Here is a 1,081,222-nt window from a genome sequence, read left to right as displayed (position 1 = left end):
AACCTGAATCAAATAATTGAATGGTTTAATTCGTTTGTAATTTCATATTATTTATAATGAAAGAATATTCATATTTTACATAGTTGAATACAGATGAAAAATAGCAAAAAGACACTTGCAGTCAGAACTATCTTATCCTTAGTTTATATTTAAAAGCAGCAACCATATAAATATTTGAGGAAAGTATGGCTGTGTTATGTACCTTAATGTGTAACCAAGATATTATATAGCACTTCACCTCAATAATGTCATTTTTTAAGTTTCTATCATAATAGTTGTGCTTCCTCGGTCTCTAGATTTTACAAGGTTATATCTCTTGATTTTTTTCTCCTTTCACATGCACACACCATTTTGTGCCAGAATTTAAATATCAAGTATGTTCAAGACTGAAATTTCTACAGTTCTAACAAACAAATTCAAACTTAATGAAATACATTTATTTTAATAATGGCACCTCAAACTTAACCAACATAAAGTAGAATTCAATGATTTTTAAATCATTGAACAATATGATCAAAAGATAACCTTGATCAATGCCACTTTGAAGTAAAAGATTTTTCCTAAGAAACTAATTTTAGAAAAGTTTATTCCCAAACTCTGCACATTAAAATGAACTGTACAGAAAACTCTTTCCTGCCTAAACAAACATCAATCCAACATTTTTCTTTGTCTTGTTTTCTTGTTAACTGTGGAGAAGACCCTTTTAATACTGCCTCGATACTGCCAGGTTGGTCATAATGAATATTATCAATTATGTTAATCAAGATTTTGCCCTAAAGCATCACACATTAAAATCCTAATTTAAAAGTGAAATAACTTTACACATGCTTCCTAGAAAAATCTTTATCCATTGTATATAAACTCATCTTTTTTGTATAATTACTAGAGTCCAGTATATGTCAGATCTCTAAACATTGGCTGAAAATATGGTAGTTGAATCAAAATATTACAAATAGTTATGGCATTCTGCTACCAAGCCAACAGGACCAAGAGTTACATATTGTTTGAGCTTAGAGATTTTGAAGGATTTATTGTTGGAAAAGAATAAATATTTGATATAATTTGATCTATTCAGGTATTCCTTTTGTAAACATAAGATTTAAAAACATATAAAAACATAAGAATTTTGGTGGTGATTTTTTGCATTACCTTATTTTCTTGCATAATATTTTTCACAGAGTTTATCCCGTCTTTTTTTTTACATTCTTTGGTATTACAGTGTGTAATAATTTGCCCTGTTTTTCTTTCTTTTTCTAGTAATAGCGCCAACTGCGTATCTGTCAATGAAGTTTAAGTGCTTTCTACACTTATTTAATTCATTGAAAGGCTGAGGTTCAACTGCCTCTTTATGCATAAATTATTTTCACTTTATACATTAAGTTCTAAATGTTCTTTATTCAACAGGCTATTAATAAAAATCTTTTCAATTTATGTTTCATCTCCATCCAAAATTACATTGTGGCAGAACTGTGGGGTAATTTTTAACAAATAGTTTCATATTGTTACTTGATTCCTGAATAAAACTACACTTTCCAGTTTCTTATTATAGTATACTAAAAAGTTACCCCTTTTAATACTGATTTTTTTCAGTGGGGAAAGGTGGAGAGGTAGAGTAGGGACGAGAAGCACACTGATTGCTACCTGTATTATAAAACAAGAAGTTGGATCTCTTACAAGATACTATAGATCTTGGTTTAAAAGGGAAAACAGTTGCTTTTCTTATATTTTTATTTTTTATTTTAATTCCATTTATATCCCGCCCTTCTCCGAAGACTCAGGGCGGCTTACAAGCTTAGCAGTAGCCTTCATTCTATGTATATGCCTGCTTATTAGGGCTTTCACACACACCCCAAGCGGCATTATTACAAAGTCAGCTTAATTGCCCCCAACAATGTCTACCAGTTGTCCAATTTATAGAGATGCATTTATTTTTAAAAGTATTTATGCAAGCATTGTTTATTTGTCAATCTTCATAATGCTATTAATTATCCAAAAGTAATGGCTGCCTCAGTTGCTCTTTGACCATGGCTGATAGAAAGAAGCCTGGTTGCAAGACTGTGTTCCTATGAAAAAAAAAGTACAGCTAACACTCTCGCGCTAGATCTATTGTTATAATTATCAGCTGATATTTTGGTGAGCATATAACCAAGTCAGGACTGTATTTCAGTGATTCATAATTTTCACTTCTGCTTCCCTCCACTGAGGCAATATCAAAACAGGCAGGAAAAAAAAATCAAAATTTATGTTCTTTCCCTGTAAATTGCTATATAAAATTGGCAAGCAACAATGTAGTGTTTGTTTGCATAACATCACTGTTCATTTTCACCAAAAGTCCTGCAAATGTATTACTGTTCCAATTTCATAAATGTTGGCTCAGACATTCTTGCTTATCTGAGATAGATATCTTAGTGATTCAATTCCTAAGCGGAGATATAAGATTGGGATCAGAAACATAATAGTTCCAAGTCTTCCTACCAACAACCCTATGAAGCATGGCATTTTTTCCCCATAAACCCATACTCCAGAACAATTTTTGAAAACAAAAAAGGTAAATTATTGACTCACATTTAGAATCTGCATGCTTTGGGTCCCCCCCCTTACAATCTCTCCTAATTCAAAACCCAAAATATGTCGTGCTGTTTGTTCCCCTTAGAGCAGCTTATTCACCTTGCACTCCCAAAGATAGCCCTGCAGTGATGAAATGATTTGTTTCCTATTTTATACATATGCTATGCTACTTGGAACTCAGTTCTGTTCTCACAAGAAATTTACTTTGAATTTTTGAGAATCATATTTCACGCTCCCTATTGTGTATGTCCAGCTTGATTCTTTGCTTGGAGCTTGGCTTTGCCTCTGTGGAAGCCTAAATGAGAATTTCCTGTCTGAAATTTTGGCTACTGAGTCTTCTTAATGGCTGGTTGTCTGGCTCAGTCCACCCTTGATAGTACCAAAAGGGACAGACATCTAATCTATTGTGGTATCTCACCTCCGTCTTTTATAATGCTTGACCCTGGAAGCTTTTCTAAAGATCAGCCTAAGTTAGTCATGTATTGTTTTATATCATGTGGAACCCTGAGCTAAGTACCCTCCATCCTGACTAAATGCCTGGGCAGCCTTATGGGGTAGGCTAATTTCTAATAGCAGATCAGTCCTCTCTATTCTCAGTGAAAGTAGCTGAATGCTAATTAAATTGTGATCACAATCAGGAAACAATGTGTTTGGTGTTAGCCTTTTGGTCTATTTATGAATCTTGTTTTATTATTTTTTTATTCTGGATTATTCAGCTATAAAGTTATGGCACTCCCAAAGATACCCCATTCTATGAGGAAACCTAGTGAATTAAATGCAATTAATCACTATAAAGAAACTAGATCCAGGAGATAACCAAGAAACTCTTGACATAGCCTGTTTCATTGTAAAGCATCAGCAAAATCTGCAGGTTGTACACTGTAATATTAAACAAACCTACTTAGAACTAACTCTAATGTGAAAGAACATTTTTTCTAAGCAAAAATGCTAAGAAGCACTGGTTACTTCATTTTCATTCAATTCTCTCCTGAAAGAGAATCTGGGGTAGTTAGATAGATAACAATATGATGCTTTTCTAAGATGAAAAAGAAATCTAGTAGGCAGAATCTTAGATTGGGAAAATAGCCTAAATCCCTCATATGACTTCATTAATTTATTATTATCATTAATTCAGTTCTGCTGATACTCCATTTGATTATCTTTAGGATGCAGAATACCTTCTTTAGTAAAATTCTGCCCTTCCCTTATAAAACTAAAAGTGTTAAACGCTTTTGGAATAATCAAGGAATAATGTTAGCGCAATGAGAGAACAAGAGTTTGGATTTTAAATCAATCCTTTAGTAAACTCTGGAGGCATTTGATCTATTTTTCAGGATCAAGAGAGCAATTTTAAGGAACAATGCATAATACATCTAGAGTTGATTACATTTAAAACCAGTTTTCTGAAGCCTCACAGTCCTGGCCCTTTAAGGTGGGCTCGTCATATTCTGCAATGATTTGTGTGATTTCCCTGTGTGAATTCTTCACGCAGCATTCTATTTTTGTCAGCCAAGAGCAAAAGAGGAAGTTCAGTTCAAGGTGAAGACATTTAAGAATTTAAAAACCTGGTGACAACTCCACAGTGTCTCTATCAAGTTCAGCCTCTCAGCCTCTCTTCCCCCCTCCCCCCTCTCTCCCCCCCTTGCAGGCGGCCAAAGTCTCACAAAACTGCATGCCCTCCCTGACATGTCCCCACCAGAGGGGGCTGCAAGCTATCATTGATGAAGCCACAGGAGCTACCCACACCAGGATGTCCCTTGGGTTACTCACAATTGAACAGAATTGAATAATGACGGAGAAAACTCTCTGGGCTGATTTTAATGAATCTTCCTTTGAATAATATCTTTGCAGTGGAGAAAGACTGCCCACATTCATGATACCATCTTGAAACAAAAAGCCATCTGAATGCCCTATGATCCTTTTGCATGACGGGTAGCCCAGTGTGGAGCAGCGACACACATATTTCGGCAGCATTAATTCAGAAACTGGAGGGCTACGGGACTGGGGAAGAGAATTACATGCATATGGATTCCAAACTGAAACCTGAACTTGAAAGATGCTGTTGGGAGGGAGCGGGTGAACGAAAAAGGAAGGCCTTTCGTGCAGCGATTCACATACTGATGAGGTTTCAGAGTCAAATTTTCCAACCTAGGCAGCGTCAAAGAAATGAGAAGCAGCCATTATGGATAATCTAAGGCAGACCAGCTACGTGACCAAGGGGATGGGGTGGGGGTGTTCAGCCTCAGCAAGTTCAAGTCTTCCTTCCAGATCAAAAATGAACTTTGGCACAGGCAAGGCCACGAAGCTTTGTTTAATCTAATATAACAGAAGAGCACAACACTCTGTTCTTTTTGAACAAGATGCAACTTCTCAATTCAACAAGCAGATACCTACCCTACCCCCCACCCACCCCCAGCATGGATACTTGAAGAAGAGCAAGAGGGAAAACAGCAGCTGCACTCACTGCATGGAGAGTAAGAAATGGCAAGCTGACTTGGGCTACTACCATTATTTCCAAATAGTTTGGCATGCCTCTATAATCAGTCCTTCTGTTTCCATTTCCCCTTTTGCTTTCACTTGGCTGCTGTGTCAATGCTTCTAAAGAGAAGCAGGGCAGATGATGGCTCAGCCTCCAACCTTCATTTTAGACAAGTGCCCATCCTGCAAGTATTTAACATCCTGGCTGTGCCTATTGCAGCACACACAGGGCATTGATAACGGAAAGAGGCCAATTTCCTTGGGGTTGGAAATACTTTCCAAACTGAAGTGCTTTTTCCTCAAGCAGAAACAAAGCTGGGGGGTGGGGGAGGGGGAGAGAGAGAGAGAGAGAGAGAGACAGGCAAAGATGCTTTCATAGTGCCAAATGATTCCTTTCACGATAAGGAAGGCAAAAAGGTAAAGGGGCTTCTTCCTAATTTTCCTAAGTCCCCTCTTCCAAATGGACTTTTGGGATGAATGAATGGGTCTCCATATAAATAAGCAAAAGAGGGTTCATATGGGAAACAGAGTAGTACATTTGGTTTAATTCTGTTTTGCTTTTAATTCTTAAGCCCATGATTGCATCAGTAAATCTGAAGATAAGGAAGGCAGAATGGGTCAGATCCTGGGTTTTTCACTAGTCATTGGCATTGGGAAGAAATATCTTCTGCAAAATGCCTTTGAACATATTCCTTTTTATATACTACTTTTCCAGTATCATCTGGCTGTTGTTGCTGCTGCTATTAATTCATAATTCCTGAAGCAGTCACATGGATGACCCCAGCCAGCCATGGATCATGGGAAAGGACTATATCATCATAAAGTTACCAAGCTATGTTTTGATGTTTCCCTAGCATCAATTTACCAGGGGACTGAAAACTACAGGGTGACGTTACACCAACTCCCTACAAAGAACATCATGACAAGACAGAGAATAACCAAATCCTTTATAGCAGCACAGAAAAGCTTACAGGGATCCATGCTCAGCAGAATTCTTGGCAGCAACTGGAAAGTCCAAAAAAAAATACACCATGGCCTCATTGATTATTATAGAAACAAAGAATTCTGGGTTATCACAGACTCCTAAAGTCCACATCTCTGACAGATGACTATCCTGTCTCTGTTTGAAGACCTCTAGGAAGGAGAATTCATTCTTTAATGTGGCAGGCTGGTCCACTTCTACACATCTTGTAGACATGTAGCTTAAATCAGCTTCTTTTTTCTTTGTTTTAACCCACTGGTTGTGTGTGGGCCAGCAGAGTATGATTCCATTCCTTTTTCTCCATGAACATCTTACAGACCACTACCATACGTTATGGCTTTATTCATCTTTTCTGTAAGTTAAAGGTATCCAGATCCATTAACAGACCCTTTCAACAGTGGGTTCCCAGACCTTTCATCATCTTGGTAAATCTCCCTTCCCCAGAATCCTGGATCAAGACCCAGCACTGAAATGCTTTTTAGTGAACCTTTCTTTTTTGCCTGAAGTCTGTCTAGTTCTCATGAAACCCTAAGGTTCTCTGGACAACACTTTGATAAACTCTAGAGAATAAAGGATTGCTTTGATTAAAAGCTATGATATAAACTGAGGAGCCTGGAGATTTGGAGCTCTCCCACAATTTTTCTCAAATTCTATTCATGTGATCAAAAGAAGAAAATATTCAGAAACAGACATATGAACCATTTAAACTAACTTAATTAGAATTAAATTAAAACAGTTTTACTTCTGTTCTGACTACTTGCTTTTTCATGTTTTTCATTTACATACTTTGAGAAGTGCAGGTGCTAGAAGGCCATTCCAAGGCAAAGATTAACCAAGAACTAGAAAGAGCAGTACAGCCCTATTTTGCATTGATCATCTATCCATGGCATCACTGGGGGCGTAATGACGTTTCAATGCATGAAGGCAAAGGGAAAGAAATAGCAGGCACTTTCAGGAAAAGTGCCTAAAAATATGTTTTAAAAATTAATTGAAATCATGGAGGGCTTTTAAAAGGCCTAATCACAACAAATTTGTGATTATTTATTTGTGAAAGGTTAAGTTGACTATGTTGGGACATTATACAAATTACACAGAATTATATGACAGTCCTAATGCAGGACATCCTATTATTAATGTATAAGCAAAATTTCAACCAACTATATGATAAAATAGCAGCTGCTGTTAAGCAGTAAGAATGTTGTTTAAATTATTCTGCACAAGTGAGTGTTGTACTTTCCAAGATCAGAATTTATCACTGCAAGCCTGCTTAGAAGTAGAGAGGCTCTATAAAGTTTGGTGTGGATTTAATCCTCCCAATAACTGGATTAAAGAGCCTTAGTGAAAATCTGGCCACTGATAAATTATACACTCCTACTGTACCTTTTGTTATCACACTTGCTTCAATTCTCTTATAAAGTTTATTTTGAAAGACTGTTTAAGAAGTTCTCAAATAACAATAAAAATGTCATTTTCCAAAATATTTATCTACTATTTCATGCACTCAGAGCTGCTTCTTTTTTCTTCTCCTTTGCATGCTGATTAGCATTTAGGTTGTGTGTTTCCTTTCTCCAATGCTGGACTACGCCTCTCCCATGATTAATTATTTTAAAATGGCTAATGGGTTATTGCCTTGGCAGCAATGTGTCTTCCTGTCTCCGTCTCTCTCACACATATACAGACATTATGAGAAGAAGTGACATTGCAAGAATAATAAATTGGAGGATTGCCTCCCAGGATAAAAAGTTATTGATATAAAATAGATATGTGATTCTCCCCATGAATACAATGCTGCAAATTCTTTTATTCTAAGCATTTTAGCCAACTCTCCTGTAGGACAAGCATATATTTTCCTTTAAATATGGAACAAGGCATCTGGCTGATTCTAACTCAACTGCTATTACAGTTCCTGGATTCCCACGGAATGCTTTATTTTGAACCCTAAATTTTATATTAAACTTTAATTTTTCTAAGGGAGAACCCAGACAGTGAGTTAGCAGTTAGCAGAAATGAAAGCAGAAGAAAGACCTGTTCCTTTAGCTCTCCAACCTCTTCTCTATTCAGCTGAAGGGTTGAATGGAAGGAACAGTCATATTAATTTGACCAGGACCAAACCTCTCCGTGTGATACTAATCTGCTGGATTAGGAGTCACACAGGGAGGTTTCCTGTTATTCAAGCCAATGGAAATGCAACCCCCCTTCAAAGTTGCCCTTACTATTTTGATGTTTCATACATTCAGCTTAGAATACAAGGCGGCCATAATTTGGGACCAGCCAATAAACCAGAAGATGTAGTTGCAGATAAAAATGAGTTTTTTTGTTCAACTGGACTGTCACTTGGTGAGATAAATAAATTAGCAAGGTAGTCATAAACCATTACTCTTATCTCCAGAAGCCTCTAGCTCAGAACTGCCACATAGAGTTGCTCCCATTCTATACTGCACAATTGGCCTTCACATAGTTGATGATTTGCAAAAGAATCAGTGACACTTCCCTTTCTGGGCAAAGTAATAGTAATTAACTGGTTCACCAGGAGACAGGAGGGCACTTGGGGGGGGGATCAGCAAACAGACATAATGACCTTATCCCCAAGGAGGGTGAATACAGCAGCATGCATACACCTCCATTTCTTCCAACTTAAAAAAAAATCTTGAAGAAGTAACACTATTTTCTAATTCACGAGAAGCTGCAATATGGGATAGTGGTGGCTCCACTCCACTCTACCAAAATACAGCTAACCAGGTAGACAGCAAAAACAGAAAACAGTTCTAAATCTTTGCAGCTTAGCTTGAAAGCTATACTTAGAACAAACCATGATAAAGTCTGAACTAAGCTTGTTATTTCCTTCATTCAGTGATCCCTAGCTGTTTTCAGTTAAGATGATGGCAGATGCCCTTGTAAGTCGCTCCAAGTTCTAGAGAAAGCAAGGACTATAAAATTATCAATATTAAAAAATATTAAAAGATATGGTGAGGTCCAACAAAAACAATCTTGGATATCCACCAAGATGATAAAAACAATTTCATTACAAAATGAACTGACCAGTTTAAACTGTACCAACGAGGATATAAACAAGCAATTTCAAGCTATGTCAATTATATGAATTTACACTTTTTTTTCTTAGGGATAAATTTAATTTTTCTCTGTTTTTATTTTTCCAGTTTCTTATTTTAAACGTAAAACTTAACAAAGATTAGGCACATTATATGTGTTTCACAAGAAAAGTCCCTAATCAGAAAGCATTTTGTGCACAGATGAGTGAATTTTCATTAGATATATGAATGTCATAGAATAATTACATTTTAACACAATTAAAATAGTACAGAAGCATCAATTAACTAGGTTTACATTAAAATGTGAACCCAGCATTTATCCCCACCTACAGGGGAAATTATTTATTGTTTAGGAAAAATCAAATGGCTGTATCAACCAACTCATCAACTGCCTCAATTTACCCACCCCTCAGAAATAAGTAGGACTTAAAACCACAGGAAAAGACTGCATGATCAGATCTAGACATTCAAGAAAAGCAAAATATTTTAGACAGCCTTTAGGCCACAGACATTCAAACAGAGCTATAAAACCCAAGGGGCTACCTCATTAATTCATGCTTTTAATGGTGCTCACTGAAGCGGTTAATTATTTCTTACTAGCTGCTAATTGTTTTTCTTGGACATCAAGCTTCCTGGCTTTGCAATTTACCGAGTGCTGTAGAATCTGTCTGATTTCTGAAGGCAGGGAGTATAAACACTTCTCTACTTATCAAGAACATATAGCACACAAATAGCCAAACCTGGGCAACAAGCTGCCGAACGATAGTTCTTTTTGCTAACCAGACGGGAGAGGAAAGATTAGGAAAGCTGCTTTTTTCACCACTGTAAGAGAAGTGGCACTTGCCATCATTATATTTTTTAAAGATTTGTAACTGGCCAATTACTAGAAATCCAATTGTTGCCTTTTTGAATAAACATAAAAAAATGCCATCATCATGCTATGAAAAATAATCCATTTTTCCTTAGTCTTTTTATTATACAAACCCACCTAAGTATCCACCAATGGGAATTGGCTGTACTGGAACAACAGAACCAATTATGCTAAATGCTATCAAACATGTAAATGCAAGACTTGCTCATGACCAAAAACTGCATTACCCAAGCTTCAATTGCTGTGCTTTACTGTCTTATGAATTGGTTGCCAGCACACTGTTATGTCGCAGGTTCTTCGCAGGAAGAAAGAGGCAAGTGAGTTCAGGAAAGCTCACGATTTATTGCTTGCAGAATCTGAACTGAGAATTGGGCTGCAAGTAACAGCAATTTTTTAGCCTAGCCCACAGGTCTGCAACCCGCGGCTCCGGAGCCGCATGCAGCTCTTTCAGCCGTCTCCTACGGCTCCCAGTCCTCTGCCATGTGCAGTCCAAAAAAAAAAAAGTGGGACTAAAAAAGTTCAACCAATCAATTCAAATATGCAGGGTAGGTGCATATCTCGCCTTGGCTGCACTCTTCAGTCAAACCCTGTTCTGCACATGCGCGCATGTACGCACATGCGCACACATTTTTTGCGGCTCCCAGTTTTTCCTTTTGTGAGGGAACCGGTTCCGAGTGGCTCTTTCACTGTTTCAGGTTGCTGACCCCTGGCCTAGCCCCTAGGCGGCAGCCAATAGGTTTAAAGCAACCATTGCTGCCTAGGGACAGCCAATAGCAGCACTGGAGACCTGGAGTCTAGGTTGCTGGAGAGCCGTTACAATTGAATCCAAAACATCAAAACACACCTTGCAATTTTCAAAACTGATCTCTAAATTAGCTTTCCTTGCAGTCTGTTGCTCTCTTTGTTTCCCCTCCCCCCAGCAAAGTGGCAAGCAGTTCCACCGGTCCGCTGAAGAGGAGGAGGAGTGATTTTGATGTTCCCTGCCAGCTTCCCACATTGGGGAAGGTGGCAGGAATTCAGAAGTTGCCCTGCTCCCACTGCTTTTTTGCCCGCCTGGGGTCATTCTGTTTCTCTGTTTAGGTAACAGAATATCTCTTGAAATGGTGACCTAATGGGGCATGGATTGTCTAGTATGATTCTAAATATGTTACTAATAGATTTGCTCCTCCTTTAAAAAAAAAACAAGACTCCTAACCAAACCATGACCCTGATTGTGATTGAACTCTTATTCCTGCATCTTTAAAAAAAGTACCTTTTCCTTTCCTACCTCTGATGAATGACCAAATATAAGGAAACTGAAAATACTGACAATTTAGATCTGTTTAAGCCATTACGAAATGCTCAGTAAGGCAGAAAAAAAGACCTTGAGAGCCATGGCCATGTCAGGCACCAGAATATGATTCCACACATTCCCCATCTCCCTGATTCTGTGCTTTATTGCAATGTTGCAAAGAATAGAAATAGAAATAAGAGCTTTAATGTGTGCTCGGGCATGCAGTATAAGATATACTAATGGCTTATCAGAAATTTTGGCTTAATAGCTACATTCCAAGTGTGATACATTACATGCAACTTTGCAGAATGGCACCATCAATTTCAGCTTCAGAGTTTCAACCTCCCATTCATCTATACTATCTAAATTCCTCCAATCACAGTATCAGTTTTTATAAATATATTACACTAATCATACAGTAGGAGTAAAGAGAGGCCAAGAATCGTGAGGAACAGACAAGATTTCTTTCCTTAAGTCAAAGACAAGGGCAGTAGGAAACAAACAAAAAAACTTCTTACTTGCAATCATGTTTCTCGATTTCAAAGTGAGGGTTGAAGTTGAGAGTGATCTTCTGGTTGGGTTCTGGGGCGTAAATGATCCACTCACAGTTCTGATGGGAAGGGTAGTCTTGTGGATAGCCAGGTGAAGTGATGTAGCCAGCATCTTTGGAATTCAAGCGGCCCCCGCATGGCTGAGCTACAAACAAACAGATAAAAATATCCAAAATCTAAAATAAAGTCAGCAAGTGACACTGGTGATAGTCTTGAAACACTTTCATATATTTTTCTGGTAAATGATTGAATTATGTTGTTGTGGTTTTGTGTTTTCCAATTGTTTTACTATAGTCAACTGATTGTGGATATTTAGACTTACTATGCACAATAACACCAATCTCAAATAGCAATGCATTCACATCTTAGACAGTCCAGGAAAACAGAGCAGCTATAAATGGGTCCTTCTACAACATTTCTTTTTTCTGAACACTTAAAACATAAATCAGATTATCTGGAAATAAATGGGGGTGCCTCCAATTTCTTCCTTTCTTCCATATGGTTAGTCTAGCAGGAATCACAGGGAGATTCCAATTTAATAATCCTGCCTTTGATAAAAAAGGAAAATACGTAATTTGAAACCGGAATGACTATAGTCCAACAGACTATCATACATTCAATATACAATTAAGTGTCATCTTCTTTTCCTTCCTTGTCCCTGGTAATGCCTTTCCTCAGCAATAGGTCCTCTATTTCTGAATTACACAATTCAGTACAATTGGATAAATCTCGCATAATAGCGATCACTATGCTTCAGTGCCTGGGTGTCATTTATCATGAGAAAGTCTTCATAGGATGGTTTTTAGCAGAGAACAGCCAACTGTTCCCCCTCCCTTCATAATTACCATGTCAGATAGGAGTGAGGAAAGGCATTTCAGGGGATATCTGGCAAGATTCAATAAGATCAAAACACCTTGGCTTTTGAATGTGCCCAGAGTTTAAAACCTGTCTTGAAATTCACAATAGTTATTCTTTTTGGGTTTTTTTAAAACAATGGTGTTTATTTTATTTATTACATGTTTGTCCCACCTTTCCTGCCCAGGACATTTTTCAAGGTCTCTTTCAACTATTCTTAATTTAGCTGAAACCAAAAAGAAAATAAAATCTGGCCCAAGATCATACAACATGGGAATTTCACCAAGAAGAAATTCCAACCAGACTTCTCCAGTCCTACTTTAACATTTTAACATAACAATAGCAATCTAATGCAAGTAGACTATAACTATCAAATCTGATTTTAACAGGGGTTTTTTTTCAATTTAGGAGCAGCAGAAGCACCACCGAAGCCCTTTCTGAGGAATAAATCACCTGTAATCTAAAGTAGATGATCTGCCTAAATGTTGACTCTCCAACCTAAAGTGAGGGAGAAGCAATAAAACAATTACTAAGCCATCTTTGGCCTTTCACTAAGCCATCTTTGGCCTTTTACAAGGTAGTTAGATAGCCATAAGATCTCATGAGCACGCCCTTTTACAAGATAGCACCCTAGAAAAATATCCACCCCGCCCAACAGCAATGCCTGGCATTCAAAAATGTCTACGTGTCCCACGTTAGGCCCACACATAAAGTCTCTGGCATAGCAAGGAATAGCTTTCAGATTACATCTTAGCATTTCTTCTTTCCGTTACAACCACAAAACCGCACAGCCACACCCTACTTCGCATCCTTTCTGCATGTCTTTCTTTCCTGGCTTTGCCTTCATCTCCTCCCTGTCTCCTTCAACTTTTCATGGCAGCTTAAGCAATTGGAATTAAAGACTGCAATAATCAGCAGTGGAGGTTTTTGTGGTACTGGCCCACAAATAGCCTGGTAACAATTATATCTTCAGCGAGGAAAACACTTTCAACCCTTAGTTATATAACAATGGACCCAGGAGGGTGATTTAATCTTCAAGAAAACATTTCATCTTACAAATGCCACAAATCTGATTTATTATTTCATTACTGCTTAGGGGGGAAATCTGCATCATACACACAACTAAATGCATACTAAAGAATCTCAACAATGCCATTCCAGTATGGCTGTACAGCACACACCATTTTTATTTTTACTGTGTCCATCAAAAGGGACAAAACTGCACAGCGGTTCATTGCCACTCACAGATGATGTCCCCTCAGGGCAGCCTAAGGGGACTATCCCTCTCTGCATGCCTCAAGCAATTTCCTAGAAGGAACTGGGAAATGATAAAAGCAGGAAAAGTGCAGACACACCCAAGAATTACATGAAATAGCTCTCTCTTTGCATTACAGCTTTGGTTCAGATATGACCACAGTTGGAAACAGATAATAAAACAAATACTTTTGAGCAGTGTGATTGCACGTGTATTGTTTCTAGCAGCTGCCCCTACACATATTTGGAAATATCCAATGACAGCAGAACATTTTAATGTGAGAAAATATAGTGAGCAGGACAGCCATGTGCTCCTAAACAATATGTCCTTGCCCCACAATCAGGCTTAGCCAAGCCAAGCAAGCAAGCAGCTTTAGTTTCTCCTTCTTGTGCTGCACCCATTCTAGTCCTCTGCCTATTGTTCTAACCTGCTTTACGGAACAAAATGTTAGCCATCAAGATCCAAAGCGATGTGAGTTCGCTGGACTCAAGTTAATAGCAGCCAACACTTGGCAAGAGGTTTTCTACTGGTGCAGTGCTAACAGTTACTAATTTAACTGGGACATGCATGTACAACCTGAAGAATTCTGCCTGCTTTACCATGCTGCTTCACAGTGCTTTTTTTGTAAAAGAAAAAGGTGCCGGAACTCACACATGTCATACAACCCGCCTTGCCTACCTTACAAGGTTCCATCCAAAACAGGTGCTGGAACTCCGTTCTGAGCATTCTGTGACAAAAAAAGCCCTGCTGCTTCATGTTGGGAGTGGGACTCTAGGGGTATCCAGCCTAAATAGCATGGAGAGGGGCACACAAACAGTATTAAAAGGAGGTCCTTTGGTGCTGTTGAAAACCTTGAGGCAAACAGGAGGCCTTTCATAATAAAGAGGGCTCCTGAACACAGGCTCTGTCCCCTGCCTCCCCCTTCTTCTAGCCTCTGGGGATGCTTTTATTCTACAGACACATGAAACAGAGGAGTAAGAAAACTCTTTAAATCAAGGAACACCAAAAAGATACTGGTGTATTCCCCACACTCCACCCTGTGAATGTAATCCAGTGAAAATAATACTCTTGCTTATACAAACTTCTGATTACTGAAATGCACTGGATGACCTCATGGTCCTTCAGATAAATTGGGGAAGAAAAAGACAGGGGAAATGTTGCCTCAGCTGCATAGATACATAAGCAAAAGGCTGAAATTAGAAACTACTACAAACACTACATAAAATTATACAGTGCCTGTAGTTTTCCATTCTGGAAAATTGTGAATGTTTAGAATTTCAGGACACCACAGGAAAGAGAACAGAATGAAGTAAGTTAAATAGGCTTCAGAGATTTTACTTCTGTCAGTCATGCTTGAATGTCACCATCTGCATGAAACAGCATGGCCTTGTGAATTATATATTACTTTTCAGCAGCTACCTCTGGGTAGAAGGACAGGGGCCTTCTTCCCAAGAGGTATGCATTTCCCTCTATCTCCCACTCTGGTTGAATGATTACCACTGAAGGTCCAAACACAGGAGGCCAAGCAAAGAACTTGCTCACCACAAACTGTTTGTGTGCTTGCCCTTTTCAGTTTGTTGTGTTTCTGAATCTAGTTAAGAGTTCAGACATGATACCTGAATCGCCTAAGAAAATCGGGCCACAGTCTGTAATGGGTATGCGTAATCCTACCTATGGTGCCAATACACAGGAGGAGCCTGGTGCTCTCCAGCAGGGATTAACAATATCACCATTTCTACCATGCTGGTTGTATTAGCAGAGATAATGAGCTTCTCACAAATAATCCCATTTCTGCCCAAGAGCTACCGAATCTTCCCAGGGTTCCAAATAAGCAAACTGTATTTTCTGTTACCACTCTGCACCGTCCAATGAGTACAACAAGGAGGTCACTTTTTTGCAAAAGGTGGGAAGCATCCTGGCTTTCCTTCATCAATTCCCTCCAGTTTAGCTCCTCCAACCCTGGGGACGGCACCCAGAGCACAGAGACTTATTGAGAGAAAGCAGAGGTAAAGACCAAACCACTCCACTTGATCTCATTAAAAAAAAAACCTCCTCACATAGCCATGAAAAACTATTCTCTGCAAGTATGGTTTTCCCCTTCCCAAGAAGGATAGGACTATCTGCTTTGTCCAAAACCAGCAAAGAGGACTGGTGACAACAGGAAACGATTTCTCCACAGGTTATCTCTGTCTCCTAAACAAGCAACTTGCCACCTCCTGTTCCACAAACAACTATTTTCCTCTTTCACAATATCCCTCTCAGTGTGCTGGAGGAGACTCACACAAGTTAAATTTCTGGTATTATCTGAGCTAAGAAAAAAATTATAATGTTTGACAAAACCTTTTAATCATGGGTCATGACCCAGAACCAAAATTCTCAAAATTTGTCATCTAGGCCTTTTTTTACACTCTTAGATAGCAGGTCTTCTGTAAAGACAATAGTCTTGCTTACTAATCCCTGGCAGATTCTTTTAAAGTCCTGTAGAACCATAGAATGTATTTTATCAGAACCAATGCTATGCTCAGCTAGCAGTTAGCTACGTAGCAGTGCAGGTTTTAAGTTTTAATTTGCTAAGTAATCCCGCTTTGTAGTCTGAACTTTTTCACCTTTCCATAGGTTGCATCCAGATCCTAGCTGTGAACAGAATCTTCTAGTGTAGGAATCTACTTTTTTACTTTTTATATTTCATTTTCTTGAAAATCTTCCTTTCGTAGTATTTTTTAAAACTTATTTAAAAATTCATATCAGAGAATACAAGTTCAACAAAAGCACACCATACATGTATTTCAAAATGTAATTGTTCCTATTTTCTAATTTTGCATACAATTATTTTGTGAGATTACTTTTCTAGTGAACGTTCATTGTATTTATATTATTATTATTATTATTATTATTATTATTATTATTATTATTATTATTATTATTATTATTATTATGTAGAAATACTTTATAGAGAAACCTACAATATTTTTCAAGCAAAGCCTTTGTTAACAAATTGGCAGAACATTCTTGACTTGTGTGTTTGCATGCACATGCACACATACGCCCACATATGTGAACTGCTTTGTTCTGAAACATGCTTATTGTTTCAATACGTTTCCTTCTACAAACCTCATCCAAATAATTCTATGTGACTTTCCACTTTTGGAAGAAAAAAAAAACAGTATCCAGAAAAAAAAATCACAAAAAACCATTTAAGAGGTAAGGATATCTAAAAACATCTGGTTTTGCTCCATGGAGATAATTTTATCAACACAAAAACATTTATATAAAACCACAGCTTATTTTAAAATTTCTTCTCTTTTCTTGGAATCCAGGCACATATATGCATGCCATATAGATTTTATGCATACAAACTACAGTTATTTTTCAGTTAACCTGATAGATGCACATGTGTACAGAATTTATTCTGCCTGTCCTCTGCACACTTTTACACCCTCCTCATAAAAACAGCCATGCATCATTTGCACAAGTTCAAACTCTTCCAACAAAAGCATTCAAGGGACACATTTTATTTTGCCTGGAACGCAGACAAAGTCAGCAAAGAAAACTTTTATGACTTCCATATCTCATCAACCCTTCACATTCAAGCACATGAATTGCATTCAAGATTCCCACATGCTGTTAAACAATTTTTAAAAATGGAAAAGTAACAGAAATTCATGTGCAGTTTTATAGTTCCCTTTGCATGTTAACCTGAAATGTGAAGCCACTTTATTTGACAGAATATGGAAAGAAAATAAACCTAACAGTCATTTTTTAAACTATGTACCTATGTAAAAAAAAAAAGTAAACAGAGGTTGCCAGAAATTAGGAGGAAACTGCATGAAACCTGGATCTTAGAAAACTTTGTCTGATAGTTATATTTACAAACACAATGCACTCTTAAAATAATTTTGTTCGAAAAGCCTTTATCTGGAGTAATCATGCACATTAAAAGCAAAAGTGTTGGGGGAGAGAGGGATAAAACAACGTATCGCATTTATCAAGAAAAAAACCTGAAATATTGCATTTATCAAGGTCTAAATAAGGGACAAAAGAGAAAATGATGGAACAAGGAAGGGCATTCTCAAAAGCAAGCATAATTACCCCACATTCTGCCTATTCACCGTGCTTCATAAACATGTCATCTGTTCATGAAGGGGGAAATCTGCATATTTTCCAGGCAACTTATACATGCACAACTGGAGAATACAAGTATCTGAACAACATTTTGTATGTTTTCTAATCAATATGCATATTCCCAAGCAGATGTTGGGGTGTATAGGTAAAACACATTTGTATAAACTCTGGTCAATATGCATAAACTCCAATGAACCTTCAGACAAACAAAAAACATTTTAGATATCATAAAACACAGACACAAAAACACACACATTGAGTAGTTTGTTACCATTCTGAAAGAAATATCTAAAAAAATTCCTCCAGGTATAGCAATCTCCAAAGTTATAACACTATTGTTACAACACTAAGTTTTTAGAATTACATAAGCAAACTCTAGTTCATATTAACATCACAGGAGATCTTGCACATCCTTAGTATATTCCTTAATTAAACATATTAGCTGGGGCCAGGGTGGGGGGGGAAAGAGAGAACAGACCCATACTGGTGAAAATATGCTACTAATGTACGTAAGCAAAATATTTCTGCACAGAATCTATTATTAAATATTCAAACAGAATTTTCTCCTGGGTCTTGCAGTTTTACTTTAAATAGTAATTGGAGATGTAAAGTGACTCGATTAAAGTGGAATTGTTATTATTGCAAAGGAAGGCAGACTGTACAAAAAACCAAGTGGGATTTAAGGTTCAATGCGTCTAACACTGTTGCCATTGAAGACTGACGGTGGGTAATGCTGGAGCTGAAAACCACAGGTGCTTCCTTGCTCAGCCTCGTAAAATTGCACAGATCACCCACAGATCACCAAAGGAGCAGAGTGTGCCTCTCACCAGGTCTCCCTCTCTTTCTAGAAATTATCTGAGGAGCTCCTGGTACTTCAACAATAAACTCAACATTGGGTTGCAAAAAAGGGAAAAGCCAGACAGCTATCTTCCTAAGCTGCCAGAGCTCCAATCCTTTAAGCTGAATGCCTTATTTACCTTTTTTTCCAAATGCCTTGCTCACTCAGGTTCACACTCAGCTCCTGCTTTTTTCTTTGAAGAAAAAAGATTTTCTGCTCATCACAATTCAGTCAAGAGGGAAGATTTCCCGAAGGCAGCTTTCCACCTCAGCGCACGTGTCCATTTATAGTATACTAAGGACTCTGTTCGGTGAAAGTTGAGCACCTTTTGAAAAAGTGCTGAACAATCTCAATCCTCAGTGAAGCTGAAAAATAATCAGCACCATCCCATTAAGGCGCTCTTCCACTCCCTCTCCATGAATCATAAATGTCTTTAGCAAAGCCCCGAAGCCATGCATGCATAAAAGTGTGCTCCAGGTAGGATTCCTCTGATCCATCTGAAACCTGCAAGGTTCTAAGCATTCTTCTGCCAAGCACAGAGGCGTCCACCTGCCCGTCACACGTCTTAACAAACAGACATCAGACCACAATCGGTGGCATATCTAGATAGTATGTATAGGCAGAAATCCATTGCAACAATCAATGAAAGTGCACTGAAGCCATGGTTGGTTAAATATTCTGGGTATATATTTATTCCATATTTTTAGATTAATAATAGCCACTCTAGAGGGTTACACAAAGCCTAACATAGAAACAAACTGTATTCTACAAAAACACATACTGTATCACAATGATTATGTTTAAGATGCTGCATTGAGTCACGTAAGAAGCTTCTTTGCTGAAGCTACCCTGTTCTGCTGTTTTTGAGGCCCATGGTGGGGAAAAAAGCAAAATATGAATGTATCAAATAAACAAAGATGAATTTTGAAAGAGGTTGATTTCAATAACCAGCATTTGTTCATACTACAGAAACCTCATGGTGATTGAATCTCACCCTGATTCTGACTACAACATAATCAAACATTTATCTTGTTTCTAAGGAAGCTCGCACTATGACATGATTTGGGAACTGAGGGTCTATGCTTCTACACTGTCCTTTAGATGTATCAGAGCCAGAAATAGTCTAAAGATCAGAAGACAAAATCCCAGTAAAGAATTGTAGCCTAGAGGCACGAACAAGGATTGAATAATGTAAATTTGACACCTTCTGATTTAACAACAGTGCTTATGAAAGTAATCTATCAAAGAATGACATCTAAGACAGAATCCACTCATTAGGTAGAAAAAAATGACCTTTCAGCTTGATGGCAAAGGTTATTTGTAAGAGATGCATCTTGCTGGTTTAATTTATATGCAGAGTAGATTATAAGAGATTCCAAATCCAATCAACAATAACACCACAAACATTTGTAAACGTGCTACATCTGTAGGCCATGGGCTTTTTGCACGCACATCACAATGCAAATAAATACATCTAAGAATTTTTCATTACCAACTGGAAATCCTACCCACATTGCTAATAAAGCATTCAGTATTCCCCCAGACAGATGTTTAACTAAATTTCATGCTAGAGATGTAGTCACGCTCATGATAGAAGGTTTTCTTTCTCTGCAATCTGAACTAAGATTCTGTTTTTATTCAAAATGACTTCCCCTTGTCATGAGACCACCTCATAAATGCCACATCTGGGCTTAAGCAAAGGAGAAGAACAATCCATCAGCCCAAGAATGTGGTCATTTGACCACTTCCTAAGGCCAAGAGGGTTGGGTTATAATATATCCACTTTATACTGCAAGACAGCCGTGAGTAATGAACTCCTGAAATCTCAGCATATGGCTCTATTTTTCCTGTGAACATTCATGAGAAAGAAACAAGATTCAATCTCTCTTTCTTAAACAAAGATAAAAAGGAGGACCATTTTAAAACATTCACATTCTTATGTATTTCAGGTCTCAATCTTGCAAAGATTTGATGGATGTTTTCCTCCACTGTGTTTGGAAGGATTAATTTATAACACAGATGTCCTAACCTTCCTCCAAGTACTTAAGAGTGGTAGAAATGCTATCTTCTCTCCACCTTATCATCATCACCTTTTGTTTTGTCATAACAACTCAGTAAAGCAAGCTAAGCAAAAAGACTGGTCATCATCACCTGTGACCTTCATAGACAATGTGAACAATATGAACCATTTGCACAATTTGAATTTGTATGCTACAGCTGTTACAGGAGACAAGACATTCTCTCCACATGGAGAGAAGTAAGCAGTGGGGTACCACAAGGCTCCATCCTAGGCCCAGTACTCTTCAACATATTCATCAAGGACTTAGATGAGGGAATTGAAGGAGATCTCATCAAATTTGCAGATGACACCAAACTGACAGGAGTAGCCATCCCCCCCCTAAAACAAACTCAGGATCCAAAAAGATCTTGACAAACTTGAACAATTGGCGCTTATCCAATAAAATGAGTTTCAATGTGGAGAAAAGCAAAGTCTTACACTTAGGCAGGAAAAATCAAAGGTACAAGTACAGATTGGGCAAGACCTGGCCTAAAAACAGCAACTGTTTGAGGGACCTTGGAGTCCTAGTGGATGATCACTTGACTATGAGCCAGCAGTATGCAGCAGCAGCCAAAAAAGCTAATATAATCCTGGGTTGTATAAACAGAGGCATAAAATCAAGATCACATGAAATATTAGTACCACTTTATAAAACCCTAGTTAAGACCACACCTGGAATACTGCAGCCAATTTTGGTCACCATATCACAAGAAAGATGTTGAGAGTTTGGAAAAAATTCAGAGAAGAGCAACTAAGATGATCAAAGGCCTGGAGACTAAAACATATGAAGAATGGCTGCAGGACTTGGGTTTGGCTAGTCTAAAGAAAAGAAGAAATAGGAGAGACATGATAGCAGTATTCCAGTATCTGAGGGGCTGCCACAAGGAAGAGGGGGTCACTTTGTTCACCAGAGCACCAGAGGGAAGGATGAGAAACAATGGTTGGAAACTGACCAAAGAGACAAGCAACCTGGAATTAAGGAGAAACTTCCTAACAGTGAGGACAATCAACCAGTGGAACAGCTTGCCTCCAGAAATCGTGGGCGCTCCATCACTGGAGATTTTTAAGAAGAGACTAGACAATCACCTGTCTGAGATGGTATAGGTTCTCCTGCTTGACCAGGGGGCTGGACTAGAAGACCTCCAAGGTTCCTTCCAGCTCTATTCTATTCTACTCTACTCTACTCTACTCTACTCTACTCTACTCTACTCTACTCTACTCTACTCTACTCTATTCTATTCTAGCAGTTCTTGCCCTGATACACAAGTATCTTGGGGGAAAAAAATCAATAGGCAAATATGGTTTTAAGAGCACAATTGCATGTCTTTCTTTCAGTCCTAGTATCTTTAAGAAATAAAATGATAGAACTCTTCAATCAATCAGACTTGCACATAAGTACATATGTACACAACTGCTTCACCCGCAAGCTTGCAACTTGGAAACTGCAGTTTCTTGTTTGTTCATGGTTTACCACATCATTAGAAGATCTTGCCCAAAGTTTTCCAGCAGTAATAACCTTAAAAGTATTTTATAGCTTATTTGGGGCTGCCTACAGGGACTTTCAGACAAAGGTCCATTGTGTGCATAACACAGTAAGCCATAAAAATGCTCTGGCAATTTTCTCCTATAGCAAAAACTCTTCATTTTATTTTCAGGATTACATCTGCATGGTTATGCATAGAAGCCTTCCTCTGTCAGCCTGCTTAGAACAGGGGTGTCAAATTAGATTTCATTGAGGGCTGCATCAGCATTGTAGTTGCCCTCAGGGGGGTCAGGTGGGCATGGTGACTGTGGCTAAGCGGTCACAGCTGACTGGATGGGTGTGACTGGGGTAGGCATAGCCAGCTCAACGTCGCTCAATTTGGGGGGGGGACCTGGGGGGAGCAGGGTGGGCTGGGGAAGATCCAGGGGTCTCCGTGGAGGAGTTGGGTTCAAGGTGGGTGCCAAAGCCTGATCCACCGGAGGAGCCTCGCCAACCCTCTTGGGCCGCGTGTCATGGTTCCGACCAATGAAGCTCTTCAAAGAACTTCAAGGCATTGTTTACCTTAAAGAATCTTTATTTGAGTAGCATAGCATTGGCATTAATATAGTCGAAGCCAAAAACTGAATTCCCATCCCCTGAGCACATAGTATCAAAGCACAATTCCCTCCTCCAGTTAACAGTCATAAATCACATTCCCCAATTAGTTTAAAGAGCGGGCTTCCCCTCCAGCTCTCCAGTCCAGCTCTCCAGTCCGCCAGTTCTTTATCATCTCTTATTTCAATAACCTTGGTTCTCACACTAGGTTCAGTGTTATGTCTAGCTAGACTCTCATGTACATTCCCTCCCCCCCCCTCAGCATCATCTAACTCTAAAAGCAAAAGGAAGAAAATGGCTGCATCTCCATCTGTTGTCAATGCAAAAACATCTGATGTTAGCAGCGTTGACAGTGTGGGCACCTCCGGATGGCAGCACAGACTGCTAGGGCCTTGGGCTGCGGGCACCTGGCCCAGCCCTTGAGCTCCCAGGGGATCACCCAGCTGGGCGGGGGTGGGCCGGGGCCAGGGCAGTGGGGGACAGTCCATTGTTGTCTCCAGGACAGCCCCGCAGGCTAAATCTGGGCCCTTCATGGGCAGGATCCGACCTGTGGGCCTTATGTTTGACATGTCTGGCTTAGAACATATTATTCAAACAAGCATGAATGAATGTATGGCTTGAAGGGGTGGCTTCAAGTTAGTTTTTGACTCTTGGCAACTACATGGACCAACCACTTGGACTAATCCCTGCCATTTTCTTGGCAAGGGTTTTGGAAATAGTTTGCCATGGCCTGCTTCTGAGGACTGAGAGAGATGAACTGGCCCAAGGTCACCCAGCTGGCTTCATGCCTAAGGTGGAACTAGAACTTTCTTAGATTTTAATTTTGGCTACAGACTCTTCAAGCAGAATATCTAGAAATAAAGGGAGTACAGAAATTTCTTCTCAGCAAGATCAGCACTGATATAGATGTTAGACTCAAAATTCTATGCAAATTTATTTAATGAAGAGGTCGCAGCGATTATTTGTAGTATTTAATTAATGAGCCATTTGGGAAGATGGCATTCAAAGTGATGAAGTGATACCTCAGCTAAACATTTCTTCTGTACAGATAACTTGGAATTTGGAGGTTTTCTCTTCCAAAGCCCTATATTAGAAATCACACATGTACCTGATGCAGTTTGTCTTTTCACTGCCAGTGAGGAAGACAATGGAGAGAAGCCATTTACAGAGGGCCTAAGGGTAGCCCACAATTTATCTTTTAATATTCACATTTTCCTTTTTAAAAAACACAGCTGATGAGATTTTACATCCTGCTTAGCCATAATACCACCTACGCTTAATATCATTATCTGTCATCTTAGATCATAAACAAATGTAATTCCAATAGAGCGGATGATTTAACTTTGTTAATTGATATTTATGTCCATTATTGTCTGTGTATTCCTGCAAATGCAGTTCCGGGGCCCTTGATGGTAGTTCTGGAATTACAGTTCCTAGTATTATCATCAATCATTGAGTCTCCCTCATACACCGCCACTCTGGTGCCTTCCATGATGCCATCGTCTCTTAGAAGAATCCATGTGGGGCTGCCCCGTGCAAACTCTGCTCTATCCAGGCTATGTGGAAAGGTAGTGTCATATTAAAAGGTTGCAGTAAAAATGGATAGCTTCAAGGTGAAAAATATTTTTTATAGGGTTTCCAAAAGATTTTACTGAAACAGTACCAGATTTAGTAGCAACATGTTAATCATTATTTCTTCCTTCCATGTGGAGATATGCTCCTCGGTGACCAGCATTATGGCTATTCATTATCAGTAATATCCCTAAACTTGAGGTTGCAACAATAAGCCCCATTAAACAATATCTAACAATATTTAGACTAATTTCTGAGAAAATATGCATACTATAGTAATATACATACAAATTAAATTTGCATTCAGAACACAGTTTTGTTTGCATTTCAAATGTTGCATTTTTTTACTCATGTTGTTCTGAAAAACATATGTAAGCCAGCACATGTGGAAGAATTCAATGCTCTAAAGAGAATATGGTGAGAAATATTGCTATAAAACTGCTACATGCTTTTAAAACGCAGGTGTGCATTCTGCAATATTAAGCAAAATGCTTCTGTAAAAAATGGAGTGGACACTTCAACTGGATGATAAGGGACACTCCCCATACTTTATGATATCAGACAATTAAATACTAATAGCACTTTTTACAGTTCATAGAGTGACTTATAGCAAGGACTTGGGTTTCTGGAATTTCTCACTGAAAAGAAGGTCATATCAATGTTTGCTTGTTTTTCCTGGCCACAATCATAACATTTGGACAAGTAATGTCAACAATGGGGGTCAACAATGTATCTTTAATGTAAGAAAAGTGTGAATTCTCCCAAATCATCTCTTTTGTTCAGCTTGTAACATAGGAAATTGAGACATATGTTTTAGGTTTGTACCTAATCAGGATTTGCAAGAATAAGACAAAGGCTGTGTTGTGCACCAGGATAAAGTGAACTATATTGTATTCATGTCTGATCTGACAAAAGATATTTACATTTTCTTTCAGAATCTGGAATTCTGTGCTTGCAACGAATTTCATAAATCTGAGAAATGTATGCAAATATAGCTTCTTTCCATTCATTTTCTCTCATCTGTGGAAATAGGTCACTGGCCTTTTGCTCATCGCTACTCATATATATTGAGGAAGCCCTACCAGTTAGACTGGAATTACACTCTGCATACTTGATTGCTGCCTAAAGCAGTGACTGTTTCCTTCCACATCTATTGTCTGTAACATTTAATAATGTAAAATATGAGGTAGGGTGTCATCCTTTTAGAATTTCCCTCAACTACAGAGGCTTATGGGGGCAGAAAACCTCAGTCACAATAAGGCACTATCCCATCACACAGGAACAGAAGACAAAAAAGAAAGAGTGCCAGATTTTACATTATGTTGCATCTCTGACTTAATAGGCCAATCACATTTTACATACTGATATGTCCGCATATTTAGAAAATACTGTAAAGTCTGAATCAGCTCCATATGAAAAGCAATAAAGTAGAGATGGGCAAAGTTCTTTGAAGGGGCTATATTTCATCTTTTTAAATTTTTATTTGAAGAAATTGTATGTGATTGCTGGTATCATTATGCCACTGGAGTAGGAAGGGTATTTTGAGTTTGAGAAGTTTTAAGGAGTGAAAAAGTGGTTCTTAAATCTTGCAGACTTGGTACCTGTTTTGGTACCAAACACATAAGCAGACAATCTGAGAAAAGTTTGTTGTTACCTTCTTATGGAATAGTTTGAGCTCTGAAGCAAGGAAGATTATCAACCTTTCAGATTTTGGAAAGTTGTAAAGACCTGCTTTTTCTGGAGATTCTGGAGACATCAATGGAAGCTTTCATTTTACTATAGTGATATATTGTTTCTGTTTTATATTATTGAATCATCCTGTCTGCATTATATTATATACTGTTATGTGGCAGATCACTTAGAGTCCAGATGGACTGAAGGAGCATATACATTTTGTAACTAAAAATATAATTAAAAAATGAGTAACAATGCCAATAAGCATGCAGGACTCAGAAGCTAAATTCAGTACCACAAGTATTAGAGTAGCACATAATAACATAGAATAACAGGAAGAAGAGGAGGAAGAAGAGGAGGAGGTGCTGGAGGAGGAGGAAGAAAAAGGAGGAAGGAGGAGGTGGTGGCTGGAAGGGACCTTGGAGGATTTCTAGTCCAACCTCATGCTCAAGCAGGACACCTATATGATTCCAGACAAATGGTTCTCCAATCACTTCTTGAAAACCTCCACTTTTGGAGCACCCACAAGCTCTGGAAGTAAGCTGTTCCACTGATTAACTGTTCTCATTATCACAAAATTTCTCCTTAGGTCTAGGTTGTATCTTTCTTTAATGATCTTCTACTCATTACTTCTTGCCTTTAGGTGCTTTGGAGAACAGGTTGAGCCCCTCTTCTCTAAGAGAGACCCTCAATCCTCGAAGACTGCTATTGTTTGGTTCTGATAGACGAGGACTCAGAGTAGTTTGCAGTAAACTGGTTTATTGAATACACATAAGTCAACTAGCAACTGTCAAATGTTGCAACCTTTTATAGTGGAACTGTTTGAACTGTAACCAATCAGCAGCGTTTATTTTCCCGCTTCTTGCTCATTGCAGCCAATGATTGCAGCAGAATCTCCCGCTCTAATCCAGCAAATACTGCAGCTGCAATTCCCTTGTTAATAACTATGTACATACACAACACCCCTTACCCCCCGGTTGTTGTTATTTATGAACAAAGTCTTTTAAGTATTTTGGAGGCCTGTGAATCCTAGAAGGGTATCTATTGCCCTGGCAGCTGGGGACACCTTTACCAGATAGTCTGCTTGGCTGATTGTCTGTGTTGGACCTGGACTCTTGGATGCCTGACTCTGATGCTTCCCGATTGCTAATTTGTGAATTTGTGTTTGTTTGTGTTTGAAGATCAGTAGTGGCTGGCCTACTCCTCAAGGGTGTTACCCAATTGAACTGCCTAGCTTGTTGTTGTTGGTTATCAGAGGCTGAGTTATCTTGCAATTCGGCTTCCCCACTACCCGGCGTGTTGTTATCACTGACCCTGAATGTACTGTTCCCCACAAATCTGTTTTGATCCCCTTCTTCTGGTACGCATCCACTGGTTCTCTTTCTTAACTGATCTATGTGTCTCTTGCTGCTCCAATTCCCTTCCCCCTCAATGGTGTACGACAGGGGGCCCAAAATTTCAGTTATCACCCCTGGGACCCATTTATCCCCAGATGCATAGTTTCTGGCCCATATCAAATCCCCCACATTGAATGTTCTATTAGGAATGTCCAATTCAGCACTTGGTGGAAGTCTGTCAGGGTGTAATCTGTCCAATTTGGTGGTTAGTCTTCTACCCCACCTCATTTCAGCTGGGCTTTTGCCGGTGGCGGTACATGGGGTCGTGTGTTGGGTCAGCAAGAACTCAGCCAGTCTTTGATGCCAGTCACCTCGGATGATTCTTTTTAATGCGTCCTTCGTGGTCCTCACGTTACGTTCGGCCAAGCCATTGGAAGATGGGTGGAAGGGCGCTGATGTCTTGTGCTTAATCGAGTTGGCCTTGAGGAAATCCTGGAATTCAACAGATGTGAATTGTGGCCCGTTGTCAGACACAAGTATATCAGGTAACCCATGAGTGGCAAAGAGGCCCCTTAATACCTGTATGGTCTTACCAGAAGTCATGGAACTGACTGGTACTACCTCTAACCATCTGGAGAAACTGTCCACAACCACCAAAAATGTCACCCCTTGGAAAGGTCCAGCGAAATCAATATGAATCCTGGACCACGGATTCCTAGCTAACTCCCATTTATGCGTGCGGATGTGTTGTTGTTCAGGCCTCGAGCGTTGACACTGATGGCAATTGGCAACACATTCCTCAATGTTATTGTCCAGTCCTGGCCACCATAAGTGGCTCCTAGCTAACGCCTTCATGCGTACTACTCCTGGGTGACCCTCGTGTAATTCTATTAGGATAGCAGGCCTATGGATTTCAGGAATAACCACGCGGTTTCCCCACAGTAAACATCCCAAATGAACTGATAGTTCATTTTTCCTTCTGACAAATGGAATGTATTTGGCATCCGGATTGGTATTAGGCCACCCACTTAGAACCCAAGCCAATATCCTCCTTAGAATTGGGTCGGAGTTTGTTGCTACAGCTATATCCTTGGCTGTTAAGGGCCAGTCCGGGATGTCTTGTAGGGACATTATTTGCCCCACAGGGGCAGGGTCATCCTCAGTTATGTTTAAGGGCAACCTGCTCAGAGCGTCCGCGTGCCCCATGTCCTTGCCGGGTCTGTATTGGAGAGAAAACGAATATGCTGAGAGGAAGATGGACCATCTCAGCATTCGGGGTGACATGATTTGGGGAGTCTGTTTATCCGTGGTGAATAGTCCCAACAGGGGTTTGTGGTCAGTTAGTATAGTAAAGTTCCTACCATACAGGTAGTCATGGAACTTTTTAACTCCTGCCACAATTGCCAATGCTTCCCTGTCAATCTGTGCATAATTTCTCTCAGCTTTGGTCAGTGTCCGAGAGTAGTATGCAATTGGTCTTTGTATTCCATGGTTGTCTAAATGGCTGATCACGGCCCCCACACCATAAGGTGAAGCATCACATGCTAGGTAAATGGGTTTATTTTCAATGAAATGGGTTACAGTGGATTGGCTGGAAAGAATGTCTTTTAATGTTTGGAAACTCACCCTATGTTTGTTAAGCCACTGCCATGGGGTTTTTTTATCTAAGAGCCTATGGAGAGGTTCTGCAATGGCAGCTTTGTGAGGCACAAATGTGTGGTAAAAATTTACTAAACCAAGGAAGGCTTGTAATTCTGCCTTGTTTTTTGGTTCTGGTGCCAATTTAATTGCCTTGATTTTATCTGGGGTAGGGTGAATTCCATTCTTGTCTATTTTAAACCCTAGAAATTCAGTGGACTTAACCCCAATGCTACACTTTTCTTTTTTTAGTTTTAGTCCAGCCCTTCTGAACCTTCCCAATACCTGTTCCAGTCGTTCCACTAACATTCCTTCATCTTTTCCAGCTATCAGGACATCATCAAAGTAAGGGCATACACCAGGTATGCCCTTTAAGGTCCTCTCCATCACTTCTTGAAAGATGCCTGGAGCTGCTGCAATACCGAATTGCAGTCTGTGGACCCGGAACGCCCCCTTGTGGGTAACGATCGTCTGTGCTTCTGCAGCCTCTTCAGAAACAGTCAATTGTAAGTACGCATGCGCCAAGTCTAACTTGGCAAACATGGCGCCGTCCTGGATCGTCGCGAGGACCTGCTTCACCGTCGGGACCGGGTAAGCATGTTTTTTCATTCCAATGTTGAGGGTGGCTTTGTAGTCAGCACAGATTCTCACATCCCCATTGGGTTTGAGGGGTGTGACAATCGGCGTTTCCCACAGGCCTCCCTCAACGGGTTCTAGTACCCCTTGGCCTACAAGCCGGTCGAGCTCGGCCTCGATTTTTTCCTTCAGCGCGAAAGGCACCCTTCGGGCCTTAAGCCTGATAGGTTTCACGGCTGGGTCTAGGTTAAATTTAATTGGGGGGCCCTTGTATTTACCAAGAGACCCGTCGAATACGTCTGCAAACTCGTTGCAGACTGATTCGAGGGTCTTATTTTTAATTATTGAATTTATTCCCCCAACCCAAATGCCCAGGGCAGGGAACCAGTTAAGGCCAATTAGACTAGTCCTATGCCCCTCAGTAACTATTAAATCTAAGACCCCCTTAAAATTCTTAAATTGAACTCTAGGACTAATTTTCCCTTTTATTTTTATTGGGCTTTTCTGGAAATCTGTTAATTGGATATTTGTTGGACTAAGTGGAATTTTCCTTCCACTTAATTGTTCAATTCTCTCCAGGGTTCCACTGGAGATTATTGACACTGAAGCACCAGAATCTATCTCCATTCTGCAAGGAACCCCTTGCAGATGGACTATGGTTTTTAATTTTCCATCTGGAAAATTGCTGTTTTTCCCTGTCCTCCTGTGACTGACACCTGCCACCTCCCCTAGGTTAGGAATTCTAGCCCTGAATCTAGGGAACTCTTTGCCACTTAAGTAAGGGGTCACCCTACCTTCGGGCCACACATCCACTTCGTTAAGGCGGTTATCTCGAGCGCGGCTCCTGGAGATGGCCTGGATGTGGCCGGTCTTTCCGCAGGCCCTGCACTTTGCGTTCCGGAATCGGCAAGATGCGCGGGGATGGTTGCCTCCGCAGCTGCCACACCGGTTTTGGCTGTCGTTGTCTCTTGGTCGGGTTGCGGTGTCCTTCCAAGGTCGTTGCGCCCCGGTCGCTGGTCTCTGCGGCGTTGCGGTTTGTTGCCGGCGGTTAGGCTCGGGCCCCTCGGTTCTGGTCAGTCTTGGCGCCATTTTTCCGAATCGCCTTGAGACTTCGGCGATCTCGTCCTCCCACTGCTGATCCACCTCCCCACAGTCCACATAGCCTTCCTGGTTAATTTCTGACGCCGCTGCCATGCTACTGCGGGGGGGGTCGCGATACCCGGTAGACTCATACGTTAGGAGTTCGTCTATCACCTCCTGCAGATCGCCGGTGGGTTTGGCAATTATTCGGTTTTGTAGCTGTTCATCTCGTAAGCCCAGTACGACTCGGTCCCGAATTCTTATCTCTAAGTTATCGTACTTGCACCGTACTGCGGCTTCCCTGACGGCAGCGACAAATTTTTGAATGGATTCACCCGGTCTCTGGTTCCTTTTCTCGAAGATGCGGCGCCAGAACAGCTCCGATCTTCTAGGCGTGAAGTGGACCTTTAATTTGGCTAAAAGGTCGGCGTAAGGCACACTAGAGACTGGTTGCGGTTGACACAGTCTGACAGCGATTCTGTAGACCGGTGTGCCGCAAATCGTTAGTAAAGCTGCCGCCTTTTTCCTGTCGTCAGTGATTCCGTTCACTAACAGGAACCCTTCGACTTGCCCGATGTACTCTTCCCAATCCTCGGGGAAGTTTGGGTCGAATTCCTTCAATGACCCTATTTGCGCCATTCGGAGAATTCTCTTCGCCGCGGCCGCTCGGTTGACTGTGACACGTTTTCAAATTGCCGCCTTCGCGCAACAATCGACGATTCTCTGGTCTTCTGTCTATCCCACCTTCGTCGCCAATTGTTTGGTTCTGATAGACGAGGACTCAGAGTAGTTTGCAGTAAACTGGTTTATTGAATACACATAAGTCAACTAGCAACTGTCAAATGTTGCAACCTTTTATAGTGGAACTGTTTGAACTGTAACCAATCAGCAGCGTTTATTTTCCCGCTTCTTGCTCATTGCAGCCAATGATTGCAGCAGAATCTCCCGCTCTAATCCAGCAAATACTGCAGCTGCAATTCCCTTGTTAATAACTATGTACATACACAACAGCTATCATGTCACCCCTATTTCTTCTCTTCATTAGACTATGCATACCTAGTTTCCTTAACCGTTCATTGTATGGTTTAGCCTTTAGACCAGGGGTCCCCAACCTGTGGGCTGCAGCCCACTACCGGGCCGTGGCCACTTGGTCACCAGGCCACATGAAGGGATGGCCAGGGCACACACACACGCGTGTGTCAAGGTTCCAATAGATGAAATCCAATAAAGAACTTCAAGGCAAGGATTCTTCCTTAAAAAACTAACACACCTCACACTCGTGCTAGCGGTGAGCATCCCGCCGGCGCTAGCACCACCCTGCCCCAGAGCATCCTGCCGGCCCTAGCACCACCCCACCCCCGAAGCGTCCTGCTGGCGCTAGCATCACTCCACCCCTGAGTGTGGCAGTACATGAAACCACGTCCCCTCTGGTCTGCAGAAATAACACACTCCACGGAACCGGTCCCTGGTGCTCAAAAGGTTGGGGACCTCTGCTTTAGACCCCTTGTTGCTCTCCTCTGTATTCTTTCTCGACCATCTTTTTTCTATTGTGATGTGATGTTCCAAGTGTGGCCTCACTAGTCCAGTATAAAGGTCGCTTCTTGTGATCTTGATGCTAACCCCGTTTATGCAATTATATGACTGCCATTTATTTTTTTCTTTTGGCAGCTGCAGCACACTGCTGGCTCATACTCAGTGGTGCTCCACTAGGACACCTAGATGCTACTTACAGTTACTACTGTTGAGCCAGGTACCACCTATTCTGTACCTGGTTTTAATTAATTACTTGGTTTTAATTTAATTAATATTTGTATTAATTTAATTAGCATTACTATTTAATTTAATTAGTCTTTGGTCTTAATTAGCATGAGAAACTAATGCTGGACAGTCCTTCGGATTTGATTAAGGAGAGCAATCTGAACCCATGGAAATGCAAATGCAACCCTTGCCTACCACTTATTGTAGTTCTCAGGGTGGCAGGGCTCTAGCAGAAGCCACCCTCCAGCAACCAGCCAGTCCAAAAAGTGACAGGCTGTTCCAGTGACACTACATTTCGGCTTCCCTGTGTTCCAAGGCCTGTCTTCCCACCTGAATTCAAAGCAATGTTGTAGCCTTAATATGCATAAAAAATATGATTGTGAAATAGATGCTTCAGTTTTCATCCAATTAATTCCCCTGAATCCTGATTGGTGACAATAATAATAAAGGTTTAGCTTGATTATATCCACTAGCTGTATTAAACAATTAGATAATGCTAGAAGTATTCCACTTCATCTATGCTCAATCCACAAATAGATCATCAAATGTGCTTCATGTCTGTTTATGAATAAAACTCTCAAAGCCCATTTCCACTACTGCATTCTCAGAAAGCTTGCCTGTTAAATGCAACCTCATCTTCCTCATATGTGACCTACATAGTCGATTCTTTCTCCACAGCCCCCAGGAGGTTTAATGGATTCACTTTTCACTTTTTCTGTTCAGAGCAACTCACCAAAATTCACGCCTGGGTATCAGTTAGAATCAAGATCCAGGTCTGCTCAAGGCTCAGATGTGTTTGCACTTGCAGTAGACAGACTTTTCATAATACAAGTGAATAATAATAATAATAATAATAATAATAATAATAATAATAATAATAATACCACCATATATAATATAAAAAGTATAATATTTTTAACAATCCCAGTTTGTTCAGAAGGACTCAATAGGTGGATAAAAAAGCCAAATCCAAACTAAACATCTAGGTGAGTGTGTGATGAACCCTAACATCATATGGTATTACTAAGAGTAGGAATTATTTGGAGGAACTGCATATGAAGGCTAACACCAGGTAAAGAACCAGAAGCTGTGATTTCACACTGTTGTATATATAATAATACCATATGAATTCCCATAATCAGCAGATAGCCAAAGCTATTTACTTTTCAGTAAGTCCAGGGCAAACTGCTGTCCAGTCATCATTTCAGCCCTGGGCTAATAGGCCCTTGGAGGAATCCAGATAACTTCCCTGCAGTTATCCTTCCCATTCTGCTCCTCCCCATTGAGCCAGTCTGTTGAGCTAGTGGAGGGTTTCCTATAGAAACTCTTGGGGATTCGATGAAGCTTGCTGCATCTCACAGACCAAATTCAGGGGGAAAAATAAGGAAGAAGCAAAAAGAGGGACACCATATTCCAGCATCCAGTCCTTATTTTTCTGAAGTTAGCCTTCTGCCCACAATCCTATATATGTCTTCTCAGGGTTGCACCTGTAGTGCCTCAGGCTGCAAACATCAGCCTATAAGTAAGGAGTCATTTTAATTTATGGGCAGGAGTGGAGGTGGGGAGGAAATCAGCTTAAAACTCTCTCCCTTTCCCTCCATTCTTCTATCAACATGGTACATTAGTCCCAGGCTCATGGGGTGATGTTTGAATAGAATTCAGATGTCCTCACTTTCCTTTTCTTACTAAATTAAGACACCAGTTTATATTTGGGGCCGGGATGTATTTGCTAGAATTATTTTATTGCTCTTCCCCCCAACCCCCATCCTTTCTTCCCACAAAACCCCTGCGAAATAGCCTGGCCTGAAAGAGACTGACTACCATGGCTGAGCTTTGAGAAACTCAATTTTCCTCAACTGATGCAATACTTTCACCACTCTTCTCCTTATTTAGTGGGTATGCAGAAATAGATAACCCCCCTCCCCACTGTCTAGTGAAAGAATCTCAAGCAGGATGTATTGAATTGTTTCTCTGACTGACGGCAAATGTATCTCCCTTCCTCCCAATTGGTATTTTCTACAAGCAACTCCCTCCCTTAAGTTGTTAGTAGTTCATATAGGGGAGAAACTACTGTATCTTTTTCAAATAGCAATAGCACCTAGTCTTATATACTACCCCACAGTGCTTTGCAGCACTCTCTGGGTGGTTTACAATGTCAGCATATTGCCTCAATAATCTGGGTTCTTATTTTAACAACCTCAGTAGGATGGAAGGCTGAGTCAACTTTGAGCCACATCAGGATCAAACTCCAGGCTGTGAGCAGAGTTTGCTGGCAATACTGTGTGGGAAGAATTCAGAGAAAGAAATATTTGAGGAAATATTAAAAAGACAGAATGTATTTCCCAAAGTAATGGAGAAGATCTTTTAAAAGACAGAAACCAGCCCCCAGAAATCAGTCCCAGCCCCTAGACAGAGGCCAGCTTTTAGAAATGCAAATTCAATAATCCATTCAGGAAGGTTGGGGCCAGGAAGGTAGAAGCTATGAGATTAGGAAGACCTCTAAAAACTACATACCCCACCCAAACTCTAAAAGACATGACCTTTGGGCAGATAAAAGGATTAACTCACCAATACCAAAAGGGCACATTTAGACTCATGTCAAAGTACATGACACAGGAAATACAAAGGCTCAGACAGGAACAGAAAACAACCTCAAGAGCCCCAGAAGATATAAAAACCTACCACTCCCAGCAACATGTGGTCAGCTTTCCCAGAGCCATGCTTCTGTCTAGCTTTGCTCTTCAATAAACTACAACTTTCTTTCTAAAGCAGTCTCCGTTTTATTTATTCCCAGCTTGGACTGGACCCTGATGAAGATTTTACCTTCAACAAGTGCATTCTAACCACTGTACTACTAGGACTCAGTGGTTACATCCCTATTTAAAAGGTACTACATAAATTTAGAAAAGGTCCCCAACCTTTCTTCTCTTCTCCATTACTTGATCATACTCTTTTTAATCATGATATCAATTTGTTCAATACATGAGGAAGCTAGAGGACTTTACAGGACCAGACTTAGCTATTGATGGAAACCATGAATAAAATTTGCAAGAAGAATAATTACAAGTACCATCTTGGTTTCAAATGACAACTTCAATAATTTTTTCATAAAACATGTAAATCTCATCAATTGATACCATTAACATTTGAAGAATATCTTCTTTATAGGAGGAGAATCTCATTAATGTTATATAAGACTTTTGTATTAAGCATGGTAGATTTTCTTGAAAGTCTTTTAAAAACTCCAGGGGAATGATTGAAGATCTGAACTTGATGAATCCCACTGGAACTCTCTGTGGCCCAGAGTTTCTTCAAAATTCATTTTAGCAAATCATCAGGAATTGATAACCCACAGGCAGCTCAGACACTCTGCTAGAAATTGCATGATATAAATTGCAACATTTTCAGACTGAATTGGCAGAATTCAAGACTGGATTTAGGTCAACTGATGCCCTAAGCAGAGCCTAAAAATGTTGTCCCTCCACAGAAGTAAAACTCCCATAACATGAGATGGAATCAATGTGATATCTGACATTTTCCAATCAGACTTTCAAACTTTAGTCACTCACCATGCCCAAGAAAACATTTTTTAACAATGACAGATAAACACAATTTTAAAAAATGACTAGATTATCACAGTGAAACAACTGAGGACGTATAGCTGGGGGGAAAAAACCTGTGTGGTAAACCCCTTTCCCTTGGTGTCCGAAGCATGGGCTTACTTTGCTTAAAGTTTAATCCAGGGCTAGCAGAATTGTAAGCAAATTGGTACATATCACTGTCTATAATTGCAGTGCCCAATTATTATTGAGCCTTTCTAGTTTAAAATTTTGAAGAAATTGTGAAATAACATTTTATATATTTTCATAACAATTTCTGCTACTGGTTCATTGACCAGTTTTTCCAGGAAATAAAATGATTCAATATTAGCTCCTAGTTTTTAATTGTAAAACATGGAAAGTTAACATACATCTGTAATTGGATGAGTGGTATTTCTTGAAAACAGAACTGAAACTTCAACCAAACAGTAGTTGTAGAGAGCTCTGAGTGCCCTGCAGTGAATAATAATTAGTGGCCAGATTTGAGAAAATGTCTTAAGTATATCAACTTTTTTTAAAAACAACAACAACAACCTTTGGCTGTATAAATATAGTTCTGGATAAAAATATTTAATATGGGTTATATAAGCAGTTTCAAATGGCCATATTTTATTTTTAAGGTCCTTTTTTCTCCTTTTTTTAACTTTTGAATAGTCTGTTATTTGCTCTATGGTATAAACCAAATTCAGAAACTCAAAAGGTTTTTTTTAAAAAAAGTAACCAAGAGGGAGGTGGAGGACTTTCCAAGGTGAACAACCAGAAGGTTTGCTCATTTATTATCTTACAAGATATTATACCATAGACTTTCTCAATCTTGCTCTGGCTGGGAATGATAAGAGCTAAAGTCCAATATATCCAAGCAGGATCCAATTTGGAAATAGTATTATGGCTTAGTCTCAATGTTGCTTGACTGCCATCACTTTGGGACAAGCATCACTGTTCTTAGACTCGCCTCAAGGTCCATATCCTTTATCGAACATTAAAAACAAGGCACTTTAGAATCAGAGTCACCAGGAATGGAAAGACTATGAATTTTGGCACTGGAAATAAATTCCTACATAGAATGCTTTCATTTTAAGGGGGTGTTCTTTGTACTGAATTCCAAGTAATGGGTTTTTTGATTTTCATGTCTATCTGGAATGCCTTCATGCCATCTTGGTAATTTTACTCAAAACTGCAGGAACATATAAAACGTCATAAAATTATAAAGCATCAAAACATGTCATGACAAGTGGGAGCAGTTCCTAGTGCCAGTGTCCTCATTCATCTCAGATATACATACCCAACTCCTCATTCCTTAGTTCCCAAAAGCTTTTTCTAGGAAATGGGTCTTCCAGATTCCTAAGCATCCTGAATGAAAGCATAGAATCTATTTCTGGCGGAAGCCTATTCTGCAGAAGGGATGCACCTAGAGCGAATTCATTCTTCTGAGTCACCTCCCACTGCTCTTCACACTGAGGGGAGGGATAAAGCCTCTTAGCATGTACTCTTTGCAGATTCTATTTGTAGTAAGTGGTCTTGTAAATATCTGAAGACCTGATAACTTCTTTCTTCTAAATGTAACCCCACACCTAGAGCAGAACTACCCAGTGGCCAATTACAGGGCATTTCTTTGCAGTTGGGAACAGTCGTCCCACTTTTTCCATAGATGGGACAAACACTTCTTAATTGACCTTTCAAATGTCAGTTTTATTAATCAGGAAAAGCATTCAATAACTTGATCATGAGAAGCCATAATTCAAAGGAAAATGTCATTCTCAGTGCAATAAGAGAACAAACAGAAGAGGACTGGAACCACATATTGGAAAGTACACACTGCACCAGCAAACAGCAAATTCCAGAAGGCTTTATTAAGGCAAACTTCCACCTTAGGCAACAGAGGGATTTTTCTTTTCCTGTAATTACAAGGAAAGAAATACAAGGACATCAGAGACTAGCCTTTGAGTTTTGATTTGACGTTGACTTCAAAGAGGCTTACCCTGTGTCAGGAGCAGCCATGGTTTACAATACAGACTTCAAGTTTAGTAGGAATTTTTGTAGCTTGATAGAAGGAGTTGTGGTTTTTGACGTTTTTTTGCAAAGAAACTGTTTCTCCTTTTTCTTGCATATGTATTAATTAGAAGTGTCAAAAGGCTGCTATTAGGATGTAGGTAAAGCTGGAATTGTTGACACTCCCTCATTCCCTTGGGTATGACGTTGCTGTCACTTGTCCCAGGTTCTGGATTAGAGAACTGTAATCCATGGCCTCGTGGGAAACACAATTCTTGCATCTACAACCATCCAATGCTAAACAGAGGGCAGTATCAAAAAAGAGAAATATTTTTATTTTGGCACCACAAAACTGTACTCCTCCCTCCTCCATCATAAATAAATTCTGTAGTTTAATGTGTGGTAGGATTCCCTCCCCTTTGTTCTTAGATACCTACAATTTGTTTTTCCAGCACAGCTGAGCTACCAAAAGGTCGTAGGATTTGGCAGCCATCCCAGAGGTTAAAAATTAATTTTTCCTTATTAATACAACCGAGGGTCCCACAGGAGAGGATCCGAGCCTTATCTGAACTTGACAGCTTCCTAATGTTCTCCTCTAGGGCTATTGATGGTACAAGGCCACTGTATCCTGGAATGCAACCATGCTGGAAGCCTGCTAAACAGCCATGTTCCCCCCTAATTTTTGTTTGCTTTCCTTGTCCAAGGGCTGGGGGGGGGGGTTGCGCTATTGCAGAGAAATAGGGCTTAAAAACCAGGAATCTTCACGCATATATTCAAGGACATCATGGTAGAACATCTGGATTTGTCTTTAACTAGTATCCTGCCTTTGAAGTTCAAGATAGAACAGACTGGTGTTTTCACACCTTGAGAGATACAATTATCTTTGAACAAGCAAAACCCAAGGTAAGAGCCCTCAAAGTAGACTCGTAACATATTGAAAGAAAAGTGAAGAGAGGAATAGATTTGAATGAGTCAGAAGGAAGAGAGAGAAGTGTCACAGGTACAAAATATGCAGAGAATAATTCTTGTGCTTTCTTTGGGGGCCCATAATTTAAAATGGCTCCAGGATGAGAAATTATTCATTCTAATAAGTAAAAAAAAAAATCCAAGACGTTTATATTGCAAGTATTTGGGTATCAGTGGGGCTAATACCCCAAAAGAAAAGTCCAAAACATAGTAAAGAGAACAGTTCTCTTTTCAAATGTCAATGCAATCTTTTAAAACTTCTGACAATGTATAGTCCAAGTTATTTTCCACAGTATAAGCCTGGGTGAATTGCAGCTATGGTAGAGTTGGTTATAATGCTTTCACAGTATAATTCATACTGCACTGAATACTATTGGCAAGTTCAGTAGTTATAGTATTATTTTTTAATTCAAGCGCTTTTTGAGATTTAGTATTGACCATCAATCTTTGGCAAGTTCTACTTCAATTAAATGATGGTAAGATACATTCCTCCATCTGAGATCCTTGCCATTTCCACAGCCAAACGTACAGGAAGCAACACTTAGTAAAATATGGAGATCAATTGCTACATGTTTCTGTCGCTCAAGTAAACTCTACCTCCCTTATAGGATTCTGGTACTTGAAAAAAATTTCATGCAGTATTGGTGAGGCATTAGAATTACTGAATAACTCATACATTTGTCGGGGGGGGGGATCACTCAACAATAAAACTCCTTAAACTGAAGAAACTAACATATATTCAAGAATTATACAATGCCCAAGCAACATTCCAAACACAGATTCAATTCACCTGTATCCAGTAGTATCAAAACTTTAAAGAGGACAAGGTTAAGGAAACACAATCTATGGAAGTGAGGAAAATGCTTGAGAATTGGTGACAGAGAACTTTTAGTGGAGAAGAGAGAATATATGCTAAAGGGTTTTTTAAAAGGTACTAGCATTATGCTACAATGTGCTTTGGAAAAAATGACTGAAGGGAACTAAGAAATACTCAGATTCCCTGAAAACCAGATTAGTTGATTTTAAAAGTGATTTATTACATGCCATTAAGTTGTTCTCTACTCTTAGCAACCACATCGATTCTTTCCATGATGACCTTCCCCTAACCTGGTCCTTCAGCATTTCCAACAGTGCACTCATTGCTATGTAACTAAGTCTATCCACCTTGCTGCTGATCTCCTCCTAATTTTCTTTCCTTCCACCTCTCCCAGCAATGGAGCTTTTGCATAATGTGCCCAAAATAGGATAATTTGAGTTGGACATTTGTGCCTTGAGTGAGAATTCTGGGTTGATTTGCTCAATGATCCAGCAATTTGCTTTCATGGCTGTCCATGCATTTTTCAGAAGTCATCTCCAACACCAAAAGTTCAAAAGCTTAATACTCTTCCTATCTTGTTTCTTCAAAGTCCATGTTTCACTTCCATAATCACAGGGAATACCATGGCTTGCATGATGCTGATCTTTGTAGGTATAGACACCTCACAGCATCTGAATAAGTTTTTTTAAATCAATTTAAACATTAAACATTTAAACATTCTATTCTTTGTTCATTAGTCATTAATAAATAAAAACATTCCACTTGTTTTGAAATTTTATAATCCTTTTTTAAATGTTCCACTACATCCATCTATGAGACCATGTCATATTTTTGGTCAAAATTATCATTTATATTTTCATTTCTTCCATTTCAGTTCAATCCACCTCTAACCACACCAAAAGACTTAGCCATTCATTTGCAGACTAGAGTTTGCAAAACTGAGTCATATTTACAAACAAAGAGGCCACTGGGAAGTGTGATAGAAGCTTTGTATTCTTCCCACAAATTTATAGCCAGTATTACAAATGGAAAAAGACAAATGAAATATGAGATAGCTGTTTTATATTGCCTACCACACAATTACTGATATTTTGGAACTGTTTCTTTTTCCTTACATTTGTGCTTCTATATATATTGATCTAAAAACAATAGACGTTCCCCACTGAGTTTGCCAGTGAGAGTTAGTCTAAATTCATATATACTGTTTTAGAGCAATATTTCTAAATACTTCCTCCATTTGAAAACTTTATCAAATAAGAAACCAACAATCTATTTAATAGAGGAAGCTGCCTTATATCCAATCTCTCTTTTTTTAAAAAAAAGTCACCCATTTGTCAAATTTGAAAAAGGTTCAGTGTTGGCAGGAGGGCAGAGATCAACCCCAAGGCCCCTTAGTTGTGGGGTGCCTCAGGGGTCGGTCCTCTCGCCCCTCCTGTTCAACATCTATATGAAGCCACTGGGTGAGATCATCCGTGGTTTTGGGGTGAGGTATCATCAATATGCCGATGATACCCAGCTTTTCATCTCCACCCCAAACCAACCCAGCGATGCCCTCGACGTGATGTCCCGTTGCCTGGAAGCGGTATGGATCTGGATGGGGAAGAACAGGCTCCAGCTCAACCCGGCCAAGACTGAGTGGCTTTACGTACCGGCATCTCGTTTAGTCCAAGAGGTTCCATCTCTGGTTATGGGAGGAGAGGTGTTACCTCCCGTTGATAGGGCGCACAACTTAGGCATCCTCCTGGATACACGACTCAGTTTTGAAGATCATATAGGAGTTGTGGCCAGGGGGGCATTTGCCCAGGTTCGCCTGGCATGCCAGTTGTGCTATCTGGACCGAGATGCCCTACGTACGGTCACTCACGCACTCGTTACCTCCCGTATAGATTACTGCAATGCTCTCTACATGGGGCTGCCCTTGAAGACCACCCGGAGGCTCCAGCTGGTGCAGAATGCGGCCGCGTGGGTAGTGATGGGAGCATCCCGATACTCCCATATTACACCCCTCCTGTGTGAGCTGCATTGGTTACCGGTTGCCCTCCGGGTGAGATTTAAGGTGCTGGTACTTACCTTTAAAGCCCTACATGGCTTATGCCCGGGATATTTGCAGGACCGTCTGCTGCCGGCAACGACTTCCCATCACCCAGTGCGCTCACACAGGGAGGGCCTCCTCAGGGTGCCGTCGGCTAGACAATGTCGGCTGGCGACCCCCAGGGGGAGGGCCTTCTCTGTGGGAGCACCAGCCCTGTGGAACCAACTTCCCCTTGAGCTCCGGATGGCCCCGGATCTCCGGTCCTTTCGCTGCGGCCTTAAAACATTCCTTTTCCATCAGGCTGACCTCGACTGATGACAGGGATTTTTAAAATGTTTTTAATTTTAGTATTGAGGCTGCTAGTTTAATTCTTTTTTTAACTTTTGTATTATTGTATTTTTTATTGTTGTTAGCCGCCCTGAGTCCTTTGGGAGATAGGGCGGCATATAAGTCCCAAAAATAAATAAATAAATAAACTTCCTTAGAAACATGTAGATAAACTTCTTCCTCCACAACTTTCACTTATGTAAACCCAGCTTTTTTAAATTCACTGGTTTCAATTGGAGCAGTTTAAATAGTGTAGTGAACACTCTTGCTGAAATCAATGAATTTTACAAGTGTTTAGCTGGCTGAATTATATCTTATTGTAGAATAGACACAAATCTTGTTAAAGGTAACATTGCAAATACTAGTTAAATGGAGCTACTCCAACTCAGCCAGTTCTTTAGAAGCTGCTCTAGTCAGGCTTCCTGGAGTAAGGAGGACAATGAGCCCAAACATAAAACACAACTAAGCCTTTCCAAAACATGGCATAGATAATTTCTCTTAGGCAGCAATATATACCTGCTATAGCCAATCTAAGGGCTCTAGGCTTTAAAAGTTACCAGTAAACTGTATCAATGACCAAATAAGGCAAAATAGCACTCTTAATTAAAGGCAAGCATACATGTTTCAAAGATGCTTTTGACAACCATCCAGTTCCTTTTCAAAGCCCTCATTTCCAAGAAAATGTTTAACTCAGCCAAAGAAACCAGTTAGTAGCTACCAAATATTTGCTGCAGGCTTGCCTTTCCCCATTGCAATATTTTTTTGCTAGATTTACTGAAGTCATTTCTGCAAATGTTAGCTTTTAGCAAAGCATTTCAAGGTCTTTATGAGCACATATTGCTCCAAGTTGCACAAACAATATTTGAATTGCTATGCGGCATGGGCATCCAAAACTGGATTTATTTGTTTTGGCTCCCTTTTATAGCTAGTCAAGGGAGATTAAAATAGCTGGTAGTCCAAGCATCTGATTTATCCTTGGTCTCCCATTCACTGCCCAAAACTGTCCTCTCGACACCGCACAGCTACATATATGCTGGCAACCGCTCTGTTCACCCCTTCCAGTTTTAGGAAATGAACTACAGAAGGCTTTTTCACTCTTCATAGAGTACCAGACTATTTTCTATTTAAAACTCTTCCCTTTTCACATTTGACATCCCTTTGGGGAACTGAAGCAGGCTTTCATTATGGATGAACACACCAGATCCTGGCATAAATTTATCTACATCTAACATGTGTTTTTACCCTGCTTTGTTAATTACCAAAGCCATCTGTGGGGAAGTCAGGGCTTCCTCCTTGTCACGATTTATCTTTATCTCTTGCTAGATTAGGTACTGAAGTCACATTAGTGGATCTCAGGTATCACACTCATTTCTCTGAAGATAGAGCCTGACCGATACAAATACAATTACAGGTGAATTAACCAAATCCACCATTAAGTCTGTATCTTTGTCAAACAAGAGGTGATTGGCATGGACTTAAAGTGGCATATTTGGGAAGAAAGACAAAGAGCCATTTGCACATGCCAGGGATCATAGATTATTCAACACTGGATGTCTCGCAGCTAAGGATTTGAATTGCTTATCCTGATAAATATTTGTAAGAAAAGAGCAGCAAGCCAGCCAGAGATTTCCCCCCCTCCCCCACCTCCTTTTATTTTTCCGGACTGCTTTATTATTGTCTTGCAAGGCGGCACCCATCACCTACGCAAACGTTTCCTTTTCCTTTTATAAGAAAACAGGCTAGCCAGTGAAAATCTATGAGCCCTGTAAGCTTTGCTTTTTCACACAACCAACTACGCCACCATGCCTTTATAGAGGTTCAAAGCAACACCTCGTATAAGCTAAACACAGAACATTGCCACATTTGAAGGCAGTTGCCCCTCTCTCTTATAGAACTGAATCTTCCAATGGGGAAAGATGGACTCAGTTCTGATACATTCAGAACCAAACAGATAGCTTTGATTCAAATATGCCATTCGAACATAGCACAGGAACAAAAAAAAAAAGAACAACCAGTAGTTCTTCAAAAATCATGACACAACAGTGACAAAAAAAACCTAGAGGCATTATTGTTTAGAATGTCTACACAACTCAAAAAAAATTAAGACTGGACATAAAAGTGCTACTGGAAGTGTTAGATACACCTTGGTTCTTGAATGTATCAGGAAGATACTGTACATGCCTTACTATCACAGCCATAACTTGAATTAGCTTCACCCTTAGAGGAACTCTGGGAGGTCTCTGCACTCAGGTTACGCTCAGTAGCTGAATGAAGATTATCCTAACCCAAGTCTACTTTGTTGGACTACATTGACTGGACTACAGCAGCGACCGTGAAATACTTTATTACAAACATGTAAAGCTCTCAACAGAATCTGTACGTCATGGCAACGCATTTTTCCCCCCACATATCGTTTGGACTTCAGTTACATTTGAGAAACGGTTACTAGAATGAACTCAGTTGAACTAACTGAAATCTGTTTCTGAATAACAGTACTTGGATTCATGCTGTGAAACTGCCATGGTATCTTCATCAAAATACTTTTTTACAAGGAGGTCACAAAATACTAATCACACAGAGTAAGTCATAATGTGACTTCTCCTGTTTTGGTTTAAAAAAAGTTCTTTGAACCCAAGCCATGTGGTTTCTGGCTTAGTGTTATTTGGCAATTCAACCCCTCTAGCTTTTTCAATTCAGAGTCAGATGCTGCGTAGAACTGGAGAATCTCTCTTCCACAGGGCATATTGGCTGACTTTAGATCAATCACCGTTTCTCAACCAATTTCAAAGACGTTGCAAGGGTAAAATCTGGGGAGATCAACATGGACATTGAGCAATCTCTCAGAGATATAAGGCAGGATATAAATAATAATAAAAAACTCAACCAGCCATGCCTTTGTACAATACTGAAACCCAGCCTTTTGTTTCCACAGTATTTTCTAATAAATAAATTGCTCTTCCAATTTCCTGTTACAAGAAATGTGTTGACAGTAAAGAAAACAAGAACTTTTTTCCTTTTGGTTTCCTATTTGTTTAAATGACCCTATTTTCTTACTGCCATAATGAGGGAGTGGTACATGGCAAAGAAAGCTACTTAAGGTAGATTGGTTGGGAATGCTTACATTTGCTCTGCTAAAATATACTGAGCCTTTCATGCAATAAAGTGTTATGCTTATAAGTGTTTCTTAACTATAACACATCAGGTTGGGAGGCAGAAGAGACTCCAGCTGAGTAAGCCAGTAGAAGGTTTACTTCTGTATACACATTATTTGATCTTTCAGGTTTGTTTATTAACAGCTTCTCAACTTTTGCTCCTCCTTTTGTCAACATCTTCTCAATTTCTTGAACTATTCTCTGGAAACCCCATTTGTTATCTGTAGAAAAAAAGCTACCCTGATTATTTCTGCATTATTGGGGACCAGAACAACAAACTTTGCTGAAACATCTATTTAAATAGGAGGTAAAAGGTAAAGCCTCTTCCCAGTCAAATTCAACTCTTGATGACCACTAGAGCTGTGAAAGGACTTTGGATTCAAAGCCAAAAAGTGCTTTGATGCAAGCATGGGCACCCATGTGTCTGCAACTCCTTAAAACAAATGTGTATGCGATCCCAGGAAAGGACACAGTTGCTTTAAGGAATTGCAGACTGGGGCTATGTGTTCCCTAAGCACATTTTGTCTTTGAATCTAAAGAGATGCTCACCTCTCCTGCTCGATCAGGGGGCTGGACTAGAAGACCTCCAAGGTCCCTTCCTATTCTATTCTATTCTATTCTATTCTATTCTATTCTATTCTATTCTATTCTATTCTATTCTATTCTATTCTATTCTATTCTATTCTATTCTATTCTATTCTCTAGTGACAATATGAATGCTGTCATGCAGATTTCTTGGCATAATAATAATTTGTCATTCTTTACTTTTGGATTTTTTTTCCACTTTATGATAATCTACAGTCTGGGGATTTCTTGGTAGACTCCCATCCAGGTCTGGGATAATCAGGTCTGACCCCACTTCATTTTTTCAGATTAGACAGTCAACTAGCTAGTGCCATCTGCTAAGGCAAAAGGAACTCATAGCCTAGTTATAGGCCTTATAGGGAAGCTTTGGCAGTGTGCTCTTTGTAAAATGTTATCATCACAATCTATTTTTAACCTTTGAATATCTCAGGAGATAAAGCAACAAAAATAGCTAAGAAATGCAGATTGTATTTCAAAGAGAAATATGTATATTCAAGGAGAATGCACTTTGCATAAAATGAATTATTTTTGCAAATAAGAAGAGCTTGCTGGTACAATTGCTGGTGGATTCTCCCCAAAATATGGCCCTGGACATATACACATTTTACGTATAATGGAGGCAATGGATTGACAGAAATTATAAGTATCCTACTTTACATTCCATTATTTATTTTTATTTATATCCCACATTTTTTAAATAAACAACTTAAGGCAGCAAACATATCTAATACTCCTTCTTCCTCCTGTTTTCCCCAGAACAACAACCCTGTGAGGTGAGTTGGCTGAGGGTGGGTGACTGGCCCAAGGTCACTCAGCTTGCTTTCATGCCTAAGGAGGAACTAGAACTCAGGTCCTCTCAGATTTTAGCCTGGTGCCTTAACCACGAAACTAAGCTGGCTCTCTCATTAGATGTACATTTATAGGCCCAATGCAGATGGATAGGTTTATAGATCTAAAATCAACACAGTTGTTTAAGCACTTTAAAAATAATAATAAAGGCCTCATTTACTTTTGAAATAACAGGAGAAAAAGTGGACAGTGACAAAAGGAGATCTGGGGGGAGGCAGAAGACCCAGACTAAAAATGTGATAGGTAATAAATTAAATAATTCCAAATAAGTCCTCCAGATGTCTCTAAGTCTTCTGGGAAAAAACAGATCAGAGAGCACCCATGTCTACATATTTGTGTCATGGTGTCTGGTATTCCAAAGCAGTTGTACATATTGACAAAAGAAAACAAACACTCAGCCCATTCCATGATCCAGGAGGACAAAGAAAAGTTGAACATAGTGCAATTTAAAAAGCAAACAGACCAATTCCATTAGATTTTTTAACTTTAAGGTTATATATAGTTCATCCATAAGTCTTAACTAACACCATGGTGTTAGTTTTTAGTTGAAACTTTTTTATATAGCTCAAACCTTTTCAGATAAGTAGTTCCAAATGGGAGAGAGGGAGAGAATCCAGGAGCAGTGGAAAAGAGCTGGCAAATGAAGAGGGGGATGGGGACAATAAATAAAAAAAATCTTCTAAGAACCACATATAATCTATCTCAGGTAATTCCTATGCTGGAAAATGCTGGAAAAGTCTACTCAATCTCATGGAGAAATATTAACACAAATTGCCCATGTCTCACCCTATCTTAAGCACAACTTCTCTTTCTTACCATTAGTTTACAGCAAACTCATTCTTGATTCCTGTTGTCTATAGTGATTCACAGGAATCCTGGCTACTCATTACCGGTTTCCTTCCTTCCTTCCTTCACCCAGAGACCAAGACCAGCTCAGGACTCCTGAGAAAGGGCTGTGTAGGAACAGTCATCTATCAGTCAACAGAGACACTAATCAAGCTTCCAAATTCCCACAGTTACATTTACTGTAACTAGCTCTTTGGGAAAATCCCTGCACTTCTAGATCTTGAATCTAGAAGACCCACAAAACAAACCACTGAACAGGCACTTACTATTGCAGCACTATTGAAGCTACATGCCTGTGGACTTAGACAGTGCTACTGCCAGGTGCTACTGCCAGCAGGGACAAGAAGCGCATTTTTAAGATAGTCAAGAATGCCAGCAAGGAGTGTGATGTGGATGCTATTGTACATCTTGGCACTAACGATCTGTCCCAAACAGATGCACTCTCTGTGCAGAATGATTTCCAATGATTGGGGCAAGAACTTAGCAGGATAAGCTCTAGGCTTACTTTTTCAGAGGTTTTACCAGTGTATAAAGAGCAAAATGGAAAAGGCCAGCGTATAGCAGAATTCAATATGTGGCTAAAGGAGTGGTGTAAAGAGGAAGGCTTTGGTTATATTAGTCATGATGTCTGCAGCTGGTCCAATGAAAAAATGTATAAAAGAGACGGTTTGCATCCATCAAAGAAAGGGACTGTTACTTGGCAATAAATTCACAGAAATATTTAAACTAAACAATGGGGACAGTGCGTTAATTGATACAGAACATCCCTGTCCCCGGAAATCTAAAAATTATAGGGTTATCAGTGCATGTAACATAGATGTGTGTGTGGACAAGAATATCAACTTTGCTGCCAAGCAAAATCAAGCTTACAATAGCGAGTGCCACACAAAGTGCACTAATCAAACAGGTGGTAAGAAAATAAGGGGAACTCAGGCACCACACAGGTTATGTAGAAAGTAAACACAGGGTCAGTCATAAAGGACTCAAATGTCTATACACCAAAGCACAGAGCATGAGCAACAAACAGGGTGAATTAGAAATTCAGGAAAATGAGGGCAGATATGATATTATTGCCATTATGGACACTTGGTGGGATGAAACCCACAAAAGGAACACACAGCTAGAAGGATTTAAATTATTGAAAAGAAACAGACCAAATAAAAGAGGAGGTGGAGTTGCTCTCTCTATAAGAAATAACTACATCTCTACAGAGGTAGAGCACAACAATAATGAAAACTGTCTTGAATGCATTTGGGTCAATATAAAAGGGGGAAAATGACATTGCCATAGGTGTATACTATAGGCCAAGGGTCCCCAACCCCCAGTCCGTGGACCAGTACCAGGCCACGGCATGCCAGCAACCAGTCTGCACAAACAAGGAAAGCCCCATCCAAAGGATGCAGGCAGCACACAAAGTCACGGCCCCTCCGGTTCATGGAAAAATCTCTCTCCACATAACCAGTCCCTGGTGCCCATAAGGTTTGGGACCCCTGCTATAGGCCACCTAACCAAACAGAGGCAATAGACAAACTTTTTGCTAGTCAGTTAACTAAGGTATGTAGGAAGCACATCACAATAGTAATGGGGGACTTTAATTACCCTGACATCAACTGGGAGACAAACTCTGCACCAAGTGGAAGATCAAACAGATTCCTGACAAACCTAGCAGACAACTTTGTCTCCCAAAAGTAGAGAAGGGAACTAGAGGATCAGCCATATTGGATTTAATTCTCACTAACAGAGATGAAATGATAAAAGATATTGAAGCCACAGGAACCTTGGGGGTTAGGGTGATCATGCAATATTGGAATTCAACATTATGTAAGCACAAACAATTGAACACAGTCAAACTAGAGTCTTGGACTTTAAGAGAGCTAATTTCAACAAACTTAGAGAGAGCTTGGGAAGGATTCCATGGATGAGAATCCTCAAGGGGAAAACAACTCAAGAAGCTTGGGAAATTTTGAAAAGTGAGATTATAAAAGCCCAGTCTAGCACAATACCAACAAAGAAGAAAAATAACAGCTCTCAAAAGAAACCAGCATGGCTGCATAAAGAACTCTCTGATAAATTGAAAGACAAAAAGAACAAGTATAAAAACTGGAAAGAGGGGCACATAACTAAGGCAGAATATCAGCAAATAGCCGGAGCCTGCAAAGATGAACTGAGGAAAGCTAATGCTCAAAATGAACTAAGGCTTGCAACAAAAGTAAAAAATAACAAAAAGTTCTTTCCACATGTAAAAAAAAGAAAAAAGTTAAGAAAATGATTGGTCCATTAGTGGGAGAAAGTGGCAAGAAGGTGACAAGCAACAGGGAGAAAGCAGAACTACTCAACTGGTTTTTTGCATCCATATTTACACAAAGGGAAAAAACAGCCCAACCTATCAAAAACAGTACCGTAAAAAACAGATTAGAAACACAAGTTAAGATAGGCAAGAAAATGATAAGTGAGCACCTGACCACCCTAGATGAGTTCAAATCACCAGGACCAGATGGATTACACCCCAAGGTTCTGAAAGAACTGGCAGATGTGATCTCAGAACCACTGAACTATATCTTTCAAAGATCCTGGAGCATTGGGGAACTACCAGAGGACTGATGTATTCCCCATCTTCAAAAAAGGGGAAAAATAGATCCAGGAAACTACAGACCTATCAGCCTGACCTCAATAACTGGGAAGATCTTGGAAAAAATAATCAAGCAACAAATCAGCAAACACCTAGAGGCAAAACAAAGTCATTACCAAAAGTCAACATGGGTTTGTCAAAAACAGATCATGCCAGACAAATCTTATTGCATTCTTTGACCAGGTGACAAAATTAGTGGACCAGAGGAATGTTGTGGATATAATTTACTTGGACTTCAGTAAGGCATCTGATAAAGTAGACCACAACCTACTATTTGATAAGATAGAAAAATGTGGGTTAGACAGCATCAGCCCCAGATGGATTCATAGCTGACTGACTGGCCATAACCAGCGTGTGGTCCTCAATGGAACAGCATCTACATGGAGGGAAGTGTGTAGTGGGGTTCCCCAGGACTCATCAAATTTGCGGATAATACCAAGCTAGCAGGAATAACCAACACTCCAGAATATAGGCTTAAGATACAGAAGGATCTTGACAGACTTGAATATTGGGCGCTATCTAACAAAATGAAATTCAATGGTGAAAAAAGTAAGGTTCTACATTTAGACAAGAAAAATCAAATGCACAGGTATAGTATAGGTGGTACATTGCTCAATAGTAGCAACTGTGAGAGGGATCTCGGAGTCCTAGTGGACAATCACTTAAATATGAGCCAGCAGTGTGCTGCAGCTGTCAGAAAAGCCAACACAGTGCTAGGCTGCATTAATAGAGGGATAGAATCAAGATCACGTGAAGTGTTAATACCACTTTACAATGCCTTGGTAAGGCCACATTTGGAATACTGCATCCAGTTTTGGTCACCACAATGTAAAAAAGATGTTGAGACTCTAGAAAGAGTACAGAGAAGAGCAACTGGAGGCTAAAACATATAAGGAACGGTTGCTGGAATTGGGTATTTAATGAAGAGAAGGATGAGGGGGGACATGATAGCAGTGTTCCAATATCTCAGGGGCTGCCACAAAAAAGAGGGAGTCAAGCTATTCTCCAAAGCGCCTGAAGGCAGGACAAGAAGCAATGGATGGAAACTAACCAGAGAGAGAAGCAACCTAGAACTAAGGAGAAATTTCCTGACAGTTAGAACAATTAATCAGTGGAACAACCTGCCTCCAGAAGCTGTGAATGCTCCAACACTGGAGGTTTTTAAGAAGAGACTGGACAGCCATTTGTCTGAAATGGTATAGGGTTTCCTGCTTGAGAAGGAGGTTGGCCTAGATGACCTCCAAGGTACCTTCCAACTTCATATTGTTGTTGTTGTTGTTGTTGTTGTTGCCTGGTTGAAAAATTACTGTGAAGTATGCTCTCTGAACTTCCTTTAACAACAACAAAAAAGAAGCTGCCTTTCATTTCATAACTCTTCTTTCCTCCAAGGAACTTTATGTAGGTGAGGGTGGATGCTAGAAGAGAATGCATGTTATCAGAGCCATGATGGCACAATGGTTAGAATGCAGTATTTCAGGCTAACTCCAGGAGTTTGATTCTGACCGGATCAAGGTTGACTCAGCCTTCCTTCATTCTGAGGTGGGTAAAATGAGGACCGAGGTTGTTGGGGACAATATGCTGGCTCTGCAAACTTCTTAGAGAGGGCTGTAAAGCACTGTGAAGTGGTATAGAAGTCTAAGTGCCATTGCTATTGCTATGACTCCATTCCTTGTCCAGTAACTGTGTTTCCACGGGGCTGCAGAGGAAGAAAAGTCGGCAATTCATTCACGTCCCTCCCCTAGTAGTCTTTTTGGTCAGAGGCTTCTTTGAAAAAAAGCAGCAGCATGCCCAAATTCATGTATCCTGAATTTCTTGCTGACTGGAAGAGAGGAGAGTCTCAGCCAGAATGGAAATGTATATTGAAGATGAATAATTAATGTGTTTTTTAAAAAAAACAGGAAAGAAGGAAGGAAGGAAGGAAGGAAGGAAGGAAGGAAGGAAGGAAGGAAGGAAGGAAGGAAGGAAGGAAGGAAGGAAGGAATTTTCCTAGATAGCATCTAGTAACTACAGTATAGAGCTTTTTCAAGTGAGGAATTCTGTTTGCCTTCATACACATAGAGCCTGGCTTCTTGATTTGAATCACTAAGCCATTTTGCTTTCCTGGGCAGCATTCTGCAGACACTATTTCTTAACTCACTTTGAGATAATGTCTTTATTAGGTCAGGGGATGATTGACAGAAAGTTGCAAGCTTTCAAATTTCCAAGAAGCCCTCACCAGAAAAGATGATATAAATCTTCAATTGTTCTAGTGAAGAGGGTCTCAGTATGGATTTTTTTTTCTCCCTTGTGAGTCAACATGACTGCTTTTGTGCTTCAACGTGACTAATAAAATACTGAACATAATCAATTAACAGAAAAAGCCTATATAGAAGAAAAGGGGCTGTATCTTTGATGCTGAGATTGCATTTTCAGAAATGGCATCATCTCCCACTATTAGATAATCCTACCAAATCTGGCCTTGACTGACCTCTTTTACTTACTAAAACAGCTCAAGCTTTAAATATATAAATACCATCTGGTTAGTTGCACTTTTACTATTTTCAAACCAAAGGACGTGTAGGTCTCAAGCATGGATACCAGTTTCACTTTAATGGCTAAATATTTTACATTTCCATAATGACAAAAACTGATTATTTGCTTGTTTTTCCTCATTACAAATTTTGGAAGAGTCCCTGGTACCATGTATCTTCTCTTGTCCCCCCCAATCCTGTGCCTGCCTGGGGAATCTTCATCAGTGCACTTAAAACTAGAGTTTTAAGCTATTACAAATCAAATCACTTTTTTCTAAGAGAAAAGAGGTGGGGTGAGGGAGTCTTGTCACCTGGGTCTTCCCTATGAGTAGATGGTTAACCACCCTGGTTTAGAAACTCTCAAGCCTGAACCTCATTAGGGGAAGATTCTTGGTGAATCTCGACTTGGAATTGCATAGACACTTACTTGGCCACCAGATGAGAGTGGTTCATCAATACTTTCTTTTGGAGACATTTTAATATATAAAACACAGTTTAGTAGAGTCCAGAAATTTTCTAGTAGCATCCCATCCAAATATTAACCAGCCCCAATCCTATTTAGCCTTTTTCAAGATCAGCTGCCTTACTGTGTGGATTTTTGGCCAATATGGTTATAGGGCAGGAATTCAGAAAAGCAAATAAACAAAATGAAATAAAGGAATATATATTTGGACAAAGGAAGTTGTATTAGAATCAAACAAGACAGAACCTGAATATTTCATCCAGCAGTTTCCACCATCAATTTTATCATATATAGTAATTGTGTTGATTAAATAATGTTTTGGAATTGGCATGTTTTTTTTAATTGCATTTGATTAAAGCTGGTTGATTCTTAACTTTCTCTAAAATTGATTTAATGGGCTTCTTTTACTGACAGCAAAGTGCATGAATCCTACCGGTAAACTGCTTTGAAAGGCATTTTAAACATTCATTTTCTAAGTAAATAAAAGCAAGAGTTATGTGGCATTTTGATCTTCAAGAGGCTTGGCAGTCCCCTCTCAAGTTTAGAAACTAAGCTGTCACCCCATAAGTCCTGCCAGCAAAGTACCCTATTGAGCGCAGCACAGGAGTTCCTCATAGCTTGTACCTGATGCCCTAAACCAGCAGATGTCCTCCCTTATTACAAGAACTGGAGGAATGAGCCCAAAGGGCAAGGATTAAATGGATCTGGAGAGAAGATTCACTCACCCTTACCTCTCTCTGAAAAGTAGTCTGGGCTAAGAGATTAGGGCATGAAACAGCTATGGACTGGCTACTTGTGTAAAAGACAGAATACAAAACTCAAATCTTGCTCCTATTTCTTCTGGGTAAGGAAGATACAATATTTTAAGTACCCAACTTTACTTAGGCAGATAAGCTGACTTATGTTCTTGTTATGCCTTCTTTTGCACTAACTGTAGAGGAAGTCTAACCTGTAGCAGTTCCCACTCTCACACCCAATTCTGTATGCACAACTAGCATTTCATATTGCTAGGAAATCAACCTTTGAATCCTTACTTCAGTCCCATTCATGAAAGTACTGAGGAGTGATTACAGAGTATTAAGCAATGATTCTTACCCATGTTGAATTATTTTGACTATGCCCCTTAGGCCTGGCTCATCTACATTGATGTGGATGTATCAAAGTCTGTAGAATTAAAACCAGCTTGGCCTGCAAGTTGCCCTCTCATCCTCCTCTTTACCATTAAACAGCTCTGTTCTTCCAAAAGAAGCATCGGATTTATTTGATTATATTTGTAAAGAAAAGAGATTCAATCAAACTAAGTCAAGCAATTGGGGCTATATAGCTTAATCACAGCTCTGCTCTCCTCTATTAACTTTATGTCGGTATTAAGGAGAAATCAATCAGCTGAAATGAAGCATTAGCCACAATTTCCTCCTCTTTGGGAAAAGCAACAACAGGCAGAGAGGTTCATTTGCAACTGAAATTGTTCCTAAGGGTGACAAGAGCTGAGAGTGGTTCAACTCTCCAAATGAGAGAAGCTCCTTCTACATTCCCCAATTCCTTTGCCCCCACAAATATAGAGTATATACCAAAGTTCCTGTGTATCTCTTACATTTATCCTTAAATCAGGGGGCTTACAATTTATTTAACAGCACAGAAGCCCATAATGGAAAGGAATGCATCATAAATGCTACAGCTACATTGCATTCTATGGTTACCCATAATTAATGACACTTGTGTATCATTTTCTTGAAAAACAGCAAATGCTAAACTGCAGCTGGACACGCTAAACACGTTTTACAGTATTCTTAATCTTACAAGCAGCAACAAAGCAAACACAAGTCCTTGAAAAATCCTTGTACGTTTTTAAGATTTACAAAGTAGAAAGCTAATAAGCATGAGGAAGACGTTCTTCTTTCTACCTAATTATCAGTTTTTTGGTAATTTTTTAAACTCTCCGAAAACTAGACACTTGCCAAGCTCAAATTTCATAGTAAACTTGTTTAACCATAGTCTGCTGGAACTAGCTTCAAAGACTGTTTTGTTTACTTATCAAATTTATTTGCCATCCATCTCACAGTTCAAAGTGAGATTCCACAATGGTTAGATTCCTACCCCAATATACTGCTAGATGGCTAGCATAACATGCAACATGGTCCTTCACTTTGGTCCTATCAGAAAGCTTTCCAATATTCTAAAAATGTCCAAGGGCTAGGCAAGCAACCCAAAATGCCTCTTGTTCCCTACAATGCTTCTTACTCAAAATGTTAAACTCTGCTAAAAAAAAACATTAATGAGAAAATTGCATCTCAAACTGTCATTTCTGCATTTTGTCAGCCTTTCTCCGACCATTCTCCAGAACCACAGTAAACCTCACATTCAGATGGAAAGGCATTAAAGGGACAGACTTGTTCTATCTTCCCTATACATTGTATGGAGCTGCATTGTATCCAGGTAGTTCAGCTTTGCTTAAATAGAATGTTTATGGATTGCCCAATTTGCTTTCTGCTTCAGTGGCCCAAGAAAATCAATGGCAATGGAGCAGTGGGCTAATGCCTCCTTAAGTAACACCAGCTGCCTGCAATTAGTGCAGGTTCGCATCCCACCAGGCTCAAGGTTGACTCAGCCTTCCATCCTTCCGAGGTAGGTAAAATGAGGACCCAGATTGTTGGGGGCAATTAAGCTGACTTTGTAATAATGCCGCTTGGGGTGTGTGTGAAAGCCCTAATAAGCAGGCATATACATAGAATGAAGGCTACTGCTAAGCTTGTAAGCCGCCCTGAGTCTTCGGAGAAGGGCAGGATATAAATGGAATAATAAAAAAAAAGAGATGATTCCCCCTACAAGCAGGGACAACCTCCTGCCTGCTTCCCAGTTTGCAAAAGGATGCCCATCACGATTGGGCAAAGGGCAGCCTCCAATACATGGACCTCCTGATCTGCCATGTTTTAACCCACAAGCAGCACTAAAAATCAGCCTTAGTGACTGTTTCACCAGTCCCACTGGCAAAAGTCCAAGGCTTCTACTTCTTCTAAACCTGTTAACAATGCCATTTGGTTTCTATCAAGCTCTGGTTGGGATTTAACAATATAGACAACTTCTCCTAGTCTCCAGGAAATTTAGATCATCAAATTGCAGGGGGGACAGAATTCCTACATCTGCAGTTCTTCCAGCAAATCCTGCAAATGCACAAGCAGGGACTTTCAGAAGACAACAGCTGCGGAGGAAAATGGAAGAGCTCCTTATTCACAGAATCCTAACAGCTGAGAGGACCAAAAAGCTACTTTTGCCAATCCCCACCTGCTAAATCTCTACTCCTTCCCCATCCACAGTACTCCCTATGCAGTTTGCTATGGGGGAAGGGAAAAAGGGCTGTTGGAATAAATTCTTTCTGATAAGACCAGTAAACAAGCCTACCCACCCTTCTTACCCCCCCAAGAGAAACTTATGGTGGTTAGGACATTTTGTTTTCATTTAGCAATATGGATTCAAATTGAAAATCCACCCTTCCCCTTCACACCCACTATGTACACACCAGCACACTCATTTGTTCTTAAATTAATTGGGGCATGTTTTTTTTCCAATGAGGCCATACGTATTCTTTTGCAAAATTTCAGTTCTTCCTGCCCAAATGGCTGCCAGAATGGCCAAGCCCTGGAATTGAAAAGGGTTCTTGGTTGTTCAGCCTCCACAGATGCCCAGGGCTTACAGAAGGGCAGAGATGAGAGGGATATTCTCTGCAAATCTACACCAGCCACACACATCTGTCAGTGCCCAAATCCTATGGCCTCAACCTCGGGCAAGATGAGATTTTAAAAACCCAGCCTGCTGTCAACACAGGGCTACTGCAGCCTTCAAGGCAGCCACCCTCTGCAGCAAGGCACCAGTGCCAAGAATTCGGAAACAAGCCAGTATTTACTTTACGACACATTCACCATCCTTTCTCCCCCTTATTCCCTCTATGACTTCAATCACATTTCTGATTTCCCTGAAATCACCGGGCTGGGCTGGGCTGGGCAGACGAGGGGAAAGTGCTTCCTCTGGGGAGATCCCTCAACCACTGCTGCTGAGATAGCTGCAATCCACTCAGGGCTGCCAGGGCAAAGGGCTCTCAGGCACTTTCACCCCCATCACAGGACTTTCAACCTTTTCAAGGGCTCCCCTAACAGAGAGGAATGCTCCACTTGCATTTTTTTTTCTTATTCAAAGCATAACTTAGCAGAGCCCCCTGAAAACTCAGGGACTATTTTCTTGTTCCTTCATTTGAGGCTCTTGATTTTTATCGTAGGCGAAATAAAAATGAGCAGCACCCCCGGAAGAACTGAAAGGGCCTGCCTTTCATCTCACCGGCCACTTTGGACTTTCCCAAGCTGGGGCCGGAGGGGGGAGAGTTTAGAGCGGGGTATTTCCATCAGCTGCAGCTTCCAGGGTGGGGGGGGCGGGTAGCAAATGGAGTCAGACAGCGAAACCTGGGCCAGCATTAGCGCCCTTCAGCAGTCTTTGCCCCACACCCGCCTTGCCTACTAGTTGTGGGTCTTGTGATCCGCCCAGCCCATCATCCTTGGCTTCTTTCCCCCAAGGAGCTCCGCGGCGTCCAACAGCCAGGTGCACCAGGGCGGGAGAGACTCGTTCGAGAAAACATGGCAGACCAGGCCGGGCGACAGGATGGCCTCTCGGCAGCCCCTCTCGGTCAGACTTTAGCGGGAAGCTCGGGCGCAAACCAAGCCAAGGCACCGCCTGGCCCGACTGACCTCGAGGAACTTGGCTTGAGAAGACTGCTGGAGGACGGGATGCCGCGCGGACTCCCAAAGGGGATTTCTAGCCGGCTGTTTGAATAGAGGAGAGGGAGGGAGAGAGAGAGAGGGGGGGGAGGGAGAGAGAGAGAGAGGGAGGGAGAGAGAGGGAGGGAGAGAGAGAGGGAGAGACAGGGAGAGAGGGGGAGAGAGAGAGAGAGGGAGGGAGGGAGAGAGAGAGAGAGAGGGAGGGAGGGAGAGAGAGGGAGGGAGAGAGAGAGAGGGAGAGAGAGAGGGAGAGAGAGAGGGGGAGAGAGAGAGAGAGAGAAACGCCGAAGGTCCGCAAACGTGGGCGAGATTGGCGGAGGCGCTGCAGGGCAAGCCCGCTTCGCCTGGTGGGACTTGAGGCATTTCTCTGGAGGGGCGATGGGCGCTGCCGCATGACTCGCCGTCGCCAAACGCGAGAGCAGCGGCGGTGGCGGCGTGCAGCAAGCCCTGGACTCTGCGGGAAGCGCCGCCCCGGCGAGACCCGGGGAATGTAGCTAATGCCGCCTTTTGCAGTGGGGCTCGCGAAGGGTCGCAGACTCTGCCTCCTCCCGGCGAACAGGCTCGAGAATGACTGTACTGCTGTTCTTTCGACTGAGGAGGAGGGTCGGGAGGGAGCGAAATAATCTGATTTTTTTTTTAAAAAAAAAAAAGGCCACCCTCCCGCCCATCACTCGTACGTTCCTTATTTCACTGCTCTTCGCTGCATATTAGCGATCCTTTCTCCGGCAGGCAGGTCAGGCGAAAATTCACCAGTTCGTTAGGATCAGCACTCGCCTGCCACCCTACCTTGCAGCCTGCCCGAAGTTGATCCTCATCCACCCGCTGCGTCCCTCCAACGTTTCGTTGCTGGAGGGAAAAGAGCCGGGTTTCAAAACCACTTAGGGATCCCAGATCCCTTTGATGCGGGAACTTTTGGGGTGTGGCTTGGCTGTTTTTCTGGGCTGTGGCAAAAGCGCTCTGCTTACGCTCAAGCCACCCTTGGGTAAAGCTTTCGTGCCAAAGAAGCCCTGGCGCTCGGCTAAGGCCTAGCGAGTGGCGGATTTCTTTCACCGGTAAAATGAAGCCACCTTCGTGGGAAACCCATCATAACCTGATTCTAGCTTGACTGTTGGAGCCATCCTGCAGGCTGGGCGACAAACTCTCGGAGACTTTTTAGTGCAGGAACCGTGCGCAGGATTGCGCGGCGCCCCAGCAGACCTCGAATTGAATCAGACTCTCTTTGGAACAGACTTGGAACCGCGCCGCGAACAATTTGTATTCCCTTCGCGCGCTCAGGACGCCCCCCCCCCCCCCCGTTATTTCGAAACTATCTTAAGTGCACTTCGCCGGATAAAGCTGGTGTTTCCTGGCTCTTTTTCCCCTCCCCCAACCCTGCTGTTTGGGGTCTGATCTGCCTTATCAGAGTTTTCACTAACCGCTCAGTAACCAATTTAGAGGAAAGGAGCGTCTGATGTCTCAGAAGGAGTAATTAAGGCGGATGGGTTTAGCGCGCCCTCTTCGCCAGTAAACGGAGATTAGTTGCAGCCTCCTTTTTTCTTTCAACGAGGCTGGAAGAGTTTCAAAGAAGCAACAATTCACTGCGCTTTGAAATTGACTGGGAGACTTGAAATGCACCATATGGATTGCCTCAATTCTTCCTTGCACCCTTTTTTTGGCCAGTAAGTTTCATTCAGAAAAGTTCCTAACCATTTTGCAAGAGGTTTCAGCCAATATTGTTGGCATCTCCCCACGGAAGAAAGTACACCTGTACGCGCGTGCGTGCACGTGCAGGAACATATGCAAAGGACATCCTCGGATACTGTATTTCTTAGATATTAAGCAGAAAAGATGCGGTCGGCTGTTCTTTCCCGAGTCCAAGCCACGCACTCACTTTTGAAAATGCAAACTTTTCTATTTCTAGAAGGGAATCTCCCTTCCAGCACCACGACAGTCGGAATTTTCTTATTTTAGAAATGTAAATCTGAAACGTATCTCACATTTAGAACTGATTTACGTCTTTTTGTTAAAGACGGGACAGATTTGGAGAAGTTCTATTTTCTCTCCGCCTCCACAAAAATTACATAGCAAGGGGGACTTTGTGGTATGTTTAGATCTTTGATTTATTCCATATGTGACATAGCTAAAAACAACCCCAGACTTTTCAGTTTGTTACAAAGTCATCATCCATTTTGCAACCAACTCAAGTAGGGGATTAAGTTGTTTTTCAGTAAAGGAGCAGAGTTACGGCCGTAGATAAAAGCAGAATCTGGCTGAGTAACCCCTGGTTGGTCGCTTCCCCCTCTCTCTTGAAGGAAATTGGTCGACAGAGGCAGGTTGGAGGTGTCTTTTAAAATAGGAGTGGTGATCCTTAGTTCTTACCTGCTGCTTGCCCCAAGACTCCCGATCCGGCCAAACGAAGAAGAAGGAGAAATCCCCAGAGCAGAAGAACTGTATCCATTTCGGGGAGGATGGAGAAATCCTTGATGGCCAAAGAGCGATTCCTCCTTAGGCGCGCTGGAGAGCTGGATTTTCTTTCGCAACTCTCCGGATTCCGTCCCAGAATTTCCTCTGCCGAAGAATCCGTTCCGGTGGCTTCCTCCTCTCGGCTCCGCAATAAACCCACTCTCCCCCCCCCCCCACCAAAAGATCGGCGAGCTGGAGGGAACTCCTGACGTTCAGCACGAACGAGAGGCACCGAGCAGCCCTACGGAGGCGCGCTCAGCCGGCGATAGACACGGGAGCAGAAGAACCGCACGCCCACCCCCGCCCAGGAGCACGCGAGAGACCCCCCCCCTCCGTTCTTCAGAGCGGCGTCGCCTTTAGCACGGCATCCTTGGCAAGGTCCTTCGAAAAGCCGGCGGCAAAAGAAAGCAAAGGCCAAAAAACGGGCCGCCTTGACATCGCCCCCAGCCAGCCAGCCAGCCGCGCACCCTCAGTCCTCGCCCTAGCCCGGCGGCGGAGAGCCAGACCGCAGCTAACGGCGCTCCCGGCGAAGGGGGGATCTCCTCAGCCCGCGGCGCCCGGCTGCTTCCCCTGCGCGCTGCCACTTGGCGCTCTCAGGCGGCCGCCGGTCAAGCTTCACGCCCGAGGCGTTTTCCGGATGCGGCGCCGCGAACGGCCACTCGAGTGCTGCTCTGTCGCCGCCGCCGCCTCCTTCTTCCTCCGACGCGTGGGGTCTTGACTGAAGCCGCGCGGACGCCGGTGCGGGCTTTGCTGCTCTTCCCTTTCTCTGCCTCCTCCTCGGCTTCCTCGCCGCCTTTTCAGGCAGAGCGGCATGTGGATGTCAGACAGAAAGGCAGAGCTATCCGATTACACGCTCGCCCAGGGCCCGCCCCTTCTATGTTTCTCATTTAAACAAAACACACCGAGAAGGGAGGGGAGGGGAGGGAGGGAGGGGAGAGCCCGCGAAGCGCCGCGCAGTCCACGTTCAGAACTCGGCCGGGATCCAGCGGCCGAGCGAAGGCAGAGGCGGTCGGCAAAGGAGGCGGTGAAGAAGCCTTCTCCGTCCCTTCCTGCTGCACCAAGATTGAAAGTCTCCCCGGACCGGCTCCGACTTTCTCGGCTGCAGCCCACGCCCGGCTCTTGGCAGAAGCAACAAGTCCGGCGCGGAGGCTTCCTCCCCCTCTTCCTCCTCCTCCTCCTCCTCCTGCTCGCTGGGCGTCTTGGCTGGGGCTGTCGGTGGGGCGCTTCTCCCCGCTCTCGGGAGGTCGCGTGAACGTGCTACATATTGCATCCCTCCATAAAGTGATAGGTATTTAAAATTATACACGCAGACTGCCGGCGGAAGGTGATAGCTTCAATGCTTAACAGCTTTCTCCAACTAGAAACCGGGGTTCTGCGCTCCAAACACCCACCCACACAAAGAGAGAGACGCAAATAACACTTAAAAGGCTGGCAGGAGATACCTTATGTGCTTACCACAGTGGAAGGATCTTTTTTTTTTTGCATAAATCTTGCCAGCAGCATAGTAAATTAATTTACCCCTGGGAAAATGATAACGATTCAGCCTCAGACCGAGAGATCGGCTTAAATAACTTGTGGTAATTGAAAAAAGAATGGACCTGTTTTTACTTGGGTAAGAGAAAGCAGGCTGGCCAGTTAATACAAAACCCTACCTTTGGCAGCATGAAATCAGATGTAAGCCATGGCATAATATGGGCATTATGCGTTTTTTATCCAAAGTCTAGATCAAAATAATTTTACTTACTCTGTCATCATACACTGCTGTAGCAATATACACATGGCATCTAGCTGACCCCACTGGGACTGGAAGAAAAGCAAGATCAGCTAATATTCGTATGGGAAGCCTTGTGGGAGATTTTGTAGGCTGGACCGGGACACTTTTTTTTTCTCTTTCAAATCCCAGAAGAAATAGTTGGCAAATTTTGTTGGATGCAAGTTCTTGGAGGTGCTCATGAAGTCACCCACAGGGACCTTAGAATATTTTGGTCCTGGAACAGAAGCAGGTGCAGCCTATTCCCCTCCTTCCCCACCCCCACACACGTGCACACACTCTTCTACCTGGTTCCTGGGAAGCAGGCAGGACACGTGCAACAAAACCACAGCAGCTGATTCTTATGTCAAGGTCTGGCATGGTACCCTGTGGATATGCCAAGATGTTGCTGCTAGTTATGGAAACAGTCATGAGAAGCCTATTAGCAGACTGGCTTTTCTCATAAGAGCTGCTTTGGAAGCACTCCCAAGGCATCTGCTGAAAACCCACATGCCGTCCATACATGGGCTTCCCTGGGCCCAATTGGTAAGAATAGTAAGAAAGAGCCCTTTGCCACCATTCCTATAAGACTGGGCTGCTTCGTTTCCACCAGTATTCAGTATGTTGTTACAGAGAAATCATCAGATGGGCCAGTGGAGCATAGGCTCTGAAAAAATTCCTAAGGTAGGTTGAACAAATGATGTGCCGGTCATGGTCTGTAGTTGCGCCAGGTACAAGACTAATCATTATGAACTGGCACATAGGGACAAGTCAGTCAGGACAGTCAATCAAGTTGTAATGCTGGTCGTTATATAAATTGTTGGAAGTCAATGCCATTGAACTGAGGCATATTTCTGATGACACATGGAGATAGCTGGTATTCAAGTGTACTTGAATGGCAAGAACAAAAAGAATACTGTGACTTCAGTTAAAGCCTAGAACTGGGTTGCTTGCACCCACACAGATCAAATCTTTTCTACCCAAAGAGAGGGGGAAACCAGGCACTTCTTCATTGCAGTTCTTAGACACTGGCTTTGTGCTAGAGGAGTGGGTAGCAGAAATGTCCTTGGAAAGCCAAGATTTTGATTGAATCTCTAAAGAGCCATATGAAATCATGTCAAGACAAAAAAAAGAAGTACTAAGGAAAAGAAATGGACAGAGATATAGGGGAGGTGAAATTGGCAGATTAAGAAAAATAAATTTCATGATGTGACAAGAAGTGTCACTGCACCAAAAAGCTGAACTGCTTGTACCTGGTGACTATCCATAAAACCTCACCAAGAAATCCCATCTAACAGCATAACCAGAAGAGGGCAATGGCAAACTGTCTCCCTATTGGTGCTAAGAAAACAATGCCGATATGGCCAGATAGTCACCAGAAGCTGAGCCCATCTTGAGGAAGAGTTTGCCTTTATTTTATGGATTCTAAAAAGGATTGAAAGACAGATGGCTTAAATTAATCTTCCCCAAGCTGACACTTTCCAGATTTACTAGACTAAAATATTTGGCCAAGGTAACTGAAATTGATGGGAATCGCTATCTAGCACCTTTGGGGAAAACTGCCTTATACATCTTGTGTTTTTTAAACATGTGCAACTATCCTAAGGCTACATTAATTAATATTTATTTGTTTTAATTTCAGATACATATTTGTCTTTGTGAACTTTAGTGTTTTGAATCAAAATCTGTAATGCTACATTCAGAGAGATGGGGTAACCAAAGGAGAGCTATGTCTGGTATACCTATTACTTAGTCTGATGAGTTTTTAAATTTGGTTAAAACACTCTGTAACTTTCCCTAGTTGTGAACATTTACACAGAAGGAGCGCGCTGTCCTCTGCACTGCTGCTTATCAGTCAAACCTTAATTTCTTCTCCCACCTTTCTCTTACTTTCTAATGTACAGTATATCAGAATCCTATCAGAATCCCTAAGAGTGGCATGTACAAGCACTCTATGTAAATATTTAAATTTTTGCAGAGGGTGGAAGAGATCATCCTGCAGTTTAGCAAAAGTACCAATTTTTGAAAATATCATTCAGACTCCATAATGATGCTTCCACATTTCCATATGCTAATTTCACTGGATTTTTGCTTTGTTACAATAGCACTCAGAAAGATTTACCATTAAAGGGCTACAATAGAGTTTAGGGCAAATGTAAGGATCGCTTGTTCTCAATTTAATTTTCTGAAGGGCTGTAGGAAATCCATCCATCCAGCTGTAGGAAATCCATCACTAAGCTAGACTAGTCAAAATACTTTGTGATTGCAGGAAAAAAAACAAGATTATTGGACAATTGTATCATATCTACTGCTTTCTTTCTCCAGCTTTTACCAACCCTGACAATGTCCCACCTCCTTCCCTTCCCTTCCCTTCCCTTCCCTTCCCTTCCCTTCCCTTCCCTTCCCTTCCCTTCCATCTCTCTTTTGACAAATACTACATGGCCACTTTTCATTGTTTTGTTTTAAAATGTTCTACAATTAAACCTCTTTCTTCAAACAAAATTGGAAGAATTTCTAGCTACACCAGAGGGACACAAGCTGTACCGTTTGCTTTAGGCAATTTCTCTTCTTTAGAGAAGGAGGAGGGGAACATTGGATGACCTGTAAGGATTACTGAGATAATCCAACATTTTAAAACTAGAAAATAAATGGTGATTATTTTCCCAAGATGACTCATTGTTTTTCTTTGGGAGCTTAATTTTGCATTGCACAGAACTTCTCAACCGATCTGGCCCATTTTTAGTACAGCTTTTAAAAAGTTCTTCTGTTAAAACCATCTGATAATGATATATTTTTGTCTTTATGACAAATTGCACCTGCTCACTTGAGACATTGTAAACTCTGTCACAGATGTCTAAGGGGAGTTTTTGATATCATCTACTGTTCAGTTTTGTTCTGAACCAAGAATAATTTAACAGGCTGGATGTGTGTGTGATTTAGACATTAATTAACAAGCATTTTGTTTTTAGAAAGTTTAAGCATTGTTATTGAGGACAAAAGGTAAGGTGTCTAAGATCAGGACACCTGGAATAGCTGGTAATGTAAAGTTTAACTCTTTTGGTTCTTTAGAGGTTGTAAACTCACGTTTGGCATACCTGAAGAGATGAGATTTAATAATCCATTTTCCCTGCATGATAGAATGTTTTAAAAGACATAAATTAAACCAACCCATTTTGCAATCAGTGGTATTTGTTTGAAGTCAGTGGTATTGTGTTAGTTGATTCTTACTAATAAAATCTATATATTGCTGTGATCCATCATATAAAGAAAGCTCTCAGAAAAGTTTACTCATGTACAGGCTTTCTTTTAACTGAAACCAAGGGATTCCTTAAGCAGATTTTTGTTAAACAATTGTACATTTTACCTTGATTATTGCTTCTTAAACATACAGACATTTCAATTTTTTTCTATCTCACCTGCCATTAATAGCAGTTTGTTAATGAAAAAGGCAGTGTAATTCACTGAATTTTCAACATAAAAGTGTGACATTTTAATGGCTAATTTATGGCTTGGTTCCTTTCAAGCTAGTCTTGCATGCCTTATTTGTTTATTTATACATCCAGGAAACTATAACAGTGTGTCCAAATTCTTATCTTGCTATTACAAAAACATTTTTTTCAGAGTGGTGAAACACAACCATTAAGGAGAGTGGGGGAATATAATAATTAAAACTGGCGTAATCCTAAATATATTCAGTAGGATGGCAAAATAAATATCTGTCAAATATAATAGGAGATTTACTAGCGTAAAGTTTGTGTGTAGGATGTTATACAGTGAATGACGTCCACATCACAAAGAGGAAATGGGCAACATTTCCGCCCTGAGTCTTCGGAGAAGGGCAGGATATAAATGGAATTAAAATAAATAAATAAATAAAACATACAGTGCCAAGTGAGTCTTTCGACTCTTATTTTGTCATTCCCAGAATTTTCCAAAACTGCCACAAATAGCACACATACTGTCAAAATACACACCTGAAATATCCTGTAGGTTTAAGATGCTATTTCGAATGGAGAACCCTCCAAAACACTCCCTGACTGGGCCTCCAGAATTGCCCCCATCTTCTGCTATAGAGAGGAAGAAGAGTGAGAGGAAGACAGGACAGCAGCAGTTGTGGCTGTAGGACATAATAGGAGCCCAGGAAGCTTAATAAATTAGTCAGAATAGAGCTGGAAGATCTCCTAGTCCAGGGGTAGGCAACTTTGGCTCTTTTATGACGCGTGGACTTCAACTCCCATAATTCCTGAGTCAGCTATGCTGTGTTAAAACTGTGTTTAATCAAATGAGCCTATCCAGCTCATGTTTTGTAACTTTCACTGCCACCGGTAGCATAGTTTTAGACTGTATTTTTCTCACTTTAACCATAGTTGTTCTGCATGCACAACATTTGGTCTACCATAGATTTATGGCCTTTCCCAATCCTCCCTAGATTTTGAAAGTTTATGTATGTACTTTAGATATGCTGGCTATGCACAACTACATTCTTTATCAGTTTTCGGCTTTGTGGGAATCTACGTGCCTAGAGCTGTACTGGATGCAGTGCAACTGCAGAGATGATTGGTAGGAGCTACTAAGTCTGACCTGGATCTGGATTCTGCGTTTACACTGATTTCAGTGTAGTGGGTAGGGAAGGCTAGCCCATGTCACTTTCACTAGAATTAAAGCCTAATTCTTAACACACCATCACTAATAGTCTCCCGCCCCCAACCTTTCCATTTCAGGATATGAAAATCCTTCATAAAACCTCACAGAAAATAGGACAAACTGTAATTTAATTGCTGTTTAATAGTTTGTTTACTTCGGCATCTGGAATAAATTTTAGCTGGAAGACTGTCATAGATGAAATGCTGGCTGAAGTTTTTATGGGAAAGAATTTCCTGTCACAAAAGGGCATCTTCAAATTGGCATTTTCAAATCTTGTCCCATTCTCAGTTCCTGTCTGGGTGAAACAGATTTCTTCTTTCACATCTCACCTCTTTGTTCTTCCTAAAATATTAAGAATTTGTCTTAAGAATTAATAATTCGCCACCATTCTTCCATTGAGGAACAAGTCACAACAGTATATGTGTGAAAGTCTAACCCAACTCATTCACCTTTTCAAACGGTCAAGCAATAACTCTGTTAGAATGAGTCATTCTGCACTGGGGGAGAAGAGAGAAGAGGTTGAGTCTATGGGCTGCAGTTATGCAGACAGCAGTGTTGCCAGATTGGACAGGTTTCAGTCACAAGGCAAGCTTTATGTCTCTCTGTCCTCTTCATAGAGCAGTGGGGCTGCATTAAGTAGAAGGGCTGAAACAACCTGGTGTCCTCCAGATTGATGGACTACCTTTCTTGAAGTAATTGGGTAACAGATTTTTGCAGCCCAACAATTCTGTATCTGGAAGGCAACAAGTTGGGAAAGGCTGCCAATGAATTGATGCATCAATTGATTTGATTTACATCATCAAATAGCTAAAGTGGGATATATGTTTCTGAGAAAGAAATCCAGGAATGGGATTCATTGTCTTGGCTACATGTCCAAATAAGAGCTAGAAGAAAGAAAGAAAGAAAACTGAGAAAGATAAATGATTTAATGGAAACATAGAGCAAGAAATGGAATCTATGAGATGAATAAGAAAGAATGAATGCTGGAAGAACTCACTACATGTTTAACAAAATCTTTCAGTAACATGTTTGCTTTGTTTGCTTCCCCATATGTCGATATATATATATATATATATATATATATATATATATATATATATATATATATATATATATATATATGGATCTTTGGTTATTCGGTTTTTTCCCCGCGTAGAACTAAAGGTGTAGGCGCAACGTTTCGACGGAATCCCATCCATCATCATCCGTCGAAACGTTGCGCCTACACCTTCAGTTCTACGCGGGGAAAAACCCGAATAACCAAAGATCCACATACAAACACCCGCGAAAACCTCAGAAAACACACACACACACACACACACACACACACAAACACACACACACACACACACATATATATATATATATATATATATATATATATATATATATATATATATATATATATATATGAAGATCAAGGCAGGGATGAGTTCAGGCAGTCAGGAGTTAACTCTGAATTGAAGGCACACACATACATTTCATTATGGAGTTCAGGGTGGCATCTCGGGTTGCCTTTAAAGTATGCCAGGTAAACATAGTGGAATTCTTCCAAATCTGGAAAAAAAACTATACCTCATGTTTTAAGTCCAGCTAAGCTATTATATTCTCCTTCTTCCTAGGTCACAAAAGGCTTTGATTTTACTGTATGACATACCTTCAATAGAATTCCATATTTCAACTTTTCAGACTTTCTCAGCTTATGTAAAGTTGACTCACTGTCATCTTCATTTCTGCCCACTCTGAAGCAATGAAAACAATGCTATGGGGGGGGGGGGGAGAGAAAAGAGCCAGGCTGAAGCAAGAGTTCCTGGCAATGGGAAAAATGGACCACCTACAAGCTCTGCAAAGCTGAAATATCTCAAGCAAAAAGATCAGCTTGACTGCAATTTCAAATCTAGTGTAGACAGCCAATAATAAATCAATCCAGCCACTTGGAATCAACTGATGATATGAGAGTGGACAGGCCTGGAGCTGATTGTGAACTGGCACAACAACCCAGCATGGAAGTGAATTAGTTTCTCCCACTCCTGAAAAACCAACTTTCCATTGTAAGAAAAGGTACTCTTGAAATACATTTCTGGCAGTGATGATGGGATTTCATTTTTTTCTTTTCACTCAGCGATCCTGCCAAGGATTGCATGCAAGGAGGAAGCCATGCACATAAAAGAAATAGAGAGAATATATGGATGTGGGATCAATTAATTCACAGCTGGGGTGCCTTATTAGACTGGTAGTTTGGTTTGCTGGCTAAAGGCTATAATAAAAAAAATTGAATTGAAATTGAATACAGGCAATTTGGGGAAAATATTGACTTTGAAGTAAAATATTTCAGATTAATCCACAATGTGTGTGTGTGTGTGTGTGCGTTTGTGTTTGTCTTCATTCTGGTTCTTTTGGGAGTGTAACCTACAGGAAGGTAGGCAAAGGTCGATGTGCAATTTCCTAATGGGTTAATATATCAGAATAGTTTGATAGGGCAACTTACTTATCTAGTAAAACAAAACTTTATTCATAATGGCAGATAGTAAATTGCAAGTATGTGAAACTTCTAACAACTCTTATGGCTAAATTCCTTTAATGAGTAGTACAAAATATAGGTGTGTATATATCAATTTTTGTTGACCTTAGTCCCAGTGTTTCCTTGGTGATACTTGGTGACACTTGGTTAGAAGCATGCCTTCACCTTGCCGTCCTTCTGGTAGAAAATTTTTAAATTAATAGCTGGACCATTGAAAAAATGGACATCCAGTGGCACAATCTTTTAATTAAGAAAGTTTCAGTTGGGTATTTATAAATAGCACTCTGGAAGCTGTGCTATTATTTATCTATTAATAGTTATAGTTTGGAGTACTATTGTGGTTAGAATGCTAGATTGGAATTAATGAGAAATGTAGTTCTGAGATGGTGAAAATAAAACAACCAGATTGTGGTGAACCTGAAACAAACAAACAAAAACAAACTATTGGGCTGTTATCAAAACTAAGGATCGGATGAAAACTGTATCTCCTGCCCAAAAGAAAGTCTCTTAAGGCTTTTTACACCCAATGGGCACAAAAAAGTAGCACAAGAAGTGTGAATTTTGTTATAGAGCTCACATTTGATGCAAAGCAATAGTTGACATTCTTTCATAATTACTTCATAGTTTTGTTACTTGTCTGAAGATTTGTGTTCTGGGAAGTATATTTTTGCAGTGTTGTTTTTTCTTGGTAACCAAGAGACTTCTGGCAGAGAATCCTAAAATGATGACAGTCAGTTATATTAGACTAGGAGCTTGGTCTCGGCCTACTTTACCTTACAGGGCAGTTGTAAAACATGGCTAAGCATCCATGGCACTTAAACTGTTCTGAACATTTCACATATATTATTTAGTTGTAAGCCTTAGGTTGCCAGTGTGTTTTTTCCTCATGTCTGAAAGAGAACCCCAGGGAATGGCTTGGCTTAGTGAAGCAGCCATCAGCCCAAGCATCTCTTTAGCCACACAGCGACCTTGGCTCAAACTTGCTCAATTTTTCTCTCAGATTTCCTCCAACGAACCCAAAGCAGCTTTTGTAGCTTCACAGTTTGCAGAAGAGTCTGGTAGATTTCAATTTGCCAAAAGACATCTGAAAGAGCTTCAAAAGTGGAAGAGAACAGCCGAGCCACCTTTTCCTCATTCTTGGTGGCCAAAATATCTCCTCTTGGATGGGATTTCTCCTCCTTTCCTTCCTTATGATATGCAATGAAATAAAATTACACTTTTTAAAAGATTACATCAGGATTGAAGTGCTTCTCCGCCTCCATTCAAATTAATTAGCACTGTTATAATTCCTCGTTGGGCAAAGGTTTTAGTGCTCCCTCACCTCCCGTTGCTTTGAAGCTGCTATACATCTGGAAGCCATCAGGGGGCAGCTGTGACCAGAAAAGAGTGAAACCAGAAGGAAATTAGGAAAATGCCGGCAGAGCAGAGAAAGGGGGAGGACGGCAGACGAGAAACTATCAAAGAAGACAGAAACAATGCAAATAAGGAACAAAGGTAAACACGTTGTGAGGCAGTCTGTAGAAACAGAACGGGGAGGGAGGGAGAGAAAGAAGTGAACCCGATGTAGCTGGAGAAACGTAAAAAAAATGCGGAATTTGTATTGGAAGAAGGGAATCAAACATTAGTGAGCTGGAAAGAAAGGAAGAAAAAAAAGAAAGGAAAGCGGGTGGGGTGGGGGGGGAGAAAAAGCTTTGAACCCAAGCATGTGAATTTAACGAAGCCAAATCCAAGGGTGTCGATATTATTTCTCTCAATATCTCAACAGTATAGAGCAGGGGGTAGGCAACCTCGGCTCTTTTATGACTCATGGACTTCAACTCCCAGAATTCCTGAGTCAGCATAGCTGACTCAGGAATTCTGGGAGTTGAAGTCCATGAGTCATAAAAGAGCCGAGGTTGCCTACCCCTGGTATAGAGGCAACGGATCCTCTTTCTTTTCCCATTTCCTTTCCTTTTTAAAAAGCTCGCTCTGACTCCGCCGAGTCTTTCAAAGCGCACTTCTTCCCAGCCACCCTCTTGGTTCCAGCGGGTTGGCTTCATTAAAGGCTTTCTTCGGCTGCTTTCATGTTTGCTCGGAGTCCTACTGGGTGGCTTACATTAGGCGGAAAAAAAGCCCTCGGTGGGATGATGGTAAACGGATGTTTTACACCACACCAGTGAATGGAATGCCTGGGCGGGCAAGAGAGGGCCTCGGAGAGGAGCTGGGCCTTTGGCAGCTATTAATTACACTCCAAACACGAGGCCCGGAGCCTCAGTGAGAAATAGCCTCAGTCAGGATTTGAAATGTAGCTGAACGAGAAGCTCGGCAAATTGAATTCTAAGGAAGAAGAAGCCCTGTGCCGTCTGCTGCTGACCTCCCTGCGATAAGGGATCTAAATGGAGGGTGTTTCCCTCCTACTTCCCGTACTTATTATGCAGCAGCAGCAGCAGCTACTGCTGGCTGTCTCAAAGCTTTGTCATCAGGCCTTTATTTTATCTTTCTTTTTTCTTTTTTTCCTGTCTCCTTTTTGCAGACTTGGGTGAATGACTAAGGTTTTCTTTACGGGTCCACCTTCACTAAGTTCCTTGGAGGAGAGGAATGCAGTGGGGATGGAAAGCCCTTCCCTTAAAAATGAATTCCACGGATGGGCAAGGCCCACCCGTTAGGAAATTCAATCAACGCAGTTAACAAACATCCCCGTATGCTCTTTTTATTCTATTCTAGCAATCATACTTTATAATAGACCTTTTCCTGTTATTTAATTCACTATTTTAAAGATATAGTTTTCCCCCATTTTTGGCTTAATAGACCAAAGTTATACCCCTTATCTTTTGAGCGTGCATTAAGCATGAGTGCATGATCAGGGAAGTATTATTTATATACAAACTGCCTGTTTGCTGCAGCACAGTTTTCTAGAATATATTTCTGAATTTGCAGTGCCCAGGGTTTTCTTTTACCAATACATATTTAAGCATGACAGCAAACACTCTTACTTTGATGCAGGGTGGATTAAGGTAAATTCTGCTTAGAATAGAATTAGAATTAGAATTAGAAATAGAATAGAATAGAATAGAATAGAATAGAATAGAATAGAATAGAATAGAATAGAATAGAATAGAATAGAATAGAATCTGGAAGGGACCTTGGAGGTCTTCTAGTCCAGTGCCCTGCTCAAGCAGGAGAATCTATACCATTTCAGACAAGTGACTGTCTAGTCTCTTTTTAAAAATCTCCAGTGATAGAGCACCCACGATCTCTGAAGGCAAGCTGTTCCAGTTGGTTAATTGTCCTCTCTGTTAAGAAGTTTCTCCTTAATTCCAGGTTGCATCTCTTTTTGATCAGTTTCCAAGCAATGTTTCTTGTCCTGCCCTCTGGTGCTTTGGAGAATAGTTTGACACCCTCTTCTTTGTGGCAGCCCCTCAAATACTGGAATACTGCTATCATGTCATCTCTATTTCTTTTTTTCTTTAGACTAGCCAAACCCAAGTCCTGCACCCATTCTTCATATGTTTTAGTCTCCAGGTCTTTGATCATTTTAGTTGCTCTTTGAGTTGAGGTTGACTCCTGGCAACTTCATGAATATAGCCATGAGATCTTCTTAGCAACAACAGAATAGCGCCTGGCCACTATTGCCTTGTAGGATTTTTTCCCCAATTAATTTTATGCCATGGGATTTTCTGACAGTCTCTGTCCAGATTTGACATTATTTGAATAGACATTTTTTAAAATGCAATTCAAAAGAAGGGAATCCAGCAATTGGAAGGTGTAATTAATTAGTAATATAGATAAATAGCTTTCCTCTAAAGTTCAAGTCACAGTCTAATCATTTTTAGAGAATAACAAGTTTTGTATCTGGTCTAGCCTCAGGACTGACTCAGTGCAAGAAATAATGCTACTTCAGCACTCTTGACAGATGATAATCTAATTGTTGCTTCAAGAGATCCATTAGAGTTGAGTTTGCAACTTCTAAGGCAAGCCATGTCATGTTCACACTGCTTGAACTAATAAGACATATCTTAGTGTTTATTAAACTTTGCTTTCTTTCTGTTTGCAGCTGCTGTTATCTGTCCCTTTCTCTGGAACAATCAAGAATTAGCATGTTCCATAGTGTACAAGAAGTCATTCAAAATTTTCCTTCAATTGTGTAGAGTTAAAGCACTCCTACATTTTAGGTCTAGAGTTGTAGCCAGATAGAGTAATTTTGTCTGATTGGTGGAGGACCCCATAAGGCGGCAATCAACTATTGCAGGATAAATTGTCTTCAGTCCACTGGACTTTTACATATGAAATGGGAGGAGGGATACATAAGTTTGTTGCTTCAAGATGGGAAATGTCTCAAGATGATCTTGCCAGGATGTGATAGAAAACATCATTAGTGACAGGTCATTGAAAGTGTTAAGAGAAGCTATTATGAAATTTATTAAAGAACAATTTGCAAAAGAAAAGCCAAAATGACTTCTGTATGTTTAAGTCTCTTATTAATTTCCTAGACTTTTTTTAGTGTGCCCTCAAACATGTATCATTGACTTAATTAAATACAGCATGGTTTTTTCCCAATGCTTTTCTTTATATGGACCACTACATCATTTGTAAAAGCTTTTGAGAACTATCACATATACCAAGAATCAGTAACATGGCATCTGTGAGCACCATGACACAGACATCCTTCCCAATACAGAACCCCAAATTAAATTCTAAAAACTCTTATATTTATTCATAATTTTAATGGCTGAAGTTTTGTAGTGTCACCAATATTTTTAAGATTCTTGGGTTCTCATGAGGCCTCAAGTAAAACCAACAAAATCTTAGTTGATTTACTACCTTTATATGATTTTAAACAATCTGTTTTATTATGGTGCCAATAAAAACCATCATTTTTATAGAACCCATACAGGCCATTATTGATTTCTGACCACAGATTGGAAACTTCTGATAAATTACACTTAGACTTCAAAATGCTTATGGCAAAGGCTGTCAGCAAAGGTTCTTGGAAATCTTAGCGGCTATGACATAAGAGAATGGGTGCTCTCGTATCTTGGCAATGAAGAATAGGAAGAAATGAGTAATTCTTCTGGAGAGATATACAAAGGTGAGGTTTCTAAGGATCTGTATGGGGACCAGTGTTTTAACCATGGTTTATATATTACCCGAGGTTAGTACAGAACAGTGAGCTAAAAAGTGAACAGTAAATTTCTCAGTAACACCAAATTCTTCAGGTTTATGGGATAATGAAGAGCTCCAAAATAGGTCTGTCTTAATACATTTTATAATGAAAAATGCAATTCAGTTGAGACAACTACAAAGATGGATATATGGGATAAAATATCCAAATATCATATACTATTTGTGGTTCTGGGATGACTTTATCTGACAAAAAAGAAATCTGGATATCATGGAGGATAATACCATGAAAATATGAAGTCACTATGCAATAGCTATACAAAAGGATCTGTTCCACACTAGAAAAAAATTGAAAGACATTGAAAAAACTGTCACTATAGTAATGTTATTATCTAAATGTATGATGGAACCACTCTTGAAATATTGTGTAGAATTCTAGTCATTGCATGTCAGAAAGATCAGAAAGATCACCATAGAGATGGAAATGGTACAGTAAAATGCAGCCAAAATTATTGTACCCCTCTATCCTTTAAAAAATGTAGTGTTGGATTAGAAAGAAGGTAGGTAATGGTGATGAAGGTGAACAAATTTTATAAAATCAAACACTGCATATAAATACTTGGAATCATTTTTCTCAGTCCCAGAGTATTATAATTAGGAGTTAATCATTAAATGTTCATGGAAGTTCAGAACTGCTACAAAAAAGTACTTCTTTAATGATGCAACTTGCCTTCAAGTATGATGATAGCCACTAATATACACAGTTTTAAAAAGTTAACTACCGTAGACAAATTCATGGAGGAGAAGACTGTTGGCCTTCATGACTACACGTTCCCTCTAGCAGCACTCCTTCAAGAATTTTGCTAGGAAACGGGTGGAGGAAGAGGCCATTCTTATTTCCTGTTTGTAATGCATGGGCTATGGACACAGAATGTTGGGCTCCTTAAAAATTGATCCAGCAGAAATGTTCAGTCCTTAAAGTGTGATGCTAGGAACTAGAGACAGTATTTTGTCTTGCACTCTGTCATAGAATGAAGCAAAACAACTATTTCTGATGATCCAAACACTATGCTTCCATTCCTAACCTATCAGTGGCTTTGGTTTCCAGTTTGTTGGGTTTTTAGATATATTGCTCACTGATTGCACTTCAACTTATGAACCATTAAGACACCTTAATGGGATGTATCCACGTTAGGTTACTCTCATCTTATATTTGAGTATTTTTTTACTTTTGGGGGGAAGGAAGTGAAAGGGTAACCATTGGTAAAAAAAATCCTTCTGTTCAATTTCATCTAGTTTGTTTCACTTTTGTGTTCTCATCCAAAGAAATCCTTTGGCATCTGCCTCTTGTCCCTTCTGATTTTGCATTGTCTGCATATCTGATAAACCACCTCTTTCCATCCTCCTTCAAATTATCTCTACTTGGCCTAGAAGGGGACCTTTTGACCTTCTTTTCACCACTTCTCTCAATGCTGGTGCTGAGCATATAATAAGCATTCGTTGGGTGCACTTAACCATGCAAATTGCCCCAGCAGGTGGCAGCACCCAGTTAACCTGTCTGTACTCAGAAGCTAAGCAAGATTGAGCCTGGTTAGTACTTGCATGGGAGACTAGTAACTAGAGAATTCCATGTTAGACTGGGAAATTGGAAAACTTTTTGAGACAAAGTAATACCAAATCATTTCCATGCCAATTGCCAAGGAAATGACCTAGATGTGTCTATGGAATCACCAGAAGCCAAACTGAAGGAAACTTCACATTTATGACAGATTATATGCAAAATAAGGACTGGCCCAATGTCATCCCATAAACATCATGGCTAAATTAGCATTTGAAACCAAGACTCTACTTGGCATTCAAGTGTTCTACCTTACTGGCTAGACAATTGTTATTTTTATATGAGAAAAGGGATACTATAAATCAATTCCCATCTTAACCAGTAAAGTACTGAAGGATAAGCTACTTGTTTTTAATGTTTAGAGCAAGGAAATATAAATAATTATTGAAATAGCTCCTGACATTTCCACCTTCTCGCATTCTCACACCCATTTAGCAGTAGTCTATTTTAAAGATCTCAAACGTCTTATGTTCTTGTCCAAACTAGCAGCAATCTTTAGCATTTGTTAGGTAGTAGACATGAAGGCTGTATTTCTGCCCAACTTCTTTTACTAGTTATCTTGCTGTCCAATCAGAAATCTAGGCAGATTCCAGTTAGCAGACTTCTCACACTGGGGCTGGTACCATTCAAAAGGTTAAGTGTGTCTCAGAGAAAGGAATAGGATGCATTGCTCAGAATATGAAGTTTGCAAATACTGAGCATCTAATCAATAATGTAATTGTACCTTAAATAGAGCCAGTGTGGTGTAGTGGTTAAGGATCAGGCTAGAAATTGGAAGACCATGAGTTCGAGTCCCATTTTAGGCACAAAGCCAGCTGGCTAATCTTGGGCCAGTCGCTCTCTCTCAGTCTTAAAGGATGAGAAGGGAACTGGAAGAGAAAAGAAGAAGAAAGAAGGCTAGCTTATAAGCGATGGTGAAAGAGGCAGAAAGTGAAAGAGATGTCTAATGTTTATGCAACATATTACTTTAAAACGATTGTGGAAGCTATGAGGAGGCACAGGCAAGTGAGCACTTGAAAATAAGCCCAGAAAGAAAAGAAATGGCCATAAATATATCCTTAAAACAACATTCACAATTTATGCTGGCATTGTTGTGGTAATTCTTAGAAGAACAACATGTTCCTTTTTATATGTATTTAGTTACGTTTCTCAGTATGTTTCACATTCCATGCTTTCTCCTCCTGCCATTGCAGGAGGCAGCTCTCCTCATTCTGAAATCCAGGGACAGAGAACTAAGACCAGAAGGTCTGTGAAGTATTTTATTTTATATGTATTTTTCAGCCAGCAATTCTGTTATAAACACTGCCATAAAAATAGATTCCTAAACCCAATTATTACAGAGATATTTCATTTCCTTCCAGCCCGAAACTCATCAAATAAATTTTCCCTCTCCTTCCTTCCTTCCTTCCTTCCTTCCTTCCTTCCTTCCTTCCTTCCTTCCTTCCTTCCTTCCTTCCTTCCTTCCTTTCTTCCTTCCCTTGACTATGTTTAATGAGCCAAGAAATGCATGAAAATGTCAACTGTAATATCATCACCCTCTACATTGAGCAAGGCTTTAGCTTGCAGTCTTTCACCTTGCAAGCATACGTATTTTAGAATATATTTACATCCTACTAGAATCACATATTGCATGGCTCTAGCTGGTCTTAATTTCATAAACACAATTAGAAAAGGCTGTGAAACGCCGCAGGAGGGCCAATGTGTTCTATAGTGACATTCACTGCAATTTGAATGAGGGGCAAGCAGTATTTTTAAAGAGATTTCAAAGTGCTTTCAGAGAGCTTGAATCTCTTTGTGTTCATAGGAGTGTAAGGTGATTCTTACAGAATCAGACTAAGGGTCTATCATATCCAGCACTTAAGAAGATTCAGAGAGGATGATGTAGCACTCTTCAAATGCTTGAACGATAACACACCAGAATTTTCTTCTATTATCCCAGAGTGCAACACACCAAGTAATAAATTTAAATCTCAGGAAGGCAAATTCAGACTGAACATTGGAAAAAAAACCCACCCTAAGAATAACAGTTGTTGGATGGTGGAACCAGTTACCCAGGAAGATGGTGGACTTCACTGAATGTTCCTGTGGAAGTTAAACATCCATCTGCTTGTGATCATGTCTCAAGCAGTGGTTATTTAAATATTGGATGGGTGGGACACAAACCTGTTTATTATCTTCTTAAACTATGTTTAAGGATAGGACACAATATAAGCTTTGAAACCCATCATTAAACCTAGCTAAATTTATCATCACCAACAAATTTAAGGAACATGACTAAGGAACGGTTCCTATTTCTTGGCTTCTAAGATGGCAAGCTAAATAACAAGTTTATTCTACAATTACTCTCAGTCAAAATTAAAGCCAAAAGAAAGCATACTTAGGAACAAAAACAATCATCTTGTTCAGATTATCTTAAAAACTACATTTTGGCTAAGAGAAGCTATAGAATCTATCATTGGCCTTTTTAAAAAAAAATCCATTCTGGTTACAGTTATATAGAATTATCACCAAAGGTTATTAATCATGGAGTGTGTATATACCCTGCCCAGAATTTTGCCTGTGATGTAACATGTGATAACAGCAAAGCAACCAAAGCTAAAAATGTCTGTAGATCCTGGCAGGAAAGACAAGGATACCATTAAAGAGGGAGCAGGAGTTGTTCCAACAAAGAAGCCTTTGGGGAAATTTCAAAGATCAATTTGCAGTCATTTGCTGTGGGAACCTAGGAGTGGCACCATTGCAATAGGCTCCAGCAACTGCTTTGGGATCAAGTTGGAAAAGCAACTTTGGGAAGACTATGAAAAATAGATGGAGGATTAAATCTTTTTGTGCCATATCTTAATCACTGGTGTATTACTGGTCAAAACAGATATTTTTAGCCAAGTAGAACCAGTGGGCTACATGAAGATATGAGAGATCTACAGAATCCTTTGTTGCCTTTCCTGATGGTGGCATTCCAGATCTGGGATACAAAAATCCAGGTGATCACTAGATGGCAGAATAGATAAGCTCAGATCAAGTAAGCCTACTGTGGGGTTTTTTGCCTATCTCTGGACCGAAAGAGGAAGGGCTACATGTAAATATGCCTTCTGTCGCCATATGCAGGATCCACAAGGCAGGATTATGCCTGCTCTGTTTTTCATTAAAGTACAAATATCAAAAGTTTTAGAAAACTGCTCTAATAAAAAGATAAAGAGAACCCTGAATCTTTCCTCCCAATCACAAACAAGTATGAATAATTTTAATAGCTTATCACCTTCTCTTAAAATACAGCAAATCACCTCTTCTTTGCATATCTCATCTCTTATCTATAAAAAAATCTTGCCATCCAGTCCTGATTAGCAAAAGTCCATTAAAGGTTACCAGAGGTAACGGCGTATCTATTTTAGCCCTGATCAAATAAGCCAACTTTAAATCCCTTCCTTTTACTTTTAGCCATCTTTAATGCCTTCAAATAATGTCCTAGAACTTGATTTCTTTTCATTTTTTATTTGCTTCTTGTCACAAAACTCTTCAAAGCCTTAACAAGTGTCTTTTGTGCATCCAACATAGGAACATTATCAAGGTCACTCTTTTGGTTATTTGTATATTCCTTTTAATTATTAAAGCATATACAAATTTCATTTGTATATCCAGTGAAGATATTGTTTGATGTGCAGCTAGGCTTTTTGAAGCCAAACATACTGGGAGGGAAACATTACTAGCGTTAGAAGATGTTGCAGGCAGAAGGCAATGCTTCCTGGCATTTTCAATTCAAAGAATGCCAGATTGCAAAGTGAGGAAGAACCTCCCTTAGTCAAAGACCTCGGAGACTCACTGCCAGTGGAATCCTGGCTACAGGGAGCTGCAGTCTGGCTCAGGGTAAAGCTGTAACACCAGCTGTTCAAGGATAGAATATTAATGCTCATAAAATTCTTCATAGCTCTAACTTGTCCTCTGAGGCTTCTCTTGGGTATTGGATTGTCTAGCCATTTTTCCCTGCCTTTTTCTAGCAATTATTCATCATCTCCACAAGAGAAGCAAGCAGAGGTTCATTTTCAGGTTGCAACAAACAACCTGTGCCTCTATCAAGCTGTACATCAATGAGAATTCACAAGGTGATGTCTCCTCCGCTGCTGCATTGCCATTCTTGTCCTTTTCTATTCCTGCCTTTTACGAAGCTGTTAAAGACACAGCAATCTTGCCAGAAATAAAGGCTGCATTTTCAGATGACATGGAAGATTTTGTAAGAGAATTAGGGAAAACAAAGAATCAGTTGAGGAGGCAAGTTTATTACATCTTGCCTGGTCAAGGAGAAGAAACTTACATACACAAGCAGGAAGGACTAAGTTATATTTAGAGGAAGATTCAAACAAAATGTTACTGCTAGCAAAGCAGAGTTATGGGAAAAGCTTTTATTTAGTAAAGACTGATTTAGGAAACAAGGTGGTAGAGAGGCTGTGTGTCTTTCGTGCACAAACTTTACAGTGCTTTAGAGTCAACTTTTGACCAGCCTGCTTTTTTCCAGCAAATAGCCTGAATCTGCAAGGACAAAGTCAGGAAAGCTAAGGCTCAGAATGAACTAACAAATGCCAATAATAATAATGACATGTAAAAACCAAGAAAAAAGTCAAGGAAATGATCGGTCCACTAATGAGAAAAGATGGCAAGGAGATGGTGGGTAGCATGGAGAAAATGGAACTGCTTAATTCATTCTTTGCATCTGTCTTTATACAAAAAACAAAAACAGACCAACCTATCAAAAATAGTAGAAGACAGAATATGTCAGGATCTCCATCATAGGCCTTGGTGCCTTGCTGGCATCCTGCCATCAAAGGGGAAGGGGGAGGGAAGGCATTTGAGGCAATCCACACCTGTGTATCTAATGGTGGGGAGGGGAAAATGGGGAGGGGGAGCTGACATGTAAAGAAGACCATAGGTGTTTGTATCGGTTACTCCCGACATCTTCAAGGTCGCCCACCTTGGGTGTGAAATTCCAGCAGCCTAAACAATCCAGAGTTTCCCACAACATCGCGGCAATTCCGGATTGGGTGGCAGCAAACTGGACATTGGGGGGAGGGATGGGGAATGTTGGGTTTGGCTCTTTGTATCGGTGAGTGGGAACTTCAGTTTCCACCTCACCTTCCTGCAACCAACAATTTTAGTAAAAGTTATTTTCACTTCAATCAATTGGCGTCAAGAGTCTGCTTTCCTAAATCATTGTTTTGGAGTAGGTCTGACAGAATACTGTACTCATCAAAATAGGCAAGCAAATGGCAAGAAAACACCTATCCATTCTACATGAGTTCAAATCACCAGGGCCAAATGGTTTGTATTCTGGGGTTCTGGAACAGCTGGCAGACATGATCTTAAAACCACTGAACTATATCTTTCAGAGTTTTAGAAGATAGGCTCAAGATCCAGAAGGCTCTTAATAGACTTGAATGCTGGGCCCTAATTTAGCAAAATGGCAGTTGAATGGTGAGAAAAGTAAGGTCTTACACTTAGGCAAGAAAACCCAAATGCACAGGTATAGAATAGGTGTTACTGCCTCAACAGCAATGACTATAAAAGGAATCTAGGAATCCTAGTGGACAACCACTTAACTATGAGCCAATAGTGTGCTGCAGCTGCCAAAAAAGCCAATGCAGCCCTAGGCTGCATCAACAGAGGGATAGTATCAATATCACATGAAATGCTAGTGCCACTTTATACTGCATTGGTAAGACCACACTTGGAATACTGCATCCAGTTTTGGTCACTATGGTATGTTGAGAATCTAAAAAAGAGTGCAGAGAGCAGCAACAAAGATGATTAGGGGACTGGAGGCTAAAGCATATGATGAAGAGTTGCAGGAATTGGGTTTGTGTACTCTAACAAAGAAAAGAACTTGGGGTGACATGATAGCAATCTTCCAGTACTAGAGGAGCTATTACAGAAAAGAGGAGGGTCAACCTGTTCTCCAAAGCACCTGAAGGCAGGACAAGAAGTAATGGTAGAATTAAAGAAAAATTTTCTGACAGAACAATTAACCATCAAAACAGTTTGCCTTCAGAAGTTGCAGGTGCTCCATCACTGGTGGTTTTCAAGAAGAGATTGGACAGCCATTTGTCCAGAATGGTATAGGTCCCTTCCAACTCTGTTATTCTATCTTCCATGTTCCATGTTCTGATGCCAGTAGACTTTGGGAGTAGTGTCAATTTATTATTAGTTCTGCTGCTGTATATGTAATACAGCATCATATCTAGTTCTTCTGAAGATATTCTGAGGAATCCAGAGGAAATCCTTTCTCTTGTCGTAGCTTATGTCTTCCTCATTTTGATTCTGGGCAGCTGTGAAAATCATTGCAGGTCAAATGCAAGCTGCTTTTCAAGGATCTCAGGGAGGAACAGAATCTGTGGCTGTGTGGAAATGCCTTGTAAAAGATTAAATTGTTCCTCCTCGGATGGATTTTTGCTGCAGATCCAAAATAGTTAGCTGTATAAGATGATGAACAAGCTGACATTGACTCCATCTAGTGTACATTTCAAAGTTAAGTAGATTTATAATTAAATATTGTGTCAGAAACATAATCCATATCCTCCACCAGAATTGCTGCTTTTAATTCTACATTTTTCAGAGAAAGCAACTTTATTACTGATTTGTACTTGCCTCCCCTGGGTACCTAGATCTGCACTTTTCAGGGTGTTACCTAAGGAAAAGAACAGATCAAGATAAATGAATTGATCTATGCATTGGAAAAGCATTTTAGGTACTGGATGGTTTTGCTTGCCTTATCATTAGTTTCCAATTCCCTACAGGATTCCTGGGGAGTTAATAGCTGGTTAACTATTATTATTATTTATCTTCTGAACAGCTGACCAGTCCTGATGCTATCCTGGGAAAAGGCTCACTTTACTAGGTATAAAAAGTTGTTCCTGCATCCTTGTGCTTTATTTCTTAAATTGCATCTATCCCCCCAACCTTCAGCTTTACTGTCAATCTCTAAAAGCATAAAATCCCATCATCAGTAATTCATCAGGAAAATTTTAGTTTAAAATTCTAAGGGCTTTGTGCATGCAAGTATGTAGGTTTGATTGTAAGCGGAAGGATCATTACCGTTAAAGAAACTCTAGAATGGCAGTTTGGGGAAAACAAATGAAAAGCTGTATTTAGTGTCTTTTGCCCATTGTGAGGAGAATGAATAAAACATTTTATAATATATTTTACAGCTGCCATTTCTTAGCGTTTTCTGCCTCACAATAGTCAAAGCAGTTTTAGTGGGTTTAGTTGCTGTAAAAACAGGTTTTGTTTTATTTTAAACTGTTCTATTGAAAGAATGTATATGAATTGGCTCATCATTCCTGAAATTTACTGGGAAAAAGAATATGGAAAGCAGCAGATGGAAAAGGGCTCCCAGGATAGGTTCAAGGTAATCTTGGAAGCAAAACTAAGAAGCAGGATCTCTAAACAAAAGTAAGGCTACCATAAGCAAACTGCAGAACTGCAACTGACTACCAGATGGCAGCAAAGATGGCAGATGGCAGCAAAGGGTTTTTGTTTGCTGCATCTCTTTTCTGGTATCCACTGGTGTCTGGATTTTTTTGCAGCCCAGTTCTTGTTGCCCTACACTTTCCTATTCCATTAATTCATGATTTCATCCATTACTCCTATAACAATCTTCTACGCCCAAGGGAAGTCCAGATGGATTTCAGAATGCATTGGCTCTATAGCAGGGGTGTCAAACTCAATTTCATTGAGGGCCGCATCAGCATTGCGCTTGCCCTCAGGGGGCCAGGTGGGTATGGCCTGGTTGGGCGTGGCCTACTGGGTGGGCGTGGCTAGAGTGCGTATGGCCTACTGGGTGGGTGTGGCCAGCTCTACATTGTTCGCATCAAGGGTGCCTATGGGGGCCTGGGCAGGAGTGGGACAGATCTGAGGGTCTCTGGCAGAAGGAGGGTCTCTGGGCCAGGGCCAAGGCAGTGGGGGCCGTTCCCTCACTGTTTCCAGAATGGCTTCGTGGGCCACATGAAACCACTTAGCGGGCCGTATCCGGCCCCCGGGCCTTGTGTTTGACATGTCTGCTCTATAGCATTCAGTCAGATTGAGCCGAGCTTACTTTGAATCCTAATCAACAAGTTTGTATAGGAAAACACAGTTGTCACTCAAGGTTCATAATCCTTGGTTTAAAATACAATGAAGCAGTGGTGGGATTCAAATAGGTGAACAACCGGTTCTCTGTGCGGATGCCGCTTCCAGAAATCCATTCTGAGCCTGGACAACAAAAAAATTACCTACCGGTTCTGCCGAAGTAGTGCGAACCAGCTGAATCCCACCTCTTGCAATGGAGCCAAAGTTTCCAAATACTCTTTGATTTCTGCAGAAAATATTTCCTCATTCAAGTCCACATTCTGTTAGTATTCTATATTTGATACTAAGCAAGTGCATCCGTTGCGCTCCACACTAAAGTATAGTTTGCAGAGTATCTTGCGGCAAAGTATAGCTCACTTGCCTGATTAATTTTAGATCTACAAAATCCCCTAGAGTTCTTCGATTGTGGTGGATTCTGTAGGATGATCTTAGAGGGGATGGGCACTGGGTAGCCCAGTTTTTAATGTAACCTAAAGATCATTTTCAGCATTAAAAGCACTCTATCATTGGTTCCTAGCACAAATGTCGTTAAAATAGCACTGATGGCTGAATACTAGATCTTTAGCTTATTAGTATTTTCATTTAAAAATATCACTTGGCATAAACTCAACTTCTTCTGAGGGCAAAAGAAACATGTGATCTGTCTCTGCAATTACAGTTGCTAAGGAATTGGAATGGAAGCTGTTGTCATATTATTGTAACTCATTATAGCTACTAATTGGGCACTCATCTGACAAGTACCTTATTGTTTCAGGAAGGGATAAAAAAGACAATTAGGAACAAAACAAAATTAAAAACCTCTGCATGACTATAGGTACTGTCAGGTTATTGTTTTTCTGCATTGTTATATATTTCAACATAAAGAAGCAACAGCTAATCAGATATCATTCAGCCCTTTTGATATGAATACATAAAACCTTATCCACACACACCCCCATCCCACAGGGGCACTGACTGAAGATAAAGCTACAATGACTTTCAAAGGTACTGACTGCATCAAAGGATAATCGATTCCATCAGGAATTACTAGTTCTGAGCACATTTGAAAATCAAGCTGTACATCTTTGAAATGCATGCCAGCTTTTTTCTTGGTCCTTGCTAGAAAACTAAACTAAATTTTACTTCAGAGGCATGTGCCCCTGGCTGTCTGAAACAATGCCAATGGATATTTTAATTCTTTAATTATTTTTTATTCTACCCCTACTCAGCATCAGAGTAAACTTTTGATACATCTGCTTGGAGGAGATTCGGCAGCAGTGTAGAGTAAACTGCACCCTGGAATTACACTGTACTTATTTTAAATGGCATTGCTAGTTGCTTCTAGGCACTGTTTTGTAACACACCTCAGCTCGCTTCATCTGTACCACAACCTGAACATGAAATTCAAGAATGTTTTCTGTATGGAAGCCAAAGTTTTAGCCCCGTGTGGATTTGATTTAAAAAAAAAAAGAGTGAGGGGAGAAGAGAGGGAGAATAAAGCCAGCTGTGTGGAAATCAGCAGCATCCAACCTAAAAATAAATAAATAAATGGTTGTGTATCTCAGTAAAGTAGGAATAACTGCTTTTAAAAATAAATGTTTCCTTTATACCACAGAAATACTATTTTTCAAGAAATGGCTTTAGGATTTACAGTTGCTACGGTCTAGTTGCACATCGACCAACCACCGTGATAGGTATAGACAGGGAGATAATGGGGATAGTTGATGAGATCTTGCTGAGCTGATGAGAGCCCTTCTGCTGGAGATCTGGATTTGGAGACTAAAGATACGCACTGCTGGGTTAGACGGTGCCTGCCAGAAGATCCATCAAAGGAACATTAAAATCTCAGCAGCACAGAAATTAGTATATGAGGATGACCAGTTGTTTAAGCTACAAGTTGTGCTGCTACATGTTTAAAGAAATCCTAACTGGAAGCCAGACAGGTTGAGCCCCTAAATGGAATTTCTTGGACAAAAAGGAGAAAGGAATGCTGGTAGTCCAGTTTAGGCTGGGAATGAGGAAAGGCTGACCTTCCATCTTCTCCCCTGGCTCTGCCTCATTACCTAGGCCAGATATGTCAAACACAAGGCCCGGGGGCTGGATCCGGCCCATGAAGTGGTTTCATGCGGCCCGCAAAGCCATCCTGGAAACAGTGAGGGAACGGCCCCCACTGCCTTGGCCCTGGCCCAGAGACCCTCCTTCTGCCAGAGACCCTCAGATCTGTCCCACTCCTGCCCAGGCCCCCATAGTCACCCTTCATGCGAACGATGTAGAGCTGGCCACGCCCACCCAGTAGGCCATACGCACTCTGGCCATGCCCACCCAGTAGGCCACGCCCACTCAGGCCACACCCACCCGGCCCCTTGAGGGCAACTGCAATGCTGATGCGGCCCTCGATGAAATTGAGTTTGACACCTAGGCACAGCTGGGGCTGGCTCAAAGGAAAGGACAAATACCTGCTGGAGTCGCAAAGGGAACCAAGGACATGCTATTGCAGGCTATAACACAAGAACCCCCCTTCACGGTTTCTTGATGACAACAGCCCTCCCTTCTGGTTCCACCTGTACAAGGCAGGGAAGAGACCATAGACCAGAACCTGGTGCCTATTCGGCCACCTTCTCTTCTGCTGGAAGAAGCTAGAAGGCCTACTCAGGACTCCTCACCCTGCTTTTCATCATTATATAATTTTCCAATTGTCACTAAATAACATCTGCAGTAGTAATGCATTTCAGATCAAGAAAATGCTGTCTATTGTAGAGAGCTCTAATTTCAGACCCTTCCCAGATTTAGTATCTGTATTTCTAAATAGTAGTTTGTGGAATATATACATAGTAGTATGCGGGCAAAGAGCTTCTCCATCTGGTGTTTTTGAATTCCCAGCCAACCTGACCTTTGGCTGTCTCGCTTCTCTAATTAGCCCTCTTTTGACCCAGGATGTACAGTTGTAAGCACTGTTTAGATTCCCTCTCTTCTGTACTATACCACATTCTCTGCCTGAAGCTTTGCTAGTTAGGTAGTTAAGGACTGATTGCTAGAAGTTTATGATTCACAAATAATTTGAATAGGTGTGTAAGCTAGTTCGGCTTCCACAACCTCATGCCCTGTTTGGACTATAGTTCCCAATACTCCCAGCAGTTGGGAGTTCTGTAAGTTGTAATGCCAATACATTTAGAAAAGATCCCATTTGAATAGGCAGTTGGGAGCTTTTAGGTAAGGCATAGGTTTAAGAATGAGAAAGCATTTAGTCAATATTTTGTGACAAATCTTTGCAATTCATAATTTGCAAACTAGGATTTATCAAGTCTTGGCTACAAAAATCGGAGTGACCACTAGATGACACTAAAGAGGTATTCTTTGCTGCCTACAAGTGGTCACCCAGATTTTTGCAACCCAGATCTGACAGCCTTGCAAGTCACTTTGTTTTTCCGATCAAATTACTGTTGTTTTTCAGACTAACTTTCAAAGCAATTTTAAAAAAAAACCCAAGGGTAAACAAATATGCAAACAAGATAGACTTACAGATAAATTCAAAAGGTTTTTTAGCCCTTATTTTTCTTATGTGATAAAATGTGATACTGAATATTTGGAGAGAAGACAAAAGAGAATATTTGTCTGATTATCCCCTACCATGACACACACACATCGTCTTTATTTATTGAATAGTAAAAACAGCGCTAAATAGCCCGTGGAAGAAGGGTAAGAGGGTATGCAATCTTAAATTCTTGTCAACCATGACTGATTTTCTGCCATCCCAGGTAACAGGCAATGTCTTATTATTTCATGAACTCGGCTATGAGTAACAAAATGTTAACAATTTGGTTCAGATTTGTAGCAGGACTTGCTACTATGGAAGCTACTGTTGTTTAAGGCTGGGATTAACCATGATACAGTAGAAGAGAGTTCCCCATGAACCAAATGATCGGTGGAGGCCCACCTCCAAATAGGAGGAGGGCCCCAGCAGCACGAGGTGGTTGCCGGCGCAATTCCCTCGAGGACAGGAAGGACGCTTGGCAGACCGTGGCCCTTTGCGGAGGCGAGGTGGCCATGCTTTGGTGGCTCCAGTGGAGTCCGGCAGTTGGGCCTCTTCAGGAGGACATGACTATAAAATGTGGCAATCTGAGGTGATCAGGGATCCAGAGATGGATAAGTATAAGAAAGAGGAAGAGCAAATGGCGATGGCCTAATAGGTAGGACTAAGATTTGAGAGTGCCCGCCGGGTGCTCGCCTGCCGCCAGCCGGGGATTAAGCAGGAAAGCCACTTGGCGACTGCGAAGAATTCCCAGGAAAGCTCTGGCGCCTCTTTCATTGCGTGCTCTTGTCACTGGAGAGAAATACTGACCTGCTTTGCAAACGTCTCTTCTGCCTGTGGTGGAAATGTTGGCCTCTTTAAAAGCCCCGGGAGCTCCCCGGCTCTCTCCTGTGCTCGCCCCAAGGACCCTTTGCTCCTTCTCCGCCCGCATTATAGGAAAGGATCTTCAAGGAGTGAAAAGATAAGGGTGAAGAGAGTTATGTGTGGTCGTACTAAGACTGTTTAATCTTTCCCTTCTCAACCTGTTTTTGATCAGGTTGCGGTTGCTTTGGTTTATTTGCTCCAGCCTACAAGTGACTGGAGAAGTTGACTAAAGGGGAGGAGAAAATACAGGTATCTGGTTGGGTGCCTGATTTGCACAACGGAAAGCTTTTAGCCCAGCGGGCTTACTTGGTTGTGTGAACCAAGGCAGTTGGGCTGATTCAGTTCATCTCCCGTAAGCATGTTGTGAGCCTGGATATTTATTAGGAGGAAACTCTTAAGTCTTTATCTGAGGGTGAAACAGAGGAGAACAGTCCACTCAGGGATTATAAAATCGAAGGAATCCTTTTTGGTCCTTCGTGTCACCTGATTACTCCAAGTCTGGCAGCAGTTCCCCTCTCTAGCCACCTACTAGGGTGAAATCTAACCAGTCACACCAGAACCCAGCCAGTAGCTTCTCCTTTGCTAGCAGAGATGTGAAAAACTGACACTTGAGTCCTTAAAGCAGCCTTCCCCCAACTTGGCTTCCTCCAGATGTATTGGGACATGGAGATCCCATTCTTTCTGTAGCTTCTTATCAAAGGTCTTTGTAATTTGGAATCATACATGGAGTTATTTGGGAAACATTCCATTTCCATTAATGAAAAATTGCAAGCAGTTTTAGTTCCTTAGGGAGTAATGACACTCCTAATATTAGCAGAAAATTGAAAATCTCTACTGAGCGAGGCATATATTTTGAAGAGAAAATAAAAATTATGTATTCAGCACTTTCTTATATTTTTTATGTGTTGCTATAAATGAACAGTACAAAATGATTGCTCATGAGAGAGGAGGAGGATCCAATCATTAAATAAATACATTTTACAAAGATAATGCAGAAAATTCATAAAGTACTACACTGAGGAAATAGGATTCATAGTTTTTAGCATTGTTTTTGTTTGATTGAGTGGGCTTGATGGCTATGTTCCTCAAGAAAAATTGTACCAAATAAAATTATGCATAAATGCATTTTGCAAAATGGTGCTAGAATTAATGCTCAGAAACACTGGCCCTGGTCTGCAGGTAATTATGATAAAGGTACATTTTGCAAAGCTATCATTATCTTAATGGGAGAAAGTGGAAGAAACATGATTTCTGTTGGCAAAACTGTATTTCCTTTGAATTTTTTACTTGTAGAGAGCAAAAGACATATTCAAGCCAAGTCCATTCTCTTCCCCATTTTTGGTCATAATTTGAAATATCTTTCCCTCAGTTAAATGTGTATCTTGTTAAGCAACAAAAAGTCCACATAACCCACTAATTCAGCATACTTTGAATGTGCAAGCCAAATATTTCTTCTTTGGACTTAGATTTGTTTTCCTTCCAGTTAATGTTATCTGCTGCTTTGTGGCCTTGTACTCTGAATTTCATGTTCCTAGTGACATTTTAAATTTTTTTAATAGGCACGAGCCTAAAAATTTGTAACACTATATCCTGTTAGGAATAGAAATGTCCTGGCAAAACAGCACCAGCCTGGATTCATTTTCATCTTGAACCTTTCCTGTGTTTATAGGCCTACAATGTAATGTTTATATTCTGGATGAGGTAGACATCATGAAATTGTTCTGTTTGAGAAAGCTGACTGGAGGAGTTTTCACTGTAGAAATGCTTTGTCCAAGTTAGCATTGAAGCTTTTTTTCAAAGAAGCACAAAAATCTACTTAAAACAACAAAAGACATTGGATAATAGTCTTAAAAGTTTCTAATGGAATAAATTATGGATTCTGATTTGAATATTCCTGGACTAGATATAAGGACTGAATAAAAATAGTGCTTCCATCTCCATTAGCCTTTGCATCAGTCAGGATATTTTAATAAATGAAACAGGAAAATAGTCCTTGGAATGAGCTGTTTTGTTATGTATATTTACTTTTCCACATATGTTCCACATTTCTAATAAGGATGGACAAGTTTCTTTTTTTAAAAAAAATATTTTTATTGATTTTTTTCATACATTCAATAGTATTTGTTCAACAAACGTGCTGTCTGAGTTTACATTCACTAATACATATTTAGTTCTTAATCCTTTATTCTTTCCTCTAGCCATCGATAAAATAAGTCCCAAGTTTGATAATATTCCGTTTCTTCTTTTTCTTTCAGCCTCAGAGTCAGTCTATCCATCTCCGCACATTCTAGTATTTTTTTTATTATTTCTTCATCTGATGGTATTTCTTCATTTTTCCAATACTGCGCAAATATAATTCTTGCCGCTGTTGTAACATGCAGAATTAAATATATGCTTTGTTTATCAGTCTTTTCTGGCTTCTACCTAATAAAAAACGTTCAGGTTTAAAATCTACGCATTCTCCCAACATCTTTTCTAGCCAGGCCTGTATTTTTTTCCAATAACTCTTTGCTTAGGCACATGTCCACCAAACATGGTAATAAGTACCTGATTTATGTTTGCATTTCCAATATGTCAGATAGATGTTGGAAAAGGATGGACAAGTTTGTTAAAGCCATTAAAAAAACACTGTTTTTTTCAGTCATAGCCAGATTGTCCTTTCCATGTATTGATGCTTATTTTCTTGGTCATAATGATGAGTACATGTTTTACTTTCATGATTTTGTGAAGGAATTTCTCATTTTCTTATAGCATGATAACAACTGTTGGTAAATTTCAAGCCTTAATTTTAACCCGTATTTCCATGCCAATATCCTGTGCAGAATACATCTTTCACAAAACCTCTGACATTGAAGAACATCCATATGTTCCTATGAAATGCCAAAGTTGACAACAATTTTCCTTGAGTGATTCCTGCTAAAACTACTTGTATACTTCATTTTGTTTAATTAAAATGTAAATATTACCAATATAGGATAATGTTATTTTATCATCTTTCATAGGTTTTTCTTCAACTTTTCTTCAGTTTTCCCCAACCTGACACCCTCCAGATACATTGGATTACACTGCCTTCTCCATCCAGTCTGAAGTATATTGTAGAGGTTTCACAGATCTCCTGAATGTGTCAAGGACATCATGAGGAAGTCTGAGAGCTTGGTATGCTGGTGATGGTAATAGTGATATAGAAGTCCAATAACCTTAGTAATTTATTAGGAACAGGTTTTCCTACCACTCAGGTCTCAAAATCTATGATCTTGCCATCTAAACTGAGGATGGCATAAGCCAGGATATTCTTTTAAACCCATACATTTGTTCCTCATATATGCTAAAGCTTGAATCACTATAATTACTATAAGAATACATCTAAAATGAATGAATGTAAGGAACATATGTAAGAATGTGTGCGTGCATTATCCTGTACAAAGGAAGGCCATTCTCCTACCCAATGTTTGGAACTTGAATAACCAACCAAACTCTCTTATCAATAAAGGAGAATATTTGTAGCTCAAAGTTGAAATAAGGAGTCCTTCCTAACAGTGATGATGTTACCTAGTTTGAATAATGAAACATCTGCAAGAAGACAACCAAGCTCAGCGAGCACCAAGGACCCCTCAAATGCTTTTATCTTATACATGCCTACATTAATTGCAAACTGTTAATTCAGACAAGTGTTTTTCTCCTTGCTGTTTCAGACTTCAGTAGGAAAAACCAAATCTCAAAAAACTGAAAATGAGGAGACATATGTGGATATGCCAAAAAGTCATAAGAAGGAAAACACTTGGAGTCATACAATCTTTTTCCTTACAATAACATTTTGGGTAGTTAGGAGACTTGTGTTGTGTTGTGTTGCACCTACAACTGGACTTAGTTTACTTACTAGAAAAGACTATAAAACTTCTCAAGTTTCAGGTACATGTTTGACTTGTTCTAGGCTACTGGCAGGTTTTATACTCCTAACCACATATTGGCAGTTTCATGTTTGCTGCAGCCGTTTTCATTACCTCTAAAATCCATGTGGGATTATCACAATTAACTCAAAGCAGAGGATGGGGGGGGGTTTGTCTCAAATCACACCCATTCTCATCCTCCCCTTTTGGTCTGTTTGGTCTGCAAAGTAACTTCTTCCATTTCTATCCGAAATCCCAACAGGCAGCATTTTTGCAGAGCAACCTAGACCATTGTTTTTCTTATGTGATGTGATGGTGAGGAACTTGCCTTAACAAGTGGGTGATGGTGCTGTGGGTGGATGGCAAAGATTCCAAAATAGATCTTACGGCAGACCATAATTCAGGCAAATTACACCACTTTCTCACTATAGAAGAACTTGCTGTGAGATAGAAGTTGCCTCCAAGCAAATTTCACAACTGTGCTGAACTTGGCACCTGAATGTCTTCACTTCCTCTATTTCTCCATCAATTTATTCAGCCATTTTTGGCTCCTGATAATTTTTCACTGCTTAAGTCCACTGAAAGTAATCACAGATAAAAGACATTGGATCCATACTGGGAATGAATTTATAATCTGCCAATGAGAACAGGTCCCTCCCTCATACCAAGACTGTGAGCTAGAAAAAAAATCCAGAGATAAAGGGAAAGTTGCTGATGGAAATGATTTCATTATCCTGAGTTTTACATCTCTATGACTACTTTGTGTTGGGCCTGGAAATGAAGCCTTAATGCTTTATGATAATTTGTTTCATTTTTATTGCAGTGGATAGTAGAGGAATTGTTAGGGAATATGCCATTTTTTAAGATATGCAGATGATACCATTCTAATGGCAGAAAGTGAAGAAGAACTAAAGAGCCTCTTGTTGCGGGCGAAGAAGGAGAGTGCAAAACTTGGGTTGAAACTTAACATTAAGAAAACCAAGATCATGGCATCCGGCCCTCTCAATTCCTGGCAAATAGATGGGGAAGAAATGGAGGTAGTGACAGATTTTATTTTCCTGGGCTCCAAGATCACCGCAGATGGGGACTGTAGCCAAGAAATTAAAAGACGCTTGCTCCTGGGGAGGAAAGCCATGGGAAATCTAGACAGCACACTAAAAAGCAGAGACATCACCCTGTCAACAAAAGTGCGTAAAGTCAAGGCTATGGTCTTCCCAGTTGCAATGTATGGCAGTGAAAGCTAGACCATAAAAAAGGCTGAGCGCCAAAGAATTGAGGCCTTTGAACTATGGTGCTGGAGAAGACTCCTGCAAGTCCCTTGGACTGCAAGGCGATCAAACCGGTCAGTCCTAGAGGAGATCAACCTGCCTGCTCTTTAGAAGGCCAGATCCTGAAGCTAAAACTCAAATACTTTGGCCACCTAATGAGAAGGAAGGACTCACCGGAGAAGAGCCTAATGCTGGGAAAGATTGAGGGCAATAGAAGAAAGGGACGACAGAGAATGAGGTGGCTGGATGGAGTCACTGAAGCAGTAGGCGTGAGCTTAAATGGACTCCAGAAGATGGTAGAGGACAGGAAGGCCTGGAGGAACATTGTCCATGGGGTCGCGATGAGTCGGACACGACTTCGCAGCTAACAAAAACAACAATGCCATTTTTTAAATTGAGAATCAGTATCTGAGGGCCACACGTAGATTCCATTAGGTTTTGCAGCCATAATGTTTTTAGGTATGTTGAACTACACTTCCCCTAATTTCTTATCAGTTTACTAGAATTAGGGAAGTAGTTAGCTAAATGGCATATATGAAAGGTAGCAGGTAGGATAGATTGCTCTGCATCCCTTTGCCTCCTATTTGTTTCAACCAGACCAAAATGGCTCTAAATCTGAGCTGTAATTCAGGTGTATCAAATCGCAATATTATGAACAACCCCGCTGCTAAATAATAAGTTCAAAGCATTCCAAAATACTTGTACTATTATCCCTGTCATAAGTAAGAAGATCCATTTTTATTTTTAGACTGCAGGGTTTTTTCTATCTGAATGAGTATCCCTTACTTCAAAAATCCATGATGAACTTCAGAAATTAAGCTGGTTTCTGTCACTGAAATCCCATGGAGATCTCTGCCACTGAATTATTCAAATTTATTATCATTGTTAGGCTCCCTGTATCCAATGCCAGTCCACAACCAAACACAGAATATATGTTTTTAGATCTTATGGGAATGACATGGTTGTTGCTTCTCATTACTTGGATATACGTACGTTCACTCTATCACTGTTTTTTCTCTCTTCCCTTCAAGATTTCATCATATTTTCAATTGGGCATTTTGTATCCAGACTGAAACTAAAACATTATATAATGACATACAACTGGAGTTGCTAGGAATTAGGCGGCATATACATTTAATAAATTATGACTGTTATTATATTAAGCCAGCTACATCACAATGCAATGCAAAGTAACTTCTTCCATTTCTATCCAAAATCCCAACAGGCAGTGTTTTTGCAGAGCAACCTAGAGCATTGTTACTCTTATGTGATGTGATGGTGAGGAACTTCCCTTAACACGTGGGTGCTGGTGCTCTGGGTGGATGGCAAAGATTCCAAAATAGATCTTACAGCAGACCATAATTCAGGCAAATTACACCACTTTCTCAGTATAGAAGAACTTGTATTCCTTGCTAAATAGGACACATTGGTAGCCATGGTTCTCACTTGCTTCTCACCCTACTCCATCTTGAGTAAACTAACAATTTGGATTCAAAGTGACAAATGTGCTGTGAGAACGTTAAAAAACAATGAAAGCCACATTTTCAAGCTTCTGTTTATAGCAAATGCTACATTTTCTCGAGTGCTTCTCTGGAAAAGGAAGCTCTAATTTCATAATTAGAATGCTTTATTATCTGACATAGGTGAGGTTTAGCAAGAATATCAAGCCATCTTTCTCACAAACAAGTACAAGAAGTTTGCTGAGAAAAAAAAACCCTGAAAAGATTTCACTGCAACATTATTTTCCCCCACACCTTCTAATGAATTTTCATGGCAGCATTCACCTCAGTGCTATATTTCATAAGAGAAAATTAAAAACCTGCCTTGAAACCTGGATGACAATGCTGCTAACATCTTTCAGAAGCCGGCATTATCCTTTGAGAGCCTTTCAGCTTCATTTCTATGCCCTTTTGTTTTCCCTCACAAAACATATTTTAAATGTGAAATATTAAATGTTCATTGCTTCTTGATATTGTGTTTTAGTCATTGTATGTTGGAGGCAAAGGGCATGGTTTTATATATAGAATGCACACCAAATATCTGATTTTGTAATTATATTTCACTGCAGAGATGCCTTAAGAAATGTACTTTCTTTCAGACACAAAATTTACTGAGGGAGCAACTTTCCTTCAAGACTGCCACGTCCCTAGAAACTCTGGTATAAGGGGCCAAGCTTCAGACTTTAACTTGATAGGAGCAGTTGCAAAAAGTGTCTCTTCAGTGTATAAATGCCATCTTACCAGAGTTTTAATGTGGCCAACTAATAATAAGGCTGGCCCTCCCATTAGGTCAAAGGAAGGCAGAAATGCTGGGAGGCAAAAGGAAATTATTGTAGGATGCCACGCAATCCGCTTGTATCCCTTAGCTATCTGATTTTTTTAGCTGATAACATTATTTTATTATGTATTGTGATGAACAGTTAAGTTTACCAATCCAACTAGCCTTTGTAGCCAGAATGAGAGAGTTATTCTGTCCTTTGCCTTATTCCTTAAAATCACCTGGATGCAGTAGGCAGCCTGGTGTACTCCTGAAGTTTAGGATTTCAGTTTCTGTCAGTATAGTCAGTAATCAGGAAGTAGGCCCCAAATCCAGAATGCATCAGGTTGCTTGTGTATAAACTACATGTTGTACCAGCCCAATGCCAGTTCCAGGTTTGAAAGGGTTGATGAAAAGCAGATGCATTTCTGGTGTCCCTGCACTTACATGTCTGTCTCAGGGATTCCCAGACTGTGAGTTCAAATTCTTTGGGGGAGGGGGGCTATTAGCAAAATGGAAGGGAGTCCCAATTTTCCCATTTGAATAAACAACCTGACAGCTGCTGGCAAAGTGGGAGATGCAAAGTGGGAAATGCGGTGTGGCAGACCTTCTAGAATGGGAGGAATGTGGAAGAAGTATGGCATTTCCACTCTACCCAAGCAATATCAACCCCACCTGGCCCTTGTGAAACCATAACTGATCCTGAGTCTGCACTCCATTTAGCATAAATAAGCCATCAGTGTACTGAGGAATCCATAGACTATGCTGGTTGGAAGCAATGACACAGAGAAGACTTCCAGCAGTGGTCAGGACCGAGTCATAAACAATTTGAAACGAGAAGGTAGAGGTATCAGGAACTCCTGTGATCCTAACCTGCAATAGGGCTACCAAGAAGAGAGCTAGGCAAGCCCACATCCGGAACACAGGAAGGCCAAGGATCTGGTGGAAGGCAAGGAAATGATGAGGCTGCTGGTCCTACAAGTTGAGCCAAGAAAGGAGTGTAATACAGGCTGGAGAAGCTTCCTTGCCTTAAATGGCTGAGATCCCAGGAGAAGCCTCAAACTAAAGGTTTTGGCCTTAGTTTGACAAAAAAGCCATGTAGTGTCTCAGCCCAGAAAGTTCCCCTGAACAGAGGGAAGAAGGAACCCATTTTATGCTAAACTGCGAACTGCTACACTCACTGGTATGAAGAAGAAACTCTTAGTTTCAATCATAGGAAGATTGCTCATATCTATCTATCATTTTAGGGATCACAGCTCTATAAAGCTTGAAAAACCCTGACTTACGGTTATGAACTGCAGATCACATTTTCCATAATGCCACAAAATAATGCCCATTGGATATTCTAGGACAGTGAGAAACAAAAATGACCCCTCGGTGCTCTAGTGTGTCAGTATTGAATGGTTGTGGAGTATATTATCATCATGGATAGGTCCCCACAATTTCTCAACATGGCAAGGAACAGAAGGAAACTCCAAAATTCAATAGCACAATCCCAAATTCATGTGTTCCACAAGCAGAAATCAATGGCTACTAAAAATGGTTGAAAATAACTCTTAATGGCACAATCATTGTGAGAAGAAAAAAGAGAGTCAATAAAGAAAAGCCAAGAGGACATCCAGTACAAGGAGACTGCAGAAAGGAAGGAATATTGACAAAGAAGAGAAAAAAAGTAGTAATCTCAGATGGAACTCAAAGATTGATATCATTGGAAGAGACCTATGGATCAAGAGGAGAGAAATAATAAGAGTAGAGTCATGCAAAAGTGTGTGCAAGAAGCTTGCAGATAAGAACAAATAGAAAGCTGAGTGGGGTGGGGAGTCATAGTGTTGGGTAGGACTTCAGACAGTAAGATTTGATTTCCTTTGAATGAGAGATTGAAGGGGGTGAAAAAAATCCACATACCTATTTTTAAGCAGGAGTTCATGAGAGCATGAAGCCCGGATTTTCAAACAGAAAACAGAAATGACTGGTAGCATTTCTTCAGCACTCAGATTTGATTTTTTCTCAGTCTGGCATGGGGGTCTGGCTACTGCACATGGCACTGCCTGCCTGCAAATTACGGTATGTCTGTGTAAATTGAATGGTCAGCTAATCAAACATTACTATACTTTTTTACAGTCACAGTACAGTTCTTGTTCCATATTTTAAATTCCATGAACTATTATGCTACAAGAAATAGCATAAGTGTAGTATTTATTGGTGTGGTGGTTAAGTCATCAGGCTAGAAACCAGGAGACGAGTTCTAGACCCACATTAGACACAAAACCAGCTGGGTGACCCAGGAAGCAGGTAATGGCAAACCACTTTTGGAAAACTGCAGGGATTTGTCCAGGCAGTCATCAGGACACACACAAATGCTTTAGAATAGACAAGGATGCAACCTTGAAGGACCACCTCTGGGAAGTCAGTGTGAAGGAGTCTATCAGCAATGAGTGGGTGAAGCACTTTGCCCTAATTGCCTGGACTATATTTTTACAGGTAGTCCTCAACCTTGATCAACAATTGTTCAAAGTTACAAAACCGTGGAAAAAACCCAGCCCTCATACTTATGACTGTTGCAGTGTCCCTGCAGTCACATGATCAGAATGAGGGTACCTGGCAACCAGCAGCATTTATGACAATTGCAGTATCTTGGGGTCACACGATTGCCATTTGTGACCTTCCCAGGGGGCTTCCAACAAGCAAGTCAACGGAGGAAGCCAGATTCACTTAACAACTAGGGGGGAAAAAGATTGTAAAATTTGGCACATTTCTTCGCAATGGAAAGTCCCAGTCCCAATTGTGGTCATAAGCTGATGATTACTTGTACCAAAGCTTTGGATCTGTTGCACTGAGGGTTTAAATTCGTAGATTCTCTTCACCTGCATCTCTTTAATGCTTTAAATAAAATAGAAATCTGCAAAGGTAAAAGGTCAGCAAAGGAACCCAATTGGAATATTCAATGTTGTTATATTATCATGTAATAAAAACCTCTTTTTCCCTCTTCAATTTCTGATTGTCTTTAAAAGTATGTGAGATTTCCAGCTCTTGGGAGATTGGTTACTACTGATAACGCATTAACCAGTCTGTCAAAGGACAATGCTAGATGATGAGGCCTATCTTCTTCAAGTCAGCTCCAAGAGAGCCTCATTAGGGTTTCATGTGACATGTTCTCTGAATTGGCGTGAGGGAAGACCAGGAGACAGCAGGCACGGTTTCGAACGGTTTATTACGGATAACACCCGGGCAAGGGCACCGCGGGGATTCCCCGTTATTTATACAAGAACTTGTGTACGCAACAACCAATCATCGAGTGGCGTTCTCCCACCGCGTGGCGGCAGCCAATCAGGCGCGGCTAGCTGTTGACAGCCGTGAGCTGTCAACGAGCTGCGCCTCCGACCAGCTGGCAACTGCTGACAGTTCGGTTGCTACTGCGCATGCGCGGTCCTGGCAACTTTGACAGCTGTCAGTGAGCTGCGCCTGTGCGGTAGCTTGACAGCTGTCAAAGTCAGCCGCTCGCTGCACCTGCGCAGAAGGAAAGTGGCAGCCCGTTTGACAGGTGTCAGCGGGCTGCCGCGTTTCTCCTCACGAGCGTGTGGGAGAAGAAACTGCGAGTTGGTTGGCTTGGGCTCTGCTGTGTTGGAAAAGCTGTCCATTTGGAAAAGCTGTCGACTATAATCAAGAAATTTTGGCCCTGGAAGGGGCCGGCATAGTCGATGTGTACCCTGGACCAGGGGTTCTTAGTCACTTCCCATTTGTGGACAGGGGCGTGTGGCGGGGGGGTCTAGTTTGCTGACACATGTAACACCCGGCTACATGTTTCTCGATGTCTCTGTCTAGACCGGGCCACCGAAGGTAGCTGTGGGCGAGTGCTTTCATCTTAACCACACCAGGGTGGCCCTTGTGGAGAGAGTGTAACGCTTGGGATCTGTGGGGTTTTGGAATGATGACCCGACTTCCCCAAAGGACGCAGCCTAGGTGAGCAGACAGTTCGTGCCGTCTGAGATAGAAGGGTTGGAATTCTGGCCCCGGACAGGCGGACTGCCATCCTGTCATGACCCAGGTGAGTACTCTGCTCAGGACCTTGTCCTTGCTGGTTGCCAAGGCGATGTCTTTAGCGGACAAGGGACGATCTGGCAATTCTTGGATTGCCAAGATGTGGCCGGCTGGTGCTGGATCTGGCTCGAGAGTGGGCAAGGGCAGCCTGCTTAGTGCATCTGCGTGGCCCATTTCCTTCCCGGGTTTGTGTTCGAGCCTGAAGGAATAAGCAGTGAGGAATGTGGTCCAGCGCAGCATTCTTGGAGATAGGATTTGGGGTGTTAATTTGTTCCAGGTGAAGAGCCCTAGCAGGGGTTTGTGATCTGTGAAGATCGTAAAGGGGCAGCCGTATAGATAGTTGTGAAATTTTTTCACGCTTGCTACGATTGCTAGTGCTTCCTTGTCAATTTGAGCGTAATTCCGCTTTGCCCTAAAAAGGGTCCTGGAATAATATGCGATGGGAGATTGTGTCCCATCTGTGTGCAGGTGGCTGAGAACTGCGCCTATGCCGTAGGGGGAGGCGTCGCATGCAACGCAGAGAGGCATTCTTTCCCTGTAATGGGTGACAGTGGATTTGCTGGATAGGAGTTGTTTCAGCTTCTGAAAGCTGTCATTATGAACCTGGGTCCACTGCCAGGGGGCTCCTTTGTCGAGCAGCCTATGAAGGGGTTCTGCTATGGTTGCCTTCTGTGGAAGGAAGGCGTGATAGAAATTAAGGAGTCCTAAGAAGGCTTGTAGTTCCGCTTTGTTCTTAGGGGGAGGGGCTGCCTTGATGGCCTGGATCTTAGAATCTGACGGATGGATTCCTTGGGCATCGATTCTGTAGCCCAGGAATTCGGTGACTGGGACCCCTATTGAACATTTTTCCCTTTTTAATTTAAGGCCAGCAGACCGAAATTTGTGCAGCACTTCCTGCAGTCTTTCTGCTAGGATTTCTTCGGACTCCCCTGCGATGAGCACATCATCGAAGTAGGGGCAGACCCCGGGGATTCCTTTGAGGGTCTTTTCCATGGCTTCCTGGAAAATACCAGGTGCCACAGCGATACTGAATTGAAGGCGGTTAACCCTGAACGCTCCGCGGTGGGTGACGATGGTCTGAGCGTCCGCCATGTTTTCTGATACTGGCAATTGCAAAAACACGTGTGCCAAGTCGAGCTTGGCAAAGATGGTGCCTGACTGGATAGCTGACAGGACATCCTTGACAGCTGGGACTGGGTAGGCGTGGGGGTTTAACGCTCAGTTCAGGGTGGCCTTATAGTCCACGCAGATGCGGACTTCCCCGTTGGGCTTAACCGGGGTGACTATGGGGGTCTCCCAAGTGCCCCCTTCCGTTTGTTCTAGCACCCTGAGGTTGACTGTCAAGTTCAGATTCAATTTTGGATTTGAGGGCGAAGGGGATCCTCTTGGCCTTAATCCTGACAGGCAGGATTTCAGGGTTCAGTTTTAAGTCTATGGGAGGACCATGGTACTTCCCCAGGGTCCCGTCGAACACGTCTGCGTACTGGTGGCAGACAGCTTCTAAGTGACGGGACTGTGACTGGTTAATTCCGATGATTTTTATGCCCAGGGCCTCGAACCAATCAATTGCTTATAATCAACCCTAAGCTTGGTTTTACCCTTTAGTTTGATCGGGGCTCCTTGGAAGTCAGCTAGAAAAATTTGTGAGGGACTCAGGGGGAAACGGCGTCCGCAGCGACGCGCGATCCCCTGAACTGTGTCCCATGATAAGATGGAGACTGAGGACCCCGAGTCCACCTCCATCTCGCAGGGGACTCCCTGTAATCGAATTAGGATTTTTACTTTGGGCTTAATGTGGTTGGTGAGTAAGGGCCCCTGGTCTGAGTGGATGGTCAAGATGGATGACCTCTGGGTTTCCCTGGCCAATTTAGGAGGGGATGTCCTACGTTCAGGGGCGACTTCCAGTTCATTGAGGGTCTCTCTGTTCGTGCTGCGGCAGGCGGTGCGGATGTGGCCAGTTTTTCCGCAGCCATGGCACTTGGCGTTCCGGAATCTGCAGGAAGGTCTGGCGTGGTTTCCACCACAGCTGGCACACTTGAGGCGATTGGGTGGGGAGCTTTTGATGCCCACGACCGGTCTGTTTCACGGCGTGCTTAGAGGTTGCCTGGTCTCGGGCGAATGGCATCCACTTCGGCTTTCTCCTCAGGTGTTCCGTAGTCGGGGTTTCTGAGGTAGTCTTGGTGGACTGACCCGCTGAGGGAATTCCCAGATGGGGCCGCGTCTTCCCTGCGGCTGTCCTCATAGGCCATAATTTCGAGTGTCACCTCAGCGAGGTCCATTGTTGGCTTGGCAACGATCTTCTTTTGTAGCCTTTCATTCCGCAGACCAACAATGACCTGGTCTCGGATGCGATCTTCTAAGTCGGGGAAGCGACAGCGGCGGGCTGCATGGCGAACCTCGGCGATGAAAGACGTGGCTGACTCGCCCGGTCGCTGGAAACGATGGGTGAAGTTCAGCCGCCAATAAAGTTCAGACCGCCTTGGCATGAAGTGCCGGTTGAGGCGGTCGACCAACTTGGCGTAAGGCATGGCAGCCACCGGGTCTGGGCTACAGAGCCCTACGGTGATGTCATAGACTGCTGGCCCACTGAGGCAAAGTAGCGCCGCGGCCCTGGGGCAGTCTTCGAAAATCTTGTTGACAAGGAGGTACCCCTCGACCTGCCCGAGATGAGATTCCCAGCCTTCTGGCTGGGAGACGTCGAATTCCCTAATATGCCCGAGGGTGGCCATGCTGTCCAGGTCCATGGGTCTGCTTTTGTGTCGAGTGGGTGGAGGGCTCTCCCTAGCCAGCGAGCGACTTCAGCGGTGTCGGCTGGTGGGATGGCTTCCTTCCGTCAGCTCGTGGCTTCAGCTCTGAGACTTCAGCTCGTACTAAGCAGACCCGCATCCCATCCTCGTCGCCAGGTGAATTGGCGTGAGGGAAGACCAGGAGACAGCAGGCACGGTTTTGAACGGTTTATTAGGGATAACACCCGGGCGAGGGCACCGCCGGGATTCCCTGTTATTTATACAAGAACTTGTGTACGCAACAACCAATCGTCGAGTGGTGTTCTCCTGCCGTGTGGCGGTAGCCAATCAGGTGCGGCTAGCTGTTGACAGCCGTGAGCTGTCAACGAGCTGCGCCTCCGACCAGCTGGCAACTGCTGACAGTTCGGTTGCTACTGCGCATGCGCGGTCCTGGCAACTTTGACAGCTGTCAGTGAGCTGTGCCTGTGCGGTAGCTTGACAGCTGTCAAAGTCAGCTGCTCGCTGCGCCTGCGTGGAAGGAAAGCGGCAGCCCGTTTGACAGGTATCAGCGGGCTGCCGCGTTTCTCCTCATGAGCATGTGGGAGAAGAAACCAGTTAAACGTCCCATTTAACAGTTGATATGTAACATTCTCATAACAGACCCTCCATAGAAGGGTGAGGGTGACCAAACCGAAATTGAGCTGATTTAGAAGGGTAGATGTAGCATTTGCCATCAGAAAATGAAAGAAAACCTTCTATGTGAACCAAGTGCCTAAGATAGCATCCTATGAACAGCAATGACCTTACATTCAAATAGAAGATAGTCAAGTCAGAATATATTTGAACTATCAGTTTAATTTGTATTGTTTGAAATCATCACTTTGAATCTCCTAATTGATTTGAGTGAGATTTCTGAGATAGATTATCAAATTAATAGATTCAGAAATTTGGTTGGGGGAGAAGAAGCAAGCAGGCGCATATGCAAAAACACACAAATCCTCAGATTCAGGAACATCCAGTAATAAGTGGGAAAGTGGATTTGAATCAAATCTTCAAACTCTCCTGATAGATGATTGTACAGCATGTCAGGCTATCCTCCTCACATCGTGTTTTCACATATGGCAACTTTATCTGTTCCCTCCTTCCATTTAACTTTCCAGCCAGGCCAGGCCAGCATTGGTTTTGATCTATTGAAGTGGGGAGGGAGCAGGTTGTCCATCATCAAAGGCATCTCAGTTCCCCTGTTGGGCAAATGCTTGCCCACATACTGCTTGAGGGGAAGACAGAACCATCTCAGCACACATCAAGGGAACTCTGGAAGCAGAGATGAGGTGCAGATGCATCCTGGCCTTCTTCGTTCTTCTGTTTGATGCCATGGCACAGAGACTGTTTTCAGATCTTTGTGTCAAATAAAATACCATGGAGTTATTCCTTTCATCTTTTCTGCCTCAGCCTAAAATAGTGGGTTCTTCATTCAAGTTTCTCTTTAGATGGTATGCATATCTTAATATCCCTGCTGAGACAGCTTCAAGACCTAGTTCTGGTAGGGTGAGACATATATGAAGTCCTGCTTCTTGGAAATGAAACCCTGAAAGTTACTTCCGTAATACATGGCACATATTCATGACCATACTTAGTAAAACATGTTACACTTTATAAAAGTCTGTCATCACAGGACCAGACGCATTTTATTACCTGTTTGGGGTGGGTTATGGTGGGATGAATTGTGAGAAAGGCTGTACAGGTAGTCCTCAACGTACGACCGTAATTGAGCCCAAAATTTATGTTGCTAAGTGAGAAATTTTTAAGTGATTTTTGCCCCATTTTACCTTGTTTCTTGCCACACTTGTTAAGTGAATCACTGCAATTGTTAAATTAGTAACACGGTTGTTAAGTGAATTGGGTTTCCCCATTGACTTTGCTTGCCAGAAAGTTGCCAGAGATGATCACATGATCCTTGGACACTGCAACCATCATAAATGTGAGTCAATTGTCAAGCATCTAAATGTAAATCACGTGACCATGGGGATGCTGCAACTGTTGTAAGTGTAAAAAATGGGCATAAGTCAGTGCCATTTTTTCAGTGCCATTGTAACTTTGAATGGTCACTAAGTGAACTGTTGTAAGTCAAGGACTACCTGTATATCATATTTTAATGGAAGAGCTGGATTACATTCTACCTTCTCCCAGACCTCAAAATGGTCAAGAATTTAATCAACTGAGTTTTATCTCTAAAATATATTCTGTTCACTTCCTACCAGTTGCAGCCTACTCTTATTTCATATCATTTCAAACCACAGATTGTATAAACAGTACACATGACACAGAAAAAAAATCTTTCCTTCCACAACCCATATAAACGTATTCTTCAATTGCAAAGTAGTAGAGGGATTAAAGTTTTGGACTACAACTTTTAGCAGGAAGAAGGAAACTAAAGTATTTTACTTATATGGATTAATTTAGAAAAGTAATATTTTTCGCAGAAGTCCTGATCAAAGTTCCCATTTCCATAGACTGTTATTATCTGCTAAAAATTAACTGAATCTGCCCTGTCAAATATCACGCTTTGAAAATTGTTTTGAAATTTCTTTTTACGGGAAATGGTATTGAAATGTTTTAAATAAATGAATAAATAAATCTGTCTGTCTTGGATTTTCTTAAATCCAGAAATATGATATGTCCTAATGAATACAGCCCACATCCTTGAGAGGCTGGAAAATATTCTCATGAACCAATCTGAGATTTTGCTATCAGTTCACTCTATGTGTTAGAGAAAGAATTGTTTTGGTCACAGTGCATCAAGGTCTTTACTAGTTTCTACATAGGAATCTATTTTCTTTTAATTTCTTTTTAAAAAATTACATTTGTTTATTGTAATAATCAGGCCTGCTCCTAGTAAAAGAGATCAGGAAGCAGATGGGAAATCTCAGTCCCTTCAGGTGCTTTTACTACTAAATATGTGTACTTAGCATTTGTTGCATTTGCTAGAGTTCTTTTAAGTATGAGATGATAATAGCAGTGGTAGTAGTAGTAGAAGCAGCAATAATAATAATAATAATAATAATAATAATAATAATAATAATAATAATAATAATAATAATAATAATAATAATAATAAATAGAGTTGGAAGGGACTTTGGAGACTTTCCCTGCTAAGGCAGGAAAACCTATACCATTTCAGACAAATTGTTATCCAATCTCTTCTTAAAAACTTCCAGTGTTGGAGCATTCACAACTTCTGAAGGCAGGTTGTTCCACTGGTTAATTGTTCTAACTGTCAGGAAGTTTCTCCTTAGTTCTAGGTTGCTTCTCTGATTAGTTTCAATCCATTGCTTCTTGTCCTGCCTTCGGGTGCTTTGGAGAATAGCTTGACTCCCTCTTCTTTGTGGCAGCCCCTGAGATATTGGAACACTGCTATTATGTCACCCCTAGTCCTTCTCTTCATTAAACTAGACACACCCAATTCCAGCAACCGTTCCTTATGTTTTAGCCTCCAGTCCTCTAATCATCTTTGTTGCCCTTCTCTGTACTCTTTCTAGAGCAGGCATGTCAAACTCGCGATGTCACGTGACGTCGCGTGACATATCGGAACTTTTTCCCATTGCTGAAAATGGGATGGGCGCGATTTCTCCGTGACGCTCTGGCCCGCGGGCCAACAGTTTGACACCCCTGTTCTAGAGTATCAACATCATTTTTATATCATAGCGACCAAAACTAGATGCAGTATTCCAAGTGTGGCCTTACCAAGGCGTTGTAAAGTGGTATTAACACTTCACATGATCTTGATTCTATCCCTCTGTTAATGCAGCCTAGAACTGTGTTGGGTTTTTTGGCAGCTGCAGCACACTGTGGGTTCATATTTAAGTGATTGTCCATTAGGATTCCGAGATCCCTCTCACAGTTGCTACTATTGAGCCAGGTACCCCCTATACTATACCTGTGCATTTGGTTTTTCCTGCCTAAATGTGGAACCTTACTTTTTTCACCTTTGAAGATAAGGTGTCAGAAAGGGAGTTCTAAGAACCAGGTTTCAACTGGATGTAGCCTGCAGCCTACATGAGAAGGAAGCCTATCATTCACAGTGGGTCTATATAACTCGCCAGGGCCATCTCACCACAGCCAACTTGTTGCGGGACAATTGCCATGGACAATTGCATGCAGGATAGTTCAGTGCAATAAATATTGTCTGCCACTGTTTTTTTTTAACATTATTCCCATTTTCGTCAATGGCAGATAACATTTATTGCATTGAGTTACCTGCGTGGAATTGTCTGCAGCAAGTTATCCTGTGGCAAGATGGCCACAGAGAGTTGGCCGCAGTGAGTTGTCCCATTCCATTCACAGCTGCCTGCATCATCAGCCAAGTTTCTCTTTGACAGACCTCTGTTGAGGTCTGACTATGGCAGAAGAAAAACATTTTTTGTAAAAAAAATCACAAAAGGCATTTCTTCTCAAAGCTTTATTTTAATGCAAAATAAAACTGTCCAAAATCTATATGGCATCCTGTATCTCTCTATATAAAACAAAGCAAAACAGCTCAAATTTAATTTTGTTACATTCAAATTAATGTTCTCTCAAATTTCTCTCTCCCCACAATAATTTCACCCAAAACGTTTACACACAAATATAGATTTGTTCTTTAAAAAAAATCTAAATATAAAAGAAAGGTCACACAGTGTGCAAACCAGAGCAATTCCCATGATAGCTCAACCACTGATGCCTGTAGAATTGCACCCAAAATAAGCCTGAAATGGATGGCTTGTATGATGAGGGTCAAAACAAGCAGCGTCATGTGCACAAATCATCCTCCCAGGTTTTCTGAACAAGGGCCTGATCTGGGAAGGCACGGGCTCCCCTAAGGGATAAGTGAACTTATAGAACATTTCTCACTAGGAATAATACACAAAAGAATGATTTTTGTCCTAGGCCTAACTAGGCAGGATGCGAAACTGTTTCTGGCTCTGGACTTTAGCTGAGGTAAGGAGTTTCGAGATACATTTGGAGAAGGGGCCTTTCCTAAAGCTTTTATATATTGCTCAGCCACCGTTTTCATTCAAGTGATCAGAGCTAGGCCCTTCTTTTGGGATTCTATAGGTAGTCATAGTTACACATCCAATTCAGGCTTTTTAAAAATGTCACCAATAATTTGATAGACAGTACAGTGATATTTCTAGTTATTTTAGAGGATTCTGATCAATCTTGTGTGCCTGATAAGCTTGCTCAATATTCTGGTTTGGTTGCCCACTATTAGCAGACTTTCATCCCTACTATATGATTATCAATTGAATGTTTCCCTCCTCGGTATATCAACTGTTCAGAACAAAGTTTTTAGAATCATACTTTAGCCAGCTTTTAAAGAAAGCACCAATAAGGAGCACATTCCTTAGCCTTTTTTTAGTTAAGCTGGAAATGGCTCAAATTAGATACAGTGTTGAGTAGCTGCAGATTAAAACTATTGCAATACACCCCTCAGGCTTTGTAATTCTTATCAGGAAGCATAGAAAATGAGCCAAGGCATCAGTGTAAATCTGGGACTGCTTTCCTGCTTTATTAGACAATTTCTCCTGCATCCTCTTCCTTTTTCCAGAAAAGTGAGATTGACACAAGGACATAGAAGAAGGTTTCATTTGGTCTTCTACCTAGAAAGGCATCCACACTCACATTGTCAATCTCTTCACAATTTTTCTAGAAAAGTTTCAGGCATTCAGAGGAATACCTCCAAAACATCCAAAAGCCATCACAAAGCCACTTTACAAATGGTTCCAGCTGGACTGGCATGTTTTCAAAGCAAATGAACGCAAAGTATATCAGACTATAAATGGACTTCTGCTGGTCAATAATATTTTTATTTATTTATTTAGATCACTTATATGGCTGCCCAAACATATGCCTGCAAAGGGGAAAAGAGCAGCTATTTTCTTAAAGGCTGATGTTAGTTTTTATTATGTTTATTATGTTTTTGCAAGTGGTATATTGTCATCCATCAGCTATAGCACCTTGTGATGCGTCTGCTATACATTTTATTTGCAATATGGTGCTGATAAAGTTTCCGTCATGTTCTTTCAGAGAAGCAATCTTTCTCTGATGAACACGTACCTCTTGAAATCAATTAACACATCCACCTGTTTTTCCCAAGTCAGAATCCTGGCTTTCTGGACTCAGGAGGATGGTATGTAATTCTTTTGCACTTTTCCTCACACTCAACCCAAGAATTTTCATTTTTCTTGCACCTGCACAAAACACCTCTACAATGTTGTGCTGCATCTATTATTTTGTAACAGGGAATAAATTCCCTTACTGATCTAAAAGAGAGACACTGTTTAATAAGCTACTGGTTAAGATTAACAGCCCGGAAAATCTACTTTTGACCTGCCTGACTTGCTCTAAACTGGACCATTGGAGTCTATGGGAGTTGCAGCTGCCCAGGAACAATTGAGCACCAGCCTCAAAGCCATAAATAAGCTAGGCAGACTCTTTCATCCAATTTGGATTTTACCCTTGTTTGTTCCTGAAATGCTGCCAGTTATCTTTGTAAAGGGGAGAGTTAGTGGCATTGATTTATAAGGTGGGAGTTTGTCTTTCAAGGCTATTCTTAATTGTGATTAGGCTTGAGAAAGCCACTATCATCAATGTTTGTTGTTATTACCCAAGGAGCCCTATGCATTATCAGTTATAGTCATTAAAAAAAATCAAAGCACATTTCATTTACACTTCTGATTGTCTGCATCTACTACATTTTTGCCAAATTTTTGTTCATTTAAGAATATGGATTTTTTTAAAAACAGAATTTGAAGGTTGTAGACTTGAATCAGAAGCACAGGCCCAATTCTCGAAGAAGGATCTGTTTCAACTTTGGAATGGCTACTCCAAAATCTAGAGTTCTTGAATACTCCTACTCAAAAAGATTTCCAAATCTGTGCTGTGCACAACATTTAAAGAAAATGTAAACTGAATTCAGTGCAGGGATCTTTACTCAGAAATTAAACCAGACAACCAACATCAGTTGTGGATTTTGTGAGGCCTCTTTAAAACCAAGGAGATTATAAACATGAAGTACCAGTAGTTCCAAACAGAAGAGTTGAGTTTGGATGTGTTCTCTTGTTGCACATAAGCTATAAATATGCTAAATGCTTGACATGATTCACAAAGGGGAAAAGTAGAAAACATATTTTAATATGTATAATATGCTAAATACATCAAGGAAATCCATCTATTGTGGGATGACAAATTGTCCAGAAAAATAAAATCTGATATAAAATGAAACTGTCTGCCTGAATCACATGTATGTGCAAAGTCATTATATACTGGTGTTCACAATATGCAATTTTTCCATCCTCCTTGTAAATAGTTCAACTCAATATGGATTTCTGAAAATGTTGGCTTAACAAAAGTAAGTCATCAATTTCAGACGTGATTACATAGAGGTGGATAGGGAGAATTAGCTGTTTGCTTAAAATGGCATAAACAAGATTTGTTCATTTATATAAATAGATTTTTCCATGGAAGGATCAATGTACTCTTGCAATTCTTTGTAATTAATTCTTGATTAATCATTCAGGGCCAGTTGAAATTAAATTCATCCCCTGGAAATAGATAATTGGCCTTTGAATGGCCATAAAATTCTGCATTTTGGGGGGGGGGAATCCAACACACAGGTGTGTGTGCATATGCGTGCACATACACACATACACATTCCCCCTATTAAAATGAACATACCTACTTGCTATTTGTCATCACTGGAGACTTCCCACTTAGCCCCACGTTCTGATATATTTAACAGGTAGTTTTGGAGAAAGACTATGACCTTCAACTTTGATATAAAATGCACTATAGTACCTCACATTTTCTGAATATGAATTCAGGACTGCATTCACACCAAGCCGCTGACTCTTTCAGGGACACTAAAGAAATTGACTCTCTAAAATATAATAATATAAATTTGTGTACATAATGAATTCTCTATAAGCCAAATCTCTTCAGGGTACCTAGTAGAATGAAGCCATTTCAGAAAAGCTAAATGATAAATGGCTCTGCCTCCTTGATGGCCCCTCTGAGCATCATATAATAATTATTAGATGACCTCTATAATGAATCTTGTTAATTTGCTGCATACCAAAATAAAATGTAAGGATTTCTCAATTCTTTTCTATGGCCATGCCCAAGATCTTTCACTTGGAAGGAAAAAGCCTGTAACATAGACTTAAAATGAGTCCCCAGTCAGAGTTTGGAATTAAAAAAAAACATGCTGAAGCTATTAGAGACTTTTCAGAGAAGCTTTTAAAGACAGAAGCAAGTCTCAGAAGTTTTATTAGTCTTAAGTGGCAAACAACAAAAATTGTGAAAACCTAAACTATCTGCATTTTACAGAAGTGTGCAAAGTTTGTCATTTCCCTTCTTCTTTTCTTCTAGACACATTGATCACAACTACACTATGATTCAGGGTATCCATGGAGAGAGGGGGGTCAAAACCATCAAAATGGCAGCTTTGATTGCAGCTGCCATTTTGAATTTTTTGACACCTGGCCCCTTTCTTCCATCCTGGATATTCCTACCATGATTCCCCCTCAGTGGAACCACATTATGCTTAATCTCTCACTTGATAACTATACCATTATTATGTCTTTTTGCTTCTTTTTAAACCTAGAATTCTCCAATGCCCACAAAGATCTGAGCATTGTAATGTTTGGCATTTAACAAAACTTTCCTCTGCTAAGCCCTCTAGGATTAGCCGAGGGGCTGCTTTGCACAGGTGGCTTAAACAAATAAATTAACAAATAGCAGCCTAATAGTTACCCAAGTGCTTGAAAACACAGTCAACAATTTATTTTCTGATAGGGCCATGAAAAGGATGGTGGTCTAGCAAAAATGAGTTCCTAAAAACACGAGATTCCACAGCCATCTTGCAACCTTTTTGATTTGGAGTTGTGACTGGGGAAATAAATACTAGTAAAATATCACCAGAGCACAAATTGATAATTCCATCCTAGTACACAATTATTAAGTATATGCTCCATTGGTATCAATGGAGAATCAGCTCTCTCAAGACACAAAGACACATAGTCATCCACATACATCAATATAGTGGCATACAAATGAACTAATAGTTATGAAATCAGAGGTAGGAAGCTACATACTGAGCCCTTTTGTATTTCCTTCCAGAAACCCTTACAATGCAACACTGTATGGTGCTCTACTTAGGCATCTTTTAAATTTGTCCAAGCTGCTCGTTATTAGAAAACAGAAGAAGAGGAGAAAAATGGTTTCAGACCTGAAGCATCCTTCTAAGCAGATGAAAAGAATATTCATAAAGGATTCAGAGATGGGGACAATAACAAATTCTAGGTCACACTTTGAAAGGAACACATCTCATTGATACTGTAGAATATTTCCAATTCTTCAGAGGAAGTTTTAGTAAAGGACCTGTATACTGATTGTACCCACAGTGGTATGAATTATATGCCTTTCCTAAAATCATTTTCTCTCCTCCTCCCTGCAAGACCACTTGGCTGTTGGTTTTTTTTGTGCCTGTGTAATTGCAAATAGCCCTGAGTGGCACTTTGTGATGTGCGTATAAATACTGCTGAGTCTTTATCTACCATCATCTATGTTTAAACACTTTTTTTAAAAAAAACAACCTCTCTTACTCTTCAATATTTAAAGGTCATGTACCATTTGTATGAGTCTGCAATATAGTTGGGTACATATTCTGGTCATAGATTGGCCAGAATTAATGAGCACTTTTTCTGGAATGACTTATAGCATCGCCATAGCATCACCCAGCCAGTACTGAAGAAATATAAAGCTTGTCTTTATTACTGGTATGTTGGCAGAACAATGGGTGAGTGACTCTAGAAAATGCTATAGGTTGAGAGTGCAGCAATGACTTCAGAGGAACTAACTGTAAGATGAAGTCAACCATAAAATATCAGCAACAGTCCAGCTTTCACTTATACAGCTGCAGTCACAGAGTCCTTCTGCCTTGGATCTTGGTACCTGCATTGGTACTTATCAGGAGTGTTTTGTCTGTGTCCTATTCTGCCCACCTCATTATAAGGTGGAGCTCTGTGGCCTTGTGGTGGGGATGGTGGTACATCTTGGCGGAGAGGTCCTTTGTGCTGAATTACTGGCTGTGGTGGGAAATAGGATGAATACCATAACTCTGTTGCTCTTGGGCCATCTGGTGGATGAAGGTAGCTCCCTTTGGAGGGGTGAATTGCAGGTTGGCTTGCAGGAGGGTAGTGAAGATCTCTTTCTTTGTGTGCTATTCGTAGCCCTGTTAAATATTCCATTGGTTCTACAGATCCATGCCTAGGAAGAAAAATAGAAAGAGGGTGAGAAGCTGTCAGTAAAAAGTCTTGCATCGCCTCCATCTAAAATGCAGCAATTGTTTTGGGCAAGAAATGTAAAAACTAAAGCTCTGGACTGGTAGAACACAAAGGAAGCCAGTGGAAAAGTCCAGCCTCCACATATTGTAGCTTCTTTATCAAAACGTTCAAGCTATTCACCTTATTTGCCAAACTGTACTGAAAGCACTTTCTTTTTTGTAAGAAAGTAAAGTCTAAAACATATGAAGAACGGCTGCAGGACTTGAGTTTGGCTAGTCTAAAGAAAAGAAGAAATAGGGGTGACATGATAGCAGTATTCCAGTATTTGAGGGGCTGCCACCAAGAAGAGGGAGTCAAGCTATTCACCAAAGCACCAGAGGGCAGGACAAGAAACAAGGGTTGGAAACTGATCAGAGAGAGAAGCAACCTGGAATTAAGGGGAAACTGATGACGGGGTCATTCTGAAGGTTTTCTGTCCCAAATTTGGATTAACATTAAAGAGGTAATCTCTCCCTAAAGCCAGGACAAATGATACATGGAATAAAAAAGTGTTGTTTGTAGATGTCCACTCCAACAAGATGAAAGTTTGACTATTAGGAACTCTTCTCTGAAGAGAGAAATGTTTTTTTCAGTTACAGAAATAACTCTGGCTGTCTTTGAATTGACTTGCTGACTGCAACATTGAAAAACCAAGAGTTCATGTCTTAATGCTAGTTTTGTCAGATCCGACATGTCATATTTTCCACTCTTTCATGAACCTAGACAGTGTTTCAAATGTTGTATTCTTCTGCTAAATTTGTGCAGTTCATGTAATTTGTGCAATTACATTTCATGCATTTGATCCAGCTTGCCAAAGAAAAAAGTGAAGCACTGGAGAATAGCCAGGGAGAGCTTCTCCTAGGAGCAGAGTTGCTTATAAAAGCATAAGACAGATCCACCCTAAGCAACAGTGGGAATATAATACTTACAGATTATTATTTTTTTAAAGAGGCAAGGGAACTGTAATGGGTAGGCAAAGATTCAAAGTGAGTATGAAATGGATGGATGGACAGACCGAAAGGCAGATAATCACCTAAATCAGCTGTGGGATGAAGGTGTCTTCCCTTACGTTATGAACTATAGACAAAGGATTTTAGACTTCCCAGAGACACCAATTGTCCCAAATCACCATCCCTTCCATGGCTAAAAGGAGACCAAAATTTGGGTCTTCCCATTCCTGGTGCAGTACTTTAACCAATGCATCATACTGTCTTTCATATATATGCGTGTGCACTCGCACACATACACATGCACACACATACACACAACCAGAATTTTGTTTCTTCCTAAACTAGGAAGGGATGGAGTTTGAATTTAGTTACTTATGTTAAGTAATTTGAGGTCTTTTACTTGATGCTTGATGCAAAGGCCATTCATTGTTAGAGTTCCATCTGGAGAAAAAAACCAACCCTATTAGTTTAAGTCATCTAGAGCTTTGAAAGCTACAGTCGTTCAAAGTCGCTCTACTTCTCCTTTCTAGAAAAGTGGCAGAAATATTGAGTCTCTGTTGGCAGTTCAGGATTAGCTTAAAATAGTTCTTTGATGTGGCTTTCTTGCTAGATGTGCAGGTGGAATGCATATTTCCTTTATTTTTTTTTGGGGGGGGGTGTTTGCTTTGTCAGCCACAGCCATCTTGATAAAGATGGACCTTGTCAGTCATGTCTTAGCTAACTCCAGCTTAGATTACTGTCACATGAAATGCACTCCCCAAGGGAGCAGGCTTGTCATCCATGTCTTTTCAATGCTATCTTATCTCAGATGTTTCTATAGTGCTATTGTCCCTATGATGTTGGCTGCTTGCATTATATTGGAGCAGAATCTTTTAAATGACTTTTCTGTACTATTTATTCATTATACATTTTTTTTCTTTTTAAATTACTTCACTAGCATTATGATATGCTCAGAAAATTCAGCAGATGTTAACAATCTTAACTCAGCAGGTATCAATCAATGCAGTCAGAAATTACTCAGAAACTGCAATTAGTTGGAGTTTAGTTGCTGCTGTGAACTAGGCATTTTGGCAAACTACAGTGACATAGCACATCCAAATTTAGGGCAGAGACACCTAATTTTGACCAGCAAAGAAGTCAATAAATAAGCAAGCTGTTGGCTAACTCACAACTTTATTCAGGTTGACAAATAAAGGAAAGAAAGAAAGAGCATATGCACAGAACCCTAGATAGTCTTTGACTTAAACCATTTGTTTAATGACCATTTGAAGTTAGAATGGCACTGAACAAAGTGACTTATGACCATTTTTCACACTCTCCATAGACATATGGACACTTGGCAACTGGCTCATATTTATGAGGACTGTGCGTTTCCCGGGGTCATGTGAAAACCTTTGTTAACCTTCTGACAAGCAAAGTCAATGGGGAAGCCAGATTCACTTTACAACTGTGTTACTAACTTAACAACTGCAGTGATTTACTTAACAACTGTGGCAAGAAAGGTCGTAAAATGGAACAAAATTCGCTCAACAACAAGAACTACCTGTAGTCCCTTCATGGTCTAATGCTACTTTCAATCATAAAGAAAGTATCCCAAATTGGGGATAGAGAATTAACTGTCTTGAAATGTGGTTGCGTAGTGCAGGTGGAAGCAGTAGCTCCCACAACACATGTTGGCTTGTAGTCCATTCACCATCTCTGAAGGTGGCTTCAGACCTTCAGCACTGGATCTGGAGTCTCTCACAGCAAACAGGGAGGGCCTGTCTTTTATAATGTTCTGTTTTTAAAGTGAAGAATCTCTGGGGAGTACAGAAGCCCTGAAAGTCCAAGGCCTGGAATTTTTCCTCTCTCTCTTTCCACTTTAAACAGGAAACATTTGCACTAAGCAATTCCAGTGGGAGAACGCAGGTTCATTTCAAGGCAGATAATGTTTGTGTGTTGCTTGTGTTTGGTGATTTATCCTATGGGCTTAAATGAGTCCGGCAGGAAGAAAAAAAACACACATTATGTTTCATGTCATGTAAAACAATGCTTGGTGAGTCTGGAGCACAGCACAGACACGAATCACTAGACAAATAAGATGAGGGTCAGAAATGTGCAATTTCAGATAAGAGTCGAATGATCAGCAATTTGCTGCTTCTTTTTTAAAGTTATTATTTTGGCATACCAGAACATGGCATTTAAAAGTGCTGAGCAACAAAAGTAGGTTATCATGGTTTTAACTTAGACTGGTTAGTGCAGGAAGCTGGAGGAATTTCATATACCCCTGGAGTCTTAGCAGGTAAGGAAGATTATGAGATCTTGTAACTAAATATATGAATGAAACATTAAATATTGCCTCATTTTTTTGATGGAATTACCTAAGTAACAAAATAGTTTGAAAATAGGTGGAATATCCCCAGGATTGCCTTTGTGCTCCTTTTTTTGAAGGGCTTGATCTAAATTGTATTGAGAACCTGAATATCCAGAGTGATCAGCCTGAAACAATAAATGTAGCAATATAGTTAATTTGATAGGGTTCTCTTTTGTCATTTTGTTGGGATGATTGTTAGTGTTTTCTTTGTTTTGCTTTCCTTTTTATCTTTTTGTAGAAGATGATGACTTTAGGGGAATTTTAGCTTATCTAAAAACATATAGTTTGTAGAATAAGACAAAAATAAGACAGAAATACACATAATGGCTCTAATTGAAGTCTCATGACTAATCTGGAGAAGAAGTGGAAAAAATATTGCTAACACCAATCTACAGTTTGTTGTGTTAAGAAGATGATTTACAAAAGTTACTTTGATGGACTGTTTTGAGAGCAGACTATGAAAAAAGGGAAAATGGATTTTAATTAGGGTGTTTTTGAAATAAACATGCAGAGTGTTATTTCTCTTACTTTTGGGGAGAGATGAAGCACTATTCAGGATATTAACCCTATTCTATCCTCCCTAATTCTTATATATATATTTGCACTAATTAGAAGATTAATTTTTAAAAGGTTGTTAGAAGAAATAATGAAAATTATTGCCAGAGTCCTAAAGACTCTGAAATCTTGCCAAGGCAGCCCCCAACAGCCACAACTAGGCTAAATTATATGTTTATATTGAAATACAATTCCTTTTTGTGTAAAATTGTGAATATAGAATCTAAGCTGCTTTTTCCAAAAATGTTACAAAATCATGTTGATGCTGAAATGGGATTCTATTCACATAAACAGTCTGTAGTTGTCATTTGTCTACAAGTTGTGTTTCACACACACACACCCTTATTGATGGTGGACAATAGTGTAGAAGCATTGAGGAAAGTGCACATGATAATATCAAGACACGGAAAAAGAAGGGATGTCACCTTAGCATGGAAACCAGAGCAAAGGCTGTGAGAGATTGAGATTTCTTTTTATTACATTTTATTTTTATTTGCATTTAATTTTCGGATAAAGGAAAAGTAAGGAGAGAGACTGATAAAGGTGTATAGCTAGAGAAGTATAAATATACTTTATGTTTATACTCACCTTCACCCAACTTTACACAATGCCTTACCTGTTGCTACTTTTCCTAGAAAAACAACAATGCACATACAGACTGAGAATTCAGTTATGTGTGTCTTAGTTTTCCCTTTCCAAACATAAGGAAGAACAATACTGCTTTTTCACTTTGCAAAAATGGCTCTCTCCAAGGAGGTCCTAATGAATTTTATTCTTGGCTCTTATTGTTTTTGTTGACTCCTGAAGGCCCCAGAGTTCAGAAGCTCGGTTCATGCCTGCACAGTGACCCGTACTTTGGAGGGTACACAAGTCTCTCAGATCAACAGGGAAGGCAGAAAGTCAGTGACCCATGGGATTCACCCAAAATGTCTGCTGCACCTCCAGCCACTCAGAAAACATGTGAGGAACATTCCCCATAAGGGAAAGAACGAGAAAAACCCCCCCTATCCTTAAGAATTTCAACAGGTCACAGAAGAGTTAAGAATATGGGAAATTTAATAACCCCAAAGAGCAAATGGAAAACTGATGTAGTCTTCAGCTTATATAATTCTGTCAATTAGATCAGGTGCTTATATCACCTGGCAATGCAGAAGCAATACAATGATAGTGGCAGGTGAAGTTGTTGAAACTGAGCAACTATTGCAAGAGTGTAAAGTCAAAGATACTCTGTTAGTGTCTCAGGCTCCTGGCATTTCCCTTGCTTCTAGTGGATAAGCACGTATGATTCTTTGTACATGCAACAGGGACATGCAACCAGATATTCCACAGATATATGATCTCCTGTAGTACTAGAACAAATAGGTGAAAAGAAATGAATGTGAGCATAATCTTGTAAGTTTTTGGCTCTTTCTTCTAGGTACGTATGTTTAGACCTTCCATTCCTTTCCACGAATAGAAGGGAACTATTCAGTGATGGGATTCAGCCGGTTCGCACCACTTCGGCAGAACCGGTAGCTAATTTTTTGTTGCCCAGGCCCAGAATGGACTTCCGGAAGCAGCATCTACACAGAGAACTGGTTGTTCACCTATTTGAATCCCACCACTGGAACTATCTGAATAGAGAGATCCTCTATCTGGGGAAACTCTGCATGGGCTGAGGATCCTGGTTTTCTAAAGTCCTCATTTATGTGGAGGAGCTCAACTGATACAGGAAATTTTCCACTGAAAACCACTCAGTTTCTACAGCTGGAGGAACACAAGAGGAGGCCAGGCTAATCAACTCATCCTGCCTTTGTTGAAAGGGTAGCTCTGGCTTTCTCCCATTTCTTGTCTCTTTTCAGCCTCTTGCTTTTATTATATGCTTGTGCGCAGACACACACAAACACACATACATACACATCCCTTTTGTTCATTTTCAACAACATATTTTCTTACACATACTCAACCCAAAGAGGAGAGCAGGGGTAGAGTGTCCCTGCTTATCTTCTTGAATGCCTCTTTCCAGCTACTTGCTTTCATTATCTGTGCCTCCTGCTTATTTGCTCACTTTTAACCGCATCTTCCTCTAATAATGTATTCTTGTCAAAGGTAAATATATAAGGAACAAGGAAACAGTAAAGAAATGCCTTTTTCTTCTTTCAGGTTAATATGTGACCAACTAAAAAAGTGTGCCCATTCAAATTTTCAGAAAATGAGTCTTGTTCAAGTTCTTGAAAATAAACAGGAACACAAAACAAAACAAATGGACTTTGCATGGTACTGGATATTAGCAATAAAAGCATTAAACCAGTCTTCCAGAAAGTGCATATTAACTGTATCTTTTCAAACAGTACATTTCAAATGCTTAAAAGTCATTAAAAAGCAATCAACTTAAAATGATAAAGTATGATTTTAGGCTACAGAATTCAAAAAGAATGTTTTGCTTGTTTTGCTTTTTATATATTCATTACTGTACTAAAAGGGATGCAGTGGCTCAGTGGGTTAGGACGCTGAGCTTGTCGATCAGAAGGTTGGCAGTTTGGCGGGTCGAATCCCGAGTGCCGCGTAACAGAGTGAGCTCCTGTTACTCATCCCAGCTTCTGCCAACCTAGCAGTTTGAAAGCACGTTAAAATGCAAGTAGAAAAATAGGGACCACTACGGTGGGAAGGTAACAGCGTTCCGTGCGCCTTTGGCGTCTAGTCATGCCGGCCACATGACCACGGAGACGTCCTCGGACAAGCGCTGGCTCTTCGGCTTTGAAACGGAGTCGGAAACGACTAGCACGCATGTGCGGGGGAACCTTTACCTTTACCTTTTACTGTACTAAAACCAATCATTTGAACTGGGTCACTTCCCCAAAGGTTCAAGATCAGAACTAGCAAGAGCATATAAAACAGAATCATTAGAAAAGTGACAAGGACACCTATAACTATTTGTACCTGAACATTCAGGTTTATGAGTTAAAAAATAATGTAAATTATTCCCAGCTTACTGCTGGTATAATCTAGCAGAAAAAGTTGGGTTGGATTAGCTCAAAGCCGTATCATGGAGTCATTCTGCGGATTGCATTACTCTCTTATGCTCAGGCCTCCAGTTTTAAAAGGGGAAATCTGAGGTAATCTCATCAAAGATTATGAACACTTTGTAAACTACAGATGCTTCAGAAATAATAATGTTCATAGTTCAGCCAAGCCCTATTTCATCATTTGTCTTTAGTAAACCAAAAAGAAAATAGACTTCTGACCAGGCGCAACATTGCTGGTGTCTTAATCTGACTGAGATGTTTTCCTTTTTTTAAATCATTGGACTGAGATGTGAGCTAGAATTTCTGATGCAATATTGAAATCTTTAATTCCATAGTCACATTGTTCAGAATTCTTTTATTCGTCTGAAATGTTTAGTCTTGATAAAAATATGTGCTATCTCACAGCTTCTAATCTAATGTCAAAACTATTCCAAATCATAGAATAAGGCCCACAGTATTTCTTTCTTTTACCTGAGATAATAGTTGCCAATGGTGCAGAACTTGACTTTCAGTGTAGAGAAAGACTGAATCATACAAGGCCTTACCTATAGCCCAGAAACAGATTTACACCCTTAATGAGAACCAGACTGCAGAGAACTCCTGTGCAAAACTCTGCCAGTGCTGATTCCAATACTGAAATCAACACTAATCTTCATTATATACTTTGCAAAAGTGCCACATAACAGGCATATGCTATGGACATGAGGGAACAATTCCAATCTTACTCTTTGGGGGCCTTAGGAAGCCGAGAAATGTTGGGGGCGGGAAGCAGATCTTACACTTCCAGAGATCTTCCATAAGATCTTAACCTTCCATAAACAACTTGCAGGTGTCTGGATATAAATAAGTGTTTTCAAAGAGAACTCTGCCATTATCATTTTGATGGGGAGGAATGTATTCAATGATTTTATCCTGTTGTTCCAACAAGTTTAGTTATTCTCTATTTCAAGTAGCCAAACAGCAGCATAATACAAAGTCAAGAAATGGTTCCTTCCAAAACCCAAGCCCAAAGGATCTTAGACAAACTATTGCACAAATCTCTGATGTCCTCAGTGCTTAATATATTTACTCAATAAGTTCAGAGTGTAGAGAAAAGTCCTTTTGTGGGACAGTGAATAACCAGTAGTAATGGCAATAGCAATAGCACTCAGACTTATATACCAATCCATATTGCTTTACAGCATACTCTGAGCAGTTTACAATGTCAGCATATTGCCCCAAACAATCTGGGTCCTCATTTTACTGATCCTGGAAAGATGAAAGGCTGAATCAGCCTTGAACTGGACTGGATCGAGCTCCAGACTGTGAGCAGAGTTAGCTTGCAAAACTGCATTTTAACCATTGAGCCACCAGGGCTCTTTCTGATCATTTGTAAGGCTTCTGATCATTTGTTAGTAAGGAACCAAGTTGCGAATTTGAAAGGGGGATCTTCCAACACAAGTTGCTGTCAGAAAATTGGACCTGCATATAGGAACATTTCTATATGCGTAAAGTTTACTAGCTTAGAAACAAGGGTGTGTGTTTGTGCACAACTGTACTTATCTAGGGCAAACCTATTGGCTACAGTTTATTGAAATCAATTTGGAAATCTTCAGAATGGGCTGGCTTCTTCTCAAATGTCCTTGGTTTTAGTAATTTTAAAATAACATTTAGAGAAGAGGGTCATGCTTTTCACATTTAGAAACGTCAGGGTCCCAAACTGCTAAAGGAAAACATAGATGCTAAAAGGAAACACATTCTGCTTGTTACGGCTGATGTCCATGAAAGACTCTTGCACCTCATGGTACAAAGCAGATGTTTAGTAACTACCATCCTATCCTTGCACATGCCACACACAGACTATTTATGAGTTGCTCTTGTTAAAGGTGCTGTCTCCTCCTACTCTTTATCAACAACGTGTGGCTACAAAAATCAGATAATGTAAACTCTTTCTGTCCCGGCCTCTCCTGCAGCACATGCCGTGCACTAGGGGCTGTTTGGAATTCCTGGCGTGTCAGATTTCCAGTTACCAGACCTCACATGCAGCACTGCTGCTAAGCAGGATTAGCAGGCTACTAGGCAACATTATATATTACAGAGTTCTGATTTCTTTAGGCTTTACAGAAGAGATCATTTGGTGACTTAAGATGCTGAGTGGAGAACAAATGTAACTAAATAAAAGGCTTCACACACCACTTTTCTTTGTACCAATCTTAAAAAAAAACCTATACAAGTTCCTTCACTATGCTGGTAGCATAATTTGGATAAGAACATGTTTAAAGAAAATTGAAGAAGTTAAGTTGGACTAGCTTATCTTCTCCTTTATGCTACTACAGTTAGGTCCAATTCCACTCACAATCCAGACATTAGAGAGTAAAAAAGTGGTAGGAGAAATGGGGGTTGCTGCTCTGATTCAAACTATTTTCCTGTCAAAACCCACAGAAATACAGTGAATGATGCTGGCAATACTGCTTCCACTGAGCTCTTGGTTGATGTCTGATTAGAAGCCTTGAAATGCGAAGCTGAACCTCTACTAACAACTTGTGATATGAACAGCTGTCAAGCAAAATAACTCAGCCTGATTGCTTTAAGTAGTGAAATTATTCAATTAGAAAAGTCAGTGGTAGCAAACTTCAGTACACAGTCAGATTATTTTCTGTGCAAAAAAGAGAAGGCTTCCCATTATTTTTTATGACTGTTTTTTCCAATAATGTCTTTGTTGCCATGTCTAGTTAAGTTAGCTTGTTTTCCAACTTTCTCTCCTCCTATTTTCCCCCACAACAACAACAGAGTTGTTGGCAAACTCAGAGTTGGGCTGAGAGAAACTGACTGGCCCAAAGTCCCCCAGCTGGCTTTCATGCCTAAGGCAGGACTAGAACTTATAATAGCCTGGTTTCTATCAGTTGCTTTAACCACTAGACCAGGCATGTCAAACTGCTGGCCCGCGGGCCAGATGCGTCATGCAGAAACCGCGCCCACCCATTGCTGGCAACAGGAAAAAAGTTACGGTACATCATGCGACGTCATGTGACGTCGCGAGTTTGATATGCCTGCACTAGACCAAACTGGCTCTGTTATGCTTGCAAGTTTTTTAATTTACTTGTGGAAAATATGAGATGTTTCAGAAATAAAAAAAATGAGGGAAAGAGAAATTATTACAACAATTAGAGTATTTGTCACTGTACTGTACAGAGTACTGTACAGATGAAATGTAAATGAAATGTCAAAAATAACATTGAACTGGGTTGTCCAATGAACATAGTATCAGTTAAGAATTCCAAAAACAAAATGAGCAAAAAATATGCTGTAATGCTCTCCATGTATCTTTGGAATTATATCCCATTGAACTAAGTGTGTTTTGCTTCAAAAATATTAGTTTAGATGCAAATTAATCAATGCACTAAAAATACAATAAATACTTGAATGAATGAAGCTCAGAATATTCAAAATAGAAATGTCTTTTCTTTAAGTCTAACAACTCCTCCCTTCCTTAATCTGGATACTTTAGAGCTGGCCATGATAATAGGCTATTAGGTGGCTATTAAGTACATTGAAAATAAAAAGCAAATTACATGAATGGCCCAATAGATTTTGGAATAAGCTACAAGAGAAAGTGACTATTGTCTGTCCAGCTGTTCTGTATATACTGACAATCTTGGCCAATGCTGGCCTCCTTTCCAAGATTCCTCTTCGGAACTAAATAATTTATTGAAAAACATGCTGCTATTCTGTGACCTTTTCAGAAGTGAAAGGAGCTAAAGCTTAATGTAATGACTAGCTACTTAAATTAACAACATATGTTTTACTATATGCTGTACATTGTTTAATACAACATAATATCATGATCATCATTAACCTCTTGGCATCAGGAATTCTCTTTTCCATGCCAAGAAATCCTGTCTTTTGTATTGCAATCCTTTTGACCAGGTTTAGAATGCGGGTTCCTTCTTTCTATCCTTTGTTCCTCAAACTGGTATGAGTGAGATCTTTATGTTAACAAAAAGCATTTAGCCCTGTGGAAAGAGCTTTGCATTTTACTGAATTAACCTTTCAGATCAAGCTAGAGGTGGAGTATTAGAGAATTCCTAAGACCAAAGCAGCAATCCTAACCCAATAGATTGTTGGCTTGAATTGTTGGCTTCAAAGATGGACAAAATGCTTTATACTATTGAGGAGAGGCAACCAATTCTCAGTAGCAAGAAATTGAAATAAGGTCTGGTATGTCATATTTAGTTCTAGGCAGCAGTTAGCTGCAGTCAGTGACAAGCTGTTAGAATTTGGATATCCTAATTTACTTATTTCCCCAGCTGTGATCCCACAGTATTTTTCTTCATGGAAAAAGAAATTTGCATGATCCTAATGAAAACTAAATATACCGTAATAAGTAAATATATAAATGGAAAAGGTACAGACCCAGAAAGAACAAAGTGGAGTCCAGCTTGCATCAGATGTGTGATTAATGTTAATGAGGCACCTGATATCAGAAAATAGGAACAGGTCTGAAGGTGAGCTTGTTAGTAACTGGCAAGATTAAGCCTTGTTAGTGCATTTTTCTGATACTCTCTAACGAAAATATCCTTCTCTAAAATGCATTGAGAAAGCGATATTGGCTATAAGGGGAAGGGGTGGATTGAAGATGAGTAACATATTTAAAACTGCTCCTTTTGCTAGTGCTTTCTCTACAGTGCAGAAATTATAACACAGTCTGTAAAACAAGTCCACATTTGAAAAAAACACATTTTAATCAATTCCTATTTGGTACATGAAAAATCAGCTGCACCGTTAAAAGAATTTTCCGCAAACAATAGAAGCCATTAGCAGATCTCCTTAAGTTGTAACAAGTGGTACAGAAGATTCTAGCTATTCAAACGTTGGATATTATTATTTTTATTCACATACAGCCTGATTTTTAGAAGTTAGTTAAAGTATTATAAAAGATTATTAATACATTACTGAACATTTTAAAATTATCTTTTATTTTAATTAGGGCATTCATTGGTGTTTCCCCATCAGTGCTCATCGGCCCTATCATTCTGCAGTTAAATAAAAAGTTTCAGTGAACTTAGAAGAGTTAGTTACTCAGAAGAGATACTTTCCTCAATTTCTAGACTTTTATTTCAGAATATAGTAATTTAAGCATATTTGTTAAAGCATATTTAGTTTTTTCATACCTAAAGCTCAAAACAAAGTTCACCATCTTTGTTTAAAATATTTTGTCATTTCTTTTATTAGATATTGCAATGTATATGCTCACCTATGGTTTTTTTTAAATATAACAGAAATAATGCATCATTATTTCTATTTCCTCTACTTTACATACTATTTATATGTTGGGTTATATAAAGGTAGCCAGTAAGGTGTTTTGGGAAGTAACAACTTGATTTTATTGTAGTTTTCCCAATTTTGGAATGCTCCTTCAGTACTAGTCATCCACATTCTCCAAATTCAAGAAAAAGAAGTTCCAGTGAACATTTGTAGCAAATGCTGTAGGAAACAGCCATCAAACATCACCTTTGGCAACTTTCTTTGGCTCAACTTGAACCAAGATTCTCTTCAAAAAGAAAAAAATTCATAGCTTGAATAAGTGACAAGCTTCTTTCTTTCTTTCTTTCTTTCTTTCTTTCTTCCTTTCTTTCTCTTTCTTTCTTTCTTTCTTTTTATTATTATTATTAGTATTAATCATCACACAGTCAGCCAGATGTTCAGAGTGGATTTGGCATTTTTGCTTACCTGTTGAGTCCTGGGATAGGCAGATGTGGATTTTTGAATTGATGGTATTACAGTTATTGTCACAGGATGGAAGCTGTTCCTAGTAAGGCCGCCTTTCGCAATTGACTGATGGCAAATTTGTCAATGCCAATGGTGTCCCAAGTGGTGCTCCAGTTGTTTTGGGATTGCACCCAAGGGACCTATTACTATTGATGGTATTATTATTATTATTATTATTATTATTATTATTATTATTATTATTATTATTATTATTATTATTATTATTATCGCATAGTCAGCCAGATGTTCAGACAGGATTTGGCATTTTTGTCTACCTATCGAGTCCTTATCAAGGACCTGGGATAGGCAGATGTGGATGTTTGATGGTATTACAGATATCGCCGCAGGATGGAAGCAGTTCCTAGTAAGGTCGCCTTTTGCAATTGACTAATGGCGAATTTGTCAATGCCAATGGTGTTCAAGTGGTGCTCCAGTTGTTTTGGGATTGCACCCAAGGCGCCTATTAATATTGGTACTACCCTTGCTTGCCTTTGCCACAGTCTTTCTATTTCTATTTGTAGATCTTTGTATTTTGTTATCTTCTCCAGTTCTTTCTTGTCTATTCTGCTGTCTCCACGTACTGCCATGTCCACTATCCAGACTTTTTTCTTTCTTATTGACAATTGTTAAGTCTAGGGTGTTATGTTGCAGGTGCTTGTCTGTTTGAATTCTGAAGTCCCAGAGCAGTTTAACTTTATCATTTTGTATGACTTTCTCTATTTTATGATCCCACCAGTTCTTGCTTACAGGCAAATGATATTTCTTGCAGATCTTCCAATGCACCATTGTTGCTACTTTGTCATGCTGCTGCTTGTAGTCAGTCTGTGTGTTCATCTTGCAGCAGCTTACCAGGTAGTCCACTGTTTCTTCAGCTTCTTTGCATAGGCAGCACCACTTACTGTCTGTTGCTGTCTTCTCAATTTTGACTTTGTATGCATTTGTTTTTTTTAATCCCATTTATATCCCGCCCTTCTCCGAAGACTCAGGGCGGCTTACAATTTTTAAGCACAAACCAATGTGCTTAGCAATAGCCTTCATTCTATGTATATGCCTGCTTATTAGGGCATATACATTTGTATGCATTTGTCCTTAAGTCTTGGTCTTGTGCAGGCAGAATTAGTCCCTTGGTCTCTTTCTTCAACTTTCCTGCTCTTAGCCATTGCCAGGTCTTGTTATTATCTGCTTTCCAAGCTATTTTTTAAATATACTGGCCATGTAGTGCTTTGTCTTCCCATGCCTCTATTCTGTTCTTCATTTGGTCTTTCTTGTAGGCCAGTTTGGTCTCTCCAGTAGTCAGTAAGCCTTCCTGATATATTAATTTCAGTGCATCTTCATCATTGTCCTTCAGATATTCTTTCAAAGTCATTCTTTTTCTTCTTCAACCATCTGATGTACTTGCAGCATTCCATGTCCACCTATTTGCCTTGGTAGATAGAATCTGTCAATGTCACTGCGTGGATGAAGGGCATGATTCATTGTCATTATTTTTCTGGTCTTCCTATCCATTGCTTTTAGTCCTGCTTGAGTCCAGTCCACTATTCCAGCTGTGTATTTATTGACTGGAATTGCCCAGGTGTTGATTGCCTTCACGGTATTTCCTTCATTGAGTTTGGACTTTAAGATCTTCACTCTCTTGATGTATTCACCTCTAATCTTTTTCTTGACTTCAGTGTGCTTGATGCTGTCAGTTTGAAGGATACCCAAGTATTTGTAGTAATCTTCCTCATCCAGGCTTTTAATGTTATTTTCGTGGGGCATCTTGATTCCTTCAGTTTTCACTATTTTTCCTTGTTTGAGAGTAAGTGTAGCACATTTGTCCAAGCCAAACTCCATTGCAATATCTTGGCTATATATATGGACAGTATTGAGTAGCGATTCTATTTCAGATGGTGTTTTTCCATACAGCTTCAGATCGTCCATGTAAAGGAAGTGAGATAGTCTGGCAGATGTTTTTGATGTTTGATAGCTGTGGCCTGAGTTATTCAGTACTGTTGACAGAGGAAACAGTGCAATGACTAATAGTAATGGTGACAAATAGTTGTGGTGAATATTTCAAGGAGAATATTTCAATTTCCGTGAAATATTCCTTTGCTGATATTAACCTCTCCCAGTCTGTCACATTGACCTGCAACTGTGTCTGAGAGACTGGGAAAGGTTAATATCAAGAGAGGAATATTTTAAGGCGATTCACTATCACCACTATTATTTGTTGTTGTTATTATTATTATTATTATTATTATTATTATTATTAATAATAATAATAATAATAATTATATTAATAATAATAATAATTATATTAATAATAATAATAATAATAATAATAATAATAATAATAATAATAATGTCATCAGATAATATTCAGATAGTACATTGGAAATCAGGATGGGAGACTCCATTTACATTTCATAATAAATTTGTTTAATTTGCAGTTTATAAAAAACCTGTAATTATTAGCAATTATATATTGGTGTTAACAATGACAAACACCAACTATCAATGGTACATGATTGGTATATTTAGGTTCTCCTTGGTCACCAGCATTCATCTTTGCATTAAACAGAGAATACAACTGGATGTTTCCTGCTTACCTATATCTATCAAAGAATTAACTTCAGACTCCTGCATAGTTGGAATGTAAATGCAACTTCACCAAGTGAACATAAGAAAATTTGAGTATTTAGGGAACCTCGTAATCCTCTTCCAAATACTGCTGGGCAACAATATGAACTGAAGAAAAGATGTGTTTTGTATGTATTTTTACAGGCAACCATGCATTAAAGAATAGATCTCTGTGGCTTGGTCTTCCTGTCAGGCTGCTGCTTCCACAGACATCCTCTCTAGCTTCCTTTCTACTCTTTCTTTGAGGAAGATTGATAGCATTTCTCACCACCTGACATTGACTCTCCCTTCCTCTTTCCTTTTTGGCGAGAAGCTTCTATCCTATCTCTGAATTTTGCATTGTACCCATGATGACTGTAAAAGGTTAGGAAATTTAGGGGATGGGCACAGCCATTCAAGGGAAAGTACATTTAAACAATGTATTTATATATTAATTGATGAAGTAGTGATATACTACTTTTAGTGATGTACATGTAGTTGTTCACTGGATACTTAAAATATAATCCATTTTATTTCAAGAGGGTGGTGCTTCCCTCCTCCCCCCGGAATCTTTGTTAACTGATTTAAGCCATTTTTGACATGGGGATGGAAATTTTGTCCTTAGCAAAAGATCTTGGAATGATAAAATTGATAGCATACATGTGCTTCTTAGTATGTTTTGAATGCTAAACCCATCAAAAGCACAAGAAGTACTAATCCTAATTAGTGGGAATTCTAAGAAAAGAATTTCATGTCACACTGTTGATGTGCAGTTTTTAATTACAATTCCTCATTCTTTTTCATGATTAAAGATGACTTTGTTTTAAAAAGTACAAAAGTACCATCTTTTCTTCTGAACTTTGTCCCACTTGTGTTCCTGATTAAAAGTGATTCATCAGACCATATTATCTGAGTGATGTTTAACCTGCATTGATTATGTATTTGTTTATGGGCTCAGTTTAAAACACTAGTTCTTAGTGTTAAAAGTCCTAAGTAGGATACTTTGAGGATTACTGAAATAAATAGAGAAAACTTTGACTGGATTATATGGTTTTTATTAACCTGGCTGTATAATATAAGGATGAAAAGCAACTACATTATTCAAGTTTCAATAAAGTTTCCTTTTTCTGTATTGTTTCCTTGTTTAACATTTTATAAATTCTGCATTTAATTATTCCCAATGTTTTAATATAAATGAATTCAACACTCCATTATTTGTACATTTGCACAATGCATTATTTATTTATTTCAGGATGATCTGCCTATTACCTAAACCCTCCCACCTCCTAGCACTCCAGGCGACATTGGCAACTTTTGACAACAAAACGTCCACAAATTGTCATCATGATTTTAGTTTAATTTGGGGATGGTTGAATACTGGCTTCTAAATCTATTTCCTGCCAGCCCTTAGTAAACCAAAAAAATATGATTGGTGTTCTCATAATGCCTCCATGCAGCTTTCTGCAGCCCTTCAAAAAATGGGAGGGTGAGTTGTGATCGTTAATCTTCCACAAGTTGCCCCTCACTATATGAAGTGAAGAACATATATAGAGCAATTCAGAAGAAAAGAGGGTTTATTCCCAGATAAATCAAAATAGCATCTTAAATGATTAATATGATAGAATTAAGAGTACTTCTATGAAACTGGGTAAACAGAGTTCTGAACTCATTTTTAATTATTCACTTAACTTTCAGATACTTCTGTACTGTGTATTTGATGTTGATTACACTCAAGTTACTGTGACCAAATTAAGTGTAATATATAGCTGCTTCAATGTGCAAACTATTTCAGTGTAGTCAAATCAAATCAACCTTTATTGTCAAAGTACAACATGTGTACAATGAGATTGGCTGGGCCAATCAGTATCTGTTATAAGTATATTGTTCTGTACTTAATATACTTATAATGATCTATACTCCAGATCTCTAATGCAAGTGAAAAATGCCTCTGCGCAAACATTTCCTTAAACCGACATCTCTCACAATTTATAGAATACCGTTAATTTTTATTTATTTAATTTATATACAGTAGCAGGCCTTTTCATAAACAAGAGATTCTGGGTGAAATACAATAAAACTAAAACAATAAATATCCAAAATTATTATCATTAATGTTTATTAATACATTAAAAAAACTATAAAATAGCTAAAACAAAATTAATAGGAAAAGCAGTGTTAATAATAATAGAATCATTCATCATCTGGGTCCTCAGGCCTGCTGGCATAACCAGATCTTAAGGGATCTTTGGAAGCCTAGAAGCAATGAAGCCATCCTTACCTAGAGAAGAGGTAAGTTTCCACAGTGTGGGGGCCACTACCTAAGGCTCAGAAAATGTAGCTCCCTAGACAACGAGATCCATAACATACCTGTCTATTAAATCTGGAGGATGAAATTTAGAAGATCTATTAGTTTGGGGAGTACAACAGGAGCAGGAACAGGACATTGAAAAGCTATCTTGGCCCACGTAAAGTTTCGCCCATGATGGCAGGTATTTACCCCTCCCTCAATATGGATCCTGATGCTTGCCTAAAGCAAACAGAATGGCCAATCATAGCACAAGTAATCAACAGAGTGTAAAACAGCATACACAAAATACATCTTTTAAAAAATCACAAATGGGGAAAATTGGAGTGTGTTGCCTTTAGAAACATGTTTAAAAATCTTCAGATGATAATATGAACTTATTTTTGTTCTTGCCAAGAAACTATTAGTCTGGGCCAGGGGTAGGCAACCATGGCTCTTTTATGACTCGTGGACTTCAACTCCCAGAATTCCTGAGCCAGCCATGCTCAGGGCTGGCTCAGGAGTTGAAGTCCACGAGTCATAAGAGAGCCAAGGTTGCCTACCCCTGGTCTAGGCTCCAGTCTCTGAGGGAGGCAAACTGATGTTTCCCCCCCTTCTGTAAGGTAGCCACATAAAGTAAAAGAAAAGAAATATATTAATTAAAAGAAAATCAACACATTAGCTATCCCAAAATAATTGTTGCTGTTACTAAAATTTTATTATAGATAGTATGCTACCTATTTATTTTACAAAGTGTAGATCAACAAAACATGAATTCTGATGAAAACTATTAAATATTTTGTATTTTATGTACAAGAGGATGTGATGGTTCAGTGGCTAAAAACGCTGAGCTTGTCAGCTGGAAAGCTGACAACCCGGGTTTGAGATCCAAATGCTGCACGACCGAGTGAATGCCCAGTTAGCAGTTCTAAAACATGCAAATGTGAGTAGATTAATAGGTACCACTTCGGTGGGAAGATAACAATGTTCCATATGCCTTTGGCATATAGCTATGCTGGTCACATGACCACAGAAAATGTTTTTCGACAACGTTGGCTTCCATGGCCAAGAAACAAAGTTAAGTATTGAGCCTGAGAGACAGATACGACTGAACAGGGAAACCTTTACTTTTTAATTTTACGTACAAAATTCTATGTGTTGATTACAGTTTATCTACCTATCTACCAATCTATCTATGTTCTATAAATTAATTGTAATATTTAACTGAAAGGTAGTTAAAAGATAACTAAAAGAAACGAACAAGCCTAAGCTCTTCTGTGTTTGTCCCAAAATAAAACACTGCCATGTCCTGTGCTTTTTTATATTTGGAAAATGATTCTAAATTGTGAAATAAAAATATAGTTATATAAATATAAGGCTTTATAAATGGAGAAGTGAGCTGCAAAATCGATAAGTCAGAATGTAACAAGAGTTAACAGTTCTAAACAATAAGCAAACATCTTCTGAAAAAGTACCGTAGCAAGTGTTGCTGCTAGTACTAGACTATTAAAAGGTACCATCTGCTTGTTGACAGAAGATGGATGGTAATGAAACTAAATGGTTGTGCAAAGTGGTCTTTGTGTGATTCAAGCTGATTTTGAACAGGGAAAATCCTCTGTTTTATAAGATGCATAACCTTAGCAGGCTTAAAATAGCTCAATTCACTGTTCTATTTGTCTTTTAGGGGAAAAAGACAATTTTTGCATGTAAAAGATCTCCACAGAATGCTGAAAAAACTCTGGTTTGATATGCTGAGGAATGACCAAACAGTGAGTTAGATAAGCCACTGTTGTGATTCGGTATCCAGAGAACTTCTTAAGTCCCACCCTATCCCTTTTTGATTGCACTGCCGTGAGGCTGCTATGTCGCTTTATGGCTTGTGAGGAGAATGTGAAGCAAACAGCATTCCTTAAGAACCATTTCCTGTTCTGAAGAATATTCCTATTGCCTTTCCTCTGCTTTGATTTGTATTTATTGTCAAGTTGCTATTGATCTGCAAGCTACAACCTCCTATGCTTTATATCTAACAAACACAGTTTTCCTGCTATGGTTAATGGAAAAGTAACCTTGTAAAAAAACAAAAGAACAGACAGAAAACAAAGACAGAAAAACAAAACCAACCCTCATAAATTATTGGGCTACAAACAAACAAACATGCAGTTTAGATTCTAAGTGCACAGTCCTATGATGATAATCTAAAATAAGCAGAATTAGGAACTTTCTCCACAGTCCTCTCCCAACAGCCCGGGGGCTTAACAAAGCTGATTCTAGCATTCATAATAAAGGTTTATAGCTTTTACCATCTCCACAAGGTATAAGAAAGCAAACTCAAGACTAGTCTTATCTGCCTGTCTGTTTATCTATCTATAGGACTTATGTGACTGCGTATCTCATACAATCATTCTAGGCGACTCACAACAATCCATAAAACATTGTATAAAACATGCATTTCCCCCCGGATGCCAGACCAAACTTCCTCCCAGATCAAACCCCCATCCTAGCCCAATGCTTGTGGGAAAACCCAGGTGTTCACAGTCCTCCAGACAGCTAAAAAGGTAGGGGTATCTCTGATCTCTGGTGGGAGGCTATTCCAAAAGATTGGGGTAGCCACTGAGAGGGAAACTTTCTATCCATTGGCAACATTTGAGGGGAGGAGACCTGCAGCACACTCACCTTATCTAATCTAGTAGGACAGGCAGATACCCTCAGGGAAAGACGGTCCCACAATGCTCTGGGGCCTGTGTCATGTAGGGCTTTAAACGTAATAAACAGCACCTTCAACTGCCCCCAGAAAGCAACCAGAAGACAGTGCAGCTCACATAGCAGTGCTGTTTTGGGGGTGAACTGAACGCTCCATTGTTTTCTGAGCCAAAAGTAGCTCACAGACGGCCTGCGCAAATGGAAGTTGCTAAACTATGTTCTACACAAGCTTAGCTCAGAATTGACGGTTCGACAAAATTGTTTCATTGCTTTAATGTTACTTCAATGTCTGACTGCTATGTAGTCGGTGTGGATCAAGTCCACAATTGGCTAATGTCCAATGTTCAGAAACTTGTAAATAAAAGTTAGGAGAATCTTGTTTATATTAATCTCAAGGCCTGCAAGTACTTGAGCTCATATAAGGCTCTTCCTCCTCCCACAAAATGGCTTTTCTGCTCCAGAGTGTCCTGGGTCATACAAATAAGGCCTCTTCACAACTGCAGGTGGGTTCCCCACTCCCTCAGTTGTTTTTTCCTCTCCCCCCCCCATGCCCAATACCTCAGCTCTCTGACAGATATCCTTAGCAACTAATGCAGGTCAAGCCCCAATGGGCTATTTCATATTGCTTAGCCTTAGAGATCACTAGATAAATGTAAGATGATCTTTGGGTTTTTTGTACTGATTCTGTTTTAATGAGCAATGGGAATAATTAAAAGCTGGCGATTCTATATGACCTATTATTTTCTTACTAGATTTGGGATACTATCACATCAAGTATACAGTGTTTGTTTTTCACGTTTTTTGTCAACTATTTCAATAAAAATTGTTTTTTTTCTACTTGGAAAAGAATACTTTCCCCCCCCCTTCCCCCCAAATGGAAACTGATAATGTCAAATGCTAACATATAATACCGTTGCTTTGATTCAAGTGAAACAATAAAATAAAAGGATTGCACTGAGTTTCAACTATGAAATCCTACTGAGATTACTTGTGCTGGCTAAAATTTGTTTCTTATCTATAGATTATTTCCCCAGGAAATGCTTCCGTTTGATGTCCCATGGACACGCTCCAGATTCCTTGGATGTTCCTTGTACCAGGAGTCACTCTGATTCATAAGGACTTGATTTTGACTCCACAGTTGATGTATGCCATCAGTTTCTAGAACACAGCCTAAAAAAAAAACATTGCTGAATATGCAGACCTCATTCTCAGTATGAAATTAACTTTGAAGTGGAACACAACTGGTAGGCAGCTCATTTTCTTTAAGGATAACACCCTCCTTCCTCTCACTTCCGATGGCTGTTATGTCGTGTTGAGAATGTTCTGCTGTTTTTTCAGCTGTTGAAAAGTACCGGATATCAATTACTTGGTGCAGGGAGGATGCCGACCTGAATAACTGCTCTCCATTTAATGTTACTTCTCACTTCCCCGTCAAGGGTTCTGCCATGCAAATGCAGCCCTCCTTCATTCCTCTTGGATCAAGGCTTCATGACTTCCCCTTCCCTTTTATGACATGGTTCATGGGGAAGAGGGGGAAGGGGGGAAATTAACTCTTTAAAAACCCACATTTACTCAAGAATCTCACTGGATTGGGCAGATTTCAATCTTCCAAGGCAAAATCAAAAGTAAAAAAGCTACACTCCCATTCATTTTAAAAGGGCAACGTTAATAGGGAAAAAATGTTAATCATGTGTAACTGGATAAAATGGCTTTTGTAAATTTTCACAGAAAAAAGGAACAGCATAAAATCATATGTTGTACACATTATAGACTTTTAAGCTTTTATTAATTTGTACCAATTATGAGCATTGATACAATGCCATACACCAGTGCTCTTAACATATAACACAACATTGAGATTACAACTTAAACCAGTTGTTTCCCTAAATGTCTGAGAAAAAACAACAACCCAGAAGGTCCTGGTAACTTTAAAATCATATAAACATTTAAAATTCAAACAACCAAATTCTGATTTTACTTTTTGTCAACTTTTGTATCAAATCTAGTGGTCAGGATGTTGTCCCATCTGTTCTGATGCTGCTTTTAATCCTCCCTTCCCCTGCACAAAGCCCCTTTTAATATAGATTGTTATTTGGTGGGAGGAGAGGATAAGAACCAGAATAGTGTAATGGTTAAGGCATCAGGCTAGAAACCAGGAGACTGTGAGTTCTAGTCCTCCTTTGGGCACAAAGCCAGCTGGGTGGTCTTGGACTAGTCACTCTCTCTCTCTCTCTCAGCCCTTGGAAGCAGGCAAGGAGAAACAACTTCTGAAAAAAGTTGCCAAGAAAATTTGGTTCAGGCAGTCTCCAAGACTTGGACATGATTGAACAGAAGAAGAAGATATTTGGGAAAGTTAGTTTATCTCACAACTAAATATTAAGCTTTGAAATGAGAATCAACCAACTGTTAGAAATGTTGCAGAAGGAAAGCAGAATTGGCATAATAAGGTTGTTGATACTCAGGCAAAATGCTAATTGATTTTCCCCTCACTGTCATAATATATATATTAGCTGAATTCATTGTTCTTTGAGGGAGATTTTATTTCAGATCAGTCACTAGGCAAACTTAACCCATACTGCTATAATATCATCCTCCTGTTCCTATAGGATATGAGCCATCCAAATCTTAAAGAACTGAAAAGTGGGATCAGAGATTAATATTTACTAGGTGGCACAAAATATCCTACGTATTTGTTGCTCCCTCCCTTGCATTTCTTCAAGAGGAGCTGTTCATGTAGAATGAGCTCATCTACAATATAGGATCTTGTCCCTCCCAGCATCTGCCTTTAATTTTGACCAAAGGGAGAGTTGTCTCAGGATAACCCTTATTTGGACTCCTTTATCATCTCAAGAGTCAGGACATTCACACGCATATAGTGCCCAGGAGATATTCTAGCTGGAATTACACTAAGGCCATATACCAACATATCCATCTGTTGATAAGATTTGAGATGGTTGATTTTGCTTCAGTATGTTGAGTGAATGTAGCCCCTGTAGTTTGTAAAATGTGATTTATAGCTTAGTACTAGAAAACCCATGTCCTGTTAGGTCATTGTTTCAGAAATATTTCCTTACCTAAACAGAGAAACAGAATGAGCATAGGTGGGCAAAAAAGTAGTGGGAGTGGAAGTTACTCCTTCCTTCCTTCCTTCCTTCCTTCCTTCCTTCCTTCCTTCCTTCCTTCCTTCCTTCCTTCCTTCCTTCCTTTCCTCCCTCCCTCCCTCTTTCCTGCCACTTGCGTTTAGACTGCCTGATAGCTTTCCGACTGACTAAAAATAATGGCTGCTGCATAGATCAGCGAGGATATGCAGAGGTATGGCATATGTTGGAAATGGGGAGCAGGATGGTGGTAAGGGTTAGGAAGGATAAGCAGGCAAGGTACATAAGAGGTAAGTTATGGATTGGGGAGGGTGCACAGGGTGTGACAAAAGCCAGTAAGAGTATATGGGGATGCAAAGGGGTGCATGACAGGTAGTACACTGATCAAGCATGGGGGTACATCATAGGTCAGGAGGTATGCATGGGAATGTGCCAGTGGCCACCATGGCACAAACACAGAAGAACTGTGGAGGTTGCATGGGTGGAGGGAAACTTACCCAAGCAACTTGTGACCTTCCCTGCCAGCTTTCCCATTGCCTTGTGGGATGCTGTCATTGAGCATTGGAAATGACAGTCACAATTTACTTCTCGTATCTGATGTATCATCAGTCTTTCAATATTTCATTTAGTAGCTAAAAATGAAGCCATGTCCTCTAACTAGGAACGGGAGTTAATGAACTAGAATCCAATCAAATACAGGGAGTGCAGAATTATTAGGCAAGTTGTATTTTTGAGGATTAATTTTATTATTGAACAACAACCATGTTCTCAATGAACCCAAAAAACTCATTAATATCAAAGCTGAATATTTTTGGAAGTAGTTTTTAGTTTGTTTTTAGTTATAGCTATTTTAGGGGGATATCTGTGTGTGCAGGTGACTATTACTGTGCATAATTATTAGGCAACTTAACAAAAAACAAATATATACCCATTTCAATTATTTATTTTTACCAGTGAAACCAATATAACATCTCAACATTCACAAATATACATTTCTGACATTCAAAAACATAACAAAAACAAATCAGTGACCAATATAGCCACCTTTCTTTGCAAGGACACTCAAAAGCCTGCCATCCATGGATTCTGTCAGTGTTTTGATCTGTTCACCATCAACATTGCGTGCAGCAGCAACCACAGCCTCCCAGACACTGTTCAGAGAGGTGTACTGTTTTCCCTCCTTGTAAATCTCACATTTGATGATGGACCACAGGTTCTCAATGGGGTTCAGATCAGGTGAACAAGGAGGCCATGTCATTAGATTTCCTTCTTTTATACCCTTTCTTGCCAGCCACGCTGTGGAGTACTTGGACGCGTGTGATGGAGCATTGTCCTGCATGAAAATCATGTTTTTCTTGAAGGATGCAGACTTCTTCCTGTACCACTGCTTGAAGAAGGTGTCTTCCAGAAACTGGCAGTAGGACTGGGAGTTGAGCTTGACTCCATCCTCAACCCGAAAAGGCCCCACAAGCTCATCTTTGATGATACCAGCCCAAACCAGTACTCCACCTCCACCTTGCTGGCGTCTGAGTCGGACTGGAGCTCTCTGCCCTTTACCAATCCAGCCACAGGCCCATCCATCTGGCCCATCAAGACTCACTCTCATTTCATCAGTCCATAAAACCTTAGAAAAATCAGTCTTGAGATATTTCTTGGCCCAGTCTTGACGTTTCAGCTTGTGTGTCTTGTTCAGTGGTGGTCGTCTTTCAGCCTTTCTTACCTTGGCCATGTCTCTGAGTATTGCACACCTTGTGCTTTTGGGCACTCCAGTGATGTTGCAGCTCTGAAATATGGCCAAACTGGTGGCAAGTGGCATCTTGGCAGCTGCACGCTTGACTTTTCTCAGTTCATGGGCAGTTATTTTGCGCCTTGGTTTCTCCACACGCTTCTTGCGACCCTGTTGACTATTTTGAATGAAACGCTTGATTGCTCGATGATCACGCTTCAGAAGCTTTGCAATTTTAAGAGTGCTGCATCCCTCTGCAAGATATCTCACTATTTTTGACTTTTCTGAGCCTGTCAAGTCCTTCTTTTGACCCATTTTGCCAAAGGAAAGGAAGTTGCCTAATAATTATGCACACCTGATACAGGGTGTTGATGTCATTAGACCACACCCCTTCTCATTACAGAGATGCACATCACCTAATATGCTTAATTGGTAGTAGGCTTTCGAGCCTATATAGCTTGGAGTAAGACAACATGCATAAAGAGGATGATGTGGTCAAAATACTCATTTGCCTAATAATTCTGCACTCCCTGTATAGTATGAATGGGTCTCCTAAAATGTATTTGTCCTTTTCCATTAGTGCTTTATTGTACTTCCTAAACATATGCTACTTCTCAATGTGAGAATGCCTTATGTCAAACACATGCAAAATTTCTCACAAGACTTGTCCTTCTATGGTTGTATCAGTTAAAGGGAATATTACTTTTTAAAATTTACTCAGCTATTTAGTTTAGAAAGGAAATCACTGGCTTTTAAAGCATCCAATTTATATCAATAAATCTTTCAGGGCAAGAATTAATAACTAAAAACAATAAATAATAATAATTTATTTTGGGGGTTCTTTCTAATCTTAATTCACATTTCTGAAGCAGTCAATCTCAATGATTGTTTTTAAGTTTTCTGAGGGGTTATTTGGTTTTAAAGTAAGCTCTCACTGATACAGGAATGGATTTTCCTCTCCTTCCTAAAATTTCTTCTGTTTCTCCCTTGGAGATTGCTGATATAGTTGGACAGCTGCACTCCATGACTTATGCTTTGACCTTGTGACCTTCTTGGCTCTTTTTAAAAAAAGAATCCCTTTCAGAATAAAAGACGACTTTGGCTTTTCAAAAAAAAATAATTGCTAATTTCAGGCTTCTTCATTTTAAAGAAGAATAAATGATTCCTGTTCATTATCATAATTTTGGGGTGTGTGTGTCAAGGGTCCATTTCATTCTAATTGGAATTCTAAAACACATATAAAATTGTTCATCTAAGCTGTCAATGTTCTACCACTCTATTTTTATTTGACTGATTTGCTTTGATTTAACCTTTCCTAGTCTGGTACCCTCCAAAATGATTAGATTATAACTCCTATGCTGACTAAAAAAAACCTTAGAACTATAGTACCATACATCTGTAGGGCACCAAGTTGGAACCAACTTATTTAATTTCAAAAGTATCCAGAAAAATCAGATAATAGGAATCAGGATGTTATGTTCAAATGGATAATTATCAGGGCTGAGCGTTAATGGATAAATTATCTCTGAAATTAACAGTAATCACACACACCCAAGCATCAGTTTTGTAGTTCCTTTTTTTAAAAAAAAGTTAATTATGGCTCTTACAACTGATAGAGAGTAAGGGAGAATTACTTATAAAAACAGGAAGACTGAGGACTAAACAAGACATGAGCTTAAATGCTTTAATAAGACAACACAATGAACTTAACAGGTTTAAATATTGGCATGAACCTTTCACGCTCCTGCCTGAGTTAAAACTGCATTCTTTAACCATAGCCAACTGCTTGTCGAGAAGGAAAGTCTCCATGTGTAGGGGAGGACTTAAAAAAAGAAGAAAAAGAATCTGAGCTGAATGGGAATTGGGACTGGTCACAAGCTCACACTTATTACTACTTTTAAATATAAAACTGAAACTTAATGTTCATTCTTTAAAACTATATGCTTTTAAACAATCATCATCATGCCTAGTTTGTCCTAGAGTAGGGAAAAAATACAGAGGACATTGGATGGATCTGATGTTGCAATTGTACTGAGTTTTGGGATTACTACCTGGTTTTTTAATTAAACGAGCAGTGCACTATTTGCTCTTGATGTACATGCACAGCTCATTCCATTCCAAGATACATCTACCTGTACATGGAGCTCTTGCTTTCCAACTTAATTCCAAGGCACGAAAAAACTTTGAGGCAGTCGGGTGTCCTCTGCCTCAGTGCATGAAAAATTCATCACAGGCAAGAGAGGTGCTCTGGCCACATGCAAATTTTGGTTGAGATATAACTACATGTTTGGCTTTTGGAAATGAATTTTTAATCTATGTTGCAAATAAGATTTTAATCATTAGAAGTGATTCATACTTGATTGGTACTTTCCCTCCAGCTTTTCCCATTCTATACAATTTTAACAAAACCTACGTGCTGAGCCTGCATCAGGTATTGCTTTAATTCGTTGCCCTAACAGCATTAGCTGCAACCTTATTCTTTCTCCCGCTGGTGGGCTGTTATCTTTTCTATACCTTTCACAATAATGCGAGCTGGCAAAGTTCTATAATTATGATAAGTCACTTATCAAAAGCATTTTTCTGCTTAAATGGCAACTTCTCTTCAACTGGCATGTTACCCTCTCAGTCTAAAGGGTTCTTCATACCTAATCTATCATTGGCTTGACTTGATGAGCTATCAGAAACAGCGGTAACAATCAGAAGTAGATTCATATGACAGTGCTTTATTTAATATGAGCTATTTGATGTAATTAATTTAAAAACTACACATCCTTCAGAGTCAGTAAAATGGATGTGAATTTGGTGAAACAAAAAGCAATTTGTACTAAAGAGATAAAATCAAGACAAAAGCTATTTCCTTTGGATGCTTTTAAAGTAAAGTGAAAGTGATATATTTTTCTTACATACATACACACATACACATACAAACACATGTCAATCAGAATTGGTCATGCTCAGACTGTTGTTTATTTCTTCATTTGAACGGAATTTTCTTGCTACATAATAACATAACATTCCTATAGAGAGGTCATTTGATACCCATACCTTCCAGATTTGGTGACATAAAACTTGAAGATTGTGAGCCAAGATGTCTCTGTTTTTGCCGCTGCCTTCACATCTCCTCTTATATTTCAACAGCCACAAACCCCAGGAGTTACAAGTGAAATAAAGGGGAAGAAGTAGGGTCATCTTTAATTTCATATCAACTCCTTTTCTTCCTAAACCAGCAGATAGCCAAATTGCACAGGTGGCCTAACATAGGGAAGATTGGTCAAGAAATAGTGGAGCTAATGCCAAGAATTCCTGCGATGGAGTCTTTGGGCAGAGAGAGGTTTCCAAAAGGAAGATGTCCTTTAACATGATTGTAGGACCATTCAGATATTAAGGATATTTAGCACTGAGACAAAAAGTTCAAAGTTCATAGCTTTGAAATATGCCTTGGCAAGAAAGTTGCTCGTAGCTTCAAAGCCAGAATCTAAATAGTGGGTGACCCTTGCTAATAATGCACTAGATCATTTTGTGACCCATGAAAATTGCTGCTTTAATCATCTAGATCTAAAACTGGTCTACGTTTTCTACTGGCCTTATGTAATTCATGAAAAAGCCTTAGAAGATTTGGTACAATGGCATCCTGATATTTACCCCACCACTTCAATCGAATTATTCCCTTTCTATCAAAAGTTTTTTTAAAAAAAAACAGAACAAAACAGCAGATGATGAATTGAACTGGATTATAGCATTTCAAACTGCTGTATGAAGACATTCTTGTATTTCAGCATTATCCTGCAAACAATAGGTGACCAGCAGTTCCAAGCTGACAGGTTAGCAGGCTTCTACAGAAAGATAATTATTTCTTTCATATCCTATATCAAAATGCAAATGAGATGCTGCAGGAAAAACAATGACCTCCAACTTTCCTAGGTCCGTCCCCAGCAATTCAGTAACACTTTCTGCAAGCTTGTATTATCTAGCTGACTGCTGATCTCAGAAAGAGAAGCAGGTCAGATCTTATTAATACTTGAGCGGGAGATTGCCAGGCAAAAATATATTTTATATATATCAGTCTCCCTTTAATTCTTTGTTAGCAATCGAAAAAATTTACACAAATATGAGCTGTCACTGTGTGACTACAGCCTGTTGATGGCCTTGGGTTAGGCTGAAACAGGAAATAAGATTTGCCCCGTGTCCACACTATGTAAAAAACAACTACTGTATGTCCCAGTCTATGAAGTCCTCAGGAGTCAAGCTCAACTTGAGAGATTCTTACCTTTACCCTGTATTCTTATTAGCTTATATACACTAACCTGAACTAAATATTCCTTAATATGCTATAGTCATTAGTTGTGATTACTGCAATGCATCATATACTGATTGTCTTTGAAGAATTTAGAAACTTGTTTAGTCCAGTATAGAAACAAAGGACCTAATTGGAGCTGTTTGTTGGGGATACATAATATTCATTTCCTAAGAGCTGCACTCATTTCCAGTTTGCTTCTTGGAAAAGTTTCACATCATGTCAAAAGTATCTTGTAGTCAAATGATTAAAAAAACACACAACTTCTTCCCATTTGAGATTGTCATTTTATGTCTGGAAGGAAGCTTTTCTTCATAACTGGAATATGGGAGAAAAGTCCTTCCTTTTGGCTCCATCCAACCCAGAGACTAACTTCAGTTCCTTTCTACACAGCATTAAAAAACTTAACTATTTACCTACAATTTTCTGTTTGCCTGCTGATTTCTTTTACACTCTTAGTATTTTATTTGCTGCTTTGAATGAGATTATTAAACAGCAAGAGTGATATGCCAAGAATAACTAAATTCTTAAGAAATACATAGGACAAATGGCTTTCCTAGTTTTCACAGACCCATTCAAAAATGCTAGGGATTGAACATGTATGTTTTGCATGTAGAGGACCATATTGATTTATAATCCTTCTCCAACAAGTAGGGATGAAAAAAAAAAGTCTTTTAAATGTTCCTTTCAAAAAGTTAAATTAGTAAAGTCCGATATCAGTGAAAAGAGCCTTTTTTTAAATAGGCATTTAATTTCAGTAAGAGAAAGGAGAAATCCAGACTGGATTACTTTCCATGGAAGGATAATGAATAAAGACTGTATTCCACAGAAAGATAAAGAGTGCAACTCGCAGTGAGCACAGACATTACATTTTCAAAGGACTTACTGACTTCCAGGAGAGAAATGTAAGCAACTGTTTTATAGTTCTATACATTGCCAAGGCACACGTATGGATATTGGACAATGAGAGGAAAGAATGACACAGATACCAGCTGCAGCAATGTGAAGCCTACACCTGCACGTAACCTTGTAAGAGCGAGTAATTGCAAACTCTGCATCTGGTTCTATCTCAAGGGAAATACTGAAAATGGGAAGGTGATTTCAGAAAACAAAAGCCTCCAACTGAGAAGATTAATTTCATACAGTAGCACTGAAGAGATTGATTGGACACTAGGTGTGTATGAGTGTGTTCAAGAGAAAGAACATGACTGCAACAAATCTCAGAGTGGTTATGAACATGAATTAATGAATTATTTCCAGGTTTGGAATAGCGGACAAATTTATGCGAGTCTATCAGTTGGGTTACTCAATTCCCTTTGTTCAAAGATTATTTAATACCCTCTCGGTGCTATAGTAAATAATATTGTAGGGACCATTTGTTCCCTTATGTCACTCATTTAAATCTTTTTTGTTTAATGGCTGGAGAAAAGCAGAATTCTAGATGGACTTTTAAAATTCCTCTTTAAACTTAAGCAAACTTCTAAAGATCGGGCAGATGTTTTGTATAGGCACCTACAAATGATTTTCTACAATGACAATTCTCTCTTAGCCTTCTCAGATTTACCTTAGTGTCCTTTAGACTAAAAATTCTGTTCTTGTACCAAAGAAGGACTTAAGGTAAAGGTAAAGGTTCCCCCGCACATGCGTGCTAGTCGTTTCCAACTCTAGGGGCCGGTGCTCATCTCCGTTTCAAAGCCGAAGAGCCAGCGCTTGTCCGAGGACGTCTCCGTGGTCATGTGGCTGGCATCACTAGACGCCAAAGGCGTCCCTATTTTTCTACTTGCATTTTTACGTGCTTTCGAACTGCTAGGTTGGCAGAAGCTGGGACGAGTAACAGGCGCTCACTCTGCTACGTGGCACTCGGGATTCAACCCACCAAACTGTCAACCTTCGGATCAACAAGCTCAGCATCCTGACTTCCGGTGGTGACGCGATGCCGAAGACAGCCGTCTCTGGGCTGTCCGCTCCGCAGCTGTGTTTATTCCATCGAAAACAGCGCCGATCAGCTGTTTAGGTGGATCTGAAGCCCCCTCTTCGGGAGAAGAGGAGGGGGTGAGGCCCCAGGTAGGGGTTGAGCTCTCCGGGGCCGCCTGAGCTGAAAGTTTGGGCGGCTGAAGGATCGAGCCCCCCCGAAGCCTGGGTTAGCTCCGAGCTGCGCAGCGTCTCTGCTCCGTGATTTTTGGAGCAGAGCCAGGCGTTAGCAACCACCCCTGCCAGAAGGAAAGACTCTTGAGTATCAAGGTGCAGGCAGAGCGGTACAGGAGGTCAAGGTGAAGTGGACTTTTATCTTTACTCTCTAGCTCAATGGATTTTATAGCTTTAAAGTGAAAGTGCGCAACAAGTGAAAGTGGGAAAAGATGGCGGCTAAAACTTCCAAAGCTCTTCGGAGTGCGGGGGCTTCCCCGGTGCAACAGACTTCGTTGCAAGCTTTGCTTCCTCCTGCACCTCCTCCGGCATTGACGCTTAAGGATTTACAAGATGCCTTTGAAAAGCATTCGCAATTAATGTCAGATATGATGGATGAAAAGCTGGAAAAGCTGGAGGAGAAATTGGAGAAATTGGAGGAGAAGATGGAAGAGAAGTTTAGTGCAATGAGGGTAGACATTTTGTCTACAATTGAAAGTGTGGCTGAATGTGTGCAACGTTTGGATGAAAAAGTGGAGGATCTTAGTCAAAAGAACTCTATATTAGAAGTAAAGGTATTAGAGAATGAAAATATAAGGGACAAAATGGACGGAGAATTGAGCCTTGTTCAGTACCATCAGATGCAGTATGCTATTAGAATTAGGGGTTTAAAAGAGAACCCTAAAGAAGATTTAAAGCAGCTGATCTCTGAGGCTTTGGAAGCGGTATTGGGCCAGCCAGCATCTGAAATTGAGGGAAGTATGGATAAAATCTTTCGCGTAAATTCATGGATTGCAAGACAGAGGAAGCTACCTAGAGATGTGGTGGTCTACTTTACAAAGAGAGCAATTAGAGATGAAGTTATTCAAGCTGCTTACGATACTAAGTTTGTGGTTGCTGAGCAAGAAGTCCTGGTTTTAAAAGAGATTCCTCCAAAGATTTTAAGGAGAAGGAAAGATTTTGCATTCCTTGCACAGGAACTTAAGAAATGTGATATCAAGTTTAGATGGGAGATTCCAGTCGGAATGGTGGTGATGCACGAAGGTAAAAGACATCGTCTGGCTACTGTGACTCAGGCACGTGATTTTTACAGCAATGTGTTAAAAGCAACCCCCCTATCACTTCTGGAAGCTGCAAAGGGATATGGTGAGGGAAAGCCTCAAGATGCTGAAGGTAGACAGACAGAGGAGAATGGTGCTGGAGGGGATCAAGTTACAGTTTCATTGGCTGCTGCTGGAGAGCAGAGGATGACGCGTGCCGCCTTAAGACGAGCGAGACAAGAGCAAGAGCAAGACCAGCAGAAAGTTATGGAGCCTCCAAAGCGTACTTACAGTGAAGCTGTGGGAGGGGCGCGGCCCAAAGAAGTTACAGGGGTCATTGCAGACGTACTCCAAAAGCTTCGGGACGCCAAGAATGGCGACTAAATTTCTAACTTGGAATGTTAATGGATTAAATTCACCACAGAAGAGAAAGAAAGTTTTTCAATATTTAAAACAATTTAAGACTGATGTTATTTGTTTGCAAGAAACGCATATTAGGGTTATGGACCAAAAGTACTTATCGAACTCAAGGTTGGGTACGCAATTTGTTGCTTCTGCGATGAACAAGAAAAATGGAGTGGTTGTCTACGTTAAAAGTACTCTAACAGCGGAATTAATTGAAGTAGATAAGCAAGGAAGATATGTTATGATAGATTTGCTGCTAGAAGGTAAAAAAACGCTTTTAGTTGGATTGTATGCTCCTAATCAACAACAAGCTGACTTTTTTAACTTACTACACACAAAGGTTACCCAATTGGATTATAAATCTTTTATTTTTATGGGAGATTGGAATGGTGTCCTAGATGTGTTGTTGTTGTTGTTGTTAGTTGCGAAGTCGTGTCCGACCCATCGCGACCCTATGGACAATGTTCCTCCAGGCCTTCCTGTCCTCTACCATCTTCTGGAGTCCATCTAAGCTCACGCCTACTGCTTCAGTGACTCCATCCAGCCACCTCATTCTCTGTCGTCCCCTTCTTCTATTGCCCTCAATCTTTCCCAGCATTAGGCTCTTCTCCAGTGAGTCCTTCCTTCTCATTAGGTGGCCAAAGTATTTGAGTTTTAGCTTCAGGATCTGGCCTTCTAAAGAGCAGTCAGGGTTGATCTCCTCTAGGACTGACCGGTTTGATCGCCTTGCAGTCCAAGGAACTCGCAGGAGTCTTCTCCAGCACCATAGTTCAAAGGCTTCAATTCTTTGGCGCTCAGCCTTTCTTATGGTCCAGCTTTCACTGCCATACATTGCAACTGGGAAGACCATAGCCTTGACTATACGCACTTTTGTTGACAGGGTGATGTCTCTGCTTTTTAGTGTGCTGTCTAGATTTGCCATGGCTTTCCTCCCAAGGAGCAAGCGTCTTTTAATTTCTTGGCTACAGTCCCCATCTGCAGTGATCTTCGAGCCCAGGAAAATAAAATCTGACACTACCTCCATTTCTTCCCCATCTATTTGCCAGGAATTGAGAGGGCCAGATGGCATGATCTTGGTTTTCTTAATGTTTAGTTTCAACCCAGGTTTTGCACTCTCCTTCTTCACCCGCAACACAAGGCTCTTTAGTTCTTCTTCACTTTCTGCCATTAGAGTGGTATCATCTGCATATCTTAGGTTGTTGATGTTTCTTCCGGCAATCTTAATTCCAACTTTTGATTCATCTAGCCCTGCCTTTCTCATGATGTGCTCTGCATATAAGTTAAATAGGCAAGGCGACAGTATACAGCCTTGCCGGACTCCTTTCCCAATTTTGAACCAATCAGTGGTTCCTAGATGTACAGATGGATAAAGCTGGTTTTTTCAAGCATGTCCCGAGTCATGCTAGATTGCCTAAATCTTTTTTTGAAATGAAGGATGATTTGGAATTGCGAGACATTTGGCGCGATACACATTTACACGAAAAGGATTATACTTTTTTTTCTGATAGACATCAATCTTTTTCTAGGATTGACTTTATTTTATTGACCAATGACTTTTTTTCTAGGATTAAGAAGGTAAAGATCTGTGCAAGAACTATTTCTGACCATAGTCCAGTTTGGTTAGAGATCAACAAGGACAATAGGGATAGGCGCTCTTGGCGCGTAAATGAGAACTTGTTTAGAAATCAGAGAAATGTGGAAGAATGTAAACAGCAGATGAAGGATTTCTTTGAAATTAATATGAATAAGGATACCTCTATGGACATGGTTTGGGATGCTAGCAAGGCTTACATGAGAGGGGTGTTGATATATATGAACAATAAATATAGACGTACTTTGGAAGTCAGAAGGAAAGAACTGGAGAATGAAATTAGGGAAAAAGAAAAGGCCCTAATTTTGAACCCATTGGATGTGAAGATTAAGGAGGTCATTAACCTATTAAGAGGACAATTTGATAAGTTGATGGCTGACCAAGTGGCAACTAATTTACGGTTTGCTAGGCATAATACTTTTTGCAATGCTAATAAGCCAGGCAGATGGCTAGCCTACAGGTTAAGGAAAAAGCAAAGGGCTTCTAATATAGACAAAATTGAATATAAGGGAAAGGTTGTGTTTCAACAGGATTTTATTAAGGAAGCCTTTGTGGATTTTTATTCTAAACTATATGCTAAGGAGAAGATTAATGAAACAGACATTGATGTATATTTGAAGAATGCTAGCATCCCGGTTCTTACGCAAGAACAAAAGGAGGAGATTAATCAATTGATAACAGAAGAAGAAATTCTTATAGCAATTAAGGAACTGAAGGTGGATAAAGCGCCAGGTACGGATGGTCTGACTGCGGCTTATTACAAAAATTTACAATTGGAGCTGATAAAGCCGTTAAAGGAATTGTTTCAGACAATTCAGAGAGGGGGAAAGGTGCCTCCGTCTTGGAGAACTGCTTTTATTTCTTTGATTCCGAAGGAAGATCAAGATGCTACTCAAGTAAAAAACTATAGACCGATATCACTTTTAAATACAGACTACAAGATATTTGCCAAGGTGTTAGCTAATAGACTGATGAGGGTTCTGCAACAGGTGATTCATGGGGATCAAACCGGGTTTATTAGTGGTAGACAAATGAAAAATAATGTGAGGCATATAGTTGATGTGGTGGAGTTTTTGGAAAGGAACAACCAGATCCCTGCGGCGCTAATTTTTCTAGATGCTGAAAAAGCCTTTGATCAATTGAATTGGCAATTTTTGATGAAAGTTTTAGATAAAATGAATTTTGGGGATAAATTTTTGCAACCAATTAGGGCATTATATCAAAAACAAACTGCCCGAATAATAGTTAACAATAGTTTGACTGAAGTATGCAATATTGAAAAGGGCACAAGACAAGGGTGTCCGTTATCACCTTTATTATTTGTTTTAACATTGGAGATATTATTGGTAAAAATACGGAATTCGGAAAAAATTAAGGGTATTCAAATTAGAGATCAGGATTATAGACTGAGGGCGTTTGCAGACGATCTGGTTGTTACGGTGACTCAGCCAGAAAACTCTGTTGTGGACCTGATGGAGATAATAATGCAATATGGGAAGGTTTCTGGATTTAAGGTTAATGCACAAAAAACTAAAATTTTGGCCAAAAATATGACAGTAACGCAAAAAGCCCTTTTAGAAGGATTAACCGGATTTGAGATTGTTAAAAGGGTCAAATATTTGGGGGTGTATTTGTCACCCTCTAATACAAAGTTATATAAATATAACTATGAAAAGTTATGGGGAAAAATTCAAAAAGAATTGGAGAGCTGGGAAAAACTGCAATTGTCTTTGTTGGGAAGAATTGCAGCAGTGAAAATGAATGTCCTGCCTAAATTTTTATTTTTATTTCAAATGATACCGGTCCTTAAAAAAGATTCTAATTTGGAAGAATGGCAACGGGGTATCAATAAATTTGTCTGGGCAGGGAAAAGGCCACGAGTTAAACTTAAGATTATGCAGGATACTCGTGAAAGAGGTGGTCTTAAAATGCCTAATCTTAAATTATGAAGCTGCTGCGTTATCAGGAATAAGTGATTGGATTAATTTGACACAAGAGAGATTATTAAATCTTGAGGGCCACGACTTGTTATTTGGCTGGCATGCATATTTGTTGTATGATAAGAAGGTAGATAATGTGTTTAAAGTGCATATTTTAAGACAGGCATTGTTGAGAGTTTGGAAGAAGTATAGACATAAGCTAGATTACAAGATGCCGTTGTGGGCAATCCCAAAACACGCAATAGAAAACATAAATGTTGGCTTCAAACATGATGTGACTATGTATAAGGAGATTTTAAGTTTGGAAAGAAATGTCTGGTGTTTGAAGCCGTACAATCTCTTGCGAGATGAGAAGATCGTTCAAACTTGGTTTCAATATACTCAGTTACGGGCCAGGTGGAAAGAAGATCAGAAAATTGGTTTTGCAATGACTGATGGAAATTTGATAAAGCAAATTAGAAATCAGGGTCCAGCACATATTAAACGGATATATCTTGCATTGATAGAAATTGATTCAGAAACAGAACTTGTTAAAGACTGTATGATAAAATGGGCTCAGAATATTCAAGAAGTTATTACAATGGACACGTGGGAAAAGATCTGGGTGAGGAACGTAAAATTCACGCAAGCCCAAAACCTAAGAGAGAACTTTTATAAAATGTTTTATAGATGGCATCTAGACCCTAAAAAGCTTGCAAGTATGTATCCGAATTATCAGCCTAAATGTTGGAGGTGTGGAGGCGAAGACGCAACGTATTTTCATATATGGTGGACCTGCAAAAAGGTTAAGGCTTTTTGGATAAAAATTTGGTGGAATATGCAGAAGATCTTTAAGCAAAGGATAAAGTTTTGTCCGCAACTGTTTTTGTTGGGCATAATTACAGAAGCTACTGTGGTGGACGTTAAGTTGATGCTGAACTTAATCACAGCAGCAAGACTTTTAATAGGTCAATATTGGAAAAAGGAGGAACTGCCGACTATAGAAGAATGGACTCTAAAGGTTTCTGACCTGGCGGAAATGGCAAAGATTTCGGCTTACCTGAAAGATCATTCGCAAGAACGTTATATTATGGAGTGGAAAAAATGGATTGAATATATCCAGAACAAATATGGGACTAAAAAGTTTCATTTAGCATTTGAGTAAGTTTCCTTTTCTGTTTTTTTTTCTTTTTATATGTAATACTAATATTGCTTGTAATTATTTTATATGAGCTAGAGGGTGATAGAATTAATAGTTTATTGTTGTTAGCGTATGGATGCTTGTGATTGTTCTTTGTTCTTATACCCTGTATTTAGCTCTGGGAAGTCGGGGGGGGGGAGGGGGGAATGGGTGGGAGGGATAGGGAGGGTTAGGTAGGGGTGGGGGGAGGGGGGGATTGTTAAAGATAAAATGTACTGTAAAACTTTTCAATAAAAAAAACACAAGCTCAGCGTCCTAACCCACTGAGCCACCGCATCCCTAAGAAGGACTTAGAAGAATAAAAATATTGATTTTTTTTTAAATCAGCATTTTTTTTGCTAGAGTGTTGGCCAGGTTTCCTTGGGAGATATATCATATTAATACTGATCATTAAAAGCCTTGGTGACTGACCTCTGCTTCTAGTGAAGAGTCTATTTTGGGCATGAATACTTTGCTTACCTGAGATGACTCTGACAAAATTATCGTTTGAACTAAAGCAGTTTACAACAAAAGTGAAAATGAAGCGCAAATGAAAGCAACAACTTTTGAGAAAGCAGAACTGTGATTTCATCACATACTGTACTCGGGATAAAAATCCCTTGTCTGAGGTGTCACAGATGAAAGGAGAAAATGGTACTGCATTTCTTAACAGGGAAGTTCTCCAACTATGTCCAGGGGCCAAAGGGACATTGCAGAATTGGCCAGACCTGATGTTATTATTTTTTCTATGTGAAGAGATTAAATATTGCTTGACAATCTTCTGCAGTGCTTGCCTTGGAGAGCCTCAGGGCAAAGAATCTCTCTCTCCTACAAATCCTTGGCTTTCACATTTCTATTTTCCCTTTCTTCCTGGAAATTAAATAACACAATCCAGTATGAGAATGAGTATCCATCACTCTTGTGCCCTTGGGAAGATCTGACTTAGCAAAAGGTTTCCCACAAAATGTTGCCAAATGATGACTGCAAACTTTGATTAATATAAGGTCACATGACTGGCTTGATTGAATCCTGGTTGTTTTCTTTGCAGCTTTTATATAACAACTGAGAACTCCCAGAGCATTAGCAACCTTGCTCTGTTAACCCTGTTGTGAGTTAGACTACTACAATTTAACAAACCCAATACTCCAAGGAAGCCTCCAATATGAAAGTTGAAATCACATTCATACAGCCTAATTTTTAAAGCGGGAGTACAGAAGTTAGGAACAATTTGCTCTCTCCAGCTACAACTGGTATATTTATTCATTCACCAATTTATTTACCACATTTAAATTCCATTTTTCCAATTAAAAACACATTTAAAAGATAACAAGCTTATTAAAAACAGATTTAAACATACAATCTATACTTAAACTTATGGAGTTTTTTTTTAAACCATATAGTGTATAATTTAAAACATCGCTTGTTCAGAAATGTGAGAACTAATAGGAGACCAACTAAATAAAGCCAGCAAAAGCTAGAAGAAAACCATGTTTTTATCTTATGCCTGGAAACAGAGGTAGTTCAAACCAGACTGACTTCAAGCACCAAGGAAGGAATTTTATGGGAGAAGCCACAAAATGACCTGCTTTTATGTGGATCCTAGGTGAACTTCATAAAAGGAGAGAAGCCTCTTTATCGTTCTACATGCTGCGCAAGTTTAAGAGAAAATTAGGCTCTCTGTTAAGTAGTTTGCTTCCACATTGTTTAGAGTTTAAACATCCTATCCAACATCTTGTATGCTCCTGGAAACAAATAGACCATTATGTTTTGACTTACAATGATGTGAAAACTGAGGTCAGTGAATGTACCGCGGTATGTTTCAGAACAGTAAACACTTTAAAAGTGGTCCAGTAATGGCAGCCCAACAAGGTATATCCAACCATGAAACTAGGATACTTATCTTGCAAAATCTGAGTGAGCTTCCCCCTCTCTCACTTTATCTTCATATGAACTAGGGTGGACATTTACTCAAACTAATTTTTTGATCTAGGTTTAGCCCCTCTTATGTGACCTCAAAAGATAGCAATAATTTACAGGGATCTAATTATTTCAGCCAATGTGCAGGTTCCCTCCAAAGTACTAAAATAATATCATTGTGATGGCATGTGGTTAATACTTTGGGAGATTGGGTGAGAAGATGCTGTCTAGGGAATGGTCAGATGATACCCTGCAACTGGATAGCGAATGGGACAAGAGGTGCAGAAGAGATCCTTCCTGTTTCTTGGGTCATAAAGTAGTTGGTGGGAAACTTATACTTTCAGACTTGAAGATTGTGTTAATGTAACTTTACAATAAAGCAGAATTCGCTCTTCTGGCTGTTTCTCCTGTCTAGTCTTCCTGGTAAGATTGATATTCATCAAACTACTCTATCAGGACTGGATAAGCATAACTAAGCTCTTTGACAAAGACCCATCTTAACTTTGAGACAGGCCACCAAATAATATGTACTCCAACCTATAATGTACTTTTTCCATGTGACACTGTGCCGGCCCTTTGAGATAGGCCAGGTCAGAAAAAAAAATGCCACCAAGGCTACAGCAACTCTGCTTCATTGTTATAGGTTATGATAACAGACTCTTGAAAGCCTGATGGAATTTCCATATTCCCTCTCTTAGAGCAAAGAGAATAAAGGTAAGATTATCTTGGGGGTTGTTTTTTTCCTGGTCCCCTCTAATTTCCGAGGGCTAAGTTGATGTTTATTTAAACACTCTTGCATTCCTTCTTCAAGGTTATCTCTGTATTTCTCCATACACTCTGTCTGAGGCTCTGGATGGACTGAGTGTGTGAATATAATGACAGCCATATATTCTTGTTGGCTGACTTAAAATACATGTACACATCACAAGAGTTTCTCTTGAACTATGTTGTCCAGACTGGAAAAAAGTAAGATAGTTGAAAAGGCAGCATCCACAAGCCACATATCCCATCAGAAACACCAGATGACTGAGCTTGTACTCCATGGCAGAAAACTATGCATCAGCAAAAGTAGGATATATTGTCATGCCGATTCTCTATAAGCACCAAAGTCATACAAGCTGACTGTATAACTGATTTTTCAGAAAAAAAAAGAACCTAGATACTGTTGCTGATAGAGGCTGGAATTGGAGGAAGTGAGCTTTGCTTTGTCTTAGAAAAATCAGGAAAAGGGCCACTTGATCTTTCTTTCCCAAATTCCTTCGATTATGTCCAGCTCCTGGTGCCTCTAGAAATTTTCCTTCTCCTATTTATTTCTTTACTGTCATATACCATTCCAAAATGTATTTTGAAATAAGCTAGTTACCATGTTAGGGCTAAAAAAATGGAACTCTGGTGTTTTATGATAATTGGAATAGTAGTGTTCAGAAATAAAGTGTATTGCTTGAACAAGCTTATGTAAAGTCAAAGCTACCGTCAAAGTGGGACACAAGAGTTGAGATGTTGAAGAACTGAATGGGAAATAACAGTCAAATGGGACATGCACAGCTGGGGAGCATATTCAGTTTTTATGTCCTATAATGGTGCACATATAAAAGAAATGAAAATGATGGAATGGAAAAGTAATGGACATGAAGAAGAGACTGAAAAAAGTGGAGTGGAGAATAGAAAAGTATAAGCATAGGGGTAGCAATAGGATTGAAAGGAAAGAATGGGAACAGGGATGTGATAGGGACTGAGTTTTAGGATTTTGTTTTTCACACAACAGAAGAAACCAGTAAGTTGTTGCAATGAATAATGAACCAGTGGAACATGCCTCTCTAATGGATAGTTGCATTTTAACTGTTACCCATCACCTGAGACAAGGGGGAAAGCTATAGGGATACAAATGACACATGAGCAAAGTAAATATAGTTCTCCTGATACTAAATTAGTGAACTGTAGCCAACCTCATCACAGATGTGAATATAAGAAACAGCATGGAATGCCAAATGCTCTTTAAATAAGATAATGCTTTTTAACTACATCAAAGTATATTTAAAGAGCATTAAAGCCTGGGAAACGTTCTCTCTTAGGAGAGATTCCAAAATCCAATTAGATATTCTTAATGCCACCTAATATAAATTTAAACCATTAGACAAATTTTGTGGGAAACAGGTGACATCTATCAAAAAAGCATACAGTAATGCAAAATAGTATTTGTGTATGTGTTTCTGTCTCTATATGATATATACAAAACTAAAACCAGTTCTGAACCATTTTTAAAAAGTGTACCATATCTGAAAAATGGTGGCCATTATTGCAGAACATAAATCACACAGAATAAATTTCTTTCTCTTTTGCTCTCTTCCCCTTTTTAATACTCTCTTTTCTTTTTCAGACACTACAAGTTGCCAGAGATCACTCCTTCCAGAGATCTATGCTGCTTGTTTAGAGAGAACTTTGTGAAGAACCAGTTTAGTGTAGTGATTAAGGCACCAGGTTAGAAACTGGGAGATCATGAGTTCTAGTCCACCTTAGGCATGCTGGGTAGCCTTGGGCCAATCAGACTCTCTCAGCCAACCTACCTAAACTAACACAATATCATAGAGAAAGAAAAACAAGAGAGCCCAGATAAAACCAGGATAAGGTGGTATTGAATCAGCCAGCATCCGAAATAAAAGGAGGCATGGATAAAGTGTTTCGTGTGAATTCATGGATTGCTAGACAGAGAAAGTTGCCTAGAGATGTGGTGGTTTATTTTGCAAAAAGGGAAATTAGAGATGAAGTTATACAAGCTGCCTATGATACTAAAGTCGTGATTGCTGATCAAGAAGTTCTGGTTTTAAAAGAAATTCCTCCAAAGATTTTAAGGAGAAGGAAGGATTTTACATTTCTTGTGCAAGAGCTCAAGCAACGAGATATAAGGTTCAGATGGGAGATCCCAGCTGGGTTGATGGTGATGCATGAAGGTAAAAGGTACCGTTTGGTTACTGTGATGCAAGCGCGTGATTTTTACAATAATGTTTTAAAAGCAACCCCATTAACACTTCTGGAAGCTGCAAAGGGATCTGGAGAAGGAGAACATCAAGAGGCTGAAGATGGACAGACAGAGGAGGAGATCAAGTTATAACACCTTTGGATGATCCCAGAGAACAGAGGGTGACGCGTGCTGCTTTAAAACGATCAAAAAAGATAAAAGAACAAGAACAGCAGAAGTCTGTTCTTTCACAACGTACTTACAGCCAAGTAGTGGGAGGTGGGAAAAGATTTGGGTGAGGAATGTAAAATTTAAACAAGTTTGAAATCTAAGAGAGAATTTTTACAAAATGTTTTATAGATGGTATTTAGATTTTAAAAAGCTAAGTATGTATCTGAATCATTAGCCTAAATGTTGGAGGTGCGGTGATGAAGACGTAATATATTTTCATATATGGTGGACTTGTAAAAAGGTTAAGGCTTTTTGGATAAAAGTCTGGTGGAACATACTAAGTTGATGTTGAATTTAATTACGGCAGCAAGACTTTTGATAGGTTAGTACTGGAAAGAGGAACTGCCGACCATAGAAGAGTGGGCTTTAGAGGTTTCCGACTTGGTTGAAATGGCGAAGATTTCGGCCTATTTGCAAGATTACTTGCAGGAACGCTATATTATGGAAGGGAGAGAATGGTTTGAGTTTATCCAGAATAAGTATAGGGTTAAGAAGTTTTATATTTGAATAAGGCTTCTTTCTTTGTTTCTTTTTCTATATTAGTTTTTTTTATATATATTTAATATTACTAAGGTTTGTTTTATCCTATATAAGCTAGAGAGTGATAGATTTTAGAGTTTATGGTTGTTAGTATATGGTTGTTTATGATTGTTTTTTTTTATATATACCTTGTATTTAGCTCTGGGAAGTCGGGGAGGGGGGGAGGGGGGGAGGGGGGGGAGGAAGGGGGGGGAGGGAGAAGGGTGGGGGAGGGGGGATTTTATAAGGGAAAAATTGTATGTTAAAACTTTTCAATAAAAAAAAAAAACAGGATAAGGTTGCATAAACAACTCTGTGACAAACCGAGATTGTGAATTTAAAAAAGGACACATAACCAAAGCAGAATACTGGCAAATAGCAAGGATGGAGTCAGGAAAGCTAAGGCTCAGAATAAATGAAGACTTGCAACAAATGCCAATAATAATAATAAAAAGTTTCTTTCAATGTGTAAGAAACAAGAACAAACTCAAGGAAATGATTGGTCCACTAGTGGGAGAAGATGGTAAGGAGGACAAACCTTATGGCCTTCTTTGACAAAGTGATTAAATTAGTGGATCAGGGAAATTCTGTGGACATATTTAGACTTAAATAAGGCATTTGACAAAGTAGACCTCAGCCTACTTCTTGGTAAGATAGAACAATCTGGTATAGAGAGCATCACCACCAGATGGAATAGCTGATCAACCGCACTCAGCAAATGATCCTTAATGGGACTATATCTACATGGAAGGAAATTCAGTGGGGTACCTCAGGGTTCTGCCTTAGGCCCAATACTCTTATCAATAAGCTAAATGAGGGGATAGAAGGGGAACTCATTAAAGCTGTAGATCTGACATGTCAAAGTCGTGATGTCACGTGACGTCGTGTAATGTATTGGGACTGTTTTGCCATTGCCGGCAATGGGGTAGGTGTGGCTTCTGTGTGATGCATCCGGCCCATGGGCCGGCAGTTTGACACCACTGCTGTATATGATACCAAGCTAAGGGAAATAGCTAACACCTTGAAAGATAAACTCAAGATTCAGAAGGACGTTGACAGACCTGAACACGGGGCCCTATCCAGCAAAATGCAATTCAGTGGTGAGAAAAATAAGGTCCTACACGTAGGAAAGAAAAACCAAATGCACAGGTATAGAATAGATAGTACCTGGCTCAACAGTAGTAACTGTGAGAGGGATCTAGGTGGACCACCGCTTAAGTATGAGCCAGCAGTGTGCTGCAGTTGCAAAGAAAGCCAAAGCAGTTCTAGGCTACATCAACACTGGGATATAATATCAAGATCAGGTGAAGTGATAATGTCTCTTGGGGTAACATCATCATAGCATATTTTTCCAGTACTTGAGACGCTTTCACAGAAAAGAGGGGATTGACCTATTCTCAAAAGCACCTGAGGGTAGGACGTTAAGTAATGGGTGAAATATCATTAAAGAGAGATCCAACCTAGAACTAAGGAGAAATTTCCCAACGGTGAAAACAGCTTGCCTCTAGAAATTGTGAGTGCTCCATCACTGGGGTTTTCAAGAAGGGATTGGACAACCATATGTCTATAATGGTAAAAGGTCTCCTGCCCAAGCAAGGGGCTGGACTAAAAGACCTCCAAGGTTCCATCCAACCTTGTTATTCTATGTTCTGTGTTCTACCTCACAGGTTGTTACTGTGGGGAATTTAGGAGAAAGGAGTATTATGTTTGCTCACTGTCTTGAGCTATTTACTGAAAAAAAAATAAAGGCAGGTAAAAAAAGGTAAGCTTTCAATTAGGTCAAAGGCACATATGACCTTATGACCAGAGGTTGCCCAGCCCTAAATGTGACTGAAACATTCGGGCTTTGAAACTTTCCTTCCTTGGTGAGAATGTAGACTGCAGAACCATGATATTTCAGATGTGTGCTCCAATGAAAGTCTAAAACTGACTTATGGAATCAGTTGCCGGTTGAGCTCCGGACGGCGCCTGACCTTCGCTCCTTCCGACGCAATCTGAAGACCTATTTATTTGAACAAGCCGGCCTGGCCTGATGGGGGATGTGTTGGGGTTTTTATTGCGGTTTTTTTATACTATTATTTATTGTTTTAGCTCAGGCTTATATTTAATTCTCTTTTAACTTTTGTACTTGGTATTTTATATGTGCCCTGTTCACCGCCCTGAGTCCTTCGGGAGAAGGGCGGTATACAAATATCATAAACTTAAACTTAAACTTAAACTTAAAATGTGGTAGATGTTGACATTCATTTAATAAGCACACACCTCACCAAATTAGATATTCCCCCAGTGAATGCTGATAATCATATGTAGATAACTTTCCACATTTTCTTGAATACTATAGACTTCTATTGAAACTTTTGCATGAGAACATTGGCATTCCAATTGTAGTCACTTTATTATTGTTTACTAAAGTTTGAAAGTGGCAAAGGTTTGTCAACAGAACATACAAAATATGGCAAAAGTAGAAAAGTAGAATTAATATTGAATTAATAACAAAATTAATTACCATGATTTTTTTTAGTTCTTTTGATCTAAAAGAGAAGGTTTGAGACATGACAGAACCCTTGGGACAGTTGGATTACTCACATCACCAAGAGTGGTATGCCTCTTTTCCATCAAAGTGTTTACTAATTATAATTCCATAATTAGTACAATTTAAACAAGAAATTAATTTGCCATATAGGTAGAAAACTTCTGTAGTTTTAACAGTAGATAAAATCTGAAAAAATAAATAGCAGGAAAATATGAACAAAGAGGTACCATAAATATGTAAGACAGCTGGACTCTTGGGGGGGGTGTGCTTTGTTTGAACATAAAATCCCTCAGTATTGCTGAGAATTTTGCATTGACTTAGAAAACTACCTTTTCTTCCTTCTGACCATATATATTCATGGAGCAGTATGTTAGGCAGATATAAACTATCTGTATTTCCATGTTTTTAGTTTCCTTTTTTAACGCTGCTACTTATTGTTCGATTCTACTTTGACTTTCACCAAACTTTGGTCACGTAAAGTCATGGTTCATATTATTTGTAATTTCCAAATAAAATTATTCTGTACTTTAGGATTTGCTAAAAATCTTTCCTGGCACATTTAGTTTGAGAAGCTGGGGACAGCGACAGTAAGTGAGGAGCTAAATTAGAAAAACGTGCTTACACTATGACCATAAGAGCTGAACTAATTAAATAAATGTGCATGTTTGTGTGCATGTATATATGTGCACTATGGCTTTTCATTGGACTTTGCTTATAGTACAACTATTTGTTGTTTGTTTCCAGAATCTTTGTGAAACAAGATTTATAGAGTTTTGGCTCTTCAGAAAAGTTGGAATATCTTCTTAAAAATGAAAGCAGACATTTGGTTCACATGAGCTGAGAAATGGTGTGATAGCAAAGAAAGCACAATCTTAGTTTGGGAAGGAGAATATAATTGATTCATGAGGACTACTCTATTTAATTATTTGTTATAATTCTACTATTAAATGAATGTTTCAATAAATATTAACAACAAAGTAACATGTATATTAGGCCTGACATTTCTGACCCTACAGAAGTGAGCAACTGCCTCTGGGCCCGTATATTATTGGGATGACAAGTTTCTGAAATAATGTCTTGGATGTGTAATTTAGAAAAAGGTGCAAACTGTACCTTATGAATGCTGAACATTCTCATTTATGCACGTTTGCTCTGAATTTTATGGACTGAGTTTAGAATGAGTGAACAAAGGCTCTCCTTTATGCTTCCTGGAGTGAGTTTCCTTTCCTTGGTGGCTTATTGTTGTTAAGAATATTAGTGTAAGGGGGGGATTAAGAAAAATTATTACTATTGATTCTCAGACACAAATAACAATATCGAAAGTTTGTGTCCCCTCTATGTTTTGTATTATAATTCTCATACTTTCTGAAAACAGTCATTTTCTTTGAAATGCATCAGGATTACCAGAATTCCCAACTAATTTAATGTGGGCATTGTGGTGGCTGGGAATTCTGAAAGCTGTGGTCCCAAAATCCACAGGCATGGATTGCCTTCAACCAGTTTGGATTTTTTTCGGGAGGAGGGTGAGTCCAAGTCAGGTGCCTTGACTAGTCCCTGCAATTTTCTTGGTAAGACTTAGGAAGTGGTTTGGTCTTGCCTCCTTCCTATAGATGAGAGAGAATGACTGGCCCAAGGTCACCCAGATTCCTGTTCTATTCCTAAGGCAGGAATAGAACTCACGGTCTCCCAGATTTTAGCCTGACAACTTAACCTCAAAACTCTCTGTCTTGGAAAATATAGGGTTAGAAAGTTATAGCAATCCACTTCATTAGCGGAGATTTACTCAATTATTTAGCTATGGGGCTACAGTAGGAATGCCTTGGCTGTGAAAAATGAAATTTCCTTCAAAAAACTCTAGAGCAATTGATGTGGGACTGTGATTGCCACTGTTCCCAGCAGCCCCCTTGTCCTCCACAAAGGATGTCTCATTCAGCTCTGCTAAAGTGGCTAAACTTTCATAGAGCAAGCTTCCTCAGCATCACATCCTTCCTTTACAGATCATGATTCTTGCTGACATGTTCAGTGATTGAAACTTCATCTCTCCCCCTCCCCACATTGGCTGTCTAAATTATTAACACAGCTATAAAGATGGCACTAAATCATCAGCAGAAGGGCAGCATAACAAAATTGCAACATAATCTCTCATTTCATTGCCAGATGTCTGTTCAATGCAGATTTTGTTAAACAGTGGAACAGTGGGAGGAGGAAAAGACTCCTTGATTGCCTGTGAAAAAACATTGTGTGGACACTTGTGTCTGCATTAAAGAGTGACTGTGTATAAATATACAATAAAGCTTACCTGGGTAAGGATGCATACTGTCTTTCTATGCCTTCAAACTGGAGGTGGTGTGGAGTCTCATCTGGACCTTTTCCAGACACCTGTGGAGAGCAGTATAATTAGTGATGAAGATCAATTATTCAACCCTGTTACTGAAAACGTTTCTCAAGAATGATAATCAAAAACAAATGAGGCTCTAGCATGCCAAAATCAACAGAGAAGAAATTCTGAGGCTCAAGAGAAATTCACATTTGATGTTATTACTATTTATAATAATTTTTAAAGAATCCTTCTTATTATTTCTTTTCCAAAAAAGATGCTGTGAAGTTGTATGGAACATATTTTTGAAAGGAATCAAGAAAAATATTGCATAAAATGAAGCCAGTTATTGATAACCATTCATAATTGGTCATGTTAAGATTTGGACCTAAATTAGCTTTATTGAAACTGTGGGACAGACTATAAAAGGAACACGCAAGTTCATGATTATCTGTTTACTAGGGCATAAAACATGATACTGTCTATATGATTGCAAGAGAACACTGAACCATTGTCTTCCAAAGCGCTAGAGGAATGTATGATAATTAACAAAAATATGAATCTATTCTTCACTTTGGCAGAAGTGTCATGAAGGAACAAATAAGAAAATAATTATGTTTGTTCATTATTGTGGAAGCATGTATTATTGTTTTACAACGACCCATCTTCCTGCTCTAAACCATATGTCCTGCAAAATGCAAAGCTGAAGAATGGATAAGACAGTTATATGTGAGGAAGAGTAAGTCGTTCAACAGAAGCACAAATCTCTGGTCATCCTCTCATAGCTACTTAAAGTGATTGCACCATGCAGTCCTATCCTCACAAGGAAAGCCTACCATCAAATTTAGATACACAAAACAAAAAAGGGTTTTCTCAATTTCATTTGTTCAATCAAAATATGTCTGCAAGAATAATTTATACCTCAAGTATATTTTTGTTGTCATTTTCTGTTTGTTCCTCCCTCCCTCCTTGAGCACACACATTGAGCCCAGCATACTGGCTGCAGATTTCTGGGAGTTGAAGTCTACACATCTTAAATTTGCCAAGGTTGAGGAATACTAATCTACAGTATGGAAAGCTAATAAAGCATTTATGAGATGTTATATGCTTCTTAGTAGAAATTATGTTTGATTCTTTGCAAGAATGGTTAATCCAGTTAACAGAGGATGCTCTGAGGTCTAAAATAATTTTGCACCTTAAAAGTAAATTTAACAAAGAATTTAAATAGACACAATTTCTGGACTAGAACTTAATACCCAGATTTGTACTCCATCCATAATTTTGGTAATTTTATGTATATAGTTCATATTTCAATTTCATGGTATACTTAAAGCAGAATAGATTCTGACTCAATGTATTGTAGCTTATAATTTTATGTGGTGATTTATATCATATTGACCACTCTTCTCACTATTTATCCTAGTTTAAACCTTAATGATTGTGGTCATTTAAAGCTATACATCAGGGGTGTCAAACTGCCGGCTCGTGGGCCAGACACGTCACCAGGAAACTGCGCCCACCCCATTGCCGGCAATGGGAAAAAAAGCTCCAATATTTTATTTATTTATTTTTATTTTAATCCCATTTATATCCCGCCCTTCTTCTAAGACTCAGGGCAGCTTACAATCTAAGCACAAATCAAATGTGCTTAGCAATAGCCTTCATTCTGTGTATATGTCTGTTTATTAGGGCTTTCACCCCCCCAAGCAGCATTATTACAAAGTCAGCTTATTGCCCCCAACAATCTGGGTCCTCATTTTACCTACCTCGGAAGGATGGAAGGCTGAGTCAACCTTCAATATGTCACATGATGTCATATGACATCACAAGTTTGACATGTCTGCTATACATGATATTCAGTCATTCATAATTTACTAATGCTATAGTGGAAAACTAATTTTAAATATCTCTTGCCTACCAATTTATGCATCATTTTATATGTTTTGTCTATATATAAATGAAGCATACTACATGGCATAATTGAAAACTATGGTTTGGTGCATGGACATCCAGTGGGAGAACGGATAAGGCACAAAATATGCACAATATTGCAATGCAAGCTCAGCCTCTTAAGTACTTGCATGCTATGTCAGAATGCAATTACTAAGGAGCACAACTTGTGATATCACAATACATGTTTCATCACTTTGGCATCTTTCAGGTTAGGAATGATCACTTAGGGGTCTGATAACCAGGGCTTATCAGTTTTCTTTGTCTGCCTCAGCTGCAAGAGGAGATGGGAAATTCTGCTTCATTTTTAAACAAATGCAGGTTACACATTTTGTCTCAACTCAAACAAATCACAGCTTTACTTTTTATAGCTTAGGATGACTTAAAAATGCATTTCCAGATGTGGGACTGTATTATTCTTGGTTGCTGATAGGAATTGTAAGCCAACAATATAAGGTTGCAAACTGGCTAAAAATTCTTTTCTGGATCAGAATTAAGATTAGTTTTGAGTCTGGACATAAAAAGAAACCATATCTAACTAAAAATGGATTTAGAAGCTGTCAAACTCTTCCTTATGTCAGAGTAGAAGAAAACAAGGAGGAAGGGCATGAGTTTATAGCCTCTACCTAATAGATAAACCATAATTTGGCGTTGTTTAAATCAGACCAATATTTGTGCTGAGATAGCCAAGTAATGAACCTGAAGTGGAAATGGATCTCAGGAGGATCCTTTGCTACAAGAAGTCTCTGGCTCCTGCTTGTAGCAGCATGGAGATTACTCCAGGCCCAGCTGAAGAAAGAGAAAAGAAGGACCTCTTACATAGCCACACAGTTTTCCCCTACAGATTTAATTTTAAAAAATTGAATTAAAATGAATTATTTTGTGAAGGCCATGGTGATTTAATGAAGCAGTCTTGTAGTCCAGTTTTGTTTCCTATTTTATTTAAGAGTGTGTGTGTGTGTGTGTGAGAGAGAGAGAGAGAGAGAGAGAGAGAGAGAGAGAGAGAGAGAGAGAGAGAGAGAGAGAGAGAGAGAGAAACTTGGATTGGACAAATACCTGGATAAGAGGCTATTCCCTCTCCCCCACAAACCCCCTGTTCATTACAAAATCTGACATTTGGCTTTTTTCCAACTCTGTATCTCCTCACAGTTTTGGATTTTTTCACTTACTCTTTTAAAATAAGGAGCAAAATACCAGTTTATTGTTGTTTACCAAAGCTAACTTATGTACTTCATATATGTCTTTTTTATTACTGTTGCTGTTATTCCTTGGGTGGAAGGAGAAGGAGAAGGAGAAGAAGGAGAAGGAATCCCCTTGCCAATCCTGTTTGTGTGCTCTAAGATACCGTTGCCATAGAAACTCACTGTGGATACAGTTTGTAAAAACTTGGCTCACTACAGCTGTGAGATTCTGTGCTGGGGGTAAAGTGGCCAGAGACCTCCAAGGGCAGGGAAAAGCTCTCCATCGTTCCTTCGAGAATCCACCAAGCCCTTCTTTCATTCACCATCTGTCTAAGACACAAGTCAAGAAGTGACCTCAGCAAATCAAGGGGAGGGGGAGGGGGGAGCTGACCTAATAAAACAAGAAGGGAAAAATGCATTTATGGAGGGAATGGGAAGCATATGCCTGCCTAGTTCTCATTACAGATACTTGTGCTAATAGATATTTTCATAGGCGTTTTTGAAATCCAAACAGGGTTCTCTCAGAGGTTGAGATCAAGCACACAATAGAAATTAGCATAATGAGATTCTAAACTCATTTTGTTTAGTGATTGCTGCTCTCCTACAGTAGCTCCTTCATGGAATGGATTAGCTTAAGCTTTGGATACGGGCTTTCAATTCACGGGAAGAGGCTGCTTATATGTAAAAATAAACAGAACTCTACAGACTGAATGCTCTACATCCAAACCATGCATAAAAATTAAAAAGTGCAAAGGTACATTATAGTGCAATTTTCGAGACCACATATTTTATATCCTGTTAAGAAATGTTTTCTATCTTGCTTCCTTGCAACCACTATTTCATCTAATTTCATTTACATTATCAAAGGTCCCATTTCAAGTTGTGACAAGGAGAATTTGAATAAGTTGAAACAGCTTATGATTATCAATAAACTTCATGGAGTTTTACTATTTTTACCCTTCCCATCAGTCCATACACATTACAGGACCAGTAACAGTTTTTAAAGTATTCAGGAAAGCGTTTTCCAGAAAACATTTGATTTTTCAGGTTTCTAATCTATTTTAATAAATTATTTATCTAGTTGAATGATTTTATTATTCTGTACCCACCTAAAGGCAACAAAAGTGAACTGAGACATAAATTTGCAAAACAGGCAAGAACAGTGATTACTTTATTCATGATCATATAAAGCAAAAAAAAACATTGTTAAAAATCTTTAATGTAACATATTTAGATTGGATTCCAAATAAAACCAGTACAATATTTCAAGAAAAAAGTGAATCCCTGATGGTGCTTGCTCTATTACCCTTTTTGCTGTTATTGTTCAGGTAATAAGATGAACGGAATAATTAATAAAATAGTTCTGGTATGAATTTAAACTACATAGAACGTGGTTTAATATTCTGAATTAATTGATTTATAAATCAGACTGAAAAACACCTGCAGGTAGATGAAAATGTAATAAAAAGCAGGAGAAAGTTTCTGCTATAGCAGAATATTATAGCACAGGGGTCTTCAGACTTGGCCCTTTGATGACTTGTGAACTTCAAATCCCAGAATTCCTCAGCCAGGTACACTGGGAGTTGAAGTCCACAAGTCATAAAAGGGCCAAGTTTGAAGACCCCTGTTATAGCAGAACGATTGACATAAATCTAAAGTTTCTAACATCTACAGCAGGGCTTTTCAACCGGTGGTACACGTACCACCTGTGGTACTTTGCCACGTGGCAGGTGGTACACGACTGCTTAGCCAAGTGTAGCGGGGGAGAGGAATGAGCCGAAGTTGCCCAAGCTTGAAGGAGAGGCAGGTGCAGGACTGTCTGGGCTTGGCAGAAGCCCCAGGAGCCAGCAGGACTGATTGGCGCTTCCAGATTGGTGCTTCCAGATGCAGCACGGAGCTGGAGGTGAACTGAAGAAAAAGGGGGGGGGGAGGAGAGGAGAGGCTATATAAGGAGGTGGTTTGGGCGGGAAAGGGGAAAAAAGACAACAGGGAAAGAGAAGGAGAGGTCAGCAGGTAGGGAGGAAACAGGTACAGGGAAGAAGCAGCAGCTGTTGCTGGAAGAAAAGGTCTCCAGCCAGGAGATTGCAATCAGTGCTGGCAGAGGAGCATGTTGGAAAGGAGATGGATTTATTTAGTGCTGGATCAGCTGGCAGCTTGATTGGGTTACCATAAGGATTTTTGTACAGTTTTAACAGCGTTTCACAATTCAGAGGCTCAGTTTGAGTGCTTTAGTTATTGGAATATTTTAGTCTGTATTTTAGGCTAGCAATGACTCCGAAGTGTTGACTTCCGTAGGTTTAATCTCTTTAAACAAATGTAATTAGTTTTACCCCCTTATCTTGAGTCTGTCTATGGCTTTTAGAAAGTTTTCTTTGAAGGTAAACAGGCTTAATTTAAGGCTAAAGCTTTCAGTCTCAGGTTCCAACATTGTGACACGTGACACGCCTGAGGCAGCTTAAAGAACACCCCCCCCCCTGGAGTTTATGTGTTTCGTTATTTTGTGAGCCTTTCTTGCTTTGCACTTGATTCCTGTGTCTTTAAGGGTACAGGGAAGGGATTGGGGAGGGGGTGCATTCTTACTACATTGTGGAAGGAGAGCTCAGAAGGGAGAGAGGAAGAAGGGCCGACCAGCTAGCTCAGGGGTTTATAAACTTAGCAACTTTAAAACTTCTGGACTTCAACTCCTAGAATTCCTCAACCAGCCATGATGGCTGAGGAACTCTGGGAGGTGAAGTCCACAAGTCTTAAAAGTGCCAAGTTTGAAGACCCCTGAGGTAGCTGGTAGTGGTGCATATTAATCAACATGGATAAATTCATCATACATTTGTCAGTGCAAAGGGAAAGTGATTCAGCAAAGGAACAGCCACCGAAGAAATTAAAACTGGTACTTTTTTCCTTTTTTTACAGTTTGTGATATTTTATTGATATGCAGTGATACCACTCTAATGGCAGAAAGTGAAGAAGAACTAAAGAGCCTCTTGTTGAGGGTGAAGAAGGAGAGTGCAAAACTTGGGTTGAAACTTAACATTAAGAAAACCAAGATCATGGCATCCGGCCCTCTCAATTCCTGGCAAATAGATGGGGAAGAAATGGAGGTAGTGACAGATTTTATTTTCCTGGGCTCCAAGATCACCGCAGATGGGGACTGTAGCCAAGAAATTAAAAGACGCTTGCTCCTCGGGAGGAAAGCCATGGCAAATCTAGACAGCACACTAAAAAGCAGAGACATCACCCTGTCAACAAAAGTGCGTAAAGTCAAGGCTATGGTCTTCCCAGTTGCAATGTATGGCAGTGAAAGCTGGACCATAAGAAAGGCTGAGCGCCAAAGAATTGAGGCCTTTGAACTATGGTGCTGGAGAAGACTCCTGCGAGTCCCTTGGACTGCAAGGCGATCAAACCGGTCAGTCCTAGAGATCAACCCTGACTGCTCTTTAGAAGGCCAGATCCTGAAGCTAAAACTCAAATACTTTGGCCACCTAATGAGAAGGAAGGACTCACTGGAGAAGAGCCTAATGCTGGGAAAGATTGAAGGCAATAGAAGAAAGGGACGACAGAGAATGAGGTGGCTGGACGGAGTCACTGAAGCAGTAGGACTGAGCCTAAATGGACTCCAGAAGATGGTAGAGGACAGGAAGGCCTGGAGGAACGTTGTCCATAGGGTCGCGATGGGTCGGACACGACTTCGCAGCTAACAACAACAACAATATTATAAACTAGCCATTTCTATAACAACAAATTAATCTAATCAGTAACCCCCCCTTTTTTTTTAGTCATCAAGTTTTTGACACCTTGCTAAGCACTGGTGGTACTCAAATATTGTCATGTCCTAAAAGTGGTACAATCTGTGAAAAGGTTGAAAAGCCCTGATCTACAATACTTATGAGAAAGCAGAAGGGAAATCTGGCCAGTTTTTTTAAGACAGAGAATCCCTCATGAAATGTGTTGCTTAGAAAGGAATAATGTGTATCATTTTTCCAGACTAGCTACCAGTCCACTTTGCCCCAAATGGCATCATCCTTATTTTCTTCCTTCCACTGGCATTCCCAGAGGACGGTATATTTTGTCAAAAGCATCCTGCTAGTGGGCAGAGCCCCACCCCTTTTGAATGAATGTCATAGGCAGGGCAGGGTTTTGATTAGCCTCCATCTGGACTTTTTTTTTATTCCTCCTGTGGATGTCCCTGTTCCCTTCCTAGGTAGGTTTGCTAGGAAGACACCAGAGTTGAGGTGAGCAACTCTGTCACCAAGGAGATACTTAATAGTACTTGTTTAGTTTATTCAATCTGCATCCCACTTTTCTTCTTGAGCAGCCCAAGTAAGCTGCTATCCAGAGACGTATTTATAAAATCAGAATATTTTGAACTATTTTAACATGCAAATAGGGAGGAAGCTGTCATTGCCTTTGACCCTAGTCTCTATGCTTTTCTGATGGTATAGAGCTGCAAAATATATTAATGAGTTATTGCTTGAGCTACCTCACATAGAAGTATGCAAGACTCACAGCGTACAGCTCTAAAAAAAGAAGATGACATTGGACAACTATCCTATGACTGATGTTGTTGCAGAAGGTTCAGAAATACTTATTTTCCTGTGGGTTGTGGACAGTTTCTTTCATCCATGAACACTATGTGTGCCAAGTATATAAAATCTCTATCACCTTTTTAGATTATACATTTGTTGCCTTAGCTAGATTGGTTTTGTGGACACCTTCTGAATATATTTTTATTAAGAATTTTATTAAGAATTTACAGTAGTAAAAACTAATACAAACCAAACGTAGAAAAAGATAAGAGAAAGAGTGTGTACTCACTGCTGCAAAAGTTCACAGAACATTATAAAGGAGACTACATCTCTAATCAGGTATCAGAATTATTTGGACAAAACCCCAACCATTTCTATTTGGGATTATTCACTTAGAGACTGTCTGAATTCCATGAGAATTTCAGTAAGTTGATGGCGCACAGCAGCATTGTCAATAACAGTTTCCCACTTTTTCTAGTAATAGTTTGTAACACTTACGGGATCATTCAACTTTTCTGCTTAAAATACGACTAGCCACTCAGTTGTATTGAGAATTGTCCCAATAGTGAAAGGTGACATTAACTCAAGTATTACTACTGTCTTCCTTCCAGGATCTCCTCTACCTTTGTCAGGCACGTAAAGACATTCTTTAAAGCAAAGCTTCACAGGTTTTTGCTGCCCCTTCGTCTTGCATTAAAGGGATGGTTTCAGAAGCGGCCCTGATCTCCATTTTTCAGTATTTTCCCCCCCTCACAACCCAAATCTCCCCATTTCTAATGAAGTGTTGAAAAGAAAAAGTATGAAAAGAAACATGAAACTATGCATAAGTCAATCTTTGACGTTTTATCTCCCAAGTTTATATTTTCTACCTGGGACATATATGTCTGCTGGGGTGGGGGAAGGCAAATGCACAAGAATTGTGTAGCTTGCTGTGCCTGTCCAAAGAGGATTAAGCCATGGAGAAAAATAAAGAATAAAATGTTAAGTTTTATCAGACATATTCCAGCCAATTCCATAATATCAGGCATTCTCACAAAAACAACAGTCTTCCTGAAATGCTTACTTTGTATCAGGAAAAGGACCGAACAGTACTTTTTGCTCTGTCTTGAGATTTTATGGCACATTATTTAACTAAAACCTTCCAGATTTTCCAAGTGTACTTTAATCCAAAAGTTACAAATTACAATTTCAAACATCCTTGTTTTCATTTTAAAAAATAAATAATAAAGAAAAGAAAGGAAAGGAAAAAAGAACAGAATGCCGGTGTTTTCTCTATATAGAGAAAGGGTGTGTTCTTGCTTTTCTCCTTGTGATCAAAGCTGAAACAGTGATTTTGCATTATTATAAGAGTCATCATTTCTGCCTCTAATTTGGATGGTTTTTAATAAAGCTCCATTGATTTCACTGAATGAAACCCCTCTTGACAAATGCAGAACATACACACTGATTACTAAATACGCAGCAATTATCATATTCAGCAGCACACTTTAATATCTTATTTATAGATGTATCCATCTATAATTTGCTTTAATTAAGTTGCATTGATTTTAATGACAGCAGTCATCTCTTGAAGATGGAATTAGGGTTATATAATCCCATCAATGCCATTGCATCATTGTTTAATGTTACTTTTTATACTCGTCACTGCGTAGAATAAGTTGTCCTTTTTAAAACACCACATAAAAGACAGGATATCTTTTACTGGCACATCTACTGCTGTAGATGTGGAGGAAACAGGGCTTTTTTCCTCATAGAACGCTCAGAACGGAGTTCCGGCACCTTTTTTGGATGGAACCTTGTAGGGTAGGCAAGGCGGGTTGTATGACATGTGTGAGTTCCGGCACCTTTTTCTTTTACAAAAAAAGCACTGGGAGGAAATATATAAACTTTTGAATTACATAAAATTCAGCCTGTATATTTAATCAATAGACAAACTAACAAATACTATTGGAATAAAAGAATAGGGTCGACAGCTTTTGACATATTCCTTGATTCTTTTTTCTTTCCCCTCTTTCTAGATATGCACATGTAGGAAGGAATCCACTGAAAGGTTCATAATCACTTGATAAGCTTTTTTGAGCTATCCACCCTATCTAGTACCCTTTGCAGAAAAAACAGTGGTGGAAATATCAAGGGTTATGACATTTTTCCTTAAATCTTGCAACTGGCAGGGTGCTAAGTCAGGACTTTTCCAAGCAGGCAGTGTCCTAGTGCTACCAGCGAAGGCTCATTGTCCAGCTATTGTGTTTTTCTCTCCTTCAAAAATTTTATGTGAAAAGGAGAAGGGAGAGTGGGGAGACTCGTGTGTTTATGTGGGTGTGACACAAGTCCAGACTTGGTTTGGATCTCTTACCACATTTACCCAAAGTGGCACAACAATCCCCAAGGTCTCACTGTTCAGAAAAGTCTTTCCACCTTCCCCTCTCTTCTGAATTATTTGAAAATGTGGGTTAGCTTAGATTCCTGATTAGTTTACTTGAGCCTCCCCACTCCCCCTCCTCCTTTTCACATAAAATTGTTGAGGGAGAGAAGGTTAAAGGTTATTTTCCTTTAAAAAACAATGGGACATTTCTAATCTCTCTCTGTTTGGTTCCCAAAGAGAAAGATGCTTAAAGAAAAGTAAATTCTTGTGCAAGTTTGTTAGCTTACGGTAATTTTAAACACATCCGAAGGTAAGGTAATACCAGAAATAGTAGCCTCTTATTAATTTGTATACTACATTGTCTTCAATAGACACAAAAATATAACCATGCTCTATGCCTGAGATTTTGGAAATATATTGGTTCATATGTTAAACAGTAGGTAGTAAATCAACTATACTGGACTTCTGGACTTCTTTAATCATTTACCCTTCCTATGCAAAATTCTTCACGTGGCATACTGAAAAAGCAGCTAATTTGTAATGTGAAGAAAAGAAATAGCTCATTTTTTTTTTTAAAAAAAAAGCTATTATTTTTAGTCACTTCCAATAACTAAAATGCCCTTACAAGGTCTAACCACAAAAACAATTAGAACTATACTGTATGAAACATTCAATAACAACTTGCTACTGTTAGTCATTTTGAAAAATTCTATCGTGATTTAAAATAAAAAAATAATCTCTTACTCCATTTGCTCAATACAACTCTAAATCTATCAGCTGAAAAGTATGCATGACTTACTCCCAGACAACTGTGTCTCTTTGTTCTCCTATTTTGCAAAGACCAAGATTTCAGCTAATGATTCACTAATGGAAAAGGATTCAGACAGTAGGTATAAATGATAACCAACAGAATATCTTTAATAGTATCTTTTCATTTCTTTAATCCACTTTACATACCTAGCAGTATATGATAGCCCCAGGAATAACTTTGCCCAACAATTTCAGCCAAAACACAGTGTGAAAATATCCAAGGATCTGGGCTTCTAATAGCTTAAAAAGTTTACTGGATGAGATGGCCAGCAAACAATTACACAAAGCATTCCAAGAACAGTTTGGGACAACTTTGCCTCCTCTTTGGTGCAAGAAGTTAGTGTCTTATCAACCTTTGGGAAAGGAAGCAATGTGACATTTTGCTGCTTCAGGGAGTGCTGGTTTTATTTTTCACCATAATGGTAACCCTCGGTTTCCCCCCCCCCCATGTTTAAAAGGAATACTCCTTATGGCAGCAGATGGTAAAAGAAAGATTGGAGTGGTGGAAATTCTGCTTGGGGGTTGTCTACTTCATCTTCTAGGCAGATTTATTGCTACCTAACTGTAGGCCACCCACAAAGAGAGCAGAACTGGCTGAACCAAAAATAAACCAGTTTCAGTTAAGGTATTCTGCCTTAATCATAATTTGATACTTCTTGATACTTCCCCCCACCCCTTCCATTCAATCGTGTCCGATTCTCAGAGACTGTCCCTGCAGTTTTTGTCAAGGTTTTTCAGAAGTGGGTTGCCACTGCCTCCTTCCTAGGGCTGAAAGAAAGTGACTGGCCCAAGATCACTTTGTGCGTAAAGCAGGACTAGAACTCATGGTTTTCTAGTTTCCAGCCTGATACCTTAACCTCCATACCAAACCAGGTCTCCTTGGCTCTGACATCATGGGTTGTCATATGAGTCAGATTTATATGTTCACATAATTAAAGGAGAAGAAACCTGCTTGTGATCAATGTAGTGGTGGGATTCAGCCGGTTCGCACCGCTTTGGCAGAACCGGTAGCTAATTTTTGGTTGCCCAGGCCCAGAATGGACTTCCAGAAGTGGCATCCACACAGAGAACTGGTTGTTCACATATCTGAATCCCACCACTGGATCAATGGAATAAAAAAAGGCAACAAAGAGTGCTGCCCTTCCGAAACATGCATAAAGAAATCCCTATGTATGTATCCAGAATGTAGATTTGTCAATGAACTGTGCCTGTATTGTAAGAGCAGAGAAGGTGTGGGGGGAGCGAATGAGGAAAAATCAATGTGCTCATCATGCTTTCAGCAAGCAGAGGGGGGGGGAAACCTGAAGTCATGACTGGAGAATGCTGTATATCTCCAACTAATATGCGTAGAGCAGCTTGGCACTAGGTCAGTCTCATTGCACAAGTCTGTGCTTTGGTGCACACATATAATAAAGCCATGCAATTGGAATGAATGCCCACATGCCCAAGGAAACTGCAACAGAAGGGAATTCCATATGGTCTCACACTAAGCTTCCAGAACTATCCTAAATCTACAAAACTCAAATCATGTTTAGAAGATCATCAAACATTCCAAATGGGAGAACATAAAATTACAGGCAACTGGGAACATTCTGTAATTTGCTTTATAACTCCCAATTTATAATGACTTCCTCAAATACTGACTGTTTGCAATTACTATAGTGATGAAAAAGTAACTTTGGCACCTATGCCTGCATTTACAATAACAAAAGCCTTCAGTGTGAAACTGATTAAGTTCTGGTCAATTTCAGGCAGCAGCTGCAAGAGGGTTCTAATCAATTAATTAAGATTACAGAGCTGCAGCTTGTTAACTGATGCTTAGCACTTTTTAGGGATGCCCTGCCCTGCAGAGAATAGCAGCTCAGAAAGTGATTGCTTGTTTAGGCAATCTCTCTATCCTGCAAGGGAGCAAAAAAGGGAGAAAAACAGGTTAGGCACAGAACATAGTATGAGAGGACTTTATCTGAATTGGACAGCAACAACAAGTGGTTCTCTCTCTCTCTCTCTCTCTCTCTCTCTCTCTCTCTCTCTCTCTCTCTCTCTCTCTCTCTCTCTCTCTCTCTCTCTCTCTCTCACATACACACACCATTTCACTGGAACCAATTGTAGTCACTAAATGAGGACTAATTGTTTTAAATCTATATATTTTAGGTTCTACCACAATTATTGTTTCAGCTTCTTCTGTCCATACAATGCTATAGGGCACTGAATGCCAAAACAGCTAGACACAAGGACATTTTCCCCCCATGCCATCACCCTGCTAAACACCTAATTCCCACAACACTGTCTTATGCCCGGGGATGTCAAATCACCTAATAGGGCTGTATTACTATTATCCCTTTCACCTTTCCTAGTACCTATTTCCTTAGTTTCTCATGACTATAACTTTGTTGTTTGTATCTTATGATTTATGTTGATTGTATTTTTATGATTACGATTTATCACTTGTTGTTTGTATGTATACTGAGAGCTTATGCACCAGAGACAAATTCCTTGTGTATCCAATCACATTTGGCCAATAAAGAATTCTGTTCTATTCTGCCACAATTATGTAAACATTATTCACTCTAAAATGCAAGGGCATGATCTCAAAGGAAACAGAATCCCTCTAAAGTAGTTCTCAGTTTCTGGTCATATTCTTCACTCACTGATTACCACAATGTGTTGATTAATAGCTGTAGGTATGTCATTAGAATGCACATTCCATAGGTCAGAAACATTTCTGGAATAAAGTAAATAGAATAGTCATGCTATTCTATCAGCCATAAAAGATTTTCTTATCAATAAAGTTTCTGATGACCTTGGTGTGTCTGGTTAGCAGTTTTGCAGACTTTTACAGAAAAGCAAGCTCAAATAATTAAGTGTTCCTTTAATCTCCTCCCTATCTCATATCTCGAGACAGAATGAGATAATGACACTACTATTTAAATTTAATTTCTTTTTTTTGTAGGATGAAACTTGAAGACAATAATATGTCAATCATATTTTAATATTTCAGTACTTCTCATTAATGCAATATATTTGGACTAAAAACAATTCTAAACAAAGAAGATGCCACACTGATGGAAACCTCTAATGACAAGAATGAAAAGCAAAAGATGTGCCTGGAACTGTGCTACACAGGTAAATCATGTATACTTAGCAATAGCAATAGCACTTAGATTTATATACCGCTTCACAGAGCTTTACAGCCCTCTCTAAGCAGTTTACAGAGTCAGCCAGTGGTGGGATTCAGCCAGTTCGCACCTCTTCGGCAGAACCGGTAGCTAATTTTTTGTTGCCCAGGCCCAGAATGAACTTCTGGAAGCGGCATCCACACAGAGAACCGGTTGTTCACATATTTGAATCCCATCACTGGAGTCAGCATATTGCCTCCAAAAATCTGGGTCCTCGTTTTACCAACCTGAGAAGGGTGGAAGGCTAAGTCAACCTTGAGCCAGTGAGAATTGAACTGCCAAACTGCTGGCAGCCAGCAGTCAGCAGAAGTAGCCTGCAATATTGCATACTAACCATTACACCCACCATGGATCATTAGGGGCACTAATAGAGATTTTTGGCTGAAATCTCTATCTCAGTTACACTTGCTTTTGAGTGGACATGCTGGATTGCACTTTCACAAGAATCTTAGTCAAGCTAGATGGAAGCACACTGAAAATGAGAAGCCACGTCTGGGCCAGTGATGGTGAATCTTTTGGTCTCAGCGTGTCAAAAATTTTGAAAATGCTTCTGGAGGCCACATGAGAACACACCCCATTTTCATGCAGCCTCTGCCACCTCCCAGAATCATGTGAGAATGGGGGCGTGTTTTTGAGAATGGGACATGTTTGTCAATGTTGGCCAATCCTAGCATATCGCCCAAAACATTCTGGCATGTCACTTTGACACTTGTGTTACAGGTTCGCCATCCTTGTTCTGGGCTCACTGGCAGAATTATTTCCAAAATCTGAAGCTACAGAAGATTCTGCTTTAAGATCTCATGAATTGCCCCTATTCCTTTTACAAATGAGATCATTGCTATCTCAGTGCCCTTCTCTCTGGGTGGCTTTCTGTTCCATTAATCCAATCGTTTGTTTTTGTTAATTTGATGCTTTAATTGTTTTAAACACAAGCAGATTGTTGGGACCCTTGCATTTGGAAGCCCAAGGCTGGGATAAACTAGAAAATGGACAACAGACATCTTCAACTGGGTAATAGAAAGGGCTTCTTTATTTTCATGTTTTAGGCCATATAAAAATAGGTAAAGGTAAAGGTTCCCCCGCACATGCGTGCTAATCATTTCTGACTCTAGGGGCCGGTGCTCATCTCCGTTTCAAAGCCGAAGAGCGAGCGCTTGTCTGAGGACGTCTCCGTGGTCATGTGGCTGGCATGACTAGACGCCAAAGGCGCATGGAACGCTGTTACCTTCCCACCATAGTGGTCCCTATTTTTCTACTTGCATTTTTATGTACTTTCGAACTGCTAGGTTGGCAGAAGCTGGGACGAGTAACAGGCGCTCACTCTGTTACGCGGCACTCGGCATTCGACCTGCCAAACTGCCGACCATCTGGTCAACAAGCTCAGCATCCTAACCCACTGAGCCACCGTGTCCCTTCTACATTAAAAATACTCCCCACCTAATGACAAGGAAGGACTCACTGGAGAAGAGCCTAATGCTGGGAAAGATTGAGGGCAATAGAAGAAGGGGATGACAGAGAAGGATGGAGTCACTGAAGCAGTAGGCGTGAGCTTAAATGGATTCCAGAAGATGGTAAAGGACAGGAAGGCAAGGCGGAACGTTGTCCATGGGGTCGCGATGGGTTGGACAGACTTCGCAACCACAAAAATACTCCGTTTTTTAACAGAACATAAACTCATGAGGGGGGGGCAAAAACAAAGAACAACGATCCTCTTTTCAGCTTCTATAGAGAAGCAGACACACAGAATGGTCAGTTCTTTATTTCTTTAAACTGGAAGGACAGCATTTATTTAATACTAGCATGACAATCTGCTGCTTTGATTCATTTGTAATATTAAAGCCAACCTTTTGACACTGGCTGTGATTGAAAATAACCCCCTTTTGTTTTTTCCAGTCTTGCATTCTCCTCTCCTCCCTTTATTGCTGTTAGTTTACTACACGGTTGATCCAGATAACTACTGCTTTCTAATGACTCACTGCTCCTCTTTCCAATCAGTTTTCTTGTTATCAGTTTGAATTGTTATCTATATTTTCAAATTCTCCCATTACATTAGCTTTTAACCCAAGGATTTTGAGCTTAGCACACCAGCGCTCTAACTCTCACAGGCTAAAGTTTCAGCCTAAGCTATGCAAAACATTTGTGGAAGTCAGCAGTGAGTCTGAACAGTGAGAGCCACAAATCTGGACTTGAGATTTTAGAGGGAGAGGGGAGAAAGCGGCAAAAAGTCTCAGTTCATTAATTGGCAATGGGCAGCTGGATCTCTCACTCTATTTTTAATATTTAGCATGATTTACTGTACTGTCATACATGGTTACATGCTGCTGTGAGAGTATGCATGTCACAGCAGGAACTAAAACTGAATTGCAGATCAAGCAGAGAAAAAAAGCAGTAAAATATACATATACAGTAGGCCGATACACACACAAGGGAAACAGCATTTCATTGTCTCTAGGAGTCTTGCTTTGCTAAAGACTTTCATGAGTAGAAAGCACAGGCAATAATCCTTGTATTATTACATTCTAAACATTTAGTTAGTGCACAAATCAGGATACTCCATCACCGGAGGGGGGGAAAAATGGGGTAGAGGACAGAAAGACAAATGTCTTACGTTGCAATCCACGCTGAATAAAGCAAATAATATTTTTGCTGTTAAAGTTTAACCTTGCATGCTTTTCTTCTAATCTAATAACAAACCAGAACAGAATTCATGGAATGTTAATGGCTAGAGTGATAAATCCACCTTAATCCTTTTAAAAATAGATAGGATAGAGGGCAAACAAGAAAGGCTCCTCTTCTGCTTGTCTATCCATTCCACCTTAAATAATTATGGCAAAAAGCCCTCTCTAAACTTCAGCGATAGTATGAAAGCAAAGCACATCGCCAAAATTCAATAGGTCTGCATTAACATTTATCAGAGTTATCAGCAGAAGATGATTTTAACTGTATTCCATATACCATAAGAACTGATTTTTTTTAAAAAAAAATTAGATCGGATTAAATTTTCCAAGTGCTAAACATTTTGTTCCTTTAAGCCTGTGATCATGACTGGGAGACAACTTTCCCTCCCTTGCTGATACCACTTTAACAGTTAATAACAATATTTGTGTGATTTAATGCTATCTACCATTTTTGGTACCAGATGGATGCCAGATGGACAATGCCCTTTTTTGGGCTCCAGTGCTAAACATCACTGGAGATGGGGTCAAGCCTGGTCAGGTGGCCATCTCAAATGACGCTTCAAAACAAGACAATTGTTCCATCTGTTCCAAATTTATAAAGACCATAGAAAATAATGTTAATATAGAGCTTCAAACAAGCAAAGGTTCTAGTCTCCATGAACTCTGCCTTGCTATTGGACCACTGGTGTCCCCACTCGATTTAAAGAATAGCCAATAGACTTTTCTCTTCCAACAAGTGAATTACAATAACTCAGTTCAAAAATCCACATGACCTCAAATTAACAGCAAGAGGCCTAAGAATACCTACTTTTTTGGTTCTTACCTGGATTTTCTCATCCCAGCTAAGTTACGGTACAATAGTCATATACAATATTACCGTGAACACGGTGCTCTCAAGACAGAGTAAGACAGCTTCCTTTCAAACAGCAAAACAGGACAACAAAGCAAAACCAATGGCTCTTGTCTGGGAAAGGCTGAGACTGCACAGGACACAAGCAAAGGGAAGAGAAAGAGGATAGTGGGGCAGAGACCTATTAGAAGTACTAATATTTTAATTTGGTTTTTCAGAAGGGAGGTCTAGCTTTCAAATTGGATGCAGCACCAATGCTTAATGGGCCAAATGTGATTTTCCAGAAGGAGCTTCCTCCCTCCCTTTCTTTATGTATACAAGAAAAAGAATGGCCTTAAGTTTAGGATGAAGTCTGCAGGAAAATACAGCTGACTTCAAAGCACAGTCTCCACTCTGCAATTTTCTTCATACAGAAGTTATGATAAACAGGTTATGTGGTTCCCTAAGGTTACCATGGAAACCTTTTCTTTTCAGGCCATCATTTCCAAAGGTACAATTTGCATCAAAATGACAGAACTTGATTTTTTTTTGAGGGGGAGGGGAGGAGATTCAACAGAGGTCACGCCAGCATCTCTTAATGCTATTATTTCAAAACTTGTGAACGTAACATTTAAAGGAAAGATGTATTAATCAATCTAAACTTAGTGGCTGAACAGAAATTAACTGTTATTTCTTTGGTTATTAAATTCAGGAGAAATTAATCTCTGAATTCAAGAATAAATATTAAACACTACTTTTCTGTTGCACCTGGTAGCTACATTCCTTGATACTGCACTGCTTCTTGCAATTATTCTATAGCAAGGATCTGTTTTGGATGTTGTCGGGGGAACACAGTTTCCCATCATTCCGCTAAGCAGTTTGCCTTTCTGGGTACTGTACCTAAGAGAAGAAGCCTTCCAACAATGGTGCTGTAAATTAAACTAATACTTTATTCACAACCAATGAATCTTGTAAGTAGCAACTGCCATAATATGATCTATTCCCTCTAAGCTGGAAATTATTTATAAATGCAATGTTGTTGATATAATCACCAAATAAAATATATATAGTTTAGAAATGGCAAATATGTTGATTTCATTTCTCTATGTTTTGTGATTTATTTTGCACATCTGTCAAGTTAACTGAAATGATTTTGCACTAAAAATAATATGTGTTTTGCATCGATTATTCCTCCAAACATGCATTATTCTTTGTAATTTTGTCTAATATACCCAATAAATATATCCAATTTATGGAAATATTAATATCACTCATTTTGTACATATTCATTATATTATTCTTAGTACAATTTTTGTCTTACTGAATTGAATTATGGAATTCAGAAATATGGTGAAATGGTGATGAAATTTCAGTTTGTGCATTAGTTTGAAAATGGGAAAAGAAACAAGTTCGCATTCAAATAAAAGTAAATTGTGTTTTTCTCCATTACCATTATATAGTAGCTCCAAAGGAGTTTTGTAATTTCACTACAGGAAGCAGATCTGTGTATGTATTTTTTTTCCATAAATGAACATGCTACCTTCCAATGAAATGAAGATGGCTGATCCAATAAAAGATGTATATGGTTACACTGAATAAATGGGAAAGTAATAGGAAATACAAGCAGGAAAGATCCATTCATTGATGGTTCAGAGGATTTAGAAAACATTTGTATCGTTCTCGACAAAATGAAGTTTTGATGGTTCTTTGCAGATACATTAAAAATGATAATTCAAATACTATTTTTCCAGAATTACTAATATAGTTTCATGAAAAATATTATTATTTGACTTTCAGCTAGTTCCAACATTAACAGTTAGTATTATTATTTCCTTAAAGCTACATAATACATGATTTCTCCTAGATATTTAGGAAAAAAAATAAAATATTGAAAAAAAAAGAGTGTTGGTTTCACAAATGGAAGCTATAAATAATTGGGACAGAATGTCAAAACATTTTTTTCTTTGAAAAGTTTAAAATGTAACAAAAATTCAGGGCATCCTATAAACTTAATTCAAGTGTGAATGTTTCACATACAGGTTCATTGAAAGCAAGACAGATTGTAAAATGATTACCCAAACATTTGCGTTAAGATTTCAAAATGACAGAACTGCAGTACTCTTTATGAACTATGTTGCTTAAATTATCAGCAGAAAACTTTATGAATGTGTTTAGGATGATAAGCAAATTCCAGCAGAGGCATTTTAGATTTTATGTAATTCCCACAGAGCTTTGAAAAGGAGATGACATCTTGGGATATTGCTATATTTTCTCTTTCCTGCTGTGCAGATCATCAACATTACAAATGCGGATATGCATTTCAGAACTACACAAAATGGACAACTGTGGCATAGTACTTAAGGATTGGACTGGCACTGGGAAGACCCTAGTTCTATTCCACTGGGTGATGTTGAGCCAATCACTTTTGCTCTAAGTTCAACAGGTCTTGAATGATTTTTTTTTAAGAGAAAAAATAGAAGGAGGGAATGTAATGCACTGTATATTGCCTTAAGCTCCTAAAAAAAGTGGGATATAAATCTAATAGATATCCCTTTTAACCCAACGTGATAGCCCTATTATCCCTAGGTCAGGGGTAGGCAACCTTGGCTCTTTTATGACTCGTGGACTTCAACTCCCAGAATTCCTGTGTCAGCCTACCCCTGCTCTAGGTGATAGACAGCTGATAGAGAGAGCAAGTATGTGTGTGTGTGTGTGTGTGTGTGAGAGAGAGAGAGAGACAGACAGACAGACAGACAGAGAAACGAGACAGAAACCGAGACCAACTGATAGATCTGCACATGACTGAAAATGATGTCTTTCACTTTTTTAAAAAAAATTACATCAGTTTTGCATTTGGACTTGTTCTGCTTCATTGAGGTCATTCATTTGTGCCAGGTGTTTGAAGCTGGAACATGGTTTAAGCTTCTCTGTTACCAATATGTCCAAGGACAAGCAAGAAAAGGAGCACATAGTGCTAATATGAATTGAGAGAATGTTACTCAATAAGTTAACCAGTTGTTATAATGCTTATGGAGTATTGTACTGTTAGTTACTTTATTTTATTTTATTTATTTCCGATAATAAATGTTTGGGTGTTGATGAGCAATCTGAAACTTCATGAAGGGGTCAGGTCAACTGGCCTGGGGACCCTGGAGTGGGATTGAGCCCATCAAGTGACTTATTTGATTGATTGATTGTTGTCACCAGGGGAGTGGGGGTTATTGCTTGATATTGTTTTTGTATTGGTTTTTTAAAAAATCTTTGTAAGCCATCTGGAGTCACTGAGAGTTAGTTAGGCGGCCATATAAATTTTCTTAAATAATAAATAAATGAGCTGAAGAGTTTGGGGTATGACCCTTAAGACAGAAAAGAAAAATGGTAAGAGAGAACCTAGCTAACTTAAATGGATTCAAGTTCCCTTGGCAAGCTGGATTCCATCCCAGGGTGCTGAAGGAACTAGCAAAGGGTTCTGGAGAATCACCAGAATTACTGAGGGTTAGCATTACTCAGGGTTAGCAAGGTCCTAGGGACTGGAAGACAGTGAGTGTCATTCCTAACCTCAACAATGAACAGGAACACTCAGGAAACTACTCTTGTCAGCTTGATGTGTATACTGGGCAAAATGTTTAGAGGCATGAACCCTTGCATAGGCATTATGCAAGTGTTTCTGTTTTTCACAAACTTTTTTCCTTTATAGAATTATTAGCTTAGTTGATCAGATAAATGCTGCAGATATACTTGGAACTCAGTAAATCTTTCAACAGAGGAACATCTCCTGATATTCTCCTTAATAAAGTGGAGAAAACATGGGCTAGATGCTCCTAGATCCAAAGTTGGCTGAATGAGTGTACCCAAAGAGTGTTCATTAACTCATTCCACTTTGTATTGGAGGAAATTACTGTGAGGAGAGTCCTGGAGCTGTGTCAACATTTTGTATGCACTGTTCAACATTTTTATCTACAACGAGAGAGAGAGAGAGAGAGAGAGAGAGAGAGAGAGAGAGAGAGAGAGAGAGAGAGAGAGAGAGAGAGAGAGAGAGAGAGAGAGAGAGAGAGAGAGAGAGAGAGAGAGAGAGACTAAAAAACAAAAGCAAAACAAACATCCAGTTGTGAGCAGTGAAATGAAATGAATAGGAAATGAAATTTAATTTAATGAAACGAATAGGAAAGAATATAACAGGGAGACTATGAGAAATCAACTGAGTTGATTTCTGAGATGAGAAAAAATAAAAGTCAAAAGTATAGGATGAGGGAGACTTGGCTTAGCAGCAGTACATGAAAAAGGGATCAGGCAGTTCTTTTCAAGTCTTAAGTTAAATATGAGCCAGCCATCTGAGGCAGCTGTTTAAAAGGCAAATGCTCTCTTGGGAGATATTAAGAGGAATAATAGAGTGCAGATCATGTGAAAAATTTTTGCTCTATTCTGCCCTGGTCAAACCCACTTGAAATACTGTGCCCTGTTCTGAGCACTGTAGCTCAAAAGAGATTGCAACGAATTGAAATGAGATGGAGAGGGCCTTGAATGAAAATGGGTACATTCCAGTTAACGGAAAGGATAATCAAAGAAGAAATGATAGCACATCATATCCCTCCAATGTCTGAAGGGCTCTAAACCAGGAGGTGGAGTGGGCGGTACCACCACTATGGGTGAGAACTACAATAAAAGGCAGGAGGTTTAGATGGAATGGTCTGGTGCAGGGGTAGGCAACCTCGGCTCTTTTATGACTCATGGACTTCAACTCCCAGAATTCCTGAGTCAGCTCAGGAATTCTGGGAGTTGAAGTCCATGAGTCATAAAAGAGCCGAGGTTGCCTACCCCTGGTCTGGTGGAATGTCTGGACAAGAAAATCAGCCAGTAAGACAGGGCTGCATCATGTAATAGATGTTTAGGAAGTCTCAAAAACTAGCTTCTTCTTCCAGGCCTTGGTGTACAGGGATTGTGGAGTCCCAGTGATTTTTTAAATAATTATTATAGGGAGTGTGATATCTGGACCTATGGGAAGCCTCTTTCTGTTTTCCTCTTATTCTTATTTTTGTGTAAGCCACCCAGAATCATTTGGGAATTGGGCAGTCTCTAAATCTCATGAACAAACAAAGTAGCTCCTACATGAACAGAGAATCTGATTATCTTTAAAGAACATTTAAACTCAATAATTCTATAAAATATATGATACCATGATTCTAATATCTAATTTCTCTTTGTTCCCCCTTTTTGTTCAGGTGGAAACTTGCCTAAGGATGCAGGATTTTCTTTTTTAAAAAGCCAACAAATTCATGTACCTAAGTACACCCAAAATGATAGTTTAAAAATTAGAAATATGAGCAGTATTTAATTATCTAAGAATGGAGCAGATCCATTTAATGCAAACTAAACAAAATAGGAGGGGAGGCTAGATTTGTAGTTTGATAGGGAGGTGATTTAGCAAATGAAGTTTTCTCCTGTTTGATTTTGTTCTATACCTTAATGTATTTCTATTAGATTAGCATCTGCACCATAGACCTTGAAGTGGAAACTAATAAAGTTATCCACACAATCTCTAGGTGTCTCAGCCCCTGACTTTATTTTTCATTTAAAATAATTATAACAATGCCACTTGTTTGTTAAAAAGCCTTTTTATATTCACAGATAATTGGTTTATACAACACCAAGCAATGAATTCTAATTTTCACATTTTTACTGAGAAAAGGGGCTGGGTAGTAGTGGTGGGTAGACAGGACTCAAGCTGTTTAAACTTTGCAACTACTTCATAACAATGTAGTCACTACCCTTTTAAGATTAGAAGTTAACAGGAACATTTCTGAGGTAGTTTAACATGCAACCACACAATTACTAAACACCTTTAGCAGTAATGTAATTTGTCAGCTGTGGGGCTATTACCAATGGAAATTTATGGTCTGACCTATTCAAAGGAACGTGATGAATATTTTAAGCATAAAGAAGAAAGAGGAACACTTCCGCCCTTAATGCTGACTTTGTTCCTTGTAGCATCCTTATCTTAATTTATTGAGTTTCCTTTAAAGTGTCCTACTTAAACTGGGGATATTATAAACACAATTTGATTCACAGATCTGAAATCAGTGTGGTCCACTGCACATCCTGATGGTTTTAAAAAGAGGAGCCCAGAGCTTCTTCTACCAAGCACCAACAGAGACATTCCGAATTCTGCTGCCGAATCCCGGTCACAGTGTTCTCTGGGCAATCCACTGGGGTAGGGTAGAGGAAAGGATTCTGTTCTCTCTTGGTTGCCTGCCAGCTTCAGTGCTGCTGCCTGTGATGCAGTCAATTACCTGCCATTCTCAAACCTTCATGCTGATTAAATAAGCTTCAGTTACTGTGTCCTGCCCCTTGCATGGTGGTAGAGATATGGCACCTTCTGGTTCAGTCTTCACCAATACTCTGAAGGGGCAAACAAAGAGGCAGCATCACCGCACAGTGTTTTTTTTATGGAAAGGAAAGGACTGGAAGCAAGTTTACAAAACTTACTTTCTTTCTTTCTTTCTTTCTTTCTTTCTTTCTTTCTTTCTTTCTTTCTTTCTTCTTCTTCTTCTTCTTCTTCTTCTTCTTCTTCTTCTTCTTCTTCTTCTTCTTCTTCTTCTTCTTCTTCTTCTTCTTCTTCTTCTTCTTCTTCTTCTTCTTCTTCTTCTTCTTCTTCTTCTTCTTCCATCCACTTCCCTCCCTCCCAAGAATTCTTTAGTTGGCAACAGTGAAATCTATGTAGTGTTTGTAGTTTCAATTTATATAAATATCTATTGTACATCTGCACTATAACTACAGTAGAGGATGAAAGGAGAAATACCCAATTATATTTGTGGCACCATTAGCATTCTTACCCCCACCTTGTCCCCCAAGCCTCAGAATTATGAATTGCCTAATTCAGTCTGCATTATGCAAGCATTAGCCACACAAAAGTCATGTCATTCCTTTTCTGCTGAAAAGAACAACATGTTCCATAATGTCATTCTGGAGCAAAACAAGGAACCAAGGATATTCCTTCTAATGTGGCATATTTGAAGCTACAGTGCTGGTGTCTGAAAAACAGTTAGGGAAGCCAAAGGAATTAGCATTGTGCAACTGACTAGGTAGAAGCTTTCCAAAAAGACCATGCTTGATTGAATTCATAGGGTGGTTCTTCAGTAGGATCCTGTGTTCCATAAAGCTGTCATTTCCTCTATTGCAAGAGAAGACAGGAATGCCATTACTCTCTGTGAGCTGGAATGTCACTTTAAAAATTCACACTCTGTTACAAATGTTTGTGGTTTAGGGATACCTAACTTACTCTAAACTCAACATCCTGAAGTTGGAATTAATTGCTCATTAATGCACAAAGAGCTTCTTTCTTAGCCCAAAATAAGCAGAGAACCCTTTGACACAATATGGAAAAAGTGATGTAGTTCTCAGCCTTCCTTTTAATCCCTACAACTTTTGCAAGGGGGCAGGAGGGGCATGTCTGGTTCCATGCCAGACGATAATAAACTTTTGGCCTTGAATATAAGTTAGCATGATTCTTCTTTTTATAACCTTAATTGGGTACTAACAAAACTCAGTGTGCTGCAAAACTACTTGTCAAAATCTGTTGAGAGGCCAAATTTTCCTGCTGGACTATATCAGTTTAAGGCCACAAAGGGCTCAAGGAAAGTCAAATAACAAGGACATAGTTATTTCTTAAGGTGTTATTTATCAAGGTTTAAATTTGATTTGCAAAACAGCTGAAAAAAAGAGTTATGAGACTGGATATAAACAAGATATTATAAAAGGAAATTGTCATGCAGTCTGCATCCATCTGACCAGTGAAGAACTGCACAATTACTGTGTTTTATGCAGCTCTTGAAGACCAAAAGATAAGCAACAGGGAGGAAATTAATGCCATGCCAAAGGACACGGCTAAGATTATAAAGTAACCAAATCTCTATATGAGATCTGTTAAACAATCCATACCAATGTGCAAAGAGATTACTAATTCCAAGTTACATTGTGGATGTGTGCACGTGCATGTGTGGAGAATCAGTGCTTCCAGGCAAAAAGAGAATGCATAGAGTTGCTGGGGCTAACCAAAAAATATTCCTTTATAAATATTTGAAATCCAACCAAAAGGGAAAAGGAAGCAGACTTTGATTGGTCTTTGATTGGTCTCAAAGGCTAAGCAGGGTCTGCCCTGGTTAAATGGAAGACCAAGGAATAATTCTAGGGCTGTATTCAGCAATTTTTGGGGGGAGATAAATGTCACCAAAATGGTGGGCATGTGGTGCCTGCTCATACCCACCATTCTGCTCTTATTGACACCCCTTCTCTAGGAGGGGACCCTGCCTTGCCCAAAGGCATCCTTGAAAAGCCAGTTCCCAAAAGCTGCCATGAGGAACTGGGCTTAGCTCAAGGGTACCTACCAGATTCTGAAAGACATATTTCCCTATTTATCTAGGAATAAGCATGTATAAGCCTAGTTCAATTTGATTACTTGGCAGTCTCAGTTTCACAACTTCATTTACAAAAAAGTCTGTGAAAATAAAGAACTCCTCTTCAATATACCAAGGTCTTCAATTTCCTGTAATTTTCTATTTCTTTGCATCTAAGTTAATAGGGGGAAATGCAGCACATTTAATAGGAAATTTTGCTTCAAGGTGCTTAGATCAAATCCTTAACAAATATAGCCCTAAGCATTCAATGCCATCTGTATGCTGAGGATGCCCAACTTCGCTTTCCCACTGAAATCTAAGGAAGGTTTCAAATTCCAAATGGGCTTCTGACACTCTTAAAGGTTGGATGAGAGCAATTCTTCAGTCTGGATGTCCAGAATTAAATGCATCCATTTCTGTGTACACTTCATCCCGTCATAACATGCCAATTTGGAATATGCTATGCCATTTTTTTAAGTATTTGGAACCTTAAAAAAAGTTCAAAGGCTCCCCAACTGCCTTCTAATGAAGACCTTCTCTAAGAATAAATACAAAAGCTAGGCTGCTTTTGGCATTTAAGGCACCTTGTGGCTGAGGTAGGTGTTACTCTGAACAATGCTGCTGATTTCTAATTGAATGTTAATAGATTGCCATTTTAATGATTAAATTAGAATATTATTTATTTTTATGTTATTCCTTAAGGTTTCTTCTACTTCAATCTGGGGGCTCCAGTTTATCAGAATGGCACTGAAAATGGAATAATGGCTGAATTCAGGTTTTATCATTAACATCTCTATATAAGCAGAACTATACTTACTTTCTAAGGAAACTTTCTTAAATAAGACATGCACACAACAATAAATCAATTGGGCATGGAGGGGGAAGAAAAAACATCAACAACTAGATTAGGTGAAAACTAAGGAGCCCACAGTTAGTCAATATTAATTTAGAACAAGATAATAACTGATTTGATTAATGTCTGCTAGGAACTGTGAAGATTTCAGGTTCATTTCTCTCTAGGTCACACAAAAAGGCAATGATTGGTTGACTTAACCAAGATACTATATTCTAGATATTCAAATTATTTTTGTGAGGTAATGTGATATCCTTTTTATGGTATTTTTTATTTTTATATATTTTATAAAGTGTACATATTGTATTTCAACTATATAATTTATAGGTTTTGAGGTTGCTATTGGTGTTAAGACGAAAACCAGATTGTATATTGTGTTAGATAGTGAGCCATAATTACAGCACCTGCTATCTATTAGGGAAATAGTATAAAGTTAACTATGGCTTACGTAACAGAAATAATTGAAACATTCTCTCTCTCTCTCTCTCTCTCTCTCTCTCTCTCTCTCTCTCTCTCTCTCTCTCTCTCTCTCTCTCTCTCTCTCTCTCTCTCTCTCTCTCTCTCTCTCTCTCTCTCTCTCTCTCTCTCTCTCTCTCTCTCTCTGTGACATATGGAGGTCAGGAAAAACTTTTAACAGCAGGATTTCCTCCTGTCTCTTGAGATTTGCCTGTTCATATGCAGGCTCCCAATAAGTTTTAAATTTAATCTCAATTATGGGACTCAGTTTCCTTCACTCTCTTATAGCAAACAAGTAGCTATTGCCCTATCCCTGTTCCAAGCAGTTCATTGTCAACAGTTCCTATTTTCTGGCAAGGGTATTCATTCTATGAGGAGACATGAAGCAATGGTTAAATTAAAAAAATCATGTTAGTAGCTGAATCCAGTATCAACAATGAGGAACAAGTTACAAGAACGCTACACTTGAGTATGTTTTTAGAATCACCTTATCCCTAAATAAAATACAAAAATAAGACCTGGGTATCATAACTTAACAATTCAGACATATTAGAACAGGTTTAGAAAATAATCTAAAAGATGAGCAGGAATTAAGACTTTTCTTATGTAGAGAGAATACTAGAACATGCAAAGAAGGAAGTAATAGTACTCCAAAAGATTTCAGACAGATGGACAAGATTTGATCTGCCTTGTTTCAGAGGGCAGCACATGGATAAAAGAAGTAACTAACAGATTGTGGTTAAATGTTAGAAATTATTTTTATGTATTAAATGTGTTTGCCCCCCATATTACTACAAGGGCTCTTTAAGGACTAATCAACAGTGAAATCAATTATCCAGAAAAATTGTGATCTCTCCACCTGATCTTTTTATGTAGAGGCTGGACAGACATGTGTCTTGGATGCTTCCATTGGGATTCCCACAGGAAGCTGGAGCTGGATTTGAAGGCCTCCTATTCAACTTTGGGATACTAATGCAGTCCAAATCTTGACATGCCTAAACAAAATTGCCAAAATAGGTTTCTGAAGATTTTAAGAGAAAAGAAATAGTGCAACAAATGATGGCAAATAATCTACTACTAAACTACCATTTGGCTATTTGGTCAGGAAAAATATATTTGCTAGTTGTCAGTGGATTAATACATATATTGTTCTAGGCCTCAGAAACAATGATTTCAGAGATAAGAACCCAATGACAGGAAGGTGAAGGAGAAAGCTCTAAATATTTCTCTTTGTATAGTCCTCTCCTCACATAGATAGATTATTTCCAAGGCTAGAAAAATTCTGAGTGATAAGATATAGATATTGTTAAATAGCGGGTTCTTTGGCGCAGGAATGAAGATGCGGAGTACAAGGTAACTCATAGTTTATTTAGTGCAGAAACTGTACTGGGAAAATGGCTGCAACTAGCCGCAATATATAGTCTAGCCCCTAGGCGGTAGCCAATAGGTTTGAATCAACCATTGCCGCCTGGAGATAGCCAATTGCAGCACAGGAGACTTGTAGTCTGGGTTGCTGGAGAGCCATTAGCTGCTCCAGCAACCCACGTGGTATTCTTCAAGAGCCCAGTACATAACACCCCTCCCCTCTTAGAACAGACCATAATAACCCCAATTAGTGTCAACAATTGTCTAGACTCGTTATCCAAACACTCTAAAGTAAAAGTGATAATAATAATTAAAAATAAAAAAACAATGTATGTTACAAAATCTCAATGAATAGGCTTCAAAGAGGGCACTTTTATACAGTTACATCATAGCACTAGTTTCTGTAGAGTAGTGGCAAACAGGAATTACAATATATAACTCTTTATTTTACAACGTAATCTGCAAGATATGAAGGAGGCTTGTGTGCCCTAGAGGAACATCTCAGAGTTCCCATCACTTTATGGTCTACCAACTTACCCAGTCGGCTGGGTAGACTTATGTCCCTTTGTGCTCCTGAGTCAAGGGGATTCGATGTACTCTGGCTGGCCTCTCCAGGTTGGCCCACCCCAGAGCCAGACTGTTCGGCAGAGTAGGCACAGCGGTTGCTGAAGTTCGGTTGGTTTGCTCCTTCAGGGGATCCATGTTGTATTCCAGGGCTACCCATTTCTCCCTCTGGTTCCACCTCAGATAAGAAGGAAAAGTCCTGATAGTCCATGTGAGGACTGGCTTGGCCGCAGGTTTGAGGACCTTGGGAGGGACTTATGATGCAGTCCTCACTTAGTGGCCATTCTGGAAACCGTTTCCTGAGCTGATCAACGTGTCATCTGACAACTCGCCCTCCCTCCAACCCCACTTCATAAGATAGGGGTTCGGATGCCTTGGTAATTTGACCAGGAACCCACAGATTCCCATGACCATAGTTCCTGGCCCAAACCCAATCGCCCATGTGCAGCCCCCTTGGGGGGTTTTGGTTGGGAGGCTTCAGCTGCCACTCTATCTGGATGCAACCTGTCCAGTTTAGTGATCAAGCGCCTCCCCCAATGGAGTTCTGCAGGACTTTTGCCTGTAGCAGTGCAGGGCGTAGAATACTGGCAGAGTAAAAAAAATTGCCAGTCTGTGATGCCAGTCACCTGTGACAATGCGCTTGAGTGCTTCCTTCGTTGTCCTCACCATGCGTTCAGCTTGACCATTAGAAGATGGATGAAAAGGCGCAGACGTTGCATGTCTGATGAGATTAGCTCTAAGGAAGGCCTGAAATTCAGCAGCAGTGAATTGGGCCCCATTGTCTGAAACTAAGACATCTGGCAACCCATGTGTGGCAAAGAGTTTTCTCAGCACCTGGATGGTCCTAGGAGTAGTCATGGTAGAAACTGGAATTACTTCCAACCATTTGGAGCGGCTATCCACTACTATAAGTAAGAGCTGTCCCTGAAAGGGCCCAGCGTAGTCTATGTGAACCCTAGATCAGGGAGTGTGCGTTTCCTCCCACCTGTGAACTGGAGCCTGTGGCATTTCAGGCCTAGATTGCTGGCATGTATAACAACCATGGACTTGAGCCTCAATGTTCTTATCAAGGCTAGGCCACCAGAGGTAGCTTCTAGCTAAGGCTTTCATTCTGACAATGCCTGGATGGCCTTCATGTAATGATTGTAAAACCTGTCTTTTAGGAAAGTGGGAATTATGACTGTTTCCCCATAAAATGCACCCTTTATGGGCAGATAACTCATGCCTCCTGACAAAATAGCTCTGAAATTCTGAGCCTGGACTTTTATCCAACCAGCCCGTATATACCCATGACAACACTCTACTAAGTATTTTATCTGTGGCAGTTTCAGCAGCAATGTCCCCTGAATGGAGGGGAAATTCAGGTATGTCCTGTATGGACAATATTCTAGCAGCTGGAGCTGAATCTGGATCCATTAGTGGCAGTGGTAGTCTGCTGAGGCTATCAGCATGGCCCATTTCCTTGCCCGGTTTGTGAATTAATTTAAAATTGTATGCAGATAGGAAAATAGACCATTTCAGCATTCTTGGAGATAGTATGTGGGGGGTTGTTTGTCTGTTGTGAAAAGTCCCAACAGAGGTTTGTGGTCAGTGTATACCGTGAAATCCCTGGCATATAAATAGTCATGGATGTTTTTTATTCCAGCAACGATGGCTAGGGCCTCTTTGTCAATCTGAGCATAACTGCGCTCAGCAGAGGACAATGTCCTTGAGTAAAATGCTATAGGAACCTGTTTCCCATTTTTTCTATGTGACTTAAAACTGCCCCCACCCCATAGGGAGATGCATCACATGCAAGACATACAGGTTTAGACTCTTTGTAGTGAGTTACAGTGGACTTTTCTGACAATAGTGCTTTTAAGTCCTAGAAACTTTTTTCATGTAAGTTAGTCCATTTCCATGGAGCTTTCTTATCTAGAAGCCTATGGAGGGGCTCTGCTATTGCTGCCTTATGAGGTACAAATGTGTGATAGAAGTTTAGGAGGCCCAAGAATGCTTGTATCTGTCCTTTTGATTTGGGCCTAGGAGCCATTTTAATGGCCTTCACTTTAGAATCACTTTAGAATTAGCATCAATTCGGAAACCCAGGAATTCTGTTGAAGAAACCCCAATACTACACTTGTTCTTTTTTAATTTGAGGCCTGCTTCGCGAAGCCTCTGCAAGACAGCCCTGAGCGTACTGGCCAACACTTCTGGGGATTCCCCTGCAATAAGAACATCATCAAAATAAGGGCAGACGCCCTGAATACCCTTGAGTGTACGCTCCATGATTCCCTGAAAAATACCTGGTGCAACGTTTAACTTTGAAAGCCCCCCTGTGAGTCACGATCGTTTGAGCCGCGGCTGTGGCTTCATCAACCGGCAATTGCTGATAGGCCTGTGCCAAATCAAGTTTAGCAAAAATAGTACCCCCCTTGCAAGGAGGCTAAAATATGGTTGACCACTGGGACCGGGTAAGCATGTTGCTTGAGGGCTTTATTTAGTGTGCATTTATAGTCAGCACAAATGCGAATTTCCCCGTTGGCTTTAAGTGGAGTGACTATAGGAGTTTCCCACTCCCCACCATCAACAGGCTGTAACACGCCCTGTTCTACAAGCTTATCGATTTCGGAATCAATTTTATGTTTTAAGGCAAAGGGGACCCTACGAGGCTTAACCCTGATTGGAACTATGTTGGGATCTAGCTTAAATGAGATAGGCGGGCCTGTGTATGTTCCTAGGGTTGAATCAAAAACATCCGCATATTCCTTGCATACTGACGTGAGGTCTGCAGTTTGTGTCTGGTTTATGCCAGTAATCTGAATACCTAAGGCATCAAACCAATCGAGTCCAATGAGACTCGTTCTCTGCCCCTCTACTACTATTACATCCAGGTGCCCCAAAAACCCTTTAAACTTTACCAACAAAGTGGCTTCTCCCTTAACTTTAACGTGAGCATTTTGAAAGTCCATTAGGATTACATCTGAGGGTCTTAGTTTAGCCCAATTGTTACTGCGCCTACACACGAAGTTAAAAGTGTCTTGAGAAATAATTGAGACTGCAGAGCCAGAGTCCAATTCCATCTTACATGGAACTCCTTCTAGCTCTACCATGAGCTTAATTTTGGGTTTGAGGGGGCGTCGAGCCCCAGTGCGGCATACGCTTCTGCAGCTTCTGAAAAACCCCACACTAACTGGACCCTGGGCCCCAGTACCTCTCCTAGTTGGTTCTTCCGACTGGCGTTTGGCTGGTCAGTCTCTCTGGTGGGCTCTGCAAACCACTGCGATGTGGACTGTCCTTCCGCAAGCTCTGCACGTGGCTGATTGAAATCTGCAGTTGGCGCAAAAATGGTTGCCGCCGCACCCCTTACATCTCGGTAAGAGAACTGCCTTGTAACTGTCTTCTCGCTGCTGGCTGTTGCGGTGTTGCACGTTGTGTTGCTTTTGGAATTGGTTGATTTCAGGTTCTTCTTCTTCGGAAGATTCTTCGGTGCGTTTGGCGTCCTCACGGTGGACTGTTTCTTCAAACTTTGTCGATTTGGCGGGCTGTACTGTTTGAACTATGCCCCCGGCAGCTTCATTGGCCATCACCTCGTCTTGTGCTTCAGAAAACGTTAAGTTTGGCCTAGCACATAGTCTCTGCTGAAGCGTTCTGTCCCGTAGGCCGCAGACGAGCCGGTCTCATAGTCACTCTTCTAAATTAGAAAATTTGCAAAGGCATGCGGCCTGCCTCAGGCCCACTATAAATTCCAAAGCCGATTCACTGGGTAGCTGCACTCTTTGGTTGAACTTGAACTGCCAAGCCATTTCAGACATTTTGGGCTGGAAATGCCCAGTTAGCTTCTTTTTGAGATCTGCGTAGGAGACCACTTCAATTGGTGTCGGTGCGAAAAGGTTCTCAGCCAAATCAAAAGTTGCTGGGCCGCACACGCAGAGTAGCGTTGCGGCCTTCAGTCCTTCTTCTGCGATCTGATTGGCCCTGAGGTAGTTTTCTACTTGCGATAAATATTGTGGCCATTCCTCCGGGTGTTTCACGTTGAATTCTTGCAGTTTTCCGACCTTCGGCATTCTTTTTTTGCTGGTTCCGGCGTTCTTCTGAATCCTACTTCCAGGCTCAGGGAATGAGTCCACTGAGCACGAGGTCGCTAGCGTAGCTTGCTAGCCGACCTTTGGGGGGGGGAAATGCCTTTTCCCTCTGGCGTGCACTGCCTTTCCCTCGTAGACTTCAACTCTTTTAGTCAGTGAAGCAGGATCCCACCTTCGTCGCCACTGTTAAATAGTGGGTTCTTTGGTGCAGGAATGAAGACACGGAACGGAGTACAAGGTAACTCATAGTTTATTTCGTGCAGAAACTGTACTGGGGAAATGGCTGCAACTAGCCGCAATATATAGTCTAGCCCCTGAGCGGCAGCCAATAGGTTTGAATCAACCATTGCCACCTGGAGACAGCCAATTGCAGCACAGGAGACTTGTAGTCTGGGTTGCTAGAGAGCCGTTAACTGCTCCAGCAACCCACGTGGTATTCTTCAAGAGCCCAGTACATAACAGATATGAAACTCTAAAGGTGAATTGTTCACAAAGATATGGTTCCATTACTTTATATATCCTCTTTTTATGTTTCTTGTTTTGCTCTTTGGTGTGAGAAAACTTGCTTTACAATGAAAGAAAAACCCTAGTCTGACAGATTTACAGATACAAGGTATTATCCAACATTCTTCACAAACCTGTGCAGCAAAGAGCAGGATTCGAGAAACACTCATTTGTACACACAAATAAAAATCCCTCTTGCCATTAAAGTTGTACATCTCTTTCACCCAGTGTGAAAACTATAGAATTAATGATAGAACATGTTCCTTTCAATGAGAAATGAAACCATCTGAAGGTTTCTGATATTAATCAGTTTGAGAGCTTTAAAGCTATCTTTGGTGCTTTGATTAACAACCCCTCTTCTCACAGGAAACATGGAGTTTTGGGAATCAGTAATCTTAGGGCATTACACCTAATAGAATCAGCTTAAAACGGATTACCAACAAGGGCCTTTTGCGAAGCTTCAGAGACTCAATGGGCCCATACTGAAAAAGATAATAAAGCCCTTCAAGGTTTGATAAGAATTCTAGGCAGCTCTGAAAGTACCACTAACCTGGTCAAGATATCAACTGTTTTTCACCATCTGTCTTGGGAATGTGGACTGGTTCTTTATAGGATTTCATTAAAAACAACAATCCAAACAAAGCTGTCTGCTAAAATTAGATACTGGCCAAGTACATTGACTTACTGAAATATTATTTAAACTGATATGTGTAGAGGACATCCCAGTATTCCTGTGGGCACTGAATTAAAACTTGAAAGTACCATATATTCTCTCTCATCCAAAACTCAAAGGATTTGATGTAATTATAAGGAAGACTCAATCATAAATGAAGAGCAAATCTACTGTAGCTCAAAGTGGCGAATAACATGAACACTACCTGTGGTCAGAAGCCAAATGGCAGTTTCTCGGTCTCTTTATTTCAATCTTCAGGGCAACGTGTTATCTTACAAGTCCACAAAGCCATTGCCCTGTGCTCAATGCAACACATAGGCAGGAAAAACCGAAGGTAGAAGTACAAATTAGGCAAAACCTGGCTCAAAAACAGTAACTGTGAGAGGGACCTTGGAGTCCTAGTGGATGATCACTTAAACATGAATCAGGAGTGTGTGGCGGCAGCCAAAAAAGCTAACAGAATCCTTGGTTGTATAAACAGAGGCATAGAATCAAAACCACATGAAGTCTTAGTACCACTCTATAAAGCCTCAGTAAGATCACACTAGGAATACTGCATACAGTTTTGGTCACCACACTACAAAAAAATATGAGAAACAGGAAGGAAGGAAGGAAGGAAGGAAGGAAGGAAGGAAGGAAGGAAGGAAGGAAGGAAGGAAGGAAGGAAGGAAGGAAGGAAGGAAGGAAGGAAGGAAGGAAGGAAGGAAGGAAGGAAGGAAGGAAGGAAGGGAGGGAGGGAGGGATGGGAATGAGAAGCAGGGAGGCAGGGAAGGAGGGAGGGAACTCCTGCCTTAGCACTTGGCCACCAGCAGCCCTACTGCCCTTTTGCCCTTGCCCCCTCCTGCTGGCCTATCCTGGTGGTCTTCCATCCCATTGCTAAGGATGCTTTGTTTACAAAGCCGGATCTCCTTGCATGGAGAGGGAGTGGGCCTCCTTCTACCCAAGCTATTTGACCTCCTGCACCCATCATGAGCAATCTGGTCAAGGAGAGCGAGCACAGCAGCAGCAGCCTCAAGGAGGAGGTATGCACAAATGGGCACCCCCTCGGGGAAGTGGGCCAGGACTGGGTTGGGTTGCAGGGTCCTGGTGCCCTGGGAGCTCAAGGGCTGGGCTGGGTGTTTACCCTCCACTGCTCAGGCCTCCAGGCAGCCCACGCCACCATCCAGGAGTCCTTGTGTGGCCCAAGAGGGACGGCGAGGCTACTCCAGTGGACCATACCCTGGCGCACACCCCAGTCCCACCACCTCCACCAGAGAACTCCAGATCCACCCCTCAGCCTGTCCGGCCCCCTCACAGGCTCCTCCCCAACCTGAGCGACACTGAACTGGCCACGCCTCCCCCCCAGCCATTGACTTTGCTTGTCAAAAGGTTGCAAAAGGAGATCACATGACCTTGGGACACTGTGACCATCATAAATATTAATCAGTTGCCAAACATCGAAATATAAATCATATGACCCTGGGGCCATGCTGCAACAGTCATAAGTGTGAAAAATGGTCATAAATAACTTTTTCAATACCACTGTAACTTCGAACAGTCACTAAGCAAACTGTTGTAAGTTGAGGACTACCTGTATCACTTTTTTCCTTTTTTTTTGGTTATCAAGTTTTTGACACCTTGCTAGGTGACTGGTGGTACTTGAAAACTGCCATATCCTAAAAGTGGTACAATCAGTGAAAAGGTTGAAATGCCCTGGACTAGAAGACCTCCAAGGTCTATTCTGATTGATTGATTGATTCTCCATAATGTTTCTCAATGATCAGTGCAGCTCCATACCAAGAGATAAATTTCTAAGCCAGATGCAATACATTATGTATACAGTGTATGTGTGTGTGTGTGTGTGCGTTTGTGCGCACGTGTGTGTGTATGGAAAAGCATGTGTACACACATACACACACACACAATCACAACTAAATAAATAACTCAAGAAAATGTAAATAATTTGTTTGAATATCCTTTTAGACTCTTTTAAAAAGAATCAATTCATAAATGAACAAGAAAAAAATATTAATAATTCACAACTGCAAATTAGGCATTTGATTTTTTCATAAACTTAATCAATCCTGTCCTAACCCCATTTCCTCCTGTTATTAAGAAGCTCTCATTATGCTAAATAAACTAAATAAAGCAATGCCTTCAAACATTGTACAAGAATTTGCAGTTGTTTCTCCCTCTCAACATCCAGTCAAATTTCATTGGCAATTTGGTATGGAGACGTCATCTGACTGATTTTATATTCCCTAATCAGCTGTGTGACCTGCAAAGTTGTTATGATGTATTTTTTCAATGGAACTAAAAATGAACAAAGTGGGGAGAAAACTTTATATAGGGTTAAGCACCCTCTATCTGGATTATCTTCGCTTCCCCACAGTCTCCAGCTTTATATCAAATTACTGCTCTGTGAATTGTTGGCACTAACTTAATCCTACAGTAAATCCACTTCATCTTGGGCAATATATTTGTGAAATAATCTATAAAATACAGGGAGCTGATATAAAGCTATGGCGTTTAAAATTTTCAGTGTTAAGTGAATATAAAAATTTAGAATAAACTGATATTAGTAATGTCAATAATCACTACTCTAAGATCTCATGATAAGAAGATGGTTTCCAGACTCTTGGAAGAATTTAATGCATGCTAGCAGAGGGAGCAGAACAAAGAACAGATTTACACAGAAATCCTACTTGGTGCCTTCAGAAGCCAAGGGAGACTGTTCTATTACTTTATTTAGCATAATGACTATTTTGATTCTGAAAGCTTCTGAGAATTTCCCAGAATCGCAAGACAGAGTAGAGAGGGGACAGCATTGATCAAAGTTCCAGAAAAAAGAAATAAATCAAATGCCATTATTTGTTTTCATGACTACATGTAATAATATAAGACTAACACAAGGAAAAAGGAAGAAAACTCTCACATATGCCCACAGGAGGTGCTTGGTAAAGTTATTCACTTTTTCATTTATCTGGTGTGTGGCCATTAATCTAGTTGAATATGGAGATCGGTTAAAACAATGTATTAATATAATGTTTAATTACTAAGCCTTGGATTGATTTTTTTTTAAAAAACTGGTCTATGAATAAAGATTGATCCATAACTATTTTTATATTTTTCAAAGTGTGTGTGTGTGTGTGTGTATACTGCTCAAAAAAATAAAGGGAACAGAAAATAAGACATCCTACTATTAAATACAGTACATTATGTTGTTTAAGTGTTCCCTTTATTTTTTTGAGCAATATATATATATACACACACACACACACACACACTGACACACACTCATAATAGATTAAATTGTTTTGAATAGATTTTGAGAACCTACCCAATGCTGATCATAATCAGATGATCTTCCTCTACCTTCCTCTTCATCATATAAGGGTGCACCTTCTCTCCTTGCCTGATGATACTCTTTACGTAACTTCTGGATGCGATCAGCAGTTCCAATAGATGGACAATCACTGGAAAAAAGAAGGAACATCTCAATTATATTTCAGTATTCTTACTTTCAGATGGTTCACGTCTGAATTCATTAAACAAATGCAATTTTTCACCTAGTTTCACATCTTCACAAGTCACAATTAGGTAAATAACAGACATATACAGTAGCATACTGGGCTAGCTAGGGTTTCTTTTTTAAAATTTTACTTCAGTTTGAAGACAATCACATTTGGCACACACAATGCATCAAATGTTAATTAGAGTTCTTTGTAAGCTTCATTACACAGGTTGTCCTTGTCTACTGACTGCCTCATTTAATGACTGTAGTTAGGACAGTGATGACAAAGTAACTTTGCGACCAATCCTCACACTGACAACCCTTCACAGGACTGTAAAGCAAAGGGAAGCTGAAGTAAGATTAAACACATGATTTCACTTAGCAACCACTTTGCTTAGTGATTGAGTTGCTGGCATCAATTGTGGTTGTTCAATGAAGATCACTTATAAATCATTGGAGAAACTAACCTCTATCACCATTCAGGGTATCTGGAAAATGCTACAATCATAGCAGAGTCCTACTTACTCTGAGATCTTTCTCCTTAAAAAATAATTTTTCAGCTGCATATTAAACTAGCTTCTTGACATATGTTAAAAACAATTATCCACTGTGCCAGTGGTTGGTAGAAATAATCTGATTACTAGATGTGACTTCTTTGTTTTTTCCTACAAGCCTTTGTCAGACTACTGTATTGGCCCATCCCTTCTCTCCTTTACCTGTTGCCTAACAAATATTGCCAATGCTTGGCATGGCATGATTGGTGTCATGTCCAAATTAATGTTGAGCTTGAGCTACACACATGAATAAGAAGACAAAAAAACAAAAGTTAGCTGGCTAAGATTTACATTTCCTATTTTCTGTGAGTTTAAATGTGAAGTGAGCCATGGTGGGGCAGTGGTTAGAATGCAGTATTGCAGGCTGATTCTGCCCAAGCCACCAGTTTGACCCTGACTGGCTCATGACCCAGCCTTCCATCCTTCTGAGGCAGTAAAATGAGGACCCAGATTGTTGGGAGCAATATGCTGACACTGTAAACCGCTTAGAGAGGGCTCTAAATCACTATGGAGCAATATAAAAGTCTAAGTGCTATTGCTATTAAATTAATTTAATTCACAGTGATATTTGTGGATACCATATTCCTTTTCTACCTCTGCTCTAATGCAGAGATTATACGAAGAGGAAGAAACAGTAATTTTTGTGAAGATTGAAAGAGGCTTGTTAGATAGTTCAACAAGTTCCATGCACATGGAATATAACAAAGTGCTCCAGTGTGCGTAGCAGTGGGTTAATGATTTTTAATAAAATAATGACTTGTTTCACAGCACAATAGCCTCCACATTGCCTGTGTTCACCTTGTTGTGATTCAGGGTCAGCCTGTGGGTTCGGCAGTTGGGTCGGACGACTCAGAGGAGGAGGGGGGTGTTGAAGACCTTGCTGAGGGGGTTGAAGATCTTGCTGATGAGAGCCCTCAGCCAGGCCCCTCCCACTTGGTCACCACGGAGACCCAGCTGTGTGAGCCTGACAGTGTGGATGAAGATGACCCACAGCTGGCCCTGTTCAAGGACGCCCGATGCAGGAGGCAGTCAATTAGGAGTAAACAGAGGAAGGCAATGGGGCTCCTCGGAAGGAGGCACAGAGAAGCCACGCCCTGAACTCTATATAAGGGGAATGTGTGGGAGGGCTGGTTTGCTGAAGGCAACCGCTTGGATAGTTCATGTTTCTTAAAGCTCCTGTTTCTTGGTTTGTCTTGTTCCGTTTGTTTTTGTGGTAATAAATTTGGCAGGCGTAATTCCAGCCTCTTGCCTTCTTGTAAAAGGGGTTGTCCCTGCCTTTTCTGCAGGGCCGGTAGCAGGCTGGTACAGAACACACCTACTGTATATGTGGTACATAGGGATGTGAAAGCATTTGGGAGCAATTTCAGTTTTGCACTCTCAGTTGATCCATGGGAGTGAAATAGGGAAACAAGCTTTCATCCTTCCTCAAGGAGTAAAAGAAATTTAAAAAAAATATGACTTTTTTGGGGGGGTAAATATACAGTTTATGTCTTTTTCGTGCTTTTCACAGTGCAAATGTTGTAAGTTTCCTAGCAGTTTGGCTAGGAAATGGCTTCTTCTTTCCGATGATTCTTGGAATAACCAAGTGACATTTTACAAAATAAACAACCCCTACCCCAAATTAATCAACTGGATTATATCTGGATATTTTATTAAAAATCATGACATAAATCTGCCAAAATGGAAATCTACCATGCAGAGCAGGCAGTAAAATGGATTTGCACATCCTGAGTAATATATTTGGATGTGACGCCTTACAAATGTGCACCACAGTCATGTTTAATAACCTTTACTAGAGTCATACATTTCCTTACATGGACATTCTTCCTGCCTGGAAGCAACCCTTGAAGCAAGCACATCTGATCATGATTTCACAGTTCACACAATTTTTATCCAGGCAGTTTCTGTTATTATGAATCAGTGCCTTCATTTTCAGACATCATGCCTGATGGAATAATAAGTTGCCTATGCTGGCAATTTCTCAGGTGCATCAGAACTCCTTGAGAACTCCTTTGCAGAACAATTATGAGATTACATGGCCCACAGCCTTACAAACCTAGGCTCATACAAAACTGACTGTGTTGCATCAAATTGTATGGCCTGTTGGCAAAACAGTCTCAATTTAATTGCAGGGCAAAACTATCAAGTTCCACAGTTAGATCTAATTTCTGAGTGGGACATAAAGAAGGGGAGCTAGATTTGTGTATTAAGACAAATTTTTGCACTATGCCTTCATTGCACATACACACACCCTAAAAATCCCCCATCAAAACCAGACTATAGATTTTTGAGGGATTTTGCTCAGTCAGGGTTGACAACTATATAATTAAAAGCCCTAACTGGGGATAGAAAGACAAACTGTGGAACAAAAAAAGCTAACTTCAACTCCCAGGCAATGTAAAATGATTGTGATATCCAATCCTTTAGCAGTTCAGAATTTCAGCTTGCCTCCTGACAATTACATGAATATATGAACTACATTCAGAGTTGCCAGATGAATTCAATCAGGGCCAGGCAAATATCGCATACATAATCTATTAGTTTACCCCAAAGGAACTGAGGCATTGAATTCAAACAAAATGAAGTCATCAGTAATAATAATGATAAAAAAAGAAAAGTATAAGGCAATATTAAAAAACCCACCATTTTCTCATATTTGTAAGGAAAAAAATCATACCAGTTGCAATCTATTCTCCCATCTGACTATATATACATATATTTAAATCTTTGTCTTTGATCAGATAGCCAAATGCTTGTCTTAGAAAAAGCAATCATAGGTTACAAAAGAAGTGCAAAAATTTATGCCAACTTGAAAACTTGGTATAATACAATATAAAAATTACCACTGGAATGTATCAGTGAGACTTGTAATCACTATTTAATTTGGAAACTGTCTGAATGGAGGAGAATGTAATTTTGGTTCACCCTGATGCCAGCTGCATCTGTGAACTACACTTTTAATACTTGGTATTTGTCATCCTTGTGAGGTAGAACCAGACAGGAAACATGGCTGATGAGCTAATTCTACCTTATTATAAGGTTATATTAACAGAATCTTGCATGTCTGAAAGCACATTAAAGGAGAATATTTGCAGCTTAGAGTTGAAATTAGGCGTTCTTGGTGCTCTCTGAACTTGATTGTTTTCTTGCAGATGTTTCATTACCCAAACTAGGTAACATATTAGTGTTTGGGTAATGAAATGTATGCAAGAAAACAACCGAGCTCAGTGAGCACCAAGGACTTCTGAAAGTACATTTCCCCCTCCCCATTGCCTTTGTAGTCTAAGAAACTAAGGAGGGTCCCTTCTGAGTCACTTGCTCTGCTTACCTTCTGCTGCAAGTGCCTTTTATCTGAGTGTTCCCTTGGCTGTGTCTCTTCCCCCTGTCTCCCAAGGTCATTAAAGAGATGGGAACAGACCATAGTCAATTAAACCTCAGTCAGATTTATGTCAGAATCTGTATCCATCCACCAATATAGACTCCATATTGGTGTCACCAATAGACTGAATATATGAAGGCAAACAGAAAACAAGAACAAGGATATATATTGTAGTTCTGGCTTTTGAGTACTAGTTGAGTAAGGATGGGGTAGCTTTGGCTTCCAGTATAATGCTCTTTATTAGAAACAAAGTTTGTTGACTTTGAAGCGGGCTATATATTCTCAGTAGTTGTGAATAACTAAATTATAAAATGCTGTGATATTCATAACACTTAATATAAAAATAATAAAAACCATGTAACCATATTAATAAGAAACATAAAAGCAAATCAGTCAAACTAAAAGCATATACTACTGTACTAGTGGCATGCAAAACACAGATGTCTATTTCCCAAGGCTTGATAGAAAGGCAAGTCTTAACAGCTTTCTGTAAAATTACTAAAATGGGGGCCATTTGGATCCCCCCCTATTGTTCCATCAGGTCAAAGTAGTAATGGGAAACCCTGTTTCTGGCCCTACCACATTCTCTTTCTGTACTGGTGACAGGCTGGCCATGGTCAACTTGGAAGAGATAGTCCTGTAGATATCTTATTTCCATACCCTGTAGGTTAAACAGGTTAATGCCAGTTTCTTATATTGTATTCAGAAACTCACTGGAAATCACTGCGGTGCAACATTACTGAACCATCCCTCTGCTCTCAGCAGTCTACTATTTTCTATATCAACTGCAATTTCCAAAGTCTTCAAGGGCAGATCCAAGAGCAACACATTGCAGTAATTTGATCTAGAGCCTGACAGTTACCAGAGTCTCTCTCTCTCAAAAAGGTCCCAACTAGTGCACCAGTTGAAAGTGGCCAAAAATATCCATCAAACTGTGAGCACATCAATGTGAATTTGGATGGGCTTGATTAATCCCTAGTATGTTGTCAAGGAAATAATAGCAATAAATGATCAATTGCATGGTTTTTAATTCATCTAATTATAGCTAAACAGTGTAATGAAGTACTACATCAAAGAGCCATCAGCGAGCTGTTAATAATTAGAAAACTATATCTGATTCAAAAAGACTAAGTGAAAGGGACAACATCAGGAAAATATAGGCCAATAAAATGCTTGCCTATGTTTAAATTATTCACAGGCATAACAGTTGACAATAACCAAGATTATTTAGAAGAAAATAACATCCTTCCAGTAGAACAGAAAGGAAATAAAAGAGAAAGCAGAGCTATAAAAGATAACTGTTGATTGATAAAATGGTTCTGGAGAACTTGACGAATATAAATCGCAGGGAGCTGACAGACTACATCCCAGAGTTCTAAAAGAGCAGGCAGATGTTATCTCAGAACCACTGCACCACATCTTTCATAAATCCTGGAGCACCGGGGAAGTACCTGAGGATTGGAAAAGGGCTGATGTGGTTCCCATCTTCAAGAAAGAGGGGGGAAAAACCCAGACTCAGGAAACTACAGACCAATCAATTTAACATCAATACCTAGGAAGATCCTAGAAAAGGTAATAAAAAACAGATCTGCGAACAACTAGAAGCAAACAAAGTTATAACTAGTAGCCAGCATGGGTTTGTTAAAAACAGATCATGCCAAACCAATCTTATTTCATTCTTTGATAAAATGACTAAACTAGTAGACCAGCGAAATGCTGTGGATGTAGATTTCAGTAAGGCATTTGATGAAGTAGACCACAACCTACTCCTTGGTAAGCTAGAAAAAGTTGGAATAGACAACATCACCACCAAATGAATGTGTAGCTGGCTGGCAAACCATACTCAACGAATAGTCCTCAATGGCACTATATCCACATGTTGAGAAGTAAGCAGTGGGGTACCACAAGGTTCCGTCTTAGGCCCAGTACTCTTCAATATCTTCATCAATGACTTAGATGAGGGAATTGAAGGGGAACTCATCAAATTTGCTACTCCAAAAATGGCAGGAGTAGCCAACACCTCAGAAGACAAACTCAGGATCCAAAAAGATCTTGACAATCTTGAACAATGGGCCCTATCCAACAAAATGAGTTTCAATGTGGAGAAAAGCAAAGTCTTACATTTAGGCAGGAAAAATCAAAGGTACAAGTACAGATTAGGCGAGACCTGGCTTAAAAACAGTAACTGTGAGAGGGACCTTGGAGTCCTAGTGGACGATCACTTGACTATGAGCCAGCAATGTGCAGCAGCAGCCAGAAAAGCTAATACAATCCTGGGTTGTATAAACAGAGGCATAGAATCAAGAACACACAAAGTATTAGTACCTCTCTATAAAACCTTAGTAAGACCACACCTGAAATATTGCAGCCAATTTTGGTCACCATATCACAAAAAAGATGTTGAGAGTCCGAAAAAATTTCAGAGAAGAGCAACTAAGATGATTAAAGGCCTGGAGACTAAAACATACAAAGAAAGGCTGCAGGACTTGGGTTTGGCTAGTCTAAAGAAAAGAAGAACTAGGGGAGACATGATTCCAGTATTTGGGGGGGCTGCCACAAAGAAGAGGGGGCCATGTTATTCACCAAAGTACTAGAGGGCAGGACAAGAAACAATGATTGGAAACTGATCAAAGAGAGAAGCAACCTGGAATTAAGGAGAAACTTCTTGACAGTGAGGACAATTAACCAGTGGAACAGCTTGCCTCACAGTTTCTGTGAAACTGCAAAAGCTGAAGATGCAATTTGCATATGGTCTGAACTGATTATAAAAAGGGGTTGATTCATTATCATATAGTTGGATCATTAAATGTTTGGAAACAACTGGTATCGGTAAAAAACATTACAATGTTTGTAGAAAAATAATGAAGAAGCGGAAGACAGAAGTAATGCTTGGAAATGAAAAATTTGGACTTCTCAACTTTAGACGAGATGTCTTCCAGGATGAATCATTATCACCCTTATTATTTGCCATTGCCATGATCCTATTTACAGTGATGTTGAAGAAAACAGATCTTGGCTATCAAGCAGGAAAATGACCTTAACAATTTTTAGCACAAAAATAGCAATGGAATTTGGCCTAAAGAAGTGTGCTACAATAGCAATAAAGTAAGTTAAATCATGAAAAGTAATGGAACTGAAATGCCAAATAGCCAAACCATCAGGAACCATTAGGATGAAGCAAACAAGTATTTGGGCATTTTAAAGTTCAATAACATCAAACATGGAGAAGTTAAAAATGTGATTAATAAAGAATACTTCCAAAAAGCGAGAAAATTGCTAAAAAAAAATGAAAACACCATTAGGTATGATCTAATGTTTATTTCTTCAGGGAAATAGTCAACACAAGAGAAAAGGTACTTAACTGTTGTATTATTAGATGTTGTTGTCTTCTGAAGTATTTGAGAATCTGCTGAAATATTCATTTTGGGAATGGCATTTTCTTTTATAATGCTGATGCTTTTTATATTATTACTCAGCATCAGCATACAGTATACATCACTGGCTGCTCCTGAATAAAGGTGGAGAAAACCAACATTCTAATTGATCAAAACATTTGATAGGGGCCTTAAACCTTGGACTCATCCCACAATCTACGCTGGGTACCGAATTGTGACAGGAACAAAGTATATTTTGTTCTGTTTGTTCCATTGAAGACTTTCTTAATCTGTATGTGCATTTCTGTGTTTGTCTCTGGTCATGTCGGTTGCTTTTGCCCAATGATCCCTGACTTTACCTGAAGCCGCAGCTCTGAGAATCTCAGAATTGCTAGAAACCCCTTTATTGCTAATACTACAGCTATCAGGATGTCTAGCCTCTTTTGCAGAAAACAGCTGCAACTAATAGACTGCCTATCTCAGCTTCCCTAGTTTAAGCCCTACTGCCTGAGACCTGTAATAAGAGATACCTGAAGGCATTGAGTCACCTCAGACATTTATAGAATGAGGATACTGTAAGAGTTTGACTCATCCCCATTATCTTCTTTGACAGACAAGTGGGATTCCAGTCACTGCCTGATGGCTAGGACAGTGGATTTTTTTGTTCATTGGTGCAAGTCAATGTTCAGTGCTACCCAAAATAACTGCATCCAAGCTATAGGGAAAGAATCAGTGGAGCTACCACTAAAATATGGCCAAAGTGGTGTCCTTTGTGCGCTCTGAATTTGGTGGTTTTCTTGCAGATATTTCATTATCAAGTGAGGCAACATCATTGGTGCTAGGCCTGATGATGTTGTCTAATGTGGTAATGAAATGTTTGCAAGAAAGCCTCCAGGCTCAGACAGAACTGAGGACCCCAAATTCAATCCTGAGCTGCAGATCTTCTCTTCTATCCATGGCCAATGTGTTTTGGGTAGAACAGTTCTGATGTAGTAGTGTCTGTGCAAAGTAGGAAGGCTGTGCTTTGGAAAGCATATGAGAAGACAAATTTAGAGCTTGGGCATTTGCAAAACTGCTGAAAGGAAAGTAGGAGATGGTGCTAATAGCAGGGAAATATTTTTTCTTCTTTTGTTTTGTTCAGCTGTTGTCTTCTGAATGCTAAATGTGGTTCATAAATTTGAGTGTGGGGTACAATGGGGGAAAGCTCTGAAAGAGAGTCTCACAAAACTAGTGTGCTTAACTCTTTGCCATAACTACTGTCAGCAGGATGTGAAAATGTATTTCAGCAACTAAGAGAACAATAAAGCTTTAGAAATGGAAACTCTAGACTTTGCAGAACAAAATTATGGTGAAAGATGATTCAGGCAGTCACACAAGTCAAACATGCCTGAAAGTGGAAATTGACAAAAAGTAACCTTATGTCTCATTCTGTGCATGAACACAAACAAATGAGGAAAAGAGATGATTCATTTATAAACAGAAGTAAGTTCTAACATGCATTATAAAAACATCACCTGGATCATTACCCAGTTTTATACTTAAATCCTTACTGGGTTTTTTTTAAATTAGGTAGCTTGTGTCCTTTTAACTATACAGATTTAAAGTATCATAAATGCTTCTTTCTAAATCATCAAAGATCTCTAAAACAACACATGACTACAATTTGTTTCACATTGAAACACCACTGGCTCTCTAACCGTGGTCTGATGTGCTTCATTACTCAGATCTTTCTGGGGAAGGAGATCATTTCCCACAATGCCAGAAAAGGAACTAAGGAGCAATCACAAAGATAGCTCTTTGTGTCTCACCATTCCTTAGTAAGACCAGGGAGTTCCTCAGGATGACCAATCCTGGCTACTGGAAAGCCACACCCACCACTGGATTCTATAGATTTCTGAGAGGAGATTATTTAAGTATTGTCAAGACAAGCCATTTTTCCAGACAAATACCCAATTAACTTCTTCACTGAAGCCATTTTCTCTCATTACCTCTATCTGATGCCCCTTGATTCTGTAACCTAGAGGTGTTTGTAGACTTTTTCTGAACTGTGATTAGGACAAGCTTGTTTGAACAGTTAAAACTGAGTTGTGATCAGAGCTTATGCTATTATGATATGAAAATACTTTGCTCCAATGAAGGTAGCATTTGAAGCTGGTAGCAGAAATGCTAAATTTTTAACCTTGACAGAATATCAAGCACAGAGTAAGAGATTATATAATTGGAAGCAAATTAGGTGTTTCTGGCCATATGTGTAAAAATGAATTTGACAAATGGCATTTTAGTTGCTGAAAGGTTCTTAGACACAAGGCAGAAAAGAGCTTAAGATTTTCATTTTGAAAAGAATGAAACAATGAACTTTAAGTTATTAGCTGCTATTCTGAGCTTCTAGTATATTCTATTCTGGAATATAAATGTCTGATTCAGATTACAGGATTCCAGTTACTGACCACAATTGACATTTTCTCAAATTATTGTTACAAGTAATGACATATAAACCTCCAACTTTTGTTTTTTATTTAAATATAAAACATTTGTTTTTGAAAAGTGGAATCATCTCTTCCTTTTTTCCCCTCTTGCTGTTTGGCATCACTAAGAAATCTAATAATAGAGGGCAATTTATATGCAATAACTTCTTCAGAATACCCCATGCAGAATATTTGGGGTATTGCTTTCTTCTGGCACATTTTCTTACAGAAATCTCTCTGTTGAGAAAAAGCAGCTGGCATATTTGTAACATACAGGTCACACCACTATAGAGTGTAGTTTTTCAACCTCTCACTCAATTTACAACAGCTGTAACAATTCAACTAAGCTAACACTGAATGTTAAATTATTGCAGGAGATGGTAGCTTCTTTGTTGCAGCTTTCCTTATTTCTCAGGCCTAACAATTTATTTAAAAGAATGTATTTTTGATCTCCAAGTATATAAAACTGATGTTTCAGGCTTACTGCCTATTGCATTAATAAACAATTAACAATGGTGTAACTTCAAGAAATGTCTATCATCTGGCCCCCAAATCGAAAAGATTGAAATGTACAGAAGGGTTATTCTGAGTTACAATGCATTAAAATTGCCCTGCATCAGCTTTCCACAGTCAAAATTTATGGAGTGAAAATTAGGAGTCTCATGGTTGCAAAGAATCTCTAAAACCTTCATTCACCTTAGTGAACTTTTATTTCCTTCACTCAACTCTTATTGATGCTGCTATTTTGGTGCTGTTTTAGCTGATCTCCTGTATATACAATCCCAGTCAGTTAGAAATTGTTGCATATATCATCCCCATTCAGCAATTTTTTTCCATTAAAGGTCCAGAACGGATCATTCGGTATCCTATTTCCCATCTCTATTCTGCTACTATTATGTATCTAAAAGAGGAAAGGCTGGAATAACCAAAGATTCACTCTCTTTGGGCCTGTCCCTAGAGTCTAGACCAACTACCCACAACCCTGTTACCAATGGATCTAAAACTTTCTGTGCCTTTTGATATTGATAGGTATAGATTGTGTAGATTCTTGTTGTTATCTCTCTCTATATTTGCTAGCTGATCTGAGTGATAGCAAACTACACAAGAAATTACCCACAGTAATTTCCCAAACGTAGTGAATATGCTGGTGTCCCATAGCTAGTGTATGTTATAGCTGGGAAAACCATGGGCTTGATAATACTACATGTACCTTGGTTATCTGAATGACATGTCTGAAGTTTAATATTTTGTCTAGTCATACCACATTCTTTTTCCAGTGTAGTAGATGCCACTTTATTTCATGTTTTCTATTGCCATCTGTGAATCCTTGAGTCTACAAAAATACAGCCCGTTACCACTTCATGTTCTTTTCTGTCTATTTTTATTGTGTGAATCTTAATATCTTGGTTTTTAAAATCTAAGCAGTAGACTTTTGCACTCATTCCTTTAACCTTCAACAAGGAATTATTTAAGTCTTCCTCTCTTCAAGGGCAGCAAAGTGCTACTATCAACCACCATAAGAGGTTGTTCAAGCTTCTCCTTATAATTTTAATTGCAATTTGTAATTCCTTGAGTCCATAATTTCTTGTGATATATTCTGCATGTTAATTAAATAAATAACACTATATAATCTGGCATGCTCCTATGCCAATTGTGAATCATTGGTTTCTCCATAAAGTGTTCTCTGTTGCTTCCTAGTCATCATATAAATTCTTCAACAAGCAGATAAAAGGCCTGGTATAATCATGATTTTAAGAGCTATCAACAATTTGTTGGTGTCCACTTTGTCAAACCCATAGTAAAATTAATAAAGCCAAAGCACATGTTCTTCTGGAACTCTCTTGACTGTTTTATTATCAGATGCTAGTAATACGATCTCAAGCACTTTCGCCTCTTCTGAATTCATCTTATACATTTGGGAGTTCTTGTTCCTGTATTGTTAAATGGGAATGGGAAAGAAGAGCCATGATTTGATAATATGAGTGTTCTTTGGGGGAGACTTTTTGGAAAAAAGAAAACTTTTACAGCCCATTGGCCACTGCTATGTTTTCCATACCTTTTTACAAACTTCATTTGGCACCTTAACTAGATTATCTTCCAAAATGTTAAACAGCTCAGCTGGGATTTCATCAGCTCCTGATGAAATTGTTGTCAGCAATATATTCTAGAGACCATTTAGCTTCTGTCTGGCACTACAGTTTGCACATATCATTCATTTTGAAATATTTTTGGACATGTTTTCAGCATATCTGCATCATGTATTTTTTATCCAGTAGATTCTTTCCTTCTTTATCTGATATTGCACCCATCTTTGCATAAAGAAATTTCTTAATTTCTGTAAATTTTCTTTATACACAGGAACATATAATTTTTTTAAAAGCAGTTTTCCAGAGATTAAAACAATATCAATTTTAAGTTAAGGGTACAAGAAATAGTAATACAGTAATATAAAAGTGAAAAAGAAATACACTGGTACCTTGACTGCTTCAAAACTCATTAAATTTGGTACTTGAGACATTTTGTTATGAAATTTTGTCCCTGTACTCATTGTTTATTTGGTACTCCATGCACTGTGTTAGTAAGAGAGGGATAGCTGTGGAGAATGGACAGGAAGTCGGTTACGTTGGGAAGGTCACTTCAAAGGGAAGTGGGGGATGGCCTCAGAGGGTGGAGAGGAAGGCAGACATGCTGGGAAGGTCACTGACATAGGTAAAGGCACAAACACAAAGTCCTTCCCATCTGAAGCAAAGGGTCACATGGTAAGTCCCATGGTTTATTTGGTACTTATCATTTTTAGCACTCGTGCCTCTTGGAATCAATTAACAGTGAGTACTGAAGTATCATTCTAAAGAGAAAGCAATAGAAAAGAAGAAAATAAGAATAATAAAAATGTGGCTTCTGAGCTTCTTAAACAGCAGTTATAAGTACTGTGGAGTCCTTGGTAAGCTTGGTTGTTTCTTGCAGATGTTTCATTATTTATTTATTTATTTATTTTAATTCCATTTATATCCCGCCCTTCTCCGAAGACTCAGGGTGGCTTACAAGCTTAGCAGTAGCCTTCATTCTATGTATATGCCTGCTTATTAGGGCTTTCACACACACACCCAAGCGGCATTATTACAAAGTCAGCTTAATTGCCCCCAACAATCTGGGTCCTCATTTTACCTACCTCGGAAGGATGGAAGGCTGAGTCAACCTTGAGCCTGGTGGGATGCGAACCTGCACTAATTGCAGGCAGCTGGTGTTACTTAAGGAGGCATTAGCCCACTGCTCCACCAACAAGGTAACAACTTCAGTACTAATAAGTGAGAGGTTTACTCTTTATTTATATATAGTAGCTTGCCCTATCAATGTTGGTAGAGATCTGGTTCTCTCCTTCATAGTTCCTTGATTAGGGTAATGTTTTCTGCTTGATTGTTTGTCTGGTGTTAACCTTGCTTATCTGGGTGTTGGTTGCTGGAGAGGATATGGAGCTACCAATATTCTATTCGAAGTTATAAATACAATGTTTTCTTGTTTCCATAATGCTCCCTTTATAATAGACGATGTTTGGTTTTGGTGCTCATGTTGACAAAAATGTTAAAATCAAAGAACTTCTGCTTTCTCTGCATCTGTAGCTGGATTGTAAACTTGGATCACTTTAAAGTTGCTTTATTTGCCTTGCACTCAAAACTGAGATGATTCTATCATTTTGGGAATTATATCCTTGTGCTAACTTTAATACCCTTTTGTTAATGATGATGGCTACTCCATTTTTTAAAATGTTTTCCTTGTCCACAGTAGAAGATCTGATGCTTCTCCATTCCAGTACATTTCATTTCGCTAAAATTCAGAATGTCAATGTCTAAGAATAGCAAATCTGCCTTGACTTGCAATGCAACTGTTCCACTTCCAATGATATACATATCTCTACAGCTTCAACTTTTCGTTTTGCCTCTGGGAATATCAGCAGCTTGATATTAGCAGTGCTATTTCTGCTTGCCCTTAGTGCTGGATACCCTCTGACCTGAAGGGTTTCTGATACTGCATTGTTATAAACATATACCCATTTGGTTTTCTTGGCAGATTACAGAGTGTATTACCATGTCCTTCTCCTGAACTGATCCTCCTCCTGTGATCTTCTCGGAGTGTACGTTCCCAACTCTATAAACTCAAAAGGATATGCTAATGCCTTCAAGTTTACAATCCAGAAAGGGTACACTTTGGTTGAACACTAAAAGAAACAATTTCAATCATGGGGCTTTAAAAGAAATGGGGCTTTAAGAGAAATGAACATTTTATGCATCAATATAGGCCCGAGAGTTTAGTTTAATCTGCTATAGAACTCTTGTGAAGTAACTCTTGAAATTAATTGGCAACCAATGTTTTCAATGTTTTTCACAAAGAAAAAAAATGGCTGGGTGTATTTTCTTTTCCCTTAAAAATAAAGATGACGAGGCTAAAACTGCCAGCCACAATCCTATTGTTAAAAGCCTTCCTGCTTCCAAATAACAGACTTTCTCTAGCTATTGCAGTCTGGAATCCTCACCAATGAGAAGGTCTCAGTGGCAGATATCCCATTGTGATGTTGACTCTCCAAGCAGCAAAATTCCTGGAGCATCTGTTCACTCACTGAAGAAGCACTGCAGGGGAAAGCAACACTTGAAGAGCCATGTGGCTGCTCAGCAGTGAATCCTGAAGCAAAATTACAGACACCACCATCTAGAACATAGAGTTCCAATGTTGGTGATAATACCAAAATGGTTTCACTCTCCCTTCAGAAATCATCCATAGGGAAAAAGTTGTTTGTGATTGTAACTTTCTAAAAAAAAATTGTTCCAGTACTATTTATGTAGGGTAAGAACAGCTTAAAAGCGGTTGGTCAACCTTCATTGGATGAGTTCAAGTAGACAGAGAGAAAGCCATCTCTCTACTTGAGCCTTCATTTGGGTTCCAGTGGAGAACAAAGGATTGGACTTAGCCTCCTATGCTTTCGTGCTCATTTTTACAGACTTGGAGTTATTTTTCTACACAGAAATACTCGAAAATAATTATGAGATTTAATTCTGCATATTGCAAAATCAATCAATCAATCAATCAATCCTGGAATTAAACTTGTTTTAGGAGCATCAGTTGCTCTCACTGACAGATTTTCAGTGGTCCATTTATAGCTTTCTTCCTTCATTTCATCATACCTCTCCGTAACTAGAAGTATTGCAAGCCGAGTGAGGTAACCTTAAATTTTAAATTCCATACATTAGTAATACTGAAAAAAAATCATTTGCTTTTGTCTTTTTAAAAAGTTATTTATAGGCTGCCTAGAATGTCAGAGAAAAATAGATAGATCATGTGGTCAAAAAGCATCCTTATAATAAAAGAAAGCTTTTAATGGATGATGGCTACTGGGATAACATTAATCCAGTATTAAGACTTTTACGGGAAAAAATACAAATGCAATTTGTCTTTTTAACTGTCAGCTGCATTTCTGAAGCTTTAAAATCTGCAGCTTCCAGTGGCCTTTTGTCTTTCTGCCCTGGCAGGAATATCTTGGACAGCTGTAAGAGCTTTGTAAGTTATCTTTCTCAAAATCCATCAGCTAATTCAAGGAGCCTAATTAGAACTGCCATTTTGATGAAATGCATTAAGCCTCAATACAAACCAGTAACACCATCAGTGTTTATTACAAGACCACACGACCAGCATTCCATTGAATATGATGTATACAAAAATTATAGATGGGTACAATTTCTGAAAACATGCATATTAAAGAGAAAAAAAATGAATACAAAGAAAATGAATGTATATCACTTTGTGAAATATAGTTAAATGGGAGATGTATCATTTCACATACACTAGTTAAAAATTACTCACCCAGAAGAAATATTTCATGAGGAATAAGGCAAGGCTTTCCCCCCCCCTACTATTTTATATACTGTTTGTTTTATATCTGAGAGAAAGAACAGAAACATTTGACTTTACAGAGCCAAATTTTTAATAAACCCATGTTATGGGTTTGAGTTCTAAAATAATGATGTGTTCTGACATATGATACCATCAATATTGTCATCAGCAGAGTTCCCCCCAAATCCTACAATGATAAAGATACTGATTGGAGAAAAGCTCTTATATTTTTCATATTATAATTTATTGCTGTAAGCCTCAACATATGATACATGTCAACCTTTAATGACTAGAATGTCTAGTCCTTAGGGAACTATTGAGTGGTGGGGCACTCTAGATATTGCTCACACCTATCAATTCTAACCACTTGGCCAATGGAGAGAGATGCTGGAGATGCAGTTTAGCCACATATGGAGAGCTTCTTCTGCATCTTTAGAATGTTGTAGAACTGATTACAAACAAAAATATGAACAATTGGAATGAGTGAAGTATCTGAAGAATGGAAGGTTCCTCGTCCTCCTCCTCTTTTCTTACGGTAAGTTGACTGTAATGGAGCCCAGAAATTCCATTGTTAAGTTATGGTGTTTGTAAGTCAAGGCAGCCATGTGACAGGACCCAATTTTACAACTATTTTGCAGCAGTCGTTAAATGAATCAGTGTATTCCTATGAGTGTGTTTTGCTGGAAACTTGCCAAAAAGGCCAGAAACTGGCAAAAACACTGTAAATTGGGCTCAAGTCATAGCATAACACTTTAACTGGCAGTTAATATGACCCAGTTACCAAATGCCCAAAATGTGGTCATGTGAGTGTGTATATGTGAGTGTAGCCATCGGAACTCCTGAAGCAGGTCATAAGTAGCAAACAGACACTAAGAAACTGGTAAGTTGAGGACTACCTGTAGATTAGACGCTGGTGCAGGGAGAGCGAGAGTTTCACAAAGCTCTCTTCTCCAAGTGGCTCCTTGCCACACAAAGGGCAGATCCCCTTGCTGTAGTGATAGTTTTCCCTCCCTTTCCATTAGTAAATGTGTGTGTGCCTGATTGTGCATCTCCAGGCAACTTCCATCAGTCCAAATCCTTTCCTCCTGTGGTTCTCTCCTTCCATATCAAGATGTCATACAAAATTTGGCACTTTGTCAGTATTACTATTTTAGTAATTTGCATGAAAAGTATCACTCAACACTGCTCTTTGGATACAACAGTTTCTTCTTTGTGCTTTGTACATTCCGCACTTAATGCTGCAAACAACAGAAATCCTGGCACACCATTTCAAAGTACATGTTTTGAAATGCATTTTCCCATATATCTAATTATATTTCAGTTCTACTTATATGTTCAGCAAAACAGATGTAAAAAAAACAACACCCCAGTATCTTTTGTACAGCAGATGTTCTACTTAAGACACCAGCACGCCAGGGGTGAAAGGTACAAACTTACTAGGAAAGAATAAAGCAGTCTAGCAGCAATTTAACAAGGAATAGCATAAATAGCAAGTTAAATAATTTGTAAAGAATTTCATTAGCTGCCAGTGCAAGATGCGAGGAAAGATGAAAATGTGCCTAGTAACTACGCACAGCAGAACTGCTATTAAAGAACCCACAACTCCTCCGAGATGTGCACATTTAATCAGTATTGTAATCGCTCTGTTACTGCCTCAGGGGTCTCAACCACAGGAACCGTTGGCGTAGGCATTACTGGACTGTGGGTTCAAGTAGGTGGCACATAATTCTCAAGGAGGCTTTGGAATTTCAGAATCTTCACATTATAGGAGATGAGCGAGTTTTGAATCATTAAGGAAATTAGGCAAATGGGTTTTTTTACACTCATGCAACATGTCTAATGATGTGCTTAACATTTAGACTAGGCCTGAAAAACCTACGACTGATCAGGCTGAAAGCCTTCACATCGGGCGGCTTATAAGAACTGCATAATCATAATGTTTGGGCCATCTGCCTCAGGTCTCAGACAATCCACAGGCCTCTGTATTCTAGAATTAGAAGCCTAACAGAGGCCTTTCTTGACAAAGACAAGGGTTTACACATTGTTTCAAATATTAACCATGTATTTAACTAAGATTTAATAAACCATAATGAGATAGGTTCACAGACCACATGAGGCCACAGTAAACCATGTGATGTGCGAACCAAAGCATATCTTCCTACATAGGAACCAAAGCATTCAAATTAATTCTAGTATAATTATATCTGCCTAGGATTAGGCTCTTATAGCAATCTTTCACTTTTCAAAAAGACCACAATTGAAATAATAGGAAAAATAAATCAAGAAAAGTCATCTAACCTTTTACGTGATTACTGATCATTAACTCTTCTATTTCTTGTCCCATTTCCACCAGTGACAGAAGGCTTGCAGGCTAGAGCTAAACGCTAAGAGGTCAGTCTGGTATTTGGGATCCTTGCAGACCAAAGGTGGACTCAGGCAAGCAAGAACCTACTATACAAAGAATTGTTGGTGCTCCATCTTTGGAGGTTTTCAAGAAAAGACTGGACAGCCATTTGTCCAGGATGGTATAAGGACTCTTGCCTTTGGTACGGGGGGACTAGAAGACCTCCAAGATCCCTTCCAGCACTAGGATTCTGTGAGAAAACCTGCTTGTACCTACTGATTTTCTTGTCTTTTTGCTTGAGAAATTGGGTCTTAGAGGGGCAGAAAAGCCTTTAAAAAGCATCCTGAGCAGAGCTTCTACTTCTGAGCTTCTTCGTCTTCACAAGGAAACCCATCTCTCATTTTAGCTTTGCAAATTGGAGGTATATTGACAATTCCGCCTATGCTGTTTTGCCCTGAAAGCCAGCTTAAAGAAATAAGTATAATAAAGTTATGGTTTGCTGGGGTTTAATGATAGGTTTTATAATGTATGAACTGTTTTGTTTTTATGGCCACTGTTTTATGATAATTTAGTATTTATTCTGAAAACTGCTCTAAAAGCTTCTGAGCGAAAGGAATGAGGTATAAATTTTAAAAATAAATAATGCAAAAATGCACATTGAAACTATTTTCTTTCACTGGTTATGTTAATTCTTTTTCACAGTTTATACAGCTATATAGGCACAAACATAATTTATAGTTGTTATTAAGGAAGTTGTACATATAACTTGTACAAAATATCATGGAGGTAAAATAACAATAGTAGTACAATTTCTGCTGCCTTGCTTCTTTGAAATGGAGTTAAACTATATCCTGGTAAATAGCCATGTCTCAAATCCTGGTTGAACAAGGGCTTATCAAGATGTATCTGCCATTATCTTTTTTCAGAGGCACCCAAGGATCTTTAAACCGGTCATTAAAATATATCATAGCATTACCAACTTGCCATGCTCTGGGTGAGCCAGAGGGCAAAATGAAACTGATCCATTTCAGAAGCTAATATATTGACCAATTCAGCCTCCCATTTTGGCCTTCATGCAATCTCTCCCTCACTCAGTTTGTGGCTGGGCATCCTAGAAACTCTGGTTCCAACCCTGAGCATTTGCTCCCTTTGCCTCCAGGGGCTTCTGAGGTGGAGGTTCAAGCAGAGGTGGGTGGGGGGGATGACAAAGCCACTTGTGAGGCAAACTCTGCCCCTTTTGTACATGATGGTGACAACAGCATCAGAACCTGTGGACATCACTGCTAGTAACCCCACCACCACTCCAATCCTTTTTTTGTGTGTATTTTTCTCTCCCTGTTATTTACACACTCAGCAATGCAGTCTTGCCAATCAATTAAACAAAAGTAGTAGAGTTGGCTAACTGCAAAATATGCTGATAAAGTTTTGCTTCTCCAACTATATAATTTTATATGCTGGACCTTCTGTGCTTAACCTCCCTGAACAGAATAGGCAGTTATTTCTTGCACATGTGAGGCACATTCTCTCTCTCTCTCTCTCTCTCTCTCTCTCTCACACACACACACACACACACACACACACACACACACACAAACACACGCACGCACACAAACACACACACACACACAGGTCTTTCCCTTATTATCTTATGCTACCTACATCTTCAAAACATTGCCTTTGTCTCATTTCCAGCCCATATTTGAGGAAGTTCAACGTGCTCTTAATCTTCCAGTTTTAAAGTACGTTTTCTATCTATTCTTGATGCAATTTTTACAGTGGGTATGATCTGGTCTGCTTCACAGACCATTTGGTTGGTGATATCACCATGGTTTGAGGTCTGTTCAGCTCCTCTTAAGACATTTTAGGCTTGCCGTGGGCTCCATTCTGGGCACTTGTTACTGTCCTCCAAAAGGGGACCTCCGGCTACCCGATATGAAGGTCTCCATATATTTCTGCCCATCTGGTCAGGTCAGCTGGAGTTGGGTACACTCCAGGTTCCATCTATTAAGCCTGGCATCTTACAGAATCTAGGAAGAATGCTTTCTGCAATTCATTAACCTAACAACATCTGTAATTACCATTTATGTGCATGATATGTTGGGAGTAAATTATTAGCAGTAGATCTTCCAAGAGTTTTGATAAAGTAGATGACACTGTACAGATACAATGTAAATACCATCCACTGAATAAATATTATGTTGGCCATTTTCAACATACTGGTATGCTTAAATTCTTTGGATAGGCACCATCCTCACATTTGTTCTGAGACTGCCTAAAATTTTCCTCATGGTTCTTCACCACAAGGCAGATTTCTTAACTTTTTAGGATCTGGGACACATGAAACAATGGGGAAGATGCTGACACGACAGGGGAGACATAAGATATACCTAATGGAAGCTACATCAGAGCCCATTTGGGATCCTATTCTGTAGCAGTGATGGTAGAGAAGAAAAAAGAAAATTTCCCACCAGAGCATCCCTACAATTCCAGACAGAGAAAATATGCTGAATAGCAAGAAGAGGAAGCAAACATCCTCCTATCTTTGCCAGATTTTGATTGAGTTTGCAGTAAGGTGTTGGCAGGGGGACAGAGGTCGACCTCGAGGCCTCTCGTTTGTGGAGTTCCTCAGGGGTCGGTCCTCTCGCCTCTCCTGTTCAACATCTACATGAAGCCTCTGGGTGAGATCATTCGTGGTTTTGGAGTTGGGTATCATCAGTATGCTGATGATACCCAGCTTTTTATTTCGACCCCAAACCACCCCAGTGATGCCCTCGACGTGATGTCCCGTTGCCTGGAGGCGGTTCAGGTCTGGATGGGGAGGAACAGGCTTCGGCTCAACCCTGACAAGACTGAGTGGCTGTACGTGCCGGCATCTCGGGAAACTCAGATTATCCCATCTCTTACTATGGGGGGTGAGTTATTACCCCCCCGTAGATAGGGCCCGCAACTTGGGAGTCCTCCTAGACTCACAGCTTTCTTTAGAAGATCATATAGTAACTGTGACTAGGGGGACCTTCGGCCAGGTTCGCCTGGTGCGCCAGTTGCGGCCCTATCTAGACCGGGATGCCTTGCGTATAGTCACTCATGCGCTCGTGACCTCTCGGTTAGACTACTGCAACGCTCTCTACATGGGGCTGCCCTTGAGGACCACTCGGAGGCTCCAACTGGTGCAGAATGCAGCCGCGAGAGTCGTGTTGGGGGTCTCCCGATACTCCCATGTTACACCTCTGCTCCGTGAGCTGCATTAGCTTCCAGTTGCCTTCCGGGTGAGATTCAAGGTGCTGGTAATGACCTTTAAAGCCCTACATGGCATGGGTCCGGAGTACCTTAGGGAGCACCTGCTGCCGGCATCATCTTCCGTCCGCCCAGTGCGCTCCCACAGAGAGGGCCTCCTCAGGGTGCCACCGGTCAGAGAGTGCCGACTGGTGACCCCCAGGGGGGGGTCTGTGGGTGCGCCGGATCTGTGGAACCGTTTACCGGTTGAGCTCCGGATGGCCCCCGACCTTCGCTCCTTCCGACGTGATCTAAAGACCTATTTGTTTGAACAAGCCGGCCTGGTCTGATGGGTTTTGGGATTTTATCACTGTTTTTATGTAAATTTATCTGTTTTATTGGGCATTATGGTTTAATCTCTTCTTAATTTTTGTATTTCTGTATTTTAGTATTTATTGCCCTGTTCACCGCCCTGAGTCCTTCGGGAGAAGGGCAGTACACAAATTAAATTAAATAAATAAATAAATAAATAAAAAGCCATTTTGAAGTTAAATCAAGTCCTAAGGTTGTTCCTTTTCCTGAATGTGGGAGATGCAAAAAATAGAGCTGGGGATTGCCTGCAGTCTGTAAACCAGGACTGTTCTCTCCTCGCCCTTGCTAAGAGGTATTTGGTCAATATACAAGCTACAGGATGGAAAACATTAACATAGAACATAATTATCAGGTGATGCATGAAAGGGCACGGTAATAGAACAAGGCAAACAGGTTAGAAAAAACAAATGCTGCCCAGCCTCAATAGCAATAGAGAATTCAAAACAATATTTGAATATTAAATTCAAATTTGAATTCAAATTTAATATTTGAGGGAAATGTGTGACTAATGGCTATTCCAAATTTTTTGATTTTGGAACACCTGGTTTAGATAATGAAGCAACCCATTGGTTATTCATTATACACTATAGTGTTCTACATGTCTTTAGACCAGTGATGGCGAGCCTTTATTCTGCTGGCATGTCATTCTCCCACACCTCTTGGATAAAAGAGGCCTCTATGGACCTTGTGCTATTTTCAGATGTCTTGGAAGCTGTGTAAGAGCAAAACCCTCTTGTGTGACTTCCAGAGGATCTGGAGATCTGGCATGTCATCAAAAAGGCATGGTGTGTTACCTGTGACACACATGTCATAGGTTCATCATCACTGTTCTAGACCAGAGGTCTTCAAACATGGCCCTTTTATGACTTGTGGACTTCAACTCCCAGAATTCCTCAGCCAGCCAAGTTTGGCCATAAAAGAGCCAAGTTTGAAGGCCCCTGTTCTAGACGTTTTCTCCTGCTATTTAATAACCACATGAAACAGAGATGATCCATCAGCATGCATTCAGATATTATCTGTATGCTGATGATACTTAGCTTTGTATCTCTATATCTCCACTCGTGGTGACCCAAGTGATGCTGTGGTTGCCCTCTTGCAATGCTTGGAGGCCGTGGGGACCTAGATGGGCTGAACCCTGGCAAGACCGAATGGCGTTGGTGCATAGGAGCCTTAGATCGAGGACTTTATTGTCTTTAATCGTGGATGGGGTGGTTCTACCCCAGACAGATCCAGTCTGCATCTTGGGTGTTCTCCTGGACTCATTATTTCTGCTCAAAGAGCAGGTAGCAGTCGCAGCCAGAAGAGCCTTTGCGCAACTTGTGCATCAATTGCAGCTTTCCAGGATCAGGAGTCCCTGTGCTCAGTCATTCAGGCTCTAATCATCTTATGATTGGACTATTGCAATGCACTCTACATGGGACTATCCTTCAAGAGCATTTGGGGGCTGCAGCTGGTGCAGAATGGTCCACATAACACCACTGCTCTGTGAGCTGCACTGGCTGCCGGTCTGCTTTTGGGTGTAATTCAAGGTGTTGGTAATCACCTTTAAAGCCCTTTCTGGCATGGGTCCAGGCTATTTAAGGGAACCTCTCATCCCACTGGAATTGGCCCACCCCACCCATGCTGGTAGAAAAGGCGAGCTGTGGGCCCTATTGGCCCAAGTATTCCACTTGGCAGGGTACAGGAGAAGGGCCTTCTCTGCCATTGCACCTACCCTGTGAAACACCTTGCCCCACAGAGGGAGATTGGCTCTTCTGTAAGAGCCTAAAGACCTGTCTCTGTCAGTTGGCTTGGGGCTTCAATGTGGGAGTATCCCAGCGGAGGGGGTTGATCGATTAGGAACACATCCCATGCCCCCCCCCCCAAATCTTGCTTCTGCCCTCCTCGTCTTTTAACTGAGCTGTGGTATTTGGCTCTGTGTAGTATTTTATTTATTTTATTTTTGTACAGTTATTTTTTTTATGATTGTTAGCTGCCCAGAGTTACCCTGAGGTAAGATGGGAAGCCAATACATTTTATAAATAAATAAATAAATAAAACAGTTGCTTTTCCAAGGATGAATATGCTGAGAGTATCTAATTCATCTAATGTTAAGGAGTTTGGGAAGAAAAATCCATACCTGCATGTAATGATATATGGGATGCGGGGTGACAAATTAAGATTTAATTTGAGGAAAGTGGTAGTGCAGATAGTACTTTCTGGTTTCTGAAAGAAAACCAATCTTTTCAGGAACTCCTCCAATATTGCAGTTAGACGTATTTCTTAATTCTGCACTTAAAGTGAATATGCAGCAGACTGGTATGACTAGAAATGGCATTAAGACTTTCTCCCAGTATGCCACCGTGCTTTTTTTTTTTTTTTTGAAAAAGGCAGATTTTGCGCCTGATGTGCACCAGATTTTTCCCCCCACACAAAATAATGAATAGATTTGACATCAGGACTCAAAACAAAGACAAAATGATGGGAAAGCATTTTAACTTCTCAGGACACTCATTTACAGCGTTCTGACAGTGGTATCTGTCTCGCACTATATAATGCTGGCATAAAATCGTTCTTCAAAAAGTTTCAGGCTACCTCAGAAGGCCTAACCAAACACAATGATTTTCACAAGCTAATTGTAATCTGTCTCATGTGTAATCTACCTCTGCATTCCCACTTTTTCTCTCCCCCACATCAGTTTAATCATTCTCTGCATCTGACGCAGCGAACTCTAGCTCTTGAAAGCTTATGCCTTTTAATGCAATTTGTTAATCAGAAAACATCCTGTCATGCTGCTTTTGATGTCTGACTAGCATACACTAACGTGGTTCTCCTTCTACTCTTGAGGGTAACGTCCTTGAAGTGTTTTTAACATGTTTTAATTTGCCTCCTTTGTTTGACATTATGGGGGAATAAATGCAATGAAAATAGTTTCCTTTTTGAATAATTGGGAGTTTAAACTTTGTGTCCAAAAGGATTCTGTAGTATTATTGGCCTTGGAATGTTTTACATATTTTTACAATTTTTTTTTAATTTTTTTTAATTTTAATTCCATTTATATCCCGCCCTTCTCCGAAGACTCAGGGCGGCTTACAAACTTAGCAGTAGCCTTCATTCTATGTATATGCCTGCTTATTAGGGCTTTCACACACCCCCCCCCCCCAGCAGCATTATTACAAAGTCAGCTTAATTGCCCCCAACAATCTGGGTCCTCATTTTATCTACAACGGAAGGATGGAAGGCTGAGTCAACCTTGAGCCTGGTGGGATGCGAACCTGCACAAATAGATGTTGCATAAAACCTTTTTGTTTTGTGGTACATTTTTTATAATAATTTGTGATTGAATTGTGCTATTCCTCCTAAAAAAATGAAGTAGCATTCAATTGTCAATAATTCAGTCCTTTTGGATAGAAGAGTGGAATCTTTGTAGAGTTCATAGAGAAGTAAGATAAAATGATTGTTTGTGATGCTTCTGGCAATAATGTAATGGTTATGTTAATTAGTTTAATTATGATTTCTTAAACTGTTACTCTCCAAGCTATTTATTTGTACATAGAGTTCCATATATATTTATTACATATATATATACTAAAATATCTACAATTGTAGATAAACCTTGAAAAAATTTATATATTTCAGTTTATTGTTCAAATACTTGAGCTCGTTTATGCAAACTGCTTTGCAGTATCCTGGAAGATGCACAGGAGAAGCACTCTAAGAATACTCTGTGATTACTTCTCTGCCTGCATAAATTGTTCTTTTCAATTAAAATTGAGAAAGAGTGGGACAAATAACCGAGTTAAGAGGCAGAACTGGGATTAATCTTCTGTTGTAAGAATAACTACAAGGTACAATCAATGAAAAATATTGCAGCTGGAATGACTTCTGATGCTTGGCATATTACACCCAATCCTATTCCATCTTCCTTCACTTTGTTGTTATTTTCAGGATGCTGTTCTGAGTGCAACATATTACTTCTAATGCATATGATGGCTTGAGGCCAGAAGAGCTGAATGACCATAATGCCTGTTGCAACTATCCTAAGCAGACCTTGTTTGTGTCCAGCTGCCAAGGAAGGCACCCTTTTTGCAGAGGTAGCAGAGATGCTTTCCTGTTTTCGATTTCAGATGGCTGATAAAGGCATTTTTAATCTATCGGTACAGACCAATATTTTAATATTTCCTTTGTTTTTATTTGTCCTGTAAGATGTGGCTTTAAAAATGTCATTGTTCTTGGTTTTTAATGGATTAATATCAACAAATAAATATCAATATATAGATATGGATATTTTATTTATTTATTTTATTTATTTTAATCCCATTTATATCCCGCCCTTCTCCAAAGACTCAGGGCGGCTTACAAGCTTAGCAGTAGCCTTCATTCTATGTATATGCCTGCTTATTAGGGCTTTTTGGGCCCCTCCAAGCGGCATTATTACAAAGTCAGCTTATTGCCCCCAACAATCTGGGTCCTCATATATAACACCAGAGTTTATACATATTTATTCATTATAAAATTTTAAGTAATATGTATATAATTTTAATACATATGCATGCAGGCCCAAGTGTATGCCGACAGCTGTTGTATATTTCCTATATTATTTAATCTTCAACATGCCCAGTAAGGCTATACTGGAATTAAGAAAAATGCCTAGAGAAGGAAATCTATTCTAATGTGGCAAAACATAACCTTGTTACAGATACTTGCTACCAAGTCTAATTGGAAGACTAAATACCTTTTTCAAAACCCATATCAACTTTCAGAATATATTGAAAATGGGTCAGCTGAAGCCTTAAGTTACTCACACCATCGTTTTAGAATACAATTTGAATAAAGAAAAATATTGTTTCAGGAGATGGCAGGTTTTTGTTTTTATTTTTTAATTCCATCAAATTTTGCATAGGCTTTACACCATGGAGTCTCTGGGCAAACCCTCACAGTGGAGATATGAAACATCCTGAGATCTGCAAAGAGCTTTCACAAGTAAGTAGCTCTCGTCCCTGCCTTTAAAATGAAGCTGTAGTCAGCTTAATGAGATAGTTAATTGATGAGCCCCACTCCCTGCTCCCGTCCATTAAGGTAAGTAGAACACGTGCACATTTCAGCTTGTCAAAGGCAAGAAAAACACATTAATATGGAGAGTTGTGGAGCTGTTCATAAATATGACATTCTCTGGCAGGTTTTCTTCATTTCCTCATCCATGATGGTCACCATGATCAGAAGTTACAGAGGCTCCCTTATCCCCCTCCCCCCAAAGTGTTATTTGAGGAACAGTCGCTATATTGAAAGAGCATGAAGAAGCACCAAAAAGCAATATTAATATTGTATTTCTCTTTAAAATCTAGTCTGGGATGTAGTAATGCAAATCTGTACAGTACTGTGCTCCATTTATAGGTTTTTGTTATAAAAATATACATGCTGCCTCCTCGTAGGGGTATTCTATTCAACACTACCCCTCACTGTAAAGCCCTTTCACCAGTGTTTTTTCCCCTCCAACTGAAATTTGTACAGGCTCAACTGACTTATTTCTAATAATTTTTCATTACTAACAGATTTTCATGTGTGTGAATGTTACACCTTTGCTTTTAGGATGAGGAAAGGAAAAGGGCAGAGGGAAGCGAGGGAAAAGCTCCTATAGCTGTCCTGAAAATTATCTCCCTGAATCTTGGTCTCATAAATCCCATTAAATGTTATATTTCATCAGTGGACTGGAAAGGCTTTTTTTTTCCCCAGCGATGAAGTCTGCTGGATGAAACCTATTTTTAAAATTTATGGTTTCATTTTAGAAATGGACTATAAAAAACCCTGGCACTGCTGTCTATCAAAGTGACTCCGACATGAGAAAGTAAGGTATAGGTTTTAAAAACTTGACTTCCTTAATGTATTGTGGGACCCATAGGCATAATAAAAATTGGGGACTCTAACTTAGAGACATACAAAGAGAAATACTTTACTCCAAAGGATTGTATTCTGGTGGTGTCAGGGAGAAATCTATAGCGTCTCTCTTGTTTATTCAAGTCGAAAATAGAAAAGTTAAATCTCTTTTGCCTATTCCTTTTCAACTTGCCTTTCCATACATGACTATTAAGCACCCTAAGCTGCCCCATCCAGATTCAGTCTCTTTTGAATTGTCTCCCGATTATTTTCAGAGTTGCTTCACTTTCTGTTGCAGGTACATGTAGGTTTTTTTACAGTACCTAAGCAATGTACAGGGGACGTGGGTTAGGATGCTGAGCTTGTCGATCAGATGGTCGGCAGTTTGGCGGGTCGAATCCCGAGTGCCGCATAGCAGAGTGAGCGCCTGTTACTCGTCCCAGCTTCTGCCAACCTAGCAGTTCGAAAGCACGTAAAAATGCAAGTAGAAAAATAGGGACCACTACGGTGGGAAGGTAACAGCGTTCCGTGTTTTAGGCTGCAAAATGGTCAAAATATTTGAAAAATTGGAGGATCATTTGGTGTCTTTTAGTTCTCTTTTGTTTAACCACCTGATTGCTTTAGACTTTCAACCATTGATTTAGCGACCGTCTGAAGTAACGACACTGGAAAAAATAACTCATAACCAGTTTTCACAAGTGCAACTGTAGCAGTATCCCTGTAGTCATATGATCAAAGTTCAGATATTTGGCAACTGGCATATATTTATGGCAGTTGCACTGCCCTGGGTCATGTGATCACCATTTATAACCTTTCCAGCTGGCTTCTGACAAGGAAAATGAATGGGGGGGGGGAAAGTCAGATTCACTTATTAACTGCATGATTCATTTAACAACTGCTTAACAAAAGTTCATAAAATGGAGCAAAACGTACTTAACTTTGGGCTCAATTGGGATGTAAGTATACCTGTATAGTAATAACTGCAGCAATATGAAACAAGAATGCACATGTACATAAAACCACTCTTCAGTAAGATTTGAATCTGTACATCTTATTGGCAATGATTTCTACTGGCCCTGAGAATGTTTCAATCTTGGGTGCTTTATCCTTACCAAAATGCCGCCTTCTTTCCACCCCGTAGTAAAATTTTATTGCTCACATCTCACTAACGCATCTCAATTAACATCTTACACAGAGACAAATCTCTGCCCTTCAAATGACTCTTCTGAGTGGCACCAAGAGGACCACAATTTCTTGTTAATTTTAAAAGTTTTTAACATTTTAATGTTTATATGTTCTTATTTTTATAGTATTGAAAGCACCCAAAGTCACTTGATGATGAGATATGCAGCATATAAACTAACTAACTAAATAATATAATGTGACTATGAAATTTGAAAAAAGACCCTCTGGATAAAATGTAAGAAGCCTAAAGGAAGGTAGGAAGCTACTATAGTGTTGTTATGGCAGACTCCTGTATACCATTCCTTTGCTCTACCAATAGGAAGTGTTCTCCCCTCCCCGAAAGCCATGGATTCAAAATAGTAGAAATGGCAGGAAAAAATCAAATTATCATAATAAAAGCATGCTTGTAACTCATATGTGAAGGATCCCTTTATTTGGTGTCCAAATTTAGAATTCAGCCATTTATACGTCGTTATTGTTAGGAAAACAAAGCAGCCAGGAAGTGGAATAAAAATTCATACAGATTCTAAATGGAATTCTCTTTTACTGTTGTTACTGTCCTGTTTCACCTTAATCAAAAAAATAAGTTATGGCACCAGATCGTATTCTTCATTATTAAGTGAGAAAGTTAGCCCTATGGAACCACTGGTTGAATGTGAATAGAAACTGATGGTTCTACTTCTAAAAGCCTGCCCACCCCACCCCAACCCAAAAAAGTCCAATTTGAACAACAGTGAAAGAATAAGAAATGTGATTATGGGCTGTTCCTTTGCCCACTGTTGTTATCATCTAGTTGGTTGCCAGCACAAGCTGTACTGAAGTCAGGTCATCTGCAAATAGGCAGAGTTGACTCAACAGCCAAAGTTTTGATAGGTGCTTCTGAAGCTACACACACTTCCCATGAGATTTTGGCATCTTAACTTCTGCATTTAGACCTAGAGAGACGTGCTACCCATTCAACCTAGATCTGATGCCAACTTCTGGATCTGAAATTTGTCTGGCCAGATTTAAGTAATCCTTGACTTACAACCATTCATTCAGTTACTGTTCAAAGTTACAATGGCACTAAAAAAAGGGACTTATGACCATTTTTCACATTTACAACTGATGCAACATCAGCACGGACATGTGATTCAAATTTGGATGCTTGGCAACTGGCTCATATTTCTGTTGGCTGCAGGGTCCTGGGTTCATGTGATCACATTTTGTGACCTTTTGACAAGTCAATGGAGAAGCCAGATCCACTTAACAACTGTGTTACTAATGTAACAATTGCAGTGATTCACTTAACACCCATAGCCAGAAAGGTCATAAAATGGGGCAAAACTCACCTAACACCTGTCTTGCTTAGCAACAAAAATTTTAATGCTCAATTGTGGTTGTAACTCAAGGACTACTCAAGGATTCCTCTTGGTCGTCATCTAGCTTCTCACCACCTTTTAAGCACTGATTCAAAGAGTTTCACTTTCTCTCCTGGTTCAAATGAAAGTAAGAATGAGAGTTGCATGTCTTTAGCTTATTGATGATTTCTCCTATCTGGAAACATTATGAAGACTCCACAGAATGACTGCATTGGGCTGATCAGACATTCCCCAGCACTATTTGGCCCTTTAGAAGCAGAATGATTACAACAGAGGAGTCCAATTCTCAACTCAAGAGAGCTAGCCCAATCTTCTCCTTATATGATGGATGCTTGCTGTTCTTATCCACTGCATGTGTGCTTGCCCTGTTCACCAGCAAAGGAGAGGCAACAAATTTAGTCTCTTTCAGAGCTCTCACCTGTCTCAACTTTACATGAGCAGGGCAGGCAGGTTAATCATTAACATTGCAGCTCTTGTCAATTCTAGTTTGGTCTTTAGATGTGCACAGCACACTGGTCTCCATATTCTTGATACTCAAAATAATTGTTTTAGAAAAGGAAATCTATAAATACTGTTGTTTGCATCAAGTTAAGCAACCTGCTGAGCAATCTTTTTATACAATACTTATTATATCCATGCTAAGGAGCAGTGGAATCCTCAGGAGCACATCAAAACCAGGTGAAATTGACAAGAATTCTGCCCTTTCCCTTTTCAGCTCAAGGATTTAGAAAAAAAAATGGTTAAAGTGGAGTTTGTGTGTGGGCATGTTTCCATTTAAAAAAAAAATCAGTCCAGGAGATATAAAGGAGAAGGAGAATTACTAACCTGGGGCCAGGATAAACATGGCCTGGATAGAATATCAGTGAAGGAAGAGGTTGAATTAGACAAAAGGATTCTTTAAAACTGCTTCATTTTTAACCAGGTTTATGGCTAGCTGAAGGAAAAGCACTACATCTTCCTCCCAGCTAGATATCATTTGGTGTGACCAACCCTTTCAGAATTTCCATCTTTAATACATCCAAATTAGTTGTATATAGGAATGTGATTAAAAATTGGAAAATATAATTAAAAGTAGGATTCAAATCATAACTTCTACTGCACAACTTAAAGGAAAAAAAATACCTTCAAAGGTCACTTAAGGCTGAGATATGGTTGGAAAAATGGTAATATTGCTATCCTCAAAGGCAAGAATGAGAGAATGATTGAGCATTGGGAAGATGATTGCAGTGGATGACCCTCCACACTGTAAAATGGAAGTGAAATGCTTTTCTGCAGAAGAATTGGATAGTTAATGAAACAGACTGATAGACGAAATTTAAATTTTTATATCCTAAGATGTTCCCTAAAGAAAAATCATCCATCTGAATTCACTATGGGGCTGGAACTAAAAGGAGTGTTACTGATTATATTTTTGTCTCTGGTAACCTGCTTGCTTTTATAAACTGCTTTGAGGTTATTCCCCATTGTAATAATGACCACTTCCCAGTTTTCTTATGTTTAACTATTTTTTTTCTTCCAACAGCCTTTATCAATCACAGATTTCTTCAAGTGGAAAGATTCAGTTGCAATCAATGGTCCCTCAGTTGGTTCCAATTATTTTAAGCAACTGGCTCAAATAGAAGCAGGGTTGTGATGCCTCTTGCCATATTTGAGCTTCATATTTCTTCCCAATGTGGTGATCAACATGAGAATTTCTGTGGGGAGGAAAAAAATGCATGGGCAAAACTTTGGGCATTTTAAAAGCTTTTTGGAGAATCCAAAGAAACTTGATTAACCCTGACACTAATGCAATGCTTGTTTTTTGTTGGCTCTAAAACTATATTCCATTGCAATTCTCTTTGAGAATTTTCCAGAAGGCTGGAGGAAAAAAAAAATTCCTTTAGGACAGGGGTGTCAAACTTGCAACATCACATGACGTGTTGCAATGTATCGTGACTTTTTTTTCCATTGCCGGCAATGGGGTGGGCCCAGTTTTGGCATGATGCCGACAGTTTAACACCCCTGCTTTTTTTTTTATTGAAAAGTTTTAAAATACATTTTATCTTTAACAATCCCCCCCTCCCCCTCCCCTACCTATCCCTCCCTACCCCTCCCCCCCCTTTCCCCCCTCCCCCCCCCCGACTTCCCAGAGCTAAGTACAGGGTATAAAAACAAAGAACAACCATAAACATCCATACGCTATCAACAATAAATTCTTAAATCTATCACTCTCTAGCTCATATAAAATAACTACAAGCAATATTAATATTACATATAAAAAAAAGAAAAAAGAAAAAAGAAAGGAAGACTTATTCAAATGCTAAGTGAAACTTTTTAGTCCCGTATTTCTTCTGGATATATTCAATCCATTTTTCCCACTCCATAATATAACGTTCTTGCGAATGATCTTTCAAATAAGCCGAAATCTTTGCCATTTCTGCCAGGTCAGAAACCTTTAAAGTCTATTCTTCTATAGTCGGCAGTTCTTCCTTCTTCCAATACTGACCTATTAAAAGTCTTGCTGCTGTAACTAAATTTAACATCAACTTAGTGTCCACAACAGTAGCATCTGTAATTATACCCAACAAAAAGAATTGCGGACAAAACTTTATCTTTTGCTTGAAGATCTTCTGCATATTCCACCAAATTTTTATCCAAAAAGCCTTGACCTTTTTACAAGTCCACCATATGTGAAAATATGTTGCATCTTCACTACCACACCTCCAGCATTTTGGCTGATAGTTCGGATACATACTTGCAAGCTTTTTAGGATCTAAATGCCATCTATAAAACATTTTATAAAAGTTCTCTCTTAAGTTTTGAGCTTGTGTAAATTTTACGTTCCTCACCCAGATCTTTTCCCACGTATCCATTGTAATAACTTCTTGGATGTTCTGGGCCCATTTTATCATACAGTCTTTAACCAGTTCTGTTTCTGAATCAATTTCTATCAATGCAAGATATATCCGTTTGATATGTGCTGGACCCTGATTTCTAATTTGCTTTATCAAATTTTCATCAGTCATTGCAAAACCAGTTTTCTGATCTTCTTTCCACCTGGCCCGTAATTGAGTATATTGAAACCAGGTTTGAACAATCTTCTCATCTCGCAAGAAATTATACGATTTTAAACACCATACATTTCTTTCCAAGCTTAAAATCTCCTTATACGTAGTCACGTCATGTTTAAAACCAACATTTATGTTTTCTATTGCGTGTTTTGGAATTGCCCACAATGGTATCTTACAGTCTAACTTGTATCTATACTTTTTCCAAACTCTCAACAATGCCTGTCTTAAAATATGCACTTTAAACACATTATCTACCTTCTTATCATACAACAAATACGCATGCCAGCCAAATAACAAGTCGTGGCCCTCAAGATTTAATAATCTCTCTTGTGTCAAATTAATCCAATCACTTATCCCTGCTAACGCAGCAGCTTCATAATATAATTTAAGACTGGGCATTTTAAGACCACCTCTTTCACGAGTATCCTGCATAATCTTAAGTTTAACTCGTGGCCTTTTGCCTGCCCAAACAAATTTATTGATACCCCGTTGCCATTCTTCCAAATTAGAATCTTTCTTAAGAACCGGTATCATTTGAAATAAGAATAAAAATTTAGGCAGGACATTCATTTTCACTGCTGCGATTCTTCCCAACAAAGACAATTGCAATTTTTCCCAACTCTCCATTTCTTTTTGAATTTTACCCCATAGTTTTTCATAGTTATTTTTATATAACTTTGTATTAGAGGGTGACAAAAACACCCCCAAATATTTGACCCTTTTAGCAATCTCAAATCCAGTTAATCCTTCTAAAAGAGCCTTTTGCGATACTGTCATATTTTTGGCCAGAATTTTAGTTTTTTGTGCATTAACTTTAAATCCAGAAACCCTCCCATATTGCATTATTATCTCCATCAGGTCCACAACAGAATTTTCTGGCTGGGTCACTGTAACAACCAGATCGTCTGCGAACGCCCTCAATCTATAATCCTGATCTCTAATTTGAATACCCTTAATTTTTTCCGAGTTCCGAATTTTTATCAATAATATCTCCAATGTTAAAACAAATAATAAAGGTGATAACGGACACCCTTGTCTTGTGCCCTTCTCAATATTACATGCTTCAGTCAAACTATTGTTAACTATTATTCGGGCAGTTTGTTTTTGATATAATGCCCTAATTGGTTGCAAAAATTTATCCCCAAAATTCATTTTATCTAAAACTTTCATCAAAAATTGCCAATTCAATTGATCAAAAGCTTTTTCAGCATCTAAAAAAATTAGCGCCGCAGGGATCTGGTTGTTCCTTTCCAAAAACTCTAACACATCAACTATATGCCTCACATTATTTTTCATTTGCCTACCACTAATAAACCCAGTTTGATCCCCATGAATCACCTGTTGCAGAACCCTCATCAATCTGTTAGCCAACACCTTAGCAAATATTTTATAATCTGTATTTAGAAGTGATATCGGTCTATAATTTTTAACTTGAGTAGCATCTTGATCTTCCTTTGGAATCAAAGAGATAAAAGCAGTTCTCCAATATGGAGGCACCTTTCCCCCTCTCTGAATTGTCTGAAACAGTTCCTTTAACGGGTTTATCAACTCCATTTGTAAATTTTTATAGTAAACCGCAGTCAAACCATCCGTACCTGGCGCTTTATCCAACTTCAATTCCTTAATTGCTATAAGAATTTCTTCTTCTGTTATCAACTGGTTAATCTCCTCTTTTTGTGCTTGCGTAAGAACCGGGATGCTAGCATTCTCCAAATATACATCAATGTCTTTTTCATTAATCTTTTCCTTAGCATATAATTTAGAATAAAAATCCACAAAGGCTTCCTTAATAAGATCCTGTTGAAACACAACCTTTCCCTTATGTTCAATTTTATCTATATTAGAAGCCCTTTGCTTTTTCCTTAGTCTATAAGCTAGCCATCTACCTGGCTTATTAGCATTGCAAAAAGTATTATGCCTAGCAAACCGCAAGTTGGTTGCCACTTGATCAGCCATCAATTTATCGAATTGTCCTCTTAATAGCTTAATAACTTCCTTAGTCTTTACATCCGATGGATTCAAAATTAAGACCTTTTCTTTTTCCCTAATTTCATTCTCCAGTTCTTTCCTTCTGGCTTCCAAAGTACGTCTGTATTTATTATTCATATATATCAACACCCCTCTCATGTAGGCCTTGCTAGCATCCCAAACCATGTCCATAGAAGTATCCTTATTCATATTAATTTCAAAAAAATCCTTCATCCGCTGTTTACATTCTTCCAAATTTCTCTGATTTCTAAACAAATTCTCATTTACGCGCCACGAGCGCCTATCCCTATTGTCCTTATTGATCTCTAACCAAACTGGACTGTGATCCGAAATAGTCCTTGCACAAATCTTTACCTTCTTAATCCTAGAAAAAAAATCATTAGTCAGCAAAATAAAATCAATCCTAGAAAAAGATTGATGTCTGTCAGAAAAAAAAGTATAATCCTTTTCACGTAGGTGCATGTCACGCCAGATATCTCTCAATTCCAAGTCGTCCTTCATTTCAAAAAAAGATTTAGGCAATCTGGCATGACTCGGAGCACGCTTAAAAGAACCCGCCTTGTCCATCTGTACATCCAATACACCATTCCAGTCCCCCATAAAAATAAACGATTTATAATCCAATTGAGTAAGCTTTGTATGAATTGAACACCCCTGCTTTAAGAGGACTAACAGTTTTCTTCAAGGCTTTGCTGAAAACCTTTTTTTAATGTTATCAGAAAAGCAGTGGTAGGATTCAGCCAGTTCTCCCCACTTCGGCAGAACCGGTAGCTAATTTTTTGTTGCCCAGGCCCAAAATGGACTTCCGGAAGCAGCACCCACACAGAGAACCAGTTGTTCACTTATTTGAATCCCACCACTGCAGAAAAGTTATCAGAATAGTAACCCAACTAATGAAACAGTAACAGAAGCAGTGATATCTGCAACCTTATAACAAAATAAGAAAAGGAATAATAAGAAAATCTGGATTCAGGAAAGACAAAATGAACTTGGAATTGGACACATTGTTCAATAGTTTCTGAACTGTTTCTCTAAAGATGAAATAAATTACAGCAGAGTTTATTATTTATACTTATTTGCATTTAAAAAAATATTCTGACATATTATACCAATAGAGTTTTTTGAAGAACATTGAAGTCCAGAATACTGCTTTATATGTTGATTATTCTGTACACCAACCAGAGTCCCCCTTTGAGGGAGACAGGTGATCTATAAACATGAAATATAAATAAATAAAATGCTAGACATTATTTGAAAGACTTCCAGCTTTGATGCATTGATTCTGGCCTCCATTAATAAAATCACAATATTAAGCCTAAAAGAGCCTTTTCATTTTGGACTCAGATTGGTACTTTAGTTGCAGGAATGGTTCCTTTATAAAATTTATGTTTGGATATGATAATCTGAAATGGTATGGGGAAAACAAACGCTTTAGAAGAACTTAATGGTTATAACTCATACTCCTTGGGGCCAGAAGCCATTGGGGGAAGAAATGAGCAATTTGCTTCAGACATTGTATCCTGTTGGTAATTAACATTTGTTTGGCTTCCTTGAAGTAGAATTCTCAAGTCAGGAAATTACAGCCTGAATTGGAATGTTATCTAATTGATATTTTCTGATATATATAATATATATATAGTATTTGCAGACAGTTTTATTGCCAGGTTAGACTCAGATGATGACATCTTAGAGGTTAGATATTAGAGCTGTCTACCTAATTCAGAAGAAGATATGCTCTCCCTGACTCACTGTTCAAAGGGCAAGAAGCCAAGCTCTGCAGAATTCGAACTCATAAACCTAATAGTCTACAATTTTATATTCTTAAATGGCTCCCTTGAGAAAGAGCATCCAGCTGAATTCACTACTGGGCTGGAACTAAAAGGAGAATTAGTTTTTATATTTTCTCTCTCTCTGATAATCTTTTTTAAACTACTATGATGTTACTCTCCACTTTATATTGAGCATTTCCCATTTAAAGTCTTTTGACCAACAGTCTCATACTGAGTTTTTATTTGTGTTAATAAATCAGTTACAGGTTCTTTAGCTGGGAAGATACCATTGTGATAAAGCTGTGTTGAACAAAACAATAAAAGGACAAATTTAAATGAATAGTTCTAGCACACACATCTGTCTTTTATATCAGAGTCATCATAACTTAATATAAGAATTGAAAACATTATTATTGCTCCAAATAATACCGTAATATTTTTATTCAAATCATCTAAACTTGATTTAGATTTATAAACAACATAAGAAAAGAACCACATGATTATGTTTATTTTTCAAAAAGTGTTGGAATAAGAAACAACGGCCACCAATCAGTTAAAATACTTCCATTTCTCCCAAAATTTGTATTTTAGTACTACCTACTTCCAATCACAAGATGCCCAGCAGTTTCCAATAATAAAAAATAAAATATCTCCATTAATTTTTTGTATATAATTTTTATTAAAAATTTTGCTTGCAATAGTAAAAGCTAATACATACTAAATTTGCAAAAGATATTGGAATAGAAAGAATAAAAAGTGCAAGAAAAAAGAAAAAGAAAAAAAGTATATGATAAAGAGGAAGAAAAGAAATATATGAAGAAGTGACTTACAACCTTTATCACATGTATAAACAATTTTAGTAACTCTTCACCCTTATAAGATTACAAACAGATATCTATTCATTCCATATCCAGTCTTTTTATCTGTAAGCAAGTCCATGGAATTTTTTAATCATTGTATCAGCATAAAATCCAGAAAGGATTGCCAGAATTTTGCACAAAAAAGTCTTATTTTAACCTTGATTATTTTCCTTTTACTTCTAACAGTGTTAATCTTTAATTCATTCAAATATTGCCATAGGATTTGATCTACTCCAACTCCTTATTCCATCACACAGACTCCTTCGGGCCTCTTTTGCAGAGCCATTAAGAAAACATTCTCCAGGTCATTCTCTTGATTTGTCATTTGTATTTCCCCTTTCATTTTTAAAAGTGCAATCACTTCTTTTGTATTTCTGTAAAGTAACCCTTTTGAAATCATTCTCTTAGCTTGTCATTTGTAGTTTCACTTTTGGTATTTTCTCTGTTTTGTCAGACAAAATTTGCTCCACATCTGTCATTAACATCTTTTGGACATAGTCTGTCCATAGATTTAGATAGCATTGCTGAAAATGCTAATATTGCTAATTGCTGCCTCCATTTTTTTTAAAAAAAACCTTTAATGTTTTCACTGTTATGATGTTTTGTACCATTTTGTAACTTCAGTATTAACCAACACCAAAAGAAGTAATTGTATTTTTCCTTCTGCTTAAAATCTTTAATGCCCTCTAATGTCCAGTTTCTAAAATCATAAAGTCTTTATTATAGTGTACAATAATCAAGATAAATCTGGTTCTTATGAGAAGCTGTTTATTTTATATGGTTAATTCCAAAATCATACGTAAAAGTCAGTATTACAAATTTATCTGGACACTTAGTTAACTTATAACTTTCTTGAATAAAAATCTTCCTTAACTTTTTTGCGGTTTCAGTTCTTAAACTTATAAATATTTTTTCTTTTGTTCAGTGTTCAAGAAAAAAATTCACCTGGCAACTTTTCAAACTTGTTTTTTCCCAAAGGTTTCTAATAGTTTTAAGATAATTAATAGACAATTTCTGAAAGTAAATTATGGGCTAGACTAATTCAAAAATGAGAACTTGTTTTTAGCACAAATGTTATCACAAAAAAACAGTGCCTGCAAGGGTTCTAACTTTCCACATTGCAGAAAAGGGGAATCACCCATCTTCCTAGCCAATCTCCATCTATTTAGGAAAGAATAGCCATGAGCTCAAGAGGATACATGTGTTGAAGATCTGTCTTTTTAGAGACAGCGTCATCCATCAAGTGACAACAGTAGAGCTGTCAATCAGCAAACAGAAGGAATCAGCATTTTTTTTAAAAAACACGTTGATGGAGAAATATAAGGGCAGAAAGTTGTGATTCTAGTTTATTATTTTTAGTAATTTGTAGCTTGGTCTGTTTTGCTGTGGGTGGTAAAACTTTCCAATTTTTATGATTCCTCATTGGCCAGCAATTTTGAAGTGACTTACAAAAAAGCTACTCTTTGACTAAAGAGAGAGTTAAGAAGATGGAGGAACAAATTATTAGAGATGTATTTGAAAAATCTTTAAATAAACTCTATGAATATAGAATAGAATAGACCTGGAAGGGACCTTGGAGGTCTTCTAGTCCAGCCCCCTGCTCAAGCAGGAGAACCTATACTATTTCAGGCAAGTGACTGTCTAGCCTCTTCTTAAAAGCCTACCAATTCATAGGTCAGCTAAAGATGTTAAAAAAAAAATTCTCAAACTACTTCTGAGATGCAAATATAATAATAATAATAATAAAGTTGGAAGGGACCTTGGAGGTCATCTAGTCCAACCCCCTGCTCAGGCAGGAAACCTTATACCATTTCAGGCAAATGGCTGTCCAGTCTCTTCTTAAAAACCTCCAGTGTTGGAGCATTCACCACCTCTGGAGGCAGGTTGTTCCACTGGTTAATTGTTCTAACTGTCAGGAAGTTTCTCCTTAGTTCTAGGTTGCTTCTCTCCTTGACTAGTTTCCATCCGTTGCTTCTTGTCCTGCTTTCAGGTGCTTTGGAGAATAGCTTGACTCCCTCTTCTTTGTGGTAGCCCCTGAGATATTGGAACACTGCTATCATGTCACCCCTCACCCTTCTCTTCATTAAACTACACATACCCAATTCCAGCAACCGTTCCCTATATGTTTTAGCCTCCAGCCCCCTAATCATCTTTGTTGCTCTTCTCTGTACCCTTTCTAGAGTCTCGACATCTTTTTTACATCGTGGTGACCAAAACTGGATGCAGTATTCCAGTGTGGCCTTACCAAAGCATTGTAAAGTGGTATTAGTACTTCACTTGATCTTGATTCTATCCCTCTGTTAATGCAGCCTAGCACTGTGTTGGCTTTTTTGGCAGCTGCAGGACACTGCTGGCTCATATCGAAGTGATTGTCTACTAAGACTCCGAGATCCCTCTCACAGTTACTACTATTGAGCAAGGTACCACCTATACTATACCTATGCATTTGATTTTTCCTGCCTAAGTGTAGAACCTTACTTTTTTCACCATTGAATTTCATTTTGTTAGATAGTGCCCAGTGTTCGAGTCTCTCCAGATCCTTCTGTATCTTAAGCCTATCTTCTGGAGTATCGGCTATTCCTGCCAGCTTGGTGTCGTCTGCAAATTTGATGAGTTCCCCATCTATCCCCTCATCCAAATCATTAATGAAGATATTGAAGAGCACTGGGTCCAGAACAGAGCCCTGGGGTACCCCACTACACACTTCCTTCCATGTAGATGCGGTTCCATTGAGGACCACACGCTGAGTACGGCCTGTCAGCCAGCTACAAATCCATCTGGTGGTAATGCTATCTAACCCACATTTTTCTATCTTATCAAGTAGTAGGTTGTGATCTACTTTATCGAATGCCTTACTGAAGTCCAAGTATATTGAATGCCTTACTGAAGTCCAAGTATGTGTAGAGAGTTGGCAAACCACCGAGGCAATTTTACAAGTAGCTGACAATGCAGAGGAGTCAATTGCAATTCTGGAATATAAACCTGACACCAATTTTTATTATGATGGTTTAAATATAAACCTCCCAACACAATTGAAAGAAGAGTTCCAAGAAAATCTGCAACTTTTAAAAGGACTTTTTCATCATGGATATTAACAAGGTTGAGAAATCCTTTAGAAAAAGAAAAACTTATAAGTATTTGACAAACATTCTAGAGAAGAAAAGATTCTAGAGAAGAAAAGGATTTTATTCTATGAAGAAAAGCTGGAAGGAGTGACTTAAACTTAATGAATCAATTGGAATTAGGATGGATTTTTATTTGTCTGATATTTGTAACTGAAAGTCTTAATCTAAAGTTTGAAAGTGTATTTTTCCTTTATATGTAACACTTAAGTAATTCCTAAGTTTGTAAAATATTATTGAAAGTGTATTTGAAAGAATCTAAGTTAAGAGAAATTTAAAGAAAAAGATGTATTAGATTAAAGAAAAGTTTAGACTTGCAAAAAGAATGTATACGAGAAGAAAAAAATATGCTGTGAGGGTAATTTGGAGGGAATGAGCTAAATTTAATGAGTTAATTGGGGTTAGTTGGAATTGTATTGGTCTGAAAGTGAACTTTAAAGTCTGTATTTTAAGAGGAAGTTAAAAATGTATTAGAATGTTTTGATTTTAGAAATGTTTTTTAAAGAAAAGTTTAGTATTTTAAAATGGAGGGGGGAAAGTATTTTTCCCTTGAAGATTAAAGAATCTGAAATAATAGTGAATTTTGTTAATATAAATGGTGATAATTTATAGACTATTAAGTGCAAATAGAAATACATATTATTTCCACAGCAAGGAAGATAAAGCAGAAATGGTTAAATTGATTGTTTTATTCAAAGAGGAAAATATATTTAATTATGTTTTTTATCTAGATATCACTTCTGGATTTTGTGCTTGTGATAAAAAAAAACAAACTCTGACTTTGGTTTTGCTGATTAGATAGATTTGTTGTTCTAGATGTCAATGCTGCTAACATCGGATGTTTTTGCATTGAGAACAGATGGAAATGTAGCCATTTTTTCCTTTCACTTTTAGAGTTAGATGATGCTGGGAGGGGGGAATGTAAATGAGAGTCCAGCTAAGTCTAGTGTGAGAATCAAGGTTATTGATTCTGATGAAGAATTGGCAGGCTGGAGGGCTGGAGAGCTTCAAGCTAATTGGGGAATGTGATTTATGACTGTTAATTGGGGGAGGGAATTGTGCTTTGATACTATGTGCCCAGGGGAGAGGAATTCAGTTTTTGGCTTTGATTATATAAGTGCCGATATCATGCTACTCGAATAAAAGATCCTTTAAGGTAAACAATGCCTCAAAATTCTTTTGAAGAGTTTTATCTGTTGGAACCATGACAATAAAAATGGTTAAAGGTAAAGGTTCCCCCACACATGCGTGCTAGTCGTTTCCAACTCTAGGGGCTGGTGCTCATCTCCGTTTCAAAGTCGAAGAGCCAGCGTTTGTCCGAGGACGTCTCCGTGGTCATGTGGCCGGCATGACTAGATGCCAAAGGTGCACGAAACGCTGTTACCTTCCCACCATAGTGGTCCCTATTTTTCTACTTGCATTTTTACGTGCTTTCGAACTGCTAGGTTGGCAGAAGCTGGGACGAGTAACAGGCGCTCACTCTGCTACACAGCACTCGGGATTCGACCCGCCAAACTGCCGATCTTCTGATCAACATGCTCAGCGTCCTAACCCACTGAGCCACCGCGTCCCTTAAAAATGGTTAGTTATATACTAATGTGTAAAAAATTGAGGCTGTAAAATATTGTTATCTTGTACTGTGCTAAAGAGCTGGAAGTCAATGCTTTTTTTCTTTCTTCCCTTGTACCTCATATTTTCTTTTCTCCTTTCTTTTTCCTTCCCTTAATTTCCTTTTTTATTTCTTTGTATTTTATACATTGATAAAACAATAAAAGGTATGACTAATCTCCCCCCCCAATGATGGACCACCCACAACCTCTGGCAGCAAGCCTTTCCACTGGTTAATTGCTTTCACTATCAGGACATTTCTGCTAAACTCTAGGTTAGGTCTCTATTTGATAAACTTCCATCTATTATTTCTTGTCTTGGCCTCAGGTGCTTTGGAAAATAGCTTGTCCCCCTCTTCTTTCAAAATTACTGGAAGACTGCTATCCTGTCTTTCTCTACATTTCCTACAATTGTTCATCATATGTTTCAGCCTTCAAACTCCTTGTTCTCCTTATTGCTCTTCTCTGCATTCTTTCCACAGTCTCAACATCTTTTTCTATCATGGTGACTAGAATTGGATGCAGTATTCCAAGTGTGATCTTACTAAGGCAGTATATAGCTGTAGTAACACTTCATATGATCTTGATAATGTTACTCTGTTGATGCAGCCTGGCAGCTGCAGCACACCGCTGGCTCATATTTAAGTGGTGGTCCACTAGGACTCCTAGATCCTTCTCAGTTACTATGGTTGAGCCAGGTGAAACATGAAGAATGGTTGCAAGATTTGGGTTTGGTTAATCTAGAGAAGAGAAGGACTAGGGGTGACATGATAGCAGTATTCCAGTAATTAAGAGGTTGCCACAAAGAGGAGGGGGGTCAACCTATTTACAGCACAAGAAACAATGGATGGAAACTAATCAAGGAAAGAAGCAACCTGGAACTAAGGAGAAACATCCTAACAGAAAGGATAATTAGCCAGTTGAATAGCTTGCTGTCAGAAGTTGTAGATGCTTCAACACTGGAGGTTTTTAAGAGACTGGACTATCACTTGTCTGAAATGTATAGGGTCTCCTGCTTGAGCAGAGGTTTGGATTAGAAGACCTCCAAGGTCCCTTCTGGCTCTATTCTGATTGATGTATGAGGTACCACCTCTACTATACCTGGTGCATTTCGTTTTTCTTGCCTAAGTGTAAAATCTTAGTTTTTTTCTGAATTGCATTTTGTTGGATAGGGCCCAGTGCTCATGTCTGTCAAAATCTTTCTGGATTTTGACCCTATCTTCTGAAATGTTAGTATCATCTGCAAACACGATGAGTTCCCCTTCTATACCCTCATCTAAATCATTTATGAAGATGTTGAAAGGTACTGGGCCTAAGACAGAAACCTTGGGGTACCCCACTGGCATACTTCCTTAATGTAGATGTAGCTACACTACACTAAACAGTGCGGTTGGTCAGCCAGTTATGAATCCATCTAGTGGTGATGCTGTCTGTCCCACATTTTTCTACTGCTAAGCTTGTAAGCCGCCCTGAGTCTTCGGAGAAGGGCGGGATATAAATGGAATTAAAATAAAATAAATAAAAAATATTTTACCAAGAGGTAGGTTGTGGTCTATTTTGTCATGCTGAAGTCCAAGTATATTATGTCCATAGCATTTTTCTGGTCCACTGATTTAGTCACTTTACAATAAATTTGTTTGGAATTATCTGTTTTTGATAAACCCATGTTGGCTTCTAGTAATAGCTTTACTGTAGGAGATGAACAGACTGAGCCCAAAGAAGGGGTCAAACATTGTCAGCAGTTTTGAGTCCCTTTGAACCTACAAGAAATCTAAGTCCAGTCCACTTTGAATTCTATTGATTCTTCTCTACCACCAATTTGCTTTGACCATTAGTAGTTCAGATTCTTGTAGAGAGCTTTAGTGTACTATAAACCTATATATTCATTTGGACTGCCTGGACTCCTGATTTCCTATGCTTGACATTTGCTTGCTTTAGTTGTTCACAGTTCCACTGCTTGATTATCATTTCCAGGATCTTCCCAGGTATTGATTTTAGGCTGATTGGGCTGTAGCTTCCTGGATCCATTTTTTTTCCTTTTTGAAGATGGCAACTACATCAGTTCTTTTCAAGTCCTTCGATAGTTGTTCCCCTGTTCCAGGATCTTTGAAAGATATGGTTCAGTGGCTCTGAGATCCTGTCTGCCAGCTCCTTCAGAACTCTGGGATGTAATCCGTCTTATTCTGGTGATCTGAACTTGTCTAGGATGGGCTGATGTTGTCTTACCATGTTCTTGCCTATTTTAACTTGTATTCCTAGTTTGCCTTTTACAGTTCTGCTTTTGGTAGGTTGGGCTATTTTTCCTTTTGCATGGAATAGATGCAAATATTGTAAGCCCTAAGACTTACCTTGTGGTAAGATGGCCAGCCAATTTAATAAATTAATAAATAATGAATTAAGCAGTTCCATTTTCTTCCTGCTGCCCACCACTTCCTTGCCATCTTTTCCCATTAGCCGACCAAATGTTTCCTTGACTTTTTCTTCTTTTTTACATGTTGAACTTTTTTATTCTTTTTGACATTTGTTGCAAGTCTTAATTCATTCTGAGTCTTAGCTTTCCTGACTTCATCTTTGCAGATTCAGGCTATATGCTGGTATTCTGCCTTAGTTATATATCCCTCTTTCCATTTTTATACTTGTCCTTTTTGTCTTTCAGTTTAACAGAGAATTCTTTATGAACTATGCTGGTTTCTTCTTGGATCTCTTCTTTTTCAGAGTTCCCCAAGCTTCTTGAGTTGTTTTCCCCTTTAAGATTTCCATCCATGGAACCATTCCCAAGCTCTCTCTGAAATCAGCTCTCTTAAATTCTAAGACACTAGTTGGATTTTGTTCTATTGCTTATGTCTGCTTTCCAGTATGGTATCGTCATTCCACGCCAACGTTCCCGTAACATCAAACCCCTCTTGCTGACATTCAATTTGTTTCATCCCATCTGGATCTGAGCAGCCTCCAGATCCCAACAATACCACTTGTTCATCCTAGGGTGGCAAAATAAAGCTAGCTATCATCAGCATATTGATATTACATCCCAAACAGATGGATGATTTCCCATGCATGCTGGTGTAGATGTTAAAGAGTGGGGGAGAGTACCAAACCCTGAGGCACCCTGAACAGCATGGCTGATTTCTCTATCCCTGTAACTATAGATTGGAACTGACTGTTAAATAAGTTGTGGAGTCACTGTAAAACAGTGCTTTCAACCCAAGCCTCCTAGAAGGTCCAGTAGAATATTATGACAGACAGTACGGAAATCCCAAATCATCAGTTATCAGGTTTCTGGAACTCCAATGGGACATCTTATCCAAATCCTAATTTCTATCTTATCCTAATTTCCAATGTTTCTCTCTCTTTCTGTGTGTGAATTAAATCACTACTAGGGTCCTTTCCTCATCTTAACTAAGCAATTACATCTGTGTGACCCAGCATAGGGATAAGACAGCTTTCTGCAATTCACTACTTTTCCCCCCCTGAACTTTATTTCAAATTTCTGATAGATGAAACCATCTCTGGGTTTAAGAACCTCATTAGGGTTGGTTGCATGATAGGTCAAAGAAAAGGCCCATCAAAAGGTTATCATCTCCCTAACTCAAACAAGTATTTTTGTCAGTCCCCAAGGATTCTCTGCACACTCAGGAAAAGGCATTTCAGCTTTAAGAGTCTGATATCAGATATGATAAAGGTAACCACATCAGAGTTGAAGCTCTTCGGCATGCTTTGGATCTGAATGCCACATGCCTCTACTGTAATTCTATTAAGATGGAAAACAGTATATTATAACTTTTTAAACCCAAATAATTCCCAAATGAAGGCTAGTTAAACCAGGGATTTTCTGCTCTAAAGAATTTTTCACTTAAAAACCCAGGACGTTTTTCAGTTGGTGGAAAATGTTAGTGAAGAATTTTTCCACATTTCTCTTATTGCACTTGTGCTCTTACCCGAGGGCCTACATAATGTGGCTGTTTGATGTGTTGTAAAATCTCTAGAGCCAGAAGGTGATAGCTATAATTCTTTTTTTCTTTTTTGCAAAATTTACCAAACCTATAGAAGGAGTACATATAGAAAAGCTTCCAGACTACATTCAGAAATGATTACAGAAAAATATTTTTTTTTAAAAAAAGAAAGAATAATTGTAAGGAGAGGCTGATTTACATTTAATAAAGCAGTTTATTTTTGGATGCTGGGATGAAAGCCTTGTAAGTAGTTCTCAGACTGAGGTCCACCCGGTGATCTGCGGCAGCTGCCCTTTGTTCACTGGTCTGAGCCTCCATTCAGTCGACCAATTCCCAACACATATCTTGACAGTCTGAATTCACAGTTAGATAGCTGCTGAACCAGAATATGTATCTATAAAAAAGTGGCTGTCTCCAAATATTAAAAATTATGCCTTTTTGTAAGGTGGTACACATGTATTAGCATCCTACTGAGTGTGTTTTGACCACTCTGTTTTCTTATGATTCTCCAAGGTCCGATCTTCCAAGAAGCATTTTTAAAAAATGTTCTACAGGTTTGCTTTTAGGGTTAGGACGCTGAGCTTGTCGATCGGAAGGTCGGCAGTTTGGCGAATCGAATCCCGAGTGCCGCGTAACAGAGTGAGCGCCTGTTACTCGTCCCAGCTTCTGCCAACCTAGCAGTTCGAAAGCACGTAAAAATGCAAGTAGAAAAATAGGGACCACTCCGGTGGGAAGGTAACAGCGTTCCGTGCGCCTTTGGCGTTTAGTCATGCCAGCCACATGACCACGGAGATGTCCTCGGACAAGCGCTGGCTCTTCGGCTTTGAAACGGAGATGAGCACCGGCCCCTAGAGTCGGAAACGACTAGCACGCATGTGCGGGGGAACCTTTACCTTTTTAATGATATTCTGGGCTTGATTCCACATATGTTACAGTACACAGTTCTGTAAACTCAGATTAAAATTAGCTTGTTGATGTTAGGTATAAGTAGCAGGGAGTAGTGTGTGAGTTAGTAATTCTTGTTGACCTATGGGAGATCACATAGTTTGAAAGAGCTATATTTCTTGGGTGGAGTTTTGTCAACATTCTTTACAGTTGTTTCAGTAAAGTTAGTTTTATTTGTCCTGCGTGTATATGTTGCTTTAGTTTTTTCTGCTACCACACAGCAGTATTCTTGGGGACAATCCATAACAACTAATAAAGTGCTCCTAACACTTCTAACAATTCTTACTGTTATAATTTGGATATTATAAAGTGGCTATGATATGAGATTACCAGTGCACAAGAGATCTAATATTCATTAAATGAGCTGCTTTTTCTAATTTTATTGCTTTTTTACATACTCTACACTTTTTTCCTTTCCATATCAACAAATATTTAATACCAGAAAAATGCAGTATAAAATATTCCTCAAAATTCATAACATCAGTGGGTACAAAGAATAATCTTATACTTTTTAATTTGAGGATATAAAACTCTAGTTCTCATGCAAAAATGCTTCCATTTCTTCAATGCTGAAGATGTTTTTCCCTTTCCACCATTAAGAGGCTGTTCTTTCCAACTTCTAATAACTGAATACACTGCAACAAATTATGATTACATATTTTGAAATGTCCTGCAATCATTATTAGGTAACCCTGATAACTTTGGGAATCTCATCCATATTACCAGCTTAGGTTTCTGTTGTTGTGATAGTCCTGTTGTTCATTTCTTCTTTACTGCCAACTGTATTTTTGTTGTGAGACATGCAGTCTTTGATTAACAATGTTGCATGTCAAGATATAAATTCTGTGCATTCAGAGTGATCAGATCAGCAATTCCTTATAAAACTTTACTTCTGTCTTTTTGTGAGATGCAGATGACAAAGAATCAAAATTCTTCCCACTTTGCAACTGATGACAAAATTATAGGCAGTCAGCACAGTTCCTTCTAATTTTTAACATATCATATGTGTAAAAAAAATGTTTGTGAAGCTTTCCCAAACCAGGTAAAAATGTGTGCACCACAATGTAAGCAAATTACAATGCTATGTTATAGTAACATGCTAAAATTTTTACATATTTCTTAATAAATCTTGGTAGGATTTAAGAAGTGGCTTGTCCTTGCCTCCTTCCTAGGGCTGAGAGAGAGGAAGGGGCCCAAGGGTTCCCAGCTGGCATTTTGCCTAAGGTGGGACTAGAACTCATGATCTTCCAGTTTCTAGCCTGATGCCACTACACCAAAATGACTCTAGCAATACATGCTTACTTGATTACAATGTAAACTCTCTAATCACTGATAACTGCAGTCAGATGTAATAACATCTGTAATAAAAACCTCGTTTTTAAAAAAAAGAAAAGAAAGAAAATCAATAAGCAAAAAAAGGGGGGGGGGAGAAAAAAAGATGTAATAACAGGAAGTGGACAAAGGAGTTACCAAGGTTGCACACTTAGTGCACTTATATTTACTTAAATTGGGTTCTATTTGCCATTTAGGTAATTTAAAGCTATCCTAAAGCTCTTTGAAATCACTTTTGTGAAGCTCACCACTTCGCTGCTAATCCCTTAGTCCAGGGCTTTTCAACCTTTTCACCCATTGTACCACATTTAGGATATGGCAACATCCGAGTACCACCAGTCGCCTAGCAAGGTGTCAAAAACTTGATGACCAAAAAAAAGGAAAAAAAGTGATGAAGTACAGGTAGTCCTCGACTTACAACAGTTCGCTTACTGACTGTTTGAAGTTACAATGGCACTGAAAAAAGTGCCCCCCAAGCCACAGCGGAGCAAAACACCTGCCTGCCCACCCGGCACTCTTCCTCCTGTCTGAGGTTTTCATTGTTGTGAGCATTTCTGTTGAGGATTGGCAGCGGGGGTGGGGTGGGGGGGGTGTTTGGTTTTTATTCCCCTCCGTCTGCTGGGTGGTTGCAGCAGGTTTCGGTCACTTCAGATGACCCTGGGACACTGTGACCGTCATAAATATGAATCAGTTGCCAAGCATCTGAATGTAAATCACAAGACCCTGGAGATGCTGCAACTTTCCAGCTGATCAGCGTTTCTTCTGGGCTCAGAAGTGCCAGGATTAGCGCCGAGCTCTAGCTGGAAAGCGGCACTGATCCTGGTGCTTCTGCTGAGCACTGACAGCCCTGTAGCCGCCTCTTGCTCAGGCTTGTGCGGTGCTGCCACTGGTTCAACTCATTCCCCTCCACCACTACCACTTTTCTAGGATGGTCGCGTACCACCTGCCAGATGCCAATGTACCACAGATGGTACCCGTACCACTGGTTGAAAAGCCCTGCCTTAGTCAAAATCATTTCTAAACAAATTTAAATCTTAGAAGGAATCTACTTCCTCCTCCTTCCATTGAAACAAATGCCCCTTTATTACTATTTTTTACTTTTTTATTGTTTAGCCAATTAGCAATCTATAAAAGGATACATATTCTTACCCCATGGCTGCCAATTTTGGACAACAACCCTTGATGAGGAACTTTGTCAAAATCTTTTGAAAAATCTAAGCATACATATACTATGTCCTCAGGGATAACACAATCCACGTTTAACACTCTCCCAAAACTCTGCAAGGATAGTGAAGAGGGGTTTACCTCTGATTTACCTCTCTATGGAGTAAAAATGGAATTAAGAAGTGGTTTTGAAAATATTTTTTACAGGGATTTATTGTATCTTTGCAGATTGATTTCAGCATATCCCAAAGGCTAGCAAATAGTATAGATAAGATTTTAAGTGACCTGTTTCCTGAAACAGATGCAGAGGCTATAGGAAATAACATAGGATGTTTTGATCTTAATCCACAAGCTGCAGAATACGTGCCCTTATGGGCCAATCACACCTGAAGCTCAAGGTTCTCTTAGATCACAAAATAAATGAATAGCTGCAGAGAATCAGAGTTACACAGAATATTGCACAGTTTGACTGAAAAAAAAATAATGAATTTATAATCAATAAGAAAGCATGACTGAACTTCCACTAAGTTATGCAACACCTTTTCCAAGTAAAGAAACAGAATTCTGCAATTACCACTGATTTTATTACTAAATTCTGCAATTTGATTAAACTGTTGGACTGGCTTGGGAGAAAATAGTCCCCATTTTTTCTGAGAATAAATTCTGTAAGGAATACCTGCACTTCTCCACTAACAGGAGCCAGTTTGGTCTAGTTCAGGGGTGTCAAATTGGTTGCATCATGTGGAGGCCGCGCCCAGCCCAGCTCCAGCAATGCAAAAAAAGTCATGATATGTCGTGACACGACACGTGATGCGGTGAGTTTGACAGGCTAAAAACTGTGTGTTCTGGTCCCACCTTAGCTGTGAAAACCATCTGGATATCCTTGGGCAAGTCACTTTCTGTTAGCCCAATCCACCTCACAGGGTTGTTGTTGTGGGGAAATAGGAGGTGTGTTCTATATGTTTGCCACCTTGAGTTATTTGCAAAAATAATAAAGATAGGATATAAAGTAATGATTTTAATAAGTGAATAAATGGTCAGGGAACAGTCTGTCATCCCAAATAAAGAGAAAAGGAACTTTAAGAAAATAGAAATGTGGACAAGGAAACAAAACAATTGTTCTATTGTCTGCAACAGTTTTCTTTGAAAATCTGTTGAATCAAATGTGGGTGATGCTGTTTATGTTATTGAGAATAATTTTTAATTTCTATACTACCAACGTAAGTTTATGTTGCCAAAATAAAGTAGCCCATTCAAATTTAAAGATCTAGTGTCCCATATTTTACCTGAGATATAAGAAAACATGGCAACCTGTGCTTAGTTTATGCTATGGGAAGCTTTTGAAGAAAGTATATTTAATCTGAGGCTTATTCTTACATCTTGATAGTAGATGTGGATTTGGAGACGATCCAAAGCACACATGTCCTTGCACTAAAACTAATTAGTCAAAGATAGGGGTCATTTCAGATTCCAAAATGCTGTACCTTATTCTTGGCATCAGAAGTATCTATTCACTATTGCAGATACTGTTCCCCACTAATGAAACTGATGATGCAGACCAACCTCTTCCCTTGGCACGTTATTTGCCATGTATTTTCACCAAGTATGTTTCATATGAAAGCACTGTATGCTCTACTGTGCCTGATGTATTACTGCTAAAAGTCATAAGTAATTCTGATGAGTAAATTATCTGTTTATCTTTCTACACTTTACAAAACAAAAGGGATAGAATAACTGGTTAAAATAATATTTAAACCTTCCCCTTTAAGGAGATGAGGCAGATTCTAGCATTCCTTGGCAGCAGCATATCCATTCCCTCATTTCCGAATAGCTGCGCATATCAGCACGATAGTGATGCTTTTGCAAAGAAGGTTTGACAACAATAGAGAGTCCCTCGCCTGCTAAATAAGAAGTGACAACTCCATTTGAAAGCTGTCCCTGGATGTGTTTTATGTGCAGAAATTAATTGTGACAGTTCAAATCAAAACAGAGCTTTCATTTCACTTCGGAGGTAAATGGACAGTAGAATAGGTTGCTTTAAATGCTATGGTCTAGCACAATTAATATTTTGAAATTTTAGTTCGGATAGGCTGCTCATTGTAGTTCTAAACTGAAGGTCAGTAATGGGAAAAATATTCTCTCTGATAGCTGCGCGAGAAAAGAGCAAACCAAAAGATAATTTAGAAAAGAAAAAAAAACACACAATTATGCTGAAGTATTTTCATAATTATTTTAACTAAATGTCATTCTTTGGGTACACATCTATGTGCAATTCTAGGATTATCAGCTGCTTCTCACATAGCTGTTTGCAATAAAATAGTACTGACTTAGAATAATTAATAATAATTACTGAGTAGCCAGTAATGGCTCAGGCTGAGCATTAACCATTGGCTTTGGGGTACACACGCCATGTCAGCTATTTATTATACTATATTTTCTCAGATTTGACAAGGAATTGTAAGAGAAGTTATAATTCTTAAATCCCCTTTAATCCCTTTTATACATATAGATCTATGTGTGTGTATTTGTACTGTACTTGTATTTTATACTATTTTAAAATTTCTATTATCCAGTTCGCTAATTTTAATTTATTGTCTCTTTGTTGCATATGTGTAGCAAGAGCAAACCCTTTACTATGTTTTAGTTTAATATTGCCTTTTGTCCACATATATTTATTTTGACTATCCCGACGCAATCAATTTAATTTTGGATACTTTGAATATTTAAATACCAGTTCTGTGCTGGTTAATAATTGCAATAAAGTTAGATTTTAAGTACAATAATATAGAAATATATGACTACGAAATCTTTAACTTCAGACCATAGGAAGTGGCAACCCTTAGTCAGAATAAACAAAACTGAATGAAATAGACCAGCAGAGTATTTCAAATGTTTAAAAAGTGGTGCAAAAAAGTTGAACAAATTTAATATGACATAATATTTATGGTGTTGTACTGTATGATACTTGACCTGATACTGAGAAAGATTCCCTTTCCATTTTCAACCCATTTTATATATATAAAAAATTAATTCATCCTTTTTCTGATTACTTTTGCTCTGTCTCCTAGTACAGCAATAATATGATGGATATGAAAATGTTATCCGAGGAATTATGGTCTGGAAGAATTACTAATCTGTTGTTTTGCAAATGATCTCAGTGTTGCAAAAATCTTACAGGGTATTATAGAAGCTGTGAAATGACACCTTAGGTCGTTCCTAAGAAATAGAGCCTCATGGCCTTATTTTTATCTGATCTCATTAAAACATTTTGAAAGTATTTGACTACTTTCTATACTGTCAAACGAAGTGTGTTCAAGAGAATTCCTGCAGCCAGTAGCCCCACTTGAAAAAAAAGAAAAGAAAAATTCTTTTGAGGTAAGAAGTCACAGGGGCCATGTCCAATAATTAGAGATGTAATAAATTTCCTCTAGATTTTTTTTTGGGGGGGGACTAGAGTTTGGATTTTTGCCTATGAGGATATCTGAGTGGAATACATGACCTGGGCCACAAGCAAAGTCTGGCTATGTTCACCATTGCCACAGGGAAAATCAGCAAACCTATGTACAATGTTCCTCCAGGCCTTCCTGTCCTCTACCATCTTTTGGAGTCCATTTAAACTCATGCCTACTGCCACCTCATTCTCTGTCGTCCCCTTCTTCTCTTGCCCTCAATCTTTCCCAGCATTAGGCTCTTCTCCAGTGAGTCCTTCCTTCTCATTAGATGGCCAAAGGATTTGAGTTTTAGCGTCAGGATCTGGCCTTCTAAAGAGCAGTCAGGGTTGATCTCCTCTAGGACTGACCGGTTTGATCGCCTTGCAGTCCAAGGGACTTGCAGGAGTCTTCTCCAGCACCAGAGCTCAAAGGCCTAAATTCTTTGGCGCTCGGCCTTTCTTATGGTCCAAATTTCACTGCCATACATTGCAACTGGGAAAACCATAGCCTTGACTATACGCACTTTTGTTGACAGGGTGATGTCTCTGCTTTTTAGTGTGCTGTCTAGATTTGTCATGGCTTTCCTCCCCAGGAGCAAGCGTCTTTTAATTTCTTGGCTACAGTCTCCATCTGCAGTGATCTTGGAGCCCAGGAAAATAAAATCTGTCACTACCTCCATTTCTTCCCCACCTATTTGCCAGGAATTGAGAGGGCCGGATGCCATGATCTTGGTTTTCTTAATGTTAAGTTTCAACTCAACTTTTGCACTCTCCTTCTTCACCCGCAACAAGAGGCTCTTTAGTTCTTCTTCACTTTCTGCCATTAGAGTGGTATCATCTGCATATCTTAGGTTGTTGATATTTCTTCCGGCAATCTTAATTCCAACTTTTGATTCATCTAGCCCTGCCTTTCTCATGATGTGCTCTGCATATAAGTTAAATAGGCAGGGCGACAGTATACAGCCTTGCCGGACTCCTTTCCCCATTTTGAACCAATCAGTGCTTCCGTGTCCAGTTCTCATTGTTGCTTCTTGGCCCACATATAGGTTTCTCAAGAGACAAATAAGATGGTCTATTAGGCCCATCTCTTTAAGAACCTGCCACAGTTTGTTATGATCCACACAATCAAAGGCTTTAGCATAGTCAATGAAGCAGAAGTAGTTGTTTTTCTGGAACTCTCTAGCTTTCTCCATGATTCAGCATAGCTGACTCAGGAATTCTGGGAGTTGAAGTCCATGAGTCATAAAAGAGCCGAGGTTGCCTACCCCTGGTATAGAGGTTCTCCATCTTTGGCTGCAGAGCACATAGTCAATCTGATTTCTGTGTTGACCGTCTGGTGATGTCCATGTGTAGAGCCGTCTCTTGGGTTGTTGGAAAAGAGTGTTTGCTATGACCATCGTATTCTCTTGACAAAATTCTATCAATCTGTGCCCTGCTTCATTTTGTACTCCAAGGCCAAACTTGCCTGTTATTCTGCTTATCTTTTGGCTTCCTACTTTAGCATTCCAATCCCCCATGATGATAAGGACATCATTTTTTGGTGTTAGTTCTATAAGGTGCTGTAGGGCTTCATAGAACCGGTCAATATCATCCTCTTCAGCACTGGTGGTTGGGGCATAGACTTGGACTACTGTGATATTGAATGGTTTGCCTTGGATTCGAACTGAGATCGTTCTGTCATTTTGGGGATTGTGTCCCAGTATTGCTTTTCCTACTCTTTTATTGACTATGAAGGCTACTCCATTTCTTCTGAGGGATTCTTGCCCGCAGTAGTATACTTGATGGTCATCTGAATTAAATTCACCCATTCCTGTCCATTTTAGTTCACTGATACCTAAGATGTTGATGTTCAGTCTTGTCATCTCTTGTTTGACCACGTCCAGCTTTCCTTGATTCATGGATCTTACATTCCAGGTTCCTATGGAGAAAAAATCTTTACAGCATCAGACTTTCCTTTCACCACCAGACACATCCACAGCTGAGCGTCCTTTCGGCTTTGGCCCAGTCGCTTCATTCTTTCTGGCACTACTAGTACTAGCCCTCTGCTCTTCCCCAGTAGCATATTGGACGCCTTCCAACCTGAGGGGCTCATCTTCCAGCGTCATATCGTTTTGCCTTTTGGTACTGTCCATAGGGTTTTCATGGCAAAGATACTGGAGTGGGTTGCCATTTTCTTCTCCAGTGGATCACGTTTTGTCAGAACTCTCTGCTATGACCTGTCCATCTTGGGTGGCCCTGCACAGCTTCATTGAATTACGCAAGCCCCTTCGCCACGACAAGACAGTAATCCATGAAGGGGTAGTACATGGTAACAAAGACCAAATACTTCATGCAGCTGGGAATTGCAATACACAGAAACAATGAAGAACAAAAGTCTTGTCTGCATACCTGCACATAAATCGTGTCATAAAACTGCCTCATGCTTCCCAAATTTTGCTTATTGTCATCTCTGCACTTTTAATCAAGATTCTGCCAAATATCTTCCAAGGCATGTTTGTTTTTGCATTCATTTTTCTTGCCTGCCCCTTTGTACAGCGGAAAAACAGTGGCATTCTTCCAGCATCAGGCACAGATACAGTCATCACACACAAATTAAACAAGTTCTATTTAAAGCATGAGAGAAATGAAAAGGGGGAGTGAGTTAAAACCAGTTTATAATACTATTTCTTCAGTCACGCTGTCTACATTTTCAGTCTTACCATTCTGCAATTTTCTCACAGCAATTCCTCATTGTTTTCCCCCTTTGATACTAACATTTTTAATATTTTAATTCTGTTCTTTGAAAAAAAATCTATTCAATATCCTTTCACTATTCTTCCATTTTTATCATAAACCATTTCCTCATTTTTATTATTATTCACTTTGCTGAAGGCTTCTTATTTTAGACCTTTCTACTTACACTATTCCAAGGTGATTTTTTTTAATTGTATCAACACCTCCCCCCTCCGTATTTTCTTTGCTTCTTAATCTTAACAATGTCTTTGCAACTCTCTTTCTCAACATATTATGGTGTATGTTCACATAGTGGCATGATCTATTTGACTGAATGCATAATAGAGCCAAGATAAATCATCAATGTATATTATCTTGCTTTCTTCCATGTTTCATTCTATGTGAACTATCTTTAGTCTCTCTGCTCTTTTCTCTGTTCAAGTATGATTCTATTGTCTTCTTCGTCAATTCTTAAGCAACCCTTTGTTTTATGTAGAATCAATGCAATTTCTTTTTTTTTATTCCAATACTTATAAACCATTCCAAGGCAGTAGGATGCAAAAACAATTTAAAGCAAAAGCAAAGAAAATACAACATAACATTTATAAATATTCAACAGTACTATAGTCAGATGACTACTTGCAATCTCACCATGAATTCTAGCGTTGCTGAAATAAAACTGGTTTAAGGACCTTCCAGAATGCATGGAACTTACAGCTTTTGAGTGCAGTATGTCCCATTATATGGGAACCACATATAACACCTAGCTGTCTTTTACTTCACAAGGAGGTTGGACACTTAGCAGATCCACTCTTGTTTTGCAGAATCATCTGTAGTAAGGCAGTTCCTGATATAGTTCTGTGCCATGCCATATAGGGCATAATTAGAATTTTGAACTAAGTTCAGAAGCCAGTGATCTCAGAATATATGTTATTCTACTATTATATAAATCATGCATTCCCTTGCATCATCCTTTTTTGGGAATATTTAAAAATATTTTCAAATCTGAGGGCCACAAATCTTTCTCCATATTTGTTGATATCACATTGTTACCACTTTAACTGCCTCTTTAGCTGCTATCAGCTTTAAAGTGTCCAATAGGTATTTCATCTGCAATTCCTTTTTGACAGCTGGTCCACTGCCTGCTATTCCTATTGTTCTGGTGCAGTTAGTACCTGAAGATATTCTTTATCTGGAAACGATTCTGTCATTCTACAATCCCACTTATAAAATAATTCAATACAATCTTTCTTCCTTTAACCTCATTTGTCTCTATTAAAATTCTTTCATTATTTTTCTTGAACAGACATACTGGGCACTTCTGTGATTCTTTTTTTTGTCTTAAAACGGTCTTTCTCTGTCTTGCTATTTTTCTATATTTGTTGCCATTCTTGACTGAGCAATCTCTCCTTACTCTTTCTTGCTTAATGTTTAATATTTGTGCCGAGTCACCAAGCATCCTTCTTATGACCCAGGGCTGTCATCTTCCATTTCTATTATGATAGCCATTTGGAGTTCTTTTACTCTGAAATCTGGGGGCTTTTTTCCCCTGTTTCAGTTTTCACAATGTAGCTCATCTCATTCTGCATTAGGTAAGCATGCAGAGCCTGTTTCTTACATTGATCTGATATTCTAACCTTCAGGTCAAAACTTGTTGGCATATACCAGGCGTAGGCAACCTTGGCTCTTTTATGACTCGCGGACTTCAACTCCCAGAATTCCTGAACTAGCATGACTCAGCTTGGAAACCTCTCCCTTTTCCCTCAGTGTGGTTGGCTCAGGAATTCTGGGAGTTGAAGTCCACAAGTCATAAAAGAGCCAAGGCTGCCAGTAAGATTTGTGGACTGGAACTCCCAGAATTCCTGAGCCAGCCGTGCTGAGGGGAAAGGGAGAGGTTTCCAAGCTGAGCTATAGCTGGCTCAAGAATTCTGGGAGTTGAAGTCCACGAGTCATAAAAGAGCCAAGGTTGCCTACCCCTGGCATATACTTAGTCTCCTTTCATTTTCTAAGTTTAACGCATATAGTTGATTCATAGCATGGTACACAGTCTGCACCAGGAAATATTCTGGCTGGTGGGATGGCACATCTTCGTCTTCTGTTTCCTGTTATACAGCCAATCTGACTCCAGCGTAAGTGATGGCCATGTGTAAAGTCTGTGATTATATAACTTCAAGGGGAAAAAAAGATTTTTGTAAACTCTATGTTCACAATCCAAATCCTTCTTTAATTTCATGTTCCTCCAGTTCACCAACTTTGCATTCCAAGCACCCATTAATCACACCCTGTCCTTTCTACCCAGTGACCTTTCTACCCAGTTTGAGTTCCTCAGCAGTTTGCTTCCAACCGGGGCTTTGTTTTTTGGTCAGGGCTGTTTTTAAAGTGCTTTCCTTCCCCCAGTCCTTGAAGTGGCCGAAAAGCATGGAGGTGTCCTTTGGACTGCCCTCTCCCTCCCTGCTGAGCTCCACTCTGCTTCAACAAGGAGGCCAAGGACTAGCGCTAACCCTCACAGTTTCATTAGTGTGTTTTATTTCATGAAATTTATAAGGCTGTCCAATTATATAATGACTCTGGGCAGCATACAACCAAAATATGAATATAAGTAGTTCTCAACTTACAACAGTTCATTTTTATGTATTTTAACTTATTGTTATAGTTTTTGGGCATCTTGTTTAATCTTTTTTAATTTTTGTATTCTTGTCTTTTAACATGTATTGCCCTGTTCACCGCCCTGAGTCCTTCGGGAGAAGGGCGGTATACAAATAAAATTATTATTATTATTATTATTATTATTATTATTATTATTATTATTATTATTATTATTATTATTATTATTATTATTATGTGACTGTTTGCAGTTACAACAGCCCTGCAAAAAGTGACTTATGACCGTTTTTCACCCTTGTGACCATCGCAGCATCCCCGTGGTCAAAATTCAGATGCTTGGCAACTGACTTATATTTATGACGGTTGCTGGGTCCCAGGTCCTGTGATTCCCTTTTGCAATCTTCTGACTGGCAAAGTCAATGGGGACGCCAGATTCACTTAACAACCATTTCACTAACGATTACAGTGATTCACTTAACATCTGTGAAAAGGAAGGTCATAAAATGGGGGCAAAATTCACTTAACAAATGTTTTATTTAGTAAACAGAAATTTTGGGCTCAATTGTAGTTGTAAGTCAAGGACTAACTGTAAAATACAGACTAGATACAAATGGAAGTCTTCAAATGGCCATAACCATTTTATTCCATAGAGATACAAGGACCTGACAATTACCCCACCCAAACACTGAAGAAAGATCTGTATTTTCAAGGCTTTTAAAGATACAATTAAGGTGAGGTGCTTTCATGGAGCTTAGCAGTCAGCAAGCCTACATGTTTTTTTCCACAAAAGAAAATAAAGATACCTCCCAAAACCACCACTGATAAAGTATTGCAAAGAACTCTAGACTCATGTCCTGGGTGCTTTTCGTACCCTAACAGCACCGATTTGTATATTAACAGCAAAAGATGCAAAGCAAAAAACCAACTTTCAATTATAGTCCTTTATTCTGAAAATATTGAGATACATTCTGAAAGCAGAAAATCCTGGTAAAAATTAAAGGAAAGATTGCAATGCTGTAATGCTCCATGCAAGCATTTTTTCCACCAAGGATGTCTAATTCTAGAAATCTCATCATTTACAGGGGCAAAGATAGGGATTGTTCTGCTCCATCCCTGAAGGTCATGGGGAATGCCCAGTCCTTGCCTCCATTTCTCTCTCCATCCTGCAAAACTTTGGCAAGTTTCAGGATTTGAATGCATGCTGTATCTCTACCTAAGAAGATAGCCAGAGCCTTCAAATCATGTAAGTGATTTCATGCCAACCAATGAAACTTGCTAATTCCAGTTCCAGAGTACTCTAATAACTTCTTTTAAAAAGATCCCTCTATCCTGCTTCTCCTTGAATTACCATATTCAGGCTGCAAAATAGAAGTATCCTGTAGATGGCAGCAAAGAGACCCAGAAAACACTCATCCTTTGCTGCCATTGTATGGATTTTTGCAGTCCTAATAAGATAGCCCTTCCCACCTCTCTTGAGGTTTACAGAAATGTGAAAATTTTTCTCTTTGTTTCTCCTAATAAATAGTTTGCTGGTTCTTTGCCTACAAAAAAAGATTATAAACCCCCAATTAAACTCCCAATGAGTCTATGTACCATGAGGCTACTAAAGTAGCTTTGTGCTCTTCAGTGGATTAACGGGTTAGAGAATTAAATGAGAAAATGAAATAGTTCAGATCAAAGAAATTAAAAATTGTGACTTAATAAGACCATTTAAATGGCACCCCAATCTTAAAGACATGTACATGATGGTCAGATAAAATCCACTGCAATGATTCTTTATGGCAAAGGGCACCAATGAATCATATTAAAAGTGCCATAGTTAGACTGATTATATGTTTACAAATTAATGCCCAAGTGGAACATGGAGGCCAAAGCATCAGGACTAATCCAAAACCTGGCATTTGCAGCAAGAAAAAAAAAACCCACCTCCTTTGGTGCCTTTCCCTTTCCCCACTTATTTAAGAGCAGCAGCTATTTGAGATTTTCTTCAATACAGGGGCAAAACAGCTGCTGCCTCTGCACTGGCATAAATCAGGAACAGCAGTTACTGAATGTAGTAAAAGAAGAAAACAAGGCTTTCTTCGTAGGAGGAACAACTACTTCTCTATAATTTGTGAGCTTAGCAATCAATAACAATTAGGGACAGGCTTGTAGCTGGTTTAACACTACTCCCTGAAGTCCTCTTGCCCCCCCCTTTAACCCCTACCCTCCAAACCCAACCAGGAGAAATAGCTCCTGATTTGTGAGGCCGGGCTTTGCCTTGCAAGGGTCCTCCTCTGTCATTACCTGCAGATGGATCAGAAGGACTTCAGCTCCCCCAGTTAACAGAACACTTACTGCACACAAGTGCTCAATTAAATTCGCCCTTTCAGACAATTACTGAGCATTACAGCTGCTCAGAAGCAGAAAACGGCATTCCCTTTTACTGCAAAATAGACTGGATTTTTAGAAGTTTTACCCCTTGAGCTTTCTTTTCTTTTCTTTTTTAAAAACATATTTTCAAAATTGCCTCAGTTGTGGCCCCTTTTAAGGTTCTCTTCGAACTCAAAGAGTTAATTTGTAACACTTTGCATAGGGTCCTTCCACTGCACCTAGGAGCTAACTCTCCCCACTCCCAATAAATTAAATGCATCCCCTTTGACACATTTTAATCATTCCAGAAGGCTGCTATCTAGTTATGAGGTAGACTCACATCTTGGGCTGAATATGTGGAAGAGCCCAAAGGCAGCAGTGTTTAGAGCTGATAAATTTCTGAAGCTTGCATTGGCTATGTTTTCGGTGATTACTGAGTTGACAGACAACACCCTGAAGTAACTATTACACTGAAAATTATAATGTATCATCATTTAAATTTTAAATGAATGAGGAGAATCAAGCACAACAATGGGCTGTCAGTAAGGCTGATGATTCAGATTATTTGTAAAGGCAGTACAAAATATTGACACCTCACTGCCCACCATTGTATTCTCCTCCTCCTCCTCCTCTGAGGCTTCGCTTGCAAAATACAAAAGCTCTAATTCCCTCTGGAATGAATTGGCAGGGAGGGGCATACATTGCAATAACAATATGTGACAGCTATGCAATGAAGGAGGAAGTGACCTGTACAGTGGGGAAGAAGGATCATGGCAACAGGAGAAAGATGAGATGTAAAAATGAGCAAAGGAAAAAAAATGACTAAATGATACCCTCATGAATAAAAGCTTGTGATATTGTTGTGCTTCTAAAGCTTAAGGCACAGGTTGGTAGGTGAACTGGAGTCATGTATGGATTGGTCTCCAGTTTACGCTCAGGCCATGGCTATAGGCAGTGGTGAGATTCAACAGTGGTGAGATTCAGCCAGTTCGCACCAGTTCAGCAGAACTGGTAGCTAATTTTTTGTTGCCCAGGCTCAGAATGGACTTCCAGAAGCGGCAACCACACAGAGAACTGGTTGTTCACATATTTGAATGCCACCACTGGCTATATAGGGCAGGGAGATGCTGCATCCCTAACCCTATCACAGTTACACAAGTACAGGGCATTTTAGGACAGTTAAAGAAAAACCAATTTTTGGAAGATTGTCAAAAGAGCCAAAATGCTTTATTGTTTAAAGGGCATTTTAAAAAGTTTTTGAGATAATTTGTAAATTCTAATTTCTTATGGAAGCAACCTGATTCTATTGTACTGCTACTGCTATGTAATTTCTAATTTAATATGACCACCCTTCTTTTTAGATAATTGGAAGAGAGCATCACCATTTTAAAAAAGTGATCTGGGAGAATTTATAGCATTAGAGACCCATTAGGCTTACTTCTGGTCTACAGTAGAAAGTGTTATTAACTAAAATTGAGATATACAGAGAAGAAACTGCCTTGGTGAAGATTTATCAGCATGGCGTCTTGAAAGAGAGTGACATTTACTTTAATACTATTTACAGATTATTAGGATCACTCTTCTTTTTAGATTATTTTGAGGAGAGCTTAGATATCCTTTTTAAAAAGTCATCTAGGAGAACTGGGACATAATTTTTTCTAGGAATTAATATGACACCAGGGCTCTTTGCTTTTTATAAACGAATAGATTGGATTGATGATTCCAATTTGTGCATCAGTGGTGAGTTTGCAGATTATAGCAAATTATTCAAGATGAGAAGCAGAAAATCAGAAGGAAAATAGCAGTAAGATTCAATGTAGGATATGTACAGTATAGCAACCTACCACAAAATAACCAATCTTATCACCATTACCTTAATAATGCTGTTCTACTTGCTTATGAGTACACTAAAATGATTTCAGGTACATAGTGCAAAAAAGCTCATAGAAATATTTCAACAGTGTCATGAACAGAGGTAAGTGGGGTAAAGACCATCTGGGAATTAAAGTCATCAGAACTGTAAAACTATGAAAAATTGCAATGAAATGTCATTGCAAATAATTACATTTGTGATATTCCCAAATAAGGAACATGTTTGTTGCCCAGGAATATGTAGCTGACCACATCTAGCCAATGGAATATGAACTGATTCAAAATGCTCAAGAACATTAAATATACATCTCTTCTGTATACATACTGAGTGATGTATTGCTTTTCTAACTTTACAAAGTACATATGTATTTATTTATTAACTACCTGTTTTCAAAGGACTCAAAGTGATTTGCCTGCAGCTACTAATCCAATATTGCATTTCACTACAGGTGCCAAGTATATTCATGCATTTTTAATACCTCCTAATTCTAGATGAATAGAATTTTGTATTTGGACATCTTATACTATGCAATATTTCTCCTCTATCATCTATTTGTAGAAATACAGCAGAAATACCTCCATAGTGGTGAGCCATATATGGATTTTCCACAATGTTACCATACCTTATTTTCAATTTGTTATATATTTATCTTAGGCACTTGGTTTCTATGAAGAGATTTTCCCTTTTAGATGATCAGAAATTATTATTTTTTCTCTAATTACTGGGTAGGCATTGACTCCACAGTTCATTTATAAAGTTGTTTTTTGCTGAAAGGCAACTACAGTTAAGTACTTGGAATCATGTATTGAAATATCGGATAAAATATTAATGAAATCTCATGAAAAAAACACTAGAAATCTGACAGAATGAGTCTCCTCACCAAAATGCTACAAAAGAAATTTAACTTTGTCCTCAAAGATAGGCAGATAAACATCTGCTAAAAATCACAAGTAAATGTCATACAGGAATAATTTCCCCTTAGATTTCTGGAACTTAATATAACCCAGTTTACATTGTTTTGAATGGGAATATCTACTCAGATTCAGAACTGATAGAAATGAACACATTGGGAAGACACAAGCTTGGGAAGGCTGGGTGGAGAAATTCGCTATGAGGTATTACTAACAACATATTTTGTCAAATAGGAAAAAGACTTGAACATTCTAAGGATTGAGATGAAATGATTTATCTTTTCTAGACATTTGTTTTTCTAGATCAATAATTTTGCATTTTCAGTTGGTATATTACAGTATTTATCCTTGTTTTTCATTGTAGGTAATAAGACAGTGGATTCCAACCCTCCTAAAGCAAACAATGAAGATGTCATAATGTTTCACACACTGCTATTCACAACATGACTAGGCACATGTGATTGTTTTAACAATGGAATTGTCCCTTCCTGTAGAACCAAGCCTGTTGTCTCTCTCTTTTTTTTTTGGAATTTGATCTAGGCAAGGGACGTTTTCTTCCCAATTCTTGCTGTGCTGCCTCATAGTGCTGGTGTAGGTGTAGGAGTGTTCCTGGGGATGAACAAAGAATATTGGGAGTGTAATGCCAAGAATATATATTCCCAGAAGGGTCATCCAAGACATGAAGCTACCTGGCTACAACAAGCAGGTACCTGTATTGGGCAGCACTGATACAGGAAGATGCTGGAGGCTGCAATGGAATGGCAGGGTAGAGATCACTTTAGTGGTGACAATGGCAAAGACATCAATTAAACAGCGTGGGAGAAAGCAATAGTAAACTACTCTTGTATTTTTACAAGAAAATGTATACGAAATATAAAATTATTGAGGTATAGCGAGAACAGTATTTGGCTACAATGTAATCAATTGCCAAATAACATTAATTAAACCTTGTTGACAAGCCTTTAATATGATGATCATTCAGGTTTATGCTCCAACTGCTGATGCAGAAGAGGAGGAGGTTGATGAGTTTTATGATAAACTTTGATTTGAAATCAACAGGATAAGCAAGCAAGAAGTGCTGTTTTAGGGACAAGAATAAAGGTAAAAGATAAAGGAGTCTTCGCTAGTCATTGCCAAATATAGCGGGCGGTGGTCATCTCCGTTTCAAAGCCACTGAGTCAGCGCTGTCCAAAGACATTTCCATGTTCATGTGGGTAGCATGACATTATGGAGTGCTATTCCCAACAAAGTGGTACCTATTTATTTTATTTTTTTTATTTTAATTCCATTTATATCCCACCCTTCTCCGAAGACTCAGGGTGGCTTACAAGCTTAGCAGTAGCCTTCATTCTATGTATATGCCTGCTTATTAGGGCTTTCACACACACCCCAAGCGGCATTATTACAAAGTCAGCTTAATTGCCCCCAACAATCTGGGTCCTCATGTGTAATTTATGTGTAACTACTTGCATTTGCATGCTTTCGAACTGCTATGTTGACTGAAGCTGGGGCAAGGATGGGAGCTCACCCCATTGTGTGGTGCTCAGGTCTGAAACCTGGGCTGCTGGTTTTCCAGCCAACAAGCCCAGTGTCTTAACTGCTGAGCCACTGCCAGGGTTGCCAAAGCTGGGAACATTAAAGAGGAAAATGTAGCTAGACAACATGGCTTAAGAAACTGAAATGAAGGAACCTGGCAGAAATGGCAAACATTTCAGCATATTTGAAAGACCATTCTCAACAAAGATATATCTTGGAATGGAGAAGATGGATTGATTACATTCAGAATAAATATGGGACTAAAAAGTTTCATTTAGCATTTGAATAAGTATTAGATTTGTAAGATTTATTATTATTTAGTTATTTTTAAGGAGAGTTAAAGTGCGATAGGATTTAAAGTGTTATTATAGTTAGTTAGCATATTATAGTTTAAGATTGTTAGGGTCAATACCCTGTATTATGGGAAGTTGGGGGGGGGAGGGAGGGGAAATTGGGTGGGGGTGGGGGAGGGATGGGTTTTATGTTTAAAATGTATCTGTAAAACTTTTTAATAAAAAAAGAGAAACTGAAATGAAGCAGGAGATTGAATTACCAATTCCAGTCACTCCAATGATTTATTCATAGCTAAATACTGTCTTCAAACAACCAAAATGATACTTCTGTACATGGATACCACCAGATGAAGTATATAGAAATCAATTTGACTATATTATTGCTAAAAGAAAGTAGAGGACCTCAGTTATAGGCATCAAAGACATGACAAGGTACTGACAGATCACAAACTGCTCTTGTACAAATTCCAAGTTCAGGTAATGAAAAAGAAGAATGCAGTGCTACCACAAAGAAGAGGGAGTCAAGCTATTCTCCAAAGCACCTGAAAGCAGGACAAGAAGCAACGGATGGAAACTAGTCAAGGAGAGAAGCAACCTAGAACTAAGGAGAAACTTCCTGACAGTTAGAACAATTAACCAGTGGAACAACCTGCCTCCAGAAGTGGTGAATGCTCCAACACTGGAAGTTTTTAAGAAGAGACTGGACAGCCATTTGCCTGAAATGGTATAGGGTTTCCTGCCTGAGCAGGGGATTGGACTAGATGACCTCCAAGGTCCCTTCCAACTTACCTCCTCCTCCTCCTCCTCCTCATTATTATTATTATTATTATTATTATTATTATTATTATTATTATTATTATTATTATTATTATTATTATTAATTATTTTCCACTATTTTCAATGTGAACATCAGGAATTTGTTTGAGGTATTGAATCTCATGTATAGAGAAGGAGAGGAATTATGCAGTGAACTTGCACAAAGTTGTTAAGGATGAATGTGAAAAGAGACTGACAAAAATAAAGAGAAGAAAGCAAACTGATATCAGAACAAACTGTGGAAATTGCCAAGAAGAAAAAAAAATGTCAAAGCCAAGGAAGACAAAAATCTCAGAAAGAAAGTAAACAAAGAGTTTCAGAGAGCTATAAGAAATGACAAGGAGCAATATTGTTGTTGTTAGTTGCGAAGTCGTGTCTGACCCATCGCGACCCTATGGACAATGTTCCTCCAGGCCTTCCTGTCCTCTACCATCTTCTGGAGTCCATCTAGGCTCAATATTACAACAATAATTATAAAGACATTGAAGATGGAAACAGAAAACATGGAAAAAACCAAGGAAAGTCTTTGAAAAGATCTCTGAAGTCAAAAGGGGGTTGCCATCTTGAATTGGTGGCAAAGGACACCAATGAACACATAGCAATTGATTCAAAGGAGAACTAAGGAAGGGGTATGCTGAAATCCTGTGGAATAAAGATGGCAACATCCAAGAGATCTTAGAAGATATTTCCTATTTACAAGAACCTCTAATTCTAGAAAATGAAGTTAAATCAGCACTCTGGTCATTACCCAACTGGAAAGCTACAAGAATTTATGGAACACTCATAGAAATAGGGCAAGTTACAGAAGAAGGAATCGATAAGGATTTTGTGTGCCAGAAAATCTGGAGAATGACATAGTGGGCAACAGACTGGAAGAATCAATCCTCTTTCCAATATCAAAAAAGGAGACTTAACAGAATGTACAAACTATTGTACAATATTCTTAATTTTATTAATTAGCATTAATATTCTTAATGCTAGAAAAGTAATTCTTATGATCATCCTAAGACTTAGGACCTAAGTAGATTAGAGCCCTACACGGAAAAAGAGATGCCAGATATTCAAACTGTCTTTAGAAAAAAAATCAGAGAACATGGGACATTATTGCTGATTCTTCTGGATAATCAAGAAAAATAAAGAGTACCAAAGAAATCAGTAAGTGCTTTATAAAAAGGCCTTTGAATGTGTTGATCATAACAAGCTGTGGAATGTGCTTAGAAAAATGGGAATTCCAAAACATCTCATTGTTCCCATCAGAATCTTATATACTGGTCATAGGACAGAATAGGGCAAAATGGACTGGCTTCAGGTGGGCAAAGGAGCGTGACAACACTGTAATACTTTCTCTTTATTTATTCAACCTATATATCAAATACATATAAAGGGAAGCTGGATTGGAAGAAGATGAGTGGAAGAAGAAATACCAATAACCTGTATTGTGCCATGCACTATCCTAATAGCCAAAAATGCAAAGGATCTGCAAGTGTTAAAAATAAAAGTCAAGGAGCACAGGAAAAAAAGAATTAGAATTAAATACAAACATGACCAAATTAATGGCCAGAAGTGCAACAACCAGTCTTAAAACTGACAAAAAAGATACTGAAGTGGTGGAAGCTACATACTTCTAGGATCAACCATCAACAGTAAAGGAATGGTAGTCAAGACATACGCTGTAGATGAGCACTTGGATGGATTCAGTTACAAGGGAGATGAATGCATCATTGGAAAACCTGAAAAACCAAGTTAGGGGCAGACTGTCATGAAGAAAATCTAGGTGGTCGCTAAGAGTCAAGTCATGATTTGATGACACATAAAGTCAAATCAATTAAATCAGGTGACATACTCCACCACAAACATGCCTCTTCCCATAATAAGCTATTTTAGTTAGCTAGCAAATTGGTAATACAAAAAAAATGTATAATTTGCCCTAGCAGGTAATTCTTTTTGCTGGAGAAAAATGAGTAGCGTGGCCAAACTGTGCGACCTAAAGGTATGTCAACCAAACGAGTCATTTTTTTCTTCTTTCTAATAGCAGTAACTACAAAAAGGTACAGCTTTTAATAGACAGTTGAAGCTCCCATACTCACTGCTGCTGCAGATATTATATAGCAGCACATCCTCTCCTTTTCCACCTCTTTATAATCATCAGAAAATTCAGAGCAGCAGCTCCCAACCTTTTGGGCACCAGGGACCGATTCTGTATAGAGAGGTTTTTTTGAGGACCGGAGGGGGCACGGTTTTGCATGCTGCCTGCATCCTGCAGATGGGACTTCACTTGTTTACGCAGCCCTGTTTCTGTCATGCTGCAGACCGGTGCTGGTCTACGGTCCCGAGGTTGGGGACCCCTGGTTCAGAGGACATTTTTTACATGAAGCACTTTTTAACCAATTCAATTACACTCAGCTTAAGTGGGATATTTCGAATCTAATGTCTTTCCTAAACAGATTCCATCAGCATTTTCAGTTTTCCATCTCTGACAGCGATAATAAATGCATAAAGTATTATTATAGCTACACATAACATTTACTTTTTTTCTTTTAAAACTGAGGCGTAGTGTACAGCGAGAAAATTGCCTTAATATTAGACAAAGAAGCCCATGAAAGTTTCCCTCACTTTAAAAATGTGGGATTCTGGAAACATATTGCACACATTTTCAATTCCGTGTCATCTTAGTCATCATTGTACGTGTCCTTCTCTTCTTCCACTTCATGCATTAAGATTTTCCATTACTGCCTTAACAAATCTTTCACAGAATGTAGCATGTAGTAAATGCCAGGGGACTCTTTTGGTTGATCCATGCTGACCTCACGTTTATGAGATCACCTGGTCAATTAAAGTATTTATTTGGATATAGATGGAAGAGCTAGGCCTGATACCTTTGTTTAATCATATTAATCACTCAAGTCTGAAAATTGCTTTATATTATGCTTCTCTGATAAATGGAAAAGAGAGTTGGTTTATAATTCACATCCACAAAGACTTTCCCTTTGGGGAATAGGAGTATCAGCCTTCTAGCGTTCATGGTTATCATTTATTTACCGCATCATAGAGTTACTCAAAGGCAATTTGAGCAAACCCATTGTTTGGCTGTGCTGTGGATAGGTACAGAATCAAAGAGAAAGAGAAAAAAACTACATTTGGAATGGCAAATTGTTCATTCATCCCTCATATAACCAAGCCATGAAATTCTAATTGTTAATTTTTCTAATAATAAATATGACGGGACAGAGAAATGATTTCTTCACTGAAGAACCAAAAAAAATTAAGCTCCCTGGTTTGGTCTGGAAAAGCAGAGCGCCAAAATATGGATATAACAACTAGAAATGTACACATTGTACAATGGAAAGAACTCTGCCACAAATATGCATTATTTCTTTTGCTGCTACAGTTACTCTTCCACAACTCAATATACTCACAACATTTGTGGCGAAGTGCATGTTTGAATATAGTCTAGGAATGAACACTTCATTGTAATGGTTTTTCCAGACAGCCATATTATTGCACAATAAATAAAATGACATAAAATATGCATCTGCCTTGAAATCCAAATATTTTCCCCAAGCTAGCACTTTCATTCCAGGGATATTGCATTTTTGTAGCTCTCACAAATGGCAATGTTTTCATTCTTTGCACCATCCCCAGAACACTCATGATTAGGAAATGCAATACCGGTCACAGAATAAATTCAAAGCCCTATAATTTGTTTTATGTCAGTTACTTATCTTAACATATTCTGCATTAAAGCTTTTCTGACCTTGCACATATTAATTAAGAAACCTATGCATTTTGGAAAGGTAATCAAAAGGTTCAAGGAATAAAACACTCTAAATTGTTTGTCTGCAAAATGGAAGTAGCATAGCTTTCCTGCACTTTCTCTTTCTAAGTGACTGGCCTATAAACAAGATTGTAGCAGGTTCTCTTTGGTATAACTCCACTTAATTAATCTTCAAGCCATTAACCACTGATTTAAAATTCCACTTATAAAATCTTCATTTTGCACATTATCAGTTGTTTTGCAATAGCTATCCATGAACAGAGGCATAATGATCTCCCTTTTCCCATTCTTGCGGCTTACTAACCTCATAGTCAATTTTGGCTTTTTAATTACTCACATTCATATTAGCATTTAAAATTAAATGGCAGATTAAAAAAAATAATGTGCACAGACATAAAAAGTTAAAATTCCTATTACAGAGCTGCCTTTTGGAGGAAGTAAAATCTATTTTTGTTTAAAGGGCATTGTGGAGTTTTGTCTAAAATTGAAATATAAACAGAGAAATGAACATTTCTAAAATAAATATCAGTGAATTGTTTTAAAACTATCTTTCAATAGGGGTGGGGAGGTCCTTGTCAGCAACAACTTTTCAAATTTTTCAGTGAACCTAGTTGGATCAGGTATGCTTTTGTGTGCATCACAATAATAGCTATAATAGATGTTTCTCTCCTGGGGCACAAAGAAAAAATATCTGCTGGGAACTCCGCGTGGCTTCAGGAAGGGCATCTGGTCAGTAAATGCTCAGTTCCATCCAGTTGCCCTGATTCTATTGCGAATTAAAGAACTACAGGGTGGTAAGAAAAGGAGAGGGTCTTAAACAGAAAACAAAAGCAATAATTTGTAAACTGAAATTTGCATCTCCATTCTAGACTTAAACCATGAGTTGAGATCAGATTTCCTGTACATGTGTCTAATACCATTACATCTGAACCCAAGTCAGAGTTGAAGGGGCTTTCCCTACTTGCACCTGATCAGGTGTGACAGGAGTATTTCACTAGGAAAGGTAGTCCAAGGCAGCGTTTCTCAACCTCAGAGAGAGGTGTGGCTTTCAACTTCCAGAATTCTCCAACAAGCATAAAGTTGCTGAGTTTGAAACATGCTCGTTTAAGGTTCTATTGTCCTCTTTTGACTCTTTACTCTTTCTTTCTTGGAGCTTTCTTCATTTTTAAAGTAATTATTTGTTGAAGATTTTAGTTTGTGGGGGAAAAAAGAATATATATTTTTAAGGATCAGAAGGTTACTACAAGCAGTTTTCTTAGATCAAGATTCTAACCTAGCAAACCATTGTGTATTTATATCTAGTTTTCCAAAATTGTGGCTATGGTAAAAAGTTGTCTGAATCCACACAATAAAATATGCTAGAAAGACATTAGCTTATGATACTACAACCAGTCATCCACATCCCAATGTTATGATAATAAAGACGGCACATTTAGACTTGTTTGTGTGAAACAAAATGATTTTGAAATAGATGGCCCTTACAGAAGATGCATGAATAGAATAAGTGGATGCTATAGGGGGGTGTTGCACACACAGAGGATAGGGAACGAGAGAATGTTGTATTCAAATGTTTTGTGTTTTGAGGCTTAGACACAGCTGCTGCTCGCATTCCATTTTTTTTTCTTTTAGCCTGAGAAGCCTCACTTTCTATACAGATAGTTCTTGTTTAATGACTGTTCATATTATGACTGTTCAAAGTTACGACATTCACAAAACTGCACTGTAAAGCAACTCCACCATCATAAATAGTTGTGCCAATCCTCCCTGGTCACATGATCACATGACAGGTGGGTTAGCTTTATGACTGGTCATGGTGTTCTGCGATCAAACAGCCACAATTCAAAATGTTTTTGCTGGTTTTTGGCAAAAGACACCCATTCCAATTTGGTTTGCGATCACTGAGTTTACGATTAGACAGGCCAGAAAATTACTTAGGTCATGTGGGTGCCATGACTTATGTCCGCAATGTCTTACAACCTTAATTCTAAGGTTCAATTGCAGTCGTAATTCAAGGACTATCTTTAAAACGGGTGCTGTTTCACTTCTCCACACTTAAATGTAGCAACCAGTTCATGAATGGGCAATCTTCCCCAACCAATCATTTTACAAAAAAACCCAACATTTTATCATGTCTGTAAAATGAACTTTATAACATTATTGAATTAAGCACCATGAAAGAATAAAAACTCAATAAAATCTCAAAACCCATGGCATTTTCAAAACATTTGCACTTTAAACACTTGCAAAAACTTAACAAATAGTAATAAAACTTCAAAAACCAACATTATAATAAAGGAAAGTCCATGATTTAAAATACTTTATGAAAAGCATCATAGGATGAATACACTTTTATTATCCAGATTTCTCAGATGAGGGGGGACCATGAAGTTAAGCCACAATCAGTCATCTTTGTCAGCTTTTGTAATTAATTATATAAGTAATATAGTATATGGCTTAATACACTAAAGCTTATATCTATAATATGAGCAATATTGTTCATAATATTTACGAGGGAGCTAAAACATTTAAAATGTTACAATAATTGAAATAAAGTTGGCTATAAAGAAATGTTGAAGTTGCCTCTCCAAAAGAAAAAAAAACTCAGTTCAATACAGTTTTTTGATTTCAAAAACTAAGATAAACAAGCATGCTTTTCCCCCCAAACAGTTCCACACATCTCAGTAGTGAGTTCTTCCTCTTCGGTTGCCTCCAGCTATCTGTCTCGTTTGCACTTTTGGAGAGTTCCCTCAAAAGTGTCTTCTCTAAACATAGGAAGCCACATCAAAGACAGCTTTTGTAATCTCCAATGCCAGATTTCAGAATCTCATTGTTATGGTTCTATGACTGTGACTAGGGATGCATGCTTTCTTTCAGTCATATAATAATAATGCTATCATCCTAGAAATTTGACATTAAGGATTAAAAATGGCTCCTTTCTCCCTGATTATTATTCAAAAGACCCTGAAAAGTAATTTGTTTTATGAAGCTATGTTTTGCAATCTGCATAAATATGCCATCATTCTCAGATCTTCCTCTGGCTTAATTGAAAGCATATAACATCATAGAATATGGAAAATGCAAACTGTAAACTTACATAGTAAAAAGTGTATAAGCAACCAGGTTTTTTTTTTAAGAAATTGGGTATAAAATGATGTCATTCCCCTTTCCCAAAAATCCTGAACATGAAAGTCTGTTAGGGTACAGGACTTCAGAGCACAGAAAGAAAACTATTTAATTTGTACTGAAATTTAATTTGAGGCAGGTCAATTAAGTCTCTTTGTGAAAGAAGAGCCTTTTGATAACAATTTCAATTTCATAATGACTTTGAGTAATGAACCTACTAATGATGCAAATTTATTTTGTTTCCTTTTAAGCAAATATAAATTCTTGATCATCTAAGATCATTCAGCCCCTTTGAGTAAAATTATACATTGTAAACAAGGGGACCCCTCTTCATTAAAAAAAAAACACCAAAGCAAATGACTTCAGAATGAGAGAATATGAATATGTTGACATGGAACTTCAATGGCTATACAGCCTTAAGCCTCTAGTGAAAAACTACAAAAACTGTGATCATGGCAGCCTGGGGAGGAAATTTGCATCAGAAAGCCTTCTGAAGCACTTGGGGGCATGGTACCATATTGCTAAATCTGCATTTGGACTGTCTTCTCTCTGTTGTAGGTATGCATGTGTTTGGGAGGTGGAGACCAAAGTGACATTGACTATTAACAAATCATCACAAACAATGGGATATCAGAAGGGGAAAAGGGGAAAAAAGAAGATTGATTGTGAGTGCTGTACTTGGCTGAGGCAGTAATAAAATCCTGCAACTTTGCACAGGTAAAAGGGCAAGGTAAGAAATTCCTCTCACTGAAAATAGAATGGACTGCAAAAGCTCAGGAGAAGCTCCCAACTTAATCAAAATGATGGTGAAAGGTATACATTTCAAGGGTAAAAACACCTTTCCTTCATTTGTGAGGATGCTAAAGGAGAGAAGGAGATATGGAAGACATATTCGAATGCGCGTGGAAAGCTTGCTATGTATATGAAGCATTCTGTTCATAAAAAAGATGTATAGAATGCTTCTCTGATTCTTCACAAACACATCCAGTGATTCATTTCCAAACTGTTCCAACTTCTTCATTGTGCTCACATAATATCACTTGCAGTTGTAAAACTGCAGGAGTACATCATTGAAAAGCATTGCCAAAAATACTCAACTTAAATTCTTCACAACAGAATATAGTTACCACGTCAATATAATATGGTTGTTGCGTTTAAAAATATTCAAACATGCATTAATTTTTCCCCCATGGCATGAGTGTTACCTCTCAACAGGAGCATGCTGGTGGGATGGCTTGTTTATCCTTGCATATAATCCTTCTAAGTGGTCCCTGTCCAGAGGTGCTGCAGGATTATTGCACCCACCATAAGCTTCAGAAACAGGTGGAGAAGAAAGCTGGTAGGAGTTGATAACTGGATATACTTCTCGGAAGTGATTCACTCGTGCATAATTTGGGTCTGTCTCATCATCATCAAGATCAGGTGGGGCTCCCATAGGAACTGTGGAATACTCAGCAAGTCCCCTGATCTGCTTCTGACGTAGTTCCTGATGCTTTGCATCGATCCTGGGAGACACAACAACCCAATGTCAGTACGTACTGCTGGCATAAAACAGGAATCCTACTCAACTGAAGTTTGATTACATCAATTTAATATGCAAGCTAAATGCCAGTGATAATAATCTGTTTTTCAAAATCATATTATCAGAAAATACATGTGTTCTTCAGTTAGTGATCACACAATTGGTACTGGCAACTTGGTTGTTAATCAAAGCTGTTGTCAAGTGAAACCACAACTGTGTTTACAATCATCTTTCCGCTTTCCTTTGCTTTACAGACCTGCAAGGCTCATAAATGTGAAGATTGGTCTCAAAGTTACATTTTTTTATCACTGTCATAATTGCAAATGTTTGCTAAACAGGGCGGTTGCTAAATAAGGGCTCTCTGTAGCAGCAGATGTTAAGCAGACAAAGTAAACACAAATTCACTATAATTATCAACAATAAACTTCTAGTCCCATTCCAAGTTTTTTCAGAGACAAGGCAAAATGCCGACAGTATATATACATTCACCACTGCACAAACATAAGTTACACTGAGACTTCAAGGTAAATCTAATGAAGCCCCTTTTAAAATATGGATATCTTCTAAAATATATTTTTCTTGTTTGCCTCTGAACTAGCCAAAATTGCCATTGCCACTTTTATCATATTTTCCTCCCAGTTTAATGAATCATCTATATTAAGTTCATTTGTGAGAAGTATAGCAATGTGACGCACAAATGCAAATAGCAATTAGTGAAGTAAAAAGTCAAGGACCCAAAGCCATTCATTAGCATTTTCTACATTTTGTCCTAACACGTAACTTGGGGACATCATATCTTGTTACGTGGAGATCAGAGAGACAATATACAGTGAAGAAATGAACAGAAGCCAGTAGAGATGAATTGTGTAGACATAAGTGAATTAAATGCTATTACTGACAGCATTCCACTATGATAAATCTTTAAGAGCTATTACAAATGCTGCTAATAATCAGTGCTATTGTGTAATCTGTTGGGACTAGGAAATGTAAGAAGACACCCAGGTATAATTTCAAAGATAGTCAAGTTCAGATGAATCATCATTTGCTTTATGATTGAAAACTTTAAACAAGGCACTGTTAATAATAAGAAACTGAAATGTTCAGCTGCCTCACTATGTAATTAAAGCAGCAGAACAGATCAGAGTAGCAAGATGAGCCCGGTGTATAGAGAGCAAAGGATGAAAAGCAAAAGAAGGGATTAAAGCACAGGAAAGCTGCCAATTAAAAAGTCAGGATTTATTCACCATTATTAAATTCAGCAGCTCACGAAAATATTCCTGGAAACAAACACCTATAGAGGATGTATAAAAATGGTAAAAGAATAACAAATGTTAAACCATCTCTTTTCTAGCAGGGAAAAAATTAAGAACCGTGCAGCAGGACATGAATGAAAAATAAGAACAAAAAGGGATTTAGCACAGGACGTGGAAAATGCCTGGATCAGAAAAGATGCTCAAGCAGTACAAGCTGCCATGAGGAAAAATTAGTGTCAGATAATCAAGATTACAGAATGCTTGCATACTGTATTCTATTAAAAGCAGACTGAAATTTTGGACCTTGTAAGCTTTAGTGTATTTAAAAATGAAAGTGTACATATAAGTGAACGCATATTTACAATTGCAACCTACGTATCATAGTATGGCACTCATAGCGTGTGTACAGGATGCCTTTACTGACTCCAGCACTCTATAGGGTAGTTGTTTGGATCATATGTCTGCATGTGGATTATATATGAATTCCTAATGCATCTTCAACAGAATAATTATATAGCATGCTGTCAGCCCTCCAAAAACAAGAACGACACATGGAGTGTACTTCTGAGTGGTTCTTTATTATTGTCCACCTATAGATAGAAATCTTGCCAGACTAAAGCAACTTTCTGTATACTATTAGACAGTACTCTGTGAATTGCTGGGGGGGGGGCGCGATTTCCCACATTTGCTCTCTTTCTGCCTACCAAGGATTCCAAGCTTTGTTGTCTCTTTGCTCTCTGGGAAGGAGCCCCTCCCTCCTGTGACTCTAGAACTACCTTCCACCACACACATATTGTAAATACTGAAATGCTCTACACTGGCTCACATATAGTCTTCTCTGACCTATAGGTAAGTCTTGGTATTCCATGTGTTAGAAAGCCACACTAGCCCCTTTCTCTAGAAACTAAATGCAATAGGCTGTTAGAAAAAGGGAGAAGAGTTGCAACCAAGAGAATGATCAAACAAGAGAAGTTTGAGTCCAAAGCAGGAAATGTAATTTGAGCATCTCATATTTGACCGCCCCTAGTTTTCTTGAATGTAAAAGTAACAGTGGAGAGGGCCATTCAGACTTGCAAGATTCTGCTACCTATAGTAAAAATAGTATTAGTATTCATAACTTTGACCTTCAGGCAAGATTCTGCAATACAAGTAACTAAGTGTGTGATTCTGTGCCACACCAAATTCCTGTCCAAATGCAGGACAAATCAGGAATAAGCTGGCCAAAATGGGCAAATCAGAAACTTGCCTGGACAAGGAGTCAACCAGAACCTAGCAGAAAGAACCAATCAGGAATGAACACTCAAAAAATGACCAATCTGAAGCTGGCATGAACAAAGGATCAATTATGATCAACCACGGTTCCTGGCAAAATATCAGAAAATCTGTTCTCTAAACCAGGGCTTTTCAGCCGGTGGTACGTGGTGGTATTTTGCCATGTGGCAGGTGGTACGCGACTGCTAGCCAATTGTAGCAGGGGAGGGGAATAAGCCGAAGCGAGTCAAGCCTGCGGGAGAGGCAGCTGCAGCTGCAGGACTGTCTGGGCTCAGCAGAAGCCCCAGGAGCCAGCAGGGCTCCAGCTGATTGGTGCTTCTGGAAGCAGCTCAGAGCTGGAGGTGAACTGAAGAAAAAGCGGGGGAGGTGAGGAAAGGCTATAAAAGGAGGTTGTTTGGGCAGGGGAAGGGAAAAAAGACAACAGGAAAGGTTTAATCCCTTTAAACAAATGTAATTAGTTTTACCCTCTTTAATTGAATCTGTCTATGGCTTTTAGAAAGTTTTCTTTGAAGATAAACAGGCTTAATTTAAAGCTAAAGCTTTTTGCAATTGCTGGAGCCTTTCAGTCTAGAATTGCAACATTGTGACACGTGACACCCCTGAGGCAGCTTAAAGAAAAAAAACAAACGGAGTTTGTGTTTCTTATTTTGTGAGTCTTTCTTGCTTTGCACTTGATTCCTGTGTCTTTAAGGGTACAGGGAAGGGATTGGGAGGGGTGCATTCTTACACTATGGAAGAGCTCAGAAGGGAGAGAGGAAGAAGGGCCAACCAGCTAGCTCAGGAGTCTACAAACTTAGCAACTTTAAGACTTGTGGACTTCAATTCCCAGAATTCCGCAACCAGCCATGAGGGCTGAGGAATTCTGGGAGTTGAAGTCCACAAGTCTTAAAAGTACCAAGTTTGAAGACCCTTGAACTAGCTGATAGTGGTGCACATTAATAAACATGGATAAATTCATCATACATTTGTCAGTGCAAAGGGAAAGTGATTCAGCAAAGGAACAGCCACCAAAGAAATTAAAACTGGTACTTTTTTCCTTTTTTACAGTTTGTAGTATTTTATTAGATTATAAAATAAAATACAAAAGGAAATAGTAGGACACATTGGGGAGGAAAAAGGGGGAAAAAGTGAGGGCGAGAAGGGAAAAAGAACAGACTTCCTCTGTTGCAGTAGAAGGAAGCATTAACACTGAACCTCAACTTTTTACTTTTCCATAATATCAGGGCTTTTTTTCTCATAGAACGCTCAGAACAGCATTCCGGCACCTTTTTTTTTTGCAAAAAAAATAAAAGCTCCCTCTATTGCAGGGATAGGCAATCTTGGCTCTTTTTTATGACTCATGGACTTCAACTCCCAGAAATCCTGAGCCAGCCACGCTGAGGGGAAAGAGAGAGGTTTCCAAGCTGAGCCATGCTGGCTCAGGAATTCTGGGAGTTGAAGTCCTTGAGTCATAAAAGAGCCAAGGTTGCCTACCCTGCATTAGAGGAGGACATTAAAATTACTTACAAGGTTACTTCTTTAGGAACTAAACTTTTACAATCTAAAACAGCTAATTCAAAAAAGCCAACAGGAAAGAACCTCACATTTTTCATCTGCTTCTGTCTTTTGGAAGGTAAAATTAGATAACAAAATAATCTATTTCCTATGTTAACATCTCTGCAATGAAATTAATAAAGGTAACAGGAAAGAAATGAGAAACATTTTTCTCAATGTAATATGTCTAATTTAGCTGATGCTAGAAAAGAAAATAGTATCTTTTGTAAATACTCTTGAAAACTATTTTAACTGTTCTATTTGCAGGGATAATTTAATCTTTTAATTGTTTTTTAACTTTTGTATTTTGTATTGATGTGATTTTAAAATGCCCTGTAAACCGCCCTGAGTCCTTCGGGAAAGGGCGGTATATAAATCTAATAAAATAAAAATAAAATAAAATAAATAAATTTTGAATCTATAACCATCTATTACAACTAAACCACTTTAAATTAAGCAATTCTTAATGAAATATTATTAATTTGGACTTTACTTTTACTACTTGGACTGTTGTGTGTTTTGAAAAATAGATTATTTAGAATCTAGTTATGTTGCACTTCAGTCTTTAAATAATTAACCTAGTATATACATAACAATATATGATGTTTTCCATGGTGAGCTTAACATCAATAACAACATTTATTAAAAAGGTTAAAATAATTTCCGGTGGTATTATCTGTACATTAAAATTTTGTTTAGTCACAATCTTTCACTGTGCAATGTTGCACAGGCAAGTTGTCTGCAGCGAAGGCAGGAACTTTCCACCCCTCCCTGCTGCCCAACTACACCATCTCAACTAGGTAAGTAAGATATTATTTGTAAATAGGATGGCAATAAACAATTTAGGCTGCATTTACATCAGGGCTTTTCAACCTTTTCAGAAATTGTACCACTTTTAGGACATGACAATATTCAAGCACCACCAGTGCTTAACAAGGTGTCAAAAACTTGATGACTAAAAAAAAGGGGTGTGTGTTTTGGGTTTCATTGGTTAGATTCATTTATTATTATAGAAATGGCTAGTTTATAATATTATAGAAAAGCAAAAAGTTGAGGTTCAATGTTAATGCTTCCTTCTACTCCTGTAACAGAGGAAGTCAGAAGTCAGTGCCTTTTCTTTTTCCCTTCTCCCCCTCACTTTTCCCTTTCTCTCACCCTTTGCTCGCAAAAGCCCCCCCACTCACTCACACTTTGCTCACAAAAGCCTCCAGATGCTCTCACTCACTCCTTCGTCTCTTTCAAAGTCACCTTGTTCAGTCTCTCCCCCACTCACTCCGTCTCTTTCAAAGGCCTCTTGCTCACTCGCTCACTTACTGCCCCGTCGCTTCCAAACGTCATTTACTCGTTCACCCACTCACTTACTGCCCCGTCACTTCCAAATGCTTCCAAACGCCACTTGTTCGCTCACTCACTTACTGCATTTGGAAGCGACAGGGCAGTAAGTGAACGAGTGCTGGTGCTGGAGGCCATCAGCTTTTTGGCGCCGGAGACCACTGCCATGAGGAACACAGCTCTGGGTCAGGGTTCGACTCAGCACAGGCCGCGGCGTGGCAACTGTGGGGAGGGGAATCCCCATGGTGGCTCTGGTGAGGGGAATCCCCGCAGCATGGGGCTCCGAGCCACAGGGGTGGGGGTGCAAAGGACGGGTAGCGACGCCGTAGCAAGACACCGGCACTGCTCCCAGTGACAGCACCTCTGAGTTCCGGCACCTTTTTTTTTACAAAAAAAAAACACTGCATAATATTATAAACTAGCCACTTCTATAACAACAAATGAGTATAATCAGTAAAACCCAAAATTCCCCCTCCCTTTTTTTTAGTCATCAAGTTTTTCACATCTTGCTAAGCACTGGTGGTACTCAAATATTGTCATGTTCTAAAAGTGGTACAATCTGTGAAAAGGTTGAAAAGCCCTGCTCTAAACCATGGTCACTAAACCTGAAGCCCAATCCTGCCCACAAGATATCCATGATGAACGTCTATATCAGTTATAAAAGAGAAGAACACTCATGGATATATTCAATCTTTAACGATAAATAAGCAACATGTTTATTGTTATCATTCAGACACAAGAACAGATTCCAAGATAGAAAAGGAGATATTCTTCAAATGGAAGGAATCCCTGGAAAGTAGCAGGAATTGAAACCAAACAGCAATTGAATCAAGTATAGGGTTTGATGTTACAACAGTTAACTATAAAGAAGAAGCATTTCCTTTTATTTCTATAATGCAATAATCTCAAGTCATAATTAGGGAACAGTTGAGAAAAAGACTTAATTCTCTAAAGAACCCTTAAAGAAAGATGAAAGAAAGATCACACAGCAAAAAGAAAAGAGGAATTCCTGCTAGTCTGATCAGTGTATTGTTGGAACAAGCACATGGGTAAGTATGTGGAACGTTAAAACCTAGAATTTTTCAGCAGCAATAACAAAATTCTTGTTGGAGCGTTCTTGCACTATAACAACTGTTATGGACTTTCGTGGACAAATCAATGTACCGATAAAAAAGGGAGAGGAACAATTGAAGAGAGTGTTGAAAACTAACTGGACTTTTTATACTCTCATTTCCTCTCTCTCACCCACATGGTATATAGGATAGAAAGATGAGTATCTCGTATATATTCCATGAGAGAGTTGCGTTTATAAAGATGAAAGCTCTTAATTTAGCTTTAAAAACTGCATTAGTCTGTTTATTGTTTCAGAATACTTCAATTTTTCTCACACTAGAGTTTTGAAAAGAAGTGGTTGTAAAGATATCTAGTTGCCCAAGATGCAAGGAGAGCTCTTTGTTTGGTTTCTATAAAGACTAGTACTACCAGTAGTATTATTACATTTTAGCAAATGGAAATTTCTCCATTAATTTTATGCTACTGTGAAAGAAATGAATAGGTAGAAATGAATACAAAAATCTGGATAGTAATACTGTCAGTGGCTAACACAGTTCTACAAGGAAAGCCTTGAGGAGGTTTCTTAATAACACTATGATTAGTTGCATTTTCTTCTAAAACTTCAGAAATACTTAAACCTGGAGTGAAGGAGAAGCCGATCAGCACAATGACATAATTCACCTCACTTATTATTTCCCTTCAAGTTTGATAGTCTTGCTGTTAGTTCTGTTACTTGGTATAGAACAAAAGTAAAAATTGGGACACCACAATTTTCTCTTTTAGAGTGGGAAAAATGTAAAGTTTTTATTTTTTCCCCTCTTACATAAATGCAATCTACAATTGCTTCCTCAATACAATGTTATTTTGTACTTGGTTAGTTAGTACTAGGTTATGTGAATTTCTCCATGATTAACTCTTAAACAGGGTTATTATAATTACATTTGTTCTTGTTTCTTATCTCTCCCTGGGAAAAAAATACATTTTCATCTATGGTCTGTATTTTTAGTTCACACTTTCATTTGTAGTTAACAATATTTGAACTACCTTGTGCACATTTTGTCTATTTAACTGTATTATTGTTGTCATGTTTTATTTGCTGGTTTAAGAATCACTTTCCTAATTTTATTTTACAAAACATTTTTGATTTTTATCAGTATAGAAGCTTGGTAGCCTTTAAAACAAAGTGGCCTAGGAGTCCAGGTTAATTTCTTTAAAATGATGACATTGTGGGTAATGTGGACATTTATTTATTTACCTATCTGCAGTATAGATCCTTTCTTGCGGCTAAGAATATACCAAAAAGAAATTATAGGTAATCCTCATTTAACAAACACAACTGGGACTGGCAACTCTATTGTTAACCATGCCAGATTTATGATGACACTTTTTCTGCAGTTATTAAATGAATATTCATTTCATAAATCACCCATGGTTATCAAGTGAGTTTTACTGTCGGATTCTCAATAGATTTTGCTCAGTTGAACAAAGTGGGATGCCGTGACAGTTGTAAGCATGAGGACCGGTTGTAAAATTACTTTTTCAGTACTCTCATAACTTTGAACAGTTGTTAAACAGGACAGTTGTTATCTGAGGACTTCCTATGTTTGAACTGGAGGTCAAAAGCAGCAAGTAAATGGATCATAAAGGAAGAGAAAAGTTTGCTTCTTTCTAACACATGTTAGAGTTGTGAAATTTTTTTGAAATTGTTGTATCAAAATCCTTCTTTCTCTTCAAATTATAAAAACTCTGGCAGATTTTTCCAAGCTGGCATTTGTTTGTTTGTTTATTAAAACAGAGCAAATTGCTTTATAAACTGCATAAACTGCTCCTTGATGAAGGAACTGCATGGGGAATTAAAAGTGTCTGTTCACGTACATGTGTGTGGCAACTGGGTGAGTGTAGAAAAAGATACAGCTGCTTTAATAATTTGAAAGAAGCTGCTTTCTATGCTTGGTCACAGCAAACTGGATGGGAATCATTCATGCATTCTTTCCCCATTCAATGTATTTCCCAGCTATTTACCTCTTTTGATCCTCTTAGAGCACAATGAGCACAAAAGCTTAGAATAAGAGGTAAAATATTTGAGTCTGGCTGTTGCATAGAACATTGGGACATGTTTCTCTAATTACAAAAGCCTGCCATTTCAAGTATATCTAGTACATTTTTGAACAGCAAAAGTAGTGATTAGATTTGGTGAGATTTGCCAAATGAAAAGCATAGAGTTCTATCAATATATAACATGTCATTCATTGCCATCACTAAAGGGGAAAAAATAGAGAAAATGTAAGATATGGACAATAGCAGTCATCATTCAGTGAAACTATATACAAGTGCCTGATTGCAAATCTTCTCCACAGTGGAAAAAACTCCGAGATGTCAGACAACAGCTTTCAATTTTTCTGGTGTCTGGTGGCTCTTATCTAAGGGGGATACCGCTCCTTCCAGTTTAAGAATTCTGTATCTTGCCAAGATTCCAAAAGGTAATATTATGTAGCAACCTAAAGTTAGATCAGCATAAAACTAAAGAGTTGCATAAAGGAAAAATAGTTGACCTCTGAGGACCTTTGAGGAAGCTGTCCAGTATGTGTAATATATTATGATTGCCTTAAAATACAATCAACAAAGCAGGGGTGAGAGTTCTACTATTTGTATGTATTGAAAAGTCTGGGCTCACTTAAGTTTTCCAGACCCTTTATAAATGGATGTTTAAAATATTGGTCATCTGTTCCTTATATATTTCTGTAAAAAATACCAATTGAATCAATTTTATCTATGCAGGTTGTCCTCAACCTATGAACATAATTGACTCATAAGTAGAATCATCACATGACCAAATTCAATTTTATCACCAATTTTACAGAAAAAGGCATAGTACAGTCATAGGACTGCAACTGGTCATAAATGTTAGCCAGTTGTCAAATACCCGAAATATGTTCATGTGACTGCAGGGGTAGTCAGGCAGTCATAATTTCAAAGATGGGTTGTAAGATTTTTTTTGAGTTCACTGTAATAGTCGGTAAGCAACTAGTCATAAGCCAAGGACTTCCTGTAACATAAAATAAAGTGTTATTTTGAGTAAATAATCATCATAGTCATTTATTAAACCTGTATGCGATCTGATTTACAACACTCTAGGTGGCTCACAATAATTAAACAAAGAAATTACAATAAAATCAATGAAAAATAAAAGAAAGATAAAAGATGGCATGTGCAACAGACCAGATGGAATGAAGTGAAGAGTCGCACTATCCCTTGCCAAAGTGAATATTCTTTTATTACATGTTCATATGCCTAGGCTTGCCTGCAGACGTGCATGAAAGTTTTGAAATATTTCAAATTCAAAAAAATAATAATCTTGTTTTAAGCATGAAATAATTGTTTTACACTTGAAATATTTCATTCTAGAAATATTCTGAATTGAAAATAACCCTATTTTGAGTTTGGAGCAAGCGTTTCATGCTTGGAACACTTCAAGCTTGGAAAAAGCACCCAATATATTTTTTAAACAATAACCAAAATTCACGAGTAAGAGAAACTTTGTGTTTTGTTCTGAGAGGATTCTAATAAATGTATTTTAACTTTGTTAATACCTGTCAACTGGGTACATCAGACAAAGAAAGTTTAAAAATACTTTATCATATTGGCTAGTAACTGAATCTTGCAAATCTCACTGTACTTTACTCCCTACTGTTTATTTATTTATTTTATTTTAATTCCATTTATATCCCGCCCTTCTCCAAAGACTCAGGGCGGCTTACAAACTTAGCAGTAGCCTTCATTCTATGTATATGCCTGCTTATTAGGGCTTTCACACACACCCCAAGCGGCATTATTACAAAGTCAGCTTAATTGCCCCCAACAATCTGGGTCCTCATTTTACCTACCTCGGAAGGATGGAAGGTTGAGTCAACCTTGAGCCTGGTGGGATGCGAACCTGCACTAATTGCAGGCAGCTGGTGTTACTTAAGGAGACATTAGCCCACTGCTCCACCAAGGTTCCTTCTTATATTCTTCTAGTAAGAATATGTAGAAGGAGGTATCCATCTGAATTGTTTCCTCCTCCTCTCAGACTGCTTTGGGTTTGAGTCACACATTTCTCCTTGTTGCTCTGACAATCGATCTGGCTTATCTGTCTCAAGGCCATCTTCTTCATTCTCTACAGTAACTTTATCCTCTTGATAAGTTTATTAATGAAATATATGACATCTCATTATTATAGGCCTAGGTAAGTACAGTGTGTGATTAGAAGCTGGAAAAGTCAACAGTTGGATAGTTAAACTAACAAATCTAAACCAAAACTGTAACTGAATCTTCTGCTTTAATGCAGATTTATAAGCAAGCCAACATACGGCTGGATGTTACCAACTCTTAATGTGTAATATATGGGTATCTGAATTACTACTGCAATAGAACAATAGTACCCAAAATCAGTTATGGAGGGGAAGTGTAAGATGATGGTTGGACAGAAATATGGGACCAATCCCAAATATGGAACCAATCTCAATATTTAGCTAGGAGTCTGTGTATGTTTGTGTGTGTTTGTACTTTGTGCTGAAAATTGTGATTGGAGATGTATGTATGTATGTTCTGTAATTCAGAACAATTTATTTTATCTCCAAGTCAGTCACAGATAGGGCTGTTATGAAAGTGTTTAAGGAGTAACTGGAAGACAAATATATTGGATCATTAGAAATAAGCAGAGGGACTGGTTAAAGGAATGAGATAAAGAATTGAGAAGGAAACAGATAGGCTCACACTCAGACACCTAGAAAGAGACCTATAAGATTCTGACATTGACTTGATAAACCCTGGCAGGAAATGAAACTATGCTGGGACCTACAGGGTACCATGGTTTCCTGTTTCATAATCATAAGGAGATCATAATCATAACAGAATTTTCCCCTTGTAATAACATGACTCCTAATTGTAAGCAATATCATCATATATTTCATATAAGTATATGTTCAGTATCAGTCCTCATCAGATGAACCCTCTCTAGTTTAAGTTTGAATTTGTCTTCTCCATATCATACACATAGTATCCTTACACACATCTGTCAGCCCTGATGCAAAAAAAAGAAAAAGAAAAGAGCTTTGTAGTTGACATCCTTTTTTGGGGGGCTCACCAAGCAATTCAGGACTAACTACCAACATCATTTAATATGTAACTGGCTATTTTCACAATGTCAAGGAAACAAAACATTTTTCACAATTTATGAAAGACATTTCAAAATTCTTTGGCAGATATTAATGGAAACCTGGAGGAGGAAATATACACTGCATATGGCTGAGAAGTCAGATAGGGTAAGATAGAGCAAGGTTTATGGTTCTTTCAGCAAATTGGTGGAATTATGCTCTTCCAAAAATAATCAGGACAGCAACATTCCTAAGCATTATCAAAGGAATGATGAGCAAGGTAAATTATCAAAAGCATTTTTTAATTTAAAACATGCAAGTTTTTATTTTGTATACTGCCCAATTCCTAAGTAATTCTGGGTGCTTAGTAGAGAGATAGTTAGATATACAACTAACTGGAGCAGCAAAAATACTAACACAAAGCAAAACAAAATGGGACTCACAATCGCCCTGTTCCAAGGCCCCTGAAAATGACCAGGTCTTCAGTGATTTCCTGAATGATGTAAGGATGGGGAGACATTAAAATCTCTGAGAAGGGATAATTCCAGAGGACAGGAATTGCAAAAGAGTTGGTATCCTTTCTAGGTCCCGCAAACTGATGTCCATTATGTTTTGATGGGATCTGCAGTACACCTACTCTGCTGGGTACCGTTACTTGACCCCACCATCCCCTCCATCTGACTAGGGAAAAAAATATTTTCATCCCCATCTAAAGTATACAGTAAAGATTGTCTGTAGTGAACTAATTCTATGTGGTTGGAGAAATGTTGGAAAAAGAGACCCTCCCAAGAAGTTTAAAAGTACAATTGTCTTATATATAATAGCACAAAAGGTTTATTATAAATTAATTTCACAGCATGGTTTCACTCCCTCTTTTCCAAAGCTTTTTTCCTTTTTTGTTGGAAAAGGACGCCAACAAATTGAGTGATTTAGAGCTCTTGAATCTTACCGGATGCCCTATTGTTTTCCAGTCTCTAATTACTACAAATCATCATTTACTTTGAAAAGATGTCCAGTGTGACAAGTAAGGGATGAAAAGTCAAACATCTGCAATGAAATACATCAGCACAAAAGTGGTTTAAGTACAAGAAAAAATGTCTTCAATTTAAATATTTGACTAAGCAGTATTTGAAGTTGTGGTAGTTTTGCAAATGATGGAATGTATGTATTTAGCTGGAATTAGGAACGTGGATGCATTCTGGCATGTATGGCCACAGAATTATAACAGGGTGAATGAGAATTATTGCAAATCAATTCTATGCATATAATCTATCCTTTTGGTAACTTTTACTGCTTTCATTTTGGAAACTGGACACTTGACATGTTAAGTAGTCAGCATAAAATAAAACTATGACCTTGACTTGACAGCCCTGTCTAGCATCCCCCGCCCAAACTGCACATATCATAACTATCCTATGATCTAATAAGTATCTAAATGTAATTAACTGGATTAAAAAATGCCAGTGCCTCAATCAAATATGTATTCTTATCAGAGTTCTGAGACAGGAGTAAATTGGGACATTTAAAAAACTGGGACCTCATCCAAGCTGTGATCTGATCAGGGTTCAATGGTTATAATAAATTGGAACTATTAAAACTGGGATCTCATCCAACACTTTATTTTGTCTAAACCACAGTACCGAGTGCTGCTAAGTCAGGAATATTCAGGAAATGGAAGGAATTAACCCTTACCAGATATGAAGCAAAATATGTGGGAGTGCAAGATAGAGAATATTATTCTGATGGTAACATTATGAATTAAATAATGACAATATTTCACTCTCATAATAATGTAGGATTATTTGTTCTGATTCAGCCATATGGTAGTTCTGACTTACTCCATAAATACATGCAACTTTTTTTAGATTTTATTTTGCCTTTATTACTATATAAGTAATTCAAGACAGAGAACATATCTAATACTCCATCTTCCTTCTATTTTTGCCAAAGCAACCATGTATGAGTTGGGTTTAGCTGAGACAGTGTGACTGGCCTAAAATCACCCAGTGGCTTTCTTGCCTAAGGCAGGACTAGAACTCACAATCTCCTGGTTTCTAATCTACCTTAACCACTAAAGCAAACTGGCTCTATGGATTATGGCCTTGATTGTCTCAATCTAGAGAATAAAGGCACAGGTTTTCATGTTGCTTCTGTTTTTAAATGAGGTAACATTCTTTGAAAATTAGCCACACAAGAATTTGTTTTTGTTGTATCTTCCATGCATTTTTTTATTGTCAATGTCCAGGGAAATACAAGCTACAATTAAAAAAAAGCACATAACAGCAGCCCTAAATACAATAAGAGCAATGAAAACACCAGATAGACTTGCTAGTTAAAATTTACAAGTATAAGAGGAAAACAACAGAGAAGAAATAAGAGAAAATAAAACAATATCAATAAAATAAAAATAAAAATAAAATTAGGACAAAAGGACTTACTAGTGATATCATTCCAAGTTTATGACATCTTGAGGCTGCTTATGACAATAGCTGATGATAAAACCTTGGCAACTCTGTTTGTAATAGCAGGCTTAAACCAGCTCTCCCTCACTGAAAACCTGATCTCTACCAGAGGGTGGTATAGGCAAACCAGGGCCTAAATTCTCATAAAAAGGATAGTAAAGAAATACCTGTACTAAGGTTTTGGGATTTAATCTGACTACAGGGGCAAGGAATCTCATTAAATGGGGTTTTATTAAACTTTGCATCCTGTACTGCCCAGGATAGAACATGGGGCTGAGCAAACCAGATTGAACAGATAGTTTGCAGGTCTAAAAGGTTTTCAGAAAGGAACCCACCCTTGTAGAGTGTCTCATGCACTAATATTAATTTTCATATCACATTTTTGGGAGGAGGGGAGGAATACAATAAAGCATTGTAAACATTAGTAAATTAAAATTAGATTTCTCAGTTACTCCATGTTTTTTTCAAAATGGATCTGAATTTAGCTTATGCCAAGTATCCACAGCTGCAATATTAAAGTTCATTTTCTCAAATATCAAACAGATACATATTGATTTAAAGCGTATTAGCATGCGGCAATGCTCAGGGCTGAAAAGACAATGCAGGATAACTCTTGAGCTTTGCAAGGCTTTGTGGAATTCAAGGAAACCACAAACTTGAAATAATTTATTAGACCCCCAAGACTAACATTCATTTCTTCAGATATACAGCTACAGAAAACAAGGATTAGCTTTATATTTTGCTTTTTTTATTTTCTGTATATAAGCCTAATTTCTGTAAGACAATAGCATGTCCATTAATACAGTGAGCTCTTTCCGTTTTCATAAAAGAGCCAGTTTGGTTTAGTGGTTAAGGCACCAGGCAAGAAGCCAGGAGATTCTGAGTTCTAGTCCCACCTTTGGCATGAAAGCCAGCTGATTGACTGTGGGCCAACCACTCTCTCTCAGCCCAACCCATCTCACAGGATTGTTGTGGGGAAAATAGAAGGAAGGAGTATTTTGAGCATTCATCACCTTACTTGTAAAAAAATAATTAAATCGGGATAAAAATTTTGAGAAGGAAGGATTTCAGCATATGTTCTCCTCAAGAAGGTCACTGTAATCTTTTATTTAGCAACTAGAAGAGCTCCAAAGCAGATCTGCAGGTTCTGAGCACTCTGACTCTGAAATCAAACATGGGATTTGTAAAACAGTGCCTAACATTTAAAGAATTCTAATTTTAAGAAAGGCATCCTAATTTATTTCTTTTAAAATATTTAATTTTGATGAAGGGTTGCTCAGTTGAAGCCTTAAAAGACAGAAATATTGCCTGTCTATCACAGGTGCCAGTGGGGGGATTGCCCATATAGATCTGTGACTGGAGGATTCTTCTGAACTCATGGCTCCTAGTAAGGCAACATGGGAGTGTGTGTGCTGTGCCTAGGGGCTCCTTTGTACAGCCTTGTCTTCTGTGCCAGTTGTGGTTTTACTTAATGCAAGACACCCCGGCAATAGTAATTCACTTTCTCATTACTACCTGGTTAGATTACACAATGCTGCTACACAGGGCTGCTTTTAAAAAACATTCAGGAGCTACAATTAAGCCAGAATACTAACTGGCACCTATTGTTGGGATCATATCACACTTATGTCTCAGGCCTTGCACTAGCTTCTGAGTACAATTTAAAGTGTTGGCTTTGACCTATAAAGTCCTTTATGGCTTGGCACCTACTTATTCCCAGAACACTTATTTCAACTGGAATCAGCCCAACTTATATGGTCATATTGGAAGGAACAGTTAATAGCTCCCTAGGAAGTAAAGGGGAGGGAGGGGATTGAAGCCAAAAATTGCTGTTTTTCAGTAACTGCTTTATCCTTTGGAGCAGTCTTATGGTGGAAATCAGACTGGCCCTTTCTTTGGATGCATCTAGAATTTTTTTTAAAAACCAAGCTGTTGATAAATCATTTACATTCTAGAATGAGCCATCACTATAACATAATGATTCAACATGATTATCTATGTGTTGTTCTATTATGTTTGATTATGCCATGGTTTATTGACTGTAATAAGCTTATTGTGAATATTTAAATCAGTTTTAATATAGCTTGTAAACCATTGCGAATTGGACTTGACTGTAGTGGCACATAAATGTAATAAACAAATAATCTATCCAGGGAGACACACTCTTTCTCACATACATTTCTAGACTATACTAAGATCGAGAATGGAATAACAAGACATCAGTAGCATCAAGTAGGTAAACCACAATGGAGATAACTTTCTCTTTATAAACATCCCCATAACAGCTATTGAAGTTAGGGATGAGGTTGATAGCACTCAAGGGAGAGTGGAGACAAACTGAATTCTAGTCAAAGCAATAACTAATGTACTAAACATGCATATATAAGTTGTATATGCAAAATGACTACTTGGAGTGCAATGCTGTACCAATGGAAATGTGTATATCTAAAGAACATGTTGAAAAGAACTCACATACATATGATAAACAAAAGGACAACAAATTTAGCAAGGCTAGTCTTATTCTGGAACACATTTATTCCACAGTAATATTTGCATCTATTGGTATTTAGATGACTGGATTAAAAAGTGGCTACTAAATATTAAGAACATCCCATGGAAAGGTCTGAAGACATTGCTTAGTTTGTTAGCCATTCCATGAAAAGATGTTTCCTTCATTATAGGTTTATGACACACTTACGGAGTTCGAGACTTTGTGAGAAACAATCTCCTGGTGCCATTTATCATAGAACTCTTTCTGAACTTGAATCCAAATTCTGTGGCTCGAATGAAAGAGCACTTCCCCAAGAGGCACTTTTCTTGCCAGGCAAAACAGCAACAAAGGCAGTCCAATCAGAAAGAAAATATAGTCTCTCTCCTCAGATATATTGTGTGGAGAAAAGGAAAAAGACAGAATAACAGAGTTGGAAGGAACCTTGGAGGTCATCCAGTCCAACCCCCTGCTCAAGCAGGAAACCCTATACCATTTCAGACAAATGGCTGTCCAGTCTCTTCTTAAAAATTCCCAGTGTTGGAGCATTCACAGCTTCTGGAGGCAGGTTCTTCCACTGATTCCACTGTTCTAACTGTCAGGAAGTTTCTCCTTAGTTTTAGATTGCTTCTCTCCTTGATTAGTTTGCATCCAGGTTTCTTGTCCTGCCTTCAGGTGCTTTGGGAAATAGGTTGACTCCCCTCTTCTTTGTGGCAGTCCTTTAGATATTGGAAGACTGCTATCATGTCCCCCCTCGTCCTTCTTTTCATTAAACTAGACATACCATACCCAATTCCTGCAATCATTCTTTGTATGTTTGAACCTCCAGTCCCCTAATCATCTTTGTTGCTCTTCTCTGAACTCTTTCTAGAGTCTTAACAACTTTTTTATATTGTGGTGACCAAAACTGGTGGCAGTGTGGTCTTACCAAGGCATTATAAAGTTATATTAACACTTCATGTGGTCCTGATTCTATATCTTTGTTACAGTAGCCTAGGACTGATTTAAAATACCCTTTGTTGTTATGAAGGGTTAAGATAATCCCTATTCTTTAATTTTGATGGCAAGTCAAAAGAACCATGACCTGACTGGTGGGGTCTGACTGGCAGAATCTACTTCCTGCTACTCTATGACTCACACCTCTTCCTGGTTGCTGTCTGCCAGTGGAAACTCACTGATCTTTGGATAAGGATCTTTTTTCATAACTATTATAAGGGTCTCTTGCTTGAGCAGGGGGCTAGACTAGAACACCTCCAAGGTCCCTTTCAGCTCTATTCTGATTGAAAAATCTTTTTCTACCTTTCACTGTATAAACATAGGAACACCACCAAACTATCATGTTAGCAGATATGGAAAATTCATAGTAGATAGCTAACAAACTTTTATCAATATCAGTAATTAGGAAAGCAGTTAAAATCTATAAAATCCAGATGAGTGGCTCAGGCTCACAATATCATTTTTCTGCTATTTCTAGACACTGCAATTGTTAAGATTTACAATAAGATTTACAATAAATTAATATCTCCCCTAAAGAGGAATGTGCAACTAAGTGTGCAGAGCCTTCATTCCTGTAAATCATTTCTAAGTCTGTTCAGAAGGTAAGATAAAGTATGAAGTTTGTGAAGTCACTGGCAGCAAGATTTACAGCACAAGCTCACTGCATGGTGGTGATTGCCATTAAAATCTCAGGCCTGAACTAATTTATACATTACAGGATTAGTGAATCTTGGAGCAGAGTTATAAAATTCAGCCTTACTCTCCGGGTAAACCCTCATTATGTTAATAGAATAGCAACAGCATTAAAGTTTCACTCATCTTGATAACTTAGATAGCATTTTGGGTGTGCATTTTTTACACTAGTATGTCATAGGAAAGCTAGCTTTAGTTTTTATTCTTCATAAAATCAGCTGCTATGTTATCAAGACCTTGGCAATACATTATTTCTTTTTTGCCAGTATCATTCATTACACTAAGCTCTTGAACTACCTCCCACATGGATATTCAAAGTTTGGTAACTGAAGCATCATGCAAATGAATTACCTCAAGCATGCTAAAAATACGTGTTCCACAACATGAATGTCTTTAGAGTCTTATATCCATTCTGGAGCAAGCCATTAAAAGCTGAACACCAAGGGATGGGAAACTGCTGCACACCGAGCAATTGCCAGAGCTGCTAAAATCTGGTTAGGTTGGTAGTGATGTTCTCCAGGCTTATGGTCTTTGTTCTCCAGACTTATGGTTCTGGGGGACTTCAATCTGCCATTCATGGCCACCATCGAGCTAACCCACATCATCTCTGGCATGACTTACAAGGGAGGCTACATGTTAGACATAGTTTTTAATCACATGACAGTGGAGACATGATCTAAAGTTGGGAAATGTTACTTGAATGTTTACACTGGAAAAATTGAAGAAAAAAACCTTCTAGAAGTTTATTTAGAAAAGGAGTAACTAAAACCAAAATATGTGCATGCGCAGACTGCAATGTGGATACATATACACAATTTACAGTACTTTAAGAATAAGAAGAATCAATGTGGATGACATTTTTGTAGTGATAACTCACTCCTCCCCCATACAGACTAAACATGCATTTTAAACACAAAGGTACCATATAAACAGACACTCTAATATTGCCATTATAATCAAGGAAAAGGCAACTGTGTTCTCTTCAGATATTTCTACTTTTAGCCAGCATGGTCAAAACAAGGTGTTGTGATAGTAGTTCAAAACATCTGGAGGCACCAAGTATCATATCCCTGTGGTAAATCATTGGAATTAATTTCTGGTGTGCATGAAGTAGGAGGGCTTTAAGAATCATCTGAATGGGACACAAGGCACTCTACCGGTGTGATCATGATTGATAAGGTCTGCATTTCTGTTGCCTTTCCTGAGGACTTGTCTCATTCAATAAACTATTAGTAAAAGAGTGGAGCTATATTTATATTAGCAGCTGCAGCCAAAGGTTGTTATGCACTGGAACTTACTTGTGTGACATGCTTGGTAAAACAAAAGCCTTCTTCTAAGCAACATTGACCAACACTGTGTTCAGAGAGATGACACATTGATATGTTATATAAAATTGACAGAGAAAATAGGAATGACCTCCTTGTCTATATGGCATAAATTAAGCCCTCCTTTGGGATTCATGTTATTCATTTTTTTCTGTAAAGGAGAAATAAATGATAGAAAACTATCCAGGGAAAAATGGTATTTCTTTTCTTGTTTAATTGTAGAATAAAAATCAAATATTTGAGTTAAAAATATCATGTAGGTTCACTAGCTTCTAAGCACACCTGCTGTTCCTCATTTCTGTCTCAAATGATTCCAGGTCAAAAGGTGAATAATTATTAGACAAGATAAACCAGAATTATAAAGGCATGGAACCGAGTATTTTTAATAGGTTCTTACCAATTAACTGTCACTCCGGGGATTATATTCTATTTTGAAAGAGAATTTACCACTACAAGAAATATTAACAATTACGCCATGTCTGTCCAATTGGAATATTAACCTAGAAACAGACGGGATCATTCCCAGAAGTCTGCCAACATTTTAACAAATGGCAGTGGTCCTTTAACAGATGGGATGCATACTCTGTAATGTGCCAGGATCCCAACAATGAACATGAGCTTCCATAAAAATGAAAGACATGTACCTTACAATTGCCAGCGATAGATTTCAGTGTCATCAATGCAAATGCTGGCTAAGCATATAGACTGACCACCAATTATTGGCATGGTTGGATAAACCTTAAAGCTAATTTTATCATTTGTGTAACATAATGTATATTTTTATAAACATTTTATAAATAATAATAAAAAACAAGTGCTGAATTTAGCAAGTGATGTCAGGCTTTTTTGTGTTTCCAACCACAAGCTAGGCATGATAGACAAGACATCATTGGAAATGTGGCCTGTATATTATTTAATTATTTCACATATTTATTGACATAGAATAGACAATCATTACATATTACTTTTTAGATGTACGATTTCTCAATGTAGGATTCTGTGTGCAACTTACATTATAACCTGGTATTTGTGACTTTTTCTACATTACTTTTCCAATATAGTCCTAAGTAAACAATTTCTTCTACATTCAATTTTTAAAAGTGAAAGTAATCCTCATGTACATTTTAAACTCAGTTTACCCAAAACACACTGACAACTTTTGCACACAGATGCTGTTTTGTAACAATCTTCCCATTAAGAATCATAGAAATTCTTGAGTACCTACCGTAGCATTTGCTGGCCAGTGCTCAGCTTTCCTTTCCACTGAAGACTAGCGAATAAGAAGAAGAACACACCCACACACTCACACGTAGACAAACACGCAAGCACTGAGCTCACCTTTCCCGTTCCTCCTTCATCTTTTCTAGGTCAACTTCTTTGAGTGTACTTTGCTTGGAGTTTCCCTTCTGATCACCTTTTACACCTTTATCCTCTTTTTTCTTGCCAAACCTGATTTAAAAATGAAATTTCATATTAAAATAAGCCAGAAATATTATGAAAGTCTTAAGAGCTGATTTAAACAGACTGATTTAAGCAAACACAATACATTCGATAAAGCTGACTCAAGGAACTTAGATTTTATAGAGTATAACTTTTCCATAAATTTTTCATTATAATTTCCATTTTTATTGTTTTAGAAATATTTATCTTTTATGATTTTAATGCTTTCAGTGTTGCAAAACATAATCACTTTGAAAGGAGATGGGCAGCAAATTAATTAAATGAATGAATGAATGAATGAATGAATGAATAAGGAAGGCATGTAGGAGTATCTATGGAGATTCTCAGTCATCTAGGTCATGATTGTCCCAAAGGTGCTTTTACACGAGGCAACTGAACTTTCTTTTTTCTCTTTGAAGACCTTCTGCTTCTCATCCAAGAAGCTTCTTCAGCTTTGACTGGATGGTGGGGAATCTTCAGCCAACACAACATAAGTGCACACTTCAAACCCAAGAATACACTAAGGCAGAAGCTTGTCCACCCTAAGGATAAAACACCCAGACACAAACTGAGCAATATGATATATGCAGTACAATGCAGTGAGCCATGTTCAGATCTGTACATTGGGGAAACAAAACAACCACTTCATAAATGTATGGCACAACACAGGAGAACAAACCCACCAGGACAAGATTCAGCAGTCCATTTACATTTAAGACAAAGGCCACTCTTTTGAAGAAAGCAAAGTCCACGTTTTGGACAGAGAGGACCGGTGGTTTGAAAAAGGGGTCAAATAGGCCAACTATGTCAAAACTGAACAGCCCTCTTTCAACAGAGGAGGAGGGATACGTCTTCAAAGGGGGGGGGGGAAGGCCAGTTGCCTCATGAAAAAGCACCTTTGGGACAAGGCATTTAGGAAAATCTCTAGGGACAGTCCAAGAAGGGGAGCAATTATGTGGTAGAAAATATGGGAAACCCTAGTTCTGCCAATTTCCCAAAATATGAAAAAACCTGGCCAACCAGTATCAAAGATACTTTAAAAACATGAGCAAAGAGAGTGAAATCCCTAAATACTTTAGCCCAAAGTCAGTTATTTCCAAGCATAAAACAAGGTGATGAAAACATATGAAGTAAACTCAGCTTCAAAGAAAACAACAACCATTTAATGGGGAGATTCTCTTAATTTCTTTTATTAAATTATGTGGAGGAGAGCCTTGAAAGACCAATCCAGTTCTGTCTCCCAAAAGTTTACTGTGATTGTTTTGAGGGCTTTACTGGGCCATTGGTGCACCTTTGTAAAGATGGAAAAGATCCCTCCTCAGACAATTAAAATTACTACTTAAATCTTCAGGAGAATGGGGCTACCCTGACATCGAGCAGTTACAGTCTGAAATTATTTCTTAAGCCCAAATTTTTACTCATCATTGCCTGCATAATTTGAATTCATGTATACCCTTTTCTTAATTGATTCACCATTTATTTCTAATGCTGTATTATTAATAAATATATTATTCTTTCTAGTTTTTGTAAAATTAGCAACACTAACCATTATCTCTTTTCATTCAAATGCTACCTGGTGCTAATAGACCTTTATAAAAGGCATTCAATAGGTATGTTTCATACATGTGCACACATAGTGGTATGAATGTCTATGTATAAATTATATTTATGAATATCTTGAATATGTGCGTATCTGTATGTATGTATCTCTATAAAAATAAAATGTTCAGGACATTCTTCAGTTATTTTGGGTGTCTCTAGAAAATACTGTTTTATTCATTAAGCATCTCTCCTGTTTCCCAAAAACGTTGGCATTTTTTCAGTCAGCAAAATTGAATTCCTGACTTTAATTTCATTATTATATAACTTGCAATACTACTGAATTCCAATAATGAGTCTCCAGCTTACTATAGTATAAAGCAAGTCTCTAAAAGGAAACCACACAATACTGCTTGAAGACTCCACGTATTAATTGCCAATTAAAAATATCTTGTTCTGTGTAAATTCAGCATTTGCATAAGTGTGTGCACTAGGTGCTTACGCAAAATAGCAGAGGTTATGGATATGGATATCCCTTCATATACTGATTGTCACAGAGTAGACAAAGCACCAATTTATGATAATACTACTGCTATTATCTGCAGTTTTTCTCTTTCTGAGTTCTTTCCAGTATTCTTGTTCATTTTTGCTCTTTTTTGGTAAAAATATAAAAGTTGAATGGGGCATGTATGAATTATCTACAGTAAAAAAAAAGAATAATACAATCAACAATGAATAGGTGCTGAATGAATGTGGGTACATTGCAAAAATGAGTGATCAGTTCAAAGGACAAATATTTAAATGGATCATGAAGAAGGAAAGTAACATCATTGTTGAGAACCAGTTTGGTGTAGTAGTTAAGGCACCATGCTAGAAACTGGGAGATCATGAATTCTAGTTTTGACTTTGTGCTTTGGGAACAAAACCAGCTGGTCACCTTGGACCAGTCACTCTCTCCTAACCCTAGGAAGACAGCAAGGGAAAACCATTTCTGAAACTCTTGCCATGAAAACTGCAGTGTCTAGACTAGGCAGTTGCTAGTAGTCAAGAAAGACTTGAAGGAACTAAAAGTGTATATACCAGAGAGCCTGTTTTTTTTCTTATTGTATACTGTAATATTTTTATTGCTAGTTTTTTTTTTTAAAAAAAAGATGTATAGGTTCTGTTACATATTATAAAACAATTGCTACTCTCTTTACCAGCAGCTAGGAAGAAGAAATTATATGGTCTCAAAACATGTAATTCTGTTTGGGAATTCCTGACTGATTTTGCTCAGGCAAAAAATATTCCTTTTTCCATACCCATCACGGAGCACATTGCTTATGGGCCAAAAGGAATGAAGGGAAAAGAGCAGGAAATAATCAACTCAAAATAAGCAGAATGTTTTAGTGGAAGGCAAGCACCTGCCTAGGGATAAGCATCAGCAGAAGTTTCACTGAATAAAAAATACTTCTTTCTCTCTAGTGAATTCAGATAGGAGATCTAAACACTGTTCTGTAGAGAAATCTCCACTTCCTTGAATTTTTAGCAGGCAGAAATATCATCAAAAAGAGTTGAGTATTTGAGATAATCAATTATTCTATCACATAATAACTTTACAAGCTTAATCAGATAGTGTAAAATGGCCCTCCAGCTAATTCTGGAAAGATCTGAATCTAATAGCAGCCCAGAAGAGAGCTTTCTTGTCTAATACATACATACATATTAAATGGATAACACATTGCTTTCATAGATGCTGCGTTCTAACCACACCATGTTTTATTGTTCCTGCTCTCCTTCCCCCTCTTCCTAGTTTTATTTAAGCAGACCAGAAGTTTAATATTTGATTTTGCCTATGCTAAAGTTTTTACCGAGTAATACTGCCCCAGTCTTTCTATGGTTATAGGAACAATACAGAAGATGGACCAAAATAGAAAAAAATTGAAGTTGCTTCTCTTCCCTCTTTAGACCCTGATGCTGCCTTTTTACACACACACACACACACACACACACACACACACACACACACACACACACACACACTATATATATATATGTGTGTGTGTGTGTGTGTGTGTGTGTGTGTGTGTGTGTAAATTTTAGATTGCTAACAAAGAATTAAAGGGAGACTGATTGTTAGCAATCTAAAATTTACACAAATATGAGCTGTCACTGTTGTGACTACTGCCTGTCGATGGCCTTCGGTTAGGCTGAAACAGGAAATAAAGATTTGTCCCATGTTTGGGGCCTAGCAAGGTAGTCTAAATAGTTAACAAGCTATATATATATATATATCCATCCCCCAAACTTCATAGTATCACCTGGCAATTATAACAAGTAGATACTGTAACAAGAAGAGTGCTATTAGATAGTGATGTATTATTATTGTCAAAATCTGGATAAACTAAAGTAAGATTATATACTAATGGACTGTAAGTAAATCCAGATGAAAATAGCTCTCTTTGTTATTTTTGGCTTTATACCAAAACTGTGGGAAGTTGCATAGTACACCTGCCATACCAAATATACTGCCTTTTTGTAACCTTGGTTCGATTTTTAAAAAATAAAATAAAATAAAAATCTTTTTTTTTTGCCTTTTACAATATTTTTAGAAAGTTCTTCCTGCTAGTTTTATATCAAAGCTGATGTCTGTAAGTTATCTGGTTTCCAAACATTCAGGTGTTAAAACTATGGCAGCAAACATGATACAGTCCTCAGGAGACATGCTCATCTTTAAGGTGCAACAAGACTCTCTAGGCAAGAAAAAAAACATCAACAGCTTCCATGAGTTCAAGCGCTCAGCACTCTCTCCTCCAATTTTCCCCCATAACAGCCCTGGCTTGCTTGGCTCCTTCATATGCGCGATGAAGCCTCCCACATCTCGAGGCCTTGGTTTTACTCTGCAATTTAGTTTGTTAGATCTGGGCTGCTATTAGATTCAGATATTTCCATTAAATTCAGATATTTCCAGCATTTGCAATTATAAGAAAGGAATGGAGATGTTAGCAGCCTTTGATGTACAAGAGACATAAGATGATATAGTAACAGAAGATTCCTAAAAGGCTTGTCTTTGAAAGAGTACAGTGGAACTAATAATTCCTGCCACTTTATATCTTAAGAAAAATCCCGGCTATCAAATGAAAAATTGCACTTATTCAAAAAATGCTAAAGAGGGGCACTTTATATGAGTTCCAAAAGACTATTTGAAACAAACAAACACACAAAAACATCCAGTACCAAGCCACATTTACTAAGTTGTTTCAGTTATTTTTAAAAACCAACATTCTCATACTATCCAGAAATATACAGTAGATGCTTCCTGATAAATAATGGTAATGTTAGACTGATAGTTCAATTAGGAGAGAAAAGCCTCCTGTGATGAATAAAACCACTGGGTATTTAATATATTAGGCCTTTCAAAATGGTTTCCTCAAACTATATGAAAAGGAGACAGAAAATAAAATTAAGAACATTCTGGCCTTCGGCCACTCTGCGTAATATTATGGGAGCATCAGCTGAAGTTTGCAATAAGCTATGAAAGCAGTTACAGCTATAATCCATTAGTATGCAGCTTGCAATGGAATGGCAATATCCAAATGCACTAGGTGTATTAGCTGTGCATACAAAAGCAGGAAAGGATTCTCTTTTCTGCAATTCCCAATCAAAAGAGCAAAAATAGGTGAGTCATCCCAACGAGAAAAATCTAAAATAATGCAGCCAAGAACAATTTGTGCAGTCGCAATGAATTCCCCTCTCCTGATATTACCTTTAATAGATTACCTTTAATACAAGTTTTTAAATTTCATATCTGGTTGCAAGAACATCAATAAATTGTTGGTGTTGCCCAGAACGTTTTGTTGCCATCTTACATAAACCATCTCAAATAAGGTATAAAAACAGAAGTATAGAATTGTTCTGATCCAGCTGGATAGTCTATCAACATAACAACCCTGCTTGACTCAGCCTGGCAAGATGGAGTAACTTTGGGTTTTTGCACACACACACACACACCCCAGGGTCTGATGATTTGTCATCTCTGATTCTGGATGGGGTTGCAGTTCTCCTGACTGAGCTGGTGTGCAAATTGGGAGTCCTCGTGGTCTCATGGCTCCTGCTTAATGAGCAGGTTGGTGGCTGTGGGAGAGGTATCTTTGCACAGGTTTGTCTGTGGCTCCAGTTGCATCCTTTCCTGGACAAAGAGGCCTTGCTCATAGTCACTCATGCCTTAAGTCACCTGCTGGCTGGAGTATTACTATGTGCGTTACATAGCTTGCCCTTGAAGACAGTGAGAAGTTACAACTGGCCCAGAACATAACAGTACATAGAGTATTGGGTGTCCATAGGTTTACCCATGTTACACTTTTGTTATATAAGCTGTACTGGCTTCCAGTTTTCTTCCAGGTGCAATTCAAGGTGGGTGCAATTCAAGGGATGTGGTTATTTGTGGGACCACTTTTCCCTAAGAATATCTGCCTGTCCTACTAGATCTGACAGGGTGGGCAGGTTCCAGGTTCTCTTCCTGAAATTTTGGCATCTAGCAGGATCTTGGAAGTGTACCTTTTCCATGGCTGTCCCACCTTGTAGAACACCCCACTGCTGGTGATTCTACAGCCTACCACTCTCCCAGCCTTTGGAAGGCCATTAAGTCTTGGCTTTTTATTAAAGTGCTTAGGATTGTGTGGGTGGACACCATGAATAGAAGGTAGCTGAGCCTGTAATTCACATCCCAAGGGGGACAATTATAATGCAGGTTTTTTGTTTATTGTTTTTATGTCTGTTTTATTTATTGGCTTTCTGGTTGTTATAAGCTGCCCAGAGTTGTTTAAGATAGGCAGCCATATACATCTTTTAAATAAATAACAACTAAATAAATACAGAGAACGAAACTTGAATACTTTAATTTTCCATTTGAAAAAAACTGTTGTTGTTGTTAGTTGCGAAGTCGTGTCCGACCCATCGCGACCCTATGGACAATGTTCCTCCAGGCCTTCCTGTCCTCTACTATCTTCTGGAGTCCATTTAAGCTCACGCCTACTGCTTCAGTGACTCCATCCAGCCACCTCATTCTCTGTCGTCCCCTTCTTCTAGTGCCCTCAATCTTTCCCAGCATTAGGCTCTTCTCCAGTGAGTCCTTCCTTCTCATTAGGTGGCCAAAGTATTTGAGTTTCAGCTTCAGGATCTGGCCTTCTAAAGAGCAGTCAGGGTTGATCTCCTCTAGGACTGACCGGTTTGATCGCCTTGCAGTCCAAGGAACTCGCAGGAGTCTTCTCCACCACCATAGTTCCAAGGCTTCAATTCTTTGGCGCTCAGCCTTTCTTATGGTCCAGCTTTCACTGCCATACATTGCAACTGGGAAGACCATAGCCTTGACTATACGCACTTTTGTTGACAGGGTGATGTCTCTGCTTTTTAGTGTGCTGTCTAGATTTGCCATGGCTTTCCTCCCGAGGAGCAAGCGTCTTTTAATTTCTTGGCTACAGTCCCCATCTGCAGTGATCTTGGAGCCCAGGAAAATAAAATCTGTCACTACCTCCATTTCTTCCCCATCTATTTGCCAGGAATTGAGAGGGCCAGATGCCATGATCTTGGTTTTCTTAATGTTTAATTTCAATCCAAGTTTTGCACTCTCCTTCTTCACCCGCAACAAGAGGCTCTTTAGTTCTTCTTCACTTTCTGCCATTAGAGTGGTATCATCTGCATATCTTAGGTTGTTGATGTTTCTTCCGGCAATCTTAATTCCAACTTTTGATTCATCTAGCCCTGCCTTTCTCATGATGTGCTCTGCATATAAGTTAAACAGGCAAGGCGACAGTATACAGCCTTGCCGGACTCCTTTCCCAATTTTGAACCAATCAGTGGTTCCGTGTCCAGTTCTCACTGTTGCTTCTTGGCCCGCATATAGATTTCTCAAGAGACAAATAAGATGGTCTGGTATGCCCATCTCTTTAAGGACTTGCCAGAGTTTGTTATGATCCACACAATCAAAGGCTTTAGCATAGTCAATGAAGCAGAAGTAGATGTTTTTCTGGAACTCTCTAGCTTTCTCCATGATCCAGCGTAAGTTAGCAATTTGATCTCTAGTTCCTCTGCCTCTTCGAAATCCTGCCTGTACTTCTGGTAGTTCTCGATCCACATACTGCTGGAGTCTAGCTTGTAGGATTTTAAGCATAACTTTACTAGCATGAGAAATGAGTGCAATGGTGCGATAGTTTGAACATTCTTTGGCACTGCCTTTCTTTGGAATTGGAATGTAAACTGATCTTTTCCAATCCTGTGGCCACTGTTGAGTTTTCCAAATTTGCTGGCAAATTGAGTGTAGCACTTTTACTGCATCGTCTTTTAAGATTTTGAATAGCTCAGCTGGAATACTGTCACCTCCACTAGCTTTGTTGTTGCTCAGCTTTTCTAAGGCCCACTTCACTTCACATTCTAGGATGTCTGGCTCGAGGTCAGTGACCACCTCATTGTGATTATCAGGGACGTTAAGCTCATTCTTGTATAGTTCTTCTGTGTAATTTTGCCACCTCTTCTTAATCTCTTCTGCCTCTGTTAGGTCCCTGCCATTTTGGTCCTTTATCATGCCCATTTTTGCATTAAACGTTCCTTTCATCTCTCCAATTTTCTTGAAAAGATCTCTGGTCCTCCCTATTCTATTGTTTTCTTCTATTTCTTTGCATTGTTCATTTAAGAAGGCATTCTTATCTCTTCTAGCTATTCTTTGGAATTCTGCATTTAATTGGGCATATCTTTCTTTTTCTCCCTTGCTTTTCGCTTCCCTCCTTTCCTCAGCTATTTGCAAAGCTTCCTCAGACAGCCATTTTGCTTTCTTGCATTTCTTTTTCTTTGGGATGGTTTTGGTTGCTACCTGTTGTACAATGTCGCGAACCTCTGTCCATAGTTCTTCAGGCACTCTGTCTATCAGATCCAATTCCTTAAATCTATTTGTCACCTCAACTGTATATTCAACAGGGATATGATTTAATTCATACCTGACTGGCCTAGCGCTTTTCCCTACTTTCTTTAATTTAAGCCTAAACTTTGCAACAAGAAGCTCATGGTCTGAGCCACAGTCAGCTCCTGGTCTTTTTTTTTACTGACTGTATAGAGCTTCTCCATCTTTGGCTGCAGAGCATATAGTCAATCTGATTTCTGTGTTGACCGTCTGGTGATGTCCATGTGTAAAGCCGTCTCTTGGGTTGTTGGAAAAGAGTGTTTGCTATGACCATCGTATTCTCTTGACAAAATTCTATCAGCCTGTGCCCTGCTTCATTTTGTACTCCAAGGCCAAACTTGCCTGTTATTCCGCTTATCTTTTGGCTTCCTACTTTAGCATTCCAATCCCCCATGATGATAAGGACATCATTTTTGGGTGTTAGTTCTATAAGGTGCTGTAGGGCTTCATAGAACCGGTCAATTTCATCCTCTTCAGCACTGGTGATTGGGGCATAGACTTAAAACATAAAACAATCTGTTGTTATATTTTATCATCTCTCTTATCACAGTTGATAAAGGAGAAGCAATATTTCTCTGATGCTGTCTCAGGCAACCCTAAGTGCTGATTGCTACTTGGCCCACTGACACAGACTTTCCTTTGTTTCATTTTTTTAATTTTGAGGCAGGCTAAAAATGAACTTGCTGTTCTGCAAACCTACTTTGTTGCTCCCGTGATGAATTTCTTACACACAAGACTGGAAAGCGGTGACCATGGTAACATTTCATTTCTGTGCTGAAGAACTTGTTTCCACATCTCAAATGTGTTGATATTTACTTTGAGGATTAAAGAGCAGGGAGGTCTGCAAAGTCCCTAGACTTCTAATGTAGGGAAAACATCTGCTGGACAGAGTCCTAAGCAGATTGCTGACTAAATTCAGCAACTGGGAATTCTTTTGGTTAATTAGGTCTTCCATATCGGTAGATGTCACTGGAGCTAACTGAGAACACAATGTTATTTGAAGCATTTTGTGAGAAAAGAGCATTAACTCTAAAAGGTCAGTAACAGGAGAAAAACAATGTAATTCATACTAAGAGGTTGTCGTCTGTAGAAACTCAAACTCAAAAACCTGTTTGCAAACTCCACAGACCAACCCACCCACCCCAGCCCCAAACTTGGAGGGCGATGGTGAGGAAAAACTGAGATCTATGAGTATATACAAAATCAAAAACAAACGGAATGGCAAAAAGAGAAAAAGTAGTCCAACATTTGGCTGTGTTCCTCAAACCTCTGGTTTAAGCCACAATGATATATGCCAGATGATTTCTAAAAACTGTGGTCTCATCAGAATTTCTTCCCCATTTCTGCATTTTTAGATGGTGTTTTCAACAGAAGGATTTCTTTCTTCAATATTAACAGGTCTAACACATAAATAGAAGAAGTTGACTGTAGACATTCATTTTCAGTGTACTTCCATCTAGGAGCCATGGTGCACAGTGGTTAGAATGCAATGGTGCAGGCTAACTCTGCCCACAGCCAAAAGTTAGATCCTGACTGGCTCAAGGTTGACTCAGCTTTCCATCCTTCCGAGGTCAGTAAAATGAGGACCCAGATTGTTGGGGACAATACGCTTACTCTGTAAACCACTTAGAGAGGGCTGTAAAGCATTATGGAGCGGTATATAAGTCTAAGTGCTATGGCTATTGCTATTGCCTGCAGAAAGCACTATTTTTGCACGGAGCTGAAAGGGCATCAATGAGAGTATCAGATGTGCCTTTCTTTCACTTGCAACCACTTATCTGTTTTTATTTGGCAAAGGCATATAAAAAGTCTAGGTAGATAAAGGAAGAGATACGCCTGTGACACAACTATTACAGACCATAGCTATAATGTCTTAGCACACTCAATGTAAAATAACCAGTCAAGGAACAATGGGACCATAGTAAGACACTCGCAAACTTTTAATAATAGACAGCCAATGAGATCCCCAAGAAAACCAACAAAATCGAATCCCTCCCCCCTTTGGGCACTGACCACCCGGTAAAGGGGCCAACTCAGTTTCTCTTTCCCTTAGCTAAAGCTGAAACTCTAAACTTGGCAGAAACTTCCCTGATATTTCACATGTCATAGCTAAAAGCAACTATAACTTCAACTAACTCTGACAGGTTTTCTCTTCTACCCTCTTAATTTTGATGCCTCTTTATTCCACCCTTCCTATGGCTTAACAGAAACTTTATGCATTGATTACACGTGGTGCAAGAAACCACTACGATTTATAAATTCAGCATTTCTACCTTAGTAAATTCTACCTCCTGTTGTATCTCCACAAAGCCTGACCTGAAGCTGGGCTGAAATGGACTAGATCAGACATGTCAAACTCGCGACGTCATGTGATGTTGCGCAATGTATCAGGACAGTTTTGCCATTGCCAGCAATGGGGTGGGCGTGGCTTCCGCATGACGCATGCGGCCTGCAGGCCGGCAGTTTGACACCCTTGGACTAGATAAACTACCGTAGATAAATTCAAATATGTTAGAAACATTAATAATAAGAATAGCCTTGCGTAAAAAAGCATACACAGGCATGCACAATGACTTTTATAGGACTAAGTAAGGTGGCCATGTGTCCAGCTGTACACAACTGGTAAAACCAAGTAAGGAGGAACAAGATGGATTTCAGTAAGGGATAGTTAATATAGCCTGGGTAAATACAAAAGCTTGCAAGCTGTAATATAGGAATTTAAACAGTGTAAATTGAGGCAGAGTTTTTTGGTGTTTTCCTTCAAAACTCTCATATCTTTCAATTGCCTTTTCCCAACTTTTCCACAATCTCTCAATAGAAGAGATGTATAATAAATAGGACATGCTCACTTGAGAGAGTATTGAATAAACTGTAGTCTATATAAAAACAGACTTTCTGGGGCATGTGGCTTAATAAGTATGATTATCTGGACTGAAGCAGCCATTTGACAGCACACGGGCCACAGTTTCCAGGATATAAAACTACAGCTCATATTTCATAAAAATGTTTGGTGTAAACATTTCCTCTGTGGGCAAAAAAGAAGCTTGCTCCTGGGGAGGAAAGCCATGGCAAATCTAGACAGCAGACTAAAAAGCAGAGACATCACCCTGCCAACAAAAGTGCGTATAGTCAAGGCTATGGTCTTCCCAGTTGCAATGTATGGCAGTGAAAGTTGGACCATAAGAAAGGCTGAGCGCCAAAGAATTGAAGCCTTTGAGCTATGGAGCTGGAGAAGACTCCTGCGAGTCCCTTGGACTGCAAGACGATCAAACCGGTCAGTCCTAGAGGAGATCAACCCTGACTGCTCTTTAGAAGGCCAGATCCTGAAGTTGAAACTCAAATACTTTGGCCACCTAATGAGAAGGAAGGAGTCACTGGAGAAGAGCCTAATGCTGGGAAAGTTAAGGGCAAGAGAAGAATGGGACGACAGAAAATGAGGTGGCTGAATGGAGTTACTGAAGCAGTAGGCGTGAGCTTAAATGGACTCCAGAAGGTGGTAGGGGACAGGAAGGCCTGGAGGAATGTTGTCGACACGACTTTGCAACTAACAACAACAACAAAAAGTTCTGTATCTCATTTTGTTTCTTTCAAGTTACAATTGTAGACAGAAAAAAATAATAAGGGTTTAGTTTCCCCTACTCAGTTCAAGCAAAATAAAATATTCTGAAAACATTCCCAATATTCAGAAAAATATAGAGCAACAAACACAGAGTTACATTTAAATGTAAGTAAAAAATGAGTAAGAAAGATAAAGATACTAATAAGGTATGATTTTCAGGTCCGCACAGGGACTATAAAAGGCTTAACTGCCACGACTGCCTTGTGTCTTAAGTTATTTTATCACTCCGTTTTACAGCAGGAGAAATACTCACTCAGAACGGCACTGTACTTTGATTAATTACTTTCATACAGAGGCTTTTACAGGATATTAGCACTGGAGTGAGTCAGACAGGCTGCCTATGATTATCAGCCCAGACTCATTTTACATTTATGTTAATAGGGGTGGTAATGAAAGAAATCTTTTACATTTTTAGTGTTTCTCTAACTATGTAAAAGCTTTCTGGCTATATTCTTATTTATTGGGCAGAAATTATGGGTGCCATATACAGCAATTGTGTGCATCTTGTTGAAATTATTGCATGAGTTGGGGAAAAAAATGCACAGTAAATCACAATGAAGCTCTTACTCTGTGAATAGTTAAACAGACCTTCATCCCTACTCCCTGGGTGTGAATTAAAACACATAAAGCAGGAATTTATTCCAGAGAAAGCATGTCTAGTTAACTCTTTAGCTATGTCAATCAAAACCCATCATCTTCATTTTCATTTATAATACTAATATAATTATTTATAATACTAATAATTATTGTTTCTCTGAAGTAAAAGCAATTATAAACTTAAGTGCATATTCTTAATTTAGTTCAGTTAATTCTAGGGACTAGTCAATAATTAACTGTGACTGACACTCAGTCTGGCATCACACCTGAATGTGGTTGAACACAGCTACTCCTGTAAGTTTGGTCACAAGAAAAATTGGAATGCCATCAACCCAACTACAAGTTCTCTCAAGCTGTCTGCAGATAGCGTCACGGAGAAACCGCGCCCATCCCATTGCCGGCAATGGGAAAAAGTTCCGATATGTCACGTGATGTCGCGAGTTTGACATGTCTGAGATAGAGGATAGAAAAAGGATGGGGAGCACGAGACAAAAACAAGTTAATTGTTTTGACATCTGTTTGATTTAAGTAATCCTTCCACAACAAAGAGCATTGCCTGAATGAGAATCAGGTACAATGCAATGTAATGATATTTTTGCCAATATTCCCCTCCCAGAGCTCCTAGATACACCATCACCATCTCCTTCGCTATAGTAGAAGATGGGAAAGATTACAATGGAACAGCATTTCTTTGTGAATGTGAACGGATAAAAGAAACGCTTCCATCTGCAAGAAGGCAGATTCTGCCTCTAAGCCAAACTTCCTAACCTGAGTAGTCTGAGCTCAGTTTCAGTTCTAAAAAATGGGACTACACAATGGTTAACACTTCCATGAACAGCAATGGAGACAGAGAAAAGAGAAGTGCAAACTGTTTTTGTCTTGTATAAAGAAAGATAAAAATATTGAAGCAGTTTGGCAGTTGAAAAAGAAAGTTTTAAGTCATAAATCATAAAGGAATGGTTCAGAAACCTGTATTTAAAGCCTCTCTACCACTTTAGGATACGAGATAAAGGAACCTCTGAAGATGCAGCTGGAAGCCTTCTGGTTGATAGTACTTAAAATGGCAGGCAGCCAATCAGCAACAAGATCTGGCAGAAAGAAAGGAAGGAAGGAAGGAAGGAAGGAAGGAAGGAAGGAAGGAAGGAAGGAAGGAAGGAAGGAAGGAAGGAAGGAAGGAAGGAAGGTTCTGTGCCAGCAAGGAGAGCCCCAGTGCTGCAAGTGGGGAGGCTATGACTGAGCAGCACAGCACCACCAGCTCTGCTGCTGCATTGCCAAGCTTCCCCCCATCTCGGGGCCCATTTGCATGCCTTCTCACTTGCATATGACCATGCAATCCCCACCCTGGGCCACGGTCTGTGTGCGATCTGTGCTGTTTTCAGTGATTCATAGTAAGACAAATATTTGATTCAATATCCTGATTCATTTTAGATACAAATTCGGCTTAAAGACAAAACAGAGCTCGTTCTTAACCTGAGGACTTGCTGTATTTACCTTTCCCCCCCTTTGTCCTCTTTTTTTTAGAACTCATAAATAATACTGAAAGAATAATAAAGTGCAGGCGTTAATATGAATTTCAAAGATGTAAACTTTTTTTTAATAATACACAATAATTCAATACACTCCACAACTTCTTATCAATGAGAAATTAGGCATCAACATATAAGCAACTATGTTCATCATATATTGGAAATTATTTAACACTCATAGAAATTTGCTATTTGAATGGTTTAATTTACTTTAATCATTACAGCATTAACAGCTTCCAGTTTCTATTGCAGACTACACTAAATTTTTATTTGTTTTGTACCATGTGCTATTTATATTCTATAACAAAGCAATTGATTTGGAAAAAAAGAGAAATTTCTCTAAATTAAAAAAAACTAACATTAAATGGCTTAGGACACGTACTAGAAATAGCATACATGCACTCCTATGCAAATAAAAGCACAAGGATGTGTGAAAGTTACCCTGAAGAAAGTGAAAGATTGCTTAGTTTGAAAGGAAACCACTGATAGGTACAAAACGAAAGTAGCTTTGTATTTCATATAATAATTAGAACAATGCTTAGTGAAGCCTGAAACACAAATAATTTTCAGTGTTCAACTCCAAGGAATGATGGCCATTACTACAAAAAGCTAAGAATGATGAGCCATCACTAGTCTATTCCTTTGTTCATCACCAGCAGCTGAATCTTATTTCAATATTGGCAATGGAGTGTTATCATTCTCTCCACTTGACACAACAGGCTGGGGCCACTAGACAGGCTTGTGCAGGACATACATCACTGCCCTGCAACAAAACGGAATAGATGGTGCTTAGGAATTTGAATGGTGTCCCTGGCATCTGGTGTGTGAGAGTGTCGCTTCCCTCTACCAAATGGTAGGGCTGGATCTGCCATAGATCGTTGCTCTTCAGGGTCCCATTCTGAATAAAACAAGAGCCTAGAATTCAGTGGGGCACAGCAAAGATTCAAGAGAATAAGAAAGTAGAGGATTTCCATTTTCTGCTAGATACTTGGTGAATGCTCACTTATGTCTCTCTGGGTGAGGGGTCCTTGGTGCTCTCTGAGCTGGATTGTTTTCTTGCAGATGTTTCATTACCCAAACGAGGTAACATCTTTAGTGCTAGACTAGCAAGCTCAGAGAGCACCAAGGACCCCTCATTTCAACCCTGAGTTACAAATATTGTCCTTTATTGTCTCTCTGTGTGTCTAAGTGTTCTAACAAGCGAAATGGCACCAGTTTGATTCTATGAAACTATTTTATCTACAATCATTGATGCAATCCACTTTAAGCTGGAATCTTGACATAGTCAAAGTTTTTTGTTACAAGCTCTAATTCAAAAGTGGCATAGAGGAGGGAGTTTATTGCATAAAATAGAAATATCTTCTGCATATGAATACACTATACAGAAGACTATCGAAAGCAGGCAAAGACACTGTTTTCCAAGAAGTAATCATACCAAGAGGCACTACTGTACTGAGACTGCAATCAAAGAAGCTGTTCTTAGCTTTAAAATTTTTCACTTAATATTCAAGATAAAACCAGAGTAACAAATTGATGGGAAAAGGAACCAAAAGTTCACATGCCAACTTCTGTTTTGTAAACTCTTTAAAGCAAGAATTATTTTTAAATACACTAGCTAAAAGAAATACATCTTTCCACAAAGGGATGTGGAATAATTTACAAACTCATTGCTTAGCCAGCTATTGAAAACAGGCTGTGGGTCCTTACATTTTTTTTTAGCCTATCATAATTGACTTAGCATTAGTTTTGAAATAAATAAACAAACCAGAATGTATGCAGTAATAACAGATACCAGTCTTCTATTCTTGTGAAATATTAAGATGATAAAGATAATGTGAATTAAAATATCAAAGCATACTAATATAGATTTTAAAAGTAAAACAAAAATAAATTAAAATATTTATTCTCCCAGCTATTGGCAACATCTTATCATTAAAACATAATTATGAAAGAATTCAGATGCGGTGATATATTATAACAATGTGGAATCAAAAACTCTCCAAACCTGCCATCAAATGTTATTTTTAAGAGAACAGATGATAATTAGACTAAGTATATATTACTTGCTTGAAATCTACTTCCATACATGGTTATTTAATCTACTTCCATACATGGTTATTTAATCTATTCATCAATGAAATAAGAATTAAAATATGTCTTGAATATTAGAGGTTTTCCTGTCCAGATTTTATTTTTGGAGGCTCTTATTTACTTATTTTTATAATTGTTGTACCAATTCAAAACAAGAATTGCAATTGATTAGTGTGGTTTTTCAAAAACTCTACTGTAATAGACAAACGTACATCTGCTGAAGGCCACTCTAACAGGGCACACAGGAACTAGATAGAATCTGAACTACATAAAACAAACAAACGTCTATCATTCAAGGCTGTAAGGAAAAAGAGACTAGCACAAAAATACTAAACAATCAAGTAGAAAAAAAGTAAAGAAGGACTTTCATTAGCATAATATGATCATTTGGAATAATACAATGGCTAAAAAACAGATCCAAGCTTCTGTTGAAACACTAAACAAGTTGTAGCCTGGTTTGCATGTACAAATATTAGCTTAATATGAAGAGCCTTTTGTTAATCCCTGGCCTGGTCCTCTACAAAGTTCAGCTATCATTTGATTTAGCAAGACCTTGAAACCCACCTATTACAATGCAACGCAACTACCAGACCACTTGATAATTAAAAAGTTACATCATTTTAGCTGATGAAAAAAAAAAGTAAAAGAACCTTCAGAATCACTGCCTTGTCTCCAAACCACCCCGTGAAATTTCTACAGATACTGATGTTCACTATCCTGACTTAAAATGGACTCGGTATAGAAGTATAAGGGCTTTATAGAAGGAGGAAGATTACATAACCAAAAAAAGTTTTGGAAATATATTGCTTAATTACTCATTTTGTTCAAAAGGGTATTTGGAAACAATTCATTTGGAAAACTGAAAAACAGAGTGGCATTGGATAAACCAAGCTTATGAATTTTCAGATAATGTTTAGAAAGAAACCTGGTTGCTATGATGATGATACATAGTAATTACTTGTCTTTACAAGCAATTCAAAAAATGATCAGAAGTGTTATAATGAAATACAGAACAGTCTCATTAAAATAAATAAATGACACATTTCATCAATATTGTCTGGTGCATATTCTTATATTTTTTCTTATATATTTCTTAGTTTTTCCTGTTTTGGGGAATAAGACCAAAATAGCTACAGTCCAAGAGAGTCCAATGGGAGTTAAATTATCTTTTTCAGCAACTCTGATTAAACAAAAAGAAAGTACTACTTTGATGCTTGAATTAGCATCTTTTCTCCAGAAGCTGAATTAATTATTAAGAGTGACAAAAGAATTAGTCCAGATAGGATCAAAGCTGAAACTATATGTACTGGGAATTTTAAATGAAAAACACAGAACTGTAACTCTCTACATGCCACTATTACCCCTTTGTTTAACATGCAGAATATGCTACACATATTCTGCTACACATATATGTACAAACATCTGATTGTTGAGGGTGGCATGGATATATTATAAATTAAACACAGAATTCTTGCATCTCAGAATGGGCTGGTGGTGGTTCCATTTGACTATGTCATTTTAGGGGCAACATCATTGAATAACTGAAATCTTATATAAAATAGTTAATTTGAACGATCTGTCAGATTGTAGATATAATTGTACATGAGAATAGCCCAACACTGGAAGTTTTTAAGAAGAGACAGGACAAACATTTGTCTGAAATGGTATAGAAACCCTATACCTAAACCCTGAGCAGGAGGTTGGACTAAAGACCTCCAAGGTCCCCTCCAACTGTTATTCTGTTCCATTCTAATTAGATCTTCAGATCGGTACTAAGTTCCTCTCTCTTATAATAGTTATAGTCATTTTTTTTAAAAAAAGATAGTTGATAAATATATACAAAGCAAGATATATATCCAGGCTGGAATAATAACCTGCTAATACTATTTTTTATTCTGTAATTGAAGAAATACTATATAAACATGTTAAAACCAGGAAAAGGAGTCAGCTACAGTAAATTAGATGGATGCTGTCTCAATCAACACTTCACAGGAACTAATCTGTCTGCTGAAGCAAAACAATGAGGAGATGGCCTTCTGTAATATTTGAAGATAGGAAATTTTGCATATGAGGGCCTTGGCAGTTCTGGGATAGGTTCTTGGACCTCCATTCCTCTTATTCTCTCCAGGGAAGCACAATAAATTATGGCATATATCCAAGATACCAAACATTTATATTTAAGCTGGAAAGTTTCTTTACATGAGCTGTTAAGTGGCTGCTAACTACATATTTCATTCTGGGCCAGCTTCCTGCTGCTAGCATGCCATTTTTTTTTGCTCCCTCCCAACTCCTCTTCTTGCACTTGCAACTCAAAAAGAAAGGTGTGCCATCCACATCTTTCAAGGCTTCTCTAGCATCTCTGTTTTCCAGAGACAAAGCCTTCTCTTTCAAGCTTTGTTTCCTTAACCTTTGGAAGACTGAATTATCTGTGAATGAAGATACCATCTTTCTACACAACACTGTTTGAATATGGACACAGAACACTTTCATATTCTAGTGCAATGCAAATATTTGCCATTTTGGAGGGAAGAGGGACAGTAAACATTGTCATCACCTGTGGGCAAATCAATAATTATAAAATGTTATAGTAGTGCAGTATGGCAGTGATGTACAACTTTACCATAGAAATGATGAATTGATTTATAAGCTGTCCAATGCACACAGTTCCATTTACTTGTCCACTAGACTGTATAAGTACCATTTTGCTGTATATTTTCTTTTTTTCCTGATACTCTTTTTGTAGCATGACAATTTATTTTGAAATACACGCTACTAATCATTTCTGGCTACTGGCCTGCATTGCTAATATTGCCCATTAGACAGCAACCGTTATGAATTAAAATCCCAGTTAAGGGTTATTTCATGTATTATGAAGAAATGGTAAAAGAATATATATTACACTTGTGATGATGAACAATACAAAGAGAAAACTGGGAGAATGGTAGATTAATTCATCCTTCTTTATTATTCACCTTTATCATCTTTATAGTCTAAGACTAGACAACAATTTACAAATTCATAGAAGACACAGATGGTTTACATTTCAAGAGAAGAAGAAATCTTCCCAGACCCACAATCACTGAAAGATTTTTGGCCTCTGCCTTTTTCAGATATTGAGGGATTGATCACTAAGGATAGCCATGGCCTAAAGGGTCTAATGGGGGCAGCTGTTAGCTCCATAAGCCATTGAATACCAGCAAGAGAGTGAAGCAGAACATGTAAGGCAGATTCAGTTTTGGAATCTAAACATTCTCCCGTATAGCATTCACAGGGGAGATCAGAGTAATTCTACTATATTCAGATTTATTTTTCAATATAATATCAATGTTTGTCCAATTCTGAATCAGAATTGGGAAAAATGCAATATATTTAATAGCAATACTTATTTACTCGTTTTTAAATTTTAATTACCAAATAAATATGGATATATTGATATATCCCTGTATGTATGTGAACTGTGTATGTTTGAGTGTGTGTGTATAAGAACGGGCAAACCCAATAGAGTTGGCTTCCTCTCAAAAGGGCTAATGGCTGCCAAACTTTCCTTTTTTTTCTTTTTTGAGGTTTGTGCTGTGCTCTGAAATTTGTTGAACAGGTTATATTATAAATATTTGAATAAATACATAGTAGGAAGAACAGCAAAAGCACTTTAGATCTGAAAGCCAGAAAGTGCTTCAGAGCACATGGAATTATTCATGTAGGATATTTTACAACTCCTTAAAATTACACTAAATTTGTTACAATTATGATGCAGTAGCAGAGGGAAGCTGCATGATCTGGGAGAAAGGTGTAGCATCCACAGGCCTTACATCTAAGCCACTGCATTCTGTAAAAGACACTAGGCTTTGAGATGGATGCTTTGTGTAAGCCAAAAGCAGTACTGACAAAAGTAAGGGGGAAACTCTGGACCTATTCTGGACCTAGAAAAATTATAAGGTTCTCAAGACAACTAATAACAAACTTAGTACATCATAGCTAAACTCAGTAAATAGGTAATAAAAATAAAAACATAATCAGAGATCTCACCTAGAACTTTTTACATATCATGTCTGCTGCTTAGAGCTGGTTCACCATGGAACTTTAAATTTAACCCACAAAAATTAAGCACTTCCATTTCAGATTGGTGATCTTTATTTCTAGGTAGTATCCTAACCACCATATAATTTCCAGGTCAGTTTAAACATTCTCATTTGCATAACAGTAATTGAAGTGAAATTTGTTAATTCAAAAGTCACCAAGGCCTTAAACAATAATACAATTATTAGGACCTAAAACATGCTATCTTCTATAATTATTATGGTAAAATTTATTAAAAGACATTTTGTTTTTGTTTTTTAAAAAGGAAATAAGCAGTGTATTGAGTTCAAAACCCTGCATCATTCAGTCATAATGGAAGCCCTATTTTATTAATCAATATCAGGAACGACATTCTGTTTTTAATATTGTAATACTGGCTATACAAAATTCTGTATTATTTAGGCATGATTAGGGTAGGGAATCTCTACACTTCACCTGTTGCTGTGATAGTTGGGGCTGTTAGAAGTCATTCAGCAATAACTGGAAGGCTGCACTTTCCTTCCCCTACTCATGCAAACGCATGGCAAACCTAACAGAAAGAGTCAATGGGGTGAAACAATTATCAAAATTTCCTCTAACTGCTAAATATGCAATACTGTGGCAGAGAGTTTTGATTGGCTAAAATGAAACAGGGTATTTTTTTGTTTGAGTTTGGGAAGTACACATTTATATACAACCACATAGAGACATTTATAAGAGGCATTATGCAGCAAGTGTGCTTGGAAATATAATCATAGGGGTGCTATGATAAAAGTTATGTATAAAAAGATAAACCTATATCTACATGAATGACATGATATTTCACAACACAATTGCCTTAATTTATATAGCTGAGAGACTTTTCTCCCTAATATAAATGCAAAATCTAAGCCAAGTAGAAACACACTTCCAAGGTAACTTCTGTAGAGATTGTTTGTGTCTTTATGCTGCAAATTCCTGTCACCTGTTTGGAAGATCTAAATCTCTGGCCTACATTTTTCAAAGAGGAACTCAGGGGAAAAGACTGTTATAAAAAGAAAGCCAATGCAGGCTGGCAATGCAAAATTGTAAGCCTGGGGCTGCACTGTTTCCCCAGCATAGAAGAAATCTGTACCTGTATCTTATATCCCTAATATTCAATAAGAGAGTATAAGGGGATATACTCAATAATTCTTTGTACAGTAATAAATTATGTTTGGCCTATATCATTCAAAACTTTGTTCAAATCATTAAATTGTCCTGATTTTTATAACATCTTATTAAGATTTATGTATATTAACTAACATAAGGCAATGGTGGGATAAGCCTGTATTATAAATACCCTCTCACCTGTTTTATATGCCAGTAAAACACACACACACACAAAATATTTTGGTAGATATTTCTTAGGATTTAATATTCTTTAAGATCCTAAAGCACAGGTGTCAAACTCTCCACGTCACGTGACATGTTGTGACGTATCATGACTCTTTCTGCACTGCCGGCAATGGGGTGGCCGGCTTTGGTATGGTGAAACCGGCCCGTGGGCCGGCAGTTTGACACCCCTGTCCTAAAGCATTCAGTTGTTAACATGGAATATTACAAAACATTATTCCAGAGTTTTTCCAAACAACTACTGTATATCTTACCAGTGTTGTTTAAAAGTATTACAGGTAGTCCTTGACTTACAAACCACAATTGAGCTTGAAATTCCTGTTGCTAACCAAGACAGTTGTTAAGTGAGTTTTGCCCCATTTTATGACCTTTCTTGCAAGTTGTTAAATGAATCACTGCAGTTGTTAATTAATTGATTGTTAAGTGAATCTGGTTTCCCCACTGACTTTGCTTGTAAGAATGTTGCAAAAGGTGATCAATCACGTGATCTCAGGTTTTGGTCACCATGCTACAAAAAAGATGTTGAGACCTTGGAAAAAAATTCAGAGAAGAGCAACTAAGATGATCAAAGGCCTGGAGACTAAAAGATACAAAGAACGGCTGCAGGACTTGGATTTGGCTAGTCTAAAGAAAAGAAACAGGGGTTACATGATAGCAGTATTCCAGTATTTGAGGTGCTGCCACCAAGAAGAGGGGGTCATGTTATTCTCCAAAACACCAGAGGGCAGGACAAGAAACAAGGGTTGGAAACTGATCAAAGTGAGAAGCAACCTGGAATTAAGGAGAAACTTCCTAGCAGTGAGGACAATTAAGCAGTGGAGCAACTTGCCTCTAGAAATCATGGGCACTCCATCACTGCAGGTTTTTAAGAAGAGACTGGACAGTCACTTCTCTGAGATGGTATAGGTTCTCCTGCTTGAGCGGGGGGATGGACTAGAAGACCTACAAAATGCCTTCCAGCTCTGTTTTATTCTATTCTAAACATGAGTCAGTTGCTAAGAGTACCAATTTTGATCACATGAGCATAGAGATGCTGCAATGGTAGTAAGTATGAAAAACAGTCATAAGTCACTTTTTTCAGTGCTATTGTAACTTTGAATGGTCACTAAATGAACTGTTGTAACTAGTCAATTTTAATTCTGATATAAATTTATATTTATATTCAAAAAATTTAAAAGCTTCCTTCAAGATGCCTTGGTGGAGTAGTGGGCTAATGCCTCCTTAAGTAACACCAGCTGCCTGCAATTAGTGCAGGTTCGCATCCCACCAGGCTCAAGGTTGACTCAGCCTTCCATCCTTCCGAGGTAGGTAAAATGAGGACCCAGATTGTTGGGGGCAATTAAGCTGACTTTGTAATAATGCCGCTTGGGGGGTGTATGAAAGCCCTAATAAGCAGGCATATACATAGAATGAAGGCTACTGCTAAGCTTGTAAGCCGCCCTGAGTCTTCGGAGAAGGGCGGGATATAAATGGAATTAAAAAATAATAATAACTATTCACAGATATTTAAAAGAATTCAAGCAACAACTACAACCTCAATTATTAAAAATAATTATTTGCAAGACCTAATAAAATTACTACATTGTAAAGATCTTATGAAATATTACAAATCTCATTAGGTCTTTAGGAAGTATATGAAACTTGCTCCAATGAACTGAATACATTCATAATACCAAACTACTGCACAATATCAGCACTTTTTTTATTGAAAATACGTATGTATTAATAAGATGTAATATATGGTTAGCACACAATAACAGTTCATCCTCTAATAAACCAATAAATAATCCAAGTTCTGGTTCCAATATCAAAGTAAGGACAAGAAACTACTATACCAGTAAAACATGGGAAAACAGACTGGCTCCAAGGTTAGTAAAGGAGTAAGGTAAGGTAGTATATTCTCACCTCATTCATTCAACCTATATACCTATATGCTGAATGTGTGTGTATGTGTCTCTGTGTATATACCTATATATTTCTATATATCTCTTTCTCTATATCTATCTATCTATCTAATCTATCTATATATCTATATCTATATCTATATCTCCCCTTCATGGATTACTGCCTTGTCGTGGCGAAGGGGCTTGCGTAATTCAATGAAGCTATGAGCTATGCCGTGCAGGGCCACCCAAGACGGACAGGTCATAGCAGAGAGTTCTGACAAAACGTGATCCACTGGAGAAGGAAATGGCAACCCACTCCAGTATCTTTGCCATGAAAACCCTATGGACAGTACCAAAAGGCAAAACGATATGACGCTGGAAGATGAGCCCCTCAGGTCGGAAGGCGTCCAATATGCTACTGGGGAAGAGCAGAGGGCTAGTACTAGTAGCGCCAGAAAGAATGAAGCGACTGGGCCAAAGCCGAAAGGACGCTCAGCTGTGGATATGTCTGGTAGTGAAAGGAAAGTCCGATGCTGTAAAGATTTTTTCTCCATAGGAACCTGGAATGTAAGATCCATGAATCAAGGAAAGCTGGACGTGGTCAAACAAGAGATGACAAGACTGAACATCGACATCTTAGGTATCAGCGAACTAAAATGGACAGGAATGGGTGAATTTAATTCAGATGACCATCAGGTATACTACTGCGGGCAAGAATCCCTCAGAAGAAATGGAGTAGCCTTCATAGTCAATAAAAGAGTAGGAAAAGCAATACTGGGATACAATCCTCAAAATGACAGAATGATCTCAGTTCGAATCCAAGGCAAACCATTCAATATCACAGTAGTCCAAGTCTATGCCCCAACCACCGGTGCTGAAGAGGATGAAATTGACCGGTTCTATGAAGCCCTACAGCACCTTATAGAACTAACACCAAAAAATGATGTCCTTATCATCATGGGGGATTGGAATGCTAAAGTAGGAAGCCAAAAGATAACCGGAATAACAGGCAAGTTTGGCCTTGGAGTACAAAATGAAGCAGGGCACAGGCTGATAGAATTTTGTCAAGAGAATACGATGGTCATAGCAAACACCCTTTTCCAACAACCCAAGAGACGGCTCTACACATGGACATCACCAGACGGTCAACACAGAAATCAGATTGACTATGTACTCTGCAGCCAAAGATGGAGAAGCTCTATACAGTCAATAAAAACAAGACCAGGAGCTGACTGTGGCTCAGACCATGAGCTTCTTGTTGCAAAGTTTAAGCTTAAACTGAAGAAAGTAGGGAAAAGCACTAGGCCAGTCAGGTATGAATTAAATCATATCCCTGTTGAATATACAGTAGAGGTGACAAATAGATTTAAGGAATTAGATCTGATAGACAGGGTGCCTGAAGAACTATGGACAGAGGTTCGCAACATTGTACAAGAGGTAGCAACCAAAACCATCCCAAAGAAAAAGAAATGCAAGAAAGCAAAATGGCTGTCTGAGGAAGCTTTGCAAATAGCTGAGGAAAGGAGGGAAGCAAAAGGCAAGGGAGAAAAAGAAAGATACGCCCAATTGAATGCAGAATTCCAGAGAATAGCTAGAAGAGATAAGAATGACTTCTTAAATGAACAGTGCAAAGAAATAGAAGAAAACAATAGAAAAGGGAGGACCAGAGATCTTTTCAAGAAAATTGGAGAGATGAAGGGAACGTTCAATGCAAAAATGGGCATGATAAAGGACCAAAATGGCAGGGACCTAACAGAGGCAGAAGAGATTAAGAAGAGATGGCAAAATTACACAGAAGAACTATACAAGAATGAGCTTAACGTCCCTGATAATCACAATGAGGTGGTCACTGACCTCGAGCCAGACATCCTAGAATGTGAAGTGAAGTGGGCCTTAGAAAAGCTGAGCAACAACAAAGCTAGTGGAGGTGACAGTATTCCAGCTGAGCTATTCAAAATCTTAAAAGACGATGCAGTAAAAGTGCTACACTCAATTTGCCAGCAAATTTGGAAAACTCAACAGTGGCCACAGGATTGGAAAAGATCAGTTTACATTCCAATTCCAAAGAAAGGCAGTGCCAAAGAATGTTCAAACTATCGCACCATTGCACTCATTTCTCATGCTAGTAAAGTTATGCTTAAAATCCTACAAGCTAGACTCCAGCAGTATGTGGATCGAGAACTACCAGAAGTACAGGCAGGATTTCGAAGAGGCAGAGGAACTAGAGATCAAATTGCCAACATACGCTGGATCATGGAAAAAGCTAGAGAGTTCCAGAAAAACATCTACTTCTGCTTCATTGACTATGCTAAAGCCTTTGATTGTGTGGATCATAACAAACTGTGGCAAGTTCTTAAAGAGATGGGAGTACCAGAACATCTTATTTGTCTCTTGAGAAACCTATATGCGGGCCAAGAAGCAACAGTGAGAACTGGACACGGAACCACTGATTGGTTCAAAATTGGGAAAGGAGTCCGGCAAGGCTGTATACTGTCGCCTTGCCTATTTAACTTATATGCAGAGCACATCATGAGAAAGGCAGGGCTAGATGAATCAAAAGTTGGAATTAAGATTGCTGGAAGAAATATCAACAACCTAAGATATGCAGATGATACCACTCTAATGGCAGAAAGTGAAGAGGAACTGAAGAGTCTCTTGTTGCGAGTGAAGAAGGAGAGTGCAAAAGTTGGGTTGAAACTAAACATTAAGAAAACTAAGATCATGGCATCCGGCCCTCTTAATTCCTGGCAAATAGATGGGGAAGAAATGGAGGTAGTGACAGATTTTATTTTCCTGGGCTCCAAGATCACTGCAGATGGGGACTGTAGTCAAGAAATTAAAAGACGCTTGCTCCTAGGGAGGAAAGCCATGGCAAATCTAGACAGCACACTAAAAAGCAGAGACATCACCCTGTCAACAAAAGTGCGTATAGTCAAGGCTATGGTCTTCCCAGTTGCAATGTATGGCAGTGAAAGTTGGACCATAAGAAAGGCTGAGCGCAAAAGAATTGAGGCCTTTGAACTCTGGTGCTGGAGAAGACTCCTGCGAGTCCCTTGGACTGCAAGGCGATCAAACCGGTCAGTCCTAGAGGAGATCAACCCTGACTGCTCTTTAGAAGGCCAGATCCTGAAGCTAAAACTCAAATACTTTGGCCACCTAATGAGGAGGAAGGACTCACTGGAGAAGAGCCTAATGCTGGGAAAGATTGAGGGCAATAGAAGAAGGGGACGACAGAGAATGAGGTGGCTGGATGGAGTCACTGAAGCAGTAGGCGTGAGCTTAACTGGACTCCAGAAGATGGTAGAGGACAGGAAGGCCTGGAGGAACATTGTCCATAGGGTCGCGATGGGTCGGACACGACTTCGCAACTAACAACAACAAATATCTATATCTATATCTATATCTAATCTATATCTATCTATCATCTATCTATCTATCTATCTATCTATCTATCTATCTATCTATCTATCTATCTATCTATATCTCTATCTATCTATCTGTCTATCTATCTACACACACACACACACACACACACACACACACACACACAAACACACTCACACACAGACATATAATTGACCAGGGTCAATTGATACTACTTCAGACACATTATGTAAACCTCTTGCTCTTTGAAAAAGGCTGTAACGCTGGGTAAGATAAAAGGAAAGAGAAGAAACGGATGACCAGCAGCAAGATGGGCAGACTCAGTTACAATGGTGATGGGTGCAGTGTTAGAAAACTTGAAAGACTAGGCTAAAGACAGATTGTCACGGAGAGAAATCTATGTGTTCACTAATAGTTGAAATTGATTTGATGGCATATAATCAATCAAAAGATTAAGTAATATTATTTCAGATGATCAATGTTTAATGATGTGTTTAAAAAAATAAACACATTTTCCTTATGAATCATAGCATATTTGTGTTGTTTCTTTTTTCTCTCCATTCGTTCCTCAGTTACACTGTATATTAGAGCAATATAAAATTAAGTTTCTTAAAAAGGTATGCATACTTTTCTAATGAAGGTGACAAGTTTCAATATGACATCATTAAATATTTATTATTTAGGCAGTTTAAAGTATCAAAAGCAAGCTACGTAAGTATCTTTCTTCAGTGCTTATAACTGATAACCAGCATACACCAGACATGGAAGAATATGATTTAACTATATGAGTCTTATTATTAGTCTGCTGATATTTTTTTCCAACTAATTTTAATTAATTCTAAAAACCATTGGAGTCTAGTCGTTTGAAAAGCATCGGCTTGTCAAAAGAGTAGCCATCAATTTTTAAGTTCATTTGTTTTTGTTAGATTTTGTTTTCTAGGTAGCAGTATTTTTAAGTGATGAATTTTTTATTAAGCAAGGGAACCTGAAAGACTGAGAGAAAACCACTGTATCAATAAGGGGAAAAACTTGACATGGATAAAAAAACCAAACCTATCAAGCTATGCCCAGAATAGTCATATTGGAAACGTTATTCCCTTAGGGTACTTTATATATATGCAACTAAATTAATTTTAAAAATATGCAGAATGGGACATCGTAAGAAATCTGGGTCAGATTCATTCTTTTTAGGTGGTTTAGCAAAACTGAAAACAGCTGCTAAATAGGAACAAGAAATTATGAAATTGTTGAAAATACAGTACATAAAAGAGAGCAGAAGGATGCAATTATACTGCTCAGAAGAAGAATCTAATTTAGGGGGAAAATCAGGAGCAAAGGTAGTTGTTTTTCTTTGATACAAGTGCACAAGTCTCATTAGTGTTAATAAGACTTATGTGCAAGTATCAAGGGGAGCATCCTTTTGTGGAGATTAACACTACCTTGTTATGGGGACTAAAGGAGATTCTGTCACTCAAAGACTCTCTCTCTCCTTCTCTGCTGGTTAATTAAGCAGAAGCCTCTGTTGTCAATCTTGGGAGAACTCGCTTCCCCTTCCACTGCCAACCAGGTTGACACAAAGCCAATTGTCAAATGTCAAGAGCAACAAAATGGATAATAGCAATGCTAAATGAAAAGTACTGAAGACAAGTTTCAATCTTCTAGTGCCGGGGCTGGATTGAAATGGGCTTTGATATAGTTGCTAGAATTCAAAATAATAGCTTACAGAGAGGTTTGGGCACTGGAAACTAGCTTCCTCTGCAAACAAACAAACAAACAATCAGAAGCACATTGGTTTGTGCTTAAATTGTAAGCCGCCCTGAGTCTTCGGAGAAGGGCGGGATATAAATGGGATTAAAATAAATAAAATAAATATAATTTTCTTGACTTAGGAACAGGCCAAGATATAGGAATATGAACAAGGCAGTAAATAAACAAGATCCTCACCCTCCTTAATGTTTAGATTATGCCAGTAGAAAAATCAAGAAATAAAAAGTAGAAGGTCCAAAACAACAGTAGAAACAACAAGCTGCTTTTGTCTTCTGCAATGCAATGCTCAGAGCCTGGGCAATTTTGTTCACATGCTATACATAGCATAGGCTTTTTCAAAATGTCAAAGAATGAAGCAAGCTTTGAGTATTGTATAAATAAAATATATACTTTATGCTGTATCACTATTAAGTTACACATGTTGAAAAATATGGATCTCAAAACAACCAAAGTCTTGCAAGAATAATTATTCTTCCTACGGTCAGATTATTGTCAGGTACTGAAGGTTCACTGGAGAGAGACTGTCAGAGCCAGGGGAGGAGTCAAGCAGGTAATTAGTTTAGAGTCCTTGCATGGGCACAAGAGGGTAAAGTTTGACCTCCTTTGAATGCTGTTTCAACTTTCAGGTACAAACCATCAGCTTGAGAAAATACCTGTGTACAGGCATGAGCAGTAAATCAGCTGACTGAATTCTTCTCATGTGGACCTGGTTGTTCCTGCCTGACAGGCAGGATTCCTTTATCCTCACCAGATATAGAATGGTGGAGGCTGAGGTTGTATGGAGAATTTATTTCTCTGGCAGAATGGCATATTAATTCCATACAAATAACTGTATAATAAGCTATGTCAAAGGGCTTAGCTGAATAAATATTATTTTTAGAATAACAACAATAGCAGTAACAACCACAGAAGACAAATACCTGTGGAGCTAAATGTATCAGCTTGTTTCATATTTAAAATTTTTTTCTCACTCTGTATTTAAACTTGATAAAATTACCAGGAACTTACTATAAGCTATACTGTATATTATATGCACCTTATATTAGTTTATGGAAAAAAATTACGTTAGCAATACAAACAGTAGGTTTTATGGTTACCCTGAAAAGGTTTGACATTTGGTAAATCCCACTAGAACCAGGCTGTAGTATAGTCAGAAGACTAGGGGAAAACTATGCTGAAACTATGGTTATTATAAGGTGAATCAGAATTCTGTTTAATATTTTTATCATACCATTTGACAGATCTCTTAAAAAGGACTGCCTAACACTTGTTTATTTTTGAAGCGACACAGAATGTGTAGTTTTGGATTTGTTTTCTAGCTTTAGTGTTGTATAAAACAACATAAAGGTAAAGGTTCCCCCACACATGCGTGCTAGTCGTTTCCAACTCTAGGGGCCAGTGCTCATCTCCGTTTCAAAGCCAAAGAGCCAACACTTGTCCGAGGATGTCTCCGTGGTCATGTGGCCGGCATGACTGGACGCCAAAGGCGCACGGAACGCTGTTACCTTCCCACCGTAGTGGTCCCTATTTTTCTACTTGCATTTTTACGTGCTTTCGAACTGCTAGGTTGGCAGAAGCTGGGACGAGTAACAGGCGCTCACTCTGCTACGCGGCACTCGGGATTCGACCCGCCAAATTGCCGACCTTCTGATCGACAAGCTCAGCGTCCTAACCCACTGAGCCACCACGTCCATATATATATTGTGGATGTCTCCACAGAGAAGACCCTGAAGATCCTCTGGAATGCGAAGGGTGGAGTGGCAATATGGGGAAGAAAGCTGTCTGCTATTGTTGGAGTACCTTGGACTGTTTGCTTAGGTGAGCTGAATATAGTCTGGTTCTGTGGGGGAAAAGTATAGATAGTATGAGGGATAGAGAGAGAGAGATGATTAGAAAGTTCCTTTCTTTCTCCTTGGCATACATATTGCCACTGGGTGTGCCATACAGGTTCTGGTCATAGGTGGAAGGATTCTTCTTATGAGTGATTGTGGTTATTTAAGGGGGAAGAAGGAATGTCTAACTTCCTAGTCCTGCCATGCTGGGGAGAGGAAGGATTATGTAAGGCAACATGAGTTGTTCCTCCTTTCTACTAGTGTACCCAAAAGGGCATGATATCTGAAGATAGCCTACTGGACTCCAATGCCTTGTGAGGAAAAACAAGGGGCAAGCTACCTGCTTCCATGCTCAGTTAGCAAAAGTAGATGCTGCCTATGGTGTCTCCCCATTGCCTCCATGTAGCTGTTGCTGCAAACTCTGGCTTCTGGAGAACACTGTTGGCAACACTCACCTCGGTCAGGGGAATAGTTTAGCTATTTTACCAGCATTGGAGGCTCTTCTCCCGTCCACTAGCCTATGCCCCATTCTTCAGTAGGATGTTATGGTGTCAGGGCAGGGCTTTTTCTATCAGAATGATGCTATAACTGGCCATCCGAGTTTTCTTGTTCCCTACATAATCCATTTTAGCAGTGAAGAAATGAAATCTTACCAAAACTTTATTAAGGTTTGATTCATATATAACATTTCTTATCCAATAATCCCTCTTCAATCTTCTATTTACACGCCTAATTTCTTAAGCCGGTTTCCAATTCATTCAAACCAAGGAACTGTGGTTTCATGTCCTATATCCTAGGTTATATGCTGTTCTGCACTGTGCTCTTAAGCTACATTTGCTTAGTTTTAAATTAATTGGAAACTATGGTTTATGAAACCAAGAAACTTCACAGAAGTGCAGTGGAGGGAGAAGGGAGAAAAAATACAGGAAAGAAGCCAATGAGCACAAGAATTATTACCAATGCAACGAATACCACAGTAAAGCACCACAGGATTCTTGGGAAAGAATGGAAGAGCAAAATCCAAGGAGATGTTTTAAACAATTACAGTATGCTACTGTAACTGACAGAAAAATCAATGCTTGAGTTGAATGAAAATGTGTTGATAAATGCCACACATCTGTAACCAATTTGTATGTAATTTAGACCCTGAAAGGCACTCTCTTCTCTATTCTCAGTCTATACAATAACCATTAATGTTAAAAATCTGTTCAGGATTAGTATTTGTACATCAAATCTATAACTGGATGACAATGTTCTCTAGTGAACCTCTCTTTTCCACCATGTTTCTGCCACTCTTACATTTGCTGTAGAAGTAAAGGAGTTTCAATGATGTAATGATACAAAATGCTTGAGATCAGGCAGGCCACCGCTGCACAGAATTTCTAGCAAACTGTAATCAACATAATCTAAGTTAAAACATGCAAATCAGAATATTATTATTCTGAAATTGCAGACCCTCTTATTGAAATTTACAATGCTTTTTTGTCATATCTACCAAACATTCTTTCATGAACTATTAGAGCTTACAGTTCTACAGATCAGAATTCTATGTTATTAAAACATTTTAATGCATTTATGTCAACCATCTCAAAATATCCCAACTAAGATAATCTTTTTGTGCCAAATATCTACGGAAAAGTTCAAAAATGTATGTCATTTTGTTTCATTACTAAACAGAAGAACAGCAGCTTTAATACAAGAAAACCATGATGCAATGCAAATAAAATACGCATGAGCAAAAATGTCTCAGGACTTGAATTAAAAATGAGCTGAGAGCACTGAAGGCTGAAAACAAATACAAAAATAGGTCATGAAAAGTTTGGCAGAGCCTGTTACACAGAACCATGAAAATGTAATTGGCTTTATAGTTTGTCCTGCGAATTTTGCACCTCTCTAGAGTAACTGACAAAGAATGTCTACTTGAGGCTGCTGAAAGAAATGGGAATTACATATGAATAGATGTGTGTATTATTGTGACCCATTGATGTTTATGCTGCAGTGCAGAAATAAACTAATTTATCTTTGATTCTGCAAACATTCCAAAGTCCAAGAATCTACTGTGTATTGCTTCATAACTTTATATATGGCTTCCTTGCTATTAATTCTTACTAATTTCAATAGCATCATTTTAATGACATGCACTATATGAACTAAGATGTAGAAATTTTTCTAATGAAAGCACATGCTGATCAAAATTTGTTTTAAAAAAGTTCAAATAATTCACAATTGTTTTTCTCATCAATAAATCAGATTGTCCAGACTTCTCTTATTTTTTTTAAATCCCATTTATATCCCGCCCTTCTCCGAAGACTCAGGGCGGCTTACAAGCTTAGCAGTAGCCTTCATTCTATGTATATGCCTGCTTATTAGGGCTTTCATACACACCCCAAGCGGCATTATTACAAAGTCAGCTTAATTGCCCCCAACAATCTGGCTCCTCATTTTACCTACCTGGGAAGGATGGAAGGCTGAGTCAACCTTGAGCCTGGCGGGATGCGAACCTGCACTAATTGCAGGCAGCTGGTGTTACTTAAGGAGGCATTAGCCCACTGCTCCACCAAGGCTTATTAAAGATGGAAATGAAAGAAAATTTCTTATCTTTCCTATAGCTGACCAATTTCCTGTCACAATAAAACTCAAATTCTGCAATTCCCAATTGATGGGAAATATGAATATGATCAATAATATTTAGCAATCTAGAAAAGTAGAATATAAATGCCTAAAGGTAAAATCATAATAAAATCCATAGGGAAGAAAAAGAAGCAAATAGATGCTTTGTGACTTGAGAAACACCCATAATGCTGAAAGTTAGTAAATGTCTCCATGATACCAGGATTTACTCCCCTCTCCATTAGTTTCCAATGTAATGCAAAACAAACAAACAAGTCATACTTCCTTGCCTTTTTTGGCTTTGCAAGCTTTTTTTTTCAGCAGTTTGGGAAAATTTCACAGTTGAAATCTAAATAGGTACTACTGCACCTTCTAAAATGTTGCAGCTTCATTTAGTATCAATTATCACCATATAATATTCCTGTAGGGTAGCACTTCTCAACCTCAGCAACTTTTAAGATGTCTTGATCAGCTCCCAGAATCAACAGCCAGCATGCTTTGTGTGTGTGGGAAATATTCTGGAAATTGAAATCCACACATCCTAAAGTTACTAAGGTTGAGAAACATTGGTCTAGACTAGAGTTATGAAGAGCTGTTTACATATCATGGGTAACATGAATTTGCACTGGCATGATCCATGTCTCTATGTCAAAAATATATTTTATATAACAAATACTTGAGTTAGTAGCCCCAAAAGGGAAGTAATATTTGTGACAGCCATAAGTCTATTACATGACAAATGGGATTTTATGCATGTGTAAGATATGTTACATATTTGAATAATATAGGTATGTATATTATATATATAAACATTATCTAGTCTGATTCATCAAATAACAGATTTGTCCATTGCTGGGATAAACCCCATTATTTTGGTTGCCTTGAAAGTTTATCATGGTTTCCATGGTTTCAAAAACCTTTCAAAATTACCCATAAGTTGGATCATATTCTTTTTTCTTAAACATTTTATTTGTTGGATCATATTCTTGACTAGTCCTGGAGGAGCACCCAGAAAGATGCTCTTGCCATGGATAAAATATAGTAGCATCTGATGAAACTTCTGTGGATTTTCAAAATAAGCTGATCTGCTGAAAATGTAATAGATGATGAATATCCCTGTTTAGCAGCCACTTTTTTCTGCCACCTTAAAGGAGGCAATAGTTAGCTCTTTGCTTAGGAAATAATTTTTCTATTCAAAGTATGGAGGAAATTAATTACTTTTCATCTGTTTATGCTCTGAGCACCCAAGGAAAAAAAACTACTCCCAAATGTCCAAGGTTCACTAGAATAGACTTTGAGGTGCCACTCGCAGTTTGGAGGTCTGATGGAACTGAGAGATCTTCCAGTCCTTAAACTGCTGGACACAAATACCGCCTTTCTTGGTCTCATAAACAGTCAATATAGGTAGCCCTTCACGTACAACCACAATTGAGCCCAACATTTCTACTGTAAAATGAGACATTTGTTTGGTGTTTTGCCCCATTTTATGATCTTTCTTGTCACAGTTGTTAAGTGAATCACTGCAGTCGATAAATTAGTAACCTGGTTGTTAAGTGAATCTGGCTTCCCCATTGATTTTGCTTGTCAAGAGGTTGCAAAAGGTGATCACGTGACCTTGAGACACAGGCAATGGTCATAACTGCCAAGCATCTAAATTTGGATCACAACTGTGGGGCTGCTACAAAGGTTATAAGTGTGAAAAATGGTTATGTCACTTTTTTCAGAGCCACTGTAACTTTGAACGGTCACTAAATGAAGTGTCGTAAGTCAAGGACTTCCTGTATCCCCAGACATAGGTCTCTTTGCAGCAGAAGTTACAAACTGGATCCTTGACTCACAAAAAACAATTACAAATTGCTCCATTACCTCCAGGATATGCCTAAATTACCTCTTGGTTTAACAACCACCTGTTCTAGGGGAAAGAGTTCTCCTGTTCTGCCTGCTGGCTGGCAAGAGACAGAAGAGAGGGAATGGCTCACGCACTTGTCGAGAGGGGCGCTGCTGGCCTGCCACAAGGTACAGTTTTTGGTTAGATTATTTCCTGTTGCAGAGGTCTCATTTTTATAAGAAAAAACAGGCTGACTTGTTTGGTAGTGCTTTGTGAGAGACTAGGAGGCTCCATTTCACAAATTCATTACATTATACCAAAGTACAGAGCTTTATGAAAGAAAGGCCAGATTTTTATTTATTTATTTATATATGTATGTGTGTGTGTGTATGTTTGTGTGTGTGTGTATATATGTATATATATGTGTGTATATATACACATACATATACATACATACGTACACACACACACACACACACACACACACACACACACACACATATATATATATATATATATATATATATATATATATATATATATATATATATATATATATATATATATATGATACATTGTTTTAGCTCCAGTTGGATCTCACTCTGTACTTGGATGTTTTATTGTTGCCCCCAAACAATGCCCCCCCAAAAAATACAAATAGCCCTGCAGAATTGTAGATCAAATTCCCATGCTTTTGAAAGGGTTGAGAACCCCGAGAAACCAACTATCTGGGAGGCAAAGCTGATAGGTAGGTCTCTGAAGCAAAGAAAGGGTTTATTGATTTACAGTCTTATTTGGACTCAGAAAAGCACAAAAAAGCAAGTTTGAAGAGAGTTCATCAGGAAAATTGACAGATTATTTTGTAAAACCCAACAGCAGATCAAAGGATGCTGTTGCTGCTGAAAAGGGTGCTTTTATATTTCAGACCATTAAGCATCAAAATAGTTTCAAGAAAAAGGACTACATACCTGTCTTATCGAAGACAAAGATAGTCTGAAAATGTTCAAGTGCACAAAGACTTAGCAGATGCTTCTGGCAGGCACAAGAAGGATCTTAGGGAAGATTGCTCCCATGGATTACATTTCAACAATTACATTACATTATACCAGAGTACAGAGCTTTATGAAAGATTTTTTTTGTTTTGGAAGACTGTTTTCAGTCACTGGTGTAGTGCTCAAATGTTACTGAAATATATATATATTGGTTGGTGCTTCTACAGTGGCCAGCCTTGCTACATGCCTGCTTGACACCACTCGAAGTAACCAATGCTATCAGTCATGGCCCCTCATCATCAGCACAGCTGTTATTTATTTTAATTCCATTTATATCCCGCCCTTCTCCGAAGACTCAGGGCGGCTTACAAGCTTAGCTAGTTATTGGCTACGAAATACACGTCAATGCACTCATGAGAAAGACCCCATAGAAAGAAAATGAAGAACCAGGAGGGACATTCTGTGAATAAGTTGCGTTTCAATATTCAGAGGTCAGGTCAGAAATCAGCAAAGGGATAATAGCAAGAACAACACTGAGGTGACAATACAGTATTTCATGTCTTGCAAAGAGTTCTACTGATAATTTAGATCAAAGGAACTCAAAAGAAAAATGCAGAGTACTGATGAAATTTAACAAAACATTTAGATTGTACCAGGAATATGTATGTAGGGTAGTCCTTTAGATTTAAAGAAAATATGCCATAGTGCGGTTCATCTCTGGACAAGGAGGGGTCTCTGCAGTCCCAGTCAGGAAGTGTAGAGTCAAGCAACATGGGGACACGGAACATTGTAGTAGGTGTTATTCTATGATGCTGTTCATGTTTTTCCTTCAGTTTTGGTGGTGCCTTTCTTCGAAGCTGGCGTACAAGGCTCACCAGCCGGTTCTGCCAATAGCTGTAGCTTCTAGTTGTCTTGGATGGATGTCACAGTGATTTTGGGTTTCTTTTTCAGTATTTTTGTAGCACTTGTGTGGCTGACCTCAAGCTCTCTCTTTCCAGACTTCAGTACACTATAGAGCAACTCAAAAGAAAAAATCTCTTCCCCACCTTCAAAGTGTGCATGTTAAAGTGTGTTATAGCAGAGGCCCCCAACCTTTTGGGCACCAGGGACCGGTTAGTGGAGAGAGATTTTTCCGCAGACTGGAGGGGGTGTGGTTTTGTATGCTGCCTGCATTCCGCAGATGGGGCTTTGCTCGTTTTGTGTGGCCCAGTTGCTGGCATGCCACAGCCCGGTAGTGGTCCACAGACCAGGGGTTGGGGACCCCTCTGTTATAGCCATTAGAGGACATGGGGGTACAGCTTCAACTAACTCCAACTTGAACTCTACTGACAATCTTCCTTAACATAGCTTATTCTCATGACCTTGAGCAATGTACCAGGTAGCAAATATAAACTTTGTTTAATTAGGAAACATAACAAAACATGACAATCTTAATCATAACCATGTAACTTTGTTTAATTATGAGTTAGTGAGCTTGTAAGAAGGCTCACAATAAGGGAAAGAAAAGCCAAGCAGCTTTCCCATTTTAGCTTTCAATCTTAAACAATAGAACAAAGGAAATAATATTTATTTCATTTGTAGGCCTGTGTCTCATTATACACCCTCCAGCATTAGCGCATTGTGGTGTAAGCCCTCCATTCATAACAATTTCAAAGCTCACAGAAAAGAGAAGGGGAGCTGGGAGATATCTGGAGGACAAATATCAACTACAGAGATGTAAAATATGGACTAGGAAATTAAAAGTTTGATGTGCTCTAATGTAACTTTGCTGTTCTTTCTGTACAGGCCCTTGGCTTTCTCCTCAATCCTGTTTGTTTATCTGTCACGTTCTGACTCCTGCCTTCTTCTCATGAATACGTAAGCCCTATTTACATTACGCAGTTAAATGTGTTATGGAGACAGGGTTAGCATGTTCTGTGGATAACCTCCTCTGGCTAATTGAGCTAGAATTAAGTAACCATGCAAACAGTATTGCTTTAGCTTCCAATTAGGCCTTATTTTATTACAAAATGGAATTTGCTAGGATTCTGTCATTAAAACTGTTTTGGTTTTTACATTTTCCCATCTGCAGCAATATAGAGAGGAGGGGTCAGAAATGCAAATAGCAGATACAATCTTAATTCCACTGTCCGTTTTATACTTTTTTGCTTTTGCTATGCATCTTTGTTTGTATGTATGTGTAAAATGGTAGGAAAGAAAGCTCCAGCCTCCTCTGTAGAAGCTAGAAAGACTGTAAATCTCCAGTATCAAACAACTCATTGGGACATCTCTAATTGTGTGCTAGCAGCACATAGCTGAAATTAGTAATAGGAGGAGAGGATGACTGTATCGGCCATATTGTGCTAACATGGCCAAAGAAAGCTAAGTTAGTGGGAATTTTGATATCTGGACTCTATACTTCTATAATTCCTAAGTAATTAGAAAATATCATTTTGGGAGCTAGATTAACAGTTTCTTTCTAAACTGCCTACAGAAAAGCTAATCTGAAATCTCTCTTTCTCTCTCTCTCTCTCTCCCTCTCTCTCTCTCTCTCTCTCTCTCTCCAATTTTCCCTACTAAATTATATTACTGCTAACAACATACTCTTTGATTAGAAACCATATTTCTTCTAATTTATTGATACCAAACAGAATTGCTACTTTTTGGCAGTATAAACTAAATAAATAATTGTCGCTCTTTGATATACAGATAAAGGCAGATTGAAAAAGTGTTTCTAACACGGCACTGCTATTTTCAAAGCAATCAATTATACCTATTAATACAAATGTTCCTGTCCTCCTGATTTATAATCAAAGCTATCCCCAGAGAAGAACTGATTCACTGAATTCATTTTTGATAGTTCAGTAGTGTTGGGCTGAAAGAACAAATCTGAAGTTGAGGGCAAAATAGCTTGTCCTCTTTAGAATTGTAAGCATTAGCAGATTACACCATTCTGTCCTGTCCAAGCCAGGAAGCTAGTAAATTGCTAAGAACATGAACTGGAATCAGGTAATTAGTAATTGGGTATCAGGCAAGATATCCATAGCTGGTATGTAAAACTTCTTAATTATATCATTTTTATACTAAAATTATCACTGATAATTAAAGTCTGCTGACTAAATAAACACTGCTATTAGGAAATAACTACTCAAAAAATCCATGAGCTAACAGGGCCTTTTTGGTAATTACATCTTAATCTCAGCATCTATTTGATAAGCATATTTGTTATCATTTAGATATGTTAATCATTCAGTAATGCATATTTCCTAAGTGATTAATAGTATGCTTAGGAAGTCAAGGGAGGATTTATAATTTTCACAGACAATGCAGGCAGGAATACTGAACTATATTACTGAAATAAGGCACATTGTGGAACATTTAGCTAAGTGTCCATAGGCATTTATTGTCTCAATTTAACTCTGAATCCCTACTTATATTTATTTAGATAATATAAATATAATGGTAATTATTTCCTTCTTTGTCATGATGAAAAAATCTTAGTGTTAGAAAAGGTGAATTCACTTTTGTGATACTGAGGATGTATTCATAAAAAAATTCTGAAATAAGTTTACCAAACTATTTAGTCTTAATACTACCCTAAACTACCAGAATGTCTCTAAAATCATTTTAATAATACAGTATAAATTACACAAAGCAGTATTATGAAACTAAACTGAAAGGACTACAAAGCACCAAATGCATAATTTTACCAACACTTAAATTCTCTTCAAAAGGTAACTATTTTCAAGGTGTAGCTGTAGCTAAAATTAATACATAAGAAGCAATGATAATGTTTAACAATAGGCAATTGTTAAACATTTTTCTTGCATTTGATGAATTATCACATTAGAATGGTATAGTATCCCATTACAGTTATTCTGAGAATAAGACATTTCCCTCCCCTATGTTCAATCAGGTCTGATTCTTGGAGACTGTCTGGACAAGCTCTTTCCTTGGCAAGGTTTTTCAAAAGTTGTTTGCCATTTTCTGCTTCTAAATGCCATACAGTATTTTACCTTTGCCAAAGTGAATTATGGAATTTGAAGCCTATTTTGTCTATTTGTCTTTAAGTTCCAGAATCCTCACAGATTTGGACCATAATTAAAATAGGAAAAATCTTAGCAGTTATTTCTGCCACATGAAAAAAACTTCATGCCATAGGAGTAAAGTTTACTAAAGAAACCATGAATCATGGCAAGTGTCAGTTTTTAACCTGGCATCCCAGCTATAGGCCTTACTATTTTTAGGGAAGACCTACCAAAATAGATCCTCCCTAAGTGCCTAATTCAGCCAAATAGTACCTCAGTTCAAGATCAGTGACCCACTGAAGAGCAGATAACATGTGAGGAGAGTTTTGTAAATAAGGCAAGAACCATTCGTAGATAAAACTTAACTTCACTTCATCAGAAAATATATTTAATTCTGCTAGTAGTGTAGTAGCTTGCTGGCTACAAAAATTGTTGCTTTGTCAGCTCACCTAGCCACCTCCACAAAAACCTTGTTGCCTGAAATGCTAAATGGCACTAGAGAGATTGGAGAAATAGCAAGGGGTGACTAGGATGGAAATAAAGTACACATTCAGTAAAAGAGACAAATACTCATTCTTTACACTCTTACAAACTCAATTACAACTATGAGGAAAATCTACTCCAAAGAGGGGGTTTCTAGGATTACAAGTTTGAATGGTATTGACAGGATATTTTTTTCTTCCATTGTGTAAGAAATTAAGACTGTAACCATGAAAGGTAAACCATATTTGTGCAATGAAAATTAATAAAATCATCTCTAGTTTTGCTTTCACACATACGGTTTAAATTCCAAGTTTGACTTCATATTGCATTAACTTTTTTTTTAATTCTGCAATTCTTTAATTCTTTTTTAAAGCTGCAATATTTTGTTGCCAGCATTTGCAAGTCTTCCTTCAGCTCTTCTACTATATATATATAGTATATATACTATATATAGTAGAACTTGTATCCTATTATAGTTTTTTGTGTTCTCTATTACCTATCTGACAAGTTACATTCACATCACAGTCCTACTGTGAATGAAATATGCTTTGAATCTTACTTGCAGATTGGCTTATCCTATTGTTTGAGTGAGTAAGTAAATGTAAACGGGCCTTGGGAAACAATATAGGCAAAATCTTGGAAAAATGTACTTGAAATAGAATTGAATTGGCCTTGAAAACTTATAACTTCAACAGAAATGAATACACAATTAATATATGTTTAATTTTTTTATCATGTTACTGAGGTATCTCATGTACCGTTCCAGTCCTGGAGCAATCAATTTTTGTGGAGTCCTTGGTGTTCTCTGTGTTTGGTTATTTGCTCACAGACATTTTATTACCAGCAGCACTGATGTTATCTAGCGAGGTAATAAAATGTCTGTAAGAAAATAACGTTTTATGTCAGAAAGCACCAACTCTTAGCTACATATACTCTCTTCTGTTGGAATAAACCATTTCTCCAATGAGCATGTGCCACGTTCTGACTATTATTATTATTGTTAAACAATTATTATTATTATTATTTGCCAATCAACTCTGAACTTTTGAAAAAAATTCTCAAAATTTTAAGTCACCTGTTTGACCTACTCACTGACAGGTGACAGCCAAACATTGGGACGTTTTTTTTTTAGAATCTCTTGGCTGCCATCTAGGGTTATCCTGAAACATGTAGTCCTTGGCAAAGTGCTGTTGAACTGAAGTCTGAAAAACAGGTTTACATGCATTAAGCCAGAGACATGCTAGTCCATTTCAAGACTTTACACTTTCTAAATCCACTCATCCAAAGATCTATCAATTTATTAAAAAGACTTAGGTTGATGTTCCAGATTAAATGATAGCCAAGAGGACTGAGGAAATGAGAACAGGTCAGGAATAAAATGGAAGAGAGAAAAACAAAACCTGAAGTAACAAATTTGCCAACATAAAACATGTTATTTCAGACAGTCTCACTGATATGGATCAAAAATGCCAAGAGATGATGTCTGGAGATAGGTTAAGAGGGAAAAGTCCATTTCCTGAGCAGAGCACTTAAAGCCATCCTCAGGGCATATATGATTATTTCAATCTATGACATGAAGAACTTGCTTCTGGAAATAGTCAGCGGGCTATCCTCATACCAAAGCAAGACGTTTGTGTGAATTTGGTCCATTAACACTTTAATTCTATATGGCAATCACAAACTCACTTTCTGAGATTAGATTTTTAGACTTACAAAATGACAACAGGAGATCCCAGCAGGCTAGAAGCAATCCTGAGATTTGCAGAAATAGCAAAACAAAGCAAAGAAACAGCAATAAAAAAACAAAAAAAAATCCCCTACTACAATGAGAACTGGGCATGTTCAGTGAATATGGGTTTTCAATTGACTACTGGAGACAATAAGAATACAGGTAGTCCTTGACTTACAACCATTTGTTCAGTGACTGATCAAAGTTATAACAAAATAACAGAACTGAAAGGGACCTTGGAGGTCTTCTAGTCCGACCTCCTGCTCAAGAAAGAGACCCAATACCATTTAAGACAAATGACTGTCCAATCTCTTTTCTAAAATCTTCAGTGATAGAGCACCCACAACTTCTGGAAGCAAGCTGTTTCACTAATTAATTGTTATTATCACTGTTAGGAAATTGCTCATGTTATGATGTTATTGAATACATGGTGATTATGACTAGTCTTTGAAGTTATGGATGTTCCAGCAGCCCTTTGATGTGGTGAAATCTGGTGATGAGTTGCAGAGGAGAGGAGGTCTTTCACAAGGAGCTAAGAGGCAAATCAGCCATGAGTCCTTGGTATGCAGAAAGAGACCTAGGTGGGATCCTCTCTAAATCTTTATAGGATTTATCTGACAGTTCTGCTCTAGTCTGGCAAGATTTCTGTCTATGGGCAAACAGCAATAAACTAACTACTCTGAGTGATTCATCAGAACAACAGAGTTGGAAGGGACCTGGAAGGTCTTCTAGTCTAGTCCGTTGTACAAATAAGGGACCTTATACCATTCCAGATAAATGGTTGTCCAATCTTTCTTAGTTCCTTGATTCTGACACGTGGCCATGGGATCATGATATGCACCTCTGACAACTAATTCACACTTGCAACCAGTTACCAAGCAACCCACAGATATGTGATTGGCATTTGTAATCTTCCCTTTGCCAACGTCCCTAGAAAATCAGTTAGGAAGCTATCAGGGAAGGTGACAAATTGCTGAGATAAGTCTCCCCCACTTTGCACTATTCCCAGACCTCCCGAGCTGATGCAATGTTTGCCACTTATCCATTCCTATGCACTCTTTCCAACCTACATGCCTCCCCCATGCACCCTGGCCTGCTGAAACTTCACATGCACCCTCCCTGACTGTGCAGCATTTCTCAGCCCTCCTCCCCCTCCCATGGTGCATCTAATGCACCTCCATACACTCTCCAAGATCTTCCCCACATCCCCAAGCACCCCCTCACTCACTTGGCAGCAGTCACTTACTTGCCTGCTGGCCTGGGACTTGTAATTTCTTGCCAACTTCCTCACTGAGTTTGGTTGTGGGAAGCTGGGCAGGAAGTTGTGTCAAATAATGACCACAGGATTCAGTTAATGATAGCAACTGGGACTACAGAGATTGCCATCACTAAGCAATGTTTCCTTGCTTTATGATGGCATTGCTTAGTGATGTAAATTCTGGCCCCAGCTGCAGTCGTAACTCAAGGACTACCTGCAAGAATAAGAATCAGCGCCAAGAAAGAATATAATGAAATACCCTGAAACAGGGTTTATTGGCTACCAGTTTGAGTAGACAGCTGTCCCAAGAGCAATACTTTTATAGACAGAAGATTATTCGATATGCAATATGTGATGTGGATAAAGGAGCAAGGAAATAAAATATAAAAGTATTTGATCCTTGGAAGGAGATGTTTAAACAAATGTACATTAGAAAAACAATTTTCCCCAAAAGGCCTGGCTTTTCACCATGCTTTCAGGATTGGATATATTATTTTGCTTTTCCTTGCTGGGTAATGTCTAGATATGAGTTGTGCTCCTGTTGCTAGGAGTGTTTTGGATTATGTACTTTTACACATTTTTATCCAATTGTTGTATGAGATATGTGTGCCACTCAGATTCTTATATGATTATATAGTAGTTACCTGTAAGCCAGTAAACAAACAAACAATATAAAAAGGGTTGGTTTTAATTCTCACAAACTCAACCAATATGGGCAATGATCAGCTGTAGTCCAAAACATATGGAAAGGGCAAGTCATCTATTCCTGATTATATATTTTGATCAGGAATACAGGGGAGACACCTTCCTGCTGCTCTGCATTCAAATAATCGAAGAATACAATTATTAACAAGTTTCTTATAAAAGCCATTATATTTCCACTCCCTCACAGAGGCTGACACTTCCATAAGGGTTTACCTCCATTACAGGAACATGTGTGAGATGAAACGAAAGGCAAAATATCAAAGAAAGCAAGGTCAAGCAGCCTCTACAAAGAGTGGGTTTTTTTTTCCTTCAGGAGAACAAAACATTCTCTACCCTTTGACTCCAGAGAGGTGATAAGTTCAGTCTAGGCTGAGTTGGGGAGAAAAGTTAACCTTTGGACACCACACAATTCCCTAAGGCACACTATTTCACATGTTTCTTTTTTTTGTCCACAATTCTATCTGAGGTGGTATTAGAATTGACCATTAGATTTACATGTTCCCTTCTCTTTCCAACCACAGGTACAGGAGACTCAGCAAGCAAACAAATTTTTATATTAACACAAGATCTCCCTCATCACAAGACCCAGATGCTGCTGGAAAGCACGCACATGTTACTTTGACAGAAGAGCTTCAAGAAGCTGCAATGTATCTATAATCAACACGCATCACTCCCTCGTGAATAAGGAAATATTCAGACAAATATTTTGAAGAATATTTTGAAGAATATTAGTAGCAGAACTGAACAAATGACAGTATAAACTAAAGTTGTATTAGCCAAAATTCAAAAATGCACTTGGGATTTTTTATAGAAATTTGCTTAAGATGAGAAATTGTCACTTAGGAAAAGATGAACAGTCAGTTGAATTGCAACGTGCTTAAACAATTATGTATTCCTTAAAAAAATAAACTATTTATAAGCACTACATGGTAAGAAATCATTATTTTTGCAACAATGCTTCTACAGCATCATTTTTACTTAAAAACATTTGTATTTTTCTGATCATTTATTTCAGATAAAGATAAAGATTGGATTTAGACAACAATGTCATGGCCTGCTCTCCAACCTTCCAGGAGAGCCTTGGCATGTGCAGAGCCCAGAAGGAAAGACCCACTGACTCAGATCAGTGCCCCCCTTGGGCACTGCTAGAAGGGGGTGGGTGACCTGGTACCCAATCAGCTTCCATGTGGACCAAAGATTCTCAGAGTGATCCAACTTCTTCCATCTCCAGGCTGAGAGTTTCTTTGGGCATTGTACCAAAGAACCTTGCTTAGTTGGATATACCAATAAAGGAGAATGTTTGCAGTTCAGTCTTGAAATGAAGAGACCTTGGTACTCTCCCAGCTTGCTTGTTTTCTTGGAGATGTTTTATTACCCAAACTAGGTAACATTATCAGGGCTAGTAAGGAGTGCACTTTGCTGTCAGTTTATATTTTAGTGGCTTGCCCTGTCAGTATTGGTGAAATGGTCTTAAGAAATTCTTCGGTTGGGAAAGGAAACAAAAAGATCCAATCACCTCTCCACCAGCAGTCAGCACCCAGATCAGCATAGATTAACTCCAGGATTAACATCAGACTAACGATCAAATAAATGATACCCCAATCAAGACACTGCGAAAGAAGCCAACAGCAAACAGCCCAACCAAAGAATCTCTAAGACCACCCCCACCAACATTGACAGGGCAAGCCACTAAAATATAAACTGAAAGCAAACAGCACTTCTTACTAGCACTGATGATGTTACCTAATTTGTGCAATGAAACATCTGCAAGAAAACAAGCAAGCTCAGAGACACCAACAACCCCTTAGTTGGATATGTTGTTTTCAAAGAGATGATAAGGGTGATCTACGCAGGCCTGTATGGCCAAATATACTATCCAATCTACATTGCAGCCATCTGCCTGAATGTCTTCATTACCAGCCAGGCTTCAGGTTTGACAACCACTAGCAGGCAAATAAGTCTATCTGTAGTTTCTGCCACCTTAGCAACATTTCTGGAAAAAGCCATCAGGGCTTATCATTCCCCACTCCTTACTTTAATAAATCCCTTTTTTGTGGGGGGGGGGAGGGGGAGTAGATTCCCCTGACAGCACAAAACACTTTACAGACACAGAAATCAAGACACACAATTTTACAGAGATATGGATATTCCTTTCCCTCATGACCCCTTTTCTTTTTGTCTTGGCCTTCCGCTGTTCAGTTTCCACTGTCCATTCTGATAGAAATTTAAAGCATTACTGCAGTTCCTGATGATGAGTTTAGATCCTAGCAAACCTATTTTTCCTTGATTTAAGATTTTCCTTTCTTGTCAGTATAACCCCTAACCATAGTTATATGAGAAGAGATGACTGCAAAACAGGCAATCTTACATTCCAGCCCCAGATGCTAAGCCATGGTGATCAACAGCAAGATGTGTCTTATAACAAAGAAGAATTTATTTTAAAATGCAAGGTGATATACCTTGAACTTAATCTACATTAAACAAATAATACACACCTTTTATTTATTTATTTATTATTTGGATTTATATACCACCCCTCTCCCGAAGGACTCATTGTATTATATTCAAGTGTAGTACTCTGAAAGTGGAAAATTATTTCATGGATTGAATAATGTCACTGCCAATTCTACATCCACTGGGAACAAACTACAACTCTGTCACCTACTGGCGGGACAGTATAATGGCACAGTTACATCTGGTAAGATCAGGTCATAGAGTGTAAGTAATATTACTGTTATGTACACATTGAGCTCTCAGAAATCAGAACCTGTTCAGGCCTTGAATGAATGTTATGGGATATCTGGATGGAAGATTATCACTCACTAAAGGAAAGCTGTTGCTTCGGGAAAATATAAAAGCCCAGAAGGGCTAGTCTTGCTCCTGCTTCTCACAGCGTTCTACATTTGATAATGGAGGCATACTTAGATGTGAGTCTTCTGAATCTGGTCTTGAATGGCTTAAAATGATGAAGATCCCTTGAGAGTCCCTTCTCTTATACAACTTACAATTGGATAGGAATGGCTTGTGACTGCAGAATGTGACAAATAACTGCATGAAGTCTTCCATTCAAATGTATCTTAACTGATTTTAATTTTTGTATGTTATGCTTTTAATCTTCCCTGTAAACCACCCTGAGTCCTACGGGAATAGGGCGGTATATAAATTTAATAAAATAAATAAATAAACAAATCTTTCCTCATCAGCTTACATTTTCCTGAGATAAGGTAAAATAACGACCGGAATCAATTTTCAGTGATTGCATAACACTATTAACATTTAAGCAATTCGAAAAAGGGGTCGACCAATGTAAGCTACTTAATAGAAAAATACTATTAATCAGGGATTGGAACGTATTCAGATCTTCTAAAATTGTCTGCTTATCAGAAAATGTAAGAAGTGTAGCATTTAAAGCCTCAGTTAAATAAAGGGGTGGCTAAAATTCTTGTTCTTTCTTTGAAATTCAGAATGCATAAAAGTACTTTAAATCCTCTGAAATGATCTTTCTCAGAATTCTCAGGTGATGGGGCATTATAAAGTAGAAGATAAATTTGCAGGGAGGAAGCATAAAGATATTACGAAGCTTCAATATTGATATTTTGAAGGCAATTTCCAGATATTCTCTCTGGGTAGAAAGTGGAAGTTTGCTCTTTAAAGGGCTGTAGAGAGAAGAGAAGGATTTTCAGCATAGGCCGCTTGTATAAGAAATAGCTATCATTTGGCAAATGATACAGTATACACTTTGCATTCTTTGATGCAACTGATAATGATCTAGGCTGCAATTCTCTAGCCAGTTGTACTAAAACAAATTGATTTCAACACATAAGAAACTGGAACTTGCATGCTGCCATAAACATACAGACATAAATATGGGCATTTATCTATGTGCACTTATTTTCCATTAGCCCTATGGACTTTGTTTTTCTATTTGCATTCACCAAATAACTTTTTTTCATCCATCAATTACACTAATGCTATTTCATTTCCCTTCCATTTTTGCCACTAGTCTTTTGTGTGCTTTTTATACTACTCCTGCTGTATTCTGAAGAATTATGGATCCAAAAGTAAATGCGGACTCCCAGAAAATCAACCTCATCAATGCTACATCACAAAGAGGAAGGCCATTTAAATCCTCAATCTTTTCTGCCTGCTATCACAGGAGATAATGAAAGCCCAAAATTGACATAACATTTCCCATTCATAGCGCAGATGATAGGGTAATGAATTATAGTGATAATTATGTTACCCACCATTAAAAGATTACTTTACCAGAAATTGAAAAGCTTGCTAGCTGCACAGGGAGCAGAGAGATAGATCACAAATTATGACGCTTCACTATGCAGCTCTGAACAACAGCATTTTTAAGGCATGAATCAATTCTATTTCACATTTCCTACTTCAAACATAATGTATACGTTTATATCACATCTGCTTAGCAGAAACAGATGTCAATAGCTAGTTTCTACAATACATGCATAAGGAGTTCAGGTTCACAGGCAATCTGGCAGTTGTGTATTGAGACCTTGGATCTTTTCTGGCTAAGAAGATTTGGTCCACATTTTCCATGGAAGCCAGGAAGGATTTTTTTTAAAGGCATTTTCTTCTAATATGGGACAACTGAAGTTCAAGTCTTAAGAATTGACAATTTAGATACTAAAAATTTGATACTTTACCCACCCATGCAAACTTTTCTCTTATCCATAATTGTCATTCAGAAAAGCAGCAGTGCAGGAGATGGTTGAAGGATGGGATTTTGTAGTTAAAAAATGCTGCTATTTAACTTCATACACTTCACACTTTAAGACCAAAATTCTTCACATGGTTAATTCTTTTTATAATGGCATAGCAATGAAATCATTTCCCTGGGATCTGGTAACTGGCATTTCATTGAAATTATGATTCTTCACGCTCCATACAATACATATTTTTCTCCAAAATGTTTTTTTAATTAAAATTCCATTGCATGAGTTTGTACATAAGGTATTTACATTAAGAATTGGCGCTTTAGTATAATTTTCTTGTGATTATTATTATTATTATTATTATTATTATTATTATTATTATTATTGCAATTTTCAATACAAACACAGCATGAAAACTTCATAAAACTATACAATAATAGCTTAAAAGAATTTAATAATGTTATATTGGTTTTACTTAGTTGATTCATTGATTATATACTTTTTAGAGAATTCCTATTACTGGATGATACAAAAGTAGAATAAAGAAATAAAATATACTATTACAATGTAATAGAAAATACAAAGATCCACATTAAAAAAGAATCAGACTTCTCTTCAGAAGCTTCAGAAAGTAGAGGCTCACTTTGGTATTTGTTAGTGGATAAGAAAGAAAAGAAAAAAATAAATTACAGCTGAGTAGTTAGAAACCAGTTCGGTGACTTTGGACCAGTCATTCTCTCGCAGCCATAGGAAGAAGATTCTGACAAGCTCTTCAGAAATGTTACCAAGGAAACTGCATGGACTTGTCCCTGTAGTCAACCAGGACTCAGGATTGACTTTAAGGACCATAACAACGGCAATGGTTGTATAATACAATTCCTTTCCTGAAATATAATGTGTCAGTAGATGAGTGCTTGTCTCTGTTTACATGTTCCTCTGAATATATAGTGAGGGAGGGAGAGACAATTTTTTTTGGCACCTTAAAAAAGACCCAAAAATAAGACCCAACTGGAAAATAAGCCCTAGCATGATTTTTCAGGATGCTTGTAATATAAGCCCTATCCACAAAATAGGCCCCAATTACGATTGTCAACCAGACAGATGCATTTAGTATCATATTTCCCCGAAAATAAGAGTTAACTGGAAAATAAGCCATAATGCGTCTTTTGGAACAAAAATTAATATAAGATCCAGAGAAACACGGTATGACATATCTATTTTCACATAAGCTTTTGTGGATCATATCCACTTCATCTGATCAATGAAGAAAAATCTCATGAGAAAGATGTATAATGAACAAGGATAAAAAAGGAACAATTATTATGATTTGCAGGAGACAGACAGAAAAACAGTGCTACTAAACAGCAGATAATATCAACCTCCTTAATGCAAATAACAGATGAGGCAGAATTAATCTCTAGCACAGGCGTCTTCAAACTTGGCTCTTTTATGACTTGTGGACTTCAACTCCCAGAATTCCTCAGCCAGGCACGCTGGCTGAGGAATTCTGGGAGTTGAAGTCCACAAGTCATAAAAGGGCCAAGTTTGAAGACCTCTCCTCTAGCACATCATTTTATTCTCATACCACAAAGAATTATAATGAAAGAAAGTCCTAAACAACATGTACACAACCCATACCTCAGGAATATCTACCAATGAGCTAGACAATCACAGCACATAGAAGGACCTGGGTATATGGTCTCTATTGAACTGCCATCAATCCTTCAGAAAATATGTCACTTGTATGAGAAAGTACAAGGTATAAATAAACTCACTGAAAATCCATACCAGCTGTTATACTATCTTTCCCTAAAAGTAAAACCTATCCTGAAAATAAGTCCTAGCTTGTTTTGGGGGGATAGGCCTAATATAAGCCCTACTGCAAAAATAAGAGTTTTGGGGTGAGGTGCACGCCTAAAAATCAAGCTAGGTCTGGGGTGGGGGGTTGGAGTTTACCATTGCAGCCAACCCTCCCATGGTTTGACTCTTGCCTCACCAGCGCACTTATTCTGTGGCTGAAGGAGCATTCTGCATTTGAGAATGGAGCTCTGACCTGCATTTCAAAGTCAGAGGCTTTTCGGGAAGCCTTGCAGAACCGAGCTATGGATGGAATCTCTAACTCAGTTCTTGGCTGCATAGGCCTTCCGGAAAGGCCTCTGACTGCAAAATGCAGGCCTGAGCTCCATTCTCAGCTACAAAATGAAGCTGCTCCTTCAGCCACAGAAGAAGTGGGCTGGCTGGGCAGGGCTGTCGATGCCGGAGGTGAGTGGAAAAGACACCCACCCATCCCGAAAATAAGAGGCAAAAATAAAATAAAAGTAAGACTGGGTCTTATTTTCAGGGAAACATGGTAGATGCTGAAACCACAAATGGCAACATACAACATCTTCATTTTTAAAATATTTTAAGAAATTTAGAAAACATGAATAAAAGTAAAGAAGCAAAAGAAAAAAAGAAAAAAAAGAAAATAATCAGACCAAAAGCAAGGTAAAACTGCAAAAAAGAAAAAAAAAGAAATAGTAAAAAAACCACACAAGAAGAATGGCTTTTGACTTTGGTATAGATATGGATAAAAATTAATCCAACTCTTACTCTAAAATCAGTATGCATTACTTCTATAATCTCATATAATTCTAATCATTAAATCCCAAAATCAAAATATCATTTCTTAGTTTCTCACAAAAAGACACCAGACAAATTGTCAAAAAGATATAATGAAATTTCAAATATTTGTTGAAAATGTAATCAAACGGGCACATTTTTTCCTCTTTGGTGGACATGTGAGAAAGTTAGAATACATTGCGATCAAACATGTATTTTGATTCAGAAGATTTTAAAATGAATGTACAATTGAAACCAAATCTTATGGGGTATTAATGGAAAACAACTTGAAAAATTTTATGGAATTTTGTTTTTATATAATAACAGTGCTGAGATTTCTATGTGTATAAAGGTGGAAGGACTTGCAAATACTTAGAAGAATTTTTTTTTTATTTCCTCTTTTACCACTCTGGATGTTGAGGGAGAAACATATTTTTTTTAAAAGATAGTTCTGAAACACTTTGGGTCACCAAATTCTGCCACTTTTGAATAAAGCAATCATAAATTTAGAAAAGTAGAACCTCTTCTGAATAAAAGAATCCAAATTCAATGATGTTCAACAAATTACTATAGGTTCTTATAATTGTTGGAGGTAGACTACAAGTACTGCTAGTCCTTGACTTACAATATGAATTGAGCCCAAAATTTATATTGTTAAGTGAGACATTTGTTAAAATTAGTTTTAGCTCATTTTACGATCTTTCTAGCCACAGTTGTCAAGTGAATCACTGTTGTTAATTTAGTAACATGGTTAAGTGAATCTGGCTTTCCCATTGACTTTGCTTGTCAGAAGTATGCAAAAAGTGACTGCTGGACACTGCAACCATGATAAATACAAGTCAGTTGCCAAGTGTCTTAATTTTGATCTTGTAACCACGGGGATACTGCAACGGTTGTAAGTATGAAAAATGGTCATAAGTCACTTTCCTCAGTGCCGTTGTAACTTTGAATGGTCACTAAATGAACTGTTGTAAGTAGAGGACTACCTGTACTATATGCCAATGTTCCCAGTTTACAATTTAAGCCCTCCAACTTTTTTTGGAATTTAGCTGTATACATGTACTGTACAAAATGTAAAATGCATATATTACTTTTGATTCAGTTAACATTTCTCTGCCATAAATATTAAAAATATGAAATAAATAACCCAGGTTTCTTCATTATTATTGGAAAAAGTGTAACTTGTATACATTTTGTTTATTAATGTAATAAGCTATAAAGGTGGGGTGTTTCAAACTTCTTTGACTGTTGTTGAGCACAGTTATTAACCATCTCAAATTGTTGCTAAAGTAGAACCATCTTTATACTGAAAACCAGATTTATTTTTTCAAGGTTACAGGGTAGTGTTGGGTTTAATGAAAAATGGATAGGACTGAAATACAGTGCCCCTGATGTGCCATACAGAAACAGACCTTTCCACAACAGAGCGTTCAATCACTAAACCCAGGAGTATAAGAATTTTCAGCAAAAGGGGACTTGTTAAGGCATACCATCTGCAACATTTCCATCAATTTTAAAAGTTGAATGCCTAGTCAATTGAAATTAAAAGTCTAATTCACCTTCTTGTCTCTTCATCCAAGCATATCTAGGATAAATGGGGAGAGAAAATTACCCCTCCCCAAACCCTGTCAATTTAGAACATCTGTTTAAATTTGAACAAGCACATAGTGGAAGGCTTTATTTAGCAGGTGTTTGTGTATATATACAGAATCTACACAGCATACAGTTGTGTCACTATGGGTAAAATGTATACTGTATATCAGACATGTCAAACACAAGGCCCGGGGGCCGGATCCGGCCCACGAAGTGGTTTCATGCGGCCCACGAAGCCATCCTGGAAACAGTGAGGGAATGGCCCCCACTGCCTTGGCCCTGGCCCAGAGACCCTCCTTCTGCCAGAGACCCTCAGATCTGTCCCACTCCTGCCCTGGCCCCCATAGGCACCCTTGATGCAAACGATGTAGAGCTGGCCATGCCCACCCAGTAGGCCATACGCACTTTAGCCATGCCCACCCAGTAGGCCACGCCCACCCTGACCATACCCACCTGGCCCCCTGAGGGCAACCGCAATGCTGATGCGGCCCTCAATGAAATTGAGTTTGACACCCCTACAGTGTATATCAAACCAGAGACTCAATCAATATTGAAGTCTATACATTTGAAAAATTAATCACTCCAAAAAGAGACACAAACAGAAACAACATATTATTGAGAGAGAAAAGGAGACTGAGAAAGAGACCTACAGAAGTCAAGACTAATCAAATGACTGATTTGTCTATTGACAATGTCTGGAAGCAAACTGTTGATGGACAGTTTCAAGGACCTGTCTCTGTTCTACCTTATTCTGGTTCTTTATTTTTAAACAAACTCAGATCGAACACCTTTGACATTTATTTATTTAATCACATTTTTCTACTGTTGAATGTTTAAGTTCCTGGCAGTTTAGAATAAGAAAAATATAATAAAATACCAAACAAAAATATAATAAAATACCAAACAATTAGAAAGAAAATATAAAACAATACGGGCACCCAATCAACATCAGCCTTCAAAAGCTCTGCGTAATAGTTTCATTTTCACTGTCTTATAAAAAAGGGACAATCTTATTGACAAGGACCAGGGAAATTGAGGATTATGTTCTGTAGGAAGGGTTCATGGCTACCTCAATCAAAAATGAATATTGGTCTAGTAGTAGTAGGCACATTTTGGATGTCTGTATTTCATTAAACTTCAACTTATGTGGGAAGAGTCGGAGGCAAAACTTCAGGAACTATTGTTAACTAAAAGTTGTGGGTCCTCCAACACTGGGAGTTTTTAAGAAGAGATTGGAGAGCCATTTGTCTGGAATGGTGTAGCAGGGGGATTGGACTAGAAGACCTCCAAGGTCCTTTCCAACTCTTTTATTTTGTATTCTGCAAAATGTTCAGCCTGAGGGCAGGGCACCTGCAGGAGAGGAGGAATCTCAATGATGCTTATTTAGGAAAGAGCCAGAAGACAGATTATTGTTCTCATTTTGTGTGGCAGTTGACTTCTGAGATGTTATTTAAGCATACAAGTAGTTTTATTTTTGTTTGTAGACAGTTGTTTCCTCTTCTTATACATATTTAGGAAGTACTATAGAAGCTATCTGATTGATGCTGCTTATCAAAGCTAGGTGTCTACACATTTACTTATGATATGGGTCATTTGCTTCAGCTAGCATGACTTATAACCTAATGAGTTTATATGACAGAAACGTCATGGTATGGAACATTTTAAACCTGTATATTTGGGGCCATAAGTATAAAACATGCTTCTAATTTGTTCAGTTTCAATATAATTATATGGGTTACTATTAATTTTCTGTTCTAAATATGTGCCAGTATGTATTCTAGAACGGCATTGAATTCTACTGAAAGAATGCTGTTTTCATCCAAAATTGATTCACTATCAAACTAAAAGCAATTATGTGTTGTTTTAGCATCTATGACTTCTATATATTTTAGAATTAAACAAATAATTTTAGAGATTTTCATTTTCTTTCATTAGATCAATAACACCAACCATCAGACAAACTATTTCTAATGTGAATAATTGACCTAGCATTTCAATAGGATACTGTAGCTAAATTACAACAAACATTTTTTAAAAGATCTTCCTCTGCACATTGTTATTACCTGTTCATGTTAATCACGATGGATTTGCACTCAAACAAAAATATTCTGAAGGGCTTGTTTGTTAGATTGTGTCATGTGGTTAATCCTTTCTTTGGTTTTATTTATATTGTGGAATGTTTTATTTATATTGTGCCTTCAAGTCAGTGTTAACTCCTGGCAACTGCCAGGCCCTAGAACATTTTCTATAGCAGCGGTTCCCAACCTTTTCTATACCCCTCACCCCTAGAACACTTCTGATATATTCTTGCACCCCTTACAAAAGCTTGAAATAACTAATTATGCATATACACTATAATTTTGTCTAAACCCAAATTTTTTGCACCGCTTGTAATATCGTCTTACAACCTCAGGGGGTACGAGCATCCCTTTGGGAGTCCCTGCTTTATAGATTTTTGGAAATAGTTTGCCTTGCCTCCTTCGCAGGGCTGAGAGTGTGACTGGTTCAATGTCAACCAGCTGGATTTGTACCTAAGGCAACACTAGAACATGTAGCCTGGTGTCCTAATCAATACACCAAATTGGGTCTCTAAGTCAGAGATCCTAACCTTTTAGGAACCAGGGACCGGTTCCATGGAGAGAGGTTTTTCTGAGGACCAGAGAGCGTGTGGTTTTGTGTGCTGCCTGCATCCTGTGGATGGGGCTTTGCTTGTTTGTGCGGACCGATTGCTGGCATGCCGTGGCCCGATACTGGTCCACAGACCAGGGGTTGGGGACCTTGCTCTAAGCAATGGACCTATCCACAATTCTGTTTAAATTCCTCAACTCAACTTTAATTTTCAAATGTGAAGACAGGAAGGCTAAAGCAATGAATTACTAAAAATACATAGATTATGTGTCAACGTCATACCCAGTCCCTCAAGATTATAAAGAAGCAGTTCATTGATGGCATATTATTTCACGCTATTACTGGATCATAACCAGAATTCATTTAAAACTCCCCTTGGCTCCGCTCAAGGTTCCAATAACATTGTCATAAGATAAAGTTCTTAGTATTAATAGTAGATTTTATAAATGACATTTTAAAATGCATGCAGAATTTCTGAACTGTTCAATTTTAGGGCTTAAATATATACAGTACCTGTGTTAGCTAAACCGGCTCTGTCATTTCTCACATTAGAAGTCTGATATTTGGAATGTGAAGGTCTTTTTTAATGAGTTTGCATTATTTTTCTCAAATGTTCCTTTATTTATTATACAGAAGTATTCATTTGCAATTACAAATTCTTATAAAATTCTTAACTATTTTGGCAGATTTACTAGCAGTGCTATGCCGGTATAATGACATAGTTTATTATTATATCCCTAGGTTGATAACTGATTTGCTTTCAAGACAGTCACTGGATCAATCCAATTCTTTTCTACAATTCCACCTAGTACTAGCCAGTTTATTATCTGAGTATACTTCATTATGGTTGCCCAAATGAAAAACACAAAAAGGTACAAAAAATCTGGGCAGGGAATGTTCCCTTCCCAAAGCAGTGTAATGTCAACTGTAGATGTCATTTTGAAGGAGAAAAATACCAAATGGAACATAATTGACTGCTACAGTGAACAAAAATATTATGTACTGCAATATTTTGTATCCATTTGTCCCCTCTTGATTTTTTAAAGCACAGAAATAATGTTGTATAGGAGTTCTCTACAGGGTTCACATTTGAGCCATTTATTGATTTTGCTTAATGTGTCCACATCAATGATCTGCAGGATGCAATATTCTAGGGTTGTGCACTATACCTACACTAAGCTAAAGGAAGATTTGGGATAAGAGACACTTGGAATCAGCCTGCATTTGTGACAGGTTTTTTTTAAAATAATAAAAATAAAAATAAACAGATTCCATGGCCTGCAAAAGTTCTAAAACTCCTACTTTAGGAGATAGTCTTCCTGCAAAAAGCTCAGCTAGATAATCTGGAACATAGTATGGTTCAGTCATACAATCATATGTGCAACTTACAGAATAACTTAAGTTTTGCAATGAATTTTTTGCTAGTTGGGCAAATGGATTGCTGTTCATGTTGATTCCAACTAATTCTTCTGAACTGTAGTCAGTTTACTTGATCATAAGATCATTCACAGTACACTGAAAATAATTTCTGGCCGTTCTTATTGAACCATCTGAAATTTCCTGTTTATTTACAATAAAACTAGCTCATTTGTTCTTATTTATTTCCTTAAAATCCCCATAAATATTCCACACATATCTACTTGAAGCAAGACCCTTTATTCTTGAAAACATCAGCTATTCTATTGTTTTTGATTAAATCTCATGGCTTTAATTATCTATATGCAGATGTTGAATACATTTATATTTATTTTATTTTCTGTCATTTTTATTTATGATTAAAAATTTTAGGAATCTAAAAGTATATATACAAAGGGCATATTTATAAGAAATATATTTAAAAAGCAGACAAGTACTTTACAGTTTTTGGCAGAGGTTAAAAGAATCATGTTTTTCACCTTTGTGGAGAGGCTTTACAACACAGGGAAAATGAATCTTTCCATTTCTCAAATATGTTTGTTAGGTAAAGTTTCATTTTTGATCATATTTTTATACAGAATTCTGAAAAATTAACTGCTGCTTGGTTATTAAAATAACATTGAATAGTGCATGAAAAACAACCTTAATTTCAGGGTACTCTGTTAGAACTATGGGTTTAAATAGAAACAGAATAGTGTTGCATTATTTCTTAAGAAGACCTTGGTTTGCCTTCTTCTCAAGAAACCATCGCTGTATCCCATTATATTGGACAATTTTTGTCCAATATTTAAACTCTCCTTTTTGGTTGAGAAAGTGGTTGCACAACTACTTCAGAGGACCCTGCATGAAGCAGCTTATCTGGACCTTCTTCGTTCAGAATTCAGACCCAGGTATGGCATGAAAATGACATTGGTCGTGATTTTGAATAATCTCTGGCATGGATGGAAAGGGTTCTTACCTCAATTGACCTCTTGGTGGTTTTTGATGCCATCAACCATGGCATCCTTCTGAATTGGGTCAGAGGGTTGAGGGCGGGCAGCATGGTGTTGTGCTGGTTTGCCTCCTTTTGTTGAAGTTGATTCCATTTGGTGGTGACTGGAGGGAGAGAGAGATCCCAGTAGAGAGAGATTCTACTGTGTGGGTGCTCCCTCCTCTACTATTCAATATTCACATGAGGACTGTGGATGAACTCATCCCTCACCATGGGGTGAGGTATCATCTCTATCCCTGGCAAATTAAGTAATGCTGTGGATGTCTTATTCTGGTGCTCGGAGACTCTGAAGGTCTGAATGGAGAATAACAGGCTTCAGCTGAACTATGTGGAATTTGGGGGTTCTCCTAGACTTACAATTCCTGCTTAAGAAGCAAGTGGTGGTCATGGATAGGAGGGTCATTGCTAAACTTTCCACTGTGCATCAGTTATGCCTGTTCTAGATGGAGAGGCTCTACTCATAGTTACCTCCTGATTGGACTATTGCAATATGTTCTACACAGGGCTGCCCCTGAAGTATGTCCAGAAGCTTCAACTGGTGCAGAATGCAGTGGTGCAGGCAGACATGGCTGCTTATAGAAGAACACATGTGACACCTCTGTTCTGCAAGCCACACTGGTTACTAATCTGTTTATGGGCCTAAACCATGATCCTTGTTTTGACCTTTAAAGCTATTTAAAGTCATTTGAGAGTTTCCTTCTCCCCAGTTACATCTTCCCATTCTATCCGATCTAGCAGAGAAGACATGCTGCAGGTCCCATTGGTTAGGAAGCTTTACTTGGTGGGACCTAGGCTACAGACCTTTTCTGCTGTGGCCCCCATTTTATGAAACGTTTCCCCCCCCCTCAAAAGAGTGGCCGCATCCCTTTCAAGTTTCAGAAGTTGTTCAAGACCTGGTTGTATCATCGTCTCTGGAGACTCTGGGGTACTGGCAATAAAGTGAAATGGCTCCAGCATAATTAATACCTGTTTTTTGCCCAATATACTGCATATATCTTTTTAGTTTTGTACCTGTTATATTTTTAATATTTTTAATAATATCAATACGTTGCTAATGTTATTAAAAAGATATTTAAAAGATTGTTTTTAGCATTGCTTTTATGCTGCTCAGAATCACTGAGATTGGCAGCCATATAAATATGGTGAAATAAATAAAATATTGAAGATATATACACTATTTCAGCAGAAACTGAACTAAATGTTCTATTTTGGCTTTAACAATCCTTTCTCATTTCTTGTGAAATATACTGCTTTTAATAAAGATTCACAAAAAAGGCCCATAACATATTTATAGCATAGACAGGCATTTGCTGACTTTCTTTGCTTAACACTGCATGCAGGCTTCCAACAGTGATTAAGCTTCAGATGTAAATGCTTCATTAAGCTAAACTTTGGCCTGCTGTATATCTAATTTTATAGCAGTTAAAATGCATTTCAATATTTTTTCCTGGAATATACTTTTAACTACAAAAAGTGCAATACAGAGTTCAAAGTTTAGTTGGCAAGAGAACAGGAAATCAACAATCACAAAATCGAAAGACATATTGCTTCTTCCTCAGTTTCTGTACTGTATGCACTTACCTGAACGGTGCAGGAAAAAAATGGTAGCACTGATTCTATGTTCAAATACCTTCCCTCCTCTTCTTAACATGATTCATTATACTATTTATGTGTCTGTTATGTGTACTAACAACTAAGAGGTCCAACTAAGTGGTTGTAGAAATTAGAATTGTAAAAAAAAAAATGAAGGTTACAGTATATTGACTGCTACACCACAATGTTGGTTATCTACTTTTTTGGTTTATAAATACTGAATTTAAGGATTCTGACTTATTCCTGGTTTATTAGCTTATTTATTTGTTTGATTTATATAGTGATGCATTTCACTCAAGTGACTCTAGGTAGCTTACCAGGATTAAAATACAGAAGAATTCACAACCTATTATCTCTGGCATCCAGGGGTAAGCAATAACCTGACTCACTGCCCCCCCCCCAAATATCAATAATAATAAACTTCATCTAGTCACCTGGGCCAAAGGCCTGGGGAAACAGTCAGGTCTTAAATATCTTGCAAAACCCATCTAAATATCTTGGGGATGTTGCACAGAACAGACGCTACAACATATTATGATACCATGTCTTCAAAATTAGAGAGAAATGTGCGGCAAATGCTAGAAATTCTGGATAGCCTAAGTTGCGGAAACAGTTTATTTGGGACTCTGAACTGGCCGTAAGGAAGAAGTTTCCATATTCACAAAATGATCATAATAGCAGGTGTGAGCAGTCACAAGGCATTCAATTATCAGAACACAAACTGATACTATTATTCCCCAATACCTTTTCTACTTCCCATTTGAAAATGATTCTTACTACCTAGTTTTTTTCTTTTCTTTTTCTGAACGGCTTGGCATGCTTTTAGATAGAACACTGGATTGGAGTCACTCAAAATGTGTGCTTATTTAAAACGTTTTAACTTTCACGAAGCCCAGAAACATTCTTAGAAATAAAAATGATGCCATAGGCTAATGTTTGTTTTGCTCCATGCCATTCAAAAATTATGGTGTCTCTAGGTATATTAAATGCATAGGCATCAGGTTCCCTAACCCAGCTAAACAATTTTTGATGTTATTCCATCTTTCGGTTAGCAATATACCTTTTTCTTTTACCTGAAATTGCCTTCCTTTTCAGTCCAGCTTAAATAAAATTCTTCTGCTTTGGAAGAAGACAAATATTTGAAGGGATATTTCTCTATTTACTAACACCTTTAACTAGATGCTGAAAGCACAGTTTAAAACCTTGCTGGATATCCTGGTTGCTATTTCATGCTATTATCATGACTTAATTCCTTCACACTAGATCTGTTGCAAGATAAATCTTTACTTGGGATTAAAATGAATGTGTGCACACAGCATGAAAGAGAATGAAAAGGAGGGAGAATATCTGATTGAAAGCTATTGTACTATTTGCTTGCTCACATTGATTCCAATGAGGAGTTTCCAATAGATATGGGCAGCCATGGTCCAGAAATCACATACAACGTTCATGTATTAATATGCAGTACTGTTACCTCAAAAACAGTGGAATATGGAGCCACAAAAAACCTCCAAACACCTGGCTCTATGTTTGAGATTTATTATCGTTATTTCTGACTTAATTTCAAAGTCTAGTGATAAAATAAGAATTATGGTATACTGATAAATGTAAAACAATATTTCCCATTAGAAATTCAGGATCTGTAAGAGAACAAATCCCATGCTATTATGGCAAGTAAGGACTAAAGGAAGTTATTTGCTCAAAACTGGTCAGCTGCATGTCAAATTAATTTCACATCCAGCAGGTAAAATATACTTCTCATATAAATCAAGAAACTGAACAGCTAACACAGGCCTTGCTGCAAAATTGACAAGACTCCAAATAAGACTTAGACTACTCTCTCTCTCTCTCTCTCTCTCCCTCCTTTCACTGGTATTTATTTATTTATTTATTTATTTATTTATTTGATTTGTATACTGCCCTTCTCCCCAAGGACTCAGGGCGGTGAACAGTGAGATAAATATCAAAATACACAAATACAGAAATTGAAAACAAATTAAACCCTAATGCCCAAATGCAGAAGATAAGTTACATTAAAACAATAATTAAAACAAAACCCCTCAGACCAGACCGGATTGCTCAAACAGATAGGTTTTTAGGTCGCGTCGGAAGGAGCGAAGGTCGGGGATTGTCCAGGATTACAACTTCATTACTGTAAATTTCATTTGAAGTGAATACAAGAAATGAAAGCAAATGCAAACAAATCCAATATTAATGGAAGAATGTTATGCTAATGCCAACACTGCACTAAACAGTGGCTAGATGTTTTGGAGGATTTCTCATAATTTAAGAGTAAAATTTCAATACAATCTACAATTTCAGTTCTAAACCATCTCTGATCATTCAACCTTTTTATGTGATTCATGGTAGCGTTGGTACTGTTGAAGATTTAAAGATACTGCAGTGCTTAAATTTGCTCAAATATCTGCTTTTCTTATAGAAAATGGAATATCTACTTCATATTCCCTTAAGCATTCAAACAGTTCGAAATAGCATCCATAATGCCTACACTGAAAGCATTTAGGCCAATACACCTACATATGTTCAGAAACAATCAAAAACATTTACAGAGCTAAATTCAGTGAAATTGATATTCATTTCATGTGTGGGATCATTTAGTTTTCTTAGTTTTTTTGTTTTGGTTTATAATTCGAGAGCTATAATATTAACAGGTTAGCAGTAATGAAAAGGAAAATCTATCTTTATTTATCTTTCCTCTCATTTTCCCTCCTTCTAGTGGGAAATGCTTTTATTTTGAATTCTGTTTAAAAAAATGATAGGATGCGACCAAAGTCTGTACCAGAAGGAATTAAAGATTACAATTAAAAGAGAAGAACTTTTAAATTTAACTTATTAATACAGAATGGAGCAAAACACTTTAATACTGGACACAAAGGGTATTTTTAAACAATGGACCCAGAAGCTAACTTTAACAACGTCTTCCTCTACAGATACATTGGGTTTAAAAGATGTTATGGAAGAGGAACAAGTTTTATTGGACAAAACTAAGATTGATCTCAAACTAGATTTAAAAATGACAGGCTGGAAGAAAGATATGGGGCGGGGAAGGCTACACTGGATACCATATGATTAAAAGGAATATACAAATGACAACCCAAAAAGAGTGATCTGGTTAAGTTTCCAATATTGGTTTTACAAAAGATGCTTGTCAAAGCTTTGAAGTATTTTATAAGCAGGGACAAAGAAAAAAATACAAAAATAAATCAAGTTTTAGGATATTAGGAATAAAGTCAAGATTGTTAAAAGTAAAAGGAAGGAATATAAAGTTTGTTGACTTGATCAAGGTTAAAATAGGCATGTTGTTATCTCTAGTAACCTTGAATAGAATTTTGCTGATGAGGATTGAATGATGAGGCTTTAAGGATTTGTTTGTAAATAAGAGATTGGATATGGGAAGAAGAGATCATTTGTTGTATTTTAAGAGAAAGTAATAAGTTATTAAAATTGCTTATACTTATAATTGCTTATACTTGTGATGAAGGGAAAAGACATTTCTTTTTTTTCTTTACTACATTCTTATTTTCTTTTCAATTTGTCTTTTTTCTTTTCTGCATTTTTTCTTTTCTTTTTATTCTTTTTTAGTTTTATTGGCTTCATTTTTAGTATCTATTAGCTTTTACCTTTATAACTATAACTTTAAATAAAGTTACTATAAAAAAGAGAACTTAGCATGCCACGTTTGATATTATGATTGTCATGTTTACTCATGAACAAAACTATGTGAGTTCTCCGTTATAAACTTATAGTAAATAGTACTATTTTTTGGTAACAGTGAAGTTGTTCACATTGAAGCAGACATTAAAAGGACATTTGATCTCCCTCTAATTTTTTTGGTGTTGTTTCCTTTCTGAAAATTTCAGTCTTCCTTAAAAAGCCCAAGAAGTTGAAAAAGATAATACCTCTGTTTCCCCTGGATACTCAGTGATATATATTCTCAGTGATATATTTCAGGCTAAAAACTCTAATCTGAATTACTATTGCAGTGTTGCACAAATATTGTCTTCAGGTTATCAATTAAAAAATAAGAAAAATAGTGATAATGATGAAATGATTCAGGAATTTTCTGCAAAACAAGGAAATATCTATGCAATTCTTGGAAATTTTGAAAGTTTGACACTAAGGGTAAATAATGATATGAACTATGTGCAAAGGATAAGAATTATTTGTACTTTCAGATATGTTTTAAAGATACGTGAACAATCATTCTCCTAGGCCAGGGGTCGGCAACCTGAAAAGGCAAAAGTGCCACTGGGAACCGGTTCCATCACACATAAAAAAAGTGGGAGCCGTGCGCAAAAAAACCCCACTCCGTTTTTGCGCATGCGCAAAATGTTTTGTTTTTTGCGCATGCACGTACGTGGATGCGCGCGTGGGGTTCCCACTTTTTTTTATGTGGACGCACCTGCGCGGTGGCAGCGACGGGTCTCCCGGGTGACGGGTGCTGGGTTGCGGCGCCACCTTCAGCCCGGGTGCCGCCGGAGCCACCCCCGGGACCTCCAAACTGCTGCCCGTTCGGAGAGGTGCGCGCACAGCTCTCCAAACGTTTGGAGAGCTGTGTGCGCACCTCCACCCGAACGGGCAGCGGCAGCACCCATTTGCAGACCTGCTGCCGCTGGTTTGTAAAGCTGCTGCGGCCGGTTTACAGAGCTACTGCCTTCGGAGGAAGGCGGCAGCTTGCAAATGGGCCGCAGCAGCTTTCCAAAAGGGCGGCGCCACCGCCCGTTCGGAGAGGTGTGTGTGCAGCTCTCCAAACCTTTAGAGAGGTGCGCACGCACCTCTCAGATCGGGCAGTGGCGCCGCCCGTTTGGAAAGCTGCCGTGGCCCGTTTGCAAAGCTACCGCCTTCGGAGGAAGGCGGCAGCCTGGAAATGGGCCGCGGCAGCTTTCCAAAAGGGCGGCGCTTTGGAAAGCTGCCGCGGCCCAGAACGGGCGGTGGTGCCGCCCTTTTGGAAAGCTGCTGCGGCCCGTTTGCAGGCTGCCGCCTTCCTCCGAAGGCGGTAGCTTTGCAAACAGGCTGCGGCAGCTTTCCAAACGGGCGGCGCCACTGCCCGTTCGGAGAGGTGCGCACGCACCTCTCCAAACGGTTTGCGCCACTCTCCGTTTGGAGAGGTGCGCGCGCACCACTGCCCGTTCGGAGTGATGCGCGCACACCGGGCGACTGGGAGCCGCAGGAGACAGCTTAAAGAGCCGCATGCGGCTCTGGAGCCACGGGTTGCCGACCTGTGTCCTAGGCCAAAAATATTCAAGATGGAGCCTGTGAGGATACCTATCACATCAAATTTAAAGTTGTGAAATTAATTATTAAGAATCAATAAATGGGAACTCAGCCTGCTGCACAGTAAGAACCTTATCTCTTGCATAAAGTTATTTCAGAGATATCTCTTGACTCACAAGGACTGTTTGGGCATTTTTAGAAAATAAAATTCCTCCTTTGTTTGCATTCTCCATGAGACCAGTCATTTTCTGACTCAGCAGATCACCTTAATAGTCATTTTTCTACACTAAAAGGATAATTTCTTAAATTTGGGCTCACTAGAATCAAAAAGTTTCCAAATAGTATCTTACACTTTCTCTAATCCTCTTGTCTTTCATTAACTATCAGTCTTGCCTGAGTTAAATAAACCTCAGTGCATATGTTGTTTCCATATTATCTCTGAGAGTAACAAGCCAATTTCCAAAGAAGAAAATAGGTATCATAGTTCCTCATGGATTTTTCTAAACAGTATGAGAAATAACCTACATGCACATTTTCCTATTAATTTTCTCATCTGTCCCTTAATCTGAACTCACAGTGGATACAAATACACATCAAAATAGTTTTGGATTAGATTACTTTCAAAAATTCTTCTCCTTTGGTCAATCAAGTTATTGACTCCTCAAATGGGCAATCTCAAACCCCACTCTACCTACTCTTATTCTGAAATTTAAAAACTATATACCAGTTAATTCCAGATGGTATTCAAATATTTCTCTTATAAGAGGTCTTTTGTGGAAGGTGTCATGAAGAAATTTATTCTTTTTTCAAAAATAAGCAGGGACTCTACCAATATATTGATCCTCTGGGATAGGTTTAAGGCATTCATTTGTAGATCCACTTTTACCATTGCCTCAGCAAAAAGATTTTTAAAAAGAGTTTGATTTCATACACCTGGAAAAGAGAAATACTCAAATTTTCTTATGACAAAAAACCTTACAAATAAATTATATCAAATATTTAAAGTAACTGGGCTTAAGCCATTACATTAAAAAATATTCCTTGAAATGCATTTATAAGATCTATTGGGAATCAGAAGAGAAAGCTGAACAATTAATGGTTCTCTGGTTGAAACATTAAAATCAATTATATATATATATATATATATATATATATATATATATATATATATATATATATATATATATATATATATATATATATATATATATATTTGTGTAAATTACTAACAAAGAATTAAAGGGAAACTGAGATGCATTTCTGACTCCTTAGTCGTCCTCAGTCAGCTATACCCTTCTGAGATTCGAACCTGGGCTGATAGCATACAAGGCAGTGTTATTTGCCTCTAAGCCACAAGGTCCCTCTCGCTCTGTTAGCTTTTTTTTTTCTGCAAGGGAAGATATGTTTCAAATGTTAACTATTTAGATTACCTTGCTAGGCCCCAAACATGGGGCAAATCTTTATTTCCTGTTTTCAGCCTATCTTGAAGGCTATCAAACAGGCAGTAGTCACACCGGACAATTCAATATATATATTAGTTTTCATCAGTCAGCCATAACCTTCTGAGATTCGAACCTGGGCTGATTGCACATTAGGCAGTTGTATTTACCTCTTGAGCCACAGGATCTCTCTTGCTTTGTTAGCTTTCTGCAAGGGGAGATATGTGTCAAATACTTAACTATTTAGATTACCTTGCTATATGGAATTCAGGCCAACAATGGTCAGTTATGTATAGAATAATTCTATTATTTTCTCTTTTTATTCCTGTATGCCACATAATTCCTTTAAAGTAAATAAATAAATCTCACGATATTAAGGGTGTACTGGCACTTGAGACTGAAACTATTTGCATATGCTGATGAGATCATGAATATTTTAATGATAGTCATTGACTTACAATCAGTCATTTAACGGCCATTCAAAATAACTTTCAAAGTTCTCATACTAATGACTGTGGTACTGTCTCCATGGCCAATTGGCCATGTAAACAAAATTTGGGCACTTGGAACCTGGCACATATTTATGATGGTTGCAGGGTCCCAGGGTCATGTGATCACCATTTGTGACCCTCAGGGAGCTTGCTAAAGCAAAGTCAATGGAGAAGCTGAATTTGCTTAATGACCGTGTGATTTGCTTAACAATAAAATCAGAGATGACTCACTTAAATACAGCGTTACAGTCTGGCATGAAAGACCAGGTCCACATGTTAAGGTCCAAATAACTGATTTATTACTAAACAGCCAATGCACACAAATGTACTCTATCAGTTAGCACCTGCTTGGAGTTAGATAAGGATTAAATGAATTCAAGGGGAGGATTTCACTTACTCAGCTTGTGGCTACCTAGGGATTCTAGGCTGATCCTCTTTTAACTCTGCCCCCACGTTCTGCCTACAATTCAACCTTCTCCTACAGTTGCTTATTAATGAAAGTTCCGTTTCCAATTGTGGTTATAAGTTGAGGAACACCTGTAATTATGTAGTGTTGTTACCAAATATTATTTAAGTTATACAGCTGTATTTTATCCGGAGTACCTTAGGGAGCACCTGCTGCCGGCATCAACTTCCCTCCGCCCTGTGCGCTCCCACAGAGAGGGCCTCCTCAGGGTGCCACCGATCAGAAAATGTCGATTGGTGGCCCCCAGGGGGAGGTCCTTCTCTGTGGGCGCCCCGGAGCTATGGAATCGGTTGCCGGTTGAGCTCCGGATGGCGCCCGATCTTCGCTCCTTCCGTCGCGATCTGAAGACATTCTTATTTGAACAAGCCGGCCTGGCCTGATGGGGGATGGTTTGGGTTTTTTTATTCTCATTTTATTATATGTATTTATTGTTTTTAGCTGGGCACATGTTTAATTCTTTTTTAACTTTTGTATTTTTGTATTTTTATATATCTGACCTGTTCACCGCCCTGAGTCCTTCGGGAGAAGGGCGGTATATAAATAAAATTATTATTATTGTTATTATTATTGTTATTATTATTATTATTATTATTATTATTATTATTATTATTATTATTATTATTATTATTATACTCTGCTGGCAATAACAATTGGAGAAAGCTTAATTTGCTGCTTTGGGGATCTATGACAAATCTACTATAGACTACTATACTATAGATTACAATAGGAAATTACGATTTACAATTTGTACAGAATGCATGTATATACTTTGGTTTATTTTTTTCAAAATACTTCCAAATATGGTGTATTAAGAGGGATTCCAGGGTTTATTTCTATCAGGTACTTTACCCGGTTAGGCAAACTACTGAGTAAAATATCAAGAGCACACCAAAACAACTCAAATGTCTCTGGCCAAACTGAATTATGGTGAAAGGAGATTTAATCTACCAGATTTTCAATTGTACCACTGGGGCTTCATTTTAACACCCATATATATTCTGCAATGATATTTTTATTAACCCAGTTATACATCTGAGCTATATAAGAAAGACGTGTAATATACAATTTTGAAAAATCAGTGGATTCAGGTTTTTTAAAAGGTAAAACATCATCAGGTGTTTTTTCTCTGTCTCTTAATGAATATTTAAAAAGGGTTGGACACTGTAAGAAATTTGAGAGTTCTTTAACTCAGGGGTCCCCAACTTTGGCCCCTTTATGACTTGTGGACTTCAACTCCCAGAATTTCTGGGAGTTGAAGTCCACAAGTCATAAAGGGGTCACGGTTGGGGACCTCTGTTTTAACTCATACAATTTAGTTTTCTCCAGCCATAACTTTGTTTTGGATTCAAATTACAGCATTTATATGCTATAATTTCAAATGAACAGGATCTCTAATTAGACCACATAATTGGAATTCTTGAAATTCTGATTGTTCCTTCCTCATGTAAGATGTAATGTAAGAACTCAGTCAATTCCTGCTCAGTTCCCTGAAGAGGTATACTGAAGAGCAGACCATTTGGTCCTCTGAAGATAGGAGTCACAGAGGCTGGTGAAACTTCAGATACCAGATCATTAGGCCATTGCCTTTTAGATGAAAAACTCATAACAAATGAATTAAATGAGTTCTATTGATAATTTAATTCTCTTTTTGCAGCTGCAGTATAGACATTTATTTCTATATTTTTCCCTTGTAAATTAAATAGTGCTAAAAAGAATGACTAAGGCAGACGTAAGACCCAAGAGGAAAAAAATGTGTATATGCCTATGGTGGTGGTCGAGGTGGCGCAGTGGTTAGAGTGCACTACTGCAGGCTACTTCTGCTGACTGCAAGCAGTTTGGCAGCTCAATTCTTACCAGCTCAAGGTTGACCCAGCTTTCCATCCTTCCGAGATCGGTAAACTGAGGACCTAGATTGTTTGGGGCAAGATGCTGACTCTGTAAACCACTTAGAGAGGGCTGTAAAGCACTGTGAAGTGGCATATAAGTCTAAGTACGATTGCTATGTGTATACTCACATTTCCAGGCCCTGGGGACCTTTTCTAAACTGCAGTTGATTTAATTTTTAATTTTTTAATTTTAATTCCATTTATATCCCGCCCTTCTCCGAAGACTCAGGGCGGCTTACAAGCTTAGCAGTAATGATGGTAGATGGCTGTGGGTATAGTACCCAATACTAATTTCATAGCATGTATGAACTATGAAATAGATGAGATTCTGATTCTTGTGTGCAGAGGAAAAATAAGAGGGTCTACAAATACTTTTGGAAGAGATGATTTGCACTTGATATCACTTGTAGCAGCCTGGTTAGGCATACCTGGTTACACTTAGAGCAGGGGTGTCAAACTGCCGGCCCCTGGGCCAGATGTATCATGCCAAAACCGCGCCCACCCCATTGCCGGCAATGGAAAAAAAGTTGAGATACGTCGTGACACATCATGTGACATTCCTGACTCAGAGGGTGAGTGGCTCATTACTAGCCTGCTTCTCTTGACGTAGGGTGTAGAAACTAGGCAGAGTAGTAATGCTTTTCAGCAGGATGATTATGCAATCAATGTGGCTGGTAAAAAAAAGTACAGTTGCAAAGAATGTCTTCATTAAGTAATGAAAATATTTTTTGACTCGAGCTAAAATGAAAAATTAAAGTAGCTGAGATGCTTAGCTCAAAGCAATATAAGCAAATTAGGAGACAAAATGGTTCATACTGTGAAAATGAGAGTAAATAGTCTAAGATTAATTATTACTAAGAAAATATAATATTTCTACAGGAACAAAATAATGGTTAGCACTCAGGTACTTTATTAATTTTCCTGTGTTGCTGATATAAAACAACTTTTTATTGAAATACTACTCTGGTCTATATACTAGTAATGTTTGACAATCAGTGTAGTCATTACAAGTTCTACCAATATAATCAAGCTCACTCGACTAGTGGAAAAAATATAGATTTGCTTCAACACTAACAGTTTTAAAGTGTTCATATCCTGACTAAAAATAGAGTAAAGGACTTTATATTTCACATGCACAATTATAGGTTTTTTTTTCCTTCTATGAAAAATGTCTGGTACACAGCTGGTCAACACTTTATAAAGCCGAACATCACAACCTTTGTCTATTGGTTGCCTATAGGGAGCTAGCTATTAAAATTTCATAGGTATGGCTACAGTCCATTAGTTAACATACCTTTATACCCATAAAAAGTGAAGGGTAAACCCAGAAATTTTACAACCACTATCTGAAAAAGGTAATAACTGAGTCACAGTCAAATTGCATTTATTATACATTGTACCTTTAACAACTGCCCTGGGATCAAGCCATAGAGAAACATTGTACTATGACAGATGTCATATACTCTTGGTGACTTAAAAAGTCCAGCTTTCATTTAACTAACCTTTTAACTAAAGATGATAAAGTTTTGGCTTTTTGGCAAAGAAAGACATGATGTAGTAAAGTTTCTTGTCTCACAACAAAATTAAATAACTTTGTGATGAAGACATTAATACCCATTATCCAATCCAGTCAACTCAAGAATATGTCATTTTTATGGACGAGTAAGATTTGTGCTATACATAGGAAAAAAGTTCATTGGTAGATATCAAAAACCCTAAAAGATTAAGTATGTGCATAAACATGCAATTCCCACAATTCCCTTAGCATGATATGCATATATTTTTCCTGACGATATAACTGTGATAGAAGAGACAATCTCCAATGTAACATCTGAAGCCTGCAAGTAAATAACCATCACTGCTTTAATCTGAAGCATTTATTACAGCTTGGTAACTCTAAATATTTATCAGCTAAATAGTTATCTTTTAGCATTCTGAATAACCTACAGAGGCAAATGGCATGAAACTTTATTAACAGTAAAGTGCCTTCTTACATGAACTCAAATTTAATTGCCTGAGAGTCTTATGAAGGAGGCTGTTGTTCTTGCAAGATATGGAAGACAAATTTGTTCAGTATTCTCTTTAATTTGAAGAATGAAATGAAATAAGAAGCACATGAACACAAAATGGTATCTTTAAAATCTGAAAGAAAACCAGCAACAATATAACTAATGTTTTTGCATATTCATCTGGAGAACAGAACCGACATCACTGCACTTTTGAGGGGTTCTTTCAGAGGCAGAGAACATTTCTCCTCTGTTTTCAAAGACACGTTTACCTCTACCCATGACAGTACTGGCCATTCAGAAATAAAGTTCAAGAATTCATGAAGTGGTGCTGAACGGCTAACATTTAAGCCAGGTACTAAATTAAAAAAAACCAATCAACTTAAAAATGGTGTCAAATGAAAACAACTAAAAGCATTCAGCAAATCCATATTCTGGGAAAGCAGATATTTCATATCCTCTATAGAACGTTGAGAGGTGACTTCCAAAACATGCACTACCGAAAGCAGAAGATGCCAGCACTAACACAGGCAAATATTTTTTGTCATATAATCTACAGTCACTTCTGAACTTCTCTGTCCCTTTTATTAAGTGGAAGAGTTTGGAAGGATCTTCTTTCCTACCATTTCTCAGATAAGGAAGTAAAAAAAAGTGCCACAAGACAGCAATGACAAATCATTTCCATAATACTCGCAAGAAACCTACATGGATGCAGTCAATAAATGCAGAGCTCCACACAAGGACATCTCTACTTTTCAGTCAACAATATTTAGTACAAGTGGTTTATAATGCTATGCTACTTAAGCACTTTAAGGATAACAAGTCTGAATTAGAATTAGTCATCCTAAAAGCAAACCAACCAAAATCAGTAATATTTAATTGAGACTTGACTCAATCAAGTCTCACTGCTTTCACTGAGCCTGGTCTAAATCAATAGTTTATTTGTTATAATATCTCTTTAGGGTTTGTTTGTTTTGAGGAAAAATAGGTCATAAGTGCCAACAAAATAATTAACAAATACATGTTGAAAAATATATTCTCCTTTCCAATATGCAGTTTAACTGATGTATTAGCAAAATTAGCATATATAGTGTTCATTTATAGTAAATGTAGTTCAATGGATTTAGAGCTTGACTTCTACTCAACCTCACTGAAGGGCTTCAGGCCAAATAAATCAAGTTCAAATTAATATAAGATCAGGAAGCAATACAAAAAAGACTTTTTACCTTAACATAGCGCCCAAACTTTTCTTTTTTGTTTTTCTTTCAGGATTGTCATTCTCCTCTTTTTTGTCCTTTTCACTGATTTTTGATTTGTTTTTGAAATTAAGCTTTTTATTTTTTTCTTTTGTTTTCAATTTTTCTTTGGTCTTCTTGTGTTTTTTTGACTTTCCTTCCATATCTTCTAATTCAGAATTCATGTGAAAGGCTTTTGCAAAGTTTTGACCTTCTGGACCAGAAAGGGAACTCTTATCTGACAGACCATCTGCAGAGAAAGAAAAATAATCAGCAAGTACAGACAATAATCTTATAAACTACATACAGGTAATTCTTGACTTACAACAGTTCATTTAGTGACCATTCAATGTTACAACAACACTAAAAAAAGTGACTTATGATTGTTTTTCACACCTGGCATCATTGCATCATCCCTATGGTCACATGATCAAAATTTGAGGCGTTTGGCAACCGACTCATATTTATGATGGTCTTGTGATCACCTCCTACGGCCTTCTAACAAGCAAAGTAAATGGGGAAGCCAGATTCACTTAACAACTATGTTACTAACTTAACAGCAGTGATTCACTTAACAATTGTGGCAGGAAAGGTCATAAAATTCACTTTATAACTGTCTCATTTAGCAACAGAAATTTTGGGCTCAATTATCGTAAATTGAGGACTACCTGTATATATTTTCTGATTAATGTATATAATCAAAACAACTTTTTATAAATTGCAAATAAAAAACATTTCCAATGATCCTGTTATAACTGCATTACTGAGGTAGCATTACAATGGATATTTATCTAATTCTTTGTATTAAAGAGACCATAAAATACATATAGCTAAATCTAACTGTTGTTCATATTATTCACCCCTTATTATATTTGGTCATATATATCCTGCTTGATACCAAGTCTTTCAAGTCTTCACAATACAAATATACACACATTATTCAAACTTAGATTCAAATAGTACTTAGTAAGCTCTCACACATACAAAAACACACAAGGTTAGATAAATGCATCAACATGGAAAGAAGACTGGTCTTTGGTCATTATACCGGAATATGAGAGAACTGTCCAAAGACATGGACACAGATACATGCATGTATGTACACATGTATCAAGATGGAAAACTAGTATCTGATATATGACCTCCAGCCCTGTTTTCAGAGATGTCAGGTTAAGGGTCAATACAAGAATCCCAATATACTTTCCCTACATAAACTGCGGTATAGTTTGTATAGTTCCATATGAAACTATGGTTATATATGCAAAACTGGATTCAACTCTTCTTTGAAATCAGATTTTTACTGATGAATTTTCATAGGACAACACACATTTATTGAAAAAGATGTTTTCTTTACTGAAAGAAGAAAGGTTCTGTGGCACCTACCTCCTGCCACGTCTTCTGGTCCATCATAGGATTTATCAATGGCAGCTCTGAAACTCTCGTTACATCCTCTACCACGGACCATGTGAGGCCTAGGTCTGTAGAATGGAAGCTCATTCTTTTTTACTTCAGCAACAGCTGTCTGGAGACTTTCTAGGGAACTTGACTTTTTTAATCCCAGGGTGGGGCCAATATCCTTACTAGGAGATTCTAAAGAAAGAGAATAACAGAAAAATATTCAAACTACCTAAAGCTGTAACAAAGCTGCTTACTTGTCCAAATTTTAAAGTAGAATTGCAATTAGTACACCATTCTATAGTACCGGTAATTCTATACCTTGAGCATACATAACTGGAAGTCACCTTTTGTTCATAATTATGCAGAACTATTAAGTAAATTAGATGTTAATCTCCTAGGCACAGAACACATAAACTATGAAAGCTGGAAGCATATTTAACTCAAAAATAGTACTACTATTTTAAAACTTGAAGGAATCAAAACAGCAGGATCTAAAATTCTCCCAGGATTTTGGTTTTTCCCCCCCATACAATTTATTGTGTCTATTTTAATTCTTTAAATACAACCCACAAATAAAGTAATAACACTATGAAAGAGACTAAAGGAAGGAAAGAAGCGAAGATTTAGAACTGGGGATGCAGTCAAAAATATCCACGGGTTGGGGGAGGGGGGGTCAAGTGATGAAACCTGGGTCATAATATTACAATGTAAAGTTCATGACTATGGGAGGCATCACATCACAACTCAAGTACAGAGGAATATAGCTTTTCTCCTAATGCTACTTTTTGCCTATAAGTGCAGTGAACAGTGGATTAATAAATGTGCTGAAAAAAGATGTCACAGTCCAGAAACAGAAAAATAGTGTTAAGATGCGGAAAGAAAAGAGGCAGGATGGTGTGCAAAGAGACTCAGAGCAACACAACAGGGAAGGTTGCAGGGTGCAGAACTAGCGAATCATAATTAGCACACCTGAAGTTTCAAAGATTTTAGTGATGGAAAATAAAGAGAAGGATCATGATGGGATATAGTGAGAAATGTGTGCAAGGAAAAAAAATGAGCATGCATAGGGAGATAAAAGGTGTGCTGGGAAGTATTTGCAGTTTTGTTTTCATATGTACTAGCTGTGAAATGAAAGAATGGTGGTAATGCTGAACATTTTTCCAGTGTAGTATTTTGCTTTTAATGCAGATCTTACGGATTACTATGTTTTTCTCTGAACATTATGGCAAAACATTAAAAAAAAACACACACAGAAAATGGTTCCTCTTTCTTCTCAGTCTTCTATTTTCTTTTATTGCATGAACTATATAACCCAAGCAAACCTAGAAAAAGAACTCATTCAAATAAATTGGTGTTATAATGGATGTTTCTAAATGGAAACTTATTAAGACTTTTCAAAAGTACAAGGCACATAAGAAAATAAAGAGCTCAGTAAGTGATAGATGGTAACTAAAGCAAGAATCTAAATAGCACATTATGATTTTTTGATGGAGAAAGATCAACAAGATATTTGGATTAATCCAATTGCTGTAAAAAAAATATTAAACAGGCAAAATAGCATGGTGGTTGCTGCTTAATAAAGAGTTTTGGAGCCTTGGGAAAATGATAACTATTTAAATACTAAATCTGCTGATATTTGCATGTTTGGAACTAAATACACAGTGCTTTTTTTGTAAAAGAAAAAGGTGCCGGAACTCACACATGTCATACAACCTGCCTTGCCTACCCTACCCTTTTTCCATCCAAAAAAGGTGCCGGAACTCCATTCTGAGCGTTCTATGAGGAAAAAAGCTCTGTAAATACATAATGCAATAATGAGTAAATAAAGCCAAATAATTAATGAAACCAAGAGAGAGGAAGGAAAAGAAAGGAAAAGGAAAGCAAGTATTGCCATCCATAGTAAAGATCACTGACACAGAGCAATTTAACTCTGCTTTCCTCTGGCACTTTGAGGGCTTGTACACAAAAAAGAGAGAGAAAATGAGAGAAACCAGTTTAAAGGGAACCTGGTTGCTAGGTCACAAAGTGCAAGCTTCCTTTGTTCATTAATTGCCATTGTGGAGACTACCATTATTGCCAAATTAGCAACTAAGTTGAAATGGACTGTGAGCACTGCCCTCTGTGCAAGGTGAAGGTACTTAAAATTAATCAAGGCATGAGCCTCAGTGAGAGGTACAGTGGTGCCCATTTGAGGCTGAAAAGGAACAACAAAAAATAAGAAAAACCAGTGAAGAAGGCACAGCTAAAATGAAAGGTTTTCTGATCAGTATAGGAAAAAGGAAGGTTGCTTTCTAGTGAGATAACAATTTTGATTGCTAGCTTTCAACAAGAAAACTACTACCTGGCTCTAAATATAGGATTCTCCTGTAGTGCTTAATCCATACTAGGTCTCAGTTTAAGGCTTGAATTCACAATTTAGGTTCATTCTTAGGAAACATATTTCAGAGAAACATGGATGATAAAGCGATGACCCCTAACTAAGCAGAACTTATATGCACATGCATAAAATATATATGAACCCCGTATCATAAAATTATTCAATCCAAATAGGAAAAGAGGGTGGAAAAAAAAGAAAACACAACTGCATCCCCTACTTTGTAAGTCCTACTGCTGGGTACTGCTATAGTTGTCAAAAATAGCAAGATGTCCTTGACTATATTTTTATCACTGCAAGCTCACAAAGCGGACCTGAAGCTAGGTTAGAATCCTCTCCTTCCCCAACCTGCCCCACTGCAATAAGAGCCACAATAAAATAGTATGTTCTTTAAGATCCTCTGAGCAGCTTGTCATTCTCTGCTATGGGAAGCAAGCTGAGATATCTTCTGAAAGTCTTGACAGTTTTATCCCAGTTCAAAATCTAAATTGATGGGGGGGGGGACAGATTTAGTATGGATGGACCTCATTTTCAAACTGCATGGGATACCAATTTTGTTTGGGAGTTCAAGGAAGAATACATATGCTCACTTCTCCCCTTTTTAACTATTACCATCAGCACCCTATGAAGATAGGGTAGGCAAAGAGATGGACCAGCCCCAAAATCACCCATTGCTGAAAGTGGACTAGATTAATCTAGTGCCCATTATACCACACTGCTCCCCATTTGGCAAGGCTTGGGCTTTGGTGTATGAAGATTAAACCCCTGCATGGAATATACTAGTCCAGGAAGGAATTACCTCATTATTTTCCTCCCCCATTTAAATGTCTGTAATGTGTGTATTCGCCATGATATTCTCCCTAAGACTTGTAAGAAAACAAAGCAAAACAAGAACTGCCTGCTTAGTTTGTCTTTGCCTTTAAATGGTTCTGATCAAGTGGTGGTATCTATTGTGATGCTTTGTTACTCTGGAATAGGTTAAATTAACAGCAGTTTTGTTTTATATATCAGTAGAGTTAAGTTGATAAAACTTGAGAGGAAAGTTCAAAGATATATGGCATAAGGGTTGATATAGATAGATGCCATACGTATTACAATGACACTTGGGAGGATTAATTTCCATTAAAAGGATATACAATTTTTATCTTTGAAAATATAATTCAAGGACAATGTTGTTCTTGATGCAATCATTAGGGCAGATGGCTGTGATCAGGTCTCTTAGATTGTACTATCAATTCTTTTTGGCACTTTCTTGGATCTTACAGCTAGATAAAAAACTTAGGTAAATACAATCATTATAGCACTTAGACTTATATACTGCTCCACGGTGCTTTATAACACTCTCTGGGTGGTTTTCAATGTCAGCATATTATATAAAAATCTTATTCCAGATATTCCACCCTTAGAAAATGTTCTACTTATGTCCATCCTTGTGGCCATGTCATCTTATATATCATACTTAGCAACATATAGCTAATGAATCAGTCATGAATTTCCCACTGTTTATAAACACTTATGAGACTCTTTGAATGTGAAATACAATATGGATGTGGGAAAAAAAGTAATTGAAATATTTTTGTTATATAAATGTTCAGTCTGATCAAAAGAGACAAATTAATTTAAATACTTCCTTCTTTTAACCTCCCATATAGCAGCCTCCTCAGGTATTTTTTTAAAAGTGGGAAGCAAAGAGGGGAAAAGAACCATGACAGCATTTATTTAACAAGTAAATTCAGTTAAACACTTCATTAGTTCTTGCTAATGCATCTAAAATTAGAGAACACATTGAACAGGCTTATGTTCAGTTTATGGCCTAAGAGCATTTTATAGGGATCCTGTCAAAATATGGAGTGAAGTGGCAAAGATTAACAACACACTGTACTTGCTTGAATAAAAGTGAAGTTTGCCTCTCTCACCTCCTTGAATTCCACTATTTAAAACCAGCTAACATTATTTATTCAAAATTCCAACTGAGAACACACACGCACACTCTCCTAGAATAATGCAGAACATCTAGTTGCCTTTTTCCTTAGATCAGACATCATGTGACATCGCACAATGTATCAGGATGGTTTTGCCATTGCTGGCAATGGGGTGGGCGCGGCTTCCAGATGACACGTCTGGCCCGCAGGCCAGCAGTTTGACACCCCTGCCTTAGATAATATCATTTCATTTGAAAAGCCTACAATAATAGATTATTTTAAAAATCAGATAAAAAGAAAATTACATTTTTAATATTGCACTTAAATACATTGATTATTAATAAAATTTAGCATAAAAGCCAGGTCATGGGAAATAACTGGTCACTCTGTTCTGCCCTATCAGTCCATATTTGGAATAATATGCCCATGTTCAAAAAAGGACAGTGACAATTGGGGCGAATTAAAGCAAGACATGGAATTTCAAAGATGAAGAAGCATAAATAAACCAGGTGTGCTCTTGATTATGATTTTGTAATTTGAGGCAGTAGAGCAAGTTGGCTGTGGGTTCTAATTGACAATTAAGGTCACAGAGCAGAACTTGTTAACTTGCGGTTAATCACAAAGCTACAAAAAAAGCTTGGGAAGAGATAGCATACTCAGTAAGTGAAACAATATTTGATTTTAAGACTATACCTGCCTGACAGAGGACAAAAAGGAGGACATGCCTTCCTTTCACCAGCTGTGTGGTAACTCTACCTATGGAGCCTGACTTTTGGTTGTTCATATATATACCTTTGAGCACACATAATATATACACATACACTGATTTTTCGGATCTATCTCATTCGGTCAATATTAAGAAACTACACACTACAATTTATAATAGCTGATATAAGATTATAGATTTTAACATAGCCAGCAATAGTAACTAAGAAGCAGCAAGAAAATTATACTCATTCAATGTATGCAATACCATTGTAGCGTGAGAATAATTTCCATCTATTTTCTTACAGGACTTTGGTATTATGTATGTGAGCCCAATATTATGTATATTGGCTGTCATGATCAATTTCTCTAATTTTCCCCCTTTTCACTCAAGGCCACTACTATCCACAGCTCAGGATAGGTGGGATGACCCCTCAAAATTTGTTATCAAATATTTGCTATATTTTTATTTATAATTGTTTACACTGTATGTAAACCACATGTAAGGCAGTATTGGTATAATGAAAAAGTGAAATAAACAATGGTAATAAATAATTATATAAATACAAGAGTTGAATACTATCATTTCAGTACAAAATCAGACAACAAAAATTATATCCACAAAGTTTTTGTCCTGTATTATATAGATCTGTATACGTTTAAATTTAAAAAGTAATAAAACAATAGCAAAATAAAAAAAAACATAAACATACTTACATTTTCAATAAAGAAAATCAAAACACAACAGATCCTTTAGAATAATAGGATCAATTAACTGATTTAGCATTGTTCAATTTTTTTACAAGATTGTACCAAACTACACCTTCACAATGTGTTTTGTAATAAAAATACTAGAAAAGCAATGATTACCGTATTTTCCGGCGTATAAGACGGCTTTTTCACCCATGAAAATCTTCTCAAAAGTCAGGGGTCGTCTTATACGCCGGGTGCTGAAACTTTAGGGACAGGGCTGGCTGGAAAACCTGGAGCGGATCTCCCATTTAGTCTGCGCAGGGAAAGCGGGACCAATTGGAGAAGAAGCTCCAGTCTGTGATTTTTTACAGGCTGGGGTCTGGGCGTCTTTCCTTCTAAAGTTGAAGAGCAGCTGTAGTCTATCCCAACTTGAAAGGCAGGTGGGGAATGCAGCAGTCAGAGCAGCTGCTTAGCTCTAAGGACACATTTGACTCAGGAACTGGGTGGGCTGGCTGGAAAACCTGGAGCAGATCTCCCATTTGGTCTTTTTTTTAATCCCATTTATATCCCGCCCTTCTCCAAAGACTCAGGGCGGCTTACAATTTAAAGCACAAATCAATGTGCTTAGCAATAGCCTTCATTCTATGTATATGCCTGCTTATTAGGGCTTTCACCCCCCCCCCCCACAAGCAGCATTATTACAAAGTCAGCTTATTGCCCCCAACAATCTGGGTCCTCATTTTACCTACCTCGGAAGAATGGAAGGCTGAGTCAACCTTGAGCCTGGTGGGATGCGAACCTGCACTAATTGCAGGCAGCTGGTGTTACTTAAGGCTCTGCGCAGGAAAAGCTTTAGAGTGAATTAGGAAAAGTGAAAAAGTGAATTAGGAAAATAGGGAACGGTTGCTGGAATTGGGTATGTGTAGTTTAACGAAGAGAAGGGTGAGGGGTGACATGATAGCAGTGATCCAATATCTCAGGGGCTGCCACAAAGAGAATAGCCAAGCTATTCTCCAAAGCACTTGAAAGCAGGACAAGAAGCAATGGATGGAAACTAGTCAAGGAGAGAAGCAACCTAGAACTAAGGAGAAACTTCCTGACAGTTAGAACAATTAACCAGTGGAACAACCTGCCTCCAGAAGTGGTGAATGCTCCAACACTGGAAGTTTTTAAGAAGAGACTGGACAGCCATTTGTCTGAAATGGTATAGGGCTTCCTGCCTTAGCAGGGGGTTGGACTAGATGACCTCCAAGGTCCCTTCCAACTTCTTCTTCTTCTTCTTCTTCTTCTTCTTCTTCTTCTTCTTCTTATTATTATTATTATTATTATTATTATTATTATTATTATTATTATTATTATTTATTATTATTATTATTATTATTATTATTATTATTATTATTATTATTATTATTACGTTTAATCCACTTGCACTGTTTTATGTTTACATGTTTGATGACAAACAGCCTTATGTTTATAAGTGACAGTTTTCCTACTAAGTACCTGCATGTCATACGCATTTGAATTAAAATTACCATATTAAAATCAAATCTGATGTTTTTTAATTTTTATTTGGTGTGCGTTGGAAGAGGGGTAGTCTTATACGGCGAGTATAGCCCAAACCCTATAATTTAACAGGAAATGTAGGGAGTCGTCTTATACGCCCAGTCGTCTTATACGCAAAAAAATACGGTATATTAGTTTTAAATTTTGTACACACACACAAATGTACACGCATGCATAGAATTAGTTTTCATAGATGGAAGCTCTGTTGACCTCATATATATTGGGCTGGAAATGAAAGGAATCAATAGAACCAATACAAACCAGAATCTTTGCCTGGGAAAGCCCAATGAGTCTTTCCAAAAAATCCTGGTATGTTCTGATACACAAATGTAAACTGTATAGACATGTCCATACAGACATTGTTTTAACAATGCTTAGATTCTTACCATAACTGCATGCATATATTGGACCGTGTTACTGCAGAGTAAATATATATAGGACTGGGCCTATCTAAATATTTGTATTTGCATAAAGTAGGATCACCTTTCTTTTCAGTCCTCTCTCCAACTTGCCCCAGAGAATAAGGTACAATTTGGAGCAGAAAGACCCTTTACCTAAGCTGAGGTCTACCAATGCAATAATAAACTGTATTCATTGGTGGCGTTCATGATTCTTATAGAGCACAATGCACTTAGTGAAATAAATGCACAACAATGCTAACATTTATTTCCTCTCTCTGCTCTTATTTTAAAACAGAGATAGATTACAGGGATAAAGAAAGAACAAATTGGTCTTACTGACTTGTATTATTCTTTTTGTCTGAGAGAAAAAAGGAAATGGAAATCTCACCTCTTTGAGAGAGATGAGTGATTCCAAAATATGAAAAACAAACAAAGAAGAAAGCAAACTCCCAATCTTGGTCCCTTGTTTGATAAGTAAGACCAAACTCTATTGACTTTCAGCTCAGTCTCCCCTCATTCAACTAATTCTGATATGTCCAAATAAATACCTGCTAAAAAAGGAAGTGGCTTCCAAATGAGAGGGACAATGAGTAAAATTTGAAGAAACAGGAATATATCCTCGGTGGGCAACTGAAGTGCAAGGTAGTTAATGTCTGAGCAATTAAGCAGAACTAGTAAATTAGCAAGTATTAGAACTACTGATACCATATCTTACACAGTAATTTTTTTGTATACCCCAGCTAAGAGAAGATGCTTTTGGGAACCAATTCAGAGAAATGAATTTGTGTAAAACAGGTTACTTAAATATCCCAATATCAGAATAATATAACAAGATTGGAGCCATTTTAGAAGTAAATTGCCTGCAATATATTTCCCTCACAAAAATTCTTCTTCATAAAATGTAGTCAGTTGGCAAAACTATACAAAATATGGGCGGTGATACATATTTATGGACAAGTCTACCCTAGTCAGGTATACAGAAGGCCTTTTAATTTAAAATATTAATTGGAAGTTAGCACACTGCAAAGCAAAGCAGCCAGCCTCAAAAATTCTGCATGTTACCAATAAAGTCACTCCAGACACCTATGCCCCAAGAGTATTATTAGAAGATAGCACGATGGATGACTAAATTCTATGTTTTGTGTGCAAATGTCCCCATGCCTAGGGAGGGTGAAAAAAAAAAAAGGTAAAATGAGGTAATGTAGAACATTCTGGGGGTCTAGAGGGAATGAAGCACAGCCTTCTGCTAAATGGGTATTCACATCCATCATGGCAACTGTTTTGAGCGGAGAGGAGGGGGTCCATAATACATATTCAGCATTCCAAATGTGTCCCAGGCTCAAAAAGGTTAGGAAGACTGCACAACTCACCCAATAAGTCACGTGTGTGCCTACAGAGGGATTTAGAGGGTTTCCCAGCTCTAGTGGCAGTGGAGCTGGGTTGACATTCTGGTCATTCTCCTTTTATTTTATTTTGAGATCCTCCCGTTTCGATCTGGGTCTGCCTTGTTGCCTTTTTGTCGGACTTGTTTAACAACCATCATGCGTCTGACTTATCCGAGCACTGTTTTGTTCGCCCTCAGGGGGGGGCCCCCATCCTGGGAGCGACCCGCCTTACTCTTTACACCTCCTCTTGATGAAGGGCCCGATTGCTGGGACCCTGAGAGATGGTTGGGCAGGGGCCTCCAGTATAAATTTAATAAGAGGCCCCTGATTACCTTTTTAGTCAAATTTTTTGTGGGGTTAGGGAGGGGGGAGGGCTGTGGTTGGTTGGAAATGGGGGGTAATCCACCAATCACTGGTCAGGCCAGGCCTAGGACAGATCGCGGGGGGGGGGGGGAGGAGCCGGAGTTTGCTGCCTCTGGAGCTCGGGAGCGGGTCGTGGGACTTCCTATTCCCACGACGTTAGGGAATGGCAGCATGTGCAGGAACAGAGGGTCGTATCGATGTTCGGGAGGGCATCCCCGCTTACAAGCGGTGAGGCGCTCCGACCCTCTGTCTTCACCCCAAGGCTCCGGGAGCGAGGATGTGCAGCCACCTGAGCTCCGGCTTGTGTACCTGAACGCCAGGTCCGTCGTTAATAAGGCTCCTCTCGTCCGGGATCTGGTCGAGGGTGAGCATGCGGACCTGGCCTGCATCACGGAGACCTGGTTGGGCCCAGAGGGTGGTATCCCCCTGGTTGATCTTTGCCCACCAGGCTTCCGGGTGCTACACCGGCCTCGGACTCAGGGTAGGGATGGGGGAGTGGCTGTGGTTATGAGGGAGACCTTGTGTCCGCAGGAGGCCACCGTTCTTCAGATAGTCGGGTGTGAATCTCTCTTACTGAGGTGTGGTCCTAGGGCGCAGTTGGGCTTGCTGCTGGTGTACCTTTCGCCTAGTCGCGCAGCAGCAGCCCTGCCTGAGCTTCTCGATATCCTCTCAGGGCTGGTGATTGAGTTCCCCAAACTCATGGTTTTGGGTGACTTCAATCTACCATCCCTGGGAGGAGCATCTGAGTTAGCTCGGGAGTTCATGGCTTCCATAACGGCCATGGACCTGACGCAAGTAATTCATGGACCGACTCATGTGGGAGGTCACACCCTGGATTTGGTTTTCCTATCTAGACGGTGGTTAGATGATCTTGGTGGGGGCTCTCCAATTGTTATGCCCCTGTCATGGACCGATCATCATCTCCTGCGGCTGGTCTTCCGTTTTGCCACTCCCCTCCGTGGGGATGCTGAGCCAACTAGATGGTTCCGCCCCAGGCGCTTAATGGACCCTGAGAGGTTCCAGGCAGCGCTGGGGTCCCCACCTGCCTCCTGTGCTCACAGCTCGGCAGATGCCTTAGTGGAAGCCTGGGAAAGGACAGCCACTGAGGCACTTGACCGAGTTGTACCCTTGCGGCCCCTGACCTGGCGCAGATCCCAGTGGGCTCCATGGTTCTCTGCGGAGCTCCGGGAGATGAAGCATCGGAGACGGGGCCTAGAGAGCGGTTGGAGGTCCAGCCGATCTGAATCTGACCGATTGCGACTAAGAACCCATATTAGGTCTTATCTCGCAGCGATGAGGGTGGCGAGGTCTAATTACTTCGCTACCCTCATCGCGTCCGCAGATAATCGCCCGGCCGCCCTGTTTAGGGTGACCCGCTCCCTCCTTAATCAGGAGGTGAGTGAGGAACCCTTACAGGGGCGTGCCGAGGAGTTTAGTCAACATCTGTCGGACAAAATCGCTCGGATTTGGACCAGTTTGGACTCCGACTGGGCAGAGTCGGACGATCAGGACACGGGTGGTCTTGTCAATACTATCTGGGAGGAGTTCGATCCTGTAACTCCAGAGGAAGCGGACAGGATTATGGGGAGGCTGAGCTCCACCACATGTTTATTGGACCCGTGCCCTTCTTGGCTGGTCTATGCAGCCCGGGAGGGGACACGAGGCTGGTTCCAGGCGGTTATATCTGCCTCTTTGAGTGAGGGTAGTTTCCCCGCCGCCTTGAAAGAGGCGGTGGTGAGACCTCTCCTCAAGAAGCCTGCCTTGGACCCAGCTGTGTTGAATAACTTTCGTCCGGTCTCCAACCTTCGCTTTCTTGCGAAGGTTGTTGAAAGTGTGGTGGCGCATCAGCTCCCTCTAGTTCTGGATGAAGCGGATTATCTAGACCCGTACCAATCGGGCTTCAGGCCCGGGTACAGCATGGAGACGGCATTGGTCGCGCTGGTGAATGATCTCTGGAGGGCTCGGGACAGGGGATATTCCTCTGTCCTAGTCCTATTAGACCTCTCAGCGGCTTTCGATACCATCGACCATGGTATCCTGCTGCGGCGCCTCAGGGGATTGGGAGTGGGAGGCACGGTCCTTCAGTGGTTCTCCTCCTATCTCCTGGGACGCTCGCAGTCGGTGTTGGCAGGGGGGCAGAGGTCGACTGCGAGGCCTCTCGTTTGTGGAGTCCCTCAGGGGTCGGTCCTCTCGCCTCTCCTGTTCAACATCTACATGAAACAGCTGGGTGAGTTCATTCGTGGTTTTGGAGTTGGGTATCATCAATATGCTGATGATACCCAGCTTTTCATTTCGACCCCAAACCACCCCAGTGATGCCCTCGACGTGATGTCCCGTTGCCTGGAGGCGGTTCGGGTCTGGATGGGGAGGAACAGGCTTCGACTCAACCCTGACAAGACTGAGTGGCTGTGCGTACTGGCATCTCGGGATATTCAGGATATTCCACCCCTCGCTATGGGGGGTGAGTTATTACCCCCTGTAGATAGGGCTCGCAACTTGGGAGTCCTCCTAGACTCACAGCTTTCCCTAGAAGACCATATAATAGCTGTGACTAGGGGGGCCTTCGCCCAGGTTCGCCTGGTGTGCCAGTTGCGGCCCTATCTAGACCGGGATGCCCTACGTACGGTCACTCACACGCTCGTGACCTCTCGTCTTGACTACTGCAACGCTCTCTACATGGGGCTACCCTTGAAGACCACTCGGAGGCTCCAGCTGGTACAGAATGCAGCCGCGAGAGTTGTGTTGGGAGTTTCCCGACACTCCCATGTCACACCTCTGCTCCGTGAGCTGCATTGGCTTCCAGTTGTCTTCCGGGTGAGATTCAACGTGTTAGTAATGACCTACAAAGCCCTACAGGCATGGGTCCAGAATACCTTGGGGAGCACCTGCGGCCGGCGTCAACTTCCCTCCGCCCAATACGCTCCCACAGAGAGGGCCTCCTCAGGGTGCCACCGGTCAAAGAATGCCGACTGGTGGCCCCCAGGGGGAGGGCGTTCTCTGTGGGCGTGCCGGATTTATGGAACCATCTTCCGGTCGAGCTCTGGATGGCGCCTGATCTCCGCTCCTTCCGGCGCGATCTTAAAACCTACCTCTTTGAACAAGCTGGCCTGGCCTGATGGGATGGGGTCGGGTTTTATAAATTGATCTTAACTTTTTAATTTGTATTAATTTATTACGGGCATTGCTGTTTAATTACTTTTTAATTTTTGTATCTTGTTTTTTATTATGTATTGCCCTGTTCACCGCCCTGAGTCCTTCGGGAGAAGGGCAGTATACAAATTAAATTAATAAATAATAAATAAATAAATAATAAATAATATAGAAAAAATAAATATTGTTCTTATCACATAAAATAAAAATCCCTTCTGCTTATGTGGATAATCTAAGACTTCGTCCACTCATGATTGTCCTTTTAGAATTGGATATTATTTGTTTTGCATAGGTGTGTGTATATGTGTGCATGAGTATATGGTATTTTATGTATATATAAACATTTTATTGCTTACGGATGGCTTAGGGACTCCTGTGATGATGATCTAGAACTAAAAGGAAGCGAATCCATTTCCTTGCAAATCTGTGAAAAACATACCTATTCGAAATGATTCTCTGAATAATATATAAATAATGCAATTGAATACTGAAGCTGATTTACATTTTGCAGGCTATACTTAATTTTGTTCTGTTTTCATGCAATGAATCCAATGATTTCAATAAAGGAGTTCAGGAGATGTTTATCATATCTGCAGATGAGGGATGACTAATTGATTGTTAAAAATCCAGACAGAGTTGAGCAATGAGCTGAGATGACTATGATGTCATTAGACTTGAAGAAATATAACATTCTACATTTGAATAGGAAAAATATAAGACACAAGTATAGGATAGGGAAGACTGGTTCAGCATTCGTACATGTGAAATGATCTGGGTGTCCTAGTCAACCACAAGTGAAACACAAACCAGCAGGGTGATACAGCCTACATGTCAGGGTGAATTCTGTAATTCAGGATCAGCCAGTTGAACAAGGTGCCATATTAATTGATTCATTTTCTTAAAACAGGCTGAATCGTTACCCAGCAGAGAGGCTATAAAATTGAACTAAGGTGTTTTCCAGTTCTCTAGTATTGTGAAATGAAAAATTTTAGTTAATTATGTTTCTAAATTTGTCTATTATTTTACAACCTTTGTATTGAAAGGTTATAGAGAAAATGAGTGCCCACCGTGAGCAAGGTGCAAGAGCCAGTCTAAGGAAGTTACATTCAGACTACAGAAACAGATTGTATTCCTTGTAAAGTTTCTAGGATACACAAATTTAGAAGACCTGGGTCAATTATTGAAGAAAGGATAACTACTGGTGCAAAGTTAATGAAATGGAGACTGATAAGACTCCCCAAATTATGCCTACTAGAGCAAATAAAACTACAATCACAAATCTCCTGAATCACCAAACTAACAAATTTTGTAAGAAGCTGTGGCCTTCCTATTTCTTGCGTAACAGGAGAACAATCTAAAAAAAGAGTTGCCCAAAGAATTAAGGATATAGAAGCACAAACTGATATAGCTATCCTTAGTAAGGTGGGTAACTTGAAATGGCTGAGTAAATACAAACGTACTTTTCAAGTGGACAGTTATTTGAAGTTACAACTCCCAAAACATCTTAGGGAGATATTTACGAGAGCGAGATTCGAACAGCTTGATACAATGGTCAGATATGGGAGATTTCATGCTATACCGTACAATGAGCGTCTCTGCATTTGCGGAGCGGCAGAGGTAGAGCACCTGGCTCACATCCTATTTGACTGTTGTCTGTATAAGAGGGTGAGAGACAGGTATCTTGGTCTATATACCAAACGAATGACCCATTGGGATCCCCATATCAAAATAACTTACCTTATGTCCGGCCAGAACTTGAAAATAACATTTAACGTAGCACAGTATTTAAACAAAATGATCCGGTTAAGATCTGCATATGTGGGACTGATTGGGGTAGATTGCAAGGGCAACTCTGAAATATAATGTTATCATATTTTATCTATATCTTAAATTTGTATTTTATTACTATTTCATCTTAAATTGTATTTTATTTTAATTCCATTTTAAATTGTATTTTATCAAATTCCATTTTAGATTGCTTTTATCAAGTTTTGGTGACGGTTTGTTGCTGGAACTTTGCACTTTGATATGGCCCAAGGGCTAATCAATAAAGTTGTTGTTAATGAAGAAAGGGTTAATACTCTGCCCTTCTTAGCCCACGCCAAAGTACTGAAATGTGATCTCAGGATTATTTTGACAGCCTCAGCAAATGGACTGAAAAGTCTTGGAACTGGACAGTTTTCCTGATCTCAAGAAAACAACAACAATAAATGTTTGCATTTTGGCTCTGTATTCCTTTCATTTATGGGTATAAAATATAATATTTAAAAGAGTCATTTAGAGTCCTTTCCTTCCCTCTTTCCCCTATCTCATCATTGCTCATCTACATTTTCAAGCATGATCTCTGCAGAGATACTATAAATTAGCTGGGACAAAGGGATTTCAATATTCATCACACACTTTAATTTGTGCTCCACCACTGAATAGTTATTACCAGCACACCTAGTGTTATGGCCTTTTCAACACTGCTTCATTTAGAAAACATGTATGGAATTATGAAAGGCAAAAAATATATTTTATACTCAAGTTATTTTATTCTCAATAATTACTGGTAAACATTATCTTTTAGTTCAGGGCTTTTCAGCCTTTTCACCCATTGTACCACTTTTAGGATATGGCAACATCCGAGTACCACCAGTCGCCTAGCAAGGTGTCAAAAAATTGATGACCCAAAAAAAATTAACCCCAGGAAAAAAGTGATGAAGTACAGGTAGTCCTTGACTTAAAACAGTTCGCTTAGTGACTGTTCAAAGTTACAATGGCGCTGAAAAAAGTGCCCCCCAAGCCACAGCCGAGCAAGACACCTGCCTCCCCGCCTGGCGGCGCTCTTCCTCCTGTCCGAGGTTTTCATTGTTGTGAGCATTTCTGTTGAGGATTGGCAGCGGGGGTGGGGTGGGAGGTGTTTGGTTTTTATTCCCCCCCCTTCTGGGTGGTTGCAGCAGGTTTTGGTACTTCAGATGACCCTGGAACACTGTGACGGTCATAAATATGAATCAGTTGCCAAGCATCTGAATGTAAATCATAAGACCCTGCAACATTCCAGCTGATTGGTGCTTCTTCTGGGCTCAGAAGCACCAGGATCAGCGCCAAGCTCCAGCTGGAGCCTGGCGCTGATCCTGGTGCTTCCTCTGGGCGCTGACAGCCCTGCAGCTCCAGCCATCTCTCACTCTGGCTTGTGCGGTGCTGCCAGGTTCAGCTCATTCCCCTCCCCCTGCTACCACTTGTCTAGGATGGTCGCATACCACCTGCCAGGTGCCAATGTACCACAGGTGGTACCCATACCACTGGTTGAAAAGCCCTGTTTTAGTTGGGTTTTTGCCTTAAGTAAAGGATCCTAAACTGGAATTAGAAATAAAAGGTCTGAATAATATTATGTATGCCAAAAAAAAATAGCAGAAGTTCAAAGAAGTCCAGAAAATTGGAAAAAAAATCTCAGATTAAAAACTCTCTCTATATTCGACAGCTTTACATACATCTGTTTGAATTACCTGGCCTCTGGACTAGGACTGTGTGAATTAACTAGCATTCCCTAAGATTATTTCTACTTTAGTCAGCCTAGAAAAATAAACCTGTAAAGTCATTCTCACTGGGGAGGATGTTCTGAAGGGAAGAAGACAAAATGAGACTTTTTTCCATTGACATTTTAATATTTATTTTTCATCTGTTCCCAACTATAGCTTAAACTCCCTTTAGACCTACCCTTCTGAGACCTCCCTTTCAAAGCATGGAAATGTATTTTCATATGAATCACCAACATGATTCCCTTGGGTGTGCAGGAACCACTGTATTGTTTTGGAAGAGACCTTTTGTTTTTAACAATAGTTATGTTCTCAAGATAAGAGAGTATCATGGATGACCGCCAAAACATCAGCAAATGGATAATCAAAAGAATCACCCTAGTATAATCACTTAAGGCACAAACAGAGGAGTCCCTGCGGATTTTAGTCTGCTAGTCATTGTGGATTCTAGGGGGTGGTGCTCATCATTGAGCCAGCACTGTCCAAAGACATTTCCGCATTTATGTGGCCAACATGACGTCATGGAGTACTGTTACCTTCCCATTGAAGTGGTACCTATTTATTCACTCACATTTGCATGCTTTCATTTTTTCATTTTAAATTTTATCAGGAAGGAAGGAAGGAAGGAAGGAAGGAAGGAAGGAAGGAAGGAAGGAAGGAAGGAAGGAAGGAAGGAAGGAAGGAAGGAAGGAAAGGAAGGAAGGAAGGAAGGAAGGAAGGAAGGAAGGAAGGAAGGAAGGAAGGAAGGAAGGAAGGAAGGAAGGAAGGAAGATGACCAGTAGCTAGGGGCATAGGTTCAGTTATAGCAGTCATGGTGCAAATGTTGGAAGGTTAGGGATAAATAGTTTTTCAGTATGTCTATATGGTTGCAAAGAGTCAATGACAACTAGATGGCACGTAATCAATCATTAATCAAGATAGTAGTTGTGAATTCACAAGAAAAGCATTTAAAGGTAGTCCTCAACATATTTTGGTAATTGCATCTATAATTATGGCCATAGGTCATTGTGGTCATTAAGCAGGTCACCATGTGACTACATTGGATTTTATGATCTTTTTTGTGATGGTTGTTAATCAAACACTGCAGTTGTTAAGCAAATGTGATGGTTATTAATCAAATGCACTTTATCCAATGGGCATTTTTTTGCTGGAATTTGCAATTGTGACCATGGGACACCTACAAATTGGCATAAAGAAGAGCTGGTTGCCAAGTACCCAAAATGTTAAACCATAAGAGGGGGCTGTCAGAATGTCAAAAACTATTGTAAGTACTTTCGGGGGGGGGGTATGGTAACATAAAACTGTCACTAAGCAACCGGCCATTAAGCAAGGACTATCTGTATTAAGTTTTCAATTATCTGGTTCCTAATTTCATGGAGCTGAATTGAAGTTGATAATTGTGCCTGTTATCCTGAATTTCTTGTTTAATACAGCAGTTGGACTTGGCATACAAGGGCAAATATGTTTAGTCTCCAAAATTACTTCTGCTTCTACTAACTAGTTAGTAAATATAATCTCACCCTGATCAACAGAAACAGGATCTTGTGGGAGACTGAAATATTTTACCAATGAAAGAAATATTGCAATTTATAAGTCTGAATTAAAAACATCTCATTGGCAGGCATAAATACTATACCACTGAGGCCAAAAATACTAATATCATGAGATAAAACAAAAAATGTGAAGTTTACGATGGCTTCCATATAAGTTATACAATAAACCTCACCCTATGCCTTCCCAAAGATAAACATAATAACAAGTTACCATCTACAAAGAAGAAAAAGGAAATTGGGTGCAATCATAAATGGTGCTTTTTAGATCCTGCAGTTGTATAATCAACAACTAACATTGGATCACATCTGCAGTTTTTACAAAACAAATCCAGGCCAGAGAGGCTGCAGTTGTGATTGGAAAACGTAGTGATGTCAATAATGACATTTTCAGTATTGAATAATAGCACTGATAGTCAAATGTAGGCTTGGCTCTTACTCACTTTGCTACCTGAATTATTGGTTGGTTTGGCTGAACAATTTAGATATTATAGTGAAACTTGTAAACATGGCATTGTACATTGCCTAATATTTCCATCTTTTTGTTGAATTACTACTTATAAAGAGAAAACTGTGTTCCTTAAAATATTATTTAATATACAATAATCTAATCTAATTCAATTCAATTTCCTACCAATTTTCTTAAAAATTGAATTTTAAGTATTTATTTGAAATTAGTTGTAAAATAAAGACAGTTTCGAACCCTGGAGAAATTATTAAATGTATCACTACCACATGGAAAATTACTGTAATTAAGATGAGGTTAAAAGAGCATGCATTTTTCCAGTTTAAAAAAAATGGAAATGTATCTCTTAACAAAGTAACAAAACAATTCTTTGTTTCGGAATTGTGAAACTATTGAAACAAAACGAATACTGCTGAGTCTCCATCTGATCAATGAATCATGTTCCCCCAGGCATTTATGTACATGTTTTATTGAGGTTCCCTCCCCTGCAGCAATTCTAATTTAAGATGTTCTCTCTATTGTTGCCATGGGCAACTCAAGAACACAAAGCAAGATAAAGCCCTACTAATAAAGCAGTTTACAGCATTTCAACCCTTGCTTACAAGTAAAGTTAAAATTTAAACCTTTTATATATAGGATCTGGAAGAGGTCAGGTTATGACTGCCTGTAATAAAAAAAGAAATCAATATGGCAGCATATCTGAAGAACCTGGCAAACTAAACAAACAATTCATCCAAATCCACTTGGACCTGAATGAAGAGAACATAAAGTACAATGTTTATTCTGCTTGCCCTTTATCATTCAATAGATTACACTGCTTGAATCCCCACAGTTTGACATCAGGTGTGATACTAATATTTGCTGGCCAAGGTACAATTAAACAGCATGTCAAATCCAAGCCATTAACCTGATCATGAATTTACTTGTACATGGACCTTTTACAAATGTCCTAAAGAGTGAGGTGGTGTCCCAGTTCTCACTCTATTCAAAGTGCCCAAGGTTGAACTTTAATGCATGGAGCAGAGAAGAATGAGAGACATCACAACAACTGTTCCAGTGATAGCCACATGTCAATCCAATAATAAATTTACTTGGCACTTTCTCTATGCGGAAACTCAGACAAGATGGAGACGGAGAGTCCCGACTATGGAATATGTGGAGGTGTGCTGAGAGCTCGAGTGATCAGCTCATCTCTCCAACTCACCTCACAGCAAGACCTTCAAATCAGTCTTCTGCTTTCCCCAGAAATGCACCTTTTTCTAATGAAGTGGATTACTAGTTCACTTTCTTTATCATCTCATTTGGTCAGATGCTGAAATGATTATTGACCAACGACACCAGAAGCCACACTTTATAATGAGGGGAAAGGGGGCCAAGGAGGTGGGGGGGAAAGAACACATATAAGTCCACCAGGTCAACAAAGGCTTTTCTGCAACCTCCAAAGGCCCTGCCAAGTGTGGCACAGCTTTCAGTGACAAGTTGGAAATAGCTATGTGTCAAGTAAAAGAAACTGACATCAAGTTCTAAGCACACTTAGAAAACAGGAATTAGAAAACAGATTGAGTGCTTATGAACTGCTCTCAAGCAAAACAGGAGAAAAGACCATCAGGTTTTGAGAAATGGCTAACTCCAAAGCAAAGTGGATCACAAAACCCAGAGTGAGTTTGACAAGGGTTCCAGTCATCAATGCAGGCAAACTAGCAGCATAGAGAAGCCTGCTCCAGCATTGATGGGGCACGCATGCTTCAGGCTTGCATAAGCAGTGCAGAGGACAAACTCTAAGAAAATTCTGAGAGACGACTACATTTATGGCTCTAGTAATCTGTCAAAATCATCTGTATAAGAGTTTTATTTATTATATATTATTCAGTCAGTGTTTATTTATTACTGACCATAATTCATGAGGAAGGTCATTGTTCAAGATTCCTTGCATTAGATGTTACTAGCTTCTAATGTTGTATCTACCGTAATTGACAATTAAGGCAATTAAAATTTATCTTCCCTTCCACATATAAATCCTGCTATAAGGGTTCTCCGTTTTCAAATTTGTATGAAGTCATGAATGTGGAATGACAGCTAGCTGTTTCCATTGTTCCCAAGAACCTGAATAAAATCTGTGGGAGAGAAGGTACATATAAGGAACATCTGAATGCTTTTTCTTTTAATTGGCCAAACCTAGATTACTTCTTGATAATACAAGGTTTAGGCAGTGGGTATTCTACCTAACGCACCCTCATAGGATGAAACTAGGCTAATGTAATCTCACTGAGATTATTATTAAGCTCCATATGAGGAAAGGTATTTGAGCCAAACCTGGAAGGTTCTTAAACCTTGTCCACAGTTCTGCATACAAATTCAGATCCATGTAAATATCTTAATGGCAAAAACACTGAAAGACTGGTTCAAACTTTCTTTATTTGACAGGAGTGTGTATTAAGTGCAAATAATATTCAAAATTAGTAGTGTATGAAAATAGTCTGGGCTAGGGATTGATAACAAGAGTAATAGGTAGTGAATAGTAATAGGCAATAATAGGAAGGTGAAGATCATACACATAGATTATTGTATAACAACATTTATTATTGTTCATTTCCCCCTTTCCTGAACAATCACTTGAATTGACAAATATACTTTGTCACTACAGAATGTGTTTATGCTCCTGGGAATATCTGTGAAAATCCAGTAGGACAATAAGACTTTAGGATTTGCTCTGTTTCAGAGGAAAGAAAAAAAAACTGATTGTTCAGATGCTGCTTCTAACCACAACAGCTTTAGGATGGCAATGAGATTTTATGCAAAATGCGGAAGCAGAAAATGACAATAGACTTGAATTATGGATGCATTTGCTGTAAAAATATTTTAATCAGTGCAAGGAAATTGATATGCAAATATCCAAAAGTGATTAGTAGTTAAGAAAAACACATACAAAAGATTCTGGCTAAAAACAATATTAGAAACAGAATGCTAAGATGGTTGCTCAGGCTACACAAATGCAATGAAAGAGAAATTAAAATTAGTAATCTGGGTAGTATAAACTTTAAGGCATATACTAAAATTCTCATTGTCTTAACTTTTAACTGGCAAAATGGTGCATCATAGGACAATAATTTTTGAATCAAGGTACCTCAAATTGGTTAATTTACCGAATGTGTCCAAAATCCAGGACCCATGACTCCCAATGGAATGAAATTTGGGCTGCTTCAGTGCTACTGACTGCTGCTTGGTTGGTGTGTGTGGTCAGGTAATAGTTTCCCAGTCAGTCTCGCAAGCCCTTCCTCTCTCCCTCACCCAGCAGAAGCCATTTACTAGCAGGAAGGGGAGGAGAGGAGAGGAAATTTCTGAAGCACTCTGCTAGGTTCCCTCAAGGAAACTCAGTGGGGAAGCTGGCAGGAAGTCAGAAGACGCTTCTGCTCCCACTGCATTTTTTGCCTGCCTTTGGACATTCTGTTTCTTTGTTTAGGTAAGGCATTGTTTCTGAAATGATGATCCAACAAGCACTGATTATGTAGTGGAAATATAAAATACAAAGAAATATTGATTAATAAAATTATCCAAAAGACTATACATTTATTACAGACCCCTTCAAAACCTGAGAAAAATACAGCATTTGCTAGAAATATGTTCCTGTTTAACAAGCATTATTTTATATTTTATCCTTATTTAACAAAATGACTGATACATATTCATTTTAAGGAATTCTACCTCACAGTTTAAGAAACTGAGTATCTATGTAAATAACTATGTATATACCACATATAAATGTAAGCACAAATGTCTATGTGTCTTTATATGTTTGTATAATACAACAGATGCTATTGAAGAAAAAACTGGTAATGTTGAGCAAAATAGAAAGAAAATCTGAAAAACTGAAGGTAAAAATGCTGAGCAAGATAGAAAGAAAACCTGAAAAATTGAAGGCCTCTAGAATATATCATTCAACATGGAGAGTATTGCTTTTCATTTTACTGTGATGTATTCATCTATTTTACACAGACTTTGTGTCCAGAATCTGATTGGCCAAAGATGTAACAATGCAAATACTGCATAGAATACCTATTATTTAAATGATATATTCTTAACATAATACAAGTATTTCAGGTACTATTAAGGAGACAGTGATTTGAAAACCCTATTTATTTTTTTCCAGAAAAACTGGAGTAGACCACAGCAATGTGGATCTGCAGATAAGCTTGATGGATTTAAATTAAGAATTTAAATAATTCTTAAATTTTAAAGAATTTAAATTTAGAATTAAGTTTTCTTAAGTCTGTCTGGTTTTCCTATATGTCACTTATTATGGATTAAGACAACCAGCAGGATCAACATAAACTGATATTCATTGCTCCATATACCTGGGAAGCGGCTAAACATGGCCAAGGCAGCAGAAGGAGAAATGACCTTCTTTGCTTGCTGCTCCTTTTCCAGCTTTTTCTCCCTTTCTTAAAAAAGGCAGTCAGAATCAACTCACTTGATCAAAAAAGAATACTGATTGCTGTGGGGCTGCAGCCCATTTGATGTCTTAAAAATGGCGAGTAGCTGGAAAATTTGGCCTCCACCTGCCTTAGCACTGCTTCATGGGAAGGTCACATTTGTCAGAAACTTTTTGGAACTGTAAATGGCAGGTGATTTACTATAAGAATTCTGAAATTCTCGTGATTGTTTTCTTCTCCTTCTTTATCCTCAGTCCTAAATTCTTGTTTTCCCTTCTCTGCTATATATTTTAGATTATAAGCCAAGGACTGAAATAGACTGCCAAAATTGTCAGTCAATCTGGGTGTCTTTCTTAAGAAAATGAAATAAATGAGTAAATGGAAGATTACTACTAGATAAGTATCTCTTGCTCAATGTTGCCAGTAGTTGCAATATAATAAATAGCTAATATAAGATTTAAAAAATGATTTTAAAAAATCTTATAATTAGAAACTGAGCATCAAATCAAATTAATATTTCTTTCTCGCAGAATAGTTTACAGCTGCGCTCAGAAAGATTTTTGAACAATTTCATCTGTGCACCAGTTGGACTCTTTCCTTCGGGCCTTCAGATAATCACTCATGCCCTAGTCACCACATGGATGCCTACCGCAATGCACTCACGCAGGGCTGCCCCTTAAGACCTCTTGGAAATTTTAATTGGTACAAAATGCAGTGGCAGGGATAGTATACCTCATGCCTCAGTATACCCATGTAATACCTCTCCTTCATGGGCTGCAATGTTGGCTTATGGATGTGATTCAAGCAGTGGTGGGATTCAGCCAGTTTGCACCACTTCGGCAGAACCGGTAGCTAATTTTTCATTGCCCAAGCCCAGAATGGTCTTCCAGATGTGGCATCCACACAGAGAACCGGTTGTTCCCATATTTGAATCCCACCACTGGATTCAAGGTACTGGTTGTTATTTATAGAGCTCTAATGGCATAGGGTATGGCTATTTGAGGGACCACTTGTTTTGCATGGTATTTGCCTGGCAAGGTTGGTACACCCTGTGTTCTTTCGGTTAAATGTCATCCATCAGGATTCTGAAAGCAGGCCTTCACTGCAGTAGCACCAATCCTCTGGAATGAGGTTTTCAAATCACTCTGATGTTGCTCAGTAGAGCAGCGAAGACCTGGCTTTTCACCCAGGCCTTTGGATAGGAAGAGTGAGACCCCTCACTTTATTCTGGTCTGTCATATTTGCCATTCCTTAACTTTTTATTGATTTTATTGTAATTTATATGATTGTTGTGAATCACCCAGACTCGTTGGGATTGGATGGCATAGAAGTTTAATATATTATGGTTATGGTGGGTTGCACATCCAGCCAGATGTTTAGACTGGATTCATCTATCAAGTCCTTCCCAAGGAGCTGGGATAGGCAGATGTTCTTGTCTGATGGTGTTATATGTATCGTTGCAGGATGTAAGCTGTTCCACATACAGCTGCCTTTTGCAACTGACTGGTGATTTTTGTCAATGCTGATGGTATTCAAATGGTGTTACAAATGTTTTGGGATTGCACCCAAGGTGCTTATTACTATTGGTATTATCTATGCTTTCTTTTGCCATGTTGTTCTATTTTCAAGTGGTTTTTTTGTGGCTTTCTTCAGTATTTTTCTTCTTCTATTCTGCTGTCTCAAGGTACTGCAACATTCACTATCCAGACTTTCCCCCCCCTTTCCTATCAACAATTGTATATCTGGGGTGTTATGTAGCAGATGCTTGTCTTTTTGAATTCTAAAGTCCCAGAGCACTTTCATTTTCTATTACTTTGTCTATTTTGACAAAGAGGCTTAGTTAAAAAAATTCTCTTGGGTTCATTGAATCTTACTAGCAAGTAGAAAGGACAAGGTTGAAACCTAAATATATAGTCTTATATCACTTTTAGAATCTTCTTTCTACAAATTTCTTAGCTTCCAGTATGGAGAAGGAAAAACCCATTTATAGACGCAACATATGTATTATTCCAATTTGCATGTTAACTACTTAATGCAGTCCAAGTGGCTTATATTAAAACGCTGAGCAAAATCTACTGTATCTTCATTAATTACTCTCATTTACTAAAGACCAAAGGCTCTATTAAAAAAAACCTGTTTATGCAACCCTCTTAAATGCCAAAAAGATGAAGGCCATTCTGACCTTGAGGGGACAGGGTATTTCACTCGTATCTATTTAGTACAGCTTGAAAAATATGATGTCTTTCAGAGACAGACCACAATGCATTCCTAAAGCAAATTTGTGCCTGAAGCCAGTGCTAGGTAACTATCAGATTCCTGGCAGGCATTAAGAAAACCTAGGCTACATTCCAATGGACAGATGGTTGGCTAGAGGTCTTTTCTCAAAGCCCAAATAGCTCATCAATAGAAATGATTATTTTGATCAAGTCCATCCAGATAAGAAGAAAATGAAGCAAAACTGATAAATGTTCCAGAAAACCACAGACTATTCTCTCAAACACAGCATTAGCCACCTTACAGTATATTGTCCTTGACTACATTCAAACTACATAATAAGTAATTCATAATTAAGGGATGGAGTAGACTCAAAATATCTAGTGCAAGTTTCCAAAGTAGGTTACTTAAATGACAACATGTCAGCAAACAAGATATTTTAGATGTCAAATGCTGGGATTTGCTTTTAATTCTCAGAATTTAAGGAGTTGGAGAAATGTAAAAAAGCATAAAGATATTTGTCCTGAATAGCTTGATTCTTCCTTGTGTAGAATATTCCATGTATCTCTAGAATTTAATCATGATACCCTTTTTTCCCTAATAGGACCACATCAACATATCTGCCCACTCTTTTTTCCAGTAATTCTTTTGTTTTTCCTGAACACACTTGCCAAATAGTTATCTTATCGAGAAGAGCAACCAACCTGACATTTTTCACATGCTTTGGATTATGCTTTCCACAATCCACTTCCTACATCTCATGCTGTAGGGAACTGATGGAAACCATCATCCTCTGGGCACCATTCTGATTTAGGTTACTCACATAATGCAATAGTAACTATAAGCTTGGATGTTTTTCAAGAAGGAATTCATATTGAAGAAAAAAATACCCTGGGGTAATTTATTTATTTATTTATTTATTTATTATGGGACTTATATGCCGCCCTCTCTCCCGAAGGACTCAGGGCGGCTAACAACAATAAAATACAAAATACAAATATTTTTTTTAAAAATTAAACTATCACAAAGCCCCACTAAAACCAATAAAAACATTAAAAACATAATTAAAAACCCTTATCATCACTCCAGGTCGGCCTGTTGGAAAAGGTATGTCTTGAGGTCACGACGAAAGGACCGGAGATCTGCAGCTATCTGGAGCTCCTGGGGGAGCTGATTCCACAAGGCAGGTGCCCCCACAGAGAAGGCCCTCCCCCTGGGGGTCTCCAGCCGACATTGTCTGGCGGAGGGCACCCTGAGGAGGCCCTCTCTGTGTGAGCGCACAGGGCGATGGGAAGTCATTCCTGGTAGCAGACGGTCCTGCAAGTAACCCGGGCCTAAGCCATGTAGGGCTTTATAGGTAAGAACCAGCACCTTGAATCTCACTCGGAGGGCAACCGGTAACCAATGCAGCTCACGCAGGAGGAGTGCAATATGGGAGTATCAGGATGCTCCCATCACAACCCGCGCGGCCACATTCTGCACCAGCTGAAGCCTCCAAGTGGTCTTCAAGGGCAGCCCCATGTAGAGAGCATTGCAGTAATCTACGCGGGAGGTAACAAGCGCATGAGTGACTGTACGTAAAGCATCTCGGTCCAGATAGGGGCGCAACTGACGCACCAGGCGAACCTGGGCAAATGCCCCCCTGGCCACGACTCCTATGTGATCTTCTAAACTGAGTCGTGCATACAGGAGGACGCCTAAGTTGTGCGCCCTATCAACAGGAGGCAACACCTCTCCCTCCATAACCAAAGATGGTAGATCTTGGACTGCATGAGATGCTGATACATAAAGCCACTCAGTCTTGGCCAGATTGAGTTGGAGCCTGTTCTTCCCCATCCAGATTCGTACCGCTTCCAGGCAACGGGACATCACGTCGAGGGCATCACTGGGTTGGTTTGGGGTGGAGATGAAAAGCTGGGTATCATCAGCATATTGATGATACCTCACCCCGAAACCACGGATGATCTCGCCCAGTGGCTTCATATAGATGTTGAACAGGAGGGGAGAGAGGACCGACCTGAGGCACCCCACAATCAAGGGGTCTCACGGTTGACCTCTGTCCTCCTGCCAACACCGTCTGCAAACGGCCCGAGAGGTAGGAGGAGAACCACAGTAAAATGGTGCCTCCCACTCCCAACCCCCGGAGACATCGCAGCAGGATACCATGGTCGATGGTATCAAAAGCCGCTGAGAGATCTAATAGGACTAGGACAGAGGAATAACCCCTATCCCGAGCCCGCCAGAGATTTAATGAAAAACAAGTAGCACTTTTTATAACTATACAAAAATTTAAAAAATGTTTGAAACTTCTATATTTGGAAGTCCTTTATATAGGTGAGGACTATAGAGAGTGAGTTTCATTTCATTTGCTAATTCATATACATTGCCATTTACTCCTCTACCATTCCAAGTTCCAAACTTGAATATATTATGTTTATTACCAAATGGGGTGGTAAATACTATGTTGATCTTGACCGCCAATTGTTTGATCAACTGATGCCTTCATATAATATTTTAGTAAGAAAGGAAAAATATGATTTATATTGCTGCCCTTAATCATTCTCATGCCACATGCATCAGTTCCTGTTAGCAGTGAGAACACTACCAGTCAATGTAGACCAGGGGTGTCAAACTGGTGGATGCATCATGCACAGGCCACGGCCACCCCGGCTCTGCAAAGGCAAAAATTGTCATGATACGTTGTGATACATCACATGACACAATTGACACCCGTGATGTAGACACATGTTGTTCCATACATCACCAATACAATCAAAGCCCAGTTATGCCTCAAGCATGCTGATTATTCTGTGGAAACTAGGATGTCTAATCAAAGGATTACCTTGCAAATCGAAATACTGCTGTCCATATCCCACAAACTAAAAGGCATATGCTATTGGAGGATCTTTTTTCATTTAAAAGTTTTGTACCCAGGGTAGAATAGTAATAACGGGAAAACACAGTGACTATGAAATCTCTCTGCCTTAAAGTAGCTGAATTCATTTAAATATATTTTCTTATAAGCTTCTAATACTTACTGGGTTTGATTCATCACATTTTTAAACAGGTTCATTTTAGCCTCTTCGTTGCTATAATGGTTTTTCTTACAACGTATTGTTCAATGTGGCATCTGAGGCTTAAGCAATACATGAACATCAATTCTGATGTATTTAATTCTTCAAGCAGGTCCTGTCCCCTTTTTATAATCCACTCAATTATTCCCCTTTGAAAATTAAAATAAGCAGGTCACCTGATGTAAAATTAAATTCCTACAGATATGTATTCAATCCAACCTGAACTCAAATTGTTGAGATAGGCATTATCATTCAGATGAATGCAAGAGTTTGACCCATAAGACAACGCCTTGAAGTATTTTAAGGTGGAAAGTAAATGCTTTTTGGCTTCAAAAAAATATTTTAAAAATCCTGCCGAGACAGAATATTCATTATGCAATTAAGATAAATGTATTCTGAAAATAATTTAAAATAGGTTTCTCTCTTTCCTATAATCTTTTGAGTAAAGTTTCTTGCTTCAAATGCACATGAAACACCACACTCAGCTATTAACACTTTAAGAAGGTGTTAAGTGCAATGAAGTTCTTTATCATTGTATACTGATGGCATCATCCTTACAAGCTGTCAATTTCAGCACATGGGTGTGGTATATGGTTGATGGTGATAGTTTCAGACTTTCAACTGAATGCTTCTAGTTTAGCTTATATCTACATTACTTTCAATTACTATTGAAGAATTGAGATAATTCAGGTGTTGATGGCTTTAGTAATATTTCCATTGTTAAACTTTTTAGGATTTTAGGACTCTTCTTATTTTCCTTATGTTTCTCTTGGTTACACTGGCTTTGACTTCTACATGTCTAATGTTATTTGCTTGTAAAGATGCTCAGATATTTGTTACTATTTTCTACTACAAGGCTTCTCAATTTGCTTCCATCTGGCATTTCAGTTCCAAAACATTTGACTGGTTTTCCTTTGTTTACAACAAATGATGTATGCTTACTTAACTGAAAATCCATGGCACTGTCATTGCTATAAATGTTGACTATATAAGATAATACTTCAGTTTCTAACTGTAATTTTCCATGTAGTTTCAGGACATCCATATATAGGAGATGAGAAAGCTTATTGAGCTTCAATATATGATATCTATGGCATACCGGTATTTTATTTAAAATAATTGATAATGGGATAAATAATATTAATAGCAATGCTAAGAAGGAATAATAATTATTATATAAATAATATATACTAATATATATTTTTTCAAGAAGGAAGACATCTACACATCAATGAATATCAGTCACAATAAAATATGATAAAATGGAATAAAATAAAATAGAATGGATAAAATAGAGCAAGATAAAATACTGTAAGGTAATATAACATACAAATAAATAAAATGGGTGGTAACATATGGAACAGTTTGTATTCCAATGAATGCATCTCCTTTAAGCGTCAGAATAAATGCACAACTGTTCTCAACATTTATATATCAAATCAGCAGATTATAGAAAAGTTTGATGGAATTTGAATAAAATTTTGGATTCATTTCTTGCTTGTAAATAATATATCAGTATGTTATATTGATATATCTATAATATCTTTGAAAGACTATATAGACAAATTTAATTTAGTGATACTTGATATTCTAGTTCTCTTTTCTAATGCATATGAAGTACCTGAGGAAGTTTATGATGGAAGCCAGGAATTCTTTCTGGGAATAAGTTGGTGGATAGTTTACAGTGCAGAGAAGTAGAGGCAATATCAGTGATATAGGTAGAATAAGAGAAGCATTATTTATATTAAGCCTCATACCCTTTCATATAAACTACATAACCAATATTCTATAAGTGTGATGACCCACAATACAATCCCCAAGCTACAGAAATTACACAAATTCTCATGCAATATAGAAAAGAAAGGGATATATGGATTTTCATAAGCATATTGGAAACAAATATGAAAAAATATATTCTTTTACATTGCTGAAGGCTGCAGCATATAACAAATTCAGGTGGCTCTCCGGCATTAATTCATAAAGCAAATAAAAGAATAATAAGCTGAAAGAATATGAATGTGAAAAAAATATTTGATTTATTTGGGGAAACTAACGTATTGCAGAGAAAACAGCATCAGGAGTTTTATTCACAAGTAGTTACTTTTCCACATGTGGGAAGCACAGGGAAGAAAAGGGAGAGAGGTTATGTGGGAGTTACAGACATAATGGCAACATCACAGACCTACAATGGAACCTAAAGATAAAACTCTGGTATTGTTATTTGTAAAGCTGAATAGTTTTAAATAGTCAATCCTTTCAGTTTGCATCCTAATTAGCATATAAAAGTATCTTGCCAATTCTCCTGTCTATCCTCTGAGGCACACACTAGGAAGGTAGCTGCATTATCTGGGAATAATTCCAGCTTCATTAAATCCAAGGCATCAGAGGCTTCAGCAAAGCCCCTTACAGAAGTGCTTCAGGAGCAGGAAAGCTTAGCATTTGGATGCAAAGGATTAAGGAAAATTAGGAACTCATCAATGATTACAGGTTTCTTTAGAGGCATGGAGCAACTTGCAACATTTGTCAGTGATAACTGCCTACTCTTCAGGACTCTATGGAACTATGAGTCTCACCTTCTGTACATCTACTGACCTCTCAACAAGGATATGGAGAAGCCTGGTGCCAAAAATCAATGCTAAGGGACCCACAACTATTAAAAACAACTTTCCAGATTTTCACTTTTTATTGTTACTACAAAATAATTTTTGCTGTTCCCATAATTTTTCTTCTGGGTTTTAAAATCATCATGTTCTTAAGGGTTTTTCCCCTCTAATATTGTCTTCTGGAAGGAATGAATAAGATTTTTTCATATTAAGGTCTTTCTGAATCAGAAGGTCAGTCTAGAAATAAATAAAATACTTTTTCTTTATTAAGCTCTGATCATCTGGAAAACTTGGATATATATGTTTCATATGATGCAATATTCCACTCATACCTTTGTGTAAGATACATGGATACCATATATGGTTTTCAAAACTTAAAAGAGGTATTTTGTTTTACCTAACACACACAGACACATTCCCTAAATAGTATACCAAATTTGATAGTATACTATATTTCTTGCAACAGATGACAGAAAAGGTTGATTCATGTTCCTTGGATAATAATTCATAGATATGCTGATTTTCTGAGAATATTTATATGATATCTCCATAACTTTAGCAAAATGAGGACCAACTAGGTCATCATGAACAGAAATATATATTTACTCCAACCAAGGTGTTAGGAATCTGGTCTTTACTAATTTTTAATATTAAAGAGCTGTAGTCCTAGATCATACAAAGTTATACAAATTAAAACAAAACAAAAACAGACTTTATAAGGTTTAGATGTGGTTAAACCAAATAACATCCATGGACGGTTGCTACTTGTTATCTGATACAGCTTTGAAAATTGTAGTAGGCAATTACATATTCATATCCTGCATAACCATCTTTCCCTACCAGAACATTTCTGTATAGTGTTCAGCATATTCTTAGTTTTCTGTATTTGTCAGATGAGATATAAACTGATATATGTGTAGATATGCAGAAAACTAGTTTAATGTACGGGATAAAGTGCTGAACCTAATGGGCATTTGATAGGGAAGAGATAAGTTTGGCATGTATACGACAAATGGATTCCTCTAGGCCACAGTTTCTCACCCTTAACAACTTTAAGATGAGTGGACTTCAGCTCCCAGAAATCCCCAGCCAACCATGCTGAAGTTGAAGTCCACTCCTCTAAAAGTTGCTAAGGTTGAGAAACACTGCACTAGGCAAATGAGGTAAGGAAATACTTTAAGAAAGAGAGAGGAAATAATGAAGGAAACAAAGAATAGTGGAGTAGGTTAGCAGATTATAGCAGAACCATGAAGCAAGGTTGTAAGCAACCATGAAGCAAGGTTGTTGGCCTTAGGATTGAGCTAAAGCTTATGAACATAGCAAACCAAACAAACAACTTGAGTCCAAACTCTAGAAGGAAAGGTTCAAATGATTTCAGAGTAAAGACTACACGTGACTCAAAGGTTCTGAGGCAGAATTAGGCTGGGATAAGGGAGGGAAACAGAAAATCACCCTCTGATTCAAAGGAAACTTTGTGATAAGGACGGCACACATTTTTCAGATGGAGGCCTACAACTTTAGAGGCTAAGGAAAAATTAGGCTGGCTCAAAAAATAATAATTTAAAGAATTCATAGCTGTACTGTTTTTATTAACATTACAAAAAGAATTAAACAATTGATCATTTGATCAGTCGCTGCAGCAAAATTTCACAAACTGACTATAAGCGGCGTAATCATCAGCTTGCCAAAATTATTCATTGGAAACTCTGCAAAAATCAGTGGGACAATCAGGTTCAGAAGGTTTTGAAAAATGAGTGGATTAAAACATAAAACTTTAAAACCTAAACAGACAGTCACCTTGTTCATAACATGCATAATACTGGATAACAGTCATTAAAAAGAAGAAAATCTGGGTCATCAATGTTGCTATACTGGCTGATGCTAGGATTTAGGAAAAAATAATTGCAGGAACATATAAAATACTGGTACTTGCAGATCTCAATTGAATGTTTGTGGAAAAAGAAAAAAAGATTGTACCAATTATGTTTTGAGCCCTTGAAGCAGTATCTAAAAGGATTCCTTTATATTTGGAAATTTTGAATTTATATGATTGACCACTGTAATTTTACACAAGGTTATGGAAAGATTATGGAATAAATTGGCCTTGGTGGTCCCAGTGGTTAACAGCACACTAGATGCCATACCAAAAAAATGGATATCACTTAAAAAATCTTCTCATTAACAAAATTTCCCTTCTGTCAATTACAAAAGGCCACATGGTTTGGATCCACACCTATAACTATTCTAACACATTATCACATCCTAGGTTTTTCAGAAGAACCTGGTGCATATGAAGGCTAACAACAGTTAAAGATCTGGCAGCTGTGATTTCACATTGTTGTATGAATAATAATATCCGATCACACATACACAGTCAAGACATTGCAATGGAGTTGGACTATACAAATGTGCCACCCTCACCAATAATGGGGGGGGAATAATGAATCTGAAGAAATCAAGATGTCCTATAGAAACAACATCAAGAGTCTAGATGAAGACAATCATTGCAAACACCTTCAGACTGACAACATCAAGCTCACTGAAGTCACAAAGAAGGTTAGAAGTGAATACATCACAAGAGTGAAGAAGATCTTGAAGTGCAAACTCAATAGGGGGAGGGGAATACCACCAAGGCAATTAATACCTGGGCAACTTCAGTCATTAGAGACAGTGCTACAATAGTAGACTGGACTCAAGACTTGGAGTCAAAGACCAGAAAAATAATGACAATGAATCATTCCCTTCATCCATGCAGCAGTTAATTGAACTGAATTGAATACTTCATTTGGCCAAGCATGATTAGACACACAAGGGATTTGTCTCTGGTACAGACATTCTCAGTGTACATGTAAAGCAACACAACAACAACAACAACAACAACAACAACAACAACAACAACAAAAGAGGGGAGTAAAGAAAATAATAAGAAGGATAAATGATAATACTAGGATCCAAGGTATCTTCTTGTGGCCTGACTATTAGTGATCCCTCTACTAAACCACTTCGTTTTGACCTGCCTCGCTCTGTCTGGTTGAAACTGAACAGAATTAGATGTGATACTGGAGGAAGTGCCTCTGCTCTGTATCAACTGTTGCAATTGAGGTGCTGAAATGCAAAGTATTAAATATATTGTGAAAGATTGCCCATAATGTGTGTCTCTGGTTCCCTAGAACATTTGCACAAAGCAATGCCAGAGGCAATCACCTGGATAGTTGAAATGGACATCCAATTATGAAGCCACTGTTATAACACATAGATATTTTATATATAATTACATGGGCTGTATGTATATGCTTACTTCTCTTCTTTCATGTTTTCATCATGCATTAAATAATAATAATAATAACTACTGCTACATGGGTAAATATATATAGACAGTAGAGAGCACTATGAGAATTAGGTATTCAGCAGAGTGATGATGGCACGAGGGGAAAACCTTTCCCTGTGTCTAGTTGTTTTGGCAATGCAATGCTCTATAGCGCCATCCCAAGGGGAGCAGTTTATGTTTCATTGATAGACTCTACTTACCAAGGAAAATAGGTGGGCATGGAATGTTGCAAGTACATCAGATAACTGAAGAAGAAAAAAAGGACACTGGAAGAATACCTGAAGGACAGTGAAGAAGATTTACTGGAGCTGGTATACCATGAAGGCTTACTGAGGACTCGAGAGATCAAACTGGCCTATAAGAAAAACCAAATGAAGAATAGAAAAGAGACAGAGCAAGGAAAATATTATATGGCCAGTACATTAAATAAAATAGCACGCAAAAGAGATAAACAATAGCCAACAGCAGGAAAGTTGGAGAAAGAGACAAGGGCTAAATCTGGCTGCACAAGATCAAGCCTTAAGAACAAATGCATACAAAACCAGAATTAATAAGACAGCAAGAGATAGCAAATGACACCTCTGCAAGGAAGCCAAAGAAACAGTAGGCCACATGGTTAGCTGCTGTAAGAAGACTGCACAGACTTACAACATGAAAGAAACAGTAATAATGGTACATCAGAATGTCTGCAACTAACACCATCTGCCTGCAAGCTAAAATCTTGAAAACAGGACATATAGTGACTTAATAAGATGACTTTTACATAAACCAATCAGAAAAATTATATGTGGATGTTATTGTTATTTGTATAAGCACAAGAAAAATGTTTATATCCAACCTTGTATGTATTGAAAATTTAAGAACTAAATTTGTTGACAAAGGAGAATACCACTGGAAGAAGAGAAGATCAAAGAAATATATCATTTACTAATATGTTGATTGTGGAATTACAGAAATTAATTATTATTGATTGTTTTTAAATATATGAACCCAGACAACATGCTGTTTACTAAGCACTAAAGGTTGCTATTGTAAAAAAATCAATATAATATATTTTTTAAAAAAGAACTGGTGGGACTACAAACTAGACAAAATAATAGAAAATGAAGAACTGTTCAATATTACAACAGACGCCCCTAACAGACAAGTAGCTGATACATAACTCCCCAGATTTAGTAATTGAGAAAGAGGAAAAAAGTCTGGATAGTGGATGTTGCAGTACCTGGAGAAAACAGAAGAGAGAAAAACATGAATATAAAAAAGCAGAAAAGAGGAAAAAAAGTGGAAAAAAAATCACAAAATACAAAAATATAGAAATAGAAATAGAACAACTGTGGAAAAAGAAAGCAAAGATAATACCAAGAGTAATAGGTGCCTTGGGTACAATCCTAGAACATGTGGAGTATCACCTGAATACCACTGGTACTGACAAAAATCACACTCAATTGCAAAAGGCAGCTTTACCTCCTGTGATGATTCCTTTACTATCATCAAACAAGAACATCTGTCTCCCTCAGGTCCTTAGGAAGGGCTTGATAGGCAGATAAAAATGCCAAATCCAGTCTAAGCATCTGACTGACTGTGTGATAAACCATAATAGTAGTTTAGTATAGTATCCATGGTATTATTTTGCTGCTCATAGTTGCAATTGCCAGCCAGCCATTATTTCATTATCACAAATTGCTGCTGTTGTTAGCAAAATCACGTATCATTGCCAGCCAATATTACTCATCACAACTCAGGGTGTGAAAAGCACCTCTGGTGTGACTGCTTCAGCATGCTTTATGTCTGTATAGACTGCTGTAGTCAGCAACTATAGAGAACATTGCAGGAGTTTTTCTTGCTACCTGATCTCTATGGAATAAAGGAAGAAGAGAGAACAAGAAAGCAGTGAACTATCTCAGTGAGTTACTGCAACTTATGGTCATAGAGGATAATACTGGAATATCTTCAACTGCATAATTTCCTGGAAAACAAGTGGGAAGATGGCAAAACAATAAAAAAGAGCTGTACTGAGGAAGCCAAAAAAAACTCCTTCCTACCAAATCAAGAGGAAAGCTGGGAAATCATCAATAAGTTAGTTTTCCTAGTCTAGTTAACAATTTGGCAGATTTAGCTGCCATAGAAATTTAGTGACAAAACAATGATCGCAGAATAAGCCAAATTGCCATTTAAAACATCGACTCATATTTTAAGTAGCAATTATAAACCAAAACAATCTGGGAACAAGAATACCCAAATAAAATATTCAGGGGTTTTGTTTTGCCAATGGGTATTTGTGCTATGGTTAGAAGTGATTACCCCAGCTATGAATTTTAATGATTGTTTTAAATATGCTTAAGTATTATTTGTTTATAAATTGTTCTAGTCTTTTTCTAAGTGGTTCTAATTGCTTTTAAGACATCCAGAGTCATCTAAATGATATGGACATAATGGACATTATGTATGATGGACATGCAAATTCCAATGAGCCGAGGTATTTCCAGGAGCAGATTGTGGAATATACCAAAGGTTGGTCAGCTTTTTAGATTGAGAGAACAGGGATGCCAGCAAGTGATTTTTAGAACAAGTTATCATGGTAGCTAAAGAAAGTTTAGAGTATCAGAAAGGACAATGAAGTGTCTTGAGTAGAGAGATTCAACGTCAAATATGAAAGGACAGATGAAGGACATTTTTAAAAAGTTGGGGGAAAAACCACAGGACAATTTATAGCTAAGTCATTCAACAGTAATTTGTTCATTTTACTTGTTTGCTTCAGCTTGTATGCTGCTCCTAATCATAACGAGTGAGCAGATAACAGCAAACTCATGCAGAGTTGAAATAAACAAAGCAATTAAAAACAACCCTATAATATATAATCATGGAAGAGATCTAATACCTTCATCTCTAATGAAAGGGAGATAGAAAGATTATGCTGAATTCCATTACAAATGGGATTATAGGATGATGGAAACATTTGTAAAGACAAAACATAGTCATGAATCAATTCTACTAAAAAGTAGGATATGACTAGTACTGACAAATAATACAACAAATACCATATAATAGACTAGAACTAAAATAGGAAAGGTACAGATGAAATGCATATGAAACTGTTTAATGTTGTGGAAGAAGAGGCAGTTAAATTGTTAACTGTCCTATTATCAACAAATATGGAAAAGGATGTGTGAACTAAAGATTGAAAGTATCTTTGTATATATCTATACCAAGATAGATAAATGAACAAATTACTGAATTTTCTCACAAATCTTTAAGAATTTACAAAGAAGACAACAGCCATACATGGAGGAAGACCCGTACATGGAGGAAGAAATGTCAGATGAATAAACAGATTTCAGAAAAGGCAAAGGAAAATGAAGTTAGATAGCTGAAATAAGATGGATAATGAAGAGATAATTACAATTTAAGGAGAAAGTTCACCTTTGCTTTGTTGAATACAGCAAGGGTTTTGATTCTGAGATTATGGCAGAAAATGGAATCTGTTAAAACTACTAAATATGCTAGAATATTTGATTGTTCTGAGGAACCTTTACAGTGATCCAGAAGTATTATACAAAATGAATTTGAGGAAATAGAATAGTTCAGAATAAGAGAAGGAGTAAGACAGTGATGCATATTGTCTCCATATCTGTAAGGATTGTAGATAAAGAGATTAATACCAGAGAGTAAGGCGAACTTAGATAGGATGATAGTGATAAGGTTACTTCTAAGATAGTGAAGAAAAAAACAGTAAAAGCAATATCCATCCTATTTCCAAAGTCCCTTTGTTCAACCCCAGGTAACATATTAAAAGCTATGAAAATGAGATACTGAGAAAAAGTGCAAGGAAGAAGACAATTTCAAATTATGGATTTATAAATGGTTACTGAAAATATTATGGAGGGCAAGGAGGATTATTTTTTAAAAAACCTTCTATGCTTGGCAAGATTGAGGGAAATTAAAGACAATGGGTGAAGTGGATAAAATAAATCACTTTAGAAAAGCTATGGAGAAAAATAGATAGTGAAGTTGATGAAGCTGCCTGGAGAAAAATCTAATAAAGTTATCTAAATACAAAGCAAGAGCTATAGAGTATCACTAGGATGAGGCTGAGATGGTAGATATTTGTCCAAACATGTTTTTCTTTATTAATCACATCAATATAGCAACCCATCTCACAAGAACTGACTCTGGGTGATATACAAGAATGAATGAAACAACAATTTAAAAATCCATTGTCTAAAAATGAGTGTTTTTACATTGTTGCTTTATTTATTGTTAAAAAATAAAAAGTCAAATGAAAAATGAAAAACACTATAAAATGAATAAATACTTTATCAAGAGTTAGGATTAACTTGATGGCACCCAACTAAGTTATTAACTAATATGAATAATGAAGCTGTTAAATGAATGGCAAGCATAAAGGGCATCTTTTTAAAGAGATATTTAGGCAAATAAATTTAAAAAATACCGTAAATATTTTTACCTAACAAAATGACAAGGAGCGAATTTAAACTACATTATATGTAGGGTTCTTTTGGAATATATTTCAGAAAGTTCAATAGTTGAAAAAAGCACAGCTGGGCTATTAGTTGGGATTAGTCAATACAATTTTATTATTTTAGGAAAAATATAAGATTGTAAAGGTATAATTCCTTCATATTGGAATATTTTGTTCATTTCTTTTTAGAGAAGATATTGGAGAGCTGAAAAAAAGCAAAAAAAAAAAGGGAAACATAATTATCACTAAGAAGGAGAAGCTGACCTCCAGGAAAATCCGCAAGGATTTGGGAACGCTTAGTGATGGAAAATGAAATACTAAAGATACAAACAGAGTAGAAGCTAATAATATTTGCAGCTGTGGAATGACGGATTATTTTCTTCTTCTGTAATACATAGAGTCATCCAACAAGACTGAGTCAAAATAATTTCAAGTTGGACCAAAAACAACAACAACAAACAAAATCTTCATATAACATGCAAGTTGGATTATGATAACAGGTAATGGCAATGCAACCCTTAGCTTTAAAATAGGGATCAGAAAGATTTATAGAACATAAGGCTGTATTCTGCACTCTGTATTTTATTATTAGACTTCTATACTGCCCATCTCACCAAGGCAATAATAATATCACAGCAATATGCCATTGAAACCAGTTACTGGGAAACACAGAAGAAGCTATTATGTTTATGAGTCACTTGTGAGCATGGTAGTAGAGGCACTGTAATAACTATGAAAGGAACATACCAAATAGTACTTCATGAGTTATCTTCAACTTTAGAACCTTAAAAATTCAACTGTTAGTGTTGCATTGATTCCAGGGTAGTTTTGTAAGCACAGATCTACGCAGCTTTATAACTTTACAAAAGGAGGAAACCCTTTTGAGGAAAAAAACAGCCTGATGTAGTTAAGCATTGGGCTCCCCAGACCAGCAGAGATCAATGTAGTAATCTACTAGAATGTGCAACTTCCCAACATAGATTAGTCTTTTGCTGCAGCTCTTCATTTGAAGTCTCAATATACATGTGTTTTAGAAAATTAAAACAGAAAATGGGAAAGGTTTCTTCCTTTTAGTCCATTTTGCTAATTAATACGTCAAAGATTGTAAAGAAGAACTCATCAGCTTTTCTCCACTACTGCATCACTTTAAAGAGCTGTGTCAGCAGACTTTAGCAGACAGTCAATACATATTAAGACGAGTTCCAAGCATTAAATAATAAGAAAGAACCATATGAAAAATGAAAATAAAGCAAATAGCTAGAGGCTAATGGAATCCCATTTGTGACTTTGCATAAAAGGGAGGAAAGGGCAGCATTTTCCCAATACAAACAATAGCTTGTACATAAATCCTTCCAATCTATGCTATTATAAGCACCACAATACACACTAGCTATATATTTATAGCAAGTTAAGACAGGCATTTTTGTGGCCAAATCTGATTTGAAACCTGGCTTATTGAAACACACTCGGCAGAATAGCTGTGAAAAGCAGAGAGTTTGAGTGTTTCTGAGATTACACAGGAACCCTGGTGTAGCTGCCTCCCATTGGATGTATTGTCTAAAAGTGTAAAGGACTGGGAATGGATGCTGATGGGAAAAAAAATAAATACTTTTACTTATTTCACTGTGCATTCACTTGGTGGTCAAGATTAAATCATTCCCTCGTTGGTTTACATTCTATCAGGCTACTATAGAGGAACAGATTTATTTATTACATTTATATGCTGCCTATATCACTCTGCAAAGCGATTTGTTTGGAGCTATAGAGCTTCTTGACCAGATTTGCTGATATACCAGCTCCATTTCCTCCCTTAATTGACATCTAGTAGCTGGGAGTTCATCACTTTTTGTATAGGGAGGAATGAGAAATAGGGTCATTCTGGTAGACCCACTCCATTTGTCTCTCCCATTTCTCAGCTACTCCCAAGCTAACTGGGCAATGGATAACTTTATAACTTTAAAAACTAAGACTTGGCTTTACTAAGGATCCATTTCTGGCTGTATGTAACATTTACAAGCTACTGTAGAAGTTATTTTTTTATCTTTAAGTCAAATCTTGGCCAAGCCAAGACCCCAGCAATTCCACTTCAGATCACCATTCCTTTTCTTTACACATTAGCAATTCAGAATCTCTGTGGGGGTTTTATTTTCCTTGAGTAGTGTGTTAAAAACAGTGCTAAATTAGATCTTGGGGGGAAACGGTGAGCTAGCCTTTTGCTTATAACTTGGGATGATGACACGGGAAAAGTGAAACAGCAGTGGAATAGTGTAAAGTAAGAGTTCAGAGATAGGAACAGCAGCATTATCCATTTCTGTCTCTCTGTCTGCTTGCATATGCAATCACCTGTGTGTCTATCGTATGCCTCTAAAGACCATAGCTGGACTCTGGTTGAAGTTTGCCTGTAATGGCGTAAAAGAGACCCAGGGCCTCACCCTGCAGACCAGGTATGTAAATTGGAAATGAGAGCTTATTTGGATTGAAAACAATTCCTTGCCAACTATTATGACTGCAGTGGGCCTCATTCCAACATGGACTGACAGGAAGGGCTCCCATTTATTTTTTGGCAAACAAAATGCAGCTGCTATGTTTGCAAACATCCTCCTGGGTAGCAGGGCGCAATTTCCAACTGATGAGTCACTTTTTGGAAAGATTTTCAGCTTGAGATTTAGCAATGGTTTCAGAGAGGAAGATGAAAGACAAGACCAGGTGAGACCCTCAGTTTCAAAAAAAAACAAAACAAAACCTTTTGTACACTGAAGGCAAAGGAAAGAAATACAGGGTAGGAGAAATTAAAAAGATTACATTCTTCTACCATGGAAATGAAAATTGCCGTATGCCAAAAGGATTGACTAAAAGTATCTCACTAAAAATGTCAGTGATACAGTGCAGGTACTTTGTTTAAATAAAGCTTTATTATACACAATATATTATCACCATGATTATTAAAGCAGACAATGTAGCCTTCATTTTTTAATTTCGCAAAACATATAACAAAGTTTTAAAAGAAGGATATGGTTTCTAAGCTAAATAGAAAAGGCATTAAAATATTTATCTATGAGATTTTCACTGTGGTATTAATAATCTAAAGCTTTCTACTCCAAAAGAAATTAAATAGTTTTCTAAACTTATGCTAGAATACACTGAATTTAGTTTCTACTAATATGTGAACTTTTTTCCCCCGGATACAAGATATTCTATTTATGAGAATGTTTCTGCATAAAAGGATTACTCTGATAGGGATGGGAAATAGAATTTAACAACCTAGCTCATGCTATTAATTAGAATTCAGTACGGTAGATAATAAATATTTTCACATTTGTAATATTTTGGGATAAATGAAGTAAATAACTTTCATTCCATTATTCTGTCAGAGAGAACAATTTGCAGTTCTAGAGAAGGAAAACTAAGCAGTTCTCAACATTTGTAACAGTCATCCCATAATTCAAATAGGAACATCTTCCAAAATTATGCTACAATAGCTAAGGCAAACAAGTTCTTATTATATAAGGCTTTCAAATGCTTTCCCCTAGCCAAAGCAGTATTTACAGTGATCCAGAATTCCATTATAAAATGTGAGTCAAGACCAATTGAAGCTTTGGTCAAAACATTTTAATCATATTCTTTCAGTCTAGAACTTGAAGTGACAATCATCACAAATAACTCAGATACTTAAAAAAACAATCTTCTATTTTTCAGATCAGATGGAAATCCATTGTGTGATAGCTGCTGTGAGGTAAGGTTACCCAAGTTTTATTTAGGAACCAGCCTATGTTTGGAACTGAGTTTCTGAAGCAAAGAATTGGGGCTCAGTCTAGAAATAGAATCAAGTTTATGTAATGTGATACAAAGGGGAGTGACATAAACTTACTCAAGACTGCCAACAGCATGTTACCTAATCTTGGAAGGTGAAGATAAAGATGCAGTTCCATGAGTTTGGAATTCCAGGAAAAACTATATTCTACATAGCTGGAGAGAACTAGACCAGAGGTCCCCAACCTTTTGGGCACCAGGGACCGGTTCCATGGAGAAAGGTTTTTCCATGGACTGGAGAGAGTATGTGATTTTGTGTGCTGCCTGCATCCTGTGGATGAGGCTTTGCTTGTCTGTGCGGACCGATTGCTGGCATGCCGTGGCCTGGTACTGCTCCATGGAACTAGACCGATCAACTGACTCATTGACAAATGAAAACACTTGTTAAAATAATACATTAAAAATACTTAAATAACAACAACAAAAGCAATGAGCTCCTAATAAAACTCCTTACCACTTTCACCATGATTTTCCTTTCCTCCCTAGACTCCCTTTAAATGGCTTTTTTAGCTATAACTGTTTACTTGGCACACATAATTGTTTTTAATTAAAAAGCCATGCTACTGCTGCTTTTGCACATTATTCAATTTTCTGTCAATGTCCCAGAAACAAAAAAAGCTTAATTTTCCATTACAGATTAGAGATTCATCTTGAATAGGATTTAAGTGACTCTCTCTATTTTATATAATATTTTAATTGGAAAATATGATAAAAATATCTTACCTAGTTTCTGAGCAGTCAATAAGGCAACTTTACTTTCATCTGCCACTAGAGAAAAAGAAGGAAAAGAAAAATACATACAAATCAGATTCAGCCCTGAATGAAGAAACCATACACCATGAGTAACACCCCGGACTATATTGCAAAGCAGATGCACTTATTTTTCAAAGTTTTTATTTTTGGTGCCTAATTCATAAGCCGTAAATAAATATAAATTATTTAAAACATTTAAAATCCTAATTAAAGTGAAAAATAGGCATGGATTATTAAAGTATTTTTGAACAAAGACGATATTTTAATCATACTACATATTTTTCCAGCCAATTTCAGTGGAAGGCAGCTTGGACTTTTGTACAGAGGTAACTCCAGTACACAAAAATGGAAGCATAATAAAATGCACTATTGATATAATACATTTCACTCTTAAATGTAAAAAAAATCCACAAATTTTTCATGTTTTTGCCAATAGCAGTTTTAGCTGCTAATGTTTCTCTTGTAGTTTAATCTCATGACTGATTTTTGTTGCTGTATAGCCACAACTGGGAGTATGAAAGGGTCTCAATCCTTAAAAACTCCTGTGGCTCCAATCAGAATCGAGTGCCCCTTCTCCTATATACACATACGTCTTCTATTCACATTTGGAGGAAGGCTTCCATTGGCAAGAAATTCTAGAGCAATTCCACAAGGAAAACCCACTGTCTCCAAACAGTTTTGATGCCGTTAACATGGAAATGATTAATATTCAGGTAAAATAACGAGGAGACATTCGTTGAAATCTATTTTAGCACAGTCAGTCAAACCTCCAAAAATGTGCCACCAACAGGCATTCCCAAACATAAAGTTTTTAGTACGAAAAATTTGGCAAATCAAGATACATTCATTACTGTCAAGGTGGCCTCTCTGTATTTCCTCCTCCCTTTCATAGTCTTTTTGTTTGCAGAGAAAGATTAGAAAACTAAATTTATATGAGCTCTAATATAATATATCTGGACAATGCAAAATCTATCCACTCCTTTCCCAAATATCTCAATAAAATTTGAAATATTTTCTATCTGTATAAAGCCTACCAAAAACACTTCACAGAGAGCAAATTAATCAATTAAGGTCATGTTTCCACAACCCCCCAAAACTTTCATGCTTTTAAGGATCTAAATAAATTACTTTCCCTGATCTAAACATATTTTAGTCAGGGGGAAAATCAGTTGCTAGCTTTCCAGATGGATATTATCCTTACACAGCCCTTTCCACATAATAAAGATATAGTGCCATCAATTAATTTTAAGTCAATGATTGTGCCAATAACATTACTTCAGCAGCTCTTATTTCTCTGCATTGCAGTGTTTCCACATCTAAGGATGGTTGGATAGTATAGAGAACGTATCAAATGGCTCAGAGACATCCTTTTTCAAAAATTTTAGCTGTTTTGTTTTTAATGGAAATTTGTTCATGTTACTTTCTCCAAAAAATGAACTCATTTTGAAGACCTCAACAAAATTGACAGATAAAATTCTTATTTCAAGCGAAGTTCAATAGATGAAATTGGTGAATTGCTGTTTGTTTCAACTGCTCTTACCAATATTAGAGCAAGCATCAAGCCATGATTTGATAGCCTGGTACTTTAAATGAATCATCATTAGAACAAACCACTGCCCAGAATTTCAGAAGCTTTGAGCAACATGTTTGCATGTATTGTGTGTGATTATGCAGGATGAATAGCAACAACTATTTGATACTGTATTGCATACTTCTTTCCTTCCCTTCTCTTCACAATAGAACTCAAGAAATTAACTTATTCTGAACTCACTGGAATAGCTATTACATTCTTTTTAAAGTACAAAACAAGGTTATCTGAATGCTGTATGACTGAAAAGTAACATTTTCTCTCTCTGTCAAATCTCCTGAATACAGTTAAATGTCTTTGGATCTAAGTACCTGCAAATCTTTTTCCAAACCATCTAAAATACCGTATTTTCCGGCGTATAAGACGACTGGGCGTATAAGACGACCCCCTACATTTCCTGTTAAATTATAGGGTTTGGGCTATACTCGCCGTATAAGACTACCCCTCTTCCAACGCACACCAAATAAAAATTAAAAAACATCAGATTTGATTTTAATATGGTAATTTTAATTCAAATGCTTATGATATGCAGGTACTTAGTAGGAAAACTGTCACTTATAAACATAAGGCTGTTTGTCATCAAACATGTAAACATAAAACAGTGCAAGTGGATTAAACTTAATAATAATAATAATAATAATAATAATAATAATAATAATAATAATAATAATAATAATGTTGGAGGGGACCTTGGAGGTCATCTAGTCCAATCCCCTGCTAAGGCAGGAAACCCTATACCATTTCAGACAAATGGCTGTCCAGTCTCTTCTTAAAAACTTCCAGTGTTGGAGCATTCACCACTTCTGGAGGCAGGTTGTTCCACTGGTTAATTGTTCTAACTGTCAGGAAGTTTCTCCTTAGTTCTAGGTTGCTTCTCTCCTTGACTCGTTTCCATCCATTGCTTCTTGTCCTGCTTTCAGGTGCTTTGGAGAATAGCTTGGCTCCCTCTTTTTTGTGGCAGCCCCTGAGATATTGGATCACTGCTATCATGTCACCCCTCACCCTTCTCTTCGTTAAACTACACATACCCAATTCCAGCAACTGTTTCCTATTTTCCTAATTCACTTTTTCACTTTTCCTAATTCACTCTAAAGCTTTCCCTGTGCAGAGCCTTAAGTAACACCAGCTGCCTGCAATTAGTGCAGGTTCGCATCCCACCAGGCTCAAGGTTGAGTCAGCCTTCCATTCTTCCGAGGTAGGTTAAATGAGGACTCAGATTGTTGGGAGCAATAAGCTGACTTTGTAATAATGCTGCTTGTGGGGGGGGGAGTGAAAGCTCTAATAAGCAGGCATATACATAGAATGAAGGCTATTGCTAAGCACATTGATTTGTGCTTTAAATTGTAAGCCGCCCTGAGTCTTCGGAGAAGGGCGGGATATAAATGGGATTAAAAAAAAAGACCAAATGGGAGATCCGCTCCAGGTTTTCCAGCCAGCCCGCCCAGTTCCTGAGTCAAATGTGTCCTTAGAGCTAAGCTGCTGCTCTGGCTACGCATTCCCCACCTGCCTTTCAAGTTGCTCTTGCATTCCCCACCTGCCTACAACTGCTCTTCAACTTTAGAAGGAAAGAAGCCCAGACCCCAGCCTGTAAAAAATCATAGACTGCAGCTTCTACTCCAATTGTTCCCGCTTTCCCTGCGCAGACTAAATGGAAGATCCGCTCCAGGTTTTCCAGCCAGCCCTGTCCCTAAAGTTTCAGCACCCCGCGTATAAGACGACCCCTGACTTTTGAGAAGATTTTCATGGGTTAAAAAGTCGTCTTATACGCCGGAAACTACGGTAATATATCAGCCCTTGGCAGAAATCTATTCTGAAACAGGTAATAAAGAGTTGGGATAAAATTATTTATTCCAGGGGCATACAGCAAAATCAAAATGTAGACAAATCTTCACAATGTTATAATTCATAACACTACATTTTGCCAGGACTATCTCACTTCCACACATAGTATTGTTATTATCAGGACAATACAAACTTTCTTTTTCCTTAATAACACCTCTGCTTTTCATTCCTAAGTAATGCACAGCTAATGAAAGCTAGCATATGGCTTCCTTTATACTTTTGTTGTTGCCTGTCTTTCTCATACACTAAATGAAGCACATTAATCCCCTCACAATGAAATATCGCCAAACATTAATAATCCACATTCTAATGGAACCTGTAATAGCCATTATCACTTCTACTCAGTTTCCAGGTCATAATGATCAGTATTCTATTATAGAAAAATTACCAGCAAAGACTGTCCTTAGCAGAGAGTCACAGAATAAAAGTAATCTTGGAAACAATCTGTCCAGTATAGGACAGGTTACTACAGCAGCCCTGACCAATAGACATCCACTGAGCCTCTGCTTAAAGGCCTCCTGTGCAGGAGCTTCCACCACCTTTCAGGCTACTTTGATCTATTGTTAAACAGTTCTTACCATTAGGAAACATTTCTCATATCTAAGCAAAATCTACTTCCTTTCAGCTTAAAACAGTTGTAGGCAGAAACTTTAATAATAATAATAATAATAATAATAATAATAATAATAATAATAATAATAATAATAATAATAAGTAGTAGTAGTAGTAGTAGTAGTAGTAGTAGTAGTAGTAGTAGTTGGAAGGTACCTTGGAGGTCATCTAATCCAACCCCCTGCTCAGGCAGGAAACCCTATACCATTTCAGGCAAATGGCTGTCCAGTCTCTTCTTAAAAACTTCCAGTGTTGGAGCATTCACCACTTCTGAAGGCAGGTTGTTCCACTGGTTAGTTGTTCTAACTGTCAGGAAGTTTCTCCTTAGTTCTAGGTTGCTTCTCTCCTTGACTAGTTTCCATCCATTGCTTATTGTCCTGCCTTCAGGTGCTTTGGAGAATAGCTTGCCTCCCTCTTCCTTGTGGCAGCCCCTGAGATACTGGAACATTGTTATCATGTCACCCCTAGTTCTTCTCTTCATTAAACTAAAAAGGTAAAGGTAAAGGTTCCCCCGCACATGTGTGGTAGTCGTTTCCGACTCTAGGGGCCGGTGCTTATCTCCGTTTCAAAGCCGAAGAGCCAGCGCTTGTCCGAGGACGTCTCCGTGGTCATGTGGCTGGCATGACTAGACGCCAAAGGCGCATGGAACGCTGTTACCTTCCCACCATAGTGGTCCCTATTTTTCTACTTGCATTTTTATGTGCTTTCGAACTGCTAGGTTGGCAGAAGCTGGGACGAGTAACAGGTGCTCACTCTGTTACACAGCACTCGGGATTCGACCCGCCAAACTGCCGACCATCTGGTCGACAAGCTCAGTGTCCTAACCCACTGAGCCACTGCGTCCCTATTTTCATTAAACTAGACATACCCAATTCCAGCAACCGTTCCCTATATGTTTTAACCTCCAGTCCCCCAATCATCTTTGTTGCTCTTCTCTGTACCCTTTCTAGAGTCTCAACATCTTTTTTACATCATGGTGACCAAAACTGGATGCAGTATTCCAGGTGTGGCCTTACCAAAGCATTGTAAAGTGGTATTAGTACTTCACTTGATCTTCATTCTATCCTTCTGTTAATGCAGCCTAGTACTGTGTTGGCTTTTTTGGCAGCTGCAGCACACTGCTGGCTCATATTGAACTGATTGTCTACTAGGACTCCGAGATCCCTCTCACAGTTACTACTATCGAGCAAGGTACCACCTATGCTAAACCTGTGCATTTGATTTGTCCTGCCTAAATGTAGAACCTTACTTTTTTCACCATTGAATTTCATTTTGTTAGATAGTGTCCAGTCTTCGAGTCTGTCCAGATCCTCCTGTATCTTAAGCCTGTCTTCTGGAGTATTGGCTATTCCTGCCAGCTTGGTGTCGTCTGCAAATTTGATGAGTTCCCCATCTATCCCCTCATCCAAATCGTTGATGAAGATGTTGAAGAGCACTGGGCCCAGAACAGAGCCCTGGGGCACCCCACTACACACTTCCTTCCATGTAGATGCAGTTCCATTGAGGACCACACGCTGAGTACGGCCTGTCAGCCAGCTACAAATCCATCTGCTGGTGATGCTATCTAAACCACATTTTTCTATCTTATCAAGTAGTAGGTTGTAATCTACTTTATCAAATGCCTTACTGAAGACCAAGTAAATTATATCTACAGCAGAGTGAATAGAGGCTGTAGAAGGATGCTACAAAGAACAAAAAGGGGCTCTTCACCTACATTCAAGAGTGAATATGGCAAAAGGATATATCGTCATCTTTGGGGGGTCTATCTTGCATGATCAAATGCAGCATCTGAGTCCAACTGGGCTGGATTTACTGTGTTTTGCCATCTTCGGCCTTTCATGCAGGTGCTTGCCATCTGTGTTGAAGTGGAAGACAATGCAGGCAACAGTGTGAGGTGCTTCTTGTAGGATATGACCATATCATTGTAGGTGTTTCACCCACATCTTCTTAAATATTGATGCAATGCCCATTTGCTACTGTACTGTGTCACTTCTGACATGATCAGGAAGAGAAACACCTAACGATCAATGAAAGGTGCACATCTCTGTGGCATGTAGAGAGTACTCTATGCATTTGGTGGTTGGCAAGCACTCAACATCTTATAAAGTTATTGCATGTACCATTGTTTTATACACCTTTTATTTTAGATAGATTGGCATGGATTGATTGCAGAGCACTCCAGTGATCTTCTATCGTAGCCATGTTTTGTTCTAATGATGAAATGCATGCAAAAGTGAACAAAGCAAAAGGATATATGGCAAATGATAAAATAAGCATGGGATTATTCAACCCCTGATTATTTGGTATTGTTAAAATGTGTCCCCCTAAGAAATTTTGAACCACAGGACGTTTGATTAAAATGTGATCTGGAAGTTCACAGTACTGAACTTGAATGAGTACAAACCCCCAAAGCCATAGGAATTGCATCCGAGTGTCCTGAAATAAATTGCTAATAGTTTTGACAAAATTTATGTTTGTCTTAAATGAAATTTCAGATAATTGGAGGAGGAGGATCGTTGTTTTTATTCAGAAGAGGGAAAAAGGAAGATCCAGGAGCTAGAGACCAGACCATGTAACACTGAAACCATAAAGAGGTTAATCTGTCAGCACTTTAAAACAATATATGAATTACCAGATGTCAGTAAATATTTGCCAAGAACATATGTTGCCAAGCTAAACTTCATTTCCTTAATAAATTGGAGAAATGCTGTAGAACTATTTAGCAAAGCATTTCACAGAATACCCTTAGACTTTATGTCTGATACACAGTTAAATGGTGGATTGAAATGACAATAGTATAGTTGGTTTGAAAACTGTATTCAAAGAATGCTCATCAACATTTTTACATCAAACGAAAGAGAGCCACTGAATGGGGTGCCACAAAGTTCAGACATTTTGATTAATGAATCGAATAAAGAGGTGGAGGGAATGCTTAACAAATTTGCAGATGACACAAAATTACTAGTTAATACTCTAGAAGACAGAAATAAAATTAAGTGATTGTGATACATTAGAGAAATAGACTGAAAATAATAGGCTGAAAATTAAGAAAGACAAATGCAAAATTGTTCACTTTGGAAAAAGAAATCCAATGCAGGGATATAGCATAGTCCAAAAACAGTACATTTGCAAACTGGAATTATAGCTAATATCAAGATGAAAATGAATAAGCAAGTGGTCCTAGCTTCCAAAAAGGCAAATGCCATTTTGCTCAGATCACAGGATTCCAAAATCATAAATAGTTGTTGTTGTTAGCTGCGAAGTCGTGTCCGACCCATCGTGACCCTATGGACAATGTTCCTCCAGGCCTTCCTGTCCTCTACCATCTTCTGGAGTCCATTTAAGCTCACGCCTACTGCTTCAGTGACTCCATCCAGCCATCTCATTCTCTGTCGTCCCCTTCTTCTCTTGCCCTCAACCTTTCCCAGCATTAGGCTCTTCTCCAGTGAGTCCTTCCTTCTCATTAGGTGGCCAAAGTATCTGAGTTTCAACTTCAGGATCTGGCCTTCTAAAGAGCAGTCAGGGTTGATCTCCTCTAGGACTGACCGGTTTGATCGCCTTGCAGTCCAAGGGACTCGCAGGAGTCTTCTCCAGCACCATAGCTCAAAGGCCTCAATTCTTAGGTGCTCGGCCTTTCTTATGGTCCAACTTTCACTGCAATACATTGCAACTGGGAAGACCATAGCCTTGACTATAAGCACTTTTGTTGACAGGGTGATGTCTCTGCTTTTTAGTGTGCTGTCTAGATTTGTCATGGCTTTCCTCCCGAGGAGCAAGCGTCTTTTATTTTTTTGGCTACAGTCTCCATCTGCAGTGATCTTGGAGCCCAGGAAAATAAAATCTGTCACTACCTCCATTTCTTCCCCATCTATTTGCAAGGAATTGAGAGGGCCGGATGCCATGATCTTAGTTTTCTTAATGTTTAGTTTCAACCCAACTTTTGCACTCTCCTTCTTCACCTGCAACAGGAGGCTCTTTAGTTCTTCTTCACTTTCTGCCATTAGAGTGGTATCATCTGCATATCTTAGGTTGTTGATATTTCTCCCGGCAATCTTAATTCCAACTTTTGATTCATCTAGCCCTGCCTTTCTCATGATGTGCTCTGCATATAAGTTAAACAGGCAGGGTGACAGTATACAGCCTTGCCGGACTCCTTTCCCAATTTTGAACCAATCAGTGCTTCCGTGTCCAGTTCTCACTGTTGCTTCTTGGCCCACATATAGGTTTCTCAAGAGACAAATAAAATGGTCTGGTATGCCCATCTCTTTAAGAACTTGCCACAGTTTTTATGATCCACACAATCAAAGGCTTTAGCGTAGTCAATGAAGCAGAAGTAGATGTTTTTCTGGAACTCTCTAGCTTTCTCCATGATCCAGCGTATGTTGGCAATTTGATCTCTAGTTCCTCTGCCTCTTCGAAATCCTGCCTGTACTTCTGGTAGTTCTCAATCCACATGCTGCTGGAGTCTAGCTTGTAGGATTTTAAGCATAACTTTACTAGCATGAGAAAGGAATGCAATGGTGCGATAGTTTGAACATTCTTTGGCACTGCCTTTCTTTGGAATTGGAATGTAAACTGATCTTTTCCAATCCTGTGGCCACTGTTGAGTTTTCCAAATTTGCTGGCAAATTGAGTGTAGCACTTTTACTGCATCGTCTTTTAAGATTTTGAATAGCTCAGGTGGAATACTGTCACCTCCACTAGCTTTGTTGTTGCTCAGCTTTTCTAAGGCCCACTTCACTTCACATTCTAGGATGTCTGGCTCGAGGTCAGTGACCACCTCATTGTGATTATCAGGGACGTTAAGCTCATTCTTGTATAGTTCTTCTGTGTAATTTTGCCACCTCTTCTTAATCTCTTCTGCCTCTGTTAGGTCCCTGACATTTTGGTCCTTTATCATGCCCATTTTTGCATGAAACGTTCCCTTCATCTCTCCAATTTTCTTGAAAAGATCTCTGGTCCTCCCTATTCTATTGTTTTCTTCTATTTCTTTGCACTGTTCATTTAAGAAGGCATTCTTATGTCTTCTAGCTATTCTCTGGAATTCTGCATTCAATTGGGCGTATCTTTCTTTTTCTCCCTTGCCTTTCGCTTCCCTCCTTTCCTCAGCTATTTGCAAAGCTTCCTCAGACAGCCATATTTCTTTCTTGCATTTCTTTTTCTTTGGGATGGTTTTGGATGCTACCTGTTGTACAATGTTGCGAACCTCTGTCCATAGTTCTTCAGGCACTCTGTCTATCAAATCTAATTCCTTAAATCTATTTGTCACCTCTACTGTATATTCAACCGGGATATGATTTAATTCATACCTGAGTGGCCTAGTGCTTTTCCCTACTTTCTTCAGTTTAAGCCTAAACTTTGCAATGAGAAGCTCATGGTCTGAGCCACAGTCAGCTCCTGGTCTTGTTTTTACTGACTGTATAGAGCTTCTCCATCTTTGGCTGCAGAGCACATAGTCAATCTGATTTCTGTGTTGACCGTCTGGTGATGTCCATGTGTAGAGCCGTCTCTTGGGTTGTTGGAAAAGAGTGTTTGCTATGACCATCGTATTCTCTTGACAAAATTCTATCAATCTGTGCCCTGCTTCATTTTGTACTCCAAGGCCAAACTTGCCTGTTATTCCGGTTATCTTTTGGCTTCCTACTTTAGCATTCCAATCCCCCATGATGATAAGGACATCATTTTTTGGTGTTAGTTCTATAAGGTGCTGTAGGGCTTCATAGAACCGGTCAATTTCATCCTCTTCAGCACTGGTGGTTGGGGCATAGACTTGGATTACTGTGATATTGAATGGTTTGCCTTGGATTCGAACTGAGATCATTCTGTCATTTTGAGGATTGTATCCCAGTATTGCTTTTCCTACTCTTTTATTGACTATGAAGGCTACTCCATTTCTTCTGAGGGATTCTTGCCTGATGGTCATCTGAATTAAATTCACCCATTCCTGTCCATTTTAGTTCGCTGATACCTAAGATGTCGATGTTCAGTCTTGTCATTTCTTGTTTGACCACGTCCAGCTTGCCTTGATTCATGGATCTTACATTCCATGTTCCTATGGAGAAAAAATCTTTACAGCATCGGACTTTCCTTTCACCACCAGACACATCCACAGCTGAGCGTCCTTTCGGCTTTGGCCCAGTCGCTTCATTCTTTCTGGCGCTACTAGTACTAGCCCTCTGCTCTTCCCCAGTAGCATATTGGACGCCTTCCGACCTGAGGGGCTCATCTTCCAGCGTCATATCGTTTTGCCTTTTGGTACTGTCCATAGGGTTTTCATGGCAAAGATACTGGAGTGGGTTGCCATTTCCTTCTCCAGTGGATCACGTTTTGTCAGAACTCTCTGCTATGACCTTTCCGTCTTGGGTGGCCCTGCACGGCATAGCTCATAGATTCATTGAATTACACAAGCCCCTTCGTCACGACAAGGCAGTAATCCATGAAGGAAACAGGATACAGACCAAATAAACAAAATAAGGGATTACATTGATGACAGGGGAGGAAGTGAAAGCAATAGCCCTGCAGGCACATCCCCCCTTCCCCCTTGGAAGCATGACAAAACCCCAGGAGAGGTGGAATGAAACAGAAATGAAATGAAATAAAATAGGAATGGGTTTTGACACAGCCATAAGTCCAAAGCTGAATGAAATTAAGATGGAAGTCAAACTTTTAAGGAAAGGAATGGAATGCACATAGCTGTAATGGGATGTTCGTAATGATGTACAAGCTGTCTGTCTTGGGTGGCCCTGCACGGCATAGCTCATAGCTTCATTGAATTACGCAAGCCCCTTCGCCACGACAAGGCAGTAATCCATGAAGGGGTCAAAAATAGTAACTGTTCCCTTATATGTTGTACTTTGTCTATATCCTACCCCATTTATGCTCATACCAGGTAACATATTTTAAGAAAATGTCAGAAAAAAACTGGAAAAAGATGGGGTCAGAAATAAGTCCTTGGGAAGAGATCATGGGAACTGGGTATATTTAACTTTGAAAGAAGATTCAGCTGAGAAGCAATAGAATAGCTATTTTAGCAGCCTAGAAGGATGCTATAGAGATATTCAAGGCTGTTCCTTATCAACCTAGAATGAAAATGTCTGAATGTTAGGGAAAACAGTGGTGCAATCAAGCAAGGGAAATGTTGAGCATCTTAAAACAAGCTTGGTTTACCATAATTTGAGGATATTTTACTGAGATTGGGCACTTAGGGACTAGCTGGACACTTTAAAGTCTGTGATTTTAATATTTTATGAACATTAGCCAAAATACTCAGCACTACTCTGCTTTTCCATTACATTAAATATATTTATATTTTAAGTTACCCTATTGTTAGATCCTGGGGCTTGTAGTTTAAATACTATGCAAGTTATAAATGAATATTATGTTTTGGAGCCATTTTCTTAAACAATTTACTCACAATAGGATTCCAATATAGACTGCCATTGTCCCTCTTTCCAGAAAGAGAAAGCAGTGAATAAGTTCCGTAGCCTCATCAACAACTTCATCTCTAAGAAGCCCCATGCATTTGACAAGAATTCCTTCTCACAGCAAATTCAAATGCATTTGCCGCTGGGATTGCTGGCAAAATAAGATGAATCTCTCAATATAGCTAAAGCAAATGATGAACGCTCGTGGTCCAATTACGATTAAGCATGCTCCATAACCATGACATGCTTATGTATGTATAAGAGGGAGAAAAATAGGCAAAAATACAAAATGCCTGCCTTGCCTAGAGGTCATTATTGGAAAAGAAAGAGCTAGGATACTTTGTTTCTCCATGACTTTGAATTCTCTAGAGTTGAGTCCAGTTGATTTCCTTTGGGTTTTTCATGTGTGACAAATTTCTACCTCTCTAAATTTGTGAGAAAGGTCAGGCAACTAAATACTTCTGTATACAAACGTATGTAACTTTAATAAGTAAAATAAATAAATACATGTGATGATTCATAACCCTAGATATACAAAAACTTATAAAACTATGGTAATCTGTCAGGTCTACAATATACTAGGTTAGCAAGATGAAATTCAGTCTAAGCACAAGAATTAAACTGACTCCACCTGAATCAAACAGAGAATAGATTAGAAATGGTGACTTGCTTTTAATTAAAATGGGCATAGAATTGTTAAATACTGATTCCTTAAGAATTCCATCCTACATGATGATTCCATATGATGAGAATTAATTATTTGCCAAATATTCAAAGAGAGATGTCATAAAACACATATTCCTTTACAGGGTTGGGTAATTTTCTGAAAGAGAAATGCAACTAATCTTTCTCTAATATGTTTGGGTCCAAGAGATTTCTGCAGAAGTTGTTTAACCTAGGCTGAATCAGGTTGCAGGAGAATCAATTCAGAAAAAAATGGCAGGCATATCCTCAGTGAAAGACATGATCTCCCATTTCTATGGTATACAATTCTTAAAATGAGCCATTTAGTACTTATGCAGAAACAAAAAATGCAGTAAAAATGCTAGTAATTTTAAGATGAAAGGGATTCTACGCATAACTTACAGCAGAAGAAATGCAAGCCATAATCACTATTGGTATAATCCTCTGTATTTCCACTCAGAAATAAATCCAGCAAGGCAGAGGGACTGATTCCCAGTTAAATGTTGTATGTCTTTGAAACCAGCTTGTTCAGGGTCAGGACTCTTGACTTTAAAAAAATTGATCTAATGTCTGAGAACAGGGTCTTTATATTTATTGCATTTCTGTACTTTCATCATTCTCAAGGTGGTTTACAACAAAACACCAGATTATAGAAAATCAGAAAGAACAGTTAAATGAGCAGAGCAGTTGTAAGAAACCAGTAAAATGTTTTAGGCGTTAAAAGCTTGAAAAATATTTTTTAAAAACTGTAATACCATTCAGGAAACATTTGTATAATATTTCCATTCCTCAGATTTCTACAGAACTACATTTGTTAAAATGAAGTAACATTGCTTCAGAATGTATGCATCTCAGCGAATGTAGAATTGGCACTTTCTGACTATTTCTTACTATTTGCCAATATAATTGTATAATTTGGGATGATGGTCTTTAAAACAGATAGCAGATGAAATGTTAGCAAGTGTAAGATTCATCGTGTGTCAGGTTAAAGAAAAAAAAAAGGGGAGGGGGAACAACAAGTCTCCAAAATCACAAGTTGCTACACTATCCATTCATCTCACGATTACTAGGTACATAAAGAGGATCTCATTTTCCCCTGAAAGGTAATCTTCTTAAAAAAAATGTTTAAGATCAGTAATTCTATGAAGTGGTCTGTAATCAGAATAAGCCCTGCGTTATTTCTTTGACATTTCCTTAACATTTGCTCACATGAAACATTTTCACTAGCCTCTCACGTTACCCCATTTGCTTTGTAGTCTATGGAGCTTTTCATTTTGGCCAAATTAAAGCAGCTTACCAGGTCCCTTCAGAATATTTCACTACTTCAAATCCTGAACGACGTTCCTCATTTAAAGAGAAATCCTCCTTTCCCTCTTTACACGACTCCAAGGTCATCCCTTAAAGGTAAAGGTAAAGGTTCCCCCGCACATGCGTGCTAGTCGTTTCCGACTCTAGGGGCCGGTGCTCATCTCCGTTTCAAAGCCGAAGAGCCAGCACTTGTCCGAGGACGTCTCCGTGGTCATGTGGCCGGCATGACTAGACGCCAAAGGCACACGGAACGCTGTTACCTTCCCACCGTAGTGGTCCCTATTTTTCTACTTGCATTTTTACGTGCTTTCGAACTGCTAGGTGGGCAGAAGCTGGGACGAGTAACAGGCGCTCACTCTGTTACGCGGCACTCGGGATTCGACCCGCCAAACTGCCGACCTTCCGATCGACAAGCTCAGTGTCCTAACCCACTGAGCCACCGCGTCCCTTCGAGGTCATCCCTTGGAGGCTGTTAGATATTTTTATGTACATGGTATTCCTGCCTTTGTGACACAATTTCCTTTTTCTAGGCTAAAATTCCTCTTCCACTAACAGAGTCCTGATATCTGTACAATTCCACTAGCGCCTGCTAACATTGCCCTGAACAATGGAAAAACAGTAATGTTTCTTCATCAGGTTCCTTTGCCACAGAAAATGTTTGGGATAACATCTGGTGAGCTTCTCAGAGTTGCTCTGGTGTTAACCACCATCAAATTGAATTAAGTACACAAATAAAGAAATAATAAAGAAATATCGGGTGTTCTTAGTAATTTTCAAATTCCAAAAAGTTGTAGATTTTAAATTCAACTTGTTTTTCCCTCCAAAAAAGTATATTTATTCATCTATGACTTTTTAATAATAGTAGCCAAATGCAATTATCACTTTTTTTTTGCTAAAATCCATGTGCTATGTTAATCAAGGTCAAGTTTGTCACATTATTAAGGAAGGTAGCATTTTATTTTTATACAGGGCAGCAGCTAACTTCTCAAATGAGCAGAATAATCTTCACAGCAAAAGTGGAAAAAAGGGTAATATAATTGGTGAAAACACAAGTTATATACCAAATGAATAATTTTCCATTGAGTGAATCAAACTTTGAAATAAAATACACCCATGCATGTCAACAGACAAGATAGAAATGTAGCACTATTTTCCTACTTTAACATTATGAGATATTTTATACAAACTGATGCACAGCAAAATCATTGCATGTTGATAACAATCGCTTCCCTATTTAGCTGCAAGCTAAAACTCATAGGGCTTTCATTCTTCTGAATACTGTTCCCTTTCTGTAGGTAAGAAGACTTATACAAGGCCCAAGTAGGCTTTGTGTATATATGTTTATGGAAGAGGGTAAGCAATATCAATATAAATAATAAAATGATAGGCTTTTTAAAAAGTATTTGTCCCCTGTTACTGCTTGGGAAAAAATCATTTTTCATGCAGCTGGAGAAAAACACTGATGCTCATGTGATTGGTTAATGCATTTTACTGCATAATGTGGCAATTATTGCCTATACAACTGTCCTATTGTGCCTGAATAGGAAGTGGCATCATCCTTACAATAAATTGTACGGTAATTAGCTATTTCCCCTCATTTCCTTTCTGAACTCCAATAACACTCATCTATATCATCTGTCTTGTTTATTTGCAAAAGTAAGATCAAACCATCTGTACTGCCACTAAATTGGATGGACTGTAATTTTCAGATCTCTAAAGCAAAGGTTAAAAGTTCAGCCCTTGGAATTGTTCACCAAGGGTCAGATAGTATTGAATTTAGGTGCCCTAAGAGATCACATGCATAAAGATAACTGGACCACCAGGATCACCAACACCTCTATGGGGGGAGAGGAAAAAAAATAGTATAACCCAGTAATTTAGGGCTTGCTAACAAAATCAAGCCTTCTCATCTCTCAGTCACACAGAAAGGAAAGCTTTGGCCACCTGCTCCTTTTGCATCCTTACCACAGGCACTCTCAGGTTAGTGGCCTCTGAACTTCAGTTATAATGACATCTCTCAAATAGGGATCATCTATTATTTACATAATTATTTCTCCCAAGAAGCTGCAGTCGCCAAGAATGCATAATTAACCAATGACATCTTTTCCTAGAGTTTCGGCTCATTCCCCTTTAGTTAATGTTTTTCATCAGACTGGCTAATTTAGTTATTACACCTTTTCCAACTATGCACAGCTAGTAAATTAATCAGAGGACAATATCTAACAGGTTTAAAACAGAAAAAGAGTAAAATATTAAGATTTTTCTCATCAAAGTTTGTGAAAGACCTCTCAGCAGCAGTGACAACTTTCTATGGTCTTTGACCATAACAAAGGTTGATTTGATTTGAACGCTCTACTAGTACCAGATGCTGATCCTATTCGGGTCAGCATATTTTAATTTCAGTGATGAAATGCAGTGGTCCACCTGCATGCTGCACATTGATGAAATGAGAGAAAAAAGGGAGATAATGTTGAATATTATAGAGCCATTCCATATGTCCCCTTTGAAAAGTAAAAGCAAAAGGCAATGTAAACATTTTTAAAAACCTAGCAAGGGACACAAAGTAAGCAGATCTGGCTATTTATCTGACTCTGAATCAAGTTGTACTTCCTCTGAAGTAGTCTGGGTGTCCTTCAACGTGTTCCTAAGCTCAGTTTTACTTGTTAATATCACACGGAGTTGGAAAGCATTTTTCCACCTTCAGCTGGCGTCCCAAATATAACCCATGCCTGAAGCATGCAGGCTTGCCAGATTGACTAAGGGCCTGATACCTTCTGGGGTTGTCCCTGAACAGCCTTCAAAAGCTAGTTGGTGTGGAATATGGCTGCTAGGGTTTTGACTATCTCAAAGATTTGAGCATATAATTCAACAGATTGCACTGGTTAGCTACGTGCTTCTGGATGCTGCTTTGTTTTTCATTTTAAAACCCTAAGCATCTTACGACAAAATGCTGAAAAGGCCATCTGCTCCCATATGAATCTGCCAGATCTGTAAGTACAGCCTGAGTGCCTTCCCTTTCAGTTCCCATCTCTTCTGTGAAGCCAGTCAGTAACCATCCAGAAGTTAGCGGCTCCCACTTCAACATCTGCTCCCATTTTCTGGAATTCCTTATAACTTTTCAGATATAAGCTAAAGATTTAGTTTTCCTCTAGCACTTGGTGGCTCTATTTAGTTGATGGTCTAACTCAGGCATGTGAAACTACCGGCCTGCGGGCTGGATGTGTCACGCCAAAGCCGTGCCCACCCCATTGCTGGCAATGGGAAAAAAGCCGCGATATGTCACGTGACATCACGTGATGTCATGCAACATCACGAGTTTGACATGCCTGGTCTAACTGGTTCTCACCCTTCTGACTGAGGGATGTTGTAAAGGGATCCATTATTTTATTTCAATTATGCTTTTAAAATGTAGATTATATTTAAATTCTGTTTTCAGTTATGCTTTTGTTTTAAATGAATTATCAGAAAAGTGAGGCCAAATATGTCAAATAAGTATATGAATGAAACACGTGAGCTGCTTTTCTTTTACACCAAGTTTGTCATCCAGCTGGTACTTCTGGACAGGAAATATAGTGCTTAAATGCCCTCTTTATTTTGGACTCAAAGGAATTTGGAGTAGAAGGAACAATTATGAAGAAATATTTGATTTACTGAGGGTGCAGGCTGCTTTCACTACCTCCAAGAGTCACTGATCCATCTCTTAGCTGCACTTTATGTGTCACACAAGGACCATTGCTTTTGCACCAAGAGTTCTCGGAAACCTATTCCTATGAATCAGGCAAGATTGAATGCCTAATTATGACCAAGATGGATAATAATCTCAAACTACATGTTGAAAATAAGAGACAGGTGACTGAATTTTCTTCCAAACTGGAAAGATTAGTTGAGGATAAGAGCTAGGCAAACCTATCTCATGCACATTTTATTTTTGTTATGTTTAACAATGAAAAAAATCGTTTCAAACTTTCATCTGCATTGACCTAGACTGGTAAACATATCTATCAGCTAAGCATGGATCTGTCAAATGCTCAGGAATGAGGAAAGCATTATCTCTTGGCAGGTACTTTATTACAAAGTTGCATATGTGGAGCAAGTTCGTGTGTCTATACTTCTGGGTAGTACCACGTTTGAAGGGTACGGTTTCCTAATTCCTACATCAAAAGTAGTAAGACAAACTTACCATGGTGTGAGTGGACAAGGCCATTCATTTGGGATAACTGTACTGAACTATGCTTCCCTGATGATGAAATATTAAATTCAGATTTTTCACACTGATTATATTTGCTAACAGAACAAAATTAGAATGAAAACAGGTGTTTTCTTATTATATTCAGTAGTACAAAATGCACCTAACGTCTCTATAAACCCCACTCTTTAATTAAATAAAATTAATTTAAAACATACTTTAATTAGATATATCAAGTTTTAATTACAAGCTCATTAATTGCAGCAAAAAACCCTCTGAAAATGGAGATGAGCATCTAGTAAAGAAAAAAAAAAGCAAGTGTTTGGCAGAAGTGCTACATTTAAAAACAAGAATGTTTCGTGCACATGACTAGCAACTGGCTTGCCTTTAGTGTGGTTTAAATTATAGGATAGAAAACATTTAAAAATAGGGATTCTCTCAATTTTCCAGCCAACTAGAAACTTGCTGGTAGATAAATACTCGATTGCATTCCCTTTATTTTGTCCTATTCCTCACCTGAAAAAGTCACGGTAGCAGAAACGTTTGCTGACTGCTCCAAGTCACAGGTAATGGTTTATAATTATAACAGAGTGTGCCCACTGCAGTCAGAAGTCGTGAGAGTCGTAAAGTTGGTCACCCGTGTGACTGGCCTGATTTTGAGGCCTTTTTTGTGCAGTCGTTAAATGGCCACTACAGTTGTTAAGCAAATGCCATTGTTGTTAAGGGAAGCAATTATTTGCTATGAGCCAGTTTTGTAGAAAACAGAAAGTGACTGTCTGGTGCTAAAAATGGCTGTAAATGAGAGCCAGCTGCCAAGCCCCTGACATGAGGCCACATGACCACTGGGAGGGGGGAAGGGAACAGTGAGAACTTTGGAACCAGGTTGTAGGCATCCCTAGGGACAGTTTTGAACAGTTGCTAAATGACTAGCTAGATGTCAAAACTATCTGCATTTCACAACCTTTTGACAAACTTTTATCTAACAAAACATAATATAAAAAATAAGCAAAAAAAAAAGCTTCATGAGAGTTTTATCATAGTTTTTTAATTACAAAAAGACTATACATACAGGAGAAGGCCTCGCAGCTCCTTTCTTGTATATTAGATGACCAGGGTGGTGTAATGTCAGGAAGGACCCAACTTCAACTCCAACCCTCAGCATGGAAGCTCAAGGATTTGGGCCATTTATCATTCTTTTAGTATGAGATGAGTTACATTACAAGTCAATTTGACTGTTCATAGTTGATGTATTAGAAGAACAAGTATTTTATTGGAAAATAAACATATATTCTCTATCTAATTTATAAGATGATTCTACACAAGGAATATTTTTGTTTGCAAGATAAACATTTGCATATATAAAATTCAAAGAAATAGACAATAAAAAACAGTACACATAGCCAAATACTTTGTAAATGGTTTTGAAAATGTAAAATATCGTTTGACTACTCTGACCTGTCTATCATCTTCTTTAATATTTATCTTTAGACATATTGAGAGAAAAATAAAAATATACACTCTGTCATTTAAAATGTGAAAGAAAATGGCTTTTCTTTCTTTATAATTAAGCATCTTCAGTTCCTGTTCTCTGAAAGCTTTGCTTACAGGAAGCAATGCCTACACAATGTATAGTAAACAGAAAGGCACAGTTGGCAATGGAATCAATAGACCATAATCTACCATACAGGAATGTATTAGTGTAACAATATACAGTAAGCAATCACCCATTTTCATCAGAATATGAATCAAATGTACTTATTTGTATCCTGCAATTTGAACAATTTTAGGTATCGCAGAAAAACTTGTTGCCCATATCATTTCTGTAACATGTCTGCCACATGTAGAAACTGTCTAAACATTCCATAAACTCAAACCCACAGGCTGCATTTTCACGTCTGTCTCATCTTCACATTAACATATTCTTTGCATTAGGATGATTTCCAACTGACACTGAAGGCACCAAGCTTTGAGGTTAGCAATAGGTATAATGTGCTCAATTGTAAGACTGATGCGGACAGGCTACAAAATACAAGGCCAAGTTGAAACACCCACGTGTTCGGTAACTGTGCACAAAAGATCTGTCACCTTTCTTCAGAGAAAGCAATTTCAAATGAAATTGTTATATGCTGTGCCAAGAGTGTGGAAATTATTTTCTACCACAGTTCAATACAGTTTGCACAGCTCTGACTGATAGCAAGGCACAATGTTGACACCAATAATGTGCCTTTAAAAGTAAGCTGAGAAGTTGTTGTTGTTGTTACTCTTATTATATACACAACAATGTGAAATCACAGCTGCCAGTTCTTTAGGTGGTATTGGCCTTCATACACATCACGTTCTTCCCAAGAACCTAAGATGATGCAATGTATCAGGGTACTATATGTGTAGATCCAAGCATTGTGGCCTTTTGCAATTGACTAATAAAAATTTTGTCAGTGCACAGTGCTGTCCAAGAGTTTTTGGTATGGCACCTAGTGTACTGTTAGCCACTGGGATCACAAAGATCAGTTTATGCCATAATGTTTCAATTTCGATTTTTTAATCTTGATACTTTGTGATGTTCTCTAATTCTTTGTCTCTATTTTACTATCCCCTGGTTTTGCCACAATTTTGTTTGATGGTGTTAAATTATTATTATTGTATTAGTGCATGTCATTATCATATTTATATTTATTTTCTTCCCATTCCCTAGACAATATTTTAAATGGAGAAGCAAAATATTCTAAGGTATCACAAAGAATAAGATACGTGACTTACTGAAATTTTCAACATTTATATATAGACACATATAAATTTTGCATTAACAAGGCACTGTGCTTTTTTCAGGCATTAAGAGTAAAATGATTCAGAGATTACCATATAAACCAAATATTGGGTTCAAACATTGCACCAAAATACAAATCAAGCAAATTATATTATGATTTAGTATAATACAAGACCCCATTCAATCTCTACAATTACAGTTTCTAAACAAGTACTGCAATGGCAAATATTTTTCCTAATTTTCTGCCAAACTTGGCCTTTCATAATAATTTTTCTTCTGAATTAAGTATTTAATTTAAGAAATTAATTTTAAGAAATAGAACAAGGGAATATGCAGTGAGGCTAAAAATCTTCTCACCACTTCTTACCAAGATCCATGCTCTTGGAAGTCTTCAGGTTAATTGATTCTGTCTGTTTGGCCAGGGTCAGAGATCTGAAGTTGATGGGCTGATCTGGCAAAAAAGTCTCTGAATCTGCTACTATGCTGCTGAAAGAAAGAAATCATACCAAGTATGTGGGGTGAAGATCAGATGTAGTAATTAAACTTTATACTATATAATACATTTTCTCTCCTCAGCTATTATAAGTCATTCAAGTTTTTTTGCATGAGTTATTGCTTACATTAAATCTAAATTTGCTTTGGGTAACTATCATCCAACCCAAAGGTATAGGTGTTTACCTTTTCTACTCACTTTATCATTATTTCAGTACTAATAAGGCATATTAAAGTTTAACAAAGTGCATTAATTTAAGTATTAAAAGTGTGCTATCATCTAATACATTTATCATCAGGTTCTTAATTTGTTTCCAATTAGATAAAATTCCTAGCTGCTCTGTAATAGGCCCATGCTTATGATTAAAAGAGTGAATATGCAGTTAAGAAGCAGGGAAATCAAGACCTAACTTAATTATTTCTCCTTTCAATTGAGAAGATCAAAGGCATAGTCCAATGTCCTGTAAACATGAATCTTTTCGCAGAATCTCTCTCTCTCTTTAGCTCTGCTTCCAAACTTTGTCCAAAAAAGGCACTCCAAATGTCTCTCAGCAGATTTGGAGGGCTAATGAGGAACTGTGATGGGGAAGGATGACCAAACACTTTTGATTCTGCTAATTTCCATCACTGGGACTTTTAGATTCCAGCCCCCTATTTGGTCCATGACTGTCTTAGATATGTCTAAAATTAAATTTAAAAATAATAAGGTATTCTGAAAATTACATATTTCCAAAAATTTCCATACCAAAATTTCACTGGAATTTGTGAATTACGGTATATGAATTACATGGACACACATTCTGTCTCAAATTAACACTGCAAGTTTCTTCTGAGGGAAGAGGGAAATTCTATAAAAACTGGACATTTTGAAATATTTTTCTAATTAGAAATGCCAAACATTGCAATAAGGAGAACTCTGATGAGAAATTGTGCATGTATACAGGCTTCCCAGTCCTTCCAATCTTATCTTTGGCTTGATTCAATCAGGTGTGGAACATAACCAATTTTTTAACCAGCTTCCAATTCTATTCAGAATGTTGGTAAAGAATCTCCTATCAGAGTGGAAAATAAGATAGGAAAGTGGAAACTGCTCTAAAAAGGGACAGTTCCATTTAATGAAATTGCAAATCCCCTATGAACATAAGAACGGTTCCCCCCATCCCAGTATGCAATGAAATATAAAACTGCAAAATGCCCCCAAATGAAAATTTTTATACTGTAAGAAGAAATAATTACTAGTAGTAAAACCATTATTACAGTAAGGAATTCAATAGATATATTTGTTGGATTTAAACTTTGAAGATTTAACAATTCAGTTTGGACTGGCCTCAGTTTCTTCCTACCCAATGGGGATAATGATATCTAAATTCAGTGAGTGTAAGAAAAACAAATCATAATAGATTTGGAAGACGAAGAAGGGTGAATATCAGAGCATATGTGGTGCAAATGAACTGTAGAGCAAAACTATTTTTCACATAACATGAAAGAGACTCATTGCTATCACTAGACATGAAATCAAAAATAGTAAACATCTTCAGACCTATGATTATAATCTGTGAACAGCTTCTCACTAGGATGTGGAGGCAACGGGGGTGGGTCTTCATTTTCAGCTGTGCTGCTTTCAAACTCTGAAATTAAAGGGGGGAAAAATAAACAATGGTAGAAGCAAGTATTTGTCTGCTGGCCAAAGAACTGAACTGGCATGCTGCATATCTCTTGAATTAGCGGCAATTTTATACAAATCTCCAAACTAGCTAAACTAGAATTAAAAATACACCAAGCAAAAAAATATTTCCCCCTTAGGATTTTCAACAGACCTGATTTCTGTTTGCTCATGTATAATTAAAGATAAACATATTGAAATTCATCTTATGATGAAAAATGAAAGCCCTATGTTGATTTTAGTAATTTCACTGGATATTCTCTTTCCGATATCTAAGCTTGAGCTAAGATTTAAATAAAACACTCAAATGGATGCACGGATGCTGTATCAGCTAGGCTGCCATATAGTTAAGCTGTGATTCAGTTCTATTTTGTTACCCACAAATTGTTATGCATTAGAAAACAAATAAATAATATATATCTAAAAAACCTGATAATGACAGCATACCCAGCTTTCATTACCTGTAACATTCTTAATCTGAATCTTGGCTTAACATATCAACCATGTGCAAAATTAACTCCCTCATGTTGCTGCTCCCTGAAACATACATGACATGCATATTTCTCCCAAGGTAAGAGAAAAACCATTTGCAAGTTAAGAGAAGAAAAGCATAATGAATTCTATATTGACCTTCTATCCCATTGAGAGAAGGGAATCTTATTAACTAATAGATGCTTTTAAAGCGAGAAGTACTTGGGGGGAGGAGAGAATAAATTAATATCATCCACAAGCTCTTATTATCTTCATCTAGAAGCTTTAAGAGACAAAATAATGAAGTCTGACCTTCTGGAACAAATTATGAAAGAATGAGTAACTGAATTTTTTATTATAGCCCAAAGCCAGCAACTTACAGCAGCCTATGGACATTGAAACGTCCAGATAATAAACAGATAACTGTTTAATCGTGGAAAATTTGGTTTACCAGTTGTACTGGCAACCCTTACATGCAGCTGCACAAAATTTTGCTACCTTCTAAGTTCCAGCAGACCATCTGTCTGCAAGTAAAAGGGGAAGCAGGAATTCATTAGTGCAATTGGGAAGCTTGCTAACAGGGTTTCAGTACAATTACTGGGTATACCCCCTACAAAATTTGAGAATAACAGGACACACTTTGGAAGGTATGCTTCCAATACTTTTTTGGTTTGTTTTTTTTAATCTGCCTTTCTGCAGAGCAAATGCAAGGACAGTAAACGGCATTTGCAGTGGTTAGGCTACATGCTTCTGAGCTAACTTAAGGAAATACAGACCCCATTCTAGTTGTGGGAGGAAGGGTTCAAATGGCCTTTGTTTTAATTTTAAAACAATTGTTTTAAAAAGTGGAGTGGCTAGTAGCTGGGGAGGAGTGAACAAACGCATTGTGGGAGTAAGGGTAGCACAGTACAACAAGTTTGACCCAACGATGCTGCTCAAACCCTAGAAAAGCATGGGTCACCAGAGGTGAAGATACAAAACTGGCCGGGACATTCAGGATGCTTAAACAAATGCTCAGGCCAAATCTAAGTATCCCCCCCCCCAACTCTATCAAACAGCAGCCTCTGCTCCATCTAGTCAACTAGGGAAAAAAGGGCTTTATTCCCACAAGTGATATTTCTCACTATTCTGGCCTCTATAAAATACAAGGTTTTGTTTGAACACTGATGTATCAGAAATGTGAAATAATTTGGCATGCATTTATTATAACCTTTTCTGTGAATACCATGAAATGCTATTTTTTTATTTGAAACATTTATTACAATTTTTGTTAAAGATGAAGGAGGGATATTTTGCTGTGACACTTTAAAATGTGAAGTTCTACAAATGGGTCTTTTTTTCTTGTGAAAAATGATAGTGGACACAATAATAGAAAGAATGGTAGGGAAAATAAGATATATTGTTCAGGCAAATAGGATTCCCTGCATACATAAATAATCTGAATCAATGACATCCAGGAACATAACTTTACTCTGATAAAACTGTAGCTGGAAAAAGCTGTGTATATAAAATACGGTCTACATGTAATTGTCTTAATTTGATAGATTAATCAACCTTGATAGTTGATTAATCAGTGGAGAACAATTTTAATTAGTAGTAAAGGTAAAGGTAAAGGTTCCCCCGCACATGCGTGCTAGTCGTTTCCGACTCTAGGGGCCGGTGCTCATCTCCGTTTCAAAGCCGAAGAGCCAGCGCTTGTCCGAGGACATCTCCGTGGTCATGTGGCCGGCATGACTAGACGCCAAAGGCGCACGGAACGCTGTTACCTTCCCACCGGAGTGGTCCCTAATTTTCTACTTGCATTTTTACGTGCTTTCGAACTGCTAGGTGGGCAGAAGCTGGGACGAGTAACAGGCGCTCACTCTGTTACGCGGCACTCGGGATTCGACCCGCCAAACTGCCGACCTTCTGATTGACAAGCTCAGCGTCCTAACCCACTGAGCCACCGCGTGCAACACAATAAAAGTTCAGTTGTTTATTTTGTTAAAGTTATACTATTTCAATTCTTATACATTAGACTGTAATAATGAATGAAGAAGAACAAATATCCATTTTAAATAGAAAATCCAAACTTCCCATGCTTATGGCACTCTAATCCAAATCATATCAGGCAATAATATGTGAAAATAATTGGCATACTCAGGAAGATTTGCAGATATGAAGAAAACAAGACAAATACATAAATAAATAAAAACCCATAAAAACTTTTGAAAGTAAAATGGATCTGAATGAACTCCTCCCCCAAGCAACTACATACAGATAGTCCTTAACCTATGACTGTAATTGAGTCTCAAATTATGGTCGTACGTTCTTGTGGTCATTAAGTGGATCACCACATGATCAGAACCAACTTTATAACATTTCTTGTGGTAGCTGTTAAGTGAACACGGCAGTCGTTAAGCGAGTGCAACAATTGTTAAGCAAATCCATTATACCATTTTTGCCAGAAACAGAAGTAGATGCCAGAAATCAGCAAAAAAATGATGAAAACTGCAATCACATGACTGCAAATGGTCGTAAAAGTGAGCCAGTTGTCAAGTGCCCAAAATGTGATCACATGACTTTGGGAAGGGGCATGGCCATCATAACTTCAAAATCAGGTCATAAGTACCTTAAGTCGAGGGCCACGTTTAATAACTCAGTTGCACAGCATGTTCATTGAAATGGGGAGAGGGATAGTTACACTCCAGTTTGCTTCTCTAAAATTTGGTCATCCAGTAAGATATAGGAAACATGCCTTCACAATAGTGGTCTTGGCCGTGTGGAAATATTTTATTTTTTGAGATCTGGCAGGCTCCTAACTCTTCTAGACTTTTGGGAGGCTTTAAAAAGCTGGCTTTCCCCCAAGAAAGGGGTAGAGTGAGGCTGGACTTTTTAAGCATAGTCATAAGATTGAAAAGTATTCTTATCACTATTGCCTTGAGCTGCCCAGAACTGTGGCTCATAAAATGGGCTGCTGTACATATGTCCTCCTTGACTTAGGAACCAGGATTTGGGACCAGAACTTCTGTCGCTAAGTGAGGCAGTTGTTAAATGACTTGCCCGCCTGATTATACAACTTTTTCTGCCATAGTTGTTAAGAGAATCACTGAGTAAATCACATGATTTTGCTTGTCAGAATCTGGCTGGGAAGGTCACAAATGGTGATCGTATGACCCTGGCATGCTGCAACTGTCATAAATACATGCTGGTTGCCAAGCTCCTGAATTTTGACCATGTGATCATGGGGACACTGTGATAGTCATGAAATTTAAGTCACTTTTTTCAGCATAATTATAACTTTGAATGGTTGCTAAATGAAAGTTGAGGATCACCTTATGACTAATCTTAACATCCAGTCTCTAAAATATCATAAAGCCTTTAGATATGACACAACAAAACCAGGCCCACAGACTCTCTACCCAAACCAACAACATAACTGAAAGTTGATAACTACATGATGGACAAGAAAATTGTAAATAAAAATTATATATATATATATATATATATATATATATGTGTGTGTGTGTGTGTGTGTGTGTGTGTGTGTGTGTGTGTGTGTGTGTGTATGCATACGTATACACATACGTATATGTAGTAGGAACGCGGTGGCTCAGTGGGTTAGGACGCTGAGCTTGTCGATTAGAAGGTGGGCAGTTTGGCAGGTCGAATCCCGAGTGCCATGTAGCAGAGTGAGCGCCTGTTACTCGTCCCAGCTTCTGCCAACCTAGCAGTTCCAAAGCACATAAAAATGCAAGTAGAAAAATAGGGACCACTACGGTGGGAAGGTAACAGCGTTCCATGCGCCTTTGGCGTCTAGTCATGCCGGCCACATGACCACGAAGACGTCCTCGGACAAGCGCTGGCTCTTCGGCTTTGAAACGGAGATGAGCACCGGCCCCTAGAGTCAGAAATGACTAGCACGCATGTGCGGGGGAACCTTTACCTTTACCTATGTATATGTATATATATTTATACACACACACACACACACACACACACACACACACACATACACACACATAGGCTTAAATGGCACTGAGTGAGACTTGGAGATACTTTAATACAGTTATATAAAAGTGCCCACCTAGAGCAATAGAAAAATTAAAGCATTGCCAATTTAGGGGAATTTTGAACAGTATAATCCAGGTGGGCCCTAAGCTTACCAGATGAGTAAATCCTTAAATTAGTTGTGTAAACAGAATGTAAGAATAACCCAAGACTGATGAAAAATTGCACAGGGCCACTCTACTACACTTGAGCAATTTGATGCAGGATACCACTTTGATGCAGTGGGCCTTTTCTTTCTAGAATGTACAGCAGTACTTTTAAAGGTAAATTGTAAATTATCATATTTTGAATTCACTTTTAAACCTGCTTTTTGAGATATTTTGGCAAATGTTTACCTGCTTTAACATCACAAAGACCGGTTATAATGATAGTAATCTATATGGTAAAAGTTACTCATGGATTAACTTGTTAAGTGAAGATAATTTAAAAAAATGCTTATCTGACTGTCCTCCCTAAAATGATGCAATCTTTCAAATTACACATAAATTGGAACATATAGCTCTTTTAAGAATCAGTATATTGGGTCCTTAGAATGAAAACCTCTGACATAGCCATGGAAACGATACGTTTGTTAGCAACTTCATAGTTTTCAGGGGGCCTTCAGAAATCCTTTGATGAGGCAGATTCCAGTAATCTTTCAGCAACAGAAATGTGAAATTGCTGGCACTGAAGTAAGATTTCTTTGAAGAGGTTGTACGAAACAAATGCTGAGTCTGCACCATGGCTTGGCAGAGGAACAAACTGAGGACCTCAGGATAGCAAGTATTAGATGATTCATATAAAAATAGACTGAAGGTTGGCATTTCAATATTGGATTTTTAAGTATTTCTTCCAATAATGATAGGCAAAGCAAAATTACTTTAAAGAAGCGACTCTTAATCTTTTCACAAGAATATTAGATTTCTTTTTTAGAAAGCCAAAGTAAATTGACAGAAAGCCAGGATTTATAGAAATACATGAGAAATGAGAAGAACATCAATGAGCCACTTCAATTAGCAATAATTATGTCTCGGATAAACCTCACTGGCTATGATACTGCCACTGCACAGTTTTCTAGCAGAAATAAATTCAGTGTATTGGTATTCCAAATTAATACCAATAGATTTCAACATACAACAATAAAGCAGCACCTATTATACTTAGGATTAATATTTCAACAACCCCTCACAGGTTTGTTGGTTTGTTTTTAACAACTATTGGTTGATTCGTTTACCTTACTCAGTCAAGCTTTTCTTGACTCCTGCAGCAGACAACAGCTCTCTTCTACTCTGCACAGCACAACAGTGTAAGCTAGCCCCATCCTATACAGGTTTTAAAGCCGAGTGTTTGCCTTCATGTGCATCTGCTCCTTCACACTCCCATTCACATCACATCACATCACCATTTATACACACAAACACATCACATTTACACAATACATGGTGTGTAACATGTTGTGTGCATTCTTGTTTTCAGTTACAAATTTGCCCACTTTAATCTGATTTTCATTATTTACATTAAAGATTTCTGCTCTACAAACCCTACTAGCTAACTTATCTCAGATATTCCTTTAGCTGACCTTCAATGTGTTCCTTCACATTTTCAATATCTACTGGGTAAGTAACCTGTTCCTTCAAGAATATTGTTACTCTCTCTGTCAGTGTTTTAGAGATCAATTCCATCTGAAGTATAAGTCAGCTGATAAGATTTCTTGGCAACATTTTTCTGCCCATCTATTTCCTTCCGGAAATGATTTCTGACACGTTTTGCCAGCATTCTGTGTCTTTTCTCCTCAAGCCATTTTCCTTTAAGATTGTTCTACACCAGATTAAAAAATCTGTCAAAAATTAGTGGCTCTGGTCCATAGAGCTGTGAATGCAATGAGAAAATGAATTAATGCTGTGAATGCCTGTCTCAGTAGGAGGTTGGACTAGAACTATGAAGTTCATTCTTTGAAATGGCAGTGGCCTAATGCAGGGCTTTTCAACCAGTGGTAAGGGTACCACCTGTGGTACATTGGCACCTGGCAGGTGGTATGCGACAATCCTAGAAAAGTGGTAGTGGGGGAGGGGAATGAGCTGAACCGGTGGCAGCACCACACAAGCCTGAGCGAGAGACGGCTGGAGCTGCAAGACTGTTAGGGCTCAGCGGAAGCGCCAGGATCAGCGCCAGGTTCCAGCTGGAAAGCAGCACTGATCCTGGTGCTTCTGCTGAGCCCAGAAGAAGCGCCGATCAGCTGGATGTTGCAGCATCTCCAGGGTCTTGTGGTTTACATTCAGATGCTTGGCAACTGATTCATATTTATGATGGTCAGTGTCCCAGGGTCATGTGAAGTGACCAAAACCTGCTGTAACCACCTAGCAGAGGGGGAAAAATAAAAACCAAACACCCACCCCACCCCACCCCCGCTGCCAATCCTCAACAGAAATGCTCACAACAATGAAAACCTCGGACAGGAGGAAGAGCGTGGCTGGGTGGGCAGGCAGGTGTCTTGCTCGGCTGTAGCTTGGGGGGCACTTTTTTCAGTGCCATTGTAACTTCAAACAGTCAGTAAGCGAACTGTTGTAAGTCGAGGACTACCTGTACTTCATCACTTTTTTCCTTTTTTTTTGGGTCATCAAGTTTTTGACACCTTGCTAGGCGACTGGTGGTACTTGGATGTTGCCATATCATAAAAGTGGCACAATGGGTGAAAAAGTTGAAAAGCCCTGGCCTAATGTACTGGCTGTTGCATTACAGCTACAGGTGTGGACAGATTGAAGCCTAGAGGGCTGACCTCAGGTTTTTCTGAGCAATACTATGGTATACCTTAATGAAGTAGGTACAGTGGAGTGCACCTCAGAAACCAAACTGGATTTCCAGTTTTTTCACACAGAAAATGTAATCTCAGTTTCCAATTTCAAGATTTCTTCATTTCACTAGTTTAAAAGGAAGGAAAGTTGTTGTTTTAAATTGTTAAATGACTGTAAATCATAAATCTTTAGTGACTGATTGCAAGTCTACACAACCTGCATTGAAATGGGATAAACCTAGGGATGGAGCCAGCAACCGTATGAATAGGGTTTCATTAACTGAAGCAGTAAAGCACAGTTTGTTCCAATTTATTTTCCTCCAGCATCTGCAGAGAATTTCTCCTAAAGCAAAGATAGCATTGGAAGCAAGCCCACAACATGCCAGAAGCAACAACTACCTCTGTTCTTAAAAGTATATTAACAATTGGGTTTTCTCATGTTATCAAGAAATAGAGCTCTACTGTACACATTTGTATCAAGAATGTCCTTCTCCTAACCCAGGGGTGTCAAACTTGCAACATCACGTGATGTGTCGTGACTTTTTTGCCATTGCCGGCAATGGGGTGGGTTTGGCTATGTTGCATCCGGCCTCTGGGCCGGCAGTTTGACACCCCTGTCCTAACCCAATTATTGTAGCCCAGATTTGTTGATTATTTCTTCCTCTGTAATATTGTTCTGTACCAGCCTGCTACCGGCCCTGCAGAAAAGGCAGGGACAACCCCTTTACAAATGGCAAGAGGCTGGAATTACGCCTGCCAAATTTATAGCTACAAAAACAAACAAGACACAAACCAAGAAACACGAACTATCCAAGCGGTTGCCTTCAGCAAACCAGCCCTCCCCACACATTCCCCTTATATAGAGTTCAGGGCATGGCTTCTCTCTGCCTCCTTCCGAGAAGCCCCATTGCCTTCCTCTGTTTACTCCTAATTGACTGCCTCCTGCGTCGGGTGTCCTTGAACAGGGCCAGCTGTGGGTCATCTTCATCCACGCTGTCAGGCTCACACAGCTGGGTCTCCGTGGTGACCAAGTGGGAGGGGCCTGGCTGAGGGCTCTCATCAGCAAGATTTTCAACCCCCTCAGCAAGGTCTTCAACACCCCCCTCCTCCTCCTCTGAGTCATCCGACCCAACTGCCGAACCCACAGGCTGACCCTGAATCACAACAAATATAAGAAGGTGGTCAAAGGTAGGGAATGTGTGGTGCTTCAGATCCAAAGCCAACAACTTCATTTTGTCTTTGGATCTGGGGTGCAGCACATTCCCAAGTTAAAGCGAAGTATTAAAATTAAAAAAATGTGCTTGAAGTCCTAAATAATGAGAGGAAGAAATATGTAACTAAGAGAGATAGTTTGACACTCCAAATTTAGAATTTTATTGCCTGGAGTTTTAGACAATATATTAACATGGGTGGGAGTAGGGAATGCTCTGCTAATTCCCTGGAAAGACTTTTTTTCTCTGAATAGCTGTCACTCATCATCTGTTTTGGAATCTCTCTCTCAGGGCAAAATTGCACATTCAACTTTAGATCCAAGTCTGAAAACACACTATTAAACAACTCTGAGTAGCAAGGGAAGATTAGAGCATGTACCCTTCCCCATCCATTCCTTTCCCATTTTTAATTTTCCATTCTTTACGTGATGGAATTTTCAGTTTTAGATTTTGGTCCTTAATTTTATAAACAAGAACTTGTTATTTTTAATCATTTACATTTGATTAAAAATTAATATATTTTAACATCACATGCAACTGTGAAACAATTTTCAGGAAAAAAGAATGCTAATCCTACATCATCACTATTTGAATACTAACATGTCCAAACTTTCTTTGGTATATTTTTTAAAAAAATAGAACCTCTAAAGATTAAGAACAAAAGTTAATGTGATTTTTATTGTTCAAAACAGCTAATACGTGCAAAACACTATTTAAAATAAGTAATTACAAATATACCAATGCAACAACAAAAAATTATATACTACATCTGAACTTCTTATCTAAGTATAGGAACAATGGAGTTATTTAAGACTGATAGAAAATAAATACTGAAATTATAATTTGTATTTCTAAGTTTGTTTTATAGCACCAAACCATTTGGAGCTGGAATTTATGCCAAGAAACCAATTCATGAAGTCAGAGTCAGCTCTTTCACCATTCATGAAATCTCAAGATATTTTGCAAACTGCACTTTAGTTAATTATTTTCTAGGTTGTTATGAGTTTCTGAAAATAATACAATGATACCCCTCTCCAAACATTAAAGGCAGAAGCCAAGCCCAAGGCTTAGTGCTTACCTTTTAACTTCTCCTGTGGGCAATATGTGACAAAACACTGTACAGCAGCGTCACTTTGCTTAGGAGTGCTTGTGAAATTAATATTCCCTTCAACCTCTGCTTTTGGAAATAATATATCAGGTTCTTTGCATTCCTAGAACAAAATAAAATCATATTTATTATGGTAATATAACACTTGGATGTTTTACAACAATCCTCCAGAAGTTGTTGACCTAAGATACTTTTACCACTCTCCATGCTGGCTGGAGCTTCTGGTCAGCTACAAATCCCTAGTATCATATGTAAAGCAATGCATCTGGTAGTTGAGTGATTCACCAAGTTATATAACATGATAAATCTGGCAGTCTTTAAGTCTTAAGGTATAATGCAACACTTTATCAATTTCTTTGAAACCACCCAATCTATGTATTGTTTCCAAAATGTTTGTTGTATGTTGTGAACACTCAGACCTTAATACTCAGACCTACATTTCAGTCTTCTTCCTCAAAGAAAAAAAAACAGTCCAGTTGCCTTTGAGATGTTTAAAATAGTTATTAATAATTTTAAAAGAAAATTACAACTGGAACTAACTCCTGTGATTTGATCCACTAAGACTGGAATGGGCAATGTGCTTGTGTTGAAGAGCCATACCTCATGCAGATGATACTAAGGGCTGTCTGAGACATGGCCAATAGCATTATGTCACTAGAAAGGGTGGGGCCCAGAATGGGTAAGGGTGGGGGCTTTTAGGGTAAGATATTGGACAGTTAAGATACAAGTTGTCTTTTCTTTTAATGATAAAAATGAACTAATGCATGGGGAGGACTTTAAGGAAGAGATTAAAGGATGAGAGACATGGCTTGCAGTTCACATAAGCATAGGGCAGGGGTCTCCAACCCCCGGTCCATGGACCGGTACCGGGGCACAGCATGCCAGCAACCAGGCCACACAAACAAGCAAAGCCCCATCCGCCGGATGCAGGCAGTACACAAAACCACGCCCCCTCCGGTCCGCAGAATAATCTCTCTCCACGTAACCGGTCCCTGGTGACCAAAAGGTTGGAGACCTCTGGCATAGGCAACCTACCATCTCCCTTAACCACCCTCCTCCATCAATCAAAAATGTTGTAGCTACATATTCCAAGGGAAAAAGGTGGATGCAAGTGTCCACCCATGGATTGCATGTCTCTAGGCTTGTACAAATTCCCCATTGGGGCAGAACTGGTTGGCAAGCATTACGAAGAAACACTCCTGCTTTAGTTTCAGTCTTAAGTTCTCCATTAAATTTGGAAGTTCTGAGTGAAGCATGAAGACAAAGTACCTTTCATTATCATCATGCCCTTGGAGCTGGACTCCGCAGCTACACTAGCTGCTTTGGGTACTCACTTGTTTCTCCTGGCTAATTCCTCTTGTGATCTCTGCACCCTGTTGGAGTGTGCAAACTGCAAGAAGCAGTAAGATGTTGGAGCAAAGCTTAAGGCAAGATTGGCAGCACCTGCCAGTATTCAAGATAGCCATCTCTACGTAACTGAGTGTCATTGTAACTTGTAAAATGGCACCCAAGAGATGACCACTAATTTCTTCCCCAAATGTCCCTCATTTTTTTTCAAGTCTCTAAATGAGACCTGGGCAAGGAATTTGGGCTTTGCCTTCAGACTATTTGTTTTTTTCCTGAGAATGATTGGTATTCTTGGTGAATACATTTGTGTATTCATTTAGTTTGCCATCATTCATTTCAGTGTGCTCTTAACATTTAACTGACTATCAGTTGCCTCTAATGGCAACATTTGATTGGCAAGTTAACATCATTCATAGCTATTATGATAACTAATTTTAAAAAAGGGAAATAAAGGGAATAAAGGAACAGAATCCAGGAGAAACAATGGCACAAAACATTCAAATAGTTCTTTTTGAGAGGGGGATATTTTTATTGGGGAGGGCTAAAAAAAGAAAGCTACTGAATATTTAGCAAAGTCCCATATTTTATCATGAGGGGCAAAATACATGTAATGCATCTTCTGACCACAAGTGGCTTCCCATTATTACTCCATCTGTGAAGGCAGCTTGTAGTCTTGTCAAGACAAGAAAAACTGTGCCAAGGGTAATTTTTTGACAGCCAGCTGGTTTCCTTCTCTCAGTGGCTGCCACATATGTGCTGTAATGAATGCACACCAGAATGGCTTTGGAAACAAGTGGCATACTCCTAAATCATATGCCAATGTGTCTGGCTTTATAAAAAAAATTATTTTTCACATCAATAGCCATTCCAAATTTCTTCTGACATTTCTGCTGTAAAAATAAACAACTTACTAAATGGAATTAAAATATTAATTCAAAATACAGATTTTTAATTTTCACAGATTAGCTATAAAAATCCTATTTCCACAACAATTAAAAGCACATTTCCTTCTTTTAAAACTATTTACAAAGCATTGACACATTGGGTTTTGTTTTGCAGAATTGAAATCACAGGAGATGTTTCTAGCATTCAGGATACAATACAATGTTTCCCCCAAAATAACACTGGGTCTTATATTACTTTTTGTTCCAAAAGATGCATTATTTTCCGGTTCGGGGAAATATGGTACTAAATGTGTCCGTCTAGCTGATGATCTTAACTGGGGCTTATTTTGGGGGTAGGGCTTATATTAGGAGCATCCTGAAAAAATCATGCTAGGGCTTATTTTCCAGTTGGGCCTTATTTTTCGGGAAACATGACAGTTGGCTAAAACTATCATTAAAATTAGGCTAGACTCCAGGGCCCCCTGAAATTATTGTAAAGCACATTGATTTGTGCTTTAATTGTAAGCCGCCCTGAGTCTTCGGAGAAGGGCGGGATATAAATGGGATTTTAAAAAAAATATAATTAGGTAAGTTACTATGGTCACCTCCTAACTTAGGTTCAATCTTCTTTCAGGTAGTGGAACCAACTGTGTGCCTCGGAATGTAAAGTTCACATCTTCACCTCTCTTTTGGGCTCTCTACTCTCAGGGAAAATAAAGACCTCAGGGGGAAAAAGTTAAAAAAACAATGTTTAGTTTGAATTGGATTTTTTTTTTTGCTACCCCAATAGTGCATTTTGAAAGGGAAAAAGTTTTGTACAAAGCATAAAAACAAACCAAGACAAGACTCCAGGTTCACGTTTAAAATAAGACCTATAAACCATTCATTGTTTAGAATCAGTTCATCTAAAAAGCAACAATAAGTTAGAAAATATTCTAGATGCCACATTTTGTGAGGAAAATCCTATTTTTCTTTTACATCTTTCTAAATTGGTAGGGGTTTTTTTTAGTTTTTTTTTTCTCATGAAGACTCATTTTCCTTCTCTCAGTATAAGCTGAGAAGGCCAGTGTCATAAAGGTCTCATGGATTCATGGGAATTGATCTAATGGACAGCTCATATCTTCTTGTGATTTTTTTTCTTTTTATTACCATGATAATGCAAATTAGTACTTTCGTGTGTGGGCATGTAAAGCAACGTTGACAGTATTTCATTTCCACAGCTTTACAACAGCTGAACAAATCAGTTTCTTTCCCTCTTCTTTCCTACTTCCCTCAGGCCATTCTGATAAGTGATGGTAATAGAGAAGTAGCCATAAAAGAACAAAACAAAAGCTTGAATTATGTGTGCCTGTCCAAGCATTTCAAAGTTAAACATCTCTCTACAGATTATGCATGCAGCCATCAGTGATAGCAAATACCTGCCTTGCTGTATCTAGATTCCCTTCCTATCAGAATTAAAACAGGTTAAGTTATGCTCCTTAGCAGTTTCTCTTAGGCTGGTATGATGTAGCCCTCTTCTCTTTTTCAGGAAGAAATGTACCAGCATGCAGCTTTGGGGGTCTTGCGTCCCTTCAGATCATTTAGTGGTGTTCTGAATGGGCAACAGTGCTTACACCACTTCAGGATGGCCAGCTATTCCCCTACTTTAACCATATTTATATATTAAAGCAAAAGAAATGATCAGGACTTTGGAGATAAGAAACTGGTATAAGATCATCGATACCATATCCAGGACACTGTAGTAACATCCCAGATCAGCAAAGTACCTGCAGGGCTCCGTACTCTCTCCGCTCCTATTCAACATTTACATGAAGAAGTTGGGTGAGATCATTCGTCACCATGGGCTGAGATATCACCAATAAGCTGATGATACTCAGTTGTATATCTCAGCCAGTGGTGAGTTAAGCGATGCCGTGACCTCCTCCTTGCAATGCCTGGAGGCTGTTAGGGGCTGGATGGGGGAGTAACGGGTTGAAACTGAACCCTGTCAAGACCGAGTGGCTCTGGGTTTGGGATTTGTTTTTGTTGTTCTTTTTTATAGTTTGGTTCTTATCGATGGTTATAATTGCTATTCATTTTTTTTTAACCATATTTATTTTTCAGATAAGAATTCTGTTGCTCAATTTTAGGTATATTGTTATCTTTTCTTTAATCATGGACACACCCAAAACATAATTTAAATACTCTGGTAAAATGCTCATTCAGTTTATTCCATTGTCAACACTAGTGATGCACTAGTAATTGAACTGCCTCTGCCTCAATTTAAACCTATTACCTTTTGACCAGCACTTCTGTACTTTATGTTTTCTTGCATCATATTTAAATATCTCACTCTATTCACCATCAAGTTTAATTTTGTTGTAAACTAAATGTCTCAGACATGTAATATATTTTATTTACTTATTTTAACTTAAGTATATAATACTTTTAATCTATTTAATATATTATAATATATAATACAAGGGAGATGAGAGGCTAAGAAGTATGAAAAATAGATAGATAGATAGATAGATAGATAGATAGATAGATAGATAGATAGATAGATAGATAGATAGATAGATAGATAGATAGATAGATAGACAGACAGACAGACCACATGATCCCTTTATCTAACTGGTGTACAAACACCCTGTTCATATTCCACCAGTTTTTCTCTTAAAACCTCCCTTCCTTGTGTTATTTTTCCTAACCCATTTCTCCCATAGTTTGTTGTAAATAAAGTTATTTTCCTTTAAATATTCTAGTATTTTCATATTTCATTCCAAAAGATTATGAATAACTCATTTTTATCTCTTGTATTTTCCTTTTGAAGTCTTTTTTCTTCTTATTCTTAAGTAATGTATTAAACTATTTGCTTTTTCCTTCTATTATACTCTCCAGGTTGCGGATTTTGTTTCCCCTCCTTCTTTGTCAAACTATGGGAGAAATGGATTAGGAAAAATAACACAAGAGAGGGAGGTATTGTACATCAGTTAGATAAAGGAATCATGCAGTTTGTTTGTTTGTTTATTTGTTTGTTTATTTATTATTTATTTATTTATTATTTATTTATTTAATTGACATAGTTTTGAGTGTTTCAGTAATCAGAGACTTAAAAACATCTGTATAATTCTGTCTTCATGTAAGGCATATTAAGATAATATCTGGCAATAAAAATATAGTCTTGCAGTGGAAACAGGTTGTCAAACTAATTTTCAACTAAATCCCTATTTTTTCATTTTCTCTTTTTAACCAAACCTTGTGAGAGCTTGACCCAGCATTGTAATGCTCCTGTTTTAGATGAGCAAGAGAGGGGATATTCCTGTTGTGATTCAGGGTCAGCCTGTGGGTTCGGCAGTTGGGTCGGACGATTCAGAGGAGGAGGAGGGGGGTGTTGGAGAGGTTGCTGAGGGTGTTGGAGAGCTTGCAGATGAGAGCCCTCAGCCAGGCCCCTCCCACCTGGTTACGACGCAGACCCAGCTGTGAGAGCCTGACAGCGTGGATGAAGATGACCCACAGCTGGCCCTGTTCAAGGACGCCCGACACAGGAGGCAGTCAATCAGGAGTAAACAGAGGAAGGCAATGGGGCACCTCGGAAGGAGGCAGAGAGAAGCCACGCCCTGAACTGTTTAAAAGCGGAATGCGTGGGAGGGCTGGTTTGCTGAAGGCAACCGTTTGAATAGCTCCTGTTTCATGGTTCGTGTCTTGTTTTTGCCTTTTGTGTCCATAAATTTGGCAGGCTTAGTTCCAGCCTCTTGCCTTCTTGTAAAAGGGGTTGTCCCTGCCTTATCTGCAGAGCCGGTAGTAGGCTGGTACAGAACAATTCCTCACCACTTTACTAAAAGTCCTATTATAGGAAATCACTCATATAGAAGCTATTTAACTAGAATATTAAAGTTTCTATTAATAAGTAATAAGGCATTTTTACTCAGTACAGCATCTCTTCTCAACTTTAAAAAAAAATCCGTAAGCTAACTATATGTCCTTTCACTACAACTTATAGTTCTTTTCTGGGGTTAAAAATACATTGCACAGTAAGCTTGAAGCAAATGCAGGTAGCTCATGTGGAGGTAGTTTTAAATTAACAGCAATGGAATGAAAACCTGCTTTGATAAACAACCAAATCAATAGCTCAACAACTGATCAGTACACTGCCTAATTAGGATCCTCAGTTAGTGAATCAGAACAGTCACGAAAAGATACCATTAGTATCCCAGCCAATAAAAAAAATAATGGATTTTTAAACAGGCAAAACAAAGAACGGGTCGTGGCTCTTTTTGCCATACTTTTTAGCTCCAAATGGAATTACAATTGAACTGCAAGCATATTTTATATAAAAAATAGTGTTTAAAATGAGTTAGATTCAATAAGATGCTCACTAGGCATTTTTCACAAGGCATGTAGAAACAGTACATTGTATTTCATACCTCTTTTCATAAGAGAAGCCATAATACATATATGCACATTGATACAGTTAAGATTAAGGAAGTTGCAAAAATATGAATTGGAGATCATAGCTCAAGCATTAGCATCGTTTGCCAAAATATACATATTTTTCTTTGCAATTTGGGAACAATATTTGGTTTTTCATGGACAGCATGAAAAATAATCAGATAATTCATGTTAATGCATTATAGAAAATAAGAATTAAGATAAACTGTACTGCACCTATTATTTATATTTTAACACAAAGGCCAGGGAAAAGATAACAAAGGCTGGATCCCAAAGCACCTCTGGCAATTATATTATTCTCAGGACGTCCATTGCCAGCTCCATCTTCTTTCCATAAACCCTACCCTCATATTCAGTGGCTGAGAATGACTGCTCCCCTTTTTCTTCTGTAGCAACTAATAATTATTCCCTGACTTTTTCTGTACTAGGAAAAAATTTTTATTTTTGGGACTTATATGCCGACCTATCTCCCAAAGGACTCAGGGCGGCTAACAACAATAAAACACAATAATACAAATGTTAAAGAAGATTAAACTAACAAGCCCCAATGATAAAATGATAAAATATTAAAAATATTCTACTTAAAAATCCCTATCGTCAGTCCAGGTCAGCCTGATGGAAGAGAAATGTTTTAAGGTCGCGACGAAAGGACCGGAGATCCGGGGCCATCCGGAGCTCAAGGGGAAGTTGATTCCACAGGGCCGGCGCTCCCACAGAGAAGGCCCTCCCCCTGGGGGTCGCCAGCCAACATTGTCTAGCCGACGGCACCCTGAGGTCCGCTCTGTGTGAGCGCACCGGGCGATGGGAGGTCATTCCTGGCAGCAGACGGTCCTGCAAATATCCCGGGCCTAAGCCATGTAGGGCTTTATAGGTAAAAACCAGCACCTTAAATCTCACCCGGAGGACAACCGGTAACCAATGTAGCTCACGCAGGAGGGGTGTAATATGGGAGTATCGGGATGCTCCCATCACAACACGCGCGGCCGCATTCTGCACCAGATGGAGCCTCCAGGTTGTCTTCAAGGGCAGCCCCATGTAGAGAGCATTGCAGTAATCTATACGGGAGGTAACGAGTGCATGAGTGACCGTATGTAGAGCATCTCGGTCCAGATAGGGGCGCAACTGGCGCACCAGGCGAACCTGGGCAAATGCCCCCCTGGCCACAACTCCTATATGATCTTCAAAACTGAGTCGTGTATCCAGGAGGACGCCTAAGTTGCGTACCCTATCAACGGGAGGTAACACCTCTCCTCCCATAACCAAAGACGGAAGATCTTGGACTAAATGAGATGCTGGTACGTAGAGCCACTCAGTCTTGGCCGGGTTGAGCTGGAGCCTGTTCTTCCCCATCCAGATTCGTACTGCTTCCAGGCAGCGGGACATCACGTCGAGGGCATCGCTGGGTCTGTTCGGGGTGGAGATGAAAAGCTGGGTATCATCAGCATATTGATGATACCTCACCCCGAAACCACGGATGATCTCACCCAGTGGCTTCATATAGATGTTGAACAGGAGGGGAGAGAGGACCGACCCCTGGGGCACCCCACAACTAAGGGGCCTCGGGGTTGACCTCTGTCCTCCTGCCAACACCATCTGCGAATGGCCCGAGAGGTAGGAGGAGAACCACCTCCCACTCCCAACCCCCCAAGACCTCACAGCAAGATACCATGGTCGATGGTATCAAAAGCCGCTGAGAGATCTAATAGAACCAGGACAGAGGAATAACCCCTATCCCGGGCCCGCCAGAGATCATCCACCAGCGCGACCAATGCCGTCTCCGTGCTGTACCCGGGCCTGAAACCCGATTGGTACGGATCCAGATACTCAGTTTCCTCCAGGACCAAAGGGAGCTGCCGTGCCACCACGCTCTCAACAACCTTCGCAAGAAAGCAAAGGTTGGAGACAGGACGAAAGTTATTTAATATAGCTGGATCCAAGGCAGGTTTCTTGAGGAGGGGCTTCACCACCGCCTCCTTCAAGGTGGCAGGGAAGCACCCCTCACTCAAGGAAGCATTAATAACTGCCAGGAGCCAGCCTCGTGTCACCTCCCGAGCTGCATAAACCAGCTAGGAGGGGCACGGGTCCAACAAACACGTGGCGGCACTTAATCTCCCCATGATCCTGTCCACTTCATCCAGAGTCACAGGATCAAACTCCTCCCAAATATTATCGGCCAAACCCATCGCTTCCTCCTCGTCAGATACTGCCCAGTCAGAGTCCAGACCAGCCCGAATCTGAGCGATTTTATTCAGCAGATGCTGACTAAACTTCTCGGCCCATCCCCGCAAGGGGTCCTCCCCCGTCCACTGATTTAAAAGGGAACGGGTCACCCTAAACAGGGCGGCTGGGCGGTTATCTGCGGACGCAATGAGGGCGGGGAAGTGAGCACGTTTCACCGCCTCCATTGCCACAAGGTAAGATCTAGAAAAAGATCTTAATTGTGTTCGGTCAGATTCAGACTGACTGGACCTCCAAATGCTCTCTAGGCCCCTCCTCCAGCGCTTCATCTCCCGCAGGTCCACAGAAAACCAAGGGGCCAACCGGGACCTGCGCTGGGTCAGCGGCCGCAAAGGCACAACGCGGTCGAGAGCCTCCGAAGCAGCCCGTTACCAGGCATCAACTAAGGTCTCGACTGGGCTGTGGGAAAGGGAGGCAGGAATCAGTCCAAGCGCCGTCTGGAACCTATCCGGGTCCATCAGGCGCCTGGGGCGGAACCACCTGGTTGCTTGCGCCTCCCAGCAGCGGGAGGTGGCATAACGGAGGCCCAGCCGCAGGAGATAATGGTCTGTCCATTAAAGGGGTTGAGAGATTGGAGAAAACCCACCCAGACCATTAAGCCACTGCCCGGAGATAAAAATAAGGTCGGGCGTGTTTCCCCCCTCATGAGTCGGACCCTGAATAATCTGGGTTAAGCCCATGGCCATCATGGAAGCCATGAACTCTCAGGCCACCCCCGACGCACCCCAGGGAGGGCAGGTTAAAATCCCCCAGAACCATAAGTCTGGGAAACTCAATCGCCAGCCCCAAGAGAGCGTCGAGCAGCCCGGGCAGGGCCGTTACCACGCAGCTGGGAGAAAGATAGGAAAAGCAAAATGGAATGAAGACTTTAATGATCCAGATCTTGGTGCCATCTGGTCTGGTTTGGATAGAACCATTTAGCACAGACATGTCAAACTTGCGATGTCACGTGACGTCACATGACGTATCGGAGCTTTTTTCCCATTGATAGCAATGGGGTGGGCACTGTTTCCTGGTGACACGTCCGGCCCGTGGGTCAGCAGTTTGACATCCTGATTTAGCACTTGAGCCAGTAGTTTTGCTATAGTGATTTCTATACTGAATCCACTGCAAGGCGAGGACTGAGCAGGGAGCAGAGGCTAGACTTCCAAAAGCAGAGTGAAAATTTCAATTGTGTCTGAATTGTTATGTTTATTAGCTCAGTCAAAATACTTTATGATTAGGAAGCAGTCAGATGTCCTTTCCCAAGTTGAGAATGAACAAGGCCATATGGGTTTGCTGGGCGAGTGGTAAAAAGAGGGGGAGAACAATTCATAGGTTTAGTGCTGTGTTGGTTAAGAGAATTTCCACAAAGCCCTTCAGCACTAACCAAATAAATGTTGAAGAATTAAATTCTATATTTCTATGAAATTTCAGGCAAATCTTTATGTCATCTGATAATTTTGTTCAGGTATTTGGAAGGCAATAGTAAAAGAAACAATGACACAAAGTCTTTATTGGGAGTGATTAGAAATGGCAGAAAATGTGCAGTTGTAGGTTTCTGACTAAAGGTGAGTTAAGCAAAGTTTGCTGAAAAAGGTAACACTTGAATTTTTTGCTGCATTTCTTGATAACAGTAAAAAAAATGGCAATACATGCCCATCTTGGACAACCTACAAATCTTCACAAAGGAAAAAGGAACAAATCAACATTAAATAAAAAATATTATGATTTCTTTACTCATGTCTCAGAGCTATTTAGAAGCTCTCAAAAACATAATGATTTAGCATTATGTATCAACAATCAAGGTTGGTAGATGTCAGTGTTAATTACAGCAATTCCAGTTCAATGTTTCATATAATAGCTACAAAGATAAGTGGATAAAAATGCTTCACTTACCACTTCAATTTGCCTTTCTGGCCTCCTGAAAACCACCAGTTGTATCATGCCACGAATATTTCCTTCCATAGACATAGAACGCCTCAAAGTCTCCATGGCTTCATGGTTTGATTTTCCAAGCAGAGAGTCACTATTTACTGCAATAAGCTGGTCATTTATTTGTAACCGCCCATCCTGCAAAATAACACAGCCCCATTTTTTAAACCTTTTAAAATATCAGACAACAATGTGTTAAATGCATTATTTAAAAAATGAAGTATTAAAGTTTCCATAAAATTCTATATATTCTAAAAATACATATCTCTTTAAAAACACCCTATTATTTTTACTCCAACACTCTATTATTTTACTTTAACCTGGAAAGGCATCGGTCATTGTGGTTAGTGGCTACTTCAAAATATTGGAAGAGCTGGAAATAACAAAATTTAGCAGAATTTTCATGATTACTATTGCTACAAGCATATTGTACCGTAAAATCTATTTTGCATTCTTCAACACATAAAAATAAAAAGACCATAGTAAATCCCCAAAGGGGCCAATTTCTGAGAACCCAGGATTTCTCAACCAGACACCCAATTGTGACATCCAGATTATAACAAAAGTCAGATAAAATTTATTATATAAATTATATTAAATGTTCAAATTGGTTGCCATATTTTTCTAAACATTTCCTTACTTTTTGATGTATGAACATTCCTAAATACAGTAACATTTTTTCTATAAAAATATTATTTCAATCAATCAATCAATCAATCAGATCAGCAAATAACAGCGTTAAAACATAGGAGGGAGGGAGGGAGGGAGGAAGAGGGAGAGGGAGGGGGGAGGGGGAGAGGGAGAGGGAGAGGGAGAGAGAGAGAGAGAGAGAGAGAACATCAAAATATATTTTTCAGGTATCACTCTGTCAACATCAGGAAATTATACACTACAAATTTATAATAGATGAGACAAGATGATAGACCTTACTATGGACAGGAATTTCAACCCAGAAGAAGCTAGAAAATTATATGAATTCAATTTGTATGACACCACGGTAGTCTGGGAATTATTTCCATCAATTTACTCTTTTGCAGGACTCTCCTGAGCCCATACAAGAAGGTAAATATTGGCTGTCATTATGATCTATTTCTCTAATTGTGAATTGACCTATGGGGCCGGACTTTTCGTACACCCTTGCAATGTTTCTTGCAATGTTCAACAAAATTCATTTAAAGCACCTAAATGGAATATTTGTAAATGTGAATTTATGTGTGTGTGTGTGTGTGTGCGTGTATGTGCGCACGTACATGTGTGTCTGTGCTTGCGCATACCTGAATGTAAAAAAAAATCTTTTTCAGAGACGTGGCACACTTGTAACAGCCATTAATTATGTGTCAATGACAAGAGCTACTAGCTATTTTTAAAATAATTAGCTTAGTCATCCAAGTCCAAAGTTACAGATTTTATTTTATTTTTAATATGCATGGAAGAAAATATGTCACAAAGAGAAGTTTGTTATAACTATAACTGATCCACAGCACTTGCCCAGTGTGTTATTGCTAAGAAACCTAAAAGAGAGAGATAGAAAAAAAGGTTAAAAAAATCAATAATGACTCTGAAATAAGGTGTGGTCAAAGCTGTTGGAGCAGGGATTCTTGTATGACAAGAAATGTTGAGCACTACTAAAATTTTGGGAAATGTGAGCAAAATTGGAATATTTAAAAGAAGACAAATGGAACAAAAATGGTAATAATTACCAACTATAGCAAAGAATGAATTTGTTTCTACTTTGTTCACAATTTGAAAGTCCTGATGAGTATGTATCTCTCATGTTTTGGTTATAAATGGAATATATGGCTTAGATATTCACTATAATTATGCTGCACAGAAAGATGCATTAGATAGTATATCAGAATCCAGTTTTGAAACAATGGGTATTTTATAACAGCATTTTTGTTTTTTGAACTTTTTATTTAATTTTCTTTTTATATTTTTTATGCTTTAAAATTCCTTGTACCCTTATGCTGATCTTTGACTATAAAAATTGATTTGATTTGAACAAGGAAAATGAGCAGAAATGTAATAATTATTAATGACCCTTTAGTTACAATAGCTTCGTTTAATAAAGAATTTAAAGATAGCTTCAGTCTTGTATTTGCTCAAAGTATTTTTTTGCAGCTTGCTTAAAAAAAATCAAAACAATGAATACCTCATTGCCATGCTCAAGATACAGCAAAATACAATTCAAGTTTCCTTGTGGTAAATTTAAAAAATCAAGAGTGTTCTTCTTGTTACAATACTCCAAAGCTTTCTAAAACAATAACAGAACAGAAAATCGAAGGCCGAAGCACACATGAACAGCATGTCCAAGTTGTTTTCTCAGTGGTCTAAGACAGGGGTCCCCAACCCCCGGGCCAAGGCCCACTACTAGGCCTTGAACCATTCAGAACCCCGCTGTGGAAGTGGAAGGCAAGTGCACGTGTGCATCCCCACTTGCGTGAGCAGCGAGAAGTTCATATGCACTTTATTTGCATGAGCAGCATTCTTGCTTGCTCGCCGCTCATGTAAATGGAGCTGCGCGCCAGCACTTCCCCATCACTCACGCGGAACCATCCCTTCTCCTCCCCCCCCCAGTCCGCAAAGCCAGAAAATGTTGGGGAACTCTGATCTAAGATCAATGACATTTAAGGGGTAATTCAAAATCAGCTTATAGCACTTCCCCAGTCAGTGCATGTAGCACAGAGCTTTCAGTGTATCCGGTCCCCTTCCAGCCTTTCTGTTCTCACATCATAATTCTTTCAGGCCCGGAGGTTCTGCTACACCAGCTCCTCACTGAATCCAGCTTACTCCCTTTGCATACATTGCCAATCCATAAGTTGCCTCCTTGAGTTTTCCCACATGTTAGAAGCCAGAGATGGTAAGTGGCTTCAGTAAGCCAGTTATCTCAACTCCTGCTCAGTCTATCAATATCAGATGGAGGAAAAAGAGGAAGAGGAAGGAAATACAATAGGCAGCACCTTAATGCACCCAGAGTTATCGTCCTTTTCCAAACTCACAAGTCTACTGGCATTTATTGGCAATCATTTAGCACCAGTAAGACTTCATTCTATTCTAGCTTTAGGTTTTTTCTACCATCTTTTTCAGGTTATTAAAGCAAAAGTATGTCAAGTTATTTTCTTAGGAAATACAATAAAAGCCACCATCCAAGTTCAAATCTTGTCAGAAATAATAAAGCTTGTTGGGACTTCATTTCTATGTATACAAGGCAGAAGCATTACTATGTATAACCATACTTTTTGAATGTAACAATAACATTATTTGTAAACATAAACATGCCCTCTTAGAAAACATGCCTATTTGTTTTTGTCATGGTAGTATAAATTTTTTTAACAGAGTATTTGGTGGAATCTAACATAAATATCTGGCAACCACTGGCCCAGGATTTTGGAGTTGGTGTCATTATTATGCAGAAAATATATCTTTCTACTAAAGCCTAAACAAACTATTTAAACTCTAAATCAATGTATTATGTTGTTGATCATGAACGGAATAAAGGCAATTAAAAGGAAGTGCAATTCAGACAAATCTCCCTGGTCAGTCTAAAAATCAGCTCAGGGAATGAAAACTGGGGTGAAATCATATTTTTTTGAAGTCTCAGATCTGAAGATTTAATGTACTCCCAGATTTCTTACGTATGTGTGTTCCTGGAGACCTCAGAACTAAATACAGTGATCTGAGCCTTAATTACGCTCTATTTGGACTTCAGTAAAATGTTTTGCCTTTGAAATTTGTTTGGAAATTACAGAATTCTGTAGCCAGACTATTGATTAGGGCCAGGTGGTGTAGAGAAGAGATGACTCTGATCTATTTCCAGGAACAATTCAAAGTACTAGTTATGATGTATAAACATTGACATCACTTAGGACCAGGCTATTTCAAAGACTGTGCTCTCCTTAAAAGGTTTTCTTGGAGTTTCAATTCTTTGGAAAATGCCTTTTCAGAATCCTCTCACAGTCAGAGGCATATTTATTGGGTGACTATGTGTGGCTGTCCCAAGCTTTGAAATTATCTGCAGAGGACAGATTAGCAATCTCTGCCTGTTGCTTTGTTTGATTGTTTAAATGTTTTGTACCGATTTAATTATAACATTGTATTTTTAATTATAAATTTAAAAAATCCCTCAGTATTCTGGGCTGCCCAGAGTGGGAACTGAGTAAACACAATATAGACATTTGTTTCTGATCTAGAAATCTATCCTGCAATCTTTCCTCCACAAAAAAGATTGGAGGAACTGGCAACACACATAATTGTGTAATATCTTAAACACCATATTCCAATTTCTAATGTCTTTATACAAAGGGACAAAGTTTGTGTCTATTATTTAAAAAACCCTGCCCTGAAATTGTCTTATTGTGTCACCCATATCCTAGGCACTCATTGCCTTAATAACATAAACATGTGGTAAGTAAAAAGGGGCCAGCGCACATTTTTCCATCTTTAGTAGATCTTTTATGTTGTCTTTTATTATGAACTATGCCATTATTTATTCTTACATTTTTAAGAGAATCTGAAATTTTAATTAAGCCATCAAACAGCATTAACCAAATGTGCATATTAATGTTGGGATGAGGTATGTACCACCCCTATCCTCAGTTCTTATTTGCTGGGCAAAAAGCACTTAATTCATGGAATAAAGAGAAATAACATGAAAAAACCCACAAAATAATAGGATTTAATTTTTAACATTATTTTAGGTTGTAAAAAATTACCTTTACGTTACTATGTACTTAAGATCTGGAGGAATATACCTCTAGAAATACATAGCAGAAATAGCAATTGATATAGCAATCATTATTTTATTTTTAAAAAAATATCACTCTTAGATACATTACAACTCAGATTATTCATAATGATGACATAAATTTGAAGAAATCTAATATGGATTAAAAGGGTCTACAGTTCAAAAGGTCTCACAGATGAGGAAGTAGCATTGAAAAACCATTAGCCTGCTTACAATGAATTTGATTCAATCATGAATTCATTAAGAGTTTTCTATAAGCGCTTGTCAGAGTTGCTTACATCTCTCATATCTCTTAGTAGTCCATAAAATGTGTATTTTCAATTCTAATATCCCCATAAGGCATTCAATATATTCATGTTACATGGCTGCCAAGTCTGTCTATCTATCTTATTAAACAATAGTAATGTAACAAACATAGTAACTAAGGAGGAAATGAAAAGTAAGAATAGATTAGAAAATTAAGCAACATTTTATTTTACTTTATTAATGAGGGAGCTAATTATGTCATCTAACAATCATATTAAACTAGTAAAACATGTTTTGGAAAGAGATACCATAGAATGACCTAACCATCATGCATCAAGACATTGCCCCCTTGATATACAGTAGTGGCAAGATTGTGGAATTTGTTTGGGAAAAGTGTACAGTAGAAATGCCCCCCTTGGTTAAGTTTCCACCAATTTTTCTTCTAATTTCTTTATAGCTGTAGCTTTGTTCACTTAATAATACTATTTTACACCACTTTCTGGGCAACCAGTCAACTCTTTGCACCATTACTTTAATTTTGTTACGTTTTACAAGCTCACTAAATGAAAGAACACAAAAAACCCCAAACAACTTGATAGCGATCACATAACACACTGACAAATGTCCTCCTCTCAGCTTCAATACATGACATCAATAACTGAATCCTACTGTGATCTGATTGGCTCATTGCCAAAACAAGATGACACCTGATTGGCTCTCTAAACACTAATGCTCATTGTCTACAATCAGATGAAAAAAAGCTGCCTGATATCAACCTAAGCAAGTTGTGCTTCCTTTTTCTGGTTATTTGGCTATAACTTTTCACAGAATACAGATAATTGAACAATCCATGTTGCATTGCATTCTTGATTAAATTATCTTTCCGTTGATATATAATTTTATGGTACTACTCCAAAAGAAAAAGTGGTGTTATTAGCCATCAAACCTCAAATGTATACTTTGCCCAAAAGGTTTCCACAATTTTGGCCACTACTGTACTACAAACATTTATAAATCTTGGATTTTTTTTATATTTCTACTAATCAGTTACATTTAACACTCCAAAAGATATTTTAACTACATTCAAATAAGTTATAATGTTTGCATGTCAACAATATATTGACAAATACATTGAGACAGTGGAGCTAAATTAGTTTCTGAAATGACATTAATTATCTTGAGCACTTTAGACAGTCATATCTAGAAGTAGTTTATTTCCAGTATATTTATTTCACATTATATATGTATAATGAATTTTTAACTTGAAACTCTGATTACCTGTTCTTTCCTAAATTCTCCCCTGAGCCTACAGAGCATTTCAGTTCAGCATGAGAGCGGTAATGAAGAAATTAAATACTGGGGAAAAATTCAAAGTGGAAAGTTCCAGAGTTACAGCACCACTAGGAAGTCACCTAGAAATGACATGGAGAGAGTTTTGCTCCATGAAAAGTATAGTCCTCAATACAGTTAGAGACTTCTGAGAATAGGCCTTACTACCACAGCCAGGTATTTTGTCTCAGCTATTTTCCTTCCTACTGAATTTGCAATATAGTCAGCTACATAGCTGGCAAAAATTATCTGTTGTTCTGAGAAACGGATAGCTTCTGCTTGAATATCAAGGCTAGCTCTTCCTTATCTGTTGGAAAATAATGAAAGGGGGTGTTCTTCTTCCACAGAAACAGTTGATAGCTTGCCAAAGGCACCAGGTGGTTGGAAATTCTAAAGAGGAGAGCTGTCATAGTAGAGGTTCGTTTGCCCGTGGTATTTAGTCTGTATTACTAATTTAACATTGCAATTTTTCTGGAGTGGACTTCAGCACTAAAGAATTTGGCATTTGGTGTTATAAGAGAAACTTTTACTCCTCCTCTTATAGCTTATATTCATTTCTTTGGTGCAGTAGTTACTTTCTTCCATGAGTCATTAATGCTTTTAATAATGCTGGTAACAGGACGAAAGATGCTGGGGTATAGGCTTAACAATGTACAAACTGAAAAAATGTCATCTATTGATTTCACCATTTGGTGGATTTGTGGCAAAAAGGATTGATTTTCTAGCATGTTATCAATTCTTAATTGGCCTCCTATAAATTTCTCTAGATTTAAGAGTTGATCAGATGTAATTATTTCTGCCTCCTGATTATCTCCTCTCTCAGAGCGGAGGTTTCATCAGTTGTTTGGTTGTATTTGTTCCAGTAGTTGTTTGTTTCTATCTGTTCATTTTGTTACATGAGGCCTATGGTCTGTTATCCATGATGTCAGGAGCTGATAAGACAGTTGCTTTTGCTAGCTTCATTAGAGGGGAGAACAATCAATGCAAATGAGTTTATTATAAGGACATTAAGGTCATAGTCTGACTCTCTCAATGTTCTTTGTATGAAAGAAGAATGGGGTGGGGAGAGAGAGAGTATGGGAGAGGTCCTACAGATATGATTCGTGTAGATAAGAATTTTTACCGCACACTAAAATGAAATCAAATAATAGCAATAGCACTTAGACTTATATACTGCTTCACAGTTCTTTACAGCACTCTCTAAGCCAGGCATGTCAAACTGCCAGCCCACCGGTTGGATGCGTCATGCCGAAACTGCACCCACCCCATTGCTGGCAATGGTGAAAAAGTCCTGATACGTTGCGTGATGTCACATGATATCATGAGTTTGACATAGCTGCTCTAAGGTGATTGCAGCATATTGCCCCCAACAATCTGGGTCCTCATTTTATTGGAAGGATGGAAGACTTAGTTAACTTTGAGCTGATGAGAACTGAACTGCTGGCAGTGAGTAGAATTAGCCTGCAATACTGCATTCTAACCACTGGGCCACCACGGCTCATAAAACAATTGATTGCTCATATCCAATCTACCTCCAGTTTCCTGCTTACATGACATCTATCATGGTTTAAATTGATTGTGTTTTCTTCCTCCCTTCCCATGAATAAATAGATTGTTTGGTATGCACATGGTGGTTTAGAAGCTAAGACTTCATTGCAGTATGTAACTACTATCATTGGACTGGGAACACTGGTTCTCAACTTTACCCTTACTCTCAGGTGAATTAATTTTTAAGGATGTTGGTTCTGATTCAGAAATGAATCATTACAATAGTGGTGTCAACAGAAAGATGGTGCATGTTCCTATTCTCTCCAATATCCGTGGGATATAAATCCCACGCCATAATGGTCAATGGAAGAAGTGACATCAATGATCTCCTCTATTTAGTATTAGTTTCTGATGTGACATGAATGTTCAGTAGTAAAGGGAAGCCAGATAATTCTTCTCTGTATGCAATCATTAGGATGCAACTATGAGATCATATTCTGCTCTATTTATTTCTTAATATTTGGGGTACCCTGTAAGGGAGATTCATTTATCTGAATATGGACTCCTTGTATTGCCACATATGTGTTTCATCATTCTATTTCCTCCTATTTTATTTTGGAACTAGACTGTTTACTGTATTTTAATTTACTGATAAGATGACAGGAATTTATCAATTCAATAAACTACTAGTACTATTGCTTAACACTAATCCCTCTAATAAACACACTGTAGAACAATAACACAATAAAATACCTACCAAAATGTAAAACAGAAACCCCAATTGTCCAATTAGCCATCATAATACAAAATCTTTAAGATCTAAAGTTCAATTTTATAGACAGTATTCTATGTTGTACTGTTAAATTCAACAGGAATTATATATCGATATATTTTTGCACTTCAGCATGCAATTTTGATAATTTAGAATACATATCCAGTGGATCAGGCAATCACTGCTTTATAAAATTGATAGGCAACCAAAAAACAAGCTGTTTTTAATGATATATTGAGAGAGCGATCAATTATCACTTAATCAATTCTAAATCCTGCCAACTTACTGGTTATGCAGTAAGAATGTCTGAGCTATATCTAGTAAATCTTCTAGCATACAATTGCTTGAAGTACTCAGCAAACTCAAAGGCCTATCATTAGTGTAAGTCATATTTTCTTTTTGTTGTTTTTTTTTGAAAACAGGGATCACATTAGCCTGCCTCTAATCTTTTTGGATTTTGATCAATATGGATGAAGAGAACTGTCAGCACAAAAACCTTCCACTCAAGATTGGCTTTAATCAATTCTCAGGGCTTTCAATTGCAAGAGAATCTTGTATGATTTTTGTTTTTTTGAAAATATAAAAAGGAGGAAATACAAAGCAATTATATGCCCAATATGTTTGGGAACTGACAAATAATAAAGCTTTTTTTCATTAGTGTCCTGTTTCAGACTGAGCAAACAAAGCAAAAGGTAGAGATCTACAAGTGATTTACTGAAGTTTAGTATTGCAGTTAATTATAAAGAAAGTGAAAGTGTGGCAGAACCTGAGAGTGGAGCCAAATGAGGCTTCAGCCTAGAATCTCTACAGTCACAAATGGACCAACTAAGCCCTCATGAATTCCATTCATCCTTATCTAACACCAGAGCAGATTCTTGTGCAGAGACATGAGAATGAATGAATGAATGAACCTTTATTGTCAAAGTACAACCATGTATACATTGAGATTGGCTGAGCCTCCCTTCGGTCCCCCCCCCACAACTCACAGTGACAACAAACCTACCATCTTGTTACACCATGTGAGCTAACTGCACAACACACTAGCCTCGCAAGTCAATCATACATAAAGTTATTTCCCGTTCAAGAGCCTTAAAGCCCATGGATAGAAGCTGTTCTTCAGCCTGTTGGTACAGCTGGCTATACTCCTGTATCTCCTACCCAATGGTAGGAGAGTAAAGAGGTACCGACCAGGGTGTGAGTTGTCCCTGAGAATTTTCCTCACTCTTCCAAGGCAGCGAGCCCTGGCGATGTCATCCAGTGGTGTCAGGGGACAGCCCATGATGTTTTGTGCTGTGCTCACCACCCTCTGTAATACTTTCCTATCTGCGGCTATGAGGCCAGAATACCAAACCACAATACAATGCGAGAGGACGCTTTCTATAGTAGACCAGTAAATGGTCATTAGCCGTTTTTCTACCCTGTTCTTCCGCAAGACCCTGAGGAAGTGGAGTCTCTGTTGGGCCTTTCTGGCCACCTGGGTTGTATTGACTTTCCAGGTAAGATCTTCACAGAGGTAGACTCCCAGGAATTTAAAGGAGGAAACTCTCCACACAGCCCCCCCACGATGTAAAGTGGGGCAGGTTCCTCTCTTTTCTTCCGAAAATCTAGCACCATCTTCTTTGTCTTGCCAATGTTCAGGTGCAAGTTGTTTGCTAGACACCATGAGGATAGTTTTTGTACCTCCTCCCTGTACGCTGTTTCATCTCCACCTGTAATAAGACCCACTATGGTGGTATCATCTGCGAACTTAATTATCGCAGTAGATGGGTCGGATGATACACAATCGTACGTGCACAATGAGTACAGGTAGGGGCTAAGCACGCAGCCCTGTAATAATAAATCAGTTTAACTGGAACTTCAAATGTGGCCCTGTTCTTTTGTGCCTAGCAAAAAGGCAGACAAAGGACTTTACAAATGTAGGTACACTCCAGAAAATAGAAGGAAGTGATGTTTTGCTTGACAGCTGGATGCAACAGGGGTAGTTTAGAGCTTAGTCCAGACACAAGCCATCGGAAACAAATAAAGCACAGCTTAAGGAAAAGAGGATGCAGTGATGACTGAAATACAAAATAGTACATTTTATGCAGGAATCCAATACCAGAGAGGTTAGTTAGGTCAATGAAGCAAGAGTGAAAGAGCAGAACACAGGTTGTTGGGTTATTTCAAAAAGAGGGCCTGTTACTGGTGGCTGTTCTTAAATAGGCCAGATGTAGGTATGACACTGCATCTATTCATTCATTCATTCATTCATTCATTCATTCATTCATTCATTCATTCATTCATTATTTAACAAATTTATATGGCTGCCCAGACAGTATACTAAAAAGCAGAGACATCACCCTGCCAACAAAAGTATGTATAGTCAAGGCTATGGTTTTCCCAGTTGCAATGTATGGCTGTGAAAGTTGGACCATAAGAAAGGCCGAGCGCCAAAGAATTGAGGCCTTTGAGCTATGGTGCTGGAGAAGACTCCTGCGAGTCCCTTGGACTGCAAGGCGATCAAACCGGTCAGTCCTAGAGGAGATCAACCCTGACTGCTCTTTAGAAGGCCAGATCCTGAAGTTGAAACTCAAATCCTTTGGCCACCTAATGAGAAGGAAGGACTCACTGGAGAAGAGCCTAATGCTGAGAAAAACTGAGGGCAATAGAAGAAGGAGACGACAGAGAATGAGGTGCCTGGATGGAATCACTGAAGCAGTAGGCGTGAGCTTAAATGGACTCCAGAAGATGGTAGAGGCCTGGAGGAACGTTGTCCATGGGGTCGCGATGGGTCGGACACAACTTTGCAACTAACAACAACAACAACAACAAATATGGCTGCCCAACTCACACAAAGGTGCCCTCAAGCAGAAACAACATAATTACTTGATTGGCTCCATCTCCATCTGGAATCATGCGGCCTACTGACAAAACCATGTCTTCAGGACTTTTGGAAAAACAACGTGAGGAAAATGATTTTTTAAAAAATATATTAATATCCCAATTTCATTAATGTTATAAATGCTCAAGGCAGAAATCATGACAATGCCCCTTCCTCCTCTTATTTTGCCCACAACAATCACCCTGTGAGGTAGGTTGAGCTGAGAGAGTGCTGGCCCAAGTCACCCAGACAGCTTTCAGGCAGGACTAGAACTCACAGTCTCCTGGCTTCTAGCCTACTGTGATAACCATCAGATCAAACTGGCTCTATGTTCCATAGGGAAAGGGTCACCACCAAGAAGGCCCTTTTTTGTGGTTCAATCAGGTGTATTTCCATCACAAATGGGACCATGCTTTCCCATCCTGGTGGGCTGGGTAGATGTAATGGGGGGAGGGGGAAGCAGTCCTTCAAATAGCCTAGTCCCAAGTCATAGTTTTTAAGTTGGTATCCAGAACCTTGAATTGGACCCAGATGCAGATTGGCAGCCAGTGCACTCCTACAAAAGAGGTGACACATGTGCAAATCTGTGCAAAGGGTCCCTCTTTGAGGGGGATAGTGGTTCAGAAATGTGAAAAATAAACAAAATAAAAACAAAATAAATAAATGTGCAAAACTGTGTGGCCCACTGCATTCTGAATCAACTAAGTTTCCAAATCCTCTTCAAAGGCACATTACAAACCTCCAGATGAGAGGTGATCAGGGTGTGGGTGACTGTGACAAAGGGCACACATTGGCCCAGGAATGGGCATAACCCAGTGCACAACTCATAGCTGTGCAAAGGCCTTCCTGGCCATGAGAATCATCTGCTCCTCAAGCAGGGATAGCAAGTCCTGGAGAACTGCTTGCTTGATTGCTGACTTTTGAGACTGGTAGCTTGCTAGATCAGGCCTTTTGACCACTGGGGAATCAGAGGAAACCATTATAATTAGGACACAATCTCAGTCAAACCAGTGCTTACAATTACACCAGACCTTTCATGAATCCTACTGTTTTACTGCAAAACATGAAATTATTGAAAAAAATTATTCCTGAACAATGTCTTCATTCTGAAGAATTCTGAAAGAGATTTGTTCAATCTAATCTACCATCTGAGACAAGTGTAATAGCATTCCAGTTTAATGCTGAAAAAAGAGCTTCCAAACTTTCAAAAGATGAACTCTTCAATATGTAGGACATTACCAAAAAAAGAGAAACAGAAGCAGAAGCAGAAAGAAAAGAATAAAAAATACTGCAGACCTTGTATCTGTGGTTGCTCATAATTAGTCTGAAGGTAGTTGTTGCAGATTAAGTACATCTGTTAGTATATAATCTGTACTTGCTGTCAGGCAGTTGCACCCACAGGGAAGGCAATGCGAAGTTCAGACTGATGAAAGCAGCAATGTGGTGAAAGCCTCACACGTTTTCTACATTTCTCTCAAAATCACACACATGCCCCATTGGGGAGGAGCTTGCAATATGACACTGAAATATTACTTTCATCATTCTAACTAAAACAGTTGAGATCTTGCAGATTCTGCTGCTGTCAGATATATTTTTTCAAGTATACATGGATTTCAAGTCAAATCCATGTATTTAATATCTGATGTATTGAAAAAAATGACACCAGAATTTGCATGGGCACCTCTTAGAAAGTTGCTTGTTAAATAGCTTCTGCTGCATCTTTATGGGCTATTGATACCATAAAGGCAGCAGTAGCAAGTGCATAAAAACCCATGCAAATCCTCACAACCACTTTCATACATCATATCTCCAAACTAAGGAATCTGGAGACTCTGGAGGCACCAAAAGTAGGCCTGTTTATGACATGAAGGCAATCAGTTTAACAAAGTATGCTACAAGATTTAGAGTGTTCAACCCTAAAATCCATGGCTTCAATAAATTCAATACATATCCACTATTTTGAGTTTTCCATTATTATAAGAGGTGCTTATTCTTCACAATGAATAAGTTACTTCCAGCAACTGCAAGAACAGTCATGTTATAAAACGGCAATTTTAATTTGAAAGTCAGAACAGTATTTCTTTTCCTGCAAATATTAGCAGGAAAAATTGAATTGGCTTGATCCTTAACCTCTTTTTTAGATTGTTCCAAGACACGTTGGAAAACCATGTATCAGAGTAGCTTCATATTCAAATTCTCTTCTCTTTTACAAATTATCTGTAAAAATGATTTTAACTAATGTAATTTATTAAAGTCAACAATATCTATAAGCCTAGGAAGAAGAATCTAAAGAAAAAATTGCATTAGATCAGTAGAAGTGAGACATGAAATGTATTGGTGACCATACATTAAAATTGTATGTTTAAAGAGTGACCATACTCTTTAAAATTGATATTGTGAAGCACTTAGATGACTAGTTGTACCCTGAACTCTACACGTATATAAGTCCCAGCTTAATCTTTGGGGTTCTTCTCAAACACCATATTCTCCAATATGTCCGATTTGGGGGAAAGTTCCTTGAACTACTAACCAAAGAGTAAGAGAGATCAGATGTAAGAACTACAAATTCAAATTGTATATAGCTATTAAATTCAGACAACATAGTGCTTATTGTCTGTGAAAACAAAGGGGAGAATAATGGAATGAAAAGGTTACTAACGAATGGAAAATCAAGTATCTGCCCAAAGCTTTGCTTTCATTTTTTAAATGATACATTTTTAAAAGTTTACCTTTAAAAATAATCTGTATATTTCCATGGATAAAAGCATTGGTATATTAAAGTGTGTATGAGTAAGAGGTAAAGCTTGATGTACTAAAAAGCTTTGTCTGGTATATAGAAATATCTAATTAATACTCTTGGAAAAACTATGTTCCTAATCATGATAGAAATAATTTTGTCAATAGCCAGTCACTCGATTTTGTGGCTGAGAACATTTTGAATGTGACTGGATTCCTTTTCTAACAAAACCTTGCATGAAAAGCGTAAATGAATGCCTGCTCCAGTTTATACGTAAGCTATAGTATATGCAAATACAACTCAACAGAACCACTTACAAGTGCACCTCAGCTGAGAAAGGAAGCTCTATATTGCTTTCCATGGCTTTCCAAGTGGCACATTGATTCCTTAATCTGTTCAGATGGAAGAGTACAGTCTCTCAAATTTCAATTGGTGACCTTTTAACCATGATGCAGAGAAACAACAGGCTATACAAAGTGAATGAGTGGATGAATGGATGAATAAACTGGGTCCAAGCAATTTCTTCAGGCTTCTAAGCCATTTTGCACATTCGTAAAATTGGGCAGGGGCACACGATCTGTTTAATAAATGTCATAATGCTGCAACTCTGGAATCGGTTACAGTCATAAATCGAGGACTACCTGTATTATAATGAATGTCAACCTAATGCAGAACATAGTTTTTATAGCCTTATTTTCTGTACTTGTTTTCTTGTATAAAACATTTCATCTCCGTATATTGATCATGAAGTAAAATATATTTTAAAATAAAATATATTATATTACATTCAATGAAGAAATTTATTCAAACAGCTATCTTTGAAATAGCAGGAAAGGTAACCTAATGCTGAATTCATTTTTATTCATTGCCCTGCAAAGGAGAGCACTTATAGGCATGAAGTGATTTATAGCACATACTACAGACTCATGGACCCTACATAAGAAGACAAACCAACACCACCTTTATAAAATGTAATTTAACCCTGACTTATTTAAATTCTCTCTCTCTCTCTCTCTCTCTCTCTCTCTCTCTCTCTCTCTCTCTCTCTCTCTCTCATATGTTCATTTATTCTTCACTTTTGTGTCATTGGGAACGCCTGAGCTTAACTGGTGTTAAGTACTTTCTCTTATGAGGAACAATGAAGACCCACCAAAGACCCACCAAAGAAGCTACCTCAGGCATTTCAGAGTCAGCCAAAAATACACTGCAATGAGTACGATTTCCATAGATAAGAATTGAAACAGAATGAAAACTGAATGAGGAGGAGGGAGCTTCTCTCAGGCTCACACCAGGTCCTCCCAAAGTGGCACGCTGCTCTTTGATCCCCACATGAATTGGCAGAGCCAGGTCTTCATGCTCGCTGGAAGGATGGGAGAGTGGGGGCCAACCTCACCTCTGGAGGCAAGATGTTCCATGGGGTGGGGGGCAATGGCAGAGAATGCTCTCTTCTTAGATCCCACCAGTAGAAATTCTTTAACTGACAAGCTCCTTAACATACCCATTCCACCTAACTGGATGGAACAGGCTGGGACAAGGTGTTTCCTTATGTAAACTGATCCCATGCCATGAAGGATTTTAAAGGTGATAATCAACACATTGAATTGGACCGGGAAACAAAATGGCACCCAATCTGGTTCACATTTTACAGCAATCTGTTAAATAAATCACAATTGCTGGATTCACTCTTGCAAAGTATTAATAGCATACGAGTAAAACTTAAAAATTACCCCATGCAACAAGAGATATTAAAAACAAATGAAAATAGGAGACTATTGCGGTCAAGAACATGAGGATTCCCAACCACAGATTGTAGTAGAGATGGAATAAGTGATTTGATATGTTTTTGTTTCATTCTGAATATGGTCAATATTTTCAAGAAAATGCGGTAGGAGTCATGCAAAAAAAACCAACTTTTTTTTGTTTGAAGTTTTCCATGAAGTTTTCTGAAATTTTCACATTCAAATTAGGCTATAACATTCAGCCATGAAACAGGAGATTTTAGACAGAATGCCCTCTCTTATGCCATTAGAAATAGAGTTTAGATGGTTTTTCTTGACATGCTGGGCTGAATTGTTTCAAAGGCAAATGTAATTTAAAAAATTGTTAATATTCTACCTGCTAATTTTTGCTGAGAAGTTATTCATCAGATAAATTATTGTCTCTTTCAATGGCTAGTTTGGATTAGACAAAAATGCTGTTTTATATGTAATTTAATGTGTTAGTTTTTTTATTGAAATTCTTATCTGTGTTTCAAAATAAGATCTGGTTTTTCTTCAAATACAGGATTGTTCTAACATGATTTCCATTCTAACCTACTTGTTTTTAATCTGTTTCAGTGAATTCAAAGACACCTGTACCTCTTTTGGGGATTCCCTCTTCTTCCTTCTTAACCCAACTGTAGAGATGGAGGTCAAGGATATGAAGGGACTGTGCACAGCAAACTGCCTGCCTTAGTACGTATCTTGTTATCTGCATGTCTATGAGCCTATTCCAATTAGCATTGCCAAGGACTGCCAAGAACCAGCTAGATAAGAGAGACTCTGCCCTGGCTGGGATGTTTGGATGTTCTTTAAGACTGACTAGGGAGTACACCAATAAACAATGCTTTTGCTGTGCGTTATTTCCTGCTTGTTAAAACTGTATAAATACAAACTCTGCGTAGGCAGACAGACATTTTGGGACACTCTGCGATGACTGGTCTCTGAATCCCACACCCTACCAGGAACAACCAGGACCAGCTATGGCTCAGAGATGCAGTCAAGTGACATACATCACTTTTTACACCTCTTCCCTTAACAAAGTCAATGGCAATTGGTCCCAATTTGGTCCCAACTGAAGTCGTAACATGATGTCTACCTGTATTATGAAAATCCTCCTTCACCACCAAATAGGCTCCTGAAGAAATTGCTTTTGGCATTCCGTTCTTGTCTGGGGATTAAAGTCAGGAAAATGCTTCCAGAAATTTGAATGTCATGCTGGATGATCATGCCCTGCAAGTTTGTGCCCTGAGTACCTGGGATGTTAAGAAAGAAAACCTCGAGCGCCCAGGGGAAAGACATCAAGTATGCTTTGGCCAACGGCCTTGCCAGCCAAGTGAATACCTTCCATCTGCCCAAATGTCCATCCATCCTCCTCCTTATCAGACGAACAGTGTCTCTGCCATAAAAAATACGGTAAGTTATAATTAAAAGAAAAGCATACCAGCTTCTTCATTGCCCAGGTTACAGGAACCGTGTTAGGTTTTGGAGTTCCTAGACGTTTGGTGGAAAACAGACTACAGGACTCGTGGCTATTGGCTGAGTAACCAGGACTAGCAGCCTTGCCAGAAATAACTCAAATTGCAAAGGCAAACCAGGGGAAGTTGGTAGTAGAAGCCAGCACAGCTATAGAACTGTTTATGTTCGGAAACCAGGAGCTTATTTTTTGCCTCAGAAACAATAAAATTCTGTAATGAAAGAAGTAGGAGAATTGAAACAAAGAATCATTGAGCATCTAGAACAGCATAAAAACACAGAATAAAGTGGCCTGCATTGAAGCTTGTTCCAAAGAAACAGCTAGCACAAGCATTAAACATACTGCCAATACTGTAATAGCAAATATAAGCACCACCTCACTGCAAGAAACAAACTAACAAACGTGCAGCGCAACTGCAGTTATGACTGAATATCTGGGATGCAAAATTAACAAACAAGAAAAACAGCCAAATAGTGAAAAATCGAAGATTGGGCTGGAAAATCAGCAAACTAGGATCAGATGCAAGCAGGGTAGAACAGATGAAAGAAAAGAAACTGAAGAACAAGACCAAATGATACTGGGTCAAAAAATATCACCTAGAAATAAGGAAGTTTAAGGAAGCTTTGGAAATAATAAAGCAGCAAACCACAGCCATAGCCAAGAAGATCAGCAGACACGAAGTTCAAATTCCACACTGCAGGCAGACTCTGCAATTTCAATTTAAATATTTCTAGGAACACTTGACAAGGAAGACACAGAAATGGTCGGCTCTCTCTACTCCAGCGGTCCGGGACCTAGCACTGCGTGACGGAATGAGCTCCCATCATTCACCTCAGCTTCTGCCAACCTAGCAGTTTAAAAGAATGTAAAATGCAAGTAGATAAATAGGTAGCACTCTGGTGGGAAGCCAACAGCGCTTCGTGTGATAGCAAGAAACCAGCCGGCGCCGGTCCTGCACAAATGCAAGTAAATAAATAAAAATCCTGCTTAGCAAAAATGTTCAAATTGCTAACTGGTGTCGTAGCTGAGCTTGACTTATAAAAAAAAACAATCTCTTTCCACCTGAGCAGAAAGAAAATTGCCCTACAGCAGAGGAGCAAAACTCCGACTCCTGATTGACAAGATAATTTGTGGAAACTGCAAGAAAAGCAAGATCAACTTGAACATAGCGTGGATTGATTACAAGAAAGCATTTGACTCCATGCAACCTGATTGGATAATCAAGTGCCCAGAGACATGATGGGTCAATAGAAACAGCAAAAACTTTGTCAAAGATCAATGACACAATGGGAAGGCCCAGCTGCAGGTCAATGGTGATAGATTAGGAGAGGTTAAAATGAAGAGAGGACTCTTCCAAGGAGACTCACTATCACCACTATTCTTTATCATTGCACTAATTTCTATGTCAAGAATACTGAATAACTCAGGCTATGGCTATCAAACATCCAAAATATCTGCCAGACCATTCCACCTCCTTTACATGGACGATTTGAAGCAGTATGGAAAAATATCATCTGGAACAGAATCACTGCCCAACACTATCTGTTGAACCAAGATTCGGACTGGAGTTTGGGCTGGACAAATGTGCCACCATCACCATCAAACGAGAAAAAATAGTGAAACTGAAGGAATCAAGATGCCCTATGGAAACAACATCAAGAATGTAGATGAAGACAATCACTACAAGTGCCTGGACATTCTTCAGACTGACAACATCAAGCACACTCGAGAAAAAGGTTAGAAATGAACATATCAAGAGAGTGAAGATCTTAAAGTCCAAAGTCATTGGACTAAGTACCATCAAGGCAATTAACAGCAGGCATTAAACACACAGAAGGAACAGTGGGCCGGACTCAAGCAGAACTAAAGGCCAGAAAAATAATGACAATGAATCATGCCCTTCATCCTCACAGTGATGCTGACAGACTCTACATACCAAGGAAAATAGATAGGCAAGGAATGTCATAGGTATATCAGATGGCTGAAGAAAAAAAAAGGGCATTGTAAGAATATCTGAAGGGGAATGAAGAAGATGCCAGGAAAACCTATACCAGGAAGACATACTGGGTACTGGAAAGACCAAACTGGCCTACAAGAAAGACCAAATGAAGAACAAAAATGAGAGACGGGAAGCCAAAGTATTACATAGTCAGCATATTAAAAAAAATAGGCAAAGCTGATACTAAAAAGACTTGGCAATGGCTAAGAGCAGGAAAGTTGAAGAAAGAGACCGAGGGGCTAATTCTAGCTGCACAAGATCAAGCCTGAAGAAGAAATGCATACAAGTTCAGAATTGAGAAGACAGGAAGAAATAGCAAGTGCTGCCTTTGTAAAGAAGCTGAAGAAACAGTGGATCACCTGATTAGCTGCTGCAAGTAGATTGCACAAACTAATTACAAACAACGGCATGATGTAGTAGGCACAATGGTGCATTGCAAGATCTGCAAAAAAATACCAATTGCCTGCAAGTGAGAACTGGTGGGACCATGAAATAAAGGCATAGAAAATGAAGAAGCTAAAGTGTTCTCAGACTTTAGAACTCAAACAGACAGGTACCTGGCATATAAAAAGCCAACTGTCAGTAAGAAATACAAAACAATCTTGATAGTGGATTTGGCAATACCTGGAGAAAGTAGAAGAGAAAAGAAAGACTGGAGAAGAAAACACAATATGAAAACCTGCAAATAGAAATAAACAATTGTGACAAAAGAAAGCAAAGTATACCAATAGCAATAGACAGCTTGAATGAAATCCCAAAACAACTGGAACGCCACTTGGAAAAACATTGGTAATGACGAAATTACCATTGGTTAATTGTAAAAGGCAACTTTACTCACAACAGCCTATGCCCAGTGACAATCTTTCTAAAACCATCAAACATTAACATCTGCCCCTCCCAGGTCCTTGGGAAAGACTCAACAGGTAAACAAAAATGCCAAACCCAGTCTGAACATCTGGCTGACTGTTCAGTGAATCATAATAATAGCTACCCTGATGTTCTTGTAGAGCTTGCATACTTTGAGGAAGATGACAGCTATGCCAGAGGTTTAACCATACTGACAGGTCTCATCAGAGGAGTCAGACAAAGAGTGTCTCTCCGATAAGAAACATGGTGAGACATAAAGTACAGAAACCCATAATGACTGGGTCATCACCCAGGTTATAGGATCTATGCTAAGTGTTGGAGTTCCTGGACATGTGGTGAAAAGTCAGGATTGCTAGCTGAGGAACAAGGGCCGGCAGCTGAAGAATGACTGGAAGAAAAGATGTTTATCGTTACAAAGAAATAATCATCTTTTATTCCGCATGAAACCCAAGAAGAAGATGCTACTTGAAAAAACTGCACCAATTCTGGAAACAACAAGATCCAGTATCATAAATAACAGAACAGAGGCTTAAATTAACATCAATTTATCATACAAAATATTCATTGAATTGGAAGAATTGCAAAGGTCCACACAGAGCAGAGAAATCAAAGCTAGGAGTAACTCTGACAGCAGACAGAAACCAGGGGAATTGGCAATAGAGAAAGCCAGCACAGCCATGAAATTGTTTTTATTCTGAAGCATCAGATCTCTGAAAACCTAAAATACAGAATACTGTAATAAGATTGGAAGGGATTCTGGAGGAATTCTATGTCTAACCCTCTAGGTGTTCTAGATCCAACAATGACTATACCAAAACTGGTAAAGTAATACTAAAGTACTACCTTTTGGTAAGATAGAAAAATGTGAGCTAGACAGCATCACCACCAGAGGGATTTGTTACTGGCTGACCAACTGCACTTAACACGTAGTCCCCAGTGAAGCTACATCTAAATGCTGTGAGGTAACTCAAGGTTCTGTCTTAGGCCCAGTGCTCTTAACATCTTCATAAATGGTTTGGAAATGGGAATAGAAGGGGAATTTATCAGATTTGCAGACAACACCAAAGCTGAAGAGAATAGCCAACAGTTTGGAAGAGAGACCCAAGATATAGAAGGATCTTGACAGACTTGAACACTGCACCTTATCCATCAAAATGCAATTCATTGGTGAGAAAAATAAGGTCTTACATTTAGGCAAGAAAAGCCAAATGTTCAAGTATAGAATCAGTGGCCCTTGGCTCAACAGCCGTAACTGTGACAGGGATCTAGGTGTCGTAATGGACAACCACTTAAGTATGGTTTGTGCTGCAGTTGCAACTGCCAATGCAGTCTTAGGCTGTGAATAGAGAAATAGTATTAAGACCTTGTGAAGTATTAGTACTGCTTTATACTGCACTGGAAAGACCACCTGGCTCTGGTCTCCCTGATGCATAGAAGATGTTGAGATTCTAGAAAGAGTGCAAAGAATAGCAACAAAGATGATTAGGGATCTGGAGGCTAAGTTTTATGATGATCGGTTAAAGGAACTAGGCGTGTCTAGCCTAAGCAAGAAAAAGATTGGGAGTGTCATGATAGCTGTCTGCCATTATCTGAGGGGCTGCCATAGAGAAAAGGGGGCTGACCAAAGCATCTGGGAACAGGACAAGAAGTAACCAACAGAAAATCATCAAGGAGGGATCCAACCTAGAATTATGGAGAAATTTCCTGATAGTGAGAACAATTAATCAGTGGAAAGGCTTGCCTCTGGAAGTTGTGGGGCTCCATCCCTGGAGGTTTTTAACAAGAGATTGGATGGCCATTTGTCCAGAATGTTATAGAGTCTTCTGCTCAAACAGTAGGTTGGACTCTGTTATTCTGTATTCTATAAGTCTCTTCTTATTTCCAACTATACTTATTAAACATCATGGGCTTGATTACATTGTCTACTCTCTCTTGCTGCTATATTGAGCCTGAGCTAATGTGATGTCTGCTGTCTTTTTCTCCCCTTTCCCTTCTGCTGTCTTCTCTTGTAAGAGAAAGTTGTACATCTTTGTGTTGCCATGAAAAACATAATAGCCCTGGCTTGTTCCTTTTTCTAACACACCCCATCCCCATCTTTGGACAGTGTGTGAAATCTAACTTCTTCTGGTGAATGACACTCTTGCTCTACAGCCCAAACCTGAAAATTTGCAGGGATGTCTGACTCACAGACTCTTGAAATAAAACCCTTTTTAAACACTGGGAGAAAAAAGGACTACCCTCAAAGTCTTTCCACAAAGACTCAAAAGGGATCGAAGTGATGGGGATTCATGAAGAATCTGTCCTTGTTCAGCTTTTGCAGAGAAACACCACCAGCAACTTTGACAAAAGAAAGTAATGAGTGGAAGCGACATACACTTATGTTGTTTGTTGTTGTCAGTTGCGAAGTCGTGTCCGACCCATCGCGGCCCTATGGACAACGTTCCTCCAGGCCTTCCTGTCCTCTACCATCTTCTGGAGTCCATTTAAGCTCACGCCTACTGCTTCAGTGACTCCATCCAGCCACCTCGTTCTCTGTCGTCCCCTTCTTCTATTGCCCTCAATCTTTCCCAGCAGACATACACTTATAAATGGATCTAAAAGTGCATATCATAGCTTATATATTTAAATATACTTTTGTTCTGGTTAAATTTTAGTTTCATGTCACAGCATGAAACTTTACTTTCATGTTTGGTTTGCTTCTTCTGAACAGTGAGTGTACCACAGAATATTTTAAGAAATGCATGTTTTGCAAACAATACTGTTTCGGTCCCTAATGGTGCACATACTGTATTATGACATGTTACTTGTGGGGTGATCTGAACTATGAACTGTGCCTGATCATATTTCACTGTTGAGTTTGGGACTGAGCGCTTGGTGATACCTTGATCCAAACACCGAGAGTCTTTTTAAATCTCTGACAGGCTCTGGGTTTTATTATTATACCACATCAGAGGTACAAGCTTTGAAAATTTAAACAAGAAACAAAATGATCTACAAGTCTAAACTTAATACAACATCCACATTATCATTTTAATTTGTGGTTAAAATAAATTATTTCATAATATTAAGAAGCACTGAGGGTAACAATTTAAATTCCAGTGGTTAAATGCATAATTTTCTTCTCAGTTCTATTCTATTTATTTATCATACAGTCATCAAGTAATTCAAAAATAAAACCTCCATGTCAAATATTCATAAAGAAATGTCAAAGTTTAAGAACACAAATATGCTTATACACTTACATCCATATAACATGATATAGATGAGTCATACTGCATCAACAAGATCAATGGCTATGAGATCAGTGAAAACTATTTGCTCCATCTTCTACTCAAAAGGAGGACAGTCAGGGTAGGACAGGGGTGTCAAACTTGAAGCGTCATGTGACATGTCGTGACGTATCGTGACTTTGTCCCCCTTGCTGGAGCTAGGGTAGGCATGGCTTCTGCGTGATGCATCTGGCCTGTGGGCTTGCAGTTTGACACCCCTGGTGTAGGATATTTTGGAGGGAAAAACAATATCACAGTTGATATATATGGGGCTCCAATTTGGGATTTTAGTAAGCTAGAAGAATTAGAAGTGGTCCAGATTAAATTTGAAAGGTTAATTTCAGCCTTACCCACATTGTATATCTGCAGCAATATTGAGATTAGATGTGGCCCTTCCATCAATAAATATAAGGGTAAAGAAAGCTATAATTTTATATTATAGGAAACTAGTCCTCATGCCTGATACTTATTTGGCAAAACAATGCCTTCATGAACAATTTATTGAAAATAGATGGATGAATTTGTTCTACTCACACAATTCTCATTAGGTCAGGAACTTCCGAGTGATATAAAGTATTATATATTATTAAGAGACTACTTCTTTTTTAAAGATTTTCGCCAAGGTAGAGAACAGGTATGTAAACTTAAGTAAGTGGCACCAACTTTTTAAAGAAGGATAAGGAATGTCATAATATTTACAGTCTCTTACATCATGTTCCCTAAGAATGTTATTCCCCTGCTCCCTTTAAAGAATATTGCTTTGAAACAGCCTATTTGGATGGCAGATATAAAGGATTAGCAAATACACATGTTTATGTATTTGTAATAACTTATAGGTGGAAGATTTGGCCCATTACTTATTATACTGCAAATTTTAACAAGAACCCAGAGCAAGATTCATTACACTCTTGTTAACCCAACTGAATCAATCTAGTTTAGAAGAAAAAAACCTATTTTATATTGAAAGCATAAACATGTAACAAAACAGGTTGGATTGTTTGCAATGGCTACAAGAAAGACACAAAAGCATACCTTGAGAAACAGTGAAGTTATTACTACGGGGGATGTATTGAACTGATATGATTGCTATAATTTTATATGTATTTTGCTAAAACCTATGGTTGCAAATAAATGTTTAAATACAAAAATATGGATGATTATCTTGAGGAAAGTGAGATAAATCCAAACAAGTACTGAACACTTACCATTTATTTAATATTACTTAATAGATATAGTACAACGCATAAATTGTATTGAAACATATTTCTCCTTGAAAGTAAAGAAAAATGCATTTTTGAAACAACTGTTTTTTTAGGAAATATAATCTTCAGGGATTGAAAATGTTTTAAAAATCACATTTATACTATTAAATCAATAAGATAGAATTTGTAAAATTTCAGGTATTTAGATCCATTCATTCCCCACCCATAAATAAACAAATAGTACAGCCAATAGGATAGCCTTGTAACAGCACAACATGATTAAAAATCCAGATCATCTCCTCCTCCTCCCCCTCCTTTTTTGTCTTTAATGTTGCCTTTAATATAATTAATTCCACAGTACTATTTTATTTATTTAAATATAATCAAGCTATTTAAATTTTCTGTGCAGACAGAATATATACTCTTTGAATTCATGAACCAGGTAAATTACTTCTTTTTAAACTTAGAAATGAGACTCTTGATTTCTTTTGTGCTGATTTACGGCTCCATCTGTGTTGCGTGTTTTCATGGAGGTGCCCTAGTGACTTGATATTTAAGACAAGTTTGTCATGTGTGAATCTTTTAATTAAAATATGAAAACTCAAGGACCCTACTCTATAAATGCAAACATTTTCCAATATTGATATTTGCTAAGGTGCATCCCACAACATATAAATACTTTTCACTGAAATGAAAACAATATTTTGTCTCCTTCCTACAAAAATATTATATATTCATCTTTTTCAAAAGGAGGAAAAATTATTTTAAGTTTCAAAAGGATTGAAATAACTGCATTTAGCATCGAAATAACAAATGTAGTTGTTAGTACTATATAGTAGAAAGGTATATAAAATAGGATGTATACATTTTACGTATATTTCTTACTAAGATAATGTTAGTAAATGATATAACAATTTCAACCTATTTTAGTTTCATATTCAAAATGAATTCAAAACAAGATATTTTGGGGTGATATGGAAAACACCTATCTGATGTTCCCAAGAGCCAATATCAAAATAATTACAGATCATATTGAACTAAATAGGTTTTCACCATATTCAAGATAAAAGTAATATAAATAAAATACCTTATATGCAGCACCCCCGTGGATGATAGATTTGATGAAAATTCCAAGATCTGCCCCTGTCTCTCGAGATTTGTTGCCTTTTAAGCTCACACCAAGTCCAGCTGAACCCGAATCATTCAAAGGAATTTCAAAAGTCAATTGCTCTGTTGCTTCGAATGAAAAAATGTTGCAACATGGTTCTCCTTTCTGTTGGATGAACAGAGAAAAAAGAGCATGTGACAAAAAATAGCAGGGAAATACTTTTTTCCTCTGATCATACAAGATTAAGAATGGAGAGGCATACCTCAAAAGACAGAGATTGCCTTTCATTTAACTATATTTTAATTGGGAATCAGAATGAAAAGTCTTGAAAGGCAGGCCAAACAATATTTATTTCACAGTATTTCTAATTTCCTGCATTCTGTAAGCAAAAGTGATACAAAGGCTAACTAACTTTTTATCATACAGCCCTGAAGGAATCATTGGATGTGGGCATGTATTCTTCGAGTCATTAACAAGAGTAACTATGCTGCCATATAAGAACAGCAGAGAAGTCTGATGATGAGATGAATTACAGCCATCAAAATTGTTTCACATCATTTACACTATGCACAGTATATCAATTCATTATAATGGTTAAAATATTTTAAATCTATTGATCATCACATGATAGATATTTACTATTTTAGGGCAATTGATTATTTTAGGTGTGGTAGATTTTCCCCAACTAACAGTGAAAGCTTATGCTTTTTAATTAAATTTATTATCAGATTACTGATGTTTTACTACCCTAGATTAATATGAGTCTCTGTCTAGCACATATACCATTTTATACTGCTTTCTATTTAATAAGCATGTTAATAAAGTATATTCTACATTTTTGCCTAAAGATTTCATGGCAGGAGGAGGGCTGTAGGGACCATGCAACTCTTCTCCCTTTCTTTTATTGACAAGCTTTGTCTTCATTGTATATGAGGTGTTTCATGCCCATTTTTATTAGTACTTCTTCAAATTTCTTACACTCACTTTATGATTGCCACAATCAATAATCACATAATAAACTCAATCTCCTTATATAAAAATGTAATATTTATAGGATTTCACTTTCTTGGAACTTCCTTTATGGAAATGCCACTCATATCAGTGAGCAATAACACATCCACCAATATTGCAAATTAAAACTGTTTATTTTTGCTCCTGTGAAAAACACAAATAAACAACAATTCTTCAATTTGAAAAACATGTTATTTCAAAGAGGGAGAAAAAGTCAGGCTCTACTGAACTATAAACGTCAATTCGTATGTAACAAGAACAAATATTTCATTTATTTAATGAATGCATTTTGCTTAATTGGAAAACATAAAAATGATTTGATGTTGATATTAATAATATGCTGCTGTATAATCTAACAGCCTACCTCTACTGCTTTTTTCTACACCCAAAGCTCGTCTCAAAAATGAAATATCCATGTACACTATGCACATTTTAAACATTTAAAAGAATTGTATAATTAGTATTTTAGAAAATAAGGTGTACACTGAAATGTAATATATTGTACCATATGAAAGCTTGGAATTATTTTAATAAAAAACAATGACTGTCTAGTATAAATAGATTTGCTGATATTTAAGCCTCTTGACATTAGAGACTCATCTCTCCATGATAGCTAGGGGCTGGGGCTGTCCTGTACAATTTATAAACCACAACAATGATTATCAAATGGAAATAAGTAAATCAGAAAAAGAATCTGTACATATTATGCATGGCTCGTAATCTGCTTTGTTGATCTCTTCCTCCTTTACTATCTGAAGAATTTTATGGAGATCATTCCAAATTTTATGTGAATTTAATATAAACTGTAATATTCAGCACCTCCTTCCCCCCCAACAAATTATCCTTCTCTCAGATATTCTGCTTTTCTTTTTAGCACAGTATAGTATCTTCTCTGGTTTACTCTTGTTTAGGAAACCATCATCCATATCTTGCTTATCCAACTTCATCTGTCACCAAATACTGAACAATGTTTTCCACTCAGCATCACCATCTTTGTTTCCTTAAACCATCTGCAGTGATAGACAATAGTCCATGACTAATTCTTTCTCCACAGCATTCAGAATATTCAAAGTGTAAAGCATCAGGACAAGGACTAAGCTCCATATTTCTATCTTAGCCATATGTAAGAGCTGTGGCACAGCCAGCATTTTTTTCTTTGAGTAAAAGTAGTATCACAGCATCCTCACTCAGTCCACCATGTACATAATGATATAAGTTGCTTTTTTAAAATCCATGTACGTTTTGCCATGTATTCTTTTAAAGCTGGTTTGTTTGCTTATTTATTGTTTTATATACTGCTGCATTCCAAACAATTCCTGTTTGCTTTACAAATATAAGATTACATAAAAACATGCAAACAATAAAATCCAGAAATCAACCCATCATCCATAATTAGTGGGAACAGCTCTTACAGGTTGAAATATCTTGAATTTATCTTGATAGCCTTCCTAAAAGCAAACAGGAGGATGTTGCCCAAATCTTAAGGTGGCTGTTCCTCCTCAGACCCATCAATGCAAAGTCCTGGCCTGAGTGAATCTGAGCAACTTTGCCAGCAAAGTGTTACGTGATTGACTCACTAGGGCTGTTTGGCAAATCTTCTTGCTCATCACTCCCATAAGGAAGCTAGTCTGCTACAGTCCAATTAGACAGATCAGACTAGGAAATCAATTCCACAGATAGGCTAGAACTATTTTTATTGACATTGTTATAACAACAGAATCTTGCATGGCTGTTCTGTATTTCCACCTCTTTCTTAATGTGAATTACAAAAATACCCACCTGAGCCACTTCCAAATATTATCTCATTGTAGAGTTAAAAATGCTTCACCCCTTTTCCCTAGGCAATGGATCCTACACATCTCCATCAAGGTCATCTTCCTTACTGTCTACATCTGCCCTGATTGATTTGATTGGCACAGTTTACCTGTGCTGGTAATGACCTGTAAAGCCCTAAATGGCTTGGGTCCGGACTATCTAAGGGAACACCTGCTGCCGGCATCATCTTCCCATCGTCCTGTGCGCCCCCACAGGGAGGGCCTTCTCAGGGTACCGCCGGTTAATGAATGCCGGCGGGTTATTTCCAGGGGAAGGACGTTCTCTGTGGGTGCGCCTGCCCTATGGAACCAACTACCCACAGAACTTAGGACTGCCCCCGACCTTCGCTCATTTTGCCGGGACCTGAAAACTTGGCTCTTCGATCTGTTTGGTCCAGATTGTGGAGTTGTTAATTTAACTGGGTTTTAGATTTATTCTTGGGGCTTGAATTTAATTTAATTGTTTTAATTGTTTTTAATTTTTTGTATTCATGGTTTTAACTGCCCTGTAAACCGCCCTGAGTCCTATGGGCATAGGGCGGTATACAAATCCAATTAAATAAATAAATAAATAAATAAATAAATAAATAAATAAATAAATATTCAGTCAAGTTCAATCCTAGTCTTCTTCCCCTAGCGCTCCAGGTGCTTCTTCTATAACTTCATTTCCTGGAACTCCCTGATTAGTCCAAAGTTCCCAGGATTTGCAAACAGGTTGCTCAAATATTACATCTTGCCTTTGAGAACAAGAATATAACGAAAGGCTCAGCATTATTACCTTTCAAAGTGCTTGAAAAATGCCCAAAATCCATTAGAATCCATGAGACACCTAAGAGAAACCATCTGAATCACCATTATCATTTATGTAAGTCACCAGCAGCCAGGAGATTATCCATATTAGGAAGTTATCTCATCATAGCACAAGTCTATGTACAATGTCCTTCATTGTCCATTCACATATCAACTCAATGTATAATAACTATGGAGGTCATGAATTTCTGACTACCCTAGAAGTGGAATGTAATCTTACTTTACTACCTTAATATGCTCTCAGGTGCATCCCTGTCAACACAGTTGCACTTATCATGCCTTCACAGTATGCTCAGTTTTAATATGCTAATAAGGTAGACATAATATTACTCCAAAATAAGGAAGTGATCACTTATCCTCTAAAAAAACCTTAAGAATTAACTTAGAAGAACAGACATTAACTTAGAAGAACAGCAATGAAGATCTTGCGCCATACTATAAATACCCTATAGTTAATTTTTCCTAACAAGCAAAATATGCAGATTTCTTAGGACACACTTTGACATAGCAGTTTATTTCTATATCATATTTAGATAAGTGCATCTGTTATTTTTGCTAAGTTGTACTAAACTGCTATTTTTTTCTTCCCAATTCCACTAGTGCAGTAAAATTAATGGCAATACCCCAGTTAAATTAATATACAGTGTGTATTGTAATGCCATTCTGTGCCAATATTTTGTGCAACTATTTATACTCTTTATACTTTTCATCATGAAATTTGCACTTTAATCTGTAATTAACCATTCAATATGTATTTTAATATTTATTTCATATATATATATAACTGCTCATAACTAGAAGCTATTGTTGGCTTTGTCCCAAATAATATTTTTCTTTAAAAGTTAAAAAGTATAATTTAGAAAAGAATGCTGAAAACAACTTCAAATACAACTTTGCTCCTGCAATGTAGATATATAATTAAATTCCAAAAAATATTCAATGGTAAAACATGCAATTTTGTGTGCTGTAGTGTTTCATACTTCTATTAAGATTTATTAGTTTATTAAAGCAATTATTGGTCAGATTAACTCTTTGAACCAATCTTTTGGTTATTATCAAATTATTCAGAATGCTAGCTGTAGCAAAATAGTTGTTAAATGTGCTGGAGTGAAATGACAAATATAAACATACTAAATCTTTTTCAAACATTAGATGGCTTATAAGCTCTCCACTAATACTAAGTTTCTTATCCGTAACATTTCAGAGTTACTTATCTCTTTACAACAGGGGTGTCAAACTGCCGGCCTACAGGCCGGATGCATCATGCCAAAACCGCACCCACCCCACTGCCAGCAATGGAGAAAAAGTCGTGATACGTTGCAACACATCACGTGACGTTGTGAGTTTGACACCCCTGCATTAGAAAGTGGTCTGGAAATGATTCTCCCATCAAATAACCTATGAGAGCAACTACTCATTTTTTGTTTCATGATTAATACTGAAAGCATAAAAGGTAAAGGTTCCCCCGCACATGCGTGCTAGTCGTTTCCGACTCTAGGGGCCGGTGCTCATCTCCGTTTCAAAGCCGAAGAGCCAGCGCTTGTCCGAGGACGTCTCCGTGGTCATGTGGCCGGCATGACTGGACGCCAAAGGCGCACGGAACGCTGTTACCTTCCCACCGGAGTGGTCCCTATTTTTCTACTTGCATTTTTACGTGCTTTCGAACTGCTAGGTTGGCAGAAGCTGGGACGAGTAACAGGCGCTCACTCTGTTACGCGGCACTCAGGATTCGACCCGCCAAACTGCCGACCTTCTGATCAACAAGCTCAGCGTCCTAACCCACTGAGCCACCGCGTCCCTTTTACTGAAAGCATATACTAACATATAATAGTTCATTTATGGATCATATTGAATGAAAGATTTTTTTTTTATTGAAAAGTTTTAAAATACATTTTATCTTTAACAATCGCCCCTCCCCCCCTACCTATCCCTCCCTACCCCTACCCCCCCTTTCCCCCCTCCCCCCCCCCGACTTCCCAGAGCTAAGTACAGGGTATAAAAACAAAGAACAATCATAAACATCCATATGCTACCAACAATAAATTCTTAAATCTATCACTCACTAGCTCATATAAGATAACTACAAGCAATACTAATATTTCATATAGGGGGGAAAAAAAGAAAATAGAAAGGAAGACTTATTCAAATGCTACATGAAACTTTTTAGTCCCATATTTGTTCTGGATATATTCAATCCACTTTTCCCACTCCATAATATAACGTTCTTGCGAATGATCTTTCAAATAAGCCGAGATCTTTGCCATTTCTGCCAGGTCAGAAACCTTTAAAGTCCATTCTTCTATAGTCGGCAGTTCCTCCTTCTTCCAATATTGACCTATTAAAAGTCTTGCTGCTGTAATTAAATTCAACATCAGCTTAGTGTCCACAACAGTAGCATCTGTAATTATACCCAACAAAAAGAATTGCGGACAAAACTTTATCCTTTGCTTGAAGATCTTCTGCATATTCCACCAAATTTTTATCCAAAAAGCCTTGACCTTTTTACAGGTCCACCATATGTGAAAATATGTTGCATCTTTGCACTAAACCTCTCTTCCATCCTCTCCTCCATTACATTAAACTTCTCTTCCATCCTCTCCTCCAATTTCTCCAGTTTCTCCTCCAGCTTTGCCATCTTCTCACCCATCATTTCTGACATTACCTGGGATTGCTTTGCAAAGGCATCTTGTAAATCCTTAAGCGTCAATGCCACAGGAGGTGCAGGAGGAAGCAAAGCTTGCAACGATGTCTGTTGCACCGGGGAAGTTCCCGCACTCCGAAGAACTTTAGAGGAAGATTTAGCTGCCATCTTTCCCCACTTTCACTTGTTGCGTACTTTCACTTTAAAGCTATAAAGTCCATTGAGCTAGGGAGTAAAAATAAAAATCCTCTTCACCTTGACCTCCTGTACCGCTCTGCCTGCTCCTTATTACTCCAAAGTCTTTCCTTCTGGCAGGGGTGGTCGCAGACGCCTGGCTCTGCTCCAAAAATCCCGGAGCAGAGACGCTCAGCAGCTCGGAGCAACCCAGGCTGCGGGGGGGCTCAATCCTTCAGCCGCCCAAGCTTTCAGCTCAGGCGGCCCCGGAGAGCTCAACCCCTACCTGGGGCCTCACCCCCTCCTCTTCTCCCGAGGAGGGGGCTTCAAATCCACCTAAACAGCTGATCGGCGCTGTTTTCGGTGGAAAAACACAGCTGCGAAGCGGACAGCCCGAAACGGCTATCTTCGGCGCCGCGCCGCCACCGGAAGTCGAAAGATTGTAAAATGTACAGCCTCAAAGACTCCTCAGAGGAGGAAGATGTATTAGACAACCTCACTGACTTTTTACAAATGATGAGCCAGACCCTTGGGACACTTTGCCTAAGAATCTCATCTAGATGCCCCAGTACAATAATTAAGCTTATTAAAAGCTAAAGAGATGCTGAAGGGTTCACTTAAAAGAGAAAAGCCTATTTCAGAGTAGCTCACTGGACAACTTTGCAGCCAAATCAAGCTTCACGAATGCTGGTTCTCTGACAGTAATATGAAGAAGTATGTTGGGCCTAGCATGAGCAACCTTCTGCTATTCATTAAAGCAGCTTCTCTTTTTTCAGGCTTTCACATGAGCCTGGGGGAAAAAAAGTCTCATTGACTTTAATTGATCAGTTCCTTAAAATAGTCAAAATTATTTTTTGAAAAGTTTTCTGGAAAAAGACAGAGGCTGCTTTAATGAATAGCAAAGAGGTGCTGTACTTGTAAGAAATCCTAAGGTTTCTTTTTTGGGTATCTTTTAGAATGGACATAATATTACTAGGCACAGCTTCCTCTATAAAGTTTCACTATTTGAGATAAGCTCTTCTACTGCCTTGCAACTTATTACTCTTGCATCCTGAACCCCACATAGATGTACTTGCCTGAACTTAATCCCAGCATTTACTCTCTTATCTTTGTCCTGCAGAGTAGGACTCTGGTTCAACTTCTTCAGGACTATCAAGTGATAGTTTGGCATATATCTGGAAAAGGATTACTGTAGGCTGCATTGAATATACTATAAAGTGCGGACTGTATTTATTTCAGTTAATCCCATGTTAGTTGCTAAATGCAGTATTAGAGAAATAAGTCTTGCCTTAGGCATTAGATCTCAGACTTCATTGGTTCTCCTCCAGACTGATGTGTCTTCTCCATGTTATTTACTCTTTTAATGTAGTGGTACTGACTTTGTCCCATTCTCTTCTCCCCCCCCCCCACTTCAGTTTCAGAAATAATACAAAGGAAATAGTTCCAACCCAACAAATGTAGAAAGGTAGAAAGATTGGAAAGGTTCTATTCTGTGGCTAGCACACAACTAGTATAGCTTTACAGCCTTTTAATTGGAGGACTGAAGGCCCCAAATGAGGGTAGATGCAGTTATCATGATTTAGTCAACAGGAATAGGGTGCTGAGTGAGAAATGATACAGACCAGTTCTCACCAGCAAAGCAAAGGGCTTTATAGCATTCTTCTCTTGATACAAGAACAATCCACTGTATTCTACTTTGTCCTTAACTATTACACTCTGGATGTATTTTCCATTTTACCTCACTTCCAGATCTGGCATATAAGTTGTTTGGATGCCCAAAGGGGAACAAGCCTGATGTGACATGTTCTCCACTGACACATTTTTGCTATAATTGGTAGAATAGAATAGAATAGAATAGAATAGAATAGAATAGAATAGAATAGAATAGAATAGAATAGAATAGAATAGAATAGAATAGAATAGAATAGAATAGAATAGAATAGCATAGAATAGAATAGAATAGAATAGAATAGAATAGAATAGAATAGAATAGAATAGAATAGAATAGAATAGAATAGAATAGAATAGAATAGAGCTGGAAGGGACCTTGGAGGTCTTCTAGTCCAGCCCTCTGCTTAAGCAGGAGAACCTATACCATCTCAGATAAGTGACTGTCTAGCCTCTTTTTAAAAATCTCCAAAGATGGAGTGCCCACAATTTCTGGAGGTAAGCTGTTCCACTGGTTAATTGTCCTCACTGTCAGGAAGTTTCTTCTTAATTCCAAGTTGCTTCTCTCTTTGGTCAGTTTCCAACCATTGTTTCTTGTCCTGCCCTCTGGTGCTTTGGAGAATCGCTTGACTCCCTCTGGTTTGTGGCAGCCCCTGAGATATTGGAACACTGCTATCATGTCCCCCCTCATCCTTCTCTTCATTAAACTAGACATACCCATGTTTTCTTAGTTATAGAACATTCAAGTTAATTTTATAATATGCCAAGTTTAGGTGCTGAAAGGCAGCAAAAGGCAAGAAATGGAGGAGAGGAACAAAGGTTTTATACACCTCCTTCTCTTGAGCATGTCATGCTAAGAAACCTGAGAGTAAGATGTGGAATGTCTACTTCTGAAATCCAACAATGGTCAGATGATCAATACTAAAGCAGATGAGGCTCATGACTGCAAAATGATTTACTTCAATGAAGGGATTTAGATCTTTGGAGATGGAATCAACTAGAAGTAAAGTTTTAAGTGTCATATGGGGTACTGGTTGACAATAACATCAAGTTTTATTTTAAAAGTTACAAATATAACTACTAAGCACATAGGGAACCATATACATGAATTATAGAAACCATGAAGAATATTTAATATTCCCTTATGTGTAGTGAATATTTTATTCTTGTTTTACTTGGTTACTAACATGGTATGTCCCAAACACTAACACTAATGCAATATGCTAGATCAGACATGTCAAACTCGCGACGTCATGTGACGTCGTGCGACGTATCGGAACTTTTTCCCATTGCCGGCAATGGGATGGGCGCGGTTTCTCTGTGACGCTCCGGGCCGCGGGCCAGCAGTTTGACACCCCTGTGCTAGATGATATAAGCATACTACAGAACAGGGGTTCCTAATCTCCAGTCTGTGGATTGGCACCAGGCCATAGCATGCCAGAAACCGGGCCACACAAAGCCAAGCCGCAGCTGCGGGATGTAGGCAGCATGCAAAATGACGCCCTCTCCACCAAAAAGAGCACAGTGTTGACATCTCAACTTTTCTAATTATTTTCTTTCAACTGTTGTTTGAGTTAGGCTAAGAAAGCTTCTAGAATTCTATGAGACTGCCATATATTCAAATCAGATGAGTGTAAATAGTTCCCAAAGTCATCAATATTTAAACATAGACTGTTTGCCTGCTTACCTGTTGAGTTTAAAGTTTCATCACTGTTCATTTCTTTCTCTTTTCAAGAGTTACTATCATAATTCTGTAAGGTCCCCAGAGTACTATGAGTTGGGTGGCCATATAAATTTTCTTAATACATAAATAACTCACTTTTTCTCCCTAGCTCTATACCATTTTTGTAATAGTAAGTCAAAACAGTTTTTTGGTAGGGAGGGTCATCTTTTTATTCTCCAAGTTTTCTTCTTTAACAGGTCAAGAAACTTTGTGCACCAGTAGATGACTTGATCATTTTTATTTAAACAGAAGCTACAGTCTATTTGGAATTAGTATGACTCCTAACTCTGTTAATTTTGTTAACCCAATCATTGGAGAGAAGGGATGTGAAATTAACTTCCCATGCATTAGAGTAGAAATCCTTAGTTTCAATTCCAGCAAAAGTGCATCTAGTCTTTGCTAACTATTATTTAAAAAAAATGAAACGTATTCTTAGTCACATAAATCCTTCTCTGTCCAGATGAGTTTAATGTATGATCAATACTATCTAAAGCTTCTTTCTCTCCTGAGACTACTTTTCAATTAAATCTTGTTATTTAATCTAAGAATACCAACACTCATTGACCACTGTAGTATCTAACTGTGAATTTACGGTAATCTAATGCACATCTCCCTTGACAGAAGGGCTGTCTCAGTTATCTTTATTGTTCTGGGGGCCAAAAAAAACCTTCACAAAGCCAGGAAGGAAACATCATTTATTTAAAACAGCTAGAGACTTTTACTAACTGTTAGATGTCCTTGATCAGCACACACACCCCTGGCCTCTTGAATGTGTGCTGGCTGCCCTCTTGCCTAACTGCTGGGGTCTGATAAGAGAAATATATTCCCCTGGGTGCCATTCAGATTTGAGAGCAAAAAGCAATGGACTTTAAAACCTATCATTTTCAAAGGCTTATGAATTCACACTCCCCTGGTATCCTTTTCCAAGGATGTGGATTCAAACATATGGTTCAAACAAGCAGGATATTGAATCCATGATAGCCGTTAGCTAGATACATATTGAAAAATAAAATATTTGCTCTTAAAATTCATTATACTATTATATTTCTGTTTTTTATTGAAAATACTGATACCCAGAAACAATTTGGTGATACTTGTAAAATGTTCCATGAATGTTAACATGCTAATGTTGGTAGGGCGGATTTGTATGTTACCCGATGTGTTTTCTCTCGGAACTATGGTAGTGTCAAGGTTCTCCAGTCTAGATTGGGTGCTGCAACTCATACAGAAATGAATCTAATTCTTTTTCTCCCACTAAATAATCCTCCCTTCATAAAGGCAAGTACTATACCATGAATAATATTGTAAAAGCAAAGCAGTCGTATGCTTGCTGATTTATTAATTTATTAGTAATAACAGATGTTAAGAGAGCAGTGCTTTGGTGTAGTGGTCAAAGGCACCATATTAGAAACTGGGAGGCTGTGTGAATTTCAGTCCTATCTTAAGCGAGAGGCCATCTGGGTGACCTTGGGCCAGTCCCCCTCTCTCAGCCCTAGGAAGCAAGCAAGGAAAACCATTTCCAAAAAAAACCTTGGCAAGAAAATTGCAGGTAATAGTCCAAGCCTTTGCCAGGAGCCAAGATGAACTCAAAAAGAGGAGGGGAAAAATGATATAGCCCTCTTTCTCAGCCACCTATATGTCTCAGATAAAAGAGTTTTAAAGTCAAATTCAGTAGAGAAACAACACTGGGTAATTTCAGCAAAAGATCCAGGCAGTTTTCTGGCAACTTGTAAAAAAGGTTAAAGCTTTTTGGATTAAAATTTGGTGGAATATGCAAAAAATATTTAAGAAAAGGATAAAGTTTTGTCCGTAATTGTTTTTACTGGGCATTATTACAGATACTACTGTTGTGGACACTAAGTTGATGTTGAATTTAATTACGGCAGCGAGACTTTTAGTGGCGCAATATTGGAAGAAGGAAGAACTGCCGACTATAGAAGAGTGGACTTTAAAAGTTTCTAACTTGGCGGAAATGGCAAAGATTTCAGCGTACTTGAAAGACCAATCGCAACAGAGATATATTGTGGAGTGGAGAAGATGGATTGATTACATCCAAAATAAATATGGGACTAAAAAGTTTCACCTAGCATTTGAATAAGTATTGGATTTATGTGATATATAAATTACTTGTAGTTATTTTAATAAGAGTTAAAGTGCGATAGAATTTAATATTTTATTGTTGTTTGCATATGGTAGATTATGATTGTTTGTATTTTTATACCCTGTATTTTGCTCTGGGAAGTCGGGGAGGGGGGAGGGGAGGGGAGGGAAGGGTTGGGGAGGTTTGGGGAGAGGGGAGGGGGTTGGGAGGGGTTTTGTTTTTTAAAAAATGTACTGTAAAACTTTTCAATAAAAAAAGTAGTTGCCATTGCCTTCTTCCAGGGTGTTTTTGGACTTCCTAGTCTAGCTTAGGGATCTAGTATACTCGGGAGATCTGCCATCCAAGTACTAATCAGTGCCAAACAACCCCCCCCCACCTTTCCCCTCTTAGTTCCTGAGCTCAGGTGCTGTCACCAGCCGAGGCAAAGTCATTTAACAAGGTCTTTAAAAAGCAATTATGATGTTCTGGGTCCCTTTGCTGCTTAAGCAGTAGAGAAAGATTGCAACCTGCCTTTGATCTCATTTTTACCTAAACAACAAATCCAAGAGGTGGATTATTGAGAGAACCTGCATTGCCAACAACAGACTTCAGTGTTCTCCTAAAGCTAAAATTCTATCAGGTTTTCAACAAAAAAAAGCAAAACCCAAATCCTTCCATTGAATTAGTTCAGAATGGGCTTCATCAGCTTCAAAGATTCCACCCATCTGGCAAGTTTTTTTTTTTACTGAGCCTAGACCAGGATAAATCAACATTAGTTCATCTCCCACAAAACAGGTATATTTTAAGGGAGCACATGTTTAGAGGTGTCTAATCTGCAAGAAAGTAAAAGTATCACAGTGATTTATTTTTAAGCCTTTCCTGGATGCATGGTTTGGCCCTTTAACAAATGCATTTTTCCTGATGATTCCCATACACTGTACACATCTTGTGTTTAACCTGGGTCTAGAATCAATCTGTTCACTTAATTTTGGGCCCGTTCACATAGCTCTTTCAGGAACTAGCAATCTTCTACCCTCCAAGGAGCCTCAGATTCAGAGGGACAAGGACCCTTCTGTCCACTGATTGGGGACTACCAGCTTCCTGCCTCCTGGGACTGCATTCTATTCAAACCACACACTGCACTCCATCAGGTCCAGCCACAAACACTTCCAGATTACACACACACACCCTTCATGTTCTTCAGTCCATTGTAAGCATAAAAGTGCTGAGTACTGAGTTCAGGTTTGTTTTGTAGTGTTCCAAGGGAAAAGTCCTTCAAGGTTTGGCTGGTGTATTCCAGCCGATGCTAAGTTCCCACCATCTGTTGCAAAGTCACTCCTTGATCTCTCAGAGGCAATGTGAGGGGAGACCTGGTAGATGGGAAAAGCAGCAAGTGACAGGAAGGTCTGATCCAGGAGGTGAAGAACAGACTTCGGGGTGCAAAACACATTTCTTCACCTCTCTCATAGCTTCTTTAGCCCACCTTACCAGATATGAAATGACGGTTTACTTTTCCCAACTATTCCATCTGTACAAGCATGTTGCTTTTGGTAATTCTTGGCATTTCATATACATATATGTAAGTATATCAATTCAAAACTATAAGGAACTGTATACTCGGTATCAATGATTTTATTAAACTTTGCGTTGTGGATTCATAATCTGAAATTGCCAAAGCACTCCAGTGACTATTGCAGTTCAGAACCTGTATAATTACATATTCCCCTTTAATGGAAAAAGCTTAATCCTTTTCAGGATTTAAAAAACCTTCATCTTACAATGAAACGTATGCTTTGAATGCTGCCCCAAATATTAAAAGGATATTAATGCATATGAAGGTGAAACCAAACATAGGTGAATATTATTATTCAATCACACTATAGGTGTGGGTGAATGTGTAACCTGGGTTTGTATTCCCATTTGTCTACAAAATTCACTAAATGTTTCTGGACCAGATTCTCTCTCTTCGCCCAATCCATCTCATAGGACCATTGTAGTGGGGAATAAAATGAACGCTGTCTTCAGCTCTCAGGAGAAAAGATGGAATAGGAATGCAATGATAAATATTTATACAGCTGCATTAAACGTGATAGTTTCCACTAAAAGAATCTTACTTTCTTTGGAGCAAGAAGAGAAACAATACTTAAACTGATTTTTAAAAAAGTGGGCTTATAATCAATTTTTCTTGGAAATGTTAATCAAACTGATTTGAGTGGAACAGTTGAATGTTTCTCCATTCTTCTTTTTTTTTTAAAAAAAAAGCAGAAATATATATCAGATTAATATCAAACTGTTCCTTACCCAACCTCATAATCTTTAAATTATCTTCAGAGACATCAACTTAGTATTTTTATGTAGCTGAAAAACCAAATGTATTTTATAAAATATATTAATCACTGTACAGTCTGATAATTAAGCAAATTAAGATAATCCTGAGTTTTGGAACCAGCTACTAACCCCAGCTGTTACATTGTCAATAGCTGGCACACATTATGGTAACATTTGGCTAAGTGGATAATAAGAGGAAAATTTGTGATTGATTCCAATTTTATTTTGCTGATCTCCTTTACAAAGGAGTTTAAGATTCTCTCATTCCTTTTGAAGCATTCTCAAACAATAATCTGGGTTTCACTGCTCTTATAATATGAAAACAGTTTATATAGCAATTTGATATGTTTGTTTGCTGAACTTGTACTTAAATAAGACCTATCCTTTAATCCAGACATGTCAAACTCATGTGACGTCGTGCGACGTATCGGGACTGTTTTGTCATTGCCAGCAATGGGGTGGGTGCAGCTTTTGTGTGACGCATCCGGCCCGTGGGCCGGCAGTTTGACACCCCTGCTTTAATCTAATCAACAGTCATTAACCTTTGTTATACCAAAAAGAAGTTTCATAAAACATATTTATGTTCAGACGTTTCCCCAAAATTATGTTACAGCAGATCCAATTTGACACAGGAAGTATCTTTTTTAAAGTTTGCCAGACCTAGACAGTAACAATGAGAATAAAAAAGAGATAATGTCTTCGGTATATCTTTGCCACCATCTAGAGGTTATTTGGATTTTTGAAGCCCAGATACAATAGCACTATTTTATTTATGTAGCTAAGTACCCAGGTTATGATTGCATTACTATTGCTAAACAATGCGCTCATAAAGCATGACATCATTGCTCACATTCCTTAACAACAACTATCCCAGCAGTCTCAACTGCCATTGTAACTAGAGCCTTGGTGAAGCAGTGGGCTAATGCCTCCTTAAGTAACACCAGCTGCCTGCAATTAGTGCAGGTTCGAGTCCCACCAGGCTCAAGGTTGACTCAGCCTTCCATCCTTCTGAGGTAGGTAAAATGAGGACCCAGATTGTTGGGGGCAATAAGCTGACTTTGTAATAATGCCGCTTGGGGGGTGGGGCGAAAGCCCTAATAAGCAGGCATATACATAGAATGAAGGCTATTGCTAAGCACATCGATTTGTGCTTTAAATTGTAAGCCGCCGTGAGTCTTCGGAGAAGGGCGGGATATAAATGGGATTAAAAAAAATTGTGGGTCATTAAGTGGGAAGTGTCAGGAGTCACAGGTAAGGAGCATGGGGATACTGCGGAAGTGCTGCACGGGGATGGGAAAGGCCAGTGCAGGACTTGGGGGAGGCCAGGAGAGAGTTTGGAAGACCTGATACGGGCCACACATGAGCACTGGAGGACAAAGGACGATGGTACAGCAAGGTACAAGCACAGGAAATCTGGGGGATGGATAGTGTGGCAGGGTGCAAAGGCCAGAGGATGTCTGGTTTGTGAATGGTGCAGCAGGGTATGAGTATCAAAAGATAAGGGGGTGGATGGCAGAGCAGAGTGCAAATGCAGGAAGGCTGAGGTATAGATGGTGCAACATTAATGAAGGGAAGTCAGAGGTAGAGTGTGAGACACAATGCAAGCACAGGAACGCTGAGAAGTGAACCATGCAGCCCAAGCGCCTGAAAGTCAGGGGACTAACCGGAGGAACGTGTGACCTTTATGGGCTTTCCCATTGTGTCTGGTTCTGGGAAGCCAGCAGGGAAGGTGACAAATGGTGATCATGTGATCACAGGATGCTGTAAATGTTTTAAGTGTGAGCCAGTTGCCAAGCACCTGAATTACAATCAAAGGGGCTGTGTCAGCCAGAACTTGAAGGACTGGTCACAAGTACCAGTTTTTCAGTATCATCACAACCTTGAACAGTCTCTGAAGAGTGGTCAGTTAGCGAGGACTACATGTAAGGGTAAACCTACTCATCAAGATAGTTTCAAGGTCAAAAAGAGGGAAGTGGTTAGTGAAAATGCAAAGGAATCACAAAATATTAATCTTGAAATACATTATTAGCCTAAAGGAAACTGTGCTGTTGCACTAAATAGTGTTATATATGGTTAGTACTCACATATTTATTAAAATGGGGCAATATATTTGTCTTTTGTGTATGCAATATTCCTAAAACTGCATTATGTACAAATAAATATAATTTGTAAAAAACAAATCCTTAAAACAAGGATGGAAGATTGCAAAAGTTACTTGAAGAGCAGACTGGACAACTGGAACTCTTCAAATGTTGCTGAATTATAACTGTTAGCGAACCAATCTAGCAGTGTAAATGGTGAATGCTGAGAGATTTATCTCAGGAACCTCTGAAGGGTGACTAATTCTCCACTACTGCCATAAGACTGCAGTCAGTACATACTCCTTGAGTTATGGCCATTCATTCAATGAACGAAAGGACTTATAACTCATGCCCTACAGCGCCCCAACTACCATGCAAACAAAGTTCACACCCACCTTACTTATGACTGCCAGGAGACATTTACGACCACAGGGACACTTCAAATCCCCCCACCCACCTATTTCTCCCTCAATTGGCCACCCTACATAGTGGCACCCGGCACTGGAAGCCCCAAAGCTGCGGCTGAAGTAGAGGCTCAGGGCTTTTAGCGGTCAGCATATTTATGTCCTTTATTTTCCAGACTTTCTCCCCTGGACATACTATCCAGACTAAATTATCCCACTACCCTGAAGACCACTCAAGTAAAAAGAACAAAATCTGTATGATCCCTTCCACACATTTTCTGCTTATAAAATGTATACTTGTCTTATGACAGCAAAAAGAATAGCCAACACTATATTTCAGATGAAAATCAAGACTGCTACTAACATTTTAGCACACAATGTCAACCATCCTCTTTTCGGAGATCAGCAGATTTAAAGCATGTTGCCTAAGCATCTGAGCCTTTTTTCAGCCAGTAAGTTATTAAACATGTTCTCTTATATAGCTGTAGAATGAGTAAACAGAGCTATATTTTATATTGCATTAGTATTTAAACACCTTCATTATTACGAGGCCTAACACCTGTGCATCATTCTTTGAAAGAAAATAAAAAGCAATTTAATTGAAGGCCAGATTGAAACTATCCAATGTCTCTGCCTATTGAGATCGCAATTAAGCCAGGGAGGAGCAACTTGTCCTCTTGAAAGATAATTAATCCTTAGTTCATGGATTAAAATGCACACCCAGAAATTATAAATATAACTATGATTCTAAGTGCCTTTGCTTGCTCCTATAAAAATGCAGTTTCCTAAAGTGCTTTAAAATGCAACAATCAGGCAGAGGAGGCAAACAGTTTATAATCTAGTAGTAGTAATTCTACATCAATTACAGAAAGGTAGTCAACCTCCAGAATACTTTTTTTTCAGTACAACACCACTATCTATGGCAAGTGTGCCATGTGAGCAAAATTATAAAAACAACAACCATCTCTTTAGGTGAAACCATCATGGTGAACATACTTATTTCTTTCTAGTTTACCACTGTTCAGCTGGGCTTCCTCATTGCCCGGGAAAACAGTCTGAATGGTAATCCATAATTTTGTGTCATGTATATTTACTTGTTTATCTATCTAAATCTAAACATTATCTAAATATGACCCAGTCCCCATAGAACAGCTGAACTGCAGAAATTTAGGAACAAAAAGTGACAATAAATGAAATAAAACAAAACAAAACAAAACACGTACATTAAAATTGATGAGAGAGAAAAAAGAAAAAAAAACTATATTTAAAAGCAAAAATCTGTATGAACCTGAGTCTTAAATATGCACCTGTAAACAATGGAATAATAAATAATCCATACATATCAGCAAGGAGGTTCCAAACAATAGATGCAACCACCAGGAACCTTCACAAATTTATGTAATGGAATAAGTTACTATTTTAGTGATCAAGAAAGTATTTTCAAAGAAGCTTGACTAAGATTCGTTAAAAGTGAGTTTTTAAAAACTGATTAGAAACAAGCGGATAGAGAGAGCAATACTAACTAGTCCTTGTACTTTTTTTCCCTCTAAAAAAGACTGAGGGATGGGGGGGGAGAAATCCCAGTAGTTTGATTTCTAATTTGAATGTCTATCCCCTAAACACTGACCTAGGTTGGGGCTGAGTGAAGGAGTTCATAATAGGGGTGGTCTGGTACCTAGTGGAAAGGATCCAATTTGTGTGTGTGTGTGTGTGTGTGTGTGTGTGTGTGTAGATATAGATATATAGATATAGATACAGATATATAGATATATTATTGAGTCAAGGAGTTGATAATAGGGGGGGTCTGGTACCTAGTGGAAAGGATCCAATGTGTGTGTGTGTGTGTGTGTGTGTGTGTGTGTGTGTGTGTGTAGATATAGATACATAGATATATATTATTGAGTCAAGGAGTTCATAATAGGGGTGGTCTGGTGCCTAGTGGAAAGGATCCAATTTGTGTGTGTGTGTGTGTGTAGATATAGATACATAGATATAGATACATATATATAGATATATTATTGAGTCAAGGACTTCATAATAGGGGTGGTCTGGTGCCTAGTGGAAAGGATCCAAGGATCACTGTGTGGTGTTAAATGGCTTTATCATTTCAGTAAAAAAAATATTCTGAACTAGGTTGCCCACTAAACTCATCTTTCCCTCCCTCCTGGCATTGATAGACTATCCTGAAACTCTGTAAAAATGAGCCTTTTTTTGCCAAGTAAGGATCTTTGTGGCAAAGATCAACAGAAGATGCTCTCCTGAAGAGAACTAACAGGAAAGGGTCTTCTTTGGGCTACGGAATGCATTCTGCAAAGGGGTGTCTTTGGCTAACACTCTTCCAATAATTAGGAAGATGGAAAAACTGCTTCGTTTTTGCCAAGCTTTTAATTGTTAACTGTTTTAATTAGCTTTGATTTTAACTGTTTCATTTTATTATAGTATTATATTTTATCGTTGCACATTCATTATGTGGAGGGAGGGAGGACCTCCCTCTAAAGATGCTGCTCACCCAAATAAAGCTGCCAACTAGCAAAACTGCAAGATAAAATACACGTGTTTTTCAAATTTCAAAGCTGGCTTAAATCTAGCATTTCAGCAGGCCAACAGCAAATGCCATTATCAATCCATCAAAAAGGTTAAGTTCACATATTTACTGCAGTCTAGACTTAACAAAATTAAAAGGATACAAATGCATGCTTGCATGCATACTTACATATATACATGTTAAATGACTCTGTAGAATGTCTACTTTGCTAATAGAGATACTTTGACAGTCCATAGTAACCACTCATTACAATAATGGTTCAGCCCAATATAGACTGGAGTGCCAAAAAAGGCAACCAAATAAGCAAAACTAATGGGAAGAAAAGCATGCCTAGTCTTGATATACTGTACAGTCTAATGATGATTTTCATATAATGGTAAAAGCAATGAACTAAAAATGACTTCTTAAGAAACAGAAAAGGAAGAGTCTTGCTAGAGTTTATTTTCTTTCAAGAATAGAGAATAAGATAAAGACAGGATGTACTGGCCTTCCTTTATGCTTTATATTGAAAGTATTTTTTTTAAGAATCAAAACAACAAAAAGGAAATCAAGAGATTTACATTTTGTCTGAGATGGCTGTTATTCCAGAAAAAAGTTATCTTCTGAATAGTGACAGACTTTTCTATGGACCGTTTGGGCAAGAGCACATGTTTCAAAATAAGGCAAAATTAAACAACTGTTTTGCAGTAGATCATCGGCAAAGTAAATGTATGGGAAATTATGAAATATTTTAAACACTGCATCATTACATTTTAAAATATAAGGTTAACCTATTCTTCAGATCCAGTACAACTCGGTATGTACTGTATAGACGGTGTGAGGGGTGAACTGGTACACAGATGGTCTTGCATTTTTGTCCATTGCTTCCTTGTTCCTTGTTATACATATACAAGGAAGACGACGAGGGAGACTAACATTGTGATGTAATGTAGTTGGGCAGAACTGAGCTTTCTGAACATGGTTGGCTGGATGAAGTATAGGATGCACACCTCAGAACCACATCACTGGAAGTCATAATGGGAAAGAGGAGAAGCATGGTGTAGATCTTTATCTAAATGAGCCCGACTTCCAGGTTTATTTGTTGTCTTTGAAGGAAGTAGTATAAAGAAGAATAGTATTACAGGTAATCCTCAACTTATGACCACAACTGAGCCCAGAATTTCTGATGCTGAGACAATTATTAAATAGGTTTTGCCCCATTTGACAATTTTCCTTGCCACAGTTGTTACGTGGATCGCTGCAGTTGTTAAATTGGTAACATGGTTAAGTGAATCTGGCTTTCCCTATTGACTTGGTTTGCCATAATGTTGTAAAATTTCCTCACATGACTCCAGGACATTGCAACCATCATAAATATGAGTCATTGCCAAGCCTCTGAATGTTGATCTCATGAGCACAGGGATGCTGCAGTGGTCATAAGCATGAGAAACAGTCACAAATCACTTTTTTCAGCGCCAGTGTAACTTTGAACGGTCACTAAATATATATAAACCTTTATTGTCAAAGTACAACATGTGTACATTGAGATTAACTGAGCCTCCCCCCGTGCTCTCTCCCCCCAACACACAGTGACAACAAACCCTCCATCCTACCACACCATGTGAACCAACTACACCACACACCGGCCTCCCAAGTCAATTCTGCATAAGATTATGTCCCATTTAAAAGCCTAACAGCCCACGGATAAAAGCTATTTTTCAGCCTGTTGGTACGGCTGGCTATATTCCTATATCTCCTAGGACACGGGTCGGCAACCCGCGGCTCCGGAGCCGCATGCGGCTCTTTGAGCCGTCTCCTGCGGCTCCCAGCCGCCCGGTGCGCGCGCACCTCTTCGAACGGGCAATGGTGCGCGCGCACCTCTCCAAATGGAGAGTGGCACCGCCCGTTTGGAGAGGTGCGTGCGCACCTCCCCGAATGGGCGGAGGTGCGCGCGCACCTCCCCAAACCTTTGGAGAGGTGCGCGCGTACCTCCGCGCGAACGGGCCGCGGCGTCGTTCTTTGAGGAAGCTGCCACGGCCCGTCTGCAAAGCTGCCGAAAGCGGCAGATTTGCAGATGGGCCACGGCAGCTTCCTGAAAGAGCGACGCCGCGGCCCGTTCCGAGAGGTGCGCGCGCACCTCCCCGAATGGGCGGAGCTGCGCGCGCACCTCCCCAAACCTTTGGAGAGGTGCGCGCGTACCTCCGCGCGAACGGGCCGCGGCGTCGTTCTTTGAGGAAGCTGCCACGGCCCGTCTGCAAAGCTGCCGAAAGCGGCAGATTTGCAGATGGGCCACGGCAGCTTCCTGAAAGAGCGACGCCGCGGCCCGTTCCGAGAGGTGCGCGCGCACCTCCCCGAATGGGCGGAGCTGCGCGCGCACCTCCCCAAACCTTTGGAGAGGTGCGCGCGTACCTCCGCGCAAACGGGCCGTGGCGTGGTTCTTTGAGGAAGCTGCCGCGGCCCGTCTGCAAAGCTGCCGAAAGCGGCAGCTTTGCAGATGGGCCACGGCAGCTTCCTGAAAGAGCGACGCCGCGGCCCGTTCCGAGAGGTGCGCGCGCACCTCCCCGAATGGGCGGAGCTGCGCGCGCACCTCCCCAAACCTTTGGAGAGGTGCGTGCGTACCTCCGCGCGAACGGGCCGCGGCGTCGCTCTTTCAGGAAGCTGCCGTGGCCCATCTACATTTTTTGCGCGTGCGCGTGCATGGACACACGCATGCGGCTCCCAGTTTTTTTAATTTGTGATGGAACCGGTTCCCGGTGGCTCTTTTACTTTTTTAGGTTGCCGACCCCTGTCCTAGGAGACTAAAGAGATACCGTCCAGGGTGTGAGTCATCCCTGAGAATCTTCCTCACTCTTCCAAGGCAACGAGCCCTGGCGATGTCATCCAGTGGTGTCAGGGAACAGCCCACAATGTCTTGTGCTGTGCTCACTACCCTCTGTAATACTCTGTAATACTTTCCTGTCCGCGGCTGTCAGACCAGCATACCAAACCATACTAAACAAATGGTTGTGAGTCGAGGACTAAATAAGTGTCTGGATAAATCTATTGAGGATGAAGTTGTACTATACTACATGTTAACAGAATGAAAGACAATCAATCTTGCTAATAGCAAAAATTATCAAACCAGCATTTGAAAAAAATCATAACTAGTTAACATTAAATTCAATCAATTTATATAATCTCCTAATTTTAGTAGTACTTTATACTGATTTTGTGTCTTCATCTAGATAAGAGAATTCAAACTTATTATTCTCATTGTCAAACAATTTTGTAACCTCATAAAAACTTCATTAAATTAACATTTTCAACTACTCAATAAACAGTGATACTTTTCCACACATTTTATTTTACAAAGAGTATTACCAGTTCTCGGGGCAGAAAGGTTTCTTCCTGGCGAGCAATGAGCAGGGAAACTATCTCTCCTTGTTTTGTGCTTCTCAGAGTAGCTACAAGTTCTTCTTGAGTTCTGCCACTGATATCTCTACCATTCACCTAATAACACCATAAATGAGCAAGTTAGCAAAAATTGTTAACAATATATTGTTAAATTTGCAATAGTGGCGAATATCTGTAGCTCGGGTGTAGGATGAGGGTGAAGGTTCGTTCTCCGATCTTGTGGGTTGGTTTCCAAATGTTTTGTTACCAAGCTAGGTAACAAACTCCATTGAAGATGTTACTAGCCAGGTAACAAAACGTTCGGAAACCAACCCATAAGCTCAGAGAATGAACCTTCACCCTCATAGTTAAATATTGAGCAATTTAATCCACATGGTATCAAACTGAGGATTGGGGACCTAAGCCATCTAAGCCACCCATCTTGCACATGTTTCAAAGTTTCCTTCCCTACTTTTGCGGTGAGATCTATATCTGGAATTTATATATCAGTGGGTTAGGACGCTGAGCTTGTTGATCAGAAGGTCGGCAGTTTGGCGGGTCGAATCCCGAGTGCCGCGTAGCAGAGTGAGCACCTGTTACTCGTCCCAGCTTCTGCCAACCTAGCAGTTCGAAAGCACGTAAAAATGCAAGTACAAAAATAGGGACCACTACAGTGGGAAGGTAACAGCGTTCCGTGTGCCTTTGGCGTCTAGTCATGCCGGCCACATGACCACGGAGACGTCCTCGGACAAGCGCTGGCTCTTTGGCTTTGAAACGGAGATGAGCACCGGCCCCTAGAGTTGGAAATGACTAGCACGCATGTGCGGGGGAACCTTTACCTTTACTATATCTACTGATATTCCCTGCAAGAATACCACTTCAACCCCACCCCATTCTCCAACAGAAGAAAGCACAGGACTATTGAAGTAGAGGTTTGCCTATGGTTGCATTGGATGAAACTCAAGTAAAATGCTGAGGAAGATGTAAGAATGGAGCATTAAACTTGCCTATCAGAGAAGACATACTTCAAAATATTTCACATCCAAGCCAGATATTGTCACAAAGATTAATTTGAATGTTGATTTCTAATTTTGACTTCTCTCCAACAATCTCATTTTACTTAGGTATGATTTCACTTCATCCAGAACTGCAAATTGTCTATTTGCCTTTGCCAAGTAAAATATGGTAAATTGCTACTGAGGAAAGGTTCTTTTCAGCTGCATCATGCTAAATATACTCAGAGAAACTTGCTTTGTCCTTGCTTTGTGCTTTTTTTCACATTATGTGAGAAACATATTTAACAAGTATATCCAAAACCTGTTTGAATATTGCTGGGAAGGTTTTCTTTTACAAAACAATAGTATCAGCTTCAATAGATCCAAATAATCAATATCATTCAAAATGGTTGAATCTGGAAAGCCATAAATGGGTGAATCTTAAAATTAGCATATTCAGCAGGAGATTTACATCTCCTTAGAGGTGGGATATCCAGGGAGCATTTATTACTTCTGAATTCCAAATTCCAAATTTTGCTCAGGCAAATTTTAAAAGCAAAAATAGGAAAGTATCATGAATGCAAGCATAGGCTTTGAGTATCCAAGAAACGTGACCTCACCTTCAGATTAGAGAAGATAAAAATTATCTAACCAATAACCTTGTTTTGGTAAAAAAAAATGCAGTGAGCAGTTATATTTCCAAAAATATATTTGGCAAAATGCAAACAAATGGGTTATTATAATTATTTTATAATGCACCTGAGCCTATGTTTTACATTAAACAAGTTTGTATCAGTCGAAAAAGCATCATATGATGGCAGAAAAGCTTAGAGCTCTTTGCCCCCATCAAATACTGTTTAATTCATTTAACAGAAAGATATGTACTGAGTAATAGGATTTCCAACCTCCAATATTCTGTCTCCTGAATGCAAACGGCCATCTTTAACTGCTGCACCTCGAGGCAAAATATTCTTTACAAATATAGGGCCAGGACCATGTATGGAGGAGTCCCTGGTGACCACAGTAAAACCTAGTCCTTCAGGTCCTAAAGAATAGAAGAAATATCTGTAATATGAGGCAACCAGCAGCTAACAGAAGGCTCTTCTCTAAAGCTTTAAAATTTAATATTTATATTAATAGGTTTGTTTTGAAAGGTAAGAATAGTAGGATCCATTCCTTGCTTTAGCTAAATTAAGACACCCTGTTCAGCTTTTCTGTGCAGCAACCAAGTGTTTCTTTCATCAGATTTCTTTAAATTCAAGATTAATTCTTTAACATATAGTATGTTTCCCTACTTCCGTTCTGTACATTGTTCTTATGTAAAGCATGCAGTAACTCAAAGAACGAACATTAGCTTTAGTGACATATTACATTAGAAAAGGTCAAAAGGACAGAAGAAATTATCTGGAAGCATTTTTTAATCTGTATAATGAATAGATATTTCTTTTATCCCATCTTTGTTATTTTTACTAAGGGAGTAAATATACCTAATACTCCTTCCTCCTACTAGTTTCCCCACAACAACCTTATGAGGTGAATTGAGCAGAGAGAGAATGTGACTGACCCAAAATCACCCATGTGGCTTTCATGCTGAAGGCAAGATTAGAACACATAACCTAGTGGTTTGTATCCTGGAGTGTTAAACACTAGACCAAACTGACCAATTTTTTTACATTATTATTATTATTATTATTATTATTATTATTATTATTATTATTATTATTATTATTATTATTATTATTATTATTATTATTATTATTATTATTATTATTATTAGAGTGTGCAGTATTCAAGTCCAAACGGGTCAAAAGGCTTCAGCTCTGGCGTGGGCACACTCACTGTATCTATTGGTGACTCCTGAAAGGCGCTTTCCCTTATGGGAACCTTGCAGACTCAAAAAAGTTTTTGCTTGTGTCCAGGAGACACTGCAGAAGTGGCAACTACAGGCTGAACATTTCCATAACTGAAATGAGCCTCATGTAGCTACTGTGTAAGCCCAATGCAACAATAGGTAAAACTGCAGTGCCCACACTGTATCTGAAGCATCTTTGCCAGCTTTAGATTGAGTATAACACGTTGCTAGTATTACAATCTTGAAATAATTTGTCAGAAGTGCTAGTTTAAAATTAGTAAATTTTATTTTCCCATCTTTATGGCTTCTTGAAAATTGGTATGTTGGGAGATTTTATACAAAAGCTTATTGGCTATTTTGTTGTTGCATTAATTACTCCTTAATAAAGCTTTCCAAGAACAAGAACACTAAAACAAGTATGCCCTTCTATATTGTTAACAACCCTAATGGGTCTCTTTGATAACAATTGGCTAAAGAGCAGAATCCTGAGACAAAAAGCAGAAAAGGAAGTCTTTCTTTGATTAAAAAACTTAAGACAGAATTTATTAGGGGAGCTGACCAGAAGCCTAATAGCTCCAGCCTAGAGTTTTGTGGGTAAAACCTTTTAAAACTCATTTGGGGCAGATCATCTGATGTATGTTATAGAATACAGCTTGAAATTGTTTTTCGTGGTGATCTCTACATGCAAGACCTTGCAAGAAGTTCTTTGCAGCCAACACCTAGTAACAACATATAAATAAGCTTACATGTATTCAGACAGGAGGACAGAAAGAGAGGAAAAAGAATGTGACGCCTCTCTAAACAGTTCTGCTCTTAGCTGTACTCAGAGTAGGTAAGTCTATGATATATTTTTGCGGAATGTGGAATAATTTTTAGTGCAAAGGCTTACAATTTGGAAACTGATGCAATATAAAAGCTTGCTAATTGCTACTTTATGCATTATTTCTTTATTCTTGGAGTACTTTATGGACAAAAACATTGAAATAAGTAGAAGCTGAGCCTTTCAAGCATGGGTAAACCATTTAGTGTTTAAATAAATAGTCAGCTGTGTGATTTATCCACAGACTATCCTAATCCTCAATGGAAGACTTTCAAGTGGGTTTTGAGAAGAAGTAAATTGTTGACCTTTTTAATCTGACAGATGTGCGACTTTGAATTTAACATGCAAATATATTGTTGCAATAATTCAGTGTTCAAATTTCAAACTAAATTCTCCTAATTCTGTTCTGTAGTATGATTTCAGGAAACACTGCTTCACTTTAGAAACTGAACGTTCCATAGGAAGCCTTCTTAAATCTTAACAACCAGTGCTGTGCCATGGAATACTGAAAATTATTCAACCAAATCTTATCAATACAGCGGTATCAAGTTATTATTTCATGTTATTATAACATTCCAGCAGATATGTTTGCTGACTGAAAACAAAAGTAACTTTAAAAGTAAAGGAACTCCAACTGGAAAGATTTTTAAATGCAATGTCTGCTGCATACTGTTACCGTACCTGTTTTTTAAATACCCCTGGATACATGGAAGCTGTTATTTGCCAGCTGCCTCCCCTGCATAAGCGCTCGCCTATTTCTGTTTCCAGATAGCATGTCAGCTGCTTTTGCAACGAATGAGTCAAATGTATACCAGATTGTTGGGGGCAATTAAGGACCCAGATTGTTGGGGGCAATTAAGCTGACTTTGTAATAATGCCGCTTGGGGTGTGTATGAAAGCACTAATAAGCAGGCATATACATAGAATGAAGGCTACTGCTAAGCTTGTAAGCCGCCCTGAGTCTTCGGAGAAGGGCGGGATATAAATGGAATTAAAATTAAATTAAAATTAAATTAAATTATATCAACCATATGTAAAAAATCCTATTTGGAAAGTAACAACTCATAACAATTTACCTTTTTTCAGATCAATCCTTATTTTCTTTGCATTTTTCTTGCTGCCAAAACCTATCAATGGGGATAAAGATGGCGATGGAGGTTTCTTATTAATTCTTGAGAAGTTAGGACTCTTGGGAGATGCATGTGTAACAGTCTCTAGATTGTTTGCTTCAGAGAAATCTGGGTCTTTCATCATCATCGACTTTGGATGGGCTGCAGGTGGAAATTTTCCTTTCGAAATATGCTCTGCTTTATTTGGGGAGTACAATGGTGCTATGACTGACTTTTCATATTGTTCACGCCCATACAAAGGGACAACTTCCAGGATGATGTTTTCAGATTTCATTGCTTGGCGGAAAAGATCTTGTGCTCTTGGGGGGAAAAAACATAAAACAGTCTGAGCAATTAAACAATGTAACTGCTTATTAATTAATTTATTAAACTTACACACTGTTCATCTTATTTATATGTGATTCTAGGTAGTTTAAAACCAATAAAACATCAATATAAACTATTAAAACCAGGGCTTTTTTTCTCATACAAGGCTCAGAACAGTGTTCTGGCACCTTTTTTTTTTTTTTGCACACATATACACACGCACACAAAAAAGCTTTTGCACAAGCTGTGCTACTCCCTCTATTGGCTTTCGAAAGCCTATTGGCTTTCGAAAGCCAATAGGAATTGTTGCTGAGCGCGCCAAACTTGCACAGGCAAGTTGTCTTCAGCAAAGACGAGTTGGTAGGAACTTTGCACCCCTCCCTGCTGCCCAAATACACCATCTCAACTAGGTCAGTAATAGGGGACAGGAGTTGGAGGTGGGTTCTGCGCAGGTGGCATCGCTGGCGGGGCGGTTGTGAGCAGGGGTGCTGGTGCTGTGGGAGCCGCGGGGTGTGCTTTTTGTGGGGCGGGCGGCATTGCTGGCAGGGCATTTGCGAGCAGGGGTGGCTGCAGCTGGCTGCCCCCCAAGGCCGGAGTCAGCGCCAGAGCGACTGGTGCTATGGGAGCCGCAGGTCGTGCTCTATACGGTGCAGGTGTCATTGCTGGTGGCATGGGGTGGCGGTAGCGGGCTGCCCCCCAAGGCCGGAGTCAGCACCAGAGCGGCTGGTGCTGTGGGAACCATGGGCCATGCTCTGTGCGGGGCAGGTGGCATTGCTGGTGGGGTGGGGGTGGCGGCAGCGGGCTGCCCTCCAAGGCTGGAGTCATTGCCAGAGCGGCTGGTGCTGTGGGAGCTGTGGGGTGGGCGGCATCGCTGGCGGGGCGGTTGCGAGCAGGGATTTGTGGGGTGGTGGCAGCGGGCTGTCCCCCGAGGCCGGAGTCAGCGCCAGAGCAGCTGGTGCTGTGGGAGCTGCGTCTCTCGTGGAGGACAGAGGGGGAGTTATGGTTTCAATGCCGTCAGGACTGTATTTCCCATGGAAAATGAGTACTCGCAGCTCCTGCTCCTGCACTGAAAAGAGTTTACTCTTTTCTCTACTCGACGGCTGAAACGGCATGCAGTGACAGGTCCAGGAGTGTGTGATGTGAAGGCTGGATTTTCCCCTGTCCTCTGGTAAATGGGTGGACCGCTCCTGGCCCAGCGCAGGACAAAGTCTTGGGCTCCGTAGCTTTTACGGGCAAAAGTGTCTGTTGTAGGCCGGGCAGGCAACTTTGAGGTGAACAGATGGTTGGCCTCGGGCTGAGACCGTTCGCTTTTGACAGCCTGTGTCCCGGAGGACAAGGCCTCTTTCTGCACGTGGGCCGATTCCACCACCGAGGCGTAGCTGTCCATGCTGCGCAATACCGATGCCGGACAGAAGCCAGAGGAGCAGGCCAGGGACGTGGTGGCAGTGGGTGAAGAGGAGGAGGAAGAAGAAGATTGCAAAATGGGGGGGTGAGACCTTCCGAGGAGATGATCTTCATGTTGGTGTTATGCAACACACTGGGCCGCTGCTGAATGTTCTGTGTACGAGGGGAAACTGGGGAGTGTTTGTGAGAGTGTGCGGATGTATGGCTGCTGCTATGCTTAGTGCCTGGCCTCCAGATGGGCATGTGCTCCACTGTGGCCGTGCTGGTCACTACCGATTTCTTGCAGCCCCGCCGTGTAGAGTGGGCCCCATGGCTCCCACAGCACCAGCTGCGCCAGCTCCGGCCCTGGGGGGCAGCCTGCTGCTGACACCCCTTGCGCTACCTGTGACCGCAGCAGTACCGCTGCCCCTGCCTCCTGCGCCCGCCAAGATGAGAGTTCCGGCACCTTTTTTTTTTTAAGAAAAAAGCACTGATTAAAACTATAAATAGTAACATTAAAACTGGTTAAAAATTGAAAAAGAGGGAAGGAAAAGAACAAGATACAAACAGAGAGAAGGTAGGATATTATGTTAGTCCATTAACTATGTCCATTCTTCCAGCACACAGGATTTTCCCTCCCTGCACAAAGGGAAAGGAAATTCCCTTGGCAAGCTGTGGAAACAGACCTCAATCCAACATCCCATCTATGGCCAGCATCCTATTGAATTTCTAGGGAAAACCAGGAGGGGTGTAATGCTTTCCAATAACCGAAAATGCTTTATGAGACATAAAGGATCCATTCTGAGGCTGCTGTGACTGTGAGCTGCTGTTAAATGACCAGTTGTAAGAAGATGACTACGTGCATATATGGAATTCACTAATTAATCAGTAAAGAAAATTCACTTTATAGTGCTTATTATGTTATTTATAGGGGGCATGATGACTCAGTGGTTAAAGACACTGAGCTTGTCAACTGGAAAGCTGACATCCCGAGTTCGAGGCCTGAGTACCATGTGATGGGGTGAGCTCCTGTTACTTGCTCTAGTTCCTGCCAACCTAGCAGTTCAAAACCACGCAAATGCGAGTAGATAAATAGATACCACTTTGGTGGGAAAGTAATAACATTCCATGTGCTTCAGCATATAGTCATGTGAAAAATGAACAGACATCCTGTGAACTTTGGGAATAATAAAATAGTTTGGTTTTAAAAGAAATGTAAATAATGTGGATATTTCTGGAACAAAAAAAATGGAAAGCTGACTTAAAAATAAATATCTAATTTTTATGAAATAAAACTAATGAAGAGTTTGTTAACTGAGTTCTTTGTGTTTTCAAAAAGATGGATTAATGATGTTTATGAATTTTTATTTAGAACAATCTTTGAAATTTTTAGATTGACTACTAAGGAAATATTACAAAATACTAGTAAAATGTTCAGATTAATCAAAAAGATTTGAAATAATAGAAGCAATTAAAAGAGCTAAAACAAGCAAAACTCTGGGACCAGATGCCCACTGAGCGGATTCTATAAAATTTTCAAAGATCAGTTATTTCTTCCAATGAAGGACTTAATGAATTCTATTTTAAGGGGAACCCTATACCAGACGCTTGGAAAGATGCCTATATTTCTCTAATACTCAAAGATGGCCTGGATTTAACTGTAGTTCTTCTGTGAAGAACTACAGACCAATTTCTCTCCTAAATAATGACTACAAACTCTTTGCATCTATTTTAGCTGAAAGATTTAAAAAGGTTTTACAGGATTATATACATGAAGACCACTGTGGTTTTTTACCTAAAAGACAATTAAAACATAATGTAAGAGTAATTTTGAATATAACTGAATATTTACAACAATGTAGAGTCAAGACATTAGTCTTTCTGGATGCAGAAAAGTAGTGGAAAAGATAGATTTTGGATTGGGCTTTATACAGGTTCTGAAGTCCATCTATACACTCCAGAAAGCTCGATTCATGGTTAATGGAGACTTTATGAAACTATGTGAAAGCCAGATGGGAACAAGACAAGTGTCTTTTATCCTCTATTATTTATTGTGGTGTTGGAATAGTAAAATAGGGATATTAGACAGGATAATAGAACAAAAGGACTACAAATTAAAGTGCATAATTACAAATTACCTGCATTTGCCAACAGTTTGGTATTGATTGTGCAACACCCCTAGAGAACATTGAACATGTTAAGAGGAAGAAAGATTAAAATGTTTGGGAAAAATGGCTGGTTTAAGAATAAATAAATAAATCAAAGACGGTAACACCAGCTGCCTGCAATTAGTGCAGGTTCGCGTCCCACCAGGCTCAAGGTTGACTCAGCCTTCCATCCTTCCGAGGTAGGTAAAATGAGGACCCAGATTGTTGGGGGCAATAAGCTGACTTTGTAATAATGCCGCTTGGGGGGTGTGTGTAAGCCCTAATAAGCAGGCATATACATAGAATGAAGGCTACTGCTAAGCTTGTAAGCCGCCCTGAGTCTTCGGAGAAGGGCGTGATATAAATGGAATTAAAATAAAAAATAAATAAATAAATAAATAAAGCTGGAAGATCAGAAGAAATTGTAATTTAAAACTTTTTAAAGTTGTGAAAAAGGTACAGTACTTGGAGGTAACTCTCACAGAGGAAAATTCTAAGCTTTACAAAAATAATTACAGTAAAATATGGAAGGAGATAAAATTGGATTTAAATAGATGGCAAAAAATAGATTTATTCATTAATGGGAAGAATTTCAGCAATTCAAATGAATGTACTAACTAGAATGTTATTTTTCTTTCAGACTATACCGATATTGATTAATTTCCACTTTCAAACAGTGGCAGAAAGGTATATTTTATGATGCTTGTTGTCTGATATGGTTAAAAGACTGAATAACTTTAAAAAGTTACGGCTGTTATACCTCAAATATTTTGATTTGAGATTTGGATGGCATGCTTATCTGTGGTATGACAAAGTAAAAGTTAACCCTTTTTTTAAGATTCATGCTATTAGGCAATCGATTGCATGTGTATAATTGTAAAAGTAGATTAGCTGATAAAAGTGAAGTGACACTTTGGCTATCACCTCATGAAGTCTATATATAACAGAGATGATTTCAAAATATAAATGGATGACATATCGAGACATTGATATTTGGAAAAGAGGGATTTAAGATAGAAGAGAACAACTAGTAAGTGAAGGATTTGCTTATGATTGGGTTAATTATTATAGAATTTTTGAAAGATTTAAATTTGATTTTAAAAAGTTTTGTTTTCACAGGAACTAAATCTGAATTGGACATTAATCTATGTTCTGGAGATGACTACTTGATTTCTAAAATATATAAAATGTTTCTTAAGATGAACCTAGAAGCCGAATACGTTAGAGTGTATGGTAAAATGGGCAAAAAAATTGGGTATAGTATAATGCTAGATAAATGGGAGAATGTATGGATGAATGGACTAAAATGTACATTAAATTATAATTTGAAAGAAATTTTTTACAAAATGATGTATCACTGGTACTTGCCCCAGATAGAGTAGCAAAAATGCAAAAAGGGATTTCTAATATGTCCTGGAAATGTAATCAAAATTCAGGTTAATTTTATCATATTTGGTGCTCTTGCAAATATGTGAAAACATACTAGATAAACATAACAATGACAATGCAGAAAATACTTAAGATACAAATATTAATGAAACCTGAAGTTTTTCTTTGAGGTATGATGGACAAGCCAATTGAAAAACAATTTGGGGTGCTATTCCTTCACAGGGTAACGGCTGCAAGGATTGCACTTGCCAAATACTGGAAAGAAAAAGATGCCGACTGTTGAAGTATGGATTTTGAAATTGACTGAACTAGCAGAGATGGCAAAATTAACTGCTTTGATTAGAGATAATGGGCTAGACAGCTGTATAAGAGAGTGGAAACCGTTTGTAGTCTTTCTATGTGCTAAATATAACAGATGGCTAACAGAGGGATTTGAAGATTAGTGTAATGTTTAGCTCAAACTGTTGACTGCTTTTTCTTCTCTCTCTCTCTCTCTCTCTCTACACACACACACACACACACACACACACACACACACAAATTTGCAAAAGGAAAGGAGAAATTACTGCTTTTTCTTTTCTTTCAGAACCCAGCCAGGGTGGATCCTACATGTTAAATGTTAAATTTAACTGAACACTTTCTCCTCTTTTTTTGTACACTATTTTTTTCTTTTTTGTTGTTGTTAGGGTTCAACGTTTGCTTTTGTTTCATTTCATTTTTGTTTGTTTTACTGTTTTGTATTTTATTCTCTGTGATAAAACAATAACAACAATAAACAGTAATAATAAAACATTTGAGAATATAGCAACAGGAGACAAGCATGAAAGCCAAATGGGTGACTCTGGGCTAGTCAATCTCTCTCAGCCCAACTCACTTCACAGGATTGTTGTGGGGAAAATAGGACCAGAAAGATAGGTTGGTTATGTTTGCCACTTTGACTCAATTATAAAAATAATAAAAGTGGATACAAATAAATAAAAAAATACTTTTGTTCCAGATATCTTTACTAGAAAAATATTAGTGCTATACACTATAAAGAGAAAAAAGAAATTTAAATTATTTTGTTCAGTTGTTTAAATTTTGAAACTTTGGATTGATCAGAAGTGAAAAAATAAGGAAAATGAAGAAAAACTCACTGTGCAAAGGTTTTATCTGCAAGTTCAATATTGTTAATTTTCACAATGCATTCATTTTCATAGAAAAGTCCATCCCGCTTAGACCGGCTATTTTCCTCAATGCCACGGATGAAGAGTCCTAAAATTCTGGAGGAAATGTAAAATACATTTAAGTGAAGTTTAAATCATCTGTACCAGGTTGTGATTCAAAATTTGCTTCTGTGCTCCATGAAAAGAAAGATCATTTTCACAAGATTTCCCTTTCCCCTTGAGTCTATCGAGTGTTTACTTAATTCACTGCATCTGTGCAAAATAAATCAATATGAATTTCTTCCTACTTTGCACAGAATCTCTGTACTGTATACAGATGCTGGGGAGCTGCAAGAGATGCCAGTGTTGGGCAGAATATTATGTTCGTCCTGGTTTGGATAATTTTTCACTTGTTGATTTTGAAAATCTGGAGAAGTGTGAACTTTCTTCCTGCTGGCTGACAGTGTGTGTGTGTGTGTGTGTGTGTGTGTGTGTGTGTGTGTGTGTGTATCAAGAACAGTATTTAGAAAACATTGTATTTGCTTGAAAAGCCTGATGATTATTGTTCAGTCTCAAAAGAATTGCTTCCGGCTAAAGTGATGGAGATAGGAATGGCCTCACAACTCCAGATTTAGCTGAATGACATTGTATCTGGGTCTACTTCAATCAAGATTTTGGCTGGGATGTGGAATTGAGATTGCTTAGATTCAGAGATGTAAGGTCTCAAAAAAATTCTTTTCCAAGATTTATTTTTAATTTGTTATTCTATAGAAAAGCCTAGAAAACAAGTTAAAAGGCTAAATATTTCTTATTATCTTATTTTAAATGATACTTTAAAACGATATGATAGAAATGGACCTAAGTTTGGAAATGCTCATACCATACCAAATCAATAAAGTAATCTTAATTTCTGATCCAGAAATAGAGGAAAAGCTTTCAATATTCAAAAGGCCAAAATATTCAGAAAAAAATAGTGATGCATTCAGAAGGGGAATGCAATTTAATATGACAAAGACAAAATTCAAGATTTAATGCCTGCCAGCATGTTCTTGAAAGATAATCTCCATTTGTAGCAAAGATTTTTAAGAATTTATAACAATCATTTTAATTTCATACTCATCACATCTTTGTATACATTTATAGAATAGCTATGATGTATACTTCTATATGTATACATACACACATATAGAGATATACATGTGTGTGTTCGTATTCGTGTGTATTTGTGTGTGTATTTAAAGTAGCCATAATGCTATAGCTATAACAGGTATTAAAATTATTTCTCCCTTCCTGAGTTTTAAGTATATGTCAAGACAGAGATGCTGAATCCATGCCTCAGGGCTCAATCTTCTCTATCACTCTGTTTCATAACTGCTGTACATGAAGTTCCTAGGGGGGATTGTCTGATGGGCACCAAAAATATTTGCTGGTAATATTCAGTTATGTATCTAGGATATATAGGAGTTGTGGTGAAAATCTTGACCCTTTATCTCAAATTGTAAAGATCTGGATGGGAAGAAGCAGGTTGAGATTCAACCCCAACAAAATGGAGTGGCTGTGGATTCAGGCTGTTGGCTGTTGGGAAAATTCCATTATCAGATCTGGACAGAGGTATGATTTCTAAGGGGGAAAATGGTGTGTTATCATGAGATGTCTCTGAATTCATTTCTGCTGGAGCAGATAGAAGCTGTGGTGAGAAAGGCTATTGTTGATTGACTATAGTCACTCAACACCCTTCATCTCATGGATGAATTACTGTACAGTAATGTACTCTACATCTTAAAACTGAAGCAAATGAAAAATGCAGGGGTCCACCTGTTAACAGGTACAATGCAGTAATAATATGGTAGGGAGGCACATTAATTGTTCATTTGTTTCCAGGTGTACTTCAGGGTCATGGTGATCATTTTTAAAGTCCTATATTGTTGGAATCTGGCAATCACCAATATTCCTTGCTCCACATAGAATCTCCCCACCCAAGGTTTACCTGCATAGTATGACAAGAAGAGCACAGAGGGCATATTAGCAAATGTGTATTATTTTAGGGAAAAATGAAGGAATTTGGGATCTTTACCCAAGTAGTACTATTCTGAATGAGAGTCTATCTGAGTATAGTGTGTCCCAATACAAACCACTTAATAGCTAGATGAGGTTTCCTGCACTATGTACAAAGAAATATTTGTTTTAATATCTATCTGTGATGCTGAAAGGCTGTGATGTTACTTTAAATTGTTTGAAAAACTTTTCCTTTTCTCTCAGAAATTTCCTGTATTAGATAAAAGCTTTAATTGAAAAGTATGCTTCTCTCCATCACCTGTAAATACATTTGTAAATATTCAGGAAAAGATATAGAGGACTTGATCACTAAAAGAATCTGGATGAAACCAGCAAATGGTCTTCTTTATGTATGCCTAAATTACTTCCATATGCATATAATATTCTTATTGATTTTCTCTTCCAGTTCCAGAATTTTTGAGTTTATCAGTCCAGCTAACATTTATGGGAACATTTTGAAATACAGGACTATTGCAACAGGCCCAAGCAGTAAAGTTGTTATGCAGAAAGTAACATCCAGCCTATATTAGATGGTTAGCATATCCAGTGAAAATCCAGATTTACAACATTGAAAATCTACTGGATGTAGTTATGTAGCACAAGTTCAGTTATATATGTGGTAATTATTTTCCTCAAAACTAAGCTGCACCTGTTTCTGGAAGATGGAGATCTCACCCAGCAGTGCTAATACTAATTTACATGAGACAACTGGCTTTAGTAGTGTCATGCTAATGATACTCATCCCTACTTAGGCCATGACTCAACTACATGTTTTTATCTGCTCTGATTTCTTACATTTTGGAATTACAGTTACTTGTGTGCCTACCTATTTGTTTGCTTGACATCTGGATTGTCTATAGATAGCCTTTAAATTTTTATCAGAAATATTAAAATACCTCGCATGAAATAGAAATATTAACCATTAACAATGTTGCCTGTATTGTTGTTATAATGGAAAGAATGTTTTTATTAAAATGTTGTTGTACTCTCTATGCTAAATTTGGGTTCAAAATTATTGAGGAAATTTTGAAAACAATAGCAATTTTCTAGGTTTTAATCAAATGATCCAAATAATCAAATTAAAAGCCAAGGCTAAGACTTTTTTTAACTACATGTTATTGACAAAGTTGTAGGATATACTGGGAAGTTTATTTCAGGAAAAGGCAATGACAAACCATTGCTGTTCTATTGCCAAGAAATTATATGAATGTGCCACCAGGAATCTGTATCATTCTTTACAGATCAATCCATGTTAGTCTAGGTGACAGAGGTATACCTTCAGTTATCAGTTTTGGATTCTGCATAGTAAATGTGCAGTCCAGTATGTCAGTACATTTTATAAAGGGATTAAAAGCCACAATCTGCTTTCTCAGTCCTTTGCCTTTCCAAGCTGATTAAACTGTTCATACAGGACTGGCCCTAATGTTAAGGGGTTATGTTTGTTGGCTTAGGAGGAAGAGGATGTGTTCCTCCATAAGAAAGGGTCAAAAAAGAGAAAATCTATCCATAATCCAAGGGATCTGAACAACTATAAACCAGCCTCAAATGTACACCTCCTGGAAAGCAAATCAAAATATCTTTGGCCATGTAATCCTGTTGCATGTGAATTTAGTGATTATCTTGATTTATTTAAATTACCCCTTCAGCTATACTCACCTTGGTAGATGATGTATGCTGAAAAGTGCAGAGTATAATCCTACTAGTTTTAGTTCTGGTCTTTTGTCATTGGCTATATGAAGTAGATGGTATTGGAGGTCTATTTGACAGACTTCACTAGAACAATTCTCTAGCAAGTGTTTTGCTATCCCAATGAACAACCTATAAACCTGCAAATCAAGTCAGGTACTCTTTCTTAGGCTCTTTCAACATAAGAGAGGAAGCCTCTGTCTTTTGAGAAGTTGAGCCATCCTCCACCTACAGATGGTTTAGGGAATGAATATTAGCCTTCTTATTAAGGTGAAATCAGCAGTCATACTCACAGTTCAACATCTGGATCACAGATCTTTAAAGGTGCTTCTCTTTGGTCAGGCTTTTAATTATGAATTGGTTTTAACATTAGTTTTAGCTCATGCTTCAACAAAATAAAAAGGTTATGATTTTCAATATGTACACTGTGTTAAGTATATATTGGTGCTGATATCTGGAAAAAAAATCTGATGACATTTTCCACTGGTTTGTTTCTTCATAATAAAAATATCTTACCTTCCACTTAACGATGAAAAGTATGGTACCACATGGATCCCCAGTGGGCCTCCTTCTCCAGGTATCTCTACAATTCTTGTCACACCACTAAGAAAAAGGGAAAAGCATAAATTGTCTTCAAAAGAAAGCAAGACAAGCAGAGAGATTATTCTGAGGTCCTAAGAGGCACTTATTGTACCTCAATATCTTTTACTAATCCCTGAAATAAATTATCATTCTTAACAACTTGCAGTTTCATAAGACCATTCCTTTAATAGCCAGATCATAAAAGTTGTTCTACTCTATGAGGTAGATTACACAATCTCTTCAATATATTGGTAATTGCTAAATATGCCTATGAAAACCCGTTTGGTACAGTGGTTAAAGCATCTACACTAAAAATTGGGAGTCCATGAGTTCTAGTCCTACCTTAGGCACAAAGCCAACTGGATGACCTTGGGTCACTCACTTTACCTCAGCCCTAAGAAGGAAGCATCAATGGCAAACCACTTCTGAAAAATCTTGCCAAGAAAACTGCAGGGCCTAGTCCAAGCAATCACTAGGAATCAAAGCCTCACTGACTTGAAGCAAAAAACACAAAGCCTATGCACAACAAAACTGCATATCTACATATGGAAATAATTAATGTTCAAATTGTCCACATGAATCAAATTTATTTAAAAAAAACCATTATGATATATGCTACAGCTACAAAATGTGCTACATAAATTAGACCCTTTTTACCTATACACACTTTCTTTTTAGATCTATTAGATTCTTAGATCTATTAGGAATACAACAATGGAGAGGGGTGATTTTTTTCTGTTTAACCATCCTTTTTGTTGTGCATCCTAAATTCAGGGATGTCTTCTTTAATGTAGAATTTTTTGTGCTCTATAATAGTAGCAAAAAGAATAATCCTTAGGAAATGGAAAATACCAGAAATCCAGGAATAAATGGCTGGATTTCAGAGATATGTGATTTAGCAATTTTGGAGAAAATTATATATTTGGTTAATTGAAAATGTCATATTATCTCTACCTTGGGGAAAAAATCTGAACAAGCTTGGTCAACATTAAAAGCTTATTTTTTCTTTTTACAGATTTACAAAATCAGGTGAGCTTGGAATATAGTTGCTTTTTTGTTTCAATGTTCTTTTATGTATTTTCTTGTGTGGAGTTCTTATTTCCTTTTGTTTTTCTCTATGGTAAATTGTTTATTTTTACTTTACGTTATTTTATGTATGTATGAAAATGGAATAATAAAAATATTTGTGTCAACTGTACAAATGAGCATGGCTGTGGCCATTTTCCTTCTCATTCTAGGTTGCCACATAGAACAGGGGGAGGGGAGTTGTCCAGGTGCTTCAGTAGTCAAAATAATCTTTTGTCCCATGGGAACCTAGGTCATCGGCTGTTCCTGAGACTGGAGACTGGGTGTTTCATAAAAAGCCCACCAAATAATCATACTGGGGAACATAGTTGCTTACATAGCTTTTGTGGGTGGGACATTTAACTTTGTATTGGGGAATTGTTGTTATGTATCCAGACTTGGTTTCACTTTTGACCATGCCGATATTTTGTAACTAATAAATATGTTCTTTGTGGAATTTGCAAGCCTCGGAGTTCTGCTTTATTCATCTCTGTCGGAACCATGACAATTTGTTTTTGTTAAACAAATTGAGAACTAAATTTTGATCAATTCTAGAGGAGGAGGAGGAGGAAATGAAAAGGGGTAATACTTTACATTATGTCCAATAAGACATAACTACAGAACCATGGACTCCTGCTTCACTTGTTTAATCCTTCGCAGACAGATGTAAAACACCCAAAGAATCCATTACCTGTTCGACATCTTTATATATTAATGTAAAGAACAAATTGTGGCTGATTTCTTTATTTTTAATGTCTATGTAGCCTATTTTAGAGGCTATATCTAGGAAGGTACAGCTATACAAATAGTCCTCAGTTTCTGGCCACTCGTTCAGCAACTTTCAAAGGCTGGTCCTCAAAGTTAAGACCATTGTAGATTCCCCGTGTTCATGTGATTGCAATTCAAGCCCTTAGCAACCAGTTTGCAATTACAAGGGGCGCAGCATAACATGAAGGGCATTTGCGAGCTTCCCTGCCAACGTCTCACAAACAAAGTCAATGGGAAGCTGGCAGGAGGTAGCAAGTCACCCCTGCTGCTTTTTCACACATCTACCCACACTCTGTAGCACCCCTTTATGCCGCCACCACTACCACCCCACCAGCTTGTGGCTCTCTCCCACCAGCCTTCTTTCCTGGGATTCATACCTCTTCCAAAGACATGGCCAGGGGAGATCCTCACTTAATGACCCATGCAGCCCAGGGATTATGGTGGCAACTGAGACTGCTGTCACTACATGAGGTGGTCATATGACATCACCCTTTACAACCACATCACTTAGCAAAGGAAATTCCCATCTCAGCTGTCATTAGAAACCCGAGGACTTTTGGGATGTATTAAAACATAACTTCATAAACTGGCTCAAGACTGACTTGCTTCAATAGAAAAAAAAATCGCAAAGGAAAGAGCATTACACTTAGATTTGTGCCTGTACGTTCATACAATATTTATTCTTGTATTTGAACTATGCCTGCCTGTAGGATGAACACTAGAGCTGCTGGCATAATTATTTTTTAAAAAAGATGGGGGGTGGGGGGGAAATGACAGAAATAATCCTTGAAATCACCTTGGAGACAAACACATACCATAACATGCCAAAGCATGGAATATTACAGAATTGCTATTGTGGCAAAGTTTCAATCAAAACTAAAAAACAAAACAAAACACAGATAACTGGTTTCTTTTGTTTCAGAGAACAAGGTGGATGAGATGAGAACTTCGTCTCAGAAGATTCTGTAATGTGTGTTGGGCTAGCTCACCGGTCATACCAATCACACTTTTCTACTTCAATATTTGCCTATTAAACAATAGTTCTCCTTCTAGGCTGAATTAAACTTTAATACTTTTGAGGGGACTATAATTGTACATTATAATTGGTATCTGAGCATGCCACAGCATTCAGATATTAGGTTCAGCATTCTCACAATACATCAAGGCTTATAAAAATTGTCACAAATAAATGTGTGAATCAGCCTCAGCTGTGTTTTAAACAAAAGTTGTATAGAATTCTGTTACCTAAATTCATGAAATTGAACTAATTGCAGTAATAAAATAAATAACGATTCACAAAACAAAGGCTGAAATATGCCATGCTATAGGAAATCAGTTGTCAGGACCCACCCCAATCCACATCTTAGGAAATAAGAACACTTGGAGCCAGGTTTGTCGAAAAAGAAAAGTTTACTAGGATGAGATTGGTTGTGGCAATACAAGACGGGATCTGACAATGAGTTACATTTCAATCCGATATAAAGCATTCCCGTTTCAGCCCCCTCCCCTCAATCCATTTGGTCTCACATCATTTACTTAGGCTCACATCATTTACGTAGGTGTCAGGCCCTTCCGTGGGAAAGGGAAATCTTGTGTTTATTGTTATTGCTTCTTCCTTTCCGTTGCAAATGGAGATGCAACCCAGATCTCTCTCTTCCCCTGTTCCCCCCAGATCAAAAGCTTCCCTGGTCTTTGAAAACAGCCTACTGCAATCTGAATAACCATCCTCTCCCCCCGCCTTGGAGAGATGGCAGAATCCCCAGAATAAGCATAATATTCTAACCATACATTTATGAAATGTGATATAAATGGATTCTGACATCGGTAATCTTTATGCAGATTATGTACTTCTTTCTTTCAGAATTCTTTATTTATATTTCTGAAAAAAAACTGTTTAAAAGAGAGGGGAATATATAGACTCTTCTGTTTTTAATAAGTAGCCACTTTAAAAATTATGGAGAGGTGGCAGGTGAATATTTGGCCAAATTCTACACAGTATAAATGATAATTGGAAAATGTCTAATTCAAATGAGAAACCCACATTTCTCTATTGAGCATTTGCTGTAATTTAAGAAAATATTAATCATTTCACAAAAAGAGACTAACTTAGGTTAGATTCCGGTAAGGCCAATCTCAGATCATGTCTCCCCATGAATATATGTGAATAAATATAAACTGCAGACTAAGATGGAGGCAGCAGTTTTCTAGAGCAGCATTTTTCTAAGTGTGGTCTGGAGAATTGCTGGAAATCTTCCAAGACTTTAGAGCAGGCATGTCAAACTCGCGACGTCACATGACATCACATGATGTATCGCAACTTTTTCCCCATTGCCAGCAATGGGATGGGCACGGTTTTGGCATGGCGCATCCGGCCCGTGGGCTAGCAGTTTGACATGCCTGCCTTAGAGGATCCATGCAGCTAAATAAATATTTTAAGATTTCTCAGTTTTAATTTCCCAAACAAACAAAAGCTCTTTGGAGTGCTCCAAAATTATTAAGCATACAAAGGGATCCTAAAACCAAAATGTCTGAGAAACCCAGATCTAGGGTAAGGAACAAAGGCGGAAATAGAAGTGGATAATAAAAGAACAGCTACTGAGTGTGTGTGGGGGGGGGTGCCTCAGTATTATAAATAAATTGTACTAGGCGTAAATCCCCTTCATGGATTACTGCCTTGTCGTGGCGAAGGGGCTTGTATAATTCAATGAAGCTATGAGCTATGCCACGCAGGGCCACCCAAGACAGACAGGTCATAGCAGAGAGTTCTGACAAAACGTGATCCACTGGAGAAGGAAATGGCAACCCACTCCAGTATCTTTGCCATGAAAACCCTATGGACAGTACCAAAAGGCAAAACGATATGACTCTGGAAGATGAGCCCCTGAGCTCAGAAGGTGTCCAATATGCTACTGGGGAAGAGCAGAGGGCTAGTACTGGTAGCACCAGAAAGAATGAAGCGACTGGGCCAAATCTGAAATGACGCTCAGCTGTGGATGTATCTGTTGGTGAAAGGAAAGTTCGATGCTGTAAAAAAAATTTTCTCCATAGGAACCTGGAATGTAAGATCTATGAATCAAGGAAAGCTGGACGTGGTCCAACAAGAGATGACAAGACTGAACATCGACATCTTAGGAATCAGCGAACTAAAATGGACAGGAATGGGTGAATTTAATTCAGATGACCATCAGGTATATGATGGCCATGATAAAGGACCAAAATGGCAGGAACCTAACAGAGGCAGAAGAGATTAAGAAGAGGTGGCAAAATTACACAGAAGAACTATACAAGAATGAACTTAACGTCCCTGATAACCACGATGAGGTGGTCACTGACCTAGAGCCAGACATCCTAGAATGTGAAGTGAAGTGGCCCTTAGGAAAGCTGAGCAACAACAAAGCTAGTGGAGGTGACATTATTCCAGCTGAGCTATTTTAATTTAATTTAATTTATTATCATTTCTATACCGCCCTTCTCCCGAAGGACTCAGGGCGGTGTACAGGGCAAGAATAAAACACAGAAATTTACAAAAATTAAAAGATAATTAAATACATGCCCGATTAAAATACAATAGATACATAGTAAAAACCCCAATAAGAATGATAAAAAACCCCACCAATCCCCCCTCAGGCCAGGCCGGCTTGCTCGAACAAGTATGTTTTCAGATCGCGGCGAAAGGAGCGCAGATCGGGCGCCGTCCGGAGCTCAACCGGTAACTGGTTCCATAGCTCCGGAGCGCCCACAGAGAAGGATCTCCCCCTGGGGGCCACCAATCGACATTCTCTGATCGGTGGCACCCTGAGGAGGCCCTCTCTGTGGGAACGCACAGGGCGCAGGGAGCTTGATGCCGGCAGCAGATGTTCCCTGAGGTACTCCGGCCCCATGCCATGGAGGGCTTTGAACACCATTACTAGCACCTTGAATCTCACCCGGAAGACAACTGGCAACCAATGCAGCTCACGGAGCAGAGGTGTCACGTGGGAGTATCGGGAAACTCCCAACACAACTCTCGCGGCTGCATTCTGTACCAGTTGGAGCCTCCGGGTGGTCCTCAAGGGAAGCCCCATGTAGAGGGCGTTGCAGTAGTCTAGACGAGAGGTCACGAGCGCGTGAGTGACCGTGCATAAATCATCCCGGCTTAGATAGGGCCGCAACTGGCGCACCAGGCGAACCTGGGCGAAAGCCCCCCTAGTCACGGCCACCATGTGATCTTCCAAGGTAAGCCGCGAATCTAGGAGGACTCCCAAGTTGCGAGCCCTATCTACGGGGGGTAATAATTCGCCCCCCATAGAAAGAGATGGAATATCCAAATAGACCCGGGATGAAGGTATGCAAAGCCACTCGGTCTTGTCGGGGTTGAGTTGAAGTCTGTTCCTCCCCATCCAGACCCGAACCGCCTCCAGGCAACGGGACATCACGTTGAGGGCATCACTGGGGTGGTTTGGGGTAGAAAGAAAAAGCTGGGTATCATCAGCGTACTGATGATACCCAACTCCAAAGCCACGAATGATCTCACCCAGCGGTTTCATATAGATGTTGAACAGGAGAGGCGAGAGGACCGACCCCTGAGGAACTCCACAAACGAGAGACCTCGCGGTCGACCTCTGCCCTCCTGTCAACACCGACTGCGAGCGTCCCTGGAGATAGGAGGAGAACCACTGTAAAACCGTGCCTCCCACTCCCAATCCCCTGAGACGCCGCAGCAGGATACCATGGTCGATGGTATCGAAAGCCGCTGAGAGGTCCAATAGGACTAGAACAGAGGAATGACCCCTGTCCCGAGCCCTCCAGAGATCATTCACCAGCGCGACCAATGCCGTCTCCGTGCTGTGCCCGGGCCTGAAACCCGATTGGTACGGGTCTAGATAATCCGCTTCATCCAGGACCAAAGGGAGCCGATGCGCCACCACACTCTCAACAACCTTCGCAAGAAAGCGAAGGTTGGAGACCGGACGAAAGTTGTTCAATACAGCTGGGTCCAAGGCAGGCTTCTTGAGGAGGGGCCTCACCACCGCCTCTTTCAAGACGGCAGGGAAGCTACCCTCACTCAAAGAAGCTGATATAACTGCCTGGAACCAGCTGCGTGTCCTCTCCCGGGCTGCATAAATCAGCCAGGAAGGGCACGGGTCCAATAAACATGTGGTGGAGCTCAGTCTCCCCATAATCCTGTCCACTTCCTCCGGAGTCACAGAATCAAACTCCTCCCAAGTGATATCGACAAGACCACCCGCGTCCTGATCGCCAGACTCTGCCCAGTCGGAGTCCAGACCGGTCCGAATCCGAGTGATTTTGTCCGACAGATAATTGTTAAACTCCTCGGCACGACCCTGCAAGGGTTCCTCCCTCACCTCCTGATTAAGGAGGGAGCGAGTCACCCTAAACAGAGCGGCCGGGCGATTATCTGCGGACGCGATAAGGGTAGCGAAGTGATTAGACCTCGCCACCCTTATCGCAGCGAGATAAGACCTAATATGGGTTCTTAGTCGCAATCGGTCGGAATCGGATCGGCTGGACCTCCAACCGCTCTCTAGGCCCCGTCTCCGGCGCTTCATCTCCCGGAGCTCCGCGGAGAACCATGGAGCTCGACGGGATCTGCATCGGGTCAGGGGCCGCAAGGGTACAACTCGGTCAAGAGCCTCAGTGGCTGCCCTTTCCCAAGCTTCCACTAAGGCATCTGCCGAGCTGTGAGTGGGGGAGGCAGGTGGGGACCCCAGCGCTGCCTGGAATCTCGCGGAATCCATTAAGCGTCTGGGGCGGTACCATCTAACTGGTTCCACATACCCACGGCGGGGGGTGGCAAAACGGAAGACCAGCCGCAGGAGATGATGATCGGTCCATGACAGGGGCATAATAATTGGGGAGCCCCCACCAAGATCATCTAACCACTGCCCAGATAAGAAAACTAGGTCAAGGGTGTGGCCTCCCTCATGAGTCGGCCCTGAAATTACTTGCGTCAGGTCCATGGCCGTCATGGAAGCCATGAACTCCCGAGCCAACTCAGATGATCCTCCCAGAGATGGTAGATTGAAGTCCCCCAAAACAATAAGTTTCGGGAACTCAACCACCAACCCAGAGAGGACATTGAGAAGCTCAGGCAGGGCTGCTGCTGCGTGACTAGGTGAAAGGTACACCAGCAGCAAGCCCAACTGCGCACCAGGGCCGCATCTCAAAAAGAGAGACTCACAACCGACTATCTGCGGAACGGTGGCCTCCCGCGGAGCTAAGGTCTCCCTCATAACAACAGCCACTCCCCCACCCCTACCCTGAGCCCGAGGCCGGTGTAGCACCCGGAAACCTGGTGGGCAGAGATCAGCCAGAGGAATACCGCCCTCTGGGCCCAACCAAGTCTCCGTGATGCAAGCCAGGTCCGCCTGCTCACCCTCGACCAAGTCACGGACGAGAGGAGCTTTATTAACGACAGACCTGGCATTCAGGTACACCAGCCGGAGCTCAGGAGGCTGCACATCCTCACTCCCGGGACCTCGGGGTAGAACAAGAGGGTCGGAACGCCTCACCGCTTGCAAGTAGCGGAGAGGCCTTCCCTGGAGTCGATACGGCCCTCTGTTCCTGCACCTGCTGCCATTCCCTAACGTCGTGGGAATAGGCATTCCCACGACTTGCCCTGGAGCCCCGGGGGCGACCGACCTCCGCTCCTCCCCTCCGCGATCAATCCCGGCCCTGGCCTGAACAGTGGTTGCTGGACTGCCCCCCATATCCGAACAACCAAAAGAAATTCCCACCCCCCTCCCTAACCTCCTAAAAAATTTAACCAAAAAACTAACCAGGGGCCTCCTATTTGGCTTATATCGGAGGCCCCTACCCATGCCCAGCCATCTCTCAGGGTCCCAACACTCGGGCCCTTCATCAAGAGGAGGTGTAAAAAGTAAGGCGGGTCGCTCCCAGGATGGGGGGCCCCCCCTGAGAGCGTATAAGGTCGTGCTCGAATAAGTCAGACGCATGATCTTAACAAGTCCGACAAAAAAAACAGCAAGGCAGACCAGATCAACTCAACATGGGAGGATCTCAAAATAAATAAATCGAAGGCAAGTGTCCAGAGAGCCAGCCCAGCTCCACTGCCACTGGAGCTGGGAAATCCCGGGATAGATCGAATCCCGCCCTCTCACGGCGGTCAAAGCCGGGGGGCAACCTGGTACATACAAACCGGGGGAGCAATACCCCCCAGAGCTCTCACCTCTGGGAGGCAGCAGATGTAAAAACTTAACCACTCTCCCACAGTGGTTACAACCCGGGCCTTCTATTATAGGGGAGGGGGGAGAAGGGGAGGGAGTTAGAGCAAAGAATCTATGAAATATATCAGGATTAATAAGCCGGCATGATCACAAAATGGTAGGAGGGATTCTGGTTACATAAGTCACTTCCATGTTGCAAAAAAGACTGGATGATAGTCAGTCAAGGAGGGAAACCACAACATGGTCCAATGATTTTCTGGCGGCGCAGAAATTAAGTTTTGCCTCACAAATGTCCGAGGCAACAGCGTCCGCATTCCACCACCAGGCCAGGTCACCATATCAGAGAGGCCCGCTCCCTTCACCGTCAGCCATCTCGGAAACCAGCTAAACGACGTCTCCACCACTCCAGCATTTTCGCGCCCCCGCCGCTCCAAGCCGCGATTCATAGTCATTCTAACAACACGCAGCTTCCCAAGCGGCAGGAAGGCGTTCCGGAGCATCACCGAGCTGTAAACAATTAATCCGGGCGTCACAGATCTCAGGAACACCACCAGGCTCCGTGGAAGGGGTCTCGGGACCTCCGATGCACAAACGGTCAGCCGGTCGGAGCCACACTGAGCGGAGCTTCAGCAAAAAAATCAAGGTCTTTCCAGGCGCCTCAGCAGCCTCCGCAGTCTCCCTCGGGGCTCCGCCCAGCTCCTCCGCCTCCAACAGCCTCCATCGGAGTTCGCCGGGTCCCTGCGGCACCGATAAACAGCTGATCGGCGCCACACAACACGGGGCTCTGTTCAGCTCCTCCACGTCCACCAAGCCGTCCAGAAACTCCCGAAACTCCCCCGGGCTCCTCCAGGCTCCTCCGGGCTCAGCTGGCAATCCTCAGAAAGTCCTCAGAGAGTCCTCGGAGTCCTCGGAGCCCTCGGTGAGTCCAGGCTCCCAGAGCCAGGCAAACCATGTAGGCGTTCTTAAGGCAGGCACCAAAGCTCAGCTCCCTCGTCCTCCTCCTCCTCACCCGAAACCTTCACAGGACCCAAATATCACTGTGAAGCTCCCCAGGGTCGCCACATTGCTAAAATTGCCGAAGCTCCTAACGGAGCTCAGCCCTGCACGTCCGCCATCTTGGGCATATACTAAAAATGTCTGACTATGTTGTTGTTAGCTGCGAAGTCGTGTCTGACTCATCGCAACCCTATGGACAACGTTCCTCCAGGCCTTCCTGTCCTCTACCATCTTCTGGAGTCCATTTAAGCTCACGCCTACTGCTTCAGTGACTCCATCCAGCCACCTCGTTCTCTGTTGTCCCCTTCTTCTATTGCCCTCAATCTTTCCCAGCATTAGGCTCTTCTCCAGTGAGTCCTTCCTTCTCATTAGGTGGCCAAAGTATTTGAGTTTTAGTTTTAAGATTTTGAATAGCTCAGCTGGAATACTGTCACCTCCACTAGCTTTGTTGTTGCTCAGCTTTTCTAAGGTCCACTTCAAAATCTTAAAAGATGATGCAGTAAAAGTGCTACACTCAATTTGCCAGCAAATCTGGAAAACTCAACAGTGGCCACAGGATTGGAAAAGATCAGTTTACATTCCAATTCCAAAGAAAGGCAGTGCCAAAGAATGTTCAAACTATTGCACCATTGCACTCATTTCACATGCTAGTAAAGTTATGCTTAATATCCTACAAGCTAGACTCCAGCAGTATGTGGATTGAGAACTACCAGAAGCACAGGAAGGATTTCAAAGAGGCAGAGGAACTAGAGATCAAATTGCCAACATACGCTGGATCATGAAGAAAGCTAGGGAGTTCCAGAAAAACATCTACTTCTGCTTCATTGACTATGTTAAAGTATTTGATTGTGTGGATCACAACAAACTGTGGCAAGTTCTTAAAGAGATGGGAGTACCAGACCGTCTTATTTCTCTCTTGAGAAACCTATATGCGGGTCAAGAAGCAACAGTGAGAACTGGACACGGAACCACTGATTGGTTCAAAATTGGGAATGGAGTCCAGCAAGGCTGTATACTGTCACCCTGCCTATTTAACCTATATGCAGAGCACATCATGAAAAAGGCAGGGCTAGATGAATCAAAAGTTGGAATTAAGATCGCCGGAAGAAATATCAACAACCTAAGATGTGCAGATGATACTGCTCTAATGGCAGAAAGTGAAGAGAAACTAAAGAGCCTCTTGTTGTGGGTGAAGAAGGAGAGTGCAAAAGTTGGGTTGAAACTTAACATTAAGAAAGCCAAGATCATGGCATCCGGCCCTCTCAATTCCTGGCAAATAGATGGGGAAGAAATGGAGGTAGTGACAGATTTTATTTTCCTGGGCTCCAAGATCACCGTAGATGGGGACTGTAGCCAAGAAATTAAAAGACGCTTGCTCCTGGGGAGGAAAGCAATGGCAAATCTAGACAGCACACTAAAAAGCAGAGACATCACCCTGTCAACAAAAGTGCGTAAAGTCAAGGCTATGGTCTTCCCAATTGCAATGTATGGCTATGAAAGTTGGACCATAAGAAAGGCTGAGCGCCAAAGAATTGAGGCCTTTGAACTGTGGTGCTGGAGAAGACTCCTGCGAGTCCCTTGGACTGCAAGGCGATCAAACCGGTCAGTCCTAGAGGAGATCAACCCTGACTGCTCTTTAGAAGGCCAGATCCTGAAGTTGAAACTCAAAATACTTTGGCCATCTAATGAGAAGGAAGGACTCACTGGAAAAGTGTCTAATGCTGAGAAAAATTGAGGGCAATAGAAGAAGGAGATGACAGAGAATGAGGTGGCTGGATGGAGTCACTGAAGCAGTAGGTGTGAGTTTAAATGGACTCCAGAAGATGGTACAGGACAGGAAGGCCTGGAGGAACGTTGTCCATAGGGTCACGATGGGTCAGACATGACTTTGCAACTAACAACAACAACAAGGCATAAATATAATGTTTTTCTATCTATTTCCCTGTTAACTAAGTAAGTTTAGGAAGCTGCTTTGGGAGAACATTTCCCTGGATGGTGACACATAAATACTTTAAATCACAAAGGGATGCAGAACAGAATTGTCTTCATCTGCTGACTCATAATATGACTCAAAGATACCATTTTCCTCTGTGAAATGGTGGCAGAGCAGTGGTGGGATTCAGCCAGTTCACACCACTTCGGCAGAACCGGTAGCTAATTTTTTTGTTGCCCAAGCCCAGAATGGACTTCTGGAAGCGGCATTCACACAAAGAACCGGTTGTTCACATATCTGAATCCCACCACTGTGGCAGAGGGTATTAATGATATGCCAAGATTTTTAAATTTAAATGGCCACAGCATGCTAGCTTTCTACTTACTGACTCAGGAGTGGAAGATATGATTACATCACTACTCCAGTAAAATTAAACAAGGACATTTATTTCCTCAGAAAAATACCATTCCAATTGCTAGTTTGATTTTAGAGAGAAAAATAACCTGCTGAGGAAAAACAAATCATTCTGAGAAAGATAAGCAATGGACTTTCTGTACTGGAAATTGTCAATAACTGCTACATTATAAAATGTATTGCAAAGTTCAAACTTATTTCTACATATTTAATAATATGCATACTTTCACATGGACTGGATTGCTAATAGCCTCTATTTGTGCACAGAATAGTACAATTTTGAGTATTATGTATCTGAATTTACATTTTCTATACATCCTGTATAATTTGAGAAACATAAATTTGTCCAATTGTATCACTCTTCTCTTGATTTGCTTTGAAATGTTTATTTGCAACCATAGCTTTTACCATAGCAAAATCACTCTTCTGAAAAATAATGTATTTTAATAAAAACATTTCAAAACTGTATTCAACATGGACTTCATGTCTTCAAGGAAAAAATCCATTATCCTCGTAGGTAGTTTCTAAGTAATGATTAGCGGTTAAATTTCATGAACGTCCCTTTTATATTTCAAAACATACAACTATAATTCCTTAGATATTACAGATAAAGTGATGAAAGATTATTCTAATTACCGTATCCTAAGTTATTATCCTAAGTTTGGGATAGGTAACTGCAAATAAAGTAATGACCTATATAAACACTGGCTCTGGGTTTATTTTTTTATACATATACATATGTTTAAACTTCTACATATACAATCTTCCTAATGCAGGGTCTGTTGTTTTTTTAAATCAACTGAGTATTGATCCACTGGTTGCAATAGGAATTGACTAACCAACTTATTTTGAGACTAAGTTGTGTGAGGGAATCTTGTCCATATTCCCAGGATGGAGGGAATGCATTCCAGAGGAGCAAACCACAGCACAGTTTGTGTGGGAGAAAAAAGGGTGAAGATGGTTCCTCCCTTATAGTTTCCAAGTAGTCTGCTTTAGTTTGGTAAGATGTTTATATGTGAGGAACAATAAAAGTAACTATTTAGAAGAATCTCAATATGTCTCAATATGTGTCATGGGCTGAGAGTGACTGGCCCAAGGTTACCTAGCCAGTTTTTATGCTTAGGCAGGACTAGAACTCACAGTCTCCTGGTTTCTAATCTGGTGCCTTAATCATTTAACCAAACTGGCTCTCTTTATTAAAATGTTCTTTAAAACATGTATTTCTCCAAAATTAAAATGAGGCCAATCTCCAATAATGCCACATTGCTGTATGTATTTAAAAAATGTTAATACGGTAGCAACACATTTTAATCTTAAATTGATTAATCAAAAATATTATTGCACTCTCCAAAGAACATACTTGTAAAAATGGTCATCAGATTTTCTCTGTTGGACATGTAAAATATTTAAGACTCACCAACACAAATGATATGGTCTTGTAAACCTTTGACCTTCTCTGAAGTAGAATTTTAATGTACATAAGTAGGTTTATGAGGAAATCCCTAAATGTTAAATATGCTAATGTGATGCTGAATTATATATCAAAACTCTGGAAACTGAGGAATTATGGTTATACCAGGCATGAGGGATGGGGAGGAGAGAATTAAACTGAGAAATTGGGAAAGTGATCATACATTAAGAACTGGCTTTTTGAAATGTACAACTTATCTGTTTTGGAAAAATACAATATTTTCTTCCAATCAAAGGATGAAGTATTATGTATTTCAATAATACAATGGCATCATTAGGTTTCTATTTTTTGTATCTGATTATATATAATAGTATTGTAGGGTAGTTATTATAGGCCAGTAATTATTCATAAGTTTACCATACATGTTTGATTTTTAGTTCAATTCTAATACTTTAGTATTATAATTGTTAAATTGTTAAATTTTGTTATGGACGTGAAGGGGGCATCTCCTTTTTCCTCTCTTTTTTTCCTTTGATTTAGTTGAATTTTATTATTGGGGTTATATTCTGATACTGTGTTTATATTTAGTAATCTTCTAAAATGAAGAATAAACTTTGGGGCGGGGGGGAAGGAAGATGAAGACGAGGACTACTCAGCTCAAAACTGGGCAGCATTCACTTTAACTGTGCATCATGAGAGCACTAAATAGCCAAACTATAATGAATGCCTACAGAAACAATTTTACCTAGAGGTTCACAGCAAAGAAAATTATGACATAATGCTTAATATATAAATGTGCCCCTCATGCCCACACTTTTAAGTTATGCTGCACTCCCCATCTTTTACCTGGCAGTTCAAGGAAATTATTAGCCAGAGTTGATGTTTCAGCATGGAATACATCAGGAACAAGGAGGTGATATAGACCTAATCAGGAAATTGAGTCAATCAACACAAGGCATTAGCTACTGATTAAATCTACAACCCTGCAGGAAATTAAAGTGACAACAAAACAGCAAGAGGAGCTGATGTGGTCAAGTATGGAATAATAAGTGGTTGTCCAGGCAAATACAGACCTCATAGAGAGGCTATAGAAGACTTTCAGGGAAATACCTCCTACTGAGCCAAGAGACTTTGTGGAAGAGATCCAATTACTACACTTTTACAGATATAACTGAAAAGAAATACCCTGTTATTCCAGCTTAACTGCAGCAGGCATATTGTCAAAGGAACGCTTTCCAACATACAGTATTATTATATTGTTTCACACAAGCATACAATATGAGCAAAAATACATCTTTTCTTCGCATTTTTGAGATCTTAGAAAACTAAGCTGAGCCTTCTCTGGACATGAAGACAGAAAATAAGAGGATACTTATTTTCAAAAAGAAGATCAGCAATTGGGAAGAAAGTTGGAAGTAGAACATTAAGGAGTAACTTGTATATGAAACTATATGAAACATTTTATTGTAGGCATTAGCCAGGTCAGATTTGCATGTGTGAATGAGTTTATCAGAGACTATTGGTCATTGATAAAGCATAGGCGTAACCAGTGCCAACTTAAGATAATTTTTAAATAGCTGTCTTTCATATATTCACAGCAAAAGGTTCAGTTGATCATCATGCATGTGTAAATGAGCACCTTATTTCAAGATACAACAAAAATCAGAGCTAGTCATGTTTCTGGGAAAGGGGGAAAACCCACAAAACACCTACTAAAGCAATACTTCTGTAAGAATTAATTGAAAAAGCAGAGAATAGTATACAAGCTTTTGAATTTTTCAGAAGGTTTCATCAGACAAGACATAAAAGAGAGAAGCAGCGGGTACAGAGAAAATGTAAAAGGAAGAAAAACCAAATTTAAGGGATTTTAATTTTTTTTAAAAATATTTCTATTATAGCTTTGTTTATTAAAGTAATATACAAATTTAAGCCAATTCCAGAAATGGTTTAGTCTGAGACACTGTAGAAGATAAAAATAATAGTGAATTAGAATTATCCATTTTCTAATAATCTCAGATTATTATTTCTAATATTCTGAGATTATTAGAAAATTTATTATTATTTTATTATGACTTGCAATTGCATTCACAATATTATATATAAGAGCAAAATACTTTTCAGTATATTATTTAAATGAGGGAAGCCTTTATCAGATTAGAAAATTCATTTCTTGCCAGTCATTGATCCAGCCACAAAGATTCTTGAATGCAGAAACACCAAATGGATATGGTAAGACAGCATAATTGAAAGTGGCAGCTATATTAAAGGAGTATCACAATATCATCAATTTTTTTAATTTCTTAAACTCATTATTTATGTAATTCAAAGTCAACAATGTCAATGAACACCTACAACAGGCATGTCAAACTGCTGGCTTGCAGGCCGGATGCATCACACCGAAACCACGGCCACCCGATTGCCAGCAATGGGGAAAAAGTCGTGATACATCGCGTGACGTCACGTGACATCTCAAGTTTGACATGCCTGACCTACAACACTTTTTGTATGCTACTCTGCTCTCATTTAGCCAAATATTTGAAGTACAGAAAAAACAATGAATGAGAATTATGATGTCATATACTGCTGAAACTTTATTTCATCGCAATAAAACATAACCTCTAAGGAGAACACAATGTAACACACTGTATCTTGGTCACAGATGACTGGATTATGACTTATTCTAACCCTAACCTTAGAAATAAAGCATGATCATGGTATTAAAGGATTAAAATATATTCTCCCCACCCCAACTGCAATTAGCTGGAGGAAGGCAGGATTCAGACAGACTAGATTACTGTAACATGTTCAACTGGTAGTTCCCCTTGGCTGTACTTCAGAGACTGTAGATAGGGAAGAATGTCATGTGTAGATTACTCAGTGGAGTTATTTATTACAATATGTACCACCTGACATATAGGCTCTGCCCTGACTGCCAATTAGTTACTGAATCATAGTTACTTGGTGGTTTTTTGTAATTTTGAACAGCCCATCCACTCAGAATATTTCAAAATGTTGATAGTTTAATATTCTCAAGAGTTTGGAATCAGTTTTTTTCAGGAAATGCCTGTTTCATACAGATTTACTGAATCTTTATATTCCAATGAGAGTATTTTATTAATTTGGAGAGCACTAATACCCATCCATAAGATGCAGAGGTAAGCATTATTAGAAGTGGTACCCACAATGTGCAAAAAACTTCCAATATACGATTAGTTGCAAAATGCAGTGCATTGCAAAAAAAATTAGAATTCAATCTCCATTGATCTTCCTATATTCTTTTTCGTAGGTGGTCTATATTCTTATTTAAGGAATTAAATACCCTGCTGGGTATCAGGGCAAGGCCCATCTTATTCCAGCATTTTGCTTCTCATAGTGGCCTAGCAGATTCTTCTGGGGTGCTCAGAGAGAGAAGAAGGAGATACATCTTTTTCCCACTGATCTTCTAATTTAATGCTGACAGTAAATTTCCTGCATCCTGAAAAGAAAAGCTTTTGACAGACCTGTTCCTTATGAATTTATCCAATTCATTTTGAATCAATCCAAATCAATAGCCATCACCAAATGTTAGGGTAATGAATTCCACAAATTTATTTATTCATTGTGTGAAGACAGGCTTTCGTTTGTCTATTCTAAATCTCCTTCTGATTAGTTCTCTTGAATGATCCTCAGTCTTAATGCTTCAAAAAATGAATAAAAATTTCTTGTTCATTTTATCCACACAACATATGATTTTATTCATTTTAATAAATAAAATAGCTTGTCCCCCAAGTTATTCAATCAAAGTTGCAACCCTTATTCATAAGAAAAATATTTCAGCTGCATGAAAATTTCTGAGCTTTTTCCAGTTCTATCTAATTCTTAACTTGTTTAAAGTTCCTCATTAAAGATAGCTGAGTAGATTTAATGGTCATGGGATAAGAAGACCTTTCCTGTAACCAATTACTAATTAGCTAAAAAAGAGAAAGCAAAGAATAGGAATAAGTGGGCATTGTGCTCAAACCAAAAAAGAAATGGAGTTTTCTCTAAGATTTCAAGTCGGTACATCCTATATATTCTGTAGATACAGAAGATGCAAATATTTTGTTCAATTTTTTTGCAATTTCAAATTATCCTTCAAAATAAGTTTCCCTAATGGAGCAATTACTTCCCTATTATTTTTAAATATATAGATATGAATACAGTGTATCTAAAACATTCTTAGTGTTTCCCTTAGCTTGCTTGGCATACACTTTCTTTTTCCTCTCAGATTGTATTCCTTTTTATTTTGTCCATTTCAGAAAGAACCATCTTCATTTCCACAGCTTGGTGGTGTTGGTTGATTCTTTCTTATACTACGGAATAGAAGCCACTCAACTCTCAGGCATTATGTAAAGTTTTGGCATCTTGATTTTTCCCCTCAGCTTCTTTTTCATCATATCCCTCATGTTTACAAGTGTTCCTTTTTGTAGTTAAATGTGACTGTGCTGAAACAGTTGACAGTTTCTTATTTATGTTTATTTTATGTGTAATAGGAATTGTAGTTATTTTTTTCTATTTTTTCCAAAACACTTACCATTTATCTCATACTAATTACAATTACCAGTTGGGATTTAATATAGGCTTCTCTTTCTTCATACAGTTGTTTTCAAATAAATAAAAGTGTCAGTTCCTTACTCTGAATTTCCATCATGACATTGAACCCCAAGTTAGATGGCAATACAGAGGTTTTCATGACACCTTGAAATCCACCATATACTAATATTTTTAAAGTACAAGATTACTATAGTCCTTTACCTTCTCTAATAGATATGTTAAACTGATATATGTATAAATTTGTATTGTTAAAAGCAAAAATTTATAGATTATTTGTGTTATAGAGAAAAATATATAAATATAAATAGATTTTTTTTACCTGAAATTAAGTTTTGTCTTCTGAGATGTCAGTGTATCATTATGTGTAGTGAAATCCCAGGCTTCTGAAGATGATTGTGCTGAACACTAAAAGATACAAACAATATGCATTTCAAATCTATTATATCAACTGTATCATATTGAATGAAGCTGTAAAGAAAACAACCCAAAACAATGAAATACTACATTGTTCTAGAGCAGGTCCTCCATATCTCTCTTATAATGATAGTTATAGAGAACTGCAAAACTGAACATTAACACTGATGTTCAGATATTTTACCTGATATTATTGTATTTCTCCTCATTCTTTGTAAGAAAAAACAGAAAGGGAAATTTACCCATTTATTTACTCCTACAGAAATTATTGAACAATACCTAATGCATTTGTATGGGACAAAAGGATATATTCTGAAGAGATGCAATAGTACCAGAAATCATGTGTCCTTGCTTAGGTTATGAAAATATTGTGGACTGCTTAGATGAGTGATGATTAATATCCAAAACTACAGCTAATCATTAAGAAAAGTATAAAAGTAATTTAAGCAATATGAAAAATTTATCATATCTATTTATCATATTACCTTTTAACCATATTGATATATTGTGGAATATTAATGACTATATGGAGAAATTCCTTAAGACTTAGAAAGAAAAGTCGTAAGGAATTTCTCCATATAGTCATTAATATTCCACAATATATCAATATGGTTAAAAGGTAATATTATATAAATTAAGAAAATGGGAAATGGACTGGACACATTTCACCTAATTCATATTTTGTTTGACTGTCAATTATATGTCCTCATCTGGCTTAAATTCTTACTATCCCTTTAGGAAAGAACTGCCTACTGAGATCCAAACCACAGATTGTCATATTTCCTCCTGAGCTCAGGTGTACATATAATAAGCAGAACTGCTAAGTTTATAACTAAGACAGTCATCCTACGAAACCCAACAGATTGAATAAATTGGAGTAGCCCGCAAGGGAGATTCATTTATATGATTGCTGTCTCTCTGTATTAACACACTTGTTTTTATCACTTTAATTCCTCCTTTCTATCTTACTCTGAAATTAGATTTATATATTTTATTTTATGTTTTAATTTTATTGATAAGATTGTAAGACTAATCCATCAATAAACTACTATCTAATTCGTTACTTTTAATCATGAAAGTTACTTATCAAGTTATTTGATGATCTGGAATCTTATCTTTTACCCATCGCTGTTCTGTCTCACAATGAATGAAGTAGAAGACACTAGCTAAAAGTAAGACTAGTGATTTTTGCATAGTTAAGATTTCCCAGGCTCCTACATAACTATTTTAGCTTTTTAATAATTCCATAATGTTTTGCTTAAGCATATCATGACTTTGCATCTTGGGTGCAGAAGAATTAAAAGTTTGAAGGAAATAAACTACATACTCTTCTTATATTTCCTAGGGAGGTTTTAAAGGAAAATAAGACAATTATTCTGCTCTCTCCAAACCATTATCATAAAACAAGGAAGAGTTCAAATTTGCAATTAGGAAGCTAAGAAAAGATATCAGAAATGTAGGGCATCAAAGGGCTAATCTGGTTTCTATCTGATCTTCTCCAAAATCTTCTTCCGTAAACAGGTTTAAAGCTATCCTACCCTAGCTAGCTAGAACTCTACACAGAAACAAATCTGTTAGACTTATATATAGATAAATGTGTGTGTGTGTATTTACATAAACACACATACACACATTATTGTGTTTCAAACTCTCAATTTTGTAGCTCTAAAAAACAATTACCTAGGATCAGTATTGAAGGAGGATAATAATCCAAAACCTTTCTCTCTTTTATGAGATGCTAAGGAAATATAATTCAGATTTTACTCTTGATCCTCCTTGCTCCAAATATTGGAACCACCATCATAACAACTACCAAGCTCAGGTTTGATTGTAGAAAGTATCTACAAATATGCAATATCAGGATGAGAAAATGTTGCTATTTCATAGAAAGAATAAGTAATATGCTGTCCTTTTTATAAATATTAACCCAACAACAACTTTATTGATTAGCCCTTGGGCCATATCAAAGTGCAAAGTTCCAGCACAAATTGTTACTAAAATTTGAAAAAAGCAATTTAAAATGGAATTTGATAAAATATGATTTAAAATGGAATTAGAATAAAATACGATTTAAAATGAAATGGTAATAAAATACAATCTAAAATGAAATTGTAATAATGTACAATAATGTAAGATATAGATAAAATATGATAAAATTATATTTTGGAGTCGCCCTTGCAATCTACCCCAATCAGCCCCACATATGCAGATCTCAACTGGACCAATGTGTTTAGGTACTGTGCTACGTTAAATGTTATTTTCAAGTTCTGGCCGAACATAAGGTAAGTTGTTTTGATATGGGGATCCCAATGGGTCATTCGTTTGGTATATTAACCCCATTTTCAGTACAAATGTTAAATTTTAAGACAGTAACCTATTGCAACACAAAAACACTACACAAACATTTTTTTATTACAGTAACTTAAGTGTTGGGTTTTGATTCTTTGACAACATTAAAAGAAACAAACCTGCTGCTGTACAATTTTCTCATTTGTGATCACTGCAGCTTTGACTGTGCAAATAATAAGTGTAACATGCTAAATTATCTGAGAAAGACGAATGCCATGAACAGAGATGATATATTTATTTTGAGTTTATTTAAATAATTGAAAAAAGTCCTGTGAAAAACAGGTCCTTCAATTTGAAACAAAGAAGGAAAGTGAAGAAGAGAATTTTACGCTAATAAAGATAATATCTGAAATCTATATATCTGGACAGTCTTCAACATTTATATAAATCAAAGACTCTTCCAATGCCTCACAGGTACCGAGATATTTCAAAGCAAAAAAGTTTATGAAATTTGTCACAGGCGCAGACAGAATGCTATAAAAGAGATAGTCTCACCAATATAACCTGATTAATTACTACTGGGGCTTAAGTCCTATTTAGTTCAATGGAATTCACTCATTAAATGACTATAGGATTGTAATATTCATGTATTCAAAGAATAGGAACTAAGTCTCACAAAAATATGATATAAAAATGAAATTGGGAGAAAATGCAATAGAAGGAAGAAATTTTCAGTTCCTCTGAACTTTTCTTCCTGTTTTTCTTGCAAATTCTACTGCCACCTGGTTTATTCAATTTAATTTAAGCCATATAAAAACAAAGATATGTATGAGTAAAACTACCGTACTATAAAGTGATGCCTCCTGTCTTCATCTCTTTAAGCATTCCAAAAAGATACTATAGTCAAAAGTGTGCAAAAAGCCCTGAGACATCAAAAAATATAAAGAGGCTTAATGTTCCCTGATTTCTCTACCTATCTTGATAATTCATCTGACACCAAGACAATTTACATTCCAAATCCAGGTCAGAAATAGGAGCATCAACTGGCCATTTCTTCTTCCCCCCTTTGTTTGACGAGAACTATTGGAATGACTATTTTTGCCACACTAACTTTTCTTCTTGACTGACCTCTACCTTATCAAAAGCTAGCCATGCCTTGCCTCAGGATATTCTATTCTATTTGTCCTCTTTGCTCCAAGTTCAGTCTCATTGCCTTTTTAAAATGCTGTCAAATATTTCATCTTTACTATTATTATAGTTCGTTATGTAGTCAGCCAGATTTTTAGACTAGATTTGGCATTTTTATTGACCTATCAAGTCCTTCCAAGGACCTGGGATATTCCAAATGTGGAATATTATTATTATTATTTATTACATTTATTTGCCACTCATCTGATCCTGAGGCAACTCTGAGTGGCTTACAAACATTAAAACCAGAAACATTTAAAAGATAAAACAGTAATAACAATAGTCATAGTTGTACTAAAATGTATAATCAAAAGATTTTTTTAAAAAAGGGGGAGAAGAAGCACAAAGAATACAGTGGAAGATGGGGTTTTTCCTCAATCTACTAACAACCTCCAGAATGATAACCCCCCCTCTTGGACCGCCAGGCCCAATGGCAGAGCCAGGTCTTCATACCCCTAACTGAAAGTCAGGAGGGTGGATGCAGATCTACCTCAGGAGATATCGTATTCCAAAGAGTAGGAGCAACATACATGCCAGTTCTGCCCAGAAAAGTTGATGATCTTCAAATGGTTGGAGATTGTACACCATAACTAGTGATCAGAGCAAGTTCTGGAAAAGATGGATACCCCTGGGCCATATCTTTGTAAATGTATATGGTCTTACTATAATGGCATAATTAATCTCTCTATGGAATATAATGACATTATATTTAACATCCTAATTTACCAGCTGAAAATTCAATAAATGCATCAGGCAAAAGCAGATATTCTTTATCAAACCCTGGATAGGAGGAAATACATCTCTTCTGGACTTGAAAGTTCAGCAATAGTTCAGTTGAGTAAACATCAATCATGTTACCTTTTTGGACCATCTACAAGGTTTGGGATGAGAGGTACTGTTTGGTAGTGATTCTCTGCCTTCCACAAATTATCAATTATTTGCAGGGAAGAGAGGCCAGAATTCAGAGGATAGAATTCAGTCCCCTCAATCTTATTTTTCCACCAATTACATAAAACCTGTAATCTGAGAATAATCTGAGATAGATTCTTCCTCTACTCAGGAGCAGGTATCATCAATACGCCAACAATCCCCATTTACACACTGCTACCCAGGGAAGGCCAGAGATATCATTAATATCTTGGCCCAGTGTCTGGAGGCTATGAGAAGCTGGATGGGATGAAAGCGAATGTCAATCCCAACAAGACACAGTTCCTGATTATCCAGAAACCACCCTTTTGTCTGATTTTCACTTTAGAGTTTTATTTTCCCAAATGGGCAAATCTGCAACTTGGGACTCATTCTGAACTCATGGCTACTGCTAGATTTGCTGAGAGAGACCATGGCTAATTGGACCTTTAGCCATATTCATTACATAGATCCTTTGCCACAACTGGATTAAACTGATACGACTATTTTATGCTGATTTTATTTCATTGTGATATAGTAATTATTTTACAGTTGTATAATTGCCACGTCTTACTACATTTGTAGATTTGTAGATTGTCATGTATCATTTAGATTCAGTGGAATGTAAACATCAATCAAACTGTCATATATATAAAACCACTCACTCTGAACAATTCTAGGCAACACACAAAAATAAGGAGAATATGAAATCAAGCCAAGAAGCAAAGAACAAATATTAACCCTGAGGGGGAAAAATCACATTTGTCCAACACAATTGCATCTGGCTAATGAGCCTTGGTGGAACAGTGGGCTAATGCCTCCTTAAGTAACACCAGCTGCCTGCAATTAGTGCAGGTTCGCATCCCACCAGGCTCAAGGTTGACTCAGCCTTCCATTCTTCCGAGGTAGGTAAAATGAGGACCCAGATTGTTGGGGGCAATTAAGCTGACTTTGTAATAATGCTGCTTGGGGGGGGGGGGCGAAAGCCCTAATAAGCAGGCATATACATAGAATGAAGGCTATTGCTAAGCTTGTAAGCCGCCCTAAGTCTTCGGAGAAGGGCGGGATATAAATGGAAAATAAATAAATAAATAAATAAATAAATAAATAAATAAATAAATAAATAAATAAATAAATAAATCTTAAAATGTCACTGCTCACTCTAGACCAGCTGACTCAGGAATTTTGGGAGTTGAAGTCCATGAGTCATAAAAGAGCCAAGGTTGCGTACCCCTGGTCTAGACCAAAGCCTAAAAAGAGTCGGGTTATTCATCTAAAGGGGAGCACGGTGGGGGCCATTTGAATCTGTGGGCGGATACTATTCCAGAGGGCAGATCCCATTCTCAGGACCATCAGATGGGTCTATATGCACTGCTTTGCCTTCAGCTCTGATGGGAGGATACAAGAAGAAATTCTTCCTCAAACATCTGTGCACTTGCAAAACTGGGCATTCTGGAGCTAACAAGAATGTTTTCCTTTTCTGCTCATACAGAGAAAGCAAACTTCTCCTACTACTCACCAGGTAACCAAGATGTACAGATCAATTGTATGTACTCCCTGACTCCAACCCCCCTCATATTACACAATGTTGCCAAATTCTGCATTGCAATATACAAAATTTGCCAGGTACTAACTGCCAGCTAACCTCAGCCAGGCTCAAAACAGTTTATGCTTAACTATTACATTGTTGCTTTTGCTTCCATTTATTAAGTTTTAAAGCTTGTGTTGCTGAATCTCCTTTTAGATAGCACCATACATTATCTCACTGTATTATATTGAACAGCTGTATTTTAATTAAAATGTTAATTTTAGTTATCCCTATAGGTTTCCACAGACTTTAGTCTTATAACAGCTTATCACTTTTTTCCCTTCCATTCAATCGTGTCTGATTCTCAAAGACACCCTGCAGTTTCCTTGGCAAGATTTTGGGAGTGATTTATCTGTGCCTACTTCCTAGGCCAACAGAGGGTGACTTCCCCAAGGTCATCCAGATGACTTTTGTGACCAAAGGCAGAAATAGAACTCACAGCCTCCTGGTTTCTAGCTTGATGACTTAACCACTACTCCAAACAGGCTATCCTATTGCATTTACTTTCCATTTTTTAACTCTACAATCACACTTTTTTTCCACAGATTGTTGTCAAGTTGTAATTAGTTCCAAAACTTCTGTGTTTTTGTTTTATGCTGGTCAGAGACCAAAATAAAGATATTATATTGTACTGTATGGAAATATATTTGATTCCATTAAAAATTGTGCACCATGAATCCCAATTTCAATGACAATTAGTCATAAAAGAACACTAGCAACATCATTTTTAAATTCTGAATTCAAACCTTGAAATATAATGGATAATGCTTTCATTTATGCACATCTAAACATGTCTGTTTGTGAGCTTCAACTGGCAAAAGGTGCCTCATAGGGTAACAAAGTTATGTGATTTCTTGCTTAGCTGGTCCCAATAGTGGTAATTAAGAAAGAAGTACAGATTTAATAATGCATAACACTGTGTATTATTATAAGTCTATTAATATTATTATTAATAGTGCACTTTTACACGGATTGCTTTTAAGGGGGGGGGGTCTTGGATAAAAAAAACCTGAAATTACTCATTTATCTAGATCAGACACTAAAAATATTGTGTTGGAAAAAAATGTTGCTGTTTTTTGTTAGTTGAAGGAGGTTGTCCTAAAATATCACATTTTCAGAAGTGAGTGGTTGGAAAGATCTATCAAGAGATAAAAACATGTCTGCGGTATTTCTTTATTATTTCTCCTAAACTGGTAGAGGGGCCAACTTAGAAGATTATAATGTTGTTTGAACCTTTATAGACCTCAAGGATGTCATGGTTCCAACAGATGAAACCCTTCAAAAGAACTTTGAGGCATTGTTCTCCTTAAAGAATATCTTATTCGGGAAACAAAGTATCGACACTACATATGGTAGTTTTTTAACCCAAAACCTAAATTCCCTTCCCCTGGATACAAAGTAACAAATTGCAATTCCCACCCCCAATAAACTGTCATAAATCACATTCCCCAATTAGCTTGAAGCATGGGCTTTCTCCCCAGCTCTCCAGCCCACCAAAACGTTATTAGCTCTGGACCCAGTTTGTCCTTGGATTCCCATGGCAGAGTTATTATTATTATTATTTTGACTAACTGAACTCTCATTCCAATCCCCCCTCCCAGCACCAACTAATTCTAAAAGCATAAAGAAAATGGCTGCATTTTCATCTGTTGTCAAAGCAAGAACTTCTGATGTTAGCAGCGTTGACAAAGGACTTTTATTTCAGAACCCATCTAATGGGGAGGGAACTAATCATGAACTTCATATCTTATCAATTGTCCGATATTTTCATTGCATAGTACAAGTACCTTGAAAGCCATTAGAAATAGGGAAACTTGACTAAACATTCCTGTTTACAGAGTTTTGTACCTGCTGGCTGCTATTGTCATCACTGTTATCTCATTTGGGGCTTTTGGTTTTTGGGTGTGTATATGTGTGTGGCAGAGAGAGGGGACTCAGGGTCATTTTTCAGTCTTCAGGAACATCTTGAAGACAGCACTTGTAAAACTGATTGGGTCAGACTAAAAATACATAGGTCATCCAATGTCAACACAGTTTTGATGTATAGATTAGCTAGAGGTATGATACATCAAATAATAAGTAGTATGCTTTTAAATTTAATGATAGACTTCAATGCATATTTAACACCATTTCTTTCTCTAATGAACTACATACTTGCAACATAAAATAATTATCTATATTTAGTTTACAAGTGACTACTTTTCCCTAATCTCACCCAAAGATAATAATCAACTTAGTGGAGCATAGAATAATTATTATCTGCTGTAGTACTTAAAAATTATCCCTTGCTTTCCAATCATTTAAATTAATTCTGTCAGAAATTCATCTTCTAACAGTATTATGAAACTGTCTATCAGCTGCAGCTATTATTGGATATTACAGCATCCAAACCAGAGTCCCCTAGAATTAGAACCCAAGAACTCTATGCATCTAAATCCCCACCATGGGCTGGTTCATGTTAAAGTACCTGGCAACGTGACACCTTCAGGCCCTTTTAAAAAAAATGGTTTAATAAAATAATAAGTAGAAGCTAGCATGTTATAAACAGTCGTATTCAACCTTTTCACTTGAATTGAGAGGAATTGTCTTGGGCAACACATTATTTTCAAGTATGTTTCTGAGACTCATTCTCCAAAATCGATTAGTGATAACTGCTACTCGCTTCTTTATTTGGAAGTGTGCCCTCTTTCCAAAGAAAAAGAGCAAATATTAGCTGAGATAGCATCTTGAGAGGTTTGAGGGATGATTAGGAACAATCTAGTTAGTTTAGATCAGGGGTCTTCAAAGTTGGCCCTTTTATGCCTTGTGGACTTCAACTCCCAGAATTCTTCAACCAGGCATGCTGGCTGAGGAATTCTGAGAGTTGAAGTCCACAAGTCATAAAAGGGCCAACTTTGAAGACCCCTGGTTTAGATGATGATGATGATGATGATGATGATGATGATGATGATGATGATGATAATAATAATAATAATAATAATAATAATAATAATAATAATAATAATAATAATAATAATAATAAGAAGAAGAAGAAGAAGAAGAAGAAGAAGAAGAAGAAGAAGAAGAAGAAGAAGAAGAAGAAGAAGAAGAAGAAGAAGAAGAAGTTGGAAGGGACCTTGGAGGTCATCTAGTCCAACCCCCTGCTCAGGCAGGAAACCTTATACCATTTCAGATAGATGGATCTATTTTATGTATGTTTGATTTTCCACTGCAACCACAATAGCCATTTTATAAAAGTGACTATAACATGTCCTCAGAATTCTAGATGTGCCTATTACTCAAAAGGACCTCTGCTACTGAAGGAAGCTTGGAACAACAAAGAAAGACTGAAGAATTAAGGCAACTGCTATCTGTCACATATCAATCAGCACGTATGCTGCTGTTGCTGCTGCTGCTGATGATGATGATGATGAATTTTTTATGGTGAATTGCAATCCCCAAATTCTAATTCACAAAAGGCAACATTTCTCTACAGGTCATATATCTAAAAGCCCACAATACCATTGGATTAGTTCATAGTTATGCACCCCCAAATTTTTTATGAAGGTTGCAGCTATTCTCCCCCTTCCTCCCTGGATAACTACTGACAGAATACATACCAGATGTGACTGAATTTTGACTATAAAAAGAATGGGAGTATCAATTTTCATTAGCAGTGCAAATAGTTCTCTCCCTGAGCCTTTTATTTTCTGCCAGTCAGAAGAATATTATCTACAGTATCATATTGTATCATAATGTATTTTGAAACTGCATTGACTTCAACAGCAGAAATAAGCATAAACTTAAATTTTCCATGCTGACAACAATACTGCAAATCCAGTTGAATTATGTCCTTTATTTCAATACATTTTATCTATCCTATATATGAATCTGTCCAATTTTATTTTGTTTATAAACTAATGTAAATCAATTATTCCATATTGATATGTTAAGAAATTTTTTTAATTACTATTGAATTAAAGTTTTAATTACTATTGAAACAGTATTATTTCTACGAAATTTGCATGAGTTTATAATAAAGTTTTAAATGTCCATGTATGTATTTGCATGTCCATGCATGCACATAATAGCAATAAATAATCTTTGGTAAGATATGATATTAATTTAGTGTGATATTCAATGAAATCAGTACTGAAGGATTGAATTACATTTTGAATAAATAAACTGATGAACCATTTGACAAAATGAAATAACCTAAATAACCTAACCTATAATGAAATAAACAAATGATTATTAAAGGTAACAAATAATGAGAAAAGCAGAATATGCTAGCATTTGTAAGAAATGAAATCATGATTTAAACACTCACTGGATAAAAACACAGCACAACTACAAAAAAACTCAATAATGATTAAAATATTATACAATATATCCTTCTCATAAAGTTATAATTTTCTGAGACAATTAATATGAAAGCTACTGCTAACATCCCTAAATTGTAATTAATTCAGAGAAAATTAATGTTATGTATCCCACAGCAGATTTCATTTTGCATTAGGAAATATGCTTTCTGACACCAGTATCTTCTTTGAGATTACAAATAATAGATGTAGTGCTGTAAAGCAAACCGAACATGATTAAATAGAAAAGTAAAGGTGAAAAAATAAATTAGTGTATGGGTGTGGCAAAAACCTAGTGAAACAGGCAAAAACGATCAAATCTCTGATGTTTGGAACTAGATGAAATGTTACATACACAGATTTTCATATTTGTAACAGCATTTTATTTTGTTCTCCTCTTTCTCCAATCCTCTGCAGTATATTTGAAAAATATATTGGAGACTGCCAAAGAAAGGAATGCACTCCTCTTTTCCCCCGTTATTTTTGTCAAACAAATAGTAATATCAGGTAAAATATTTCCCAGCTTGGGGCCTTACAGAAGCGTGGACTTCATCTCTTGGAATTCCCCAGTCAAGTTGGCCATGGCTAAGAACTTTTGGAGTTGCGATTCAGACATTCACATTGATGAAGGCTATAATCCTGTGGTGGTGAACCTATGGCACGCGTGCCACAGGTGGCATGCCATCGCCCCAGTCCTAAGCCTCCGCCGCTGTGTGCAAAAAAAAAAGTTCAATAAATCAATTTCAACTTCTCGCGGGAAAAATAAGATCTCTCAAAGTTGGAATTGCTTGATTGAACTTTATTTTCAGTCCCACACAGCAGTGGAGGAAGTGACACGTTGGAACTGGAAAAAAGGTGCCGTGAGGGGTGGGGGGAGTGGCAGGAGCAGGGCACTCCATGTGAGGGGTGGGGCAGGGCCTGTTGCTTCCCTCCCCGTGCCAGACACCTTCCAAAGCCGCACAGGGTAAGGTTGCCGCCCCCGCCCAGATGCCCTTGCCCCCCCAAAGCGTTTTTTTTACTAACCTGCCTTTCACCTGCACTCCATTTCTCCATTCACTTCTCAGTCTTCGCCATATGTTTTTGGGACAAAAAAAAAGTTCTATGAGATCTCGCAAGTTAGAAAGTCTCATGGAACTTTTTTTTTACCGATTTTTTTTGGCGAAAGCTGAGAAGCAAACGGAGAAATGGAATGCAGCTGAAAGGCAGGTTAGTAAAAAAATCGCTTGGGGGAGGCAAGGGCATCTGGGAGGGGGCGGCAACCTTACCCTACATGTGTCAAGTTTCCAATGTATGGGCTTTTCAAGTGACTCTGAGGCATTGTTTACTTTAAAAGACCTTTATTAGCCTAATACACCGGCAAATGCTTGCTCGAAGGAGGCTAGAATCTGAAATCTCCACCCCTTGCACAATATATTAAAACACAATTCTCCACCTTTCTAATTTTGTAATTAATCATATTCTCCAATTAATTTAAAGAATCAGTTTCCCTTCCGTTAGAAGAACCGCCAAAGCCTTATCTTTAGAGAAACAAATGGCCTTGAAAGTGCATTCCTACTCTTCCCTCTTCCCACTTTAAACTAAAGCAATACACCAGTTTAACATATGAAATAGCTACTTCTTCATCTCTTGTCAAGCAATAACATTCGATGTCAGCAGCATTGACAACATGGTGGCTGGAGGTTTAACAGCCGGTGCGGGGGCCCAGGAGGAGCTGCACAAAGCGGGTGGAGGGGAGGTCGGGCAGATTGCAGGCACCACTCCTCACTTCCTCCACACTGCCGGTGCCGCTGCTTTGGCCAATGCAACCCAGCCATCGCTGCCACCACTGCCACCCCACTTGGCTCTGCTGCTGCCCCGCAGCTGCCCCGCTCCGGTCCTAGGCAGTGCCTCTGCCCTACACAGAGGTCCCACTTGTGCCCGCAATTGGCCTCCCACCGCTGCCAGCTCCCCGCAGTCCCGCCCGGCTCCAATTCGGCCCTGGGCAGCACCTCTGCCCTGCTCTGAGCCCATGATCAACCTCTGCACCGCCGCCACTGCAGGTCGCACAGTGGGGGGGGGTGTATCCGGGCAGCTCGGGTGAGAAGAAGGTGTGCTTCGTAGGGCTGGACCCCGGCACCCCCGAGTCCTCACGTGATGGGGCCCTGCTGATCGCCAGCTCTGAGGGCGGTAGCGGTAAACGCGGCTCGATCCTCAGCAAGCCCCGTTTGCCACCTCCTGCCCAATCACGCTGCCATGAGGCCGCGGAATAAGCCAGGCAGAGGTAAGGAACCAGGTCGGGGTGGCAGGAGAAGGGCGCTCTGTGGGGGTTGGTCCGACGCACGTGAGGCGCTTTCCGTGCCGTGCGGTGCCGGGGCTGGGCTGCACTGGGCGCAGAGCCTGCAGACATCCGGAGCATCCACCCCGCCTACCCCTCATGCCGGGGCAGCTGCTGCCGTCCTGTGCTCTCCAGCCCGTCACCAGGCATCCAGGTGCACCAAGCTCGGGCCTCGGGCAGATGGAGGCCAGAGGGGAGTGAGAGCCGCAGCTGCTGGCTCCTTCCCATGAGGATGCATGTGGGGAGAGGTGCTGCCCAGCTCGGTAAGCCACGATCTGCCTGCAGGAGGAGGAGGAGGGTGGAGGAGGGCTGGCCAGGGACACTCGCAGTGCTGCCCATGGGAGGAATCTGACCAGCCCCAGCCTGGAGGGGGGAGAGGCCGAGGGAGCCTGAAGGGAGGCATCTTGGCATCTCCAGCTGGCCGGCAACAGACTGGAGAGCGCTGGACAGTGACAGCTGCCCCAGGACGAGGGATAGATGGGGTGAGCGGTCCCGCCCAATGTCCAAAGGGGAAGACGCGGCGCCAAAGCTCCACGACCACCCAGTCCAGCCTAGCCCTGGCACAGCAAGCAAGGCAGCAGCCCCACATTTCCCCTGCCAGGCAAGCAAAGCCACGGAATCTGTGGCATAAGAGCACAGGCGGGCAGTGGAAGGCACAAGGAACCCCAATCCCAGCACAGCCCCTTCCCACTCTCCCCCTCCTCCTGCCCTCAGAAGAGCTGTGAGGCTCAGGAGTCTCCCCTCATGTCCCCCCCATCTCCCTCAGGGAAGAAAACCATTGCGAGATACTCTTGTTTTAACGTTTTTTCCTTGTCACTTTTTGAAGTTTTCATCCTGCTTTTGTAAGACGGCAGTGTTTGGGAGGGGGTGTAGCTGCCCCTTCCCCTCCAAGCCATCAGCTGAGTAAGACGCTTTCCTGCCCACTGCCCCACCTGCCAGAAACCCCCTGGATTTTCCCCAACCCTGCCCGGCCGCCACAGGCATCCCTCCCCAACTTCAAGCTGGCCATGCCCACCCTGGCCATGCCCACACAGTCTTCCATGACCACCATAGCCATGCCCACCCAGCGGGCCACACCCACACAGCACCTGGCGATACATAAGTGGGTTTGGGGTTGCAGTTTGGGTACTCGGTCTCTAAAGGGTTCGCCACCACGGCTATAATCGGTGAAGGTGAACCGGAATCTTCACTCAAAAAGAAGCAATATATATACATGTCCCAGTTTTTTTCACATTCAACTTGGAATCCTGGTTTAAAGTGAAAAAAACATTAATTACAACAAGGTAAGGTAGGTTATGACACGGCTTTTCAACCAGTGGTATGGGTACCACCTGTGGTACATTGGTACCTAGCAGGTGGTATGCGACCATCCTAGAAAAGTGGTAGCGGGGGAGGGGAATGAGCTGAACTGGTGGCAGCACCGCACAACCCTGAGCGAGAGACGGCTGGAGCTGCAGGGCTGTCAAGGCTCAGAGGAAGCACCAGGATCAGCGCCAGTCTCCAGCTGGAGCTCAGTGCTGATCCTGGCACTTCTGTTGAGCCCAGAAGAAGCACCAATCAGCTGGAATGTTGCAGCATCCCTGGGTCTTGTGATTTACATTCAGATGCTTGGCAACTGATTCATATTTATGACAGTCACAGTGTACCAGGGTCATGTGATGTGACCAAAACCTGCTCTCAACCACCCAGCAGACGGGAGGAATAAAAACCAAACTCACCCCACCCCACCCCCACTGCCAATCCTCAACAGAAATGCTCACAACAATGAAAACCTCGGACAGGAGGAAGAGCGCCACTGGGTGGTCAGGCAGGTGTCTTGCTCGGCTGTGGCTTGGGGGGCACTTTTTTAACTTCAAACAGTCACTAAGCGAACTGTTGTAAGTTGAGGACTTTTTATTTATTTTTTTGATCATCAAGTTTTTGACACCTTTCTAGGCAACTGGTGGTACTCGGATGTTGCCATATCCTAAAAGTGGTACAATGGGTGAAAAGGTTGAAAAGCCCTGAGTTATGACTGTCATTTTTAAAAGCTCAAAAGCTGATGCTAAGAAATTGCAAAGTCAACCCAAAGATAACTCATAGCCGGCACTTAATTTCCATTACCACTTTAGTAGGAGTACAGCCATGTTAGTCAATGATGGCAAAAGATCAGGAGTGTATTGTGAGCTCACAAAAGCTGAAGCCTTTTAGTTGGAAAAGGTGATAACAGACTCCTGATATATTACTTTTGGTATTCCTTACACCATCATGTATTTTAACCATATGCCAGCAAAAAAAACTTCAGTAATCAACAGTGTAAAAGAATAATGTAAGTGAATCTATTAATCACTTGCACAGATGTCTGCTTAAAGATTATTTATATGTTAAATTTATACAACTCCCAACTCATTTTGCAAACTGACTCTTTTGATTAGTGTCAAAATAGTGAACAGGGCTTCAAAAATGAAATATCCCTTTTGTAGTTTCTGAATTGCAATTTGGAATATGACAGTGAAGGGCAACCTCTCCGAATTTCTTTTTGAATCAAAACTGAGAAAAATCAATGCGGCCATTTTCCTACTTTTTGAAGTAGGAAATGCAGCAAAACAATCACGCAAGTCAGTTTAATCTGGCTTTTTGAAAGATCCAGCTACTCACCTATGTTAAATTGAGGGGTTTCCTTTTTCAGGAATGTCTCTTTGAAAACTGCATGGGCCTACCCATGTAGTCCTCAAGAATAAAGACTGACACAAAAGCAAAAAGAAAATCAGATACTAATTCTAATTATTACTGGGAATTTTTCAACACTAATTCTTGTAAAAATATATTATGGGACAGCATCTTCCTGGAGACTCAAATGGCCCCAACATTTTTAGCATTTCCCAAGGCACTGAAACCCAGGCATGTGGGTCAAGTGGTTGAGTGAGCTATGCTGTTGTTAATATACTATTGTGTGTGTGTGTGTGTGTGTGTGTGTGTTTGTGTGTGTGTGTGTATATGTTGCAGGTTTTTCTGTGCTTTTAATTCTTGTAAGTCACTTGTATGAGAAGGGTAATTATTAAAACAAACATTTTTTTTAAAAAAAATCTGTTCAATCGTGTCTGATTCTTGAAGAGGCATGGACAGTCCCTACAGTTTTCTTGGCAAAATTTTTCAGAAGTGGTTTAACACTGCCTCCTTTCTAGGGTGAGGCAAAGTGACTGGTCCAAAGTCAACCAGCTGGCTTCCTGCCCAAGCTGGGACTAGACAGTCTTCTGCTTGATACCTTAACCACTGCATCAAACTGACTCTCTAAAACAAACATACAAACAAACAAATAAATAAAGCCACATGGTCCCACTAAGAAATAGTTATTTTCAAGGTAAAGATTCTACACTATAAAATAGATCATATAAAAAGATGATTGTCTCATAAATTGTGTGCATAAAAATGACAAATAAATAACCATGTCTTTATGTAAAGTTAAACTTTTTAAAGCTTAGACTGCTTATGCTAGTGGCTCTCAACCTGTGGTCCACAGACCACTGGGGGGCCGCAATGTTGTCACAGGAGGTCCACGAAGCCTTGAAGAAATGTTATGATTTAAATCTTGCGTTAAGTCTTGGGTCTGTGGTCATGGTCCGTGGCTACAAAAGGTATATAAAGGGGGTCCATGGTGAAGAAAAGTTTGAGAACCACTGGCTTATCTGATAAGGCTCCACGTGTTTAGTCTATTGTACATATTGCCATCTTAAAGGTGGTATATAGACTTAATGTTGCAAATGTGACTAATTCTGAAAATCTATACAGTTCCAGACTCAAGCAAGCAAGCTGAAAGCGGCTGAATATTTAAGAACATTGTTAATAAGATGTTTGTCCAAATATTTATGTTATTTTAATGTTCAACTTCTTTTAATTAAGAACTTTAAAGAAGGTCACATAAATAACTGTTACAACAGTGGGTGACTCAGTTATCAAAAAGTGTTTCAGGATTTCCTAAATGTGATTGCATGAAAATGTTGTTGGTTACTGTTAATTTAAATTCAACTATCTGCTCAGTGAATTCCTCCTTGGGAACATGTACTGCCATCTCAAGACTTTCTCACAACTCACATAGGTCAAACATAGGTCAGCCATAAAAAGCAGTTAAATGTGACTCACTGTCAAGATTAAATATATGATCCATTGTTTGTCACACATAACCTTTTAGCATCTATAAACTGAATGAAGCATTTGGTTTCACTTTCCTATTTATAAAATTATTATCCAGCAAAGCCGATTATCAGAGCAGAAATAAGATGGCAAAATCTTTGAATTTTTAAAAAGCTGTTTTCAAACTCGCAAATGAAATATATTGCAATCAATATGGTAATTCTCTACAATTGCCAGAGCATTGCAGGGAGTTAAGTATAATTTTATTTATATTCAAAAAGTTATCCAAATAGCACTTAGATCATACTGAAAACATACAGGTGCATGGGGCATTGGCTTTGATTCTAAGTATCCTTTTGGTGATTTAAATGCTTTTAATCCAGTGAATATTTCACCTAATAAATGGGATTTTTTTTTCATTCCCCTTCTAAGACTCATCATGCAATTCTCATTCTTTTCACAAATATTTTCCCAACTCTCTACGGCCAATTTTTTGAGTTTTACATAAACCCTGCCCCATGCCTTTTAACAGCAGGAGTAGCTGCACTCAAACATTGCTACTCTTGAACTAGTATGAAAATTATAATTATTCTGAATGAAGAACACAAATTATATGATTATGATTCTGCTCAAAATGTCAGCACTGTGTGGTTTATTTTCTAATCTTATCTTACTTGTGCAAAAAATTATAATCTGAAATAGGTATCTGGAAAATATATAAGTATAATCTGAAATAAGTATCTGGAAAGAGGAGATGCTTCACTCATCCACCACAACTGGCAAGCTACATATTACGGTACATCAAATCCAGAGTTTTTTTAAAAAAATACTCTGGTCACTGCTCATATTTGCTCTTATTTCTTCTTTTGATTATATCTAATTTACTGAATAATTAATATTTACTTTATCTTCAATACTCTTAAAAGTTAAAATACAATAATAAATCTACAATTTTCATATGACATGAACACAATGTTTAAACATTGTCTTTAAACAAAGAAGTAAAAATACCCATCCAGATCTTTTATACTCAATATTGTCACAGGATAGGAAGATATAATATACTAAAGGGCACTGTTATACTTAAAGGTAGTGTTGTATTTGCTTAATGATCGTATTAAGAAATGGATGACATATTCATATTATTAAACAAAGTCAAGGAAAATTGGAACAATGCATATTCAGTTTATCTTCTGTGCATATCCCATGACCCTACATCAGAGTTAAGAAACTTGGCAGTTTTATTAATTACACTATAATAAGGGCTCTTGTAATCAGGGCTTTCTAACCACCTTTAATCTCTGCATTCAATTTTTATTTAATTTTAACTAGCACTAACGATGACACTATTACTGATAACATCATCAGAGTACAGGAACCTCTGGAGCATGAAAACTACTGGGAAAAGACATGGCTTAGGTCAAGTATGGGTTTGGAAGGCTGATCTTTTCAAATTAGAAGATGATATTTCTGCAGAAAATATTTTCTCAGGTTCACCCACAGAAAACAAGGCATATTGTATATCAGGGAGTCTCTAAACCACGTGTGTCAAACTCGCCGCAACATGTGACATATCGTGACTTTTTTCCCCTTGCCGGAGCTAGGGTGAGCGCGACTTCCACATGACGCATCCAGCCCGTGACCCAGCAGTTTGACATCCCTGTTCTAAACTGTGAGTGCTTGCATTTTCCAATGTAGTTCCAGATGTCTATGTTATTTAATCTAGTTCAGCAGTGTGAGTTTGTTAAAAAAAAGATGCATATGCTGATGATCGAGTTCCGTATGATTTTTGTTTGCAGTGCTGTGCATTATTTTTCACAAACTGATACATATCTATAGCCTATTAATCAGATTACAGTACACCACTTCTGAGTGCTAAATATTCCTAAACAGATGAGAGTTTTTTTCTCAGCAGTGTACTAGCGGGGCGCTAGGTATGCACAAAACAGAAAATACATTTTATTTTCATGTAGAAACCCTCATATTCTGGAAGTTCTACAGAACTATTTTGAACCAGGCACAGTTTGGCCCAAATAAAACTTCATCTGCTACCTCTGGTCAGTTACCACCATGAATGTCCTAGCGTAGCACATCCCCTTGGCCTACCTGCTCCCAGAGCCTTCCCTGTCTCTCCTCAGCTGCTTCTGAGGGCCTCTGCACTTGTTCCTTATTGCAGTAGTCTCTGCAGAAGGGAACCACCTCCCAGTGTGGCACTTTTTATCTACTTTTTATCATATCTAACCAATCCATCTGCTTCTTTGTTATTTCAGTGCATTCCTGTCCCTCCTTGGCTTCCTCTTAATTACTGCCTATGATGTCTCAGTGGGGCAGATCTCACTGGGCTTACCATTATGATCTTTTCAGCAACTTCCATCTTCTCTCTTCCCTGACTCCCCTCAGTCGTAATACTTGTCACAGAGTATCTTGTCTCAGAGATTTTCCCTCTCTTTCCTCCTTTTTGAACCGTTTCTATCCATAGCAAACACCTCCCAGACCATATCTGAAAAACAGTTGTGTTTCTTTCTATATTCAAACAAAATTTGTAAAACTTGCATATTTTGGTTTAGGCACAGACTATTCAAAACCTATGTGTTCCATCCATAGAATGGCTTGTAATATTCCATACATCCCTATTAAGTTCAATATTTTACTTTCTGTTCTGCTACAAAAGGGGGATTTCAAAGTTACAAGAGCCTTGGTGGAGCAGTGGGCTAATGCCTCCTTAAGTAACACCAGCTGCCTGCAATTAGTGCAGGTTTGCATCCCACCAGGCTCAAGGTTGACTCAACCTTCCATCCTTCCGAGGTAGGTAAAATGAGGACCCAGATTGTTGGGGGCAATTAAGCTGACTTTGTAATAATGCCGCTTGGGGTGTGTGTGAAAGCCCTAATAAGCAGGTATATACATAGAATGAAGGCTACTGCTAAGCTTGTAAGCCGCCCTGAGTCTTCGGAGAAGGGCGGGATATAAATGGAATTAAAATAAAATAAAATAAAAAATAAATAAAGTATCTCTTTGCCACATATTTATGTCCTTCTGGGATTGGAGAGATTGAAATACCTTTTGAAAAGAAAAGGCATTAATACATTGGAAACATTAAGAGATCTATATGGTTCCTATCTTGATGATATTGAAAATGCACTGAAAACCTGGTCACTTTCCCAGGCCTTGAGATAGAGGATGGTGAGTCCCTGAGAGATTTTGTGGTATTTTGTATGAATTTTCTCTTTTTTGACACATGTCATTTGTTCCTTTATTGTTCTGGCTTTTTTAATTATGCAAAACATCCAAAGTTGTTGGAAGTCAAGCATTCTTAAAATCTATGCATAAATTAATTTGAAATTACTAACAGAATTAAGAAACCTTCCTTTAAAGAAAAATGGAGGAGGAGGAGGTTGTTTATACATTTCCTTAAACAAAGAGCGTCGCATTTGACATTAATATTTGTAATGCAATGAGAATCAGATTGCAAATTATTAATATGGCCTTTGGTTTTAATTGCATGGTGGTCTACCACCATAACTGAACAGATAGGAATAGAAAAATACATCTAATCTGATCCAAGCACAGCATTAAAAAAGGTATTCGTTAATAACCCTATGTAAACTGTAAAGTTTCCCAAAACTTTATAGAAAGCAGGTATTTTCAAATTATTCAAATTCCTATGCTGATATTATCAGTTAAGAGTTTGGATTGCTCAGAAAATGAGCGTTCCTGTTTATATTATAACAGATGTTACAATCTTTACAGACAAGTTCTTGAAAATGTCACTGCTATGACAGACAACTGTGCCATCTCTTGTAGTAAAGCTTCACTGTGGCTTTAGCTGACAAGAAGTATTTTAAGCCTCTGCTAGGCTAAGGTTGCAATTGTGAAAACAGTGGCATACTCGGGCTGGTAATAATTGTAGCACTTAGCGGAATTAAAGATAATTGCCCACATTTCTATTTGTTTTATAATGCCCTTTAATTCATACTTGCTTCAGTTTCAGAGAATAGATAGTACAGACATTTTTACATGTTCTACTTTAAAGCTAGCTTTACACATGCTTTGCTACCACCCATCTAAGTAAGGGAAATAAAAGCAAAAACTAATCAGGTAATAAAAACCAACTAGTTTATGTTCCAATGTTCCAAGCAAAGATATAAACTCTGGCACAAATAAACCAATTTCGACCTGTTTCTGTTTCTTGCATATATAGTAACTCAATTTAGATTGATAGCACAATATTTGCAGACTTACTACTCTGACACAGGACCACTATATCAATTCAGATTATTTCAAAAGCACCAACATAAAATGCTGTTTGTTCTCCTTTTAATTTAGTTTTAGCTCTTTGTTTATCTCTGTACTTTCAGCATCTGACAACTATTTAAAATTAAAACAGAAAAAGATATCAGCCTCAATCTGCTTCACTTTGGAAGGCATTTGGGCCTTAGTTCAGATGTGATGTTTTATGAAGCACTGTCCAAAATGCATAAAGCATTTCAAAAAGGAAAAAGAAAAAGCAGCTCAATGTTGATTTATTCAATACAGAATCTCCCAAATGTGGTTCATTTGCACACTATTTCCTGGCATCCTTCCTCCAATTTTTCAGGCGAGATCACCAACCTCACTGATCCAAACTAAATCCAGAGTTGTGACCTTAAGCAAGCTGAAACAGCAAAAAGAGACTGAAAGAAAACAAGCTAAGACACCCTGAAAACATCAAAATAATTGATGCAGTCAGCTACTACACAACCTGTTGAATTTCTTTTTTGCACTCTGGGGTATGTATTTAATCACAGTTAATACACAACTGGGTGTTTAAATTCTATCTATTTCCTAATTATTTATTACAAAGTCTTAAAATTGTCTCTGAAATTAGTACTGGAATAAAACAAAACCCTGCTCATTTTAAAGAATGCCTCTGCTCTTCAATTAATTTAATTCTAACCTCTGTCTTGGCATTCATACCCAACTTCTGACATACACTTAACTCCTCAAGCATGTTACTGTTTTTTAATGATTAATCCGTTTGTTTTCTGGGAAGCGGACAACTTGTGAATGACAACCTCTATAAGTTTACAATTAGCCAAGCATTCTCCTATTGCAATGAATAAAGGAAAGTGTTTAAGATGCGCTCTCAAAAGTCTGAATTTGGTGCTCACCAGCTACAACAGATTGGAGAATTCTCTAACAACTTTCATATAGAAACATAGGGTTGAAAGGAACCTTTTAACCTTGTTTAAAATTCGAAGATGATTAAAAAGCACTGCCCTTCACACATTACAAGGTATATTTTCCCCCACAAGATTAATTTTCCTTATAGGAGACCTTACAAGATATCAAGCTTCCTCCCAAATATATCTGTTTTACATCTTATAGTTTTTATAATTATTATTTTTGTAGTCTTTTATACAATGTTTATGTTTTTTAATTGACTGTAACCCACCCTCCTTATTTTGCTCTTTGACCCTAATTAAGGCTGGATTTGATCAGCTATTCACAACATGCTGCCAAACCAATAGTTTTTACTTTTCTATTTTCTACTAAACTGTCAGCTAAAAGCTCAAATAAAACAGACAATCTTTACAAGAACTGTACAGATTACAGAAATAAAATCAGGTCATGGAAAGGACAAAAACTATTAAACTGTACTTTGATCTCTTCCTGATTTGACTTTACCCTAGTTCCCCAAGCCAATGAAATCAGTAACGTTGAAGTCACAAAATGCATCCCATTAAATCTCACCTTTTCACTTAAGCTGAAAAACTTTACATATTCTTATTTACCACAACTTTGCCATTTAAAAATAACAAAATGTACATTATTGTTGGCCAGATAAAATGTATAAGAAAATTAAGTTATGAGGTATAATTATTTAGTTGTGTATTATGCTGAGAGGGGGAAGCTGCTCTTAATAAGAACTGGAAAAAGCCTACCCTATCCAGCAGATGAAAATTGCAAGAGTTTTGGTTTCTATAGTACATCACAGCAACAACTCCAAATCTAACTCCCTCCAGATGTCCCTGTGATCATTTAGTCAAACATCAAAAGAACTCTCTGGATAAGCTTTCATGCTGATTAGAAGAATTCCATACATACAATCCCACAGTTTAAATGCATACAGTAGCAACTGGGCTTTTGTTATTATCAGCATCATTTTTAAATGTACTACCTAAATTAAGAGTCTGCTAGAACACAAATAAGTCATTAAGGAAACAAACCTTTATCTCCTAAATTATACAGAACATTTTTCCACAATCTCAACGTCTCTGTTCTTCACAACACGATATTCAATGTTCCAAAAGAGCACTTAAGGTAGGATTAATTTTTATTATAGCCATTCAGCCAAAACACACAATACACTTCAAATATATTCAGAGACATACTATTAAAATCCATAAATATAATAAAGAGTCAGCATAAAACAAAAAGTATAAGAACAGTACTGTAATAGTAGTGATCATCAAAATTAGTCCAATTCTTTAGTCACAAGTACAATGAATAGAGCAATAGAAGTACAAAATCGAGCAATTTAGGAAGACACAACAGAATTTTGATCAGGCAAAAGAAATTACAAAGAAGCATTGTACGTTTCGGGATGGTTTTGCCATTGCCGGCAATGGGATGAGCGCAACTTTCGGATGACATATCTGGCCCATGGGCCGGCACTTTGGCACCCCTGATGTAAAAGAATACTGTTACAATACTCAAACAAGTCAGACCTTCAATTACATTATCTGCTAACATTGGGAGTAATATTTCATTAGGCCTTTGAAAAATTCAAAACATCTACATGATGTTGAGAATCTACTGTACTGATGACAATATTCTATGAAACAAGGAGCCCAAATATTGGAAGGATAGAGTCAGAATGCCCACCCCAGGTCCCTCTACAGCAGGGGTGTCAAACTCAATTTCATTGAGGGCCGCATCAGCATTGCGGTTGCCCTCAGGGGGCCGGGTGGGTATGGCCAGGGTGGGCGTGGCCTACTGGGTGGGCGTGGCTAGAGTGCGTATGGCCTACTGGGTGGGCGTGGAAAGCTCTACATCGTTCGCATCAAGGGTGCCTATGGGGGCCTGGGCAGGAGAGATCTGAGGGTCTCTGGCAGAAGGAGGGTCTCTGGGCCAGGGCCAAGGCAGTGGGGGCCGTTCCCCCACTGTTTCCAGGATGGCTTTGCGGGCCACATGAAGCCACTTCGCGGGCCGGATCTGGCCCCCGGGCCTTGTGTTTGACATGTCTGCTCTACAGGGAGAAGTTTTTGAATGCCTAAATTAAGCACAGAAATTTATTTCAATCTTAGAAAGACAGAAAAATAGATACATACAAAAGACAATATGCATCTTTAAATTTTATCACAAACATTTGTGCAAGCATACATTACTTTCTAATCTGACTAGACCAGGGGTAGGCAACCTCGGCTCTTTTATGACTCATGGACTTCAACTCCCAGAATTCCTGAGCCAGCATAGCATAGCATAGCATAGCCGAGGTTGACTACCCCTGGACTAGACTAACAGTACCAAGAAAACTGGCAATCACAGTGATACCATTGTTTTGAAAAACAGACACAGTTAACATACCAGACTCTTAACTGCTGCCTAATTGAATAGCTGGAGATAACTATTCTATAACTAACAAGTCACTGGGTCAAGAACCACTCCATTCATGTGTGTCATTTAATAGCATAAAATTTAAATACTATTTCAAAGACAATTCCTTTCCCCTCCTTTTTATAAATATGTACTTATAGCTGTAAGATTTTTGAATGAATGGTATTGCTTTATCTTAAATACAAACTTTTGTCTATTTCATTTGTCATATGTAAAAAAATGCAATACTATTAATTTGGCTGGAACATGATAGGAGTTATACCGTTAAAATACTGAAACATAATAGCCTATAATTTAAAATTAAAATTAGCACTATAGGACCAATTAGCATGTGCCTTTTCTCTTTTCCTTTTTTTATAAAGAAACTTAAAATATACCAAGCAATGGATTAATTAACTTTTAAAGTTAATTTTTTCATGACCAAAATGCATAAAAAGAAATATTGACATTTTTTTACTATAATTCCAATGTAGACAGTTACAAGAACATATTCTAATTCAGCACTATATATTTTAGCAAAGTTTCAAGAGCTTAGTTTAGCTTAGCTTCCTACTTCATTCTGGCAAATTATTGCTTCTCATCTATTCATGTCTCCCACAACAGTCATTTTGTGGTGATTATTTCATTCTGTGCTAGATTTAATAGTGCTTTTAATGCAAGTGTAAATGATCAAAGTTACAAAATGTGATCACACGGACAATGTTCGGTACCCAAAGAACAGCACATGTAAAAACTGGATGTCAGTTTACTTCTGGGTCCAATGCAAGGTGTAGGTTATGATCTTTAAAGCCAGGTAAGGTTCAGATTATAACTGAGAACTGTCTCAGGCCCATTAACTCAGCCTGTTCCAGCTGGCCAGGCAGGGAAGACATGTTGTGGAACCTGTCACTCAAAGAATTCCAGCTGGTGAGGTGCAGGAAGTGAGCCTTCTCTACCATTGCCACCACCCAGTGGAACGTTCTCCTTCCCCAGAGGTGAGGCGGGAAGGCATAAAAACATGGCTCTGCTACTATACTTGGGGCTTATAGAAAAGCATGCAGTCATGGGGCTAGTTAGCGCCCTGAAAGCCATCCCCCTGCCTTTTAATTAACTTTAATATTAATTTGTAATATATCCTTGCCTTTTTAAATTGTAAATTTTATGCACTGTCTTTTATGTTTTAATATTGCTCACTTCTACACTGCACAGAGTCCATCTGTGAGGTAAATTAATTGTTTTAAAAGTCTGATAAATAAACAAAATATCCTCCATTGATTAACAGCTTAATTTATTCTATGTAAAAGAAAAGTCAAGATTGTCTATAGCCAGTCTATGGGTATATATAACTATATACCCACCACCACCACTGACTTCTTCCATTCCTCTAAAAGTGCTAAAGGGGTACTCCTTATATTGTAATACTTAAGTGAAGTGCAAAAACTGTTTTCAGGAACAGAATAATCTACTTCCTACAGAAATCCAACTCGTCTGAAGCTGGTTTTCCAAAGGTTGTTTGGAACAAAATACCGTATATACTTGAGTATAAGCCGACTCGAGTATAAGCCGAGACCCCCAATTTCACCCCCAAAAACTGGAAAAAGTTATTGACTCGAGTATAAGCCGATCCGCCGTTCTGCAAGCCTCTGCCGCCAGCAGAGGCTCGATCCGCCATTTTGCAAGCCTGAATACACAGGAATACCCTGTGTGGCCGCGGCTCTCGGGGAAGCCCTGGCTGTCCGCTTCCTCGCTCCACGCTCCCATTCGGGGCCCGCGCGTTCCCCGGGCAAATCGCGGCACCCAGCAGGCGAGGAAACATGCCCGCTCCAGTCGCCCCCCCTTCCCTCAGGAGACGCGAAGCAAGTGACCGCCCGGAGCTTACCGAGGACTTGCGCGCGGCCGAGGCTTCGGTGCTTCCAGGATCGCGCGCACCTCCCCAAACCTCCCCAAACGTCGGCAGGTCTCCGTTCCTCCTGCCGACCTTTGGGGAGGTTTGGGCGCCTCCCCAAACCTCCCCAAACCTCGGCAGGTCTCCGTTCCTCCTGCCGACCTTTGGGGAGGTTTGGGCGCCTCCCCAAACCTCCCCAAACCTCGGCATGTCTCCGTTCCTCCTGCCGACCTTTGGGGAGGTTTGGGCGCCTCCCCAAACCTCCCCAAACCTCGGCAGGTCTCCGTTCCTCCTGCCGACCTTTGGGGAGGTTTGGGCGCCTCCCCAAACCTCCCCAAACCTCGGCAGGTCTCCGTTCCTCCTGCCGACCTTTGGGGAGGTTTGGGCGCCTCCCCAAACCTCCCCAAACCTCGGCAGGTCTCCGTTCCTCCTGCCGACCTTTGGGGAGGTTTGGGCGCCTCCCCAAACCTCTGCAGGTCTCCGTTCTTCCGCGCAGACCTGCCGACCTTTGGGGAGGTTTGGGCGCCTCCCCAAACCTCGGCAGGTCTCCGTTCCTCCTGCCGACCTTTGGGGAGGTTTGGGCGCCTCCCCAAACCTCCCCAAACCTCGGCAGGTCTCTGTTCCTCCTGCCGACCTTTGGGGAGGTTTGGGCGCCTCCCCAAACCTCCCCAAACCTCGGCAGGTCTCCGTTCCTCCTGCCGACCTTTGGGGAGGTTTGGGCGCCTCCCCAAACCTCCCCAAACCTCGGCAGGTCTCCGTTCCTCCGCGCAGACCTGCCGACCTTTGGGGAGGTTTGGGCGCCTCCCCAAACCTCCCCAAACCTCGGCAGGTCTCCGTTCCTCCTGCCGACCTTTGGGGAGGTTTGGGCGCCTCCCCAAACCTCCCCAAACCTCGGCAGGTCTCCGTTCCTCCTGCCGACCTTTGGGGAGGTTTGGGCGCCTCCCCAAACCTCGGCAGGTCTCCGTTCCTCCGCGCAGACCTGCCGACCTTTGGGGAGGTTTGGGCGCCTCCCCAAACCTCGGCAGGTCTCCGTTCCTCCTGCCGACCTTTGGGGAGGTTTGGGCGCCTCCCCAAACCTCCCCAAACCTCGGCAGGTCTCCGTTCCTCCTGCCGACCTTTGGGGAGGTTTGGGCGCCTCCCCAAACCTCGGCAGGTCTCCGTTCCTCCGCGCAGACCTGCCGACCTTTGGGGAGGTTTGGGCGCCTCCCCAAACCTCCCCAAACCTCGGCAGGTCTCCGTTCCTGTTTGGGGAGGTTTGGGCGCCTCCCCAAACCTCCCCAAACCTCGGCAGGTCTCCGTTCCTCCGCGCAGACCTGCCGACGTTTGGGGAGGTTTGGGCGCCTCCCCAAACCTCCCCAAACCTCGGCAGGTCTCCGTTCCTCCGCGCAGACCTGCCGACGTTTGGGGAGGCGCCCAAACCTCCCCAAAGGTCGGCAGGAGGAACGGAGACCTGCCGAGGTTTGGGGAGGTTTGGGGAGGCGCCCAAACCTCCCCAAAGGTCGGCAGGAAGAACGGAGACCTGCCGAGGTTTGGGGAGGTTTGGGGAGGCGCCCAAACCTCCCCAAAGGTCGGCAGGTCTGCGCGGAGGAACGGAGACCTGCCGAGGTTTGGGGAGGTTTGGGGAGGCGCCCAAACCTCCCCAAACAGGAACGGAGACCTGCCGAGGTTTGGGGAGGTTTGGGGAGGCGCCCAAACCTCCCCAAAGGTCGGCAGGTCTGCGCGGAGGAACGGAGACCTGCCGAGGTTTGGGTTGGTTTGGGGAGGCGCCCAAACCTCCCCAAACAGGAACGGAGACCTGCCGAGGTTTGGGGAGGTTTGGGGAGGCGCCCAAACCTCCCCAAACGTCGGCAGGTCTGCGCGGAGGAACGGAGAACTGCCGAGGTTTGGGGAGGCGCCCAAACCTCCCCAATGGTCGGCAGGAGGAACGGAGACCTGCCGAGGTTTGGGGAGGTTTGGGGAGGCGCCCAAACCTCCCCAAACGTCGGCAGGTCTGCGCGGAGGAACGGAGACCTGCCGAGGTTTGGGGAGGCGCCCAAACCTCCCCAAACAGGAACGGAGACCTGCCGAGGTTTGGGGAGGTTTGGGGAGGCGCCCAAACCTCCCCAAACGTCGGCAGGTCTGCGCGGAGGAACGGAGACCTGCCGAGGTTTGGGGAGGTTTGGGGAGGCGCCCAAACCTCCCCAAACAGGAACGGAGACCTGCCGAGGTTTGGGGAGGTTTGGGGAGGCGCCCAAACCTCCCCAAACGTCGGCAGGTCTGCGCGGAGGAACGGAGACCTGCCGAGGTTTGGGGAGGTTTGGGGAGGCGCCCAAACCTCCCCAAACAGGAACGGAGACCTGCCGAGGTTTGGGGAGGTTTGGGGAGGCGCCCAAACCTCCCCAAACGTCGGCAGGTCTGCGCGGAGGAACGGAGACCTGCCGAGGTTTGGGGAGGTTTGGGGAGGCGCCCAAACCTCCCCAAAGGTCGGCAGGAAGAACGGAGACCTGCCGAGGTTTGGGGAGGCGCCCAAACCTCCACAAACGTCGGCAGGTCTGCGCGGAGGAACGGAGACCTGCCGAGGTTTGGGGAGGTTTGGGGAGGCGCCCAAACCTCCCCAAACAGGAACGGAGACCTGCCGAGGTTTGGGGACGTTTGGGGAGGCGCCCAAACCTCCCCAAACGTCGGCAGGTCTGCGCGGAGGAACGGAGACCTGCCGAGGTTTGGGGAGGCGCCCAAACCTCCCCAAACGTCGGCAGGAGGAATGGAGACCTGCCGAGGTTTGGGGAGGTTTGGGGAGGCGCCCAAACCTCCCCAAACGTCGGCAGGTCTGCGCGGAGGAACGGAGACCTGCCGAGGTTTGGGGAGGTTTGGGGAGGCGCCCAAACCTCCCCAAAGGTCGGCAGGAGGAACGGAGACCTGCCGAGGTTTGGGGAGGTTTGGGGAGGCGCCCAAACCTCCCCAAAGGTCGGCAGGAGGAACGGAGACCTGCCGAGGTTTGGGGAGGCGCCCAAACCTCCCCAAAGGTCGGCAGGAGGAACGGAGACCTGCCGAGGTTTGGGGAGGTTTGGGGAGGCGCCCAAACCTCCCCAAAGGTCGGCAGGAGGAACGGAGACCTGCTGAGGTTTGGGGAGGTTTGGGGAGGCGCCCAAACCTCCCCAAAGGTCGGCAGGAGGAACGGAGACCTGCCGAGGTTTGGGGAGGTTTGGGGAGGCGCCCAAACCTCCCCAAACGTCGGCAGGTCTGCGCGGAGGAACGGAGACCTGCCGAGGTTTGGGGAGGCGCCCAAACCTCCCCAAACGTCGGCAGGTCTCCGTTCCTCCGCGCCCTGCCTGCCTGCTTCTTTCCGCTGCGGAAAGAAGCAGGCAGGCAAGGCGCGGAGGTCCGGAGACCTGCCGACGTTTGGGGAGGTTTGGGGAGGTGCGCGCGCACCTCCCCAAACCTCCCCAAACTTCGGCAGGTCTCCGGATGGCGGTGGCTTGGGAGAGGTGCGCGCGATCCCGGAAGCACCAAAGCCTCGGCCGCGCACAAGTCCTCGGTAAGTTTTTTTGTTGACTGGAGTATAAGCCGAAGTGGAATTTTTCAGCCCAAAAAGTGGGCTGAAAAATTCGGCTTATACTCAAGTATATACGGTATTTTGGAATTCTCTGGAACATTCCATTCCTAAAATGATAGGTTTTGTACATATCTTACTGCATTTTTAGGAATATATGTTAAATTAATCCACACTCATGTTCAAGTTAATTGAAGCAATATCTCAAAGGAACACCAGACCTGAAGCTTATTAATCTTGCTGAATTTAGACAAGCAGATTGAAAATATTTCATGCCTGAGCATGTTACAACATAATTTTGTAAGCATTGAGTGTAAATTGTTTATTTTCACTTAAACTACCCGATACACCTATGCAATTTGATTGACAAATTTGTGCAATTTGAACTTCCAATTAATTTGTTATATGTTGGAGATAAACAACTAAAAATTACAATAGAGATATAAGTCCCTACTGACAATTCTGCTAAAGCAAAATGTTTATGCCTTTTTTTTCCTACTATAGTTCACTGATCTATAAAATAATAGCATGAAATTCTTCTAAAAATGTTTAAGAAATGTTAAAATTACTCCTTGAAAATTGTTCAGGAAAGAAATATTTTATTTTTTATTTCATTTAAAACCATGTATATTTCTGTCTCTTTGGGCAGGAAATGGAACTATGACATGCCTGAAGTATTGGTTCAAGTGCTAGACTACCTCCCAGGACACTTAAAACAAGTGATTTCTTTCAGAGCTGCTGTTCTCCATAGCACTGCAATTCCCCAAAAAGCGATAACTGCAAATTATCAATCTCAGCATTGTGGCCTTAATTCACCGGCTGGCAGCATCTGCCTGTAACTGACAAGACTTTATGATCAGTTTTTGTTTGTCTCCTAAATGGCTCAGGGCTCAGAGCTGTAATTGCACTAGACAAACAGCCAGCGCCAGCACATTCTTTTTGATAAGTGTTCTTGATCATATGCCTGCTTACTCTATAATCCTTTCTTCTCCAATGAATGTAAAGACAAGCATTAATTCACTTCCTGCTAATTATTCCAGTGTTGGATGAGCATAAGTTGTTGTTAACTACATATATTCTGGGAGGAAAAATATTTATTTATTTATTTTTATTTTATTAAGACCTTTACACACAGCTTTATTAATTATTTATTTATTTTGATTTATATACCGCCCTTTTCCCAAGGGACTCAGGGCGGTTTACAGGGCAAATTAAAACAATACAATATATACAGGTTAAAATAAAATTAAATTAAATAGCCCCAAAATAATTAAAATCTTAACCCAAAACCCTCAGTCCAGGCCGGCAAGCTCAAATAACCAAGTTTTTAGGTCCTGGCGAAACGAGCGGAGGTCGGGGGCCATCCGGAGTTCCACAGGCAGCTGATTCCAAAGGGCAGGCGCGCCCACAGAGAACACTCTCCCCCTGGGGGCTGCCAGTCGGCACTCCCTGACTGGCAGCACCCTGAGGAGGCCCTCCCTGTGGGAGCGCACAGGACGATGGGAAGTTGATGCTGGCAGCAGGTGCTCCCGAAGATAGTCCAGACCCATGCCATTTAGGGCTTTATAGGTCATCACCAGCACCTTGAATCTCACCCGGAGGGCAACTGGAAGCCAATGCAGCTCGCGGAGAAGAGGCGTTACATGGGAGTATCGGGAAACCCCCATCACAACTCGCGCAGCCGCATTCTGCACCAGCTGAAGCCTCCAAGTGGTCCTCAAGGGCAGCCCCATGTAGAGAGCATTGCAGTAGTCTATCCGGGAGGTCACAAGCACATGAGTGACTGTACGTAGGGCGTCTTGGTCCAGATAGGGCCACAACTGGCGCACCAGGCGAACCTGGGCAAAAGCCCCCCTGGCCACGGCTCCTATATGATCTTCCAAACTGAGCCATGAGTCCAGGAGGACGCCCAAGTTGTGGGTCCTATTTAAATAACTCAATGACAAAAGCACACAATAGACAGGAGAATAATCACCTTTTCCAAGCATGAGATTCTTATCTAATCACCTATTTTGAAGTTATCTTGCTAAAAATGCAAAACAGATTTGTGGAATCAATTTAATAATTGATTTATAAAGGAAACATTGCCAAACAAGAATACTCATACTATTAAATGCTTCAGCAGCATCCAAGAAAGTTCCAGAGTGGATTTCTTTGCTTATATGTGCATTGCTAATAATATGGTGAGTTCTATTATTATAATTTTTTTGTTTAATCAATCCAGCTTAATATTTGTGTAGTTACCAATTAAATTCTTTAACCTGTTGCTAAAAGTCCTGCAATGATTTTATCATCTGAATTGAAAGCTGGTCTATACAGCTCAGCATTTGCTGTATAATTTCACTTCCTGAAAATTAATATTGTAAGCTTTTTCTTTGATTCCACAATTCTCTATGCTGTACAATTTCATTAATTCTATTTTAACTCTATAGTTTTGAATCCTTTCTTTTTTTAACTAGCTTTTTTTTCTAGATAATACTCCTATATGTGTATTTAGATTTTCATTATCCTCCTGACAGTATTTAAGACCTGTAACTTATTTTTAAAAGTTCTTTATTTCCTTGGTTTATAGTAATTATTATGGAGCTTTTCATTAAGACTTATATATTTTTTCATTTATTCACCCTTAATACTATTTAATTGGAAGAATCAATTATACCATACATAGTAAATTCAGGTTTGGCTTTTCCACTAATTGTCAAGCTAATGAATTACCCTGTTTGGCTCCATTTTCAAAGGATCTTTATTTAATGAAAGCCATGAATTTATCTGTGTTTTATGATCCATTAAATATATTGTTTTCCTAGCTTTCAAACTGGTTCATATATATGTATAAGTAGCTGTATTGTTTAAGTTGTACCTGCATTGCTTTATATTTTATTATTTGATTTGTAGTTTCCTTATTTTTTCCTATCATTAGACACATTTTAAAAAGTTTAGTACTGTTTCAAATGCACCTCAAACAGCAACACCTAAGAAATTTAGGATAATCTAAAAAAGTTAACTAGGATCAAATCTAATTGGTACTTGAATATGATACCAGAAGAAAATTGCCGTGTTATAAACTAATCTAGGAAGCTGAAAAAAATCTTGGAAAAACATATGCTATTTTATTGCTAAGAAAACAACACTGAAATGTTCATGTAAGCACGAATAAAACTACTTGAGAGTGACTTGAGATTTTCATGATAATCTATTCACCATGATATTGAACGAATTCCTCTGTGTTTAGGTTTACTTTGATTTTAAATTCTTGAAAAATTATTAGAACTTTGTTTGAAGAAGATTTGGGCAACTATACATGTGATATACCAGAAATTACCACTAACTATAATCCAGCAAATACAAATAGTCTGGATTTCAATAGCAAGCAGGCTATCGGAATAAGAATTAAAATTCTCTTAATTTTTAATTCATCTGAAATTTAATTAAACTTAACATAAGGAGCAAGTGGTTATATCAAATAAATAAAATGTTTCAAATGTACATGTTTATATAGGGTTTTTTTTGTGTATACTAGAAGTGTAACTAGAAGTGCCAGCTGAGACCAAATGCAGCTGCTACATTAATAACTATGTGAAACAGCTCTGAAGAGTAATTATTCTCATTTCAGTAAAACACTGAAATTGTTTTGCTTTTGTGAACATGATTTTTACAGCATCTAGAATTTTCTGTGTTCCACTGAGATGAAAAATAATACTTGCACGACACACACGTATATAGAAGGAATATCAAATGTTCTACTCAGCATATGTCTCCAAAACTCCTCTCTTACGTCTCTTTCTTTCAAAGTGTAGCCATACATACACACTGTACCCCTTCATATCAGACAGACATTTTTAGAATTTTCATAAATTTCAAGAGCATTTTTTGGGTAGCATACCCAGTTGTAAAAAGGATTTAAGAAAACATATTATTGGAATTCTTCAAGTATTTTGCATTTGAGTTTTTACTAAGAAGTCAGGTTATAATCCAGTGGGCAAAACAGTACTGTAGCTTCAGAAAAATAACTTTCCTCCATTCATCTTTCAATGGACAGAGATGTTTTCTCAAACAAATTGGGAAAATTGTCTCAGATGTTTGTGAATTTTTTCCCCAAAAGTCACTTTTTGAGTAATTATAACAGAGCTTAATAGAATATAAACTGCTTAACAACTGGATTTCTAAGAATGCTAATATTGCTAAGAACAATGTCAGAATCTGAAAGCACAAGATACCTACTGACACAGAGGGCTTCAAAATATGGTGATTAGCATGTGAAGCTCCTGGCACAAAGTCAGTTGGCTGTCCCACAGTTGGATCACTACTCCTTCTAACCAAAAGTGGAGTACCTAGAAAGCGAGAAAAGAATATACTTGATTAATTAGGATTACTTTAGAATCATTCACTTTTATAAAACTATATAATGTTATAGACTAAGAAAAGCCTGTTCCAAGGATGTTGGGGGAAGATGTGGAGGAACATTAGGAGATTGCCAGAGGCTCCAAGCCACAAGCAGCCAGGCCAAGCACAATGGAGGGGTTGCAAGAGGACAATCTGATGAGTGTCCAGCTGAGCTAGGGAAAGAAGAGGCACAGCTACAGCTGGGAAGCCCAGAGATTTTGAGCAGAGGAAGGGCAGTTGCAGCTGGCCATCAGAGATAGGGCTGAGGAGGAAGACGCAACTAAAGTCAGCCAAACTACTTGCAAGGCAGTAGCCCCACCCCTCTTTGATAGGCTGCACCATGGAGTGGCTATTTAGCTTAGTACATGGAGGGAAATGATGTTGGGAACAACTCATCCATTTCCCTGCTGTGTGTTCTTCAGCCACTGTGATTTTTTGCTTGTCCCAGACCTGGATTCTATATCTCGGACTTTGGATCGTGCCTCTTGAAACTCTGGACATTCCTTGCAGACTTGTCTTTGCCCTGTGGATTTGCACTGGGTTTTTCTTGGATTAGAATATTGAACTCCTTGGGGTTGCAGTGGTGTTGATGTAGGAAGTTTCTGGGGAAAATTATTCAGGGCTTGGGAAGCCTCAATAAAGATTTTCAACACCCATGGAGTGTGCTTGGTGAGCGGGACAGGACGATATTTCTACAAGGACTTAGGGATACCTTACAAAGCAATCAACTCTTGCTTTTTTTAGTATGGAAAGGAAAACTAAAATTATTGTGAGTGAGATTTCCAAATATGTTAGAGAGAGAGAAAGAGAAACATGTTGTGTGTCAATAAAATCCAGAATGCATAGCATACCCAGTTGTAAAAAGGATTTAAGAAAGCATATTACTTTACTGGATCAGTCATCAAGATTAACAGCCTTTGATAATCAGGTTGTCTATGATTTGGTCCAATTTCCTTTTAAAAGGAATAGGTGGCAATCATCATATCTGATGTTAAAAATCAAGAGTTTCATTATCAAGAAATGTTCTTTTTTATCAGTTCTAAATATCCTTACATTTATTTTTAATGGCTGATCCTGTATTTTAATATTGTACCAGAGGGGAAATATTCACTCTCTCTCCATATTTAGAATCATGAATCCAGACTGTCTGAAATAATCATAAATAATTATTCATAAAATGTATATGCCACAATGATTCTGGGCAGTTTACAATTGTTAACATTTAAGTTTAGTTAGTTTAGTTTAGTTTATTATATTTGTATACCGCCCTTCTCCCGAAGGACTCAGGGCGGTGAACAAGGCACATATAAAATACAAGGTACAAAAGTTAAAAAGAGAATTAAATACAAAGCCCAAGCTAAAACAATAAATAATAATGTAAAAAACCACAATAAAAAACCCCAACACATCCCCCATCAGGCCAGGCCGGCTTGTTCAAATAAATAGGTCTTCAGATCGCGTCGGAAGGAGCGAAGGTCGGGCGCCGTCCGGAGCTCAACCGGCAACCGATTCCATAAAGCCGGAGCGCCCACAGAGAAGGCCCTCCCCCTGGGGGCCACCAGACGACATTCTCTGACCCGTGGCACCCTGAGGAGGCCCTCTCTGTGGTAACGCACAGGGCGGAGGGAAGTTGACGCCGGCAGCAGGTGATCCCTGAGGTACTCCAGACCCATGCCATGTAGGGCCTTGAAAACCATTACCAAAACCTTGAATCTCACTCGGAAGACAACTGGCAGCCAAGAACAAAAAAAAATCAGCACAAGAGAAAAGAACAATAATGGCAAAAGAAAAGAAAGTCAGAAATGAACACAAAGAAAGAAAGGGGCATCAATCACCCTTGCCAAAAGGCAGGCTGAAGAGCCAGGGGTTTAGTGGTCTTCAAAATATCAGTCAGGTGGGAACTGTTTTAGGGGGGAACGGGGAACTTGAGTCAAAGGACAAGCACTGCTACAGCAAAGGCGCACTTCCAGGGACCAAGTAAATGGCATTGTTTAATCGATGGAACTGCACCCTGACAACCTTGACTGAAGTAATTAGATAAAGCATGTCCATGTGAAAGAGATACTTTTTTTTTATTTGGGAGAGAATATAGAATACTGGAATACATATGCATATATACATATGCATTTAAAATAAATGATTTGTCTTATGAATGCCATTATTAAAAGTTCCAAATGTTCATTTCTCTCTATACTGTCCTGATAAAATTGTCCTTTCTATATACATGAACCTTTCTTTAATAATATTTTATAGGATACATTTTCATAATCTTAGCTGTTCTTGGTTCCTATAGCTCTTCTCTATTCAACTGACTTAAATATAATCTCTGGATCCTTAGCCAACTAGCATAGTATCTCAAACCTTTCTCTATGAAAATTATGGAAATAAAGATTGTTCATTTTTTCATTCCTTCAAAATCAATTCCTCAACAATCTGTACATCAGGAGATACAGCTTCCTGAATGTTAAACATACTGTATATTTAGACTTGAAAATATCATAACATTACATATTTATTTATTTATTTATTTATTTAGATTTATATACCGCCCTTTCCCGAAGGACTCAGGATATTTAAAAGAAAATCAGTACAAAACTATGAGTAGACAGTCTATTTTTAAAATACTATTTTAGTTTTGATGGTCTTCTAAACGAGAGTCAGCTCAAGTTTGTGACAGACTATATCTTGGTAAGAGCAAATAGTTCTTTTCTGAGCATTTCCATTTTATTTTGGTTTGAAATCTTAAATGAAAGATTCACTGGTTCATTTTTTTTCTTTACCTGGTTTCTTGTTGCTTCCACGATCTGATGGCTGTTTTTATCCTTAAATTGTTCAATATACTGTGATTTTGAATTTAATATTAAATAGTGAATTTACTATGACTATATTCAAATTTAGTTTGTGAATGTAAACATACTCTTCATATTTATCATCTTAACACAGTTATGCCAATTTCGATTTTTTCTCGTTTCTTTTTTGCATTCAAGAACATAAAAACCTAAACTTAACCCTTATTCTATATTATAGATCATGATGACATCACTGAAAATTAAGCTTGAGCTCATTTATTTGAATCTAGAAGTTCTGAAGTTTTGTGGCCAAATGAGCCAGTTTTTCATTCATACTTCAATGTATTGTTTCCTCCCTGACTATGAAAATGTTTTTTTTTCTTTTTTCTTAAGAATATGGCATTCTGAAAGATTATGGTATTCCCGAATGATGATATAGCTTATCTTTCTCTCATTAATTAAATGAGGTTTGATGTTCTATCATGATCAATACATTTTGGGGAATGCATACTATAATTTTTGTTGAAGAATACTGTATCTTCTTAAAACTCCATTGAACCCTTAAAATCAATATTATAAGACAATGGAAAGCAGTTACAGAATTAAGTTTGAAGACAGTTAAACAATTAAATTAAACAATAACAGCTGGGAGAATAGAAGACCTTCATGCTTTTGGGCAAGGCTGGCATTGTTTATCTTCAAAAATATTTATACATTTAGTATTAGGTACATCATATAGTGGGGACTGAAAAAACAGGAAGACCATTAGATGACAGCAAGGTCCAGTGAAAAGAATAGCATAGTCTCTGAATACTGGACCACCTCATTCTGACTTGACTTGCAGAACAACAAACCACAAAAAGAACTATTCTAAAAGGACAGAATTCAGGTCTTTGGAGAGATTTATTAATAAATTAACAAGATGCACAGAAGTCATCTACATGCAGAATTTTTTTTTGTAATCATATTTTCTTTCCTGTATATTTAGTGTTAGATCTTTTGCAATTACCTCCAAAATATTCAAGTTTTTCTTGACACTAAGTAGGGTCAATTTTTATGTAATTTTAAAAAATCAGATGGTATCCTGATCATACAAAAATAGGACAACATGTTTTTAATTCACATTAAAGAACGAAATTGTTATAATGGAATGTAAAATGGAGCTACAGAGACCTAAAGAAAATAGGCAATAAAAGAACATCTAACAACACTGAAATACAATAGCCAGAAATCAACAAATTCATTTTTAAAACAAGGATACACTTTATATTGCGTCTTTATTAAAAAAAAATCCCTGAGTGAAATTAAGTCCAGCTGCATACATACTTAAGCTATTGAGCTTCAATATTTGAATCTCCAAAGACCTATGCAAGGGTCCTTTTCGTTGATTTCAGCTTGGCATTCTTTTACTAACATTCCAGATATTCTTCTATTAAACAAAATCAGCTAGCTGTGCCTGACCACACCTGTAAGTGGATCATAAGCTTTCTAACAGACAGGAAACAGCAAGTGAAGCCAAGCAAAATCACACCAGATATCTGTACAATTAGCACAGCGCCCCCCCCAGGGCTTGTGCTCTCTCCTCTTCTCTCTATATATCAATGACTGCATCTCAAAAGATCCCTCTGTTAAAGTACTAAAGTTTGCAGATGATACAATAGTGATTGGCCTCATTCAAGACAACAACGAATCTGCATACAGACAGGAGGTTGAACAACTAGCCTTGTGGTGCGGCCAGAACAATCTTGAACTCAACACACTCAAAACTGTAGAAATGACAGGAGGCCTTAGGCAAAACCCTACTATTCTACCACCTCTTACAATACTAGACAACACAGTATCAACAGTAGACACCTTCAAGTTTCTAGGTTCTATAATATCTCAAGATTTCAAATGGATAAGTAAAGTAAAGGTAAAGGTTCCCCCGCACATGCGTGCTAGTCGTTTCCGACTCTAGGGGCCGGTGCTCATCTCCGTTTCAAAGCCGAAGAGCCAGCGTTTGTCCGAGGACGACTCCGTGGTCATGTGGCCGGCATGACTAGACGCCAAAGGCGCACGGAACGCTGTTACCTTCCCACCATAGTGGTCCCTATTTTTCTACTTGCATTTTTACGTGCTTTCGAACTGCTAGGTTGGCAGAAGCTGGGACAGGTAACAGGCACTCACTCTGTTACGCAGCACTCGGGATTCGACCCGCCAAACTGCCGACCTTCTGATCAACAAGCTCAGCGTCCTAACCCACTGAGCCACCTAACATCAAAAATGTCATCAAAAAAGCACAACAAAGAATGTTCTTCCTGTGACAACTCAGAAAGCTCAGACTGCCCAAGTAGCTGCTGATATAGTTGTACAAAGAAATTATTGAGTCTATCATTTGCACCTTTATAACTGTCTGACTTGGCACTGCAACCAAGCAAGACAGACACAGACTTCAAGTGATAGTTAGAACTGCAGAAAAAACAATTGCTACAGCCTGCCTTCCATTGAGGACCTGTATACTGCACGAGCCAGAAAGAGGGCTATGAAAATACCGACAGACCCCTCACATCCTGCACATAAACTATTTCAACTTCTTCCTTCAAGACGATGCTATAGGGCAGACATGTCAAACACAAGGCCCGGGGGCTGGATCCGGCCCACGAAGTGGTTTCATGTGGCCTGTGAAGCCATCCTGCAAACAGTGAGGGAACAGCCCCCACTGCCTTGGCCCTGGCCCAGAGATCCTCCTTCTGCCAGAGACCCTCAGATCTGTCCCACTCCTGCCCAGGCCCTCATAGGCACCCTTGATGCAAAAAATGTAGAGCTGGCCATGCCCACCCAGTAGGCCATACCCACCCGGCCCCCTAAGGGCAACCGCAATGCTGATGCGGCCCTCAATGAAATTGAGTTTGACACCCCTGCTATAGGGCATTGCACACCAAAACAACTAGACACAAGGACAGTTTTTCCCGCATGCTGTCACTCTGCTTAACAACTAATCACCATCAAACTACTTAGTAAAGCTGTATTACTATTATTCTCATCTTTCTTATTATGTATCCTTATCTTCTTAGGACTATAACTTTATTGCTTGTATTTTACAATTTATATTGTTTTAGTATCCTAGTATGATTTATGTTGTTTGCTTAGCTAGTATTCTATGACTATCACTAAATGTTACATCTTATGATTTATGATGAAGTGTTGTATTTTATGATTTATGATGTTTTTTTTCTTTATGATCATGATTTATCACTATTACTTGTATGTGCATTGAGAGCTTATGAACCAGAGACAAATTTCTTGTGTGTCAAACCACACTTGGCCAATAAAGAATTCTAAAGAATTCTAATTCAAGGAACTAGAATCTCTTCACTTAGAATTTGACAACTCTGAATAATGAAGTAGCATTTTGGCTGATTATGCACCATCAAGTCAATGTTGACTCTAAGGAACCACACAGTCAGATTTTCTCCAGACAGATTTGTTCATAATCTTGTTTGTCAAGTCTTCCAACTGTGCACTCATCACTATTGTAATTGAGCCCATCTACTTTGGTTCCAGTCACTTTCTTTCCATCTTTTATTGTATTATAGACTTTTCCAGAGAGCTAAGTCTTTGATTATTGTGAAATAAATAGAGTCATTTTTTGCCTTGTCTCAAGTCTTTGCCAACTAGAGCTAATCTCTTTCATCAGGTTCTGTCATTTTTCTAAGCACATTCCATAAGTTTACATGATCAGTATCACTGTTGCCTTTCTATAATCAATGGAATACATATTGACTCTAGTATTCTTTGACTTTCTTAGGTATCCACCCTTCATCAAAAATAATGTTTCTTGCTATTTTCTGAAGCCATCATTAATATTTGGTTTCTTTCTTCCCATGTAGGGCTCTAATATGCATTGGATTATCCTAAGCATTATCTTTCTAACATAGAAATTAAGGATATTGTAAGAAATTTTGCACACCCTGTTAACTGCAATTTGTTGGCCACTGTGTCATTTTCCAAATTTGTTGGTTAAAAACTGTACTAAGTCTTCTTTTGTTTGCCATATTTCTATAAATATTCTATTACTTATTATGGTTTCCCAAATTGATAATGACAGTGTGTTAATCTAAAGCCATCTTAGAGGTCTTTGTATATTATTACAGGTCTTTGTAAATAGGGAATATCTTCCAATATATCTTGGATGTTAACATCTCTATTGCACAGAGTTTCAGGATATGTCTTCCATTTTTCTTTGATCTTTTTTGAACCAGTCACTATCTGTCCATTAGTGTCCTTTAGAATCCCAATTAGTGACACAAACCTTCTTCTAACTTTAGAGATCTTTTGGAAGACATTCTGTCTTTTAACAGCTTTCTTGTTAAGTTGTTACAACTTATTTCGTTTCTTTCTGAGATTTTTTTATCCTTCTTGGCTTTGGCTTCTTTTCTCCTCTCTTCTTGGCAATTTAAATTGTTTGTTCTGAGATCCACTTTGTTTTCTTCTGTTTTTTTCGTCTTTGGCAGTCTGTTTTCAGATTCATGTTTAATGACTTCCTTAAGTTCCTCTAATTTCTATCAATAGGATTTGGGATTTCAAAGTGATTCCTGATATCCTCCTTGAACGTGGTGGGTATATTACGCTCCAAGCATTATTTAGAAAATTTCTTCTTTAATTTCAGTTTAACTTGTAATTTGCATATGATCAGTTTGTGTTCTATTCTTCATTCAGTCCCTGGCTGTTATAACTGAGTATTTCTATTTTTTCCCCCACCAATAATGTGGTCTATTTGCTTTCTATACAGATAATCCTTGACTTACAACCATTCATTTAGCAACTCTTCAAAGTTGTTAACAGCATTGAAAAAAGTGACTTACAACCAGTCCCTGCATTTAGGATTATCACAGCATCCCCATGGGCACAGAATCAAAATTTGGGGTTTTGGCAACCAGCATGTATTTGTAAGGATTACAGCATCCCAGAATTGCCATTTGTGACATTTTCAGATGGCTTCCAACAAGCAAACTCAATGGGGGAAGCCAGGTTCTCTTAACAACTGCATGAATCATTTAACAACAGCAGTGATATGCTTAACAACCATTGCAAAACAGGTCATAAAATCAGTAATGCCTCACTTAACAACCAGCTTGCTTGGTAACAAAAATTCCAGTCCCCATTGTTGTCAAGGACTACCTGTACACAATTGTCTTGCATACAGCTGTCATTTTAGTTATTTGATGACTGTGTTACTAATTCAGAAATAATGGAGTGGTAGAAACTGTTAAACTATTTGCCTATGAGTTATGAGCCGTGGTGGTGCAGTGGTTAAAGTGTAGTATTTCAGGCTAACCCAGCCCACAGCCAGAAATTCAATCCTGAGGGGAATCAAGGTTGACTCAGCCCTCTATCCTTCCAAGATCAGTAAAATGAGGAACTGTAAATGGTTCAGAGACTGTTGTAAAGCCTTATGGAGTAGTATATAAATCTAAGCACTATGCTATTGATTAATTTTAATTTCCTGAGCTAATATTAGGTTCCTTCTTGATATTTCCAACTTTGGCATTCCAGCTTTAACTGATACTATTCAATCTTTGATTGCATTAAAATTATAGACAAGTACTATTCTTGCTATTACCTTCATAATTATAAAAACAACACAGTTCCTTTTTTAATGTCCTGAGTAGTAAATACTGTTAATTTCTAAGATTAAGTATCCAATTCCAGTCTATCGCAGTTCACTGATGCCTAAGATGTAAATGCATAGTAGATTCATTTCACCTTTCACACTGTTGAACATGTTCACGCTTCTTATGTTCTATGTTCTCATTGCAATTCTGTCTTTGCAGCTTCGAGTTTTCTTTCCTTGCATCAGCAACTAGACATCTCATAGGCTTAAATCTAGCCATTTTCATAAACACCATCAGTACTCCAAAAGACTGTCAGATCTACCTAAGAAGCATGTTGGGTTCAATCTGATCGGAGGAGCTTATCATCTAGCATTTTATCATCAATATTTCATATTTTATATTAATGTGGGGTTTGGGGGTAAAGTAGAGGAGTACCATTGCCTTTTCCCATCCAGTATGAAATTATGCCTTTGCTGTTGTCACTTAAGTAATTTTGTGGGGGGAGGGGGTTGTTTTGTTTTATTTTTGCTAAAAATAACAATGTATTTTTAATGGTTAACCTTTCATCTACAATATACTGATCACTAACAACTTTTCCAACTTCTCTTTCCACTTACCGATAATCTATCCTTGTATCAATAGGATATTTTTACTTGTCAGTTCTCTTTTAAAAATGATTATTATTATTAATCATCATCCTAAATCCCTGCTGCCTAATATAGATGCCTGCTTGCTTTAACTGAGCAGCTAGGATGATCTTCATGGCTTGGGTGACCTTGCTGGGATTATACATTCTTAGGCAAACATTCCAGGCATTCTTTGCCTATCCCACCTAGCTCCCCGCCCACCCACCCCAATGAGGCAGCAAGACTGTGGAAGTAGGGTAGTATACAGTGTCACTGAAACCATAAAATGTGGATCTGGTCCATTTCTGATGGTAGCCACTAACAAACTATTTCCCTATTTTTACATTTGTTAAAATATTAGGTTGATGAATAATAGCATCTTTTCCTTCTATTTTAAGATCTCTATTTGTTCCTAACATCTATTTCTGCATGCTTTAATCAATTACTTTTTTTCCCCTATGAGTCCTGGGTTTTTCCTATACATTGGCTGATTCTCACGACACATTCTAAAACATTTGAAGATGCATAACATCCATTTGTACTGCTACATTGCTACTTTTTCAGCAAATCTTCTGTTCCACATTTAATAATTGTACCTTTCAATAATGCTTTCCTCTAATTAATAGTTAACTATCCTATAATTATATGGATCACTTCTAGATCTCTTTTTAAAAATCATTGTTCCGGTGGCTGCTTTCCAACCCCATTATAGAGGCTGATTTCAGAGATAATTTGCATATTATTGTTATTTGCATATTAGCATATCAGCAATTTCACATTTGAGTTCTTTCCTTTTACTCTCAAAAGATTATCATATAAATCAGGTGACTTGTTAATTTGTAATTTTCCAATAAATTCTAAAATATCTTTTTGTCACCTGTATGTTATCCAGCACTTGGGACACCTTATCTGTAAAAGCTACTTCAGGTATAAGGCATTATACTTCTTTTCACTGTGGAAAAAAACGTAAATAATTAATTCAGGGTTCCTGGGATCCGCCTCTTCTCTTTTAGTGTCCTTTACCCTGTAGATTTCTCATAAAGGACACAACTTTGTGAGATAGATACAAGGTAGTCTTCAATTTATAACCATGGGTTTAAGGACTGTTCAAAGTTACAATGGCACTGAAATAAATGACTTGTAACTGGTCCTCACACTTATGATCATCGTAGCATCCCCACAATTGTGTGATCAAAGTTTGGGCATTTGGCAACCATCATGTATTTACAATAGTTGCAGTGCTCTGGGTTCATATGTTTGCCATTTGTGACTTTCCCAGTGGGCTTCCAGCAAGCAAAGTCAATGGGGAAGCTGGATTCGTGATTCACTTAATAACTATGGTAAAAAGGTCAAAATCTGGTGCAACTCACTTAATAAACGTCTTGCTTGGCAATAGAAATTCTAGTCTCAAATATGGTCCTAAATTGAGAACTACCAGTGATAACTTCTAAAATAAATGTTGAAATAAAATTCAAAACTTGGTAACTTTAAAGGAATGTGCTGAAGTAAGAGAATGCTATTTAACAGGCACAAATACAAAGTTTGGAAGCCTAAATCGAATGCCCAAGTGTAGGTCGATTATTGTGCCTTGGCAATAATTATCTGTAAAAAAGCTTTTGTTATAGTACTTGACTACACACCACATACTGTATTAGGCAGCAGTAACAGTGAATGCAACTAAAGCAAATATAACTTTACACTGCAGCATCAGAAATAGAGTTCACATATCACAGAAATCACTGTTGTGCTTCATTCTGCTTTGAACAGAATTTTAGACCCTTTGAGGTATAAAATATGTTTCCAATCATTTCACCTTGAAACAAGTTCCAAAAAAGGGTAATGAGGTCATCTAGGGATTAGAAACTAACTGCAGCAAGGGAGATTGAAGGACCCAAGAGAAGTGTGAGATGAGATGATAGAAGGAGCAATCCGGTTGTTCCCTTCTTGCCCTTGGCTCTCTTATTCCTCTGGATTTGGAGGCTGCTACATTAGACCAAAAACATTCACACTCCAGATAACAAAGGAAAAGCCTTCCAGATTTGGATGTGGGTGTGTGGGAGGGAAGGAAGAGGAAAGAGTCACAGGTGACAAATGAGGAAAACAAAAGATGCCTAGGACAAAACAGGCTTGGTCAATGTGCTGAACTGGAGTCAGCATACACTGGGAGGGAGGGAAGGAAGAGCTAATTCAGAAGTATGAGCTGCCACCAATGGAGTTTTGCCAACTTCTCCAGCAGCAGAAGCAACCAGATAGTATTGGTAACATTTTTTCCCCCTTACCAACCAGATATTGAAAGTCCCTGCAGCAAACGAATCCAGGCTTTTTGCCTGCCGGTGAATTTAATACACCAATTGATTATGTCCACTTAGTTCAGATCTTGTGCTTTTTCCAATCAAATAGGCTAGGATTAGGGTTGTCAATCAGTAGCCGACACCTCTGCAAGTTTACATTCCCTCAACAAAATCACCAGTGCTTTTTCTGTAAAAGAAAAAGGTGCCGGAACTCACACATGTCATACAACCCGCCTTGCCTACCCTACAAGGTTCCATCCAAAAAAGGTGCCGGAACTCCGTTCTGAGCGTTCTATGAGGAAAAAAGCCCTGAAAATCACAACAACATTATTATATTCATGACAAGTAAAAACTTTTTGGACATGAAATTTCAACACTAGTGACAAGCAAAAATGAAACAAGAGCTAATAAACTTAAGTTTATCTTGTAAGTTTACTTATGGGTTCATAATAACAAACTCATAGGATGCTCATGGAAGATATATAGAAAATAGCATTTAGAAAGAGATATAAAGATAGATAGGAATTAGAAGATAAGTTATTTATTTCCCCTTTTGTTTGAAAAGAAATTGTTAGTTTTGCAGAACCTACAACAAAGGGAAAACATTGACTGTCATATTTCCCAAATGATCACACTATCATTAACTACAAATATGTGAAAGGATGTCACAAAGAAAAATATCAAGCCCCATGCCCTCTTTCCTTTCCAGAAATTATCTTTCTTCAAAATATAATATTAAAGAATAGCAGAGTTATTTAATTAGAGTGAAATCCATCTAACCTAGAAACATTGATCTGGGTCTGCACCACATATGGACCACTGAGCAACCTTGTGTGGCCTGCCAGCATTTGTTAAAAATTCACCAGCGCCAGGATGGAACCCCTGCTGCCATTACCATCCCTTCAGGTCTCACCACCACCACCAGCTCAGAACTGCTTCCACTCTGCTGGCTGCCAAATCGCTGATAGGTATCCCAGTTATTCTTTTGTAGCCCAAAATTAATTTTAATTTAATAATTTAATTTAATTTAATTTAATAATATTTCTATACCGCCCTTCTCCCTGAGGACTCAGGGCGGTTCACAGGGCAAAGTAAAATACTAAATACAAACATTAAAAAGAGATTAAATGATTGCCCAAGTTAAAACAATTGGTATACAATTATAAAACCCCAAGATAAAATTAAGAAACCAAAAAATAAAAAACCCCACCAATCCCCATCAGGCTAGGCCGGCTTGTACAAACAAAAACGTCTTGAGATCGCGACGAAAGGAGCGAAGATCGGGCGCCATCCGGAGCTCTACCGGTAGCTGATTCCACAGCTCCGGAGCGTCCACAGAGAAGGATCTCCCCCTGGGGGCCACCAATCGACATTCTCTGATCGGTGGCACCCTGAGGAGGCCCTCTCTGTGGGAACGCACAGGGCGCAGGGAGCTTGATGCCGGCAGCAGATGTTCCCTAAGGTACTCCGGCCCCATGCCATGGAGGGCTTTGAACACCATTACCAGTACCTTGAATCTCACCCGGAAGACAACTGGCAACCAATGCAGCTCACGGAGCAGAGGTGTAGCGTGGGAGTATCGGGAGACTCCCAACACAACTCTCGCGGCTGCATTCTGTACCAGTTGGAGCTTCCGGGTGGTCCTCAAGGGCAGCCCCATGTAGAGAGCGTTGCTGTAGTCCAGACGAGAGGCCACGAGCGCATGAGTGACCGTGCATAAATCATCCCGGCTAAGATAGGGCCGCAACTGGCGCACCAGGCGAACCTGGGCGAAAGCCCCCCTAGTCACAGCTCCTATATGGTCTTCCAAGGTGAGCCGTGAATCTAGGAGGACTCCCAAGTTGCGAGCCCTATCTACGGGGGGTAACACCTCACCCCCCATAGCAAGAGGTGGAATGTCCGAATAAACCCGGGATGAAGGTATGCAAAGCCACTCAGTCTTGTCGGGGTTGAGTTGAAGTCTGTTCCTCCCCATCCAGACCCGAACCGCCTCCAGGCAACGGGACATCACGTTGAGGGCATCACTGGGGTGGTTTGGGGTCGAAAGGAAAAGTTGGGTATCATCAGCGTACTGATGATACCCAACTCCAAAACCACAAATGATCTCACCCAGCGGTTTCATGTAGATGTTGAACAGGAGAGGCGAGAGGACTGACTCCTGAGGAACTCCACAAACGAGAGACCTCGCGGTCGACCTCTGCCCTCCTGCCAACACCGACTGCGAACGTCCCTGGAGATAGGAGGAGAACCACTGTAAGACTGTGCCTCCCACTCCCAGTCCCCTGAGACGCCGCAGCAGGATACCATGGTCGATGGTATTGAAAGCCGCCGAGAGGTCTAATAGGACTAGAACAGAGGAATATCCCCTGTCCCGAGCCCTCCAGAGATCATTCACCAGCGCGACCAATGCCGTCTCCGTGCTGTGCCCGGGCCTGAAACCCGATTGGTACGGGTCTAGATAATCCGCTTCATCCAGGACCAGAGGGAGCTGATGTGCCACCACACTCTCAACAACCTTCGCAAGAAAGCGAAGGTTGGAGACCGGACGAAAGTTGTTCAATACAGCTGGGTCCAAGGCAGGCTTCTTGAGGAGAGGCCTCACCACCGCCTCTTTCAAGACGGCGGGGAAGCTACCCTCACTCAGAGAAGCCGATATAACTGCCTGGAACCAGCTGCGTGTCCTCTCCCGGGCTGCATAGACCAGCCAGGAAGGGCATGGGTCCAATAAACATGTGGTGGTGCTCAGCCTCCCCATGATCCTGTCCACTTCCTCCGGAGTCACAGAATCAAACTCATCCCAGGTGGTATCGACAAGACTGCCCGTGTCCTGATCGCCAGACTCTGCCCAGTCAGAGTCCAGACCGGTCCGAATCCGAGCGATTTTGTCCGACAGATGCTGGTTAAACTCCTCGGCACGACCCTGCAAGGGATCCTCCCTCACCTCCTGATTTAGGAGGGAGCGAGTCACCCTAAACAGGGCGGCCGGGCGATTATCTGCGGACGCGATAAGGGTGGCGAAGTGGTTAGACCTCTCCTCCCTTATCGCAGCGAGATAAGACCTAATGTAGGCTCTTAGTCGCAATCGGTCGGATTCGGATCGGCTGGACCTGCAACCGCTCTCTAGGCCCCGTCTCCGACGCTTCATCTCCCGGAGCTCCGCAGAGAAGAAGAGAATTTTAATTTGTTACTGTGGTCCTTTTCCTTCTACAAGTTCTGCTAGCCTGATGTATTATATACTGAATAGTAGTATTACTTGACTTTAGAGCTTTTTCCCATTTACATTCCTTTGAAAGAATATACCGGTAGCTTTTTTTGCACTAGATAGACACTGAAATTTATTTTAAAAGAAATTGTGGCTTTGAAAAGGCTGACATAAAAATATGTCATCAATCTAAGAGGTACAATTTCCTTTTTTGAAGCTTAACATTTATTCATATCAGCAACTATAATCCTTGTTTCCCACACACCATTCCAAGGCAAGTTCTATTCAGGTCTTTGAAACCTCCGAGTATGGGAGGGAGACTAGGACAAGTATGGTCTCTCCCATCCACTTAAAATCCTATCCTTGTCAACATGAGGAAGCTGTGATAGAAAGTTGTGGGGATGATTTTCATATGTCTGAAATCGAGCTGTAATATAAATGAAGCAGCAGTTAACAAATAAATATACAGCAATAACTGAAACATAAAGAAGCCAGCTCATGAACATCAGTCTGGTTGTTGTAAACATTTTAAAAGAACTTTGTCATGGTGTACATGCGTGGCAGTTTTTCAAAATATGATTTTAAAACTTGTCTCTCAACTTCTTTTTCAAGACAGCCTCACGAAGAATATGTGCTAAACAACAGGTTAAACAAGAGGCAGAAAATAATTATTTCTTATATTTTTATATTTTCCAGGAAAGAAAGATCTCTACATATCCAAAACAATTGTATTGTATAAAACAATAACTTGTTAGAGTACAGTAAAACATGTACTGATTCAGAGGATTTTAAGCATTAATATAGAACTGAAACCAGAAGTTTTACTCTTGGGACTGATGGATAAATAGTTGGAAAAAATGTCATAGAACTTCATTTTTGTTGTTGTTAACTGCAGTGAGATTACTGTTATGTGCAAAGATGGAAAGATCTGGCAATACCTACAACAGAAATGGTTGGTGAAGAAGATGCAGCAGACCTTGCTGAAATGGTCAAGTTGATAATACCTATGTTTATCACTGACTAGAAACTGCTTTTGAAACTTAACATTAAGAAAACCAAGATCATGGCAGATTTTATTTTCCTGGGCTCCAAGATCACCCCAGACGGGGACTGCAGCCAAGAAATTAAAAGACGCTTGCTCCTCGGGAGGAAAGCCATGGCAAATCTAGACAGCACACTAAAAAGCAGAGACATCACCCTGCCAACAAAAGTGCGTATAGTCAAGGCTATGGTCTTGCCAGTTGCAATGTATGGCTGTGAAAGTTGGACCATAAGAAAGGCTGAGCGCCAAAGAATTATGGCCTTTGAACTATGGTGCTGGAGAAGACTCCTACAAGTCCCTTGGACTGCAAGGTGATCAAATCAGTCAGTCCTAGAGGAGATCAACTCTGACTGCTCTTTAGAAGGCCAGATCCTGAAGTTGAAACTCAAATACTTTGGCCACCTAATGAGAAGGAAGGACTCACTGGAGAAGAGCCTAATGCTGGGAAAGATTGAGGGCAATAGAAGAATGGGACGACAGAGAATGAGGTGGCTGGATGGAGTCACTGAAGCAGTAGGCGTGAGCCTAAATGGATTCCAGAAGATGGTAGAGGACAGGAAGGCCTGGAGGAACGTTGTCCATAGGGTCGCGATGGGTCGGACATGACTTCGCAACTAACAACAACAACACAGAAACTGCTTAAGAATTTGTGCATAAAACAGAAAAAAATGAACTTATGATCTATTGTTTTGACAATTAGATAGGATAGTTTATAGAAAGAAGAGAGTCACAATATAACTTTAGAGAAAGAGATACATTAAATCTACAATTGTATTAATAACTGCTGTAAAGAAAATCAGAATATGTTTTTTCTTTGTATTCTTGTTTTCTTTTTGCACATCAGGTTTCTCTTTTACCTCTTCCTCTTTTTCCCTTCTTACTATATTTTAGTTTGTATCAATGTTTAGTCTTATTTTTAAAGCTTCCAATAAAATAATAATTTAAAAATATAGTAAAACATAGGACAATGCCAAGAACTGAACCTGCAATTTAAAAAGGTTAAAGAACTAAAATCTATTGCAAAGGAAAGATTTAAAAAATATACACAACTTTTAAAAGGGAAAGATTAGAAAAGCATGGAAGAATTTAAAAGGAAGGTACCAGAATATGAATTTAAAAAATCCCAAATAATCAGTAAGTGGGATTTCTAAGGACAGCAGACCTTTACTACTAGAGCATCTCTACTGAATATCCCACTGATTAGCTAATTAAGAAGCTACTAAAATATAAGATAATTGCCACCAAAGACCTTGCTGATGAAAGGAGCAGTTAAGCAGCATTACAGATTGCTTGCATGTAGCATGTTTTAAGGAAACAATAATAACAAAACACGAAGAGAAAGACCAAGGAAGGGCATACACTTTGAAGTGTAATTTTATGAGTATGATCTAACTTATGATTCCATATCAAATGACAATTCATGTTTAAACCTTGAGTGTTCACTTTGATACTACTTCATTTCTATCTAAGAGCCAATTATATTACTCTATAATTGATATCAAAAGCAGTTTGTGAAATGCCTGTTAGTGTTCATTTTAAGCTATTATTGCCAGAAATATTTAATAGACTGGGAGATATCCTTGACTCACAATATTTATGTTGACATATACAAGCACAATAAAGTAAGTCAAGGACAAAGGAGACAAACTGAAATAATGGGCAGTGATGAATAGTTAAAAATGATTATTCTAAACCAGGGGTCCCTAACGTATGGCATGTTGGCCACCAGGCCCGGGAATAGCTGGCGAGCCCCCCCCCTCACAGTAGCACTGCCACGCAGGCACTAATGGCCCCATTTGTGCATGCACGTGGGCTCCAGCAGCCCACTTGGGCATACGCACAGGCGCCAGTGCACACGCTGTGTGTGTGATCCAGTTGCGTATGTGCACACACACTAGTGCTGCCATTGAGCGCACACCTATTTGTGCATGCACGTGGAGGCTTCACACACACAAATTTCCCTGCTGCTCCCTTTCCTTCCAGGCTGCCAAGCCGGAAAGGTTATGGAGCTCTGTTCTAGACATTAGCCTTTGAAGCAACTAAAAAGGAATGGACTACATGCATTAAACAGCCTGAAATTTTAGACTTCTATTATTGTGAAAATGCTACAGAATACTTCCTTAGTCTTCACAATAATTAAATTTCATATGAAATATGGAACAAATCCTAAAGTGTTGTTTCTCAAGGTTAAATTACTTAAATTGAGGTTTTTTTATGGCCACTTTTATCATTTATCAACTAAACAGTAAGCACTGCTGGATTGCACCGAGTCTGCCACATGTTATTATGTAATGGGATGTACCCACATGAACAGAGTGAACTGGGAATTTCTGGCTACCATGAAAAGGGTTCTAAATCCTGAACCTATATCTCAATACTCCTGAGAAGAGCTAATATGGTGGTGATGGTACCAACCCTTTATCTCCTCTTTGTAGTCTTCTTCTACAAAGGTCATTAGCCTTGGTGGAGCAGTGGGCTAATGCCTCCTTAAGTAACACCAGCTGCCTGCAATTAGTGCAGGTTCGCATCCCACCAGGCTCAAGGTTGACTCAGCCTTCCATCCTTCCGAGGTAGGTAAAATGAGGACCCAGATTGTTGGGGGCAATAAGCTGACTTTGTAAAAATGCCGCTTGGGGGGCCCCGAAAGCCCTAATAGGCAGGCATATACATAGAATGAAGACTACTGCTAAGCACATTGATTTGTGCTTTAAATTGTAAGCCGCCCTGAGTCTTCGGAGAAGGGCGGGATATAAATGGGATTAAAAAAAAATCTTTCTTTCTTCTTTCCATAGTTGACTAGATGGGAAGCCATGTACTCAACAGTCCCTTTCCCCAGAATGAAGGCCACTGAGACTTTAAGAATATAAGACTTTACTTTGTATATCAGGATCAGAAACCAAAAAAAGGGATCAAAAGGCAAAATAACTGCTTCTGAAGAGACTGAGTTGTTTCCTTAGCCCAGAATCTCTGAATATGTCCAAAGGCTAAGAGATCTCAGTCATAAAATAAAATAAAATGTACGCTGTATCTATCAAAACTTCATTGATGTCTAATTTGCCGATAATGCCCTGATCTGCAAGCCAGATTTCTGCAAGTCTGGACTTCTTTTCTTAGTTTTCAGCCAACTCTCAGAAGAGCAAAAGCAAATCCTTCTTTTTTTAAAATAAAAAATAAAAAAATCCCACCCGCAAATGGAAAAGTCCTACTCCTGACTGACTCTTCATCATTTGCTTTCATTGTATTTTGGATGTCTCTGCCCATGTCCCTGGTTGACAAACTGGATTTTTCTTTGGATACTGTCAGTATCTGAATCTCTCAGAATGTAATTTCATCCCATTCAATGCATATTAGCTTCCAAATAAGGAAGATTTAAGAAAAATGCAATGTAAAGGGTAAAAAAGTCCACTATCTGCAACAAAACCATTCAGAGTTTAATATGTACCAATTTTGTAAAAAGATCGTTTTTGATATTCTGTTTTACATATTGTATTTATATGGTACAAGTTGATTGTGATTGGCTATTGAAATCAAAGGCTGTACTGTAATGCAAATCAAAGGTGACGTACTGTAATGCAACTTTCCCTTTGAAAAGCAAGGCAGTAAAATGTGACAAAAAAAATAGACAAATTTAAAGTTTATAGAAAAGGTTTCAATGGCTTCAATATCTTTTACTTAATTAAACAATTAATATACTACTTTTTATCATTATTTTAATTTTTTTATAAACTGCTTTGATACCAAACAAAAAAAAATAAATCCTTACAGAACCTATCAATAAAAGTGTAACTGGAAGTCAAAGTTTTTAAATTATCTGGATTACAAAATGGAAAGCTATGCCCAGTATCTAAACTAAAAGAAATGTAGAGTTAGAAATAACTGCAGGACAATTACCAAATAAGTCCTCTTCCTTCAACAGAGGCACTGGGCAATGATATTAATGTGGGGAAACTGATTTTGCACACTTTTACCAAGAGGAAGGGAGCCTATTTAAGAATATTTTATTAGTGCATATAAATCCTTGGGAAGACAGATGACTCAAGAAAATTGCAAGGGACATTCTTATGTTATAATCCATTCTTTAAAAATGTAAGTACCTACCTAATTTCAGAGCAGAGGATGTCACTTCAATCTCTCCACCAATAGGTTGAAATGCCGCTAGCTGGGCAGCTACATCAGTCTCAAAGGCATCTGGGCTGTTGACTTCTGTTAAGCTACCGCTGGTGTCATCAGATTTGGGGAATGCTTCTTGTTCGTCATAGACGGCAATCAACTGTAAAATAAAGCAATATTTTATAAAGCATTCAGAGTGAGAATAGGATTACTCTAAGGAGGCATACTGTCATAAGCTCATTGGAGTTTTCTATCTTCCCCTTCTTTTCTGTTACTCTTCCCCCAAACTCAGGAGGTACTCTTAAACAACATGTGATTTTTATGTTATCTTACAATCAAGCAACTAGTAAAATCATTGAATACCACTCCACAAAGGAAAGAAAGGGTCCCCATTCATCAAGATAGGAGCAAAATCAGATTAGAACAGGCAAATAAATAAATAAAATAAATAAATAGGATAAGAGAGAAACAGTTAACAAACCCAAACTGACCTGGTTTTTACATCAAACAATACACAATTCTCCCCAAGAAAGGAACTTCATAGACATAGCATTACTACAGACAAAACACTGCTCCCTAAAATCACTCATAGATGTTAGGGTCACAAGATACAACAGTGGACACTGTTAAGATGCATGGGTCTCAAGACCAGCACCCTGAAATGTTTGAAACTAGGTAATCTGTGAAATGATGTCACAAGACACAGAGAAAGATACATTAACATTTCTAAAATAGAGCACTAAAAGATATACACATACCCCAGACACAAGAGACAGAGGAACAGATCACACCGACATATATGAAAACAGTATTGATTAAAAAATCAAATACTGAAAAATGTTCTCACACAATTCAAGTTACAACATTTATTAAGAGCAAACAATTATTTTTTAATCATATATAATGCATTAAAAGAAACAAGGAACTGATCCAAATAATATTTCATATTTTTTGCTGCAAATCTAATTGAAAGAATTGTTACAGGGGAAGAGTAACCAGTGACACAAATAATGCTAAAACTCAACTCCTTAACACTTCTTAAAACTGGACATGTTGCCTGGAATTGAAAGTCCAGTAATCCTATTCTTCTGATATAAAAGACAGAAATTGATTCTTCAATCACGTAAAGGTATATTAATAGCATCAAAATATATTGTTCTGTATGCAAACTAGGGAAGTTAGAGCTAAGGAATTCATACAGTCCATGCTATTATTCATTTTTCTCTTCTCTGACAAGGGGTAGTACCCCAAATTAGCTTACAATTAATATAAGCAAAAAAAGGAATTAAAACATAAACTCTAACTGCTGTAGTCTGGATCTTTCTGCTGGTCGGTAACAAAAGTAATATAAATAATATTAATTCAATATATGATGGAATATAAGAATTCATTTATTAAATGAAATAATCATGAAGATTTTGCATGGAAGCTAGATTATTTTGAAATAATGAATTTTAAAGCACACAGTGTCTTTAAAATATGAAGCAATTAATCTCTAATTATTAGGACAATCCAATTAAAATGTTAGTAATTGCAAGATACTATGGAAGTATATTTACTGCAAAAATGAATGAAACCATTTACATGCCAGTATCCTAGCCAAAGCACTGATATGCTGGGGAAAGTATTGGTTTTTTTTAATGTTTTCACCAGCTAAAGCTTTACTGATTTCCAACATGAGTTACAAACTTCAGGGTGTTTTCAATCAATCTAGAGAGAATGAAAAACCCTCTCTGAATTGTTTCCAAGTGTATCTATTTGCTAATGCAAAGGCAGGTGCCAGTAAAACAAACCCCTCCATGATTCCACATCTGCTCTGGAGGATTAGGGGATCTCAGGAACAGATTGGAAAGTGCACCAGGGTTGCAAGCAGAAGAGAGCAAAGTATATTCACTCACAGAACATTATGGAAGCTAAGTGTGTTCCAAATAATTATTTTTCTACATATGCTGTCAAACCAATGGTGAACACGAAATTCTAAATGTAAGCTGCACCTGTGTGGGGAGGGGAGGGAGTACTTAATATAGAATAGATACTTAAGGCTTCCTTAGGCTTATAGGACCATATTATATCTTAAAAACAACCTTTCCCATATGGGCCAATTTTTCCCACCTTCCGTAATGTGGATTCTGTTAAGGAAACAGAAACTGTATCTTTCCAGTATTCTTCATGCCCAACCTGAGTGCCTAATGTTTTATTCCACCCGGTGTCATCATGAACTCCAAGATGAACAGCATATAAATTTAATAGATAAATAAATAAACTTCAAATACCAAAAATGGGTTAATCTCAGAATTTACTATCAAAAACCCTGGTAAATCGAGAGAAAAATGACAAATTTGATTCCTACCTCCACATTTGGAGAGGCTGACCAAGACAGGGTATCTACATGATCTTCTAACCTAATTTGGAGGCTTGTCCTCCTGGATTCCATTTTATTAAAGTCAACAGGAGAGTAAGTCCTGTGCAGACAAGATTTTTTAATGCAGGAGAATGGCAGATAGATATGGGCTCAGATAACAGGAATTGTGACAACAGAAGATGCTGGGTTACCATTAGTATGGAAGTGGAGGTGTCTCTGTTCATCCATTAGAAAAGATAAAAGCTACATGCAAATGAAAGATCATAAATGATAACACCCCCAAATACAACATTTTAACATGAACCAGACAACTAAACTCCTTTAAGTGGAAAGAGAAATATTAGAGTTTAAATATTTATATAATTGTAAATCAAGGCAATTAGTTTCTATCAGCTGATTTCAAACATTTAGCTTTCAATTAGTTTGGAAAAGCAAAAAGAATCCTATTAATCTCGTTCTAAGTAAGTGTATGTGTACAAAATTACATGATGTTACTGCTTTAAAAATACGCCTTTTTTTCTTAATCCCTAGAGCTGGAAATGAAGGAGGAAAAGTGGTTTCAACATATACAGCCAAAACCTGCATGCAATTAAATTCATCAAATCAAGTACTGTTATTTTAAAAATGTGTATTTTACTTCTTATGAACATACTAGATAATTAAAAAAGTGAGAGAGATTGGAGGGATAGGGGAGATATCTTAATTTCTACAGTTTTCTTAAGAAAATACCAAAGAATTATGCTTAGTACTATTAAATTATTTTTTAAATTCTTCTGTAAATAGTTTTTTCTACTGTCCCTTTAAAAAATAATGATTTTGTCCTAGATTCTGATGGTCCATGATATTATGTGCTAGAAGGCTTTTTTTTGTTTTCAAAGAAGTGTAATCAGTCAATAACTGCTTATATATTCTACATATGTAGTAAACTGCTACAAAACAAGTTTTCCTCATGCTACTTCAATGTAAAGTAAGTGAAAGCAGCTAATACTCCAAAGAAGCTTTATCTTTGGTTTCACTATTTAAAATAGCCTTTATAAATCAAAGTCAGATCCCATAATGGCAATATATACTAATTAAAAAGACTTGACAGCTTACTTGTATGTTTACAGAGGTTTTCAAAATATCTTTTAAGCATATCTTTTTTTAGTAAGCCAGGCAAAATCACATCAGATACCTGTATAATTAGCACAGTGGCCCCCCAGGGCTTGTGCTCTCTCCACTTCTCTTCTCTCTATATATCAATGACTGCATCTCAAAAGATCCATCTGTTAAAGTACTGAATTTTGCAGATGATACAATAGTGACTGGCCTCATTCGAGACAAACGACGAATCTGCATACAGACGGGAGGTTGAACAACTAGCCTTGTGGTGCAGCCAGAACACTCAAAACTGTAGAAATGAGAGGAGGCTTTAGGTAAAGCCCTACTATTCTACCTACTATTCTACCACCTCTTACAATACTAGACAACACAATATCAACAGTAGAGACCTTCAAGTTTCTAGGTTCTATAATATCTCAAGATTTCAAATGGATACCTAACATCAAAAACGTCATCAAAAAAGCACAACAAAGAATGTTCTTCCTGTGACAACTCGGAAAGCTCAGACTGCCCAAGGAGCTGCTGATACAGTTACAAATGAATTAGTGAGTCTGTCACCTTCTTGCAGTCCTCTGATGCATATCATATTGGGGCTACTAAAGAGAATTTAGTGTGCATCTTTCTAAAGATTTGATTTTGCATTTTCTTTTCCATGCAGTAAACAACAGATTTACCAATGAGTCTATTAGTCACTATTTTAACTGACACATTATTGTTATCAGAACACAAAACCAGTACATTGAGTTTTCTAATGTGAACTTGAAATTCATTATTTATAAACCTGCTCACCACAGAAGTTTATACACAAACATCTCTTAGTTAATCAAGACATTCACTTCTCAAACAAGATAGGTCCTCCCACATGTCTTAAAACAATAGGAGTTCTTGTGAGTGAAATTCCATTCAACAGGAATGTTGGATTCTCACAGATGTCAGAAAAAAGAAATAAAGCAAAAACTGTAATGGAAGAACAGCAGAAAAAAGCAACTGCTCGCAGAAATTTCTTGGCATTGACTCTGTAGTGATCAAAAGTTCCAAGGCAGCTAAATAACACTGGAGGTGGAACTCCTGTTACTCTGTTGGCGTAGGACCTATATGAACAAGCCACATTGGGATACGAAAAGCAAGTAAGGAATATTCAGCCTAGTACACACAGCTAACAATACCATTATTGAATTTACAAAGAAAAAAAATAAGAAAGAAAAACATTTACATGAATAATCACAAAAGTGTTAAATTAATTTATGTATATATTTATCTTATATTATGTAATTAATTTATTTATATTTAACTCAGTTTACCAAACTAAAGGATAAAGAAACAAGTAGAGATTGAACATAAATGCCACTTTCATATATTGTCCTTTAATTGACATTTATAGTGATAAAAATGTTTGTTCAATTATTTCAAAAGAGGTCAGTTGTTCAGTTCATTGTAATAGTAGACTTTCTGTGTCTATAAAAGTATGCAGTGTCCATTACTTTCCACTTCATAGGCATGTTGTTCAAAAGAACATGACCATGACCAGTTTTCTAAAACAAAATTAAGAGATAACAGATAATCAATAGGAACCCACTATGTCAGAAGACTGCATCATATGAACCAGGTTTGTATTAGGGATCATAGCTCAACCAATCAGTTAAATCCCTAAATTTCTTCCTAACACACTAATGCCCAATATACTATATATACAAGTTCTTTATTGAATTTGATTTTAAAATTATGGGAATATTACATGGATGACAAAGTAATTTCAATTGGTCTAGATGTATAACAACCACTTATAAACAAGAGTTGTCATGGGATAGACAACACCAACATCAGATGGATCTGTAGCTGGCTGACAAACCGTACTCAGCGAGTAGTTCTCAATGGTACTACATCCCGATGGAGAAAAGTAAGCAGTGGGGTACCACAAGGCTCCGTCTTAGGCCCAGTACTCTTCAATATCTTTATAAATGACTTAGATGAGAGAATAGAAGGGGAACATCATATTTGCAGATGATACTAACCTGGCAGGAATAGCCAACACCCCAGAAGACAAGCTCAGGATCCAAAAAGATATTGACAAACTTGAACAATGGGCCCTATCCAACAAAATGAGTTTCAAAGTGGAGAAAAGCAAAGTTTTACATTTAGGCAGGAAAAATCAAAGGTACAAGTACAGATTAGGAGAGACCTGGCTTAAAAACAGCAACTGTGAGAGGGACCTTGGAATCCTAGTGGACGATCAGTTGACTATGAGCCAGCAGTGTGCAGCAGCAACCAAAAAGCTAATACAATCCTGGGTTGTATGAACAGAGGCATAGAATCAAGATCACATGAAGTATTGGTAGCACTTTATAAAAACCTAGTGAGACCACAGCTGGAATATTGCATCCAATTTTGGTCACCATACTACAAAAAAGATGTTGAGACCTTGGAAAAAGTTCAGAGAAGAGCAACTAAGATGATCAAAGGCCTGGAAACTAAAACATATGAAGAATGGCTGTAGGACTTGGGTTTGGCTAGTCTAAAGAAAAGAAGGAACTGGGGTGACATGATAGCAATATTCCAGTATTTGAGGGGCTGCCACAAAGAAGAGGGCATCAAACTATTCTCCAAAGCACCAGAGGGCAGGACAAGAAAAAATGGTTGGAAGCTGACCAAAGAGAGAAGCAACCTGGAATAAAGGAGAAACTTCCTAACAGTGAGGACAATTAACCAGTGGAACAGCTTGCCTCCAGAAATCGTGGGCGCTCCATCACTGGAGATGTTTAAGAAGAGACCTGTCTGAAACAGTATAGGTTCTCCTGCTTGAGCAGGGGGCTGGACTAGAAGACCTTCAAGGTCCCTTCCAGCTCTATTCTATTCTATTCTATTCTATTCTATTCTATTCTATTCTATTCTATTCTATTCTATTCTATTCTATTCTATTCTATCTACATTTATGGTTGACAGGAAACCCCTTATAGATTTACAATAGTGGTGAATATCTGTAGCTCAGGTGTAGGATGTGGGTGAAGGGTCATTCTCTGAGCTTGTGGGTTGGTGTCCAAACATTTTGTTACCAGGCTAGGTAACATCTTCAGTAGCATTTAAAGGACATCCGTGTCAGCGCTCTACTATTTATAAGGGCTTCAGATGGGGGTGTGTCAAGTCAGGGTCTTGTGATGAGTCATCAGAGAGAGACTAGTGATGGGGAGATTACTTCAAATCAGGATGGTTGGAAGTTGTGAATTACCAGTGAGTCTGGTGGGCAGAGGGACTTGTGTGTGTTGGTTGGGGGTTGGTGCTATCTATGGTTGGCTGTGCGATTTATTTGGATCCTTAGGGGTTCATAGGGGTAGTTGTAGATCAATGTGTCTGTTGATGGAATTGCTAGTGGAGTGCTAGGCTTTGATGAACTCACAAACGTGGCGGATGGTAACGTGGCTGATGATTTTTTTTTAATTGAAAAGTTTTATAAAAGTTACAATATAATCCCCAAAACCAACCCACCCTAAACCCCCCCCTCTCCCTCCCCCACTTCCCAGAGCTGAGTACAGAGTTACAAATAGAATAATCATAATCTAACTAACATTAACCAACTATATAAATAACCAAGTTCATAATGCACTTTAACTCCCCTTTAACATAAATAAATTTTACATTTCTAACCCAAATTACCTCCCATATATCCAATGGGATCGGTTCTTGAATATTTTGGGCCCACTTTACCATACAATCTTTAACTAATTCCATTTCCGAATCCAATTCTATTAAAGCATTATAAATTCTCTTTATATGCGCTCGATTTTGATCTTTAATTTGTTTTACCAAATTTTTATCCATTAATGTAATACCAACCTTCTGATCTAACTTCCACCTAGCTTGCAATTGAGTATACTGGAACCAGGACTGTACAATATTTTCTTGTTTTAACTCAGCTAACGACTTTAATTGCCAATCATTCCCTACCAATCTAAGTAATTCCTTATAAGAAATCATATCCAAATTCACACCCATAGATACACCCTCTATCGCGTGCCCAGGAATCCCCCAGATTGGTATTTTATAATTTAACTTATAATAATACTTTTTCCAGACAAGCAATAAAGCATTTCTTAAATATGAGATTTAAAAGCCTTATCAACTTTTTTATCATAAATTAAATATGCATGCCACCCATATAATAAGTCCCATCCCTCAAGATAAAGTGTTCTTTTATTTGTTAAATTAAGCCAATCACTAACCAGTGTTAATGTTGGTCCAATCAAACTGGTGTTCTTTGGTGTTGGTGTGGGTAGCGATTAAGGATTTGGGATCATGGCATTTGGCTGCTAGCTGGTGTTCGTGGATCCTGATTTTTAAATGATGTTATGTTTACCCCATGTAGAAGTGGTTGCAATCGTTACAATTGATCTTGTAGACAATGTAATCTGCAATGTATTCTACGATCCCAAATTTGTAATTGCTACCTACACTGACACCAAACACCAGTTTGATTGGAGCAACACTAAAATCATTGGCCACATTACCATCCACGACACTCTGGCACTCCACTAGCAATTCCATCAACAGCCACACCGATCTACAACCAACCTACGAACCCTCAGAATCCAAATCGCACAGCCAACTAGAGACAGTACCAACCCCCAACCAACCCACAAGCCCCTCTCCCCCCCAGCATTCACCTCCCAACGACCCTGACCTGATATAATCTCCCCAAGACCCATCACCAGCTCCTCACCGATGACTCTGACCCACTGATAATTCACAACCCTACCTGAAGTAACCTCCCCATCACAAGTCTCTCTCTGATGACTCATCACAATACCCTCAATTGACACACCCACGCCTGAAGCCCTTATAAACAGAAGAGGACTGACACAGATATACCCTAATGCCGCTGAAGATGTTACCTAGCCTGGTTACAAAACGTTCAGAAACCAACCCACAAATTCTGAGAATGAACCTTGACCCTCACCCCTCACAGACTTTTTGAAAACTGAAAAAAATGCACTTATGACTTTTGGTTTTGATGACTAGTGAAAAATAGATAATAGAAATAAGTGAGCTTTTTACTGTAAATACACAGTAAGAGATAAGTTTATAATTATTTTTATATTTGCTGCAGAGAAAATCCAAAGTTTTTCATTCTTTCTCACTGCACTTATTTTTTTCTTTTTTCTTCTCTCTTTTTTCTCACTGTTTTTTTTCTATTAGTTTGGATTAGTTTTCATGTTTGCTTTAAAACTTGTAATGAAATCTATTTTAAAAACAAAAATGTATCAAAATGTCAAGAAAAATATGTCTCATTAAAGATAAACCTTGGAACTAAATATAAAATTAGATTATTTTTCTTCAATATATTTTCATTTATATGAACAAAATCTTTACATGAAATTATCAAGTGGATAAATACTCTTCACAGGCTGTATTGGAAATAGACCAGAATAAAGGTGTAGATATAAGGTAAAATGTATACTTCTCAATCTTTTTAGCACCACAATGTGACTGAACAATAAAATTAGTAATCATATAGTTTCATAAAATATTAATTCAACAGCAGATTAGGATGGCTGCATGTAAATGTAATAAATAATAAAGTATGAATTATTTAACAGAAGATCCTCTTTTATATTAGTTTCCCTTTGTTCTGTGTAAAAACATGGGGAGGGAGTTTTAAAGTTCCTAATAGGTACATATTGAACAAGACCATTCCTATTTCTAAAGATCACATTTTAATGCATCTTTTGCCATCCAGTTCTAACATGCTGCCAACCTACTTGTTGAATGTTAATAAGATTAATTGTTCCCTCTTGCACAAAGATCTGAGAGTCTTTAACATAACACCCAAATTCCTTTGTCACATTCTTCTGTTTAAACTCCAAACTCTCCCAAATCCAGATTTTCCCAACATAACAACTCATCATTATGCCCATCTAATTGATAAGCAATTATCATTGGTCACTGAGCCTTGGAAACTACATATTTTACTTTCCAACAAATGTTGATGCCACAATAATATAATAATAACTATTGGCAGATGTATCTTATTCTATTAAATGCATTACTTTTTTAAGTTTGGTCAAGAGTTCAAACATTAAAGAATTCAGCTTTATGCACATCAACATTTTAAACAGCAGTTTTTTACATATGTACTCATAATTTTTCAATGTTTTGAGGCTCATTTTGCTGAATTTCTCTTCAATGTCTAGTCTTATTGTCTTATTAAAACAAATTAACTATCAGCACTTCCCAGAAATGGAAACCATGAAGAAAATATTTTAATTGAATAACTGAAAATGTTTATCTTCTGCCCTTCATTTCTTGTTGTATCCCCCAATACTGAAAACCTTAGGATAAAATTTTAATTGCTATAACTAGAGATATGAAGTAAAAACATAAAATCCATTTTGAGAACATATATTAAATAGGAGTTAGTCCTAAGGTCCTAAAAAAATCCTTCATATTTCATCAGATGTGCATCCACTATATTAAAACTGCTGCAGGCAATTATTTTTAATATTATTTTTAATAATAAAGCATTTATCTGAAAAGGAATATTCTAAGAAAGTTGCAAAGGAAGTCAAGAGCAAAGATTTTAAATTCTTATTTAAGTAATTGAATATAACAGATTCTATTTTAAAGTAAAATTTGATTGTCTTCCCACAAGTATCATGCCTAGCAACAAACATAGGAAATATTACTAACAACTACCAACAGTTCTAAAACTGTAACGAAAAGTTAATTCTTTCATGTTTTGACCATGCAGAAAGAATTCTATTAGCAACAATGGAGAACTAATGAACCAGCACTGATTATAGTTCCCATTTTTAAAGAAGGTATTCAGGAAACTGATCAACAAAATGTATCAAAGCTTAATAAAGACCACTAGTTGAATCCACTTATCTACTGCACATCTGCCACACCACATTATCCTACTGTTCAAGCGTCAATTTTGCATTTCAATGCAGTAGCTCCATCAGATTAATGCCCAAGACATTTCAGCTGTGTGGCACGTAAGTCAGTGGACGTAGACAAATATTATGCATGGTCTGTATCATTGACACTAAGCAAAGGAAATGTGATTAGTACCAAATTGTATGTGACAGGGGAATCGGAAAGCTGTCAAACACAATGACATGGATTCAGCATTTAGAAGGTGGAATGGGGAAAATAAAAGGAGCGGGCAGTCTGGCTCACAGACAGCAATAACACAGAGCAGCTATGATAAATTAATTCATTTACTTATGAAAAATTAGAAGCTTCCACATGCAGCTCTCATTTATATTCCTGTCAATCAGATTAACTAAATAAAAAGCCTGTAAGATTCAACATATTTCATATGAGCAAAGGAAAAAAAATATTTTTGCATTTAATTAATTTTATGGGGAGTGGGGAGAAAGCTAGAATTAGACTCATTAATGAAAAGATTTTTTATATATTTTGATTATAAGCATCAAATGAATTCTTATGTAATGCTTATGCAGTTACTCTGACCAAGTCAAAGAAACTTGCACAATATAAAAAGTTCTATCAGTACAGCATTAATATAGGAGTCCTAACAGGCCTGCCTGCCATTCTTTATATAAATTCGAGCTTTTCTATCTTTCATCTCAAGGAGTAAGGTATTGTGTTACTGAAATCCCAATCCATTCTCTACAAGACTCTCACTGACATTGTAGGTAGGTGCAAAACAACCCACTTCAAAACTTGTTTCAAAACTTTTTTTTAAAAAAAGAATAGAAAGAACATCTTCACATAATCACAAATTAGCCTATAACATTCTCCGTATCCACTCCCCATCCAACACGAGGAACCCCCTTCCTAGAAGTTCATCAAATTATTACAGCAGTAAAACTGACATCCAACATGCAAACTTTTCACGTCCAGATGAAGTTTTCACTTAATAATTGTAAGGAATGGCGTCCTTCATCCCTAGGTTGTAAGAAGGATAGCAAGACAAAGGCCAATCAGTATGTTGTCTTTTGTCTAGAATTTGGGTTCTGCTGAATTAATTCTAAACTTTCATTTCGTTTCTCAAGCAGACAGCAATTTTACTGTTAAGAACTGACTGAAAAAGACAAAATCAATTGTCTTTCAATTTTTCGTCATCTCACTGTAGAGACTTCATAAATAACACTATTAAGCAGGAGCACCTCAGAAGTCACCGACCAACATTTAAAACGTTCTACACAGACAATTCATGACTGTTAGGGCTATAACAGTTTTTATCTGATGCACATTTTTTCTTCTAGATAATAGAAGACATAAAACTATAAATGGTACTTTAATTGATGGTGTTACAAAGTACAATCAATCAAATTTTAAAATGAGACTTACCAGCAGCCTTAATCCATTTACTACCAAATTTTTAGCTGATAGGTTTATTTTTTTACCTAGTACAGCAAAAATGTGTTTGCATAGGTGGATAGTTCAAACTGAAAACTTCCAAACAAAACAAAAATTGAAGAGAATCTGTGAGATTCTCCTCCTGAAAAAAGTACCAATTGTAAAGATGTGTACGTTCATTTTGATTACTCTGCAACTCAATTTACCAAAATTATGCACCATTTTGATTGCTTATGTGAATATCTTCCAAATATAGAAAAAAAAATACTGGTTATACTTTGAAGTTGAAGTAATAACCAAGTAATGAGAAATAATTCATATATAATGAGAGTGCAAAAAGCTGGATTAATTTATACTTTATTTTCCTTTCCTTTGTAATTCAGCCATTAAGGTTTTTTTTCAGCTGATAAGTTTGTGCTGTATAAAGTTGCCGTGATTAGATTCTCACCGAATTTCAAAAAATATTGCAATTCAGGACTTCTGTATAGTAGTCAGACATTAATTTTTCCAGCTGAACACTTTTAGTTCTAAGCTCTACAGCAGAGGTCTTCAACCTTTCTCGGTTGGCAGACTGGAGGGAAAGGGAGGGGGAAGCATTTTACACACGTGCGCGCGTGCGTGCACAAACACACACACACACACAAATGGGGCCACAAGCATGCACAACGCAAATGGGGCAGTGCTAGCACCGCGAGAGACTCACTAGCACTGTCCCATTTTTACCCCATGCACATTAGCACTGCCTCGTTTTTGCCAGATGGATGTTAGCACTGCCCCGTTTTTGCCACAGAGTATCCCATTTTTGCCACACAGCGCCCCGTTTTTGCTGCATGGTGCAGTTTTCACCATGTCAGCAGTGCTAGAGTGGGGGTGAGTGTGCGCATGGTGCCCAGGAGGCCACGGCCCGGCAGTGGGCCTTGGCCCACAGGTTGGGGACCCCTGCTCTACAGAAAATTATCTATTGTGATATTTTTGGTAAAATAGACAGAAATTAATATTGCAAAAGTTGCTATAGTAAATGTTAATATTTTGAAGTGCTGTAGGGCCTTTCAAAGTGAAATTCAGAGATTGATGTTCAATTTAATGCAATTATTTATATTTTAAAGAGAAGGTATAAAAAATCATTGGCAATTAACAAGTGGCAAGTTATTGAAAACAAAACTAGCAACAGGCCTTTAGAAAAAACACACCTACAATTCCCTGCCTAATGTTTTATTGACTTATCTATCCTAAGAGTGTTCATACATTTTTAGGGGTTCATATTAAACTATGACAAGTTTATGTATCATATATATTAACTCATGCTGAACAGAGGCAGCTTCCTGCTGTATCTGACCTTAGAGTTCCCTGCAGTGTAATAACTGAATTCACCCGGGGGAAAAAAGATTAAAGGAGTTGCCTACAAAGATGGAAAAAAATTCTAATGCCATTCTGTAACATTTTATTGAACAGTCAGTGTTCTTGAAATAACAGTAGTAACAGCCCCTTATACATAATATTCCAGTATGGAGAAGCTAAAGCCCACGAGTTTCCTTTCTATGCCCCTCTCTGACCCTGATCATGGAAATTTGGCATCCAAAGTTGCCACATTTTTAGGAAGGAGAGTGCAAAACTTGGGTTGAAACTAAACATTAAGAAAACCAAGATCATGGCATCTGGCCCTCTCAATTCCTGGCAAATAGATGGGGAAGAAATGGAGGTAGTGACAGATTTTATTTTCCTGGGCTCCAAGATCACTGCAGATGGGGACTGTAGCCAAGAAATTAAAAGACGCTTGCTCCTTGGGAGGAAAGCCATGGCAAATCTAGACAGCACACTAAAAAGCAGAGACATCACCCTGTCAACAAAAGTGCGTATAGTCAAGGCTATGGTCTTCCCAGTTGCAATGTATGGCAGTGAAAGCTGGACCATAAGAAAGGCTGAGCGCCAAAGAATTGAAGCCTTTGAACTATGGTGCTGGAGAAGACTCCTGCGAGTCCCTTGGACTGCAAGGCGATCAAACCGGTCAGTCCTAGAGGAGATCAACCCTGACTGCTCTTTAGAAGGCCAGATCCTGAAGCTAAAACTCAAATACTTTGGCCACCTAATGAGAAGGAAGGACTCACTGGAGAAGAGCCTAATGCTGGGAAAGATCGAGGGCAATAGAGGAAGGGGACGACAGAGAATGAGGTGGCTGGATGGAGTCACTGAAGCAGTAGGCGTGAGCTTAAATGGACTCCAGAAGATGGTAGAGGACAGGAAGGCCTGGAGGAACATTGTCCATAGGGTCGCGATGGGTCGGACACGACTTCGCAACTAACAACAACAACAATATATATATATATATATATATATATATATATATATATATATATATATATATATATATATATATATATATATATATATATATATATATATATATATATATATATATATATATATATATATATATATATATATATATATATATATATATATATATATATATATATATATATATATATATATATATATATATATATTTTCAAGATTTAAAAGCCAATTTACTTGCATTTAAAATTTTATTTCATGAAATTTCTTTGCAAACATAAATATTCTTGATCTGGAGTGACATGTTTGTCCGTGTCTGTGTGCGTGTGCGTGTGTGTGTGCGTGTGTGTAAAACTGCAGTTAGTTTAAACTGCATCCACTAAACACTAATTAATTAATTTATTTATTTATTTTATTTTATTGAATTTATATACCGCCAATGGTCTATGATTCCTAGGAGAATGCCATCTTAATCCCATGCTAGAACAGGAAGTTCCATACCTTTCTCTACCAACTGGCCTTCCTTCTCAGTTTGAATATGAAGGAGGATCTTTCCATCATATCCTAGGGTAAGATGATAATGGAGCAGGTGGTCTCTAAAGTATCCTAGAACAAAAGGGCTTCTCATGTCTTCTCACTTTAGTTACAATTTTGTTTCAGAGGGCAAGAATGAGAAATACCAACTTACAATGTAACTGATTAATATAAGAAATCCAAGACAAGAATTTTCAATTGTCTCATGTAAATAATCAAGTGAGATTTCTAATAATCAGATAGGAGCTACTTATTTTAAAATCTTTGTGGCATTGTCCACTTATAGCTACTATTTTTATGTAAAACTTTCACCATTGAAAGAAGACTATTTTCTGAAAGCCTGTTCATGATGTTCATGAATAGCATTTAACTTATTAGTAATCTTTCTAATATTATTAAATGCAGCTTCTGCAGACAGGAGGATGAACTGAATATAGATACTCTTCAGTATCCATTGGAAACAATAATTCTGGATTAGGCTAAGCTCTATTTTAGTCTAGCACGTTGCTTTTCATAGTTCTGTAGTCAGTCCGATGCCTCTGCAGTAGTTACAAGTAGCAGATGGAGAAACATTCCTGTGTTATTGTTCCCCTGCAACCAGTATTTGGAAGTATGCTGCCTCCCCAATCCAGAGGGAGCACCGAAACTTTAAGACTAAGAGTTCTGTCTAGACCAGGGGTAGGCAACCTCTGCTCTTTTATGACTCATGGACTTCAATTCCCAGAATTCCTGAGTCAGCTGACTCAGGAATTCTGGAAGTTGAAGTCCATGAGTCATAAAAGAGCCGAGGTTGCCTACCCCTGGTCTAGACCAGAGGTCCCCAGGGTCCAGTTTCGCAGAGAAAAGTTTTCCCATAGACCGGAGAGTGCATGGTTTTGTGTGCTGCCTACATCTCACAGATGTGGCTTTGCTTGTTTGTGTGGACCAGTTGCTGGCATGCTGTGGCCTGATACCGGTCCACGGACCGGGGGTTGGGGACCCCTGGTCCAGACCTGCCTTCTAATTGCTTTCTTTTGTCTGCTTAAATCCTCTTCCAATCAGCTTTATTGGATAATCCACTGTCCTAATGTTTGGGGAAAGTGACAAAAATATTCATACAAAATTTTGCTTTTAAGAAACCAGGACCTGTGTGTTCTAGTCCCACCTTAGGCATGGAAGCCAGCTGGGTGACTTTGACCAGTCCCTCTCTCTGCCCAACCCATCTCACAGGATTGTTTTGTGGGGAAAATAGGAGGAGGAAGGGATATTATTTTTGCCACCTTGAATAATTTATAAATGTAATAAGTGGGATATAAATAAATAAATAAATAAATATCTGGGTTCCTATCAACTGAAGCTGCTCTGAGAAAGAGAGAGAAGCAGTTATGGCAATGTTCAAAGACCAAGAACAATACTGGACATGGGGGGAAAAAGTCCTATTAATTGCTTGTATGTCTTTATTGGACTTACTTCTATGGCAATTTTTCTGAAAAGAAAATAGTTAACCACTTTTTTCAATGTTTGCTACTGCAATCTTAAATTTTTTTATCATTAAAAATAAGCTTCTTTGCCATTTTTTCCTGCAGGTTGGGTAACAGACAGCATTCAGCACTACTACCTCAACTATTTTTGTGCCCTAGAACAAAAACCAAAGCACCCAAGAACGTGATCAGGAACTGAAGTTGTCTATCAGAGTGACCATTTTGATTATGCATATTTATTTCCTGTACTAGGAATATTTTTAACATGCTTGGCAAATCTAACAGCAACCCAACTTGGAACACATCACATCTCAAGGTGAACCCCAAACTTAATTCCATCAAACTAATTACTGTATTTGAATGCAGAGTGTTCTTTCTCCCAATAGGGGAGGGTTGAGGAAACAGTAGGTAATAGGTGAAATGATCAAAACCTCTTTCAAACTGAGTGGGAAGGGAGGGATAGAAAGAGTAAAGCTGCAAAGAGTATAACTAAGAATAACACTGCAATGGGTTGATGCTTCAAAAAGATTCAAAGACTAAAACTGTATCCCAACTAGGTTCTGTGATCTTTAAGATATTAATAACATTCATTTAAAATATGCCTCAGTATCATGATTTTCAAAATATGTCAATTAGATGGCAAATGAAACTCAAACTGAAGAATCCCCTTAAGAGGAATGGCTCCAGAAGTAAAGGGGTAAGAGTTCTGAAGAGCTCTCCTCTTCATTTGATCCTATCTGCAAATTCACTTTGTTCACCACGCCTCCTATTTAGATGTTAGATATTAATACAAGTTGTTTCTTTTCATTTCTTGGGGTTACATACTCAAAATTGGAATTACTGGAAATAGGAAGATGGAAATACTTGAAAGTATTAAAATATTATAGCAAGCAGTTCTTGCTTCCATAAATACTAAATAATAGTCACATCTCAATATACCAAGAATATCTACCCTTCTAGAAAACTGCTTGTATGAGAAGGAACAGAACCAAACATCTAAATTTATGACCTAAATTTATGATCTAACAGCCTCCAAATATAATGAGAATTTGTTTCCAACTGATTTTAAGTTATCTAATAAAAGTTAATTTAATCCCTTCTTTAAATATTCAAGCCAAGTCTCTATAGGCAGATCTGCCTAATGGCTGCCCAGTTTATCAACTGTTCAAAGTTAAAATGGTGCTGAAAATACAAGCTTATGACTGGTCCTTGCATTTATGACATGTTCACATGGGCGAGATTCAGGCAGTTCTCAACTAGCAAGTATTTATGACTATTGCAATGTCCTGTGATCATATGATTGCTATTTGCATACTTTACAGCCAGTTTCCAACAAGCAAAATCAATGGAAAAATTGATAGTAAAATTGCAAGTTGTGGCCCATGATGTCTCACTTGATGACCACAGGTTATTCACTTAACAATCACATGGAATTGAGGTCATAAATCCATCACGATCATTTGACATCTCGCTTAACAACCATGTCACTTACCAACAGTTACCGGTCTTGTTAAGCAAGGACTACTTGTATTATAATTACAGGGTCAGCAGTTAGAAAGAAAGAAAACAAGTAAAAATGAAGATGTACATAAAACTAAAACGAAAGACATTTAATACAAATTTTCCAGAGTCAAAGAGAGTTAGTACAAATAAAAGTGCAGAACTGGCCAAGCCAAGAGAATACTTTATTTATTAAATATATATAGCTAACCATCTACCAGAAGGATCTCTGAGTGGCAAACAAAAATATAGTAACTACCAATGAACAGTGTTAAAACCACCAAACACCCCCTGCCAGCCCCATCAGCATCCTGGCCCCAATCTCTAGAGAAATGCCAGGACTTCATCACTTTCCTGATGGCCAACAGGGTTGGAACTGTATGTATCGCCAGGGGAAGGCTGTTCCATAAGGCAGGTGCCACAATGGAGAACGCATGCTTCCAAAGCCCCAAAGTAATCTGTCCCAACATCATGAAGGTCGGTAAAGGGGACAATCAGCACCTTGAATTCAATCCAGAAGCCTAGTAGGAGCTCACGCATGTGTTACATGGGTATGCCAAGATGCTCTCACTGCTGCACAGTGGCCACATTCTGAACAAACTGCAGCTTTTCAGGGTACTAAAAAGGTTACTCTTAAAGGGTCGCTCTGCAGAGGGTATAGTATAATGGTTCAATTGAGAGATAACTAAGGCATAAGTGACCATGAACTGTGCCTCCTTATTTAGAAAAGTGTATAACTGGAGTATTAGTTTTATTTGTGCAAACACACTCCTGACCGTGGCTGCCACTTGCTCTTTGAAGACCTAGATTGCACACCAGCTGTAACTGGGGGAGTGTCATTCCAGGCAGAGTTAAAAATGGTAAATCATTAGATATGGGAGACCCTAAAATCCACAGTCCCTCAGGGCTTTGCTAAAGACAGTTCTCCCCCATTCTGATGCAAAGCCTCCAGGCACTCAATTTCATTTGGAGGCCCAGGATATATGTAGCTGAGTATCATCAGCATACATAACCATGTGCCAGTGGCTGTTGCACATAAACGTTAAGTAGGAGTAGACACACACACACACACACACACACACACACACACACGGGAAACCTCATAAAACAGGAGTCTAAGATTAGCTCTCTCTTCCCTTACACCACTGACTGGAACTGGCCCTGCAGAAATGAAGTGAACCCCTGAAAAACAGTGCCAGCATAAGGAAACAAAAGACGACAAGAATTTGCAGGAAAATCTTACTATATTAGAGAAAGTCTGCTAAAAATCTGGAAAGATAAGTCCAGCAATTTCACCACTTGCATCACTGTCAACTTTGAGATTTAAGATTTTCAGATGTCTATACAGGTGGTCCTCACTTAATGACCAGTTGTTTTATGTTACAATGGCCATTGCAAATGGCCACTACTATCCTGAAGTCATATGGCAGGTCAGCATGATGCCCAGCTTGATGCCCAGTCACAGTGTTAACCAACCATGATTCATGACATTTTTTTACTAATTTTTGGATTTTTTTTCCAGTTTCTGGCAAAAAATGGCTATTCAAATGAATGGGTTCACTCAATTCTACTGCATTCACTTAAAAATCACTAAAGAACTGCTGAAAATTACTTCTGGCCACATGGATACCTCAACTTACAACTGCAAGAACTTACAGCAGTAATTTTGAGCTCAATTACTAGCATAAGGTGAAAACTTATCTCTATCACATGGAAGTTGAATTTTGGAAAAAGAAAATAGACTCACAATCAAAACACTTACTGTTCAGCATTGGAAATTCATACATATGGCTCCAGCTATTCAGAGAACAAAGAGATGGACAGCTTTTCTAACCTCTCCAAACAAGGAGAGGATTTGAGACTGTTCATAAAATGGCCTTGGCTACAAAGACTTTACAAGCTTCATAGATAAACTGGGTTCCTTATGAATGGAAAAATTTCATTGAGGAGCTACACTGAAACTTGTTAACCAGTGGAACAACCTGCCTCCAGAAGCTGTGAATGCTCCAACACTGGAAGTTTTTAAGAAGAGACTGGACAGCCATTTGCCTGAAATGGTATAGGGTTTCCTGCCTGAGCAGGGGGTTGGACTAGATGACCTCCAAGGTCCCTTCCAACTTCTTCTTATTATTATTATTATTATTATTATTATTATTATTATTATTATTATTATTATTATTAGTAGTAGTAGTAGTAGTAGTAGTATAAAGAATGTCTTCTCCCAGACAATGTCTAGAATAACAGTCCAAGATATTTATGAGAATACCCCTGCTCAATAACATTCACAATGATTTGACAATTACAATTTTTATAATCATTTGAGGAAAAATAGTTTTGTTTTCTAATAATTTATTACTATTTTTTCTTCTAAACAGAAAAGAGACCAAAGGTTTTATTCCCACCTGGGAGCTGGACAGGATAACAATGCTGTCTGCGTACAAAACAGCTGGGACCACTCAATTTGCTAATGCAGGAGAGTAGTGGGTGGCTCTGAATTATTGTACTGAAGTACAAATTACACAGAAGAGGGGCTACAATATACTGCTGTCTGGCACCTCTCTCAGTAGTGACCACACCAGAGAGACGCCTCCAGGGGGAACATCTGAGTCTCAAATTGGTGTTATAATGAAAGGATTGAATGAATAGAAGCAGACTTTTATATACCGAGAAACCTCTTTGTTTTATCCCACAGTCTCTCCTTTTGAAATTAAATCAAAACCAGATTTAAAACTGATGAAGGCTGCAAAAAGGGAATGGCTGTGCTGGGAATAATATTTCTCTGCTACATGGAGGAGAACTAAACAATGCAGTGATGATTGGTCTCTTCTGAAACTCAATTGCTCAGCTAGGATGTTTCCACTTTTAACCCTGCCTAATAGCCTTAAATAGAGATCTATGCTTGCAGATTTTATTTAGTAGACTGATAGGTCTATAATTGGCAGGGTTTAATACATTATCTTTCTTTTTGTAGACTGGATTAACAATGGCACAGCCCCAGTCAATAGTGAAATAGGTTGAACTATAAATGAATAGGGAAGCCAACACAGGAGACCAACCATCCTTGTCTTCCCTTAATCATTCCAGTGTGAGATAGTATCTCCTTCCAGAGTCTTTCCAGATTTTAATAGCAAAATGAGGTTTTTGGTCTCAAATACCAGCCCAGAAGGCAGTCAGGAAGATTATTTTGAGAAGAAGTCATAAATGGATTAATTATTAAGATGTGAAAACACTCTGGAAGTAATTATCTCAGGATTGTATGGATATATGACAAGTTGGACCAGAACGTCTATTTGTAAGAGAGCCAGTAGCTCAGCCCATTCTTCGTTTATACTGACCAGGCTATTCTATACTTTCCCTCAATTTTCTCAATGTACTTCTATCCTACCATATGTTATATATACACATACAGATAGACACACATATGCGCGCGCACACCCGTATGTGGCTGTGCATGTGTGCACATATGTAGGGGGGCAAGTGTATTTACAAAAGATTGTGGTTCAGTGATGACAATAAAACCAATTGTTAAAAGATATTCCTGGGTGAATGGGACTACCTTTTAATTTTGAAAAAAGAAAAAGAAAAATATCACAACCAAAAGAGCATGGAATAGAACCCATATTTAGTGTTTATAGATTTTCTATATTCCAACTAAAACAGTCCATTGTGTAACATTCAGATGATATGCAACTTCAATATAAGTCATAGATGAATGGTTTACAGCTGTATCTTTCAAATGGGAAGACTCTAGGCATGTCTGTTGCTTGCCATAAGCCAAGCTTGTCATGACATCTGAAAATGACAGTGCTTTGCATTATTATAATTTCTAAAAGGTAAAGGTAAAGGTTCCCCTGCACATGCGTGCTAGTCGTTTCCAACTCTAGGGGCCGGTGCTCATCTCCGTTTCAAAGCCGAAGAGCCAGCGCTTGTCCGAGGACATCTCCGTGGTCATGTGGCCGGCATGACTAGATGCCAAAGGCGCACGGAACGCTGTTACCTTCCCACCATAGTGGTCCCTATTTTTCTACTTGTATTTTTACGTGCTTTCGAACTGCTTGGTTGGCAGAAGCTGGGACAAGTAACAGGCGCTCACTCTGTTACGCAGCACTCGGGATTCGACTCGCCAAACTGCCGACCTTCTGATCGACAAACTCAGCGTCCTAACCCACTGAGCCACCGGGTCCCTTATTATAATTTCTAGTGATCCATAATTCTCCTCATTGTATGCTACATTTTATCATGTTCTAATGAGGTCTATTAAGCCCCAGCTTGCCTCAACATCTTCAAGATTAAGAAGAAAATCAGTGTTCATTACATCAACTAATGGGTGATGGAAAAGATACCAGGTTTTGTCCCAATTCTGAACTAAACCAAATAAGGCTTACAGAGGAGCAAAGCCTACCTCTGTATTATTTGCTCATAGTAGTTTTAAGTTTATTTTCTTTATTTTTTTCTATTTTCTCTATCTTTCTTGCAAAAATCCTGAGCATTTTTAGCTGAAAAAGTTGTCTTTATTAGCCTGTCGTAGCACAATAAAACCACTATTTAACAGACTAATCAGGAGAAGGAAGGATACTCCACTGAATATATAAGCACTTGATTTCTGTCAATTAGTGACATTTACATAATGATGACGTTACACAAACCACATAAATTGCTGCATACTGAATTTAACTCCCTCATCTAGATGACTTCGGATGCAACAGGTCTATTTGTAATTTCAAGGAGATGTCCAGTCTGTGCAAGATTTATGGTCAACTAATCTGAAATCCTGAACAACTGGGCAATGTCATGGAATTTCACCCAATAAAAATTCTAATTTTCTTTCATTCTGGCAGCCGTGCCATCATGCAAAATTTTGTGATGGCACCTGGCACTTGAAAAGGCTTCTATTCCCTGCCATAACTCAGTAATAAATAGTAGACAGTAATAAATGTACATCCAACTAATAGTTTTTCCCTTGTTCATCCCAATATACCATATGGAAATCACAATAAAGCTTAATTGTGCTAATATTTGGCAGGAGGAAGAGGAGTGTGGGTTTTTTTAAATCGAAAGCTAATAAATAATTACATCACAAAGGGCTTAATAATACTTTTATAACAGCAGTTTCTATAGGTACTGGATCCTTGTACCGATCAGTCAAAATGTCACATAGCTTTAAATCTGAATATTTATGTAGACAATTAAGATATAACTTTGCTGTTATTATAATGAAAAATATATCCTCTTCTCAAATCTGATTTTAAAAAGTACAATGGCTTCTGGGTTTTTATTTATTTTATGATTGCTACTTGTAAATATGTATCAGAACATTCAAAATTCACTTTCAAGGAAGTTCTGCAATTTTAATTGAATTAAAGATTTAAAAGGAAGACAGCTAACTGATTAGCTATTGTGAATGTGTCAAACTTTGCCAGGCTTTTAATCAGTTTATTGATTTTCTGTATTGCAAAGTTGTAAACTATCATGAAAAATTATTCTGAAAGGAACCAATATCAAAATATTTAAATAAATAAATTTGCTATACCTTATTTATGAAGATATAAATACTCCAGACTTTACTTTACTTTTACTTCTAATGTAAATCAGACTATGATGGGATAATTTTATCTAATTTAATTTCTAAAATATAAATGTTTCCCTGTGAACAAAACTTCTTAGAATAAAAAAGAAAAACAAAAGTCTGTTTCTGAGCAGTCATAACTCAATACTCAGACTCTGATGATGATATCAGGCTCAGGAGGAATATATGGAGGATGTGCTTGTTCAGATATTGTTCCTTGCTCATCACAGAAACACATACTTGTTACATATGGGGTCCATGAACCCCAGTTTGGTGTTCATGAATACTGTTTATGGAATTTATGAAGCACTAATTTAAAATTTCAGAAAGGAAAATCAATGACACTGGAATACATCTACTGTAAAATAATTGTAATTAATACTTCAGTTTTCATTCTGTACCCTTGGATTTCTGGAAAAAAAACTTACCGGAACACATTTGTCTATAAGAAAGAATTTTGAGTACAAATATGACAACCACTCTTTGTTTCAACGAATTCAAAGCTTTTTATATTAATTTTTTAAATGCTGCATGAAATAGCTTGCCAAGTCAAGATAGATGGAAATGTGGAAGGAAAGGATAATGATTGGAAGAACAGTGATTCCCCCTCCTCAAGCACAATATGATTCCCCTTCCTCAAGCATAATATGTAGCTTGCTTTACACAATTTCAGTTTCAATAATTTTCTATTTCTAACGCAGGAGAATATATTAATCACAAGAAGGTTATTGGAATGAAAAAGATTAACATTCTTGTTTTCCACATGAAGAATATCTTTAAATATCATAAAATCCTTAACAGGATCAAAACTGCTATAACTATTGATTTTGTAAAATCTTTTTAAGGTAAAATATCACTATAATTTTCTAATTAACAAAAACATTGTTGCACATGATTAGCTACTAGGCAACTACCTAGACGTAAACACATTAGATTGAAAATGTGTGTATGGGATCAGGAATATGCATTCAAGAGGTTACTCCAAAATATTCCGTAAAAGTTGTGGCAGGTTTCATAACTTTCAAGAGGCAGTACTGAGTAATCAAAGTATGTAGACAAAATTAATCTTGATTCACATGCCTAGGCCAACAGGCAATCCGTCTGTAATGTCTTCTGAATCTAGATAGGAAGGAAGGAAGGAAGGAAGGAAGGAAGGAAGGAAGGAAGGAAGGAAGGAAGGAAGGAAGGAAGGAACTCAGAATAGTTTTCTATGGACAAAACATCCATTGAAACTGAGTGTGATCATGATCTTTTGAAATGGGAGCTATGTTGGGACTTGTCAGCCCTTCGTGTTGGTAGTCCCAACAAGAAACCAAAACTACTTTTCTTGACAGGTTACAGTAACAGAATCTTACAAGTCTGAAAGCACAGCTCTTCCCTCTTGACTTACTTTCCAGGAAACTAGAGAGGGCTCCTTCTGAGTCACTTGCCACACTCCTATTCCTTCTGCAGGGTGAGATCTCTTACCTGGCCATTCCTCTGTCTGCGTGCCTTCCTTCTCTTATGTCTCAAAGATATTCCCAAGGGGCCACTGTAGTACCAGACACACTTCTATAGGAAGGGAATTCTAGGGTACCGTAGTTATGACTCAGAAGACCTGATGGCCAGCTGATACCCCCTGGACTTCATGTAAGCCTGGAATTCTCAGCAGGCTCCCTCTAGCAGAATCATTACTAGCAAGACAGACCCACTTTCATGTTATACAGGTCTATATACATAGACTGAATTGGACCAGAAGCACTTAAGCAGCTAGCTGAATGAGCTCTAAATGTAAGTACCGTATATACTTGAGTATAAGCCGACTCGAATATAAGCCGAGACCCCTAATTTTACCCCCCAAAAATGGGAAAAGTTGGTGACTCGAGTATAAGCCGAGGCTGGGAAATGCAGCAGCTCACCTTATGCTCCTCTCCAGAGATCTTCCCTCAGCAGCGGCCGGCAAAGTAGCTCGCACGCGAAACAAGCCCGGCAGAGGAGCCGGAGCGGCGAGCAGAGGCGCCCGGCCCAGATCCTGCAAGGCCCGGCCGAGACACGCCCCCAGCAGCGGAGCTGCTCAGGCTCCTCTGCCGGGCTTGTTTTGCATGTGAGCTACTTTGCCTGACGCTGAGAAGACCCGCTTGGGCACTCGGGTTGGTGTCAGTCTCCGCAGGCCCTTCTCGTTTCCAGGAACGTCAAGCGCGCTTGGCTCCCCACCCCCACGGCAGGGCAGGGCAGGGCAGGGCAGAGACTTGCTCGCCCTTCTGACGGCCCTGAAGAGAAACGAAGGGCTTGCAAACTCCCCGCGAGAAGCTGGGCGAAGCGCGCGGCTGGGCGAGTGTGTGCCTGCGCGCGTATTTACGAAAGAAACGCTCCGAGAGTTCTTCTTTCTCCGCCCCCTTGGGGGGAACTCTAGCGACTGCTGTAGCCGCGCTTCTCTTCTCGGCTCCAAAAATAGGGATTTCTACTCTCTCTCTCTCTCTCTCTCTCCCCCCTCCCCACCCCGCATTCTCCTGCCTCTTCGATTGCGACAATAAAAGGGCGAAGGGTGCGCTGGTTTCTTCCTCCTTCCTCCCCCCCTCCCCTCCCCTCCCCGATTGTCAGGTGAGGCAGCTGGAGGTCTGGCCGGGAGATTGTAGCCGTTTTGAAACGCCGCGTCTTGAAACGCCCGATCAGCTGATTTTCGGGTGGAAGAGCCGCGGCTTGAATCTGTTTGCATCTGCCTGAATTAGACTGAAACGGCCTGAATTTGACCAGAGTTGCTTTGTAATGGCTGGAGGAACTGCAGAGGAGGTCTTGCTGGGAGATTGTGGCCGTTTTGAAACGCCGCGGCTTGAAACGCCCGATCAGCTGATTTTCGGGGCGGAAAGAGCCACGGCTTGAATCTGCTTGTATTTGTTTGAACTTAACCAGAAACGGCTCGTAATGGCTGGAGGAACTGCGGAGGGAGTGAATGCTCTTCTTTCTCCGCCCCCTTGGGGGGAACTCTAGCGACTGCTGTAGCCGCGCTTTTCTTCTCGGCTCCGAAAATAGGGATTTCTACTCTCTCTCTCTCTCTCCCCTCCCCACCCCGCATTCTCCTGCCTCTTCGATTGCGACAATAAAAGGGCGAAGGGTGCGCTGGTTTCTTCCTCCTTCCTCCCCCCCTCCCCTCCCCTCCCCGATTGTCAGGTGAGGCAGCTGGAGGTCTGGCCGGGAGATTGTAGCCGTTTTGAAACGCCGCGGCTTGAAACGCCCGATCAGCTGATTTTCGGGGCGGAAAGAGCCACGGCTTGAATCTGCTTGTATTTGTTTGAACTTAACCAGAAACGGCTCGTAATGGCTGGAGGAACTGCGGAGGGAGTGAATGCTCCAGCCTGGAATATTTGGAAAGGCTGGGGGAACCGGATGAACTGCAGCTTAAGCGACTGTTGCCGGAGGAGCCATGGCTTGAAACGCCCCAGTTTTGGGGCAGCGTTTGCTTGTTCCGGGTAGAAAAAACGCTGTCGACCCGGCATCTTTTGCGGGGAGGGGTGAGGTGGGGTGGGGTGGGGTGGAGGAAGCAGTTTGCGAAGCAGCCGAAATGGGGGTGTCAAGCCCTACGGGGACCAGGGGAGCACTTCCAACAATGCCCGCGCAGCACCGAAGGCCCATTGGCGCCTGCACCCCCCAACTGTTCGGCGGGTGAATGCCAGACCCGCTGCCGCACTTACAGCTGATCGGCGGCCGGAGGAGATTGCGAGCGGCTGCGGAGGTTCCGTGGCCGCATCAACAGCTGATCGGCGGCCGGAGGAGATTGTGGACAGGCGCAGAGGGTCCGCGTCAGCACAGACAGCTGATCGGCGGCTGAAGGAGACTGCGAGCGGCTGCGGAGGTTCCGCGCCGGCACAAACAGCTAAGGGGCAGCCGGGGACGTCTACCGGTGGTCACGCAGCGCGATCAACTGAGCGGCAGCTAGAAACAGCCGCCGACGGTCGCACGGGCCTCACGGGACTTTTCGGGTCCGATGGCGGCTTGGAGAGTGTGGGTGGCTGCTTCGCAGACCTTGCATGCCGCTACAACCGCCAGGTCTGCGAAGCAGCCACCCACACTCTCCAAGCCGCCATCGGACCCGAAAAGTCCCGTGAGGCCCGTGCGACCGTCGGCGGCTGTTTCTAGCTGCCGCTCAGTTGATCACGCTGCGTGACCACCGGTAGACGTCCCCGGCTGCCCCTTAGCTGTTTGTGCCTGCGCGGAACCTCCGCAGCCGCTCGCAGTCTCCTTCAGCCGCCGATCAGCTGTCTGTGCTGAAGCGGACCCTCTGCGCCCGTCCACAATCTCCTCCGGCCGCCGATCAGCTGTTGATGCGGCCGCGGAACCTCCGCAGCCGCTCGCAATCTCCTCCGGCCGCCGATCAGCTGTAAGTCCGGCAGCGGGTCTGGCGTTCGCCCGCCGAACAGTTGGGGGGTGCGGGTGCCAATGGGCCTTCAGTGCTGCGCGGGCATTGTTGGAAGTGCTCCCCTGGTCCCCGTAGGGCTTGACACCCCCATTTCGGCTGCTTCGCAAACTGCTTCCTCCACCCCACCCCACCCCACCTCACCCCTCCCCGCAAAAGATGCCGGGGTCGACAGCGTTTTTTCTACCCGGAACAAGCAAACACGCAGGCAACCCTGCACTATTCAGCTCAGTGAAGTCACGCTTGAAACGGCTTGAAATGCCCGATCAGCTGATTTTCGGGGCGGAAAGCATGCGGTGTTGTTGTGTTTTTTTTTCCTCCACCCGAAAGTGAACGGCAGCTTTCCGTACTAGTGTATTTGTACTGCCGCGAGTGACAACTGACAAAGCTTGCCGGTGTGATCTTGATTTTGGAACTGATGAAGTCTGTTAACTAATTGATTGGCACTCCGGTCGCTCATCGCCGTGAAACTAGACCTTGTCTTTGGGTTTTTTGTTTTTTTTTACTTTGGGCTGATCAAATGGAATAAATGGAATAAATAAAAACACTGGCATGTCAAGACACCAGCACAAAGACCAAGGTACAAGCAGCTCTCCTTCAGTCATTATTGAAACATTTGATCAGCCCAACTTCTTCTTCTTATTATTATTATTATTAAATCTGTTTTTTAACCAAGCGTGACTTCACTGAGCTGAATAGTGCAGGGTTGTCTGCGTGTTTGCTTGTTCCGGGTAGAAAAAACGCTGTCGACCCGGCATCTTTTGCGGGGAGGGGTGAGGTGGGGTGGGGTGGGGTGGAGGAAGCAGTTTGCGAAGCAGCCGAAATGGGGGTATATAGAGGATGGGAGGTTCCCACCGAGAGAGCCAGCAGAGTTGTTGTCGAAGCACGTCACACGCCTTTCCAACCACCAGAGAAGGGAGGAATAAGAAAGAAACACACACACACACACACACACACACACACACACAAGGAAATCGAGGGAGCTTGCGTAAGATCTGAAGGAGACACGATCGTGGGAAAGGCACCGAGCGTGCCGTGGAAAAAAAAGAAAGGGTGGACTTGGGCTCGGCTGGTTTCGCAACGGGAAATGGGAAATCCCCGCAAAAGATGCCGGGGTCGACAGCTTTTTTTCTACCCGGAACAAGCAAACGCTGCCCCAAAACTGGGGCGTTTCAAGCCATGGCTCCTCCGGCAACAGTCGCTTAAGCTGCAGTTCATCCGGTTCCCCCAGCCTTTCCAAATATTCCAGGCTGGAGCATTCACTCCCTCCGCAGTTCCTCCAGCCATTACAAGCCGTTTCTGGTTAAGTTCAAACAAATACAAGCAGATTCAAGCCGTGGCTCTTTCCGCCCCGAAAATCAGCTGATCGGGCGTTTCAAGCCGCGGCGTTTCAAAACGGCCACAATCTCCCGGCCAGACCTCCAGCTGCCTCACCTGACAATCGGGGAGGGGAGGGGAGGGGGGGAGGAAGGAGGAAGAAACCAGCGCACCCTTCGCCCTTTTATTGTCGCAATCGAAGAGGCAGGAGAATGCGGGGTGGGGAGGGGAGAGAGAGAGAGAGAGAGAGAGTAGAAATCCTTATTTTCGGAGCCGAGAAGAGAAGCGCGGCTACAGCAGTCGCTAGAGTTCCCCCCAAGGGGGCGGAGAAAGAAGAGCATTCACTCCCTCCGCAGTTCCTCCAGCCATTACGAGCCGTTTCTGGTTAAGTTCAAACAAATACAAGCAGATTCAAGCCGTGGCTCTTTCCGCCCCGAAAATCAGCTGATCGGGCGTTTCAAGACGCGGCGTTTCAAAACGGCTACAATCTCCCGGCCAGACCTCCAGCTGCCTCACCTGACAATCGGGGAGGGGAGGGGAGGGGGGGAGGAAGGAGGAAGAAACCAGCGCACCCTTCGCCCTTTTATTGTCGCAATCGAAGAGGCAGGAGAATGCGGGGTGGGGAGGGGAGAGAGACAGAGAGAGAGAGAGTAGAAATCCTTATTTTCGGAGCCGAGAAGAGAAGCGCGGCTACAGCAGTCGCTAGAGTTCCCCCCAAGGGGGCGGAGAAAGAAGAGCATTCACTCCCTCCGCAGTTCCTCCAGCCATTACGAGCCGTTTCTGGTTAAGTTCAAACAAATACAAGCAGATTCAAGCCGTGGCTCTTTCCGCCCCGAAAATCAGCTGATCGGGCGTTTCAAGACGCGGCGTTTCAAAACGGCTACAATCTCCCGGCCAGACCTCCAGCTGCCTCACCTGACAATCGGGGAGGGGAGGGGAGGGGGGGAGGAAGGAGGAAGAAACCAGCGCACCCTTTGCCCTTTTATTGTCGCAATCGAAGAGGCAGGAGAATGCGGGGTGGGGAGGGGAGAGAGAGAGAGAGAGTAGAAATCCCTATTTTCGGAGCCGAGAAGAAAAGCGCGGCTACAGCAGTCGCTAGAGTTCCCCCCAAGGGGGCGGAGAAAGAAGAGCATTCACTCCCTCCGCAGTTCCTCCAGCCATTACGAGCCGTTTCTGGTTAAGTTCAAACAAATACAAGCAGATTCAAGCCGTGGCTCTTTCCGCCCCGAAAATCAGCTGATCGGGCGTTTCAAGCCGCGGCGTTTCAAAACGGCCACAATCTCCCAGCAAGACCTCCTCTGCAGTTCCTCCAGCCATTACAAAGCAACTCTGGTCAAATTCAGGCCGTTTCGGTCTAATTCAGGCAGATGCAAACAGATTCAAGCCGCGGCTCTTCCACCCGAAAATCAGCTGATCGGGCGTTTCAAGACGCGGCGTTTCAAAACGGCTACAATCTCCCGGCCAGACCTCCAGCTGCCTCACCTGACAATCGGGGAGGGGAGGGGAGGGGGGGAGGAAGGAGGAAGAAACCAGCGCACCCTTCGCCCTTTTATTGTCGCAATCGAAGAGGCAGGAGAATGCGGGGTGGGGAGGGGAGAGAGAGAGAGAGAGAGAGTAGAAATCCCTATTTTTGGAGCCGAGAAGAGAAGCGCGGCTACAGCAGTCGCTAGAGTTCCCCCCAAGGGGGCGGAGAAAGAAGAACTCTCGGAGCGTTTCTTTCGTAAATACGCGCGCAGGCACACACTCGCCCAGCCGCGCGCTTCGCCCAGCTTCTCGCGGGGAGTTTGCAAGCCCTTCGTTTCTCTTCAGGGCCGTCAGAAGGGCGAGCAAGTCTCTGCCCTGCCCTGCCCTGCCCTGCCGTGGGGGTGGGGAGCCAAGCGCGCTTGACGTTCCTGGAAACGAGAAGGGCCTGCGGAGACTGACACCAACCCGAGTGCCCAAGCGGGTCTTCTCAGCGTCAGGCAAAGTAGCTCACATGCAAAACAAGCCCGGCAGAGGAGCCGGAGCAGCTCCGCTGCTGGGGGCGTGTCTCGGCCGGGCCTTGCAGGATCTGGGCCGGGCGCCTCTGCTCGCCGCTCCGGCTCCTCTGCCGGGCTTGTTTCCCATGTGATTCCGGGCCAGGTGCTGCTGAGGGCGAGCAGAGGCGCCCGGGCGACCCCAGCAGCGTCAGGCAAAGTAGCTCGGCCGCGCGCAAGTCCTCGGTAAGTTCTTTTTTTTTTGTTGACTGGAGTATAAGCCGAAGTGGATTTTTTCAGCCCAAAAAGTGGGCTGAAAAATTCGGCTTATACTCAAGTATATACGGTAATTCTACTACAGCAGATTTCCACAGCCAGCAGCCCAACTGCTGAATTCTGGAAAAGTTGATGCCTTCAAGAAATCTTCAGGAGAACGTAATACAGTAATCCAACTGTGTGCTGATCAGGGCATGTAAGACTTCCTGATCCGGTACATTCATAAACTGATTACCAGCCTTGGTTTTGTGAAGACTCCCCTGTAACGACCTCCACCTGCTACTATAGCAAGAGGCATGAATTGAATCCCTTTCAGTTAAAATCCCTAAAACAAACTAAAACTAAAACGTATTATAAGCCCTATAGACCAGGAACAAATTTGTTTGGTAATTTTATATTTGATTTTACATTATTAAACCAATTTTATGAAATGAAAGAAATAACCTGTCAGAAGCTGCAGTCCTGCAAAGTCTTAATTCTCTGATCAAAAAGAAAATTAACATGCATATCAGAAAAAACTGCATATCAGAAAAATATATCTTAAAAATAACCTTTAAAATGAAAGATTTTAAGAATTGTTTGCCAAAAAACTGACCTATTAGGTAAAATGCCATATTTGACAACCAGTTTAGTGCAGTGGTACTAGCTTAAAAATTGGGAAACTGTGAGGTCAAGTCCTGCCTTAGGCATGAAAGCTGGGTGACTTTGAGTCAATCACTCTCAACCCAACTCACCTCACAGGGTTGTTGTGACGAGCAAAATAGGAGGAGGAAGGAGTACTGCATATTTTTGCCACCTTCAGTTATTTATAAAAATAGTACAGGCAATATAAAATCTAAAAAAATATAATATAATTATATAAATTTAAAGAAATATGCATGAAAATACATATTTATAAAATAAATATAGATGCAAAGTATAAAGTAAAATTCTAATTGGTATTTGGAAAGTAAATAATTGTAGCTTATCTTCCCTTAAAACAAAAGAAAAGAAAAGAAACAATATGCCCTGGCTAAAGATTCGTTTGGAATATTATAAAATCTAAAATTAAAAACATCTTTATCAAACAAATTCTATTTTAAAAGAATCAATATGCCAAGGAACTTTTCTTAAAGCTCAAATTACTTTTTGTACATGGACAAATAATTTCAGTTACATATTATTATGTATATTATGTCAGAACTAAATTCAGTCACAAAGAACTGAACAGATCAACCTCAAACATATCAGCCATAAAAATAATAGCAACAGAAATAGGAATAACACTAATGTTGTCCAGCCTACTTCCCTGGAAAATACATTTTATGAGAGAAACAGCTAAACATGTTCCACATATGTGAGAAGTATCCATTTTACTTTCTTGAGAAACTCCTTCTACCTGCAAAATCCTGTCCTGTATATTCAAGAGCTTCCAAGCTCTTTGAATTGGTATACTGACAGGTTAACTAAGTATTTTGACAGGCAATGCAAAGCACCTGCTCAGGGAAAAATATTGAATTTTTTCTTCAAATCTGTTAAACAAACAAGGTAAAAAAATCTTTAAAGGTAGGATGTAAGTTATTATACAGCCAGTAATGATATAGTAAATATAGAGAGTAAAAAGAAAATAGTATTATATACACATGTCAATATTTTATCTATAAATACCACTTTAGATATGTTATGCATGTTAAATTCTTTTTCTATTAAAATGTAAAGTCAGAATAAATACATATAATTAACTATATTGATGCTATATTAACTTAAAATTATTAATTAAACTTTATAGGTACATGTTTTAAAACATATTCCCACTGTAGCAAATTATATTTACCAGTATGTTTGTTGTTTCACTTATTTGTTAATCTCCAAAACTATTTTTTATAATTCTGATTGTTAAATAAATGTTGGTATTTGTCACAGGTATATTTGAAATTGGCCTTAACTATTTATATAGATCTTACAGCTCCATCTAGCTCTATACAATGGAACACAGTATTAATAATAAAAAGTGAAGATACATTATGGAAAACCTAAGCTGTTAGCAGTTCTTGTAAATAATACGGCAATACTATTGCCAATAAATTTGCTTCCATTAATAAATAAAAAAATTTGGTAGTCCTTTATTATTTCTATGCACAACAAACCAGCCCGAGTCCATTTTGGGATTATTTTTACGAATGATAGGTATGAAAAAAGAAAAAAAAGAAGAACAAGACATCCTAAGAAAGGAAGGAATTGAAGTACAGAGTAAGATTCAGAGTAGAGATAAATTGAGAATAAGGAGAAAGGAACTGAAGAAAATAAAAATCAAATAACGAATTTGTTATAATTATCTAATTATATTTGTCAATATTATTAATCTCTGGCAATACTTAAATATAAAGCATTTACTCCAATTCACCTTACAAGGACTGTCAATGTGTTTTTCCTCCATAGTTATAAAAACCTGGGACATTATATACACCCTCTTCTTTCACATCACTGAAGCCATTTCTACCACCTCAATTTGTTGAAGTCTTTGTTCTACTAACAATAAGTCTACGCCGAGTGAAGACTTTATTCACGCCAACCTGTGAAAAACATTATCCTTCTCTTTACAACCCATATGTCATTGTGGATATTGACGTGCTAAATTACTTTACTGTAATTTACTGGGTAAGATATGCATATTTCATAATCAAAGTATAAAAGTTTCACTCAGGATGCTCCACGTATAGTGGATTTTGCCTTATTTGACAGCTGCCCAGCCAAAATTCTGGGAATACTATACTAACTGAATCTTAAATTGATGGTCTTTATTTTTTTTAATGTTTTATATGGTATTTTTATTGAATGGCTTTAAACCACTTAGAGTTGCATGGGCAAGATGGGCAGCATAGAAGTTTAATAAATAAATAAATAAATAAATCCTCATTTTCTGTAGTCTGGTGAAAGAGGGGACTGTACTGATAAACGTTTGGTGTAGGGGGCTATGGTTACTGAGATAAAAAAAGAACCAACAGTTGTCAATCCAAAAACGTTCATTATATAAACAGCTTCCCAATGCTATTATGCAACCAGCAAGTATTTATTAATTTAGAAGAGCAGGAGGAGGAAACCAAAGTTTCTGGCAAACCCCAGAATATAGCTATGTGAGTCTCTGAGGCTTTTGCACTCCAGTGATCAAGTGTTCTAAGGCTTGAAACTTTTCTGCAGTAAAGTTGTAATTTGCTGAATCATGTATGCGGCTTTTGCCAATTGTAGCTGATAGTAGAATGAAGTGTTAAGTGCCTAGAGGCTGACATGACACTTGCCCATTTTGCTGGAGATCATAAGAAATGTAAATGGTTATTTCAAACCCCAGTGATATTGATTCAACAATCACAACATAGCAAAATACTGGACGTTTTCCTATGGTAGCAACCTCCACAACAATTGCTAGAACCCTGGCAAAACGGGGCAACCTAGCAACTCCTTTATAGTGGTCAGAAATTGGGATGCAGCTCCCTTTTATGTCCAAGTGCTCCTTTAGAACTCAGGAGGGATTATTTTTCTGATGTCCCTTTCTGATGCTTACCCTGGGTCAATGAACAATGAAGGCTGAGATACGGTCAAAGGACATTTATCAAATGCAGTGAAGGTGTCATATCATTTGCAATAGTGATGCCAATGGTGGGTCCAGCAGAGCTGCTACTATCATGACAGTGAATAGGTGTTTTAATGAAGAGAAAGGGCTATCTTCTTTTCTCCTACGTCTGCTCAACTTTGAAAAGTCATTTTCTTTTCTGTTTATCAAGTAGAGGTACCACACTCCCCCTGGAGTTGGTGGACACTTACCTAATATCAGAGGAGCAGAACTGTATCTCTTAGAGCCAGCATGAAGCCTTCAGGGCCAGTCACAAGTCATTAGATACTCAGCTCAGTGTGTTTTATGTTAGTAAATCAACAGCTAATATGGCTTTCTATCAAAGTAGGACACTTGAGTGTGCATGTTAGGCTTGTGTCTATCTATCTACTCTATGATCTGACAGAACAATTAACCAGTGGAACAACCTGCCTCCAGAAGTGGTGAATTCTCCAACACTGGAAGTTTTTAAGAGGAGACTGGACAGCCATTTGCCTGAAATGGTATAGGGTTTCCTGCCTGAGCAGGGGATTGGACTAGATGACCTCCAAGGTCCCTTCCAACTTACCTCCTCCTCCTCCTCCTCCTCCTCCTTCTCATCATCATCATCATCATCATCATCATCATCATCATTATTATTATTATTATTATTATTATTATTATTATTATTATTATTACATCAGATAATGAGCAGTAATATGAGTTCATCTCAGGGATGAATAATGCAATACTTAGTACATTTCTGAAACACCCTGATTGAAAATGCTAACATCACACTCCACTAGTTCTCTTTCAAAGGAAAGAACAAAGGAACAATTTAAAAGCTTTTTTTTTAATGTTTATGACAAAGGAGGGAAGAAAAGGAGAAAAAACTACAAATACCAAAGGACAAGAGAGGAGAAAAATGCAATTCCTTCCTGATGGAAAAAATTCCTGATGATGCAACTAATGCAGCAATCCAAAGTAATTTTTAAAAACGGGAGTTATGTCTTTAGGCATGGACTCTGGAACAGACTTTCCACAAAAATCTCAACCACAGAAGCTTCTGATGTAGGTACAAAGCAGAGGTGTGTGATATACACACCCCAGACCGGACTGCTTTTTTTTAAGGCTTATCTAAATGTTTGTATCTAAATGAATATAATTTGTGATACTAAAAAGCACATTGTCTGAGAAGGTTTTTATGCTGTATTTGAACTTTGAAGAATAGAATAAATATTAGATCTCACTCTGAACGATGAAAATGTTAATTCATGCATGGTTTTGATACTAAACCACAACATACTATGGAAGTCAAGTATATTTGTTTAAATACTAGAATCGGAATAATACAGTTATATGTTTTCACATTTTTTTAGTTAATAGATTTTGTAATGGAAAATCTAAACTCTTTCAGGCGGTTTTATAAAAAAGCAGGATTTAAACCTGATTTTTTTAAAAAAAAACATTTGAGGACTGTGAAAAGAGGGTAGGCCCATTAATCATCAATCCCATAGCTCTGAAGCAGGCAAAAAATAAAGGGAGGAAAATACTTAAAAGTATGTTATGGCCAGATCTGCCTTGGATTCAGTTAGGATAACAACTATCCAGGGTAACTACAACATAAATACATCCTATCTTAAAAAATAGAATGTGTCATGCTGATTTTTAAACTTATGTATCAAAGCCTTCTATGCTTATTCTGCCATAAAGTATGTTCCTATTCCAATTAAACTATATGAAAAATTTAAATAAGTCAGCACTTAAAAATGGAATAATTAGAACTCTAAGATACACTCTAGGGCAGTATACTTCAATAAAATTATTACTTGTCTCTCGTAACATTAAAATAAACCAAAGACAAACTGACTTAGCCTCTTGGGAAATGTAACATCTCCAGAAAATCTCTATTTAAGACTTGTCTCTTAGTGGTGTGTATGATTCTCACTTAAAGGTCACAATAGATGAACTCACTATAATTTTAAGGGCTTATTTCATTAAAGACATTCTGTTTTAAAAAGGTAACTAGTACATTTAGATGAAGTGTAAAAGGCAATTTCAGACAATCAAGAATTTTATTTTTCTAGGAGCATGCTAGGTGGTATTTATTATCCAATTTCCATAGTGAACTCTTTTTTCAATCCATTAAAATTGCTCTAAACTTAATCACCCTATTTTAAAGCAACATAAAAGCAAAAGTGGACCAGCACTCAAAACTAATAGCTGACTTTTCATGAACCCAAAAAAGCTTACTAAAAAAAAGTTTTAGCAGCAAGTTAAATGCTCTTTCTGGATAGTTTTACTCATTTAGTGGTAGACTATACTTTTGGCATAGTTTCATATGCCATATTTAGTTTCAGAGATGTATTAATCTAAGAATTTAGCATTACAAATATAACTATTTTTCTAGGATCTTAATTATTGCTTAATGATTTTAATCTTGATTAATATGTTACTATTTCAATAAGTATATATAATATATAAGCCAGAAGCAGCAAATGGGGGGGAGGAGAGAAGATCAAGAGATGTGTAATGGGAAGACAAGACCCTGCCTGTGATGTACCATTGACAAATAGCTGAGTGATAGACATTGGGAAATCCTACCAGTGGCTAGAAAGGGCACAAGAATAGGACTAAGTTCCAGACCATAGAGGTAGGGGTCTACCGTACTAGGCAGGACTCAATATACAGGCTATGCAGAGAGGCCTCAGAGACAGCCCAACACAGTGGAAATTTTTAAGACGCACAATGAAACAGCAAACACTGAATGGCACAACCAATTAGCTGGCATTGTGTATATCAGGGCTTTGCAACCAGTGGTATGCATACCACCTGTAGTACGTTGGCACTTGGCAGGTGGTACACGACCATCCTAGAAAAGTGGTAGCAGGGGAGGGGAATGAGCTGAACCCGTGGCAGCACTGCACAAGCCTAAGCGAGAGACGGCTGGAGCTGCAGGGCTCAGCGGAAGCACCAGGATCAGCGCCACTTTCCAGCTGAGAGGCACTTCTTCGGGGCTGTCAGGGTTCAATGGAAGCACCACGATCAGCGCCGCTTTCCAGGTGATCTGCACTTCTTCGGGGCTGTCAGGACTCAGCGGAAGCATCAGGATCAGCGCCGCTTTTCCAGCTGGAGCTTGGCGCTGATCCTGGTGCTTCTGCTGAGCTCAGAAGAAGCGCCAATTAGCTGGAAAGTTGCAGCATCTCCAGGGTCTTGTGATTTACATTCAGATGCTTGGCAACTGATTCATATTTATGACGGTCACAGTGTCCCAAGGTCATGTGAAGTGACCAAAACCTTCTGCAACCACCCAGCAGATGGGGGGAATAAAAACCAAACACCCCCCTCCCCACCCCCGCTGCCAATCCTCAACAGAAATGCTCACAACAATGAAAACCTTGGACAGGAGGAAGAGCGCCAGACAGAAAGGCCAATCAACCAGACACTGATCAAAAGACAGTGGTCATGATAGAGGTAGTAGTGTCAATTGACGCCAACCTCAGGAAAGAATATGAGAAACTGAAGAAATACCAGAGCCTGAAAGAGGAACTGGAAAAAATGTGGAAAATAAGCGATTCCAGTGGTGGTTTTAGAGCACTGGCTCCTGAGCTGGGAGAGTGCCTCCAACAGATCCCAAGAATGACATCAGAGCTCTATCCAGGCAGCAAACATAGCTAATATTCCTTCCTCCTCCTATTTTCTCCACAACAATCCTGTGAGGTAGGTTGGGCTGTGTGTGTGTGACTGGCCCAAAGTCACCCAGCTGGCTTCCTGCCTAAGGCAGGTCTAGAGCTGACAATTAGAATTAACAAAGCAACCATCACACCATCCCACAGTCACTTGAACATGATTTCGGTACTTGGAAACTGTCATCTACGATGGTTGCAGCATCCTGCATTCACCTGATTGTTACTGGGACCATCCTAATCAGCTTCCAACAAGCAATATCGATGGAGGAAGCTGGATTCACTTAACAATTATGTTATTCATTCAATGATTTACTAGACCGAAGTAGCTCTTGTATTAATATTAATGTATACACTGATTCTGTTTATTATATCTCCAAAAACAATACAGTCATTTTAGCATTTTCCCTTACACTTACAAATTCTATGTTTGTGTGAAGTGAAATTGGCAACAATTAAGCAACATGAACCTTGTGTTTTCTTCAAAAACATTTTCAACTCTTTTGTAAAAAGTTATGTCCATTCTTAGTGGAAATCAAAAACTGAATCTATTATGCTATATCTAAATATGAAATTTAGTCTTAGATTATGTTCAGTCCAAAGGAAATGACAATGGAACTATTTCCTGAATGAACAATTTTTGCAACAGAACTGGATATGGATTAGTCTAACAAAAAAAATGAGATCTGAGCTGACAAAAAACTTTTATTTAAAAAAACTCAATTTGAACTCAGATTGCATTTTTAATACCCAGCCTTTGAAATGCACTAGTACCATTTTTACTTCTATGCTTGTTTCCCATATATTCCCTTTAGGTATTTTTAAATGAAAGAAATTTTCTATACTCTTCAGTGCCTATCAGATAAAGAAAACTATTCCTGGACTTTTTTACACTTTGAAAAGTTGTCTTACTGTTATCTTTAACAGTCTAATCACATTAACTCTGAACAAAAATAGTGAATAAACACTGTTGAGCATACCTATCCATCCCTGTAGAAATAAATTGTCTTTTGCCTTTAAGAAGCCAAAACACATACTGTTAGCTGGAGATAACATATCTGGGATTTGGATTTTGAAGAGGAGATGTTAATAATGCTTCAGGTTATCCATCAAAAATACAGAATTACTGAGTTTATCTGTTTTACATTGGTACTGTTAAAGCAGTATATAGCAATGTATAGGCAACTTATCAACATGTAGCTTTAGCTTTAGCTCTTATGATGCAAGTAGACATTGCCTCGTTGTAAGTATGACATACAGCAGAGCAACCACCTTTGGATCCCTCACTTCCATGAAACTTCACACTACTATAAACTGTGTCTATTAGCAGTGGTAATAAATGTATGGGACTACTGTCCAGGGACGCAGTGGCTCAGTGGGTTAGGACGCTGAGCTTGTCGAATCCCGAGTGCCGCGTAGCAGAGTGAGCGCCTGTTACTCGTCCCAGCTTCTGCCCACCTAGCAGTTCGAAAGCACGTAGAAATGCAAGTAGAAAAATAGGGACCACTACGGTGGGAAGGTAACAGCGTTCCGTGCGCCTTTGGCGTCTAGTCATGCCGGCCACATGACCACGGAGACGTCCTCGGACAAGCGCTGGCTCTTCGGCTTTGAAACGGAGATGAGCACCAGCCCCTAGAGTCGGAAACGACTAGCACACATGTGCGGGGGAACCTTTACCTTTACCTTTTTACTGTCCAGGCTACTTCAGTACTTTCTCCCTTACCACTTTCTCATTTCTGTGCCATACAGTTTTTTCTCCCCACCTATTTGAGAATCCATACCGTGAAATACAGACTCACATTAAAACCAAACATAGGAGATTTTTTAAAATTATTATTATTTGTTTCAAAAGCAGAAAGAAAATATTATTGAAGCTTATGAGAAAGGAAGAAGAATAGTTTGAAGGTGATAGCAGGGTATTTTAATCTTTTATTCTCAAAATAAGAAAAGATAAAAAAAATCTATTTTCAAAAGGTATCTGAGATTTACAGGTAACTGGAAGTTGGTGTGTGTGTGTGTGTGTGTGTGTGTGTGTATGGGGGGGGGCAAGAGGCACCATGTCAGTCAAGAAAGTGTGCAAGACGCACAGCGGGACAGTGTTCTGTCCCAGCCTCCGTGAATACTGCTCAACCGCTTACTCACGAAGAAAAACTACTTTCCATTGAACAAGGCAGGACTTGGTAAGATAAACCCATTTTCTTTTGACACAGCTTTTATGGAACAATATTCCTACCAGTCCTTTAGCTGTTGAAACAAACAAGATCAGTCTCTGAGTTCTCAGCTGGAATGCTTAAGGTTTAAGTCACTCAAATACACAGAAATCCAACAAACCTGGTTAAATATCCAAGAATCCTGAGGCAAGAAATCCAACGACAGAAGCACAAAGCCCTAGCATGAACAGTTCCCTTTGGCAACCAGCCCCTCCCACACCTCTCCTCTTTATAGTCCAGCCAGGGCATGGCTTCTTAGAGTCTTTTACTTTTTCTGGAGAGCCGCCCCACTGGCCTCCGCTGTTCCTCCCTGCACATCCGTGCATCTGGAACAGGCCCCAGCTGCTCCTCATCTTCCCTCAGTTTAGGCCCCCAACCCAGCTGTCTCTCTGCCTGAGCATGAGTAGATGGGCCCGGTGTCACATCTAGCTCTGAGTCTTTGTGCTCCTCAGAACCTTCCACAGACTCTGATGTGACCCCAGGCAACCCTTCCCCCTTATCCGACTGATCTGACTCGGCTGCCGGATCTGCTGGCAGGTGAGGACTCACAACAGACAGGCAGAATGAGAGGGGGTATGCAAAAGGTCCTGCATGGGTCAGGGGGGGTTGTACAGCAGTGCAGCATGTGCTGGGAAGAGTGTAAAGGTGTGCAAGGGTGCAACGGTGCAAGGGAGGCACAGCAAGGTTCTGGAAGGGTGCAAGGGAGTGCCCAAGTGGTAGGTAAGGAAGTATCTCTGATATGAGATATTGTCTAGTTGTTTTTAAATGTTGTAACCTTCCCAAAATTGCTTTGGTGGGAAGGACAGCTATATAAATTGAAAGAAATAGTTAATAAATTAAATACAAGACTTCCTCGAAGATCTCAATAAGTGTGGAGATTCATATAAACAAGAGATGCTTTTTCAGTTACCTACAACTTTAAATGCAATAGTCAGCATTTTACATGTTGTCCTACTGGTAGACAGAGCTTTGCATCACTCAACATGCAATACAGTCTGCTCACGTTCTTCCCAAGCTTAAAGTGGCTATTTAATTTTGTACCAATTGGAGGTCTCCAGAGTAGAACCAAAGGGAGCACCATGTACAGTACATTATTTATACTCTACTTTAAAGAAGCTTATCAGCAGATATCCCATTACTTTAGGAGGCACCATTGGTTTATCCACCAAAGCTAATAAAGCAATATCCTGACCACTGCAACATTTAGATTTTAATTTTTTTAATTTTGCTTTTATTATCTTTATAAACAATTCAAAGCAATGAACACACCTAAAACTCCTTCTTCTTCCTATTTTCCCCGCAACAATTCTGACAGGCGAGTTAGGCTGAGAGACAGTGACTGGTCCCAAGTCACCCAGCTGGCTTTGCCTAAGGTGGGACTAGAATTCAGTCTCCAGTTTCTAGCTTGAAGCCTTCACTTCTATTAGATAATCTAGGAAAGCACAGGGATTCAAATGTTGTTGTTGTTCAGTTGCTAAATCATGCCCAATTCTTTGCAACCCCATGAACCACAGCATGCCAGATCCCCCTGCCCTCCACTGTTTTCCAGAATCTGTCCAAACTCATGTTTGTTGTGTCAAAGTCAGTATCTAACCATCTCATCTTCTATCATCCCCCTCTCATTTTTTCCTTCAATATTCAAACTAGAAGCATCTCCAAATTACACCTTTGGTTTTCTAGTGGCTGATAAAACACTGCTCTGGAATTATAGTTCCTTGCAATTATCACTTTTTTTATCTGGATTCAGTTATCTGAAAATATTTACAATCAATCAAACTGCAATGGTATACTACACAATACAGTTTAGGCAGGAAATCCAGCTATAATTTATAGACCAAGGAGGAAAATTTGCAAATTCCTACATGATTCAAAAATTATGTTCTAAACTATACCAGTATAGTTATTCAATTAAAAAAGTAATTATCATAACTGAAAGAGCAGCTGTTCAGGTTTAGTTTGGTTTGTGTTGATGTTTGTTAGCCATTGCCACGTCTATAATTATTTCCCAATTTTATGTTTAAAATAACTATTTCACCAAGGTAAATCTTTTTAGTGTTTATCTTGGCATGAGCAGATTAAACCAGGCTACAATGAAAGAACCTGAAAAATGAACAGCTATCTTTGAAATTGAACCTGCTATCTCTGATTGTACAGCTTTAAGCCTATTCATAATCAGCATGGTGAAGGCTAGGTGAGAGCCTGAAGGCAGATAACATATAAAAGAAAATATTTTCAAAGCAAGTGAAACAAACAAAGGAGCTTTTTTAAAAAAAAAATAGCTTGACATATTAATTCTTCAATGAACAGTAGGTTTACTTCATGCACAAAAGAGAAGTTATCTCTAGGATCAATCTTAATAGTTGTATGCTGCAATAAGGAATTCACAGGTGGAAAAAACCAAGATACTATAGACTTAAATATAGATTGGCAGAAACCTTTAAAATTCTGGTCTCAACGCAAATGAAATCTAATTTAACAGAAGCAAATCCCAAAGGAGAAAAAGCATTAAATACGTTTTCAAGCACCGCGAAATTTGAAGTTTCCGTTGCTACCATAAATTTTAAAAAATCATTTGTATACAGTATGTGCCTTATAATATACTGTCAATATTGCTCCAAAATAATAAATGCATGGGCATTCAGAGAATAGTTGAGGCAAAGGGGGGGGAGTGTGCTCTTGAATAGTAACTTTATGCATTTCAAAAACAGATGAGGCTATTACTATGACATGGCATGTAGAAGTCTTATGCAAAGAAAGATTTTAAAACCTTCCATTGTGTATGCATATACTGCTGAATGTGCTTAACGTCAGGATATATTTGTAATGAAGCCAAATTATCTGGAATATCCAAAACTATTAAGCTTCTTTTTTATTGGAATCTTAATACAAAGGACTAAATTCCAGAAGTTCATTATCTTTCATATAAAACTGTTTTAACATTTTAGTTAAGAAGAGGGATATTACTTGGATACCAAGAAAATGTAAGTGTTAATGAAACATCCTGTTAAAAGATTCCAAAAATAAGGTATTTCGAACATTTTTTTTATCATGGACTGGCCATACTGTCTTATACACAAGAGTGACAACTTGTTTCATAACTTCTTTATTCCACATGACCATCTTATACCATCTTGAGGAAAAATCATCTGAAGATTTATAGTTAAAATATCATGGACATATTTCCATTTTCCTGTAAATGTATCAAGGAAACATTACAATACACATTTACGGTATATCACAGCTTCAGTTCCTAAATTTCTGACATAAAAGGAAAGTTAACATAAAGATGTATCCTGAGCAATTTCTTCTATTTAGGATCATCATTCAAAGTACTGATCAGCTCTCATATTTTCCAGAGAGAAATCTTGACCTATTGAAGGTTGCCCTCAACTTACAACCATTCTTTTAGCGACCATTCCAAGTTACAACAATACTGGGGGAAAAATATTTACAATTGGTCCTTTCATTTATAACAGTTACAGCATCCCCACAGTCACATGGATCAAAATTCAGGTGCTTGGCAACTGGCATGTATTTTTGATGCAATGATTGCAGCATCCCAGGATCATGTGATGGCCGTTTGTGACCTTCCCGGCAGGAGGGTTTGGCAAGCAAAGTCAATGGGGGAAGCCAGATTTGTTACAATTGCATGGTTGATCTAACAAATGCCGTGATTCGTTTAACAACTATGCAAATAAGTCATAAAATCAGTCTCTTTCTGAAGAAGTGATTGGTGTAGGATCACATATAACCTGTATCATTCATTTCTTTTTCCCTGAATTGAAAATATGCTTGTTTGCAATGCTGTAATAATGTATGTATTTGAAACTGAAGGTAAGAAAGTAATAGCAGGGAACATTGTATAAACCGGTTAGGTCCCTAACTTGTAGAAGCTTAGCAACTCTTTGGTTTGTGCTGTGTTAAGAGATGGCCAGAAGATTCTTATATGTTACTTTAAGCTACATGGTGGGGGGAAATTATAAAAATTGGAAGTTTCAACTTGTCTGAAAAATGGGAAATGTTCATTTTTTGTTCATTAAAAGAAATATCATGATATTCCAACTGAAAGTGTCCCTTTTTACAGAAAAATGTAACAGCACGTCACATTTCAGATTAAAGTTTAAGAAAGGAGAGGAGAAAAAATATTTAACATATAAAATGAAAAGTATATCATAGAAACAATTTTCCTGTTTCAATTAAAAATAATTCAATTTGTTCACATTGAACATACATTACTTTGACATGCAGATCAGAAAAATGGATGGAATATCATGTGATGTAACATTTGATTGGGTAAACAAATGTTTAAGTAGATTTCAGCATGAGGAGCTCTCCCTTTAAAAGTACAGGTAGTCCTCAGTTAATGAAGTTAACTGTCGCTAAGAAACATGGTTGTAAAGGGTGACATCATGTGACTATGCTGTTTAGTGAAGGAGCACTTCCAGTTTGTGTCATTAAGCACAAAATTATATGGCCACTTGCAACCTCCTATGGGCTTTCCATTTGACTTTGCTTGTCAGAAGCCAGCACGGAAGGTAGCAAAAGGTGATCCTGTGTTCACAGGACACTGAAAATGTTGCAACTGTGAGCCAGTCACAAAGTACCCAGACTGCAATCACATGACCGCGAGCATGCTGCAACGGCTAGAACCTTGAGGAGAAATCATAAGTAGTCATAACTTTGAACGATTGCTAAATGAATAGTTAAGCGAGGGTCACCTATATTTCTGTACTAATGACGCACATCTTATGGCATTGTTCAGCACTTGCTTAGAAAGCCTATCTTTCATTACCATTATCTTGATTCAATGATAGTTGAACTACGCTAGAAAACAGAGTAAGTCACTAATTGCGGTATCTTTGAAGAGCTGGTCTCTGCAAATACAATAATGCTGCAGTGAGGAGACAGAGGGAGATGCTGACTAGTTCATATATTGAAATCTACATGTAAACATTTCACTACATCAGAAACATAAAGCCTTTAATAATACCCTTTCTTGGAAGAGACATAGGGAGTCTATGGCTCCTATCTTTCTTCATCTTTGGCCATGATGGCCAGAAGCTGTAGTTCATCAATATGTCAAAGGCCATTGGTTTGTCACTATATTTTAAAGATGTTATAGTTTTCTAAAAATAAAAAAACTACTGCCATGTTAAGGGGAGATTGCAAAAGTGGGAGAATTTCTTCAACATCATTTCTTCAATATCATTTACTTCTTTACCTTACCCTTACACTCAATTGAGAGATTCACCTGGAAAAGATAACCAAGGGGTTATCTTCCCCCAAGGGGAAAAAGAATGAGAGGAAAGAGGCTGAGAAGCTCATTTTAAAACTGCATCTTCATTAGGAAAAGAAAATGGTAACACATTGCTCTAGCCTCACTCTTTATGTGGCTTATACACATGGTACAATAAAAAACCCCTATCCTAACATACACATGAAGTTCTACCCCACTAAGTGAAGTCCAAATAGGGAACTCTATCCTGCCACAAACTCCAGGTAAAGCTTGCAGGCTACAAAATTGGCCCCAAATGTGCGGTGATTTTAAAAAGTGGAGATTAATTCAAATGTCTTTATTGGATCAATTTCCACATAATTATGGTTTTCCTAATGTCAAGCTTGTCAAGAAAATCATTTCAATTTCCTATATGCTATCGCAGTTTTACATTGTACATGGCTTACAAGTGCTTATTGAATTTTAGGTCAAAAACATCCATTTCATTACATGTTATTTATATGTTATTTATATTTTCAAATTTCATCTCAAAGCTTTAACTTTTCAATACAAGACCATCACCAAATTTTTAAAAAACTGCTTTTCTTTGGGTTTCCCCTTACTACACAATTTCCTGCTGCCATCAACTGATATAATTTACAGATAGCAACAGAAACCAAATATTCTTTTGCATATACATAATTGCACTGATTTATTTATTTCAAACAATTATACAGCGACCTTTCTTATAACCAACAATAGGCAGCTCCCATTTTCGAGCTGAAGATGAGTTTTAAGAAGCAAAACAAACTTTCAGCAACATAACCCTAACCTTTTAAATCAGGGGTGTCCAACCTTGGCAAATTTAAGACTTGTGGATTTAAAACTCCCAGAATTCCCCAAACATCCATGCTTGCCAAGGTTGGATACCCCTGTTCTAAATAGGTCTTGGCCTATTGGAATGTAGTCTTGGCAAAGTACAGTGTGACTGTCAAACCAATAGTTGCACACCCCTGAAGTATAGCAATGTTTGCTCTTTAAAAAAATAGCTTTTAAAGTGTTCTTTTAACCAGATTTTTTATTCCACTAAGTATTATAAAATTTTATTTAATGCCTTTCAAAAAGTCTTCAAGCATTAATATTAACAAAATGAGATTCATATATTTAGTGGTACTGTTGAGCTCTTGATTTACAATTAGATAGATACAGATATAGAGATATAGAGATATATATTGTGTATACACACACACACACACTCAAAAAGCAGAATGAAAATGTTACTATTTCTTAGTCTTTTTCTTCAGTTTGCATAATATTTCTAACCCCCAAAAGAAATACTGTGGTGAGTGTGTATATATGACAGACAAACTGACTATTAGATGATAATTCTAGTTTTTATATGGGCTTCTTAAAAGGGGAACATATATAGAACTGGTGCCCTGTAGATACTGTAGAAACAGTAGATAATTTATTTTATTTATTTATTTTATTACATTTATATACCGCCCTTTCCCGAAGGACTCAGGGCGGTTTACAGGGTGATTAAAAAACCAAGATACAAAAGTTAAAAACAAATTAAAAAAATTATATTTGTCCCTGCATAAATAAAACCCCAGTTAAAATTAAGATTAATTCTCAGCCTGGGCCAGAGAGCTCGAAGAGCCAGGTCTTCAGGTCCCGACGGAATGAACGGAGGTCGGGGGCAGTCCTCAGCTCCACTGGCAGCTGGTTCCAAAGGGAAGGCTCATCCACTGAGAAGGTCCTATCCCTGGGTGTCGTCCGCCAGCAATCTCTTACCGGTGGCACCCTGAGAAGACCCTCCCTGTGGGAGCGCACTGGACGAAGGGAACTTGATGCCGGCAGCAGGTGTTCCCTCAGATATCCCGGACCCAAGCCATTTAGGGCTTTATAGGTCATCACCAGCACCTTGAATAATGCCATAGGCTTTCAAGAAATAATTAAAATGTCAGATGGAATAATTTAATTTTTAGTCTGATATCTTAAAAAGGTTTATTTGTAATGTATGTGTTCGTATTCGTAATCTACATGGACATGGTATCTACAATTAGACATATGTAAGAGCCTACTAAATAGGGTTTTTGTATGATGCAATAATTGGTGTTATTATAAGTCAACATACAATCACGTTTACTTCCCCAAAATAAAACTTTAAAATGAATGTCTTAAGATCCATATATTCTTCCATAAAATGTCTATAGGATTCTAGTTCATATTCATCCCTTCACTAAGCCATAGCTAAGATATACTGTATAGCTATGTTGATATATATATATATATATATATATATATATATATATATATATATATATATATATATATATATATATATATATATATATATATATATATATATATATATATATATATATATATATATGAAGACTTATAGGAAGTAGAAATTATAAAATTATCAAAAACAATATAAAAATAGAAATCACATTAAGACAAAGGAAATGAAGTTATCTTTTATCCCCTTCTAAAAGAAAAAAGAAAAACAGCAAGAGTGTTTCAAAAAAGGAACATGTTTGAAGGGCATAGCAGCATAATCAAAAAGACACTGCTATTAATTACAACATATCTGGTGTCAAAGGCTGGAATAACAAAAAACTGTGTCCCAGGGACTTTAAAAGGAGAAGTCTTATACTGGATAATTTATGTGCCAATATCTTGAACTATTTTATACTTTAAAGGTCAATATTTTTAATAGTGCTTGGACACAAATTGGTAAGCAACACATTTATTTTAAAACTTGCAAGTTGCATTTCTTCTTATTTCTATTACATGATTCTGAAGATAAAAACTGAATCTTGTGAAATATTTTCATGAAAATGTAATGGACAGAGCAGTAATCTTCAAGCAACACCTTCTAAACTGACCCAGAAAACAGGAATTCAATTATGGTACCACTAGTTCTAATCTTAGACAATCATTTATTTTTAAAAAACAAAAAGGAGATGGTATCAAAGTCTCTGAAAAATTAAATGCTCAGCAAAGATTATCCAGAAAGCTGACCAAGCTTCCTTCATTTTCAATATGTAGAAATCCTAGATTTAAGTTTTTATTCAAATATCTTGCCCTAATCACAGACTGTCACTAATCAGCAACTGTTAAATCCTAATTCAATTTATGATTTGTTTTGTTGTGGACTCAAGACCACATAAGATACAGACAGTCCTCAAATAGAGACCGCAAAAATTCATTGTTAAGCAGTATAGTCATCAAGTGAGGCATCGGGTGACCACACCCATTTTTACATTTTAGCTGCAGTTGTTTACTCATAGTCATAAAGTGAGACATCACACAAGTATGACTTGTGACCTCCTGTAGCTTCTCCATTGACTTTGCTTGTTGGAAGCCACCTGGGAAGGTCATAAATAAAGGGGATTCCATAACTGCAGGACTCGGCAACTATCATAAGTGCAAGCTGGCTGTCTAGCATCCAGTCACAATCACAAGACCGTGGGAATGCTGCAATAATCACAAGTGCTAGCATCAGTCATCTTTTTCTATTGTAACTTGGAATGATTACTAAATGAAAGTTCATTAACCAAGGCAGTACATTTCAAATGTAGGCCTCTTCTATTACACACAAGAATTTATAAAAACTTTTAAAAATATGTTTGGTAAACTATTAAATCCTGAAGGACTATCAACAGTGAAAAACCCAAGTTTCAAAATCCTTAAATATATGTCTATATAAGAGTGAGTACTTGTAAGACAATTCTTTTAAAACCATCAGATTTGTTTACCTACTGTTAGCCCTTCTGGGTAAGCCAGAGAGGTAACACAACTAAATGAGCCGATTCTGCCTTATTTTAACAGAATTGTGCAAATCTGAAACTACAAATCAATGTAGGAAATGGTTAATTCACTGTGGTGTTGTAATTCAAAGGGGACATTTTGATTATCAGTGTTCAGCACCAAAACGTTGAGCAGCTTTCTCATTATCAAAGGGACCAAGGCCAATTTCCATATAAATAATACATCAACTTTTTTTGTGTTCATTTTTATTGCGATCTGAAAAAAATGTGAATATTTCTTAAATCTTAAAAAAGATTAAAATATCAGGCAAAGGTTCATTTTTCCCTTAAAGAACAAGGAGACAACTATGCCAAAAGTCTTCTTGCCTCTTTCATTAACCAATGTATAGTAAAATGCAATATGAGTATGCTAGACTGACTCATCCTTTCCCTCCAACAGTTAGTGCAATTCAATTTTACACTTTTTAAAATTGAGTGATTCAGGAATAATTACAGAATTAAGATTAGATTGCAAGTAGTCTTCAACTTATTTATTTATTTGTATCCCGCCTTTATTGGACTCTTTCTTCTCTGGAATCCACCTGTTTGACTAGTGTCCTTCTCCACCCCAGAGGACACAATACTAGCAAAACTAGCCTTTCAGAATTTATTGATGTCTTTATTGCTAGTATTTTTGCCAGATTTGAGGCCTATTCCACCAGCGTGTGGGAGGATTTCTTGTCCATGCACAAAAGGGAGGGGAACCTCAGCACACTGGAAGAACAGATCTCAAAACCTCCATTTCCTCCTTTGGCAACCTTCCCTGCTGGTTTCCTTAGAAGCCAGCAGAAAATATAGCAAATGCAATAACATGATCGCAGGGTACTTGGCAACAGTGCACCAAATGCCCAGAATATGATCATGTGACTGGGGGGGAAGACGCTGCAAGATTTTACAATGCCTAGAAATGCTTCCATGGAAGACTACATATATTACACTTGTCCAGAGTTAACCAAAATGCATAGAGAAAGTTTAACTTGAACAGAAAAGTAGGACATAATCAAATGCATATTTTAATTTACTTACTAGCTTACGGTCTGACTTTCTGGCCTGTCTTTACTGGTGAAAATATCCCAGTAAAGCATGAATTTAATACAGAAATCAAATGCATTGGTATTTAGTCAGGTAAAGCAACCTTAACTTGAAGAAATGACTGAATTATTTTAGGGTTACTATGGGATCTATTATAACTTTTATAAGATATAATGGCTCCAGTGGTTTTATCTTGCTGAATATCTTGTTTAAATTGTTGAAGCATAATGATGACTGTGGCAGATGGGAATTGTAATTCAATGTATAACAAGAGAAAAACCAAATCCAAATCTAATAGATTGGCCCCCAGTAGAACATCGTGCCACTGGAGGCGAGATCTGCCTCCACCCTCTTGGCCTTTTGAAAAGGTCTCAGAACTTGGCTCTGCCGATTTGCTTGGGGTTCTGATGGAGGTGTTCCACGCTGGAGGTGGCTAGTGGACCAATAAAGAAGATCCCACCTCTGTTCCATTCATATACTGGTTCCTAGTTTTATGCAATCATTAATTTTAATATTTCTATAGTCTTGTTTTTATTGTGAGCTGCCCAGGGTCACTTTACACTAGTAATAATACTTCTATAAAAAGAACAACTGTAATTTTTGCAAACCAAGTAATAGTCAACAGTTTCCTTGTCTACAAAAAAGGCAAATGTGATTTCAGCCTGCATAAAGAGAGTTACATTTTTCAGAATCGGAAGTAATAATTCCACTCTATTCCACTGTATTGGTCAGTCACCATCAAGCCAAATACTGTGTTCTATTTAAAAGCAAGGCAAACTAGGGCAACTTCACAACAGAGATAAGAGGACTGGAAACTAAATCATATGGAGAGTAATAGAAGGGACTGGAAATAATTAGGGTTCAGTAGAGAAAGGATGAGTATGATAACACTCTTCAAATGTATATAATACAAACAACCAATTATTTATCAACATTCACGGCATCCAAAGTTGAATGGGTACACTAGCCGTTGACTATGTCAGTTATGAAGTGGCAATTTTTACTTTATTGTCTTTTAATCTAGGAAAAAGGATTCTCTCTACTAGACCATCTAATGCATTTCTATAACTTGCTATTTATTCATCAGAATTACTTTATACCTTTAGCAATATCGCAGAGTGTGCAGTAAAGCATTTTCCCAGAAAATACGCTTTGCAATAATATTGCAAATTATATTTTCATTTTTTTAAAAAACATTAGTTGGTCTGCATCTTTGTCTTCAGTTTCATTACTGGGAAATAGTATGATTTAAAAGTTAGGATTAGTTTTCTATTTATCAAATTATTTCAGGTATAAATTCAGATAGATACAATTTCTGTATTTTATTAATTAGTTTTTTTCTTTTTCATACATCTTTTTAAGCCTCATTATAATCCTTTGTTATACAATAATAGATCCAGTTTGCAGGCTCTGAATAAACTATATTACAATCTGTAATTGGTTGCTTCTGGGCACCCACCATGTTTAACACTTCAGCAGAGTTTGAATGCTAATCTGTTATTCCTTCTTACTGTTTATGTCTATCCACGCTTCCTTAAGAAGTACTGGTAGACCTGAACTTACAATCATCGGTCCAACAACCATTCAAAGTTATGGTAGCAGTGAACAAATGATAGTTATAGCGAGTCCCCAATGTTATGACCGTTATAGCATCCCTGTACTCACATGATCAATCAAAACTTGACAACCTGCTCACACTGACAACTATAGGGGCACTTCAACTCCTCCATCACCTGTCTCTTCCCAACTTTGCGCTTTTTACCACCCTGTGCTTCAGTGGACCTGACAGGCCCTCAATGGGCCTTGCTGCTCTGCACTCACTAGGCAAGCTTGAAAAAAGCAGGAAGACAAAACTAGGCCCCAGCTGCATCACCATGAAGGAAGGATCTGGATAGAAGGTGAGGAAGTGACAAGTATGGAAGTGTGTGAGGGAGACACAGCAAGGCTTCGGGAGGGTGTGTAAGGGCATAGGGAAAACACGGCAAAGCTCGGGGGGGAGGTGCATGGCTAGACTTGGGAAAGTGTGTGGGACTGCACAAAGTCTAAAGGAGGCACAAGCCCTGGGGAGGGATGCAAGGATGCACAAAAATGTGAGGGAGGCATGAATGAAGCTTCAGGAGGGGTATGTGTGTGTGAGGGAGACGCAGTGAGGCTTGAGTAAGGTGCATAAGGGTATGAAGGAGGTAAGGCAAAGTTCAAGAAGGATGCAAAAGGGTGCACAAAGGTGCAAAGGAGGTGTGGCAAGGTTCAGGAAGAGTGTGTAGGAATGCAAGAATTGTAGGAAAGGGTGGCAAAGCTTGGGGAAAGTGAGAAATTTGCATAAGTGGCCAGTGTGGTGCAACTGCAGAGAGGCTGACAGTGCGTGGGGGTGGGAGACATCTACACCCGTGATTGATAACTTTTCCAGCCAACTTCCCCGGTGACTTTCTGAGGAAGCCAACCAAGCCAGGAAGGTCATAAATGGCAATAATGGTGACTTTCTGAGGAAGCCAACCAAGCCAGGAAGGTCATAAATGGCAATAATGTAACCAGAGGGCATTATGACCAGTCAGGCGAGCCATTTGCCAAATACCCAGATCACAATCACATTACCATGTGGGGACTGCTGAAACAGCCAGACCAGTCATAACCAGCATTTGTTCAGCACCATCATAACTTCAAACAATCACTGATGATATTGGTCATAAGTCTCAAATTACCTTACTGGATTGTTAATTACTCCTTCAAGCATTGTGTAATCATTCTTTCAATCAACCCGCACTCTATAAGATCTACAATCCTTTACATTTTAATATATTCCAAATATGAGAACTATATACATGTGCTTTTTAAAAAGTGATAGACAGGCATTATTACATTTAGAAATTAGAGAAGAATCATAAGCCCTAGACTCTTTTTTCATGGTCAGTATTATCAAGAAAGCAGAAGTAATGGTGGCTCACAGTGAATTTTACTTTGAAGTAGAGAGCAGGACAAAGACAATGTCAAGACAATTGTACTGCAGCAGTTAATAAGTCATGGATAATTGGCTATCCAGCATTATTGGTATAGAGCAGTGATGGTGAACCTTTTAGAGACAGAGTGCCCAAACTGCAACCCAAAACCCACTTATGTATCGTCAGGTGCCGGGTGGGCGTGGCCCATTGGGTGGGTGTGGCCAACTGGGTGGATGTGGCTGCAGTGGTAACGGCAGACTGGGTGGGACTAAAAAGTTCAATCAATCAATTCCAACTTTGCGTGATCTTTTTTTCCCCCGAGAGAAGTTGAAATTGATTGATTGATTGAACCTTTTTTTTGCACACGACAGCGGAGGCCTAAAGCAAAAAGGTTTTATAAAACCCAGCTGAAGACCTAGGACTGGGGCGAGGGCGCGGGTGCCCACAGAGAGGGCTCTGCATGCCACCTGTGGCACGCGTGCCATAGGTTCGCCACCATGGGTATAGGGTACTCAATTTATTTAAGAAAATATCAAAATGGCATAGTTGAAGTTTGACTAATCCTATCTGCAAATAAATTCAGTCACCCATTATACTGCAAATGCAAACATATCACTGTTTGTCATCATTCTGAGTATTTGTATACAGTATTTTGTGTATCCCAAAAACTTATCAAAATACGAAAAGAGAGAGACATGGCTTCCTCCTGATATGATCGAATTCTATCAAGTATTTACTAAAGGCCTTTGGCACAGCATTCCAGTTATCAGTCTTTTTTAGAATTTAGAGGTTATTATTAAGCAGCATTGGGACAGCCTCTCAGGACCCGCTTCAAGCTCACATCTTAAGAAAGCAGAACTCTTGGAACCAATTTCTTCCAAGCAGGAACTTTTATTAAGATTAGGACATAGCAGGCATAATGGGCAGGATCTGAGATTTCCCGTGCAACGCAGTAGATTATAGTGTCCCCAAGCAGGACCCCACCCCATAGATCATCCCCCCCAATGTGGGATAGCCAATCCCCAAGTGTTAAGTCCGTTGTGGGAACTAAGGAGATAATATCGGCCCATCTCCAGCTCTTCACACCTTTCTCTGAGAGCGTAGACAAAATCCAGGCACAGAGGTTAGACTCCTCCTTTGCTCTATCTCCTCCTTTGTTCTTAATTGACAGTTTAAAAGATAGAGTTTAGAGAGAGAGATAATGCAGGAAAAAAGATTGTTGTTGTTGTTAGCTGCGAAGTCGTGTCCGACCAATCGCGACCCTATGGACAACGTTCCTCCAGGCCTTCCTGTCCTCTACCATTTTCTGGAGTCCATTTAGGCTCACGCCTACTGCTTCAGTGACTCCATCCAGAAACCCCATTCTCTGTCGCCCCCTTCTTCTATTGCCCTCAATCTTTCCCAGCATTAGGCTCTTCTCCAGTGACTCCTTCCTTCTCATTAGGTGGCCAAAGTATTTGAGTTTTAGTTTCAGGATCTGGCCTTCTAAAGAGCAGTCAGGGTTGATCTCCTCTAGGACTGACCGGTTTGATCGTCTTGCAGTCCAAGGGACTCGCAGGAGTCTTCTCCAGCACCACAGTTCAAAGGCCTCAATTTTTTGGTGCTCACCCTTTTTTATGGTCCAACTTTCACTGCCATACATTGCAACTGGGAAGACCATAGCCTTGACTATACACACTTTTGTTGACAGGGTGATATCTCTGCTTTTTAGTGTGCTGTCTAGATTTGCCATGGCTTTCCTCCCAAGGAGCAAGCGTCTTTTAATTTCTTGGCTACAGTCCCCATCTGCAGTGATCTTGGAGCCCAGGAAAATAAAATCTGTCACTACCTCCATTTCTTCCCCATCTAATTTGCCAGGAATTGAGAGGGCCGGATGTCATGATCTTGGTTTTCTTAATGTTAAGTTTCAACCCAAGTTTTGCACTCTCCTTCACCCGCAACAAGAGGCTCTTTAGTTCCTCTTCACTTTCTGCCATTAGAGTGGTATCATCTGCACATCTTAGGTTGTTGATATTTTTTCCAGCAATCTTAATTCCAATTTTTGATTCATCAAGCCCTGCCTTTCTCATGATGTGCTCTGCATATAAGTTAAATAGGCAGGGCGACAGTATACAGCCTTGCCGGACTCCTTTCCCAATTTTGAACCAATCAGTGGTTCCGTGTCCAGTTCTCACTGTTGCTTCTTGGCCCGCATATAGGTTTCTCAAGAGACAAATAAGATGGTCTGGTACGCCCAAGTAGATGTTTTTCTGGAACTCTCTAGCTTTCTCCATGATCCAGCGTATGTTGGCAATTTGATCTCTAGTTCCTCTGTCTCTTCAAAATCCTGCCTGTACTTCTGGTAGTTCTCGATCCACATACTGTTGGAGTCTAGCTTGTAGGATTTTACTAGCATGAGAAATGAGTGCAATGGTGCGATAGTTTGAACATTCTTTGGTACTGCCTTTCTTTGGAATTGGAATGTAAACTGATCTTTTCCAATCCTGTGGCCATTGTTGAGTTTTTCAAATTTGCTGGCAAATTGAGTGTAGCACTTTTACTGCATCGTCTTTTAAGATTTTGAATAGCTCAGCTGGAATACTGTCACCTCCACTAGCTTTGTTGTTGCTCAGCTTTTCTAAGGCCCACTTCACTTCACATTCTAGGATGTCTGGCTCGAGGTCAGTGACCACCTCATTGTGATTATCAGGGACGTTAAGCTCATTCTAGTATAGTTCTTCTGTGTAATTTTACCACCTCTTCTTAATCTCTTCTGCCTCTGTTAGGTCCCTGCCATTTTGGTCCTTTATCATGCCCATTTTTGCATTAAATGTTCCCTTCATCTCTCCAATTTTCTTTTCTCTGTCCATAGTTCTTCAGGCATTTTGTCTATCAGATCTAATTCCTTAAATCTATTTGTCACCTCTACTGTATATTCGTCAGGGATATGATTTAGTTCATACCTGAGTGGCCTAGTACTTTACCCTACTTTCTTCAGTTTAAGTCTAAACTTTGCAATGAGAAGCTCATGGTCTGAGCCACAGTCAGCTCCTGGTCCTGTTTTTACTGACTGTATAGAGCTTCTCCATCTTTGGCTGCAGAACAAATAGTCAATCTGATTTCTGTGTTGACCGTCTGGTGATGTCCATGTGTAGAGCCGTCTCTTGGGTTGTTGGAAAAGAGTGTTTGCTATGACCATCGTATTCTCTTGACAAAATTCTATCAGCCTGTGCCGTGCTTCATTTTGTACTCCAAGGCCAAACTTGCCTGTTATTCCGGTTATCTTTTGGCTTCCTACTTTAGCATTCCAATCCCCCATGATGATAAGGACATCATTTTTTGGTGTTAGTTCTATAAGGTGCTGTAGAGCTTCATAGAACTGGTAAATTTCATCCTCTTCAGCACCGGTGGTTGGGGCATAGACTTGGACTACTGTAATTTGAATGGTTTGCCTTGGATTCGAACTGAGATCATTCTGTCATTTTGAGGATTGTATCCCAGTATTGCTTTTCCTATTCTTTTATTGACTATGAAGGCTACTCTATTTCTTCTGAGGGATTCTTGCCCGCAGTAGTATACCTGATGGTCATCTGAATTAAATTCACCCATTCCTGTCCATTTTAGTTCGCTGATACCTAAGATGTCGATGTTCAGTCTTGTCATCTCTTGTTTGACCACGTCCAGCTTGCCTTGATTCATGGATCTTACATTCCATGTTCCTATGGAGAAAAAATCTTTACAGCATCAGACTTTCCTTTCACCTCCAGACACATCCACAGCTGAGCGTCCTTTCGGCTTTGGCCCAGTCGCTTCATTCTTTCTGGCGCTACTAGTACTAGCCCTCTGCTCTTCTCCAGTAGCATATTGGATGCCTTCCGACCTGAGGGGCTCATCTTCCAGCGTCACATCGTTTTGCCATTTGGTATTGTCCATAGGGTTTTCATGGCAAAGATACTGGAGTGGGTTGCCATTTCCTTCTCCAGTGGATCACGTTTTGTCAGAACTCTCTGCTATGACCTTTCCGTCTTGGGTGGCCCTGCACGGCATAGCTCATAGCTTCACTGAATTACACAAGCCCCTTCGTCACGACAAGGCAGTAATCCATGAAGGAAACAGGATACAGACCAAATAAACAAAATAAGGGATTACACTGATGACAGGGGAGGAAGTGAAAGCAATAGCCCTGCAGGCACATCCCCCCTTCCTCCTTGGAAGCATGACAAAACCCCAGGAGAGGTGGAATGAAATAGAAATGAAATGAAATAAAATAGGAATGGGTTTTGACACAGCTATAAGTCCAAAGTTGAATGAAATTAAGATGGAAGTCAAACTTTTAAGGAAAGGAATGGAATGCACATAGCTGTAATGGGATGTTCGTAATGATGCACAAGCTGACCAGAATTGAATCGTGATTAGGAACACATTTTTCCATCTGCTCTTTCTGCAGATTGGTACCTTCTTTTTGTAACTGATTAAAACACATCTGCTTTAAGGAAATGGAAAATGTACTAAATGTAACTGTTTTGCATGAAATTCTATGACTGCCACAGTAAATTAAAAATATTTTCCCAGTTATCTCAACAATGCCCTACTTTTAACAAACATCTGATTTCACAGATGAAGAGGTTATTACTTGATTTGTGACTGACAAATTCCATGTGTAATTTTCATTGTGCAACAGGTCACACAACCAAGTGCTATGATAAGTGCTAGAAAACATTGGAAGTAATTGTACTACTACTACTAGCAGTAGTAGTAGTAGAGTTCTAGAAAGTTAGCAAAATCTTTCTTTTCCAGCAGTTTCTCCCAATTTGATATCGGAGAAGTCTTTTGAAAATACCATTGATCATACAATGAGTGGACCGAAAGTTCTCACTTTAGGCGCAAAGGCCAGGCCTCCAGTTATCTTATTTCAGACCTACTATGCAGACCTAGCTCTCTCTAGAGAAAATTCTAATGCTGAGAAAGGTGAAAGAAAAGAGAGGAGGACGACCAGAAGCAAAGATACAGAGACAATAGGTGCATGTGTCGAGCCCCACGGGCCCGACATTCAACGAGGGGCCCCTCCCGCACAGCTGACCGGCGGCTCCGGCGGCCCGGCGGTCGCTGACGCCCATGGGCGGCCCACCACCTCTTACCGGGCCCAGGACGGACGTCGGCCTCTGCGCCCACCTCAGGAAGCCGCACCGACGCAGAGGGAGCCTGCCACCATTGCCGCGCCTGTGCGGAACACCCTGCCGACGCAGGGGGAGCCTGCTGCCATTGCCGCGCCTGCGCGGCACAGTTCAGCTGACTGTTCAGCTGGCAAGGGGCCCGGAGCAGCCGGAGCGGTTCTTTCCACCAACGGCCCGACTGCCCTTAGCTGCTGGCATGCGGGTGTCGATTTGGGAGCCCCTTCCTTGCCACCGGATGGATGTCCTGGGCAGAGGGAGGGGCCCTGCCGCCAGACGGACAGTGGAGAGGCGCACGCAAGCCAGGCATCTGCGTGGTGGGCTGCTGGGGCCTTCTGGCTGGGTTGGGGTGAGGGGGCAATAACAGGCTGTGAGGGAGTCGGGGCCATGGGGGACGCGGTTGCCAGCGGGGAACAGCTGGCGAGGGGGAAGGGCTTCCAAGGGAAAGAACGGGATGGGGGAAATGTACCTGGAAGGCCGAGGGAGAGGGCATGTTGACAGGCGGCGGGCGGCGGGATCAAAGAAAGGGGTGGGTGGGGAGGAACGGGATACTTGTAGGGGAGGCGGGCGGATGCTGGTTACTGGGCGTGGTGGTGATGGGCGTGGTGGTTTAATGGGCGTGGTGATCATTACTGTACCGGGTGGCTATATAGGCAGCATTGGGTGCAATGAGCAGCCAACGCTGACTTTTCTCCTGCTTTGGTTTGCTGTGTTGCGAAATAAACTGCATTTCCTTTGTGGGTCGTCTCTCGTTCCTGCTGCTTGAACCGTTGTTCTACCCACTCCAGGATGAGCCTTTGACAGCATGATTGAAAGACGTGAAGGACCATGGAGAAAACCTCTATGGTTGCTAAGAATCAAGACCAACTTGATGAATATAAAATTCAATGAAATTTATAATTTACATGTGCTTTTACTTCACTATTCATTTTTGGGACATTTTAGATGTTTTAAATTAAAACCACTTACGTAAGCAGAAATATACTGCTCAAAAAAATAAAGGGAACAGAAAATAAGACATCCTACTATTAAATGCAGTACGTTGTATTGTTTAAGTGTTCCCTTTATATTTTTGAGCAGTATATATGCACAACAATTTTTTAAAAAATCTACTGAAATGTTTTTCTTTAATCAGAAATGCCTACTCATGGTAAAGTACTGCAATTAGGTGGATGTCAAGGTTAGCTATGAACCTTTTCAGTACAAACACTGCATTGGTGTAAAGCAGAAGTGTCTTGTAAAAATCAATTTGCAATTCCACATCTTCTTCATGCCATAATTTCTATCCACTCAACATGACTTTGAGCAAGCAGAAGAACTGAACTATTGCTATAATATTCAACCTTCACTTGAAATTTATCTTGAGGGCAGAAAATAATTGGATGTTGCACCTATTAACTCAGTTTCATTCTGCTAATTATCCTACAGTAATAATCTTGGTTTTCCCCCTCATCACTGTATTTGGAGATGGATTAATGAATGCACTGGTGAAATTATTTTGAGAGCTATCAAATAATACACTAAATCAAACTTCTGTGAGCATACCTACTTCAGTTAGCACCAAGGACAACTTTGATATCGAATGTTTCTAATGAATTTAGAAGTAATTGAAATGCTCTATCTCTACCTCAGATTCTTATTTAAGCCTCAAATTAGCCTTTTCTAATATATTCTTTATTGTAATATTCTCAATTTTCTTTCGTGGGCTATGCTTATTAGTTGATGAACTTGCACAAATTACAGACCACAATTCTTTTCTTATTTATTTCAAAAAGTAAAACAATCTGTATGGATTTAATATATTTTTGTTATACCACAAAGCGGGGGATGTGAGGGGAGGACATATGCACTATGAAATTAATATACTTCTGTAACAAAGTTAATTATATAATATTTGAATAGCACCAGAAAAGGCCAGTTAAACATACACAACAACAAAAATGGATAGGAAGAAATCCAAAATGACAAGAACAGAATTGGAAAACAGAATTGGAAAACAGAAGAAACAATTCAAGGCACAAAATGAATTAAGAGGAACCAACTCAAGTGAATGCTTTGTGACACATAATAATTGTAGGAATGTTATTAAAATTAAGAACAAAAAAGATCTATAAATAGAACATAATATCCTGTTCTCCAATTTTGAATTAATGAGATTTCTCCAATTAACAAGATTGTAAAAGCCATCCATTTCACTTATCTACTATCATATTAGACGCAAATGGATAAGCAGATTGATAAAGGATTTTTTTTTACATTTCATATCCCACAATGCATTATGTGATTAATTTTTAAAAGAAATTAATTCAAGTGTCAATAGCATAATCTTACTTCTAACCATCAAAAACTCAGATTTCAGGATATAGTATATCAATACCGTATCAGTATAGTATTACAGTTCCATCTGGTATAAAATCTGATACTATTTAGTTGAGATCAGCTGTTTCCAATGATTTGATGACAATGGGCAGCTGCAGGAAACTTTTTGGGAATGTAAGTTGGAAAAAAATTATAATTTGTATATGTTTTGTGCTTTGCTACAAGTTTTTGTAATTGGTACATGTATGGTTATCTCTATTTAGGGCAAAAACATAGTAAAAATAAGCATATATTGAATATTTAGGGGACATTACCTTTTCAAAAGATTTGATAATTTTATGTGTTAGATGTTCAAACAGAGAAAAAGTTGCATAGAGCAGCAAATTCATCTACCTAATTTATTATCTACTATTATCAGATTGGTAGCTGCTCTCTAGAGTTTCCAACTCTGTCTGGGGAAGACAAAGATTCAGCCAGAACTTTCTAACACCACTACTGAGTATCTTGTTTTCCTTTGATCTTGGAAACAAGAGAGGCTGTGGCATCTATAGGGGGTGTTTTCTGTAATGGAAACAAGAAAAAAATGGCCAGGATTGGTAGATCACCTTACTACCACAAGGTGCTGAAGGTATATATGGTCACTATACCATAGCTAGAACAACAAATCTAATCGTGGCCTAAGACTTTTGCACATTACTGTACACCATTGTTTCTCAAAATGTAATGTTGTTTGCATTATTTCAATTTTATACTAGTAATAACCTCAAAGCTGCAAATTTGTTCTTGGAATGGCAGATTTTGTGTGAGGCTGTAGAGAGCCATGGAGATAACCTTGAGAAAGAGGGACACAGGCAGTGGTGGCTACATAAATAAAAGCTTATTTTAAGCCTGGGCTACATTTCAAGCATGAGTAAGAAGCATTGACTCCTCCCTAACTCATTACAATATAGGAAGGAGGAGGGGAAGAACTCAGGTTTTCAGTCCTTCAAGGTAGACCAGGTGAAAAATAAATTTCATAACTATATTGTTACAGGCCATAGGAACAGAATCAGAATGCCTGAGTTCTCTCCTCACTCCCTCTTACAAATTACAATTTCTGGTAGTTCTGATGGCAGAACAGCTTGTCAAGATAAGATAGACTTGACCATAGAATATTAGGCAATGCATTTTTTTTCAATTTGTAAACATGTGAAAAGGCACTCCCAAGACCAAACAATATATCTGTCCTTTTTAAAGGAGTGCAACCCATACTAGCAATCCCTATAATCAGGAGTAACCTACAAGAATCAACCCCAGTTTACTATATAGGCAGGTCTGCTATTAGAATTATGGCTATCTCAGCTTTATAATATAACTCTAATTTCACTAAATAGTAATCAATGAAAATTGTAAGCTTTAATAATTGAAGCCATATGACAAACATGGTAGTTTAGCACCTAAAAGTAGAATGATTAAATGAATCAAAAGTAAATGTTATAATAATTTTTCATCATTTCAAACCACTTCAAATTATTAAAGATTGAATGTCTCAGCCTGAATTTATTTAAATGTAAGTTACATAGCATTAACTCATTATGTTTATCAGCTTACATTCCTGTAACTGTTCATGAAAGGCAAATTACAATTTAAAATGCATACAGTGGGTGTCAACCTCACTGTGATAGTCTAATTAATCATTACAGTCCAAGACTAAATTTTTAATGCAGAAACTTAGGTTAAAAGACTTTAGCACAGAAAATGCTTTTGAAGCAACAAAGAATAAAGAGATTTTTCAACTTTTAAAACAGTTTTCAAACTAGGACACAAAATGAAATGCCATTATTACCTACCTGATGATCCTACAAAAGACTAAAATGTTTTGCAAACACAATTTGATGATCATGGTATTTTGACTGATATTATTGCCAATATCTCAATTTATTCCCAGTCTATCCACTACATTAGGGCTTTTCAACCCATGGTATGCGTACCGCTGGTGGTACATCGGCACCTGGCAGGTGGTATGTGTATGGCAGGTTGAAAAGCACTGCAAAAAAAAGTGTAAAAGTGTAGGCCTGTGGGAGAGTCACCTGGAGCTGCAGTGTTGCCAGAGTTCTGCTGAGCGCCCAGGATCAGCTCAGGGCTCCAGCTGATTAGCTCACACTCAGGCTGACTGGCACTTGGGTCTGCCTGCTTTATCCTGCAAAGTGGGGCTCATCCAGCGCTCCTGCCTGGTGTCATGCTGGCAGCCCCGGCGGGATCAGAAACGGTCAATCCTGGCGGATTCCAAAGGAGGTAGCTGCAGGGGGGAAGGGGGAGAAGGATCCAGCCCCGGCAGGATCAGGAAGGCTTTGAAGGCTGTAGCTGCAGTGGGGAGGGGGAAGCAGGATCCAACCCCGTTGGGATCAGGAAGGCTCAATAGGAGGTAGTTCTAAAATCGATGGACTGCTGCTGGGGAGGAGAATCAAAATAGGGCAAAACAAGCGTAGTCCATCATGATTTATTGATTGCCAAGTTTTCCTCAGGTTTTCCTGTCCCTTCCTGGGCTATTAAAATCACATTGGCAAGGTCTGTACCAAACATCTGGCTGCAAACTACTCAACTGGACTTTAGCCTAGCCCTAGCCCCTTGTGCAATCCTAAGCCACATTCTGGAGGTAAGAGGATGTAGTAACAGGAGAGAGCTACAAAATTGATTCTTTATTTATTGTTGCCTTTAGTAGCAATAACTACGTTCTTTGATGACTTTGCTAGCAACTTGCAAGCTGTGAACTTTCCTTTCCCTCTTGGAAAAAGAATTCAGAAATGCTAGATTTATTTTTCCTGCTAATTACAGTATACTTTGTGGGTTTTTTAAGGAGTTGTGAGAAAAAGATGTGTCTGAAAATTAAAGGATGTACGGATTGAGTTGTGGGACAGGAAAGGGAAGTACATGAACTTATGCACTTCCAGTTGCTGACAGATGTGCCACTAATAATTCTGACTTGACATCTGCATGCTCTCTGGGCCCAAAGATTATCTTCATTCTTCATAGGCTGGTATTGCGAATTAACAAAGTTTTTCTGGGTTCTGATTTTAAGGTGAGTATCCTGAGCTACACAGGCCTTTGATCATCTTCTTAAATACATAATAATAAAATAATGAGAACTAAAGGCTCAGAGGGAAGGCAGATTAGAAAGAACAAGACCTTTTGGGGTCTTCAATTCCCTTCCTGTTAAGAGTTCCTTAATAAGGTTTGTTCTTCCTTCCTAACATCAATAAAGGTGGTTTTTCCAGAAAATAAGTGAAGAGCTGTAATTAGCGCTTAGCTGCTAGCAGTTTGGGAGGCGAGGAGTTTGTGGGGCATTGAGTTCTACCCACATCGACTTAGCTGGTGTGACTTGTTCCGTTCCAACCCAGCTGTCTCGAGTCAGCTGTGTCCAGTGAGTGGTGTCGAGCAGGCCATGCCCACCTGCAAGGCGACTGGTGGTACTTGAATATTGCCATATCCTAACAAGTGGTACAATCTCTGAAAAGGTTGAAAATCCCTGCACTACATAATAGGGCCTTAGTCTTCTGGGAAAAGCTACTTAGAACATTAATGGAAATAGATTTTTTTAAATTTATTTATAATGCAATCAGAAGACTGGAGGCAACAAAAAATAGGTAATGCAACTATATATAGAGATGCTTGAACCAAGTTTTCTTCTATTATGAATGAGGACAAGGCATTGTTTGAGCACTATTTAATGCCTCTATCATGTACAGCTATTCAAAATCTTAAAAGACGATGCAGTAAAAGTGCTACACTCAATTTGCCAGCAAATTTGGAAAACTCAACAATGGCCACAGGATTGGAAAAGATCAGTTTACATTCCAATTCCAAACAAAGGCAGTACCAAAGAATGTTCAAACTATCGCACCATTGCACTCATTTCACATGCTAGAAAAGTTATGCTTAAAATCCTACAAGGTAGACTCCAGCAGTATGTGGATCGAGAACTACCAGAAGTACAGGGAGGATTTCGAAGAGACAGAGGAAGTAGAAATCAAATTGCCAACATACGCTGGATCATGGAGAAAGCTAGGGAGTTCCAGAAAAACATCTACTTCTGCTTCATTGATTATGCTAAAGCATTTAATTGTGTGGATCACAACAAACTGTGGCAAGTTCTTAAAGAAATGGGAGTACCAGACCACCTTAATTGTCTCTTGAGAAACCTATATGTGGGTTAAGAAGCAACAGTGAGAACTGGATACGGAACCACTGATTGGATCAAAATTGGGAAAGGAGTCCGGCAAGGTTGTATACTGTCGCCCTGCCTATTTAACTTATATGCAGAGCACATCATGAGAAAGGCAGGGTTAGATGAATCAAAAGTTGTAATTAAGATTGCTGGAAGAAATATCAACAACCTAAGATATGCAGATGATACCACTCTAATGGCAGAAACTGAAGAGGAACTAAAGAGCCTTTTGTTGCGGGTGAAGGAGGAGAGTGCAAAAGTTGGCTTGAAACTTAACATTAAGAAAACCAAGATCATGGCATCTGGCCCTCTCAATTCCTGGCAAATAGATGGGGAAGAAATGGAGGCAATGAAAGATTTTATTTTCCTGGGCTCCAAGATCACTGCAGATGGGGACTGCAGCCAAGAAATTAAAAGTCGTTTGCTCCTGGGGAGGAAAGCAATGGCAAATCTAGACAACACACTAAAAAGCAGAGACATCACCCTGCTTACAAAAGAGCGTATAGTCAAGGCTATGGTCTTCCCAGTTGCAATGTATGGCTGTGAAAGTTGGACCATAAAAAAGGCTGAGCGCCAAAGAATTGAGGCCTTTGAACTATGGTGCTGGAGAAGACTCCTGCGAGTCCCTTGGACTGCAAGGCATTAAAACCAGCCAGCCCTAGAGGAGATCAACCCTGACTACTCTTTAGAAGGCCAGATCCTGAAGTTGAAACTCAAATACTTTGACCACCTAATGAGAAGGAAGGACTCACTGGAGAAGAGGCTGTTCCCTGACACCACTGGATGACATCGCCAGGGCTCGTTGCCTTGGAAGAGTGAGGAAGATTCTCAGGGATGACTCACACCCTGGACGGTATCTCTTTACTCTCCTACCATCTGGTAGGAGATATAGGAATATAGCCAGCCGTACCAACAGGCTGAAAAATAGCTTTTATCCGTGGGCTGTTAGGCTTTTAAATGGGACATAATCTTATGCAGAATTGACTTGGGAGGCCGGTGTGTGGTGTAGTTGGTTCACATAGTGTGGTGGGATGGAGGGTTTGTTGTCACTGTGTGTTGGGGGGAGAGAGCACGGGGGGAGGCTCAGCTAATCTCAATGTACACATGTTGTACTTTGACAATAAAGGTTTATTATTACTAATGCTGAAAAAGATTGAGGGCAAGAGAAGAAGGGGACGACAGAGAATGAGGTGGCTGGATGGAGTCACTGAAGCAGTAGGCGTGAGCTTAAAAGGACTCCAGAAGATGGTAGAGGACAGGAAGGCCTGGAGGAACATTGTCCATAGGGTCGCGATGTGTCGGACACGACTTCGCAGCCAACAGCAACAACAAATCATGTACAGAAATAAACTTTTTGCAGAATAGTAAATTTCATCTTTATTTCACCATTCATTTATTCAAGTTTTTAAAGTATAATTGACAATATTCGTAAGTATAAATATAACCATCAAAGTCAAGATGTCTACATTCTACTCAAAATCTGGACAGGTTCACAATACTTGCATTAGTGATAAAAAGTGAAGTAGGACATTTCATATACATGCGCATGCGGATTTTGTCTTTTTGAGTTCTATGAAGATAATTTTTTGACCGTTTTGACTGAATTAAGTATATGTTAACACAGCTTTGATGCTTCGTCACTCAAGTTAACAAGAAATAGTTTTATCTCTTTTCCTTGCATAGAAGACTTGATTTGCATCTCTCTGTGGAATGTGCCTGTGTTGGTTAGATCAGTGTTTCCAACTGAGCATTTTTGATGATGGGAGGCGTTCAGATCCCAGAATTCCCCGTCAATATGGCCACTGCTAAAAATTTTGAAAAATGAACTTCACCCATCTCAAAGTTGTCCAAAGTTGCCCAGATTGGGACATACTGGTTTAGACTGATATTCTCAGGATTTTCATCACTTCCTCATTCTCTTGTAATCCTGATATGTACAATTTTGATTCTCAGGTGCCTCCTCTCACCAAGTAATTTTAAGTAACTTAGGCTTTCCTATTCAAATGCTATTTCTTAAATAAAGCACATTCTTATTTTCTTGTATGTAAACATCACTCTCAATGTTTTTTTTATAAAAGTTAAATTGTAACATTACTGTTCCTTCATTTCTCCACGTTATTTCTCCTGTATAAAACTCTCTCCTATCCAATAGTCACACTACAATAGCAAAATACTATGTCCCCTTTCCCCAACTACATGCTCTCCAGATATCTGAGACTGTACTTTCCAAAATTTCCATACAGCTTCTGGAGGGCATCAACTTAAGAGGGCATCCCAAGTTTTGCTCCTGAGGCATTAAGATTGTTTAGAAGGAGTAGGAGGGATACTTTGAACTCAAATCCCTCTTATATACCTTCCAGAAATGTGTTTATCAAAACAATTGACAAGACAACCCAGGTGTTTTATAGACACTAAGCAGTTTCTCCTATTATTAGTTTGCTGCCAGCAATGTTCTTTCCATCTCCCATTGCCTTTTAGATGAAGTGAACACAGAATGGGGTTGTTGTTTTTTTGGTCCTTTTATTTTTGGCAGCAATGGGAGACAAAATTTCAAAGAGCAATCTGAAGAAATAAAAGCAATTCTGTAATCTTGAAATTACCATTATTTTGCACTCCATTGCCTCAAGTGGCAAAAACTGTGTGAACCCTGTGGTCTCTTCTTTTATGAAAGATGTTTCATTAGGGATATGCAGTATGAAATGTCAGTCTCTCCATTCATCAAATTCAACATTCTACTCCCATACAGTACAGACATGTATTTGCAGGCAATTAGGAATAGATAAAATAATTGGAAATGATGTATTTCATTTTGAACCTTTTAATGAAATTTGCAGATGTAACAACATAAACAGCTCAAAGAAAACATATTGGGAAGGGCAGGAAACTGCCAAAAGTCTAGTGGCAGAAAAATGTATAGTAATAAAAAAAAAACACCAAGCAATGTATCACCATAATCTGGACTTTGTGATTTCTTGCAAACATAATGTTTTGTTTTGAAGAGAGTAGCAAAAACTATTTACTTTTGCCATAAGAGATTAATAGGTAATTTCTAAGAAACTGCAATCTTTACTTGTGCTATACTATGCTCGATGTGCTACATCTGCATCCCCCAAATGTTAGTAACAACGTTCCATAAAATAAGTTTGCACAAAACTAATTTCAGAAATTATATGCCAAAATGGAACACAATTGCTAAACACATTGAAAAAGTCTGCCTCTTTGCTAACTATGGGAGGATTACAACTCAACTTAATAGCATTAAGATGCCAATGGTGAATCATTTTCAACATAGATTTCAATCTCATGTCAGATAGTTTTAATAAGCTTTGTTCCACATCCTATTTCATTGAAAGTTAATGAAAGAAACATCTAAATCTGTTTCCCATGCTAATCTTTGACCAGGTGATTCTCTGTAATCACTGCAGCTTTTGTAAAGTATGACAGTTGTAGCTTAGAAAACAAATCTTCATATTTAGTAAGAAATCATATAGTTTACTGTTTAGCAAATTCAAGAGGTTAAAGTAATACTATTTGCAATGTATTTATCCATGTGAAGTGAGGTCTGAATTGTAATACTTCTGGTTTGTAATGTACATTCTGCCCTTCATCTCAAAAATGAAGAGGAAATAACTTCAAATGATCTAGAGAAATTGGGGGAATATAATTGTGCAAAAAATACACGCTCAACATTTCCAGCTTTGAGATAGGGGCTAAACATGGATTTGTCATATAGTGTGTCACTACCCTGAATAATATGGCAAATCAGTGGAAGTGTTGAATGGGAATTTCCAATGGGAATCAAGAAACAATACATTCAGTCTGTGTCACATCTGCCTCAGCTTGAACCTCTAAGTAAGAATGATTCTTAACTCCATTTATTGAGACAGGTATAGGCTTATTAGAAGTCAAGTGAATTACAGTAATGCGTAGCTAGAACGGAGAATCATGTACAAAATCTCCAAGTCTAACTTTTCACTCCCTTAGTCACCTCTCATTACTGGGCCTCCATGTCCAATCAAATTCAAACAAGATTTTTTTTCAGAACGGTCACTTCAGGCCCAGGTTTGGTATGCAGCTGCATTCCGTTCCCAGCCGGTTCTCCTAGAAGCCTATCTCAGAGAGATACTGTGAACTTTTGTTTCCCTCGAAGCATCCCCCACTCCTATCCAGCCCCACCTTACGTTCATGGCAGCTGATACTGATTGATTGCAAAGCGAAAGCATAAGGTGGCAGTTGTCTGATTAAAAGCATTATATTATGAATATGACTTCACCAGATATAGCTGAAAAGCTAGGATTTCCAAGATCTCCCTCACCCATTTCCCTTTTTATTTTTACTTCACAGAATAGAGTTCTTTTCATACTTTTTTCCAGAAAAGATTGCCAAGCTCTGACTTGAATTGCAAGCATTGGGAAGCAGCACCACAAGCAAGATCTATGTTAAAAGCATCATCTTGATAGAAGCAAGACATAACTTATACAAAGATAGTTATACCAATCTTTCTAAAAGACTACAGTTTCCAGTACTCACTGGAATGAAATTTTTAAAGAAGTATCCCAAAGTTTTTGGAGACTCAAAAATCTAGGATAAAAGCCCCCAAATTGCTAAGGCTTATTCTGTATATCTCATGGAATTGTTCAACAAAAAAGTTCTGATTCCAATGTAGCATGGAACTTGGGAAATACTATAAAATTTGAGTTTGGAATGACATAATACATCAGTTGGAATAGAAATTCAACTTTCATGTTACCAACTTTCAACTCCTCTCCCCATTTACAAATGCTTTCTGATATGTACTGAGAGACTGTAGTCACAATGACAAAAAGTGGCAACCTTGTGTGTTATGTCTTCTCCTGACTCCAAATACATATACCGAATTGGTACACTGCTTTATGCAGAGAAAAGGGAGGGAAAGAATGCTGTCTAAAAACAATCCAAAATGTATTTGATATTTTTTCCATAGCCTATTTTATATAAAACAGTAAGTAAGGCTAGTCCAATCTATATTGGTTTTTAAATATCTACAGTAAATAAAGCAGAAGCAAGTTTAGTGGTGCTGCAATGCTGACTTATATTTAACATCTACCTATATGCATAAAACAGTCTTAGTCTGAATACAAATAAGCTAATTTTGCAGACAAGAATGGCAATATGCATGTGCACACATGCGCACACACGCGCACACACACACACACCTTTATTTAATTATGCAGTTGGGCAATAGAAGCTCATGGTATTATGTTCACTTTAAATTTAGATAAAATCACCAACTCTTAGGCATCCCATGACTTTGTAGATAATACATCATTAAATAAAGGTTTCATACACTGTATTAAAATGTCTCAGAACCTTCTAAAGTAACCAGAAAAAAACCTTATCCATTTCACATATGCCATGTTAAAAGAGATGTAATAATGTTCAAAATGTCTTGATCTGGGTTAATAAAAGCTGTTTGATATAGATTAGAAAGGGAAGTCAAGTCAGCCTAAAGAAAAAAATGAATGAATTGCTCTAAAATCTGGATTAGGGAAAATATATAACATATAATACAACAATTAAGATACCTCAAATATCTCCCAGTTTTAATTTGAACATTTCCTTGTTTTTTCTTAATAAAAGACAATGCATGAACCTCTAATTACCAAATTTATAACATGGATCAGAGACCTGAATCTGGCCTATTATACATGGCCCTGACATTCTACTCACTCATGAACCAACCCTGCCTTTTGCTCCCTATTAATTTCTGACAAAAAATTAAAATCTATTCTCTTCATTGAAATAAATAATAGTGCATATTTTTATGTCTTTAGCAAGGAAAATCTTCTACCCTTTAAAGGCAGAATACAATACAGAACTGAATACAGTTCTCAGCCTAAAAAAATGACAGTTTTCTTTTCAATTTTCTCTACCAGTGATTGCCGAACTTTAAAAAAAGCTGTTAGAAAGATATAAAACAGTAAGTAAGGCTAGTCCAATCTATATTATTTTTAAATATCTACAGTAAATAAAGCAGAAGCAAGTTTAGTGGTGCTGCAATGCTGACATATTTAATATCTACCTATATGCATAAAACAGTCTTAGTCTGAATACAAACTAAACTTACACTACTCTGACTCCAACTGATACACCCTGAGAGATTCTAGGGAGTGTCTTTACTAAATCACTTCCACTTCCTAACCCTAACCCTAACCCCCCTCCCCCATTCCTTGGACTGTGCTCCTTCCGTCCTGGGAACCTGCTGCATTACTGTAGCCCATCACATTCTCTCTCTCTTTTTAGCCAATTACATCTCATATTTTTTTCTTACATTTTTTCCAAAAGGAGGAAAATATCCACTGTTCCAAAATTATACCAAAAGTATAATAATTATATTATTTTACTTTTAATATAATAAATGAAAAATTAGAATAAAATCAGAATAAGGGATAAAAAATCATTCTTACAATTTCGAGGCAAACAGTTATTTGCCAAATCTCATTGACTATTTTTTAGGTTGTTTGCTTTTAAGTCCAAGGAATTTATAGACTAGAAAATGACTTACTTATAGATAATTTCCCTACCAATTAACTGCATTGGTTTTGCTATAGGGCAGATAGCCAGTAGCTACTTATTTTTTCCTTCCAAATTCTTTCCATCTTTTTACTCATTTAATGGCAAAGGATGGGACAGATATTTTCACTGGACAAAAAGTACCCCAAATTTACTTCTTTCAGATTTCAAGTTTTATCTACTAAGAAACAAAATATAATATGCTGAGGACTAATCCATGAAATTTTTATCCCTTGTGTATTAAAGTGTAAATAGCTAGAAATATGGCATTTTAATCTGCAGGAGATTTACCACTGCAAAAACTACCACCTCCAAATACTACAAGCTTTTTTTATGGCTCACACCCTCTACACTGAATAACAGATGAAAGTTGACTTAATTTTCCCTTTGAAAAATTATTCTCTTTCACACATTTCAACCCAATTAGAGACAAGGCAGATTAGTGTGAAAAAGGCAGTTAATTTTAGAAAATGTATGCATAAAATCAAATGTGTTTAATTATTTAAATATTTTTAGTATGTGACAGATTTATTTTAAACATGTAATGAAATCATTCTTTACAAAATGAAATAAGAACACCAGATTAAACTGTGTAGAGCTCTCTACATGTTTTTATTTGTACTTCCATTCAATAAGAGTATGTTAATAAACAACCAAAACTGCTGAATCTGAACCATTCAGATTTTTCACAAGAGGCAATGTATGTTCTGCCATGTATGTGATATTAAATATCAAACTATGTTTTTCTATACTCATACTTAATATTTATAATCCCTGTTATTAAAAAACTTTCCTAAAAATTTAAATGCCTTGTTATGGTTTTTAGTATAAATCATTTTGCCAGTATGTATTCTTTTCACCTGAGAAATGAAACAAGGCTTTCAGACACCTGAACAAGCAGCACCCAAAAACAAAAATAAAAAACAATGGTGTACAAACTTAGAAACAGAGAGTCAAAGTCAAAGTGAAAACAAGTGTTTTTGAAGACTGGTTTATTACATCTGCCAAATTTATAGCAGAGGCAAGATTTGATCCAGGAATATTCTTGTATACAAGATCAATTCTGAAGACCAGGAATTTGTTACATTAAAAGTTGTATTGTGCAATTCTCAGCTATACCATAGAGAAGAGCAATACTGACCAGTCCTCCATATATACTGCAAATGATACAAAGACAGGATAGTGTGTTCTAAGTAATTTCTTATGCTTTCTTAGAATTTCTATACAGTTTTTCTAAGTATTATTATGGTTACAACCAAATGATTATATGTGGGAGTGAAGTATTCAACCATGTGTTAAATGCTAAAAAGAAATGCTATTTAGGAGGTGGGGACAGAATGGAAAAGGAAAAAAAAGTTTTTAAAAAAGAGCAATAAGGCACAGAAAGCAGAGAAAATAAATACTTGATAGCCTACGGTAGATTTTGTCAATAAACTGAAATGACCTCAAGACAATATACTGCACCATTGATGCATCAGAAAAAGATGGTCCAAAAACAAGGGGGGGAAAGCTAAAGAGAAATGAAATATAGATATATTTGGTTAGAGAAACAACTAATAATACCTTGTAAAAGGTGTTTGGTTCAGGCAGACGAATGACTCAGAGAGGTTAACAGCAAAAAAGGTTTATTCAATACACATATGTCAACTGACAACTGTCAAAATGACTCTGGCTTTTATACTAGAGCTGTTTAAACTGTATCCAATCACAAGTCCGGGTTTTCCCGCCTTTACAACTTTAACCAATAGTTGCACCAGAATCTCCCGCTTCAAGGAACCTTCTTTGCAACCAGCTACTGACATATTTGCAACAAAGCTACTGACATAACACCCCTTCCCCCCCAGTTGATGTTATTTGTTGACGTAATCTCTCAAGTATTTGGGTGGCCTATGGACCCTAGATGGGTATCTATTGGTTTGGTTACTTAAGTCATTGCTAACTGACTGTCTGCTTGGCTGGCTTATATTTATGGGTCTGGAATTTTGAATTACAGGCTCTGACGCTTCTCTACTAACAGATTGTGGTTGTTGTTGTGTTTGATGTTGTTGCTCAGGTATTGCAGGCCTGCTCATAGAGGACAGCTCCCAGTCAATTTGACCATGTTGTGGGTTAGCTGTGGACACACTGGTTTGAATTTCCGCTTCCCCGCTAGCTGGCAAGTTGTTATGATTAAGCCAAGATGCAGTGTCCCCCCGTGTACGCTTTGACCCCCATCTACTGGCATACTTCCAATAACTCTCTTCCTTAGCTGATCAATATGTCTTTTACTTATTCTATTCCCTTCCCCCTCAATGGTGTAAGACAACGGCCCCATTATGTCAGTGACCACCCCCGGAACCCATTTGTCCCCCTGTCCATAGTTTCTGGCCCAGACTAAGTCTCCAATTTTGAAGGACCTGTTTGGAATGTCCGGTTCAGCACTTGAGGGTAGTTTGTCAGGATGTAACCTGTCCAGTTTGGTGGTTAGCCGTTTGCCCCACCTCATTTCCGCCGGGCTTTTCCCGGTAGCCGTGCAAGGGGTTGTGTGTTGGGTCAGCAAAAAGTCTGCCAGTCTTTGGTGCCAATCGCCACGGATGATTCGCTTCAAGGCGTCTTTGGTGGTTCTCACGTTGCGTTCAGCCAAGCCATTGGTGGACGGGTGGAAGGGTGCTGATGTTGCATGTCTAATCGAGTTGGCCCTGAGGAAATCCTGAAATTCAACAGAGGTGAATTGGGGCCCATTATCCGATACAATCACATCAGGTAACCCATGAGTGGCAAAGAGGCCCCTTAAGACCTGTATTGTTCTACAAGATGTCATTGAACTAACAGGCACTACCTCTAGCCACCTAGAGAAACTGTCCACCACAACTAGGAAGGTTAAACCTTGAAAAGGTCCAGCAAAATCAATATGAATCCTAGACCAAGGATTCCTGGCCAATTCCCACTGATGAGTGTGTGTGTGTGGCAGCTCAGGTCTAGAACGCTGACACAAATAACATCCTGAAACACATTCTTCAATATCTTTATCAAGTCCTGGCCACCACAAGTGACTTCTAGCTAAAGCCTTCATACGTACTATTCCAGGGTGACCCTCATGTAATTCCATTAAAACTGTAGATCTGTGGAGTTCAGGAATGACAACACGGTTGCCCCACAATATACATCCCAAATGGGATGATAGTTCATTTTTCCTCCTAAAATATGGAATATACTTGGCATCAGGGTTACTACTAGGCCACCCACTAAGAACCCAGGCCATGATCCTTTTGAGGATATGGTCTTTTTTGGTAGCCTCAGCTATTTCTTTAGCAGTTAAAGGGCATTCAGGAATTTCCTGTAATGTCATAATTTGTCCAACTGGAGCAGGGTCCTCCTCTGTATTGGTTAAGGGTAGTCTGCTAAGGGCATCTGCATGGCCCATTTCCTTACCAGGTCTATGTTGAAGTGAGAATGAATATGCTGAGAGGAAAATTGACCACCTCAGCATTCTGGGAGACATTATTTGGGGTGTCTGTTTATCAGTGGTAAACAGTCCCAATAATGGTTTGTGGTCAGTGAGTATGGTAAAGTTCCTTCCATAAAGGTAATCATGGAACTTTTTTACTCCTGCCACAATTGCTAATGCTTCTCTATCAATCTGTGCATAATTCCGTTCAGCTTTGGTAAGCGTCCTGGAATAGTATGCAATTGGTTTTTGAATACCTTGACTATCCAAGTGGCTGATAACAGCCCCCACACCATAAGGTGAAGCATCACAAGCTAAATAGATTGGTTTATTCTCAATAAAATGAGTTACTGTGGATTGGCTTGAAAGAATGTCTTTTAATGTTTGAAAACTGACTCTATGTTTATCCTGCCACTGCCATGGGTTTTTTTTATCTAAAAGTCTATGTAGTGGTTCTGCTATGGCAGCTTTATGAGGCAAGAATGTACAGTATGATAAAAGTTAACTAATCCTAAAAAGGCTTGTAATTCAGCCTTGTTTTTTGGTTCTGGTGCCAATTTAATTGCCTTAATTTTATCAGGTGTAGGGTGAATTCCATTTTGATCTATCCTAAATCCTAAAAATTCTGTGGATTTAACCCCAATACAGCATTTATCCTTTTTTAATTTAAGTCCAGCCCCCTTAAATCTTCCCAATACCTGTTCCAGACGCTCAGCTAATATTTCTTCATTTCTTCCAGCTATTAGAACATCATCAAAGTAAGGGCATACACCAGGTATGCCCTTTAAGGTCCTCTCCATCACCTCCTGGAAGATGCCTGGAGCTGCTGCAATACCAAATTGCAGTCTGTGGACTCGGAACGCCCCCTTGTGGGTAACAATAGTTTGAGCTTCAGCAGCCTCCCTGGAAACAGTAAGTTGCAAATACGCCTGCGCCAAGTCTAACTTGGCAAATATGGCGCCGTCCTGTATCGTGGCGAGGACCTGCTTCACCGTCGGGACCGGGTAAGCATGTTTTTTCATTCCAAGGTTCAGGGTGGCTTTGTAGTCAGCGCAGATCCTCACATCCCCATTAGGTTTAAGGGGTGTGACGATCGGCGTCTCCCACAAACCACCCTCGACCGGTTCTAGGACGCCTTGGCCTACAAGCTTATCGAGCTCGGCCTCGATTTTTTGCTTAAGGGCGAAAGGCACCCTTCGGGCCTTAAGCCTGATGGGTTTAACCGATGGGTCTAAATTAAAATTAATTGGGGGCCCTTTATATTTACCCAAAGACCCATCAAATACGTCTGCGAATTCATCGCAGACTGATTTGAGGGTCTTATTATTAATAACTGTGTTTATTCCCCCTACCCAAATTCCCAGGGCAGGGAACCAGTTAAGGCCTATTAAACTAGTTCTATGGCCTTCTGTAACTATTAAATCTAGTGCTCCATTAAACCCCTTATATTTAACTCTAAGGGTAACTTTTCCCTTAATTTTTATTGGGGTTTTTTGGAAGTCGGTCAATTGAATTTTGGTTGAACTAAGTGGAATCTTTCGGCCACTTTTTTGTTCAATCTTTTTAAGGGTTTCACTGGATATTATGGACACTGAGGCCCCAGAATCGATTTCCATTTTGCAAGGAATTCCTTGCAACTGGACTACAATTTTTAATTTTGATCCCAAAATATTGTTAATTTTCCTCTTCCTACTGTGATTGACTCGCGCCACCTCCCCGCGGTTCGGGTATTGAGCCCAAGGTCTAGGGGTCTCTTTGCCACTATAGTAAGGGGTTACCTTACCTTCGGGCCAAACGTCGACTTCGTGAAGACGATTGTCACGTGCACGACCCCTGCAAATGGCTTGAATGTGGCCGGTCTTCCCGCACAATCTGCATCTGGCAGAACGGAATCTGCAAGTTGCTCGGGGATGATTGCCCCCACAGCTGCCGCATCTGTTGTCGCTGTCACGCGGTCTAGTTGCAGTGTCTCTCAGTTGTCGTTGTGGTGTTGTCGTTTGGAATCGACGACTCGGTTCAGGTCCGTCGCTTCGGGATGGTTTTGCCGCCATTTTTCCAAACCGTCTGGTGACTTCGGCAATGTCAGCTTCCCATTGTTGGTCCACCTCCCCGCAGTCCACAAGGCTTTCTTGATTTATTTCGGTAGAAGCGGCCATGCTATTTCGGGGGGGGTCGCGATACCCGGTGGATTCATAAGTCAAGAGTTCGTCAAGTACTTCTTGCAAGTCACCGGTGGGCTTAGCGATAATTCTATTTTGTAATTGCTCGTCACGCAAGCCCAGCACCACTCTGTCCCGGATTCTTATTTCTAAGTTGTCATACTTGCAACGTACTGCTGCTTCTCTGACTGCAGCAACGAATTTTTGGATTGACTCGCCCGGTCTCTGATTCCGTTTTTCGAAAATGCGCCGCCAAAAGAGTTCTGATCTCCTTGGCGTAAAGTGTACTTTTAATTTGGCTAATAAATCGGCATACGGAACGCTAGATACCGGCAGTGGTTGACAAAGTCCCACAGCAACTCGATACACTGGTGTGCCGCAAATGGTTAGTAAGGCAGCCGCCTTTTTTCGGTCATCGGTTATGCCGTTAACGAGCAAAATCCCTTCAACCTGTCCCACATATTCTTCCCAGTCCTCTGGGAAGTTTGGATCGAATTCCTTTAAGGACCCAATTTGCGCCATTCGGTGGATTGTTGATTCCGCCGCGGCCGCTTGTAGTTGACTCTGAATTCTTTTTAAATTTACCGCCTTACGCGCAGCTGTTCTGCCGATCCTTCTCTAGTCCGCCGTCTATCCCACCTTCGTCGCCAGTTGTTTGGTTCAGGCAGACGAATGACTCAGAGAGGTTAACAGCAAAAAAGGTTTATTCAATACACATATGTCAACTGACAACTGTCAAAATGACTCTGGCTTTTATACTAGAGCTGTTTAAACTGTATCCAATCACAAGTCCGGGTTTTCCCGCCTTTACAACTTTAACCAATAGTTGCACCAGAATCTCCCGCTTCAAGGAACCTTCTTTGCAACCAGCTACTGACATATTTGCAACAAAGCTACTGACATAACAAAAGGTGCAGTATATACGAAACTGAAGGTGAACGAAAAACAGAAGCTGAAAGATACTTGCCTAATCTTCTTTTTGATCATGGATGTTTCCTGTTTTTTTCCTCAAAGAATTACAAAATGTAGGAATATTTTGTTGTTTTGCTTATCACCTCCAAAGCCCTCCCCATTCTTATTACCTCAAACAGCTGTTAGCAAGCTCTTCTCAAAAATCTCAACAGTTAATTAGCAACAAGACACAGTAAACATGTACAGCATGCCACATTTAATTATATTGTAATTTTCTTAAGTTAAAAACAGCACATTATTCAAAATTGTGTCATTTTTTTCCTTTCTTAGAAAAAGAAATTTTAGCCTTCCAGTTAAAATTGCCACAAGTTTCCCTGACAACCCCAAGACTGTTGAATTGTTTGAACAACCCATTTCACCTTCACAGAATGAAAGATGTAAAAAGCTAATAGTTGTAATTTTTGAGGGGGGAAAATCCTCTACGTTGTTTGGCAGTATGATAATTGGAAGCAGGTAATGCCTACGCTTGTTTTTACTTCAGGCTTGCAACTTTCTATGGTAGAGAAACTATAGAAAGTATACACTAGTTTAAGATAATCTATAAGATTACTGCAGAACATTCACATTATCAAAATATATGTTTCAGAAAAAAATACATTTTATCTCCCATAAAAATCACAAATGAACCACTAGCCTGATATATATCGTCATATTCCTCAGGTATTTTCTAATTACTAATCTTCCCAACTCCCAGAATTTCCTATGGCCATTGCTGAAATTAATGGGAGTGGAAAGGTTGAAAAATCTGATACAAAAGACCAGATACTACACCATTGTTTTTGCTGAGCATACAGTACCATGAAACAATGATTAAAACATTGTAAATAGAACCCAGAGTTCACTCTGTTAAACTGAGAAGTCCAAAACCAGTCCAAGTATTTCTTCTACCACCCCCAAACCTACCAATTCAGGAGAATATGTTATATGGATATATTTTTCTAAGCTGCTCCCTGGAAGAGAAGGAAGAAAAAAGCTGACTTTCTCCTATCTTTCTCCAATTATCTTTCCTACTACTCAAATCCTATGATTCAGATCTTTTTTTTAACTTTGTGAAGGAGGACAAAAAATCCTTTTGTATAAATATTTTTTCTAAACCTTGCTCAGTAGGAAAATTAAGAACCAATCATTAAAAGTAATGAATTCATTTAGAACAAGTGGACTATTTCAACTTTCATATTTTTTCCATAGAGAAGAGATAATATATGGAACAGACACAAATAAAAGGCACAAATTTGTTTGCTATTATTAATCAGTTTAGGGGCAAATGAAATTTCTATGAAAATACTGTACTGTCTGGAGGATGCATACATTGTCTCAAATTGTGGATCAATTAAACCTTTTATAAAATATTTAATGAAGAAAGACATGTATTCACGCAGAACAATGCCATTATCTTTGTGAAATCATAGAATCAAATCTCTACATCTAAAATCAATGCTTAGTTCCATGAGCTTCTCAAATTTCAAAATCATAAGGTCACGCAAGATTTTTTTTCCCCTACTGAATACTTAATACATGCTAACAATAGATAGCAGGTATTTTTTCAACAATTTTTGCCAAGTTCAACAAAACAAAAGTGAGACTGTAATATAAATGTTTAATGCATTCATTATATGACTAATATTAGTCATATAAGCATCTATTACACATACGAATTTAGCATGAGATTATTATATCCAAATCATATCTTAATTTAACCAGACACTTTCTCTTTAAAAATTAAGAAATTATTCTCCATCAACCTTATCTTTGTCTTCCACAACATCTGCCAAGATGTCATCTGGATCCAGGATTCCGCCATCTGTGTATTCCAGATGGTGAACATTCACCCAATGTGAAGGATTCTGCAAATGAAACATAAGTATATGTTCTCATTAATCACTATTTGAGCACACTTCTGTCTACAATATGAAGGTTTTATATTATATTTTTAGTTATTATATTTTTTCACACAGTATACCATTATATCTAATATCAAATTCTGAAAAATATAATTGCTGAACACACACTGAAAAGCAAAGTAAAAGTGAAATGAAAATTTAGTATCAGAAAAACAAATGCAAGCAATGTTACATCACTGCAGGATTTGTTTTGCAAGAGCCAGTAAAAGAACAATGCAAGGCTTTTATATATGTATATAAAAAAACAGTAAAAACCCTGTGTAAGGCACCTTGAAAACTATGGATTTGTCTGTCTTATCCTAATTTAGAAGAGCATTAGTGAACATAATAATTGAAATATTAAAGTGTCACTCTTTAACCATTTCTGATAAACCAGCCATAAGGTTCATATGTAACACTAAATCAATCCATATGGGTCCTCAGAAATTCTGCATTCTCACTTTGTTACTAAAACAGCCATTTGTTTCATAAAACTTCAATTCCTTGATAAACCTCTACAACAGGGCTCTTCTGAGGAAGCTACCTCTTACTTGATCTACTTGAATGTACCTCTTCTATTTGTATGATACCTGGATCCATGTTAAAAGGTAAAACATAATGTTCAGCTACTTGGTCTGGGTTAACAGACTCACCTGTACTGAACTTAATCACAACTCAAGTCTAAATATTATAGGGTACTAGGGTTCATTTTAACTGATGCTAAATTATATCCTATAATCCCACGATATCACAAGAATATCCAATGTCTCAAAAAACACCATTTGCCTCTTGCTTCCACCAATGTTAACTTTTTAACATATGAAAAAGTTGCTGAAGAACATTTCTTATAGCACAAGAGCATTTTTTGAAGAAAGTATTAAGACAATACCAACTTTATTATAAAAAATGGAATGTTAGGGTACAAGGACTTACTGTATAAAGAAATTAGGCAAGTTTTTATTAGGCAGCAAACAGAAGCTGTGTTTTATAAAAATTAACAAATGTTACCTGCTGCAAACCTATATCATTTGGTTCCATTAAATATAAACCATTAACCACCCCACAGAGTTGTTTTTTTGGGAATAACAGGACAGTACTTTGGTATACTAGATGAGGTTCAATAGCATTCAAGGAGGGTTAGAATTCACCCTCTTCTGCCACGTAGGGATAATAATAATAAGTTGGAAGGGACCTTGGAGGTGATCTAGTCCAACCCCCTGCTCAGTCAGGAAACCCTATACCATTTCAGGCAAATGGCTGTCCAGTCTTTTCTTAAAAACTTCCAGTGTTGGAGCATTCACCACTTCTGGAGGAAGGTTGTTCCACTGGTTAATTGTTCTAACTGTCAGGAAGTTTCTCCTTAGTTCTAGGTTGCTTCTCTCCTTGACTAGTTTCCATCCGTTGCTTCTTGTCCTGCTTTCAGGTGCTTTGGAGAATAGCTTGACTCCCTCTTCTTTGTGGCAACCCCTGAGATATTGGAACACTGCTATCATGTCACCCCTCCTTCTTCTCTTCATTAAACTACACATACCCAATTCCAGCAACAGTTCCCTATATGTTTTAGCCTCCAGTCCCCCAATCATCTCTGTTGCTCTTGTCTGTACCCTTTCTAGAGTCTCGACATCTTTTTTACATCGTGGTGACCAAAACTGGATGCAGTATTCCAGGTGTGGCCTTACCAAGGCACTGTAAAGTGGTATTAGTATTTCACGTGATCTTGATTCTATCCCTCTGTTAATGCAGATTTTAGACTAAGTCCCTATTTGACTCCTTCACCTGGCTTGACCAGTCTCTCTTCTATATATTTTGTTATTTAAAGTTCACAATCCACTCTGAGGAATTTATCAACTCTGTCCAACCATTACTGTTTCAGTCTTCCCCTTCTCTTGTCTCATTCATTCTTCTGTAATATATTTGTCTTGGTAGTTCAGTGGTCAGAATGCAGTGTTGCAGGCTAACTCTACCCATGGCCTGGAGTTCAATCCTGACTGGCTCAAGGTTGATTCAGCCTTCCATCCTTTTGTAGTTGTTAAAATGAGGACTAAGATTGTTGGGTGTAATATGCTGAAGTTGTAAACTGCTCAGAGAGTACTGTAAAGGACTATAGGGTGGTATATAAGTCTAAGTGCTATTGCTATTGCCTTGCAAGCTGATCTTCATACATTCTGTCTATATGACAAAATCATCTCAGTATACATTATTATAGTGTTCACTGACTTTTGAATCAGATCATCAATCTCTTGTTTTATCACACATATTTCATAGGTTCCCAGTTTCTATTGCTGCCAATTTATTTTTTGTACCCTCTCAATTTCATATAACAGAGTGAGAAGAAGCACACTGTTGCACAAAGACATTTTAATTTCTTTTGATATTCATTCCTCACAGCAAGCCACATGCCTCTTAACCCTTTCTAATAGCATTTGCACATTTTAAAATTTATAAACATTCAATATCTAAATATGGTGAACTGATTTATATAAATATATAAACATATTAACATTCAACCAAGGTACACAAATTCATTCTCACATTCATATATTTCTCAGTAACCTTCTGAAGAAGAGTGTCTGTTGCACATTCTGCTGACCAGCATAAAGCCAAATTGCACTTCATAAATTTTGCTCAGTCGCCTCCTGTACCTTCCTAATCAGAATTCAGGAATTCTGGGAGTTGAAGTCCATGAGTCATAAAAGAGCTGAGGTTGCCTACCCCTGGACTAGACAGTTACTTGTCTCAGATGGTAAAGGTTCTCCTGCTCGAGCAGGGGGGCTGCACTAGAAGACCTCCAATGTTCCTTCCAGCGCTATTCTATTCTATTCTATTCTATTCTATTCTATTCTATTCTATTCTATTCTATTCTATTCTATTCTATTCTATTCTATTCTATTCTATTCTATTCTCTGCATTCACTCTTACTACATTTTCCCCTACAAAGGGTAACAACAATAGCATTCTTTCAATTGTCAGACACAGATGTTACCTTCATAATAATTTTCTGAATTTCCTCTCCTTCCCACCCATCTCTTCACGTCATCTAAAAAAAACCATTTTCCCCTGGATTACATTCATGCCAAATATTACATAATTTTAGCCTAAATTTGTCTCTGGTTCCTTCATCACCATCAGTTACAGAAGCATAACATGCAATTATCACCAATACGTAGACTCCTACTTTTACATGTACTCACAACATAAATGACACTAATTCATACTTTCTGATAAATATTTTAGAGTCTTAATTTATATTTGTCAATTCTACTCCATATGATCAAACCACCTTCATTTAAATATGTCTGTCTCACACTCAATGTTTTTTTCCATTCAACACTTGTCCTTTATTAAATATTTAGTAAATATTAGTAAATATTTAGTAAATATTTAGAGTCATGGTGGCGCAATAGTTAGAATGCAGTATTGCAGGCTAATTCTGTCAACTGCCCCCAGTTTGATCCTGACCTGCTCAAGGTTGACTCAGCCTTTTATCTTTCCAAATCAGTAAAACGAGGACCCAGATTGCTAGGGGCAATGTGCTGACTCTGTAAACCACTTAGAGGGATGTACAGCACTAAGAAGCAATATATAAATCTAAGTGCTAAGTGCTATTGTTGTGTTCCAAGTTGTAATCTTTCGTATGCCAGACTTCAACCAAATGATGACAGATGTTTGTCTGAAATAGTTTAGGGCAGGAGTATCAAGCCTGATTGCAATGTGGGCTGCATTGTGACATAGTGGGATGTTTTTTGCCCTTGTGGAGCCGGGTTGAGCATGGCATGCACGGGCTGCATCTGGCCCACGGGTCACGTGTTTGACATGCCTGCTAAAGGGTTTCCTGCCTGAGCAGGGGGTTGGACTAGAAGACCTCCAAGGTCCCTTCCAACTCTGTTATTCTGTTTAGGAAAAGTTTAAATAGAAGTATGGGGAACCATCTCTTCATCAGCATATAACGGCATCTAACAGTAAGAACTGAATGACAACAAGCAATACTGATGATAGAAAAAAGTCTCATAGAGGCTGTAGATATCATGCAATCATAATAATTATATAATTATAGCTGGGCTAGGCATGGTTCTATGGTGTAATTTGAGTGGCCAATAATCAAACTTTATTAAGCTTGGAACAATATTTTACTTAAGTATTAAAAAATTAATTATTGATACTGCAAAAATGTGTATGCACAATATTTTGCACATAAAAAGATATAACAGATTCGGAAAATCAGTAGGGGAAGGGAGAAAGAGGCAAGCTCTGTGAAGATTAGTAGAGTTATGACTATAAGATCAAGACTGAGCAGGCTGATGGGAAAGCAAATTTGTTTTTATTTCTGTTATTTTCATATTAAATTACATTTTCATTATTTTTGTTAGAAGGCAAACCATTTCACCTTATTTTAGTTAAAATTTACATCATTTTGTACTTTATTTTTATTTTTAATTATGAAATTGTTTTTTCATAGAATAAAAAGGGAGTGGATTCAGTCGGAAATGGAGAGTCATGAGGATGATGTCAAAAAACAACAACCTTGCCCTAGATAAATGACAAAGAGAAGGAAGGATGAAAGATATACTTCAGTTCAATGAAGGCCAGAGAACAAACATCTAAAATTCCAAAACATCCATGAAAGTTCTGTGACATTACTACTCAAATTGTAATATATATTGCAGATTGAAATATATATTAACCCACCTTGTCAACCACTGCAAGAAACAATAACAAGCATGGATCAAGTCATAGAGGAATTTTTTTAACTGTGACTTGCATTTCTGGTTGCAATTCTTGATAACTATGTTTACAAGAGAATTTATGGCAGGTTCACCCATTTTTAAAAAAAATATTGGCATTGAGAATCCCAGGTTTGTACACAAGAATTACATTCAAATTAGAGAGATGTAAGAAAAGAACTACATTAGAGGACGGAAACAGATTGATTGTCTGAAGGTATCGTTTTAAATTAATTTCATTATTGCCCAAATTGGAGTTTTAAATAAGTGTACTTTGGGTCTATAATCAATAAAATAAAAAGAAGCTCTCATACAATTAGTACTGTAGAATCAGAACCAAACAGATCAAAGACTAAAACAATTTCTTCAAAGCCAATTCACTGCAAAATCTTCTATGAATACAAGAGCTATCTTTAAATTTACATATATTATGTAAATTTTAATATATTATAAAATAACATATTGACAGATATTAGCTTACCATTACAATATCTTAACTCACAAAATTAAGAATTTATTACATCTGCTGCCACACGCTTAATAAATCTTTATTTGCTTATAGTACAATAATTGAATAACTAATTGCTAATCTCAAGTAGGTTACTTCAATCAATTAAAATGTACTGCTCAAGGTCAAGTTCTACATAACATAACCTTCATAGGTTTCAGTTTACCTATTATTTTTATACTATATTTTAGAGAAAGCCATAACTTTTTATGTACCGTATATACTTGAGTATAAGCCGAATTTTTCAGCCCACTTTTTGGGCTGAAAAATCCACTTCGGCTTATACTCCAGTGAACAAAAAAAAAAGAACTTACTGAGGACTTGCGCGCGGCCGAGCTACTTTGCCTGACGCTGCTGGGGTCGCGTCTCGGCCGGGGCCTTGCAGGATCCGGCCCGGGTGCCTCTGCTCGCCCTCAGCAGCACCTGGCCCAGAATCACATGCGAAACAAGCCCGGCAGAGGAGCCGGAGCGGCGAGCAGAGGCGCCCGGCCCAGATTCTGCAAGGCCCGGCCGAGACGCGCCCCCAGCAGCGGAGCTGCTCCGGCTCCTCTGCCGGGCTTGTTTTGCATGTGAGCTACTTTGCCTGACGCTGCTGGGGTCGCGTCTCGGTCGGGGCCTTGCAGGATCCGGCCCGGGCGCCTCTGCTCGCCCTCAGCAGCACCTGGCCCGGAATTACATGCGAAACAAGCCCGGCAGAGGAGCCGGAGCGGCGAGCAAAGACGCCCGCCCGGATCCTGCAAGGCCCCGGCCGAGACGCGCCCCCAGCAACGGAGCCGCTCTGGCTCCTCTGCCGGGCTTGTTTTGCATGTGAGCTACTTTGCCTGACGCTGAGAAGACCCGCTTGGGCACTCGGGTTGGTGTCAGTCTCCGCAGGCCCTTCTCGTTTCCAGGAACGTCAAGCGCGCTTGGCTCCCCACCCCCACGGCAGGGCAGGGCAGGGCAGGGCAGAGACTTGCTCGCCCTTCTGACGGCCCTGAAGAGAAACGAAGGGCTTGCAAACTCCCCGCGAGAAGCTGGGCGAAGTGCGCGGCTGGGCGAGTGTGTGCCTGCGCACGTATTTACGAAAGAAAGGCTTCGAGAGTTCTTCTTTCTCCGCCCCCTTGGGGGGAACTCTAGCTCGGGCTCGCTCGCGCGCAATTCTCTCTCTCTCTCTCTTTCTCCGCCGTGGCGATGGTGGGGCGCCAAGGTAACCTGAGAACGCGGCAGGGAAGAGCCATATTTAACTACCCTGTTCCCTGCTTTCCGTGTGGCAGACCCGTATGTGCCAGCTCTCGGGTCTCTGGGGACTGGCGGCTTATTAGGCTGGGCCTTCGGCCGTCCGCAGCTGAGGCGGCGGTGGCGGTGGCGGAATCTGATGCCGAGGCAGCGGGAAAGAGTTTCTCAAAAGCCCCGAGGGCTCCCGAGGAAGGCATTGGGGAGGAGGAGCTTTGCACCTTGGAGACACGATGGAGCCGCTGTGACGGTTACTCCAGAGAGAGTTGCACGAAGCCAAGGCGTCTCTCTTCCTCCTCCTCACCGTTTCCTTTGCTTTTCTTCGTGCTTTTTATTCCTCTGCGGAACTCTGCTGCTGGATTTTTCAGCGACTGCCGTAGCCGCGCTTCTCTTCTCGGCTCCGAAAATAGGGATCCTGCAAGCTCCTCTGCCGGGCTTCTTTGCATGGGAGCTACTTTGCCTGACGCATCTCTAATGACTTCAACTTCGGGTGCTAGTTAGAATTTATATCCAGATTGCCTCTCAATTTACACACCCAGAGCCAGAAATGGCATTTTATCCCAGCAAAGTGACCAAGAAGAGAGTAGAAATCCCTATTTTCGGAGCCGAGAAGAGAAGCGCGGCTACAGCAGTCGCTGAAAAATCCAGCAGCAGAGTTCCGCAGAGGAATAAAAAGCACGAAGAAAAGCAAAGGAAACGGTGAGGAGGAGGAAGAGAGACGCCTTGGCTTCGTGCAACTCTCTCTGGAGTAACCGTCACAGCGGCTCCATCGTGTCTCCAAGGTGCAAAGCTCCTCCTCCCCAATGCCTTCCTCGGGAGCCCTCGGGGCTTTTGAGAAACTCTTTCCCGCTGCCTCGGCATCAGATTCCGCCGCCGCCACCGCCGCCTCAGCTGCGGACGGCCGAAGGCCCAGCCTAATCAGCCGCCAGTCCCCAGAGACCCGAGAGCTGGCACATACGGGTCTGCCACACGGAAAGCAGGGAACAGGGTAGTTAAATATGGCTCTTCCCTGCCGCGTTCTCAGGTTACCTTGGCGCCCCACCATCGCCACGGCGGAGAGAGAGAGAGAGAGAGAGAATTGCGCGCGAGCGAGCCCGAGCTAGAGTTCCCCCCAAGGGGGCGGAGAAAGAAGAACTCTCGGAGCGTTTCTTTCGTAAATACGCGCGCAGGCACACACTCGCCCAGCCGCGCACTTCGCCCAGCTTCTCGCGGGGAGTTTGCAAGCCCTTCGTTTCTCTTCAGGGCCGTCAGAAGGGCGAGCAAGTCCCTGCCCTGCCCTGCCCTGCCCTGCCGCGGGGGTGGGGAGCCAAGCGCGCTTGACGTTCCTGGAAACGAGAAGGGCCTGCGGAGACTGACACCAACCCGAGTGCCCAAGCGGGTCTTCTCAGCGTCAGGCAAAGTAGCTCACATGCAAAACAAGCCCGGCAGAGGAGCCGGAGCGGCTCCATTGCTGGGGGCGCGTCTCGGCCGGGGCCTTGCAGGATCCGGGCGGGCGTCTTTGCTCGCCGCTCCGGCTCCTCTGCCAGGCTTGTTTCGCGTGCGAGCTACTTTGCCGGCCGCTGCTGAGGGAAGATCTCTGGAGAGGAGCATAAGGTGAGCTGCTGCATTTCCCAGCCTCGGCTTATACTCGAGTCAATAACTTTTTCCATTTTTGGGGGGGGTAAAATTAGGGGTCTCGGCTTATATTCGAGTCGGCTTATACTCAAGTATATACGGTACTTATATGCTGTATTTTGTTCTCATACATATTTTTATCCTTATTTTTACTTGGGAGAAGTCTTTGCTTCCCAAACACAAGAATACTTTTATAACAAATCTTTTAACTAATAAAAAGTTAATTAAAGATATATTATTTTTATTTATTTTCCCAAAAGTGTATTATCTCAGGATTATGGACCAAATCAATTCAAGGAGCCAAAGAAAAGCAGCTACACAAGGATATTCATGTGGGGATAGTCAAGAACAGCTTCTGAATCAACCACACGACTTGCAAGAAATACTGATGCTTTAGCATATCAAAAAAGATCTTTCAGATGTGCTCTCGTAGAGTATCATATATAAATAAATATATATATATATTTATAATGTATGTATGTATGCATGTATGTATGTATATAAGAAAGGGACGTGGTGGCTCAGTGGGTTAGGACGCTGAGCTTGTCAATCAGAAGGTCGGCAGTTTGGTGGGTCGAATCCCGAGTGCCACGTAACAGAGTGAGCGCCTGTTACTCGTCCCAGCTTCTGCCCACCTAGCAGTTCAAAAGCACTTAAAAATGCAAGTAGAAAAATAGGGACCACTACGGTGGGAAGGTAACAGCATTCCGTGCGCCTTTGGCGTCTAGTCCTGCCAGCCACATGACTACGGAGACATCCTCGGACAAGTGCTGGCACTTCGGCTTTGAAACGGAGATGAGCACCGGCCCCTAAAGTCGGAAAAGACTAGCACGCATGTGTGGGGGAACCTTTACCTTTACCTTATGTATATAAAACCAATCCCATGGGAGCCCCACAGCCAATGACACAGCCAGCTCTTAAGGGACTTCCACAAGATTAACAGGGATTGAACTAACCTCACTGTAGGGGATAGAATGTTCCAAAGGTGTAAGGGCTGAAATGACTTGCCTCCTAGGACCCACCAAGTGTACTTCCCTAATAGATAGGATCAGCAGCATGCCTTCTCTATCTGATTGGATGAGAAGGACAAATATACTGTAACTGGGTTGAGGCGCTGTTTCCAATAGCAATAGCACTTATATACCACTTCACAGTGCTTTACAGCCCTCTCTAAGCAGTTTACAGAGTCAGCATACTGTCCCCAACAATGTGGGTCCTCATTTTACCAACCTCAGAAGGATGATGAACAGTGATTTAGCCTGCAGTACTGCAGATAATATCCCATGTCAGGGCTTTAAAGTCTTGCAGAGGTTTGTGGAGGAATTTATTTAACATCTGCTAGACAAACCTGCTCGGATTTTCTCAGAATTGGATGCCGCCAACCAAAACTTCAGATGGACCTTGCAACCAACCAGCAGAAACTGTCCCCAGCTCCCTCTGAAACCCATTCTGGGTCCATCAGTTGATCAATCTAATGGGTTGAGGCTTCCTGCAATGGATAGTGGCAGCAGAGAACTCCAAGGTTATGAGGCATGATCTGATCATGACAAGGGATACATCAAAAGTTCCCCCAAATACAGATCCAGTCAAAGCCATTGCTCTGATCTGGTACCTGAACACTGTCCTGTGTCAGGCTCTGGATGAACTGGGATAGTCCAATGGCCATCATGGTAGCCATAAACTACCAAACTGCCTCAGATCACACACCAGACAAGGCAGATTGAAGTCCCCCAAATCTTCACATCAAGTCAAGAAGCTAAGCTTGGAGTCAAGGAGCTAAGCAAGAAGTCAAGTCAAGGAGCTGTGAGTGAAGGAGGTAAGCACAGAGATTGTTGTATAGCGGGGAGGCTGGTACAACAGCAATAATCCCAAATGATCTCTAGACTTCAAATCAATAAACAAGTTCTCATATCTGGTGATGCAGAACCCCAGAAAGCCATACAATATTCTCAAATGACAATCACCATACCTCCATCCCTGCCCTCAGAAACCCAGGTAGCTGAAAAGACCCCTTTCAGACCCAGCCAGGTCTCAGTAATACATGACTTGCTGGCCCTCTCATCAGTGAATAAATCATTCATGAGGGAGGCCTTGCAGATCAACCTGGCATTTAGTAGCAACAGCCAAAAAACCAGGGTCTCCGAAGCTCTGCTTACAAAGTACCAGAGCTGAGACCAGGGAGATGGAATTCAGAACTGGTATAAGACAACTGTACTGCATCCCGAGTATGGTCCACTCCCTGTTTCCCACTATATGTCCCTATGCTCATCACCACAATAATATTGTAGTCCATCCCTGTCCTGTCCAATGGCAGCCCCAGCCTAAAATCTATCCCACCCTCCCACCCCCATTCCCAAGACTAAAGGTAAAAAGGTAAAGGTTCCCCCGCACATGCGTGCTAGTCGTTTCCGACTCTAGGGGCCGGTGCTCATCTCCGTTTCAAAGCCGAAGAGCCAGCACCTCCCATTTTCTTTAACCACTCCAGGAGGAGAAGCTGGGCACCCCAAGGCACTAAGCTTTACTAGCTCTCAAGACAGCATCATTTGGCACCCACTCCTACCATCATCTTACCAGAAGGAAGTTTCTCAAGGATCTGTGAGTTCAAAAGTTTTAAATATTTTCCAAAGCCTCACTAAACATTTATGAATTGCAGTATTGTAAGTTCAAAAACACTGATTTTGTTTTTGAACTACAGTCTTTCTAACATTTTAGGACTTTTAGGAAAAGTTTAACTTGACAAAAAACAATCTGAGTTATATATACCATGGAGCTATAAAAAAATAAAAACAAATCCAAATTAGATGATGATTGAAAGAAAAATATCACAGCAAATAGGTTTGCAGATGTCCAGATTTTATTAAAAAATGAAAACAGCTAATCTTAAGATCAACACCTAAAAATACAGATTAGCATTATCTTAGAGTTTTCGTCACAAGAAAGAAAACATATCAATATCTGAAGTTGACAAATATGTAAGTTCTGCTTGCGCATCATAACAAACCATGTTCCCATTTGGCTGGGTATGATAACCTAAGAGTTCTGGTTTGTTCTATGAAAATTTCAACAACAAAAATACTTCCTGGTTTCTAGTCTGCACATCATGATGTTCCATTGTTACTTGAGGTGTTTTTTATTCCTGGGTTAACAGAAAACTATGAGAGAACAAGAGCGCCTATACCAGGGGACCTGAGTTTGCTTTCAATTTGTAGCTGAATATTGAGATTGCCTAAGTAAGTCTTGGGTAGTTGTTTTATTTTAGGTTGGGGGATTGGGAGAAAGGCAGAATTTAGAATGTAATAAAATTAATTGCTGTAAACAGCTTGTTTATATCAGGAACAGACAATCCATGGCATAAAAGCTGAAACTTGTCAGTCCTTCCACTCCAAAAAAAATAAAATACTTTTATGTGCAATTACTCAGAAAAATCACACTCATTGTGTCTGTTACAATTGCATTCCTGAGTCAAAATGGATAATCAGCTAAAGCATTACATAGACCTTTCTTTTGAGTAACTTTTATTCTAATTATGGAAATAGCAACACTGTCTGGATATGACAAAAATCAGGCTGAATTTCTATCTATAGGTACCATATTACACTTTTTAAAAAGGAGAAAGGTTGAGGGCTGGAACTGCGTTTAATTTATCTCAGCACTTCTTAAATGAATATTGAATAGCAACATGAACACACATGCTCCTTGCCTAAGAAATACATCCCATGTTTGTGTATAACATCAAACCATTCCAACATTATTTTATGAGCATATCCTTTATGTAAAGAGTATCGCTTTGGGACATATTATGCAAATGTTTTCCTAATCATATATTTAAAAAGTAGTCAGTTGAAATTAATAAACCCTAAGTAGGAACTATAATTGCTTATTTAGACATCTCTATTTCTTACCTTGCAATGAAAACTATTCCCAAAAAACAAATTAGTACCAATAATTTTACCTTTCTTAAGGTTGGCACTAAATGTCAAGGTCATTATCACAAAGACAACAAAGCAAAGGAACAGAACAATAAGAGAGCTGAATTTTCAGTGCCAAGCATTGAATAGGAGATGAAATATATGAACATTTAAAAAAAGGAATGCATCTATGCTAGTAATTCACAACCAGTGGCCCACTTGATAAAACACATCAGCTCTATAGCAACCCAGGAAAGATACAATACACCCTATTTTGCTGATTGCAAATACAAATTAGGTTTTGTAAAGTGCCTAGTTGCTCACAAGACATAAATCAGTGGAACATATTCAACTTGATCAGAGTGTAAAATTACAGGAGTTTCACCAGACTCTGACAAATATATTTTGAGCTTCAGATATAACATAAAAACACTAAAAGTGCTAATATAATGCAGTAGTAATAGCCTCGGTTTAAGGTAACATGCATACAGATGTGGCCAAAAGTATTGGTAACCATCGACTTTTTCCCCAAAGAAAAGGCATTCTGGAGCAAAACACAATGCCCTGTGTTAGAAAGTCGTCTCAGTCCAGCAAGAGAATGGACCAAAACATGCATCTAAGAAAATCCAAGAATAATAGAAAAGCAGACATTGGATTGTCCTGAAGTGGCCTGCTATGAGGCCTGATCTGGATCCAATAAGAACATTGATGGAAAGCACTAAAATTCAGCTGAGATAAGAACCATCAAATCTAGAAGACTAGGACAAATTGCAAGTTGAGAGGTATAGAAGCCTTACTCAAAACTACAGAAAGCACTTAATTGCTTCAAAAGAACATGCTACAAAAGTTACATTAGGAATAGCAATAATTATGTACATACCATATTCTGGTAAATAATAATGGAAATGAAAATAGCAAGTTATACATCAAAAGCATGAGACTGCTCCATGTTCTATGCAATAAAGAATTTTGGATGCCGTTTACTTATGTGAGTTTCAACTTATTTTTTACGCCAAATCGGGATTTTTTGTGCAAAAGTGCAGTGCCTATATTTTTGGCAATATCTATCTTTAGCATAAAGAAAAATCATAAATTAATATGAATATGAATCACCAACAAATGACTTTAGTTGGAGTAAATAATCTAGGCTAAATACAACTGATTGATTTTGAAGCAAAATAACTTACTGTCTGAACAATAAGCCTTTAAAACAGCCAGTAAACACTGTCCCCTTCAAAGGTGCTTCACTCTTTCACCCATTTCCTAAGTTTTACCCAGCATTTTTTATTAGATAGGGTAGATAATAAATAAATTCCTATAAATTCCCTGTCATAGGGAAAGAACAACTCCATGAAGGCTGAAAAGACAATGTAAGTTGCCTCTCCTAAACTTCAAGCTCCAGGAGCAATAGGTGACATAGCAAATAAAATTTATGTGCTAGCCCGGTAACACAATTATTAAATTACTCTACCCACTTTCATAGAACCATGCTGGAGCTCTGCTTCATCCACACCCGTCTGTTTGGATTCTTAAGTTTCCTTTCCAATGTCAGGGAAGTGTTCTAACTTTTCTTTGGACCAAAGAGTGTAGATAACATTCCTCCTCAGGCATGCTTTCAAACAACAAGACTGCTTCTTTAAAATGCTGGCTCCCTCTTTGTCTAATGCAGACCGGGGCAAGTCATGGTCCACAGGCCGCTTCTGGCCCTTTTACTGTCCCTGTCTAGCCTCTGGCAGGGGTGGCGGGCTGGACAGCGACAACAGTCCCTTGGGGAAAATTGATTGCTCACCCTGGTCTAATGGAAGCACACTTGAGGAAACATGAATTCTGATGCAAATATTATTCGATCTAAAAGTTGTTTCTACTTTATTATTTAACAAACTATTGTAATTACTGGCCATCCTTAATGAATACTGCTATATTTGCTTAATACAGTTGCAAGAAAAAGTATGTGAACCCTTTGGGATTACGTGGAGTTTTGCATGAATTGGCCATAAAATGTGCTCTAAACGTCATGTAAGTCACAACAATAGAAAAACACAGTCTGCTTAAAATAATACTACACAAACATTAGCTGTTGTCATGTTTTAATTGAAGATAAGATGAAAACATTCACAGTGCAGGGTGGAAAAAGTATGTGAACCTTTGGACTTAATAACTGGTTGACCCTCCTTTGGCAGCAATAACCTCAACCAAACGTTTCCTGTAGTTGCAGATCAGACCTGCACAACAATCTGGAGTAATTTTGGACCCCTCCTCTTCACAAAACTCTTTCAGTGTAGCAATATTCTTGGGATGTCTGGTGTGAATTGCTCTCTTAAGGTCATGCCACAGCATTTCAATCGGGTTGAGGTCAGGACTCTGGGCCACTCCAGAAGGCGTATTCTGTTCTGTTGAAGCCACTGTTTTGTTGAATTACTTGTATGCTTTGGGTCATTGTCCTGTTGCATCACCCATCCTCTGCGGAGCTTCAGTTGGCGGACAGATGGCCGTACGTTTTTCTGCAAAATGTCCTGATAAACTCTGGAATTCATTTTCCCATCAATGACAACAATCCGTCCAGGCCCTGAGGCAGCAAAGCAGCCCCAAACCATGATGCTCCCTCCGCCATGTTTTACAGTGGGGATGAGGTTTTGATGTTGGTGTGCTGTGCTGTGCCTTTTTTTCTCCACATATAGTGTTGTGTGTTTTTCCCAAACAACTCAATTTTGGTTTCATCTGTCCACAGTATATTTTGCCAGTAGTGCTGTGGAACATCCAGGTGCTCTTTTGCAAACTTCAAACGTGCTGCAATATTTTTTGGGGACAGCAATGGCTTCCTCTGTGGTGTCCTCCCATGTACTCCATTCTTGTTTAATGTTTTCCTTATTGTAGATGTGTCAACAAAAATGTTAGCATGTGCCAGAGATTTCTGTAGGTCTTTAGCTGACACTCTAGGATTCTTCTTTACCTCATTAAGCATTATGCGCTGTGCTCTTGCAGTCATTTTTACAGGACGACCACACCTAGGGAGAGTAGCAACAGTGCTAAACTTTCTCCATTTGTAGACAGTCTGTCTTACCGTGGACACATGAACATCAAGGCTTTTGGAGATACTTTTGTAACCCTTTCCAGCTTCATGCAAGTCAACAATTCTTGATCGTAGGTCTTCTAAGAGCTCTTTTCTGCGAGGCATGGTTCACATCAGACAGTGCTTCTTGAGACCAGTAAACCCAAAACAGGTGTGTGTTTTTAAAGGGCAGGACGGCTGTCAGCAACACATCCAATATCATCACACTGGTTGGAGTCAAGGTTGGCTCACTCCTGGCTCCAATTAGCTCTTGGAGAAGTCATTAGGCTAGGGGTTCACATACTTTTTCCACCCTGCACTGTGAATGTTTCCATCTTATATTCAATTAAAACATGACAACAGCTAATGTTTGTGTAGTATTATTTTAAGCAGACTGTGTTTTTCTATTGTTGTGACTTACATGACGTTTAGAGCACATTTTATGGCCAATTCATGCAAAACTCCACGTAATCCCAAAGGGTTCACATACTTTTTCTTGCAACTGTATATGATTGTGAAAGGATAACATCTTCATCAGCCAAACACAAAGATACGAAGATAAAGGGGAAAAATGACAAACGGGAGTAGGAAAATTATAAATACTTTCCTCCAAGAAATAGATGGAATAAAAGATAGAACAGATTAATAAATTTGTCCATTCTCTAGACTTCTAAGCTGCACCCAGAAATATAAAGTTGATTGTGCTAGAACCAAAGAAATAAATTATCTGTTTAACTGAATTATGACAAAATATAGTAAGATGATGATGATGATTATTATTATTATTATTATTATTATTATTATTATAAACTTTTATTCATAAAACATGAAACTCAGTCAACTGAACACTCAAATTGGCTGGCACTAATGGTTGACATGGGTTGTTTATCTTCTTCCAGTGGTATTCTTCATTCTCTGTGTATATGAAGAGGGAGCCTGCACAGAAATTATCTGTTCCAAAACCAATCCAAGCAACAATGTAAAGCCTCAGCCAGACCAGGCATCAGTGCCCCATCATTTATTACTATATTTAAGATAATTATTATATATACACCAATACACCGACACACACACACATACACACATACACACATAACCTTTACTATTCCCAGCAGGGCAACCTATTATGTAAACCCATTTAGCTGAACCATTGAAGCAGTCTTTTGTTCTCCAAACAGTATCTTTTCAGTAAGAAAGTTTACTGGTACACTGGAAGTTTTTAAAGTAACAGTATTACTCCCCTGTAACTTAGATCAAAAGAGGAAAAATTTCTGGTGCTCCAATTCCTTTTTTTTTTTTTGATCCAGTATAATCAAGTACGAGAACCATTTAGAGTATTTATAGTAGATATTTATGTGGCATCTATCTCTACAATCTAATCTAATCTAATCTAATCTAATCTAATCTAATCTAATCTAATCTGGGCTGGGCTGGGCTGGGCTGGGCTGGGCTGGGCTGGGCTGGGCTGGGCTGGGCTGGGCTGGGCTAGGACAGGGATTTTAATGTAGCAAAATCATTCATCTTTATTAATGAAGAGCTGGGTAAGAAAAAGTCTCAAGAAATCTGTCTGTCCCGCACTATCCATTTGCATATTTCCCCATATCCTATTTTCTAAGCTTCAAAATGACTGGGCCCTTTATCTATGAAGACCCCCATGAGTGTTTTGTCCCCCCCATTTCATTGTCATTTTCATTAGCTTGTTAAACACCGTGCTTTAAGATTTGATATTTGTTCAGTCGTACGTTAACAACCGGCTCAAATAAGACCTTCCACTTAAAATAATTGTTACTGTTTTATCAGTGCTGTAAAATATTTTGGTTTGTAGCTTTTGCAATTTCAAACAATCATTCTTATTGAGCCATTAACAAAAATAAATGTAAAGCATTTGATGGCTGTATTTTATCTGACAGTGTACAGAAATTATGTGCAACAATCAAATTTCAACAGTAACTGAAAAAGGAGTTTAGGGGTCAAATAAAATTATTGGGTGGGGCCGAATGTGTCCAGTCAGCTGTCAAACTTCACTTGAATTGATTTCTGATAGTCAATGATGAATGTTCTATTCCTTCATTCAAGTGGATAGAGCTATGATATGAATTACATCGACATGTTCTGTTTAATAAAATGTACCTTCCATGATAGTTTAAAAGGGGGTTAAAGGGAACTGTTTAGGGAAGATGACATGAGCTGGATTTAATATGATGTAATCAACAATGGCAAATGGGTGACTCTTCATTCAACTCTCTCCAGAAACTTCCATTGATTTAGAAGTTCAATGAAGGTCAAACAAAATAACAGGTGATTTTTGAAGATGCTGTGAATGGCCACCAATTGGCAACTTTTCAAAACAATTTTTGAAATGTTATATTAAATCAATACCCAAAGGATAGAACATGTTTTTGCTTATATATTCCTTATGTCTGCGAAAAAGAGATTTTTAAGAAAGGAAGAAATACCTAGGAGTCTTTGGGATCAATGCTTTGTAAAGCCACCAAGAGGAACACTGTCTGGAAGACATTCAAGTGTTAAACCTAATACTGTATATCTCCAAGAATTAATCAACTCATTCCATATGAATACTATCATCTATATCCAACAGGTAATGAATGGCTCATCATTTGATCATAGATTAGAGAGTGGCTAGCAAAAACAAATGTATGAAAGAAAAAGAAGCCTTTGTTATACATCTTTTTAAAAGGGTATACTACTGAGATTTGTTCAAGTTTCATCTTTCACACAGGTCAGTTTTACCTATAAAGAACTCTCAGTTATATAATAAGACAAAACTTGCATTTTCTTTTAATTAATTTGAGTTCTAAAACTAGCAGCATTACTCAACTTGGTTATGCAGGCTGGGAGGTATAAATTTTACAGCTAGACGACTATACATTTCTCATTCCTATCCTATCTTTTTATATCATAAATGCCATCAAATGTGGAGAGGGTTTTTTTAAAATCAACATCATGTTACAGTGCACATGTTTATTTTACATATATAAATAAGGAACAGGAGAAAATCAAATTGGTTTATACTAAAAAAACACCAAATATTTTTTTAATAAAATGCCCCACCTAAAAAAATCTAACTATAAGCAGGTGTGATGGAAAAATATGGGATATGAATGAAATCAGACCTGGACGCACAACAGACCCCAAAACACAGATTTAGAAATTAGACAGACAGATGCTGTAATCCTAAACATACCCTAAACATTCTTGGGTATAAATATTACTGAATACAATTATAAGTAGGTATCAATCAATCAATATTTATTCAGAGACCAGCAAATAAAACAAAAAAGGCAATTAATTAGGGTAAAAAGAAAAAAAGTTCTAAAATATTTAAGATGGATTAGAAAAGAACTATGGCATACTGTACAAAATAAAGAACAGTACTTAGCTCTGATCAAGGAATTCAAATCAGATTAATCTGATAATAAAACAAATCAGAATGACTAAGATGTTTAGTAAAGAAGAGAAATAATAATAATTCCTGGTAGCATCTGCATTGAGGGGACAATAAAAATATGTTCCATCATTTCAACTGTTCCTCCACTGTACGGACACAGTCTCTCTTCAAAGGGGATCTTTTGGTATCTCCCTCATGGCTGTTGGGAGGGCATTGCATCTGCCAAGGAAAAGGCCCTTCTAAATTTTGGAACTGTTATGTAACTAAGGTATCGGTAATAAAGAATAATATCTTTAAATTGAGTTCAACTCCAGATAACTACTTGGATGTGTCCCTGAAGAATGTCCCTTGGTTAATAACAACAGTGGGGTCTTCTGGTATTGCCATTGCTAAGCCATACGATTGTAAAGTGCAACATCACATGACTGCATTGCTTAGCAACAACAATCCCAGAAGTCCCCATGGCTTTTGCCAACTGAATCAGACCAACTATTAAGCAATGATCCATCCTGATCCAAGTCATTCCTACCTTAGTCCCCCTGAGACCCAAGCTTCTGTAAGGTAAGAGACTGCCTTCTCCTGAACACTCCCCATCTGCCCATCTCGCCCTCATCTCTGCCCTTTTGACCCTCAACCTACATGCTGCCTCCAGGTGCCACCATCCAGCTCTGCCCACCTGTGCCCCTGCCATACACCACTATTGTATTACCCTGGGCACTAGTCTAGCACTCCACCTAGGGTCTCCATTTGTGCCCTGCCCAGGGCCTTCTTTCACAAAAGAAACCCAGCACATCAAAGGCCTTGCTGCACCAGCACAACAGCAGAACCCGGTTAGAAGGGTCCTTCTTTGCACCAGCACAGTCAGAATCTCCTTTCACACACTGGGCTTCTTTCACGAAAGAAGTCTTTGGGTGGGGCATGCATGAAGACCCTGGCTGGTGTGCAAATGGAGGCCTTGAGCAAGATGCAAGAAAAGCTCTGGCTGCACTAGCATAAAAGCCCCTGGCTGATACAGTTCTGATGAGTTAGGTAGTGACCATGGCAGTATGGGGACAGGACAGGTAGCAGAGGCAACTGGTAATAATGGGTAGGCAGGAGGGGATCAATGCAGGTATGCCCAAGTGGGCTCAAATTTTGTTCACACTTCAATGGCCAGAACTTCAATAAGTTGGAAGACCCTTTGTTTAGTGCCACTGTAACTTTGAATAGTCACTGAACAAACAAAACTACCTGTAGTTTTTCTGGACAGGTATTGCCTTCTTCCAACATACAGAAGCAACCATTTCAACTTCCCAATCTAGCCACAGCCTGGTGTTCTCTGAAGGTCACCCATCCAAGTAGGCCTTATCTTGAAGAGATGAGAGGGGAGGGGAGGGGAGGGGAGGGGAGGGGAGGGGAGGGGAGGAGAGGAGAGGAGAGGAGAGGAGAGGAGAGGAGAGGAGAGGAGAGAAGAGAAGAGAAGAGAAGAGAAGAGAAGAGAAGAGAAGAGAAGAGAAGAGAAGAGAAGAGAAGGTTTACTAGCCTCCCTGTAGCTTGTTATACTTTAGAATCTAGTAGCCAGCAGATACTTACTATAGAACGTGATTTTCTTGATCTTTACTAAAGGTAAACATACCGGCTTAGAAGTAGGCCTATTATTATTGGTGCTCTTACTCTCAAATAATTACTTCTATAATCAGGAGAAATCCTGTTTTCTCTTTTGTTTCCTTAGTCAACTACTGAAGGTGACATGGGGGGAAGGAGGAGGTACTAACTATGCACTTCCAGTCTCACACTCAAAAACAGTGACTTTGGTAAATGTATAAGTTTTGTGTGCATCTTGCTAACACATTGGGGTATCCTGGTTCAATTGTATTCTTCCCTCCATTTTTCTAATCCCACTGGAGGCTCTCTGGGAGTAATTGTATTGCTAATTCACTAAAGAAAAATGTGAGAAATGATCTCCGTTATATTTAAGCATTTGACTTCCATACAACAGAAAGAAAACAATAATTCTCAGGTCCACTACAAACTGTGATTTACAACTACCCCGATAATCATAGCACACTGCGTAACTTACACAGATCTGATTAATGTAAATTATACTACTGTATTGGAGGTTATACTTTTAAAGTAGAAAATTATCCAAAAATAGTTTCAGGAATTAATTGTTGCCAAGGGGGTAAAACAAATATTTGTATCCATTTCCTTTTGTAATTTAATGTAGTTGATTTACAAGACCTGCAAAATATGCCTATAGGGAAGGTTTCCAAATATTAAAATTCCTATAAAAACCATTCACGTTTGTTATTACTACGGATAAACAAAATCAGAGCACCACTTACTTTAAAAAAGCAGCAAGCTTTACTCAATTAGAAGACTCACAGCTTATCTAATATAGAGACTGCTACATTAGTAATGTTCAATGAGTTTAAAAAATGCGGCTCACTGCATGCAATCTAATTGTACAATTGTCAGAAAATGAAAGCATTCCAATTGTGACCTGTTCAACTATAGCAGTGGTGGTGAACCTATGGCACGCGTGCCAGAGGTGGCACTCAGAGCCCTCTCTGTTAGCACGCACGCCACTGCTGCCAGCAGCAGGTCCATCAGGCCACCATCGCCACCTGGAGCAGGAGCCCCACCCAGCCTTGTATCTGCACCCCGCAGCACGGTAGCAGCCATTTTGTGCCTTGTAGCACGGTGGCCCATTTTTGCGCCCCCGGTTTTTGCGTGCCACAGGTGGCACTCAGAAGCACCTCCCTCCCCCCCCCGAGGGCACCACAATGCTGATGTGGCCCTGGCACTTTGCGATAAATAAGTGGGTTTTGGGTTGAGGTTTGGGCACTCGGTCTCTAAAAGGTTTGCCATCACTGAACTATAGCAATGATTTCAAAAGTGTATTCCAAAATTCTGTTCCATATTCCATTTTTCTTATGGTCAAAAGGTATCAGTTTTTAGACTGGTGGACACAAAACCTGGACTTAGACCATGAAAGCATGTAAAATCATTTAAAGGATGGGAATATTATATGATTGCAAATCCACAAATACTTGCATTATGAGCAGGAGATAAAGCTCACTACAAGAAAGAAAAAAAATGGTTGCACCCTTGACTTACAACCATTCATTCAGCGACCATTCAAAGTTACAACAGTGCTTAACAAATGATGACAAGTAATTTGAGTCATCTCAGCAACCCCACAGGAATCACATGATTGCAACTGGGCACTTGACAACCGGTTCACACTTATGCCCCACAGTGATCACCATTTGCAACTGTTCCTTCTGATTTCCACGGAAAAATCAATGGGGAAGACAACTGGGAAGATCATAAGTTGCTGGGTAAGTCTCATCTTTGCACTTTCCTTCTGCCTCTCTGTGATCACACTATGCTGGCCACTCCCCAACTCTCGCCTTCCTTGTACCCTTCTCAACCTGCACCACACCTTCATATATCCTTCCCAATCTTCCCCTGCACCTTCCCCAATCCAGCTGTATCTCTTGCACAACCCCTTGCAGCCTCGGACACCCTCCCTAACCCACACTGTCTCTCTCACATACACTGTCATACACTGTCACACACACTCTCCCAATCCTCCCCTGCAGGGTCTAGGACATCTCACTGTGCCAAACCCACCACCGCATCCTGCCATGGACCACTTGCTGCAAGACAACTCGCCATGGCCAACTTGCCCAAAGACAACTTGCCACAGGACAATCCATATGGGATAACTCAACGCAAATAAATGTTATCCACCACAGTTTGTTCTACATTGTTTCCACTTTTATCAATGGAAATAATGTCAAAGAAACAATGGTATTAACCGTGGTGAGTTATCCCACTTGGAATTGTCCTGTGGCCAGTTGGCTGCAGCCAGTTCTCCCATGGTAAATTGGTGTGGTGAGATGGCCACAGAGAGATGGCCACACAAAGTTGGCCAATTACACTCCTGCAACCTCACATTCTCCTGACCCATGCCCACCCCAAAACACCCATGCTTACCTTTGCACCATCCACTCTTGTGCTTCCTTAGCTCCCACTGCACCCTTCATGTGCCCAACACCCTCCCCGACACACATCTCTCACATATAACCTCAAGCATCCTTCCTAACCTACACCTCATGCATCCCCATGCATCCCCATGCACCCCCTTGATCCTACCTTCACTCATTAGCAGTTTATTTATTTATTTTATTTATTTATGGGATTTGTATGCCGCCCTATCTCCCAAAGGACTCAGGGCGGCTAACAACAATAAAAACACAAAATACAAACATTAAAAGGTATTAAATCAAATTATCCCATAAATAGTCCGATTAAAAACACAATAAAACAAAATTAAGAAAACCTCCCTTCCATCAGTCCAGGTCAGCCTGTTGAAAAAGCCATATTTTAAGGTCGCAATGAAAGAAACGGAGATCCGGGACCATCCGGAGCTCCAAGGGGGGTTGATTCCAAAGGGCAGGTGCCCCCACAGAGAAGGCCCTCCCCCTGGGCGTCGCCAGTCGACATTGTCTGGCCGACGGCACCCTGAGGAGGCCCTCCCTGTGTGAGCACACAGGGCGATGGGCAGTCATTCCTGGCAGCAGACGGTCCTGCAAATATCCCGGACCTAAGCCATGTAGGGCTTTATAGGTAAGAACCAGCACCTTAAATTTCACCCGGAGGACAACCGGTAACCAATGCAGCTCACGCAGGAAGGGTGTAATATGGGAGTATCGGGACGCTCCCATCACAACCCGTGCAGCCGTATTCTGCACCAGTTGAAGCCTTCGGGTGGTCTTCAAGGGCAGTCCCATGTAGAGAGCATTGCAGTAGTCTATACGGGAGGTAACGAGCATGAGTGACCGTACGTAGGGCATCTCAGTCCAGATAGGGGCGCAACTGGCGCACCAGGCAAACCTGGGCAAATGCCCCCCTGGCCACAGCTCCTATATGATCTTCTAAACTGTTAGTTAGTTAGTTACCGATCTATGGACCAGTGACTTGTAATTTCCTGCCAGTTTTGCCAATGTCTTTAGTTGTCCCTACCATGCAAATACATGAGATTTGATTAATGACGGCAATCCTGATTGCCGTCATTAAGCAATTTTGTCATGCTTTATGATTATCTCACTTAGCTATAGAAATTCCAGTCCCAATTGCTGTAGGAAGAAGAGGACTACTTGAACACGCATTAATTGAATATATTTTCTAGGACTTTGAAAGGTATACCTCCTTTCAAGTTGCCGTGGTAGCGACAGCAGCAAGATTGCTCTATGCACAAAAGTAAAGGAGGCCTCAATTCCTACGATGGACGAATGGTTACATAAGCTGATGGAATTAGCAGAGATGGCCAAATTGACTGTGCTGATAAAAGAAAAGAACATAAGTACTTTTGTTTGTACTTGGAAATCACTTCTGAACTTTGTGCTTGAGGTAGAAAAAAATACCATGATTTTGGGTTTTACCAATCAGACTGATTTGCTGATACAGAAATGGCTAGTGCATACTACTATAGAAATGTAAAAAGTTGAGATTTGATTTTAATGTCTGATTTTACTGCAAGTCAGAAGTCAATGCCTTTTTTCTTCCCCTCTCCTTCTTTACACCTTTTGTTTTCCCTTTCTACTATTGTCCCTTACTATTTGCTTTTGTATTTTCACATTTTATGTTATAAATGAAGAAATCCAATAACAAATAACAAATAACAAATCAAGTTACCGTGGTAATTACAGGTAATCCCCGAGTTATGAGCGTACACTTAATGCTTGTTCTAACTTACATGATAAGCAACCCCTAGTGCTTACGAGCAAATCCCGAAATTATGATTATTGCAGCACCATGGGAGTCATTCAAGTGGCTGAAGAGACTCTGCAACATTCACCCTGGTTATTCCATTCCTCCCTACCCCTGTGACAGGTCTCCCTAGGTACTAGGCCCGTGGCGGCAAACCTATGGCCACTGGTGGCACGCAGAGCCCTCTCTGTGGGCAAACGTGCCGTCACCCCAGTCCTAGGCCTGCAGCTGGGTTTTATAAAACCTTTTTGCTTTAGGCCTCCGCCGCCGTGTGCAAAAAAAAAAGGTTCAATCAATCATTTTCAACTTCTCATGGGGAAAAAAAGATTTTGCAAAGTTGGAATTGATTGAACTTTTTAGTCCCACCCAGTCTGCTGTTACCACTGCAGCCACGCCGACCCAATGGGCCACACCCACCCAATGGGCCACGCCCACCCGGCACATGACAATACATAAGTGTATTTTGGGTTGCAGTTTGGGCACTTGGTCTCTAAAAGGTTTGCCATCACTGCACTAGGCCTTCAATACTCACCCTGTGAAGCTCAAGATCCTTTACTTTCTTGGCTGCTCCAGGTTTTCGGTGTGTTCGTAGAGAATGGAGGCCTAAAGATCACACAAGTTCAGTGGGGCAAGATCTCACGATACTGATCTTGCATAATCTCATGGTACTTTAGGCCTCTGTTCTCTGCAACAGAGAACAGAACTGAAGCCAGGAGACACTTTTGCATGCCTCCAGAGGCTGGATTGGGACGGCAGAGGCGTTTTCCAGGCCGCTGTCACCCGGATCTGAGGCAGAGAGACGCTTCCACGTGCCTCCAGCAGCCTGGTCCAGGCACAGAAGGCCTTTTCCAGGGAATGCAGCCCATTTCCAGGAGGCAGCAGAAGCAACCCCCGGCCTCAGATCTGGGTGACAGCAGCCTGGAAAAGGCCTCCGACACCCTGATCCGGCCTCCAGAGGCACGCGGAAGCATCCCCCAGGCTGATCTGGGCAGTAGCAGGAACCGCAGTAGAGAGGAGACAGATCTTTTCCAGGTGAGTCCAGTGCGGCAGGGAAGAGGAAGAATGAGGTATCTTAGTGGGTTGGGGAAGCCTTGGGGGCCTGTTCCATAACTAGGCCCTCCATGGCCTTCCCTACCGAGATAACTCATGTTCACTTAACAAGCTGTGTACATCTTAACGAGCAAGGGAGTGATCTTGTTCGAGATCCGAGATTCACTCACGGGTTTTCAAGGCTCCATTACACTCATAACTCGAGGACTACCTGTAATTCTATAGCACAAGGAACAAGGCTGAGATGCTGGTTTGCAGGGTTATATAAGGCTTATCCGAACCTTAGGTGGAGTTCCTAGGGCCGTGGTGGCGAAACGGTGGCACGCGTGCCCACAGGTGGCACGCAGAGCCTTCTCTGTGGGCACATGCACCGTCGCCCCAGTCCTAGGTCTTCAGCTGGGTTTTATAAAACCTTTTCACTTTAGGCCTCCGCCGTGTGCAGAAAAAAAAGATTCAGTCAATCAATCAATCAATTTCAACTTCTCGAGGGGAAAAAAAAGATCTCGCAAAGTTGGAACTGATTGAACTTTTTAGTGTCACCCAGTCTGCTGTTACCACCGCAGCCATGCTCATCCAATGGGTGACACCCACCAAATTGGCCACACCCACCCAATGGGCCACGCCCACTCAGCACCCGACAATACGTAAGTGGGTTTTGGGTTGCAGTTTAGACACTCGGTCTCTAAAAGGCTCGCCATCACTCTCCTAGGGGTTTTTAAAATTATTTCTATCAAATCACCATGGGGCAAAAATAATAGAAATTGTAGTTATTAAAACAAAATTTTAAAAAGTCAGGCTAATTTATCATGCTATAGAAAGACCATTTGATTATTTTTTTTAAGTACAACTCAGTAATGTAGTCAACAATTCTGGATGCCAGTTTTAACATTTAAACAGGTTAGATTTTGGCAGGGTTAACAACAGTTATGAACTTGCCTGATTATTAACACATGTATATATTTGTTTCATCTTTGTTATATGCCACTCAGAGTCATTTTGAATTGGGGGGCCACATAAATAAATAATCCATCTTGGTAGTTACATGATGTAATGAGAAAAATACTTTTCTCAGTGTCACACTCAATAATTGGATGTACCACATTAAGTGTTATAACTGGTCCTTGTTTTCCTTAAATTTAGGAAATTTAACAGTATGACACAGCATTATTCTAATGTTTATGATTCAGTGTTTCATTTTTAATAAGCAAAAATATTATTTATTTTTATTTTATTTAGAGCATTTATATGATTTATATGTATACATATAAATATATGAATATGACATATAAATATGATATAAACATATACATGAGAGCCAGTTATTTAGAATATTTATATAGAGAGCAAGTTTGGTCTAGTGATTAAGGCACCAGACTAGAAAGTGGGAGACCACAAGTTCAAGTCCCCCTTAGTCATGAAAGCCTGCTGACTAACTTGGAGCCAGTCACTCTTTCTTAGCCCAACCCAAGTCACAGTGTTGTTATTGTGGTGAAAAGAGGAGGAGGAAGGGGTGTTGGACATGAGTTATTTGAGTTATTTGTAAACAAAGCCCCATCTTCCATCAAACTCTGTAAGTTATACATAAATGCCTTAGATTTCTCTTCCGAGGTTGTTTTTAATTTCCAGCCGAGTTCCTCCGTATGTACAAGTACATGATAGTTGCATCAGCAAGCAATATTATGTTTTAAATTTTCCTAAAATAATTTCACATTATAATACATTTTAATCCTCTGTTAACAATCCTCTGAAACAAGAAATACTGAATTCCTGTTGGCATAAAACTACAGAAATAAGCCAAGCATGGAACAACCAACCACCTGAAAGCCACAAAGAATAACAAATACTGCTTAAACTTTCTTAAAACAATTAAAATGGATATTATTTAAGCAGATGTTTTAGCACAAAGAAAATGTTAATTCTTAGGAAGTTACAACTGACTGCTACTCTTAGCTTCCATAACAAGTGTCAAAAATACATATTTTAAATGTGACCTTATACATTATTTCAGCATTTAATTATTTTATTTTATTTTAGACTGTGGAAATAAAATATTACTAACATTAAAGTAAAAATCACTGTAATTCTTAGTAGTCAATTTTATCCAGAACTGTTCTCTTATTTTCCTAGAGAAGTAATCTAAACCTATTATTATTATTATATTCAAGGCAACAAGAATGCCCTTTTATTTGTTCATGACCTTTAACGTATATAGCTACATTACCAAGGTATTGCTATTGTTAAATGCCTTCTTTAATAAGCCAAGTATCATTCAATCAAAAAACTGAATGTAAGAGATTGTGTCACAACCACAAAAAAGAACACAATCACTCCATTCATTACTGAATGACAGTGAAACATAAAAGCACATCAAGCATTTAACCATCTGCAGATTATATGCTTTGTCATATTATCTATTCTTTAGCCTTTAAAAAAAATAGGTCAGAGGTTGATTCCAGGCTATTTAATGCCTTTTCATTCGATGGGTACAGCTGTTTTACAGAGAGAGAGAGAGAGAGAGAGAGAGAGAGAGAGAGAGAGAGAGAGAGAATAAAAATCATGAAGCCAAGTCAAAAATTGTTTTCCCTCTGGTAATTCTCAGCTATAATGCGCAACTATGTATTTTTCCATGCAAATAAATAATGCTATAAAATACAGATACATATGTGAATATAATAGAAATAGTAATCCGACTACATATTTTTCATGTTTTGAAGTTTATTAAAGACACGAAAATGGTTGGGAGAAATTTTAAAATGGGCTAATATCAATACAAAGCACTAGGAAATCAGTTTTTAGAAATTAATGTTTATTGAAATAAAATGACTATGTAGAACATGCTTCTGCCCATTTCATCATATCAAGTATCACTTGAGAAATACAAAAGTGGAATATAATGGGAAGGAGGTACTTAAGAAGCCCATAGCATTCAAAAAAGAGAGAGAAGGGAAGGGGAGTATTAATAATATTTTTGGAGCCAGAAGGATACCCAGCTTTCAAGTTCACCCATAGACATGGCAGCTCACTGGGGATTTTGGGCCACTCACTCTCTCTCAGCTTAGCCAACCCACAGGTCTGATGTTGTAGGGAAACAGGAGAGAAACTGTACCTACTGTATCCAGGGCTTTCACAAAACATTTTTACAGGGCTAACAGAAGACACTAAGAAACCTGCATTGGAAAATCCAACTTTTAAATTCTGAATTCAGTCTATATATTGCAGTTTTCATTCTGACAATAACTGTCAGCTATTTTTCATTATTACAAACCCTAACTCACTTTTAAAATATATTTTAGGCTATTAATAAAAAGGTAACTTTATTAGCAGACATAAAACTGTCAGAAATAAGAAAAGAAAGCCACAGAAGTGGAAGGAAAAAAAATATGCCACAGAAAGATGAAAAAAGGAAGTTGTGGTTTAGCGGTGATAACTATAGGAAACAAAGTTCCCCTAATATTATAGTCCTTATAGAAGAAATTGATACACATAGTACATTAAGGTTTTAGTACTTTTTAATGCTATGCTACAAAATCGCCTTTCAATTATATAGGACCCTGCCTATGATGTATACTCAGAGTTCTCTCCTAAACTTGACAAGCAATCATCCCTAATTCTCACTGTACCTTGTGGCACTGATATACAAAAGTGATACTTGAGCTTATTAATATGCTTGTCACGATGAGCAAATTTGAGTGTTGTACAGCTTAATTAAGATTTTCTATTCAAGAAAATATATTGGTGCACCAGAGGCAAATTAGAGAATTGTTAATGAACTCTGATTTAGAAAAGGATAAATTTGTATTTAGATAGATAGGAGAGTACATAGTTCTGCATATGTTTGAATAAGCACATCTAAAAATTCAGCTTATAGCTACTACTGCTATGACATATAATAATCCTGTCAGTCAGGAAAATTAAGCATCACTCTTGCAGAACAAGCAAACTTCAATCCATGTTAAACTGAAATTATTAAAAATATTAGTTATTATAGCCATTAATTTTTCTACACATTTGCACAAATACATGATATTGATTTAGAAATGTACCAGAATGCTAATCAAGAACTCAATAGAGTCTTTCTCTATTTGAGCAGGGGGAAGAGGATAATTCTGCAGTAAACTTATAGGGCTGAAACACATTTCTGCAAATTTCACCTCTTAGCCTCTTATAGGTAATATATTATAAATAACCGGTATAGTATGGTATGGTCTGGTATGGTGTGGTAGGGTAGGGTAGCGTTGGTGTGGTACAGTACGGTACGGTACGGTAGGTATGGTATGGTATGGTAGGTAGGGTAGGGTAAGGTAGGGTAGGATAGGGTATGAGGTATGAGGTACGAGGTATGAGATGAAATATGAGATGAGATTACATATATGATATATATGATGTGATATATGATATGATATATGATATGATGTAATGTAATGTAATGTAATATATCAAAGCTTCACTTTGTAAAATGGGCATAGACTGCCGGCTGCTTAAAACAGGAGTCCCCAACACCCCGGTCCATGGACTGGCAACAGGCCGCACGCAGCATGTCAGAAACCGGGTCATGCACACAAGCGAAGCCCTATCCATGGGATGCAGGTAGCATGCAAAACCACGCCCCCTCCACTCCACAGAAAAACCTCTCTCCATAGAACCGGTCCCTGGTGCACAAAAGGTTGGGGATTGGTGGCCTAAAAGTAGCCTGCAATTCAATCCTAAAATTCAATTATTGGAAATAAGTATAGTTGTTTGCATTTGCAATGGAAAACTAGTTTCCTATTCTAAAACCTGTTGGCTAATTTGGCACTGATTTATAAAAATCCATGTTAACTACTGGTAAATCATCTTAGTTTTCTTTAACTGCTTGCAAAATCAGTTATAAATTATAGTCATGAAGTATTAAGTTGGTTGCAATCATGAAGTGTTTCTAATTGGATTTACAGGTTATAGCAAAATCCTCATTCCTCTAAATAAAAGAACACAAAACCCCTAAATCATGAATACAAATCTCTGATTGTGTTAGATTAGATATCAGAGACAAGGTCTTTTAAAAAAAAATCTGCCACAGCAAAGAAATCACATTATTTCATAAATATACCATTTGTTTTAGTCCAAGCTTTTCTATTAAACTCACTTACAAAATATCAGATTGTTACATTAATCAAGAATAGATTAATTTGAAGCATTTTTTTATTTAAGCATTTCTTTAAGCATTTTTTTCTTTAGTATACAGTCTTTTTGTTATGCCCAAAATGTTTTTTTTCTCTTTCTGGAAATGTATTAATTGGCTGTTACTAATTTCTACCTGAACACTGGACAAAAACTTTCAGCCAATCAGCAGTAATGGATCTGTGCCTACTATTTTATTGACTAATGCACTCTTTATGTCTCCTGCACCTGGAAGACTTAAAAAAAATCTGCCAAATTGGGAAAAGTCAGAACACATGAAGAATTCTATAATAATAATGCTTCACATTCCCCCCAAATTTTGGAACATGAGTTGATTTGTTCTGAGTTTGGACAATCTGGATGAGCTGCTTTGATCTCACAGAAATGTACACTTTTTCTTTTTTGTGTGCAAAAGTTAAAGATTTAAAATCTTTCTTAACAATGCACCAGACCACATATAACGAATATATAAATTTTTCTATGCTTGATGGAGTTTAACAAAACTGTGGCTATTTAAGAAAGGCATTGCCAAATAAAACTTAAAAATGACTCACTGATTTCAATAAACCAATCTCTCTACAAATAACAAGATTATCTCCTAAAGTACAACATTTTAGCTCTTCTTAGCACTAGCACTTAGCAATAACACAGTTATATACCTCTTCATATTGCTTTACAGCACTCTCTGAGCAGCTTACAATGTCAGCATATGGCCTCCAACAATCTGAGTCCTCACCTCAGAAGGATGGAAAGCTAACTCAACCTTGAGACCCATCAGGATCGAACTCCAGGCTGTGGGCAGAGTTATGCTGCAATACTATGTTCTAATCACAGTGTCACCATAGCTGTTCTTAAATGGATGCTAACCTTATTTTAAAATAAGATGGAGGGGGACTGGTTCCTTATGATTCTTATTCTTAAAAGGCAGGGTACAAATAGAAATAATCCTATGATTCTTCATCAAGCTTTCTTCTATACAACCATGCACCTTAATTCATACATTTATCTCCAACTACCTGAAAAGTATGTATTAGAAACAGAAGTATCCTTTCAACTTTAGACACACTCTCTGAAACAGAAACAAAGCTACAGCTAAATATGAAGAGAACTGTCAACATCACTATCTTTATGCAAAACCTTTAACACAGACATGTCAAACACAAGGCCCGGGGCCCGGATCTGGCCCGCGAGGTGGTTTCATGTGGCCTGTGAAGCCATCCTGGAAACAGTGAGGGAACGGCCCCCACTGCCTTGGCCCTGGCCCAGAGACCCTCCTTCTACCAAAGACCCTCAGATCTGTCCCACTCCTGCCCAGGCCCCCATAGGCACCCGTGATGCGAATGATGTAGAGCTGGCCACGCCCACCCAGTAGGCCATACACACTCTAGCAACACCCACCCAGTAGGCCACGCCCACCCTGGCCATACCCACCTGGCCCCGAGGGCAACCGCAATGCTGCTGCAGCCCTCAATGAAATTGAGTTTGACACCCCTGCTTTAACAGTATCAACATTAATGATACTGTATAATAGACTTTCCCAAACAGCTGATTTGGTCAATTATGTTGTATCATAGGTTGCAAAGTACACTACATTTTCCCCATGTTTATCTATAAATCTATAACAATGTCTTAACATAAGGCACACCTTGTTCAAATACACCAGATGTAACAAGTGACATTGTTTTTAAATGTGGATCTATCACACCAATATTGTATAAGTATTCTGTTATATTACAAATACCAGCTTATTCCCTTCTGTCCCTTTTAAATGTTGTAGGGTCTTTTATAAGTATAAAATGTCTCTTTTAAAATTTCTGCCCACAGAGGATACAGGAAAAAGATTGACCTGGGACTACAAGCTAAACTGGAAAACCTCATACATTATAAATATGACATAACAAACTGAAGAATGTTTCTTTCAAATTCTGTAACTGCCTGATGAAATAAACTGAAGAATCTGAATATTCACTTTACCATGAAGTAATTACTAGTGTCAGTTCAGGCTTGAGATAAATAATTAGGCACTTCATATGCTATGTACTAAAAACTCAAAATATTTATCAAAGGGAGAAGAAGCTAAGTCTTCATTTTTCCTCTCTGAAAATACTGCTCAAGAGTAAAATTTAATTATCTACCCAAAACAATCCCCATCCATAACTCTGATTTCACACCAATATTTTTATTTTTAGAGATAATTTGCAGGAAAAGATTACTGAACTTCATAATACCTGATGCAACTGAGCAAAGAACAAGTCTCTAAGAGAACTATAAGTTTCAGAGAAATGTAAGATTGTACAAGACTTTCCAGCCTCTTATTGTTTCAAGACTTGTTCATTCAACTCTTTATTAATATTAGAATTATAAGGCAAGTATTTAAAATTTACACAAGTAGAATACACAACTTCCAGCAACACAAGGATCACATCAGGCCTTGTACCTTCCAATGGACAGTGGCAAGATACATCTTTGAGAAGTTTCACTAGCTTTGTCAGTGGAAGAGTTAAAAATTCAGGTAGCATTATCAACAGTAGGTTTACAGTAGAGGCGGTGAATTGTTTTCTCTCTCTGCTGAGAACATACTTGATCTTTGAACAAAAAAGTAGGGTAATAACAAAAACTGAATCTAACTGTATTTCATGAGCATCTGTCCTTAATATAAAATGCAGTTAATATGATCACTCTTCAATAAAATATTTACTAACTTCCCTTTCATGTTAAAAATTATAATTTGGCAATCACTTTTGGAGGTTTACACAGGCCTGTGCTCAAGACATTTGGGGACTGCCCGTAATTCTAGAACTTCAGACTGTGTGTGTCTCACTTACGAGTAATATTACAATCATACCTCTCCTTAATTCTCTCCTAGCAAGCTAAGAAGAAACTCAGACCCAAGGAGAAAGCAACAAGCCATGAATTCCAGTTCAGATCTAATGGTGAACTAAAAAATTATGAAGACATTCTGGATTTAGAGAAACCATGGAGGAGCAATAAAGTAGCATTGATCGGAACACAAAATCCTTGTGGCTTACTGTTATATTCGAACACATTCAATGTGTTGTTCTGTATAAAAACATTACATTTTTTTTTGCAAAATAAGTATACAGTGCCAAGGCTAACTTGGGAGTTTTCCCTAGATTCTTTCTCAATGCTTTCCATGTATAGGGGGGTCTTTTTGATAAAAGATTATCTAGAATATGCATCATCATCAAGAAGAAAATGTTCCTGCAATCAGCTCAATTCTAAATTGATGGTATGGTACATACTCAGGTGCCTAAGTTGCATGATGTTTACAGAGCAGTAAAAATAAACACTCCGAGAATGTCTGATTTACATTTTACTTAGACAGAATTTACATACTGAAGTTATACACTGGCGACAGTCTGGTAAAGACAAATTACCACAAATGCATTCACTTCAATATCAAGCCTCTGAAGAGGATTTGCTCATACTGGTAACATATTAACAACAGTACTTGTATATGCTCTACCACAAGGAACCATGAGGCAGATTCGATTCATGGGTTACAACCACTAATTCCAGACTACTGGTCACACTTTTTCACTTTTTATTCACTGTTACTTGAACTAGCTCAGACAGGTCACTGAGAAAATGAACAGAATTTTCTGCATTAAAAAAGTAAGTCACTGTACTATCACTCCTCATTTATCAAAAGTAGTAATCCATAATTATGTGGCTCTGATAGCCATACTGCCTGGAAATTTTGAGACTTGTAGGCAAGGATTACCCAGAACTTCAAATTTAAAGGCAAAAAGGTGCTTGAAACAGCAGCCTCTAGCTGTAGTACCTTAAATCATTTTTAGGTACTAAACATGGCTGCAGAGGACCTCATGAGTTCAGGAAAAGACACAGATGCTTTAATTAGTTAGAGGAAGGCGCTATGTAGGCAACCCAGTACTGAAGTTTCCTTTGAAGCTAAAGCGCTGTACAGCCTTGTTGCAAATTCAACTCATCAGGTGGGCAGGTTTATTTATTTATTTTATTTATTTATTTTATTTTAATTCCATTTATATCCCGCCCTTCTCCGAAGACTCAGGGCGGCTTACAAGCTTAGCAGTAGCCTTCATTCTATGTATATGCCTGCTTATTAGGGCTTTCACACACACCCCCAAGCGGCATTATTACAAAGTCAGCTTAATTGCCCCCAACAATCTGGGTCCTCATTTTACCTACCTCGGAAGGATGGAAGGCTGAGTCAACCTTAAAACTACTATCAATAATATGGAAGAAACAGGATCCAGATGTCAATAAAAATAGTTTGTGCCATTTGTGCACTTTAAGGGAGTGACAGGAGGAAAATTGACACACTCAGCTTAAAGTATAAAAACATCATAAAAATTTAGCCCCATCTTCATGCTGTTTTAGAGATTGCCAGACACATTAGTATGGAAACTTCAGAATGGCTGATTCTTGTTTCTATTTGGGCTTTCTCCAATCACTGAGATAAACAAGGAACTTCAATCCATTATTTAAGAGGACATGAAATCAGGAAAAGAGGACCTGAATGTTGTAGGTGGAGCAGTCATCACTCAGCAGGGGATGCTTTTGAAGGACACTCTTGGGATTCTGGTAAATGGTATGACTACATTAATGTAGGTGTTTAGGTCTTTCATAGAAAATATCATTCTCCAGTTTAATCCATTTCTGGTAATTGGTCATCAGTATTATTAAATAAGAGTCATATAATAATGCTCTACATCCAATCTCCCGGTTTTAGTTATTCAGAAAAAGGTTAGTTGCCAGAGTATTTCAAAATACTTTTCTAGTCTCTTGCTTTTGAGTTTCAGTAGCCACTAATGATTGGGCAGGGCCACAGAAAACTAATGAGATCTGGATACCTACCTCTGATCCTGCTGCACCTATTTGTATCAAATACTAAGCTTTAAAGATGAATCAACTATCACATATGAAAGTTCTGCCTCTGTACACCCACAGAGAGAAAAGAAAGAAGTTTCACAATCTCAACCCATTTAGTGCCATTTCTGATATTAGCAGCTTTTGCATAAAAAACTCAAAGCAGATTTTCCCGTTCAAAATACCTATGCATACAATGCCAATCACCGTGCACAAGGAATAGTAACAGGTGACTTTGCCTACAGTGTGTTACAGAAGTCAGTGCTTACCTTTTCTTTGGTTCTTAGGTACCTCTGTAGAGCCTGGTGGGTTAAATCTCTAACCCGGATTTGTCCATCTTTACAGGGAACTACAATCCCCGTCTTGCCAAAACAAACTGTCACTTTCATCTCATCCAAATAAAAACAAAGGCAGCTAAGGATTTTTTTAAAAAAAATGGCACATTCAGAAATGGGGGGGAGAGTACCAAGCAGTCTCGCAGTAATTGGGACCTTGTTTTGAAATGTAAAACTCAGCAAACTGTAAACTCCAGAAGAAAAAGGGAAACTATTCTCGGCAGCAGCAGGTGTTTATGTTTAACACTGCGGGAAGGAAGGAAGGAAGGAAGGAAGGAAGGAAGGAAGGAAGGAAGGAAGGAAGGAAGAGAAAGGGGGGGACAAGGAGCCAGAATTCCTCAGAAAGGGCAGCAAAGAGGCCTGGCAGGCAAAGACAAGCTTCAAACCACTCAGCCCTCGTCTTGGAGGGAAGCGAAACGGCAACAAAGCTCACACAGAAGTTTCTCAAGGAGGAGAGAGAGAGAGAGAGAGAGAGAAGAAGAAGAAGGTAGGGTTTAATCTGCAGAAAGTGCCGCCCGAAGCCAACCAACTCTGCAACTGAGCACGGGGGGGGGGAGATTGAGCAACTACTCTGACTCCCGCTTTTGCACGCGCACCCCTTAAACGGGAACCCAGAGATGCGAGAGGTTGGGAAGCGGTAGTAGCCCCACGCGACCCCGGCAAGCAGACATAGAAAAAGCAGGTCGCTGCACTGACTCTTCCCCCTCCCCCGCCTCTCCTCAAATTGCTCTCCTCGGGGGCGGGAGGAAGAAGGAAGCTCTCGCAGGCCGAGCCTAGGGCTACAGCAAACCGCAGCACCCGCCGCGCCCCATGCCGGGCCCGGCGACTCTTTCTTCTTCCCACCCCGCGAATTTCCCTCTCTCTCTCTCTCTCTCTCTCTCTCTCTCTCTCTTCCGGGCCTCTCCGCCGCCCCTTCAAGCACGGCAACTTCAACTCCCGCCCCTTCTCGCGCGCCCGCGTCCCCGGCTCTCTCGTTCCTCCCGCCTCCCCTCCCGCCCGCGGCTCAGCGCTGCAGCAATAGCTCCCAAGGTCTGCGCTTGGGGTGTGGGTGGGTCGGTGGGTGTTGCTTCCTGTCTGCTCCCACCCAGCCAGCGAGCCCTGGCCTGGCTCTTAAAGGGTCCGCCGCGCTGCCTCGCTTGCCCGGCGCTGAAGTCCGGAAGAGGGACGCACCCGCAAAACCCAACTCCAAGAAGTCCCGCTGGGCCTGGCAAGAGAAGGCGGGAGAGCCACGGGAGGAGGGGGCCTTTGCAACTGGCCTTTTTGAGTTATAAGGAAAGCAGATCCGGGAGAAACAATAAAGTCCTGGGCTTGTTTCTTTTCACGACAGTTAAGGCAGCGTTTCCCAACCTTAGGAACTTGAAGATGCGTGGACTTCAACTCCCAGAATTCCCCAGCCAGCTATGCTGGCTGGGGAATTCTGGGAGTTGAAGTCCACGCATCTTCAAGTTCCTAAGGTTGGGAAACGCTGAGTTAAGGGAACCTTTTGTAACCACTCCAGGTCTACGCGCAGTTTTTTTTTTTTTTTGCTTTATAGTAAACGGGCCCGAAAACTCCGTTTGGGCCGCAGCCAAATTCTCTCGCTCCAACGTTTTGGATTGGTTGCTTCGGATTACGTCTTTTGGAAAGAATGCTGCCTACCTCCTCTCCTTTATGCAAAGCAGCTGGAAAAACAGGCGGGGAAATTCTTAAAATGTCCTATTAACTAGTAAAAAGAAAAAAAAAAGCAGGACTCTAGTGTATTTTGGCATATTGAGATTTATTTCCGGTCCTGCAGCATAGATGCACTTATTTTGTGCCTTCAAGTCAGCCTTGCCTCCAGGTGACTACTTGGGACTACTGGCAGTTTTCCTGGCGAGGTTTTTTTGGAAGTGTCCTTGCTTCCTTTCTAGTGCTGAGAGAATGACTTGCCAAAGTCACCCAGATGGCTTTGTGGTTAAAGCAGAACCAGAACTCTTAACTGCTACATCATAAACTATTTTAACAATAAGCATTGAGTTTGTCCCAAAGCCAAATAAACCAGATAATGGTGGAGCAGTGGGCTAATGCCTCCTTAAGTAACACCAGCTGCCTGCAATTAGTGCAGGTTCGCATCCCACCAGGCTCAAGGTTGACTCAGCCTTCCATCCTTCTGAGGTAGGTAAAATGAGGACCCAGATTGTTGGGCGCAATAAGCTGACTGTAATAATGCCGCTTGGGGGGTGTGTGTGAAAGCCCTAATAAGCAGGCATATACATAGAATGAAGGCTATTGCTAAGCACATTGGTTTGTGCTTAAATTGTAAGCCACCCTGAGTCTTCGGAGAAGGGCGGGATATAAATGGGATTTTTTAAAAAAGGACAAAACTCTTAACTTTCCTAGACAGAGTGATTTTTTTAGCTCTTAATAGTTTTATTCCACTTTTAGTTGCTGAGATATGAAAACAGTAAAAACATAAAAGACAACCTAAGTCTTTTATGCAACCTAAATCATTAAAAGACATATTAGTTGGAATCATGTACTATTTTGTGATGTACTGTACTGTACTGCATGTACTGAAAAGAACTAAAATTAGTGAATATAAGTAGTAACCCAAAGTTTGAAACATTTCTGGGTCTGAAGGTGTAATCTTTCTTTCATTCCTAGCGCCCAACTGAGGTGCCCGTATTCCAGCTTCAGTTGTATAAAAAAATAATATATTTTGACATCCATTGCCTTAGAAACAAAGTCAAGTGACCTGTTCTGGGTGTGATCAGAAGTGTCTGGTTACAATTCTGCTTCCACTGCAGCCATTTATTTCCCAATCTTTAGCTTTCTTCATTAACTCTTTGTTTCCTGATTTTATTTTAGATCTGTCTTCCACCACCCCCTTTCCCCCCAAAAAGATGTTTATGACACCAAATGCTCTTCAGATTTCTACAAAGCAAGAGGAAGCAGAGCTCCACTAGCTTATGTGTGAACAAAGAACCGATGCTTCTCACTATTTTGCTTAAACAGTATTGTGAAATACATTGATCCCTCAAGGTGCAACACCATTACTTTTCCTTGCACTTCCAGAAAATATAAGAAATCTTGAATACAGTAGGAATTTTGTTGTTTATTTGCCCTTTCCCAACATTTATCAGTTTTAATCACTTTACTCCCATGAGCAAAGAAGATTGTCTACCAATTATTCATTTTCAATTGGGACACTACAGAATCCAGCTAGCTGCAAAATCATGAGATCTACTTCCCTGTCCTCTAGAGCTATTTCTGCCCTAGGGTTTCCCCATGATGTTTGCTTATTTCCTATTACTTTAACTTTGGAAATAGAATGTGAAACAAAAAATACGCAACCCAGTCTAGAGAAGTACAAATGAGGATCAAGAGGCAAATCCTATTCCTGCTGCAGTACCTTGATGGGTAAATGTTTTTCATTGTTGGATTGTGATATGTTTTAAGGAGATTGTGGTTCACCTTCCCTAGTATGACGGACAGAAACTCCATTGCTACCAGAAAAGCACTTTTATTTTTATTTTTATGAAGTTAAAGATATACGGTCATTTCAATAGAACAAATGCATCCTCTACCCACAAACACCCAAAGTCTGTTTCAGAAATTAGAGAACTTTCCATAACTCTAATTTCTAATTGGGGAAGAGGAAGGAAGGCATGCCCCACTGTTCAAGTGAAAGTCAATTTCAAGTTGGATTGACCCCCATGGGAAGCCATTGTATTTGAATTTGGCCACTGTTTTCAACTAGTCTTGCATATTATGCACAAGGACTGGCAGCTGCCTTCAGGATTTCAGAAAGGGTTTTTTTTTCCCCAGTCCTGCTTCGTTTTCAGAAAATAAACCTAGAACTTTCTGTATTCAATGCATGTGCTCTGCAGGGAATGACAATTTGCTACTTGGCAGAATGTCATCTCTGATCAATTCTCATCTGTGGTAGGTAAGTGGCCACCTGTACCTATCTAAGCAGTCTCTTCCCTATTTAATTAGCATATGAGCAGCTATGTGATCTGAATCCACCCTAAGCAGATGAATCACAAATTTTGCAAAGATGGGGGGGGGGCTCACAAATTTGGAACATCATTCCTCTTCTAATTTGGTAGGGCTTATCTAATTTACAGGTGGTCAAATGGCAGCCTAAGAACCAGATGTGGCTCCTGTGTATATTTTATCTGTCCTGTACTTTTAAGAAACATAGCTTTAATATACATTTCCGGGATAGGTTTTGCATATACAGTAATACATAAGCATTATTGTGTGAAAAACTACATCTGAGCATAAGTGTTTCAAAGCTGGAAAGCATTTACTTCTGGACAGTGCCAATTTTCCGTCCACCCCATCTTACCTGAAGGCAAGTGGCCAATGCAATAAAATGATGATAATCTTTTGGTCTAGAGAATCAGATCAAAATATCCCATTATCTCCATATGTAACATGTTTCTTATGGGAAAAGAAAAAAAAACTGATTAAGCTTTTCTGGTATTTACCCTCCTCATGCTGGATGACTCATATGGAAACTGAAATTCTGGTTCCAAAACAAATTCTAAAAAAACTGCCAATTTTTATGTTGGACCAAGTCTGCTCAAATTTCAAACTAAAGTACAGAGGATGGCTATTAATGCTCAACTGCCAAAACTTTTACTATTCCTTTGTCTTAAGATGATCTAGTGATCTGGTTCACATATAACATTAAACCATAATGTTTTCAGCTTATGTAATGTAAGAATCCACCCTCTGTGGCTTGGCAGTATGTGTGAAAGCAGTTCTATGACATTTCTCTCATACAGGCTTAAAATTGTTTCACAATAAACTGCAGTTTATTTTATTTCTACTGATGCATTCAAGATTATGTTGCAATTGAAATTCCCAGAATTCTGACCCATCTATTGGCAATAGCTGGGGTTTTAACTGGAATTTTCTAGAGTTGTTGCTTTAGCACATCTGGAGGAAATATTGTAGAAGAAAATTTTGTGACACTGGATGATGACAATGGTAATAATATAATTCTAGACACAAAGACACACTATGGGGAAAATTCATTTTCTAAGAACGATGGTTTGAGTGTTGGGAAAAGATATTTGAGAGAAAAAGCAGCATGAGTTCTCCAAGAGCCTCCCAAATCTCAACCACCACATTCTAAAACCTAAAGATGAAATATACTAATTGACATAAATATGACATTCATTTTCAGGCAATCATTTTAGTCCAGTTTTATGTTCTCTGTCTCTTGATATTAACCATGCATGTACAAGATATAACTTAATCTTTTCATTGATTTGTGTGGGGATTTTTGTAATTTTACAACCATTTTTTATGATTGGAAAACAAAAAGATTATACAGTTGCAAGAAAAAGTATGTGAACCCTTTGGGATTACGTGGAGTTTTGCATGAATTGGCCATAAAATGCGCTCTAAACGTCATGTAAGTCACAACAATAGAAAAACACAGTCTGCTTAAAATAATACTGCACAAACATTAGCTGTTGTCATGTTTTGATTGAACACAAAAGACACTGAAAAGTTCACAAAAGGATGTTATCATTTGACATAGCAGGAATAAGAAGAGATACTTAAATAAAAAAATAAATAAGAATACAATACTTAAGAATACTAAAAATTTTATTTATTTATTTATTTTTATTTCAATTCCATTTATATCCCGCCCTTCTCCGAAGACTCAGGGCGGCTTACAAGCTTAGCAGTAGCCTTCATTCTATGTATATGCCTGCTTATTAGGGCTTTCACACACACCCCCAAGCGGCATTATTACAAAGTCAGCTTAATTGCCCCCAACAATCTGGGTCCAGTAATAGTGTAACATATTATTTGAAATTGTTAATTTCAAATAATATGTTACACTATTACTGAATACTGAAACACTATTTTTCTTAATTTTCTCTAGTGAACAACACCCAACGAATATTAATTATATAGAAACATATTTTTGGTTTTGTTTGTTCATTTAATTAACATGTTTATTAAGTTAACATAAATTCTTGATCCTGTCACATTAATTTGATATTTATTTGGACTCCTCATCTCATAACATCAAAAATAGACTGTTTATTGTAACAATTTTATGAAATTATTTCATGGTGCTTTAAATTGTGCTAAATTTAATTCTCAGAGTGAGAAATCTGCATTTTTAACCCTTCTACTTTTCTAATTACAATTTTTTATATTAAGTTAAAAAGTGGGGGTACCAGAATGCAATCCTGCCCCCCATTGTGAATGTTTTTTCTGTCTCTTCCATTTCATAATTATGTTTCTCAAATCAACAGATGCTAGGATTATTCTGAATTTTGGTTCTTAGATTTAACATTCACATCCCCAAATTCAGACATTTGTGAAAGATTTCAATGCTAGGATGGGATAATGAGACTCTTCTTCAACACTATAATGCCTCATATTGCTCTTTGATTGGTCTGTCCTCATGGAAATCTAAAGATGCCAGGATCAACCCAGTGGGATGGAGACTGTTGCAACTGATGATAAAACTCAACATGAAAATTCTTCATGAATCTATGTTCACTGAGGGCAAACTAACATTTTGGGGTTCTAGAGGGATTTTTGCTTTAGATTATGTGCTAATTTCTAATGGTTTTGCCTCCCATTATAAACATTTGTATATTTTTCTTCTGCTGGTTTATGATTGAATAATGATTGATTGACTGATTGATTGACCTGGATATTTCCAACTAGCAAGTGATCACCTATCAGTAGTAGATCCTTCTCTATTAATTTAATTGAGTGTAGCCAGGTTTATAAGCCCCTGATTCCCTTGACACCAACTGTTGGTATTCCAAAGACCTTGGGCTACAGTGGTTGGTTCCCCCTTTGTTGGAAGCCAATTGTTGGTGGGATGTTTTGGGGGTTTGCCAGGTATGCCATTTTGCTCTTCTTTTTTTCTCATTTGAGTCTGGTTCTGTTTTTGTTTATCTCTGTTGTGCTGCCTTTAAATTGTTTTGGTGTGTTGTGATCGTTTGGAGTTGGGTGACATTTAAGTGAATAAATAAATAAAACAATTATTTTCATCCGTATGGTCCCTTAAGCTGCCTGTGGTTATGGCTCAATTCTTTGCAGCCTCAGCAGTTAATTGTTTGAAATAAACTGTAAGTGTGAGCAACAAGGCCTGTTAAACAATCACTCTATGCCAACAAATTATTATTTTAGCTCAAACAGCAAAACTGCTGGTGAAAATATAATTTTAACAGAACTTCTAAAATCTAACCTTGCTTGGTGGGCATCTGTGCTAGCTCTCCTTTTTAGTGCTGAAAATATATTACAATTCTCTTTTTAAAAAATTCATCCTTTCCCCTAGGTACAAAAAGAAAACAAGTCAAATCCTGCAAATTATCAATCTATTAGTCTTTTATATGTCATTAAAATTAATTATAGTCCACGTTTTTACAGTATAAAGTCTTGAAATAGATATTTTCTAATAACACTTTGGCTGCAGACCAGGCGAGCTTTAGACCTTGCCATTTAACTATGGATCGATGTACAATATTGCATCACCTACCTAAGATATATAATCTCTCCAGATGCACGCACTATATCACTTTCATAGATCTCAAGGCAGTCTTTGGTTCTATATGACATGGGAGACTTTGGAAAGAATTAACCATAACACCGATCCATCATCTTCCTAAACTGATAATATATCTATAGTTTGTCACCACCATGCAAATCAAAGTACATTGTCACAGGGGCTTGACTGAACTTATCCTCCTATTAAAAGATACAAAATAAGGCTTTATTTCAGCTCCATTATTGCTTAATCTATACATTAATGATATTGGTGAAATTTTTGCATCATCTTTTGCTCATTCCACTCTTTAGTGATATGTTGGAATGAGCTTGGGAGACAGGAAGGAGAATCACAGAATAGACAACAATCAGATAAGAGGTAACTGAACTTGCAGAAGCATTAGAGCAGGGGTGTCAAACTCAATTTCATTGAGGGCCGCATCAGCATTGCGGTTTCCCTCAGGGGGCCAGGTGGGTGTGGACAGGGTGGGCGTAGCCTACTGGGTGGGCGTGGCTGGAGTGCGTGTGGCCTACTGGGTGGGCATAGCCAGCTCTAAATCATTCGTGTCAAGGGTACCTATGGGGGTCTGGGCAGGAGTGGGACAGATCTGAGGGTCTCTGGCAGAAGGAGATGGGACTGGGGCAAGTGCAAAGGCATGGTCCACTGGAGGAGTCTCACTGTTCCTCTCAGGCCATGCGGGGGAGGGGGGCTGGACGGTGGTCTGGAGGTCAAATGCTCAGCCAAGCCCTCAAGCACCTGTGGCACTAAGCCCAGCCCCATTTCCCCAAGGGGGTGCCCAGCTGCACTTACCTCCTCAAGGCTGCTGCTGCTGTGCTTGCTCTCCTTAGCCAGGTTGCCCATGATGGGTACGAGGTCCCTCTCCATGTAAGGAGACCTGGCTTTGTATCCAAAGCTTCCTTAGCAATAGGATGGGAGACCCCCCAGGATAGGCCAGGAGGAGGGGGCAAGGGGATGGTGAAAGGGCAGCAGGAAAGGACTAAGGCAGAACTTCCCTCAGACCCTCCCTCTCCTTCCTTCCTCCATCTCCTTCCTTCCTTCCTTCCTTCGAGTGGTGGGAAAATATTTGAGATGAGGGAGGAAGAAAAACAGGCAAGAAACACAGCTGGGGAAGTGTCATCCTTTGTGAGGAATGAAGAAATGCACCATTACCTGGAAATGGCCAGCACATGGCCCTCGCCTACTTCACATATCCGGCTTGGTGGACTCTGGGGGAGGGGATGCCATGAGCAGCATGAGTCGATGTTACCTGCACAATGCTGCCCAGCCCCCAGCCTCCCCAGTTTTGGCAGGCAGCAGGGTGCTTTCCTCACAGTGCTGAGAGGCTGAGCTGGGTGGCAAGAATCTGAAGAGAAGCACAATGCTGCCCAGCCCCTAGCCTGCCCGAAGTGGGCAGGGCCATGTGCTGGCCACTTCCAGGCAATGGTGCATTTCTTCATTCCTCACAAACGGTGATACCTCCCCAGTGCGCACCCAGGGGGTGGGGCCAATGCAGCAGGGGCTGGTCCCTTGCTGTTTCCAGATGGCCTTGTGGAGCTAAGACTGAATGCGTTTCAACATAGATGGCCACCACGAAATTGTACATTGGCTCCCAGCTGGCCTGGGCCAGGGCCAAGGCAGTGGGGGCCGTTCCCTCACTGTTTCCAGGATGGGTTTGCAGGCCACATGAAACCACTTCGTGGGCCGGCTCCGGCTCCCGGGCCTTGTGTTTGACATGTCTGCATTAGAGGCTGACAAATGTCTCAGAAGGGATGCTACCTACTTTCCTGGACTGTAAAGGCAAGTGGGGAGAGATGTACTTTCAGACTTGCAAGACTCTGTTAATGTAGTCTTACAATAAATTTAGAGATAGCACTGTTGGGTTTGCTTCTTGTCTGACAATCCTGCAAGGCTGATACATTCCTATTGTTCCCTATGCTGATGATGTGGCTATTCTTGTTAACCCAGGTGGGCCTGTGTAGATTCCTTGGAGCATGATCTTCTTACTGTTTTAGGGGAAATATTGAGATTAATTACTCTAAAGCTAGTATTTTTCAGAAAGCAGTTCAAGTCTTTACTTAACTGGAAGATTTATTGAACAGGTCATGGCTTTTAAGTGTTTAGGTATTCAATTTTCAGTCTTCTACAGCCTGGACCAATCAAATAAGAGAGTTCAGAAAAACTTAACATTTGCCTTCCTGGCTTTTGCTAAGATCAGATCACTTCCAGCTGCCTTGCTGTTTTTTTAGTTACAAAAGGAGTTTAGCAGCTTGAGGAGGAAACCCCAAATGTTAGTTTCACATGGTAATTGGAGCAGTGACCCAATGAGATTGGAATCACTAACTCAGAGTCAGCCAGGCAGTGAGGCTTAACAGAGGATGGAAAGAAGGGAATAACTAAGTGCCTGACTACTGTGAATTTTATTTTATTATCTGGACAAGTTTTTTACCTATTATATCTCTATGTTAGGTTTCTAGGTTAGAGAATTCTTTACCGTCTTTGATTGAACTAAACCTCACTTCAGCACATTCATGATCAAACTATGTTTTTGAGTGGCATCTATTTAATAATTTATTTTTATTTCTTTATTAAATTGGTAAATTTGTAATGCGACTATTGTATTTGGAAGATCCTCAAGAGATTTAAGATGGAGTGCTTAGGACCAAAAAAAAAAAAGCCCACACGAGTTGCAGAGTAATGGCTGAGTTTAAGATGACAAATTCTATCTGTTTCATCTGTCTGATTTTCAGAATCCTTTCTTTGTGAGGGATTAAGTCAATCAGCTTCATCTTGTCTGTGAACCTGGGTGTTTGTTACTAGGTTCACAGTGAAAAGAAAGTGGTTGGTATCAGGCTGGATATCAATTGAAAAAGAGCTGGCATGATGTAGTAACCTAGTGGTTGATACTGAAGTAAAATCAATAGTACAAAATACCTACCTATTCCACAATCCTGTTATGGATGCTTAGAAGACCAATTTGGTGCTATTTGGGTAGCCTCTATCCCTTATATTTAATGTTCATGTCTTCAGGACAGTACAGATAGTCCTCGACTTACCAGAGTTCGTTTAGTGACTGTTCAAAGTTACAACAGCACTGAAAAAAGTGACTAAAGACTGTTTTTCACACTTATGATTTATTTATTTATTTATTAAATTTTTATACCGCCCTTCTCCCAAAGGACTCAGGGCGGTGTACAGGGCAATAAGTATTAAAAGACAAAATACAAAAGTTAAAAAACAATTAAATATTATGCCCGATATATACAATAATTAAAAACCATGTTTAAACCCCAACCCATCAAACCAGGCTAGATTGCTCAAATAAATAAGTTTTTAGATCCCGCTGGAAGGAGCGAAGGTTGGGGGCCATCCGGAGCTCAACCGGCAAGCGGTTCCACAGGTCTGGCGCGCCCACAGAGAACGCTCTCCCCCTGGGGGCCACCAGTCGGCATTCTTTGATCGGAGGCACCCTGAGGAGGCCCTCTCTGTGGGAGCACACTGGACGGAGGGAAGTTGACGCCGGCCGCAGGTGTTGCCGTAGGTAATCCGGACCCATGCCATGTAGGGCTTTGTAAGTCATTACCAACACCTTGAATCTCACCCGGAGGGCAACCGGCAGCCAATGATCATTGCCGCTTCCTCATGGTCATGTGATCAAAATTCAGACGCTTGGCAACTGACTCATATTAGGACAGTTGCAATGTTCCAGGATTATGTGATCATTTTTTACACCCTTCTGAAAAACAAAAACAATGGGGAAGCCAGATTCATTTGACAACCATGTTACTAAGTTAAGAACTACAGTGATTCATTTAGCAACTGTGGCAGAAAAAGTTGTAAAGTGGGGTAAAAGTCACTTTAAAAATGTCTCACTTAGCAACAGAAATGTTGGTCAAGTCGGGCACTACCTGTAGTGAAAGGGTGGGGTAAACAATTGATCAAAAGAGAGATTAAAGCAGGTAAATGAGATTTTGTCATTTGAACTTAGTCTGGCATTGAAGAAACCAGCATGGTTGCACAGATCTCTCTCTGATAAAGTGAAAGACAAAAAAGAATAAGAACAAAAAATGGAAAGAGGGACACATACTAAGGAAAAATATAAGCAGAATCTGAATATAGCCTGAATCTGCAGAGATGAAATCAGGAAAGCAAAGACTCAGAATGAACAAAGACTTGCAACAAAAGTCAAAGTTAATTTAAAAAGTTTCTTTCAACATATAAATAACAAGAAAAAAGTCAAGGAAACAGTTGATCCACTAAAGAGAGAAGCTGGCAAGGAAGTAACAGGCATTGGAGAGAAAGCAGAGCTGCTTAACTCATTCTTTGCATCAGTCTTCACACAAAAAGAAACTATAGCCCAACCTACCAAAAACCTAACTGAAAAAGACAGACTAGAAATAAAAATTAAACTGGTAAAAGAACCCTGTCTGACCTTGAAGAATATAAACCACAGGGACAGATTACATTCCAGAGTTCTGAAGGAGCTGACAGATATTATCTCAGAACCATTGTACCATATTTTTAAAAAAAAACCTGGAGCACCAGGGAACTACCAGAGAATTGGAAAAGAGCTGATGTGGTTCCCCATCTTCAAAAAAGAAAAAAAATAGACCCAGGAAACTACAGACCAATCAGCCTAACAACAATACCTAGGAAGATATTGGAAAAGATGATTAAAAACAGATCTATGAACATCTAGAAACAAAGTTATAACTAAAAACAAATCACGCCAAACAATATTATTTCATTCTTTGACAAAGTGACTAAATTAGTAGACCAGCAAAATGCTGTGGACATCGTATATATAGACTTCAGCAAGGCATTCAACAAAGAAGACCACAACCTACTTCTTCATAAGGTAGAAAAATGTGAGATAGACAGCATCACCACTAGATGGATTTGTAACTGGTTGACAAACTATACTCAACGAGTAGTCCTTAATGGTACTATGTCTACATGGAGGGAAATAAGCAGTGGGGTACCACTAGGTTCTGTCTTAGACCCAATACTCTTTTTAATATCTTCATAAATGACTTAGATGAGAGAATAGAAAGGGAACTCATCAAATTTACAGATAACACTAAGCTGACAGGAATAGCCAACACCCCAGAGGAGAAGCTCAGTATCCTAAAAGATCTTGACAGACTTGAACAAAGGGCCCTATCCAACAAAATGAAATTTAATGTGAAGAAAAGCAAGGTTTTACATCTAGGCAGGAAAAATCAAAGGCATAAAGACAGAGTAGGCGAAACCTGGCTCTAAAACAGTAACTGTAAGAGGGATCTTGGAATCCTAGTGAACGATCACTCAAACATGAACCAGCAGTATGCTGCAGCAGCCAACAAAGCTAATACAATACTTGGTTGTATAAACAGAGGCATAGAATGAAAATCATCCGAAGTATTAGACTGCTTTATAAAGCCTTAGTAAGACCACACTTTGAATATTTCATCCAGTTTTGGTCACCAAATACAAAAAAGATTTTGAGACTTTGGAAAAAGTGCAAGGAAGAGCAACTAAGATGATTAAAGGTTTGGAGACTAAAACATATGAAGAATAGTTGCAGGAACTGGGTATGGCCAGTCTAGAGAAAAGAAGGACTAAGTTTGACGTAGCAGTATTCCAGTATTTGAGGGGCTGTCACAAAAAATAGCGGGTCAACTTATTTTCCAAAATACCAGAAGGCAAGATAAAGAAATGATGGAAATTAATGAAGCAGGGAAGCAACTTGGAATTGTTGCTTAATTGTCCTAATAGTGAGGACAATTAACCAATGAAACAGCTTGCCTTCATAAGTTGTGGGTGCTTCATCACTGGAAGTTTTTAAGAAGAGACTGGACAGTCATAATCACTACTCATGACCAGTTAGTAGTAGTGTTTTCAAAGGCATTAGATCTTTAAATGCTATGTTAAGATTGCTATAAGTTGTATAACTTGGTGAAGATATTTTACTACTGGATATGTGAGTGTGGTGTTATCCTTTAAAAAATAATAAACATAGAATTTGTGTGGGCCTCATATTTGAAAATTATTGGAGAGCTTATCTTGGACATCATAAAAAGGACACTGCGTGAGCATATGAGTAAAAATTTCTGCCTCCCTGGATCCACAAGGGCAAAGTTTCCACAATTAAGAAATCCCATGAAATCTTCCTACTGGTAGAGCTGATGGGAGTCTCATAAATCATCCCACATCATATTTAGCTTTTCCCACAGAATTGTAGAATCTCACATCCATGCTTTGCTTTCTGTCTGATTGGCAGTGGTTTGATCTCAGAAGCCATGCATTTCCTTGTTCCTGCTGTCATTCTCTGATTGATCAGATCTTGCACAATTTTGAAGCACCCCCAAACTTTTTTAACTGATACATCTGAAGCTAGTTACAGGAAAGGTTGTAGAAGCATCAGGTTTAGAAATGGTTTGCACTGTAGAAAATAGATGTCTCAATTAGCAAAAACAAAAAAATGGAAACAACTCCCTCCCCCCAAAAAAACAGGTTAGCATATGTTGCTGGCTATTGCCAGAATGCATTTTGTAAAGAATGAAATAACGAAAGACACAAATATAGTAGCATAAAAAGATGCTACATTTCATATTTTAAATGAAATGCTCAGCGGTGGGAAAAATAATTTTGTGTTCAAGACCCACAGGTTGTACATTAAAAAGATTGTCTTGCTATCCATCACAGTAGGGAGCATACTTCAGAAACTGATGACATTCTTTTAATTATGCTGGTGTTTCACAAGTCTCCTACCTTACCTGAACAGAGTAATACCTTATAGAGGTAGTTATGCATCACAAAATTACATAAGATAGAAAGGGGATCAACGGAAAACAGATATATTTAGCAAGTTTTTAAAGAAAAGGGTGTTGATTAGTAGTGATTAACTATACAAGCAGGCAAAATGCAGTGATTAGGGTTCAGAGAATTGATATACAAGGAGCTGTGTTTTACATTTTTGAGAGCCATCTCACAATCTGCTTGATATGCAAGTTTCTCCATGCTATTTATTTCCATTCTGAGTACTTGCTTCAGAAAACGAAAAAAATATAAAAGCAATGATTTCGATGCCATATTTCTTTACATGAAACATGATCTCTAAGTAAAAAAAATAGATTTTTCCCACTTTTATCAAATAATGTTCATGAAGGCATTAAAGTTTCTAAAAATGGTTTCCAAGGGGTCTGGGGATTTGCTTATTTATTATTTGAACTTTTGTTGAAAGAATTCTAATTTTAACAGTAATGTTTTGAGGCATGCTGTAAAAAGTAAAATAGCTAAGAAACATTCCTTAGTTTTATCAGAATTCTAAACTGTTACAGTTAAAAAAATTATACATATTATTGGCTTATTTGGTATTGAAACCAACTTACAGGTTTTGTGAGTTAATTATTTATCTTTAGGCAAATTAGACTCTGAAGTGACTCACCAGGCACATAATGAAACTTTATATTTAGAATGCAATTTTAAGTTCTAAATGTCCAACATGTAAAATATGGTTTAAAACTATGTATGTATGTATGTATGTATGTATGTATGTATGTATGTATGTATGTATGTCCAGTCTTTACTCTACAAATAGACAATTTGCAATTTAGACATTACACCAAACCTGGATTAATATAATCAGTATTCTGTCAGTCCATGACAAACCATTGTTTCTTTTACAATTTGTCAGTGCTGAATACTAGTATGCTAGCTCAGAGATCATGCTGAATCATAATTAATCTTCCTTCTAAAGCAATGCTTCAATTAACAGTATCTCTAATCTCCCCAGTCATAGTACACAGAAATATCTATATAATCATAATGACAGTTTAAGGCTTAAGGAACTCTTCAGTTCCCCCCTCTCTTCCATTCTTTATATTTTCAGAACATTAAATCAACTCTGTAAGCGGAAGATAAGGAACTGGTGGTTTCTTTTAACTGTTGACATGAGGGAGGGACAGTGCAATAATAGGCCCAAATGTGCAAATCACTCCCTTTTGAGTGATACAGCAAGTAAAAGTGATGCTCATCCAACCTGACAAATGCAGTATTTCTCCAATGAATGCCTGCAATTCCACAATTGTCATATGAAAACCAGCCCTATTTACTTAGAATTTTTCTGATTTTATGATAACCTCCTCTAGATAATTGTTTTGCTTCTAGTATATATTTGTCTTTTGGGGGTTGGGGTTATTTGTGATATTGGGGGTTTCACCACTTCTGTTAACAGTCAAGGATAATGGTATCTGGAACACCACAGGGTAATATTTCTGAAAGGAAGTGCTAGAAAAGCTTTTAATGTAACACTGAATATGAGGAAAGTATGCAATTGGGCACAAAAACACTGGTTCACTTCTGTCGTGCCTTATTGCCAGATATTGACATCTGACATCTGAAAGTTCTAACAACAACAATGCAAAGATGTCTCTATAAACCTGTGTTTCATATTTATACCTGCACTTATGGTTTTGATCATATTTTAAAACTAATATTTGAGGTATTTGTACACCATCCAGAATCATGAGATTGGAACAGTAGAGAAATCATCTTAATTAAAAATCAAACATAAGTAATCTATCATGGTGATTATTACTCAAGTCTATGTACAAAAAACCCTCTCCCTATACCACTGGGGGGGAGTTATAGGTAAGGGCAGCATGATGGCTCAGTGGTTAAGACACTGGAAAGCTGACAGCCTGGGTTTGAGACTCGAGCACTGTGCAACGGTGTAAATACCCATCTTTGCCTAGCTCCTGCTCACCTAGCAGTTCAAAGCATGCAAATAAGAGTACGTAAATGGGTAACATTCAGTGGGAAGGAAACAGTGATGTCCTGCTGGCCACATGACTGTGGAAACATCTTCAGGCAGCGTTGGCTCATGGCCTCAAAATGGAGATGAGCTCCACCCCCTATAGTCAGCAACAAGTTGCAGAGTAAAATCCACAGGGACTCCTTTCCTTTTTCATTATGGGTAAAGAGAGATGATATTGAGTGATACTGAGGTTTGATTTGTTGACAATATAATCTAGATGGGGCGAAGCTTGCTGCAACTGATTCTTTGGGCATCAGGGGATATGTGGCATCTAGCATATGGAAGCATATGGAAACGTGGAACTGTTGATGAAGTACATCCAGTCCACCAAGTACAACTGGAATGTCTATGGAGATCTAAAAGTAGTGGCTCTGCTGCCTAGAATCCAGACTGGATATACCAAGTACTGTTGTTACATATGCGAATGGGACAATTATGCAAGAGAGTTGCATTACATTAAAAAGAAATGGCCATTCTACAAGAATTTGATTCCAGGACAGAAGAACGTGATACATGAGCTACTTATTGATCTGACAAAAGATATTTTTGCCTCCATTTCAACTTGGACTGATGAAAAATTCTGCAAAAGTAATGAACAAGGAAGCTGAAGGTTTTCATTATTTGAGACAGATGTTTCCAAGAATAACTGACACCAAAATGAAGGAAGGCATATTTTGTTGGCCCCTAGATCAGATATGTCATTACTTGCCAGCATTTCGAAGATCTGATAGTGGGACCATAGAAAGTGGAAAGCATTCAAGGAAGTCGTTGAGAATTTTCTTGGCAACTATTGAGCACCAAACTATATTCAGCTGGCTGACAAACTTCTTATAGCATAAAAGACAATAATAATAATAATAATAATAATAATAATAATAATAATAATAATAATAATAATAATAATAATAATAATAATAATAATAATAAACCTTTATTGTCAAAGTACAACATGTGTACATTGAGATTAGCTGAGCCTCCCCCCGTGCTCTCTCCCCCCAACACACAGTGACAACAAACCCTCCATCCCACCACACTATGTGAACCAACTACACCACACACCGGCCTCCCAAGTCAATTCTGCATAAGATTATGTCCCATTTAAAAGCCTAACAGCCCACGGATAAAAGCTATTTTTCAGCCTGTTGGTACGGCTGGCTATATTCCTATATCTCCTACCGGATGGTAGGAGAGTAAAGAGATACCATCCAGGGTGTGAGTCATCCCTGAGAATCTTCCTCACTCTTCCAAGGCAACGGGCCCTGGCGATGTCATCCAGTGGTGTCAGGGAACAGCCCACAATGTCTTGTGCTGTGCTCACTACCCTCTGTAATACTTTCCTGTCCGTGGCTGTCAGACCAGCATACCAAACCACAATACCATACGAGAGGACGCTCTCTATAGTAGACTGGTAAAAGAGGGTCATTAGCTGTTGTTCTACCCTGTTCTTCCGCAAGACCCTAAGAAAGTGAAGCCTCTGTTGGGCCTTTCTAGCCACCTGGGTTGTGTTGACTTTCCAGGTCAGATCTTCACAGAGGTAGACTCCCAGAAATTTAAAGGAGGAAACTCTCTACACAGTCCTCCCCGATGTAAAGTGGGGCAGGTTCCTCCTTTTTTCTCCGGAAGTCTAACACCATCTCTTTTGTCTTGCCGATGTTTAGGTGCAAGTTGTTGTTATTACACCATATGGATAGTTTTTGTACCTCCACCCTATATGCTGTCTCATCCCCACCTGTAATAAGACATGAAGTGCAACATGTCACGGAAGATTCATTTTCTGCCTTCACACTTGGACTTCTTTTCCTAAATTCTAGATGCTGTCAGTGACAAACATGGTGAAAGGCTTTACCAGGACATTGCCATAATGGTAAAAAGATATCAGGGCAACCAGAATCCATCATTATGGGCTGACTGTTGTTGAACACTGCAACAAGATGAATCATACATTGAGCACAAACAAAAAGCAACAAAACATTCTGGCCCTGTTGAACTCATGCAGTGTGTCAGAAATATTATGCAATTGAATATATTATAATTATTAAAAGTTAATTTTACATTTCTCAATATTCTTATGTGATACAGTTATTCAAAATCACCAAAAGGTCTGTCATAATGAGCAAAAGTTTTTTAAGAAGCAAAAGTTTTTTAAAAAAAACAACAAAAAAACTGTTGTTCAGCATATTTTATCTGTTCCTGTAGCCTTCTGATCAGAGTGCTGAACATACTTCATATTCTAATACTAGAGATTCATATATGTAGGGAGCATCTCCTTCATCCTTAGCAATCTCTTTACACATTCATCCTTAATGAATTTTTAAGTCATTTGGTTCTATATTTATTTATTTATTTATTTTATTTTATTGGATTTGTATACCGCCCTATTCCCATAGGACTCAGGGCGGTTTACAGGGCAGTTAAAACCATGAATACAAAAAATTAAAAACAAATAAAACAATTAAATTAAATTCAAGCCCCAAGAGTAAATCTAAAACCCAGTTAAATTAACAACCCCACAGTCTGGACCAAACAGATCGAAGAGCCAGATTTTCAGGTCCCGGCGAAATGAGCAAAGGTCGGGGGCAGTCCTAAGTCCTGTGGGTAGTTGGTTCCATAGGGCAGGCGCACCCACAGAGAACGCCCTTCCCCTGGGAATAACCCGCCGGCATTCATTAACCGGCGGTACCCTGAGAAGGCCCTCCCTGTGGGGGCGCACAGGACAATGGGAAGATGATGCCGGCAGCAGGTGTTCCCTTAGATAGTCCGGACCCAAGCCATTTAGGGCTTTATAGGTCATTACCAGCACCTTGAATCTCACCCGGAGGGCAACCGGAAGCCAATGCAGCTCACGGAGAAGAGGTGTTACACGGGAGTATCGGGAAGCTCCCATCAAAACTCGCGCAGCTGAATTCTGCACCAGTTGAAGCCTTCGGGTGGACCTCTGTAGAGGGCATTGCAGTAGTCTAACCGGGAGGTCACGAGCACATAAGTGACTGTACGTAGAGCATCTCGGTCCAGATAGGGATGCAACTGGCGCACCAGGCGAATCTGGGCAAAAGCCCCCCTGGTCACGGCTCCTATATGATCTTCCAAACTGAGCCGTGAATCCAGGAGGACTCCCAAGTTGCGAGCCCTATCAACGGGGGGTAATACCTCATCCCCTATTGTTAATGATGGAGAAGGCTGGTCAGCCCGAGATGCCGGTATGAACAGCCACTCAGTCTTGTCAGGATTGAGACGAAGCCTGTTTCTCCCCATCCAAACATGGACCGCCTCCAGGCAACGGGACATCACAGTGAGGACATCACTGGGTTGGGTCGGGGTGGAAAGAAAAAGTTGGGTATCATCAGCGTACTGGTGATACCCCACCCTGAAACCACAAATGAGCTCACTCAGCGGCTTCATGTAGATGTTGAACAGGAGGCGAGAGAGGACCGACCCCTGAGGGACTCCACAAACGAGAGATCTTGGGGTGGACCTCTGTCCTCCCGTCAACACCGACTGCGAGCAGCCCAGGAGGTAGGAGGAGAACCACTGTAAAACGGTGCCTCCCAGCCCCCTGAGACGCCGCAGTAGGATACCATGATTGATGGTATCAAAAGCTGCTGAGAGGTCTAATAGGACTAGGATAGAGGATTTCAAAGCGATTCCTAATGTTCTCATTGAAAATAGTGTATGTGCTCAAGTTCATATCGTGGAAAGTGGTTGGCTTTCTAATTTTTCTTTAGCTTAATTCGGAACTTGCACCCGAGCAGTTTGTGATCTGCAGTCAGCACTTAGTTATGTCATTGATGTTATAATTGAGCTCCTCCACCTCCTTCTACCAATAATATAGTATGTTTGATTTATACGCGTACCATTTGGTAATATTAATGTATAGAGGCATTATTTTAGTTGCTTGAAGACAGCAACCAAAATCATCTGCTATGAATAAATCATTATAATGACAGAAAATTCCTCCTTCATTTCAGTTTGCTAAGCTATACAGTCCATCTATTTTTTCTTTAATGTTTCCAATTTTCCAGTTGCCAGTCACAAGCAGGCCCCTTGTTTGCATATTCTGACAATTTCAAATTGGGCTTAGTTTTAAACAAAAAACAAAAAAAACCTTACCAAACTTCTTTTCTTCTGCATCCTTGGTTGGAGCATAAACATGAATGATCATCGTATCAAAGGGTTGGTTGTTTTCTGGCAGATATTTATTACTCAAACTAACTGACATCAAAATGTAACTGACATCAAACTAACTGACATCATTACTCAAACTAGCTGACATCATCAGTTAGCCAGCAAAATTGCATTGTAACCACTGATTCACCAGGTTCCATGTTGTTCTCTTGATCAAAATACAGAAGTTCTTTACCTTTGCCTTCTTCCATGCAGTATGACTTCATGCCTTAGCAATTGTCAGTGAAGTGATCACTACCTCCAGCATCTTTTTATATTGCTGCTGCCTAATACTGTATAAGTGGGTGCTTGCTTTAGTTAGGCAAATTGGTATGACCATCATACCTTGGGTAACCTTGGTAGAAATATATCTCTGGACATACACTCATGACATACTTCATTGATCCTTCCTAGGAACACACCTCTGCCACTATAAGGCAGCACAGTGGGATTTTAAGGGTGGAAGGTACCGAGCTTAGTGATTTCTTTAAAAAAGAAATACAATTTTTTTTTCACAACAGACTCAGTGATGGAATCTTGCTTATTGCAGAAGAAGAGTTTATTTCCCAGACACCAAAACAGAGAACACCTACTTGTATTGTAGAATGCTACAAGCAGCAAAGCCTAATATGAGGAGCATAACTTTTCTGAAAATCATAGTGAACTGATTCACTGATGTAGATGAAGTATTTTGAAATAAATTTAATGACAAAGCTTCTTAAGGGGGGTTTATAGGAGTGGCAGCAACTTAACTCTGCTTTAGAGGCAAACAGACCGTGAATTTAGATCTTTCAGCATGGATGCAGTATACCTTTAAGGCACATTTATGCTGCATTCTACATTAATTATAGCTTGTGAACCAGCCCTAAGTACTGTTCCACACAGAGCAATCCAGATATGAGGTTGCCAATACTGGAGCTCATTAGGTAACTATAGAAAAGGTCTCATTCCTTGTCACTCTACAATCAATCCCATTTCTGCAAAAATCAAAATTTAGAATCCTGTTGGTTTTTTTCACTTCTCATCTGAACTCACTGAAATGCACTTAAGTAACTAAAAGAGTAGATAAGAAAAATCAGAGGCATGGTTCTTGCTTTATCATGCTGTAAAGGAACCAAGTCTCTATTCAATTTTAGGATCCAGGGTATTTTTGCTTGTTTGTTTGTTTTTTTTTGCAACATTACTGTTTTTAAATGGTTTTAGAGCATTTCAAGCATTTTCTCCCCAAAGGATACTGCCTTTACGTGAAATACGGCCCTATTCCTCTCAGTTAAATGTGTATGAATAGGCCTATATAAATTTATAGGCTTTTTTGGCATTCAAAAAAACTGCAACACCCAAGGTTGTAACATCACAGGTTGCAGAATGTTAGGCTGTTTGAGATTTTATAAGGCACATGTAAAATTATTTCTAAGTGAAAAATTATCCTCAGTATCCTATACTGAGATAATAAGCCTCCATTTGGGTTGAAGCAGAATGTCAAATTTAGGGGCTCAATTATAGTAATTTTCATATTTTCATATTTCTTTTTTTAAAAAAATAAGTTAGACTGACAAGTTGATGCATTTTCTCATATTGCAGCATGGTGTAGGTCATGTAATGGATAGCTTTATTTAATGCTGCTTTCTGTAATGCATAATTTTATTAATCATATCCTCAGAGATGTGGCAATTCCACTACAATGTTTGTGTTTGTCTATGTGTGTGTATGTAGTGTGTGTAATATGTCACACTGATAGTCAGATTATTTGATATTTTACAAAATGAAAATTGTGGATTAGCTGGAACCATCTGATTTTTTTAATAGGTTCATTATCATACCACTGAATAGTCATCCAATTTACTATAACTAGGTTCATACATATTGCTAAGCTATAATTTGATTTATTGGGTTTGGCTTAATGAGACTGTGGTTAAAGAAACTAGGACTTAACATGAATGCAATAACCTTCAATTTACCCCCAAATGTCAATGTTTTGTAATTAGAGCTAATATTTGCAGCAGAGAAAAGAAGAGAGGTTAAAAAAAATACAATATCTAAAGTAGAAAAAAATAAAATATAAAGAAGAAAGAAAATATACAAGCTTCTGATTTTCTTTACAGCAGTTATAAGTGTAAGTTAACCTATGGTTACTCTATGGTCATAACATTACATATATTTTTTCTAGAATCTATTTTTTTCTAATCATCAAAATTATATGTTATAACTTCCTTTTTTTCCTGTTTCATAAAAAAAGTTTATAAGAGGTTTCCAGTCAACATTAAACTTAGATAATGCATTTTTTCTGACCAAAGCATCATATTCATTCAGACATTTTTTCTAGTCACATATACCAATGATACATCATTTTATTAAAAATTTCTTTAATATTATAGCATAATGTAAATTTCAATTCTTTCAACCACATATTCTCCCATTGCATAACTAAAAAAATGTTCAGCCCTTTTTATGATACATTCTTTCACTTGTTCTTCTGTTACAAATTTCAGTAAAAGTTTATACATTTTAGCAATACTCATCAGTTGTACACAGCTCTATTTCAATTGCTTAAAACCAAAGGTTTTTTTAAATCTACTTTAAATATCTGTTGTAATTATATATAAGAAAACCATTGGCAAATATATCCTTCTGACACCAGATCATCTCTTGATTTTGTCAAGAAGATATATCTAAATGGAGATATATGTAAACTTCTGTGGCAGGGGAAAAAACACAGATTAAATATAAGGTATTACAAGATGTAAAAGAAGAAAGCAAAGGATTGGGTTGCCAGAGTTAAAATTATATTTTGCAGCTAATTGTTTAGTTTGGTTGAAAGAGTGGTGGTTGCTGAGAAACAAAAGGGTTTGGAGCTAGAAGAACACATCTTTCGATTTGGTAGCAAGAATATTTGTAGTATGTTGAAGTTAAGGTTAATGTAGGTTTTAAAAACCATTTTGTTAGGCAAAGTGAGAATATGAAATAGATATAAAACCACTTTGTTTGTATGTCCTATCAGCACAAGAAAAATATTTTAGAAAAGAAAAAAGTAAACACAAATGGGTATCTTATGGTGACATATTAGATAGAACTTTGTAAAATAATGCAAAACAAACTGTCAGTTTTTCATATGAATATGGATCAGTATTAAATTTCTATCCCAAAATCTTACAGTCTGATAGTTTTCAATGCTGGAAAAAGAACTAAACCTGTTGTGTATTTGGTTCTCGCAGGCATTGAGTGAGATGAATAGTTCAAACAGCAACAGGGTTTATTGAAGGTCAGAACATAACAGAAGCAACTAGGAGCTGCTGCGCAGCTATTTATATGGTTGGCTGGTAGGCGGCAACCAATAGTTTTAAAGCAGGAGTTTCCTGCCCAAAACCTACTTAACCGGCTGGAGACAGCCAGTCTAGGCTGGTCTAGCAACCATTACAAAACATACACATGAATTCAGTCTATAGCAAAGAGTGCAACATAAGCAATTACAGCATATGAGGCTAATACATTACAAAACCCTTGCAAAGGTATAAAAGGAACAGAATCATAATTTCCTAGTTGACCCATAAGGGATTTTTTTTGGGGGGGGGGAGAAAAATCACTTGAAATCCAAAACAAAACAGAAGCCTCATCCAGTTTTATTTGTACATCCAGTATTTCCTTTTTCCCCACATCATTCTTGTAAATTGACATTTCCAAATTCACATTTAAATTAGTTTTATCTAGTACAGACATGTCAAACTAACGACGTCACGTGACATCGTGCAACATATCGGGACTGTTTTGACATTGCTGGCAATGGGGTGGGCGCAGCTTCTACACGACGCGTCCAGCCTATGGGCTGGCAGTTTGACACCCCTGATCTAGTAGAACTCTTTCATCTTTCACAACTTCATTTACAATCAGTTTATAATAGCAAATATTATTAAAATTTAATTTCTGAGACCATTGCCCCAAATATCCTTAAACACATCTGGTATTAAATATTTTGTTCCATTCTTGTATTTAGGTATTTCTGCTTTAAATATAATCCTTAGTTTCTTCTGGATTTCTCTAGTGTGCAAACTTCAAAGTCCCATCTTATTTCTTTTTAGAGTTAAAAATAACCTCAGCAGCTTCCTATGGGAAAGATTCATATAATTAATTTTAAAATATTATTTCACATCTCTATGGGCCCTTAATCCATTTATAACTTTTCAAAATCCACACTCTAATCACCCAATTGCTGTTTACTCCAAAAAAATCTTTTTCTGAATTTTTAACTTTGTATTTAAAAATAATTTTGCTGTGAATTTAAAGTCCTTAGAGGCTATGTTACACTTGTGAGCCTGATGAAATCCCTTGATTCCCAATTGCACAACACACAAGTGAGTGTGAACATGAGCAGCAGCTGTTCAGAGTGCATATGGGCAGTCTCATAAACTCTCCTTTCTTCAAAGAGATTTCTATGGCTTTTGTCCTATAGTAGCAATGGTCCACTGCTCAAATTCTGAAACAGGGCAATTAATCTACTATTTTCTACGGTTTAGCAAGGTTGTTAAAATCTGCTGATGGCTATTGGTAGGGAGACCAATTTTCATCATAAAGGAAATAAAAAAATACTAATCTCCTTAACTGGTGTCCTCCATGTATGTTGGGCTATAACCTTGATATTTCCTAGCCAATATGCAAATTACAGTCCAACATATTGGATGGCATCAGATTGGAAAAGGCCAGCCTAGTCCTTAGACTTGCATTGTTTTGTTCTGGTAAATCACCAGTAGCCCTCATTTAACCTAGGATGAACTTTTTCATCGTATACAACCAGCTTTTCTTAAGCGGAGAGTTCTAAGACTGGACTTGGAATTTTCTTTTTTTTTTAATTTTTTATTAAACTTATTATTTAAAAACATTGGATACAGTACCAGCGGGCTGACAAACCTTTTTGTCTACAATGTTCAAATATATATATATACATGTATATATGTGCATCAAATAAACACTTAGATACACTTAAGTTACAAATCATTAAGATAACAGAATATTTAAAACAATAAGCTAGTCTGTAAACCCTATTAAAGACCTTTCTTTTTTATCCCACCAAAGATACAATTTGTTCCAAATTCTATAATATTCTGATTGATCTTTATTTTTTAGTTCCAAAGTTAGTTTGTCCATTTCTGCGCAATCCCAAATTTTCCTAATAACTTCTTTCTCACCTGGGATCTCATTTTTTTTCCATTTTTGCGCAAATGACATTCTAGCTGCTGTGATAATATGGATCGTTAAATATAGCACATCTTTAGGGTATTTCTCTTTCGTAATTCCCAACAAGAAAAATTCTGGACTAAACTCAATATCTTGTTTCAATATTTCTTTCAGCCAGGTCCAAATCATTCTCCAAATTTTTTGTGTTTTACTGCAAGACCACCACGTATGGAAAAATGTACCTATCTCTTCAGAACACTTCCAACACTTGGGAGATGCTGTTATATACATTTTTGCTAGACGGGCTGGGGGGAGATGCCATCGATAAAACATTTTAAATAAATTTTCTTTGTACGAAGAGGCCAGTGTTATCCTTTTGTTTCTGTCCCAAATTGTTTGCCAAGTGCCTAGATCAATGTTATGTCCTAAATTGTTAGCCCAGATCAACATGGGATCCTTCACTTGCTCTTCAAACAGTTTATATCCCAAAAGCAATTTATATAAATTCCTTATTTGTTTAGAGTCTGGTCCCAGTAATATTTTGTCCAATGCTATTTCTGAGGTATATATCCCCCATTCATTTTTATCCTTCCTATATCTCGATTGGATTTGTAAATAAGCCCACCAATCGAGTTTTATACCTTGTAGTTCTAGTTCATTCCTAGTTTTCAATTCCCCCTCCTCATTCAGAATATCCTTGTATGAAATTATGTTACCCAAATCAAATAGATTTGGGTAAACGATCACTTCAAGGGTGGATAGCCAGACCGGTACTTTAGTGTAGTTATGAGATCTGATTTTTTTCCAGGTATTAAATAACGCATGCCTAATCTGATGTCTTTGAAAATGTGAGAAAAGACCTTGTTTCTCCGTCCATAGGAAAGCATGCCAGCTATATTGCAAATCGTGACCCTCTAAAGTTAGTAGTCTTCTATTTCTCAAGAGTACCCATTCTCTAATCCAACTCAGAGCCGCTGCATGGTAATATAATTCCCAGTCTGGCAATCCAAAACCCCCATTTTCCTTCGTGTCCTGTAGATATTTTAATTTAATTCTTGGTTTTTTTCCCTGCCAGACAAAATTTGATGATAATTTATTCAAATGTCAAAAAAATTTAGAATCGAGTTGTATTGGGATATTCTGAAATAGAAACAGGATTTTAGGCAGAATATTCATTTTAATGACAGCAATTCTTCCCAATAATGAGAGGTTTAGATTTCCCCATCTTTCCAGATCCCCTTTTATTTGATTCACTACGTTATCATAATTATCTTTTTTGAGTGAGGTACATCTAGCCGTAATGTTAATCCCTAGATATTTTATTTTCTTAACTATTTCTATATCCATAATTCCAGCCAAATTTTCTTTTTGTTTATTGGTCATATTTTTAACAACCATCTTGGTCTTATTTCTATTTATTCGCAGTCCAGCGACCTCACCATATTTAGATAGTTCTTCCAATAAATTTGGTCCCGTCTGACATGGATCCTCCATAATAAAGACCAGATCGTCCGCGAAAGCTTGAAGTTTAAAGGTTTCCTTTTTAATGGTTAATCCTTTTATCTTTGGGTCGTTTCTTATAGTTCTCGTTAATACTTCAAGTGATAATATAAACAGCAGTGGTGATAAGGGGCAGCCTTGCCGTGTTCCCTTTTGAATTTGAAACTTCCTGGATGCTTCCCCATTAATAATTATTTTTGCTTCCTGGTTGTCATAAATTGCCCTAATTACATTTATAAATTTTTCACCCATGTTCATGAAGCTAAATTGTTGGTGCAAGAAAGACCATTTAACATTATCAAATGCCTTTTGGGCGTCTAAAAAAAGTAATGCCATCTGTTGACCACTATGTAATTCATAGTACTCCAACGTATCTAATATTATTCTAATATTGTGCTTAGTGTGTCTCTTAGTGAGAAAACCATTCTGGTCTGCGTGTATGAAGTCGTTCAGAAATCGTTTCAATCGCTCCGCTATAATTGAAGTAAATATCTTATAGTCTGAATTAAGAAGTGATATGGGTCTATAATTTTAGATTAATGTATAGTCCGTATTATCTTTCGGGATAAGGGTTATGTTTGCCTCCGACCAAGATTTAGGCGTTCTTGCGCCTTCTAATACTGCGTTAAATACCTCCACTAGGGGTTGCGCTAAGATATTTTGTAATTCTTTATAGATTTCTGACGGGAGACCGTCAGGGCCCGATGCTTTATTGTTCTTTTGTGCATTGATAGCTTTTATCACCTCAGATAGCCGAATTTCCTCGTTTAGCATATTTCTAGTATCTTCTGTGACTTTGGGTAGTTTGGCTTTTTGAAAATATTCCTCCATTTTCTCCACACTTGCCTGGCTATCTTCTTTGTATAGACGCTCATAGAATTCCTGGGCTATGATTTTTTTTTTTCTTCCTGGTGGAATATTCTCCCTTCCTCATTTCGTAATTCACGAATCCAGTTTTTCCCCTTTTGTTTTCCCAATTTATATGCGAGCCAACGGCCCGGTTTATTTGCATTTTCAAAGAAATTTTGTTTCGTGTTTCTCAGTTGTTGTGCTAATTTCTCTTTATCTAAAATGTTAAGCTTGTGTTTAATCAAATCCATAGATTGCTTAATATTCTCTTTTTGTGGGTCTTGTTGGAGTATAACTTCTAAGCTCTTATATTCCCCTTCTAATCTTTCCCGTTGTTGTCTTTTCCCCTTGTTTTTGTATACCATGTATGCCCTCGCTACCCCTCTCATCATTGCCTTGGCCGTATCCCAATTGTTTTGTACTGAGGTGTCTATGGCTTTATTTTCCTTAAAGAAAAAACTTAGTTCTCTCTCCATCTTAGATTTGAATTCGTCCTCTTTTAAGATTGCTCTTTGTAGCGTCCATCTAGGTATTTTTTTGGTACCTTTCCAGTTAAGTTTAATAGGATTGTGGTCTGCCCAAGTACCTGTCGCTATATGCACCTCCTCTATTTCAGAACTAATTTCTTCCGTCATCCATACCATGTCTATTCTAGACCATGAGTTATGTCGATTGGAGTAATGTGTATATTGTCTAGCCTTACGATTTCTTTCCCTCCAGACATCTTGAATATTTAGATCGTTAGCCAAGTTGAGAAAAGATCTCGGTAGAGTTCTTCTCTTCTTTTCCCTGAGCGTCTTACCCATATAATCCAAATTTATATCTAGGATAGCATTAAAGTCTCCTATTAAACAGATCTCCTCATAATCAATGCTACATATCTTATTGTGAAGTGTTTTAAAAAATTGTTCTTGATTATGGTTTGGGGCATATATCTCTACCATCATGACCTTCCTGTGGTTTATTACAACCTCGACTATCAGTATTCTACCCTCTTTATCGTTATAGATTTGTTTTGCTATCAATTTTGGGTTTACATATAATGCCACTCCTCTCTTTTTCTTGTGTTGGTCTAAGGAAACGAATACATTCCCTATTTTTGGTTGTACTAACAAATATTTTTGTTGTTCCTTTATATGGACTTCTTGTATTGCCACGATATCCAATTGTTGATGAATGAGCCTATTAAAAAATTTCCGCCTTTTCACTGGCGAGTTTAGTCCATTAATATTCACAGACATAATACTACACTCCCCTCCCTTCATCTCACTTATTTCTAGTTTTTGTGGATCTTGTGATTCGGGGCTCTCTCTCTTCCTTGTCTCTGGTCCCATGTTTCTCTGTTGGCTCTCCAGGTTTATTCCTTCTATCCTCTGTTGCTAAGACCTTCCCATCCATCGTCCCTCGTATTGTATCTCTTTCTCTTACCTCCCTTCCATCTTGATCTTCTGAATCCACTTCCTCTTGGTTATGGAAGTGGAGTTTGTAAAAATCTTCTGCCTTCTCTATCGTGTCCAGTCTATGCCTTCTGTCCTGCCACGTAACTAGGATACCCTCTGGGGTTAGCCATCTAAAGTTTACATTTTCCCTGATTAATTTAGATGTTAAGAATTGATAGCCACGTCTCAAGTCCCTCATCCTTTTAGAAATCTGTTTAAGGATGGTGATTGGTTGGCCCCGAAATTCTAATGGTTCCTCTCTAGATCTATGCAGAAGCTCATCCCGAATTGATTTCTTAACTAGCCTTACATGTACTTCTTTTGGGAGGTTGTGCCTTCTCGCATAATTAGTTTGGACCCTGTATGTTTCATCAATTTCCGCCAGCATTTCCTCCTTCCCTACACCGAGTGCCTTTGCCATCAATTCTGCCATCATGACCAACAAATCTTCCCCTCTTTTTTCTTGGACATTTTGGAAGCGTAGATAGTGAGCAGCCTTTTCTGCTTCCAGAAAAATAACTGTTGTTTCTAACTCCTTATTGGCCTGAAGAAGTGTTTCATTTAAATCATCTACTCTCTTTTCCTCTTTTTCCATTCTAGCTTCCATATCTTGAAGTCTTTGTTCATTTTTGGCTAATTGTTGTTGAATCCCTTCGAATTTGTCATCTATCGCTTGAATTTTCCCCTTTAATTCACCAGTGTCATTTCTTATTTGGCCTATTTCTCTCTTCATCTCCTCATGGTTTTTGGCCATTACCTCGTGTAGGTTTTGCAACAGGGCATGTAGATCTTTAAAAGAATTTGAGTTAGATCTTTCCCTTTGTAGCATATCCTCTATAGACTTCTGATTGGAGGGACTTGAGGCCATCCCTTGTCCCTGTGTTGCCACCTTTTTGCCAGCGCTAGGCTTAGTTGCTCCCGAAATACTTGTCATGGTTCCCCGGTTGTAACACACGTTTTATCAATGTATAGTACCCTGAGTCTTATATAAACCTCTTAATTCTATGACAAAAGGTATGTAAAACAGTTACCACCAGATACTTATTACCAACTAAGCAATTTATATAATAGAATTCTATAGTATATATGTCTGAATAAATTCAAAGTCACGTTCTTTTTCTTTTCCTTTTTTTTTCTTTCTTTTCCCCCGTTTCCGGCGCAGTAGTTGACACCTTTTCCGTCTTCTTCTACTGTCAAAGACCAGTAGGTGTCCCACTAAACAAACCTCCAATTACTAAATTGCTATATCAAATGGCCGCCCGTGACAAGTAGAGTACAATTTCAAAAGTTTCAAAAGTTCAGAAGTTCAAAATTTACCAGGAAAGCCCAGGATAAACCAAGCTGGTCACTTTTTACGTCCGACAATCCAGAGTTCAGTCTCTAACAGTCATATAGTCACTATAGTCCTCGAATTTCTTTTCCTTGCTGTTTTTGCCAAACGCCTCCCTCGAGACTTCTATCGCCGCTTATTCCCTCTCCGTGAGGCACCCACTTCAAACCAGTACCTCTTTCTTAAGCGCTTCCTATTAGATATTCGGATATACTCTCCGTCAGCTCCGCTCCACCGTTGTCCCGCTGCTTACGTGCTAGCTCCGTCCCTCTGTCAGATCTTCATGTCGGCCATTACTGGCCTCCTTCTCCCCGGTTCGCTCGCATCAGACTTCTCCGGATTTCCAACACGAACCGCCGCTCATGAAGGTTCTCCGGGCTGCCTGCGACTTCGGATGCCCCTACAGGACCTCCTGAAGCTCCGAAAAGCCCCCGCGAACACTGGGTGAGAGGTTGTGCGTGGAGAGAACTCCGTTCACACAGCCGCCCGCTCTGACAGCTGGCTCCGCCCCCCTGGACTTGGAATTTTCAATACACCAAGTAAATTCTATATCTATATATAATTACTATATATAGAATATATTAATTCTACATTTACTTGTGGGTATATACTAGTATGGTTGTAAAAAACCTTTGTTCTGGTAGAATAATCATGACAGTCCTTGTTCTAGACAGCTAATAAAAACTCACATTTTGAATAGCAAACATGTTAGGCCCAAAACCAAGAATAACACATGGTAATTATTCCAAGCTTATTTATTGTTTCACATCTACAGAAAATTTTTTGCCAGGGTACTATCTGCATCTACAATATACCATGGAAACTGTTATGGAAGGTCTGTCTTCATCCTCTTCTTGTCATGTATATTGCCTCTCACTCCTCTGGAATTCTGCCCTTCCTTCTGGCAATCCACCTGATCACTACATTCCATCACAAAACATAACTTCATCTTTATTTCTTTTGGTTTGTGTGAAATCTTAGGGACTACTGCAAACTGGTTTGTTTAAGGATAAGCCCAACTCTGAGGAGTTCTATTCAGGGCATGATTTTTAACATTTTACTCCAAAATCATTCATCAAAATGCACCATCTTCTATAGGTCATCCATTTATTCCTAGCTAATATTCTTTAAATTGGCAGCTGAAGATGCCAGTACATTTACCTTCAATGATATTTATTTGAAAAACTGCCAAGAACTAACCTTGAAACTTCTTGCTTGATAAAATGAATTGCTGTTATTGGTAAACATAACTTTTCCAATGGGAACAACCAAAATAATTCTTGCTTCCAACATATATGCAGGTTTAAAGTTACCCCCACTTGCCGGCTGGCCCATTAAAGGTGGTCAGTCTTGGCCATTAGCAGCTGAATATTTTTCCAGAGAGAGAAAATTAAGGGAGGAAAATTCTTCATCAGCTTAATATTCATGTGCTTAGTAGCAGTAAATAATAACAAAATTAGCCATGTTATCTAAATTTTTAATGCAGGGAGGTAGTTTTTATGGGACAGTGCAAAGGCTTCTTGAAAATGGACAACATTATGAATGTTGGGTGCTACTGAAGACACAGCTGAAAATTCAATCCTCTGCTCAGTTCAGGAATCCAAATTAAAGCATCCCCATTAGGTGGCTACCTAATCTCCACTTGAATACATCCAATTGTTATGAGTTATAAATCATCGCATTGCTTCTGAGTAGATTATAATAAGGAGATAACAAATGTAGCTCTCTACTATTGATGTGACCTGCAGACTACCAGAAAAGATTTTCAACACATTGGGTTTGTCTTTCTATGTGGTATTAACAGACATGGATTCAAAAGTCAACTGAGACATTTGGGCGGTGCCAGTGGGGTCGTGGACCACCTGCAGCTTCCAAACAAATTACATTTTGTTTCAACTGTACTGGAAAACTGGGGAAGGTGGAGACAAATATTCACTTGTATTGCATGATATCCCCTTCATGGATTACAGCCTTGTCGTGGTGAAGGGGCTTGTGTAATTCAATGAAGCTATGAGCTATGCCATACAGGGCCACCCAAGACAGACAGGTCAGAGTTCTGACAAAACATGATCCACTGGAGAAGGAAATGACAACCCACTCCAGTATCTTTGCCATGAAAGCCCCATGGACAGTACCAAAAGGCAAAAAGATGACACTGAAAGATGAGACCCTCAGGTCGGAAGGTGTCCAATATGCTACTGGGAAAGACCAGAGGGTTTATTTATTTATTTTATTTATTTTATTTAATTAAATTTCTATACCGCCCTATTCCAGAAGGACTCAGGGCGGTTTACAGGGCAGCATAAAATACAATATAAAAGATAATATAAATTAAAATAAATTAAATTAATTAAGCCCAACAATTAAAACAATGTTTAAAAAGCTAAAACCCCTTCAGTCCAGGCCAGATAGATCGAAAAGCCAGATTTTCAGGTCCCGGCGAAATGAACGCAGATCGGGGGCGGTCCAGAGTTCCGCAGGTAAATCATTCCAAAGGGCAGGCGTGCCCACAGAGAACGCTCTTCCCCTGGGAATAACCCGCCAGCATTCCTTAACCGGCGGTATCCTGAGAAGGCCCTCCCTGTGGGAGCGCACGGGACGAAGGGAGCTTGATGCTGGCAGCAGATGTTCCCTCAGATAACCCGGACCCAAGCCATTAAGGGCTTTATAGGTCATCACCAGCACCTTGAATCTTACCCGAAGGGCAACTGGAAGCCAATGCAGCTCGTAGAGTAGAGGTGTTACATGGGAGTATCGGGAAGCCCCCATCACAACTCGCGCAGCCGCATTCTGCACCAGTTGAAGCCTTCGAGTGGTCCTCAAGGGCAGCCCCATGTAGAGAGCGTTGCAGTAGTCTAAACGGGAGGTCACGAGTGCATGAGTGACTGTGCGTAGGGCATCTCGGTCCAGATAGGGTCGCAACTGGCATACCAGGCGAACCTGGGCAAAAGCCCCCCTGGTCACGGCTCCTATGTGGTCTTCTAAACTCAGCCGTGAATCCAGGAGGACGCCCAAGTTGCGAACCCTATCAACGGGGGGTAACACCTCACCCCCCATAGTTAACGATGGACAAAACTGGTTCTCCCGAGATGCCGGTATGCACAGCCACTCAGTCTTGGCAGGATTGAGTCGGAGCCTGTTTCTCCCCATCCAGACCCGAACCGCCTCCAGGCAACGGGACATCATGTCGAGGGTATCACTGAGTTGGTTCGGGGTGGAAAGAAAAAGTTGGGTATCATCAGTGTACTGATGATACCCCACCCCCGAAACCACAAATGATCTCACCCAGCGGCTTCATATAGATGTTAAACAGGAGGGGAGAGAGGACCGACCCCTGAGGAACTCCACAAACAAGAGGCCTTGGGGTGGACCTCTGCCCTCCCGTCAACACCGACTGCAAACGGCCCAGGAGGTAGGAGGAGAACCACCGTAAAACAGTGCCCCCTACTCCCAACCCCCTGAGATGTCGCAGCAGGATACCATGGTCAATGGTATCAAAAGCCGCTGAGAGATCTAAAAGGACTAGGTCAGAGGAGCAACCCCTCTCCTGAGCCCGCCAGAGATCATTCATCAGCACGACCAATGCTGTCTCCGTGCTGTACCCGGGCCTGAAACCCGATTGGTACGGGTCCAGATAATCACTTTCCTCCAGGAACAGAGGAAGCTGATGCGCTACTACACTCTCAACAACCTTCACCAAAAAGCAGAGGTTGGAGACCGGACGATAGTTATTCAAAATGGCTGGGTCCATGGCAGGCTTCTTGAGAAGGGGTCTCACCACCGCCTCCTTCAAGGCGGCAGGGAAGACACCCTCACTCAAAGAGGCAGATATCACTGCCTGGAACCAGCCTCGTGTCTCCTCCCGAGCTGAATAAACCAGCCAGGAGGGGTACGGGTCCAATAAACAGGTGGTACAGCTCAGCCTCCCCATAATCCTGTCCACCTCCTCGGGAGTCACATGATCAAACTCAGTCCAGATAATACTACTCTCAAGACTGCTCGATTCCTCCCCGTCAGACTCTGCCCAGTCAGAGTCCAAACCGGTCCGAATCTGAGTACTAGTAGCGCCAGAAAGAGTGAATTGACTGGGCCAAAGCTGTGGATGCATTGAGTAGTGAAAGGAAAGTCCGATACTGTAAAGACAGAAAGGTCATAGCAGAGAGTTCTGACAAAATGTAATCCACTGGAGAAGGAAATGGCAACCCACTCCAGTATCTTTGCCATGAAAACCCCATGGACAGTACCAAAAGGCAAAACGATATGACGCGGAAAGACAAGCCCCTCAGGTCGGAAGGCATCCAATATGCTACTGGGGAAGAGCAGAGGGCTAGTACTAGTAGCGCCAGAAAGAATGAATCGACTGGGCCAAAGCCGAAAGGATGCTCAGCTGTGGATGTGTCTGGTGGTGAAAGGAAAGTCCGATGCTGTAAATATTTTTTCTCCATAGGAACCTGGAATGTAAGATCCATGAATCAAGGAAAGCTGGACGTGATCAAACAAGACATGACAAGACTGAACATCGACATCTTAGGAATCAGCAAACTAAAATGGACAGGAATGGGTGAATTTAATTCAGATGACCATCAGGTATACTACTGCGGGCAAGAATCCCTCAGAAGAAATGGAGTAGCCTTCATAGTCAATAAAAGAGTAGGAAAAGCAATACTGGGATACAATCCCCAAAATGACAGAATGATCTCAGTTCGAATCCAAGGCAAACCATTCAATATCACAGTAGTCCAAGTCTATGCTCCAACCACCAGTGCTGAGGTGGTCACTTGAGCCAGACATCCTAGAATGTGAAGTGAAGTGGGCCTTAAGAAAGCTGAGCAACAACAAAGCTAGTGGAGGTGACAGTATTCCAGCTGAGCTATTCAAAATCTTAAAAGACAATGCAGTGGCCATAGGATTGGAAAAGAACAGTTTACATTCCAATTCCAAAGAAAGGCAGTGCCAAAGAATGTTCAAACTATTGCACCTCTGCACTCATTCCACATGCTAGTAAATGGACTCCAGAAGATGGTAGAGGACAGGAAGGCCTGGAGGAACGTTGTCCATGGGGTTGCAATGGCTTGGACACGACTTCGCAACTAACAACAACAAGAAAAAAATGGCAGGGCTTTAATGCCTTTCAAAAGGTGAGCCAGAACTAGCCCAATCTTAGTAGGGGAGATCCTGTCCAAAGACAGAAGCAGGAACAGACAAGGTATCCCCAGATGATGTTGGGATTGGAGTCTGCCAATCCTGTCTGATCGTGGGATAGGAAGTAATAATTGGGGATAGATAATCCTGCAAGACAGGTCCTTCACCTACAAAAAAATGTTGCTATCAGAAATGGTTAGTTTTTTTGAAAAAACTATGGTCATTTCTGACCTTCATGTGTTTCAGTTGTTTTGCAGTTTGGAGTAACAATGTGGTTGATTGTTTTATATATGTTAATCAGAGAAGATCTGAAACTGTTACTTGACTATATGTATATGTATATTCCTTGATAAGATTAAAAATGCGAATCCCAGGCATGTTAAAATTAACAAACTAAACGAACACTGGGATAGAATAAGAAAAACTAAAACAGTTTTTATTGCTAAAAGATCAAGCTTTTGTTGGCTAACTGCCAACGTCGTCAGGATGGAACGCTGGGGTGGGGAGATCTATACTGTTGGTGTCTGCACTCTGCTCATGGAGCACGTCACCGATCTGTTTGTTGAGGTCGGCCGTATTTCACGCATCCGTTTTTGGGGGATGTAGTTGTCTCTGGGTATCTGTTGTTAAAAGTGAATTACTGATAGTTGTAGCCATAGCTCTAGTCATTGCCTGTGTTCTCATACCAGAGGTCCTAAATGGTTGTTGCTCTTCTTCCCTGTGTTCTACATTGCAGGGTGGTTGTGTGTTGGTGCAATCTTGATTTTGATACGAGGCACTCTGTGAATGCTTGCGCTGTTTGTCTTTATATCGCGCACGTCATTCCTCTTCCCAATTCCTTAGTGCCTGGTATGTATATGTATATGTATATGTATATGTATATGTATATGTATATGTATATGTACTGTATATGTATATGTATATGTATATGTATATGTATATGTATATGCATGAAGAGTGGGGCTGATAAAAAAAAGAGAGAAATCACAAGTCTGTTCCTGCATTTTGCAGGAGAGCAGTGTTTAATATATTTCAATTCGAAGAAGAGTCTGATAAGCAGAAGCTGCAGGTCTTGTTTAACAAAGGTGAAATTTACTGTGCATGAAGAAAGAATACTATATATGAGAGGCATAAGGTTTTTAGAAAGAAACCAAGTGAAGGTGAAGACATGAATACCTATGTAACAGAGTTAAACCTTTTAGCACAGTCTTGTGAATTTGGACAATTGTGTCACGCCTTAATTAAGAACTGTGTAGGACGTGGAGTAAGATTTGGAAGAGTAAGAGTGAAATTATTAAGGATAAATCACTTAACACAGGAATGTGTTGTTGATGTTTGTAGAGCTGAGGAGTTGCTGTAACTTAATTAAAACAGCTTGGGAGTACTGATAAGGAAATGGATTTTTTTTTTGTGGAGTAAAGAGAAAGCATCTACAAAACCTAAATCCTAGCCATCAGTTGTAATGCTGAAGACCCAAAATATGTAGTGAGATGCAGAGTTTCTCACCTTCAAGAAACTTGCCCAGCTTTTGGGAAAGAATGCAGAAAATGTGGAAAGCTGAATCATTTTGCAGAATTAAGGACAAAAGGCAGAGACTAAAACATTATGTGCCCTGGATGAAGAAGATTCTTCAGAACTTTATATTAGACTGGTTAAAACAGAGGGTATAAAATATGAATGGAGTGATGATTTAGTTATGAATGTTTGTAAAATTGTAACTCTTAAGACACATACTGGGGCACAAAAAACTGCTATGTCTCACAAACTCTCTAAAACCTTACAAGTCGAATCGTTAAAAATGCCAAATGCAAAGTTAGTTATCTATTCAGAACATAGATAGAAGGTTATAATAAAATATAAATGAAATGTTAAGCATAAGAATATGAATTTTATGCTAGAGCTCCAAGAGGCACATTTTTGAAGTAAAGGCTATTTTAGGCCTAAAATAATATCATTAAAATGTTGTAGAAAAGTAAGTCTCCTCCTCCCACCCAGCCTTTCTTTGCTCCCATGCACCACATCCTTCTTCTCCCTTCACTCACATTGACCTTGTGCTGCCATTGCCCGGCTTCCCGGCACTCGCACAGATGCACATACTCCACAACCTCTTTTCCTGGCTTCCCTGCACACACCCTCTCTCCTTCTCTCTCTCTCTCTCTCTCTCTCTCTCTCTCTCTCTCTCTCTCTCACACACACACACACACACACACACACACACACAGCATGTCCCTTTTCCCCAGTTTCACTTGTATCCTGTGCCTTCTTTCCTTGGACTCCCTGCCCATGAACACATGCATTCATCTCCAACTCTCTTTCCCCGGCCTTTTATGCCTTTGCTAATATAAAAATTTAACAAGTGATTTCTCCACAGTTCTCCACTGGCTAAGTGATCTGTGCACTTCACTGGGTTGAAAATATTGGCTTCAATATCCAGAAAACATATATTTAGAGATAGGGAATACGCGGTTGCTTGCTTGCTTGCTTTGTCTCATCAAAGCTTTTAGAAATTAACCATATTCTGCAGCTAATAAGATCTCAGCTGTCCATAAACCTAGGCACCAATGTATATGTTGGGAGTGGGAGGCACTGTTTTACAGTGGTTCTCATCCTACCTCTCGGGCCGTTAGCAGTTTGTATTGGCAGGGGGACAGAGATCCACCCTGAGGCCCCTCACTTGTGGGGTGCCCCAGGGGTCAGTTCTCTCCCGCCTCCTGTTTAACATCTATATGAAGCCGCTGGGTGAGATCATTCGCGGCTTTGGGGTGAGGTATCACCAATATGCGGATGATACCCAGTTGTTCATCTTCACCCAGAGCCAACCCAGTGATGCCCTTGACGTGATGTCCCAGTGCCTGGAGGCAGTATGGGTCTGGATGGGTAGGAACAGGCTCAGGCTCAACCCCTCCAAGACTGAGTGGCTGTGGATACCGGCATCTCGTGTTGTCCAACAAGTTCCATCTCTTTTAATGGGGGGGAGGTATTGCCCCCCTCAGAAAGGGCTCGCAACTTGGGTGTCCTCCTTGATTCACGGCTCAACCTGGAAGATCATTTAATGGCCGAGACCAGGGCAGCCTTCGCATAGGTTCGCCTAGTGAGCCAGTTGCGCCCCTTCTTGGACCGAGATGCCCTATGCACGGTTACTCATGCCCTCGTCACCTCTCGTTTGGATTACTGCAATGCTCTTTACATGGGGCTGCCCTTGGAGAGCACCCGGAGGCTTCAACTGGTACAAAATGCGGCCGCGCAGGTGCTTATGGGAGTATCTCGGTACTCCCATGTTACACCTCTCCTGCGCGAGCTGCATTGGCTTCCGGTTGCTCTCCGAGTGCGTTTCAAGGTGCTGGTAATAACCTTTAAAGCCCTACATGGCTTAGGCCTGGGGTATTTGTGAGACCACCTACTGCCATTGTCAACATCCCATCGTTCGGTTCGCTCCCACAGAATCGGCCTCCTCAGGGTGCCGTCTGCCAAGCAATGCCGGCTGGCAGCCCCCAGGGGGAGAGCCTTCTCTGTGGGTGCGCCGACCCTTTGGAACAAACTACCTCCGGAGCTGCGGACGGCCCCTGACCTTCGGTCCTTCTGCCGTGACCTGAAGACTTGGTTGTTTCAACAAGCGGGTCTGGACTGACTACGTATTTTAATTAGGTTTTACTGGGTTTTAAATCGTCATGTTATCATTGTATTTACTAGTTTAATTCCTTTTAAATTTTCATTCTATGTTTTTTCTGTTTAATTTTTATTGTTGTGAGCCGCCCTGAGTCCTTAGTGAGAAGGGCGGCATATAAATTTAAGTAAGTAAGTAAATAAATAAATAAATAAATATGTTCTTGGCCTGGTACAGAATTCTGAAAACCCAAATTCTTGCAATGAGTTTTTTCAACTTTGTTGCTCCAATTGCTTCTAAGGTTTTGAGGATTTTATGCTCTGGGTTAGCAGAAAATACTTCATTGCTTTTAGCACTAAAAAGATGACCACTCTAGCCTATGGGTTAGTTCACACTTAATGCTAAACTATTATAGGTGGCTTCACAATGAACAAACATCTTATTGTTTAGTGTTATATCAACCAAACTTCTCCTTAACAAAGCTCCTTTTTGTTGTTTTAGGATTTTCTTTTTTTAACCTCATTCTTCTTTTCTTTAAACATATTATTGTTTTTACTTTGTAAAAAAATGTTTCTTAAAATAAGAATTACTTTTGAAAGAGAGAGGCTTCTGTATGTATAATAACAAATGGTGAAATGTATAATAACGAAGATTCTGAAATATATTGCTGCTAGCATGGACTGGAGGTTTGTAAATGTTAAGTGATGGTAATAATCACAACAGCTAACAGTTTCAAGCATGACCTTCAATTATATACTTCAGTGTTCTGCAGATTTCAGTCTGTGCCCAGGGTGACGTTCTAGAGGTTGCTTTGACATTACATTTACACGTCTTCCGTCTCGAGCCCCAGTGGCTATAAACACATGCCACATCTTTTTATAATTAACTGGACTGTGGTATGGAGAATTAACCCAACTATTTAATTTGCACAATGCCCAGAATCATTATCTAAATCCAAGACCTGGGTTTGCATAACATGCTAGGATAAAATACAGGTGGCTAATTAGTGGTAGAATGTCATGCAAACACAAGTGATGAATTCCATCTCCCCTCAGCAAAGAGCCACAGCTCACATAGACAAGCCAAAATGCATGAACTGGTTCATACGTAATATTCACATCTGTTTAATTGTGGTTTATGCATGGTTTATTTAGCATAGTATACGACACTTTAAACCCTAATCTGTAATGGACTGTATGGATGATCTTGGGAAATGAGGAGAAGAGATGCTGCTTAGGAAACAATCAGACAGGAGAGGGAAGACCCCCACAGTGGTTCATCAGAGAAAGGAAGAAAGGAGTTAAAAGTGGTAGTGGAAAGTTTGTCCTCCCAGACTTGCAAGATTTTGTTAATGTAGCCTTACAAAAAGGTAGATTTAGCTCATCTAGTTGGGTTTCCTGTCTGCTTTACCATTTGGTTTACCTGGGCCGATAGTTCAATGACTAAGTCAGTACTACTCAGAGTATGGTTCAGCTCTGCTTCACAGGTGCTGTATGAATCATCTGCAAGACACCAGGTCAGATCATCTAAGATACTGAAGTGTTAAAATATTCATGTATCTACTATTTTCATATATCCCACCATAATTTGATTGATAGTATAAATTGGATTGATAAATACCTGTAGAACTATCTATAAACAGATCTATCTATGTAAATAGCTGTATGCATTTGATTGATAAATAAATACAACAGCCAAGTACAATTAAAACTCTAGAGTTAGATTAAAAGTTAAAATACGTGAATAAATGAATTGATGGGGTAATCTTAGGCATGCAGAGGAAGGCTTGGGTATTTGGGGGATGAACATGGGATGTGTGAGTGACTGTGAGTGTAGTGGACACTTTAGAGGGAAAGGGAAATGGGAGAGGGAGTGAGGCAGGAACTTTGAACCCACGCCAGGCAGAGGGACGTATGTGGAACATATTCAAGGATGACGGGGATCACTGAGAGCAGTCCTACGGCTGCTGCTTTGAAAAGCCAGGTTGGTTTGTAATAAATCTCCACTAGTTTGTACGTGTGAAGATGCAATACTATACCACAATGTCCCAAATGTAGATTCTGAAGCTTAGTTTTAGCTTCGATAGACATTCTATTTTTTTTAATAAATCCCTTTTCTGTAGCTATTTCCTCTTTAATGCTCTTCTTCCTCCTTAATGGTAGCACCTCTTTTCTTGTTTTGATTGTTCTCTCAGGTTTATGACTGTTTATGTGTTTACTGCCTTTATAATCCCTTCTCTAATTCTCTCCAGTATATTATTGTGAATAGGTTCTTGATAATTACTTGATCAAAGTTAGATTCTTCCTTCTGTTGTGGCTCAGCAGCGTTGTTTGGGATACGATGCCTGCTAGTGATAGATCTTTGTCTGGTTTTCTAATTAGAATCTAATTTTCAAGGTGTACTTTTGTAACTACAAGATTATTTTTGCAATTTGGCTGGTGTTTGTGCCAGTAGATTTCTCATGATGCTCTCCAGTGTTATAATCAGTTTCTACATTTATAATTCTGTCTCAATGTATATTTTACTTGTTTCTCTTTTTAAAGAAACATTTTTCTCCATGTTGAAATGTATGTATTTATACTGTGCCTTATTTTATTCTGAAATATTGCAGGACTGGTATTTTTCTGATGAATTTTTCATCTCCTTGTAAACAGTTTCAGCAATTCTTTTTTTGCCCACTGTGACTTTTTTAAAAACTACAGTGCTGGTGCTGGTGAGAACTTTGTTTATTAACTAACTCAGTTTTTACTATCACAGATTATGTTTCAGTGTTCTGCACTTTGCTTTTTATTCTAGATCTGATAGGCTTCAGTAATCTTTATCTAAAATATGACAAGCTGATCACTTTATTTTGTTTGGATAGAGTGAGCATCAAGCTTTCCTCTCTCTATCTCTATAATAGTATTTCAAGGCCTGCAATGTAAACTTTTATTCTGATGTGACAAGTTGTCTGCTTATTTCAAGAACCAAGATTCAAAGGCGATACTTAAAGACAATTCATTTTGCTTTCACTGTGTTCTAGATCTTTTTTCTGACACTTGCACCCAATCAAACAAAATTAAAAACACTGTTGAACACAGGCATATATTATTCAATGCACTCAGGGCTTTTTTTGTCACAGAACGCTCAGAAGGGAGTTCCGGCACCTTTTTTGGATGGAACCTTGTAGGGTAGGCAAGGCAGGTTGTATGACATGTGTGAGTTCCGGCACCTTTTTCTTTTACAAAAAAAGCACTGAATGCACTACTAGTAATTACTGTCGGTAGCTGGACTTGGAGAAAATATTTCCATGGGGATCCTAGCAAAATCACTATAATATATGAGTATGTGCATGTTAAGACCACAGGGACAGTCTTCTAAGGAAGACACGCTCTGTATTTTGGATGACATAGCTGCTTTAATGTTTCAAGGATTGTGCTTCAGTTGTCCTAATTTACTTGACCAAGAGCTCTTTTCAAATGTTTTCTGCAGTTCTATACATTAGAATTGTGAGAATAAAATATGAATGCAGGAGGATACATCTCAGCCTTATGAAAAAAGGAATTAAAATACGTTAAGTCTGATTAAAACTACAAGTAGTCCTTAATTTACAACCACAACTAAGCCCAGAATTTTGGTCATAAGTCATTGCAGTCATTAAGAAGGTGATCACATGACCTGACTTGATTGTACAACTGTTTGTACAACAGTCATTAAGGGAGAAACCAATGTCATTAAATGAATTCAGCAAAAAATGTTATAAATTATAATTTGCATTCATGTGACTGCAGGACACTGCAACAAGTCCTAAATATGAGCCAGTTGCCAAATACTCAAAATGTGATCATGTGACTGCAGAGATGTGAAGCAGTTATAACTTTAAGGACATGTCATAAGTAGCTTTTTAAAAACCCTTTGTAACTTTGAATGGTCATTAAGTGACTGGTGCTTAAGTGAGGACTACCTGAATATAATCCCTTGTAGAACATCTAGGGAGTAGGGTACCCATATAGCCTGCATGACATTTATCTCTTGGAATTTCCTTCTCTTCCATTACAAGGGCAAATCCACTTTTAAAATAAGGAAGAACATAGAGAGGTCCTAAAGCTGGCTATCATCCATTAGCACTTGGATTAGAGACTGAGCAGTCATGCAGGCCACAGTTTTCCTAGTTATAACAGGATATTATTATAGTTATTATTTCTCTACAGAAATTGCCTCTTTTTGAGGACAAAACCAAATTGACCATCCTACTAAAATGCTCTTGACTACTGAATCAATAACTTTTTAGAGAAAATGTGAAATCAGGAAGATAGACTGAATGTATGTCATCCAAGAAGGAAATGTAAGTAAAGAATGACAACCACCTATGGAGAATCTATCTCTTGCTCCTTACCTGGGGAGAACATTACTATAGGAGGTTTTATTTTATTTTTTGCTTTTTATATTTATCTGTTTCAGTAGTTTTGGAGACAAGTGTCCCAGCAGGCGTCCTCCTTTGCCATCAGTTATAAAGAAAATTGTAGTGCACTTTCCCTTTCCATTTTGACATGGTGTGTCTGTTCAGGGCACCTGGCATTGTCAAGACAAGGTAAAGTGAGCTCCTTTGAGTACCTATCAATTTGGCTTGAATTTATACTTAAAACCTACAGGATTTTACCCCCACAGAATTTCCTTTTTACGTGGACATAAAAAAGAACTGCTCCCAGAATACATACTGCTTTTCCTCCTCATGATGACCAGGAGAAGCATTTGAATTCCCTGAATCAAAGAATGGAAACGAACCAAAAACATTTATTCCACATCAATATCCCAATTTAGATCTTTAGAATGAAGACATTAAACAAGTGCATGATGGACATGAGCACAACTATATATAGATGTATACTTGAGCACAGAATGCCTCATGTCTTGATTATTTATTAGCCAGATTTTTATTTCTCCCTTGTTTGGACTACTAATTACAGTTTTGAATGACAACAAAACTATGGTCATCACTTTTCATCTTAAATACATATATTTGTGCATTTAATGCTTTCTTGTCAGCAAATCCTGAATGCAGCTGCTTTTATCTATTGAGGCTCCTAATGCTTTTTGTGAATTAAAATGCCCAGTGATGGCATATTTGCATTATTTAAAGTTTTCAGCCACCTACCCAGAGAACAACAACCATTTATCTCTCCTTCTGAGAAAACAGGCAAACCACCCCAATCCACCCACTTTTTGTGCATCTTGTTCTTTGCTTCTCTAAATTCAATTTATCAATCTAGGGCCATTGTAGTATAAATAAACCTCTCTAATTCATGGGATTCAGACACGAAGAAGAAAGATATTTTGTCAGTTCTTCATTTTACATATTGTAGAATGTATATTCTACAATATACTGAAACTGAAATGTGGGCATTTGGCTTTATATTTTCTATATTTATTCTTTCCAGTCTTCCTGTTTCTTTAATTATTAAAACTGCATGGGAAGTATAATAGTTTATTTTCTAAATGCTACACTAAATTGTTTTAGAGAGATTTTTCCCCTCTGATAGACTGCAGCTTCTACTATCTGCAATTTTAACTATTCTTTCTATTCATTTTGTGATGTCTGTGAGAACTAACAAGATATCAGAGTTGTGTGATATGCTGAAATAATGAAACGTGGATATTTGATGAATTCACTTTGTTCAAAATGTTCTTGCAGACAATAGGACACTTGTGTCTTCTGACAAGCTTTCTAGCTCCCAAATCTAGCCATATCAGTTGAGAACAAATGCATGTGATTTGTAACAATGTGTGTGATTTTAGGTAGAAGTAAAGCATAATTCTCAATTACTTGTGGGATACATCATGGATATAGCGTCAGAGGAGGCTTTCTGAATGTGTGTCTTCAGAGCAGCAATCTAACTTCAGCAAGGACTAGTAAATCATATTTTTGTAATTTTAAAAGAAAGGAGGTTTATTACAGGTGATACATTGGAGTCAGAGTAAGGCACAGCTAGCTTCATCAGACAGCAAGTGTGCTTGGAAAGACAAAGATAAGGGCAGGAAGGATGCACCTGGCAATCAGTAAGTCCACACATAGCAGATAGGAAAAAAACCAACCCAGTGAACACAGAATCTTTACCCATCACTGCCCCTTGTGGTCTGTAGGTTGGTATTTCTGAAGAGGTAGAGCATCTGAAGCCACACTTCTAAGAGCAAATACATAGAACGGATCCAGTAAAAGTTCAGCTTAAGTTCCGCTGAATTTACTGTAGCTTTTGTAATTCATGATAAACATAAAATTTAATCCTAAGAATTTTTACTAAAACCTACATTCCACAGAAATAATTTTGGTAAATAATAAATTCATACACAAGCATAATTTAGGCAGAATGGATTTTTTTTTGGCTGATCTGCATTTTTAAACATAATAGCTCGAGTTACAGTTTCTTAATGACTGCACACATATATATCAATTATTGTTTGGATTATGGATGTATCCAAATTCTGCCTGTATAATTATAGGTTTAAAACAAATTAAATTAATGCAAAAATCCATTAAAATATATTTAACTACATTCTTGACCACATTTTTAAGTTAAAAAAGTTGCCGAATGATGTGTAAGTGAAATGGGTGGATCTGTGAGACAAAACACATTAAACCACTACAAATCAGTAAGTTCTATCTTTATTTGCTTACTCAGAATTAAATCCCCCTCTCCCCATCAAAAGTAAAACAAAACAAAAAGGGAGAAAAAGAGAAAAAAACAAGAAAAGATTGAAGTGTTTTCAGCTTTACCAAAATGTTATCACAAGTTCAGAAAAATTCATTACTGCCTTTAAAAGGCTAAACTGCCTTTTAAAATGCAGTCCCTGGGTTAAAAAAGGTTGTAACTAAACTCTAGGCTAGAGGCTTGGGTGAACACTGCCATAATTATTTCTCTCCTGCTGCTCACCTCACAAAGAGTATGACTTTCCCTCTTCACAATAAGTTATAGTAAACCTGTGGGTCAGTTCCAGGATTCTGGAATCTTCCATGATTCCAAGAAAACCTCACACTATAAAAACTGGATAGAACACCATGCCACAGTACTGAGGAGAAACATACACTTGATATTAAGATACAAAGTGTTTCTCAAAGTGGGTTTTAAAGCTAGAACTGAACTCATAGCCCTTCTGTACAAAATTTTTTACCGTCAATTCCACCTTCCACTATTTACTTCTTAGTTACAGCAACCCAATTTAGAAAACACCTCAGCTGTCCACTCAGGAAAAGAAATCTTTTTGCTATTTGCTAAATATATAGATTCACTAACAGTTCTGATTGATTAACTATGAATCCCTCAGAGCTCTAGCAAAATATTTCAATCTTTCTTCTTCTTCTTATGCCTGCAATAGTGCATGAGTAACAACATGTCCTGATTAACACAATAGGAAAGAACTTAATGAAAATATATAACATGCCTAAAAGGTCTTTACATTTACATTAAAAAATAATAAAAGATACCACTTCATGTGAGATGGCTGCTTTACCAACATGTTTAGTGAATTGGTGTGGAAAACAGGAAGGAATAATGAATGATCCAAGGCTCCTTAGCCTAACAGAAGGGCTAACACACCAGTAGGGTTACTATGGCTTGCAGAAGGGAAGGGAACAGATAGCTTGTTTTCCTTTCACATATCATCATTCAAGATTCTTGGCTTACTATTATCACTCATGGCCCAAAACAAACCATTCCCCCACCCCTAAATACATTTTAATGTCAGTAAATCCAGAATTTTAAGCCCAGCAGTTGATCCTGAACAACTAAGCAGTGGAGAGTTACAGGTATTTCTCAACTTACAACACTTCATTTAGTGACCATTCACAGTTACAACAGCCCTGAAAAAAGTGACTTATGACCATTTTTTACACTTATGATCTTGCAGCATCCCCATGGTCACGTGATCAAAATTCAGACACTCATACTTAGGACGGTTGCAGTGTCCCAGGATCATGTGATCACCTTTTGTAACCTTCTGACAAGCAAAGTCACTGGGGAAGCCAGATTCAATTAACAAATGTTTTACTAACTTAACAACTGCAGTATTTCACTTAACAACTGTGGCAAGAAAGGTTGTAAAATGGGGCAAAATTCATTTAACAAATATTTCACTTAGCAACAGAAATGTTGGGCCCAACTGTGGCCACAATTTGAGAACTACCTGTAACCCACCAGAGAATTCTAAACATATTCCCAACTTCCCTAACCTATTCACCTGATACTCATCCATCCTGCATTAAAATTCTTTTTACATTGGTCCATCAACTGATCTGAAATCTAAGCTCACTACAACAAAGGCTAAAACAAAACCTTACTCCGCCTCTTGTCTAACTGAAGGTCTTTTTCACTGTATTTACCCCAACTGTTGTAATTGGCTTTATTGTGAAGCTGCATCCCAAAGCTGGAGATGTCAGGAAATGAACCTGAGAGAGCCTGCATGTAACATCTGTACAATTCTCCAGAAGCATCTTTTCTCCATGAGAACTCCAAAGGCACAGCCACACTAACTACTTCTTCCTGTTTGTTAGACCTTGTGGTGTCATTACTTCAACCTCTATGCATTTAAGCCTTGAATCCTCAACAGGGTGCTGAAGGCCAAATTGTGCCAGAAAACAGCTCCCTTGGCATCAGTAACATCTCTAGGACCCCAATGGATGCAATAAGCTTTCTCAGAAAAGCCAAGGATGGATAGTGAGCCCTGTGCTTTGCTTAGGCAAAATCAAATAGGGGTAATAAATGGCATCTTGCAGGGCCAGAGCTTACATAATGATTTGATTTGCAATTAAAGCTAAGAATGGCACTGTCAGAACAAGCCAAGGCCCACCTTAATTCAGCCTTTTGTTTCTCTCAATGGCCAACCAGATGCTCCTGAAATTCTGGAAGCAGCATAAGGCAAATTGCTTCTTTCTTACTATATTTTACTGCATCTAGTATTTGCACCTATTTACCCATAACATAAATGGCCCTGGCCTTGCTACCTTTTACGAAAACCTGAAAAACCTGAGTCTTACTCCAGACATTGGGAGTCTTCTGTCTTCCCTGGCACAATTGCTCATTGTCTTGATTTTTTTAAAAAAATGTATTATCCTGATGTTCTTTTAACCCTCATTCTGAGTTACTGTGAATGATTTGGCAATTGGGCACCTTGAAAAAAATCAAGCAAATAAATATATAAGTAAAAATGGAAATATCACTGGCTCTTCAAGATCAATAGCCCTTCACACATTTCTTTTATCATGAATTTATTCAGTCTCCTTTTTAGCAACCATCATCCCATCCAGTAATGAATTTCACAGGTCACCTCTTTTCTATCAGCTTTATTGGATGACCCCTGGTCCAATTGTTTTAGGAGAGAGAGAGGGAGGGAGAGGCAGAGAGAGAGGCAGAGAGAGAGAGAGAGAGAGAGAGGAGGTATACACCTTGATCATATCGCCTCTCTATTGCCTTTTTCAAAGCTAAACTATTCCTAATGTATTTCCTTTTTCTCAAAAGGAAGGTGGCCACGTTCCCTAATAGTTTTGATTTCCTTGCATTTTTTCCTAGCTCAATTATCTCCTTTTTTAAATGAGTGAAAAGAACTATGCACAATAGGACTGTACAACAGTCTGGATTTGAAGGGGAAATGTGTCCATGGACATTTATTTAAATAGTTAAAGCTCTCTGGGTTTTCTAAAATATTATGCATACAGCACCTGTCAGCACTCCTTAAATCAAATGCTTTCTCCTGTAGAGAGTAAGGAAGATGACCTTCATGGAGACAGATAATTCAGGTGATATTATAACCAATCTCAATAAAAGTAGTTTAGCCCTGTGGAACTGATTTCATGGTCTGATCCATCTAGTGGGGCTGACGCAGCCCTAATAGACAATATTCCAGATGCGCATATCAGTTACAGTGCTGATAGTTTTATTCTCAGTGCCTTATTCACAACCAACAGACATTGAATTATCCATTATGAGTCCAAGTCTTTTTCCTGATTCATTTCGGATAGTTCAGTCCTCATCGGTGTATATGTGAATTGAGCCTTGGTTTTTTTTGTATTTCTTTGCCCAAATGCTCATCAATTTACATTTATTTTAATTGAACTGTATTGTTCTGTACCAGCCTGCTACCGGCCCTGCAGAAAAGGCAGGGACAACCCCTTTTTACAAGAAGGCAAGAGGCTGGAATTACGCCTGCCAAATTTATTACCACAAAAACAAACGGAACAAAACAAACCAAGAAACCGGAGCTTTAAGAAACATGAACTATCCAAGCGGTTGCCTTCAGCAAACCAGCCCTCCCACACATTCCCCTTATATAGAGTTCAGGGCGTGGCTTCTCTGTGCCTCCTTCCGAGGAGCCCCATTGCCTTCCTCTGTTTACTCCTAATTGACTGCCTCCTGCGTCGGGCGTCCTTGAACAGGGCCAGCTGTGGGTCATCTTCATCCACACTGTCAGGCTCACACAGCTGGGTCTCCGTGGTGACCAAGTGGGAGGGGCCTGGCTGAGGGCTCTCATCAGCAAGATCTTCAACCCCCTCAGCAAGGTCTTCAACCCCCCTCTCCTCCTCTGAGTCATCCGACCCAACTGCCGAACCCACAGGCTGACCCTGAATCACAACATGTATCTGCTATTCGGTTGATTATTCACACAGTTTACAGAGATCCTTCTGGAAATCTTCACAATCACTTTTGGCTTTCATCACCCTGAATGTTAATTTTTATTCAATTTAAGCTCTGCCTGATTCCAAATAGACGCTGCATGTTATACAATAAAACTAAACAAAGTAGGAAATATACTATAATTAAAAGATAACAACAAAGGGATAAGAAAGAGAACAAAAAACCAAGAACAGATGATGACTCCAGCTAACAGTTTGGCCTTATCCACAAATTTACTGTGCATACCTTCATCCCTAGGTCAAGATCATTTAAGAACAGGTCTAATAGCACTGGTCCAAATGCATACTCTGGAGGGATAGCAATAGCACTTAGACTTATATACTGCTTCACAGTGCTTTACAGCCCTCTCCAAGAGGCTTACAGAGTCAGCATAGTGCCCCCAACAATCTCATTTTACTGATCTCATAAGGATGGAAAGGCTGAGTCAACCTTGAGCTGGTGAGAATCGAACTGTCAAACTGCTGGCAGGTAGCAGAATCCATGAATTCCTGTGCTGTGCTTTCTTTTTTTTTAATCAAATGCAATGCATAAATGGTGGCATCCAGGAGAAGAGCCTTCTCTACTGTTGCTCCAGCCCTTTGGAAGATCTTACCCTCTTGAGGTGAGACTGGCTCCCACCCTCCTGACTTTCTGCAAGAGCCTTAATACTTGGTTCTGCCAGATGGTTTGGGGCTCCAACAGGGAAGTATGACACTGGAGGTCGTTGATTAATTGAGAGGCAATCCCATCTCCCTCCCCCCATCCTGCTCCCTCCTTCCCCATCTTGTAACTATGCTTGTACTTTCTTTTTATTGTGTTAGGAATATTTATCTCTGATGATTTTAATGTTTTTATGAGGTAAAGCTGTCCAGAGTCACTTTGAAATGAGACGGGTGGCAATAAATGTAATAAATAAGTAAATGGACAAGAGCTCTTATCCACTGATCATGGTGTTTATTCAAAAATTAGTTGATCAGTTTCCAACCATTGTTTCTTGTCCTGCCCTCTGGTGCTTTGGTGAATAATGTGACCTCCTCTTCTTTTCTTTAGAGCCAAACCCAAGTCCTGCAGCCGTTCTTCATATGTTTTAGTCTCCAGGCCTTTGATCATCTTAGTTGCTCTTCTCTGAATTTTTTCCAAAGTCTCAACATCTTTTTTGTACTATGGTGACCAAAATTGGCTGCAGTATTCCAGGTGTGGTCTTACTAGGGTATTATAAAGCAGTACTAATACTTCGTGTGATCTTGATTCTATGTCTCTGTTGATACAACCAAGGATTGTGTTAGCTTTTTTGGCTGCTGCTGCACACTGCTGGCTCATAGTCAAGTGTTTGTCCACTAGGACTCCAAGGTCCCTCTCACAGTTGCTGTTTTTAAGCCAGGTCTTGCCCAGTCTGCACTTGTACCTTTGATTTTTCTTGCCTAAATGTAAAACTTTGCTTTTCTCCACAATGAAACTCATTTTGTTGGATAGGGCCCATTGTTCAAGTTTGTCAAGATCTTTTTGGATCCTGAGTTTGTCTTCTGGGGTGTTGCCTACTCCTGCCAGTTTGGTGTCATCTGCAAATTTGATGAGTTCCCCTTCAATTCCCTCATCTAAGTCATTGATGAAGATATTGAAGAGTACTGGGCCTAAGACGGAATCTTGTAGTATCCCACTGCCGTTGAGGACTACTCATTGAGTATGGTTTGCTAGACAGCTACAGATCCATCAGATGGTGATGTTGCCTATTCCATCTTTTTCTAGCTTACCAAGGTGTAGGTTGTGGTCTATTTTATCAAATGGCTTACTGAAATTTCAGTATACTACAACCACAGCATTTCACTGGGCTACTAGTTTAGTAACTTTATCAAAGAATGAAATAAGATTGGTTTGGCATGATCTGTTATTAACAAACCCGTGCTGGCTACTAGTTATAACTTTGTTTGCTTCTAGTTGTTCACAGATCTATTTTTTGATTATCTTTTCTAGGATCCTCTCAGGTAGTGATGTTAAACTGATTGGTCTGTAGTTTCTTGGATCCGTTTTTTTCCCTTTCTTAAAGATGGGAACCACATCAGCCCTTTTCCAATCCTCAGGTACTTCCCCGGTGCTCCAGGATTTATGAAAGATGTGGTGCAAAGGGAGATAATCTGTCGGTACCGGTGATTTATATTTGTCAAGGTCAGATAGGTGTTCTTTTACCATTTTCTTGCTTATTTTAATTTTTGTTTCTAGTTTGCCTTTTGCAGTGTTTTTTTGGTATGTTGGGCTATAGTTTCTTTTTGTGTGAAGACTGATGCAAAGTATGAGTTAAGCAGCTCTGCTTTCTCCCTGTTGCCTGTTATTTCCTTGCCATCTTCTCTCTTTAGTGGACCTACAGTTTCCTTGACTTTTTTTTTGTTGTTAATATGTTGGAAGAAACTTTTTTTATTATCCTTGATTTCTGTTACAAGTCTTTGATCATTCTGAGGCTTTACTTTCCTGACTTCATCTTTGTCTGGTTGTCTGCATGTTTAGTTGCTTATTGTTTCCACTATTTATTTAGAACAAGTGCTAAGCTTGTTGGTAGTTTTTTAAGTGTGCTCCAGATCCTTTTTTAAAAAATTGGATATATACTAACCTCAACTATTCCTCTGGCACTGGCCCAATTTAAGTGATAAATTACATATTTTTGTTAGGAGATGACCAATTTTACATTTAAGTGATTTAAGAATTTACAAGTGGACACTCTTGAGATACATTGATTTGTTACAGCATAGTTTCTCAAGATGTACTACAAATATATTATGTCAATTTACTTTATTAGTTGAGACTAACCATTTGTAATGGTTAAGTCAATGGAACTGAAAAAGTGATTTATGACTATTGCAGCATCCCTATGGTCATGTGATTGACATTCGGGCACTTGGCAACCAACACACACATTTACGATGGCTGCAGTATCTTGGGGTCATGTCACCATTTGCAACCTTCCCAGCAGCGTCAATGGAGGAAAGTGGATTTGCTTAATAGCCACATGATTCACTTAACAACAGCAGTGATTCGCTTAACAACATGGCAGAAAAGATTGTAAAATCAGGTGTGACTTACTTAAAACCACCTTGCTTAACAATGGAAATTCTGGTGCCAGTTGTAACTGCAAGTCACGTATAGACTGAGGTATTTATTCTGTTTGTTCTGTAGTAAAAACAGGTACAAAGAATGTATTCAGTTTCTTTGCAATTTTCACATCGTCCTGCGACATTCCTCTCATCACTTTATTATCTAGTTTCCTTGGCTGTTTTCTATTTCAAATTTCCAGGCAAATAGGCAGAGAACTTTGCCAATTCTGCGCACGGGCAAGTCACCAACCATTGTTTTCTGAGAAATATGCACAACATGCTCTCAAAGTTCTGACTGTGTCTACCAGCTCTGAAAATTTAGGGATCCCCTTTTTAAATTCCTACACCTTTTCCTAAGGCACAAGGGCATCATCTGGCATATGTATTGATTCAGCTTAATCTTAAATAGATTGCACCCCTAGCTGTGTCCTCCCTCCCCCACCCCCCACCTCCGGGACTCTCAGCCCCTCATGCTCCAGTTTTATCTGATTTGAAAGTAAGTTACCAGTGAACTCTCTCCAGAGCCTGGCCTTGTGCAGAGTTCTCTCAACAAAGGAATTATGCAAGGAGACTCCAGCATGAAACTACTAAATTATACCTTATCTAGACATTAAGTTCTGCCACCTGTGGCTTGAAACAAAATAGCATTTTTTAATCTCACTACTTTTGTTAATTAGTTTCTCAATTTCAGGCTCTTTATGTTATCATCAATAATGCAGTGGTTGCTGTAATACTTTTGTATGCATGCAGATTGATATTTCGTTTCATTCTGACATTACTTCTAACTGTTCTCCCACCCCCACCCCCCATCTGTACATATGCTTGCCGAGTAACGTGTCATCTATCTGTGAAATATATAAAAGCTTGTGCCATAAAATATATGTTAGTTTTGAGAGTGCCACTAGGACTTTCAATTATCATTTCTACAATAGAGTAACAGTTTATAGATGTGCACAGGGCTGCAGTCTGGCTCAGCTGCTTCTCTGGGAAAAGGATGAGTATCGTGCGTGTTTCCTCCTGCTCATCAATGGTAGCCTGTTCTTAATCAGGGACGTAGCTGGAAATCCTGCCTTATTTGGAAATTACTGAAATGAACAGGATCTGTTTCCAAGGTAGTATGCTTCAGGTGGTGATCTAAAACTGCAGCACATCACTGTCCATTCCAACAAATCAAACAGAAATGAAATCATTATTTTTGCCACTAGACAAAGAGCCAGGATAATGTTCGTCATATATTTGCCAGTATCTCCAGACCCAGTGGAGGATACAATTGTAGTGCTTAGCTGAATGATAGGTTAACAATAATTTCCCCATTTCCCCAGAAAGAAAAGAAGGACTTATTTGTAATATTATCATCTAGGAACTGTATGGGAATGAATGATATATTATGAGGAAGAAAAGGCAGTAATAATAAGTAAGTAAGTTGTGTTGCCCATAAAAAAAAGTTCATGGTCAGACAATATCTTGATTAGGATGAACCAAAATGTCACAAAATGTCAAGTTCTCTGGAGCATATTTCTCAGCAGACATTGAGAATTGTACTTTCAGTCTGGCTCTTCTTATAGTTCATCTTAGGAATGTAACAAAAAGCAAACATTGAAACTTCAGCCTTAAGTCTTTCTTCCCCTGCCTTTCTTGTCTTATTTAACAGCCAGCCTAGTCAGTAGGTCTGAGGAGTTCAAAATGTCCTAATTTGTCATAATAAAAACATACCCTGGTAGTGAATTAGGAATAATGCTTCTTACAATGATCATGTAGAGAAGGGTTTCTCAACCTTGAAGTGTGGAGTTCAACTCCCAGAATTCCTCTGCCAGCTGCCAAGGTCAGGAACACTGATGGAAAGAAGATCTGGATGGAAATGTGCAAGAATTGTGACTTATGCAAAAGGGGATGAAACATTTTAAAAACCTGAAAATTGAGATAATATTGAGTAGTGGCTCATCGGATGCCTCCCTGATTCGTGGGAGCATATGTGGGAGTGTGGGTGGGAAGGTACAGCCTAATCCCACTTGCAAGATCATAATAATCATAATAGTAAAGTTGGAAGGGACCTTGGAGGTCATCTAGTCCAACCTCCTGCTCAGGCAGAAAACCCTATACCATTTCAGACAAATGGTTGTTCAGTCTCTTCTTAAAGACTTCCAGTGTTGGAGCATTCACAGCTTCTAGAGGCAGGTTGTTCCACTGGTTAATTGTTCTAACTGTCAGAAAGTTTCTCCTTAGTTCTAGGTTGCTTCTCTTCTTGATTAGGTTTGATTTACCTACTGGGGCTGACAGATCAGAATGATATTAGCTGACTTTGGGAAGACAATTGCAATAATCAAATCCAATAATTTTTTCTATAGGACAAAAAATCTTGGGAAAAAGCATTTTGCCCACCGCTTTGCTCCCAGATATAGTTCAGTAGCAAATCGTACTCCTTAGTTTTTATTGAGAGCACATTGCATATTTGGATCATGAAAAAAATAATAACAAACTGGAACCCCTCCTATATGGAATACCCCATTTGTGAGAAGAATCATACTCTAGAACAGTGTGGGCTGACACAGATGAAATGCTGATTCCTTCAAGAAACCTAATGTCACTTTCAGAAACAGGTATTCTTTGTTGCTTTAGAGCAAAAGCTCCCCTCCCTGTTACTGAAAATGCATATAACTGAAAGTATCTGCCTAAAATGATAGTAATGACCTCAGTGAACAGAGGAGAGAAAATCTTCCAGAGGAGAAGGAATGCATGGCTTTATGGCTGTATCGTAATTTTTAAAGACAGATTAAAGTTTTTTTTATGTTCAAGTAGAAAGTAGAAGTAGAGTTTTAATCATTTGTATTATTTTCTACTATTATAAAAATTATTTGTATCCGCACATAAATTAGAAGTACACGTAGCACTCTGTAGAAGACAGAAATAAAAAAAATGGCAATAGGACTCTGCTTATTTCAGCAACTGGGGGCTACAAATTTTTCCATTTCATTTATGCTCTTATACTAGAAAAGAATTGGAAGAAAGAACAGATGTGTATATTGCATCAAAATATTTATCTTTCATAACTTTGGTTTGCTGTCCTTGAAAACTAAGAAGGATCAACCATGTTAACACTTGGATGGGAGACAACTAGGAAATCTAAGTTATAAGCCTGAGTGGGAAGCCAAGAAAATATCCTTGAAGAAATTAAAGAGAAATCTTTTCCAAAGTGTTGCAAAGAAAACATCTGGGTAATCACCAGGAGTTCAGTTTGACATGAAAAACACTTTTATTTTGTAAACTTCAGAAATATCTTCCACCTGCAATGTACAAGATGGCACTGTTTTATAAGTTTAATATGGATAAAAAGGAATCATTTATATAGTTTTTTTTCAAGAATCAAGAGGAAGGCTGAATTACTTACAGTGCCTATCCTACAGTACAGCTGCAATTTAAGGCTAAATTTACATTGTAATTAGTTTCTAAGAAATGTTAAAAAAATTGAATATCCGTTGAGGTTTTGTCCATTAATAATCTCACTGCTGTTAGAAAGTCCATTTTACCCACACATGCTACTTAATTAAACACACTGTTCTTCATTCATATAAGATAGATATGAAGAACAGGTGGTGCCTAATGTGAAGATATATAGCTTTGATATAATTTTATTATCCTAACAGAAATTATCTGACACACCTTGCTTGAACCTAGAAAATAGGAATGCAATTCCCCAACAGACAAATAATAATAATTTAAAAAGACAAAACACCAACAACCATCACAAAACCCAGTATTTAAGCTTTTTTTTTTAACCACAGTTTTCACCTGAAGTGATTCGGGTATAATAACTTAATATTATTTTACTTGTTCTGATATCAGCAGAGCAGAGATTTTCTTCTCCAGTTCCTAAGTCCCTTACATAGGGAAGAATAAGTAAGCAGTTAAATTAGTCTAGGGCAGGGATGTCAAACTGCTGGCCTGCGGGCCGGATGCGTCACAACACTCCGATACGTCGCGCGACGTCACGTGATGTCGCGAGTTTGACATGCCTGGTCTAGGGAGTCTTGCTTGACCTTTTACACTCAAAAGTTCATTAGTATAGTGAAAACACATCTCTTGAATATTTAGATGAGCATTAACAGGATATTGTGGGATGGTACATATTACATGGAAGCCAGTGGCCAGGTAGAAAAATGTTGGCAATGTGTTAAATTACTTCAACCAATGAATTTATTTATTTTATTTTATTTTATTTTATTATTTTATTTTATTATTTTATTTTATTTTATTTTATTTTATTTTATTTTATTATTTTATTTTATTTTATTTTATTTTATTTTATTTTATTTTATTTTATTTTATTTTATTTTATTTTATTATTTTATTTTATTTTATTATTTTATTTTATTTTATGTTATTTTATTTTATTAGTTTTCTACACCGCCCTATTCCCGAAGGACTCAGGGCGGTTTATAGGGCAATATTTAAAAGACAATATAAATTAAGATAAAAATAGAATTAAAAAGAATTAAATTAATAATAGCCAAACAATAAAACAATGTTAAAATTTAAAACTAAAACCCCCCCTCAGTCCAGGCCGGATAATTCGAAAAGCCAGGTTTTCAGGTCCCGGCGAAACGAGCGCAGGTCGGGGGGCAGTCCGGAGTTCCACAGGTAAATCATTCCAAAGGGCAGGCGCGCCCACAGAGAATGCCCTCCCTCTGGGGATCACCCGCCGGCATTCCCTGACTGGCGGCACCCTAAGGAGGCCCTCCCTATGGGAGCGCACAGGACGATGGGAAGTTGATGCCGGCAGCAGGTGTTCCCTTAGATAGTCCGGACCCAAGCCATTTAGGGCTTTATAGGTCATCACCAGCACCTTGAATCTCACCCGGAGGGCAACTGGAAGCCAATGCAGCTCGCGGAGAAGAGGTGTTACACAGGAGTATCGGGAGACTCCCATCACAACTCGCGCGGCCGCATTCTGCACCAGCTGAAGCCTCCGAGTGGTCCTCAAGGGCAGCCCCTTGCAGAGAATGAACTCTGCTTGTTGTTTTCTCAAGTAAAAGCATATTATAAGTAGTGCCCAAGAGCATAAAATCAATCCTCTTCTTGGCTGAGAGTCAGCAATAGGGCCCTCTTTCCTTGTGAGCATAAATAAACAGTATTTTTTTTAATTGAGCCTTTACTGGGTTGGAGCCTACTTACGTGAAGAAACACCTGGTCCAATGAATCACCAACTTTTCTGGCTAATGGTTCCTGAATGAACAAATGAAATTTTTTCACAGTTGTATTTTATCCAACTGGGTAGTTTATCCTGCTTGGAAATCTTAATCTCATATTCATGTAAACTGTTTACCCTTAGCAGAGTTAGAAAATCCATTCTACTTATACTTACAAATATTAATAGTATTTTCATTTTCAGTGTGCTTATACCTAAGCTAAGTACAAATAAACAACAGCACTGCAACATTCCGTGTGTTATGATTATATAAAATAATCAATCTAACAAGTGTTATCTAATCCCAGCTTCCCCATACTATAAATTGCTATGGGGTATTGCAGTTGAAAAGACTGATTCTGCCAGCTTCATAAAGGACCTGAAAAAGAAGCATTTTTAGGCCCCCTTTTTAACTTCCTAAGGCTGACCAGTGGCGTAGCATGGGTTGTCAGCACCCGGGGCAAGGCAAGTAATTTGTGCCCCCTAACTGCACTGCACACCTGGCACCCCCCCTCCACAGTGAGCCCCCTCCACCCGGCGGCTCGGATCGGATTCGCACAGCCAGCACTGCAGTGAGAGAGAGTGAGTGAGCCAGGCAGGGGCAGAGAGCTGCGAGTGCGAGCGCGCCCCCCCAGATGTTGCGCCCGGTGTGGCCGGCCCCCCCTGCACCCCCCACGCTACGCCACTGAGGCTGACTGATTGTCCTGCTTATTGGCTGGGGTTTATGCTGCTTCAGTATTACAGGGCTGGTGATCAGAATGAAGAAGGCCTGTCAACAAACTGCAGGTAGTCCTTGATTTATGACTGATCACTTAGTAACCATTTGAAGTTATGACAGACCATTCCAGGGCTACTTAGGACCTGGATTTAAAGTTCTAATGGCTCCCCCTCCGTGGTCACATGATCACATTTTGAGCACTTAGCAACCAGCCCACACTTATGGCTGTTTGCAATGTACCATAGTCACCTGGCTACAGTTTATGATTCTTTTTGCCAGAAAGTGGCATTTACTTCCAGTTTCTGGCAAAAACAGCCATTGTGCACAATGGATTCACTTAACAATCTCCACAAAAAACGATTGTAAACTCAGGCATGGTCATGTGGTGACCCACTAAATGACCAGAATGACTTATGACCATAATTTCAGCCTCAATTACAGTCATAAGTTGAGGACCACCTGTGCTACAATAGTCCAAATAAGATATGAACTAACTGGTTGTTTCAAAAGTAAGGAATAGCTGAATTCTCACATCTTTGGGAGATAAAAGCTGCAGGTTATCATGGCTTCACTGATGAAAAAGATTTAAAGGAAATTTGTCATCAGCAAGAACTCCTGGATCTCCTTTCGCTTTGACTTTGGCAGCTCACGTTCTTGGAAAATAAAATAAATACTTTAGCAGCAGAAGACAAAAAAAAAGGGACAAACAGGATAAAGGCTTGTCCAGAGCAGAAGGACCACATCCAACTGGAAATCTAAAAAGGGAAGATCACAGGATTATCCATGATTCAGAGTAAAGAAATCTACTTGGAAGTCACTATCATAAATAAGATAGTTGAACTGAAAGGAATAAATCAGAAAACCCAACGACAAAATACACGAAAAGAGAAAAGAAGTGGATCTCAAACCGAACCCTGAGGACTCTCATAGATAAAAGGGAGGCTCAAGAACAAACATCCCTTCCATGGAACTGAGAATATTTTTCTCTCTCCTTGCCAGCATATTAAAAAGTAAAGCTGTAATTTTGAACAATGGTCTAAAGTTTGATAGGACTCACCTTTTGCAAGAATTGCAATTCTTATTTTTCTCCATGAGTAAAAATTAAGGCTCAAATGCCTTTGGAAGAGGGCCTGCAGGTTAGCAATTGTCCCTCCGGAACTCATTCTACCATGTTGCCCTTTCATGAACTCTTGCCTGCGAGTAGAAAAGCCTTTTTGGAGACCTCTTCCTGCCTTCTGGAGAGAGAGCCAAATTGCACATGCTGATGAGGGCTGAAAGACAACTTGTCCAAAACCCAACCAGAACTGCACTGGGTATGACTTTGTGCAATATAAGAAGTTGGTTAGAGTTGAAGTTGATAGCATCATTCTGACACATAAGCAAGGATCCATACCCTTAAATAAGATTATAGGCATTTATGTCAAAACTTTCATGCTAACTAAGGAGACAGAGAATACTACAGATGCTTAGCTTTTTGCTTTTATAGGCTACAATGATTCACGGAAACAATGAAGCGTTTTAAGGTCTGGAAGATTATTTATTGAAGAAACAAATGGCTTTTTTAAAAACCTGATTCTAACAGCCATTTAAAAGAGAAAATATAATCACAGTCTAATCAATGAAGTGAGTTATATTTACTGGTTGAATGATGAATGGCACTCTTGGGGAGAAGGGATATTTTTATGCATGAGTTCTGACAGCTAGGGTAGCCTTAAGCAGCAGCAGGTTCCAATAAATATTTTATTTTGAGGAAGCTGGAGCCTTCAAATAGGGCAAGCAAATCTACTGATGCCTACATAAGCTTGCTTCCTGGAATTTGATGTTGCTAGCTCACAATATTAAAGAGAAGATTGCTTTTTTTCACCACAGCTAAGGTGGAAGATGGTTAATTTTAATTTTTGATAGGTCATTTTGAGATAGTTAATTTGATCTCATCTCAGTCATATCGACTCAGGGTTTTTTTTCTCATAGAACGCTCAGAACGGAGTTCCAGCACCTTTTTTGGATGGAACCTTGCAGGGTAGGCAAAGTGGGTTGTATGACATGTGTGAGTTCCGGCACCTTTTTCTTTTACAAAAAAAGCACTGCATATCGTAGTAGCAGTAATTATTCTTTTTGTAGGAACCATGATTAAAAGAAATGATTGATTATCACAACATGTGGACTCAGTTATTGTAAAATAGCAGTGAGTTCATCTGATTAATAAAATAAAGCCCATTTTTCAGAGTAAAAGAGGCACCACCATTCTTATTTCATCCTGGCTTTAGCTTCAGCATCCTCCACCTCATTGCCCTTCAAGAGTCTGGCCTTTAACCGAAAAAAGGGCTCCCCTCTTCTGTCCTAAGAGAGATGCCAGGATGATATAAAAAGCAACAAATAGACCAGTCTCCTGCATTCATCCTCCCCATGGGATGTATTGATCATAAGTATACCTTAACAACAGTGACTTCCTCTGAGGAAACAGCACCAGCAAACCAGCTGGGAGGTTTGTTTGCTTACTTATGGCCTAACATTTGCCAACGGATGAAAATAATATTAAAAAACTCAGGCTAGATGGTTCTGGATGCAGCCACTAGCCTCAGTTTTAAATATTTTTGATAGACCTTTCCTTCCTGCAAAGCTTATTTCTCATTTTCTCCTTTCTAAATAAGTGCAACATCAGCCAAGCTCTTGATACCTATTTTCTTGCTTTGGGGGAAAAAAAAGATCTCAACAGCCTGGTGGTCAGAAATAATGACAGGCTGACATCATCTGTATGGGTCTGTTCGGAGAAACTCTTTGGAAATTGGGCCACATGATGAGGAGGTCCTTGGAAAAAAACTAAAGGAGGCTGCCAATCCATTCTTCTTGACCAGATGTTTCCTTTATTACAAAGCCTCTGCAGAGACAAGAGATGCTTGCCGTTGCCAGCACACTGCCGTGATATCTCCTTGCAATACTTTGTTTCCTAACTACTTTTTCACCATTCTTGTTCTAACAAGGAGGACAGGCGCTTTAGTGAATAAGTGTAATTAGCTTGATGATGTGTCAGCAGGCTGGCACGGTGGCAGCATGCTAAATTGCTAGGCAAGCTTTGTAATAAAAGAGCTCCTACACCTTGCTTGGTGATAAATAAGCCAAAGAGAAATGGACTGCTGTGCTCTTGTAGCACTTCCCCCACCCTCTCCTGGGGAAAGGGATACCATTTCCAGGATGCTTGTTTACAAAACCTGCAAGCCAAAGGAAGGGAGGACTTTTAGGACTTTAACATTTGGTAAGCAATCAAGAAGCATGTCAAGAAAAGATGTTGCAGCTTGCTCTTGAGCTTGTTTACTTGCTGATGACAATGATTTCTCATGAGTAGAAAATGTTTGGTTTCTTGTTCTTTTGGAATACTTAAACCCCACTTGATAGGTGCAAAAGACCCCAAATGTTGCAACCTCCACTGTTTAAATCTGTCAGTCTTGCCAGGAAGACCAGGTAGGAAACACAACCAGATAAGCTACTTCTACTTTAGTGTAAAACTACATTAACAGAATCTTACAAATCTGAAAGCCTCCCACCATCTCTTTTACAGTTTGAGAAACTACTGTAGGGAGGGTCCTTTCTGAGCCTTATGATCTGCCCACTATCTAGTTGCAGGCTATGTGGTCTCTACATGCTGTAGAGTAGACAGCATCTTTTCATTCTGTCTCCCAAAGTCTATCCCATATACCATATACCAGTGATGGCAAACCTTTTAGAGACCGAGTGCCCAAAGTGCAACCCAAACCCCACCTATGTATCATCGGGTGCTGGGTAGGTGTGGCCCATTGGGTGGGCATGGCCCATTGGGTGGGCATGGCTGTGGTGGTAATGGCAGACTGGGTGGGACTAAAAAGTTCAGTCAATTCCAACTTTGCAAGATCTTTTTCCCCCACAAGAAGTTGAAATTGATTGATTGATTGAACCTTTTTTTTGCACATGGCAGCGGAGGCCTAAAGTGAAAAGGCTTTATAAAAACCAGCTGAAGGCCTAGGACTGGGGCCATGGCACCCATGCCTACAGAGAGGGCTTTGTGTGCCACCTGTGGCACGCATGCCATAGGTTCGCCACAATGACCATATACCATGATAAAATCATCCCCAAACTCCATGATCACGTACTTCCTCAGTATTGCGTGCTCTTGCCCTTCCCTGGCATCTCTCCTTCTCTATTAGCCTCTCTATAATAAGGCTTGATAAACATTTTCAAATGGGTAAAGTGGGCAAACTCATGCAAGCTCTGTATGAGATGGGGGCAAACCGTCCTTTGAATAGGTCTGAATGTTGGAACAAATACTGCCTAAAGAGGATGTCAGATGAGATGTGACTGTGAAGGGGACACTATAGGCCTCTGTACTTTTCAGGGGGCCTTAGAAAAAGTCATTAGTTGAGGTTTAGCAAAAAAATGACCTCTTTTTGACAAAGTTATGCTGGTCTGCGCACAACCTTGCCCATGTGCTTAATTTTTATCTTTGCCAGCCATCCTTACATATCTGTGCATGTATACATATATGCATGCATATAACAAAATTGTCATCCTTCCCAGGACTATTTATTTACCCCAAAAATGGGGATCTGTAATGATTGGTGATTGGTGATCACCAATGACCTGGTGATACAGGGATCCAGATGAGCTGACAAATAAAAGAAATGATTGTAGAAAGAAATTACTTCTTTCTATTTTGTTTTTATTTCTGTTTTTTTTTGTGAGAATGAAATTTATTAAGGCTACAGCCTAGGCTGATCCCTGATTTGGAGTAGATACCCCAGAATAGTTCACTAATATCACATCTTGCCATTCTGGCACATCTGTGCTTCAAGAAGGTGCTGAAACATAAGACATATTTTCCAGATCTCATTATGGATTAGGAGTCCTGTGCCAGCTTGTTATAATTCCAAATTCAGTTTCTATAACATCTACAGTGTGAGCTAGCCCTGTGTTTCTTAAGCCGTAAGAAAACACTAGCATTCCCTGTATAACTTCAAGATGTTCCACAAATTATGGTTTTGGGTGATTTCAATCTACCATCTCTGGGAGGATCATCTGAGTTAGCTCGGCTGTGGCTGGTCTTCCATTTTGCCACCCCCCGTCATGGGGTTGTTGAACCATCGAGATGGTTCCGCCCCAGACGCTTAATGGATCCTGAGAGATTCCAGGCAGCGCTGGGGTCCCCACCTGCCTCCCTTGCTCACAGCTCGGCGGATGCCTTAGTGGAAGCCTGGGAAAAGGCAGCCACGGAGGCACTTGACTGAGTTGTACCCTTGCGGCCACGACCCGGTGCAGATCCCAGTGCGCTCCATGGTTTTCCACAGAGCTCCGGGAGATGAAGCGTAGGAGACGGGGCCTAGAGAGCTGTTGGAGATCCACCCGGTCTGAATCTGACCGATCACGACTAAGATCCTTTACAAGGTCTTATCTCGCGGCAATGAGGTACAGAATGCAGCCGCGAGAGTTGTCTTGGGAGTTTCCCGGTACTCCCATGTTACACCTTTGCTCCGCGAGCTGCATTGGCTACCAGTTGTCTTCCGGGTGAGATTCAAGGTTTTGGTAATGGTTTTCAAGGCCCTACATGGCATGGGTCCGGAGTACCTCGGGGATCACCTGCTGCCAGTGTCAACTTCCCTCCGCCCTATGCGTTCCCACAGAGAGGGCCTCCTCAGGGTGCCACCAGTCAGAAAATGTCGGCTGGTGGCCCCCAGGGGGAGGGCCTTCTCTGTGGGCGCCCCGGCTTTATGGAATCAGCTGCTGGTTGAGCTCCGGATGGCACCTGACCTTCGCTCCTTCCGACGCGGTCTGAAGACCTATCTATTTGAACAAGCCGGCCTGGCCTGATGGGGGATGTGCTGGGGTTTTCATTGTGGATTTTTATATTATTCTATTGTTTTAGCTCGGGCTCTTATTTAATTCTTTTCTAATTTTTGTATTCTGTATTTTTATATGTGCCCTGTTCACCTCCCTGAGTCCTTCGGGAGAAGGGCAGTATACAAATATAATAAATAAAATAAATAAATAATAATTACTTTGCTACCCTCATCGCGTCCGCAGATAATCACCTGGCCGCCCTGTTTAGGGTGACTCGCTCCCTCCTTAATCAGGAGGTGAGGGAGGATCCCTTGCAGGGTCGTGCCGAGGAGTTTAGCCAACATCTGTCGGACAAAATCGCTCGGATTTGGACCGGTTTGGACTCCGACTGGGCAGAGTCTGACGATCAGGACATGGGTGGTCTTGTAGATGTTATCTGGGAGGAGTTTGATCCTGTGACTCCAAAGGAAGTGGACAGGATTATGAGGAAGCTGAGCTCCACCACTTGTTTATTGGACCCGTGCCCTTCCTGGCTGGTTTATGCGGCTCAGGAGGGAACACGAGGCTGGCTCCAGGCGGTGATATCTGCTTCCTTGAGTGAAGGTTGTTTCCCCTCCGTCTTGAAGGAGGTGGTGGTGAGACCTCAAGAAGCCTACCTTGGACCCAGCTGTATTAAATAACTTTCGTCCGGTCTCCAACCTTCGTTTTCTTGCGAAGGTTGTTGAGAGTGTGGTGGCGCATCAGCTCCCTTTGGTCCTGGAGGAAACTGACTATCTGGACCCGTACCAATCGGGTTTCAGGCCCGGGCACAGCACGGAGACGGCATTGGTCGCTCTGGTGAATGATCTCTGGAGGGCTCAGGACAGGAGTTATTCCTCTGTCCTAGTCCTATTAGATCTCTCAGCGGCTTTCGATACCATCGACCATGGTATCCTGCTGCAGTGTCTCAGGGGATTGGGAGTGGGAGGCACGGTTCTTCAGTGGTTTTCCTCCTACCTCCTGGGACGTTCGCAGTCGGTGTTGGCAGGGGGACAGAGATCGACCTCGAGGCCTCTCGTTTGTGGAGTTCCTCAGGGGTCGGTCCTCTCGCCTCTCCTGTTCAACATCTATATGAAGCCTCTGGGTGAGATCATTCGTTGCTTTGGAGTTGGGTATCATCAGTATGCTGATGATACCCAGCTTTTCATTTCGACCCCAAACCACCCCAGTGATGCCCTCGACATGATGTCCCGTTGCCTGGAGGCGGTCCGGGTCTGGATGGGGAGGAACAGGCTTCAGCTCAACCCTGACAAGACTGACTGGCTGTACGTGCCAGCATCTCAGGAAATTCAGATCATTCCATCTCTCACTATGGGGGTGAGTTATTACCCCCCATAGATAAGGCTCGCAACTTGGGAGTTCTCCTAGATTCACAGCTTTCTTTAGAAGATCATATAGTAACTGTGACTAGGGGGGCCTTCGCCCAGGTTCGCCTGGTGCGCCAGTTGCGGACCTATCTAGACCGGGATGCCTTGCGTACAGTCACTCATGCACTCGTGACCTCTCAGTTAGACTACTGCAACGCTCTCTACATGGGGCTGCCCTTGAGGACCACTCGGAGGCTCCAACTGGTGCAGAATGCAGCCGCGCGAGTTGTGTTGGGGGTCTCCCGATACTCCCATATTACACCTCTGCTCCGTGAACTGCATTGGCTTCCAGGTACGTTCCGGGTGAGATTCAAGATACTGGTAATGACCTACAAAGCCCTACATGGCATGGGTCCAGAATACCTTAGGGAGCACCTGCGGCCGGCATCAACTTCCCTCCGCCCAGTGCGCTCCCACAGAGAGGGCCTCCTTAGGGTGCCACCGGTCAGAGAATGCTGTCTGGTGGCTCCCAGGGGGAGGGCGTTCTCTATGGGTGCGCCTGACCTTTGGAACCGTTTAGCGGTTGAGCTCCGGATGTCTCCCGACCTTCGCTCCTTCCGACGTGATCTAAAAACCTATTTGTTTGAACAAGCCGGCCTGGTCTGATGGGTTTGGGTTTTAATTATTGTTTTAATATAATTTATTTTTACATTTGGGCACTAAGGTTTAATTTGTTTTTAATTTTGTATTTTGGTTATTTTGGTATTTATGGCCCTGTTCACCGCCCTGAGTCCTTTGGGAGAAGGGCGGTATACAAATTAAATTAAATAAATTAAATAAATAAATAAATTAGTCCCAATATTCAAGATAAGTTGTTTAATAAGTTTGAGATCCATTCAGGTGCCCTAGTCAAAGAACTATTCTGCAAATGAAGACATGTTAGCAGCCATCACATTGAAATAACTGAAAAAAGCAAATAAGTTTTTTCAAGGAAATTCATAGAGCAGATGAGCTTTTATTTGAAAAGACCCAGCTACCTTTTCCTTTCACATGTTTTATGTGTAGAGTAGCTTTTTTCAGCACTCAGACTAAAGCAAATATTGAAATAGCTCATGTATTTGTTAATTTATATTCCACCTATTGTTCAATTTATATTCCACCTATTGTCAAGTGTAGCATATATATAACGCTCTCTCCTATCTTTCCTCACAAGAATATCCCTGTGAGGTAAATTGAATTGAAAACAGAGTGGCTAAGTCTCTCAGTGAGATCCATGGCTGAGGGTAGTCTCCCCAGGCCAGTCCAACACCTTATCCACTACACCAGTGTTTTTCAACCTTTTTTGGGCAAAGGCACACTTGTTTCATGAAAAAAATCACGAGGCACTCCACCATTAGAAAATGTTAAAAAATTTAACTCTGTGCCTATATTGACTATATATAAAGTAATTCTCTTGAATAGGAATCAAATAAACACAAAGAAAGTATTTTATAATTACTTTTCAATTTTTCCCACGGCACACCAGGCAACATCTCACGGCACACTAGTGTGCCGCGGAACAGTGGTTGAAAAACACTGCACTACACCAATCTTTACACATTCTTTAACAAAACAATATTGATGAAATATGCTGCTTTCTGTGTGCATTAATGTTTGCACGTGTGTCAGAAGCACTGAGGAGCTTCCAGGTTGAAAGGATTAGCCGGTGACATCACAATTGCCCTTGGCATTAATATTTATTAAATGTAACAAGAAGTGAAGAAAAATAGTAAAATATCTTAGATATTTCTCTTTTTTAAACAAATAAACATGTTTGATGTTCTGTGGTCTTGGAAATTTTAAGGAACACTATTGAGAAGAGCTGCAGCACAATCCTCATGTCCAAAATGCCTCTTTTCCAACCATGTTTAGGATATACTAATCATCCCCCTCCTCCTCTTGAGTCCATTGGAATCTGTTCAGTCCAAATTCCTTAGTTCTGCATTTGGTTCTGCCAACTGCATCTGAAACACAGCTCTTAGGCTAGGAGCAGGATTGATCAGAGTAGAAACAAGAGTCTCACCGACTCTGTTTTAAACAATACTTTCCAATCCATTTGGAAAAGTCCCATAAGCAGAAGCTCTTTCTGGGTGGCTCTTCTTAGACTCTTCTTAACTATTTCATGTAACCTTGGCTGGTCTCACACTAAAAACCTGATTGCACAACAATTCGTTGAAAGTGAGCTGAAATTACCACCCAGCTTTCCAAAAATTATTTGTAATTAAAAATTAGTAAAATGAAGAAGCATAGCTCCCTATATTTACTATCTCACTTACTCCAAGTACTGCTGTGCTTTTAGGAGGCCACCCTTCAGCATGAGTACAGAATAGACATCACAAACTCCCCATGGCTCATTGTCTGTGCCTCAAGAGGCACAAAAGCTAGAATTTGTAGCACAAGTTCTTTTACATGGCAGGTTTCATACAACATTACAACCTTACTTTTCTCCTTCTAGCTGCAGCAATCCCCTGGCAATCAGTAGTTTCTCTGTTTATTTTCTGCTGGCTGATAAGGTTTTTTTTTACTTTGTACAGTGTTGTTGTTTAGCATCAAGGCTTTGGCAGGGGATCTAGAGTAAGATTTAAGAGGGATCACTGTAGATGCTATTTAAATTTTCTACCCCTTTTATCTTGCTGGGTAAAGGCCACAGTAACATTAATCTCTTCATTCCCCCCCACACTTTTCCTAAACTCTTCTGCCCAAGGCACAAAATGATTCACTTACTGCCAGACCACAAAAGCATTCATTGGCCTCCCTGAAGCTCCTCTGTCTTTGGTTCATGAGGCCCAGGGACTCATGAAGAAACTTATCCCCAGCAAGCAGCAATGCTTGCTTCTTCCCATGCTCTGAGTGTTGTGAGCAGTGGGGAATTTTAAAAGTTGCTCAGCTGCAGCAACAAGTCAAAGGAGCCCTTCTTCGTGCTTTGCTGTTTAATGGAGGAAGAACTGCTTCCTTTGGCTAAATAAATATTAGCTAATTTCCCATCGGTAGGGAGCTCATTCGACAACAAGCATAAGTTAACAGGGAATCCCTAACCTGGATTTTGCACAAGCCATTTAAAATATGCCCTTTTCTAAAAGTGGCTAGTTTGCAGATGATCGCTGCATGAAACTGGTCTCAGAGAGCCAATCACTCTGTACAGATTATTTCCTAGAGAAAGCAATGATCGGTTTGTGTGATGAAAGGAATTGGGAATTGGATTTATGTCAGAGCCAACTCGGCCCATTATGTTGCACCCAGAGACATACACACAGATGATGAGCAAATGAGTAGTTGATTTTAACTTCTGTAATTGAAATGCTTTATGGGCAAAGAGGCACAAAATAAATAGTCAAATGAAATGGCAAGGACAAGTTATGCTTACTTAGAGGGTGCAAGATAAACTAAACTGAACACCCAGGGAGAGGAATAACCAGGAGTCTTAATAAAAGCTGGTGGTTACCATCACTTTTCCCCAATGCATGGCCTCATGGTAGAGCTGGTGGTTGTACTGGTAGTTTGTGAAAAATAGTGATGTGTATTTCGTTCCCTTAGGTGCATGATATATAGAATTCTATACAATGTTATATTTTCATGCAGTAGTTTTCTATGGGTAGTGCAGAATTAAGCAAGCATTTATCTTAATCATGAAATACCATACCTGAATTATATTTTGTTTTGCTCTGTCTTTGGTGGAATATCTATGTAGAGTAGGATAATCTTTCTAATCTTCGGTCCAATTAAGAGAAGCAGATACTTATTAACTTTGACATAGTCCCATTGCCACCTCACATAAACAAGACTCCTTAGCCTTAATCATAATAGTAAAGTTGGAAGGGACATTGGAGGTCATCCAGTTCAACCCCCTGCTCAGGAAGGAAACCCTATACCATTTCAGACAAATGGCTGTCCAGTCTCTTCTTAAAAACTTCCAGTGTTGGAGCATTCACCACTTCTGGAGGCAGGTTGTTCCACTGGTTAATTGTTCTAACTGTCAGGAAGTTTTTCCTTATTTCTAGGTTGCTTCTCTCCTTGGTTAGTTTGCATCCGTTGCTTCTTGTCCTGCCTTCAGGCGCTTTGGAGAATAGCTTGACTCCCTCTTCTTTGTGGCAGCCCCTGAGATATTGGAACACTGCTATCATGTCCCCCCGCGTCCTTCTCTTCATTAAACTAGACATACCCAATTCCAGAAGCCGTTCCTTATATGTTTTAGCCTCCAGACCTCTAATCATCTTTGTTGCTCTTCTCTGTACTCTTTCCAGAGTCTCAACATCTTTTTTACATTGTGGTGACCAAAACTGGATGCAGTATTCGAAGTGTGGCCTTACCAAGGCATTGTAAAGTGGTATTAATACTTCACGTGATCTTGATTCTATCCCTTTGTTAATGCAGCCTAGCACTGTGTTGGCTTTTTTGGCAGATGCAGCACACTGCTGGCTCATATTTAAGTGATTGTCCACTAGGACTCCAAGATCCCTTTCACAGTTACTACTATTGAGCAAGGTACCACCTATACTATACCTGTACATTTGGTTTTTCTTGCCTAAATGTAGAACCTTACTTTTTTCACCATTGAATTTCATTTTGTTAGATAGCGCCCTATGTTCAAGTCTGTCCAGATCCTCCTGTATCTTAAGCCTGTCTTCTGGAGTGTTGGCTATTCCTGCCAGCTTGGTGTCGTCTGCAAATTTGATGAGCTCCCCATCTATCCCCTCATCCAAATCGTTGATGAAGATGTTGAAGAGCACTGGGCCCAGAACAGAGCCCTGGGGCACTCCACTACACGCTTCCCTCCTTGTAGATGCAGTTCCATTGAGGACCACACTGTGAGTACGGCCGGCCAGCCAGCTATGAATCCATCTGGTGGTAATGCTGTCTAACCCACATTTTTCTATCTTATCAAGTAGTAGTTTGTGATCTACTTTATCAAATGCCTTACTGAAGTCCAAGTAAATTATATCCACAGCATTCCTCTGATCCACTAATTTTGTCACTTGTCAAAGAATGCAATAAGATTTGTCTGGCATGATCTGCTTCCATGCTGGCCTCTAGTAATGATTTTGTTTGCCTCTCGGTGCTCGCTGATTCGTTGTTTGATTATCTTTTCCAGAATCTTCCCAGGTATTGAGGTCAGGCTGATAGGTCTGTAGTTTCCTGGATTTATTTTTTCCCCTTTTTTGAAGATGGGAACTACATCAGCTCTCTTCCAGTCCTCTGGTAGTTCCCCAGTGCTCCAGAAACTTTGAAAGATATAGTTCAGTGGTTCTGAGATCACATCTGCCAGTTCCTTGAGAACCTTGGGGTGTAATCCATCTGGTCCTGGTGATTTGAACTCATCTAGGCTGGACAGGTGCTCACTTATCATTTTCTTCCCTATCTTAACTTGTGTTTCTATTCTGTTTTTTATGGCATTGGTTTTGGTAGGTTGATCTGTTTTTTCCCTTTGTGTAGAGCAGACATGTCAAACTCATGATCTCACGCGATGTCATGCGACGTATCGGAACTTTTTCCCATTGCCGGCAATGGGATGGGTGCCGTTTCTCCGTGACGCTCCGGCCCGTGGGCCAGCAGTTTGACACCCCTGGTGTAGAGGGTCTCATTCTTGACAGAAAGGCAAAGTTTTCAACATAAGATAGGCTTGCCCTCAGCAAATTCCAGTGAGTTGAGAGCATCAAAAAGCAGTGGGAGTAATGATAATTCAGAACCTAAGTAAGCTAGTTAGAGAACTTTGAGGCAGACCTGACCAGGAGGGTGGTGCATGCTTGCTGAAGAGATTCACCTGCAATCATCTCTAAATGGTTCCCCGACTAGCAGAAAAGACATAGTCTTTTTTTTCTTATTGTGTTCTTGAATATTCTTGAATATTATTTGATTGCTGCCTTGAGTTGTGTTGTATTACTTCAGCATTCCTGAACATTCTTTAATTACTATTTGATGCCCTGCCAGTATTATTTTTTTAATACTGCTTGGAATGTTAAGTAGTCAAACTGGTGTGGTCATTGCTTCCAAAGTAGATCCTATGATCCAATCCTGCTGAGCTGTGACAAGCAATACATCCCCAACATCTGCTGCCTGAGATAGGTTTGAGAACTCAGGAAAATGTGGGTTTGCATCCCTGTAATTTTATAAGCAAATCATCACCTGAAACTTTTAGCAAAAGAAATAGTTCTCTCCTTCCATTTTGTGGATGTACCCAGAAGTGCAAAAGCACATTAAAGAATAATTAACATCTGTTAAGCGATCTGGCAAAAAGTATCATGAAAGACTGTCACCAGGAATAAAATATTTGTCAGTCCTGTTGAAATGAATGAATCACAGCTAAAACCTGCCTGGCTTTTTCAGATCCATAGTCTGTTGAATTTAAAAAAATTGGAAGCACATGTCTCAATTAAGAACCAATTAATGTGACATCACAGTGGGAAAGAGCTATTCTGAAATTGCAACCTGCTGCAAGTTAGATAACTTAACATTCCATCAATTTTTAAAGCTTTGGTTTCATAAAATTATGTAATATTTTCCAACTAAACCATCTGGACTATAAACTGCACATTTAAGCCAAGTTCAACTCTCCATGGGACAGAATATCTTCAAGACCCTCAGCCCTAATTGGCTAGAGTATTCCTTAAAGAAAGGCCCTCTATAACAACAAATTTTAAAACTCCTTGTTTGGCATAGAAACAGTACTATTGTGCAATATATTGATACTGAATGAGTATTATATTGTAATTGTAAGACCTGATTCTAAAATAAATATTCAGGATCAATTTTAAGTAGAGCGCTATTCAGTGTAAGCTACTGGGACAGTTGGTTCCCAGAAAGATAAAGATTAGAAGACAATTGTGTAAACAGAGTTGCAGGCTCCTCTGATAGCAGTGAGAAGATATATATATATATATATATATATATATATATATATATATATATATATATATATATATATATATATATATATATATATATACCGTATATATATATATATATATATATATATATATATATATATATATATATATATATATATATATATATATATATACCGTATATATATATATATATATATACCGTATATATATACCGTATATATATATATATATATATATATATATATATATATATATATATATATATATATATATATATATATATATATATAATAGGGACGCGGTGGCTCAGTGGGTTAGGACGCTGAGCTTGTCGATCGGAAGGTCGGCAGTTTGGCGGGTCGAATCCCGAGTGCCGCGTAGCAGAGTGAGCGCCTGTTACTCGTCCCAGCTTCTGCCCACCTAGCAGTTCGAAAGCATGTAAAAAATGCAAGTAGAAAAATAGGGACCACTACGGTGGGAAGGTAACAGCGTTCCGTGCACCTTTGGCGTCTAGTCATGCCGGCCACATGACCACGGAGATGTCCTCGGACAAGCGCTGGCTCTTCGGCTATGAAACGGAGATGAGCACCGGCCCCTAGAGTCGGAAACGACTAGCACACATGTGCGGGGGAACCTTTACCTTTACCTATATATATATACCGTATATATATATATATATATATATATATACCATATATACCATATATACCATATATATATATATATATATATATATATATATATATATATATATATATATATATATATATATATATATATATATATCGTATATATATATATATATATCGTATATATATATATATATACCGTATATATATATATATATATATATATATATATATATATATATATATATATATATATATATATATATATATATATATATATATATATATATATATATATATATATATATATATATACCGTATATATATACCGTATATATATACCGTATATATATACCATATATATACCGTATATATATATATATATATACCATATATATATATATATATATATATATATATATATATATATATATATATATATATATATATATATATATATATATATATATATATATATATATATATATATATATATATATATATATATACCGTATATATATACCGTATATATATACCGTATATATACCGTATATATATATATATATATATATATATATATATATATATATATATATAAAAGCAGGGATATATATATATATATATATATATATATATATATATATATATATATATATATATATATATATATATATATATATATATATATATATATATATATATATATATATATATATATATATATATATATATATATATATATATATATATATATATATATATATATATATAAAAGCAGGGATATATAACAACGGGGCGGTATTGGAAAGGGATGGCGAAGCGGCAAGGAGGCAAGGCTCCCGGACTCGAAGGGGCCAAGCGGAACGGCCCGATCAGGCTGACGGTCGAATTACAACGGCCGAAAGCAACCGGCGGCACCCTACGGCAACCTGTAAAGCGGCCGAGGATGGTCGGGCTGCAACGTGCAGTTTGCAGCCTTTTCTGGCTCGCTCAAACCAGCAAAGAGCATATACCAGCCGGCAGCTGCCGATGGGATCTTGCGGCGGTCCCCAAATCAGCTGTTAAGCGGCCAGCTTGGATGCGAGTAACCGGCGGCACCCCGCGGCAGCCTGTAAAGCGGCCGATGATGGGCGGGCTGCAACGCGCAGTTTGCAGCCTTTTCTGGCTCGTTCAGACCGGCAGAGAGCATATACTAGCCGGCAGCTGCCGGTGGGATCTTGCGGCGGCCTCCAAATCAGCTGTTAAGCGGCCTGCTTGGATGCGCGGCATGTGGAAGCCTGCAACGGACATACAACGACCTGATCGATCTCCCTTCGATAGACAAACGGTCCGGCCCTGCAGCCACCTGCGGAGGAGCTGTAACGACCTGGGGCTGCCTACAAAGGTAGCCCGGACAGCGAGGCTCCAGAATTGGTGGCTGCTGCCCCCCATCTGCCCATCTATAAGATCTTCGCGCTCCCCCCCACGACAGAGGTCTGTGGGATGATGGCCACCGTCTGTAGGCTAGAGCGCCATTTAAAACCCTCCTATATCTGGTCTGGAGGGCGGAATTCACCAGGGACCACCTGAAGCTTTATTTGGAGGTGGGATGTGCCGAAAGGCCCCCGAGATAGCAGTTATCCTCTCGGGATCATACTTTAAGTCCAGATAATCCCTCCTTCATTTTTTCACCGGAGACTGACTACAGCCCCTCGGTCGCGATGACATCTTAGGCATGGAGATAGATGAACTACCACCGCTCATCACCGGAGCTACGAAGTTATCCACCAACAGACTATGCTAGCATTCACCGGACTCTCTCTCCTCCTGCGACCTACCCGGAGCTGGATGGTGACCCCCTGAGATCCTGATCACTGTGAGAGGGTGACCATGTTCTCAGGAGCCACTACTTCAGCTCTGTGGTCTTGATATGCAGTTGTTCCTACCAGCTCGTCCTTTACTCCTATTTCCACCTCTGATGGCTTACACCAGAAGTGAGCTACTTGCCCTGAGAGCTTCCCCACTCTCTCAGAGATGGCCATCAGACCTACGCCGCCGTTTCCTTAATGACGGGTCCTGGGACCCCGAGAGGTGGCATGGCACCAAGAAGAGGCTCTTGGGTTTTCTTTTAAAATTTTTTGAAGGGTTAGGGAGGGGGGAGGGTCAGGCCCAGCAAATCGAGGGGAAGATCCCACCGGACCTGTCTCAGCCTAAGTTGACCAATGGTCGCGGCAATATGAGGGCCATGGAGAGTCTTGTAAACCAGGGGGATGGGACAGGGATACCGATCCCCACAGTAATTGGGAATGGCAGCAGATGGAGGAGCAGAGGGTCATATCGTATTCTGAGATCACGCCCACGCTATCTTCTTGCTGTGGCGCGCTCTGACCCTCTGGCTCCCGCTTGCTGCCCTGGGGAAGAGGGAGGTCTGACTCCTGAGCTCAGGCTGATCTATTTTAATGCCAGGTCTGTTGTGAATAAAGCTCCCCTCATCCATGACTTGATCGAGGAGGAAGGCGCAGACCTGGCATGCATCACGGAAACCTGGCTGGGCCCAGAGGGAGGGGTCCCTCTGACTGATTTATCCCCCCCAGGTTTCCGTGTGCTACATCAACCTTGAGCTCAGGGTAGGGGAGGTGGCGTGGCGATCGTTATCAGAGAGACCCTCCATCCGCGGGAGGCCACTGCCCCTCAGATAGACGGATGTGAATCCCTCCTCTTAAGGTGGGGTCCTGGTGGTCAGTTGGGCCTACTTCTGGTATACCTCTCTCCAAGCTGCACAGCAACGGTTCTACCCAAGCTACCTGACGCCATCTCAGGATTGGCGGTCGAATTTCCAAAGCTTATGGTACTGGGAGACTTTAATCTACCTTCCCTGGGCAGTGCATCAGAAGTGGCCCGAGAGTTCATGGCCTCCATGACGGCCATGGACCTTACTCAAATTACTCAGGACCCAACTCACGAGGGAGGAAACATGCCGGATCTAATTTTTGTCTCTGGGCAGTGGCTAAATGGGCTGGGTGGGGTTACTCCAACATCACAACCCCTTTCATGGACAGACCACTACCTCCTGCGGTTGGGCCTCCGTCACGTCACCCCCCGATGTCAGGAAGCGGAACCGACCAGGTGGTTCCGCCCCAGGCGCCTGATGGACCCAGATAAATTCCAGATGGCGCTTGGACCGATTCCCACCTCCCTCTCCCACAACCCGGTCGAGTCCTTAGTTAATGCCTGGCAACAGGCTGCTTCGGAGGCGCTCGACCGCGTTGTCCCTTTGCGGCCTCTGACCCGGCGCAAGTCCCGACTCGCTCCTTGGTTCTCCAAGGACCTGCGGGAGATGAAGCGCCAGAGAAGGGGCCTAGAGAGCATTTGGAGAGCCAGTCGGTCTGAGTCTGACCGAACACAGTTAAGATCCTTTTCTAGATCCTATCTTGTGGCAATGAGGGTGGCAAAGCGCGCCTACTTCACCACCCTCATTGCGTCCGCAGATAATCGCCCGGCCGCCCTATTTAGAGTGGTCCGCTCCCTTTTAAGTCAAGAGACGGGAGAGGACCCCCTACATGGACGGGCTGAGGAATTTAGTAAATATCTGGTGGACAAAATTGCTCAGATTCGGGCTGGTCTGGACTCTGACTGGGCAGTATCTAACGAGAGGAAAACGATGAAGTTGGCCAAGTACATTTGGGAAGAGTTCGATCCTGTGACTCCGGATGAAGTGGACAAGATCATGGGGAAACTAAGTGCCGCCACATGTTTGTTGGACCCGTGTCCCTCCTGGCTAGTCTATGCTTCTCGGGAGGTTACACGAGGCTGGCTCCTAGCAGTTATCAATGCCTCACTGAGTGAAGGGTACTTCCCTGCTGCCTTGAAAGAGGCGGTGGTAAGGCCCCTCCTCAAGAAACCGGCACTGGACCCAGCTGTTTTAAACAACTTCCGTCCTGTCTCCAACCTTCGCTTCCTTGCGAAGGTCGTTGAGAGCGTGGTGGCACGACAGCTCCCTTTGAACCTGGAGGAAGCTGAATATCTAGATCCGTACCAATCGGGTTTCAGACCAGGGCACAGCACGGAGACGGCATTGGTCGCGCTGGTGAATGATCTCTGGCGGGCCCGAGATAGAGGTTATTCTTCTGTCCTGGTCCTATTAGATCTATCAGCGGCTTTTGATACCATCGACCATGGTATCTTACTGCGTCGTCTTGAGGGGCTGGGAGTGGGAGGCACCGTTCTGCGTTGGTTCTCCTCCTACCTCTCGGACCGTTCGCAGACGGTGTTGGCAGGAGGGCAGAGGTCAAGCCCTAGGCCTCTTAATTGTGGAGTGCCTCAGGGTTCGGTGCTCTCGCCCCTCCTGTTCAACATCTATATGAAGCCGCTGGGAGAGATCATCCGTAGCTTCGGGGTGAAATATCATCAATATGCTGATGATACCCAGCTATTCATCTCCACCCCGAACCAACCCAGTGATGCCCTCGATGTGATGTCCCGTTGTCTGGAAGCGGTACAGATTTGGATGGGAGAAAACAGGCTTCGACTCAACCCGGCCAAGACTGAGTGGCTGTACATACCGTCATCTCGTTTAGTCCAAGAGGTTCCATCTCTGACTATAGGAGGAGAGATGTTACCTCCCATTGATAAAGCACGCAATCTGGGCGTCCTCCTAGATTCACGACTCAGTTTTGAAGATCACATTGGAACCGTGGCTAGGGGGGCATTTGCCCAGATTCGTCTTATATACCAATTGCGCCCCTTTTTGGACCGAGATGCCCTACGTACAGTCACCCACGCACTCGTTACCTCCCGTATTGATTACTGTAATGCTCTCTACATGGGGCTGCCCTTAAAGACCACCCGGAGGCTTCAGCTGGTGCAGAATGCAGCTGCACGGGTTGTGATGGGAGCTTCCCGATACTCCCATATTACACCCCTCCTGCGTGAGCTGCATTGGCTACCAGTTGCCCTCCGGGTGAGATTTAAGGTGCTGGTACTTACCTTTAAAGCCCTACATGGCTTAGGTCCGGGATACTTGCAGGACCATCTGCTGCCGGGAACAAATTCCCATCGTCCAGTACGCTCACACAGAGAAGGCCTCCTCAGGGTACCGTCAGCTAGGCAATGTCGGCTGGCGACCCCCAGGGGGAGGGCCTTCTCTGTGGGAGCACCAACCCTATGGAATCAGCTCCCCCCTGAGCTTCGGATAGCCCAAAACCTCCAATCCTTTCGCCGCGGCCTCAAAACACACCTGTTCCACCAAGCTGACCTAGACTGACAGGCATTTTAATTAATTTATATTTAGTATTTTTAATTCATTTTTAAATTCTCTAATTTTTTATTGCACTGATGTTCTCAATTTCATTTTATCTTAATTTATGCACTTATTATATGTTTTATTGTGAGCCGCCCTGAGTCCTTCAGGAGATAGGGCGGGATATAAATCCCATCAATAAATAAATAAATAAATAAATATTGGTTCTAACTGGGAAACAGTTTAGTGTTTGGGATTCTTTAAACCCATCTCATTCTTGGTCAAAAACTTGTAGTATATATACAGCTTCCCAAAATCATTATTTCTAGAGTTTAAGATATCATGATTAATATCAGTTATTTCTCTATAATGAAAATGAGTTTAATGTTTTCTTTTCCAAAGCAATCTCTAACAATTCTATTTATGGGTAAATGTCACAAATTTTAATAATTTTCTCTACACCTCTTAAAATCTTATGGCTTATTGACCAATGCCAAGAAAAGTCCTGTTTCTGACATTCAATCTAATATATTGGTATATAGTAAAATACCCAATTTCTGCCAGGTGATCTCAGACAATTCTTGCATGCATGACACATGGATTATTTTAAATAATTGCTGTCAGTACAATGGAATGCTGCCTATATTAATAACTAACATTATTCCAAATGAAACCTTTTAGTATGAATATATGTGGTGGAACTATAATAAAAAGGGAAAACTGGTTAATTGTACAAAATGCTTGATCATATTTGCAAGACGTATTTATGAAAGCTGTCACACTGACTCAGCCCAACTCACATCACAGGGTTATTGTGGGGAAAATAGGAGGAGGGAGTATTAGGTACGTGCACTGCCTTGAGGTATGTATAGCGTAATAAAAGAGGGATAAAAATCTAATAGGTAAAGGCAGGATATAAATAAATATTTAATATTTCAACAATTGGGCTGCACTATGGGGAGACCAGGGATGTTATGTATGCAGGCATCTGCATAGCAACAGCCCTCAGGGGGCGTTGGCCTGGACAGTTTCGGCGGGAAACCTAGGGCCAACCCCATTGGCTGTTAGCTTGCCTGGCCAGGTATATAAGGTATATAAGGAGGCCAGGTAGCCCTCATTCCTCAGTTCACTTCCCCTTCCAATAAAGAGCTGAACTCACACACCGGCTGGCGTCTCTCTTGCGTCGGACCCACAACACAATAGTGGCGACGAAGGTGGGATTGCTGCCGACCAAGAGCTGAAGTCACTGGGGAAACGCTCCGCGAGCTGAAGGGAAAGGCATTTTTCCTTCTTCCCCCCACGACCGCCAGCCGAACCGGCAACGCCAAGCGCCACATCCACGACCAACTGCCGCCATGGCTAGAGCCGGACAACCCCACGAATTCGAGACCCGCCGCCCCGAAACCTGGACCCGTTACCTGGCTCACGTTGAACTGTACATGCGGTTCAATCAGATATCCGAGGACGGTGCAAAGGCGGCCGCCCTGCTCTGCCTTGGGGGACCAGCGCTGCTGGAAGTCGCCGCGAACCTGTTCCCCCAGGAGGCCATCAACAACGTCGCGTACCGAGACCTCGTGGCCAGGCTCAACGCACATTTCAAGCCCCGGCGCTCCAAGGTGGCCGCACGGTCACAATTCGAGAAAAGGGACCAGCGCCCCGACGAGACCGGTGCCGACTTCCTCGCCGCCCTACGGGAAGCTGCCGTCACTTGCAGGTTCACAAATTTGGAGGAGCGACTACGGGACCGGCTGATTTGCGGCCTACGCGACAGGCGGTTGCAGGAGCGCCTGTTCGAAAGAGAGGAGGTCTCTCTCCAGGAAGCCGAGGACGCCATCCTAGCCCACGAAGCAGCCTGCGGGGCCGTCCAAGCCTGCCAGGAAACCCGGCCCGGCAACCAGGCAACCAGCGTCCACCAGCAAGGGGCCACAGAGGAGGACGACCTGAGCATCGACCTCCTCCAGCGGAAGTCGACCCCGACCAGCGAGCCAGACGCCCAGACAGGACCAGGCCTCCCAGCAACACCGCCGTTCCCCAGAGGTGCGCAGGGTGTGGTGGGAACCACGTGCGCAGCCTCTGCAAGTTCCGGTCCGCCACGTGCCGGGCCTGCAAGAAAACAGGCCACATAGCCGCCGTCTGCCGTAGCCGCCGCCCCCGAGAGGAGATCCACGAGCTGCAGCCGGAGGAACCGCCGTTCGAAGGTACTGGGGCCCCCACCAAAACAAAAATTGGCTATGTCGAGAGCCGGCTGGCCATTAACCATACGGGTAGCCGCCGGCTACTCAAACCCAAAATTAGATTAACAATCCGTTTGCAAGGTGTCCCTTGCAGCATGGAGCTTGACTCCGGATCAGCGGTCTCGATTATTTCGGACGAGACCCTTAACCACATAATTAGCCGGAGCAAGCAACGGATTAAATTACGGCCTACTAAATTAACCCTGACCGATTTTCAGAATTCGCCGGTCAAGGTGAAGGGGGAGGCCACCATTTCAGTGGGTTTTAAGGGTCGCGAAGGGCACCTGGATGTTGTAGTGGTAGAGGGCCGCAGAGCCAGCCTGGTCGGGCTGGACTGGTTTGAGGCCCTGGGAATCTCAGTATCCGGGATCCATCGGATCCAGGGGGACTCCGTTGAGGCCGTTTGCCGGGAGTTCGCCGACGTCTTCGACGGGTCATTAGGCAAGTACACCGGGGCCCCCATATCGTTCAAGCTTAACTCGAACGTCTCCCCCGTTAGGGTCCGGCCGCGGCGAGTCCCGTTTGCGCTCAAACACAAAATCGAGCGCGAACTAGACAAGTTGGTGGCCCAGGGAATCTTAGAGCCTGTAGATGGAGGGGAGTGGGAAACCCCCATTGTGACCCCCCTCAAGCCCAACGGGGAAATAAGGATCTGCGCCGACTATAAGTGCTCGGTGAACCGCGCCCTAAACCCGCACGCTTACCCGGTTCCCGCGGTCAGCCACATTCTCGCTTCCCTCCAAGGCGGCGCCATTTTTGCAAGGCTCGATCTTGCACAGGCGTACCAGCAACTCACGGTCACTAGGGAAACAGCTGACATCCAAACCATAGTAACCCATAGGGGGGCGTTCCGGGTGAACAGGCTGCAGTTTGGAGTCAGCGTTGCTCCCGGCATTTTCCAGGAGGTTATGGAAAAGACACTCAAGGGCATTCCAGGAGTCTGCCCCTATTTTGATGACATCCTGATCGCAGGAGCATCAGCAGAGGAACTGGCAGGGAGGCTTAGGGAAGTGCTGGCAAGGCTGCGCACAGCTGGCCTCAAACTCAAAAAGGAAAAATGCAGCATAGGCGTTCCTTCCACAGAATTTTTGGGGTTCAGAGTAGACGCCAGGGGAATCCACCCCACAGAATCCAAGGTGAGGGCCATCAAACTAGCACCCACACCCAAGAACAAAGCAGAGCTTCAGGCATTCCTGGGTCTGCTGAATTTCTACCATACATTCCTCCCACACAAGGCAGCCATCGCTGAACCGCTCCACAGGCTGCTAGACAAACAGGCAACATGGGCCTGGACGGCCACCCATGATCAGAGCTTCAAGGCCCTGAAGGCATTGCTGTCGGACAAGTCCACAGTAACCCATTTCATCGAGTCCAAGCCCATTTGTATCGCCTGCGATGCATCCCCTTATGGTGTGGGCGCTGTCCTAAGCCACCTTGAGCCCAACGGGGCACAAGTCCCCATAGCATACTATTCTAGGACACAGTCTGGAGCAGAAAGAAACTACGCCCAAATAGACAAAGAAGCCCTGGCAATCGTGGCAGGAATCAAGAAATTCCACGATTACTTATATGGCAGGGAGTTCACTGTCTTCACGGACCACAAACCACTCCTGGGCCTGTTCACCACAGACAGGCAAACCCCCCAGATTCTGTCCCCCAGGATGCTCCGGTGGTCCATCTTCCTTGCAGCATACAATTGCAAGCTGGTACACAAGCCAGGGAAGGAGATGGGCCACGCAGACGGTCTAAGTAGGCTCCCCCTAGACACACACGACCCAGACCCAGCACCAGCCACACAGATCCTAGCCCTGCAGGAACTACCCGAGTGCCCAGTTCTTGCCAAGGACATTGCCAGCCACACAGCCACAGACAACATCATGGGCAGGGTGCACTCATGGGTTTGCACAGGGTGGCAGGACAAATCCCCGGGACCAGAGTTTCAGGCCTATTTCATTAGACGCGATGAAATCTCCACACACAAAGGGTGCCTCCTTTGGGGTAGCAGGGTCATCATTCCACCCGCACTACGCGCCAGGGTATTGGACTCCTTACACGAAGGGCACCCGGGGGTGGTCAGGATGAAGGCACTGGCTAGGAGCTACCTCTGGTGGCCCGGGTTGGACAAGGAGGTTGAGGATCGGGTCAAGGCCTGTTATACGTGCCAGAGATCCAGGCCAGAAGTGCCACATGCACCAGTACACCGGTGGGAGGCCACACACACGCCATGGTCCCGCATTCACATTGACTATGCGGGGCCATTCCAGGGTCAACTATTTTTAGTAGTGGTGGACAGTCACTCCAAGTGGTTAGAGGTAGTCCCTGTCCCCAACATGACCTCGGGGAGGACAATCCAGGTGCTCAGAGCTCTCTTTGCCACACACGGCCTCCCCGACGTAATTGTGTCTGATAATGGGCCTCAGTTTACTGCTGCTGATTTCCAGGCGTTCTTGAAGGCGAACTGGATTAGGCACGCCACCTCTGCGCCTTTCCATCCATCTACCAACGGGCAGGCCGAACGGATGGTAAGGACGACCAAAGACGCACTCCGGCGCATCATCAGCGGGGACTGGCACCACAGACTGGCCAAATTTTTACTAGCCCAACACACAACACCATGCGTGGCTACCGGCAAGAGCCCAGCAGAACTGCGATGGGGACGGCGCCTCATCACCAAGCTGGACCGCCTACACCCAGACCGGGTAGCAGCCGAAACCGGTAGGGCAACATCACCATCATCACCATCATCACCATCACCACCAGCATCACTACCATCACCATTGCCATCATCATCCACACACAGGGTCCTCAACCTGGGGGACCTGGTCTGGGCAAGGAACTATGGGGCTGGACATCCTTGGGACCCACTACACAATAAGGGACATGGTGGCTCAGTGGGTTAGGACGCTGAGCTTGTCGATCAGAAGGTTGGCAGTCTGGCGGATCGAATCCTGAGTGCCATGTAGCAGAGTGAGCGCCTGTTATTTGTCCCAGCTTCTGCCAACCTAGCAGTTTGAAAGCACGTAAAAATGCAAGTAGAAAAATAGGGACCACTACGGTGGGAAGGTAACAGCGTTCCGTGCGCCTCTGGTGTCTAGTCATGCCGGCCACATGACCACGGAGACGTCCTCGGACAAGCGCTGGCTCTTCGGCTTTGAAATGGAGATGAGCACCGGCCCCTAGAGTTGGAAACGACTAGCACGCATGTGCGGGGGAACCTTTACCTTTACCTTTATGGGGAGACCTCAAACTTCTTATTTTGAAGAGAATTGTTGTATTTTGTTTCCAAATCTTGCTGACTTTAACTGGTCTTCTTGCTCATGCTGCCTTCCAGAGGTTATCAGTCAAGGGGGTAAAGGAAAAACTTTTTGAAGAGCATCTTATCCATTGGTAAGAGGTGTTCGTTTCAACAGGTAAAATCTGTTTGTTGCCAGTTGCTTTGCGAGTTAGGACTTCACAGTGACCCGTTGTACCGGTTTCTTTTGCTGCTACTGTAGAGGAACAGTCTTCTAAAATATAGATGATTGCTTGGGTATCAGCATGTCACAATGTAAACAGAAACAGACTATGGCAGCAATCTCACCCTCTCTCCCTTCCTCGTCTCTCAAATAAGTATCCTGGGATAATTGCTGATTTTAAGCTGCCCAAAGTTATTTTAAGATGGTTGGCTATATAAATGTATTAAATAAATAAACAAAATGGTGACGGTAAAGATATTCAGCTGATAGATTCTGCACACATTTCATATGCACAGTACACTTAGGACTATTTTTTTTTACATAGGAAATATTTTAAGAAGTGTTTCACTCTCTTGCAGATGAAAATGTAGAGCTTCCTCCTCCTTCTCTGGACGGGTTCCTTGCTCTCAGCCTCATTCAATTGCAATAGGCATTGCAAACCTAGTGTATATTTGTCATGGCTGCAGAGGGTTATGACAAGGCTTAGGTCACTTCTGTTTGACAGCAGCTCCCTTAGACTGATAATAGTTTGTTAGCTGGTTGAGAGACTTCCTAAGAAAGACAGGCTTTTACTAAATGGTCCTTCTAAGCAAAAGATACCAGTAGAAAAAGCATGGAGTAGGGATTATACTGCTGGCCCAAAGTTAGGCCAAATTGAGAGGAGTCCTATTACTTTAATTCCCAATACTTTGAATCCAGTGAGAGCTCCAATATCCTCTTGAATTTTCTCCCCCTGTTGGGGGCAATATACTGACTCTGTAAACCGCTTAAAGAGGGCTGTAAAGCACTGTGAAGCGGTATATACCGGTAAGTTTAAGTGCTGTTGCTATTGCTAGCCAGTTTAGCTGCTTCTCAGCAGATTGCAACTAGGCACCTGGTCATACAAAGAGGGAGCCCAAGGAGATAGCGAACAATAACCTATAACAATAACAATATCATACCTCCTGTCATTCTCTAATGCATTTTACTGGTATACTTAGTGTCGGTTACAAGTGAAGAAACCTAATGCTTAAGCAAATAAAGAAAACATCCAATATATTAAAGAACTTTTAGTCAGCAATAAACTTACATCTTTCCAGTTACCCTGACTCTGTTAAACCTTTCCTGCTTATGTCAGTGAAGCAGATCAGAGAAAGTATATTTTTATAGACACAGAGGAAATTTGGGAACAGATTACACGCGCCCCAGCTTTTGTTCTCCATCAGGCTCTTGAGTTGGCTTATATTCATTATTTCTGTGAATGATCCTTTTCCTTTGAAGGAGTTTCTGAAAAGTCGATGCTGGGCTCTTGCTTTTTCAGCTAGCCAGGTTCCCCTTGTTCCTTTTATATACAAAAAAATAAAAAATAAAAAAATTGGGGCAGGAAATTTGGACAGCACCAAACGAGTGTCCCTGATGGTAAAAAACCCCAGACCTATAGTGCTTGGAACTATAAAGATGGCAGCTAGTCAGACTGGAGTACATTTTTGAGAAAGAGAAGGGAAGGGATTTTTGTTTTTCTTCAGCAATGAGACAAAACTACCTTTTTTCATGTCAGGGCCTCCACTGCAGGGAAAAGGAGCATTGTGTTTCTGAAAATCATGAAAAAGACATCTGATGCATGTACACTTTCATTTCGATTGCTGTTTTGTTATAAAGATGAATTAATGTGCTGTCATTTTCGAATCTCATTATAATGTTTGTCCTGAGATGAAATGTGGGACTTCTCTAATGGCTGTATGAATTACAGCTGCATGCTGTGCTATGCTGACCTTTTTAATATTCTGTATTTTCACTGGCTGGCATTTCCACTTCTTCTCTGTACGACAAAAGCACTGAACTTGCTGGACCTACTTGAAGTTACACGGAGCCAATGGAAATCAAGGATGTTGAAAAGATCAATGCTATACAGTTCCCATCTCTTCTTTCTCTGCACGGGGAAAATGATTTAGCTCAAACATTTTCTTATTAGTCAACATTTGCTTATGAACAGTTACAGTATGAATTATAAACACCCTCTGAGTTAAACAACTGACCACAAAGGATTTTTGATACAAAATAATAAATTGCTATTTCACGCAGAGTTTGGCTTTCTAAACTGTCTGCCTTGTTCTACTTTCCATCAGACTAGCACGCAATAAAATCTCTGTGTGTAAATTAAGCAGGAACCCAGATAAGCAAGAGGGGTGTGAATCCTTTTGGAATCTTTCCAGAGAATTGTGATAATTTACTGGATAGCTGGGAGCACAGTACCATGCCTGCCTGCTATAGTCTCTCACATGGCTTCCTCCCACTGGTACTAACTCCCATTGGGTGAAAGGAGGATGCTGGTTTCTTAGCACAGTAGTGGTGGACCAAATTCAGGGAGTTTTTAGCTAGCAGTTTCATGATTGTTGAATTCAACTTCAGGGACAGAGACCTAATCAACATCTCTGTACTAGGTCACCCCTCTCTCCTGACCCCCGACCCCCATATTTAACCCCCAAGGTCCTTCCAACTCTCTTATTCTGTTAAAATCATCTTTGGCACACTTGTCTCTAAAACTAAATTATGCTTTTATTCCTTGCTAGCAAACAATGGGCCAGCATCTTGTTGGCTTTCTAATTCTAATCCTAACTCCAGGCAGAGTCTTAACTTCATAGCTGCTTCTGGTAGCCTCCTGGAGAACACTGGAAGTAGGTAACTATGGAGGGATGCTGCAGATTAGACAGCAGCAGTAGCTAGCAGGCTTTGTTTAACAGTCACAACAGCCTTGGACTTGCTGCTGCCTTAGGATTTTTGTCAAAGTGAAATAGCAAGAGTTGAGGGCAGAGGCTGAAAATTGGCAGAAAGGAGAAATTCAAGTCCTCCCTCCATCACTGTGTGCTATCCAAATATTTTTGTTCTGAGTAAACTAGCACTTGTTTTGCAGGGAAACCATTACATTAATACTGACCAATAGCTGTGGAGCAATTAGCCAGCCAGAGTTAGCCAGCAATTTACTAGCAAGTCAGCAGCCAGAAAAAAATAGATTGGCATGAAATCTCCAAATCAATTCAATGCAGCAGTTCCTTTTAGGACTTAATCCCATGCTGGAGAGGAAGGTGAATACTACCTGCAAGGAGCACAATGCCTTTTTGGAAAATACTGCCTTATCAGCCCTGCTGCCTGTCAAACATATCTCCGCCTTCCCTCTAGTTGCTGCACATTTGAAGCCTCCTGGAGATTCTTTGTTAAAACCCAAGTTATCACCAGTCAGAGCCAGACAATTCAGTGCACACATCAATCTCAGCAACAATGACTGTCAAGGGGGAGCTTAGAAACACCCTCCAAACTCTTATTAATGAAATTATGGCAGGTGCAGGAGCTGACAGTGCAGCTGTTAACTCCTTCAGCCCTCCTTTTCATCTTTCTATTCTAGTAGACGTGTTTCTTCCGCTTCACTTCTTTAATTTTCTTTACCAACTGGTACCTGTCTCCTTGCTAAAGTCATGCATTACAGAATTGTAGAGGCTTTCAAGAAATCAGAGTTTTATTGCTGGATGGGAATGAAAGGCATTGTAATCCAACAGCGTGGGGAGGCACCAGCTTGGGGAAGGATTATGCCATGACTCTTGGGTTGTGAATCCCCTGCAGGATGATGTAGAATCTCCTCAGGGTTCCTCAAAATTTACCATGGTTATGACCTTTTGTGTTAATAATGTGTTGCATTCAGCTATAGGCCTCAGCAATTATTTCTAATAATAGCATAGCATGAGACAGTGTCAGATGATGTGGGGGGAATAATGCACACTGAGATGCTTCAAGCCTGCCAAATAATTAAAAGTCAATTTAAGAGAGAATTAAATAATGAATAGTTCAGCTGAAGATGAAGAGTGGCTGGGATTTCATGACAAAAGAAAAGACAGCAATTAAACATGGGAAGTATTTTGCTGACAGAGAAGACATGCTTAGCATTGTTGCCTTGATTCAGCAGGGTTGATGGGGAAGAGCCACGTGGATGGCAGAAGACCCCTGAAAATTTGTCTGGGAAGTCCTAATACAGATAGGTGTGGTGAGACCCAGGCTGCTAGCAGCCTCCTATGCTAGAGGGATGATGTCCCTGCTTCTACACACATGGAACAGCTACATGAACTTTGCAGACGGTCATCCTGAACATACTAACCCAGTTACCAGTGCAAGAATAGCACAACGTCTGAAAAACCTTTGTGTGTACAAATTAGAAACATCATTTTTAAGTTTATCTGAACTGCTCGATTCAGTTCTGCATAGTTTTTGTGTTTTGACATATGAACCAACTAGAGTTTTGGGACTGGGGCATTATGTGTGTTTTCTCTGTTTCAAAGTGGAGGAGGAAAGGAATATTACAAGAAAAAATCAAGTTCATCATTGTGCAGGAGTCTATTTACATATCAAGAACTGCAAGTTCTGATTGATTGTATCTTCTTCTGAGTGGACTATTGTAATGATCTCTACATGGGTTGCCCTTGAAAAGTATTTGCAAGCTTAGGGTGGTGCAAAATGTGGTGGCACAGGCAGTTATGTGTGCTTCTATGTGTGCACATGTTACTCTGTGAGCTGTATTGGTTGCCTCCAGATACAATTCAAAATGCTGTTTTTGACATTTAAAGCACTTCACGGCATAGGGGACAGGTTTGAAGGATCGCCTCCTCCTAATTTTATATGCTCATTCCATTCCATTTGGCAGAAAAGGTATGTTGCAGGTACTGTCTGTTAAGGAGTTCCATCGGGTGGGATCCGGGAGACGGGCCCTTTCTGCCATGGTATCCATCCTCTGGAACATTTCCCCTGAGTAATACTGGCCCCATCCATAGTAAACTTCCAGCACTCTCTCAAAATGCGGCTCTGCCAACAAATTTGGAGATCTCAGAGAAATGGAAAAATGCTTGATATAGTTACTTTGTAACACTGAAGATGTTAAAATAATATTGATGTTTTTATTATGGAGTGTTTTTAATTCTTGTTTTATGGTTCCTTTTTTACTGTACACTGCCCAGTTATATTTTGTGAAATGAGTGGCTGTATAAGTGTGAAAAATTAAAAAAAAACAACTGTTAAGATATATACATGAAACAAATGGATGTGATTGGACTCACATTTCATCCTACTCCTTTAGCTTAATCAGTTTGTTGAATAAAGCGCAGCTGGCTGAGATTAAACATCATACTAACTCAGAATGATTGAGCTCCACCTTTAAATTATCATTGGGAAAATATGTTCCCTTAAAACTATATGCATGGCTCTCTTGTACATTGTTGCTATGTGGGGAAATTTCAATTTATGTTTTAGGCTTTAATTTAAACCTGCTATGGTTTGTTAAAGTAAAGGTGATGAAGGAGTCAAAACTTTGCACAACACATATGATACTAAGCAAAATCCAAACAAATCGCAGTATGGTTCAGTATGTTTTGTAAATCCAAGTAACTAAAAGGTAACTAAAATTCACCTTTTAATAGAACTGACATTTATAAAGCTATTGAAGTACCTAAAGTCTAGATGCGATGCTTCAATAGCTTTTTAAATGCCAATTCCATTAACAGATTCTAGAGTCTAAAGTCTAAACAGTTTAGGTAAGCAGGGCTTCTCAAAGATTTTGAAGGCTTATTATTACTCTGTAGGGACTGCAAAAACCCAGATAGCTGCCAGATGGCAGTAAAGAAGTACAGGACCCCTTTGATACCATCTAAAAATTGTGCTGGTTTCTGTATCCAACATCTGTCAGCCGTATAATAAAATTCCCTCTTTCCTCAATCCTTCATTCTTCTTCCAAAAAGACATTAGGTATTGAAACTGGTATTATTTCTGTTGACCTTAAACCACATGGATACTTGGGTTTGGTGGCATAACATTTTGTCAGTGTAATTGCAGAGAAAATTTTGGCTATGGCAGATGTTTTTCAGAGCAGTTGCATTATATGAAGGTGTATTATCAAAACACTAATTCTGCTGCGGAATAGTTCCTTTATAGACCTTAGTGGGAGAAACCACTTTAATATACCATAGATATCATACCTGGGCTGCAACAATCCAGTAGTATATGACAGCAAAAGTACATAGAAAGCTTTATTATTCTTGGCTGTTCTCTACTGGTCTTCCGGAATTTTGCAGCCTTCTGTATTCCAGTCTTTAAAGGTGAAGCAATACCCCCAAAGGCAATCTTTTCAAAGAGGCGAAGAAAAGGGCTGCCAAAGTACATACAGGTTCATTTAAAATAATGAAAAATGGGGTAATAGGAAGAAGTAGAGAAGGCATGCAGATATATGGTTAGCTATACAGAAGGAGAGAGGAAGGTGGAAATGTTTGAAAGGCAAGCAGTGCAAAGTATTTGTTGATTCTAAAAATGATAGATGTCTGGTAATGATCATGTAACTCTTCTAAAATTTACACTTGTTTCCTTTATTGATGTGACACTATTGTGGGGAGAAAGGAGAGAGTTGAATTTATGCCTGCAGAAGTAGTGTAAGAGTAAATGGTGGCCCTTTTTGCTATGTTTGTCCTTGATTTCTAGTTTCTTTTGAACATGGGTCTTCAACCTGTTTAGATGACGTCTTGCTTATTAACAGGTACAGATACATGTTAACACCCCCTGGAATTGGTAGCTAAAAGTATTCCTTCATTTTTGCCTGTTTTATTCATAGAGATTGCCAGTGGCTTCCCTGAGCTACTTTATTGAGTTTAAAAGGGTTCTGCTGTTGTTGCTGGGTTTTAAAACTCCCTCAAGAGCTGCTGTTTAATGGAAAATGTACTTCATTCTTTGCCACAAGTCACCACAGTATGAAGCAGCATGGATCTTTGCAAATGCTATTAGGACAAACAGGTGTCAAGGATGTGTGGGCTGGAGAGGTTTAATATGGTGCTTTGTAGCACTCATGGAAGTGGAGAAAAAGCCATGAGTCAAATGGATATACTAGCAGGGGGCAGAAATATCTCCAATAATGGAGGCCAGATGCTTCTGGCAATGATTTAATTCTAAGAAGTGGAGAGTTAGCAGGGTAGAATCTCCTTAGGACCTTTGTTTTTTTTGTAGCCCTCCACTTCTTGTGATGGTATAGATTTCTCTATTTTATGTGAACTATCCTCCATGGGGCTCTGATGATGATAAGGAGAAGGAGGAGGAAGAGCAGCAGGGTTTAAGGGAGCTTTAAAATAAGAGATTATTCATTTATTTGAAATATAGAATTCTGGCTTTCTATTGCATTTGCGGTGTTCCAGGGACTTACCACAGTTACAAAATCATCTAAAGGGGCAAAAGAATGGTTCTCAAAGAAATTACAATATGACAGAACAAAGCTGGGTGCAGAGAAACTGAACACAGCCTTAGAGAAACTTTTCTTCTAGGTCCCAACCAGCTTCATTGTGGACACTGATTCACCTTATGACTATAATGGAGCCTGGAATTTCCATCACAAGTCATGAAGTCAAGACACTCGAGTACCCAATTTTACGACATTTTTGTGGCAGTAGTTAAGCAAAAGTTGAGGTCATTAAGCAAATCCATTTTTGGCTGGAAAATGGCTGAAAGGGCTGGAAATTGGCAAAAAAACCCTATAAATCATGGACACATGACAGCAGAACTCTACAACTGCCTTAAAAATGAGCAGGATGCTGAGGCTTCCGGTGGCGACGCGACGCCGAAGACAGCCGTTTTCGGGCTGCCCGCTCCGCAGCTGTGTTTTTCCATCGTAAACAGCGCCGATCAGCTGTTTAGATGGATTTGAAGCCCCCTCCTTGGGAGAAGAGGAGGGGGTGTGGCCCCAGGTAAGGGTTGAGCTCTCCGGGGCCGCCTGAGCTGAGAGCTTGGGCGGCTGAAGGATGAGCCCCCCCGAAGCCTGGGTTGCTCCGAGCTGCGCAGCGCCTCTGCTCTGGGATTTTTGGAGCAGAGCCAGGCGTTAGCAACCACCCCTGCCAAAAGGAAATACTTTTGATTATCAAGATGCAGGCAGAGCGGTACAGGAGGTCAAGGTGAAGTGGACTCTTTATTTTTACTCTCTAGCTCAATGGATTTTATAGCTTTAAAGTGAAAGTGCGCAATAAGTGAAAGTGGGGGAAGATGGCGGCTAAAACTTCTAAAGCTCTTCGGAATGCGGGGTCTTCCCTGGTGCAAGAGACCTCATTGCAAGCTTTGCTTCCTCCTGCATCTCCCCCGGTATTGACGCTTAAGGATTTACAAGATGCTCTTGGAAAGCATGCACAATTGATGTCTGATATGATGGATGAAAAGTTGAAAAAGCTGGAGGAGAAAATGGAGGAGAAAATGGAGAAATTGGAGAAGAAGATGGAAGAGAAGTTGAGAGCAATGAGGGTGGACATCTTGTCTATGGTTGAATCCGTAGCTGAATGTGTGCAACAGCTGGATGTAAAAGTGGAGGATCTCAGTCAAAAGAACTCTATATTAGAAGCAAAGGTATTAGAAAATGAAAATATAAGGGATAAAATGGACGGAGAATTGAGCCTTGTTCAGTATCATCAGATGCAGTATGCTATTAGAATCAGGGGTTTAAAGGAGAATGGTAAAGAAGATTTAAAGCAGCTGATCTCTGAGGCTCTGGAAGGGGTACTGGGCCAGCCAGCATCTGAAATTGAGGGAAATATGGACAAAGTTTTTCGTGTAAATTCATGGATTGCAAGACAGAGGAAGTTACCCAGAGATGTGGTGGTCTACTTTACAAAGAGAGTAATTAGAGATGAAGTCATTCAAGCTGCTTATGATACTAAATTGATAGTGGCTGAGCAAGAAGTTTTGGTTTTAAAAGAGATCCCTCCGAAGATCCTAAGGAGAAGGAAAGATTTTGCATTTCTAGTACAGGAACTTAAGAAACGTGATATTAAGTTTAGATGGGAGATTCCAGTTGGATTGGTGGCGACGCACGAAGCTAAAAGATATCGTTTGGTTACTGTGGCTCAGGCACGTGATTTTTATAGTAATGTGTTAAAAGCAACCCCCCTATCATTTTTGGAAGCTGCAAAAGGATACGGAGTGGGAAAGCTTCAAGATGTTGCAGATAGACAGACAGAGGACAATGGTGTTGGAGGGGATCAAGTCACAGTCTCATCGGATGCTGCAGGAGGCCAGAAAATGACGCGTGCCGCCCTAAGAAGAGCGAGACGAGAGCAAGAGCAAGACCAGCAGAAAGTTATGGAATCTCCAAAGCGTGCTTATAGTGAAGATGGGGGAGGGGACCGGTCTAAAGAAGTTTTGGGGGTCATGACAGATGTGCTCCAAAAGTTTTGGGGCGTTAAGATTGCTGATTAAATTTTTAAATTAGAATGTCAATGGAGTAAAATTATTATAGAGGAGAAAGAAAGTTTTTTTTTAATATTTTACACAATTTAAGATTGATGTTATTTGCTTGCTAGAAAAGTATATTAGGGTTATGGACTTAAAGTATGTGTTGAACTAAGAATGGGTACGCAAGCTCCTAATTAACAATAAGTTGTCTTAGAGACTGCCTAAACCTTCTTTTTATACTCTTTTTATTTGAACTCAAGGATGATTAGGAACTGCGAGACATTTGGCGTGATACATGCAAGAACTATTTTTGATTATAGTTTAGTTTGGTCGGAGATTATTAGGTTAACAGAGATAGGCGCTTTTGGCGCGTAACTGAGAATTTGTTTGGAAATTAGAGAAAGGTGGGAGAATGCAAATAGCAGGTGAAAGTTTTTTTTTCTTTTCTTTTTTTTTGAAATTAATATGAATAAGGACTGGGATTAAGAAAATTTATTCTGAGTAAAGTTCTTTTTCTGTTTTCCTTTTTTCCTTTTTTACTTTATTTGTAATATTAATATTGTTTGTATTCATTTTATGTGAGCTAGAGGGAGATAGAATTTATAGTTTATTGTTGGTAACATAGGGGTGTTTACGTTTGTTTTTTGATTTTATACCCTGTATTTAGCTCTGGGAAGTCGGGGGGGGGGGGAGGAGGGAATGGGGGAGAGGGATAGGGAGGGTTGGATAGGGGTGGGGGAGGGGGGGATTAAAGTCAAAATGTATTGTAAAACTTTTTAAATAAAAAATGAGCAGGATGCTAAGCATCCAAAATATGGTCATGAGATGGTGCTGTCATCAGAACTCTGGCAGTAGGTCATAAGTAGCTTTTTGCTAAGCTTGTAAGCCGCCCTGAGTCTTCGGAGAAGGGCGGGATATAAATGTAATAAAAATAAAAAAATAAAATAAAATAAATCATAGCTTCAAACATGTCCCAAAGGTGCTTTTCAAGAGGCAACTGGACTTGTTTTTCTTTGAAGACGTTTCGCTTCTCATCCAAGAAGCTTCTTCAGCTCTAACTGGATGGTGGGGAATGGAAGGATTTATACTCCTTGCAGATAGCTGGTCATTTGCATTCTTTTAGAGAATTGTTGAGGCCATCTGGAGGCTTATCTGTGTCTTCAGGGTCACTTGAGTAGTGCAAATGGGTATGGAGCCTGCATGGAACTGTTGAAAGGACTATGTTGTAGACTGGAGATAAATGATGTCATATCCCTCCTCCTGGGTTGACAGAGGGCTGTTCATTTTTGACAAAGATGGCCTCTTTGACCCCTTTCAAACCAGCGGTCCTTTCTGTCCAAAATGTGGAGTTTGCTGTCTTTGAAAGAGTGGCCTTTGTCTTTTAAATGCAGATGGACTGCTGAATCTTGTCCTGTTGGATTTGTTCTCCTATGTTGTGCTTCAAAGAGTCACTTAGCATCCAGTCATTAAGTGAAGACTACCTGTACTTCCAGGACATGAAATAGACCCTTCAAAATCTTGAACCTTGACAGATGGGTGGGCAGATTATTACCACAGATTGTCAGGGATCCTGGGCCGAGGACACCAATGATTTTAAAAGTCTATGGCCAACAATAAACCCCATGCCTCTTTTTGCCTTGGTCTACTGTCCCTTCTGCAGCAGATTCTGTCTATCTGCAGAGATACATGTATGTCAAAATTTCTATTTGAGGGCAGAGTTGTTATCGCATGCAGGACTGGCCAAATGCCCATTTTAGGATCAAGTATTCTCCTGATCAGAACTGTTTATTTGGACTAAGCTTCTATTTGTTCATTGTTATTTATAAAATTATTATCATCTCCAAGCCTTAATACTAGAATCTTGTGGCAGGGGAAAATACAATAATGCCAGCTGCATAAAAACAACAAATGTGCCGAAAACCAGTCATACCTTCTAATGGTTTAATATAATTATTGAATAGTTTGGTGTACCCTCTTTCTCCTCATAAGTCAATGGGACTGACTATTTAGGAAGAACCAGAATATAATGGTGTCAAACCACCATCCCTGCCAAATACTGAGATTGATAGGTTTGGACACAACTGAGAACTCCAGACCTTCACATTCCAGGAATCTTAAGGAAGATTGCCCATGAAAGTGAGGGTGACCACTATTGATTTATACCATAGCATTAGAGTTATCAACATTTCTGTCACCCTTCCTATAAGAAGCATAATTTTAATCTCTGGACCAGGAATTGACAAGCTTGGTTGCTAAGTGATCAAAGGAGATTATTTTTTTAAAAAATTATGAGTTGCTGAACTTCTCTGTGGCCTTGAGACATTGTCAGAAGGCTATGACAGTTATGCTGAAGGTGCCAAAGAATGTGTTGCTTTGTAACTGTTATATGTGATGAATTGGGTGAATGGGAGATGGAAGCTCAGCTGATTGCAGTTACTATACTGATTATAGTGGTACATGTAGGAGGACATCATGTAAAAGTTCCCTTCGGGGAAAAAAATTTAAAAGCTTCGAACTAACACAGAAGAGAATTGGTGAAAAGTGATTAAAGAGATCCAATTTGATGTAGTGCTTAAGGCACTGAGCTGGACACTGGGAGACAATGAGTTCTTCCCATCTTGGGCACAATGCCAGTTGGGTGACCTTGGGCAGCCCCTCTGTCTTTGCCCTAGGAAGTAGGCAAGGGAAACAATTTTGTAAATTCACTGAATCTACTGGAGTTCAGTGGCCAATAAATTTAAATAAATCAATAATAATAATAATAATAATAATAATAATAATAATAATAATAATAATAATAATAATAATAATAATAATAATAATATATCATGCCAAGCAAACTTCAGGGATTTGTCCAGCCAGTTGCCAGGAATCAACTGGCCTTGAAGGCAGGCCCTCCCAAAAAACGGTGTATGCATAGATGGAGATAAACCTATATACTAGGGGTGTCAAACTCACAACGTCACATGACATGTCGTAACGTATCATGACTTTTTTTCCATTGCTGACAATGGGGTGGGCGTGGTTTCAGCATGACGCATCTGGCCCGCGGACCACCAGTTTGACACCCCTGCTATATATCATGTTTCCCCAAAAGTAAGGCCTACCCAAAAAATAAACCCTAGCTTGATTTTTGGGGGTGGGCCTAATATAAGCCCTACCCCCAAAATAACCTCTAGTTTTGGGGCAAGGCACACACTTAAAAATCAAGCTGGGGGGGTGGAGCTGCCCCACATTCCCTGCACCCACTTACCTTGCAGCCAGGCCTCTCCTTGCTGGCCCACTTCTTATGAGGTGTCTTCTGCAGCCAGGCCTGCATTTCTCAGTCACAGGCCTTTCCGGAAGGCCTCTGCATTGAATCCATAGCTCAGTACTCGGCTGCATAGACCTTCTGGAAAGGCCTGACTGCAAAATGCAGGCCAGAATGCAGCTGCAAAATGAAGCTGCTCCTTCAGCCCCAGAAGAAGTGGACTTGCTGGGTGGGGCTGTTGGTGCCGTAGGTGAGTAAGACATCCCTAGAAAATAAGACTTGGTGCCTCTTTAGGAGGCAAAAAAAGAAAAGAAAAAAAGACCCGGTCTTATTTTCGGGGAAGCACTGGTACTATGGATAACCTAGCTGATTTTTCTTGGGTTATAGAATTGTATTAATATATGAAGCTATATGCATATTTAAATTTCTTTTTGCTTCCAATGAAGGGTGACTTAAAATTAACACAACAGACACTGAAAATACTTTGGATCTGGATTGAAACTCCACTTTATGAATATTGCTGCAGATTGAATATTTGTGGAGAGCTATTGGTTACCTGCTCCAGAAGATGGTAGAAGACAGGAAGGCCTGGAGGAATGTTGTCCATAGGGTCGCGATGGGTCGGACACGACTTCGCAGCTAACAACAACAACAATTGGTTACCTGAGTTACTTTTTTTCCCCTTTTTGTCTTCCCCCCCCCCAAAACATTAGATTTAAATTCCAGTTAGTATTCTTTCCCCTTTCAGCCTCAGAGTTTCATCATTGCTAACAATGGATTCAAGAAATCCAGCAAGAGCCCTCTAGCTCCTCCATCTAGAGTTTTTATTTAAAAGTCTAGCCTACAAATCTTTGCACGCTGCTTGTTGCAAAATAACACTTTTCCCCTAAAGGAAACTCCTTCAATGTATTAAAGTAACAAAGCCTGAGCCATATAAACAACTTCACTCAAACCAGCCCTACTAGAATCAATGCCTGTCGGCAAGGTGTCCCCTTGATAGAACTGCAGTGGAAAACAATGCCTCTCGCAGAGAAAAACGTACAACCCTGCCAGAGATATTTACAGTATTTATCCATTCATACCAGTATCGATGCACATCTCAAATTCTATCATTACGTTCCTGACTATGCTTGACGTCTTCCCCCCTCTCTGACATTAAACTAGGGGCAAAGGAAGCTGCCTTCCCTGTGGAATTAGGAGCCTTGGGAGATACGCTGGGTTCTCTCATTTCGTTCGGTTTGCCAGTGGATAAAAACAGTTTCTGTGAAGGAAAAAAAAAAGGAATTAAAAACCAATTTTCTGCTTTTCTTGCCTTTTGTCTGTCCATCATTTTTAATAGACGGCATTTTTAATTCACATGATTTATGGATTAAGCATCATTTTTAAATAGAGGCAATTCACACCTTTTAAAAGCAAACAAACGAATAAAGTAAAACTGCACACAGCGTGCTTAGTAGCCCAGAGGAGGCTATTCAAAGTTATGTTAGCACTAATATTACTAACCAAAGAATCAACAGGCCAAGCAGATGGAGAAAGGCTGGAGCTTTAATTGTTTTGACAGTGAAGTCTTTATTTTCTATGTCTGTCAGGAGGAATAGCAATTGCAATAGCACTTAGACTTATATATTGCTTCATAGTGCTTTGTAGCACTCTCGGTCATAATATTACCCCCAGGAATCTGTGTCCTCATTTTACTGACCTTAGAAGGCTGGAAGGCTGAGTCAACCTTGAGCCAGTCAGGATCGAACACCTCTGTGGGCAGAGTTAGCCTGTAATACTTCTTTCTAATCTCTGTGCCATCATAGTTCCTAATGGGCTTAGGACGCTTCATTTACCTATCTATTCTGGGTGCCCACACTGCAAAAGCATATCAAAATCTAGAAGGTCTTCTATGAAATCTGCCACTTTTAGTTGTCATCCCTTTGTCCACCAAGCTGTTGTTACTGGCATCAGTATCCTGCAAGTACAGGTAATCCCCCAGGTATGAACGTTCATTTAGCAAATTTTCACAAGAACAAGTTTATTCAGAAAGGGTACTTATGTTAGAAATTCAAAACTGTGACCAAAAAGAGGCCTATGTAGCCATGTGACTTGGATTCAGTCACTGCTGCAGCAATAGCCATTTTTAACTCTGTGACTTGCCTGTGCCTCCCATGGCCAACCACCAGTGAGTTTTGCATCCAGCGCCAAGTTCGTTTTTTGTTGTTTTGGTACTGCATCGAAGATCTGCTGTTGCCTGGACTTGAGGACTACAGTGCTAGAATTGCTTCTCTAAGTATTTTAAAATATTCTTTTTTGTTACTCTACAGTACTGTACTGTTTGTTTGTAAGCACTTTGGGAACTGTTCTTCTTTTTAAGTACTGTACTTTCCAAACTATTTTTGTAAGTACAGTACTTTGCAAAGATAAAGTTTGTTTGCATTTGTCTTGAAACTGCTTGTAGAAATGCTAGCCAGCATCTACACAAAGCATTCTTTAATGTTGTATTTCCATGCTTTGTTTTGGAGATTAGTGTATATTACTGTAGTTTGTAAGTTTTAAATTTAAATTGCCTCTAGAAGTTGTGAGTGCCTCATCATGGGAAGCTTTTAAGAAGAAACTGCATAGGCATTTATCAGAAATACTCTCTTGTGAGAGCAGTGGGTTAGACTAGATGACCTCAAGGTCCTTTCCATCTTTGTTACTGTTGCAAGCCAGGCACCCAGCCCTCTGGGTACCTGGCTGGAGACTCTTAAACTAATTAGTGGCAAGTGGTTTTTTTTAAAAGCAATTCCAATTGGAGAGTTCTGTAAATTACACCACTCCCCCTCAGGGTAGTTGTTTAAAGATGCTTGAGCTGACTAGCAGCAAGTGGTTTTTTTAAAAAAGCAACTGCAAATGGAGAGCTCTGGGAGCCTGCTTGGAGGCAATTCAGTTCCTGAGTCAAAGGCTGTACCAGAAACAGCTGATGGGTGGCCAGTGGGAAAGCCTCTCAGTTCAGTTAACAATGGCAGCAAGAAATTAGCGAATCGGAGGAAATAGTAAGTCAGATCTTCGTTCATTTAACAATCCATTTGATTCAATTAATGAATTTGATTTTAAAAATTTCTAAAATTAAGTCTGATTCATTTGATGAATTTTTTGACTTACAACCCTAATGGGCAGGTTCCATTAGGTTCATACCACGAGGACTGCCTGTATAGAAGGCTCAGTATCCTGAGAGGTGGCTCTCACCCCCCGCCCCAGCTGTAAAGGGACAACTACATCCTTGCATTGCAGCTGAGATGAAACCCCTCTCAGATGCTTCACCTTTCTAATCCAAATGTTGGCAATCTTGGGTGTTAATTAGTTCAGAGCAAGACCCAGAAATGCTCCAAAGGATAACATAACAAACATTATTGTATATGAATTGAAGTTTATCACCAACCAGATTATTAGCAACATAAACCAACTCTCCAATTTATATTTTTTTAACTCTGTGCCTGGCATTAACAAATAGTTTCATTTGCTCTTTATATTTCTTTATTATGGTCGCTAATAGCCAAATTGCCCACTTTTATATCAGGACAGAGACTATGAAGTTTAGTACAAATATCCCAAAAAAGAAACAACTTGGCAGATACCTCCTTTGAAACCTGGAGTGGACTAAAACAATGGGCCATTAAAATCTTACAGTAATTTACTCCTTCTTGCAGGTCCTCTTTTCATAGTGTGCAGCACAGAGTCTTTTTCTCTCTCGAAATAGTGATAAAATTGTTTTATCCTCATGTTATGCTTAGGATAGTAAGGTGAAACACAGATAAGTTGAATGCCACAAGAAGACTGGGAAACAGTTGAAACACGATGAGCCATGAGCTACTCGGTATTATTTGTAACTACTTGGATATCCAGAATAAGCAAAAATGTCCAACATTGAATTGGAAATAGCATCAAAATATATGGCAACCAAATTGTTTCTCAATAATTGATGACATATGCACTTTTTACATGAGTCCAACAATAACAGAGTCTAATTTACCCTAAAACTGAGATAGGCATGGAAGTGGGTTGACCATCAGGAAAAGATTGAGCCTACACATAAGGAGCATAGTTCTTCATCCAAGTCCACATACAATCAGTAAAATTTAATACACAAAACCTAACTATTGCACACTTTAGATTGAGTTATAACAATCCACTTTCCATGCACAGGAAGTCATTGCCTACATTTATAGGAACAACATGCTTAAATAAGTGCAGTGGAACAGTAATTGTTTTCATCCATTTGTTGGACTGAACAATATGTCAATAATTTCTGAGCAAAACATCATGCTGAGAAAGAAAATGGAGTTCTTTTAATAATAATTCCTCATAATCCAATATATATAAATCAACAACTTGATGAATTTACTCTTCCACTAATGAAATAATGGAAGACACAGTTAGGAATCAACTAAGCTTATTTTTCCCAGAAGCAAATGGAATAATAAAATCATAAAACCATTTCCAACTGAAAAGCTGAATATGAGGTGGTAAATTGGTGGGTTTTTTAAATAGTTGAAGTATGTGTAGCAGTGTTCTCTGAGCTATCAAAACACAAATGGATATCTCCATAAATAAACATTAAAATGTTCTACAGTCTACACCCTCACATTTCATGCTTAATCCATGGAGTTTGCAAACTTACCTGTTCTCTCTTCCTGAATCTATAGTAAGATGGTACTAAGTCACCACAAAAATTGGGATGTTCAGGTCACAAGTCAAGGCTCCTCAGATGATCCATTTCTCAACTACTGAAATGCAGAATCAGGTGCCGTAGCCCAGTGCAGTGGGCTAATCAGCAGAAAAAGTGGTTCTGAAATATCCCCATAAATAAATTTCATGAGAACATAGCAAATCCAGATGCTCAGGAATTGGGCTTTGCAAACAGCTTGTCTTTTGTGGATCAGGTTTATTTCCTTTAGCTGAGACAACAAGTTCTAGGATATACATTTCTTCAAGACCATTTGCTTTTGTTTAATTTAATTCTCTGGTATGGAATCTATCAAAAACTGCTATCCATCTATGACAGAGCTCTTCAGTGGTTTCTGCATGATGATCACATCATCCATACATTACAAAATATCAGGAATGATTTGAGTAGGATAGAGTCCAATAAGCATCAGAAACATTTGACAGTTCAAATAGAACCTAAAAGTGTAACAGCCATGGTGCATATTAAAAGTTGTCTAATGGCAAGATTTCAGGGCCAGTTTTACCCAGTTTCCATGGGAAATAATTGAGCAATTCTAGTTACGATTGGTATAGAATTGTGTTCCTGAGTCACTGCTTTGTTTGTCAACTATGAAATCAGCTTCAGAGGAAGTCTAAAACTAACTTTATTGAGATTGGCTACCAGAACAGAATTTTGTAAGTCTGACTGCTCTAGTTCCCCAGCCAAACTTCTTGTAATCCAGGCAATCAAGGAGATGTCTGGCTGAGATACCTCCAAATATTATATATATATGCCTCCAAATACATACATATACATATATGTATACATATACATATACATATAGCATACTGGACTCACTGGAGAAGAGCCTAATGCTGGGAAAGATCGAGGGCAATAGAAGAAGGGGACGACAGAGAATGAGGTGGCTGGATGGAGTCACTGAAGCAGTAGGCGTGAGCTTAAATGGACTCCAGAAGATGGTAGAGGATAGGAAGGCCTGGAGGAATGTTGTCCATAGGGTCGCGATGGGTCGGACACGACTTCGCAGCTAACAACAACAACAACAATAATATATATATATATATATATATATATATATATATATATATATATATATATATATATATATATATATATATATATATATATATATATATATATATATATATATATATATATATACATGTAGCCAAGTAACAGTTCCAGATCTTCTCTGATTAACATATATAAAACAATCAACCACATTGTTACTCCAAGCTGCAAAACAACTGAAACACATGAAGGTCAGAACTGACCATAGTTTTTTTTAAAAAAACTAACCATTTCTGATAGCAACATTTTTTGTAGGTGAAGGACCTGTCTTGCAGGATTATCTATCCCCAATTATTACTTCCTATCCCATGAGCAGACAGGATTGGCAGACTCCAATCCCATCCTTCTCTGTTCCTGCTTCTGTCTTTGGACAGGATCCCCCCTGCTAAGATTGGGCTAGTTCTGGCTCACCTTTTGAAAGGCATTAAAGCCCTGCCATTTTTTCCTTGTTGTTGTTAGTTGTGAAGTTGTGTCCAAGCCATTGCAACCCCATGGACAACGTTGCTCCAGGCCTTCCTGTCCTCTACCATCTTCTGGAGTCCATTTAAGCTCATGCCTACTGCTTCAATGGCTCCAACCAGCCACCTCATTCTCTTTTGTCCCCTTCTTCTCTTGCCCTCAACCTTTCCCAGCATTAGGCTCTTCTCCAGTGAGTCCTTCCTTCTCATTAGGTGGCCAAAGGATTTGAGTTTTAGCTTCAGGATCTGGCCTTCTAAAGAGCAGTCAGGGTTGATCTCCTCTATGACTGACCGGTTTGAACGTCTTGCAGTCCAAGGGACTCGCAGGAGTCTTCTCCAGCACCATAGTTCAAAGGCCTCAATTCTTTGGCGCTCAGCCTTTCTTATGGTCCAACTTTCACAGCCATACATTGCAACTGGAAAACCATGGCCTTGACTATACGCACTTTTGTTGGCAGGGTGATGTCTCTGGTTTTTAGTATGCTGTCTAGATTTGCCATAGCTTTCCTCCTCAGGAGCAAGCATCTTTTGATTTCTTGGCTGCAGTCCCCATCTGCGGTGATCTTGGAGCCCAGGAAAATAAAATCTATCACTACCTCCATTTCTTCCCCATCTATTTGCCAGGAATTGAGAGGGCCAGATGCCATGATCTTGGTTAGGAATTACAAATGATATGACCCATTGGTTGAATGTATCTGGTACTGTAAGTATTTATTTATAGGGACGTGGTGGCTCAGTGGGTTAGGACGCTGAGCTTGTTGATCAGATGGTTTGCAGTTTGGTGGGTCGAATCCTGAGTGCCATGTAATGGAGTGAGCACCTGTTACTCGTCCCAGCTTCTGCCAACCTAGCAGTTTGAAAGCACATAAAAATGCAAGTAGAAAAATAGGGACCACCACGGTGGGAAGGTAACAGCATTCTGTGCGCCTTTGGCGTCTAGTCATGCCGGCCACATGACCACAGAGACGTCCTCGGACAAGCGCTGGCTCTTCGGCTTTGAAACAGAGATGAGCACTGGCCCCTAGAGTTGGAAACGACTAGCACGCATGTGCGGGGGAACCTTTACCTTTTACCTTTAAGTATTTATATGTTTCTATTTTTATGACATTTTATTGTGGGTTTTTAGGTTTATTATGTTGTTTTATCAAAATTTGGTTTTTTTAAAATGATTAATGATATCCTGAGCCATGTGCTGAGTGGGCAGCTATACACTGTAAAACAAATAAATAAACTTGCTTGCTTGTTTGCAAATATTGCATAAGAAATTGCTGCAAATAACATTCCATGCTTTCTCATTATCAATCAGCTCTAGTTGTTTTCTATTAGTATTCACAATTTTTTTCTGTCTAGAATCCACAAAAATACTCATCTTCAGTTTTGGTTGTCCTGTTAGTTTATTTTATGGCCTTCTTGCAAAATTCATCCTTGGCTTCAAATGTTTGTTCTGGCAGTATAAACAGATAGTGTTCAGTGTATCATATTGCCCTCTAGAATAGTGCAATAATCTGCAGAGATAAGAAGGAGTTTCTCCTTGTACCTGACCTGAATCCTAAAATATTGTCCCCAAGCATGTTTTGATCCCCTGTTGCTGGCCTTTCCACCACTGTTTGCTGATGAACATAATGAATGAGATGTGAGATGTTACTGTTAGCATTAAATGACTTTATTCTTGAGCATTTTGTATAATCTGGCGTGGTAAGTGCTTTATTCAATATCAGATGTTTCTGTTGCAGATTGTTATCACACAATCTTTTGTGAATGCATTTCCTCACCACTTGATCTCAGATCAGATTTGTTTTATACCCACATGACTTAGCTAATTCCCTAAGTGCCTTAAACATATGAACCCATAAATTCATTAGATGAATTCATTAGAGAGGGGTTTTTTGTCCAGATTTAAACCATTCCATCACAACATTGCTGTGTGAAATGAAATATTTATCCAAAGCAGCTGTAACTTATGAAAAGATAGATTTTTCTCCTAGTGAGTTTGAAAAAAAAATCCCTATTGCACTGAAGCTCAAAAATAGTGCAGCTTTCTAATAGCAGTTTCTTCCTTGTCTAGTTTGATAGCAGTTTAGCAGAAGTGGCTGTCTGTAGCTTGTACTTTGAAAACAAGTCATCTGCCTTCAGATTGAGAGGCTGGGTTAGCAAGAGCAGAGGGAGCCTGCTTGTGTGATGGTCCAGGATCCCACCTTCATTCCCAGTCTTCGTTGCCAGTAGTTGTGTTACTTCTTAGGGGGTTATTAATTTAACACAGACTCCAGGGTAAGTTGTAACTTAGAATTCTCTATTATGTAACATTTGTAGCTTTCACAATTCTTCATTTGTCTTCCTCTCTACTCCTTTTTTCTCCTCCTATTTGTTTTAATGTCACCTGGGACTTAGATTACACTCTAGTACTGTAAAGATAGTGTGAGGGTTTTTTTTTATTGCAACAAGTGCAACACTTTGCATTTTAAAAGACCCAGGAGGAAAAAGAGGAGATTAAGTGAAGAAATAGGTTAGAGATTTTCAGCCCTGCTCTGGTGATATCACTACCTCACTGGGCATGTATCGACAACCCCTATGAAATTTGAAAAAAATAAATGGCGGCCCCTGATCAGAAAAGAGTTATCCATCCTTGTCTTAATAGAAACCACACTGACCTTTGCAAAGATCCCATGATCTAACTGCAAAACTGCTTGTGTTTTTGATCACCATAAGACCTGCAATTTTGCAGCAGAGGAACCTATTTTGCATGAAAAGGTCCCAGACTGAACCCTCAGCATCTCTATATGAGGCAGGGAAAAACTCTTGCCTGAAATATAGAAAACAGTTGTCAGTCAGTATGGGCATTGCTGAAGAAGATGGATGCTAGGAAGCAGATTTGTAGAGGCAGTAGTTAAATTTATTGTTGCTTATGGCCAACAGAGGACAAATAGTTTGTTCCTCGACTGGATTAAATGAGTTAGAAGATTTATTAACAAATGAATAATCATCGTGTTTTAAAAAACAGAGGTGTTTTCCTACATTTTTGTCCTATCCAACTATGTGATAATATAGAAAATACAGGTAGACTTTGGATGACTTCCTTCTGCTTCACAAGTAGTTAGTGGACATGCAAATGATCAATATTCTAGGAGCTAAAACATACCATTTGAAGTAGCCTCCTAATATCATCAAGCCATTCTTCCATATTCAGGGGGGTTAAGCTTTCGTGCAACATGAAAATAAAAAGAAATGCAGTAGACCGATTTGGATTGGACAAAAAAAAATAATGATTTGTATATCACTTTAATGTATTGAATCTGCATTTCATGTATGCTAATTAGATCCTAATGGATCTGTTTGAGCACAGACCTGTCATCATACCGCTGTGCAGGTTTCTGGAAGTGGAGATAGAGATGCCTTTCCCCAGTCGACTTTTTGCCTCTTGCATGCTGTAACCTGGCAGATCTGTGACTCCCAGTTTTCACCATCCCCTCCACTTTGTGCTCAATTGTTTGGAGAATGTGGGGCTTTCATCTATCAGCGTTATGGTGGCATTTCTCCAACCGCTGGTGCCTATATTCTGCAATACATCCTAGCCAGGAGAGAGTACAGTAGGTATATCTAAATGATTGATTCGTGGACTTTTAAAGCTGTCAAGGTAGATCTCGTAAGGCAGCTGTCAGCTTCTCAGATACATGAAGTTGTATTTATGCAGCACATTATGAAGGAAAAATCTAACTCTCTTATTTATGGACAGGGGAGGCTGTAAAACCTAGAAAATAACAACCACAGAGAATTCCAGCTAGGACTGTATTTTATGCTGTTGCTGAAAAGGCTTGCCTATCTGGCGGCTGCAGGAAAGTAAAATCTCAGCTTTTGCATGCAGATCTTCTCTCTGAGGTAGGAACACAAAGAGAGGCACTACAGAAAGAGCTTGAGAGAGACAATTAGCCATCCAGCAACTGGAAGCAGTGCATCTAAAGATAACATTGTCGTGTGCTTTCACAACGATTTGGGGAACCTCAGTGAAACCACAAAGTGAAATCTAGGCCACATTTTGCACTTACTGCTCATAAATAGTTGCTAAAGAAGCCAAGATTTACTGATAATGAGCCCTGAAAGAGATGTGTGGCTTATTTGTTTCTTTCTTATAAGACTTATAAGACTTTGCCATCGTTCACTCCCTAGAGACTAAAATGGACAATGTGAAATTTGAGCGGGCCCCGAACAAGGAGTATATATCAGAGGTGGTGACCCTTTGAGAGCTGTACACAATGAAATTTCATTTTGATGTATGCCGATTGGTGTACATTCAAATTGACAATAAAGTTATCATTATCATTATGGCCACCCCAAACAGCTGTCTCTCCACAGCATACAATTCCCCAAATATTAAAAACTGAGGAAGTCAATAATCAAATTTCAAAACAGAGCATACATTGCAATGGCATGTAAAAACTGGGAATCATGTTCATTGAAAGTAGAATGACTAATTCGCAGTGGGATAATTATAATATCTCATCCCCCTCCCCCCTCCTCCAGTTTGGTGAAAGGACCAGGTTTTCACTATTTTCTTTGGTTCTGATGATGTATAAAGGATAGAAAATGAAGCTTACTTCAGCGCAAGTCAGGAGGGTTCACAGCTTTAGGGCTGCCTAGTTAAAAGGTACGATGTGCCTCTCATTTCACTCGTAGCATCTGTACAACTGGTAGCTATATCTGGGCACAGGACAGCAGTCCTTCCCTTCGCTTAAATGGAATAAGCTGCCTAATGACCTCCCTGACTTAAAACCAAAAGTCCAGGCTCAATTGAGGTCATAAATCAAGGACAATGTTAAGTGATCAGAACAATGTCTGTGATCCTTTTGCCAACTATTAAAGGATCTGACAAAATATGAAGATTACCACTGAATTATATAGAGCCACCCCTGCCATTAAGCAAAGTGAGGCAGGTACCTCAAGTAGTTGGTATGATGGATTGTGGCAGCAGAACTGTCTCTATTCACTTGATTGGCTGGGATGTTTGCCTATTGGTTGCTATCCTTCCCACTGAATAGTCCACATCCTGTGATTCTCATCTAGAGAGCAGGAGAGGCAGCTATCCAGCCCATGCACTGAGTGTCACCTAAATATGCACATTATTCTGCTTCCACAACACATCATTCTAGAACCTCCACTGGTACACTGTAGCATCTATATTTCACTAGAAAGAGAGCAGGTAGCAGTTGAATCAATGAATATGTAGTAGTGAGACACGGAATCCAAAGCGCTCCATGGAAAGCAACCCACCCTGACTTGATTTTATGACTATTTTTATGATGATTGTAAAGTTGAGTCACTGCAGTTGTTAAGTGAGCCATGCAGTGATTAAGGGAATCCAGCATATCCAAAGGGCATTTTTTGCAATTTTCTGCTGGAAAATAGCAGAACAAACAAACAAAAAACAACAACACACCACTACAAATGTGGTCACATGACCATGGGATGCTACAAAAAGTCATAAATGCAGGTTGCCAAGCATCCAGAATGCAGTCATATGACCATGGGGGAGGCACATGACATTTTACAATTGTCAGAAGTGCTTTATAACTCCTAAAATACTTTTTTCAAGGCCACTGTAACTTTGAACAGTCATTAGGCAACTGGTCATTAAATGACAGCTACCTGTAAACAGAATCTAATTCTTGTAAGTCATAGTAGAGCTATTAGTTTTTATGGTACCCGAAGCTGTCCTCTTCTTTAAGCTGGAATATATAGAATGGGAGAGAATGGGAAGAATGGACCGATTGTCTAACTATATCCCTGACAGGGGTGGATAACCTTACCTTTCAGGGAATTCTTGAGGGATCAGCAAGTGATAAGGCTATTCATAATAGTGGAGATCTTTGAAAAGTAGTATTTGAATGCAAGCGGTCCTTCAGCTACCTTAGTCCCAAATCATGAAGGGCTTTAAAAATCAAAACGTTCCTTTTGAGTATATTTCAGTTCAATGAATGCATGACTGTATGACAGAAGTACCTGCTTTTTTCAGAGGAGACCCAATGACCTTGCTTGATATTTCTGTTTTTTTTTCTGAACAGTGACCCTTGAACTTCTGAAATGCATATTATAAGATCCATTCTGCTTGTTAAGCTCAGAGCCAAAGGCACTTGGAGAGATAATTAGGTATATCTGTATAGCATGTAGGAGGGCCATATGAGGGCGTGCCTTTGCATACAGGAGCATTTAGCCCTGGACACGGCAGCTTAATTTAGTGATGTATATCTTTAAAGAAAGAGAGGACAAAAGTGTTCTAATAATTATAGATTAGCTCACTGATAGCATTTGATGCTCCAATACACAACAGGTTTGTTTATATAATTTCAGAAATCTTTTTATACCAGTAATATTTGATAATAAATGTATGGCTTGTACTTGAATCAGCAGAATCCTACTTATGAAAAAAAATATAATAGATCTATTTGCTATTAAGTTGCCCAAGTATCTTTATCATTTTTGCTAGTTGGAGAGTTGATAGCTGAGCATTTTTATATAAACCCAAGCAAAAGGTACTAATATGGAGTGCATATTATGTTGGGCCTTGGGGAAATTTATTTTCTTATATTTACATACCTCACTGAATACTCATAGATGACTCCTCTTAACATACCAAGCCAGCTGTTGTGAGGCTAAAGTACCTTTCACTTATTTATTGAGGAATAATAAAAATCCCTATAAAACTGATTTTTAAAAAAGAGAAATCTAAGGCAGCACCAGGAGTCTCTCAATGAACAGGACACTGAATTTCAGGTATGTTTTCCTCCTATGTGTCTTTCCTCTTTTAGATTCCTTCAGGGTATAATGTTAATGTTTGCCTGAAGCAAGGAAAAAAATCTCTCTTTTCTCTCTCTCTCTGGTTTCATACATATAAATGTGTTCAGACTCACCTTAAACTTCAGCAAGTCAGATGTGACATAAAATGCCTGTTGGCTGTACTTTTTTTGGTGCATATATAGTGCCCTGAGTCATTGTCACAGGATATGAAAGCATATTTTGAAATATAATTTATTTGAATGCCAGCAGAAAATTGTCTTTCTGCATCATTTTTCCTTTCTTTTGTATCACTGATAAGAGATGGCGATACCTTTAGCTGTGTGCTATTGACAATATAAATATGGTAAGTAGCATTTCATTAATCCAAAACAGCCACCACCACAGCAAACATACATCAGTTGGTCAAATAACACTCAACTGTTTAAGGCATGAATTTGTTTGACTGCAATTCTATTGTTAAAAAAATGACTGCCTTCTAGAAGATTCCAGAATCCAGCTGTGAAAAGTTGAACAAACCACCATATTAGATCATGATTCAGACATAGGTATTTTTTAAAAAATCCCATTTATATCCCGCCCTTCTCCGAAGACTCAGGGCGGCTTACAAGCTTAGCAGTAGCCTTCATTCTATGCATATGCCTGCTTATTAGGGCTTTCGCCCCCCCCAAGCGGCATTATTACAAAGTCAGCTTAATTGCCCCCAACAATCTGGGTCCTCATTTTACCTACCTCGGAAGGATGGAAGGCTGAGTCAACCTTGAGCCTGGTGGGACTCGAACCTGCACTAATTGCAGGCAGCTGGTGTTACTTAAGGAGGCATTAGCCCACTGCTCCACCAAGGCTCTTGTTTACTTTCGGTACGATAATAATGTATGGAATAATTTTCCATTATCCCTTCTTCTTCTAATGCTGCAAGTGATTCACTTTTCTTCCGATTCTTTTCCTCTGTGCTCCACAACACTTGGAAATTCAGAAGCCAAGTCCACAGTTGAATTTCCACTTGTTCTCTGAACTGCCTAGGTTTCTGGAACAATGAGCAAAAAGGCAATTGGAACTGGTGTCAGATGAGCTCTGAAGCTCCCTGTGGAGTGCTACACAAATCCCCATGATATGCTAATTTTCCAGGGATGGAAAACATCGTCTTTGCTCCTTACTGAATTTTAGAAATGTTCTAGCCTTTTCCCAGTTTTACAGCCATTGGGTGTTATCTGTTAGAAACCCTGTGATTATAACGCTGCAGCTTTTGCCAACAGGGGTTTCTTTCATCAGTGGTGCTCAGTTACACGAGAATCTTTTGGACAGATGGATGACTTCTCCTCTAATTTGGAAGAATGACTTCTCAGCAACAAATAATGGGTGCTGTAGCAAATCTATCTTGACAGCCGACAAGCTTAGAGAATGGCCTGGGCTTTGCCTTCTTTAATAGGAAACAGTGAAATGAAAAAGCCAGAGGATAGAGCAGGGCTTTCAGGTTTTAAGGAATAGCATGTTTGTTTCCGGAGTTTGAGAGGCCCCTGCCTGCATATGGTCTCCTCCAAATACAGTTTTTTTTTTTAAAAAAAATAATAGATATACCTTGTCCACTCATTTCCAATCATGGTAATGGTGAAACAAGACACCTGTGAAATTGTGGCAAATTCAAACTCATTTTTACTGACAAAAGTGGCATTTTGAACCTTTGGGTTTACTCAGGAGGCTCATATGATTTGTCTTTTTCAATCTTGTAGTACTGTATGTAGATAGAATTACCTACAAACCCCCTCGCGAGGTTTTTATCAATATAACGCCGCAATTCCTGCATCTCGCGGGGTGTCAGGGCGTACATGCGCGGTTTTGGCAGCTTGACGCCCGGCTCGAGCTCGATGGCGCAGTCCGTCGCTCGGTGGGGAGGCAAAGCATCGCACTCCCTCTTGTCAAATACCTCAGCCAGGTCGGCGTACGCCTGTGGAAAGTGGGCTTCCCCCACCCCTTCTGCCCCTTGGACTTGCTTGCTCCCTGGCTGACCAGAGGGACCCACGTATGCGTGTGGTGGCAGTTGTGGCCCTGTCCCCAACCGCAGATGTCGACAGCCCCCTTCCCACCATATCATGGGACCCCACTTGTCGAGCCACGTCAGCCCCAGGATTACTGCCTCTGTCATAGACGGAACGACAAGGAACCGCATTGTCTCCCAATGGGTTCCCATCTCCAAACGGACAGGGCTCGTCACCCGGGTGACCGGGCCCCCCCCAGAAGGGACCCATCCACCTGCTGGAAACGGAGAGGGGTTGGCAGGCGCCGCACCTCCAGTCCCAGCCGGGCAACCACCGTCTGGCTGAGCAGGCACCGGGTACTGCCTGAGTCAATCAGTGCCGGGTAGGCCTCCCTACGACCCATCCGCGGGTTGATGAGCACGACTGGAACCGTGAAGGGTACCACCATGGGGTGGGGTCCTCCTCCGCCTCCTGGCTCTCGTAGGGTTCTGGGTCGTTGGTCCCAGGTGTTTCCACGCCCGTTACTGGTGTCATCATGAGGGTCGCCAGCTGGTGAGCAGCTCTCGAACGCTCCACCGACTTCCGTGCTGTGGGCCCCTTGCCAGAGGGGGTGGCTGCGGCCGCACGGGGTGCCGGAAAAGGGCAATCAGCCACACGGTGTCCCGGCTGATCACAGTGGAAACATCTTATGGTTGACCTTGGGAGCAGCACAGGTGGGTTTGCCGCTGGTGCCACGGTCTTCCGGTCCTCCTCCTTCGGCTTCTCAGGGGGCCTGCGGGGCCCGACCACCCCCTCTGACTTCCCCCTACACTCACGCAGCCGAACGTTGAGTTCAACAGCGACCTGATACCACTCCAGCAGTCGCTCGGGCACACCACGCACCACGCATGCCCTACGTAGCGCGCCGTCCAACCCTGCCTGGAAGTGGTGCACCAGCAGGCGTTCCGGCCAGGAGCGGAGCTTGCGAGCCACCCGGCGAAACTCACCAACATACTCCGCTGCGGGCCTGCCTTGTTGTTGCAGCCCCACCACCTCCGCCTCAGCCCTATGGGTGCGGGCCACGTCCTCGAACTGCGTTCGCAGCGATTCCAGGAACAGTCCAACATCGGCCAGCTCCCGGGCGTGCTCCCCATACAGGTCAGCCGCCCAGGCCGCAGCCTCTCCCTGCAGGCTCGCAGTGATGGCCACCACCATGGCCCATTGGGAGGCATAGGCTGCACCGTACTGGTCCAGATGATGGATAGTGTGGCTCAGGAACATGGCGAGCCGGTCAGGGTGACCATCGTACGTCACTGGCAAAGGCGGAGGGCCCCAGAAGAACCCCGGGCCCCAGGACCCCCCCTGGGACCTGGGGCCCCTCATACCTGGTGCCGCCTGCTCCATGGCCTGGTGGGGCCCCCGGCCGTTGTCCACCTGGCGGGCTCTGCCTGGTCCAATGCCTCGGGGGTGGTCGTTTGGCTCGAACAGTTCCTGCTACCGTTGGCTGTGACGGCGGGCCCCGGAACCTTGGGCTTGCCAGGCGGAAACCGGGCTGGCCCGACTGGCCAGGCGTCAGCCTCTGCAGCGACCATCGCCGTGTATCCCGGTCCGGGCCCGAAGGCGACCAAGGCGTGGGGTCCTGATACCCAAACTCCCCAAAACGGTCCCGCAACACATCCATTATATAGGCCCCTGGAGCCGTGGAGTAACTCCACTCCTTGCCTTCCTCCTCCGTCAGCCGCCGCTCTCTCCAGGCCGTCGCCGAAGCCCCTGAACGGACCTCTCCACGGGCCAGGGCCAGGTGCTCCAATGCAGGACTGTACCACCACTCCCCGCTACGAGCCAGAGGCCCTTCCTCCCTGCCTTTGCTGCCAGCGGCCGTGGCCATAACTCCCTTGGTCTTCGGCCGCACCACCAGCCCTTCTGCCACATCTGAGTCAGGTGGTGCTGCAGCTGCAGCCCCTACGGCCCCATCCCCATCGGCTGCCAGAGCAAGCCCCTGTGGATCCTCTGCCATGCCCAAAGCGTGGGTAACAGCAGAAGGAATCCTGGAATAACGCTGACTTACTGTCACGACGTCCTCTGCGAAGAATCACAAGCACTCCAAAGGTACGGGTGACCAGGTTTATTGCTCACACAGATCAAACCGCGGTAAAGTCAGGCTGGATGCCTCAACGCTCTTTTTCATCACGCTGCTCCAGACCTCCTGCGGCTGGTCTTCCGTCTTGCCACCCCCCACCGTGGGGATGCGGAACCAACTAGATGGTACCGCCCCAGATGCTTAATGGACCCTCTCGGGTTCCAGGCAGCGCTGGGATCCCCTCCTGCCTCCGTCGCTCACAGCTCGGCGGATGCCTTAGTGGAAGCCTGGGAAAGGGCAGCCACTGAGGCACTGGACCGAGTTGTACCCCTGCGGCCCCTGACCCGGTGCAGATCCCATCGAGCTCCATGGTTCTCCGCGGAGCTCCGGGAGATGAAGCGTCGGAAACGGGGCCTAGAGAGCTGCTGGAGGTCCAGCCGATCCGAATCCGACCGGTTGCGGTTAAGAACCTATATTAGGTCTTATCTCGCAGCGATGAGGGCAGCGAGGTGCAATTACTTCTCTGCCCTCATTGCGTCCGCAGATAATCGCCCGGCCGCCCTGTTTAGGGTGACTCGCTCCCTCCTTAATCAGGAGGTGAGGGAGGATCCCTTGCAGGGTCGTGCCGAGGAGTTTGGTCAACATCTGTCGGATAAAATCGCTCGGATTCGGACCGGTTTGGACTCCAGCTGGGCAGAGTCTGACGATCAGGACACGGGCGGTCTTGTCAATGTTATCTGGGAGGAGTTTGATTCTGTGACCCCTGATGAAGTGGACAGGATTATGGGGAGGTTGAGCTCCACCACATGTTTATTGGATCCGTGCCCTTCCTGGCTGGTCTATGCAGCCAGGGAGAGGACACGAGGCTGGTTCCAGGCGGTGATATCTGCTTCTTTGAGTGAGGGTAATTTCCCCACCGTCTTGAAGGAGGCGGTGGTGAGACCTCTCCTCAAGAAGCCTGCCTTGGACCCAGCTGTCTTGAACAACTTTTGTCCAGTCTCCAACCTTCGCTTTCTTGCGAAGGTCGTTGAGAGTGTGGTGGCGCATCAGCTCCCTCTGGTCCTGGATGAAGCAGATTATCTGGACCCGTACCAATCGGGTTTCAGGCCCGGGTACAGCACGGAGACGGCATTGGTCGCTCTGGTGAATGATCTCTGGAGGGCCCGGGATAGGGGATATTCCTCTGTCCTAGTCCTATTTGACCTCTCGGCGGCTTTCAATACCATCGACCATGGTATCCTGCTGCGGCGTCTCAGGGGATTGGGAGTGGGAGGCACAGTTCTTCAGTGGTTCTCCTCCTATCTCCTGGGACGTTCGCAGTCGGTGTTGGCAGGGGGGCAGAGATCGGCCCCTAGGTCTCTCGTTTGTGGAGTTCCTCAGGGTTCGGTTCTCTCACCTCTCCTGTTCAACATCTACATGAAACCGCTGGGTGAGATCATTCGTGGTTTTTGAGTTGGGTATCATCAATATGCTGATGATACCCAACTTTTCATTTCGACCCCAAACCACCCCAGTGATGCCCTCGCTGTGATGTCCCGTTGCCTGGAGGCGGTTCGGGTCTGGATGGGGAGGAACAGACTTCAACTCAACCCTGACAAGACTGAGTGGCTGTACAGTCCGGCATCCCGGGACATTCAAAATGTTCTATCACTTTCTATGGGGGGTGAGTCTTTACCCCCCGTAGATAGGGCTCGCAACTTGGGAGTCCTCCTAGATGCACGGCTTACCTTAGAAGATCATGTAGTAGCCGTGACTAGGGGGGCTTTCGCACAGGTTCGCCTGGTGCGGCAGTTGCGGCCCTATCTAGACCGGGATGCCCTGTGTACGGTCACTCATGCGCTCGTGACCTCTCGTCTTGACTATTGCAATGCTCTACATGGGGCTTCCCTTGAAGACCACTCGGAGGCTCCAACTGGTACAGAATGCGGCCGTGAGAGTTGTCTTGGGAGTTTCCCGGTACTCCCATGTTACACCTTTGCTCCGCGAGCTGCATTGGTTACCAGTTGTCTTCCGGGTGAGGTTCAAGGTCTTAGTGATGGTTTTTAAGTCCTTACATGGCATGGGTCCGGAATACCTCGGGGACCACCTGCTGCCGGCGTCGACTCCCCTCCGCCCCGTGCGTTCCCACAGAGAGGGCCTCCTCAGGGTGCCTCCAGTCAGAGAATGTCGGCTGGTGGCCCCCAGGGGGAGGGCCTTCTCTGTGGGCGCTCCGGCTTTGTGGAATCAGCTGCCGGTTGAGCTCCGGATGGCACCGGATCTCCGCTCCTTCCGGCGCGGGTTAAAGACTCATTTATTTGAACAAGCTGGCCTGGCCTGATGGGGAATTACTTAGGGTTTTAATACTTATATATATTTTTTATTGTTTTTTATTGTGGGCAATAATTTAATTCTTTTTTTAACTTTTGTATTTTTGTAGTTTTAAGATATGCCCTGTTCACCGCCCTGAGTCCTTCGGGAGAAGGGCGGTATAAAAATTTAATTAATTAAATAAATAATAAATAAATAAATAATCCCACCCCTTCAGAGTAAACTGGCATCCGCCCACCTCCCCATAAAGCCTCCACCCATCATCCTGCACGCCCGCCACCCACCACGTGTGTTGCTGCGGCCCGCCGGGCCTGTCCTGAGGTACGGCTTGTCCTTCCGTCTCCGTGCACCTCCCTGTCCGACCTGATCTTGCCACCGTGCGCTCCCACCCCGCACGCCCACACGAACGCCCGGCTGTAGGGAGAGGCAGCGTGGACATGGCCACCTCCCCGTTCATGGCTGCCCGTGGCTGGTCGGTTCCCCCGGCCGCCCCCCATCGTCCATTGTTTGACCCGGCTCCGGCTGCTCTCGTGGCTCAGCAGGGGGCTGGTGTCGCTCCCAGGACCTGGGCGCGGGCGCAGCCTGTGGCTCGGGGCCCAACCGCCGGGGCGCCAGTGGTCGGCCGGTGCAGGTGTGCCCACCGGCTGACCGATGGGTGTCCGGAGCCGTCCCCGTCGGTGGGGCGAGGGCGTGCCCGGCCGCCCGGGTGTGAGTGTGCCAGTCAGCTGCAAGGCGGGGGCCCGGCGTTGAACACGTTGGCCGGAGGAGGCTGCACCTACCAGCTGGTCGGCGGGAGCCCGACACCGCGTCTCCAGGGCGGTCGCAGCTGGCAGCTTCGGCTGGCGGCTCCGGCGCGTGGCCACCGGGACCCAACGTGGCCAGCATGGTCGGCTGCTGGCCGGTAGTGAGGCGTTGAGGTCCGGGAGCGCAGGTGGGTGCTGGAGACGGCGGTCTTCTGGGGGAGGGAGGGGCCGCTTCCCTGCGCCGGCGGAGACGGTGTTGCACCTCGGCTGCTTGGCAAGCCGGCGGGGCTTGACAGGTGTCCTTGTGGCTTGACTTTTTTTTCTATACTGCATTCATACTCTGTGCTGAACCAAAATACAGCCTGAGTTTTACATATGCTATGAATTTTGAAGTGTAAATTTTGATTTGTTAATTAGTATACCTTACCCGGCTGTGATTTATTCAGTTAAAAAAGAAGCAAGCCACCTTTAACTGGAGTTTCTGTAAATGAGTGGAATAGTTGCCTGCCTTTTTAAGGTGAGAACCATACAGACAAAAAGCCCTTAATAGGTCAATCCCTATAATAGATTAAATTTTGTAATAGAGAAAAGAAGAAACAAAACATCTTAAATTGTTCCCCAGACTGAGGCCCCCTGAAAATCCTGGCACCACTCATTTTGCATCATTACCCTGCCCACAATAGTTCCTAACCACGAAAAAAATGTAAATATCCCCACCATCAAAATTAACTATCCTGGAACACAGTTTTTACAGCTACTTTTTATTTTGTTGTTTCTTTTATATATTTTTCTTCCACTGTGGTCGAAGAGAAATTCTAACATCCTGACTGACTAAAGTTTTTGAGTAAAATGTCACTCACTTTTTAAACTTGTTTTGCAGTCCTCTGGCCTTCACTACAAACTAAGTAAAGAAATACTGTATGGCAACCATCTTCCCAGTGTCTGCCTTCTCTCATGAGTCTGAATCTCATGGAACTACTAAAGCTAGATGGGAACAAAGAACTCACTATAATAATCAATTAACCAGGAACATAGTCCTGGACTAAGCCAACTGCCCTTGGGGACTTGTTTCATTTCATTAGTTTGGGAGGAAATGCATCAGCATGAGCATAATTGGTGTACTAAGCATGTCCCTATACTCTGGCAGGAGAAACCAAGACAAGAATGTTATCTCAAAGTTCTCCCTTCATGGACCTGTGCAGCTTTTCAAAATAATACTAATAAAGCCCACCATTTATGGAATATCATGCGTTAGTAATATTAAATGTTCAGGTAATGCTTCCTTTAGCTCAAGTCCATGAACATAGTTTAATGAAAAGAAGGACCAGGGGTGACATGATAACAGTGTTCCAATATCTAAGGGGCTGCCACAAAGAAGAGAGGGTCAACTTATTCTTCAAAACACCTGAAGGCGGAACAAGGAGCAATGGATGGAAATTAATCATGGAGAGAAGCAACCTAGAACTAAGGAGAAATTTCCTGACAGTTAGAACAATTAATCAGTGGAACAACCTGCCTCCAGAAGCTGTGGGTACTTAAATGCTGGAGGTTTTTTTTTAGAAGAGATTGGACAACCATTTGCCTGAAATGGTACAGGGTTTCCTGCTTGAATAGGGGGTTGGACTAGAAGACCTCCAAGGTCCTTCCAACTCTGTTGTTCTGTTATACCCTGTAATTTAGATGTCCTTGATAGAAGTAGGCAATTATCTAAGCAAAATTGTTGAAACATTTTTTAAGTCCAAAGAAACAAGATAGCCTTCAGAAGTGACTCAGGCAGACATTGGCCTTATCCTCATGGGAGAATGAAAGGTGGTGGTGGTGGTGGGGCAGGTACAGCACTTGCATACTTGCAACAATCTGCTATTGTAGCCCCTTTCAGTAAAATGAATTTTAGCCTTACAGTGGAATTGATTTCCTGGTGTGTTCTATCTAGTGGGGCTAACATACCTGATATTCCTTAGGTGCTTCCCATCCAGGGATAAACTTGGCCCAATGTTGTTTTACTTTTAAATCCAAAGTCAGGCCAGTTCTTTACAACCCTAACATGGACATGTGCCTTGGTCCAGTTCTTTTTTCTTCATTTTATCAGTCACACCAAGGGATATGGCATTGTAACCAATATGACTAGTTACCTAGCATCTGATTAACTGCATGTCTGCTCTCAATACACCTGAGACGACTGGATATGGACATTTTGGGGAAGCAGTTCATTCATTACTGAACATTCCAGATGTCACTTTCCATGTCGCTGGATTGTGTGATCAATGTGGTCCTTGCAACTGACTGCAAGAAAAGCAGTTGTATGTTCAATCTGTACATTTCTTCTGGTGTGTAAGATATCTTTCAGTTTCAAAGAAAGGCAACGTCTGCCATCTTAAAAATGAAAATGCATGCAGAATCAATAACCTGACAAAGGGAACAAAAAGATCTTAGACCACGGCCTAATTCAGTAGAGTGGAATTTCCAAGTTGTACTAAACCAACCCAAATTGTTTATTAGTAAATTAGGGTAGATAAAGCAGCTTGACGCAATCTCTAAAATGCAATAGATCATTCCTTGAAACTATTCCTGGAGAGCAATTTCCACAGCCTGAAAAAATACTCCAAAGAAAATCTCATGAGGAAAATGGTGGTTAGTGAAAAGGTTAGGCGTGCCTTCCCTGCCTGCTGCTGGTTCCAAGCCACAGCCTCCTGCTTGTTTGGCTGCAATCAGCGATGTGTCTGCTGCCAAAAATCTTTTTTGGCTCTTATGATCCTTAATTCAGAATTGTACTTATTGTACTTATTGGTGCAAAGTGCTGTTTAAAATTTGGCCCTTGTGCTCTGGACACACAACAGCCTTTGCTTTTAAAATACTTCTGCAATTTCCACTTTTTATTTTTTTAAAATAAATCTGTGATTAAAAACAGAAACAAGTCTAAATTCCCCTAATGTGAGCCAAGGAATAGAGAAGCTTTAAATGTGTAACCTACACACACACACAGAGGCAGACACACGCAGAAACATACAAAACACATGCACTCCATCTAAAGGCTGTTCCCCCTTTACTCTAAATAATTCATAAAACTGCTTGTAACCATACTATCCGTAAAGTTTAAATTATGCCTATGAGCTTAAAATAGTTTCTTGTTGCCATAAAATATTTAAGCTTGCCTTGTGGTTGTCAGGCATGAAGGAAGAAGATACTGAGCAGGTTTGGGTGAGGATAAGGCAACCTTGAGCAATCCACCCCTCCCGGCACTCTGGTGATGCAAGACTCATGAAAATCAGCCTAACTTGCCTCAGCAGGGGAATTTTAAGGATACATCTCAAATATTTTCTTACAAATATATTCATCAATGACAGGAATTATGCAGCACCTTTCAAACAGGATCAGGTTCACTCACAGTACAGCTGACAGATACACTGAAGGTTTGATGAAAATGTATTTGAAAATATAATTTCTTGGTTGCTTATTGTATTATTGAGCTTCAGACTGGCTGGACCTTTGGGAGAGGCAGCAGAGCAATGAATGCTTTTTCTCAAATTACTTTCAAAGTACCTGGTCCACTAATATGTTGTATATTCAAAAGAGTGTGTTCTATTTTTATTTTAAAAATAATAATACCAAAGTTCAGTTGAATGGCAGATTCAAATCACAAGGGTGATGGGCTTAGAATTGACCTTTATCATGACTGTCTATCTGGAATTTCCAATACAAATAACTAATGCAGAGCAGACTCTCTTGCTGCAAGCAAAGACAGAAACCCAACCTGCAGCTCTCCAATGAGCATGGGCCAAGAAGAACAGCTATCAGAGTACAGGTGGGAGATGTTTGTTTTCCTTTAATTCAAGAAAGGAAATAGCTAAAATGGTTCCAAGTCTTTTGAGTTGGGAGCATTGCTTGTAGCGATGCAGACTTTATTGATTTAGCCAGTGCAATAAATCAACTTAGGCTTTAATTGTGCAGATTAAAATTTACCCCTTGATTAATTAGTGTAGCTGCTGACAATCAGAACCAGTCTTTTAGAGCACAGAGACAAGTTTGGAATTCTTAAGCATTTTCTGTTTATGCACTGTACTGCTAAAAAGTTTCAGGACAGGTATCTGTCACAAAATCTATTCCTAATTTATGCCAGTGAGTATTAGCAATATGCCACTTGGGTTATTGCTATGCTATGGCTGCCTCCATTTTGTTTCAAGATAACATTTTTATGGTTGCTTTCCCTTACCATAGCAGGACAGAGCAATCTGGACATAACATGAAGGTAGAAATTGCTGCAGGAGGAGCAACAATTTGAATTTTTCAGCTCTTGAATAGACAGCTTCTTGTAAATAAATAAATAAAAATTATTCTTGATGCAATTTATTTTCTGTAGCTTATGCAAAATATATTTTCAGCAGCATTTAATATTATACAGTATTAATGGGCTTCTTGCTGCCATATGAAATGATGTTACTGATAAAATGCTTTCAAGAATGTATTCCAGGAAGTAGGAAAATACGCTCCATTCCAAGAGAATACAATTTTGTCACTATGCAACATTAGACTCCTGGTCTATCTGTTACGTTCTATGTTTACCACGATCCAATGTAGCTGATGAGAACAGAAGGTATTAATACAAGTCAGTAATTTAGTCAGTAATATCTATTTCACAGACAAAAGCTTGGAAAAGCACCAGGCCCAGACAAGATAACTCCTTCTTGCTTGAAAGCTTGTGCTAAACAATTGACCCCCATGTTCACCGGAATCTTTAATAAATCACTAGAGATGTGTTCCTTCTTGCTTCAAATGCTCTACTTCATCCCAGTGCCAAAGAAACCCTCCATCAAAGAACTGAATGACTACAGACTGGGTGCTCTGACATCCATAGTTAGGAAAACCTTTGAAAGGTTAGTGCTGGCCCACCTAAAAACCATCATAGATCCACAGCAATTTGCTGACTGAACAATTAGATCAGCAGATGATGCTGTTAATATGGCTCTGCACTACATTCTACAACATCTTGAATCTCCAAAGACCTATGCAAGAGTCGTTTTTGTAGATTTCTGTTCGGCTTTCAATACCATCATTCCAGACATTCTTCTCACTAAACTAAATCAGCTAGCCATGCCTGACCACACCTGTAAGTGGATCATAAGCTTTCTAAGAGACAGGAAGCAGCAAGTGAAGCCAAGCAAAATCACATCAGATACCTGTACAATTAGCACAGGGGCCCCCAGGACTGTGTGCTCTCTCCACTTCTCTCTCTATACCAATGACTGCATCTCAAAAGATCCTTCTGTTAAAATACTGAAGTTTGCAGATGATACAATAGTGATTGGCCTCATTCGAGACGAATCTGCATACAGATGAGAGGTTGAACAACTAGCCTTGTGGTGTGGCCGGAACAATCTTGAACTCAACACACACAAAACTGTAGAAATGATAGTAGATTTTAGGAGCAACCCTACTATTCTACCACCTCTTACAGTACTAGACAATGCAGTATCAACAGTAGAGACCTTTAAGTTTCTAGGTTCTATAATATCTCAAGATTTCAAATAGATATCTAACATCAAAAATGTCATCAAAAAAGCACAACAAAGAATGTTCTTCCTGTGACAACTCAGAAAGCTCAGACTGCCCAAGGAGCTGCTGATAATAGTTCTACAAAGGAATTATTGAGTCTGTCATTTGTACTGCACTGCAACCAATCAAGACAGACACAGACTTCAATTGATAATTAGAACTGCAGAAAAAAATATTTGCTACCAGCCTGACTTCCACTGAGGACCTGCACAAGGTGAAAATATCTACAGACCCCTCACATCCTGGACATAAACTATTTCAACTTCTTCCCTCAAGACGATGCTATAGGGCAGACATGTCAAACTCGCGTGACATCGAGCAATGTATCAGAGCTTTTTCTCCATTGCCAGCAATGGGGTGGGCGTGGTTTCCCAATGACGCATCCGGTCCATGGGCCGGCAGTTTGACACCCCTGCTCATTGAACACCAGAACTAGACACAAGGATAGTTTTTTCCCCATGCCGTCACTCTGCTTAACAACTAATTCCTACAACACTGTCAAACTACTTAGTAAAGGTGTATTACTATTCTCCTCATCTTTCCTATTACCTATCCTTATCTTCTTAGGACTATAACTTTGCTGCTTGTATCCTACAATTTATATTGGGGTTGTTTTTTTGTACCCTAGTATGATTTATGTTGTTTGCTTAGCTAGTACTCTATGACTATCACTAAGTGTTGCATCTTATGATTTATGAAGTGTTTTATTTCAGGATTTGTGATGAATTTATTTTCATGTTGTATATGATCATGATTATCACTATTACTTGTATGTACACTGACAGCTTATGCACCGGAAACAAATTCCTTGTGTGTCCAACCACACTTAGCCAATAAATTCTATTCTATTCTATTCTATTCTATTCTATTCTATTCTATTCTATTCTATTCTATTCTATTCTATTCTATTCTATTCTATTCTATTCTATTCTATTCTATTCTATTCTATTCTATTCTATTCTATTCTATTCTATTCTATTCTATTCTAGGACCCAGATTGTTGGGGGCAATTAAGCTGACTTTGTAATAATGCCGCTTGGGGTGTGTGTGAAAGCCCTAATAAGCAGGCATATACATGGAATGAAGGCTACTGCTAAGTTTGTAAGCCGCCCTGAGTCTTCGGAGAAGGGCGGGATATAAATGGAATTAAAATAAAAAATAAAATAAATATTTTATTCTATTCTATTCTATTCTATTCTATTCTATTCTATTCTATTCTATTCTATTCTATTCTATTCTATTCTATTCTAGGAGGTTTGTACAGGATGTTTAACCTATGAAAAGATATCCAACATAAAACTAGGACCTTCTTATATATAAGATTCTGGAAAAGATAATTAAAATGTGCAAACACCTAGAGGCAAGCAAAGTTGTAACCAGAAGCCAACATGGGTTTGGCAAAAACAAATCATGCCAGACAAAGCTTATTGCATTCTTTGACAATGTGACACAATTAGTGGACATGATTTATTTGGATTTCAGTAAGGCATTTGATAAAGTAGACCACAACCTACTATTTCATAAGATGGAAACGTGGCTTAGACAGCATCACTACCAGATGGATTCGTAACTAGCTGACTGTAGAGATAGAGGTCATATAAAGGTTATGTAGAGGCTGTGTGCAGCAAACTGCCATGTCTCAGTACCTGTTTACCTCATATGTCTATGAGCTCACCTAATTAGCACCACCAGGCACCACCAGGAACCATCAAGATATGTGAGACACTACCCTGGCTGGGATGTTCTTAAAGATTGACAAGGAGAATACACCAATAACGATGCTGTTGCTATATACTTTTTGCTGCTTGTTAAAACTGTATAAAAAAGCAATAAACTCTGCGAAGGGAGAGAGACATTTTGGATACCCTGCTATGACTGGTTTCTGAATCCATCAGCTGACAACTTAATGGAATTACATGGAAGGAAGCATGCACTTGGTGTACCTCAAGGCTCTGTCATAGCCCCAGTAATCTTCAATATTTTCATAAACAATTTTGACAAGGGGATAGAAGGGGAACTTAACAAATTTGCAGATGACACCAAGGGTCGGAATAGCCAAAACTCCAGAAGATAGGCTCAAGATCCAGAAGGATCTTGACAGACTTGAACACTGGGTCCTATCTAACAAAATGAAATTCAGTAGTGAGAAAATAAGGTTGTACACCCAGGCAAGAAAAAACAAATGCGCAGGTATAAAAGAGGTGGTTCAATAGTAGCAACTGTGAGATGGATCTTGGAGCCCTAGTGGATAATCACTTAAATATAAGCCAGAAGTGTGCTATAGCTGTCAAAAAAGCTAATTCAATTCTAAGCTATATTAATAGAGGGATAGATTCAAGATCATGTGATGTATTAGCACCACTTTATAATGCCTTGGTAAGACTACACTTGGAATGTTGCAACCGGTTTTGGTTGCCATGATATAAAAAAGATATTGAGACTCTAGAAAGTGTGCAGAAAAGGAACAAAAGTGATTCGGGACTGGAGGATAAAACCTATGAGGAATGGTTGCAAGAATTGGGTATGTTTATTTAATGAAAGACTAGGAGTGACATGATAGCAGTGTTCCAGTATCTAAGGGGCTGGCACAAAGAAGAGGGGGTCAATCTGTTCTCTAAACTACCTGAAGGCAGAACAAGAAGCAATGGATGTAAAGTAATCAAGGAGAGAACCAACTGAGAAATAAGGAGCACAATTAATTAGTGGAACGGCTTGCCTTCAGAAGATGTGGGTGCTCCATCACTGGAGGTCTTTAAGAAGAGACTGGACAATCATTTGTCTGAAGTGATATAGGAACTCCTGCTTGAGCAGGTAGTTGGACTAGTTTGGGAGTGAGTTCTTTTCTGAATTCCCCTCTTTGACCAGAAGTAATGCTCCCTAGATACAATCGTAGCATCTTTGTCTTCTAAACCTGGCTTATTAGAACTAGGTGGGTCCAAGACCAAAAAGTTACATGAGAAAGTACCTAAAAAATCAATTGCAGCCCTAAATTTAAGTAATCTGAAAATGATGGAAATTAGTTTCTAACATTATCTGATAGGCCATCAGTTTCTGACCAAAGATTTAAGGCAAAAGTCTAAATGTAGTGCGTTAATGGGATTGAGTTTGCAATGCTATACTGCACTAGTGAATCAAAGAGTAATTAATATCCAACAGGACTGGACTTTTTTCCAAACTCTAAGTGTTTGACTGTTACCTTCATGGAAAGATTTTTGTGCTCAAACAATTAGAATTTTGGTAGCTGGGAGATCAGAGGAAGACAGAATTTTGAATTCATAGTCTTGGAAGGGGAATTGTCAGATACTTCATTGGAGATAAAACATTTGCCACTAAATCATTCTGCACAGTCTTGGTGGCAATTTTGGGAAAGACTGATCACCTAGCCAGCAGGCCCAAGATAAATGATTTTGTTCAGAAAATACCATGAAAGACTATGTAGAAAGTTCAGTAAATAATTATTGTAGAGAACTTAGAAAAAAGAATTCTGAGTGGGAGCTGGGAAATTAAAAATATAGTAGGATGGTCTTATTTACCTGGCAGGTTAACTTACATTAAATAAATAGACAATCCAATATGTTCTTCCCAAAAGCTACCTATCACCATTGGTATGAAGGTGGATTTATCAGTAAAAGGCATGGGAAAATAAGTGTCAGGAAGGTAACAATTTCTCTGCTGGGTATAAATATAAGGATTGTGTGTTCTTTGTTCTACGTCTCAATTCACTGCTGCAAAATGAAAATGAGTTTCATTTCCTGAGCCAATGTGGCATGCATGTAGAACGGTGCACTGATCTGCCAAATGGTTGAAGGGTTAGAATAAAAACAATGTTGAAACAATAATTAATTAGCTGACTCTCTTTAGAATATTTGCTTTGGGAGAGCCATAGTAAATTAAGAGCACATTTTTGAATGTCAAGAGCAGGAAGGATGACAGGGGAAAACTAAGCATTAAAAAAAGGGAGGGGGATAACCTTTGAAAAAGCGTGGCTGTGTTTATGCTTGCAAAGTTTACTGGACTTTCCTCATCCAAAGGCTTTTTGATTCAATCCAATTTTTCTTGATAAACAACTTCAAGCTGTTGTTGGTGTCTATTCCATTCTATCCAGAGCAATTTACTGCGTACAAAATAAATTGACGAGATTGTGATGCCACTCAAGGCTTTTGTAGGCTGTTACCAAATTTCTTATGCTAGTTTCCAAATATGGTTAGTGCATCTTTGATGTCATGGATAATTTGAGTCCTATAGAACTAGGGAACCTAGAGAATAGGTACATAAAAAGGAAGGGAGTCTTATCCTTATAATGAAAGGATCCTATACAGATGAATTTCTGACTTATCTGTTGCAGAAGAGATAAACATCAAAGTTGAACTGAAAAGAAACAGTGTGTGATCCCTTTGGACCCTCTTTTGGAGGGAGGGCATACAGCATTAGATGCTATGTCCAGCAGGAGAAGGCTTCACTTCTACCCCAGTCTATTCTGAAAAATTAGGGAGAAGAACAAGGTCCTCCTAGGGCAGGGCTTTTCAACCAGTGGTACAGGTACCACCTGTGGTACATTGGCACCTGGCAGGTGGTATGCGACCATCCTAGAAAAGTGGTAGCAGGGGAGGGGAATGGCACCACCACACAAGCCTGAGCAAGAGACGGCTGGAGCTGCAGGGCTGTCAGGGCTCAGTGGAAGTGCCAGGATCAGCACCAGGCTCCAGCTGGAATGTGGCAGCATCTTCAGGGTCTTGTGATTTACATTCAGATGCTTGGCAACTGATTCATATTTATGACGGTCACAGTGTTCCAGGGTCATGTGAAATGACCAAAGCCTGCTGCAACCACCCAGCAGATGGTGGGAATAAAAACCAAACACTCCACCCCCACTGCCAATCCTCAACAGAAATGCTCACAACAATGAAAGCCCTGGACAGGAGGAAGAGCGCCGCCAGGCAGGCAGGCAGATGTCTTGCTTGGCTGTGGCTTGGGGGGGCACTTTTTTCAGTGCCATTGTAACTTCACACAGTCACTAAGCGAACTGTTGTAAGTCGAGGACTACTTGTACTTTATCACTTTTTTCCTTTTTTTGGTCATCAAGTTTTTGACACCTTGCTAGGCGACTGGTGGTACTCGGATGTTGCCATATCCTAAAAGTGGTACAATGGGTGAAAAGGTTGAAAAGCTCTGCTGTACAGGTATAGAAATCCAGTCTATGTCAGTATGATCATTTTTACATATTATTTTATTCTATTTTTTTAGAAAAATAGAGACACTGTCATCTGACAATCCATTTTGGTTATTGTTAGCAACTTTCCCATACAAGTCGGGTTTTTTGTGGAATTTTTCCAAAATATAATACAGTAGTTTAAACGCAACTACTACATTCTTGTTGTTGTTGTTAGCTGCGAAGTCATGTCCGACCCATCGTGACCTTATGGACAATATTCCTCCAGGCCTTCCTGTCCTCTACCATCTTCTGGAGTCCATTTAAGCTCATGCCTACTGCTTCAGTGACTCCATCCAGCCACCTCATTCTCTGTCGTCCCCTTCTTCTATTGCCCTCAAACTTTCCCAGCATTAGGCTCTTCTCCAGTGAGTCCTTCCTTCTCATTAGGTGGCCAAACTATTTGAGTTTTAGCTTCAGGATCTGGCCTTCTAAAGAGCAGTCAGGGTTGATCTCCTCTAGGACTGACCGGTTTGATCACCTTGCAGTCCAAGGGACTCGCAGGAGTCTTCTCCAGCACCATAGCTCAAAGGCCTCAATTCTTTGGCACTTGGCCTTTCTTATGGTCCAACTTTCACTGCCATACATTGCAACTGGGAAGACCATAGACTTGACTATATGCACTTTTGTTGACAGGGTGATGTCTCTGCTTTTTAGTGTGCTGTCTCGATTTGTCATGGCTTTCCTCCCGAGGAGCAAGCGTCTTTTAATTTCTTGGCTACAGTCCCCATCTGCAGTGATCTTGGAGCCCAGGAAAATAAAATCTGTCACTACCTCCATTTCTTCCCCATCTATTTGCCAGGAATTGAGAGGGCCGGATGCCATGATCTTGGTTTTCTTAATGTTAAGTTTCAACCCAACTTTTGCACTCTCCTTCTTCACCCGCAAAAAGAGGCTCTTTAGTTCTTCTTCACTTTCTGCCATTAGAGTGGTATCATCTGCATATCTTAGGTTGTTGATATTTTTTCTGGCAATCTTAATTCCAACTTTTGATTCATCTAGCCCTGCTTTTCTCATGATGTGCTCTGCATATAAGTTAAATAGGCAGGGCGACATTATACAGCCTTGCCGGACTCCTTTCCCAATTTTGAACCAATCAGTGGTTCTGTGTCCAGTTCTCACTGTTGTTTCTTGGCCTACATATAGGTTTCTCAAGAGACAATTAAGATGGTCTGGTACGCCCATCTCTTTAAGAACTTGCCACAGTTTGTTATGATCCACACAATCAAAGGCTTTAGCATAGTCAATGAAGCAGAAGTAGATGTTTTTCTGGAACTCTCTAGCTTTCTCCATGATCCAGCGTATGTTGGCAATTTGATCTCTAGTTCCTCTGCCTCTTCGAAATCCTGCCTGTACTTCTGGTAATTCTCGATCCACATGCTGCTGGAGTCTAGCTTGTAGGATTTTAAGCATTACTTTACTAGCATGAGAAATGAGTGCAATGGTGCGATAGTTTGAACATTCTTTGGCACTGCCTTTCTTTGGAATTGGAATGTAAACTGATCTTTTCCAATCCTGTGGCCACTGTTGAGTTTTCCAAATTTGCTGGCAAATTGAGTGTAGCACTTTTACTGCATCGTCTTTTAAGATTTTGAATAGCTCAGCTGGAATACTGTCACCTCCACTAGCTTTGTTGTTGCTCAGCTTTTTGAAAGCCCACTTCACTTCACATTCTAGGATGTCTGGCTCGAGGTCAGTGACCACCTCATTGTGATTAACTACTACATACACTTTTTATATGCAACTTGTAAGAACTTTTAGCAAATTTTGAATGAAGAATTATAAATACTGGTGGACTCTGTTCCATTTTAACACAGTTTGCTTTAGTGGACTGTATCCTTCTGCTTCTATTGAAATCAGTTTTATTTATTTTATGTCTCTAAAGTCCGCTACAATCTTCTCTCTGCTCACGTGAGAGACTGTAGGAAAGCTGGGAGAGAGTCAATTGCCTTAGAAAAGGCAACTTCATTGAGGTGCAAGGAGAGAAGAGAAAATACACTCCAAAGAGACTCTACCTTAATTAACTCTCTGTAATTGAAAAGATTGGAAAGATCTTACTGAATGTTGTTCGTATTTCCTTAATCTTGCCAGCTATGTGGAGTCTGACAGCTCTCTTCTCCATTTAATATCTGGAACAACATTGACATGTCTGGTCAATTCACTGAGTGATTGTTTTTATAACAATTCAGTAGGCCTGTGTACTAGAAATGCATGCCGAAGATAAAAATTGCTTCTCAAACATAATTATTTAAATTACCATGTGCTGGTGATTTCCATTGTTTAAACTGCTAAAATCAGGACTGATGGTATTTATTTTTAAAATGTTTTTAACATATACATGGCAATAACATATAATAAGGCAACATTATAATGCTTAGCCCAAATCATAACTAGGTGTTGAGTTATTTTGATCTTTTTCCCTTTTCTTCTTACATTTTTACATGTTATACATTTATTTACTATAACTTCTATGCCAGTTCAATGGCACCATTCTAAATAGTTACAAGTTATATAGACTGGAATGACAAAACAAAATCATACAATACAATACTATTCACAGCTATTTAAATCAACGATAACAATAACAATAACAATAAGCCTCAGTCAATTACCCAGTGTCAGTCTCTGGAACACTCCATACATCAGTATCATTCTTTCTTTGCAATATCCATATCTTTTACATGACGGAAGGAGCAAACCACATCTCAGGAGTCAAGCTGTCCCAGCAGAAGAAGGCTAATTCCATGCTTAACCCACAAGGAATTCTTGTTTCTGAGTTCTAAGCATTCTCTTACCAAACTTCTCATTAGTGCATATTGGGCAGATAAATTCTGTTTGGAGTGGGCAGCCTCAAAAAAACCTAGTTCCAATCTATATATCTATATTTATATCTCTATCTATATATCTCTATCTACATATCTCTATCTACATATCTCTATGTATGTATGTATGTATGTATGTATGTATGTATGTATGTATCTATCTATCTATCTATCTATCTATCTATCTATCTATCTATCTATCTATCTATCTATCTATCTATCTATCTATCCCTTGATAAGATTAAAAATGCGAATCCCAGGCATATTAAAATTAACAAACTAAGCGAACACTGGGATGGAATAAGAAAAACTAAAACAGTTTTGATTGCTAAAAGATCAAGCTTTCGTTGGCTAACTGCCAACGTCGTCAGGATGGAAACGTTGGGGTGGGGAGATCGTGTTTATACTGTTGGTATCTGCACTCGGTTCATGGAGCGCGTCACCAGTCTGTTTGTTGAGGCCAGACGTATTCCTTTGAGTTGTCGCGCATCTGTTTTTGGGGGATGTAGCTGCCTCTGGGTGTCTGTTGTCAAAAGTGGATTGCTGACAGTTCCGTGTGTTATAGCCATAGTTCTAGTCGTTGCCCGTGTTCTTATACCAGAGGTTCTAAATAGTTGTTTCTCTTCTTCCCTTTGTTCTACAATGCAGGGTGGTTGTATGTTTGTGCAATCTTGATTTTGATACAATGAGGTGCTCTGTAAGTGCTTGCGCTGTTTGCCTCCATATCGCGCACGTAGTTCCTTTTCCCAATTCCTTAGTGCCTGGTATGCAGGGGGGAGGTCTATGTGCCGGTTGATAGAGGAGTGGCTTGAAAACCAAGCTTCCTTAAACAAGTGGCTGCCTTTAGTGTTGTCACTGGCAATTGCCTCATTCCCTGTTAGATTAAAGACATGGTTATGTGTAGCCATGTGTGCCCACACCTGTGAATGTTGTTCTTGTCTTCCAATAGCAAGCTTATGTTCGTGCACTCTAGTCTAGGATTGAGGGTGTCTTGGCGACATTTCGACAAGGTCCCACTCGTCATCTTCAGGCTGGTGTCTTCGGTTTCGTGCTTGTGCGAGCGACCCGAATACGCCAAGACATATATATATATAAAGGTAAAGGTTCCCCCGCACATGCGTGCTAGTCGTTTCCGACTCTAAGGGCCGGTGCTCATCTCCGTTTCAAAGCCGAAGAGCCAGCGCTTGTCCGAGGACATCTCCGTGGTCATGTGGCTGGCATGACTAGACACCAAAGGCACACAGAACGCTGTTACCTTCCCACCGGAGTGGTCCCTATTTTTCTACTTGCATTTTTGTGTGCTTTCGAACTGCTAGGTTGGCAGAAGCTGGGACAAGTAACAGGCGCTCACTCTGTTACGCGGCACTCGGGATTCGACCCGCCAAACTGCCAACCTTCTGATCGACAAGCTTAGCGTCCTAACCCACTGAGCCACCGCGTCCATATATATATATATATATATATATATATATATATATATATATATATATATATATATATATATATATATATATATATATATATATATATATATATATATATATATATATATATATATATATATATATATATATATATATATATATATATATATATATATATATATATATATATATATATATATATATATATATATATATATATTATTTAGATTTATATACCGCCCTTTCCCGAAGGACTCAGGGCGGTTTACAGGATATTTAAAAGAAAATCAATACAAAAGCTAAAAACAATTAAAAAAGATTACATCATTTCCTGAGAAAAAATAAAAACCCCAGTTAAAGTTAAAAAATTCTCAGCCTGGGCCAGAGAGCTCGAAGAGCCAGGTCTTCAGGTCCCAGTGGAATGAACGGAGGTCAGGGGCAGTCCTAAGCTCCGCGGGCAGCTGGTTCCAAAGGGCAGGCGCGCCCACTGAGAAGGCCCTCCCTCTGGGTGTTACCCGCCGGCAATCTTTAACTGGCAGCACCCTGAGAAGACCCTCCCTGTGGGAGCGCACTGGATGAAGGGAGCTTGATGCTGGCAGCAGGTGTTCCCTCAGATATCCCAGACCCTCACCATTTAGGGCTTTATAGGTCATCACCAGCACCTTGAATCTCATCCGAAGGGCAACCGGAAGCCAATGCAGCTCGCGGAGTAGAGGTGTTACATGGGAGTATCGGGAAACCCCCATCACAACTCGCGTGGCCGCATTCTGCACCAGCTGAAGCCTCCGGGTGGTCCTCAAGGGCAGCCCCATGTAGAGAGCGTTGCAGTAGTCTAAACGGGAGGTCACAAGCGCATGAGTGACTGTGCGTAGGGCATCTCGGTCCAGATAGGGTCGCGCTCTCTCTCTCTCTCAGATTGTGCACCAAAATTGAATGGGAAAATAAAACTCCATCCAGGACTTAAAGTGGAGGATCTGGTCGCCCACAAACCTACATTGTTATTTAGAACTGAGTCTGATCCTGTTCTTCCACATCCAGTCTTCAAGCATTGGAATAGGTAGGACAATAATGACATCACTTGACCAGAGATGTACAACTGGGTATCATCTGCATATTAATGATTCCATATCCAAACCAATGGATATACTTCCCCGAATGGTTTCCTGTAGATGTTAAATAGGAGGAGGAAGAGCATTGAGTCCGACTCCTGAGACACCTCACAAACTGAGGGACTGAGCATGCAACCTCTTTCCCCATCAAAACAAGACTGGAACCAGCTGATGAGAAAGGAGAATCATTGTAACATGGTATCCTAAGCTCTCAAGCCTTGCAGCCAGTCCAGGTTACAGTTTCCTCCAGGTCCTCTGCAACTGCTGTCTGACTACTTTCTGAACAACCTTTCCTAAAAAGGTTGGAGACAGGATGATGTTTGTCCATGATCATGAGATCTAAGGATAGTTTCTTGAAAGGGACACACTACCACTTCTTTCAAAGTTGAAGGAACCACTATCAGTCAAAGAAGCTAATAAAACATGGGGCAAATTACAGGTCTTTTCCAGTGAAAACTTGACAATCCTGGAGGGAATTGGATCTAATAAACAGATGGTTAAATTCACATGTTTGATGACCCTGTCCATCTCAATGGAGAGGCACAGACTCAAATTCATCCCAGTTGATCAAAGGTATCAGGTTTATTACTTACCAGAAATCAGTAGTAAATATTCTGCTTCAGTGCATGTATTTTGCATGCAAACCCACTGAATTTTTATTGCAAATAAAATCATAGTAGGAGAACTCAGGGGATGTGGTTCTAATAGATTCACTAGGCTAGCTTATATAAATGGATTTCATTGTATTACACAGATGATTTTTTTTCCTTTTAACTATATGATTATTCCAGGCTTTATCCTCTTGCTGTGATATGACCACTTTTGGCACTGTGCTTCACTGCATGGGATTAGTCTGCCGGCATTGTACAAAGTGACTTAGACATATTGTCTTTCTTATTAGCAAGTGGTATTGTAGATCATTTTACAGAGGCAACAGCTGCAACCATTATTCCTAAAGTTATGTCATAATTTGGTATGTTAGATGCTGCTGGCAGCACAAATTATTTGACTTGCTTATCGGTATGTTGTATTCTCTTAACCTTGAGGCTACTCATTATCTTCAGCTAATCCACTCTTCTTGCCATAGCAATAATAAAAAAGGTAAAAGGCTGGTTTGGAGAATTAAGATAAATTTGATAAGTCAAAGAGTAAATAACTTTGTATATAATGCTAGTCCTCCATTCACATGATTGCTAACAATTTTTTTTTATTAAAGAGTTTTACAAAATTTTACAATATATCCCCAAATCCCTCCCACCCCAACCCCCCCACTTCCCCCCCCCACTTCCCAGAGCTAAATACAGGACTATAGTTACAACAATCATATTCTAAATAAAAATTTACACAATATACAATCAACCAAATTCGTACTGCGCTTTAACTCTCTCTTAACATAACTACAAACAATAACAATATCCCACTAAATTCTACTCATAAGCTAAATGGAACTTTTTGGTCCCATATTTGTTTTCAATATAATTTATCCATCTCCTCCAAACTGAAATATATCTCTCCTGTGAGTGATCCTTTAAATAAGCAGAAATCTTGGACATTTCTGCAAGATTAGAAACTTTAAACACCCATTCTTCTACCGTGGGCAGATTGTCCTTCTTCCAATATTGTCCCACCAGTAACCGTGCTGCCGTTATCATATTCAACATCAGATTAGTCTCTTTGACATCACAATTTACAACAATACCCAGTAAGAACAATTGCGGGGAAAACTTTATCTTCCTCTTAAAAATCTTTTGAATGTTCCACCAAATTTTAATCCAGAAGGCTTTTATGTTTCTACAAGTCCACCACATGTGGAAATAGGTAGCTTCTAAGCTACCACACCTCCAACACTTAGACTGCAGATTAGGATACATGTTGGACAACTTCTTGGGATCCAGATGCCATCTATAAAACATTTTGTAAAAATTTTCTCTTAAATTTTGAGCCTGGGTAAATTTAACATTTCTGACCCAAATTATCTCCCAGGTGTCCAACGAGATTGGTTCCTGAATATTTTGTGCCCACTTTATCATGCAATCTTTAACCAATTCCGTTTCCGAATCCAATTCAATTAAAGCATTATATATCCTCTTTATATGTGCACAATTTGAATCTCTAATTTGCTTTACTAAATTTTGATCTGTAATTGTGATACCAACCTTTTGATCTGACTTCCACCTAGCTTTCAATTGGGTATATTGAAACCAAGAGTAATTTATGTTTTCTTGTCTTAACTCCTCTGCTGATTTAAGTTGCCAATCATTCCCTTGCAATTTGAGTAGTTCCTTATAAGAAACCATATCCATACTCACTCCCATAGATACACCCTCTATCGCGTGTCCAGGAATTCCCCAAATCGGTATTTTATAATTTAACTTATTATAGTACTTTTTCCAGACACGCAGTAAAGCAATGATTGTTAACAATTATTTAGTCTGCAAACTTAAACACAGTCTTACCTGTAATTCTCCAAAATGAACATGAGCCCATGGAAATCCTGGACAAACCACTGATATGTGTGGTATATAATCCTGAAACTTTAGTTGGTTTGCAGCTTCAAAATTGTGATCTGGAACTGGAGGACTTGATTTTATGATTGCAGTGCCTTATCAATTAAATGGGGTTGAGCCCAATTCACTGTTGGTTATAAGTTTTACTGTATCTTTTAATGTCTTTGTGAATCACCCAAGAATATAAGATAGGTAGCCGTATAAGTCTTTTCAAATAAATAAATATTTAAGTGCTTCTGGACTTCTCCCACATTGACCAATGCTATTAGCATTAATTGTTTCAAGAAATTTAAAAAATGAAGGCTTCCTTTACAAAATAGAAATATTGCCCACAGAGAAGCACAAAATAGAACATAAACCTGGAAAAAATGAGGCAATAATACGGGACGCAAAGAAGGATTTTTGATCATATCACACATAATATTAAGGTAATACTTTTTTTCAAAAAAAATATTGAAATGTAGAAGAAGCAAGAACTGAGTTAGGGATCATCTTGTAGTGTCGATTTTAGTACCGAAGGACAATAAGGGGATTGCGTTAAGCTTGAACGGATCCTCTGCATTTGTCAGCCCATGTACCATTGTCCTTTGGTACATGGTAGGTTATAGAGATGCATAGGTTATAAAGCAGATATTCATGAAAGAAAAGGAAGGCCAAATAATCAAGGCAAATAATCTTGAGCTCAGTGGGGATCTAGTAACCAATGATATATGCATACCTTATACTGTGCAGTTAGCAGGACCAAAAACCCCCCAAAACTTCTGACTCAGAATAAAATGATGGAACATTCTATTGTAATATGTTCTGATTGAATAAAAGGTTTTTCATGCATTGATAGGATATCAAGCAATGGAGACTTAAAATAAGCCCTCAGCTCCTTTAATTTTTGTCCTAGGACCTAGATTATATAGTCAACATCGTTGATTATAATGTTTTGGAGTCTATAGCTCATACTACCTGCTACCTAAGTTTTTAATTCTTTTCTTAAAGCAATTACAAATAATAGAAGCAGTGGTTATATACACTTCTGCAACCTTCCCCAGCCAACAGCCAAATAAATGATATGGTACTAGCAAACATCCTGCAGCAATGTATTCCCATTCACAAAGCCTACAAAGTAAAAACTGCAAAAGTGCACAGGCTGTTGACTTAGCTCCCTAATACATATTCACGATGTATCCTTTTTACATTTGGCTGCCTGCCTGCAAAGCTCAATAAGCAAACAAAGCAACATAGTTCCTGCATTTATCAATCTGAAAGGTCAACAGCATAGCAACTTTACCTGTTATGCACATATGCAGTGTACACTTTTGCATTGGGCAACTTACAGGTGGGGGGCGGCGAGGGAGAACAGTACAGAGAGAACATAAAAGGACAATAACATTATTCTTTCTCCATAGGGCAGCAATATTTGACTCACTAATAAATCTCATTTTCCAAATCTTAATAACTTGAGTCTGAAGTTGGAGTGATAGTCCAACTCACATACTTAACTGACACACATTCACCCCATTTCCCTCCTCTTTTCATTTAGATCTGTTTGATGTTAATAAGGATGAGAACTGCCTGTGGTTTTATTGGCAAATTTATTCTTTCAGTCTCCGTGATTTAAATAAATGTTTATTTTTTAATAGCCCATCAAATGATATCAGAGCATTCAAAACAAGTGGAATGAAATTGCCCTTTCTCTCCTGAGCTCAGGATAAAACACTGGAACACAGGGTCATTCCAATCTTGGAACATTTCAAACTCTGTAAAAATGATGAATATGTGATTGTAAAATGTATACGTTTCCATTATGATTTGAAATTGAAGATGAAAAAATTAAGGGTGGCATGATAAAATGGACTATGGATTTTGGTTGTAACATACAAATGGATAAGTGGGAAAGAATGCATGTAAATGGATTGAAATTCACACTGTGTTATACTTTAAGATAACAAGTTAGGCAGGTACACTGGGCCCCCCATCTCTTTTAAACTAAACCCCAGCGTCCTCCCCATTAGGATTAAACCCCGGAGAGTCCCCTTCGCGCTTAAACACAAGATAGAAGGTGAGTTAGACAAACTAGTCGAACAGGGAGTCCTACAGCCAGTAGAAGGGGGAGAGTGGGAGACCCCCATAGTCACCCCTCTCAAAGCTAACGGGGAGGTCAGGATCTGTGCCGACTATAAATGTACGTTAAATTGGGCCCTTAACCAGCACGCTTACCCAGTCCCAATGGTCAGCCACATTCTCGCTTCCCTCCAAGGCGGCGCCATCTTTGCTAAGCTAGATCTCGTGCAGGCGTACCAGCAGCTGCCGGTTACCAGGGAGACGACAGAAGCGCAAACAATAGTAACACACAAGGAAGCCTTCAAGGTTAACCGCCTACAGTTTGGTGTCAGTGTAGCACCAGGCATCTTCCAGGAGGTAATGGAGCGGACTCTTAAGGGCATTCAAGGGGTATGCCCTTATTTTGATGATTTCCTTATTGCAGGGGACACAGAAGAAGTACTGGCTGAATGACTGAGGGCAGTTTTAGGCAGATTATGTGCTGCAGGTCTCAAATTAAAAAGGGACAAATGCAGTATTGGGGTGGCATCCACTGAGTTTTTGGGGTTTAAAATAGATGCCAGTGGGATCCACCCTGCAGAATCCAAAGTGAGGGCAATTAAGATGGCCCCCACTCCCAAGAACAAGGCTGAACTGCAAGCCTTCCTTGGACTGCTCAACTTTTACCATTCCTTCTTGCCCCACAAGGCAGCAATATCTGAGCCCTTGCACAGGCTCCTAGATAAGACAGCTGCATGGAGCTGGACCAATGTCCATGAAAAAATCTTCCAATCCTTAAAGGCCCTACTTTCAAGCAGGTCTACAATCACCCACTTCATAGAAACAAAGCCCATCTGCATTGCTTGCGATGATTCACCCTATGGAGTGGGCGCAGTACTGAGCCACCTAGAGGAAAACAGGGAACAGGTGCCTATCGCATACTACTCCAGAACCTTGTCAGGGGCAGAGAGGAACTACACCCAGATAGACAAGGAGGCCCTGGCAATAGTGGCTGGGGTCAAAAAATTCCACGACTACCTTTATGGTAGGGAATTCACTATATTCACAGATCATAAGCCTCTATTAGGTTTATTCACCATGGACAAACAAACACCCCAAATTATCTCCCCAAGGATGCTCAGGTGGTCCATATTCTTATCAGCATACAACTTTAAGCTGGTTCACAAACCAGGGAAAGAAATGGGCCATGCGGATGGGTTAAGTAGGCTACCCCTGACTAACACAGAACCTGATCCGGTGCCTGCTGCACAGATACTGGCAATCCAAGAGCTACCGGAATGCCCTCTCCATGCAAGGGACATAGCAACCAAGACTGCATCAGATAAAATCCTGAGCAGGGTCCAGTCTTGGGTATTCACAGGATGGCAAGATAAGAGTCCAGGCCCAGAATTCCAGGTTTATTTCATAAGAAGACATGAATTGTCTGCCCATAAGGATGCCTGTTGTGGGGTAGTAGGGTCATCATACCAGACACACTGAGGGATAGAGTCCTGAAATCCTTACACGAGGGGCACCCTGGTATAGTGCGAATGAAGGCTTTAGCTAGGAGTTACCTTTGGTGGCCAGGGCTAGATAAGGCAATAGAAGAGCAGGTACACGGGTGTTACAATTGTCAAAGCTCCAGACCTTAGATGCCCCAAATGGGAGGCCACACACACACCCTGGTCCAGGGTCCACATAGACTATGTGGGCCCATTCCAGGGACAGCTCTTCCTATTAGCGGTAGATAGCCACTCCAAATGGTTGGAGGTAGTGCCAGTCCCCAGTATGACCATGGCCAGAACAATCCAAGTGCTCAGGAGACTTTTTGCCATACATGGCCTGCCTGACGTCTTGGTATCGGATAATGGGGCTCAATTTACAGCTGCTGAATTTCAGGCCTTCATGAAAGTGAATCTGATTAGACATGTCACATCCGTGCCTTTCTACCCATCGACTAATGGACAAGCAGAGTGCATGGTGAGAACGACCAAGGACGCACTCAGGTGCATCGTCAGTGACTGGCATCACAGGTTGGCGGACTTCCTATTATCCCAACACACCACACCATGCACAGCAACGGGGAAGAGCCCGGCGGAACTCTGTTGGGGCAGACACCTCATCACCAAATTGGACAGACCTCACCCCAACAGAGTGGCTTTGGAGACTGAGCAACCCAAACCCCCTAGTGAGTTACACCCTGGTGACTTGGTCTGGGCCAGGAACTATGGGTCCGGACATTTGTGGATTCCAGGGGTAGTGGTTGACAAAACCGGGCCTTTATCCTAAGTAGTAGGGGTGGAGGGGGGTCGCCAGGTCAGATGGCACATAGACCAGGTCAGGAAATGGGTTCCTGAACGGTCACAGAGTGACCACCCAGAAAACTACCCATCATCAAGCTCAAATCATTACTACCAACCCCACCGACAAACAACAGAACCTGAGCCCGAGGAAGTACCTCCCTGACCCAGTACTGTTGCCAGCAAGCCCTGTTCGACCAGGACAACAACATGACCAGGGCCGCAGTGACAACTCTGCCACAAGGTCAGACTCTGGGGTGGGTCAACTGGAAACGGTCAACCAGGACTCAAACACTGACTCTGCTGTCCAAGACATGGGGGAAGTTCCCCTAAGACGTTCATCCCGGGTTCATCAGCCACCTGTGTACCTGTCGGACTATGTGCGTCAATAGGGACCGTTGTTTGAGGGGATTGTTTTGTCTTTTAAGGGGGAAGGGGTGTTATGTATCCAGGTGAAGAGAACACATACACACTTACATAGCAGTCACCACCAGGGGGCGTTGAACTGTAAGTTTTGGTGGGAACCCAGTTTTGGTGGGAAACAGAGGTTCAAACCGATTGGCTGGCTGCTCACCTGGCCAGGTATAAAAGGAGGACAGGTAATCCCTATTCCCCAGTACAGTCACTTCCACCTAATAAAGATCTTCCATGCTGTACTCATCGTCTTGGCGTCCTTCCTGCTCTCCAGAACCCACTACACAACAAATGAAAAAATTGAAGATAGGATTTGAGGTAACAAATTGGCAACATTCAGAAAGAACGCAATCCAGGAGAGAATATAATTCTCTTAGTTAATATCAATGGGAGGGAATAAAACGAGTTCTGAGAAATGATTGCATATTCAAAGAACTAAGGATGCATGCAATTGTGAATGATTGGTGAGTATCTGCTTAGAAAATGTTATGATGGATGTAAATATATGGTTTAAACATGAGGCTGTGTACAGTCACATGTAGAAAACAAAAAAATACAAGTCTAAATCAATAGAAATCATATTTGATAGTCTTTGACAAAAAATAGTGAAATTTAGAAGGATGATGAGTGGCAGCCAATGTAGGACAAATCAAGTTTTGATAGTGTCAAGGGGAGTATATCTTTGGAAATATGGTTGTGGAAGAGAGAAAAAAAGTGAAAGATATAAGAATGAAAAGACAATGACTGCAAGAAAACGAAGTTTGAGTCCTGTGTCAAAAAGAATGGTTTCTTAACAAAACAAATGAAAATGAATATGAATAAAAAGATGCTGGATGTTGCCTGAAACAAATTATATGAGCAATTAGGTTAATAAAAAAATTAAGTTTGGTGGAATAAATACATAATATAAGCTGTGGATGAGAAAAACACATATAGATAGATAAGGGGAAAAGACTATATGATACATGAACACAGAAAAATATATTTTTGCAAAGAGGTTAGTCAAAACAGAGCAAGGAATGATTAAAATGTTGAAAAGGCAAGAAAATGCAGGATAATTTTGATGAAAATAAAAGAAGTTTTAGATAGTAGTTAAAAAAAGAATGAATAGAATAAGATAGAAAAGCGATGAATTGATTTCATATGAATGGGAATGCTAGAGATATTCTGAGGACTGGAACTGAAACGAGTGCTATAAGTTAGTATTCAAGGGAAAAAATCATGAACAAGAAGTCATAAATGCTGTGAAAAAAATGAGAAAATGGTAAGGAGGCTCTTTTAGATGGTATAACTGAAGAAATCTTAAAATAACAATGTGGCTTGTATGTGGAGTAAGACTGTGTATAAAAACTGCATCTGTGCTTAACAAGGGGAAGAATGCTATTATTTTTCTTCTATTCAGGGAGATGGGTAGCCAAAGTGAATTCAAAAAGTACAGTGTAATGTCTTGGCTAAGTTGCCTGGGAAAGTGTTGGGCAGAACTGACTGAAAAGATACAAAAGCAACAATAAGCAAAAGTTGGGGAATGCTAGGCAGACTTATACGCCTCTTGGGGTGTGTGTGTGAAGATCGGATTCTTTTCTCTTTAGAGCAGACATGTTAAACACAAGGCCCAGGGGCCAGATCTGGCCCGCGAAGTGGTTTCATGTGGCCCGCGAAGCCATCCTGGAAACAGTGAGGGAACGGCCCCCACTGCCTTGGCCCTGGCCCAGAGACCCTCCTCCTGCCAGAGACCCTCAGATCTGTCCCACTCCTGCCCGGGCCCCCATAGGCACCCTTGATGCGAACGATGTAGAGCTGGCCACACCCACCCAGTAGGCCATACACACTCTAGCCACGCCCACCCAGTAGGCCACGCCCACCCTGGCCATGCCCACCCAGCCCCCTGAGGGCAAGCGCAATGCTGATGCGGCCCTCAATGAAATTGAGTTTGACACCCCTGCTTTAGAGGGTCATGGAAAAAAATGTATGAATATGAGTAGTGAAGTATGCTGTATGTCTTATTGATTTAGAAAAAGAAGTACAGTATATGATAAAGGGAATAGGCTTGAATTATGGGAATCTTTTGCATGACTGTGGAGTTGCAGTAGCAAGATGCCATAAGAGCAATATGTAATGGAAGTACAGGTAGTCCTCAACTTACAACAGTTCATTTAGTGATGGTTCGAAGTTACAACGGCACTGAAAAATGTGACTTAGGACCATTTTTCACTATTATGACTGTGGTAGCATCCCCATGGTCACGTGATTTACATTTGGATACTTGGCAACTGGTTCATACTTATGACCATGGCTGCATCCCAGAGTCCTGTGGTCTTGTGACCTTCTGACAAGCAATGGGGAAGCCAGATTCACTTAACAACCCTGTTACTAACTTAACAACTGCAGTGATTCACTTGACATATGTGGCAAGAAAAGTCGTAAAATGGGGCAAAACTCACTTAACAAATTTCTCAGTTAACATAAATTTTGGGTTCAGTTGTGGTCGTAGGTTGAGGACTACCTGTATGAGAATAAATTGAATGCTTAATGAATGGTTCGACAGGGAATAGGGATCAAGAAGAGGAAGTATGATATCCCTTTTACTGTTTAATGTACTTATGGGCGAAGGGATAAGGAATGCTTGTGGTGTCATCAGAGCTAGGTGGGTTGAATGCTGAACCTAATTTCCAGAGAAAGTTGGATAGCCTGTATGATGCAATGTGGCGTATGAATCTGAAAAATAATATACCAAAGAGCCAGGTGTTTGATGGGGAAAACTGAGTGAACAGTTAAATGCAGTGTGAATGGGGCACGTAAAGAAGTGTCTGTGATAAGACATTTGGCCAGTAATGAATGGTGCTGAATGATGGAGGATCAAATATAAAAGTGAGTGATGAAATATGAAAAGAAAAAAAAAGTGGAGGATTGAATCACTAACTAAATACATAAAGGAAGAGTGGATGGATGAAAAGGAAGAAGAAGACTGAGTAATTCATGGCTGGAACAAGTTGATGAATTCCTCAAAAAGAGGGAGGTGAGAAAATGAAAGAATAACAGGCAATGTGTAAAACAGAGTACAGAACTGTTGAAAGCAAGGATGGTCTGCAAAGTAGAAGGTGGGATACAGGAGGTGGTATAGTCAATGGTATCCATGTAAACTAATGTTACTTGTATTTCCTCTCCTCTTACACCTGTAATGTCTTTGCTTTATTATTTCTTCCTTCTTGTCGATGCTCCACAAAACATTGCTTACCTTGAAAGGGAATGAGGGGCAGATATATAGATATATATGTAATGTGCATTGCTATTTCATACATGTCAACCTCAGGGGATGGTCCAGAAGTAGTGGTTCTAACTTTATTGTGAAACATGAGCAGGATGTTGTAAGTCTGAAAATACATCACTCTCCTTTCACCCTTACAATAAAAGAAACTAGGGAGGGTCCCTTCTAAGATATTTGCCATGCCCAATTCCTTCTGCAAACTCACCTGCTGCTTATCTGACCATTGTCGAGTCTGTAGCTCTTCCTCCTCTTTCTTAAAGTAATCTCCACATATTATTACCCCATGCTTCAAAACAAAAAAAAATAGTTAATGAACATTGCAACCCATCACACTTCCTGTTTGATAACATATATTTCTGATCTGAGCATTTCCACTTAAGGATTCTGCACCTGCTGGACAATAGCTTCAGACCCAACGGCAGCACTTGAAGAGCTAAGCTGATCTATTTTCAACTCGGCTACTTCATAGTTGGAACTTATTTTTTTCTCTCCAGATATGACATGGTTACATTTTTCCACTGAGGAAATCTCTTGCCTTATTCATACTCCCAGCTCCTGAACTGGGAGATCCTATAAGAAATTGCTAGAATCTTGGCATCTAGGAGGTAACAAACAGTGAAATGGACACCTATTTTGACAGTTTTCTCCCTTTCTTCATCAGTGCCAGAACTGGAAAGTAGGTTTTGGGTTCCCTCCCCACTTCCTCTTTTGTATGGGGGGGGGCGGATTCAGAGAGGGTTGTATTTGTAGGAACTGGGTTGAAAGAAACAGCTGTCTTGTGGAAATGCCTGTGTTTAAAATAGCATCCCTCGCCTCTTTATTTATATCTATTTAAACCTACTTTATATAATAATAGTGAATTCATCTGAGTGTTGATTCAAATGTTATTGAAAAGCAGCTCTAAGATACAAGAGGAATAATTTAAAAAAACCCAAAGCCTTAGCAATGTATTCTCTCCCAGAGAAGACAGGTTTCTGCCTAACTGCTGAAGAGGAGGAAAAATAAGTGAGAAGAGGAACAAAATTTTATGGCTTGATCCAAATGAGAGAAATCTACTCATTCATTAAGCAGTAGCAAGGACTTGGTAGGATGCTTTATGAAGTCAAGATTATATTGGCTGCATGAATTCCACCCTATAAACTATGACCTTTCCTCCCAAATGAGGAAAATATTAATCCCCAAAAACACGGCAAAGATATCCTAGACTGAGGCCATAAACAAGATGCTCCGATTATATGAGAGAGAGATTCTGCCTTTTTAGTAGAGATAGTCTCAGGAATTGCCATTGGTGGTGGTGGTGGGGGCTCATTGGCTGGTTGCTTTTTCCTGAAGCAGTTGGAGGTTTTGGCTTCAGACTGAATGGGACAAAGCAAAGATGGATGAGCAGAAGCTGGCATTTTAGAGCAGTCTTTGTTTGTTTGCTGTCATGAAAGAGCAAAAGAAGGGAAGAGGAGGATCCAGACGGGTAACCTGCAGCAGCTGACATTTTTATTGTAGTTTAATTAAATGTCCTCCCCCAGCCAGTGAGCTGCAGCAGCAGGCCTCTCTCTCTTCGTCCCTGCCCCCAAGCCTGCTCTGTTGTCTCCTCTTGAAACCTCATTAAGATACAGGACCACAATTACACTTGGAATCCAGGGTCACCTCTCCTAGTTCCACTCTGTTGCTTGATCTGTTTTGTATGGGTGAAGACCAGCCTTGAGTAATGCAATATATATCGCATTCTCATCAGATTATCTGGACAAAGGGCACATCACTGAGAAATTCAATATGGATCTTTTGCTCAGCATGCAGTAGGCAAAGGAGAAGGTTTTCGTTCATCCTGGTTAAAGTACAGATGCAGGTTTTTCAGGGCATCAAGGCATGGGGCCTGTTACTGTAGTTATGAGAGCAGCTTTAGACTACAGTGTTAATTAAGATTTAATGACAAAACCGAAGACCATGACAGAGGTGAATGGGAACGTGGTATAAGTGACTACATCCTTTCCTCAGAGAAATCCCAGGTGGCCCTGCTGAAAAATTAATCCGTCACCCAAAGTGCTTTTTCCTGTGGCAAATGCAGAGGTGATCAACTGACCTACTAGACAGGTCAAAGTTATACTGCTGTGCAAGTTAATTTGATAGCAACAGGTAAAGGATGAATAGCCTTGGATCTGCAACATCCATCTTGATATATCTGCACTTTCCCAAGCTGGCTGAGAATCCTGGGTGTTGTAGTCCTGATGTTTCTTGAGAGAACCAAATTAGAAAAGGTTATGCTAAACAATGCAAGAACAAGACACACAATATTCATTCCAGGCTGATCTCTTCTACTTCTCTGTTTCTATTCCAACAACTGCTCCCTCGGTGAACACCCCCCCTCAATATCTCAGGAGTGATGCATTCTACTCTTAGCATGATTTGTGAACATGCCCCAAAATGAGCTTTCTCCCTGCAGTTCCCAAGGTCATCTCAGGGCATCAGCATTGTCTCACTTCATTATTGCAAAGAACCTAGTGAGAAAGGCAGATGTGCAGTCGAGGAAGGCTAGTGAATGTTATGGCTAGGTTTGCTGTTTCTGTAGAACTGTCAGAGGCATAAATGAAATGCTTCATTTCAGAAGCTTAAGTAAAAAGGGAATGGTCGACAGTGAATGAAAATGACATTTGCTTCATTCTTAAGATATTTTGACAATTCATCACATGGTGGGTTTCCATTACACTTGCTTCCTCCTTGATTGATCAATATTCATCTTAAAATTTACTTGGGTACTGAAAGGGATATTTGAGCTTGTCATATAAAAAAGGTTCATTGGTTCTGTTTCTCACAATGAGATTTCTTTTCCTTTCCTTTCTTTTCTTTAAATGCCGGTTTATGTGAGCTCTTGTGCTATTTGATTTCTAGCATTTCACTTACCATATTTTGATTGTCTTTAAAGGAACAATACACTTTAACTCTTTAGATTAAAAAACAGAGATGGAATCCAGTTGTTATGGCAACTCAAGTTCTAAAAATATTATAAAGAAAAGACCACCTTTAAGATTGCAGGAAGTTGTTATGGTAACTTGCATTTTTAAAGTAACTGGGTTAAACCACAGTTTTTATTCACAGCTTTGCATAAACAAATTCTGATTAAAATATCAGGTTTAATTTAATCAGTTAATTAATGTCACTAAATGTCATTTATCTTATAACTCATTCATATTCAGTGCAAAATTACCCAACTTGCTGAGCCCAGCGGTGTTGTCATCAGCCTGGTATTTTGGAAAAAGAGGATAGATTTACTCTCACTCCTCTTGCCTTCATGCTGATTTCTCAATGTTTCTTTATCTTTCATGAGCCTAAATACTCACCTAAATATAGAAGAGCTCCACGAATAATGCTTTCCACAATGTAATGCTAGTGATGTAGTTCCACACATGGAGAGGCAACTTCCATTTGCAAAAGTGAAACAGATCTACCATACTCACCCTGCTCTTTGAGCTGGATGCTCACAAACCTGTGCAAGTGAATTAGCAAATGTGTCCTTCACACAGGGCTAGCTGAAAATCTAGGTTTTCCAAACACTTAGCCCCATAGTTGGGACTTGATCCACTCAATAAATAGCTTATAGGCACAACTCAGCAAGATTAGTTTCTACTGAAGACAAGAACAAAGCCAACTGGAACGTCTCCTGTATCTGCTGTGTACATACAAATTAAGATCTACATATAGGTCTGTGCTTCAAGATTTAAGTTCTAGGCTTTTTCTTTCCATTTTTCTGAGTCTACTGATATGTAGCAGCTCCTTTCCTGGTTCTGAAAGACATCAGTGTTGAAGTTCTAATAGTTCTCTCTAGCTTGCACATTCCTACCTAGCCTGCATGTTCCTCCCTTGCCAGTTTCATGGTTTGTACCAGCTACATCACTCATCCTGTTCTGGAGGGTCTCCCAAACTTTCAGAGCAGAAGTTCATGAGCGTAAGATAAGGTAGGAGAAATCTTTCCCTTTGATTCTCAGGAGTGTCATGCTTATGCCCATTCTACACAATTATGGAGCCAACTCTTTGGGATTTGTAATAATAATTTCAGTAGCAGCAACATTTTAAGTCTTGGGATTCTTACATCTTATCTGTTTCCTATAAGGGCAATAATCAAGAAAAATAATTTCTTCATAAAAGAAAAATGCATTAGTTAATGATATTTCATGCAATATAGTTACCCTCTAGAGATTTTATAGCCTGATATTTTCAAAGTAGTTTATAACATACAAGAGCAAATCAGTCAAAGGAAATACATAAATATCAAATATTAGTCTTTCCATACTTTTGAGGTGACTAGACTCTCCATACTTACAGAATAACAGAATTGGAAGGGACCTTGGAAGTCTTCTAGTCCAACACCCTGCTCAGGCAGAAAACCCTATACCATTTCAGACAAATGGTTGTCCAATCTTTTCTTAAAAACTTCCAGTGTTGAAGCATTCACACTGCTATCATGTCCCACCTAGTCCTTCTTTTCATTAAACTAGACTTTTTTTAAAATCCCATTTATATCCCGCCCTTCTCCGAAGACTCAGGGCGGCTTACAATCTAAAGCACAAATCAAATGTGCTTATCAATAGCCTTCATTCTATGTATATGCCTGCTTATTAGGGCTTTTGCCCCCTCCAAGTGGCATTATTACAAAGTCAGCTTATTGCCCCCAACAATGTGGGTCCTCATTTTACCTACCTCGGAAGGATGGAAGGCTGAGTCAACCTTGAGCCTGGTGGGACTTGAACCTGCACTAATTGCAGGCAGCTGGTGTTACTTCAGGAGACACTGCTCCACCAAGACATACCCATTTCCAGCCACTGTTCTTTGTATGTTTTAGCCTCCAGTCTCCTAATCACCTTTGTTGCTCTTCTCTGCACTTTACAGAATCTCAACATCTTTCTTATATCGTGGTGATCAAAACTGGATGCAGTATTCCAAGTGTGGTCTTTCCAAGGCTTTATAAAGTGGTATTAACGCTTCATGTGATCTTGATTCTATCCCTCTATCAATGCACCCTAGAACTGTGTTGGCTTTTTTGGCAGCTGCAGCACACTGGGATGGGACCTAAGCATTATGTTGAGAACCTTAGGAAAAATTTTATTTTGAAGTTGGCATTTTGTGTGGGGGAAGAAGTCTGTCATTGGTGTAGAAAGTTGTGCGTCTGTGTGTGTGTGTGTTGCTATTGGAAATGGTAGGCTGGTGACTCTTGAAACCATTATCTTAAGAGTGTTGTATGCTCTTTTTTTTCATTTTTGTTTTTCCACCTGGCTGAATTGAATTAAGGAGTCTTAAAGTGAATTGTTTATGCTTTTTAAAAAGTATTAAATATAAATATTTAGAACTTGATTTTAAATTGGTCTTAGTATGAACATCTGCATAATCATATGCAAACCTTTGGTATATAACTGAATAACATTGATCAACTAAACCAAACTAACGCCTAATATAATTTAGAATGGAGGTCCACATTTTGGTTGAACTATCCATGTGTAATATGTATTCTTGCAAGATGACCTCATGCGAATTTGCCCATTTACATCATTTGCAATCAGCCTCAAAAGTTATGAAACTGGCCTGAAAGGGAAGAAGTATTACATGGACTGGATATAAGGAATATGTTTCCAGAAAGCTTAGGTGTTTGACATATAGAATCTATGTGTTCTTTGACCATTGGGCAGATCAAATTCCATGGCGACACTTCTTGAAAAGAACAGATTATTATCTATAAACTTCAGCTTAAGCTGAAGTTGACTTCAGCTGTCTAATAAGGTGGAATGTGAATGCTGAGAAGAGTCAGGGAGTATTACACCAGACCAGGGGTAGGCAACCTTGGCTTTTTCCATGCTGGCTCAGGAATTCTGGGAGTTGAAGTCCACGAGTCATAAAAAAAGCCAAGGTTGCCTACCCCTGCACAAGACAAATACTTAGTAGTAATGATCTCCCTTGATTTCACCAACTAAGTAGCCCTACTGCAGAGCTGCCAGAACTATAGTGGGAAGCAACAGCTGGAGAAAAGCAGGAAAGCCAGAAAGTACTCAGCTGTAACTCCACTAATCTTTTTGGATGCCCCATTTATCATCTTCCTCAAGAAGGACAAGGAAGGGCGACAAGTCCCACAAGAAAAGGGGGGGTGGGGGTGGGGGAAAGAACACTTTGGAAAGTGCTTTCTTTTCTCTCTGTATTGCCAAACTGACATGGTGATGCCAGAATACCGAGTGAGAAGTTCAGTGCAAGACTGCTTTTCTCAGCCATTCTAATCAGTTTTCCATACGATAAATAAACCGGGAAGGTAGTACACAATTCATTGTTTTCTTAGGCCTGGAAGTCAGAGGACTGAATACGCAGACTTTTCTCAATTTCTGAATATGAAATACATTGGAATATTTTGTGTGCCTTAATGATGTCAGGTTGCAGTTTGTTCATTTGCTGTTGGGCCAGTTCGATATCCTGTGTCTTACTTTAGCATATGACTGAGATTCCTATATTAATTTCCTTTCTGACTTCCAAGTATATATTCCTTTTCTTTCACTGCTAAATATATGTTTATTCTTCTAATGGATTTGAGAATAATGAGATAGAACTAATTATGGAACCCAAATAGTGAAAAAATCCAGCTAGGTTGACCAGATACAAAATGGATTTCAGCAGGTGTCACCATAGGTCAATGGCACCTGCTGACAGCCTCTGTTTTGCCTTCCTATGATTCAAGGTGCAGGGACTCTGTTCTATTCTTCATCAGGGCCCCCTAAGTCCAGAGCTAAAGCTTCTCGATTTCAGTTCCTATTGGTGAATGCAAGATTTATGGCACTTTCCAAGTTAGCTTAGGCTTGCTTACCTCAAAGTAAATCTCAATTTGCTCAATAGAATTTATTCCCTTGGAAGTAAATACATTTTTGATTGCAGTGTTTGAAAATCTCCTTTCATTACAAATCAATAAGCAGAGGAAAGGCTCTCCCACAGCAAATAAGAAACTCTATTTTGAATATTTAGAGAAAAGCAGCACATTCTCAGCCATCTCAGAGTTATCTACTTCTGTTCCACAAATGCTCTGAATGTGGGTTTTTTTCTGGCCCTTTATCTTTCTTAATTCTCACATGGTGTATTTTCCAAAAGCTGGGGAGAGGTTTCCTGGCATCAGAGGAACAACATTAATGATTTGCTTTCATTGATGAAACACTTGCACAATCCTGGAGTATTTGAAATTCATTAGGACTTGTGTCTGCATGTGTGCGTGCATAGACACACACTTAGTAATCTCTCAGCTATCAAATAGTACTCATTTTCTTGTGATTTGGAGTGATCGAGATCATGCTCCCATCCCATCCCATTCTACCTGGACACAGCTTCAGCAGGCTTACTGCAATGGTCCATAGGAATGACCTTGGAGACAGGAGGGAGAACTGCAAATGGGACATTGTCTTGTAAAAGATGTATCTGCCCACAGAAGGTGTGTGTGTGTTTTCCAGAGAGTAAAAGGAAAGGAGAGGGGGAGAAATACTTTTGAGTCTTTTAACGAAACCTTACAAAAAAAAGATAGTGGTAATGCTCATGACTGTGCTTCTTATCTGGACTACCTTGCTGGGCTAGCACTTACCCAGGCAAAGCATGAAGCACAGCTCAGAGAGACCTTTGACAGTGCTCTTGCTCTGTCTAAGAGGGCACCCAAATTCATGTAGCATTTTATGAGCTATTCCAAAGTTTGAGAGCTCCTGGCTTGGTGCTTATTGCTAAAATGTTGTACGATCTGTTAAAAACTCCAGAGATACAAGGAAAAAAACATGGCAAAAAAGGATGCCTGCACCACAGCACCACAAGCAGAGCCACCATCAGTACCTGGCATCCTTGGTCTCTAGAAGTCTCAAAAGGATCACCCACTAACAATTCTTTGTGTACCTAAGAGGATTTCTGATGTATTTCCCAAAACACTTGGGCATCAGTGTTATAGAATGAAAAGTTCTTTGTTTGTGACTATAGATAGTACTCATTTGACAATTACAGTTGGGACTGGCAACTTGGTTGTTAAGCAAAACTGTTGCTAAGTGAGACTACGATTGTGTTTACGATCTTACTTCACCTTTGCTTTACTTTACAGACTTATGAAAGCTGTAAATTCAAGGATTGGTTGCAAATTTACTTTTCGTCACTACAGTAAATGCAAACAATCACCACATGAGTCAGTCACTAAATGAGAATTACGTGTAACACTGTAGTGTAGAGCATGGATAAGCAATTTACTTAAAACTCGCTACAATTGATGGGAGTTAAAAGTCGGAAACATCTGAAAGTCATGGTTTTTGACAGCACGTTGTGACAGAGGTGTTCAGCCAGCCACTGACATCTACAGACATTTGTTCTGCTTTAAAAATTTTTTTTTTACCAATTTAACCATGGACTAGTTCTTTCCGTTAACTTGATCAACCTCCCAGAGTGTCTATGAACATTAAATTGAATTCACATAAAAAAGCATGAAAAGGAACAAATAATGCATAAATAACACTTTCACAGTCTGAAGACAGCACACGATTTTATTATTAGTGTAATTGGTACTTGCTCTGGAAATTACTTGGTACAGAAGTGTCATCTATGGATGGATTCAGGGTGGCTACCAGATTGTGCAATTATTTGTTGTTTATAAATGTCTGATTCTGAAAAAGCATACACATTGCTCAAGAGACAGACAGACAGTGCTCACTGTTATGGGTCGGATTTCCAATCCATGATGCTCAAGAGACTGATTATTTTCTATTTACAACATATACTGAGCTGGTGTATTGAACAAAAAACTTTAAAAGTTAATTAAACTGTTTAGTGTACTTACAGTAGCTAACCAGGAGTGAAAAAAGCAGGTTGCCCTTGAAAAAGAGAAGTGCCCTTGATAATAGTACATCAGTTTGTTATAAAGCATAAAATAAGAGAATTTGGGGAAAATCAGAATTAAAATACAAGATTTTTTTTCTCCAGCCTTAGTTAAGTTAAAGCACAAAATGACCTAACCTAAGAGGTCCTTCATATACCTATGAAGTCCTTTATCTATCTATGAAGGCATATACTTCATGGAGAAAAGACTGAAATCAAAGAGATACACAACTCTCTTTTTTTGAAGAGAAAATTTAATGTCAAACATCTTTGCATATTTTAAAGTAGATAAAAGATAAGGTTGCTATAAGAAGAACTTCACCACTGAAGAGTGTTATTTGCCACTTTGTACTCTCTTTGCAAGACATGTGCAAAGAACAGAACTAGCATGTGGCTGCAGTAACACTGGGTATGTTGCTAATATGAACTGTTGCATGAATATTGTCAGGATTTATCTGTCAAAGCTCGTCCTGCAGCAGGCAGAGCGAAGTACCAAAAACAGGAACGAGGGACCTCTACTGCGAACTGAAAGCACTTTATTCCTCAAGGCAACAGCCGCAGCAAGAAACAAAGCCAGCGTTGGCCGCTACCCGCAGCCAACGCTGCTATATACACGCCCAAAGCACCCACCCATACTCCACCCAAACACGCCCACGCCCTCCCATTCCCTATATCTCCCCCACCCCTCCCCTACAAGCCATTTCACCCAGTGCCTAACCAGGTAAGCCCCCCGTGCTCCGCCACCACCGTGCTTCACCCCCTCACCCCCTCCCTGCCGCGCCTGGCTCTGGCCCCCTCCGTGGTCGCCTGCGTTCGGGGGCCCCAGCCACCCAGGCATCGCAACGGGAACGGGTCCGTCCCCCAACAGGCTTGTCGGCTCCTGAGCAAAACCGTCCTGTGCAAGACCGTCCTGCACCCCAAGCCGCTCCGCTGAACGTGGTCCCGGCCGCTGTAGTCGTGGGAGGGCCGGCGACGAGCTGTGGGCTCCCGAGGCAGCGGCCGCCGCGCCAGCCATTTCGGAGCCTCCGTCGGTCGTGCCGCCGGCCAGGGAGTCCTGCGCAGGCGTGGCGTCGGGTGGAGGAGACAGCAGCAGCGGTGCGGCCTCCGAAGCCTCCTGGGCCGCCGTGGAGCAGGGTGAGTCCGAGCCTCCGCCGGTCATGCCGTGGGCAGGGGAGTCCTGCGCAGACGCGGCGCCGGGCGGAGACAGCAGCAGCGGCGCAGATGGGGGAGATAGCAGCAGCGGTGTGGCCTCCGGAGCCTCTCGGGCTGCCGTGGAGCTGGGTGAGTCCGGCAGGCGCAAGGCAGGGGGTGCCGTAGGGGTGGAGGGGCCCCCCCTCGAGTGTTGGGCTCCCGAGGCCCGACATGCTGCCCCCTCTACCAGGGCCCCACCTGGAATGCAAGGAGAGAGGGGTAAGTACTCCGTTATGCGTCCTGCGGTCTCCCCTTGGGTCCCACCCGGCTTCCCTGGATATTTCCGGTGGAACGCCCGGAGAAGTCGTGGCGCGCACATATCCCATTCCCGCACCCAGGTGGCCTCCTCCATGGGGTATCCCTTCCAGAGCACCAGGTATTGCACCCGCCCCCTCCGTTTTCTGGAGTCCAAGATCTCCTGCACCTCGTAGTGGTCGCTGTGTACAGGCCCGGGGCCGCCCTCCCCCACCGCCGCAGAGGCGGTTGTTGCAGGCTTCAACAGGCTACTGTGGAAGACGGGGTGTATCTTCCCAAGGAGGGGGGGTAACCGAAGCCTGACGGTGACAGGATTTACTACCTGTATTACCCGGAACGGCCCGAGATACTTGGGTCCTAGCTTCTTACAGGGAACCTGTAACCCTAGGTACTTAGTAGAGAGATACACCAGATCACCTACTTTAGGGGGTGCAAACGGCCGTCTCTTCCTGTCTGTCTGCTCCTTGTATGCCCCCGCAGCCCGCTCTAATGCCTTCTTCGCTACCCCCCCCATACCTCCTCCAACCGGTGCATCCACTCCCCAGGTGTGCAGGACGCAGGGGTGCCCTGGTCACAGCCTGCGATGGGGACGAATTCGTAACCAGAGACCACTTTATAAGGGGAGAACCCAGTGCTGCTATGCACCGCGTTGTTGTAGGCTACTTCCGCAAAGGCTAGCAGGTCCACCCATTGGGGAACTGGTGTGGTCAAGGGCCTCATTGAGTTGGAGCAATTTCTGTTACAGCCCACCCAAAACACTTTTGGCTCCTTGTGGTCCTTTTTGTCTTATCCGAAGCCTGAAATCAGGGGAGAAATGGCAGTTAATCGCGTGGGTTATATAGCAGACAAGGCAAAAACTCCTGGAATGACAGGTCTGAACAAAGGTAGAGACCAGGTTTGTAGAGATATGAGTCTGCAGTCGGAGAGGGTGTCCTAAAAAAAAAAAGAATGTGCCTCTTCAATAGGTAAAAAGGCCCAGTGCACATTTCTTCTGCTAGGTTGCCAATTTTAGCTTTTAATGGTTTTAATTGTTCTCCTTTTGCATCCAATATAAATGAGAGAAATAATGATGTGACTCACATTTGCCTGGGGTGCTAACAGCCAGTGTCCTTTTTACTGACCTGCCGAGAGCAGATCCGCATGCCAAAACAACAACAACAGCAACAACAACAACAACAAAAACCAAGAAGCAGGAAAGGTGCAAGGTGATTCTGACTTCTTGCTTTCGGAGCAGAAAGGGCCAGAGTTGCAGTGGCCTTGGGCTTTATTGCAGGAAAACCAGGAACTGGCAGCACAGAGAGGGATGCATGCTATCTATCAAGAAGCAGGCAAGCAGAGCGGGAACAGTTTGACTTCCAGTACCCAGCTGGAAACCACTGCGTTCATCAGCCTTGCAATTTCAATGTTCACCAGGTGTAAGAAATGAATATCATTACTTTGTCTCCATCTCGGCAAGTGCAAAATGACAAAAGGGAGACAGCGTTACAGCCTGGCTCACAGATCTGTGGCCAGTGGGAGACATAAAAGTATCCACAGGATGAAGCGTGCTGACCCAGGGGACCACACCTATTATTGACCATTCTGCCCTGCTGCACCATTAAAGCGACTTAAGTGAGTTACTCCACTGTACCTGCTGAGCCAGGGGGAATCAGCTGGGGCAGGGAGAAGGTTTTTTTCCCTGAAACCTCTGCAGATATCTTCCTTTATCTGTCTTTACTGTCACTATTAAAAGTGAAGGTATACAAAATGCTGCATCAGTGTGTATATTTTTATGTATTGATTTTAACTATTTGTTCAACTAAGCTTCTATGCCACTCACATCATGGCTGGCTCTGAGGAGTTTTATGACTTCAAAAACTTGTGAGACACAACTGTATCCCACACATGCTTTCAACAGAAGCAGAAACAGACTCTTGGAGCATAGTGGCCCATGAAACAGCCAGGTTTTGATGACTTTATGGAAAACTAACTTTGTGGAGGGTTACCTGGTATGAAGAGAAGAGAGACAGCAACAGAGAAGGCCAAACCCAGGCTCCAAAGGACATGAACTAAGGGCAGCACTGTAGTGGGAGCCATCTGCTCCAAATGTCAAAGGATGGCCTTCAGGGAGATGGCTGGCTGCCAGACAGTTAGGTCCTAAACCAGGGGTAGGCAACCTTGGCTCTTTTATGACTCGTGGACTTCAACTCCCAGAATTCCTGAGCCAGCCATGCTGAGGGAAAAGGGAGACGTTTCCAAGCTGAGCCATGCTGGCTCAGGAATTCTGGGAGTTGAAGTCCACGAGTCATAAAAGAGCCAAGGTTGCCTACCCCTGTCCTAAACCATGGGGATGTTAAAGGTGACAACTAGCTCCTTTAACTGCACCCAGAAAGCTCTGCTCTTCAGTGTTAAACCTGTCACAAATCTGAATTATATAAATAACACATCCTCCCTATTGTGCAGCCTATGCACTTTGTTTACTTTTCCCCCTCTTATATTGCAGGCAAGATGAATGAAGATACAGCTAACAGTGGGCAGGCAGGTTATTCCTCCGACTATGATAGAGCAAGCAAAAGTAGAGCCGTGGAGGTACGGAGGAAATAATGGGCTTCTGTATAACAACATATGACATGACTGATTTTTTTTCCTGGGTATTTCTTGATCCTTAGAGTTTGTAAATCATTACTTTTTGCTTCTGTTACTCCAGGAGCCAGACATTTTTTTGCAGACCTTTCATACTTCAGGGCAAAATAATAAAGGTCTGCATCTAAGAGTTTTCTAGTGCCCTTTAATTTCACTTTCCTGATGCTTATAATTGGTCTATGACTATATGCAGCAAGTACAGGAGTGGTAGCTCTAGGCTGCGTGTAATCACTTTCCCTATGCATTACTGTATCTAAATAGCCACACCACTGTTTATTCGTTCCCCTGCTTTGCCATCTAATTACAGGCACTTATTCAAAGGTTAAAGTGTGTAGCCAGAATGCTTGGAGTGGGGAGGGAAGTCAAGTGTAATGTCCCAGTGCTACTCTCTGTCAAAACAAGTACGAAAATCCTTTTAAAAGACTATTTTCATTTAGGCCAATTTTTAAACTGTGCTGCAAACTAGAATTAGGCCTCAAGTACAGCCACACCTTTGAGTTGCTCCCAAGTGAAGGGAGTGCCTCTGCCACGTATCTTAAATCATTTGGGGTTACCCCAACAGAGTACAGGTTCAGATGCTGAGGTGCAGATAAACAACAGATGAAGCATATTGCTAGGAGAACGTTTTAGAATATTCACCTAACACAAGAAGATATTCAGCTGAGGTAGGTGGTTTTTGTTGTTCCTCCGTGGTCTCCCCAGGCCCAGGCTGGATGGAGCACAAATTATAGCCTGCAGTTGCTGCATTACATATCAGAAGTAGTCCTTGACTTACAACAGTTTGTTCAGAATGAAAAAAGTGACTTATGACCATTTTTCACACATATGACCATTGTAGCATCCCCATGGTCACGTGATTTACATTCAGCTGCTTGACAACTGGTTCATATGTACGACGGTTGCACTGTCCCAGGATCACATTTTGCAACCTTCTGTCAAGCAAAGTCAATGGGGAAGCCAGATTCACTTAACAACCATGTTGCTAATTTAACAACTGCAGTGATTCAATTAACAAATTTCTCACTGAGTGACATAAATTCTGGGCTCAATTGTGGTTGTAAGTAGAGGACTACCTGTATTACTCCCAATGAAATTTAAGATGCATGTTGGAAGTCATGCTGACTTATTGCACAAAAAGGAATTATAAAATAGAAATAATAAAGCTTTAATTTAGGTGGCAAAATGCAATGAAAAATGAATAGTGTAAGAAAAACGAGCATCTTTCTATACTCATCTTGGAATTAAGAAAGATAAATGAAAATTGCTTAATCTTGTTTATTTTCAAAGGTCCCTCAAAATGTGAGGCTCCAAGTTGTAAGGTTTCACAACTTATCTCTTGCTTAAAAATGACAGAGTAGGCAGGCAAATAGCCCCATCGGCCCCCACATCTTAGGAGAAAGCGCTGATAACTAGAATCTGCAGTGGCTTTCCAGAAAGAGTTAATATTTTAAGCACAAAAAGGATTCCGTATTGTTTGCATTTATTAAGTTGTTTGAAAAGCTTTAGAAAACACTTCACTTTCCTAGTGCAGTTATTCAAACACTATTTGTATGTAAAAAAACGATTGTGGGCAGAGAGGAATTGAGGGAGAGGCTTCCCTTACAATTTCCTACCCCCAAACATTTCTTCTGTATTTAATTGCTAAAAATAAAACTAAGCAAATCCTACTTCACCATTAATCTAATGTTAAACAGAAGAGAAAGCCCATTAGATCCCTGATGCTAACAGTCCCTTTATCCAGGTTTTGTTAAGTAATATGCTAAAGCCCTGGTGATCAATCTCTTCTTTTCAATTATTGGGAATAATTTCCTCATAAAATATTCTAGACAAGCCTGGGTTTTTTTCTTGGGGCTCTACATTATTAATGCATTACTTTTATTATACTTGTCCTTAAAGCAACTCATTTCTCGGTCAGGAAGACAAACCTAACAGCATCCCATGATGGGAAGATTCCCCAGCGAGCTGCTGGCTGCCGAACGCTCACACCCGCGCCCGTGCACACCCACATGCAAGCACGCGCGCGAATAAATACGAAAATGGAGAGCGCCCTCTAGAGGTGAAATCCACTCATCACCGAGGAGAGAAAGGAAATCTGACTCGTTTGCAAGGAAATTTTTTTGGTCTTTTATTTATGGTAAGACTGGGCATTGATCATAAACCAAGGCACGTGTAATAGATTACACAGATTACATCCCAGAGTTCTGAAGGAGCTGGCAAATGTTATGTCAGAACCATTGCACCATATCTTTCAAAAATCCTGGAGCACAGGGAAAGTACCTGATGACTGGAAAAGGGCTGAAGTGGTACCCATCTACAAGAAAGGGGGGTGGGGGGAAACAGACCCAGGAAACTATAGACCAATCAGTCTAACATCAATACCTGGGAAGATCCTGGAAAAGATAATCAAAAAACAGATCTGCAAACAACTAAAAGCAAACAAATCAATAGCTAGCATGGGTTTGTCAAAAACAGATCATGCCAAACCAATCTTATTTTATTCTTTGATAAAGTGATTAAAGTGAAATGCTGTGGACATACTGTAGTATACTTAGACTTCAGTAAGGCATTTGACAAAGTAGACCACAACCTGCTGCTTAGTAAGCTAGAAAAAGGTAGGATAGACAACAACACCATCAGAGGGATCTGTAGTTGGCTGACAAACTGTACTCAGCAAGTAATCCTCAATGGTACTACATCCACATGACAGAAGTAAGTAGTGGGGTACCACAAGGCTCCGTCTTAGGCCCAGTACTCTTCAATATCTTCATTAATGACTTAGATGAGGGAGTTGAAGGGGAACTCATCAAATTTGCAGATGACACTAACCTAGCAGGAATAGCCAACACCCCAGAAGACAAGTTCAGGATCCAAAAAGATCTTGACAAACTTGAACAATGGGCCCTATCCAACAACATGAAATTTAATGTGAAGAAAAACAAAGTTTTACATTTAGGCAGGACAAATCAAAAGTACAAGTACAGATTGGGTGAGACCTGACTCAAAAGCGCCAACTGTGAGAGGGACCTTGGAGTCCTAGTGGGTGATCATTTGACTATGAGCCAGCAGTGTGCAGCAGCAGCCAAAAAAAGCTAATGCAGTCCTTGGTTGTATAAACAGAGGCATAGAATCAAGATGACATGAAGTATTAAGTACTGCTTTATAAAACCCTAGTAAGACCACACCTGGAATACTGCAGCCAATTTTGGTCACCATACTACAAAAAAGATGTTGAGACTTTGGAAAAAGTTCAGAGAAGAGCAACTAAAATGATCAAAGGCCTGGAGACTAAAACATATGAAGAATGGCTGCAGGACTTGGGTTTGGCTAGTCTAAAGAAAAGAAGGATTAGGGGTGATGTAGCAGTATTCTAGTATTTGAGGGGCTGCCACAGAGAGAGGGGGTCAATCTATTCTCCAAAGCACTAGAGGGCAAGACAAGAAACAATGGTTGGAAACTGACCAAAAAGAGAAGCAACCTGGAATTAAGGAGAAACTTCCTAACTGTGAGGACAGTTAACCGGTGGAACAGCTTGCCTTCAGAAATTGTGGGCGCTCCATCACTGGAGGTTTTTAAGAAGAGACTAAACAGTCAGTTATCTGAAATGGCATAGGTTCTCCTGCTCAAGCAGGGGGCTGGACTAGAAGACCTCCAAGGTTCCTTCCAGCTCTATTCTATTCTAATAGTCTCTGTCAAGAATGCCGGGCTTTGTGTCATCTTCTCCTTTTCCGTGTCCATCTTGAGCTTATTTTTAATGTTTTACAGAGCTAAAGGGAAATATGTTGCAAAAATAGGTTACTCCTGCCAGTACACAGGGGCATATATATAACAAAAATGTCTGCAACAAATAGCTAATGGAAGGTCCATGAACAACAATCTTACTTTGAGACTGAAATGGTTAATGGACCTACTTTTGTCATACACAGCTCTAATGTGAATGAAGACTTGAGATGCCAGGACCCCTCATCACCTCTTATCAACTGCCTGAGGATGATGAAATCTGAACTCCTCCCCACAACCAGCAAACTGATTGGAGGGAAGGCTGCTGCCAAAACTCCACTCCTGGCAGGACAACTAGCTTCTGATGGTTACAGCTGCTGGTAAGGTTGCCCCCAAAAAGGGAGCTGCTCAGCCTGCCCACATCCTGTCAAGTTCAAACATACAGTTAAGAAAGTGCAAGACTTGACTTCTGGACATGTCCAAGAGTCACTGGTTCCAGCCTGGGCAACCAGGGCCATGAGGGATCCTTGGCCACTTGAATATAAACCAAAACAAATCCCATGATTTACTAGCACCGATGATGTAACCTAGTTTGGATAAATGTCTGCCAGAAAACAACCAAGCTCAGAGAGTATCAAGGACCCCTCATTTCAACCCTGAGCTACAAATATTCTCCTTTACTGGAACCAAGGCTATATTACTACCACTAATTACTCAAAGCACTAAGCTTGGCACAGTGGCCTCCAAGGAAACGTTCTGCCTCAACACATTACACAGATAATGCAGGCTAACGTTTGGTTTAGACTTGTCTGCAACTGTAAGGAGGTGTCAATGCATACATAGACCTCAAAGCTCTTGATGGGTAAGTGTAGTTTGAAGATGGTTGCAGATGGACCAACATGCACACCACCCAAATCTCAACTACATGTTTTATGGAGATTTCCTGCATGCTGATTGATTTGATCCATCATCTTGTTGGAAGGCGGGCAGAAGGCAAGGCACATTCAAACAACAAAACGGAGCACTAGAGGAGATGAAGTGAGGAGACATAAATGTTTGTACAATATAACAGATAAATACTACAAAAACCAAGAGGTAACAACCAGTTCATGGAGGGAAATTGAAAGAACTTTGGAGGAAGACCCAGACAGATGCAAAGAAACGTGGAAGCCACCTCAAGACAAGTTCATCAGTTTCCTGCCATCTTCTATGTTTTTGGTGCTTTGTTGTTTGAGTGCCCCCCAGCCAGAACGTTAGCATTTGCAGAAATATAAATGAACAGCTTTGCAGCCATCTCCTGAATCCATGCATTCTCTGACATTCAGTGATGCAGAAGTCCAACAAAATTTTTAGTCCCACTGAGCTACTTTGACCATCAGAGCTATACTGCTGTCTTCCCTGTTGGCCACAGAGAGGGTTGCTGTGGATTCTACTGCCCAAATCACTAGGCCTGAAGGAGTTCTCTCAAATTTTACAGTCTGAAATTATGTAGTGAGATGTACTCCAATACAGGTTGTCCTTGACTTGCAACCACAACTGAGCCCAAAATTTCTGTTGCTAAGTAAGACAGTTATTAAGTGAGTTTTGTCCCATTTTACAACCTTTCTTGACACAGTTGTTAAGTGAATCTGGCTTCCCCATTGACTTTGCTTGCCAGAAGTTCTCAAAAGGTGATCACATGACCCCGGGACACTGCAACCATCACATAAATACATGCCTGTTGCCAAGCATCCGACTTTTGATCCTGTAACTATGGGGCTTCTGTAATGATTGTAAGTTGAAAAACAGTCATAGGTCATTTTTTTCAGTGCTGTTGCAACTTAGAACAATCACTAAGTGAATGGTTGAAAATTGAGGATAACCTGTATGGAAGAATAAAAAGGATTGCTGTCAAATGGAGCAGTGGGCTAATGCCTCCTTAAGTAACACCAGCTGCCTGCAATTAGTGTAGGTTCGCATCCCACCAGGCTCAAGGTTGACTCAGCCTTCCATCCTTCCGAGGTAGGTAAAATGAGGACCCAGATTGTTGGGGGCAATTAAGCTGACTTTGTAATAATGCCGCTTGGGGTGTGTGTGAAAGCCCTAATAAGCAGGCATATACATAGAATGAAGGCTACTGCTAAGCTTGTAAGCCGCCCTGAGTCGTCGGAGAAGGGTGGGATATAAATGGAATTTAAAAAAAATGTCAGTAGTGCTTCTTAGCAAATACTAGGCCAGCCAGTAACAATAATCCCTGGAAGGATTTCATGGTTAGACAAAACACTGGCATGCCTTTCAGGGCTCTTTTTTGCTTTTCAACCTTTGTGCCCCATTAGAATGAAGCTGGATGGTGTCAATTATTTCATTGGAAAGGAAGGAAATGGCATCCAACACTCCCTTTTCAGGAGGTTAAAACATGTCCAGGTGAAGACTCTCTGACTTCAGATACTGTGACCCAATTCTTGACCCAATCTCCCTGGAAGATTAGTTAGAGTAATATATAAGGAAATAAGGAATCATCATCCTCAGCGTCTTCTTCTTCATCATCATAAGGGGCCAAAGTCATCACCCTCAACATTTATTTAATTGTTTTGATTTTCCTCCACCTCTACTCTGGATCTGTTTTTATGACCAGAAGAACCCAATCAAATGAAGACCGGAATAATCTTTTTTCCCCTGGTTTGGGAGGGGAACAGTTGCCTGGGGTTTTGTGGGGGAGGAGGAGAGGACAATGACAATGACATGTATTGGGTGTCAGAAAGCATGTACCTTGATGAATATGTCATTGCATGTCCTGTATAGCTTAATTTTGGCACCATGGCAATTTGCTACAGATACTGCTTCATTATGTTTTGGGTCCTTAGGATGATTATTCTATTTATTACATTCATTATGGTTTACTCAGTTGGCTCAGCTGTGCAAGGTAGGTTAAGAGAAAATGGTGGAGTTTCAAGAGTTGAATCTTGAGGTTGCTAGTAACAGCACTATCCTAGCCATAACACTCTGCTTGCTCTCAGTCTCTGGCCTTAGCCCCATTCATAGGTTTCATTTACTAAGGCACTATTGCTCTTCAGGATTCATTCACAAAGGATTCATAACACATCCCTCAAGAGTTTTTTTTCTTTAAGAAAAATTTTTAATCTCCCTGAAGTGTCTTGATAATCTCCTATCCAAGTAATATGACCTAAGCTTTTGAACATTTACCTTCTAATGTGTGCTGAAATATGGAGTAGTGTCCTTGGAGTAAATAATAGTCATTTCAGGATCTTAAAATTGCCCACCAAATCAGAACCAGGACCAAAGTGCTCAGCCTGATCCCATCATTCAATACAGCTAAGAGGGTTTTATTGTCTCAGAAATCTACTTTGCAATCTTTTAAAATTTAGAACATCCTTCCTGGGTTTGACACTCTTGATATTTTTTTCAGCACTCCATTACATTTGATATTAGTGCTACTTGATTATCTGATCATTGATTTTTGACAATATTTGATAGTTATCATGAAGCATTTTTCCTCTTATTGAGAGCTATGAAGTAACAGTATAATAATAAACAGGATGTCAAATTGTAGGTTGTATTGGAACATCTTTAATATCACTTGTTCTTTCTCCCTCTCCCTCTCTCTGCCCCCCCCCCGTGTGTGCGTGTGTGCGCATGAGCAGATGGACATGTATCTATTACAGATGATTTTGAGGACATTCCCTTGATAGAGACAAGTTTTATTATCATCCATCCTTACCTTCCTTTTTGTACAAATCCCTGAAGTACTCTACAGAGGATCAGGGAAAAGATTGTTGCAACCTCCACTTCATGACATCTCATGGTGCTACAGTGCAGCTTGAATGATCCAGCTTGTCTTATGCTTCTATCTCAATGGAACCCCTGAAACGGGCTTCTGAAAATCCCCTAAATTATCTTAGTGAATATGTAGAAGAAATATAGTTTCATCTTCTCAGCTGACAGATGTGATGCTCCATGGAATATGAAAGATATTAACTGGCAGAAAAATAAAATGGTACATGCTTGGAACCAATTAGGAGAAGCAGAGGAAGACATAAATATAATAATAAATTGTTAGGCTGCAATCTATAGAACTTGGCAGGTCGTTCCAGAACTGAAGCCATGAAATATATCACCTTTGCTGCAGAAAGGGATTTCCAACCTTGAAAGGTATAATTTGACTGAAATGATCCTTCCTCCCAAATCCTCAGCCCTTAATCTCTCTGATTTTGGAGCTTCAATGTTAGCAAAAATTTGGAAATTCAGTGACAATCAAGGTGCATGATCAAAGAGGTTTTGGATACCTTGTTAATAATTCCCATCCTATTGATCAAGTTGGGACTGTTGTTTTAGGCTACTATGAGACAGGAGACTGGAGTCAGAATGTGAAATGGTTCAGTGATTCCAATAACATTTTTGATATTTTTCTTCAACAGCAGTTCCTCCCTCCAGCTTGGTCTCGTACTACTTTGGAAACTCAGTGAGATTTCCAACATAATTTTTATTTTACTCCAATAGAAGTCAATTCATTCTTTGATTTTTCAAGAAATGGAAGCCAAAGAAGACACTGGTCTCAGAATCTTCAGATATGCATTTTATTTTTAAAAAGGTTTGGCAATAGAGATATCATCTTCCAGACTATTCTTTGACCAACCTTGAGATTGCTAAACAAAGATCTTCATATAAAGCAGGTGTCTTCAAACTTGGCCCTTTTATGACCTGTGGACTTCAACTCCCAGAATTCCTCAGCCAGGGATGCTGGCTGAGGAATTTTGGGAGTTGAAGTCCACAAGTCATAAAAGGGCCAAATTTGAAGATCCCTGATATAAAGTATGAGCAATCCACTCATGGAGCATACTCTTATCTCTGGTCTGCAACAATGCCAGAGGCCAGGTGCTTGGGACTGTCCCTTGAAGATCAAATGGGAACTGCAGGTAGTTCAAGAAACATTAGTGGGGCATCCCTCACTCCAATCACATAAATTGCTTGTTCTGCGAGCAGCAATGGCCCCTAGTGGACTTCAGGATGCAGTCCAAGGAGCTGGTGATCAACTATAAATTCCTTCATAGAATAGGGCTAGATTATTTAGCATCAGGCTTGGGAGAATTCCAGTTGTGTCTGGCAGGGTGGATGTGCTCCAAGATCCCCTCCATCAATTAAGATCATCTAATGAGACCCAGGAGGTGTGCCTTCTCTGTGGAGGTGCCTGCTTTAAGAAACATCCTTCCCCCCTCCCTCGAGATTTGGATCATGCAAGATACCTTGCCAGCCTTCCATAAGGCTTTCCCCCTGAGTTTTGGACCTGGCTATAGCTAAGCCCATTTCTGTCTGTTTTGGGGGGCTTTGCTCCAGTCCAGTAGGGTTTTTAAAATGTATGTTAATGTTCATTGTGTTTAGTTTATTAACTGTGAGCAGTCCAGAGTTACATGCTGTTTGGGTGGCATAAAAATATGCATAATAAATAAACTTTCTCTTTCACACATACAAATACACATCTTGTATGATTGCATTTTAGCAGATTCTTCTCTTTTAGTAATTGGTTGTCCAGTTTCTACAGAGGCACCATAATATCAAAACATTCCCGTTGCCCTTCTATTGTCCGCTTGTTTCAAGAGAAAAACTGAATTTTCTCTTTCATGGAACATGTGCCTGTTCTATCAGCCACGCTAGACCTCTGCCACCTCAAGGGAGGCTTCTTCTATCAAGTCTTGTCTTGTCTATTTTCTTAATTGATTTTTTTATATAAAAACCCCCACTGTCTTACTTGATTAATCAGCCAGCTGTCTCACAACCCAGGGAGCTCTGTGCAGTAAAAACATCAATGTGGCGGAGGGGTGGGTGGGGAGGGGGGGAAGGGAAGAAAAAAGGGAGAAAACTCTTTCTCATCCACACTTCTTTGCTTCAGCCGTTTTTTCTTTCTAAGAATTTTACACTGAATGCAACCTGCGGATATCATATAATGGCATTAATCTGCACATGAGGCAAAGCCGTATCATACATAAATAACCCAGAATGGAATACTTTTAATTTAAAGGGAGAAGAAGAATGGAAGAACCAGTAGCTCACTTGTGATGAAAGAGAAGCAAACATTATAATAATAAAACATTTCCTTTTCATGTCACTGCTTGTCCAGATAAAGCATGCTGCAAAATAGCCATCTGGTAGTAGATGTTGTTTTCCTAAGGAAGCAGGGATATTCAGCTAGTCCAGTCAGTTTTTGCAGACTGATACCCTCATTTTAAGAAGACTTAGGGCCCTTACATGTGCCTTTGTTTCTACTCCCCAATTTCTCCAAGTCAGCTTTGCAATGACCTCCACTCTGGGTATTTTTTTTTAAATGGTGCCTTTGGATCAGCATTGACTCCTGGCAACTGCCTGGTCTAATTCTTACACTTTTCTTGGCAACATTTTTGAAAGTGGTTTGTTCTTGTTTTCTTCCCAAGGCTGAGGAAGAGTGACTGGCCCAAAGTCACCCAGCTGGCTTCATGCCTAAGGCAGGATTAGAGTTCACATTCTCCTGGTTTCTAGCCTGGGGCCTTAACCACTACACCAAACTGGCTCCCCATGCCATTCTGGAATGCTGAAAACCAACTGGGATTCTTTCACTTTTATCCCCCCCCCATCAGTACTACTTGTAGCCAGCCAAAAGGAAAATGCAAAGTTACTGTCATGTTGAGAGAGCTACTGTATGGTTGCTTGTGGAGCAGGGAAGCTCTATGATTTCACTCTACTAAAAAAGGGTAGAACATCATTTTCTAGCACTTTTCTCCCAAGTTATCAAGACAGGATATGTGTGATTGCTTGCGCTGTTCCCATTTGGGGAGAGTTGCCCCCTTCCTCAGAGCTATAGGGCAGGGTTATACATAGCGGGCAGAGGAAATGCAGGCATCACTGTCCAGAGCTTTTCATGCAAAGATTTGCTGAAGTACTGAGCTACAATTCCCATAGTCCCCATCAAGCACAAAGATAATCTGAAGAGATAGCTGCAGTATAAAGCATCAAACCCATATGGAAGGCTACAAAACAATAGCATTGCAGACATCAGTCATTAAATGTTTTCAGACTTGTAGCCATGCAGAGAATGCAACTATCCAGAATGGAGCGATCTCTCTGCTTGCCCCCTGCCCCATCTCTTTTCAGTAGTATCAATTACTCAGAGGTTTCCCCTTTAATAGCAGCAGGACCTTTAACAGCATCAGGGACAATCCCAGGGCAGCCCAGTGGACTGACTGTAGCTCAGCTGAAAGCAACTGGCATGCAGAATTTTTCCAAGATTCACAAAAACTCTGCAAAGACAGAGGTTTTCCCATCCCAATGAGCTGTTGCCCAACCTGCCCTGACCCTAATTTCCTGCCGCCTGAACTCAGAGCTGTCTAGTGATTAATTTCACTGGCAAACTTAGTAAACAACTCTTAAATCCTTTTTGTTGTGTAAATAATAATAATAATAATAATAATAATAATAATAATAATAATAATAATAATAGCAGTGATATAACATCACTTGGGGAGCACCTGCGGCCGGCATCAACTTCCCTCCGCCCAATACGCTCCCACAGAGAGGGTCTCCTCAGGGTGCCACCGGTCAAAGAATGCCGACTGGTGGCCCCCAGGGGGAGGGCGTTCTCTGTGGGCGTGCCGGATTTATGGAACCATCTTCCGGTTGAGCTCCGGATGGCGCCCGACCTTCGCTCCTTCTGGCGCGATCTAAAGACGTATCTTTTTGAACAAGCTGGCCTGGCCTGATGGGAGGGGGTTGGGTTTTTATTACTTTTAAATACGTTTTAATCTATCTAAGAGTTCTGAGCACTTGTTTAATCTTTTTTAATTTTTGTATTCTGTCTTTTTAACATGTATTGCCCTGTTCACCGCCCTGAGTCCTTCGGGAGAAGGGCGGTATACAAATAAAATTAATATAATAATATAATATAATATAATATAATATAATATAATATAATATAATATAATATAATATAATATAATATAATATAATATAATATAATATAATATAATATAATATAATATAATAATATAATATAATATAATATAATATAATAATATAATATAATAATATAATATAATATAATATAATATAATATAATATAATATAATATAATATAATATAATATAATATAATATAATATAATATAATATAATATAATATAATATAATATAATCTGTATAAAAATCATGTGATCAGAATTTGTAACATAGGGAACATATTGTTAACTGGTACTATAAAACACTATTTAATGGAAATTGTCCACTACCGATGACTATTTTGGACTACCTTTCATTATCTTGCTTATTTGTATGAGTGTGCTAACTGTGAACTAAAAGATCCGTGAAAATGAAGGCTATTTTAGGTTGGAACAATAGGGTCTGTTCTGCCATTACATTTCCTCAGTTTAAATAGCCTTCTTGTTGCGGTTTCGGTCATGGTGTGAAATGTCCTGATGCCTTATGGTTGCTGCATCACAAGAATGTACTTATTCTTTTTTCCCCCCAGCCCTGCTGAAGAATGTACTCATGCACACATCACAAATGGCCATAAACAAAATATCACACAGTGACAATTGCGGAAAGCACATGTTCAAGATTCTAATCCTGCATCTGTCTCCATCTTCTCTGTCCCCATATTACCATTTCATTCACCTTGTGCTTGTCTCTTTCTGCTTTAGCTCCTGTGACTTGACGATACTATAAAATTAAGGTAATACATACTGGTTGCTATTTCTACTATAGCTGCTTTGAAATCATGTCAATGGTAGGTCATTTTAGCTAGAGCTGAGTACTAGAGAAGGCAGGAAAATTTCAGACATGGATATTCCTTCTCTGAGATATCTCAGAATTAGAAATTTAAATTAGAAAATATAGCTCAATCAGTTTTAAATGGCCTTCATATGCATCAAGTTCTTCCCAAGAACCAAGGATGTCCTAATATATCTCTGTCGTATATACCAAGATCCAAGCAGGGTGACTAAATTTTATTAGTGCATATATTTTCTAAGTGCTGTCTGAGATTTTCTGGTATGGCATCTAGAGTACTGTCTATGGAGATTCTCAGTCATCCAGGTCATGGGTATCTCAAAGGTTCTTTTTCAAAAGGCAACTGGACTTTCTTTGTTTTTCCTTGAAAATGTTTTGTTTCTCATTCAAGATGAGAAGCAAAACATCTTGGATGAGAAGCAAATGTCTTTAAGGAAAAACAAAGAAAGTCCAGTTGCCTTTTGAAAAGCATCTTTGGGGATATCTAGTATACTGATAACCCCTGGGACCACCATAGCCAGTTTGTACCATAGTCTTTCAACTTTGATTTTCAGATCTTCATACTTCGTGATCTTCTCCAATTCTTTGTCTTCTACTCTACTATCTCTTAGTTTTGCCACATCAGTTATTCACACTTATCTCTTTTCAACCACAGTTAAATCTAGTGTGTTATGAAAGAACACTTGTATTTGGAAATATTTTAACCTGTTCATTTTCAGCTACTTTGTCAACCAGCTTGTCATTACTGGAACATGATAATTCTTGCAGAATTCTTGCAGTGAATCATTTTGGCAACTGTGTCATGTCGTTGTTTACAAACAGTTTGTACAATCTTCTTGCACAAGCTGAGTATTTAATCTACTGTTTCTTCTGCTTCTTTGTACAATCTGCACTTTGAAACATTTGATCATTTTTCAGTTCTAGCCTTGATTATATTAGTTCAAATTGTTTGCTCTTCAGCAGCCAAAGTCAACCCTTCAAATATATATATATTTGATGTTCTAGTAGTAAGCATTGGTAGTCAGGGCAGAGATGGGCAGGTGAAGTCCTGTGGGTCACAAATCCACGTTGAACTTCTCCACCGTGTGACACAGAGGAGAGCTGGTTCCATTTCTGGATGGATGTTTTGTTGTAGGACTGTTCCTCAAGAGATAGTAAGCTGCCCATCTTGATACTAGAGCAAGGAGGATAGATATTAAGTAGTAAATATCATTGTTGAAAACTTCTCAAAAATAGTTGGAAATAAGCTAGCAGTGGGTTTAGAAAAAAATATATTTTTCTGTATTTCCCTTTTTATTGTGTTAGTAGAAAATAAATGAGAAATGTTTGAATCTTCAAGATGATGATGCAAAAAATGAAATAATAATGAAGTCAATGGTATGAGGAAGGAAAAAAAAATTATTGGAAGGAAAGAGTCATACTTACGTTTCTTTTCCAGCTCAATTATTCTCTATATACTGGTAATTAGAGAGTGTTTGTGGGTGCATGTTTTTAGTGCAATGAGTAGGTAATGCAACCTGAAAATCTTACAGTGCCAGAATTACATCTTTTGTAACCATTTCAGATCTCTTGGTTGTTTATTCTACAAAAAACAAAAAACCCCTCTCTAATGTTTTGTAAAAAAGGTTTTGTGGTTGGGCAGCATGATGATGTGGGAGCCCATTAGAAAAGTGCTAGCCATAATTGCTATAGGTCCTTTAAGTTCTCTTGCTTTTAGTAGGAGAAAATTATGCCTTGGTTCTCCCTTTGAAACCAGCATACAGTGATGTATGCTTTGCAATAATTTCTACTTACCTACTGGCAAGGTGTCTTTACACTGGAAATGGGAATACAACCCCTGTTATATTCCTGGGATGAAAGCAGGAATGTGCATATCTGCCTGTTCACTGAGAAGAAAAAGCTAATATTAGCCTTTTGAAGGAATTTGTTAGGTGACTTTAATTAGTAATTATGTTATGGGCTATCGTAGCCCTTTTAGGAATTAACCTTCAGCAGGGCTCCAAAGAAAGGTCAGCAAAGCAATGATCTCGACAGGTTCTTTTCCCAGTGAGAGACGTTCAGTTGTCATGCAGTGTTGATTGCCTTTAATTCAGTGGAGATTTTCCTCAAACTAAAGGTTGGTCGTCAGCTTCTCCAGATGGAGGGATGCTGATTTTCACTGTGAAAAATACGTGCCTCTTTCTTTCATCGCCTCTTTATTTCTTAGGATAGATGAAACTGCCTCTATATATCTTTTTTTGGAACCAGAGATTTGCCGCAGTGTGGGGTGGCTATAGAGGGGCCCTTTCCTCATGCTTTGAATCATGGAAATTCTCTTTTGTGGACTGAGCAAAAACAGCAGGAAGGTGTCAATTGTTTTTTTGATAAAGACGCTTTGGAACAGGAAAGATCTGGGGGCGGAAGAAGGAACATATGTCACTGACATCTCTTCTGACTATAATCAATCTCTCGCTTGGTTAGTCCATTTCTAGTGGCAGGGTATCGCCCAGTTGCATGTCCGCTATGAAGTCACCTAGCAGGCTTGTTTTCTCTTACAGAGGAAAGAGCGTTGAAATGTACTTTCCCAAATGGTAGTGATCTATAAACATATTGCAAGTACCCAGTTTCCTAACTTTACAGTGTTAAGCTGGTCATATGATGTCCCTTCCTTTTCCTGGCTAGTAATGTACTGTAAGGAAGTGACTGCATTCCAATGGGTTGAAAACTCATCTGTTTACTGTCAGCCCCCTGGGGTGGAAAATGGCAGGCAGGCTAGTATTGTCAAATTGGAGTGATATAGGCACATTAATCTCTGAGGATGCTTCCAAACAAGTCTTTGATTGGACAACATTCCACTACACTATAAATCAGTTGTCATCCTATTACCACCTTCTCATGTTTTCCAACCACCACTTGTACCTTCCCTTTTTTAATCACAAGAAATGAAGGAAGAGTGGAAAAAAAATCCACAGAGACCTTTGGTTGCAGAGGGCTAGGAACCCTTCAACTGCAAATGCTCTGGTTTAGGGAAATCCCAAACAAGAAAGGAAATCTAGCTCAGCAAAACTTTTCTTGTTGGGATACTGGAATATACTTTTCCACTCCTTATAGGGAAACAAACTGTTGACAGCTACACAAACATAACTATATCCTTGTTTTTTAGGCCCATTGCAGAAGTAATTTGCTGTCACCAGTTCCTGGGATGATTCCCCGCCCCCAGTCTATTGTAAGATTTTCTCGTAGTCTACAGTCCATCTTATTAGAGTATTTTGAAATCTGTCTGTTTAGCTTTTTTTTTTGAGATTAACAGAATAACAGAAATGGAAGGGACCTTGGAGCTCTTCTAATCCAACCCCCTGAACAAGCAGGAGCCCCTATACCATTCTGGACAAGTGGCTGTCCAATTTCTTCTTTAAAACCTCCAGTGATAGAGCACCCACATCTTCTGGAGGCAGGTTCTTCCACTGATTAATTGTTCTCACTGACAGGAAATAACTCCTCAGTTCTAGGTTGCTTCGCTCCTTGATTAGTTTCCATTCATTGCTTTTTGCTCTTTTTTTTTGGTCCTATCTTCTGGTGCTTTGGAGAATAGGTTGATTCCCTCTTCGAAGAATGGCTACGGGACTCAGGTTTGGCTAGTCTAAAGAAAAGAAGAAATAGGGGAGACATTATAGCAGTGTTCCAGTATCTGAGGGGCTCCCACAAGGCAGAGGGGGCCAGGTTGTTCACCAGAGCACTAGAGGGAAGGACGAGAAACAATGGTTGGAAACTGATCAAAGAGAGAAGCTACCTGGAATTAAGGAGAAACTTCCTGACAGTGAGGACAATCAAGCAGTGGAACAGCTTACCCCCAGAAATCATGGGAGCCCCATCACTGGAGATTTTAAAGAAGAGACTAAATATTCACCTGTCTGAAATGGTAGATGTTCTCCTGCTTGAGCAGGGGCTGGACTAGAAGGCCTCCAAGGTCCCTTCCAGCTCTATTCTATTCTATTCTATTCTATTCTATTCTATTCTATTCTATTCTATTCTATTCTATTCTATTCTATTCTATTCTATTCTATTCTATTCTATTCTATTCTATTCTATTCTATTCTATTCTATTCTATTCTTTGTGGCAGCCTCTCAAATGCTGAAATACTGCTATCATGTCACCCCTGCTCCTTCTTTTCACTAGACTACCATACCCAATTCCTGCAACCATTCTTCATATGGAGAAATTTTCTGGTTGTAAGAACAATCTACCAGTGGAACAGCTTGGCTTCAAAAGTTGTGGGTGTTCCATCACTGGAGGCTTTTAAGAAGAGCCTGGATAGCATTTATCTGAAATGGTAGATGGTCTCCTGCTTGAGCAGGGGTTGGACTAGAAGACCTCCAACGTCCCTTCCACCTCTGATGTTCTGTGTTCTATCTTGTAAGATAATGACAAAAGTAGAAACTAGATCCAATGTTTAATTCTTATTTGAATCTGTTGAATACACATACTGTATAGCAGCAGACAAATTGAACAGAATGCAGTTCTTACTTGGAAAACTCTAGTTTAATGGCCTTTGGTTTTGTGGACTTCAGATGCAGCACATTTTTCTTTTGGAGTATGGATGGATTTATCTATTAGACTGATGGCCTAACAAAAATTATGCAAATGATGTACATTTTGAATCAACAGATGCCCCTCCCCAAAATTTATCTGTTAAATAACAATTATTGCCTCCTATTTCAACCATTCATTTAATTGCTTATGTGCCATTTCCATTTGTATTGCACTTCAGTATCATTTTGTCACTTGAAGCAATTTGCTATTTCATTGATTCCAAATTTCAGCTATTTTTATCTCCCTGAAATGAAAACAATTGTTTCACTTAGCTTATAAAATACAAAACATTCCACAATAAAAAGTATGCTAAAAGTAGAGAAAGAGGTTGAGAAATAGAGAAAATCTGCAAGCAAAGGGATCAAAACAACGAAGATGGCAGTTACAACCAGGCAGTCAACCTGCCCCTCTTCTATTGGTGTTGCACATGCAATGCATAGGAAAAAAAAGGTACAACTTTGATTGCACAGCCACAGCCACCATGTTGACTGTTTTGACCCCTCCACTGTGGATACCTTTGTGAGGGAATGACTGTAAAGGTAGTCCTTGACTTACAACACAATGGGGACTGGAATGTCCATTGCTAAGTGAGGTGGTTGTTAAGAGAGTCACACCTAATTTTACAACCTTTTCAGGTTATTAACCAAATCACCATGGTCATTAAGTGAAGCATAAGGACATTAAAAGAATCTGGTTTTCCTCATTGACTTTGCTTGTTGGAAGCCAGCTGGGAAGGTCTCAAATGGCAGTCATGTGATCCTAGGTTGCTGCAACCATCAAAAATCCATGCTCATTGCCAATGGTCCCATTTTGATCACGTGGCTGCAGGGATGCTGGTGACAGTCATAAGTGCAAGGTCTGGTTGTAACTTCTTTCAGCACTGTTATAACTTCCCACGGTTGCTAAACAAATGATTGTAAGTCAAGGACTACTTATAACTAGTATGTTATGTTATAGGCTGATACTTATCAATCATGCCTCTGATTTCTGGTGCCATGTGTTCTACTGCAAAGAAAACAACTTCTAGAACTTTTCTTGACAATTTTAATATTCAAGTGGCACTACAAGCTATGAGTAACCTAACATGGAAGTAAGTTGAATGGCCAGCTTTGCCAGTTCTCTGAACTGTTGCCAAAGGATCATTTCTGGTTGAAAGGGAGCTTTATTTGAAGAACATCTACCAGCTTGAGTCTCCTTTTAACATAAATCATTAGAAAAGAAGAGAGAAGAGGCACCTGGAAAATGAATACACCAGAACATTGGTCACAGGCTTCTCTGCTATGGTGAAATAGTTCACTTTACTTTGTAGAAGTCATTTCTAAGTTTGCCTAAGAAAGGAGATCAGACCACAGGATTAATCCATAATTCTGTTCCTGCAGTGGCCAAACCCAAAGGAAGAATGGGAAGAAATAGATTTTGCTTCTGCATGTCCTACGTAATTTCCTTTGAAGATGGCTTGATTGCAGCAAATCTGCAAAATGCCTTGGTGCTTCCCCCCCTCCCAGTTTTGGAGCAATTATGCTGTTTTGCTTCAGACCCTTCCCTAACCCTTTAGTGTTTTTCTGTCCATGCACAGAAAGCACTTGCTTCCAAGTGGGAGTGTTGGTTCTTTGCAAGTCAGAATACATTGCATTAAGATGTCTAGAAGTTGAGTCATGACAACTGGACTTATTTTTGCTTTGAAATGTTTTGGTGCTTATCCAGATGATTTGCAAAGTTGCTGAGAAATGAATCACCATGGTAAGGCAGAACACATCCACTTTGTATGCGCCTTGAATTTAGCACTAGAGCCATTTTGAAGGCTGGATCTGCCCCTTGTCCAGTTTTACCATATCCTTTCAGAGGAACATAGATAAGATTTCATTCAGTAATCACACCGTAAATTTGGAAAAATAGTAATATTTATAAAAATATGTTTTATTCTGCTTCTAACAATACCAGAAGCTTTTATATGAAACTATGGTTATAGTTGCAGTTATATATATTTCATAACTATACTGCTCAAAAAAATAAAGGGAACACATAAACAACACAATGTACTGTATTTAATAGTAGGATGTCTTATTTTGTGTTCCCTTTATTATTTGAGCAGTATATATAAAATCAGGATTCTGTGTCCCAATATATATAGTTTTAGACTTACTCTGAAGTGAGTCTGCCATTTTAATACCTGTTCCATCCACTTAGAACACAGGAGTCAAAGTCAATCATGTCACATGACATATCCTGACGTATCATGACTTTTTTTTGCCTTTGTGGAGCCATAGTGGGTGTGGCCTGTAACCCCTGACTTAGAATAATTATTTTAGAGCTGTTTGCCATCCCTTGGATGTCAGTAAATCTGGCTCTGTCATGTTCTTTCCTGCTTCCAGATCATTGATGAGCAATATGAAAAGCATCTTTCCTTGGGGAGCCCACTGTTTACACCCCTATTCACTGAGGGAACTGACCACTTATCCATACACAGGCTCCATAACTGCACCTTTCATTTCAATCCGTGGAGGCATTCATGGGCCTCATTCACATAATTCTTGATAATTCTCCAGTCAACAAGGGAAAAGAATCTAAGCCAAAAACATGTGGCTTGTTTGTGTCATGTAAGCCTGGCTTTGCAGCTTTTCCCAACATTTTGCTCTCAGGGTGTTTTGAACTATCATTCACCTTAGCCCAATTAGCTTGGTGAATAGGCAGGGATGATGGGAATTCAGTCGAAAGCATCTGGAGAAAGATTGCCTTAGTATTACATTTGAACAAGGTCACTGATAAGGAATTAGAAAGAAGCTGCTCTATCAGCCCAGATCCCTCTTTCACAGATGTGCCCTTCTGCCTACTCCTGTTCTTTTATTTAGGACGTGTGATTTATTTATTGCTACATAAAATGTATACTTAATTGAAGGCTGGTGCTGACTAGATAGGTTTTTGGCAACCTATAAGATCTGAACGTCGAATAGAGCAGCTCTCTGTGGATGGCTGGTGCTGGTTCTCATTTCAAATCTCAGGTTTGTGCAGAAGAGTGCTATTTATTGTGTACTGTGAGAGGCGATGGAACAAATCTCATTCTGTTAACAGAGACAAACGTAAAAATAAGATGTGAGGGATCAAAAGGAAGTTGAAGAATGAGTGGCAGATGTTATATTATTCTAGTAAAATGGTGTCAAGTTAGAGGTGTGTGGCAGGCTAATGGGTATATATGCCAAGAGTTACCATTCTTTTTAATGAAGAAAAAAAATGAATGCGAGTAGACCAGTAGCAAACAAATTATTCCAAACTATATTTTCTGCTTATTTTGTTTTCATTAAAAAATGACATGAAGCCATGTCTGCTGTGGAATTACGACTTGGCCACTAGATTTGTGTCTTTTTTCTGAGAAGACTTCCATTCTAGGAATTTGTAGTGTCATTCAATCACTGTGGGGTTATATAAAATTATAAGGAGGAGAGAGAAATCCCATTTAGAAAGGTTCCGATAAGAAAAAGTTAATCATCAGACCTACACTTTCCAAACCAGATAGTGCGTAGAAACCAGTAAAGTCTGAGAAACTCAAACTTTAAGCAACCAACTAAGAACAGAAAGTTTTTCCTTTTCTGGTGGGCTTTCAACAGAGAATGGAAAAACACGGCTTCTGCTTCCCCCCCCCCTTTTCCTGCAGCTTCTCTTCTTAACCTGATTTCCATCAGCTAAGAACAGCACCCCAACACAGAGGAAGGTTGTACAGAGAAAAAAAATAGCCATTTCAAGAAGGGTGGAACTAGATGCAGATTGAAATGCTGGACACAGATGTAGACTGGATTGATCTGAGCTTCTTTCTTTGTCTCTTTGGATGCATTCTTTCTACCTGTGATGTGTGTGTGTGTGCCTGGATGTGTATTCCTGCCTGGAAGATTAGCTGGGAAGTAGAGATTGCAGAGATTTTCTTTGTTCATTTATTGTCTTCAGTCCTCCGTTAGCTCCTTAACCGTAAACTGACTGGTCAGTAGTCTCTGGCTGATAGCAATTTTGCTTAGACACCCTGCTAAATAAAACAAAAGGAAGAGGTTATTTGTCTCATTTATATATAATGTAGATTGATAAGGCTGCTCCAATCAACACTGATGTTGGACAGATTCAAGCATATGGTATTTATTTATTTATTTTTCATATTTCTTAACAGCTCCTGTACACAATACTTAAATACTTCTGAAATTAATACCTCTGAAATTCTTCCTGAATAAAGGCACAGAGAAAATATTTCTCTGTAAGGGCTTTGGGGGGGGGGCAGGATTTGTGTGGCCAAACAAACTCTCTCCAGGATTATGGGAGGGTGCAACGATGGGCCTGGTGGGACCCTGTAGGGCCAACCCCCCCACATCTTGTATAGATACATGTGCAAGTAATATGCTCCTGTACAAAAGTCCTCTACTGTTGCAATATACCACCACAATGATGGTGAAGTGACACCACAATTTGCTAGGGTGGAACTGCCCTGGGTCTTTCTTGTAGTGTCTTCTGTCTTAAAGGTAAAGGTAAAGGTTCCCCCGCACATGTGTGCTAGTCGTTTCCGACTCTAGGGGCCGGTGCTCATCTCCGTTTCAAAGCCGAAGAGCCAGCGCTTGTCCGAGGACGTCTCCGTGGTCATGTGGCCGGCATGACTAGACGCCAAAGGCGCACGGAACGCTGTTACCTTCCCACCGTAGTGGTCCCTATTTTTCTACTTGCATTTTTACGTGCTTTCGAACTGCTAGGTTGGCAGAAGCTGGGACGAGTAACAGGCACTCACTCTGTTACGCGGCACTCGGGATTCGACCCGCCAAACTGCCGACCTTCTGATCGACAAGCTCAGCGTCCTAACCCACTGAGCCACCGCGTCCCTTGTCTTCTGTCTTAACAGTAGCCAAAATTACAATAACATAAATGCCATCTGGAGCCACGGGCAAGTGCACTTTTCATATAACATGCTGTGCCATTTCTCGATAACATGCTATGCCATTGCTTAAGTCGGTCCCCTCCAATTTCAGTGCCTTTACTGAATCACTGGGCTGATCCATGTGCTTCCATCCCCTTCTGACCCTCTTTCTGTGCTGATGGAACAGGCACCTCTACCTTGTCCCATAGAACTATAATGTTGACCCTTTCTACCATAGCTTACTTCGTTTACTTTTTCTAGAATGCATTTACAAGGTGTCTTTCCATTTCCATTTCCATTTATGGTGCATTCTTAATTGATGGAGAAGATTAGTTTTTTTTGTTGGAGTAATTATATGTATTAAACTGTACTCACCTAATACATAGCTCATATGGATTCTATTGTCCTTCAGATCTTTTTCATTTGTGAGTGTAGTCATTGAATAGTTGGAGCTACTGTAACAGGCATCTTATACAAGCCCACCATCATCTGAAATAAAATGTCTTTTGAGTTTCATCTTGAAAGTGAGTTATGAATAAACATAGTGACATTATTCGCATCTGGAAGATGATTTATGTGATGTTCATGTAGCTGTTGGACTTCAAATATTCACTTGATTATCAATAAAAAATAAGCGGAGAATAGCACAGAATTTTAAGCAATGTGAACAGGGTACCCATTTCTTTCAGAAAGCAAATTCAAACGAAGAGAACTTTATCCCCTTTAATTCCCCCACCCCACCCCCAATGCTAGAGAAGAAACAAATTCAAAAACAGATTCTGCACTTTTCTCTTCAACTTTTTTAGAAGAATTATCTTACAACAAAACCATCCAACCTGTTAATTTGTTCCCTGTTGACAGGCAAATGTTCCAAAAGGAAAAATGCCAACTATCAATTCATACTGGCTGAAATTCAATTGGACCAAATGAATTGAGACTGGCATTCCATTTGGCACAATGCAATCACAGATCAATAGCAAGTAATTGGGCAGTGCTTTGTGCTAAAGAAAAAGCTGAAGCTGTTACATTGCCGTCCACTACTGTATGGATGAGATTTATTCTTGTTTGATGAGTGTTTTGTCAATGTCCTTTCTTTCCATCAATGTGCCTTAGTATTAAAATGCTGTCCAGAAAGCCCTGAGCTTCTTGTCAGTTATTAACTTAAAATTAAAAGCGGAGATGTCCAGTAAAATATGGCCATATTGTCACATACAAAGTAATCACATCATCATGCAAAGTTATACAATACACATTTGGAACAAGGAAGAGAAAAAAAATCACACACTCACAAATCAAATCAAATAGCAGGCACCCCATCTGCTATTTTAAAACATTAACTGAAACAAGCTTTTCTTCCAGTTTTCCCTAATTGCAATCACTGAAAGACCAGCAGGGGAAAAATACACATTTTCCTGAAACATGAGTTGGTTTGCAGGTATCAACAACTTTGGAGAATCATGAATAAGTGTATTAGAAGGCAGATCAGGAGCTTCCTTTTATGATTCAATGTCTGGGGAGCCTCCTATCTCTGGTACATGAAGAAGAACCCCTTCTATAGGAATGCTTTTAATGCTGCTTAAGAGTCTGTAAGAAAGAGCAAGTTTGGTGTCATGGTTCAGGCATCAGACTAGAAACTGGGATACAGTGAGTTCTAGTACTACCATGGGTGCAAAGCCAGCTGGTGACCTTGGGCCAGTGTCAGACCTGCCAGCACTTAAACCTCTAAATCAAAATGATCCTTGGCTCCATTTATTGAGAAAGGTATAATTTTATTAGAAGTCAAATGAATTGCAGTAATGCATAGCTAGAACCTAGAGTCATGCACCAAAATCCCTAGGTTCAACTCTTCTCTTCCCTAACTGCCTCCATCATTAACCCCCCATGACCAATTAGGTTCAAGTAAGATGTTTTCAGAACAGAGATGTCAAACATCAGTTTGTATGCAGCTGCCTTCTTCTCCCAGCTAGGTGACCTTGAAGCACTATCACTGGGAGATACAGCAGTACTTTCACTTTTCCCCAAGCATCCCCCCTCCCCTCCCCCCTCCCCAGAGATCATAGCAGACTGTCACTGTATGATAGTGTAGCACACAAGCAATCGTAAGGCGGAGGTTTTTCTCAGCCCTTGGAGGGAGACAATGGCAAACTACTTCTGAAAAACTTTGCCAAGAAAACTACAGAGACTAGTCTAGGCAGTCACAAGAATCAGACATGACTGAACAGAAGGGGAAAAAAGACTATAATACATTCCAAGGAGTTTTTATTTTTTGATTTTTATTAGACTTATATACCGCCCTTCTCCCGTAGGACTCAGGGCGGTTCACAAGGTTTTTTAAAAACAATACAACAAATTACAAATTTTTTTTTTTAAATTCCATTTATATCCCGCCCTTCTCCGAAGACTCAGGGCGGCTTACAAGCTTAGCAGTAGCCTTCATTCTATGTATATGCCTGCTTATTAGGGCTTTCACACCCCCCCCAAGCGGCATTATTACAAAGTCAGCTTATTGCCCCCAACAATCTGGGTCCTCATTTTACCTACCTCGGAAGGATGGAAGGCTGAGTCAACCTTGAGCCTGGTGGGATGCGAACCTGCACTAATTGCAGGCAGCTGGTGTTACTTAAGGAGGCATTAGCCCACTGCTAAACAATTAAAATGATTACACTAACCTTGAACTAAAACCCCCAATTACAATTAAAATACAATTAAAACCCCAGTTAATACTCTCAGTCCAGGCCAGAAAGCTCGAAGAGCCAGGTCTTCAGGTCTCGGTGGAATGAGCGAAGGTCAGGAGCAGTCCTAAGCTCTACAGGCAGAGTTCATGTTTTTTTTCCTAGGAAAAAGTGAGATCTGCAAGAAAATAATTCAATCTGAAACACAACCCTATTTCCAAAAATATTTGAATCATGATGGACCTGGCTTGCATCACGGAGACCTGGTTGGGCCCAGAGGGTGGTATCCCCCTGGTTGATCTTTGCCCACCAGGCTTCCGGGTGCTACACCGGCCTCGGACTCTGGGTAGGGGTGGGGGAGTGGCTCTGGTTATGAGGGAGACCTTATGTCCGCAGGAGGCCACCGTTCTTCAGATAGTCAGGTGTGAATCTCTCTTACTGAGGTGTGGTCCTAGGGCGCAGTTGGGCTTGCTGCTGGTGTACCTTTTGCCTAGTCGCGCAGCAGCAGCCCTGCCTGAGCTTCTCGATATCCTCTCGGGGCTGGTGATTGAGTTCCCCAAACTCATGGTTTTGGGTGACTTCAATCTACCATCCCTGGGAGGATCATCTGAGTTAGCTCGGGAGTTCATGGCTTCCATGACGGCCATGGACCTGACGCAAGTAATTCATGGACCGACTCATGTGGGAGGTCACACCCTGGATTTGGTTTTTCTATCTGGACGGTGGTTAGATGATCTTGGTGGGGGCTCCCCAATTGTTATGCCCCTGTCATGGACCGATCATCATCTCCTGCGGCTGGTCTTCCATTTTGCCACTCCCCACCGAGGGTGTGTTGAGCCAACTAGATGGTTCCGCCCCAGGCACTTAATGGACCCTGAGAGGTTCCAGGCAGCGCTGGGGTCCCCACCTGCCTCCTCTGCTCACAGCTCGGCAGTTGCCTTAGTGGAAGCCTGGGAAAGGACGGCCACGGAGGCACTTGACCGAGTTGTACCCTTGCGGCCCCTGACCCAGCGCAGATCCCAGTGGGCTCCATGGTTCTCCGCGGAGCTCCGGGAGATGAAGCGTCAGAGACGGGGCCTAGAGAGCGGTTGGAGGTCCAGCCGATCTGAATCCGACCGATTGCGACTAAGAACCCATATTAGGTCTTATCTCGCAGCAATAAGGGTGGCGAGGTCTAATTACTTCGCTACCCTTATCGCGTCCGCAGATAATCGCCCGGCCGCCCTGTTTAGGGTGACCCACTCCCTCCTCAATCAGGAGGTGAGTGAGGAACCCTTGAAGGGGCGTGCCGAGGAGTTTAGTCAACATCTGTTGGATAAAATCGCTCGGATTCGGACTGATTTGGACTCCGACTAGGCAGAGTCGGACGATCAGGACACGGGTGATCTTGTCAATGTGATCTGGGAGGAGTTCGATCCTGTAACTCCGGAGGAAGTGGACAGGATTATGGGGAGGCTGAGCTCCACCACACGTTTATTGGACCCGTGCCCTTCCTGGCTGGTTTATGCAGCCCGGGAGGGGACACGAGGCTGGTTCCAGGCGGTTATATCTGCCTCTTTGAAGTGAGGGTAGCTTCCCTGCCGCCTTGAAGGAGGCGGTGGTGAGACCTCTCCTCAAGAAGCCTGCCTTGGACCCAGCTGTGTTAAATAACTTTCGTCCGGTCTCCAACCTTCGCTTTCTTGCGAAGGTTGTTGAGAGTGTGGTGGCGCATCAGCTCCCTCTGGTTCTGGATGAAGCAGATTATCTAGACCCGTACCAATCGGGCTTCAGGCCTGGGTACAGCACGGAGACGGCATTGGTCACTCTGGTGAATGATCTCTGGAGGGCTTGGGACAGGGGATATTCCTCTGTCCTAGTCCTATTAGACCTCTCAGCGGCTTTCGATACCATCGACCATGGTATCTTGCTCCGGCGTCTCAGGGGATTGGGAGTGGGAGGCACGGTCCTTCAGTGGTTCTCCTCCTATCTCCTGGGACGCTCGCAGTCGGTGTTGGCAGGGGGGCAGAGGTCGACCTCGAGGCCTCTCGCTTGTGGAGTCCCTCAGGGGTCGGACCTCTTGCCTCTCCTGTTCAACATCTATATGAAACCGCTGGGTGAGATCATTCGTGGTTTTGGAGTTGGGTATCATCAGTATGCTGATGATACCCAACTTTTTATTTCGACCCCAAACCACCCCAGTGATGCCCTCGACGTGATGTCCCACTGCCTGGAGGCGGTTCGGGTCTGGATGGGGAGGAACAGGCTTCGACTCAACCCTGACAAGACTGAGTGGCTGTGCGTACCGGCATCTCGGGATATTCAGGATATCCCATCTCTCTCTATGGGGGGTGTGTTATTACCCCCCGTAGATAGGGCTCGCAACTTGGGAGTCCTCCTAGATTCACGACTTTCTCTAGAAGACCACATAGTAGCTGTGACTAGGGGGGCCTTCGCCCAGGTTCACCTGGTGTGCCAGTTGCGGCCCTATCTAGACCGGGATGCCTTACGTACAGTCACTCATGCCCTTGTGACCTCTCGTCTGGACTACTGCAATGCTCTCTACATGGGGCTACCCTTGAAGACCACTCGGAGGCTCCAGCTGGTAGAGAATGCAGCCACGAGAGTTGTGTTGGGAGTTTCCCGACACTCCCATGTTACACCTCTGCTCCGCGAGCTGCATTGGCTTCCAGTTGTCTTCCAGGTGAGATTCAAGGTGTTGGTAATGACCTACAAAGCCCTACATGGCATGGGTCCGGAATACCTTGGGGAGCACCTGCGGCCGGCGTCAACTTCCCTCCGCCCAGTACGCTCCCACAGAGAGGGCCTCCTCAGGGTGCCACCGATCAAAGAATGTTGACTGGTGGCCCCCAGGGGGAGGGCGTTCTCTGTGGGCGCGCCGGATTTATGGAACCATCTTCTGGTCGAGCTCCGGATGGCGCCTGACCTCCGCTTCTTCCGGCGCAATCTCAAAACCTACCTTTTTGAACAAGCTGGCCTGGCCTGATGGGATGGGGTTGGGTTGTATTAATCTGTTTTAATCTATTTTTAATGTGTTTTAACTTATTCATGGGCATTTGTTTAATCGTTTTTAATTTTTGTATCTTGTTTTTTAATATGTATTGCCCTGTTCACCGCCCTGAGTCCTCCGGGAGAAGGGCGGTATACAAATAAAATTAATAATAATAACAATAACAATAACAATAACAATAACAATAACAATAACAATAACAATAATAATAATAATAATAATAATAATAATAATAATAATGCAAATATTTGAAACAAACAGCCCCAGTTTTATTACTTATCTTAGACTTTGCAAAGACAATGCCATATTGGAATATTAGTAGGGCAACATCCAATCTTAAGGTAGATTGTTAATAGGCCTGGGACTCCTTACAGGACAGGTTAATTAGTTTGCTCAAGGCAGACCTGTCCTGTAAGGAGTCCTGGGCTTATTAACAATCTACCTTAAGATTGGATGCTGCCCTACTAAGTCCATTGCACCTGCTTTGCCCATAGTCAAAGGATCCATATTTGCTCCTCACTGTGACTGGTCAGTCCCCCTGCCCTTGCTTGTTCAGAGAGGACATCTACCAAGCACATTCTTCTAGAGAGGCACATGTTATTCTATATAGTAACTTCCTTGCCTAAGGCCTTAGATTGCTCAGAGCCAGGCATCAGAGCAAGCCTGTGGATACTCATTCAAAATCTGGCTCTAAAGATAAATTTCAGATCAGTTCTGTTCCTTGTGTGGTTCTGGTGACTATAGAGGCTTATTTGACATGTGAGAACTTCAGCAGGAGAAAGTCCAACTTTTGGCTTATATATTGACTTCTTTTTATTCTTCCAAGTCTGATATTCAATGTGGCTTCATAAGATTATCATTCTCAGGAGAGGAAGTCACCTACTTCAAGATTTAGAAGGCAAACATTTAAACAGTTCTTTTGCAAGCATTCTGTAGCCAGTTATAGCATTAGAGCAGAATAATAGAGTTGGTAGGGACCTGGGAAGTCTTCTAGTCCAACCCCCTGCTCAAGCAGAAGATTCTATACCATTTCAGACAAATGGCTGTCCAGTGATGGAGTACCCCCAAACTTCTGAAGGCAAATGTTCCATTGGTTTGTTGTTCTCACTGTCAGGAAAGTTCTAGGTTGCTTCTCTCCTTGATTACTTTCCATCCATTGCACGTTATCCATGGGAAGGGGCAGCTAATAAGACATTGTGATGTTATCACACAATTGTGCTGTCTGGATGTTAACATCATAGCATCATTTTGATTGCTGTGATCGCATATTGTAGGACTTCCAATATAGTAGTCACTGTAGCACTGTAGCAAAAATAAATAGGTTGCCAAAGTCTTTGGATGTTACAGTCCACTTCAATGAAGAAATTATTGTCCACTCTCAGACAAGGAAGGCAAATTACATATTCCATGCAATGATGCAATTATATTATGACTGCTGACTTGGAGATTTAGTACAGGATGACAAATGTAGCCTCTCACATTAATACATTTGATTGTGACATGTGCATTTTCCAGTTTTGGTTCTGGATTTTGCATACTTTGAATTAAAACTACTCAAATTCATTTTGCCTCCAGGAGAGAATAATTCTTCCAGCAAAAGTGAGTAAGCCTAGGGCTACTTGCAGCTTTTGGCCTAATTTCAAAAGCCCCTTTGCAACTTAACACTTCTGGCAAGAGTAATTGGTCTTTCCTTAGCTGGGGGGGGGGTGACGGGGGAGGGGGAGGAGGGAGGAGCAGACAGGCAGCAAAGAAGATGAATCAAGGGAGATTGAGAGAGGATTGTCAGAAAGAGAAAAAGAGTTAGTTAACCTTGGAGCTGTGACAAATTATTCCCCAGAAAATGCAGCCTTTGGATGAAAGAGAGAGAAGTTCTCCATCTCTGATCAGGTTCACTGTGGCAATGTAATGTTGCCTAGATGGCTGCAAATGTATTTCCTCGTTTGCTAATTTCTGGAAGCTTCTGAATAAGATGTGCAGTGAAATTGTGGACTGGCATTCCATTGGGTATTTGACATTATGAAGCTCTTCAAAACATTATTCTCAATTTGGATCCGGTACTCATGGTTTACTGCCCAAGACATACATAGAGCACATAAAACGGTTTAGAGTGGATGCATGCCTTGCCAGCCTCATGGCTGCAGTTGTTTTCTTTTTAATTAAGACACCCAGACAATGGGGAGTGGGGAGAGGAAGAGAACTTGCTCACATCTGACAAGTCTGCAAAGTGAGAGACAGATTCTTCTAAGACAGATTTGTTCTAGATGACAATAAAATCTTTCAGTTTATTTCCTCCCTCCCTCCCTTCCATTTTTGTTTCTGGCTTTTATATTTTAGCACCTAATTATTGTGACAGACATATAGAAAGGCCCCCAAATGTAGAACAGCTTGCATAAGGGAACCAAGACAAAAGGTGGTTATGTGAATCGGTGCATCCAAAGCAAAACCACATTAATGACAAGGTACAGGTGTTATTTTTCCCCTGGAAAAAAAAGAAAGAAAAGGTCACAATATAATTATGAAGGGTGTGCTCATTGTTCCCTGTCCCTAATGCATTCACACTCCAAGGCACCCTTTGCATTTGCTCTGCCTAGGTATTTCCTCGCTGTTTGCTTTTAGCAAAAGCAGTGGAGGTATTTTGAAACGGTTGAATGGCAGCATTTTCAATACCACTGTAAAACAGAGAATGTGAAAGAGAGTATTCATAATGTATGAACAATGCTAATTTATTTAGAGGCAATCATATGGTCCAATGTTTAGAACATGGTATGATGGCGGAGCCAACGTTTTCATGTGGATTTGTCTCGCATTCTGATCACCAGCCAGTATTAAATGGAAGACATTCCCTGGAATTAGAGCATTCATGACTTCTCAGAATTATCTCTTGGGCTTGTGGGCAAATAAATTAAAGGGCAATTCCTCTGAATTATTTCCCATTGTAGGGTGAGGGAGAGAAACTCTCTAACACTGTAGTTCCTTGAAACTGGGGCTCACCACCAGCAATCTCTATAGCCCAGGGGTGTCAAACTGCCAGCCCATGGGGTGGATGCGTCATGCCAAAACCGCACCCACCCCATTGCCGGCAATGTGAAAAAAAAGTTGCAATACATCATGTGACATTGCGAGTTTGACACCCCTGCTATAGCCCAACTCCTTTCTCCACCAAATCAGTGATGTTATTTGTCAGTTTGACTTTGGTAGCAATGGTGCAGCATTAGCATTTTGCATTGCTCACCATGCCCTGAGCATACTATTATTCTGGGATGTTGTATACTGTATATGTGGGATGGGGATGGGGTTGAAATACTGCACAGCAAAAACAGAAAAGAAAATATGCAAATTGGACTCTTCCTAGGGAAGTAAGAAAAAATAATCAGAAGCAGAAGTAGGTACAAGATCATTTTCGTGTATGAGCTTTTCTTTTTATTTTAAAGGCTTTTCTATGAAGTCAGAGCACTATCTCCAAGGAGAATCATTTTACCACCACCCCCCCCCGTAGGATTTTTTTTTTAATGTGGACTGTTTATTCCTTTTCACTCCACCAACCACTATTTTTCAAATGAATTTACAACTTTGGGTCACAACAAGATATTAACCCTGAACTTGTGCTTATATCTTTTAAAAGGTTCTTTTAAGAGAGAAAGCCCTGTCCCAATGAGCCGGACTATAACTTTGACAGCTCATCTCTCATGGGAAGTCTATTAGAATGATGGCCCAGGTGTGGTACCCCGACTTTTAGAACTTTATGCCATTTTCCATTCATTCAGATGTTTGTACCCAGGTATAGTTACAGCTGACCTCCCTCTTCCAAGTCATCCAGATATGCAGGTATGTATGTATCCAATTTAGAGGCCTTTAATTCTTTGTTGGTAAATTTATAAATGTAACACCCACTCTGATTCTTAGAGCAACCAAGTGATCTTTGCAGTTGAAATATGGTATTCCTAGTTTAATAGCTTGAAGTATTGGAATGCCTTAGGAATTCTTCTGCCATAACAACAGTCAGTAGAATGAACTTCAAAGGAGGCTGAGAAGTATCCTCCTTCTTAAGGCCAATTGCCATGCTAACAGGGGATAATGGTAGCTGTAATCCAAGATATTTTGATGGACTCATTTGAGAATGGCTGTTTTAGAGATAAGGGAATATGAAAGCAGCATTTCTCCCCATCTTTGGGGAAATATTTCTGCATCTCATAATGGTGTGAATAACAGAAATGCTGTGGGCCTCCTCTTTTATGCCTCTCCTGTCATAGTAGGTTCAGTATTTAGAAGGAAAAAAAATGCTCTGTTTTGCAATGTTCAGCTGTAACCAAGAATTTTACTGAGGAATGATACCAGCTTTAATTCAAACGTTGAACAATTTGGCAACAATCAAAAGGGCAGCAGGATTTGCCTGCCAACCCATCTTCAGGCTCAGTTGGCCTCCATTTTATGTACTGATTGATGGAAGCAGTCTCTGAGCCTTGAAGTAGTTTTCCTTTATGCATTGGCATAATACTTTAAACTGACATTCATTCTGTGGCATACATTATTGGTGTGGTAGAAAGTAATCTGGATTCCCAGGAGTGAGGGAGTGCATTCCAGAGGAGCAAGAGACAGAAAAATGAAAATAGTTTGACTGGGAGGAGGAGGGTTAGAACAGCTCTTCCCTAGGCCTTCTCAGAGTATATCTTTGATGCAAGTAGTTTGCTTCAGTTTGCCAAGATTTCTGTCTATGTGTGAGGAAAATAAAGGAAACTGCTTAGAAGAAACTGTAAATCTGCATGTTTACCATCTACTCTCTGCCTATTGGATCATGTTCTTCTAGTACAGGGTTTTTCAACCTTTTCACCCATTGTACCACTTTTAGGATATGGCAACATCCGAGTACACCAGTCGCCTAGCAAGGTGTCAAAAACTTGACCAAAAAAAAAAAAGGAAAAAAGTGATGAAGTACAGATTGTCCTCGATTTACAACAGTTCACTTAGTGACTGTTCAAAGTTACAATGGCACTTAAAAAAGTTTCCCCCAAGCCACAGCTGAACAAGACACCTGCCTGCCCACCCAGCGGCGCTCTTCCTCCTGTCTGAGGTTTTCATTGTTGTGAGCATTTCTGTTGAGGATTGGCAGCGGGGGTGGGGTGGGGGGTGTTTGGTTTTTATTCCACCCCCCTCTGCTGGGTGGTTGCAGCAGGTTTTGGTCACTTCACATGACCCTGGGACACTGTGGCCGTCATAAATATGAATCAGTTGCCAAGCATCTGAATGTAAATCACAAGACCCTGGAGATGCTGCAACTTTCCAGCTGATCAGCGTTTCTTCTGGGCTCAGCAGAAGCACCAGGATCAGCACCGAGCTCCAGCTGGAGTCTGGCGCTGATCCTGGCACTTCAACTGAGCCCTGACAGCCCTGCAGCTCCAGCTGTCTCTCGCTCAGGCTTGTGTGGTGCTGCCACTGGTTCAGCTCATTCCCCTCCCCTGCTACCACTTTTCTAGGATGGTTGCATACCACAGGTGGTATCCGTACCGCTGGTTGAAAAGCCCTGTTCTAGTGCATACTGCTTCCTTCCTTCCTTCCTTCCTTCCTTCCTTCCTTCCTTCCTTCCTTCCTTCCTTCCTTCCTTCCTTCCTCCCTCCCTCCCTCCCTCCCTCCCTCCCTCCCTCCCTCCCTCCCTGCTATCCCATGCATCCCATCCTATCTAAAGGGACCCAAGTAAATCTAGTGCTTAAGGCACCAGGCAGAAACCAGTCACTCTCTCTCAGCTCAATTCACTTCACAGGTTTGTGTGTGTGTGTGCGTGTGTGTGTGGGATGGGGGAACAGAAGGAAGAAAGGATATTAGGTATGTTTGTCATTTGTGTTACTCAGTGCTTTTTTTGTAAAAGAAAAAGGTGCCAGAACTCACACATATCATACAACCATCCAAAAAAGGTGCCGGAACTCCGTTCTGAGCATTCTATGAGAAGAAAAGCCCTGGTGTTACTTATTTATAAAAATAATAAAGGCAAAAAATGCATGTGGGCATGTATGAATAAATGCCTAGGAGAACAAATATAGTATAGCTAGTGTTTGACTTATACTGGTTCACTTAGTGACCGTTCAAAGTTACAACGGCACTGAAAAAAGTGACTTATGACCATTTTTCACACTTACAACCATTGCAGCATCCTCAGAGTCGCGTAATCAAAATGCAGACAATTAGCAACTGATTCACATTTATAACGGTTGCAGTGTCCCAGGGTCATGTGATCGCCTTTGGTGACCTTCTGACAAGCAAAATCAAAGGGAAGCCAGATTCACTTAACAACCATGTTACTCACTTAACATCGGCAGTGATTCACTTTACAACTGTGGCAAGCAAAGTCGTAAAATGGGACAAAACTCATTTAACAAATATCTCACTTAGCAACATAAATGTTGGACTCAATTGTGGTCGTAAGTCAAGGACTACCTGTGTTTGGCTGGCATTATGACACTATATTTGGGCAAGGAATTCTCAGGCAGGTTTCCCCAACTAAAAGTGTCCCAGCAGTTTGAGTTATCTGAAGGAGCACTAGGTCATCTGTCCAATGGGAAAGGAGGACAAAGGCAAGTATTCCTGATTATGGGACTCACCGATTGAATCTGAGATGGTGGTAATCACAAAATTAGGAATTAAACCTTTTTTTACAGAGAGAATAAGGCAAGTAGTAAATGAAATTAGGGAAATAAGATGTTGAGGCAGGCACGACAGCATGTGTATCTGAGAAACATAATTTTAAGGTGATAGAGAAGGAGAAGGATCTTAGGCTTCACCTGATGACTAGAGAGGGAGAGAATCTGCCATGGAGAAATATCAGGTGGGACAGGCCATCATTTTCAGTCTTGGAGGAAGTGGCTGCCCTCACTTCCCTCTGAAAGCAAAGGATCCTTTTTTTCTGATGAGCACGGAGGCTTTAAGCTGCTCACGATTAACTCAGCTTTGCTGTAGCTTCAGGGATTTTGGTGATTTTGGGACTGAATTCTGGAATGGAATCGAAGTAGTTTGGACAATCTCATGGGGGAAAAACACTCTTTCTCATTACAGGTCTTAAACACTGAGAGATGGAATATTTGTATATTAAGGTGGAAAAGGTGGGAAGTGCTACTGTTTCATCTTATAGCGTTTGAATGGAAAATCAATCTATACCAGACTCTATAATATATATAGTCATGCAGTGTATAATTACCCAGAAAGATGCGTTTCTGATGTATATATATTACAACTGTCACTGAGCACCTATGCATCATTATATGCTATCTTTTCTCCAAAGTTCAAGATGATTATAAAGCAATCCTTCCGTCAATTTTTCCTCTCTCCAGCCTTGTAGAATAAGTTGGATTGAGAGCAAAATTGCCCTCAGTAATCCAGTGAGTTTCTGTAGCTAAAGCTAAACTTGAACCTGGGTTGAACTTGACTTGGGCCAACATCTTCACTATTATACCATATTGGTTCATTGCACCATTTTTGAATTCTATGAGATTAAAGTGGCAACCTATTGGTTTGGGTCTTGTTTTTTTTTTGTAGAATAAGCCCTCTTAAAGGAAGATGGGCTTAGGCAATTCATGTGAGAGCTTGATTTGCTAATCGCATATTGCTTTAATACATTGCTCCCTTTTAAGTTAAAAGATGGTCACAAACAGACATTTTCCCTATCATGAAGAACAACGAAACATTTTTGGGGGTGGGTAGAGATGATAGAACTTTGTTTTATGTCAACTGTAACTTTTGAGAAAAGAAAGAAAAAGCAATTTTGAAGCAAAGTTTCTTTCTTATCTCCATGTGGCTAACCGGCAAGCAGAGGTAGTGGTTCTTTTCTTGTTCTTTTCTTCACAGTTCCTCACAGTGGGAGATGACAATTTGATGATACTTCATCAGGTTAGGTCTCCTGCTGCGGAATAGATTGTGACAAAGGAGACTGCTTCTCGCTGTAGCAATGAATGGAAAATCTGATTTTTGAAAAGTTATCGTTATTGTGTTATAAAGGATGCTTTAGGTCAATTCTATGGCAAGGCAACAGTTTTTAATGTAGTCCAGATTCTTTCCTGAGTTTGGATACCTTTGTTTCAGGCTATTGGTATCTGTCACGGAACAGATATACTGAGAGCTGAAACTTTGCATTTTGTCTTAGTAGTATTGAATCCAATCTGAGGTCTCATTTGAAGACCTCTGGCCACATTTTGAGCAGTTGAGGCCAGGGGTGGGAATCAGACTCTGCTTGTTCTGGGTTTGCAAGCAGTCCTTCCATTAATTCAAGACTATAGAAAACTAGGAGAACTGAAATAGAAGAATAGGGAAGCTATACATACAAGTTCTTCATCTAAGAAAGCCTTGCAATTCTGCTCCTTACATATGTTAGTTTGAAGGTTTAAAACAGGGGTTAGTTTTGCCATTTGGAATCAGTGGTTGTGTGACTACTCATTTCCCAGTCTTGAAGGTTTCTGCCATCTGTCCCTTTCTCTTACATGAGAAACAGAGATTTCTAACCCATCAGCACTAGCCCTTACAAGGCTCAGCAAATAACAGAAGATGTTCAATGGGATCCAACAGCTACACCTTGGCTCAACATAGTTATTTTGCCAAATCATGTACCAGTTATTCTCTTCACTGGAGAGCTACATCCCAGCACTTCAGAGGTGTGTAACATAGGTGTTCTGTGTAGCTCCATAGCCCCACTTCCCAGCTGCTGGCAATGTTGTGGCAAGAAAGTTAAAAACAATTTATTTATTAGATTTGCAGATGGCCAAATCCAAACCTTCTCATGGCAGCTTACAGAATAACAATTAAAACATCCACAGTATGAGATAAATTATAAGCATCAACAATACAACCTAAAATATAAAACTACGGTCACTAACATAGCATTTAAACAAGTAACAATTCCTAGCAAAGTCCACAGGAATGTTCTAGCACAGACATGTCAAACACAAGGCCCAGGGGCCGGATCCGGCCCGCGAAGTGGTTTCATGTGGCCCGCGAAGCCATCCTGGAAACAGTGAGGGAACGGCCCCCACTGCCTTGGCCCTGGCCCAGAGACCCTCCTTCTGCCAGAGACCCTCAGATTTGTCCCACTACTGCCCAGGCCCCCATAGGCAGCCTTGATGCGAACGATGTAGAGCTGGCCACGCCCACCCAGTAGGCCATATGCACTCTAGCCACGCCCACCCAGTAGGCCACACCCACCCTGGCCACACCCACCCGGCCTCCTGAGGACAACCACAATGCTGATGCGGCCCTCAATGAAATTGAGTTTGACACCCCTGTTCTAGCATAATTAAACTAATAATATTTATATTTGTTATTCAAAAGCAATCCCAGAATACATTCTGTAATAGCAATTTTACACATACCAAATGGATTAAGATTAGAGCTAGGTCAAATACTCTCTGGGAAAAAAAAGTCTTGCTCACTTCCTAGAAGGCCAAACTGGAAAGCCTGCGCTAGCCTGAGACTACTCCATAAGAGCTGAACTGTAACTGAAGAGTATCACTTCCTGGCTTCCAATCCTCCACAAAAGTGTCTTAAAAACTGGTTCTGTGCTGAGCATATCCGACAGTTCATTTCCAGTTCAAGAAGGTAGTTCTGGAGATAACTTGGAGCCAAACCTTGTAAGTCTTACATGTCAAAACCAACTCTTTGATTTACACATGGGAGCCAATGGGAGCCTTCAGTGTAATTAGTTTTCAGGGGTTAACCCCTGACAATAAACAGGCAACAACAGGGGTGTCAAACTGCCGGCCCGCGGGCTGGTTGCATCATGTGGAGGCCGCGCCCACCCCAGTTCTGGCAATGCAAAATAAGTCATGGTGCGTCATGACATGTCACGTGATGTGGTGAGTTTGACACCCATGGGCTACAACATTGCAGCTTCTAGATGGTGTTCAAAGGGAGCCTTATGTAATAAAGCATATTGCAGTAGTCTAAGAACATGTTGAAAAGAGTACAGTAAAGTCTTTGCACTGTAAAGCATTGTAAGGGCTGCTTTGTTTTCACTTGATTAACAGTTGCAGCTTTTTAATGCTCATGCAGTTGATCCAGATATGGTCTATTAAGTCATTGAACTATCTTTAGTCCTAGAAGATCATGCTCTCCTCAACCCTGACATCCAGTTTTTGTCACTTGCTTACCCACCCTCTGACCAGAGACCTTCAAGGTTTCCCTCCCCTTAATGTTTTTCTCACATTTTTCAGTGGTAAATAGGAACTTTGCTATTCTGCTTGTACAAAGAGATTGTAGAAGGAAAACCAGGTTAATTTTGCGGGGCAAAAAATCAGGAGTGAGGTAGCACTTTTGTGACTAACACACTTTGCAAATAGACATATGGTTCACTTCATCCAATGCATAGAGTGCCTAGCCTGAGGCTGGATTTAAACTGGGTGATATGGAGGAGGTTAGTTCTGTAGATCCAGGTTACATGGGAGACAGACCACAGAGCCCTTATCAATCAGCAATTGTATCCAAAACCATTGCGTTTGCAGAGACCTTCTGAGATAGCCTGAAACCAAGTTTTCACTTAATAATGCTGTTAAAGTCTTGCTTTTCTAAAAATGGTAACTTTGAGGTCTTCCATACAATGGCCTGGGATGCTGAAACGCTCTGATATTACTTCGTCCTTGTTTGGGGTCCTGATGTCAAATTGCCCGTTGCTTTGATAAGTGTAGCATTAAAGCAGCCACAGGGAAATAATGTATGAAGGATATCTGTGTGAAGGCATTCCTGTATGCACACATCTGGGAGAGCACAGGAAAGAATGGTGGGTGATGGGGACCTATCCTTTGAAGAAAAAGCCAGGGACTGCTAGACTGACCCACCCAGGGGCCAGCCAATGGGGCTTGCTTTCCCTGCAAGGGCAGGAGGGCAAGAAGCTGGGGAACAACCAACCAGCAAGTGCACTGGCCAACCCAACCTGGGCCCATTGCTAATCCATAGAAATTGTGTCTGGAATTTCTGAAGTTGAGTCATGAAAGCAGGAAAAACAAGCAGGTGAGCCTGCAGTATGGAACTGCTGCAAGGACTATATGCAGCTTATTTTCTAGTTTCTGTAAATCAGCTACATGATTGCTATTTAACAGAAAAGCAAACAGCTGGTAACATTAGAAGCTAAGCATCTCTCTGAGTAAGGCTGCTGAAAGTCAGAACCAAAATAAGTATCAAGTATTAGGCTTCCATGACGGCATCCCAGATGAGACCAGGAAATGGGTGGGGAGAATGCTGTTTTCTCTTGACACTGACTTGATTTAATAATTTATCTGCAGAAATGGGGGGGAAAGCTCTGAGTTCTTGTAAAAAGAGGGACAGCCTTCAAAAAGCTGATTCCTGGCATTATAATGTGCTGCTTCTGGCAACAGAGAGGCTTGAAGCTGCATTTTTATAGTGACAGGATTAGCCCTTCCTGCCTTTCCTTCCCAAATGAAGGAAGGTCTCAGCAGTCTGGAGATCTGCCTGTGAATGAATTTGTAGGCTTCCAAAGCGTTTCTTTCCCCACCGTGCTCCCAGTAGTGCTCTAATAGCAAAATGCGTGCACTGCAGAGCTTGAAATGGGGCTGCAGAAGAAGCCATACATCATCAGCTGTAGCTAGTAACACTGAACATAATCATATATTGATAAAGGGCCCTGTCAAGTCCACTATGGTTCCTGGCCATAAAGCCACATGACACTACATTTTCATTATTGAAAAAGAAATACACAATGGCCAGCTTGTTCAGTTTCAAGCCTGGAGGTGCTCCTTGAGAAATACTAACTCAATCCCAAGGTTTTACTGCACATTTCCACAGTATAATGAGGTTGGCCTTCAACTGGCCCATGCAGGGGCTTACTGGGACTGATTTTTTATGAACTGTGTAAGCACAAAACATGGAACAAAATGGGTGATTGGTTGCCTGGCTCAGAATTCTCACTAGCCCCTTTTCTGCTTGGTCCATGGACCTCTTGCTTTAAAGCTACTTGGATGCTGTTCATACAAAATTATCTTGGAGTTAAAAATAACTTACACAAAAGAACCTGATTTATTGTTTGCATTCTCATTCCCTCATTTTTTTTCACTAAATATATGAAATATTAGTTTTAAGATCTTGCAGGATGTTTGTTCCCATCCATTGTTGAAAGAAAAATCTTCATTAGGGTACAGCCCAAGCCGGGAATAAACAAAATGGAGACTGCTTTAGAAAGGTTGTAGTTTATTGAAGAGCAAGACATGAGGCTCTGGAGCAGCTGAGCACACATATAGCTGGGAGTGGTGGGTTTTTATACCTTCTTGGGCTTTTGTGTTTGGAGTTCCTGTTCCTGTTCCAGCATGAACTTTGACCTGAAGTTCAGTGTGCCTTTTTGGTATTGGTGGGTTAATCCTATTATGTCCTAAAGACCATGCCCTGCTTCTCTGTGGCTGTGGCTGATGGCTTACTTCCTGTGTTGGATTTCTTGGATGAGGGGTTGCTGGTTCTAATTCTATCACTCTGCTATTGTTAGCTATCAGTTTTGCTGCAAGAGATTTCAAAATATTTTGTCTTGAATGGGCTTTTGCCTGGTAGTATTTGCTCATGAATGGGGCCTGAGTCCTTCTGAATGGGATTATCAAATTTGCATTTCTACAGACCTGGCCTCTGCCTGGGGCTATTAAAAAAAACCTGGGCCTGCTTTTTTGCCTTTAAAATCCTTTGGGGAAATATCATATTCTGCCTTTTTAATATCTCCCAAAATATTTCCTCCTTGGGGTGGGTGGGTGGGTGCTGTCCTCCCACACATTATTTCCAAATAATTCCAAAATTTAAGCCTTAATAAAATATATAGGAGAAAAAAACCCAGCCAACTTTAGTCTAGTGGTCAAGACATTAGGTTAGAAAGTGGAAGACTGTGAGTTCTAGTCCCACTTTAGGCATGAAAATTGGTTGGTGACTTTGAACCAGTCCCTCTTTCTCAGCTCAACCTACCTCCCAGGGTTGTTGTTATGGGGGAAGTAAGAGGACGGAGTATTAAGTATGTTTGTCACCTTGAGTTGTTTATAAAAATGATAAAGGTGGGATATAAATAAAGGAGATAAATAATAATAATTAAAACAAGGAACAATCAAACAGAGAGTTTGTTTTTTCAGGTAAAGCATCTTTCATTTTAAGATTTCTTATTCCATCTCTAGCTGAAAAGGATCTGGCAGCTGAAGGGAGGGAAATTTTTGTTGGGAAATATACCTTTGGATTGTCTCCCATGATCAGTCTCAACCCTAACAAAAGTCGGGAGTAAAGATACTGCTGTACCGCCACAGGTGAAGCACGGGGTGAAAAAGTATGGGAGCATATCTAGAAGCAGTTGATGGGGGCATTGTGCCTGAAAATCCTGGATTGTGAGTCTTCATAATGTAGGACTGTAGCACAGGTGTCAAACTCGCCACATCACATGACGTGTCGCGACGTATTGCGACATATTTTTGCATTGCCAGCAATGGGGTGGGTGCGGCTTCGGTATGATGAAACCGGCCCGTGGGCTGGCAGTTTGACAGCCCTGGACTATAGTGGGTCCCTTGGATAGGTAACAGAAGTGGAATATTTCTTTTGACAAAGCAACCAAGCCAACATTGCATAGAATTTGTGCAGTGCAGTTGATGAGAAAATTCCCCTGTATATCTCAGCATCCTGAACCCTTGCAATCTCTCACTTGGCCCATATAAGCCAAATGGGCAGCAGTTCAAATCTAGAGTAAATTTATTTCTGCTGGTTGAGGAGGCTCAGTTCATGCCCAGTGCTTTGAACAATCAAACCAAAGAAGACATGAGATTTTTTCAGAAAGAGTGAGAGAGAGAGAGAGAGAGAGAGACAGACAGACAGACAGACAGAGACAGAGACAGAGACAGAGACACACAGAGAGAAAGACAGAGAGATGCAATTGTTGGTGAAGGGGCTGTTGACTTAATCAGAGAACAGCAGACAAGTTCTTAGCATTTCCAACATTGTGGGTCCTCTTGCTCATCAATTGTTCTTCCTCCCTTGTATCTTCCACTCTGTGAAGAAAAGGCATCTAGCTATGTTGAGTCTTGATGTGGAGCACAGTCCACAGAGAAATTAAGTTCACCAAATCAACTATAGACCTCTGAAACTTCATTTCAGTCAAAGTAACAATCCGTGTCACATCTAATTAGGTACTCCATCTTGAATTCCTCAAATATGAACAAAAAAGTTCAATATTATAATTAGCTCAGAAAGCAGCATTGAATAAGTCGAATCTTTACACAATAGGAGATTCTGGCATAGAAAGATTCACTCATTGGTCATTTCCGTGCAATGGGAGGGAAAGTCCTTTTGCCTCCTACAGGAGAATATTCCTGGCAATCTGAGATAGTGGTGGATTAGGAGTAGGAAGATCCAGTTTTTAATTCCCCTCAGCAAGCAATCTCATAGATGATTTGGGTTGCAGGTAGTCTTCGCTTAACAACTGTCCTGTTTTGTAACTGTTCAAAGTTATGATGGAAAAAGCAACTTTATGATTGTTCCTCATGCTTATGGCTATCATGGCATCCCTGCAGTCCCTAATTGTGATTCAGGAACTTTGCAGCCCGGTGTTTACAATCATTGCAGCATTCTGCAGTCATGTGATCATCATTTGTGTTCTTCACAGTTGGTTTCCAAGAAGCACAGTCTGCACAGAAGCCAGCCATATAACAGCAAGTCATGACCACACGTCTTGCTTAATGACTGTTGTGATTCAGGGTCAGCCTGTGAGTTCGGCAGTTGGGTCGGACGACTCAGAGGAGGAGGGGGGTGTTGAAGAGCTTGCTGAGGGGGTTGGAGAGCTTGCTGAGGGGGTTGAAGAGCTTGCTGATGAGAGCCCTCAGCCAGGCCCCTCCCACCTGGTCACGACGGAGACCCAGCTGTGTGAGCCTGACAGCGTGGATGAAGATGACCCACAGTTGGCCCTGATGCAAGAGGCAGTCAATCAGGAGTAAACAGAGGAAGGCAATGGGGCACCTCGGAAGGAGGCAGAGAGAAGCCACGTCCTGAACTGTATAAAAGGGGAATGCGTGGGAGGGCTGGTTTGCTGAAGGCAACCGCTTGATTAGCTCCTGTTTCATGGTTCGTGTCTTGTTTTGCTCTGTTTTATGTTAATAAATTTGGCAGGCTTAGTTCCAGCCTTTTGCCGTTTGTAAAGGGGTTGTCCCTGCCTTTTCTGCAGGGCCGGTAGCAGGCTGGTACAGAAAAATGACTGCAGGTGATATGGTTAACTCCTCTGAGCATTGTAAGCCCATTAGTCATGGGACATCTCATTTAAAGATTGTGGCACTTAGTAACAGACTTGCTAGTCCCGACTGTGGTCATTAAGCAAGGACTAACTATACTTGCACTCCCTCACCTCAGTCTATCTCACAGGGTTAGTAGAGAGAAAGAGGATGAGGGAGCACATGCTGTTTTGTCTTGAGCTCCTGAATGAAAGGCAGGATAGAAACCTAATAAATAAATACAGTTGCTTCTGGACCTATTGGCATAACATTGGCTGTACCACCTATTATCAGTTGATGGCTTCAACCATCATGTCCCTAAAGCCAATTCAGTACCTCCTCTGTAAGCCACTCAGTGGTGTTCCAATGTCATATGAGATTTCTTTTTTGTGTATCTTGCAATGCATCTTACTCTTTTTTGGCACCCAAATCGTCGACAGTGAAGTTTAAAAGGGGATAACATAAAAAGAGACACAACATTGCTCTGAGCAGGTGACATCTGCTGCAGTGTGAGAGATGTTTTAGGGAACTGTAAACAGGCAGAAGCCAAACAGAAAAATAATAAAGTGGCTTTTAAGTAAAACCAGCAACAACTTGGATTTATATAGTACTCCATATGTTCTGCATGAATAATACCCTAAGGCATTTTAGAGGGAAAGAAGGTAAGGAGCCGGCTAAAAAAAAGTAGAAGATATATTGAAAAATAAGCAGAAAACCTTTTTAATTTTTTACTAGGCATCTACTCTTCTTATTAAAGGTAGCTTTTAAGATGCAGCATCCAGGCATTGCTCAGGGCCAACGGCTGTCCCGAGGGAGAGCGAGACAGGTGTCATGGGAGCAGGTTGGAGTGTCGTGAAAGAACAGCACATTCTTCATTACTTTATTATTGTGGGTTTTGTTTTGGGGGGAGGGTTTTGCTGACGAAGGCGCAAGAGAAGAATTTTCCTGTCTCAGGAATCCACATGACGTGGCTGGCATTAAGGATTCTGCTCTTGGGTTAGCAGAAACAAGGAGTGGGGGCTGCACCAGGTTTTCTTTCCTGGCGTTGCTCTGTGCTGGGAATGGATGCACTGAGTATCCAGAACCAGTGAAGGCTGTTTTCTGTTAAAAAGAAAGAGTGAAAAGTGAAACAAAAAGGGGTGGAAAAACCAAAGACTTACACTTGTCTGTTATTTAATGTTTATCTTAGACATTTGGAGCTCAGACTCTTAGAGAAGGGCAGAATGTTGTTCTTTAGTGTTGAAGTTTGAAGCACATTTTGATGCCGTGGAGAAAAGAGAGATGTTACTATTAACTCTTCTGCAGCACTGCTGAGATTTTGGATTGGATGGAGTGAAAAATGGAGAAAGGAGGCAGATGAAGGGGCCGGCTGTTCCCATGGGTTATTATTCTCTTTGTTTTCATTGTAATTCAGGGATCTGCAAAACTGCAGTTCTCAGTAAAAGGGCAATTTTAGGTGGATTTGCTTAGGAGTCACCTGAAATAAACAGGCAAGAGAAATGAAGGAGAGATTTGGCATCAAAGGCACAAAACAAATAACCTTGGCACAACTGCCCAGGCTCAATTTTGTTTAATATTGTTTACTACAATTCATCCCTGATCTAAGCTGTTCTCTGATTTCACTAGAGAACTAAAGAATAAAACAAATCTGTCATTTCTTTTAAATAAATATTTTATTCATTCATTTTGTGTGACATTGTTACGTTCTCAGAAAAGAGTGGATTTAATAGAAGAGAATGTCTGTAGCTAAGGAGCGAACAGTGGAGTTTTTGGTGCTTTCAGAGTTTGATGATTTGCTTGCAGATAGTTCATCACCCAAGTAGGCAACATCATCAGTGCAACCAGCTTGCTGCCTCTTTATACGCAGTAGCTTGCCCTGCCAATTTTGGTGGGGGTATAGTTTCCTTCTTGGTGGTTCTTTGATTATTCTTGTTTTCTGCCTGATTGTTTGCTTGGCGCTGGTTCCTGCTTATCTGTAGGTGGGCTGCTGGAGGGGATGTGTTCTAGTCTTTTTGTTTCCTTCCCACAGTTTCCATTGTCTCTTTTGAATGGTATGTAAATGTGGTTTATCTCTATGTGTCTACAGGTAATCCTTGCTTAGCAACCATTTGTTTAGTTTCTATTCAAAATTATGCCAGTTCCAGCCATTGCTCCATTCCCACAATCATGTGATCATGTGGGCACTTGGCAACCAACTCGCACTTACGACAATTCCAGGGCTTTACAGTCACATGATCACCATTTGTGACCTTCCCTGCTGGCCTCCCATAAGCAATGAGGATGCCAGCAGGGAAGGTTGCAAATCACTCTGGCAAGTCTTGCCTTCCCAGCAGTACCACCTCAGGCCTGAATGTGCACTTCTGTATCTGTTTATGCACCCTCCCAAGACCAAAATTACATGTGCCACTGCAGTCACCTGTGCATCCTCCACCACCCAACAGTAGCCACCCTTGGGCCTAAATTGCTTGTGCACACAGCAGTTCCCCTCTCCCCCAAGCAGCCATCCTTTGAGTCAAAACTGCTCACAAGTACCACTTCACTCACCCATACATCTTCCCTCACCTGGCAGCAGCCACTCACATGCCTACCAGCCTGCTTGCAAGTTGTCTGGCCTTGCAACTTCTTGCTGAATCTGGTTATTGGAAGGAGGAGGTCCTTCCTTAACAACCCACAATCCTGGCTTAATGACAGCAATGGGGACTGCCACGATTGCCATCCCTAAGTGTAATGCAGTCACGTAACATCGTGCTTTCTGATCACACTGCTTAGTGTTAGAAATTCTGCTCTCAGTTACTGTTTCTGAGGTGCTTTTGATGCACGGGAGGGTTTTTTCCCCCTTTTCATAGGTTTTACTGGTTGTGCTGTAGCATGTTGTGTAGTCAGGTACTTTTTGATATAGTTGCATGGCTATCCATATTGTTGGAAGATGGTGGCCTGCTTCGTTGTTTTTTTTACTGTTATCCCTGCAAGGTAGTCAAGTCAAGAAGTACAACCAGGACTACTAGCTCTACCTTTATTGTTAGGTTAACAAAATCTTGCAAAATTGAAAGCATTTCTCCCCCTCCATCCCTTTTACTCTCTCGAAATCTAGGGATTGTCCCTTTTGAAATGTTTCTCATGCTATCCTCCCTTCTGTGGACTGAGATACACACTGGTTGTCCAGTCTTGTGACTTTTCTTCCTGTCTCCCAAGATCATCCCCACAGGTCAGTACTCTTACATAGCTCTTCATGTGGGAAGGTTATTATTTTGATAAAGGATATATAAAATTATTTATTTCCCACCTTTATTATTTTTACAAATAACTTAAGAAGCTGAACATACCTAACACACCTTCCGCCTCCTATTTTCCCCACAACAACAACTGTGTGAGGTAAGTTGGGCTGAGAGAGAGTGGCTGGCCCAAAGTCACCCAGCTGGCTTTTGCCACTGTTTCCTCTGCTGGTGTGTCTTTCTGCCACTGATGAGTAGTATTTCTGATAGCTAACTGCAGAATACTATAGAGATGCAAATACCAGATGTAGAAGTAGCAGCTTTGGGCTGTCTTTCGGAGTGTTTAAACTTGCCGCTTAAAACTTTCCAAGAAGTGTAAATGCTACCCTCCTAAAATTTCTCATCACTTTAGGAAATAGATGAACATAAGTCTACCCCACCTTACCTCCACTTTATTTTGGGATATTTTTCACTCCAAAGCACAGGCAAATTGTTTGCTTGTTCAGCCAAGTGATGAGCTGCTGACTTTATTTGTTAATAACTCCAGTTGCGTGCACACACCTGGCTTGTGCTATATTTGTCTGGAGATGCAACCATGGAATAATCCCTATTGCCCTCAGTGCAACTTACTTCTCAGTAAACAGCCATTCAGGTCTGGCAGATCACAATACTTAAAAGAACACATTTGCATGAGAATTGAAACTGCACAATGGAAAAGACAAATACGTTCAGAATTTTTATGTCCCCTTATGCCTTGGCATTTTGCTGGGGCTTAAAGGTCATATCTGTCAGGAGTGAATGGGGGGAAGAGACCTTCACCCTTTCCCAAGTAATTGGGCCTCATGCTGATAGGAAGAATGGAATATGCTATGAACAGCTTTTATTAGACATTTATCCAGGCTTTAATGATAGACAGTTTCAGGACAAGGCCTAATGTTATGCACAGGTTTGTCATACCAGTATAAATACACAACTCTTTCCACCAGAAGTCATGTATTTTTCAATGTTCTTGGCCATATGCTAACAATGAAAGTCAATCAATAAAATTCATCAGATGCTTCCATTTTATTAAGCACATCAATCCTCCTGAAAAGCTACTCACTTAAAATGCAGAGACATGAGAGTGGATTACTACCAACTTCCTTGTAATACAGGTCTGTTTCATGTGAGGGAAGTGTTTTGGGACCAGGCAGATCCAAGCTGAAATTACTTCATAGACAATATTTTTGTTTAACTATTGATCTCTGAAATCGAGGCCTGTGATACATCTAAAAATGGTATAGGGTTTCCTGCTTGAGCAGGGGGTTGGATTAGAAGACCTCCAAGGTCCCTTCCAACTCTTTTATTCTGTTAAAAAGGAGACAGGGCTTCAGTCATTTGGTTTCATCAGTCCTTTTGACTTTGTTGAGATAATAATAATAATAATAATAATAATAATAATAATAATAATAATAATAATAATAATAATAATAATAATAATAATAATAATAATAATAATTTTATTTATATACCGCCCTTCTCCCGAAGGACTCAGGGCGGTGAACAGGGCAGATATATAAAAAAAATACAAAAATACAAAAGTTAAAAGAAAATTAAACATATGCCCAGCTAAAAACAGTAAATACAGATATTAAAAATGACATAAAAAACCCAACCCATCCCCCTTCAGGCCAGGCCAGCTTGTTCAAATAAGAATGTCTTCAGATCGCGACGGAAGGAGCGAAGGTCGGGCGCCATCCGGAGCTCAACCGGCAACCGATTCCATAGCTCCGGGGCGCCCACAGAGAAGGACCTCCCCCTGGGGGCCACCAATCGACATTCTCTGATCGGTGGCACCCTGAGGAGGCCCTCTCTGTGGGAGCGCACAGGGCGGAGGGAAGTTGATGCCGGCAGCAGGTGCTCCCTAAGGTACTCCGGACCCATGCCATGTAGGGCCTTAAACACCATTACCAGTACCTTGAATCTCACCCGGAAGACAACTGGTAACCAATGCAGCTCACGGAGCAGAGGTGTAACATGGGAGTATCGGGAGACTCCCAACACAACTTTCGCGGCTGCATTCTGTACCATTTGGAGCCTCCGAGTGGTCCTCAAGGGCAGCCCCATGTAGAGAGCGTTGCAGTAGTCCAGACGAGAGGTCACGAGCGCGTGAGTGACCGTACATAAAGCATCCCGGTCTAGATAGGGCCGCAACTGGCGCACCAGGCGAACCTGGGCGAAGGCCCCCCTAGTCACAGCTACTATATGGTCTTCCAGAGTGAGCCGTGAATCTAGAAGGACTCCCAAGTTGCGAGCCCTATCTACGGGGGGTAATAGTTCACCCCCCATGGAAAGAGATGGGATGTTCTGAATATCCCGGGATGCCGGTATGCACAGCCACTCAGTCTTGTCGGGGTTGAGTTGAAGTCTGTTCCTCCCCATCCAGACCCAAACTGCCTCCAGGCAACGGGACATCACGTCGAGAGCATCACTGGGGTGGTTTGGGGTCGAAATAAAAAGCTGGGTATCATCGGCGTACTGATGATACCCAACTCCAAAACCACGAATGATCTCACTCAGCAGTTTCATGTAGATGTTGAACAGGAGAGGCGAGAGGACCGACCCCTGAGGAACTCCACAAATGAGAGACCTCGAGGTCGACCTCTGCCCCCCTGCCAACACCGACTGCGAACGTCCCAGGAGATAGGAGCAGAACCACTGCAAAACCGTGCCTCTCACTCCCAATCCCCTGAGACGCTGCAGCAGGATACCATGGTCGATGGTATCGAACGCCGCTGAGAGGTCTAATAGGTCTAATAGGACTAGGACAGAGGAGTGTCCCCTGTCCCGAGCCCTTGAGGTAAGCTTAATTCAGAATGGGCAACTGGCAACTCATATTGGTCCCGGCATCCATTCTGTCGCTCTGGGAGCCTGCAAGACAAGCAGCCAAAATAGGATTTTTCAAAAAATAAGTCAGATAGATGAGCATTTTAACAGAATAACAGAATAATGGAAGGGACCTTGGAGGTCTTCTAGTCCAACCCCCCACTCAGGCAGGAAGCCCTATACCAGGGGTAGGCAACCTCGGCTCTTTTATGACTCATGGACTTCAACTGGATCAGGAATTCTGGGAATTGAAGTCCATGAGTCATAAAAGAGCCGAGGTTGCCTACCCCTGCCCTATGCCATTTCAGACAAATGGTTGTCCAATCTCTTCTTAAAATCCTCCAGTACTGGAGCACCCACAACTTCTGCAGACAAGGTTGGACCCCCTCATCTTTGTGGCAGTCTCTTAGATATTGGAACACTTTTTGACCAGGGAAAATAAATAAATACATTAAATAATTTACTAAATGAAATTTTACATTAACACATTTATAGATTTTCAAGGAGCCTGAGGCGGCTTGCTTATTAACTGTGTATGTACTCTTAACTATATGCCCGGCAACTACTAATAGGTTAGTACTGTACATTCTCTTTTGCATGCTATCTGCTTCTTTATTTCATTGCAATTAACAAACTCCATCCAGCCCATTTTAAAAGCAAGTTGTTAACAGAAAAGATTATCTTAAAAGCAGAACAAAAGAATCATGTAGACGATTACCTGATTATTGACTTCACAGCAAAAGAACTGAATTGATTACTCAGAATATGTTCCATACAAACAAATCTTCTTGCATTTCAGAGAATAATTCACAATAGGGAACAAGCACTAGGCAACTCTAAAAAATGTAACAGCTTGACAAAGAAGTAAATTAGGCTTATCATTCTACCATTTTGAAAAGGATTAGAAACAAAAATGAGAGATAACATAAATGTTTTTCATCCTGGACATAATCCCAGAAGAGTAATCTTCATGCTTCTTCATGGCAAATTATAAAAACAGTGCCAAAGATTATAATTTGCTTCTAGCTCTGTTTTATATTTTAATTATTTTTCTTGCCACATAGACAAATAACTCTTTCAGAAATGCACATAAATGAGGTGTATTACATTTAGAATCAGGAAATAAATAGCTGGAGTAAAAACAAAGACATCTGCTTTATGATGTAAGGTGTTATTGGTGTTTGCTATGGATCCAGCTATTTCATATGGAAAGCTGCAAGGGAGATATCTGCTGTGGACCAGGAATTTTAGGGCACCCAAAATGTTTCGTACAGGGCACATCCATAACCATATGCTGGCTTTACTCTCGGGTGAACACCAAGACATTGCTCTCAAAGAAAAAAATCATGTTGTTAAAGTGCAGCCATGACCTTCTACAAAGTCTAATATGATGACAAGCAAATCTTGAGGAAGAGAGAACAGATATAAATTTCATACTTGTGGCATTAATTTGAGACCTTCCATTTAAATAGTAATTCAGTGACTGTTCTTTACTCACCCAACACATGTTTTTTTGTTTTAAGCAGGCTGTGAAAAAACTGGCTGGACATGAGCTGTTTAGCCAAACTCAAGAGAAAAGTTAACAGAGAAAGGTTTCTGGATGTTCAAGGTATGGGTGTCTGGAAAAGAGTGTCCATTGCTTCTGGATTAAGCAAAAGACCACCATTGTTCTTTTGAAAGTCTGGAAATAAGTAGTTAGCATCTTCTAAGGTTCAATACAAGACAACCTGTTGTGAGACCAGAGTGATTAAAGCAGTAGGGTGCCAAAATAAAATTACATTGTAAAGAGTTAATTTTAAATTTCAATTACTTTGAACTGTTTCTTCTGCAATCTTAATCTCCAAGGTTCTGTGGTATTCTGAGGTTCAATATAGTCTTTTGAAGTTTAATAGGATCTTCATAGAGGTGGAAAATGAATGCTTTGGTTGCATTATTTCAAAGAGTATTCCATAACTGAATGATCCTCAGTAAGGAAGAAAGATATCCCCAAGTTGTAGCCAGAAAAGCAGAACAAGTGTGACTATTGGTAGACCATGATAGGAATTACACATAACTCTGATATCTGCTCTTATTGTAGGAGGTGAGAAATTGGATGCTAGAGAGTTTAGTACACCCTTAAAAGTTGCTGGGAAAGCTGTCAGATCCATTTTTTAAAACTAAAAGTAAAAGGCCCAATCCAAGAAGGCTAAGAAATGGCTCGTCCTCATTTTCTCCCTTGCTGTATGGAAGAAGCAGACTAATTGTTTCAGGGTTGGGGCTTGCTGGCAATATTCCAGGTTAGTTAAGTAGCAGAAGACAGCAGTAAGATAGCATAGGGAAAGTTAGTGGCACAGAGACAAGGAAGCCACGGACAAAGAAGCATTTGTGATACTACTTTTCACCTCTATTTTGAAAGTAGTAAAAAATCTAGACCAGGGGTGTCAAATTCGCAACGTCACATGATGTGTCACAATGTATTGCAACTTTTTCTCCATTGCCGGCAATGAGATGGGTGCAGTTTTGGCATGACGCATCCGGCCCATGGGCCGACAGTTTGACACCCCTGTTCTAGACCAACATCTATAAACATTAGTCTAACACTCATTCACTCACAATAAGGATATTGAATTAAGTTAGGTTAGCCTTGAGCACAAGAGGGAACAAAATTAAAGCTTGAGGCTGGCCACAGAGCAGAGCCCAAAATATTGTTAGCATTGTCACCTCAAAACATCTCTGATATGCCAAGACTTGCATCAGGAGATACCTCCCTTTGGCTGCCCAGTGTCAATATAACAATCCTAGAATCAGAAAGGCACCAAAAGTCTATAAAACATTTGTATTAATGTCTTTTTATGTATGTATGTATGTATGTCTTTTTATGTATGTATGTATGCTGAAGGTCGGCAGTTTGGCGGGTCGAATCCCGAGTGCCACGTAACAGAGTGAGCGCCTGTTACTCGTCCCAGCTTCTGCCAACCTAGCAGTTCGAAAGCACGTAAAAATGCAAGTAGAAAAATAGGGACCACTCCGGTGGGAAGGTAACAGCGTTCCGTGCGCCTTTGGCGTCTAGTCATGCCGGCCACATGACCACGGAGATGTCCTCGGACAAGCGCTGGCTCTTCGGCTTTGAAACGGAGATGAGCACCGGCCCCTAGAGTCGGAAACGACTAGCACGCATGTGCGGGGGAACCTTTACCTTTACCTTTTATGTATGTATGTATGTATGTATGTATGTATGTATGTATTTATTATTTTTAATGACTCCCAGCAGATTACATCTTAACATGAGCACATATACATGTATCAAGAATAAAATCAGCTTTGAAGTCCCTGCTTCAACTCTCAAACCCAACTTCAGTGGGTGATCTGACTGAAGCTCAAATCAAAACATTTCTGCACAACCCTGTTGGAGAACTTGGCTGGCAGCAGGTTCTACCTGCCATGGGAAGCTCCCCACGCTAGTTGCATTGCAGGAGGAATAAAGAATGGTTAATGATAGGGCTGATGTACACAAGACAGTTGGAAGAGACTTCAAGAGGTCCCTTGAAACCATTTCTTTAATTAGAGAAACATTTGTGGTAAGACAATTAAAGGAATTTAACTCAATTAACTAGCTGGTTTTTAACTGATTAATTGCCCAATTAGCTGATTTTACAATAAATGCTATAGTATCTTAACACAGCTGATGTTTTGAGGACATTTTAAAGTAAATTAGGTTTGCCATGATTAATTAATCCTAGTGAATCACTTATCATTTGGAAAACTTTCAACACTTCACTCAATTCCCAAAGACGTGAATGTAGCTACCATACTCGATGTTTCGTAGCAGACAGTCCACTTATTACCAGTTAATTTTAAAATTGCAGTTTGTAAATCTGATTTTATTAACAGCTGACCAAATTCAAGGGAAATCAGGGGCCATCTCTGCTTAATGGTTAGGCAAAAGAAGGCTTTGGCTGATCCAAGTTGTCCTGGGAGGTCATGCCAATTGCCCAGGGCCTGAATTTTGTTTTGCCTTTACCTGTAATTTCCAAAAGTCAGGCAATCACTTTTTGCAACACTAAGATATCATCACCAGAGTGTAATTTGTTAGGGTGGCCTTTCATCTGCTTAGTGCAAATGCACTTTTTTTTCTTTTCTTTTTGCAGTTTTGAACCAGGTAAGAAATGGCTGGAGGCCTTTTAAGACAGCAGGAGCAATACTTGCTGCTGTTTCTTACTTTCTCCTCATGTGAGATAAGATCCTACTTCCTAAGTCCTCTGGGCTTGAGGGTAGATTTGGAGAAGGGGATTGTAAATACAACATAATTGATTTAATTATGTGCAATCAAATCAGTATTAATTCTTAGCAACCCCCCCCCCAAAAAAAAAGATTGTTTTCCTAGCTTGGATTTTCCCCAACCCAGTCCTTCCCGTCTTCTAATTGTTCACTCTCTGCCACTGAATCTGAGTCCACCCCCATTGCAGCTGGTTCGTCCCCTTCTCTTTCCTTCAATCTTTCCCAGCAGTAGAGCCTTCCCAGAGAGAGAGAGAGAGAGATCTTTGTTATGTATGCAGGCATCTGCATAGCAACAGCCATCAGGGGGCGTTGGCCTGGACAGTTTCGGCGGGAAACCTAGGGCCAACCCCATTGGCTGTTAGCTTACCTGGCCAGGTATATAAGGAGGCCAGGTAGCCCTCATTCCCCAGTTCACTTCCCCTTCCAATAAAGAGCTGAACTCACACACCGGCTGGCGTCTCTCTTGCGTCGGACCCACTACACAATAATCTTCATAGACAGTGTCCAAAATAGGATAATTTGACTCTGCTCATTTGTGCCTTGAGTGGGAACTCTGGGTTGATCTATCAGTTTCTTTTCTTGGCTAGGCACTGCATTCTCAGGAGTCTTTTGCAACATAAAGTTCAAAAGCATCAATTCTCTGTCTTGCCTCTTCAGATTCCAACTTTCACTTAGAGTGTCACAGAAAAAGCACGGCCTGCTCAGTTCTGACCTTTTTAGGTATATAGACACATCGCAGCATCTGAATGTCTTTTCCAAAGCTTCATGGCTGATCTTCCAAGTGCTAGACTGTGGTGCATTTCCTGACTGCTGAGTCATTTATTATTGATAGTTGATTAAAGGCAGAAAATATCCACTACTTCGGTATCTTCATTGTCAGTTTTAAGGCTGGTTGTTGTACCTGCTGTCAGGAGTTTGATATTTATATTTAATCTTTGGCCCATTTTTCACTGTGCTCTTTGATTTTCATTATTAGAACTTGCATTTTCAGCTATCTGCAAATGCAAGTAATGGCTGACTCGCTAATAAACCAAGCTATTGTTTGTGACCTTCTATGCGGTAGCCATAACAAATCTTCGTTATGATTTATTACTCAATATACAGTCACACTGTATCCGGTGTGACTAGATAGAGTATTACACATCCACTCCTTCTCTGGGTCTTTTTACAAGTATATGTAACTGTGGCCAGACTGTACCTGTGCCAGAATATTTGAGAGCCTTGGTGGAGCAGTGGGCTAATGCCTCCTTAAGTAACACCAGCTGCCTGCAATTAGTGCAGGTTCGCATCCCACCAGGCTCAAGGTTGACTCAGCCTTCCATCCTTCCGAGGTAGGTAAAATGAGGACCCAGATTGTTGGGGGCAATTAAGCTGACTTTGTAATAATGCCGCTTGGGGTGTGTGTGAAAGCCCTAATAAGCAGGCATATACATAGAATGAAGGCTACTGCTAAGCTTGTAAGCCGCCCTGAGTCTTCGGAGAAGGGCGGGATATAAATGGAATTAAAATAAATAAATAAATATAAGAAATCTACCAGTATAGTAGGGTGGCTTCATTATAAACTAGTCAAAGGTTTGTTTAAAGGGTCAAAAGGGAAGGCTGTATATTGTAGCATGGTAGTCTCAGGCTCATCTACACAACTTGCTTGCTACAGTGTGAATATGTCCCACTTAAGCCATTTGCTAAAACACAAGAGAGCCCCCATGTAATTAAAAACAAAACCACTGCTAAGGCAGGTTGAAACCAAACGTTGATATTCCAATTTAAAAATGGTTTCGCCTGGAAAATGAAAGATCTCTCATCTGGACAACCTGTGGCACAGGGGGAGAGAAGACTTGAGATAATGCAGTTGGAAGTGGTGATCTGCTTGGCTACCATTAATGCAGCACCAGGCTGCCGACGGTATGATTCCTGGGCTTGCTATCTCCAAAGGGAGGAGGAAGACAAAACCCCAGTATCCTCAGCCATTTCCTTTCAATTTTTATGAATTGGTTGACCTGCTGATCAAGGAAATCCTAAACCCTGAAACTGACTAGCCTGTCCTAGTCAGCCCTAGTCAGCACCGCCCTGAGTCCTTCGGGAGAAGGGCGGTATACAAATATAATAAACTTAAACTTAAACTTAATGAGTATAATTGAAAGTGTATTTGGAAGGATCTGGCAGCCTGGCCTGGAGGAATGTGCATTAAAGGTATGCTGCAGGTGCAGCATGATTTATGCCAGTGTGATTTCTTCCAGGCTCTGGGATGGAGGCAAGCACTGTGAATGAGCCCTTAAATGCATTTAAAAGAGAAGTAAGCTTTCAGCAGAAAGGCAACTAAAATAATAAAACAAACATAAACTGAAATCCAATTGCATATATTATCAGGTGGGATTGATTCACAGGATTATTAATCTCAACAGAGACCACAGAAAGCAAAGTTTATTGGAAACACGGAGAAAGAAAGTGGGAAATGTTGTATGTATTTTCAAGCCAACTTCTTTAATAAGAACTTTGTCTTCTTTCTAGTCATTAATACAAGGAAATTCACTTATCATTTAGGGGAACCTCTATTTTCTCAGAAGGGAACTGACATATGCAAAGAATAAGAGCCATATTTTTAGAAATAAGAAAGATAACTTATTTACCATTTTACTGGTAAGCAATTATCTCATAACTTAGACATCCATTGTAGTAAGTCAGAATCTTATGCCATCTTCAACTTCTTCATGGAGATGGAATGAGAGTGGGAAGAACTGCCAACACCTCAAAAGACAGGCTAAACATTCAGAAAGATTTTACTAGTTTTGAAATTGGACCCACCCAACAAAAAGTATTTCACTGGTGATTACTCTAAGGTTTTGCACTTAAGTAGGAAAAAAACTAGATGTCCGGGTACATAATAGGCAATACATCACTTAGTAACAATATTTGTAAAAGTATCTCAGCATCCTGATAAACTATAGAGTAACCATGAATCAGCAATGCTGCAGCTGCCAAAAATACAATGTAATCTTGGGCTCCATCAATAGTATAATGTCAGAGTTGCAGAAAATGATAGTTATGCTCTAAATGGCACTGGTCAGAATCTGTCCAATTCTGGTTGTCATTGTTGAAGAAAGATGCAGAGGAATTGGAAAGAATGCAGAAGAGGCTAAATCCTATGGAGATTGGTTAAAGGAACTGGGTATGTATTGCTTAAAGAAGAGAAAGCTAACACAAAACTTGACCACAGTTTTCAAAGTCTTGAAGGGCTGCCATAGGGAAGACAGTGTGGATTTATGTTCCAGAGCTTCTGAAGTTAGGAAAATAGCCAATAGGAGAAAACTCTATAAAGATCCAAACTCAAAATAAGGAGACATTTCCTGATCATGAGAGCTATTAAGCCTGTCTCCTGGAATCATGGTGCTCTATCACTGGAGATCTTTTCTCAGACAGCCATTTGTCTAAGGCAATGAGATTCCTCTCCTGGGCAAGAGTTTGGACCAGAAAACCTTCAAGGACTATTCTAGCTCTGTGATTTTATTATTATGTTCACTGTAGAAAGAAGAAGAATGCAGCCAGCTATGCCAAATCACATTTCTATAACATACAACAAAATAAATGTTGGATCACTTGAAAAAGACACCACCTTATGACTGGCTGTAATGGCCTAAGCATCTGATCCAACAGTATCTGGGTTTAAGAGAAGGTGTTTCTGTTCAGTGATGCTGTCTAGAAGATCCCCCTGCAGTTTTCCTCCGAAGTGTTGCTTTGCTTTTTTTTTCATAGGGAAGAATGGATTAGCACATCAATGAATTCAACCTAGAATTAGGATTATTCTGATCTAGTGTTCTAATCTATAGCATGGGGTAGTTGACTGATGCAATTTATTTATTTATTTTATTATATTTGTATACCGCCCTTCTCCCGAAGGACTCAGGGCGGTGAACAGGGCAATACATGTTAAAAAGCAAGAATAAAAAAAGGTAAAGGTAAAGGTTCCCCCGCACATGTGTGCTAGTCGTTTCCGACTCTAGGGGCCGGTGCTCATCTCCGTTTCAAAGCCAAAGAGCCAGCGCTTGTCCGAGGACGTCTCCGTGGTCATGTGGCCGGCATGACTAGACGCCAAAGGCGCACGGAACGCTGTTACCTTCCCACCGGAGTGGTCCCTATTTTTCTACTTGCATTTTTACGTGCTTTCGAACTGCTAGGTTGGCAGAAGCTGGGACGAGTAACAGGGGCTCACTCTGTTATGCGGCACTCGGGATTCGACCCGCCAAACTGCCGACCTTCCGATCGACAAGCTCAGCGTCCTAACCCACTGAGCCACCGCGTCCCTTAAAAAAGCAAGAATACAAAAGTTAAAAAAGATTAAACAAGATGCCCCAAAACTATAACAATAAGTTAAGTTAAAATACATAAAAAACAATAAAACCCAAACCCATCACCCATCAGGCCAGGCCGGCTTGTTCGAACAGGTAAGTCTTTAGATTGTGCCGGAAGGAGTGAAGGTCGGGCGCCATCCGGAGCTCAACCGGAAGATGGTTCCATAAATCCGGCGTGCCCACAGAGAACGCCCTCCCCCTGGGGGCCACCAGTCAGCATTCTTTGACCAGTGGCACCCTGAGGAGGCCCTCTTTGTGGGAGCGCACTGGGCGGAGGGAAGTTGATGCCGGCCGCAGGTGCTCCCTGAGGTATTCCGGACCCATGCCATGAAGGGCTTTGTAGGTCATTACCAGCACCTTGAATCTCACCCGGAAGACAACTGGGAGCCAATGCAGGTCGCGGAGCAGGGGTGTAACATGGGAGTATCGGGAGACTCCCAACACAACTCTCGCGGCTGCATTCTGTACCAGTTGGAGCCTCCGAGTGGTCCTCAAGGGCAGCCCCATGTAGAGAGCATTGCAGTAGTCCAAACGAGAGGTCACGAGCGCGTGAGTGACCGTACACAAGGCATCCCGGTCTAGATAGGGCCGCAACTGGCGCACCAGGCGAACCTGGGCGAAGGCCCCCCTAGTCACATTTACTATGTGGTCTTCTAAAGAAAGCTGTGAATCTAGGAGGACTCCCAAGTTGCGAGCCCTATCTATGGGGGGGGGTAATAACTCACCCCCCATAGAAAGAGATGGAATATTCTGAATATCCCAAGATGCCGGTACGCACAGCCACTCAGTCTTGTCAGGGTTGAGTCAAAGCCTGTTCCTCCCCATCCAGACCCGAACCGCCTCCAGGCAACGGGACATCACGTCGAGGGCATCACTGGGGTGGTTTGGGGTTGAAATGAAAAGCTGGGTATCATCCGCATACTGATGATACCCAACTCCAAAACCACGAATGATCTCACCCAGCGGCTTCATATAGATGTTGAACAGGAGAGGCGAGAGGACCGACCCCTGAGGAACTCCACAAGCAAGAGGCCTCGAGGTCGACCTCTGTCCCCCTGCCAACACCGACTGCGAACGTCCCAGGAGATAGGAGGAGAACCACTGAAGAACCGTGCCTCCCACTCCCAATCCCCTGAGACGCCGCAGCAGGATACCATGGTCGATGGTATCGAAAGCCGCTGAGAGGTCTAATAGGACTAGGACAGAGGAATATCCCCTGTCCCGAGCCCTCCAGAGATCATTCACCAGAGCGACCAATGCCATCTCCGTGCTGTACCCGGGCCTGAAGCCCGATTGGTACGGGTCTAGATGGTAGGAAATACTCTCTGGGGAATCTCTGGGAAGTAGGTGCATAGGAAAAACAGAGTAAGAGTGCTGTGAGTTTGTTGAAGTTACCTTGTACATACTGAAATCCCTCCAGGTGTCAGGTAGAATGTTTCTTGGCTTCCATTGATGTTCTGCTTTTCTACTTATAAAAGCTGCTAATCCTACAAGCATCTCCTTCAACGCAGCACATATCATGAGGACATCCTCATTAAAGAGAATGATGAATACTGTTAGGGCCTCCCTCAGAAGTGTCTGCTTGCTCTAAAAGTCGGAGGATGCAACAATAAAATAGACCCAGGAAGTCATAAATGAGAATAGACTTGATTAGTGAAGGGCTCTCCATGAAAGCATTCCTGACTTCTACTGCATGTCACATACTACCTCAAGGATTTTGGCACTATTCCTGCACTTGAGTTTTTCCCAAGAGAATTGACAACTGGCGAATGTTAAAATGTAATTGGTTAACACATTTTTGTTGAAGTAATTCCTCCTCCCAGTAAACACTAAGAGGCTATAACTCTGACTGTGTGTCAGTGCAGTCACAGATTATGTCCTTAATGGCAGCCTGCAAGGAAGTGTCCTATCTTTTCACTTGGTGATGCAGCTGGAAAGGCTCAAGTCATTTCTGAGAAGGAAGCCCTCCAAGGCAGAATCATGACATTTTTAAACTGCAAGGATCCCAATGGAAAGCCTCCAGCTTTATTGCGCGACTGCCATGCAGAGTATGGACTGCTGACAATCACATCTATCACAAGCAAGACAGATGTCTCTTAGGCCTCCTGGCAACCTGCCTTTGTCCTGACTCCTTGGCTTCCTTCCAGAACTGCAAGACTTTAGATCAACAATCACACTTGCATGACATCCCTGGCATGGCTCTTTCCAGAGACATGAGTCAATCTGAGGCTACAAGGAGGGAGGAACAGAAATCTCTAGAAAATGTGCACTAGGGCACAGAGAAAATTTTTTCCACTTTCCCATTTTAGGACCTCGGTGCAATGGTGCAATGACAGTGAAGCGAGAGAGTTTATTATGGTTGCATGCAGATGCTAGCTAGTATTATGCATAGTATGTATTATACCAAAGTGTCAAATTATTAAGATTATCTTTGTCTAAGGGTATCCACCCGATGGAATAGTCCAATGATTTGGAAAGCCTTCTGGAAAGTCTTAAAGATTTGGCTTATCCCTCAAGCATCAGGACTGGGATATTAGCTGTACTCCTATATTGGTTTTATAATGGCTAATGGACACATTCTGTTGGAACTCTGGTTTCATTGTATTGCAGCAGTATAACACTGCTGGTTCAAAACTCAGCTGAAGTATTTTTCAAAACTTATTACTGTACTTTCCAATCCTCTTTCTTCTGCCTTTGCTTTATTTATTTTTTAAAAAAAGTTTCACTGTTTCTGACTTGGTCATCTAAGACACAAGGATTTTGACCTCCAGCTTCTCAGTAGCTGATTGGTTACTCAGTATGGAGAACATTAACTCTTCTTGGTGACTTCATGGTTAAGAGTATTCAGATCAGAGTGATTTGCCACCATCTTCTTATGGGATACTTTTTGACTCCACAGTGTGGTCTACTATTCTGGTATTCCTTGGGATCCCTCATCCAAATAATCCATTTAGCTTTGGAACCAGGTCAGCCATTCAAATGTTAGTATTCATGGAGTTCTTACTACATAAAAAATGCCCATCTTCAACAACCCAGGAAACCCAGAAAATGATGATCAAACCACTTTAGCTCTTGGTACTAAAACCAAAAACAAAAAGAATGTACCCCCTCCACCAAGTTATCCAAAAAGATAACTTACCACTGTTTTGATTATACCAGAGAGTTGGACTAGACCAGGGGTAGGCAACCTCGGCTCTTTTATGACTCAGCTGACTCAGGAATTCTGGGAGTTGAAGTCCATGAGTCATAAAAGAGCCGAGGTTGCCTACCCCTGGACTAGACTCTTAGTGACTCACTGTTGCTTTAAGGATCTGAAAACAGCCTAAATTTTACTCCAGTATCCTAACGATACAATCTTGCCAGATAAGTTGTGCTTTTCTCTCCTAATTGGTGAGTTATTTTCCTAAGGCAAGCAGGAATCTGTTTCCTACCTCCAATATGTGGAGGAGGATGAGGGGGATTTGTGGAATAAAGGCTCATGAACCACACCTGTCTTTTAACAGTATAATAGAATTGGAATGGACCTGGAGGTCTTTTTGTTCACTGGAGCCATCCGCTTTTACTAAAAGGAGGTATGAAGGCTTGAATTGTGATTTTGTGGGTTTTATTTAACAGAAAGAAAATTCTAAATAAAAGAACATCACCCTAAATATTAGATTTGACCAGTGGAAGCACAGATAAATGTGACAAAAAGAGGAATCAACAACTTGAATTTATCTTGCATCCCATATGTTCTTCAGACATAATATCCAAGATTCTTTAGATAAGGTACACAGGAACCTTTAAAAAAACACCTCTGTAGAAAGTATTTTCAGCTTTTAGCAGTTTTTATACTTTCTGTAAAGCAAAAACAGAAACAACAATTAGCATCAGCCAGGAGATGCTTTGCTTTGGAATAAAACTGGCAGTGGAGAAAAGCAAAGCCCCTGAAAGAATTGAGTCAGAAACACCCCCCACCCCCCCACACAGAAACACACAGACACAAACACAGACACACAGACACACACACACACACACACATGAGTTGAAAAAGAGACTTGTGGCACATCTGAGATTTAGATTGTAAGGTAGCCAGATAGAAAGTAAAAAAAAAAGAACTAATTATCTTGTCTCCTAATTGTGCAAAATAAGGAATTTGAGCAAGGGCTCTGAAGAGGCTGAAAAAAAATATGTGCACATTCTTGGATGCCTCCTTCTCTACTCTGGATCTGGGTTCTCTACATTCCTGGATTTATAAAATAAAGTCCCACGCCCAGAGTGTTACTCACTATAAGGGCTTAAACCTGATAGGCATTCTTATAACTGGTGCAATTGTTTTTAATCCTTTGGGAATAATGCTCTGTCCCGCATATTAGATGACTTTTTGACTAATCAAAAGTATAATCCTTACATTCATGTCTTAAGGCTGATATTTCAAGCCTACTGAATGCAACTTTGCCCAAGATACAGCCCTCTTCCAACTGCTTTCTTTATCCATCTGTCTGTCTCTGGATCTATGGCCAACTTTGCTGAATTTAGAAATCAATACACTTGGCAGTTATTGTTCTGTATTTCAGTACCCTGTTTTTTTTCTTCCTTTGCCAAAATATGCCCTTAGGAGTTATGGCAAATGTCCTGTATATCTTACCTTTTCTGCTAAGCAGCTCAGAAACTATCTATTCTAAAGCCAACAGAAGCTGGCTCTTTCGTTGATTGAAGAACACTGTATAGAAAGAAGGAATGGAAATCAGAATTTAGCCTCATATTCTTGGATTGGAGTAGGAGCTTTTTCTACAAGCTTTCTCCAAGAGGATTAATTTCATTTCTTTGAATCATTTATCTGCTCTTTCAAATCAAAGAAGTTTGAAAAAAAGGGCAGAGGGGGAATATGAGGGATGACTGTTTTTCCTTGGTTGCTATTAGTACAAACCTAGTTTTGGTCACTATCATCCATTTGCCTATGGGTGGTTGCTTCAATTAATTTCTGGAATGAGTATTTCCTCTGCATTACTAGCATATGTGACAAGTAACTAATCTGGCTCATCAAAATGCATGAGGATGCAGTGTTCCGGCTAGTTAAAGACATTCCTAATGCAGCAGCTTGAGGTCTGCTCTTAAAGAATTGTCTGAACATATATAAGGAAATAACCAAGAGCAAATAAAACCCCAAGGTAAGAAGATTTTTGTCCGCAAAGCAAATAAAACCAAAGGGTGTTCTCCTGTTGTGAGAAGCAGTATAGCAACCTTTTGCCAGATGTCTAAAGGAGTATAAAATTCCCAGTAAACATTTGGGCTTTCTAAGTGGGCTGGAGAAGGATCTACCATTCTAACAATAGGAATACTCTGGATATGGGAAAGAGTGCTAAATATGTAATGCTAATATTTGGTTCAGGTTGTTAGTGTGAGAGGAGACATAAAAAATTGGCAGTTCTTTTAATGAGTTCCAGAAGAAATACTGCAGTTTACTCCTGGAGCAACTGGATCACACGTGGACCAGGCCTGGCTTTTACTTGGAGACAGCTGTCTTCAGATAATACAGACTTTTAACACAGCCAAGCAAGCGAGGTAGCCTGGACTGGCCACCGAGGACATTTGATAAGCAAATGAAATATTTGCTTGGATAAAAAGGAGCATCTTGAAATATCCTGGGGGGAACAAACAGCTGCTGCCTTCTTTGTTCTGGTTTTGTCCTTTCTGTTGTTGCAGTCACAGCTGATATCCAAAAGCACATTGATCTGCCTTTCCCAGTGGTGGGATTCAAATTTGTGAAGAACCGGTTCTTTGTGTGGATGCTACTTCCAGAAGTCCATTCTGGGCCTGGGCAACAAAAAATTAGCTACCAGTTCTGCCAAAGTGGTGCGAACTGACTGAATCCCACCACTGGCCCTTCCACTGGCCCAATCTAATTTTAGGCAAATGTGATGTAAAGCCTTTCAATCAGAAGTTCTAATAAGATAAAGATGCACTGCATCACCACACTAGATAAATGAGCATTGGTGTCATGTCATACTCTACAGCAGGGGCTGGCAATCGACTGGCCCAAGGCTGATGTAGCCTACCACCTGACATCATCTGGCCAGTAGTTCCCCCCCCAAAAGTATCCACCCAGCCCACAAACAGGAGAAAGTGCTCACCATCTCCCAGGGTAGACATTTTTCATGATGGCTTCACCAGGTACCTTGGCAAGAACAGAACAACAAATCCCCCCCCCCAGTACTGGTGACAGTGAGCTGGGCAGAGAAGTGGAAAATGGAAATGGACAGGTAGCATAGCCCGTCTCCCTTATGCCAACAAGTTGGTTGATGTGAAAAGAGCTGGATAGGGCCTTGACCCAACTCAGCAAGGCTCTTCTAAAGGAAATTTAGTCTTATATATACCCTCACTGTAAGGTCATTTTTGCCAGATACTTACCTAGATTATGGTTGTGTTCCTCCATTCTAACAGCAGTGACTGCAACATATTAATAAAGATAATGACAGCTGTCATAGGCCGCTTTACGCGGCCGCACTGACAGCTGTCAAAAGAAGCGCACATGCGCAGTCGCACCCGCGGCCTACAAGTCTAACACGCGGCCGTTTGACAGCTGTCAAACGCCGCGCATGCGCACTAAGCCGCGAGCTGTCAAAACCGCGGCTAGCCTACAGTGGCAACCGCAAGCTGTCAAATCTAGCGCATGCGCTTTCACGGCGGCTAGCTGTCAAAACGCCGGCCGGCCGCCAAAACCAGCTGACGGGATTCCCCCCAGCAAACGCGCTTGCGCTATCACTGGGGAGATTGTCGAACTGCCAGCTGACCTATTGGTTACGGTCCCTTGGCGGGAAGAATTCCTATAGCTGATTCGCTGTCCCATTTGACAGCTGCCTATATAAGGCATGTTTGTTCTGTTCTGTTTGTCCGGGCTGAGTTAAATAAAGTTGGTCAACCGAAGACGTGTCTCCCTCGTCCTTCCTGCCGCTAATCCACCTGGCGACGAGGATGGGATCCCGGTACTAGCTGAAGTCACGGCCCAGGAGCGTTGCCGTCCGGTCAATCGCTGAAGTCACTAGCTAAGTCACCGACCGGACAAGCCAACCATCCTGGTGCCATAAGTACCGCGGACCCAGCATGGCAAACCTAGGACACGTGAGGGAGTTCGACGTCCGGCACCCCGAAGGATGGGAGTCGCATTGGGGCCAGGTCGAGGGGTACCTCCTCATGAATAAAATCACGGAGGACCGCCACAAGGCCGCCGCGCTCCTATGCCTCAGCAGGCCAGCAGTATATGACATCGCCGTTGGCCTTTGCAGCCCGGACCCGGTCGCCACTGTACCGTATGCCGAGCTCACAGATCGCCTCAGCAAACACTTCATGCCGAGGCGGTCAGAGCTGTATTGGCGACTCTATTTCGCTCGACGGAAGCAGCAACCCGGTGAACCATCCACCGCCTTCATCGCAGCCGTCAGGCACGCCGCCCGCAAGTGCCATTTCCCCGACCTGGAGGACCGAATTCGCGATCAAGTCATCGCCGGTCTCCAAAACGTGCGCCTGCAGAGGAAGCTTGTGGCAAGGCCCACAATGGACCTCGCAGAGCTCACTCTGGAGATAATGGCGTATGAGGACAGCCATCATGACGAACCCCAGACGTTCGGCAAAAACTCAGGCACCTCCGTCCATCAAGCCAGGGAGCTCGACCAAGGGTCACCGGAGCCCGACTCCGGGGTCGATGCAATCCTCTCCCGCTTCAATCGGATGGTCGCCGGCCGGGAAGGGAACCGCAACCAAGACCGTCAGACAGCCCCCAACACGAAGAAAATGCAGACCAACACCAGGGCGAAGTGTGCAAGCTGTGGCGGAGGCCATGCAAGGGCTACCTGCAGGTTTAGGAATGCGAAGTGCCACGGCTGTGGCAAGACCGGCCACATCCGCTCAGCTTGTCGCAGCCTAAACCGGGAGACCCTCCACGACCTTGACGAGATCCCCGCAGGTAGGACTGTCCTTCCCCGCCCTCCCCAGGGGGTTGTAGGGTCCGTATTTTCCCTAACTAAATCACCCGCGAACAACATCCCCAGAGCCAAAGTTAGAGCATGGGTCAAAATCCAGGGAATCCCCTGCGAAATGGAGGTCGACTCAGGATCCTCCGTTTCCATCCTGTCAGGGGACACCCTCCAGAGAATAGCTGGCAAAACCAATCACCGCATCCCCATCCAACCCTCCAAGGTTATGCTGGCAGATTTCCAGGGCGCGCAAATAGACTTAAAGGGACAGGCCACCCTGAAGGTCGATTTTAAAAAATTTTCAGGACACTTAACAGCCCAAATAACTAAACAACCCAGAACCAGCCTCATCGGATTAGACTGGTTCGAGGCATTAGGCATTCGCCTTGAAGGGACCAACCATATTCACACCAATTCCCTAGAAAATATCTGCAAAAATTTTGCAGATGTTTTTGATGGCTCGTTGGGTAAATACAACAGAGCCCCCATCGACCTCAAGTTCAAACCGGAGATAGGACCAATTAGAATAAAAGCTAGGAAAGTCCCCTTCGCCCTAAAACAAAAAATAGACAAAGAGCTAGACCGCTTACTCAAGCTAGGAGTCCTAGAACCCACTGACAGCGGAACGTGGGAAACCCCCATCGTGATGCCTGTCAAACCTAATGGGGAAGTGAGAATATGCGCAGATTATAAAGCGACCCTGAACCGCGCGCTCAATCCCCATGCATACCCAGTCCCATCAGTAAGGGATGTTCTCTCTGAAATTGGCTCCGGCTCTATTTTTGCCAAATTGGACCTAGCACATGCTTTCCTGCAACTTCCAGTAACCAGGGAAACAGCGGATGCCCAGACCATAGTGACTCACAGGGGGGCGTTCAAAGTGAACCGCCTCCAATTTGGCATCTCCGTGGCACCTGGAATATTCCAGGAAGTCATGGAACGAACCCTCAAAGGCATCCCCGGAGTCTGCCCGTACTTTGATGACGTTCTCATCGCGGGCGACTCCACCCACTCACTGGCAACCAGGCTGCACGAAGTCCTCACAAGGTTCCGGGCAGCCGGGTTAAAACTAAAACGGGAAAAATGCTCAATAGGAGTTCCCTCCACAGACTTCCTAGGATATAGAATAGACGGCAAAGGCATTCACCCCACCAATGCCAAAATTCAAGCAATCAAAGCCGCACCCCCCAAAAAATAAAACGGAGCTTCAGGCATTCCTAGGGCTCCTGAACTTTTACCACTCCTTCTTGCCTGGAAAAGCCACTATAGCGGAGCCACTCCATAGGCTTTTAGATAAAGGAGCCCCCTGGCAGTGGACCTCAGTGCACAATGACAGTTTTAAACAGCTGAAACAATTGCTCTCTAGCGATACCACCATATCGCATTACAACGAGACCAAACCCTTATGCATCGCCTGCGATGCTTCACCTTATGGCATTGGGGCAGTCCTCAGCCACTCCCTCAACGATGGCACGCAAGCTCCAATTGCATATTACTCCAGGACCCTTTCAAAACCCGAGCGCAACTATGCGCAAATAGATAAGGAAGCCCTGGCCATAGTAGCTGGAATTAAAAAATTCCATGATTATCTCTACGGCAGACCTTTTACAATCTACACGGATCACAAACCTCTCCTGGGCATATTCACATGGGACCGCCAAACCCCCCAAATTTTGTCCCCGCGCATGCTGCGCTGGACCACATTTCTATCCGCATACTCCTATCAGTTAGTTTACAAGCCAGGAAAGGAGATGTCCCATGCTGACGGCCTCAGCAGGCTCCCACTACCACAAATAGACCCAGACCCAGCTGGCCATGTCCTGGCCATACAAGAACTTTCAGAATGCCCAGTAACAGCAAAAGACATTGCACACGCCACAAGCAGGGACCCCACCCTCAGCAGGGTACTTTCCTGGGTTACATCAGGATGGCAATCTTCTTGCCCCTGCCCCCCCATCCAACCATATTTTGCAAAGCGCCACGAGCTCTCTACCCACTTAGGCTGCATCCTCTGGGGATGCAGAGTGATAGTCCCATCATGCCACAGAACAAAGGTTCTCCAAACACTTCATGACGGCCACCCGGGCATCACCAAAATGAAGGCTCTGGCACGCAGTTATGTTTGGTGGCCATCTTTAGACAAGGACATAGAACAGCATGTAGCCGGCTGCTATCTCTGCCAGCAAAGCAGACCCGCCCCACCCCACGCCCCAGTTCACAAATGGGAAATCACAACCAACCCCTGGTCCCGCATCCACCTCGATTTTGCCGGCCCATTCCAGGGTCAAACCTTTTTGATTATTGTAGATAGCTACTCCAAATGGCTGGAGGTTCTCCCGGTTTCAAGCACCACCACAAGTGCCACCATACAAGCATTAAGGGGAGTTTTTGCAACCCATGGTCTTCCAGACGTAATAATCACTGACAATGGGCCTCAATTTACCTCCCGTGATTTCCAGATCTTCACGAGGAGCAACTGTATTAGGCACGCGACATCGGCCCCGTTCCACCCGTCCAGTAATGGCCTCGCAGAGGTCATGGTGAAGACCACCAAAGACTTTCTGCGCAGACTGGTCGTCGGGAACTGGCACCGTCGACTCGCCCGCTTCCTTCTCGCACACCACACCACCCCCGTATCCACCACCGGGAAATCTCCAGCAGAACTCAGATGGGGTCGCCGGCTGGTAACTCGCCTTGACAGACTGCACCCAGACAGGCCAGCAGCAGAAAAACCAAACAACCTGCCACACAAAACATTTACTTAGGGACAAAATGTCTGGGCCCGAAATTATGGGGGAAGGGATAGATGGACCCAGGGGGTAGTTCTCGATCAAACCGGCCCCTTGTCTTACACCATCAACGTTGGCGGGGGACTCACACTGCGGAGACATGCCGATCAGCTTCGACCCAGAGCACCCCCCAACACCACGCCAGAAACAGCGACGGAAAATCCCGAACCCCCCAGCACCAGTTACCCAGAAGATATCCCTACTCCTGCCGATCTCACACCCATCACCCCCGAGGAAGCCCCTGCAACAGAAGAAAAACCTTCACCTCGCAGATCCACTCGACCGAAGAGGCCACCAGCATACCTGACGGATTTTGAATGGGCCGGAAGTTCGCCAACAAGTTCCAACACCAGTTAAAAACTTAGTTCAAGTTATTGTTCCGTTCAAAGGGGGGGGAAGGGGTGCAACATATTAATAAAGATAATGACAGCTGTCATAGGCCGCTTTACGCGGCCGCACTGACAGCTGTCAAAAGAAGCGCACATGCGCAGTCGCACCCGCGGCCTACAAGTCTAACACGCGGCCGTTTGACAGCTGTCAAACGCCGCACATGCGCACTAAGCCGCGAGCTGTCAAAACCGCGGCTAGCCTACAGCGGCAGCCGCGAGCTGTCAAATCTAGCGCATGCGCTTTCACGGCGGCTAGCTGTCAAAACGCCGGCCGCCCGCCAAAACCAGCTGACGGGATTCCCCCCAGCAAACGCGCTTGCGCTATCACTGGGGAGATTGTCGAACTGCCAGCTGACCTATTGGTTACGGTCCCTTGGCGGGAAGAATTCCTACAGCTGATTCGCTGTCCCATTTGACAGCTGCCTATATAAGGCATGTTTGTTCTGTTCTGTTTGTCCGGGCTGAGTTAAATAAAGTTGGTCAACCGAAGACGTGTCTCCCTCGTCCTTCCTGCCGCTAATCCAGTGACCTTCTGCAAAAAAGAGACAGCTGTAGCCTTAAGCAGTCTCAACAAGGCTGCTTCCTGGAATTCCTGTGTTTGTAACACTTCTTCAACAAATTCTGAAGAAATGAAACAATTGGGCATGTACATGCTTGCAGAAGCGACCCAGAAAATCCTTCAGATTGAAGCAATTGTGCCAAGCTTTCCGGAGAGGTAGCTGCTTCTATTTTGAAGCACCCTAGGAACATTTTGCTGAACTCTATTCCATTTACAACAGTGATTTTGGTGAATTTGTTTTAATAAAACATTTGCACAAAGTCCATGCACATTTTCATGTATATTTCTCCTGATGCACACTTTATGAATAAAATATAACGCTTACATTTTGAAACCAATTTTCTATAATGACATCAATGTACGTACTGTATATACACAAATACAAATGTATATATACACACGTGTGTGTGCATGTAGTGAATCAATTCAAGCTTATAATTATAATAATTTACAATTACTGTACATTATGATTATTATTATTAATTAGTATTATAACTGTATAATTATTAAAATTATTATCAGGACGAAGTATCTTCATTGTGGGTTATGGACCATAATCCACTATGCTATTCCAGTGTAGGTTGGAAAATACGTTTTTCAAATTCTCATTCTAGGACTGAAAGAGAGTGTGTAGGACTGAAAGAGAGTGTGCATAGATGTATACACACACAAAACTAAATCTATGTATTTTGTATTGCAGTGGCTCAACACAGCATTTATAAATGTGAATCTTCTGAAGCATTTTAGATGTTTGAATTATGCTGTGGTCATGAAAGAGCATATTTGCAAACTTGCCTTGAAATGTGAACCAAATGAATCCCCTCCCACCTCTTTAAGAGAGAGTTCTTGTCAGAACATGGACTTCAAAGCTTCAAATTCTGTATTTATTTACAGAATACAGAATTACAGAGTTGGAAGAGACCTTGGAGATATTCTAGGAGGTAGTCAACCCCCTATACCATTCCAGACAAATGGCTGTTTCCAATCTCTTCTTAAAAACCTCCAGTGTTGGAGCATCCATGACTTCTGGAAGCAAGCTGTTCCACTGATTGATTATTCTCATTATCAGGGAATTTCTCCATAGTTCTAGGTTGGTTCTCTCTTTGATAAGTTTACATCTTGTCTTCCTCTCAGGTGCTTTGGATAATATGTTGCCCTCCTGTTCTTTGTGACAGCTTCTCAAAAATTGGAACTCTGCTATCTTGTCACCCCCTACTCCTTTTCTTCATTAGACTAGACCACAGGTCGGCAACCCGCGGCTCCGGAGCCGCATGTGGCTCTTTGAGCCATCTCCTGTGGCTCCCAGTCGCCCGGTACGCGCGCACCTCTTCGAACGGGCAGTGGTGCGCACGCACCTCTCCAAATGTAGAGTGGCACTGCCCATTCCGAGGTGCGCACGCACCTTTCCGAAGGGCGGAGGTGCGCGCGCACCTCTCCAAACTGCCGCCGTCCCGTTCAGAGACCTGCCGCGTTCGTCAAACATGGACGAACGCGGCAGCTGTGCAAACGGGACGGCGGCAGCTTGGGAGAGGTGCGCGCGCACCTCTCCCAAGCTGCCGCCATCCCGTTTGCACAGCTGCCGCGTTCGTCCATGTTTGACGAACGCGGCAGGTCTCCGAACGGGACGGCACGCACCTCTCCAAAGGGGAGACCAGTCGCTGCGCAGGTGCCTCCCATTTTGCGCATGCACAAAGTTTTTTGCGCATGCGCGTGAGTGGACACACGCACACGCACTTTTTGCGGCTCCCACTTTTTTGTTTCTGAGTGGCTGAGTGGCTCTTTTCCTTTTTCCGGTTGCCGACCCCTGGACTAGACATACCCAGTTCCTGCAGCTGTTCATCATGATTTAGCCTCCAGCCCCCTAATCATCTTAGTTGTTCTTCTCTGCATTCTTTCCAAAGTCTCAACATCTTCTTCGTATTGTGGTGACCAGAACTGGTTGCAGTATTCCAAGTGTAGTCTTATCAAGGCAGTATATACCAGTACTAATACTTCATGTGATCTGGATTCCTCTGTTGATGAAGCTTAGGACTACATTCATATTTTTGGCAGCTGCATCCACTGCTGGCTCATACTTATGTGGTTGTCCACTAGTATACCTAGATTCTTCTCATGGTGAGTACTGTTGAGCCAAGTACCTATTCTATACCTGTGCATTTGTTTTTGCTGCCTAAGTGTAAAACTTTATTTTTTTCACCACTGAATTGCATTTTGTTAGATAAGGCCCAGTGTTCAAGTCTGTCAAGAACTTTTTGGATCTTAACCCTAACTTCTAAAACAGGGTTTTTCAACCGGTGGTATGTGAACCACCGATGATAGATTGGCACCTGGCAGGTGGTACGTGGCCCTGCCTAGCCTAGACAAGAGTAGCAGGGGAGGGAATGAGCTAAAGCAGCACAGTGCAGGACTTGCCATGAGACAGTCCTCAGGAGCTGCAGGGTTGTTGGGCCAAGACAAAGGCCCCAGTATCTGCACTTCCGACTCACCCAGAAGAGAAAGGAGGAGGAGGGGGGTTTGGTCTGGAGAGGGAGTTTGGTCTGGAGAGGGAGACAAATAAAAGATTCCAGAGAAAGAGACATAAGAGAAAGGGCTTTTGTCAGAGAAGCAGTGAGGAGAAAGAGAGAGGTGGGGAAACGCTTTCTGGGAGAAGTGTGTGAGAGATGGAGAAAGGCTTTCTGGGAGAAGTATGTGTGAGAGTGACGGAGGACGGCTTTCTGGGAGAAGTGTGTGAGAGAAAGCGAGGGGCTTTTGCGAGTGAAGGGTGAAAGAAAAAAGGAAAAAAGTGAGGGGGAGAAGGGAAAAAGAAAAGGCACTGTCTTCCAACTTTCTCTGTTGCAATAGAAGGAAGCATTAACATTGAACCTCAACTTTTTACTTTTCCATAATATTATAAACTAGCCATTTCTATAACAACAAATGAATTTAACAGTAAAACCCAAAATCCACCCCCCCTTTTTTTTAGTCATCAGGTTTTTGACACCTTGCTAAGCACTGGTGGTACTCAAATATTGTCATGTCCTAAAAGTGGTACAATCTCTGAAAAGGTTGAAAAGCCCTGATCTAAAGTGTTGGCTATACCTTTTAGCTTGGTGTCATCTGCAGATTTGATGAGTTCCCCTTCTATCCCTCCACCTAAATCATTTATAAAGATGTCAAAGAGTCTTAGCCTAAAACAGAACCTTGGGGTATCCCACTTCATGCTTCCCTCCATGTAGATGTAGTTCCATTGAAGACTACACATTGAGTGCTGACTGGTGGTTATTACTAAGAAGTAGGTTGTGGTCTACTTTGTCAATTCCCTTACTGAAATCCAAGTATATGTCCACAACATTTTGGTGGTCCACTAATTTAGTCACTTTGTCAAAGAATGCAATAAAATTTGTTTGGCATGATCTGTTTTTGACAAACCCATGTTGGTTTCTAATAATAGCTTTGTTTGCTTCTTTGCTTGATTATATTTTCCAGGATCTTCCCAGGTATTGATGTCAAACTTACTGGTCTGAAATTTCCTGGATCCATTTTTTTCCCTTTCTGAAGAGGGAAACCACATCACTTCTTTTCCAGTCCACTAATAGTTCTCTGGTGCTATTTGAAAGATATGGTTCAGTAGTTCTGAGCTCCTTCAGAACTCTGGAATGTGATCCATCTGGTCCTGATAACTGATGATTTCCATATATATATGTATATGTATATGTATATGTATATGTGTGTATATGTGTATATGTGTATGTATATAGGGGACACGGTGGCTCAGTGGGTTAGGACACTGAGCCTGTCTATCAGAAGGTCGGCAGTTTGGCAGGTCGAATCCCGAGTGCCGCGTAACAGAGTGAGCGCCTGTTACTCGTCCCAGCTTCTGCCAACCTAGCAGTTTGAAAGCATGTAAAAATGCAAGTAGAAAAATAGGGACCACTACGGTGGGAAGGTAACAGCGTTCTGTGCGCCTTTGGCATCTAGTCATGCCGGCCACATGACCACGGAGACGTCCTCGGACAAGCGCTGGATCTTCGGCTTTGAAATGGAGATGAGCACTGGCCCCTAGAGTCGGAAAAGACTAGCACACATGTGCGGGGGAACCTTTACCTTTATATATGTATATATGTATATATATACTTATGATGGTTTTGTTTTATATTTTGATTTGTTATTGGAATGTATGTATTGTTTGGGGCTTTCAAGAAAAAATAATGTTGAAAAACAGCAACTCTCTGCCCCTGGTGGAGAGGACAGCAACTGCTGCCCAGATATGAATTCTGAGGAACATGTTTATGTCCAGTTTTAAATCCTAGTCCTGGAGAAGCAATCAAAGATCTCCATTGTACAAAATAATGGTGAAGGGAAAATACCAGGCACTAGGATTTGTTTAATCCGTTTCTCTTATTTTATGCTGATGAGATGATCTCTAATTCTTTCCATCTCTCTCCCTGCCTCCTTTCTCTCTGTGTGCCTTCCAGTCATGGTCTCCCAATTCCAGTTCCTAGCCTGATGTCTGCACCTTTACATTAAACTGTCTCTCTCTCTCTCCCTCCCACTTCTCTTAGTGTTGACTAATATAGCTTGATTTAACCTAAGAATTTTATCAATCATTATAATGAGCATTTAGTGCCATCCCCATTTATCAGACTTCAGATGCAACTGATCAATTTTTTTGCTTGGACATCCATCTACCATCCTGTACTGAAGACATACTGGGCATCATGGGCAGGAGAATGCTATTGTTTCAAGTCTCACTCCTGGGTTTCCAGAGGCATCTGCCTGGTTGCTGTGGAAAACATGTTGCTGGACTGATCCCACAGACCTCTTCAATGGTGCTTGGATTTACATAGCCTTTTTCATCTCTTTTCAAGGATCTTGAGAGTTGCCCACATTTGGTACTTGAGCAGTGCTAGACATCATGTGACCCTCCTGTAAAGTTTAAGCAATTGGCTCTAGCCTTACTGCTGCATTCATTACTCAAGGAGAGCAAAGTTGCAGACAGGTTTCCAAGTTTTTATGGAGCATTACCTTGCATGCTTTAATATTTATTGCTGAAATTCTCTCTCAAGTCAGTTTTAGCTGCCTGCAGACAATGACTTTCGGTGGCCTGACAATGCTGAAATAATTGTAGACTCCAGTGATTATATTGTCACTACTTGGAAGACCCTAAATAATCTGAGCACATATTTTTTCAGCTGATTGATTGCTAGCAATGATATAATTTGTTCTAGCTGCAGTTAGATTACTAATAAACTGTCTCATCTGTTATATGATTAATAGAATATTGGGAGTGCTTGTAAATAGGCTTAGCAGACCATTTCATTTCAGAAGGAGTAAAAAAGAAAAGATTACATTGTTATTTTAAGAGAATGTTCCTGAGAGGGCAATAGGGCAGAAGGTAATTTTTCACTCACTGTTATTTTTCCCCTTTTGGGATTGTCTTTGAATTGGATTGTCTGCAGAAATACAGGAGTCTGGAGATCTTTTTCTAATAGTTCCTGAAAGGCTTACTTATTTTCCTTTGATTCAAAAGTTTCATCAGAGCTCAGTTCTCCTCTCCTCTCTGTCCACAATCCAAATGATTGTTGACAGAACATAGTTGGGCAATATCTCAGGTCAATGTGGAATCATTGAACATTTCTGATCTCAAGAAGGATTGTGCTATTGGCTTCTGGGATGTTTTCCCCTTTGGGGATTTTCTGCTAAAACTTCAGCTTTAGGAAAAGCTGGAATCCTTGGATTCCAAGGAAAAAGCTTGGAAAACCTCTGGGAAATCCTTGGTGATGTTCTAGGATAACCAGTTGGTCCTCTCAGCCTTTAAGACCCATGAAGTTCATAGTGGAAAGAGCAAGACCTCCTCATGAAGTTTGTGAGCAAGGTCCTCAAGAGGCCTACCTTCACACTGTTCAGTTCATTATGGGGAGGGACTCGTGGTTTGTTTTCTTGGCTTTTGGCAAATTCGTACAGCAATTGGCAATCCCTTGCCTTACAGCAACAAGAAGTATGCAAAGCGTCATATAATTGCCCTGTTGAGAATGTTGGTTTCCCAGCCACAAGTGTCAGAATGACAACAGCAGAAGGCAAAGCTGAGAATAGCAGGGAGCAGGTGTCTGGCGATCCCACATGGCCTTGAAGCTCATTCCCTGACATTTAGGAAATGTGTAGCTGTGCCTTTCCATGCCAAAAACTGGGCTGATATCATATGTGCCCACCTACTTCCTTCATCTGGACATTTGTTTGCACACCCACATGAGGAAGAAAATGGGAACAGAGCACATTCAGGGGGTGGATTTGTTATTCTGTTGTGGCTGTGAAAGAAGAGATTTGTTTTGCTGCAGAATATGAGAATTGTGTCCAAAAAAAGCAGTACAAATGTTCCATGTTTGAAAAACTTCAGTGCCACCAGATGCGTAGATGTAATAAAGGCACAGGCTTGGAAGGAAGCCACTGTATTACCTGGCAAAGGGTGGGAGTTTTTAGAAGGCACTGCTGTGCTCCTGGGTTAATGTAGAATTTAACACAAATATGGTGGTTTGGGTTTTAACGAGTCTCTAGGGGGAAAAATAGACTTTAAAAAAACGTGCTAATGACCTATGGGATAATATCTAGGTGATTTATTGGTACTCCCAAATGATGGACCATTAACTGTTACAAATTGTCCTTTTCACCATTGAGATCATAATGTACAGAAATGTCTTCACTTCATTTCAACCTTCATGTATCCGATCAGGGGAAGGAGCTTGAAGAGAAGCTGAAATCATGTTTGCTTGAATGACGGTATGGTACAATTATTTGCATCCTGGAATCCGAGGAGCGCAAGGCCTGTTATTGTGCTGTGTTATGCTCATGTTCAATCAAGCAGGAGCATCACTTCCATTTAGATTCTGGCCTGCATAAAGGACGATTGCAGAGAGGCGAAGGAGCTGCAGGACTGAATGGATAGTATAATGACAGGCCTGAAATTATCCACTGATTCATGGCTAAGATTGTGTTTGAACTGAGTTCCCCCAAAACTAGACAACACAGAGAGAGTGAACATTGACACTATTGGTAGAAAGCTTGTTAGGCATATGGTGTTAGCCTACAATGTTGGGTTGAAAATATATTAACCATGATATTATGTCTTTAAGATGTTAATTGGCCAATGGGTGTGTAAGTGTTCTCATGGCCATAAGAGGAAGCTAGGAACGTAGCTTCTTTCTCTCTCTGAATTCACTGCTCTCTACTATTACTGTTTTTGCTCTGTTACCTGTACAACTGTGTATTGACCTCTGGACCGGTAAGAAGACTTTGTATTTTGGATTGCTACTTGGACTGTTTATTTTTGACTGTGCATTTTTGTTCTTGCACCACCTTAAAGTAAACTACTTTTTGCTTTTACAACTCAGTGTACTCTTGTGGTTGCTGTGTGACTCTTACTGCTCTCAGTACCCTTCCTTGTCTGTGCAACTCCTTGGTAGCACAAGGAGCCCTCTGCACAACAAATTCCTTAACAAAGCTGATTCAATGAATATCTATTGCCAATCAGATATTGGACAACAAGGAATTACTGATCAAGTGCTATTCAACTGCAAATGACAATTTGAGAAACAAATATCCTCAATCCTATTAATATTCTTAATAATCCACATTATAGCTATATTTTTCTCATGTTCCTAACATTCAGAATAACAGAGATGGAAGGGACCTTGGAGATCCTCCAGCCCAACCCCCTGATCAAGCACGAGACCTTATATCATTTCAGACAAATGGTTGCCTAATCTCTGTTTAAAAAATTTCTAGTGATGGAGCACCCACAACTTCTGAAAGCAAGCTGTTTGATTAGGATTTTCATGTGTGTAAGGCCCTTATCAGACAATGATGCCTACCAAATATCAAAGAAACCTGTAAAGCATGTTCCCCAACCTTTCCGGGTTAGCAGTCTGGCATGGGGGAGGGCAAGAGAGGATGGTTTTGTGTGAGGGGCAGGTTCGTGTATGTGCAGTCGCAGCTTCATTTGCCTGAGTGTGAATGGGGCTGTGAGCACCAGTGCTAGCCACTCATACGGTCCAGTTGCGAATAGGCCACAGCCCAGTAGTGGGCCATAGCCCACAGGTTGGGGACCTCTGCTGTGAAGACTTATTTATTAATTACATTTTCATATATTTTTTGCCTAGTATATAAGACAAGAATTTTAAAATATTGAAAGATAACAAAATTTAACACCAAATGCATACTCTAAAACAGGTCACCACAGCTACACCATGAACTATCCTCCCCGTAAAAGTTGACCGACAAGAGTACATGAACATAAAATCCTCCCATGTTTGAGGGACACAATCTGTGAAAAATAAATAAAAGCAAAAACAAAAACAATACATTCTTTAAAAAATAGAAAGCTGAAAGGTCAATACTGCCTAATAATACTATATATAGCTAGTCCTCGACTTATGACCACAATTGACCACAAATTTATGTTGCTAAGTGAAGCATTTGTTAAGTGAGTTTGACCCATTTTACGATTTTTCTTGCCACAGTTAAGTGAATCATTGCATTTGTTAAGTTACTAACGTGGTTGTCAAATGAATCTGGATTCCCCATTGACTTTGCTTGTCAAAAGGTCACAAAAGTTGATCACATGACCCCAGGACTCTAGAAATATCATAAATATGAACCAGTTGCCAAACATCTGAATTTTGATCCCATGACCACCAGGATGCTGCAATGGTCATAAGTGTGAAAAACAGTCATAAGCCACTTTTTTCAGTGCCATTGTAACTTTGAATGGTCACTAAATGACTTGTTGTAAGTCAAGGACTATTTGTAACTGAATTGACACAAAGCTGATATGTATATTTTTGTTTTTCAACTTTAAGATGAAAGGCCATTGTAGAAACATGGGGGGGATAAAGTCACTCAGTGACAGATAAAGTCAGCTTTGAAAAACCTTCTTAATTGAGGATTCAACCAGGAAGGACAAACAAAAAACATTCCTGAAATTCTTGTGAGAAACAAGATATACTTAGTTCCTCTTCAACTCATGTAGAAGATGTTTTCATCTTCTACTGTAAAAAAGTTTTTGTGCTATGTGTCTTTAATTTCATTTAAACAGGGGTTTAAAAAATGAGCAGAACTGAATAACATTTATTGGTCTGTTTGATACTTCTCAGAGGGCCACTCCTGTTATGTTTCAGCTGAAAAGGTTTACGATACGTTGATTTTAGAAAAATAAACTTATTCCCTCAGGTTTGGGGCAATTGTTATCAATTGTTATTGGTATAAAACTTAGGTATGGCCCTATTTAAGAATCCTGAACATTTTATCCTGAAATGATGAAATAATGTTTGGGGAGAAGAGTCTTTAGATCTTTCTGACTGCTTTGATTATTCAACATAGTCAGCTTTGTTTTCATATTGGTGGGGAATTATTTCATAGATAAATAAATGAAATGCTTAGTTGGAAGGAAGTTGAACATGTCAGATCAGGAAGCTTTGAGATTGCTTAGAACCACTTCAATTAAAGGTCAAATAAATTATAAAAATTACATGAAGCCACTTTAATTTTGGATCCAATAACACTGGGTATTTTTCCTCTGTGGCATATACTGTAAACTATCCAAGAGTTACTGTAAGATGCCAAGCTTGTCTTGATTACATCTGCATTTTTCCTGTATTTTTTTTAAAATAATGTCATGTACAATTGTTTTTAGCTGTTTATGGTTTTAATTATGCAAGTTTTATTGAAGGTTGTAACTTTTTATTGTAAATTGTTTATTAATCACTTGCTGCTTTGGGATTATTTTAATAATGAGTATACAAGTTAGAAATTGTATGCCTGAATGAATGAGTGTGATTAAACAGCAATGTGAAGTAAGTTATGTATGGCAAGGGGACTATTCTCCTTTTGAGAATAGTTTTAGTCCAAAAGATGAAATAAAATATAAATTAACAGCTTGTGAAATGAGTCTGTGAACTGAAAGAGTAGATTGCTAAAATCCACTGGGACAGCAGAGCAGGTAATTGATGATCCAAACCACTGGACCTATGGTTATGGCAGTATATAAGGCTGCAAATATATACATAAATGAGAGGAGATGAAGAAAACAGCACATGGTCCCGTTGGATAACACAACTTGTACTTTGAAATTGTCCATGCAGCAGGTCCTTCCTCCACCGTATCACTTTTAAAATGCACATCTTATGCCTTTCTTTCTTTTCATCATTTTAAAGCATCTTCAATAAATGTGTAGCTTTAGCATTAGGCAGATCATTAATACTTTGGACTGTTGAAATCAGCTGAATAAGCTGAATGTCAGGTTCAGGTAATGGGCAATCTAGCCACCTGTCAGCTTTTTGCATAACACCAAAAGCCCAAATTGCTTCTACCTGGGGTGTGATTCTGCTCAAGGAGACAGTGGGGCTCGGTTAATTAAATTAAGCAGACATCTCTTTTGCTTTTTAAAGGGATTATCACCCACAGCTTCTTCTTCTTCTTTTTTTTTTAAAAAAGGGATGGTGGAATTGTTAGTTGGGAACTACAGACACAAAAACCACAACATGTCATGCTGCTATACACAATGATTAACGATGAATTTGTGTGGCTTGAGAGAATGATTTTTTTTCCATCCAGAGTTCAGCCTTGCTTGGCTAAAGGTTTCTCTTTGTAAATGAGTGTATTAATTGTGCCCATAGGATATTTAGTGGCATGGACTTCATCTGGCATTGTAAAAGGTAATAAGGCATGCCTTGTTTTGTTCCTCCGTGTGGGGCTTAATAGGAAGAGTTGCAAATAATAAAGGTTGCGGTTAAAGAAAGAGACTAAACGGGCTTAACCTCACTGGAGAACTGTCCCAGTTTTTTCCCCCCTTTTTTAAAAAATGTGTATATGCTGCAGGTTCTGTTCATATCCATCCCTGTTCAGCTATCTTGATTGTTCCTAATCCCGGGTCTTCAGTTGTTGCTGGAGTTCAGGACCCACAATCTTCTGCTACGGATGGTGGGAGCTGTTATCCAATAACAGCACAAGAGCCAAGCTGGCACCTACTATGCTGTCTATAGAATATTCTTAGTGCGGGACCTGCAGGCTAAGCTCAATGGTGGGTTAGCAAGACCTGAATTCATCTCCTATTAGTTCCTTGTGTAGTAAGCAGAGACAGAGAAGGCATAGTTGGATTAGGTGAGCAATAGACCATTTATGCTTCTGTATAAAGGCCACACAGAAAGAACAATAGAAAGTGACCCAAGGGGGAATGTATTGGTTTCCCAATAAAATGATAAGATGAAATAAAGTCAGAAGCAGTCTCTTTCCCACACGAAATAAAGTCAGACGCAGTCTCCTCCCCATACCCTCAAAAGATAGAACAAATCTATTCAATATTTCTGCTGCTCACTGGAACTTAGGAGAAATCTTTTCACGCTTTCCCTGGTGCCTTCAGTGACAGCTGGCAGATACAAAAATAAGAAAAGCCTCCCCTTCCCACTTCCTGAGCAGCTGACTTACAAAGCTGGTAGAGATAAACATAAATATTGCAACTTTTGGGAGAGTAACTACCTTGTACTACCACACAGTGGCAGAAATATGAATGTGCCCATCCCATAAAATGACTCAACTTCTTAATCCTGACGGGTGCGGTACAAGGAGGAAATATTTGAGCCAAAAAAATAATAATAGTGAAAATAATGTATGCCAGTCTTAAAGCCTAAACAAACAGCATTGCTGATTTGTTTACATATTATATTTATATTCCAAGGAGCCCAAGGCAGCATGTATGATTTTCTTTCCCCTGATTCTCTTAACAATCCTGTGAAATAGGTTAGGCTGAGAAATACAAAGTGACTCGAAAGGATTGAAACATTCAGAACTGGGTCAATGGGAGCAGGGTTAATAAATCCGAAAAGGAGTTAATTAGCTCTTTCAACTAATTCCCCAAAGAGACCCAGTCATGGACAGAATTAAGCTAATTCCATTCATTGGGCCATGTTGTGGGAAGACTCAATGTTTGGCATATCTAATCCTCCAAGACAAAAAAAAAAGAGATTTAGAGAAAGAGTGACTTTAAATGTAAGACATCCAATTACAGAAGTCACTGATGAGGCTCTGCCATACACAACCTGGGAACATTTCCTAACTCTCATTGACTGCATGCAAACCTCAACTTTTGTGGTGTGCATGATGAACATGGAAAGGGGGAGTGTATAACTCTGAAAGTATTCTCTCAGTCAGGACTGATAGGATACTAGGTACTTCCTGGAGAAAGTGAGTGGGGGATCAATATTTTCAACATGATGGTTTTGGACCCAATTAGTATGTGTGTGTGTGTGTGTGTGTGTGTGTAATGCTACTGTTTTATGAAATTTAACCGGGGCAGTTGGATGGGAGGGGCGGAATTTAAATCTAAGTTTCTTTATTCAAATTCCCTTGTTACTGTATTATATTTCCTTTCTTTGATATGGTTATTGGCTTAAATATTTTGACTGGCATTTTTTAAAGGTCGGTGATTTCTTTTTCAAAAAGGCATTTTTCTCTTCTGCATAGAGGTGCATCATTAAAAAAATAATATGACATTTGAGCTGCAGGCTTATGTAACTTGGGACAACATCTCAAGGGCTACAAATGTATTTGTTTATTAAATTTATATGCCACCCATCTGGCTATCAACTGACTCTCCCTCTCTTTCTCTCTCTTTCTCTCTCTCTCTGTATACACACACACACACACACACACACACACACACAAAGAGATTCTGCTCATTGTATACAGTTAAAAACACAAAATCCCATTTGTCCCAATATCAGGGGAAATTGATCTTAGAAGTAGTAAAAGGAGCAGGCAGTATGGCTAGAAGGCTGTGAATCAAAAGAATTGAAAGCTGTCCCTTCCATAACCACCCTAGACAATGTAATCATACACTGAAAGGAGGGAGAAAAGATCCAGAAGAATGAAATTGTGATAAAACTTGTTTATTATACATGCATGAAAAACCTTGCACATTGCTGTTTTACCAACAAATATTTCTGAAGAAAATTCAAAATTGCTCTGTTATCATGTCTCCCAAGTAGGCAGTGCATAATAGCGCATATTACTATTAATGGGCTCTTGTTCTAAAATGAATAGCGCAGTAAATAATGCTTGATGAGCTGGGAAAACACAAAACAAATGGAAGGGGAACCATTTGTGATCAGCTTTAGATTCCCTAGTTATAAACTTTTATTATGGTTATGATTATAAGAATTCCATGTTTTTTTTTTAAAAAAATAGTTTTTATTAAAAGTTTTTACATAGATAAGTACATTGAAAGAAAAAGTATAGTAAATGTGAAAGACAAAAAAAGAAAATAAAAGAACAGAAAATATGAAAAGAAATGGCTTCCAATCTTCCTCTTGGCAGTTATGCAATTCTAATCAAACCTCTCTCTCGAAGGTTACATCATAATTCCTTTCTTTCTATAGCCCATTCTTTCTAATCATCAAAATCATAAGTCACAATATCATTTTCTTTTTATGAAGAATCTCTGTAAGGAGTCGATCTAATCAAAGAAGTCAGTTTGGCCATCTAGCAAGTTCTGTCAATTTCACCAACCATTCCCCCATGGCGGGTAGTGCCAAAACTTTCCCTTTTTGTGCATTTAATTTATCACTGCAGTTATCCTAAATCAAAATAATCTTCCGTGACTCTTTTCTAACTATGTACTGAAAGAAATTGTTCTGGCTTCAATAGAAAATAACCTTTAAAATCAATGCGTGTGTTTGAATCCAGACTTTTAAAGCTTTTTCACATGTCCACCAAGCATGATAGAATGTCCCTTCATGTTATACACGTTTGCCTTTCTACACTCCAGATACTTTCACTGGCACCACGTACCAACAATACATCACTTTATAAAAATCCTCTTTAAGATAAAATGTAAATGTAATGTAAATTTCAACTTTTTTGACCTGCTTTAATTTTTCCATTACCGTTCCTACTCTAACAGATCCTCCAAAACTAAAACCAGGTCATTATTAGCAAAGGCTTTTAACTTGTTTCTATTTAAAACTTTACTCCCCTAGTTCTCTCATCTTGTTTGTGTCTCTTTTCAGTACCTCAAGTACTAAAATAAACAAGAGGAGAGACAGTGGACATCCTGGTCTTGTCCCTTTGGGAATCTCTCAAAAGATTTCTTTAATTCTCCATTAAGAATTTTTTGTTTTTTTCTGTGAGGTTTTATTTATTTATTTATTTATTTATTTATTTATTTATTTATTTATTTATTTATTTATTTATTTAAATTTTTATACCGCCCTTCTCCCGAAGGACTCAGGGCGGTGTACAGGGCAATAAATATCAAAATACAAAATACAAAAGTTAAAAAAAGATTAAATAATTATGCCCAATATAATACAGTAATTAAAAGCTATGTTAAAACCCAAACCTAAACCCCAAACCCATCAGACCAGGCCGACTTGTTCAAATAAATAGGTTTTTAGATCGCGTCGGAAGGAGTGAAGGTCGGGGGCCATCCGGAGCTCAACCGGCAAGCGGTTCCACAGGTCTGGCGCGCCCACAGATAATGCCCTCCCCCTGGGGGCCACCAATCAACATTCTCTGATCGGAGGCACCCTGAGGAGGCCCTCTCTGTGGGAGCGCACTGGACGGAGGGAGGTTGACGCCGGCAGCAGGTGCCGTATTAATCGATCTTACCCATTTAATAAAATTATCTCCAAAGTTCATATCTTCCAGAACCCTAAACAAGAAAATCCAGTTCAAATTATCAAAGGTCTTCTCTGAATCTAAGAAGATCAATGCCTGCTTTTCATTCTGCTGCTCCAAATACTGTAGAATATCTAACACAGGGGTCTTCAGACTTGGCCCTTTTATGACTTGTGGACTTGTGGACTTTTAGGTAGAAAATCTATGTATGATATGTGGGATGCAGAATTGTGTGTTCTTTGTTTATTACAGTTTAAAATGAGATCACATTGCTAGTTTTCATAAAATATGAGCAATGATCTTAACATAAAAGAAAATAATGACAATAATGATACTGACAAGGACGACATTGACAAAAGATATCAGTGAAGTAGATGAAACTTGCCTCCTAAAAGAGTAAAAAGAAACTCTGATTTAGGCATATATGTTGTGATTTGAAGAATGCCTGTGAATAAGCATTCACATTTTGAAAGTACAGTTCATTGAGCCTTAACTGATGAGTCTGATACAAGAGGAGAGTTTAGGAACACAACGGCAAATGGAGATGATTGGAAATTCCCTGCTCAAAGGGAAATGGGGGGAGAGAGCACAAGGCTGATTTTACCCTCAGTCCTTTTTTAAACTGTATTGAAATTTTTCCACTTGATCTTTCTCATATTTTCATTCCCCCTCAAAGGCATCGATCGTTGGAGCACACAACATCCTCCATTACTGCTAACTCAGAAGTGCAAGTCAGGCTAGGTAGTCTCCAGTTCTACCTACAAATTTGGAAGAAAGTCCAAAGCTATGTGTAGAACACTGCTGGGCCAGTCAATTGGAATCCTAGACCCTTCTCCTTTTCACCCTGGCTCCAGTGATGAATGTCACTGCTCAGTCGAAAATCCATGTTCACAAGATGCTTCTCCCTCTTCAGAAAGAAGAGTTGGCGGAGTTAGAAAGGATGGCTTTAACCTGTAAGCCATTTACTGAGAGCAATAGAAACAAATTCCTCTCTATGATATTTCTTATGGATTCTGCCTCCTCATTAGCCGACAACATCTGCTTCTTATAATTAGTTCAACAGGTAGTTTCGGCTCCTTACATCTGTACTTACAATCAACACAGAAATTTCAGAAGCACGTGTAGCAGCTCCTTCCTTAATTTTTGCCTGCTATGAAGCCTGCTTCACTTGAATAGGTTGAGAAAACTTGTCTGCATCTTCTGGAAGCATATGTGAACACCACCCTTTTTATTTTTGTCACAAGAAGAAAAAAAATCCTGGATTCTGTTATTTGGGCTGAGCAGACGGCAAGTAGAATCAAATATTGCCTGCTGGCGAAGAGATAATTGAACAGGGATCCTTAAGATTTCCAACCAGAGCCAGACTGGGTTAGGCCAAAACATTGTGTTGTTCACCACCTGCATAATGGTGCTGAGAGAAGTAGGAAGGTAGCAGAAGGCAGGAAGAGAGAAGACCAGCTGGCCCTGCTGGGGAGGCATTTTTAGTGGTTTCTTTGGAATGGAAGGGTGTGAGGGCTGGGGTCATTTCCTGCCAGGGCTGTTCTAAGCAGGAGGGATACATAATTATACTGTCTCACTCAGACATTAGTGTCAAGACTCATTAGGAACTCTATCCACTCGGCAGGAGCAGTAATAGGTACATATACTGTCTCTCTCTCTCACACACACACACACATACACACAGACTTACGCAGAAAGCCAGCCAAAGTCTACAGACGGCAAAGCAGTTTTTAGATGGGAGTTAGTGGAGGGAGCAATTGTGAAACTCCCCTCTGGATAATTAGAGCCAGCAGGGAATCGGATTGGCTAAGGCAGGCCTTTCATTTCTCTTCTTGTTGTTTTAGCAGGACTGGCACGTGCTGCTGTATTCTGGGGGTGAGGTGATGCGCCTGTGTCATCATTCACAATGAGAAATGATCACCAATTTGCAGTGATGCTCCTGGGGTGAGCTGAGCAGGCCGAGTCTGATTACTGTGTTTATTAGGGCCTTGTTAGACAGACAAGCTTGTTTGCTGGAGGCTGTTGGCTGGGGGAGAGGGTGGGTTTTCTAGGGGGGCAGATTATGAACCAGGAACTGGGGTAGCTAGGTAGTTTATTAGTGGCAGAGACAGAGAACGTTATATGCTTCCTAGGTAGGTGTCCCTTTCTTACTTGCAGAACACAGCAAATGTACTAGCAGAATTATCCAGTGTGTAAAATATGACAGACAATTAGTTTCCCTTAAAGAAAATTGGCGTTTATTCTAGTGGAGTCCAGTGTTCAGTAAACAGAAGCAAAACATTTTAGTCTGGCACAGTGCTTATTGTTTATTATGTTAGTTTAGAAGATGCCTTAATAATTAGTAGATGATTTATGTTGTTATATATATCCTACTGAAAATATAGGGATTGAAAATTCAAAAGCTACCATGGTCTCTACTAGGCCTTTGATACCAGGCTGCAAAAATCCAAGGAGCTACTCCATGAGAGCAATCAGATCTTTTTTGTATGTCTTTGCTGTCCCCTAATATTTGTTCAGATTTTTGTTAGTCAAGTCAAACGACCTCTTGTTTTTGTTTGGCTTTGTCTGTCATTCTTAGCTTTATTTTGAGCATCCAGGATGACAGGTAAAATCTATTTGTTCCAATATTCTTAGAATCTTCTAAATGTTATACAGACGTAGATACTGTGGATTAATAGGATGTACTACCTACTTTCCTCTTGATTATGACTGCATGTTGTACTACTCTCCTATTTTACCATAAAGGTAAAGGTTCCCACGCACATGTGTGCTAGTCATTTCCAACTCTAGGGGCCGGTGCTCATCTCCGTTTCAAAGCCGAAGAGCCAGTGCTTGTCCAAGGACGTCTCCGTGGTCATGTGGTCGGCATGACTAGATGCCAAAGGTGCACGGAACGCTGTTACCTTCCCACCGTAGTGGTCCCTATTTTTCTACTTGCATTTTACGTGCTTTCGAACTGCTAGGTTGGCAGAAGCTGGGATGAGTAACAGGCGCTCACTCTGTTACGCGGCACTCAGGATTCGACCCGCCAAACTGCCGACCTTCTGATCGACAAGCTCAGCGTCCTAACCCACTGAGCCACCGCGTCCCTTTTACTTTTTATTTTACCATACTACGACTCTATTTAAATTTTCACTATTTACATTCCCTCCTAGATGCTTGCCAAAACATTCATATTCTAGAAAACATGATCTATTTGAGTGGATTTCTAAAATGAATTAACTTCTTTGGTTAATTAATTTTGATCAGTTAAAGAGGTGCTAGCAAATTAATTGGGTGCCAGATTTTAATTTGTTTTAAAATTATATGTAATATGCAAGTAATTATAAAAAGTGGCAAATGTCATCTTAAAAGAGATAGATCCTCCTGTGTAAGAGAAAAGAGGAAGGCACCTTCCATTCTGTGAGGGGAAAAAATGGTGTACATAAAAGCAAAGTACCCTTTTTTTCTACAATGGCGTGAACGACCTCTGCCCCTCCCAATGTTATTGGATTGCAACTCAATCTTGTCAGGGAATAGCTATTGACCTAGAATGAGTTCCAGTCACCAACACATATAGATTGGATCCTGGAGTACTATACTTGCAGATGATCTATCTGAACTTCTGTCAATTATCCTTGTGAAATCCTGGAAATGACTAGAAGAAGATAAAAGTTACATTTATCTTCAAAAAAGAATGGGAAAAAGAAAGAAGGACCCAGGGAATTGGGAACAAATAAGTCAGACTTCAATTCTTGATAAGTTTTGAGCAGATTATAAAACACTTGTTCAGTAAGTAACAGTGGCGTAGCGTGGGGGGTGCAGGGGGGGCTGGCCGCACCGGCCGCAACATCTGGGGGGGGCGCGCTCGCACTGAGCTGCTCGGTAACCACCGAGGCTCTGTGTCATTTCTGTCCGCGCCGCGGGCTGCGAAGAGGCGGGGCGGGGCCAGGCCACCGACATACACGCCGCCCAGTGACAGGCGGCGCACGCGGGCCCAACCAGGAGAGGCCCCCTGCTGCAGAGGCCCTCCCCCTCTCCCGGCCCCCTCCCCCTCCCGTGTCTCCTTCATCCGCTCCGGGAGAGCGAGCCAGAAAGGGTAGTGGACGGACGGACGGGCGTGCGGGAGGGCGGCGGCAGGGTGACTTTGGATTCCAGTTCTGCGAAGGAAGAAACTGGGGTCCCTTCTTTCTCAACGCACCGGACTGCTCCAGAATAAGAGCCTTCCTTAAAAGTCGCCCGGTTCGGCTCCGTGATGGAAAATATCTGGTCCAAACCCAAAACCCGAAGTGAACAAGTGCACGCGGTCTCACGCCTGCGCTTCCTGCTTGGAGAGCGCCGCGGGACTCTGCGCGGACTACCTGTGGCGAGAAATCAGTGAAAAAGGCTCGTCAGGGACCGAGAAGGAGTTCTAGATGCAAAGCTCCGCAAAGGGGGCAGGAAAGAGTCCGAAACGTGGGTTCGTTGCTTAACGCAGTGCTCAGGGAGCCCCAAGGGCTGCACAGAGTTGGCTTGGCTCCGCTCTCGAGCTGCTCTTTCTTGCAAAGCGAAATGAGTCCGGCAGGTGAGATGGGCGGCCACATAAAGTGAATAAAATAAATAGAAGCGGCCAACTCTCCGCCCAGGCTCAGGCCAACCGCAAGCGCCCCGCAGGCGCCCTGGCAGGTTTGGCCGAGCGAAGACGGACCCGCTGGCCGGCTGGCCTAGCTTCGTGCGCATGCGTGGCTTTATTTAGCGGGGCTCACGTGCGAGCTTGAATGCAGCGGCTCTTGCAGGTCGGAGCCCCGCCCAGCCGCCCTCGAGAGGGACCCGGAAGCATCCCGCATGCGCGCGACTCTTTTTGGAAAGTCTACGCCGCTGCGGGGCGCGTCTTTTCAGCAGTGCCGTGACGTCACCGCCCGCCCGCCCCTCTATTTCCGCTTCCGGTTGCCTTGCCCCGCCCCGGGTGCTGACAACCCACGCTACGCCACTGGTAAGTAATGCAAAGATTGCTAGAAGTCAGGATGGATTTCTCAAGAACATGGCTTCTCGGGCTAAGCTTATTTCCTTGTGTGATTAGGTAACTCTTAATACAGTACATTGTATTATGGGAATGTGCTAGACATTATTGCCTTGGCTTCAGCAAAGCTTCTGCCAAACTACTCCATGCATTCCAATGGGTTAGTTGCTTAAATATGAACTGAAAGCCACACAGGCTGGTGAATCCACAGCTTACTTAGAACCATATCATTAATGGTTCTGCAGTAAACTGAAGAGAGGTACCTGTGGATATCAAAGGTTTTTGTCTTAGCTTGGTTAAGTATTTTCATTAATTTCTAGGATGAAGAGAAGGAAGGAAGGTTCATCAAATTTGCAGTCAATAGAAAAATTGGGTGGAAAAGTAATGCTATAGAAGGCAGAAATTAAAGTTAAAATGATCTGACTGCATTGAGCAAAGGATTAGATATGATGATCTAAATGGCCTATTCTGATTTGATGATCTTAAAGAGCTTATCTAATGTATTTTAGGACCAAAATTTTGGTATATCAGCCTATTGAAAAAAAACATGAATATATATCAATGTTCTCTTTTAGGATAAGCAACATTGTGCACAGTGCAGAAAAGAAGTAATAATAAACAATAGGAATTAAGGGCAGCAAATTAGAGAAAAGAAAGGAAAACTAAATCTAATATAAGTCAGTGCTTTCTGCTATAGCTTTCCATATCCTTTTGTACTTGCTTCCAGCACTTATATTGCTTTTGGTTCTGTGCATTACTTACCTCTTTCTTTTTGAGGATCTCAACAACTCCATCCAATCACAACTTTCTTAGTCTTGGGTCTTCATTTATTTTTTCTAAAGGACTAAGTTATGTACATTTGTTATTGGTCATTCACTTTTGTATTAAGTCTTCATTAATTCAATACCCATTTCTTCTTATTTTACCATTCACACTGATATGAATGACCCCATTCTCTACAGTAGGAAACTTTTATGTTTCTCCTAATATTCTACTCTTATTGCCATATTATAAAATGGGAAGAACAAGATCTTACACACAGCTGCTTTGACTTTTTTTTAACAAACATTCTTTTTTTTTCATTAGACTACATGCTACAGGTAATCCTTGACTTATGATCACAATTGAGCCCATCTGTTAAGTGACATGTTTGTTAACTGAGTTTTTCCCCATTTTATGACCTTTCTTCCCACAGTTGTTAAGTGAATCACTGCAGTTGATAAGTTAGTAACTTGGTTGTTAAGTGAATATGGCTTCCCCATTAACTTTGCTTGTCAAAAGGTTGCAAAAGGTGATCACATGACCCCAGGGCATAGCAATGGTCATAAGTATGAACCAGTTGTCAAGCATCTGAATTTTGATCACATGATCATGGGGATGCTACAAAAGTTGTAACTGTGAAAAATGGTCATAAGTCACTTTTTTCAGTGCCGTTGTAACTTTAAAGGTCACTAAATGAACTGTTGTAAATTGAGAACTACCTGTATTCCTCTTTTAGGAATCGTGGTGGCTCAGTGGTTAGAATGTAGTATTGCAGGTTAATTCTGCCCACTGTGATGACTCCACCGGATGCTTCTCCAGATACCTCTTCAGATATCAGCTCAGAGGAACCAGTTCCAGGCACATCTGGAGGGGAATTGGTCAATGGTACCAAACAGCATCTGATAGGGATTTGGCTCAAGCCCAGCTGCAGGACAGCCCTGAAGCTTCAGGTGGAGAAAGCATGCAGCTGGAGCCAGTCAGTGATGAGGAAGAGGAATTGCTTGCTGCACCTGATCGAAGAACACATAGGTCAGAGAAAAGGCAGGAGCAGAGACCGTCAGCCAAATTACTTGTGAGAAGAAAGCCTCACCCTTCTTGATGGGCTACAGAAGCTGGCTATTTAGCAAGCAGAGAGAGAGGGAAGTGATGCTGGGAACAACGTGTTCATTTCCTAGCTGTGTGTTTGCTGGTCATTGTGATTTCTGCCTTGCTTTGGATTGTCACCATGCCTTGACTTGGATCGTGCTTTGTGAACTCTGGACTTTTCTTGCCTCGTGAACCCTCTCGTATTTTGGACTCATTGGCCATTGCTCTGTGAACTAGTGTTGGTCTGCTTGTGGTTGGACTTAATTGGGGCAGTTCTGAGGTTTTGGTGAAGGGTGTTGCAGGGGAATATTAAACCCACTAAACCAGTTATGTGTGTTTGTGTGTGTGAGAGAGTGGGACAGCACACCCTCAGCCAGGAATTCCATCCTGACTGGCTCAAGATTGACTCAGCCTTCTATCCTTCCGAGGTTGGTCAAATGAGGACCCAAATTGTTGGGGGCAATCTGCTGACTCTGTAAACCGCTTAGAGAGGATTGTAAAGCACTACTAAGTAGTAGTATATAAGTCTACGTGCTATTGCTATTGTTATTTTTACCACTGTTTGCAGGTCTTAAGATTTCTCATTTACTTCTCTAACTTTGTATAGGATATGCTTACTTTACCATTATTCATTTTATTTGCCCTGTCAAATATAAATATCATGCTTCTAGTAGCATCATATAGTCTAACATTTATTTTAAAATATTTGGGTTCTCAGCTGACAGCATGGCATTCATTTCCACACAAATGTACATTCAAATGCTACAGTAAATGCACATTCATATCTTTAAGCAACATAGCAACATAATGTCTTCCTTATAGATATATCTATTCATACATTAAACAATCAAAGGAATATAACACATCCTTGTCTTTCTATGCTGAGTCTTGAATAATTCACTAAGCATTCCATTCATTTTTATACATGCTTTAATTTTATCATGTATTACTCTTAATGTGCATTCAGGAATCGAACTTGAATTCCATATTTGCACACAGCATTTCATAATTCAATCCTAGCTCCAAAAGATAAGATGAAGAAACCTAGAATTTTATACCTAGAATAGGTGCTGGTTTTAAATAGTGCGTACTCATGAGAGCATATATTCTATTGTGGCTGCCTCCATTTACTGTATAAAGTTTTTTTTTTTGCATTAGCTGAGTTAGGTCTGTGAGGTTTATCACCAAATAAACCAATTCCAGAATAATGGCTGGAGAGCCGAAATTTAGTCATACTACTGTAGCCTGAATTATAACAGCCATGTCTCTACCACTTGCTCTTCCATCTAGATCAGACATGTCAAACACAAGGCCCGGGGGCCGGATCCGGCCCGTGAAATGGTTTCATGCGGCCCGTGAAGCCATCCTGGAAACAGTGAGAGAACGGCCCCCACTGCCTTGGCCCTGGCCCAGAGACCCTCCTCCTGCCAGAGACCCTCAGATCTGTCCCACTCCTGCCCAGGCCCCCATAGGCACCCTTGATGCGAACGCTGTAGAGCTGACCACACCCACCCAGTAGGCCACGCCCACCCAGGCCACACCCACCCAGCCCCTTGAGGGCAACCGCAATGCTGATGCGGCCCTCAATGAAATTGAGTTTGACACCCCTGATCTAGATGACGGGTGTCAAATTCACCATGTCACGTGTTGTGTTGCAATGTATTGCAACTTTTTTGCATTGTCGGAGCTGGGGTGGGTGTGGCCTCTGTATGATGCAACCACCCCACGGGCTGGCAGTTTGACACCCCTGATCTAGACTGATGTTGAACCAGAGTCTCAAGAAAAACTTCAAGTCCCCCAGGCCTACCTATACATATCTCAGTAACATGCATGAGGTTGGTCCCCACAACTGTAATAAACTTAGGATGGAGACTGACCTGGCATTTAATAGCACTAGCAGCGGACTGGAAAGAAAACTGGCCTGGCAGCTCTGAACTTGAGAGAAGGAGGCTGGACCTGGAATGAGGACAGATGGGAAGGAAGCTAACCACTAGATTGCAAGAACATGAATGAGCAGTTAGATAAGGAGACCAGAACTCATTGGTAGACTCACATTGCAATGAATAAGGACATGTATTCAGTTTTGCAGCTACTACGATTGTTGGCCTAGCAGGGACAAAAACAGCCAGAGAAATGATTGAAGCCTGAGAAATGAGCCCTTTGTCAGTCAATAGGAGTGCTGATTTATCTCCTGCCTATCAGGTACTTAGGAGCTGAGGGTGCAGCAGCACAAGGCAACAACAGTTAATGACTTAGTAGCCAGCCATCAACACCCTAATTAACAACTAAAAACACAACCAGGAACCATATAAATACAGTGTACATATTCCAGAGCGGGATGTGGGGTGGCAGTGTTCCCTGATGGTGGGCTTCAGTATGAGCCTGAAAACTTGGAAGAATAAACCTTTGGTCCCAGGGACTAACTCAGCCTAAACCTTACAACATTATTCTGGGACATGTGTATTTACCTTCATTAGTGAGATAGCTTTCAATCATGTACCATAGTGTCAGGCTTCTCCTGGCAGGCTAGACTGATTAATTAAGCACACAAGAATCCAGGAGCTTCAGGAAAGCAGTCTTTTGTGGAAAAGTTAAGAATCCATTATGAAAGAATTCAGATTCAGTGACTGCTATGTAGCAAGTACAAGCTCTTTTATAATAAAATGAAAGTTTAAATTCTTGTACTTCTTTCTCCCATCTAAGCTAAGCAGCAGGCTGCAAGGAGGCCCAATTTGCATTCATCTCCTTGTACTGCTAATGGCCAGAACTGATGTCTGACCATATGAGAACTAACCTCCTACACTGAGATTCCATTTACCCGTCCAGTTCTACCCCCACTTTCAATTTACCCAGTGTATTATATTGAACAAACTATTTTTTAAATGCGAATTGCATAACACCATTCTAAATTACATCGTTGTGATAAAGGCAGAACCAAAAAAAGACAGGTCCCACCACCACCCCATTTCTTACTAAGAGCAGATGCTGTGGTTGTATCAGACAGCTGAATTTCATTTAACTATATATATATATAGTGTAAGTAATAGGGATGTGGTGGCTCAGTGGGTTAGGACGCTGAGCTTGTCGATCAGATGGTCGGCAGTTTGGCAGGTCGAATCCCGAGTGCCGCGTAACAGAGTGAGCGCCTGTTACTCGTCCCAGCTTCTGCCAACCTAGCAGTTTGAAAGCACGTAAAAAATGCAAGTAGAAAAATAGGGACCACTACGGTGGGAAGGTAACAGTGTTCCGTGCACCTTTGGCATCTAGTCATGCTGGCCACATGACCATGGAGACGTCCTCGGACAAGCGCTGGCTCTTCGGCTTTGAAACAGAGATGAGCACCGGCCCCTAGAGTTGGAAACAACTAGCACGCATGTGCGGGGGAACCTTTACCTTTACCTTTATATAGTCTAAGTAAATATCATTCTCAGTGGAGCTATACAGGAAACTTTAAAAAAGTGTCCAAAATCTAGGAAAGCAGAGTAAAACAAAGCAAAGGAAAGGGATAATCTTAAATAGGTGTTCCATGAATGTCACTTGCTAAGGGGAAAAAGATAGTATTTTGCAGCATCAATCTATGGTGGATGATTGTTGCAATTTTTCTACCACACTTGGGTAAAAGAGATTCACGTTTGTGCTTATTACACAATGAAATGATTGTCTGCAGTGCTTCTTTCTGTTGGTGATCCCTACCACAGAATATTTGTGAGTATAAGGAAAAATCTATATAAGTCCAGCAGAAAGGATACTACTGTCTCTTAAAAAAAATCCATTCCTAGTACAAAACAAAGAAATCCCTTTTCTCTCTATTGTTTTTCATCTCCCTGCTAATTTAACAGAGATTTTAATAAAACAACCTGAGCCCATAGATGGTCTCTCACATGTACACACCCCTTTTCTGCCTGTCTTGCTTTCAATCTGATCTGGGCATTTGGGCATTTGGATTAACTCATTAGTGGAGTAGTGTTTTGGCAAAGTGACTAATTTATGGCAGTGGTGCATAGCAGTGTGACAGAATTAGACTGGAAATGAAAGTCTAATGAAATTAGGATGTCATGCGTACAGGCAGGCTGTAATGCTCAAATGATCTGTGGAAGATGTGCATATGTCTCTGTGAGCCTTGAAGGGAAGAAGATGCCTATGTTGCTTTTGCAAACTGCCTTGGAAATGTGTTGTCTTGAAGGATAGGCTAGACGTCTGTATCTTATATAAATCAACAAGAAACAGGGCTACTGTGTTTCATCACAGAGGAACAGGACTTCTAGGAACATAGGGAGACACCCATCACAGTAAAAGACAAATTGCCATCTGAAGCAGAGCCACAGACAGCCCCATCATTAAAAAAATAAATAAATGAAATGCTCTCCTCAGGCACCTGATTTGAGATGGCATGAAAGGATGGACCATTTTTACAGTCCGAGTAGAAGAGAGATACTTACAGGATTGTATGAAGTGTTAATCTAGGTTGAGTAGCTTTAGTTACTATCTGCTTAACATTTCTTGGAAAGGCTTTGAAGCCTCAGGCAATACAATATCTCAGGTCACTTCAGAGAAGCACTCTGAAGGCTCTTTAGAAGAGCTGTAAAGACCTGGTTCTTCACCCTGGCCTTTGGTGAGGGACAGTGTGACCCCTCTCTTCATCACACTTACCTTTATCTTTTATGTTTCACTGATTTGGTTGTAATAATTGTTTGAATGTTGTGAGTCACTCAGAATCTTGCTACAAGTTTACTATTTTTTTTTAATCATCATTGTCATCATAACACTGGCACCATGGGATTTCAAGAAAAGTGGACCATTTAGAGCTGGATCTGTTCTGCGTGCTGCCAGCTTGGACTGATCCGGTCAGCCCATTGACAGACCCTCTCGGTCGAGGCAGAAGCAACTGCACTGTCTGTTGTTCATTTCCATAGTTCATGAACTTTTTGCCTGTTACAATTTGCCGTGGCATCCTTCCACAATATAGTGCTCTCTCCTTGTGTTGGAATTCAATGCCCCTAATTCCAAAACAGAAACACTAAATGAAGGATTATACAAATTAAAATCCAACAGGAGATTGATGTTTCCTTACAGAGAAGTAGTCCTAGGAATCATTGGGTGTGTCTGAAGGTCACAGGCTGGGAAAGGCTGGGTAAAAGTCATCTTTTTGGAAGAGGTGGAGGGGGGCCTCTGGCAGAACATGACTAAGTTTCTGGGACTGTTTCACTGGGACTGTCCTGTATTCAGAGCAAATGTAGACATATTGTGTGATTTTGACTTTTTGGGGCTATACTTAATTTAATTTTATTTTAATTTTATATTGTATCGTTTTTTAAATTCTGCCCTGTAAACCGCCCTGAGTCCTTCGGGAATAGGGCGGTATATAAACCGAATTAATAATAATAATAATATACCGTTGCTTCTTTTGAACTGTTGCACCTGGAAGAGCAATTGTTCAGATGTCTATTTCTTATCTCCTAAGAACCTTGTGTGTTGTTTATCTCAAAGTTCAAAACTAAATGAGCTAATACAACGACATAGCAAAATTGTACCCAAGGAACGCACACTGGGCATTGCTCCCTTGTTTCCATGTAACTCAAAACATTCACAACCACCCGCACAAGCAGTGAAATGAGATAACAAAAAACACACACACGAAAAACAAATAAAACCCCAAACAACAAAATATCAGAGCCACATTAATACCATGCTCGTCTGCCACCTAGTGGAGGCACCTGGCATTCTTCCAAATACCTATTGGATGAGTATGTTCTACTGTTTTTGGATAATAACAGAAGGAATTGTGTGTTAACTTGGGCGAACTAATCCAGGTCAGAGGTAGTATATTTCTGTGGACATCAATTAGACAATTTAGCTAATTAGAACCATCTCTCCAAACACTTTCTTTTCTAGTGATGTACAGGGATGGAGAACTTGCACATCGAAGGGAGATGAGACTATTGCAAAAACTACTCCGAAGAAGAATTCCAAAGGATTGATTGCATGAGGTATATTCATTTTCTCCAGAAATCAAATTAGAAATGTTCTTATAACTATCAATTAGATTCAAAAGCGCTGCTCTCTGAGAACTGCCTATGCCTATTGCAATGAATTTCTATATTGGGCAGCCCAAAGTTTGCCGGGGAAAATGATCCATTCTGAATCCTTTGTGAATACAGATGTGTGGGCAACAGTTCCACCAAAGCAAGTCTGCCCTCCCTTCTCAGTGGACCTGATTTTTATGGGATGTGAATCAAACAAATAGCTACAAACCAACTTCTTTTTAGTATACTCTATTCATCCATTTTCAATTTTATAACAGCCCTTGAATTATGGACACCAGTTAAGTATTCCAGTAGATAAAATGGAGATGATGCCAGAAAGAATAAGGAGGAGAAGTCTAATCAGCCTTCTAGTGAAATCCATGAATATATTGGATTCCAAAATATTAAGAAGGACATAATTCCTGATCCCAAATTTCCTATTCCTTTCCTTTTCTAACTCATTGTCCAATTTGCCTAGATAAATCCATTTGTCTTGTACAGCCAGGAAAACGTTTTCTCCCCTGGAAGAATGTTCATGGAACCTAAAGCTTGGTTCTGTTCTGTCGTCATCTGCCTGATCAGTATTTTTAATACCTGTGAAGAGGTACACCTTACATATGAGTTTTGCTTTCTTTAGTATGTACAGTATGTGTTGTTGGATTTAAGAATAATCATTATATTGGTAAAACAAGGCATTTACCAGAGAGCTTAGTTGCAAATTAATTGCATCTAGTTAGCTTTCTTTAATCTATTTTTATTAGAGTTCTGCATGCTTCAAAAATTGTCTAGAATACATATTCGATTCTTTTGTAAGCAGATCACGGCTATTCATCACAATGGTCTTTTGAAAGAGCCTGAAAAAGGTGTAGCTCCTTTCAAACTTGCATTAATTTTACTGACTCAATTCCTTCTTTCTTTATTTACTTGATACATTTCTATACCCCTTCCCTAAGCCAATAAAAGATGTAATAAATAAAGACAATACAGAAATACATTCATCAGATACTCAGAAAAAAGTCAGCATTATCATTTATTCTTGCATCTTTGAATGGCTCAATCACTTTTTGTGTGCTTTTTCATCTCATTCCTACCAATCCATTCATGTCATGTATCTTCCCCCTTCCCTTGGATCACATTCATTCATAACATTGCACAAATTCCTCGCAACCTCATATCTGTTTTTTTTTCATTGCCACTATCATCATTCTATGAATACCTACTTTCTTACACCCCCATAATAACCTAAACAGCATCAATTCATGGTTCTGAAATACAGTTTAGTTCTTTTATTCATAATTAAACCTACATCTTCATTTCCCTGCATGTACTCACGGTAAGATCAGATCACTTTCACTCAGATTTATTGTGTCGTTCTTTTTCTATCTCTCACTAAGTCTTATGTGAAAACTTGGATTGACCAAAACCATAATGGTGAGAAGAAATCACTATTTCTGAGTCCCTCTGTTAGAAACCATGGCATTTGGAAGATTATGACTTGGACTCTAAGAAGACAAAATAGTAAAGAGCATGAATTAATGAAAGAATGAAAAACAGATGGTGTTGTTTGTGAAATGTAATGATTACATTACCAGTCTTATCTATGCCCATGCCACATCCCCCATCCCCCATTAATAGTGTGGACAATACTGGTAAATGTTGCAATAATTCGGCTAGAATGCTACAGGTGCAACCAAACACTAGTTTTATCTCAACCATGTTCACATTGTTCTATGCAAGCTAAGATTTCTAATCTAGAAACTGCCTTGCAATCCATTTTACTGTGTCCCACATCCCAGCAACTAAGAGGCATATGCAGTGTATTGAGTCACTCACACACAAAAGAGTGGTATATACTCAGTGCTTTTTTTGTAAAAGAAAAAGGTGCCAGAACTCACACAAGTCATACAACCCGCCTTGCCTACCCTATAAGGTTCCATCCAAAAAAGGTGCCGGAACTCCCTTCTGAGCGTTCTATGACAAAAAAAGCCCTGTATATACTGTATATGGCTGAAAGAAAGGAATCGGTAACAGGCCTAGGCTGAGGTTTGGGATGGGACAAAAATGTTTCCTGAATCTTCATATCCTCTCTTCATCCACTTCATTCCTTTGGATACCTATGCATATAACTTGTTAGAGAAGAGAAGGAGGAGATTGTCTTAAGAACTGGAAACCCTGAAGTAAATAAGGGAAAGCTTTTGTAGTTGTTGGATGAAAATCCTTTCTGAGAACTTCAAGAAAAAATCAATGGTTAGTTTCTAATCTTATTAAACAAGCCTGAGTCTAGGATCAGCATTTCAACTAATCCAAAACTTCTTGACATTTAACAAAATATATAGCTTACCTAGGAAAAGAAAAAGAAAGAAAGAAAGAAAGAAAGAAAGAAAGAAAGAAAGAAAGAAAGAAAGAAAGAGAAAGGCCCCAAAACTGGTGATAAAAGATAGACAAGCTACAGAATGGAATTGGCAGGCTTTTGAAAATCATCTTTTGTAATTTATCTGCCTTGAATGACAGCCCGAGCTACAGAGCGTGTGCAGAAGAGAGAAGAGACTGCAAGGTTTAATAGAGCAATAGCAATGCTGACCATAACTCAATGTTCAGCCTTGACAATAACTTGGGGATTTATCTCGATGACCAGACATGCTGAGCTCTGGGTTTCTAATATATGGATTGAGGGATAGGGTATTGTTCTTCTTGATTTACTGGGACAGTTTTTATCAGTCACAGAGCATGAAACAGAAAGGGAGGAAGAAGAGGAGGAAGGGGAAGGGAGGTCAGATCAACACTTGAATCAGCAATTGGGGCTGAATGGAGGACTGAGCAAACCAGAGGGGGGGAAAAGGTCGGTGCATGGGCTGTGCTCATAAGAAACAAAACACAGTAACTCACAGTTTCCATTAATATGTATGGTGCATCTTTAATCCATCCTGTTGTTTAAACGTTGGATTAAGTCATAGGGGGAGAAAATTTACATTTTGCCATTACTTCCAAGATACATTCTGTATATAAAAGGTGGAATTGTCAACCTCATGAATTTTTCTATAATAGTAACAGTTTCTGTAGGGGGAACAAATATTAGAAACAAAAAAAATCAGCAAAATGAATACAAACTTAATTCCAAGCAGCACCAACGCTCCATCTTCCGGTAACGACACAGACGAAGGCTGAAATCCTACAATTTACAGTGAATTATGGGGCAGCAGAGCTGCTAATACTCCAGCTGCTGCTGCTGCAAAAAAAATATCACACCCCACAGCTTACAGTGTCCCATTAGGAAAAGGGAATATAATGAATTCCTGTTTTTATAGCCCTGAAATGGCACCTTTCATTCAGCAGGTTATTTACTCTCCAGATTACAATGATGAGGTTCTGAATAATGTGCTAGGGTGCTTTGAAGAAAAAAGAAAGAAAGAGTTTATGCAGCTTCATTTACATATTTCATTTCATGAACTGCAACAGTGCCGCTCAGCTGAAGAGGCTGTTTGGGTCAGTGGGCTGCAGAGTGAAGTGATTCATGCCATCTGTGGTCAGGGCAGAGAATATGTACCACTTTGTTGCAAGTATGCCTCCATCTTAGCCGTGGATAGGGCCTGAGCAGGAATCTGCCAAGGCTACCTTCTCTTTTGTTAAATTAGCTCTTCCTTGCCATAAAATATTACTTGTTCCAAGCCATGCAGTTGTAAGTCAAGTTCCACATTATGGAAAAAAACCCACTGGTCAGTGTAATGGAATAATCATTTCCCACCTCAGTCAGAAATAGCTCTAAGCAGTCTACAATGCAAGAATATTTCTAATAAAAATGGACAATTGTTATTGTAGTACAAACATAGTCATAAAGAATACAATGCAATAATCATTAAATAAGCTAAGAGGTGTCATCTTAAATCCATTCTACTACTACGTGTGATAGATTTCTTCTGACATGGCAAGCTAGTCTTTATGTAATTGAGGTACTTTGAACATGGTATTACCATATTATTTTTAGACAACTTTCTCTGTCCAGGAATCTCTTAATTCCCTATCTGATAATGGAGATCCAACAAAAAAGCAGCACCAGACAACTGCAGGCCAATTACCTGCTTACCAATAACTTTCAGATTGCTTACTGATGTGGTAGCTGACACATTCCAATAGCATCAGGTTGCAGACAAGCCCTTTCCACCTGAGTAGAAAGAAAATTGCCCAAACAACAGAGAAAAAATCAGAGCCAAACTGACTAGATGATTTTGGAAAACTGTAAGAGAAGGAAGACTAACTTGAATGTAGCTTGGGACTATCAGAAGGCATTTGACTCCCTGCCACATGATTGGATAATCAAGTATCCAGAAATAATAGCAATCAGTAAAAACATCAAAAGTTTCATGCAAAGATTGATGGCATAATGGAAGATCCAGTCGCTAATCAATGGTAATAGGCTGGGAGAGGTTAATATCAAGAGAGGAATATTTCAAGGAGACTCACCATCACGACTGTTTGTCATTTGTATAGGAGTAAGACAACATGTGAACTTTGACGACATTGTCTTTGTTAAGCATTCTCTTTCTGAACCTCCAAAGTCACATAAGCAAAAACATCTGGCAGAAGCTAAAAAAAATGTCATCCATGTTATGAGGTCATTCTGCAAATGGCACCAATTATGTAATTTACATCAGTCATGTCATTTGTACAAATACATCATGAGCAAGTATTTTCATCAGTCACAAATAAATATACACTGTCTCACACAAATACTGTATACTTTGGTTCCTCTTGACATAGAGGTTCTTCTACAAATATTATTTTTGTACCATTTTCCATCTATTTAGCTGTGCTACAAACCGACTATATATTGTAATCCATAAAGAAATAGGCAGACTGGTTTATAGAACGGTGTCTGGAGCCAGCAAGACGCATTCAATACCACTGAGCAATCCTAATAAGAGGACAAGCAAGATAAAGCAGAAACAAGAAAGAACATTTTACCCAAACAAGGCTCAGTTGCAAGAAGAAACATTTCACAAACTTAAAATTGGGGTCTCTTTCACATATATCACAAGAGCAAATGCAGTTATCAGGTTGGCACGGCATGTAAGTAACAGGACAGGTAACTGCACCCCATCTCAATGCACTGGCTATTACTTGTCTGAGGCCATGAGCTTCCCTACACTCATTGCTCATTTTTAAGGGTATGTAGTAGTCCAGCAGTGATCACCTCAGAAAATTAGATTATTCATGTATTGTCAACAATGGTCAGAGTCCTGGTATAGTTCCTAACATAATTGGGGTTTTTTTTATTATGGTTGTTTTGTATTATGGTTCTCAAGAAATGAGCTATTTTCATAGAACAAAAGTTGTGCCTATTGTATGTTTACTTTGGTTTCCCCACTCTGATGGGAAAGCAGGTAATATCAGTTAGTCGTATGACCTTCCTACAAAAGCCATCCAGTAGATAATAAGTAAAAAGAAAGTTTGTCTGATCCACTGCTGCTAGAATCAGCATGCACAAGAGTGTTCTGGTAGATGTCATAAAAAGCCAGGCCTGGTTAATCCTTGGCTTAAAGATTGTTTGACACTCTAGAAAGCATTGTTGTATTTAAACCCTCCTTGCCAAATGGAATTTGTGATGAGCACTTCATTTAAATGGTGCTGCATCACTGATAATTGTGGTGTCAATCTCCCAAGATTTAATTTTTTTCCATGCTTTAAAGTCTTCTTATTTTAGCTTCAGATTCTGGGGAGTTAATCACTGATATAGTTTGAAATATTTGTTCAGTTAAATATACTAAAAAGTAATTAAATCATGAACAAGAGTTGGAAACATTTGTACAAGTTCTGCTGTTAATTAAAGAATGGGGGTGATTAAAGGATCTGATTTTTGCAAAATCCTGTCACTTGGCCTGATCTTCGCCTCTCAAAATAACAGGCAACCATGTGTAATGCCAACTTTTATGGCTGCCTACTCACACAAGACTGGGGAGCGGAGAAAGATTAACATAATGCAACTATTAAAACAGAATTCCGATAACTAAACTGAAAACAAAACAATTTAATAACAACCTAATAGTGGGTACCCCTAAAATCCTAGCCCAATCCCTATAGAAAGAATGAGGTACTTAGGTGCTTTTCTTAAGGGTAGACAATTTCAGGATTGTACAAATATGGGATGAGGTGAGGGAATGCTGTTCTAGTGGGGTAATTGCAATACGTATATCATGATCTGATGCATGCCAACTTTGCTAGATTTTATTTATTTATTTATTTATTTATTTATTTATTTGTTTTTATAAACCGCCCTTCTCCCGAGGGACTCGGGGCGGTGTACAGAATAAGGTAGGCATACAGAATGAACAATAGTGAAAAAAACAATAGTAAAATACAAGCTGGGACCCCAGATTAGAGCTATCAGGCCAGGCCAGACTGCTGGAACAGATAAGTTTTTAATTCGCGCCGGAAGGTGCGGAGGTCGGGGGCCATCCGGATTTCGGTTGGTAAGCTGTTCCAGAGGGCTGGCGCACCCACTGAGAATGCCCTCCCCCTGGGGGCCACCAGCCGACATTCCTTGAGCGGTGGCACCCTGAGGAGGCCCTCTCTGTGGGAGCGCACAGGACGGTGGGGTGCTGACATTGGCAGAAGGTGCTCCCGTAGGTAGTCCGGACCCATGCCATGTAGGGCTTTGTATGTCATTGTTAGCACCTTGAACTTCACACGGAAGGCAACTGGAAGCCAGTGCAGCGCACGGAGGAGAGGTGTGATATGGGAGTATCGGGAGGCTCCCAAGAGTGTCCGTGCCGCTGCACTTTGCACCAGTTGAAGCTTCCGAGTGGATCTCAAGGGCAGCCCCATGTAGAGAGCGTTACAATAGTCTAGGCGAGAGGTCACAAGAGCATGGGTGACTGTACGTAAGGCATCCAGGTCCAGATAAGGCCGTAATTGGCGAACTAGTCGAACCCGGGAGAAGGCCCCCTTGGTCACAGCTCCTATGTGATCTTCCAGGGAGAGCTGCGAGTCAAGGAGGACACCCAGGTTGCGGGCCCTATCAACAGGGGGTAGTAACTTGTCTCTGATGTTAAGGGATGGGATGTTCTGAGTATCCTGGCTTGCCGGTACGTACAGCCATTCAGTCTTGTCCGGGTTTAGTTGAAGCCTGTTCCTCCCCATCCATTCCCGGACCGCTTTCAGGCAGCGGGACATCACGTCGAGGGCATCACTGATGTTGTTTGGAGTTGAGATGAAAAGCTGGGTGTCATCAGCATACTGATGGTACCCTACTCCAAAGCTGCGAATGATCTCGCCCAGCGGTTTCATGTAGATGTTGAACAGGAGAGGCGAGAGGACCGACCCCTGAGGGACTCCGCAAGCGAGAGGCCTCGGGGTCGACCTCTGTCCCCCTGCCAACACCGACTGCGAGCGACCCTGGAGAAAGGAGGAGAACCAACGCAGAACCGTGCCTCCCACTCCCAGTCCCCTGAGGCGTCGCAGTAAGATACCATGGTCGATGGTATCGAAAGCCGCCGAGAGGTCTAATAAGACTAGGACAGAGGAATGGCCCCTGTCCCGGGCTCTCCAGAGATCATTTATCAGAGCGACCAATGCCGTCTCCGTGCTGTAGCCCGGCCTGAAGCCCGATTGGTACGGGTCTAGATAAACCGCTTCATCCAGGATCTGAAGAAGTTGGTGCGCCACCACGCTCTCAACAACCTTCGCAAGGAAGCGAAGATTGGAGACTGGACGAAAGTTATTCAATGAGGATGGGTCCAAGGTGGGCTTCTTGAGGAGAGGTCTCACCACCGCCTCCTTCAAGGCGGTGGGGAAGTGACCCTCACTCAGAGAAGCGGAGATGACCGCCAGGAACCAGCCTCGTGTCCCCTCTCGAGCTGCATATGCCAGCCAGGAAGGGCACGGGTCCAGTAAGCATGTGGAGGAGCTCAACCTCCTCATAATCCTGTCCACTTCCTTAGGAGTCACAGGATCAAATTCCTCCCAGATGACGTCGACAAGACTGTCCATGTCTTGTTCTTCCAGCTCAGCCCAGTTGGAGTCCAGGCCGGTTCGGATCCGAGCAATTTTATCCAGCAGATATTGACCGAATTCCTCGGCTCGACCCTGCAAGGGTTCCTCCCTCACCTCTTGGTTCAGTAGGGAGCGAGTCACCCTGAACAAGGCAGCCGGGCGATTATCTGCGGACGCGATGAGGGTGGAAAAGTAGTTGGATTTTGCCACCCTTATCGCAGCGAGATAAGACCTGGTGAGGATTCTTAATCGCAATCGGTCGGATTCGGATCGACTGGATCTCCAACGGCTCTCTAGGCCCCGTCTCCGACGCTTCATCTCCCGGAGCTCCGCGGTGAACCATGGGGCTCGCTGGGATCTGCGCTGGGTCAGAGGCCGCAAGGGTACAACTCGGTCCAGAGCCTCCGTGGCTGCCTTTTCCCAGGCTTCCACTAAGGCATCCGCCGAGCTGTGAGCAGGGAGTGCATGTGCGTCCCCAAGCGCTGCCTGGAACCTATCAGGGTCCATTAGGCGCCTAGGGCGGTACCATCTGGTTGGCACCGCGCACCCACGGCGGGGGGTGGCAAAGGGGAAGTCTAGCCGCACGAGGTGATGATCGGTCCATGACAGGGGCATAACAGTCGTGGCACCCCCACTGATATCATCGCGCCACCGTCCAGACAAGAACACCAAGTCTGGGGTGTGGCCTCTCTCATGAGTCGGTCCAGAAATTATTTGCGACAGGTCCATGGCCGCCATGGAAGCCATGAACTCCCGAGCCAGATCGGACGATCCTCCCAGGGACGGTAGGTTAAAGTCGCCCAAGACCATGAGTCTTGGGAATTCAACCACCAACCCTGAGAGGACATCGAGTAGCTCGGGCAGGGCTGCCGCTGCACGATTAGGTGGTAGGTATGCCAGCAGCAGGCCCAACTGCGCCCCCGGGCCGTATCTCAGTAGGAGAGACTCACACCCGACCATCTGAGGGGCGGTGATCTCTCGCGGGCTAAGGGATTCCCTGATGATAACTGCCACTCCCCCGCCCCTCCCATGGGTCCGAGGCTGGTGCAGCACCTGGAAACCTGGCGGGCAGAGGTCAACCAGAGGGACACCACCCTCTTGGCCCAGCCAGGTTTCCGTGATGCAAGCCAGGTCCGCGTGCTCGCTCTCCACTAGTTCACGAACAAGGTGTGCCTTGTTAGCTACGGACCTGGCATTCAGGTAGACCAGCCTTAGCATAGATTTTACTGTACAGGCTCTGTAGATGACAACTAACATCTTGAATTTCATTTATTTCATGTATTTTGCTGCCTATTGGTAACCAGGGCAGCAAAAAGAAAAGAGAAAAGAAAAGAAAAAGAAAAGACAAGAACCACCACAACACCATGACTCCGGGTAACAACTCCCAAAGTCAGTCCAGAAGGATACTGTAATTGATAATATTTAATGCCCCAGAGACAACAAGAAGAACCAGCATGGTTGCATCACTCCATCCCAGGTAGTCCTCAACTTATAACTATTCATTTAAGGATTGTTCAAAGTTATGATGGTTCTGAAAAATCTGGTCCTCACACTTATGACCATGACATTATTGTCATGTTTACATGATTGCAATTTGGATGCTTGGCAACTGGCTTACATTTACAACCAGTTGCAGTGTCCTGTAGTCACATGATCAAGATTTGCAACCTTTTTTGCCAGTTTTTTTTCCAAAAAACAAAACAAAAAACACCCCGTTACAATCTTTTTATTAGTTTATCAAAGAAAAATGAAATAATGGGGGGGAAGGGGAGGAGAAGGGAAAGAGGAAAAAGTGTAGGATAAAAGGGAAAAGAAAAAACACTCATTTGGAAGAAGGGGTTTGCATTTATGACCACAGTGTTTGCTCAATGACTTTGAATTCATTTAATAACTATGGTGATTTGCTTAAAAGCCACCATAAAAATGGTCATAAAATGAGTCTGACTTGACCTACAAACCAAGTGACTTATGCCAGATCCTGGTCATGCATGTCATGGCAGCACTTTGATACAGAGTCAAATTTAACTGAGGGAAGCTTTGTCACAGATCAACCTGGCATTAAGTAGCCCAGCACTACTAAGGATTCAAAAATCAGGGCCCTGGGGATGAGTGCTGGAAGTTAGAAGGCTGGATCAATTTCAAACAACAGATCTGTCTCTGGGAACGGACTGCCCCCAGCCTTCCCCATATTTATTTCTGGTCATTGCAATGAAAATCCTACCACCTTCTTTATCTCCTGACATCCCCTCTACAGATCATCGGGTGCCATCTTACACCCAAATAATTCCTTGGCCAGGGTGCCAGTATACCTGGGCTGCTACTGTCTAACAATGTAGCCCTCAGCAGCCCCTTGCCCTCCCCCCCTCAGTATTTCATGTTCTCATTCACTGCCCTCACCTACTACCTTCGATCCCAGGTTGCCCTTACTTCATTAGCAACAGATCAAGCTCCCAAGTCTATTGAGAGTGGCACCAGAAATGCCACTGTTGTCTTTCCAACCTAATCCTGGACATGAATGGCAACTCTCTTTGTCTGTCAACCCAATGCTGAGTCTGGGAAGTCCATCTGAATCAAGACTCCTTGGTCATAACACTGCAAGAGCAAACTGTTCTGTCCCAGACTACTTGAGCTCCTTGTTAAGTTCACAAGGAGAAAACCCCTCTTCAAATCAAGCAAGCAGAAAATGGAGGACAAACCCAAACCCCTTTTATTACTCACAGACTTGAGGAAAAACAAACACAGTTCATCGCAACTTGATTCTTCACCCCAACGGTTGCCTTCGGCAACCAGCACCGCCCACACCTTCCCTTTTATTATGCAGCCAAGGCGTGGCTTTCCTAATGCCTGCTCCTTTGCCTCTGGAGCCGCCCCATTGCATTCCTCTGTCCTGCTCTCTTTGCTTGCCGGTGTTATGAGCATCCTGGATATCACCCAGCTGTGAGTCATCACTGTCCCCCTTAGACTCCCAGCACAGCTGTGTGTCAGCCCGAGCACGAGTAGAGGGGCCAGGCTTCTTGTCAGACAGTAAGTCTTGGAGCTCCTCAGAGCCTCCCTCTGACTCTGATGTCACTCCAGGCCTCTCCTCCTCCTCCTCTGAGTACTCAGACTCAGCTTCCAGATCCATGGGCTGGATCCACCATCAAAGGAGTGAAAAGCAGCCAAGATAGTCAGTTCCTTCTTCCTTATAGAGGCTAACGTGGAGCATATAGACTGAGATGGCTTTTGGAGACAGCTGCAGGGCCAGGCCAACACTCAACCACTCCCTTAACTTGAACCTCAAAATTCTCAGCCTGTGTCCAAAATTGAGTGATTACCAGGTATCCTTCCTGTTTATGTTTACATTACTGTTGCTCCTGCTATTGACAATCCTACCATTTTCTCCGATCAGCTGCATTTTTCCAAACATCAGCATATGTGCCCCATATCCATTGTGCTGTTACTAGCACCATGATCTTTGCCGAAGTTGTTGCTGCACTGGAGTTTCTTGGATTGCCTTCACAAAATCCTGGCTTGTCAAGCTCCAGAGATCTTGGAGGCCATCTCAGCTTCTGTATCGGCTCTAGCACCCTACCACTGCACCTTGATTTCAAAGTGGTACCAGGATTCAGGATTCTTGAACCCTGGAAAAACAAGTCAAATGGACCAAAATGCTCTACAAAACCAATATAGTTACAGACACCAATATAAACAAATTTCTCTGGTGATATCTTGTATTATGCTTCAATTTATGCCAATGCTTTCCTAGATGTTCTCTTTTGGTTTGTTTGTGTCTCTGAGTCAATTTTTCGATTCCTGGCAACTGCCTGGGCTAATCCCTGCAGTTTTCTTGGCAAAATTTAAGAAGTGGCTTGCCATTGTCTGCTTCCTTGGACTAAGAGAGTGTGATTGGCCCCAAATCACCCATGTGAATTCTCTTCTAGTCAGGCGGGACTAGAACTCAAAGTCTCCCAGTTTCTAGCCCACTACACTAAATTGGCTCTCTAAATGTTCTTTACAGTTAGCAAAATACATTTGAAATAATTATAGAAGAGTCCATGCTAAATTAGTAGTAGCAGCAGCAGCAGCAGCAGCAGCAAACCTTATTGTGGTCTTTGACCAGCATATGTACATACTGTATATCCATAATATTCTACATAGTTCCTAAAAATAAAAGTTTAAAGAAAAATAAAGGGTTATTAGAAAAAAGAAGGGGAAAAGACAAAATGTTGAAGGTATCAAATGCAATTTAAATAGGTAATATTTGAGGTCTCAGCCTCATGGCAGCAAGGCAAAATTTGGCTACATTATTGGCAATAGAGAACTTAGGAACTGTTAAGGAGGTAGGAGACGTACCAGTCATCATCTCTCTCCTGGGAGAGAAGGGGCTGCATTAATACATTGTGCAAGTTTGAGTAGAAATTACAGTGCAACTGGTATGCTGCACATCCTCTCTGGCACAGGAGTCACAGTGGCAAAGCCTTTCCTGGAACGGTATGTTTCCCATCAGTGTCTGCTGAAGGAAAGGTGTTTAATCTAGCAAGTGCTCTGTGATGTTTACAGTGTATTAAGGATTGGCAAAAATCAGATGGATTCGTGTAAAAGATGAATATTTCTTGCTTTCCTGTGTCAAGGATCCTCCCCCTCAAATGATATTTGGTCTGATCCTGTCCCTTCCCTTGTATTGCCTCACTAGAGAAGCCACAGGCTGCTAAAATGACACAGGCCGATTTGCTCTGTTTTGTTCAAGCATGGAGAGCTGGAAAAGACAAGAGTCAAATCTGTGTAGCCAGTGCATTTCTGTACCTTAGATGTTCTTTTGGTATTATGTTGTACAGGTAATATTCTGTTGCTCACTTTATGCAGCACAGTTTATTGATTCTGACATTCCCATTTGTTTGTATATACAAGTAGTCCTTGACTTACAACCACAATTAAGCCCAACATTTCTGTTGCTCAGTGAGACAGTTAAGTGAATTTTGCCTCATCTTGTGACCATTCTTGCCACAGTTGTTAAATTAGTAACATGGTTGCTAAGTGAATCTGGCTTCCCCTTTGACCTTGCTTGTCAGAAGGAGGCAAAAGATCACATGACTCTGAGACACTGCAACCGTCATAAATATGAGTCAGTTGCCAAGCATCTGAATATTGATCACGTGACCATGGGGATCCTGCAATGGTCATAAGTCTGAAAAATGGTCATAACTAACTTTTTCCAGTGCTGTTGTAACTTCAAACAGTCAGTTGAGGACTACCTGTATTGCAAGGCACCCCAAGAATTTTCTGAACCCTGCTGAGCATTACAAAGTTTTGATACAATTAAATTTTGATCTATGTTAGAAGTGGCCCTGAAAGAAATTAAACGCAAGATATTTTCACACTATGTTTTGTCTTCCCTGGCCTACTTACAAACTGTGGTTAAGTTTTAGTGGACATTCCCCACCTCTCACTAGAAAGGTGAAAAGTTAACAATCTAATTGGTAGGACTGTCAATTATTTTACTGGCCCTTTCTAAGGACTTATATAACTAGTCAACATTCATTAATAGTGCTGGTGATATTTTTGTTTAACTGCTTTGAACTTCATATACATTTCTAAAGAGCTACCATAGTACAAAGCTATCACTTTTATTGATAGATTCAGTGCCAAAGAATATTTGTTGATAATTATTTTGATTTGCTCTGAAAAGCAGCTCTTAGACCTCAAACTATTCCTCAAACATGTAGGTCCAAACTTTCTTTGTTAAAAAAACAAGAAAAATAAAAATAATTTCCCCATTTTTTTTTCATTATAGGTTTGCAAATTTTGGTTATGGATGATGTTTATCCACGCTCACCTCTCTAGGTACATATTCAGTGGATGAATATTCAAAGTTTCACTGAATATGGAGTGACATTCTCTAGAGAAAGAGGAGAGCAATCACAACTGCTGCAGTGTTATCCATAAAAAAAACAACAGCCTTCAGATCAAGCCAGGGCCTTTAGTCCTATTTAAGTTTTCTAAAAAATTGCTTTCTCTCCAGAGAGCCAAAAACCTGAATATATTTTCCTAGCTGATTGATGCTTTTCCATTTATTTTTTTAATGTAATTTTCCCCTGGTAAGGAATTGTTCTCTTGAATGTCAAGGAGGAAATATTTCCCCAATCATGCCCTCTGATTGGCTTGCTGCTGCCTAATCAGATAGCACATTTGTGGGGGAAGAATGGGGGGAGGAGAAAGAGTGGAGGGAACAATTTGTCATGCTGGTAGATTTTTCTTCCCCCAGCCATTGCTAAAGAGCTGCTTTGTAATGCATGCCTTCCAAAGCCTCTAGCCTCAATCAAATTACTCCTTCTCCCCACTTCTTCCTGCTGTAAGCACACTTGCATATAAACACAACCTCGCTTTCTAGATCTATCACTGACACAAGGGTTATTAAACAAAATCTCAGCCCATAGAATTATTAATTGGAAAGATTCATTTCTTTATCAAATGCTGTGGCCCAAAGGGAAAGCTCTTTAAGTTCTTAAAAACAAGGGCACACCTTTATCACTAGAGCAGAGGGTGTGGGTCAGGTATTTTCAATATAGCAGATTAAAAACAAGGGATTTACAACTTGAAAGGTTGTTTAATATATGTTGAAGTTAAGCTGATCCAGATCTTCTGTTCCAACTGAATCATGTGGAAAGGGGCTGGTGCTTGTGCTTTGGCAAAATTCCTGCAGCTTCTATCATTATGACTACTAGTAATGTTTTAAGATGCAGTGACATAATTGGAGAGATTTGGGTTTATTTATTTATCTGTATCATGCCTTTATTGTTTTACAAATAACTCAAGGCAACAAACATATCCAACACATCTTCCTCCTCTTCTTTTCCCCACAACAACAACTTGGTGAGGTGGTTTGGGCTGAGAGAGAGCGACTGGCCCAAAGTTGTAGTGTTGTGTGGCCCTTGGAAGGATATCATAGAAGCCCCAAGACTTTTTCTTACATGAAGACAAAACGTCCAATCTTATACTATCCTCATAAATTCTCCTCCAGCAGCCAGAAAGCTCTGCAATCACAATCCTCCAACAACTCTAGGGACAAAAAGAAGTATTTTTGTGAGCACGTATCTGGGTATGTGTCTACAAGTTCCATAATCTTTGTATGCATTCAGTGTTGTCTTTCCACTGACATACATTTTCATCTTATAATATGTTGCGAAATTGTGACTAATGGGCATTTTAGCTTGCAAGTGCATTCCTGTCCCTGTGTTGATTTGAAAGTTATGAAATCTGCATACATGTACAAACCAAATACCATTTACCCACATCACACACAGACCAGCATCCCTCATCTATTGTTTTGATGCCAGGTACATTTTAACCTTTGGGAAACAGTCCCAAAAGAGCCAGATGGAAAAATTACAGATAGTAACTTTTATAAATTTGACTTCTAAATCAGCCAGCCAGTCAGTCACTTACAGTGCTCATGGCTCAAGCCTAGTCTGAAAGGTTGTACTGAAATCAGACTCAAGAACTCAGCAATAGGTACAATATCAGGTACAACAACACAAGAACAATATAGGGCCCATATGCATCAAGAGGTTGCTTAAATGCCTCTCCTTGGTGCATATGGGCCCTTTATCTAATGCCTATTCTTGTCTTTTTTAAATCTCCCCCTCCAAACACCTTTTGAGGGTAGAAGAGATTTGGAAAATGTCTTTCAAAGTCTGTCCCATGCATTTCCTTCCATAGGCTGCCTTCTCAAAGCAATCTATCTTAAAATGGAACAGAACAGTAGTTCAGTTTTAATAAAGGACAGGATTGGCAAGGTAGGGAGGCTGGGTCTATGGGTGTGATCTTCCCTCTCTCTAATCTTCAGGGAGTGGAGGACTGACCTAACTTTAAAGACACAAGAACAATATAGGGCCCATATGCATCAAGAGGTTGCTTAAATGCCTCTCCTTGGTGCATATGGGCCCTTTATCTAATGCCTATTCTTGTCTTTTTTAAATCTCCCCCTCCAAACACCTTTTGAGGGTAGAAGAGATTTGGAAAATGTCTTTCAAAGTCTGTCCCATGCATTTCCTTCCATAGGCTGCCTTCTCAAAGCAATCTATCTTAAAATGGAACAGAACAGTAGTTCAGTTTTAATAAAGGACAGGATTGGCAAGGTAGGGAGGCTGGGTCTATGGGTGTGATCTTCCCTCTCTCTAATCTTCAGGGAGTGGAGGACTGACCTAACTTTAAAGTTACCTTCCTAGGTAATATACTGTACATGTACTCAGTGTCGACAGAGTATGGTTCTAGGAAGTTATGCCAAAGGCTTCAAAGGAAACATATCTATCCAGCCACTGAGGGAGTAATCATTCCAGTATGGTTTTTGAAAAACATGAACTGAAAGCCAAAAAGGAAATGAAATTTAAAACTCAATTTATAAATGATGCGTGTGCCATATAAAGTTGCTAATTGATTAGGGATGGGAAGATGGGAGAGTGGGATGGGAGGAAAACTGTTGTGACATGTTAAGGTTGCAAACATTTGTATGGCCACAAAATAGCACACATGGCCCTAAAAAGATTCCTAACCTGCTTTCTACCTGTCTAGATTTTTGCAATCCAGATCTGTTTGCGCTGATGTTTTTTGCAGAAATAAACATGCAACTTTGTTACAACATGAGCAGTAGCCTATGGATTTCTGCAGACGATGCCATTGTTAAAAAATATATACAGCTGTATGAATTGGTGGGCAGTATGCGGAAAATAAACTGTGCTTCTGATACTGAGATTGAGGTTAATGGCTGGGAGCGTATAGAATTCAAGAAAGAACTCTGGTGGAAATCTTTCCAATAAACCCGGTTTGCTGGAGGAGACAAGTATTTCCTACTCTACCACACAACTGTCAAAGCAGGCCAGGGCCTAGAAAGGCATTTGTACGTGTGTGCCAGAAAGAAATCTCCTTCAAAGATTGGCTTTCACTGAACAAATTTACTTAAGAGAGTTTAAAAAATGAGTAGAACTCAGTTCACCTCCAGTCTTTGTTGAAATAAGGTGAACCTTCGTGTATCCATCTGTGCCAGCTTGGGCAGGGGGTGCCTACTATATGGAGAAACTCCTTTCATCAATAGAAAATATTTTGCCAAGGGCCCCCTCACAGCTGGAGCTGGAGCAGGTCCTGTGGGAGAAACGGTCACCCAGACCAGCAGAGTTGCGTACTCAGTTGTCCCACATCTGAAGCAGCATTCTTGCCTCTTGCTCAGCTAAGCCTGAGCCCTGGAATGCCTGCACAATGATGCAGAGGAAGAAGAAGGATGGGTTAAGGAAAGAACTGTGCACGACTGGTCTTCTTGAAATACGAATGCCTTCCATGCCTTTCCTGAACAGCAGTCCTAAAGTGGGAGGAGCAGTGCAAAGAACAGCTACTTCGGTAACTGTTATTGATGTGGTTCTCCTCTAAGTCAGTGGCGTAGCGTGGGTTGTCAGCACCCGGGGCAAGGCAAGTAATTTGCGCCCCCTCGCTCTCGCACCGCACCGCACGCCTGGCACCCCCCTGGCGTAAGAAGAATCGAGCCTCCCGCGATCTCCCGTCCCCCCCCACCCCCCTGAAATTCTCGCCCGCTTTCACAGACTTGTTCTTTTACACCGGCTGCAAGTACCAGGAGCCAAAGGCAGCCTCTCCGAAAGGCTTACACCCAAAGACGCAGGCACGCCCACACCGAGGAACGCCGCCGCTGGCGAGGCTCGCAGACGCCGCCGCTGCCGTTCTTTCTTTCTCGTTCGCGGGAGCATGCAGCGGCGTGCGCATACAGAGGCGTATATAGACCCAGGGAGCCGCCGAGCCTTCCCCCACCCGGAGAGAGAAGCGTTTCTGTGTCGGCGCAGGCACAGATACCCCTCGCTCGTGAGCAGCCTTGCCCTAGCCCGCCGGTCGCGCCCCCCCAGATGTTGCGCCCGGTGCGGCCGGCCCCCCCTGCACCCCCCACGCTACGCCACTGCTCTAAGTGTCTTGTTTCTGATGACTGAGCGATAGGGAAGCAGGACAGTTGCAGGGGACAGGCAAACTGGAGGTGGGGTCCTTCTCACGGTGCCTTGACTGCTGCAGGATAGTACCTGCTTTTCCCATTTTCTCCCTGTATTGGTCCCTGTGTCTGAATGCTGGCAAAACCGTCTCTTTCTCATTTCCTCTTTCTAGGTTTTAAAGCCTTCAAGAGGAGGGCACTTCCATATAGTAGTGCTGCATGTTTTTTTTCCTCCTGTTTGTGAGCTGGCAGAAAAGTAAGCTGGAATACAGTGCAAGGTCCACATTTCTAGTTCTTGCTACCTTGGCAAGGGAGCAGGAAAGCAGTTCTGTCTGAAAGAGAAGTAAGATGAGGTGGGGAACCCCTAGTTACTAGTTCTGCTTCCCCCTTCTCTTGCCATAATAAGAATGTGTCAACTGTCCCATTTGGCACCTCCAAAAAAGGAAACTCCTGGCACATAGGAATTACCAAGAGTAAAACTTTATTGAAAGATCCATTTGGGCACAGCAGAAGCAAAGTTAGCTCTGAGGTTTTTCTGCAAAAACCCACATAGGTAAAACTCCCTTTTCACCTCTGGGCTGCCCACAGTACATTGTCCAGGAGGTAACAAACTCTAGTTTGTTTGCCTTGCAGGGATGCTCTAGAACAGTATTTTTTTTAAGTGTGGTCCAAGGACCATTGAGGATTCTCCCCCGCCCCCCCCCAAACGCTCTCAGGAGGTCTGCAAAATCAAATTTATTTGCCAAATATTGAGGGTATTTGCAAAAGTTTAATACAATGTCACTCTTCTCATTTTTTTATTTGTTACAAAATGAAAGTTATTTTATGAAAAATATTTTACATTGATGTTTTATGTTTGTTTGTTTTTCCATGATTGAATAAATATTCTATGAATGTATCAATTTTAACTTTCAATACAGAAAACATCAATAAATGCAGATGACATCAAGCTGGCAGGAATAACCAACACTCCAGAAGATAGGCTTTAGATACAGGAGGATCTGGTAAAAAAGATGTTGAGACTCTAGAAAGAGTGCAGAGAAGAGCAACAAAGATGATTAGGGGACTGGAGGCTAAAACATGTAAGGAACGGTTGCTGGAATTGGGAATGTCTAGTTTAATGAAGAGAAGGGTGAGGGGTGACATGATAGCAGTGTTCCAATATCTCAGAGGCTACCACAAAGAAGAGGGAGTCAAGCTATTCTCCAAAGCGCCTGAAGGCAGGACAAGAAGCAACAGAGGGAAACTAGTCAAGGAGAGAAGCAACCTAGAACTAAGGAGAAACTTCCTGACAGTTAGAACAATTAACCAGTGGAACAACCTGCCTCCAGAAGCTGTGAATGCTCCAACACTGGAAGTTTTTAAGAAGAGCCTGGACAGCCATTTGTCTGAAATGTTATGGGGTTTCCTGCTTCAGCAGGAGGTTGGACTGGATGACCTCCAAGGTCCCTTCCAACTTTATTATTACTATTTATTAAGTGGGATCCATTCTATGACTGCCTTGGTTCACCTGCCATCAGTTCTTGCTTTGTGACCAGCCCATTTCCATTTCAGTTCTTTTACTCTCTTGACGATACAGTGTACTTTCATTTGTTCTCTAATCCATGTACAGGTCTTTCTATCTTGTCTTGCAATGCCAAACTTGCATCTTTCCATGGCTTTTTGAGCTACTTGTAGCTTTTGTATCGAATGTGAGGTTAGTGTCTATGTTTCACCAGTATATGTTAGAGCAGGTAGCACACACTGATCGAAAACTTTTCTCTTCAGGCATAGGGAGAGGTTGTTCTTGAAAATTACGTTTAACTTGCCAAATGCCTGCCAACCATATTTAACACGCCATTCAATTTCTTTTATTGTATTGCCTTCCATTGTGATCTGTTGGCCAATTATATATATATAATTTTTAATTAGTGAATTTAGTGGGATATATACTGTATTCTATTGGAGCAGGATATATATCACAGGAAAATGGACTGACTGAAAACACTGATAAAAATAATAATTTGTAGGGGAGAATGAGGAGACATGGAAATATTTAAACGTTTCCTACTTGCCAGTTATTCTCTCCTTGCCATTTACTCTCTTGCCATTTGAAGCTACAGCCCATCCTATCTTTTCAACAGTTCTTCCACATGTTCACCTAGTGGATTGCACTGTAAAACTGTCTGCTTCTCTCTGTCTCTCTCCACCACCACCTCTGCATGTGTATATAAACAGACAATATGTTTAGCAAATGTGCCTTGTATATTATTAGATGCTGTTCTGCACAAACTACAATTATTTTTCTGGAAGGACAAGCACCAGCCAACACATCCATCCTTTTCCATTCTTGTATTCTCCAGATGTGTTTGACTAAAACATCTGCCCTCTTTAGACTCTTGGACTATGCTGGCTGAGATGATGGGAGCTGCAGACACAGTCTCAGAATCCCACAGACACATCATCGGAGGGCACCGTATTGGAAAAAGATATATTTAAATCAGCAAGGAATATTAATCAGCAGCAATGACTTTAATATTATTGAATTCATAAATTATACATCAGTATGTACACAGTAGATACTCAGTAAACTTCAGCATAAGTCTGTGAAAAATTGCCCAGCACTGTTATTTTTTTTAAAAAAATGTTTAAATGGAAAAATTAGTTAAAGAATGCTAAAAGACAGCTGGGACGATCCAATCCCATTTCCCATTGAGAAGTCTAGAAACTAATAAAAATTTCATACTAGAAATGCCAGTGTTATTTTAAATGTTATTTAAATTTGCAAAAGGATGAAAAAAGATACATGACAACTTATTTTTTAAAAGGGTGTATGTTGTGAGAAAGGGGCAATTTATAGGGCTATGAGATTTGGCTTGTAAAAGTCTGAACAATAGTGGAAGATAAGGGCCAGAAAAAAAGAAGCAATTTTTGGTGACTTTATTCTACTGCTCCTGTAAGCACTTTTCGGTACATAGAAATCTAACAGAAGCATATTGGCAGAAGACCATTAATCTTTTCTGCTCGCCCTCAGATTTATGATATTTAAGAACGGTGAGGGTTCCTGACATAGAAAGCAGACTGTGTCACTTGGGTCTGGCACATGATATAACTCTTTCTATGGGTCCACAAACCTTTTTCCTGTGTGTATACCAGAGCTATGAGTTCTTCATTTCAGCAAACTGGAGCAGCTTAAAAGTGACACTGAATTTTTTGGATTCAAAAAAGGGAAAGAAACCACAGCTATTTCTTTATCCCAGCACATACATGTGGCCACAAGGCTAATATAAACAACTCATGCCTTCTCCCAAGACTGGGGTTTGGTTCCTATGTCATAATAAGCTATAAATGTTGCTTTGCAAAGTTATTTACTTAATTTTGATTTATTAAATAAACCACAGTTAGCTGAGCTCATGAAGCTGTGAATCATATTAAGCAAAAACTAATAAATCACATAGAGTTTAGTGTGACTGGTCACATCAGTCACTGTGCTTTGCAAAATATGGCCTATGATTCAATATGTATAAACTTAGCCCTTTTTTGTAACCAACAAACCATAGTTAAAATGGTTTAGAGCATTTATGTGAATTTAATCAGTTACTAATCCCATTTCCATATCTTCAATATCAGCCTCTATTTTCCTTTCACTTTTCCTTTTCCTTTATTTATAATTGACTCAACAAATTATTATGGATTATAATTGACTCAACAGATTATTATTTAAAGAATTTTGACTTGGCTGATATAATATGTTCTTTTTTCTATTAAATAACTAGAAGGAAAAAAGGATATTCAAGTCAGATGTTCTCCCATGCTAGTCTTACATTGACAGTGCTATGTTCAAAATCATTGGGAGTTATACTTTCTGAGGCAATTGATTCTTTGTCCAGTCAGATTCAAGATGCAACCAATCAGATGGTTAAAAGTGGTAGCAGAAAGCTTGTAACTTCCAAGACTCTGTTAATGTAGCCTTACAATAAAGTAGATCTGGCTCATCTAGTTGGGTTTCCTGTCATCTAGTTGGATGTCCTGCCCAGAGGGGCAGACATCAATCTTGAAAGTCTCCTACCCTCTTCCAAAGAGAGGAATTTCAAGAATAGCCTCTGATCCTCAAGGAACCCTGCTAACTGATCAATTAGGGCAGATCTCCCGAAGTTTCTCCCTCTGAGTGTTAAGCCTTTGATTGTTTCATAGGCAGCATCTCTTTCTTTGATCCCCCAAGGTCATACAAACATTCCATTACACTCATGAAATATTATTTTGAGTTATTCATGAAGTATTAGTTTGAATTACAGTTATGAAGCAACTGAAATTTGGTGAAGAACATATATTAATGACCTTCCAACAGCAGCCATTAATAAAAGAGTTCTGGAATAATTTTATTAACAGTTCCTGCAGCTATTTAGCATGTTTGAGTTTTTTTAAAAAAAAATATTTTAGCCCTGAAACTTAACAATCTCATTTTTATAATGGAAACTCAGATGACAGCTCAGTGCAGCAATGTTCTCTTCCCTAAAACTGAGTTAGTGCATGATTGCTATGAAAAGACATATTCCACATTCAGGGCCATTGGAGAAAAGAGACTTTCAGAGAGGATTCATGGCAAACTAGACATCTCCAAGGAAGTGGAGATGGCATTATGGAAAGATCAGCAGCCAGGTAGCAATTTCTGGCTGGCCAAGTCTCTCCTGATAAAGGAGAGATTGTGAGATTGCCCACTTGTACTCCAGACAACTGCTCCTTGTGAGCAACCTGCAGGAACTGGCTGATCTTCAAGTTGAGGGATTCACACTAAGTTCACAGCTGCTAAGCTCCTAAGATGAGGACAGAAAAAAGGCCTTATTTTAGATAAGCAGCAAAAGTGTGATTAGAATGTTAATTTTGGAAAGTTATAAATGGACTCATGCAGGTGGTCAGATTCCTGCTGGCTCAGAACTGTCCTGGTTGTGACACCTGTTTGCAAGGTGGCTCTGGAGAGGGAGAGGGCTTTAGATCAGCACACCCAAATCTTTCCCGGTTCATGGCCTGGCACAGGAGGGAGGGGATGAAGAGGAGAGGGTTTTGTGCAAGGGGCAGGCGTGTGCACACACAGCTTAATTTGCTCACTTGGCCCGGTTGCAAATAGACCATGGCCACAGGTTGGGAAACCCTGCTTTAGATGATACTGCAGGAAGAGCCAGTCTTAGTACTGGTTCAAAGCCAGCTTGCCCTCCTTTGGTGCACCATGAGAAGCAGGTGAACATGTCTTTCAACAGAGCTAGTAAATTGGCAGTCAAACTACTACTCTGCATTAGAATTGTAGTCTCACCATATGCTAAATAAATAAAAATAAAACACTATTATGGATAGACTGTGTTTAAAAGATGTTATCAGAAAGAACACGTTTTATCAGACAAGACTGAGACTAATCTGAAAATAGATTTAAAAACAATAAATTACAGGAATGATAAATTATAAAAAAGATGTTATACTGGACTCTCAAATGAAACTAGTTGATGTCTTAATAACTAAAAAGGATATACAAGTGGCAAATCAAAAGAGTGACTTGGATAACTAACTCTCTTACATTTGATTACAAGAAAGATCTATTAAAGCTCTGAAGAATTTTCTGAGAAAGAACAAAGGAAAAATAAAAGGAAACCACTTCTAGGAGACCATTGAAGGGATAAAGATAAAAATTGTTAAAAGTAAAAGGAAGAATTATAAAGTGAGTTTATTTGATCAAGATTAAAATAGATACGTTGTTAAATCTTAATTGGATTTTGCTGACCAGGACTTAAGGCTTTAAGGATCTGTTTACAGATAAGAGGGTGGAATGAAGAGGTTGTTTATTGTATTTTAAGAAAAGATAACAAGTTGTTAAAATTATTTATACTTGTGATTGTAGCTCTTTATATATTTCTTTTCTCTTTGTTACAGCCTTATTTTTTTCTTTTTCTTTTTTTCTGCACTTTCTACTTCATACTCTTTTTTTTGTAATTTGTATTAGAATTCTTATTTAAGTATAATGTTAAAAAGATAAAAACTCCGAAAAAACTTGAAAGCGCAGAAAAAATAAAAGAAAAAACTAAGAACATATAATAGTTATATATATTATGAATATAATATAAAATTGTGGCAAAAGGTAGAAAACTGTCAATATCATAAATTCATTATATAAATCTATATTGCGACCGCATTTGGAATACTGTGTTCTGATCAACATTCTTCAGACTTTCCCAGAGATTGAAAAGAGAAATCAGAATTATTGATAACCTTTAGCTAAAAAAAAAAGAGGAGGAGGAGGGGGATTTAGGACAAGTATATTCAACTATATTGAATTTTATGCACAGTTCAGTGTACATTACATTCATACTACACATAGCAATATATATATATAATAGATATATACCAATTACATATAGCTGAATAACTTCTTTTACAGAGTGGGAAAAGGTTTGGAGCAAAAGGAAGTATTTTTTCCACATAGCTCATAATTACACTATGTAACATGCAGTCATTGCAGCCAACTTGGATGTGTTTTTAAAAGGGGGATTAGACAAATTCATGAAAGAAGGCAGTCACTAGCTGTTTCCAATCACATGACATTTATTACTACAGAGGTCAAAGTAGTGCACATGCAGCTTTTGCCCTGGAGAAGCAGAGTATACAATGGTCTTCTCTTGAGGTCCTGCTTGCAGGCCTCTGTTTAGTCCCCATGGAAACAGAAAGCAGGCTGAAACAGGTGACATGTCATCCAGGAAACAATGCAGGCTCTAAGCAGATGTGGCTTTTCTTCTTATTATTTTTTAAAAATTCCATTTATATCCCGCCCTTCTCCGAAGACTCAGGGCGGCTTACAAGCTTAGCAGTAGCCTTCATTCTATGTATATGCCTGCTTATTAGGGCTTTCACACACACCCCAAGCGGCATTATTACAAAGTCAGCTTAATTGCCCCCAACAATCTGGGTCCTCATTTTACCTACCTCGGAAGGATGGAAGGCTGAGTCAACCTTGAGCCTGGTGGGATGCGAACCTACACTAATTGCAGGCAGCTGGTATTACTTAAGGAGGCATTAGCCCACTGCTCCACCAAGGCTCTTTATGGAGATGTTAGAGAAAGCTTCTCTTCAGGATACCCAGAACAGTGGAAGGGAAGCCCTGTTTGCTTTGCTGGATCCCTCAGTGTTCCAGCAGTGAACCCTGTACTAGTTTTCTGGCTTGACATTTTCCTCTAGGTAGGTTCCTTTCACTCTTGATTGGAAACCCGAGCAGTACTCAGTTGTATTTGACTCCTAGGAATAATGAGTACTTTTCAGAACTCTTAATCAGATGAGAAAATTAAAACAAAGGTCGTAAATTAAGCACAGTACATTTCCCATCTACTCCTAAATTAAGTCAGAAAGGATCAATCTAATAGCAGGGTGAGAAAAGCTGGGCTTGCTAAATTCTGATAGTTGTATGGATATTAAAGGGACAGAAGCTTTGTTCATCTTTGCATCTGCTCACCTTAATTGAGGTCCATGGTAGATTCAAACTGGCCAGCATTCAAATTGGTTGTGACACTGGGGATCTGCAAACAATCTCCTGACCCCTTTTTAAAAAATGAAGGACAGCCCCAGAGAGCTATAAACCTGATTAGAGCAATGGGTGAAAGGGATGACTCTTGACCTCTTTCCCCCCCCCCCCACTACTTCCCAGCCAAGCTGCATCATTCTGTGCAGGGAAAGGGTTTCTGTCCTTGCTGGCTTCTGCTAACAGCAGCTAACTTACTGAAATACTGTCAGAAATGATTTAATGGATAAGCAGAGGAACTTGGATTTCAGCTTGCTTGCTTTTTATCTGGTCTAAATATATATTTTCCTTGGGAAATGTCCAAGCTGCTTACCTCAAAGTTGTATGATTTGTCACTGCCTACTTCAACCTGGTAGACTCTAAATGAGGTGTGTTTGTAACTTTCGGAAGGCCAAGCTAGTTGGCAAACTTGATTTACAACCATAAAATAACAACTAAATAGTAGTAAAAGCAACAGATAATAGGAAAATAGGAAAAAAGATACCATAGAGGCACTGCAGCAGCAAATCAAAAAGACATGGAATATTCCTCCCATAACACAACCTCTTTACACAGATAGTCCTTGACTTACGAGGATAATGAAGCCCAGAATGTGGTCCTGGGGCGCAGTTGGGCTTGCTGCTGGTGTACCTTTCGCCTAGTCACGCAGCAGCAGCCCTGCCTGAGCTTCTCGACATCCTCTCAGGGTTGGTGACTGAGTTCCCCAAACTTATAGTTTTGGGTGACTTCAATCTACCATCCCTGGGAGGATCATCTGAGTTAGCTCGGGAGTTCATGGCTTCCATGACGGCCATGGACCTGATGCAAGTAATTCATGGACCGACTCATGAGGGAGGCCACACCCTTGACTTGGTTTTCTTATCTGGACAGTGGTTAGATGATCTTGGTGGGGGCTCCCCAATTGTTATGCCCCTGTCATGGACCGATCATCATCTCCTGCGGCTGGTCTTCCGTTTTGCCACTCCCTGCCGTGGGTGTGTGGAGCCAATTAGATGGTACCGCCCCAGGCACTTAATGGACCCTGATAGGTTCCAGGCAGCACTGGGGTCCCCACCTGCCTCCGTTGCTCACAACTCGGTGGATGCCTTAGTGAAAGCCTGGGAAAGGGCAGCCACAGAGGCACTTGACCGAGTTGTACCCTTGCGACCCCTGACTCGGTGCAGATCCCAGCGAGCTCCATGGTTTTCCGTGGAGCTTCGGGAGATGAAGCGTCGGAGACGGGGCCTAGAGAGCTGTTGGAGATCCAGCCGATCCGAATCCGACCGATTGCGACTAAGAACCTATATGAGGTCTTATCTCGCAGCGATAAGGGCGGCGAGGTCTAACCACTTCGCTACCCTTAGCGATTTATGGAGCCGTCTTCCAGTTGAGCTCCGGATGGCGCCCGACCTTCGCTTCTTCCGGCGCGATCTAAAGACGTATCTCTTTGAACAAGCTGGCCTGGCCTGATGGGATGGGGTTGGGTTTTTATTACTTTTAAATGTGTTTTACCTATTGTAAGAGTTGTGGGCATTTTGTTTAATCTTTTTTAATTTTTGTATTCTGTCTTTTTAACATGTATTGCCCTGTTCACCACCCTGAGTCCTTCGGGAGAAGGGCGGTATACAAATAAAATTAATAATAATAAATTAATAATATTTTACAGGTTTTGCAGCGGTCATTAAGCAAATGCTATGGATGTTAGGCAAATAATTGTGCTGAAGTACACCTGTAAAAAACTTACAACATTATTCATTCTCCACTGTTAGTGCAAAGGGCAACCTCTGTGTCTTGGTTTCCAAGGTTGCTCCATCCCCCATTCATCTTTTTCCTGGGGTATAAGTGTACACCTGTACATGAATGATTTCTTTCCCATTGCAGATTCCTCTTTTCCCATTGGAGGGAAAACTAAACAGCAGGAGAGTTTGGGATTCCATAAATTCAACTTTCTTTGATCTGCTAATTTCATGCCCTCTGCTCTTCCTCTCCACCCTCACCCCCACCTTCCCCAGTGTCATATCTACAATGCAGAGAAGGAAACAGTCATGCATATTTTCACAGAGAATGTCTATGATTTCCTCATTTCCAAGTTGAAGCACATTTTTTCATTTCAGAAAAGAAAATCCAAAAATGCCCTTGGCTTTGTGAGATGCCATAAAAAAGATCATAACAGTACAAAGGAATATAGCTATAATCTATGCCATGGAATAGTTCTACTCTATAGAATTCTGCAGGGCTTCCTCCCAAGTATGAACTTCTCAGACTAAATCTTGCTGGGGAAAGCAAATGTTCACATTTTGAGTTAATTATCCAGGTTTTAGAAGATGCAGTAGCAAAACTGGGATCCAAGCCATTCAAAAAATCTGCAGCTTTCATTTCATAAGCTACTTTAAATGAACAGATAAAAGTAATTGCTATTTTTACCTCACAAAAAATCTGGAGAGCTATATATTCTCTTAACAACAAGCACTGAAATGGATCCAAATGAAACATTTATATGGAGTCATGTGCCAAGGCTTAGTCTTTTGTGCTAAAATGTTCAGAAAAACAAGATATAAATAAAACAATGTCTGCAGGCTACACATGGCAATTCATCCATAGGACACAATGGATGCTGTCTTTTACTGGTGCACCCACACCTGATCTGGTGCTCCACAGATGCCTTTGATCTACAGCCACATTGCATTGCGGTGAGGCAGTACTCAATTGTTGCAACATCGGGGGTACTTCTCACTCTATTGTGATGTTGGAGTCTGTTCCCAGATTTTAACCTTGACTCCAAAGGAACATTCCTGCTGAACTTCAAGAAATTGCCTTGAAAAAAGCTGAAACGTTGATCTGCTTGTTGGAGTACTCCCCATTGACTTCAATGACACACATTCATTGTAACAGTCTGAGAATTAGGACTTCAACTTGCATTTCCAACCACTGTATAGAAAACTAATTAATCTCTGCAACATGGAGCTGCAGATGTCAAAATTACAGAAAAGGCACAGATCTGACATTTCAGCTAACAACTACATCTCTGTTAGGCAGTTATTTAACATTAAAATGTGAGCCAGAGGTGACATTTTCAATACCTTCAGGTATGCAATATTCTCTATTCTGCTAGGATCCTTAACTGTCTCCTTCTCTTCCAAGAGAGAGAGAGAGAGAGAGAGATTCATTCCAAGGGACAGCTCAGAAAAATGATTTTCACCTTCTCTTCAATTGGAGGCCCAGGTGGGTCATATGCAAGATTTAGCAGGTGACATGAGAGCTATATTATCATTACAAGTGAATGAGGTGGTGGCTACTTTAGGAGGAAAGGTGGGAACAGACAAGCAATTGAAAGGGTCAGAAGGCAAATACTGGGCACACCTGAGAGCTCTCAGGGACACAGCTTTAAAACAAATCACCTCCTTTGAAGCTTCAGGCTCCTGAATAATTAATGAGCACCAGAGATAATTAACCAGAGATAATGTGTCCAACAGGGAAGTCTGCCTCAACAGAGGAGATTTAGGCAGTCCTTTCCCATTACCATAGCCAGCATCATTGCTTCCCACCTCACATGCCTGTTTGAGAAGGTAGGGGGAATTTTTCTGTCATGAACAGAGAAGGCTGGTAGTAGTTTCTTCTACCTCTACCTTTATCCTTGTAGTCCTTTTTGTTGTGCTTTCATCCTATTTGATGCTTCCTTTCCTTTCCTCCTCAAAAAACTATCTTCCTACAGACTTTAAGATCATTGGGTCCTGATTGGAAATATTCCCTTATGAGGAAGTTCATTCTTGAGTAGGATATATATATATATATATATATATATATATATATATATATATATATATATATATATATATATATATATATATATATATATATATATATATATATATATATATATATATATATATATATATATATATTAATGATTACAGCAATTACAAGTTTTACAGAGATACAAAGTAGTATGCAAGCATATACATTTTCCCCTACTTGCTAATACAGAGGCTCTCCTGGCTAGCAGCAATCAATGACACATACAATATTATAGCTCAGTTATTTTGGAACAAAATATTGTAAATATGCAGGAGTCTTGCGAATCCTTGTGGAATGCCTGGAAGAGCCAGGCACTCCCTGACCTACCAGCTTGCCCGCCGGGCTGGATAGACCAGGGTCCATACGTTCAAGCGAGTCTGGCTGGTTCGGAATTCTCTGGCTGGCCACTTCAGGTTGGCCCACCCCAGAGTCCAATCGTTCCGCAGAGTTAGCACAGTGGCTGTATTGTTCTGGTTAGCTTTCTCCATCAGGGATCCTATGTTGCACTCTGGCATACCGGGATCAATTCCTTAAAGTGAGTGATCGTGGAACTGACAGACAGTAGAGCCTTCAATTCCTGAAAACTTCTTTTGTGAACACTAGTCCACTTCCACGCAGTATTTTTGTCCAAGAGCCGGTGTAATGGCTCTGCCACTGCGGCCTTGTTAGGAAGGAATGCATGGTAAAAATTTAGCAGGCCTAGGAATGCCTCAAGCTCTCCTTTCGTTTTGGGGTTGGGTGCCATCTGAATGGCTTTTACTTCAGACTCAGCGGGTTGGATGCTGTCAGCATCTATACGGAAACCCAAGAAGTCAGTTGAAGGGACTCCAATACTACACGTATTCTTTTTAAGCTTGAGGCCTCCATCTCGCAGCCTTTGAAGGACGGCTCTGAGCCTCCTTGCTAGCACCTCAGTGGACTCACCGGCGATGAGCACATCAACAAAATAGGGGCAAACCCCTGGAATGCCCTTGAGCGTCCGCTCCATAATGCCTTGAAAAATGCCGGGGGCTACGCTGACCCGAATTGCAGGCCTTTTACTTTAAACACACCTCTGTGGGTTACAATTGCCTGTGCCGCGGCTGTGGCCTCGTCAACAGGAAGCTGTTGGTAGGCCTCTGCCAAATCTAATTTTGCAAAAATTGTACCACCTAGCAAGGACGCCAGGATGTGGCTTACTACTGGTACTGAGTATGCATGCTGTTTGAATGCATGATTAATTGTGCATTTGTAATCGGCACAGATTTGGAAATCCCCATTGGCTTTTAGTGGCGTTACGATTGGGGTCTCCCATTCACCCCCATCTACTGGCTGAAGTACTCCCTGTTCTACAAGTTTATCTAACTCAGCATCTATTTTGTGTTTAAAAGCAAATGGCACCCGACGAGGTTTAATCCTGACCAGCACTACAATAGGATCTAGTTTAAATGTTATTGGCGGGCCCGTGTACGTCCCCAGAGCTGAGTCAAACACATCTGCAAATTCCTTGCATACTGTCGCTACACTCTCAACTTGCATCCGGTTGATCCCGGTTACTTGGATGCCTAGCGCATCAAACCAGTTGAGCCCGATCAGGCTCGTTCGCTGACCCCCTACTACGACAACGTCCAGGTGCCCAGAAAACCCCTTAAATTTAATGACTAATGTGACCTCACCCTTGACTGCGACTCTGGCATTGTGGAAGTTGGTTAGTACAATGTCAGATGGCCTCAGCTTGGCCCATCTCTTGCTGTGATTGCAGATGAAATTAAATGTCTCAAGTGAAATAATGGAAACGGCTGAGCCCGTGTCCAGCTCCATCTTGCAGGGGACCCCTTGCAGCTTAATAGGGTGGCGAGCTCCCGTGCAGCAAATGCTTCTGTGGCTGGAGCAAAACCCTACACTATACTGTCCTCTGCAGACGGACACGATGTGGCCGGTCTTTCCGCAGGCCTGACACGTGGCTGTCCGGAGCCTACAGTCCATGCATTGGTGGCGGCTGCCACATCCTGGGCACCTAAGGAAGGGATCTGCCTTGTAAGTTGCCCCTTGTTGCTTGTCACTGTGACGCTGTTGGTCATTGTGTCTTTGTAGCTTGTCGACTTCTGTGTTGTCTTCTGGGTCTTCCGTGTGTTAGGCGTCCTCGTGGTGGATGGCTTCCTCATGCTGTGCTGTTTTGGTGGGCTGCATGGCTTGTCCGGCCCCGCTGGCAGCTTCCTCCGCCATGATCTCTTTCAGTGCATCTGGGAACGACAGAGTCTCTTTGGTGAAGAGTTTTTACTGTAACTCTCAATTCTGGAGACTGCAGACAAGCCGGTCTCATAGCCTCTCCTTGACGTCGGAGAACTGGCACAGGCATATGGCCTGCCTCAACACCACAATGAATTCAGACACTGTTTCACCTGGTTGCTGAACCCTCTGTTCGAATGCATGGCGCCAAGTGATTACCGACAGCTTGGGCTGGAAGTGGTCTCTGAGCCATTTCTTCAAGTCCGTGAATGTTATGGACTCTAATGGCGTTGGCGCAAACAAGTTCTCCGCGATGTCAAATGTGGCTGGGCTGCACACACACAGGAGTGTAGCGGCCTTCAGGTCGTCCTCGGAAACTTGATTTGCGCGTAGATAGTTCTCGACCCTGGATAGATACGAAGACCATCTTTTCGGGTGAGCTATATCAAATTCTTCCAGCTTTCCAACCTTTGCCACTTCGGCTGGTCTTCATGGCTGGGGCTCATTGACTTCTTGTCCTGCTTCTCCGTTGCCCAGGGACTGGTCCTCTGGGTGCGTGGTCACTAGCGTGGCTGTGCTAGGCCAACTGTAGGGGGGGAATTGCTTTTCCTGCCAGGCATGTTCAGCCTCTCCCCTAGTGACTCTTCAGCTCAGTTGGAGGAGCAGGATCCCACCTTCGTCGCCAGTGTTAGATAGTGGGTTCGTTGCTTGATTGATGAGATGAGGCGAGTGAGTTCAGCAAGAATCATTCTTTATTTGGGTGCAGGAACTGAACTGAGAAACAGGGCTGCGAATGCAGCAATTTATACCCTGGCCTCTAGGCAGTGGCCAATAGGTTTAAAGCAACCTATTGCCGCCCTAGAAGCAGCCAATGGCGGCGCTGGAGATGGGTTGTCTGAGGAGCTGGGAGCCGTTAGCCAGCTTCCCTGCTTAAGCAACCTTCCAGCAATTAACCCCACGTGATATACTTAAGTAAGATTAAGCCCAATACATTACAAGAAATTCATTTCTTGGGGGGGGAACCCTCCTCATTAGATACTTTGTAGCATAATATGTATTTATACAGTTACTGTTACACAATTACAGGTTGAACATAATATAGTGTTCAGGGCCATCTTCAATTCCGATTTCTTCTATGCAGCTCCCTTAATATATCCTGCAGAGAGTCAAATAACATCCTGTTTACATTCAGATGCTGATGAACAGAGGTCCTAACACAATCACTTGGTCCTACCTAAACCTTTTTGCCTTGTTTGATCTTTTTGTCCAATTTTGTTTTGTTCATGCCACCAGAGTATAAGCAGGTCAGTATGTTCTATTTGGGTATGAACTATTTGGTGCCATTTTAGAGTTTCAGTTGAAAAATGGTGTTTTCCACTCCAAGTCATCTAAAGACTTTCAGAGTAGATAGCCTCTGGGGCTTTGTTCTCTTTTGGCAGCAGCCCCAGCTCCACTAAACTGCAATGTCTGACATTCTCCCTCCTTTCCAATAGCTGGTGGCCATCCTGTGCATTCATTTTGTCCCAGACTGTCATGTTCTGTCTTGGCCACCAGGGTTGTTGTTTTTTTTAAAAATATAAAGCAACAATCTTGCAACTGATTCAATAATAAACAATGGCCTGTTAAGTCAATGAACTTTCCTCAGTCCTGGGAGCTCATACTCCACTCAACTTTTACATCTCCCAGTGGGCACCTTTTGGTTACTTGTCCAATATGCTGAGTGAAGCATATTCACCTTGCTTTCTGCAAAGATGCATACCCTGTCCACAGTATTGCAAAGCTCCCTTCCTTTGTTAAGTTGCAGTATAAGAACATTGCTACTTCATTTCTGTAAAGCTTCACTATCCATTCTTCCTTACTACATAGTTTGATTGCTATTGGATGAAATGCACTGATGCTCAGTCTAGAGTATGACCATTGCAAGATCTTATTGGTTCTTCTCCTGATTCTTGCAAAGAAGGCAAATCATGCTGTCTGGCTCCTGTGTGGATTGATGTACCAGCACCTGCTTTTTTTTTAAGAATTGTTCTCTTCTCATTAATTCCTATACCTTTCTTTTCCCAGATATCTGAACACATGGATGCTTTCACATCCAATTCTCACGCAACCCCTTTCTTCTTTTCCCCTTATGGTATCATTAAGATCATATACAACTATAAAGATCAAAACAATGTAAAACAGGTTGTACACCATTTCCATACAAAGAGCCAGACAGCAAGATTTGCCTTCCTTACAAGAATCAGGGGAAGAACCAATAAGATCTTGCAATCTAGACCAGGGGTAGGCAACCTTGGCTCTTTTATGACTTGTGGACTTCAACTACCAGAATTCCTCAGTCAGCTGACTCAGGAATTCTGGGAGTAGAAGTCCACGAGTCATAAAAGAGCCAAGGTTGCCTACCCCTGGTCTAGACTGAGCATCAGCACATTTCATCCAATAGCAATCCAGATTGAAATTTCTGAAATTGGTGCAAGAAATAGCCAGAAGAAGCTCAGGAGAAAAGATGCTGAGGGCACATCGTGGAACCACTCTAAATTTGGCTAACGTTTGATCTGTTTTAGCAGGGGGTTTTTTTCTCCACAACCATAAATTTAAAAACTTTCTATCCCACCCTTTCACCTTCCAACACTTTTAAAATCTCATTACAATATTGTGGGCAGTGCTGTCAGTTCGAGTTTTCTCCTAAAAGGTTATTTCTGTCTCTATTTTTCATTTCTAATATGGAATTGAATATCTGTTTGTCAATGTGGATTAGGTGGTTTTCCCAGTATGAATGCCTATAACAGTTGATTCAGCTCTGAAATAATATGTACTCCTTGTCTTGGTAGTTTCCTAAATATAACTTTTTAGATTAGAACATATCTTTGTAGCTAGTCAAAATGGTTGCATGCATTAATAGAACAACATTTTCATTCAATGACTAATAGGTTATCCCTCACATTTTTAAATACCTGTTCTTGAATTTTTAAACAAGACTTCACTTTATTGTCTATTTTCTTCAAAACTAGAAAAAAGCGAGATCACGTGAGCAGTCACTCCCACTGTCTTTAGTCAGAAGTGCAGAAACATTGGACAGACCTACTGCCGGCTTCTTCTCATACTGAAATAACTGTTTACAGATAACTCTGTAGGGATTTGACCATTTTTAGATCCCCAGTTGGTTCTGGATTACAACTTTGATGACCTCGCTCCCTGAAGTTATAGAAGTCAACAATATTTTGAGGATAACCAGTTTTCCACATTTGAATATGCCGATAACCAGCTAAGGTCAGAAGGAAGATAGATGTCCATGTCCAGTCTTTGTCATTCTCTATATTTGGATAAATGTGAGGGGAATTTTTTTTCTTGAAATCTATACCCACATACACACCCACCCACAATTATGTTAGTCCAAAGATCAATCCCTAGTGAAGCATACAGTGTGCAGAATTATGAACATTCTGCTCATAAAAAATGCCTAGTTAAATCATTTTTTATTTCTATATTTTCCCTATCTTTGATTCTATTTTTGCATGCATTGCTGCTTCAATTAAAATCTGTAGACATGCTTTCCTATCACATCTGAAAGTAATAGCAATGTAATAGTTATATTGCTTGGTTATGAATCATAAACTTGCTCATCTGCCAGCCCAAGATTCATATTAGAAAAAAATCAATTTGGCATCCTCATTTAGTTTTTCAACTACATTTTCTTTTTTAATTCCATCAGCTTTATGTTTTAGAGTCCTTTGATATCTATTTAAATCTTTGGCATATAAATATGCAGAGCAAACATACAACAAATCTGTTTCCCTCCCAACATCCAAATATTAATCATACTTACAAATGATAAGTTAAATAATGTATGAGGAATATACATGCTTAAGGTATCTCCGATTAGTATTAGATTGGTATTCTTCCAATAATATGGCCTATCCAGTGCATTGTTTATATGCCCAGTTATTGTAGATGGGCCAGTGTTTCATGAACCTCATTACATATCTTAACTCCTGCACAAAAGTTCTTGTTTTTTTAAATAAAAGTTCAGTGATTTTTTTTAATTGTAAAGCCAAGATTAGGGCCATAGAAAATTTTCACAGTGTTTGAAATGATGGCAGTTTGGAAACCATGGAAATGACCCCCCCTCAATAAAGGAGAGGGATAGGAAGATGGGAAAGGTGCTAGTAAGCAAAAATCCCATCATGCATTGCAAATCTCTTTCTTGATCAATACATTCTGCAAAATTCATGGTTTTTCCCCCTATGTGTTATTTACTTAAAAATTAGAATTACCGGCTTTTGATTATGTAGAATTGAGTACTGAGCTTAGCATTTGATAGTGACCTGAAGGGAAGAAAGAGAGAATGAAGAAGCTATAGGACATTAAAGGTAAAGGTAAAGGTTCCCCCGCACAGGCGTGCTAGTCGTTTCCGACTCTAGGGGCCGGTGCTCATCTCCGTTTGAAAGCCGAAGAGCCAGCGCTTGTCCGAGGATGTCTCCGTGGTCATGTGGCCAGCATGACTGGACGCCAAAGGTGCACAGAACGCTGTTACCTTCCCACCGGAGTGGTCCCTATTTTTCTACTTGCATTTTTTACGTGCTTTCGAACTGCTAGGTTGGCAGAAGCTGGGATGAGTAACAGGCGCTCACCCTGTTACAAGGCACTCGGGATTCGACTCTCCAAACTGCCGACCTTCCGATCGACAATTGAAAAAGGAAGGAAACTGTTGAAAAATCTAATATTTTCCAATAAAATGTAACAACTGCAATAACAAATCTAAAGGTGTGTACAAATATTCAGAAGGAAAAATACCAAATGAAACAAAATTAAATACGAGTTCTATGTGGTCTTTCTCACTCTGCCAAGGTGTGTGGGGGGAATAGAAAGTCTCATCAAGAGACCTGAAAAATGTCTCAATAGGCCAATTAACTATTGCAGTGTGAAATATGATCCTACAGATTTTCCCAGAATTTTCCAAAGAGAAAATTTGAAATAAGTATTTATTCAGCATGGGTGTAAAGATACGCTCCTCTGGAGCTGGGTTTTGTTGCATCAGTTGCACTGAAGTTAGCCTTTCTTTTGTTTTACCTTCTGTTCTTAAATATGTATCCCACATTATCTTAAAGAGAAACATTTTCCCAAAACTAAAGATGTCAATGCTGCTAACATCTAACGTTATTGCTTGACAAGAGATGAAGAAGTAGCCGTTTCATATGTTAAATTTGGTTGGGTCTATCTAGGGGCCTCTGGGGAAGACGCATCAAGAGGCCCCTGATACGTTTTCTAGCCGGTTATTTTAAAGGGTTAGGGAGGGGGAGGAATAGTGGGGAGGGGAGGGAATTACTAACCGGCACTCAGTCTGGGCCGGTTATGGCCTCTGGCGGGATGGGGTTGGGGGTGGAGGCTGCTGGCTCCGCGTGTGCTGGGGTGGGGTGTCAAATCCCCACGACGATAGGGAATGGCAGCAGGTGGTTGCACGGAGGGCCACATCAATACCCGGGATCGCGCCCTCGCTATCTTAAAGCGGTGGCATGCTCCGACCCTCCGGTTAGCACCCTCTTACCCGGGGATGAGGGTGATCAGGTCCCTGAGCTTAGGCTGGTTTATTTTAATGCCAGATCCATCGTTAACAAGGCTCCCCTCATTCGTGATCTGATCGAGGAGGAATGCGCGGATCTGGCATGCATTACGGAGACCTGGTTGGGCTCGGAGGGAGGGGTGCCTCTGACTGAGTTATGCCCTCCAGGTTTCCGGGTGCTACACCAGCCACGGGCTCAGGGCAGGGGTGGTGGGGTGGCGGTGGTTGTTCGGGAGACTCTATGTCCGCGGGAGGCCACCATTGTCCAAATGGCTGGGAGTGAATCCCTCCTCCTGAGATGCGGTCCTCGGGCTCAGTTGGGCTTGTTGCTCACATACCTGGTGCCCAGCTGTGTGGCAACAGCCCTGCCCGAGCTGCTCGACACTCTCTCAGGGTTGGCGGTGGAGTTCCCCAGGCTTATGGTTCTGGGTGACTTCAACCTGCCTTCACTGGGAGGGTTGTCTGAGTTAGCTCGGGAGTTCATGGCCTCCATGACGGCCATGGGCCTGACCCAAGTTATTGAGGGCCCGACTCATGTGGGGGATCATACTCTCGACCTGGTGTTCCTATCTGGACAGTGGCTGGATGATCTGGGAGGGGGTTCACCAACTATTGCTCCCCTGTCATGGTGAGATCATTACCTTCTGCGGCTGGTCTTCCGTTATGCTACCCCCCGCCGCTGGGCTGCGGAACCGACCAGGTGGTTCCGCCCCAGGCGCCTAATGGACCCGGAACGGTTCCAGAGGGCGCTTGGGCCTATACCCATCACCCTTACCCACAGACCAGTCGATGTCCTGGTTGATGCCTGGGAAAGGGCGGCCACCGGGGCACTTGACTGTGTTGTACCCTTGCGACCTCTGACCCGGCGCAGATCCCGTTGGGCTCCATGGTTCTCTGCGGAGCTCCGGGAGATGAAGCGTCAGAGACGGGGTCTAGAGAGCGGTTGGAGGTCCAGCCGATCCGAATCTGACCGATTGCAGCTAAGAACCTTTATAAGGTCTTATCTTGCGGCGATAAGGACGGCGAAGTCTAACTACTTTGCTGCCCTTATCGCGTCCGCAGATAATCGCCCGGCCGCCCTGTTTAGGGTAACTCGCTCCCTCCTTAATCAGGAGGTGAGGGAGGATCCCTTACAGGGACGAGCCAAGGAGTTTAGTCATCATCTGGCGGACAAAATCGCTCAGATCCGGACCGGTCTGGACTCTGACTGGGCAAAGTCTGATGTGGAGGAATCGGACGGTCTTGAGCATGTTATCTGGACTGAGTTCGATCCTGTTTCCCCTGATGATGTGGACAGGATCATGGGGAGACTGAGCACCACCACCTGTTTGTTGGACCCGTGCCCCTCCTGGCTAGCTTATGCGGCTCGGGAGGGGACACGAGGCTGGTTCCACGCAGTAATAACTGCTTCTTTGAAGGAGGGTGTCTTCCCTGCCGCCTTGAAGGAGGCGGTGGTGAGACCCCTCCTCAAGAAGCCTGCCCTGGACCTGGCTGTTTTAAATAACTATCGTCCAGTCTCCAACCTTCGCTTTTTGGCGAAGGTTGTTGAGAGCGTGGTGGCGCATCAGCTTCCTCTGTTCCTGGAGGAAACTGATTATCTGGACCCGTACCAATCGGGTTTCAGGCCCGGACACAGCACAGAGACGGCATTGGTCGCGCTGGTGAATGATCTCTGGAGGGCTCGGGACAGGGGTTGTTCCTCTGTCCTGGTCCTATTAGATCTCTCAGCGGCTTTTGATACCATCGACCATGGTATCCTACTGCGGCGTCTCAGGGGGTTGGGAGTGGGAGGCACCGTTTTACGGTGGTTCTCCTCCTATCTCCTGGGCCGTTCGCAGTCGGTGTTGACGGGAGGGCAGAGATCCGCCCCGAGGCCTCTCATTTGTGGAGTTCCTCAGGGGTCGGTTCTCTCGCCCCTCCTGTTCAACATCTATATGAAGCCGCCTGGTGAGATCATTCGTGGCTTCGGGGTGGGGTATCATCAGTACGCTGATGATACCCAACTTTTTCTTTCCACCCCGAACCAACCCAGCGATGCCCTCGCCGTGATGTCCCGGTGCCTGGAGGCGGTCCAGGTCTGGATGGGGAGAAACAGGCTCCGTCTCAATCCTACCAAGACTGAGTGGCTGTGCATATCGGCATCTCGGGTCAACCAGACTATTCCATCTCTAACGATGGGGGGTGAGGTGTTACCCCCCGTTGATAGGACTCGCAACTTGGGCGTCCTCCTGGATTCACGACTCAATTTTGAAGACCATATAGGAGCCGTCACCAGGGGGGCTTTTGCCCAGGTTCGCCTGGTGCGCCAGTTGCGACCCTATCTGGACCGAGATGCTCTACGCACAGTCACTCATGCACTCGTGACCTCCCGTTTAGACTACTGCAACGCTCTCTACATGGGGCTGCCCTTGAGGACCACCCGGAGGCTTCAGCTGGTGCAGAATGCGGCCGCGCGAGTTGTGATGGGGGTTTCCCGATACTCCCATGTAACACCTCTACTCCGCGAGCTGCATTGGCTTCCAGTTGCCCTCCAGGTGAGATTCAAGGTGCTGGTGATGACCTATAAAGCCCTAAATGGCTTGGGTCCGGGATATCTGAGGGAACACCTGCTGCCGGCATCAAGTTCCCTTCGTCCAGTGCGCTCCCACAGGGAGGGTCTTCTCAGGGTGCCACCGGTAAGAGATTGCCGGCGGGTAACACCCAGGGATAGGGCCTTCTCAGTCGGGGTGCCTGCCCTTTGGAACCAGCTGCCAGTGGAGCTGAGGACTGCCCTTGACCTCCATTCATTCCGCCGGGGCCTGAAGACCTGGCTCTTCGAGCTCTCTGGCCCAGGCTGAGGATTAATTTTATTTTAAATGGGGTTTTATTTATGCAGGGACATATATAATTTTTTTTAAAATTTGCTTTTAACTTTTGTATTTTGGTTTTTAATTACCCTGTAAACCGCCCTGAGTCCTTCGGGAATAGGGCGGTATATAAATGCAATAAAATAAATAAATAAATAAATAAATTTGTGTATTGCTTTAAGACTAGTGTATTGCTTTAGTTTAAGGTTAGGGGGAATGAGTAGGAATGCACTTTCAAGGCTATTTCTCTCACTAAGAAGATAAGGTTTTGGCGGGTCTTCTAATGGAAGGGAAACTGATTCTTCAAATTAATTGGAGAATATGATTAATGACAAAATTAGAAAGGTGGAGAATTGTGTTTTAATATATTGTGCAAGGGGCAGAGATTTCAGATTCCAGCTTCTTTCAAGCAAGCATTTGCTGGTGTATTAGGCTAATAAAGGACTTTTAAGGTAAACAATGCCTCATAGTCACTTGAAAAGCCCATACGTCGTCGTCGGAAACTTGACATCAAGCTGGAATCCACACTACTTTTTAAACTAATTAGGGAGTCCCAAGCTTCGGAGGCAGTCTGGCAAAGACTTGGGGAAGATCTCATAATGGAGGGAGTAAAATTGCCTGAAGCCAGCTCCCCGGCACCAGCAGCCACCTCAGTGGGGTAAGGGCCAGCGAAGAAGCTGGCAGGGAAAGAGTTTCAGCAATCCTCCCAGCTGGGAGCTAGATCCAAACAACCAGGAGAATTTGTCTGGTCGTCAGAGTGGATTAAGCCCAGCAGAGACTCCAGGAGCCTCGGAGCAGCCAGGCCAGCTGAGAATAAATACTCGGGTGAGTGGAAAATCCTGTCTGCAGATCAGACTGCTTGCCAGACCCAGGAGTTCCCTGCCAAGCCCTCCAGACCCATAGAGACAGAGAACCCCAGCCTGGGGCATCTGCAGCAATGGGAGTTTGGGGAGTCCCCACAAGTGAAAGGCCAACAACCTCTGAGCTTGCCCCAGCTAATAGAAGCCTTGCAACAGTTGGGGGTGGTGCAGAAGCCTGGAGATCAGGAGCTGGTGGGAGGACAACAGCAAGGGTGGCAGCAGCAGGACCCAAACGTGCAACCCCTGAATGTACAGCAGGATCAGAGGGGCCAGCAGCAGGGGGGGGGGCTGGCAGCCATTAAATCAGCAACCAGAGTGGGACCAGCAGCCACTGGAGACATAACAACAGCAGTGGGGGCCCGGGCAGTTGGTGAATCAACAACCAGGAGGAGGCCAGCAGCAGTGGGGGCCCCAGCAACCATTGATCCAACAACCAAGGGGGGGCCAGCAGCAATGGGGCCCCCAGCAAGCAATGATGAGCCCACCCTTCAGAGCAACCTTCAATGGGGACCCAGAGAAACTGATTTTTTTCCTCAACCAAGTACGCTCTCACTTGAATCGCTGGGGTCACTCTTACCCAGACCAGGGTGCGATGTCGATGTGATTGCATCCAACCTAGAGGGAGAAGCATCTGAATGGTTGAACAATTTATATAACGAGCAGGCCCCTGAATTGGAGGACCCCCACCTTTTCCTCCTGGGGCTGAGGGAAAGATTTGAGGACCCATCCATTGCCCTCAAAGCAGAAGAACAAATCCATAAGATAAAGCAAGCTGACAAAAAGAGAGCTCCCCAAAGAACATTCCAAGTTTGGGAAAAGATCTATTTGTCAACCAAATACTTACGCCTTAAGCTACCCAATAAGAAATTGGGACCGAAATTCTTGGGGCTTTTCCCCATTGTGAAAATCATCAACCCGGTCACAGTAAAATTGAAACTACCCAGACCTTTGGGGAAAATTCACCCGGTGTTCCATTGTAGCTTGCTGAAACCTTTTCGAACCTCCACTTTAAGACCTCCCCCTAAGAAAGCATCTGGACCCCTCATGGTAGCAGGTCAGACCCATTATGAAGTGAAACATATTCTTGAGTCTAGAATCTTTAAGGGAAAATTGCAATACCTAGTACAATGGAAGTGATACCCATTGTCTGAAGCCATTTGGGTGAAATCTACTGATGTAAAAGCTGACAGACTTATCAAGAGGTTTTATGAGAAACACCCCAACAAACCAAAAGCCAGTTGCTAACTTGTATTTTGTTTACATTACAGGATCTGTCCTTTTTCTAAGGGGGGGCAGATGTCAACACTGCTAACATCTAATGTTATTGCTTGACAAGAGATGAAGAACTAGCCGTTTCATATGTTAAATTTGTGTATTGCTTTAAGACTAGTGTATTGCTTTAGTTTAAGGTTAGGAGGGGGAATGAGTAGGAATGCACTTTCAAGGCTATTTCTCTCACTAAGAAGAGAAGGTTTTGGCGGGTCTTCTAATGGAAGGGAAACTGATTCTTTAAATTAATTGGAGAATATGATTAATGACAAAATTAGAAAGGTGGAGAATTGTGTTTTAATATATTGTGCAAGGGGTGGAGATTTCAGATTCTAGCTTCTTTCGAGCAAGCATTTGCCGGTGTATTAGGCTAATAAAGGACTTTTAAGGTAAACAATGCCTCATAGTCACTTGAAAAGCCCATACGTTGGAAACTCGACAAAAGAACCTAAAGGTTGGATCTTCTTTGGAAATGACTACTCCACCCTGGCCTCTCTTTGGGAATTTTTTTTAATCTGTGTATCTGATGGCAATCCTATAATCCTACGTAATTGTATTAGTCTGAATAGCAGATTAACTCTAAGTGCCCCTACAGACAGGGAGCTGTCAGTCCTGCCATTTTTCCCCACTTAATGTGATTCTGAGAGGCAAGAAAGAGCAGCTGAGGAACCCCTCCCTCTCTCACACATTACTGCCCTAGCTTCTAAATCAATTATGGGAAAAGAGATTTCCAGTCAACTGGATTAGAGGCCTCTGTTTATATATCATCCCATATTTCTTTGACTAACACTCCACCCTTCATTGTCTTTGTGTCCCTGGAATCAAGTACGTTATGATGCACCCGCTCTGTTAAGAATATCCCACTTATCTGTCTACCAATTTATCAAGCATTCTTGACAGGCATTATTTCAGTTTAAATTGGAGGTGAACAATGTATGTCCCCCCCCAATGGCTTCCAGGATTTGGGGAGTTATAGTCCCACAATGTTTGGAGGGACACAAATTATCCACTCTGGTTAGGCAGCTAACTGAGAGCTACAGTACATATTCTTCACCAAAGATATGAAAATGTATCATGCAAGCTATAGTCCTTTACTTACTGTAGCAAGACCACCACCCAATCTTATGAGATATTTTGGAGGAAGACCTCAGCTGAACTTAGGCAAGTTCCAATGCAAATCACGTGAACACATCAGCAATTTTTCACTCAGTTGGGCTTAATTGAGACTTTAGAATTTAAAAGTTTGAACAGCATAATTAGAGGAACAGTACTATCAGTAAGTAATTTTATCAGCTATTGTAAATTCATTTTTCAGGCAGAGTTCCCACTATTGTGAGTTCCACAGAGTTCAGAAAAAATTATTTCATCCACCTGATAATGTGAACTACAGTTCATGAAACATTTGCTGTTTGGAAGACTGTTATATATTTGTAAGCCTTTTGCATGCCAGTTACTTTTTCCCCCTCAACAGATTAGCATAGTTGTGCACTGCCAATTCTGATGTTTTAAGGAGGTTCTTTGTCCCATTATTTAACTACACAGAGATAATTCCAAGAATTTGAACATGCCAGCTGTGGTCCACGAAAACCTGTGCCACCATAAATATCATTAAGATGTTATTAGTATTTGTTTTGTTAGTTAAATATAGTCCATTATTTTTAATAGAACTAAGTATTGGCCTAAAAGCCTAATGTGCTTTGCATTCAGAGCACACCAGAATAGTGCTATAAAACAAGAGAATTATGGCAACAGATTCTCAGTCTGTTGATATATGGAGAAACTGATCTGTCCTTATAATTACTTTTAGTTGGTTGCAGAGGCTTGAACTATAACTGAGTATGCATGTATAATAATATAGGCTATATAGCTCTAAGAGCCAGTTGCAGAAAAATAGGTTCATTCTTTTTGTAATATATTGGGCTTAGTCTTACTTAAGTATATCACATGGGGTTAATTGCTGGAAGGTTGCTTAAGCAGGGAAGCTGGCTAACGGCTCCCAGCTCCACAGACAACCCATCTCCAGTACTGCCATTGGCTACTTCTAGGGTGGCAATAGGTTGCTTTAAACCTATTGGCCGCCGCCTAGAGGACAGGGTATAAATTGCTGCATTCGCAGCCCTGTTTCTCAGTTCAGTTCCTGCACCCAAATAAAGACGGATTCTTGCTGAACTCACTCGCCTCGTCTCGTCAATCAAGCAACAAAACCAGTATCTAACACTGGCGACGAAGATGGGATCCTGCTCCTCCAACTGAGCTGAAGAGTCACTAGGGGAGAGGCCGAACACGCCTGGTGGGAAAAGCAATTCCCCCCGTACAGTCAGCCTAGCACAGCCACGCTAGCGACCACGCGCCCAGAGGACCAGTCCCTGGGCAACGGAGGAGCAGGACAAGAAGTCAATGAGCCCCAGCCACGAAGACCAGCTGAAATGGCAAAGGTTGGAAAGCTGGAAGAATTTGATATAGCTCACCTGGAAAGATGGTCTTCGTATCTATCCAGGGTCGAGAACTATCTACAGGCGAATCAAGTTGCCGAGGACGACCTGAAGGCCACTATGCACCTCTGTTTGTGCGGCCCAGCCACATTCGACATCACAGAGAACTTGTTTGCGCCAACGCCATTAGAGTCCATAATGTTCACGGACTTGAAGAAACGGCTTGGAGACCACTTCCAGCCCAAGCTGTCGGTAATCGCTTGGCGCCATGCATTTGAACAGAGGGTTCAGTAACCAGGTGAAACAGTGTCTGAATTCATTGCGGCATTGAGGCAGGCCACATGCCTGTGCCAGTTCTCCGACATCGAGGAGAGGCTACAAGACCAGCTTGTCTGCAGTCTCCGAAATTTAGAGTTACAGCAAAAATTCTTCGCCAAAGAGACTCTGTCGTTCCCAGACGCGCTGAAAGAGATCATGGCAGACGAAGCCACCGGCGGAGCCGTACGAGCCGTGCGGCCTGCCAAAACAGCACAGCATGAGGAAGCTGTCCACTATGAGGACTCTGAACACGCGGAAGACCCAGAAGACAACACAGAAGTCGACAAGCTACAAAGACACAATGACCAACAGCGTCACAGCAACAAGCAACAAGGCAGATCCCTTCCTTAGGTGCCCAGGATGTGGCGGCCACCATCAACACATGGACTGTAGGTTCCGGACAGCCACGTGTTGGACCTGCAGAAAGACCAGCCACATCACGTCCGTCTGCAGAGGTCGCCAAAGGAACTGGCAATCGAATCACCAGCTCGACATTCTGGCGAGGAGAGGTACCAGGGCCCAGGGACAGTATAGTGTAGGGTTTTGCTCCAGCCGCAGAAGCATTTGCTGCACAGGAGCTCGCTGCCCTATTAAGCCGAAGTTTAGACTGCAGGTGGAGCTGCAAGGGGTCCCCTGCTAGATGGAGCTGGACACAGGCTCAGCCGTTTCCATTATTTCACTTGAGACATTTAATTTCGTCTGCAATCACAGCAAGAGATGGGCCAAGCTGAGGCCATCTGACATTGTACTAACCGACTTCCAGAATGCTCGAGTCGCAGTCAAGGGTGAGGCCACATTAGCCGTTAAATTTAAGGGGTTTTCTGAGCACCTGGATGTTGTCATAGTAGGGGGTCAGCGAATGAGCCTGATCGGGCTCTACTGGTTTGATGCACTAGGCATCCAAGTAACCGGGATCAAGTTGAGAGTCTAGCGACAGTATGCAAGGAATTCACAGATGTGTTTGACTCAGCTCTGGGGATGTACACGGGCCCGCCAATAACATTTAAACTAGATCCTACTGTAGTGCTGGTCAGGATTAAACCTCGTCGAGTGCCATTTGCTTTTAAACACAAAATAGATGCTGAGTTAGATAAACTTGTAGAACAGGGAGTACTTCAGCCAGTAGATGGGGGTGAATGGGAGACCCCAATCGTAATGCCACTAAAAGCCAACAGGGAGGTCCGAATCTATGCCGATTACAAATGCACAATTAATCGTGCACTCAAACAGCATGCATACCCGGTACCAGTAGTAAGCCACATTCTGGCATCCTTGCAAGGTTGTACAATTTTTGCAAAATTAGATTTGGCTCAGGCCTACCAACAGCTTCCTGTTGACAAGGCCACAGCTGTGGCACAGGCAATTGTAACCCACAGGGGTGTGTTTAAAGTAAAATGCCTGCAATTTTGGTCAGCATAGCCCCCGGCATTTTTCAAGGCATTATGGAGCAGATGCTCAAGGGCATTTCAGGGGGTTGCCCCTATTTTGGTGACGTGCTCATCGCCGGTGGGTCCACTGAGGTGCTAGCAAGGAGGCTCAGAGCCGTCCTTCAAAGGCTGCGCGATGCAGGCCTCAAGCTTTAAAAGAATATGTGTAGTATTGGAGTCCCTTCAACTGAGTTCTTGGGTTTCTGTATAGATGCTGACGGCATCCACCCCACTGAGTCTAAAGTAAAAGCCATTCAGATGGCACCCAACCCCAAAACGAAAGGAGAGCTTGAGGCATTCCTAGGCCTGCTAAATTTTTACCATGCATTCCTTCCTAACAAGGCCGCAGTGGCAGAGCCATTACACCGGCTCTTGGACAAAAATACTGCGTGGAAGTAGACTAGTGTTCACAAAAGAAGTTTTCAGGAATTGAAGGCTCTACTGTCCATCAGTTCCATGATCACTCACTTTAAGGAATCGATCCTGGTATGCCTTGCATGTGATGCATCCCCATATGGAGTGGGGGCTGTCCTAAGTCACTTGGAGAGTGATGGGACTCAAGTTCTGATTGCCTTTTATTCCAGGACACTGTCCTCCGCAGAGCATAATTACACACAAATTGATAAGGAGGCATTGGCCATAGTAGCTGGAGTAAAAATATTCCATGACTACTTATACTGGGGTTATTCACTACAGAAAGACAGTCACCCCACATCTTATCCCCTAAAATGTTGACATGGTCCATTTTTTTATCGGCTTACAGCTTTAAGCTAATTCACAAACCTGGCAAGGACATGGGCCATGCAGATGGCCTGAGCAGGCTTCCACTGCCTCAAATCGAGCCAGATATGGCCCCAGCAGCCCATGTTTTGTCCATTCAGGACATACCGGAGTTTCCTCTCCATGCGGGGGACATAGCCACAGAAACAGCGGCAGACAAAACTCTAAGCAGAGTGCTATTTTGGGTCTACACAGGGTGGCTAGAAAAAAGCCCTGGCCCGGAGTTCCAGAGCTACTTCACTAGGAGACACGAGCTCTCAGCTCATAAGGGTTGTATTCTATGGGGGAACAGGGTCATTGCTCCCACCTCATTAAGGGACAGGGTATTGCAATTGCTTCATGAAGGTCATCCGGGTATTGTTTACATGAAAGCTTTGGCACAAAGCTATCTATGGTGGCTGAGATTAGATAAAGCTATTGAAGCTCAGGTGCACGGGTGTTACCAGGTCCCAGGTCCCATCCACGGACCGCAAACTGGCAGCCAGGCCGATCAATCCATATGTTCTGAGGTCCCAAGCAGTCAGAGCAATGGGGAGGTGGTCATAGGGGGACAAAGCCCAGGAGTGAAACATGGGACCCCTGACGGAGAAAGCCAACCAGAACACTACAACCGCTGTGCTAACTCTGTGGAACGATTGGACTCTGGGGTGGGCCAACCTGAAATGGCCAGCCAGAGAATTCTGAATCAGCCAGACTTGCTTGAACTTATGGACCCTGGTCTACCCAGCCTGGCAGGCAAGCGGGTAGGTCAGGGAGTGCCTGGCTCTCCCAGGCGTTCCACGAGGGTTTGCAAGCCTCCTACATATTTACAATATTTTGTTCCACAATAACTGAGGTATAATGTTGTATGTGTCATTGATTGCTGCTAGCCAGGAGAGCCTCTGTATTAGCAAGTACGTGTTGTGATTCAGGGCCAGCCTGTGGGTCCGGCAGCCGGCTCGGATGTCTCGGATGACTCAGACGAGGGGGAGGAGGAGGGTGTTGAAGACGAACTTGCTGATGATGGCTTGGAGGCTTCGCAGAGCCCCCAGCCAGGGCCCTCTTCTTAGCTGCGCGAGCCCGACAGTGCGGATGATGATGACCCACAGCTGGCCCTGTTCAAGGACGCCCGACGCAGGAGGCAGTCAAGCAGGAACAAGCAGAGAAAGGCTGTGGGACTCCTCGGAAGGAGGCACAGGGAGGCCACGCCCTGAACTCTAATAAAAGGAGTGTTTGGGGAAGGGCTGGTTGCTGAAAGCAACCGCTCCGTTTGAGGATCACAGTTCCAGTGTTTTGTTTCTTGTTCTGTTGTTTGTGTAATAAATCTTGGCAGACGCCTTCCAGCTTCAGACGCTCTCCAGCCTCTGCCATTTGTACAGGGGTTGCCTTTCTGCAAGGCCGGTAGCAGGCTGGTTCAGAACAGTACGGGAAAATGTGTACACTTGCATACTATTTTGTATCTCTGTAAAACTTGTAATTGCTGTAATCATTCCTTTGTTGTTATAATGTGTGTACATTCTAGCGTGGAGGGGTGTAATGTATTGGGCTTAGTCTTACTTAATTATATCATGTGGGGTTAATTGCTGGAAGGTGTTCTGTACCAGCCTACTACCGGCCCTGCAGAAAAGGCAGGGACAACCCCTTTACAAGAAGGCAAGAGGCTGGAACTAAGCCTGCCAAATTTCTGGACACAAAAGCAAACAGAGCAAAACAAAACACGAACCATGAAACAGGAGCTATTCAAATGGTTGCCTTCAGCAAACCAGCCCTCCCACACATTCCCCTTTTAAACAGTTCAGGGCGTGGCTTCTCTCTGCCTCCTTCCGAGGTGCCCCATTGCCTTCCTCTGTTTACTCCTGATTGACTGCCTCCTGCGTTGGGTGTCCTTGAACAGGGCCAGCTGTGGGTCATCTTCATCCACGCTGTCAGGCTCACATAGCTGGGTCTGTGTCGTAACCAGATGGGAGGGGCCTGGCTGAGGGCTCTGCGGAGCCTCAAGGCTATCCTCAGCAAGCTCTCCAACACCCCCGTCCTCCTCTGAATTGTCCGACCCAACTGCCGAACCCACAGGCTGACCCTGAATCACAACAGAAGGTTGCTTAAGCCGGGAAGCTGGCTAATGGCTCCCAGCTCCTCAGACAACCCGTCTCCAGCGCCACCATTGGCTGTTTCTAGGGCGGCAATAGGTTGCTTTAAACCTATTGGCCGCCGCCTAGAGGCCAGGGTATAAATTGCTGCATTTGCAGCCCTGTTTCTAAGTTCAGTTCCTGCACCCAAATAAAGAATGATTCTTGCTGAACTCACTCGCCTCGTCTCGTCAATCAAGCAACGAACCCAGTATCTAACACTTTTCATTTCATTCTTGAGAAAAATTTTAAACCATGTGGTATATTTTTTCAGTGCCAGAAAATTCTGTGTGAATCCAGGTTTTCTGGATTCTTTTATTTGAAGCTGACTCCAGGCCTTGTTAAAAGTTAGAAGCTGCTTCAGTGACCTTGATCTGTCCCAGGAACTGGAGAAGTGGGAGTGGCCTCCCATTTTATTTTATTTATTTATCAAATTTATGTACCACCCATCTCACTACCTAAGTGACTCTAAATGATTTACAAATAAAAAAACAAAAACTCTTACAAAAACTAAGTGAAGTTAAGAAGACAGAGAATGCCTTCACACCAGCAGCCACACCCAGGGTTGTGTACCACTCTTGGATCTCCATACTTATGGATAGAGCCCAGTCTTTCTTTATACTCTTCCAAAAGGCCCTAGAGTAGGTACAAAAAACTCTTCTCGGAAGGCAAGATATTCCATAGAGAAGGAGGAATGGCAGAGATGGTTCTCTTCCTAGATTCTGCCAATTAGAATTCTTTAACTGATGGGGTCCATAACATACCCTTCCTGCCTGTCTGGGTGGGACTATCATGGTTCTGCTGGACCTCTCAGCAGCTTTGAATGCCATGGACCATGAAATCCCTCTTAGAGGATAGTATGGAGTGCAAGAGATTACAACTGGGTAGCACTATACTGTATTTCCTACTGATCCCTGCAGATGCCATTCCATGCTTACTACTACTACCTGCCCCTGCTCCATCCTAAAGTGTCAAAACACATTTTCTTCCCAACAGAATTTATTTATTTATTTATTTATTTAGTTATATTTATATACCGCCCTATTCCCTGAGGACTCAGGGCGGTTTACAGGGAATTAAAAATCCAAGAATACTGTGTGACTGAAATAAGAAGAGAACACGCCCAGCAGATTCTGGTCTTAGGGGAACCTTACCATAGTATATTTCTTAAGGAAATTAAAAGTGCTTTTAATAATCCAGAAAGCTCCATGAATTTTGCAACCAGGGTATCTGAAATATTATCTTCTTCCATACAAGATTCTGAATTTTAAGATCTTTGTTAGATGTTCTTTCAGTACTTCAGTGTTTACTGAAGGTATGGTGGGTGAGAATTTGTAAGAAGTGTTTTCAATAGCTTATTCTGGAATTTGGGAATTCCCTTCCAAGGAAGATCAGGTTAGCTCCTGCTTCACTGGCTTTCTTCCAGACAATTGGCCTTTAAATTATGTTTGTTTTATTTATTTGAGAGTATGTACATGCTCCCTGATTAAGAGAATATAAAATGCATCATAAGGATATATAATTATTAAATAATGAAATTATAAAAATACATAACAAATCACATAACTGTGACAGAATGCCAGTGAAGATAAATATTAGACATCACCAATGCAATCTATCCTCCAAAGGGCTGATGAAAAAGGATGGTCTTCAGTGATTTTTCCCTATGTTACAGCAAATCGTATCTGACAGTACATTCTACTTTGGCACCTTGAAGTCATCTTGCTGACTTTTATATGTTTTCCTCTGTTTTTAAATGGCAACTGTCTTTACAGGATGCTCTTATAGCCATACGGGGTGGAGGAGCAACTCGCCCAGAACAGAGATTTTGCTGTTGAATTCCATTTCTCAGCCCTCCCTTCCTCCTCATTCCAGGATTGCTTCAATATTTAAACAGGTTTAAATTTTAAATCCTCTCACTTATATGTTTAAATTACTGTAATAATTCAGGTTTCATTTTAACGCCAATGCAATATGTATAACCCATCCCCTGAATCTTAGATGGGTTTGGTAATCTGGTCCTGCGCTTCTTGTTCTCCTTTGCTCTGCAAATGGGGTGAGTGCTCCCATTCTAGGCAACACCCACCCTGCTTCATGCAGCTCAGCTTGCCTGTTACGGCAGCCACCCTGCTTATTACTAAAAGGGAGATATTTTCATGATGATGAAGAAATTGCCACTTGCAGCAACATTACCTCTCCTAATACTAGTGGCATTTCAAGGGCATGGGGGTGGGGGGGATGTATTCAGAAACATATCAATCCAGCACTTGCATCTCTGTCAAAGATGCCATATTTCAGGGACACCAAATATCCAAGGGATGTGGGTAACATCCAGAGGGATTTCAAAGTGGTGGAGCTAAATCAGGGAAGCATGTTTATTTTAGCTCACAAAAAAAAACCCACAAACAAATCCTAGAGGTCAGCTTCAAAGCCACTCTAAAATGTGCTTTTCGTGTCTAATTTCTACTGTGAAAGAAGGGAGAAAATATGTTTATATTTGAGAACATCCATGTTAATTGTAATTAATTTCATTTTAATTTAGTTAAAATGAAATGCTAGTTTCATTCAGGTCTTGTTCTGTTCCTGTCTCCTTTTCTAAGCACTTCTCCTGGTATACGACTCAAAAGTTGGAAACAGCTTATTTAATAGTGTTTAATAATCATTACTCTTCTTACACCAAGGAAACACACTTTCATTATAATCAGTTAAAAACTGCATCCAATCCCCTTCAAATCTCCTAGAAAATCCAGGTCTTAATGAGTGAAGCTCTAAGTCCAGAGGAATGCTCATCCATTGGAAGGAGGTGGTGATGGTAGAGAATGACTACTTTTAAAGTCCCTCTTGTTAATATTTTCTCAGAGTAGGGGTCTGAACAGATCCCTCCTTTAATGAAGCTACTGGGTAGGCCAGTGATGGCAAATCTTTTATGACCGAGTGCCCAACCTGCAACCCAAAACCTACTTATGTATCATTGGGTGCCAGGTGAGCGTGGCCCATTGGGTGGGAGTGACCCATTGGGTGGGCGTGGCTGTGGTGGTAACAGCAGACTGGGTGGAACTAAAAAGTTCAATCAATCAATTCTAACTTTGTGAGATCTTTTTTTTCCCCGTGAGAAGTTGAAATTGATTGATTGATTGAACCTTTTTTTTCTTCACATGGTGGCGGAGGCCTAAAACGAAAAGGTTTTATAAAACCCAGCTGAAGGCCTAGGACTGGGGCGATGGTGTGCATGCCCACAGAGAGGGCTCTGTGTGCCACCTGTGGCATGCGTGCCATAGGTTCGCCACCACAAGGGTAGGCAGTCCAGATAATCCATAAGGTAAAGGTAAAGGTTCCCCCGCACATGCATGCTAGTCGTTTCTGACTCTAGGGGCCGGTGCTCATCTCCGTTTCAAAGCCGAAGAGCCAGTGCTTGTCCGAGGACGTCTCCGTGGTCATGTGGCCGGCATGACTAGATGCCAAAGGCGCACGGAACGCTGTTACCTTCCCACCGTAGTGGTCCCTATTTTTCTACTTGCATTTTTACGTGCTTTCAAACTGCTAGGTTGGCAGAAGCTGGGACGAGTAACAGGCGCTCACTCTGTTACGCGGCACTCGGGATTTGACCCGCCAAACTGCCGACCTTCTGATCAACAAGCTCAGCATCCTAACCCACTGAGCCACTGCATCCTTAGATAATCCATATACTGCTTTAAAGTGGCACCACCACTTTGAATTGCACCCAGAGGACCACTGACAACAAGAGCAGCTTTTGAACTAGTGGTTTAGATTAGCGTCCATAAGTATTGAAGCTGCTATATTTTGGGCTAATAATTTCCAAGTGCTATTCAAGCCCACATAGAGAGCACTGAGGTAATCTAAGCAAGAGGTAGCCAAGCATGAGTGACTTTGTGGGACCTCCTGGTCCAAGATGGTTAAAACCGGCATACAAGGTGAAGTAGAGCAAAGGGATTCTTGCCGCAAGGCAAACCACCTCTGAGAGAACCTCCAGATTATGAACTCCTTCCAAACAATGGAATATCGGGGTTATTCCAACTGCAATAATTTCAGAAAGGAAAATAATAGTTTAGGAAACCATTGCCAATGTCTTGATCATATTTGACTGAGCTACAAACTGAAAGGGACATATAGAGGAGATGTACCAAGCAACTAACATCTGCAGAAATGAAGTTAGAAAAGATGGGAAGAACTTAGGCTTGTATGAGAAACTAAAAGCAGCAACAGCAAAAAAAAAGGCTTCCTGAGCGTATGTCAGTAGAAAAGGGAGGAAAGAAAAGGGATAGGCCTGCTGCAGGAGAGACAATAAAATAGAAACAGGTGACAAGGAGAGAGCACTGGACTGTCCTCCAAGAATTTTATTTCTGAAAAAAATTCAGCCATCTTACTTTTTTTTTAACCCTTGGATTTTGATATATGGTATTCCACTTACTAATTTTCTAAGCTTTTATTTTTTCCCCTCTATTTAAAAGGCACTTGGCTTTGTTCTGATGATCTTGTAAATAACTTTTCTGTCCTCAAGTTCATTTTAGCCAATTTCTATATCAATTTGCAAGTTTGTTGTTTTTTGACCTACAAAAAATGTGTCTCTGTTTTCACCCGCATTTCTCCTACATGATCCAGACAGAAACTACAGCTGTAATGTGAACGCATTAGAATTTCCACAGAATAGATCTATTTTATGTGCGCAATTTTTGAGTTGCCAACTTTGGTGTGAAAGAGCATTCTGCATTCTCTACACATTTGAAATTTCAGGATGTATAAATTTGCCTAAAAATACAGAACTGATGAATTTCTCTGGCTCCTTTGTCCAGCGAATAACAGAACTGCAGAGGAAATGAGAAAAGGAAGCTGCAGCTGTTCTTGCTTTAGTTGGACATGCTTTGCACTGGCCTCTGTAAACCATTCAGAAATAGGCTTCTCAGAATGGGGTGTGACTTTCTTCCAGGTAACCACCCTGAAGTTGTCAGAAGATCCTGGACTTGGTAGCCAGGAGGTTTAGTACTGGGAGATGCCCCAGTGGTGAGGCTGCTCATAGGCGATTGCTGATGGACCTCGTAGCTGCAGAGCAACTTTTTTCTGCTGGAATTATTTCTCTCTGGAAGTAATCTTGGACATATTGAATTATCCTTCCCTCAGCAGTTTCAAATCATTATGAGCAGTTCACCTACAAGTACCATGTAGGAGCTTATACATTTCTAAAACTATATTTTTATTTCTAAAAATGTAGTTCTCCCTGTGCTCCAAATCGAACAATGTGAGCACAGAGGGTGGGTCACGAGGGTGAATGTTTCTCATCTGGCAGGTGGGAAACTGAACAGGTCAGTGGAAAGGGTTTAATTTTACGTTCTCTTTGACACAGTACAGTTCTCATATGTCACTTTAATTTTATTTTGGTGCGTGCAGGCAAGTCCTTACCTTCCATTTGAAGTAAAACAGTTCAGATGCAGTTTTACTCCTAGAGTTGAAAGTTAGACCTTCCTCAGATTAATAAGAAACATTCTTTTTCAAAAAAAAAAAACAACCCAACCCTCAGGTGTTCAAGATATAGTGTATACTGACTATAACAAGTTAGCATATGAAATCTGAAGTAAATCTGTTTCAAGATGCTTGAGATTTTCTTACTTTTAGTATTAATAGGTTAGCTTTAGCTAAAGAAAAGCAGAGGCATGGGATGGAATACAGTTGAGAATATATTGTGCATGGGCAGGAATGAATGCTCCCAATCTTCCAATGTTTAGGAGGATAATTTTGAAAAATTCTCAACCATGCACTGCATTTACTGAGACAAGTTGCAATGGGCTTTCCTTTTAGGAAGGCAGATTTGAGTTAAAGACCATTCTCAGCTTTCATCTGCACTTAGCAACAGTCTCATCCATGAAGCAGACACCCCCAATCCATTGCTTTTCTCCTTGGAGATTTCTGCATTATTTCAACAGCCTGTAGAGCCAGTTGACCATATATGACTGCAGGTAAAAGATACCTCTTTCACACTCCCTTCAACTTCCTTGATTTGTTCTGTAGGGCTAAGGCTAATATCTATCTGTTATAATAAAAACATCATTTGAAGTCTGTGCTGTTCTTAGTCTCCACGTGATTTAGATAAAAACGGGAGAACATGTGGTACAGGCTGGCCTTGTTCCTTTTCACTCCCACCCTACCCTTATGTACAGGGTACATCTGAGCAAAGAAACCCCTTTGTTTTTAGCCCATAAGCATGTGGATGTGTTCTGTAGACTTGGCTCCATTGTGTGAATGCTGGGAAGAATATTAAGTTGGGTTTAATAAATTGAAATCAGGTAAATTAAAATAAGTTGAAGTTTAATGATTTTTTTCTCAACTATAAATACTAATAAATATTAAGTCATTTGTACTGCAGTTCTGATGTTTCTGGAAAATACTTCAACCTTAGGGCTTACCAGTTGGTCTCAGTAACTGGTAGCTAAATTATGAAAATGATTCACAGAATTGCTTGTGATATTCTGCCTCCTGCAGTGGGATTACAGCCTTTTTGGGAAAATCATTTCAGCTCTGGTCTGGCTCTAACTGCTTAAAAAGGGCCCTAGCACCGTCTTAAAAGGTTCTTTCCTTCAGCTGTGACATTTGATGTTGCTCTGAATTTCTAGCTGTGCTTTTGAATCTTGTTCTTCAGTCTTGACTCTAATTCACTCCCATTGTTGACCAACTCAGCAACTCATATTTATGGTTTAATCCCAACTGCCTCTGCAAGAGACTCAAGGAGAAAATTCATTGGCTGCATTCCTTCAGGGTGATGAGACAGTTCTACAGTAGATGACTAAAATACTTCATAGGTGCCTCCTATTATATCAAGAGTTGGAATTCCAGAGTTGGCACCCCTGCCAGGAAGATCCACTTCAGAAAAAAAAGTTTCTAAACCCTGCCATAAGCACCAGGACCTTCTCTGATGACCTAGTCATTGCCCAGATTTAATATGCAGAAGGTGAACTAAAGACAAAACCATGGAGAATAAGGTGGTCTCTGGCTATCTCTTATTTCCTTTATCAGAGGTGACACATCTTTTAATATAAATTTTAAGCAGACATTGGCATGCTCTTCTTTTGTTTCTGGTCTTATCAACAGCATTTATTGGCCTGGTTCAACCGGGCGTTTGCATTTTAATAGTCTATTAACTTGTGGGCATAAAGCATATACTGACGCGACAAGATGAATTAAGACTCATTTCATAATGCAAAAAGGATGTTGGCAAATACATTTCTGTGTAGATGCAGCCTGCAGTGAAGTGTGACTTAGTTTCTTAGGATTCTGGAGACATGAAATAAGAAGGTCTTTTGATTGGCGGCTGCTCATCACGTATTTCAAACAACTGGACAAAATGATATTGTACTGTGATAAGCACAGATAGAAGCTTTCAATTTGTCACTATGAGATGAAATCAGGAAAGAAAATTCTTCAAAAGTAAGTAGTATTAAAAAGGCAAAGAAATAATATAAATGAACTACTGTCTGCGGAATGACCTGTAAGGCTGCAAAATGTGCTTCTCATGCCTTTTTTACGCTTGTCTGTAAGTTTAGAATATACATTATTCTGTTTAAAGCTTTTTTTGCTTGTGTTTTTCCACTACAGAATCAGATTTCCCACCTCCTGATGCAAGATAACATTTTTTTTAGGAATGTGAGATTTAAAAAAAAATCCTCAGAAGAAGAATAGACACAACTAAGCTAGTTTGAACACATACACATGTTTGGAAATGATCTAAGTGTAACATTTCTTTCCTCTGTCCAATTTCTTTTTCTCACTCATTGCTGCTGCAGTTCCCCTCCCCACTCTCACTCCCACTCCTCCTCCTCCTCCTCCTCCTCCTCCTCCTCCTCCTCCTCCTCCTCCTCCTCCTCCTCTTTAGCCTTTTCAACACAGGAACTGAAATACTTCTGGCAGTTTCTTCTATTAGAAAAAAAAATACACTGCATGACAGCCTGACAACACTTGGAGATCATTCCGCTCCGCAAACTGTTTCATTTATAAAATTTGTAAACTACATTTTTTTACAAAGTATTTGGGACAAAAAAAACCTCCTGTAATAATATTTCTTTTAAAAATGATGATCTTATATGCATTCAACCAACATTCCAGAATGTAAAGTAAACTTTATGCATTAAAATAGAATAAACACAATACATAGAAAAAATAATGAGATTAAAAAGCCATGTTTATTTCCACTTTTTTTCGGCATGTCAGCTTTGGTCTAGCATGTTGCTATAGATGTGATGGGAGACCTGCTCTGTTCCTGAGAAAACAACTGTAACACCCCCCTCTTTAGGCACAAAATAAATGGAGGTAATATGATAGATGGAAATACAAGCTTGCTGAATAGACCTCCCTAGTTGAACTCAGGCAATGGAGAAATATGTAGAAGAGGCACACTTCTGACATTGCCAAGATGTTTTGATCTTATTGTTACTTATCACATTTATATATAATCTTTTAGTCCAGTGCATAACATTATCACAGAAGTGCAACTGCCTGCTTTTCTTTGTCTATTTCTTTTTCTCCATAGCTAGCTTCTTCCAGACTTTGGGGGACAGGCTATCCTTAACCAACCTAGCTGTGAAAAATGCAGTTATGCTGTATTTTTAAGTGATCAGTGACCTATTGAACATTAATTAGGCCAGATGTATGCATATGCAGTGTTATCAGTTTGCAAGAATCTTCATGTACATAAAGAAAGAAAAGCATCCATGGTCTTGCATTCTCATATGAGAACCAACTTAGGGTTGATTAATATTCATTTTCCTTGGCTTCAACTCTGGATCAGAAGAGCATCTCTGCAGTTGTTCCAATGGAGCTAGCAAGCTGAACAGCATGAGTAGAGCACTGGTGGTGGAGACTGGGCTTAGCAGGGCAAGGCTTTTCTGATCTGCCCCAACCACCATGAAATGAGGAAAAGAATAGTGTTAGGATTGTGAAGAAATGACAAGAAGACAGAGAAATTGGAGCTGTGACTATTTTATGTAGCTTAATATAATATAAAAAAGAGGACAGTGATTTGTCACAGTCTAGTCAGAAAAGTTTTGACCATTAGTTTGAGTAAATGGGTCTATTGAGTAAATCTGATCTATTCTACCTTTCTGCAGTGTAGATTTTGCACTGGGAGATTTATCTCTGGATCCTTAATAAAAGGTCTAGACATAAATGTGCTTGTCCTTTTAGGGTCAGGGAAGAGAGGTTGTTCGCAACAATCACACTAAGAAATTGCAATAAATTCAATAAAAAGAAAAGAAAAGATAGCAAGCACAGCAGACCAGATGGAATGAAGCAAGGGCTCTCACTGTCTCTCATCAAAGACCTGGGTGAAGGGTCTTTGTAGCTCTTCTGAACATCAGCAGAATTGGGGCCAGCCAGATCTCATTCCATAGGACAGGTGCAGCTACAGAAAAGAGATGAACTACCAAGTCTAGAAGCATGTCTCATATAAAATCACGCTGCAAACACAAAGAAAATTTCTGAGGGAGACTCTGCTTTTTCTTACTGGTTGTAGTAAATTTACTGTAATGTAAATATTTTTTAACTATGACACATCTCCCGCAGTTAAAATGGTACAGTTTGCCTTATTCTCCCAACTTTTGCTACCTTGCCGTGTTGCAACAAGTATGATTTTGGTTTATTATTATTATTTTGGTTTTGAGTTCCTTCATTTATTCTACAACTTGCTATTCTCCAAATTTGTTGAGTTACATGTACTGGCAATGTGGAAGATCATTGTTTTTCAAGAAATTGAGTGATATATTTTGATTTCTCCTTTATATTAAGGAAAGTCTAGACGTTTAGAGCTCATTCTGCTGTTGTTGTTTTTTACTCTTCTTTGCTGAATAGATGAGAAGAGGTGGGGGTAATCTTCACATAGCTGCATCTCATGAGTTACCCAGTCAAAGTCAGGTTTGCAATTTTATAACCACAGCAGGGCCATGAAGTCACTCTGCCAGATTTTAATAAAAGCCTGGGGGTTGTTGTTTGTGGGGAGCTTCTACACAGACCTACTATGGAAGCTGGCCACCCTTGGGGTATCTCTGCTGTTGTTATTAAGGAACTCCTAACAGCTTGTAAGTAATTTGGATATTATCTGGTTTGGTATGTATGCTTTTTGTGTTATGCGTTTAAATCTGTTTGCTTGAGTTAATAATAATGCTTAAAATCCCTTTGTTCACTAACATGCTCATTGTCTCTGGATCCAAACGAACCAATTGCCTGGGCACTTGATCACTGCCCTGACACTTGGAAAAATATTTCAGTCATCACAATTCCCAGCCAGCAAGGTCCTCTTTTTACTGGGAAAGATAGAAATGGGAGTATACTAATTTGAGAGGCACCAGAGGAGTTCCAGTATGAACAGGAAATATTTCCTTCTTCCCAGTTTGCTGTCTTAAAATTTATGATCTGTGATATCATAACTTCCATGTTTGATACAAATATTTGTAGTACTTTTAACAGTCAGAGAAGATAGAGTGGTCTTTAATCTCTAATGGAGAATGAGATAAAGAAATATCTTTAACAAATGCTTGAAGATTTTCTGAACTATCTTCCTAATAGATATTTGAAATAATTTGCTACAGATTAAGATCTATTTCCTGCTAATTGTTCAATAACATCTTGTACAAATTCATTTGAGGATGCTACAAATCAGCATTTCTCAACTTTCAACATTTTGTGGGTTGTGTGGTCCAACACATTTGGAGTATCCGGTGAAAAGCTGCAGTTTTATTTCTGAAGTATATGATCTTTTCTATCTAGGGTTTTGCCCATTTAATCTATACATGTTCAAAAGCCTGTTCTCTAATGTTTAATTTTCACTGAGTCTGAAATTCTGATTGTGAAACAGTCTGTTACTGAAATCTTTTGCCTAGTCAAGTAATCATTTCTGAAAAGATATATGTGTCTTGTGAAGTATAAGCATTATTCACTGATTTAATGTGAAAGGAAGTGCAGGGGGAACTAGTTCACTGCTTTTGTTGAGGTTTAAAAAAATGAATTCTTATAACCACAGCTACTGTAAGTATTCAATCAAAAGAAGTTTTATTCAAAGCTTTTAAAATGATTCTTTATTTTGTTTATCTTCTTTGAGATTGATCTATCTCACCAAAAGGAAGGGGAAGAAGAGATGATTCCTCTAGCCACATGCCTAGAAACTATAGGGCAAGGAGGAGGGGGGTGCTATATAATTTATTTTACTTCTCCCTTTTTTCCTGTTTAATTTGCTAGAAAAGTAGCATGAGTTGAACAAACCCTTTCTTATACCAGGATTAGCAGGAGATATTAGATGAAGGATTACAGATATTTTTTAAATGTTTTGACCATAGTGATAGGTGATAAGTAGTGCAACATTGATTCCCAGTTGGAAACAATGCAGTTTGCAAGTGGATGACTAAGATCCAATGACAAGTATCCACTTTCTGTTTATATATTAGTTTTCTATTAATGCAAAGAAAATACTGATCAATATAGGCCAGTAATTTGGAAATTTTAACTAGAAACTATATGGCCAAAAGATTTAAATTATTTTTATTTTTTGTAGGGCAGAGTGAAAGACAAAATAAAAAAACACAATGCCTCCTAAAGTAGATAAATGAACCAAACAGTAATATTGCTCAGCATGAAAAATCTTTTGTTCTGTTAGAAGGAAATACATAGGAATCAGGTCATGCTAGACTTTTCTGAAAACAAATGAGTTGGTACAGCTAAGCACAAGAATCTACAGGAGATTCCCAAAGTGCTGTCAGAGGAAAACTTGTTTCAAGTCCAACAGGAACCAGATATGAGCTCCTGCTTAAACCTGCACAGTGGTGATTTGAATGGCAAAAAAATAAAATGATTTTTGACTTTTACTACGTCCACCAAAAGCTTCCCAGCAGCCCTTTTCAAGGTGACTCATTCCCTTCCTTGGGAAGATTATTAGTCAAGACAATTTTGTAAATATTTTTTGTAGCATTTTGTAGTGCACTCTAGGTCAGTTCCCTCAGATGATGTCACTTACTAGATCTCAGAACCCCAGAGGCACACGTTGTCTTCATAACTACCCCGACCCTTTGGAATAACCTCCCACCTGAGATTTGGGCAGGTCTTTCCTTTTAGTCTTCTGACAAGCCATGAAGATATGGTTTTTCCCTTGAGCATTGGGAGTTAATAGTATGGTGCCTTTGTGGGAAGATATATTGTGTTTTTATGTTGTTGCTTTTATTAGTTGATGTGAACTGCCTAGGTTCACTGTGTAAAATAGGCAGCTATATAAAGATGGATGGCCCAAAGGAAGGAAGATGGAAGGGAGGGGGAGAAGGGAGAAGGCCTTTGAAATGTAAGTTCTACCACTTCTTCTCTGAATCCAAGTCCACTATGATTGATTAAGGCCTCTAATGAGGGGGCAGGAGACTGAATTCATGCCACAATTAAAGCTTCTTTGAGTGTGTGGGTCTCTTTGTGCATGGGTGAGTAGGTGTTCTTATCATCTCTAAAGGAGGTAATACCTTCTTAAATGTATTTGTAGGGTTCAAGGGTACTTTATCTTCTTTCATTGTTAGCCAGCCTATGAGGATGTATGGCATACAACAACATAAACAAACAAGCTAACAAAGATACTACATTCCTAAGTAGTTTCTTTGAACATAGGAACTCTGTTAGAAATCTAAAGATATACTTATTTGGTAAGCTTTCTTCAGAAGAAATGCCATTTAAAATCAAACTACAGGTAATTTTTGATGGTTCTTAATGACCATTCAAAGTTACAATTGACCCAAAAAGAGAACTTATGATCTGGATTCTAGGTTTAAACCCATTCAAGTGACCATGTTTACTTCACCTTTGCAAAAAAACAACCCAAAAATCCTAAAACAGTATTTATTTCCAACTTTTGAAAAAATTGTGTCCAAACTGAACCATTGGTTCGCTTAATGACCGCAGCAGCACTTTGTAAGCACTGCATTTATTTTATGACTGTTGCAACATAAAACCATAATGTTTAGGCTACATTATAGTTATACGTCAAGGACTACCTGTAGTTTTCCATTATGAAAAGACAATTACTCTTTGGGTTGAATCAGTCCACCTCATACGTATGAAGAAACGTTTGAATAGACATTTATTCTAGGTTTTACACATACTGGATGCGATACAGGTTATGAAAGAGATCTAAGTTATTATTTTAACTTTTTAAAATCAATACTACATGTCTTCCCTCAGTGATAGGTAGAAAAAAGTTCCTACTTTTCACTGAGGGAAGACATATTGTCAAAACATTTAAGAATGCCTGAATGTTTTTACATTGGCTGAGACTATAGGTAAAATGTTAGAGGTCAAATTTCCCCTCACAGATTCTTTGTCTGAATACATTTCTTAGTCCCACTTCCTGCCTTTGGTACAATGACTTCGTAATTAAAACTATTGTTACTTATCATGGGATGGGGGAGGTAGGACCTCTTCTAATTCTAATATATCAGACATACTGTATATGGTTTCTATAACCAGTGTTGCTCTTCTAGTAAATTAAACAAAAAAGAGGGACAGAAGAGAGGGAGAAAATGGAGTAAATTCTAAGCACCCTCTCCTGGCTCTCTAGCATTGTGGTATGATGCTATAAAAATAAGCTCTTCTTCCCTCTTCGTTTTGGGAGGTAGGAGGTAGACCAATCTCACATGATGGAAACAAAATCAAGCTTTATTGTTTTAAAAAAGAAAAAGGCCAAATGTTAAAGTATAGTCACATGCAAGACATTAAGTGAGAAATGAGATAAAAATATAAAGCTGCTGAAATTACAAAGTGCAAGTTGTTAATTCTCCCATAGGAAAATATAAAGAAAAATATAAGCTCTGAGCAGATCACTAGATGATGTGGGTCTGCTCCTAATTTAGAGACAATCTCCTGGAATGACATTGGATAAAACACACAAGTATCGAACTTGTAGAGAGAAAATGAATATTTATGTGAAAATATTGAGCTTTAATATAGTCACAGTCTAAATAAAAATTGACTATATGCAAATTTGCTATTTTTTTCCAACTTATCACTTTCAGTAGCAGTATTTCCCTAATACAAATTTTCCTGCACCTCAGTTCTTTTTGGAATTCCCTTCAAATTCTTGGAGAGTCTAATTAATTTTGAGGCTGCAGAAGGGAGATGGCATGAACCATGTCTCTCATCTCATCCTCAATACCCAGCTTCTGCCTTGGTTTAGAAGAAATGAAAACTTATTTTATTTAGCAGAAGGAAAGGATTGGGGTAATGCCTACTTGCTTTACGCAGCTTGAATGTCGACTGCAACTGGGGCATAGGTGGCTGTTGGTGGAATGTGGAATGAGGGCTTGCCTACTTCCCTACGGCTTTACATAGGTAATATTATGCAGACCTAATGGGCACTAGTATTTGTATAATTTATGGCACTTTGCTATACCATGAAGAGTGAAATATTTAGTTCATGGTTGGGAAATGGATGATTTCCCCCGACCCCTAACCCCCAACTGTATATAAATTACACTTTAACTCTCTGAAGCCTGGCCAGTGTTGAGGGATACTGGGAGCTAGAATTAACATCATCCGAGGGCCATGTTTCCCTCATCCCTGCTGCAGTAATTTGCAGCAGCAGCCCAAGTGACTATGCAGCCAAAGGCAGAGCAGTAAATGATCCATAGTGACACCTCGGTCAGGTTGCATAGTACAGTATATCCAACACTCATGATCAGTTGGGTTATTCTGACACTCCAGGCAAAATGCAGCTCTTCCCTTTTCTGACCATAAAAATTAATCATATACTCAAAGGCACCTACCTCTAACAATTTGCTGCCCTCTGCAGCCCAAAGCAAAAGCCTCACTCCCTCTTTCACTCTTGGTTTCCCACAGATGAAAAGATGGGCTTTCTTTTCCAAAGGCAACTATTGAAGGATCTCTAGAGTAGTCTTCTCATACTCCGGCGCATACCAAGCAGGCTTTTGTATTTCTGAAAAACTCCCCCCACCCCTTTCCTTATTAATCTACTAATACGAACTACTTTTAAGCTCCTTTTAATATATCTTGAAGATGCAGGAAAGAGCAGAAGCATTTTTCAGCTTTTAATGTAGATCGTAAAAATACAGGAAAGGGCAGAAACATTTTTCACCACTGCCAGGTCCTTTCACAGGTCAGCTTTATAACCCTTCTCCAGAGACAGCTGATCTAAGAAGCCAGGGGCTTAGAACTATTAGCCACAGCACCAAAGCCATCATTTAACTACTTCAAAACCCCATTTGAACAGGATGGTGCTCTTCTTCTGAACTGAGGTCAAGATCAAAGAAGGGAATTAAGCAAATGATTGATGTCTCTAAAAAGGAATTTTTAAAAATATCAAAGGTGCATAAAATCAAAGTACTAAGAAATAATCTCATCTTTAGTCATGTGGTTAGGCTTAAAATGATCACCTAACATTTTTTAGGGATCCCAGTACCTATTTTCATTTGTATTCCTATCCTTTCTATTCCCTTGTTTCCATGGCACTTCTAATAGGCTGCAGAAATCTTTCTAATGCTACCAAAAAAAACCCCCCACCTTATTTCGATATAGCTAAATTGTCATGTATGCTTTAGACCTAATGAGTAAGTATAGTAAAGATTTTAGATAATAAATCAAAGACATCCGTAAATGTATTTGCAATTTCTTTTATGATTACTATTTTACAGGCTAGGAAGCACACATTTTATATGACATATGAAAGCATGCTGGATTCAGGGTTGGAGCAATCAAGGCAATTCACCAGAGGAGATGTACCTCAGTTGCAAGAAATTGATTTCATGGTATTTCATCTTATACTATCAACTTTATTTTAAAACCAGCGGTGTCATATCATAACTCACATGTCTCCGTAGTTTAAGGATTACTGCACATAACGGCTGCACCAATGGGCCACTAAAGTTGTGTTTTCTTAGTCTCGTGAGCAAAACCTGCCCAACTAAGTCCTACACAGCAGGAATAACTGCTGCTGGAAACATCCCAATTGCTACTTTGTGCACATATGTTAAAATGTAGGTGAGCAAATGTAAGGAAGGCTTGACAGGATTCCACATGGACATTCGTCTTCAGACCATTTGGCCATCACTTTTAGACTTCTTCTTTGTTATGAAGACATAAGTAGAAGGTTAGAATGTTGTTATAAATGTTTTAAGCTCCAGAGTGTCTACACTGTTGTTTTCTTGGTGATGAATAACTAATGTAAACTTTCTAGGTTTATTTATAGAACATCCTTCGGAGTTTAAATGGACAAGCTATTTTCCAGTCCACTCTAATCATATGCAGAGTGTTTCTTCTCTGCCTGGTGCTAGTGGTGGGCTAGAAACACAGATAACTCACATCCCCATGAACCTAGGCATGTCTATCTTAGGAGAAGATTTTGGTTACTCTTTGGAACCCTCTCTTTGTATACATACCTCTACTACACATCTATCTATCTATCTATCTATCTATCTATCTATCTATCTATCTATCTATCTATCTATCTATCTATCTATCTATCTATCATCTGTCTATCTATCTATCTTTGCAGAAGCCTGCCACAAATAGTGAAGTGTAACACATTGGTGTTTAACTCTTTTCTCTGATGTATCTTCCTTACTCCAGTGAAGGAAGCATGAATGCCTTTTGCTTGATATAGCTTAGAGGAAGGCTTGAGAAGAGGAAAAGGAGTAGAGAAAGTGGGGCAGAATAATCAGCCACTGATGAATGGAAAAGTTAATCCTTACAGTATGAGCACTTTACAACCAGATAAGTACCTTCTAGCTACAACCACAATCTCTCCCTTCCACCCCAAAAAATTGACCAGTGGAGTGTGTTAAAATAAACTAGACAAGTGGCCTTTGAGGAATTGCACAAGGACTAGGAAGTAATAAATACAGAGATTGAATCTGTGAATTATTATTTTTCTTTGTCTGTCATCTTTTACTAGTTCTAAATCCACATGAACAGGTCAAGAAATAGAAGTTTACTTGTGTGAATTTATTGCATAAACCAGCTCAACAGATTGCAAAGTGCTTCTCCCACTCCACTGCCTTAGCATTGATTTGCTGGGAACTGAAATTGATGACTCCAGTTTAGATAGAGCTGTAAATCTTTCATAAGTTGATGAGAGTGTAGGCCATTAAAAACACTAGAGCTGTGGCAATTCACATAAAATGGAAGATTCGATACACTATAAAGGTAATAGCATGAGAGTGAGCAGAAATATAATTTCTCTCTCCCTCCCTCTTCTTGAAACCAGACAAGGCAACATAATCTGGAAGTTTCATTCCAGGCCTTTGTGAGTTGCTACTACCTCTCACCATAGATGTTTGTTTGTTTGTAAAATTGGATTTGTAGTGATTTGCCCACCTGGCAGTCATCCCAAATAAGATAAAGTTTATTAGAGATGGTGTTGCCCTACTGCAAGCAGATTAAGTATAACTTTTTTGCACCGTATAGTTGACAGTTGGAGAAACTGGAAACAGAATCAGAAATCCTGTTTAAGAATTACATAAATTCAGTATAAGGTAAGATGCATATTATAATTAAACTTTTGACAGTTTCTACTAGGTTCCTCACACATTTAAATCTGAAGAACTGATCATCAGGAATGTGAACAATTTAACTTTTCCATTTATTGGAACATCAACAACTGTTAATGAATTTAACAGTTGTTAAATTGTTAAACAGCATGGCCACCCAAGAACGGACCTCCACTCCCCACGGCTAGTTTCGTCCTACTAGGGGGACCCTAGATGGCTCCGAAGTTGCCCCAAAGAGGTGACCGTGAAGGAGGGGCACCCCGTTGACCACAAAGCAATGGCAATCACTTCATTTGATCTGGGGAAAGCCCTCCAAACCTGACAGGATAAAAGCTAGCATGAGATCAGCATCTAGCCCAAGCTACTTGCAGTCAAAGTCCCAGAGCACGAACCTGAACATCAGTGAACAGCATGCTTGGAATTGATAAGTACTGATCTTCTTTCTTCTATCTACTAACTAAATCCTTGAAAAGATCCCTAAAACAAGAAAACCTCCAGAAGTTAAGGGAGGGGACTATATCCCCATTCCCTTACAGATGGAAGTGGTGAATTAATATTAAAGGAGGAAAGAGATATACTAAAATTTGATTAAAAATACTACAGTCTGGACAAATCTAGGAACTAAAAAACTGTCAAGATTATACCCTAAAGAATTTTTGATGGAATTATAAAAATATATAACAAAAATAACTTTTTGACTGGAAAAAAAACCCTGAAAAAAGAAATAACTGCTGACACCTAGTGGAGAATCAGAGAATAGAATACTAACAACAAGGACTCAGAAATTGGCAGAATGCCTAGAAACAAAGAAAAAAGCTGTTCCTTTGAATTGCAAATAGCCTTGAAGACAGCTGGGAACAAAGGAAGAGTCAGCTATAAGATTAAAAAGTGTCTGAAAGAAAAAAACAAACACCTGGACTGTTGCTTAAATCTAAGAACTGTTTATGGAAAAGAAAATTTTTGTCTTTTTGGCTAATCTACAGGAAGGAGAATCTACAGGAAGGATTTAAAGTGGCTTAACACACTGAACTGTAATTTTGATTGACTGATAAATTGACTTTTGAATTAAAACATTGATGAAAGATTATTTGAAGGGGGGAGACAACATGGATATCACATACGTATCAAAAAATTACAGGACACTACCTTGAATATTTTCTCCTGAAAGACTTAGCCTGGAAAATCAAGGGCCTCCAGAAGCAATACTTCAAGGCAAGATAAATACTTTCCAGGAGGAAATATATGTAATGTTAGGACAAATACAAATGACAATAGACTCAAACCACGAGGAAATTCAAAACAACTTTGATGATTTAAATAAGCATATTTCCAATCTAAATTTACAATTAAAAACACCCAGGAAATAACAACAAATGAATAAATAAATCAACAGCAGACTACAAATTAGAAGAGTATGATCAAATTACAATTTGACACAAACAGGAAAAAAATCTGCAAAGTTCTGATACAACAAGAAAAATGGAATGGACTATAGAATTATCAGGAGAACCATCAAAGTTTGGGAGACAGAAAGTATTCATCTTACTTACTTCACCTTTTGTATTCTCAACAACATTTGTGAAAATACAGAAACTGCTGGATAAGCGGATTACATCAACTTGGAAAATTACTTGGCAAAAAAAGAAGACCAGAGACAAATACAAGAAATTTGACTCGCCCTACCAGATGGACTATTACATGAATAAACATTTGTTTGGCTAAAAGAACAGAGAATTTTGAGCATAAAGGGGCCTTATAACAAGAAGGATAAGAGATTTAAGTAATATAGTATGTTCTATAATATATGAAATGTTAAAATAGCAGGTTGATGTAATATTTATTAATATAAGTGAAATATAAACTGATTAAAAAAGGATGTTATATCTAGATACTATAACATAGAGAAAATGTATAATATTTTTATAATGCATGACATAAAATATTGGGATGATGTACCTAAATGGGAAAATTTGGACAGTTAGATGACTAATATGAAGAAATTATGACTGATAAGAATTGGATTGAATATAAGGGAATTTAAGCAAATAAAAATTATAAAAATAGGATGCATGCTGAACTAATGAGATGATGATTATAAGAATAATATAAGCTGAAAAAAATGTTATATAGAGAGATTATTATTATTATAAATATAAAAAATGCCTATATCTAATGATTTATATATTGAAAATATTAAGAATTATATTTTGGCTAAGGCTGAAGAAGGAGAATACAAATGGGAGAAAGGAAGAACCCCACCCCATTGTTGGCAATGGCAAAACAGTCCCGATACGTCTCATGACGTCACATGACATCGTGAGTTTGACATATCTGCTCTAGCTGATCTTGTAAGGTTATGTTCAGCTCATTAGAGCTGTGGAGGCTCAGATAGAATGCAGTATTGCAGGCTAATTCTGCTGACTGCCAGGGCTTCGATCTTCACTTTCTCAAGGTTGACTCATCCTTCCATCCTACTGAGGTTGGTAAAATGAGGACCTGGATTGTTGGGGATAATATGCTGATTCTGTAAACTGCTTAGAGAGTGCTGTAAAGCACTGTGAAGCGGTATATAAGTCTAAGTGCTATTGCTATTTTAATGCCAAACCCTGTTTTGCCCTAGACTTGATTTCAAATATAAGTACAGAGAAACTGCAATAGCTGGAAATGTTTATATATAGGCCATTTTCTGCATGGTCAACATTCTTGTATTTAAATATATTACACAACTTTATGAAAGTAAAGTAAAAAAATCTAACTGAGGACAATGGATGACAAATTAATTAATTCATTGTTGCTCTCTATACCACATTACAGTGCATTCATGTAGATCACAGTATTTTGAGATTTTAAAGAATTACATCTTTTACAGAAGTTTTGTGGTAGAAGTAAGTACACACTGAATTTTTACTGAAATAGCCACTAGAGGTGAAAAGGGCAAGTCCTGACCAAGGGATTCTTTAGTCCATTTAGTCCAGAAAGCTTATCATGTCCTGCTATCATGCATGGCTTTCAGATACTGCAATAAGAAGTATCCAACAACCAGATGGGGGAAAAATGGGGGGGGGGAAGGAGAGAAATTGCTGCTGTTCTGGTGCATAATTCTCTCAAAATTCCATAAGTGTTGGAGACTCAAAAGATGTTTGTTTGTTCTACTGGTGCCTTTACAATAAGGAGAAGGGTCAAATATCATTTAAGAAGTTCAAAGGGAAAGTGTCCTTGGGGTTTAATCTAGTTGAAGGACACACATGGAACAGGTTATCATAAAAAACAGTGTTTCTGAGTTGTTCTTCAGTTTTAGATTACCACAACAGTTGGTGCAACCACAGCAACATGACCCAATATTACAGACTGTATTTTGGTGGGTGTTTCTTTCAACATCACATTTCAGTAAGACATGAAAATTCTCCCTCTAACTGAATGGGAGGAGGAAAAGTATTTTGAAGCGTAGATAAAATGTTTCCATGATATGTTGGGATGACAGCTTCCTACGAGGGGTGCAGCACAGCATCTTTGAGTTGCAACCACTCATTTAAAAGTTAAGAAATAAACATTCTACTTTCTGGATACAGAGCCTGTCATTCAATTGGTTGGCAATGTGGCCTGTTAGTCTGAGGGCCACAAACTCTCATTCTATAATATTTGCTTCTGAAAATGATGAACACAGGCTTGCAGGATAGCAAAAGATGGAATTACCTCTGTAAGTTTGTTCCTTCTATCTGTCACATAGCATGCTCCCCAAATATCATGAGCTCCAGATGTGTTAGACCATGACAACTATTCTGCATTAGTATACCAATGATTTCTATCATTGGAGATGTTGGGAATTATCTAAAACAATGGAAAGAGATTTGGTTGAAGCAGGTATAATGCAACCTGTGGCTAGAGGAACCTGTAGGCCCAAGTGGATCTAGTTAGAGTGTTAGTTGATTGCTTAGAGCACAGGTGTCAAACTTGCCGCATCACATGATGTATCGCGATGTATCGTGACTTTTTTTTGCATTGCCAGAGTTGGGGTGGGCGCGGCCTCCACATGATGCAGTTTGACACCCCTGGCTTAGAGCTTTATAGAAAGCAGATTCATATAAAATATTATCTATAGTAGTTCTATTCAAACATTACTGCCCTGAGATTCTCTGGATACTTTCGCTTAAATCTCCAGCCTCTCCTCTTGCCCATGCTGGCTTTGGCTGATTAAAATTGTAGGTCCAAACATCTCAAGGGTTACAGATTGGTAAAGACTAGTCAGACCAAGTATTCTTAAATCAGTGAAAGAAAAAGCATCTGAAAAACCTTTTAGCATTGATTTAACACCTAACAAGCAGTGAAATATAAATATCTTTTTATTTTGTTATATTTATCCACTATTTCTTTTCTGTGGCTACATACAATACCAAAATAAGGTAATAAAGGAAATTTGCAATAGAGCCCAACGTGAGAGTAGTAATATTTTTCTACAGGCTGTATTGTAATATTTTTTCTGCTGTGTATCAAATAACTTGGTACCACTATTGAATGACAGATAAGACAAGCCGTTGAGTCAAGTCAGTTGACCATCTGGACCTATTAACCTGTACAACCTATACTTGCATCCCAACCTCACATTTCTTAGTATGCACATAGCATATTAAAATAATATGCATATTTGAACACTATTTATGATTGAATGTAGTTCTGTCTCCCAAAGGGGACTTCTTTCTCATCTTCTCATCTTTCCTACTACCTTCTTCTATTGGTATCTCATGATTTATCACTTGTTTGTATCTTATGATTAATGATTGTAACTATGATTTATGATCTATGATCCATCACTTTGTTGTTTGTATGTATACTGAGAGCTTATGCACTGGAGACAAATTCCTTGTGTGTCTAATCATGTTTGGCCAATAAAGAATTCTATTCTTTTCTATAGGACTGGTTATTCTGGTGTAACTGAGGCTTTAAAAAGGCAGGAGCCTTATTCCCCAAGAGTTGCTAGGATTTTCCTTCTCCTCAGAGCCCAGAAAGGATGCAGCTATAGCTCTTCTGACTTTCCTTTTGCTGGAACCAAACAGAATTTGGGGTGGGGACTGGAGAGGAGAAGAAACCAAAAGACTTTGCTGTTTCCTGGATAGAGTCCTTCTGAATTATTCATTGTCACTCAGGGAGCCTATGCAATGACATCCACTTGAAAAATAGACTTCTCAACTAGTTCCCCTTTGCATGCCTCCCAATTTTGCTCTTTTCAGGAGTTGTATCCCTGACTGAATCCACTCGATAACCACAAATACAAAGAAAGCATTCTAACGAGCTTGAACAAATTTCAGTTCCAAACAGATTCAGGTGAGAAGTAAGTGCTGCAACTGAAAGACTAACAAAAATCCAGGAGGTTAAACTTTGCATTTAATCCTGTAGTTGCAGTCACATCTTTTCATCCTTCAAGATTTTGAGGAATAACTTGCACAGCAGGAAACCTATTCTATCTGTAAAGATCTAATCACAGAAACACAGAAAATAGAACACTGATTTCAATAGCTCTTTAATCCAGTCCTTATGTGATACCCCCTCTTGTTCTTGAAAGGATGAGAGGCTTGGAGAAACTGAGCAGTTTGGAGGCTAGGATAGGTCTAAATGAAAAGTCCTGCAGCCATTTGATGCTGTTGCTTTCCATAAGGATGTACAACTAATATTGCATCACCCACTGGACATTTCCCCATAACCCCTAGCTTAGCCCTCATCTTTTGCATTAGCTTTACACTGTAGTGTGAGGGCCTCTACTGCTGAGCTCTGTTTTTCCACATTGCCCATCAGCATAGCCATCACTCAGCTGATGAGATTGAAAAAATATCAGTCTCTAGGTGCCTCACACCCCCTTTTGTTCTTTCTTCACTACCAGTTCTCTTCATAGTGAGAAAATAAAATTTACAAACTCCAAACTGGGCACTGGGTTGGGACAATGGTCAAGCTGCTTCTCAAAATGATTGTAGGGGGTAAAAGGTGGTAGCAAGACAACATAGTGGAAGGAGGGAAAATCCCAGAGGCTGGAGTCAAGATGATGAAGCTGAAATACCAGCCACCGAGAAGCTGCCCACTCCACAATTGCAGAGTTCCAGCTATAAACAAAACTGTTCTTCTGGAGCAGGATCTGAGTTGCTGATGAATGAGTTGGCTTCTCACTTCACAACATTGGGGGATGCTGGGAAGCTGCACCACCTCAGATTGTTTGGGCATTAACCTCTCCTTTGTCTTAAGCATCAGTAGACTGGAACAGCCATCTAGTACTTCTACCAAATCAGGATAAAAGCAGTAAAACTGGCATCAGAAGAGCTGTGTGGGGAGGAAACATATAGTCTTCTTTCTACTTCTGGATCACCTTCCTCTGCCATCTTTGGCACCATGCCCTCACGAATTCCCGTTTGCTCTGGCCTGGGTGGGTATGAATTGAAAGTAAGATAGTGGGTTGGGAGTAAGATAGTGAGGGAAGTCAGCTCCCCAGAAAAGGAAATATTAAAAGGGCAGAAAAATATATTTCCTAAAAAGATATTGAAGAACCAGGAAAGCATATGCCCAGTTTTCTTAATAGCCCAGTTTTTCTTTCCCCAAGCAGAAAACCAGTTCTATAGACATGCAAATGTAAACCATCAGGAAGGTTGGAGCTGGAAGCTTAGATACCCTAGCCCCAGGAAAGCAGGATATGACCTTTGGACATACTAGGATTGACCCACAACCATCAAGAATACCAGAAAGGCACACCCAGACTCAGGTCAAAATACGTGACACAGGAAATACAAAGCCTGAAACAGGAAATAACTCCAAAAAGAAGACTCCAGGGGGTATAAAACCCACTCCCTACAGGTTCTCAGTCCTTTTTCTGCTGGAACCATCTTTCTGTCTGGCTTTCCTCTACAATAAACTGTAACCTTCTTCCTAAAGCAGTCGCCATGTTGTTTATCCCTGGCTTGGATGGAACCATGATGATGACTTTTCTTCCTACAATAGCAAATTCGAAAAAAGGACAGTTCAAGTCCTCAGGTGTCTTCTTTGGCCTTTTAAACATTCTGATCATCCAAGAAGCAAACGGGAAGTGGCTATATAAGCAACTGTACACTAAATTGTAAGAAGTCTAAAATGTCAAGAACATCTTTCAAGATTATTTTTCCTGAATATGACCATGACCCTGAAAATCCCAGGAGCCATGTTGTATAAGAAATATTGGAATGGATGTTGTGTCAGAACTGTCATTGATTTAGACAGAGTAAATTTGGGAAATTTAATTCTATATGTGCCAGGGACAGTAGTTTAGCTCTGTTCCCTAAAGTTATAGTACCTAATTAGATGTCTTTCTCCAGCCCCAACATCTTAATAGCATTAGAAAATAACAGCAAGTTATTGATTTGGGAAGCACAGAAAAAGCAAAATTACTGGCTGAAATTCTGTGGGGTCAACTATTTTTTTTTGCTGTTGTCTGAGGCCATAATCAAGTTGTTGAGGTGGGGTGATCTGTAATGATAATGAAAAATGCCCTTTTGGGTTATACAGCAATCTCTGAAAACAGTAAAAATGAATTAGATTTTAAATCTGAAAATAGCCTTGCTTCTTGCTTACTAAACCCTTACTTGATTATAGCTTATGCCTCCTTAGCAAATCAAAAGGAATTATCTTAAGTATGTTGCTTACTCACCAAACTCTTTACAGGAATACTTTGCCATGGGCACTGCAGCTCTTCTGTTCCTTCCCCTCCCTCCTCCCCCTTCCCATCATTGCCCCCTTCATTCTCTTTGATCTGTTACTGTGGCCTTTTCTCTATCCTGCTGCTAATCTACATTTAAAGGTTTTTTTAGCTTTGTTATATAGGCACTAACCCTGTGGAATTGCAAAATCCAGCCGAGTCACTGATTTTAAATCAGGCTTTTAAAAAAGCCCTCCTTTATGAAAAAATAAAGAGCTCTTGATTAAATATTGATCAACTGATTCACTTTTTCCCTCTTTTTAAAATCTTGCCACTTATTGTCCATTAAACCTAATTTGCTGTAAAACTGAAGAGCATTCCATCTTCTTCTATGGCTTGGATTTATTTATATATGTAAAAGGTTTGGGTTGATTATGCAAGGAGCTGATGCATTAATGAGCTTTCCCCAGGCAGCTTAGGCCGTGTTCACAAAATGAGTCATACGGAGAGAAGCCGACTGTTTTGGTATCTCCAAACTAGGGTCACACTATTTTTTTCTCTGGTTTTGTTTGGAAACTGGAATTAATTCTCAACAATGGAATAAAACTAGGGCAACTTACATCAAGAAATGGGGAAAAAAGTATTGGATTAGTGATTACGAGGTGACCTTAGAACTAAGTTACAAAGTATCCCCATAGTTTATGTTTACTCTAGAACTGCTTGGTTTCCTCTTTTATAAAGGATAATCCTTCATTTGAAATCATCTCCCATTTGAAGAGCTGCCCAGATGAAGGTAAGGGTAGGAGGAAACCTTTGTTAGTTTATGGTACCCACACTCAGAAAAAGTCTGGTAGCAAGATTTCATACTCAAAAATTAAAAGTTTTTGCAAACTACCACTCACTTAGATCCATGGAGTGGCTAAAGTGATGTAGCATTTAATCTGGGATTAGATGGGAGAAAACAGGGTGGTTATCCAGATGGAGGTGACATACGAAATAGATTCCTAGTACCTTATCAATTAATAATTGTGTTGAAAAACTGTGTTTGTTAGGACTTTCTGAGACTGCCTGAAACATTCCGAGGTGTGGCAGTTCAGCACCTTCTCACTCAAGGGTGCTGGTGCAATTCTTTTGTTCTAGTAGAGTTTCTTTGAGATCTTTAATAGACTATTCTGGGAGATTAATATATTCTGCTATAATTTGCTTTTGTTTTGAGTTCTAATGCCAAACTAGTATCCATTAATTCTTTTGTGCAAAGTTTGTCCTTCTTGTCCTACATAGAATCCAGAGGGGCAGACGATGACATATATCATGTTGCAGTCCCTGGGTCAAGAACTGGATCTGTTCCTAAGGCTGTCTTTAACTCAAATTTCTATGTAAGTTGAAACTTGACATAGGAATGGGCTACCTGTTACTAAAAATGGCAGATGGAGTTCTCCTTCCTTGAGCTGACAAACCACTGAATGTTTTCATGAACTGCTGAAAATAGGTTGTATATTAAAAAAAAACCATCTTCAGCAATTCATGAAAATATTGTGCAGCTTCAGCAGTTATCAGCTTGAGGAAGGAGAACAACTACAAGTTGTCTGTAAATTGGATGTTCTTAACCAGGGGACTAATGGTAGAGGAAAAATGTCATCATGCCTTGTGTGTGAAGTTGGTGAGATGCTACTGGTGTAAATTTGGGGATAACATAAACATCTTGGTTTGCTATAGGGTATGTTTCCTATGTTGGCACCATTATTCTGTCCTGGCATGGCATTGAGCAGGTGGCAGCATGGTGAAGTAGGGTGGAGCCCAGTGCCTTCTTTTGGGGTGGTGGCAGGATGCTGTGCTACCCCCAGAAAGGCATGCCTGGGGGAGAGAAACAACCCAGTTGCCCTGCACAGCAGCTGCCATGTCCCCCACCTCCTGGCACATGGGCTTTTGAAAAATCCCAACACCTGAGGCCACTGCCCGCCCCACCTGATGCCCTGTCTGTGTGCCATGTCCTACAGGAAGGCAGAGGCCCACCCCTTGGCATGCAGATTGGCTGCAGGGATGTACGGCTAATTGTCCTGGGCAGTGAATCAGCCAGGGCAAGATACTCAGGGGAGAAGTAGATGGGGGAGGAGTGGTGGGGGTGGAATAGCCACAGTGGATTGGCTGTGGTGGAGGGGGCTGGGGTGAAGTGGTTGGGGCCAGGTGGCTTTGGCCAATTGTTCCATTCTGCAGTTCCCACAGCTCAATTTGTTTCTCCAAATATCAGAATAACTATCAAGCCTTCAGATTCAGAAGGTTCACTGGGATTTGGACAAATCACTCCTACTTGTTGTACAAAGAATAATTTCATGCACGCATTTCTACCTAAATTCCAAGCATTGGAAGGATGGGATGGTGGTATGGCATATTGGTCTTGAACTACTGTAAGATCATTCTATTTATGCCTAATTCCTGACTAGATGGCATACATACGCAAAACCTTTGCTGTCTTGAATCAAAGTGAAGTAGATGGATCAAGCAGAAGATTTCACGCACTATTAACATTGGCACGGAGGACACAAAATAAAGGAATTGGTACAATGCAAGAATACTGTAAGGATCTGCAAGAGACATCTGCCCAGTGGAATGTACTCAATAGAAAATGCCACTTGGTTTCGGAAGCCAAAAAGTTTCAAGTGAATGATTGACTATATGACTCATCATAAGTTTAGGAAATAACAGTAGGGGGGAAGGGGAGACAGAGAAAATAATCATATCTGTTACTATGTGCATGGGGAAAGAATTTTGAAGTATCTGAGAAAGATTAGAAATCGACCCCAGAAAACTGGGCAGCAGAACTTGAAAAAGGTTGGGGAGTCCCAATTTCAGTTATTGCAGAAGTTGTCTTCTTGCATTCCTAATATAATACATTATTTTTTCCATGTAATTGTGGTTTCGCTGAAACCCATCCAGTATGTTTGTTCTGGATGAATAGCAGACAGGAACAGTGCCTCAGATAAGTGGGCTTCCAGCTCTTCAAAGGCCAAATGCTTGGAATTCCTCCTATGTGGAACAGTTTGTTTTGATTATATAAATTATGAAATCTTTATCCCTGAATTTCCCCATCCACTCTTGTGACCCAACTACCTACAAATAAAGATACAGCAAAGACTCTCTGTCATGTGACAGCAGTGTTAATAATTTCAAATATATGCTGCCCGTACAAAACAAGCGTGGATGTTAGAATAGCCATATCAGAATGATATATTATAACAACCATTGAAAAATAAGGTGTCCCTCATCAGTGAGCATCCACTTATAGATCTGTACAATATATCTATACCCATAAACATTATATGTAGTCTCTCTCTCTGTGTGTGCATATATATATATATACATACATAAGAAATTGCTTTCATTTTCATTGTTTCATTATTTTTGTTTTACTCATAATTACTAAACTATTAGTTTAAAGTTAGCTTTTATATTAAAATGCTATATCAAACAATGTGGACAGCTGAAATTCACAGTGTATGTTACAGAAAAATCTAAATAACATCAAGTATTTGTTGTTTGTATATGTATGTGTGTGCACAAATGCATGTACATGTGTATTGCTTGTGTCTGTATTATCAAGATCCACAGTTTTGAATCAATACTTGCAGCCATTTGGTTGGTTGGTTGGCTGAATGTTGGAATAGGTTCAAATGCCAATTTTTACAAATCCCAACAGGCAGTAGGGGCTGGGATAGAAAGAAAAATCTGGGCACAGATACTTTGTGGCTCTGTGCAGCAGTGCTTCCTTCTTTCTTTGGACTATGGCCATAAAAGCATGAACTGACTTAGCATGGTCTATCCAGCTTATCTGATTCTTAGTGAAAGGGTGTCCTTGATTCAGAAGGTTCTTAACTTTTCCCTTTTGAAGTTGTCAAAAGCTAGAAGGTCAAACGTGTCAAGCAGTAATGCCTAGGAGGGAGAGTGAGGTGTGGAGTAGATGTGAAGAGTTCGCAAGTGTCTCAGTGACTGCTTGGAAGCCCTAGGATGACTTTGGGCTAGCTTCTTTAGGCATCTGGTCACATCTCTGAAATTCTTCAGCTATCATCCATCTCTCCAAGGCCATACAAGTGAAATAGTGACTACATTGGGGAGGGGGGAGTTGGATCCAGCCTCCCTGTTCCTGGGCAGCCCCATTCCAAATGCTGCCACAAGGAGGTTTACCTTTTTCCTCAGAAAGGGGAAAAAAATAAAAAGGCGGGAAGCGGACCAAAGAGGCAACTGCCTAACCTCCTCCAGGAACCGAAACATGTACTGCCAGCATAACAAAGTGATTGAATTGACAGGTGGAAGAACACTAGGTCAGCAAGATTGGGCAAAAGGGCTCATTCATTTTATTGGTACTATATATATATATATATATATATATATATATATATATATATATATATATATATATATATATATATATATATATATATATATATATATATATATATATATATATATATATATATATATATATATATATATTGCAATTAGTAAACATCTTGGAGAGCAAGATTAGTTTTGCAACAACTAAGAAGGGTGGAACAGGAAAACAAAATCCAGACACCACCTAAATAACACTGATTGCATTGGGTGGCCTTGACCTTCTTTCTTCAGTGGAATTGAGGTCATCTGCCTTAAATTCTATGTGATATCCTGCAGTTATAGAAAATAGGGAGAGAAAAAAGGCAGCTTTATTTTTTCTTCTACCTTATGTTGTAAAAGAGTTTCTATCTCCATTGGATGACAGTGGCAGACATTAAAAAAAGGACTGGAAAAAAACCTCAGGAGGAGACAGCTTAGCCTATTTTTTTATAAAAAATGCCCAGGAGATTTCCTTAGGATTTTACCAAATCCCCTGGAAATCAAACAAACAAAAAAAAAATTCTCAGACTTTCAGCATGAAAACACAGATGAGAAAACAGGAAGGCACATTTTAATGATCTGCCTTAGGCAGAATCTTCAGAATCCCCCAAATAATGGGCAGAATCCCCATTAAAATAGGGATTTTACATTAATCAGTTAAGAAAAAAGTTGTCCTCTATATATCTTAGTTCACATGTTACATATGTTGGTCCATATGTGGACATAAGTATTTTAAACTCCATGAATGGACACATTGGCAAGGGACAAATGCAAGAGCCATAACAATTTGTTCAGATTCTCCCCTCCTTGATCCTCTTTAGAAACCTTTGAAAGGAATGACCATTTTATTTAGAAACTCATGGATAGTTTTTATTTTCTTGGTCCATCCTTAAGAAATGGGGGGAAGAAAAGAGAAGAAAAGAGAAAGAATAAAGAAAGTCATGCTTGCTTTAACTACTGTAAGTATGCTGGAGCATTGTGAAGGAAAGTAGTATGGATGCCAGCAAATAATATCTTTTATAAAAATGAATTTATTTGGGAGCAATGATTTACAAAAATGTGGTAGCTGAGATGGTGTTTAACCTTCTTGCGCTGATATTTATATGGATAATGATAGGCTTGCCCTTTCACTGTGCAGCTATTACTCATAATTATGCTGTTCCCTGAGGCCTGGGAGTAAACAGAGGGATTTGGTATGTGTTCTTAATGTGCAAAGGATTGTAAGAAGTACATATTTAAGATGCAGTGTTAAGATGGAGTAGAGGAAATATATTACACATATTATTATTTAAATGAATCATAGAGCTTGGGGGGGGGGCAATGTAGCCCACTAAATCAAACTCTCAGATCCTGTGCAGGAATATAATGTCTTATGTACTACCGGGTTTCCTTTTTGACACCTCCCTATGAATGGTTTCACTGGTTCTTACTGTGGAGAAGATCTTAATTTTCCAGCAGAGCCTGCCTTCCTGTAATTTAAGGTCATTGGTCTGTATCCTGTATTCTGGGACGATAAAGACCAGATCTTGATCTGCGTGCTGAAGAGTGTTATAAGATCCCCCCACCTTCTTTTCCACTTTCCATCTTTTTTCATTCTCTTTGTCCTAGGATTGAGTTTCCAATCTCCTGAACATTTTGTTGCCTTTCTCGAAATCCATTCCGATTAGTCTGAATCCTTCCTAAAATGTGATGCTCAAAATGAGCAGAGGGAGAGCATGATCCGAACAACCCAGAAAAGTGTAGAACCATCTTTGCTACGTTATGGAAAATCGACTTCTCTATGATAAGTAAAATAATAAATCTCCTTTGATGCTGTTCAAAATTATATTTGCCTCTTTAATAGCTACTTCATATACCAATTCACATTCAATTTGCAATTGATTACAACCCCAATATTCTTTCCAATGAATTTGCACCAAGCCAAATACTCTCTATTTTGTATCTCTGTATTTTATTCTTTTTCCTCTAAGTGAATAATATTTTTGTCTCTGTCACCTTCTTTTCAGTACATTTCTCAGAATTAAGCAGCCTTATTTTACAGCTTTAAAGGAATAAAAATCATTGACAGAGACAAAATTAAAGCACAAATTAACAACACCTCCCCCCCAAGAAAAAAAAATCTTGCATCATGGGTGGGCAAATTGTCAAAAGAAAAAAAGAAAAAAAAGAAGTCTCCTCACTACAAAAAACATTGCCAGTCCTGGCGTATACTCAGGGACACCAACCACATTTCTTTCTAATTTGCAGTGCTGTTTATGAATGTCAAGTCAGTCTCTGAAAAGCCTTCACCATTTTAGTTCTGATCCATGAAAGGCACCAAACTTGGGCCATATTACATTTCTTGCATAGTGCTTTAACCAGATTATAAAAAACCTTCTCCCAGTAATCTTCATATTTGGTTCCCATCTCAGTTTTTGGCAACACTGTCTTTTATTTCTAATAAATTTCTGAATATTTCAAGCCCCAGTATGAAGAATTCTCCACGTCCTTATCAGTTAGTTTCAGACTCCAGTAACCTACAATAGCTATTGCCAGTTCATGTCCTTCCTATGTCTAAAAAAAAAGGTAAAGGTAAAGGTTCCCCCACACATGCGTGCTAGTCGTTTCCGACTCCAGGGGCCGGTGCTCATCTCCGTTTCAAAGCCGAAGAGCCAGCGTTTGTCCGAGGACGTCTCCGTGGTCATGTGGCCGGCATGACTAGACGCCAAAGGCGCACGGAACGCTGTTACCTTCCCACCGTAGTGGTCCCTATTTTTCTACTTGCATTTTTACGTGCTTTCGAACTGCTAGGTTGGCAGAAGCTGGGACGAGTAACAGGCGCTCACTCTGTTACGCGGCACTCGGGATTCGACCTGCCAAACTGCCGACCTTCTGATCGACAAGCTCAGCGTCCTAACCCACTGAGCCACCGCGTCCCTACAATTCTGAATTTTTCTAATTGGCATCTGTGTACAATTTGAAGGGCAATTTAGAGTTCAATCAGACTGATTTGGAGCAGTTATGCCTCCAAATATTAATTGATAGTTGATAGCTTGATCTCATTTTTAAGTCATTAATTTCTTGCAAAACCCTAGTTACAGTTAATACTTTGATTTAATTGAAAGATCAACAAACATCTCAAGGCACTTCCACAGTGCCCCAGCTTCCACTCCCTTAAAACCAGTTTAAAAATTACCAAAACCTAACAACCTCAAACTACTGTCCCATTCTGAAGTAAAAGAGTTTGGGGAATCAAAAATCCCTTCATTCTCCAATTCCATGCACAAGGAAAATAAAATAAATTGTTTGCACACATCCACAGTTATCCACATCTTTATTTCACACTGAGCCCTGAAGTAGACTGGCTGACATTGTGAGATCACAGAGGTCCTCATTTCGTAGATGGAAGTTCATTAGTTTTTGCATTCACCTGGGGATTTTCTATCCCTGGAAAATAGTTTCATTTTCTCCCTCTCACTCAGATGCTACTTCTTCAGATTATACTATAGACTGTAAAATTTATTTGTAGGTGAATATAACAGGTTGATCAAGATTCTCTATGTAGTGTCTGAAGGCAAGCAGGAATCCGCAAGCATCATTTTCTTGCTGTTCCTCAAATGACTCTTCCCGGTAGCCAAGTGAGTCCTTGAGCCAACAGCAAACTACTGTATACTGCCATAAAATTAGTTGCCCCCCATTGACAATCCCTATCCTGCCATGGGCACAATGCCAGAACCCAATGAATGGTTGGCGAAGTGTGCCAAATTGCACCCATGGCAAAACTGCTGCAGCTTATTGTCTGCTTAAAAGACACAATTTATGTTAACACCAGAAGACGTAAAGATGACTTTAGCGGCCTTGGATGTGGCTGGGGGATGAGATGATAAAGCCAATATCTTGAGGTAAGGAACAAATAAGAGGCTGCCAGCTGAGGCATCCACAATTTCCAATGTTTTTTTTCCAAAGTAACCAAAGCAACCTTCCAACATGAGGATGCAAGTTCTATGCCTTTGAGCAGCATCACCGCACGTACACAAAAAGGTCAAATCTTGCTTTCCTTGTCAGCCCCACACAATCCCCCCTTCCCCCGGGAGATGTCTGGTGTGTTTCCTGTTCCCAAATGTCCTTTTCGGAATTTGAAGGAATTGCTTTTAATGCTTTCTTTTTTAAAATAATAATAATAATAATAATAATAATAATAATAATAATAATAATAATAATAATAATAATAATAATAATAACAACAACAACAACAACAACAACAATAACAATAATAATAACAATAATAACAATAACAACCACCACCACCACCACCACCACCACCACCACCACCACCACCTCAAGTATAAGTCCATATACCGTACATTCTTAGGAAACGAAGGAAAGGGTCAGGCTAGGCTGAGTTTCTGCTTTGCTCTCAGGACTCTCCACACCCCTACTTTTAAAAGAAGAGAAGAAAAATGAGCAGCTTATGTCTCTTAAGATGGGGAGGGGAGTGAGAGAATGGTAGATTCCTATTATTGTACACATTTGAGAAAAGGGATTTGGGTGTTACCCAGATAATTCTGTGCCGGGTGGGGATATTATTTTAGGAGAGGTGTTGCTTCTTAGTGTTGCATATTTTCTTTTGGCAAGTTGCCTGGAGGTGTTTATTTATTTATTTATTTATTTTAGTTACATTTATATACCGCCCTATTCCCTGAGGACTCAGGGCGGTTTACAGGAAATTAAAAAATCCACCATACAAAAGTTAAAAAACCAAGTTAAAAAATATTAAATTGACCCTGTATACTTAAAACCCCAATTAAAATTTCTCCTCAGCCTGGGCCCGAGAGCTCAAAGAGCCAGGTCTTCAGGCCCCGGCGGAATGATCGGAGGTCGGGAGCAGTCCTGAGCTCCACCGGCAGCTGGTTCCAGAGGGCAGGCGCTCCCACTGAGAAGGCCCTATCCCTGGGTGTCACCCGCCGGCAATCTCTCACCGGCGGCACCCTGAGCAGACCCTCCCTGTGGGAGCGCACTGGGCGAAGGGCGTTTGATGCCGGCAGCAGGTGTTCCCTCAAATAGCCCGGACCCAGGCCATGTAGGGCTTTATAGGTAATAACCAGCACCTTGAATTTCACCCGGAGGGCAACCGGAAGCCAATGCAGCTCACGGAGTAGAGGTGTTACATGGGAGTATCGGGAGACCCCCATTACAACTCGCGCGGCCGCATTCTGCACCAGTTGAAGCCTCCGAGTGGTCTTCAAGGGCAGCCCCATGTAGAGAGCGTTACAGTAGTCCAGACGGGAGGTAACAAGCGCATGAGTAACTGTGCGTAGGGCGTCTCGGTCCAGATAGGGACGCAACTGGCGCACCAGGCGAACCTGTGCAAAAGCCCCCCTGGTCACGGCTCCTATGTGGTCTTCAAAATTGAGCCGTGAGTCCAGGAGGACGCCCAAGTTGCGAGCCCTATCAACGGGGGGTAACACCTCACCCCCCATCGTTAGAGGTGGAATAAGTTGGTTAACCCGAGATGCCGATATGCACAGCCACTCAGTCTTGGCGGGATTGAGACGAAGCCTGTTTCTCCCTATCCAGACCTGAACCGCCTCCAGGCACCGGGACATCACGGAGAGGGCATCGCTGGGTTGGTTCGGGGTGGAAAGAAAAAGTTGGGTATCATCAGCGTACTGGTGATACCCCACCCCGAAACCACGAATGATCTCGCCCAGCGGCTTCATATAGATGTTGAACAGGAGAGGCGAGAGGACCGACCCCTGAGGAACTCCACAAATGAGAGACCTCGGGGCGGATCTCTGCCCTCCTGTCAACACCGACTGCGAGCGGCCCTGGAGGTAGGAGGAGAACCACCGTAGAACGGTGCCTCCCACTCCCAACCCCCTGAGACGCCGCAGCAGGATACCATGGTCGATGGTATCGAAAGCCGCTGAGAGATCTAATAGGACCAGGACAGAGGAGCAACCCCTGTCCCTAGCCCTCCAGAGATCATTCACCAGCGCGACCAATGCCGTCTCCGTGCTGTGTCCGGGCCTGAAGCCCGATTGGTACGGGTCCAGATAATCAGTTTCCTCCAGGAACAGAGGGAGCTGATGCGCCACCACACTCTCAACAACCTTCGCCAGAAAGCGAAGGTTGGAGACTGGACGATAGTTGTTTAAAACAGCCGGGTCCAAAGCAGGCTTCTTGAGAAGGGGCCTCACCACCGCCTCCTTCAAGGCGGCAGGGAAGACACCCTCCTTCAAAGAAGCAGTTATTACTGCATGGAACCAGCCTCGTGTTCCCTCCCGAGCCGCATAAGCTAGCCAGGAGGGGCACGGATCCAACAAACAGGTGGTGGTGCTCAGTCTCCCCATGATCCTGTCCACATCATCAGGGGAAACAGGGTCGAACTCAGTCCAGATAACATGCTCAAGACCGCCTGATTCCTCCACGTCAGACTCTGCCCAGTCAGAGTCCAGACCGGTCCGGATCCGAGCGATTTTGTCCGCCAGATGATGACTAAACTCCTCGGCTCGTCCCTGCAAGGGATCCTCTCTCACCTCCTGGTTAAGGAGGGAGCGAGTCACCCTAAACAGGGCGGCCGGGCGATTATCTGCGGACGCGATAAGGGCGGCAAAGTAGTTAGACTTCGCCGTCCTTATCGCCACAAGATAAGACCTTATAAAGGTTCTTAACTGCAATCGGTCGGATTCGGATCGGCTGGATCTCCAACCGCTCTCTAGACCTCGTCTCCGACGCTTCATCTCCCGGAGCTCCACAGAGAACCATGGGGCCCAACGGGATCTGCGCCGGGTCAGAGGTCGCATGGGTACAACGCAGTCAAGTGCCCTGGTGGCAGCCGTTTCCCAGGCCTCCACCAGAGCATCGACTGGGCTGTGGGTAAGGGTGATAGGTATTGGCCCAAGCGCCCTCTGGAACCGATCCGGGTCCATTAGGCGCCTGGGGCGGAACCACCTGGACGGTTCCGCCGCCCAGCGGCGGGGGGTGGCATGACGGAAAACCAGCCTCAGGAGGTGGTGATCTGACCATGACAGAGGGGTGATGGACGGGGAACCCCCTCCCAGATCGTCCAACCACTGTCCAGACAGGAACACCAGGTCGAGAGTATGATCCCCCTCATGGGTCGGGCCCTCAATAACCTGGGTCAGGCCCATGGCTGTCATGGAAGCCATGAACTCCCGAGCCAACTCCGACGACCCTCCCAGTGACGGCAGGTTGAAGTCACCCAGGACTATAAGCCTGGGGAACTCCACTGCCAACCCTGAGAGGGCGTCGAGCAACTCAGGCAGGGCTGTTGCCACACAGCTGGGCGCCAGGTATGTAAGCAACAAGCCCAACTGAACCCGAGGACCACATCTCAAGAGGAGGGATTCACTCCCGGCCATCTGGACAATGGTGGCCTCCCGGGGACACAAAGTCTCCCGAATAACCACTGCCACTCCACCACCCCTGCCCTGAGCCCGCGGCTGGTGCAGCACCCGGAAACCCGGCGGGCATAACTCGGTGAGAGGCACCCCTCCCTCCGAGCCCAGCCAAGTTTCCGTGATGCACGCTAGATCCGCACATTCCTCCTCGATCAGGTCACGGATGAGGGGAGCTTTGTTGACTACGGATCTAGCGTTAAAATAGACCAACCTGAGCTCAGGGGCCTGATCACCCTCATCCCCGGGTAAGAGGGTGCTAACCGGAGGGTCGGAGCGCGCCACCGCTCGGAGATAGCGGGGGCGCGATCCCAGGTGTTGATATGGCCCTCCGCGCAAACACCTGCTGCCTTTCCCTATCACCGTGGGGATTTGAAGCCCCACCCCCACATTCCCAGAACCAGCAGCCACCTCCTCCGACCCCGTCCCGTCGGGACCTCTAACAGGTCCAGACTGAGTGCCGGTTAAAGATTCCCTCCCTCCCCTCCCCTCCCTCCCCCTCCCTAACCTTTTAAAATAACCGGCTAAAAATTTTATCAGGGGCCTCTTAGTACGTCTCCACTCGAGGCCCCTAGTTAAGCCCAGCCATTTATGTAGAATGCAATGTCTTTTCTGGACAAGGACACTTCCCTCAATGTCTGTAATTTTTCTTCTGAGCAGTGGGTATTTTTACAGTGACAAATGAGTGGTGTGAAGTTCTTTTTCCCCAGTACATCTCAAACTGCCTTGCATCGTACTAAATACACACATTTTCACAATTTCCCACTAGTTTGGACATTTTTTGAAAAGAGATTTCCATACGGAAAAGTATTTTATGGGTACATTTCAGTGATATACACAGCTTGATATGTTTTTCCAAATGTATTTATGTGCATATTTTCTGAATTGTGAATAATATATTTCAGCAAACAGTATTTCTTAGTTTTCTACCATATTAATTCAGCAAGGTATGTTCTAAAAGTTGTGGTGCAGCAATTTTCTACACAGTCCTTTCCTCTAGATTGTCATTAGAATCTAAGAAATTCAGCCAAATACAGTACCTTCAAAAAGTGTGAAGTGTATGCAAGTGTGAAACCCACTCTAAAATTCAAAGTGTCCCTGAGTCTTTGAGCCTGGACAGGACTTTCCTCCCAATAAACTGGCCGACTTGGACTGAGGATGGAGGTTTTTAATATTGTTTTAATTTTATTGGTTTTAGTAATTAATTATGGGGCTTTGTAATTTAATTCTTTTTGAATATTTGTATTACTGTTTTTTTTATAGCTGTTTTATTGTTGTGAGCCGCCCTGAGTCCTTCGGGAGATAGGGCGGCATATAAGTCCCATAAATAAATAAATAAATAAATAAATAAATAAATAAATAAATAAATAAATAAATAAATAAATAAATAAATAAATAAATAAATAAATAAATAAATAAATCGGCAACAAGCAACATCTTCAGGATAATGATCACCAAAGGGAGTATTGGGCTGCATGTATATGCAGCAGCATGAACAACTCTCCCTGGTTTGCTTAGTTGGGGTCTCTCCTAAGCAATCCCTGAGAGGTCGCACATTTATAACATTTCAATTTCCCTGCTAAGTTGGTCACATCTGTTTCTGAACTACAGGGCCTTCTTGAAAATATATTAAAATAAAGGGACAAGGGAGGATTTTTCAAGAAGCTGTCTAAATGGAGGAATGGAGGAACACTTGGTAACATTTTCTGCCTGTGTCAACCAAGTCTTCCATCTTTTCAGAGTTTCCTGGATCTGGCTGTCTATGGTGGTCCACAGTCATTGGAGATCCCTTCTTTCCTGCTGGGAAGATCATCCAGTTATTTTCAGCAGACTGTAAAATGGTAATTGCATCTTTTGAGTGGAAGAATTTCCCTTCAACCACTACCTAAAGTTTGCTTTCAGGGAACTTGATCTCAGGCACGAGGATGTTACACCCCATTAAAATGTCAACTATGCAATCAATGGGCCCGATTGACACCATGGGGAGCAGATACTTGATGCTGAATCATAGAAAGGACTTAAATGGGGCACAAGAGAGAAGAATACATGTTCTGGTTAGGAAACTTTATGGCTCAATCGTTTGATTTTCATATTCCAGGACTTGTCAAAGGTTTATTTCTTTCCCACCTTTTGATTATCCTGAGTCCTAGAAGCAGGGTAATATTTTATTGCCTTGTGTATATCTTGGGTCACCATGTCTACTAATTTTTTTATTGCTATCCCCTCAGGGTTGCTCTGATCTTTGTTTTTCCTCCATTAAGATCACATAGCATTCCAGGTCTTTTAAAGATCTGTACACATAAGTTTAAGATGATTTCTTAAACATCTTCATAGCACCTCCAGGCTCAATGCAGGAAGCCATACATCAAAAAAGCCTGGGCAAATGAATAGTTTAATCCATACTGCAGCACACTTGGCACATTTGTAGCTATCTTAATAAGAGCAAGAGTTCCTTTCCCAAAGGTCAGCATCCTATATTTGAAAGTAAATCCCTTTCTAGCTATCATGAAATACATAAGAACTTCTCTGGGGAAGGGGCTTGCCTGCCCAAACCCATTCTACTCTCCAACTTCCTCCTTTGATTCAGCACTATAGGAGCATAATTTCAAGTTTGAATTTGGGAACTGAGAGAGGGATTTTAATAGGGAAAAGGAAACTTCTTGTCAAGACTGAGAAATCCTTTCTTGGTCAAACTTAAGATTGAATGGCAATTTTAAAATCATTGGTTCTGGTTGCTTTAGGGTATTTCATGATTCCCTTTTATTGCTGTCAGCTTGTTAGAATAGAAGCTGAGGAGTTGCAGATTAGAATTGAAATTGTGGCAAAACCAATGTGGGTTCTGTGAAGCCAGAGCCAAGTCATTTTACGTCCCTCAAAAAGAAAGTGGTCCTTCTTGTGGTAAATTACTGCTTTATTTTGTGTTCTAGCCCATGGCTTACATTTTGATTTGCTTCAGGTTCACTAGATGTTTTCATGTTGGATTCACCTAAAGCCGGATACTGTTAGATGTATGTCCTGTTTTCATGTTAAACAAATGACATCTGCAAGTCTCAGCAGATCCTATTCTGAATTAAGGGCATGTGCCATTTGGCCAAAGCTGTGCAATTTATCTCCCTGTTCTATTTTAGTCACAGTACTTAGATTTCTGCAGCCTCTGCAAACAGCACAGCCTGGTAAGCTTTGGAGTCCCAACACTCCAGCCGTTGGCGGCTGCCATTAAAAAGCAGCTGTTCCCAGGTGGGAAGAGGGAGCAAGAGATGACAGCAATTCTGCCCTCTCAGGATCAGATGTGCTGTCATGTTAATAGCTTGAATTTTCAGGAAGCTCCTGCTGATCACTCAGTGGAGATATCTGAGCATACTGCATTCCTCATGATGATGGCTTCCCTATTTAGACAGCAACCATTATAGAGCTTAAGGAGAAGAGATTGATATGACATTTCCAGATAGATTAGCAGAACTTCATGCTTATATAGAATTATCAGAATGTGCTTCTTGAAAAAACAAGGAATAGCGGGAGACAATCTTTCTAGATAATTTGAGTTACAAAATTTAGGACCATAGATCTACTTGCTATGTCCAGCTAGGGCAACTTCATGGCAAGGAGAACTCTATTCGCTTGCCTAGAAGTGCAATTCAGTGGAGCTCAGCATTCTGCACTGAGTGGGACTGTATACAGTATGTTAACCGTGGTCTCAGCCTCAGCTTTCTCCCCATAAGTAAATAAGAAGAACAGAGAATTAAAAAGAAAGCCTGCCTAACTTAAAGGATTGATGGAAGGTACATAAAATAATAAATATGAAACACTTGATAAAGTTGCATTGTAAACAGACAACAGTGTTATGAAAGTACCAAATAGTATTTTGGTACCAAAATTCAATTTCCCCAATAAATACATTTTCTAATAGGAGAATGTTGTTGCTCTCCCAGGTTTACTGCTAAAATTAATAATGTGTACAATGAGGACACCTGCTGGAGGTTCCTTGTGATAAATAAGGATGTCTGGATCAGTAAAAATCTGCTCCCTTTTACTATAGGCTTTCCTAATCTGTCTTTTAAAAAACCACAGTTGTTTCTATTAAAATATTAATGTTTCAATATATTAAAACTTTATAGCTGTAGAAAAAAATCAAGAACATTTAGGGTCATACTTAATCAATGAAATGTAAAAATTGTCTGGCAATCTTCGTTCTTCTAGTATGTATGAAATATTCTCTGAGTTCAAAATCACGCATTTTGAAAACACTTCATAGAGGTGTTTCGCCTTCAGAAGCAATTTCTGGCCTGCCATGTCATCACATGGGCATTCCAGGAAGTGCTACTAAACAGAAAGTGGTTCTGAGAAAACCTGTGTGTGTCTAAAGGTGAATAGAGTATTTTGAGAATACAGGGAGACCCTATATAGCTAGTAAAATAATTGCAGCACTATTTAAATTTATTTTAGTAAGAAAGTTCACATTAAAAAAAGAGCCTTGGTGGAGCAGTGGGCTAATGCCTCCTTAAGTAACACCAGCTGCCTGCAATTATTGCAGGTTCGCATCCCACCAGGCTCAAGGTTGACTCAGCTTTCCATCCTTCCGAGGTAGGTAAAATGAGGACCCAGATTGTTGGGGGCAATTAAGCTGACTTTGTAATAATGCCGCTTGCGGTGTGTGTGAAAGCCCTAATAAGCAGGCATATGCATAGAATGAAGGCTACTGCTAAGCTTGTAAGCCGCCCTGAGTCTTCGGAGAAGGGCGGGATATAAATGGAATTAAAATAAATAAAATAAATAAATAAAATAATACATTGTTGAAAAGCCAAAGCAGCAATGGGCAGTTCATAAATAAATGCTTCTTCTCGCAGTAAAACATGTTTCTTTGTAATGCAGCACAGAGTAAGAAAAAGAATCTCCGATACCTCTGTGTATACTGATGTTTTTGTTGGTGATTCATTTTTCAATAATCCATATCAAATAGGGCTGCACAGAGATAGAGATCTGAAGGGTAAAAAGGAACTAGACTTTGTATGGACAGGCAGCTAGCACACACCAGTACCATCGTCTGTTTATATAATTGTAAACTTGCATTAGTTAACTAGCATTGACAGTCTCAAAATATATTAAATAAATAAATAAACATATGTGGCAGAATTTATATAAAAAGTTAATTGTAATATATGTGCCAATAGATAGATAGATAGATAGATAGATAGATAGATAGATAGATAGATAGAAAGAAAGAAAGAAAGAAAGACAGAGAAAGAGACAGAGATAAAGACACAGTAAATAAATGGGTGTATGTAGATAGATAGATAGATAGATAGATAGATAGATAGATAGATAGATAGATAGATAGATAGATAGATAGATAGATAGAGATAGCTTTAGATATAGTTTCAGCAGCTCCTTGGGGCCCTTAGTTGTCCAGAGTGGAGGTATTCATCCTCTGTATTTAAATTTGGGATTTTATTATAATCTATTTTAACACTGGGTATTGCTGTACACTGCCAAGGATCCTCTAGGATTGGGGCAGATTATGACTTTGGTAAATAAATAAATGTTATATGTGTTTAAGATAACTCATAGCACAGTTGAAAACAACAAGTGTAGAAAAAAGAACATGAAAAGCTCTTCCAAAAGCATCTTGAAATGGTGAATGAGAGCTATACATTAGAGTGTGAAACTCAGAAAAGTCATGAACTTCTGTTGGGAAGGTATTCAACAACTCCCCTTCATGGATTACTGCCTTGTCGTGACGAAGGGGCTTGCGTAATTCAATGAAGCTATGAGCTATGCCGTGCAGGGCCACCCAAGACGGACAGGTCATAGCAGAGAGTTCTGACAAAACGTGATCCACTGGAGAAGGAAATGGCAACCCACTCCAGTATCTTTGCCATGAAAACCCTATGGACAGTACCAAAAGGCAAAACGATATGACGCTGGAAGATGAGCCCCTCAGGTCGGAAGGCGTCCAATATGCTACTGGGGAAGAGCAGAGGACTAGTACTAGTAGCGCCAGAAAGAATGAAGCGACTGGGCCAAAGCCGAAAGGACGCTCAGCTGTGGATGTGTCTGGTGGTGAAAGGAAAGTCCGATGCTGCAAAGATTTTTTTTCCATAGGAACCTGGAATGTAAGATCCATGAATCAAGGAAAGCTGGATGTGGTCAAACAAGAGATGACAAGACTGAACATCGACATCTTAGGTATCAGCGAACTAAAATGGACAGGAATGGGTGAATTTAATTCAGATGACCATCAGGTATACTACTGCGGGCAAGAATCCCTCAGAAGAAATGGAGTAGCCTTCATAGTCAATAAAAGAGTAGGAAAAGCAATACTGGGATACAATCCTCAAAATGACAGAATGATCTCAGTTCGAATCCAAGGCAAACCATTCAATATCACAGTAGTCCAAGTCTATGCCCCAACCACCAGTGCTGAAGAGGATGAAATTGACCGGTTCTATGAAGCCCTACAGCACCTTATAGAACTAACACCAAAAAATGATGTCCTTATCATCATGGGGGATTGGAATGCTAAAGTAGGAAGTCAAAAGATAACTGGAATAACAGGCAAGTTTGGCCTTGGAGTACAAAATGAAGCAGGGCACCGGCTGATAGAATTTTGTCAAGAGAATACGATGGTCATAGCAAACACTCTTTTCCAACAACCCAAGAGACGGCTCTACACATGGACATCACCAGACGGTCAACACAGAAATCAGATTGACTATATGCTCTGCAGCCAAAGATGGAGAAGCTCTATACAGTCAGTAAAAACAAGACCAGGAGCTGACTGTGGCTCAGACCATGAGCTTCTCCTTGCAAAGTTTAAGCTTAAACTGAAGAAAGTAGGGAAAAGCACTAGGCCACTCAGGTATGAATTAAATCATATCCCTGTTGAATATACAGTAGAGGTGACAAATAGATTTAAGGAATTAGATCTGATAGACAGAGTGCCTGAAGAACTATGGACAGAGGTTCACGACATTGTACAACAGGTAGCAACCAAAACCATCCCAAAGAAAAAGAAATGCAAGAAAGCAAAATGGCTGTCTGAGGAAGCTTTGCAAATAGCTGAGGAAAGGAGGGAAGCGAAAGGCAAGGGAGAAAAACATAGATATGCCCAATTGAATGCAGAATTCCAGAGAATAGCTAGAAGAGATAAGAATGCCTTCTTAAATGAACAGTGCAAAGAAATAGAAGAAAACAATAGAATAGGGAGGACCAGAGATCTTTTCAAGAAAATTGGAGAGATGAAAGGAACGTTTCATGCAAAAATGGGCCTGATAAAGGACCAAAATGGCAGGGACCTAACAGAGGCAGAAGAGATTAAGAAGAGGTGGCAAAATTACACAGAAGAACTATACAAGAATGAGCTTAATGTCCCTGATAATCACAATGAGGTGGTCACTGACCTCGAGCCAGACATCCCAGAATGTGAAGTGAAGTGGGCCTTAGAAAAGCTGAGCAACAACAAAGCTAGTGGAGGTGACAGTATTCCAGCTGAGCTATTCAAAATCTTAAAAGACAGTGCAGTAAAAGTGCTACACTCAATTTGCCAGCAAATTTGGAAAACTCAACAGTGGCCACAGGATTGGAAAAGATCAGTTTACATTCCAATTCCAAAGAAAGGCAGTGCCAAAGAATGTTCAAACTATCGCACCATTGCACTCATCTCTCATGCTAGTAAAGTCATGCTTAAAATCCTACAAGCTAGACTTCAGCAGTATGTGGATCGAGAACTACCAGAAGTACAGGCAGGATTTCGAAGAGGCAGAGGAACTAGAGATCAAATTGCCAACATATGCTGGATCATGGAGAAAGCTAGGGAGTTCCAGAAAAACATCTACTTCTGCTTCATTGACTATGCTAAAGCCTTTGATTGTGTGGATCATAACAAACTGTGGCAAGTTCTTAAAGAGATGGGAGTACCAGACCATCTTATTTGTCTCTTGAGAAACCTATATGCGGGTCAAGAAGCAACAGTGAGAACTGGACATGGAACCACTGATTGGTTCAAAATTGGGAAAGGAGTCCGGCAAGGCTGTATACTGTCGCCCTGCCTATTTAACTTATATGCAGAGCACATCATGAGAAAGGCAGGGCTAGATGAATCAAAAGTTGAAATTAAGATTGCCGGAAGAAATATCAACAACCTAAGATACGCAGATGATACCACTCTAATGGCAGAAAGTGAAGAAGAACTAAAGAGCCTCTTGTTGCGGGTGAAGAAGGAGAGTGCAAAACTTGGGTTGAAACTTAACATTAAGAAAACCAAGATCATGGCATCCGGCCCTCTCAATTCCTGGCAAATAGATGGGGAAGAAATGGAGGTAGTGACAGATTTTATTTTCCTGGGCTCCAAGATCACTGCAGATGGGGACTGTAGCCAAGAAATTAAAAGACGCTTGCTCCTGGGGAGGAAAGCCATGGCAAATCTAGACAGCACACTAAAAAGCAGAGACATCACCCTGTCAACAAAAGTGCGTATAGTCAAGGCTATGGTCTTCCCAGTTGCAATGTATGGCAGTGAAAGTTGGACCATAAGAAAGGCTGAGCGCCAAAGAATTGAGGCCTTTGAACTATGGTGCTGGAGAAGACTCCTGCGAGTCCCTTGGACTGCAAGGCGATCAAACCGGTCAGTCCTAGAGGAGATCAATCCTGACTGCTCTTTAGAAGGCCAGATCCTGAAGCTAAAACTCAAATACTTTGGCCACCTAATGAGAAGGAAGGACTCACTGGAGAAGAGCCTAATGCTGGGAAAGATCGAGGGCAATAGAAGAAGGGGACGACAGAGAATGAGGTGGCTGGATGGAGTCACTGAAGCAGTAGGTGTGAGCTTAAATGGACTCCAGAAGATGGTAGAGGACAGGAAGGCCTGGAGGAATGTTGTCCATAGGGTCGCGATGGGTCGGACACGACTTCGCAGCTAACAACAACATTCAACAACTTAAGAGCAGTCAGTGAAAAGGCAGCCAACTGTGACTTACCAACCAGCAGCAAGAAATTTCAGGTCTGTATGCTTCCCCCTACTTTTATCCCTCCCAGCTTTTCATTACCCATTGTATGCTGTGTTTTCCAGGACCCAAATTGTGATTAGCACTAACTGTGGTTAGATCCATCAAGCTATTTTTAGAAAAGTAGTTTGAAATGGATATGTTAAACAGATTATAATTAGCATGCCTGATGCATACTGTTGTCAAACTGTAGCTAACTAAAAATAAAAATAAAAATGTCTGAAGTAGCTCTCAGATTTTGTCAGGAATAAGCTTACCAGATCTGGGTTGACAGTATAAAATTTTTCAGCCCAGAAGGGGCAGCCCAAGTCATACAGAGAGGGGAGATGGAAGGTGTAACTCCAAGGCTTACTGTACCTTGTTTCTCTTTTGATTTGGATATGTGCTAATATATGGTTTTGTCCATCCTGTTGTCCTCCTGTAGCCTTTTGTTCTGTGGTGCAGATTAGGCATCATTCAAGCCAAGAGTGTTGGACCCTGATGTCCAAGTAGATAAATTTTAAAAGTCACACCTTTGCTATAATGAGCCTCTGGAGAAGATCTTTTTCTCAGATCTAGATATTTTCATCATGCCTTCTTCATGTCTCACATAGAAGGACATTTACATGGGTATAATTCAACATTAGGTACATATCACGACATTTCCCACTTCTGGTTGTTTTCACACAAGATTGAGTGTTTGTCACATGTTTTACTAGATTGCTTCCTATATCACATCTTACACCTTGATCTCATTGAACTGAGTAAGCTTTACTACTTATCACAGTCAATGCTTATAGATCAGCTGCCACAACATCATCATATTGAAACATCTAAGAAAATTGCAAAATTCTTAGCCGTAGCTACTGTCATTAGAAGCTAGTGGGTTTAACTGTTTATCCTCTCTATTGTATAATTTCACTGACATTTTTGTCTTTTGGCCAATGAGAAAGAAAGAAAGAAAGAAAGAAAGAAAGAAAGAAAGAAAGAAAGAAAGAAAGAAAGAAAGAAAGAAAGAAAGAAAGAAAGAAGGAAATAAGGAAGGAAGGAAGAAGGGAGGAAGGAAGGAATGAAGGTAGGAAGGAAGGAAGGAAGGAAAGAAAGAAAGAAAGAAAGAAAGAAAGAAAGAAAGAAAGAAAGAAAGAAAGAAAGAAAGAAAGAAAGAAATTCCTTCCCCAACCTGTATGTTCTTCTTATATATGGACTTGAACTCCCAGAATTTTTCGCAGTTGAAATACATTTAGAGGGTATTCAGTTTGAGGAATGTTGGATTCTCTTCCTTCTTTCCTCTTCCCTAAGCTACTAGACATGGACTGCAAATCAGTAATGGAATCTGTACCTGGAGAAGGAGTGGTGGTGGGAGGAAAGTATCGCCAATGTCTTCATGGTTTCCCAGGGAGAAGCCTAAAATAAGAAACTGCACAATTCTGAACTGGATGGGAAAATGAGGAAGAGGTTAAGGAGAGCCACACCTAGAATCTCTCAGGGTATATAGCTTTATTCTGGCAAGATTCTGTCTGTTAGGTGTAAGCAAATAAGAATCAGACTTGATTTCACTGCATTGTTTTTGGACTTGGGTCTGACACCTTGAGAGGACCATGAGATGGCAGAGGAGAAATATAGAAGAATTTAACTCTTTGCTACCCACTAGATCATGGGATTTTGCTGCCCATAGATGCCTTCAGAGTATATCGTTCACCCAAAGTTTAGCCTCAAAATCTTGTTCCTATGTTCATAATAATATAAAAAAATATTTACACTAGCATAGTATTATTTTTCATGTGAAGTTTGTTTCATTTTTTCACAATAGGCATTGAAAATAATATATTTTCCTACCTTTGATTCTGTCTCTTTTATGTTTGGAGTTATGGGGAGTTTCATAACTGTGTTAACCTTTTTTGCTAGGTCTAACAGTCCTCCACTGAGAAGGCACAAAACAATGCTGTAAATGAAATGAACCAAGAAGTTTCCCCCCCCCAGAAAATGTATGTCATTCTATAGTTAATTAATAATGATAACATTGCTTCCTGAAATCTCAGTCATTAACTGTGACTTCAGTCACTGACTAAAAATGCTAAATGGTTCCCTCCTTTTAAAACACGACCAGAATGGAGTATGCAAAGAAGCACTAACTAAAAATCAAATCCAGTCAAATAGCCAGTTTGGCAACCCTAACACTGTGCAAAGAAGAAGAAAAAAATCATTGAAAAAAGATCAGTAATTGAGGTTGAGGAAAATGTTAAATACCTTTCCTCACTACCAAAGTTTCAGTTCAGATCAAAGTCTCCCCACACTGATTTGTAGCAGGAGCTTCCAATAAAGTAAAGATACAGGCAATCCTGTCCATTGGGTTACAAGGAACTGGAGGCAGCTGAATGCCTAAACAACAAAAAAGTAGCAGATTGAACTCTGATGTGCACATCTAGTTCAGGCTTAAAGTATGCATTGGGAGCAGGAAAATCCTCTAAGTGCTTTAGTCCAACAGATGGACTGTACTGATTCTGACTTGTTAATTAGACTTTTATGTTCTGTGAAGCAACTGCATATCAGTAGCTTTCCCACATAAGGATTTTCTTTAAAAAACAAAACAAAAACAGTGTTTGTGCAAATGAATTAATTTGCAATCCAGGCCATGCAAAAAGAAGCCACCAAAAGTCCAGATGTGACAGCCCTTGTTGAAACATTTATTAACCTCTTGCCTTTCTGATCTCAGAACACATCATAGCACTCAATTCTGAATTTTACCAGAATAACCCTTGGTCAAGCACTTCACCACACTGAAATCAGTACAGGAAGATAGTAGTGTCTGCCTGCCTGCCAGGCCTCATTCAGACAACTTAAGAGATGATTCTTCTGTAAAGCACACACACACACACACACACACACACACACACACACACACACAAATCAGAGCAAAAAGGAAAGCAGATAAGAATGGGAAAGAGGGAGAGAACATAGAGGACAATTTCAAAAGTGCTCAATGGTGCGCTTTTGGTAATTTTTCACTTTTGAACCAACCACCTGCTTATGGAAAGTGGGTGCACACAGTATTCAAGGCATGGGGCATGAACACAAGCCCATTCTACAGTTATAACTGATCCTCCTTCCACAGTGGAGCATATATCTTTAAAAAACAATCCCAAAATGCTTTCCGCTGAACCATTGAATTTTCTATCTAACCTGCCAACTTCTTGCAATCTGCAATCATTATCTTGACAAGGTCAATTAGTAAGGAAAAAAATGATGCAGTTGCTTGGCTGCTGCTTTTCCTTTTTGCTGCTACTTCTTGGGTACCAAATGATCTGAAGGCTGCATTGCACCAGAGGGAGCTTCTTTGGCTACTCTGATGCTAGAAGGAAGCTAACATACACAATCAGATACTCTTTCCCAGGACTATAGTTTTTCAACAAAAAAGAGACATCCTCCTGCCATCTGGATTGTTGCCCTTATGAACTGGCAGCAAGCAAGTATTTGGGTTGTACCTGGGATAGAAATGCACTCTAGGCTCACTTGCAGGGATTCCAGAACATACATGATGGTGGAGCAGCTGCGAGAAGTAGCCAGGGTGGGTCTGCAGGAAGTAAACCTGGATCTCTCTCTCTCTCTCTCTCTCTCTCTCTCTCTCTCTCTCTCTCTCTCTCTCTCTCTCTCTCTCTCTCTCTCTCTCTCTCTCTCTCTCTCTCTCTCTCTCTCTCTCTCTCTCTCTCTCTCTCTCTCTCTCTCTCATCAATGAGACATGAGGACACAGCCTTTCCATCAATATTTGAACAGGAAGGTTCTTTTCCTCCATAGTTGAAACTGTTGCAGTTGCACAATATGTTAAGTCTTCCTAACAAGCACATGATGATCTGGACAGTGTTCAATAGGCAAATATTTCATTGCCTTTTCCCAAAAGGAAAACATCTGTATGTGTTTTCTGCAAGATAAAAGGAGCACCTCCTAATAGAAGCGGACATCAAGAGTGGTTTGAATAAGAACCCTTAAGCCTTTGTGTTACTTGGCTAACACAATATCAGAAAGACATGACGTCCACTAAGTGGCTAGAAGCCAAGACTGAAAGCCTGTTTTGTCTGAGAAGAACATCTCCTGAAATCATACTTTTTGCTTCCCTCCTCCCATCCTTTTGCTAGTAGGTCCTAAAATAATTTGTAATTCAAACTTGGATGGAGTCAAATGCTATTTCCTTCAGTCTTATTTGTTCCATATGTGAAATCCAGCAATTTAAACACCTCATATCCTTTCATAACTGAAGCAGAAAGAAAAATAGCCAGGAGTTGCTGATTGAATCCATACTTCTACAGTCTTCCAACTATTTCATGTGATAGCATTTTTTTAAAATGAAGAAAAAAAGTTACAATAATGGGAGATTTTTGCATGAGATGGTTTAGGACAGAGGCCCCCAAACTATTGGGCGCCAGGGGGTTTCATGGAGAGAGGTTTTTCTGTGGACCGGAGGGTGCATGGTTTCATGTGTTGCCTACATCATGCAGATGGCGCTTCATTTGTTTGTATGGACCAGTTTCTGGCATGCCGCGACCACGGTGCCAGTCCACGGACCAGGGGTTTGGGATACCTGGTTTAGGATACTTAGATATCTATAAATACCTGGAGTTAAACATAAATAAATAAACTATTGATTTATTTCTACTAAAATAAATCATGAGTGCGATAGGAAGCTAATATTTTGAACAAGAGACAGGCAAAATTGATTTTGGAGAGTAGACAAGGATGGGATTCAGAATGAACATAATTCTGGTTTTAATCTTGAGAATTGTGATAAGATAAAGATTCCCAATAAATTTCATATTCAATAGAAACTATGGATGGAGATTGCTTAGTAATTCTGCTGAACATTAAAAAGCTGCCGCTTTTCAGAAAAGCCAAACGCTAGCCATCATTTATGGCTGTGCCCAGAAAATTTGCATAATATATTTTCAGCTAAAATCAAGAGGCAATCTAATTTAAGAATTGCTTATTTTTCATATTTCATCTAATGCAGTAGTCCCACTATTGGATCTATTGCAATGTTAATGAATTCCAGATACTGGAGTTTATGACAAAATTGTGATGTTTTTCTATTTGTTTTACTGAGAAGAATGCATCAATACAAGTAGGGAAAATTATTTGGGAAAGACTTTTTGATATGATAAAATGAGAAGGATCATTGTCTGTACAGAATGAGTAACCAGTTCATTTTTGCAGTGTCTACCTGATCACTAAGAACATCATGATCATTGTGTTGATAGATGTGTCCCATAGGCACACAAGTACAGTATATTGTCCTATAATCCCTTCATCATTTCAGCCTAGGATTGGGAAGGGGTAATGAATGAGTCTTGGTATTAGTCTATGAGAGATGCAGATGGAAGACTGCAACCAAAGGACATTGTCTCTGAAATTGTTTAGAAGTACAAATTTCAGAGCACTGGGTTAATTTCTCATGTTGTATACTATATTTCTTCCACATTTAGGATGAAAGGAGTACCCATAGGATTATTTTGCACATACTATATATAGGGTAACAAACCTAACGCCACTCAGTTTCTGCAAGTTTGTTACATTATGTACTTTGAGACTGAGTTCTGGTCTCTAATACATGACAGCAATATACTTAATTGTATAATTATTTTTTTTATTCTAGAGAATAGAAAAATAAATTTAAAATAATGAAATACTCCTCAAATATTATTGGAACTAAAAATAGGTATTTTCCTTTGAGCAGATTCATGGCGTGATGATGCCAGTTAGAATGAATTGTGGCTAGTGATATCTTCCATAGGAAAAATAGTAGGGAATAGAAGGAGATCATGCTTTGTAAATATATATGGAGCAAAGTTTTGTTTTATTGGTTTGTTTGCATCCCACCTTTATTATTTTTACAAATAACTGAAGGTGGCAAATTTATCCAACACTCATTCCTCCTCCTATTTTCACATAATGACAATCCTGTGAGATAAGTTGGGCTAAGAGAGAGTGACAGGCTCAAAGTCACCCAGCTGGCTTTCATGACTAAGGCGCCACTTGAACTCATGGTCTCCCGCTTTATAGCCTGGCCACTTAACCACTAGTCCGGGGTAGGCAACTTCAGCTCTTTTATGACTCATGGACTTCAACTTCCAGAATTCCTGAGTCAGCTGACTCAGGAATTCTGGGAGTTGAAGTCCATGAGTCATAAAAGAGCCGAGGTTGCCTACCCCTGCACTAGACCAAACTGGTTTTCTTTACTATTTTAGAAATTAAATGCAATCTGCCTTTGTTCAAAGAATCAGTATGAATATTTTGAGATTGGAGATATGTTCACAGAAGTGGACATATACATCTTATGGACTATCTTGATCTAATAAGCCATACTTAAGAATCAAAATTCTCTATCAGAATATATGTCATATTTAATCTACTTGAAAATGAATTTAACATTTCTTCTGATATTTTACTGTCAGTAGAAAGACCATCAATATAGTAGTCTGTAATGAAATCATTACATTACTAGTAATTAAAATAGTAATAATGAGGATGATGTTTTCAATGTATGTATGCATATTGTATATACATCCTCTCAAAGGGCAGTACTCAGTGCAATAAAAGCATATCATCATTGCCTCACAATTGAAGATAGTGAAATTGTTGTTGTTTTTTAAAGAGACAAACAAACCCTAAAGCCCAAATGACTTAATTTCAAAAAATTAATTTGTGGTCTATATTATATCTGAACTATTTAGGTTTGCAACCAGAATGAAATAGTAAAATACAAGCTGCAAACTGGTTCTGCTCTCAGCATATAACAAGGCTGCCATATTCTACAAAACTGCAGAAATTCACATTTTATTGAAACGTGAATCACACAAAAACTGAAATTTATGTTTTAGTCTCAGGTATCAAAAGACAAATGACACAAGTGGAGTTTACATCATGACATTATTATGTGTGTCATCATTCTGAGGGCATCTCAGTTTCTGCAGATGTCTATGGGATTATTGTTAATGGTGACAAAAGAAGAAATGAATAATAGAGTTTAAGAGGAAAAGAGAGCAGAAAAGGGACCAGGGGAGGGGGAAAAAGAAAAATGGGGAGAGGAGGAAAATAGGTCCTCTTGGATAAATGATTAGACAGGAAGGATACTCCTAGTCTGAAAGGCAGAAGACTACTCGCCTAAGGGGAACGATTGCTTCAGGGTCTGTTGACAAGGAGAGATGCAAGTCTCCCTGGTTGCTTCTTTACTGGAGGCTGAAGGCATCTCTCAGCAGGTGAGATTTCAGGGACAGCTGAGATTCTGAAAATATTCTTCATTTTCACCGTATTGTCCATCAGCTCCATGTCTCCTCTCCCCTCTACTCCCAAAGCCAGTGGCCTCTTGAAGCAAAAATAACTGCTTAACTGTAGTAATGCAATAAAAATACAAATGTTCAATCCAAGGGAACAGAATTGTATGAGGCCATTTCATGCCCTGATTGTCTAGTTTTATTTGTTTCCAATAAAATATTTCCCAGTCATCAAGGCAGTGAATATGCTTCTTTTTATTACACTGATAAGCAAATTTGAATACACGAGCTTCCAAGCGTGAAGTATTGCTCTCACCAGGTGTTGACAATCCAAGCAGAAATGTACGTTTCCCTCTCTGAGTAGAAAAAAGCCACATTTTTGATGGTTTCTCCTCCCTCCCCCCCTCACTCCCTTTTTACCAGGTAACTTACAGTATCTTCCCTGAATGTAGGTTCCTCTGTTAGGGAACAGTACACACCGTCAAATGTTCTGCTTAGAGGAGTTCTTGTGTATCCCTCATCTCTGCCAAAGAAAACAGACTGGTGCCTAGTGTACTTCTGGTTTCAACAGGTGGCTATTAGACTCATGGTTAATTACTTACAGATGGCACAAAGCTGCAGTTACTATGAGGAGAACCTCTTGGTAGAGTACACCGAGGGCCAGCCGACTCATAGAATTTCCCACCACAGCTGGTCCTTGACTTACAACCACTATTGGGACCAGAATGTCCGTTGTTAAGTAAGTTGTGTGTTAAATAGAGGGTTCTTTGGTGCAGGAATGAAGACGCGAAGCTGAGTACAGGATAACTCATACTTTATTTCATGCTGGAACTGTACTGAGGCAAAGGCTGCAATCAGCCACAATATATAGTCTAGCCCCTAGGTGGCAGCCAGTAGGTTTGAATCAACCATTGCCGCCTGGGGATAGCCAATTGCAGCACAGAAGACTGGTAGTCTGGGTTGCTGGAGAGCCGTTAGCTGCTCCAGCAACACACGTGGTGTATCACAAGAGCCCAGTACATAACATTGTGCCTCATTTTATGATCTTTTTTCTTTTGGCCACAGTTGTTAAGCAAATCACACCATTTTTAAGTGAATCCAGCTTTCCCCATTGACTTTGCTTGTTGGAAGCTGGCTAGGAAAGTAGCAAATGGGGATCCCATGACCTTGGGATGCTGCAACCATTGTAAATTCATGCCAGTTGACAAGCATCCAAATTTTGAGCCCATACTCATGGGAACTGCTGTGAAGCTGCATAAGGGCCAGTAGCGGTTGTAAGGCATTTTTTCAGTTTATCTCCGTTGTTCCTACAGACGACCATAATTTCAATTGTTCTTACAGACGAGTGTAATTTCAGACAGTTGCTAAACAAATGGTTGTAAATCAAGAACTAAGGCCAGAGTATGCTTCTCAGTGATACCCCATATATTATAGAACAGCCTCCCCCAAGTCTCCAGTTTAACCCCAACTTCTTTTCCTACCAGATCCAAGGTAGCCTTTCTAGTTTTCATTATTTTTTCATAAATATGTCCTAAAATGTCCTCTTTTCTCTACATGTTCTAAACTCAGTAAAGAGAACCTAATTAAACAAATGAATAAAACAAGGCTTTTATTATATATTTATTTGAGAGAAAACATCTAAAGCTAATATTGGGTGTCTTGGAAAGAATTAAAATGGGCCAGTTCAGACCTCTTTAAATCAAATGATTAAATGAGGGTGGCAAGATCGTATGAGGGAATAGGATGACATTGATAATCACTGAGGACATAACTAAACATAAACTCAACTAGAACCTAGTAAAAAAAGAATCATATCCTAATTAGTGGGCATTCAGAGGCCACCAATCTTATATGCACTACTTTGGAGGAAGACATTGAGGACATTCTGTGGCCAACTTTATATGATATTTAAAAAGTTACGCCTGCATTTAGGGACTAACTGGACCTTTAGGGGTATGAAATTTGGGCTGATAAAATCCATTAGACCACTAACCCTTTACTGTCATCTACTGGTTTTTCAAATTTTTGCAACCCAGTCAGGAAGCCCTATGGTGGCCACACTTGGAGACACCGAACTAATTTTGTATCTAGTTAGAGGAAGGCAACCCATTGATATTAACAATTAAGATCTGCTCCCTCTCTTTTTTATTTAATAGCCACTCAGCAGAGAGAGTTCTATAAGTGCATTTGGCAAATGGAAGACAAGTCTAATGTTTGAAGTCAAGCCCCTATTCTTAGAAGGATCTAAAGAAACTTATGGGTCCTGAGCAAACAGTAATCATGACTCCTGTATCCACAAAGAATGAGACAAATTTAGGAGGCCTGATACACTAAACTGCATTGAGAAAGCTGAGAGCTGAGATGAATTTTAGTCATGATGGCTGAACCTGCAAAGAATTTTATTATTTCATTAGCACAAACAAACCCAAAGTTAGAGTTTGTCATAGGCTCAAATAAAGAAATGAAGAACTGAGAAAATAAATGAAGCGCAAAGCAATGTTGAACTTGTGATGCTAATTGGTCTAATTGGTCAGTTACTTTTGTCATTATTACCCATCTCTGAATAGGCAACTGAGGATGCAACATTGTGTATTGTTAAGCAAACATTCTGCACAGTATTGTTACAGAAGCAGGAGAAAAGCCATATAATCTTGGGAGTGCTTTGAAACCTTCCAATTTGGTTTCTTGTTTTGAAGCAGGTTGCAAGTCTGCTCTAAAGGAAGGATTTGCTGATGCTTTGTCAAGTTGAATCACACGTTGAAAACTTCATTTCATACACACACCCTAATAAATTTAACAAAAATGTTATTTGTAAAATGTTTCTCTCCAGGTTACTCTTGAATCACAATAAAAAATTAGCAGTAAAATTAAGAAGTTAAAATTGCACAAAAGCAATAAAATCAATATACCTTATAATATAGTTAAAATCACAGTAAAAATAATACTTGAAGCTATAAAAACCCAAAAACAGTAAACTTGATACCCCTGCCATCAACCTTTACTAATTAGACTTACAACAAAACAGCCTTGTCATGTAACTTTCCCCATTGCCATTCTCAACATCTGCTCACAATCACTTCCATCAATCCACTGATTTTATTTAATAAGCAAATTTTCAAATCTTTTTCAAATTCATCTATCAAAGATAGAGCTGGGGATGGGAAGGGGAAGAGAAGGAGAATTCTGCTATCATGGACCTAGGCAGTGGTGGAATTCAGCTGGTTCGCACCAGTTTGGCAGAACCAGTAGCTAATTTTTTGTTGCCCAGGCCCAGAATGGACTTCTGGAAACAGCATCCACACAGAGAACTGGTTGTTCACATATTTGAATCCCATCACTGGACCCAGTTCCTAAAATGCACACAAATGGGATGAATTAAATAGCAGAGAGGGAATGAAAAGAAGCTCTGTTCTATTGATCATGCTGTATAAAAATGATGGTGTCAAGATAGGTAAAAGCAACTGTGAGAGGTGGTAAGGAATAGCTAACTACTGGACTTAAACATTAGCACCAAGAGTTTTCTTTCTTCTCTGTGGTCTAAGAAAACATGAGAAAAAGAAGGGAGGTTGAGAACAATGAGTACTGAAATTTCTGAACCAAGGTCCGCAGTTAAAAGGAGGACAAAGGAAGATCTGACCATAGATCTTGGCAGTAGCCCAACTGTGAGACTACAGGGCTGCAACTAATAAATGTGCAGTGATATACTGGACAGGGACCACTGAATTTGGTGGATCTTAAATAAATGGAAGACATTTTCATAGTTGCTGCTATAAGTTCTGTTTTGATCATAATCCATAGTACCTTTTGCATCATTGTATGAATTTGCACTCACAATTTCTTTTCTTTTTCACAAGTCCTCCATCATGATAAAAAGTCTGCTTTTTCTTTTCATACTTTCACAGCACTGATTTACTATTCCTTTATACATTTTAAACAATGAAGCTGGTGTCATATACCATTGATATATCATTTTATAGAAGTTCACTTTTAAATTATGACTCAATATAAATGTGATACCAGTTTCCCACATTTTCTCCCATATATCCATATTTATATTGAAATACTACTAAAACTTTCATTGTCGTGACCTTTAATACCTGCTTTAGTGCTATACTGGCTGCTGCTAGGATCATGTGATCTTCATTTTTAATGTTTCATGATTGCTTCCCAGCCAGTCCCACAATCCCCCATTCTCTGTGTCCCATCCAACAGCAACCACCTACCTACTGTACCTGCTCAGAAGGGAAGAGAAAGGAAGAGAAGAACCCTTGGGGACCCGTACCAGCCTCTGCCACCACCTGCATGCTCTTCAAACCTGTGCTACCCTTCCATAGGCCTTTCCCATCTCACACAGCACCTCTTGTCATCCCCATACCCTCCCTGAACCTCACAACCACCCTGTGCACTCTAATTGACTCATACAGCACATCTTACTCCAGTGATCTCCACACAGCCTTTTTGACCACAATGTCCTCCCTCATGCTCCTCCAACCAGCCCAGCATCTCTTGCACACCCACAGGCACCCTTCCTGACCTATGCAGCCCATCTGTACATCTTCCCTGTCCCATCTCTGACATATATCCACACACCCTTCCCAACCCACATACATCCTCACATATCATTCCTGACCCACACCCTCACACATCTCCTCTCATTCCCTGCACAGCAGCAGCCACCTATATGCCTGCTGGCCTTGGACTTGCAGTTTCCTTCTGGCTTCCCCAATGTCTTTCCCACTGCAGGCTTCCCAAGCAAAGTACAGATAGTCCTTTTCTTACAATAGTTCGCTTAGTGACCATTTAAAGTACAACAGCACTGGAAAAAGTGACATGACCATTTTCACACTTGCAGCATCCCTATGGTCATGTGATTTACATTCAGATACTTGACAACTGACTCACATTTATGACAGTTACAGGTGCCCGGAGTCATGTGATCACCTTTTACAAACTTCTGACAAGTAAAGTCAATGGGGAAGCCAGATTCGCTGAACAACCGTGTGACTAATTTAACAGCTGCAGTGATTCACTCAACAACTGTGGCAAGAAAGTTTGTAAAGTGGGGCAAAACTCACACAACAAATTTTTCACTTACCAACAGAAATTTTGGACTCAATTACCATAGGTTGAGGACTATCTGTAAATGGGGAAACAGCAGGAATTCTATGGAGGGAGGAATGGAGGAACTACATGGACTTTCATTTGTCACACACAAGAATGTTACCCAAACTTCAGATTGCCACTTTCCAGCTCCATCTCAGTTCTACTTTTGTAGTCTTTGGAAGCCCACCATCACATTGAATGTTCCATTTCCCCCCTTTATCTTGTTGGGCTGGATTCAAATAACATACCGTCTATGCTTTTATTTCTATCTTGGTTCTTTTAAGTGCTCAAGCAATTTCCCCCCTCCACCCAGTTCTCTAAACTATTTCCACAGTCTATTTACAGTGTTATCTTAGCCTAAGGGCTGGCTGCAGGAAATCAGTTTCTCTCTCTCTTGGAGGTTCCATATGGAATGTAAACTTCACCTTTTATCTTAGATAGTAGAAGCTTTCTTCTTTGCTTGCAGGTTGCTCTCAATGGATTCTGCTTCTAGTTCTATCAGCTCTACAACAATTTAGCTAACCTCACAGCTGTCCCACAACTTTCTCATGTCTTCTGAGTTCTTTAGCCATAATGATATGGATTAGGCTCAGTTACACCAGCTCCTTCTCTAGTGTGTTCCATATCAAGTAACACTAGCAATTCAGCAATCTCGCCTCTAGCCATTCTATCCTCTGTTGGACTTCTAGTTATCAGTTAGTAACAGGCAAGTAGGTGGGGAACGTATAGAGATCCCTGCTTCTTGCAGAACAATTGTGAATCAATTGTAAAGAGAAAAAAATGTGTATTGATGGAAGAGAATATTTGCAGCTCAGCGTTGAACTGTTGGGTCCTTGACGCTCTCTGAACTTGGTTGTTTTCTTACAGATACTTACACTCATGTGCGCACATATGCATGCATACGTTAGTATTGATAAAGGGCCAGAAACAGAAAATGCAAAAGAAAAGAAAATGTTAAATAGCATCAAGATGGTCTTCACGTAGACTGCATTGCAATCAGGAAAGACCTTGTATTAGTTGGTGTCTTGTTTTTACTGCCACTGCACAATATTTCCTTATTTTGAGTCAAATTTGTTTTCATCTGATATCAAACTTATCTCCTTTAAGTCTGACTTGTTACTTCTTTGTAAAATCCAGAGGAACATTACTGGAGGGTGATGGCACATGTCACATTAGAAGACACCTCTAATCTTGTATGTGAACGTGGGCCTGGACTCAATGTCCCACTGCTGCTGCTGCCCCACCTGCCACAGCCACTGGTCAGCACCTCCACGGCTTGGCAGAGGCCCACCCTTCAGAGCCCCAATTGGCTTCTGGGCAGCATGGCTGCTTGTCACTCGGGGCAAATTGCTGGAGTACAGTGATCCTTCTGTGAAACACCCATAATGGGGGAATGGAGGTGGAGGCCTGGGGAGTCCATTGGCATCAGAGAAATGCCAGCAGAGGCTTAGCTGAGTCTGAACACTCTTTGTCAATTGGCTGTGCCTGGAGGGCAGGGGTGAAGAAGGTGCGAGAATGTGGTGGAAGTAAAAAGTCCTAGACCCCTTGTCGAGGCCTATGATGGTGCTGTGGGTATAAATCTGGGGGAAAAATGAACCTGGATTTGCTTCAGGGGCTGGTACCCATGTTAGTGTGGTTTCTTGTTGTTTTTTAATATCAACTTCATGTTGAAAGGTTGTCTGTACACAGATATGGATCTACCACCCAGGGACTGAGAAACTGCAAGGTCATTGTCCAATGTGGATTGTCCTTTATTAATAATGCATTTGAATGGCTTAAACTATGAATGATAGCTGATGACCATTGGTGTTCTGTTGTGCTCTTTTTGTGACTTGTTTTTGTAGGAAGGCATAACACGGTGCCCTTTCATGGATTACTGCCTTGTCATGGTGAAGGGGCTTGCGTAATTCAATGAAGCTATGAGCTATGCCGGGCAGGGCCACCCAAGATGGACAGGTCATAGCAGAGAGTTCTGACAAAACGTGATCCACTGGAGAAGGAAATGGCAATCCACTCCAGTATCTTTGCCATGAAAACCCCATGGACAGTACCAAAAGGAAAAAAGATATGACGCTGGAAGATGAGCCCCTCAGGTCAGAAGGCATCCAATATGCTACTGGGGAAGAGCAGAGGACTAGTACTAGTAGCACCAGAAAGAATGAAGCGACTGGGCCAAAGCCAAAAGGACGCTCAGCTGTGGATGTATCTGGCGGTGAAAGGAAAGTCTGATGCTGTAAAGATTTCTTCTCCATAGGAACCTGGAATGTAAGATCCATGAATCAAGGAAAGCTAGACGTGGTCAAACAAGAGATGACAAGACTGAACATTGACATCTTAGGAATCAGTGAACTAAAATGGACAGGAATGGGTGAATTTAATTCAGATGACCATCAGGTATACTACTGTGGGCAACAATCCCTCAGAAGAAATGGAGTAGCCTTCATAGTCAATAAAAGAGTAGGAAAAGCAATACTGGGATACAATCCCCCAAATGACAGAATGATCTCAGTTCGAATCCAAGGCAAACCATTCAATATCACAGTAGTCCAAGTCTATGCCCCAACCACCGGTGCTGAAGAGGATACAATTGACCGGTTCTATGAAGCCCTACAGCACCTTATAGAACTAATACCAAAAAATAATGTCCTTATCATCATGGGTGATTGGAATACTAAAGTAGGAAGCCAAAAGATAACCGGAATAACAGACAAGTTTGGCCTTGGAGTACAAAATGAAGCCGGGCACAGGCTGATAGAATTTTGTCAAGAGAATACGATGGTCATAGCAAACACTCTTTTCCAACAACCCAAGAGATGGCTCTACACATGGACATCACAGACAGTCAACACAGAAATCAGATTCACTATGTGTTCTGCAGCCAAAGATGGAGAAGCTCTATACAGTCAGTAAAAACAAGACCAGGAGCTGACTGTGGCTCAGACCATGAACTTCTCATTGCAAAATTTAGGCTTAAACTGAAGAAAGTAGGGAAAAGTACTAGGCCACTCAGGTATGAACTAAATCATATCCCTGACGAATATACAGTAGAGGTGACAAATAGATTTAAGGAATTAGATCTGATAGACAGGGTGCCTGAAGAACTATGTACAAGAAGTAGCAACTAAAACCATCCCAAAGAAAAAGAAATGCAAGAAAGCAAAATGGCTGTCTGAGGAAGCTTTGCAAATAGCTGAGGACAGGAGGGAAGCGAAAGGCAAGGGAGAAAAAGAAAGATACACCCAATTGAATGCAGAATTCCAGAGAATAGCTAGAAGAGATAAGAATGCCTTCTTAAATGAACAGTGCAAAGAAATAGAAAAAAACAATAGAATAGGGAGGACTAGAGATCTCTTCAAGAAAATTGGAGAGATGAAGGGAACGTTTCATGCAAAAATGGGCATGATAAAGGACCAAAATGGCAGGGACCTAACAGAGGCAGAAGAGATTAAGAAGAGGTGGCAAAATTACACAGAAGAACTATACAAGAACGAGCTTAATGTCCCTGATAATCACAGTGAGGTGGTCACTGATCTCGAGCCAGACATCCTAGAATGTGAAGTGAAATGGGCCTTAGGAAAGCTGAGCAACAACAAAGCTAGTGGAGGTGACAGTATTCCAGCTGAGCTATTCAAAATCTTAAAAGACGATGCAGTAAAAGTGCTACACTCAATTTGCCAGCAAATTTGGAAAACTCAACAGTGGCCACAGGATTGGAAAAGATCAGTTTACATTCCAATTCCAAAGAAAGGCAGTGCCAAAGAATGTTCAAACTATCGCACCATTGCACTTATTTCACATGCTAGTAAAGTTATGCTTAAAATCCTACAAGCTAGACTCCAGCAGTATGTGGATCGAGAACTACCAGAAGTACAGGCAGGGTTTCGAAGAGGCAGAGGACCTAGAGATCAAATTGCCAACATACGCTGGATCATGGAGAAAGCTAGGGAGTTCCAGAAAAACATCTACTTCTGCTTCATTGACTATGCTAAAGCCTTTGATTGTGTGGATGACAACAAACTGTGGCAAGTTCTTAAAGAGATGGTCTCTTGAGAAACCTATATGTGAGTCAAGAAGCAACAGTGAGAACTGGACACGGAACTACTGATTGGTTCAAAATTGGGAAAGGAGCCTGGCAAGGCTGTATACTGTCACCCTGCCTGTTTAACTTATATGTAGAGCACATCATGAGAAAGGCAGGGCTAGATGAATCAAAAGTTGGAATTAAGATTGCCGGGAGAAATATCAACAACCTAAGATATGCAGATGATACCACTCTAATGGCAGAAAGTGAAGAGGAACTAAAGAGCCTCTTGTTGCGAGTGAAGAAGGAGAGTGCAAAAGCTGGGTTGAAACTAAACATTAAGAAAACCAAGATCATGGCATCAAGCCCTCTCAATTCCTGGCAACTAGATAGGGAAGAAATGGAGGTAGTGACAGATTTTATTTTCCTGGGCTCCAAGATCACCGCAGATGGGGACTGCAGCCAAGAAATTAAAAGATGCTTGCTCCTGGGGAGGAAAGCCATGGCAAATCTAGACAGAACACTAAAAAGCAGAGACATCACCCTGTCAACAAAAGTGCGTATAGTCAAGGCTATGGTCTTCCCAGTTGCAATGTATGGTTGTGAAAATTGAACCATAAGAAAGGCTGAGCGCCAAAGAATTGAGGCCTTTGAACTATGGTGCTGGAGAAGACTCCTGTGAGTCCCTTGGACTGCAAGGCGATCAAACTGGTTAGTCCTAGAGGAGATCAACCCTGACTGCTCTTTAGAAGGCCAGATCCTGAAGCTAAAACTCAAATACTTTGGCCACCTAATGAGAAGGAAGGACTCACTGGAGAAGAGCCTAATGCTGGAAAAGGTTGAGGGCGAGAGAAAAAGGGGACGACAGAGAATGAGGTGGCTGGATGGAGTCACTGAACCAGTAGGCGTGAGCCTAAATGGACTCCAGAAGATGGTAGAGGACAGGAAGGCCTGGAGGAACGTTGTCCATGGGGTTGTGATCGGTCAGACACGACTTCCCAACTAACAACAACAACATAACACAGTGATTTCCATTTTGGAAATAGTTACATTTTGTTTTAGTTAATGCAAGCGGATGAGAATTTCATTTTAAGAACTTAGCCAATCTAATGTATTTTGTCATAAATTAAGTGAAAATGAAATTAAATGTGAGAGAAAGAGGAAATGACAGATTTGTCTACCTGAACACTACATAATATTCACATCCTCAGATAATACAAATGAAAATGAAAATGTAGTTCCCAAGGGCTATTTCAATGTGGAGTTTAGATTAGAAAATATGCAATAATTTTATTTATTGCTTTGCAGAATGAGATGGGCATATAAGTTTAAAAATAATGTAAAGTAATTTATAATGTTATGTTATGTTATGTTATGTTATGCTATGCTGTTATGCCATATCATATCATATCATATCATATCATATCATATCATATCATATCATATCATATCATATCATATCATATCATATCATATCATCAACAAGGCTTTTTGCAGGTTTCAGAAGTTTTCCTGGCCCTCAAATCAAAGTTTAATAGCTTCTTAACCATACAAATAATCCTACTGGGTGGTTTTCTTTGTTGTTGTTAATCTAATAGACAAAACGAACAGAACAGAAAAGAAGCCTTTGTAAATTGAGGACCACCTGTAAGTAAAATTCATTAAGTTGCTTAAAAGTAGAGTGAAAAAAGCAAGGTAGAATAAATACACAAAAGGTTATCATCAAGAAACTACATTCCCTCAGGAGATTTGCTGCACTTAAGTCCACTAAACTCTCTAAATTATGCCTAGTTTTTCTGTGCTTATATGTGACAAGCCCCAATTTTTTGTCTGACATAAGAGTGCCCCTTAAAGAGAGAGACAAAATAGAGAGAATTCATGGTCTTTGTTCCCCACAATCTGTTTCATACAGATTTTCCCACAATCTGTTTTGTACAGTGGCACAGCTGAGAAAAAAATATTTAGTGCCTTTATCATTCCACCATTGGGTTGTTAGGAAGGTAAATTCAATCATTAAATAACTTTCTGATTTGCAGTTTAGACTCAGATATCAAGAGAGAGCACTTGTCTTGTTTGGATAAAGCAACAATATGTTTCCACAAATTCAGCCTTTCACTTTTCCTCCATATTACATAAATCTAATGCTCAGAAAAAATATATCTCAAACGATTCATTTTGATTCAGAGTACTTATTGTGTAGGGGGTTCTGGAACACATGGATGACGCCAGGCACAGGAGTACAGCATAACCGTCTTTATTAGGAGGTAGATTGTACTGAGGAAATGGGGGTCACCTGTGCCCTATTTGTACCTGTCCAGGTACACTTCCAGCCAATGGATTTAAACCTGGCTTTCCCGCCAAAACACTGCTCCCCAGCCGCAGCAGTTTTGGCCCAACACTGCAAGCCGGGAGAGCCGTTGCTTGCAGTGTTATTAAACCCCATACATAACAGTACTGTACTAACATAAATGTACTAACATATGGTGCAAAAAACTCCTTACCCAAACAGATAGTAAGTAACTAGGCTGACTGCACTTATTCTATTTGGAGGTTTTTCTGTGTGATGATTGTTTTTCTTCTTTTCCTATATTCCCCTTTCCCAATTAATCTATGTACTACTAAAATTTTCTTCTCTGTTTTTTCTGTCAGCATCTTTCAATTGAGTGAAATGATGCATCAGAGGGCAATGATTTTTGAATCAAATGGATTAACTTAAAGAATACATCCAAAAACTGGGACACATTACTCCTTCACATTACTCATTACTGCTTCAATGGGGAAGCCAACCGGAAGTTGAAACTTGCTCCCACTGCTTCTTTCCCAACCTTCATTCTAATAAACTGTTTAAGTAAGGAAATATTTCTGAAAATAATGACACAATGGGTCACAGGTTGTCTAGTTCTTTTTCTTGGTTTTATTTGTGAAATAACAATTTTTTAAAATTAAATTTTCCCTATTTGAGAAACTACATGGTTGCCAAGCCTGTCACTGCACGTTTTTTTCAGTTCGTCCGGAAAGGTCATTTCTAATTGTACATCTCTTTCTGCTCTGCACCTGTTTTATTATCTTATCATGTAACCATAGTGAATCTCATATGTCCAGCTATGTTATGGTTTTAGACTGTTTTGTGTGCATGCCTAGAAAAAGTTTCTCACAGTTTCTTCTTTACTTTTTCTCTTCTGCCTGATGAGAGAATGTAGTCAGTTTAGGTCTTTTGTTTTCTCATTAAAAGTTTTACAATTGAATATGCCTTGGATTTTCTTTCTTTGATATTCACCATGCAAATGAACCACGGTCCATCCTCCTCTGGTCAGAATGTTAATTATTCCGTGACATTTGGTCACAGAGGATGGTTTGTTTTTATTTTCAAGAATTATTGATAGGCAATTAGCCAGGCAGTTAGTCCAGCACTGAGGAGGCTGTGATTAATTGCTGCAAATATGCCGAGGAAAAGGAGAAAGAAGGCCGGTTATCAGTCTGCTGAGGAGGAGGCAGCCGTTTCACAGAGAGATCTCCCTTCAAGTTTACAGACTCCGTTGGCATTGGCTACACGTCTTGGAGAAGCAGCCTTTGAGCCAAGGTCAGTTTCACCGTTTTCTGTTTTTGCAGACTCTCAAGCTGATGCCCCAGTAGTAACCTATGCTCATGGGGATCAGGCTGATTATGAGAGATTTGGTGCTAGACCTAAGGCTTCACTAGGGAAGGAAGTGATGTATTATCCTCCAAGCCCTGAGCAAACTGTGCAGGAGAAAGCTTTGCAAAGTTATTATGAACAAATTGAAGTTTTTGAGCAAGAGCTACAAAACGCAAAGTTGTGTGCAGCATGGTATAAAAAGCATGGGAGAGCCTCTGCTGGCATTCAGTTTTCAGAATCAGCCATTTTGCCTCCCTCTTCACAAGCAAAGCCACACCCACAAGGGATCGCCATTTTGCTTTCTTCCTCAAAGACAGAGGCACACTCACAGTGGAATCTTGTGTCAGACGAATGGGAGCCTGACTGCCTGCTGTGCCAAATGACATGCGAGGATACAATGGTGCCTGAATCTAATGTTATACCACCATCTGCTGGTGAATCTGGTTTACAAGATGCATTTCAAAGAATGCAGAACGCATTTTCACAGATGTCCCTTCATCAGGCATCACTCCAAGCTGCCACACCTCCTCATTCATTGGGAGCTTCAGCTAGAATGCCTATTAATACTGGTACTTCACCGCCCTGAGTCCTTCGGGAGAAGGCCGGTATATAAATAAAATTATTATTATTATTATTATTATTATTATTATTATTATTATTATTATTATTATTATTATTATTATTATTATTATTATTATTATTATTATTATTATTATTACTATTCAGGTTCCTGTCTCAGATGGAGCACAGCAGCCTTCAGCCCAAGTGCAGCCTCCACTGGTTCCTCAAATACAAAGGCCAGTGCTAACTGCAGGCCAACTTAATGTAGCAACTCAAGCGCCAGCACTTTCTGCTGGCCAGGGTGGCGTTGCAGCTCAGGTACAGCCACCCCCAGCACCAGTACCTGTAGCAGCTTCAATGCAACTGCCGCAAGCCCTGGCACAGGCGCCACTGGTGCCCCCTGCTGGTTATGTCCAGATGGCACAGCCTGCACAACCAGCGCCTCCTGCAGGCCAAGTCCGTTTTGCACAACCTGCACAGCCAGTACCTCAACTGCATGTTCCTCAACAGGCACCCTCTATTGTACCACTGGCTGGTGATTCAAAATTGAAGCAGTCAGGACAGAATTACAGGGCATGGGTCAGTGAAGTTGGACTTCTGCTTCGTAGAGAAGGTACCCATGTGATGGTGTTTAATCCTCCTGCCCAGCCATGGCCTCCTGACATATGGGACTTGAATAATAGAGCATGCACAACATTATTGATGTCCATGGACACTGAATTGCAGCTCACATTTTCACAAGATGCAACTGCCCAACAAATATGGGCTCAATTAGAAGCATGTTACCAGCCTACGTCCATTGAGTCTACATGTTTGCTTTTGTCCAAGTTCCATGGTTCTAGATTAAAACCTGGTGAGCATATTGAAGAACACTTAACTAAAATGAAAGGAATAAGAAAAGAACTGGGTGAAAAGGCTATCCTATTGATGACTTTCAAATGATCAGCATTATCATTAATTCTTTGAACTATGAATGGAAAGATGCTATTTCTAAGATTAATCATGCCCATTGCTCAACGCACAGTGGATCATGTATGCAGAATTTTAACCGAAGAAGAGGCACTTATGCAAGCTGCGCCACATTTCAGGGAACCACCTGCATCAAAAGCTTCAGCGAGGGGTTCCTTCTATGGAAGGGCCTATGTTCCAAGGATGCCAAGATGTTACATCTGCAATCATGTGGGACATGCCACCCGGGATTGTCCCCAACGGTTTCCAGCACCCGTCATGTACCAGCCCAGAGGAACAGATTCCAGAGGAGGCAGAGGTAGAGGCAGATGACAAGGTCATGGTCATGGTCCCAGGTGTGATCCGCAAGCTCCTCTTGCCACATTGGCTTTAACCAACGATCCACAGCCTCAACCAGAGTACGACAGATGCCTACTCTGGACTTTGGACAGTGGAGCAGCATTACATGTTACCTACAGAAAAGAGCTGTACACAGAGATGCATGAGCCTGAACCTGAACTTCGTGAACTGTATTCTTTTTCAAATCATCCTGTTTAGGTCATGGGAAAAGGAACTGTCTACATTGAAGAGCTCGGTGCATTCATTCCTGATGTTTACTACGTACCATCAGCTAATAGTAGTTTGCTTAGTCAGAGTTGTTGTTGAGTTTCATGGTTTGAAGCTCCCAAACACTTATTTCATTCTTTTTGTTGTTCCTCAGGCTGGACTGGAGAGAAAAGTAAAAAGTAAACAAAGAAAAGTAAGAATTCCCACACTTGACAAAATTGGGAAGTTTAGGAGATTCAGCCTGACTGGTGACATCTCATCATAACTATTGTTATTGGAAAATAAAAAAGGGAAAACGGCTCTAGCAGTGAGGTTTTCCATTACCACCTCTCACTGTATGTAAAAATCTGCCTAGATTCTCCTTTGCATTTGTAAGGAACCAAGCTAGCTAACATCTCAACCCTATAAAAAACTATGAATCCCTGATTTAGAAATCCTTCCTTTATCTAATCAACTCATTCTAATGATCCCCTTAACCACTACACATTTCCCTCTCTGACATAACATCAAAGGTAAGGACTGTTTAATTATAACCAGGCATAGATGATTTTTTTTAAAATAAATAAATCCAGTTCTATAATGCTGGCTGAGAAAATGCTAAAGCTAGATGGGCTCAGGAAAGATTTTCATTATGACAGCCCTATAAGCATGCTAATGGATGAAAAATATTCTCATCCACTTAACGAAAGACAATAGAAGAAAGCACATTCTAATGTATCAAAGGAACAACAAACATGCAAAACTCCATTTATTAAATCCAGTCCATTGTGACCTTTCTACGGCGTGCTATTGACAATTCTATTCACATTTTTAAAAATGTAATTCACTTGCCCAAGATATGACAGAAGGGATGATGCGTTCATCTCAATTGTAAAATTTTTCACTTTAATGCCTCTTGGAATTAATTGAGCACACAGGCTTCACATCAAATACAATAAACAGGTTAGTAATTGATTAGAGCCTCAGGGGAACAATGGGATGAGGCTGGTTAGTAAAAAGGAAGCAACCTATAAAAATGTTAGGAATTTAAAATTTGACGGGGTGCCTGCACTAGCTCCCTCAAAAGGCACATTAATAAAGAAATGATCTCCGGGGCTTAAATTAAATATTCAGATTTTAGAAGCAATGTCAGTCAGTAGAAGTGTGTCACATTATCTGATGCAACTCAAAGTCTTGGGCTAGCTTTCCATCTTTGCTCACAAAGAGATCAGTCAGTCTGCAAAGCTCTTGTTGTGTGAGTTGGGGAGAATGCATTACAGCTCAGCATGGGCTCCCTTGTCTTCTTTTTCCTTCTTTCAGTATAGTAGGGAGCAGTTAAGCTGGAAAGGCGGACTCATACGGTGAGGGGAAACCACTCTAAATCTTGTGCTTGTTGAGTGTATAGACCACCAAAGTGGGCATCCGTGTTACTTTGCACTCAATGCGGAAAACACTGCAAGGAAACCAGAGTGGCATTTTTTCTATTTGTAGGTCCAGGACTCATTTGCTTCAGGATCTTGTATTTATAAAGATTTTTCCTGTAACATCAAGTGACAGCTCAGTTCGGAAATGATGGTCTTCACTTGTTGTTGGGAAGACACCTTTCCTTGGAGCCAGCCCTAGTTGGCCAACTAGCCATTGTATTCAAATGCCTCTGAGGTGTCATCCTTCCCAGAATTAAGTAAAATATGATGTAATAACTTTAATCTTAAAATAACTAGATTATGCATAAGCCTTGGGATGGTTTAAGATAATTTCAGAGCCACTTCACTTGCTTCACAATAAACAATTTAATTTCTTCAACATTTTAAGGAAATGAAGGAAATGAAGGAAAGGCTATATGTCCTGGTTAATGCTGGGCAGCAATAATAATAGTAATATTTTCCTGTTTATATTATTTATTTTGGTCTTTAATATGTTTTTTTCCTGCTTTCTCAGTTTTATTACAAACCTTCCCCACTCTGGGGCAGCTACCATTTTGTCTCTTCTTTAGAAGTTGAAATTTATGGTATGAACCTATCTTGATTTCACCTTCTCTTCCTTGTTTGCTTGGTGAGAGTCCTTCAGGAGACTTGCCATCACTGTTTTGTCATATTCCAAAAATTAATATTCTGTTTCTTGAAAACAAGGGGCAAAGGCTGAAGTTAACATTAATTGTTAAACAACATACAAAGGGATGGGGTGATCTTCCATTCATCTGCACTTGTTCATCTAGCATGTTATCAAAAGTGTTTAAGAAAAACTGCATTGAAAGAAATTTAATTTAAAATGAAACAAAGATTTAAAATGGGTTTGATATACATGTATATTTGTGAATACACCCACAGACACAGTACAAATGTTAAGTTAAAGATAAGAGTAATAGATAAAAGTGACTTCCGGTGGCTCCGCGGCGCCGGAGACAGCCTTCCCGGGCTGCCCGCCGCTCAGCTGTGTGATTTTTCGCCCGAAACAGCGCCGATCAGCTGTTCGGGCGAATTTGAAGCCCCCTCCTCGGGAGAAGAGGAGGGGGTGAGCCCCCAGGTAGGGGTTGAGTTCTCCGGGGCCGCCTGAGCTTGGAGCTTGGGCGGCTGAAGGATCGAACTCCCCCGTAGCCTGGGCTGCTCCCAGCTGGCTAGCGTCTCTGCTCCGGACTTCATGGAGCAGAGCCAGGCGTCTGCGACCATCCCTGCTTGAAGGAGAGACTATGAAAGGAAAAGAGCAGGCAGAGCAGTACAAGAGGGAAAGATGAAGAGATGAAGAGGATTATTTTATTTTACTCTCGAGCTTGATGGACTTTGCTTAAAACTTAAAGTGAAAGTGCGTCACAATTGTAAGTAAAAGATGGCGTCTAAACCTCCCCCTAGAACTTTTCGGAGTGCTGGAAATTCTCCGGTGCAACAACAATCATTACTGCAGGCGTTGCATTCTCCAGATGTATTGACATCGAAGGATCTTGAAAAACATACCCAGTTAATTTTGGAGTCAATGGGTGTTAAATTTGCACAGATGGAGGAGAAATTGGAGAAATTGGAGCAGAGAATGGAAGAAAGGATGGAACAGAAACTTAGAGAGATGAAGGTGGACATTTTGTCCTCAGTGCATAAAGTAGCTAAATGTGTGGAGGTGCTGGATGACAAAGTGGAAGAACTGACTCAAAAGAATGCTATATTAGAAGCAAAAGTATTGGAAATTGAAGATTTAAAAGACAAAATGGATAGCGAACTGAGTCTGGCTCAATTTTATCAGATGCAGTTTGCTGTTAGAATTAGAGGCCTAAAAGAGAATATTAAGGAAGATTTAAAGCAGCTGGTTTCTGAGGCTTTTGAGGTGGTATTGAACCATCCAGCATCTGAAATAAAACAAGGCATGGACAAAGTGTTTCGTGTGAACTCGTGGATTGCTAAACAGAGAAAGTTGCCTAGAGATGTGGTGGTTTATTTTGTAAAAAGGGAAATTAGAGATGAAGTTATACAAGCTGCCTATGATACTAAAGTTGTGATTGCTGGTCAAGAAGTTTTGGTTCTAAAAGAAATTCCTCCAAAGATTTTAAAGAGAAGGAAGGACTTTATATTTCTTGTGCAAGAGCTTCAGCAAAGAGATATAAGGTTCAGATGGGAGATCCCAGCTGGGTTGAGCTTCATGTATGAAGGCAAAAGGTACTGTTTGGGTACTGTGAAGCAAGCGCATGATTTTTACAACAATGTCTTAAAAGCAACCCCATCAACACTTTTGGAAGCTGCAGAGGGATCTGGAGAAGGAGAACATCAAGAGGATGAAGATGGACAGATAGACGAGAATGGTACAGGAGGAGATCAAGCTGCAACTCTTTTGGATGATCCTAGAGAACAGAGGGTGACGCGTGCTGCCTTAAAACGCTCAAAAAAGAAAAGAAAATAGGACTAGTAGAAATCTATGGAACTTCCACAACATACTGATAGTCAAGTGGTAGTTGTGTTTTTAAGAGTTTTGGGATGATATGTATGGTAACAGAATCATTAAT

At 40.0% G+C, this 1,081,222-nt stretch overlaps 2 protein-coding genes across 6 annotated transcripts in view; both read right to left on the bottom strand.

Moving 5' to 3' along the window:
- NRP2 (neuropilin 2) overlaps positions 1-60,707 on the bottom strand; it is a gene marked incomplete at its 3' end in the record, with an annotated part of 202,589 nt that extends 141,882 nt beyond the window's left edge. For both annotated transcript variants that reach the window (XM_081333416.1, XM_081333417.1), the window contains exons 1-2: positions 60,500-60,707; positions 11,741-11,918 (exon numbers count right to left, since the gene is read on the bottom strand). In XM_081333416.1, the coding sequence (XP_081189542.1) occupies positions 11,741-11,918; positions 60,500-60,578 (257 nt within the window). In that variant the 5' untranslated portion in view covers positions 60,579-60,707. The remainder of the gene's footprint in view (positions 1-11,740; positions 11,919-60,499) is intronic.
- A 46,620-nt stretch (positions 60,708-107,327) lies between these two features.
- On the bottom strand, positions 107,328-707,743 carry PARD3B (par-3 family cell polarity regulator beta). 4 transcript variants are annotated; one of them, XM_081312947.1, is made up of 23 exons: positions 706,713-707,742; positions 671,046-671,147; positions 590,972-591,143; positions 571,168-571,277; positions 537,125-537,210; positions 518,394-518,480; positions 514,128-514,253; positions 507,713-508,065; positions 504,870-505,009; positions 502,958-503,086; positions 480,319-480,504; positions 454,449-454,622; positions 443,641-443,773; positions 433,938-434,025; positions 432,273-432,391; positions 411,468-411,512; positions 368,701-368,907; positions 367,309-367,567; positions 294,743-294,853; positions 273,546-273,845; positions 198,974-199,109; positions 161,262-161,341; positions 107,328-113,180 (listed from the first exon to the last, which is right to left on the bottom strand). In XM_081312947.1, the coding sequence occupies exons 1-23, from the start codon at positions 706,830-706,832 to the stop codon at positions 112,820-112,822; spliced, it is 3,624 nt and encodes a 1,207-aa protein (XP_081169073.1). In that variant the 5' UTR covers positions 706,833-707,742; the 3' UTR covers positions 107,328-112,819. The 4 variants fall into 4 exon arrangements, with proteins under 4 accessions (XP_081169073.1, XP_081169074.1, XP_081169076.1 ...); XM_081312948.1 differs by having other exon boundaries at positions 432,273-432,388; XM_081312950.1 differs by lacking the exon at positions 273,546-273,845 and having other exon boundaries at positions 706,713-707,743.
- Positions 707,744-1,081,222: the final 373,479 nt, after the last annotated feature.

The sequence above is a fragment of the Vipera berus genome (assembly GCF_964194415.1).
Source record: "Vipera berus genome assembly, chromosome: 1".
In the NCBI taxonomy this organism is placed as follows: domain Eukaryota; kingdom Metazoa; phylum Chordata; class Lepidosauria; order Squamata; family Viperidae; genus Vipera; species Vipera berus.
The sequence above is the reverse complement of the archived record's forward strand: the minus strand, read 5'-3'. Positions and strand labels throughout refer to the sequence as shown.

Excerpts from the sequence above, each read along its gene's own strand:
- PARD3B (XM_081312947.1), bottom strand. The coding sequence starts at position 706,832 with ATGAAAGTGACAGTTTGTTTTGGCAAGACGGGGATTGTAGTTCCCTGT. Across the intron at positions 571,278-590,971 it reads ATCCTCTGCTCTGAAATTAG|GTACTCCACTTTTGGTTAGA; the intron begins GTAGGTACTTAC and ends CTCGCTTTCTAG. Across the intron at positions 411,513-432,272 it reads TTCCAAGAGCATGGATCTTG|TGGCAGATGAAAGTAAAGTT; the intron begins GTAAGAAGTGGT and ends CTTTTTCTCTAG.